Consider the following 984,470-nt stretch of genomic DNA (forward strand, 5'->3'; position numbering starts at 1 on the left):
CTCACTTAAAATACCTTCTCTTCCCTCCTTTCCCTTTCACTGATAAGAAACACTTTACTCAAAGCTGAAAGATCCTTGAACTAGCTGGACAGGGCTAAAAGCAGCAAGCTGGTGCTGGATGGCATAATCCTGTCCTTACTGGAGCTCACCAAGTGCAATTTCTGTTCGGAAGGATCAAGAGCACCACCTGCCGCGCTTGTAGGGAGAAGCAAAACCCCGGTATTGCAATAAACAGCATCGAAAGAAAAGAACGATTTTTTTAAAATAAGTTCCCTCCACCCCCCTCCCCAGTCTTTGAAACCACATCTTTTGAAGCATGAAGACCAATGCTGCTGAACTAGACATGCCAGAAAGTAGTGAGTAGCCCTGTGCCTGGAAGGCAGCACCTTCTTTGAATGTATCAAGCTGAAAAGCAAACCCTGGAAATCCTATGACCATGGATTTTTGCTAACCTAGCTAGGCTAGGCTAGATAGGCTGGAGGAGAATGATAGAGCAGGCAGGGATTCTTTCCCATTGCACAGCTAACCTCGTATCCCAAACTGAGTTCCATGTTTTGGGGAACTGGTCTGTAAGGCCTAAAATATATGGAGACAGCATTCACCCCGCCTCCTCCACTTCTGCACCTGCACCAGGTGAAGAGTGAAAGCTCTTCCTCCTGCCCAAGCAGGGGACATTTCTGTAGAACTTTGGCTAAGCATCTTTTCACTACAAACATCCCACAAAGCAAAATGTTGGGCGTTAACCTTTAAACAGTAGTTGAAATCCATACATGAACTAGATTCAAATCTCTGAGTAGTGTGAGGATTTTAAAATCCCTGAGGTTTCAGGGAGAACAAGGCTGTGAAACAGTATCAGCCCATGAGAGCAAGTATCCTCTTAAAGTCCTAGAAGTTCAAGAAGAGCTATGCGCTTAGGCCAAGGACAGCTTATGCTCTAACATAACAGATGAGAAGTGGAAGATGTCATCAAATGCCTCCAAAATCAGGAGCACCTGTTTACACAATACCTTAGTTAAGTACTATGAACTTATGAACAATCTGGTGTCCCACAGGCCAGCATTTCAAAGGCTGCTTAAAACATGACTGTAAGTTCAGTTCAAACAAGGTTCTAAATTGAAATGAAGTTTTGCAACAGTAAATATGTATTGGAGCAAAAATTCATTCTTGTCCACCAGTCCGTTCAAGAGCAGATGCCAAAGGAGTGGTCACCATTCTCAGCAGAGCCTCCACAATGAAGTGTCAGAAGAGTTCATGGAATATTCTTTATGAGTTATTATTTTGTTTCATACCTATGCTAGAGACACCCTATGGCAAAGAAAAAGTACATCACTATAGATTATTTTTTATTACCAAAATAGATTCCAAACGTTATTTTTACCTCAGAAAGATTTTTGTGGCTCTCTTATTAGTGCTATATGGAATGGTGGCAAGGGGCCTAAAATGGTAATCTACACGCGCTTTCCCATAAAGTCCTAGTGCAAGTCCCCTAACCTCAAAGAATGAAACAAGTAATTATTTTTCTTTCTCCAGTTGGTACCACAAAACTTACTTTAAACAGCCATGTCACATGGAGGACTGCAAAAAATATTTGTTCCCCAGTTACATCAGAAAGTGGTCAAAGAGTTCTACCACTGTTACCTAGGAACAACTTCTACTGTATCCAAAAAGTAGAGACACCGATGTACTTTCAGATGATTACCAAAATCTGCAAAGCATCCTGGTCTGTGCTAATAAGAACTCCAGGCAGGTGCCAGATATAAACTTTTTCTGCAAGTGCAATGACAGGAAGGGGAATACTAATGAATACTTTGGCATATATGAAGACTTTTCTGGCTCATTTAGTACCCAAAGGACAGCAAGTCATAATTAAAGCCAATAATGGCAACTCCAGACAGCCATCCAAATATTTTCCTTGCGTCGTCAATACACCGTTTTATATTATCTCACATCATACTTAAGTAGTGTAGAGCACACAGGCATCAGGAGAAAAAATTCCAGCATGACTGAGTACAACCAATGACTAAATCCAATTATTCCTAACTAAAATTTGTTTATTGTGTCACAAGGATTTGCTTTTATTATCCAAATATTTCTTAAAGAATGTTTTTTTTTCACCAAATAATTTGTGTCAGCTTTAAAATTGTTTGAATTTTTAAATACTTAATTCTTTGGAGCAGGGCCATGTATCCTTCATGAGGAGGAACACAATTTGTTCATGAGGAAAAAGAGTTTTGCTGTGTAAAAGCCTTTTTACTACATGCCATATACACTAGTCAAAATGCTTGACAACTCTAATATCTCCAAATGAAAAACAAATGGTTCCATTAAGACTAGAATCAATGTTAATGATTTGATAAGACTGGAGTATTTTGCTTGCAAAATTCCCAGCAACAGCAACAGCAATGAGGGCGCCAAATGAAATCTTTTGACTTTGATTCTGAGATAACTTCTACCAAACATTTAATTAGACCTCCTTGAGGCTCCCATCCACTTACAAAAGCCTGGGGTTTTCCAAAGTCAGGAAAGATCAGTCCAACCTAGCTGAACGCAAATACTTTCTAATAAATTCTGACTGTCAGAATAGGTTTGCAAAATAAATATTCTTCCAATACCTTCAGTCAACTATCACTTCCCAGATCTGTCACTTTTTTTGTGTGTCACAAATTACATGCAACTTTCCCAGCAATTTTAAAATGGTTTATTTTTTCTTCATACTTTGTTAACAGGGTATAAAAATAAGCAAACAAATGTTGGGGTCTTAATCTCTTATGTCCAGTATTATTGGCAGAAACAGGAGAACAAACATAACGAACCTTATCTGTTAGTTCAGGAGCAAACCAAGCAGGTCATCAAACAAGCTTGATTATTGTCCTTTTTAATAGATGGTTACTGTCACAGGAGTTATCACGAAACCGAAACACTCAAAGACTAAAAGGCCACCATGTAATTCATCCCACTGCTATTACAGGAGAGAACAAAAGGGTGTGGGGGTTCCTCATTTCCCCTTACATGACCTGACTCTATTGTGGCTCTCTGCTAGAAAGCAGCAAACTCTCAGAGGTCACTACACTTCCCTCCCTGTATATAAGGACTCCGGAGCAGATCTCAGAGGCTACACACTGGAAGAAGACAGCTGCACCTTGTAAAGTGAATTCATTCTCTTTAGAGTCAAGGAAAAAGCGATGGACTTCTAAGTCACTTTTTCTAAGTCATTTTTTTCCTGGGGCTGTGCAGCTCTGCATCTCATTCTGCATAAGGAACAAATTCATAGTCTGGCCCTTTGTTGATAAACAACATGAAAAATATGCAACTGGCATATATCGTTAGCCTCCTTACTGCCTACAGACAGCAGGCGTTCTGGTGGTGATGAACTGGTGAGCCAGATAGGAATTTCAATACCAAATCCCAGGCCTGAGACTGATCCCATCTAATTGAAACAAAACTTCTACTGACTTCAGCAGGAGAAACAACTAAGCCCCAGCTTTCTTTCAAAAACATGTCTATTTTTATACTGAAAGACTGTATTGTAAGTTTTGCTTTATACTTCATTTATTCACAAGTTCTGGTTTTGAAGACTGAATAAACTACTAAAAGGTAGAAGTAAGGGACAGGAAGGCTATCAAAAAGAGGAAACTCAAATCCAGACTCTCAGTTCAATCTGAAATGAGTTCAGCAATGTATGAACACCGCTGCTCCTCTTAAGTGGATGTGGTGCTGCTGGCAATGACAACTTCAAAAACATACATGTGTCAAGTGCGGTGCTAAATGTGCTCATGCGTAGGGATCGAATCCCAGAAAGTTCCAATGTTCTTGTCCGAAACCCAGGCTTCATTTTTTATTTAATGCAGTAGGATTTTGGAGTGTTTAAAACACTATGACTTTGTATAGTAGCATTTCCTTCCTCCTCAATCTCTTTGCTTTTTAAAACACATCTCATCACCTGTTTGAAGCCTGCAAAAGGGTGTATCCAGACAACTAACTCAAATGAGAGAGTGGCGTACATAGCTCACAGCAGAGACTGGCAGGCAAAGCTCCTGTGTCACTCAGTGTGCACACACAGACAGTCTAGCACTTGGTGACAATATTTGCATAAGACAGTTGGTATCTGTTTCATGAAGGACATAACAGGTTTGCACAAAGAAGTGATTCCTGCACAGACAAAGATGATTTACTGAGTGATAATCCACATCATCTCACCCCAACCTGATCTCATTAACTCCTGGTAATGGGGGAAAATACCCCTCACGTTACAAGTGCACGAGGGCCATTAAATCAATCAGACTGCCTTAACCACGCTGCAAGACAGACAGAAACAAATGATACGTTCTTTCCACAGAATGTTGTTAGAGTGTGTGTACTAAGATATTTTTCTTCTTCTACTAGTCTGGCACATCTGTACAACTTTGCTGCCATCTGCTGCCTTCTAAAGAAAAATAAATCACTCTCATTTAAAATTATTGCTGGATGTCAAAGTGGCACAGCGCTGCTGCCAGCAGGGAGGCCTGCGTTTACAAGAATTTTATATCTGGCCTGGGCTGGTTACTCAATATGCTGAGTAAGGCAGAGACTCAGATTTTTCATTCCTCCTGGGCTTTGCTCAGAAAAAGCAGGAACAGCACAATACCTTTACATATTCTGAGGAGACGGAGAAAGGAAACTATTCTGTTCTTTCTGTTGTTCTGAGCAAGCTCAGGGGTTACACTTTGCCCAGTGGATGCCTGCATACTTCTGTCCCGATCCCACTTTTCCCCCCATGGGTTACCAAGAGAACAGTGAACACAGCAGCATTTTCTGAGAAAATAATGTTTTCAAGGTATGACATGAAGGGATCAAAGGAGAACACTGGGTGCTGTGTGTTACAGGAATTACCTATTTACTGATGAGTAAAGGTGGCTGAAGTTAGAAAGGCTTTTTCAGGAGAACCCATGCCTGGAGAGATGCACACATGCTCTTCATTTCTAGACAGAGAGCTTTTTAAAAGGCAGGAATTGGAACAGTGTGATGGACCAGACTGACCTCTTTCACCCATCTATTTAAGGCATAAACAATGCACAACCTCAGTAGTAGTTAGGTGTGAGCTGTCAGCTTCTGTCATCACAGAACTGAAGTTGTTCCTCTACCTGTTACAAACTGAAGAGAATATTTTTGGCAATTACATTTTTATACTGGATTGAAATCACAGTCACATTTACTCTGATATAATTATGTAAGTTATATATACTTAGTGTAATACAACTATTCTTATATTAATAAATTACCTGCTGCAAGATGTTTTTATTATAACACATAATCCAACAACACTTACACGAGGAGGAAGTGGTATATCTGGTATGAAAATCTTCTTCAAATCCTACCTGAGGAAGTTAAAGACAGTAGAGATGACCTGTAAAAGACTGTAAGGAGCTCTTGGCTTGTGTGAAGGATTTTTGAAATTTTATTTTAAAGAAAATAGGGCACACTTGGAACATGGACCTCCAGCCAGTAAGTTACTTCAGCCTACATCTTTTCTTCCTTGCCTCAGGACAGACACCCTTCTTGTTCCCAGGTCAGAAAAGCAGCTTCCCTCTGCATAAATGTGTAAGTCCCCAGGTAAGGCTGACAACAAGGTGAAGCACTCCAGTTAACTACTGGCAGTTCAGGCAGAGAAGTGGGAGACAGGACTAATGAACAGGCTGAACCACCACTACCCAACAGATGAGTGTACACACACAAATACAGATCACGGAAGCACAGAAACACATACATGTAATCACACCCACCCAGTAAGGCACACCGTAGGACTGATGAGATGAAGAAGGCTTGAGAAACTTAGGCTTACTGTCTCCTACAGCACACGTCATTTGTAATAACCACACAACTGAGAGATACAAAAGTCAAAGCTATTGCCAGCCCTCTTCCATTGAAGGCTGTTTCCTGGAGATCACTGGAGGCAGGCCTCTGTGGGAACAAGCCCTGTGAGAATCTAAAGAGCAGTGCAGAGCAGCCATGGCACACTTGCTGCAGTCTTGAAACAAAGGCTTGGGGAGAACCTAGTCTAAACAGTCCTTGTACTGCACAAATACCTCCTAGGAGATGCCAGATCTCAGGCAAATTACTATTTTGAAATAGTAACTTTTATATCTATGTATGTTTGAAAAGAGTTTCAAAACAGTACTTCAAATGCCATCCCAGATCCGGTTTTGGTTTCTAGTTAGGATTCTGTTCTGCTCTCTGTTTAAAAACACAGCAGTTTGAAGCAATGGATCACTGAATTAGTCCAGATACTAATTCTGGCAGCTCTCATGTATTCAGTGTACATGTGACTGAAGAAAAAGAAGAAAGATCTGTGATGGCGAAAGGGACTGGAAAAGCCCAGTCCTTTTAGAAAGAGAACAGGTGCTGCAGGCCAAATCAGAGATGCTGAGCAGGGGAATAGTTATCTTCTGGCTCAGTGTCCAGCAGAAGCCAGTATGTCATGCATCATCAGGAACATTACTGAGAATGTGACAGAGGGGTCAGTCTGGCACCGTATAAAACCTCAGTGCACCTCCACCTTGAGTTCAGCACACAATTCTGATCTCTGCATCACAAGGAGAGTGGACCTACAGAGGGCAGAGAGAAGAGCAATGAAAAGAGTCAAGTGGGTGCAGCGGCTCTGTTCTGAAGAGAGACTAAAAAGGCTGGAACTATTCCATTTGGAGAGGTGAAGTCTGAGGAGTGGTTTAGGTTTACAAAATCATTAAGGTCACGGATAAGGCAAGTGCAGAAGTGTCATTCACTAAATCCTGCAATATTACAACTCACTGAAACTAGCCAGGAAGTGCTTTAAAAGTGATAAAATCATATATTTTTTTTTTTACACAGCAATTAGCGAATTCCTGGAATTTCTTGTCCTGTGAGGCTGTGGAGTTAGGTAGCATCAGCAGGTCCCAGAAAAAAAAGAAAAAAAAAAAAAAGACAAAAAAGACATCTCAGATAACAGTATCAAAACAGATACTATAGGGAATAGGCAGAAGTTTGCTCTTCAGGATCCTTAATCCAACGATGCTGAGAGGCTATGAGGAGAATAGACCACAGGAAGTGGCCAGGTTCACATGATGTCCCTAAACAGTATCTCCTTTCACTGCAGGAGACAGTGTGGGCAGCACATTGGCTTAGACAGACTACTGCTCTTAGTCAGACATTTTTTATATTATTACGAATAAAGCTTCTGTGTTGAGAATCCCCTCCATGCAAGAAAAGCCACTCTGTTGTGCTATACTGGGAAGATGAATGGTGCCAGTGCTGTAACTGATGACTGGAAAACTGGCTAATGAGAGCAGGCAGGTACAGAAACACACATCTACACAGTAAGAGAAACAAACAGGATTGTTCAACCTACGTGTCCTCATACGGCTTCCAGCAGTAGCTTGAAACTCGCTTAGGACTGTAAAGTTAGAAGAGAGTTAACTCTTCTCTGTGAGGCCTTGCAGTGTAGATAACCAAAGAGAAAGACTCACAAAATCTCTGAACACGAGGCACAACAATTTGCATTGAAGGGCCAGTAACTGTAACTACTATCACAAATAGCTGGGAAGGTTATAGAAGAAACTGACCAATTTAACTGCTTCAAGGGTGCTGTAGAGTGGAATTAAAACATACTAATGGGAACAATTTTAACCATGTTCTGCTTTCTCTTACTTGCTGCTTGTTTAGGAACAGTGTTTTAATGCTTTTCTGCTTGTCAACCACTGTAGCAAGAGGGCAACCACTTCTTTCAACTTCAGTTAGGAACAGCAGAGGTCTGTGATGTGTTCTACAAGTACAATTAAATGAAACAACATTCAGTAAAAGAAAAAAAATGAATGGATAGGAAGCTTATTCTTTGCTTTCATGTGTCTTGCATATTTTTGAAGTCACAAGGCTTTGTTTACTAAGAAGTTTTACCCTGCTTTCTCACCAGCTTCTCTGCTGATGAAGGATGAATAGGGAAAGTGTTGACCTTTCTATGTACATTCCAGTTAATAAATACAAATAAGACTTTCTTGTATCTGTGCCCAGTTTGGATAAAACACAGTCTGATAGATACTGTATCCCAGATGTTACATCCGATAATTAGGCAGCTTTAAAATGTCACATAGCTGCATGTTATTAAAACCACTAAAATAAAATCAAACCTTCATCCCTGTCATATTTTTTTCTGCAGGAAAATACAGGGTTTGCCTTGAAAAGGTCAGTTTAAAGAAGGAGCATATCATTTAGAGGAAGGTAACTTTGAATTCTAGCTTGTCTGTGTCAAACACTTCGCAATTAAATGCTCATCAGTTGCTTATCATAGGCAAAACAGTCAGCTGGTAAGGTCTGTTGCTTTTGTGTATTCTAACACACTTCGAGCATGATGCAGAAAATCCAGGCAAGAGGTAATATATGTGATCACATGACTTGTTATCTTAAATGGTTTCATATGTGGTATTTGCTCTAGTTATTTGACACGACTCAAGTTGACCTCATTGTTTGTATCCTTGAAGGGAACAATTATGCAACTACTAAATGGTATGGAAGACAGCAATGCCATACAAGACAGAACAGAAAGTAGGAATGCAATGTCTACCAAACTGTCAAAACGTCTACCACCAGTATGGTAAGTATATTTTCTTTGTACAGTCCTATATTACAGAACAATGGAAAAGCTAACATTCATGATGGTAAATCTGGGTTAATCAAGACATCTTGTAGTTCTTACAGTCGTTTGCAATCTACAATTTTTGTGGTTTTCACTGACATCAGAACCTGGGTATTTTCAGACAAGTTCCACATTTGCCAGAATAAAAAACAAACAAAAAGATTAAAGCAGACAATGGCGGCACTAAAAATAGCATCTTTTGACAATGCTGTCAAATTATAATATACATAGATTGATGCATATGTACCTTCAGTAAAATCTTTGTACAACTTAGGGTGAATTCAGCAACATCTTAAGGAGGATGTTGAAGCAAGTACATCCTTAGTTTTATCAGTGGTTTATAAAAACCACTGATGAAATAACATAGCATTAATTAAAGCTGAACAAGACACACACTCTCTAATTTTCATCTTGGTACCGACCTCCTTCTTGCAGAAGCATTTATATTAACAAGTTAGAAAAAGAAGGATGGAAGAGCCCTGGAAAATTTTCTGGTATCTATTTAATCTAATTTTTAAGTTCTTTATTTTCGTTTTCCTGGCACCCATTTAAAGTTTTTATAAGTGAAAACATGTAATACCTTATGAACAGCAAGGTGTCGTCTGCAAACTATTTTGCTAGATTTAAAATCACCTTGAAGTCTTTACAGAGGTTTGTGCTGACCAGACAGGTTACAAGACAAAGACATTCTGTTCTTGTGAAGCCTCTGACTCCAATCTCATCCTACCAAAAGTGAGCAGCTAGTGAGTGACTGAATGGACACCACTCAGCTGAGCCAGCTGGGCAGGCCATGTGCTAATGCTTCAGAAGGGTGAGCACTTTCTGCTGATTCCATAATGAACCAACTTAACATGGGTGGCAACAAGCTGCTGGAGGTACTTTAAGACAATGTTAAACTGTGCTATAATTAAAGACTTTATTAGGCATCCTGTATTGATTCCAATGTCCTGAATAAAGCCCATACTTGAGGAACTGCATGCTGTGTTCCCTACTTCATCCTATTTCAGTATTTTCTATGCCCCATTCTACAGGTCTCTGGAGATGTTATGTGTGTTCAGGAAAGTGCTCTGGTGAAGTACTGGAGAAAGGAGATGTCAGAAAAAATAGTAAATATCTTTGGCTATCACATGAATGGCTAGTCAACAATATAAGCTGATTTGCTACCAATGTCTCTGCAACTGAAGGAGCATGAAGTCGTCGGTTCTGCCTAAGAGCAAAAATATTTTTATCATTTAATCAATATCCTGTTCTTTGCTTTATATATAGAAAACTGGTGAGCAGTCTAGAGAACAGGTCCTGTGAACAGCAGCTGAGGGAGCTGAGGTCATTTAAGCCTGGAGGAAAGGAGGTTCAGGAGGAGCTCTAGAACTACCTGAAAGGAGGCTGTAGTGAGGTGGGTGTCAGTCTCTTCTCCCAAGGAACAAGCGATAGAAGAGGAAACAGCCCCAGGTTGTGCTGAGGAAGGTTTGGATTGGGTGTTTGGAGGGATTTCTTCACTGAGAGGGTTGTTGAGCACTGGAGCTGGCTGCCCAGGGAGGTGGTTGAGTCAGCATCCTGGAGGTATTTAAAAGATGTATGGACGTGGCACTTAGGGACATGGTTTAGTGGTGGACTTGGCATTTTAAAGGTCTTCTCCAACCTAAATGCTTCTATGATTCCATAATAAGCTTTCCTTGTCCTACTAGTAGAATCGTTGATGCACATTGAGATGACAAGAGGCTAGAGAATATGACAAAGTGTTATTTTGGAGCATGGAGGCTACTGTTGCCAGCTCTGAGGGAGGCAGGCATTGGTGCCTGAGGATTTATTAAAGATTGCCCTGGGGGCTTGACAACGTGGTCTTGCCTCCAGATACTGTGTTTCTTTCAATATGGGACTAGGAAGACAGCTTTAATTAGAATGATTTTAAAGCTGACCAAAGCAAATACCAATTACTGTCAGTCAGCATGGTGATTACAGCTGCCTCAGACACATTGCAACAGAAGAGTGGTTGCTTTGTTTATGTGTTACAAGTGGATGGCAAAGGAAAGGAAACATCACCATGTAGCTCACAGCCTTGGAAGCAAGAGGAGGAGAAAAATAGTTTTGGTTACCGTGCCACACTGAGTGTTTTGTTCTGGATTTCTTGGGACTTCTCTCAAACATTTAGTGTCACAGACACAAGAAAGAAAAGTAAATGGATCAGATGGCTGATGGGAGTGCTTTTGTCCCCCGAATAGCTGGGATGGAACTGTGCTAAACTGCAGTTTTCAGGCCACAGCATACCCTTATGGCCTTCACTTCTGTTCAGCACAGCCTGGTAGTAACTGAGCTCAGTTATATCCCTCACAATTGCTCTTTCCCAGTCTGAAAGTGATACTGCACTTTGGAACCACAGTGCTTCCCATTGAGCCCGAAAGGCCACACTGGTACCCTGAGGTGTTACTGCCTGACAGTTACTATTCTGAGCCAGAAGGCAACCGTGTTCCCAGACACATGCTGTCAAACTTTTCCACTTATACAGCATTCAGCCTTTTAGGGCTCTTTCTTGGTAGCAGCAATGAGGGAAGTATCTGTAATAAATGTAGCAATGATTAGCCCAGGTGTTCCCTCCTAAGTTCACTGCTGTGACATGATCCATTCCTTGTAGTTTCCAAAATCATTATCCCAAGCAGAATGTCTTGAGAAGGTATTCGTTTTCCTGCATGTGTCTAGGTCATTCTGACCCTTTCCTGTAATATTGTCAGACAACTGGCTAGCTGCCAGTGTGCTCAACGAATTTAAAATGCCATTAGGAAGATTATGGTTTGTGTTGAGTCCAGATCTCCTCCAACTCAATCTGTTGTGAAAATGCCTGGAATATTTAAATATTGCTTGTAGTGTGCAGAGGTAGAGCAGGATTTTTGTTTCTGTTGACTCCTATCTAAAAAACTCCTCCAGTCTCTACGTTATTTTCATCCATGTCTAACACGGAAGATTTTTGAAAGAGCATTTAGCTGAAAAAGGGAAGCTGACATAAAAGTGTATGCCAACTTTCAAGATGCTAAATTACAATTACTTTCTTGCCTCGCTGCCACCTATGAAGAATGTGGCTACACCAACAACCTAGAAATGGAAATACTACTCTGCAATACAGCTGCGCTTGACTAAATACTTAAGTAACTGCAGAATTAGAAAGCTGATCCTGTATGACCGCACAGTCTGTGAGCTTGAGGGACATCTCTCTCCTTGATGTGTTAAGATAAGTTATCTCTTTTAGCATAACCTTACTGTTCCTGGGCTTGGTGAGAAATTGAGGTTTTTCTCCTATACTACTGTGTACATGACACTCATTTTGTAAAGTAGTAGGACTCACTGGGCAAGCCAATAGTTACCACTAATTGCATCAAGGCAAGAAGAGGAACCTGGGAGCCAAGTGGATGTGAAGAGGCTACAAATTCATGGATTATGTCATCTCCTCCAAGGAGCAATCCCTGGTCTCTGAGCCAAGCAGTTCTATGTTGTTCATGCCCACTCTGCTACATTGCCACGCAGAGTGGTTGCCTATGTCCGTGCTGACAGCTGGGGTGTGGTTGGGGAACTGGGACTATCTGGATTAAAAACAGCCAGCGTTCAGTCTCTAAATGAGAACATGGAAACTCCAAAACAAAAAAAGCTAGGAGGGGTCAAAAACCTGAAGAGTAGAGTCTGGGAGCAGATAAGCAAGGAGAATGAGACCGGCCAGGCATAACACAGATAGAGAAGGTGTGGTAGAAAGCAGTTCTCAGGGGAGAGACCCAGGAATTCATTCATTTGCAGGGGAACGCAGGGTGTTTTATACACTTCTACAGAACAGCAGCACAGGTTCCTTGTGCAGTAACAGTTATCCAGAAAAACAAATGCAAATAATAACATATACTATAAATAACAGTGCCTAATCCAGAAGATCTAAGTAGTTAGGAGATGATATATCTTGTTAAATATACCTTTTATTGATAACAATAATTAACTAAATGTGTCTAAGAAGTAATAAAATGTATAGAATCCCAGAATATCACAATACTTAATATTAAACTTATTTAGGTGTGGACTTCTCTGTAAGTTTGTGGAATGTTCAGTTAGAGGCATAAATGTCCATCTTCATTTGATTACTAAGAACAGTATCTGTGGCCCCCGAACGGATTTCCAAAGCACATAGTTGCACAGAACTGACCTTTGAAAACTAAATCAAACCTGCAAGTGTATGCCAGTGTTTAGGTGTTACTGTTCAGCTTTGGAAAAATCTGGTTGGAAGTTTAAGAAAATGGGAAATGCATCAAGTTAGAATTTTTTTCCCATTACTCCTGTAGGAATCTGTAGTCTTTGTGAACTCATGTTTTTCTTCAGCAAATCTGCAAATACTTTTCAAGGAAACAAAAAAATGTTGTGTTAAGGTTCCAGGACTATCTGTTTCTATTGTTTTGGTTATTTTCTCCCTGTATATAATTTTTTAAAAACATTTAAATACATGGGTAAAGAGGTTAGGTTGTGCATGCAGATATGTGCTCACTTGGACAGAAAACTTTAAAATTAAAAATGACTTGAAAGGCAAAGTGGTAAGAGAGAAATAACAGTTTATAAAGAGTGTTACATATTACAACAAAGAATATTACTTATTAAAGTTATAGGCTTATGGTTTACCTTGTGAATTCAACACAATTAACAAAATGGAGATCAGTTTATCTCCCACAATCTTCAATTTTTCTCCAGAAAAGTGCCTTTTCTTGCCCCATGTTTCTCTCTTGGTCTTCATGTGCCATTTGATGATCCCTTGCATGTCTTTTTGGTTACTAGAAGGTGCTGAAAAGAATACAAATAGAAGGATTTCCTGGTCTCACTGCAATATCAAAGCACACTTTAGCCTTGATCAGCTATGGCAGGGAAGAGGCAATGGCTTCAGTTTATCTTGAGAACTGTAATCTCTGCTCCCCTTGTCACTGGCCACTGGAAAAAGCCCATGGCTGATACTCTTTTCTTCAGGCAGCATTGCAGTTTGTCTCACTGCATTGTGCCAAGATCCCCTAGTCAGTGCTTCTGGCAAGGAAATTGTTACTTTTGCAAGAGTGGAAATGGGAAACCCTGCATTTCTCCAAACTTCTCTGGATACCCAGGAGTCAGGAGGACTCTTCTAACACTGCCAGCTGGACCAAGAATAATGAAGTTCCAAGCTTTAAACAGTGGTCTGCTCTGGCTGTTCTTGACGTAAAAAGATACTTTTACTCCCCTCAAGTTCAGTCCTCCTACTCTTTCATTTTTTGGTTCTCTTTCTTGGACTTCTATGGATTAAAACCAGAAAACAAATAGCATCCATTCCCCCATTTCAGAGTAACACTTCTTCCTGCTTTTCTTGGCCGAGTGCTCCTTTCATACTCAGCAGGTATCCTTGGGATATCTCCCAAGACAGGCTCTGTACAATGGCCCAGCACCAAGATGCGTGGCTGTGTAGCGCCTAGCAGCACTGACATGACCTCGAGTGGCTTAATTTTATAACTGCTCTCTTAGATGGTATGTGAACTCAAACTGATCTCCAAGACTCATAACCACACCAAAATCTCCTGAAAGAAGCAGACATTTTCACTGGCCTCAGTTACCTTTTTGGAGATTCCAAGATACAGAGTCCATTTTCTTTGTTTTTCATTCATGCAATAACAGGAAATCCCAGAGAGCAGAACAAGAGATTTTATTGTTTCCCATAGCTGGTAACACCTTGATGGCTAATTTGGTTTAGCGCACAATCAACCAAAAAAACCCCAGAGAACCACCCTCCTCATTCAGCTGTATGGTCTTATTATTAAGCAGCAAACTTGCATTGACCTCAGTAGAGCCAAGATTTCATCCCAAACGCTTTTATCAGTGCAGATGACTATCGGCCACTGCACTGGATATCTGTGATCCATATTCTCAAATTCTTTCTAGGAGTCTGAAATCACAGATGACTTGCCACGAACACCTTCTGTGTAACATTGGTGAGGAACCACAGTGTTCTAAGGTAGCTGATCTTCACTGTAACTGATTGGATTCACAATTTAGTTAATTTCTGGATCATACTAGTTATTTAGATACCTTAGCACTATTTCAAAAGCCAGCAACATGATACTTGAAATCATGTAATTCATAAGTATTAGGGGAGCATATTCTGGTAGCTCTTCCAATTTCTGACCAACAACCAAATAGTTTGGCAAACGTCCTTCAGACACAGAGAAAAACACAATCTGGATAAGAATACACTTCCATTTCTTGGCCATGTCACAATCTTCACAGGGATAAAAATGAATCCAACTTAAATGAAGTTCATCACAAGATTTCCATAACATCAGCCTGATAGTGTGGTGGGTTGACCTTGGCTGGCCACCAGGAGTCCACCAAGCCATCTTATTGCTCTCCTCCTGAGCAGGACAGAGGGTGAGAAAATAAGATGCAAATGAACTTGTGAGTCAAGATAAAGACAGTTTAATAAAGGAAAAGGCCATGTGCAGAAGCAAAGGAAAACCAAAAGATTTATTTTCTACTTCCCATCAGCAGACAATATCCAGCCACTTCCTGGGAAGCAGGGCTTCAGTATGCATGGCAGTTGTTCTGGAAGTCAAGTCTGGTCCCAACAAATGCCGCTCCCCCCCCACCCCTGGCTTTCTCTTGGCTTTTATTGCTGAGAAAATGTTATATGGTATGGAATATCCCTTCGGTCAGTTTGGGTCAGCTGTCCTGGCTATGTCCCCTCCCAAGATCTTGCCCACCCACAGTCTACTGGCTTTTGGGGGTGAGGGGAGATGTTGGGGAGACAGCCTTGCTGCCATGAGAGCACTGCTCAGCAGCAGCCAAAACACTGCTGTGTTATCAGCACCTTTCTAGCTACAAATACAAAGCACAGCACTATGAGGGCTGCTGTGGGGAAAATTAACCCCATCTTAGCCAGACCAAATACATACAGGTTTGCCAGTTCTCTGGCTTTTTAAAACTGGAGGCAACGTTCAACATACAACCAAACTTTTGGTTACCTATATTGATTTGCTGCAGACAAGCGAGTTGTCAGCATTCAGGTACCATGATAAATGTTAGTATTTTCCTTTAAAGTTTGGTATTCCCCCTCTCTAATATATGAAGGTGTTGCCTCACAAACATAGGTAGATTTAACTGATGGTGGTCTTCAGCTGCCTATCTTTATAATTACTCTTTACTTCCCACTACAGGGAAATGGAATAATCCGTCCAGACATTTCTGAACTGGTCACCTGTAAAATCAGGACTGATTCTGCTTATGTTATAGAATGTGGTGATTTGGGAGCATTTTTGCATGTATTTCAACTGTCTCTGCAGCAGATCTTTGGAAGAAGCAAGGCATAAGTGCTGGGAAGGCCTCCACTTCCAAACTGTGTCCTGCTGTGCTGAGCCCCACTGTGCCACAGTTGGGTGTTATCAGCTGTCTGCATTTCTATATAAGAAATAAACAGTGTACTGTTTATGAATCTCAATAGAGGACTTAATTCCTCCAAAGACTTGGGAATATGAATAATACCTCTCTTTGGTAGACCAATGGTGACAGTTATCTTAGAGTACTGACAACATACATTGGCATTGGCATTTAAAAAGCAGTGGAAAAATGTTGAATTTAGGCTATTCAATTGCTAATGCAAAGGGAAATACATTACTGGATCATTCTCATCTAAAATAGAAGAGATATACAACTGGACTATTGCAGTTCAGCTTACACCAGTATCTGAAAGTAAACACAAACTAGGTCAAAATTGTTTTAAGCTTTTTTAAAGGTTTGCAACATTTTAACCGCATAACCTCATGGTATCCATCTATAATTAAAGTTTTATAATTAGACTAAATCTAGTTTTTACATTTCATTAAGCCTTATTTAGTGATGGAAACCACCTGAAACAAGTAGGACTGGATCATCTCTTTGGAATCTCCCTAAACAAAGTAGTAGCATGGAGTTTCTTGTGTTCCTATATGAAGAAAACTGCTCCCGTCTTGCATCAGATTAAACTGAAGTGTCTTTAGTGCAATGACCTCAGCAAATGACTGGGGAAAGTGAACCAAACCTCCTTTGTAGTTCTGCAGAGCCTGATTTACCTCTCACCTGTGGGATTAAGCTCAACAGAGAAATAAAGGGGACACTTTATGCTCACTTGTATCTCCATGTAGAGCCATGATAGTAGACCTTAAAGGACAGCTAATTAATTGACAAAAAACCATCAAGACATCAAAGAAACGGTCAGTTCTTAACAGTTTTTGCATGATTAATATGACAGGTTGGGAATTAGAACACACATCTCCCACTGACCCATCCTCAAGTCCTAAACAGGAGAATTAGCTTAGTGTTCATTTACATAATAAATGAGGTTCTGGATCACTCTTCAACTAAAATTTAGAATCAAATAGCTTATTTGGAAATATGAAGAGAACTGGGGGTTTGATTGATCAATCCCACATGCATATTGGAAAGTACATAATGTACTGCAAAGTTATAAAATACCTACTGATTTCAATTTGTTTTAAGATTAGGCGATATGTGTGCTTGATTAACATTCCAGCTTAATAAAAGACCAGTAAGTTCTCTGCAAGTTATGTAAGAATAATTTTAAGGTATTTCATGAAAGAAATTATTTTCCATTAAAGAAACTGGGACAATTCTAAATGCCTTCATAGCCAGCTAAATTATTTTATCAGAGGAACCACAAAACTTCTCTCTAATGTTCAGGAATTCATAATATTTCTTCAGTAAAGCATGTCATTTCCAATAATTCTGTATTAATTAAATGTACTATTAATTTTCATAATAAGGAAGTACATACTTGGAACTAAATTGCAATTATATTGTGTTTTTTAGCATTTTGTTGAAGGTGGACTATTTTATAAGCTTTAACTGTTCAGGAGGTTAATTTAGCTTATTTTTTCCATCACGTATAAATGTATCTTAATTTTTTTCTGTTCAAATGTTGAAGTTCTGGGAATTAATCTTCCACGATCACACCTGAAGAAGGCTTACTCACATTTGCAGACAGAGACAATAAAATTGACTGTAGCAATTCCCAGTGTCACTTCACACAGTCTGGCCCAACCCAGCCATGCGGCTTATGGCTTCAGTAGGAGGAACGGCTGAACTAAATGCATGTCCACTCCTTCGGCATTCTCAAATTGAAGACTGATCCTTTCAAAGATAACCAGAAGCAGCTCTCACTAATACACCCATCTGTAGCTGAAGTAGAGAACACTACCTCCGTTAAGCACTTTCTGCTCTATGAACTGTAAACTTCAAGAGAGAGAACGCATGTGAAAAGGCCATCTCTTGAGTTTTTACAAGCAGCCTGGGGGAATTCTGACAACTGAGGTACACATATAAGTTACTATCACTGTGACAGCAGATAAGCATCAGTAGCTTGATTTATAGTCCTGTCTCCTGCCTCTAGACCTCTCTTGGTTCCCCCACATCTCCGAATTCCTGTCAGCATCAACTTAGAAACGCATCCCTCTAAGTGATGTTACATTCTGAGCGATTCTTGCTGCTCTCCTGGCAGCCTTGTCACCCTCTGCAGCTGGTTCCCTTTCTCTCTGCTCCAGAACCACGATCCAGGTCAACCCTTTTATTGCTGAATGGAGCTTGCAAAGTCCCTACATCACACTGTGACAATTAAATCCACTTAGGACCACAAGTCAGATATATCTCACAACGTGGAACTCCAGTATTGCCTTATGCATCAGACACATCCCTGCTAAACTGCAAGAGATTTAATTGATTCAAATGTAATTTAGAATTCTCTTTCTAATCTAATATTCAAAAGGTCATATTAAAAAAAAAAAATACAAAGATATGACTGGTGTTACATAATGGTATAAGTTTGCTTCCTTCCCCTGAATAACCTTTTAATTTCATTGGAATTAGTTGCATAAAGCAAGCTGGATTTAGCTCAAGTTGTCCTTTCTGTGGATTTTTAGCTTTAGATTAGATATCTTGTGATTTTTTCCAGTGGGTCTGAATATTAAAGATGACAAGTAAGAGCCATTGAAGATACTTCAACAAGATCAATGAGATGGCCGGTGAATGTTCTGATCAGGAAGAACTTATCATGAGGTGAGGTAGGCTGAGGAATTATTTCCCAGAGGACTGAGTAGAGCTCTGTTCCTGGGATTTCTACAAGTAATCTCAATGCAGGAGCATGAGAATGAATGGGTCTCAGAAGTCACGGGAACACATGACACATTTTTTGGAGCAAAGTTCTAGCATATTCTGTCGTTTCTATCAAATGCTATTTCTCTTTTAGTTTCCAGTTAATTAATTTTATTTAAAGGTAAATAATGTTCCATGTTTCTTTGTTTGTTTTGCCATAGTTCTGTAATTGATCTGTTTGCTAAAATGGTGCTGCATTCAGGTATCATTGAGATGCAGACTGCATTGCTTCAAACAGAAGGGGTACTACTCACCATCTCATGATGAGGTTTGCATTATGAAGAAAATTAATTTTGGGGGGATAATATGACCCAAGAGGCCTATTCTATTTTTATTTTTCATTAACTGTTTCTTTTTTTTTTTTTTTTTTTTAATATGTTCTCTTGTAGAAAGAGATACTTAGGTGGATTTGGACCTACATTTAGTGTTTGTGGACCTTACTCCCTTTACTTTCTCTGGTGAGATTAATGTTCTGCTGTGATTCACGGAGCTATATGGGTATGAAAGCCGTTTGAGAGAGCTGCCTCACAGGAGCTGAAAGAAGGAAAATGCCCAAAACTCATCAAAACCCTATGAGTTAAAGTTCAGCCTTTGGTCCTGCTGGTTTTGTTCATCTTTTATTCCTTGACAAGGGAATTTGTGACCCCTTGGTGAATGGGAAGCAGAAGGATTCAGATATGACCTCTACCTCGCAAACTGATAATCACTGGAATTTGGGAAGATATGCAGAGAAAGGGTGACTCAATACATGCCTTGTTCTTACACACTTTATGTAAGCACCTGTTAGGTTTTAGTCACTGTGATGTATAACTATAAACATATATATATAAAATAAAATTGTTCAATGCTTGTGTTACCAGCTCACTAGTTTTTTATAATAAAATGCTTTGATATTAATCTAGTAATGTAAGTAATCTAGAAATCGAACAGTAAACAATGTAAAATTCACAATCATTTTAACTTAATTCACTGGAGGTTAGAAACCAATGTGAAACCCTTAGACAGGACCTTCCCTAAGCAATTTTTCAGGGCAAAGGAAGAAAAAAAGAAGCAGTGTAGAGAACAGTTCAGATCTTGCAGATGTATCACATGGATCCACATAGACCTTGGGGATGTATTTTTGTGTGGAGTCCTTGTACCCGTACAGCACAGGACCCTACGACTTGATTTGAGGAAGCCTGCATCTGAGGCATGTGATTTTCTCAGCAAATAACAATTGATCTGCTATTTTTGAAAGAGATTTTCCCTATAATGAGGATGCTACAGGAGAATCTCAGCACTGGGCCTGCTGGTGTTTCTACAGGGCTGGTGGAGACTGCACTGTTCTCCCACAGAACTGGAGTAATTAGTAGAAGGGATCACTGCTTCTGTTGGGCGAAAGAGTCACCAGGTATCTAAAAGTCCTCTGTTCTACCCGCTCTGAGACCCTCTTTTTCTTTCACAATTCCCTCCAAATCATTATTTTTCTCTTCCAAGGACTGAATCATGGCGCCTTGCCTGTGTCCTTGTTAAGATCTCGGCTAGAAAAATGCTTTTGCTTAAGAAAATAACACCATGGGAAAGGCCATGGCAACAGAAACACTTGTTTTGCCAGAACACATTTATGCTGGAAGGGTGGGTAGTTCAGATGGCCATGAACACTTAATAAAGCTCATTTTTCTAGTAATTCCCCAAGGCACTTCCTTCAAAAAAACTATTATAGAGACAGGCATTTCAGTGGAAACTGCCAGACTTAAAACCTTAAAACAAATATAATTATCTCCTTTCCATATTTTTTTCTGTCACCTTAGCAATCTAGGGAAGGCAATTTCTAGTCTAAATAAATTGGATCGTATTATGCCTTTTCAACTCTTCAATCTTTTCTAAGTTTTAGTTTTGCATCCAAAATCCTAATAACAGCCTGCAACACATTTACATTCCTGCATTCTTGCCTCTGTTTTGTTGGGTACACAGTATTCCTTCTTTTTTTTTTTTTCCTTTTTTTTTCTTTTTTTTCCCCCCCCTCCTCTCTCCCTTTGGTAATATAATCGTTCTGCATTTTTCCAGATTTGGACAAACGGAAATGTTTTCAGCCTCCAGTTAGTGTTTAAACAACAACAAAAAAAGCTCCTCTGGCCTTCAGCATGAGTTTAAAACATTAAACTGAATGCAGAAAGAAGCAACATGAACTCTAGGATGAGGAAGTCAAAGCTGTCTAAGAAATCTCAACAGATTCAGAGACTTTCAGGCCAGGATGAACCAATACGTCTTCTAGTCTGACTCCCATTCATTACTATATTGAGACCCACAACTCCATTTAACTGGAGTATTGCTTCCAGAAAAGTACACTGCTATGTAGTGAGAACATCAAAAGTAGAAAATCAACAGCGTCCCCAACACTGATTAATCATACACACTGTTAAAAAGCATACATAAATTCTCTTTTGAATTTGCTGGCTTTACCTTACTGCCCTTGGTTCTCATTTTCCCTTTTTTCTATAATATTATAAAAAGCCATTATGTCCCTGACAACTTCACACAGAGAAATTATTTGTGAACTCTACTTAGCCTTGCTCCATAGATCAGTTCAAACTGCACCAATATATGATCCCCCAACTGCTGTGCTGTATTTCATTCCACTTGTAGCACTAAGCTTTTCTTAGTAGGCTACAGCGTTACCTCTTCCATCAGCCGCCACTGTAGGTACATTCCCTGGCCACAGGCTCTCTCTTCCCCCTTCACAGAAATATACCCAGTAACTGTTTGTCTCCAGATTTCACCCCAAGGCACTCTCTGTAAAATTATAGTTGGAATTACATTTTATACCCTAGGAAGTACCTAAGGTGGAAGGTATACACACTATTACATACATTGCATGTATTTTCAAAACATTACTGCTCTTCATTTGGATAACACAAGAAATACAATGTGTAAAGATTATAATTTTCTTGACAAATCCTGAGTCGCTTGTTACAAGTAGATACCATATTGCCCAAAGTTATCTAGAATCCTGCTCTAAAAACCTCCAGCCATAGTCTCTGCTGTCCAGCTCACTTCCTCAGGTCTCACTTCTTGCAGCTAACTTGGACCTCCCACCCCATGTTTTCAGTTCCATCTATATAAAATCCTTCCATTTCTTTATTTAGTACTTTTATGTGCTTGAGCCTTTCCCACTTTATATACCCATCTATAGCACCTGGCTTCTTTGCAGTTTTTTTTGTTGAAGTTTCATTCCCCTGCAGAAACACTTGGAGTAAAAGGTTCATCTAACCTCCTTGACTAATTAATTGGTGAAACTGTGAAATTTAAAACAAGGGACTCCCTTTTACTCCTAATCTCAGACAGATAGGCTTTCTTGGCAAATGTGGATAAATTCATACACAGGCATTAAAAACACATCTAAACATTAAAAACAGGCTGTTTCCATTTCAGGCAAAAGTTTCCACTACATAGATAACATTTCTTCAATTATCACAATTATGATTTTTGATCAAGGTAACCTTTTATCAGCTCCTGAATTACGAAAATAAAAGAACCAACACCTGTAAAATCACTTTAGCTCCTGATTCTGCAAGGATGTGCAAAACCCATCCACAAATTGTGTGTGAAGGTGACAGACTAGGAGCACACCATCTCAGACCAAATGTCAGGGCAGGTGTAATGGAGGTGGCTCTGCTTCCCTATCCTGTCCTTACTGGCTCTTGTTGCACAGCATGGGTCCTTGTCATTTTGCCTGCTAAACAGCTCATGCCATACCTGTGGAAACAACATACTTTTCCCTCAATCTATCACAGTACCTGTCTGCTAAAAAGATGGAAGCATCTGCCACAGGGAAGGAAGGAAACAGCAAGTTGCTTTGTACTGTTCAAAACAGATAGAAGACCCAGTTATTTTAAAAGATGCTCAGACTGAAATGTCACAGAGTTGGGCTTTCACATATTGTGAGTAAATGAAGCAAGTAATGAAAAGTCTGGCAAAACAAACATCGACATGCATGGAGAAAATATTGTCTTGGCATTGGGACCTATGTGAGGGATGTGCAAAGTCATTCTGCAGAGAAGGCCAAATTCCATTTTTAATGACTGCTGGTCTGAATTTAGGACTATAATTTAGGACACTTACTCTACAGTAAGATGCGCCCTGACATCAGTGGGGTACTGGCATTAAGATCAAGGGCATAAACTATCCTTTTGTACTGTGGTTGCTAATTCAGACTTACTACCACGATTGTTTCTCACTTGAGGAAACATTCCCATCTTGACTTTCACTGTGATTTCTGCACTTTGTTTCTCTTCTTTAGTTTTCCTTTTGCTGCTATTCATTCCCTTTCAGTCCCCATTTCTGTCTTTTACTTCCCTTCCCCCAGAGTCTTCCTCCCTGTAATAATTCCTCTTTCTTATAATGCTTAATTTTAATTGCCTCCAATTAAAAAGTTTTCCTAAGCATTCCAAGTCATGCCATTAGATTTTAGAGTTAACTGTTCAAAGCCAACTAATGTAATTCAGAATATTATTTCAAGTTGCCTATTTGTAGAGTCCTGAAGAAAATGCTACAAAAGTTTACAATGAGTTCATGTTTAGAATATTGTAATGGATTTCTTTCTCTCCAGAGAAAGTGATGGGTGTAACCACCGTAGCATAAGCTGTTCCACAACAGTTGCTCTTAAGTAACTAGTTGAAGCTTTTAGAATAGCTCAGAAATAGCTTATGCCATGAGAGCTGTATCAGTGAATTTCCTGTGACAAAATCAGTAAATTTTGTGTAGACAAAAGCTTTTGTAAACAGGACAGCTGGGCACATGATCTACTTAAATGTAAACTTAAATACTGGAGAAACTGGATATATCACAGGTTTGTGCAGTACCTCAGCTGGGGAAAATGGAAACACTCCACAGACTCATATAGGTCTTTTCTTGTTCCTGTTTTCTATGAACCACATTGTTGGCTCTTCTCTGTCCCTAATTGTTGTATTATGATCTTTCTGGCTTCCAGCTCTTTGTTCTAATGATTAAACAAGACTAATATTTTTTTTGAGGTCATAGTGATAATATGATAGTCCTTTTGAAGGCGTTCAGTAAACAGAATACAGCAGTAATGCACTGGGGGTTTTATTTATTTGTTTTTATTTATTCACTTTTGTTTATTCTTATCAGAACCTTAATTTTTACTTTTGGCAATATTATCACTGAAGAAACTCAAACTCTTTTTAAAAACTTTAAATATATAGTGGGCAGAAGAACAACCAATAATAAGAAAAAATAAGTTTATAAAGCACAAGACTCATTCAGTTTCCTTTCTTGAGCACACTGGGCAATTACTAAGAGGAGTACAGCTAAGTGATTCCTTTAAAGGACAGCATTCTTACTAGATCGGCCCTGCTGTCTAAGATGGCCATCCAGAAGTAGCTTCCAAAATAACTAATATAACTCTGCCTCACTGTGAAATTCCTGGTAAGCAGTTGATTTTTAGTAGTTACTGTTGGCCATGTGGGATTCAACTCTTGAGAGTGATTGACTCCAGCATTCTTAGGCACCTATATGGAGATCGAAAGAAATGATTTTCTTGACGTTGCTTGCTTCTTCTCATGGAACATAAAGAATCTTAGAACAACAGCTTAGATTTAGAAAACTATATTTCAAACATCTAAAGTTAGGTCAGATAAGTTCCCATGTCCAAAGCCTGTCCTACCTTTGAATTACACATATGCTATATTGCTAAACGAACATCAGGATTTAAATGAATCACTGCATGCTGCCTAAAAACCCCATACCATTAGACTTGGACAGAAAAAAAAAAAAAGAAAAAAAAAAGAAAGGAGAATGATTTTGGCACAATGACTTCCAGGGACCTGGGAAGACGGTGTTTGTCTTAGAAACATCAGTGGCTCTTCCTGGTATGACTCCTTTTATCCTCTGTCCTACATCTCTTGTGGCAGAGAAGCTGTTAGGTTGGCTCAGTCATGGTCTCAGCTCTGCTTTGACACTGTTTTTTTCTCCACAGGGCAGTAAAATTCTGTTTTGCCTATTTGTTGAGTTGCCATTATCTGCACTCACCTTCTTAGGTTACAGTAGGAGAACAAAGCCAGCCCAACTATTTAGACAATAACTACAAAAACCATGTTTCTTTTTTTCTAGAAGTTATCCATAGAGGCAGAAAATTACAATGTTAATATATAATATGGGAAATTACTGTGGATGAAAAATGTTGAGCAATTATATCTGAGAATATAAACCATGAGAAATGATGAGGAAAAAATCAGTGTAAATTGTGTGCATGTCAGTTGTGTGCATGCATGCATGCATGCATGCATAGTGATTACCAGGAAGGGAGATGACAGCCATTGAAGCTCCAGAGCACTGCACTGAGTCTGATATGCCAGACTGTCAAAAAGACAGTTCACAGAAAGAAGGCCACACTACAGAAAACTGATTAAGTATACTCCCTGAAGCAGAACAGGTATTTGAAGGGTTTAAATGCCAAGAAGAAATGCAAATGTATAGCTAAATATGATAATATGAAAGTGGCTATGGCTAAATATCAGAAAACTTTTTGGCTAGCCTTGGGTGTCTCTAGCGAAGTAATAGAAATCTCCACTTATAATTTTAACAGCGTTCAATCTAGCACCAATAACTGTACAGTCTGTAAGAAAAAAGAACTGTCAGAGATTAATACGAAAGACTCTGAGCTGTCTTCTGTCTTTGATAGTTGAGATCGTATTAGATCTTGCACTTGCACGTAGGAGTCCAAAACAGACGAACCTGTACATTTTTATTTAAACACTAGGTGGCTCTGTTGGCTCTTTTAAGTACAGCATTGCTCAAGCCTGCGTGAGTGTTGAACACCAGGTGGGATTCAAAGAGAGATGCTCCATTAACAATCATTACGGACTACGTAACTTTTTCTAGAAGAGCCTCTGTTGTGAATGATCACAAGGAAACATAGATATTATTAAAAAAAAAAAAAAAAAAAGAAGAAAGAATTGCCTTCAGCCTTCGACCAACTTGGAACAGATAGCCAACGCAAGGAGCAAAAAGGCATTGGCTTTCAATTTCTCCCGTGTTTTACTGAATTTTCAGTTAATTGTGCCCATGGGATGCCTGTGCATCCTAAGAATAGGACAATGAAGGCTATGGATTCTGCCCCCCCCCATGCATGAATAAAGTTGACAAAAGTGATTTTAAGCTGTTGGTATACTCTTCCAATTCTTGAACCACTTTGCACCAGGCTGTGTCCTACTGGCACAAGAAAAATTCTGTCCTTTCTGTCCTGAGCTTGTTACAAGTAACTCAAGGCACCGCTAAGGCAGCTATGGATACCTAAGTCATGTAAGCACCCCTTCCTTCCCACAACGCTGCAAAATGCTAAAAAATCATCCTAAAGGATTCTTCTTGGATTCCATTCTTCCAAAGTGATCATCCCAGAGCTGGCTGGGCTGACTGGCAGTCAGATAGCTTCTTTTCAGAACAAGGGACCCAAACCAGTGTTAATTTGGGGGAAAACTGCACATTATCAATCAGCAAAATTAATGACTGATTTCATTTGGGACTGTGACAATGTTTTGTACGTTTTTCAGAGGTGTTGCAGATCTACAATCCTTTCTTCTCTACTTTTCAGCCACAATTAGCATACTTCTTCACGTCAGGAAATAAATGGGTGCGGTTTTTTGTTAGCAGCCTTGCCACCATCACCCTGGAGATGGCCATAACAGTTAAGCTTTTTAAACTTTTTTCTCCTCCCCTGGTGCATGATTTTCACTTGTAGAATTAATCACTAGAGTAGGCCTTGCAGAGTATTTTGGCAATCAACAACAGCTATAGTTTGTATGAACAGATTCAGTACATTATGAACTGTTAAACCGTATCTGGAAGAGCAAAGAGAATGTCCGTAAAGTTTACTCCTGCTTTTTTACCAAATACCCGGTTTCAGTACCAGCTAACTGAATGAATGTTTGCGAACAGCAAATTTACCTTTCTCCATTGTTTTGGAGTAGCAAATACATAAGTTTCAAATCTATATTGCATTTATATGAAATAAAAACACAATCTGAATTTTGAAGACTAAATCAAATTAAGAAAAAACAAAGCTGAAGAAATACCAATGCAATGCCCTCTTTTTTAATTATCTGCTAATTGAAGCTCTAGATTCCTCTAATATTTCTGTTTTGTAAAAAAAAGCTTGTCAAAATTCAGAAACTAATTATTAGGGAAGCCAGGCAATGAGTTTAACAGCTCTTTTTTTCTTCCACTTTTGTCTGTATCTGAGAAGACTGGCTGTTTTCCTGCTGTCTGCTTATGCTCACTGGATCGTACAGGAGATGACAGGTATAAGCCATTCAAACAGCTGACTAATCTAGCAGATCACCTTTCATTTCATCCTTTCTTTCATCTGCTCCAGTCTCTGTTGGCTGCCTGAGTCTCAAAGAGATTTGCCCATATTTGAGCTACTCCCTGTGGAAATGACTTCTTTTCCACCGCATGATTTAGCAAAGAGTTTATTACATACAGTGATCCTCCCCACAGATCCTTTGTGTTTCCACGGTAGCACAATATGCCCGAGCACAGCAACCTATGGCACATTCCTTTGGTTCATTAGTACATTGCTGTGAACTCTCTAAAGCATCAGTCAGAAGGTGTCTTTGCAGTATACTTGGGGCGGACATGAGCTTACACTAGATGTAGTCTTAACCAGCAAAAGCTAAGGGCTCAAAAAGCTATGCTATATCTGGTCATACAATTTTTGGATCAGAGCTGGCTCACATCCCCCTGGCTCACAGTGCACGGTAAAGCTGTAGAACAAGCTCACTACCATAAGATGTTGGGGACACTAAAATAGACACAGTTAAAAATGGAACTGGACTCATTCTTGGAAGACGTTCACTGACTGATGACAATCAGTTAGGCTAGTCCAGATTCCACCTCCAGTTCATAAAGATTATAAAGCAATACAGGGAAGGCACAACAGGAAAAGGATTGCTCTGTCTTTGACAATATCTAACTATCTACTGATGTTTCTGTTCATAATGGATTTTATACGGGCTGGCTGGGCATTAGCAACAAATGAAAAAGAAAGGTATATGAAGGTGTATGGTCCAAAACGTGTCAGTAGAGAACCAGAGCAAAACCCTAAGCAGAGCACCCCCGTACACCAATCCTTCAAGGTATCCATCACGCATGCTCCCAACTCATCAGGGGCACTAAATCAAAAAAGTGAAGATACGTAAGAGTTGCAGGATCAAAAATTAGTGTAGCAGGAATTGAGTGAGGCATCAAGCACAGAAGCCCTGACAGCATCTACTACTCTGTGAAAGTATTCCACTTGTACACCACCTGATGATGCTCTGCCTGCATATGAGAGGACAAGAGAACAGAAAGAAGCCTCATGGTCTCCGGGTTCTCTCCTAATATCTACTAGAGAGAGAGTACTGAGCTACTGGGCTCTTTTTTCTAGCCCTGATGGCACTTCAGTGACTTGGAATTCTATCTTTGCACACAGACATCAGAATCAGGTCCTTTGATTGTCGCAGCAGCTGAGACAAAAAGCTCAAGATACATAGAACTTGATTTCCCTTTGCACGTATTGGATTAAGTCCACATGTGCAGTAAGTACGAGTCAGTAAAGTGTTTCTTAGACCCTCAGAAAAGGGCACAAATGCGACTCAAGGATGTGTGCTTGCTTTTTTAACAGAAGGAAATTTCCCTCAGGTTAAGGAAGAGGCGGGAGTTTCAGGGAATTGCCCAAGTACCACAGCAGCAGACAGGTCGAGTCGCTGTGGGACCAGGGAGGGATCAGTCCCTAACACTGCGCACGGTGCGCTTCCCTCCTTTTAATTTATACAAATAAAGACGTCGCTGATGGGAACGGACGGTTATGTAAGGTGAAATCCGCATTCCTTGCGTAACCGCTGTTTACATAACGCCGCCACGGCCCCCGGCGAGCTCCCGCTGCGGCCTCGCGCTGCCGCCACCGCCGCAGACCCCGGCCCGGCCCGGCCCCGGCGCTGCCCGGTGCCCCGGCGCTCCGCGGAGCGCGCTGGCGCTGCCCTAGGCACCCGCCGCCACAAAACCGAAATGCTATATTCTCCCTTTGCAATTCCACGAGCTGTAGGCTCCCACTCTCAGACGAGCTTCACGGAGTAAGGACAGGGGCTTTCTAAGGCACTTGGCATGGAAGCACAGGCCTAGCCTGCAGCGTTTCTTACTCAGGCAGGTTGGATCAAAATAATGCAACAATTCCCCTCCCAGGTGGAAGTTTTAAGTTTCTACATAAAAATTAGAACATTTGGGGTTGGATTTCTCACCAGCTGTGCCTGCACAGCACTACGCAAGCAATCTAGAGAGGGTTCATTTGGGCTGCAAACGGCCACCAGGAATCTGTGTACAAATGAACTCCCAGCTCTGGAGAAACTTGTGGTTTCACTCACACTTGGGAGAGACTTGGAAAATACACTTGTAAAACAAAGAGAAGACGAGGGATATTCTGGGGCCAGGGAAGACTGCAGTTCGGTACCACGTAGCCCTGAGTTTATTTAAGGCTATGTAACATTTGTGTAAGGCTTTGTGTAAACCCTATCTTGCATTCCCCAGATTCTGGGCGGTTATGCGCTCCACCTGCATCATGCAGATATCTGTTACTTGGGACCGAAACTTCTGACTTGAGGGCCAAATAATCCAGATGCAAACACTTGTCAAACATCATCACAAAAACCTTAATGATAATCTATAAGTAATACAGATGCAGAACTGAGTATCACTTAACAGAACGATTTGCATTTCCACTACAAACATAATATGTAAACCAATTCTAAACATACAGTTTAGATTCCAGTACTCATTTTTGCAGAAATCAAATACTTCAGAATATTCTTTATTTCAGGGGCTTCCAAAGTAGGCCAAAAGAGTTCCCCTTTGTGAGGTGTAATTACAGTGTTTCGGTATTTACCATACACTGGCCATGTCTGATTTATTAGACTGTTACTTGCTGAACATTTTATGTGCATTCTGAGCAAATAAAATTCCTCTTAAAACAAAGCTGAGTAAAACAGCTTTGTACATCAGAGTGGTGGTTAAAAAGTATTTAATCTGCATATCATGTAACAGATGTGAAATGTAACTTTCAGAAAATTCTTTTTATAAATCAGATTAAAAGTCTTTCAGCTCCACATACATGTTTGTCTAATACAGTCAGATCTCTCCTTCTCAAAACAGTTCCAGAATTTCAGGTAAACCATGTATAATGTCAGAGCAAAGCAGTCTTCCATCAAGGGTAAAAACCTGCGAAGTCCAAGCTAAGTAGGCTTGACATGAACTGATTATAAACTAGCAGTTTTACATGGCTGCTGTGTCAAAGCAAGGCAGTTAGTAGATGCCAGCAAAGAGTTCGCCAGCTGGCTGGAAAGAAATCTTTCCAAATATTTGAAAGACAGCTTACAATTCCAAACACACCAAAGCATCCCATCTTGCTTGTAAACCTTTCTTGTGCAACAAAGTATTACAGTATATTCCATTTATAAACTCATGGAAAACTTCTGCTATGTTATTTCAGACTCAGAATATTAGGACTGTACAGATACTTTCCTAGTTTATTTTTAAAGCAGTGACTGAACAGTCACATCCTTTGGTAATTTCTATAGTTCCCACTTCCATTTCAGTTTTTAAACAACCAGATTTATATTTGCATACTATATGTATCTTATTTTATAATAATATACTACAGGACAATTATACTTACATGTAGCCTTTCAGAAAGAATGTCATTTGACTGAAAAAAACCCACAAAAAAACAGGGGTTCCAAACCCATTATCAGTTCTAACATCAGTGCAAATAATTTTCAAAACATTTTGTACTTTATATAAGCATAGTTGTATTTACTATGTAAATATGTACATATTCTGTATATGTAAAGAATATGTACATTTTCTGAACACCGCAACTACCCAAGATGTAGTTTATAAAAAATTGGCCTAATCAAAGTTTCTCCTCCTTCTTGCCCTTCTCACATACTCTCTGGAATAGCCTTGAGCAGTCTCCAAAACATAGAAAACTTGCTGCTTATATTTAGAGTAGGAACCAAACTTTCAAATTTACCAGTTCTAGTTTAACTCAACACTGAGAAAGACCCAATCAACTGTATCAAGAGTTGTCTAATTCAAATACTGAATTAGACTGAATACTCATATGACAAATTAATTTCTACAAGCTTTTTGAAAAGCGGTGGGTAAGAAAGATGATGCTTTTTGATTTGCTGACGTTATAAAACAGACAGATATAATATTCTTTGTATCATTTCACTCAGTGGAATAATTTTCCGCCTTTTTGAAAGATTACAATTTTCATCTATTGTTTTGTTTAAAAAGTTGAGTAATTCTTCTTTTCTAGTAGAGAGTATTTGATAATGCGATTCAATTACGTTTCACATTTGGCACAAAACTCCCCTCCAGCTTTTGGGTATTACTTTATTTAACTGTGTTTTTTTGCTGTTGGAATATCAGTTACTCTTCAGTAAGTAAATGCATGTGTGCCAAGCATATCATTAACTGAACCGACTGAAGATCAGAAAGGCGAGTACTAGGTCTAATATTGCTTGGATGCCACTAATGGGTATGTTATAGATTGAAATATTTAATTTGATCCATTAGTTTTGTTGTTACCAATATCACAGTCAGTAATATGAATCTATTCTAAAAAATTAATTCAAAATCCATTAGCTTTTAAGGTACTATTCAAATGAAAGCAGTATGTTGTAACAATTGGAATAATTTCAAGTGAGGGTGAGAGACCTAATTTTGATGAATATGCATTGCAGGTTTAATCATCTCCCAGAGAAGATCTGTCCATTTCTAAAAATAAGTATTGATAATACAGACGTGTATTTAGGGTTTTATTTTATTCCATTCCTCAGTAGATGTTGACATGCAAGCAAATCTTTAAAGCTTTCATTATTAAAAGTTTTGTAAAATCCTTTTGTTAAAATCATCTGACTGTGAAAGCGCAGTCCAAATACCATGTACATTGGAATAATCATGAGTTTACTACTGTCACCAAAAGAATAATCTCTAAAGTAGGGCTTAAAGCAAGTTGAAGACATAACAGAAATACAGAGTTTAAAAAATAACACAAAAAAATGTACTTAGTTGTAACTTTGTGGTAAAAGGAAGGGGAAAAAATTTTCTGGTATAATAAGCATAAAGAGATAAAAAGAAATACATTTTTACACAGTGTAAAGTTTACCTCAGAGAACTACTGCTTGCTATACAAAAGAAGTGAACCAAAACCCAGATGGCTTCAGGAAGTACTGACATTTTACAATAGGAATAAGAACATTTGAAATAACTCTGCAGAAACTTGCACTACTCTCAATTTGTTGTAAAAATTTATAATCTACTCACAAACTGGGCTGGCAGAAAGACTCCTTCATGGGCCAGATGGCAAGCATTTAAGAAGGTGTTGACTGACATCACTGGGGTGTTCTAAGTCTGGATAAAAAGTTTAATGCTTTATGTTTGGCAGGTGCTAATGGAAGCATACAACAACATCTACTGTTGAAAATATGCTATTTTATCGTTGTCAGCTTAGTGTTACTTCCATTTCCCAAAGACAAATGAGAATTGTTCATTATGAGAGCAGAGATGGGCCACAAAACTGGACACGCTAGTCAAAAGTATGTTCTGAACAGTTTGTAAAATAACTGATCATCATAATTGCCTCTGCAAAAGGTGAGAGAACTTTAAGTATTTTCTTGTTAATTTGTTACCATTACCCTATTCTTACAATCCATCCTGACATTATTACAGATCTTGCAATAGTGTATTCTTAATGCTTCAATTACTAGGGATGCATTTACTAAGTTATGATCTCAGTTTGCCTTTAAAGGTTTCCAACTTGTCACAAAAGGAAAGCACATTTAAACAGTCATGGTCACCTAGAACAAGTATCCTACATCCTCATGGATTTGCACTTCAGTGCTCATAGAAGCTTTTTCTTTGATAAGGCATTTTTAAGGTCTCCCTTTTGTGTGAATTCTCTGGCCTTCATAAAATGTGAACTCACACTACAGTGTTTTCTGCACTTGGGGCATACAGACCTGCCCGTTTCCATGCAAGAAAACCATACTGTTATTTTTTCATTGCAGTTGGTAGAACGCCAGCAATAGCACAAGGGGAAACTCTTCCAGGCTCTTGCCAGTTAGAAAACAGATTAAATTAAGTGTGGAGGCAAGACCCATTTGCCAAGCTGGAAATTCCAAGAGGAATTCAAGAAGCCATGGGATACCCAAGTCCAGCAGGCAGGGCACAATTATGATTAGAGGGCCCTAAGGAGCCCAAACTGCCCGACAAACTGTAATGGGAAGCAGACAAGTTTGGGCAAGTTAAGGCAGGTGGTTGAGAGAAGGACACGGGGAACAAGGGAAATGAAGCAGGACTAACAGATAAGCAATCAGCAGGCGTACTGAATGGTCAGTAGCAACAGGTGTCCTTTACTCATTTATCATGTGAGCAGGGCAACCATGAGTCAGACTTACAGTATGTAGTTTCCTGGGTGGCAGATGGCTTGTCTGGGTGTAGCAGCAGCAGCAGCAGCTGATGAAGACATTCAGAGTTACTGAGAAAGAAACATGCACACACAGCATAAGCCTTTTTTCCCAGCTAAGAAACAAGGTCTATTTTTTTTTTTAGTATTGTTATTTTAAAATCAGTTGGGTTTTTATGATTTTGAATGGCTGACTCATTTTCAAATGCTTTGGATTGGTACATCTCATACAACAGCTGCTGCCATAATTCTCAGCTTTTTTACAAGCTGATGTAATTTTAAAGGCTATAGTGTTGACACTAGTGTAAGAGTCAAAATACCAGATCTTCTTTGCAATTTAGACTTGGCAAACTTTGGCAACAATTCTTTGTGACTCAAACATTGTATAGTCACTTTCTTTTCACTTCCATTTCTTCACCAGTAAAGGAACTTTTGAAGCCACCACCCCCCCCCGAGGTTTGTGAAGGGAGCAGTTTGCCAGGTTGGGAGGACATAGTGGGAACAACACACCTGTCAAACAACTACCCGGTCCCTCACATGTTTTGGGAGATTTACCTTTACCCTGCTCCTCTTTACACAAAGGACCTTGCTCCTCAGTTGCTACATTCCCAGGGCTTCCCTGCATTGTAAAGACACCTTTATATTCAAATGCTTTTAGATTAGACCGTACTGTAACCTAAATTTACCATAAACATTCCTAAACCTTTCATTTTCAGGGCCCAGAATCTCTAAAAATAAGCTCAAGTTATTTTATATATTAAGATCCTCATTCCTGCCGAGTCATGCTTGTTTTGACCTTCAGTTATTTGTCTTGGGCTTTTTACCTGGAAAGTTTAATTTATTATTTATTTTTTAATACATACGAGCACCTGAACCGTATTACCATAACGAAGGACGGACATTGTCGGAAACACTTCTGGTAGGGACACCTCGCCAGCAGACTTACTTATCGAGTGCCACCTGTGCCTCACGACGTCCTGGTCTCCAGCCAAAAGTTTCTACGTTAAAGCGCTTTTCTGAGGAGAAGTTTTAAAACCAGCGCTTGCGAAGGCGGCCCCGGCGCTGAGGCGAGCCCGGGCGGGCTGAGGGGCCGGGGCCGGGCCGGGCCGGGCCGGGGCGTGCCGCCCCGGTCGCTCCCTCCCACGCCGGCGGGAGGCGTGTGACAGCGCGACTTGTGTCTTGGAGCCTCCGAAGGGGAAAGGGCCGCCCTCGGAGCCTCCCGCTCCCTCTGAGGCCGCGGCCCCGCCACTCCCGCCCGCCACAGGTGCAGCCGCCGGGGGAGCGGCGCCGGACGGTGCCGGACACGGCTGCCCGCCCCCGGGGGAGGCCGCCCGCGCAGGGCTCCCCTCACGCAGGTACGGACGGAGCGCGCGCCCCTCCCCGCCCGCGCGACCGTTAGCGGCGCCCCGCGCCAGGGCTGGGCGGAGCCGGGCGCGGCGGCCCCCCCTCACCCCGGCGGGGGTCTGCCCCGGGGCCGGCGCTTCACCCGGCGGGAGGCTTCCGCCTGCCCCTCGCCCCACCTGCTGTGGGGCCGTCCCGGGCCGTGATGCCGCCACCCAGGAGGCAGCGGGCCGCCCCGGTGGGGCCGGGGGCGCGGCGAGCCGGCTCCTCCGCCCGGGGGCCGCAGCGGCCATAAAGGGCCGGGGAAGGGGCGGCGCGGCGTGGCACTGCGGTACCGGGGCGGCCGGCTGGCGGGTGAATGCGGCAGAGGGGAGCGGCTGTATCTGGCGGCAGCAGCTCCTCCCTCCGCCACCGCTTCCTCCTCCTCTGTCGGCGGCTTCTGACAGAGGCTTCCCGGCCGGCGGGAGCGCCGGTGGCGGGGCTCGGCCCGGCCGTAGCATGGCTTTCCCCGCGGCGCTAGGTAAGTCCCGAGGCAGCCGGCAGGGCCGGGTCGGTGGTGACCTTGGCCGCCGGCCCGGCAGGGCCGGACCCCGGGGCCGTGGCAGCGCCCTGCCCACCTGCGGGCGGCGGGCCCCGCTCCCCGCGCTGCCCCCGGGGGCTGTGCCCGCCGGCCCCTGCCGCTGTGGCGTTACGGGTTCCCGCCCGCTCAGTCCCGCGTCGGGGTCTGCCTTTTAAATAACCGTCCCGTCGCTTTTCTGTTCAGCGTGTTCCCAGGGAAATAGCTTGCTGTTCTTGCCGTGAGGTGCAGAGCTAAAGAGCAGCTAAAGCAGCCTTTCTGTGTGAGGAATATGCGGGAAAAGGGCATTTGCGCGTTGCTAGGCGGCCTCCGTGCCCCCTGCCCATCCCGCAGGGATGTCTGGTGGCTTCCCTAGTCGCTCACCTTGGGGGAAGGACAGCACTTCGGTAGAAGGATACTGGCTACATCCCTCTTCCAGTTCGGGATGGCACAGCTTACCTGAGGATAGTATGAGGTGCCTCATGACTATTTTGAGTTTATTAAACTCCTGTCAATGACATCAGCTAGCAGGGATGTGGGTGAACTTACCTTTACAAGTGTTCCATGCCTTAGTCTCTCATTTACATGAGGGGAGAATGTGAGATCAGATTCTGTAAGAAAGCAAAAAACCCACCCTTTGGTCTCAGGAGCGGAGTGTACTTCTAACTATATATTCTGACTTTTCGCTATCTTATTGTAATGATTTAAAATACAGTGTGGTTTCTCGTTTATTTCCTACTGCATTCCTGTTTCTGATCGCAGTTCTCTAAGAAAAGGTTCATTTATACTGGGAAAATTCTCAGCCGATGATAAATATACAACCAATTGATTTTTCCTGCCCTAGTCAGCTAGTACTGAAAATATTTCAATTGCTGATTTAACAGAAGAAGAAACATTAATATTCCACGTCGTACTATTATTGCTAGCACTCTTACTGTAGCTGAGTAACTATAGACTGTTCCTGCCTGGCTGAAGTGGCCCAAAAGTCCCCTGTTGCTGGCAGCTGTATGGATGGCAGTTACTGTTGCTGACAACTGTGCTCATTGAGGTCAGTGGAAAGACTCCCATGACTTCATTGAGGTTTGAAATTGAGAAACTGAATCTAAGTTTGGATGCTTCTAAGACATCGTAGTGCATTGTCATCGAATCATTCAGCTAAACATGTATGTATTTTTATATTTCTTACATAGTTATACTTGATTTTATGAAGATGTAATACTAATTGCAAAACAAATACTCTCCAGGCAAAGAAACAGCATAGTCAGATGCACAATTCTTTAAAACAGGCCATGTTTTTCCACTGGGCTGTGAACTGGTTCTTACAAAATAAGAATGCAAAATAATGTCGATGATCACTAAATTGCCATGTTATGTTCCAGTATATCTCTTGTCAACTTTTCATAGTATGTTTTCTTTTAGAATAAGTGTTCTTAAAGCAACTGTGAAAACGGGTGGACATTAATTAGAATCTTTTAGGCTGAAAACAACAGGATCACATATCAAAAGGATCACATATCAACATCTGAAACTTGCAGCATGGCTACAAAAATACTGTAATGGGGGCCCTGATAAGTTATGCCTGGAGTGATGAAAAACTGCCATGCTCCATGCTGACTTTCAGCATACACTTACTTAAATGCATACTGTCTTATAAAATATGTTTGCATTTTTGTAACCAAAAGGGGTTCTGAAATGCTGGTTCTGGACCTAGACTTCACATTTTGGCCGTGCTTGGATCCGTTTGTTGTGACAGGCTCACTGCTATTTTTAACTTATGTAATAAAGAATTTAATCTTATTTGTTACAAGCTCCATCATACTGAAGGCATTCAAAAAGCTTCAGTATATAATAAATAATGCTGGTCACTAGCTTACAAGCACTGCAGTTTTTTTCCCTCCAGAATGCTACCAGATATGTCAAAATTCATGTTTTGGCTTGTATGAGAATGAAATGTAAATCAAGTCATGAAACTACAGAAGAAACACTAAAGGCAGTATTTTCAATAGTGCCGCTGTAACAAAATGGAAATACTTTGTGATGAAAGGCTACTTAAAATTAAAAAGATAAACCATATTTTTTTTGAAGAGTGATATTGGAAGTGCCAAGTAGAAATTAAAGTCCATATTCTGTTTTCTTCCCACATTCAATTCAGAAGCAGTATATGAACAACTGAAAACAAACTAAAAAACCCCCAAACTCATTAACTACACAGTATTTGCTTCTGCTGTGCAGTCCTTTTATTTCACAGCAGCTCCATGATTTTTTTTGTTTGTGGAAAGGATGGGGTGAGGCAGAAGTGTCAACCTTTTCTAACTTGTTTGTGGCTCTAAAATTGGTCTGAAGTCACTGAGCAGGGAAGAAGGCAGGCAACTGAGTGAATGTGATTTCCAAATTGAGTGCAAGTACATACAGAGAAGCGTACATTATATCTCAAATAACAGACTATCTGATTATGCCAGTAAATGGAATCTACTGGCAAATCTGTACATAGGTATCTTGGGAATTTTCATGAGTATACCAAGAAGTTCCAGATTCACAAACAGGCGTGGCTCTACAAGTAGAGATATTCGGTGGATACCTATGGTTCTTGTGTACTGCATACTAGTTTAAATTCTGCATAGCTAAATTGTTTTATTCTGCTTTTGCTCTGAACTCTTGGTTTGGATAGGTGCACTATGAAATAAAAACAGTCTCTCTCATATTGTTATTCTTTTTGTAGTTATAACTTTTAACTGTCTTCCTTGTTAGCCGAGATGCCCAGACAGTTTCCAAAGCTGAACATCTCTGAGGTTGATGAGCATGTGCGACTTCTAGCAGAGAAGGTATTTGCTAAAGTTCTCCGAGAAGAAGACAGTAAAGATGCCTTGTCGCTATTCACCGTGCCTGAAGACTGCCCTATTGGGCAGAAGGAGGCCAAGGAGAGGGAACTACAGAAGGAACTGGCAGAACAACAGTCTGTGGAAACAGCTAAAAGGTTCGTTCAGTAGTGGCTTTCTTAGTCAAAACCAGTTTTTTTAAGTTTGTTTGAGTTAATAATGAAATATCTGGCAAATAAGAGGCAGAATGTTATTACTTCAGGAGAGAAGTCAGTAGCGGGTACTAAGGGCACCTGTGTGATGTCCTTCCATGCTATGCAGAAGGTGCGGGGATGGGCTGTAGGGGGCTTGGAATGGTGAGGTAGTCTCAGCTATGTTTCCAGCAATATGATAGCTTTTGCTTATGCAAGTTTAACAAACAGCATAGATGGGTAAAGTGAACACAACTGTAAGGCTCATTAATGTAAAAAGTCAGAAGAAGAAAATTTTCCCCTTCCACTTTTTCCTAGTTACATTTGCAGAAATGTAGAATTCTAGCACAGAGAAAATGACAGTGGTATCATACTTCGTTTAGTCTCTGTAAAAATAGATGAAAGCAAAGACTTGACACTGAACATCAAGGGAGGGGGTGAAAAGTGGTATTGGCATAATGAGGTTATTCGTAGGTTTCCTTAACTCACAGACGTAAAAATCTAACCACCATCAGCCATAAAAGCACACATTTTGGGTTTTCTCAAAAAACAAGGTACAGTTCACCTTTGGTTTACCTGTGAACCTAATGAAGCCAAAGTTGGTTTGGTTTATGACTTTCTTCTGTGAGAGAGGTAGCCTTACCTGATGTCAGGATGTTCCAGTATCTTAACTTCAGTGGACTGGCTAGGCTGTTCCTTAGTCATGCAGCAGCAGTCTGACACCAGATGGCTTGGATGAGTAAAGACTCTAAAAGCAGGCAAACAAGGAAGCCCCTGAAAGTGATAGCTAAACACATGTACCCAGTTAGCTGTGGGCAATCAGTTGGGCAATGCTTGGCATCCTGCTTCTGGAACAGAAGGAAGAAGAGTCAATTTGGTTAAATTAAGGTATGACACACTGATGATACAGGCTGAGAGCTCTGGTTTTGAGTTGTGCAAGTGGGTTTCCCAGTTGGCATTTTAATAGACATAAACAAGCACAGAAGGGAAAACTAGATGTTTTCATTTAAACAACTATTTGGTGTATCGTTCCTCCTGAGCTAATAAGTTTCACTTCTAGTTTGGGAAATCATCTTACAGAAATATGTTCTGTCAAACTGTACCTCAAATTTTGAATGAGTTTAACTGTGGGAAGTGGGATATTGTATGTATGTTGTTTACACGTGGGAACAGAAAAAGTATTCACCTCTGTCCTACAGGACTGAAGCGTACTTCAAGGACAGTTACACAGGTAAAACTTCCGGTTTTTACAGTTTCAGTTGATCCAGCACTGCCTTTCAAGAATATCATAATGATTTCCAAGGTGGCTACAAGTACTTGAGAGAGGATGGAATTTGGTCATAGGGTATTAATCATACCAGCACTGCATGTTCTTATTCTTCAGGATGTCACAGAAGTAATAAGCAACTTCAGAGAGTATTTGAGTATTCCAGTATTCCTTTTTATTTGCTAGTAATTCTTACTTACATTTTAAGGTTTTGGCATCTAGTTTACAAAATGAGGAAGTATTTCCACAGTGCAACAGAACATGATACCATAGATTGTTTATAACATCATCTTTTTTTATTATATGAATAATTTAAATACATTTAAAGATATTTAAACTGAGTAAGGAAGGTCAATTAAATCTTTAGAGATATTGCAAAACTTCACTTGAGGTATTACAATTACTTCACTGAAAAACACAGCATTCTTTTTTAGCTGGTTTGTCTAAGGTACACATCTATCACAGTTTTGCTGAGAAAGGGCAAAAATTATTAAATCTATGGGGGTTATCCATGAAGTGCCCTGAGTGGAGGAACAGACTTGCATATCAAAGCCATGCTACGTTACTACTCTGATAACCAGCATTAGCCTTTTGCTCAAGTCTCATCAAACACTGCCTGAGGAATCGCTATGTGCTCGTCCTTTTTCTTACCAGTTTAACTGAATGACCGTATATGAAATTTTGATGCATAGTGTTGTCTGACAGCTAGATGAGTTTTTAAATCCTGCATGTTTTTGGAAGAATGAAAAGTGTGTGTAATAGCACAATAACTTATAACAATTTACCATATGTAACATTCATTTGTTTTGATCCATATTTTGTGAATTCTGATGCTCTTAAGAATCAGCTCCTACTAAAGAAAGCACAGTGATCTCATTTTCCTTGTGTACAGTGACTTGCTGAAACTGAATTTGTAAGAAGTGAAACAAAACAAACATTAGGGCATCTTACAGTGGTTGTAAGTGAATTATGGAATATTGTATTCATGTGGAGAGCAATTGCAATTGTGTGTAGCATGCTGAAATGTGAGTAGGAAAAAGCTAAAAGCACAAATATTTTGTGACCAACATTTTTCCTGAGGTATGAGAGATTTCATTGTAAAATTTCTTAGGGGATGATTTATTTGCTGTAATCAATTTTCCAGTGCATGTGATGTTTTATACCATGACTTATTCTATGCTTTATACTATGAATTTGTAGGAAGAAAAGTTTCAAGATGATTCGATCCCAGTCTTTGTCATTACAAATTCCGTCTCAGGAATGGAAAGCACCATCAGCCAATCCTGTTCTGTCTCCTGCAACACCAGTTCTTCCAAGTGGTTTTCTGCCAGTCCAAGTGCCATATGACGTACCAGAGTTTCAGAGAGTTTCAATTAGTGGGGACTACTGTGCAGGGGTAAGAAATGGTATTCCCTGCCCCCCCACCCCCCTTCTGTACCTGGGGGGAGTTGGTGTGGGTGAGGGGAAATCCCAAACCACAAGGAGCTAATGTATATAAAGTGTGAAATGCCATTATATTATGGTGCTGTGTGACAAACTGTAAATAGCTTTATGAACCCATTGATTTGTAAAAAGGTTAAAGTCAAGGTCAGGTCGTTTTATACTCTTTATGATAAAAAAATAAACTAAATAGATAAAAACATAGTCATAATAAATGGGTAATATTTGGTAGGAGAAAAAAGTTTGCATATGTGTTGCACGTGTATTTGGACTGTGCTTCTGTCGCTGGCTTCCTGAGACCTTGGGTAAGATCCTTATGGTCAAGCCACATACACTTAAATTTCTGGAAATTCTGTCTCCCTGTTCCTGGTGTGGATTCAGTTTGTTGCTAAACCTGCTGTTTTATTTTTTGTCAGCATTTATCCAGGCTTTCCTTTCAGGTTACAGTTGATGATTATGAACAAGCTGCCAAGGGCCTGGTGAAAGCTCTTCTCATTCGAGAAAAGTATTCACGTCTTGCCTACCATCGTTTCCCAAGAACAACATCTCAGTATTTGTGTAGCATGCAAGATGAAAAATGGAAGGCTGAAGATGAAGTGTGTCCAGGTAAATATCCTTGTTCTTTTAAAATCTAGAAATAAACCCATGCACTGCTGTAGTAACGGTAAGTTGGATTTTTGTGATGATCTCTTCTGACTGTCCTTTGACTCTCTTAATTTATTCTGTTAGTGAGTGGTGTAGAATCACTGGTGGACCTAAGTTACAAATCCTGTGTCTAATCTGAAACTTTGAAGCTGCCAAAAGCTAAAAATCCCATACTAGACGCTCATTGATTATTTCTTGTTTTTTGCAGCAAATGGGATGGTAAGTAGCACACTTGTGTTCCTCCAGGAAAAAGCTATCTGGATACGGTTTAAAGTGAGAAGTCACTCCTGGTCTTGGCATACTGAAATAAAAGGGATTATGAGCTCATCTACATTGTAAATTGAAGCATGATACAGACATGCCGCTTAGTAAGCCCTGAGTCAGTAATTTCATAGGCATGGTACACAAGTCAAGACTGGAAGCTGGTATAGTCACATTTGTTGGGCATTCTGCCTGGGTTAATAAACTGATCTCTCAACAAGGCTTATTAGGTTGAAAGTATTCCCCACTATATATGTCACAAATGATAGTTGTCACTTAAGTGGGTCGTGTCTTGAAAACTTTGCTTGTGCATTCAACTATTTGCAGTGCTAGTTTTTGGATTAGCCTATGAGGAGCAACCTTTGGTCTGTAAAGAAGTGCCACTGTAGATGTGCCCGTATGGTTGGCAATGGATTCTCAGCCATAAAATGACATTTTAAATGAGTATTCCTCTAGCTCAGTGATTGAAATAGGGTAAATTAACATGTTTTCAAGTGTTATATAGAAAGAGTGTAAAGAGAACAGTATACTGAATATTCATGACAGGAAAGATATTTTCGAACAGCTGCCAGGGAGATATTTCCAAGCTATTTTTAGGTTAATAACTTTTTTTACCATTATGATTTTAAACTTATGGAATAAACAGTAAAATTTCATTACACAATCTCTTAATTAGTACAAGTTTGAGCTGGACAGCTATGAATATTAGAGATAAGAATGGTATCAGTTTATAACATACATTCAGGTGCTCTAGGTGAATAAAAGAGTTGGTTAATTACTTTTCTATGTTGGCTTAACTGCATAGGGAAAAGAAATCTGTGATAAGACTGAGCTCAAGTTGATATAAATGTAGTTGAGATGCTTATTTTATGCTAGTTCCATTAGTGAGATACTGTAAAAGAAGCAATGAACATTCACTAGCATGAGCGATAATGTTAGAATGCTCACATAAGCTGAATCTCCCAAAAGTATTTGTGTTTTTTACCTTATTTTTTTTGGGGGGGGAAGTAATTGGGATTGCAAATCTGTACTGAACAAATCCACAAAAAAACAACTACTGCCTTGGTCACGGTGAGAAGCACTGACTCTTGAATTATTTCCTGCTCTACCGTGGCTGAAATACATTCAGTAATGATTGAGAGAAAGAGGAACCAGTCCTAGTATGTATGCACTAGTCTAGCTCATTGGACTGTGGGAAGGGTAGAGGTGAAGTAGTAAGGCACAGCCTGTTCTTTTCTGACTGATGTTTCAATATGAGAACAGCTGCGTTACTGTGTGCTTAAATACACACTTCCAAAATTACTACAGTGAGTCAGAAAGCAAAAAGAAAATGATGAAGGTTGGTATGAAGTCAACAACTGTTTTATTTTTCAACATTCTCAACTGTACTTTCAACCAAAACTTATTCTGAAACTTGTGCCATCTACATTAAGAAAGAATAGTATTAAATCTTTTTAAAGATTGGTTCAGAGAATCTAATAATATATAATATTTGAATTAAGGTAGGCACTTGGCTTAGAGAGGGTCTGCAATTAAAGCCTGTCAGAATAAAGTTGTGTTGTAACAACACATCTTTTGTAGTAAATGAATATGTGATTTTAATGAAACTATTAAGATGTTAGAAATGAAGCATTATAGAAGCAGAAAGTCCTTTTTGTATTTTTTTGCCTCTTGTGAAATTATTTCTTCTAAATGTAATGTAAATTTATTTCCAGATTTCCATTCACCCCCAGAAGAAAATGAAGATCCTTACAATCTTGATGATGCTCCAGATAATTTGGATTATGTTGTCAAAATAAAAGGTGGCATTCCATTTGTTTATGATAACAAAGAAATGATGGAACTCAATGAGCCTCGGAGTCTGCCATATCCTGACCTGGAGACCTATACCCTTGACCTGAGCCACGTCCTTGCTCTAATTGCTGATGGCCCAACGTATGTTTTTCTTCTCTGCCCCTTCAGGCTGCTGGTTACTTTTAGTTTAATACTTCTCACTTTTGTGATATTTCATTCCTCAACATACTCACTCTACAGTAATGTTGTGTTTCGTCCTTCTCAAGCATTGATGCATCATGGAAAGATTTAAAAGGGGGGAAAAAAACCCAAACCACAAACTAAAGAAATTAAATACAGTTGTTTCTTTTCATCAACCATGGCAAAATGAGAAGCAGTTAACAGAAAAGCAAGAAATTGGCCAAATGTTCCCATTCAAGTCAAGTCTGACCCAAACTTCTTAAGGCATGGGAACTGAAACTTAAACCTCTTTTTTTTTTTTTTTTTTTTTATTATTTTGTTTTGGACTGTGCTGAATTTGAGGTTTTTGAACAGTTGTCTGGAATTTTCATGTCTGTTCTAGTCTTGCTGCATGAAGAGAAACCCTGCATATGTAGAGTGTACAGAACAGCTCAGCAACTTAAATATGCAGTCTGATTTGTTCCAGATGGAAATTAACTGCTCGTGTGCTGCAAAACTGATCCACACATACACAATCAAAATAGGTCTGAAATTTCCCAGAACCATCAAACTCTTGGGAAATTTCTAAAAACCAGAAACAGAGCAACTCTCGTACAGTTACTGACACTCATGACAAAGCAATGTCCTTGCCCTGTGCATACGAAAACATGTGCATCCAGTTTTTAAGTTTAGTTCCCAGCTGAGGACTGGAAACATAAAGGTTTCTCATGGCCTCAGCACTAGGAAAGGAAAAGAATCCACCCTAGGATAGAACAAAGCAGGGACTTAAGACTGTTCTTCTGAAGTATTTACTCTGCCTGCCGGCACTGCATTCCTAGTTCTTCTGCCTTTGACAAATCATCACTTACAGTGTGACAAGTTAGTCACACCTGATGCATTCTTTCCCCTTTGCGTCTGTGTCTGACACCTGCAGCATAATCTGTCCACCTGCATTGATAGTGGCAAAGCAGATGGGTTGAACAGAACTGTTCCATTCCCTGAGTGCTTCTTTCCAAGAGCAAAAGCCTATGCTGCTGCTAGTATTATCAGCATCCCTGTGCCAACTCAAAGCTAGCTTGAGTATGTTTGTTTACAATATGCGATGGGTAAATGCATTTCCAGTTTCAGTGTGTTATATTTCAAGAGACAGATAATTGAGAAAATTTAAGGACAAGGAGGAGAAACTTGAAACAAAAGTCATACTGGCGCCCCTTCTTTTTGCAGCTTTTGTTAACAGTCTTTCTCAGGAAGACATGGGTAAGAAAGGCCTCGGTAGAACATAGTAAGAACATGCAGCACCTTTGTGAATGTTGGAGCAATCATCTGCACCTTTCACTTCTTGAGATTAAGCTTTTTCAGGCTGATTCACACTCCCTGATAAATACACACAAAATGAAAGGAAAAAGTCTTTTCAGTAATCCTGTTGCATAAGCTCTTCATATGGTATTGTTTCCCTGTTTGCAGCAAGTGCTTTCCTGTCATATATATCTGTTGCACACAGAGGCTACCTGGAGACCAAGAACCCGTTCTTTCATCTTTGCTTTTCTTAAACTGGTGAAATTTCACCCCTACTTCTCAGTCTTCTGCTCTCTTGAATAATAGTATAACCCAACAAAGACTTTCTGCAGCAGGCAAATGGGTGTTGATCAGTATCAGACACAATGAGACTGTTTGAATCAGACTTTCAAATTCATAATGGGATCTGTGTCCCTTTGAGGAGAGATTGTCAACAATAAAGGAGAAAAAAGAAGGCTATTACACTAATAGTGCAACAAAAATATTGTAGATTCAATAAGAACTGACAGATGGTGAAGAGAAAAAACGATGCCATTGGTTAAAAATAGAATGAAAAACATAACAGAAGATGAAAGCAAAGACAGGAGTAGGCAAGCAGGAACAAAAAAGCATGATTTCTCTAAGAGCACAAGAAATTATTTTGGAAAACAAGTATTTCTGCACAGTATATGTGTTTCTAAGGCATAAAAAATGAAAGTATATTGGATCTGATCTTGGCCTCACATTGAAAAAGCAAGTAAACTTTGGGTAATTTTTAAAAATTAGTTCCATAGTGAGTAAATCTGGATTACAGGTTGCTTCTGTTATATATATGAGGTGATCTGCTCTATTGGAGATACAGTTTTAGAGTAGTAGCAGTTGACGTCAGATTTTATTACAGGTTTTATTCTTTCTCTGATCATCATTACTAAAAGGGCTGCAGTTTATGCACAGATACAGTAATAAATACTTGGACAACTTAAAGGACATCAAAAGATTTATGTAGAGTTCTGTTTGAGGTTTCACTAATATCTTTGGTCTGAAACCACATTTGGTATTGATTTACATATTTGTTAACCGGTGGGATAATTTGTCTTGGTCTTCATAAATAATTAACAACTTGTTTTTACTGTGAAAACTGTAAAGTTCTTTCTGAACTTGAAATACAAAGTTTTAAATTACAGTTAATATTTTTTTTCTTTTACAGAAAAACATATTGTCATCGGAGGCTTAACTTTTTAGAATCAAAATTTAGTTTACATGAGATGTTAAATGAAATGTCAGAATTTAAAGAACTAAAGAGTAATCCTCATCGAGACTTTTATAATGTGAGAAAGGTAAGTGTGAAAACGATTAAAGTCATGACATTGTTTTTAGTAAGTGTCCCAGCGATTTGGATTTTCTTGTGTGAGGCGTAGATGATATGCCGAAGGTGGTGTGTGCATACCACTCAATTGAATTGCTTTATTTTAACAATATTAAAATTTTCTACCTGGGAACACTCCAGGAAAATTAACTTGAATGTAAGTGGGTTGAATGGATTATGCTAAAATCATCTGTTTACTTATTCAGACTTAACGGGGCCTAATTGTATGTAGATTGATTTAAAGGAGTGAAAGAGTTAATCAAATGAAACTCACTTGGATTATGAATAAAAATATCCACATGGAGGTTTAATTAATTTTGTTTAATTCACTGAAAGATATTCAAGTGCATTTCCCTGCTTTCATGTAGGTAAGTCATACTAGACTATAGTAGGAACAGCTGTATAGATTTTGGATGCTGTCATTAGTATCTGGTAAAAAAAGTCTGTGAAATATTAAATAAAAAGATTGTTGTTTGAGTTATATTCTTAGCTGTGTCTGAGATACTGAGATGTATTTAGGAGACAGGTAGGGGAAGCAAGGAGCTGATTTCCTTTCTGAGCATACTCACACCCAAGGGACCTGCATTCGCTTCAAAGCGTGGAAGCAGCAGTGCTGTGCTGCTTCGTTTGCTTCCCTTTCCTGAAGTTAGGAGGAAGTTACTGGAGAGATAATGCTTCGGTTTGATAGGTGAGATTTCTTCACAAAGCAGTAGTTGTTGCTGGTGTTTTTAACCACTTAAGGTCTGTTTTGCATTGCTTCTATATGCAACTGGAAGAAGTAGTCCTTGTTTAGATCAGTAGTTTAATCCTTGTTGTGTTTTGGTCAGTACTAGTACATTAAAAAGTACTTGGACTAGTGTTGGCTGCTGAATGCTACTGTTGTGGTGATAAACTGTCAAATAGAAAATGTGCTAAACAAAAGTGTTTGATGAATGTACCCCTGTCTGTCACAAGGCTAGAAGCAGATGGATTGTTAGATAAATTGTAATTAATTTCACGATTTTATCCGTTAAGTGTATGGATGGGAGGATCTATTAGCTAATTCACTCAAGCAAGACTCAAGTGGCAGAGGCTCAACTCCTAACTCAACAGTTTTCTTGCATAACCCCGGACAAGATATTTATTCCATGCCACATTCAGATAAAACACCTCACTAGCTGACAGACACATTAATAATAAAACACATAGTGACTAAGAGGTGTGAAGGACAGAGGTGTGGATCGAGTAACTGCCTAGGCAATCAATTTGATTACTGAGAAGCTGTGATTAACAGGATTGTACTTGCTAAGTTCAGCTTTTGATTTAAAAGCAAATATTCAATGTCTCTGGGCATATCTTAATTATTTTCTAATTATCGACTATTAAATAAGCCAATCTACAAATGGATTCATGTTCAAAAGCACAAAATGCGCATCACTTCCCCTCTAGCAATACCCGAATTCAAGAGAGCAGGAACAAGGTTGCGCTTGTCTGGCAAAGATTATTCCTACTGCTCGTTACTGCTTTAAAAATTCTTGCCACACAGAGTTAATCTTGCTTAAAGTAGTATTTTTATGAAGCACTCTATGGAAAGTAAACTGCATTGTAGACAGAGTTCTTGTAAGCCCCCAGATAATCTTTTTTTCCCTGTATCTTGCCTAACCCAGGTAATGTTTGGATCTGTAACTTCACCAATGTGCTTCTTCCTTGATAACAGTGTCAGCAGTGAAACTTAAAATATGAAACAGACACTTCTAAGGCCTATATTTTCAGGATGTCTCTGTTAGTCAATCCTAAACAGTGTGTACTGCTCATAAGGAAAGCCAGAAATAAGATTCACCTCTCAAAAGAGCTGCTACTGAAGTTGTCCATTACATCCCTCAGACACAGTGTGGAGATACTGGTTCAGTCTGTTTGCTTATATAAAAGAGCCAAAGTAACTAATGTAAAATCCCAAAATTAAAACAGTTGGGAATGTAGTGGTGAGGTCAATAGCAAACATGTATTACTGCATTTAGAAAGGTATAGTAGAAAGCTGGCCAGTGTTACTGGCTGGCATGACAATCAAAGGTTACTGTTCTTTTCTCCCCAACTCCCTACCCCCTTTACCCTGCTTTTTTTCCTGGTTTAGTAGGAGTTCTCCTCCAGTGAGCTCATCTATTTAATAAATCCCAAGATAGGGCTCTTATTAAATAAGGGAAATGCATGTGTGTATCTTACATATTGGACTTAACTAGAATACAACCAAAGATATGTTTTGCACTGATCAAGCTGGAACTGGAAAATTGCCCTTTAATAACCAGGCCAATATTTTTATAGAGACAAGAATCCACACAGGACAGTGTGGCTGGTTCCATGGGCTCTGCACAGGAGGCAGACAGCTGTCTGTAGGAGAACGCCAACTTTTGGGGAGACTCTTGAGTCTTCCATCAGCAGGGTTCTCCTGCGTTCTCCAGCTGATGCATAGCAAAGTGCAGTCAACACAGGTTCTCCAGGTAACTCCTGGGTTGCCTGCATTAAGGGTAAAATTAAGTAACAAGAGTTTAACTCTACAGCACACAAACTCAGAACTTAGTTTTAGCCTTTTTGTACTGGGGTGTCTTGCCTTCCAAAGCAAGTACCTGAGGGTTTTTGAGCAGGGCTGCCAGTAGACCACTGTGCCCAACAGCCTCAGACAATTCAGAGCTGATAGTTCATTTTTTTAGCTGAAACACACCTTCAAAGTAAAGGACCTACACCTGAATATTACTTTATTTTTATTAAAAAGTTGCTAATTTAAGAAGGCATTTACTGTGCTTTCTTGGTCTTGGAGCTGTTGTTATTAGGAACTTGTGTTTGTCTCTAGTGTTCTTTATAGGGGGGAGATTGTTGCCCTCTTTAAAAAAAAAAGTGAAGCCAAGACACGTGTTTACCTGACATGTGTTTGCTACCTCATGATGTATGTCTATGTACTGCATTGGCAGGTGTCCTTCACCACAAACAGCTTTGATAGTGTTTTCTTAAGATGAAAAAATGACAGCCTAAGCCTCCTTCCATATTCTGTCTGTATTTAGCCGTTATTTCAGTGTGTCAGCAAACCAAACCTGAGGATATGTCATAGCAGTGATGTTTACACATCATAGTCTTCTGCCTGCAGAGTCACTAGCTCGGATGCCTAGCCCCGAGCCCGGGTAACTGCGCGGAAGAACGCGGGTTCCAGAGTGGCTTACAGAGCCCTGCTGAACTCTCTGTTGCAATAGCTGGCTGCTACTGTGACATACCGTTTGGTCTAGATTATTGTAACTGATTTTTGGGTTTTTTTAAGTTTTGGTTAGACAGAAAGGAACTAGCTTTTGTTGGTGACCACGGGGTTGAAATACCACTTGTTACTTTTAAGAAGGAAATTAGAGTGGGTTGGTACACTTCAAAATTCTATAAATCTCTCGAAATACCGAATTAAATTAATAATGTCTGCTTTTTAAATGTCTAATAAAAGCCCCGTGAATGAACACTGAATCTATACCATAACTTCCCTGAACTTTGATTCATTCTGAGGTTGATTTTTTTCTTTTTTTTTCCCCCCTCGTTAGCTAGTTACTGACTTTAGTGATGAAATTCGGTTTCACCATATAAACACAAGGTGGTAGTGAATGGGAAGACTTATGGGTTAGCATCAGATTTAGAGGACAGGAATGCCTCTGTTAGCGTACATGTAACGGTGCCTTACTGCTGCTAACTGGCAGTAAAGCTGTATTTTGTGCTTTCAAAACACTGTGCATACTACTGTCTTGCAGAGATTCTGAGGTAAATTCTTGTGTCTACCCTCAGACTTGCAAGTGAGCACAAAGTACTGATCAGGCAGAAAGGCATCAGTCAAGGGGCAGAGCGTGCCCGCAGTGAGTTTGCTGATGATACAGACCTGGGAGGAGCGGCTGGTTCCCCAGAGGCTGCGCTGCCATTCAGCGGGACCGGGACAGGCTGGAGAGCTGGGCGGAGAGGGACCTCATGAGGTTCAGCAAAGGCAGGGTAAGGGCCTGCACCGAGGGAGGGACGACCCCGGGCACCAGCACGGGCCGGGGCTTGACCTGCTGGAGGCAGCTCTGCGGAGAAGGCCCTGGCAGTCCCGGTGGGCAGCAAGTTGCCCGGAGCCAGCGGCGTGCCCTCGCGGCCAGGAGGGCCAGCGGGACCCCGGGGTGCACGAGGAGGCGCGTGGCCGGCAGGTCGAGGGGGGTGATCCCGCCCCTCTGCTCTGCCCTGGTGAGGCCGCACCTGGGGTGCCGCGTCCAGTGCTGGGCTCCCCAGTTCAGGAGAGACGGGGAACTGCTGGAGAGGGGCCGGCGGAGGGCGGAGAAGATGATGAGGGCACTGGAGCATCTCCCTGATGAGGAAGGGCTGAGGGAGCTGGGCCTGTTCAGCCTGCAGAAGAGAAGGCTGAGGGGGATCTTATGGGTGTCTACAAATATCTCAGGGGCGAGAGTCAAGAGGACCGGGCCAGGCTCTTCTCAGAGGTGCCCCGCGACAGGACAAGGGGCAACGGGCACAAACCGCAACACAGGAAGTTCCTTCTGAGTATGAGGAAGAACTGGAGAGGCTGTGGAGTCTCCTTCTCTGGAGACATCCAAAACTCGCCTGGACACAATTCTGTGCAGCCTGCTCTAGGTGCACCTGCTTTAGCAGGGGGTTGGATCTCCAGAGGTCCCCTCCAACCCTGCCATAGGTGCAATCCTGTGAGTCATTATAATGCAAAAATTCTATAGCGACCACATAAAAGAAAGCTTTTCCTCTGTTCTTTCTTTTAGTAATCAAAAGAACAGGAAGATAAATTTCTTTGTCTTCATAGCAGTGTGTTTCTGTATTCATGTGAGTACAAACATTATAGGGCTTGATTCCATGCAATTTGCAATGCGTACAGCCAAACAAGAAGCTGGAGACACAGGGATTTGCATCTCCTGTCTCCCTTGTTCTGGATGGCCTGAGTATGAATTAGAAAAGCTCCTGAGGGGCTCAGCCCAGCTCTAGGGATTATTTTGGCTGCCAGGTACATTACTGTGCTACCCTAGGGCAGAGTATTTTGTGTCTTTTGCCTCTCATGCCTGTTACAGGGCTGCAAGGAAAGAATCAAGCTCATTGTATAAAGCTGTTGCATCCTGTCTGAAAAGCTAATGCAGTATGAATGTATCAGTAAGCAGGGAATCTAGCAGTGGGATGTGGAATGATTTCCCATCAATCCAGCACTGAAGTAAAGACTGCAGAGGATTCAGTGTCAAGTTCATGAAGCCCATAGCCGTTGGGGTGGAAGTATTTATGAGTTAAAGTGAATGTGTTTAGAAAACCAGGTGGCTTGCAGCTGTGGATACTACTAATCTATGCACTGGAAGAGTTCAGTATCATTACAAGGGCTGCCCTTGGCATTTGTTTTTGCTGTATTTATCACTGTGAATGTAGAGCATATGCCCAATTCGCTGCAGTGCTCTATTTCTGATGCACACAGATAAGCATCCATAAAATAGAGCAGAAATGGATTTTTTTGGAGATTTGAGAGACAGTGGAAGGAAAGAGAAGTAGTGCGGGAAGACGAGGGAGGCAGAGAGGTTTAGGGAGGTGGGTGCTGGTGAGACACGATTTGGAGGGCAGCTTCTTCAGGCTGTAAGTTGTACACAGGTGTAACCGTCTTGACTGAGAAGTACAAGCATTTAATCTGCAGAGCCTGCAGACAGAATGGCGTAGGTGGGCAGGTCAGTAAGGAAAGGAACAGGCGAGCCTGAACTGAGATGTGGAGGAAGCCTAAGTTGGCTTCGTTACATGGAGAATTGCTCAGCGAATTCTACAGTCCTTTAATGGCAAGAAAAGTGATGTCCATCATTGCTTGAGTGAGATGATGGAATTAAGAGAACTAAGGAAACCTTTGCGTTAATAATTCTTTTTATTTGTTAAAAAGGTGAGTTTGCTGAGGGCACGTTATGTGTTCCAGCACAGGTTTCTGACAGTAGTCGTATTTCTTCTTTTCATTGACGATTAATGTGACCTTGAGTAAAAGGTTTCCTCCTGGGGGGAGGGGAGAATAAGAACTGATCAGGAAGTTTGGCTAAGGATGTGCAGCTGAGGGTTTTTTCTGCTAAAGGGAAATTAGGCTGGAGTGGCAGTCTAACAATTTTGTAAATGCAAGCAGAATGTTTGCAAATAGAAGGAAAATGACTTTGTGGTAGGGGCTTGTTACTCATAGCCCAGAAAAGCCTCAGCTTACTTCATGTACTGTATGAAGAACAAAATCATAGCAGCTTCAAATGTGACTGGTTTTGTCTTATTTTGGAGGAGGGAGAAGGCAAAGGGGGCATTTGTCACCCTTACATGAACTCAGTCTATTCAGATTATTTTAGTAGATGCCTTTCATAATAAATAACAATGAAATTAGTAACAATTTCTTAGCATAACATTTCAAATAAAAATAATAATAAAAAATATCCCTAACCAAATCAGACCATATAAGCTATGTCTTAGGATTCTGTGTTTAGATGCTTCATTTAGATAGGCTTGCACCCTGAATTGTGAAACGCACAAAAGCATACACACCAATTATGTCCTAGGGTAGGTCAAAGCTCAAGTCATTAAAACTTTCCATGAAGTTGCATTGCTTCTAAAAAACAATGAAGAAAAAGCTGTGTGATACTCCGTAAGACTTCTGTTGTTACTGAATTTGCTGCTTACCTAAAGTTTAGAATATACTAGGTAGTTTAAAAATGTAGCCAAAGTACCACATATTTACTGGTAAAAGCATGAAAGAGACTCCAGAAAAGCCTTTTTACTCCTGGGAAAAAAATACATTCAGGGAGAAGGATGAGGGAAAATTAAAAAAAATTAAAAAAAAAAAAAAAAAAAAGGAAAATCTTGGTTCTTGGAGAATAAGCCTGGTGTGGCTAGCTCAGCTACAGAGCTGTGTGTGATATGCTTGCAGGGACAGCAGAAGATCTGACAGGAGCTTATTGAATTGGAGAGGCATATTTGAGGTAATTATTTCTCAAAGGCAAGCCAGACTTTAAAAGAAATGCAGTTAGTACTGTGTCATGTGATCCTTGCATACAAAAGAAACAAAATGTCTCCTTGCTTTCTGTCCTTGCCCTCCTAACAATAGTGAATTCATGTTGATTTAAATAAAGAGGAAGTGTTTTGGTTCAGTTTGGTTTTTTTCAGGACTCATTAATTCCAGTAGCTGAGCCACCACTGGAAATAGTGCTTTCTGAAATGCAATAAACGACATTTACTCAGGTTCCCTACACCTGTTACTGTATGCCTATGACTTGCTTTTCCTGAATGTTTAGAGTTTATAGGGCATCCATTAACTGTTATTTCACTCTTCTATATAAGGTGACTAAGCCTTGTAGTTAGTAGTATTTCACTGGTCCGGGAAGAGTTGAAACTATTTGTTTCTAAAACAGATTATTAACCTGAGTAAGCATATATATGTGTAATGCACTTGGGTTCAAACGTCTATACAAGTACTCTGAGGAGTATAATAATATATTAAGTAGAGCTGTTTTTACTGTTTTGGACACAGCATTGTTTACTGTGCATTAGTAATGAACTTCATGTTGTGTGCTTTGAGATAGTAATATGTTTCTTGCTTTTTCATTTAGCTTTAAAGTGTCTAGCATATTCAAACAAGGCAGTGATTAACAATGCAATGTTAATGTTTAGGATTCAGTTTATATCCTAGTCTTTGGTAATGCTATTAATGTTCACGTGGAGATAGATTTACTCGTAGAAGGCTGCAACAACTTCTGTATTGATAAGCTGCAAATTGAATGACTACACGTGCCAAGTAAAACAGTGGCATTTCTGTGGACCGTGTGTTGTAACATAAGCTGAGGTTTAGATTGCAGAAGTATGGCTGTTACTTACTCAGACGTTCCGTAATCTGTTTCCTACTGATCCCTAAAAGCAGATCAGGATGTCAGCTACTTCTGTTGGTGGAATCTGAAAGCTGCAGACACAGTCACTACACAAAGGGTGCACTGGTCTCATGTTGTGCATGTCCGTGTTTGCAGTTTCCTGGACAGAAGAGTCCTGGATGAGAGTCCCTGCAGAGCTGTAGGTTCCATGACTCCTTATAGCTGGTTTATCTGAGAATCCCTTCTAATGCGACTTCCCACATACAGGCTATGCGGCTCTTGTTGGGAGCATATCCCTGGGAACACTAGTTATTTGTGTTTTAAAAAGCACATGGTGCAGCGGGTTCAAACTGCTCCAGTGTAGTAAGTATCTTTAGGAACTTGTACCAATGTCAGCATCCACCTTTGGTTCTTGTTACATCATTGCCCGTGAGATTGAAAAGCCATCTTTCTGCCTCGTGGTCTCTTTTGAATGTGCAAGTACCTGCATACAGTTGATGAAGTTAACTCTCCAAATGCATCCTGAAAGCCAAAAAAAGTTTCATTTTTACAGTCATGTGGCAATGTGGGTTTTCCAGCTCTTATTTCCCTTTGTGAGATTTCTTGGGAATGTTGTCAGTATTCAGGGTTTTTTTAAACCTTTGAATGTAGACAGCAAAACTGGATGCGTTCCGACAGCTGTATTACCAGTGTTGTGCAGAAGCAAGATTATTTTTTATTTCTTCTTTGAACCTCCTTTCTTACTGTGTATGAGGCGTTAGAGTAACCATTTCCACTAGTTTCACATAAGACTTTGTGGTAATGTGTTACTTGTAATGATTCCAAACCATCTCTTACCAATATGTAGGACAGTGGTGCTTTTTAGACTTACCTGAACAATCCTGCCCTTGTGATGCATCATCTTGAAACTTGTATTACAAACTGCCTTGCTTCCTGCTCCTTCTGCAGAACCGTCTGCGGTAAGATTTGTCTCTAGCACCAGGCAGATGTTAGAATGAGTGAAAGCTGGGATTGCTTCTGACCACATCCCAGCGCTCATGGCCCTCTGTGTCCAGGCAGGGCCTGGGCTGGAGGGAATGGGAAGGTCAGCAGACGGGTCGCAGCACTGTGGCTCCTGGGTGAGCTGAACTGCTGCTGCTAGGGCTTGGCAGGCAATTTCAGAGTCTTGTCAAGCTGTCCCCAGGGCCATTGTGTGTCAGCTGTGAAATCTAATCAGTGGTTTGGTTTGTTCTGGTTTTAAACTGATAGGAGCTTGTCGGTAATTTAATTGTTTTGCCTCGGACATAGATTAGCCTGTTCTGTTGTTCAATCAGAATTTCTCAAGGAAGTTCAAAGCAAACGGACCCTGGAGCAGCAGCTCTGCTGCTCCACACACTGGATATTCCTGTGCCGTTGGATTCCTGAAGGCCATTATCCTGGCGAAGGCTTGTTCTTCCCTTTCAGGTACTGCATCCTTAGGAACTACAATTAGTATTACCTGCCTTTTCAAACAAGAAGAAATTGGTGAATATACCTGGTTTTCTTCTATTCTTTCTCAGTGTAGTTAATAAACCTTTGACTGCAGGGAGCCACAACTGATTTGTTATGCTTACCTGCTGGAGGTGCATAAGGAATTACACACGCTGAAGGGAAAACTTAAATCCACAAACCAACCTCCAAATCTCATTGGGTGTTTCTCTGGATTGTGTTCTAATATAGGCTGCTCAAATAGCAGTGCAAGCTTCTGAGCAAAAGAAAAGCATACCTATGGAAACTATTGGCTTCTTGTCAATTTTTTTTTAAAAATGGGACTTCAACAAAAACCTGAAGGAGTGCTCTCAGCCCTGCTGTGAAGCTTGCACCTCCCTTGGTGTGTGAAGAGATCTGAAAAAACTGAAAAATCTGTCAGCATCATGAGTTGCTGTATTATAATTAAACTTGGAAAAAATAGTGACAAAATCTCTCATGTGTACATTTTGCAGTTCTGGTGACCTAAGATGTTTCATGTGGTTGAAATACAAAAACGAATTATGCTTTTGGAAATGGCTGAGAATTTCAGGTCCTTTCAGTGAGAGAGGATGGTTATAACTACAGTCTATAACTGGAAAGACATCATCGATTCATGGATGGAATAAAAGGATACTGAAGGATCAGAGTGTCCTTTGAGAAAGTATCAAATTTAATCTGAACCTCGGTTCTGTGATTGGCACTTACAACGCATCTTAACTTTTTGAAAATATTCTTGTTTAAATAGGAAACTATTAATTGAGGGCTATTTTATTTATAGTTCTGCTTATTGAATAAGTCCTCCAAAACCAAAATCTTACAGTTCTGAAATATTTTGACTTGCTTAGGTACTAATCCATTTGTTACTTAAGGAATATTTTAGAAGGCTTCAGTCATTGTTGTCACTGACATAGATACTCGCTAATTTAAGTTTATGTATATGGATGATGATCATGAATAACCTTTTGATTTCAGGTTGATACTCATATCCATGCTGCTGCTTGCATGAACCAGAAACACTTACTGAGGTTTATTAAGCACACCTATCAAACGGAGCCTGACAGGATTGTTGCAGAGAAAAAAGGCAAGAAAATGACTTTAAAGCAAGTCTTCGAAAGCCTTCACATGGACCCTTACGACCTCACTGTAGACTCTTTAGATGTCCATGCAGTAAGTCTATTAAAGTGGCAGATAAACAAGAAAAAGCTAAGTTTTCTAAGTGTGAAATTCTGGTTTCTACATCTTTTGCTTGATAACTTATTAAATCATAATTTGAACTCATGCGTTACTTTGCATGTTTAAAGTAAGTTAGCCTAGGCTTTTTCTTTTCCGTGCCTTTTATTGTTAGGCAATGTAATTTATAAACTGTCGTGTGTACTTAAGACAGTGGTTATTTGGGTTTTTTCCTCCTCCAGGGTCGTCAAACATTTCATCGATTTGACAAATTCAATTCCAAGTACAATCCAGTTGGTGCCAGTGAGCTGAGGGACTTGTATTTGAAAACTGAGAACTACATTGGTGGAGAATATTTTGCTCGTATGGTCAAGGTAATTAAGTTTCAAGCTTTTCCAGCTGTAGAAAAATGAAGGTTTGTAAAAGATCTGTGACGTTGTAATTGTACCTAGAACTAACACTGTGGTTAAGTGATTCCGAGTATTGGGCTTACTCTAGCAGCTGATCACAGAAAGAGCTCTTCTAAGTCAGCCACTGCTGCTTTCTAAATAATTTTATGAATTAGAAACTCAAGCACATAGCCTGTGTAGGAGTTCAAAGCAGAGTTCTGTGCAGTTTCAAACTAATGGAGAGCAGCCAAGGGTCAGTTTACTGGCTTAGAATCTTGTTAGGATGTAGTTGGATAGTAGTAGCTGCTAGGGAAGGAGGAGCTAGGGAAGCACCTCTGCATAAATCTAGATCTGCACATGCATGCACAGGCTTCAAATTAATTTCTTACAATAAAAGGATTAGTAGTTTTCATGAACTAGATGTCAGTGCTCCTTAAATGTACAGAAGCGCTTGTCTAAAATCAATAGTCTTAAAATTGCTTACTACCATGGATTCTGGGTCACACTCTGCATTGGTCTGCATATTTTATGTAGTCGTTTACTACAGTTTAAATAGTATAATTCTCATGTACCGGTTTTAAACATCGGTCTTGCAAAGGTGTTAGTAATTAACTGCACAAGAATATTGTCCTCTAAATCTAGGTGTTACAGTTAGATATACTCATATCTGAGATAGCTTGCTAGTAGAATATTTAGATGCCTAAAATAAAAAAATAATAGACAAGAGATTCCCTTTACCTTTAAAGGATGACAATACAGTTATGTCTGGTCTGAGGAAAATACAATGATTATATTACTAGCTGTAAATGATCTTTAGTGTCCATATTAAAGCAAATATATTTATTACTTAATAGGAAGTAGCCCGTGAACTAGAAGAAAGTAAGTACCAGTATACAGAACCCCGCTTATCCATTTATGGACGGTCTCCAGATGAATGGCTGAACTTGGCAAAATGGTTCATTAAGCATAAAGTTTATTCCCCTAATATGCGCTGGATAATTCAGGTTCCCAGAATCTAGTAAGTAATCAGGAGCTCTTGGTAATTTTAATAGTTTGAAATCATACCGATGACTTGTTTTAATTTCTGATATTTTCTAGATGGTTTATGAGCTGTCCTGTAGTTGTACTTTATAAGTCACAGTCTGGGAATTCATTCTTGACCATTGCTGCAGTTTTCCTGACAGACTGGGAGGGGAAGACAGGAGATAGGGTTTGAATCTACTCTTTTTGAAGCTATTCAAAACTACTGTGAATCACTTGTAGTCTGAAGATACTAAACCTAAAAATTACAACTGGGTGAAGTTAAGCTGCGTTCAAAGTCAAGTTAAAATACAATTTAGTAATGACTATAAATGAACTCTTGAATTCCATAGAAGAGTAGAATATACTCTTTTTTTTTCTTTACAAACAGTTTACAAACTGTTATCAAACTTCCTCAAGATAGTGACTAAAGGACAGTGAACTTGGAAACGCAACCCAGATTGCTGGTTTGAAGGTTAAATCAGTATCAGTTTTTCTTCGTTTTTAAGCATCCTTTGGGACTTTATTGAATGGTTCTTTGTTTCTAATGCTGTATACTGTAATACAGTCTCCCATGATAATTTTGTCATCCTCAATAGCTGAGCTTCATGTTTTCGCTGTCATGGTCACGTATATCCCCCAGAGTGAGTTTCTCATTAGGGAGAAAGTTTCTCTCCTTCAGTTTTTTACGTAGCAATTCCTTACTTACATAGTAGAGTCAACACTTTCAAAGTCATGTGAACATGACACACTGAAGTACTGTTCCTCTTTTCTGAGAGGCTCACTAAAGCGGAACATTCTACTTTCATTTGGAGCAGCTACAGCTTTGGAAAACAGAATCTTTCATGAGAGGTAATTCCTTATCTCCCTTATTAGTACTTGGATTGCTGTAAGGGAAGGGGTCACCATTCTTGAGATAGTGTCTCCATTTTTTGAGCAGTCGAGAGCTTCAGCAAAGCCTGGATGAGGTAGAGTGCCAGGCAGCACAGGCAACAGAGCACAGAGACCATCCCTGCCCTGACATAAACTTTTAATTTCTGAATCCTGGTAGAACTGAAGCTGTAGAAATATACACAAATAATAGAAACTATGGAAGTGGAGAAGAAATAGAAACTGATTAAAGAATGATCACAACTGTGTATATTTTTTCCCCTTCAGTGACATATTTAGGTCAAAAAATATTCTGCCTAGTTTTGGGAAGATGTTGGAGAACATCTTCGTACCTTTGTTTGAAGCAACAATCAATCCCAAAGAGCACAAAGAATTGCACCTTTTCCTCAAATACGTAAGTGTGTTTGAATTTTCTGTCTTACCTGAAATGGATCCTCTCCTACTCATAAATTTTGTTTGTCCACAGCTGTTCCCAAACACTAAAAAAAGCTTCTTTCTCCGTAGATTACTTGTATTATTGTTTTAAATCCCTTACATACAATTTAATAAAAGCCTGGATAAGGTTCTGTTGTCAGATAGTTGCCGTATATTCCCTCAGAAACAGCTCAACAGCTATTTATTTGTCCTCTCACTAATCCTCTCTATAAAGAACGACCAAAAAATGCTCGCATGCTCTTGTGCAGAGGGAACATCGTAATCCAGGATGTGCACTTTGGGTTTGCCTCTGGGACTGGCCTCCAAAAAGGAGGCAACCAAAAGGCAGCACTGTGTAGATCCTGAAGGGACTCGGGAGAGGTGGGGACGTAGCTGCTGGGACATGATTAAGAGACATTTCTGACTATGCCCCCACTCAGAACTCTGAGGTTTCCTGGGAGCCTCTGGCCTCTTCAGCTGCTTTTCAAATAACAAAGCAGAAGAGTTTAAAAGATTATAATCTGGATCTGAGGGAGTCTTACAGGCCTGTGCCCTCCACAGCGGCCTGAAGGTGTTCGTGCACCTAGGTCTCCTATTTGCCTCTGATCACAAAAATGGGAGAAACTTCCTTCAAGAAAACCCTTCATTCCTGCGGTCGGCATGGTGTCCCAGGAGGGCAGAGCAGCAGGACTGCTAGTATAAGGAGGGAAACCAAGAAGGAGGACTAGATGCTTTCCACAAGCGAGTCCTGAAGCAAGAGTAAGTAACGCTGAAGTTTGCTTGCTGATTTCTGTGAATCTCTTCTCCCACCAGGTGACTGGTTTTGACAGTGTTGATGATGAATCCAAACATAGTGGCCATATGTTCTCTGACAAGAGCCTTAACCCTGACCTCTGGACCAGCGAGAAGAATCCCCCGTATAGCTATTATCTGTATTATATGTACGTGAACATCATGTTGCTAAACAACCTTAGGAGGTAAGTAGTCAATTTTCTCTTTCACAAGCTTCTAGAAAGAAAAATCAATAATCTTGGTCTTGGTCTAAGTCAAGTGTCTAGACTGGGTATCTTTTGAAGCAGTGGTTATCTTGCATTATTTTAAAGAGTCCAAGAGGCGTACATGAGTTATTTTGAAAATGCTAACAGCAAAATGAATTCAAATGAAATATTCAGAAATTGTAAAGACATCAGATTAATATCTTCGTTTGATATTTGTGTGTATTTTTTTTGTGTGAATTCCTTACACCTGAATATGTCAACCAAAGCAAAAGAAGAAATCCCACAAAATTAACTTGTGGATCTTTGCTTGGATTTACAGTGGATTTCCACATATAAGGTACCTCTTGGTAGCTTGCCATCTCCTGGTAATTTAAGAGATACAAAGTTACGCTGTGAAATACTGGTTTACGGACTGCTGCCGTTATCAAAGATAGACAAAGGAGGATATAATTATGAACTGCACATCTGACTAACTTAACTTTAGTGTGCTGCTTGACTCATTCAGTTTTACTACTTTTGAGACCAATGTCTAGGCAAGTAACACGGAGAGTAATGACACTGAATGTGAGGTCATGACTGTAAAAGCAGATTTTGGCATCAGGCTCAGTAAAGCCTGAAATTCAACTTGAGGTTATGTTCCCGACTTTGTGGCTGACTCACTGAGTGATCTGCACAGCTGACTCAGACTGAGGCACAGCGATGCTATCCATTCATATTACGGTCTCATCGCTTACCTTGCAAGGATTTGATTAATTATTATTTATAAACCATGTTGGGATTTTTTTAATAGGTGTACAGATTAGTCATTTTAACAGGTCTTATCCAAGTTAACGTGCAAAATGTTACTTCTCTCCCACTGCTACTCAAGCATTTCTTTCTCTACCACCCTATGTAATCAAAACTCAAAATAAAAACACCCACCTTAAATGACCTTGTACCTGCAACAAACAGGCCTAATGGAAAGGGCACACTGCAGCAGGTACCGAAGTCATCCCTTTCTCCTGACTTTCTTTACATTCTCTGTAGTATGTTTTGGGTTTTTTTTCTTTTCCAAAGACAGATTCTGTCAGAGCTTACATATTTCTTTTTTTTACCTCAAGACCATTTCAACTACTGTTTGAAAATCTCCTTAGATAATCATTAAATGTTGTTTACAGCTAGGTGAGATAATGACATAATTCATCAATGAGTCAGTAAAACTGTTCACCCTCTTAAACAGACTGAGTGTTTGAGGCACATCCATTACAACATTGTTTTATACTTCTGGTAGCATTAGCAAAGCCAGCGAGGACGGATTGCATCCTCGCATCCATTTGCATGAGAAATAGTACTAAACATCCATCCTAGAACCTCCTTATACTCTAGCAGTCCTTGTTAAATTCTTTGAACATCTTCAAATACTTATGGGTCATTTGTCTGCACTGAATAACAGTGTCCATTATAACCCAAAACCCAGCATAATTTTTAATATAGATGATTTAAAAAGTAATACTAGAAATTACAGTGTGAAGTCTAGTGTAATGACTTCCACCCCTAGATCCTCTCTGTGCTGCCGAGGGTGTGGGTTTATGCAGAGGTTAACCTGGTGAGATGGCAGGTTATCACACGGGGTAGAGTTAGCTAACTCTCGGCAGTGTGCTTCCACTTCTTCCTGCACTTTGAATCTAGGAATGATGCAGCCGCAGGCTGCCTCAGTTCACTCAGCTTGCCATCTGCCAGTTCCCTCAACTGGAATCAGTTCAGTAACTGTTCACCCAGAAGCTCAACAATTGCTAAACAAGATGTAAGTAGGGAAGGAAAGAAGGAAGGAACAAGTATGTCAGGTGGTGGAAGGGGCTTGACTAGAGGGACCCTTCTGATAGCAGCCCACAGGTAGGCCTGATTAGATGTCACGTCAAACTGTATGAGAAAATGTAACTTTAATTTTTTTTTTCTTCAAATTCCCATATAGATGATAATTACATACAGAACAGATGAAGAATGGTGCATTTTTTGTTAGTGGAACTTGTTTTTAATTTCCTCAGGGAAAGAGGCATGTGTACTTTCCTGTTTCGACCTCACTGTGGAGAAGCTGGGTCTATCACACACCTTGTGTCAGCCTTTCTGACAGCAGACAACATTTCTCACGGATTGCTCTTGAAGAAGGTACTGCTTGGTTGCTCACCTGAACTAACTACTCACTGCTTAGACATCAGTCACTAGTTCAAACAGCAGTCCCCGAATGGACTTCATCTGGGCAACCCAAAACTAATTTTCTTAGCAGGCCACACGTAACTCTTCGCTTTGATCTGAACCCCTCTGTGGAGTGGTGTGCTCAGCTCTGAGGCACCTAGCATAAGGACATGGACCTTGTTGGAGTGAGTCCAGACAAGGCCATGAAGGTGACCAGAGGGCTGGAGCAGCTCTCCCACGAAGACGGGCTGGGGGAGCTGGCGTTGTTCAGCCTGGAGAGGAGAAGGCTCCAGGGAGACCTTACAGCCGCCTTCCAGCACCTAAAGGGGCCTCCAAGAAAGCTGGAGAGGGACTTTTTACAAGGGCGTGTAGTGATAGGACAAGGGGGAATGGCTTTAAGCTGAAAGGGGGCAGGTTTAGATTAGGGATTAGGAAGAAATTCTTCACTGTGAGGGCAGCGAGACACTGGGACAGGCTGCCCAGAGCAGCTGTGGATGCTCCATCCCTGGCAGTGTCCAAGGCCAGGCTGGACGGGGCTGGGGGCAACCTGGGCTGGTGGGAGGGGTCCCTGCCCATGGCAGGGGGTTGGGACTAGGTGATCTTGAAGGTCCCTTCCAACCCAAACCATTCTCATTTAAGCTACAGAAACAGAAAGCTTGTCCTAAGTGAATATTTTAAAGCTCTGTCTTTTTAGGGAAGGTGAATGTTCAGATATGTCAAAGACTTGGTGGCACCTGGGTTTGGTTACTCCAAGCAGAGCTAAAATTGCGTGGAGAAAACTGCTTAGACCTGTTTCTGGTCCCTGGTTTAGGTCCCAGAAGAATTTAAGGAAAGTTCTAGTCTCTTCTTTATAGGGACATTATAGGGTCATTTTCTCTGACTGGCATCCCTGTACTTCAGGGTTCATTCAGAAGTTCATTAAGGTTTTGATTATTTATATCTAAGACTAACTGGGATCACTTGATCAAGAAATTTAACATAGCTGTATAGCACAGCGATACTTTATATACAACTTCATTGTTATGACAGGACAAACGTTATCATTCCTGACTTATCAGTTAATAAAAACCGTAACACAACTCATCCCCAGGCCAGTTTTGTAATTAAAATAATTGGTCAGTGGGTGGCAGACTTGCACTGAGTTTATTGTAACTTTCTGGCAAGTGGTGTCTTCTAAGCTGGATTTTCTGGTTAATGCTGGAAAAATCTCTCTGTATGTTTCAACATATCCAAGAACAAAGAAAAAATCTGCCTAATATCATGTCTGATGTTATGCTCAGAACCAGTAATTCCTAAAATTAGACCCTGAAAGAGGAGTAGTAAGGCTGTATGTGACCAAAGCATTCTCCTCGTCGCTCTGTCCCGTTTAGCCTGGTGCCATAACCTGGCATAGCAGATAATAGTAAAGGCACTTGTTAGGGTCACAGGTTGGTTAAGCCAAAAATAGTAATAAAGATGAGGTGACCACAGATTATTTATATCATGTGCAACAGCAGCACATGACTTCTAATAAATTAACACTTATTCTGCTCCTAAGACTTACCTATTGGACTGCAGTTTTGAAAAGAAGAAATTGCCTAGTAGTCCTTACCCATCTGTTATTGGTGACTTTCAGGTTTTGGGGACAGGTATGCAGTTAGTATCAAATACAGTGCCCTTAATAATCATACATACTTAATAATCTACAGTAATTGTTAGTCACCAATTTTTAAAAAAGATGACATTTATGTTAAAGAATGTAAATTATTTTTGTAAAGATCAGTAACATTTAAAATTCAGACTTTCAAGTGTTTTCTAAAGAAGTGAGAGTTTAGTGTCAAGCTAATTTTTTTGGTCTTAGTCCTCCCTCTGTAATGCCGTTTCCATTTTGTCCAAGGGAAATCCTTTTTTTCATTATGCCATAGTACCGTTAAATGCTGACTGTGCTTTGTTTTGCAGAGTCCTGTCCTCCAGTATCTTTATTATCTTGCACAAATACCCATTGCTATGTCTCCACTTAGTAACAACAGCCTGTTCCTCGAGTACTCGAAAAATCCACTACGGGAATTTCTACACAAGGGACTTCACGTCTCCCTCTCCACAGATGACCCTATGCAGTTTCATTATACAAAGGTAGGAATTGCAAAAAGCGCTTTTCTGTGCATTTGGCAACAGTACCACATAGGCCCAGAATGACCCGAAAGCTATTTTGTATTGTTGCTTAGGCTATAAATTTTCATTTCTTTCAGTCACTTCATTCATTACTACTCTTCATTCTCAGTCTGCTACTCACTGTTAGGTTTCAGGGGGAAATGTCTGATTTCCTAATTGTGTTTCTTTTGTACTCTTGCCTCTCCAGTGTTGGCTGTTGAAGTATAGAATGAAGGATGAGGCTGAAGGGAGGTTTGAGCCTTCATAAACAATCCTCTAGAGTGCCAGGAAAGTCCAGTTTCCTTACTAATAAATCTGGGGAAGTACATCACAAAAACACGATGCAGAATCTCGGAAGATGACGTATGAGCTGTTTGCTCAGTGAACTGAAACTGATTCTTGCCCTTGGGTGGCCTGGCAGGACAGAAGTGCCTGGCCACTGCTCTGGATGCCCTGGTTTTGTGGTTGGCACTGACCCGAGTCATGCTGTGCCTTGAGAGTGGCCTGTGTGCTGCTCACTTGTCAGTGTCCTGAGGACAAGCTGAGCTCTGGTGTGCTTCACCCAGGCTGGCTTCTGGCCTGTGACACATCTCTGCTGGAAAAGCCAGAGCTTCTGTGGGGGCTTTCTGCATGACGTAACGCAGTGCCAGCAGGGTTACACGTAGTGTGGAAGATCCTCAGCTGTGAGCCCACTAGAGTCAGACCCAGCCTTCTCGTGTGGAAGGTCAGAACTGAGAAATTGCCCTGCTATCTCTCTACGTACTATTCGTTACAGATTTACTAGATCCTCCGAGGTGTTTATATACCCTGGGATCTCATTTGAAACTGTCTAAGAAATGTTTCTAAGGATCTGGACTGCAGGCTGCAATTTCTTAGACTAAGAGAACTGGATACCCAGTGCCTGTTAATTATTTAACAGTTGCCCTTGGGAAATTTGAAATAAACAATTCTGCTACTAATTGTGATGTTAAAGTCCTAAACTTCTAATTTTTCACAGCTATCTAAAGAGCATGTAGAAATTCCTTGATTTGTAATGAGTACGTATCCTCATTCACATCTTATTTATGTGTAATTTAATATTAAACATATTTTGGTGATACAGGAAGCTCTCATGGAAGAATATGCGATTGCAGCCCAGGTGTGGAAACTAAGTACCTGTGACTTATGCGAGATAGCAAGAAACAGCGTACTGCAGAGTGGATTGTCAGATAAGGTAATTGTGGCTAAAAAAAATCTTATTTTGTGAATATTAGGGCAAATCAGAACTGACAAGTCAGCAGTCTGAAAATTAAATAGTAGATTCTTATGTATTTGTGTACATCCGTGTCCTCTTTTCTGAAATATTTGCTAACTATCTGCTATGCAGTCTTACATTAAAAAAATATTAACGTTACATTTTTCCTCATTAGCTTTGTTTTGGAATTCCCCAAACCTGCAGAGACCAGGTGCCTGTCTCTGCTCAGTTCTGCCTCCAGTCCCAAAACTTTGTGTGATGTCTTGCGTTGAGTAAAAACAACCTGTGTGTCATAAGCAAGACACTTTTTTGCTTAGAAGGGAATAATGGGGAAAATATTGTGGTTTAGATAGGCAGTCAGGTTAGATTAGATTCCCTTTTGCCTCTAAAATTTTATACATCCATGGCTTTCTCTAGGAGTTCAGAGCATCCTCTCTTCTATGTCACTTTCAAACATTCCTGGCAGGGAGCTGGTATGTGAAGGGTCTTTAGAAATACATGCTGTTGTTCCTTCCGCTATTCTCTAGCGTCAAGTACTAATTTTCCTCTTGTGCAGTATTTAACTAATAAAAGAACCCTAAGCCTCTTTTTGTACCCTTCACATGAAAGATGCAGTAGTGAAGACCGAATGCTAGGACAAAGGGTTTGAGCAAGTCAGACTGGGCATACTGCTGGGTATATATAATAATAAATTCTTAGTAAAGAATTCTTATATATAAACTTTGGCCTTCAAATCTCCCAAACTGGTTAAGACTCTGAGGTAAATTGCAATGGCCAGCTGGCTGAAGCTGCACTGGTTTTTACTTGCACTGGAGTCATTCAACGAATAAATGCTCAGTTACGCAGTAAATCAGAGCAGTTGAACTGACCTCTTCCTATTCATGTTCACAGGAGAAACAGAAATTCTTAGGGGTGAATTATTGTAAAGAAGGGCCTGAGGGAAACGACATTCGAAAGACAAATGTTGCACAGATCCGGATGGCCTTCAGGTATGAGACACTGTGCAATGAACTTAGTTTCCTGTCTGATGCTATGAGAACAGAAGAGATTTCTACTCTGTCAAAGTAGTTACAAACTTGAAGAAACCAAAACATTTCACTCTGAAGCAGGATAAGATGCTAATTAACATGGAATCATCCATCTTTGATGCTACCAAGACGTAACAGTACAGAGAAAACCAGAGTATCTATGGGAGGTAAACAGCACTTGCTGTCATCTTTTACTGCATTATTCTCACTGCAAAAGTTTCAGTTCCTACAAACATTAAGCTTTGTAAGATTGCTGTAAATATTAAATGCAAACTCAGAATCATGTAATCTTTGTTTCATACTGTCTTAACTGCGTGCTATATTGTAACCTGGAAAAAAACCAGAGAATATTCATAGCATCTGTGATCTGCACCTTAGAATGCTGCAGATGCCGATAGTACACACGCACCTCTTTCTGTCCTGCTAGTCTCAGTAGCAATCATGGCATTTAGCACTTGCAAGGCGAATCCTTCATTCATTAGCCGTTTGTATGGGGTGCATAATTGTGAGGCTGCCCTTTCATTCTGGAAGGTGTTTAGACACAGTTTTTATCGTGCCATTTCAACAGTTACACTGGAAAACAAGAAAAACCAAAATCTGGTAGTTTTGTTTAATGACTAATGAATTACTTCCTGTTGTCATGCAGGATGTCTATGAAGAACAGCAGATTAATGCTTTTTAATCCAGTAAGTAGAAAATGTGGTGTCAAAATCATCACTATTGTACATTGTAATAACGAGTCTAATATTGCAAAAACTTTGCCTTGAAAGTTGAGAACACTTTTCTATTGCTTTGTAATAGGAATATGTGGATATGCCAGTTCAAATTACTTAGAAATTTATGCAGATAGTTTTAGTTGCATGTAAAGAGAAATTTTTTACTCGAACAAAGAAGTGTTCTTATGAATCAGCGGTAGAAATGCCAGACCTGGGTTCTGGTCCTACTTCTGGCATCTTTTTACACGTTTGTGTTAGTTTATATTTTAGTTGAATGAGAAGTCGAACTGTCTATTTATATAGAACCAGCCCACTTGAAATATGTAATTTCAAATCATGTTATGTTAAACGTCTTATTTATGATGGAGTGGCTAGTAAAATATGGCTACTGGAGTATTTATCACTTTCAACCTTTCTTCTATTTGCTCATCCTTCTTCAGCCACAGTACTAGCCCTCTGGAAAGTATTAAAGGCAATAACATGATAGCATCTATGCACCGTAGAAGCTGCATGTAGTTTCATACCAAAAAGGTATGTTGATGCCTGTAAGTCCAACGTTATGCTACTTCATTTGAAGGCCTCTAGTCCCTAAGCGAGGATCTTGAGCCTATAGTTAAGAGACCCGGGTATTGTGTACACAGGGAGGTTTGGCACCTTAGAACAGGAATTCAGAATTAATGCATTAAAAGCAAATAATGAGTAGTAGGTGATCAAGCCTCACTAGACTTCGAACCTGAATGTTTTACCGTATCAGACATCTTGTGCCACTTGTCTTCTGGGGCGCAGGCACCTGCATCCTTCCTTTCAAGAGCTGATCAGGTCAGTCTCTCCCTTGTAAATGCAGCCAGTAGCAGTGGTGACATCACCAGTACCAAACAACTCGTTAATGGCATAACTGTATATAGACACCGAAGACACAGTCTCTCCTCAGGCTGCAGCAGTTCAAAGCAGTACCTACAAGGACGCTTTTTTAAATGTACCTGCTATCCGGAATGGTGATTGCAGGGAAATGGCACCAAAGTAAGGGAAGGAGGAATTCCTTATCACCTCCTATAGCTGCATAGCCCTGTAGGAGAGATTACACCTAAAGACCCTTAGGAAACAGCCTGGCCATAAGGCAGCTCCGAGAGAGACCAGAGACATGGGAGCAGAGTTCTGGCCATGCAGTGACCGCTGCCGTTAGCCAGTGTCACCCAGAGGGAAGTGCAGTGATTGCAGATTTTCTTCCTCCAAAGGATGGTCACAGACAGGCGGGGCGAGCCTTGACTGTAGCTCTTCCACGACCCAGCCTAGGGCCTGCTGTGTGCAGCTAGTGCCACGCTTTGTATTGCTTGTGCAGCTAAGAAGCGTGTGAAACAGTGCTGCTACCCTGCTCAACTGTGTGACAATAAAACTGTCCCAAGTTCTTAGTCAGCACTGCCTGTCGGCCTCTGTTAAAAAATCTTAGCAGCCTGTACAATGCATTATCAGCGTTGATGAGTGCAGTGTTCTTAGGATTTTCTTAAGAAATCTGAAAACAGCGGTTCAATCATTTTAGCTGCATAAACTGTCTTGTTTTCATTACAACTTAATAATAAATTATCAACATAACATTATTTACCTGAGAAAAGCATCTGCATCTAGGCTAAACAAGCAACATGCTTGGTTTGAAGAATTTAAATTGTAAGTAGTTTCATCTGATAAACATTGCTTTACTTGGGTTGCTTCACCTGAGATTGCTACTAGTGCTGCTTTTGTTGTCACTTGATTTCTTACTTAGTTTTCTTAATATTATACTGAATTTGTATATGTTTTAATACCTTTTCAGCTTTCCTTACCTCAAACAATCAGGTTTTAACATGTCTGCAGCTCTTACTAAAGAAAAACAAAACTGGATATGAATATTATGAATTTTCATATGAAAATGAATGGATATGAATTAATAGACAGCAATCGGAATTTCGAAAATAATAACGATGACACGCCAGTGGCTATGACCACAAGTTCTGCTCTCTGTGCTTCCTTGTGTGCTGCTTTTAAGGATAAATCGAGCTAGTTGTGTTATATTTAGGGAAACGAACCATCCTTTCAAGCTTCCACTATATCATCTGTTTTAGTCATCTTGTAGTTAGGCAAACGTTACTGATTCTCAAGTTCAGTTCTTCAGCTTCTTTTTAAAAAGCTGCACTTAAATTCTGGCGTACGGCTGCTCAAAGCAACCTTGGGGTATGTACATAACGGAGGCAGATCCAGCATGAACGCTGCTGTACACATCTACTCAAATGCAACACAGGGCAGTTGCTAATTCCGCCCCCCTGACGGGGTTCAGTTCAAACCTGGTTTTACTCAGGCAGAGGGGGACTGGAACATCACTGCAGCTGGTGACAGGGGTGGGTGTTGCTTCAGAAAGGAAGAATATCCTGTTTTCTCAGCATGTCATTGGTGTTAAGGTTCAAGTGTTATTCAAGACCTCCTTAAATCTGCTAGCTCCGAGCATTTTATACTTTCACCTAAAATGGTTAATTATGATTATTTGATGTTTACAACATAACTAAACAATTTCTAGCGATGCTCTTCCATTCCGTTACATTACTTTAGCAAACTCAAGGCATTTGCTTTGCCACTGGATAATGCAGAGCTACTTTATCTTCTCATATAATTGTTCTTTACTTGTGGCTAACCCTTCTGTTCCGTTTGCCTAGTTTAAGTCTGAAAAAGCTGGGTCAGGGGAGGAATGTCTGTAAAAACTTTTTTCTCTCTGTGCCTGGATTAAATGATGTTTATCTTTTGCCTCTTGTGGAAGCATTAAACAATAATAAATAAATTATAAAAGACTATGGTTAGGGTTTTTGTGTGTGTATACCTCTCACTAAAATTGTAGCTGCACAAAATCTCTGCATTTCAGTCAAACTGAAAAACCTATGCAATTACACTGTTAGCAGTATAGAAGACTAAACTGAAATTAAGGACTACTACAGCATGAAAAGTGAAAGAAAACAACCATTGAAGACAGAGAAGCGGCAATATTTAGGAGAAGGAGCTAAAAGCTTAGCTGACTTAAAGCAGCTTAGTGTTACTGAAAACCAGCGGTTTGGTTTGTGCCAAGGGAAGACCTGCCACCAAGTCCTGAAGTGAAACTATTGCAGGGCTGCCCCCACTGGCTCTCCATGCCCTGGTTCCCTGCTCATCCAAACTGGGCATCAGGGCAGGGCACGCGGCACCTCTTCCTGATCCCCAGGCCTCATCTTGACATGAAACAGAGTCAAACCACCTGAATTTGGGAGGAGGAAAGCAGTTCCAGCACTCCCAGTTAAAACAACAGCACAGCTTTATCTGACGAAACACAGCTAAGCTGCCAACAAGTGACCAATGGAAATAAATAGTTCATATCAACATAGACATTCTGCTACAGCCAGAGATGACTTCTGAGGAGAAAAAAGTTTAACACAAATTACTTTCTACATAGGAAATGTAATAAAGTTTTTTAGATGAAGATTAAAATGCGTCTCTCTCTCTTTATACAAACCCTTTTTTTCTGTACACAAGCAGCACTCGTGAAGCACAAGAGCAAAGATTCACCTGTAACTGAACAGTGCGTACCTCTCCCCAGACCTCTCAAAGCACTAAATACCAACGTTATGCAGCACAGACAGTAGTACATACAATAGTGAGGCACCAACACTGCTAATCCATTAATCATTAACTATGACGAAGGGGTACCATGTCACATAAAAAAAAATGTTTTTTTTTAAGGTCTGTTGAAGTTGGTTGGAATCACACTAGCACGGAAGTGCAGACTGTTGTATCAAAACCCTACCTTGCTCCATGAATAATCAAATTCCAGAAGGGCAGGCTTCTGACTGGGTTAGGCTTAATTCCTAAGAACACCTTGTATGTTTAAATAGCACTTTGAACCAAAGAAGAGTGCTCATTTAATTACCTGTTGGACAGCATTCTTCATTCCAGACTCACACCGGGCAAAGCTCTATCCAACTTCACAAAACTGGTAAATTTTTACTAAATTTCAGGCCTACAAACCCCATGCCCAGCTTTTAATATTTTAACCTTGATAGTTAGGTTAGTGAGGTAAGCAATCACCTGTTAATTAGCATCTTGACAGCTCTGATACAAAAGTCAAATGTGCTGTCAGACCCCTCAGAGACACACACCCAGTTCACTTCAGCTACACACAGCAACAGAAAATGAATGTTCGGTCTTTACAGTATGCTGCTGTATGACAGATTCTAGACCTTAGTACCAAACATCTGAAGAAGTGACAATTGAAAAAAATTCAGTTTTGAAATAACCGATTTTTAAGACACACAAGAAAGCAGAATTCCATTAACCCACTTAAAACAGGTGAGGATAAAACATTATGGTATCTTCAAGAATGGTTTAACAACAGAAAAAATAACTACTGTAATATGAGTCACAATACAATTAATTCTATTGCAGAGCACGTGTACTTAGTGGGTACAAAATTAAAAGAATTGTGTAAATGCAGCGTTAAGGCCAGACAGGTTAACATAGAGCTCCCACTTACGTCAAGCATCTCTAAGGCTCCCTGAGGAAGCTACTGTTCGAGGGTTCAGGGGGGGACACAAAGCACCGTTAAGATGCTCCTCCTAAAAATCATGCATTTGGCACACACATCTGTGGAGGGGCAGAATTCACGAGTCCAGTTCAAACCTACAGCACAGAGATCTCACTGCTTGCCTTGCATTTCCAGAACTGGAATGAGTATGGATTGGAAAACCTTTACCATCACATACAGAACTGTCTTTAAAGGAAAGGGAAAGGTATTTAAGGTAAATAATGCCATTTCCCACTAAAACCAAAACTGTGCACATTACATTAATATGGTGTCTAAACTTGAAACCTAGGAAATACAAGTTTTTGTTAATTCCTCAAGTATACCCACCGTCTAGTGTGTCTGTCAGCTGGTAGGTTCTCCGGTTTTAACTTCCTGATCTGTTAATTCATTCCTCTCCCATTTCTCAATTGGCTTTGAAAGATCAAAAAAGATAAACCAAGTAACCAGACAGAGGAAACAGTTGGGTTAATTACATACTTCAATTCTTACTGAAAAACAGGGAAAATCAGGAGAAGAAAGAATACTTCAAACCATACCATACTTAAGCTTTAAAATACTAGTAGAAACATGATGGAATAACTTGGGGGGAAAAAGCAAATCACTCTTCTCTGGAATAAATAAATAAATAAATAGAAAAAAATCCTTTTCCAAAGGAAACCTGCTCCTCAATATTGTCTTTTATTGTTACTTGTTTTGACAAGAAAAAGAGAAGAATCAGACTGAGTCCTTTTTGCAGGGCTGCATTTACGCTACCTTGTTAATACCACACTTCAAAGTTTAGGAGACATCTGACTCACATGGCATCCTTTTAACCACAGCACCTGTACAATGGAATCGTATACAGATTAAAATTCAGTTTTCAGACTTCTGTGGTATCAAAGCCAAGAGATTCCTTATACTTAAAACAACATCGACATTTCTTCCAAAGTAACTTTATTGCACAATTCATACACAAAGTTTAATATACTGGAATGTCCTTAGCTATTAATACAACCTATAGCGTTTAAATTACAATTTCACATTAAACCTGTAAGAAATCTTCACTTACACAAGGAAGTTTAGTTTGTTCTAATGCCCCCCCACCAACAGCTATTCGCAGCAATTCACATTTTCAAGGTCTACCTTCTGGAACCCATCACCATGTCCCTGCCAAAGCAATTCCTTTTCCAAAACTGAATTTCCAAAAGTCAGAGTAGGTAATACCAACCAGTATCAAATTACTAGTTTTTCAGTGTTAGTATATCTATCATCCCACATAACGTACAGTACATATATTTTACAAGGCACACGTTACAGTAACTACATCACAGCAGTGTGAATTACAGCAACTTAATTAAAAAAGCTGTACAGAATACAAAGTTTACTTTTCACTATTTAAATAATTTTTGCATTAGTTTATATCGTAATTGCAAGTGTCATTATGCTGCAATTAGCAACCTGTTTGCATCATTACAAAATTACATTTTAAGAAGTTCATGTAAGTTCTTAGCAGAAAATCAACTTATAAAATCTCAGTTCAGAAGTATAATTCCTGAAATATTTGAAAAATAAAGTTAGCTTGAAGCTTTAATTTAGATGCTCTTTCTGTTCCAGTGATATAAAAAGTTTAAAAAATTCAAAGGTAATTTTAAAGTTCTGAACATGGACTAATGCAAGCTCAAAACCCAAAAAGAAACCAAACTGATGTTTGACTAGGAATATTTGCAAATATTTTAGTGGAAAATCCCTGACCATTAACAATTTTCTGTCCAAATAACAACTGCCCTTATGCAACCAACCAGTCCACACGTTTTCTGAAGAATACCTCATTGATATCAAAGAATTAACAAAGGGAAAAAATTAGTTCTAAGCTATATACATTCATAAGTGGATTTTTCAGTAGTTACATACAGATTTACACACTAAGCCATAATGGCTTGTAGGTGATACACACAAGAAGAGTACGTTGCTTACCTGTCTGAATGTCTATGCTAAATTTGACAACTATGCCACAAGCCAAGCCTACATGGGTGCTGTATGTTATGCACGTTCCTTAACAAACAGAAGTATAATAGACAAATTCCCAAGATCTAGTCCCCAAGCTAATTATATTACTTTGTAGCCAATTAAGGAAAATAACCCAAATGTGCATATCTACATGTGCACGCACCTTTTAGTTCAGAACCAATCTGTGATAAAAGGCCTTAGCCTTATGGCATCATCAATTCTTAACGGGTACAGTAATTAAAAATGCAGTCTTACTGTAAGCGCGATTTATGCTGACATTCCCTCAAATGCTACACGTGAGTATTTCTCACTCAACTGCCTCAAGTTAAAATAGTAGTATTTGTTAATATGTATTAAAAAATCATTAATTCTCTACAATAGCAGTTGACTTCCATAACACTATGTAAGCAAAAGAGGCTTAAGATGGGTTTTCTGAATACTAACAATTTATTTTAGACTGTCTAAACTCAGGTCTTGAAAGATTTCACTCTGCCAGACATAGAAACACTGTTGCACTCCAGTTGTGATATCCCTTTTCCCAAGTTGTCACATGCACATCTCGCTCAAGCAACATTATTGTTAAAGTTTCTCTCTGCTACATAAAAGCATATTGCACTTGTAGATATAAAAGACAGCACCCTTACTTAGATTATTACCTTATTACCTCATAACTCTTCGTATACCTTGTACCTCTGATTTCATCACTTCAAAAATTCACCAGAAGCAGATAAAACCACAGCATCAGACTAAACTACACCTTAACTGCTGATTCAAATAAAGGCATTCTCTTCAGATATGCCTAATGCTTACAAATAATTTTGGCTGGTTTTGATCAAAAAACTATAAACTGATTTACTTTTTTTAGGATTGTGTATAAAACTGTTTAATGTTTCCAAGCTAATAAGACTATGCTAATTATCATATTTAAAAAAATATTCTAGGAGATAATCTTGTTAGAAGAATAAAGGGAAGTGCACAAGTACATTTAATAGAGCTGCCTACACTCTCCAAAACAGGTTTAAAATAACACTAAAACTCCTAAGAGATCAGATTGAAACCATTACCTTAAGCACTAAAAGCAGCAATAACTGGCTACTGAAGAACAGGCAGTGGGACATCTTCAAGTTCCAGCAGTAAAATTTCTAATTAATAACCATTAGTGTTAACTCATCTTTATTCACATTTGTCATGAAACTAAAGGGACTGTTTTAAGGATAAGAACTGTGAGGTCAAGCCATCTGACGTGGCTCATCTTCTGCAGCGGCACCCTGTGATACTCAAACAGCAGTTAGCAGTTATAGTTGTGCTGTTACAAATTGTTTCATCTAGTAGTCGAGCCATTCATTATCTCAAAAGTTGTTAAAATAAACTTTGTTAATGATCAAAGTTTACTGAAAGCACAGGTTAATAATTAGGACTGCGCACACATACACTGGCTCATAAACCCTGTTCGAAAAGAGCAGCGCAGCTTCACAGCAGCCAAGAAGTGAAAGACAAACTGTGGAAGAACAGCAACGAGAGGTAAAAACAAACGTTCGTGAAAACAAAAGCTCCAAGTGCTTCTGCTATTGTCAGCTTGTTGGGCTAGTGTCAGGGTCTGTGAGGCTGGCCCACCTCATCTACCATGTTAAGTATGTAAGTAGCGATATCGTCTTCTGTAGGTGCATCTGAGACCACCCAAGAATCACCTGCCCCAGTCACTTGCCGACGGCAGACAGGACAGCTTCTGTGACGATCGCTCCTGTTAGGAAGCCAGAGAAATGAGTACTTTTCACTGACGGTCTCTTTCTGGCCAAAAAAAGCCAAAAAACCCCAACGAAAATCAAAGCCACAACCCAGGGAGAACTTCAAGAATGATCAGGTTAACTGGATTAGACCACCTGTGTATTTTGTTTGTTTAAAAACTTTTTCTTTGTGAGGAAGACTGGCCAACAATTCCGAACGTAGCTCCATTCTTTGAGTGATAAATTTGAAGTCATGTTCCTCATAATCAACAAAAAGCATTGAGCTTCCTGACCAGAAAGTTTAAATGGAAATTCACGGTCTAAATTACTTCTTCCTATCTTTAGGTATTCAGCTGAGCTACTTCAGAAATCAGTCCCCATAAACTTCCTACGTAAAGAGAAAAAGGAACCCTTTTCTTGGGTCAGTCAGCCCACTGAAATTTAGAATTGGTCCCTCAGGGTCCTATTCCCCTCCACCAACTCACTCAGGAGTCCCAAACAATTACACTTCTAAGCTGGGAGCCTGTTACATGCCTAGGTTAAGAAATGAACCTTAACAATTTAATAACAAAAAAAGAATGGTATAACTGGAACTTAAGTTACTGAGTTCAGTTGCTTCATTAGTCAAAGTAGAATATAATCTGCTCTCCACCACAGCTGCTAAACTAAGACCCTGCATTGCTGACAGATGTTAAAATATTTTCCCAGAAAAGAGATGCCTAGTTGTACTCTGAGATCCAGTGACTTTTACAATTTTTTTCCTTGTGGGAGCATACCATTGTAAGAGTAACTTCTTTGATAAGCTTTTGAAAAAGTCACAAAACAAAATTCTTGCTCACAAATTATGTGACTTCAGTGTAAAATAATTTGCATTAACTAGTCAAAAAAAGCCTTTTAACTGAGAATATCTGTATCACCTAAAGCAAGATTGCCAGAACACCTGCCTAATCCTTGTAGGTCTTCTGCACGGTTGGAGAAGAGCTACGCTCCTCCACAAAACAATTTTTCTCTCTTTTCCAACAACTGGTGTATCAGACAGATGCAGAAGCTGAAAACCTGTTCACTTTACTGTGAAGCTGAACATATATTGTAAGGTACATATTATACATAAATTTGAAGGCATTGCTATTGAGAAGAAATCCTTCCCCGGAAAAGCCTATATATTTAAAATAGCAGATGGTATGCTATTTATTTCAAGTGAAAGTATAATACACGGAAAAAATCCCTCTGATAGTTATTTCCCAAATAAGTGCTAAGATAGTGCAACTCGCCTTCATATTTGCGTAGTCTTACAAACTATTGATTCTTTTCTTAAAAAGAAGCTTTTAATGAGATTTTGTGAAGCATAATGTGCCAGCATCATCATATACCCTGTCTTCTCTAGTTTTCGAACAGCAATACAATAATTTAGTTTTACAAGAATAAAAAGAAATTATAAAACAAATGCTGAAAAGCACTTTCACATCTCTTTTTCCAAAATAAAATGTTCATAAGATGTTTACGAATTCTGAAGCCATTTCCTTCTGCTACAATCAGATTTTACTTAAGCTTGTTATGTATCATATGTATATTAGCTTGCAAATACCTTCAGATATTAAATTATATGGGAAATAAGGAATCTGTCAGACCAAACTGAAGCATCTCTGATAACCAGCACATACTATAAAATAATGAATATCCTTTAAAATGTATTACCATTTATCAATGCATTTCTGGCAGAAACTGTGAGCACATGGCAAGATTAAATCAGCACGTCCATCCATGCAGATGCAACATTCCTCTTCATCTGTCAACTGTTTAACCCTGCAGAAGAGAAGAGAGTATTTTCTCCCAGGTAACTAGTAAGGTTTGTATTTGTGTCCTAGCAACTACAACAGTTCCTACATTTTTTCTTAATAATTAGTGATGGACAGAAAAGAACACCTGTACTGACCTGCAGGGAACATGTGATTTTTTGAATGGACTAGTTAAATCATCTCAGCATACGTCAGCAGACACAGCCTCAAGCTACCCACAAACCGCAGTAGATGAACTAAACTAAGTTAGAATATGCATTTATTTTTTGCCATGTGGTGCTTTTGTGTTGCAGAGGGTTATGCAAATCCTTGTTCATTATCAACAAGAGAAGTGTGAGAAGTTGTCACACGACTTTGCAAAACAACAGAAACACTGTTTACTTTAAATGCAGAAGAATCTGCCTTCCTTTCACAGAGCTGTCAAGCTGAACTACTCCGTAATGATCTCTGTCCAATTTCTGCGTACTAGCTTATATCCCAGATAAAAATGTGCATGTCAAAAGGATCACTACTAGAATGCATGTCCACTAATTTCACACACCATCAAAATGCCAAAAGCTAAACTGCTCATTAAATTGAAAAGGCCGATTTTACCTTCCAATTCACCCCTCATGATTGTTCCTTCAAATTAGGACTCTCTCAAGTTGACCATTACTACAGCTTTGCCAGTTAAGCTTCTAGGTGTTCTTGTTGGGAGTGGGGTTGGGGAGTTAGATCACTTCCTGGGACAGACGTTTTAATTTTATTTGTCTTCATTTTTTTCCCACAAATAATATATATTTGTATCTAAAGGTCCTAACATATTTGCATTACCTTCTCAAGTACGAAAACGTAGTGAATCCTCAGTTTTCACTGACCTAACTAGGCATGTAAAGTTCCCTTATTTTCATAGAATCATAGAAAGGTTTGGATTGGAAGAGACCTTAAAGATCATCTGGATCCAACCACCCTACCACAGGTGGGGACACCTCCCACCAGCCCAGGTTGCCCCCAGCCCCGTCCAGCCTGGCCTTGGACACTGCCAGGGATGGAGCATCCACAGCTGCTCTGGGCAGCCTGGGCCAGTGTCTCACCACCCTCAACAGTGAAGAATTTCTTCCTAACCCCTAATCTAAACCTGCCCCCTTTCAGCTTAAAGCCATTCCCCCTTGTCCTATCACTACATGCCCTTCACCTCTCCAGCTTTCTTGGAGGCCCCCTTTAGGTGCTGGAAGGCGGCTGTAAGGTCTCCCCAGAGATGCCTTTTCTCCAGGCTGAACAACACCGGCTCTCCCAGCCCATCTTCATAGGAGAGGTGCTCCAGCCCTCTGGTCACCTTCATGGTCTCATCTGGACTCACTCCAACACATCCACGTCCTTCGTATGTTGGGGGCCCAGAGCTGAACACAGCTCTCCGGGCGTGGGTGTCTCACCAGAGCAGAGGGGGACAATCACCTCCCTCACTCTGCTGGCCTCGCTTCTTTCGACGCAGTCCGGGACAGGGCTGGCTTTCTGGGGCTGCAAGCGCACATTGCTGGGCCATGTTGAGCTTCTCACCCACCAACAGGCCCAAGTCCTTCTCCTCAGGGCTGCTCTCAGGCCATTCTCTGCCCAGCCTGTGTTTGTGCCAGGGATTGCCCTGACCCACGTGCAGGACCTTGCACTTGGCCCTATTGAACTCCATGGGGTTTGCACGGGCCCACCACTCCAGCCTGTCAAGGTCCCTCTGGATGGCATCCCTTCCCTCCAGCGTGTCAGCTGCACCACGCAGCTTGGTGCCTTCAGTGAACTTGCTGAGGGTGCCTCAACCCCAGCGTCCATGACACCGACAAAGATGTCAGACAGTCTTGGTTCCTATATGGATCCCTGAGGAACAGCACTCATCACCTGTTTCCCTTGCAACTCTGAGTGCAACCACCCAGCCAACTCCTTATCCGCCAAGTGGCCCATCCATCGAACCCATGTCTCTCCAGTTTAGAGACAAGGATGTCATGTCGGACAGGGTCAAATGCTTTGCCCAAGTCCAAGGCAGATAACAGCAGCTGCTCTTCCCTCATCCCCCAACACTGTAACCCTGTTGTAGAAGGCCACCATATTTGTCAGGCACGATTTGCCCTTAGTGAAGCCATGTTGGCTGTCACCAACCACCTCCTTATTTTCCATGTGCCTTAGCACAGTTTCCAGGAGGATCTGCTCCATGATTTTGCTGGACACACAGGCAAGACTGACCAGCCTGTAGTTTCCCAGGTCTTCCTTATCTCCCTTTATAAAAAACAGGAGCTATGTTTCCCCTTTTCCAGTCAGTGGGAGTTTCACCAGACTGCCGTGACTTCTCAGGTGCATCTCATCAGGTCCCATGGACTTGTGCAGCTTCAGGTTCCTCAGATGGTCTCAAACCTTAACTGCTACAGTGAGTGATTCTTCACTCTCTCAGTCCCTGCCTTTGCCTTCTGCAACTTGGGCGGTGTGGCTGGAGCACTTGCCCATAAAGACCAAGGCAAAATCACAGAGTACCTCAGCCTTCTCCATGTCCCAGGTAACCAGGTCTCCCGTTTCCTTCTGGAGAGAGACCACGTTTTCCCTGGCCTTCCTTTTATCACTGATGTACCTATAGCAGCTTTTCTTTCTGCCTTGATGTCCCTGACCAGTTTCAATTCTATCAGCTTTAGCTTTCCTGACCTGGTCCCTGGCTTCTCAGACAATTACTCTGTATTCCTCCCAGGCTACCTGTCCTTGCTTCAACCCCCTAGGGTTCCTTTTTTGTTTAATTTTTCTGAGGGGTTTTTTTGTGTTTGAATTTAATAGTCACAGCTCACTTCCAAGACAGCCAAGTAAGTGCTCTGAAATTTTCAGGTTTTCCAAAACCCCCGATTTAGGAATCCCTTCTGTGACTTGGGGCACAGAGGTAGCATTCTAGAAAGAATGGCATTCAGGAGACAGTCCACTGGAACGACCATGGACCAAACCACTTCTGCTTAGGCATCTTGGGAGTTTTAACTACACAGATTAGCCAGCTAAGGGACAGCAATTAACATGCTTTTGGTTATTCTTCAGTCGGTCCTAGGGGGTTCCTTTTCAATTTGCTTTTTGAGAAGTTACTTTAGAAGACTAGGAGATTTTTTTGTAGAATTAGATGGTGATTCACATACAATGAGGACAACCATTTCCAAAAAGATCTATCTTTTGATTAGCTCACTAGGTTCTTTGGACTTGCTCCCTTTCACTTCCCTCCCCCACGCAACTCTCAGTACTAACCTTTGATAACACTTCATTTTTTGAGATTTACTGGTGTATATACAAGCAGTTAAACTTAAAATAGACACCCTGTTTATAAAGTTTCTGGAAATCAAGATTTAGCCAGTGGACTAAGTTTCTGAAGAAATGGTAAAATACAGGAGTGACAAACTAAGGAAACGCCTGTCTCCATTATCAGAAAGCATAAACCACATTTTTGGTTTATTTTGGTATGCTCTGAATAGGAAGTGGATATTCTAGAGAAATTGGGTATTATTCTGGTAGAAGTTAAGATAAGAAAAAGAATGAAACAGATAACATTTGCTATATTTGTGCAGTGACGGCTAGCTCTTGCAACACTGAAAAATGTCTAAAGGTGTAAAGAATTTAAGCAAACGGGAGGATATCACAGAAAAACAAACAGAAGACTTCCTCAGGTAAAACACCTGAAGGTGCTTCAGCCTCTATTTTCCTTATAACTTGAAAACCTTGGATAAGGTAAGCTCACTAAGTTCCAGCGTATTACCAGCATATTAGAAAAGTCGTTACTCATCACTGCATTGCAACAGCAATTAAGTTTACAAACACGAAGGATGCTCACCTCCCCCACCTTAAAGATTGAAAAGCGAAAAAGAAACCCATCTAGGAAACCTTATATCTACACAATTACTTTAACAATATATGAAGCTGTTTTGCTGGGTGGGTTTTTTTTCTTGGCTTGTTTGTTCGAAGTAAAAGCCCATTTCCAGATATACATGTATTCTAGTATAACCATATATCTTTGAAAAAGAGTAGGAAAATACACTTTCCCAAACATGCCCAAAATTTGCTACCGAATTTAGCATTTTATTAACACAGAAAAGCCAATAATTTAAAATTATTTGTTCCCAAACAAGAGAAACAGGAAATTAAATGGAAAGAACACATTCTGCAAACCACTGACTTAAAAAAACCCAGTGGGCTCTATCAGTAGAATGACAACAGAGCTGACCAGCTCCTCACTGCTAGATACAGAGAACTACACCATTTATTACTTTTTCTTGTAAAACCTATCTCTACCTCACTTAAAACTGAGTTAGAACTCTGAACTAATTCAGCAAGTTAAAAAATAACGAATTACTGGTAGCAACATTTCCACACAGGGAAAGGCTGACAAGCTTCTTGCTGTTACATTCAGTTTGAACTGAAGTTATTGCAGGTGTTGACCTTAGTTTTTTACTTTTCCTCTAGTTAACAAAGCAGGATGTCAACACGTGTGAGACAGTTCACATTTTTCCAGTCTTACAAGTTAAATTATTACTGTAATTGATGAGTTTCTAGTGGCAACAGATGGGAACTTCCACATGCCAAAATGTAAAAGAGGAAGAGAAAGTTTAAGTGGAACAATAACAAAATCTGTTTAAACAAACACTGTCAAAACCCCTAGATTTGTAGCTGCAGCTGACTCCATTTCCTCCTGCTTCCTTATCCAGGAGATTCAACATATACCATGTTTATATTAGAACTGATCATTAAAGTGACTGTTCCAAAGCTAACGTATGATAGCACCAATAGAATTTCACCCAAGCACGGTACAGCTCTCTTGGTACAAGGCGTGCTACTCATGTTTGCGATGCTACAAAGTCTGCATCTGCCAAGAGCATGCAGTTCTGATCACTAGACCTTTGTAGTTCAGGTTTTACACACAACTTCCAAATATTTATGTTGTAACTGGAGTCAGAGGCTAGAGTATATCAAAATACCTTCCCATCCACAAGCTGGCCTGACAAGATGACACAGACATCAAACTCTCAGCAGCTTCTTCAGAAGTACCACTCTGCGCAAGAACTCCTGCTGCTTGACTGGTGATGTCTTTATAAAGTTGAATGAACTGATATAAGTTCAAGATTCTGGAAGCTTCCACAATGCCACTTGTTTTATTTATCTTAAGACAAAAGAATTGTTTACAATTAGATATCAGTTTTTTACTTGACATTGCTCAAACTTCTCTTAATGCACTGCAATTCTCATGGTAGTAGCCACCTTCCTAAGTGTCCACCACTATGTCAGCAAATTGCAGTCTGATTCAGCAAGGGTTAAGACCTGCCAACCCAGCCATTTCATCATGAGGAATACCACAGTTAGGACTACATCTTTAGGGAAAGACAACTACCATTACTCCTCATATGGATTAAGTTGTGAGTAGGGACTTAAAAAACTGGGATAAAGTTAGAACAAAGAACAGAATTACCAGTCATTTCACATTTGAACCTAATATAGCCAACAATGGTGACTGCCTTAGTGAAAACTAAGAGCAAACAGAAAATGACAAACTGTTAGTTTCAAACAGTTTGTAGTTTTGTTAGTTTCTAACAGTTTGAGAGTTGATTTGGTTTAAACTGCATGTTAAGATTGTTTAGTGGATTCAGAACCATGTAAGGATGTTACATGACAGGACACAGAGGGCAAAAATCTCCTAATCAGAAAGATCAAACTTAGTAAGTTTTGTCATGGTCTTCAAACTAAGCTAAACATTTAACTTCCACATTGGTTTTCTAAGGAATCAGAATATATACAGTTACACTAGCTCAACTAATAATGCTTGGACTTGCTGACCAACTTCTACTACTACCAAACTATATAGTTCCCATATAGTTTGTTGTACTATTCGATGACCATGACTTGCCCTCACAGATCTGAATTTGTAACTAATGGACCGTAAGCACAACATTGGCAGATACAATTCCTTTAAACTTAGTTGTGAAAATGTTTCTATTAACCCACTTTTTGCAGAAACTTAGAATTTAGACTTAATTTATCTCAAATAGTATCCTTGAATACATCATCCATATCAAAATATATACTCAAAATGTCTGTGGGAGGTGTTGGATTTTACCAGTAAAAGTGACAGTCCTCAGATATCTGTAAAAAAAGCCCCCACCAAATAAAAATTTTCAACAATCTTACTTTAGTGCATATTATCCGAACAACCACCTTCCAGAAAGCAGAAGAATCAGAACCAGGCTGCACTTCAAACAACAGATGTTTGTCTTGTCCAGATGCCAATTTTGCAGCACTGAAATAAAGAAACATCAGGTGTTTTTCATCATATGTTAGACATGGAAAGATCAGCAGCCTCAGCCACTCCGGTATTATTTGTTGTTCACCTATGTGCTCTTATCAATACTGCCCAGAGATACGAAATTAAAGAGTAACAACCTTCTTAGCATGTTACTAAATATACACAGTCCATTTCATTTTAAATTGCACAGTAACTTTCAGGAAATGATGTGCAATTCTTTTGATCCAGCATCAGCAAGCAAGTGTCCTTTATAGACATTTTAATGTATACATATTTTCATGGTTCGTTACAGTAATCATACAATCTAAATTAGATTGTGGTCCAATCTAAAAAGGTTATTTCCTTACCATGTATGTAAAAAAAGCATGCAAGTACCAACACATGCAGATGAGGTGTATTTGTGTTAGTATATATTAATAATGAAGCAGTCAGGTGAAAGCTTCAGGTGACCCTGAAATTTGTGGGGGTTTGTATTTTTTTTTTTAAATGGAACATAGACACAAAGGTCTGCTCCGTACGAATCAGAGCAAGCTATGTTACATTCAGGCTAAAGCAAAAACTGCAAAGAAATTTTAAAATAATGAATAATAATGATATTTTGGAGTTAATTATACTGAGATATGCTTAGATTCTCAGGCAAAATGTAAAATAATGTTCTTCAAAATCTATTTATGTGTCTACCCAGAAAACAAGTATCCGTTCTAGAAGGTCATTCATAAAAGTATGACACTTGACAAGGCAATTTCTAAACTGAATATGAATTCACATTAAAGTTAAATATCAAACATTACCAAAAGACACACATTAAAAAGCCCTTTTTCAGTGTGCACGTTTCCACTTCATATCATTTGATATCAGAAACGTTGGGTAAAAATGCCAGCTCTGGGGTTTTTTTTGTTAATTTATTTTTACCACCAATAATCCAGTCAATATATCCAGTCAAAACCACCGATAAATCAAACAAAAGGCTGGCTATGAAAAATCTTATTTACGAAGCCTTTTGTTTGGGATTATCATGCGCTTTGGTTTCAGATAGTAAGGCACATCTCATCTTGCATGAGGAACAGCATTGCACATCCACAGAGGTGGGAGAGAGGGTCACAAACAGTTCTGTCTCAGGTACTACCTTCCTAGCGTAGCTCTACCATCTTTACAGGGCTTGTGTTGCTACTTCCTACCAAAAGTGATGGGCAGAGAGGAAACAGCATTGCATCTTTACGTGGTTGGTGGAGGGAGGAAGAGTAAGGGAGACAGGTAACACTAAGAAGATTCTGCTAAATGCCTGCCTCTTGTGAACTTCTAAGAGAGAAGCAACACTTACTGGAAGAAGAGTGTTGGAGAACAGTGAATTTAAGGAGAAATGTAAGGCTTTGGTTTTGAAGTGTAATTACAACCACTATAGAAACTTCAAGTACTGCAGTAAACATTTCAAAACCAGATGGCTAGTTCTGGCTTAGCCAGCACAGGAGAATATACTGCGTACAAGGTCTCTGTAAAACATTAAAAAAACAATAGAAGGAAACAAAGTAAGGCTTACACATCATTAAGTTCAGCTACTCTTCCCAGAAACTCTTCATATGTTAGGAAACCACTTTCTTGAACCAAAGCGGCATGCTTTGCTACTTTTTCTGGCAACTTGTTAATTACAGTTTGGGTATGGTTTGAAATTTGCTGACCCATGGTGAAGTTCTTCACCTCAGTTCCGTAGAAAGAAGTTCTCATTCACTTGTAGAGTCTCTGCTAAAAATATTTTAGAGAGTTACATTTGTGTGTTTTATGAATGGCTACTCCCTCATTTTCTTGTAGGTTAAGAGTTTGTTTAGCTACCCACTAACCAGTCTCATTATTCTACAGTAACACAACACGAGTAGTCAAATCAGAAACAAAGCAGAACACTCAGAAGAGACTGGCATGTGGCATTAACAACTTATGAAAAATGTATTATTGTGCTTATAGCAAATTTATATTAAATAGCGATAATTTTTCACGCAGATTTTTCAGCAGCTCCAACACACACATATAAACACATCCAATGGAATGGAAAATAAAATCTTGAGATGACAATGGTAATTTATGATGATCTTTGTTTTTCCTAAACATTCGTGCATGTGAAAGTCAGAATGCCTACAAATAAGAATTATCATATACACAGATATTACATTAGGAATTAGCTTTCTTACATCACACTGACATTGGCAGATCAAAAGAACTCTCACAGCATTCTTAAACCAGTAAGCCAAGGAATCCACGTCAGTATAAACCAATTTAGAAATCTCCTTATCTGCATAAAATGCTCAACTTTAGGATCCATTATGGAACCAACTTGCTCAAACCTCCCAACTTCAACTTATTTCACCATTTCCTTTACAAGCTTACCCTTTCCCCCCAGAAGTATGCATAGGGATCTACCCTATGACCTGATTCTGAGTCTTCATCCATTTCCTCCCCTTGGTGCCTCTCATTTGACATTCCCCCAAAACTTTACTTTGCTTTTTGTCTTGAAATAGCAGAAGCATACAAATTAATTCTGTCGGTACAGAATTAATCACTTGTAACTAATCACTTGTAAACCAGTAGTTTCACACTGTTTCAGGACTTTCACAGATAGAGGTCTGCAACGGCAAGCTAATTGCAGACTATTAACCTTAATGTAAATATGGAATTATTTGATACCAGGTGCATTACAAACACCTTATGAGAGACATCACAGAAAAACAGAACTTGATCCTCTGTGTACGTACAGCTGCAACTGGGCACCAACCTGCCCAGGAGCAGGGCTCACAGCTGTCAAGATCTTGCCACAGGGTAAAAGAAACACAGCACACATGAAGTGAGTTCTTATCACGGCATTATTCAAACTACTCGGGTATTTCACACAAAGGAATAAACTTCCAATTTAAAGGTCGAGCACCGAGCAATGTCTGTTCTCAGACAGACAGGTACGTGCTCCCACCGGAGCTGCTTTTCTCCTTCCAAACCGCCCTCCGACGCCCCTCTCCCTGTCCAGGCCTGCACCTGGTGGCCCATCCCAGACGACAGCCCCGAAGCGCCACCTCCCCCCCACCACCCCCTCACCCTCCCGGGGTGTGCGTCCCGCAGCGGCACGGCCGCCCCCCCGAGGGAGAGAACGCCCCCCCGTGAGCCCCCTCAACTAACAACCCGATGTTGTACCACGGAGGCCCGGGCCCCGCCGCGCCGCCTGCGGGAGCGCTCCCTTCCGCACGCCCCTCAGCAACACGCAAACCCGACGGGTCAGGGGTGCGCCAGGGCCCGCGGCCCCCCCAGAGCCGCCCCCCGCGGCCCGGCCGCCCCGCCCGCCCTCAGGGCGCCGCGTAACCGCGCCCAACGGCCGCGCTCCGGCGCCCCGGCTGCGTCGCGCCCGCCCCGCCCGCCGCGGCGGCCCGCGCCCCCGCCCCCGCCGCCTCCCCGGGCCCGCGGGCAGCGCCGCCCCGCCCCGCCGGACGCGGCAGCCAAGGCCCGGCGCGGGGCGCCCGCCCGCAGCGGCTTCCCCCTCCGCCCGGGGCCCTGCGCGCCCCTCAGGGCGCCGTGACGGCGGGCCGCGTCCGGCGGGCCCCGCCAGCAGCCTCACCCCAGCGCCCCGGCATCCTGCTCGCCGCCGCCCGACGGGGACCGCAGCCAGGCCGCACCCCCGGCCGTCGGCTCCCGGCGCAGGCGCGGCGGCGCTCGGCGCGGCTCGGTGACGCCAGCGCGCGTTGCCGGGATACGGCGGACGCTGCCGCCGAGGCCGGGCGCAGGGCCCGTCCCGCGGGGGCACCGGCAGCGCCGCCGGGCCGGGGCCGTTCGCACGGGCGGCGCTGGCCTTACGGGGAGCCGGGGAGGCCCCGCCTGGGCGCCCTTTGCGTTCTGCGGGACAAGCAAAGTGCTTAAGTGCTGGTCACGGGCCAGCAAGTGCTGGTGCACGCCCCCACCCCCACCCCAAGCAGCCGGGCGGGGGGAGGGGGCACCCCAGCCTGCCTGGAGGGTGCCGGAGCTGCCTGTGGGTGCCAAGGGTCGGCACGCACTGACCTTTGTACAACAAAATCCCACCACCCATAAACGATAACCCATTTAGGAACATAAATCCTAGAACATCCTCTAGGGCATCCACATCCTGATGCTTCAAGGTTTAATTGTAAGTTGGGTGGTTCTTTTTTTTTTTTTTTTTAATTTAAAGAGGAGAAAAGGAGCAGTACTTCCCCTTCCTGCCTGCTTCGGTTCACACATAGACACGCGTACTTAAAGGCACCCCCATATTCCAGGCAGGGATTGGGCTGGACTGGGAACCTCGCTGCGTTTCCTGCAGGCCACCACCCCTTTTGCCCAAGGTCAGCAAACATCTGTAGCCTCAGCGTGGGAATCCAAGTAGCGTTACTGTCAAATGATTAATGCAAACTGTCATCTCCGCTAGCCAGAATGATTTGTCCAAGATACTTGAGTGTAATGCAATTTCTGAGGCATTGAGGAACTTCATAGCTGTTGGGAATGTCCCATGAAAAAAAGCGTAACACTTGAAAAAAGTCAGAAACATACTGAATACCTTCTCTTAAGTTTCTGCTACTACCAGTTAAGGGTTTGGGGTTTTGACACTCTCTGTCTACAACTTAAATAAATGTTTCCTGTTTGCTTTGTAGCGGTACATCCCTTGCAGTTCTATTAGTGAGCAAGAACGTTTTGTACTTTCTAATTCAAGTGTAACGGAGTAGCACTCATTATATACAAACTACCAAATACAGAGTACTTGTTGATTAGTACTTCTAACTAGCTTTTATTACGTGGAGAACAGTGTAACAGGTTCCTTTTAACCTTTGTGGTGTTCGCATAAATTGGAAAGAAGGAGCAGATCAAACTATGTGCGTTGGCCAGGTGTCAGCATGAAGGTTGGGATGAAAGCTATCTGAGTTTTTAAGGTACATGATAAAACAAGACATTTATAGGTTAAGGCAATATTTTTCTGTATCAGGTAGTATAGATTTTTTTAGAAAGCAAACACTTCAGAGAAAAAAAAAAAAAAGCTCTTATTTCAAAGATCTAAACCAGAAGTAACATACTTCCAGCTGGCGTAGAATTTGAGAAATTTTTTCCGAATTTCTTTAGGTGTGAATGAGACAATCTGATAGAAAAGGAAGTTGATGCCTGTGGAATAGAGGTAATAGTAGGAGAGTAAGAGAAGTGATAGGTAATTATCTCTTGGTGGTGGAGAAAACAATAGAGAAACAGGTAATTTCTAATCGCTAAAACATAGAAAAGAGGCAGAAGGGGAATTGTAATATGTCACAAAGTCCAAAATAACCTGGAATCCACTAGTGTTGCCTGTGTCCTTAAGCCCATCTGCTATTCTGACACTGTCACGACAAATGTTTGCTGTGGCCCTTCTCGATGGCCTTATTTCTGCTGTCTACCCTCACTGCTGACACAGCAGAGAGCACTTTCATTCAGGTTGCCAGGAGAGACACACGGCATTGCTGCAGTATTTTGCAAGAAGAGGAATTACTTAACTGAGTGGGAAGGCTGTATCTAGTGCTTTCCTCTGTGGCACGTTTTTCTGCTGAAATTCTGTTGATGGGCATCTGAAATTTGGGCTTTTTAGAGCTGTACTGAATCACAGTCTTTCTGAAGTAGCATAGCTTTAATGGCAGTGGTGGACTGCATGTCAGCACAGTGCAGACTCTTGGAGCCTTGAAATATTTCTGAGCTACCAAAAAAAAAAAAAAAAAGAGAGAAAACAAAAACAAATGCAGGGTATCTGCAAGTATGCTATGAGTAATACACCATAACTCATTATCTAGTGGAATATATAATCACTGGGCAATTAAAAAAATTCTCAGAATCAAAAATATGGAAGTTCATAACCCCCTATCCCACACCATAGAAAACACAATATAGCTGAGCAGTTCTATTGCTATTTTATTTAAGACTATGTTTTTCAAGCTGCTTGATCTAAAAAGAAACCTCCTTTGCCATAATAAACATGCTTCACATATAAAAATAAGTTATCCAAACCATCTATTCAAGAAAACATTTGATAAATTGCTACTGTTGTTCTTCTATACAACTAATTAATTTTGTAACATTAAGGTTATATGAGTTCTTTTTACTGTGAGATAGTTTTCATGAGAATAAATTGCCCAGACAAACATATCTACCATACTTTATTGTTTTACGAAGGAAGTACTGTAAACGTCCCATAGCACTTGAGATCTTTATTATGAAAGCCACACATATATACACAAAAGATCTTAAATATGACCGTTGAGATAGAGTTCAAGGGTTTTTTCCTCCCTGTCAAATATCTGATGCAGAAGAATGATACAGATTTTAATAAATAAAACAGTAAAATATGATATGATGAAGATATCTGAGAAAGTTATTCATTGCTGTATATATATAAACATCAACATCTTTGTACCCTTCCACGGGTATCTGAATGACAGTGGGTTGATCCTTTAACTTTTTACTCACTTGTAAACAGACTTCTGTTTGTAAACAGACTTTTTAAAGACAGTATGCAACTATGTAATGGAAATAAGCTAATCTACATGAGGAAGAGCTACCGTATTATCATTTTATTTTAGACATTAAGTTAGCAGACATCCTTTAGCCAGATAAAAACACCCTCTTTTCATTATATATTGATCTGAATTCCTTGGAAATAGTTAAGACAGTGCATGTCGTTAATATTCCTAATTACTTCTCTATTAAAGATGAAAAGGGATCTGTAATATGGATTTTTAGATTTATTTCAAGTAAATAAGATACCATGTTCTTCTGCAAGAGCGTTTATAACTAAAAATGTAATTTTTAAAAGAACAAGTTTTCATATGTCAAGATAGAGAAAATATCATTCATGAGCATTTACAATCACCCATGTTTGAAAGCATTGCCAAGTTCCGTGTGCTTCGTTTTATATTTCTGTTAAGAAGTGTACCTTCTTCCCCTTACACTTCTGCTTCCAGACATTTTACCACGGCCTCAGGCTTGGTTTTAGACTCTTCTACATTTTTCCCATTATTCTTTGTTTCCTTCTCAGTTATTTTGTCATTTGACTTAGCCTCTTTGAGAGCAGTAGTTTCAACCATTTCTTTTTGTTGATTCTTGTTTGAAAATGGGAAAGTTTTCTTGTACCTTTAAATAGGAAAAAGGATAGTAAAGCAGAAACCTGACATAGTTTGGTAATATCACTCAAGAAATACATTGAAAAATACCTAGAATTAACTTTCTTTGTCATACTCAAGCAAAAGTGTCACAGAGAATAGTGGCATGCTAGATCACTGTGCTTTTTCAAGCAATGTGCTTTTTCAAGAAATATTTTTGTAATTTTATAAAAACATACAATTTATATTCAAGATTCATGGTACATTATGATAAAGACTCCTGGACTACTATGTGAGGAATGCATGCAATTTTTGGATATGATTTAATGATGCACTCTGTTGAAGATCTTTACGCATGACAGATAATCTCAACAATTATTTTTTTCTGAACACAATAGTAGTCCAAGAATAAAAACTTTTACCCTGAGTCTGACATAGAAAAGAACAAGAATAAAACTGCATAAACAAGCTTATATAGAGAAACAGATGCATACTTCAGTGTTGCTATTTTGGCACACCTGGAAATGTTCTACTCTAGGCATGACTGACTAATGAAAAATCCACAATATTTGTCTTCAGTTCCTCTTCTAAAGCAGGGAATGGCAATAGCAACAAGAAAATTTATCCGCATAACAGCAGGATTTAAGATTTTGTTCTTTGTGCTACGCTGTTATGTCATTATCATTACTTCTCTGCTTTTCCGCTACATATTTAAAATATTCACTGGGTGTACTCTAGAAATTAATTCAGCCCAAGAGAAAAAAAAGAAAAAAAACTTACTTTTTGATATAGCAGACTGCAAGAACAACTGAAATAATGAAGAAGATGACTGCCAATACAAGAAGTGCAGTGGGGATACCTAGACATAAAAGTGAGGCAAACAGTTTTTATATGTACTTAATTCTGGCTTTCTAAAGGCTCATGGGAACAAATCCAAATTCTTCTAAAATCAGCCTCATGTAAGAGGCACATATGCATCAATTCAAGGATAGAGGTATTAGGAATCTCAAAAGGTTAGCTACTCCCGCTCATTTTTTCAAGAGAGACAAGACCAGGTATTTAGGCAATCCCTGACATATGTTTGTCTAATCTGCTAACTGGAGGGCTTTTACAACCTGTCTCGAGAACACAATTTTGTGATTAAGTATCCTTGCAGTCAGAATGCTTTTCCTTATATTTAGTCAATTTCTCAGTGGCTGTATATTAGGATTACTTATTCACACCTCATAGCTCAAGAACATCTCCATATCTGGAGAACAACAATTCTCCATAAAACTTTCTTGGCTTCTTTTGTTTTTAAAAGCCTGCTGAGTTTTCCATTCCGGTGAGCACATGGTGTTTGCTAAGACTTTCTCAGAAACGTGTTTACCCCAAACCACATTAACCAGAACAAACTTCCACTATTTCATATTAAAACAGTATCAAAAAGTATAAAATAAGATCTTCTATCTACTCAAAAAATATTTTAAAATCATCTGCCTTATAAGCTTTGCTTTTGCAAAACCATAACACTCCTGTTCTGCTTCCAGGTTCAGCTATATCAGAATGGATGTTGGAGTAAAACAAAAATTGCAGTAAATAAACAGTTTTACTACAAACACCTATGTAACTAGCTCTTCTGATTAAATAGATACCATATACGGCCTTTACCTCCAAAGACAATGGCATCATTCTTAAAGGCAACACTGGAAGAGTAGTTAGGAGAGTCAGTTGGCAAGTATCCCTCTGGCATTTCTGTAGTAGTCCCCTCTGTTGGTAATATAGTTTCAGTTATACATATTACGCGAAATTTTATATTTTTCAGGGATTGTTCTGATTCGGTCTCATGGGGCACTGCTGTGATGTTCTCAGTCAAATCAGAGCCTGAATATGCAGTTAAGTCCGTTGGTGCACTTGATGAAGGTAGTATGGTTGTAGTTGGATCTGGTTTACATGAATTAATCTGAACATCTGCAGCAGGGAAAGGAAATACATAAGAGTTGTGTTGGATGTTAGTTTTGTACTCACTGTACACACATTTATTGAAATTGTTCTTCAGTCATTCCCTTCTGGAAATTATTATTTGTTTATTCACAAAGGCCTTCCCCAAATGGCATGCCTATTTCACACAGGTGGCTACAACCCAGATTGCGCACCTTTTATCATTACTCACACAGTTAAACGCTTTTTTGAGCAAGTGTGGTGCTCATTTTATAATTGCATACCAATGACAAGATTCCTCCTGGAAAGTACTTAGAATAATAATGCATATAAAACCCAATAACATGACCTCCTACAGAGCAGGAGAGTTAACTGCAGATCCAAGATTCAAAAATATTTCTACATATTCTGTATATGTTCAAAACACATGCATGCACTGTTGATACTTGGAATGCTACTTTGATTTCCTGGGAGCAAAAGTAGCCTGTAAAACTTTTAGGTAAAACAGGCAGCAACGTGAGATAAAAAAGTGACTTGATTCTAATGGGGGCTAGAAAGAAACAAACCTCAGACACACTCAGAAATTCAGTCACTGAAATGATGTGAATGTTGTCTATAAAAAAATGTGGGTGTAAGTAGACTTCTATGTGCAAATGAAAAGCTGAGTTCTGAATCAAGCTCATGTGAAAATGTGAAAATTCTACTTTTCTAGTGAAGTTCTATATTCTGTAAAACTATAAAAATTCCACTAAAGTAACAAGCAGATTACAACATAAATAACAGGGAAATGACATATGTACTGTTCTCAACATGAATCCCCATGAGAAGCCTGATGACGCAGTTAGATTCACAGAATAAAAACCTAAATGGCAGGAGCTTTTTACTCTTTCCACTACAGTTTTCAAGTAATTTTGGCATTTCTTTGGCACAAAGAAAATTGACAGAATGACCTTCTGCCAAATACTTTGGGTAAGAAATGCCTAGAATAGGCAACAATTTGGCAATTAAGATAAAGAAATGCAGAATCGTGCCAATGTTAAATATATATTACTCTAAGTTATTTTCTAACCATTCAGCATGCTTAACTTTCTTCCTATAATGTAACAGTACAATTTTTTTTTAATTAAAGCTAAAATTCAAAATTACTTGCTACCTTATTGGCATTAGCCAGCTACTCAAGATTTCTGAATGCAGAATGATGCATATTTCATGCAGTGAAACACTATGTTGCACAGGAACAGAAGAAATAACTATACCAATAGCAGCAGCTTCTTTTAGAGCATGTTGCCATAGTACTAATTCAAATATGCATTCATCAATTAAGGCTAGGGACTGTAGAGAAAAAAACTAAGTTAGCCCATCATGTCATTTTTAATTCTACAGGTTAGGTGATAAATCAATTTTTAAATGGTGCTTTCTCCTCAGCAGTCAGGTACTTTATAAGCCGACTACTCATATCACCTGCCCTCCTTCACTAAAATGGCCCAGGATCATGAACAACGTCCCACTGGTGAAGGCATGGCCTTCTCCCTAACAGCTTTATCCTCAGGCTCTTCATAAACTCCAATGTTCACAGTCACACGGTTCTAGGTCTTTGTGTCTTTGCATGGGCATATCTTGCATATCCATCTTTCTCCTGTTCTTTCCAACCCTTGTTCACACACTTTTCCTGAAAAATTTCAGGATTTTGTACGCAATCTCTTGCTCTTGTTAACTAAAACTCATTGGCAAGGCCTAGGGACTGATTAGAAATAATTTACTGAACCTCCGTATGGTCTAATTACTGAGTCAGTAGTTACATAATAACCATGGATATGGGACACTAATGGAACACAATGCCTCTAGTTAAATACTTGGTTTTAGTTAATAGCACAGGAGTCATTAAGAAGCAATACTGATCTATTGTGCTGAGAAGATCAAGGTCCGAGTTCTACTGTTGTATCTTTGAACTGGGAATAGACAGTCAAGAATGAGGGGAAGGACAGGTCTTTACACACAGGATGCTGCACATTAAAGGAAGCTGTTTGATTTTACTGATAATAGATTGGGACTCTAGTTAGTTTTATGGTATCTCAGTTTAATGGGTGCCTTTCCTTTTATTAAAAAACTCTCAACTTGTCCTGAAATTACCCCACTTTTGGTCTTTTTGCAAAAAAAAACACATACCACACACAGACACCCTAAGTTGCCTACATAAAAAGAGCATTGTGTCAACATTACAGAATAGTAAAAGCAACTCTTCTTCAAGAGCTTTCATGGTAGCGCCAAATTATTAATTCGGATTAACAGAACTGACCTTTTGTATTTCTTGGAACATTTTTTTCTCCCCCCGCCCCCCAAGCTAAGTACAACTTGATAATGTTAAAGACTTGGGGGGGAGGGGGGGCGGGAGCCAGAGGCAGGGGAAGGGCCAACAAATTACAAGAACTCACTCACTTGTGAGTTTTTCATGCAGATATTAAGAAAATAATAAAACCCAAACCAAAACACAAAAAATGTAGTTGTCATGCTTACATACCTGAGGAATTGAAGCAGTAAATCATAAATGTTTTGGAGGATTCAGCATACCATAGCACTAGTCCAACCTTGCCCTGACCACACTTCCTGTTGGATGTTATCCGAGGAATGACAGCAAATCCGTCTTTCACCCATCCATAGCTACAATAAAAAGCATCAGTCCTTTCAATACTAGATTTATCACCAGCCTCAGATGTGTGTAAAGACATTCACTAAAGTTAATGAGACACTAACTGATGTTGTATACCTGCATGTTTCAAAGCCATGTTTCAAAGCCTTTTCAACTTGGGTTTTACTTGCCAATTGTAGATTCAGTTGATTACATGCATTACTTGCTTCTGAGAGATTCACTTTCTCCTCAAGATAAATTCCTACACCTGCGATCCTGCAAGGTGGAAGAATGGAACCTGTAATTTAGACATAAATATTCAAGGTTAGTATTTAAATATTAACAATTATTCTTTTTGAAGAATTTAAGATCACATTCAGCTGAGGATTGATAAAAGTTTCTACCTTGAGGATAGTAGAAAACTAATTTCTAGAAAAAAAGACATACTTCAAAAAAGGATCATACTCTCTTCACACAATAGCCTAGAATTTCAAGAGGTTTGGCTGTTATTAGACTAAATGCATATACAGTTGGCAGTTGAGTGATTACCTGGAGTCATTTTCTTACTAAAGACACTCTTATTTGTCACACTTATTCATGCAAAATGGGAAAAGTAATCAGACAGCTTTCTTTTTTATTTTTAATTAAAATGATAAAACTAACAGTTGCACTGAGGCATGGATTCCGTCAGTACACCACTCTTTCCCATATGAATTCTGTCAAACATATTATACATAATTTTTCATGAAATTAATCAATGAATAAGAAAATACACCTATAAAGATTTTATCATTTTTTATCTTCCTTATTCATCCTTATCTCTTTTTTTGTTTGTTTTTTTCCTAGGTTGGCATGGTGCTTCCATCCCCCAGCCACTGTCAAGCACAATTTACTGAGTGCTTGGCAGGCAGCAGGAAAAAAGGAGATAAACTGGGTGAACTTAAGACACCTTTCCCCATTCCTCCTCCATAGGCAGTTCATCCAGCTTTTTTAGACAGCCACAGCTGGCACACTATTCCTGACACCTGCACCAGGAAACACATAGCTTAGGTCTGATTACACCTGCTTTACTTTCTTAGACTGTGTTAAGGACGTAGGACAGGATTCAGGATTTGATACAGACAAGGAGAAAGGATATTACTCTTTTGCCTCCGTATTTCACTGGAAGCGTACACTGGAAAAAATATTTTTTCTTTTTGAGTAACGTACTGTAATTGCCATATTAAATGAAACATTTCAACATTTTCAGATAAAAACAGCCACAGGTGTCATTTCCTTGCTCAGTATGCTTTTCAGACTGTGTGCTCACCAGGGATGTACACTAATGAACAGTTCATAAAATCTATGCAACAGAATATAGGGAAACCCCAAACTCACAAGGCAGGACAAAGTGATGCCTGCAGATCCACCACGACTTCTTAGCAACAGTACTTAACTTGAATTTTATGAATGAAAAGATAGAACTAGCAGCCAAGCCACTCCCATGGTGATAAGGGGATAAAAAGATGACTAAGCCTGCGTGGAGTGCTAAAAGAAAGGCACGCTTTTCACTCCTGCTCTGGTGAAAGATGCATCTAGTGAAAATGGTTTCTGGTAAAAGATGCATCTCTGCTATCCTTACATTTAGTTTAATTGGACTTAAATGTTTGGTAGAGCAGTCATTGAGTTAGGTGGATTTATCTCAACAGCAGCAGAGGCTGTGGCCTCCCAGTAACACTGGTATGGTGCAGGCCCAGTCACATGGCAGGTGAGCCCCGGGACACTTGAGCAGTTCCCACAGCCAAGTCACGGCTGCCCCAGCCCTGACCTGGACTCGTCTCTCACCTGCTCTTTTTCCTGCAGCAGCAAGAGCTTAGCACTGAGCGAGCCGCTGGGGATGTCTGCCCGTGGGAAGCAGGGCAGGAAGGGAAGGGCATGACTTGAACTTCACAGGCCAACCAAGTCACGCTCAACACGGGTCAGGCTGCAGCTCCTGCGTGCTCCCAGCGGGTGCACCGGCTGCTGCACAAGGGTAGCTACGCAGGGCAGGGGGCTGCCAGTGCCCCAGTGTACCTGATGGCCGAGATTCTGGAGCTGGCAGGCAATGTAGCCTGTGACAAGAAGATGTGCATCATCCCCTGCCACCTGCAGCTTGCCATCCACAACGATGAGGAGCTCAACAAACTGCTGGGCAAGGTGACCATTGCACAGAGCGGGGTGCTGCCCAAGAAGACTGAGAGCCACAAAACCAGGAGGAAGTAAACCATGCCCATACAAGGTCCTGAGCACAGAAGTGAAACCCAAAGGCCCTTTTCAGAGCCGTTACATGCACAAGTCTGTAGAGCCAGATGGGACACACCTGAGGGTACCGAGGGAGCTGGTGGAGGAGCTCACCAAACGACTCTCCATCGTTTATCAACAGTCCTGGCTAACCAGGGAACTCCCAGAAGACGGGAGGCTGGCCAAAGTGACGCCCATCTACAAGAAAGACAGGAAGGAGGATCTGGGGCATTATAGGCTGGTCAGCCTGACCTCGGTGCCAGGGAAGGTTATGGAGCAGAACATCCTGACCAACATCACGTGGCATGTGCAAGACAACTAGGGGATCAGGCCCAGCCAGCATGGGTTTAAGAAAGGCAGGTCCTGCTTGATGAACCTGATCTCCTTCTATGACAAGAAGACCCACCTAGTGGATAAGGGAAAGGCTGTGGGTGTTATTTACCCGGACCTTAGTAAAGCCTTTGACACTGTTTCCCACTGCAGTCTCCTGGAGAAACTGGCTGCTCATGGCTGGGACAGGTGTACTCTACGCTGGGTTAAAAGCTGGCTGGCTGGCCGAGCCCAAAGAGCGGTGGTGGATGGAGTTAAATCCAGTTGGTGACTGGTCACAAGTGGTGTTCCCCAGGGCTCAGTGCTGGGGCCAGTCCTGTTGAATATCTTTATCCATGACCTTGATGAGGGGAATGAGTGCTCCTTCAGTAAGTTTGCAGAGGACACCGAAATGAGTGAGAGTGTTGCTGTGCTTGAGGGTAGGAAGGCTCTGCAGAGGCATCTGGACAGGCTGGACCGATGGGGTGAGGCCAATTGTGTGAGGTTCAACAAGGAGAAGTGCCAGGTCCTGCCCTTGGGTCACACCAGCCCCACGCAGCGCTACAGGCTGGGGGCAGAGTGGCTGGAAAGCTGCCGGGTGGGAAAGGACCTGGGGGTACTGGTTGACAGCCGGCTGACCATGACCAGCAGTGTGCCCAGGTGGCCAAGAAGACCAACAGCATCCTGGCTTTCACTATATGAAACAGCGTGGCCAGCAGGACAAGGGCAGTGATCGTCCCCCTGTACTGGTGAGGCCGCACCTCGAATCCCATGTTCAGCTTTGGGCCCCTCACTCCAAGAGGGACGTAGAGGGGCTGCAGTGTGTCCAGAGAAGGGCAGTGAAGCTGGTGAAGGGTCTGGAGCCCAGCTCTTATGAGGAACAGCTGAGGGAACTGGGGGTGTTTAGCCCAGAGAGGAGGATGTTCAGGGGGGACCTTATCACTCCCTGCATCTCCCAACAGGGGCAGTAGGCGGGTGGGGGTCGGTCTCTTCTCCCAGGTAACAAGCGACAGGACAAGAGGAAACAGCCTCAAGTTATGCCAGGTTGCTTTTTGCTAACAGGCAACTCTCCCAGTCCTCTTGAGAATCATTCCCGGTTTCCTGAATAACTCCCTGTCGCAGCTGCTGAGGCACATCCTTAATTCCTCTTTCTCACTTTTCAAGACCCCACTCCTCCTCTAGAGCTTATGCCTAATTCCTTTCTCCCCTTACTACTTGTTATGCTCAGACTTCACTCTTACTCTTATTTCTTACTTAGTACATTATTTTCCTATCTTTAATTTGAGCTAACACAAGTTTTAAAAAATGTGATGTTGAGAGTGGAAGTTTCTCAATGACCAACTTTACAAAATTCAAATAAAGCTGAGCAGCTGACTGAACGGAATTTCCTGAAGCCTTCCAAAGTTGCCTGGATACTTGTAAACTGTTACAGTCTTTAGTCATTCAATTACAGGACAAATATTTTTGTATGAGAATTGCACGATAGATACATAGCATAATATAAACCCTCAGTACCAGAAAATTAAGTGATAAGTGACAGTAGGACATGGACCGAAGTTGTATGTTAGATTTTGCTAAGCCTTTTAAAAATACACGGTGAAGTGAAAGAAACTTTTTGGAAAAGTTATCAGCTTCAGTCTAAATTCCAGATGGTTTTACAGAGTGAGGAAGAAATCCAGGAAGAGAACAGTAGCCTCTTCAGGTCTTTTCATCACTTCCTAAATCACTTCTGAACTCTGTCCTAAAGATGGCTGGGTTGGTACAGGAGACAGACTACTCCTCTAGAAGCATATTACCCTTTTTGGTCCACCAGCTGCACATAGCTGTACTTCAAGCATTGCTATATTTTGTTAACTTACTAATAATGGGACATTCTTCTCAGTATTCTGGTCATGTGAAAAATTGGTTTTACTGAGAAAGGTGGAAAGACTTAGAAGAATCTCACAACAAGACAGAATTGTCATATGACAAGAAGAAAACAGTTCAATTTTTGTAAGCTACAGGATATCAGTTTATTGGGTTCTCTTCTTGCTTCTTGAGGCTGTTTCACAAGGAAAGAGGAGCCAGGACTTGAGGGTGACCGCAGCACAGGTAGGACAGTGCCCTTACTGACCAGGACACAGTCCCACAGCATGTGAACAGGACCACAGTGGTGACAGTGGCAGGTTTCACTGGCAGCCCCAGAGGCAGCAAGGCAATGAATCAGATGCAGGGTTCATCCAGAAAGTTCCGTTGGGAACAGCAGAAGATGGTGTTACATGTAACACCTGGAGAGAAGGCTACCTACAACCTAAGCCCAGAGTCCATCCGTGAAGCTCAGGCAGTAATTCACTACTGGAGGCAACAGGGCATGCTACAAGACAGCTCAAAGGCACAGCTGGAGATCAGCCCTGAGCTGAACTGGAGCCCTGGGACCAGTAAGCAGAGGGTGCATGAGTACCCTCAAGGGAGACTTGGAGGGGAACTAAGGGAGGGTCCTAACAGCTGGAAGGAATAGTCTGAAGACTCAAGCTCTCCATTTCCCCAGTGAAAATTATTCAGTGGTTGGGATTGTTGGATGAGACTACTGTTGTTAGGTACTCCAATCCTGTGGAATTTAAATAGGATTTCCTTAAATAGGAATTTAATAGGATTTAATAGGAATTTGAATTGAGTATCTAATTCACTCAGTCCTGGTTTGCTCCAGAAGCTTTTCAGTAGATAAGAAAATCAATTGTCTACAACAATGGTGTACATTATTTTACATAGGTAGACCAAGCAATTACTCGTTGCAAATTACAGTGAAACATCTGGTATGCACTGAGTATCTGCAGGCAGTCTAGTGGCTACTGCAGTTAGAATAGATAGCGTCAAGTTAATTATGGAATGTGAAGGTGAAGACATTCAAATTTCACTAACATGAAGAAGAAAGGGGTATTATGAGACTCATTGAAAAAAGGTTAATAAAATAATGATTGAGGGAGGAGGGTTATTGAAGAACTGTGTGATAAAGTTTATGTTGACAATTGAACAGAGAGTTTACACAAAATAGGAAATTTTGCACTGTATTGCCTTGGAGATGAACTGTGATATCCCTGCCACACATTTCCTTCAATGCTGCAAATCAAGACAGTGTCAGGATATTGCCAAATCAGAGCAAAACACTTTGCATGAAAGACACCATTTTTTCACAAACACACAAAACTGGTTTCATGCATGTTTTGCTCTCTGAGGATTGTGCAAAACTCTTTGCGGTGGTATTTTAAATAATACAAAATAAAATCACATTTCAATAGATCTGAAATTAATCCTAAATGCAATACCAAATCTTTAAAGCAAGCAGTTCTGTAGCATTTAGACAATAATGCTACAGCATTTAGACAGTAATTAAATTAGCCTACCAATTAAAATTTCTCTATATGTTACGGTAGTTTTCATTGCACTGTATTCGAAAACCCTGTGGTTTCCGATGCCAGAAACACATACACACACGCTCCCTTCCCCCCATTTTTATTTGCAAATCTAGCTACTTTTTTCAAGTACTTTACTGTTCAACTAGGAGACTCGAAAAAGTGGAATGTTACATACCTGCTATAAAGTAATTTTGAGCCATGAATGTCATAGCCCAGATGAAAAAAACTGCTGAGGTAACTCCAAAATAAGTTGCCATTGTCACCAACTTGGAAAATTAAGAAATTCAAGGTGTTTTGTCTCCTGTGCTCAGAACAGTTAAGGTATTGGATACTGTCAGACCACCTTTGAGATGACTCCTTGAAAGCAATTGCAGCTGTCACTGCTGCTTCATAGAAAGAATGTCAGAGCAAATGTGTGGACTGTCCCACTCAAAGGTGGGGTCACTGACTGGAAATCCCTGATTACCCTTTACACTTTCTTTCATGTAGGGCTTGCTGGAAAATTTAACTACTGCTGACTCAGAAAACACAGCTGAGGAAGGGAGATAAGACTTAGACTGCTAAGTCAGTAAGCACTTTGAAAGAAGTTTTTCCTTTCCTATTTTTTCCTGTTTTACTGATTAACAGCTCATCACTCATTTTGTCTATTCATCTGGTAAATAAAATGAATTCTCTATTGTATCACAGCATACCAGGCGTTTGTTTGTTTGGTTTTTTTTAATTGGAAGGGCATCCATTCTCCACTATCCTATTTGTCTTGATGTAGCACTTTAACCTTCCTTTGCCTTAGAGTTCCAATGCAAAAATAGGTACCATAACACAGAGATAATATGATACCTAGTTTTGAACAGATTTGTAGATACACTACTGTAAAATGGGAATTCTTGTCAAACTGTAGGGACAGAGGTGGGAGCCAGTCCCTTCACTGCTGCTGTTTATGAAGTTCCAACAAACAGTGATTCCAATAGTCTGATTCAAAACACAGATGGATCCTCATGGCTGTAACTTAGAAAACTTGCAGGAAGTCTTAGCAAAGAAATCCACCTCACCCCCCCCACCCCGATTCCAACACACAGAGAGCAGGAATGGAGTTCAAGAGATCAGCTAGTTCCCTTTACTGTCTGTAGGATCAGCTGTATTTATGTTATTCCTGACAGATGTTTGCCTAACCTGTTCTTAAAGACTTCCAGGGACAAATTCCTAACGTTTCCTCAATTTCCTCAAACACTCTATTCCAGTTTTGCTGTCCTTTACTGTTAAAAGGTATTACCTAGTCTAAACTGACTTACCCATATGGTGCTGTAAATTTACCGCTTCTTCTCCTGTTGGAAATGGACATGGAAAATAGTTCATTCCCTTACATTTTGCAGCGATGTATTTAGAGTCATGCCTCTGCTCCCACTTTTCTTTCAGCTAAGAAACCCCAGCTTGCTCACTGTTTCTGTCTAGCTGGGGCCTTGCCAATGCCAAATGCTGATTAATAAATTACTTTACCTGCTTATACGATTCAGAATGGTATGAGCCTTTTTTTTTGCATCAGGATGATTTTGTTACATCATGTTTACTTTGTGATTCAGTAAACTTTTAGATGTCCTGCATCCCCAGGCTGTTTTAAAGGTCCTGTAAACACAAGCTTTAACTGCAGTTTGGATTGTAGAAAATGCCCACTTAATATATTAAGATAGTATTAACTTTTATCTGGGCACAGGCCCTATCTTTTACAGCAGCATATACCATGGTTATGGGTATACTGTAACACAGGCATCTACAAGGCTGAGTGGAGAATGTTGTGGCTTAATGAAATGATGTCTCAACTAGCAATGAAGAAATGAAAACTGAGTTGTGTTTGGGCTGTGGTTTGGAACTGCATGTTGTTAGAGCTCCTTGATATCTTAAGCCAAATTTCTTGCTCCAATCTCTATACAATTCTTCATTGTGTTGTATTCACCTGCCTCTACAAACTAACGGCAATCTGAAATACTGAAATCAGACTTACTGTCACTGAGGCAAGTTCTAAATGGATTCACTTGCATTTACAATGTAGGAGCAGAAACTACTAAGTTATTCTGTAGGTCTCTCATGGACTAGTAGACTATGGCTGTAAAACAGAGAACGTCAAACAAAATCTTATCATCTCCATGCTTACCTTGAATTGCTACGTATTTCCTAGCATGCAAACTAATAAAAAGCTGGGTTTCTACATTTTAAAATTGCATGCTAATTGTCCTTCCAAGTTTTAACATTTTTTTTTTTATTATCCTCACCGTGGCGAAGTTCCTTTAGTCAAACTCTGTTCATGTTATTGATTTTTAGCTGGAAAAATGAGATAAACACCTTTGTAACACCAAACAAAAATACAAGCTCCTTCACATGGTTCTGTAAGAGCAAACTACAGATTAGGAGAGGGAGAAAAGAATTTTAGAATGATGATGTGAGACTGAAATAACCTTTTTTTTGTCAGTTTCTTATTTTTTATATTTCAGCTGTTATAAAACTGTGTGGAAGATCACTTACCTGGGCTGTAACAGTATAAAAGGTCTTTAACCTGTTTGTGGGTCTTCATCATAATTTGGGTGGTGAAGAAAAAGCAGCTTTATACTGAATGTTTAATTAGCATTTGAACTAAATTCTTATAGAAACATATAAGGAAAGTTTCCAGCATCTCATGCCAGCATATTTTTAAATGCTAGTGAGGATTGCTGAACAGAAAACCTTCGATATGGGAGAACAGACTTGGCTGTTCTCTACAATCATTTCTAAAGGAACCCTGAAGCCTGAAAAACAGGAGAGGAAACAAGTGGAAAAAAAAAAAGTTTATGTTGAAAATATAAATATCAGGTTTTTTTCCTGGTAACAGTAATTCCTTTCAAGGTTGTCGCTGTCCCAAAGTTTTTCTCCCTGACACAGACCACTAGAGATTCAGAAGTGACATTTCTGTTCTTTATGAAAACTGAGCATTGCCTCCCTCCCGCTGGTCTAGAAGTTCAGCTCTCCACAAAGCCCAGGCTTCCCAGACCTCCCAAGCCTACAAGAACACAAAGCAAATAAAGAGTCCTAACCTTTCACTCAGTCTGCTTTGGTTACAGATTTCCCTTGTCTCTTTCCATGTTCAACCTCCTCGGTGACAGGCAGCCTCCCTCTGAAGCACAAGTTAAACTCTCTTCAGGATATTTCAGTTTCCTCTCACATCTTGTTTCTAGGGTATGACAGGGATGACCCTGCTTGCAAACACTTTCTCTATTGAAACAGGACTTTGCTTGTGGCTTCTACATAATTTTCCTGAGGAACTGAAAGACTAAGAACAAGGTCTTTGGTATACGTAACATGGCACTACATTATCCATTATCTATACGACAAGGCAGTATGTATTTTATAAGAACATACCCATTAATATGCAGACAGAGCGCATGTAAAAAACAAATCTTTAAGGTAGCAACACTGAGGACTTTGAAACCATACTTTTATTTCAAAACTCAAGTATGTGATACTATACAGTACAATACCAGCACACTTGTGCAAAATCTTACAATATTACAAAATTAAATATGATACACAAAAATAGTGACCTTTTAAAATTCCTTTTACTAGAAACATCTGTGCTGTGCAGGAAAAACAATAAACGTGTCTTGTTAAAGCAGAAAAAAAATATTGCACCTCAAGAAAACTATTTCAGTGTTAATTGCATAAATAATAGTTCTACTTCCTGTTAGCTGATGTGATCTTTGAACACAGAAGTTGCTGTGTTTTTTTTCCAGATAAAGCAAACTAATATCCAACAGATAAAGTTACATTTAGAATAGTTTTTGAGCTCAATCTAGTTTCCTATTAAAAAACGGTGTCTTCATTGACTAACTGAAAAATATAAGCAAAAATATTTAATGTGCTGTTAGTCATTGTGGTTCATTATTTTTAGTGGATAGTTTGCTCAAAGTAGTTATAAAAAGAACAACAGTTTTTTAAAAAATAAACTTTATCTTAATTTTTTCATCTCCATTAAAATCTCTTGCCTCTTTCAGTCCATTCCTCACAACAATTAATATATTTGAGGTTAAATTATACTTGCCTTAGACATGCAAGTGGTTCAGTTCAAATCAGTACAACTACTTACAGAAATTTGCCCTTGTGCACTAAGTCCACAAAAAGCCAGTGTGCTGAATTCTGAGAGAGGATGGAGGCCTCATTCATCCACTGACAAAAAAAACCCCCAACTTAGCACATGCTTAACGTTAAGGATTTCAAGAGTCCTACTGATATCAACAACCTCCTACATGTACTTAAAATAAGGTGTTGGACCCACATCAGAGCAGATGTAAGGAGTGAATTAGTTTGATTATAGGCACTGTTAATTGTTTTTCCTCAGTGCAGCCCAACATTTCCACAATCATATAATCAAATATGTGCCATATTTTTTGGCATAGAGCATTCTGAATTTGCAGATTGATTTACCTTCAATTTTTATTGCCTTTTTAAGTTACCAACGCTATTTGTAAAGAATATTAAGTTAAAGTAGCTGATTTTAATAAAGGAGTATTCAAAGAGCAACTGACAAGTTTCTTCAAATACTGAAAGCATGTGAAATGTCACAGGAGTTCTTCATAGTCAGAAATTCTAACTGAGCCAAACAGATACCAAGTAATTTGCAAGAAACCTTCATCTGTCTTATTCTTTACCAATTACAATTTTAGACCGAATGACACTTCCCCATTATCCTTTTTAAACATCCTTAAGCACACTATTCCTCAACAATACATACTTTAAAATAAAAAAAACAAATCTCCCAATTTCTTATAGACTTCCCCACCCCTATTCCACCCAAAAAAAGTGGTAGTGCTTTTTTCCTCCCCCCCTCCATATAATTGTCTCTTAAGAAACATGTGGCTAAAGATGTAACAAACAAAATTCACCATCAGGATATTTGTTACTAGTGCCAGGTATGTGAATTAAATTTCTGACTGAGTTAGTAAATCTGTTTGCTTTGATAGATAGTTTGAGGTTCAGTGTTTACACCAAAAGAAAACAAGACAATACTAACTGCATCTGAACTGAAATTACAGTACTTCATAACACACTCATCCTTCAGATGGTAAACAGACCTGTTAATCAGTCAGAAAATGCCAGAAGAATGCAAGACACAAGTGCAATCAAGTGTCACACAGATTTTGATATTGTGGTTAGATTCAAGGATATAGCTATGGAAAGACAAACATAGTTCATCTTCAATCAGAAGTAATGTTCAGCAGGTACCTGTGGTATACCTTAAGTGACAAGCATTTTGGTCTTAGCCCTAGGTGGTGCTGTTTTTTACAGGTAATGGCTTAACCATTTTGAAATTGCTTGCCTAAAAATTTCAGGCTTTCACATTCTAAGAATTCACATGTCTAAGAACTCACAACTCCCAAACAGGCAGAACTGTTGAAAATTCTGGGCAAAAGATTAATCTACCATGACCTGATAGTTTAGCTTTAGAAGTATATCAGAGTAGTTATATACTTGACATCAGATTCTGAAAATGAACTACTAAAAACATGCAGTGACCTCTTTAAAGCCTGCTTTCATCCCGATTCATCTACGCATTGGCTGGGTTTTGGCTGTATGCAAAACTGTGTTCCTCCTGCAGATCTCAAAGTATATCTATTTCCAGTACTAGCAGTAGTAGAGCAGAGTCCGCTTAGTGTGATCAACTGTATACAGAGGTTTGAGGACTTCTTTATTTAAATTAAAAAAAATAAAAAATAAAAAATTGAAGATTGCTTTCCACATCCAAGACTGCTGTATTTTGGGCTTAGGCAACACATCTAATTTTCCAGACAGCAACTACGTTTTGCTGTAACCAGTATTAGCTCTGAGTGGAGTGGCATACACAAATTTGTTGCAAAGTATGCCCCTTTGATATATCCAAAGTTTCCAGATATATTTGACAATATCAGCTGTGCCACTTAGACCTCATTTTAGGTTTTGTTGTGTATCCCATTTAAAAAAAACAAGTGGTGGTCCCCTTCTTAAAGTATATCATAAAACACATTTATGCATGTACTTAGTATTCCATTTAAATAATGATATGGATAATTCCTCTTATAAAATTACTTTATCAGCAAGTCATTTGGTCTGATAATGTAATTATAACCTTCTATAGAAGAACTTCTATTTCCACCCAATAATCATGAATAAGGAAATTAATTAGACTTAAAACCGAAATGACTTAAATGCCATTAGTACTTCCAACAACCACCAATAAATTCAGGAAATGCTAAGTAAAGCAGTAACTGCAAATGCAGTTTTAATAATTTCTGTCAAAAGCATAGCAGAGATGTCAATGTCCCGTGCAAATCATTCTTTTCAAAGTCTTGCTGGTTGCTGATTACTGCCACAACCTCATAATGATTCAGTATTACTTTGTATCAGTCATTTACAATGAGAGGACATTTAGCATTATTCATCAGATTTTGGCATTTTGGCAAGGTATGTTCACAATGTATCCCCAAACCTGATGGTGTGGAGTAACTAATTTGTCTAACAGATCACACTTAACAGCCGTAAGGATGACTAAGCACTGCCTTGAACAACAGTGGTCTAATATGCATACTTGCTCAGGTACCATAAATACATGGCTGTTCCTTTATTGTTCAGTGCGTTGCTCATGTTGAAATCCTGAGTTCCACCAGGAATACTGATGGGCAGTAGAACAGCTGGCCTTCCCTTCAGGTCCCTCTGATTTTTCATCACAGGAGTTGTATGAATGGTAGATTCCCAACACCACAGCAAAAATTATTATCGCAGCCACTACAAGCCATACCACGTTCCAGTGTTTACACAGCTTGGGGTACAGTATATGTAAATAATTAATGATGACTTCAAGTCTGCTGTAAAATTAAAAGAAAACTGTTATATATTAATCGTATGCAAATTTATTATCTTAAGCTTTTCAATTTGAGAAGTTTCATAGATGTATGGTGCACCATCTTTTTTCCAAATACAAACACCCTGTCAAAGAAGAATCAGACTGTTCTCCCAAGAAGAGCTGTACATTCAGATATGGATGATGTTCGCAGCACGGCTGAAGACTCTAAACTTGAATTCTATTTCTCCCACCTGTCAACTGGCAAATCTCAGAGCATGATAAGATGTAAAATTCTGCACTATTCACAGGTTGCTCAACTGAACTAAGCATTAGAATGTGTTGTAAACGTTTCTTCCTAAGAGTTTCATGACTAGTGAGTTGACTGTCCTTCTGAACACAGCTGAAATCTCATATTAACAGATGTTTATAACCATAATGGTTATGGTATGGAAACAGATTCTTCTGGATCAGGTTTGGACCCTACCTTAGCTTGGGATTGGAACATATTACTTGCTTTGGCCAGCGTTCAATTTCTCTCTAATGCAAAATTCTCTTTGCCTTTAAAATGCAGAAAACTGCAGGTACATTGACTTGGGTGGTAGAACCACCAAGAAGAGTCAATAATTAACTCTAAGAAAAGTTGAAAATGTCAAAAAAGTTTTCCAGTTAGGCATCATATGCTTCAGGTAAGACAATAAGCAGATGGTTCAGAAGTCCCCAGTATAGACAAAGAGCACTGGGTACAGATGAATGCAATAAATCTGTCACTCTGCTGAAAGGCACGAACTCCATCCAGCACAGCGCTGTTCTGCTGCATCTACAAAGCTTCCAGAGGGAGCAAGAACCTGCCTGTCCAAGTCAGAGCAAGTCCAACATAGCTGAGGAGCTTGTCTTACTGTGCGTTCACTTTGCAGATGTATGGAAACACTCACCTGTGAAGACCCTTTGGGAATGACATATGACACAACTATGGGCATCAGATTCCTGAATTACAGCTTTCATGAGACAATGCATGCCTACTGAGAGATATATTCTGGCATCTAAAGAACTTTTGTGGATATTTTTTACCTCAGATCAAAACCAAATCCCATCAAGATGAAGCATCTTGATGTCAACATACAATTTTAGTTGAAATACTGAAATGAAAAGTTTTGCATTTTGCAATATATTATCTCAGAATATGTCTTTCTGTGAAAATACTGTTAATTTCAAATATGCTTCCCTAATTTGGAAGAAAATACATCAAGATAATAGTATAAAACACTTGGTTGGGTACTACAAATAGAAAAAAGTGCCTCCTCTTGTACAGACAAATTACACCACTGTCTCACCTGCTTTTCAGGTTTTTTATCTCATCTTCATTTTCACTTTCTTCATGTTCATCATGACTTTCTTTGGGTGTCTCTTCATCTTCTTCCTTCAGTTCCTGAAGTTCTTTGGTTTTCTTCAAGCCTTCCTGATAGCTTTAACACACAAAACATTTTTCTTAGTCTAGTATGCTGTATAAGCCTGTTCTTATATAATGAAAAAATAGCTTTATGTTTAGTTACATGCAATAAAACACAAGTAGTAGTGTTGCATCACTTGGACAAGAGTAATAATTAACTAAAGACCACGAGTATGGCATACAGACAGCCACTCTTCCTTAACAGCGGATTACATTAGCTCTGTTACCAAACTTATAATCTTGAAAAAGAAGTCATAGCCCTCAGCACAGCACAACTGTCATCTATTTTAAAAGTGTTGGTAGGTATTTCTCTATTATTTTTCAAACATTTTGAACACCCTGTAGTTTTTTTTTTTCCCCTGGAGAACAAATGCAAATCAATGCAAAAGACAGATGGCTTGTTGGATTCTGCAGGAGAGAATCAAAATTTTTGTCCCACTTTTTACAAAGTTCTTTGCTTGACATTAAGAAATAAATCCCAAAGCTGTTAATTGCCCAAAACATGCTGGTAAAGTGCTTTGTGACACAAACAAATGAGTTTACTGCAAGCGTTGATACTCTTTACTCATTTCCACACACACTTTTAAAAATAAACGTTTTAGAAAGTTGTCTTGGATTATCCTATCATGAAGCTGAACACTATTGACGTAAGTACACCCCAGCCAACTCAGAATCTCTGGTATAACGGCTCTGCCACATTTTAGCTAACATTAATAAAGGATGAAAGTGAACAGCTACAATGCAAACACAGTAAGTGAAGCTCACGCACATTGCTTCCCACATTGCTTACATTATGACCATCTTCTAGGAGCTCATACCAGTTATGTCACTCATTTTTCATTTAAAATTACATTATAAAAACATACGTCCTCATCTGGTAGCACAAATTTACAGATCTAGTTCACACAAAATATTCCCACCCTTTGTTATATGCTTCCTCTTCTATCTTGGCTTTTGTTTCAGGATTGATCTCTTCCAACACACTCTGTGTCAGAACAGAAGTAGAGGTGTCACAGTCAGGCTCTCCATTAGTCTTTCCACTGCCAAGACGACAAAAGAAACAGACAAATAGAAAATAACACCACTGAAATGTACTGTATTTGGAGTATACTACTGAAAACAAGAACAATCACACACCATTTTGTGAATCCTGATTTTTCTTCTTTAATGTACATTGAAGAAATGAAATGTCTTTCAAAAGAGAAGAAATAAACACTAAGCAAAATTTTAGTTTCAAAATGTTCTAACTTAAGAACAGTACTTGATATGTTTCTAAGGTATTAAAACTTGCATTTTATTTCTTCTTAAAAAAAAAAGCCAACCCCCCCCCCTCCCCCCCCATCTGTTTCATGGCTTATCCGTGGTATTTATTTGCTGTTCTGGAAAAATTTTCCTTAACTTTCTAAAAATCACCTTAGAAATTGTAACCTGCAACATCAGAGGAAAATAATAGTAATAATAAACCATACTTATTTAACAAAACATTTTTCTTATTTGTCTTTAATCCCCTCTGCTGACTTTATATGCTGAACTGACGGACAGATTGAAAAAAATACAAACACATACACAGCTTTTGTCACTAAAACTTCAGTAAAAACTTTGAGCATTTAGACTAAGGATAAGCCACTGTATATTGCTCTCTGCAGTGCTCACCTGTCCTTATTTATTTAAGTCTGGGACAAAGAGTTTAAGTGATTCAGACATGACTTAGCAAATCTATGAAACTGAAGGTTTAATTAGCTCAACAGTTCAACTTCTAGAACCAAACCCTTTTGTAAGCTTTATTTTTCTGGCTCTAAAATAAATGGCAGAATAATTCATCCTGACTGACACTATTTGTGGGCAATGAATTTTCTCTCAAGAAGTCGTATTAACAGTAGACATAATTTTCACTTGGATTTTAAAGAAATCATGAATATAAGCCTGAAGTGCTTAAATATACCAAACCCTGCTGAACGATGTAATTTTACACTATTACAGCAGCTGGCCCATGCATACGTACTTATGCTCAAACTTGGATGTCAAGTTCTGTTACTTGATAACGTGATTTGCTTTTTTTAAGATCCAGTAACTAATATTGGTAAGGGAGGGTTTTTTTGTTGGGTTTTCTTTTTTCCTCTAGGATTTCTGTACAGTTTCAAAAGATGGTCTAAATCTTACAGAATTCTGTTCAATTGTAACAACTAGTCCATAGTTCACCATTTTTGTTTTCCCAATTGTTGCATATTTTCATTCTTAGTAAAGCACAGAGATAAAACAAAAGATATTAGATAATTTTTTTCCTGCCTCAGCACTAATCTAAAAGACCTGGAGTTCAGTATTTGGTACTGACTTCTACATAATTTAAAGCTTTTAATTTGCATGTTTAAAGCACCCTAACAAACTTTAATTTAAATGAGTATTGCAGATATTTTATTGTAATATTGTAAACAGCCTAAACGGTCAAAGTAGCAGTAGTAGCAGTAAAGACTACAAAAATCAATGTGATGTTTTACTAAGTTTTACTTCTGAAACATCAGCAAGCAACTTCCTTAGAATGTGCAACATTTCCTGAAAGAGATAAGTATTTGAAAAAGTGCCTGATTTTTTTTTTTATTTTCCTTTTTAGGCTGATTATGTGTACAAATAAATTATTTACACACACAGGTTTGCAAATTCAACAGTACCTGTATCCATAATGGTAACTGTTTACAAAGACCTTGTAGAACAGCTTGAGTATGCCTTGCCTTCTGTTCTCATCTCAGTCCCACATGTTTTCATATCTGTATTCTATTACTGCAGGGGCTTTACATTTCAATAACTTGTATAAAATTAAATAGCATGTCTACATGAATTTCAGCTGGAATAACTTAGAAGTTCTTTCCAGAAATATGTAGATGCACATGATTTCCAGCAGAGCAATTCTTCGCTTTCTTTGCTCATATAACTATTATTCTTGCTCTGAAAGTAGTACAATTTAAACCCCTGGAGTTACTTACGGAACTACCATGGAAAATGGGTAACAATAGCATACCTTAATCCAGCCAGGGCATCTACATCAACAGCAAGTAATACAGAGTCAAAAAGGCAAATGTTTTAATGGAAAAATATTTTTGCTATTTATAGGTACTAGAAAAATACAGATATTGAGGTATTTTCTTATTACTGGGCTATTAAAAAAAATCTCTTTCATATCTGTATTTTTTAATTTTAAAATGCAAACTTCTCTCACTCTTATAACTAAAATATGAGGTTGTTAAAACTAAAATTTCAAACCTAATGTTTTAATTTAGTGCAATGCTCAAATCATTTCATACTAAAAAAGAATCACTACTTAAACATTGTTTTGACTTCTGCAAAATTCTGATGATCTACTACTATGATAAATTACACTTTTGAGTTTTGTATACTTATGTTTATTCATATAAATTTAAAAGCCTACATGACACTGGATATCATAGTATTTCAAAATATGATTCTTACAGCTGGCCATATGTTCAAAAGGCAAGTGTAGAACACAAACTTATATTACTGGGATAGTCAACTTAAAGAACCTGGGGTTGCTCACTGACAACTTCAGATACAGCATTATTTTGTTCCAGGAAATAGATTAAAAAAAATTTAAAAAAATGTATGTGATAGTTTTAGTTTTGTCAAGTTCTGAAGGCAGGCCTACGCAAATGTGTAAATGTATGATCTTCTGCTGAATTTTTTACTTGATGAGTTCTAATGATCTTAGCAGGCTCCATTTAGTTCTGCAATATTGCTTGTAAACCTCTGAACACGAAAAGAACAATATGATGGTGACACAGAAAACACAGTTACCAGATCATGAATCAGCCTAAGCCAGTGTTGTGTCACTGATTGCAATACCTTATGCCTTGGTATAACATCTGTTAGGAAAGATAAAATTTATATAATTTTCATTTCATACCAAGATTTAATAGGTAATGAGATGGCCTAGACAAAACTCACTTTTCTAAAAGTGCTGGCAGAACAGGAGTAGATGTTAGGTTGCTCCTTCCATTACTAGGTGATTCAGACTGTAAGTGAAAAATCACAATAAATGTTACATCCATGAATTAATTTCAAATGAATCTTCAGTAAAATGACAAAGTCAATGTGCTGCTTTTCCCACACCCATGAACAAGGTATCTTCAATATGGAGCTTCCGAATTCCACTAACCACAGTAAACAACAGACCTGCACACTAAGAAGAATTTTCTATGACATTCCCTTCTACCCTGCCTACTTTTTCCAAGAAAGTCTTTCTTCTTCATATATTGATCACTGAACAGGAAAATTACTCTCTTGCTTCTCTCCATATTATCCTAGGAACACTGTTAGCTGAGTCTTCAATGGAAAATTTTAAACATAAATAAATCACAATAAACAAACACACTTGGATTTAGTTTCTCAGCAAAACTCCTCATTTAAATAGTCCTACATTTTTAACAGGAAACTGCATGATTTTCAGGTTACGTGCCATCATATCTCATCTCTGAACAGTTGATATGCCTTGCTGTTTTCCTCCAAAGCATTTATATAGATCGATTAGGTTCAGATTAGATTCTCATTTCACTTATTAACATTTTATAAACAAAAAGTCAAGGCAGAGGCTGGTAGCTCCACTAATCCCAAATCACCACAGAATCTCTAAATTTGTACCACATGCATTTCTGTACATTAATTGCATGTTTTCCTGTTTAGCCAACTTCTTTGGCAATGAAGAGAAGCAGTCCAATCATCTTCTATGGTTTCTAGTTAAAATTTCTCTCTCACAGTGGACAACTATTTTTGCTACTTCTTTCCAGTATGTTACTACAGATGAAAAGGCAAATTGCCTCACCTAGTGTCTAATGCCTCTGAATCACCAGCTAGCCCCATTCAGGGGTGTCCAAAGTTATCATTTATGGAGGAAGATTCTGAAGGCATATGTCCCTTACACAACAGGAATTACATTTGCCCATTCCCTTCACTAGGATGGAGTCAAAACAAGTAAAACCAATGAAAGGGCTTATATTTTTGAATAAATATGGCTTGGCCCCATGCAAAAGTGGTTTCAACAAAAATAGTATCTTTAAAATGTTGGTTTTACTTACCAGGGACGGCACTGAAGGTATAGGTGATGCTGTTGGTGACTGACCAGGAATGCTTAAGGAGTTAAATTTAGGAACAACAGCAACACTGACTCTCCTCCGAGGCATGTTCTGTGAGAAACAACATACTTTTTTTCCACCATACAACAAAACAGACTGAAGAACAAGTTAATAGGTGTGGCAAAGATGTAGGTTAATGTCCATTGGGAAAAAGGAGATTTGGGAGCAAAATTAAGATAAATGACTGTCAGGGCTGTGGTTTTCCCCAAAACTTCCTCTAGTACTGTCTGGTATGGCAAGTGCTTAGCGTGAAATGAGGTGTTGTATGGAGAGGCTACTCTTTTCCTTCTGCACTGAAAGCCCAGTAGTTGAAGTCACACAACAGATATGTTCTGAGTTGATATCGTCAGTTCTTATTAGAAGCTATTATCTTTGGTTAAACCAGATGTATAATGATACTGGGAAAAGCACCAGTGTTACAATGACTGGAAAAAAATGAAGTTACACATGAAACACTTATCTTGTTATGTACTCATTATGATATACTGCATCTACTATGATATATTAATTATTTCTAAACCTACAAACTATAGCTTACAGAAACAATAACATCCGCTGCTTCCGCAAAAGAACAGAGCCTTCTCCCCCACCCTTGAGTGGTTATGATATCTATCTAGCATCATGCATCATTGCTTACATTTCCCAAAGACCATGGAAATTCTTTATATGATAAACACATGGTAAGTGTACACAATATATTCTACCTCAAGTACAGATCATGTAAGTTTTTGCTGTCATTAGGTAAGTAGCCAAATGGTTCATCCCATGATATACATGTAGTAAAATCTACACATTCAACTGAGTAAAAAAAAAAAAAGCACTTATAGCATCTAATAGCTTCATTGCATATCCAAACACTTCTAAGATTCTGCTCTAGATAACGTTACAGGAAAGGAGGTAAACACAGATTTAGTAAATACATAGGAGTTACCTACTCCACGATCCTGCTTCTAGACAAAACCAACTATAAATATACATAAATGACAGAGGTTTACCTAATACGGTCCTGAAAAGCTATACTGGGGAGTCAGCAGCCATACTATGCAATCCATTCCAATGTTTGGGGTTCCACCCCCCCCCACCCCTTAATTATTTGGACTTGTACTTGTCTTCGTTAAATTTAATCTTTTTGGGGGGACCTCTGTTTCAACTTATCTGATTATCATTCTGAAATGCAGTCTGGCCCTCAGCATGCTCTGTGCTCTAATTCTTTCTATCCAGCACTCAGAGGTGGCAGGAACAAACTAAAGAATGACAATCCAGGCAAATAAAAATATGAAAAGAAATAGTAGACTGAATATAATGCCTCTGAACACCACATTTCATAATGGTCACATTGGCACTTGGCTCTCTTAAATCACTGGTCGTTTTAGGAAACTTTGTAATAAACTTCATCTCCAACACTTGGAAGTTCTGCAGACATGGAACACTGGCCACGTTAAAGTTATTAAATGGTTGAGCCAAAACAATCTGAAATAATCTCTCACTCTGAATGCTTTGTCAAACCAAACAAGATACTTCGATGCTAACTGAAAAATTAGCCCCACTTAAAAATAACTGTTTACATCTACAGTACTCTGAACATGATCTAATTCTTAACATAACAAAAATGGTATGATCATGGAACTACATAGTAAATTTTGATCCAATGCTCACCTTCCTCACTGAGGAACTATAAAAAAGCACAGGACCTAAGCCATTCTCTGGAGCACAGGTATGTGGCTTGGAATAGAATTATTCTTAAATAAATAGGTCCCTTTATTATTTATACTTCACAGCAAGTATTAAAATTATTGCACAAAGTCACACTTCATGTATCCAAAATTACAAAGCACTTGCACTAAATTACATGAAAAACATCGAGAATTTACCAGCACCACATTTTGAACACAGTCTATATGTGGTGGTATGCAGACAAAGAAATTTCACTACATATAATATTAATTTAATTTCCTTTATATTGTAGAAATACCTTTCCAACAGTAAGAGACATGGATCTAGATGAACGAGGTACTCCATCTTCTGTATAAAAACAGTAGAAAGAAACCAGTGTTAGACTATATGAGTACCTGTAAACAATATTAATAGAGCCCTTGCCTGTATTTCAAACTCAGGTATAGTGTCTTTATAAAGGTCTGTAGTGACTGCATATTTATCTGTCATACAGTTCTGGTGTCAATTAAACCTGTAGAAGAAATTTGAAATAACTGCAAAAGATTGAACCGTTATGGTCATTACTGAGATCATGCAAAAGTCCACTATGCCTCCGTATACAAGTTTTTGCAAAAGAAAATAGTAATTTCAGTTTCCAGCAAACTAGGAAAGAAAAGGTTGCAAAAAGAAAAAAATCTTTTTTATAACAACATTTTGCCATCATCTGTCATCTAAGAGGTACTTGGGTCAAACCTATGGAAGCTACATGTATGTGCAAGAGGCCTATGAAAATGTCATTGGATTTCATCAGAATTTGGTGATAGGCAACAGTGATTTTAAATCAATGTACTATAGCATTAAGTATGGTTCATATGAAATATTTTATTGTATCTATAACTTTTTGAAATCTACTGTAGATCAGAACTTCATGAACAGGTTTCATGATTCTTCAGTTTTTAACATTATTAGCACCACGCCTCTCTGTATAAATGCAGGACAAACCCTTAAATGTTAATCTTTTTACCAGATGCACCATAGCTTCTGCTAGAATTCTGATTGGCAAGTTTCTTGAACTCCATTAGTTCAGCATGATCCTTTTCATATGTTCTTTTCAGATTTTCCACATACTGCATCATTACTTCTGTTGCCTTTGACATACGCTTCTCCTAAAGAAGAGAAGGGGAACACGCAGGTAATCTCTACACTTCTCAAACAAATGATTTGCTTCTATGTCTGTGTTCCCTGTCAGGGCTAAATCTGGAATAGTTGTTCTTCAAGAAATATTAGTACCTCCCTGACTGAAAATTTCTAAGCTAATAAGAACACAAATGCACATGCATTCAGATGCCCACAGGATATCATAATTTATTTTGTCATATGTTTATACAATGTCTGTGTGCCCGTCTTATTAGTTATGTGGTATATGCACATTTGTTTTCAAACCCTTGGAGGTCTTAGTTGCTGGCATCAGTCTAGTTACTTTAGAGAGCAGAGGCAACAGTCTTGAATCTGGGGCAGTATTGCTGTGTTCTCATTTATAGTTGCTCTGTTCTTATACTCTTAATAGTTGTCTGACAAAGCTATTGCCAAAGGCAGGTGACTAAACTAGATGAGCTTTTTGACCCAGAAAAGTTTTCTTATTAGTGCTGCACTGATTATAAATAAGTTTCTTGCAAAGCAGCTATAGTTCTAAATAATATATATGGTCCTATTGTGTAGCTTCATGGATAATCTTCTTCTGTTTGAATTCTACTTCCAGGGTGACATGGTGTCTTATCTGACATTAAAATAAACATTTTAATCTGTCAAAATGGCAAATAAAATTCAAAGGGCTAATATAACCTCCAGCTATGGCTAAAAAAGAGCAAGAGTGAACATGTGCAGCCAGGATACGTGTTAGACAGAAGGATGTTCTTACCTGCCGAATGGCTCCAACCATCTCAGCCCGACTGGATAGTCTAGCAGCTAAACGGCGCAGAACTGCAATATCTTCCAATAGCTTCTGGTACGCTTCTCTGTGTTCATAGTGATGCCATAAGTGAGCTGAAGACTGAAGTGAAAACACACAAGCTTTATCATCATGTCTTGCCACTTTTAGTTCAGATGAAATAGCCTGAGCCACAGAAGTGTTCTAGGCAGAATTATACACGGACAAATTAGCCCCAGAGGAGTGCCACCACTGCCACCACAGATAACCTAGAGTGCTGCTGCTCTGTTTCAGAATGGTGCTTCACTGCATACTGCAGGCATACCTTTCAAGGAGTTAAAAAAGGCTAAGCACATTTGCAATATTTTCCTTTTGAAATTAATGATGAATCATACCTTGCTACATGTGAACTTTACAAATTATGTTTATTTGAACTAGTACTTACAAATGACTGCTGAAACACAAAGGACATTTTAATTTGCTAGGCACGAGGTATTAAGAAGGCCACTTATGTTCTTTCAGTTCCATGCCACTTCACTTATTTGGAAAAGAAGATATTAGAGTCTCAAGAATTCCAAATGTAAAAGAGTAATAAAATATAATACAGCCTGTAAATCAAATGGCAATTACAATTTCTTAACCAATTTTTGTCAATCAATAAACACATTTATGCACTGGTTTAATATCATCACTTTGATAGCCCAGATTAATTCTGAAATGCATAAAAGCATGTAATTTCCTTGGCATTAGTTACCAAAAGCAAGAGTGAATTTAGATGTCTTATTAGCCAAAGCCTTAGTGAACACCTTTTCACTGAATGAGTTTTCTGTTCACAGAAAAGTTTGATATGAGAAAACCTGATACGATTTAATAGAAGTAAGTGTCAAATCTAACATACTTTTTTCAGTCTGAAAACCTTGAGATTCATTAGGTTGTTTCTGCTTGCTCTTTAAACAGAGAGCAGAGGGAAGAGCAGCAAAACATTTAAAAAATGTCTTTTCTTTTTTTCCCCCCCACCAACAACTGATCTGGAAATACAGATTTGAAAATCCAGATGAAAAGAGATAAACATAACCATCTTTTTTTAATTGTATCCTTTCTTACCCGATTATGTTCTTGATAAAGTAAATGGGAGAATCATTATGTCCTCCTAACTATTTCTCAAAAGTATGGTAGCACCTCCTTGTAATATGCAAATGGGGTCTACAGGTATTTCATTTAGCAGCATTGTATCTAAGCACACCTTCCTTTTTTTGTAGAAAAACATGTGCAGCACCTAAGCTGACACATCTCAGAATGTGTCATTTCAGTTAGAAAATCCAGAGAAAGCTGGCAAGAAGGACTGAAAACTACTGCTGATAAAAGAATATGAGGTACAGCTGGAACGAAAGTGTGTTCAGGCCCATAACCTGATCCTGAGATGGCATGTATTCCTGAAGTAATCCTCGCTGTTTCCTTTTCTATATCCCCTTCTATTAACCTGCAGTTAACAGGTCTTTCAAGTCACAAATCTCAGGACCCGGGCTTCAGATCATTTCAGTATCTCACCTAACTGGACACCTCATATTTACTTGCTAAAGGACTTGCCCAAGACAGCATGGATCAGCAGCACTCAAATTGCAGTGCTGAATGCTCTTAGCTCTGTCACAGGTTTATTCCAAGAACTGAACAGCAAATTCATAGTGTTTATTCCTGAAATCTGCTAGACGTAGGGCAACATCCTCTGTACATTTCCAGCAATGGCAGCTCACTCTGGCAGAAAATGCTCCCTTGTGTACAGCGGTAGGCAGCTTACAGCAAGGAGCTTGAGCAGCAGAAAATTAAGTTTTGGAGCTGAATTTACAGTAGGTCTAGGCAAGCATAGCCACACCTATTTCAAATGTATGGACACTTTCATGTACACTAAAGTTCAGTCTTCTTACCGTAATGGCTGCTTTAAAGTTTTCCAGTTCCTTCTCAGCATTCTCCTCAGTAAGATTTCTCTCTCTCTCTGCTTGGTTAATTCTAGATTCCAAGGTGTAACTATCATTTCTAAAGGCCAAGGAAAGTTGTACAAATACATTCTGTTTGGATTAAAAAAAGGCACTTTTAAAATAAGCGTCACAGTAATATAATTTCCAAGAACAACTTAAGAATAAGGTACTTGTTTAACAAACTTTGGTGCTTAAATAAATATTGAAACAGAAAATTCAAAAAATATTTTTTTAAATTCAGTCATTTCAAAAATCACTTCTGTTTACTTCCTCTAAAAAATTAATAAATGTGTTGCTGCCTCTCTTCCTGAATGTTTTTCTGGGAGATCAGTAGAGCAGAGACACAATGAAGGAAGTAGCCTACCAGAAGTAGAATCACAATGGATCTGTTTTCTAGCTGGACTTCCTCCAAGGGTCCCCAAGGTTTTTAAACAGATAGTCTGTGCAGAGGAAGTCCAGCGATGAGCTCACCATTAGCATTGTTTTACCTAAGGGATAAACACCTAACACCGAAGCCAGCAAAAGATGAAGTGCTAACGTTATTATTCTCTTACACCCTGCTTTTAAAGATTGTTTTCTTTCTTTACCAGATGCATTATTTCTTAGGATTAATACTTTGCAAAGCACAAGGCACAAACAGTTCCATTAGATTGGAGCTATGTAAATAAAGATTTTTTTCCTTGACTGGTGTGTAAAGAAAAGAAGAAAGCAAGCCAGCCACTAAAGAGCAACCTGCAAAAAAAATCATTGGCTTGAACTGAAAAAGTAAAAATTATGTAAACTAACTGCAAGATATAATCAAAAACTGCCCCAAAGCTCCTATTGGCCAATACGAAAATGCAATTTTACTCATTTAGTTTCTGGGCTCATTTAAACTCAATTTTTTTACTACTTTAAATACACTATAATAATTTCCAAAATGAATGTGTATTTTATTATGAAGAATGCACAAACAAGCATTTTGCTTATTCCATCTCTAAGGTTTTTTTACAGTTTATATTGCCTGGAATAGTTGCCCACATTTCACAAAATTGTTATTTTGACTGAGCTCAGTATGTCTTTTTTCTGAGAAATTATTCTTTTGAAAAAAAATAAATATCCCATAACATCCTTAGACTTACAGTAACCACTTAAAATTGAGCCATACCTCTGAAAAAATGAGTTTAAGAACATACTTACCTCAACTTCTTTTTCAGTAAGTGGAGGGGAGCTAGAAATAAAAGCAAAAAATTCACATTTTAATTAGTTGTTGTCTCAAAAAATAAAGCTACTGTAACATTTAATCAAATAGAACAACAAATGACATCCTCCCCTTAAATATTTTTTGGTTTCTTTTGGTGAAACAGTATTTAATTAATGCAATTGTACTTGTTATGACTAAACATCATGGGTGGTTTTTTTTTTTTAAAGCAATAGCACAGTATCACCAGAGTATTAGCAATAACATGCCAAAGTTTCTGGCAACTGCAAATACTGCTGTCTGCCCTACATTATGATAAACTGCACGTACAAAAGCAAGACAGAAGTTACGGTTCTGGAGCTGTGGCTGGCTTTATACACTATACTTTCGTTTATTATCTTTACCCACTTTCCTTCTGTTAACAGTTGAAACCTCATGATGATGATCACAGATGGGCAGAATACAAAACACAGCTCACTGTATACTGAACTATCCTGTTTTGGCTGCTTGGTTAGACGCTAGCTAACAATGACTCTGACACTAACAAATGTTTGAGTTTTATGAGTTTTCCACTACAAGAATGATTACTGACTATACAAAAACTAGAAACAATTACCAAAATACAGTTTCATAGAATACTATAAAAGAAATGAGATAGACAACATTATAGCACAAGATCTCACTTAAGAGGCAGTCATCCCGTGTGTTTGAATTTACAAGTTCTTATTCCCTTTAATTGTTCCAAAACACCAGACAGCCATTCATTTTTGTGCAAGTGTATAGAAATGAGAAACACCTGAAAGAAAGGACAGGAGCTGCATATACAAATTCTAGTGGATGCCAGTGAGAGGAGTTGTGGTTGGCATAACTATCATGCCCTGTGCAGACATACTTTCATAAAATGCAAAGGTTATTGTAATTTCACTGCACCATTAATCCCAAATATAGAAATCAATGCATATGGTGTCCATAAGCAGCAGATTTTTCTCTTTGGGTAGAAAAACACTGATACTTAGGAGTAGTGACTAGAAGAAGGGAGGTCAGTACGTCATGTCCCCTTGTGCTGGAAAACCATTTTGTGCCTGAAGTATTAGTATTTATCACTTATTCTAGGAGGAAGCTAGTAGAAGTGGTCCTTCTAGAAGGAATTTCAAGCATCTGTGTGTGTTATATAACACAGCACAGAGTGATGGAATTTGTGTCTTTCTTTTGGCTGTGAACTTTCCGAGAAACTTATTGTAAGAATGAAAAGTTACACGTATGTCTATTGAATAGATTGAGCCAACTGATTAAAGAATATTACCTGAAACCAGAAGATCTGTGTATTATCTGATTCTCAAAGCCAGTTCAGCATTTACCCATTCTGTACTTAGCTATGAAATTACTTTTCTGTATTTGATTACAATCAAGCAATGGTCTCTTAGAACTTCTTCACCTCATGCATTCATTTATATAAAATTTTGTATGTAATAGTTCCTTCAAAAAAATGTTAAATATTCATTTCATCTGCACAGAGAGCACTTACTGACTGTCTCAAATGATTGAAGGGCTCTGGTATTTATAGTATAGAAACACACAGATGAATTTTGGAAGCTCTGGCCAAATATGTTTGGGATTCTTTAAATGTCTAATAAGCATTTTTTTATTATGGTTTATTTCTCTCAAAGAAAAGGTTTATGCAGAAATATGGAAGACTATTAGTTTTACTCTAACCAATACAAAATAAAATATGCTTAGTCTCTAAAGTTATCAGTGATGCAAGGGATGCAAATAATGTGGTGATAAATGCTTCATTTGAGCTTTCTTCCCTATATTGCTTGGGCCTGAGCAAAATACAGACTTTTGTGCCATTTTAAACATAAACCTCCCCCCTTAAAAGGAAAATTCCACTTAAATTCTGTCAAGAAAATGTTAAGTTTCAATAGCAGTAAACTCAAATCAGAAAAAAAAAAAAAGGGTAATTCTAAAGATCTGGACAAACACCTGGCAGGTATAGTCTATTATGACTCTACCTCAGAGAGTATGGACCAGAGCATTCCCTTCCTATAGTTATATTGCATTATGCAATGACAGCTCTAGTTTCAAATGATCTCTCCTATGGTGCTAGCCTACACATCTCTAACGTGCAGACATACTGTTTCAGATTGTGTAAGAGGGAAAGGAGAGACTCCTGAACCACGGCAGGTGTTAAGCAATCTGTCGATAAGCACCTTCTTGCACAGCCCAAGATCAGGGAATTCATGAGTGGGTCCTACAAATATGTTTGCAAAATAAACTCCATTTCCCTGAAAAATTGTCACCTGTAGTAAAATTGCAGAATTCTTACGTTCCCAAATTTTACCACGGGAAAGCACTACCTGGACCAATTATTTTTCTGGGGAAAAGCAATACTAACATTTTCAGCATCAATTTATATCTGTAGCAGCAATCCTGAAAACCAGGACTGGACGACTGGTGGGAAAATCTGTATAAAAATGCAGTTGTAGCATGCTGGTCTGGTTTCAGACTTTTTTATGTAGAACTCGCAAACTAATTTTAAAAGTTGGCCAGTCACTGGAAATTGGTGCACTCCTCAAAATTTTTCAGAAAATCTGTGTTGCACATTTTAAGATGCAGCATTTCTCTACTTATATGGATCCCCTATCAATGGAACTCCATTTTAAAGGGAGTTCACTGGAAACAATTACTGTGCCTTCCCCAAGATGATGTCTTTCTACGGCTAATGAGCTTTTACCTTCCTGGAAGTGATTTGTGCACTCGTAATTTTCGCAGCAATACATCCGGAATGCTGGGCATGACATCAGAGCTGGTTTTTGTTTCTTCCTCTTCAGTGGGGGAAGGGAGAGGCGAAGGGCCTAAAGACATTTTCAGATAAAATATTTTATGTGTTATTTTTAAAGTCATGCATTAATATATTAATAGTCAGCATCTCAGAGCCAAGTAAGACCTTTTAGCCTAACTGTGTCCTTTTTAAGTCACTGAAGCTTTCACCCTAACTCTACTGGGAGAAAAAGTGAACAACAAGAAAAGGTCTATCGCTTCATGCAGAATGTTACTTCCTTTATTGCACATGGTGATTCATCACTCTTCTTTATTGAGTAAAGATCTCCTGTTGCCTTTTTGAGCAGTGACAACAAAACTAATCAGTACAATTGCCATCCTTTCTTTAGAAAGGCTGAAGTAATATGTGCTATGACAGTCTCTAATGCACTGAAAAATAATTATTTAGCATTTTTCCTAGAATTCAATTACTAGAACATCTAACCTAACATTGTGCATTTGTGCTTTACCAGTACAGTTACATCATTTCTGCAATATTTTAGCTTAGATTTTGTAATAGCGTACTGTCATTTTCTAAGGTTTTAAATGCCACCTGCCAAGATCAACTCTAGTATAATGTACTATACTACAGACTTTGTGCACTATTTATGGTGATAAATGTACAACATGTACTTGTTTGCACTGCATGTTCATTAAACCGGACATAAGGTTATAATTGCATTCTCTACTTCTGTCACTTGCATAAGGACCAAGACATGGCTCAAACTTTTTAAAATTCATGTTACTGAACTATATTTTCATTTTATTTAATTTCATGTATAGTAATTCCCTTAACTCCTCCTGTCTTGCCAGAATTTAATGAAGGACTCTCCTATAGGAAAATCAGGTTCTCCAGTCTGAATCTCTGATGTAGGAAGATATCTTTGTACAGCTCTCCTGTTCATTTGGTGTAACAGAATGATCCTTACACTTGCAAAACAGTGTGAAAAAGACGAAGTTTTGTAAATGTGGAGAACGTTAACCTGTGAGACAGAAAAGAATGGGAGATTCTTTCTAGCTACATTATAGATCTGTGCACTTTCTTTGTATTTAAAAAAATGCACTACTTACTTCAGAACAGACGTGTGTGTCCCCATAAAAAGCCAGTCTGACACCACAATGTCTCCAGATCTAATATATTGTGCTTATCTAAACTGTCGATGTAAAGTTGTGTTTACTCAGATGATCACAATAACTTGGCATTGAAGGCAAAACATGATGGAGCCAGTATATTTGATTCATAATAGTAATAATGAAGTATCTGGCTATTTCCTATTATTTAAGTAAAATTACTACTCCATTTGAAAAGCACAAGGTGGCTTTTATGACAATGTAAGGAAGTAAGTCTCCCTAACAAATGAACTCAGAATTTGACCCCTCACTTGTTTTCCCCACTGAGGACAAGGAGTTGACCCTTAATGTCCTGGCTATCATTCAGATAAGTTACTATCAAATAAAGCCTACTAAATAATTTCTGGGAAATCATGTGTTAGCAGAGTGACAGGAATATTACTACATATCTAAGAATGCAAAGATATAATCAGTAATACAGAAAGAGGACAAGAAGTCTCTTTTAATCTTGTTTCACTCAGACTGAAGATGAGCCTGTTTCCAGAGATAATATGAGATACAGTATCTCATCCATCTCCCTGCGTAACAGAAACTTTAAGGCCTTACGAAACAGTCCCAAAGCAAATCTATGAATTAGCAAATTGAACAGTACTAGGAAAAATGGAAACTGTCCTTGGATCAAATCTTGGGCAAAGAGTTTCAGCTCCTTTTGTATTAACCTTTTCCATTTCTGTTAATGTGGCCTTAAGAACACTCTGAACAAGTTCTGACTTAAGTTCTTCCAAACGACACAGTTTTGGTTTAAATATTTTCAACTGATTGCTCAGCACCACTGCTATTTAGTTCTTCCAGGTATTGAATTGTCCTCAGGATTGTATCTTTGTTCTTTATTTCTGTTCTGAATCTTTTTTAGATACAGCCTACAGGCATCAAATCTCATGTGCTTGTGTTACATTGGAAAAACAATTTGGTGCCAGATTTCCATTTCCTCATTTATGTAGTGTTTTAAGCCTTTTCTTTATTAAAAATCACAGAAATTGAGCTTCTCCACATCTTATTGCAAGGTACATTTTCCCAGTCCTTCAATTACATTTATGCCTCTTCTCTGGCCTTACTCTTACCTATCCACAATGACGCAGAGCTGTGCACAAGAAGTGAATATGTCATTTCTATATTTGCCACACATATACTAAAAAAAAAAAAAAGCAGGAATAAAGCATTCCACCTCTTATTCATGTTTTCAAGGATCAAACTCAAACTTATGGCTACAATATCTTGCAAAGGTCACATCCATCCAGTCCATCACTGCTGAAACTTTTTTCAGAAAGTCACTGAAACTTGTGGCAGTGCTCCGCCTATTAAGTACAAGGTAGACTCTGTTCCAGGTATGTATCTTTTCATTTGGTTGTAATAATACCTACAGTATCTTCTTGGCCCAGATCATAAAGAAATTCAAGTGATCTCTCTTTTTCATCATTCCTTGATGAAAGCACCTTCCTCAAGGACTGCTTCATTATAATTACTATTGCAATTGAAGACTTTTTCCCCCCCTCCTTATTAGTCAATTATAAAAATCACTGTAAAACAAACACTCCTTCCAGCTTTTATGATACTGCACCTTTTTCCTGTTCAGCTGCTTCACTAAGTTCAGGAAGTTTAAGTCCAACTAAATTTTGATTTCTCATCAAAATATGCTCCTGTTAAGAAAAACAGTAACATTTCCAAGTAACTTAACTAGAAATCTCAATTTAAATATCCCTGCCACATGAACACTAAATATAACATTTACTTTAGTCAATAAACATAATGGAGATGTTTATATTGTTATAGTCGTATGCTACATTGCATGGATACATGTACATTCACACACATGCTCTTAGATATTACATATTTCAAATTTCATACATGCATTATTTAGAAGAATTCCTGGTCATGCAAACAGAGATTTACAACATGTGCCTCTTACTCAAGTAGAAAAACTGAGTTTTGGTAAATGAGAGTTTTAGTAAATAAGAATGAAAAAAACAATTTTGGATATAGCCACAGTAGTAAGTATCCCAGAAAGGAGAGAAAATTCAGAAAATCAGATATATACGTGAGACTTTGCCACTCAGACTGAAGCTTGGTATGCTACAGCTGCAAGTTAATACTTCACTGTTACTGTACTCTGCCCCTATTCCTTACACGGAGGGAGGAATATACCCTCAAGGATTAAACCTTGTTACCTCATCTCTCCTCCTAACACATCCTCATTTTCTACTTTTGTATTCTCAGATATGTTTACAATTCACAAACACAGGCTTTTGTTTATAAGCAATTAATTCCTACTTGAGAGTGTTCAATTCTCACCTAACTCGAATTATGTATCATGTATTAATCTTCTGATTCTAACTACTATTTGTGCTTAACATCTAGGACTTTCAAGATTATACGGTTCAAGTGTCTCTATAATCAAAAAATCCAGTACATTAATGCAAAGAATATGTGTGTTATATAAACAGGAGAAGATGAAAAACTAAGCTGCCATTCCCGAGCAATACAATGGGAATGAATTAACCAAAGTGCATAACCTGAGGTTCTCACCTGTCAGCCCTGTATTCACTTTAAAATACTAACTACTGGAGGTTAAAGAAAACATTCTTATTAGGCTGTTAAGGAAAGTAATCACCACTTTTTTTTCCTTGTTTTTCCTTTCCAAGGTAATTTTTGCTATACCCACATGGTAGTTGCTTTATGATGGTGGTTTCTCATTTCATGACATTTCTATGTTTTTTAATACACTCATTAATTCTTAGGGTTTAGCTCTTAATTTTTACAAATCATTGCAGGCTTCACAGTCCAAGTCTATCCTTCAAGCAGCTGACACATTTGTGCCATGTTAGAATTAGGAACTATAATTCTGGCCACCCTCTAGCTGCCCTTGCTCTCAGAGACACCCAGTTTTACAAGCCTGGACACTCTGAGACATTTTCTGACAATGTTCAATAAGCCAAAAACCATAATAAAACAATTCCCTGTCCCCTGAGACCCTGCAAATGTAATGCTATTGCTAAGGCTAGTATTCTTCAATGACAGGATGCCCCTAGGATGGAGAATTACCAACCAATATGGAACTCAAAACCACTAGGCTGAACAAAGTAAAAGTGATTTTTAAATCCAAAGAAAGTTTACAAATAGTATACAACACGCAGAGGATTCTAAGCCCTTAAACAAGAGTACAGTAACCGTCTCCAAACTTCAGCTAAAGGTTTCTGTTTATACACAGCCCACTCATACAGAAATCAGTTAGTTAACATACTGTGAGAGCTTGTGAATCCAAGGACAATTCCAAAGGAGCAGAAAAAGAATATCATAGGGAAGCAAAGGATGTAAAAGAGCGTAAGTGACCCTTTTAAAGAGAATGTTGCTACATCCTGAGGAAGGAAAGATTCTTCAGATCTAAAATTCTCTTTAGAAATCAAAATAGATCACTTTAGTCCCAAGTTTGTTTTACAAATTCCATGATTGTTAATCAACTGCTTCCTGTTTATAGGTCATGTAAACGATGCAAAAATGAGATACATTGTGTTTTAGACTCACCTTTCTGTCACAATGTAAGCAATTAGTACTTTCTTGACACCAGTAGTACAATTTTTTTCTGGGGGCCAAAACCTGCATGTGTGCAAGAGTATATGCACATGCATATGTGCATATTGAAGATACCACAGTGCAGTTGATGCGTATTTGAAGAGAACTGAGAATTAGAATAATTCCACAGAATTTAGTTACAGGTTACAATTTACTAAAGTTGCAAAGGAAATACAAGATACAATTCTGTATTGATTTTGCTGACACTGTTTTCCATTATATCACTCTATGTTTCTGGCAATGATAAAACTAATGCTAAGCAAGCTGGAAGTTTAGTAAGATATAAAACCCAGGATACTTACTGATGACTAGGACTCACCTCTCTGAGCTTTGTCAGTTTCTGCATTCGAACTGGTTGAACTTGGATTTGAAGGTCTTTGAATGCTTTCAACTGATTGCTGGATTTATTACCAATAACAAAGCTTTTCTCTTCCTCAGATGGTAATTTTAAAGGCGTTTTATCTTTCTGTCCAGGCTCCAAACTATCCCATGATACAGCCCGTAGTAGAGGAGGACGCAGTCCACACAGTTTAAATTCTGGTTTACATGAAACTTTATGGTCCCTCATTTCTGGAACAGGAATTTTTAGCTTTGAGTCTATATTTCCTATTCCTGGTCCTGGTAGATGGGTTCTTAAAGGAACATCATTTTCTTTTGCTTTCTTGAGAAATGATTTTCCAAGTTCATTTTCACGAACATTCATGCAAGTGTTAAGAGACATTCTGCCACCATCACCACCTGAAGGGGAGCATTTAGGTAAAGTATCCATATGTTTACATGGATCAAAGTTTTCTTTTTGTTCTGAAAGCTTATCTTTGGAGTTGTCAAACCCAGCAGAACGAGGAACCAACCTTCCCTGAGAAATCTTTCTTTGATCATTCTGCCTCCGATCAATTAATCCTTTTGCAGCATTCTGAAAGTAGAGGGACACACACAAAACAGAGAAACAAGTGCAGACTTCTCTTTTCCCCTACCCAAGGACAGATTTTCACTGTAAAAAGCCATGTCCTTTCCACTAAGATTTGCTTTTAAACATGTGCTGTTGAGGAGTAAAATAATTTTTAAAAGGCACTTGAAATAACACTGAATTGGGAATCTCTTCTCTGAACTTTTGAGATAACCTCCTCCCATTCCACAGCTCATTAGAGCAATCCTCATATAGCCAAGTTTCTCATCATCTCAGTTTAAGGTTTGTCTGAGTACACGCCTTTAACTCTGTATCTTACAGCACTGTTACTTTCCTTTGTTTCCTGTTAGCCCCTTATCTCTCAAGGGAAAAACCTATGGGCTTGTAAACTAAGTTAAAACACACATTTTAATTTCTCTCTTCTTTCTTTGTGTGCAGTATCATAGATTATAACTTGGCTGCCATCTCTACAGGAGAACTAGCAAAAGAATGTTTGCCTGTACCTTTGCTACTGTGGTACAGAAATCTGTAATTTGTCTAGGGGTACCTGTGTCAGCAATTTAAGGCAACCAACATACAATCTAATCGTGGGCTCTGTCTTAAGATATGTTGCTACTCCTCTCTGTTATAGTAACTGCTCCAAAATTCTGCTGCCATACTGTTTTCTGTAAGTATTGCCTAATCCACTCACAGCAAAATCTCTTTAAAAGACCACCTGATAGCACCTAAAACAAATTAGGAAACATTTGTATAAGCTATTCCACTAATAGCTGTACAGAGTAACATCCCATCAGTGGTGCGGAGCACAAGGTATAGTAACATCTTCCATTGAACCGAAAGGGTCTAGAAGAGGACATCTGTCTAAAACACCAGTACATGCCAAAGTAGCTATAGTAGGTGGTTTTACTTATGAAGTTATTTAGTATATTGATTTTAACTGAGCTGGAGCAGGGTGCATGACAGAATGTAAAGGCCAGCTGTAAACCCATCGTCCTCCACTACATTTGCAGGTGCTTCCCAATCTCTTAGAGCAGTATCGTTTTTCTTTTCACCCAGTGAACAGTCTTAGCCTTTTCAGTTACATAATTACATTATATGTGTGCTAAGACAAACAGGCAGATTTTTTTCAACACAATGTGAAACACTCACCTCTGCAGTTTGCCTGTCATCTTCTTTCACAGTTCTGTTATTCTAGCAAAAAAGGAAGAACACAGTTGCCTTATAAGGTTATCTTTCACATCTATGCTGCAAATGTTAGATATAGATATTAATGGATGAACTTTGAATCTATTAATTTTTACACTGCTTGTCACATTTACTTATGAAGTAATTTTAGGGACTAGTTTTTTCCATGGATTAGGATTATATTGGTTCTTCTTCCATTTTCTACACTTAACAGATCTCTGTGATTCTTCAGTGCTTGCTACCTCATGGATTTTTGTCTTCAGAGTAAAGATTTATTAGTCTCACACTCTGCACAAAAAACTATCAGTAAATCTAATCTTGGTATATAAAATGGTATTCAAGACATCCCATTTTCCTGAGGGACTATCAGGACAGCATAGTGTAATATAGTACTGTAACAACCAGCTTTACTCTGCAGACTATTCAGCTCTTTCTTACCTGCCCTGGAGATACTGACTCGACACTAGTGGTTGTGCCCACATCAGACCCTAGAAAGACACACACATAATTCATCCAGATGCATATCCTGATGTTTTGCTCAAAATTTATACTACTACAGCATTAGCAAGCACATACATGCACAGTTCCATGTAATGTATTAAGGACAAAATATAAATGTGGAAAATACAATTTAAAAGAGAAAAAGAAATTACCTAAAATAGGGTAAGTGAAAGATCATTAAAGCTTCTCAAAACTTCATTATTGAAAAGAATAAAAATATAGATCATGTAACCTAGCAGCACAAAGGAATAAAAATATCATTTTAAAAGTATATATATAGTGGGCATTCATGAGTTTTGTCATATTCAGGATGAAATGCCTGAATCAACATATTTTGACATGTCCTCAAGAAATATTAAACCCCACATTTTTGGTGAGTTTTTATAGGTTGAAGTTTGAGCCTGCGTACAACATTTTACCTGATGGAACTGGAAGAGTAAGAGAGTTGCTCCGAGATGCTACTGGTGAAACTTTAGGACTAAGTGTAGGGGAAACTGCTTCATTAAAACAAAGACAAAAACAAACAAAAAAAAGGTAATTTTAATTTCTCTGCTTGTAGCTTCTTAATTTTTAAAATTCAGACAAGATTAAAACACAAATCTCATAGTCATCAGCCATGTGTTTGTCCAGAACCCAACAAGTCATTTTAATTGCCAAGTTGTACTTGGCAATTAGGAACTCAGAGTAGGTTTTATCTCATATATCTGCCATAAACTAACATAATTCTGTTGATGCACAGAACACCTTATTCTCCTCAGTTTTCTGATACTGTAAGCACTGCATGACAGAATTAGACACCAAGAGACAGACTCACAAGGTTAATAAAAACGTATAGTTGGGTTTTTTTCCTCTAGAAACTGTCAAGCCAATTTTAAGACAGAACTTTGTTTTGAAGTGGCATTTCAAAGCTAAATCAAAGCCCTACTTTGCAATAAAATGGCATTCTGTCCTAGTTTTCAAACACTTCATATGCAGGGAAAAAAATAATGTTAACTCGCATTCTAGAACAAAACATTTTATTCTGCTGTTTTTTTAAAGGAGGATCTGGTCCATTTAGCTTATTGCTATGTTCAGAATAAAAGCCTGTGTAATTACGTCTGGGGGGAATGTTTTTCAGCAGTATGAATCTTGCCATTAAAGTTTCATGTACGATAGGAACTTTAGGAAGAAAATCTTCACAAACAGAAATTTGTGACCATTTTTTAGATTTCAATAGAAATACTTCATACTTTCCTGTTACAGTGTTTGCAGTGTGTCATTCAGGCACTTAAAAACACCATCACCCACTGTTACATCTGAATTGGTCATACGGATTTGTCATTTCTGGTTTATATGCAATTGTGAGGAGGGGCAGAGGGATTCTGAACTTCGAATTAACGAAGTGCATGTATACAGTAGAAATGTATGCATTACAGTAGATGCTTGTTTATGCCTTTGCAAATCTTTGAAGTAGAATACAAAAATTTTATTTTCAGAATCTGTACCTACCTGTGGGTGACTCTGGAAGGCTGCTTCTTGACTTTCTGCCTCTGCGCATTAGAAATCTCTCGCTCACTTTCTTTGCTTCTTCTAGTAATTCAAGGTTCTTCTTTTTGTCTTCCTCTGATATTTTGACATCTGGTAGCTTATCATTTACCAGATCGATCACATGACCTCTGTTGTCTGCGTAGAAAACGTCAGAATTAGAGCTAAACCACATATATCCATATATGTTGTGGCATTTCAGAGTAACAAGTACAAAACATGTCTACAAATTTAGCTTTGAGATTGCATTTAAGAAACATTAATGTCTGCTCATTTCTCATGTTGTTATATTCTCAAGTTTAGAGCAAGTCCTCAAAAAGATTAAGCTACTATGATTAAAGATGCTCTGATACGTGAAACTGGCTTTTTCAGCTGTGTACCCAATACAGGTTTTCTAATTTATCAGTGAAAGTGGCATTTGATCCATCTCAACCAGCAGTCATGGCATTTCTGTTGTAGACTTGGTTTCCCCATGGATTTTTTATGTCCAGTTTTTCAAGGCTAAGGTCCCACAAATTCACCTGGCAAAGATTTATACACACTAATTTTAACATACACGTGATTCCATCAAATAATCTATAAAATAAAGTGCAGAGTTTGGAACTATAAAGATTTTATTTTATTCTATGCAGATAGAAGAGCTTTTCCCACAACGCAGAAGAAACAGTAAAGCTGCACCTGGCAAAGCCACAGGCAGAAGAAGCATAGCTAAAGCCTGAGAATTATAAAGCTATTTCAGAAAAGCAAATCAATCTCTACCATGTGGTGGACCTGCAAGGATTTTCCAAAAAGACTTGCAAATAAAGAAGGCATTGCTAGAGACTGCTTCTCCTTATGCCAACTTATGTTGATATGTTAAGATATGTGACCCAGGAGAATGCATAGACTACAAACTGAAAGCCACTGCCTTACACTTAGACATTTACATTAATACATTGTTTTCTAAACAAGTTTTAAATAGTTGTAGAAGGAACCCATTAATGCCCGACTTCCAAACTGGTTGAAAACACTAAACTTTGAGCACTAATTTTTACAGTCCTCCAGGCTATGATTTAGCAAAGAATGTAGCCTGTTGTCAGAAAGGCCCTTTCTGCGTGAGCTGGTATGAATGGCTTCTATAAGCATCTAGGCTTTAATGGAGAAACAGTTAACTGAAAACAACAGGCCGAAGAACGGTAACATATATGCTGACAAGGTAACACATGCAGGTTTTTCATGCGTTGATAAACTCTACAGGCTGGTAAGCTTGTTGGATCTGCAAGAATCGATAAATACATCACCAAAAGTCTGCTCAATCTGTACAAGGCCACCAGCCCACACTAGCATCAACAACAGACTACAAGTCAGACATTTATTCTCAGGTAACTATGAAAAAAATTGTGACTGTGTCAGTGAGCTAACTATGAGTGAGTAAGCGACTGCATTGTGTGAAGAGCTGTCTGGTATTAACAACAACTTTACATGCATTAGTATAAACATTCTATCAACTCTGCTCAACTTTTACCTCACAGGAAATACATAAATGGAGACAAATAACAATCCAAATGCAATCATACCAAGACTAAGAACTGATGGGAGCTTTGCCACTGACTTATAGCATGAGCATTTATCTCAGTCTGTAGTACTTACAAATCTGCATCCACACCATTGAATAACAATTTACTCCACAGATACCTACCACAAAACTAACAGAACTAATTATATAGTAAACAGACTCATTAGAAAGTGAAGAAATGAAGAAAACCTTCCCCTGGATTGCTTGTTTTCATTTAAAGTTTAATCTGATATAATAGCCAAACTAATTAACTTGAGACACCAGTCCTTCATCTGTCAAGCTCCTTGCTAAAAAAACCTCCAGTTGATCAAAAGTAACAAAACAAGCATTACTGAACAGTATTTTCCATAAAACAAGAATTTTAAGCATGTATATCTCCAGCCTTCTAAAAATGTTAAGCTAACACACTAATCTAACAACTTTATGAAACTAACAATATGCATTTCCCTAGATCTGCCTGCATGCAATGCACTTGTCATAAACTCATGGCACAATTCAGCACGCTAGCAGTATTGCCTGTTCAGGTATTACAGAGAGTATACAGAAGAAAAAAGCTGTAGTCAATAGTCAGACACCCTATTTAGGTCTTTATTGCATGTCATACCTTCTGAGAAAACACCCTAGCTTAAATGAATAATCACTTCTTACCAACAGAAGTCAATGAACTTGTTGGATTCCTAGTGGCACGGTTAGAATGTCTCCTATGAGGACTTCTAGGCCTAGAGAGAAAAATGAACAAACAGAAATTATGGGAGTGTGGCACCAAAAAAAGTTCTACTTCACAAAAATTTAATGTTAAAAAGAAACCACTTGTCTTTGATTAAAAAGAAAAAAACCAAAAAGGTTTTATTGTAATTCCTCTCATCTCCAAACAACTGGAAAATGGAGGAATATTGCAGAAAGAAGGAAAATGACAAAAATTGCTTTCACAAAGGAGTTCTGACATTTGCTGCTAATGTCATACACTGAGAACTTTCAATTTCTCAGAAAAACTAAATTTTGTTTATTTCATTATTATGACTTAAAACTCTGTAAATATGGTACATTGAAAAAAAAAATTAGTCTTTGTAAATTGTTAGTGCTTCCTAAACTAAGTTTTATGATTGAAATAATGTCTTAGGCTCTCACATTAACACTCTCATATAGTAATACGGCAACTTTCTAGATTGAAAACCAGGTGAAAGTCTCCAATGACTGCAGAAAATTAAATACTGATCCACCAAATAATGCTGCTTTTAAAGGCTGCATTGTAATTCTGACCCTTAAATAATCTTGAAGTTTAGAGAGTACACTTAAAAAATACAAACAAATTATAGTATAGATTTATGATCAATAGTTTCTAATTAGTTTTTTCCCATATTTTAAGCCTAATGGCAGGTCAATAAATTAAAAATCCCAAGGCAATAAGTATCCTTTATCAGAAGACTGAAAATAACCTTAATTCAACTCAAGATTGAATTGAAGTTTTCAACTTCAAACAGGACTATTATTTCCATTGAACAGCTTACTTTTACATATGCTTACCACCTCAAGGTGGTATTCTTGCCCTGTTCACCAGAACAGCCTTAAATATCTGCTTCAAAATTCACTGTACTATAGTATTCAAGCTAGACTTTAAGTTGTCCAGCTGTCAGCTTAAAAACATTATCTATTTGAATTTTTAACTGATACCTATTTTATTACACAAGATCAGGAATGCGATCCTGTCACAGTTTCCAGGTGCTACAGAAGTTTGTTTTGAAGCTTCACTGAAACAATGAGGAGAACTGAACAGATACAAAGGAAGGAAGGGAAAGAAGGGAGCTGGAAAAGCAGCTTACACTTGTTGCATCTGGATTTTAGATAGGAAAAAAAAGTCCAGTAACTCAAGTCCCAATGTTTTCAACTCAGGAATTTAAAAGAACTTAGCACATCTTAACTGGCTTTAGAAAGAAATTTTAAAGATGCTGGCTAATAATATAATGATATTCTAATGTCTTAAAATATTATGAAGCAGTTAGCCAGCAATGCCAGACTACCAACAATTTTTTTAAGGAAACAAACAATATACAATAATAGTAGCTTCACCAGCATCACCTTAAATTACATAACTCAGTATGCGTTTTAAGTTAATACCAAGATAATATGTACAAGGTTAGAAAGTACATTTATTCTGAAAGATACATGTAATATGCTAAACCTGTCAGAAGAAGACAAGCATTTTCAGCATTTCATAAAACTATTAAATACTAGGTATAAAAAATAAATATTTGCAGAAGCTATTAGTAAAACCTGCAAAGTGTTTTTATGTTCATAAGCCTTCCTTGAAAATCTTCTGCCCACACAAATAAGCCTTATTATACAAACTGTCATACACTGGAAGTCCCTCTTTTGCCAAAAACTTTCCTTCTTCATTAAAACACAATTTATTAATTTAAGGATCATGCAAACAACATGGTTTTCTGCTGCATTTTCCTTTCAATAGACAAAGCAATTACAACAGATATGAAACATTGCTACAATGTCTATTTTTCAGCATGATACTAAGAATATTGTACTAAAATGGTAATATAGCTAGTTCTTTAATTCAAAAAGGGAACAGACAACACAGGCTTTGTACGTAAGATACACCCATTTGCCAGAGTCAACACCGATGGCTGACCATACATTGAGGAACTTAGAACTTTAATGTTTAAAAACCAGTAATTTTTGTTTTAAGTCTTACAAGGATTAATTTCCTAATTCTGCATCACACTACAAAGTTCTTAGTGATTCAGTGGAAATATTCACATGATTAAAGTCAGCATTACTGGTTTACATATATAATCAGTAAACCAGAATTAGGGATTTAGCTACTGAATTGAAAAATTTCCATGGGAGGGAATACTTCAGGAAACATAAAAATGCTCAATTGTACTTTTTTTGGCCTCAGTTGCTCATTGACTGGGTCTGAGTCAGAAGGACTGTACTGTGCATTGCCATGCACAGAACATGAGGAATCCAGCTGTTAGTTATCCCTTTAGTAGGTGTAAGACTGTAGCGCGTGCACACCCCCCACCCCCCACTGTATGTCTACAAAAGGATTTGACTAAGCAATATTTTCCTCACCAGGCTCTATTTTATTTGCTAGCAAAAGGATGAACTTCAAAAAGTTACAGGTTTTAGTCCAAATTATGCAAAATTGTATTTTTACTTTTTTTTTTTTTTTTTTTACTTTATAATTATGCTATTCTGAAAGATAAGCAAGTGCAATGTAAATTTAAAGTATATCAAGTCAAGCTGGCAGGCTTAGTATTATATGAATGTCTGCTCTTTTAGTGTCAATTATATTCCTGCACTCTGCCCCCCCTCCAAAACAAATCATCATCAAAGTGCAAAGACAATATGATGAAAGTACAAACAGAGATACAGCAATAATATTTTAATATAATATACATTTCAAAGCAATATTTTAGAAACACAGCTCCTGGAATTACTGTACAATTTATGCATAGATTGGTAATGTATTATATAGTACCTGTTAACCAGATTTTTATCAATTTCTACATCTGGCGTAACAGCATTCTCTGGAAGAACAATAGAAGGTGTACTGCGTGTTGTCCCTTCAACTGTAGTATCCTGAATGGTTTGTGACAAATATAAAAATGTAGTTAAACAGAAATCCAAAAAACTCAGTACTGATGCTCTGTGGAAAATAATGTGTATTGTCCAATTTAGCTAAAAGAGAAAATGACTGAACTAAGTGAGAATTAGCTCTTATTTGATAAAACATATGTGATTTAGAGACCTATACTTAAATTGCTGAAAAAATTTGATGGAGCCTTGCAATATCTGTTTTCTTTATAAATTTTTAATGCACACAAGCTAAATTCAATAAGCATGGAACTAATGCAAAAGCTTTAAAATGGTGGAGAAACTGATTTTTCACACAGCAAACCATTCCTTGACTGAAGTACCTGTACAACACTTGGTGAACTTAATGAGCTGAATGCAAGAGTGAAAAGCAGCTATGTATAACAGGGCTAAATTAGGCACACAAAACCTCCAAACAGCGCTAGTGTGCAATGAAAGCTTGAAAAATGCAGTATTAACTGTATGCGTGTTATCCACAAAACCAGAAAACAATTATTTATAATTTTTATATTATATATACATGTATATTATAATATTTATATTTATTTATTTATAGAACAAGTTATCTTGTTAGTCTTCTACTTGAGTTTTCCTCCCATTAATTAGAAAAATATTTTAAAGAACATAAATGCAAAATTTAATAAAATATAATATTTAAGTGACAAAAGAAACTGGCACTGAATATCAGTGGATGCTTGCCTTCTTACTAAATATGAGAACTTTTCCCAAGAACATAATCCCACACCGTCTAGTACAGTGATGCCAATCAGCTGAAGAGAAGGAATCAGTTTCTGTGAGATATCCCAAATGGAGATACATCAAGTTGGAAGAAAGAACTGTGGATCTCTCATATATAGTAAAAAAAGTGATTACTTCTACCCCATGTACTACATTCAGATTAAAATAAATAAATAAATAAATAGAAATTCAAGCCCGGTAATATTGAAAGGCTACATAAGCTATCTGTTGTTTACCAGAAATTGTAGGCACCTGCTAAAATCTGCAATTTTTATTTTAGAGTACAATCATGAGATAAGTAGATCATATTTTAGCAGTGTGAGTATTTATAGCTGGAGAGAAAACTTCCCAAAAGTGGCAGGGGACTGCCATCAATCAAGTTGTAAAATTTAAAGAATAATTTGTAAATTCTCATATCCTAATTGCTTCTTTTAGGCACTAGTATGTACAAGTATTTTATTTTATTTAGCCATTTTCCATATAAATTTTTCTTGAAACTACAACCCAAAGGTTCCTAAGAAATTTTTACTTCAGTTGGCATTGGATTAGATAACAGAATTGTTTTCAGTTGGAAGGGACCTACAGCCATCATCTAGTCCAGCTGCCTGACCAGTTCAGGGCTGCCCAAAAGTTAAAGCATGGTATTGAGGGCATTGTCCAAACGCCTCTTAAACACTGACAGGTTTTGGGCATTGACCACCTCTCATCATCTCAATGCTTCTGAATCTTCAAAAACAGCATGTTTGCTATCCATGACAAAAAGGCAATTACATTTGACTCCTAGAAACATCACTTTGCTTTTACTGATAGAACATTTGCTGTCAATTTTGCTTACTCCTTTTTTAAGAATGTTTGCCTACTTGAGTTTGACACAAATGTAATGAATTCAGAACAACATTTATTTTGGTAATATTCGTTAAATAGGCAGGTAATAAAAAGCTGTTATAAAAGCACTAATTTAGGCAATTACAGAATGAAGCACCTAATAGGTCACAGTTTAACAAGTCAACATTTTAGAATAGAGAAAATTAAATAATTTCAATTATTTGAAACAAAGGCCATTAATGAATAACTGTTTCAGTCATCTACTGTCATGTGGAGAAATTAGTGTAGTCATAAGTTTTATTACAATAAATAAATAACCAAGAGTATAAATTGAAATGGAATTACATACATTCAGAAAGCCAATGGTTACATGACTGCTAATATGTATCCCCTCAACATCTCTCCCAGTGCTGCACTTATTCTTGTTGAAATAATGTGTTTTCTGATCAATTCAAAGATCTGAAAGCATTTTGAAAATAGTATAATCTTAACATACAAAGAATAACCCTTCTTCCTCTCAAAGGCAATAAATATGTTTTGGCTTGGACATGTGATGTAGGATTCTTGATTCTGTTGTCAGTTATGGGGTTTTTAAAATAAAATAAAAACATTCCATGCAGCTCCACACTTCCATACTCATAATACTCATATGACATTTCTCAGCAAGTTCACATTGTCAGTTGCATGAGAGCAGACTGGGAAACATGCCAAGAAAATAATATGAAGATTTAAGTTTAAGAAAAATATCCTTGTAGTATTCGAAATGTTGGAATGTAAAAGCATATGTTATTCAAAGTGCATAACTGACGTTGTATTGTAAATTTTCAAACTGACATTTGAAAGCAATTTTTAGCAGTATTCTTGAAAATGTTACTAAATAACAATGTATTTTGTCCAACAATCAATGACAAAAATTCAGGTGACTGCTCTGCTTGTAGGGCAAAGCAGCTGAGTACACATGTATATTGTTTACACTAATCTTATGACTGCCAAAGAGCAAAAGCTTTTGAATGACGTAGTATCAGCCTTAAAGTCACTCAAGCCCATTTTAGGCCTTTAAAACCAGCTCATTAAAAAGGAAAAAATAACAGAAAAGAAAAAAAGGAAAGAAGAAAAGGAAAAAGAAAAAAAGAAAAGAAAAAGGCTATGACCAGCAGTTCAATTTCTATACCAGTGAAAACTCATGCCTCCTGTTGTCCAAACTTACTGTATAGGAGTGGGGCAGGAAGAGCTAGAGCATGAAGCTCTTTGCAGGGCCAGCTGGCTCGAATCAAAGAAATCTTTGTACTCTGAAGAGTACTTGGGCTGCTATATGCAATCTTGGAAGAGCAGCTTTAACAGGAAGCTTAATTTGTGTCACAGCTGTACATCTGCACAAAGACAATACCGGTTTTCCATCACCCTCCCACGGCCTGCCTGTTACTGCCCCCTCCACGATAGCTTCCAGCTAAGGCTGCTCCTCCTCACTCATTCCCATCAGCTGCCTCATACCCTAGCACCAATGACTACCCGCTACCAAGTCTTTGCTTCCTTTTTGCCCCAAACCCTCTTCCCAGAAAAATGTAGGGTAAAACTGACTCTACCTCTATGGCTTAGGTGGGAACTGATCCATGTGCTCTACAGGTATGATTATGTGTCATCTAGTCTTGCAGGGAGGCTTGCACTGTGCTGTGGAGGATGGCACATGTGATTTGGTCCATACCAGCACATCCCAGAGGCTCAGGGATATCACGGTGGATAGCATCTGCAGGCATTCTGGCTGTTAAGCTCTAGCAAGCCCTCACTAAGCATACAAAAAATGTGGTTTTAGAAGTTTTATAAAACATCCAAATTTGGATGGATTTGAACAGTAATGGGGAAGAAAAAAAAAAACCACTCTGCTAAAAGAGCTACCCTGCCAGGACAGTCAGATGATAAAGCTTTACTGTATACCAACTGAATTCTTCAAAGCATTGGGGGTGGGAATCCTCTGCCACCTGGCTGTATTCTTAGAAATTAATTAAAAGCCTGAACTGAATTTCAGAACAAATCTGGTCTGAAACAGACACTTATGTGAAAAGCCTCGGAAAAGTTATGCATCTCAGAAAGCAGTCTTTTGAGTGAGATGGGGTTTTAAGTAAGCTTAATTTTAGCTGTTTAAGTGAAGTGCTGAGCTTTGAAAGTAAGGTAATGAAATTAAATTCTAACTGCATATAGTTGAAACAGACAGGAGAACAAAGTAAACATGGGACACCTCCTTCAGAACAAAACAGATCACATGCAATGATTTGATAAAGGTACAATACAAATTTAAATTGGAATAATAAAACCCAAAGAAATGCAGAACTTGAATGATGGAATAATCAGGGTATAAGAAACATCCAAGACAGACTTTTCCTCAGCAGTCAGAAAAGCCAGTAAAGTAGTGTTTAGGATACAAAGAGAGGAGAAAGCTGGGAACAGAAATAGGGACTTTTGATATAAAGAGAGGGAAAGATGGCAGCTCACAACCAACGCTGAAAGTGTAGGGAGATTTATAGGCCACTATAAATCTTAACGTAACTGGTAAGGATCTAATTTTCTTTGCTGCATGTATGCAGTATATGTACAGAAATTGTACTTTTAATACTAAAAACCTGAAATGAGTTTTTAAGGGTAACAGTGACAGCATATTACACTATTATTCTACGTGAAATCTAATTAAAATATGGAAATAAGTAAAAAGGACATCTGACTATGAAGTTCTATGATTTATAGTGGGAGAAATGATTCTGTATAAAACACTCCTAAAATTTTTGATACTTACTGTAAGAAGACAGCACACAAAGTAAGAGTTCAACTACACACTCAGTTCAGGCATTTCAAACAAGGGGCTGAAGTTCTTTGATTTAGGCTAACTGCCCACACCTGTGTTAACAGGAATTTCACATCTACTTCCCTCAGGAACACAGAGCTAATGAATACTTTGATGAATGTTGCTTAGAGTTAGTCAGAATCGTTAACACAGGCCGCTGTAAGAAATAATGAAATGGAAAACCACACTTGTTTTCTCAAAATGAATTTGAGAAACATAACCCAGGTCTTCCCATCATATAAAAGTTATTTGAAGTAAACAAGAAACTACAGGTGATGCTAAGGTTCATTTTCTTTTTCTCAGAACTGTTTCGTGAATGTGTGTGCACTTGCGCAAGCAGGGAAATGGTGGGCAAGTGTCTTCTGAAACAGAATGCAGAAACTGTTAAGACTCCAGACAGCACTTTAGATAAAATGAGAATCCAGACTTGGAAAGTTTTATTCAACGGCAGAAAACAAGTCCACCAGTTATTAGCTCCTTCTGATGCCCTCTCCTTGCTTGCAAGTCCTTACCTCACAATGATGAGCTATATTACTTATTACAGTCATGCTGTACAACTTGGACTGAAGCAAGACCCAAGTGCTAACAGCTATGAACAAGATCAAATTCTCATAACAATGGCTAGTTGCAATCCTTAACTTAAGAAGGCTCATGAGCAGTGTGTTGGTTAAACCTAAAAATAACAATTTACCTAAACCTAAGTGTTTTGCACAGGTAACCAATTCATGAACTATCACATTATCATAGTTCAATGAAGACCTACCTCTAAAAGGCCCATCTATCTATGTTTTCAATTTTTTTTTTATTAGGTGGTTGGAATTCTTAATTCCTTCCATTTGACAAGCATGCTCAGGATTAGATTAACTGACATCTGGTAGCTTTTAATTTTTTCCCCTCTTTGGATATGTTTCACCCAGCAAGCCTTTTTTACTAAAATACTCTTCACATGGGCAAGTTAAAAAAAAAAACAACAAACCAACAACAAAATCTTCTTGACCTAATGTATCTTCTCAGCTAATAGTCTGATGAACTTGCATCCATCTGGGGTGTTTATCTTAAGCCAGGAAACTAACACTCAGCACAATGTGCAATTTAGATGGAATGCATGACAAATCAGTGTAGGGCTCACTGCTGACAATATTTTCCAACAGTGTTAAAGTAGCGGATGTTTTCACCTAAAGTGTAGAATACAGTGTCCTCAAATGCAATGACAGTGATACTTTTTTAACTGAGGATGTGCCAGATAATAAATCCTCTTTCTTTACACCAGTTTGCATGAAACAGGATGATCTGGATAACCTGTGTCACAGGTTACGTTCTTTACCTCAGCTAAGCTAAGAATTCAGCCCACCACCACCACCACTTTATTAGAACATAAATTACTTTTTATCAAAAGGGACAAGTATCATCTCATATTGATTTTTTAAATTTATCTGCAAATAAAACATATAAAACCACTTAGATGCCACAAATTGAGTAGCAAATTGACGAATATATCTGGGGACTGCCTACCTGTTCTCTGTATAGTTCCAGTATATGTTCAGCTACTGCTGTGGCAAATAAAGCACTGAGAAAGACTACAAACCAACTTTCCATCTTTCACACACACATGAATCGCACAGAATCTTCTATATCTGTAAAGGTGACACTGTAAGTTTCAAGACTACTGTGAAGTACAAGCCTAAGTTCTTTTCTCAAAGGTTCAAGTTCTCTGTAATAACACCAGTAAGGACATTTTTGCACAGCTTTGATATAAATGGTTCAGAACAAGCAGATATATAAGCCTCCAGCTCAAACTGATAAACAAGTGCTTGAGCAACTTCAGTTCTCATTCCTTAGTCTATAAAGTATTTGAAGAATTCTATCAATTGAAAGATCATTCATCACTTCATCAGTTAATCAAAACATACTAATCCACAGCAATGATTAAATTTCATTTTATAAACTCCTAAATATATGCAAACAGGTTTCCAACAAGCGTCAAACCCCCATATTTTTAAGAGTGCTTACTTTGGCTGGAGGAGAATTGTTGTGTTGTCCCTTGTCTTCAGGTAAGATTGGCATGGTGGACACTGTGAAGGACGTGGAACTGCAATGTGGACTAACAGGACCATGCACTGCTGAGACTGTTTCAAGTTAACCTGAAGGCATAAGCGTTGACAGGCCTCGTGATCTGCAGGCTGTGTTACATGCCAAAACCACAAATCAAATCCATTTAAAACTCTGTGCTCCAACATTCAGGTCACTTTACAATAACAAACAGTATTAAGGTTTAAAATTAAAAATGTTATCTTGTGTTTTATTAACTAAAGCTTTCAAGGTCAAATATAACTTAGCAAATACATTCAAAATGGACAATCTTCTATCCTTGTTGCTATTTCCATCTCTTCCCTCCATTTTACAGGGGTTTTTTTGTTACTATGACTGTTTTGGCTGTGACCAAACTACCCTCTTTAAAAATCCTCTAAGAAGGAAGCAGCATCCTGAATATCCATAATATGCCTTTTACTGGCTAAGAAATCTCTTGCTACAGAGCATGATCTCAGGTCTCAAAGAAAGAAGTAAAACTGGGAACCCAGACGGTGGCACTCTTTCTTTGAGCAAGGATAAGGCCTAGGTGAATTGTGCAGACTTGGCGTACATCTGCAGAAGACAACACTGTGCATGACACTTCCGAAGCAAAATAGCAGTAATGGCCAAATGGGGCGGGCGGGGGGGGGGGGAGGGGAAATCACTGCCTATTAAGTGGAGAAAATTCTTGCTATTAGCGTCAAAGGGAGCTACTGCCTTCATAAGGATATTGTTAGGATTAAAGCCTGTACAGTGGTCTAAAGATGAGAAATGTTAAGTATAAACCTTGCAGCTACAGCGTATTACAAGACTTACTATGACACCTACTGGATAGTTAAGGAACAGTCCTCATAAATCATCCGACTCCTTGGTGATGCCTAAAGATGACAGACCATTGTTATCAGAGACAATCTGGTACACAGTTTCTGTCTGGACTAGTAAGAGTTAACTATAGTCCCTTTACAGTTCATTCACAGCTGTGTACAGAATGGAGCTATACACTCAAACCATACTACAACAACTTCAATAGTGTGCCAAGGAAATAAATATACCCAACAAGCACAGGTTCAGCCTTCAGAAACACGTTACCTTCTCCTAAACCTAAACTACTCATCTCATCTCAATTCTTTTACTCTTCCATAAATCTAGATAGATGGAACAAAGAGGTTGAGATGGGGAGATGGATGATTTGAAGTTCAAGGCACTTAGCAGCATTGTAAGATTAACCTTCTACAGTTTTCCCTTCCATTTCAGCAAAAGGCAAAGAAATGTATTCAGGTAAATGTTGGTTTGAGGCTGAGAATTAAAACTGTCAAAATACTTGCGCCGATTTAAAAAAAAAAAGAAAAGAAAAAGAAGGATAAAAGTAGGCAAAACTATTCACAGGAAATACCGAAGCAGCCTCAGTAGTGACAAGTATTCACCTCAGCTTTCACAGAAAACAATTGTGCTGTAAAACCAACAGAACGTGTGAAAACTTTGGACTACAGAAGCAGCCATGACCCATGCTTTTATTAGATTTATTTCATATTATATTGGAAACATAATTTTCTCTTTTACTAGAAGAGGAACACAAGGCCACCTTCACAAGAAATTCAATGTAGAACTAATATATTGTAAAAGCCATCTCTACGCAAGTATTACTGTGTTCAGGAAAAAAAAAGTTATTCCATCAAAGCTCTTTAATAAAGACTGTGAGAAGATGCAGCATATATGACATCATTATAAAGACCAAGATAAAGACTTCTTTTGAATGACGAGCATAATGTTTTTTAGAGCAGTACGTGCTGTAGGAACAGCATGTTTCAAGCTTTCGTAGACATATTGAACCTGTTACGGGCGAATTTCTAGCTCTACTGCAAGAAGTAGAAGCTCATGTTTGTGTCACAATTTTACCCACCTCTGACTTCAAATAAGAGTAGATGAAGCTTTCTATGAATAAAAAGAAGATTTAAAAATGTTTATTAAGGAAAAATATCTTTGAAGTCCCTAATATGATAGAAAACAGACATCTATGATTACATATATTTTAATAAACCCACAGAGATCAGGCAGATAGCAGTAGCATTAAACATCTGTGTGTTTCAACAGTTAAGTATTTTTATATCAAACAACAGTCACCAACTATTAACAACACATGACAATGAGATAGAAGTGAGGTAACTAAAAAAAAGTGTCATGGACTTGCTTTTCATCTCTGTAACAAAATTCTGGCATCCTACGCAATTTCTAGTTTGCAAGAACTCAAATTCAAACAAAACCAAAAGAAGAGAATATATAAATTTGGCTGTTTATCTAATCCCTCTTGATGTTTGGCTTAGGCATTTATAATGGTTCTGATAGGCTCAACTCAACAGAATGCTGGGTCTGAAAAATCACAAATGTTTGAAGTCATGGCCACAGTCCATTTGCAGTCCTGCGTGGAGTTGTGTAAGCTACTGCATCAAATTGGTTTATTGCCAGTCTTAGCTGAGTTCCTAGTACATACTCAACTTTTAAAAGTATTGCAAGTGAGACTGAAATAAGAAAGAGCTATTAAGCACATCAAGTTTCAGTTAATTTTTCAGATTTAAAAACCAAGAAGTTTTAAAAGAAAAAAAATAATCAGCAGGCTTGTCTAAGAATAGAAAGGGACAAATCCCAAGATCTGCTGTCTTAGAGATGCAGCACAGAAAGTACAGCCAAGGGAGAATGGAGGGTAAAGGATGAATTTACACCACCTTAACAACACCCAGATTTGGAGTGGACTGAGTTGAGTTCGTCTCTGACACAATCAGAACTTTACTCTGACTTCCCTACAGAGCTATCTCGCAAACAGGACAAAGCTCCAAGCCTTTGCGGTTCTGATTAGTAGGAGAATTTCCTCTTCAGACTTTCTATTTTTTCCTAATAGCCCTCCAGAAAACCCCAGTGCCGAGGACTGTATTGGAGCAGCAAAAGCCTGTATATAACTATTTATACTTTGAGGCTTCTTAAAACAAATGCAGTCTTTGCACACCTTGTCCACACCTCTAAGGTGCCGAAGTAAGGGTTACTGCTTATTGGTATTGTAACAAAACATATAAGGACATTCATAAGCTACATGACTTAGAGCTACTAAATTATTCCTTTTTCAATTTAAAGGCTTATTTTCAACCTGTGCAGTGTTCTTAAAATCAGTAGTCCAGATCCTTTACAGATTTTATGATGCTGAATCAGCACAAACATCACATCTTGTAAATGGAAATGGATATAATCACCTTCTTGCTGCATGCTGTGCAAGAAGTTCTGCCATTTTCTGATCAATTAGTACATTCTGATACTACTAGGAAATGTGAAAGTTTAGAAATGATGGAACCAAAGATGCTACTGAATAAATGTTCTTCTTACTATCACTGCTGAAGTGACCTTATGCCTATTTGATTGGGAAATGAGAAACAGCCCCAGTAAGTGTCAGTGAGAGTCAAAACATTCAGAAAAAGGGGGCTTCATGAGAAAACTCTTAACAAGAATTAGAGAAGCTTATTTGCATCTCACAAATGTAGGAAGAAAAAAGAGAAACGCCCTTGGAAAATTTATTGCTCTAGCAGGTACATTTTTTCTTCTTCAGTAGAGCATTAGGGAGGAGTACAGCCATGGAACCGATAGAAATTCGCACCTCTATCTACAAGAACAGCTTACAGCCTTACCAGAACTCTGAGCCAAAGTGCAGAAAGCATGACTATCCTGATTCTAAGCCTGGCTCATCTGCCATGTGAACAGCCTTTGGAATCACGTTGCCATTAGCTTTGCCAGTTTTATCTTGTTTCCACAAGCATAAACACATTTCAGTCAAAGGAGGAAATGATATGTTAATAATACACACAACACAGTGACACATCAACTGAAACAACTGTAGTTATTGTCCCTAAAGATACTGAAAAGATAGATTAAAAACATATCTGCACTTTAAAACTAGTCAAGGTGCATAAGCACACGTTAGCATCCTAGTCTCTAAGACAACTTCAAGATTCTGTCATATCTTTTGTTAGGCACTGATCAAACTCTGTCTGGCCTACCTTTATCCTGTCAAAGGATGTAGTGAGATGATTGTTGTGTTTTATCAGAGTAAATGATCCCTCCCAAAAGTCCAGTCTAGAAATCGCAAGAGCTTCAAAATTACCTTTTAAAATTAAATACTTGTAGAAATTAACTCATACGTCACAAGAAGAGTGGATGTGTGCAAAGGTCTACAATCTTAGTCTGCATGAGCCTTTTGCACCTACAAAATTAATTTTAAAAAAATAATTACCTATCCTATTCACCAAATTCTGCTTATTCCCACACTAAACTGAGAAAGCATAAAGAAAAAAAGGAAGAAGGAGAACGAAAGGAGAGAGGATGGAGTGATTTTTAATGTTTTGGTCTGTTATTGTAAACTTAGAGCTTAAAATAGTTAGGAAAAAAATGATCCCCTGAGCTCAAATTTGTAGTCAGATATAGATCTGTGAATGCAGAGAACTTTCTTTTACCACTGTGCAGGCTTAGAGTACAATCCCCAGGAAATGGTGAACTGGGAGCTCTATTCCATAAAAGGGAAAAGTATTCAGAGGCCCTTGGCTTTCAGCGTGTTCTTTCTGCAACTCATTTTACCATAGCAGAGAAAGCTAAGTACGATCAGTTAACTTACCCTTTCTGAGTCACAGCTGAACACCACTTGGCGAAGGCTTAAATAAAGGTGCTTTACTCCATCTCCACTGATAGCTTGGCAGTTGACCTCAAATGCTCTGTCAAGTCACAACAAGGATATATTAAAAAAGCAGAAATAAACAATTAAGAAAGCATTTTATTAATATTTCTTGACCTCATATTGCCTGTGGTCAAGTCAAGCAACTCTTATTTGTCAACAGTGGGAGCTGCATACCCATGAACACTGCTGAACAGCACAGTTCTGAGCTGCATTTTGTAGCTCTTTTCTTTGCTGTCCTGCAAAGTGGTTGTAAAACATTACCATCTTAGAAAGGTATCTTTCTGCATTCCTTTTGTATAGCTGTAAAAGCATATGGAAGTCATGTAGCATTTTGAATTAGGTTTTGCAATTTGAAGTCCTTAAAAACCACTAAACTTACTTCATTCAAACCAAGCGTGAGCAAAACGGTGTTTTTCTTATGTTTGTACCACAGGGTAAGTTTTGAAACACAAAGCATGGTTATAGTATTTAAGATACTCAAACAAAGCTAGTCAGCATACATTAGCTATCTCAAATTTTTTTTTTAAAACACCACCATAACAAAACAAAACAAACAAAACCTATAAAACCAGATCCAGAATATCTTAATAGAAAGCCTTTAATGTTTTGCACTAGGACCTCAAGATTTTTGTCTAATAGACACATTCACTGGAAAAGGATAAAAGAACCCCCAGAAAGCTGAATCATTTACATTCTTACTCTATGTGACAAGAGATACTACGTGGAAACTGGAAGATACTTTCCTTATTGTCTGCAACACATGAAAAAATTTGACTGCTTCCTACTGCATCTAATTTTCATGACAAGAGAGTGGATTCTCATATTAAATACCTAAGTTTGCAAGATACTGAGACAGTGTGTCAGTCAGTTCACCAAAACACATAGTCATAGTCCCAGGACTAACACAAGGCATCTCTGTAGTAACTGTAATGATCCAAGTTCTACTCACATTAACATCCATACAACCATATGGACGTTAACAACTAGGTAAAATCTGGAAGACAAAGTGGCATTTCTGTTTATGAGATACCGAACAATACTACTGGGGCATGCAAAGCATATGCAACTACTAAATGAATTCAAAGCATCTGTTCTCATTCTGAGAATTATTGAGATTAATTCCTGAGCAACTTAGTACTTCTTGACAGTCAGAACACTTCCAGGCTGCAACCTCAAAGACAAGCGAAAAATGTGAATAATTCTGTCACAAAAACATTTTAAAGGAAGAAACTAACAAAAGCTTAAGAAGAATACAGCAAATGTCCCTCAGGTTCTAAAAAGCTTCAGTCTCTCAAACTCAGTGGGTAGTCTTCCTCAGGACTACAAGCTACCCATATAGGATTTGCTTTACAGAGCAGCACAACAGGAAAGAATCTCCTTTTCTGCTTTCTGTTTTCCTCATAGCTCAGGAACACATCAAAATTGATGGGTTTCAGTAATCAGCTTGGATGAGAGAAAGGAAATGTTAGATAAGGCAGAAAGTAAAATATTGTTTTGATGCATGTTCAACCTGATCTGACTGGGAGCACTCAGGAGACTATCTCTAGAAATGGCTAGTTACAACACTGCTGAGACTGAAAAACAAAGTTTGGGGCTGAGAGGTGATGCTGGTCCATTACCAACAAGACTAACTCCTAAAACAAGGCATTTGGTTTTGTTATGTATCTAAAATTTTACATCAGAATTTAAAGAAATCTGATAAATAAGTCCCACACAGTTTAATGGATAATGTTTTCTAGGAGTTATGTCTTAACTCCAATAGGGTCCATTCTGGTCCCAGCTTTAGGCTTTTCCCCGATACATTGAGCGAAAAATCAGTTGGACTCTATTTCTCTCATAGACAATTATTTTAATATAGTTCAATGGAAATTCAAGACTCACTAAAAGATTGCAACTGTATCTGAAAATACCATTTTTTGCTGTGAAATTCTATCAGCCACCTTCATTTGTTTTAGCAATTGTTGCAATTTTTGTTTTATTAGCAGTCATTGTTTAGGTTTACTTCTCCTGCAGCAAAGCCTTCTCAGGAGCGGCTTACAATCTTTTTTTTTTTTGCAAGAATTCTAGACTGAATTTTATGCCACAGACAATCAGCAAGCAACTGAAGAACGTTTCACTAACTTTTTAGACAACTGGACCCAGATTAAGATAATAATAATTAAAAAAACGGGTTTTTCTTTCAAGGTAAGTGTATTTTAGACAGCCTGAAAGATTACTCATTGCACGTTTTTAGGGGCACTTAGGAGTTAATATTGTATGAATGAAACTATTATAAATTACTCTGTTTTGGATGCAAAGCCTTTGTTTTCATTTTTTGTTTTTATTTAGCACTAAAAAGAATTTGAGGAAGTGAGGGTATAAGTAGCATTACCTCCTCATGAAAACAAAAGGTTTTAAGAATTGTTTACAAGTTCACAAAAAATATGTTCTGGTTCATTTGCAGGTTTTAATCATTCTGGGGTTTTCTTTGGATGAATCTGCCTAAAACTAAACTCCAGTAACATAATTTTATCTGAATAGGTATGTGCCCAAGATACCAGACCAAGTTCTTGTATGGAAAGGACAGATCTGTGTGATTCTTAGAGCAGAGGCTTCTCCCCAGCCATGCCATTGTAAGAACCTGGCAGTCCTCACAGCCCGAGCTGGAGACCACGGGACAGCTGTGGCAGGCAAAACAAAGGGAGGTGGCACTTCCTCAGGGATTCCAGATCTGAAAGCTTTTACCCATTTGTTTGCACCCCCTCATTCAATGGCTTGCATCCAGAATGAACGGCAGTTATGTTAATTTAACGGGCAGCTGTTTCCAGGGTCACTTTTAAGACATTCTCTCCAGAACAGAAACTAATATGGCCAAGGACTCTGTGGCAAAAGAGAAAACAATGCATGTATCTCTCTCCTTTTCTTCTTTCTTCCTTCCTGAAAACAATGGATGTATCTCTCTCCTTTTCTTCCTTCCCCCCGCCCCCCCCCCCCCCTTTTTTTTTTTTGGCTGTCTACATGGTCTGTTTTGTTCCTTTATTGCTCTCCAAGTACTTGTGCATATTTCTTGGCTGAAAGCAAGGAAGCTTCTTCAGGAAGTAGAAGAAACTGAAGTGAATATGAAGCCAGGCATTCAATTTTTCCAAACATAATAGTGAAAACCACCTTTATGTTTCACTGAGCTTACTAATGGTTTATGCTCAAATCCTTACAGAAAGCTCTCCAACACTGAACCAGTTACAGGTTTAAAATTTTAATTATGGCAGATCCTTTACATTGCAGGAAATTGTCATCCAAAGCCACATAACAAACCTTTGCTACACAAAGAACAAAGTCCGCAAGCATGCTAGATGCCAGACTAGGTCATGAAGTAGTCGTAACTGCCTAACACACCTTATTATCCAGAAGTTTTCAGATATGCCTCCTGCATTTTAAAATTCAACTAATCATCCCTAAACAAACTTGCTTTTATCATTTGAACAGTTCTTTCCCTTGCTTTATGAAAAAAACCCACAATCAACAAACGACTAACCCTCCCACCCGCCACCCTACAATTCATAGATAGTGGTTTCCTTAAGTTTTGTTAACTTGCAAGCAAAAATTCTACCTCATTCTACTTCTTACTGACCTAATTTTTTTTTCCATTAGTAGCCTTTCAGCTAGAATCACAAGAACAAGACAGCAAGCAGTAGAGATCAGCCAGATGGCCTCAAGGAAACCAGCTGGGCTGAACTTTGGGATACTTTAAAAAAAAATATATATATATATATATTTAGATATATAGATACATATCTGTATTTGGTGAAAAAGATAGTAAATGCAATACCAAGGAAAATCAGGCCCTGATTTATTCAGTATTATGCACAAGTTAAAGAATTCAGCCTGCAGTAGCAACTCTGATGATCAGAAGACTGTCAGATCTTAAGGCCGAGATGGTATGTTTCTTAACTTGCAGATTATTTTTGATAGACTTTAAGGAAATGCAGTTTAAAGGAAGAATGCGAATATGGAGTGGGTGGATATTTGGCATGGAAAATAAGGATTTCTAAGCATAAGGAACAGCATATTAGAAAGTGTGAGATAAGAGTGGGAGAAGAGTACATTAAGTGTCATTCAGGAGACTAGTTCAAAAGGAATCCAGTGCTAGGAAGTATCTGGAGAAAAACCCATTGTCTTACAAAATAAAAGCAGTGACCTTAAAATAGGAGAAAATCCAAAACCATTGAAAAATCACTCTCTTTCTCCTCCTAAATAGCTTACCATTAAAAAAAAAAACAACCAAAAACCCAACAAAAAACATGCAAATTTGTTTAGGAGGCAGCATCAATCTTTGTTCCATAGTCCTGAAAGACCAGTCTGATGCAGGACCATAAATTGCCCAACAGAAATTGCTGGTAAGAGTAGTAAGAACACCAGGAGATAATATTACCATCAAACGTGCTTTTGCCTAAATGAGCATCATGTACTCAGTAACACAGACATTTGGGCTTCTTTTTCTTCTCACAGATTTGGAGAAACCTGGATATGATTCTACTGTCTGGACAGCATGTATTATATATACATCACATTCTAGTTACACATTTATTTTTGTCTATGATGTAGGCAGAGTTGGGAGCTTGAGACTATATTTTCTCCAATTGCCACTTGGCTATATTCTTAGTTAATACAGAAAGAGAACAAACTTGCTTGTGTGGAAGGGAGACAAAAGATCAGGGAGAAAAAAAAGAATTTGTGTCCTTTGGTGCAGATTCATTCTTGTTTAAGAAAAACCGTAGGCTGTTACATGAAGTAATATTTTCAAATGCAATTTTTACATATAAACATTCTATAAACTCTTGTTTTCCACGACAGCTAGATATCAACTTTACATAATTTGGAAAAAAACAACTACCAAAGGCCTAACTTAAAAACATAAATCAGTTGAAGGCAATTAGGGCAGAACACTATTGCTTAGTGACCCAGGAGCCTTGTTGCTATTCAAGCAAAAAATTTTCCAGATGAAGAAATTAAACAAAATTCTTTCTTTCCCAATTACAAACAGCAATCCCAGAGGGTACACTCTGTTGAACAAACCAACAATAAATGGCTTTCTTAGGGATCCTAAAATGCAGCTGTATTCTTTCAAGCAGGAGATTATACTCAGCTCTCCATCTTGCCTAGATAAATGGCAAAGCAGCAAAACAAGTATTTTATTCTCATTTTAGGCTTCCTGGACAAAATCAGATTACAAACGTGACACATGTCCATGTTTTTGTTTGCATTACAAAGATAAACACAACCAAAAAAGCATGATTGTATCTCACTTCTTTTTATGAGAAAAAAATTATGAATCCACTTCCACTGAGGTTTTTTAATATTGCTGTACACAAGGAAAGGAATAACTATAGTATCAATTTATGCAAATAATCAGCCATTGTGTGGATTTTGACTGCTGACTTTTCGTTTGTCTACAGTTAACTTATATGTTACTGTATGATGGTCAGACTGGAAGATCAATTCCCAGAATCAAGGAATCCCTCAGGTTGGAAGGTCATTTGGACCAACCTCCTCCTTCAAGTAGGGTCAGCACTGAAACAACTAGACTAAGTCGCTTGGACTTTGTCCCGTTGAAACTTGAAAGCTTCCAAGGACAGAAATTGTAGAACTCCTGGTAGATCTGATCTAGTGTTTAATTATGCCCACAGAAATTTCCCCCCTCTTCCCTGCCCCCGCCTTTACATTCAGTCAGAACATCACTTGTTGTACTTTTATTACCACTGTCTCTCATTTTCCTGCTATGCAACTCTGTAAAGTGCCCAAGTCCATCTTTTTAGTAACATCTTAAGTATTGCAAGACTGCAACTAATTTCTTCTCCAGACTAAGCAGTACCAATCCGTTCCATCAGCCTCATGGGCTGTGTGCCTCCTGACTATTGTAGTGACTCTCCCTGGATTTATTCAAGTTTATCAACATTCTGGGGCCCCAAAGCCAGATGTGGTAAGCCGTATCTGATGAGAATGTATTCCTACTCATTCTTCACATCTAATAAATGGATAGACCCCCAAGGAACTTTCACGTGTAGTGCCAGGTGACATGCAATGCCATTTGTATGAACTAACTACATTATTTCACACTAATTATTCAGCTGCTTTTTCCACTGATCTGGTAGTTCACTTACCTAGACCACAATGTCCCAACTTGGGTACAAGGATGCTGTGTATTAGATTAAAAGAATTGTTGCTTTTGCTAGAAACAGTCCAATTTCATCCCTAGATTACACATTGATTCTGTGGGCCTAGCTCTCTGTGAAGAAGCAAAAAATAACATATAACCCTCTTCCCTCCTGCTAGCATATAACACAGAAAGGGGAACAAGCAGTAAAGTTTTGTAATGCCATCCTTTAGGTTCTTTTGCTGGAAACAGAAACAATTTGAAAGCTAGCAGCTACAAGAATTTCCCTTAAAAATATCTAACTCCAGAAACAGGTAATAATAATAATAGATTAATAATACAAAGGATTACCTTCATTTCAGTATTAGCCAAAGATCCAAAGAGGGGAAAGTTCTCAGTCTCATTCAGCTGTGATGTCAATGCAGAATCAGGGCCAAAAGCCCTGTGCTTGCTCAAAAGATCTATTAAAGAAATGCAAAATTTTGCCAACATACTTTGCAGGAGATCTTTTGCCCGTATTGCTGAATCATCTGCTGTTTTCTGTGGGCTGCGCTATTCCTTGCTATTGAAAGTATGCTTCTGGGACCGTATTAAAAATATGCTGAAGAGTACCTTTCAGATGTAGTCACACAGTATTATTTTCACATTATGAAGTTCTTACAGAAAGCACTCCCTAACCGATTTGTTTGTGATTTAATTTTTAAAAGGTGTGATGGGAAGAGAGAGTGTATTTACTAGACAGTTCAACTTAATGCACTATATGAAGTCAGCTTCCCAGTAGTTTGGAGGAAACTTTTTTTTGTACTAGGATCTGAAAACAAAGACCCACCGTATCTAGAGACAGAAAGACCATCCTGTTACTGCTGAATTTAGCAAAGAAATTCCATGTGCATTTTACAGGCCAAGTTAGCAATGGATTGGATGACTCTTCAGTGAGGTACATATAGTAGCTGAGACAGCAATAGATTTCTCAGAGTTGTGCTTCCTCTTCTGCTAACTGTGCTAATTGAGACAGTCATAAATTTCAAGTTGAAATCAACAAAGAGTATTTGATTTAACAATTTGAGGGCTGCATAGATATTCTATCAGACAGGACAATGTAGTAATTAAGACTGAGGTAAAACAAATATTCCAAACTCAACGTGTCATGCAGAAAGGCATGCTCGTGACACAGCTGTTCTATCTTACACAATAAAATGGTAATTTGCATTCTTTAGAAAGGTATCTCATAATGCAGCCACAGCACTGATCTAAACCTCAGTCATATTTGGTAAGCTTTGTGACATGAACCATTTCGCAAGCAGCCTACATTATGGATTTTCATACTTTGCTCAGGTTTCCAGTCTGAATCAGTGCATGTTCCAAACTCCCAATGTAAACAAGTCCTTGGAATAAAAAGATTGAGGGCAGCTGAGTTCTGACTGGAACTTTTAATGGAGTGGTACATCACATTACCATTACAATTAATTACTTACCTACAATGATACTTCAACTGATTACTTAAAAGTAAGGTTCTGCCTACTGTCCCTAGTTTCAAAAAATTCAGTATCCCAGGAGGACAACAATCTCAGGTAGTACTTGCAAGCCTCTCTCAAGCAACCTCCAGCTGGATCTCAACTTGAGTTAAGTGTCATGATTGTCTCCTGCTCTTAGATGCAACACTCAGCTACATGTGGCAAGAAACAAAGTCTACCAGAAGTAGACTTCCCAGCGTCTGCAGTCTAGCACCCACAGCCAAAATCAGAGAAGAAATAATTTGCTCTCGTTTTATCCTTATTTGACATGCAGATGACGTAGCTTCAGGAAAAATAAACCTGAGCTCTTTATTTTAATGGGGGTAAAGGGGAGAAAGCATACTGCCTTATCACTTCAGAAAGAAGAGGTTTGCCGACTTGCAGAAAAGATGGTCAGAAAATGAAAGCAAACAGTTGTCTGTGAGAAAAGCAAATCTAATTCTTATTTCCTGTGTTCTCAAAGCTCTGCCCTTTGGCTTCATCGGAATCCAAAACGAGGGACCAGAGATTATTGGTACTACAAAAAAAAAAAACAAAAACCCTCCACTATATCTATCAAACTCACTACCTATAGAATCCCAGGACTGGCAAAACATGGTAATGCAAAAATCCGACAATTCAACATTTCATTTTGCAGGTAAAGAGCTCTTTTAGACCATCCACTCCAATAGCTCCCGCCAATGATTCTATGCTACTTGACCTTCAGGATATTAACACTGCGGATGCAAAGAAGTCCTCACTTTGAAGAAACACAGATGTATACTGAACATTGACTACACTGAAGTCAGCATTTTCAAATGTGCAACATCAAAGCTAAGCTCCTAAAACCATATTTAAGTGAATGAAATATATATCCTCTTAATTTTAATTCCTTCTCAGCAGGATTTACAGCTATTCATATGGAAAAAAATGAGGCCCATTTTGGTTACTGGCTAGAGTTCTAGGTTCAGGAGCTTTAAAATTTTCACTCTAATTTGGAAACTATCCTCATTGGCTTGCATCTACTAGAAAGCATGGTAAGAAAACCAGTAACTTGTCATTTTCTTTAGAAAGCTATCAAATACAAAACTCTACCTTTAGGAACAGACTGTTTGCTAAACTTACTTTTGCAGTTTTCAATGATTGATCTCCAAACCCCAGAACTAGGAAAGTTACAATAAAGATCAAAGCTTTATTTTTTATACATATACACAAGAACAAGTGTCTTGGTTTTGGCTGGGATACAATTAATTTTCTTCTTAGTAGCTGGTACAGTGCTGTGTTTTGGATTTAGTATGAAAATAAAGTTGATAACACCCTGCTGTTTTAGTTGTTGCTAAGTAGTGCTTATCCTAAGTCAAGGACTTATCAGTTTCTCATGCTCTGCCAGTGAGCAGGTGCACAAGAAGCTGGGAGGGAGCAGAGCCAGGACAGCTGACCTAAACCAGCCAGAGGGATTTTCCACACATCATATTTAGGGTATAAACTGGGGGAAGTTGTCCAGAGGCCACCGATCACTGCTCAGTGACTAGCTGGGCATAAATCAGCAGGTGGTAAGCAACTGTACTGTGCAGGAGTTGGAGGTTTTTCCCTTGGGTTTTATTCCTCTCTCTCCCTCTCCTCTTCGTTACTATTATTATTATTGTTGTTACTATTATTATCATTATTTCAATTATTAAACTGTTCTTATCTCAGCCCACAGGTTTTGCTTTTTCTCTGATTCTTCTCCCCATCCCACTGTGGAGGGAGTGAGTGGTACAAGCAAGCAGCTGCGTGTACTTACTTGCTGTCCAATTTCTATGGATTGACTGGCATGCACTGTACCAAAAAGCCACATTTTTCTGGGTAATTAGAGAGCTCAGAACAAAGCTTTGAGGCAAACAACTCTGCTCTTCTGGAAATATCACAAGCCAAATGTAGCAAAACGTTCCTCATGTCCAATTTGTCAAAATCTTTTCCTGATAAAATTATTTAGCCAACACCATTCCATCACTGATTATATCCAGGAGTTGGTCCAAAAACCAGTGTACCAGCTTTCTGCACAATCTCATCTCATCAACATCTAAAAAAACCCATACTCGTTTATTATGGTTTTATCAGTGTTGCACATAGGGAGGCCTAGAAAAGAGGTGAGCTTAAACCAGAGAATTACTTCTGCAGGGAGCGAGAATTATAGTCTTTGGGGTTTCTTTTTGTATACTAGGGTTTACGACTTTGGCCTCAAAACCCAAATTGAAAATGAAGACAGTGAGGAGGGGGCAAAAAGAGCACAGTTACTCATAGAAGAGACTTTAAAAGAGAAACACGACATATCATATGTCAAAATTTGCAATAGAGAGACAAGAACCCACTCCAGTTGTTCTCTCTATCTCTTTCAAAGCACACCATTTCTACAGTATCAACAAGTGATTAAGGCACATACTTGCCTTTCAGTCATCTCAGTTTACAACCAGGAGTTTAGCTCAAGCTGCTAGTGACTGAGGTTGTATAACATGCCCTGTTCCACTGTAGCTGCTCAAAGTTTGTTAACTTCTGACAGAGGAGCAAGGTGACAACGTAGGGGGCAAGCAGCATTCAAACCTTGATATTGAGCCAAATCTACTAGAACTCGTCTTTCTTAGCCCTGTTTCATAGTGCTTTAACATTGAATTCTAGCATAGCTGATATTATTGTCATATATATTACATATATAATGTCAATAATATATTGTCATTACTGTCTTAAGCAATTGTGATATGTATCTAACTATGCTCATTTTATAATTTTTTATATAAATCAGACAAAACACTATTCTGTATTTGCCTAATTACATTTTGTATACACTAAGTATGTATAAATTGAGATTTATTGTCTTAGCATTTTTTTATTCTTTCCTTATACTGAATACACTAAAAGTTATATTAAAGTAATGGAACGTGGCTCCTTTATTTTAAATTTAGAACAGTTGTGGAAAGTTATGGAATGAATAAAATTCAATGATTCTAATACATTATGAAAAAAAAACCAACACACAAACCCAGGTAAAATATATCTTTAAAGAAGATAAAGCAAGTCATTGTAATTTTAGTAATACCATAGAACTACACAGATAAGATTGATCTAAAATAGAAGAAACACTGAAATACCAATGCGTCAGAAGTTTTATTATTAATCAAAGTTTTGGGGTTTTAGAATGCCTCTGAACAACATTCTGGCAAATGCTAAGACAAAAAGCTGCACATTAACGACTTGAGGTAGTGGAGGGCCAATAATAAACCTCACAAAGAGGCTGAGATAAAGGCAAACAGTATAAGCATTGAATTATGCACATTCTTTCCAAACACCTCCTTCAAAATATTGATGTTGACCTTGAAGTGCTTTGCTATTCTGCCAAAACAAAACAAATCTCTTGTTTGAGGACTGATTGCTTTATAATTTCATTATCACTTAAGGCTTTCATCCTAGTTCCCAAGATAATAACTGTCCTACATAAGAAATCAATGTAATATTTCATTACTAGACACAGATAAGAGAATGATAAATTAACACAGGGTTGTACAGCATTTCAAACATAGCTATTTCATTACATTGCTTTACAGAAGTTAACCAGAATTTTAATTAAAGCAATGTGTATTTTCAAAGAGAGGTTTTGACAAAGTTCTCTACCAAACGTCTTAAGGAAACAGCTCTCCCAGGACAAGAGGGAAAGAGCTCTTGTACTTCAAGGAAGAAAATAAAAGGGTAGGAGTTACAGGTCTGCCTTTCTGCTGCAGAGATTACACTCCCACAGGGACTGTGATGTTCAACATAGTCATGAAGAATCTGGAAAAGAGGGTGTGTACAGCTGATAAGAGATGAGATGGAATAACCAGATCTAAAGCGAGCCAAGGCAGTTTATGGGATACCAGGCATCTGGATGATAAAATGGCAGGTGAAATGGATATGCTGCTGAAAAATGCAAATCAATGCATATGAGGAAAAATATACATAAAATATACTTAGCTAAATCAGAGCCCATTATTATGTCTTACCAGCCAGGAAAAAGATCTGAGTCACTTTGGATAGTTCTCTGAAAATAGCATTCAGCAGCAGCCAAAAAGGCAAAAATGTTAAGAATTAGTAGGAAAGAACCGAGATCAACATCAGTTATGAGCACATTATACCCCAAATCTTCAAAACAGTTCTAGGCAAATCTCAAAGAAAAAAAACCCAATATAAATACAAAGGGTACAAACAAGAAAGAATGGTCAGAAATTGCAAATGGTTTCCATGCAAAAAAGACTAGAACACTTCAACTGGAGAAAGGGACACTGCTGGATAGAAACAAGTTAGAAATGTTTAAAACCCTGAACAGACCGGAGAGGGTGGCCTATTAAATATTTGCTCACAATTCCTCACAGTACACAATGATGAGGATGCCCAAAGCAATTAGGCAATATTGTAAAAGAGGCTCTTTCATAACAATATATAATTAATTGAATTTATTATCACAGGAAGTTGCAAAAGAATTGTAGCATAAATGTGAGTTCAAAAAGGGATTAGATGCATTCAGAGGAAAGGTACAGTGGTCATTCTACAGTCTCTGGATCTGGAAAGCCCTAACCTGCACGTGGCTGAAAACAGTGAGGGTTAAAGAATGTTCCTGCTTTTGATGTAAGGTAAACTTTTGATGTAAGGTAAAAGGGATTAGGTTAATGGTTTGCATGACCTGGACACGCAGTTCTTATCTTCACTGGTGGAAGCAGGTTCAGTTTCAGAAAGAAACTGATTTTGGGAAAGTGAACAAAGCAAAATTGCCTTTACACCCATTATGAGTAGCAATGCTGAAGGAAGGGATGAATAGAAGAACAGAAAGAAGCAAGCAATGGGAGAAGACAATTTTTTTTTCTTAAGTTTTTCTAGTCAATACAAGACTAACAATAGTACGTGCTAAAACCACAGCCCGGACTAAGATCGTGCTGCTGTAGGATGGTACTGTGCAGGATTCCTAAGTAGCCTCCTTGAAGAAGTAAACATATCTCAGTCTGAAGAATGTTTGGCATATCCCTTCTTTGCCACATTTTATGTTCTTGCATATGAAAAAACATCAGACGTTTTTAAGAGGCTATTTGGGTGGCAGGCTGCTGAAAGTACTTTCAGTTCTTTAAGAGTCATCATTCAAGATGTACTGTATTTCACAGAGGAAAAGACAGTGAGCCAGCACTTTTCAAAGTTTGCAGTCTTACATATACATACCCACATTTGCTCACATGTACACTAAACAACATTCCCAATTTCATAACTGTGTGGAGAAAATCCTGTTTGACTGCAATACTGTTTAATAGAAGACACAGGTGCGAAGCAGGATAGGATCTTCTTCCTCTCCTTTCCCCAAAAGATCAACAAACTGACTGGCATGGTTTACACATTCCTTGATTACAAAGGATTATTGCCGTTCTTGACCTTCTTTCCTTCTTATTATCTTAGTCTACCATTTCCTTCCTTTGCCATCCCCGCACCTATCACATACATTACAATGGCACAGTGCTGCCTACACTCCTGCTCCCAATGCCTCACATGTAACTGAGTCAGAAAAAACCATGAAAATAATTTCTTCTCAAATCAGCGGTACAAACTGGCAGAATGTTTAAGATGCTCTTGCAACTCCCACTGTTTTTCTCCCACAAAATGTGTACCAGTAGAGAGCAAAGGAATAAATTGAACTTTCTGAGATAGAGGCTTGAAGTATCTCTTCCCTTTCTCCAATTAATATTTCCTTCTATCTCAGCCAGAATAAAAATCAGGTCTCAGTAGGCAAGGAAATGTAAAAATAAATAAATAAATAAAAAATTGGTCTTGGATACAATGCATGGCCTTTCTTGATGAAGTATTCAAATTTTTGGGAAAAAAATTTAGAAATACTAGATATCAGCCACATGATTTCACACTTGAAGTAATATGCCCCTTGTATACCTAGTAAGCTGAATCTGTAAGAGGAATTCCACAATGAGACTGCTTTAACAACAAAGAAATAAATACATATCATTATAACTTTCCATGCAGTACTGCTAGATCCTACATCATAGGCTAACTGTACATAGACAACGAACAGTCCCTGCACAAGATCAAAGCAGACAAACTATATTTAATTCCTATCTACCAAACTTTGTAAGCAACCTACTTTCTTTTCCAGTAAAGAAAAGCACAATCAAAGCTTCCACTCGCTACAGAAAAGCTTGCAAGAGACAGACTGCACATTTTGTTTGCCTCTAATCTTCCAAATTTTCCCTGTGCTGGATTTCTGTAACACGAGGTTAAATATTACACCTTTAACCTTAAGGGTTAAACACATCTTGTCCTCCTGCTGTAAGCGCTGCAGGACAGGACTACCCAAGGAAAGCTTACTAATATCAAATCCTGGGAGCACAGACAAGCAAAGGAACATGATACAAGCAAGGAATGACTCGTTTTTGAAGAGCTGTTATGCTTCATTCATGGTCTCCGAATACCTGTTTTGCTATTACCTTCACTCAGAACACAGCTACTCAGAAAGCAGCAAGCATCTGCCATTTAGGGTGGGGGGAAGGGAGTATCTCTTAATAAAAACAGAATAATTGGGCATTAAAGGACTTAAAGTAACTCATAACTTCCAAAATAAAAAAGCCAAAATTCTTACCGCACTGACATCACAAGAGCTTTGCTTGACTACTCATGACATGGCCACTATGAAAATTTTGGGGGAAAAAATAATCTCTTGATAACATACTATTAAGGAGCTGCAATACTGCCTCTTTTTCATCCTAATAATTTTTACATGAAACGCCACATTTTCTAGAAAATTATATAGTTTTCCACGCTTTTACCATATACTTGGGTTCTATTGTCTAGTATGGCCCTTGTTATCTTGCAGAGTATCTTCTTCAGCTACCTATCACAGTGCATACTGGTAGCTACACCTGAAACAGCTCATGAAACTAAATGAAGTTTTATGTTGAGAAAGTAACCAAACAAATCTTGTCAATCCTGGTATAGAGGTTTTAAAATTTATCGTGGAAGATTTAAAAATGTGGAACAAAGTATTCATGCAAAATTGGTTTGGACAGGAATACACTCTTCCAGTTCACTGTCTCCAACTGAGGTGTGTCAAACACAGGTTGAATTATACCTTTCTGGTATACATAGTATAAATTTCTCAGCAGTGACAATCTGTCCCACAAAACTGCAGCACTCTGAACATAATACTGACAAATGAGTTAAGACTGGGCCTGTTGAACTTTTTTGCACATGCACTGTCAAAACAGAAATTGCAAATTAACATCTGAAAATAGCGTTATGTCACTAATTTATTAAAAATTTGCTTCCATTAGAGTTTTGCTGTATTCCCTCTTTTTGGCTGTGAAGAGAAATTGTCTTAAGAATAACTCCATTTAATTAAACTACAAAAATTTTATACACGGTTAAAACAACGGATTTATTAAAAGGGAAATACATGTCATTTCAGTCTACTTTGTGTGATTGCTTCCATAGTCACTTTTACAGGTATGCCTTTTCTTTTTTAAAACATTTTATTCCAGCTCTTGCCTTTGGCCCCAGAAGGAACTGTTACAAAATATTAGTCATCATCTTTATCACATATGTATTCCAAGTTCTAAGCTTCCATGTTACAAATGCCACTTTTTAGTATCAAACTTTCAAAATAGTATATTTTCTTCCAATTTAAAATTATCAGAATTGAGAACTTTATCTATACAAATATATCCACACACATCTGCTACAAAGTAGGAACAAAATGTGAGTTGCTCATTCTATCACCATGATGACGATTTCTTCAAGGAAAAAAAAATAAAAAAAAAGGGGTTTGTAACATTTTATTGCTTTGGCACATGAAAAAGTGTTAGAGAAATTTTTAAAAGACAGTTTTTTTCCAACTTACAAAAGTTAAATTCTCATCTCAGTACCCCTCTTCCCCTTGAAGCTCTCAAGTTTGCAGTTTTGCCTTAGAAATTGTCTTTTGGTACCCATGATGAAACTTTTTGTGGTTTATTTCTATCTCTTTATTAATTCAGTTATACTGAAGTGAACACTAGCTTTACATTAGTCTTATTAGAGTTATTAGAGTTGATATAAAGAAAGCAAAACTTGATAAGCTGAGGAAGTGATTCTTGTTTGTTTTGGTGAGGTTTTTTTCCTTACGGACAATGCAGATATTCGCTTTTACTTGTCAATGAAAAATGCTGTTAAATTCAAAGATTCACAAATTTGCATGTAGCTTGATACAGTTGTTAAATATTGATCTAAGATTTCTTTCAAATGCTTCTACCAGAACCAGTGACATCAAATTTGATGTTCTCTGCAAGGTAAGGAGCAAGAGAAGAAAAAGAGCTTAGACCTATTCCATTCTGTACATCTTCAATAAGAGTTATTATAAGACCACATGCCTTCAACACACTGAGAGACGCGAGGATAGGTATAAAGGGGACCTTTCATAGAGACTCGCTTTACCCTAAGGCCATTTGTCTCCCTACGTTTCCTGTTTGGTTGGTTTGTTTGGGTTTTGTTTATTTTGAAGTCAATTTAAGTTCCTGCCCTCAACAGGAATTTAATTAGGCTCTCTGAATTGTATCCTGGAGGAGGAATCCCTCTCTTCTCAGCTGACTACAGGGGAAGCCTTGGGAGACAAACTTCATTAGGCTAAAATTAACCTTTTTTTATATAATACCCTTCTCCTGAAGTCACATGCTTCAGATTACCTTCCAAAAAATTGCTTGGGACAGGGGAAGGAATACTGGGCTAAAAAGAGATAGCTTCTATCTTTCTCTTAATTCTTAATTTTATTATCCAAGAAATTGAATTCTTAAGAATTAAAATCTAAATTCTCTTCATTAGTCTGCTCTTCTATCCAAATCCCAGGCTGCAGTCACTACAAAACCATCTTCCCAATAGTTCTGCCTCACAAATTTAAAGAAATAAGAAAGCTAGAACTAGAGTTACTGTAAACACTTAATGTATGTTCCACTGACCTTTTTTCACATCCTTCCTTTATAATATATAACTGACTACAAACAAGTAACACTTGCAAAGCTAGCTTAACAAACAAGATATAGTGTCTGTATCTGTGCGAAAAGAATAATTTGTATCTATCTAAAGATAAATTAATACCAATGATATCTTTGATCTGTGTAAGAAAGATGATGTCAAATTGTGTTGAACGTGTTTCTAAGGGATATAAGGATTTTTTCCAACACAAACTTTTTTGTTGTTGTTAATGTTTCTCAGTTAGAAAAATATTTATGTTAATTTCCATGGTGCTTAACAGCAACCCACAAATTCATTTTCTAAGCGTTCCCTCTTAGTGTTCTGGTTTTAATCCTCTTGGAGGAAAAAAGTATGTTTTTACAGAATGAAAAGGATAAAAGTTACTAACTGAACACGTCATTTTTGTGTTTTCATTAAAGGAAACATTTAAATTTTAAGTCAAAGCCAGCTATGATTGTCTTCCGAAATTCTCATTATCCAGTTAATTCAGAAATTATTTTCTGAAGAAACAATAAAATCTAGAAGATAACTGAACAGGGCAACTCCAACACTTTTCCCTTCATTTGCCAGCCTGAGTGAACGGTACCGTACTTTTCTATCACACACATGAAAGAAAACACACTTCAATTCTAAATGCATATAAAGCATGCTTTTGAACTAAGCTGAATCAAAAAGCAAATTTCAGTCACATATCTTGTTTTAATTACAATCAAGACCTTAACTGAACACTGTACTGCAGAGCTTAATGAAAATTCAATGACAGAGTAACCAATTACACAATATTGGAGCTTTTGGTATTAAAAATTGCATTTCTTCTTCAATTTTTACAGCAGAGTGGTGGAATTTTATTTAGTTTACTCATCAGGTTCATACTCTGTCCTCATTTGTATTTCTGCAAGTATACCAAGCCAAAAATCAGGCATTAGTAAGTCACTTAACTTTTTAAGTCAATTTACTCTGCAAAGGCATGCAGAAGTTATTTGCTCAATTGACTTTCACAAAGCTACATAGTTGTAACCCTGACTATGATGGGTTAATATACCTAAGGGAGGTCTGTATGTTGAAAATATGCTGAATATGCTTTACATTGGCACATTACTCCACCTCCATATCTGAGGAGAACATTGACATTTCACCAATTTAAATCACCATTTCATAACACAAAAGCAGCAGAAAGTACTACAACCATGTGTTTAAGCAAGCAAGGGATGCAACAGTTCCGTTCTGAACTGTTTAAGAGATCTGGTTCTTGTGTTATTTTCACTGTGTAACAGCACATTTTTCACTATATCCTGCAAATTTTGAGAAAGCTGAGGTTTTCTGGGGTTTGTTTGTTTTTCAACATACCTATTGAAGAACCTCAGAACATCCAAAACACTAGCAACAGAATTCTTCAGCTTTTCCAAATAAACACTTACTAATATAACTAAGATTTACCACTGTGAAGAAGAAATTATCACTCCCCAATGTGCTTAAGTGAAACTGGCCATTGTATCTTCTTTGCCTGCATTGTTTATCAGATGCTGGTATTGTGTATACTGTTTCAGGATAGGTCTTAATTGTTAAATTCACTATAATAAAACTCATCATGTTATCTAACAGTAGCTGTCTGGTCTTCTGCACTTCTAAACTAAATCTCACTTTTGTCACATACCCAAACCATACTGGACTTTAAGTTAGCAAGAATGCAGAGTTACACACTGAGTTTTATGACATAACTTCCATCTTTGAATATCCCTGTAGGCGGAGCATTGAGCAGTTTGACAGTTACAGACAAAACTAGCTTTTAGACAGTAGTTAGGCAATCCAACAATGACTTGCATCTTCATTAACTTCACTTTTTGATCTGGACTGCAAAGGATTAATGTTCTCACAGACAGTAAGCTACCACTGTTGGCCTCAATAGAAGGCCAAACCAGCAACGTGTGTTATACAAATGTTTTCTTAGTGTTCCATATCTTCTTATCTATAACTTTCATACTATTTTTTATGAACAATTTAACTAAAACTGGTTTGTGAAGCAGCACACACTTCAAAAACTAGCAAATGGTCAACACACATATTAAAATAGTTGTCACTTTTATGTTTAAAAAAGTCTCAGAATAACAAGTAGTTGACCTACGTAACTCTTATATGCACAAGACTCCTCAATGAGAAATCAGCCCAACTGTTTCAAATAACAGAAGTAAAATTTAAAATGCAACCAGAAAGCTAAATATTACCTATCAGAGGAATTTAAGGTCTGGAACCGTCCTAGTCAGCATAGTGCCCTGTAACACAGGTGAAGAAAGGACAGTGCAAATTCAGCAGGCTGATGCTTGGAATACTGTAAGCAGGAGCTTCCTGTTTCAAACATAAAAGAAATTTAATGTTATCTAGACAGAAAACGGTAGGGTTTTTTTTTTTCATTTATTTAAGCAAAACGACTCCTCCCAAACAGATGATCAAGCAAAGAAGGAAAACAGGATGTTACCACAGGTTAACTTCTTTCAAATAAACACAGAATAACTAACCAGTGGCTAACAGAAATGAAGTGCATAGTTTGCTTAAGAACAAACGAGATCTTATTCTGCCATTTTTTATCCAAGTTAACTTCAACAAAAAGGGCCCCTAGAAATTTCTAAAGTGAGCTGAAGGAGGCCAGAGGGGGAGTTCTTTAACTAGATCACCTTCTTTCTGGTTTTCTGAGCATCTGTTTAATGTTCCTGGTTTTCCCAATGTTATTTAAAACCCATGAAATCAAGAGGAGGAAAAATAGAAAAAGAAAAACCCAAGAAGGTGATCTGATCCATAAAACCAATATTTGCATACTCTGATTAATCTTCAGAAAGAAAGTCCAGTATTTCAGTATTTTGCTGTATATTTGCAAGAAAAAAATAAATTTATGACAGGTGATTAAAAGAATATCTAAAGGAGCAGGTGCGAGCGAGCAGTGTCTGTGATGTGGAATACCTGGAGTTTCATCAGCCTTAGAGCTTGCATATTGACCTTGTATATGCACAAAGGGGCATCATTAGTGGAGAAACCACCTGAGATGCAAGGAAATTTTCAGGGAACAGATTCTGGAGCCTCAGCTTCCTTCTTGAGATGGTCAGAAAGCATGACGGCCACTGTCTCTGGATATTACTTTATTCTCCCTGGCTGGGCTTCAAAAGATCTGTTGCATAAGGGAAGTCTAATTAGAATGGCTGCCTCTACCTGGATGGCTGACATTTATTCACCATGGGAAGAGCCTGTCCACTAACAACATTCCCACGAGCCTGACTGACATGCCTGAAGGGCAGACTGAGTAGCGTCTAGAGCCTGTTCCCCGTGACTGTTGAAACTTCAGATCTTTTCCCTTCTAGGCATTGCAGCCTTGATGGAAAAATCTGCAAAATAGATGAGGGTCTGTTTTACAATCTAACAGTGCTCTGCACTACTTGGGAAAGAAGACAAACATATGGATTGTCACCAACTGTTAGAACTTAGTGTGAAATCACAGGAGAGTTATCAGCATGTAGCTTTCGTGATCTGTTTCACAAACATTCACAAAAGTTTTCCAAAATAAAGTTAAGATACCAGTGCGCAGTCAGTTTTATAACCTATGTCTCTCTCCACATTAAGAAACAAGTTGTTTCTAAGCAGCTGAGCTAACAAGACCTGTTCTTTGGGTATTTTATTTTAATGATTTTGCATCTTATCTCCCTATAATAGCCTCACTTGTCTCCTAGTCTCCTGGAAGTTGGGAGGGACAAGAGACAGCATTTGCTGAGCCTGGTTTTAAGCTTCACACATGCCAGGTTGCCAGCTGGCAGCTCCAACAGAATCAGTGATAATTTCAGCTCACATCGGAGCCTTTTCCCCTTGGAAGCACCAAGCTGGGTCTCTCCTCTCTTACCACACCACTGATTTTCACTTGTAGGAACATAATACTTTTGAGATTCTCTCTTGCCAAATTCAACAAGTTGGACAAGTTCAAAGGCTACTGGGAGGGAAGGGAGGGCAGGGAAGAAGGGGGAAGGATAGTTGGCTAACAACCAGAATAACAGCATCATTTTTATTCCAAGGAAAACAAGACCAAAAATAGATTTTGGAAAGAATAAATGCATAGCTAACACTTAAAGGAGCATAGTGGACTATATATACTGAGAAACGTGTCTCTAACCAATAGCCATATAGGTCTTTTTTCCTTGAAAAAAAATTCGGTAGCCGTGTTGTCTGTTCAATCCTCCCTCTTGCCCCCTGCACTGCAAAAACTTTTGAAGCTGGTAATCAGTTTCAACCAAAGGTGGGTTGAACCCAGGGAATGGCAGGTACCAGGCAGTCTGCATTTCCATGGCAGATGCAAGTTCAGAGGTACAGCATCTAAGACTACACAGAATAGCTTTGAAATACTGAATAAACTGATGTCATAACAACTGTGGTGAGGGTGCTATATGTATAGGACACAGTTATAAGGAAAATCAGGTTTCTCCATTTCAGGCACTTGACAGTTTCATGAAACATAAAAGCTGCATTTTCTAAGTTTTACACATCTCTTCCTCCCATTGTCTTCTCCCCCTCCCCTATCAGGTTATTCACATAACCACACACTGTCAACAGTAGAAGTTACAAAATTGTAAATGAAGCACAAATTTGCAGATTTTACAGGCACACTATGTGTAACCACAGAACCATCTCCCAAGCTTGACATAAAAGATAATCATTGGAATTATAAGGAAAAGTTAATAAACTAGTATCAACAAATATTCATGGATTTAACACTTGGACTCCTCTATGAGATCTGCTAAAAAACCCCAACAACCAAACAACACCCACCCCCCCACCCCCCCCCCCGTAATCAGTCCTGTTGACATTTTTGTTTCAGAATAAACCCATCCGGAAGGTGATTGTCCAGTACCCCGTGCAGAGCAGTTGAGAAGGAAAGTAAACAGAATCTGCATGGAGCTTGAGAAAGACTCACACTTCCATGTGCACAGAAGTTTGTGCAGCTATAAAGCTACAAAATGTCAAATTTTTCAACAGTTAAAACCAAAATTATAATATTGAAGTTAAATCCAAAAAATGTTCAACATTCATTACAGAAAAATACTGCAATGAGGTTGCAAACACAAGCTACTTTGTAAAGGAAATGAGAGGAGTGCCACTACCTAACATTGCAACTCTTGTTTTGAGAAAAACTATAAGCCATGTACATGGTAGCAATTTATTCACACCTCTTACAAAAATTAAATAGCTCAAATGTACTTAGATGTATTAGAGGACCTAGGTGTGCCCTCAAGCTAGAGTACCATAGTGCCTCTAAGAATCACTTCCTCTATATGTTTATCAGCGTAATGACCCCTGAACAAGAACATTAATCACTATCTAATAACTGAAAGAAAAACTAAAAATATACATTTCCACCACTGATACATTCTGGTAACAGACCTTTCAACTGAAGTTCAAAGCATATGTTAAGGAAAATGCCTGAAATAATTGTGTGACTGTTGTGGATTAGCATATTAAAACTGAACAGCACACTGTTAGGCAGTTCAAGCCAATCTCACTTGAACCTTGAGGATTCTTCAAGCAACCAGGAATAAAGAGAACAGAACAGTTATATTGCTTTCAAACAAGACTCTTAACTTTTCTGTCTTTTATTGCCTAACTTGTTCCTTAGCAGAACAGGGAACAAGGCATAGAAATGGCTGGAGTAGCCATTCAATTCCCATAACTGAACTTATAGCTGCCAAAATAACATGCCTGCCTATACTTGTGATGTTTTATGAAAGAAGTTGAATTTCCTGGTCTCTTCCAGAAGCAACTATTCAAGACTTTGAGCCCCAGAGAGATGCTAAGGATTCCATTAGCTACTATTTCATTTCTTTTCTTTTTGATAGCAGGGCTCCCATAGCTGCCTCAGGAGGAAGGGCATTTCAGACTGACTATTGTAATGTTACAGAGAGGAGATTTACTCAGTTCATAGCACTCTGTATGCTAATTTTCACATTTGGCATCATGGGACTGCAAGAATTCAGAGAAAAGTCAACATTTTCAGCAATTTCTCTTGCAGAGAAATGGGTCGTTGCTCAAAATATTGAGCTCTGTCACAGAAGTCATGAAGAAGCAACTGAATTAAGTAGGGATCCAACTGTCCATTTTGACAGAGACACTTTGGGATTTATACAGTTAGGCAACATTTTGCTCACAGAGAACAGTACAGGGCATCTGGAACTATGTGGCAGCTCTGCTCTCTAACACACTGAGCATCTTTGTCATGTTCTCAGTTCCACAATCTCCCTGTCCCAGAAAGGGCTGGTAATGCACTATGGCAATTCGTACATCATTTTTGATATTTTTATTGCTATAGCAACTGAGTGTAGGCATTTAAACATAGCAACAGACTTTTTATAGCACTTTCTGGGATGTCAAAATGGCACGTTGTTTTATTTTCTAAGCAGATGCTCAGAAGATAAGTACAGAAGATGATTGTGCAGTACCCACCTTCAAAAGAAAGAAAAAAACCCTCCCAACTTCATACCCTCTGAATCACACAAACAGACAGATAAGTGTAAGGCATATTGTGAGTTTCAACGATTTTGTTCTGAGGAAGCATATCACTCACTACTACCCAAGAACAAGATCAGGTAAAAAACTTCACCGATTTGTGTGCATTTTGTAAGAAGATGTGCAAGACATTTATAAGGTCCTGCTTGAAAAAAACTTTCCATCAACTCTGATCTTTACCTGTTAAGCACAGAAAAAGAGAAATTATCTTCATATTAAGTGGAGCCAAATTCTCAGGAGGGATCAAAATCCACTGAGACAGACCCGTAGTTCACACACACACGGACAAAGCTCCGCATATTCCAAATGTAGCAACAGTGATTTACTAGAAGTGAGAGTCTGACCTGCTATAGGTTTAAGGAAATACAATTCATCATTTTCATAACAAGAAAGGCTACTTTTCTCTGGTATAGTATTCTTCCCTGGGTCCCTTAAGTTCTGCATCATTTCTGCAATTGATCAGTGACAACCACCACTTGGTGTTTAATGTAATTTCTGAACACATTCCTAGACTTGGGAATACCAAGCAGCAACAGGACAGATTTCCTGAGGAATCTTTAGGTATTATTCACCTTTCTGTTTTGGTTATATGTCAGGTTTTTTTATAGAACGGGGTGGTTGATGTTTGCCATATTACCGACAAAAAACATTTTAAATCTGTTAAACAGGAAATGTCAAAGACTTAAAAAAATGCAACAAGAAATGTCAAGAGCTTCTTAAAAGGGTGCAAGGTTGTTAATGTTCCAGTGAATCTATTCCATTAACCCATAATATATGAGTTTTGGAAAGCACATTTTAATGCTGTGTTTTATGCAGGAGAGATTTCAAACAGGTCCCAAAAGCTCAACACACAGATAAAAATTGAGTTTTACACGTTGAAGTTTTAGAAGATACCCCACAATTTCTTTCTTCCTGTCCCTCACAGAAATTTTCACTTAAAGCAAGACTGGGAGACTTGAAAACTGTTCTGTGTTTACGCGCTGCATTAAGTGTTTCAGAATTCCCAAGTAGCTTAGACATCTGCTTCGTTTTCTACAGCCTGCTCCACTGCCTAGTGCACTTAATAAAAACAGTTTTTAGAGCAATGCTGATAGTTATACCTATCAAAGAATAGGAATAATAAGTTTATTAAGTGCAACAGCCCTCAGGAAAGTCAAGATGAAAGGCACAACTATACTTTAATAGAGAACTATGCACTATATTTACATTTGCTTCCAAGATCTTTCCAGTCTGAGATTATGTGCAGAACATCAACTCGACTCAGCACCTCCTCCTGGGGCAAACTCCACCCTCCATTGTGACTAGGCTCCTAATTATATCATGCTAATTTCATGAGCCCAGAGATCAGTCAGATTCATTCACTATTTATAAAGAAAAACATGAAAAATGCAGTGGCAGTAATTGTGAAGCATGTGTGTGTTTTTATACTCGTTAAATTATTTCCCTTCCTCTCAACAAGCTCTCCTTCAACTTATGATTAGACACTTTATTTTCAATTTTTCTATTCAGCAGTCAGATCACAGTTCAGCACAATTTTGGAAGCTTTAGCAGGAAACATTAATCAACATATAAGGCTTTATTATGTTCTACTGCCTGCACACATACACCCCACCCCACCTCCCAAAAAGGCATTTTAGAGACAGTTCAGAGAAACTGGGGGAACATTTGAAAAACAAATCGTGGATTTTCCTTTTCCAAAATTACAGAAAAAGATCTCATTCTACAGATCTTACCATTGGTTAATGAATCCCTCTAAATCAAAAATAAGATGGACAAAATTAGACCCACTGGTCCTACTCAAATTCTCCTAGATTTCAGACTCTTATTTCCTGCTAAGTAACACAGCCTTTACCTTAGTGATGTTCACTAAGACCCTGATCTGGCACTACTGAAGTCAATGAAGCAAAGGCTCAGAGCCAAATTCCCCATGTATAACTTCAGTGTTACAATACATTCTGCAGTATTATATAAACAAGCAATAATTTTGCTCTGAAGGCAAGCCCCTAGCCCAAAGCAATTGTTGTACTTGACCCAGCAGCACAGAATTTCTACCATGTACTCATTTCCAGGATGAAAAAAACCTTACAACTGGTAATAAAAAAAAAGTACAACTCCTACATAAAATGCTTCCCCCCCCACCATTTTTTATTATATCAACTTTTCAGCTTCTTTGCTTTGTTCAGGAATTGCAGTAGCTAGCCCAGCAGACACCCTTTTACAGCCATGAGATTGCTGGTCTGTTTGGACAACCACCAAATATATATACATGTAAATTAGGGGACAGCACAGTGATTCTAAGTATAACTTTGTATCATGACAAAACACCACAGAATAGCATTAGCTGGGGAAAGAAAATTTCGTTTTTACATACACCCTTGACATAGGTTTGCTGCCAGGTTTTCACGTTCCCCTCCCTGCCCATGTCATCCTCCCCTCGCCAAGCAATCCATATTAGCATTAAAAAAATAAGTAATGTTTTACAGGCCTTACTTGTCCAAACCCACAGGTGATCACATCTACAATATTACAGATCTCAGATGACTTCTGATCCCTAAAGACTTTGGAGTTTGTACATTCTAAGGTACAATCTGCTAAATTCTAGCAGACCGTAAGGTATTCTTGATTTCTGCTATTAGTTGGGGGGAGAGGTGGTCATTGTTTGTTTTGTTTTTAAGTCTAATACTTAAGAAATTTGGCAATTCCTAATTAAAAGCAAGTTTCTCAAATTATTTTTCAGACTGTAAAACTAACGATAGACACATCGAAATAAACACAAGTAAAGAAAAAGAAAGAAAATACCTATTACATCTGCCTGCTGAAGAGGATTAAATCCAGGGATGCTGTTAGAGCCCAAGCTCTACAACAAAATCTGAGGCTGCAAGTCCACTTGCTCCAAGTATCAAAACCCTCTCTCTTTTCCAGAATTATTAGGACCTCCTCTTCAGGGGGAAAAACTGAGTTATTATTTCAAAGTGCTACAATAAAAGTCACAGTCTTAGTTCTCTGTAACATACCACTACACGTGTACATAAGCAGTAATTCATGTCTTGAGTCACTAGTTTATAAGCTTACAGAGATCCATCACCCACTCAGTTTCCTTTCTGTCAGTGATACTGAGATCCAAAACATCTCTTTGACCCACTTTTCAAAGGAAGTACAAGCGGAGAACACATCAGAAGGATATTATTCTGCTTAGTTTACAGGAAGGCTGCAAGTTAGCACAGAAAAGTGATATCTGTCTCAAATCCCCCAGATCTTTAAATAACCCACAAACCTTGAAACAGCAAGGATTTTCTTTCCCCTTCCACTCATATGCCATTTAATGCTTCTTTTTCCTGGTCTTATATGCTTCTCTAAGAACAGCAAATAGATGAGGCAAGGTAACTCCATGACATGTAAGGAACATACACATATGACCCTTGAAATGAGAAGCTTTCACATCTGTCTCTTCTCAGAACCAGCTCCCTACACCTCAGTTACTTATTGAAAAGCTGGATAAGACAGAGTGTGGTGATTTGACACCATACTACCATTAAAAGCTGATCAGAAAGCACACTGATGCAAAGGAGGATGCAAGAAGCTGGTGCTAAAGATCTGAACTGTGAATCTAGCTGCTAGATAATTCTTAACTCCGCTGCTTTGGTTCCAGATAAATAGGGCTATAGTTACTTAAACTGACTTAAACATACAAAAAGATAGGAGGTAGGGAGGCCTGTAGGTTTCACATCCACAGCCAATGTAAAGCTTAATCCAGAGGGATGTAAAGTAGGTGGGTTTATATAAGTTAAATACATTGATAATCCTAGGTACTTTATCATAGTGCTGATGTTAACACACAATTTTCACTACATACAAATGAGCAACCTGTACTTTTTAATTAAATTGCACTTATTGTCATCATAACATCTTTACTGAAGATAAATTTACACATAGGCACTATATAACATATTCTAAGTTACAAAATAAAAAAGGTTTGTATTGAATAAGAACAATAGTTGCTGAAATGCTACAAGATACCATATATTAGAAATATATACTTAGTTCAGACATGGAGAAGTTAGACATAGATTAGTTATTCTAGTCCATATGCAAATTAAACATAACTCATTAAATATTAAACACCTAAATACCATATAAAGTTGCACATCCTTGCACAAGTTGAAGGGGCATTACAAGTAAAGCAACACATTAAACATCAGCAAATCAGAATGAGTGCCTTTGAAGGCTAGAAAATACAAGAAATTTAAGAGCAGGGACTCTCTAGTATCCAACATTTAATATATTGACTGTTTCTTAATTTCCACTGTTAGTTCTCATAAACTTAGAATTCTATGAGTTGTATCCTTAGCTTATTAATATCCAAGTTTGGTATAATTGTTGATTTGGGATATAATTGTTGATTTGAAACATGAAGGTCAGCTAGGAGATTAACCTAAAAGTACTAAGCTGTTCACTAGTGCCAGAAAAAAAATAAAAGGAAAATTAATTACAAGTTTTGCAACCAGATTTGAAATGTTTTAACAAGTAACATTCATTTATCACGGTCTCTGGAAGCTGGACGAAGTGAACTTTTGTTAAAGTAAACACAACACCTACCATATCAAATATAAATGCAGTAACTGTTAGCACTTGCAGGAACACTGCCTATGCTCAAAACTCTAAATTCACCCAATCTTTGCATAGCATAAACCCCACTGTCTAATTACTCTGCAAAGACAGGAATTCTCTGATGATTGTAGAGAATTTTTCACCAAACGACACCATACTATATACAAGGTGAAAAAAAATCAGCTCACTAACACAAATTATTACTAATATGAGTTAGTAACCGAAACCTGAGTCTTCAGTTTCAGCTATCATTTCCTTCTACTGACCTCATTCTTTCATGTTGTTTACATACTGCTGTCCAGAAAAAGAAAAGCTTAACATACACATCAGTAAAATAAAAAAGTGGTTTTATTTGCCAAGAAAATAAAATATACTTCAATGCATAGTGCCTACCAAACAGCACAGATAAAATTGAAGACTGAAATATCATCAAATGTAAATATTGTGATTTTTCATACTAAAGCAAAAATGCTTTAACATTTGAAGGTAGCTCCCCGCCCCCCCCCCCCCCCCCCCCCCCCCCCGTACAGCATTCCTATTAGACACAACTTCATGGTATGAATTTACATCTAATAGGATTAAAACCAACCACATACTATATAAAGAAATGGCTCTGGAAATGCCTTTTTAAAACATAGGTTTCAGACATAAATAGGTAATCCATCAAAATGAACAACTCCAGCACCGTTAAAAGCAAGCATGTCGGAAGGAAAGTCATACAATAAAAAAAAAAAATATCTGTTCCGTATCTGTTTCCCTATAACATGTACTGCTGTGCTAAGAGTCTCTAATGGTTAGCACAATACAGATATAACAGTATCTGTGAATCAGGCTGCCTTGAATTGCTGACTACATACCTTTATTAATCAGGTCTCAGTATAATTAACACAGCTTTTTCTTTTTCATTCTTGTATATCCCCAAACAGTACACAAGAAGAACTCTGCTTCGTTAACTACACCCACTTTTTAAGCAGCTAAAAACTGAAGAAGAGGTAGAATTTGAAGGGGGTGGAGGGTAAGAGGTAGAAAGAACCAACTACTCGGTATCACAACAGCAAGGTACTGTACCTTTAAGGAGGAAATACTGTTCCGTTCTGTTTCACAGCTGAACGAGAGCTTATTCTCGGGTATAGAGATGACTTACCTAAAACTTCAGTTATTCCTCTTTTTCCCCTTAGGCCAGCCTCTCTTTCACTCTTGGGAGCTTTTTCCATTTAAGGTCAAAGTTACATCTGGCTCTAGTAACTAAAGCTGAAGCAATTTTTAACTCAGAGATCCAACAGGCTGTCTAACATTAGAATGAGAGTTTAAATTTAAAGTAACTCTTCAGAAAGCCTCTTTCTTGCCTCAGAGAATTACAGAATAAAAGGCTTTCCTATTCTGGCATAAGTACTCTGAGTAAACATGATGCAGACATCCCATTAGCATTCCCCAAGTTCACTGCATATAAGGCTCTACTTACTCATTTCTGATTAAAATGGGCAAGTAGGAAGAACAGATGAAGTAGTTTACATCATGGTATGTAAATCCTTAGAATTTTTTACTGAAACGGTTGCTACTATCTTTCAGTCCCCCGTTCTCCCCCCTTTGTTTGGTCAGAAGGAGTCTAAATTAGAGAGCAAATACAAGGCATGTGAACTTTTAAAGAACATTGGCTTTGGTCCAGTCATGGGCTCTGCTCTCCACTTGGAGAATATGAATAATTTCCATTGAAGTCCACAGAAGTTGCCTGCATCCCATTAGAGAACGTAGCTACAAATGGGGCATGAAGACAGCAAAGAAACCCAAAACATTTACCATGCTATATTCAGGTACCTGCAGGAGAATCACATGCATGTGATTCAGAGCTCTCAGCTCTCAAACAGGCATAGATCTTACTCCAGCCCTTCAGCCAGTTAAGATTTATAAGTATTACAGTTACATCCATGGATACTATATGCCAGGTGCTGTAAAGTTATTAAATATACGCAAGCCAAACCCCGTCCAAAAAACCTTTTACAAGTCAATTAGAGACAAGAGAGCTGAGGGTGGGAAATGTCAAAACATTGCACCAGAACTTATGTAAAATTATTAGCTAGTACTTTTGAGGGGGCATATTAGGGCTGCTTTAAGAGAATGGAGCAAATGACAAAACTATGTTAGCTTCCTTTTGATAATGGCTAGTAAGACCAGCAAGGCATAAACAGATCAAAGGAAAGTAAAGATTTGACGATTCAACTTGGAAAGCACACTCGATAGGGGAGGGATGCATGGAAACATGAGGACTTTTGTAGAAGTGGGCAAAGATGAGCTGATTGCAACATAGCACAGTCCTTGTAACATAAGGAAATAAGAGGCTTGGCACCTCATTTGTGCCCTGTCAGGCTTAAGCTTGCATTAGGAAGCCCATTATTCTATGCTTAAGACCATTCTTTGCCCCCAAAATTAACATAGTAAAAAAAGTTCTGAAAAAAATTCCTAATATAGGCATTTATGCTCGATCCCAAGATAATGGGAGCAGCTCGGCGTTTTAAAAACCATTTCAGGTTTTGATGCCCTTGGTCCACTTTGCACTATTACTGGCTCTCTGACAAGATGCTTTAAAATATCTCCTTTCATCTTCCTGAATTACTATTTTATTACCCACAAACTCAAGTTCTGAAATATTCTGTTGTGGCTCAACATGGTTAGTCTTCCACCTAGTTCTCTGCAACTACAGAAGCCTTACTAGCATCTGTAATTCATCATTTTTCAATTTTATTTTTTCCGGAATTTTCAGGCCACAAGTATAGAACGTTTCACTTGTCTGCAATGGAAGTTGTGTTTCTCTTAAATCTGCACGCATCCCCTTCATAGCAACAACTGCTTTGAACCCTGTTTGGGCAAGAACGAGTTTATTACTGCCTTTTAGTGCTACCATCCTCTGGGAAATAAAACTTTTCAGTTAAGTTGCTTGTCCATTGGTCTAGCATCCTATAAACACTGTTGGCAAAATTTAGGCTAAATTTGTTACAGTAACGGAGTTCTCAAAATATTTTCAGGTTCTTCCTAGAAACTTCATGAAGCCAGTAACTTGTAAAGGAGATTTAAGCCACTAGCCCTGCTATGAAAGCAACCTATAGCAACAGAGTTTCAGTTCTATTTTGTTTGGCCCATCCACTTGTACCACACAAACATGACCCCTACTTTTTAGGTAGTATTTAGGGGACATATAAAGACCCTGGAGGTACTCACAAGAAGGGGAAAATGATGCTTCCATCATTCTTGAGCTCCTGAAACTGCCTGTACATTTTTGTATCCTATAGCATGCTCAATGCTTTGGCAAGTGCTTTGCCCATAGATTGTTTTAACGTGAATGATCTCTGGTCAAATGCAGGTGAAACCTGCTAGCTCAAAAAATCTAAGTTTTTGAATGAGGGAACCTTAGCATCTTAAAATAAATTATTGTAACTAGATTGTTAAAATTGTATAAGGTGACATAGTAACATATAATATATAAAAATGTTTTTTCATAGGGCTTTTTTGTTTGCTTGCTCTGTTTTTGTTTTTTAAGATCTGGTGATGCCATCTTCTTTTAAAACATTCTAATACAAAGGGCTGGCCACAAACAGCAGCAGGAAACTCACACACACACACCCCTTCTCACATAACCCAACATATTTGATGTATTATGTCGGTGTATTCCCCAGGAATAGCATGAAAATATTCTTTCATACATATTTTGAAGTATTTTAGAGTAGCTAGATACTGTTTTCTGAGGAATACATATGGCTTGGCAGTGGAATGTATGTGCCCCCACCAGTTAGCTTCCTGTTTTCTGGATTTTCACAGCTCTGTGACTTATGAAAGAAGAGTGCAGTCCATATCATTGCCAAGTTTCATAGTTGGGCTCCCTAAGTTTAAAGATTTTTACTTGTGCCTTTGAAAAGATGAACACAAGCACTAAAACCCTGGTCATACTGAAATAATTGCGAGTTCTGCCTCTAGGGCTGAAATATAGGTAAGAATTCATGCAGGAGCTTCGTATTTGGGGCACAACCATTTTCAAGTGCAAACTCTGTTCGAGCAAATAAGTGATCTTGCCACACTTTTTCCCCTGCTCCTCCTAGGTTTGGCTTTAATTGGCTTATTTGGGTAAAACCAGCAGTAGGTGTTTTCATTTGAACTTTTGAGGGGCTCAGGATAAAGCCATAAATTCTCAACCTATGTATAGAGTAACGCCCAGAAAAGAATTCTATAAAGAGTATTCCACTATTATTTAGAAGAATTTATGCGTCAGGACATTAAAATAAATTACATGGAAAATATTGCTTCTTATCAGTTATGCCCATACATAATTGCCATCCATGTGATAAAGAAGCATGTTATATCTGACAAAATCTAAGTGGTAAGACATGACTACATGCTCTATTCTTTATTCAGTGACTGAAGTACAAAGTTTATTAATCAGGCATGCTAAAAATTTGCAACAAAAGTGATACTATTTGCATATAAAAATGGAGTTCTATGACATTATTTTTCCTATTTCATGTTAAAAACATCCCAAAATATTTTTATCAGTTAAGACTTTTGTCCTACCACATCTAGAATGCATTTCTGTCAATCTCAGGTCTACCTTACAAATGCCAAAGAGCACTGTCAATTTTGTTTATTGAATCAATTGTATTAGCCATCCTCAACATCTTATTTCTCCTCAACTTTATGGAAAAACTAATTAACTGAGTTTATGCCCAAGATTTCCTGTGTGTCTTTGTTTTCTTGCACAGAATTTTCCTGCTAGTTTAAATATTTAATCTTGCTTCAGATTTCTGGGTTTTGTGGCTTTCAGGCTTATTTGTTGCTACTGCTATAGTGCACACAGAAGTGGAAAGTTACCTTGTCTTACATGCTGGCATTCATTATGCAGATCTCATTAATCTTATCTGCCAGCTTCATCCAGACAGGAGAAAAAAAACCCCAAACAACAAAACTGAACAGGTCTGGTAAGTACGTACTTTACAAAAAAATACAGAAAGCAAAACGTGCAATAAGCCTCCTACATCTGGGACTCACTCATTGGGTGGTATTAGTAAATATTCACTGTCACTCAGCGTGCAGCTATGCCAGATTATTTATGCAAAATGTAACAAAACTTTATGATACTTCTAATGTTTACACAGCAACTTTTATAGGTGATTCTTCTGAAGGCAGACATTTTGCTTCCAAATTTCTACAGCAAAAGAGAAGCACTTCATATCAATCAGAAATTTTAAGTTAAAAGTATATGCAATTGCAGAATAAAATAAGAGCCTGCAGAACAACGTATGGAAACATATGCTAGAGCCCACTCATCTTAAATAAAACATTTATATTGACAACATTGTAAATAAAGTTTGCTTTGAGGTCATACAGATGAACCTGTAAACTAGTCCATGTTATGCAGAAAAATTTCAGAATTTGGTAGTATTAAAGTGCTTGCAAAAAACCTACTACTAATTAAGTTATAAAGACTCTTTATTTATATAGCTAACATTTTTCTCAGTCTCAAAACAGGTAGTTAATCATCTGTATATGAGACACAGACAAAGAGTCCAAAAACCAAAATGTCAATCTGTTTACTAGCATTCATTGTCAGCTAATCAATAAAATCATCCAAACTGACAAACACAATTTAAATGGCCAAGTCTGTGGAAAAACGTTACACAAAGCATTTACAGAAACCACTATATTTTCCTTTCCTATGTCTTTTGGGTTTTTTGTTTGTTTTGTCTTGTTTCTGCCTTAAAAAAGTGGTTTTAAAAGTGAAGTTTCAATAAAAGCACCACATGAAGATTGTTATAATAGTTTACAGGGAAAGCAAAACAGTATCAGAAATTTAAACCTTTGTGGGCAAGGAAGTTATTGTGTTTCCACGCCCTTAAAATTAGCCTGCCAAGAAGCTAAATATAATCAAACACTTTTTAGCACACACAGTCTTCCAAGGTCATTGATGCATTTCACTTAGCCTAATGAACTGCTTTGTGAGGTTCAGCTTTAATTTCTGCTAATAGTAATCAAAACCTTAGCATACGTACAAGTAATGTGTTTAATACGTTGTTAAATGAAACCTTTTGGGAAGGTGATCCAAATGAAAAAACTGCACTCACACTTTTGATATTTTTGAAGTGTAAAAGTACTCCATTGTCAATCAAAGAAAACATTCCAGAATTCTGGACACAATCACAGCCACTGGTCGAGTATCTATCCATAGAGAACCCTATATTTATCCATAGACAACACCTCCCATCAGAGTTCTCTCTCTGTTTTACAATTACGATTCTGGGGATCTTTTTAGAAACCTGTTGAGATTAGTGCTCACTGTGACCAAGTTCCATCTTACCTTCTCTGTGAGAAGTTAGGCAGAAGTGAAGAACTAGGAGACAAAAATTCCAAAGGATGACAGGCTTCTTCCACATGGATATACGCACATATAGCAGCATACTACTGTATTCAAAAATACAAGGGAAAGAGAGTATTAGTACACACTAAACTAGGCCAAAATAGTAAAGTTATACTTCTTTCTGAATTCAGTGTTCATATTGAGGTTTGGACTTCCTATCATATACCAGTCTAAGAAAAGGGAAATTAAAATATTGCAAGAAGATACTTTAATTCATAGCAAGAAAAGGATGACTTTGCTTTTTCTTAGGAAAAGGATGCAAGACATATTTTTTAGGCTTTAAGCTGACATTACCTTCCTGAATTAATCATAAATAACAATTCTTAATCACATCTGAAACTTGGTATCAATATATATCGTACCCATATTGAATGCTTGCAGACTCAAGTAACAGCCCTAGGTTTTAAGAATTAGTTGCGGGTGAAGAGTACGTTTACCACATGGTAAAAATAAACTTATCAGGAAGTAATGCGGGAAGCTTTTATCAGGGACACAGTAAGTGATCTCCATTCCTACAGCAGAAAATAAAAATAAGTGCAAACCCCGACCAGAGATTGATTTGGGTTAATACTTTTCAATGCTGGAATTTTTACTCTTTGTCATTTTTTCTAAAATTTCCAAGTATCTTGTGGAAAAAAAAAAAAGGATAGAAATCTTATTCCACCTCTACCAGTAGAATCCTAGAGAAAAGTTTTAACTCACATTTTTGTTGATCGGATGACTGCTGCTGCCGGACTGTTACAGGGTTCATGGAATTGTTTGTGTCTTTTTATTTCTCCTTAGAGAAGTTTAATATAGTGCACCTAAAAGCAAACAAAAGAGTATCAATAGGAATGTCCATAGATAAAATTATCTGTCACTTTCCATTGTAACATTGCAGTTTTGCAGTTTCAGTTATTTGAGATATGACAAAATTGAGATCATTTGCATAAACATGACTGGTTTCAAAACAGTGATTTTCAGCCAGCATGGTTTAACTGATTCCCCCAAGAAGAGATCTAAGATTTGTTATATATGCTGAATATATGTAAGAACATTTTTGGAAAATTTTAAAGAAGTTACTTGATGCTTTACAGAAAGGGGATTCAATCTGTAGATGTGACCATGACTTTTGCTTGTCCTTTGGAATTATCCATTCTTTATTTTTTTTTTTTTCAAGTGTCAAATAACGCTCTTCTACTAAGTACATGATAAGAGTTTGGCCGTTTCAGAATACAGCATTGATTCATTGTGCGTATTCAGTATCGCCATATGTATATGTACATAGCTAAATGTCTGTCTGCCTCAAAGAAGCATTGCAAGGAGAAAGCTGATAAATAGAATAATTTATTTTGCTATTTCCTAGCTTCACAGAGAAGTAGCTGTTAGGCATAGGATTGGTGCCTCATACTTTGCCAACATTTAAAAGGATGCATTTCCAGTGAGATTTTTTGCCAGATCACCTTTAAAGCACACTGTATTTCTGTCATGCCTCCAGAACTGCCTGTATCAGTTTTATGACTTGTTGCAAAGATCTACCAGTATCAGCATGAGACTCTAAAGTATCTTTTCTCTGCCAGCTCCTTTCCACAGTCCCCTTTTCATCCTTCCTTTGGACCAAGATTATATCTTTTTCACCTCAAATCTAAAACCTAATATGCCCTTCCTACAGTTATTCCCATATTCCAGTCTCATCATAATTTCCTGGTGAGTGTTTCCTAATGGGCAACCCGGTGGCCTATTTTTCTGTACATTATCTGTCTAGGATTCTCTTCAAGGTGAATGTCCTAGTTCTAAAAGACACAAGGTGTTTTTGTTCAAAAACACCAGCAAAATAATTTTTGTTTTAGTTATGAGCAAGACTTTCTGTTCATACACAGAATTATGAAAATCAAATGTTTATCTGTTTTAAAAGTAACGTTAAACCTCTAACAGCAGTCTTGTATAAAGAAAATCAACACCAAAAAAATCTGATTAGCAGATAACTTAACCTATATTTAATTATATATATATATATTTAAAAAAAAATATCAGTATCACCTTACAATATACCGAACTTCCTAGTAAAAGCATGTCAGTTTCTTGTTTTGTGGAAATGCATATTCAGAGCTGGATCATGTCATGCTTCAATAAGGCAATGAAACATTTATCAGTGTTGTGTTTTAATCACCAGAGCAAGTGATTCTGCTTTCTGAGATAGCATCTGCTTTATTTAAAGCATACTATCCCCACCCACAACTGCTTCAGACCTTCCTTTCACCTGCTATCCCGTAACAGAAAAAAAACCCCAAACAAATCCAAGACAAAACCAAACCAACTCCAATATTATTTAGATAGCTACCTGGAGAAAGAGAACACGAATAACAGGGGATATGTGAGAATCCAGTAAGTTGGATTAGATAGTTTAACTGTGTCTGTTCCAGGATCATCCTAAGTGTTAAACATATTAATTGGCCTTGAGTCCAGCCATTTTATATTCTGATGCTGTCATCATAGTAAAGAAAAAAAAACATTTTCAGTATGATATATAACTGTACCAACAAGTATACTCATGTAGTATGTAAATTAAAATGGGTGTTGCATCTGAGAGTGTCATAGTACCATGTTTTGAAGTGAACGTTGGAGCATAAGCTACCAATATTCATAGGTACACAGTCCTCCTGCAGGTCCCAGGCTGGTAGCAAGCCCACATTACCGCTTTCTTCCTCCAGCGGGGTTGGAACAGAGTGGAAACAGATTTCTGATTTTTGTGAGAGACCAAACAGGGCAGGTTGAAAGTCACTACACTTGTTATATCCTATCCCACAGTTGTTCATCAGAACATCTGGGCCTTTACCAGGATGAGAACAGCTGGCAGCAGCTTGGCATCTAAAGCCTCTTTCTTCTACCTTGGATGGGATTCAAACACAAGCACGTGCTCAAATCCCCTGAACAGTGCACTAGAGTCTAAGGGAAGTAAACACAGTGTGGACAAAACCATGCTTCAATCCTCCACACAGTGGTTGAGATGATGGTGGCATAGGATTTGACAGATTAATGCCTTCTCTAGAACAAGCTCCATAGCTTTTACCAGGGGAAGGAAGAAATCCATTCAGTATCATTCTCCCTTGACAGCATTCACTGTATTTGCAGAGGATTGCTTCAGTCAGGAAAAATTACTATCAGCATTGCTTTTCCCTGGAAATGCTCCCACTCTTTTTTGAGTTAATCACACTGCCTCACAGCATTTTAGGTGCTGTCCCTATATTCTAGAAAATCCATGTACTTGTCCTAGGTGCCTGTATCACGCTCAAAAGCAGCTTATCAGTCAAGGCTTATGACTCCCCTTCCTCCCTGAGTGTAAGCTGCAAAGCCTTTCTGAAGTCTGCCACTGAAGATTGCCTCTGCAGTCTGGCTACTGTACAATACCGTTCAATTACATGTTCTTTGTGGGAAGAGCTGCAGAATAAAAGGCAGCTGCAGGCAGAGGAATAAACCAAGGAAAGGTATCAGGTGTAAAGTAGACAATTCCACAGCAAAAGTGCTAAGTTGCATGACATTATGAAAGACAAATTTTATAGCTATAGAATTATAGCATTTCAGGTAGCCTGACATTTAAATACAATTCACCCTTCTCTGAGCTGTTGCTCCAGTCACGCAAATGTACTTAACTTCACTTACTTGGCATACACTATTTTTTACCTCAGTTGTAAGGTAAAATGACATTTGTCTTTCAAAACATTATAGCTTGAAAAATAGTTAACTCTCTGAGGAGAATACTCGACAACTTTCATCCCTCTCTGTGCACTGAAACCTGTATTTCTTTTGAACAGTTGTATAACACTAGAAAGTATTTAACTGTGTGGGACAAAGCAACTTGGTCAAGACACCAAGAATAATATTTTTTTCTTGGTTGATTCCTCAATATAAATACAACAAAATAACCCTCATTCTTGCCCTCATCCTCAGAACCCTCATGGTGGTCTTTCATATCAGAATCTGTTATGCCAGATAATAGATATGCCACAAAGTTTTTGCATTGCAGTATTTTTAAAATTGCTTTAACAGTATGATGTCACTGTCCTAGTATCACAATCTTCTTTTTAATTAATGCCATTTAAATAATCAATGCAACCTACATTTATGCAGCTACAGACTGCAATTTGCATATGATTATACTTACATAGACAACTATGTCTTCAAAAAAAGTATGAAAAATATTTCTTACACTCAGTTACAAGCATGAAATACCACATAGCAAAGGCATTTACCTAGAAATATGTTTCTCTATAAAAGTCACAGAATGGTCAGTGTTGGAAGGGACCTCTGGAAATCATCTAGCTCAGACCCCCAACTAAAGCAGGTTCACCTAGAGCGGGTTGCACAGTCACGTCCAGGTGGGTTTTAAATGTCTCCAGAGAAGGAGACTGCACAGCATCCCGGGACAGCCTGTGCCAGGGCTCTGTCACCCTCAGGGTAAGTAAGTTCTTCCTCATATTCAGGTGGAACTCCTTGTGTTTCAGTTTTTACCTGTCGCGGGGCACCTCTGAGAAGAGCCTGGCCCCGTCCTCTTGACTCTCACCCCTGAGATATTTGTAGACACCCATAAGATCCCCCTCAGCCTTCTCTTCTGCAGGCTGAACAGGCCCAGCTCCCTCAGCCCTTCCTCATCAGGGAGATGCTCCAGTGCCCTCATCATCTTCTCCGCCCTCCGCCGGCCCCTCTCCAGCAGTTCCCCGTCTCTCCTGAACTGGGGAGCCCAGCACTGGACGCGGCACCCCAGGTGCGGCCTCACCAGGGCAGAGCAGAGGGGCGGGATCACCCCCCTCGACCTGCCGGCCACGCGCCTCCTCGTGCACCCCGGGGTCCCGCTGGCCCTCCTGGCCGCGAGGGCACGCCGCTGGCTCGGGGCAACTTGCTGCCCACCGGGACTGCCAGGGCCTTCTCCGCAGAGCTGCCTCCAGCAGGTCAAGCCCCGGCCCGTGCTGGTGCCCGGGGTCGTCCCTCCGTCGGTGCAGGCCCTTACCCTGCCTTTGCTGAACCTCATGAGGTCCCTCTCCGCCCAGCTCTCCAGCCTGTCCCGGTCCCGCTGAATGGCAGCGCAGCCTCTGGGGAACCAGCCGCTCCTCCCAGGTCTGTATCATCAGCAAACTCGCTGCGGGCACGCTCTGCCCCTTCACCCAGGTCATGATGAGTAAGTGGAACAGGCCTGGACCCAGCACTGACCCTGGGGGGCACCGCGAGCTACAGGCCTCCAGCCAGGCTCTGCCCGCTGATCACAGCCCTCTGAGCTCTGCCATTCAGCCAATTTCTGCCATTCTCAATCCACCTGTCTGCTCACTTTGCTTAAAGTCACTTTAAACAACTAAGTGTAGTAGCCCATAAAGAAAGTATAGCATATCCTTTAATACTTTGAGACATGTTTGTGAGGACATGTAGTAAATAATAAATTAGAAAAAGGAAAATAAAGGGGGGCCCTAGCCCATTTTTTATCTGATTCACAAACATTAATCTTAATTTCTTACTGAGAAAAGCACCAGGGAAAATAACTAATCCACAGAGGTAAATATAACCTGTCAAATTTTTGTTAAAAACTACCACTAAGTTAACAGTCCCTTCTTTTTAAATCTTAATCCTCCTGGAAAACGACACAATTGCAGTTCCGACAGGAAGCAATTATCATTTTAAAAAAATTAAAAACAATTAAATCAAGGGTATGATTAAGCACAAAAGTAGTACACACACACACACACACACACACACGAAAACAGGGCTTGGGCAAAGAAAAGCATGCTAAATACCGTGTTTTACCCATCTGCTTTTTAGACTATAACAACAGCTTCTTTTTATAGACATGAACTACTGATTTCTCGAAGGCAAAGTTTGGTCCAGAGGACAACAAAAAGCATGCTAAACAAGCACATTAAAATACTGGGCTTCAAAGTGCTGTTTGTCCACTCTAGTATTTGATCTCTCTTTGGGGAAATATGCAGTTGGCTAATACCTTCTGATAAACTGTTTAAAACTTGTTGTCTATCCCGCTTTCATGCCTCTTCAAAAAAAACCCCACAAAACCTACTACACTCATTCTGCTTTATTTGAGGACTTACATGTTCTTTACATTTACATTTCTTAGACTTACTTGTTTCTTTTCCAATTAGTCTCGGAAAATTAGCAAGGCTGTTAGTCCTTGTATTCTTGAATCTATGCTAGGTTATACATTTTCTTATCAACTCTTTGAAGACTGATCACATCAAAATGTATATTGGTATTTTTTTTACACATCTCTTGCTGTCCTAATTTGTTTGCAGACTAAAAACAGCATGCTGTATCTTGAAAATGTTTTTCCCAATTGTTTCAAATTTATTTCTATTTTGACAAAACTTTGTAGCCCAAAATATAGATATAAAAAAAATTCCATTAACTCAGATTTCTCTTTTCACACATGGTTTCTTACAGTGCCTAGTTTACAGTTTAAATGGAGCTCTGAAAATCTTTACTAAAAAGCAAACAATTGAGCAAGAACTGCATGAATTGGGAGCAATTCAGTCAATAAGACAATGAGGTGCAGACAAGCTATTTCAGCTACAGAAAAGAATATGCAGAATTATTTGATATCAAGCAAGATGTAAAGTATCTTTATTTATAAATAATTATATATATAAATATAACTTATGTAATTATCAGCTTGCCATCTTAAAAAAAGAAAGAAATGAAATGTTAAGTGAGCATGTACACATGCCATGCAATTTTACAAGCTACAGAAATCAGAAAATAGATATAGCTTAGTCAATGCTCTGCATAACTCCATCCTTTTCCTCTGGTAAGGATACATTAGATAGAGCTAGATATAACTATTTCCCCAGTTTTCCAAGAATGGAAGAGATGCAAGTTCCAGCATGATTAAAACCAAATTACACTTGCACTATAGAAAACCAAGATTATATACTTATCAGAACAGTGCCACATAAATAGAAGAAACCTTCATAAAATGAAAGTGCTATTTGAAAAGTTCCTGGATTTCCTCAAATATAAGGTTTACAACTATTGCCTTCGAAGAGCGACTTAAGAGTTCTTTGCCATTTTAGTGTCTACTTTTTAAACACTCTGTTCAGAAGTCTAAATATGTCTTTGAACAAAATACAAATCTGTATCAGGTCTGGTTACCAGGGACCACCTCATGTCCCTTTTTAATATGGTGATATTGCCATGCCTTTTCTATACACCTTAATTTGCTTGTACGTTTTGGTAACATGTATGACAGCTAAATTTTGTTATGTAATGGGTGACCAGGTCTCTAACCACCTTCTGAGAAATAAATGGTAAGAATTTACTTATAGTTCTCATGTTCTGTCCCTTTGCTTAGCTAGATTAACTTAATGAGTAAGTTTCTAGCATTTTGTCATCAACACTGTTCTTCTAAATTAAGACGTGTGGTACAAAAGCTACTTTTAAAAAAATTTTTTTTCTGAACAGCTTCTTAAAAGCAGGTGCGTACAACCTTCTTCAGCAAAACTTAATCAAAACTAATCAGGAAACTGGGAGCTGTCACCAGTGCTGTCTCTAGGGCACAAGCTGGCTACAAGGATAGTTGGCATTTCTTCACTACCCACACAGTAATATGGTTTTATGAAAAGCCTCCAAACTTGCTGCTACTGGGAATGACAAAACATACTCTTCAGTACATAGATGTCCCAGTGTTGTTGGTAAGAGGCCAACATAAAACAGGAAAAAACTACCCATTTACAAATTGCAGAAACAGAAAAATGAAATACTGATATACTATATACACAAATACACAATAAAAATTAACCTGCATGTAGAGTACTGTAGATGGAGGGGGGTGGGGGGGGAGAAAGCTAAGTTTGGAAAGACTGAATTATATAAGGGATCAGAACTGTTAAGCAGTAATTTCAGAGAATGCAAAGCTCGTGTGTTTTTGCAGCAGGAGAATGGCAACCCCTCCACATAGCCAATAGTAAAATTTGCATGTATTTTTGCATTTACGTTTGATTTTTAAGCTTGAGATTATTTTAAATAAGGTTAGATAGCTGGTCCCCAAAGTCCAGAAGCAATAGGTTTTTGTTTGACTGGTTTGATTTTGGGGTGAGGTTTTGTTTAGTTTTGTGAGGGTTTTTTAAGTTTCACTGTTTTGAGGCAAATTTCCCTCCTTTTCCCTCTTTCTTTTTTTTTTTTTTTTAATAAATTTAATTTTCTCTGCTACATTTAGTAACCTTTTTATTTGCTCAGTAAAAATTCTGCATCCATCTTCTGCCCCAGTCTTTAGTTCCCACAGCACTTTTCAGAAATGGTTTTCTGCCAGCTGAGTTGAGTCTTTGTGCTCACTGGATGGGACAGGACTACCACAGATGACAAGATTAATCCTTGTGACTTGCTGTAAAACTGTAGATGAATTGTAGATGCCTATTGTAAATTACTTTTTTCTGATGCTTTATAATAATCAAGCACACTTTCTGATCATTAGCATTAACTCAGAAGGCATCGTTTTGCTATTGTCTGCCACCCTGTTCTCTTTCAAAGGTGGATTAACAGAGTTCAACACAGCAGTTGAAAGCCTGGATGAAAATTCAGTTTGTATTAATGCATCTTATTGACACTATCTCTGGTCCAGACTGCAGGATTCCTCTTTGATCTTCATACAGCATCAGACTCGGACCAATACTATTTGGTGTGCTACAGATGGAGCAATCTTCATTGCTATACTATACAGACCCCTGATATTACTTTGAAATCCCAGGCTTCCAACAGGGAGCTGCAAATCCCCCACTGAAACGGAGAAACATCTACAGAAACCCTCCAAAATAACACCTCTGTCTTCTAGATACTGCATCAAAGAATTTTTGGTGCTGCTGAAACGTATACATACGAACATATGTCAAGCACATTAACTATAAAACGAGCTCTTTAATTTCGTAAATTTGTTAGAAGAATATTTTTTTAAATCTTATTTTAACCTGACTATGAGAAAGGCCTCATGCTAATAAGATGTTACTGCTTAGCCAACTCACAGGAACTTTAGGACAATTCTTCTGACTGTTAGAAGAATTTAACTATTTCAAGGAACAGGAACAAGGAGTGGGGAAGAAGGGTTGTTTGCATATGCATGGAAAAATAAAGATACAGTACTGCAAAGAAGGAATGTTAAGCAGACATTGTTCCCAGGAAAGGACTTTCAGTTATTAGAAATCTTGACCACATATTAACATATTTAAAAAACAGGATTATGGAAAGTTTTACTGATGAATCATCTAAAGAAAGCAAGAAAAATAACACCACCACCCAACTCCAAAAACCTTCAGCAACAAGAATTAGTTATTAGCCAGAAGGAAAAATCTAAACCCACTGCAAACAGATCCAAATGTGTAGCCTAGCCCCTAAACCAAACTGCTGAAAGACAGTTCAGTATTTTCTGTCCTGAAGATGTACTTTATGCTCTTCTTAATCATGCAGAGATGATTAAAGAAACCCACCCATGCTCTATGTTCAAATAATCTATATATGTAAATTTAAGAAAGAGAAGGAAGAAATAAGCTAAAGATGGTCTTTTTAAAGCCCATTAGCTTTCCAACACATGTGCTGTCTTATCTACAATGGAATAACCACATTTGTCCTGCAGAAGTAACATTATTCTTTTCCCTACAATCTCAATGTCATTAATTCACTTTAAAAAATCAAATCCTTTTCTGAAGCTGTAGTCCTAATGCTCTAGGCTAAATACAGCCTGAAGGCAGTTTGGGCATTGCAGTAACCTAATTAGCTTTGTGCTGCCATTGCTCTGCTAGTACTTCAGCTAGCTTGCTTGTGCTGTGTTAGTACCAGCCTGTCACACTCCAGCCTTCAGTGCACAGGGGACACAGTTTTATAAATTCTTGCAAGGCAAGTCATCTGAAGAAGCAGCCTGAACTACCCTACTTCCATTAAGCCCTTGTATAATCCTGTAAGAGTCTATAAAACGCTGAGATTTGGTGGAACAGTACGCTCTTTAATGATCTGAACACGTTGATTTATGCAAGTATAAAACCAGGAATGAAATTAAAATATCCGTTTCAAGTTTAATCTCTTACCTCACTGAGGTCTCTCTTGTTTCCTTCATCTAAGATGGATTCTTCACAGTCAGAGTTAACTTCTCTGACCACATTAAGAAGCAGAGATAATGCAATAGTTCAAGTATACAATTATGACTATTAAACAGTATTTTTGAACTGCATGAGAAATGCTTCAATAGGAAAACTTTGAAAAAATGTCATCCTTATACTCTCTACAAGCAAGAATATAGCATCTGCATTTTTCTTCTATATAGCTTAGGCAACAATATCCTGGCAACCACATTTCAATGGAACAAATCCAAGTAATTAAAATCACTAGATCTAGCATCCATATCTTTTTATCATCCCGCTTGACAGGCCAGATTTACTTACTTGTGAAGTGACAGTCAAGAATCTGCTACACACAGTATAAGACATTATCTGTCTCTGAGCTACAGGGCCTTTAATTTTGTTCGCAGTTGTCCATTTACCCGTCTCTTCACAGCGTTTTTTGAGAGCTTCAAAAATTAACTTTTACAGTTTCATACATGTAATACATTTTAGACATATGCATAATTTGGTGTTTTTCATTAATACGTACCTAATCATCCTATCAAGATTTGTAGTTTATGTATAAAGGATTAAGTTAACTACACCAATAAACCACTTGATGCCCTAACATTCTGCATGTCCACTCACTCAAAACATTTTACTAGATTCCTAATATCATTAGTCAAAACCTTGGCTTCCACGCCTCTGCAACTACACAGCTTAATCCCACTTTGGAAGCCAAACTTCTACTAAGTCCAGCTATGGAACATGAGTTCAATAAGGAAGAGCTTTTTGATTCACTTTATTTCAATGGTCACATGAGCTCCTGTGTGTTGACATCTGGAGACTTCAGCATCACACCGTTCATCTGAAGAGGAAAATGAGATGAGAAGCAAATCTGCAGCAAAATACAAATTCATGATTGTTGATCTAGTTCATACCACTCTAGACTGAAACAGCCCTCAAACTGACAGTGTTGCACAAAGTAGAAAAGCGATCTTGCTTTTGGGGGTTTTTGAGACATAAATTTATAACTGTAGGGATGTATTTTATCTAGATATCTACATTCAAACTCATTAATTCTCAACATTAGATACCATACAATGACCTCACTGTCCAGAAAGAAACACTAGAAGAGTTGTTAAGAAACAAGCCTTATGGTGACAGCACCCTCGTAAGTAGGCACAACAGAGCTGGTAACCTACACAAACGCTTTATGTTTCCTTGCACCAGATCACCACATGCTTACTCCCAATTCCCATAGTATAACCTGTTAAAACTACCTCATTCTTTTCCTAAAAAGTCGGAACTTCATTAATAGAGAGAAAAATTCTGCTCTCACTCTATATCTATTCCACAATGACCCACTTCAGCAAAGTCAAATACCCTGGAGAATCTCATGGGGTAGTAAGGGGCAAAAAGAAAGAAACGAACTCCCTCTTTCAAGAACATTTGACTCATCATTCCCTTCTTCAAGCTTACCTTCACAGCCCTAACTATCACATTAAAATAGGTTTAAATGCACGATGTGAAGTAGATTGTATTCCCTTCATTACATTTTGCCTGGTTAAGAAACTAGCCTAACACAACAGGTCTTAGGTATGAATAAATTTGGGTTTGAATTACTTACAAACCATAGCCCTGCAGAAACACATAGATGCAGAGTGAAGTTTTTCTTATGGATTTCCAGACAAAACACAGCTTTGGAAAGGTCTGTCTGCATCTGTCCACACAGTTACTCTCTTTTTCTTCTCAAAATTTACCGTGCAAGTTTACCTTGCCAATAAAGCAAAAATATTTTCCCCCATTTGATTACATGTTCAATCACTACCAGTTCACATTCTACTATGCAATTACTGCGCAGAAACTTAAGACAGGAGACCAGGAAAACCTGATATCATTTTTCAAACTTACAGCAGAAGAAAACACACACACAACATCCACCTGCCACCAAAGTGGACAGAACACAACAGAAACAAGATGCATTCCTATCAGCTTCTGCACAGAGGACACCCTTCCAGCATTTGAAAAGAGCAGAGTATTTTCATTACAAATTATGAAGCAGAGCAGCTTTTTGCTATAGATTCAGAACAAACAGCTCACACTTCCCTCATTTTATCTCTCTTACTACAAAGATTGCTTGAAATGGCTGGGGTATCTCATCTGAAGAGACTACAATGGCCTAGCAAAAATGGGAGTTGAAGGATTCCTTTTATACTTTTACACGGCTACTTTTAATTTAGCTTTTGAAGTACCTTATGATTTTATTATTTTATTATTTTTAAAAAATTGATTTATTGGTCTCATTTATTTACAGAAGCCTGTGTTTTGAAAGTTTCTGTCAGTTGTTCTGCAGTGCACAAGCAGTTCTTCACATGGAAAATTATCTGCACCATACTGTCAACAAATGGGCTGCAGCTATTCATCACACATAGATCAAAGAATGAAAGAAAAGAAAAACTGGCAGCACATTTGCAAAGATGAGTGGAGAAGATGGGTCATAAACCTATCTTCTTCGAGACTACTAATATATGTAATAGAGCATGCATTAAAATTAATATGTTAAAAATTAAATTTAATAAACTCATACTAAATATCAGTGTATTAGACAGGGTTATGTTGATTATGCACTAAGTATTGCAATTCTTTAACTACCTTTAACTGAATCTACATGGCAGCCCCTGCAGCACACAAAAAGAATGAGCATTACTTAATGAACTTTTCAACTGCTGTTGAAAATTCAAGAGGGGAGGATAAAATTCCAGTCTGGGAAAGGTTACTTTTCTTCAGTATTTCAAAGACCAGAAAAAAGCCAGCAAAAACTGTGTCAGGTGTTAGACTCAGTGATCAAAGTCACAAGGCTAAATGATCACATTTTAAACTTACTGAAAATGAACTTTTATCAAGGTTCTCTTAAATATGTAATACAGAATAAGTATATTGGTGGTATTGTTATTTATAAGAGAACAATGGATAAAAAGGAATCACCACAAGAGTGGTGCCAAGAGATTGCAGGTAACATTCATATTGCTATAGAAGGCCAATTTCTGTTATTATTAGAGCTGAGCGCGTATTCAGTAGATTTGACCTGAATAGTAAATTCAAGATGCAAATACTATTTTGTCTCTACTTCATATTAAAAAAAAAAAAAAAAAAAAAAAAGGCTCTCAGAAGGAGAAAACACAAACATTTATGAACTACTAGCAGTAGTTCCCAGAGGGTAAAACAGAGTCCTCACTTTGATGCGAGCTACACAGCTACAACCACCAGCAATCGGCTATTGCCTCTGTGTACACTTGAAAGAGAGGCCCATTTGCCTGTGGTTTCCAAATGTTCCGTAGATAGCATTTCCAAAAACAAGCCTGAGAAGAGACTATACAGCTGAATCTTCAGGAAAGAAGTCATTGCTTCATCACCTCCTTGTAGTACTTGCATTTCTTGCAAGTCTCACATTCTTTTGAGACTGTAAGAGGCAACAGCAGATAAATTAATGTGCTTTTTAGAACAGAGCAATAAAATGCTTTGAAGTAGCAACTAAAAAAGGAAATTACATCATCATTACCATTACAACCATTACATCAGATGAATGTAGTAGATGAAAGTCATCTAAGAATTGATTCAAAATTTAGCCTGCCCTATTCTTATGAGATTATTCAGATACATGTTTAGTGAAAAGTTTTATTGATCTTTAAACCTCTCCTAAAGTCTCAGTTCACCAAAGAAATGATTATACATGAGTCTTATTATGGTTTAACTAATGATCAAATATCACCCATACCTCACTGAGGTTTAAGCAAAGCATTTTTACCTTAGGTAGTAGAAATTTGTTCCAATATCTGTTCAGCTGCAGGTGAGCACATACTTCATTACTTCTAGCAGCTAACATGTAACAACTGCCCTGTGGTTGAGCATTGACAGTTGTTGCCACACGCTTTTCATCCTTCTTACCCTTTCTGACCATAGAAGACTACATGTAGCCTAGTGGGTCAGGAGCCAGAAACAAAGAGCATAAATTCTCCAATACCGAGTATCCCATCTCACTGACCTGGCTTTTTGGCTTGCATTATCCATACCACATCATATATTCCTTCAATAAAAACATATATACAAATAAGCAGCACATAAAACCCCCCTAAGGAATGGGGTCGTTACAATGTCACTGCACTAATTAACCTACTTCAGGTATCTTCAAAGACATGCCTTTCTCCCCAACAAGAGCACCTCACTCATGTTTAACTCAAAAAAACATGATTAGAAACTCTGGACTTCAATTGTTTCTCCAGTATTGCTTGCCATCCCAAACAGTATGCCATTTGTATTCTTCACAATTTCATCTATCTTTATTTCCCCTTCCTCAGCTTTCTGACTGTTTTGCTCAGAGTAAGTAACTTCTTTACTCTTTCCAACATGGTTTTCAACTTTCAATTAAATAACTGTTTTTCCAATTCAAAATCTAGAGCTCACTGTTAAACTCAGAACTGTGACTTCTCTCAGAAAATGCGAAAAAGTGTTTTGACACTTAGCAATCTAGCCCCAGGGGGCTAAAACTTTGCTATCCACAAAGGTAGTACTTACTGAAACAAATCTGAACCTATCTGAAATAGGTTGTCTGTTTCTTACACAGTACTACTAATATATTGTTTTTTCCCCAAAGATACAAGGCCAGGTAGTCGATTTGGTATATTTACTATGAAAGACACATGGAAGCTTCATTGCAAGTTAGGGAGAAACTGAATATCTGAGCATCAGATGAAAAGATTATCTCAAAATCTGAAGTGTTTGCTAAATAGGACTTTATTTTATTTATTTGCTATTTATTTGCAAATTAAAACTGCACCGTATTAGTAAAATTGCGTATGGAAGGCAGAGCGAGATTATAAAACTAATTCACATTTGTTGCAAACTGATTTTACCTAAAAGAAAAATAATAAGAAAGCCACATGAAATTTACTTTGCACCGCATTTATGCCTCCACCAACATAATCAGTTAATGCTAGATCTCTTCTTTCAAAATGGGCGGAGTTTTACTGAAATATGCAACTGCTAATAAACACGCCTTTTTTTTTTTTTTTTTACAGCATGAAAACAAGAGCTGGTCACATTTAACTATTACAGACTGCCTTTAACTCAAATGAAACTGAAAGACGACGAACAAAGTTTTTAATAACTGCAAGCATGATTTCTGAAAACTCATTTACTCAGAACAGAATTATGAGACCTGTCTATCAGTTGTTTTGTGTTTTGATTTGGGTTTTTGTTGTTTTGGTTTCTGTTTTTGACTGTTACCCCATTCTATTGATTTTACTTTCCAGGATTATTCATGTTTAAGAGGACAACAATCCAAAAGTAATATAAACGTGCTTTTAAATACATAGGTTTTGTGCCAGATCCCCACTAAAGATTTTCTTTTAAGAGTTGTGAAGGTCAGCTGTGTAAATCCTCTTCAGCTGAAAGCTGAGGGAAGAAAAACATCAGGCTGAGATATTTTGGAAGACAAAGATAAGATTAACAGAGCTTCTCTTTTGGCATGATGCAAGAAAACCTAAGCAAAACCAAACCCATGGAGTCACATGGTCCATTTATTTCCTACAAAACTGAAAAATTCAATTACTTAGGAAGGTTCCTAAGGCCAGACAGGGCTGTCAAGCATTGGGAACAGCATGGGTACAAGTCCAGAAAGTGCCATTAAGAGACATTAACAGAGATTTTTGAAGATTTATACAAGTTAAACACTCCTTCCTTTTAAACAGAGATAACACTAACTAATCCAAAACCATTGAGAATAAAGGTATGTTTGGCAATGGGCGACAGTATGACGCCAGAAGAATGGCTTTTAAATGTAATTGTTTATAAAATTCAGGGCACTGATGTAAACCGTACAACACATCCACAAACACAAGTCTGCAACTTCAATAGTTGATGTCTGTTAAGAGGCTTTAAGCACAAAAAGCCTTCTACATATCACTTCCTAACTGAGGACCTAATTTTACAGTCTTCGACTTCTTTAAAAATACATTTTGTTTGAAGCTTTTGGGGGATACAATTTTTACTAATAGCACGCAATATCTGTGACAACCCTTTTGCATGCTTACAGCTAAAGGTACTATCTCCAAGAAAAAAAATGTTGTAGCATTTGTCACCTGAAAAAAAGCAGGTTTCATAATAGTTTAAGCCTCACATGTCATTATATAGTTAAGAAGCAGCAATATTTTTATTCATGCTTAGACATGAAAAAAGTATTCCCACTCAAAGAATCTTTTCCTCTGTTTGCAAAGTTTATGCATAAAGTCTTCATACAGATTTCAAATTACTTTGTTTGGTGACTATTCTACTTGAAATATTTCAGCACATTAGCCATTTCTAAATTTTTCTAGAAGTTGTTTGCTTTCTTAAGATACTATGGCTTCAATTAGATCAGTTAAACATGTATTGTCTATTCCACTGAACGTATATTTTTAATTTACTATAGCTAAAGTCCTACAAATTTATATATTTATCTGGTAATGCTTTTGTGGAAGACAAGTACTACTTTCTACCTGCTGAACACCTGCTCTCTTTCCTCATTGTTCTGAAAAGGATTTTAACCTTTATCAGGAATTGTGGAAACCTCTTAAATTTTTTCACTATCAGAAAGCTGCAACTGAGCTGCTTAAGGCATTTGCACCCTAGTCTGCTTTAGACTTTTAGATTTACTGCTTTACATACCTCTCCTAAATGTTGTTATGAGGTATGAAATAGAGACATTTGATCTTGGATTATGGTTCTAGTTTGAAAACTTAAGTTCAGATGGCCTGGGAAGATGGCAGAAATAAGTTATTCTTACTTATCACAGTCTCAGTAATGGTTGGATTTTGTGCTTTTCTTCTACATAGTTTGACAAATTCTTTGTTTCATTTGATTTTTTCCTCCAAGAGCAGAGGCTTTATTTTAAGACCTTTGCTGCTGTATAAATAGAACAATATTATTTATCAATATTTACTTTTATTTACTTTTATTTACTTTCATTAAGAGTTTTTTATTAAACTATCTTCATTTTTTCTCTTTAAAATATAGAACTGAGCCCTTGAGGACAGATGCTTGTTTTACATCTTGAATGACACCTTTGCTAGCTTACAGCATTTTTCCAATGGCTTATTTGTTAGACTGTAGTTGGTTAGACTTAACCCAACAATATTGAAGTCCTTATGTTTATAAATGTTAGGTATTTGTACAACCTCCACTGAGTCATGCATAAAAAGTCTGCTGGAGACTGAAGCAAATAAATGCCATATACCTCTCTTTGATAATGCATCATCATACTTGTAAACATTTTAAATAGATTTACTTGGCAAAGCTATCTGCTTGGTAAAATTATTTAAGTCATTTTCTCTCAACTTATTCTTACTGACTAAATATATCAAGAAGGGAGCATGTTTAGACTACAAGCTCTACAGGACAGGGATATATTTTTACTATGTCAGGAGCAACATTAGGATCTTTGTGCCCTACTGTTAATTAAATAAGGAACTTGGTTGGATAAGGTAGATGGAGAAGTATGATCAAAAGGTCGCACTCTGCCTGTTCCTCCTTCTCCCTCCATGATTTATTGAAGTTGTTTGGATTTGTTTACAAAAAAGCAATAAGAAAGTTCTAAATATATTTTTTTCCTGAAAATGACTAAAGAACAAGCTTGCATTTCTTCCCTTCACCTCAAATAGAAGCAAAGCTGATAAGAACAAAAAGCCATTGCCATTAAATTTCAGACCACATATCATTTATGTTTAGCTGTCCTAACAAGAGCCTTTAATCAAAAGCATAGTCATGATTATCTTATATGCCAAAAGAGTAAAAAAAAAAAAAAAAAAGAGAGCAAGTATATGTTAATAAAGTTATCCCTTTTGACACTGCCCATTGAAATTAAATAACCAGCTTTCACTGCTAAACACTAAACTTACGCATTCTACAAAATTAAGGTAATAAGAAACTTATGTGGAGGTTCAAATTTTATAATATGTACTTACACATTATGGTGGTAATTCTACATTTAAGTGAAATCGATGCAAATTCAAGACAGTAATATAGAGGCACTTACGGATATACCAACTGGCTGTAGGCCTTTTGCAGCTGAAGCAGAAGAGGAATTAAAAATAATAAATAAAGATAGTGCTAGAACTTAGAAATTTCACAATTTTCATTCTCATATGTAGGTAAAACTACTCCGTCTTTACAGGGGAAAAGAAAGCAAGCATTATCCCTCATTAGGGAGGGGAATGCATACATCTGAGGTCCCATCCACTTCAGTGAAGTCAGCAAAAATGTTGCCATTGATTTTACTGAGAGCTCGCTAGAGCCTCAAGTGACTGACTACATGAAAATTACTGTCCTGTTCACAGCTTTATGCACTGTTTGCTGAAAAAGAGGCCTTTAAATATACCATTACAAGAAAAAATGCCTGCATTCCCAATTAAATATTTTGACACTCGTTCTCACAAATTTACCACGGAATGTTGCTATTAAACGTATCATTCTCAACAGCCAGATCTTGAGACCAGCATGGTACTTTTTGTAATTATTATTAGCTATTGTGAGCAGCTTTTATTTATCTTATTCTTCCCCTGCTTTAGTTATGACTCATTTTCTCCTCTCATAAAAAAAAAAAAGTTAAATAGCAGATTAAGTTTCTCCCTTTGTTGCTTGAGACAGTTAGTCTCAATCAGACTGCTTCCTTTAGGAAAAAAACCAAACACATATATGCCATGTGAATGAGTGTGTGACAGGACAACTGAAATAACTGTAAAAATGTGTTTTATAGGCTACAAATAAACTGGCTGTAACACCAGTTAGCATTGTCATCGCTCTGGGGTTTTGTTACACTTGCTGTAACATGACTGTATTGCTATAAAAAATTCATCTCATGATAGTTATGAGCAGGAGAAATATTGTCTGCTAAACAAGCCAGAAAACACAGGTATAATTCCTCCTATGAAAACAAAACCAACAAAAATACACATGCAACAACAAAAAACAACCCAAACATCACCAAAAAATGTTCTTTGCGATAAACTAACAGTACCCAATTTCTAAAAATCACACTTAATTATAATTTCTGTCTTTCTCTACTAGTTTGGTACACAGACAAATCCTTATACTGCTGTTTCACTTTCTGTTAAAAGAGCTTAGGTTTTAATGTGCTACAGATTTTGCAGTTCAACCTCAGGTTTTAAATAAATAAATAAATAAATAATCAAACCAATAAAACCAACCACACAAAAACCCACACAAAAACAACTTCTCAAAAAAGGACTGTCTCAGGAAAAGTTACATTACTGTAGCAGGATTCCTTATACATCCGATGCTTCGCAACACTGTGCTATTAATAGACTGTCGAACTCTTGTGGTTCTATTTCATCTCTGGGTTTCGTCACTGAAACCCAAATGAAGTTGCAAGTGTGCCAAGGCAAAGCTTTCTTGGCTCATTTACTAGTATCCTACTAAGTGGTAACGTCAGGAAGACTATTCACAGGGTGTGGGGGGGAGGCAGTGATGGCAGGGAAGAACATTACATTATTAAAATGTGTTTACTTATCCCATCATGATGGGCTTCATTTACAAATGTTTAGTTTATTGAAATTTAGCGATAACTCTAAACCAGTGACTTTCACATGAAAGCTTTAACAATTGTCTTGACAAAAAAAAAAAAAAAAAAAGGCAAAAAATTAGAATTTAATTTTATTGCAATATGTTTTCAAATTTTTTTGTGTTTCACATTGGAGTTTTTTGGAGGGGGTTTAGGGTGTATTTTTTCTGGGTAGATGTATGTTTTTTGTTTTTTCATAATATTGATTAATAAGCTATTCATGAGTACACAGCAAAAGGAAGAGGGCAATCAGTACAACAATCAGAGGACCAAACTTGCATCTTAATTATGATTTATAAGTTACTGCATTTTATTTGAGTATTACAGTGGCTGGGTCATAAGGTAAAGAGAAGGTCACAGAAGATTATAATTGGATAAACCAATGTCTTTCACATGCCATGTGATACCTGGAAAGCAAAAATCTTCAGAACTTCTCAGTTATAGTATTCACTTCTGTACATATTTCACTTAATTATATTGTAAATTGCTATTGTCATAAATAGTTTACCATCTGAGCATCTGTTTCTTAATCCAGACCAACTGCCTGCTGATATTGTTATATCTTTGCTGCAAGGTATTTGAGTGTTCAGTCTCATCATCTTAAAAATCAGTGTCTGACAAATATCACTCTTAATGAACAATCTGGACTTTTTTACCCTATAGAGGTACAGTCAGCTTTACTAGTTCTGCTGGTATTTTGGACTTGTAATTGCTTCAGTTACGACTCCATTTCCTATACAGGAGATACTTATTACATTAACTCGTAAGTTAAAGGAGCACCTGAACCTTCAAGCATACAAGCACTTCTCTTGATCTCCAAAAGCCTTCTCTTTTTACATGGGTCCGTCTAAGATATCTGCTATAAACTTCTTTTTGTAAAGTTTGAGAAAGTTTACCTGGCCTTAAGCTTTCATAGAAGTATTACCATTTTTCACTGTGTCGTCATCATAACTTTTTGGTGTTGTAAGTCACCCCACAATCATTTCATTTATATGTAAACACCTTTTAACTACTTTTCACTGCATATAATAAACTGTGGTCAACATCTTTAAGTATTGTTATCCACAGCTGTTTTTGTCTTGCTTATTCTTTTTCAAAGATGCTAGCTAAACCAGGATGGAGTTTATTGTATTATCTCTCTCCCTTCCTCCCCCATTTCCTATCCCTGTACCCTCAAGTCTTCCATATACCTTCAAAGACCTTACTGGTATAACTGAATCCCTCCACAGCAATCCCCACCAGGCTTGGTCCTCTTTCTCCAGTCTTAGAAAAGATACAAACCTACAGTTATTAAACAGTAAGTGCTTCTGAAGCTTGTCAGTATTTTTCCAGGTCTTTGTTCCTAGGAGACTGCTTCTACAAAATTTATGTAATATGCATTCTGTTTTGTTAATAAAATTAAACAGCAGTGCAAACACTGTTTTCACACACATCTCTATGTGTTTACCTGTACCACTTTCAAGGTCTTAAAACTTTGCACTTTGTATCTCATAAGTCTACTTCTCTTTCCTCCATTCAGCCATCACCATTTAGTACTCAAGTAAGCAGCCTACCCTGATATTAATTGGAAAAAAAAAATCAGATTGTTGAAAAGCTTCTATTGTGACTAACGCTCCTTTGATGTCTATTTGAAGTTCCCAGATGTTTTCAAAGACAATTAAAATTATTTTTTAAATAAAAAGAAAATGGCTTGTAGCCCCTCCAGGTGTGACCTTTTGTGACCATCATGTTATCTGTAGACAACTGTGCTCACAAATGAGAAAAATCCTGTACAAAAATAATAAAAATTTACAATGCCCAGCTTTTTAAGCAGAACTAATATACAGAGACAACAAGAACATAGTTCTGAAGATCTGTCTTTTTTAAAAAATATTAAATCTGTTTCATGTTCTTCACAGGCATTTACAAGTTTGAAAGTCCATGTCTCATCAGTTTTCTACAACAGAAACTTGTGGGCATGGCTGCAGATGACAAAAAGGAGATATATAAAGGATAAACACTGATGAGTCAGAATAAGAAAAAATTACACAAGTTTCTACATATGTCCGAGGGAGGAGGATCAGCTCCTTTGGTGGAAAGTTATGAGAGCAAGAAGGGACAAAAAGCCCTGAAGATGCTCTTTTACATTTCAACTGGTAATCACAGAACCCTAGAGGTGCCTTCAGTGTCCTGTGCCACCTCCAATGATTGCAAATTCATGATTCTGTAATGCAATACAAGCACCCCATCAGAATTTAATCCACAGCTACTCCAATGTTCTACCCTTCCAGAAAGCCGAGAACTGCAACAGTTAATTCTCTGGAGGATAACAGGTCAAAAGCAAACCTATTCAACATCCCAGCTCTTTTTTTTTCCTTCTTACATTATATTGAATGTACAGAAAGTTTAGAAGAGTTGGGAAAGAACCAGATCAACACTCAAAGCCACCTGCACACTTCCCCTCCTAAATGTGGGCAAGTATTATTAAATATTCTGTATCAAGAACAATGCATTCACATAGGTTTTTACCATAAAGCAAATATCTAGTCAGTTTTAAGTTTAAGAAAAATTCTATGCTTGCGCTAAGCACTTGTCTGCTCAACCACAGGACTTAAGGAGATAAGCAGGCACAGGTAACAGTTTTTAAAAAGGGAAAAGAAAAAAAAAAAAAAAGAGCAGCAGGTAGCGATCTACTTAAGTCAATAAGATGGCAGCCTCCAAACTGGGAAGCATAAATTTTCATTTCAATTGCATTAGTTGGCAGAGAATTGAATACTCATAATATGCAGTCCTTAAAGTTTTCCAGGCATGTAATGCTCCTAGTATATATAATTTCTGTTGTTCTTTTGCTAGAGCCTTACCCAGAAACTTTAGTCAAGTAAAAAAAAAATAAAAAAATATCAAAACACGGACACAAAGGTTAGCAGGCATGTTCCACAGTATTTCGTAAACAATGAGGCAGCACATGCATTGGCAGCTATTTATGCAGTAGTGTCTAACATTCATATGAATAAAAACAACAGTCAGAAGAGAGGCTCTGCCATGATACACCATTAATGCTTTTACAGGCACTTCAGAACTGAACTGCAAATTCAGTTTCCAAGTTTCATTTGAGAAAAAAAACAAACCAAGAAAAAGACCACACCACAAAAAGCAACACTCAACAGCCAGACAGCCCCCAAACATATGTATGTAACACAATATGTAACATGGGGCAAACCATAGTCTGCCAGAAGCATACATATAATATTTACATCTCATTATTTTCATGCAAACACGATCACTTACAGGAACAAATTGGGTATACCAGATCCCATCTTAGAACAAACCGAAATTTCTAGGCCTAAGATTCTAAAACTCAAGCCTTCAGCTTCCCGAATACATCTGACCACTATAAAACAAAGGGAACCAATCTCCCACAACAACAAAATCAGCTCCACTACCTCACTGCACAAATCTTTCCTTCCCACCTCCATCCCTTCTGAATTCAGACTTCTCATCTTTTGCCTGTCCACAAGAAACCAGACTCACCCTCCCATCCCTCTTCCCATCTGTCTACGCTACTGCTTTGTTGTCCCCTTATTCCAAGCTTTCCACATCGGGGAAACAAAACCATTTTAAGAAGCTGTATTTCTTAAACCAGTCAGCCTCATTCCTTGGACCTGACCTAATGAGGGAGAAAACATGATCCAGACAAACAATACAACAGATGCTACTACTCCGTATATTCCATGTTGCTGGCTCCAGCTTTTTATCTGGAGAAGCAGCTGCATGTCACTTCCTACCCACCAGCACGCGCATTGGCTTAAAGTCATCTTCAGGTATGAAGTCGTGTATTTTGAGAACAGATTTAACAAACTAGTTAGCATTTCATAACAGTAACAAGAAGATGCGACATTTAAGCATTCAGCGTAGAATTTCACCCATTTCCAGTTGCTTTCCCCCTTCATCTGTTCAGTAGTAGGTTTGTGTTTTTCAAACAAATACACTGCTTTCAGCACCGCACATAACATTGTATGCAGTAACTCTACAAATTTGACAAAGGTTTGTGAATATGTTAATAAAAACCTTATTATTTTTGCAGTCATAGCAAAACAACACTGATATTGCTGCTCACAGGGCACCCAGCTTAGTTCACATACGCTTTTAGTTTTTAGGAGCTGCAGTAAGTTGCCCTGCAGTCCACAGTGCTTAACTCCCATGTAAGCCCTTTTCTCACTCAGACTGTAAACCATCTTGTATTCCTAATCTTGCCTCCAAAATATTGATTGTTTCCATGACATATACGGTTTTGTTTGTTCTGATGCCACACAGAACTCATACTGTATAAAACACATTAAGTCCATTAGCAGAAAATCCATAATAAATGAGTTAGCAGGCTTAAGTGCTACCTGAGCATGGTACTATCTTCCTCACGAGTAAGCAGGGTTAGCATAGGCCTTTGAAGGTTTATGGTTTTGAACTTTCAAGTCAAGATACAGAAGACTTTCTGGAGGGTCCCTGAATTGGTGTTCTTTCTGAGTCCTCAGACATGAGAAAATGCTAGGAAAAAAATGTAACAGATTCGGCTATATCAGTAGTCCACAAAAATCAAGCGTACTGCCACACAGCAAGGTAAGGTAGCCATTGCCTGCTGCTCTAGTTGTGCATAAACTGCCCAGACATTCAACACTAGAGAACTGAAAATTATTTTTTTCTTTTTTTACAGAATCTCATGGAAAAGAAAAATACAACTTTAAAAATAGATTACTTAAATATTATCAACTTGTCCATTATTCCCCAGTGCTGTACCATCTGCTCAGTACTAAACCTACATTCCTAGTTGCAGAGTTGCAAAAATATGCCATTAAGTATCTGTGAGCTGAGTTACTGGTTAAGAACTTGACTACAAGAATATAGTAGAGTTTACAAACCTTAACCAAGCACAGAAGCTGATTATGACAGGCATTATAACAGAACCAAGCACCAACACACCTCCTCACTTTTGGAAATATAGCTATCAATTTATAATTTTTTTAAAAACAGTTGAATAGATGAAAGGCAAAAGGTAAAAGGCTTCCTTCCTTTACACACTTGCTTCATCTATGTTTCACTAGTAAAAGAACCCATAGATAATCCACTGTTACCAGTTTCAGTCTTTCCAAATTAAATGGAAAATTCCTACCAATTTTGTTTCCAGAGCAGATATAAAACATAAAACTTTTCTTGTGAGATGTACACATCTAATCTGTTTGCTTTTAGCAAGTTTATTGTAGATAATTAACTACATGGATTTGAGAAGATGCACTATATGCAGTTGCTTCCAGTTGTAGGAATCCAAAAACCATATGCTTATAAGTGCCCCTACAAATGTTTAAAAGAAATTCCCCTCTCTCACACTTTTGTTTTTTTAAAGGTTCAGAATAAATTTGGGGAAAGGAAGCACTTAAAATTCACTCTACCTTGTTCCACAATACAAGAAGCATTTAAATAACCTTAACAGTAAATCCCACTGTTTTTATTTTAAACAAAATTTCTGGAACAAAATTCAAATTGCCAAACAAGAGCAGAACCTTGGATGTCATCTTTTTCTGTATAATAATGAACTTAACCCTTCCTTGAGAATTGCTAAGGAAACATATGGATAATTTCACAAAGTATCACAAACTAAAGCCCTACAGATGAAAGTAAAAATAAACAATATCCTCTTCTCTTCACTCATGCCATTAGAATAGTAACAGAATATAAACTAAGCAAGACAGCAATTGGTCATCCTCATGGAAAAGTCACAAAGAGTCTCACCTAAGCTTTACAATATCAACATAAAAGAAAAAAAAAATCATAAAAATCACCCTATAACTTGCTATGAAGCTGAAGGAAAACCTGTCATGTAAAACTACATGATGATATGCAATTTTTTTGTTGTTTGAAAGAATAAATAAATAAATAAAAAGTATCTCATTATGCAAGTACAAAAGTGCTTGCCAAGCATTTGAGGGCAATGTGCTAGGGTTTGAGGTGGGAGCAAGGAAAAGGAACAGCAAAACAGGATATTACATGAAGGATCTGCAGTGCTAGTGCTTGAGTCCAATCAGAAAAACTTTGATCTCACAAGGGCATGACTAAAATAATTAAAAAAAAAATCTTAGGTTTTTTTTAATAGATTTAGTACCTACCTCAGAAAGCAGTAGGCATATGATCCTTTTGCAGTCTACCAAGTATAATTCAGCCACTTTCCCACACAATCTCACATACCTCAACTATTGTTACTGGATGATACAATGCATGGCCTTGCATTCCTTTTCACCAAGAATGCTCCAAGCACTGCAAGAAAGATTGTCAGGAGGAGCGTAAATGTGCTATTGTTTACAATGGTGTTCACCCCTGTAACTTGGGTGTTAAGAGCAATAATTTAAACAAAGGCTGCAATAAATTAAACAAAGGCTATTCAAAACTTCCATGTTGTTAAGGTTTGGTCAATCCCTCATCATTATCCCCGATAATCCATTTCCAGGTACATTTTCTGCAGAAGAGAGAAATATCTACAGAAGGGCCCTTCCCACATCAGCACTGCTGGGACTGGCAAGTTGCGATTTTTGTGTTGCTTAAAGCCCAGCCATTAATACCCAGAAAAGACAGTATTATCATTAGCAGTTGTCCTAAACTAATTTTTCCTTTTCTGTGCCTTTCTCAAGTATGGAAGGCCCCAAGTCTTCCATACTGTACACCATTTAAAACTCACTACAGAAGTACCTTCCCACCCAAATACCATCATCTTCATCACACTCAGCTATCACAAGACCTTCACAAATGTTTGTGCCTACTCCTGTTCTATAGTTAGCATTACTCATCTGCATGTTTAATATGAAATCTTTATTACTGAAATAAAATAGAAAAAATTCTCTGCTGATGTTATCTAAACAAAAAATTAAAGGGAACTTCAGTGTTTTGAAATTGAGAATATCTCAGATTTTTTTTAAATATTGGGTGAGGTTTTTCAAATAACTACTAATAATTTAAATAATTTAAATAATTTAATAATTTGGAGCACATTTTCTGACTTTATATTATTCTTACATGACAAAAATTTCCATCCAAGGACAGAAGCTCCTTATCTGTGACCGGAATACATTTTCTATTCATGTGGACCTGCCTTAAGCTTTTACACTAATGAGATATTTTAACAGTGGCAAAAAGAGCAGTTTCACGCTGCTTCAGGAACTGGAAACACTGGGAAGCAAAGTGCTGATAACTCAAACTGAGCCCACCCAAGCTGTGCAGGCCTTGAAGCAGTGTAACTATGTTTATAAACCACCATATAATCCCTGCCAACATTCTGACCACAACCAAAATACATACCATGCTCAAGCTCTGCTGGGTACTGATAACAATAGTTAAGGCCTAGTCTGCATCCACCTAAGGTCCCCACACAGCACTTCTAGCCTTCACTGAATTCCACGTCAACTGGTAATTTCTCTTGCAAGGATATATACAGAGCAACACTGAAAAATGCATGTAGCTCATGCTACTGTTTGACTGAGCTAGCTTAAACTAAGTGGTTTGCATAGTTGCCAGGAATCTAAACTGCAAATTTAATTAAAGTCTACTGCTTATGTTAATGGCATAGCTAGCCATCTCGGACAAGCTAGAATATTAGATAAACAGCTTTCAAAACTTGTTGATTTACATGAGAGGGAAAAGTGCTTTTAAGATGCCAATGGTATCTTTGAGTTGTTCCAGTTTGCATCAATAGGAATATGCAAACATTTGGGTTACTAGTGAGTGACTTCACAATACTCTCAGTTTTCTAGAGGCAAAAAGAGAATTTAAAAAACAGATCTTGTCCTTTTTAGCCAGTTCCATTTTAATATCTATAATCACAAATATTTTGTCCACATAAACATTGCAACTAATAGTTTGTTAAAACAAGATTAAAAGCTAGACACTGAGACGTAACATTACTTCTCAAGACTGAAGACATATAGCAAAACATTTGCCTGAATGTCTATTATACAAATTATTAGTGCATCTAAATAGTTTAAGTAAATGTCAGAAGTGCTTTTACATGACTTCAGTGTCTAAACTCCCTAACATAGCATTGTGTTTAGTATTTTATCATAGACTTTTTGTTCCACAGCTCAGAAGTCTGCAATTTTGTCTCAAATACACTCTTGAAAAACATTGCAGAATTGGATAAACTGAAGGACAATGCTGTATCCTACAAAATTCAACAGTTTACCATTTTAGCTAATAAAATTTTACTTAATATAAGCAAGCAGATTGAAAAAAAGGAACTGGAATTAAGGCAAGTAATGATGACAGGCTGAAACTGCATTTGTATTAAAAAAAGAAAAAAAATTCCTTAATAAAACTTACCAGTTTGGAGAAGCCTCTAATTTCTATAAATTTTTCCACAAATTTAATACAGCAGATCTTGAAAAAAAGCTTTTAATCATGAGAGCAATATTCAATTTTGTAAATTCTTCCTGTCATTGTCTATCTCTTAGCTCTCCAATAAAGGTGTAGGAAAAAAATAATCATACTACTGAGTAGCAAATACTACAGAAACTATATTTCAAAACAAAAAAACAACAATAAGACATTGTTTCAACAGACAAGATACTCATAGGACTACACATTAACATTTTTTTTAAGATGCTTGCCTACTACTATTAAAGTTGATGAGAACACAAGAACAATTGTTAAAATATACTGTTTCCTGACCCTGTAAACACAAATAGCTAAACATCCTTTTTTCTAGTATTATTCAGTCAAAATAACTACACTTTAGCACTGGGCATGCTTTGCATCCAGTCTCACAGCTGGCTATAAAAGTGGTTTGGAGAGAAAACTAATCAGATTACCGGCTGTTACAGAATATCCAACAATGCAGACATATTACCATGACCTATATTGATTGTATCTAACTTTCAATTTGGCTCTCCGAGACAGGGATTGACCCAATGACCTCCACAGACCCCTTTCATCATAAATTACTCTGTGATTTTATGAAGGAAAACTGAAAACACAGGTAACACTTTAAAAAAAATAAAATCCATTTATTATTATTCCATTTATACCTCAATACTGCCCTCTGCTGATGCTTATACTGTTTGATTATTTGCATGGAAACCCGTGAGGCTGTTATGCAAATATTTTAGCACATTTCTTGCAAATGAAGGAAACAATTGAAGAATGTTCCTGTTCTCTAAGATTCAAATAAGTACAGCAGGCTGAATGTCTAGGTTTATGGCAGGGAACGTAAGTGATCAGTACCTTTACCAGGTCAGTTGGAAAGTACATTTATGTAAGGTCAAAGTAGGTCTCCTCCCTCATGCCAAACAGTTTAGGATACTTTACAGGAGTCTTCAGAGCTACAGAACAACCCTATCCAGAAAATGTAAAAAGCTCCCAAGAGAGCTATCAGCCTTCCTTGCTACAACAATAGCAAGTCCATGCAGGTGACTTGCAGGAGATTAAAAAGGATGTTTTGGAGAAACCTTCCAAACCTGGATCAGTTATCAGAAGAATTAGCAGTCACTCATCTCCAGCTGTCTGAGCTATAGTTCTATATATAAAAAACTATGCAAATGATGCATTTAGCATCTTCAGCAAAGAAAGGATTTTGGTGTAATTTATTGTCATAAGTCTTAGCAGGTTCTACTTAGGAGGGCAACATCAAAAGTGCTTTTAAGACACAATTAAAATGGATGTATGTAAAAAACCACAACAGTATAACACATGACAGAAAGCCAGCTTTTCAGGCTACGTTAGAAGTTTCTGAGTTGGATGAGAATTAACTGTTATTAAATCTGCTATAAAGCTTTGCAAAGAAAAAAAAATTGCCTTAAAAACTTTCAGTCTACTTTAGTTTCTAAGCAAAATAATTATTTTCTTCAATGCTTACACTAATGTCAAATCTTTGAAGTGTTCTGCAGAACTGTTTGGTCTTATTTTTAGACATATTGTTAAATTTGTGCATAAGCTTGTTTTTTCTCTTGTACTCCTACAGTCTCAAGGGCCAATAAGAGATTCTACTAAACTGACTGTATTCCCTAGTTAAGGTGTAATAATACCCTCTTAGAAATCACCATGATTTAGTTTTTCTGAGGGGAGGTAATATAGGTATTCTTATATTAGAGTTAAGATACTAGGAGAAATTTTTGCAGAAGTGACATTACCAGTCACATGTATATAAATTCAAAGGATTCATGGTTTTCACATCTCCTATGATGGTGTATTGAAGCCTTTCATAAAGGGCATCTGTTTACAAAGAACCAGACTGCTCCATTTACACACCCGCGCTAAAATATAAATTACCCTAAAGAAAGGAAAAAAAAGACATCTTTTTCTGTGTACTGCTGAATGGGATACAATAGCATTAAACACCAGGAAGGGGAATTGAAGCTAAACTTTCCAAACAACTTTAACAGCAAAGTTAAGCAATGAAACTGATCACCACAAGGGTTGAAGGGTTTCCATCACTACAGTTTCAGTCAGTTTAACATACTCCTTGTGTACAGTTTCTACACAAAACGTCAGAGCTAAAATAAGAATCAAGCATATATACATTTAAGAAAACACAACCACTTTTGGTACGATTAAAAGAAGGACTCGGTATTAGAAGGACATCTGACTAAAAAAAAACAAGAATCTGAAGCATGTTCTTCCAGACTTGAGTCACATAGCTGTCAAATGTACTAGGCCTATCAATTTTGCCTACAAGAGTTGCCTAGTTTGTTGCTTGAATTGTGTTACATTTGATTAAGAGAAAGGACTTAGGCCTGAACAATATTTAGTTATTAACTAGTTAAAAGTGTTTCTCTTAGAAGTTTTGTTTCCAGCACATTATGAATTACCATACATACACCTTGAAACTGCAAAATAATCTGCTGAGGTGCAAATGGGAGCCCCTCTTCACCCAGTGAGATAATAACAAGGAGTAACTTGTGAAAGTTGCATCTTCCTTCATTTAAGCAATCTGATTTGTATGTATACATAGTCACTTGACTGATATAAATAAACTTTTACTCATACTTGCAGAAGCAACATAGTTCTGGGAGTTTCTTTACTGGCTTCTGGAACAACAGAATTCTTGACTAACTTCCAGCAGCAGCTCTATTAGTGATGATGTGCAAGCCAGAAAGAACACAACTTGACTTTACATCCCAGGCTGAGCTTGCAGATAGAAACAAATTTTATTTATACACATAATGCATCAGGGATGGCAATTCCAGCAGCAGAGGACTACAAGAACTAAGAGTACCACTACTGCCCTTTAGCAGATGAAATCAGGTTTGAACTCCAGGCAGACATCCATATGCAGCTTACAGAGAGGCCCATTTTGCTCCTCACTATTCAGTCTTACTCACTTTGACGATTATAGATATTGTTCTATTAATATGCAAACTCAAGAATTTGCAGGCAGTTTGCAAAACAGTATTTCTAGCCTGGTTGTTTGCTACTGCTGTGTACTGTAGCCCAGACTCCATTAATAACATAGATTGACAATATTAAGTCCAGTATCTCCCTTTATAACCACCCTGACATATCAAGAGAACGCCGATTTTAAAAGATGCCTTAAGAAGCAGGAAGGAATGCCTGAAAACTTACAACTGTACATTATTTTCCTTTTTAAGTGCTGTTACCTGCTTCTGGGAAGTTACAGTTAACAAGTTCTTGTTCAGTTAAATTACTTTTAAATTGATATTCATCACTGCTCACACACCAGTGTTATCCACTTCCCACATGCCTTTAGAAGTTGAGCAAGAAAGTATACTCAGAGCAATATACGGAAATAGATTCCAAATTATCTAGTGCACCAGTGCCCAGAATACTTCCTCACATCTTAAAATAACATTTGCTTCTGGCTGGTAACAGTTACTGGTTCTCTTCCAGTCTGAGGCCTTAATTCAAGAATGTAGCTAGGCATATGCCTAGTCACCTTAAGAATCAATGGCTCCATGTGCATAGATCAAGCTAATTGTAAACTTGTTACGTGTTGATAGGAGGTATGAAAACAATCCTCAAAATGGCATCCATCCACATGACTTCTCAAATAACCGAACAAAATGTCCCTGGCCTTCTAAGAAAAATGTGGAAACAAACACATGAAGTGCTAAACAGAAACACAGAACCGACATTGCTTAAATAAAAATTCTAGTGTAACAGCACAATGTGTATCTAGCTATTAATTTAAGTAATTTGTGTTTTTCATCCATAATGTAAGATAATAAAAAATGAAGTGATGATAAAAAATAAAGACATTATATAGAATCATTGGCATAAATGTCAAGTTTTAAAAGTTCACTTTTTCCTCTTGGGATGAAATAAATCACAGAAAATATACCTACTTCACAACTAGTAATTACAGTCAATAGAATAACAGTTTCCATCTTCAGGGGGAAAAAACCAAATTAAAACTGCCTTTTTTTCCAACCCCCCCCAAAGATTCCCTCCTTTCTACCCTACCCAGACCTAAAGTTATTATAGTGCTCAACAAAAATTAATTACTTATATGTGAAAAGTAAGGAAGATGTTAATGAACCATTAAGGATGGCGGGGGGAAGACAGAACACAATGACTAAGTTACATAAAAATACACTGGTGAGAACATAAAGTAAATCTTAATGAAGTCCCAACATCCCCGACAATTAATGCTGTGGTTAGGAGTAAATACGGTTCAATCTGTGGCTATGTATTCTAGCAGTGTTTCAATTAAGGTCAAAGGAAACATCCATGAAATCTAAGTTCATGGATATTATAACAGACAGAAGAGCTAGGTAACTTACAGTTTATTATTTAAAATATTTAGATAATTTATTATATAGTATATTGTTAAATATATTTAATTAAATGTAATGCACACATGCTTAAGAAAGGGGAAAATATATATCTGTGTGTACATATACATAATTTCAAAATACAAATACTTATTTTTACATTCCTCATTAAAAAAAAAAACAAACCAATCTTAAAAGGTTGTGGAATAAGCTTTTAATAGCTTTAAATGTTTACTCAGAAAAATATTTAAAAAGACAGGTTTCCAAGCCTGGGTCTCCTTTCTACATCTTAAACTTTACATATCCAGAACATTTACACAGGCAGGAACTCCAGAGCACTTCTGAATTAAAATTTAAAAAAAAACATACTCAGTTTCTGCAACATCCATGACATTCAAACTAGTCCTTACACAGACTTGGGGTTTTGCTCTCCATGTTTTCAAGCATATTAAAAACAGGCTTTAAGTTTTCAGAAGAATTCAGTGTGCTGCAGGAGAGTTTTATATCAACTTTTAACTTATTTTTTTTTAAATAGATCAGAGGATATTTGCAGTCACAGGCTATTGAACAGATCTTTCAGATCTCATTTGGCAGGAGAGAGCTCCACCCACAAAAAGGGTATTGATCTGTTTAAACAGTGTCACTTTAAGTCAAAATCAAAAGTAGAAAGGGTTCCGTGAAGAAAAAGAGAAGGGAGAGACAGTAGTAAATCATGAGAGAAGAGACTATTTGTGTTACAGAAATGAAAATTAATTGCTTTTGCTATTAAATGTCTATGTACAGAATTAAGTATATAGTTTATATTATAAACCATATTAATGAAAAGGGCATTGAAAACAGCCAGCTACCCCCAGGAAACAGCAAGAGATTTGTTGACATATTCCCAAAACCTTTCTTCATCTTCAAGCCGATTCTCAGGCTTCATCCTCCTTGAGAATTTCAGCACATGTTCATTGTTATTTTTGGAACTGACTTCTACACGCAAGTCCTTGCTTGTATAATGTGTTTTCCTTTCCTTAAACTTCCTGTTAAGAACTTGGTTTTTAGAGAGCATGCACAGATTTCAGAATTAAAATAACTGTTTTAACAGTGATACAAAACAAGGAGGAAATACGTCCCTCCACTAATTTTGTAATATTTTCAAAAGTACTATTATAGCGGCAGAAGACATTGATTCCTGTACCTATTCTGTGGTTTTTTCTTAGCTTTGATTTTCAGCACACAAATAACACTCCATTGAATATGGAGAGCATATTTTATTTTAAGCATTTTTTGAAAAATTAACTGCCGTTATTAAATGTCATTATTTTATGTAAAAAAATTTATGAAAAATCATTTTATTTAAAAGACTAGAGTATGATGGAGAAGCTAGATCCTAACATTCTTGGGTAAGCTACTAATATCTCTTAAAACATTAGGTAATTTTGATCTATGTGTTAAGCAATTACATGTTAAAGAACATGGTAGAATGGGAAAGAACTCAGGAGCCCTCCTGGAAGAAAGCTTTGGCGAAGCAGAGTCAGTGTTGTCTCCATCTTAAACTTTTTTTTTTTGTTTTTAAAACTTTTGTTCTGTTCAAGCACAAGCTTTTGTAAAACTAAGTATTTCAGAAAGAGAGAGAACACAGAATGGCAAAATTCCTGGAACTGATTGTAACTTAAAAAAAAAATAAAAATCTCTAGGCATAAATCTGATTAAAAACTTAAAGGCAATAATTGTTCCTAGCAAACAAACTATATTAGAAATCAGTGATACTTTCATTCTTTACCTTTCAGCATTGTAATTTCATCCAATACCTCTACAGTCTTTTGTATAATCCTTGCTTGTCCTATTAATTGCTGACATGCATTTTAAATCTGTAATGTTACTGCATAATCCCTGAAAAAGCCTTCACCAGGAAGAGAATGGCAAAACTCCCCCCAAACATCTGCCTTTGCTAAATTGCTCTTTGTAAATAGAATTTATCATTGAACAATTCAGTGTTTATCTATCACCCCTTTCTGGAACAAGTAAGCATATTTTTGACATGTTGGAATATACTAAAGCCAAAGAAAAAAGGATGACTCCAACAGGAAAATGCAAGGCTGTGACAACAACAACAACAACAACAAAAAACAAAACCAAAAAAAAGTACTAAACTTAACTCCATGGTAAAAGCCCAGACTCTGTAAACAGAATGCTGGATAGTGACTCTGAAAATGAATCATTCTTTTTGTTGCTTGAAGGTGGCAATAATGATACCGTACATACAAAGCTTTTCATTGAGTTTTACATTTAGAAACTGTGAAGTTTTACATGTTAAAAAATTACTTTCATAGCACGCTAACTTTTTATGGCACTATGCATTTTCCATGAGCCTCACAGAGAACAGAATGGAAATCTGCATCCTACAGTAGCCTCTCTACAGAGTTTTCCAAGGGAAACTCTATAAAGCTAAGCAAAATCCAGACGACTACTTCAGTGATTTGGGTTTGGTTTTTTGTTTTTAAATCACACTTACATACCTACTAATCAAAGCTAAATCCAATACACAGCAGGTAGAAGGCTATCAGCTCAAAAAAGCTACCAAATATGTCACTGTTTTTGGTGGTAGCTCAAAAAAGCAACCAAATATGTTTTCATTTTTGAAAACCAACCATGAACCACACTGGGGTCAGACCAGGATCTGCATCCACAGAAAAATAAATGGAAATGCTTCCCTACACTCCATAAGAAGAGGGAATGTGAAAAGAAGCGCAGCTATAGTCTCAGCTCCACAAGATTCCTGAGTACACAGATGGTACATTTTATGCAACCCAGGCAAACACAACCAAAGGAATAGTAAACAGAAACAGACCTGTACAAACCAGAAATGCTTAGGGTGTTAGTGCTAGGTAAGGGGATCTACAGGGTAACAGTGTTACATGTCACAAAATATACTACAGTACTTAGACCAAGTCTAGCGTTACACCATTTTTTGTGAAACTACTTGTACCTTTCAGGTCTGAAAGGCACAAGAGAAATGTTTAATGCTAGGTGGTGATGTTAGAAATTAAAATTACAGTTACTTCACTATTAGCGTTTCTGATACTAGGAATTCAAATAAGCCTATGTTAATAGAAATGAGAGTGCTCATAAAGGCTAGCAACCAGTTAATTAGCAAACAGCAATTAGAAAGAAGTCAGTAGTATAGTTAAGCATGAAATGTAAACGTCTCATGGTTTTGTACTTTAAATACAAAAGCATCCTCTCTTCAAATACTCAGCTAGCTTGCAAAACACAAACTGTCACAGACACCCTTAAAGCTTTTGCTTGCAAAACAATTCTTTATGATTAGGTGACTAAATCAGTAAAATATAACTACATTTATCAGATAAATAAGGCAAATACAATCACGTGAAGAAGTGTGAACAACACGCAAAAGAAGTTACTAATCCTGGCAACATAAAATAATACAGTTTTTAGTAGCTATACAAAAATGTTTCTTGGCCTGTAAAAAACACTACACCTTCAAGTAAAGCATTAACATAAAACAGCAAAGACCATCCATTATTACAGCTCTGTCTTGTTACATTTCACATCATTTCTGTAAAAGAAAAAACGCTAGTTTTGTAGGAAAAGAATACCTACAGTATTACTCAAAGTACATTTAGTAGAGTCTGCTTCAGCATTCCTTACCGGCAGGATAGAATTTTCTAACTTCTGACAGCAACAATTTTGAGATGCACAGCTAATTCAATAACCTCTGGAACTAACAAAATATTAAACTATCTAATTAATCAATGTATATATCTATTAACACCATTTTTAGCACTTTCTGGACCAACCACCCACCCATCAATTCACTAAACCTACTTACTATCTCTTCAAGATATGCATACCGTATCAGGGCTTTAAGTGCATTAATAAACTTCAATGGTGCTAATCAGCCTCACCTGGTGCATCCTGCCAAACCCCTGCCTACAGCCCAGGAGCCCCATTCAAGCTGTTATACTGTAAAATAGTTACACTGTTAAAATATTGCTCTCTAGCTCAGTCACAGGTAAGTTCCTATCTACCTATAAATACTCTTCTCATCCAGACCTTTGCCTGAGGACTGATTTCTACCTTGACCTTCAACTTGCCCTGTCAGTAAGGATCTACCTGATAATCGCTAGGCTGTGTCAGACCCTGCCTCACCGACTAGCACTTGCAGCTTGACCTCAGACCTGCCTATCTGTGGATTTGCCAACTGCTGGCACAGCCCCTGCCCTGCTCGCTGTATGCGCTCAGCTCCTGGGTTCCCTCCCTGCAGCCCTCACTGCTCCCTGACACGGGGCTGAGCTCTTCGCACCACCAGTGTAGGATCTCTTTCTGTTTTTTACAGCTCTGAACAGGAAGGTCAACAAGTGACTACTGGAGTGGTGGTTCATATGGTTAGAATGGAAATAATTTGCACTCTGAACATTTCTGTAACCATACCTCTCTTTACTCTAAAAAAAAACGAAGAAAAAAAATATTATTCTAACAATTTAAAGTAAAGAAACTTTGCTACTAGAATACCCTGCCCTGACCACCCAAGTGTACTAAAGGGAGGCTGATTTATTTAAGCATACACAAACATAAATGGTAATTTGCTTGCAACGAATAGGGGTCAGGTAGGTGGAGGTCTTTTTCATTATGTTATTAAAGCAGGTCATTTAAGCTCAATGTTTATTCCTGCAAAAGGCTTGTAATTATATGTGGTAATGAGGTTTTTAAATATTTAAATATAACATAACAAGTGGAAGTTCAGTTTGCTATAGATTACTTTCTATGTATATCAGTATTTCTGATATTGAGAATAATCCAAGTTTTAAAGTAGTAATTTAAATTTTCATAATAAATTTCAATGAAATAAAAACAAGAGATGGCAAGATAAAACAAGTCTCTTTTCCTGATATGTTCCTAGGGTCTCAAAATGTAAAAAAAGAAAAAGGTGTCTTCACTAGAACAGTATTTCATACATTGAAGAGGTTCTACCTACCCAATTGTGAATTGTTATCAGTGCATATGGAAAAAAGGAGTCTTCCTGCTTCAAGCAATATAAAAGTCAATAGTTTACATTGTATAGTAATAAAGTTTTAAACAACTTAAAATGTTTCTAGTCGGTTTATACCAGGAAGCAAGAATTGTTTTCCCTCTTTAACTTTGATTTAATATTCTTAAAGCTTGACACTATAAAATCTTTCATTTAAAGTAGTTTTTTTCCGTGAGGAAAGCTAGTTTACTACAGATACTAACTGGTGAACAAGGACCTTGGGAACAGACTGCCTTTTCAGTCCAAATTTCTTCAAAATTAATTAAAATATCTAAAAAGTATTTATGAAAAATCAGCCTATAAAACAGAAAAGTAGGCTTAGGAATGTCATTAATTAGCATCTTGCTCTGCATAACGTTGTTTTTGGCATGTTTTTAATGAAAAACCCACATACTTTCACTCCTATTAATAACAATGTCACTCCACTTTCCTGCGACATGCAAAAGTTTCACTACAAAAAAGTTTTTACAGCACATACCTACTCAAAGAGTGATATGAGTGGGAGAAATAAGAGTCATACTTCACTGGAGCAGGTAACTGTTCAGAATACTTAGTGCATAAATAAAAACCAAAAGTTGAGATTCAAAAAATGAAGTAATTAAAAATACTATTTGCTTTGGTTTCAGAGAACAGCTGACACTGCAAGTTACTTGTTACCACTATAATGTATACTGTTATAGTAGTCACGATTAACTTTTAAAATAAAATTTAGTAATTTAATGCTTTATGGTTGTGACCATCAGTTCAATCAAAATTCTGTAGTCTATGGATGGTTAGCTACAGGACAAAATCAAGTTTGCTTTAGGGGTTAAAAGTTTGTGTAAGTAATATGTTACAGATTCTTTTAAATCTTCTTTTAATTTTATGTTTTCATTTAATTTTAAAATATTTTAATCTTTTAATTATTTTAAAAAACTTCTTAGTAGAAATGTGCCAGAGGAACTTTCAGTCTTATTTACCCTTTATTTTCTCTTGGTACAGGGCAAAAATTGTCTAAGATCAGTCATATGTTACCGTGCACGCTGTGTTTTATCCAAAATCATCAGGTCATCTGCCATTATAATTAGAAAAAACCAATGTAGGAATCCAATTTTATAATTTCTTCTTTACTCATGTACTTCTACGTGGTTGAATGCCTTACACAAAATAAGTTCCAGGATCAGGGCCTAGGTTCAGGATTCAGAATTTTATCAGATTCAGTACTTGTAATTAAAAACACTTAGATAAATATTTGGTCAGGCTGCAGCTAAAATATTGTTAAGTATGTATTAATATCACACCACCTAAGCTAGTCAGATATTAGGTATTTGGATTCAGACCGCAAAGATTGGGAAAATCCACACGTTTTAACTCATTTGGTTGGAAACCTTCAACGATTTCAAAATGACATGGGGAGAGGCATAGCCTGAGGGAGCTGTGGTATTCATTCCTGAGAGAAACCAAGCGTAAATCTATTCAATTTACCGCTGTGTGCGTGTATAAATACAAAGCGCTATCTCTTGGTATTATACATGGATTTCTATAGGTATGTGATATGTATAAATCAGCGGGACAAATACCTGCGTAGAAGTTCCCGGGCAGCCCCCACTCTGTCCTGAGGAGACTGCTCACGTTTATAAAAGGCCACCGCGCGGGACGTCACTCAGCGCAACACGTAGCGCTGCGGGCGGGGGCGGGCACCGGGCCGCCGGCTCCCGCCATTGCCCGGCCGCTCGCTGAGGGGAGCCCGCGAGCCCGCCGTTGCCGCAGCAACCGGACGGCGCGCGCCCGGCGGCGGCGCCCCCCCTCCCCTTCACGCACGGGCGCGAGGCGGCCCTCGAGGCTCGCGCGGCGCTGCGATTGGCTCGTGGCGCAGGGCGGGAGGAGCCAGCCCGCCCTCCCCCGCCGTTGGCCCGAGCACGTCCGGGTCAGTCGGTGTTTGTGAGGGGAAGTGCGCTCGGCGGCCGTTGCGTGCTGGCGGCTCGGCGGACAGCGCTGTCGCCATCATGTCGCGGGGGTCGATCGAGATCCCGCTCCGGGACACCGATGAGGCGAGTTGCGGGGACAGGGGGACTGGGAGTCGGGGATGGGGAGGAAGGGGCGCGCTGTATGGGGCGCGCCGGGGCGCGGGCGTTTGTGGCTGCCTCTGGCAGCTCTGTCCCGGGCTCGAGGGAGAGCGTCGCTCCCTTCCCTGAGCGCTACGAGTTGCTGGGGTCACAGCTGTGTCGCTTGGCGGAGGGCAAGCCAAGCCTTCCTTCGCCCGTGCTCCTCGGTGATCGGTGTCAGCCCCCTGCTAGCCGTAACCTCCCGTCCTTGCCTAGCCCTTGCTGGTGAGGCGGAGCCGCGGGGGGCGGGCAGGCGCTCCGGGGGCCCTCGAAGTACCACCCGCCTGTGAGGAAGGGGCAGCCCTCAGGAGAGAAAACCCTGCAGGGAACAGCAGTCTGTAGTTTATGCTTGTGTGCAGTGGCCTTGTCCAGCTAAATTCTCCCCTTAGTTCGTTAGATGCTGATTCCTCGGACTGCACTGATTTGTAAACAGTATGCCTGTCAGTAAATCAGCGCACAGACAGGTGGGGCCGTTGGGCCGCTCGGTAAAGTTACCGAGTTAAAGTTCAGTGTGGGTTTAGAAATGTATTTAACTTTTCTTTATTTAAGGTAGACTGTCACAAGCCAAGGTTGAAAAAAATTGAGAGAAGTATTTGAAAATTTGCAGGGTATTAGAGAGTTTGAAGTTAAATCATTTTATAGGGGGTACTAAATTAATACTATAGTTAAATAAGGTGTTGGAATGTACCACTTAGAGGTTGCAGAATGCTTTCTGCAAACGTATGTATCCATACTCTAAACAACTCTGTCTCGTAAAGGTACTTTGCTCTCTAGGTTACATGTTGGAGGACTTTTTTTTTCCCCTGAGACAGAAACTTCTGTTTGAGGTGTCAACATGAACAGTTGATCTTGGTGCTGCTGTTCAAGTTACGGCTAGGACTACTCAAATCCTGAAGTTCCGAATTAATCACTAAGGATTGCTATAAAATAACTTTCACTGCTCTTTTTTACTTCTGTATTTATTTGTTGTGCTGGTAATATCTGTTTTTCATTAATAACTATTTTAGTTTGTGGATAAGGGTTACCTGAACCTAAAAATATGATTATTTGTCAGACAGGAGGTACTGTGCAAGACAAACTCAAACTAAAGATAACAGTAGTAGCAGAAATATTTTTGCCGGTATTCTCTAGTTTTGCATAGTCAAAACTATAAGCCCTCATAAACTGAATTGCTCTAATTCAGTCTTCAAAGAAAGAGTCCTTGCACTGGCAATTGAAGTGCAAGCCTGGGTACAACAACTGCACCTCTTCCTTTCTGTAAAATTACATTGTAACAGATGACTAATATTAAAGGCAGTATGACTGAGTAGTAAGTGAACTAAAATGCAGTTAAATTTTGTTCCCAAATGTCCCACCTTGGGAGTATCTGTTCCTTTTTCCTCATTTTGCATATCTGAAAAGTAGATCAACAATGGGAAAACAGTACTTGCAAAAAAGATTGCTTGCACGATGAAAAGTTGTTGATGTTTGCTCATGATGACTACGGTTGTTAATATTCAGAAATTTAGTCCGTTCTTTATCATGTTTGCCACTTCAGTAGTCTCTTAATTTTCTTCATTAAAAAGTCATAAAGATGACTTTTACAGATTTTCAGCTCTGAGATAAGTCTTAGGTAGTATTGATTCTCTGACACCTGATTATTGGAAGGTTTTGACAGTATCCTAGATCTTTGTCTTACATGTAGGAAAAGTTTTAGAAATTCAGCAGTGTGCATTCCAGTTGGTTATTAGCTGAACTGTAAAAATTCTGAGCTTGAAGTCTATAGCAAAAGAAGTTGAGTGAGCATCTCTTCTTATTTCTCCCTGAGTAGTATCACAAACATCGAGCTGTCTTCTCTGATGTTTGTGAGAGCCTATTACTTCTGTCTTGTACAGAATGCAATACATCATCACTTCTTTCTTTGTCTGTAATCTTGTTTAAACACAAGTAATTATTTTTTTTTCTGCTCTGAAATGTCTAGCTCTCATTGAGTTCAATGGTAGATAACATTGTTAATTTTTTTGTGAAAAGAACATCTGTATTGTTTGGTTCTAGGTTATTGAGCTTGACTTCGATCAGTTACCTGAAGGTGATGAAGTTATAAGTATACTGAAACAGGAACACACTCAGCTGCACATATGGATTGCCTTAGCGGTTAGTACATATATATACATATATTTAAATATACTGGTTTTAAATATATATTTTATTCAGATCATCAAATAATAATTTCCACTTCTTTACCTTTATGACCAGGGATAACTGAATTCTGAGTAGGAACTTAATGGGGTTACTCAGATACTGATTCTAGGCCAGATATTTCTGGTTTGACATATGCATATTAAGATTTTAATTTCATCTTTTTTCATTAAACAGTGATGCTTAAGGCCTGCTTGTCAAGTTATTTTTTTGTCAGTCATAGTTTTCCTTGTTTGTGCCTTTGATACTGCCCCCTCCTTTTTTATGAAGTGCATAATCTATACTATGGAAAGTATGGTGAAATGTGCTAAAAGTCAAAGAAGTTCAGAGGAAGAACAGTTGACTCTTCATTTACAGAGAGTTCTAAGATTTGTGTTTTAATGTAAAAATACTAAGTTGGGATGATGACAGGAAAATATTTGACTGTATTGGAATGCCTGTCAGATTATCCCTACATTTATGTCTGCTTTATCTGTATGTTTCTGAAAAAAGAATCTGTGTGACCTAAAGCATCAACTTGATATGTTACTTGCAGGGGTAGTATTGTCTGTTAAAACTGTGTGTTTTATAGCTGGAATACTACAAACAAGGGAAAACAGAAGACTTTGTGAAGCTGTTGGAAGCTGCACGCATAGATGGTAACTTGGACTATAGGGACCATGAAAAGGATCAGATGACATGTCTGGATACTCTGGCAGCATACTATGTGCAGCAGGCTCGGAAGGAGAAGAACAAAGATAACAAGAAGGAGCTCATTACACAAGCTACCTTATTGTATACTATGGCTGACAAAATTATCATGTATGATCAGGTAAACCAAAACCTGTTTAAAAATCCATATCTTCAAATTATTCAGTGATTGTAAAGAAAACAAGTATTGATTTGTTAAAGGGAAGATAGAAACTGCTCAGGCTTTAAAGTCTGTTAGTGTGGCACATGTAAGCAAAACTTATATCTGAAATGTGTGCAGTGCAACTGTGAATAATTATCTCTTGCTTGGAACACCTGATAGAAATATGTCAGTCAACTTCCGGCGGTTGAAAAGGAAGGATTGGTTGTTACTCTTTTGCTTGATAATACATGAGCTTTAGAAGGGGATGATGTTTTTTTTTTTTTTTCTTCCTGATGTAAGAGAAGTAAATTAATTGTAGAAAGCATTATAGCATAGCAAGTTAATCTTTCACGTAGTCTAATCTTTGTATTTTACAAAGATAAATGTATCACAAATGTCTCTTCTTATCTAGAATCACTTGTTGGGAAGAGCCTGCTTTTGTCTGCTTGAAGGTGATAAGATGGACCAAGCTGATGCGCAGTTCCACTTTGTGCTCAACCAGTCTCCAAATAATATTCCTGCTCTTCTCGGTATGAGTTTATGGGTATTTGTGTAAAAACCTTGTCTCTCCAGTTGATTTTGGAATGAATTATGTGCCTAAGAAGAGGGTGGGTGTGTGAGTAGAGAGGAGGAATGTGATAAAGTGGTGTGCACTTTTGACCGGAAACATGACAGAGATTACTTTAGACTTGGAAGTATATGTAAGCAGAAGAGATAGGAAAAAGTATAATGCTGTCTAGCATCTTCTGAGACCCACGGGCATACACCTAGTCCAACTACTTATATTTCCCTGATGATGCCAATGAAGCTGTGTACTCTGTTGAAGGTGAAGATACCAGTAGTGAGGGTACAGCATGCTGTAACAGTTACGCTTTAATGTGCTCGCTAATCTAGTCATAGTAAGTGTTTTTCCTCTGGACAAGAAGAGAATTAAGTTTCTGCAGAAAACCATAAAAATGTAAATTTAATGTGTTCCCATGCTTGATTTTATTTTTTATATACTTGATATCAAATACAATAAAAGTTTCTGAATTTTCTGTTAGCTTTTAACAGTAATCTGAAAATCAGCAGAGCACAAATTTACCAAATAATACTTTGGAGCTTCTGATTTATAACTGCTCTCTATATTTCTGATTTATTTATAACTGGTATGTTATAACAGGTAAAGCATGCATTTCTTTCAACAAGAAGGACTATAGAGGAGCCCTTGCGTACTACAAGAAAGCATTGCGTACCAATCCAGGTTGCCCAGGTAAGACAGAAAATGTTTGCTGGTGGAAGCATTTGCTGTGCTTGCCAACTAACTTAGGTGTTTGTTATTAAATACCTAAGGGCTTTTTTTGTGATATGTATCTGTCAAAAAACACTCAACCCTCATAGAAGAGTACAGGCATTTGTTGACTTGAAGTCTGTCTTAATTGTTAGAGAAGGAAATTGTGTTTAGGAAAATACTTCTCACTTTGTCTAATTATTACCTTCTAAAGAGCCACTAGAAGATGAGAGGCTGCATGTAAGGGAAGTTTAAGTTTTATGGCAAGGGAGGGAACTGTTTAAGACTGTTTCAGAACCTGTCTGTGAACCCTTGGAATAAGGGCGAAGAAAATCCTGTCCTAGCATTAATAATGAAACAAGACTTGAAAAGTACAATTCTATGTGTAGCGCATGATGTGAGTTTTCCTGGTGTTGTGTGATTTAATGCAGAAATCTGGGAAAGCTATCAGTAATGGCTGTAAAAGCGATGCAGGTGATTTAGAGATACTAGTTCAGGGTATTTGCATTAGGATCATAAATACTCTGAAGTCTCTTGAGAGATGTGGTATACTTTGCCATAACCTGCCTGAAACACGCTTTGTTTCAAAGTTGAGATATATATTCTGTGGTCTGGTTTAGTGTAAGAACATTGCTGCAAAAGTGGATTTAGAAATGCAAGCTTTACTTTGAAACAAACATCTTTCACTCACTTCCGTTTTTCACACAGATACAGATTTGAAATTGCTGTATATAAATGTCTCTGTATTTGCAGTTCACAAGCAGACTGAAAGGGCAGTGTGATGTGGATTCTCTGCAGTAGTTCATCTGTACATGATCATAGAAGTTGGAGGATGATAAACAGCATTTTGTTAGCAGTGAATTCTTGCTTATTTGAGGAGAAATGTCTAGCTAACCCGTATATTTGTCTGTGTTTTCTGAAGGCCTGCTAGTCTCTGGTGCACTTACCCTGCCTAAGAAATTTCCAGCCATTTCATCTGGCAATTTTTTTAATGCCTTTCTCTGTTTTTTTTTAATACAGTTCCATGAAAGTAATTTTTTTATTTGTTTAGTATCAGAGTCTTTTGGAGATACAGAGCAATGTTTTCGGGTGTATAAAAAAAATAGTCTTACTAATCTGTTAAAGTTAGTTTTGCTGCCAGTTGTGGGAGACTGCCTTTAAAAACACCAAATCCTTGAATGGCTCTACAGGTTTTGAAGAAATATTAAAAGTTCTGTTTTCGCTTCAGTTGATGTCCAGAATGTAACAAACTCATGAAAGTGAAATTCTGGGTTTCTGAATAGTGTTGTCTTCTCTAGCTGAGGTCCGATTAGGTATGGGCCACTGCTTCGTGAAGCTGAACAAGTTGGAAAAAGCTCGCTTGGCATTCAGCAGGGCTCTGGAGCTCAATTCAAAATGCGTAGGGGCTTTGGTTGGACTGGCTGTTCTGGAACTCAATAATAAAGAGGTGAGTCTGACTTAACAAGAATCCATACTCAGTTTACTTTTTTCTTACCTGAAAAAGCAAACATTTTATCTTTTGAAAGGTCGTCCAGTTTTTAAAAGGAGTAATGACTTTTTGTGATTAAATTATTTTAAATCTGTGTCACTATTGAATGATGTTATAGGTACGTGCTTGTGATGTGAGCAGCACATTCTGAATAACTTTCTTCTGTTATTAAAAAACTTCAATTCTGTTGCTTTATAGAGGTGTTAAGTACAGAAAAAACAGTGCTAGGTTAACTGTTTTAATTAAAATACTAAAAATCCATGGTGAGATGTGTGAAAGCATGTCAAATCACTTAAACCCCAAAGTGTCGATTTAAAAATCTTCCTTTAATGAGCAATACTTATATAACAGCCTGCCTTTCTTAGTCATTTGTGACTGTCAAGGTTAACTAAATCAGTTTGTACTCAGGATGCTGTGAAAGTCCTCAAATACTTAGAGATCTTGCTTGCAATGACAGCTCTGTTCCAGAGTGTAAGGAATTTTTTCTGGAAGATCATCGTTTTGACGGGAAGGTCAAGGCAAAAGACAGTCCCAGGAGATTAGTTTTAGGCTTTAAGGAACTTAAGTTTTCAAACAACTGTTAAAAGTTGTGTTCAAGCTGCCTGGGTGTACATGCCACATGGTAAACCAGAGTAGGCAAGAACAGGTTTTAACTAGACTGATGAAACCACATTAAAGTGGTGATCCTACCTCTCTAGATATTGTATCACTAGAAAAATACATATGGTCGTATCGGTTAATTGGGATCATAAAATCTGAGATGGTTAATGCATGCTAAGGAAGTTTTCAGTGGAAGAATTGACCTTTTAAGTGTCTAAAAAAAATTATATTGTTACATAATTTAATGCTGGTAAAATTTATTGCTATGCTATCTGTAGAACACATAGCTCACTAGAAAGGTCTTTTGGTATTACAGAATGCCTGAAAATTGCTTGGTTTACGATATCATGGGGAAAAAAAATAACTGTTAAGACTTCCATGAAAAATTCCAAAAAATGTGAGCATGAGAGTTTTCTCTCAACCAACAATATTCTAAAGTCAAGTTTTTGTAAATAATTCAATGGGTGAGAAACTAATGAAACCTGGTATCTTTCTTTTTTTTCCTGAAGGTCTTTTGACTAAAGTCAAGGGATGAACCCATTCACCTTAAGCTTCGAAAAGCTGTGATTAAAAGCTGACCCACTCAAATATGTTTTCTGTTCTTTGTGAGAAAGTATCATGTGTGCTTTACTTCAAACTTTTTTCACAACTTGCACTGCAAAGTTAGTATAACATCAAAGAGTTGACATGGGGGAGGGAGAACACTTTCTCTGGGGAAAAGATTCTTCTCTGAGTTGCAAAGTAACCAAAGTCTTTTCTGTGCTGAGATATTTCTAATGTTTCTGTCTTCCACAAGATGTTATAATGTCAAATCAGGGTTGAGATCACACTGTGTTTTCACTGAGCTCTCTCCTATCTCTGGTTTTCTTTAATAAAAGCACTTAGGAGCTTTGAGACCTCTAACCATCTATTGGATTTGGTTGAAATAGGATGCGAGACTCAAATTATTGGAGAGCTCAGACATACACATAGTGTGATTATAAAACCTCTTTGCCTTTGAAAATTGAACTGGGTGATTCAATATCTCTTAATCCAGATATATTATTATGCTAGGTTTGGAAAGAGTGCCTTTTCAAACTGAAGTTATGTTTTTTAGCTTTCTGTTGGACTTCGTCTTGTGTCACAACCTCATAAAACCTAATCTGTTCAGTAAGACAGCTTTCTCCTAAAGTAAAGCACAGATGTTACATGGTTACTAGGTACCATTCTTGGTGTTTCTGTTCAGAAGTAAATACAGATTTAACTTGACACACTTGTGATAGAGATTTCATGGGTGTCCCAAATAAATAGCAATTATTTTACCAGTTATGGATTTGAACTTGTAGGTAAGTCAAATGTATACCCATGGAAAATGTTCTTTAAATTCTAGAGTTTCTTTAGAAAAAAGTTGATGTAATTATATCCTTACGTAAATACTGCAGACTTCTACCTTTTTTTTTTTTTAATTAGAACTGAAGTTCTAGTAGTAGCTCTTAATTCAACATCTGAAGTTTCTGTTCAGAATTTGAACATGAGAATATTTTCATTTCACTGTTGAACAAATTGTGTAAAGGGTTGAAACCTAAACCAGACAGGAACTGGAGACAGTGGACAGTAGAAGGAAGGCTATCAGGCTGTGTGTGTGAAATGTCAAAGGACTCCAAGACTAAATTTTAGAGTTTTTTTCCTGGAAAGTTCTGCTCTGCTTTTTTCCATCCCTGCGTGGTGGCTTCATTTCCCATTTTCCATCTGTATGCTGCAGGGAGAAAAGCTAATAGCTGAATTTACTTTTTTCCTGTGAGCCTGGCAAAGTTTTGTCAGAAATCCTGCTGCAGTCTAGACTGAAGAATATAATTTTGAAGATAATAAGACACAGCTATTGAGATGCTGCTGATATGTGTGATTGTTTCATTTAGGCTGATTCCATCAAGAATGGTGTTCAGCTCCTCTCTAGGGCTTACACAATTGATCCCAGTAATCCCATGGTGTTGAATCACTTGGCTAATCACTTCTTCTTCAAGAAGGTAAGAGGTCTATGAAGTTTTACAGTTAAATACTTGGTAACCTCTGAACAGCAAGCGTTCTGGTGTTAGATTCAATCTCATTTCATCAGGCTAAGCGGTGCCTAATATGGAACTGTTAATCTAGATGGACAAGTGTAAAGTTTTTGACTTAAATCATGTATAAACCTTTCTCAAGAAAGCTAAGAAAAGGTACACTTACTTCTTATGTCAAGGTCACCTTTGTGTCCTGAAGGGTTTTGGTGGTATATTGGGGTTTTGTTGGTTGTTTGGTTTTCTTTCCCTCTCCCGCTTCTTCCATGCATTAAAATATGAAATAGAGAAAAGAACAGTAACCACTAGAACTAAATCTGTTGTTACCTATTTAGTCAGTGCTATGGCTAAAGCTTTCTTGTACTTTCCAGCTATCCTTGTTCAAATAATATATCACTTGACCGTAAAAAAGTGAAGGCTTTTCAAATTTCATTTAACCTCCCCTTTTTTTTTTTTCAGGACTATGGTAAAGTACAGCACTTGGCTCTTCATGCTTTCCATAATACAGAAGTTGAAGCAATGCAGGCAGAGAGTTGTTACCAGCTGGCTAGGTCTTTTCATGTACAGGTAGGGCTGTTTTTAAAAGCCCCCTTTGAGATTACACTTAAAAATATGCGTTACAAAAGTTAATACAAAGCCTACATCTGAAAACACTACCTGTTCTTTATTTACTCGTTTTTAATTAGGAAGATTATGATCAAGCATTCCAGTATTATTACCAGGCCACGCAGTTTGCTTCATCTTCTTTTGTACTTCCATTCTTTGGATTGGGTCAAATGTACATTTATCGAGGGGACAAAGAGAATGCATCACAATGCTTTGAAAAAGTTTTGAAAGCCTATCCTAACAATTATGAGACTATGAAAATCCTTGGATCTCTTTATGCGGCTTCAGAAGACCAGGAGAAACGGGATATTGCAAAGGTGAGCTTTGCTTCTGCCAGCATCATAGTTCTACATACAAGAGTAGAACTTAAAAATCAGACTTGAAATCAGACTGTACCTTAAGTTGCATAAACCTCAGGGTTACTTGGCTGTAGGCACAGAATATTTAATATTTGACAGTCATGAGAGATCCTCCCAACTGTGGTGGGTCACAGCTTCTGGTCAGAACTGAGACTCCTGGTGGATTCTGGCTAAAGCACATCCAGGAATTTAGAGTAGCCCCAGCCTCATGTTTGTATTTAGTGCTATGAAAAGGGCAGAATTCTTCCCATATATGTTAAAATTCTCTGAGGATGGTAAGTTAGCTAGTGATTTCCTGAAGATGGTGAATGAGCTAGTGATTTCCAGAAAACACTTGTCTTAGCTTATCTGGAAGGACAATATTATGCTTTTTGTTTTTTTAAATGGAAGGGTTTTTAAATCTAACATTGGGTAAATAAATGCCAAATATGTTAGACATCGCTTTTCTGGCTTCTCATGTTGGGTAAAAGTTTCTGCTTCTCTTAAGACTTTAAGTGGGTGTTACGGTCTACAAGAAAAATACAATAACAAAGGAAGGAAACCAATACGATTTTTTTGTGTGTGACCAAACCGTGCAGATGTTTAGGATGTTTTCTTTTACATTATGGTATGTCTTTGTAGTGTTAAGATTAATGCCTTTACTCTTTGTTTTGATTTTGTTTACGTTTTTTAAACAGTTTGTGTCCACAAAGAGGCTTAATTGTCTTCTGCTGTTTTTCAGGGACATCTCAAGAAAGTCACAGAACAATATCCTGATGATGTAGAGGCATGGATTGAGCTAGCCCAAATTCTAGAACAGACCGATATACAGGTATTATTAATACATGCTTGGTGAATTATGTGTGCTTTTCCTAAAAGCACATAGAACTCATTATTTCTTTCATCCACTTTCTCTTTCTTTGTAAAGGGTGCACTGTCAGCCTATGGTACAGCCACACGCATTCTGCAAGAGAAAGTACAGGCTGATGTCCCACCGGAGATTTTGAATAATGTGGGTGCTCTGCACTTCAGGCTGGGAAACCTAGGAGAAGCAAAGGTATGTAATTGCTTGAAGTTTGACTTGAGTTTCCTGACCACCCAGAAGTTTTCCTTTAAGAATATTCTGGAGTGCTTTATTCCTTTTTTCTTTTTATACTTTAGAAATATTTTTTGGCATCACTGGATCGTGCAAAAGCAGAAGCTGAACATGATGAGCATTATTACAATGCTATCTCTGTAACAACGTCCTATAACCTTGCCAGACTATATGAGGCGATGTGTGAATTTCATGAAGCGGAGAAGCTGTATAAAAACATTTTAAGAGAACATCCTAATTACGTTGATTGTAAGAAACATTTAGTATTTTAGTTCCACAGTCCTCCTTATAATACCAAAAATCTTCCCATTTACAGTGTCTTTCTTTATATCTGTCGTCGTCTTTTCATAGCAGTTTTGGGGCCTGCTTTCCTACCTGCTATTTCCCCTACTGTTTTTTTTTAAGGCCTGCATCATCCTTATAGTTCAGTCTCCAGGTTTAAGCCTTCTAATTATTGTTAAATCTTACCGTGCTCCAAAAATCTAGCAAAATTGGCTTATCTAGACTTGCATGCCATCGGCCACCCCCCACCCCCACCAAAGCCTTAGCACCTCAGCCCTTGGGTGCAATCAAGGCCATCCACTTGATATGCCCACGCTTTGCAATTCTAACTATGTGGGTGAAAAATAGAGACCCTTTGGGAGAATCACTTCTGTCTTGGACCTTGGCCTTCCTCCAGGGAAGCAGGGCTGTTGAGGGTGTTGGCACAGCTTCTTTTCACATCCTGGTTTTTATCCGCACTCTGTTCTTCCTCTTGTCCCCAAAGAGCTGACCTGTGATGTTTTCTGCAAAGGCGAGGTGGTAGCTCTTGCGAAGCTGCAGCATATGGCATGCCCCTGCCTAATCTATAGCCTCTTTCCTGCTTGTTTTCTGTTGTCATTCTGCTAACTGGTATTCTTCCCAAAGCTTGTGGAGACAGGAGAGCTGTTTAAAGTGGAGGGAAGAGAATTATGTAACTTGACGTATCCTTCTTTCTTTGAGGTTTCTCATGAAAATTATGAAACCAATTAAAAATGTAAATGTTTAATTGTTAGAAATCTGCAGATTCTCTATGGCCATTGTGGATGGACATTTGTCTTCACGTGGTGCGTCTCATTGTAATTAGTATAGGAAAGGTGTCTTAATGTTTGCTGTTCTTAGCTGGTGAAGAAAAAGATTGCTTTTGAAATTCAGGCATGGCCAGTATTTTCTTTGTTAGAGATTACTTCTAACCTTCTTCCTGGTTTCTATTTTCTTTTCTATTTTTATTTTTAGGCTACTTGCGCTTGGGAGCTATGGCTAGGGATAAAGGAAATTTTTATGAGGCTTCTGATTGGTTTAAAGAAGCACTTCAGATAAATCAGGTTTGTAACCCTTAAAGTTAAAACACTTGAAATACAAACAACTTAAAATTTTATTTTCCTTTTGTTGCATTTTTATTTTGTTTGTTCACAAAAAGTAGGGGAAGAAGAGAGAACTACCATAATCTGCTCTATGTTTTTTTTGCTGGGTTTTTTAATATGGATTTCTGCTTAAGAAAAGTAGCAGTTTATACTTGGGAAAGTAACCTTGCAAAGGGAAACTGGTTTTGCAACTTAAAGTGAATTTTTATTTAGGACCATCCCGATGCATGGTCTCTGATTGGCAATCTTCATTTGGCTAAACAAGAGTGGGGTCCAGGACAGAAGAAATTTGAAAGGATATTGAAACAGCCCTCCACACAAAATGATACTTACTCCATGCTGGCTCTTGGCAATGTCTGGTTGCAGACTCTACATCAACCCACAAGAGACAGAGAAAAGGTAATGGGTGTCTGTCTGCCCTGTGTGTGGTTTTATTTATGTATAAAATGCTGTTAGCTAATCAGAGCCTTTTCTTGATGCCTGTTTGGCTTCTTACATCCCATAAAACTTCTGGGTAGATCTTTTAATACCCCATTATAGAAATGAGTGATCAATTGGCATATTTCTTTCTGCAGGAGAAGCGTCATCAAGACCGTGCATTAGCAATCTACAAGCAAGTGCTCAGAAATGATCCAAAGAATTTGTATGCTGCTAATGGCATAGGTGAATATTAGACTCTTAATTTTCCTTCAAAAGTGATGATGTTCTTATGCTTCAGGGCGTGAACGCTGTGTAGCGGAGCACAGGAAAGGATAGCTTTCATATGGCAGCTATATCACTTAGTTTTTAATGGGAACCTTTACTCAGGCAATAGTTAGTTTTCTTCGGTAGGAGTAGGTGAACCTGGAAGTTCTGTATGTAAGGAAGTAATATGCTGTACATATTACTTTCCCCTTAGGAGCTGTCTTGGCGCATAAAGGATATTTCCGTGAAGCTCGTGATGTTTTTGCTCAAGTGAGAGAGGCAACAGCAGATATCAGTGATGTGTGGCTGAATTTGGCACATATCTACGTGGAACAGAAACAGTACATCAGTGCTGTGCAGATGGTAACATCTCTAAATTGAACTATATAATACGTTGGGTTAGATGACTTCTGGGTGTTTCTCTGCTGTCATGGCAGCTGTGAAAGTTTCTGAATAGTATTTTAACAAGTTACAGGTCTATTCCTAGCATGTTGCTGGCTGTCAAGTCTAGATCTAAAAACAAACTGCCAAATGTGGGTAAGGGTTAACAAAGCACCTACCAACTTTTCTGTGCTTTTTTTGTAGCAGTGTTTTAAAACATAAATGGGTTAGAATTTTGGTCTTGGAATTAATTTTTAGTCAGAGAGGTTTCAGTCAGTGTAGTTACTGTATGTGATTTATTTACATCCAGATATTACTGAAATAAGTAAATAGAATTTGCTGCTAAGATTAATAGCAGTGCTTCCTACTTTGTTATTTATGCAATCATTTGCAAGAATAAATCAGAGCTATCTAAAAAGCTGACTGTGCCATGATTTCTTTCACCACAGTTAACACTACAAGGTAATTAATATTGGAAGAAATCTGTTGAGGTCATCTAGTTCAACCTGCCCAAAGAAACCAACTTCCAAGTATCCAACAGATGCTAACTAAGTTGACTCAATGAGTTGATCAAAAGCATACACTTTTTTTAAGCCTACTTGTATGTTGAATGGGACAGAAGCTTAGAACAAGCTTGTTTGATTAAGGCTGAGTCCATACTGAGGCTCAGAAATACTTAATTTGGAGTTATTCTGAAGCTTTCTGTGATGGTTATAAGAAAGGCCCAGCATCTCTTCCTTACCTGATCAGGACCTCAGTAGTTGCTATCCTCCAGTGAACTACTGGTAACAAGCTTTGGTAAAACAACCGGATTCATTCTGTTATGTTTGGATGGAGTCTGTTCGTTGGGGTTGTTTTGGTTTTTAACGCTTAGTCTATTTCTGTTGACAAAAAGCCTGATGAGAATATAATAGCAATTGTTTAAGCAGTGAATTACAGTGGGAAACTGGGTATAGTTTCCACCTTCTTTTTTGTCAGAAAAGTATTTTACTCATTTGCTAATATATTTATATAAAGCTGTTAGTAGAAATGTGTTTCTTTACTGGGGTGGTTTATTGTTCCCTGGCCTCTGCTGTGCGGTTAGTAAAAGCCACGGTCTGAAATAGGCAATATTTGACTCAAAGGCAGACTTAAATTCAGAAATGAACTTAATAGTCTAGCTTACTGCGGCCACAACAACTTTTCTAGTAAGTTCTCTACCATAAAGCATACAGATTCAAGGCAGAGTTAAGCTAAATACAAAACCTTTGACTCTGAAGGTGAGTGAAAATCAGGCGCTTGCAACACAGTGCGATCCAAAGGTGGTGACTTCAGGCATATTACAGTTCAGGGCAGTTTCTGTATTTGAGCTGGAAATTAAAATTTCTTTGTATTTGTTAGTATTCTGGAGGTTTAGAAAAAAGGTGAATGAATCCTTGAGAAAAGAGTATGTCCAACAGAAGTCACTCAGTGCTAAGTTTCGTAACTGTTTGAAGCTTTAATTCTAGACCCACAAAACCTACAGTAACAAGTCTTACACTTCAGAGCAACTAGATACCCTTTGACATGCCAAGTTACTCAGCTAGGTGGACAGAATAAATTTGATGTTGAGATGCCTGAAAGATGTGGATTTTTTAAATGATTACATAATATATTTGGAATTACTACATTAAATATGTTTCAGTTTGTAAAATATCTTATATGAATAAAGAAAATAGATTCCACACACACACATCCATACTGTGGAGAATAATTGAGCTCTCTTAAAATGAGTCATGTTTGTTGGACTTTGTTACAGTAGATGGTACTTGTATTCTGTTGCATTTTAAGACCTACAGAGCCTCCCAGACGGCTGCCAGTTTCCAGAAAAATCATACTTGCTCTGGAATAGCAGAAAGAATGTTCTCGTCAGTGAAAAGGAGGCATCCATGTAGCATGACACACTTCAGAAAACAGGAGGCATGTTAGCAGTAATGCTTTTTAGGAATAGGAATATTTTCTGGAGTTAGCCAACCAAAATCACTAACTGTTGTTGCCTCTTCATTTGATTTTTTTTTTTTTTTTTTCCCCATTCCAGTATGAAAACTGCCTCAGAAAGTTCTATAAGCATCAAAATACTGAAGTATTGTTATATTTGGCCCGGGCACTCTTCAAATGTGGCAAATTACAGGAATGCAAACAAACTTTGTTGAAGGTACGGATATAAAACATCATATATCACAGAATAAAATTACTGTAAGTCGATTTATGTTTGTGTCTTTTTAAATTCAGTAGTCTGGGATTGAAATAATGGTGCTTATTCTCTGTATGCCACTTCAGGATACTTCTGTTTCACGTTATAGCATATCTTAAAAAAAAAAAAATAATGCTTTTTATTTACAGGCCAGGCATGTAGCACCAAGTGATACAGTCCTTATGTTTAATGTGGCTTTAGTGCTACAAAGACTAGCTACCTCTGTCCTCAAAGATGAAAAAAGCAATCTAAAGGAGGTGCTTAATGCTGTGAAAGAACTGGAGCTAGCCCACAGGTAAAAATTATTTACTTCTAATCATTCTTAATCTGTTTTGTTGTTCCCTTACAGTAAATTTGCTGTATAGGTCACAGATCTGGATAGAAGAGCAATCTTTTTACGAAGCTCTGTGTGTGATTCTAGAGTTCCTAGTAGGAAAAGGAAGGTTGGGCCTAACAAAACTGTGGATTCAGACTTCGCTCCAGAGCCAGTTTTGTTTGGCCAGGTGGCCAATATGTATTTCTCAAAGGGTTTTGTCTTACTGTGACCAAGATGCACTTCTTCCTGGAAAAGCGTTGTTGAAAAAAACGTTGTTTAACACTTGTTTTGATGATTTCTTGTAAACAACCTATAAGGCTCAGAAGCAGTATCTCTTTATATAATATAAACCTTTAATGACTGGTAGTCCTTGAAAACTGATTTCACCCTCCTGTTTGCAAATAAAGCCTAAATACTCTTATAGCTTAAGAGCAGAAGCAGTTTCTTAAGTGCATTTGAGATCTTCTAGTTCTCTTTTTTTAAAAAAAGAGATTTCTGGGTGAAAACTGTGATCTATCTGATCCAATCATCACCATCTTTGACAGAAAACTTTCAACCATTTATTTTGCTCCTAGGTATTGCTGGTGTAGCTGGTGCTTGCTTTATGCATTCCTAGCTCTGCTGTTACGTCAAGGAAAGATGTCTTTCAGTAATTTTGTCAACTGAAGCAAGCCTTTCATATGAGCAAGCATTTCACAATCCAAGTGCTTTACATAATGCAAACTAAGCATTCAAACACAAATTTTAACTTAAATTCAGGTGAAAGCTTGTTGCTTATTGTCTTGAGAAAGTTGCATGAAAGTACTTATTTTTACCCATTAAGTAAAAATTCAGATGTCTAACCATGTTTTGGAAAATATTTTCCGTAATCTAAAACTCGAGCAGGGAATTACTTTCTTAATGTGCACAAGAATTTGAGTTCAGTCTAGCACGAAAATACTTCATTTAAAATGTCGTGATGGAATATGGGGAGAAATCATGGCAGGGAGAAATCATGGCAACCTTGAAAGTTAGTAATTTTCTTTTAAAATGAATTAGAGAAACACTGATCAAACAGTGGTCATCACCGCTTACCCATCTACTTGAAGGTTTGAAAATAGGTTTTCTTTCCTTTCCTTATGGTGGTTTCAAGCACTTAAGCTATGACAGATAAGGAATAAATCTACTGGCATCAGCAGTGTACTTACTGCTAGGAGCCAGTAAATGAAATCTTAGAACTCTCTTTAGAATTTCTCTAGGTTTTCGTTCCCCTCTAGAGTGGTGTTTTAGAATGTTTTAAATTTGAAGGACTCTGTACTTTGATACTGTTGAATTAAAAGGAGCTGCACTCAGAAAATTGGTGAGGTTTTTTCTCATCTGTTGAGTTTTATACGGTCGTAATCCAGGAGTAAATGCTTTGGTTTAAGGCAAAATTACAATTAATATGTAAGTAATGCCAGATTTGCTTAGTTTTGTTTGTTGTTTTTTTCCTCCAGGTACTTCAGTTACTTGAGTAAAGTAGGTGATAAGATGAGATTTGACTTGGCACTTGCTGCTACGGAAGCCAGGTAAAAAAAACCAAAACCAAATCTCACCCACAAACAAATCCTTCATTCAGATGCCAAGTGGAATGGTTTTTTGTCTTGTTTTTTCGTATGAAAACTGGATTCCAAAATTTCAGCTGACAGTTCTAATTGGAACATTAGAAGTAAAAGTGCAGGGTTACTCCTTACTACAGTTTCATTCTTTTCTAACATTTTTGAGTGGTCTAAAACTCTCAGCGTGTGGTGCCTGCCATTAGCTGGAGCCTGTGAAACTTCAGCTGTTTTAATGGCAAATTTTCTGTCGATGAGAGTGCAGTGACAGTTATTTAACATCTCTAGCTCTCACTGTTTTGACTTGTAATAATCTAACAGCAGGTTTGCTTTCATGGAGATTTTTTTTCAAGCAGCTCATGAGTGAATAGCATGGGTCAGTTACTGAAACGCGAATTTTTTTTGTTTTCCAGAGTCTAGTCTGCTTTAACTTTTGCTCAGGGTAATGAGCTTGTACACAAGCCTGTTCAAGTCGGTTTCCTTGGAAGCTTATTTCACTCAGTATGCCCTGTGTTTCACTTACTGCACGTTCCTCTAAGATTTTCATAGCCATATACAAATAACATCTGTTGGCCATCATGCTCTGTACATTGTAAATGGGTATCATTTAAAGCGCTTTGTACAGAGAAGAAAATTTTAATATTTAAAGAAATGTCATTGTAATGTTAACTAGGAGGGTGTTGAAAGCCCTTTGCTTTAATGTTTCACAAGACTTGAACATGTAACACAACCTTAACTCTTAGAACAACTGGGATTTTCAAGATAGAATTTCTACCTGTCTTTCTGATTCGGTTTGCTAGCATGTTGTGTTTAAAGAAAGTTCATATTAACTATACTTGTGAAACTCCCCAAATTAGTTGGGATGATTCCTTTTGTGGCAGTTTTGTATATGAGTTGGGTAAATTTTAAGTGTGGAGAGCAGTATGTTGTGAAATAGCATATTACAAGGTAAATTAGCTTACTAGAAAGTGTTTTAGTTTACTCTAAAATCTATGTTACTCTTCTGTTGTGCTATTTCAAGTAGCTGCTTTTTTCTGTGTCGGTGTTATAGACATGGTGGTGTGATGCATGCCCTTCATAAAGCTATTTCTTGTAGTATGCGTCTGCCACCTTCCTTGACTTGAAATCATTGCATGTTACAGGCAGTGCTCTGATTTACTGAGTCAAGCACAGTACCACGTGGCTCGGGCACGCAAGCAGGATGAAGAAGAGAGGGAACTGCGTGCCAAACAAGAGCAAGAAAAGGAGCTGCTTCGCCAAAAACTGCTTAAAGAACAGGTTTTATTTTATTATATTATGCATAGTGTATTTTAAAAAAGCGTACTTTATTTTTTTAAGCAAGCATACGTATCAACAGTATGTATGCGCCTGTTGGTCTGTGGTGGTACCTGGTGTTACTGATAAAATGTGTAGTAGACTCTTCTTAATTATAGTAAGGGCTAGCAGAAAACATTATAGCCAACAGGTGATACTAATTCTTTCTTCCCCACAGCCTCAGAAATAGATATTTATTTTTACAATGAAATAAAATTGGTGCCGCAGAAGGTCTGCCATGAAATTTCTGTACTGACGGGTTGGATGAGGAAGCACTTGGTGGAATAGTTGTTCTAGAATTTCGCTTATTGTAGTGTAGGCTTGCAGAAATGTTTTTGGGTTTTTTTTTTGCCACATGGACCTTCTACTATGGCATAGGCTTTCAAAAGTCAGTTTTCCAGTTCCTTGCGAGCAAATATTGTATACACCAGAGACTATAATCACTGCGATGCTGCAAATAGGATAGTAACCATTAGTTTTCTCTCCGTTTCAGGAAGAGAAACGCCTAAGAGAAAAAGAAGAACAGAAGAAACTTCTGGAACAAAGAGCTCAATATGTGGAGAAAACCAAGAATATTCTGATGTTCACTGGTGAAGTAGAAGGATCAAAGGAGAAAAAACGTGGTGGTGGCGGAGGCAGGGTAGAACAGAATTTTTTTTATCTCCTTCATTTTCCCATTTTGTTATATGGTCTTTTTCAGTAGCACAGGTTTTTAATTTCAAGTTCTTGGGCTCCACTGAGTAAAATTGAACAGGTTTAATATTCACATGTAAAAATTGGAAGCTAATACTTAAAAGTTCCAAGCATAGTGGCATCACCAAATTCTGTTCTATTCAGTTGTTAAAATGACAGAAGATTATTATTTTATATGCAAATTTGGCATCGTTTTCCCAATGACATCAGTCTAGAGATTATGGGAAAGTTGGCACAAGAAGGTCTGTATTTTTGTATCTTTGAAAACATGTTCAGATAATTTCTCTTTTGAATTTTTTCTGGTAGCTTTTTAAATGAAAGGTGAATGATAGACTGTATTGTGGAACTTTTATTTATTGCAGCGTTCAAAAAAAGGAGCAGGGGAATTTGATGAATTCGTCAACGATGACAGTGATGAAGATCTGCCCATGTCTAGAAAGAAAAAGAAGAGGAAGGGCAGTGGTAGTGAACAAGATGGGGAAGAAGAGGAGGGTGAAAGGAAGAAGAAGAAGAGGAGGAGGTAACTGGTGTTTTAACGTTAGACACCTCTAGGAAATAGCATGGCTTTCAAGCATATTCTCATGCAGTCTTTCGTAATTGTTAAATGAATTGTTGTCAAGAGGTCATGTAATTAATTTTCATTTCCACATGCACCTTAGAAGGCTTGAACAGCAACTCTGCAAAAGAAGTATGAGTAACACCTGATTAACTAGATATTCTGTGAGACTGCTGGGTTTTGCATGTATTAAGTTTTTTTGCAATGTTTTATGTCATACAAAATACATTTCTGTTTAAGACCCCAGAAGGCAGAAGAGGGGAGTGATGATGAAGAACATGAAAATGGTCCAAGACCTAAAAAACGGCGTCCACTTAAGGCAGAGAAAAAGAAGGCAGTAAGTTAAACCCTAAGTAACTGCATCACTTCCTAAATACACATTTTGGAGTTCGGCACTATCCTAGTCAAGAGAGGTTTATTAATGTTGAAAATTACAACAAAACTTCTCGTAGCAAACTGCCTTTGAGCTTAATTTTATCCTTCTCCCCTGTTGCTATTGCTACTTGGGTGAAAGGATGAAAAGAATATTTCCAAAGCCATCTAAGAATTAAGTGATAGTAAATGGAATTTTTTTTTTAAAAGTGTGCCTGCTTTTCTGCATATGTTTTCTGCATTTGAGGACTTTTTAACCAGCCACATGAACAAGCAAGCCTTTGTTTTTCCCCAACACAGCCCAAACCAGAACGTCTGCCTCCTTCAATGAAAGGAAAGATCAAATCAAAAGCCATCATTTCATCAAGTGATGATTCTTCTGATGAGGATAAACTCAAAATTGCTGATGATGGGTAAGAACCTTAATTAACTTTGTACTAAAATTTCAACGCATGCTTTCAAGAGAAACTGCAGGGTTAATAATAAAGAGATAATGCAAAGATAATGAGAAGCCTTTCATTGTACTCACAACATTGCTTTCCATTGCAAATTAATTCCATTCGTTGTTCTCATTCTGATAATGCTAGCATTACATAAATCCTGGTGTCTCACCTTATTTTTAAGCTAAGGATAGCATCTTTTTCATACTGGTTTTGATGTTTCTTTTTTTTCTTCCCTACAGACACGCTAGGAATAGCAACAGTGATTCAGATGATGGGGAACAGCAGCACAAACAACGCATTGTTTCTGATAGTGATTCTGATAACAGAAACAAATCTGGTAGTGAGGCAGGTAGTCCGAGGAGGTCCAGTGTCCACCCATCTGAGGAAGATTCTGACAGTGACAGGCCAGCTAGAAAAAGGAGGCGGTCAGATTCGGAGCAGTCTGACAATGAGTCTGTACAGTCGGGGAGAAGTCGATCTGGTGGATCAGAAAATGAATCTCGCCCAGCTTCTCGCAGTGCTGACTCCGACAGAGATTCTGAGAGAGGATCTGACAATGAGGGTTCTGGCAGAGGATCTGGTAATGAGTCTGAACCAGAAGGATCCAACGATGAGGGGTCTGAAGGGGGTTCAGATGACAGTGATTAAGTCTAAATTACAGACCATCTTTTTAAAACGTTCATGTAAATATTTCAGTTATGGGGAAAATCCAATTTTTATATTTGAAAACTGTGATTTAAAAAAACCTTAATGTTTTAGTAAACTGTTGTGAGACCTTCCTGTGATTATTTCTGTTAGCAACTAATGGATGTTTCTCTAAGGTGGCTTATGGTGTATTCTTAAATTGAAAGTGCCGTAGGTGAACGGATCCCTGTATTATAATCAGCACACCAAGGATGGAATGCATGGAAAAACTATGGAAGGTAAAATCTCTGTTTAGGTGGTTCCAGAGTGGCCAAAACTGTGTGTTCTGTGCTTATACATGCATAGATGGATCTTAAAATCCTATCAAATGGAACAAAAAGCTGTGGATATTTATCTTTTCCCTCATTCTGAATAAAAGTCAGTAGGAAGTTTTTCGTACTTTCTATTACAGAATACATTTGCCATGATGCAGCTCCTTGTATTTCCAAGAGTTTCTTCTTTTGCTTCTGTTTTTGTGTTAAATCAGGTGAAAAGGTGCAGATACTAAAGAGATTTTATAAAGTAACGATCCAGATGTAGATGAAATACTTAAATTGGCAGATAAAAAATAGAGAACTCCGTATTACTTGAGAAAGATAAAGCTGCCAGTATCACAATAAACTGTTCCTGCTTATTTGCTTGGAGTGATCTATTCTGCCCCTGAGAAGGTATAAGCAAAAAAACCCAGAAAATGTTAAATTTAACAAAGGAATCTGTTCTGTAGAAATAATCTTAACTTTATTTTAGCTTAAGTACATGGATTTTGGAATTAAATCCTTTCGTTACAATGTGTTCAGGAACAACAATAAAAAAATTGCTGTGTTGTAGACAAAAGTGAATCTGATTTCTCCCTGCAGTTCTGAAAAAGATATTGCCCCCCCCCCCCCCCCCCCCCCGCCAACTTTTTTTGCTGGTCATCAAGTCCTCTGTGAAGCGTTTGCTAAGAGAAGATTATGTAGATCTGGATAGTGTATTAATACTGTTTTTAATAGACTATATAGCCTAAACTATGTTGCTTTGTTTGTAGAAGGTCTGGATTGTCACTGCTAATACTTCACTTGAAGTACAAACTGAAAGTTAGTTTTCCCATGCTGCTATTTCTGGTTTGCTGTGAGCATTAGCTGTTCTCATTGTGTATGGGGTTTTTTTTCCATGTGTTTATGGGCTGTTGGTAACCATAGCAGCCAAAACAGACTGTAGGACCCTTGAGATGTCTCTCTGGCTCAGCTTGGTATCAAGTTTCTGTATGTGGTCTTACCTAAAACTTAACCTGTTTGGTAACGTGCACAGTAGAAGAACAGCTATCGTGTTTGTTGGATTAGAGCCAACGTTAGCTGAGCCTTCTTGTTGATATAGTCACTTAGGTGGAAGATTTGTGACAGTCCAAGACTTGGAAGCTAGATAGCTTTGAAGACATACGCTTGAGGGAAATCTGTGGCCCTTACAGAAGATTATTGTCTTGATAAAGAGAATCATGACCCAGGTTCTCACCCCTTTCAGAGTCACAAGCAAGCAGTGAGTAGGTGAGGTGTCTGTGCCTGATGTCTCACTGCTTCACTTAGGAAGCTGCAAAGAAGTATGAGGAAATTAACACAACTAAGGAAAGCTAATACATGCAAAGAGACAAATTCAGCAATGGCAAGTGTGAGAGTAACCAGCTTTTAGCAATAGGAAGAAAGAAAATGTATAGCGCTTACTATGGGATCTTAGAAAAATTTTCTGCCTCAAATGCTTCTCCACTATCATAGCCTTTTGTATCATGTTATTAATTGTAAAAGGCTGAAGGGTTTGGGTAGGTGCTGTATGTATCAAAAGGTATTTTCTGTAGGTAAAAGTTGGCTCTCGATAGTGCTGAGTGGGTCTTCAGATCCAACATCCAGTTGGAGAGAAATATTTTCAGTAAGTCTAAGCCAAGAGTGGTTTCCATATGTCTATTGTCTGAGGGATGAGTGCGTTTCATAAGCTTTCCACAGTTGGAAAGGAGGCTTGTAGGAAGAGGTTATGACTTTGTTACAAAACGACTTGAAATGCGTGATATAGTAGAGGCCAACCAGCCGGCAAAGAAGGGGGACAGGAGCTGCTGCGGCTTCTCTTACCGTGCTTTTGCTGAGCAGAAGGTGGGGCACAGACCCCAAAACCCAGGACTCTGCCTTCCGTCTTCCCTTTGATTAGGAGGGTTAATGGGAGGATTAAGGTTATATATGTGATGTGTTGCCATAATTGGAGAGGAGGCTGTGTTTTAGCTTAATTCATATTTTCTCATGCTTGTTTTTTGAAAGCGCAGTGTTACAATGTTGCCATCGTTCTCCCTTGGCAGCGTGCCTTGTTTTCTGAAGTAGGTGGTTGGCTGGCAGCTATTCTTTTATTTATAGCACTAATGTATTTGAGAATAAAATACGGGAGTTAGAAGCGTGGTACTGCATTGCTATAGAAATACTTTATTCCTAGTTTGGTATGTATCCACTAACAAGTTTTCATGAACATATGAAAAGAGTGTTTCCTGTTGAGCTGTAATGCAGCGTAGCAATTTGCTCTCCTCACGTGCGAGCATGTCTTCTCTAGAATGCAGTAGAGAAGGATCATGTAAAGTTTGCTGTTAGCAAGCTGTTGATTTAAAAAAACCACCTCATTCCTGAAACTTACAGACTAGACTTCACAGAACAAACACTTTAAATACAACTTGAAAATAATTACAGTTGCTCAGTTGCATGGTTGCGTGGTTTTGCGGTTTTAGTTTTGTTTTGTTTTTTTTTTTAATCCACTTACTCACCTTTTTCTCTTTCAGAAACTTTTCCAAGTCAGTACTTGGTGGGAAAGAGTAGCTGTCATTGCTGAGTAATAAGGCATCTGTGCTTAAATTGGTTCTTTGTCTTTCTAAATGTCCACTTCGGCTAATTTAACTGGGGAAACAAAAGTAGTCTATCCACAGAGAAGCAAGGTGCAGGAATATATTTGGGAATGTACTGCCAAAGGAATGCTTTGGACAAGGCAAGACCTGTGGTAGGAGCAATACAGCTAAAATTGTATCGGTTATTTTCATAAGGAAGGGCCTCTTCTTGGGAATAAGTTGCTTTCCACATTAAATATCTCCCTGTTTAGAGCAATGTTTGTTGTAGCAGGGCCTTTTCCTCCTATACAGATTTAAACTATTACTGTATTAAACTGTATTGCTCTTTGTTCTTACAATGTAGTGCTCAGATGATCCTCTTGTTTGATAGTAGTAGCTGACTTGAAGTGAATGAATCTTGAATTCACGGGTTACCTGGAAAAATTCCTACAGCTGGAGCTGCAGTCAGCAAGGACAAATTCAGTATTAATATAGGTGACAAGATAGATGTGAAAAAGGGTATGTGACCAAATGCTACTACTTCTCATAGCTGGTAGTACTTACCACTCTCCTAATAACAGTCTTCTATTATTTAGCTAAACGCTGTAGTTGCTCTACAGGAGGATTTGGAGACAGAAGCTAGAGGATACCGAATACAGGAATACTTAGGAGAGAAATTCCAGGTAAGTAATATCTAAAACATGTAGGTTTCTATCCTGTCTGTGACTTCAGTCTACATCTGCTCAAACTTTTGTGCAGCTTATACTTGAAGTATTTGAAACTTTAAGATTTTTTATTATTATTATTCTTGTCAGAAACTGTAGAAGGTACAGGTGTATAGTCATGCAGCTCATAACATGTCTCCTATTCCTTTGGTCTGGAACTACTAGAGAAGTTAAGAATGCTCATCATGGTTATGTTCTTTGAATTAAGTTTATTTTATTGTCAGGGCTAGACCTGTCCCTCTGGGTTGTTCTCATGCCCTTTTTTATTTTTTCCTTTACCCGTAGGCAAAAATTCCTCCTTTCTCTGCAACCTCCAGAGCTTGGGGCTGCCTAAGTATTTGGCCTGCAAACTTAAGTCATAACAGCAGACTTAATTGAGTTTACCTTTTCCTTACAGCTCCATTTGAAAAGATACATGCTACAGAGTCCATATTGCAGCTTCTAAATACATATCCTCCTTAGTTTGTGCATGTCTCTGTATCTGGCTGTTTGGAGATGCCCCCAGCATCGGGCAGGCTGTGTTTGCTCGGAAGTTTACAAGCGCCTCGTACCTTCCCACCCATTCCGTGTTGATTAAAACACAAATGCCCTGGTTTAGCCAAAGAAGCAGTTTCTTTTAGTACCTTAGGGTGAGTGTCATGTGGCAGTGACTTCTGCGGTGTTTTCTGTTGCCTTAAAAGGGTCCAGGCAGTGCTCTGGCTCTTTGAGCCTTTCTGAGCCCTTCAGAGTTCTTGGATGAATCTCTTCTCTTGTCTCTCTTTAAGGCTCTGTGAATACCATACACTAATTGCAACAGCCAAAGCCTTCTTGCATGCATTGAAGAATATTGTGGGTCTGCTCTGGTTTTTATGGCTCGGATCACTGGCCTCCTGTCACAGGTGCAGTTCACTGGTCCCACAATACCTTCAGTGACTATAGATACAGTCTGGAATGATCTGCTTAGACCTATATTCTAATGCCTAAGTGACTTTCTAATTTAGGTTACAGAGCGGTAGTCAAGAACTGAATCTTTGCTAGCTGCTCATCCTGTAACAACAGGACAGAGGAGGTGGTAGTTGAAGAAGAATCTCTTGCAATGCTATATTCCCTCTGGCTCTTTCCACAAATCCATTCAGAGAAAACTGCCCTTAGAATCCTCTGCCCTTTGCGCCTGAATGTTCTGGCTATACAGGCACTGGGCTATATCGACAGGCAGCTGTAAGCAGGACGCTTTCAGAGGCAAGATACTAATTGATCTCAGTCTTGACTTTCCTTGCACCGGTGACAGTTTGCTACCTATTTTGAAGATACATCACAGAATATGAAACATCTCTTCACCTCCACTCTTTCAAGACAGATAACTGTTTTGTTCCGACTTCCAATAGAGTTTGAACTCTGTAAACTAACTCTTCTGTATCTGCCGTGATGTACTAAATTATGTCTAGTATGTGTCCTGTTCTTATGGGAGTCTGTCTAAGCAAAAAGTAACTTTCTTTTTTCTTGTGGGAAGCTGTCTTGGATGAGCTGGAGAGGAAGAATTATTGTCAGCAACTATTTTCTAATACTACAAAGGAAAGAGGAATTATGTCTCATCAGGGTTTGCAGGAAGTAAGCATATTCACATACAAAATCAAGTTGGTGGTTTTACTAAAAATGGTCTTGATTCTCTGGACACATACAACTGTAACCTCCAGCATACCTACTTCTAAATTTCAGCAAAGACATGCCTGTTAGGAGTGGTTGCACTTAATGGTGAGTACACGCTGCTTCTGGGGTGCATTTGTCTGCTTTTGATGATGTCCTAACAGGGGTGCTTGACTTGTTCTGCAGAGCTACAGGAAGTTGGAATTTGTCTCTCTGATCAGAGTTACTATTTCTGGTCAGATCTTCTCTCTTTAGATTGTTATCACTTAGCTGAGTATCTATTAAATGCTCTTCATAGATGAAGACTGTGCTGGTTAGGCAGTCAAAAGCATTTCCCTGGATGTATACTGGGAAGCACTGGGCTTCTGCCTTGTCCCTCTCATCTTCATGCATTTGTTCTGGTTTATGGTCACTGCATCGGGAGAATTATTAATGTGTGCTTGCAGGACTCTTAACCCGTAACTCTTTCTTGGAGCGTTCCTCATTTTGTTCTTCAGTGTGCAAGGCACAAGAGCCTTACAGGCATTAGCTTGAGTTATGGATATAAGGTAATGAGGCAGCGTTAAATAAAAATTATATTATTGAAAGGGACAGGGAAGGAAAGAAACAAAAAGACACATCGTGTCAGCTTGGTGCTTCAAATGGATTCTGTTTGTGGTCTTGATGCATAATTAATTGAGTCTCTATTTCTTACTTTAATTGAGTCTCTATTTCTTAGATTTTCTATTTTGGCTTTCTTTTGCTCTGTACTCACATATAACTAGTTAATGCCCAATGAGACCCTTGCTTTGCCTGTCAGTGTTTCAAGTTCCACTATATATAAACAGTGTAGGGGAAAGGATATTTTTTTCAGTGTAGATGCAAGAGCTATTGATTATTCAACTGTACAACCAGAGAGTGGAAATTGTAGGAGTAAAATCAAGCAAAATATACATTAAAAAAAATAGAAAAAATGTGTCACAAAAGACAATCTAGAGATGGAAAGTCACTTGCAGATAAGAACAGCGCTCCGGGGTTGCAGTTGCAGAGGCACTTCTTGTATAAGCAGCAGCATTATCAGCGGAGTTATGTGCATTCCTAATGGAAGGTTTGAATGGAACATGTGGAGAAAAACACACCTTGGTCCCAGCTGCCATGGTATATCTACAGCATGGATCTACGCTGCTCTGTCCAGTTCAGTCAGTGTGCTGTGATCTAAGAAGAACCCATGGCTCACGTCAGCTGGCTGCAATACCAGCCTTTCTCCATGTATAAGCTTGCAACATCTATAGTATTTCCACAGAAATTATGCTTGGTAAAAAAAACCTGCAAATTTTAAGTTGCTCGCTGACTTGTTCTAAATTGCCTGCAAACATTAGCAGTTGGTTACCTTCAGTTGTACTTCTGCCGGATGTCCCGTTGCTTTGTTCCAGCCAAAGTCGTGTAGTGTTTGGTTTTTACTGTTTTTGTAATTTTTTGTCCTTAATGTGACTTTTAAAAGATGTGTAAGAAAGTGCAGTGGACAAGGAGACAGGCAAAGCGGCGGGCTGCAGGTTGTATATCAGGAGACCTGAATTACATGGAGCACATTCTCACCGCTGCCTCTGTGCGGGCAAACAACCACTCAAGTCTTTTTACCCCTTTTGCAATTTGTGTGACTCGAATAGAATTTAAGCTGCTTAGGACCAGGATGATTGTGTAGTGAGTTGTATGGTACCTGAAATACTGGAATCCCAACTTGTTCAGATTTCCAGGTGCTATTTTAAAATCATATTTATTATTTCTTTTAATTCTTAGGGTGGTTGGTTTTAATAATAATGCAATAATACATTTTGCTAAACTGTTTGTAACCCTTTATTTTCTTCTACTTTATTAGATTATTGAAAGCATGTATAATCATTACTGTGGCAAAAAAAACTTCAAAAAGTAGGATAATACAGATTAGGTCAATGTTTTTCATTCCTAGTCCAAGGTGACTGACCTTTTTTTATCCATTAACTCACAACAGGAGAATACAGCCTCCTCTATTTCATGTCGGGCCCTTTTTGTCTGATCTATGTGGTCCTTGGAGCATAAATTATATCTTACTCCATTACGAAAGGGCAAGCATTGTTGCTTTATTAATAATTAGGATGCTATCTTCAACATATGCAACAGCTTCCTTCTCCTTCGATGTAGAAAGGCTAGTGAAAATGATCTGGGTTTGATTTTGAATGGCCTAATTTAAAAAGAGAATATTAACACATCATTTTACCATTAGAAAGGCTGAAGTCCTAGCCACGATTATGACTTGGAAACTAATTAGGGCCAGAACTGTCTTACAGAATTAAACCTTTATTGCTAAAAGCTCATTGTCATTGCTGATCTCTATGTTGAAGAGCTTGGTTTGGCGCTAGGCAGGCCTTGAGTCAATTCCTGGCTTAAGTAAACTGCTGCAAAGCTGCTTTGGTTTTAGAGTACTTTCTGTAGGCAATTAATCAGTATCTTCTGGAAAGCTTCAGCATAGGCTGTGCTCATAGTTGCACAATCCCCTGAGGTTACCAAATAATCACATGTGTTTATTTTGTTTGTGGAAACTTCCCATGATGATGTGTTCAAAAAAACCCACCCCAAAACAATAACAACAAAAAAAACAATAAACAAAACATCTCAAAACACAACAACAACAAAAACGCTCCAAACCAACCATGGGAGGAGGGGAGACGGGAAGCAGAACTGAAAAACCCACAAAAAACCCTCCCAAACCCTGTAGCTTATAAATGACTGGAAGACTGAGAGCGAAGTTATTCTTAACAGAATTACCAGGCTGTAGTTAGCTTTTTCCAGCGTATAAAGGAAAAAGAAGATTCTTCTTGGCACCTGAAGCATGCCAAGGCTTACCCAGTGCCTGAGTTAAGTAAGACGGGTAAGGTTCCAGTTCCTCAGGGGCTGGCACCTGTGGTGCCCTGAATGACTCCACTGGCAGCAGAGTAACCTCGTTCCCTGACAGCAGGGGACACGACAGCCGTGCTTCAGCTTGGGTCTGTCCTTCAGAATTCCTTGAAGAAGCTGCCCAACCGTACGACTGTCTGGGATGTTTCTCCTCCGTCTCAGAGTTGTGCTTGAGGCAGAGTTACAGAAACGTTCATCTCATCTTTGGGGCCTCTTGGAGTGGGGGCCAAAGTTGTGTGCTTCCCAGGAGAAAGCAGGTCTGTGCTTCGTGCTCAGTGGAGGCAGCGCTGGCTCTAGCGGCGGCAGAGAAATTCTAGGCAGACGCTCCTGACCAGGAGCGGCAATTTCAAGAGAAAAAGGAGGCAGCTGTGCTTGGCACAGTTGAAAAGAAAACTTGCCACCGAACGGAGAGGTGTAGGCTTCACATCAAGAATGCTTCACTTTCAAACAACCCGTAGATTCTGACATAAATGTTGTTACATGGATGACCTGGAAAAGCGTCATCACTAGATGAACCTGCAGGCTCACAGTATCAGAACTGCATTTGATGCAGTCCAGCAAATGTCTCTCCCTACGCTTTGGGGCTTAGCCCAGTTTTTAGCATCCTTCCCCCCACCTTCTGCTTCGATTTAGCGGAACATCTAATTGTAATCATCTTCGCTGTGAACTCACTGGTCAACTGCCTTAGGATCCTGTCAACTGCCACAAGCACAGACATCACACATCAATAGTTAAGAGGATGCATTTCTGTGATCTTTTAAGAATTAGTAAATCCGGTATGACTAAAATGAACTAATGTTACAACTTTTGGAGTACAGGAGAAAAGCTACGGCAAAGCTGGCTCTTCCATAGCCAACAGAAATCCTTCAGATTTGCACCTATCTAACGGGAATGATGATTTTGATCGACACGCGGAGTATCTTTTCTTGTATATGCTCCAAGTAGCTCATGGGATACATATTTAACTAAACTCAACTGACCAGACCATCAGCAGGGTGCAGGATGCGACGGCAGTTTGATGGAGTGGGGGGAAGAAGGTCAGAGGAAGACTGGTTAACCGGTTAACCTTCTTCACTGCTGTGTGAACTGGCACACGCAGCACCTCAAGAGGCACAGCGTGCTGTAGCCCCTCTTCATACTGATGGTAAATCCATGCTTAATCTTGGGAATGATGTTTAGAAACCTGTTACTCGGCAGTTTCTTAGTATTTTTTTTTTAACAAAAACAGTAATGGTAATTTGACAACTAAATTGCCACTGTATAACTCCGTGTTAACCTATGAAGTTTAAGGATGTAGAAGGGAATGTTCGGCTCGGTTTGGTTAAAGGAATTACAGCCACAATTGATGTCAAGAGAATTATTTTGAAAGCAAGTTACAGTTGCACGGAACAACCATGAAAAAAAGTTACCTTTGAGAACAGTCACAGAGCTCGAAAAGAATAATCTAAAAATCCAGCTGAGAGAATTTAGGAAAATTCTAAATTTGAAGAAAAGTAAGCTTCTAATTAAGAGGTATAGATACATATCTACCGCATTTTGTCAGATTGTAAGACTTCTTTACCTACTGTCTACTTCACACGAGTTACTGACACAGTTGTACCTGGGAAATAGGGCACCAAGCTCCTGTCTTCAGTACTGCCAGCTGATTTGATCCTCGTTCTTGTTTTATCTGGTGCTTTCTCCAAACTTCACCTGCAAGAGTAACAAAAACTAACCCTCTTCTGTGCTGGTTGTTGTTGGTGGTGTGTATGATTGAGGTTTTTGTTTTGTTTTGTTTTGTTGTTCATTGTTTGGTTTTTTAAGTGTTTAGCCTTTGTGGTTGCAGTGAAAAGTTTGGCCACCTGAAGCAAAGCTTCCCTGAAGATACAAAACTAGAAAAGCAAATGAAAACAAACCAGTATTTACTATGTGTCAAAATCTCCAATTCAAACCTTCTGGATTTAGTTTTTGATGGACCCATCCCATGTTTCTGAATGGTTAGGATTGAGGAGGAGAGAGGAGACATAGCACATATAAAGGATTATGCATGGAGAAGTATGCGTAGAATTTTTTTTTCCATTAGGGTGACTGAATTCCATAATGGTCTCCCTTGGACTTAAAGGACTGCCTCAAAGATACAGGCCTGCCTGCAGCGGCTGGAGAGGCTGGGGAGAGAGTCCAGGGCGTGACATATGAGGCTGAAAGGCAGAAACTCCTCAACAGTACAAAGAAGAAATGGGGAAAGAATGTGGGTTACAGATGTGGAAATACAGCGGTTTAGAGAAACTGCCAGCATCTCCAGCAGAAGAAAAACCAAGACAGACAAAGACAAAAATATATCTGTACATAACAATTACCACTTCGATAAATTTTAGAGGCCTTGAGACACATTATGGTCAAGATTTTCTTTACGTGTATTGTTACCTATTTTTGTTTTTCCTGGGGAGATGTATGCATTTCCTGTATTGCATCTCATTTTTCTTATAAGTCACACAGCTAAACATAAAATGCTAATTAAGTGAGTTACTGCAAGTGCTGTATAGAGAAAATCTCCATGTTGCTTTCCAAGTTATATGGCCAGGCGATTTTATCTTCAGACATCTAAAAATTAGCAGTCTAGACGCTTTGCACAGGCCCATGGAGGCTCCTGGACTGACATCCCCAGAGGGCGGATCATCCTATCCCAAGATAATGATCTAAGGTAGGTGGAATGATTCACTTTTTGAGGAACCTGTTTGTTACCTAAGGAGTGTATAGATGTCTAGACACTCCACATTCGGATACTTACATTTAAGAGGAATGGCACCCAACAAAACAGACATCATCATTGTTACTCATGTGAATTGCTTTCCAATTTTAGACATAATTTACCTTTCTCATCCCCTCTCCCGCTCAAGAACTATCAGGTAGGGTCAAGTTTACACAAGAAACTGTAAAACTTAAAAGGGAGATTTCCAGCAAGCTTGCATACAGTCGGTATCCATCTACCAGTTCTGGTAGGTTACACAAACACACCTCCTGAGTTCAGTGGGCTGTCACAGGCTTAAGCTAGAGCAGGTATTTGCAAAAACGGAGATAGGGATGGGGTTCTTGGTTTTATTGTGTTATGATCCCTACCAACACTGTAAATCTACTGAGCTATTTATCTAAATCAGTTTATGAATGGCCTTTCATCGTATCTAAATACATCATGGTCTTGAAAGTTAATCAAGCCGTTAGTGTCATTACATCAGTTCTATAGGAGGGAAGTTCTATAGCAAGTCACCATGGAAACGCTTACCAGAGCAGGAGATGAAACTGATGTATTGATCTAGCGAGTACCCACAGTTACCTGTGCCCTCCTGCAAGCAGCGCAGTACACCCCCCCTCGGTCCTTGCTTTGTCTCACTTGGCACTTCCTCCGCAGTCTTGGCTAGGGCTCTGCTTCCCGACAGTTTTCTTCATACAAAATGGAGACAGTCCTACACTTGATCCGCTCCCTGTGCTACATCTTCTGATAATATTTAAGGTTAAGCTGTCAGCTGTACCCCAGTACAGTTCCTGTCGTTTTGTTGTAGCCATATTGGGAAGAGGGATTAGTAGTAATGCTTGTACTATTAATCATATTGATCAGGATCTGAAATATTAACTCAGCAAGCAATAGAAGCGTAAAAATTGAATAGCATTTGTCTAAGCAAAACACAAGAAATACAAATAAATGGGGATATGTCTCTAATGTACATACACAAAATACACACCTATGTGTATATATGCACATGTAAAAAAAGCAAGGTGTTAAGTACTTCCCCTGCTTTATGCCTCTGGCTCAGAAGGAATGCTGGAGACTGCCTCACACACACGTTTGGCACTTCTTTCGTGACTTCGCTGTGGAGAACTGTTTTCTGAAGGAGCAGCTGTGCACTGATTTTCCAGATTTGTATTTGTATGATGTCACCTTATCACTGAATCATAATGGCAGTGTAGTATCACAGCAATGTGCCAGGTTCATTTCTTCATCATGTGAATTCCCAAGGAAAAGAAAGCCTATTAGGCTTTGGGTTTATAATTTGATTAATACATAGGAAACCTGTTAACAGACCAATTCCAATCATATACTTTTTCTAGTATCTGATCATAAAAGCTTAGGGACCTGTGGTAAGAGATGACAGTACTAGTCCTGCCTAACAGCAGAAACTAAGCAAGGCTCTACCACACTGAACTCTGGTGTAACTTGGTATTGTTTTGATCATTTAATTCCAGTCTGCAAGATTCCTCTCTGAGAAAGGCCAGTCACCCAGTGTTCTATACTGCTGAAGTGATTAAAGCTTCAGCCGTCTATGAAATGTGAAAGGATATGCAATCATTACTCGGAGGGTTAAACAAAATTGCCAGAGGTGCAAATCAAGCTTTCACCTGTTATTTCAGTTTTTACTAATGTTCTTGCTCGCTTACCCTTCGTTTCTCAGATTCCACTATCCTACCAGGAAGAAAAACATCTGGTTTTGTAACAGAACAAGTTGTATAAACTCTTCATCCTCCACGTACTTTATCAAACAAGATCCCTTTTCCTTTCACAAACGTAGGTAGTGTTGCACAGCTCCTTAGATAATAAAATTCTGGGCATACTTCACACATCAGATCCTTCAGGCACTTTCACTGCTAACCTAAACAAGAACTAAATGCAAGGTCTAAATTGTTATAAACTCCGAAATACTTGAAGATAAAAACCCCGCTCAGATGGTTGCATTTCCTCGCTCCAGCCATATATTCATGCCAAGCCTAACTGTTGTCATGGCTGCTTAGTAGACTCATTAGAAGTAACACTTCGCTGGTCTCCAACTATGAGCTGAATGTAATCTGAGGAAATAAGATGTGGGCTCTCTAAAATGAATCCAGATGAGCCTGCATCACTTCACATCACCGCAGTAAAAGCCACACCTCTGAAGGAACTCCTGTCTGAAGAATCTTACTCACTCCCTGAACTTCAGAGGTAAAGGCCTGATCGTTCCAGAGAGATCTTTGTCATTTAAAAGTGAAGCCTGTTCTGCGGTACCTGAATAGGACTGGATCCAGGGAGATACTCTAAGTGGGTTGTGTCTTACTAGATAAGAAAAATTTTTCCATGCAGCAGTTTTTGAAGAAATGCCAAGCCTTCTTTGGATGTCTTCTCTGGGTTGTTCTGGAAGCAGACACAGAACAACTCTGCAGAACTCTAAGCCCTATTGATATAGTCTCTTTTAAGTTACGTTGAGTAGTTCTACTAAACCCCAAGATGTGCAACTATAGACCTGCTGTACAATTTTTTTCTTTCCTGTCACAGTAAGCAGCTGGTCTCATCTGCATATGGTTATTTGTTGTGATTTTGAAAATACAACATGTGAGCAACTGTACCAATTTAGAGATTTTTCAGGCTTTACCCCTGAAGTGAGACCGTATCTGCCTGTAGAGGCAAGATGCCTGCTAAATACTTCTGGTCTCTGGCCAACATCATTGAAGATAAAAAGCACCAGCGATAAACCTACAAGAAGATACAGCAATTTGTGTGAGGCAAGGGAAGAAGTAGCTTCACACAAGTACCTTTGATAATGAAGGACGCTGTGTGATATCTTGATGCATTTTGCCCCTGGTCTCACATTCCAATTTCCGTTTTCCTTATTTGTTCAAATAATAATTGTATGAAGTCACCCACCAGCTTCAAAACTGGTTTTTATCCAATTGCAACCAATTATACAAGCAACTCTTCAAAATTAACATGTGGGTCTCACATGCTGAACTATTAAATACTTGAGCTCAGGCCCTGCTTTAACCACAGCGTATTCTTTCGCCTCAGCAATCCTGTGTTCCCTCAACGTAAGGCATACATCACCACCCGCTTCTACAGCCTGCCCGCTCCTTCCAGGAGGGTACAAAGCATGTACTCCTGCTTTATTCTCTCCCCAACACCCTCCACGATCACCCTCGCTTCCCTAGTTCAGTGTGGCACTGTGCCCCACACAGCCCTTCAGCTCTTAACCTCGGCCAAACATCAGCTGCACGGAGCTCCTCAAGCAGCCCCACGTCAGTTCCCCACCCAGAAGTGGGCGAGGTGGGGAACTGTAGGAGTTGCACTACTGGTATTCATCACCTCTCAAAACTACCAACCTCCTTCTCACGATTTACTGTAGGGAAGGGGAACACTCGCGTCTGACACTAAATCCCCCTTACACACATGACGGTGGCAAGCCAACGTACCCGTCTGTTGTAGTTAAGACCTTAGACGAGCAGTATTTGAAGGAACATCATAGCAAGCAGCAGCTACAGAAGCTTCTCCAGGCAGGCCTGTCAGCTCACCCTTCACTTCGCTCCATCAGCTCTCTTGTAACCGCTTTCAAGAGAAGAACATTAAATGGCATTAACTCACTTGCACTAGTCACTGCAGCTGCCAGTCTGGATTGTGACATGAACTGTGATAATTTACACTTCAGATGCATTGTACGAATTCACAGCAACTAGTCTTCAAGACTGTGCTGAAATTATCCAATTGTCACTTGGATTTATTAAAAAAAATACTCCAAATCCAAATAGCACTAAGGTGGAAGCTTCCATCTGCTAAAAAAAAAAAAAAAAAAAGAAAAAAAAAAAAAAAAAGAGAAGTCAGTTAAGTCACACTCACAAAATGTTTTGGTCTGTACCCAACCCTCTACCTCACCCCCATAAGGCTCCTTCCTGTAGTTCTCCCCCAAGAAAAATAATGCCTGTGCAGAATTATGGTTTTTGACTTTTGGAAATTTTGATCAGGAAACTTTCCTGAAATACCTAGATTCAATACAAAACTAAGCACAAGGAACAGTTTCTGCTTAAGAGAGATCTAGTCTTCTATTGGTATAAAGAGCAACAACAAGCAGCAGTCCGACTATCATGCTTGTTTTTTTTGGAAAAGGTGAGCATTCACAGTGACTAGTCACTTCCAATAACCAACCTGGAACTTCTCCTGCAGGAATCTTGTAATCCAGTATGGACTGACTCGTTCCAACAGACATGCTTGGCGCTGCTTTGCTGCCAAAGCACCAGACAACTCTGACACGTGGAAGTGAAATTTCTTCGAAAGGTAACTGCAACGTGGTTGAGCATTTCAGAAGGTGGGACTTTATGACTGTAACTGGTACAAAAATGCGTTTTACATGCAACTTTCCCAATTCTCTGGTAAAACGTTTAACAAAATTAATACTAATAGAAGCCATTATCATTGATCAGCTATATTGTTTTAATTTTGACTGACTTCACTATTTTAAACTGAGTATGCTCTATTTGCATTTGAGGTACAATGCAACTCATAGTTCAAAGCCACACGGAAAGTTCCATTCCTCACTTTTGGTCACGGTTCTTCGAGTTTTACTTTTCTCTGCGAGTTCCTAATTTAGTGACTAGCTACAAACAAGCCAAGCAGTAAAGCCTCCATGCATTAAGTACAGAAGCCTGCAGCAATTACTTTTTTGACTGGGCAAGAATACAAGACTCAGTTATGCTATTGAAGCAATCTACAGCTGCCAGCTCAACCTTCTCCCATACTTTGTCAAAAGATAGCTGCAGGATCCATTTCTCTTCTTCTGAAGTTTTGATCTGCAATTGTTGTACTTGTGCCTCCTTTTCCTAGTATTGCCTTTTTCTCACCTCTACAGAAAATTCAGTTGAAGCTACTGGTCAGGACCGCTCCTTCATGACTTGTGGCTCACTGCCACCTTCAGCAATGTGCTTAGAAGTGAACCTTGAAACTACGCTTGTGTTCCTGTATCCCAAAATAAAGGGTGTTTAAACCATGATGACATCTCTTTGAGAAGCATCTTTGACCACCCGAACAGAGACATGAAATGAGGGTAAACCCTGCAGCCCCTATAGCTACAGCATCAAATATGTTACTCTACAGGTAAGAAACTCTTCAATTTATGAAATATTACACTGCGTAGTGACTGGAACACGTGGGGGGTTTAAGGCCCCATGATGTTACTGCTCACAGCTGTTACGCAGAAGTTACAGCTACATCAAGAGCTTGCTTCAAGCCGCGTAAGTGAGTTAGGGCCCTCCTCTCTTATTTGAGCTAGGGGCCACGGAACTACCTTGTTCTCCTGTTCACTGCTGGATACTAAACAGTCTGCATTGCCAAAGTGCGGTGTATTATGGAATTTTTCTCAGCAATCCAAGAATTAAATACCAGTTATAAATATCGTTTACTGAATCACAGTACATCCACTTACTGGGCTATACGTTGTACAGCAAGCTACAGAGGCATCTGGAGGAACTCACTGAAGCAATCCGACTTGCAAGCACAAGAGGTTTACAACACTTGGTAAAAGGCAGGTTAGGAAGCCTGCCTTCCACAGCAAGTTGCCAGAAACAGAGCCACTGCCCCAGACATAGCACTCTTAAAATGCATCAGTGCAACTCGCCCCTTCCCTCAAAGCAAGCCCATTCACCATCTCTAGTAGTCTTCTCATGCTCCACTTGCAATGCACAAGACCGTCTGTAAGCTAAAGCACTTCCACCGCTGGCAAAACCAAGTTTCAGAGACACTCCTGTTTTGCTATTATAAACACACCAGCTCTCAGGAGTTAAAAGTATTTAGTATCAATGAGCGGGGGGAAAAAAAAATAAATCACTAGGGACAAGGTTCTAGGAAGTAAGATATTTTGAGTATTTAATAGATGACATTCCAAGCCTATACAATGCAACATTGAACTCTTTTCAGTTCTTTTTTTTTTTTCTTTCTCCTTTTTGCCAATTTGATTTGAGAAACAGGCAGCTAATAAGTCAGTGCCACTTGATTAAAGACATGCATGTGACCTGGGGAAGTTCAAAGCATTAGGAAGTTAAAAAGCACATACTCACTGATAAAACATAGATTGGACCACAAGGCAAACTCCTACTATTACCTTCAGCACAATTTCTTAATTTTCCTCCTGTCACAGCAAATCTGTAGTGTCTAGTCTTGTCTGTGACGTTATTTCAAATTCACTTGCATATTAAGACAATTGGTACATAAAGGATCTTAGGATGGTCCCAGTCTAAGTCAACTCCCACTGATGCTTCCTTCTGTTAAGTAACCTAGTTGTCAATCAAAGCTTTTCTACTGGGAGACATTCAGAAACAAGTCAAGTATCACAATGTTTATTGATAGATACAAGTATATAAAATCAGGGCATGAACATGTCTCGATAAATTAAGTAGACTTAATTTCAGTACTATAATAGAGGGACCAATTCAAATTTCTCACGATGTCATGTTTCACACCCACAAAAACCTCTTCCAAAAGGGCATTAAACCATCTCCTCAGCTGATCAGTTTTTGTGCAAGTAAACTGTTTCTTTTAAAAAAAAAGACTTGTGCACTTGCCCAGGCTCAAGGATATTAAAACCTAGCACATAAAGCCCATTACTAGAGGTAGAAATACAGGCAATATACTATTACGGCAACAACCATCGATTACAGTTAAGGATTCTCTGTAACAACCAAATGGATAATCAAATATTGCAACAACTCAAGTATTACACTGAGCAAAGTGCATTTCTACAGTATTCAGTGTTGCTATTCAGTTTTCTAACTTAAAAACAGCCTATGATAACTGGCAGCAAAGAAGACCCTTGCAACAGACTGCTTCTGCTCGAGAACTTATGATGTAATTATTGCATGCTGCTAATACACTGTTACCTAAACATTAAAGATACTCTAAAATATTTTTATTGTAGACTATTAAGACATACTACAAAAACCTTTTGCAGAGGATATCCTATTGACATACTTCTGCTTTAAATATTGTGAAACATTACAGCGGAATGAATTTTCGCAGTGGTTAGGTCAAATGCAGTTACATCATAGCAACAGTATGTTTGCACAATTTAAGGCTTTGGCTGGTTCTTTAGTCAGCTTCTTCTTCAGATTCTTCTTCTTCAGCAGTTTCCAGCCAGGTTAGCCACTGGTTTACCTGCAGTTACATAAAACGGGTTTAAGGGAGCAGGAATTATTTCCCCACTGTATACTTCTGCAAAACACTGCTCCCCCCTGCCCCCCAAATAATTCGAAATGTCTTTCAGCCACACTCAGCACTAGATGTATGTCTCTAGTTACAGATGTAGTTTATCTTGCCACACTCCTTTCTAGTGAAATGCTCCATAACTAAAATACTAAGTCTTTTAACACTGTCTGAAAGCATTCTCAAACACTCAAGTCCAGCAGAGATCACAAGTGTCCTTAATATTAGGAAGTTTACCTGGAATAAAGCTTTGCCTTTCCCTGGAAACTCTTGAGTAATATCTTCCTTCCATGCCAAGAAAGCTTCTTCTTCAATGATTTCCATGTCATAGAAATGAACAAAGAAGCGCAGTAACATGCCTGTGGAAGTAAATTTAAACTTCAGTTAGCTTTATGGCCTTCTGAACAGCCTAGCTGAGTAAGAAACTGAAAGCCATGACTACTCAAGTTACATTTCAGCAACATCTTGATGCGCATACCTTTTGGAAAATTATTGTTGTAGCAGTGCACCTGGAGTGCATATAAAGCACTCACTTGCAGATCAACATGGTCATGGAGGAACTTCTGCATTACCGGTTTGAAGGAAAGAAGCAGTTGTTTTTCCTGCTCTAGCTGCTCTTTAGATGGAGCAGATGAAGAATCCGATTCGTCACTAGGTGGGTTTACTTCACTAGAAATATACTGCAAGAAACTGAACAACAACAACAGTGAAGCTCTGTGAACTAAGATATAGCAGCTAAATTTCATGTTCTCAAAAACGTTGAGTACTGTCAAGCTCAGTTTACTAGCCATTACTAAAAACGCCTTCCTGCTTTTATCAGCAGTTAAGCGCATGCACAGCAGATCAGTATTGTGGCTGACTGTGCAGAAGCAAAACTAGGATTTCTGTGGTGCTCACAGTTCTGAAACATTTCAAAAAAAAAAAAAAAGAATACACAGGTATAGGTTTCTTTCCGAGGAGAAGCTACACTTCACTGATCCAAGCCTGGAGATTTACATTTCTTTGTAAATACAACGGGTGCTTAATACAAAGGAAGTTCACTCCGAACAATTTGTCTCCCTTCATACCCTTTCTGTACAGAGCTACACGTCAGCCTTTACAGAGTCAGTGACTTACTGGTAGCTTAACGAAATACATGCCTGCGCTAGGTCAGGATAGTATCTCACCTGGTCATCAATATATTCACAAATCCTTTATCTACATGAAGTTTGGGTGAAATGTTATCTTTAATCCACTTGTAGATGGCTTGAGGGGATGGATCCGATTTTATTTGCTTTAGCAGTTCCTTCTCCAGTTTCAGAAGTGGGAACAAGAAACTAAGCCCCTTCCCTTCTAAGATCTCCAGCATGCGGTCCTTGTTCTGGTCAATTTCTGAGAAGACAGACAGACACACTTCAGCACCAGCGCTAATCAAATCTATAATCAATGGTTCATAGGTCTAAGCACCTCTTTAGAAACACCATTCCTAAGGAAGCTTGACAGCTGATTGCATCTAAACACCACTCTATGTTATTTTACTCTGCTGTTAGAAAACCCTGGAGTAGCGCATACACTAACATGAGGTGTCATTAGAGCCATGTGGTAACTCTTACCTGGTAACATTTTCTGCATATTCACTTTGCTTTGTTGGAATAATTCTGTTAGCCATTCACGATCTTGTAACTTAGCTAACTGCTGAAGGCAGAGCAGGAAGAGAGGGAAATGGGTGCCACTTTCCAGTGGTTGAGCCAGTTCGGAAATGCTCACCAGTTCTGAAATAATGGCACGAGCTGCAAACTGTGCTAAGTAGGATTTCACCAATGGGATGTCCACCTCCAGTTTGGGGCACTGGTCCAATACATTCAGGAATGCCTAAGAAATGGTAAACACACAAGTTAATAAGGTATTTTGGAATTTTGTTGTGCACAATACTACTACATAGGAGCCCTATGTTTATTTTCTGCGTTATATCCCTTTGCCGAGGGGTTCCCCATTTTTGTTACATCCACAGGACTTAAGAAAACTTTGCATCCTGCCTTTATGCAAGCTAAACACCAGGAACAGACCATCAACAAGGACAGCAGCCTATCAGACTGCAGTACCTGCATGAAGTTGTCACTTGTGGCTATTCCCTCCTGCTTGAGCAAGCTGATCAAAGTACTTGCTTTCTCTTTGTCTTCGTCTGACCTATCTAGGGATTGAATGATTACTTTGCTCAACATCTCAGGAATGAAGTGTTTTGGAGCTCTCATCTCTCTCACAGTATTGACAGCATCATTAGCGTTTCCATTGTTCAGATACTCAGTCACAACAGCTTCCTAGAAAAAAAAGCCTAGTTAAAAACATACATTCATTTTTTTAAAAAACACACACAGTTTTAAGCAGCACTATTACATACTTAACTTACAGTTTGTTTAAGTAGCTCTTCTTTAGAAGGAGGTGGTTTCTTGGTGGTCTTTGCAGGCTTTTCTTGTATAAGTGGTGGATTTGTTTTAAGACCAAGTTGAGGAGGCTGAAAAAACATACCAGAATTTGTTTCTTTGCAGTACACCTACCTACATTTACGTGAAGTTTAAAAAACACCAAACAGATACAAAGGCAGATAGCAGCCAGATTAGTTTTCAGGTTAGTTTCATATTTCTGCTTTGTGCAGTGACACCTGTCTCTCCCCTCCGCTATTAAAAACCGATCCAAGTCTTACATGCATGAAGAAATCAAGTATGGCCAACAAAACAGAGCAATTTTAGTATTTACCTGTCCCAAAGGTGGTGTCTGAGTGCGTGGTGGTTGAGCACTGGGAGGAATCATAGTTATCTGGGGCTGAAGCTTTGGCACTTGGTTTTTATTCATTAGAAAAGACTGAGCAGGTCTCAGGCTAATCTGTAGAGATAAGTCAGGAAAAAAGACCTCAAACTGTTTCAAGTATTCCAACCAAGTATACACAGCCATGGACTCACAGCAACCAATCCCACCAAAGCATGACTTGTTCACTCAAATACAGATTAAGCCACATGTGTACTGTGGGCTTAATTCACCCACAAGCATGACTATGAATCACAACTTGCTGCAAATCACTGGTATTTAATTCCATTGGTATCAGTATCTGGAATTGCTCCTTTTAGATGCAGTATGTTAGAGACCCAAGAAGATACTTTGCATATTTGCTGATGTATTTCAGAGGCAAGATAAAACTCTACCAATTGCTCAGAAATCAGGATACAAGTCTGATTTCTTGTATCACTCGAAATAACAATGCAGTTTACTTTGTGTTTGACATTTTTGTTATTAGCCAGTTCTTAAAAAAAAAATTAAAAATTTAGCCTGGTCCAGCACTTCATGGTTTCTAAAGTTTAGTTTTTTTCGTAAGTTTTAATTAAACGTATCGTTATCAATATGATGCATGGGAACTGATGTCAGAGTAGTGTTCTTGGGGAGGTGTGGGGGAAGGAAGGGACACCCCAAGAAATTGCCCTCATATCTCAGTCTTGCTCATAGGACGCTGGACACCCTAAGAAAAGTGAGGGGTAAGGTGAAAGAGGAAGGGACAAAGAAGAGGAGGAGGAGGAGGAGGAGGAGAAAGAGTTCCAGCATTAGTCCTCATAATAACGCGTCTTGCTATAATCATTGGGCAATATTTAGAATAGGCTTTAAGTAATGTAGGCATGTAATGTACCTCATCTGCATTAAGCTGTCCTTTCTTAGAAAACCGAGGTGGCATATCCTTCGACTGTCCTTGTTGCTGGGATAAGAGTCCCTGATTCTGGTTATGGTAGAGCTGGCTTTGCCCCTATTTCAGAAAGGGAGATATAGAGAAAGAAGTGCAGATGATGGAGTGGCGTACATCATATGGTAAGTAGTACCAGAGGGACCAGAGGAACAAAGATTCTATTTGCCAGGAAGGGAGAAAGAAGGAGCAGGGGTGGTGGGAGAGTAGCACCTATCCCTAAAAACAGGGCTATCTTTTAAATAAAACACACCATTCTGACCCACCAAAGCCACATGCACCTTTTCTTGCAGTAAAAAAAAAAAAGTGTATTCCTTGCATCTCTTGCACAATTTAAAAAGTGAGTTTAGAATTTTTTTTGTATCAGCTGAGCATCAGTTCTTAATCAGACTCAAATCTGAGAAGTCTTTCAACATAAGCAGACTACAATCCATAACATACGCATCTGTAGAAGAGCTTCTAAAAAAGCTGAAGTCATGCCGTGAACACCCTCCTTACCTGACTTTTCAGAAAAGATTTGCCTAGTTCTCCAAACTGGGATTGAGCAGAAGGCATGAGGTGACCCCCATGGCCATTGAAAAGTTGGTTTGAACGATGGCGTCCCATGGTGGGTGAAAATCTGTCCTGAATAACCCCTGGACCAGTACCAATTCCACTACCTGTATCATATGGGAGACAAAAGACAATTTTAGTTCCTGTTTAACACAGTACAGCCACAGTCACCACCTCAGCCCTGCAGTTTTAGTGTACCTGGCATTTGTCCAAACATATCAGCAAGCCCTCCGAGTGGGTCCCTGTCAAGTTTCATCCTGGGTGGCATAAAGGGTCCCTCCAGAAAGAAGTCACTTCTCATCCCTTGAGACATAGGAGCAGGAATAAAAACTCCCAGATCCTTTAAAACAGGAATTATAATTTTGGTCAGTTTGGAGTAATAGCCTCTCAGGAAGTCAAGTTTTTAGCCCTGAACTATGTAAGCCCATCCGATTTTAACCCGTAACTCCTTACTGTCATACTCCACTCCAAGAACTAATCTTAGGAGCACAGCCTAGGTTTTATGACATGGAGTATAAACAGCATAAGGATCCACTTAACACTTGAGCAGAAGCCAAGCACAAGACTTACTTTTACTGCATCTTGACGGATTTGATTGATAGTCTTTGGTCCATTGTCAAGAAAAGCTTTGCGAGGAACCCAGTTGTGTTCTCTCAACTCCACAGTATCCTTGGAACATAACAGATTATTAGCAAAGGATTCAAGATAAATTTGTGACAAAAAAGGAAGTATAAGCCATTTTATCACCATACCTGCAGCAGGAAACGAATCCTTGCTGGCAATTCCTTACTTGACATCAAGGAGCGCATACGGGCAAAGTACTGATCCATTAAGGACTGGGGGAACAAAAGTGATGTTACAAGTTAAGGGCCAAGTGTATCAATGTCTTGCTTATTTTTAGGAAAGCTGACCACATTCAAGACAAATATCCAAGATCAAATAATAAACCAGACTGCCCTTTCCTGCCATGTCAGTGTCCTTGATAGTAGCAGAGCTTAAGGAAAGCGTAAGACATCTCATCTGAGTCAGAGACGACAGCCTGCTGAATTCTCATTACTATGACACCACTTCAAGTTTACGTTCAGAACTCGCAAATCAAAGCCTTGCCATCTGTCAGATCACCTAGCTGTGTTCAGAACACTGTTCTTCACCACATCTTTTCAAGTAGCATTTAGGAAACAAATCTCACTTTTATGACCTCCTTATGTCCCTAACTGCACTCTGGAAAGACATTTAAGCCCATTTTGAAGACTGGCTCCTCTGGCTATGAAGACCTTCTACTCTTGCTTTCTCGAAGTCATAGCCTCAGTGTTGTACTCATCAATACAATGTTCGGTACGCAATGTTCAGGCAATTAGAAGTCTTGGCTATAGACTTTAACTAGCTTGATGGCTGCAGCAGATATGCACATACCTTGGCTTTTGCATGGTCTAATCTAGGTCCCACTGTCCTCATTATCTGACAGAGGCACTCCAAATCCTCCCCCATATCTTTGAGTTGGACTCTCTTCTTCTTTTCCAAAAGCTGAAATATTAAAGGAGAATTGGCCATTTCAATGTATTATAAATAACAGTATATAGTAAGTGACAATTTTATAGACACACACAGAAACCTTCCATCTTCTCTTAAGGACAAATGGACTTGAAAATTGGTTTTGAAGACTTGCTAACTCAAGTACTTATTACTCATACATGTATGTGCTTTATAGTAGCTGTGATACTCCTGTCTAGGCCAAACTACATGGAGACAATTCCCATGGCTTTGAACACAGCCAACTGTAATTGTTCATCACACCAAGATCTTTCATTTCAAATAGTGGGGGTTAGATAACTGACAGGAAACATTTTTGGGGCATTTTATGTTCCAAGATTCCTAGAGCAGCCTAAAAATTTAAGTTTTTTAGTTTAACTCCTATTTTGTTCTTTGCCCCCACCCAATCTGAATACTCACTGTTTTGATGCACTTATGAAGGATAGATTCATGAATAAGATCAAGCTTGCCAAGTTCTCCAATGAATTTGATGTTCCCCAGCATCTTGATCTTGGCAATGGCTCTCTGTTCCTCCTCCTCAGGGAGGAGGGGACCATCGTGCTTATCATAGACTGGAAAACAAAGAAGCATGTTTAACATGGCTGTGAAAAGAAAAGGTAAGTAAGTTCCATATTGAAGTGGTGTTAAAGCTTACTATCAACATTTCTGGTTCGGTTTTCAAATTCATCTTGAAGTTTAGATATTAGGAGGCGTCTGAATGTCTAGGAGAAGAAAACAGAACACTTGAGTCCATCAGTGCAACTATATATGCCAGCCAAATTTATTACTCCAGGCTGAAAGATATACTCACTGTGCTTTGCTTCTGTCCTGGATGACTCTCTGCTGATGGGCCATCAAAGTTGGGTGCATCTTCTGCCAGTCGCAGACATAGTTGAGCATACAGTGAGCTATACTTGGGCTCTTCAAGGGCTTTGTCTACGATCTAAATACAGCGATTCTGAGTAAGGTTTGACATAGTAATATGCAACCATTATCAGAAAAGTAAGCTGCAAGACACATGCTGCAATATTACCACTCTGTGTGATCTACAACATTTTTTTTTGCCATTTCAAGCACACAGAAATAGTGGATTTTGCATTAACACTGATCTTAAATGCTGAAGGCAAAGGAAAGAAGCTGTTCTATGCTACTGGATCCTTAACCAACATATGAGACAAACTTGAAGTTCAGCATCAGAACACCCACATCAGGATTGCCAATCTGATCTCAGATTAAACAAAGTGACATGATAGTTAATGATCAGCATACCAAGAGGTCACCTGTGGTAGCTTTTCCAAGACCATTAGGCTTGTTTATCAGTGTAACACTAAGAGGGGAGGCCAGGAAACTGAGACTGCTGACTAACATCTTCAATTAAAAAAATAAATACTCGTGACATCTAATGATTCCCGAGACTTCTAAAACTCAAAGTTTAGGAGCATTAGGTCTACTCCTTCCTCAGTATATCCTTTTTGCACAAAGTAGGAATGGCATTTCTGTAGGTCTGGATCATTAAACATTGCATTAGCCCTGTTACTTCTGCATCCCATTAAAAAACAGACAACCCTTTTTGTTTTTAACATGCAAGCAAAATGTAGTTAAAAGAAATGCAGCCAACATACCAGCAGTATGACCCCTTTTAGGATGAGCTTAGATTCTACACCCACATTGAGGAGCTCAAGGCATAGCTTGTCAAACTTTTCAGGAGTAAGCTTATTTAGTATGCTGAAGAGGAACAAACAAAAATAAGAATCTGTAAGATACTGCATGTATGCTACGGCAGAGTTTAGACCCAAATCTACCTTTACTTCTTGAATCTATTTAATAAAAATTGAAGACATACTTTCCACTCCGCTCTTTTTCTGAGGAGGTATTTAGAATGCGAAACACTATCAACAAGACCAACCCTCTCACAAGAATTACATCTTAAGTGTTTGCTGCTACTGGCCTATCAGTTTCTGCCTTTCTTCCAAAGAGCACCACATGGCCCCCACCCCCAGAACTTGAGACCCATATGTCTTCCTTTTCTCCAGCCCATTTATCAGAGATGTATGTTGCTGAATTTAACATTACAGAAAGAAAAAAAACCCAAAGAGACATTTTATGACGAGCTTACCCTCTTACTTTCCTGAAGATTGCATCATGTCGTTCTTTGTCATTTGCGGAGTCGTCATCTCGTCTAGTGCTTCGTGAAGGAATCCATTTCTGAGCGTTTTGCCCTGGGGTTTTCCCCAGGAACTCGCTATAAAGTTTTAGGAATGGTTGTAAACCAGAAAGTTTCAGAAACTGACCTTTTAACCTTTCAGTATTGCCTTACTTAGGCTAAGTCTGTTACTAAGCGCATGCACTTAACCCTGCCAACGCCACATCTCTTTACAAGTATTCACTTAATACAGCCACTCAAGAAAACCCTCTGAACTTCTAAAGCGAAAGGCATGAAAGAAGTCTGCGCACCTCCTATCACTCTGAACAGATCATATGCTATCCGGCCACAGACTGGAGCACATCAACACATCGTGAACTCAGTAGATATTCCCAGCACAGCTTTAAAGATACTCTATTTTCAACTCCGTATTCACCACAAAGCATTCTCTGGCTTTAAAATCATGCCAAGGCAAAAAGCAAGATGACATACCTGTTGCTGGCAGTCTTGGGATAGTGCTGAGGTGCACCCCTACCACCTCCTCCGCCTGAAGAAGCACTGTTAATTAAAAACAGTCATGTAATCTTATGTAATTCAAAATCCCCATGCTTTCAATTACATGTCAGTTTTGGTATAAAACTAGAACAAGTTTAAATTCTCCTTGAAAGACAGTTTCCACCGCCAAGTATTCAAACAAAAAGAAAACCCCAAACCAACCAATGAAGGGGCAAAAAAAAAAAAAAAAAAAAAAAGAGGCAAAAACCAAACACTAGTACCTGAAACGAGAAGCACCCCCTTCTGCAATCGCACTCTCCACTTTGGCGGCTTGACAACGAAGAATCTTCAAAAGAATAAAATTAAATTGACGGGGTGGGGAAAAACAAAACCTAGAAAGACAAATCAAGCATTCATATTATAGCTGTTTTACTAGCAGCCATAGTATCTAACTTACAATAAAAGCACAAACGTTTGTTAAGAGAATGGGAGCCCTGAAACACTAAACTTCATAAAAGGGAGGAAAATTTATGCAATACTGGCTACACTCACAGGAAGCTCAGTTTCACCATTACAGCCACGTTTTCCAACGAGGGTGAGGGAGGAGAGACAAGGGAATCAGTGATTGATAAAGTAAGAACCTCAAACTTACCGTCCACGCCCCAGAAGCACTTGCATTACAAAAAAGCCATTTTTTCTCCAAGTACCGCATGATTAAATGATTCCTTTAGTGATACATTTTACAAGCTATGAGCGGAATGTGACTGCTTTGTCTCGAGAAGCAGCAGATCACGAAACGCGCATTTGGCGTAGCAGCAGTTACGTACTCTACAGTCAAGTCCAAACGGCCGATTAAGCTACTAAGTAACTGAAGTAACATCGGACCTCTGCACCACAAGTTTTAGTTTGCAAAACAGCAGCGAGAAGAAAGCGTCACCGCACTGCTCACACAGCAGAAAGCTGATCTCGGGGATAGGACCGCCTGGGGAACACGGAGGGAAAAGCCACCCACGGGCATTTTGAGGCTCCACCACAGGCTGCCTAGAGACATGGGGGTACTGGGCACAGAGCCATCTCCTGGGAAAGCCGGCCTGAGGAACGCCTAGCAGAGCGCGCCTCTCGCCTTTCAGGCGGCGGCCCCCCCGCAGACCCCGCACCCCGACAGCGGCCGGTCGCCGCGGCGCCAGCGCGGGCACGAGGAACGGCTCCCAACATGGCCGCCGCGAACAAAAGGGCTGCGGGAGCGGGAGGGGCGCCCCCCGCAGGAGGCAGGCGCTACCCTGCCGCATGGAGCTGGCGGCTCCGGCCGCACCGAGCCCCCCCCTCTTCCCCCCCCAGGCGCCGCCCGTTTCCAGGCTCAGGCGCCGCCAGGAGCCCGGCCGGCTCTTTGTTCTCCGCCAGGGAGGCGAGCACGCTCCGCTCCGCAGCCGGCGGAAAACGGCGCCACCCGCCCCGGGCCGGGAGAGAGGAGGCAGCGGTCGGTGTCGCCCCGCATCGCCCCCCGGCCTCGAGCAGCGCCTTCGCTTTACTCGCCGCCTCAGCCTCAACAGGAGACACGGGTGAGGCTGCTGCCAACATCACGGCCCCTCGGCAGTCCGCTCCCCCTTCCACGGGATACAGACACAGGGATAAATGCACCACAAAACCACCCCACCCCTACAAGAAACCACTAAAACCCCTCGCCACCGACTCTTTCGGAACAGCCAACTTCCACACCACCACCACCCCCCACTCCCAGCAATGCGGATCCTTAAAGATCCCAAAAAAACCGCAGCCCACCACATGTACCTAGACTACTCCCCTCCAAGGGCAAACCTCTCGGGCCGCCGGGCCCCCAGAGACCGCAGCAAGAGACAGGACCCTGCAGCCGATCCGATCCCCCGAAGGACATTACCCGACCTCACCTCCCCCGCTACAGATAGGCGACTCTAACCTCAAACGCTTCTGCTCAGCTTCCCCTCCACGCCTAACGGGGGCTGGCAATCTCCTCTACCCCTCCGCTTAGCACCCGCGCTAACCCGAACGCGAACAGCGGGAACGGCCGTCGACGGGAGCCGCCATTTTGTGCGGTAGAAAACGATAAGCCGACGAGAAAATGGCGGCCACTTCGGGCCGCCGCCATTTTAAGCTGCAGCTGCAGCAGTACCCATTCCCTCCCAACCCCCAAAGCAACTCTCCCGCCGCTCCCGCATTTCTCACCTTCCCTAAGGCCTTGTCAGCTTCCCCGGGTCCCGGCGGCTACCAAGGGCAGGGGAAAAGGCAAAAGAAGGGGGGGGAGGGGAAGGGAGCCGGGGACCGGGGCTGGGGAGGGGAAGGGGGGAGCGCGCGGGACAGGGCGAGTCTCCGAGTCACCACAGCAGAAGCAGCAACCCAACACTTCCCTCCGCCACCTCCATAGAGAGCCGGCTCGCTGCCGCGTCTAAAGCGCACCGAGGCAGCCCCACTAACTTTATTACCCTTCACGCAACCTAGCCCACCTCTCGCCAACAACCGCCAATCGCCGCCAAGGGCTCCGCCCGTCTTGCCAATCACAGCCGAGAAAGGGGGTGGCCTTAAGAGCTAAGTGGGCGGAGGAGGGAGGAAGTTTGGTTGAACTGTGCAACCGCCGCAGTGCAGCATCCGTATTCGCGAAAGCCGTTACGCCACGGGCTTGGCGGTAGGGCCTAGGAGGGAAGGGAAATTTGCGCAAGTGGCGTACCCGGTTAATGGCGGCAGTGTGGCTGCCACTCTCCTTCGCTGTTTGCTCCTGTACTTCAACCATCACAGAGCCCCAGTTCTAGAGGCCTAGCGTGTGAGTTACAGTTGATCCTGCCACGTTCTTGGAAAGGTAGTTTAAGATGTGTATTCTCGTAAGGTTTTTTGGCTTGTCTTTTTTTATTTATTTATTTAATACATTTATTTAAGGCTAGGTTTCCCTTCGGGCAGACCACATTTCAAATTTGGTTGAGGTAAAAGATTAGCTGATTATGGGCTGTAGTCCTGAGCTTGCAATCAGATCCGAAGGAGGAGACTTGCCATTCGTGCTCCAAGAGCCTGTCTGTACGGATCCGATTTCAGGTTTGCTTTCTGGGTTTGGAAACTATTTCTCTCTCTGCATGTGCTTCTAGGTATTAATTGGCCGGTCCATGGCAGGGTGTCCTCCAGGCAACCCATGGGCAACCAGGATTCCTGAGAGACATTTTCGTGTATTTGTCATGCTAAGCACACAGCTGGTGGGGTTTTCTTGCTCCTGCTCAGTTAAACAAAACAAAGATGGCCAGGCTTTTAGCTGTAGGTGGAAGTTTGAGTCGAGGGAGACTTCCAAAGACTCGGCAGTGTGAGGTTTTATCCTTTTAATGTCAGGTCTCAGGCCCTGATCGTCACTGAGGTAGCAGCTACCTGGACTTGCCAAAGATTCAAACTTACTTGTCCTGGATGGGGCAGGACAGAAAACAAACTCCACAAACCTCCACATCTGCTTTGTTCGTGCATACGCCTTCCGCTTTCGGTTTGTATGACTCATAATTCAGATGACTGGGAGAAAGTGATACATGTAATAACTCTTGAACCATATAGACGGCAAGTCCGAACAAATGGTATTGCAGAACTTAATAGTTTCCCAGAGCCAACCTCATTCCTAATGCTTTCAACACAGTGTGCCACAATGTCCCAAGGGTTATATAAAACCTAAAGGCTGTCATACGTCTTCCATCGCATCTTATCTGGGATGAAGTTTGTTCAATATAGGTTTCCTCACCTTGTACCCATAAGCACTAAGGACAGTTTACTTATCAGATTGTGTCATGAAAAATCTTGAATAAACTACCTGGAACTAAGTTTTGAGCACATACGTGTTGCATAAGGGTGAACATAACTGTGACAGGTACTTGTCATACCGGAATTTTTATATAATGACACTTCCCTGCATTTAACAATAGTTATATTACTGTGGGAGCTTGGACTTCACATACGCATCTGCAAGAACAGCACTGTGCAGAACTCCATTGAAATCAATGGGATCCAGTTTGAAAGAAAGGGGTCAATGGGCACAGAGGGAACAGCAAAGTCAACAAGATTTAAAACAATATTAAAACCAGTTAATATTCTTGAAATGGACATTCTCAAGTAAAAAGTAATAAAAATACTTGCAAATATTAAAAACGGAAGTGAAAGCAAGGATTTTATTTTGCATTGGATGGCAGCATATTCTCATGCAGTGCTTCCAGCATAAAGCATTCCAACACCATTTAGGGCAGAGACCCTGGAAGTGAAAATTCAGGAGAATTTGTCTTTTTCTTTGGGGGGAGGGGAGGTGGACGAGAGGAAAAGGAGAATAGAATGGAAAACCTGCAAAACACAGTAGGTACATATTGACATTTTTTGTTTATTGTAAAGCATACCATAAAATACTTATTACCATAACAACAGAAAAACCCACAGCATTTGGTTGTTATGAGAATAGCAGCAAAGATCGCTGTTTTCTTAAAACTGTGATTAGTTTTTTAGGACTGAATCCGGCATTATATTAAGACCAGCAGGATATATGCTATCCTGTAGCTCACACTGATTTTGACAGGTGGGAACCTAGGAAGTTTCTGCACTTGGCTGCTTTGCTCATAACTTCACATCTGTGCCACACTTTGTCAGCCTAATAGACCAGCTGCGCTAGTACAATTGATGAAGGCAATGAACTGTAGTACAGAGGACAGAAAAGATTGTGAAATGCCTTCTATTTTATATATCTCACCTACTTCTTAAATTCCATAAACTATTGTGGCGGACACCATTATTCATGTCTGAGAATGTAGCAGCCCAATGGTTTATATGATTATTCAGTAACAAATTTACCTATTTTTTTTTTTTAATTTGTCCCCTTGACTTAACAAAAATTAAAAAAAAATATCAGCAAATGGAATTTAATAGTTAGCAGTTTCAATATCACCTTGTACCCATCGGTCACCATAGTGCATTGTCCAAATTACCCCCCCTGCCTTTGTATTTTCCCCTTCTCCCTTCCACTTGCCCTGAACACCACTGATGCTTTAATTCAAATAAGCTGGTTTACAATTGACATAGTGGTTTAGACTGGATTTGTTTCTGCAAGTCTGCACTTGGAGAATCTATGGCTAATTCCTACTTGAGTGCACTGCCACTGGTTATTTGGAGGGGAAGGGTTGTCAGTGAAGTGTCATGAGGAACCTACTGTGTTGCAGACTGGCACAGAAACAAGAGTTGCTGCCCCAGATGCAGCATCTAGCTGAGAGGAAGAGGAATGCCTCTTGCTGGGCATATGGCATAGCTCAGAATCTGGCCTGGCTGCTGTCGTCTACCAAAACAACCCACAAAATGTGGGAAAGGAGCTTTGCAGAACTGGGAGTTTTTCCTTACTATTGCCAAGCTGGAATCACTGTGACTTAACACTGTGTAGTAGGTTGCACTGCAGTGATTACAAAGCTGAGTCCTGCTGGGTGGAGATTCCGGAGTGCTGATGACAGGGTAGCTGTAGCAGTGTGGCACTGTACCATCTCCAGTAAAAATACTGCATCTCATCACTGTACTGGTTGTGGATGTCGCTAGGCTGGGTTTTATGCAGAGTGCCCCATTAATGTAGTACAGACATGCATATAATACGAACCAAAGCATTCATGTAGAGAATTACTGCAGAGTAAGTAATTCACTGAAAATCCACACCCTAGTTTACCCAATTTCTCCAACATAATCACCTCCTGCACCTTCTTACTTTCCAGAGAGTTTTTTCTGCCTGTCTTTTCAAAAAGTGAGCCTCATTTTTCTCCAAAGCCATGTATATATATATATAGTTCCTGACCCATCCCATGAATAAAGCAGCTGACATGGACATTGAACCAAACATACGGAGTTTTTCCTGTGACAGAAGTCTGTCTCAAGGAAAGCTGTACTGTAGAAAAAAAAAAGGCCTGGGAAAAGGAAAAAAACCAACAAAACCCAAAACCAATCTCAAAACCACACCTATATTTTTCATTTAAACAACTTTTTGGCATTTCTACTGAAGCAGCATGCTCTTAACAGCAACCCTGTTTATACTGTGCAGATGCACTATTACAGGAATTGTTTGCGTTGCCTTTTGGAAAAGTACACTAATAGTTATGTGCCTAATTTGTACAATATAGCACGGATGGTGTGAAAGTGTTGCAGAAGGCTTTGTGGTAGTTCTATACAGCCTTTTAAGTTGCAGAGTATATATTGGTGTTAAACTTCTGAATATCTGTAGAGATGACTTAGGCTGATTTAACAATACGCACTGAGACAAGCGCATTTCAACCCTTCGAAACAGTGGTGGACTTCTAACCACCTGGGAGGTCACTTCTTTTTTCCTTTTCTTTGGAAAATCCTTTGCAGTACATTTCAGTGAGTCTTCTAATAAAACCAATGATTTTGCTTTCATCCAGTTGTCTTCTGAAATGCTGTTCGTTATACTTTAACTTAGCACCTGGATTTCCTGCTGCTCAGAACTGGTCCTTTATACTTTATCAAATAATTTTTTTTTAAATTAAAAATATCTCCTTGTTATCTATTTAAGACCCCGAAGACTTGCTAGATTTATTAAGTATAACAATTAGCCTGGCAGTTATAATCGCACAGGACTCTTACGGTGGTTCTTTGTCAGAAGACTGGAAAGGTATTTGGGGTGTGAGTTTACAGTTAGCCAGTGAAAGCTGCCTGGAATGCTCGAGTGTCAGAGATACTGATATTCCATCAGTGAATGTTTATACAAGCAACTAAGGAAAGTGAGGCAGTGCCGATAACAATACAGCTTGCTTTGCTTTCAGAGGCCTATTTAGAACAGGGAATATTTTTAGCTGATACAATTGTACTAATGCATAATCATCATAGCTTTCAAAGAAGATTGCATATGTATTCCCAGAATGGTTTGTGGAAAAAAACCCAACCGCAACCCAAACCCAACAGTGACTGTCTTCTCAGCAGGTCTAGTCCAATGAAACATGTAAGCTGCAAAATTTTTATGTTCTCTAGTCATCTGAAATGACAGATTTGTTCATATTCTTTCGCATCAGCAGAGTGAGCGTGCTGTACTGCAATGTTCTGTTTCTGACATTGCTTAGCACCAGATTAACAATAAAGAAAGCTTTTAAATTTATCATTTTTATTATTTGCCAAGACAAGAGCTTTTCTTTCTCCTAACCACTGCCTGTTCTCGTTTGAATTACCTTAAAGCATGTATATAATGTGTAATTTTTACGGTTATTAGTATTTCAATTTCCTATGTTCACGTCTAATTTTGACATCTTTTAGGCCTCTCCAATAGCATGTCTTAGTGAGTTCCATGGTTTAATTGCACAATGTTTAAGAAGTAACAATCCTTGTATCAGTTTTAAAATTTATTGCCTTGCTTCCATTGTAATCTGTTTACTTAAGTGGTTCTGTGGCCGTCATCTTGGATATGAAATACTTGTCATATTCATAAACACCTACTGGAGCTGAACACAAATTACAGTTGATTGAGTTGGAATAGCATCAGTGTCCTATAGCTGCATTGCATTACTCGTATCTTTATAAAAACGTATTATTGATGAACTCAGAAGCATGGATTGGAAATTACTTACGATTATTAAAATGCTGTGCTTGGTATTATCAACATAATCTTGTATTGTCTTTTCCATTGCAGAAAATGCTGTGTCATGGTTTGTGTGTGTAGGAAACACTAGGAATACCCTATAGAACATGTATATACTTTTAGTTGCTTGTAGAAAAGGGCTTTTGTTGGATGTAGTGAGCTACACTTAGCTACAAATAGCACTTGCTATTTGCCTTATTTTTCATGGGCAGAGCTATAGCGTCCCTTCTTACAATTTAAGGTAATATTCACATATAATAGTTATCAATGGTTGCTGTTAATACAGTTTTTATTAATGACAAAGGACAGCATTAATACTCTGTTAGGTTTCTGTAAGGGCCAGATTTTCTGTTATTTAGGGATCAAAGATGCACTTAAGCTAAAAAAAGGGTGAGGAAAAGCTACTTAGTGTTTTTCAGTCATCAAGGGGAAGCACAAATACAGGGAAATCGGGCTAATAGTTATAAATCCAGGTTGACCTTTTGGATGTCAGTAAAGTCCTTCTGTTTTCTCTTGTTAACAGTCTGAAAAGTTCAAAACCTTTCCTTAATATACAAAGATTATTATTTGCACATATGAGCGTGTTATTACAAACCTGTATTATTAAATAGGTTCAGGAACATGAAACCATTAGATTACAATAAACAGCGTTTCCATGGTTTGCCCTCTGGTTCCCTTTATTACATCCAGTCTAATTACAGTGTGTTAAAATTGTTTTTCATTTCTGTAGATTATTTTTATATTGGCATTCTGTAGTCCTTAATCCATTTAAAGCAAGTGCAGCTACTCATTGAAAGTATGTAGTTTTTCCCTATTTTGGTGAAATTGGTTTGTTTTCTAACAAAATTGCATGAAGGAGGCTTTCTCCCGTTCGTACCCAAATCGTTACTTATACCTACTTCGGGAAGAGAATCAGGGGAAGAGAACTGAGAACTATCAGAACGTGACCTACATCAGACCTAACATCTGAATATTCTCCGATCTTCAAAAAAAAAGGTAGATCTGACTCTGAAGGTAGCTTTTATTAACCAGTAGTTATTTCTGGCTTCACGTGGCATGATTTTATGTCATACAGTAAAAGTTAAGCAGGTCCAGAGGAGGGCCACAAAAATGATCAGAGGCCCAGAGCACCTCTGCTGTGACGAAAGGCTGAGAGAGTTGGGGTTGTTCAGCCTGGAGAAGAGAAGATGCCGGGGAGACCTGATTGTGGCCTTTCAGTGCTTAAAGGGGTTTATAAGAAAGATGGCGACAGATTTCTTTCAACACAGCTGTAGCGATAGGGCAGGGGCGTAATGGTTTTAAACTGAAAGAGGGTAGATTCAGACTAGGTACAAGGAAGAAATTTTGTATGATGAGGGTGGTAAAACACTGGCACAGGTTGCCCAGAGGGATGGTAGATGCCTTATCCCTGGAAATACTCAAGGTCAGGTTGGAGGGGGCTCTGAGCAACCTGGTCTGGTTGAAAACGTCCCTGCTCATTGCAGGGGGTTTGGACTAGATGACCTTTAAAGGTCCCTTCCCACCCAAACTGTTCTATCATTCTATAAAAATGTCAAATGTGTTCTGCAGATTGAAAATATTTAATTCTCTGGGGCAATACAACCCATTTCAGCACCACAGACTTAATTCCTATTAGCCAGCTCCACAAGTTTAGTGAACTTAAGAAACAAGTAATCATTAACAAAAGGTAAAAAGGACTTCAGAGATGTGTTTGGTAACATGATCCTATTTCTGTGGATTCTCTGTTGTGCAATTCTGAGTAAAAATGGGAGGTCTGAAAAAAAAAAGATAATGAAAACTTAGTTCTTTTGTGAGTTCTGAGCTAGTATTGGCCTTGCCACCTGGCAACAGCCTCAGGTGCAGCTGCGGGTATGTCATGGAGGGTTGCAAGGCCAAGGAGGAGGGGGGGGGGCATGGGGGAGGTAAGCTGTATGTATGCCTATTGTAAAATACCTGTAATCAGAAGCACTTCCAACTGGGGTGTTTTTTCCTGGATTTCCTTAGTAAAATAGAGGTGGGTTTCTGTCTGGGGTTTTTGTTTGTTTTGTTTTGATTGTTTTGGGTTTTTTGTTGGTTTTTGTTGTGGGTTTTTTTAAAAGTAAAAGAATATGAATAAGCATAATTTCATACTAGGTAGTTATTCTGGTTAATATAAATGGTTTACTGTAATTATTTTGATTTTGCAAGGATTCCAGGCTTGGCATTTACACACTGTGTGTCTGAAACAGAAGTCACATACACTGCATCGGAAGTAACACATCTGCCCACAGACACGTGTTTGTTTCAGATGTAAATAGGTGGATCCCTAGATTGAGATGATACTGGGCTGAATTACAAAATTTTCTAGAGATTATGTTCCTAGATAATTTCTGGTTTCAGCATTGTTCAGGTACGGTGCGAGCTGAGCCTGCTGGGATTGAAGTATTTAAGACAGTGACATAAAACCCACTTGTGAGCTAATCAAAAACCTTCATTCCTTCTATAGGCTCAGTACTGCATTTTTAGCAAGTGGAACTCTGTTTAGGCCCTAAACAAACACTAAAGGATGTAGCCTTGTAGCTACTGACGTTATGTTAGTTTTATTAGGGATGAATTTGACTCAGCATTTTATCCCTATTGTATACTTGATTGACTTGTTCATTGAATGCAGCACCTCCCCAAGAATTAGCTGAAAGCAGAGCTACAGGATGCTTGCTTCAAATATACTAACTCTGATTTTCATCTAGCTCCATTAGAAAATAACAGGTTTATTAGTGTTGTTTCCTAAATAATGTTGGTGGGAAAGCTTAAGAAAAATAGGAGTCAGTAATTTAAGTTTAAAGTCTGTTCTGATTAAAGAAGACAGTTTGGTTTGTCCACCTTTGCAGATTACAAGCTACAGCAAACATTTGTAAGAGCTCAGCTTCTTACTCCTCTAAAGGGCTAAAGTACCTAGAGAAGCCAAAACACAAATACACAAATTATGTCAAAACTATTCCTGCCAATGGCTATTTCCATCCTCAGTTAGCTCGGTAAAAGCTTTCTGGTGTGCCTTACACTTGTCCTTCTCCTTTCTTAAGTAATAAATACATTCTTAGCTAGCTCCCTGTTCATCTTGGCTTCCAGGAACCACATTGTAAATACACTCACATTATGTCCTTTAGCCAAACAGATATAGAATCATGATAGCACTGTGACAAATAGAAAGAGTACAAGGCTGAGGATGTTCAGCCGGAGAAAGCTTTGGAAGATGAGTCCAAATGCATAGGTTTATGGATTAATTGAAATTAGAATTTGGATACTTTCAGCCAGGTGTCTTAAATCACATTATTAAAGCACTTTCTAAGTAAATAATAAAAATACTCCAGTTAAACCATATTAATTTTGAGCAATAAAGAATGTCCAACTAGAAATATGGGATGGTATAACTGGTAATTTTGGAAGATAACTGAGATTACTTTTCCTGTTTATGCCTACATAGAAGCCACAGAGGAGAATCCAAGGACTTAGAGCAAAGCAGTTCACCTCATACAGGTAAATAAGGACTAAAGCCGTCTGCCTTTAAAGTGGAGTGAAACAATAGCTATATTTTGTGAGTCATTTTTCAGTACTCTAAGCTATGTTTTCCAGTTTCACTTTTCATGGCAATCAGAACCTGTAAGGGATTAATTTCAAGTAGAATATGTTAAAAAAAACCCAAACCAAACCCCCCCCCCCCCCTTATTTTGGTAACACTAACATTTGCAAGAGGGAAAACAACTGGTACATTGCGCCTTCACAAATATTAGTGATGTTGGCTATGGTGTTTGGGTAGACTAAAATTGGAAAAAAGATAATTTGTGCTTTATTTAGCATAAACTTCATTTTTGTTCTGCCTTTTATGTCTTTTCCTGACTTACATTTTCCTCATAAACAAAAGAAACAGCTTCTTTATTTTCATATTTGTGCCCTTCCGTTAACAGTAAAAATATAATGCACGTTTGTTTCTTTAGCAACAAATTCGGGTGGCATCCTTAACCTCTGTATTTTCCTAGCATGGACCGTGGACACCATTACTTTCTTCATTGTAAGCATTATTTTCCAGGAAATAGATAATGAAGTTTGGTAGGCAACAGGTGTAGTCACATCAGTTGACCAAGATGAAGAAGAACTAGTACAAAGCTAGATTATATCATGGAAAGGAGATTATCTATCCTCCCTGCCTCTAATCAATGAACGTTTTACTCTTCCTCTTTTAACACACAACTATATCTACAGATAATGCATTGCCAAGAGGGTCACTCACAGAAAAGAATTTCTTTAAGACTATGCTTAAAGGGACTGACGGTTGCTTTGCGCTCCATGAATTACTAGCAGGAGTGCAAAATGAAGAGGCAAGGCAAAGAAAGATGCCAAAACCAGTTATACTCCATTTGAATTGACTGGAGGTGAACTTTGGGTGCAGAGCGCTCCCCTTCAACTGCTTTTTCTTTATTATGTTAGCAAAAGTTGCAAAGCAGTAGAAGCCGAGTTACAGAAGACAGATTTTATCTGTAACAGGCTTCATCCTGCTCAAATTGTATCGTAACTGCTATAGAAACATAAGATAGAATACAGGCAAAAAAACCCAACCCACCCAGACATGTACTCTGCCTTCTAGGAGCTACGCTTTGGATGCTCCTTCTGAAGTCCTTTCTCTCCTCTTATCAAAGTTGAATAGATCCCCAGAACATTTGAACGTAAATCTTACCTAGTTCAGGGCAGCCTCTTTACCCTGCCTTGAGCACCTGTGTGAAACCAGGACAGCAAATGTAACTCTGCTTACTGGAGATTGTCACTGCTGAATGGAAATAAGAACAAAAAGCCTTTTAAAAGAAATTCTAATTCAGGTTCAGGTCCAGTGACTGCCCAGATCTGCAGAAATACAGTGTCAAGTACAGCATTTGGAGAACTGATATTTGTGTTGCTGATAGATTAAACTCATCAGTGACTTACTCCAGTCTTACAGTGGTCTCTTTCTACAGATCTTTACAGGACAGAAGGGTCTCACAAGTTACAAGTTTTCATCAAGATCAAGGATATTTGAACAGCAAACACACCCTAGTTGGTATGGAAAATTATTGTTTCTTTATTCAGTAAATTACTGCTCCTTTATTCAAACTGCTATTTCATTGATTTACATGTTTTAGGCAGAAAGAATCTAAAAGAAGTCTTCAGGCTTCTTTAAAAAAAATGAAAAAAATATATGCAGGACATCACCATGATATTTATGTTTTCAGCTGTGATTTCATATAAAGAATATTATCTATGTATTGTAGCTGATGAAATTTAGTATCTCCCCCGCCCTCAATCCCTGTAAATATTACCAAGAAGCATTCATTGTTTTCTTTGTGATTTAGCCAGCTACCAAGAAAAAGAGAAAAGGGAAAAAAACGCATCAGTATTTATACTCTAGACCAGCAAGGTCTCAGAATGAGTGAACCTCAGGATTCAAAAGAAGCTTTTGCAGCTAGAAACTTTGCTGGAAAGTAAACAAACAAAACTGATGTCAGAAGTCTCATCCTCAGTCTTGCTAGGGCTGATCTTAAAAGGATTGGTTGGCACTGATGTTTCAAACCATTTGTTCTTCCACAAGAACAAAGTTGTCACTTCTGTCCCCTCAGAATTGCTGTCACTGAGCTCTTGAAGGAAAATGACTACTAATGCAACTAGGGCTGCGTGGAAAAAAAAGAACTGAGAACACTGCTGGCCTCCTTTTGATGTCAGTTGATGATCTGGCATCATATGATGCCATCTCCTCTGCATGGTGTTACAACCTATTATGGATAACAGCTGTAATTAACTGTAATCTAAATAATTATGATCAGACTAGTATAATATTGGTTCTGCTTTCATGGACTGTTTTTTAAGAGGGAGATTTCAAAGGGATTTTCTTCAAGGACAACATTTTGCCTCACAGGTGGGATATGCCTGAGGTGTACCTGGCTAAGAGGACAACAAACACAGAAAGTGGGCTGGATATGCCTTTCTTACAGTGAGAGAGTGTAGCACTTGCTTTATCTCAATTTTGAGTATGGTTACTTAGGGAGTGTAAATCTTCAAATATGTAGATAAAAGTATACCAAATACACTTGCATCAAAATGTCTTTTTTGTTATTCAGTTGCAGGCTTTATGCAGGCCTTAGAATTATGAAGTTTTGAAAGCAATTTTAGAAATAGACAGTGAAAGCATGGTTTGTAGTTTGGGTGGTAAAAAAGGAAGAAGGTAAGACTACCTAAAGGAGTGTACACCATACTGACATCTAATTGAAGAAAGAGTGGCATTACTACTTTGCTTATGATACCACGAGTGGAATTTATAGTGTATTTGGCTTGATAGCCTTTGCTATTAGGCCAGACTGAAAAATGTTTAGGGCTACATAGAAGTCTAACATATGTTTTATTATAAAACTCGATTGCTAAGAAAGTGTCTTGGCTATTTGCTGATGTCTAATTTAGATAAAAATATAGAAAAGAGTAGTCAGACTTCATCCAGGGGGTGTATAATTACTCACCAGAACATCTCCTTTTCACATTCTTCACACTGGAGTAGCCATAAGCAAGCAGGATTACTGGATCTTGAGTGAGAACATGAAGTATTTTGGTTTCTTGTGCAGTGTTAAGCATTAGAAAATGTCAAATGCAGAAACCTGTTACTGTCACAGTACAGCAAGTAAGATACATTGTCTTGTACATTGGCAACATACATTTGTTTGCAAGCGGCAGTGTTGTAAGTAAGTATGTTCATAAATAACAGTTCCTTTCAATTCATCTTACAAAATAGACATGATTTTTGCTACGTAGTTGGCAGCAGATCTTTGAATATTGTTTAAGCCAATAGTGATGTGGAAATATGAAAGTGAGGCAGACAGTTTACTACTTTCACAATGAATTAAGAGTTCAAACTTAACATACTACATTTCTTGTGACTTGTCAAAAGAGATAAAAATAAAAAATGAAGGGCAGAGCTCAAATTACAGGTGCATGTGACTGAAATTAATAGCTCAAGCTATTATTTCTTGTGACGGGAAAAAAAAGTTGGATTCTGTACTTACAATATCGGAATAGACGCAAAGATTACCACGTCACCCCGGATGAGGAAACTAATTACTTCCAGCTTGGAGGTTTCTATCAAATTTATTCTTTTTCAGAAACTCTCTGAAATCATTGTTTATACCACTGAATGTGTATAAACTTGTGAGAATCAACAAGAGATCAGAGCCAACTCTGTGTCCCTACTCCCTCTACAGGTTTTTTTCGGTGAGATTATGATTTTTTATGTTGACCACATGGATTTTTTTAGTGCCAGATTGTTCTGGGGATCTGTGAGAGAGATGGGTAGAGAGGATTGACTGCATGTTTTTGTACAGTCTCAGTATTGCAGGGAGGTGTAGTAAGGCCTAGGCACAATGCTTTTCATCCCAGACCGTCTATTCTTTATTGACAGATATCTGTAAACAGCAAGTGTCTTCTAAGGGATGTGTGCAGGTAAGTACTGTTGTTGTCTCTTAGCTTTTTTAGCATGTAGGTGGTAGGGGCATAGGTTTTATTAGAATTATTAGAAACCTGTAAGTTATTATTATACAGAAAGTACTGTAATGAATCAACCAATCAATTTGCATCTCAGTAAGTTAACACTGATTGAATTACTTACCACGATTCATACGTCAAAATCCTCACTTGCATGTCCTTCTTTTTTATTGTTTTTTGCTTTTTTAGATATTTGTGTGGTTTACATCTCTATAGTGTCTGAACAACATAGAAAAATCAGTAAATTCCTGTTTGTTAAGACCTTTCATGTAGTAAATATAATTTACGTCCCATTTAAGGGTTTTTCACACTGCTGTAACAAGGACAAATGAGCCACAGTACAAGACAAACTCAAGATGTAGTTAGTCAGTGTAACGGTGTCTGCAGCTGGGGAAGGAATATTAAGAAATAAAGGCATTGTCTTCATGGAAGAATTCATGCTGTTTAAGTACTAAGTTATGGGCTATTTTGTACAAATGTACCTTATGGACAGTGAAAGGGTATTTTCATGCCAAAATGCAAAGCAGTGTACAGTATCTAAAACTACCCCTAAATAAATCTTCTGTCGAGAAGCAGGATATATATGACTAGATGGAAGACATGCTGCTTCTGATACTGAAACTTTGATTTATTTTTGTGAAGCACTGCATTGTGGAATGCGATTGTACCTTTGAATTTTAGTAGGACTGTCTTTGTTCAAAGTGGTTTGATCCATATTTGAGTGGGAAAAACTGCCTTGGCTTTCTGTGTGGTAAGTATGTTTATACTAGGAGTTAGTTCAGAGTTGATACTGTGCACTGAATAGAGGCTAGTTTTCCTTTATGTTTACTTCCTTGTGTAGACAAACCCCGAGTAAGTGCGTCACACAGGAAATCTGTGGAGTCGCTCTAGTTTTATGCTGGCGCAACAGGACACATGAGAGAAATTTCAAGACAGTTTCTGTGCTGAGCAGACGGAATACTGTTAGTGACAACTCCAACAGGAGCAGATATTGGGAAGTACTGTTTTAAAGGGTTTGCTAAAGAAGAATGTTTTAAAGACTGGAAATAGCAGAAAGAGGAATCACATGTCTTCTTTCAAGTTTAAATAATACATGAATAGTGCATTACAAGTTCACAGCGCTTATGCTGGAATACTATCCAGTGGCCTCTGTTTTCCCATTTTTAATGTAGACATCTATTTAAATTTAGATTATAATGGAAAAAGATCAATGTCAGTAATGCTCTAAGAAGTAAGTACTTCTAACCTATGCTGGACTTGTATGCTACCTATCCTTGGCTTGTGACCTTCCTGATCCAGAACCATACTGATTATGAAGTACTGAGAGAAAAACATATGTAATATTGAAACAACTGAGAGATGAAACCTTGTAAATGTGTTAAAAGGCATCAGTACAATTTTAAAGCTCTTCATAACAAAACAAGTGCGGACTTTTGCCTCTCCACCAGTGTAGTAAATGTCATCAAATTTTCCATTAGTATCATACTGTGTTTTCCAAGAAATGTCATCATGTTCATCCATTTCCATTTTTAAAAATCTCTCTCCAGCTTCCAAACACTATTGAGTGGGCTGGGCAAAGTTAAACACAGCAATTTGAAAGCCAGATCCATTAGCCAAGATGGAATTAGACTTTCTGCTAAAAGAAGAACTATGAAAAATATTGACAGAGTGAACAGACTGAGGCTTTCTTTAATTTAGATATTGTAGTTCCTTCAGATCACATATTTCCTGAATAGATTTCACTGGATAGAATTGATTTTTTCTGGCCTAGCATTTCCCTGTCTTCAATAGCCTTGTGTTCCTTTTTGTATGATACATTAGATACATTAAATAATCCTATTCCATTCTCTAATCATTATTTGTTAGCTTCCAGGAGTCAGATCTTATTGCTAGGCAACTAAACAAGAAATCTCCATCTTTATATTAAGCAGTTTGCTGCATCCATGCCTAACCCTGTACTTATCCATACATATATCTGTAAAATTACCTAACTGCAGCTGTAAATGTCAAATCTAAACATGCTGCATATATTATGCATACTGCATTTATCTTGAAACTGAGCTGTTAGTAGTCAAAACAGCTTGGAAAAGCCACAGATTTTTTCCTCCCCCTTTTAAGATGTATTTTCCTCATATGCAACTAGCTTTAAGGGCAGCCTTGGCTCTGAAAATTACTTTTCTATTTTGGGGTATTAAAATAAGAGCTATTTATATATTGACCTATAGATTCTATATGCTTTTACATCAGGATACTTCTATACTTTTATAAATATATCTGTAAGATTTTGATTACTCTAATTTTCTGTTTACAAGTTTTCCAAAGGAATTATGAGACAGATCAGGCAGTCTGAAAAACCAACAGCAGGGCTGCAGCAGATTGTACAGACAGCAGTCTTTCTGCAGTTTTAACAAAGCTTATACGTTTAATGAGTTCATATCTGCCATCTTGGTGCTTGATTGCATTTTCAGTGCCATGCAGCTTTTTTTGTTGCTCATCTAATAATAAGATGTCCTCAATAACATCATAGTCTTATTACTAAGGATTTATTCTTATTTTCTTCAGTGTAATTTTTGTAGCTAGAGTATCACTGTTCTGCCATGGAGAAGAAGGCTTCTGATGTCACACATTGGCACGACTTTTTTAAAAAAAACTATAATGATTTTTAACCAGTTCATGTCATGCTTTTAACGTGTATATTCATACATATGATGTGTGAGTCTCAATTTTAGAATTGTAGAATTAAAGTCAGAAGGGACATGTGGAAATCATCTAGTTCACAGGCCTCCTCAAGGCATGGTTAATCTCAGAGGTTCAGGGTCTTGTCCTGTTCGGTTTTGAAAATCTCTACAGATGGCGTTTGTACAGCCTCTCCAGGGCCTTGCTGCAGTGCTTAGACACTCTTATGATGAAGATTTTTTTCCTTGTGCATAGTCAGAATTGCCTTTTGTTCTTTCCCTGTGCACCTCTGGAAAGAGTCTGCTTTTGTCTTCTCTGTAACTGCTCTCTAGGTGGTAGGAAACCACATTTGGGTTCCTTGCAGCCTTTTATTTTTTACTTGCTAAACAAACCCAGTTCTCTTAGCTCATGTAATGTGCTGCAGTCCCCTAGCCATTGGGAGAGGCTGCCTCTGGACTCCTTCCAGTTTGTCTTTCCCTCTCCTGTCCTGAGTGCTAAAACTGGACACAGTAATCCAGTAAAGGATATTCTGCATGTGGCCACACAAGTGTTGAGCAAAGGGGAATAATAGCTTCCCCCGATATACTAGCTATGCCCACGCTAATGCAGTCGGGTTTGTGGTTTGCCTTCATCACTGCAGAAGAGCATTGCTGACCTATGTTCAACTTGCTGCCCTGTGCTATACCGGTACTTAGAAGCTCCCATCTCTGTCAGGGCCTTGGTGTGCTTGGATCCTCACAAACTCACCAAACAAAAAAGAGACCGAGGTGACAGAGAGGTGAATCTTACAGGCATACCGTCACCATCCCTTAGATGGTCACTTAATTTGGCTGGCTGAATTAGCCAGTTTTCTAAGCTAAAGCTTTGGAGAGAACAGGCCCCTGCCAATACCCAGGTCTGTGTTTTGAACTACACTTCAAACCAGCTTGCGGTACTCGGTATCTACAGAAGGAGCTTATGGATACTCTTTTTTTTAATTCTAATTGGCTCATATAGGTACACCTAAAGTTGGTTAGTATAAATAAAGGGACTGAACTGATCCATTTTCTGTTCTAATTTTGGTTCAGCTGTGATTAAAGTTGTTCCGCTGTCCTTCCTGTTCAGGTCAGAAATAGATTGGTAACTGACTCATGTTAGAAAATACAGCTTTAAAAATAGAAATGATTGCATGCTGTGGGTGATCCCATGGAATGGGGCTTCAGGTGGAGGTAGGGTTTGGAGCCTTTTTTCTGCTCTGCTGTCATAGCACTGCTATTATTTGTGTTTCCCACACAGCACTACTGCTTTTCTCACCTCTTCAACCTCACTTGCTGTATTTAGGAACTGAGGCAATCTGGCAAGTACAGTTGAGGAGATGGAGAAAAACTATAGGTCTGCACTATATTTAGTATTTTAGTGATGCTGTCAGCTGTGCCAAGAATGTGGGAGATTGGAAGGGAGATGCTGAAGCCCTCTCAGTCTTGCTCTCCTGGAAGTATGCACAGTCACAGGTGTTTGTGCTGTTATGATACCCTGTCACTTTTCTTGAGTGAAGGGAAACAGGCTGATGGCGCTGAGCCGCCACTCAAGTGTGCTAGCGGCAGGGATAGCATGCTGTTGCTCAGGCTAGCCCACATGACAGTTTGTCGTCATCCTGTATCAGTTTGCCTGAGTGCACAAAGAAGGCAGACTGTGTAGCAGAGGACACAACATGTGGAAATAGCTTAAGTTTCTCCCGTGGTTTCCACCACTTTAAAGTGAAGAAAGCACTTTAAAGAGGAAATAGTATCCCACTCTTATATACCTATGCAGCAATTAGCCTCTCCTTGAACTGCAAAGGTAGGTGACAGATAATGCCAGTTGTGGTGATGTATATCTCTGGTGTACACCAAAGTAACAACACAGATATATTCCATATAAGCCACCAAACAGCTTTTGCATCTTCCCATTAGGGGTCCTTGAAGCTGTCCAATAGCCCCAAAATGATGTTGTTACGTTTAATATTTTTTTATTCAGTAATACATTTCAGTTTAAATCCCAAGTTGCTACATCTGATCAATCTGTATCTGCTATAAACGTTATTCTCAATTTTATAAGCATAATATAATATACTTTTATATAAATTATATATTATATAGAATATAAATTATATAAGCATAATATAATATAAAATTTTATAAGCATAATATAATACACTTTTATAAAAATTATATATTATATATAATATAATTTATATAAGCATAATATAATATAAAATTGAGAATAACGTTTATAGCAGATACAGATTGATCAGATGTAGCAACGTGGGCTATTTTCTCTTACTGGTTCTAGCCAGTCTTTTGTTTTCCTCTAATATGAGATTTCTGTTGCAGAGTAGCCAATTCTAAGATGTTACAGATGAAACCATGCAAACAGTAAGTTATTAAATAATTGCAAATAACACCTGCAATGTTAGTAATATGTTTATGGTTTATGTCATTAAAAATCCTATATCTTAGGACTGAGTTTAGCTTGGTTTCACTAAAAAAACCCTGTTGTTTTGGTTTCTTATGGGACAATTTTCTTAACCTACATCACCAAATCTCTAGATTATAAAAAACTTGTATCTGCATTTTCTATGGGCTAAGATTCTGTGAAGATATGATTGGAACAGGCTTCCTAGAGAGGTGGTCAATGCCCAAAACCTGTCAGTGTTTAAGAGGCATTTGGACAATGCCTTTAATACCATGCTTTAACTTTTGGGCAGCCCTAAACTGGTCAGGCAGCTGGACTAGATGATCGTTGTAGGTCCCTTCCAACTGAAAATACTGTGTTCCGTTGTGTTGTGTTCTTTTGTGTTGTGTGGTGTTCTGTTCTTGGTATTCTGGTACTGATCTAGTTTTCAGGATTAGCGCAAGATTAGATCAGGTGAAGTACAGCTGTAGTAATGGAGAGAAAGGTAAAAACGTAAAAGATGGGCAGTGCAGTAAGTTGCTCCATGAATACTAAACCAGTGGTGATGTGGTTATTCAGTTTGCTGCTTCTTTGCCTTTTAAGATGAAAAGTGATTTCTTTTATTTCCTATTCATGACTTAAACTGGGCAATGCAGTGATTTATATGTCGGTTATTTGCTGTGCCTAGCAAAACTCATCTTATTAGTGAATTCATCTCCAGACTAAATAAGTGCATTTCATGAATTTCTTAGTTCTCTCTTTGGTTTAGGTGAGATTTCTGAACTTGCATTTTTTTACAGTGCTTCAATGGAGACATGAAGCTGTTTGCCACAAAATATTCTGAAATAAGTGCATAGGTTTTTAAACTTCAGATAAAATGTGTTGGAGTCACAGGATAAGCATGATAGCAGACTCTAAATATGATAAAAAGTACTATGTAAACTGCACATTCAGTATATTCATCTTTGTACATGCAGATAATATGCGCGTACATGCATGCATGTAACATGCCAGCCTGTGATTGCTAGAACTTAGAGTTTCAATCTTGAAGTTCCTGACATGCATGAATTTAACTTGCATCCATTCCTCCTATGCAAACAAAAAGATCTATTTTTAAAATAATTTCATCAAAGGAAATTTTATTAAGAGGAAAGCTGAGATGGAAGAAGGAAATACATCCTGTCATGCAAAATGCTCCAGCCTCCCCACCGCCCTGAGCTAATATTGTCCATGCTTACATTAGCAAGTAGTGCTGTGCAGTAAGAGCCAATCCATAGAGCTGGTGCTGAGAGCCTACGTTATATGTATATGTATATACGAGATGTCCACGTTATGTGTGAGTGGGGGGGAAAGGAGGGAATCTGCTTTGAACTAGTTCCAGTTTACTCCTGCGAACGGGAAGTCCATTAATAGTTGGAGCATATTAGATTCTCTGTAGAGTGCATCTTTCAGCGTTGCTTCACTCGGGGATATCTAGCTGTACTCCCTGATCTGTGCTGTGTGAAACAAAGTAAGGCTAGGGGGAACGAACAGGACATTCACTTCAAAAGCACACTCCTGATCTGAAGTTTAAGTCTCATGTAGATGCATCCATTGATAGGATGGTTTGAAAAACTAACATATTCAGCCAGACTGCAGGGAATTAGTACCTTCTCTCCTTTGAAAATAAATTATCTCTGTATTCACTGATGCTTTAAAAAATTATGCCAGTATATATTCTCTCTGCTAGGATGAGAGAGAGGGAAACAGGATAGAATATAAGGGTGTTCGCAATGGAAGCTACTTGTTATGTTAATAACAAAGGACTAACCTGGTAAGTGATGACATTCAGTTTCACAACTAAAATGGAGGGTACCTGGACAGAAATTTATCTTCTATATATGTGATTTTACTATTTGAAATCTTTCACTATTTACCTTTTTATAAAGCCACAACTAAGAGAACTTTCCCTGATTTCAGATGTTTTAATCTCCATAATCTGAAAACTGATAAATTTAAGACACTGCATGAAATCCAGTACGTCACTTAACTCCATAGCATTAGTTGCAGACAATGAGACTATGGCTACCTTAATTCTTCTGAGTCATTACTGTAAAATACTACAGCAGTGAATACAGAGAAATATGATAGCTCTGATGGAACTGAAGAAGGTTATGTAATTCAAGCACTTGTGAAATTAGTAGAATTAGGATTTCTTGCCAAGGCTTGTCTTCTGAGACTAGTTGTTTACAGGAGCTCTAGCGCAGAAACCCATCAGGAAAGACAATATGAGGCTGATTCTGCAGTCTTACTCAGATGAAGCAGGACCTGCTCTGAGCAGTGAATGCGTTCATTTCCATGAGGTAGTCTAGTAATGCAATACTAAAGCATGATGGAATCGAACACTACATTTTCGTGTTCAAACTCCATTTAAATAACTGAACACACAATGCTTTATTGCACTTATGTTTGGTATGGTTCTCAATGGAAACTAGTAACATAGTATACACCGCGTAGGTAAAACCAAAAAGACAGAGGCCATTTCATTTTTTACACAGACTTTGCTAAAAATAAGTAATTGATCAAGTGAGCAGAGGTAATGAGTCATACAGAAATTTGTTTCCAGATCTTTTACAAGCCTTAGCACAATAGCTGCAGCATTTCTGTAGCATTAAACATGAATATTACTGGCTTTATATAAAGGAAATAAATCCATAACTAAAAAACCCCATATTTTAAAAAATGTGTGTAAAATGAGCATTCTTTAAATTCAGACTTTCTCTTCCCTTTTCTGAACCACTATATATTGGCGTTCCACACGTGTTACTTCCTTCAGCATTATGTCAGCAGTCTGCTGGTCAGTGGGAGTTTTGACAGAGAACAGTCTAAAGCAGGTTTTGGCAACCCGTGACTGCAGATTATGAAGGGCTGGCAGCAGAGCTAGCGTGGGGTTAGGAGCCATAGCATATTGAGGGCGTTGGCAGACAGAACCAATACCTTCTTCAGAACTCTGCAGAAATCCTGGCCTTGGGAAGTCCCTTCATCATACTGCTGATTTTAAGGTTGTCTGGTGAGCAGTGTTTCATTTGTTTGGGTTGGAGGGGTTTTTAAGTTCTGCTAGGTTTCTGTCAGCATCCTCAGCCTCTTATTTGGGAAAGAAGAGTATAGTCTAGTGCAACACATTTGAAAAGTCACTGATCCTTGAACATTTGAGTTTTGACATCTTACTATGAACATCTGATTTATAATCATATTTAGAGCCTCAGTAATTCTAAACATTGTTTGATTATTAAGTGCAACTTGGCCCCTCAGGGTTGTTTTTTGGAAAAAAAGCTATGGCATATGTAAGGATTAATTAATTCCCTGCAGGTCTTTGTATTCTCTTCAACTCCCAGTCTGATTTTCTGGACCTTTCTGCATGTTCATATGTGTTCAGCAGCTAAGCAACTGTGGTTAAAAAAACCCGAACAGGTCACTGTAAAATACCAAAATGGCATTTCCCTCCTCCAGCCTTTCATAGGGTAACTGCCAGCTGATTTGAGACCTAGGAGAACAAATAACTGAACAATGTTTTTAGCCCATGATCTTTTTTCACCATTGTTCATTATTATCGATTGAAATGAAGCTTAGAAGTATGTTTCTTCTGAAGCCTTTTGAGAAATGATGGCTCTCAATACACCTTTAAGGCTGAAACATCTATCAGCAGTACTGCAAAATATACATAGTTCTGCTGAAGTATGTGTGACATCTGTGAGAGCTCCTCTGTGTCTGCTGGTGAAATCTGAGGTTACTTTAAAATTTTGGATACAGATGAAGGAGAGCAACAATTTCTATGTGATGTGACAATTTTTGAGGAGTGAGTAAGTGGTTATGCAGTAAGTATGCATGTTAAAAGCACCATTTTTGAGAAAGCGGCAAAGAAGAAAATACAGCATTATGTACTAAGATCTGACCCCACAAATACTCACCTTTACAAAAATTATTCACTGAGCAGTCCTATAGAACTCAGAGGGACTTTCCTGGGGAAAAAAATACTTGTGCTTGAGGATAACTTAATTAGTTCCATAAGGTTGTAATCTGATTATTTAGCTCCATGAAACTTACTTAACTTCAAGTACAAATGGAATTATATTACACTTGTAATGGGATAATTACAAGTAAAAGCAGAAATCATCCCAAAAGGTATATTTATATGTTAAGAAAAAGAAAACATTAAGTCTGCAAACTAAAGCATTTAAAAAATGCAAAATGCCTCAGAATTGGGCTGAATTGTTTGATCTGAAAAGCAGATAAGTGAGATCCAGGAAAAAAGATTTAAACCCAAAAGATTTCTGTTTATTGAAATTTATGTTAGTGTAATTGAATAGCTGGCTCTCAGATAGACTTAGGTGCATTTTAATACATGTGATGCAACATGCTTAGTTCATGTGCAGACGTCTATGCTACTCGAAAGCTGTATTCTGGACAAAGGAGACATCTTATGACAGATGTAACAGATGTATACAAGTAAAGGCGAAGTAAAGTTGTTGCAAACCAGAGTGCATTTGCTTGTTATTCCACTGTGTGTATTTGGACAAGTGAAAAAAAACACTTTTGGAAGTAATTACTAATTTGAGGGGGTCTAAGACAAATGTCATTGCAGTTTTCAGAAGTGCTGAACAGTCAAGATCACTGAAAGTTTAAGTTTTTGAGTACTTAAGGAAACTGACTTGATATTTTTGGAAATCAAGTTTTTTGTATGAACCTGGTACACTTTAAAATCCGAATTTCACTCACCTCTGGAATTTTTTGTCCTCACCTTAACAGAAAGACCATAACCTGTACTCTCAAAATGATACATTCTGATGATGGAAGAACTCATGTAGAAAATGCTTTCTTTTTTTTTCTCCTTAGTAGTAAAAGAGGGCATAATTTTATCCTTTTTTTCTTCAGGGTGATATTTGGCATCTGTCAAGTTGAAGCTCCTGCATAAGACTAGAAAATTAGGTGTTACAGAAGTAATTGATTTCCAAGTGCATGGTCATGTTTATGAAGTCTTGAGAAGACATATTTTCATGGATTTCTATTCCAGAAGGCAGCAGTATGTATTTAAATTAAAAAAAAAAAAAAAAAGTTTGAAGAATAAAAAGAGGTATGTTCTGGTAATATACACCGATTAAATTTACTGATTAGTTAATATATTGTGTACAGATAACCCTGTAACTCCCTTGAAGTAGAACAAAATCTTTAAAGATACTCTTACAATCTAATTTAGGATATTCATAAATGATACCACTGAGAAATTAGAAAACAATTTTTCCTGAACTTTGCCTCCATGAATAATTGTTGACAAAAGGCTCTTCAGGATGAAATGTCACATCTTTTTTTTCCTGTGGCTTGTGGTAAATCATGCAATCAAAATGTTAGGGTGACTTAATTTTTTGTTAGGAAGGAGTTTATTGTATCTATGTGCCCATAAGGTTTTTTAGTTCTCTGTAACCCTGAGGCCACTATATGTGGTGGAAGTAAAGGAAATCGAGGTGTTTCCGCCTGCTAATACAAACACAGCTGTACCACCTCTTACTAGTTAGATAAAAATTCTGTCTGCAGAGTTCAGATCTGGAACTAAATATCAAAGATGACCAAAGTTAAATTTGTTTTTTAGTTTAGGTCCAGCGTTTAGTTTGTTTCCTGCCATAGTTTTCTGTGCTTACATTGGCAATCCCTACTTGCATAAAATGAACTTAAACAGATAATTATTTTGCCTCTACAGCTTAATAAAATAAACTCAAAAGCAATTTTCTTTTCTCAAATACAGTTATGTCTTTATGCAGTGCATTGCTGCATAAAAGTCCTGAGCTGAGTAGGGCTGTGATTTTTTTTGTTCATCGTTTTGGACAACCTGGCTAGGATGGCAAAAACTTTTAATTGTTATCAGGCCTTATTGAGGATTTTTGCAGAAATTGGATTAATTCATTAAAGTACATAAAGCAAATGTAATTTTCCCTCATCCTGTGTATAAATAGCTCCTCTAAGGTATTGGATTTTTCTCAATTACTCAGATTACCCATATGTTTCTTAGGTTATAAACACATTTTTTTTTTTAATGTAAAGAAGGAGGATTGATCCTGACATTTTCTCAGTTGTGTGCAGTGACACTTTTGAAATTGTAACAATCTACTGCCAACTATGGATGTTGACTCAGGCATGAGATTTTCAAAAGGCATGCTTACTTTAGAGACTAGTTTGTCATGTTTCCATCTGTTGGATAAATATTTTTTTGACTAAGTGTAAAACCCCAAATACATGTCGTCCCAGATGCTCAAGAAATTTTTCATCTGACTGCTGAGAGGCAACAAGATGAGATGGAAAATCCTTTCAAAACACCTGCCAAGCAAGACGGTGCAGTCGTGTCTTGGGGCAACTAGAAACTCCTTCAGATTGCATTTGAAACTGTGTTGGAGGGTAGTCAACTGAGATTTTGGACTCAGAGATTAAAAACAACAATCCGTGTGACACTGTGAACAAATCTTACTAATAGATAGCATATGATTTCCCAGCAGGTGGGAGATGTAAATCAGTAGCCTGGAGAGAATCAGGAGATATGAGAATGGCAGAGGGGTTGTATGCTCAAGTGCATGCCCTCTGCAGCTGAGTTCCAGGAAATCTGACCTTCGGTTATTTTGGATGCTGGCTGATAGAAGCCTTTTCCTTGCTGTCTAAGCACCATGGCTGAAGAAATTTGCATTCCTACTATTTGCTGCTTGTCCTACTGGCTTTACCAGACAGGACTGGTGAAGCAGGTGAGACTGAAATCCCATTGTGTTAGCTCCCTTGCTGGCATGTAGACATTTCTTTGTTACTCACAGAGAGTATTTGGTAGATATACATTGGGAAGTGTTCCTTCAGGGTTCTAAACCCAGTATTTTCTTTGGTAAATACACGTCTTTTTTCCCTTCCCCCATTCACTGAGATAAAATAATGCTCTGGTGGTACATTCTCTGTAAACCTTCTGTAATTTCACTTGAACAGATCTGGAGGGATCTATTGCTCAATTAGAAGCCTCCTCTGCAACACCAATGTGCTTTCGTTGATACTGATTTTTTTCCCCTTTTGTATGTGTCTGTTCATGTGTTTGCTTAGGAAAAAGCAAAAGCAGATTAAGTAGAGATTGAGCGAGTGTGACAGAACAATGTTACGCTGTTGACTACTCAACAGCAGGTTTGATGAGAGCAGGTAAGGCCAAAATGTGTTTGGGGTTTTTTTTTTTTTTTTTTTGAGTCAGTTATGAGTTTTACTTAATGTAGCCACAAAGAGACCTGGTGACCCTGTGACCCTTTTTGTGTGGTGTGATTTTAGCCATGCAGTTTTCCATTTTGCTGTGTCAGGGTAACCTGAGAAGCAGGTTTCTTTTCTTTTGTATTTGATTCTCACCAAGGCGGTGAACAACTATGGTCTTGGTGCAAGTTGCTGCTGTTACATTCCAAATACTTTCCCAGCCTTGCCTGCAGAATAGGAATGTGAGACTGGAAGTGACTCTTTGTATCACAGAATCCACCTCTCTTCTGCAGCAGGCATCCCATCTCATAAATCCTACCAAAACCAACCAAGCTCAGTCTTGAAACTACTTCTTCAGCCATCTCAACTGTACTGAGATATCCTACACTGTTTTAAAAATGTTGTTGATGAACTTAGACGCCTCAGCCCTGCTCACTGATAGCAGAGATGCCTCTTTTCATAATAAACTTCCCCTCCTCTGACAGCGCCGCTGCTAAGTAAGCTTCTTTCCAACTGATAAAATGCAGGATATACATATGAAACATGGCGTGTAGGTGTTTGTTTCTTTCCAGCTACTCCTGCCAGAATGCTGTTCTGGGATCCCACTGATTAGAAACCCAGTTTCTTTGTCCAGCCTTCGTGGCTAGTTAACCTGTGCTTGAAAGGTGGTTACCCAGCTTGCAGACTTGATTGTGCAGGTTCTTGGGTTTTCAAAACTCTTCTGGGGAGGTTGGTTTAAAGCTTTAAGATATATCTGAGACTGCTCACTGAGGTGAATTATGGGAGTTCACAAACTATTATTTTGTAAATATGTATTCTGTTAAGAATGTTGGAATAGGATGGAAGATCCAGGGTTGCTAAATGATGCTGTAGTAGGGGAAGAAATGCTTGGCTCTTCTGAGTATTAAGGCTGAGACTGATTACAAAAGCCTTGTAAACAGAAGTATTTCAGGACATCTCAGTTGTGTGTTTGCAGTCAGCATTACAGAATTCTTGTCATCCGTAGGGAACACTTAATTTTAGAACACATTGAAAAGTACTGTTAATGTCTCTATGTTAGCTTTTCTAATTCAGTAAAAAAAAAATACTTCAAGAGTGAGTCTATGATTTTGTGAAAGGAAATAGCATGATCTGAACCCCTATATCTTTTGGCCAGAAATAGGAAAGAGAAAAATCCCCTTAGAATTGCTGTTTTCCAGGTTTTTTTTTTCCTGGTTCAGAACTTCCATTGTCTTCAGTGATTATCTGAAATGAAATTCTAAACATGTAGAGGTTTGTCCATCCTTAGCCATTCTATTAAATTGTTCTCTGTTCTTGCAATTTTTTCTGATTTCCTGGACTGATACCATAACAATCTGAACTGACTCCATAATTTATGGATAGTATTATAACTATAGTGGATTGCTTTATTTTTAATTTTTAAAATTAAGGTTTAAGTAGATTCATCTGATATTCTAAGGATTTATTATCGGCCTCTGACAAGGGAAATAATATGGATTTTTTAGAGAAATGCAACATAAATCACATAGTTCCAGAAATACTTGTCTAGAGCTACATTTTTTGGATTCATGTGCTAGTAATGGTGGAGTTGTTCACGAGAGATTTTACTGATGAGATAGGATGAAGCTCTTGCGTATATTCCGTGGAGTTGCTTATCGATGCTTTCAGGTCACAGATGCACAAATTACTGCTTTTGGTAGGGCTCTGGCAAAGACCGTTTGAGCGAAGTGCATGGAAGGGTGAAATTTAATCCTGTAAATGGGACTGTGTACTTCTAAAATTTTAAAATGGCTGCTTAGGGCTTAGTAACTGAGGAAACTTGCGCTGAATCCAGTCGTTCACCCACACCTTTGTAACAGAATTGCAGATCATCTTAATAATTCTCTCTTTTATCCTAATATCGAATATTGGAGATTGCTTCTAGAGTCAGAGTCTGTCAACAGTATTTAGTATTTTTGGCTGCAAGGGGCAGCAGCTGTAGACGGCGTGTTGTTTGGGAGTTACAGTGTTCATACGTTATTCTACCACATGATGTCCTCCTAACCTAGGTTATTCGATGTTCTACATCGAATGCACGAACTCCAGTTTCAACTGTAAAATTCTGTAACGTTCAGACATGTATTTATATAAAAGGTATCAACCTTGTTACAGACTATTGCTCTAACCAGAAAGATCTCTAGGGTTTTTTTTCAGTTGCTGTATATGAATTGTGAACTTTTCTTCTGAGTCTGAGTATTATAAATACAGCCATAGAAATGCCTCTATTGAAATCTAAAGCTTAAGAAATGTGTTTTCCTTTTATTCTACTGTAATGAACATGGTCTAGTTTAGTGTTACTGCTACTACGCACTACTTTGTACAAATATTTCATGCTAGTTTTTGCACCAAGGCATAATTTAAATGTTGCACACATTATGTCAAAGCTGTATTTAATCTTGTTACGAATAAATGACTTTGAACAAAATTTCTAGTGTTTGAGGTATGGCACAAGTACAGACTTTAAATTTAGATATAGCATACTACTTGTCCTTTAGTTTGTGCCATGTTACTTCTTGTTTTAAGTAATTTTTTTTGTCAAAACCAAGTATACTTTATAATACTGATGTAGCATATTTTTGTGTGCTTAGGCCTTCATGAATGCTGGTTTTCTGATGGCTCATAAAAGTAGAGGGATAATCTCACATCCTGCTATTCCAAATAAAGGAAAATATTTAAACTGAAGAAGAATCTCAACAGCCTTAAATACTTTTGGTGATAGAGCTGAGCACCTGCATCCATTGGAGGTCAGTAATGCGCTGGATGCAGTGCCTGTTGAGCATCGCCTCTTAGCTGTGTCGCAGTGATTAAATCTAGAATATTACATCAAAGAAATGATTTAAACCCCCCCCACTTGTTTGCAGCAGAGTTGACAAATCTGGTTTTCTCCATACATTATCAATGTGTATCTGTGTATATTAATATATATATGTATATGCATAGATATGTATTTTTCACCATATAGAAACCAGCAGAGGTACAAGTAAAACTTTACCTCCTCCTGCTCATCTGATCTTTTACTACAGTAGAGGTTTACACTGGGAATAAACTACTTTTAATAACACATGTTTTACAAGGTAGCTGGATAGTAGCAAAAGGAAAATTTTCCAGTACACATATTTGAAAATACACAGTTTTTTGAAAATTTACTTGCAAATATGACCCTTACTGTGTCCACTAAATAAGACACCAAGACTTACATCACACTGCAGAGCTTTCTTCTGATATGGAACTTTTGACCACTATGGAAATTTGTCCTGAACTTCTTTTTACGATTTTTAAAGGAACCCATTCTTCAGTTAACAAAGGAGAAAAATGGTTACATAGAATATTATTAGGGAAATGAAAGGAAATGTTTTCTATGGAATAGTCAATAATTGGTCCATCCCTCTCCCCTAAATACACCCAGTATTATTCAAAGTAATTATACTAATCATCACAGTATTTAGGCACAGATTACATTCATGAAGAAAAACGAAAATGCTGTTCTAGCGTGCCAGCGAAATCTGCTTTGACAAGTTAATCCAGTATTTATTTAATTAAACAATGGTAATAAAATACTTAATTGCACTTGATTTCTATTTCTGTCACCCAACCAGGCAAAAAATTCAGAACACAATGTACGCCAAGCAATGAAAAAGCCTCAAGCACATCCGGTATCACTGTGTTTCACAGATTAATGGAAAAAACTAAGCTGCAACGTGCACAGGTATAAATAGTTAATTATTTAACTCCCTTTCTGCTATTTGAGGTTGAAGAAAAAGGGAAATATCCCTCTCCTCCCCCAGTCCAGCCCTGTTTGTTTCTGAGGAATGTTAATCAGCTTTCTAGTGCCAGCAGGCTACAATCACCAACTACTAATTAGTTTTAGATAATGATATTGGTAATGAGCCTCTAGTTCCTCAGAGGCAGTAGACTGAGCTTGACTCAGATTTATTCAGTTATTTATCAAGAATGTTATTGTGACAAGCAACATGAACAGTTTGGGCATTCTTAATGCCAGATATTTTCCTTTAATTTAGTATTATCAACACACCGTTTCCCCCCAGATTTTGCTGAAATAACAGCTGGTTTTAAGTTAACTTTCCATTAAACAATGATGGTATTTTTCTCCTTGTTAGTCCAATTGTTTGATTACTGTCTTGGACATCTTTACTACTCAGGCAGTTATCTAATCACCTGAGGTAAGAACACTTAATGGGGGAAGATTTTTAAATGAACTTCATGTCATTTTGCCTGTCCAGAGGGCCTGTGTTTGGTCTAATGTTAAGCAATGATCTTGCAGATTGTTGGTGGATGATTGACAGATTGGTAGAGAGAATAGTTCAGCATCTACTTTGTGTAGAACTACTGCTGATTATCAGATGTGTGGTTATTTTGTATGTTCCAGAAAGTGGTCCTGAAAATACTTTTTGTCGTTATGGCAGAGAAAGAATACCATTATTCAGCAGATGGTAACAAATACTGTGGAAGAATTTCAAGCCTGGAGCTGTAGTAGGAAGCAAAAATGAGATGTTTTGGTACTTGAGGGTGTTAGCTTCGAGCCACCTTTCTCCCTGGTAAGTCTGCATTGGAGGAGGATTGTGTGTAATGGATAGATGTGTGGAAAAATGATATGGCTTTTTCCTTGTAGCATTGCATGTTGAAAATGAGACTATAGAAGGTAGAAATTTAACTTAGGTGTTTCTGAGTGACCTGCCTCTGCTCCTCCTAAACATTATAGGAGGTATTTGACCTTTAATTCCATAAAACACCAAACATTTGTCAGAAGATTAACGGCGGGAGACTGTAACATATTGAAACATTCTGGAATTTGTGCTCTTTTTGTTTTTCCATGGCTATCTTCTGTATATACATGTTCAGTATCTTACAAGTAAAAGCCTGAATCTTATTCCTGCTCATAAAATATTAGCCATTTAAAGGCATAATTTCCGTCAAATTTACATGTTTAAATTGCAGTTCTGATAAAACTCGTGAGTGCTTTCTGGTGGTGTGTGGAGTCTGGATTTTTTTTGCTTTTGTAATTGAAAGTTCTCTAGCATGACTAAAACTTTCTGAATTTTCATCAGCTGAGCATTAGAAATTAATGGAATTGTTACTTTTGTGTGATTACGTGGTGAGCAGGCTTCAAGGCATATGTAATTGTACATATGCCATCAAGAAAATATATGATATTTTTGTATTCCACTCAACAGAGCATCTGTCTGAAAAGAGGACTACCATGAGGGTTTTGTTCTGGCTTCCAGTAAAGTTTATTATCGCTAATAACACATGTTAGAATTGTTAGCGAGATGCTGAGATGCCCTCTCATGCAGATCCTTCTACTTGACCCAAGGATTCTTGAACTGTTTTCCTTACAGTAATGCAGCTTCATCTGAATATTGTAGCTTGCTTGTTAATATGTTCTCTGGGAAAATAAAGACCTAAATTTGAGCTCCTTCATTGTGAGGAGAAAATTCAAGTCAAGCTTTATATTTTAAAGGTGATTGCTAGGCTCTTCCACGAACAATAGAAACTTCTTTTTCTCAAGTAGTTTTTTACATGAGTAGAGCAGGTGCCAGTCAGCTCTTTAAGGAATCTGTACCTTTCTTAGAGGAGGGAGATCTAGGCTATGGATCTCTAGTGAATTAAAATGCTTTCCATCACACCTGGAAAAGATATTTAGAGACATACTGTTTATTAAAAAGTTTTGTCTGTAGTAGGTTTTGGTGATGCTACTCTTTTTCTGCTGACTTAAATTTGTTCTAACCCCTTCTTGAGCATTGTGTAAGGCATGTGGCAACTTTTGTTTAGGTCACGGACTCTTATTTGAGACTAAGCACCGAAATATGCCTATTACAGCATCTGTATGTAAGACTTTAATTGCATTGATCACTTTATTCTAATTCAGGTTTAATTGTTCTTAGTATGAAAACTGCTGCTACTGTTGAATTGCTTTTATCTTTACTGTGCCATGATTTTCAGATGCCCTTCCTCAAAGACTGATTGGTTGAAATTTTAAGAAGAGAGTAATGACGATTAAAAAAAAAAATAATTACAAAAACCCCAACCAAACCATGCCCCCCCCAGTCCTCTGATCCACTTACCAAAGATAGGCTTAATTTAAATTGAAATAAAAAAAGCACAAATAATATTGAATTTCTAGCCATCTAACAAGGAGATTTAAATGAAGGTTTCATAAATTAAGCATGAAATTTGAAGTAGTATTAATAGCATTCTCTACTGCTATTTGCTCTATAAGAATTCTGGGGCAAGTAGCAGTGTTACAGCTCTGCCAATGCTGGTACAGAAGAATTACAACTTTTTCTGTGTAGGAAGTATCCAGCTTTTTGATTTCAGGTTGTACTATATCCTCTGTTTGGAAGGATTGCAAATGGAAAAAACTTGGGGTTTTTTCTGTCCCTTTACTGAAAAGGAAACTAGAAGACTTAGTCAGGACACATACTACTGTACTCTGGCAAGATGGGAAATACATGTTTGTCTAAAGAACAGCTCTACTTCCAAACAAAAGAATATTTTCTGAATGTTGCAGCCTCATAATCAGCTGTGCTGAAGACTAAGGATATCAGGATATATCAGTTACAGTGAAAATACAGGTTCTATATAAGTGAGAACCTAGGTCCTCATAGGATTTAGGCTAGCTGTGTCCTCCTCTGCTTACCAGCTATATTCCACATGAAGTTTATTTTAAAATATATTTTCCTTGTACGAGGATTGTAGAATGCATTTTTTTGTTTAATGTAATGGGGGACAAATCTATTCAAAGGAATACATTTTGCAAACCCATAATTGTCTACAGTAAGTAAAATTGTATTTGAAGTTAACAGTATTGAAGTATGATAATTTGAGTGACTATACAGAGCTGTGAACTTTGACGGTTAGGAAGAAACCTTGAATCAGAAGCAGGTTGCTTCATATACTTTTATTTTGCATGTTCTCAAATCTTGTTTATCAAACACTGGATACATTCCAACTGCAAGATATTGGAATCTGACTAGAAAGATCCCAAGCATGGCCAATAATGTAACTTCTTTGTATTTTGACTGTAGAATTTTATTTGTCCCGTCCAGGTAGTTTGTGATATTTGACTTACTTATTTGAGTTACTTAAATGCCATACTACTCATAAATAGTGAAAGAAGATTAGCTCTATTTAGACTGCAGATGTCATAGTTTTGTTTGACTTAAAGAAATTGACATTTATTCCGCTTTCATCCAGGACAGTAAATATTTTTTTGTGAAAATTCCATTTTAGAATTGCATTATTAAATGCTTAGTAAGAGTTTACTGTATGAAATAGGCAAATGGTGTTTTGTAAGCATAAGAACCATGCTGCATTTATTTTTCTGGTAATTCTTGAATCTCTGTGTTACAATATTCTTTTGCTCATAAGATTAAGGAGCTTCTATGGAAGAACCTTTATGGCTTTACACTTAGCACTAATTTTTTTTTTTTTTTGAGACCATACTATATCGTACTATGTAGCTGATCATTTGGTGCATGCATATAGTTATTCAGAACAGTAATGCATAAGTCCAGTTTAGTAGTAAAATTCTAAAGTATCTATTTTGTTTGCTGCTCTGAGAAATTTGGTTGCTGTATTCCCACCTTCTTTCTATAGCTTGCAATTTCTGTGAGCATTTCATAGGAGGAACTTTAAGGTGGGGAATGGGACTTCTCATATTCTAAACTACAGTCAGATATGCATATACAGTATCTCAAGTTGGAAGGGACCCATAAGGACTTGTTGAGACCAACTCCCTGCTCCTCACAGAACTACCTAAAACTAAATCACATGACTAAGAGCATCATCCAGACATGCTCCTTGACCTCTGGCAGGCTTGGTGCTGAACACTTCCCTGAGGAGCCTGTTGCAGTGACCTCTCAGTGGAGAACCAATCTGAACTGCCCCTGATGCAGCTTCATTCCATTTCCTTGTGTCCTGTCGCTGGTCATCAGAGGGGAGATCAGTGTCTCCCCTCCACTGCCCCCCTTGGAGAAGTTGTAAACTGCGATGAGGTCACCCCTCGGCCTTCTCCAAACTGAACAAACTAAGTGACCTCAACTGTTCCTTGTAAGTCTTGTCCTTGAGACCTTTCAACAATAGCTGGACAGCTCGTATTCAATTCGCCACTGACCCAAACTCCCAGATTTCTTTCCACAGGGCTGCTGTGCAGCTGCTTGTCTCCCAGTTTGCACCTATAACTGGGATTACCCCATGCCAGTTGCAGAACCCTGCACTTGTGTTAAATTTCATATGGTTGCTGATTGCCCATCTTAAGGGAGTCCACAGCACTTCTTGATTTAGTATCATTAGAAAATGTATTAATGTATGTACAATTCCTGTGTCCAGATCATTTACGAAACCAGTAAAGAGCATTGGCCCTAAGTTTGAGCCCTGGGGAACCCCACTGGTGATGGGTTGTCAGCCTGATGCAGCCCTATTTAGTACAACTCTTAGAGCCCAACCTGTTGGCTAATTGGTCACCTCATGTATTGTAGACTTTGTATGCCGGACACTATGTCCAGAAGGATACTGTAAGAGACAGCTTTGCTAAAATAAAACCCTCACATCTACTGGTTTCCCTTGGTTGACTAGATGAGTGACCTTGTCATAAAAGGAAATTAAGTTGGTTAAGCAGGGCTTTCCCCTTGTGAACTCATGCTGGAGCTATGACCTATGGCTGCATGGTCTCTCTCGTGTTTTTCACTAACTCTCAGAATAACCTTCTCATAATTTTACCGGGCACTGAAGTGAGACTGACAGGCCTGTAATTACAAGGGTCTTCCTTCTTATCCTTCTTGAAAATTGGGACCACCTTTGCCAACTTCCAGGCGATTGGGACCTCTACAGTTGCCCAAGACCATTTTAAAAATAGTTGAGATAGGTCCTGCACTAACGTCAACCAGCTTTTTCAGTACCCTGGGATGAATCCCATTGGGCCCCATAGATTTATATGTGTCTGGCTGGAACAGCAAGGCTCAGACGAGTTCCAAATTGGCTGGAGTTTATCATACCCGTCCCCAGTCACACTCTTCTAACACAAGGCTCTGGGGGTCCCAGGGCCCATGATCAGTGTTAAATATGGAGGTGAAAAGCATGTTAAATGTCACTCTGTCTACAACCATATTTGTGAGGTGACTGATCTTGTCAAGTAATGGACTGATGTTATCTATGATCCTCCTTCTGAGTAAAGAAAAAATGTCTAATACCGAGTTGTATTGTACAAAGTATGGGGGTAAAATGAGAAAACAAAAGGAGATGAGGGTGAAGTAAAGCAGTTTGGCTTTACTCCTGAGGGTCAGCTAACTTCCCTTTTCTGCTTGTAAGCACATAATGCACATAGAAATCTTTTCTATTTACTCCACACCAATTTTCTGCTTCCTTTTATTATAGAAATATGAGGTGATTACAGCTTACCAAGGTGACTAAGTGTGTACTTACTCAGTGAAGCTCTGGTTTATCGTTTGTGCATGCCATATTGTTGTTCGTTGCACAACATCACGCACAAGAATGCTTAAATGAGAAATGCGTCACTCTGCCAAACTCCTCATGAACTAAATTTCTATATTTGTCTGGGAAAACCCTTAATGGTGGTGATTTATAGTTCACATTTTCTGTCCGCTTCAGTTCTATTCAGTCTGTCTGCTGTACGAGAAATGTGGATCATGAACTTGTCAGTCAGGCAAAGACAAGAATATTTTACAGCCTTTAGATTATTTGAAAAAACATTTTTTTTCTGTACACAAATTTGTCCAGTGAACTTCTGAGGGTAAAGTTATCTTTGAAGTCTGGGAAGTGTGACAGAACAATGTAGTAGCAAGTACTGTTACTTGGAGGAAATCTGCTGACATATATTATAAAGAACCTATTAAAGCTGACTTTTAAACTTGCATTGCTTTTTTGTTAGCTACCTGAAGGTATGAGAAATTTTTTTTTTTTTAATCTTGTTCTAGGGAACTGTATGAACCAGATTTACAAAGCTTGCAAAAATTCATCTGGAGTTATTCTGTTACTTCAGTCAATGCATGAATTTTAATAGAACTACTTGAACTTTAGCTTTGTTTATGACATTTGCATACGTTTCTGCAGGAAATTAAAAAAAAGTTAGTGTAGCCAGGAGCATATTTTATAAATAGGAACAGATAAAGGGATGAACAGATTGCTAGTCAGAAGAAGAAACCATTCTTTGTATCCAAAAGGTATTATGAAGAGTAAGATTTCCATTAGACTATTTTCTAATGATAAAGTGACACTGTTCATGGGATTGTCAAACTGTTCATATGTTCAAAATTGTTCATATGAATATAGCAAAAATAAAAAGTTATCCAAAAAAGTGAAATAAATTTGAATTCTTTTAACAAACGGCTAAGAGTAATGCAGCAATCAGGTAAAGCTTGCACTAGTACTGAAATTGCTGAAATGTCTTTGGTCACTTTAGCCAGCTAAAATTGGAAGACTTCAGTTTCACAAACTGAAGTTTTGGATTTTAGTAAGAATTAATCCATGTGTCCAATGCATGTCACCAACATATCATGCACAGACCACTAGCATGAAATGTGGGAGATACAGATGTAAATCTCTTTTCTTCTTGCATTTTTATGCAAGTTTTATCTTGCATTACCCGGAGTCAGGTAGAGCATGGACCTGAATATGGATCCTGTTTCAAACCGTGCCATTAGACAGGCTTATCAAGCCAGAGCATGAGTGTGTGTGAATAGGTACATATGTATGCCTCTTCTAAGGTATATCTGTGCAAAGAATGCAGCTTAAAACAACATCTCATGCTAAAATTTAATTTAATCAAAAATACTCTGTCCATGTCTGTGTATAAATAGCAAATAATTAGTTATACTCAGAGTAACTCATTAAAATTCCATTTAAAGCCAGTAAGGTTAATCTGCGCATTTCAAAGGTCATTATCAAGCAATTAGCTTGCTTTCTGTTCAACACTGGAATCTTTTTTAAATGCATCTGAAAGGGTAAATTGCAGTGGAAGAAACTTGGAAGACTAAGCAACAAAAATAAATAAAATTACTTGATGTCTGGTGAAAGAACCCTCCAGAAAAACAAATAGTAATTTCCAAAAGCAGCCTTTCTTTCTGATAGCCTGTTCTTTTCCCTCCCTCCTTGGCTCTGCAGAAAAGTTGTTACTGTCACTTTTACCATTTCTATTGTGGTTGCATCACAGAAGACCAAATTATATACTGAGTAATGAAATGGGGGGGTGGGGGGTGAGGGGGTGGGAAATTGCTTGAAAGATAAAGTCCTTATTCAAACACTAATCACCACATTCATTCCAGCACTGCATTCTGTGCTGGAATGAAAGATAATGTCTTAAGCTCCCTATTTCTCACCATCACAATCCTGCAGAGTAGCAGGTGTTCTCCAGTGTGCATAGTAAAAGCATCTCAAACAGTGCCTGATTTCCTCAACTTGAATATTATTATTATTTTTTTAGTAATATAATTAGCAGGAAACCAGTGGTATTGATCTTTTAATTGTATAAACAGAATTATCATGGCAGTCAAACGACTGGGAGAGTACAGTGTCAAAGGAACAGATGTTTCAAGGTCTCTGGAGATTCAGTCCATGTATCACATTTCAATAGATACTTTTTCATGCTTTGAGATGACAATAAAAAAATCAATGCTTTAATTCAGGAACACAATTTGATGTTAATTTGAGGAACAACAAGATGTTAATAAGCAAGCGTTATGAAGTGATTTAGGTACTGAATGTGGTAAGAAAGGAGATAGAAATTAAACATATACTGATAGTGCTTTCATCTCACCTTACTTTTTTTAAAGATGGGTTTGATCCTGTACTGAGATCTCTGACAGGCCTTGGACACTGACTGCATTCTCTGCTTTTGTTCCAATTATTTCCAACTTGCTGGTTTGAATATTTTTTTAAGTGGAGGATGAGACAAAGAGCTGGCAAGTTAATTGGAAGGGGAAGGCAGATTCTACATTTTTAATTCTGGGCGAAGGAAATTGCTGTAGCTGTGAAAGAGGGAATCCTGTTAATAGCTTTAAATTGACATTTTGGCCACTGAGATTAAATAGATGCCTAGTACTTGTCCCCTTTTGTCCTTCCCAAGAAGACAAGTTATGTTTGGGAGCAGAGAGGTGTGGGCTGTCCCAGGAGGGAGGATGAGCCAGGAGCTGAGAATGACAGGCAGGACGGTGCCCCTGGCTGCCACGGCATAGTCCCATGACAAAGTCTCTGGGCCCTTGGGCAGTGGTTGTGTGGGTGCAGGGGGTCAGGGCATTTCAGGGCTGCTGGTGCATTTGAGGCCCTGCTGGAACCTTTGTAGAGAATAGATGTCATTGGCAAGCTGGCAATATTATAGACGTTTTTGTGCAGCTAGTCTCTGACGCAATTTGGAAAAAATTTAAATGGTTTAAATTCTCTCTAAGATAAAATAATTATTCCCATGTACATATAGATTAATGGAATATCCTTTTGCCATTTTATGATACGACATAATGTATATTCTCTCTGGTGGACAATGGCTGGTTAATAGACTGAATATAAGGAATTTAATCTCTTGACCAATGTTCTGCAGTATTACATGTTTTTGTTCTATTAAGCTGAGCACTATGTTAATACAGTCAGAGGATAAAATTAGACATACTGTTTAGTCTTCTGAGCTTTTGGACTCAGATTTCTTGAATCACAAAACTTCTGATGGCAGCGTGGGCCTTCTCTTAAGAAACTCAGAACATTTAATGCACTCATTTCAGTGATCAAATACAATACAGATTATTTTGATTCCTTACCACATAGATTTCTCAAAAGCTTGTAAGAAAAGAGTAATTGACATTTGGTCTTGGAGTTGCTTTCTCTATACTCTTCAGATCGGAATAAGTTTTGGATCTAGATCTGATGTTTGACTTCTGTTTTGCTAATGTATTTTGTCCTGTTGCAGAAATCCACAGTTATTAGTTATGTGATTAGTGATCTTGAATAAAAGATTTAGGAACTGGGTTTCAGGTTAGAAATTAACAGCCTTGGTGAGATGATAAACTGGCAGTTTAAGGGAAAACTAGGCTGCAGCAAGACAAATATTAAAATACAGATACTTCAAAAGGTACTTTCAATAGTTACTATCATTTTCTGTGTGCCTCCTTAGTGTTTGTTGCATTCTCTAATCATATTTTGTGTTATATGAGATTATGAATTTTATGAGTAGTGATTAAGCATAGAATGTAAACAAAAGTATTTTCAGCATAATTAAAATGTTACGCAGAAGAAGTCTGTTCTGTCATGTGTTTAGGCCAAAAATGAAACCCGCAACTTGTAAATGAAGATCTGGAGTCTTTTGAAGGCAAATTGTGACTGTTTTTTTGGAGCTGCTTTTATGACATTTTTCACAAGTCACCTCCCTGCTCTGCCCCCCTCTCCCCCTTAAAATTAACTTTGCATGGAACTAATAGAACTCTTTCTTTTTTAATGTTTTGCTCTGATAGTCTAATGGAGCTATAACCCCTGATGGTGCTTCTGGATGCTCCTGCAATACATATATGAATCCCCCCAACAAAATAAATCAAAAACCAAAGCCAACAATAAAAAAACCCGACAACCACCCCAACGTACCAAAACTTCTCAACACCCTTATTTATGACCCTTGTGGAATGTGTTAACCTGGACTGTTAATTTGTAGGGCAAACACAGCAGATCAAGGGTGTTACTACTATTTGAATTAATCTAGTTTTGTTTCAGCACAGGCAGTCTGCAGTGACTATTCATGTGACAGTATTTTCCAGAGTGCCTCAGGGACACTCACTTTCATTGGCAGTGCTGCAGTACTGGGCACTTCTGAAGAATTTATGCCTGTTATAGCAGCCACTCAGTGTTGTTACTTAATGTGCAGTATTCTATCAGGGCTATAATTTACAGCAAATTGAATGTATTTCCCAGTCCGTTTAAAGACTGTTCCATTGTTAGAAGACTCATGTCCTCCTTTATGTTTTGTTGTTATTTTTGTGATGGTTTTTAAGCTTTTCCTGGTACCAGCAGTAGATTTATCTTGCTGCTTGTGTATTTAATTATAGTTCCAGTGGAATTCTTGCTGTGAAAGAGTAAGTCTGATTTGCATTCCCTCTGAAGCTATTTTGACAAGCAAAACACAATGACTTTCTGCATAATGCTATTCACAGTGTTTTTGGGGTGCATTCCTGATACAGAGAAAATAATTGAGAGGAAGGATGGATGCTTCCTCCTGTTTTTGTGGTGAGTAGTTACAGGGTCCCTGTTCAGATTTGTGTGTCATGCTGCATGAGGTAGTGTGAAAACCTAGCACTCTGAACTTAATGACTGCTTGTTCCTCAAAGCTTCAGAATCTTGGGTAAGGTACAGGCAGATCATACTTACCCAGAATTCGTTTTAGCAGTAACATAAACCTGCCTTGAGAGTTGCATCATATTTTGTGACTGTCTTTCTGTGTGAACAGTGAATCTATGTACTCATTTTTCCTTCTTATATTGTCAGTGTGAGCTGGTAACTTCATGGAATTGCCTTCAGGGAGCCTCGTTTGTTCTTTTTACCAACTTTGTGGTACAGTTGTCTTGTTTAATATATAGTTTCTTCTTTTGGTTTGTCCCTAGGTGGTGTACTTTGCACTGTGAAATTAAATTCCCTTTGTCTTTTAATATACAGTTCTTTAAATTTGGTTACACAACTCTTAACTTGCTGCCCTCTGTCCCATATAGTTAGTCTTGTCAGCTTTTACTGACAAGCCACTGGGTGTATAAAAGCTCAGCCCAGGCTGGTGAAAGTTTGGTGCAGACACAGTGATCTTTCCTCTTTGCTTAATGCAGAATTTGGACCAGAGGGAAACATTTTAATTCTGTTGTTATGAGATAGTCGAGGACCAGAAACATCCTTTTCTATCCCTTAGCTTTTCTGATCTCGTATTCTGTTTACTTAGGAGGCTCTAGTCCCTTGCTCTGTGCTGCCTATGCAAGTCATTCCTAATGTCTTGTTGCTCTATTCCTCTGCTTAATTCAAAATGTTGACTTCCTAGGAATGGCTTTTGATTCAGTGTCCTGGGCTCAAGAACTTAGCATCAGTGTTTGTAGCTTGAAGCCTGTTTAATATGATGTGACTGGCTACTCAGGTGGCATCAGCACCTTGTTGGTGTAATTTTTCCCAGTCTGATAAGGTAACACCTGTAAACAGTAGATCTGTGACCAACTGCCTTTCTAACTATGTCAAATTCTCATTTCAACTGATGCAGAATTCACAGGTTTATTGATTTAAATGGAACTGTGTTGCTTTGAACCAATGAAAGAACCATCCTCTGTTTTAAATGTGTTTCTGATTCTTAAACTGTACTTGCTATGCTGTAGCTACTTAAGCAGTCACACAAAAGTGACTGGGGCTATTCATAGTGCCTACAATTTAACATGTGCACAATGTTTTCAGTACTAGGTTCATAATCTCTTTTTACTTTTATGTAACTACTTCTGGTTTAGAGAGGGACTATTTTTTTTTTCATTTATTTTTTTTTACTTTCCAGACTACTTTTAATTACAGTGATACAACAGTAGGCTTCTGACAATTTCAGTCAAAAACCCCCCAGATTATGTTTGTATCCTGAGAAGGAATATTTCTTGAGCTGTTCTGTATATGTGCTAGATATTGAGGTTGATATATTTTACACTGAAATTAAATGTTCCACTAAAATAAAGGTGTAGTACAAAAAGAATAAATGGCACTTCATGCAGCTCTAGCTGAAGGACTGAGGTATAAATGGATGGGGAAAAAAAATTACCAATTTGCTTTCAAAGGAGTCACTAATCAAGAACTGTGTGGTTTGTCTTTTTTTTTTGTTCCCACTGAGGTAGATTTCACCATAATTCTAGCGTGCTCAGTGCATCAAGGCATGCCTTCTTATTTTTATCTAAGTTGTCTTCCATGTTTCCCACCCAAAATGCCCTCATAAAACGTATGATCAGTCTTTATTATTAAAGCCACTATTTCTGTCTCTGAGGAAAGATCTTCCTGATTATTCACATTTCCAGTCATGTTCCTGGTTTAACTAGATCAATCTTCTCCAATGCAACAAGATCAACATGCTTTCTATTTCATTGTTCTGTTTTACTTGATTTCTTGTGTATTTTAGATTATACTCTATTATGCAATATTACTTAGTTATGACATATTCCTAAGCTGGTTGCCCATTTAGTAATACATACGAAGTACACATACTGATTAGACATGAGAGTCTGTGTATACAGATGTGCACCTCATCAGTTGCATATTTGAGGGTTTGGTCCTTTATGTCTGTAGGAACTGGTTTTGTGGAATGAAATTCTCCTTTTAGATGGTGCCATTGATCGTTTGGTTAGGCTTCCTTTACCACCCTAGTGAGCTCCTACTACTCAAAGGGCATTTTGAAGGAAAAGATTTTACTATTTACTTTTAGAGAGAATAACATATGATTTATTCTGAATAATGAAAATCCCACACACACTTATGCTACATTACCTGATTATATGCATAGTTGTTGTTATAAAAAAAGAATATGATTGAATAAAGATTGTCTGTACATTAAGCCCTTGTTAGATTTTGTGTGTGGAAAGGTAAGGACTGAAAAGGTGCCTTTCTTAAAATAAGACAGGTACTTGTTCTTGCTTTGATGACTTACCTTCTTTGTTGAAGAATTTGGAATAATACTCAACATTGTAATTACTTCAGTGTCTTTTGATACATGAAATGTGTTGCAAAATGGTAGAAATATAAATGTTACCTTTTCTTTGTTAATGTTTATTTGCTTTGTAAGCCAGAGAGTATATTGGGAAAATTACTTGAAGTTGTAACCAGAGAAAAGGTAGTGCTTTTGAATATGGTAAAGATGATGACACCAAAAGAAGAAACTTTCTGCCATACCTTATGGGTAGTTATCATTAAACCTAGAAGTTAAATACTGTCGTTTTTCATGGAGAGGCAATATTATGTGTAGGGCAGCGGCAGTGAGCAGGTGATAGAATAAGAGCTACTGATTGTGGATTTGAGTCTAGACACTTAGAAACAGTGTCTAATTATATTGAGTACGGATTTACTTTGCAACTGGGATTAGAAGATACTTAGATATTCTTTCAGGAGCACAGAAATCTTGGCAAGAAGCTTCTTACAGTCACCATGTGGTTAGTTTATTTTGTCTTTAATCGGTGCCAGTTAGCTACATAGTGCCTTTATTGATGGGGCAAGGAGACTCTCCCATGCCTACCAGACTTTTGCAGCAGATACTGTCTAACGAAGAGATTTTCACTGATTCAAATAGGAGTTTGCAGAGGGTGAGACCTGACGTAGTAAGAACCAGTAGCTGAAGGGATATGGTGGAAAGCAAAAGCACTGTTTCCTCCCAAGCCTTTCTCTCAAGCTATGTTGAATCTAAGATCAAGCAAAGCAGGAAGCAGAGATAGTGAAAAAGGAGCTGGAGTAGTGGGAAAATGTCTTCTCAGTCTGGTCAGATAGTAACAGAATGAGAACAAGTGTGTAGGAACTGTTAGGAACTCCAGAGAGTCAGGAGGAGAATAGCATCATGGATACCTCTTCTTTCCTATGTATATAGGAAAGGAAGTAGGGAAGAGGATGCTGGTGACATGGAGCACATCTCCCTCTGCTGAAGTATTCACACCTCCCACAACTCACAAGTGTAGGGAAATGTACCTGGGATTCTGTGGAGTGTATGTCCTTGGTTTTGTGTTTGGTTTTTTTTAATTTTTTTTTTTTTTAATTTTCCTTTGCTCAAGAAGAGCGTCTATCCAAAGAGATGAATTGGGAAAACAGTCTTGTTCACATACAAGGGATTTTCTTCAGTCTTGTACAAAAAAATTTCATCTTGTCAACTTTTGCCTAGCTTTTTTACAGTACAACTCCATTAGATCAAAACATAGGAGCTTCCATGTTTACAGCATCTCTCTCTTTGTAAAATTATTTGCCGTTAGGAAGTTGGGTAGAGTATTACCAAAGATAACTTAATTAGTTATCTATGACAATAAATATCTTTGCAAATGTATTATCAGAAGCATGTCACTTTTTAGTGCAAAATCTTGAGTCACTTGCTGGTTTAATAGTTAACTCTAAGGCAGTTAATTTGTTGTGGTGATGAAACAATGATAGGAGTTTTGTCTCTTAAGCCAGATGAATCAAGGTGTGGCACAACTTTCAGCTCTGGAAATCTAGTGCTATTTGTCATTCTCACACACCTCTGCCTTCCCAGTGACATGTATTATACAAGACAGACATATGTTTCTGAATATTCATAATGTAGATGTATTGTGATAGATTTTATCTGAGCTAAAAGCTTTCTTCACAATAGCATGAAGAAAAAAGAGGATATAGAATGTCTTTCCACTGGATGTCACTCTTAGCTTAGATCTGTGGTAGCTTAATATTAAGATATCTTTTACATAAACCTGATACCTCGTTTTTGTTTTGTTTTTCTTTTTAAGATGAAGTTTTAAAGAGTTTTATTTAACCTCATGTCTTTAAGAATTTTTTCTTAAGGAAGAAGTACTTACAATGTTAAAGATCTGTTGAGTTTTTACTTGTGTGATTCTAATGTATTTCTGAAAAGGGTATGAATTTGTGAAGCTTAATAGTTTAGAGAACCACCTGGATAAGATTTTTGAGTATTCAGAGAATATATTAATATGAGTCTGTTGCAAGCAATTCCCCTGTGGTTGGTAGACCTGATACTCCACAACAAATTGTCTTTTTCATTTGATATTGAACCTTTCTTTATTTAGTCTCTGTTCCATTTTTTTTTTTTTAAACAGAGCTAGTGGATAAAAAGATTCTGCTAACACATCATCATTTAGGTATACAGATGTGGGTATCAATGGAAAATTTAATTTTGTCTTTAAAGATTTATAAAACTCAATGTTGTTCTCATGAATTCTAAGTGCTTTTAGTCTCAGAAGATAGATTATATTTTGTATTCATTAGTATTTGTTCATCTCTAATTTTAGCAGTGGATAAAGTAATTAGTAGTAAGAGAGAAAAATTTTATGTGCCTTTCAGGAAAAAAATCCAGACCCACTGAGGTTAAAGAATTACTTATTCCACCACTGCCACCACCACAAAACCCAACCAAACAAACAAAAAAAAAAACCCAAAAGGAAGGAACCTAGGTGTTAACTGGATATCCAAAGATAGCTTTCTTTCCTGTCTATGGGAAAAATGTTGCAGCCTGCCATACTGCCATACTGTATTGCTATTCACTAATCCTTGATGTTGAATTTCCCAGTTTATAGCTCAGAGAATGACTGCCAGTGATTGCAGGGAGCATAATTTTGTTGACTCAGAAGGGGTGTCCTTCCCTAGGCTAAAGGATGTTCCAATGTCCTTTGGCCAATAGGCCGATCCTCTTTCTACTTACTGCCCTTGGAACAGTAGGATCTCTGCGGATCATAGTGGGATACTGTGGGACTGAGAGGATACCAATAGTATTTGCATCTCATAATCCTCAGCTGAGCCTCTGTGCACATGAATATGTGTTTACTGTTTCATTTGGAGCATGCACAAATAAAGCCATTCCTTTTTCCAGTGTGGGAGATGTAGCTTTTCTACAGTCCTGAGACACAAGTGGCTGGCACAGAGTGGACAAAATTGCATTCTTTTCCATCACTTGCTGCCCATTTCATACATATAGTATACAAGATAAATTTGACCCTAGTAAACACACTCCTGAAAGTCATTTTAAGTTATGCCAATGAGCTCATTACTCGGTGTTTTGTAACGCTCCACTAGAAGCAGTGATTTAAAATATATCACACATAGGTTTTGTTTGCCTGTGTTCCATTAAGCTGTCACAGGATGCTTCTGATTCTGTGGCATTTTATTTTACATTACTCCTCCTCAGGGTGACACAGAACAGCACATAGCAGTCCCTCTATAATTACATTTCAATGACACAACTCAGATGTTTGGCTCTTTGGCTTGACACTAACAATGTCAGCATATATTGGTCACAAATGAGCTTTGAAATTAACATTCCTTTAAGGTGATTTGTGAAGTTCATGTCTTTGATACTTAAATGTCACATTACTTTGATTCAAAGTCAGAGCAGAGGGGACAAAATTTATATGGATGCAGGGACCTCCACTCCCTTCCTGGTGACCGCATGTTACACTAAAAACACAGGCCAAAAGTGAGGCAGCAAGGCTGAGTTTGGAAATCCTGTACCATGATGGCTTTCCTCCCACACAACTAGTTTAAACAGATGATGCAAGTTTGAACAGCTAGAAACAATACAGAGATTAAGTATGCCAATCTGTTTTAATTTAGTAAGTTTTTAAGTTGTCATAATGTTTACTCCATATGTGTCCCATAAATGCCAAATCAGCGTGTTTGTGTTCCAGTCTCATCTGTGAATTATTGTATAATCATAACCAGGCCTAAACTATTGCAGCTTATACACGGCCCTGGCTGCCTTCCTTGCCTTGGTCTTTTAGGCACTGACAAGGCTGATTTCTAGTCCATGTCTGCTAAAGAGATGGGTGACAGTTTGTACATGGTCACCTGACCCTTTGTACATCCTCTGTAGTGGGATGTAGAACCTGGGCTTGTAGAACATGTGCATGAATGCTAAGAAATATGCCACCCAGAGAGCAGCAGCTTGGATCATTTGTTGCAGTATCTGCTCTACTAAATGCAGTGAGGAATCTAGCATCTTTTTGTTCATGCCAAGTTAAGTGTTTTGGTACTATGGTACTTTCGTTTCATGTTACTTCTGTAGAGTACAGACTTTTTGTTCCTGTTTGGAAGAATATACTTTTAATATTTCTATTTGGTTTTCTTTGATGTTTCTATTGAAAATGTTGGCGATGATGATTATTGCATTTGATGATAGCACTTGAGTATTCAGGATCTACAAATACAACTCATACCCTACAGTCTGATCCATTTTGGGGGGAGTATTGGTAAATGTTGCAGCAGTGTTTTCATGCCTGGTCTCCTGCCCAAAAAAGTTGTCCAGTTTAAAGGTGAAAGAGTACAAGGCAGCTTAAACCATTTTTCATTCTCTCTTGAATCATTAGTTTTCAAAAACTGTTACGTTATCCTTTGTAAAAAGCATAGACTTCTGCATTTATTTTGTGAAGTTCATGTTCCCTAGAAGTTACAAGATAAATGATGTCCCATTCTAGTTCTGCTGTCTTTTTTGATCTTGGAGTAACTTTCAGCAAAACAGTAGCAACCAGTAGTTGGTTGCCAGTACGTGGCTACCAGTAGTTGAGTCTTGCACTGGTTTTAATTCTGGGCATAACATATGATCTAACTACAGATTATTTAGAAGGTAGTTTAACTCTTTAACTCCTGCTTGTATTTTGAAATACAAAATAAAAATTTTATCTTCAGATAATTATATTCTGAGCAGCTTAAGCCTTCAGAGTTGTGCTCAGAATGTGCATTTGGGTAATTCACTAAAAATGTGAAGCTGATAAATAGTCTGATCAAACAGTCATTTACTGATGAGAAGAGACACTTTGAATATATAAACCTTTATGTGAAACTGGGAAAATTATCCCTCTCATTTTTTTCGTAAGGCATTTAATATGTAAACCTAAAACCCTTCTCCGTGTCCATCCATAATTACTTAATTTTCACGATGTGTGAACATATGTTTGCATTAGGCATTGAAATGCAAATTGTTAATGGGTTTGATTGTGTGATTACCTCATAATATCAGTGATCATGATTTTGCTGTTAAAAGGCAGATTTGTAAGCACGATCTTCCCTCCTTTTCTCACCTTCCCTCTGGCAAAATAGAGACACGTGAACTGAGTGGTGTATTATAGCTATACAGAACAGTCTGGTATCAGTTTTTATAAAGGGAAGCTCTTGAAGGGCTATTTCTTGTATTCACACTACTTGCTATGTTTATTTATATGCTCATTAAGACTTCAAAAAATACTGTAAACTTACTTCTTTACACTTGTAATATTGAAGACAAAACTGTGCACAACTGATAAAGAAAAATGATGTGATTTGAGCACGGTATCACAGATTGTGCTTGGTATTTGCTTCTGTGCTCAAATAGCATCTCTTGTGTGAGTGTGTGGATTTTGTCTGAACCTTGCCTGAGGGAAGCCTAAGGAGGTGATGGAGTCGTGCGCAGGCCTGGAACTTAGCTGGACATACAGTGATGCTTTCCAGTGCAGTCATGTAGATCAGTTGTTCCATTAAATACTACTCATTTGTTAAGTTCGATTATGCTTCATCAACAGGGTATCTAGTATTTTGTTTAGACTTGTAACTGATTTGTTACTTTTTTAAACTGTAAGAAGTTGCACTCTGGTTTCTTACATGTGGGAGTATTTCTTGCAGTATTTTTTAGAGTGTGAATTCAGATGTAGTAGTAACAGCAATGGACTGTGCCTAGGTATTGCAAAAAAATACATAGTTGTTAATATTTATTTGATAAGGCTTCTGAAGAGTAGCTGCTTCATCTGAAACAGCCAGATAAACGAAGGCCTGGAAGGGAAAGAGGGCTTAAATACAGGCTTAAAAAAGGTCATGAACAAGTGCTTTAAGGAAGGGAAAACAGTATATACAAAGAACTATGTCTTATCTCTTACTCAGGAAATTAATGGCAAGAATTTCCCTGCACAGCAATGGAAGCTGTATTTCCCCACACACACACTTGAATCGCACAACAGATCATAAACAAATACTGTAGTGGGATTTAAATGTGTGTACACACTGGCAACATTTAAATTTTCCTCCCAGAGGTAGTGATCCAAACACATGGATCAGTAGCACAGTGAATCTCTCTGCTAGTGCCAGGAGGTTGGTGCTAAGAGTCAGCCTGGAAGGTATTGGTCCAGCATGCTGTCCCAATTCACCGTGGGAGTCATTTTAAGAATGAAACACACCAGTCTGTGAGAAATGATTTAGTTAATCTCAGAAGGAAATATTCATGTGAGGAAATGCAGCACAGTATTGCTAACAGCATCTGTGCTTTCTGCATCACGTAAAGAAAGAAGCCTGATGCAGTAGTAACTGAACTATCAGATGATTTCCTGAATTGTAGGTAGGAAAAGATTAATCATTAAGATATGTTCCTGGTACTGTCAGTGGGGGCTGTAGGAAATGTGAAGCAGCAGGGCACAAGGTGTGTGTGTGTGGGTTTGACACCATATTTAGGGTATTTAGACACTGAATTTATTTGCAGGCATCTGTAATCTTGCTCTGACTAGCACTTTTAATGACTTCACAGATTAAACTATTAAAATTAAACTGGGTGTAGATGTCAACTTAGAAATGCTCTCCCTGGACCAGGATTAAGATACATGAGTTAAATTAAATTGCTAGTATCTAGCAGGTGCTAATTGTATGAAGAAATGGAGGATTCCCCTTTCCACATTCGGCAAATCTAGTAGAATTCACAGGAATTCATACGCTGTTTCTCAGACAAATATTTTTCTGCACCCGCATTCCCACCCCACCCCCAAAACAAAAAACTATCAAACTGGAGATTCCCTCAGAAAAAAAAAAAAAAAAGAATCACTGCTTATATGATGCACAGTGCAGGAGAATATTTGAACACAAATCCTGTTTGGAATTTCTCTTGCATTCTGGGGAGATGATTTAACCACTGAGCTCTTCTTTTTGCACCTTCAACTCAAGTATTTCTGTTGTCTGGTTTGTAAAGTGACTTCCCACACAATTACATCAACACAGTGGAGGCGGGAGTGAGCGTGGGTTAAGGGGTGATGCTGAGAGATAGGGAGAAATTTTTAAATGGTGGAGAAGAGAAGCCACAACCTTTTTCCTCACATATATACAGGACCAGATTTTCTTCTTATACACAAGGAAGCCTTTTTTGACAGAAGCTATATTAAAAGAAGGGAAAAATCTGTGGTTTTTTTTCTATGTCATCCCCACGTTCCAAACATTTTCTGCTGAAGTTTTTTCTTGTTGAAAATTGCCTAAGCACTTCTAATTCCAACCAATCCAGTTCCAAATAAAATGCATGCAGTGACATTTGGTCTTATCAGTCAGATGTTTTATCAGATATTTTCACATAAATCTGTTTGATAATGTGTGTGTGGAAATAATCCAGGTTATATTGTCTATTTTCTACTAATAGGCAGTGGGATTAGAAGTTTCTACAGTGCTGTGGTCCTAATCTGTAACTCTGCTTACAAAGTTGCATTTATCATGTTTAGAGGTGAATCAGGTGTCATTGCATGGGTTATCTTACTGGTTTTAGTGTTGACTTTTGCCCCGGTAGTCAGTTTACTTGGATTATGAATCTGGCTTGCTGCAACAGGATATTTGCAAAATGGACAGAACATCATAGGGTGTATAAAACTCCCTATGTATAGGGAGGAGGCTCTATACTAGCCTCCCTCTAGAAAAAGTGAGAAATGGCCTCCATTCACTAGGCAAAGCTTACAGTTGCCTAATGAACATGTAAATTGTTAAAAATACTAGACTCATTGAAAAGATGGACCTTGTTGTTGAAGATGTGTTGGGTTTTTTTGCATGAATAGGAATGTTAAGTAAGCTAAAAAGTTCGCAATGAGCTTCAAGACAAACATGCTGTCATGAAGATTTTGTGGATATTCTTGTGTGCAGTGATACATGTCTGGATTACTGCTAATGCTGTAAGAAGCACAACTGAGTCAACTTAAATTTTCCTAGTGTGTTGAACCAAGGGATGTTAGCAAAGCTTGCTGCTGACAATAGCATTACAAGCTCATTTTTCTAGTTAAGATTTAACAGTATTTGCATTTTCCTTGGCACTATATTAAACAACTGTGATGCTGCTCAAGCTGCAGATAAAGTCCAGCAAACAGGAAAGAAAGTGAATCATAACTAGGCTATTAACCCAGATGAGAGTAATATGACATTCTAAGCCTATTTCCTATTTGATTTCTGAGCTTTGAAATTCTTGTTGAAGCAGAACAAGACTGAACTGTAATCTTTGGTCTGGTTTGGGTAATTCTGATTCCAGTATAGAAGGTCCTAAATCAATTAATGTTAACACAGGTAGGTAGAACAACTAGCTTGGATCATGTTCTCCTTACATTTTCAGACATCACTGAAGCTGTATTTAGAAACTGAAGAATTGCCTGGGCCATAGTGGTTCAGAAGTTGCAAGTGCTCAAGAAAATGCTAGTGACAGGAATGACCTCCTCCAAGCCAAATGATCTCGGGAGGGGTTACAGGCAAATGTAGAACTCTGCACTGAGCTAACTAGCTTCCATGGCAGTGGAGTTTAATCAAGTTGAAAGAGTGAGAGCGTGGCCAGGCAACTGTGAAAACCTTCCTTAAACTTCTAAGATTCATGAACTTCAATGCTGTTCTTTAATGGTGCCGCAGACAGGAATGACACTGTTCAGATCACTTAATTTACCTTTATGAGAGATCCTTGTCGTACAATTGCCAAGAGTTATTAAAAGATCTGTGTCTCTTACTGGTTTGTAGTATGCATAGGTAAAAAAAACCTTAAGCTAAACTCTCACTTTTATTTACATGGGTGATTTATATGGGAGACCCTTGTGCTACTTTAATGGATATGTATGTGAACATAAATCTTAGAATGATCTGTTGCTTTATATTTCCACCTGAAATATTTTTTTAAAAAATATTAGTAGTTGGTATCCTATTGTACCGAGTACCTTAGATATATTTGACAGAATGAACCTGAAATTCAGTCGTTTTTTGATACTTCTATACACATGAATTTTTGTCATTTTTTGCTTTGCTATTGAAGTTCTTCAGTCTTGTTCTTCTCTAGTCCTGTTTTCTCCAAGCTGGCTTTACTGGAGAGTGACTCCTATATTTTTAGTGTGTAGTAGCTCATTTTTCATTCAATCAGGTGGTCATAGTGTGACCAAGAAATGAAGGAAATAATATGGAATGGGAGACTGGGCCCTAAAACATTAAAGTATATATATTTTGAGATAAAGCTTTGGGTTTTTTTAATGTGGTAATTAAAGCTAAATAACCTTTAGACCATGCTTGAATCCAGTGAGATTTGATTTCAAAGTTACTTTAAAGGAAGCTCTGTAACTTAAAAAATGTTCTGTTAATTTAATGGTTTAATACATTTAAATTAACTAAGTAATTTGAAAGAAAATTACTTTGCAATCTGTTTGAAACTTGATTCCATTGCTTTCAAATGGGACATGAATTCTTTTCCAGATATAATCTCTTTCAAGAGGGTGGCTTCATGTTGCAATAATCCTTCTTACTACATTTCAAGGACTTAACTCCTTTTTTCCTTAATAACATATTCTTGGCAACTAGTACATAGCAGTTTCCTGTTTCAGTAGTACGCTGCTTTTTAAAAGTAACACTGAAGCTCTGTGTAGTTTGCCTAAGGGCGCTTGATGACTAAACTGAGGATTATTGAATATCTGCAATGTTTCTATCATGCAAAAGGGATCTCAAAGTCTTTGGGTTTTTTTGCATTTCCTCAACCTAAGTAAAATGTCAAGGGGGTGGGACATCAAGGATGATGAAACAGATTGATTTATATTTTTTTAAGCAGCAGTTGCACAAAGCATTTAAAAAGAGGCTGAGTGGGGCTGCAGCACTGTTCACTTACATCAGGTCTGTATGCAGTATTTCCAGATTGATGGTTCAGAACCCTGCAGTACACCCTGGGAGAAATCCTGATGGTTTCTCGCTATGTGACAAGATTGTTTCCAGTGCCTGATGCCAGTGCATAAACGTCTGTTTTATAGTGTGTTTAGAATGACTTTTGCTCCTCAAACACAGTGGAGATGGTATACCTTACTGCTTTTCTATTTCAGTGCTATTTTAAAAATTGCATTTAAGTAGACGTAGCTGATTCTGCAGTGTCTGAAAGGATAAGCCTGCAGGATGTCTCATTAGACTGTTCGTGGGTTTTGTTTGGCTTGGAAAAAAATATAGTGGAAAGGGATGTCACAAACTTGTCGCCTTCTTTAACTAGAAAGGCAGCTGCCAGGCTTCCAAGAAAATAACCGTTCTACTTCAACTAAGCACTGTCAGAAAACAGTCTTGTCCCATCAGACATGAAGTATTAACAGTATTATGTTGTTTTTATTAATCTGGTCTTGTTTTTATATAGTTTCATTTAAAGAATAAAGATTGACAGCCATCTATAATAGGAAATATAACTGCAGAAGCTCTGAAAATAGTTACCATTCATTCATAGATGAATTTAGAGAAACACATTTCAGTATAAAACTTTGTGAGTTGCTCTGTGTATTCCTTCATTAATTTAGGAGTTTGCTTGAACTATGTTTTCCTCCTCCTACACCCACAGCCCCCCAGCGTGGTTGGGCTGTCAGCCTTGAAGCTAAAGCATGATTCATCTTAGGTCCAGCTGATCAGTGAGTTACGAACAGAGGATCCTTGACCAAGACTATGATTGCCTTGATAGCTTGATTAGAGGAGAAACAGCTGTCTTTTGTGTCCTTTGTTGTGGTGGTCCTTTAAAGACTGGCTCTATGTCAGAGCTTGTTTGCCTTAAAACAGTTGGGTGTGTGCAAGCTCCTGTCGTACTGAATGGTTTCTTTTCTCCTTTATTAAAAAAAAAGAATAACTCCCCTCTTCTTCAGTTAACCCTTTGTGCCTGCATTACAAATCTCTATTGCTTATGTTGCTGCATTGCATATGGTTTGAAAAGAGGCTACTGGCCAATAGCAGTCTGCATTGTGGAAAGTGATCCATTCTGAGCAAAGAGTGAGAATGGTATCTTTCAAAAAGGATGATTTTCCCTATTAGTATCTAACAGTTCTGCTGTTACATTGCCTGTGATGCAGATTCTCACATGCGTATTTATAAAAGCTCCATAAAACAGGATTCTCAGAAATGTAGAGGAAAATGTAAAAAACTATCAATATGCACAGCCAGCCACTGGCAGTTCTTCCTGCTTCTGAGACTGAGAAGCAAAAGATGCTCTTACTAAAAATCCAAGTCAGGGAGTGTTAAAATTGGCATTTATATACAGCCAACAACCATATGTCAGTAGAGCTGGATGGTAGAACTCTAAATTGAGCCAGTAGTTAAACTCAGTGCTGTGATGAATATAACATACTGAATTAGTCATGTGCTTTGTCCATTGATGCAAAATGTTAATCTTTAGTTTGAATTAGTTCAAAGTATCTCAAATGCAGGTTTAGACTGCTTAGCAAATCATGCTGTAAGGACTTGGAGTAGTCCTCATCCTGGTTACAAATGTTTTAGCTAACAGGGTCTTTATATAAATGGCATGCTCTTGACAGTGAAAGTGTAACTCTCCGCTAGTTGCAGTGCAGGGAATTCCGAACTCTAGACTGTGTTTATCATGAAATTTGTACTTTATGGCACAAAGACTTGGGATTTTTTCATATGGGTTGCATTTCAGACATGTACTGGTTCAAAACCACCAGAACACAAAATCCAGCAGTTTTTCTGAAGGGCTTTCTGTTTGCTCAGCAACCTGCAGAAGTGAAGTAAAACTGTCATGGCATGCCACTGAGCACTGAAACTCTGCAAACATCCAATTTGATCTGTTCTACCAGAACTCGGTTGGAATAGATAGATCAGTTCATTCTTTTGAACCTGCAGGGCATTTTATGGGAAAATCAGCATGAGTATTTGTGTAATACTGCTTCACATTTCAATTCTTGCTTCTCTTAAAAAAATAATAAATTTGTAGGATCTCTGAACACCTTTGAAAATTAGTGCATTTAAGAATACATAGGGTTTACATTACCAAACCTCAGTAGCTCACATCTGAAAAAATTACAATTTATATGCCTTTTCTTAATGTCAGTGTATCAGCAGTGACCGCTAACTGAAATCAGCAAATATAGAATCTGACACTCTAATGGGAATAAATGTTCCATAGATGGCTAAAATGGCCTGAAAGCTACTCTAGTACTTCATCACTACAGTTTGTTTATTTTATGGAAAAGCTTAACGATTTAGTGGCTCATGGGCTTCCTGTATGTTATCATTTCTACAGAGACAGTGGTACTTGTTGAAAGATAGCATCAGTGTTCCAAAGGTTTCACAGGCTAACATAATGATTCTGTTGGGTATTCATGAAGATCAAAAGAGGTCTTTCACAAAAGTAGGCAAGAGAAAGATCAGTTATATTACTGATAAGATGATCTGGGTAGAATAAAGATACATTAATATTCATAAGAATAGAAAATGAGTATTTAAAATAATTGTAATACTTTTACTCAGACAGTACCTTTTCCAGTAACTTCAAAGGGAACAAGATGAGTCCTCTTTAAATTAGCTGACTTTTACAAGTTTTTTTTCCCTTGGGCACAGCCTGTCATGGAAGTGATAGGAGCTACTCCTAACAGTATGTAAAGGTTGTAATATTAGTCTGCTGAAACATTTAATGTAATTTGGAAGTAGCTTGTATATCGCAGTTGGGAACTGGTTGCCTGTAGTGTTGGGAGACATTAAAAAAGTAACTATCAGTTTAAATAGACGTGGATTGTGTTAAATTTAGTTTATTTAGTTTGTTTTTATCCTACCAAAGGTAAAACATAAATAAAGAAGGTTTTGGGAAGAAAAATGGACAATATAGATAATAAACCTTTCTAAAAAGAAAGACCCTCATCCTTTCACATCTCTCAAGGCGTAGTGAAAACATAAATCTATGTATTTGAGTTTCTTACAATTGTAATCCAACACTTACATTAATGATTAATTATCCAGACATTTATTGTGCAGACTGGTGTTTCTCCTCATCTGGCTATGAATCATAGAATCATTTTGTTTGGAGAAGGCCCTTAAGATCAAGTCCAGCCATAAACCTAACACTGCCAAGTCCACCACTAAACTGTGTTCCTAAGTGCCGCATCTATGCATCTTTTAAATACCTTCAGGGATAGTGACTCAGCCACAGAATCACAGAGTTGTCAGGGTTGGAAGGGACCCCTGGAGGTCATCTGGTTCAACCCCCTGCTAAAGTAGGTGCACCTAGAGCAGGCTGCACAGAATTGCGTCCAGGCGGGTTTTGAATGTCTTCAGAGAAGGAGACTCCACAGCCTCTCTGGTGGTTCTTCATATTCAGATGGGACTTCCTGTGTTGCGGTTTGTGCCCGTTGCCCCTTGTCCTGTCGCGGGGCACCTCTGAGAAGAGCCTGGCCCGGTCCTCTTGACTCTCGCCCCTGAGATATTTGTAGACACCCATAAGATCCCCCTCAGCCTTCTCTTCTGCAGGCTGAACAGGCCCAGCTCCCTCAGCCCTTCCTCATCAGGGAGATGCTCCAGTGCCCTCATCATCTTCTCCGCCCTCCGCCGGCCCCTCTCCAGCAGTTCCCCGTCTCTCCTGAACTGGGGAGCCCAGCACTGGACGCGGCACCCCAGGTGCGGCCTCACCAGGGCAGAGCAGAGGGGCGGGATCACCCCCCTCGACCTGCCGGCCACGCGCCTCCTCGTGCACCCCGGGGTCCCGCTGGCCCTCCTGGCCGTGAGGGCACGCCGCTGGCTCGGGGCAACTTGCTGCCCACGGGGACTGCCAGGGCCCTCTCCGCAGAGCTGCCGCCAGCAGGTCAAGCCCCGGCCCGTGCTGGTGCCCGGGGTCGTCCCTCCGTCGGTGCAGGCCCTTACCCTGCCTTTGCTGAACCTCATGAGGTCCCTCTCCGCCCAGCTCTCCAGCCTGTCCAGGCCCAATTCCCTGGGCAGCCTGTTCCAGTGCTTGACAACCCTTTTGGTGAAGCATTTTTCCCTAATATCCCATCTAGACTTCCCCTGGTGGATCTCTAGGCTGTTTCTTTTTGGCCTATCACTTCTTGCTTGGGGAAAGAGACCAACACCCACCTCACTACAGCCTCCTTCCAGGTAGTCTTAGAGAGCTGGTAAGGTCTCCCCTGGGCCTCCTTTTCTTCAAGCTGAACAACCCCAGTTCCCTCAGATGTTCTGCAGAAGAATTTTGTCTAGACCCTTCCCCAGCTCTTGCCCTTCTCTAGACAGGTTCTACGTCCCCTCTATGTCCTTTTGTAGTGAGGGGCCCAAACCCAAACACAGGGTTCGAGGGGCGGCCTCACCAGTGCCTAGTGCAGGGGACAGTCAGTGCCCTGATCCTGCTGGCCACGCTGTTTTGGGTACAAGCCAGGACACTGTTGGCGGCCTTGGCACCACGGGCACACTGCTGGGTGTGACAGCTGTGGCAAGTTTTTCCTTGTAGAAATAAGTAATACCAAGAAACTTCTGGGAAAATAAACTCTACTCCCACCAAATAGACGGATTACCCTCTGCTTGGGAAAATTTGGTTACAAAACTGCTTCCACCATGTTTGTCAGCGCTGTCTGATTTCAGGATTGCACATTGATTAGCATCAAATCTTTTCTTCATGCTTTCAGGCAGGTCTTTTACTGCTGTAAGTTATCCAACTGACATTGCATGTTCCTTGGGGTAAGTTTGTTTCTGATGACATTTTACCAAAGACAATTTAGGAAGCTGGTAACTGAGGAAAAGTATTAAACTGCAAAGAAACCAGACATCAGCCACACCATCTCTAGAAGTTATTTTTTTCTTGTCTAATAGATGTAAAAAATGCTTAAAGACTCCTTGAAAGGAATGGTGGAGTGGGCAACAAATAGTAACTAAGAGAAAATTTAATACTGTTTCATGTGCATGACAAGTCCGTTTTCCTGGCTTTGGCATGTTCCGGGAAGCAGTGCTTCTTGTTCCTTCTAGTGTCACAGACTCCAGTTACAGGGGTGGAGAGTGACTCCCAGATCTCCTTAAGCTGATGGAAAATAGACGTTTCTGAGAAATTTTGAGAAATATTTGATTGTTCTTTCAAATAGCTCCATTGTTTTTCCTACTTCCTAGAATGATTTTGATATGAGTTGACATATAAAATAAGAGATCAATTTATTATTTTGATTCAGGGCAGTTGTTCTGGGAAAAATACTGGTGTTTGTCATCTGAAATGTCACAGTTTCTGTCTTGGGAATGTTGCTAAGCTCTTATTTAAATGGCAGAGAGGTGGTTTTGCAACCTGCAGGAATGGGCATCTTTAGATGCAATTCCTCCATAGACTAGATTAATGGTCTCAGTTGAGTGAAATTCTTAAGAGTTATTTTGTGTTGTGTGTGTTCTGGGGCATGTGGGAAAATACATTGTGTAGTATTATTTAGAAGATTTAAATGGTCCAAGGTCCCGATATATTGCTGACAGCATATGGCCTTCTGCTTTACATGATAAAGCCATTAAAAGTTTCTTAAAGAACAGAACATATATTTTTGCATAGTTTTGTTATGTTTTACTACCTTTCCTGTGTCAAAGAACATGATGTAAAAGGAACCTTCTTAGAAAATCTATTTACTTTAAATGGCTTTTAGCATATATTTCCAAATTAGTTTTTAATTATTTGGGGGAGCCCTAGGGGTTTACTGTGTAGATACATAAAGAATACATGACTTACCATATTCTAGTAGCACTCAATAAATCTTCTGAGAGCCAGGGTCTTGCTTTGTGTGGCACTACACATCTGGACTAACGGTTAGACCATATCGGAAAGATTGTAAGTCTAATTAGACAGAACAGTTAAAAGAAAAAAGATTCTAATTGTAGAGATGGAGAGAAAAGGGTCATGGGGGAACTTGGTGGCAAAGCTGGATATTGGATTCATATTTTCATAGTGGTAATTTTAGTACCTTTTCCATCAGAAGATTCTTCTACTTTAGTTCATTTTAGACAAATTATATTCTCAAGTTAAGAAGTCAGAGTGCAGTTCTGTGACTATCATTCTCTGTTTTCTTTAAATGATAGTAGGGTATAAAATGCGCTTCTTTAAATGGCTGTAATTACTGAATACATTGCAATTGCTAGGAATTAAAATTGGTTTTGAGCAAAAGAGCCAGTTAGAGTTGGTTGTGTTATACGTATTTTCATTTTAAAAAATTCTTCCTTTCAAGCTGAATAGTCAGCTTTAAACATGAACTTTCTTGTATTTCCAAAGATTTTTATTCTTATGTGATTTTTTTTTTTCTCTTAGCATTTAATACAGTCAATGTATTTCCTTTGTTTTTTAATGGGCTCTGTACTCAACTTCTAAGGCTAGGTACATAAATTAACTCAAGCCACAAATGGTTTCACAGCCATTAATAATGGATTTGTGCACTGCTAGATCACTTAACTGCAAACTTGATCTGGATCAGGCATAAGGAGAGCATCACATTTACGTTTAATTATTTAGAGCAGAAGACAGGCTATCTATGCTCACAGAAGTCTTTGGCATCTTGATTTCTGTAATGCATGTATGTCCTGTTTGCTTTTTTTCTCCAGTGTATTATGGTATGCTTTCCCTGTTTTCCTGGGAGCATATTTTGAGGTTAGTCTTGAGGGAAGGGTCCTGGTGGAGTCAGTGAATGATTTCATGCTGGGGCTAAAGCTCAGGAATTGGAGTTGGTTAGGCAAAAATTGTGAAAAACATAAAAGTTGCATACTCAGTCTATAACAGATTACAAGATGAGAGAGAACTGTGTCAGGAGACAGAAGTAGGATTGATAGATGCTGGAATAGGGGTAGAAAGGACTGGAATCTGTCTAGCCCATTGATTTTTGAAAGACTATGAAAAAGCCTATGTCTTCATGCCTGCCGTGGTCTTAGGTATGTGAAACCTGATTCAAATGCTTTTTTTTTTTTTTACCTCAAGCCTTGATGAATTTCACGCATGTTTCTCAAGCTTCCAGAAAAGTCTCCTTTACCAGGTGGTATGCCCTTCTTAGGTGGGATTGCTGATCCTGTTAAAGCTGCATCTGTGCAGCAAAAAGGGCAGGATTGCATGGGCTAGAGAGGGAAGGATGTCTGAACCCATATCCCAGTGATGTTACCTAGAAGAGAGCAGGCCTGGTTTCTGGTCCTTTTGCCAAAACCTGTTTATGGATAACACACTGAATATGCACTGGGTAAAATGCTTAGGTAATAGGTACCCATTTGTGACCCTAATGGAGTAGGAGAGATAAACAGACTTCAGAAGAAAAGTTCAGAGCCTGAGGAGGAAGCTGCTTGTAGTTTGCACACCTGTAGAAGATGGGACAGTTTGGGTACTTTACTGAAAAAAATCAGCCCAAAAAGCATTTTCAATGACTGTGAAGGGTTTTAAAAGGCTTGTAGTGGTGCTTCCAGTGAGGATTATTAAGGATGTTTTATTTTAGATGGGTTCTCAGGTTGTAATAATGACCTGTAATTAACTATCTACATATAATGACTTCAAGGGAGATTTTCAAAGACATATAGATGCCTTTCTTGTAATAGCTAAAGAGTCATATTAAGGACATAACATTAACATCCCTTACAATAAACAGAATCTTGCAACCACAGAGCTCAAGGCTGCTTGAAGTGCAAAACACTTGCTTTAGTATGAGATGTCACGTGCAACCCTGCTGGGCACTGATGAGCAGCAGTGAGAACTGGATTTCATTTGTAAGGGTGTTCCTAGGAAGGCAATTCTCTTTTTCTCTCAGGCTGCTAGTTTATACAGACATTTCAACATAGTAAGTAATTTTGAAAATAAAATCTGAGAGATATGGGAGGACACCCAAATCTCTCACTGTTATGAGGCTGCAAGAATTCCAGTCACATGCAAAATGCAAGAAAGATCTGGTCATAGTTCTGCATTTGATGCATTCTATTACCATATGCCAGAGTCTAAGGGTACCTGGTGTGGTAATCAAATTGTGGCAGAAAAAATACAAAGTTCAATGCACTTGTAGATGAGGAGAATGTTCCTAAAGAAGGACCCTTATGATACCTTTCTTAAATTACTCCAAGTTAGTTCAGGATTTCAGTCTGTTTAACACTAATGCAAAAGGCTTACTTCAGATAATCATACCTCTCTTTTCAGGGGAATGCAAGTTTGCTCATGTTTTGCAGTCAATTTCAGATCACTTCATGTCTGTCATGAAACTGCATTTATTATTGAAAGAGGTTTTCAGCAGGGGATTGTAGAAATCAAATACAAAATCAATGGACCAGTTCCTATAACAGCACAGAGAAAGCTGGTGTTCTGTAAGCTTCTGGGGGCTGGGGGAAGAGCTGAGAATATGGTGATTTTCTGGGAATTAGTTTGGCAGACAACTTATGAGTGTGTTCCTGTGTAATTCTCACTGTGGTAGCTAGCCTATTGGCACATGCTAGTCTGATCTTTATAACCTGCCTGTAAACACTGACTTGGCTGTCAATCTGCGTGTAAGCGTTCAGACTGCCAAAATGCTTCTTGCCCTAAAAAACTGCGGTTCTATCAGCGGGCTGCTTTTCAAGGGTTCCTGTTTTGGAAAGGAGAATTCAGGGGTTTAGGATTCCACTTGAAATCATCTTTATGCCTATTACACGATTCTTGAAGAAAGAAACAGAGCATGAAAACCCTAGCCTTCTCACCAACCTCTGGTAGAACTGGCAGGAAAGATAATGCCTATACCCAGGTTGTTTCCACACTCGCTGACAATACCTGAAGGCATTGGATCATGGAGAAAAGTTTGTACAACAGGTCTGTATTTACATTCCTTTCTTAAAGCCTTTGTGGTGGCTTTCTTGGGCACAAATTTTGTAGACAGACACATTGTCTTGCCTTTAAGAGGTTTGGTGCACGTGGCTTACCTGGAATGTTCCTGTGTATTCCTGGGGGCAGTCTAGACACCCTGTCCTCAGATTCCGTCTCTTTAAGAGTTATTGTAGGCTACCAGGAAAAGTGATGTGGACTGTGCTTCTGTGACCTGGCATACCATAATCCCATTATCTCAAGTACATCCTAATTGCTAAAAAATCCTGTGGTGCTGGCAGGGCTTCCAGCTCTTTCTGATGTACTTATGTGGCTGCTGCAGCATCTCAACAGGCTGCTGGGATAGTTATCTTCATAGTGCTGGGGGACGTCAAATGACACTCTTAAGATTTTTTTCTTATGTCCTCAGATCTGCCTGCATAACAGACCAACAGTACAGCTTAGTCCCTGCTGCTGTGTTCTCACTGCCTACATAAGCAGTCCATACAGAGCCATTTCCCAACTTGTGCCAGCTGCTGAGTGGGATCCTGTGGAGCTGCTGCATCACTGAGAGTGTGCCTTTTTCTCTTTTGTAATCATAAGTAAATGTTGCTATGCTGAGGTTCAGCTGAGCCTTTCTATTTATTCCCTGATGCATGGCTTTAAGGAATTGAAGTTATTCAAACAGGTCATGCCTTGGTTTTCCAGTCTTTCCACTTCTGTGCATTATTTTGTGCAAAATGCTCATACAGCACCTTCTGTGGACTATTTCTTACATTCTGGATGAGGACGAAATTTTGCAGAGCCTTTGGAGCATCCTTGGTCTTTCCAGTGCTGAGTTAGTGTAGGGATTGTAGAAAATGCAGCATTGCAGCATCAGTGTTGACACTCTTTGCACTCTTTGTGTGAGCTTGTCAAGAGATGTCTCTGGTAATACTGGAAAGTAAAATAAAGAGAGGAAAAAGTTTCTCACAGAGGCAGTAGTTTTCTAACAGGAAGTTTGGCATTCAGATGGTTTCCTTCATCTTTTTTGCTGTTCTAAAAGCAGCAGCTTCCAGCTTTCATGCCCAAACTCATTTGCCATGGGACTTTGAAGAATCACTGTCATTGCTGTGCTCCAGTAAGAGAGAGATTGTTCTCGTCAAGACTTAGAAATAACAGGTTTTAGTGCTTAGTTCATGGTTCTTCAGATAGAGGATGGATCTGCAGTTTCCTGAAAACCTGGTTTTGCCTGAAAGTAAGATACAAAGAATCTGGAGATAGAAAGTTACAATTCAGCTCTGTGGAGTATGAATGCAAATAATCACTCCAGTTCTGAGGTTACTTTACTGGTGCAGATTATCAGGACCATTCTAGCAGATGCCTGTAGTTGTACTTTTCTGCGTGTGAGTCTAGGTTGTTTTCTGGCACAGAACAAGTGTGAGATTATGATTCTGGTTAGGCTTTGATAAAGCTTTGACAGTAAGACAACTTTTAATGCAGATCAACTGTACATACAGAGGAAAGAAAGTATTTGAACTGTGTCTTTTAGTGGAGTGTATGTGTGTCTAATGGGCTGGGCTTTTATTCCAAAATGCCAGCTTTTACTATAGACACTCTTGCTTGCAAGACACTACAGTGCAGTAGAACACGTACTTGCAGAATGATAAATGAAGCAAAACATTTTACGTGGATTAAGCCTGGCTTCCAGCTAAGTACTGTCAATGTCTTATGATTACCTGGCAGAGAGAAAACATACTTAATTTGCTTTATATTTTCCAAATAATTTTTAGAAAGTGTGTTTTGCTTTATCAAAAGTTACATTGTGTAGACAGGCAGTACTTGTAAACCTAATTGTTCAGGAACTTGAATTTTCAGAGGCATATTGGGAAGAATGTGTTTATGCTGTGAGGAGGGAGACATTTGCCAGGAAAGTGATTCAAAGAGGCTTGGAGTCACCTTACTTTGTGCTGCTGAGATATTCAGCTAATTGAAGCCTGACTCTGTTTTGGCTCCCTCTGTTCTCCCTTGTGTTCAGCTTACATTTTAATTCCGTAGTGATGGTTAGGTATTGTGCTTTTGACCTTGTTTGCTCTTTTAGTGTAAACTGAAACCATCATAACAACAGAGTGCTGCAGCAGTTACAACTCTAATTAGCTAGATGGGGTGTGAAAAGTCTTACTGTGTTGAGATCTAGGAATGTTTTAACTGTGAATGACTTCTGGATTCATTTTTAAGTAAACTACCTGATAGATATCAAGGTATGTTACCATCTGTGCCACAAAGATGCGTGATTATTCAGTGTAGTCTTCAGCTTCCATCCCTGGCTACTGAAAATTATGTATTTGCCTATGGCTCCAAAATTGAGACTATATTGTATAACATCTCTGATGGGTGTTTTGGATGCCTGTAGGCTTTATGATATATGAACTAATATTGGGACTTCAATTTTTCCATCTTTGTAGTAAGTCATCATTAGTCTTGGAAAGTCATTGACGCTGGAGTTGTGAATTGGTGCCCTATGAAGCAGTGGCAGTAAAGCTGTAAGCCACATGACAATCTTGATTTGGATGCTCATATTAACTAGAAGCGTATGTCTTGAAAGGTGGTGTTGCTGAAAGCTGCAAGCATTTGTGTAATGATGGTTTACAGCAGAGCATTACACTGAAATAGTGCTACCCTCCCCGCCCCCCCCCCCCCCCCCCCCCCGTTTGAATGATTTTAGCAGTCCAAGATATGCAGTGAAACTAGTCTGTATGAAAGAAAACATCCTCGTCCTGTCAGATGCCTATGGGAGAGGTCTGAAATATAATGGTAAATATATTGTAGGTGGTATGACCTAATAAAATAAAGCTGAATAATACAGAGCTGTCTGAGGTAGTATTGTTGCTAACAGATAGTAGTGGAGTGAGGGCAGAGGGTCATCTACTGTAACTCACAGAAAAGGTGCCCTGGAGATTCAGACAGCAGTGTCAAGGGAGCCTAGCAAAAAATAACCAAGAAATTGGTTTAACAGCTGTTCTTCCTTACACTCGTGCTGGCTGGCTTGGAAAGAGGAGATGAGATGATGTGTCTACCCTTGGGTCTCTTTTTGGGATGGCTGTCACCTGCTACAGCTTGGGATTTCTTTGGTCCTAAAGGTTAGAAAATAGAAAAATGGGAGTACTGCTTCCTCTGTCTTGATACAGATTTTATCTTAAACTGTCCTTTTTTCTAGAAATCTCAATGCATCAGGATCTATGAAAAATTATATACTCCATGGTGTAACAGTTTCAGATGTGTGCTCAGATATATGTAAAATAGTAAATAGCATTACTCCTTTGTGTGCTGTAGCATTAGATCTACTGCCTACCGGGTTGTAGTCAGTAGAATCCAAGTACTTGAACAAAATAATTGTTAGGAAATGTCCTGGAGAACAAAAGGTGTTTTCACGCAGCCTATTCTTAAAAAACAGATTTTATTTCCTTCTCCATCTTCTGTTGGATTTTTAATCTTGCTATACTTCCTTCTTACATGTTGAACATGTAAAGGAAAGAAAAAATGGATTTCTCTCTTGGACTGTATACTAAGAGCACAAATCAAAGTCTGATACAATGTCATTCATCACAAATGCTTTCAGGTGTTGATGTGTGGCTGGGCCAGAGTAAAATGTTTTTTCTTCTTTTGATAAGCAAGTAAGTGAAGTTGCATGTGTTCATTATCATCATCTAGAAAAAAAGCTATCTTAACCCATAAATTAATGTAATTTACTTTCCTTTCGTTTTCTTTTTTTAAATATATACTGGGAATTCCTTTTTGTTGCTGGTATTTCTTATATAGTTTTAAGCCAAAATATCATAATGGGGAAAATCTTTTATTTTTGTCTTGCAAGATCAATATGACCCTGTATTCCCTTTTTAAACTGACTAATATAGTAGGAAGCCATTTCTTTGTGACTATCAACATGGAAAAAGAAAACACTAGGGTCTGTGGCAGACTGCATGACAAGCTATAATATTAATCAAAGAACAGATTTACTTCTAGAACAGATTTCTCAGCACATTGCCATTAGCAGGGAGCAAAATTTCCCTACTATATCTTGGTGTTCTGCAGTGGTTATTGCACTCGTTGCCATCTTAATCCTTAAGTTTAAACTTGTAGAGAAAAACAACTTGAAAACTGTGATTGATAAAACAACAAATTGAAGGGGAATGTGTCTGCTCTCCTAATGTTTCAGTCTTCTGATTTGATTTCTGTAAGAAAACTCTCCACTAGTGACAGGTAAATCCCCAAACTAATTTACTTAGTTTGTCTTCAGCTGCTTCATTGAAAACTAATCTTGTTTGGGTTTCATTTTTGGGTTTTTTTTCCCCCTAAAGGAACTTGTGCACAAGTAAATATTACACTGGTTGATTCAATCTTGACCCTTTGTAATATGATGCAAGAGAATGGTTTCTTAACAACAACAAAAAAAATTACCTATGGGAAATCTGCAAGGAAAATACCTTCATTTTACACATTGACAATTCAGAAAGAGTAAAAGAATGTGTGTGGTTTAGTTGGGCTTTGGCTTTCTAACTAAACCAATATATAGTCTCCACTTGCATCCTACTGCTGAAAGGAAAAGAAAGATACAAAGAACATTCATGAAACGGTATAATTTCTGAGTTTATTCAAACTCCAGAGGAAAAGATAGGAATCAAATCCTGAATATCTAGGAAGTTTGCTTAACTGATCGGTGTTGAAAGTGAAAATGATTCTTTCCCTTTTATTTCTGTGCAGCTCCTTTTCCAAAAAGGAAGAAGCTAACAAATGTTTAGTATGCTTTTATGGAAAGTGTTTGTTTGGCTTTTTTAGACAAAACCACACTGGATAAAATTTGGCTCAGCATCTGAACTTACAGCTTCAGACTTCTTGAAAATCACATGCTAGTTCATAAATGCTTCTGTCTGAAGTCCCATCTGTCAGATTGTCCTGGTTTCAGCTGGGATAGAGCTAATTTTTTTCCTTAGTAGCTGGTGCAGTGCTGTGTTTTGGATTTGGTGTGAGAGCAGTGTTGATAACACACTGATGTTTTTAGTTGTTGCTAAGTAATGTTTGTACTCGGTCAAGGACTTTTCAGTTTCTCAGGCCCTGCCAGCGAAAAAGTTGGAGGGACGCAAGACATTGGGAGGGGACACAGCCAGGATAGCTGACCTGAACTAGCCAAAGAGGTATTCCATACTGTGGGACATCATACTCAGTATATAAATTGAGGGTGTGTGTTGGCTGGGACCTGTGGATCACTCTTTGGGGACTGGTTGGGCATTGGTCAGTGGGTGGTGAGCAATTGTATTGTGCATCACTTGTTTTCTTTTATCCTTTCCTTTTGGATTTAAATTTCTCTCCCCTTCTTCCTCTTTTGCATTATAACTGTTATTATTGTTGTTGTTGTTGCTTTTGATTTATTTTATTTCAATTATTAAATTGTTCTTATCTCAGCCCTCAAGTGTACATTCCTGATTCTCCTCCCCATCCCTCCGGGTGAGGGGGGAGTGAGCGAGCGGCTGTGTGGTACTTAGTTACCAGCTGGGATTAAACCACAACACAGATTCATACCCATATTATCTTTATTTGTAAACTAGAACTACTTGTGCACAAAGAGTCCATGGGAATGAGATGTCTATAATCATATAATTATGCTGAAATATAATGTATGTACATGTTTCAAATTAAATATATTAATACTGAGGACTAGTAAAAGAACACATTTCCTTCAGGTCAAATCTCCATGTATAGGCCTGTTTATTATTCTAAAAGCTCTTTGGCAGAAATTTAAGAATTTTTCCTTGAGTAGATTTTATAATAAGCTTTTCTTTTATAGGCTACAGATGCATAAATAAAAGGATGTGCTGGGTGCAGAAGCAATGCACTGCTGGCATTTTAGGACTGTTATCAATTTGAGAACAATTATTAGTTCTGCCCTCTCTTGTCTTCTAAAGTTATTCTATGCATGTGTGATACAGAGCTTTCTATGTATTCATCCATTTATCTCTGTCTCTGGACATGATAACAGTTACTTAAGTCCTGGAATTTTAATTAATTGTGGGAAAAGAGAAAAACATTTGTGTATCTGTAATCTCAGTTTCAGCAGTGCAATCTCACTGAGATGCATAATTTGCATCAGTGTCATCTGTGTCAGAATTCAGAAAGGATGGTATTATATCACAACATTATACTTAAACAGGTAAGAGGGAAAAGGCACTATCCATGTGTATAGGGACATTAATAAAATTAGATAGTTACTCCTCCGTGACACAATTTTTGAATGAAAAATATGTCGCTCTGCTGTTGCTTCTGTTACCCTGAAAGTTACTAAGTGATTTAACTTGCCTTTGGAGCACTTTCTATGTGTCACTAGCTCATCTCTCGTCATTAGCATCCAGCTGTTTCTTGGGAAAATAGGTGAAGTAAGCAGCAACTGGACTGGAACCCTCTGGCAGCAGTTCAGACAATCTACCAGCTAAGCCACAAGACCTAGGATTGGTATTAGATACTAAGGGGGGCATTATCCTGGGCTCAAGATGTATGTTTCAGTGTACAGGTTTGTATGCTGTATGAAGTATTGTATTTTAAAATGCAAAGGTAAACTTTGGACAGAGATTAATTCTTTAAAAACATGTATTTGAGGTGAAGGCTGGGAGGACATGACTGAACTGGCACAAACGGAAATAAGAGCAGTTCTGACTGCTCATAAGGTTCACCACAAGGAAAGCCAAGCAGGCTCCATTGGAGTTTCTCAAGGCCTGACTGGATAAAGCCCTGAACAACCTGGTCTGATCTTAACGGCTGACCTTGCTGTGAGCTGGAGGCTGGGCTACAAGGCCTCCTGAGGTCCCTTTCACCTCAAGTTATTCTGTAATTCTGTCAGAGTGCCCCAAGTTGCACAGAGCCTGACCCAGTGCATCAGCATGCATTTCTTCACTTGGAGTACTGCTGTGTTTTTGATGTGTGTCTAATTCTACTTGGGATATATTCTTATCTTTAATACTTCATTGCCATGATTATCGGTGCATACACTTAAGGGAAGCCCAGTCTGCGGGGATCATAAAGAGCTCCAAGTTGAGCATGTGAATTTTAGATGGTTGATAACTGAGCCTTTAGGGGCCTTTAGCCTGGCTACCACATCAAAGGCTGCAAAAGTACTGGAACAGACATGTCTCTAGGTTTCTCAGCACACGCCCATTGATTTGACAAAACCTGTAGACTGCTTGCTGGAAGTCTTTAAGTGCTTGTTAGCCTCCAGGAGGTGATTTGTCAGTGAAAACTTTCCCATAAAATACTTGCTTGGTTGATCTTCCAACCTACATTCTAAATTCTGAATTTAAACCACTGGAGATTGTAAAATTGCATTAAGTCTTCCCTCACCCCTCCTCCTCCATGTCAGTAAACCTTTTTACGTTTGAGAAGTTTCTCAGTCTTTTGCAGGCCGTGTATGCTTGTCTCTGATTATTTTACAATTTCCCTCTTCAATACTGTTTTCATTACATGACTTTTACTTTGTCAGTATTATTTTATCAGTACTAAATGTCTGTACCAGTGTATTTCAGATAACTGTCACAGCTCATAATCCTGCCTCAAAGAATACACAGAATATGTCAAGGATAGGTGTGAGCAAGCTTTCAAATGCTATATTCACTTAGAGCTTGATCTTTCAAAGTACTCCTGAGTATATTGGTATTTCAGAGCATATTGGTATTTCTGCATGCAGGCATACTTGAAACACGGAGCCATGAAAATGCAATGAAAAGCCAGTGGGAATGACAAGATTAAATAAAAATACTTAACAGGTGGTAACTTTTTCTTGAGATTGTCCCCTGAGTGGTAGATCTAGAGAACTGAAAGATCTCAGAAATTTGGAAACAGCTTCCATTTCTGTACTCCAGTCTTTTTCAAAACAGTCCAGTTTCAGTGTTAAGTGTTGTTAAGAACTGGAAGGAAGTGCTTCTGTATTAGAAACTAGTATCAAAGTTACCATGTATAGAGGAACATGAGTGAACCTTATGACATGCTAGACACTTTTCTTAGCCATTGCAGGCAGTCATATCATTTGATCACTTCTATGTGTGTTTTTGAAGGTGCTGCATATAAACAGTGTGTGTTCCTAGAAAAAAAATTGGGCATTCATGTTTTGCTTGATTTTTATTATTTTTTAACAGTACTCTTTCTTTTCATATAAGAAAGATCGTACTCCTGCTTAGTGCTGTTACACTATCACACACTTAAAACGCACCACTGATGTAGTTAACTCCCTACCTCTGTTTAGTACCTGCAGATAACAGAATTATTTGTTTGCCTTTGTATATCCGGAAACCTCATATGTGCACGGCTATAACCCCTGAAATAATCCCTGATCGGATCATTATCTTGTGTGTCAAAGGAAGTTACTGCAACTGGTAGGCTCTGTGCTGTTCTTTTGGAGAAAAAAAAGTTGAAGGAAAAAAAGCAATGGAGAAGTCAGACAACAGGTTCATTTGAAGGTTTCGTAATTCTTAATTTTGGTAGTTTTCACTTCTGTTGACTTTTTTTTAAAAGTGAAATTCTGGCTTCCTAGGAGAATTTAGAAGTTCAGTGGGACATCAGTTCACCCCAAATCTAGTACCAGTCTGTCCTCTGGTTCCATAACGATTCTGAAAATTTACAGTCATTCCTTTTGAGCTTATTGTGATTGCAGTGGTAGTGCTGACAGAATTTAAAAGGCTGCACTTCAAACAGAGCTAACCTCTTTATAGATCTCACAATGCTAGTTTCATTGTGGTAAAGAGTTGTTAATTGGAAATTCTATTGGGTAAAGTGAGATCAAACCCTACACCCTTTACGCAATTTCTGTCTGATACTCCTCTGTCCAATGCAAAGGATTCATAGTGTGCTGCTTTGTTATTTTTCTCCTTATTCTCTTATTTATGGATTTTCTATCCTATCTCAGGAAAATGTCATTATGTCAGCTACTGGCTGCTGCATTTTTGCTTGCATATGTACGTACCCTTGGGACCTTTATGTATTCCTTTTGCTCCCATTTCTATGCGACATTTCCATTCATACATTTTTCTGTTGCAGCCTATTATATTTTCACTTCAACATGCAGTATGGTAAAACTAAACCGTAAATCTGTAAATGCCACCAAACCCAAGTAGTTATGCTCTGTTCCTCTAGGCATGTCTCATAGTTTCCAAGGAGACTTAAAAATGCTAGATAATTAGAGAACTCTACTTGAAGGTTACATACCTCCTTTTCAAGACTCAGGGCATCAATGCTGTCAGCTTATGGGTATCCAAAATACTGTATATACAAAAGCTGTTATTTATTTGCGTGTCTATAGAAGTTAAGTAAGGGCCATAACTGAAAAGTGTCCTTTGCAAATATTTGACATGTAGGTACATACTTGAGATCTGCCGAATTAAGAAACTTACTTTGTCATCCTTCTACTAATTTTTGGTAGAGTTTATATTCAGATTCAGTTTGTTCATGTAGAGGCCTTATTCTCTGAACTCCAGCTAGGTCAAATGAGGCCACAGATTTTTCTAAAGTTACACCATGATATGGTAGAAGAATGGCTCGAGTTGCCTATTCTGTTTGTTAACTATCCTGTGATTAAATTTAGTTAAATTCTCTCTCTGTAGTCTTTTTTTTTTGTGTCTATGGGGACAGCAACTTAAAACCATATAGATTTTTTTTTTAATAATAATAGAAAATACGGTTTTATTTGGAGTGAATTAAGTAGATGTGATGTGATTAGAAGTTTTGAAATTCAGGGAAGTGAAGATCTGGAATACCTTAAAGATTACCTTCTCTAATAAGGTCAATACGGCCAAGAAACCCTGACTACTTTTAGGATGGAGCTTGATGTGCTTTAGAAGGAATTATTATATTATGGAGCCTTGCATATGATAGCTAGAGATCTTTCAATTCAGTATTCCTGTCTTTGGTGTTAATGTGGAAGTAGTCAGTAGTGGAGATTGCTAGTAGTGGAAACAGGAAGCATTGTTGAAATGGTGGGTTGTAGCTCATCTGGTATGGCATCCAGTCTTCAGTGGAAAAGGTAGAAGCAGTAACCAGAACAGTCATACGTATCAGGCAGCGATCACAGGAAGAAATGAAAAATTAAGAAAGCATTCAAAGAAAACTAAAGAGCAGAATCCCAAATTGCAAAGAGTATGTAGAGAAAAACCATGTCTGACTGCCAGAACCAGACATCAAACAGAGCATGAAGATGCAGGAGATGATTCTTAGACTTAGTTAAAGAGAAATCATTGGGTAATCTGGATACTTGGAGCTTGGACTGCAGGGAAATAATAAAAAAAAACCCCAAACCCAACAACTTGCCACCTGTGAGAGCAGTCATCAAGAGTCTGTACATCTATGCAGACTCATAGAGGCAGCAGGAGACACAGAAAATAATATTCTGCAGGGAATGAAGATGTGAATAAAAGAATGGCTATAGAGAGGAAAGTGAGGAAATAGAGATGCTGTGGTAGCACAAATGACCCCTGCAAGGTGCAGAGTGTAAAAAATACAGTGCAAGTGAAATAAGTGCTGGAACATAGGATACTATTCTTCAAGCTATATCCAGTTTGAGGGCAACTAAAGCATAATCTTTCAGATTCATAGAAGAACAACTAAAAGAAAATAAGGCTGAACTCCATTGCAAAGTCAGTTAATTGTACCTAAGCAAATCACTTCCATGTATTTGTAGGTAACACTACTGCATTACTAGAAAAACTTGAGCAGCATGAATGTTTTAAAAAGGGAAGTTATCAAGGTTTTAGCAACCTGCATGCTTTAGCATTTGCTTCTATTTATACAACTACTAGGAAAATAAGCATTTTGCTTTCTGCTAGACCATTGTGGGTATTAACAGCACCACAACTAAAAATATGTTCAGAAAATATTTGATTTGGAATTGATGTTAGATGCTCTGCTATTGAAAGGATATATCTGATATTCTTTCAGAATTAATGAACTAGTGAAGTAAATTAAATTTGTTTGAAATTCTTGAAATCAAGAGACTTGTTAAGAGACAGGGTACAGCTGTATTTTCAGAATCCTTATGTAGACAACTTCTTTAAACTCAGAAGTGGATGGGGGACTATTTTACTCCTGTAATGTTCTCATACCCTATATACCTTAAAGAATTTGTTTCATGTTGACTTTTTAAGAGGACTGATGGAATGGTATTGATAAATTTTTTGCTTACAGTAGGTAAAACTATACATTATATTCCAATTAGACACTACAAGACACATTGTGCTTGATTTAACATGCCTGCCTTCTCCTCATTTGGAAATTGAATAGTCAGTTGGAAAGTTTAATTCAAAGTTGAATGTTCTTGGCTTGCTGCTCTTTTTTGAAGACCCTAAAAAAAGTAAGAGCCCTTCCTTGCCTTTGGTAAGGGTGTTACATGCAGTAAGAATGCCACCAGCACTCCCCATGAGCATGGGGAGATTTTGGCTGTAAGGGATATGATCCTGCATTACTGGGGAAAATAATGAGAAACCAGTAGGCAAAACCAGAGGTAGTACCTTCCTCCTCCTTTTGGTCCTCATTCTTACCTGGTGGGATTGGTTTCACTGAATGTAATGCACATAGGTCCCCTGACTATGTTAATTTTTCCTCCACTACCTGCTGGGGTTCACCTTAATTGTAACATAGGCATCAGAATTGCAGGTTGCTTTGAGTTTCATTGTGTCTGTCATTCACTTAGTTGCTACTCATAATTATTACAGTGAAAACAGTATGGAAAATGGCTCAAATGAAAAGCTTACCAAGCTGAAGGGGAGGAGGAGCAGAGAAAGAGACATAATGAAATATAGCTAGATATGTACCAGATATATTTACGTATCTGCCTTTTTTATTCAGGACTATTAATAGAATAATAGGACATTAAGCTTTCTCTGGCTAACAGGCTTCACAGTTTGAGGGTTGTTTCATTTTTAAAATCAAGGACTTGTTGTGCAGAAAATGCATGTATAGAGATGTAGTCAATGTAATGGTACAAGCAGCTGGTAAGATTTTTTTCCCAAAAGAGATTGTAGGTGAGTTACATTGTGTGTTTTAATGTGAGTTTGTTTACAGTTAGTTTCAAGGTAGCAGGAGAAATATGCCTGTATGCACAAGTCTGGAATGTTAACGGTGGTTACAGCACTATTAGAGCTTTACCAGTTTGGAATTCTTCTGTGTTACTATCCAAAACTATACAATTGCAGAGCTATAAAAACCTGTTGAGGCAAATAGGAAACTGTGCATCACATGCACTACTTTGAAATAAAAACATTCTTTTTGTTTTGGAATAATTGCACTTGTATCAGATTTTCCTATCATGCCATCTCTGATGCCTCCTCAGTTAGGCAGGAAAGGAATGGACAGGGCAGAGAATGGCCAGAACTTTGATGACACTTCGCTGCCTGCACGCTTCACACTGCAGTTACAGCAGCAGGTCAGTCACCACACACCGTGAAGAAATGTGATAGACTGCTTCATCCCTGAGGAGGAGGAAGATAATCTCAGGTCATAGTCTCCTTCCTAGTTGCTCCATGGGCAACAGTACAATGATTTTTACTCTGGACCAGATTATATACAGGCAGTTTTGCCCTTACCAACTGTTGTTAATTTATCTGATGGTTTTGTAGTTTTTGTAAATAAATGCTGCATTTCACTGTGTTTTTCTTGTGCAACTCTTGGTGCACTAAAGTGCCTTCAAATCCCCTTTAAGGTATGCAGTTATCAAACAAATAAAGCAGAAGCATGTATGTTCTCCCTGTGGCACATAAGGAGCTTATAGAACAGTTACATATTAAAGAGCTTTTCGTTGCTGTTTTCCATAAGCATTTTCACAGTAGAGAAAGGTATCGTACAGCCTGCATGCTGCTTTAAAAATGTCATTTTGGATAAGTTATATGGTGGAGTAAGTTCTTATAAATCCTCCACATCCAAGGTCGTTATATTCTTTTATCTCCTGATTTCACTTGTACTTGCAAACTGGAGAAAGCAATACCATTTTCTTGTCCATCAGATGTAAAAAGCAGAATTTCTGCTACGTAACATGCAGTACAATATGCAGCAGCTATGCAGTCAGGGAGCTGGAAACCTCAGCTGTTGGTAGGCAGCAGATCTCCTCAGAACCTGTTTCACCTTTGTTTCAATGAAATAATTGTTTTCTTATTATGGCTGGATATCATTGTCAAATGAATCTGTGTCACAGAGTACATGATCAGATTTCCTTTGGAAAACCAAATTTACTCTTACAGCAGGATACTCCATACTAACTTTTCCTCCACTGTTATGGATCAGCAGAGGTCTCTGGTAGGCGAATTTGCTTGTGATTGATGAAGGGCTATGGAAAAATGTCTTGACTGCTATCATATTTATATACCCTTTCCCAGCCATGGCTATAGAAGAAAGCTGTTAATTTCTTTTTTCACTTTTTCCTCTTCCTTGAGAGACTAAATCGGCAGTTAGTCTGGCTGTATGGCTTTGGGGGTGGCATTTTAGAAATAAGTCAGGATAGGCTTGGGGTGGTGTAACATGTTTTCCTCAAAATATGGATAACAGTGTCCAAAACTTAAACAAGATTTCAGAAAAATCTGTGTGTGCTGATTTTCAAACCCTGTTAGGAGGTGACAGAGTTGAGTGTAATGGGATGAAGTTGAGGAAGAGGGATTATATTAAATGTCAGAAATAAACCTCTGTACTATTTTGGTGTAGTTTCCCAAGGGAAGTGTGGGGTGCTTCATATCTCTGAAATTGTGTTTAAAATGAAATAGGGCTAGAAAACATAGTATATAGTATAGTAAATGAGTCATGCATCCCACTGTAGGTGAGAGAAGGAAAATGGGCCTGCTTGGTGCTTTCCAAACCTGATTTCTCAGACTTCATAAAATGAATTGAACAATTTTTTGAAAGTAAAAATACTTTATCTGAAAACATATTCTGTATCCAATCACAGAATGTTTCAAAGTTCTCTTCTTTGCACTTGTAATTAGACTAATCAGCCATTCCATAAAAGCCAAATCTCATTAACTGTTGTTATAATGTCACTTGGGAGATCATCTAGCAAACAAGGTTGTATCTGTGACAAATCTGATCTTTAGTTTTCAGAAGATATGGAAAAAAACTTCATCAGACATTCCTCTTCTTTATATTCGCAGCTGAGCCAACAAGCGTTGGCAGCTGCTGCTGGCAGGATGTTGACTCACAGGAATAAACAGTCTGGTCAGTTATGGCAAATCTTCTCTGCCTATTTGAAAGTCCTGGGCCCCGACTTTGCTCTTTTCTTTCTGTAGTTGTGTTTCTGCACTTACATAAACCCTTGACTATTTTAGCTTAGCTTAGTGACTACCCACCTATATCTTAGAGCTTTGAGTAGGACTGGAGGTTTTGGAATTGCTGCATTGCTTGAAAAACTTCAAATTGCAGTTTTAAATATCAGGAGTATATCCTCTTAAATGGTATAAATTTAGCTTTCTGCATTAGGCAGGGCACGTTATATTGATTCATGGGAATACTTTCTATTCTGTCCAGAACTTGACAATAACATGTTACTTTGCGGCATTTTATAGAATCTTCCTTTTTTAAATGCCTTGAGATGTCCACTGGCTTCCTGCTTATTTGCTGTCCTTTACCTCAAGGACAGGTATATTTTCAAGTATATTCAATTTGTAAAGGTCATTACAAGGTCTACGTGCAAATGTAAAATGTTATTTGTACTGCATATTCTTATTAGACTTCCTAATTACTTGAGGTAATCAAAGGGAGTGGAGGCAGAGGCTTTAATCGATACTTAGCAATAAAACTGTATTGCATCAAGTCTATCACATAAAGGTTAGCTGGCTGAATTTGGCATCAATAAAATTAACTTAACCTAAACCAAGAATGCAATCAGTAGATGAATAACATTTTACAAAAATGCACATGCAAATGGACAGTAGAATTAAAAGCAAGCATAATTTGGCACCTGATGGAGCTGGACTTCCTGTTAGGCTCCTGGCTTTTACTTTAGCCTTATTTTCATAGTTTCTATCCAGAATTTTTAGTTTTTATTTTGCTAAGTAAATGTGACTACAGTGTGTTTTCTCAAAGATCCCCTGAAATCAAATTTTTCAGTTTGCACCTGCTTTCCAAACATCCAAAATAGAACAGTTTTGTGAATGTGCCATGGTGATACATGTTGGAAGCTTTATAATGAATGGATTGCCTTGCCTTTTTTTTTTTTTTTTTTTTTTAAGCACCTCCTGCTGACATGAAACAACAGATGCCTTCAAGGTTGCTAAAACTTTTACAGCAAACATCCCAGCACAGTGTGTTTCTGGACTAGTAGAAAGCCCAGCTCCTTTGGGGAAAAAATGGTTGTGAATGTTCCACCTTAAATTTGAAAAAAAAAATAAAAAATCCACCTTCTTTTTCTGATGTGTGTAGTCTTCATCTCACACTGTCTCAGAGAGTCAGCCTTCTGACTCTCGCACCCCAACATGTCACACCCTGCTCTTCACACCACAGGGTGTTTGACACTGGTGATGGTGCAGAGAACAGCTGGACCAAATGAGCAGAGAACAGAGCTGTCAGACTGGCAAATGTGCATCTTGCTGTAATAAGCTACCTTGTGGATAAACAAGGCTGTGATTCAGTAAGGTTTCTGAGGGGAAATTTGTATTGTTTACAAGGTAGTATCTTTTTTCAAATCAAGTGACACCCATTAAAATACTCATATTTCGCTGCGAAAAACAGTAGTTAATCCTAGTGCCAAGAACTGAGAGTATATAAATGTCTTGAACTTCGTTGTTATATGATCTATAAATATACTTCTGTGTTATGTGTTAATGATACCTGTTTGTGTATAGATAAAAGATAAAAAGATAAAAAAGGATGTCAATGTAAGTAATGTGCAAAATCCTTGTTTCATAAATCGCTGGATATAACTATGGCTCTTGCTTGGAGGGTAAATTTATATACACTGCACAAAATTTAGACATTGATAAGTGTATTTTAAACTTCTAATCAGAATTAATTCAAGATTCAGAGACATCTGTAGCTTCTGCTGACACAGGTAGGAGCTAAAGAAGCCATGTATTTTTTGAATCAAATAGCTATTTTCTTAATTGCTAAAGTTAAAACATGCAAGAAGGAAAACTTGTATATTCTTTGTAGTCAATATAAAGTCTTGAAATGAGTTTTAATAGTTTCAGCTTGTATCACTTAGTTTAATCATATAATGCTATATACAGTTCTTCATGAAGTCACAGTCACTTTGGTTTTGTATCGTTGCATTAGGTCATAGATGTTTGGAATGTATTATTTTCTAAATAAAAAAGCACAATTAGTGCCTCCTTTATTATACTATGACAGTTCCCCTGCATATCTGAAAATATGATTAAATGTCTTCAAAAGAGGAATTTAATCTTCTAGGCCACTGACATTATAAATTCTTAATGTTCTTTGAGTCAGCAGATCCAGATATTTTTACTGGATTGTCGACATCTTACAGATTTTTTTGTTTCCCTAGTCTAACTGTTCTTTTCTTTGTATGAGGACCATACTATCAGATGTAATTCAGACAAAAGATGATCTAGGCAAAACCCTCTGAACATAGCAGTATTAGAATTAGATATGTCTATGGGATATTGTCTTTGATGCTATTTTTTGAAGGCTCAGACATTGCAATTTATCGTTCTGAACTCTGTCCTGTTTCTTTGTGAACCCATGCTGTGATGCTGAATGGATGGAAGACTCATTAATTTGCTTCAGTAAAGAAAGTAATTAAAAATAAAGAATGAAGGAAGTTAAAATTGAAGAAAATAGTGAAGTTTCTTTAGTGTGTTTCATTAAAGAATACACTGCATAAAATTGTTCTGTTTATATAGAATGGAAGGAGTGCGGGTTAATTTTGTAAATGCATAGCTTAATACAGAATTTTCTGTTAAATTTTATTTGGTGTTCTGTTTTAAGACAGTTTTCTATGACCTTCCAGGAAAAAATTTCTTCCTGGCAGGAATATTTGGAGAAACCTTGAGCTGGCCAAATACTAACATGCTTATCCAACACAGCTTTCTTGTTCAGCAACTAATTGAAGACCTCTTTCAGAAAGGTTTTGGTCAGCTAAACAGTGAATATAGAGAGCGAGGTTTATCATAAGGGACAGAGGGCTTGAATATTGCTTTATAATTAGTGAATGCGCTGAAATATGCATGGTGTTTTACATGAAAATAGATTCTATTGAGATTTATGTTAAGTCTACCACTGGCCTAGCAGGGGCCTTTCAGGGACTAATCTATTCTTCTTCATGAATACTTTTACCAAATGATGATATTTTTGAATACTGGCTCTTTATTAGAGGGTAAATCTTTGAGAAAATACCAAAATAAAACAATCAAAGACAATCTGATGTTTTTCTTATGAATGATGTGAGGCTGGTACAAGCTACACAGATCTTTATTTTCAGTCCAGGATTGGGATTTGGGACAGCTTGGTCATGAATTCTGAGTAACATCTGTGAAATGAATTTATTTCCTCAGTCTAAATCCTACTGAGCCAATAATGATGCTATTTGCAATATGACTGACTGACAAGAAATGGAAACCTGCATAGCCATTGATTATGACAGAAATGCCTTTAGAGATACAGCCAATAATGTTCTATGGCAGACATTTGGTATCTTTTGGATATCTCTTGAAAATAGCCCTAATATCTTATTTGTGTACTTATCATATACCAGAAATGTGCTCTATATCCTTCTTCAGTTCTGTGAATTAGTGCTTTCAGAAATGAATCTGAGACAAGTTGCTCTTTTTTACATCACTGTGACTCAGTATAGAATACGGACCATTAAAGTTGATGGGAACATTAGTGACACATAAGGGTTAAAGATAAATATCCATTGTTACTGAGATCTTTTGATAGAAAAAGTCTTGCATAAATGCTGAGCCCTTTTTCTTAAACTGGAGATGCTTACTAACCATGCTAGAATTGGTTCTTAACAGTCATGGCTGTCTGTCATGTTTTCAAATGGAAAGCTGTTATGGAACATGGGACTTGGACAGAATTACAAAAAAAAAAAATGGACTCCAGTGTGAGCATGGGTCTGTTCACTGTGCTGTTCTTTCTTAAGGATAATACTTGTCAGGGTAAAACACAGAATAGTCTCAGGGCTGTTACAAAATACAGTCAGGGTCTATATAGATAGAATCAAGACTGGGAAAAGATCATAGGAACTAGATGAAGACTGAAGCTGCTGTATCTCTTTTTTTTAATTAACATGGTTTAACTTTACACTGAATATTTTGTGAGGATGAATTGAAGACAAATATCTCATTCTGAAGGTACTTCAGTTATCAGGAAAAAAATGCGTAGTCCAAGTTGTCTTTATACAAAAAAGAACAATTTGGGGTAACATTTTATGGCATGATGTACTGACACAGTGACCAGTCTGTGAGATGAAGAATTTACTGCTGTGTTTGAGGTCAGTTTGAGCTGTGGGAGCTCATCAAGTGTTTTGAGCCCATCTGGGCTGCATGTTTGAAAATTAATGCTAATATAAGGCCTTTATGGCTAATCAGTAGCCTGTTTGTATAGTAGGTACATCAGAAGGGGGCAGAACCTTATTAAATTTATGCACTAGCAAGTCATTCCCTCTGAGAGTCACATAATTTGATTACAGAGCACATAAACATTAGGAAAATTTCTTGACATTATTTGAAGGCAAAAAGTACCTCTGTTGTTATTCTAGAACAGTTATGCCTACAGATTTTACCTACTATAGTTCATATTTATTGCATACCATTTAACTTGATCATTGAGCAACTGATTGAAATTGTAGGGGAAAATTTGTGAAGCAATGAAACACTCATCACGAACAATTCTGACAATGTTAGGGTCTTGAGTAAGTGATCTGTAGCTAATGTAACTGTCAGCTAGTTCTTATATCTTTATATGGCTAAACAATTTTACAAATTGCTTGTGCTTTTGGGAGAGGGGGTTAGTTAAGAAATTCACTTGAGCTTTATCACTTTAGTTACTCTCCTGATTGTCCAGGCAGAGCTCAGACTTCAAAGAGCTCAATGTGGTTGCACAGATTTTTGTCTCAAATCTTCTAAATTATCGGCCTTGGTTCTGTAAACAGATCCATACAGAAAGGGTTTGAGATCTGTGCATCTGATCTACTGCAGTCAGTGGATATCAGCTGAGAAAGGGGGAAAGTAGTGCAGAGCTGGCTGTGGGATGGCTGCTGCTACTGTAAACCAAAATTCAGTAAATACAGTTTAGCGAATGGGTAGAGCAAATGCAAAATGGGTGAGCCTTAGAAGTGATGGGATTATTTGGTTGCATAAACTAGGTAGCTTGGTGATGGATTTAAGGGATGAGAAGATATTTGTATATTTGCATAAATAGAAGCATTAGATGACAGTGGAAATGAAAAGACTGCAATGCAAAACTCTAGGACAAAAGCATAATGTTAGACAGCTCAGTTGGAGGGATGTAACTGATAAGAAGCATTAGTAGTGACAAAGATCAGAATGTATTTCTGTATGCTAATGTGCCAAATCGTTGATGTTTGAATCCAGACCATTTTTGACAGAAAGTACCTATATGTGGGATTTAATTAGGAACAGATATAACATAAAATCAGCACATGACAAGTTGATTTGGTTGCAAAAGTTGTGTAGTTACTGGGAGGAGGAAGGGGAGTACCTCAGCCCACTTTGGATCACCCTGAGGACCACCATGAAGGACATTAGCAGTGATTTTTTTCTTTCCCTGTCCCCACCCTCGCTGTTTTTTCTTAATGGAGAGGTTCGTTGCTACGTGTAAAAAGCCTTCTTACTTTCCTGTGTATTCCTGTGCAACATTGTACTTCAGCTATAAGTTTCTAATCCCTGTCCAGGATCCTTCTCTATCATCTTCAGTAATATGGTATATGTGCAGCCCAACAAAGGTTACAGTTCCACCAGTGAACAAGTCTTGTTATGCTCACACGAAGTAGCATATTGCTTTAGAGACAATTGTTTATGGCAGTTGTGATTCAAAAGATTAGAAACTCTGCATTTGTTACATTATCAGAAGGTGTGTCTGAGAAACAATAGCTTCTGCTGTCTTTTGAACTGGAAATAATTGTCATGCTGTTATGCAGTTTAATGATTGCATCTGTGTATTAAACATTCATGTGTATTAAACATTCATGGGACAGGAGTGGGTGAAATGTACGTTATCATTAAGCTTCTTGTTCTGCTAACTTTACCTTGTGATATTTAAGAAAGTGCTTTCACTAGGCTGTTTTTTTCCTTGTGATGACTGTGGCTATCTCTTTTCCTAAAAACAGTCACTCACAAAGAGAGGTCCAAGCTTTGACGGTCTTATTTGTGTCTGAATTTTATAAGTCTTCCAAGTTTAAGGAAATTATGATTTTGGTTTTCCAATTGACCTTGAAAAAAAGTAGTCTCTTGATTTTTAAAGTAACAATGTAATCTGTAGCCTACATACCTGATCCAAAATGAGAAGAAATAATTGTTCAATAGAGTATAATTTTGCTCTCATATTATGTTGAATCTTGCAGAGTTAGTTATGTCAAGTGATGGTTGTCAAGTGATGGATATTTGTGGATATATGAATAAGTAAAGTACAAGGGGACAATTGTTTTAAATTCGAGTATCTAAAGTGAAGGGAAAGCTGATTGAGAAGAGGGGAATAATTTTTGTTTCGAGACTTGGCTGCCTGTGAAGTGGTGAGCTGTGAGTCTTTCTATACAAACTTATGCTGGGTCTGGAAAAGGCCATATAGCATCTCAAGGAGCCACTTAGAGACCAAATTTCCTATTCCTTTCCCTACTGTGTAACTGGAAGGTGTCCCACAACTACAATGCAGTTGTTCTTTATGACCTCTTTAGAGCTGCAGCCTGCGTGGGGGATGCCTGCACTTTGGATGGGTGAACTTGCCATCCTGTAACTGCTGAGAGACTGATGGGGGCCTTGAGGAATAAAAGCCGAAAAGAGGCTGAAGATGAGATTCAGTGTTCCCAGAGACTGCAACTGGCCCATACTGCACCGGTTTGATGCCTTTTATACAAAACAAATACAGTCTTGAAAGCTATGGATTCCACTGTATAAATGAGAAATTCCGCTACCAGGAACTAGAGGATAAATAGAGGGAAGTCTATGTAAGAATAATGATCCAAAATGAGTTTAAAGGTACAGTAGATTTCTGTAAAGCATACTACTATTTAGCTCAGGGATGTAATAGTGAAAATTAGATATGTAGTTTATCATGAGAACAAAGACTAGATATCCAACAAATTTGATGTCCTATTTCTAAGATAAGGTGCTATCAGAAGGAGTCATGAAACCATTGTAACTTAGTGAATTATGTAATCCTAGACCATGAAAGACTTTCTCTTTGGAATCTATTCCCTGCTGCCTGGCAGGTTTCTAATCCTGTATTGAAAAAAATTTGTGGAGCTAGAAGATGACTAGACTATTGCAAACTACTTTTAACTCAATGAAAAAATCTGAAGGCTAAAATCTGGATTATATATCTAGGTAATTGGGCTGTTGTAGTTAGTTAGGAGGCTATACTGCTTGGGATTTGTAAAAATAGTTTCTCCCAAGGACAATGAAGTTAGATATTAAGAAGAATTTACAGGATCCAGTGCAATGCATATTTACAGTCTTAAAAATGGTAATTCTTGATAGTTGCTTTAAGTCTGATGAACTTTAATGGTCCACCATAATAACAAGATAGAGCATGTGTAAAAGATTAAAAGTTATATTTTTTTATTTTTTATTAAGCACTAATCTATCTATTATTATTTGGTTGATTAGCCTACATGTCTGCTTCATTTTAAGAGAGACATTTGAGCTCCTACTGCTTCAGAGATTCCCCACCCTCACCCCCGATATCTATACTCTGTCAGATCCTGAATATATTCCACAGGAAGAGTTTACCTTTTTTTAAAGATATTGAATTAGTAAAGACTACTCATTAAAATGTGAAAAATTCAGAATTTGGGCTATTGCATTTTTGCCTGAATACTAACCAGGGGAAACTGAAGGAGCAACATCTGCACTAAAATAAGTCAATTAAAAGCATTATTAGGTGATACAATAGGTACCTCTTGTTTGCTTAAGATTTACTTTGATGACTGATTTTTTTTTCTCTTGATATTCTGAGATATTTACATTTGAAGGAGAAATTAAATGATTGATTATGGAGGTAGGACAGTAAAACTGAGTGCACGTTCAGTATACAAAACAAAGTGCAAGAATGTGTGTTGTAGGGATAGAGGAAAAACAGGGAGCATATCTTTGCTTGATTTTAATGACAATATTGCTAAGACATAGCTGTTGTTCCAGTGATGATAGTGTTTTGCAAGTAGGTATCACTCCTGTTGATGGGGCTAATTTGGCTTTCAGTTTTTTATCGACTTCACACAAATACATATAAACGTGTTGACACTTTATGTATTTCAAATGGATTATTGGGAATTCAGCCTCAACTGCCCTCCATTTGAAGTGCAGATGACTTGTAGCATCCATCTCAGGGTGACAAGTTAATCTGTGTAGAATTTCAATGCAGTGTTGTCTTTTGTCTAGTTTGACTAGTGTTCTCAGAGAGGCAGACAAGTCTTGAGCAGAAGGAGCCCTCAAAGGAGGAAGGTAAAGGTTAGGTGATGAAATCCAACAGGCATAGATATGTTAGGATGAGGGGGACATAGTGGCAGCAAAAAAACCAACAGAATCATAGAACGGTCAGGGTTGGAAGGAACCTCTGGAGGTCATCTAGTCCAACCCCCTGCTAAAGCAGGTGCACTCAGAGCAGGTTGCACAGAATTGCATCCACATGGGTCTTAAATGTCTCCAGAGAAGGAGACTGCACAGCCTCCAGGGACAGCCTGTGCCAGGGCTCTGTCACCCTCAGGGTAAAGATTTTCCTCGTATTCTGAAGAAACTTCCTGTGTTGCGGTTTGTGCCCGTTGCCCCTTGTCCTGTCGCAGGGCACCTCTGAGAAGAGCCTAGCCCGGTCCTCTTGACTCTCGCCCCTGAGATATTTGTAGACACCCATAAGATCCCCCTCAGCCTTCTCTTCTGCAGGCTGAACAGGCCCAGCTCCCTCAGCCCTTCCTCATCAGGGAGATGCTCCAGTGCCCTCATCATCTTCTCCGCCCTCCGCCGGCCCCTCTCCAGCAGTTCCCCGTCTCTCCTGAACTGGGGAGCCCAGCACTGGACGCGGCACCCCAGGTGCGGCCTCACCAGGGCAGAGCAGAGGGGCGGGATCACCCCCCTCGACCTGCCGGCCATGTGCCTCCTCGTGCACCCCGGGGTCCCGCTGGCCCTCCTGGCCGCGAGGGCACGCCGCTGGCTCGGGGCAACTTGCTGCCCACGGGGACTGCCAGGGCCTTCTCCGCAGAGCTGCCGCCAGCAGGTCAAGCCCCAGCCCGTGCTGGTGCCCGGGGTCGTCCCTCCGTCGGTGCAGGCCCTTACCCTGCCTTTGCTGAACCTCATGAGGTCCCTCTCCGCCCAGCTCTCCAGCCTGTCCCGGTCCCGCTGAATGGCAGCGCAGCCTCTGGGGAACCAGCCGCTCCTCCCAGGTCTGTATCATCAGCAAACTCGCTGCGGGCACGCTCTGCCCCTTCACCCAGGTCATGATGAGTAAGTGGAACAGGCCTGGACCCAGCACTGACCCTGGGGGGCACCGCGAGCTACATAGGGAGATAGTAGCTAAGGAAAAAAGATGTCTGCAGAGGCCTCACATGCTGATCTGTCACAGGATTTTAAATGGTTAAAGGATATAGATACTTCTGTTAATTGAAATGATCAAATAAATGTCTTGACAATATGTCATATTGAAAGAAGTACAAGGGCAAGTCTGGTTAAACTTGAGCAACAGAATCACTAAAATAAAGGAAGGCAGCCTGAGCATGAAACAAACCATTGAAATACTATTTTTGCTGTGAGGCAAAGGTAGAAAAGATGCTATGAGAGCTCAAGTTGAAGCTCAAAACAGGGTTGGTGGTTTTGTTTTCTCCTTTTTAAAGAAGACTAAACAGGGAGAGTAGAACTACGGAGGTAAATATAATGTGAAAAAAAACTCTCTCCTTGGTTTAAAAATATCGGTTTTAAATGGAGGAATAACTGGAAAAAACCCTACACCTCGACTAGGAAAAATGTAAATCAAAAATATGGGGAAAAGATTTAGTGAGCTTTTATATTATTGCATCTGGCACCACTCAGTCCAGCTGTGACTTTGCAGCACTGCTTTTTCCATCTCCAAAATATAAGCATACCAGAGTGGTTTTTTTCCTTTGGCATTTTATTTCTGAGACTCTAATGCTGTCCATTAGCACAGAGTGATTTTTAGCAAAGGAGAAAAGTGATGGTTTTGAGTACCATCTGTAAGTTTTCAAAACTAACATGCAGTTGGATCTAGCCAGGAGGAACAGAAAAAAAAAAAAGTTATATTTTTCTGAGCAGTTTGTTTAATATTTAAGGGGTAAATCTGAAAAGCTAAAAATAACTTTCATCTAATGATAATTATTTGCCACCACATGGTGTCTAATTGAATGGTTTCAATTAATGGTTTCATGATCTCTTAAGAATGGTTTCTGCAAAATTTTCAGAAATAAGCTTCCAAAGAAAGAACATTTCTTGAATGTAGATTGCTAGTAGTCTAGTATCCAAACAGGTAGTGCAGCCTTCTTTTGAACTTCAAAACCACCTTAACTTGCTGTGTGAACTATTCTAGATTCCTTAAAACTTAAGTTGCAGCTCTTAAATTCTGACTTTTTGGGAAACTTGACTTGCATGCAAAGCCAAAATTCTAGCACTCCCATTTCATGTGGTGTCAAAAGAACTTCAAAAAATAGACAAGAATTGTCTTGAGGAGAAGTGTTGACTTTCAAAGCATTGTTTCATCTTACAAGTCACTCAGACTCCTCTTAGTGTGTCCTGATCTCTGCATGGTAATACCTTACAGCTATTTTACCCTTTTTAATTTGTTCAAAGCAGAACCAAAAATGCAAATGCTTCCAAAACTTCCTCTATCCAACTGGATCTCTAGATTTCTGATGATGAACAGTAGCTTTCTTGTCACTACAGTAATACCCGATCTTCAGAAGGTAGCTGGAGAGACCAGGAGCTTGCTGCCCCAAAACACTAAGTTGTCTGCTGGAAGCATGGCATGCTCTTTTGTATCTGTATCTTGCCATTGATCACTGAGCGCACAGTGCGGGGGTGGAAAACAAAAAAGTTACAATATCTGGAGCAAGGAGTATTGAAGAATAATAATATTTTTTTATAATCTTAATGAGTAATCCTTAAAATTGCTTGAAATAGTTATGAAAAAAGACGGACACTAAGGACTATAAAGTTTTTTCATGATGGTGTTATTGATGAGCTGAGCTTAGAATAGCATGTTACACAGGTTCAGTGTTACTGTTGGCATTGCAAACTTGTGAGTTCTGCCAAAAAGCTTAATACATGATTTTCTGACACTAACAATAGCATTGTGTGAATAATAATTTAGTAAGTTTGAAAAGTGAAAACTAGCTCATATCTTGCTTGGCTTATTGTGTACATCTGTCCAGTGGCTTGCTCAGAGTAAGTTTCTCAACATAGTAATTTCAGATACAGTCTGCATGACTAGCCAAGAGTGACCTGGCTCAGTTTTCCAGAAAGGGTTAATAATTTCTTGATTGATTTAATTTGAATTATGTACTAGTTCCTGATATTTTAACTTGTGCAATCAAAATGCAATTGAAGCAGAAGGAATTAAGCCAGTAAGAGTCTTACCTCTCACAGTTACACTATTTGGCCGGAATCAAAATGTCTCTCTTGTAGTTAGGAACATCAGAAAAAGTCCCTTGAATAACATAGAATCATAGAATGGTTTGGATTGGAAGGGACCTTAAAGATCACCTAGTCCCACCCCCCTGCCATGGGCAGGGACCCCTCCCACCAGCCCAGGTTGCCCCCAGCCCCGTCCAGCCTGGCCTTGAACGCTGCCAGGGGTGGAGCATCCACAGCTGCTCTGGGCAGCCTGTGCCAGTGCCTTGCCACCCTCACAGTAAAGAATTTTTTCCTAATATTTAATCTAAATGTACCTTTTTGGAGCTTAAAGCCATTCACCCTTGTTCTGTCACTACATACCCTTGTAAAAAGTCCCTCTCCAGCTTTCTTGGAGCCCCCTTTAGGTACTGGGAGGCTGCTATAAGATCTCCCTGGAGCCTTCTCTTCTCCAGGCTGAACAACCCCAACTCTCTCAGCCTGTCTTTGTGGGAGAGCTGCTCCAGCCCTCTGGTCACCTTTGTGGCCTTATCTGGGCTCGCTCCAACAGGTCCATGTCCTTCTTATGCTGGGGGCTTCAGAGCTGAATGCAGTACTGCAAGGAGGTGTCTCAGCATCCAAACATCTGCGTAGTTTTACATATTGGGGGGGTGGTGGTGGGGCAACATGCTTTTATGTTGCTTTTGACAGCTGTTTAAATGAAGGATGAGTAAACTATCCAGCTTCAATAAAGTTTGATTGGATACCACAGGTAGAGATGGGGTTTGATTTGTTATCTGAAGTATGTGGATTCTTTCTAAATGGTACACTGAAGATTGTTAATAGTCAATGTAATATGTGCTCTACAGCAGTTAACACATACTATATTTGTATAATCTGCACCTTTGATTTGTTATCTGAAGTATGTGGATTCTTTCTAAATGGTACACTGAAGATTGTTAATAGTCAATGTAATATGTGCTCTACAGCAGTTAACACATACTATATTTGTATAATCTGCACCTTTGTGGGACATAAGACAGCACTGAAAAAAGTTGAAAATGTGTCTTACAACAAACTTTTCACGTCTCATTCAAAGGAGAACTCATGCACCAGCTTCTTAGTACCACATTGGAATATTGTTCTAGTACTCACAAAGTCTTTGAATTGCAACCAGTCCTTTTGCAACACTTGAGCTGTTCTGTGCCATTGCTTGTGTAATACTAAGGGAAGAGAGCCATTCCTTTACAGTGAGATTTGAGATCAGGTTAGCCTTTTGTGTATTGCCTGACAGGTGAATTAAAAGCTTTTAGTTAGTGACTAAAGCATTTTTCAATGATCTGGTAATAGCCTTTGTTCTCCAAAGACAAAGCTTGAGTTTTATTTATGGGCTATAATCTTTGGTACCTCTGCACTTTATTACCTAATAAAAGAAATTGTAATCCCATTGTAGCACAGAAATAATCTACTTGCCATTTGTTAAAAACATTTGTATGTTTTTATAACTGCAAATTATAGATTTAAAAAAAATTTTTTAAAACCTCAATACTCTTCAAAAGCCATAGTTTCCCCATTGGTGATTTATTCCAGAAGCTTTTATTTACCTAAAAAAGGAAATTTCGTATGTGACAAAAGAAGGCTAATGAGTGTTGAGGAGGCTATTTTCTCTAATAAATAATGCTTGTTTCTAATGGCTGAACTTGTATTGGATGGAAATAAAATTTAACAGTCTGTAACAAGATCATACCAATCTATTAGAAACTCTGTTAACTTTCAAAATAGAAAATCTGTAGACTTCTATGTGGTGTTCCCTGAAAAGCTTGTCTTTAACTCCAGGAAACTAAATTACCATTTGAAGCAACATATCTGCTGAAGGAGAGCTAGTGTGGTGAATACTTTGAGCTCTGCTAGTGAATTTTGTGGTGCTAGTGTAATATGACAAGCAAAGTATGCTGAGAAAATCCTAGGTGGTTATATTTTAAAAGCTAGGCTCTAAGACTGGCCTTCCTGAATTGCTAATCTGAATCGTGTTTCCCTCTCAAATCCTGTGCTTTATTAAATTTCCTCCTACCTCCATACTGACATTGTCGTTAAAGTGATCTCTACAATGAAGCCTTTTGCATATGCACTGCTCTGTGTCTGACCAGATGCCTTAAAGATGCATGATCTATGCTCTTAAATGAGAAAAGCTTTTCATCATTCCTGAAAAGTCATTCTCTTCTTTTTTGATTAATTCTCCCAATTAAGTTCAGGCTTTGGCTTACTTTAATGTGTCATATATTCCAAAAATAGCTTAGAAATTGAAACAACTCTCATAATAAAGTATTAGCAAGTCCCGAAGGAGAGGTGGAGAAAAGAAATCCACTGCACTAAACCTGCTGTGAGTACACCATTAGAGGCTGGAAAAAACAACAGTGTTAAGGGCAGAAGCTGATCTTACAGGGAAAGTTTATTAGTATAAAACTAGCTGTATGAAGATGCAAGAATCAGTGGAATAGGAGAGGCAACAGAACTAATTGAAAGAAATACATTGGAGGAAAGTAATTTTTTTTAAAGCCGTTCCATGCTTGTTATATCAAGTTGGTATAGATGGTTCCCTCTTTGATCAATAACATTTGCCAAATCGGAAATGGAGTATAGGAGTAATAAAGGGGACTGATACTGGTCCAGAGATGTAAAGATGATTATTAATTAGTTGGAAATCTTCAGGGTTTTTGAAGTGATATGACAGACTGATGAAAAAATCCTTTAAGCTCTTTTTTTTTCTTTTCTTTTCTCTTTTCTGTTCTTTTCTGTTCTTTTCTGTTCTGTTCTGTTCTTTTCTGTTCTGTTCTGTTCTTTTCTGTTCTGTTCTGTTCTGTTCTGTCCTGTTCTGTTCTTTTCTGTTCTGTTCTGTTCTGTTCTTTTCTGTTCTGTTCTGTTCTTTTCTTCATTTTTTCCTGGAAACTAAAAACCAGTGATCAGAAAGGGGAGAAGCTGGCAAGACAATAGAAGGAAATATATTGCAATACACAGTGACATACTATAGACATAGGAATTTCCCCAGGCTAATCTGGCTGTCAGACTAAATGCAATCTCCCCCCACCCAAAACCCCCAAACTCCCAGCTATCATTCCTCCCCACCCCACGCCCAGGATTCCTAAAGCACTTTATGGTGTGTTCTCTGCTGCTCTTCAGGTAACAGTTTTGGGGATATATGTAGCCTTAAGGCATGGTGAGACTGCAGAGGCTTGAGCAACCATATCTGTAATGATCATTGACATTCAAAATTATTAGTATCCATGGCAGGACTGTAAGAATGGGGAATTTTGAATCTTTTCAGACAATGGTCCCAATAGGTGCCGGAGGTAAGCAAATATTTTGATCTGCAGCAGTATTTAGTTATTCAGTGGGGAGGTTTGCTTGACCTGTAATGAAAGTATTGTTATTTATATTTAATAAATATAAATGACAACCTAGATTCACCCTATTCAGAACCTTCTTAAAATCTGATTGCTGCATTTACTATTGGTAGTTTAAGACTGTACTCACCATATTTCATACATATGTATTGAGCATTGAATAGACTGTGTAATCAGCATGATGGTGTTTCATTCATATTTTGCAGACAAGTAAATAAAGCTGTCCTGATTTAATTTTGATAGGGAATTATTGCAAAACATAAACTACATTGTGCTAATGAAACAGCATGAATAGCCTTGGAACACTAGTCTGGAGTTTAAGTGAATATTTTATCCCATGGATAATTCTTTTATATGTTGGGAATGGATACAAGTGGAGCGAGCGAAAGATCATATGATACGAAGTATAATTTGCAAGTTCATGCTCTGAAGACAAATACAGCAGTTATGAAAGAAGCTACTAAGGCAAACAGCCAACACTGAAGTATATTTATATGTATATTTGTATGTCTCTTATAACCTTTTTTGTGTCCTGCTTTACATACATATTTCTTTTTACTGAGACATAGCCAGTATAATTAACTTCTGCTGTTGAGAGAGCAGAAGTTGATCTTAGGTACGTGAAAATCTTGATGAGTAAGCTTGCTCAATGGGCTGTTTCAGATAGCTTTTTGTGAAATATCTGTTGAAAAAGCAAACAGTAACAAATCAGAGAATCTTTCTTGACAGCAGCCAGGATTAATAGGTTGTCTTTGGAGAAGAAAATGTTAGAAAAAGGTTTCTGGTTTGAGAGACACACTTCATTGCGGTGTCTTTTTCAGGTTCATGAAGCAAGACTCATATAATTTAAAGAATCAGTGTGTGTACCCCTCTGCAGTTTCTTAGACTGCTATGCTTACTACTTCATGAGAAGTATATTCCTGAGATCAATAGTTTTATATTTTCTGCAATGAGAAAGAAATGAGTAAACACTGATTTTCATCCCCAGTGGCTGAAAAAGAAGGCAAGCAGACTCTGTTAGTACCTTTTACTCCCATCTTCAGTTGCATGCTCAGTCTCACTTTTTTTTTTTTTTTTTTTTTTTTTTTTAGTTCTTCATAGCCATGCGAAGGGCTTAGAGGTTTACATGTATATATCTGTATGTACTGGTGTAGCACCCCATCCTTTGTGAGCAAAACTCTCAAATGTTATTCAAACATATATTGGGCCTTTACACATCAAATCGTGTAAATATGGCCAACATGCAAGCATCCTGTGGGAATTTCAGGGTAGATTCTAGACTGACTTGTTACTGTGTATGTGCTGAAACTACATTACATGTTCCCTTCAAAAAGATCTTACATGCAGACTGGGGGTTTTATTTTCCATGGAAAAATCCTGACCTTTCTTATGGAAAGGATTTTAAAGTGTTTTTAGGGAATTCTTGAAATGTTCCAGAGCAGTATAAAACAGCCTTGAAAACATTCTGTATGTGTTCTTAGGAATGAACTGTCTAAAGTTAGAGGTTTGGGGTTTTTTTTTTTTTTGGTTTTTTTTTTTTTTTACATACTGAAATTAAAAGTTTTAAAAAAATAGTTCTGTTATTCCTTCAGTATCCAGGAGATTGTTCCCTGAAGTGAATACTAATTAGAACAAAATTAGTCAAACCTGTAAATTTTCTAACATTCAAAAGAGACAAAACCTTAATGCCTGTTACAAGTTACAGAAGCTGGTAACATTCTGCACTTTAAGAAAATATGTTCAGGTTTTTTTCTGATGGTAACCTAATACAATTGTTTTGCATCACTTGAAAGATTACTTTTGTAACAATCATTTACTTGGATCGATAATACTTTGTTTTATACAAATAAGCAATCTTGTAGGAACTTTTTGACATATAGTAACAGTCTAATCATTTTTGCAGAAGACAGAAGAAACTTTATGACAACCAGATGCCACTGGACCATGCAATTGGGATTTAATGTAAAAATTCCATAATGATTTTATGTTGTTCTGAAGTTCCCCATGTCCTTCTGATTCCTACTCAGGAGACTGTTCCATTTGTATTATGGAAACATTAACATTGTCACAGCAACTGAAGTCTTGGTCATCACCTGAAAAGGTCTGAGTAGTTTTATTTTAAACATTAGTGTCAAAAAAATGAGAAAATAAATTATCTGACTGTTCCATTGATTTCTTAGAAATGACCTTTGGATTTTGTTTTAATGAAGCCAATAAATTTAGTTTACTCTCAGGTTGACTAGTGGCCGTTATTCAATATTGTGTATTTCCTGCTTAAGGAAGGTGGAAATGAGGGAAAGATACTGTACAATAGCAGAAAGTTAAAATAAATCAATCTAGAACGATAGTGAACTAATTTACCTTGAGTCTCATATTGTGCAAGAGGACTGGCAGTTTACTGGTGCACTCTCTGGCGTTGCTGAAGTCTGAACAATTTAAAGCAATGATTAGTTCAAAGTTCAGGCTATTTCCTATACATTCTGGACATCTAAAACCTGGCAGTGACATCTCTGTGGATAGTGGAACGTAACCATGGCTTGCACAGTTGGGCTGGTATTGAGTGTCTCACGTTAAGGAAGTTAATCTGAATCTGTTCTGTCATTTCTGGTGTTTTGTACTTGGGCTCTTAAACACCCCATCTTTATCTCATATAGATGGCACTGAACCTCTATGAGCCTTGATGCTTCATCATTTTGGATCCATCTAGGGCATCTAATATTTCGTCTCAGAGTTTGTGATCTTAATCTGACTAATATGCTTGTAAAAGTTAACGTGGTTTCCACAAACTTTTGTTGGAAGACTCAAGCATTTATAATTTACCATAAAGTTCCAGCATATTTGGAAAGGGTCAGGCAAACTCCCCAAACCAGTTAGCTGAGTTAGTTGCTAAATAAATTAAAATGGGACCTAATTAAAATACTTGCTAAAATAAACATTTGCTGTGAGGATTGATAAATAATTTAATGTAACTGCACTTAAGTTACTCAGTTTCAAGTAGGATTCTCTGCTTGCTGTAAGGAATCAGATCTTGAAATGTTTGTCCAAGACAAAATATTATGTACTGATGGAACAGTTTGAGACAATGTCTGATTTCTGAAATTGTTGTAAATGCTTATTTGAACAGTCTTAGCCATCATATGCTTTTACTATGGAAGGATGTCTAAATACACAGGTATGAATAAATCTTCATTTCCTGTATGTCAGAGCGGTTGCTATACTTATGTTCTGGCGGAAGGAATTTTGGAGACTTGCATCCTTTCTCAAAGAAAACTGTGATGTTTTGCCACCCCTGAAGCTGATAAATACTGTCAGTTGTTCCTGAGTTTCTCTGGGACGGCAGGCCATATGTTTATTAAGATACCAGTACTGATTGTAGTACTGTTGACAATCAGACAGGTCACTTTTCTCATGACTCTGTGTTACAAGCCAGTCTTTTAAACATATTAACCAGTGTAGGTAATATTATATAATTAATCTTCTTGGTATATTTAGCTTAGTTTCCCAACCTGGCCCTGTGTTTCAGCATCAAAAATGCATGGCAAACTTTATCAAAAAGATACATTTCCTTTGAGCTGTTACTCTGTGTGCAGACATTCCTTATATAATTAACTCAGATTCATAATGCCTGTCAAAAATGACAAAAATAATTACTCCTGAAATTTGGGATATGGGGCTTTATGTGAAATAGTTACCTTCAGGGGTTTATGTCTCAAAAACATTTTGGGTCATCATTTACTGTTTCTGAGTCTTAATAGTGTGCCAGGTTTTGTAAGGTTTAAATTATGATGTTTGAATAATGTAGGAAGAAAAGAAAAAGTAATTTCAGTCAACAGAGAAGGAACGCTTTGCACTGGGGGCTACAGACATGCGATCTGCAATATTCGTGAAGCCCACAAATATTTTCAAAACTGAGTAAAAGTTCCTCAAGCAAATAAGCAATTAAAGAAACCAATACGACTTGCATGTTGAAATACAATAAATGCACACCTACAAGTTGGGTTTTTTTCCCTCTGAAGTCTGTCAGAATGTTTCTAAGACCGTTTGCATATGCACTCAGTTTACAGTAATGCTTGAAATATGTGGCCAAAAAGATGAAGTCCTTCATAAGCAAAAATATGAAGCTGTAATTTAAACTACTTGCTTCAGACACTGCTATCTGCTGGGAGCACATCTCCGAACAGAACAGAAAGCCCATCACGTTGGTGTTCAGTAATTTTCCCCATCACACTTGAGTTTCCCAGACTTAGAAATGGAAACGTTTACTTCTTGTTTGTGCTTTCATCTGGTGTCCAGATTACCTTGTTCAGTAATATTGTAGCCACCGTGAGGGTGGTTCGATCACATGAATTGGTTTAGGACACTTGCATTCCTGTCATTGGAAGAACCAAGTGGTGTTGAGGTGTGCTGCAAAATGACTGCAACACTCAAAGCACGGCAGATGCTCCATCTCCTCTCTCAAGTCTGGTTTAAGAAACAGCTTGATACTTTAATCTTTTCTAAGCAGATTTTCTTAGAGGCAACTGATGTGGTTTTTTAAGCACCTAAGTGGTAAACTGTATGTGTGTGGGTTTTGGTTTTTTTTTTCCTTTCTATTCCTGAAGACTTTTAAGTAAAGTCTGTCTGTATTTGCTGTCTATTTTGTGATGTGTATTGGAGATCCAGATCCACAAAGATTTAGTAATGTCGGAAGATTCTTGTAACTCTAGTTAACAACTGTGTTACTAGAATGGCAGGAGACGTCTCAAGATCCTGGAGATGGTATCTCCTGATTTAATAGCTAGAGGCAAAGATTTTCGTATTATATGTTAAGAAAGCGTAGCATAATATGACCAACTCAGTCTGTAAGTTTGAATAATTCAGTGGTATTTTCTTTTCTTGTGCTTTTTTTTTTTTATTCTAGACCTTCTGCATATTACCAATTTTAAATTTATTAATAATGGTTGATTTTATTTACAGTGAATTCCACTGAAAATTCTGATGGATTGCAGAACCTGATTTATTGTCTTTATGCAATAACAATTTAATATGTAGACATCTAAAAGTTACATTTAGTCTCTAAATTTCAAACTTGGTTGCTTAAGGGTAGAAACTTGGCAGCAGCTGTGTTCTACTGCCCGAATAGATTACTTTAACCTGCTAATGACACCTTTTCTATTTTTACCACTTCTGGTACCATTATTAGTAATAGTTGTCATCGTTATGCTGGATTAATTGCTGACTGTAGGTGACTATGAAACTGTAGCTTTCAGTTTATGAACCAGTGATGACTTGTGAAGTAAACTGCCAGTATGCAGCTTCTAAATCTTTCAGAACAGCCAAATCTGAAAATGGCTTTGGATACTGCCTTTAGACTCTTTAAATTTTGCAACGTCTGCAACATGTGGTATTTATGGAAGCATTTTTTAATGAGGATGACAGGGAAACTCCAAACTAATATTTTGAAAATGGTCATGTAAAATTACATAAGTAACTTTGGGATTAATTGGTTTCAGTAATATGCTTGAATAAGTAAGTCTGTGATTGCTCGTCCTTCTGAAAAGCATGTTCCAAAGTTTATTGTATCAAACTGCAGCACAGTCCATGAACTCCAGATCACAAATACTCCTGTGGGAAATGTGAAAGCCACTCGGCGCAGCTTCCACTGTAGTATTGAAGTCAGAACATACTTTAAAATCAGAAAAGAAAGGAACTTTATTTAAATTATTTTAAAGATATCATTATAAATGAATGGAAAGTTTGCAGACGCTGAGAAATGGTTTCCAGCTCTGCAGAAAATTAAGTGGACAAAGAGGAATTTATCATAGGTGGTTTGATGAGATGCCGTCTCTCTAGAGTATTAAAAATAATAATAATATTTTAAAAATCAATGAAAAAACATTTAGAGACCATGCAGCAACCATCCTGTTTTCCAGGGATATAAGCTATATGACCCAGAAGGGCCTTTCATTTCCTGAAATGTATGATTCTGTCTTTCAGTAACTAAACCCATTTTCCTTATGTTTCTCTAACTTTGCTCTGATGTTTTCTTCTCTGACACAGTACTTTCACAACTGTTTTGGTTAAAAGCAAGTAGAGTTAGTGAAAGAAAATATAATGCTTTGTTTATTTATTTATTTTAAATGGGCAGGTGAAACTTTTTGTATGAGTACCATAATAAATGCTCAGTCTTAAAGAAAAACACCTGTGAACACTGTGGAACTTTAGTGTTAAACCTGGTCAGCTTCACATGTAGGAACCCACAGAAGAATTGTATGCTGCTGATCACTGAGAGAATTTGTGTTAGTTAAGTGCTTTCCTTCATTCAGACACTGGCTCCAGGCAAATTTACCTGAAGTTCCTTTTTTTCTGAAGCACAGTTATGCCCAGGATACATACCTTAAGATGAGTAACTTCGGCCTGGGCACTTCTAAGTTGAGAAAGTTAGGAGCTAAACCAGGTCTGACAATGCCTGAAAGGGCTAATGCTGTAACTGTGGCTTCTGCAAGGAGCGTCTGCATGCTGCTTCTAAGTCTCTCTGTACAGGGTAAAGAAAAATGTGATGCTAGAAAATATCTTGACTCTGTATCACTGTTTTCCTTTCAGTTAACAAGTGAACTAACGCAAGACCCTGTACCACAGTGAAGGTGCAACTGTACCAGCTACCACCATCCTCAGCAGTTCGTGAAGGTGATATGCCTCCTCCAGAAGACTGAAGAGAATCATGAAATTATGCCTAAAGGTAAGTAGCAAGTCACCTATACTTTGGAGTATGTAAGAACATACCTGAGAATAAATTAGGTATTTTACCTTCCTTGGAGGTGTGTGAGTTGGTTGTGGCCCTGTAAACTGGGTTTTCTCTTTTGCTTTGGGCCAGCTTATGTGCCTATAGTAGCTGCCTCACTTCATTTAGGAACACTACTACTATTCTCACAGGCTGCCATTTGAATGGAGGGATGCTTTTTAATGGAGTGAGGGGAAAAGCAAAAGTTGCAATGCCATTCCCTTGCCTAATATATCTATATATCTATATACATACACACACTTACCCGTGCTGAGCTAAGTACAGTCCATCCCATGGAGTCATGTTGTAAAGTGAAAAACGACGGGGAGAAATCATTACTATGACAACCTGACAGTGAGTGCAGGGAACATATGACTCACTGCAGTTTTTTGAGTTCAGTGAGTCAAATCCATAAGCACCTGGCCTTTTTGTTTAGCTCTATGGGTGAAATGGAGTAACGGTCCATTTATGCTCTGGAGACTGCCTGATGTGTTTATAGGAAAAAATATCCGGCATGTGTGCCTCTGCATGACTTTTTTTTCTTTTAAGCACATACAAGGAAAAGTGACAGAAACAAGATAATGGATGTTGTGTGTTTTCCCCCTAAATGGTCTTTTTCTGCATTTTAGTGCGTCTAGAACCTTTCTATATGTTGATAATTTTCAGTAGTTCTATTTTATCCATGGCTTGGTGGCTATTAACGTTTGACAATGAGTAGAGGATGATGCAGAAATGGGCAGCTGCAGACAGTATACAACAGGAAGCTCTCCTTGGCAGCCACCATTTCTTTGTTACCTCTATGTTAGAATTTTGAAGAAGTCTGTGATGCAGATAAAATACTGACTGTGAAACGGCTTGTGTACTTGATACACATGTGCTGGAATCCCCTGTAATTCCTCCCCTCATGCAAAAGCGTCACAGGTAGGAAGATTAAGGTGTTGAGAGCCCTTCATCTTAACTTATTAAAGTATTCTTTGACCTTCTTTCAGGTGCCCCTGTCCTCAGCCAGGAGACAGTTTTTCTTCTGTTTGGTTTTAAACAACAAATACAAACTTTACAAGTGCTGTTGATTGTTGTTACAACTTGCCATTCACCTGACGTAGCCATTTATCATAATGGTCTTTGTGGTCAATTTGCAACCAGCAAAATACTCACTTTGATATGCTACCTGAGGATTTACATTCCAGAGTAGAATGGCTTAGTTCCAAGTAAGAAAGCCCATGAATATAGTCTAGGTTTTACTCCTTCTCAGCTGGAGACCTGTGTTAAAACACACTGATGGGATGCCTTCTCAGATGCTCTCCTGTGAATGAAATTTGTGTATCATTTTTGTCTCAAGATGCAGACAGTAGACTTTATATCAAAGAATCCCATGGCTAGGAAACTATTTCAGATGTTTAATGACTCTTTATGTTCATGTGAGCACAGATATTTGGAAAAGAAATTAAAATTTTGATTGTGAAAACTCAAATTTTGTCCGAAATCCAGATATTTTTAAATGTTGTAAAGAAAAACTTAAACTGCAGTAACTGGAACCATAGGAATTAAGAGTATGACTGAACTAATGCCTCTCTGTGCTGCTAAAATACATGTTATCTTGGATCCTGTGTGCATCCCAATGCTACATCAACAGATATGAGGTTGTATCACCAATGCTAGGTTGCTAAAAAAAGTTTAGGTTTTAGTTGCTAAGACTGATTCAGACTGTCTGCAAACAACATTGTACTCCTGAACACACTTAGAATTAACAGATGTGACAAGGCTCATCTATTTGTAAGCAAGACTGGTTTTAGGGGTGGAAGTAAGGGCTGTTGGACATGGCTGGAATCAGCTTGAGTTGTAGACATGGAGAAGACAGATCTCCATTGTGACTAAGAGAATGATGCAGCCTTAATCCTGAAGAAAACCTGCAAGGGTTTCTGTGGTCAGATGAGGGTTAACTCCTTAGGACTGCACGGATGACACGTAATATTCTTTAGCTTCTCATATTGCCAGTTGCATCCACCTTTTGCATAGTGGTTTAATAGCTAAGGCACATCACAGGATGCCTGTTTTTAATGTAAAGTCCTGCAGAGATGTGAACTGAAGAATTCATCAGCAAAAATACTGTATCCTGACTGGGCAGGCTTCTGTGCTTGCCTCTGCTGTACCTGCCCAGACCTGCTGTCAGAGACGGTGTAGAGTAGATCATTCTCGGACCTGGTCTGGTTTAGTGATTGCTGTAAACAGACACCAGGATGTGGTACCAAGTTCTCTGCTGCTTTCCCTGGTGTGTGCTGTAAAACTCTCTTCCAAGACAAATGTAAAACTATGGTAATTTTGCATCATGTGGGATGCTCTTCCATCTTACCTTTTGGTGGCTGTTCAAAAGCAAGTAAATGACTTAATAGAATTAGATTCAGGGACAAAAGCATCAGAGACCTTGTCACTCCATTCCTTTCCTCTCACTGGAGTTACAAAAAGTGGTATTCAAATGTGATCTAATTATCCTCGTTTATTATTTAATGTTTTGCTGTCTAATTTTTGGCAATCTTGTCAATGCAAGTATGCTTATTGAATAAAATAGCGGAATTGAAAATGAAGAAGGCTCTTAGCAGTGCTGTTTGCACCTTGAGGGTAAGGGGCTGAGATGTTTATGCCAGTTAATTCTTCACTGAGTGTTCAACAGGATGCAAAATAGGCATACAGTGCAGTCATCTAAAAGGAAAGTATTATTTTCTCCATTTACTATTCTGAAACCAAATGAGTCGATTTTTCAGTGACTGTGGGATTCATCTGAAATTTACATGCAGGGACCTTTTTTACATAAAGCAAGTGAAATCCTGCATTATTCATGGTTTTGTCATTTTTTGGAGTGGTAGGTTATCCTGGAAGAAAGGAAATGAAACTTTATTCTACAGACACTTTCCCTTTATAGCTGTAATGGGAACATTGCACTGATAATTATAGTTTTACTAATTATACTTCCTCATTTGTTTGATCTTCATAAGAAGAATATTATTTAAGTCTGGTTTGCTGTTTGACACTAACTAAATTATGAATTGTAAGCAGGAAAGAGGTCATCTGTTTGTGTGATCTTTTCCCTGATTCTGTACTAGGTTCCTGGGAGGTTTTTTTTTCTGGAACAAGGCTCAGTTTTGAGCAATTCAGACAGTCAACAGACCTTATGGTTGTACAATGCAGATATTCACGTTACAGGAAATAATTGTAGAAGGATTTCTAGCACTGCTGTTGGTTCAATCTTGTTATCACAGTTGTTTTGTTAATAAAATCCTTAATGTCTTTCTGTCAAGTTAATTCTCACTGATAAATGTAGAGGACTGCTCTATTTTGTTTGGCTTAGAGATAGTTTTTTCTTTTTTAAAGTAAGAAATGGGCTTGTTCTTTCTTCGCAGATAATGTAAAGTCAGATCCAAAATGCTTCTAAAGGAAGAAGACATTCTTTTTGTTGGTTTAAGCAGACCTTGGATCAAGCTTGTTACTAACAAACATCAGAACTTGAACACATGAGCAAAGTGCTAATCCCAATTCTAGATTGCCATCTGATTCCTGTGGTTTTCTTAGGTGAGTTAACCTGTTTTATGAAGTAGTGAAGGTCAAACAAAATCCCTTTAATTGCTTTAAATTTACATATACACTTGCGATTTATTTGAATGTTTCAATATGTGCAAATTTGGAATGGCTGACAGTGGGTAAGACAAAGGGCAAATAATTATACAATGTCATGACTAATTGCGTAAAGTTCAGTGAATTTTAATGATTCTTAAATAATGCAAACCTAAATGTACTCAACAGAGGATTTGTGTTTGGTAAAAATCACCATTTAGCACATACATAAAGGCAGGAAGGGTTCCATTCATGTAACATTGTCCGTGGAAATCAGGTAGCTGTTACTACATATTGCCAATGTTATTTGTATGGAGTCTTTCCTTGGTTGGTGTCAGGAATTGATGCTGAGCCTGCAATTAATTCATTCCTGAATGTCCACTGAGCACAAGTTTCAAAGATGGTAACAACACTTCAATTTTTGTGGTAACGTTTTAACCTGGAAAGCTTCGTTTTGTAACTGAAAGCAGCCAAAACTTTTTAAAGGCCAGTTCTTTTATCTGGAGTTAATGTGACCTCGTAACACCATGGGCTGGGATCATTCATAGGACTGAACTTGCAAGACTGGTGAAATAGGTGTGAGTGTGCTAAAGCATACCATCTGAGACTGCAAGACCTGAGCCTCATAAGAATGAGATTCCTATGACACTGTCATTACTCTGTTTAGTTTCTGTGGAAAAAATGCTTCATTGATAAAGGAAATTCTGAAAATAAAAATAACAACCCATGTCTCCCGATTGCTATTGGTAGACAGTATTTGTAGATGAACAGCAGTCTACTCATTTGATGAACAGCAGTCTACTCATTTGATGAAAGACTACAAGTACACGGTTTGTTATTTCATAAAGTACATTAGTCTTTGCAATAACGTTTGAGGCTGTCTCTCAAGAAGCCCGAGTTCATTCACTGAGTTGTATCGTATCAGATAAGTATACTCCTATTTTCTCACTGAGAAGTTCGCCTCTTAAGGAAACTGGCTGAATGACAACTGGATTGCTTGCTTTCTGTCATAATTCACGTCTTCCCACTTCAGCGCATGCTTGGGTATGGCAGTTATCTAATTGTCCTTTTTAAAATGGAGTGTTTTTATTATGCTTCATATGTTAGTGGAAATGCTTCTTGCATTGGCATTGGGAATGTTCTCCCTTTACTTTTTTCATAAATGATTTATCAACTCTGTTATTGCTTGCATGGTCTTTATTATGTCTCCCAAATGATATTTCCAGAACCCTCTTTTGCTTAAAAAACACAGGAAGATGAATGGAGCTTAATATTTGACCAGGAATTTACTTTAAGTCTTTTAAGCAATATTTTGAAGCCACTGGCACATCCTTAATAGTCCCAGAGGGAGAACAAAGAAGGTAGCTGATCTAAATTGAACGTGCATTGTAGTATGCACTGAAAAGTAGAGACTCAGTAAACCAGTCAAATTGTATTCTTAGGAAATCTTCAGAGAATGTGAGAGGAGGGCTTAGACTTGACAGTACTTCACTAAACTTTCAGGCTCGTATGACACTCAGAAGCTTTTGACTCTCACTGGCTTGTGGTCTTTGGGTCCTAATTTGTTACAACTTCCAATGTAGCCCTACAGTTTATCTTGTTTTGACTTCTTTATGGTTGCTGTACATATGTTTTTGCCACTACGAGAAAATACTACCAGCAGTGATGCCCCTGGGTCCCTCTGCATATGGAGAGTTCAAAGTGTGATGTATTATAAAACTAGTCAGAAAAGAGTTGCTGTTTTCTCAAGACCTATCAAATAACGTAATTACTCTGGCATGTACTTCCTACTAGCCCATATTCCTTCTTATGGGAGAATTCCTCACTTTTTACCAGGAAAAAGCTGAAGCAGTTGTTGGTGAAACCTCATAGAAGGGATTGGTGTCAGAGCAATGCTTAAAATTTTGAATGGCTTGTCACTGAGATTGACAGGTGCCCCCTCTCCTCACAGGAATGAGACTGAAAGTTGTGTCTCCACAGTGCACATTAGAACACTTCATTAAGAAATGTTGACACATAAAGCTGTATTTCCTAGTACACTAGGGCTATTTTATTCTGGCAAAAACACACAGTGATTTTATGAACTTTCTTTGTTTTTCAGGTAGGCAGTGAGGAACTGAAATCTCAGTGGACGGTGGCATTCAGGCCTTTCAGTGCATTGTCCTGTAAAGGTACCAGAGTTAGCTCAAAGCTTTCTTTTGTGCTGGTAGCAGTCACAGTGTCAGCATGAGCTAACTACTCTAAAGAGAAGCTTTCTTTGTGTGTCATGGTTGTTGGCTCTTCTGTTACCAAACCCTGCACTAGCATTTTGGAGACATACTTGGCAATTTGGGGACTTTGACAGATGGACTTGGGTGATTTAGTGGGAGCACTTAGGAGTTCTGCTGTCACCTTTCTACACTCCAGTCCTTGCTAGAAGTTCCTGCCTCAGAAGCGTGAGTTGTGTGCCAGTGCCTCTGCCACTCTCATTCACAGCTTAGTATTACAGTTTATGCTAGGTTGGCACTAATATGCTATAGGGTGAACTTGGGGAGCAGGGTTGCATGCATGTACCCTGCTATGCTTTGGTGTGGGGCAGTAATTCCTTGCAAAGGGGTGACATGGACAGCTGGGAACCTAATGTCTTTTCAAAGTGGTACTTAACCACTTCAGTTGCTTAGCTGGAAAGCTCTTTGCAAAATTTTTATGTAAGTGACAGTGTATCATCGTGCTTTCTGTGCATTCACTCTTGCTGTCTCATGGGTTAATAAGGAATAAGAGACAGAAAGTGGGGAAAAGAAAAAAGAATTGGAGAGGGACAGAAAAGAAGATGCTGATAAGGACAAATGCTGATGCTGGCAAAGAGGCGATGTAATTGCAGTTTGGTAAGTGACATTTATGGATTATGAAATATCTGCAGAAAATCTTGGAGAAATAATTGAACCAGACATCTTTCAGTTCTGGTGATCTGTGAGGAAAAGGACCAATACTCTGTGTTTTATATAAAAATAAGCTTATGCTTCATTGTATAATACAGATCTAATGATGAGCTGACTTTCAAATTATACATGTCCTTTTGATATATAGCTATACAAACTGAGATATTTTTATTCTGAATTTCAAATTTCTAGTGGCTTTGGATTTCTTCCTATTCTTGTCCCTGTCTAATTCATGCTGTTTCTTTCCCCCATAGAGACTCATTCCTTATTAAAGAAGATACAAGACCTAGAAAGATTCACATATGCCTAGCTCCTTGGAGAAGATAAAATAAGACCAAGTTAAGTGGGAAGATTTCCTTATCAAACTAAATAGCAGCCAGACTCAAATTAAGTATTAGAAATTGTTTTCTAGAAACGTGCTACTGTGAGCTGTTGACAGTCTGGACACACCAGCTAGCTCCCTGCTCATGGTCAGTAATGGCAGCAGAAATTTTAGAATAATTGGCATGAATGAAATGAAGAAAGTTCCCAAGTTACCAACCAATTACCAGAGAAAAATGGAAAAGCACATGTGCCTTTTCTGTCTGCATTATTTCAGACTCATTTATTTTCTTGGTATAACATTTCTATTTTATTTCATGGTAACATGAATTCTCCTTCCTTCCTCTCCTTAAAATTTATAGTTAATCCTAAATTATAATTACACTTCTTTTAAATGCCTCTGGAAAAATCTTATAGAATTGGATGAGAATCAAATACAATTATTGTTGAATTAATTCTGTGGGAACAGATAAGGTTTTATAATATATTTTACTGATGACACAACTTGATTTTTTTCAGTGCTAACTGTAGTTGAACACAGCTAGCTGGTCAAAAGGAGCACTGTTTCTTACCATTTTCATGAACTGGAATTTATTGCTTGTTTGCTGGATGAAGATTACAACAAAGCGATAGGTCTGGAATATGGTCCTATGTGCAGTAAATTTGTACAAGGAAACCACAGAGCTATGAAAAAGCTTTTCTGAAAACCCTGAATTTTGTTTTTGTGTTCTCAGCCATTTCTAGTTTTTGGGATATATTTAAAAACAGTGTATATCTTCATCCTTCCATTGGATTTAGAAATGCTTCTGTCCCAAATTCTATATATGACATGCATTTCTGTCACAGTCATAACAGGAAGCCATTTACATGGTTGTTCCTGCTAGGGTTGTTCAGTATTATTTTGGAAGTGTAAAGGAGTCATCTGGTTATGTGTGATTTTGTTGATAGTGATGAAACATGCCCTTTTCTGAGACAGATTACGCCTTCTTGCTTGTACACCTGTTAATGTCCCTTCAGTCTTACCTTGGTGTAGTTTCACTGTATTACTCTAATCAGGAACCTTTCATTTTGCTCCTGGCAGTGCTAAGAAATGCAAATATTCAAATTTGATGTGGCAGCTTAGTTACCTGCATGTTGCTGACATCTTAGGATATAGCCCATGGGCCTGTCTGAACACAGAGGATAATACAGGGAAGAAACCTAGGTGTGTGGAGCGCACATCTGGACAGTTCTGGAGGAGTAAGTACTGTTATTTACCACTGCTTGCTGTAACTCAGTATATCATTCAAAGAAATATTATTTATATTTAAATCTTGCTAATGCTACAAATGGGTTTGTTGTTTCACCCGAGAAAGCAGTTTAGCCACTTAGTTCTGACACTTTTCTTCTTCACAAACTGAATAATCCAAGATATTACTTATGCTTTTCCCTAAGCTTTTAGAATTCATCCTTTTCTACTCTTTGATCAGATCCATAGAATGGCGTATAACTGAAACTGTAGCTGGGTGAACTGAACCAGTTTATACAGTTTCAAAAGGTGTATATGTTTGCCATCTTCTGTTGACTTGTGAATCATTGGTCTTGATGCACATCTTATTTCATACATTCATCACTGTAGATCAGTCTATGCTTATTTGTAGACAAAACCATGGCATTTTTTGTTTAGTTTTGTTTTCAGATTTTTTCAGCTATAATTTTAGAGGTATGTAGGGCTGAGCAGATAAGCTCTGTTTCCAAGTATGTTAGCAGTTTACCAATGTGGAGAAAAATGAAGGACAAAGTCAGGATATAATCTTTGTGAGATGAAGGAAAACGTAATTTATTTGAATGTCACCAGGTAGTAAGAAACAAAACACAGTGAATGCAACAACTTGTAATTCATTATCTAATGATTACACCAAGGTCACAATGGTAGAGGAACAGTAAAGATTGAGGTAAATCATATCATTTACTTATTTATGTTTCTAGCGCATGTTGCAAAGTATACCTCCTTTGCTGTCCCATTGATGTGGTTGATCTGCACTGGAAACTTGTACTCCTGTGAATCAGAATGTCAGCTCATGTGGATGTTGCAGGGCAGTGGTACAGCAAAATAGCTTACTCTTCCTGCTGGTGATTTGCTTCAAAAAGTGATGTAGAAGCAAGCTACTGTCTAAAAAAGCCAGTGGAGAGCTATGAAGTTTTAAAGAACTGTAAATATAAATTTTAAAGAATTAGTATTCTGTATTTTGAGTGGCTATTTTGTAATTTTTTGGCTCACATGCCCCTGTGCTGATTACCAATGCTGTAAACGGGAAGAACAGGGAATGACAAGCAATTCAAGTTAAGGAACATACAAAATGTCACAGTAATAAAGTTTACTGCCATCCTTTCAGAGGTAAATGAGGCACTAAAATACTGGCTTCTCTTTCTTATGGCAAAGATAGAAATAAAATGTAGTATGTGCCCTTTCTTGTTCTTGTTTGTTTGACATGAACAACACAAGCTTATTTTATTCTCAGTGAATAAACATAAACTTATTGGTGGCTCTTTTAAAAAGAAAAATCAGTTACAAGACATTCAGCTGTCTGTCCTTCAAACTACTAAACTGCTAAGTAAAGACAAGAAAGAAAGGGAAAGCTGCTTAGATTTAAATATATTAATGAAGGAAAAGCTAAAGAAATCTGGGACTAGGAAGCTGACTAAAGTAGAATAGCATTTAGTTAAATACTCATATGGTTCCCACAGATTATTAAAAAGCATATGGCTTTGTGAGCTAACAGTCTGGGTCCTGTGGGTTTGTGCTATTAAGCGAAAGTGTCTTGGGAAAGGGAAGGGAAACTGAAGGCTTATTTTTCCCCCCAGACTGCAACTGCCTGCCACTGAGCCAAGTGTATTTTATTCAATCTGAGTACTGGCTTGGATTTCTGAAAAGGAAATTTTGGAAGACTGCCTTGTTCATCAAAAATAATTTAAGGTGCCACCACAGAGGCAACAGGGCTTCTCATTATTGTTTCCTGTATTTTATGATGTTGGCACTTTTTCTGAAATAATTTGAGAATTGCAGATATAATAATGTTTTGGATTGTAGAAAAATAGATATCAACAATGGAATTCACATTTCATTTTATCTAGGTTTTGGTAATATGCCTCTTCCTCAGTACATACAGCTTTTTCAAATGAAATCCTTACTCTGAACAATGGCATCATTATGTCAGGCACTTCTGTACAAAACTGAAGCATAGCAATTAGCACGAAATGAAAAAAATAATGTGAATACTCTTATAAACTTCTATGGATGATCAGTAAAGGACTTTAAAAGCACGACATACCGAACTGAAGATTTTTAAAATAAACAACTTGGACATTTCTGAGTGACAAAACCCACTTTCTGTTCCCTGCGGACATTTTCCAATTGAGCTTGCTAGTGAGAACTCAAGGAAATATTTAGGAGATGGGCAGATATGGAATCATAGAATCATTTAAGTTGGAAAAGACCCTTAACATTATTGAGTCCAACCACTAACATAACACTGCCAAGTCCACCACTAAACCATGTCCCTAAGCGCCACAGCTACACGTCTTTTAAATACCTCCAGGGATGGTGATTCAACCACTTCCCCAGGCAGCCTGTTCCAGTGCTTTACAACCCTTTCAGCGAAGATTTTTTTCCTAATATCCAACCTAAACCTCTCCTGCTGCAACTTGAAGCCGTTTCCTCTTGTTCTACAAGTTGTTACTTGGGAGGAGGGGCCAACCCCCACCTCCCTACAGGCCTTTTCAGGCAGTTGTAGAGAGTAAGGTCTCCCCCGGGCCTCATTTTCTCCAGGCTACACAACCAGTTCCCTCAGCAGCTCCTCATAAGAGCTGTGCTCCAGACCCTTCCCCAGCCTCGTCACCCTTCTCTGGACACGCTCCAGCCCCTCTTCGTCCCTCCTGAAGTGAGTGGCCCAAAGCTGAACACAGGATTTGAGGGGCGGCCTCACCAGTGCCGAATGCAGGGGACGATCACTGCCCTGGTCCTGCTGGCCACGCTGTTTTGGGTCCAAGCCAGGACGCTGTTGGCGGCCTTGGCCACCTGGGCACACTGCTGGTCATGGTCAGCCGGCTGCCAACCAGCACCTCCAGGTCCTTTTCCTTTATGTAGCTTCACCTCTAGATGCATAGTTGCCTTGGGGAGAGGGAGCCTGGCAAATGCAGTCTTTTTAAGTGTTTCCTTTTCTGATTCTACAAATGGCACTTATGCTAAGAAACTTAATTAGAAAGGAAAAAAAATAATCTTGCTGCATACTTTGCAGCTGCCAGTAGTCTGAGTGTAAAGCTATTTAACTTAATCGCAACAGGCCCGAGTATTTTAATTTAGTAGTCAGCAGCTGAAAATAAAGCATGGAAAGCAGCAATAAGGCAAGCTTCAAATGCTTTAAACTTAAATAGTAAAACTATTTAGAATCTCTTTTACCCTGACTAAGAGTGTCAACCTTTTAAAAAAATTGAACTGAAACTGGAATTTGGGGAAATCTGGGAGTAAGACACTGAATCAGTGACGCAGTGATGATTCCTGGGGTGATAAAGAGGAGCGATGTTTTCATTCTTTCTCCATGTCATTTAACAAAACAAGGATGACTCTGTTATGCCAGACCGAAAGACCACATACATGAGCATCTGTGACCAAAAGTGAAGGCTGTAAGGGTAAGTAAAAGCTGTAGTAAAACTTTTTCCAATTCCTCTCCCTGTGTTCAGCAATTTTCCAAATTTATGTAAATTTCAGTAATCTTCAGTGGCTTTACATTTCATGAGTTTGTCCAATCTCATGTAAACCTTGTTTTGAACCTGTAATATGCAGTCTAATTGCTAAAATTAACAGCTTTGTTATTAGTAGGACATTATGTGGGACTGGTGGTATAAATGAAAAAGATTCCAGTGACATTTGGTACTGTGCCTGCTTACATAAATAGAGATCTTTCCTTAAAAAAGATTGGGTAGAAACAGAGACCATCCAAAATACTTATTTTTGAGATGAGGAAACCACTTCTGGCATCAGAAGGATATGATCTTTCTATAAATTACATGATCTGGAACTGGTATGTTGACAAATGTGATGGACCTCCTTTCATGATTAATAGTAGAGACTATCAAATCAAGTAAATGTTAGAAATTCCTCTGAGAGAGATTGAAACAAATTTTAAGGGAATTGTTGCAAAAAACTTTTTTAGATCCATGATTTTCTATTCTATTTTTAAGTACCATTTTTTTTGAGAATGCTGTTTTAAGTAAGCTCCTGGAAGTCCTCAGTTAATTTCTCTTAAGAGTGGTCCTGGTTTCCTTTTTGAGTGAGGCATTTCACCATTGTGCCATCTGTAATAGAGCCAGAGACAAGGTGTGATTCACAAAGTATTCGTCTCTCATGAACTAAGTGGTAGTGCTAAACTTCTTAAGGGGATAATCTGGAATTTCTTGACTATACTATTACAAGAAAACCACTTCTCTTGTTTTTTGCTGCAGGTCTGTCCTTTACCATCTTACATGTCAGAGGGCCTTTGGAACATCAAACTATTTCTTACCTGATTCAATCTGACAAAGGTGAAACATAGTTATCATCTTGGATACAAACTGCACCACAGCAGAAGCTGAGTTTACAGGTATGCTGAGAAATGCCTGTGAAAGGTGGATAGTAGCTCAGCAGTGAACAACAACAAGCAATATTTAAAATATCAGAAATTCAGTACCTCTTATTCCTTTGCACAGTTTAACTTTACTATACTCTTACCAATATATAAATTAACTAAACAGAAATGGCTTTCAATGTTAAACCTACCTGACTGTGACTAATTGCATGTGATCCATGTTAGGAAAGTTCTCTGGGAGCCCAGAAAATACAAGTTACCTAGTTCTTGTTGCATTTGTTACAGATGAACCATAGGATTTGGGACAAAAATAAGAACAAAACTGATGTTCATTCTTAATTTGGAAAGAGCAGTGCATTTTAAAATATGCTTATTCATGGCAAAAGAGAAAAGAAATTTAATTTGGTCCTATCTTAAGTCTTATGACCAGAAGACGTTGATTCATGAAATGTTTTGTGATTTAGAATAAGAAATCTTTCAAAACTTTATAGATGTCTCAATCATATCCTAGTGAAGAGAGTCTTTGGGTGGGACTGAAATTCTCTTACTTAGTCGTAATTCATTTTTATTAATAACTTTAGTGTATAATGATACCAGGAAGGAAACCTGGGCATCCATTTGTGGATTTCTTCAGTTCAAGGATTTATCATTCAGACTTAATCTCTGTCTCACCCTGTGCGTATTATGATTTTAACATCTACTGCTTTTTGCTTATTACTGTTAATGTTGTAAAACAGACTCCTGGAAAGAGAAACTAGAACAAGTAAGTCTCATTAAAAATAGTTATTTGGGCAATCAGGCCCCCAAAAAATAAAAGAAAGAAGAAAGGAGTGAAAAAAGTAGAAAAAACATGTTCAAGGCCAGTAATATAATCATAATGTGAAATGGAAATGAAAGCTAGCATTTTAACTCAAGTTCCATTTTGTTTTCTGTTTTCCTGACTGCAGTTTTCATCTTTATCATCTAAACATCAAACATGCTCCACGTTAGCCACTCTGTGACTGTGGTAGTTGAGGGGAGGTGTCTTTGTAACCGAAAATAGCAAACAGATTGGTTTTGATATATCACTGGAGCTGGAATAATTCATTAAAGAGTGAACCTGTTGGCCTCAAGCAGTAAGTAGTATGTGTGATTTCGTGAACATTCTATTCTGTGCCTCATGAAGGTCAATAATACTGAATCATACGTCTCTGAAAACATAAAGGACACAGACTTCAGTATATAGACAATAGTACAAGTGGTAAGCATAATCATAGCATAAACCCAAACAATATAAAAAGGTTGTAACAGATTGTAACTTTGGTGCAGGAAACCTTCTTGTGCCTAGGTTTACTCTGTATGCAGAACTTGTGAGATTACGGAAATTAGATGAGGTGTAGTAGCTGTAATGTCTTATGACTTTTAAATTTTTAATTACATTTTGTTCTACATGCACTAGCAATAATTATTCTCCACTGCAGTTGGGTAAAACCATGGATTCTCCCACCCAATAATTTGAAAAGGCGTAATGCCACCAACATAATTCATGAGATTGTTTTGCACACTGAATTAGTCAGATACAGTTGACAGCCTCTCTGGATTGAGAAATACAGTCATGTAGTAATGGGCTCTAGTAATTTATGAATTTACTGTGCAGGGTTATAATCCGTATTTTGGATTTTCAATATCTTTCTGCTTCCTGTACTACTTTATCCTGGAGTTTCTTTAATCAGGAATTCATTTTCTCATGTTTAGAGCAATAACAAATGTTTCAATAGGACTAGATAAGCTGGGTGGATTTGTCTGGAGCCAGATTCGATGACAGCACTCTAGATAATTTAGTTTTCATCCTATTTTTCTTTGCTAAGATGTTTTTAAGTAAATACATTAAAACAGGCTTTCTTCTTAAGAAAAGCCTAATAAGATTAAAAAGCTGGAATTCTGTGGATGTTTTGTGTTTTCTTCTCTATCCCTTTCAAGATGATGATAAACTGTCTTGAGTCAACTGTCTACAACAAAATTCTGTCTTAATTTTTATGAATGCTGTGACTGTCAGCTGTTATGTTAAAGTGTTGAAGTAACGTAATTTCAATCTCATTTTCCAAAGTGACATTGGCAATGACCATGTATCCCATTGTCTTTCACTGAGATCCAGAACTCATCTGTAGCTGTGTAAAAGCTACGTGGTGGAATAATGACAAACTTACAAAGCCATAAATCTATGTGGTAAAGTGTCTAATTTCCCTAAAAGCTAAACAGTCAGCTTTTGTGGTGTAGAGCTCTGTTAAATGCCTTTGTTGGTGTCTCTGTCGGCGAAGTGGGTCAAGGGCTGACAGAAGGAAGAATCCTCCATATCTTCAGGATGTAAAAATTTTGGGATGCAGTTGTTGCTGGTGTTCATCTCTCAGGAAAAATAATGTAATACATATGGTTCAGCCATAGGAGTAGGGAGCACAGGCTACTTGCCCGCCATGCTGTGATTTAGATGAAGTTCCATCATGTGGAATCAAAGATTCACATGAAACACCTACTACTCTTGAAATACATTTAGAACAATGTTTATGTCAACTAAATTAATCTTCCATTTTGAGTCCACATTGAGCAAAATTATTTATCCTAACATAAACCATTTGACTGATTAATTTCACAACTCCTTTTACTGTTTCTTTGCTTTTCATTTTGTTTCTTTGCCTCTCCTGGACAATCATAGGTTTCCCTGTCTTTGAAATTCCAATAGTAAATTTTTTTATGAAATGGGGAGAATGTTAAGGTTTGTGAGAGTAAAGCATAACATCACCTTAATTATTTGCATCTCAAAAGCAAATTACATACATAGTTATTTTTAACTGTAATTAATGACATGTACATTTCACAACAGCTTATTATTTAGATTTTGAAGTAAGATGGTAAATTCTAGTCAGTAGTCAGCTTTATTCTTTTTGTCTCCTGAGGGAGAGACTTTGCTGTGTAAAATCTTCTGTTAGCTGTTACACAAACAAACCACATGGCATGCTTACGGTATGCCATTATTGCATAAGTTCTTGCATTTCATATCTGTCAAGATTCCTACCTTCCTTTTCAGTTGGCAGCCTGTTACCTTTGCAACTGTTTAAGAAAGCTCCTCTATTTCTACCCTAGAGCCATAATTACATATAAGCCTTGAGCCAGAGATAAGCCTGTGCTAGCAAAATGTTTGTATGTATCTTGGAAACATAATATCAGAATGGTGTTATCTGAGTTCCCGTATTACATGTGGTAGAGGTAAACCCAGTAGCCTTATTCTTCCTCAGAGCAAGTGATTATCTTTATCTGATTGATTCTCCAAAGAGTTGCCAAATTCAAGAGCTGTTTGATAACCAGTGAAAGGGATGTTGATGACAAAAGTTACAAGTCCAAGTTTCCAATCCAACAAAAGATGTTTAACGTGTATAACTAAAACAAACGGACAATTCCTATGTTGTTTGCTGGATTTGGGCTCAAAAGCTTAAGCTAAATATCTTGAAACTTGTGGATTTTACTCTGACTTGTATGAATTATATGGGGGGGCGGGGGAAAGATTAATATTAAAGTTCTAATGGGCATATTAACTTGGTCATCATGTGTAGATATTATATTTACATATTTTGATTGGTTTTGATAGCAGCATAACAATATATTGCTACCTAATCTGTAAAAAAGGGAAATTTCATTGCTTAAGCTTTTATTTCTGTTTTTGTCAGAAAAAAAACAAAACACTTCAGTGTCTATAGATGTTATAGTGTATATTTGTAACTAGGTGGTTACACATGTCAGTTATAGAGAGTTTCTTCTCTGAGCACTTACAGAAATGGCAAGACTGTATATGGACACTTCTTATCAAACACTGCTTTTCGATCTCAGGTGGAGTAAGACTGATGGATGGACATAATAAAGTGAAGAGAACACTGGTTTCTGCCATGCAGCACTCGCCAAGTTTTCTGTCCATCAGAGCAGAAAGAGTTAAAAAAAATTCAGACCAATGTTACCTCACCATCCCCAAAGTGGAAGGTGGCACATGAGAGGAAAAGGTGGACCGCATTCATAAAGCCTGTCAAGGTTTTTGGGTGCTAAATGATGGGAAGGTGGGAGAAGGAGAACAATGGAAGGCAGCAGAATTTTATTTTCATTCTACCAAAAATAAAAATAGATAAAACTTTAGGCTGCTTGGTCTGAACTGTTTTCCATTAACGTAGATGGAAGCCATAGGACTGGATGTATATCACAGCCTTCAGCTAATGATGATGATAAGCACTTGTTAGCATATTAATTAAATTTTGTAGGGTGAGAGAAGCCTAGTGATCTAACTTATGCACACATATGAGTGCTTGTGAAATACATGGTTTTTCTTTTTCTTTTTTTCCCAACTAATGTGATGATTGCTATCTGTTAGAATTTTAATATACAGGTTTTTATTTGGTTTTAGCTTCCCAGACCTGTTAGAAGCCATTTCAGAACAACTGATTGAACGTGGTGTTCCATTCTGCCAAGCAGTGAGTCCAAATGTGGTATGACTTTTTTTTCTTGAGATGACTGGCCTTCACCGTTTTCTTCCTCAGGACAAGCAAAAGGTAAGAAAGACTGTCTCCATGGAGCTACCCAACTGATGCATGATATTGATAGCTGAGGGTTTGATAAAGAAGAAAATATATTTCACTGTTAGCCAGGAAAGCTTTTTATGTGTCTGAAGTTCTATAAGGTAGTACATGGTCAGGCTCAGGGTTGCAGAATAATGTTTAATATAGGATGTTCACTGAAAGAAACTAGAACTGAGGAACATTCCGCCACTGTGTCCTAGAAGATGTTTTTTGTATTGTCTGCTCCCTCTGAAGGGCTTTTCAAAGAAAAGAAGTAATTTGACACAAAGGAAAACTGGGATGAGAGAATTACTAGAGGAGAAAGGATGGATTCACTCATGTTTTGATTTAAATAAGAAAACTCCTAATTTATTTTCCAGTACTTAATTTTAAATCCAGTTATGATTTTTCTGGCAGTACAGCTGTACCTTGAAAAATGTTGATTTAACGTACACGTATTTCATGTCAATTCATCAATATTTGAAGGGAAACTGGACAGGTGAGCCAGCTGGCATGAAATGAAGGATGTCAAGCTGGTTGGCTGGGAGGTGGTGTGGTTATTCAGAACTCCGAGTTCCCTAACTGGCAGCTGTGCAGGCTGTCCAGTGCTGCAGGTTGTCTCATGTGCTGGCTGCCTGGCTGGTGGCGGCTGTGTGCCTGCCCAGTGCACAGCAATGAGGCTCATCATAGGGATAATTTTTTGTACCTAAAATTTTCTGTGTCTGAGGGATTCTTTTGAATGTGAAACCAGTAAGTGCATGCTTAAAATGCAGTAAAATTAAATCTGTTTTTAAAAGCTGATAGCTTAAAGCCAAGTAAAAATATAGGAACAGCATAAAAAAATAACTTGTTTCTTCAATTAGAAATACCTTCAGTAGGTGTGATGAATTTTGCTTATTCTGGCAGTGTGCTTTTCTGGTGTCATTAGGCTTCTTGTGGCTAAGACCACAATGTATTTAAAGGAACTGGAGTTACTAGGAAAGACATTACACGAATATATGACTAGTAGCATTGAGATCGATACAATGAGTCATAATCTCACAACATCTGCATATATATTAGTGCTTCCTTGTGTTAGATTCAGGGATTTCAAGTTAAATAACAGGTGTGATACAGGAAAAAAAATGATCCTAAGCCGTGTAAGCTGAAAGCATATAGGATGTATAGGAAAACCTTTGAGAAAGGAACACAGTATGTATGCTGTTCTTTTTATTGTGTTATTTCATCTGACTAAAAAAAATAAATCACATGGCTTGTAGTGAACATTTGGAAAAGGTAAAAGTAGAAATCTTTCAATACTTTCTAAAATTTCTTAGTATTACATAAAAAGTATGCAGTTTAAATTGTGCTTTTCTCTGCTTTGTTAAATCTTTGAAATTGGAGATACATGCTTGCGTTCTTGCATTAAAATGGAGATATATGTGTATATATACGCTCTCCCTGCTGGAACAGCTTTCAAGAATATTCTGCATGTCTTGTTTAAATATACCAATTGGATTCTATTTCCTTTCAATTTCAAGAAATTAGTGCTGCTCCAGTAGTCATAGAAACTGAAAATAAGAACAGACTGTTGAATATAACCATCAGCAGAAATTCTGAACACTGAATACAGTTCTCCTAAGTTCATACCTACGTAGGAATCTAAAAGAACATTTCAGAAGTAAACTCTGTTAGCAGTCTGTCAAATGTAGTAGCAGCAATTAGTCTTAATGGTAGCAATTGTTAGGACTTAAGTGAAAGGCTGCTCTGCATTTCTTTCTACCCTCTCCCAAACAAATAATTGCGATATGTTTTCTGACACTAACAAAAATCCCTCTGATATGTAACCCACTACTGTTTATGCCTTACAAACCAAAGAAAGATAGGAGTTGCAGGTACTCTTCTGCAGTGTAGATGAAAACTTTTGTTGTGAACATGCAGCCTTATCTTAATATCAGAAGTATCAAAATTGGGTATTGGAACTCTATGTTCATAGGCTCTAAAAATGAATTAGCCATCTGTAAAATATGTAAACAAGAATATATCACATTTGTACTTCTAAATACTGCAACTACAGACACAGATGAAGTAATTGCATATGAAATTAGTAATCATATGATTGTGTGGAATTACTTGATCTGATTTGCATGCTTGACTGAAGAATTATGCACGTGAATCAAGCTTAGTAAATAATTCATACCTTATCCTATAGCTAATTAATTTAACATCATTTTTCTTTTCTGCAATTTGTGTAGGAGTGCAGTATTCTCTTGAAATTAGCAGTCTTTCCATAATAATTACCAATATCAAGGAATAAGTTCTGGTTTGCAAACTTTTCAGTGCAGAGTAACTATTACTCATTCAATATTTGAATAGTGTTGGCTAGTTCTAATTGGTCACGCAAACCTCCTCCTTTTTCTGTTTTTCTCACTTGATTAAAATAATGCTTGGTTATAGACTATAGGTGTGAGTACATGCTCTAAAAAAAGCTTTTCTGCATATATTTAATATGCTCCTCTTGTCTCTAAGTCACAGCCTTTGATGTCCTAGAGACTCAAAATAATTGGTTATTGGGAGGGAAACTAAAGATCAGCAGCTTGGTTATTTGCCATAGCAAATACCTACAGTGAAAATTAGTACTGGAAAAATATTTTCATGGATTTAACAGTGGAATTTGGCTTCAGGTAAATCATTAGATACCAGTAAGATTCACAGTATTTTAGGGCATCTACTGCTATAAATTGGGCAATTACTGGCATCTAATGCTATCGCAGAAACTGCAGTGAATTTATTAATAGGTTATAGGGTTGACTACTGGGGCTTGTCAATACAAGAGTAACCTAAATGAAAAGGTTCACTAGCATGAATGAAAAGGAGGGTGTGTGAAAGGCCCTTCCACGTCTGTATTTGCTATGTCCTTCATTTGCCTTGGGGCAAAACTGGAAGAATACTAAATATTGTAAAGGATTACATTTCTGTTCCAGAAGGCTTGAAATGTAAAACTTGGACTGCCTTTCGAGAAACTCCTTGCAGTATGGTACAGAGTCCTTAAACTTTTGATAGCAGTTGCAGGAATTTGGACTACTGTCTGGATTATTTGCCAGATTTTCATAACCAGGAAATACATCAAAATAAAATCTGGTGATAGGCAAGTAAGTAGCAGGACATTAATTTCTCCCTTACTCTGATATTCCATGAAATGAGACCTCTGTAATCTTTTCATCTTGGAATTCTGTATTTATTTAGTTCAGAGGTCATTTAGCTAGAAGAAATGTGTTCCTGACAATCTTTTTAAACTGATCTAGAACAGTTTTAATTGCAAACTAGTGCTAATTCTGTACCAACATGATAATGTATCAAGCATGCCTGAATTTCCCAGTGTAAATGCAGCCAGGAGTTAGCTTCTTCTTATGGTCTAAAATTTGTCAACGTTGTCAAATTGGGGTTTGACTCCTGTTTATGCTGGTCTGGGAGCAGAGTTCGATCTGTACAGCTGGAACTATGAAAAATGCTGAATGTTTATTGACAAAAGTAGTCTCTACTGCTGAGGTAAGAGTACTGTTTCGAGTCCAGAACAGGTTGGGATATGCCAGAAGGTATATGTATCCCCACAAGCTATAGCTTTTTTTTTTTTTTTTTTTTTTTTTAAAGACAATTGATATAGTTGCAACAATTTCCCTAATTAATACTGAAAAAAACCCATAAAATGTTATTAGTATAAAATTTCTCTGACAAGAGAGGGATCAGTCTTTACTGGGAGAGGTATTTCAAGTGAAATCAACATTCTTTTAATGAAATGTATTTTAACTTAATAGATGAATAAGGATTTTCTTGGGCGGGGGGGGCAAGTTTTGAAATAACTTTCTAATGTTATAGAAGAGATGAAGGAATAATCCTAGCAAAATCTTCAGTTTTGCTGTTGCAGTTCAAATAGTGAAGGAGATTAAAGAGCTTTTTATTGTGTATCAAAGGATACAGCTTTGTGGTCAGACAGAGCTCTAAGTGCTAGTCTAAGATTAGTAAATATGCAAATGCTCAATCTTAAATAGAAAACTTGGAAGAATCCAATCCTTAGCTTATGCAATGGAATGTTTGTTTGAAATGACTAGTGTATTCCAACTTAATAAGTTGTCATGTTGTAAAACTTGTCAAATTCAGACTGCTTGACGGCTGTTGCAGTTGAAAAGCTATTTCAGCAAAGTACAAGTTACATGTTTGTGCTCTTTTTGAGGCAAACAACCATTCTGAATATCAGGTGAAAAAAGTCATAAGGATGCAAAGTGCCAGTTATTTATGGCATATCATTCTTCTGAAACAGTGGGTGCCCACACTTGTGGTCTCACATATTTCTCAAGTGCTGCAGGTCACTACTTCATGTTTTGTGCAAGAAAAAGATGGGACTTAGCATTCGCTAGTGCTCTAGAACTACAAATGGCTTTCCACATGCTACAAGTCACATCAGTTCTCTGTGATGTTAAATATTTTTTATAATCTCATTTTTGCAAGTAGGAAGGTTCAGTCAGTCTTTGAAAAAGAAAAAGGTAGAATGACTTGGTCAAAATCACAGTGAGAGCTAGGCTAGTGGGTGGTAGCACAGAGTACCAATTTTCAGTGCACTTTCTGTAGGACAGTGCTCAGAGCTATATAAAATTGGGACATCTTTTGGAAATCTTATGCATAATAACATAGAAATTTAATTTGAATTTTACATTTTCTTTAAAATAAAGTATCTGATGCAAAGTCATCCAGTACTAGATTTTTTTTTTGTTTTTGAGTACGAACAGATATTTATGAAGAAAGATGTCATGTGTATTGAAAATATCTCCAAGCATTTTGTTGTCACAGTTGTTTAGCCTGAAAATAGGCATTTAGTTAACAGATTTTATCAACTCTCCAGGCTGCAGTCAGGAAGTTCAGCAGAATGCAACTGACAGTTATAGGTACTTTTTCTTGAGGGAATGTATTCTACCTGTGGGCTTCATTTCAAGGTGTCATTTGAGAAATTTCTTTAAATGTATGAAACATTTTAATAGTTTGAGTCCTGATTTCCTCTGAGAATGCACTCTTTCTTATGGCATAGTTGCAGGATGAAATATTTTAACTACAGAGCATACATAGCACCAGCAGATTTGTAAAAATATTACAGTGTTAAGAATATCATAGTGAAACGTTTTGTTTGGGCATTCCCACTGGACAAGAGATCTAATGCCTTCCTTTAGTTTAAGGGGGAGGAAATACATTCAATCTTCTTAGGTTTCCCAGTTTAGTGAAGTGTGGGGTTTTGTAAATTTTTGAGGGTCTTTATTTGAAATTTTATGAAACACCCCAATGCATCTGTGAGCTCTTCATGTCGGTTTTATTATTAATGCAAGTCTAATACTTTATATGTATTGCTTTGTTATAAAGCCACTTGAGGAACAAGATGTACATACATTCAGTGACAGTCTGGCTTGTTTATTTTGAATCTGTATCTTGATAGGGAGGGTGAAGGGTGAAAAATCAATTTGTGGACCTTTTCACTAAGAAAATACTGCAGAGAAATTATTCCACTGCAATCTACTGCTCATGAAGGGAAGCAGCTTAGAGAAATCTTTACAACCAAGGGAATCTTTAACCCAGTGAAGCAGGAGGCTATGAAATCTTCCCTGGGTTGGAAAGGGAGGCTTATAAGATCGGGATTTCAGTTAAAGAAGTTTGCTGTGAATTAGCAGGTGAATAATTTTTCTGAGTTTATGCATTTTGGTTGAAGTATATAAAAATTCTCCCTTCCTAGGGACGTAACTGCTGATATTGTAGATTCAGGTTTTTTCTGTGTTCCCATTTTGCATTTTTAGAATTTCATTGGGACCTGCCGATCTTGCTGATCGACACCCAAAACATCCGGGTAGTATCTGTTCTGTGCTAAGAGTTCTGCAGAGCTGTTTGTTGGCCTAAAATACAGATATATTTCTAGCATGTTTTATGCCTAAAATCTGTGACATTACTGTTGCTCTTATAGTCAGGGGTATAAAAATGATATTGCTACCAGAAAGAACACTAAAAATGTGACAGAGTAGATTGACATTTGTCTGAGGACATCCATTGTAGCTGTGTCAGACCAGATTAGGCTGTTCAGAATAGAGAGGTGATGATCACTTGAATTACTTATCCTCCCTCTGTTTTATAGAAAGGCTTAGGGCTGGAGGGGAACTGTAGTACAACTGTAGGATGCAGAAATATTGCGGTTGTGAATTGCCCAGTTAAAATTTAGATAGGTAACATTTCCAGTCAAAACCTGAAGTTCCCTCTCCTGCTGTTTCTTCCCTTTCCACTACCATTAAAGCTATAAAGACCTTTCAGTTCTTTTCCAAATGGAAACCAGGTTAATAGTTAGTCTGGATCATTTCAATCATCTGATTTACAGTGTGGCTTCAGAAATGGCTTCGTCACTGCAGCTAAGAGGAGGGAGCTGAAGTGTAATGGGAGGAATGAGTGCTCAGGCCCAGCGATATCGAGGGCTTCTTAACCCAAACTCAATGTCTCAAGACGCCACAGCCCTCACACGGTACCTCTGTTTTCCTTAATACATGTAAGTGGGATGGGGTGAGGATCCTGACCCATATCCTGCCCTCTTTCCTACAGACAGTAATCTCCTTAGAGAAGGACTTTCTTTCACTGTGTGCTTTGAACAAATTGGGAACTCTGTCTTCTCTGGAGCCTCTGTGAATTTTAACAGATCAAGGAGAATATTTAGGTTGATAGATATTTGGGAAATGTTAAACATAATTTTAATAAACCTGCTTATATAAATATATTGCAGTAGCTTTAGAAATTTGATCTGTTTCTCTTTTTTTTTTTCTTAAAGGAAAACCTTTATTTATTTTCCAATTTTATGGGAAAATCTCTCTTAACTGCGTAACTATTTACAGCTTCTGTTATTGTCACACCTAATCTTAGAAAATGAGACAACAATTGAATATAAACTTGTTTTAGACAGTGTTTCTGTTGATATCTTTACACCATTTTCATTTTTTTTTTGTTTTGCAACAACATGCACCAATGTTTTAGGAAATGTTAAGTTCCTTGTTACAAAATCTTCTGTCTTCTTCGCTCCAGAAGTGTTTATAAGGGAACCAACACAGCTACGTATGAGCTCCACAGAGAGATCATTTGAGTTCTGTTAGTTTGGGCATAATTTTTTAGAAATAAGGCTGGTTTTCTTCCTGTCTTTCCTTGATCTCTGAGGAGAAAATGATGTATGCAGAGGAGCATTTCCAATTATAAATTATTCCAGGTTTTCAGCTGACTGGTTTGAGGCTTGATATTCTGTCATGATTCAAAGATGAGAGGATTAGGTTCAACAAACCTTTCTTTTAACAGCAGGTAAGCAGATAAGCAGTACAGTAAAGTGAGATAGTTACTGCAACTTAAGTGGGATTTTGCATGTGGTGAAATAATTTTTTGACAGTTACTCTGAATTTGAGATGCAAGCCAGAGAAATAGTGGAAAAAATATTAAGCTTTTTCTATTTACTGTATTGTCAGTAGAAAAAGCTGTTCCTTATCATAGCTGGAAAAAAAACGTCCGCCACAAACTTATGCATTTGAAATTGCACGTGAATTTTGAATAAACAAACATACAAATGCTGAAACTTAAATAGAAGACTTGTGAGAATACAGTCCTTACCTTATGTAAACTTTCAAGCTACAGTGAATGGTTGTTTGAAATGTCTAGTGTATTCCATCCTGTAAGATGTGGTTTGCTGTGTTAGATTAAACAAGCAATGAAGTGAGATGAAATAATGCAGGACCACTGGTATATGAAAGTAGACAAAAATATTTCTCATACGCTCAAGATGTTAGAATATTTCTTATACTACACCTGGCTGAGATCGTCAATATAAGAGAGAATGTGGCATAATGGGGATTTGAGCTCCATGGTTCAAGAGGGGTTGCCCTAAGGTAGACCAAGACTTTTAAAGTACTTTTTTCCTGGCTACCCTGGGGGAGTCAGGGGGGAAAAGGGAAAGATAGGGCCTGACATATTCATGCTAGTGCTGAGGGATGGAACGGGAATGTAACTTTTACTGGTGGATGAAGTCTTTTCTTTCAATCCCAACTCCTTGATGAGCTCCTGTTTCACTCGGTGTAGCATTTCCCGCCCTGGCAGCAAAGGCAGGAGTGGGGAGGGGATCAGCTAGGGCTGTGGTTGGGGGTGCTTAGGCCCTGGGTGGTCATTCCGTAGCACCAGGCAAGCACCTGCTTTGTGCACCCCTAGAACCAGCCTTGGTTGTACCAGCTAGGTGCTTTTCTCTTCTCCCCACTCCTTCAAATAGGTATCTTTCTATATAACCACACATGGGCCGTTCACTCACTTTTGCCTTCAGTAAATCGTAAAAATTCCTTAAAAATCAGTGTAATCCAGTATTTTCTGACAAATAAAACCAACAGTCTCATTCACCTGACTGGCATAGACACGGTGTTATGTGAAAAGTGGGACCACATGGAAAGCAAAGTTAAAGGGAGAAAAGGGTCTGCTTGTAAGATCTCAGGTGAATGGTATTTGGCCCTGAGCTAATATGACTGCATTTTTAAAAAGGCAGGCCCGATTATGAATGTTAGATTTCAAACTTTAAATATATGCTTAGCTGTTTTCATGATATCACTGTAGCCTTGTTTCTGTTTGCTGATGAAATACATGAGTAATCAACATAGCACTTATTTCTAATACCATGCTGAAGTTTTATTTCACAGATTTGCTATTGACCATAGACAGTTTGTGAGCAGAAGAGAGTTCAGTCTTTTAGCAACATCTTATTAAATCTTAAGTTTAAATCTACATATTTGTGGTGTGGAATCAACATGTTAGTTTTGTGAAATCTGTATAAAACTGGTGTATCAGAGTAAGTCAGGTCTATTAACATCAACCAGAGATTTATTCTTTTCTTTTACAGAGGTTTTTGTATGGAGGGGTCCAGGTTTTTCACACTGCTCTTTTTTTCTAAACCTTGAGATGAATGACAGTAAGAAATATATTAATACATTTCAGTCAAAAGGATTCAATAAGAGATCCATATAATTTATTTTCTGAATCCCCCTACTTCATACTAATACCTAACCATCTAACAAAAATGTTACGTTGCCTTAGAATAAAAGCTATTGCTGTGTAAATGAGAAAGGGGAAAAAAGAGCTCTTGTCACTTGCCACATAGCCTCGTTTGGACTTTGGTGTCTTGTGGGACCACTCCTAGTTTCTTATGTACATTGCTATTAACTAAATCTGTAGCCAGGAACAAGTTACATAGTCATCAGTAATAATTTGCAGAATTGCCTGAAAACAAACTTTATTAGGAGTTCACTTTAATTTGTTCATTCTCATCAAGCAATTTCAACAACACTTGCATTAAGAAAGTGGTATTTATCTCCCATCCTGTTCCGGTCAGAGTATTGCGCAGTTTGACTAACCTTGTAATTCATGTCTCTGAGACCCATCTTCTATGAAGATCAGCAAATATTCCTCAGGAAGAACTCTGATGTGACAAAAGCCAACAAAGCTGAGAAGGATAGACTGTCAAATAGCAATGTGATAAGTATGCTTAATTTTCAACAATTAGCTTATAATCCTGTGGCTTTCCATAAATACTACTAGATGTGAGTACGAATTTGTCACTTACTGTTTTGGATTCTAATGAAGCCAATATATTCAGCGTGCTAACCTAAAGGATAATAAGAACAAGAACTGAAATATTCTTTATAGCTGTGGGGATAAGAGACACCCCCACCCCGCCACCCCCAATAGTCTTCTAGTAGTTTGCAAAATTTCCAGAGGCTGTAGGATAAAGCCAAACCTCTGTAGATGTTCCTCATGGATGCTGTCTATGAAGACTAAACCAATTGAATTAAACCCTTTCCAATATGGTAAAGGAAATGAGATACTAAGGAAGACTCAGATGGTGGAAGTGACTCTATGACTACGATAAAAAAAGGAAACAAACCCAGATTGAATACATGGCAGCTCTTAGGCCTTGAAAAGTTCTTTCTGTAGAACGTGAGGGCAGTAGTACACTTCCTGGAGAAAGAGGTGCATTTCTGTCTGAAAATAAATAATGAGGACCTGAGTTGTAAAGAGAATGGTTCCTTGACTTGCTGTAGAGGGGTCAGAATGTTTCCTGTGAACTTATTTTCTTCTTTGCCAGTGGCCTTTTCAAGAAAAAAGGTAATATTTAACATTTTAAGCATTTTATTTTTTCATGTAATATTATTCAAATTTTCATAGTCATTACCTCAACAATCTATGGTTCAACGACAGTCAAAGGTTTTTTTAATGTAATTTCTGACTTTAATAATTCACGGCATAATTATGATCTCAATTTTCATATAAACACACAAAAAATTAATTACAGTGGCAATGTTTCAAAACACGCCTTTTTTTGAAAATTGTTTCTTTTGAAAAGAAACATTTCTTGTTCATTCACATGAAGCAATTTCAACAATACTTTCAGTAAGGAATATTCCACTCCATTAAGGAAGGCTCCCCTCTCTTTTAATTCGAAAATAAACATTTCTTTTGAAAAGACAGTGGATGACTGAGAATTGGCACAGGTTTCCCAGAGTTTTCCGTCTTTGGAGATATTAAAAAACTGTCTGGTCATGGTCCTGGACAACTTTTTTCTAGGGGACCCTGCTCAAGCAAGCATGTGACAAGATGACTTCCAGAGGTCAGTCTACCTCAGCCATTCAGTGATTCTGTGAAAAGTCAATTAATTATTTCAGAGTACTCAAAGCAACAATGTCTAAGTAAGTGCTGATCCTGTAGTACAGTTCTCTCTGCTTTTCACAGGCCACTTAAAATTCTGGGTTTTCCTCTTCTTTGATTTGTTCACCTCTTTTTGTCTTCATTTTTTCAGTGTGCCCATCATTTTTGTTTCCTTTCTGTTTCCTTTTTTTTTTTTTTTTTTTTTTTTTTATGTTTATTGAAATGTGTCTTCTGTCTTGTTCTGAATGCAGTAAGTCTTGTGGCTCTCCTCTGGTAAAGAATTTAAAAACTTCCTGCTGTGGAAAACCAATCCCATCCTTGCAAATTTCATTCTTGCCTGTGAAGAGATTCAGGGTTTGTTGCTTTGGGAATTAAAGTTCTATACCAATCTCATTGAAAACTAGTGACAAAGTTTAATGACTAAATGCAGGATCAATCCATCACAATAGGCAGAGAGTGATACAGCATAGCTATCTTGCTACAAAAAGCAAAATTTGATTTGGTGTAAATCCTGTTTTTCTTTTTTCCTTATATTTTTTTCTTCCATGACATTAAAATTAGAAATTAGAAACATGCAGTGGTCAACTTTCCAGAAAGCCTAATGAGGTTTGCTACTGAATAATTAATGAAAATGACTGGTATCAAATCTTGTCAAAATTACAGTCTCCTTTCCAGGCTTGGTATACCTGCAAAGAAGTGAAAATAATATCAAACTTTCCAACTATAATTTAATTATGCTATTAATATTACCACAGCTTTACCACTTTATTGGTATAGACTTGTTGGTCTTTGAAGAAAAATTAGTTTATACTTTCCTTCTGATTCTGTTTATTTCAATAAATTGCAAAATGTGAGCCTAATCAACCATCAGACATTCAGCTTAGTTGCATTTAATTTCTTCAATAGAGCAAGCATATAATACCTGATGTGCCAAAATAGACATTTCATTAGTTTACATTCTGAATGCACACAGAATAAATAATTATAAACTCAGTGCAGTCTGAAATATTTACCAAAAAGTGTAGTTTTTCCCAAAACACTGGAAAAGGCAATATTAAGATCCTTGCAAATTCGTTCCAAGGACTGGACTTTTTTTTGTGCAATGTGAAAGGATGAAGAGCTGTAAGAGAAAGCTATAAGAATTGTTCTATATTAACTTCCCTTTTCCTTCTACATGGCTAATATAGCAACAGAACATACTCAGATATGAAGAATATGCCTTGAAAATTATATAAATGCAGCCACAGCAAGGCAAAACATATCTTTGTACAACAAGGTTCTGTTTATTTTCCTCAAACTGCGCTGCATACTGGCACATCATGATGTTGGAGATTATTTGTTCTAGAAAATTTATGTAATAGTTTCTGCAATGAAATCTATGCAAAACGCTTATTGTAAGGTAGGTATATGTAGTCTGCATGTCTTTGTACCTTTTAATTGTTTTGTAGGCATCTGTCTATTCTAACTTTAAATTTACTGTAGACGGTTATGACATTTAGATATCTGATGATCACCATATGATCCAGTGCTGCTTTTAATGAAGAATTCTTTCAGTATTCCAGTTTTTATTATTTTGTACTATTTTGGGATCTTTACTGACTCACTGTTTCCTGTTGAAAAGCCCTGAAGCACCTTTATACTATCCAGGAACAGACCCACTAAGGTCACCCTAAGCAGCCAATAAATTGGTCAGCACTAAGTAATTCCAAAGGTACTTCCAGAAAACCTTTCAGATAAGGGATCAGACTCTGCCGTAACTCTTCATTCTTCTGCCTGGCAACTCTAAGAAGTTTAAAACAGCAGATACTCTTTAGCAATATGCAATCTACAGTTTAGGCAAAGGAAAACAGGATGGGTTAAAATTTGGTTTGTTCAGTCTTGCTGTGGTGGGGCTGTATTCTTCAGAGTATTTTGTTTATATTATGTTACCTTTGGAGGTAGTCAGCTTCCCTTGTAAGTCACTTCTTTTCTACACATTTTCCATCTCTACATATGGGCCATACTGGATAAAAAGGAAATACTCTGGCTTTGACACTTGTAGGAAATGGGTTGATAAGAGCTTTCTCTCAATTTTCCCCTCAGGATTTAAGACTTACATGCACACAAATGCACCTTAGCTTTCAATACAATAGATAAATGTATTCTGTGTCAACTAGTCCATGATAATTTATGGCCTCAGGCTACACTAGGGGACACGTAGATTGGATATTAGGAAAAATCTTTTCACTGAAAGGGCCATAAAGCACTGGAACAGGCTGCCCAGGGAGGTGGTGGAATCACCACCCTTGGAGGTATTTAAAAGACATGTAGATGTGGTGCTTGGAGACGTGGTTTAGTGATGGACTTGGCACTCCTGGGTTAATGGTTGGACTTGGTGTTCTCAAAGGTCTTTTCCAACCTAAATGATTCTTTGATTCTGTGATAACTATGTACATATATACTCTGACCTCTGGGTAAATGCAATGTCGCTATCACTGTGGTTGATCTGCTTCACTTTTTCTGTGGTACTAGAATGTGAACACAGACTGTTACTGTCAAGTTGTTGATGTGCTGTCAGTTGACATCCTAGCTTTCCCTAGGGTGCCAAGGGCAATGTATTTTTGGAACCTGTGCCCCTACTGATGCTAGGTTAAAAGCAACTGAGAGCTGCTTTAACTTTGGCTGGGGCTGGGCAATACACCATCAGCAACCTGCTGTCAAAGATTTTCTGGTCCCAGCTGGTGCTGAGTAGCACTTGGCTACAGGAGAGAATCTTCTGACTTTCCAAACCTGAAGGATGTAGGGCTATTATGGCATTATTGTTTTAAAACTTTTTGTTTATGTAGCAGACTGAGACAATCCAGTTTAGTTTCTACAGATGACTGCCTGCTGAAATGAAAAATAACAAGTTGTGGAGCATTTGATAACCTCACATTAGTATGGGAGTGTCTGCCACTGACTCATCTTCTCCAGGAGGTTTGTTAGCTGAGTCATGTTTCTGACTTTGAGGACATGTTAATTTTATTTATTTACAGTTGTAGTTTGTTAATGGAACGAACTTTGTCCTGTTCAAATTACTGCGAGTTTTGCCATTGGCTTAGAAGTATCAGGGTTTGGTGCTGTGCGAATTACCCAGTATCTCTGGAGCTGGGTGGTGGGGATGAGAAGAGGAAGGGCGAGGTCTCTTGCATAACATAAATTTGGTATCGGAGCAAAGTACTGTATGTACTTGTCTTGACTATTCTGATTCTCCAAAAAGACAGGCTGAATATTCAACTGTCACCCCAGTGCAGACACATACACCCAATACAACCTTTGTTGTCATCTTCCAAAGTTGAATCTTAAACAACCATTAAGGAATATACAGTTCTTGGTAGAATTCAAATCAATTTCAGGAAAGTGGTTTCTTTCTTTTTAATTTTAATTTATTTGAATGTCAATCTGCATTGTCATGGGTCTGGAAGGTTTGACTGGGTGAAGTAGCAATGAACAATTATTTTAACCTAACAGTTTTACTATGTGACAGAACTTGCCATTGTTAATTCTAAAGTTTGTGCAACCAGTTGAAGCAGTGCATATGTATCTGTGTGCATGTACATATATACATTCTTAGTCCTAGTCTGGTGCTTTATGCATACAAAAAATACTTCTTTCTTATGTATGTGGTTATCTGACAGATTATTTATGTATGTTTAGGCTGAAAACAATAAGCAGAGTGTATGTCTTCCCTTTAAAATTGCCTGCAGCATGAAAGTTACTGTAACAGATGATGCTTGTGCTTTGCAAGATGTGGTATAAAGTAGATCCACGCATTTTAAAATGTTTTTACAAAACTGCAGCGTCATCTGTTGTGTGCACATCCAGGGAACCAAGACAAAAATAACATCTTAACTTCAGTTTCACTGCATCTTTTACAGTGTGTTTATAAACTGCAGGGGGATAAGGTGTCTCTGTGTCTTCTGGTCTCTGCATCAAAGCTGGCAGAAATGAGCCGCTCCAGCATCATATTTATGCTGTAATTTATTTTCACCTGAGAGACGGTAGTACTGATTCCAAACGTGAACATCCATTGAGCCAGCCTTAAGTCTCTTCAATATTCTCAGCTCTTTAGCTGGCATATTAATCACTTATGTTCCCTAGTACTGCAGTAAGCGACTGATATTTCCCCTTCATTGTAGATACATTCCATTTGACCTGAAATGAATGATCCTGAATTTGACTGCATCAAAATTTTCAACACTCAAGTCATAATCAAATCTGGATGTATATAAACTATCTGAAAGTTTTATATTCTGAATGAAACAACAATGTTGTTCTCCAAGTGTGTTTTTTTTTGTTATGCACAAATGGCCATGCACTTCTAGGTGGATTAAATATATTCCAAAGCCATTACAAAGATTAGGCTAACAAGAAACTTGAATCCCACTACTGCACATTGTGGTACTGAAAAAAGGTTTGTATAGAATGGGAGAGGAAGAACAGACTAAGTAGGATTAGCAAAAAAATCTTCTAACTGGATTGATAAGTAAGATGTTGTTTTGATGGGAAGATTGCTATTCCGGTGACAGACTCTCAGTGGGATGCTTACCATATGTGAGGAAAGCATTAGTTATAGTTCAGACACTTTTTTTCCTGATCAAGGGTGACACTAGTGGAGACAGGAGGTGGAGCATTGTTCAGGGCTAGTACATTTGGTGCTCTGTTAAGTGCTTAAAACATGGGGCTCTCCCTCTGTAAAATAACCTCTTTTCAAAATTAACATAATGAAGCATTACTAGAAGTGTTTATATTTTCTTAAGCATCTAAGAGAGACTAGATTTTGGTCTGGCTGGTTTTCTTGTTTTACAATTGCCTGAATCAAAAGGAAATAGTAAATGTGTACTGTGTGGGGGCACTGTCTTGACAGCGCATTGTGTCTCCTGTGTCCTGTAGTACAATCTATGCCTCAGAGATTAAAGGGAAAATTTTAGTGATCATGTCCCTTACAGGGGGACTGGAAGTGAAGAGTTAAGTAATTTATTGAATATTTTGGGTAGTCTAATATAACCTTAATGCCAGTCCCTTCTCAGGCCCGACGCTGGCTGAATCTGTCAGACCCTGTCTTAGGAAAGTTCTGCAGAAATGTAGTAAAAAATTACAAGCTTCCCTGCATTGTATAGTCTTAGATGAAATATGTCTAGAAAAGACATCAATAAATCATATAGCCTTTTCCTTTTCTCTAGGGTAAGATGAACTATTCTTACAGAATTTGTGTGAGAAATCTGGTCTGCTCTGTAAAAACCTGTGGCTATGGAGAATCACAATCTTGCTGAGCAGTGTTATCTTGTACTTCCCTATTCTTTCTATTACTAAGTTTTTTATGTAGCCCCTTCCCCCTTCTTGCATTTGGAACACACGCTTTCCTGTCTATCTAAGCAAGGACATGGGGATTTGTTAATGTTTTTTCATAAATTTTAAGTCTTCTCTCATCCTTTCCTGTTTAGACTATAGAAAGTCCAGTGCACGTTGTCTCCTCTTAGGATTCCAGTCCTGACATCCATCTGTATTTTTTTAAAGATTCTCCAAATGAGACGCGTTACTGTGAACAGCTGGTAGATTTATCTGACTGTGTTCAGTGTTCCAATAAAGGTCAGCATAAAATTAGATTTAGTAGGGTATATTCCATAGCTGGGACAATGATTAGTGAAGGAAATATGTCTGAAGTGGCTGCATCCTTTATTGGATTATTTACCACATTTTCCACTGTTTTGTTGCTTCTATTGTTTTGAGATTTCCATTTTTTTAAAAAATGGAATATTTTATTTTAGATATTCTAATGAAATACTCTTTGAGTTTTTATCTGAACATTTTACTTTTATTTCTATGTAAAAGTGCCTATTGGTGTGATACTCTAAATATTATGAACTCCTTGTACTTTGTATTAAAAACAAATCCCTTTTGGTCCCTTTTAATCTCTCATAATCTCACCTCTTTCTTCTCAAACTTATGGAAGCATTTTTACTGTGTAATGTGTCTCCCCAGCCAGACTATTTGATATTAAAGATTGATTTGATAGGCCTTCACAATGCTTCAGAACCACTGTGCCTCCATTTAGCTTGCATACTTGTTTCTTAAAATCTTCACATCAGAATGAATATGCTTTTTCTCAGGTTTGAGCTTAACAAGCAAGTATGTAAGATTACCTGGGGAAACAAAATGCAAATGTGCTGAAGTGTTTGACAAATAATCATATATCAAAGGATGTAAACCCGCTCCTTCCCCCCCAGTCTTTAAGAAAGCTTGCAGATTGATATCACTGTGAAAAATAGCACATCTATAAAGTTAGCACTTCTGTGGAGTTCTGACAATATGCAGAAACAATGCAACTGAGGAAATGTTCAGGTGTCTGGTAACTTCATAAGATTTTTATAGAATGTGTAATTATTTTCTGCAGTGTCATAATTCAGGGTGCACCTGCACATTCTATCTTGATGGCAGTGCTATAACAAAGTAGAGACCTTTTTATTAATTTTTACTTGGGCAGAATTCATAATAGAATCTAGAAACCATATTCAGCCAGAACAAGAGCCAACAGCAGTCTCAGGAATGATTTCAGCCTGTTGCATCCATGGGTCTGTGGGCATTGCACTCGGGAGAATGTTCAAAGGACAGGTTTGCCCAAGAGCTAAGTATAGTCCAGCTCTTCGCTCTTTTCTTACAATAAAACAGTGAGAAAGAAATAAAATTCCCTTTACGTTCAGAGCCCAGCAGGTCAGTATGTTTTGTTTTGGCATTGTCTTTAATTGTTTCAAAATTAGCTAAGCAATCTGTGGTAATGCTTTCACCTCTCAACTCTGCAACTTCTAAAGGAAACTTTATATGTGTTAGAGTTCATGAAAAACAAACTTCAGGTGGAGAGGACAGCTGTTTCTGTGATGAACAGCATTTCAGAAATCACAGGTTTTCAGATAGCAGAAATTACATTTTCTTTCTTCCTTGATTTTTAATCTTTGTTTCAGTCACCCTGGAATTAAAAGAAAATTGGAAATGTTAACAGGCTGGAACAGGATGTATACATTTCACTCCTTGTCTGTGTTATTTTACTTTTCAAGTTTTCTTTGATTTTTCAGCAGATACTTATGGAGGTGTCAAATGTTTCTGGAATTTATGTGGATGACAGAATTAACACAAGGGGTACCCAACAGATAATGCTCAAGAAATTCCGCCACCTCTTCACAGTCAAACAGTCTCATTTATCTTGACTGGTGGCACATTGTGTTCTAGTATCAAAGACAGGCTCTGTTCTGAAGAGGTATTTAATATTACTAAACTATGTATTGTATCACCAATGTGGCTTTGTGATTTAAAGCAAAAAAACAATTCATTTAGAGCAGTAATTAACCACTTTATCATCAGACACTATAAATTATGTTATGCCTGATGCAGGATATGTTTGAGTTTTGGTGGGTTTTTTGGTTTGTTTTTTGTTTTTATTTTCTTTACAATAGCTAATCCCATAAAATAGAGGTACTTCTGGACATAAGTGCCTATACAGTTGTTTATCCTTTTTTTTTAATTTCCAAAAGTCAAGACTATTGATCAACAGAAAGAATAGACTTAAAATAATAGTATTTTTTTTTTCGACTAGAGGCTTATTAAAATGCATTTTTTCTGTTAACCCACAGGTCTAGGTAGTTGAAAGTAGCTTCCATTTAGAAGCATGTATATGTTAAGAGAATAAAGCAACAGCCCAGTTTTTCCAAAGGTAATATATAGTCTCTGTCCTACTTTAGAAATGCATAATGTGAGTCAACTTCTGTTGAAATCTTTCAGATGCGCAAGGGACACTGGTAATTTAATATTTCAAGTAACACTGTAGAAATGGAGTGTATTAGACCTACTGGAGTTAAATTTGTGTATTGTATTTGGTGGCACTGATAGAACCTGAAATCTTCATGAGTGTTTAAAACAAACAGATGACCACACATTTTATTTTCCATGTCCATGTTGACTTCGTTTTATAACCTTTCAGATTTCCATTGTCATTGTGCTGAGTGTCATACTGAATGTTCCTGACAAATGCTATTGGCTTCCTGGTTACACAGCTTTTTACATGTGCTGTATCTGTTGAACACACTGGCTGGTTTGGTCCAAAGGTTAAAAACTTTTTTATTCAAGGTATTTGAGATTCAAGTTATTTCAATTTCTAAAAAGATTAAAGCTTTAATAGGGATAACTTTAGACCTGAGAAAGGATAGTTCTTTTGAAAGCAGCCTGTGCCCTAGAGGGAAGGTGTCAAGGGTTGCATGGGTCAGTTGGCACGGAAAACTAAAGACAGGCTGCAAGAAGGGAAGCCACTTTAACCCTTTAACTGGTATTCTAATTTTTTTTAGCTGGATGTCTCAGAACTCCATCCAGGTTGGGGGCCTGCATACTTACACACTAGACATATATAAGGAAGAGTTTTTAGTCTTCAACAGATACAGTCTAAACAATGAGACAGAGCAGATAAATTAAAACAACAGATGGAAGGAGGTGTAGGAAGAGAACAAGTAACAGAAATAGCTGCTTATTTTGACATAAACTAATTGGATTCACTGTTCTTAACATATCACTGTCTATGACTACAACAGCATTGCATGTTCAATGTAGGTAACTAGCATCTCTTCAGCTGCTAAACCAAAGTTCACATGTCACCTTTTGCTGAATAGCATCCTTTAGTTTTACATTTTAAAATGCTGCTTTGTCCTCAGTGCCAACACAAGTTGCTGACTTTTGACTGTAAAAAGTAATGATTGTGGAAAATTTTAGCACTAGCTTTTGATTTACCTGAAAAATGTCACCTTGTGTTCAGGAAGGGAAACTGACTGTCTGTTTCCAGCTGAATTTGCAGTTCTGTTTCTTTCAGTGTAGTAAGATATTGTCACAGGATACTGGATTCATGCTGAAGTGAAAGGTTTCTTAAAAAAAAAGAAGCCTGAACTAGTGACAATACTTTGTTACTGAATGTATTATTTAAGATTATCAAAGAGCTGTAAATCATTGTCTGATAAATAGCATCACATTAGAATGACAGATATTTCAGTGATGAGCCAACATATTGTAAAAATATGCAATAACCCAATTTAGGAAGTGATTGCTTCCAAGAAATTCTTCTGGAGATACAGAATACTGTTCTAATGGAAGAAAGGCTGGGTAGGCACACTTGTTTTATAAGCAAGCCATGCATAAATATACGTATAAGCCAGTTTTTACTTATATGTAGCCTTATATTATTGAATATTTAACTAGACACAATAATGTCAGAGAAAGCTGGCATTAGACTTGCTATGGAAGTGTCTTTCTTTTTTTTCTCTCTCTATTGACTGGAGAGGGAGATCTCCCTCCCTGAGCAGTAACATCCAGCTTAGGATAGATGTCTAAATTCTAGGTGTCAAAAGATTGGTCAAAAGAATCTCTTACTTAAAGTCTGTAGTTAAAACATAAGGATATCAGGAATTATCTTCTGCTGAACTCATAAACTGAGTTTAATGAAGCAAAAAAAGTGTCAAATCCTTAGGTGTTCTCTGATTGCTTTATCGTCTATATATCCATCTGAAACAAAATCTGGGTACGTAGTCCAATGAGTTCTGGTCTATTAGGCTTGCCTTAGAAACCACAAAGAATATAAGCCTACCTAAGTAGGAGGTCTTCCTGTTTGCAAGCTCTTACTTTCAAGAGCAGTTTGTGTTTGGTTGGTTGGTTCTGAAGCTTTTGCCAGAGTCATGTAAGATTCCAAGGACACCAGCCTTCTGCTGTCCTTATTGTAAGTCTTGCCCATGGAGTCGATAGGACTGTATGCATTTTCTAGGCTTAGTTCTTCGTATATTTTTATGCCATGTCCTCTCAGAACTTCTCTTCAACCTAACACCCTTGCACACTATTTATAAAAGTCCTTACATGTCTTCCAATTTTAGTGTCTATGCCTTGCATCCTGTATATAAAGCAAAATAATTGGCCCTCTTGGTCTGAACCTTTGCTTTAGCTTCCTTTCCAGTCTCTTAAGAATAATCGTTCCTTCTTGGTATTTAAACTAACATGCTAATATTTTTGGTTGTTCATTGATTAGTAATCTGATTAATATCTCTTCATCATGTCAACAGCTCTACTCTTGATCTTAAGTCATACTTCTCTTCCCCCTTTCCTGGAGCCTGCGTAGTATTTTCAGACTCCTAAAGCAGGCAGTTGATCAGCAAGTATTGGCTCAATCTACTTGTAATCACCCCATTCTGAAAATGGCAGAGTGAAGTCATTACTTTTTCCATGGTCATGTTAAAGAGTTTCAATGATAGGGAATCTCTCCTCATTACATTCATACTGGTATTAAATGAGATAAATTTTTACTCTTACACACCAATTTTTATATACAAGCAGTTGTTCTGTCTTAATATGTAATAATGATTCTTTAATGCCCTGCAGTGATATAAGGACTATTTCACAATATATTATTTTTTTCTGTTTTTCCCTGAAAATCTCTGCATTCTGACATGTGCCTTTCCTTCATTGAATTATCATGAATTTAAAACATTTTTTTCGCACTGTACTAATATGTCTGTAGTCCAGACTGAGATTCCCTCTGTCTTTACTCCGTACCCTATTTTTTCAGTTAGGATTTTAAAAGCTGCTTTAAGGAGAAGATGTATTTGTAGTATTGGGCCTGATTTCTGAAGTGTAGGGCACCAGAATTAATTTGTAAAGTTTTCTACCTATTACTCCTCATTATTACTATGTATTATTTCTTCTTATTATTGCTTTTAACAATTCAGTGGAAACACTGTCAAAAATGGATGGTTTTGTTATTTCTGATCATACTAGAATCTCTTTGAAGCTGCATTTCCTGTAGATAATTAATTGAAAAAGAGCCATTTGTTCTTGCCCTGTAGCAAATTCAGCATTGAAGAATTTATCAAAGTACTAGATTGAGCTTTCTAGGGATTTTTTGAAACTGAAAATTTCCCCCCATTCTCTACCAAGTCTTCCTTTCAGTCAGTGTAATTTCCTTCATATGTTAGTACCTTATATAATGCTTTACATTATTTTTCCATCTGTTACACTTAATTTTTTCCAACGAGTCATGAGAATTCTGGATTTTTTGTGTTATTTTGTACTATTGTTTTGTGTAGCATGACACCTGCAATAGATTGTGGCTAATTCAGTTGTGAAGGGGGCATGCCAGCTTGAGTGTATGCTCATACTCAGTTGTCTTGTCAGTCTTAAACCACCCCCTGCATGTCTTTGGCTTTTCCAGAAGCTTCCTCTCTTTTTCCAGATGCAGTTTTCCCCCCAGATGTTGTCTTTTTTATTGTTGTTGTTACTTTCTTGGAATTTATTTTTTATGCCAGCTTCCTATATGGATTTTTCAGCAGGACACCTGGTTTGAGTCAAATTACACATAACTATGCAGCAGGCTTCTGGTTTCCTGGAATAGCTCAAGGATGATTATGTTAAACAATAAAATCATTAGGTTGTGAATAATTTGAATTTTCTGCATTGGTTAGAGACAGTGATTATTTTAATCAGGGAATTGTAAGAAGCATTTGACTGAATTGATCTAAAAATATATTTAAATCGCTTCTGCAAGGACATAGGGATGTATCTCAAGATTCCTTCTGATAATTTTTTTTTGAAGATGAAAGTAGTAAGTGGTTATATTTTTCATCAACATTTCAGTTATTTTTCTAGACATGAAAATAAAAATATGTAGGTTAATGAAGTGATCAAAGTGCAAAACAGTGAGAAAATGGTAAAATATGGACAATTATGCAAGTATATACACTAAGTAAGGGGAGTGGGACCTTAAAGCAGATGCACTATTTACCATAAGGGCACTGAGCACTCGCTTCTGTGTAGTGGTCAATGCAGCTACATTATTGTTTGTGTGGCAGTGAAAGAATTTAACCTCAGGATCTAAACAAAGAGGATCTAAACAAAGAGTATCACCTGTGTTAGCAACCCCTTGAAATTCTACAGAAAAAAGCAAGAGTCAAAATATGCCAAAAATCAGTATCAGTCCTGAGGCACTGCACCACTGATCCTGAGTTTTGCCTGCTGATGTATAGCAGAAGAATGGTACGGTGATTAAAGCACAAGCTTAGGACTCAAGATGCTTGAGATTAAATTCCCAACCAGAGTAGAAATTCCTTACATGACCTCAGGCACATCTTTTACTCTGTGGTGCCTCAATGTCCTTCCATGAAGGGGGTACAAGGATTCTCTTACAATTTATCTGTTCCACACATATGAATTATAAGCTTTTCAGTGTAGGGTCTGCCTCTTTCATATGTGCAGCATTTGGCACAATGGTATGCTCTTTTGTGAGACAAAAGGTCCCTGTGTGCATTTAAAGCCCAAGGACAATTGTCAAATAAGGTGTTAGATGGAAAATCTTCATTGAGCTTAGCAATAAGACTTCGGAGTCTCACTAAGGATTGGTCTTCTGTGCAGTCTTCCCACATAAATGTATGTATGGAGGGGTCAGAACATCTGTGTTCTTTACATTCTTTGCATTGCTCACAGCCTAGTTTGGTCAACAGTCTCTGTGCAAATATGACAGTGTGTATCAAGGTGGTTGTTCTTGGTGATAGCCAGGAGTCAAAAGTGCTTTTCTAAGTGGCATGATGAAAAGTGGCAGAGTGAGGAAGCAAATCTGAGAAAGGGTGTGTTTCTGAAAATGTATTGCTTTTCTCCAGGAGTTACCAATTGGTATAAGAGAAGATACTGCCTCTTCTAATGACTCTTGCCTAACTATATTGGTATTCTAATCAACAAAAAATTGAACACCACCTTTTTTGGCAAAGTTGTTATAAAAGCAGAAATATTGCTTGCCCAAAGATAGTTTGCAATGCCAGCAACATGAATCATGCTAAGAAAAGAACGATAGGTCAGCAAATAATCTCCTTCCACCGAGATGATTTCATGCTGACTTACTGACAGTATTGTAACCATAGACTCACCTGTTACTGGAACACATTATGAGTTACAAGATGGATCAGGAATAAAAAAACATCTATGACCTTGTTTCTCTGCTGTGATGGGAAATAAAAGCTTCTTTCATTATATTGTTCCACTGTAGGTCAAATTCTCACAGAGTAAAATGTTCAACAACCTGCAAAATGACAAGAAGGGTATTCTCAGGTACATTTCTTGTACCAAATTTGAAGCATCATTTTAACAGTGTAGGAGCCTATTTTGTGACATGGCTCACACTTTCTTTTTGTGATGTAGGTCTGTCCTGGTTTCAGCTGGGATAGAGTTAATTTTCTTCTTAGTAGCTAGTACAGTGCTGTGTTTTGGCTATGATGTGAGAACGATGCTGATAAGGCATTGATGGTTTTAGTTGTTGCTGGGTGATGTTTATACTGAATCAAGGACTTTCCAGTTCCTTGGGCCCTGCCAGCAAGAGGGCTGGGGGGGGGGGCACAGCAGGACAGGTGACCCAAGCTAGCCAAAGAGGTATTCCATACCTTATGACGGCATGCTGAGTATATAAACTGGGGGAAGAAGTAAGGGGGAGGGACACATTTGGCATTATGGCGTTTGTCTTCCCAAGTAACCATTACGCATGACGGACCCCTGCTGTCCTGGGGATGGCTGAACACCTGCCTGCCCATGGGGAGTGGTGAAGGAATTTCTTACTTTGCCTTGCTTGCATGCGTGGCTTTTTGCTTTACCAATTAAATTGTTCTTATCTCAGCCCTTGAGTTTTGCATTCCTTTCTGATCCTCTTTCCCACCCCTCTGGGTCGGAGCGAGTAAGCAAGCAGCTGAGTGGTGCTTGATTGCCAGCTGGGGTTAAAACCATGACAAGGTCCTATTCAGATGATCGTATTTCACAGCATTACAAGTGTGAAGCCAGATTTTGATTCCATATTTTGTTGGTTTACCCAGGATATTTCATCTAAAAGGATATTGACTTTTAAAAGGTGCCAGCTGCTCCTCAACAGTTAAACCTGCCCAGAGGTATAAAACATTCAGAATAGCAGCATAAAAATATGCCATATGTTTTGAAATGCAGCTGATTACACTGGCAGTGCATGTTGTTATTGTCAGTTCATAGTAGCTGGACACCCTGAATCACTTCTGAATCATGGAGGTAAATTTTTGAAAACTCATTTAGAGCTAAACTGAGGAAAAAAGGAGTTTGGATTCTGATGAACTTTGAAGCAGTTGTTGCCCTGATGTGTGCTGTGGAGGAGGCTAATGATATGTGGATTAACTGTGATATGTCTGAAATTTTTGGTTTGTATTAGATATAAGACTAGTTTTGTTGGGCATCTTGCAAGTTAAAATCCAGTGTTTTTTTCAGTTGTTTACTAGTGAACTTTCTACAAGCATATTTCATCAGGGTTACTGCACTTTGTGTGCTCTAACATAAGCTCCTCAGTATTGTGACTGGGAAGAATGATGAGCAGGGGTAAGAAAAAGTATGTGAGCCTTTACCCATCCTCTTTTGAGGTACCAGTTTTCAGCTTTGCTTTAGCTACTGGGCAGTCTCAGGAGAAAGCAGTAGGTTGTTCAGGCAGGCTTTGGATACTTAGGCAGTGTGTAACTTTCGGTGTAGCTCGCATACAGTTAGTGGTATATATGGAACACTTGGAAAGCCCTGTACTACAGCAAACAATGTTATTGCCAAAGGGTCAGATTTTCGATGGCTAAATATTAACGAGTCCATCTCTCACCATCTGACATTCTTACAAGGTACTCAGACTCCTGGCAGTGAATTTATGTGGCGAGCTGCCTGCTTTTACTTTGTACTTCAAGGGGAGCTTAGCTCTACTGAAATTCCAGGTCCTGGATATACACACCTTTCTGAAAATCCTAGTTTAAGCCTTTTGACATAGCAAGGATATGTCTTACTATTCTGGGGTTTAAAGAAAAGGAAAGTAAACTGGCAGAGGAAATAATCAGAGACAACAGTGAATTAATTTGTATACAAATGGAAATATATATGGCACTTAAGGAAATTACTGGTAGTAGATTAACTTTTTGTAACATTATACACAAAACGAGATGATAATTTATTTATATTTTGATCACATAACTGAAACATGTTTGTGTTCTGTTTTGAAGAAACCAGACACTCCTGCAGAATTTTTAAGAGTATTTGTGAGTAATGCCACTTAGTACCTCTGTTTTCAATGTGGAGCTAACAAATAATGTAATGATTCTATGTATTGCACTGTTTTTAGAAGAAGGGTTTACACAGATTAAGTGTACACCTGAGAGTACACACAGTATACATGTACATCTACATTAGTAACTCGGGGTGAAGTAGGGATATTTTTTCGTACAACTTTGCATTGTGTCAGTCCTGGGATATGCACTCAGCTGTCTTGGTGGCATCCTCAAAATGAGTTCATTCATGGTAGAACTGAGATTGAAACTGTGTGTCTGGTTGCCACCGGGAATACCCACTTGAAATCTGGATGTGGGGTTCTCCAGCAGCTAGCTGTCATGCATGGGGTGCGCTCAGGCAGGCAGGCAGCATCCCGTCTACACTCATTGCTAGTAAATATGCAACGTGGATGTTTTGTCCTGCAATTGTGATAAATTGCATCAAAATGAACTCAGATCCTTCCCTCTTTGGGTGTTCCACTCAGTTATGTGGATGCACCTCATGTGATATTTAAGTCCCTTGACGGCCATTACTGGCTACTCTAAAACATTCCATGGCTGATAAGAGACGTTAATGTAGCAGAATCCAAGATCAGGGGAGGATAGACAGCCTAAACAAGTAGCCGTTTTCTAAACATTATCCTTATAAGTCTTTGAATTTAGTCCAATAAGCCTGTTAATGAAGACAGTAGCTTATAGCACTTTAGAGTTAAATAATAAAAAATCAAATGGAATCAATTAAAAGCCTGTGTTAGACACAATAAGCTACTGTACAGTTAATATATTTTTAAGGAAAGTGACTACATTCAGCATGCTTAAAACAAAATAGCAAGGAAAGTTTCAGTTCTAATGTTATTTTCAAAGTTTCAAGAATGGTCAGAGCTAATTGTTTAGATATTTAGTAGGAGATAGTAGAGGTCTGTCCTCTTATTTTGAGTGACATTTTGTGTAATGGATTTGTCGAAGTAAAGATGAAATGCTAATTACAGGGTGAGAGAAAGGAAAAGAGGCAAGGAGCAGGAGCAGGGAAACCAGGTGCCAATAGCACAAAGAAACACATAAAAACCTGGTAACTGCACAACACGGCTGTTGCAACTGTATACTCTGCTACTTCAAGGCTAAATATATGTTGGGAATTAATATTCTTGTTCTGAGATAACTGTCTAAGGATTATCTTTTGTACCCCTTGTTTAAAAGAAGCGATTCTGATGATGATAGCTGAGAATGCACAATGAAAGCTCACATTTAGTGAAAATACTTCTACTGATTCCTTTTCAGTTCAGGAAAACAGACAGTTAGATATCCCTCTGAAGGAAGCAAGATTCTTGAGCTCTAATAGTATAAGATAAGTGATATGCAAAGTGGTGTACACCCTCAAAAGTTTTACTTCCCATCACCCTCACTGCAGACAGTATAAAGGTTCTTTTTCCCAGTACGGTTACTTCCACCCAGGAAAGAGAAAAAGCCCTGCCCCCCCCCCCCCCCCCCCCCCCCCGCACCCTTCTGGTTTTTTCTTTTTTTTTTTTTTCCAAATCAGTGGAGCTAGGTAAACATTAGGGAGTTTACCACTCCAGACCTGTTCAGACTGTTCAGAATGACTGTCTGTATGGCTACAGAAAGCCTCCTTCCTGTAACATACTCCATCTGCAGACCAGCTCGGAAACCTCCATCGGCCTCTGCCTCTTTCTGCAGTTACCTATCACAACCCCCTTCTTTCTTTTTTCCTGTATTTGGCTTTTTATCTTGTCATTCCATGATTTATTCCAGCTGCCATTTTCTCTACTTTTTTCTTCCTCTAATCTTCCTCTCTCACATCTTCCTTTCTTCTTTTTCCTTCTCATATATGGATTTACTTATAAGAATTTTTTTCACTATCTTTATCATCACAAAAAGCTGCTGTGATTGCAGGCAGGTACACAGCAGTATCTCTCCCCCTGTGTTATCTTAGATACTGCTGTGTGATAATGGAGGGTAGATGTTGAGGTTTCAGAGATCATTGTACCTCATGACAGGCTACTAAATTGGTGTTTCAGAAAGGACTGATAGAAGATGCTTCTGTTTCTATACATGGTTGCCAAAGTTGCAGGATGCTGGCAGGTATTCAGAAGAGAATGACTGGAGGAATCAAGCTCTTCCCATTCGGTATATTAGGAATGGTTTCAGAGGGTTCCTCCTAATTTTAAGGGAAGAAAACATGTCTATTTCAAAGTGTTGTTTTGTTGGTGGTTTCTTTTTTAAATCTTTACTCTTAAGATAATTGCAGCACTTTATCCATTCAGGGAGATGCAAAGACAGGATCTGTGAAGTGTGTTCTTAGGATTCCAGTAGCATTCAAAGTAATTGTATGGTAAAACTCTTGGCATCTCTACATTGCAGCATACTGGGGCAGGTCCGCAAACTTCACTGTGTATTTATCCATTAATTACATTGCAATCTATCACTCTTATCAAAAGAAACAGGATGAGGACATGTCTGTTAACCAAACAAAAGCACAGTATCAAACAAAACGGTTCCCTGAGAAGAAATGCATTTGGCAAGCCAAAGGATAGCATGGAATTCATAGTAAACAGAGCACACATTTCTCAGCAATAAATTAGCCTAAATGTACATAGGCAATTCACATTTCACTTTGTAAGTGTTATTGTAGCTGTGCAAACTATCATGCAGAAAAAGACAATGCTATCTTGCTACAGATGGAACCAAATAAAGAATTTACTTTGGCTGCTTGTAAATAAATGTTGCTAGATTTCCCCAATGCATTTTCAGTTTATTTCTAGGTGGTTGATTTTGGTTGGTTGGTTTTAACTGATTAATGTTAGTAGTAGGTTTTGAGATGGTAGTTTATTGTCACAGAGAAATACTTTGAGCACCTTGTAGTCTGGGGGCTGCACTGATGAATTAGAGTTTAGGAGTCTTGGGATCTTTTTAATCATTCATCTGCTGTTTGGCTTCAGTAGGTCTCTTTTTTTCTACATTGTGGCTGTTTTTGCTAATTAAGGAGAGTGAGGACTCTCTTCTGTGAGGTATTAATGTGCCACGTATCTTCTAAAGGGCAATGTTCATCTTGGTTGTGACCTTAGTGCAATAAAATAAACAATAATCAATTTAATCTGTCCATTTACCAGTTAAGTAAAGTAGAGGATCGCTTGCTAATGCTATTTTTTCTAGTCATTATCATGCTGTAAAACTTGGCAGACCATCGTTGTGACTTGTTAGATGCTCAAGGTGTAGTAAGGCTGATAAGCACTGAAGTCTGTTATAACTTTGACTTGCAGATTGTTGGATGATCCTGGCTTCTGTTGTTTAAAAGTTTATTATTTAGATGGCCTATGACATATATAATATAGATACTTGAATGTATCTTCACCTTAAAATAAACACTCAGGGAAGGAAAATGGGTAGACCAGACAGGAGAACATTATTTTACAATTCGTGACTCAAGACAGAAAGCCCACAGATGTTAACTAGTGTAGTAATTAAGTAAAAATGTTGACAAAATAGTCTAATATTATGCCTTTTCATGCTGCATTTCTGTAAAAATGTCCTCATTATTATAGTAATCATAAAAATTAATGCAGTGTTGCCACTGTTCAGTAGACTCTACTATCTGCAAGAACCAGGCATTACCACAAATATCATCTTAGGCAGAATTCTTTGCACAATGAATACAAGCATTTCCATTAAGGCTGGAATGAGCTACTGTGAACTCCATTTTAAAATATAGGTTACAGTTTATGCCAAGTTCTTCTGTTTTTACAGTTTACTGTTCTCCATTTCTCAGAATCCGACAGATGTGCATCAGGGCAGAATGCCCTATGAAATTCAAGAATTCTTGATGGAGTTGTTCCAGTTCTACCTGTGCAGTTTCAAATACATTTATTTTCTAGCTGATTTTAAGACCAAACCACAAAGAGCTAAGCCAAGTGCAGCAGAAAGCAAACGTAGGACTATGTTCTACATGGCTGGTGAATGTAGTATCTAGTTCTACAGTATCTACAGTATCTAGCTGTACAAAATAAAGGAATACTTTCTTAAAGACTTAGGTCGTAGTACTAATATATTTATCAGACTCTGCAAGAATAGATTAGGATGTGGTGATGTCCTTGGAACACGCACAGGAGCTGGCCAGGAGAGTTAACTGGTATATAAGTGCTCTCAGTTTGAATCCACTGAGGACTAGCTCAATGAAAAGATGTAAATGACTGACATGGAGTTCATAATACACATATCCCAAAATGTAGAAGGCAGAATAAATAGGAATCCTGTGATAGACACACACACCCAGTGCCTACCTTCTTCCATTCTCATTTTGAAAGATTGAATATTCATTCTTTCTTTCGGGCCAGCATCGAGTTATCCAGATATAGGAAAGCATAGAGAGCACACTGGCAGAAAATCAGAATGGAGTGTACCATTTTTTTTTCACTATAGCATGATGATGGTAGAAGCTGGAAAACAATACTGAAAATAAGGGCATACCAAGTCAGCTTTTAGGTGGTAGAGATCTCCTTCATGCCAGACTTTTAACTAACCAATGCTGTGTGTCCTGTGCAGTCAGTGCTGATGGGTATGTGAGGCAAAGCTCCTTAGGAAGGTACTGCCTCCCATTGTTAGGTAAAATACCATTCTTCTCAACTTAGGAAACTTAGGAAACCAGATCATTACCAGCTGTATGCTCAAATAAGTGTTGGAGCTTCCAGCTGTTCCTCTGATTCCGTTATAGTATCATACATTTAATTTTTCAGTGATGTATGAAATTGTATATGATACCTGGATCTGCTATGCATTCTGAATGTGTTTGGGTGGTAAAATACAGCAGGGAAAATTGTAGTGACACAGCAAGCAAGAAAAAATTAAGTAACCTAACTTGGCATGAAAATAGTAAGACCTGATACATCTTTAAATACAGTGATTTGCATAGCTAATAGCATTATTTGACAAATAACTACCCTAACGCAGTAGTTTGGTGATGGAAGTTCTGACTGAGCATCTATATGCAGAGGAAGGTGAATCTCAGCTCTTACTCTTTTCTTCCTGCTGTGAGGCAGAAGTCGTAGTTTAGGCAGGGAAAATTGGCTTCTACATGCAGATTTTTTTCCATCTGTGCAATGACTGTTACTCAGGATAGAACAGTGAAAAATTATTCCCTTCTCCCTGTTCCCCTCCTTCCCTTACAACTGGTAGGCAAGATTTCACATTTGTGTGTTAATGACTACTTTTTCTGAACAGCAGGTTAGCGTGATGGACCATAGATTCTCAGAACTGTGAATGGCATGCAGTTATCTTCATTTTTTTATCTTTCAAAATATTGCAGCCAGATTTAAGAATTCTCATGTATTTCCTCAGTACTGATGTACTTCAAATTATTAAAATGCATTTTGAATTATCTCTGTGGAAGGTGAGAAGGAATAGGACGAAGTCCTTTATTGCAGGAAGCAGTATGTTAGGGCGTCTTTATGGATACAATTTTCAGAGGTGAGCATGCCCCATTTCTTCTTTATTTTTTGTTCTTGAGCTGCAGTGGATTCATGGTGTTCCTAGAGAAGGCACAGCTGAGTTTCTCTTTGATATTCAGCCAGGCAATCTTTATCTGTGAATTTTAGAAGATGGTAAAACAGAGCTGATGCTCCAAATGCTGCTCAAAGCCTTTTGTTTTATCTCCCTACCTATTTATTACTATCAACTGAATTGGGAAGAGTAAGAACCCCATCTTTATACCAGTTTTGCTGGCTCTTAGCAAAGCAAAGGAAAAAAGCAGAACTTCAAATGAAGCAAAATGTTCTCTAGCTCAAGAATGCGTGGGCAGTCTTACTCAGAACATCTTACAGCTTCTCTGTGCCTCTATTTCTGTAACAGTTTTAATTGGCAGATACTAACACTTTTCTGCCCACAGAAGGAATATGAAGATTATTCAGTGTTTCCAAAAAGCTTTGAAAATGAACAAAGTTGCCCCTGCAGAGTCTGTGGTTTCATTAGCAAGGTGCAGCAGGGCTGAAAAACTTATTATTTGCAGCTCACTGGAGAAAAAGTTGGATTTCCATACTATTTGATGGGCTGGATTGTCCTGTGAGGCTTGACCCAAAGCAGGAGTGCGGTGCACGAGTTGTGCTGTACAGCAGGTCTGCCAGACCAACTGCATGTTCTAAGAACCATTCCTGGCTCCCCACATGACCTGTTCACTCCTGCCCTGTAACATCAGAAATTAGGACGTTTCGGTACTATTTTGGGCAATGGGAAGATGAAGTTAAAGCTCTAGTCTCTTCCCTTTCCTGACCACTGGTCATTTCTTGAGGGAGAGTTAAGCAGCAGTTCATATCTATCCATTCCTGTAGTCATGAGCAAGCTCCATATGTTTGCTAAAGGAAAAAAAAAAGATTGCTGGTTTTTTTCCATTAAGAGTTAGACCAGGTTATAATCAGAGCCAAAGTGATTTGCAAATATCTCTCACCTCTTAAGCAATGGAGAAAATTACCACCCAAGTGAAATATTACGTCCCTAGAATTCCTGCTTTTGGCTGTGCTAGACAAGCTTGTGCTTATTCTTTCATTTATAAAACTCTTTATGATCTTTGTGAGGCATTTCACATCATCACTAAGCCAGACTCAGATCCTGTATTACCTCAACCAAGCTGGCCATGCTGGCTGGATTGGTAGCTACTTGAATGTACTTACCCTCATTTTTCTGAGAGACATAAATGTTGCTTGTGTTAAATTTGAGGTAGCTGAAGTTTATGACACAGGTTGATGGAAGTGAAGAATATGAAGTATCAGTGCAGAAGAATATAGTACAGAAAAATATGCTAGCATGTATAGGTGAGACAGACAAGAGACTGAAACCATTCAGGTGGTTGTAGAGTGATAAGGTCTCCCCTGAGCCTCCTCTTTACCAGGCTGAACAACCCCAGTTCTCTCAGCTGCTCATTGTAAGACTTGAGGTCCAGACTCTTCACCAGCTTGATCACGTTTCCCTGGACATGGTCCAGCAGCTCTATGTTCCTCTTGTAGAGGTCCCACAAACTGAACACAGGATTTGAGGCGCAGCCTCACCAGTGCTGAGGACAGAGGACAATCACTGCTCTGGTCCTGCTGGCCACACTGTTTTGGGTACAAGCCAGGACGCTGTTGGCCTTCCTGGCCACCTGGGCACACTGCTGGCTCATGGTTAGCCGGCCATCATCCAGCACCCACAGATCCGTTCCCACCAGGCAGCTTTTCAGCCACTCTGTCCCCAGCCTGTAGCGCTGCGTGGGGCTGATGTGACACAAGGGCAGGAGCCGGCACTGACCACTTGTGACCAGCTGCCAACTGGATTTAAGTCCATTCATCACCACTCTTTGGGCTTCGCCATCCAGCCAGCTTTTTATCTATTAAAGAGATTGACAGCAAACTTCTGGTTAACATTTCGTGCTTATAGCTACCAACAGGCAGCCGTGAAGTGCCAGTGTTAGAGATGGCATAACAAACCTTTTTCAATGGCAGTGGCTTGGTTTGTCCAAGCAAAAGCCTTGGATGAAGAATGAAGCCACAGACCTGATCAAGAGGTGAATATCACTGTGTATCTGGTGAAAGTGTTCCATCACTTGTACCTACATGGACAATCTTGCATTTCTCAGTTAGGCTTATCTACCTCTACTATGGGCCACAGTACTTGATGCTAAAGGACTTACAGTGACAATGGTCATTATTCAGTCTCTTTTGAGCCTTTTTGTGTGCAAAATAGAAGAAATAAATCCTTTTTTTTTCTCATGGTTTTACATTCAGTATAGATCTTAATTTAGAAACTCAGTATTCAAGAGACACCAGCTTTTAACACAGCTACCTGCAGAACTGCAATGTTGCAATAAAACAATGGGGTAGCATTTATTCTACGCTACAGTGTTTTTAGTCAGCAAAGTATCAGAATCTCCTTGCTAAGAGTAATGTCATGTTTTGGAGTCTGAGTAATGTTACCACATAAAAACATGCATTAACAGTCAGTTAGCTTACAAGTGGGGAATAAAGTAGAGATCCATTAGTATATTAACTTGTTGGCAGTAATAACAAATAATTATTCATTATTGCAATCTCTTCTTGACATTTCTGTTGCTGAAATTTTTAGTGGAACTACAAAATGTTCTCAGATATATTAGAAATCTGTTGATGGATGTTCCGTTGGTATCAAGCTCTTAGAGCAAGCTGCTCTTCTGGATTGCTGCCTAGTTAATCGGTGATTAATGAAAGCTTTTTGTATATTAATTTGGAAGCCTGTATTCTTGGCATTGTTGAAGTATGTAAATGTCTTCCTCAGATAAAACATGACAGACAACACCTAAAATACAAGTGCTTTGTTCTGCTACCTGTCAGATCAACAAAAAGGTCTAGATTCTGAAAAATATGAATTTAATTGGGAGATGAGATGAACTGGCAACTACTCTGTACTCAGTTCTTTTTGTGACATCCTCTCAAGTAATTTTGCATAACGAAGGGCAAAACCAGCAGATGAGATATATTGATATAATTATCCCAAAATATAGTGCATTTGTAAAAAAAGACCTGTAGGCTGTTTAAAGTAAATATTTTTACAAGCCAATACACCTTAAAAAAAACAACAACAAACCAACGAAACTCAAACAAATGACCTGGTCGGGTATGGCTGGATATCTGAAACTTCAGAAGTATTGGTTTAAAAAATCCAGTTGCTATTGCTGGGTGAAATCCTGGGTGGTGATAAACGCTGGCAAAGTCCTCTGAAATTAATGGGAATTGTGCATACTTACCACTTCCTAGAATTTGACCCAGAGTCTGTAGGAATGGCCTCTTTTAACTGTTGGTAATTAAATGGTTATTCTTGCAATGGAACTGCAAGCTGCGCTAACCATAGTGCTGCAATCATTACCTTGCAATTAATTCTTCTTTAGGGCTTTCAGAAGTAGCTCTTGAAGCTGACAGCTGCAGCCTGCAACATATCAAGTGCTTTATATAGCTACTTTAATGAAAACTCAGATGAATGTAAGGTCAGTCTCTCCACAGTATGTTCTAATTAGATTTCCACTTTCCTTTAAAAAGCACATCACATCTGGCCCAAAGACAGAAGCCCATTGTACCAGGTGTGTAACAGAATAGGTGTTGTTTTGTACTTCTTGTCTCTGAAAGATAATGACATGGAAAATTTGTTCTCTTCTAGACTTTAGTAATCTTCCATCTGTTGTTGTATTTGTGTGTGCAACTGGATACCAAAGCTAATCACAAACCTCTGCTTTAAGAGTTTTTTGTTAGTTCCTGTGTCAATATTAGCTTATGCAGATGAGGTTGTTGAAGCAGAAATGTTGCAAAGCAGTGTGGAATATTGCTTAACTGTATATGCAAAACTGGATTATTAATATCACAGCATCCACGTAAAGTAGTTGCTACAAAATTCTAGGACACTTTCATAGCTTATGGTCTACTTTATTATGTTCTAGGTGAGTACTCTAGTTCCTTGGAAAGCTGTCTTTACACTGGGAGCAGAATGTCAACATTTCTCTCTCTTGCAACTTAATCTGAACTCAAGGAAGAATTTGGCCCAGTGGATTTCTAATATTCTTTCTGAGATGAGCGATTTGGAGACTATTTTTGTCACTTGTGGAATAGCATTTGTTCTAAGCCACAAAAGAAACAAAACCCGCTTTTCTCATTTTGGAGGAGGGGTGGAAGCATGGAGGTGATATCCAGAGGTGGTATCACAGTTCTGCTGCTGGATCCTGAAGTACCAGAACAAAAACCCAGGTGTGTACCAGACTTTTCACTTAGTAACATATATGTGGCCAGACATCAATATATGGGGGTGGAGGGAACAAATATGTATAAAGTCTTGACTGCTTCAAAGTGCCCATAATTTCAGAAGGATAGAATTTCACCATAATATTTTCAAAGACATTGAAATTACTTGAAGGGGAAATGACAGCTGTAGAGGTAACAGCCAATCCCTGCATTCTTTTTTATGTAAGATGTACCTGATGCTGTTATCATTTACTTTTGCATTGTGCCTCAACAGGACAGACGGTAGTAATATCTCTCTTGAGCTGCTGGTCAGAAAGGCAAATCCAAGTGAACTTTCAAGATCTTAAAATGAGCAATGTTACCATGGAAGATACAACAGACACATGTCCATGACTGGATATTTGCTTGTAAGTGATACAGAAGATAAGAAATCTCTACAAGAGCAGGCTGAAATGCAGAGCTGAGTTGACTGACAAGCAAAACTGAGTGAAGAAATCACAAACTGTTCTGCAGGAAAAGAACAATTGATGCTTGCAGATATTGACATGAATGTCCTCTTTGCTTGTACATTCTGACCTAGGGACCTTAAGGTACTGTATTCTAAGTAGTTGATAGATATTATTATTTCTGAAAAGGCTCTCCTGTGTCACTGTAAAATGTCTTCTGCATTTGAATCATAAGAAGGCTAATTCTCAGTGGCAGTCCATCCTCTGAAGTGGAAGAAGCCAAAGTGAGAAGTAGGGTATATGCAAGGAATCCAGTCATAATGGAAAAGGAGTGATGATAGCTTGCTTTAAACTCAGGGGATGAGATTGCTGTATTGCTGTTTGAGGCCAGCCAAGAGCAGAAGCTGTAACAGAAACATACTAGTTTAATGAGTTTTGTGAGCAATTGAAGCTCTGGAAGGCAGTGTTTTGTTTGTTTTTTCCCCTCCCTTTTGCTTTGTGTAAACATACTCTCTTCAGGAAGCCTAACTGAAGCATGTGAATAGTTCCACTGAAAGTAATATTAATCATGCTGGAAGCCAACTAAATAATGAGGTATCTTTCTAAACAGCAACTCTAGAACAACATCAGCTCAGGCTTCCTTGGGGCCCTTTTGTTTTGCTGTAGTAGTACCTCTAGTGGGAAAAAAAAAGCACAGTAAATTACTATTCGCATAAATCTTGTTGCTTCCCATGAGTGCTGTCCATAAGCCTCTGAAATACCAAAACTTTGTTAACTTTTCAATTTTATTCCTCAGTCCAGCCATCTTCTCCATTATTTTATCCATATTTTAAAATAGATTCCAAAGCTTACAAGAGTGTTTTATAGATAAATCATGTTATTTATAAGTAACAGTAAAAAAAGGGTGTAAAATATATATGCATATCAGAATACAGAAGATATAAATAAAATTACTATGTTCCTGTCTGTTAGTTGGGAAGGTAAGTAAACCTTTTATTCATCTCATGCTATATTATTTTTCATCCTAGAAAGTATGTGGACTTAAGGTTTCAATATGAAAAGATTCCCCTCTGTTTCTGACAACTTGTATACATTGGTATTTTCTGTCACAAGTGTAATAGGTTATTAAAAAGTTTGACTTTTAAACAGGTAGTCAACCTGAAAACCTTGCAAACCATGCCTAAACTGTACAATGTATATGATTTTTAGATTAAGTTTGATTTTAAGTGAATGAAAAGCTGCTAGCCAGTTTGGAATTTGCATTTTTGGCAGCTTCACACAAGAGTTACAGTTTGTGGTCTGGGCTGAGCTCTCCAGAGAAGACAGACTGAAGATAGAGTCACAGTTTGTGATTCATTTCATTTCATGATGTTCTTTTAACCACATGAAAAAAAAATTCTGGTTGTTTTTGTGCTTCAGTGTTTATGAATCCTCACAGTGAGAAACATACCTAAGGAACTTGCTGCCCATATTAAGCATAGGACCTAAGTGGCTCACAAGCAATGGACAAGCAATTAATTTTGAGTGAGAAGTAGTTATGGTGTAGGAGAGAAGGAACGTCATTTGCAACAAAGTTTTTAATGCAATCCTGAGAATATTAAGTAGAAGTTTTGTTGTATTTAGCACTTTAGGAGGTCTCCCAGTAGAAGATTAATGTTCACAATTCAGCAAGGCTGTTGATCACCAGTAAGAAGAGCCAGTGGAATAATTAAAGCATAGGAAAAAAATGTATTAAAGAGGAAGAATTCCAGGAGCCCAATCTACTTGATATATCAACTTTAAAGGTGAAAGGTTGGTTATAGTATTCATGATATGAGAAATATAATTTATATATTCTCTTAATATATGAGAAATACAGTTTTCCTATGGGGGGCTTTCTGAAATCTATCAGATGAAAATAAAGTCTTGATGTTTGAAATTGACAAATTGATAATCAGAGCATTAAATATTTTTTTAATAATTGGACACCCATTTGCCAGGGAAGCCATGGATTATGCTTCCCTGGACACATCTTAAATCAAGAATAGATATTGCTTCATAAAATATGAATTGCTGGAAGGAGTTTTGCCTTTGACTCTCAACTTAGTACCACTGCTTTTTCAGTTTTGTGTTATTCTTGACAGGAATGTGAGTATTGCAGGTTGGTTACAATAGCTTTGAATGTGGACTAATGGTCTTTAATGCATGCTTGTGTTTCCCTTAGGACCTACTAGGATTTGAAAAGTCTATTTATAAAAACAAATAGCTAAAACATTCCCTTTTCCTACTTAGGAGCCAAAACACAATTGCACACAGCTATCTGTATTCACTGAAGGTTATGCTAGATGTCTGACAAGTTTAATTTAAAGTGGCTTGAACTTCTGCACATTGTTTACAAATTAGGTTCTATAATATATCCTGACTACATGGAAATGACAGTGATTGATGTGAAGTAACATACACACAATTAATACTGACTGAATTGCTAATTACAGGATTGACATCTCATTTGCAATGAGATGCTGCAGGTCTCTTACAAAAAACTGGCAGTGTTGTCACATTATTTCTTCATTTCCCTCCGCTTGTAGTTTGATGCCCTGTAGTTAAAGTTCGACTAAAGATTCATTCTCATCTTGTAAAAATCTCTTTCGATGTAAAAAAAGCCTTAGGATGAAGAGCAAAACGATCACCACTCCCCAAGAATTAAATCTCTCCTGACACTTTCTCCTATCAAAGGAGATAAACTGTGCTACACTGTTGTTATTTGTTTTATTAGTTACACCAGCTTTCTTACGCTTTCCTCTGTGTTTCCCTGGCATGCTGAAAAAGTAAATAGTGCTGTTACAAAGGTAAGTTATGCAGGAATGTGTCTTGAAAGGAAAGTGCATTTGAAATGGCACATTTCTCTAAGGAAACCCTTGTATCTGGAAAAAGTAAAATACTAAATTTCAGAAGCTATGTTGTGAAGTGGCCCTTAAAACAGTAGTTACATATAACAAATGCTGATGTTTGCTGAAATGGAGTGGCCAGATGCAATCTCAATTTAGCACAGCTGAGTATCTGCCGATTGAGCTAATCCAGTCATTTTACAGGGCCACATGTATAAAAAGAACAGCGTGGCTATTCAATGACCAGAGCACGATTATTTGTTACAAGGTGAGTAAGGTTTGAAAGGATTTTAAAATAAATGCTGTGGTCTGGCATGTGGTGATTAGTGGTGTAGGTAAAGGGACAGGAAGGAAGCAGAAACACATAATGACAGCACTAACACTGACAATGGAACCAGAAGCTGCAGCGTTAATAAAAAAAAGTGACTGTATGGGGTGTTCCCAGTGCTACCGAGCTGCTACTATTTCTCAGATGACTTAATGAATAAGGAAGCCAATGGGATGTATCCCCAGTAGTCTTGCAGGTTTTGCCTCGGGATTTCTCACAAACAGAGACCCTATTTCTGTAAGGAAAGAGTCTTTTGGCTTAGGTGATTTCAGAGGTACATGCACACTTTTTGATATGATTCCACTCTTCACCTATTAACTTAATTAATTTACAAGAGTGATATATGGACTGTGCTCCCTGTGGCCTACAGAGAGGATCAAAAAGGGGCTCAATCAAACATAGCAGAGTCCAGAAATGTCTGAGTCTGAAATATGAGGAGAGTCAAGTAGAAGCACAGAGGAGGCTGAGCCATGCAATGATATCCTAAGGCAGAAACACGTACCTCCAGGAATAACACTGTGCAGAGAAGACCTCTGCTTTTCCCCAAGCATTCTGCTCATCTGCCCTGCCTGCAAGGAAGAAGATTCAAGCATGGCTTTTCATCACAAGATCTGCAAAATGACAAAAGTAATTTTTTTTTTTCAAGCGAGAGAAAGAAGTAGCGGCATTATTATTTGCATGGCTTATCAGACATTTAGTTTCAATGAGAGCTATAATTCTAATCTACCCAGTGGAACAGACTTACAAGACACACTTTCTTTTGGCTTTTTTTTGGTGCTTGTAGGATAGTCTTTTGGGTCTTGCAGGATAGTCTTAGCTTAGACTGCATCCTCAACATGGGTGCTTCAGTTAAATGGCTAAAGGTAGGTGGGCTGGATGAGTGGCCTCACAAGTAAGTAAAAAAACCCAACTCTGTAAAAGATCTTGAGTGAGGTTTTTATAATTGAGGGAATAGAGTTGGTAAGTGTTCAAGTTACTCCATGCCTTACTGAGGGTTGCTTGGAATGGTGGGGGACAGAATGTTGTCTCCTAAGTAGTTACTCAAGCAGCAGGTGATGTGGTAACAGATTATCACCCTGAGTGCACTATTTGCTTACAAAATCAACCCAGAATGGAACTGTATGTTATGCAGGAAGCGTATATGGTGTCAGCCTCCTATGTCATGTAACTTTCTACCTTTCAGGTTCAGTGGTGACAGGAATGGAAAAGGAAAACTGACTTATCAGAAGTTATTTCATTATTCTCTCTGGCAGTCACTCCAGAGTCTTTTGAGATAGAAAAGTAATATAAAATATTTTTAACAGCATAAGTTTGAAATAAGAACTGTGTCTAACAATTGTTATCCTTTCTGGTTTCCCTAATAAGATATGATATGATAGGAATGCTAAGTGCCTTCAGCTTAGCAAATGGACCTCTAATTCCTTCTTCAAAAGTATCTGGTTTACTAATTTTGACAGCTAAAATGTGAAAATAGCTAGCAGTACATATACCCATATAATTAAAAAATGTCTTACTTTCCCAGAAGAAGAAGAATGTGCGCTGTATACATCAGTTCCCTTACTATCCTTATTAATAGTATAAGGAATGGCAATACCATGGTGTTCAGTGAATTTTCTAGATTAAAATATGCTTATATAGCTGACACAGACAAGAGGGATTTGCTAATGGTAGTGGAAGAAATACCACACACAGAGACTCAGAGGAGTTTCTGAGTAATTTTATGCTTACTCAGTTTTCTGTCCAGTCTTTCCCCAGATGAGCTCCAGTGGAATATGGCTATAAGATCAGAGGCAGGAGGATAAGGTACTTATGTTTGCTGACTAAAGTCGTGGATATTTTTAACATGATAGACTGACATGTTCTAGACAAAGTAGAGCATAGAAGCTCTGTTTTCCGCACATTAATGTTGCTGAACTCACAAAAGCCATCCAGGCCTGTCAGGGAAATCACCACTTTTCTTGTTCATACTTTCACAACAGCAGCATGTCATTCTTTTAATCCCTGTAGGGGGATAAATATTTTATGGCAGATTAGCTAACATGACATACCTAATAAGTTACTAGAAAACTAGGTCTGTGGTTGGCAATATTTATGCTAAGCACAGTATGGGTTTATGATAATAAAAATGCCCAATGGGGTTGGTCCACTGCACAGCAAGATATTGTAAGGCTAGCAGTGATGGATGAAGGTTGAAGAGATGATGTTTAAGAAGTAGAACTGATTGCTTGACCTGAAAACAAACATATTTCCATCCCATAGAAGTGAAATGTTTCTCTGCTAAGGCCAGCAAGCATAGAATGATAGAGTTTTCCTGGCAGAGGCAGTTTATTATGGTGATAAAAGGAACATAAGAATAGCAATAATGATAAGAAAAACAACTTCATATGGACGAATATGGACTTGCAAATAGCAGATGTGTGAGTGATCATTCTTCATATTATTTTTGCGAAGTACATGTGTGCATTAGCTTATTAATGCGCACATTACACATTGTCTTTATAGGTTTGATTTTCCTAAGAGTCATGTGAAAATACCTACAATTTTAACTGAAATTCATGTGTAAACTGGATGAAGCTGAATGTGAGTTTGTGTTAGAAAGATGAGATAGAAGAGTGAAGTAAGAGAACTAAGTTTTCTCTGTTCTGTTTGCAGAGGGCAAGCCTGTTTTCTTTTACATAGCTCGTGTTTGAGGTGAATGGAGGACACAGATGGTTTTTACCTGAAGCTGTATTTGTGTGTGTGTGTTTGTCTGTGAATATGTGTCTGTGTGCAGGTACGGACAGAAAACCCGTGTTTGCATTCAGTCTAGCTTAATAAACCCCTGCCACTGATGTCAGTTGCAGTAGTGGTAACAATTAGCTTGTCTCAAAATTAGGTTGGTAACTCCAGAGAACTCGATGATTTTTTTTGTACGCTAATACTTGCAAATATGCAGTATGTTGAATTTATATACACAGTTTTTATGTATTGACGAGTAAAGATGGTATCCCAACAACATGTAAACTGGAGTCTTAATGAATAATAGTTAATAATTCAATTCTATCTTTAATCCTGACTTACTTATTCGGGGAAGCAGGCATTCCAAGTCATAGAATTTAAATGGGTATATACTGGAATGAATTAGAGGGTTCCGATCTTTCAGTACTACCTTGTCTCTAAGTTTCCGCCTAATCATTTATCTTGTGAATTAGATGTAATTTGTAACTGTCTGTGTATCTAATCACTGGAGATATGCAGTTCTGGATGCAGAACGATAAAAGGCAATAAGGCCACCTTGCGTACACGTTTCATAGAATAAATCATACCCACACTCACAGAAATACAACATACGTACATATGTACAAGGGAACCAGGATGTGACAGAACTTAGCTTTTTGGCATTGTGTTGAATCATAAAACTGCTTCAAATACACACTCTTTACCTATTCGTTAAAAGTAACTGCCTTTGAGGTCACCCTTCTCCTTTCTTCAATCATTTAAATTTAAGACCTAATTGTGAAGGAAGGCTATGGCCTAGCCTATCAACTAGTAAACCAAATCAGTTCACATCCAGTAAGGAACCAACATATTTTATGGAAAACAAAAATTTATATTAATAGAATTAAAAAGGTTAAATTATTAAAAATTACTGGGATTAGCAAATCATAGTTTATTTTTATTAATATATATAGTGATATTAATATTACATATGTTCTATAGCATTTATGTAATGACCACATACAGCTTCTAAAAGGGTATTTCTGATTAAACTCTGGGAAAAGGGCATTTCTAATTGCAGAATTTCCTGGGCAGTATACCTGCTTTCAGAATACATATAGAAGTTTCCAAAACTTGAAAAGTTACTGAACAAAAAAAAATGGTAGGATGATAAAGAGGGCTGCTGTCTACCCTCACCGGTACATTTCTCTCTGGGAACAGGATTAGGGGCCAGTATACACAATGATGGGGAAACTGCTTCTGTGATATGGAGGGTAAATAAAGTGTTAGGTTCCAGCTCCAAACATCTGTGAATAAAACCTCCTTCATACCAGAAGGATGGGGATACATATGCCAATGAAAAATGAACATGCTGGTGAACAGATTTATTCTTGAAAAGAATTTCTTCATACATACTATGTGGTAGAAGAAAAATGAGAGATGGCATACTTCGTCAAGCAGTATTAAAATATGTATTCATCTAGCTGAGAGTTTTAGGGATGCATTTTTTTTAATAGTTATTTCAGTATTTTATCATCTTACCACTAGCTGGTTTGATTTGCCTAACAGGTTTATTCTTTAAGTGGTTCTCTTTTAACAGGTTTTCGCTGTATGGCTTTGATCTGGAATAACTGGGACAGAGGAAAGTTTTTAGCTGTTCTTTTCTTGCATTGTAAATGGCATTTCTTTACAGAGATTACTTTCATAGATATATTAAGAAACCATTTTTATTAGGTCTAGTTGCATAACAGAGCTGGAAGTGCAACTACTCAAACTCTATAAATTACCTAGATATAAGGACCCACTTTTCTTTCAGTTTCCTGAGAACAACTATTTTTGGATAGGAATGGCAAATGAGCCTGTGCAGCTTACAGGAAAATGTACTTAGCTACGTGCTGTGAGTGGTTAAGTATATCCATACCTATAGTACTTCAGGTCTATGCTTGATTCTCATTGTCCTTGGTGAGGCAAAAATACATTATTGAGTGTTTTGCTGAGCTGGGCTCAGCTTCATTGAAGTACTTTGGCTCCAAGTTTCTTTGTAGATTCTAACTTAGTCTTGATATCAAACAGAGTAAAAGGCTGAATATTTTGTTGTATCTGAACTATAATGCATTTGATTATGAAAGTATTTCAGGGGCTTTTTCTTAGTAAAGCTAAAGTTGAAAGGAACACAAGATATTCTCAGTAAAATGAAAGCAGGCCGTAAAGAACCAAGTACATTTCTTGTTTATAAACAGAAGACTGAGAATGTTTCAACGTTTAAAATCTAAGGGCAGAAAGTAAGTATTTCCATTTTCTCTTTCCTAAAGTGCTAGTTCAGATATAGAGCAAAATTGTGGTGGGAGCAGAAAGAAACACTGGCTGCATATAAAAGCAAATACCTTTGCAACCCTATAAATGGATTTTTGAGAAATGGAGAAATAGTTAGTCAGAGCATACTTTCTCTAACAATTCCCTGCTTGATGCTTAGCTAGGCCATTTAACTTTTTGAAAAAGTCATTATTAAAATAATAACTAGAAAGGACTGAAAAGTATAATCTTTCCTGAGGGAAAATCTACTTCAGCGGTGTTGAACTAACGAAAATGTCCAAGTATCAAAACTTTTTGCTGAATGAAAGGCTCAGAAAAATCAGAGAATTGCCAGTCAGTGAGTATAAAAACCTCTTAATTGAAAAGTTTTCATCTCTAAGGTGGTGTCTGCATAGGGCTCAATGTGAACCTCAGTTATGGGCATTAAGCCTGATCGCTTTCAAGAGTCTAACCTTACCTGACGGGTTACGCTGCGGATTTGGCTCCCTGGCTCCTGCAGCGTGGCTGGCCGGCGTGAGAGGTTACTGGGACATGGTGCTGAGGTGCTGGGACAGGCTCTGTGGGGTGTATTGTCAGCTGGCTCAGGACAGGGCATGCAAGCCATGGGGCGAGCAGGTAATCCTTCCCAGGCCGTAGTAAAATGAAATAGTTGTTGGGGTCAGGCAGTGTTTTGGCCAATTCACAACCAACGGATGGCTGAAAGCCCTCCAGCAGGCAGGAGGTACAGCTCTGAATCCAAATATCCCCCAGCGTGTACACATAAAACTGTGTTTTCTCAACAAAACTGAAACTGTAGAACCAATAAAAAGAAATTTTGCTTTATAGTGGCTTTTTGCAAAGTGGTTACTACAGATTTAAATGTCTTTGCAAATAAGACTTCCCAGTTTTTATTGTGAATAAAACCAGGCACTTAATGAGGTGAATACTAACATCAAACAAAACCAATAACTGCTTAAACTCATATCACAGATCACTGATAGTATCACTGACTTTATAAAAAATATTTTATAAATGGGCGCTATTTAGATATAAAGATTACCTAGACACATTTATTTTTGTCATGGCCTGCTGGAGTTTAGACAAACGGCTGGGGATTTAAGCTGCAGCTGGATGTGGGATGCACACAGCATCCAAGCCTCCAGGAAAGGAGCAGCTGCCAGCACAGATCTCTGCTGGTTTGGGGAGACAGAGGGGCAGGAATGCCGCTCCAGCTGCCCTGCCGCCCTTCCTGTCCCTCGCTGCCGCCCACCTCACTGAGGGGTGCAGGTAGCGCAGAGGGGTGTGGGCAGCACCGAGGGCTGAGCGCTCCTTTGCCACTGGGCCCATAGACGCCATTTAAAGAGAGATTCAAGTGCACACCGGGAGGCAGCGGCTCTGTGGTACCCCCCCGCGGGGTGCCCACCCGCCGTGCCGCTGAGCCCAGCCGAGGGCAGCAGCGCTCGGCGCTGCCCTCCCCTGACGGGCCTCCTGCGGAACGTTCGCGAAGGTTCGCGCAGCGGCAGCGCCCCCTCAGGCGGCGGCGGGCTGCCCTGTGCCGCTCCCCGGCGGGCGGTTGTGGCGCGTCAGCTTTTCGCAAGGCAGAGAACAGCCCAGGGAAGTGCGATCGAGCCTCCTGATGTTTTTAATCTGAGAAGCAAGCGAGCATGGCGCCTAGCCGGTAGGTAAAGTAGGCGTTTGTGTCAAGAGCACTTTGGGAAATCACCCTAGGAACAAACGGTTGCTGTAGGAATGCGTTAAAGCAGGACACAGGTGGCTGAGGTGCCTCACAGGCAGCCTTCAGCACACCATGAGGTGCAGTGAGGCTGTGGCACTCTGTGTGCTCCGGCTGTGGGTACAAAGGATTTCCCATTAATAAATTTTTCCTTAAAAAAACCTGTGGTGCGCCACTATATTATGCTGCCACCTACCTGCCCTCAGTTATTGGAAGCTGGAGGTAGGCTGTGGTTCAAAACACATTTGTTGCAAATAGCCATATTCTTAGAAACTTCTTTGGTGTGGCTGTTAGAGGTGATTGCTGGGGGTCCTCTGAGAGGATGGCAGTGTCCCCTCAGAGCCCTCGGGGCCAGCGCTCCACACTGCTGGGTGCCGCAGGCTGCCTTCTGCCCTCGGGATGGGCCAGAAAAGTTAAACTGCTTACCCCACCCCCAGGCCTCACCATGCGTTTTTCTTTGAAAAGGCCAATTCCTTTGGTAATCACAGCCTTTTTTTTATACCTCTTTATACAGCAAAGACTGTCAATTAGTCTACATTTCTCCTTTGCAGCGTACAGTATGGCTCTAACTGCCACATGGTCGTATGTAGTAGGTAGGTTATTTGCCTTTTTATTGTCATTAATGCTATTGGGGTTACATATATGAAGTGCAGAAATGCTGGTTGGTTATATCTGTGGAGCTATGTTAATGGCTTTGTGGAGTGACATAGCGGCATGCTGGATGTAACCTATTGCCATGCTGGGATTCGAGTTAAAGGTGTGAGCATCTGGAATGGCCTGCAGTTGAATAGTCTCTGACAAGAAGGGTGCTGTGAGGCCAAGCTGTCTCTAGAGATGTCTGTGACAGTGAGAGAAGGTCTTTTTTTTTTTTTCTTCTTTTGTAAAGAACTAGAGCTGTTGCTAATTTTCCTATAATTGTTGTAGAATTGTTCTCTATAGGGTTGCTGAAAATATTATTTCTATTCTGGAATAAATATTTGATTTTAACCTCAAATTTGAGATCTGCTTTGAATGTGCTTTTATTCATGGGACCTCTTTCAGTTTTATCTGCAGCATGAAAGCACAATAAAGATAGAAGCATCATATGTACCATAGCTGTGCAGGGAGACAGTGGCCCTGTAAACAGAGGTCTTTTTTTCTCTGATGGTAGTTCCTTCACACCTGCTTACCCAAAGATGATGAAAAGCTGCAGAAACAACTGTATTTACTGCTTCTTGGATGCATGGTGATTTATGGCTAAGTAGGGATTTCACGGACATTGGGGAAAAGGTTGATGATGAAAATACGGGATGCTGGACGGTGGTGCTTTTCTCTCCCCCTTTACAAAGAAATATGTATGTTTTGCAGTGCTTCTTGTTGTATTGGTTGTTTTCTCTGGTCCATTTGTTTTTGTAGGAGTGCAAAGTGATCAATTGCTACCCTCACAGTTGTAGGATGAGATATTTCATACAGTTCCGCCGAATAAAGGAAACTACAGTTTATAGGTGCTGCCTCTAACAATTCACTGTCTATTGTAGTGGAAATAAACCTATAGTTTAGTGTATTTCATGCATTACCTCCCTTCTCCCAGCTTTTAAACTGAGGGTGGGTTTGTGCTGCCATTTTGCAGCATTTCTGTTGTGTCAGTACCTCAGAATGGCAAAGTGACCTCTCACAGGGAGGCTGCAAGCTGGGAGCTCTCAGGCAGCCAGTGCGGCTTCAGGAAGTAGGCAGGAGTACGTTGTAACAAGGCATTCTGATCACAGATTAGGCTGCTGCTTTTGCCCTGGTTTTAGCTTGCAAATGTTTTTAAGTTGTAGCCCAAAGAGATGCCCAGTGATGCAGACTTGAGGCAAAGGCACAAATGAACATGCAGCCCTGTTGAACTCAGCAGGAATTTTGTCATGGGTTTTGTGGAAGGCCCTCAGAGCTAGCCTGACCCTTGCTTTATTGTCTCAGGATTATTTCATCAGCAATGGCACTGCTTTTGGAGGAAGATAACTAGATTTTTGTGAGGACTCCTATTAAAAGCCAGTTACTTTATATATATATATATATATATATGTATGTTTCAGGGCCTTAGGTTGATCTTTCTTTAATGTGTATCAAACAACATTTTGATGCAGTCACATACATCCATTCCTGCACACTGTCACCATGTATCAGTTTTTTCTTTCATTCTCAGCTTACCTTAACGTTTGCTGCCGGCAAAAGACTTTTTCCTGAACGGCTTAATTTTAATGTGTGTTCATATGTGTTTAAAGATACTGGGTCCCTGATGATGTCAGCCTAAATCCACTTGTGCAGGTCAGATATCTGCCTCTGTTTATGTAAGCCTGTATGTGTCTATATTGAGGCATTTACTTTAGTCACAAGGATTCAGTCTACGTTTCTCCTCTTTATGGCGCTGCAAAATTTGTTCTAGAATGTTTGATCTGTTCCCTTAAGTATTTAGCTGCAGAAATGCCTGAAAAGATCACTGCGGCGTTTACATGTGTTGCTAATACAATGCATGCAAGGAACTTGCATTGTTTTTTGTCACTGATTGTCTAGTCTTGTTGTTTGTATACCTCTTCCCTCAGAGGAGGCAGAGGTTCATTATGATAATGTGTGCATGCATCCAGAGCTACAACTACTTTTGAGAAGAAACTGGCTTTAATTAGGAGCTTTTGTTTCCAAAATATGCAGTAAGTTATTAGCATATAAAACCTACCTCATGAGTATAATGAAGTATGGATTTTCTAGTGTGCTGCTATTCTCTGGTGCTTGGCTTCACCTCATTATTAATATGATGTTTCTTAGCACAGAATAGCAGCATGTCTGTGAATAACTAGCAGAGGTGCTGTACTTTCATACCTTTGCTTAGCTTGTGGTAACTTTTTCAGGTGACCATATCCTTACTGAATCATACAACTGTTACCATACTGAATCTAACCCATTCAGTTATTTGAATTGGTATTTAATTTTCGTTCTGCTTCTTGGTTTGTGCTTTGTACTACTGAATGCATTTAAGAAAACAAGCATTTATTTTGAGAGATTAGAAGCTGAAATTTTCTGTCATAAAAGGCTGTTCTATAATTACCCAAGGCAACAAGCCATTCTGGTTCTGGGTAGTCTGGAGGATTTTTTCTATATTGCAGCACTTTCTGCAGATCCTGCTCAAACATTGTTTTATTCATATGATTAGTTTCAACAAAAATATTTGTGATGGACAGTGACTGTACATTTTTCAGCTCAAGTAACTAATGAAAAGCCTATGAAAAAGAAAAACCCAAACAAAAAAACACCTCAAAGATTTTATCGAGTAGTGAATAGACTCAGAAAGTGTAAGGGTCACACTCACTGTTAACAAATTTGAGACTGATACCGCATTTGAATTTGTCTTAGCTTCAGTTATTGATTGATATATATTTCTTTACTCGGGTTTTTTTGGTGTTGTTTTTTTCAAATTAAGAGCTAAAACTTCTTCCTCAAGGCAGGGTAATGAATGTATTTAGAGCAGGTTGCTCAGAGCTTTATCCAGTTTAGATCTGAAAACCTTGAAGGACGGATAATTCTGCAAGCTCTCTGGGCAACGTGTTCTAGTGTTTGACTGTCCTCTAGCTGAACTATTTTTCCATGTGTCGTGTTTTGACCATTGTCTCTCAGCTTCGTGCCATGCACGCTGGTCTTTTCCAACCTAAACAATTCTATGGTTCTATGGTTCTAGATAGGTTACTGTGTGGATATTCTTAACACTTAATAAAAGCTGTTTATGATCATGTCAGAATGCAAGCCATGATAATTCAAGGTTTGCAGTAATTTTGAACAGAACAGGGTTTTGAAAGCACTTGAGAAAGGGACAAATGCATTATTTTTTTTTTCTAAATAGACCAAAAAATTCCCACTCCCAAAATACCTTTGGCAAGGTCGGTCATTTCAAGTGTTCTTGTAGGGGTACTTGAGTACTGCTCTGCAGAAGAGGGAGCTCCATTATGGACAACACTCAACCTTTTATCTGAAAGGCACACAACAAAATCCTGGCTCTTAAGCAGAAGAATATAATAGCTCACATAGATTTTATGAAGATGGACAGCTGCTTCTGACAGCACAGGAAAAAAGTTTTTCATACCACTGGATTTGCACTTGGCAGATCTGCAGTTTGTGTTGTGTGGCATGACTGTAAGACTACTAAGGATATTTATTTTAAAAAATCCAGGTTGCTGCTAGGTAGAATAATGAATGGATCCGCAGTAAAATAAGCACAACATGCTTTTCATCTGATGATATATGATGGGAAGACTGCTGTATCTGTAATGTTAGAAAATTCTGTGCTACTTTGTCTGGTTTTATCTCAGCTGTGCAGAAGGAAAAAATTAATAAAATGAAAGATGTAGCTTCATGTTTAGTCACCCATCTATCTAAGCTTCAGTTTGTGAATTTCTCACATCCTAGAATTTTTTTTTTCTCTGTCTTTTATGGAACATCTTTGTTTCCACAAAAACATTACTCTCTTGCAAAATGGATGTATTGGTGTTTCATTTCAATATAGCAATACTTACTGACCATGATTCTCTGACTGTTTTTGGAAAGCACAATCAGTGGGGTACTCCAGATGATAATTAAGCAGTGAAAACTGAACTATTTTGCTGTGACTCCATTTTTAGTTTAGGTGCCTTCCATTTCTGCTGTGAAGGAGGCAGAAGCTGAAGGGAGCTAGTGCTATTGCATCAGACGTTTGTTTCTTCTTTTCAGAAGGTGACTCGATAGCTGATGCTGTGCAGTCCTGTCTCTACAATGCATCTCAGAACCTGGTAGGAGAGGTAGGACAGAGTAGGTACTGGTACTGTTTGGTACAAACGCGCAAGTGTCATACACACCTTGCAGTTATCCTTTTGTCAGAGCCGAGCCCAGAAAGTTGATTCATGAATGTTTCAAGTGTTGTCACAATTACTGATGTGAATGAAAGTGGTCCTAGAGTGGGGAGGTGGTGCTAGTTGAAAAAGTAATTGTGCAGTATGTCAGGATTAGTATGTACCTGTGCTGCTAACATGTTTAGCAATAAGTTAAAAAACATAAGTTTGTGAAATGACATCACAAAATACACCTGGAAGTTTAGTTTTCTTAAAACTTCTATGCACTAGAAGATTGTACTGTACTACAGTTAAGAGTAATACTAACCTCCCCACTTGTGTCCTCTCCAACCAACCAGATACATTTGTGCATGCATGCTCATCCGTGCTGCAAGTTAGTGTGGTTACCATAAAACTACTCTATAGCAGTCAGGCTTTCTCTGCATGGGAAAAGAAATGTATGGTATAAAGTATATTTTATAACCTGCATAATTGTGGCTATTTTTTTATTTTGGAGTAGCATATCAGTGAAGCATCGGTTTCATGACTAGAGAAGTCATACCAGTCACAATTTGTACCTGTAGACCGATGTCTTTTCAGAAGAACTGCCCCTAGCACTTCTGTTGCAATTTTCATTTAATGTTTCTCAGAAAGTGTTTAATATGAGGATCTCAGTAATGTTGTCCCTGGTGCATGTCATATTTACATGTTGAAAATAGGAAATTAGAGTTTGTCTTCTGAGAACTGCAGATCATTCCTTTAGCTGAGGAGATGAGTTTTACTGCTCTGCTCCCTTGCGTTTTGTATTTATTTGTTGCTTAAGCTAGGTTAGGCTGTATCATTCTGTTGTTATAATAGCTTTTAACGCTTTTTGGCTTAATATTTCATTATTCAGAAAAAGTTTGAAATACTGTCTACTTTAGAGGAAGAGCCTAGATGGATATAAACATGACACTTGCATTATGTAGTGTTCTGATATTAATGCACTGAATTACACCTTGATGTGTGTATTGTTGGCAAGGTGCTAGCTTTACTGTTTCTGTCATCCATTACCTTAAAATTGAGAATCATGGTTTTATTTTTATGGTGAACATATTATGAACTTAGGTAATACTAAGATTTTAATCAGCAGTGCTTCAGATGATACTCCAGCTCAGTGGCAAGAGCTTGCTTTGGCTCAACAGATATTTTCCCAAAGCATATATTAATGCATCTACTTACTAGAAGTTGCTGTCACACTAAAGCGTAATTACAGACTACATGGAGACTCTTGATAAGAAAATGGGGAAAAAATACATTGGCAAGATCAAAGAAGCACCTGCAGTTAATTATAAATTAACATTGAAGTGTAGTCATCAAAACGCTTTAATTATTACTGGAGGTTAAAAAACCCGAATGTGATCTTGCATATTGGTTAACTTTACACTGGAGTCCTTCTGTTGTATTCATTTACAACTAAGATAACTGAAAGATGAATGACTTCAAGCGTAAAAGAAAGACACTAGAGGAGTATTATATGTTTTTAGATAGTCTTCACATCACTGGTGCCTCCTATAATGAGGGTGATTAGAGAAACCCCATAAAAAAGGAAGTGTGATTGATAAGTAAAACTTAATTAGACAAACTATTTTTTTTCGATGCCAGGATCAGGAAGCTACATAAAAACTTTCATCATCAAAGTTGAAGCCTATCAGAAAACAAGTGTCTCTGTCATTGTTCACTGTCGCATTACTTGCAACCAAAGGTACATAGTGATAGCGACACTCCAAAAACTTAATCCAGCTGGACTGGTGTAATTCCATAGAAAAGTTTGTCATCTTTTCTGATAGTTACTAGACACCCCACAGTTTCTGCAGAAAATACAGAGCAGTACTTCTTCAGACTTACCATTTTCTGCAGGAAATATAGCGCAGTGCTTCATTAGCCTTACTATCAGAAATCTTTTCCCCAGTGTCCAATATCAATCTTTCATGTAGAAATTTTAGCTCATTGTTGTTTGTCGTGTCCACTGTATAGCTAGAAAACAATTTATTTTTGCAGCAGGTTTTATATATTTGATGATTGTCATCGTATATTCTTTAAACCTGTTTTCTGTAGGCTGAACAATGCTAGTTCTTTCAGGTTTTTCTCACAGAACCTGTAGGTGTCAATTCTTCATGCCATTATCTGTTTTATCCCTGATGGATCTGCCTGAAAAATATTGTTAATAAAGAACAATTTAGGGACTTTAATGCCTGCAGAATGAAATCAATTTGACAACTTGACAATTTTCACAACTTATACCTCACAATAATTATTTCCTGTGGGGTTTTTTGGAAAACTTAAAAAAAATGATAAGTCTTTTAAAAAGATGTGAAAGGGCAAATATACCATGAAATTGTAAGTCTGTGGCAAAATGGGGCCCAGCTTCTCTATTTACTATCAGATCAAGCTGTATAATGTGTAATGGGCTCTTCCAGTAATAATAGAGGATCGCAGTGAATGGATGTAGAATATTCAGTGGATTAGAAACGAATATATATATATATATAAATAGCTGTACCCAGAATGTGAGTACTTTTGTGTAATCTTTCATCTCTAGCTATCTTTTTATCAGCCCTATACTATCTGACTATCGTAAAGCTTGTTTACTACCATGGAAAAATCAGCTGTGGAAGCACTAGAGTGCCACTTAGTATATCCTGATAAAAGGGAGAGGCTTGGCCAGTGTGACAGCTCATTGATCTTCAGTTGCAAGATGCAAGTTACTGCTGGAGTGTTTGTAGGAGATTTGTGTCTATGTAAACAATGCATTAAAACTGGTCATGTAATAATGTTCCCATGTATCATTGGTATTAAGCTACTTCCAAATGCATGCATGCAGAGTACTGGCAACACAGCATGCTTTACAAGATGGCCAGATAGCCTAAAATATGTTCTTTTTTGGGGTAGGACTTCTGAGATTCCAACTTACCACTGTCTCTTGAAGTGCTGATCTTTTATCTACAGCTCAAGCAGTTCCAGGTAGTGGTGTGCAGTGTTACTATGTTGTGCCATAGTATTCATAGCAACCAACTGACATGGAATTGTGCATCAGATTGAGCCATATTGTAACAAAAATTGAGCGAGATGTAGCTGAGCTCAGGTTTTCTTTCATTTAGGCAGTATTGCTAATAGAGGAAAACATTTTTATTTCTGTGGAACTAGTTATACACATTTTCAAAAGTGTGATAACTCTGTTTCTTGCTTCTTTGATTTTTGTTACTGGCTGTTGCTTAACAGCAGCAGTGAATGTAAATCTGCCAAGTACCCACCCGTGGGTTTTGTGGATCATTTTCAAAGTTGTCACTAGCAGATGTCAGACTAGTCAACTGCAAAAGTGCTACAGATAGGAAAGAGCTACCTACTGCAAAAGAAGCTGGATTGATGACAGTGGATGTGAAAACTGATAGCGGCTAGTGTATATGAAACTGAGTTATCTCTCATTTACACTAGCACTTGTTGGCTACTCCTGTCCTCTCTATTCCTACATGCTGTAAATTTGCATTTCTAAGTGTTTACAGGAGGGATTATTTTAGTCAGATCCTTATGTATGTTTCTTTGCCTACCCAATGGCAAGTAAAAATCCTTTCTGGGTTTGAGGGGAAAGTTTTACTCTGAGGCTGATATCTTAAATTCTTGAAGAGTCACCTGCAGTGATTTGCATACCTGGCTCTATGAAAGGTCACTGCGGAGTGGAACTTTTCGTAGGGGGGCTTGTGTTTTTAAAATACTTTTAAGTCCTCTAGGTTTTGTTAAATTACTTTACAGTTTCCTATAGAAAACATAGGTGGTGATGTCCAAATCAGTATAAACCCAAAGACTTTCAAGACCTTTGAGACCTTTACTCTGACTTTACTCAAATTGGTGAGCACTGAGAAGCACAGGTTAATAACACACTACATACTGAACTTCTACCTATGAAATATTTATCAAGTTAATTCCAAATTTTATAAACAAATTTCACTGTTGAAATAATTTTAAAATTAAAAAAAAAATAAAAAAAATAAAAAAAGCTTTATCTGCTCCGTCCTTGGATGTGAAAAACTGCTAGTTTTCCATAGTCTGAATAGTTCATAAAGCATAAATAATAGGACAGATTAACCTTGTCTGGTATTACGGTGGTTCAGTCAGCCCTTAATGCTCAGTTACATAGAAATTAGCCTTTGAAGAATAATGTTTACAGCTCTAGTGAGAGATACTAAAGATTTCCAAAGTTTACTGAAATTATTTGGATCTGGCTGTAACTGTTGTAGATGTGATTCAGTTAGCATATAAAATGAGACATTTTTTGGATTTTGAATTTTAAGTCAAGTTGAGGTTGGTTCATAAACTGTGGCTCATCACAGCCTACCTCATCCAATTATAACGTTAAATAGACAGAGTTAGGTTCTGCTTCTACTCTGAATGCACAAATGTTACTGCCATTAATGAGAATAAATCCCTGAATTGCTTTTAAATACTCCAGAAAGCAAAAGCTACTTACTGCAGTTGACTGCTTTGCACAGTTAGTGCATCCTCATCCTAAGCTAATGACACTTACCTGCCAGTACCAAGTCAATTAACCAGCTCTCAAGATAACACAAGATAGCAGTAATTTCTGTCACCACAGTAATGCTAGTATACTTCGAAATTGGAAGGGACCCAAATGAATGTGGTTATTAGCAAATGCTTAAAATTTTATGCATTCAAAATCAGTTTTATATGGGTTTATGTTACTGCAGTGTTGTAGTATGTCAAGTTTTATGATGTCAGTGCAAATCCAGGAAAGCTATGTTAAGGTGATGAAGGAATCCACTGTTGTCTGAAGTTTATGGGGTCTTGGTTTTGAAGTATATAAATGAAGAGGTGCTTCTAGGATCACAGCCTCCAGCTAACTGGAAGCTAATAAAAGTTAGTATAGTGGGATTACCAAAGACAGTGAGGCAGCAGGATAATTGTGTTGCAGGGAGCTGGAGACAGGACTTGGCTTCTGCAATTCCCCAGACCTTGAAGAAATTGGCAAATTATTGCAGGAGGCCAAGGAAAACTATTGAGAAGAGAGGATCTTGGAAGACGGTGTCAAGCTAAGGTAAAGACAGTGTGGATAATTATGATGTCTAGTTTGGGAGGGGGAAGTGTGGCACCTGACTGAAGTGGGTGCTGTATACGGTTTCATCTGGATAGTGACTGGAAATTCATCTGGATAGTGACTGGCAATTCAAAGTCCTGTGAATGGCCCTGCTTTCAGCTAAGTGATAGAGCTTACAGTAAGGCTAGAGCCTGTGTGCCTCTTCTGAGCAAGTAAGTTGCTTGAGGCAGAAATGGTTGCTTCAAAATACATGTGCAGAAATGAGGAACAAGAGTACAAATTTCTTTTGGAACTACTGTGGATCTTAATCCTCTTGCATGTGAATTTTAATTCTAATGAGGTAGCTGATAGCAGCAGGACACAAAACAGAAAAAGAATAGTATACAATGTCATGGGGATCAGTTGTGAGGAGAGTTAAGGGCCTGGTAATCTCTCTTTTCCCCTCTAAATGTGTGAGGTGTCGTTTCAGGCACTATGAGAAAGAAGCATTGCATTCTCCTGGTGCTTTCTGTTCAGATAGAATCACATTAAGAGGTTTCTGACTAAGATGCAGCTGGTTATGTACATGTGGCATGAATCTGATACAGCCCGTTTTCAGATGATACAGCTTGCTGTGTATACATGTGCATGAACAGAACTGCAGGATATAACAAATTCTTGCTTGCTTCACATGGCATGCATGTTCATATGAATTAAAAAAAAAACCAACACTGACCCTTTTATTTTTCTCAGGTGCCACCTTTGTTTTCATTGCTAAGAATACAACAGATCAATCCTAACTAGAAGCCTAACTGAACAGTCCAAGCAGTAATCAATATTAAACCAAATGTTCTTAATGGTGATCTGTCAGTTTTCTTTTTAGGAAGCTGCCAAAATCATATCTTTAAATGCTTCTTTTAAATTGATTTCTCCAAAGATCTTTCAGCTGGATTTTAAATCAGCACCTACTGGAGTATGTGTCCTTCATCAGAAATTAGTAGCCTTATTAGTAATCTGAAACCCAGAATGTCTAAGTTGGTGTCTAGTAAATAAATGAAAACTACAGGATTGAGTTGTTGTGGGTTTTTTAATTGAATTGGAAGTAACTGAAAAATATTTAAATACTTTAAAAAACCCCACAACCCTCTTATCTCAGCTAAATCCCAAACTCCCTATGGGCCAAGGTTTCAGCAGGTATTTATCAGCTGATTTATGCCAGCTAAAGATCTCAGTGCTTACAGGAGGAAGCAAATTAGGAGTTTTCCTTTTCTGCTCTAAATAGTTTACACTGACATGTGAGGAAAAGGTAGTATGAAAAATGCTGTAGTAATCAAGAATTGTAAGAATGATGCTGGAGAATCTCAACAGCAGTGTCAGCTAACAAACATTATGAAAAAGCAGTGTATTGAAAGCTGTACATTGCCAGGATAAATCCTTTCATTTTGAAGGAAATTAAATGGAAAATTCAATAGGACTCTTAAATTGTCCTATGGCAATTTAAATTAAATAAAGGAGCATTCAGCTGCAGTTTTTTCTTAGTTTCTTTGAAGCCAAATGTGTGGCAGATCCTGATACATCTATTATAGATGGAAACAGTGAACTGCTGTGTTGTGAAGAAAAGAAATAACACCACCACTCCCTCCCCTCCAACCCAAAAAGCAAGTTCTGAGCTTTGGAAGCATTCATATTTGTACCCAGGAACAGAATTGCAGTCAGCCCCTACATTGCATGTTTGCCACAGCAATTTTAGTTAAATATTTTTGGCATTACAGGTATGTCTTTAAAATCTAAAAAAAACCCTACTCAATGGGCAATCATAATACAATATTTAAACAATAAAAAAAAAAGAAAAAAACATTTGTTACTTTTTTATGTTGAACATTTTTAGAAGTGGTAGAGTGGCACATGGCATTGTACTATCCTTTCATGGAATTTACAGTATCATGCTATTTCAACATTTGATGTTAGAGCTGTGAGCCTTTCCAGTCGTTGTTCAGGTAATTTCAGAATGGTTCTGTGTGTGTGTGAATCATAAGTCATGGCAGTTTTCAGTGTTGTAAGAGGAGATTTTTTCCCTTATGCTGCCAAGATCTCTTTCCTGTCCTCTATTAGAGGAACTAAGTCAAGTAATCACAGAAATCAAGTAAATATTTAATCAAGTAAATCAAAGTAAGATTTGAAAGAAGTGTCTTTCATAAAAACATGACAAAGTACTAATCTGACTTTTAATTACGTAGTACCCTGCAGTTAGTAACTATAACTTAGAAGACTAAATTCTTCTGTCAACTTTAAATATACAATATAAACCAGTTTTCTTAATTCACCAAGTTTCTTATGAGGGAGTCGTATGTTCGTAACAGCTACTATTATTCCCAGAGTGTTCTAACTCTGATTTTGAGATGATCCATAATATGTTGCTCCTGTCCAAAGCAGGCTTAAGATAATGATGGCTGTTTCATTGAAATTTCTTTGCTATAGTGTGGCATTTTATTAATATGACAGTTCTGTTCTTCAGTTAAAACCATGAGAGAGACCTGTTTCTTACTGAGTTTGTTTGTAGTATGATTTTACCTAGAGGATTGTCAGGGAAGAGTTACACAGGTATGTTCTTTGGGACCTTCGCCGATTAAGTTGTTGAACTTGGCAAAAAATACAGTGAGTTTTATAAAACAAACTATTAAACAGAAAATCTAAGGACCTAATAGGATTTTTTTTATAAAGTCCTTCATCAAGGAACAGTGAGGATGACAGTCTGCAAAAGCTTTCAATACATTTAGAGAAATTGGAAAAGAAAGATGATTTAATTCACATGTGGTGAAAGTAATTGAGATGTGGTAGACATCTGGAAAGAAAGAATGGCAAATGCTCAAAATTCTGCTGCTACATCAAGCAAAACCTCTGTGCAGGGAAATTAGGAGTTGAATTGGTCTCCAAATGAAAAATGTAAGTTGTATGGTAGAAGTAATTTTGAAAAATGCCTTTTCATTCATTTAATAGACTGTAGCTTGTGTGTGTAAACTGTGTACAGCAGTAGTATTCAGGGAGACTATAATTATTCACCTATATACCTTATGTTTTGCTTGGTTTTGGTTTGTTACTGATACCTGTACGGTGTCTTGGGCACTGTATGTAAGTATTGTGATATAAACGTATTTGGTAATGTGTGTTAGATTTGTGGCCAGCTGAAGCTTGGGAAGTCTAGTAAGTAAGTCCTCATTATTTTAACTTGGATGAGGCAGCTGGGATGGAAGAAGATAAAGGACCAGGAGCCTTGCATCTTGTCAGAATGAGAAGTCAGAAGCAGCAGAGGTCATGCATTTTGATTGCAGATTAGGAGGATGATGGGAACCAGACATAAAAGACAAAGACAAAGATCAGTGTAAGAAAAGTGGAAAATGAGTTGTGCAATACTAGTAAAAACCAAGAGGAATAGCAAAAGTGAAATGGTGGTAAAGCAGGAGCAAGCAGCTCATACAAATTTACACTGAAATCCAGTCAAGAGTCACTTGCAGAGGAAAGCTGTATACAGCAGGTTTCTGAGCTCAACCCCTGCAGTGGGATTCTAATGCACCATGAAGGGGAACACTTTGCTGAATCAAGGATTTTATTTTTCATCAGAATGTGATCTGACAAACTTTCATCTGATCAGACTGTGATATTGGGTAGAAGGTTGTGTGTGGCATGATGCCTAGTTCCAGTGATGCTTTCTTCACCACAGCAGGTATGGTGGGATGGGAGAGGAATAAAACCTGTCGCTTTTTCTACTGCAGGGAAGAAAATAGTGGATATTTATGAATTTGGTTGGGTAATCTTCTCAAATGCAGTTAAAAACAGGCAGAAAATCTAGATTTTCAAGGAGGCTATGTGCCTCCTTTAAGCTTAAGCACCTGTCAGTAGAAATTGATCTGACTGGTTTCTCCGTAACACTTTTGATGTCAAACACTGACCTTTTGGGGTCTCCATTAAGAGTAGTGGTTGTGGTTTTCTAACAGTGGCTACCATGTTATTATAATACACCTCACACCCCATATTGTACAGATGACCTTGTCAGGTGGCATAATAGTGGACTGTGATGTCTGCCCAGTTTACAGTGTTTGAGAATGTAATTGAATTCTGAAGTTCCTGACTTAGGAAGGATTTCCACGGTTGGGCCTAGAAGACTACCATTGTAAGCCATGCCAAGTAAGGGTTATGCAGAATGGAAACTTGAATGAAAATGTAATTTTTTTTTATTAAAAAGAGTGTAGAAAGAATGATTTTATTCTATTTTTTTTTTTTTATGAAGTCTTGAACATGTTGTTCAGAGTTTGAGAATCAGGCATTTTATCAACCTGGCTGAAGTAGAACCAAATGCATTATGAATCAGGGTTTTGGCCAGGCACATCTGTAATCTACTAGAATGTGACCACAAAACATGAGCAGCAGAAGCTATGGGTGCCAGTCTTTTTCTCATCTCTCTCTCCACTGTGTATTTTTTCTTAAGAGTATCATGTTATGTACTGTCAGAATCTGACATTGTTTTCCATCTTTGACACTTAATGCCAGTCTGATATATTTTTATTGTTTTTGTTTTGTTTTGGTTTTTTTGTTTTTGTGAAGGAGGAGGCAAGACAAGGATACTGGTTGAGAAATAGATGATGTTCTTTCCTGGGTTTAACTGTCCCCCATCCCCCCCCGTATCCATTTCTGAACGTGGGAAATAATGTTAAAGCTCAAGAGTGCTAACTGAGCTGCTCAGTGTCAGTACAGCAAAAGGTGATGTTAACTATTTCACTTCTTACCAATGCATGCAAGAACATTCTTTCACTTCAATGTTAACTTTTCCCAAAGTGTGTGTAGCAGGAGACAGGAGGAAAGGACTGAAAGACATGCAGGCCTTTAAAAATGCATAACATTAGGATGGCAAATGTCTGGGAATCAAAGGAAGAACAGGAGGCGTAGCACTGGTTCACGGAGTTTGCTCTGGTGGCAGATGCAAACTATTCCAACGCTGTGCTACAGAAAACTGTTTGGTCTATTCACATTCTCTAGCACTGGGGCTGTTGTGTAGCTGGCTCACCACTTACCTCAAAAATCCTGGCTGAGACACCTGTGCATCTGCTTCTGCATGCATGCTAATCTTGAGAGCGGGACTATGTAACAGATAAAGAACTTTGTTGTATTTTATTTTTATTGCCTCTTTAAAGGACAGGTGGTGTTAGAGGCTCATGGGGATAGTAACTGGTGGAATCTCAATTAACATTGGTTTTCAACATTTTGGGCAGCTGATTTTGCACCAAAGGGAGCAGAAAGGAAAGTGGTACTAAGCACTGTGCTCAGAGATAGCAAGCTATGTACACTGCTGAAATCTTGCCTACAGGAGTAATTTATTTTCTGAGAGGTACATGCATGCATTAAACTTACGTGTTTGGTTATGCCTTCCAGCTGAAAACTTTTAAAACATTTGGGATCAGCTAACCATTCCCTTTCAGTCATGCTTTACCTATGCCTCATATTCTTATGATTTGTTTAATCCTTATTCTTACATGTTACCCTAGCTGTAAATACACCTCTTGATTTGTCAAGTATCTTGGCAGTTAATATGCTACTACTATACCTATGAGGAACGTCTTCATAAGCAAACATTTACAGCAAATCTTATATTCTCCTGTATCATGATGTATTAATACTTTATTTGTTTAAATTCTGTTCAGAATACATTCATTGGTACAGCAGTTGGAGATTAAAGACACGCATCTGGGGAAATAAAGAGCTAAAATCTACAAAGCGGACACTGGTACACACATAATAGCTATTGCAGTTTTGACAATGGACAGTAAAGTCACTAAGAAAGAGAAATTGTGTGTCCTCCACTATCCATTTATCCATTTGTCCTACTGCTGTGTGCACAGCTACGAAACTAAGGGATCTTTGTTTTCATTTGGGCCTTTAAGAGCCCTTCTGACACGTGAAAGCAAACTGTATTTGTGGTAACAGTTATTGTAGCCTGTTATAATCCAGAAGTCTTATAAAGTAGTCTTTCTTTATGATTTTCTTTATGAAACCAATTGTTTCAGCATGTGTTTATTCTTAGGTGTGGAAAAGGAGAAGTGTCTTGTAGTGAATTAGAATCAGGTAACAGTATCAGTTAATGCTTGTTGGACTTCCCCTTTTTTCAAGACACAGACCCAAGCTTATCCATAGAATATAAAAAATTTTTACAGACCACACACCCAGCTGTTGATTCTTGTTAAGTTTCTCCTCACCTTTGTTCTCTCTTCTGAGCCAAGCAAGATCCCACTCGTGTGGTTGATATATCTATAATGCTGTAGTCGCACTGCCTTACTGAAGATACAAAATCCTAGGAAAGTGTTAACAGGAAACATGAAAAACTGAGCAGTAATTTAAGGACATAGAAAACCACCTCACTTATTCCCCCTGCCCCCCTGCCTTCTTCCCTCCCTTCAGTACCAAAGTTTTTGTGTTTTGTATTGTTGTGGCATTCAAACTCACTCAATGGTGAAGTCCTATTAGTAGTGTTTTCTCAGTGGTAACCTGCTTACCAAGGGCTGCTAAGAAGCTGTTAATGCCATCACAGTGGAAAAAATAGCGCGGGGTGGGTCCGTGCTGCTGTTAGCAGTACAGTTTACTTGGTGTGAATTGATTTCCCTTCAAACTATTGCAGTCAATTTTGTGACTAAATAGCTATCTCGGGCAATATTCCTCAGTCACCTTTACGGTAACTCTGAGACAGATAAAACATACATCTGCTCTTTCCACGTGACCTTTAAAGGGATAGATTTTATGCTAATGAACCATCTTAGGAACAGGTTCCTAGAGATCTTTTTTCTGTAGAAACCATGGTTGCTGCATGGTGTGAGGCATTAACTGTAAAGAGCAGCTGCCTGAATTCAGGCCAGAGAGCACAGTCTGTTCCACATGTTCCTGTCTAAAGCCATGAAGCCCTAAGGGACATCTAGAACTGGCCTTTTCCTACTCTCCAGTAGGAGAGGGGCCAGAGGAACTGCAGTCCTGACTTTTTCTCCTTCTCATGCATGCTGTAGAGACCTTTTATCTTCAGGTATTTTTTTGTGTTTATTGCTTCTCTGCATTAACAACGAAGTGAAGCAGGTGACTGTCTGTCATTGTCTTATTATTTAAATGTATTTCTTACACACATCTATGCCAGCTTCAAGGAGATAATTTTAAAAAAGCTTTGCCTTATAAAGCAAATCTTTTCAAGCATAAATTGATGCTGGATGCACTCAGGTGAAACAGTCACAGATATTCATGAAATGACACTTTCTTGAAAGGTTCAAGGCAGCTTTTAACAATCAGTGAAGGAGGTGGTGTTTTTTAATGAATCTTGTGTAGTGAAAGCTAATGTATCCTGAAAACTATTGTGCTTCTATGAGGTGTTTCATGATTTTTCAGGACTTTTATATTGAAAAAAACAAACCCCCTCAAACAAACAACAAAACCAATCCCAACCCTCAAAAAACCCCAGCCCCAAACCCCCACTTTCTTACTAATACTTATTAACCAGTGCTATTAAACTAAAGAAACATTGCTTGAATGAAATTTAAATTAGGTCTGACTATCAAATGAATGTATTAAATATGTTAATTATTGATTTTCATCTTTCTTTATTCCATGGTGCTTTTATTTACTTATGATGAAATTGATTTTTTACTTAATGCAAAGGATTTGTGTGTCTGAAATCTTTTTTTTCTAGCTGTAATCTCTCTCTGTCTAGTTCAGTTAGCTGAGAGATGCCTAGAGAGAATAATCTGTCCTGCCCTGAAGTCTGAATCTGTGGGGTGGATTGCCACCTCAATTTACCTATCACTCCTCACCGACAGTTCTTATGGGTGAGTGTGATTCCTGAAGTTAGAGGATAGGAATCCCCCCAGAAGTGTTATGTAATTGAGGCCTGTCTGCAGAGTGGTAATTTGCTAGGAAGAACAGAACAAATTTTGAACATTATGTTTTTGAGGCTTGCATCTTTACAGTATGTTCAAGACTTTCAGAAATGACTTTTTTTTCCAGTGTGTGATTGTTCATATTGAAAAACGTGGCAGAGGTGAGATTCTTATTAGAAAGTGTTAAGCACCTACCTTTGGAAATCAAGCCTTTTTAAGGGTATTTCAAATTAGTCAGTCAAAATCATGAATTTTTACTGATAAGGATACACTGCATTACCATGTTTCATTTCAGTTATTCAGCACTTACACATTTAAATCACAGATACTCCAGCATGTACCCAGGAGCTGCTCCTAGTAGTTTCTATTTCTACATAGTAGGAAGACAGGACAGATGTTCTTTCTAAACTAGAAAGTCATATAAATAAAGATAACATTGTGAATAGTAGAATGGAGTAGAAGATAATTTCATGAACTATAGATTTTCAGAGCAGGCATCCAGTCGCTTCCCACATAGTTCTAAGAGCTTCTGAGTTGTCAGCAATTTAAATTTTGGCACATTTCTTTATCATGTCACTGTCTTAGTGTGCTACAGTATTTTCGGACTTTGACTTACTGATCCCAGGTACAGAACTGTATTAAATTACAGTGTGTTTAAAGTACAGTTGATGTCAAATGGTAACATTCATCCGGAGTTCTCTCTGCCACTTTTTACCATATTTCAGTGGTCACATTTAACTTCAAGCAGTATTTAACTAGGTTAAATGTTAGAGGGCCTGAAGAAAATGAAAATATTAATTCATTCATAATATTTTCCCAATCTCTATGTTTTCTGTAAATTAATATGACTCTTGAAGGAACTGTATTTAATATCTGGGAAGTCTTAGCAATCACACATAGGTTTGTATCACTGCAGAAACAGGGTTACTTTTCATAATTTAGGGGAACTTCAGCAGAATGTGATGTCAAATAGAATCTCATTGCTTATTTAAAGTATCTGAACTTTTAAATACGTCCATGTGCAGAGCAAAAGGCAATGTATACCACATGAAAGATTTCGTTAGACAGTTCTGTGTCAGCATTATACAGAGCTCTCCAACATAATCTGGACTGAACACCATAGTATTCCTACCTTATGTTACTGGCTTAATAACAGTATTAACTTCAAAAGTTAATCTTACTTTAACTTTTTTTTTTTTAATTAAATAAAAAGCATTTGTTTCAAATCAGCCTGCAGGAATAATAGTGTACATGTATTTCTGGCCTATTTCTTATTTGCATAGTAATAAAAGATGAGACAGAATTTACTAGCTGCATAACTTCAGTATGGTAGTTGGTGCTACAGCAGAAGAGAGAAAATTTGCCATTCTTCTGTACTGCTACATGCTTTATTCCTTCCAAGCGTGTTGGTTTTCTTTCTTGAAATATATCCAGATGGGAATAGGAATAGATGGGTAAAATCCTGAATGTAGTTACACAAATAAACAGTAAAGGATAGATAGCTTTATTAGAACATTTTTTCACATTCCTCCCATTCCTCAAATCTAAACCTCAGTCTTCAAGGGAGATACACAAAGTGCTTTTAAAGTCTGGCAAGTAAAATCTGTAACTCCTGCTTACTGAAAAACCAGGGCAGCAGTAGAAGCATTTGTGTTACAGCCCATTATAATCTACTTAGCCCTCTCTGTTGCAAAGATGCTATTAATTCTTTTCTTCTTTTGCTTCATGAGCCTATCAGATCTTCGCTTTCTAACATGAGGCACAGCTTCAAGTGCTACTTATGTTCTTGTTTTCCTGGTCTTTTTGGTTAACCCTAAGCTATCAGGATAATGCCACCTGTTGGTAACACCAGTTCCACCAATGTAACGGCTAATTCACATGAAGAGGGAAGGGCTTTTTTATCCCTGCTGTGTTTTCACCCCGTTCTCCCCCTATTCCTCACTTCATGCACCAAGCATTTACCATGTGTCAGCTCTAGATTTCAGGGATCCATTTCTGGACAGCTATAACTTGTAGCTGGTGATGTGGCTTCATTCGTTACATAGCAAAAAAAGTAATAGGAAAAAAAATACAAATTGACAGTTTCCTGCCATTTTGGTGAATTTAGTTGGTGCAGAGAAGGATTCTGGAAGCAGAAGAGCCAGGTCAATGAGAAAATAGTGTAACAGTGAGGCAGACGAGTTGGAGTGTGGGAGGAGAAAGAGGAATAAGTGGAAACCTTCCTCATTTTATTGCAGCTATCCATCAGATCAGATTATCTTAAACTAATTTAAGAGTACTTGCAAGTCTGGGTAAATAAAATTTTATTGGAATTTAGCTTCTTTTTGTCAGCTCTGACAAAGTGATTCTGTTCTATGTGCTGGACGTGCTTTTCAAGAAGAAACTGGATGTTTCTTTTAAAAGTGCCTTTTGCATTGCCTGATGTTTGCTTTTATGTGGGATGGTATTTATTCATACAGATTATTTTGGCTACATGAGGTTTATGGCTTTCTGTGAAAACACTTGACTTTTGTTAAAGGCTAAACATCTTCATACCTGAATATCTGTTTCTAAGCAAAGTTCATATTGATTCAGCAAAAGTTAGGGCTGATACTGTTCTGTCAAGTTGTCTTCCCTCTGAACATCGTTTAGATAATTCTGTGTTTAGACAATCAGAGGTCCACTTCATTTTCAAAAGAGCAGTTAGACTTTGATTAATAATACACACTTACGAGGTTGAAATAATACAGTAGTATTTCTGCCAGTCTGAAAAGTATGAACGGAAACAAAAAATCCATCATATGTATTTTTGTTACGTGTGAACAAGTAAAAAGCAATTTCATGCTGGGTCATGCATCTCATACTCCTTTATGGAATCCAACCAGTATCCAGATCTGAAACAGTCTACAGTTATAGAAGAATTTACTGCAGATTATGTTGCGTGTCTTCCGTTGCTGGTCCTAGTATTTTGTATATTGGATTGCATTTTCATGAGCCTATCAGTTTGGTTTTGTTTTTTTCTTTTCACACAAGAAATCCAGCAGAGTCGTCTTTTATTTTGTATAATAAGGACCTGTGCACAACAAGATTCTAGTTTTGTCAGTTGTTTTAGGGCTACCAAAAACCGAGGATTATTTGTTACTGTATCCACTGACCCTTCAGGTTTACTTCAAACATTTTGTTAGTTCACAGAAGACACTTGAAATAGAGGATTCTGACTCTGTACCATTTTCTAGAGCAGTTGTACTATCCTAAATCTACACAGAAAGGGCTTTGAATGCAGGTACAGGACTTAGAACATGCTTAGCATCTCCCAAGAGTGGGCACCCTAGTTATAGTATAGACAAATACCGAAAGTTGGTAAAGGAATGTACATTTAAATTGAGATCACTTTAATAAGTGAAAAAAACCCAACATCTCAAGATACTTAGTAATACCCCCTTCACTTCTTTTTACTGCAAAACTGAGATTTTTCCTTTATGGGAGCTGTACCTAGCAGGGTCAGGAAGCAGGAACTTGTACTTTCCCAGAAAAATAGTCCTCGAGCAAATTATCAAAATAAATCACTTTGTGGCTAGCAGGTACTCCTTGTGGAGGTAACCTCACACTTCTTTCACCCATGTTCACCATTTCTTTTGAAAGATTTCCTGTATTTCGGTGTCTGTTTTCCAATTGTTCTTCTAATTGCCTTTTGAAAGGCAAACTCCATTCTTTGTGTGCAAGTAACTTAAAATGTGATGATCTGGACGCTGACTGGACCCCTGATTTTCCTTGATGCATGTCCTCATGGTATCATGCCATGTTGTTTCTCCAGAACTGAATTAAAAATAACACCTGATCTTCCTGACTGCTCAACAGGCTGTGCAGGAAAACAGTTTTTTCACATTTAGAAACATGAACCTGCCTAAGATATTACGCCATTATCTGTAATGTCAGTTTCAGGGTAATTGAAATCCCCTATGATCAATGATACAGTCTCTTTAAAAATCTCTGTTAGCTGTATAAACATTGGCAGATACATTTTTCGTCATGCCCCAGAGGTCTATAACCACTTCCATTATCTTTGTTTTTTACCGTTCCATCTACAACCTTAATCCAAATTCTCCAATGATGCTGCTAATTTTCATGTGTCCTTTTTTTATTAACGTATTAATATCTTCCATCATTTATACTGCTGCTTTCTATTCCTCCACAATTCTGAGTTTTATCTAATATGTGTTGAAATTGGAATATCCTAGCCAGCTTTCCAATTGTGTATTTGATTACATAATCCATGCTCAAAGAATAAAAATTTTGCTGCTGCAGGTGGCGACATAATGAGCCAGTCACCATTTAAATCCCTATATATATCTAAGATACGTGATTTTATTCTTCTCAGTTCTACAAATGTTTACTCTCAGGTTGTTGTAAATATGTTGTATTCATATACTGGATTTTTTTCTGAGTGCTTCTGCACTGTCTTTGCTTGCAGCCCTGCAATGTTCTTATTGTACTATACTTCGAGAAAATAAAACTCAGCTCTTTTTAGGAATAAATTTAACTTTTAATGCAGAACTTGGGAGGAGGGAAGGCAGCACAGAATGTAGTGACAATTCTTGAGCTATTTATATTTCCATTCTCAGTTTGTATAACTTTTGGACTTGGATTTGTGGACTTTGTTCTTAGTGAATGAGTGCAAAGGAACGTGGAAAAAATGGTGAGTCATAAGTGCTAGTCAATGAGCAGAATCCTGATGGCAACTGAATGCCTGTCCTCTAGTCTCTGTATTTGTATAAATAAGCAGCAGTTTCAACCAAAAGGAGCAGATGTTTAGAGCAAAACAGAGCTGCAGACCTGACATACTACCATACAAATTGCGGAGTTCTTTTATATCCAATAACTTCAGTCAGGTTCTAGTGGCTGAATGCCCGTTTACTCCTCTAATAAGTTAGGTGACCTTCTGAAGCACATCTTCCATTTTATTGTAATCTGAAAAAATCCATTTTATGAGTTTCAAAGACTGATCCATAATTTAAAGTAAAACACCTTAAGTGGTAATAATGGGGATATTTGTTTCAAAAGTATGCTACTGATTTGAACTAAAACATTAATATAGATGGCCTGTTGTGGGCACATGTACACCAAAATCCAGAGGTGTAACTGCTACTTGTAAAGATGTGTCTAAGACTGCAAATTTCACTAGAGCACTAATAGTGCAGGTTTTGATCATTTTCAGGTACTTTTAAAAACTTGCAATGCCTGCGTAAAGGTTTTGTTTATTCCATGTGGTAGACACTGCTTCCACAGTGGTTCATTTATGATCACTTAATCTAGATAGTTCTAAGAGATGGTGGGTATGTTTGCAGGAACTGCAGTCTCACATCTAAGTTGCAATGCAGAAAAAATCTGGAGTTAAGCATTCTTAAAGCTGGCTCATGCCCTAGCCTTTATTCAGGAGCTCAGAACAGAGGTGCCTTAGAAGAGCCATCAGGGAATGCCTACAGTGCTGCTGCTCTTGCTGTGTCTGTTCAGTGGAGAATGGATTCAGGCTTCAGTGCTGCCCATCAGGAATCTCCTCTGAGCTCCACGGGACACTTTTTAGCTCTCTGGGCACACAATAGATAACTCTTCCTGCTATTGTCACTGTACAGCAAATATGCTTGCTCCCTATTCGCTTTCTGAATGTGTGGGTATTGGACTCATTTATGGGATCAAGCCCTGAGTGTTTAGCTCCCTTACGAATGTTTGACAACAGCCCAGCATGGTGTACCCAGAAATGTATTTTTTCAACCTAGCTGTAGCACATCCATTGATCTCCCGGTTCTTTTCTGTCCTTCACCATTTCATTAGCCACTTTAGGTCATATAACTTGCTGCCTCCAGCTATGACTGGCTACATACCCAGAATAATTTCACTCCATTGCTGCAATTTTTAAATAAAATATCAGAACCTTTGAAATGCTGTCTCTGCTTTCTTGTTACAATTTATATGTAGAAGGCATGTATGTGGTTGATATGCAGAGTATATATACAGTACCAAGCAGATTAGGAGCTGATTCTAGTGAGGAAAGATTGAAGAGGTTTGACACAGGATCATCATCAGAAGTAGAACATTTATAAGGATCTTCACCTTTTGTTGTAGGAGATACACCTTCAGGCAGGCATTCTGTGAGGATATGTCTTTAAACAGTTTATTTTCTTGGGTGTATGTTTTTAAGATTCTTATTATGGCATAGAAAAATAAAAAAAAAATAGAAAACAGTCACCTGAGTTGGATTTCCAATAAAAATATAAATAGCATCATAAAGTCATGACAGTATCATTAACTAGATTAGTTTTTTTCATAGGAAGGGAGACTTCAGGCTCACTGCCCTCATAAGGATCCCCTGAAGAAATTACCCTTGGTGAATTTCCTTGGACTGTCAACCTTTCAGGCTGTATCTCTCATACGCAGGTCATTTTACTCACTGAAGCTGTGTTCCACAGATAGTATGTTCATGTATAGGCAGTAGATGAGTGGTATCATACTCAATTCAGATGAGTATCCAGTGCATGAATAATGTTGGGCACAAAGCTAAAAGTTGGTTTATGTGGAGACTTCCTTGTAGCTGTTTGTCAGGTTTGGTGGCTTTATTGGACAGATTGTGATTTCAGAGATAGATACACTCTCAGTTTTGCACAGTTCCTTCATGATGAGTCTCTGTTATAGCAGCATTTAGAGGGCTTTCTACAGAGGAAACCAATTTCTGCAAAGCAGCTCCTAACTTCAGGGACGGTTTTTCAAATTCCAGAGTCTGCTCTTGTTTGTATAAGGAGAGTGGAGAGGGCTGTGATGTAGCAGCAAGCTGACAAAAAAATGGAGGGGGACAGGTATGATGTGCTAATGAACCACAGCATTGAAGAGGATGGGCTATCTCACATATAAACTGTGGAGGTGAATTGTGGTTTGAATAGATTGTTTTTTGAATAGTTTCTTTAACTTTACAATAAAGTGTTCACAGAAAGGTGAAGAGGAAGTCTAAATCTGTTTTTTTCAGAAGGAGAAAAGAAACCTCTGACCATGTGATTTTTTTTCCCCAGATGTATGTTCAAATTTGGGGTTTAAATTAGAGAGAATTAAAAGAAGAATGTAATAAAGGATGTAGTTTTATACTTAAGAGCTTTTTTGAGAGCTTTTTGCATTTGATGTTTCTAATCAATTTTCTAAGGAACAATAAACTAAACTAAATTAAAAGATTTATGGAACAAATTTTTAATTTGATTAACCAAACTAACTGTGTGATTGACTGTTGTTGCTTTTTCTCATGCTTACCATCGATCTCCCTTAGGTGCTTTTTGTCTTGCATAGTAGATTCCCAAGTATTGCGAAGTATGTTGTCTGCTTCAAAAGCGCATTAGTACGTGGGGCCCATTATTTTGAACTTGCTGCTAATGCAATAGGAATACTAGTATCTCCTGTGATCTATCATTTGATCTTCTCGTTTATTGCTCTGTATTTAATTTATAAGCTGACATGGGAATGCAAAAAGGCATTTAGAGCTTTTTTTGGCACTAAATAAGTAAAATATCAACAATAAATCACAAATATTTGCAAAGCTTTCAAAGAATTCCAATAGCAAGACTCAAGTGCAGCTTCCAAGATCCAGTGTTAATAAATAGCTGTTTCTTCAAGGCTGGTAAATGCATAATGAGCGTTTGCTTTTATTTGTTTTTATGTTCAGCAAGTGAAGCAGTATGTTTAGCTTGAGCTAATATCTACACAGTAAAATGATAGTAGAAAGAGAAAATCTTGGGCAAACATCTTTGAAAATTAGAGACATTCTGAAGAGATTTAAACTGAAAATTGTGCTGTTTCTTAGCCAGTTTGGACATCTTCCTGAAAGTCTTGTGTGACTGGTTCCATTGAGCAGAGTGGTCATATGAGGAATGACAGTGTGAAAAACAACTGGACACCTGCAAACTGTAGTTTTACTCATTTTCCATCAAACCATCTGGTTGGTGCCCTCCAGTGAATGTCTCATTAACACACTGTATTTCCACTTGAGATGGAGCAATGAATGGCACTAAGATTAGTTCATAGCAGTTGTTCTCCAGAGAGAACTTGGAGTTCTGCTTATTTTGAAGTCCCACCTAAGGCAATACTGTTCCTAATATGTCTCGGAGTCACTTATTTCCTAGGCCTCGGCCGTGATTTAACCCTAGCTGGCAACTAAGCACCACACAGCTGCTCACTGACTCTCCCCGCGTTGGAATGGGAGAGAGGATCAGAGAAGTGAGAAAGCTCATGGGTTGAGGTAAAGACAGTTTTAATAGGGATTAAGCAAAAACCATGCACACAAGCAAAGCAAAACAAGGAATTCCTTTAGCAGTTCCCACGGGCAGGCAGGTGTTCAGCCACCTCCAGGAAAGCAGGGCTCCGTCACACATAATGGTTACTTGGGAAGACAAACACCATCGCTCCAGATGTCCCCCCCCTTCCTTCTTCCCCAAGCTTTGTATGCTGAGCATGATGCTGTATAGTATGGAATATCCCTTAGGTCAGTGGGGCTCAGCTGTCCCAGCTGTGTCCCCTCCCAACTCATTGTGCATCTCCAGCCTCCTCACTGGTAGGATGGGGTAAGGAGCAGAAAAGGCCTTGACTTCTTTGGAAACACCACTGAGCAGTAATGAAAACATCCTTCTGTTATCAACAGTTCCCAGCACAAATCCAAAACATAGCCCCATGCTAGCTACTATGAAGAAAATTAACTCTCTCCCAGCCCAAAACAGCACAGCCTCATAGTGTCTCACTATTACAGACTGATTAAAGGAGGAAAGGAGATCTTAAGCATTGGCAGAAAGGGGTCTTGCAAACCTAGTAGCTACAGGAGACTGATATGGTGTGGGAGCTTCCACTCTGTAGTTACGAATTTATTTTTTAATCTGTGTGATGGGTTTACCTCAGCCAGCAGCAAAACACCACACTTCCCCCCCCCCCCCCCCCCGCCCCAGTAAGAAGACTTGTGTGTTGAGATAGACGTTTAATAAACAAAGGAAAAAGGAAGACACCCACCCCCCCTCCCAACCTAATGTTGTGAAGTCTGTCACTAACCACCTCCCCCAAGTAGACAGTAGGCTTACCCAGTCTCTGAGCAATGTCTGCTCCTCCAAATCCCGTCCCTTCCCTTGTCCTCCTGGCCATACTGCTTCGCATACAAGCCAGGACGCTATTGGTCTTCTTGGCCACCTCGGTACACTTCTGGCTCATGTTAAGCAAGCTGTCAGCCAGCACCTCTAGGTCTTTTTCTGCCAGACAGCTTTTCAGCCACTCTGCCCCCAGCCTGTAGCATTGTATGGGGTTGTTGTAATCCAAGTGCAGGACTTGTTGAACCTCATACAGTTGGCCTCGGCCCATCAGTCCAGCCTGTCTGGATCCTTCTGCAGGGCCTTCCTACCCTCAAGCACATCAGCACTCTCACCCAGCTTGGTGTAATCTGTAAACTTACTGAGGGTGCGCTCGATCCCCTCATCCAGATCCTTGGTAAAGGTGTTAAACAGGACTGGCCCCCGTACAGGACTGGTCCCTGGGGAACACCACTTGTGACCAGTCACCAGCTGGATGTAACTCCATTCATCATCACGCTCTGGGCTCGGCCATGCAGCCAGCTTTTAACACGGTGCAGAGTACACCCATCCCAGCCATGAGCAGCCAGTTCCTCTAGGAGAACGTTGTGAGAGACTGTGTCAAAGGCTTTGCTGAGGTCCAACACCCACAGCTTTTCCCTCATCCACTAGGTGGGTCTTCTTGTCATAGAAGGAGATCAGGTTCATCATGCAGGACTTGCCTTTCCTAAACCCATGCTGGCTGGGCCTGATTGCCTGGTTGTCCTGCACATGCCACGTGATGTTGGTCAGGATGTTCTGCTCCATAACCTTCCCTGGCACCGAGGTCAGGCTGACCAGCCTATAATGCCCCAGATCCTCCTTCCTGTCTTTCTTGTAGATGGGCGTCACTTTGGCCAACCTCCCGTCTTCTGGGAGTTCCCTGGTTAGCCAGGACTGTTGATAAACGATGGAGAGTGGCTTGCCGAGCTTCTCTGCCAGCTCTCTCAGTACCCATGGGTGGATCCCATCCAGCCCATAGACTTGTGTGGAGCACCAGGTCACCAACTGTTTCCTCCTGGGCTGTGGGGACTTCATTCTGCTCCTTGTCCCTGTATTCCAGCTCAGGGGGCAGAGTACCCAGAAGGTAACTGGTCTTAATATTAAAAGACTGAGGCAAAGAAAGCATTATGTACCTCAGCCTTTTCATCCTTTGTGGCAATGTTCCTTGCTGCATCCAATAAAGGATGATTATCCTTGGCCCTCCTTTTGTTTCCAGTGTATTTGTTAAAACATTTTTTGTTATCTTTTGTGGCAGTGGCTGTAAGTGTTCAGTACTGCTGAGGCAAAGCTTCTCTTCATTGCTACTCCTCACTTTTTGTATAGGACCTTTTCCTTATAAGCTAATTGCATCAGTCAGCTGGTTTAACTAACAATCTTAACAGCAGCCTATGAACCCCAGGTTTCTCTCTGTTTAGAGACTCTTATCAGACAGAAGAGCAGAATCCCATGTTTGTTCTTACTTAATTTTGTACTTTTGTCTCCTCAAGATGTCTTTTGTATGGTATTATTAGGACAGCACAGGGTATCCTGCCAACTGTAATGTGCAGGGAGAAAAGATGTTAATGTTTTCAAAATAAAACCCTTTCTCTTTTCCTTTTAAAAAGCCAGTATAGTTGAAAGAAGTAGCTGTCATGGCTGTCTGTGATGAATTCAAGTTGTGATGAGTATTGAATGAGCTGCCAAGCCCTGCACATCACTGAAGACTTGTCTTTGGTAGCCAGCTAGCTGGCAAACTAACCTTATCACATTATTATCCTAAGATGTATATGACTTGTTGCTTCAGTGAGTGTGATACTGTAAAAAGTTCCAAAATATCCTTGGAAAAGGCCTGAATGCTGTATTTGAGCTCATGTAAGATGTACATGGATTTGGTTTGGAATCCAAACCCAGATTTCTTGACTGACCTGTTTGTAAAGGGTTAGTCCCAGAGAGTTTTGAGAAAAATGCAGCTATAGACTTGCTCTGGAGATTTTCTTATTTATTTTTGCCTGCTTAGCCTGGCAGTGTTTTCCTGTTCTGTTTAGATGCTTACAGAGGCAGCAGAGCCCTCTGTGTGTTTTGTTTTGCAGGTTGTTCTTACTGAAGCCTCCCTTTGTTCATTTTCTTAGTCTCATCTGAGTCATTAGGCTTATCTTTATGTGTCAAATGATACACAGAGACAATGAGGGGGAGTAATTCCACACTTGTATCTGACGTTTGTCATGTCAGGAGTTCTCACCATTTTATGTGTAAGTACAACGGGATTTTTCAAAAGCAGTCTGCATCTGCCTGAGTCTGTACTCTTTAAAACCAATTACACTTGAAATTCTTCCCACACTATAGAAGCCTTTATGTTGTATATATTCCTTTTAAAATATTTTATATTTTAAAATTGTACACAAAACCCAGGTTTTTGTATACGGAAGAGTATATATGTGAAAGATTATGAAGGGATAAAGTATATTTCTTTGCCATACTCTAGAACAACTTTCTTCTTTGTTAAATGGAAAGTGTAGTGGGTTTGCATGGCAAGGTTTTGGTAGTGGGGCTGCTACAGGGGTGGCTTCTGTGAGATGCCAGAAGCTTCCCCCATGTCTAACAGAGCCAATGCCACCTGGCTTCAGGATGGACCCACCACTGGCCAAGGCCGAGCCCATCAGTGATGGTGGTAGCACCTCTGGGATAATGTATTTAAGAAGCATGAAAAGTCTGCTTGCAGCCAGAGAGAGGAATGAGATTATGTGAGAGCAACAACCCTGCAGCCCCCCAGGTCAGTGCAGAAGGAGGGGCAGGAGGGGCTCCAGGCACCGGAGCAGAGATTCCCTGGCAGCCCGTGAAGCCCATGGAGGTTAATGGTGGAGCAGATCCCCACCTGCAGCTCATGGAGACCCCCCGCTGGAGCAGGTGGGTGCCCAAAGGAGGCTGTGACCCCGTGGGCAGCCTGTGCTGGAGCAGCTCCAGGCAGGACCTGTGGCCCCATGGAGAGAAGAGCCCAGGCTGGAGCAGGTTTGCTGGCAGGACGTGTGACCCTGCAGGGGACCCAGGCTGCAGCAGGCTGTGCAGAGCTGCAGCCCTTGGGAAGGACTTCTGTTGGAGAAGTTCATGGAGAACTATCTCCTGTGGGAGGGACCCCACAGTGGAGCAGGGTAAGAGTGTGAGGAGGAAGGAGCAACAGAGACAATGTGTGATGGACTGACCGTAACCCCCATTCCCTATTGCCCTGAGCCGCTCAGTGGGGAGGAGGTAGAGAAATCAGGAGTGAAGTTAAGGTCAGAAAGAAGGGAGGGGTGGGGGGAAGGTGCTTTTTTTCTGCTTTGAATGGTAATACATTCAACTAATTTCCCCATGTCCAGTCTGTTTTGCCCATGATGGTAACTGGTGAGTGATCTCCCTGTCCTTACCTCGACCCACAAGCCTTTCATGATATTTTCTCTCCCCTGTCTGGTTGAGGAGGGGAGTGACAGAGTGTCTTTGGTGGGTGCCTGGCATTCAGCCAGGGTCAAACCACCACAGAAAGCTATTTTGATAAAAAAAAAAAACCCTACTTCCTGAATATTATTTTTTTTTCTTTCTGCCATACTTATTCCACAGAAATTTTGTGCTATGAAAGGTAGCTTTTAATTATCTTGCTATGTGAAAATTGCTTCTTGAAGCTGGATGGTGCAATAAGTGCTGATATTTAGTTTCTTGGATCTGAGTTGAAATCTTGACTTAGGTAATAAGTAAAGGGAAGTTTGTTGACTGCACAATATAGGAAAGGAACTAATTGGTTTGAGGGGAGAATGATCTCTGAAGAGGCTACTAAAATGATAATGGGTAGGTGATAATTTAGCAAAATAGGTGTATGCATTTGTTCTGATTGACTGAAGTAAGGAATTAAACTAGAAGTTTTCCACTTTTTTTTATTTGTTTCCTTACTGTGAATCCAAACTTCTAGTGTAAACCTTATTTGCTATCAAGGAAAGATAGTGATGCTGTTCAGAGGGCTGAGGTACATGGCTATGTCTTCCAGCTGTTAAAGATTTTCTGTAAGAAAAAGATAACACCTGTGTTCTCTCTCTCTGATTATCCCAATTGTAAAGATAGCAACACAGTATTTGCTGATGTGGCAAACTCTTAATAGAAGGAGCAGTCATTTACAGTATGTTCCTACAGTTTTTTTCCTGAGGCTGATCTTCCACCACTTGGAAGAAGATATGATAAAGTGGTGGATGCCTCTATTCAGTCAGCACTCTTGTGTCCAGAGAAATGAACTTTAGCTGTGAGTAACTGAAGTAACTAAAGAGGAAAACGAAACACTCTGCTTAAAGGCAACAGAATGCCAGTTAGTACTCTGAAGTACATAATCAGAATGTTCACTGTGAAAATTGAGATTTTTAACAAACCACACTTCTTTTTTTCCCTACTGGTAAATTTGAATACTATATTTTGTAGAAGTACCCTGAAATGTTTCATTTCAAATCCACTAAATAACAGATGAATCGGAATTTCCCTGTTGGCAAAATTCAAGTTTACATCTGTCAAACCTCAAATGTCTCAACCTGGGCATTTCTCTTTGCCTTTACTTTCTGCAGTCTGTCATTGCATGTTTTAATCATAAGCTAGGTAAGCTGTCCATGGACCCTGGTCTATATAGGAAAAAAAGACTTAAGAAGTTTCCTAAGTAGATCTCCAGTTGTGACATATTGCATCTAGAAAATGGAGCTTAACAGTTAACAGGATTGAAATCAAGTGGATCCCTTGCTGGAAGTTTAGTTTTCATTGAAAAGGTTGAAATAAGACTATTTAGTGTTTCCAAAGGAAAATTGTTCAAACTGTTGTTCGTTAACAGTTTTGCAATTTCTAAGAGATTGGTGATGGAAGAAGAAACTGAACCAGTCATAGGTGGTGGTCCTTCAGGGAGAGATCACATGAAATAAGTAGGTGTGCTGTTTCTCGTGAATCGTTTTTCCCAATGCTTGCAAGTACCTGTGACTCAGAAGAGAGTACTGTTCATCGTTGTCCTGTTTTTGGCTGGGACAGAGTTAATTTTCTCCTCAGTAGCTGGTACAATGCTGTGTTTTGGATTTGGTGTGAGAGTCATGCAGATAGCAACAACTAAAAACATCAGCGTGTTAAGTGATGTTTATACTCAGTCAAGGGCTTCCCAGTTTCTCAGGCCCTGCCAGGGGGAGGGCTGGAGGGGCACAAGACATGGGGAGGGGACACAGCCAGGGCAGCCGACCCGAACTGGCCAGAGGGATATTCCATACCGTGGAATGTTGTGCTCAGGGTATAAACTGGGGGTGGGGGTGGGCGAGGTGTGTTGGCCGGGGCCTGTGGATCGCTGCTGGGGGACTGGCTGGGCATCGGTCAGCGGGTGGGGAGCAACTGTGTTGTGCATCACGTGGGGTTTTTTCCCTTTTGGATTTTATTCCTCTGTCCTTCTCTCTCCTTCTCATTATGATTGCTGTTGTTACTATATTATTATTATATTTTATTATTAGATTTTTTTATCTCAGCCCACAAGTTTTACTTTTTTTTTCTTGATTGTCCTCCCCATCCCGCCAGGGTAGGGTGCAGAGGAAGCGAGCAGCTGCGTCGCTCTTAGCTGCCGGCTAGGGTTAAACCAAGACAGTCATTCAGTTCTGTAACATGAATTTGTGTTAATACATGTCTTGACTTCATGTTCTTTACATCTTTGTCCAAAATAATGTTTTAATATTCTTACTGGAGGGGTTTTGAGCTTCTGACTATTGTTATTCTACACAGTTACCTATGGTATAGCTGTACTCTCTTTTCTTTTTCATCATAGCCTTGTGTCACAGTCTCTATGTTACAGTATTTGTAATAACTGAAACGGGGGGGGGGGGGGGGGGGGGGAGGAAACTTAAGTTTAAGCATGTTTAAGGTAGAGCAGTATGGATGTGTCTACAAAACTACCTTCATCTATTAACAGGAAATTGTTTTTTAAGGGTAAGTAAGTAGTTGTGGATAGGCCTTGGCAATTTCTTGACCTTTGTATGACATTGTTCAGACATCAGTGGTATTGCTGTTTTGTGAGAAGTGCTGTGGCACAGGGCCAGGCTCTGAACTATGCAAGTATCTAACAAGTAGACCTGAGGGAGACAGTTATAGGGCAGGTTTAGGTTGACTCTTAGCTCATGCCCTTAAGCGACCAGTACAATAGTTAAATAAAAGACTTTTTTGAGACCCTTCCTTCCTCAGAAACGCTTTATAAGATGTGACTAGAATTTGTCATTTGGTAAGTCTTCATTTATCATGTTTTTTGATGATAAAAAGTTTTCTCTGGTTGAAGACAGACCAGTTATTTAATTGTCTTGTGTGACAGCCTTCAGGTGATACAGTGTGCACTCTTCACACACATCTTCTCTGCTCTGTCGGATCACGTGATGGTGAAGGTCCATACAAAAGGGCTATAGTCCAGGAGGCAGTCTGCTCTGAGGAGTGACCTCTTTTACTTCTGGACTCTAAGCTCCAGACACAGCTGAGGTGCCAGAAATGTGTGAACTGATGGTGTCATGAGACAAAAAGTAGACAAAGCACAAGTGAATGATTCTTTTGTTTGCAAAGGTGGTTAAAATCCAAGTATGTTGCATTTTTGAACAGATCAGCTTATGTGACTAGATTCCAAAAGATTCACGATTATTAAAAAGAGTTTTCTTCTGGATGTTATTCACACTTCAAAGACTTTTATTGTTGATAAAGAGTTTTTTTAAAGTGTACATTTAATCTGCAGTCTTGTGACTGCCTTTTTATTGAGACAAAGTAATTTCTAAGTATTTCCTTTTGTTAATTTTTAACGTTTTTCTAGTGATTCATCCCTTACTTTGCCACTTGTCCAATTAAAAGATACGGGACGAAAATGGCTTTTATTCCATGCTGTTAAAATAACAAAGCAGGAATATTGTTCATTATTTCCTGTGCACAGCTGTTAAGATAACAAAGCACAAATATTGTTCATTATTTCCTGTGCACAGCTATTGAAATAGACAAAGCAAGAGAGATGAGGAGCATTTTCCTTAGTGAGGAGATTCTGTAAATGGTTTAATCTAAAAAAAGGGCAACGATTAGAAAAGGACAGCAGAGTTTTAAACATTCATAATAGCAAGCTAATGAACAGAGGGACGAGAAGAGGTGAGAAAAAGAATTGACTTTGCTTGTATGGACTTCCTGAGAGCTGTTTGTAATTATTACTTCTTACTTCTTTGTCTTTGCTGAGGAATACAAGCATATAGTAAAAAATGCCCTAAAAGTCTGTTATCTGGCCACAGGAAGAAGGTGCAGAGGAAATCCAAAGATTTGAGGGCCTAATCCATAACTCTCAAGTGGTCCAGAAGCACACCCTAGCCTTCAGTCTGTTGGAGGCCTTGGGCACCTCAGCTGCTTCTAAATCAACTAAAGAACCATGGCATTGCAGAAAAAGTCCCTTAGAACCTGCAGCCACCATAACCTACTCCATCTCTTTTGTACATCCTGATCGCTAAGAAGTAAAGCTCAAAATCTCTTCTGTATACTGATAGAAGTTATTTTAATACTATATAAATATATTTTTGTTTTATATTTTATGTATTTATACATACTAAATACATAAAATACCCTATATATTTTTGTATTATATTTCTAATAATAAAAGAGGAAGAGTAAATCCTGTAGTAACTAAAATCTCATCAGACCAGGGAACAGTGTTTACCATAATGGGAATAGCCCATTCTGGAGGATTGCTCTAGAACTTTATTTTTCATCAGGGTCATGTCCTCTATTCAACAGAAAAACAAATAGAAATAAATTACTGAGAAAGTACTCTGGGTCTGATAAATTCTAGGAGGAACTAAGTCATAAATGAACAGTCATAAATGATTAGTGGATGGAAAAATTTTCCTAAAATAGCTTTTCAGTGAAGTACTTTAGACATCTGAGGTCTTATATGATCAAATATTTAGTATACAAGCTCAAATACTTTTGGAGTAATAAAATATAAACTTCCACCATCAAAAGCTTCTGTAAAGCTTTCATGCCACTTGAATGAACTGGTTTCTCTGTATGCAGGATTAGTTTGATGAAGAAAGTTATGTCAAAATGTTGAGTAAGATGCTATTATCTTTTAATATCGGGAAGAATTTGAGTTGTTATTTCACAAATCATTGATCCACTGAACAAATCTGTGCAGCACAGAATACCTGTTGTTACATGGATGCAGTTGTTTGTAAAGCTGCAAAAGCATTTAAGGCTTATCACCAGACAAGTTATGGCCAGGTTCTCAGAGTTTATGTAATGACAGGAGATAAAGTATTCCAGTACCTATTTAGTATAAAACCTGAAATCTTTATTCTTGATACCGTAGTAATTCAAGATTTCAGACAGATCATCAGTGAAAAGAAAATGCTTGTCTTTGATATTAATTATGCAGATTGGAATTATCTATCATGGACTGTGTGTAATATCGTCTTTCATCACATGTATTTGTTCTTTTTTGTACTGTGAGGCAGTACTGAATACCCTTTTTTAATGTCTTTTTACCAATACTGTAATGCTCATTGGATACTTTTCAAGTAGGTTGTCATAATAATGAAGGATTGGGTCCAAAAGCAGGAGAATCTAGGTCATAAATTAGTATCCAGTCTTTTAAATTATGACAAGTAACTACAGAACTTTATTTAATAAACACATATGTGTAAAGGTATCAGCAGTTAGTCTCTGTGATGAGTAGGTTTGAGGCATTTTACCTTTTAATCTTTAGTTTGAACCTCAGTGTCTGCAGACTTAAAAATTAAATTTCTTTCTTGGTCATCACTTGATAATTTTCATCACTTGAAGTAAATTCTTACTGTAGTGAGGAAATAGATAAGCAACCTACTTGAGTCTGAAGATCCATTTTGTGCTAGGGCTTGATTCTGATGCATGTATTTCTGTTATACATAACTTCACAAGTGATTTAAAATAGAATGTTTAAATCAGTATAAATTCGACAGCCTCTGGCATTTAAGGTTTTTGAGGCAGAATTGCCAGTGAGCATAAAACGATAGCCTTTCATGAAAAATATTAGATCAGATGATTGCGTGGAGTTACAATCTGGTGTCTCAATATTTCGCACTGCTAGTTGTTCAGTAAAATTTTGATCTTTATGCTGCCTGAGGCGCTAACGACCATTATGTTGCCTTAAACATTTTTAACTTGCATTCTAAATCCTTATATTGTACACGTATGAACAGAATATAGTTGGTGTTTTCAAGGCATTACTTCTAGATTCAGAAAAAGAAAACCAGCTATGACTGTAGTGCTGCATTCCCAAATACAGCTCCCTAAACATGCAATTCACAGTGCCTGTTCTTGTTTACCCTGCTGAGAAACGTAAATATGAATCCCCTTCAACTGCTTTCTCTGTTGATGTTGCTACACAGAAGGCAAACAGTAAACAGGCTATATTATAGACTGATAGTATGCAAGAAGCAGGCTGCCCTTCTGGCTTTGATTGAAGTATGTAGAGGTATGACATTGCAACACTAGCTATTTTAAATGACACCTTGCTTAGTCTTTGCTATAGCTGATGAAGGTTCTAGTACTGTGCAGCGCACCAGAACAGAGTCATCGGATGGTCTGCAGTACTCGTAAACCAGATCTGATGGCACTCTTGAATCCCTAAATATGAAATTATGCACAGGTAGCGAACTGAATCTTGTTTCTTATTTAAATCTACACCGTATGTCAAGCTCCTTTCTTGCTGTCTACTTTTGTGCCAGGAAGACTTTCCCCCTCAGTATGTGATATAAACAACTTATAGGAAGGTCAGTGTTTGCATGAATTATTTGCTATGGTAAACCTAGTGATTTAAAGCTGTGTAATATTTTTACCGGCAGGTTTCTTGCATTGTTAAGCAGAAAAGAAGAGGAAGGATAAGAAGCGGTGGAGTCAGTATAAATTGGTGGCTCACAGATAGATGCTGCTGGCAGTTCTGATGGTACAAGCAGTAAGCATGTTACTTTTCATGTACGTGAAGCAGGTTATCGCATGGTGAAACGTTTATGCATATCTTTTAATGAAGATACTTTGTGGAAGTTTTACTGTTCTATTTTCAAATGCCTTTTTTTTTTTTTTTTCTTCTAAAAATGTTAAATGCTACCTAATTGTTGCTGGTAGGAAGTGGGAGATCTAGCTATTCATAAACTCAGGGGGATTCTCATTCAGCCCAGATTACTCTCCAAGTGAAGAAAACACGGAAACTTCTTGCTAAGGTCATACCTCTCTTGTATCTCTACAGCATTACTGAGATTCTTTGTGCTTCATTTGATATAATAGCTCCCTTATTTATTAGTCATCCTGTTGATGTAACAGTTCTTGTGGCTCAGGTGAATCCCACGAGGTGACAAAGAGTGCAGTTCATGAGAAGCAGAGTAAATCTTGGTGTAAAGTAGGTCAGGCAAGAGCAATGTGGAATCAGTGCAAACTAAAAGGAGATTGGAGAACATCTGTTTCAAAATAAACCGGGTTTCATATTACATACCTGTTTGACATGACTAGGCCTGGAACTTAATTTAGGTTCAAATGTGGTGATAAAACATTGTTTGTGGGTAGATTGTGGCCAATGCTTTGTCTTTTTCAGTACTTTTTTAGTAAAAAAGTTCTCTATTCTTCTGAGAATAAAAGTAAGAGATGTTCTGGGTCAGGTCTGTAATTTCAAAAAGGCAGGGAAAGCAGCTGTTATTCATGTGGACTTCATTAATAAACGACAACAGCAGTATCTGATCTGTAACAAACAGTGCAATGAATCAGTGCATTGGGACTGTAGCTCTAGACCTGAGGATTCAAAAACTAAAGTGTAGGGTATCTGTCTATGAGAACTATTAGCTTGATAATTGATAATGGATGATAGAGAAAGGTTGACAGCTGCTTCTGCCAAAAAACCTTGACATTTTCTGAACTGAAAACAGGTGAGAATAAGGACGGATGTGCATGGCTCACATCCACTTTTGACAGAAAATCTCTGAGCCTAATAATGAACTTGACTGTTCTAAGAATGCTGAGACAGGATGAAATTGTACCAGTTCTGAGTGGAATAAATGCTAAAGTTAACAAAGTTTAAAAATTTTGAACGGGCTGGTACATACCAGAATCCACTGGCTCTTAAACCTCTAAATAAATTACCTTTGTTACTGAAACTTAGATCCAGACATTTTAGAAAATGCATCTCTGTGCAGTGACAGAAATATTCAAGGTGGACCTAGCCTATAGCAATTTTGTTTTGACTCTTCTATATCCAGTGAGAGAGGTAAATAGACAAATTAAAGGCAAACACCTGGTCATGCATTCAGCTCTCCCAAGACAGAAAATACAAGAAAAGTTATTAGTGATGTAAATAGTTTTGACTTTGTAGCAGAAATTGCTAGCACAAGATCTGTTCAGTAGGATGCTCTATGTAAAGCAGCTGTAAACAGTTCACATTGTTTCTGGGGCTCCCATTTGGAATAGGAGAGTGTAATTTTACATGCATGCTAGAAGGAGGAGGGCACAGTAGACTCATCTTGACATGACATTCGTGGCAGAATGGAGACTGTGTAGGAATGGTTTCAATAGTATTTTCTTTTGCATATTGTTCCATTTTTCCAAGTGGTACCTTCCAGGCTGACAGTTTGAGCACGCAGTGTAGTTATGTGGCACCTGATGCGCAAGAAAGCCATTGATGTTTATTTCTTCGTAAATACATAGAGATGATAAATTTCAGGCTGGGTGGCTTGCAGAGGGTAACTTGATTTCATTTTGCTTTCTGCAAATTAATGACTATTGCTAATTTATTACTAGATTTATATATGTCAACACACAGCTCGTCCTTTGAGAATACCAATAGTTGCTACTGTTCAGAAATACTGTGCTTTTCTTAATAAATTGCAAGCAGAGAGAAATAAATCCATTTGGCTGTCAAAAATTGGTACTGGTCAAAGGCCTACTAGAGTAATTGCATGGATGCAGAGACATCTTATGACATTTTGTCATTACAAGGACTTGGAAGTCCTTGCCTTCTAAATGGAAAGGGCTGATCTAAGTTGCAAGCAATTTTCATGAACTAGGCAATAATTTTGCTAAGTCAGTCATTTATTGTCCTCCTCCAAGTATTAATTTTTATAGCACTCAGAAATGTGCTAGGTACTTCACAGATACATATAGGATTAAATGATAATATAGATAACCGAAAGCACTTGGGTATAAACAGTTATGGTCTACCAGCATAAAGTTTACAGAACAGTTTCTATGACTATCAGAAGATGTGAAACCCAAGGTTTTTTGTCTTGTAGTGTTTCACTTGGGGCAATTTGTAAAGTTCAGATTATTCTTTCTGGGGAAAGTACCTGAAATTGATAATTTTTGCTACAAAAATGACATTTCATATTTTTTGTGCATTACTCATTACAGTAATGAATTAGCTTGAATTTAGCGAAAACCAGTGAGTTGATACTGTTAAATACAGAACTGTAAAAAACCAGGAACTGCATAAAATGCAATAAAATAAAAGCTGCTGTCTTTCAGAAGCAACATAGTAGACTAGATAAGGCTGTTGGAGGATGAGACTTTTGTGCCCTTTAAACATATAAGGTTTGGGTGAATTGTCTTAAATGGTATGAGCTAGCACACAAAGGAAAAATGCAGGATGACCTTTGTAGAAGGATACATAATTCGTTGCTTATATATTGTATCTTATTCGTGGAGTTGTGGTGCTTACTGATAGGTATCACTAAGCCCGAAGGTCAAGATGGGGCATCAGAAAAAAATTCTTGCACCGGTTGGCTGAGATCTTTACTTGGAAGACAGCAAAACAAGACCCAGACTCCTTTTATCTTTGTTTAAGCAGTATGTAAAGGTTATACTTGGAAACAGAGAGAATTTGTAATAAAAATTGGTGGTTTTAAATGGAAATATTCCATCAAGAATTATGAGAGCATCCCTATGCTTCCTTTTTTCCTCTCCTAAATGGGCCAATAACCATTTAATCCCTTTGCTGGAGAAATAATGTGATTTTAAAAACCCCTCAGGCAGAATTAGGCACCAAGACCAGATTTCCTCTTTGTTTTAGCCACTGAAGTAATAAATACAAAGGGTCAAATCATCAAACCTTCTCAAAATAAAGTTAATCATGGAATCTTGAAGAAAAGCATGTTTTATTATACCAAAATCTCTCTCAGTTTTTCTTCATAGTTTTCTTCATAGCTACCTGAAGTCACTTGCCTCAGCCTGGTAGCTTTAGTGACCTAGTAGGTGACACCCTATTTTCTCCACTGGTATGGGTGGAAATCTTCTGTCCCTTGAACGGTACAAATCCTACCACTCATGAGGCCCTGCTATCAAACCATACCAAAGAACAAGCCCTGTGATACCTCTCTCACCCATGAAACCACCTGTGTAACCTTGAGTTCTAACTTAGACAGACAGGAATGTTCCTGTGAAGCTGTGTCCCCATAGCTTTAGAAACAGATTGTTCATCAATCCTGATTAACAAAGGTCTGCTAAACAGAATTAAGGAATTTTGTAGGCCTAGTTTTCCCTATGTTTCTTCATTCTGCACAGGAGCAAAGCTATAGCTGTTTTATTTCCCATTGAGCTGACAAGTGACATGACACTTTGTTTCAGTCAGTGTATATTTTGTTTATTCTGTGAGAAGTGAAGTATTAGGCAAGATTTTTCTCTGCTATACTGGGTAAGTTTGGAGTTACTTAAACTTAACATGACAGCAGCATTTTGCCCTCAGTGCGCTCTTGTTTTATTTCTATATTGAAGACACCTAATTTTCTTTTCTAGGAATACTAGTGTGCTTTTTGGTATTAACAAGGTTTTAGTGTTTGACATCATTAATTGAGCTGCATCACTGCTAGTAACTGGATATCATTCACACATATCTGAGATACGTAGTATTAGTAGGACCCATTAATTAAGTATGCCAGTTTGTTTATAATTAAATTAAGAAATTTACAGCAATAGAAGAAATACTACAGTAGCTGATACAAACAAATTTGGTAATGATAGCAATGCCAAGTTTAAATGCTTCCAAGAAGAATTACTGATATTAATACCACAGTGATCACTATTCATGTTTGACAGCCCTATGTAGATGTGGCAATTATTAGTTTTATGCTCTTTTAAGTCTGCTTTAAATATCAACTTGCAAACTGTTCATGTCTTTTCAAAAATATTGCAGAAAACCATTCTGAGGGTACACAGCTTTGTACCAGAAAATATGCAGGCTGAATAATAAAGAAAATCTCTGAAATCTCGCCACACTTAAAGAGAAACCCTTGAATTTCTCTTGGCTGTACATGTTCTGACATTATTATGCACTTAAGAGATAAGGTGGGGAATATGGCTCGTGAAGTAACCCATCCTATTAAATACTGAAAACTGGAAAAAAAGGAACGGGAGGTTTTGGTTTAAAAAGTGTGAAAATGGATCTTGTGTTCTAATGTATAGGTTGGATTTTTTTGATCATTGGACAAGTGTTTCTGTTTTATCTCAAAGCTAGCAAGAAAGTGACATTTCATTGTGCAACTGCAAAAAAAGCAGACATTTCAAAAAGAGAAATGCAGTGAATCAAGAGAAGTTATGCTAAATCAACACATTCAGCACCCTCTTAATTTCTTCAGAAGAGATGAAGGGCTGACACTGGATTCTACCTGCAAAACAGAGAACACATCTTTCATATGCATGTAATGAACATGTTATTACAAAAGACAGTCGTAATCATTTTCCCACAATATTGGAAGACCACAAGTGTCGGACAGTAATAGAAAAATAAACTGAGCTATAGATTTTGCTCTTCAGTACTATCCATCCCTCTTTCTGAGGGAGTTTTAGTTTAATAATGACATTTGACCCACTATCTACCCTGTCAGTGAGCATTTGTATTCTATTAATGTTGTTTTTCCAGGTAATGTTTTATTCAACTTACAACACACATTCCTTCCTTGATTTGCTGTTCACATAGCTGCTGAGCTAGGAAATACAGGCACATAAACATGGTGCCAACACAACTGAGGAAGTCATAGAAGCTTTAGTGCCCCCCCTCCCCCCATTTGTTATTGTCATCAAAATGAACAATGGAAAAATACATTACTCAATCAAGAAGTTATGTCATTAGTGCTGAATGTATCTCCTCACATTTATTGTATGAATAGAGGTAACAGTTAATCTTTGTATTCCCTTATTTTTATTTATTTTTTAAAGTTTCTGTTCAACTAAAGTTAAAATATACATGTTCATCTTACAAACTTCTTGAAATTCTGATAAAAAAATATGACAGATAAAGAATGTTTTCATTTTGAAAATCATTGCTCAGACTTACAGTAACAAACAGCATATGTCTGTCTAAATATCGCTACACATTAATCTTGCCTTAACCTTACATTCCACTAATATTTTGTTGGCCTGCACAGTGAATTCACACCAGTAGATCATAATTTGATCATTTTGTCAGCCAAACAGCACGTTGGCTCTCACTCCATTGTCAGCCTGAGAATTAATTACACTATTGTAGCTTATCGTTAAATTTTTTGCATTTGTGCCTCGTAAAAATTTAGAGGCAAATTTTCATTCCAGACAAGGAGAGACTTCACACATTTAACACGCCCAAGTCAGTTTAGTTCTGTGGGAGCCCTGACATGCGTAACACTGGTAACCAGTGCAGGTACTTGAACAACTGTGTGGTGGGTTGACCTTGGCTGGCAGCCAGGTGCCCAACTGCTCTGTTACTGCCCTCCTCAAATAGACAGGGGGAGAAAAAATACAATAGAAGTCTCGTGGGTTGAGATAAGGACAGGGAGAGATCACTCACCAATTAGCATCACAGGCAAAACAGACTCAAATTGGAGAAACTGATTAATTTGTTGCTAGTCAAATTAGAGTAGGGTAACAAGAAAAACCAAATTTTGAAACACCTTCCCCCCACCCCTCTCTTCTTCCTGGGCTTAACTTCACTCCCGATTTCTCAGCCTCTTCCCCCCGAGGGGCTCAGGGCAAGAGGGAATGGGGGTTATGGTCAGTCCATCACATTGTCTCTACTGCTCCTTCCTCCTCACATGCTTTCCCCGCTCCAGAGTGGGGACAGCAGTCCTCTGTGAACTTCTCCACACAGGTCCTTCCCATGGGCTACAGTTATTCAAAAACTGCCCCAGTGTGGGTCCCTCCCAGGGGGTGCCGTCCTTCAGGCACAGCCTGCTGCAGCCTGGGTCCCCCGCAGGGTCACACGTCCTGCCAGCAAACCTGCTCCAGCCTGGGCTTCCCAGGGGTCAGAGCCACCTTCAGGCATCTGCTCCAACATGGGGTCTCCACGAGCTGCAGGCGGATATCTGCTCTACCTTTGGCCTCCATGGGCCAAGGGAGACACCCTGTCTCACCACGGTCTTCACCACGGGCTGCCAGGGAATCTCTGCTCCAGTGCCTGGAGCCCCTCCTTCTGCATTAACCTGGGGGGCTGCAAAGTTGTGTCTTTCACAGATTCTCATTCCTCTCTGGCTGCAGTTGCTGTTGGGCTGGGTTTTCTTCCCCTGCTTCTTAAATCCATTATCATGTAAGTGTTACCACTGTTGCCAGTTGGCTCAGCTTTGGCCAGTGGCTCTATCTGACATAGGGAAATCTTTTGGCACCTTCTCACAAAGGCCACCCCTGCATCCCTCGTGCTACCAAAACCTTGCCGTGCAAACCCAACACAAGCTAAAATATCACATATAAACCAGTGCCTTCTCTTGATTTTTTTAAACTGCAGGTATCAGTAAACATTAAATAACCTTGAAAAAATAATTGTCCCAGGAAAATCATCATACATAAACAAACAAAAAGCATCTGTTCAGTAGTGTTTTATAGCCAGCTTTCCCATTAATCTTTCAACTGCAGGCCTAAATTAAAATTCTTTTAAAATAATCTAGAGATTTTAATGTTACATGATTAGGGTTCTTTTAAAGCTTTTAGGGAAAGCAGTAGTAATTAAGAGCCAAAACAATTCTATCCACGTAGAACACATTCTTGCTTTACACCCCTTCGTAGCTTTAGACTGTAATGAGTCTGTCCTTCATACTTAAAATTTTTCCTTTTGGTAAAGTCTCAGAAACGTGAACATAAATCCTTAAGGGGTTTCTTGTACTGACCTACTCAAAATCAGAACTCATGAGATACTTAAAAGCAGCAAGTTCTTTGTTAGAGTAGGTACACAAAAAAGTTTTAGGTACTTAATCTCCCCAAAGGAAGAGTTTTGTAAGGTGTCTCTCGCTGCTGTGTCTGAACACAGGAAAACTTGCCCTGCGTACCTCTTTTGTTACAGTAAACCAATTCAGATCAACAACAGAGACTGCAAGCTGCAGAGACCTCCAAAAGTCGGTTATGAAGCAGTGGGGGGAAGGAGAGTGAAGGAGTGCCCCAGGTGCAGTGAGTTAGGTATCATGGCATGCAGCTGGGGTGAGGCCGCCGGCAGGCACAGCTGCAGGAGCCAGGGCATTGCTGTGGGGACTGGAGAGCAGAGCTGGTGTAGAACTTTGAGGGAAAAGGTGTAGTATGTATGCTTTTGTGTTGTGTTCTGTTGTGTTGTATTGTGTTTGACAGACCAATGTTTGTCAAATGACTCATTTGTCATTGTTACTGTTAGTGTGGTATGGTAGTAGGTTGTAGTCTGGCATTATCTGTACTCTTAGCTGTCCTGTCCTGGCAGGGCATTGGGTGATTCTGTACGCTGGTGCTAGTGACTACAGCTAAATCCTTCTGCTCTGGGAACCAGGCAGAAAACTTAGCTTAATCATAAATCCTCTCCAGTTCAGCCTGCTCTAGGATCAAGACCTATATAAAAGATAAGTGTCCTTATAGTGACGGGCTAGTTATTACTTAAGAGTCCTTTTCGCTTTTTGTGATTGCCTGTACTTTTCCACTTCTGTTTGTAGTCTTTTTTTTTTTTTCCTCACTCTCCTTCGTCTAGCCTTTTGAAAGCGGTATTTTCATTAAGTACTGAGTGATGATTGTTTATTTTTTTAGGACCTGTTGGTTGCACTGGCGTTTTTTTCCCATCCTTGCAAGTTGAGACCCTGCTAAGTTATTGAGAAGGCATCACTTTGTGAGGAGACTGGAGAGAGATAAAAAGGTTAGTGACTGATCAGTATCTGTTTTTTTGACTGTGTTTTCAGACATTGCCTTTATAATTCTAGGAGCTTCAGAGTGCACAATGAGTGAAGCTTGTTTCTTAAGTAATGTTATAACTGACAAAATCTAAAAATATGCTGAGGTAATTTAGAAAACTGCGACTGCTGGATAAAGTAGCCATTATATCATATATCAAAAAATCTTGTCTATTTGTTGTGTGCCCAAAAAGACAAAAAAATTATCACAACTTTCCACTTAGTTTTTTTATTCTCATTTGTTTACACCTGGTAATCTACTGAATTGCTGCCCTGACAGCAAGCTGTGCAGAGCTGTGCTGCTGATCTTAATAGGGTGATGGCCCCCTTATTTGTGGTTCTAGTTGTCTCATCCTAGGTAAGAGAAATAGGAGATGTTGGCCCACAGCCATTCAGACTTTTGCATGAGTTTCTGATGAGAACAGAAGTGCAAGATGAATTTAAGTATTTAAGTAATTGAAGATAAAGAAGTACATTCAATTTGCTACCCTGTTGTGAGAGGGAACTTTATCTTTCCCTGCTTTTTCTTTCCAGAAGGCTAGCTTTCTCTCATTCTCTTTTTCTTTTATAAGCTCTATGAAGTCATTTTATTTGTCTTCAAACTCTGTGACTACTCCCAAAGAAAAGGCTCAAGGAGGGTGAGGATTCTTTAATCTTTGCAGATGCCAGCTGCTTGTCATTAGTGGGCTTGTAGTGTTGATACTGTTATTTTGTACTTGTCATGAAAGCTTAGTTGGGGATCTATGACTTCCTGGTTGGGCAATTAATTTAGAAGTAATGAAATACTGCTGTAGTACAACATAGAGTTTTAAGCTGTATAAAATTTAATATGTGTATAAAACTATGTCACAATTCTATACTGCTGCTTCTGCATTGGTGCTTTTATGATAAAATAAATTGTGAAATTGGAGCCATTATTCAGGTGAAATAAGACAGGAACCTTTTTTGGAGATAGTGACTTAATACTGCTGCTATATGTTAAATTAACCATTTACTAACTTGCCCCAGGGTGTTTGCTTCAGGTTTTCAAGTGGTTAAAAGAAAGTGGAGACTATCTTAACCTGTGTTCTCATGGCCACTTCATGGTTTCATCAGCTGAATCAAAATGTAGAAGAAAGGAGTTAAACATGTCATGACCATGTTTTAGGGTTTTTAACCTACTTCACGTAACATCTGGTAGTGACATGCGCTTACTCCTTTATTCTACATTTTGTCTCAGCTGAATAACAGTCATGTACATGGTGATGAAAACGTGTGAGAAGGAATAATTGCTTTTTTTTTTAAATACTGCTCTGGAGATGGGTTAAGAAATCATAGTAATAGATTTATTTCCCTGAAATATCTTAAAAAAACCCCGGATTTATTAGTCTGACTCCTTAGATCAATGATAGAAGTCTAAAAAGTTATTGTTGTTTCAGTCAATGATAATTAGTATATGAGAACTAAACAGCAGTTACTTGTTTGAAAGTTACATTTTTGTGAAAGCCAAGAGGTATTAGAAACAGTGTCTGTGATGTAACCCAGCGCCGGTATCTGGATAAATGAAGCATAGCAAATTTTTGAAACTTCAGGCCTTGGTGAAGCTGTAGTATTCTAGTGCGGTAGAATGGGTCTGATACCAATGAAAACAGGCATGATATGGCCAAATGTATTATGCCACAGTCTCCTGATGTGATAGCTCATGAAGCTGTTCCTTGGCCTCATGTTGACCCTGGGCACATATGAAAGCGCAGGTTTTGGTAGTAATCCTTTTCTATTCAGGCAGTCAATGCTTTCTGGCAGCCTCTCTCTAGGTGGCTGTTAAAGGGTATGTGATTCTCTGCTGGTGATTTCAGCATGTCCCTTCTATCTATTTTTCTTTTCTTTCACAGGTTTCCCTTGTCTTTTCTACACTAAACTATATATGCTTTTCTATAATCTCTGGGTAATACAAAGTATGTAGGTGTGTAATGAAATGAATTGAGTTGTGTGAGCATTTTCATTTCATTCTTGAGTACCTCTTTCACATAAACCTAAAGTCTTACTTGCTATAGAAATTAAAAGATGAAGTTACAGTAAAACATCTGGATGCTAAGTTACAGTCTCTGATTTTCTGTGTGTTGCAGTTAAGTAACGTACAAGCATTTCTCCATAAACATCTGGGTTTCCCCAAGAAAGAATTGAAGTATCAAATAGTTAATTGCAGTAACAAGTTCAATGACCAGCCTCAACAATTTGGGGATTATCTGAGGAATACCATAAGGCTCATTAAGACTGAGTCCTCTACATAGCTCTTAGTAGTAGAGTCTATACTACTTTATAGTATACCTCTCTCTACATATATATATATATACCTCTGTATAGAGAACTATACTGTTTTCTATACGGAGGACTGTTTATATTTGACAGATGCCATCTAAGGCAGAAGAAGGTGGTAATGGACCTGGAGAACTGGTCCTGCACAGCTACTGCCTCGTGTATGGTCTGGCCTGCGAAACGTAAGGAGTTTGGGCTTCTGTGAGAGCAAATCTAACACATATACAGAGTTATTGTTGAACAAGGGATGATACCTTTGTAATTCTCTGACCCTTGAAAAGTTTGCATCCTAAACTATCATTTTATCTAACTTTAGCATAGGAAAATATCTTTTTTCACGTAGAAAAGTTGACACATGAATCTTGTAATATGAAATGAGATGACAGCAGTATTCCACACCAAGTAGTAGGTGAATTCTGTGAGAGGTGCCCTTGTGTTATTTAAAGCACAAATCTGTTTCTTAACTATAATGTTGAACAGCTGTGAGACACACCTGTTTGCCAGTTTCTGGGGAGTTTTGCCTGACCAAGTAATGCAGGACTTGACCTAGAATCACTGCCAAAGTAGAGTGCAGAATACAAAGAAAAGAAGTAAAATTCCAGTCTTGGTGGTCTTATACAATATTGTCAGACTTAGTAAACCTCAAGGAAAAACTTATGAATAAGTGTATTGAATTTTTCTTCTGCCTGTTGTTTTGATTACAGATTTTTGCATGTGAAATTGTTAAATGTACTTGTCATGCTAAAAGCTGGGCAACAAAGAAGGGTTCATGTGCTCCAGTATGTAAAACTACTTAATCACTTCATGTATTGTTTTCCCCCCACTTTCTCAATCTGAAACTGTATTATGTTCTGACAGTGAATGTGTTTATTTTTTAAAAAATAAAATCAATATTAACTCATATTAAATGGTAACACTTAAAACAAACTCTGAGCAAAGTTCATTAAATGAATTAACATAAGAACCATGGCCACTTTTCCAGATTCACAAATCCTTTAGATTAATTAAAAAAAACCAACACTTTTCCAGTGTCAGAAGTTACGGGTGTCCTTTTTAATTCATTGTTACCTCAGTAAAGTCTTTCAAAGCCTCACCGAGATCAACGCCATAAGGGATCTCATGTCAAGTTAAAAAAATTAGATTAACTTCTGGGCTGAAAACTTTATAATTTTTCTAGTGAATGCAAAACGTTTTTACTGAACCTGGAATGTATTTTCTAAAACAAAGAATATGGCTAATCACTGGCATGGCTTTCACTGTTGGAAATATTACTGTTTATGCTCTACTTGAAAGACATTGCAAAACTCAGCTTATTGAATATAAGTTACAGCTCTCTGTAATTGCAAGAAAACATCAATAATTATATCTCATGTGGCTTCAGTTCTTCTTCCCTGGATAATGATGTCTGGGGTATTCATAAGGGACTTCCTTCAGGGGGTTTCTCATTATCCTTGTATCTGAAAGCAAGTAGTTATATAAATCTGCAGACCAGATTTCAAGCAGACTGCTTGGAAAATATGCTGACTCGGTTTCTCTTAAGTTCTTGATTTGTCTTTTTATGTGCCTGAAAAGATAATTTGGATGCAAAATCTGCTTCCCTTGAGGGATGTATTTTTTCCTTGGTTTTCAAGTGAAGTGGGTGAAGTAGGAAGGCAGAAAGTGACTGTTGTGTGCTCATGCAAGTTGGTAACTCATTGCAGATTGGCATTGTGTTTTTTCTTAAGCATTAGAAAAATGCAATTTTCTGGAAGACATGCTTTTGTTTGCCTGAAAGTTATGGATTGGCTACGAGAATCATCTGGAGTATCTCTGCAGTCTACATCCTGTTTAGCAGAACAGCTACTTAGGCCCTTTCTGGCATCAAAGTCTGAATTTGTGTTGCTATGAAGATGATTAAATCTTTCAACGGGGAAAACAAAATCTCAAAAGATGAAATACTGATATATCAATTTAAAATAAGTTTTAGGTATTTCTTCAGAAGCTCTATATAGCAAAGCATGGGGAATGTCATTAGCCATGGTACGTAACTGCAAATGGAAGTAGTTCTGCAGTAGCACAGCAACAGAGAAGTAATAGGAATTAATGTAGATGAGGCAATGAGATTAGTTCTCCTAGAAGAGTAAGGAAAAAGCAATGGACCCATTCAGAGATATGAAAGGATTATAGAAAAGTGTTTCATCTGATGCGGTACTCCTGGAGAAAGAGAAAAGTCTCTCAGAATAAGTGTTTTTTCGATATTACTGTTTAGACCTCACACAATTGAGGCACCCCAGTTCTTGTATAGCTCAGCAAATCTCTGTTTGTGTGCAAGTTTGAAGCCATGAAATAGTTGGAAAATATGCACCTGCTAATATCTGTAAGTGGCAATGAAAGAGCCACTCAGGAACTCTAAAAGTGTGTCTTTTAGCTGAATTAATCTCTAGATCTCAATTTGGAGAATGGCTTACTTATGTCAATGAAAAAATGAGCACTCAGTGCTAAATTCCCTTGAAGTACAAGGAAGTTCAGATCTTTCTCTCCTTTAAGTCATGCAGTTGCAACATTTTATGAATAATAATATAAGGAAGATGAACAGTATGAGAGTATGGAGCTTACAATAATGATAAGAGATATTATTCTTGCCTCTTAGAGTCTGCAATCCAAATTAAACTGATATGGCTCATTGATAATACCTCCAGTCTAGATTTGGGCACAGAAGTAGATGGTGGAAGTGTGTGTATTTGTTGGTTTGGAGGTCTATGTGTTTTGGTTTTGTGTGGTTTTTTTGTTGTTGTTTTGAAATAGCTGGGGGGAAAAGTGAAGGTAAAAAGGGTTAAAGGGAAAAACACTCTAGACTCATCAACTTAGTTACTGGTTCAGATAATAAGCCCTGCCCTGGGTATTTTGACAGGATGACTTCCATGTACTTACTTATCTGTCCAATGCTTATCCTGCAGAGATGCTGTGTTATGATGATGTAGATGCCACCATAATCTTAGAAGGACCCGCCTGTCAGTGCCAGTGAATTACTAGCCTAGAGTGGAAGGACTGAAATATCTCCAGCAGCTATTCCTTCAGCTGCTTCTCCTTCCCTCTAATAAACTTCTAAGCTAAAGTTCTGTATTGGTGAATAAATTTAATGTCTGTTGTACTGCTGAAATAACAAAGCTCTCTGTAGCATCTCCATTAATGTCTAATCCTATTCTTTCACACCAGCTGTATGGTACACTTGAAAGAATTGCAGCTGTGCATCCTTGCAGTGGCCTTCCAGCGGCTGTGGAGGGGATAGCTCGTTGTCACCTTACTTGCCTGAGTTTTAGCAAGGCAGAGCCTGTGCATTCCATGAATTTTCCTCCCAGTGTGCCAGGTAGCAAATAAAAAAGCTCCAGTGGCCTGCATTTCTGGATTTTGGATGACAAGAATCCCTCTTGGTGTTCCTATCCTTGACCTTTGAACTAAGAACCCAATGTTCCGTCCCCCCGTCCCACCCCCCCACCCCACCCCCCCCCCCCCCCCCCGCCCCTGCCTTTTTGTGGGAGGGGACCAGGGCAGGCTGTGATCTTTTTGGGAAGGAGGAAAAAAAATGAGGAGTAGAAGTACTGGGAAAAAGAAGATGATTGGCTTAACACAGGGAAAAAGATAAATGTTCTGGAAACAGTCAAAAACATAACCTCTGTACTTTAGCTTATTAGGAAAATGGACCTCATAAAAAAAAAAAAAATTCCACATGGGGGGAAAATAGGAGTGAATCAGACTTCTTACGCATCTTTGCTGCTCAGTTCTAACTGTTTAGCATTAGTTTTTATTTAGAGTATTTCTAGTATTTGGAGGGGTGATTATAAGATGGACTTGAAGTTAAAATCTGAGGTGGAATATTTTCAGTGCTAAAATCAATAAATGACCATTTGAGGTTCTCTTATTCTTTTCAGAATTGTAGCAAGTTACTGGGGTAATTCTCTATTCAAAGTATGTAAATTGTGTGAAAATCAGGGTAGGTATTACTGTGCAGTGAAGGCAGACAGGTGGAAGACTAACAAAGTAGGTGTCAGGAAGAACAGATTGGTTTCTCTCCATTCCCTGTTTCTGCCCCACCCCACACTGAAATAGTGCTGACCATCTCTCTGAATCAAGTATATCCGCAGATTAAGTGGCACACATTTACCTAGAATACTTAAAAACTCAACTGAGTAACAAAGGTGAATAGTTACAGAAATGATGACAAGAATTAAAGCTCTGTACAGCCAGCAAAATAAAAACTTAATGGTGAAAAGTATCAGTAACAGTAGCTGATACATGCTTAAAGAACTACAGTTGTCTAGTGGAAATATTTGAGAAACACTCTATTTCTACACATTTTCTGCTTACAAAATTTGACATCTATGTAACTTTCTTCTCATGTATGCCCTTGTGTCTTGTATTGCTAGGGAATCCATGTAAAAGCAAAGCTTGCATTTCTGAATCAGTGTCTTCTTTTTTCCTTTGAAATCCTTATTCTGTTGTTATAGAGTAATTTGAAGTGATAAAAAAATTATTTCAGATAGAAACACGAGCCAAATGACTCAATTGTGTCCCTTTCTTTTAATTCAGTGAGTCGGACTGTTTATCCTGCAGAACAGCATCTCAGATTATTTCTGAAAGGATGTATCCTTTGTAGGCCACCCTTTAGAGCATAGCTTAAAAATGTTCTATTTAATTTGCACAGATACCACACAGAGTTGTATACAGACAAGACATACTGCTTTAATTTTGTACTCGTACTCTTGTTGTAAAGACTACTGAGGAGCTTGTGTTTTAGAGCTGAAATGGTGGCAAGAGTCTAAGCTTCTCTTTACTATTTTATAAATATTAGCCTTCACAATCGAAATATGCTTAGTAGAACTATTTGACCACTTTCTGTTAGGTAGTTTAGTTGTTAAATTGACTCTTGACTCTTCAAACAGTAATGCTTGTGTTTAGTCGCAAACATGGTTAAGCTAAAATAATCCTGGAAGCGATTACATTGTTTTTCTTTACCCAACTATTTCATTGCTTAGATGCTTTAGTCTTGTTGGTTTCAGTTTTAGGAACTTTTTTTGTCACTGCTTTTATTAACAGTAGTATCTCATATCTTCATTTTCTTCAGCATCAGACTGGACAAATCCTTTGTGATTAATTCTGTCAGCAGGGGAGTGTCTGTTTGGGTTTTCCTTTTCCGTGAATGATCTAACAGAGGGAAATAAGCTAACTTTGCACCTGTCCCTCCAGTGGGGATCAGGCAGTGCCATTGACTCAAGCTATGTGGCGAAATGAGCGGTTGGTCAGGTCGCTTAAAGCATTAGCGCCAAAAAGTTTAAATGAAATGGGCTTAAAATGAATACATGGAACCATGACTACACAGGATTCGATGGCAAGATTCACTCTATTAGTTTTTACATGGAGTAAAGGGACAGAGGTAAATCAATTTGAAATCAAATTAGGACAGAGGCAGAAACAGTTTCTAAAGATCAAAGGTATAAATGGGTAAGGGAGATCGTCCAGTTGAGTCACGAGGTTTAGAGTGGGCGCCCTAGTTTTCTAAACTCTCACAGAGTTTAGGTGTGGCTGGTTCCAAACTTAGACCGCTGACCAAGCCTGAGACTATAAAGGGAGAAATACATAAAGTGGGGTAAAGAATAAGGGAGACCCTTCCACTAAATCATTGGGTTCAGAATAGACCCCCTTCCTTTCTGAACTCTTGCAGCATTTAGATGTTGCTGGATCTATTCCTCGTCTCAGACTTGGACAACAATTAGATCTAAAGGTGAGAGAGAGAAAAAAAAAAAAAGAAAGTTTACTCACATTTCGTAAGATTTTAGCAGCAAATCAGTTTGGTTTAGATCACAAAGTTACATAACCTAACTACTTCAAGCTTGCAGTATGTTACAGCAAAGGTATACCTACCAAACACTTGCCCTCAAGTTCAGTGAAATAGTCACGTTGAATGCTGTCACATTCCCCAATGGGTGAACAGTTGGCCCTCGAGGAGCAGGGGAATCAGCCCAGGCTCTGTCATCTACTTTCCATGATGGTCTCCCCTGTTATTGCAGACTTAGTGGTTTGTGAGCTCTGGGTGGTGTCCCACTCAGATGGAGATGCCGGCTGCAGCCCGCTGTGGTCCAGGAGAGCTCATAGGGCCTTACATTAGAACCCTTGTTCATAAGGCTGTGAGATGATTGGTTTTACTCACCAGCAAATTTCCATCCCAACTGCAACCTGAGCTGGTAATTTTCTCAAAAATTCCAGGAACATTATGTTGTTCCACTTGGTTGCCACTTGGGCTATGAACTGGTGAGAACATTCTGGGGTTGTCAGGGAATAACTCATCTTTTCCATTCTTCTTCCCTGTTTTCACCAGTCAACAGGAATTCCAAGACAGGCAGTGCCACTCTGCCTCAGTTGAGTAGTAGTTACTCATACAGTCAATGGGTTGCTTAACTACCCAACTCATCACTCAAGGTGTTGAGGCCTTACACGCAGTTCGTGGTACGGGCAGTGCTGTTCTCTGCCTTAGTTAGGCAAGAGTTGTTGATACAGTCAGGGGTGCTTAACTGCCCAAGTACTACTGAGGGGTAGCCGGCAGCTCCCAGGGCATAGGACAGCCCGGAGAAGTGCACCACCACATGATATCAGTGTCTTGTTAATGTCTGGAGAACATTGTGCTTTGTACTTTCAGTTCACAGAAAATAAGCCATATATTTTTGGTGTGAAAACCAGTTTGGAATAAGGGATACAAATAGTAAATGAACTAGGGAAAAATACGTTCGGGTTCCATGACAGAAGTTGGTGGCTGTTATTCACACTGGCAGGGAAAAAAATAATTATGAATAATACCTCTAAACCGCACATCTTCTAGAATCTAAGTACAAGCAATTTTGTTTTCTTGGTTATTTTCTCTGTTCAGTTAAATGCATGTTGGTATTTGCAAAGAGAGCGTAAGTCCTTCTCACTTTGTCTCTTACCTCTGCAATGTCATGCATTTAAATAAAATCCATTTCAGTCGTGACCCTTCAGAGGTGCCACCAAGAGACGGGAAGGTATCAGCACTGCTGTTTGTATGGCTCATGCTTTGGACCCAATTTGAAGAGTTAGAAGAAAAGGGAAGGAGGTGGATTCTCAGGAAGAACTGCAACTCCTGTTTTTCTACCAAAAATGAAGCCTATGCCCACCTTTTACCTCAAGGTTTTCTGTTTACCATTTAATTTGGGAGTTAGATTTTCACACACTTGCAAACTCTGCATCAGTCCAGCTGACTTGCTGACATGCATAGTTGTAGCTAGGAGAGAAGCTACGTGAGATGAACATGCAACAAAGTTTTGTATAACATGGGGCCCTCCCTCATAGGGAGAAAAGTCTTTTCATTATTTCTTTCCACACAAATGGTCTGAATTAGCATTTTATGGCTGGAGTGCTTCCTAAATGTTTTGTTCTTGAATTAGAATATTACTCTTGCTTTAGTAGCGTTGGTTTTTTTTGGTGGCTTTGTTAATGATCAGATAGAAATTTTAAAGTCTAATTCAGTGTATGTAGTCAAAGACAGTAGAAACTGATGTAGAATGAGCTCCGAGAAAAACAGATGCTCAGCCTGTAGATTAAAGTAGAAAAAGTGAAGATGAGACTATTTTGGGGGCATGTTTGGGGGTTATTTTCTTGGTTGGTTGGGTTTTTTTAGACACATAACATTCAGAATGCGTGAAAAGTGCAACTAAGACTGTCTGACTTTGACTTGCAAAGGGCCTTTACAATTTTTTTTCCCTTCCTAATGCTCATTTTAAAAGAAAGTCAAGATTATATTATATAGTCACACTGTGCCTACTAAAACCAGCACCTGTTTTCAAAATAGCAGGATAGTAGTGGGGTCAGAATGAGGAAACTAAATATATAAAAATATGGGACAAAACACATGGATCAAAAGCTTGTTACGGTCTTTTCTTTCCTTTCCAGACATGACAAAGGTTTTTCTGATCCATCTCTGTTATAGCTTCAGTAATGACATGTAACTTGGTGTTTATTTTTGATGACTGTGTAGAGATTGTTGCTAGGTGCATTTTCAAACGCACAGATGCCATCTATCTCTTCTTTCTTGATTTCATGTTTTGTAAATCTTACAAGAAACCGTGACTAAATATGCATCATGATACCAATCAGAGCTAAGAAAGATGAATTGTAAATACTATTGGAAGAGTAAGGAGTCTGGGTGGTTTTAGGTTTTTGGGGGGTTTATTTTTAATTAATCTGAACCTCAGAGTTGGTGTGGTGCAATAAGCTGTAAAAGAGTAAGATGATAATTCTAGAGAAGGAAGAATATGGACTCACCCACTGGTATGTGCTCACTAATTTGACAGGTGGTGTGACCGGAGCTAGAAGTTAATATTCTGCATTTGTCAGGTATATTCAAGTCCCTGGCTGTAAAGCTGTGGAGGATATGCAGAGACGTGCTGTCTGAGGATTTGTGCTCTGTTTTCTCTGCTGTTGGTTGTACCATTTGAGTGATAGCTTTCTCAGTCTCTGAAATGAACATAGTTGTTACCTTTGTGAAATATCATTTAGATTAATTCTGAAAAGTCTTAAAATAAGTGCTAAATTTTATTAGTATTTTAGTTTTGTTTTAGTACTCTGAATACAGTCTGGTGTTTCCCAAGTTTGTCAGTATCCTTTCTTTGACTAACCTGCATGGCATTTGAAGATTACTATTCTGCATATTTAATGGGAACCAAATAATACTGGAATGACTTTACTGTGCTTAAATAAATGGAAATAAACTGCTGCTGTATAGCACTTGGAATATTCTGTAAGAGCATTTGATAACTGTACTTAGCAGATTCACTGGAAGCAATACGCACTTAAAATCAAATATAGTGGGAAATCAAATGAGTGAAGGCAACAGTTGAAAATGATATGTAGTTCAACATGAGCATGTTCTTCTCTAACTTGTAAGTGTGTTTATAGAAGTATTAGGGGAGGAAGATCCTGTGTTGGATGTGGAATATTTCTTTAGTAAGATTCAGTTCTGTTAAAGAAAGTTGTCAGGATCATGAAAAAACATAGTTCGACTATATATGTGTGTGTGTGTGTGTAAATATAATACAGTATAAGCTTGTTGGAGTACTGTATTTATGTTGGGGAAGAACATGCTGTTGAAAAATCAAACAACAAACCCCCAAAATTGAATTTTTGTCTCCTGTGTCGGTGTAGTAACACAAGATTGTGTACATCGCAATCTGTTCTTTCTTTACTGTAGACTTGTAGGCTCTTGCCGCAAGTTGAGTGTTTGATTGTTTGATTTGCTCTCTGGAGATCTTCACCCCTGTGCAATACAGAGAAGTATATATCCAAGTGCAGAGAGAATGGCTTTTTGTTGATAAGGTTCTGTTCTCCAGTGGGAAGTACCTGTCTGTAGAGAGAGATGGTTGAGGAGTAAGGATTTGCATGTAGGTCAGCTTAACTTCGGGTTGCTACAGAACTGTGATTCAGTGAAGGGAAAGCAGGATCAGCTAGACACATGGAAGTCCTAAGGAGGTCAAGAAAGTGCTGTTGCTCTGTAGGCAACCTTTCACTTTGATGTGCCCTGAATTTGAAGGATCTACCATGTCAGCATTTTTGGTCTTAACAAATAGAATTTAAAAAAACTAAACAAAACAAACAAAAAACTCCCACCACTCCTAAAATGTCATGTGAGTTCAAATATCTTTTTGAATTGTGGTGGCAAACTTTAGGCTAGTTATATTGGTATCTGCACTGAAAATGGAGTTATTCTTTCTTTAGCTGGGCACATAACGGATTAAATTCCCTTTTCTCCCAGTGTCTTTTGCCCCCGGTTACCCTACTGCAATGTTGTTGGGCCCAGCTGTCAGTGATGGATCAGTACATGGGTTCTGAGAAATCAGTTCCTTGTCTATTCGGCTTGTATCACTAATTAAACCAATTTCTCGTATCAGCACTACAGAACTGAGGGCCTCTATAAGGGACTGACAAGAGGCATCCATGCATGTGCTCAGCATGTCCTGGGAACTACATTTGTGAAGTCACAGTTTATGTAGTGGAAATCATTATTACATTTTTGGGGTGGTGTTACTTTATTTGGGATGCATCAAACTTAACTTATACTGATCTGAATAGCTCTCTTGCATGTGATTGTGACTAATTTTGTTTGGTTTAGTATTTGCAAAAGAATGGCAGGAGTCCTTGTAAGGTCAAAAAGCTGCCCCAGACATGATCTGGGAGGTTTAAAAAAATTTCCACAGGCAGAAAGAGACAAAAATTAAACTGTCAATGAAACTGAGCTTCGTTATTTATTTGTTTTTTAGAGTGAAACTCCAGACAGATTGTATCGTCTTTTATATCTGGTCTTTTCTCGTGCTGTGCAGTTAACAGAGGAAAAGGTATTCTTGAGCTATGGGCTACCTCAGGGTCCTCATCAATAGCGTTCATGGGTTCACATGTAGGCACTTAACCAGTTTTCTTGACTCACTTGTATCTGCTTCTCTCTGTTGACTGGAAAGGGCAATTCATTTCACTCTTAAGCTGGAGTTCAAAAATGAAGTGGATGGGTTTTCCTCTAAAGTGCATGGAGAAAGCTAAGTGAGGTGATTAACATCCTGTTTATAAATTGTTAAAATATATGGTGTTTCCCTCTTGGGCAGTAAACACAATTTTCTTCTTATTGAACATAGTTGTCAATTGCAATGTTTTGTTTTTGTTTGCTGGAAGCATTATCAGCTCCCTAGAAGTAAGTGTCCAGATCTCAACTGCTTTTAGTGAATTTTGGTTCAAATCCTATCTGACTAGCCAATCTCTTAGATTCCTTAAAGACTTGCAATAACATCCAGTGAGGGTGTTTGAACTAATCCTCTGCTGTGAGAGCATTTGGCGCTTAATGTATTAACTAGTGAAGTAGTCAACAACCAACAAATGGGAAGCGATGTTCTTCCTCTAGTCATGAATGGTGTATTTTTCGCAATGAATCTGTTCACTTTCTGTGAAATTTAGGCATTTCTAGGGATGCCATTTACACATCATTATCGTTCTTATTCTTGTTTAAATAAATAACAGATTTTAGCACTGTCATGGGCAGGTATTCTTAGTATGGGAGCATGCAATATAGAAGAATGACTGCAGTGTTGCAACAGCTTGGGTTTATTAAGCTAATTGCTTAGCAAGTTGGGGTCCTGGTTTTATTTGACTGTTGCAGTAAGCCTATGAGTAACAATTCCTGAAGCATTAAAAAACCCCAACAAAAACACAACACTAAAACGAGACCAGCCAAAATCCAGACCCCCCCACCCCCAATGGAAGCAGCACACTTTTGTTTGAAGATACTAGTATTCCAAGCTGCTTCAGAAGGAAATGGCTGTTTTCCTTCTGTGATGGTGTAAGGCACATCCAGTGGCAGAAGCACCACAGGTGCCTCCTAAGTCCCCAGCTTTGTGATAGGGAGTTGTGTTGGTGATGGCAAAGACTAAACAAGCTGTGTGGGTTGTCATGTAGAACACAGCCTCCTGCCAAGCTGGCTTTCAATTACAGCTTGGGAAAACAGCTTGGTGCCTATTCTATTTTTACAGCTTTGAAACTCTACCTTGGTTTACGTGGCAGTGTATTCTTAGGGTTTTTTCATCTTGTGTTGCGGTGTTTGTTTTTTTAAAAAAATCATGACGAGACATTAGAAAATACAGTGGAAGAGCTTTTAGTTTGACTCCTACTAATGTCATGGTTTAATATGACAAAGCATTATTTAGCCATCATGTGGTGATATCTTAGAACTGTGGTATTGTCTAAATGCTTCTGAAATGAAAAAGAAACAGCTATGGTGGGAAGTTTCAGAGGAAAAATATGACTTGCATATATGGCAGAGGGCTGTTTTTTTCTGAAGCACAGGATCAATTTCAATACATACACTGAAGTCAGATTTACACCTTGATAGGGCAGAAGCGATATCCTGCCACTTCATGGCTTAATAGAATATGACAAATTGGTTTTATAAAACATGAGCCGTGTATGTTGGATTTATCAAAGCAGGTATTCCTCTACATTCCCATATCCATGCTGACAGTGACTATGTACGTATTTTGAAAAAGACTGTATTTTATGAGTATTGTTGAGTTTTCTGAGCGGGCTGCTTCAAGCAGCCTTAGAGTTTGAGTCCAGAGGTTTGTACTCACGTGAATACTTTGGATTATATGAAAGGTTTTTATTTATTTATTTTAATGGGGTAATAGATTTTATATCCAACAAGGCTAAAAATTAGGTCAAGCAACAAAAAACATTGAGCTAGATGCAAACCTGGCACAGGTATATTCAGAATACAGTCTGGATTTTGCAGTCTGACTTAATTTCTGTATGTGAAGTATACATACTTCAGACAGTATATAAACTTTGGCATTGCCAGTGTTCTTTATTTTTCTTGTAACACCACACATTAGAAACCAGAATTCATGCCTTGATCTCTATACTGATATAAGGTGTTCTTTCAACTTTCTGATGTTAACGTATTTCTCTTGGGAAAGTGTCCCACTTCATTGCAGCAGGAAATGGCTTTAACTTCTTTTCTCTGGATCAGCTGCTCAGTTTTGTATCAATTTCTCTCTGCTTTTTCAACCATTTAGGCTCCTGAGTTACCCTCTTATTTCTCTTTTCTCAGAAGTCATGGTTGGTGGCTTGCTTTCTTAAGAAGCTTAGGTAGCTTAATGGATGGAAGCCACGCAGCTAGAACTCCTCATTTTAATGAACAGTTCAAAAAAAATGCCCAGCCGAATTGGGAGAACATTGTATCGATATTTCTTTTTACCAATTTAAGAAAATTTAAAATTAACCACTGGCATGAAACTTCAGTGAAGCAAGCTGGTACCATTTGGAAGAAATGTGGTAATGCCATTGCAAATCTTTTTCTTAAGATCATGTTTGCAGAGAGTGTTGACCACTGAGCATTAGTACATCTAGTCAGCCTAAGGGACTGGATTCCAGTGTAATGTCAGTCCACTGTAGCGTATACTACTTCGGGTATGATGGGATAAAAGCTCATTTTCTGTGGAGCATCTGAAATAAGGAACTGAGATACTGAACAAGATGGTGTATTGACTTATTCTCCTGTAACGCATCAGTAATGAATGTCACTTTTTATAGCTCCAGACAGCTAAGGCTCTTGCTTGGGGTTTACATATATATGTGTGTCTGTATCTATATATGTGTGTATATATGTCTGATAAACATACATAAATGCATAAAACATATACATGTATATATAAGCACAAAAGACATTTATTTTTAAGAGCTTAGTTTTATTTATTGGAAAACAGAGGCAGATACACCAATATATCTATCTATATATTTAATACTTTAAGGACTTTTTTTTGAGAGTCTTCGTGTGTTTGGACTTGTACCATATTCCTCTTCTAATATTTATGTATTGAGCAAATAAACAGTGCCAACTATTCTAGACAGATGTAATGCTTCACGGGTCTAGCAAATGCCCTGTATGTACAAATGCATTTTTAAACCAAGAAGGTTCTTTATCAGAAAAACAGCAGTGGTGCTTTCTTCCCTACTAATGCAGGTTCAAAAACTGTTGTAAACTGTAGCTTGTATTTTAAGGTCAAGAGTAACTGTTGTGATTTATTGCAGGACCAGATGTGCCCATCTGTCTCCAAGTAACTGCATTGTATGCTGAGGTCCCTGTAGGCTGTGGTCAAAATGTTTACGTAAATAAACATAGGTATTTCATTTTCAGTTCTTGGAAAGCTTTTATTAGACACTACATGTTTTCTGGGCTAACAGCGTCTCAATGAAACCTTGAAAAAGATTTTAAAGGGTATCTTATCTTAGATTTAGGGTTATAATCTACTGTGATAAATATGACAATTTGTGTTTGGAGATTAGAGACTATTCCATGATCTGGCTGATGCTGAAGTCTTGCACTCATAAGCAGCTAGACTCTTGCCTGCTCTCCAACTCTTGACTCTTCCACAAGGAGCTGGCTCTGTACTTCGGTTTATTGGTTGGGGTTTTTTTTTGGTGGTGAGCTTTTATCTGAGAGCATGAATAAGGAAGAGTCGTAGCAGTGTAACTTGTCACATGGAAACTTCACTTTATATTTTTATTGATGAAAAAGTAGATATTCACAATGTTTGCCAGTCATTGTCTCAGTGAGATAGAAGGGATCCCACATCTCCCCCATATCCTAACATGTTAGTTGTGATGCAAAATAAATATCAAATTTGAATTGTAATTACTGTGTGTGGACAAGGCAAAAGAATCCCAAATGTAGCCGTATGGTAGAATTAACTTTATTCTTTCTGAAACACAACAGTGGCCACTGGTTTGTCTGATTTCTCTAATCAGTGTGACACTGATTGTGCCATTATTTGATGCCTTGTCAGGGAAATTGGAGCTAGATGACTTTTTATGATGCTTCAGGGTAAAATAAAAGCAGCTTAGGAACGGTGTCATTATTCTTCTCTCTTTCATGCTGCTGAAGCTCTAATAGGACTATAACAACTGAAACCTTGATTAAAGATTTTGACAGGCCCATCATCTGTAGGAGGGAAATGGACACATTCACTGGTTTTGGCTGATATAGTAGCTAGAATGCGGCTGTGTTTTCGATTTGTGCTGGAAACAGTGTTGGTAACACAGAGGTTTTTTCCTTACTGCTGAGCAGTGCTCACACAGAGTCAAGGAGGCTGGGGCTGGACAAGGAGTCAGGGACACACACAGTTGGAACAGCTGAGCCCCACTGATCCAAGGATATTCCATATCATACAACATCATACTCGGCATATAAAGCTTGCGGAAGAATAAGGAAGGTGGGTAACATTTGTAGTGATGGCGTTTGCCTTCCCAAGTAACCATTATGTGTGATGGAGCCCTGCTTTCCTGGAGGTGGCTGAACACCTGCCTGCCCATGGGAACTGCTAAAGGAATTCCTTGTTTTGCTTTGCTTGTGTGCATGGTTTTTGCTTAATCCCTATTAAAACTGTCTTTACCTCAACCCGTGAGCTTTCTCACTTTTACTCTTGATATTCTCTTTTCCATCCCACCATGGGGGGAGTGAGCGAGTGGCTGTGTGGTGCTCAGTTGCCGGCTGGTGTTAAACCACAACACACTCTAAATTCTGGCAGTATAATTAAATTGCCAGCTTTAAGTAGTGAAGACAGTCATGCCTTGTGAAGATGGCAGTAGCATCCATATAACATGGCAGTCATATCGGTGTCTATGGTAGTTTAGATACAGTTTTCTTATGGAGCTATGGGTTTTTGATGTGTAGTTTTACGACACCTAAAGGGAAATGAGGCAGGTAAGAAGGTATTTCTGTATATAAGAAGTGGAGATGGTCTTGCCTTGATTTTTCTTGGGCCAGTGCCTACTCTCCCAGAAGCTGCATTGAGGTAAAGAGCGCAAAACATCTATAATCTACTTTTCCCTTGTATTTATAGCTGGGAAGGAAACAGTCTTCCCATTTCAAGAGAGAAAGATGAGACACTTTTTCTCTCCTCCCCTCCTCTCCAAATAGTGACAAGGTGCTGGAAACTTGAAAATTCACACCTGAGATCCACAGTATTTCTTCTCAAAATTGAAAGCCTTTTTAAAAATATTTTTTTATCAGACACCAAAAGCTGCAACAACAGGTAGAAGCAACTGTAGTTCGCATCTGTTTTGTACCTCCTTACATCTGAATGCTAGTAGAATAATGAGCGGATTCTCTATGATTAAGTTAAAATTCAACTTGTTATACTGTTATTTAGAAAAGGATAACCACAAAAAACTGTCTGTTCTTGGTCTTTGAGATAAGGTTATGCACAGCTGATGCCTCTAACTGGGGAACATTTTAGGAAATGGGAAATTTCTCTCAGCCCCATGTCTCTGAAATGCACTTAATTCCATAGTTTCTCATTTTCTTTGTCTAAGGAACTCACAGTATTATAAAATAATAAAAGCAAAAAAAAGCCCTGGAGACTTAGAGCGCCATTTCTGTCATGCGAAATGCAGAGGGTTAGGCTGTGAAGTCACGACTGCATTTGGCTGTACATTTCATACAGTTTCTGTATTCTGTATGTTTTGATTTTGTTGCAGTATTGATTGCCATCTGATCAAGCCTCAGTCACGCTGTTAGTTAACCCCATCACCACAGAAAACAGTAAATTAACCAGAAAATCTGCCAACTGCTTATAAAAGCCTTTTACTGCTCTTGTTAAGAAATGTACTTAAATACGCAGCTAAATTTATCTGTTTATACTGTGTATTGAATTTGCTTATGTTGTTTGCTACATCCTCAGCATGTTCAAAGACGAGGTGTATTTTCTACAAGTGGGTGCAAGGAGGAGTTTCATCTTTATGGAGTGCGGTGTGGCTTTTTTGTAAGAAGGAAGGGACTGCCAGGAAAATTTGGTAATGGGGTCTATTTGATTTTTATCTGTTTGAAATGAACACAGAAAATAATCTTCAGTGTATTGACCAGAATGTAACGTTGCTCTATACATTTGTGTGAAACAGAATTTTCTCAAGGGACTGATGAAAGATGAAAATGGGGAGGAGGAAAGAGTAACTGGCATGGCTGATCAAAGTGTTATCAATTCATAAATAAGGAATGTAGCAGGTTCTGAAGATCTGAGCCTGTAGCTCAAACCCCTGGGAAGACTGGGCTGCAGTGATTTGCAGATCTCAGATAATAAGCCAGCATGGTAAAGACCCTGGTTTATAACAAATTAAATACTCGGTGCTACCTTGTAGCAGAATTAACTTCTGTATTTTGGGGACTTCATTTCAAAAGATGTGTTATATGTCATTTGTCTCTGCTTATCAGTGCTCTGCCGTGCGTTCAAGCTCTCATTGTTTTCTCCTCTTCTAATACAGAAAGTCAGATTTGGAATAAATTAGGGTTCTGTACTGAACCACAGTGATGAGCTGTAGGCTTTAGGGGGTGTGTGTGTGTATGTATTTTCTGTTGTTAATGCAAGAGTTATGTCAAACTGTTAAGGCTGTCAGGCAGCTACTAATATTCCTCCTAAAAACTACTGAGCATTGGAAAAATTTGCTTTCCTATCTTGCAGTGTTTGCACATCTCATTTAAATGTCCTGCCTCATTGTGGGAGCAGCACTTGACTAAAAGGCAATAGTTATCAAAACCAGTCTGCTGATCTGATGTCCTTGTGTTACTTTTAAAGATCTGTCACCCCTACTTGTTTTTATTTGCTATGCTTTGGAGTCTTTTCCTTTAACTGCAGTTCATAGGATTAAAGAAGGGTAGTTCCCAACAAGAATGTGAAAAAGCTATCCTAGTAAGTGTGGACTTTCAAAAAAATCTCACTTCCAGCATTTATCCAGAGGAGCATTTTATTTGCTTTAAGATATGCAGCAACAGAAAAAGAAATGAGGGGGGGAAACAATTACGGAGGGAAGTCTCTGAACCATTCCATACATGTAAAACCTTCCTTGGTTTTTAAAGTATAGTGGTCATTGATTTTGTTATAAAACATTTCAGTGCTGCCATGTGACATAGAAACAGAGCTGGTTTTGAACAACACACCATGGATAAAAGTCAAAGTTGTTTTTGTGATGTCCTTATAGAATAAGCTAAACCTTTTGCGTATGTTGTTTCTTTTAATGTATCTCACACTTGAACGTCATACCCTTTTTTCCAACTTCTTTCTCTAACCATATTGTGTATTAAAATCATGTGCTTGTCGCCAGAATGTGTTCATAGGTTTTCCAGAAGTCATTGAGCATAGAGATTCAGAATTGGGCATTCTTGTTTTGTTTCTGTTTTTTTGGTATTAATGGCTTATGTTTTGTTCTTTCAAACAAAATAAAAGCAGTGTTATTACTTTTAGGGGCGTAATGTCTAAGAAGAAAATGGTTGCTTTTTGAATACTGGAAGAGTGCTAAAACATGAAGATGCTGAACACAGAAAATAAGAGGTTTAACATAATACTGATCCAGCTAGTGTGTTCAGGTGGCGAGGGGGAAGGATGAAGAGAAGGGCTGCATCTCTTAGCATTTTAGCAAATGGTAATTGTGTCCTAAACGGGCCATTTATTTATTTAAAGTATGTGGTTAAAATTTTCAGTAATTGCTAATGACGTTAAGTTTTTCTTTTGAAAATGGGTCACTTTGGTTGCCAGGTTCAGGCTAGGTGGTAAATCTGAAGTTTTAGGGAAAGACTACTCCTGTGTGGTTACGTGGGAAACTTGGAAAGGTTGTCTCTTAACAGCTTGGTGCAGACCGTCTTGCTTTTTCCTCTAAAACGGGTTAGTCTTCACCATTGAGGTGGTCTACACCATGGAGGTGGTGTAGGCAGTTACTAGTATTTCTGTTAATTTTGTAGTTCTTAAAATGCAGCCATTTCAGAGCCTTAACTTCACTTACATCAAGGAGCTACAGAAGAGAAGGCTTCCTCAACTTGCAATTTATCTCTCAGATTTTTGGAGCTGTTGAAAATGGTGCATAACCCCACGCAGCAGCACTCTAGATACCAATCAGTGCTTGCTGAAGTGGCACGTATTTCTCTAGGACTCTTCAAGAGTCAGTGTTAATTTAGACGACAGAATCACCCTGAATAGTAGCTTTCCATTAAGATGAGTTTTCTACTAATTTCTCAATGAAGTTCCAAAGTTCAAACTGTTCTTTTCTCATTTCCTAAAGACTATGCATGGTTTACTTAATTCAGCTATAGGATTTTGCAGTTCATCAAAAAGAGTAGTTGAATTGCTTTCAGCTGAAGTGTTTGAAAGGTCAGGAGGATTTTCCTTTATGGTTTAGTATTCTATAGAAAGTTCTTTTCTCCAGTGCTGAGTGGAAGACACTTGAGTGCCCAAGTACTGATCTCATCTGTCTGTGTGCTTTTCAGAATCTTACTGTTTTCTGTGTAAAACACTTGTCAAGTTTTGATGTAGAAGTGTAACTCTTAGTACACTGACAAATGCAAACATTAAGAAGACAGGCTGGCCTTTAGCACGCATATTGATTATTAATTGACAAGGAACAAATTATTAATCAGCACAATTCCTCGAATATGCATTACGAAGCTTTGCTTAGGGATTATGTAGCCACTGGTATGAAATCGGAGTCTTTCTGGGTGCTAAGAATAAAAGAGGACAGGTGGGTTTTATGTGTCAGTAGCAAAACTATTCCCATGAGATACAAGTTTTCTAAAACAGTTTCAGTAACTTCATATTCTTTACACCTTATGGGCTGATACACAATCCAAACTGTAATTCTGAACCAAAAGTCTTAAAATGCTCAGTACTTTCTAGGATCTATGTTTAGTAGATAGGAAAAGAAAGATTTCAGAGGTGGTTTTTTTCTTCTTTGTGTATTTGTTCATTCAGAGCTGGAAGAGATTGACTGCGGTGCTGTGTATCTGTCCCCCCCACTTAGAGGGAGGTGGAATTGATTAGGGGCTCACAGAAAGGTGATGGATATTTTAATTTGCTATCCAGGCAGTCTGCAACACTGAACAGGAACAAATTATTTGTTGGATTCTGAAATAGATGGGGAAAGCAATAGGTTTTCCTTTGTATTCAAAGGTATTTCTAAATCTGAACTCTTAAGTTTGTGCCTTGAGTATTTTGCATCCACTTGTTGAGGTTTAAGCTGCTCACTCGCTCACAGCCTCCCCTTCCCCAGTGAGATAAGGAGAAGAATTGAAGGAAAAAAAAAGAGAAGTAAAACTTGAGGGTTGAAGTAAGAACAATTTTATAATGGAAGGAAAATAAAAAATACTATAATAATGAAAAAGAGAGGGAAGGGAGGGAGGAAGGAGGAAACGCTCCCCCACGTGATGCACAACACAGTTGCTCCCCACCCGCTGACCGATGCCCAGCCAGTCCCCCAGCAGCGATCCACAGGCCCCGGCCAACACACCTCGCCCACCCCCACCCCCAGTTTATACCCTGAGCACAACATTCCACGGTATGGAATATCCCTCTGGCCAGTTCGGGTCGGCTGCCCTGGCTGTGTCCCCTCCCCATGTCTTGTGCCCCTCCAGCCCTCCCCCTGGCAGGGCCTGAGAAACTGGGAAGCCCTTGACTGAGTATAAACATCACTTAACACACTGATGTTTTTAGTTGTTGCTGTCTGCATGACTCTCACACCAAATCCAAAACACAGCATTGTACCAGCTACTGAGGAGAAAATTAACTCTGTCCCAGCTGAAACAAGGACACCACTATTGAGCCACCTGGAATTGTTCAAAATGGTGGTCTCCCACCTGTGCCATGTTGCAAACAGCAGCACTGACTTCACAAACAGATTATGTTTTACATGAACTACCCAAGATTCAGGAGGAAAGGAAGTTTTGTGGCTGTCTCTTGTTTAAACAGAGTCTGATTTTTGTTATCTCTGGCAGACTTGATGAGTGACCTTTGGCAGTGTATTTCCCCAGTCTGTGCTTTGCTGGGGTTTTGTTGTTTGTTTTTTTTGGTTGGATGTTTGTCAAACTCATAACTGTCAGTCTGACAGATATATTGGAGATTAGGTCATTGTAGTTTGTAGAAGAAAGGGAAAGCTTCCAGTGGAAGGTACCACAAGAACAGAGAACTAGATCCTCAAATGAAAAGCTGCAGGACAGGGACCCTGGGCTTTTATTAGACACTAAAAGTACCAGGGCCTGGTACTCAGAGCAGTACACAGAGTATAATAAGTAATTTTTCTGAACTCTTCTGAACTGAAGAGAAGCTTCCTAGAAGGTGCGTCTCTCTCCTGTCTTTCCTAAGTTGTCAAAAAGTAAACTACTAGCCAGAAGAAACAGAAATGCTAAAGAAAAGCAATGTGTTAACTCTGCTTATCAATCTCTTTCTTATAACAGGCAGACTCAGTGCTGTCTGTACAACTGTCTGTACTCATCAAAAGTCAAGTTCTTTTGCAGTAAACGCTAGCAGATACCAAATTGTCAAAGGCTTCATAGCTGAATGAGGAAGGAGGAACTGGTATTTTGCAGCTGTTCAAGGGTGCATGAGATTCTCAAGACCTGTAGCTTAGAAATCATGGTCCTTGTACAGTTTGTATTATTGCTATTAAATAGTCTCCCAAGCGTATAATGTAATACATTTCCGTTGATGCCATTCCAGGATATTTATTTAACTTTAGTGCTCCTTGGGTGACGAAAGCTTTTCCCACAGGTTTGGGTGGGTTTTTTTTCCTTCTTCCCCTTTTTTTCTTTCTCCTTTAAATGTACAGTCTCCATCCACATGGCTTAGAATTAATTTATAAAATTATCAAATGTTATTTTTTTTTGGCAACTGTACTTTTCTTAAATTCTTCAAGTGCACTTCTTGGAATAAATTATGAAAATAGACATCAGAATCACAGGGAAAGAAGGCTGATACCTTCAGAACTTAGAGCATTGTATGGAGGCAGACTGTCTTCCAGTGCATGGGTTTTTTTTCCTTTTGAACTCCTGTCAGCCTCTGTTCTGAGTATTTCTCACTTAAAAATAGTAAAGTTGTGTTTACATCTTGCTTTAATACCAAGGGCAAGTAAAAAGCATACCTTTCGAGCCTGCTCTGTGCAGGCCCTATTAATTTAGGAAATGAATTGCATAGGAAATCCATCATAAACTTTCAGATATGAACACAGTGGTTAAAAAAAGAAGGGGGGAGAGCTATTTATTAGAAGAGTAAATTGGAGGGGAATAGGCTATTTGTTTTGTTCCATGTCTCAGATGAAAATAATTGGCTCATTAATCACAATATCAGCTTGGTCATTTTAGGAAGGTCAGGCTGAAGAATGAATAGAAACAAGGCACATCATTTTAAAATTTAAAAAGCTGATGTTAATAATGTCAGTGAAAGAAACTTCAGTAAAAAGCCCTTGGCATCTTGTTAGTTTAGATAAGCAAAGTTTTAAGATTAAATGTATTTCATGCCTCCCCCCCCATACCCCCAACTAATTTGGAAATACACACTGAAAACATATGTACCTATATGTACACACATATACATGAGAAAATATCGTGAAAATTAATATTGATCTCTTAGCCTCAATTTTTCCTGAATGAGTAAACATTCTTTTGGCTTTGCTGCCTTTCCATGCATCCACTATTTCCCAAGCTATCTTCTATATACCTTTGAATGCAAGTAGCTGCTGCTAAAGCATGGATAAGGCAGAACAGAAACCCTAGAAGCTTTCTGCTCTGTAGGTTTCCCTTAATGTTTCAGGTTTTGTGATTTCCTGTGGTGAAAAAGGTTTTGGTTTAGTCTCAGCTCTGAAATACCAAACTTCCATAAGGATATTGTCTTATTTATTATTTTGTGTTTAATAATAAATTTTAAAAAATCAAAGTACTTTGGAAAACCTCATCAGAATGTATAGAAGCCAGAGACTTCATGCAAGTGAATAGCTTTTCCTGTCATGTTTAAAATCAGTGTTGTGATGTAGAAAGCTTGCAGATGGGGATGGCAGTATCATCTGCCTGTCCTTTACTGGGTCTAATCTAACTGTGTTTTCTCCCCTGAATCTACACCCACAGTATTATTCTCTGATATCATAGTCTCTAGAGCAACATAAACCCCAGAGCTGCAGCACTGCAGATTTCTCAATCTACAGCATCTCTCATGGTTGCTCGCTTTTGTTTACTGCTTTTTGGGTAAGCACAATACTTATCTATTCAGTGGTGTTTAATTTCAAAGGCTGACTATAGACATACACAATATACTAGCGTGCAGTGAGCCGGTATAATGGATGCCAGGATGATACCCTAGTTCTGCTGTAGCCAGGAGGATTTTTGGAGACAGACTTTCCCAGCTGATCAGTATGCAGTGGAAAAGGTTTTTCCCTTTTGTAATAACTTAATAGACACTCTGGAGACACTTGTGCTGCAACCAGACATTGTCTTGAGGCATAGACAGAAAAGGGGGTTTCTCTCATATTACTGCACATATGCAATAATCTGCTATGAGAACAGATACATATGATTAAAAACTTACAATTTTGACATTCATCGGATTATGAGTGCTTCTGAAAGGTTCTGGAACCAGCTCAAATCATCATTTTTTTTCTTCTTAAGCTATGCATAGCTTCATGGATGAAGTATTAACCCTGATTTTTATCTCCCTAAAAGATTATTAACTAATGTTTTAAGGCTAGATAATTCTTAGACACCAATGGCTGCACACTTAAGTACACCATGTAACTCAGTGAGGTACACCAGAGTGTGTGCTTAAGTCCTATGCATACTGATAATATTGACAGCTTTTTACTTGATTGGGAATGAGTGCTATCTAAATTGTCTTTTTTTGATAGAGATTCCCTGCAAGAAAAGCCTGAGATTTCAAAGGTGGAGGGGTGGAATTGCGACCTGTTTATGGAGCAGCAGCACCTGTACACCACTGTAAAAATACTGTGTTCCTTAAGATTCCCCTAGCAAAATCCAAGTGAAGTATGAGGCTGTCCTATTTGATATATTCCTTTTAAATTCTTATTTGTAGGGGAAAAACTACCAAAAATCTATGTATACTCTATATGAAATAGTGTTGTTATTGATGAATCCTGTCAAATTAGTTTATGGCATTGTAACTGCTATTCTTTTTCTGAAAACTAAAGAGAAAACATTGATCACCTAATTTTCTTATGTATCTGTGCAGAATAATGGTTTGTATTTAAAATCAGTGAGTCTGGTCATGGATGAAAGTGGCTAATTGGTGCCATATTTATGCAGAGGAACTAAGAAGGTGGTGTGGTGTAGCAGAAGAGAGGTATGAGACCTTCCTATGATTAATGCATTGATTTTAATTGTCATTAGTCCAGCTGCAGAGTTTTGAACATGTTAAAATAGCAAGCTGAAAATCACACTGATGCAGGAAAGGTCTACTTCTCTACTAAGGGCACAGAACATCAATGCATATATCGGGGTCTTTGTATTCTGAGGCTTCAAACAGCTTTGCAGGTGAGCCATATTTTGCAAAGGATAAAAGGCAGGTTTTAGTATCTGATATATGGGCAAATCAAAAGAGACTGATGAAGTCAGATGAAAAGAAGCGATACGGGAATTTTGCAAACAATAGTAATAACAGAATTCCTGGGTGAAGTGGAAGTAACCTATAGAGTCTGTGATAACCAGTTCTGCTTTAAGCTGTGCTAAATGGCAAGGGAAATATGTTCACCTTTCGCTATTCTCCTTTTCTCAGAGAGGAAGGAAATGCCTAAAGTACAACACATGGCATGAATTCCTCTCTGCAAGCATACGTACTGAATTTTTTGGAAAAGGACAAGAAATGGGCTGATTTGCTATCAGCTGCTGAAAGCAGCTCCAACAAGTAAGCTAACTTCTCTGCAGTGTAACACTTCCCTCCACTCCTCCACCAGTACCATTCTGATGTGAGAATTGCTCTGCTCTTTGTTGGTTGGTATGTCAGACTTCAGTTCTTCTCTGTTAGTGAACCAAGCTTAGTGTTCGAGTCAGCTAGTTGTGGTGTTTGTTTCTGCATCTGCAAGGGCTTGAACTCGTTTTTGTTAGTTCTCTATTCCTTTCATTTTTGTTCTCATGTTTTTCACTTTCTAATTGTCTCTTACCTCAAACATCTCAAAGAAACCTGGTGAGGTTCTTGCATGTCTGGAAGTTCATCCACTTTTGCCTATAGTATCATTTAGTCAGGAAGGCATCACTTCCTAAGCAAAGTAATAGATGTCTAATGCCAAATTATTCACTCTACAAAAGTTGAGAGGGGAAGCTTGCTCTCCCACCCTTTTTGCTTGATTTGGAATTGCTTTTGGCTGAACTGTGTTAGAGGGACAATTCCATTAAGTGGGCATGGTCCAACGCACTGAGGTTGCCGAGTGAGCTGCTGTTCTGGCATTGCCTATGGATCCATGCTAAAGAAATTCCAGGTAACAATTTCCATTTGCACCCTACTGATGTGCTAATTGTTCTTGAGCTGTTGTAAGCTGGAGAAAGAAACTGGATGGAGTTCTCAAAGTTGCTATTTATGCTTTGTGCTCCTTACTGTTACCTCTTCTCATTGGCAGATCTTTTACTGGACTTATCCCCTGTGCTTTGTTTTGCTTGCTTGCTTGCTTAGCATAGTGAACCACTGGAAATACTTAAGATTATTTACTCTGTTAGGTTGTATTGTGCCTTGAGGTCAAACTGGAACACTGCTGTTTAGAGGCTTACAGCTTAACAGGACCTCACAGATGGAGGAGGCATTTTGGCAGCATTAGAAGTGGGTGTTTAAGTGCTGGATGAAGTTATTTATGAACAGTCTTAGATTAAACCAAGACAATTTCCCTCATGTTGCATCCGTAAGTCATACACATACTGTTTTCTTTGGAGGTTTGTAATGCTTTACAGGTTTGTCTTAAGTCTGTGTTGTTGAAACTTTTCCTAGTTAGGACTGCATTGAGTGACAAAACTGGAGTTCTTCAGGGAACAAAGAAACATTTGGTTAATCTTCAGAATTCAGGGAGCTCTGAAAAGGTGCAGTTCAAAGATCAGTAGCTCTAATTATGAATGAGATACCCACTTCCCTCAACAGTGGAGGACAGCAAGAGTAAATACTTTCTTTACAGAATGGTTCCTTGTAAATCCAGACAGACCAACTTGGGTGTCAATAGGCTGAGTCAGAATGACAAGTGCTGATAACAGTGGTTCTTGGAAGACACTAGATTTTACAGAGGGGAATGTGTATTTCTACACATAGAAAGAATGCTCTGAAGAAGACAGTAGTGGTGGTAACTGGAAGATCATGCTACTTAGGAGATGGCACATGCAGCAGAAGACCAAATTAATTCCACATGGGGATTGCCATCATCCCATAACAATGAATAATAATAAAAAATAATCAGTGTACATTCACTGTCAGTTTTTCTGGCCCTGTCTTATTAACATTCCTCTGCATTTACTGTAAAGCATAAGATCTGCAGTTCGTACTGATACGTAGAGTTCAGTCATGGATTATGGATCTACTAAAGATCCTGGTAATAGAAAATGTCCCTTAGTTCAGTCAGTAAACTTGCATTCTGTTCTGAAGGTCCCCTGTTTAATCCCTGGAGGTGTTCAGAATAGTGGTGATCATTCTATATGAATTTTAATTAATTAGTTTCCAAACCATGAGGGAAATCTTTTTAATCTTTTTTTCTAGGATGCAGAAATAGAGGGTAAAATAAGCCACTTACTTTGCTTGAGGTCACATATAGTCTTTGGCAGCAAGTTTGGTGAGATTTTCTCCTGCTATTGGCATGAGACAGCAGCACAGCAACTGTACTACCATGTACTACATTAAGGTACACACTGTACGTGTACATATTGTACATGTATTGCCCATACATTTTTATTTAACCAGAGGGAATTCGGAGTAATTTTGTTTTTAGAACTAGTAGTGTCTCATCGGTTATTCTTCTTTTAAACAAAACAAAACCTCCAAAACCAATAACCAACAAAAGCAGTCTGGAACTAATGAATTTTCTTCTTCTGTCTTTCAGCTTTTTATTCTTCTTTCTCCTGTAGCTGTAGACACCAGAGAACATTAATCTAAGTTCTCTTTAACTTCATCTTCTGTCTTGTCATCCTTTTTTAGCAGATACAAATAACATTTTCTTCCAAGGGCTTGCTCTGAGTAATAGCATTTCCTCTTGATCATGCAAGTGCTTGACTTGTTCGTTTAGTGCTGGTAGTGTGTTTGTATTTGAGCCAAGTTTCTCAGAATAAAGGGTTGTACATTAAAAATACTTTTAGATTCTGTTAGGGTGGTACTGTCAGCTTTTTCTCTGCTAGTCCTGCTTGCATTCAGTATAACCACTACTACTTTCTTTTTGATCTTGGCAGGCTACTATGGTCATCTTTTGCTTTCTTTCAAATCTGTAACATCTTCCCAAAGGTTCATATGCCATTTCTGTCTTTGTTACCATCTTGGCTGGATGTACTTTTCTGTTATTATTTCATTGTCCAAGTGAATAACACTCACTTAGAAATGTAAGTGCAGGGATAGTTTGTGCCTGTGCTCGTGTATGCCTGCCTGCCTGCAAAGAACATCTGAGACCAGCCAGCACTCTTCATTCTTTGTGCACACGGTATTCTTTTTCTCTGCTTTTACCTATCTTTCAAATTGTGAGTTCCTCAGGGCAAGGGTGATGACGCCTCATATATTGGTGGGCATTGTATAAGTGTTATTGCAATAATATGTATTAGGAGCATTTCTTCTCAGACCGAATGCCCTGAGAGGAGTCAGTTCAATGCATAATGTACTTTGTCGTCCCTGGAACGTACCAGAACTCTCCAGTTCTGGATTTCTTGCTGAAATACCACTGGCAACCCTTTCCCAGCAGGCCTGTGCAGTCAGTTACGTGCAGCTCCTCTGTGACAAAGGAGCACTGGCTTATAGTGCCGTGAACGCAGTGGGTGAGTGTATGAGCTTCATAGTATTTGAGATGCCTACAACAAACATCCAGCCCAAGTTTCCATGCACTTCTTGTGTAATCGTAAAAGCTTTAATCCATGGTGTTAGCTCTAGGAGAGGGCAGAGGGAAGTGCCATGCAAGAAATAGATAACCATGTCATTTTGTATCTTTCTTCTTTCTAATCCCCCACTGGGAGACCTCCCTCCCCTGGAAAAAAAAAAAACCAAAACCAACCCCCACAAACCTGCCTCCTGATGTGACAGGTGTGAGAAGCTATTGCTTCTTCCCCCTTTTTTTGTAGTTTTCAGTCACTTACAAGCTTAGGGTATGTATTTCTGTGCTTTCAGGGAGGAGAGCCAAATTTTAGTGCTGTACTTCTTTCTGAGTCTAATTACCATTAATAGTGAAGTATAAAATCATTCTGTACTGCTTTACTTTTTTCCAGTGAAATATATTTGGATGAGCTTGCCTGTCTCTTACCCTAGGAAAGTGTAATTTTACTTATGTTTTTAGCTGCATAATACAGCATGCATGTATTTCAGTAGTTGTATGTATTACCTGACAGGTTTTTTCTTAAAATTCTGGTTCACTGCTTGTAGGTGAAACTCAGCATCTGTATGTTTGGAGGGATTATTAAAGTGTTAGAGTAGGGTCGTTACAGTGGCGTAAACTTAAAAAATCATGGCCTACTGTTCCTTACTATGGATTAGTTCACAGATTGTTGAATGGTCTGGACGAAGTGCTTAACTTCTCTATGCCTCATTTTAACTCATACAGTAGAGATAAATTAGTTACCTATTTCATGAGGATGTTAAAAAGACTAATAAATTATTTAGGCAGCACTTCAAAGCACTGATATAAGTCAGTGATGAGTATTAATGGTGAAGATCTTCAGATGCACAAATGGCATTTGGACACTTAACAGCCATTTCTGCTGCTGAAAAATTTCCCCTGGCTATTGGTGGTAGTGATTTGCTATAGCATGTGACCTGGGGGAAGCTATTAACTGCTCTGCCAAATGGGAAGACTAATGATGTACCTCAAAGGTATTTAATCTGCAAAGAGCTTTGAAATCCTTAGATGAGAGGGGCACTATCAGTGAGCTTTTTAGAGTTGTTGTAAGTCATCTGAGACTTTTTTGAAAATGTTTCGGCTTGTGCTTCGTCTTGTGTGATAAGGATGCTTTCTCTTCCAAATACCAAATTTACTAATTAATTAACATACCCTATGCTATACTCTGAAGTTACTTGGCAGAGAACTGGGCATGTGCTGAGGATATGATCCACACTTGTCTTAGAAGTGACATTGATTTATTTTTCACATCCTTACGTTACGGCTACCCTCTGTATGGTAAAGAAACCATGAAATTAAGCATTCTGGTACTATTCTTTCAAGATGTTCAGATGAGAAAACCAAGCTAAACATCTTACTCGAATGGGAGGGAAAAAAATATTTTTAAACGCTCATTTAACATGCATTTTACACACAACATAGTAACTACTCTGATGTTATCTGGCTGCAACCATGACTAAAGTTAAATACAGTGGTTGAAGAACACTGTGGGGTCAGTTGTTCAAAATGCCTTAGAAGATGTCCAGATTCTCAGAATTGAAAACACTTGGAGTCAATAGAAGGGGGTCAAATTAACAGTAGCGTAATTAGGAGGAGAACTTCCCTCCATATGGATATTTTTCCTGGCCAACATTAGACTTTGAAAAAAGATGATCAGAGAACTTTCAGCATCTCTAGCACCGCACTCTGCCAGCTAGCTCCACAGTATCAGTTAGCTAGCGGTGTTATTCACAGTATATCAATAATGTTGATGAATGGATGTTTTGGCATGTTAACAATAGGAACATGCTGACAGTATTCTTAAAACTTAGGTCCCCTGAAACCTTTGGCTTGTGATAAAATGCTGCACCAAACATCTGTGGGTTAGCAGAGATGGTGGCAGCAGTAGATTTAATTTTTCTTCATGAGGTATGGTTCCACTGCAATAACTTAAAAACAGTGTGATGAAATACACTGAAGAGGAGAAAACACTTGCAAGACTGTTTTGAAAAGGTGTTGTTAGGAAAGTCACTCCCCTGCAAATTGGGGAAAATGGGCTTTTATTCCTCCAGAAAGAAGGCTATTTAATATAACTGCCACTTCACTGTGATGGCCTGAACTGCTGATAAAAAGGGAAAACAGGCACACCTTCTTCTTCTCCAGCTATTTTTGAGCAGTGACTATACCTTTATGAGGGTTCAGAGAACATACCCGGTTACATCTTCAGGAACTACATCCCATAGTTCTGTACCTAATAAAGTTTTGATGAACCTGAGGCTTGACAAAGGAACCAGATGCCGCAGAGACTTTTTTCTGTGTAAAAAGATGAGCATGTACTAAGCAAAACCTGGGCCAGGGCAGGATTCAGTGCTTAATCAACTAATGACTGAAAGCGCCTTATTTCCTTCAAACTAGTTGAAAATTTTCCTTTCCTAATGTTTTAGCATAATTTTTTCACTGAGATTTTCTTTACGCATTTCTCTGAAACTCCTTGTACACTAACAATTTGCGCGTACCAAAATCTGCAGGTGTTCTGTTTGGTTTCACAGAAGGCCTGCAAAGCGCAGTTGGCCAGTAGATAACAGTGACTAAAACCTCAATGAGAAAATACTTCACGTGGGCTTGAGCATCTGTATTTGCTAAGGTCTTAGAAGGAATTCAGAATGATGCAGCTTGATACTCAGACGTACTTCAGTTTTTTAAAATTGTGAGGCCTGTTTAGTAATTCTCCAGAAATACTCCAAACCATATAATGTCATACAATACTGCTGTTTATCAACAATCTGAATTTTGGGAAAAAAGATCAAAAGCTTTTTTTTATTCTTTTCTTCTTTTTTTTTCCCCTGACTGATTATATCCAGTTCCTTGACCCCAAGGTTTAAACATTGCTATGTGCCCTTTCTGTTGTTTAATCTATCGTAAATACTTCATTATAATAATATAAAATTAAGTTCAGTATTTCTGTGGAATTGCTGCCAAAATGCTCAGCAATTACAAGGTATCAATTCTGAAAAGGTAAATGATTGCTAAGTGAAAGGAGCTATAGTGCTTGGTCTTATGTAACGTTGTTAGAGACATAATTATATAGCATTGTTGGAGGCTGAATCCTCACATCTGTCCAGGGTTCTTGCCCAATCTGTCTTTAGGAAGACCCTGAATGACTATTTCTATTTTGCTTATTTACAAAAAATGTGGTGTTCTCATTCAATAGCAAGTAACTGGAATTAGGTATGTTGCTTTAACTGGTCTGAATGCATCACTATAGAGCAGATAATTTTGGACGTTTAGTAGGTACAGGTCACAGAAGAGCATTTATGAAGTGTTCTTGATGTAGAAGGCAGTAGCATAAGTGATCTGGCGTGTTAATGCACATTGGACAGCATACAGACTAAATATAGACAAATTAAGGAACCTCTTATTAGATTATCAGTGTCCATTAGGTTGGCTACTGGGAAAAAAGGTTTGTAGAAAACAATAGTTCATAATTCATACATATTGTATTGCTGTCTCTTCAAATGCATTTGCAAATGCTATTCTGTATACAGCAGTTGCTAATTGCTATATGTAAATATATATAGCAATAAGATATAAGGGATGCCATGAAACAGTTCCTTGGGATGATTTGTTGGGGAGTTTCTCCCAGACGAAGTTGTTTTGAATGCATAGGCTGTGGTAAATTACAAGTTTGCAAAATACATTAACAAAATAAAATGGTATTGTCTTCTGTTGCACAAGAAATGACAGCACTGTTGTGAAGTTGTCTGAGTACCTGCAGGAGTGAGGAGAGCAGGGCTGGCCCCAAATTACCAAGTTAGAATGGTTATTTGCAGAACTGTGATGTTAGCTACTTCTACTAACAGCTGTAAAACGCAACTGGATCCCCGCTGTGTATAGCCAGTGGCTATGGTGCTTGCAGTTTCTAAGGGACTTAGGAATTATTTGTTTTCTAAGGTGCTATGAGTAGACAGAGCACAGCCCTAAAAAGAATCTGCAAGATAATTACAGAGATAATTGCCTTTGGGACTTTAAATGAAAAAATAAATAACCAGAAAGCTGTGTTAGTGGATTTTCTCTGTGACCTGCTGTTAAATGTGTTCTGTTCTTCCAGGACTTCACAAAAATCTGTGTGCAGTCCCTCTCTCCATCACACACTTAACAGAAAATTTTCAGTCACCTTAAAGTGGAATTCATATCTCACGCACTTTGTGTCCACTACTTTCGCGTATCACTTCATCCTTGGCACCCTGTCTTATGTGTGGTGAGGTAAGGCTGAACAATTTGAGTATCCCTCCTGCCATTAAAAATTGTGAATAATTTTGTGTTTTGTGATCTATGAAGCTGTCACTTCATCTTTCTCCAGCAAGATGTTGCACTTTGGAGGACAGATTTTTTACCCCTGTGTGTCTCGCACCCTTTGCCAACAAATCTGCTTTTCTTCTTGGTTCTCTCTCTCTGACCCTATCTAAGGAGGAGGAGTGAGTGTCTGCAGCTGTAATTGTACATGGTTCTCCCCTCCTGGTGTGTAGCAACTGTTTCGGGCCAAACCAGCGGCCACAGTAGCATTCCCTGTTTCTGTAGAGTGGATTGGGAATAACTGAATCTCTGAAAAGTGCAGTCTTCAATAATGGCAACATAAAGCGAGATTTAGCCCCTGCCCCCTTTTTATAGTCTGGTGGATAAAGAGATAAAGGAAAATATTTTGATCTTTCTGATGGTCAGTGTCGCCTTGGACTTTTACTGATCACTGGAACTTACGCAGAGGACAAAAATGGACTCCCGCTACCTGTGAAGTACAAGCAGTGTTTTCCTACTACAAGCTTAGGGATGTTATCTCTGTTTAAGTACAGCCAGATTTCAACTGATGAAAAACTCTTGGGTGTTATGTATGTATGTGGGCTGCAAGTTGGAGAACCATGTACCAGACCCAAAGGTATTAATTAGAATTGTTACTTTTCTGAAGAGCAAAAGGCACCCCCTTTTTATTCTTGCAAATCTAAAATACAGGGTGAAGAGTAACAGTCTGAAAATAATTCAGCTTTTTACAAAGGTCTGCTTAGCAATAATAAAGATATTGTTAGTCTGTGGACAAAAAAGAAATTGTATTCCTTACTACTATTGCAGTTAAAAGCAGTTGTTATGGCAACTATTGCAGTCTCTTTATCAGTATTTCTACTGTACTGTTTGGGAGAGGCAAAAATCTCTTTTGCCTAACTGCATGTGACTGATAAAATGGGAGACTGAGATGCTCCCAGGTAGTAAGATGAGGATTCTGGTGTTTTTAAGTTAACCTCCCCCCTCCCTAAGGATAGGGAAGCAAGGGCTGCCCATAAATGCAGGTTACACACAGATAGACAATGCGATCAAAACACTATTTCCAAACCTCGCGGTACCCAGAAGGCCTGGCTGAGGGTATAGCCAGGTGGTTTCACAAGTCAGTCTTGGTAGCCAAATCTCTATGGGCAGCTCCCAGGGAAGTGTGATGTGTGTCATTATTGTCTAGAGGTCCTATCCAAATATCTGACAAGAGTCAGACAAACTGTTGCCTGTGTGCCTAATGGGTAATTTAAGAATACTCTGCAGCAGTGTTTGTATTACCTCTGTGGGTAGTCCCTCAAGTGCAATACCTTCCAGTTGTGAAATTAGCTTGGCATTTGGATGTTTGTCTGCACTTTACCTGCAAACCTGTGTGTGCTTGTTTGGCTTCAAGGTTTGACTTGGACTATTTTTTCCTCAATTTTCTGTTTAAGTTGGTTGTTTCCTTTTGTGGTTGTCAACTTTGTTTTGCACTATTTTTTTGTGGTGGTTATTACTCTTAACAGTGGAGCACCTGGAGAGGTCAGAAGGGTCTTGTATAAACCATAGTTGTTTCACAGGCAACTGTTGGCACATATCATGCCAGAGGGATTTCTGCTCAGTTTTTAAAAGCAAAGGTGATATAGATGCCATTTCAGAGTTAAATACTGGACACCTGTAAGGTGCAATGTGGAAGAACAGCTAGGGTCAGCATCTGCACTGTGATGGATTTCTACCTTTAGCATCAGAAGGAGTTTAACACTAAAAGCCTGGAGGAAGGATGGAAAATGCCCAAGTTGCAGAGGTTCAGCAGCTATATAAATACCAGCGCATGTTTCTCTTGCCATACCTAGTTTTGTGCTGACTTTTACGTCAGGAAATAAACTAGCTTTAGGAAGTGTTAACTATCTGATCAGCCTTGTCATCTTCTCTACCATACTGTTTTTCTGCACCTTCATTCTAACTTAGATAACTGCCTCTCTGCTAGAGTAAATATTAAGTAATCAGTATCTACAACCGTGCTTTGCTTCCTCGGTTATGAGCTCCAAGGGACACTTGTGATAACAAAAGAAAGTATTCTTGTTTGCTCTCTGACTTCCAAGTTTTACATTCTGTCTTTGCGTAGATGAGAAATTCCAGACCACTTTGAAGACACATCCATCATGCTAGTACCACTTTTATAAAGATGATAAAACATAAACTGTGTGTGTGTTTTGCCATATGCTGTGTATTATTCAAACTTTTCTGTTGGATCAAAGAACTGGAGGGTGATCTCTGGTAATACACGCTAGTTTGGGAGCCACATGCAGAGTTTTTCACAAATTAGCATTCATGAAAGCCATTCCCTTGAATGTTTTAGAAGGCAAAAGTGAGCTGTAGTCTGAGAGCAGACCTCCTTGTTCAACCCATGGTAACAACATCCCTTCAATGTAAAGGAGAAAAGCTATGACCAGATGTACAGAACCCATAAGTAATGTACTGAAGAAGCTAGAGATCTTGGAACACTCAGTCATATACGTTACAGCTTCTTGGGTATGGTGGGGAAAAAAGCAAAGTGCATTCTGAGCTGTAAAGTTCGGCTTTTTGAGTAGGCTGTAGTTTTCAGCAGACTTTAACTTTTTTGTTCTTCAGTGTTTTAATAAACAACTGTCAAGCACAAACTTATGTTCCTTTAGCACAAGAGGTGGGACAAAATTAATTAAGGCTAGTGTGCTCCTACTTTTGATTTGGAAAGATTAATTGATCAAACTGGAGAGCAAGATGTGCAGCAGTATGTAATCACACATGGAAGAAACTGTAGTTGCATCCAGGGATTCCGAAGTTGCACCATGGAGCAACCTGCACCTGTGTTCCCATACTCTGTCCTGTTCCCTCCTCACGCAGTCCCAACCATGCTGGGATGTAGAGGGACTTGCTGGCAGGTGATACTCCTGCAGCTTCCTTCCAGCAGTCTCACTATCAAAAAGGCAAATTAGCAGCTGTGATTTCAAGATACCATTGAACTCTGACACAGCTGATACTTTTGAAAATCTTCAGTGATAGGTATGGATCAGAGAGGGCTCTGTGGGGAAGTGTGAGGTGTGACTTGTCAGCAAATCTGCTGGAAAACTCAATTGTCCTGTACCTCTGACTCATGTAGTCATCTTTCATAGTCTTGCTGGTTCTACAGTGCCTTTAACAGTGCTAGACGTTGTGTTGAGGTATAAGAAAGACATAGATCAATAGGCATAATTCAATTAATAATAGTCAGGTTTTAATAACCATGTTCCTTCTGGAAAGCATGTGACTCTTCAAATATCCCCACAGAAACAGACATATTTCTGTTTCTCTCTAGATAATCAGATTATCTGATAGTATTAATTTTCATGAAAGGGCATGGAATGTTTTCCATAAAGTAAATTATAGCTTCTGCAGACAATCTGAAGTCTAAGTGAATAGACAGGCTTCTGAAACTACAGCAGTAAACCTTGACTTGTGTGAGCTTAGATATGATACACAATGTTCTTTTCAGATTTTTTTTTTAGATGATGAAAGTTCAGTGTGATTTAATTTCTCCCAGGAAACTTCAGTTAAGGATTTAATACCTGAAAGCATGACTTTTAAGAAGCAGAATTATTTAGATTTGCCATCCTTGATAACAGTTACTGATTGTTGAACCAAGTAGACAAAGTCATCCTATGGAACAAGACAGTGGTTTACATATGAACTGTTTGAAGTCTGAAGTGTCGTCTTGAATATTTCTGTCTCTCTGCTATCAAATTTGAGAGCAGACAGGCTTTGTTTTTAACTTTGTTGACTGCTAAACACTCAGAAATCACAACAGTAAGATGCCTAAGCACAATATACAGATTGGAAAAATGGAGGTGGCATGCATTGCATTCAGTTGCAGGCAGAAGGATTAGGTATCTTATCACCAGCCAGTGTGGCTTCGAAGTAATTCAGTCTAAGTTTGGCGTCTGCTTCTTTAGAATAGGAAAGTGTGACAGATTAGAAAGGTGATACCTGAAATTTGAAGTTACTCCCGATATTGCTTTTGTGCTTTGGGATTTTTTCTTGTGTGATGTGTACCCAGACAAAGTGTGCTCAGTAGCAAAGCATGTAAGGAACAGTAAAAATCCAAGTGATTCACTTCTCTAGCATGATGGTCATCATTCTTCATCTCTTAATAAAACAAGCTCTCTCCAAATGGCTGCCAAATCTGACAAGATGTGTTGAGCATAGATCCTTAAGAATACAAGATCTGCTTTGGAGAGTTGCTGTCCATAGGATGGCTTCTAATTCTTGTGTTTGCAGTGCTTGTGTTGTACTTCTTTAGAAAGGTATTCTCAGCATCAGTTTGGCTGTTAAATCAGTTTTTTGTATAGGTTTACAGTGCATGTGTGAGTTCGAAACACCACTTACACGCATGTATAAACAGGGTTTATTTGTGGAATTCAGCATGAGTCTGTCCTGAGGTGTACTTTGGGCTCCAGGCCAGCTCCTCTTGATACAGAATTGATGCTGTTCCTCAAAGTCAAGGTATGTGTGCTAACTTGTACTAGGTGAGGATTCATGCCTGTTGCTAGCAGGTATTGGCACAGCAGGTTGCACGGCATTTCAGTAATTTCATGCTAATGTTTGGCTCTGGATTTGAGTAAGAACTGCCTAGTGATCTTCACACTGTGGGAAGTGGCAGGAGCTTTCATTTTGTGATTTGTCACTGGTTATTCAAGATGATCTGTGGACATACTGTGGGCAGAAGCTTGAGACCTGTTTTTAGTATCTCCTCTTTAATTGTGAGCATTTCCAGAGCATTTGGAACTCGAGTGGTAAACCCCTTACTTCTCTCTGTATAGCTGAACAATGCCAAGGAGAATATAGAAAATTATAATGGTAAATAACAAAACCACAATGCACAGCAAACTCTTAACTAACAGAGGCTGAAGATAAGAATCGTAAACTTTGGTGGTTTGTTGTGAACTGAAATGAGTGCGCTCTTGTCAATGTCATCTGCAGCAAAATACTCACAACTGGTATGAGAATCACTGTCACATAGCGGTACTTTAAATACAAGTAGTTAGTTTCCTGTCTGTGTTTTCAGTAAATGAACAGGTCTTTCTGAGGTTAACTGTTAGTGTGCCAGTACTAGAGCAAGTGTTAAACATGGGAAAATACAACACAGATACGAGTGATGTTAACAGAGAGAGAGGTTAAGGGAACTATATCAGCCAAGATGACAAGCTGAGGCTTACCGCGTTCTTTGTGTGTGCCAACCAGAACTTTTTCTTCATTTTCTGGCCTAGCTGAGAGGTGGCAAACTTCTGCAGCCAGCGTGCTCTGTGCTGTGCTTGAGGCTTGGGGACTAGATTCACTATACTACAGCTTTACCAAGTTGCTGCCTTTGGCCAAGGAGATGTGTTTTTATGTCCCCAAAAGCTGAGGTGTGAATATCCCCCTAGATTTAGCTGGACAATCTGATTTCCCTCTGGTGGATAAATGAGTGAGCAAGAGATTGTTGGATAGCTGTGGACTTGGGTTATGGGACACACCAAGTTTACCTGTTAGAAGAGGTAAGATTTTAGAGAGCTTTCTAGTACTAAGAAATGTCAGTATTCTAAAAAATTTCTGTACTGTTGTTTATAAAAAATCTGTACCATCCACACAGAGGACCACTGACCAAGAATGTCAGCAGAGATTAAAGAATGGGCTTAACCTATTATCTTTCTTTTAGATTTGAGCAGTCATTATCTTTTAAACTGTGGTTCAGAATTTCCTTAGAATCATACAATTATTCTTCCTTTGAGAAGCTGAATGAAAATTGCATTTACCTCTGGCCTTTTGCAAGTAATATATGCTTGTTGTTTTCATACTGTAAGATGAAAATATATATTCTTTTAATTGGAAAATTCTGTTCTATCATATATGCACTTCAAACGAGGCTACTTCACTGAAATACTGTATTATGACAAAAAGTGTATTTCTGTGGTGTTACAAGAAGTTTTCAGATCGTTTATCACAAAGATCCCCTTCTGAGACTATGCATAACAAGACTGAACTCGGGTAAAATAATTTTCACCTGACAATGCAAAGCTAATGTTGGTCAATAAACAAAAATAAATTGCTTTGCTGTTTCAGAATACAGATGATGATCAGTGAGTGACATTACTGATCATCACGTTCTGCACTTTTAAGTATTTTCATGATAAAGGCGAAGGGTGGGGGTGTGTGTAATTCAGGAAATAACTACAGCAAATCAGTAGAGAATGCAGTTATTCAAAAGCCTTAATGATTACCCCCTGAGCCTCTGCATTAGCACAACTATTTTGTATTCTGAATTTGAGAAGTTATTCTGACTTAACCCTGTGGAAAAGCTTTAATGTTTGTTTGAACAAAAGCTGAAATATGCTGACATTATGTTCTGCCTTTTTGTCAGTGTTAAAAACAGAAGTAGTGCTGAAGGGATTCTGGGTAGCACAGTGATAAAACTGTGATTCAAACCTTTCTCCTGGTGTCTTGTTTCCCTGTCTTTAAGATTGTGGTTGGATGGAGTGCACTTTAATGTGATTTTTTTTTTTGGCCAGTAAACAGTATGTGAGTCTATAGATACATGCTTATGTTATTTATATATATATATATGGTGCTGTAGATCTATATATACACATAATCTAGGGTGTAAACAAAATTATGGTGCATCTATTGATGCCAGACCTTGAAATCTCAATGTTTCCTTTTCTCTGTATCTCCAGCTGAGTATTCAGTGCTACCCAGTATAGAATGACACATGACAGCTACTTGTTTAATTATCACTTTTGCAACTCCGTCTTGATCAGCATGTATTAAAAGGCCTAGTGATGGGTGTTGATGGATGAACTTCTTTTTAGCAAAGACACGGAAGGTAGTACATCTAAGGCCTGATGTTGGAGGAATAAATTTTGTCCTGTCAGAAAGGTGAAACCAAAAATAGCTGCTTCTTCCATAGCAAAAGAGGACAATGCTAAGCCGTGCTCTGCATAGTCACTCCCAACAGATGTCAGCAAGCCTGGAAAGGCCAGGCAGGTGAGGGCACTCTTGAATTCTCGACTGAGTTCTAGCTGGGAATGAACAGGTATGGTCTTGGTACTCCATGCTCCTGAATACCTCTAGCTTCGTAAAAATAAATAGGTAAACAAATAAATGAATAAATTCCTATAACCTGTATCTCCCTTGAAGACTGTACAGCCCATCTCCACAAGTATTACCTAGGGGTCTCTGATACAAGCCAAACCCTAGTATCTTCTCCCCAGGGACATGAAAGTATTCTTTTCTGCATGTTGTGCTCATGTTGTCAGCACAGCTCCTCTTCTTGTTGCTGGTGCTTTGCCCCATGTGCAGAGGTTGTGAGAAGACATAGTGGAATTCATACAGCCTTGAGAAACCACTGTGGGTGACAGCCTGGTATGAACAATTTGGCTGAATGATAGTTGAGGAGATAGAGGAAAACAAGTATATGTTGTCCATGTTGCTTGAAATTTTCTTTTTCATTTAATTGTCAGAATATCCTTATCAGCTAGTAAATACAGTGTTGTTACTTGTCAAGAAAAAAAGTCATCAAAATATATTGGGAACAGTTCTATAGCAGCAGGAGGAAGAAGGAGCTGACTGGATCTTTTCTGGTTATCTTCGTCTCTGACCATACTTGGGTGAGCAGGTATATGACTTCTAGAACAGTATTCTTTTTTATCCTTAAGTGCTGGCTCTCCCTCTTTAAGACAATTAAAAATAAAATAATTATTGCGAAGGCTGACTTGGGAATGTTTTTGATTGAGGCAACCGATGATTGAATGTTATTCTATAATTTTCCAGAAAGTGAAGATGAGTTTTGTTTTTCACTTAATATAGTGATTATTTGTCTTTTAAAGTGCGAGGCACTACTGCTGTATCTGTGTAATTCCTTTGTATCTGAAAAAGAAAGTGGCGATGAGGCAGTTAATGACTAAGAGCGAGTGCATGTCTAGCAAAAGACGGCTGTTTCCTGCTCTGTTTTTCTCTCTGTTCCAGGAGAAGAGGCATGGCAAAGAAAATCTGTTCTGAGACCTAAGGTCTCAGAAAGTGCAAAATAATGGTACTGCTTATGTGCATTAATAATTTATACTCTACCATTTTAGTAGGTTTATCCGCCGATCTCCTTTTTTCTGTACGTTACCACATAAAAATTATTAGTCCATGATAAAACACAAAGATAACAGTATATTATAATGTGTGTATTTTACATATAGCTGAATTGGTGTAGTATAAAGTAATGTTTGAAGTCTGGATTTACGGGTTTTCCCCCCACAATGTTTATTTTGGTAATTCCACTGTAGTTACTAGACTTGCAGTGCAATCAAATTTAAACCCACATTTACCACCGAGGGATTCCCAGTAATGTTGTTCTGTTCTAGAGAGAAGCTGAAGACCGTTCCTCAGTGCAGGCCCCACGGGAATCAAGTGGAGCGGCAGCCTTAGATCGGGGGTGTAGTGGGGAGGTATGGTTGTACAGCACCAGACGTGACATGGTGACACTGCACAGCTCATGGAAGAGGGTTGGTGTTTTTCTACTTAGCGGTGAACATCCGCACACTGCTGCAGTGTAATTGGGAATAACTGCAGTCGCCTTCGGGCAGATGCTAGACATTCAATATTCAACATGGTATGAAATACAACAGTTCCGAGCTCAGCTCCTTCCTCTTACTTCTGTGGAGTCTTTGCCAGATACCTCCCTCTAGCACTCATACCACCCCCACATCCCATCCCAACAAAAACCGAAACGCAGAAGTGTACAGTAGGCCCATAAGAATCAAGAGGAGACCAGTTTGACCCATACCACTTGTTTTTCCCTTACGGCTGCGTCTCCATGCACTGAAATCTTGGTATCTTTTCTGAAAGGAAGCTTAGTTTGTCTCATGCTACTGTGCTCTTCTTCTGTCTGAATGTGCAGTTTCCTCTTCATTCATCTGGAATGCCTGTGAAAAATAAGTCCAGCTGGGCAGTGGTAGAACTTGGGAAGGCTCAGAACGGCTCTGCATGCTGTGTGCCGAGCCTTCTCCTGTCGGGACGTTGCACATGCTTGAGTGTGCAGGAGGCTTGGCTTGCTTGTGCAGCACCCTCCTGTTTTCTCTACAAGGCAAAATTAAAGCTGCTTTACCTTGTCTAGCTGTGGAACCCTGGCACAGGTTATTGATGCTCTTTCAGGGTTCTAATTTTAATGGGAGTTTTCACTCAAACAGGCCCAAGGGACCTCTGAAGTCGGTCAAAGTGCAGGCGTTAAGCCCATCTTTATTGGCTGTTAAGAGTTTTCCTGTTGTTGGCTCAGCGTTTTCCTCTCTGAGAAGCAGATGCGTGGTAAATATATCTAGCAGAAGGTTGAACACATACAATTAACGTGCCACACAACTTGTTAAACAGTCATAAGAAGCAATACTGTTAGCTGGTCCTGAATGTGAAGCCAGTCTGTAAAAGACAATTTGGCACATGACGTGCTCCAAAAGAGGTTATGACTGTTACTTAAGGTAACAAACAACAGAATAAAAAGAACAAATAGAGTAATAAAAGAGAGGGAATTTACATACAAATAAAAGCAGCTGGAAGTAAAGAGGCCAGTAATCCTAGTGTTCTGGTTTATCTTGTAGGCCTTTTTCTTCCCCTCCTCTTCCCAGGCTTAGCTGAGACGAAGTGATGCGGCATTGCATTCACACCTCCTTGAAGGTAGGGAGAAAGGCAGTGAATTCATACTTCTTGCTGTTGCTCTTGGATGGAGCCATTTTTATGCAAGTCTGTGGTAGCCAGGGAACAGTGCATTCAGAACAAGAAAAAAGAAGCTGTAACAACTATGAATGACTGGAAGGAAAGTGCAGTCATTGAAACAGAGGCCACCACACTGAGAAATGTCAGGGGTTTTGTATTTTTCTTCCAGTAGCTGCTCCTTTTCTCTTGTAGCTTTTTTTCCCCTCTTGTTGATGAATTCTTTTCCCTACCTCAGTTGAGCCCTGCGGTTCTCTCTCTGGTTTTATTTAGTAGTACTGGTGAGGAAAAAGTACCTGGGTGCATGTTGTACACCTCCACATGCCATGCCACATCTCCCCCCCATATCTGCACACTGCTAGCTGCAGTGACCTGGACAGGTCTCCCAGAGAGAGAAAGGAAAAAATCTTCCATCACTGCAGCTGCTGGTGTCTCCCAGAGGGAGAAAGGAAAAAATCTTCCATCGTTGCAGCTGCTGGTGCCACAAGTCTGGAGAATACTGATACTTGGCAACGATTTGACGAGATCAGGCTTGGGTTAATGAAAACAATGAAACTGCCACTTAACTTCCAAATGGATTTCCATGGAGACAGCTAAACAGTAACAGTGTTTGGAATTTTTTATTCAATAAAAGTTTGAGTTATAAATATTCTCCATTTGTTTCCTATTTACAGTTGTAAAATATTTTAGGATAGCCTACCCATCACCTGTCATTCAATGTCTCTATAAATGCCATGAAAACATCATTGTGAAATAAAAACATAGTCTTATTTTCAGACCACAAACCCAATTTCCACACACTCACAAAATAAAATCAAAGGGACAAAAAAGAGGAGAGAAGGAAGGTGGGGGGTGGGGTGGGGGGGTAGGCAAGAGGAATACAGTACAGCAGGCAACAATACAATATTTGCTACACAGTAGCAAAAGAAACAGGTAAAAAAAATTTAGTCTGCTATGATGACAAGCTTTTCAGGACATTTGTTATAGACCAGCGTTGTCCAGTGCATTTCTGAAGGACGAGTTGAAATCCAAATTCATTTTCATTGTTTTCCTGCAATTCCAGGCAACGCTTGGATTTTCGGTTCTGGATTGGACCTCCCTTTAAAGATGGGGAGAAAAAGAGGAGTTTGGATTACACATTGTGAAATTGTTGTGTTCCTACTGTGTGGTAATATAGATTAGAGAATGTTCCAATGTCTGTCTACTGAAGTCCACTGCTACTGTGAAAAATGTTTCAGTTAGAGACAAGATAAGCGCTAGGCTGGATTTGGAGTGAAGGTTCTCTTTGTCACGGGCTGGTTTAATCTCTGGTGCAGTTTAGAATAGCCTCAATTGCCTGGTTACCGTTTCAGCAATTGGGGTTTCGACTCAAGCTGTGTTTCTATCCATGCTTTTTAACCACGAGCCAAATGCTTTCCTGTTTGCTTTAGTTACCTAGCTTAGTGGCTCTGCTGCACCCCTGAAACATCAGAAAAAGGCAAAAGAGGAACAGTGCCATGGCCAGGGAGTTCCTGTATGTAGCTGCTGTAGAATAAAATGCAAAATTTGTTTATTTTTTGAATTCCCAAATGAACTGTCTGTTGGAATCTTATGTTGTTAATGGTATTGACTGTTCACTTCTCATCTTAATACTGCCATATTAAAGTCCTACCTTCACTATTGAGTTGCAGCCAACCTTAAATCATTAGGGCTATGACACAGTTAACTACAGACCTAAATTACAATTAAATTGTCATGTAGGTAACATAAATTATTTTTTAATTCTAGTTTCAGTTGGTTCTTTTGCCCTCTCTGCTGCCTAATAAAGATAATAGGTAACTTGTACACATTAGTGTCTGGGAAGTTTCTTCCAAGATACACAGAGTAATTCACACAGAAGTCTAAAAGTCTGACTTTCTCTACAGTATCTTGGACTTGTATAGTAGAGAATTACTGGCTTCATCTGCAAATCAAAGAACTGACTGCAAATCAGTACAGATTAGTACAGCTGAAGTATGGAAACAGCAGCCACATTTAAATTAGTTAATTGTACAATGGGAAAGAAATAGTTGCTATTAAAAAAAAAAGTATTGAAGTAGTAACTGGGATAGATTTCTGTTGTAATCCCAAGGATATTGGCATAAATCCGATAGAGATGCTGAGTTTGCCTGTTCCTCTGACAAGGGCAGCTCGTGCCATTCAGTACAGGTTGTGCTTTGTTCGGAGAGGTGACCGGGGGTCTCCTCCCCTCCTATCCTACCGGTAGTACTCAGTAAGTACTTTCTCTGAGAAGTGACTTTCAGAAACGTTTTTTGGACTTGGCTAATGAAACACAGAATTAGGTTTTAAAGCCTTAGGTTTTAAATACGGCTTTGGGTAAGAGAGAGACCATTTCTAGAATAAACCGCAAAATTCAAAGTATGAGGCTCCCGTAAATCCTCCTTGGTAGGCCTGCTTGCAGTCTAGGTACAATTTTCACTGATTACTTTCCTAGACAGGCAGGCATACAGTAGGCATTTTAATATACCTCTGTAACGAAATGCTGAGTGAACTGTATTTTCCCACTGCTGTATAATCATTATTGACACTCATATTAATAACAGTTAGTTAAATTTGGGTGTCTGGTGGGAGCATAAACTCTGAGCTCTCTAAAAGCAATAAAATTGCTTGACATACAAGAAATCTGAAGAAACTAGGATGGAAAATCAGTCACAGCTTTATTATATGCTACTTGTTCTCTTATCCTAAACACACCCCCCGCCCTCTAAAGCTCACTGTGGTGAGATGTCTGTGTTGTGTATGCCCCCCCCTCCCCCTTGAATTCAATGAGCTTTGAATTAGGTCCTTAAGCTATAAAACTCTAAGGTAATGGATATTTCTTGTTGCCAGAAAAAACAGTTGTGTTCTCTCTGGGTTGTTTTTTTTTGTTTGTTTGTTTGTTTGTTTTTTCTTCTAGCAAAACAAATGGTTTCTATTCCTAATGAAAACTGTTGATTATGGTTTTTCTCTGCATAGATTCAGTGTTGCATGGCACCCAGGGTCAGCTCCCTGGGTTTAGGTTGGGAATTTGCTACAAATGTTTCTGCTTAAACCCGAAATTGGGATCAACTTCCTTGGGCTTCCGACTGATGATGGAGGTGCTTGTGTTGCTGTTGTTAAACTAGTTCTGTATCTTTCACTTACCAGTTAGCCCTTGTCTCAGTTTTGGTGTCTAAGACATCCTCAGCTCAGGTGTTGCACTAAGGAAGCAGGAGAAAGAAGCTGTCCCACTTTCTGTCTTGTCAGAAAACTAACCCATTATGGAAGGCTAGTTCAGTTCCATTACCTGGCTGATTTTTGGACCTGGAATATGAATCTGGGTATGGTACTTCAAGAACTTCTGCCATTTCTAATTTATTAGTGTAAATGAAAGAACAGAATTAATTCTCTCCGTTTTATGTAAAGCTTAACAGCTAAAACATGTGTTTCCCTGGTACAGTTCTTCTTGTCCAGACTCTGAAATGAATTCTGTGGTATTCATCTTGAGAACAGCTTTTATGCCCGTGAAGAGGAATGAGCTAGGATGCTTAGGTCTAGCTGGCTTCAGCTGCTGGGCTGGGGCAATCACCTAGTTTGCTGGCTGTGCTTTGTGCACTCTGTCAGTTGCATTCTTTGGTGCCTATTTTTTCTCTCCAAGGACTATGTATGGGGCCCAGTCATCTAACAGAGCTCTGTTAGGTAGAGGAAGCCACAGCACTACAGCTTAAATACTGCCATCCGGAGCTGGAGCTTTCTGCCGAACTCCCATCTGTTTCAGTGGTCAAGGCTTTCTGTCAGTTGAATGGCCCAAACGCCTTCTATTCCCATTGAGGATTCCGGGGCACAGGAAGGAGGATGTTCACAGTGGGGACAATGCTCTTCCTCTATTCTACATCATGTGGAGCACACATAGGTGTTACAGTAAATGTATTCAGGTGAAATATTTTAATACAGGCAGCTAAATAAACAAAGTGTAAACTGCTTCTAAGGAAAAACAAAACAAGCAAGCAACCAAAAAACAACTCAAAAAGCCCACTCCCTTCCTTCTCTTTTCCTGATGTGCCCTTATGTGAATCCTGCTTTTATTTAACAGAAACAAGTGACTTGGGAGATAAAAAGCCAAGGAAGCTCTTTTTGATGTGCTGCAGAGCACTCTGCAGTGGCTACTGAAAATCACCCTGCTGAGTACATTGGAGTGCTGTATGGAACATAAGAGAGACACCCAAGTTAAGTAGTGCCTAATATGTGTGAATTGAGTGCTGTAGAGAGCAGGGATGCTTTTAACAGGATGCATTTTTTTCCCTCACAAAAGAGAAATGTAAAGGCTCACGTCCTGTTAGGAGCCAAGCTCTTCTAAGAGATGTGAGGTCTGTGCAGAACCACAGATTAATCCCTCAGGATGCAGTCTGTGCAGCTTTGGCTCCTTTCAGGAAGTGCATAAATGAAAAATTGCTCTGAAGTACAGGGAGAAATGTTTGTATAGTGCTCACTTAAAACTTCCTGTTGTTGGCCTAATTAATTGTGTCCTGTGTTTGTTTCCCCCCTCCAATGCAAGCCCGTGACAGTGGTATTGGTTTGTTCTCTCCAGGGTGCTGACAGTGCACCCACTGTATGTTGCAAGGCCTGAACTAGTGGGCTGTTTAATTGTTAAAGCCTGTGAACTGAGTAATGCCACTGAAAGAAACAAGCAGGACTGATGCACTGAAAACTAAAACTGTGGTTTGCTGCTTGGCCTTGGCCTCCAAATTACAGTATTCCTGAATGGTTTCTGCAGCCTGTCATTGTTAGCGTTTGGAACCCTAAAGCCAAATGCAGACAAAGGTGTCCTTTTTAGTTAATTCTTCCCCCCCCCCCCCCCCCCCCCCCCCCCCCCGTAACCATTTAGTAAAACTTATATAAAACTCTTGACAGTCATGTTTACTGCTTGCTCAGCAAAATGGTTTATTGTAATAGTAACACTTCAGGCTAAGTGAAAGGCAAGTTTGCTCTCTGGCTTCCTTTCCCTATCCTAGGTAAGCCTTCTACTTGAAATGTAGAGGTGAAAAGTTGATTGCCTAGGGTTATGTCTTTCATCATGATACCTAAAATATAATTCTACAGACTGCTGAAACAAGGTAAAGAGGAATTCTGCCCAGCTGAACAGAATTATGATTAAGATCACTGATGATGAGAGGCGGCAGCCCAATGGTGGTGGAAGTCTCAAGAGGATAAATAAATTTCCAGGTCAACTATTTTATAAAAATAGACTGAAAATGACAGTACGAAAAAGTTTGACTGAAAACTTGATGCGTTTTGCAACGCAAATTGAGGCACCTCCTGTGAGAAGCACAAATGCTCTGATCTCATGCTGGTAGCCTTAGATGCACATAAAACTGATAGAGTGCTTCATAAATGTACTTTTAATGTTAACTCTATCTCAAGTCACGCATCCGGTTATGACCAGTAGCTACTAGAAAGTGTACTTTTTACTTCCTTTAGAATTACTGTACTTTCTGTGTACCTGCCATTTGTAAGAGGCTTCCTTTCAAGTCTTTCACTAAAGCAGAATTTATCCACTAATATGGCACCTGAGAACACCATTTGATGTGCCTCCAAACCACTGCAGTAAAGGATGCTCCAGCGTGCTTGTTGGGCAGTCCCGTGCCAGTCTGTTGTGCGTAAAACCCAACTTGCTTTTAGAAAGATCAGCATGTTGTAAGTATATGCTTATATATTGTAGGTTAGAGCTGGGCTGCTAATAAGCTGTGCAGAGTAATTAGTCTTTGAACTGTTCTGTGGTTTTCTGTTTTGGTTTATTGCGGGGAGTGTGGTGTGTGGATGCACAGTTCCCAAACCTCCCCCTTCCCGTATTTGTTCTGCAAGGCACTGAAGTGGGATGAGTCCTTTCTGGATTATTGGTCCTTGCAGAGCCAGGATTAATTGAAAGCTGCCATAAAGCTTCTCTAAGGTCTAGAAGGTGTCCTATGCAGAACGCTGCAGATGGGACAGAACATTGGTACAGCTTTCTTTGCAAATACCAGAGATGTAAATACAGTATTTTTCTAAAGAAATTATGTATAATGTATACACACCATGTAACCTGGAACTCCTGCCCCTCCATACCATTGCTGCTGCAGCACTGGGGTTGTATACAGTGTAGTGCTCCTCAGAAAAACTACCTTCAACAAAAAAGCATGTTCTGACTTGGCAAAAGATGCAATAAGAAGATCCTGTGAACATACACCTAGAAAAAATGTTCTGAACAGCTCCTGGGTTTTCTTGCCAAAAGTCTCAGCTTATAGTTACTTACCTTTTGTGCTGAATGACAGGCCCTTTAATGAGATGGCATTTTATTGGTTGCAATGCAAAATCTTTTATTTTTATTTCTGGCTGTATTTAATGGAAATTTACTATTATATTTACTCTCTTAATTTTCTTCAATAAGAATTCTTTTCAGCAAGAACCAAATACTTCTCTGTTCTTTGTTACTCTGAGGTCAGAGTGCCAAGGTTGTGTTTTGATATATGAACAAAAAAGCACTCAGCAGGAAAAGAATAGTTTAGGTATTTTAAAGGAAGGATTTCAATATGCATATGTGGCATTATTAAAACTGAAAAAATAATTCACAAGATTTGAGTGACTTGGTCAATTTAGTCATTGTAGTTGGCATATCTGCTAGGTGTGATCCATGGCATTCCAGTCATTTAGGTAGGTGTGCTGGGTTCTGTGAGCTGCAAGTTGTTACACTGGGTTTCCAAATTTCCCAGAAAAAGCAATGTAGAAATAGAACACGGGGAAGTGAGGTTGTTGCTTTAGACAGAACCAGGGCTCCATAAGCCAGTAAAAGCGCTTGGGAACAGAACTTAAGACAGGGTTTGATCACTTGTAAAAATGAGGAATATTAAATGAACGCTTGAGGATGTCAGAATTACTGAAAATCAGACTGATTACTCTTGTTGGTAAGTTACCCTAAAGCGTACACTTTTGTTACATTAAATCTACTTTTTGCTCGTCACTTAAAGCTCATGTTATTCTACCTGAAAGAGGAAATAAAAGGAGTGCTCTTACCAGCTTGCCTAACCACGGCTATTTCAGAAATAGGCCTTACAAGGTTAATAAGTGTATCCTATCTCATATCACACATGCTGTATAGATCATTGCATTCACTAGCTATTATTTTTCTATTTGTACCTCAATCAGTGACCTCAAATATTTACATGTTCACTCTCCTTTTGAGGCAGAAACTCTAATCTTCACTATTGTTTTGATAATTCGAATCAAAGAATTACACTGAGGTATACATAACATAGATAATCTCCAAACAGAATGCATGATCTTCTCATGTGTTTCCCCAGAATACTGCGGCAAATTTTCAGTGACTTTCAGTACACCAAACTTAGTCCTAAAGAAATCATTTGATTTCTACAAAAGTCCTTCTGTCTTCTATGTGGTCACTTCTGTATGTTGCTGCAGTAAGACTCTTCATAAGAAAAAACGAATAATTTAGCCCATACAGTGATTAATGTATTTTCAGTATTGCCCATTGCTTGGAAATATTGGATGATGTTACTGACTTTAGAATTTCTGCTTTATAGTTGCATGAAGGATATAGGTATAGATAGGTAATAGATTAATTTCTTCTCATATCTAAAGAAGTATGACAGATTTTCCAACTCTTGGTGAACAGATGCTCTGTAAATAAAGCAGACTCTATAGCATACTCTTTGTTGTTCAAATATTTCAAAAATAGTTAAAACTATTTAAATTGAAATATTCCTCAGTGAAGTATACTGTTAGCCATTGTTCTTCTTCAGAGGCACTCGATTCCTAATATATTTGATATGACTACTGTGAAAAATAGGTGCATTAACTGCTACGTGTATGAAAGATTATCTATAGCAGTGTTATATACTAAAAGGGTGTTGTCTGTCAGCTGATCATATCACCATTTACAGTTAGATAGGCAAATGAGAATCTGTACCAGACACTTTTAAAATGTGAATTTATATTTTCAGTACTAACCAAAACTAATTGCTGTGTACAACATAAACTTAGGTGGAGTTATAATAGGGATCAGCCAAACCATTTCTTAAAGAAAAAGATAAAATTATTTATATTCCCTCTCCTCCTGCACTCAGGTTCTGTTGTCAGGTAGCTATCTGAGCACTGGTCTTGCATTCACTCAGTTGTACCCAGTGAGTAAATACCGTGAAACATCCTCTGACAATGGAATTGGATGCATCATTCAACAGTTACAACAATTTAATGTCTACATCATGTTTTGCCTCATTCCACTACCCAGACTTCTGAGTGAGCGTTCAGAGTTTACATGATAATAAATGCTAAATTTTTGTATTGCTGCAACAGATTTTTAATACTGCAGCTGTGAAAAATCAAACGATGCAGCCTTAGCTCTATGACCAAACTAGGTTTTAGTAACTAGTGGACAGTGCAATCATTTAATGTTTTGTTCAATCTGGATTGGCTACATGAATGTAAAGCAGTCTAGATTCTGAGTGAAGCCCTCTAAAGGTATAATAGTTAAGTCTTCAGGATGTGGAAATACACAATAGTGTTAATTTAAATTTAAGTAAGAATATTTTAATTTAAATAAAAGCAATTAAACCTGGTAAAAGGAAGTGTGTTTTCCTAGAGAATGTAATTGGAATAGAAAACAAATTATAGAGGAACAGCATAAAAATCAGGCAAGGAATGTATGGATTTATCCTGTCAGTAGTATTTTCCACATATCTATAAAATGTTATCACAGATTTTAGCATATTACAAAGACCCAGTGTTAATAGCAAGATTAAGAAAATAATATCTTGCAAAGAAATAAATTTAAACCTTCACTGAAACACAAAGAAGCTCTTCAGGATATGATAGCTGTGAAAGGGCATTTTACTACAGAAAATGGTGATAAAACTAAGAAAATGGAAGGAGGCTTTGTAGTAGAACACATTAGCCAGACTGGAAAGGATCATTAGGGATTTTTCAGAGGGTAAACACAAATGATTACTGTATCAGTGGTGGCCAGGAAATCATTCTGACATATTAGGAAAACATCTGCAGAAACAAATATTCTAGGTATACAATGTAGATGTATATTTTTTACTGTAATTTTAATGCAATTTAAAAAATAATTATTGAGCATTGTTTCCAGGGTGGTGGTGGTGTTGTAGGGAGGAAGTCCCTTAGTTTTCTTATGGCAACAAATCCAGATGATGATGTATTATGCTCATCTCTGATAGCTAGGATTACCTAACAATTCCTTTGTAGAGAAGGAAAAACTAGCTTTATGCTGTGCCTTGATAATGATGCACGTGGCTTTTCTTACTACAGCTGCTGTCCTGTGTAACATGTTAACAGGATAATTCATTTAGAAATAAATGGAATGCCTTTCTGAGAACTGACAGTTGTAAAAGAACAAGCTCCAAAAATGCATGTTGGTGAGAGATGATTCCCAGGTTGATGTTTTCTGAAGTTTTTTTTCTCACTATTAATGGGCATGCTGTTTGTAAGTCGCTCTCCTGCATCCTCCTTTTACCATTACCAGTGTTACTGCCTCCTGTCCTACTTGGCAGCATTCAGAAGACTGTAAACACAGAACCCACGGTACTGAGTAGTCACTGGCTACTCAGTGCTCTAACTTTGATACCCTGAAGTTCTGAACTAGAGCTTAAGATGTGCTTTTACACTATGTAAGTTAACTGCAACCAGGACAAACAACAATAAATACTATGCTATGTTGTATACCTCCTTCTATAGCAGGAGTGTTAGATATAGGTAAATCCTGTGTTTCTGAGTATCTCTGGAGTCTTGAGTGAGACCTGGCCTATAGAAAAAAATCCAAAAGTAATGCTCTACACCAGTGTTTTCTGCAGGGTAATTTCGCTTTAACTAAAAAATAGATATTTTTTTCTTATACAGTCTTTCTTTCATAGATTGTGCCATACGTAGCTGCCTGTGTAGAGAAACATTATAACATAACTAGGGAAAAGATGGGCATGCTGGATCTATTGGCTTCTTTTGCATGTTTTACAAATACTTCTTGCGATAAGCTTAGAAAAGTTACCTTTTTCTCTTTCATTCCAAGATGACATATAAAAGACTTCTGCAAACAGGTCAGGCCTGATTTATCTGCCCTGATCTAGGTTTGCTTCAAGATGTTTAAAGTAGAAGACAGAGAAAGGCAACAAAGATGCTTTAAAGCTTGACGGAATATTCAGATGGTGGGAATTACAAAATATACTAAAATGAAATAAAGATAGGACTTGACTTAGGATATAAATGAGAATTAGTGGGATCTGAATTCAGTGATCAAAAGTATGAATACCTGTGAATACCAGTGTGAAACTGGTAAATGAACTTTCTGAGGATAAAAGGATGCTTAGAGTTAGAAATTTGCAACCACTGTGATTTATCTGGCTATAGGAAACCTGTTGAATTCATTGTCATGCACGTCAATGTTCAGTGATGACTACATGTTTTTAGTGGGCTGGGTGAATTTTAAGAGCGCTGACAAAACAGCTTTTTATAGGCATGCTGTTATGATCATTCAGAAAAATCAAATCTCGGCCTTGACGTTGCAGGTCAAGAAGGGAATCCTCCTCCTGGTGTTACAGTGAACTGCTGGCTCAGAATAGAGCTCATTTCTGTGCAACAGCAAGCATTGACCATTGTCTGAGGCAGTCTTCTAGATGAGGTAATTCATCTAGTTAATTAATTTTCTGATCTGTGGCAAATTGTGTATTCCTTGGTTTTGCCATTTTGTTTGGTTTTGAAGCAGTCATCACTTGTGTATATAGAATCATAGAATCATTTAGGTTGGAAAAGACCTTTAAGACTGAGTCTAACCGTTAACCCAGCACTGCCAAGTCCACTGATAAACCATGTCCCTAAGCCAGGGGTCCTCAAACTACGGCCCGTGGGCCAGATACGGCCCCCCACCAGATACTGCTCCCCACCAGATACGGCCCCCCAGGATCCTCAATCCAGTCCCCAGTATTTACAGACACACACCCCCCCACACACACACATACATACACCCTGCCGGGGGTTGGGGGGGGAAACCAAGCAGCCGCAGATGACTGCCTGCCACTTCATCCGCGCGCCAGCCCCCTGGTTAAAAAGTTTGAGGACCTCTGCCCTAAGTACCACATCAACACAATACCTCCAGGGATGGTAGCTCAGCCGCCTCCCTGGGCAGCCTGTGCCAGTGCTTCACCATGCTTTCAGTGAAGAAATTTTTCCTACTATCCAGTTTAACCCCCTCCACAGTGCAACTTTAGACCTTTTCCAATCATCCTGTCACTTGTTACTTAGGAGAAGAGACCAACACCCACCTCACTACAGCCTCCTTTCAGGTCATTGTAGAGCGCGATAAGGTCCCCCCGAGTCTCTCTTTCTCCCAGCTAAACCACCCCAGTTCCCTCAGCTGCTCCTCATCAGACTTGTGCTCTAGACCCTTCCCCAGCCGGTGTCTGTCTCTGGACACGCTCCAGCACCTCAGTGTCTCTCTTGCAGTGAGGGGCCCAAAATGGAACACAGGGTTCGAGGTGCGGCCTCACCAGTGCCCAGTGCAGGGGACAGTCACTGCCCTGGTCCTGCTGGCCACACTGTTTTGGATTGGCCTTGGCCCATCGGCCCAGCCTGCCCAGACCCCTCTGCAGAGCCTTCCTGCCCTCCAGCATAGCGATGCTTCCCCCAGCTTGGTGGTGTCTGCACACTTACTGAGGGTGCACTTGATCCCCTCACCCAGATAATTGATAAAGATATTAAACAGGAGTGGCCCCGATATGTTGCTTTCTAAGCCTTGTTCTGCGTTGCATGTCAGTGCAAGACTCTTGTTAACATGTCTTCCCTCCCCACTTTGAGTACGCACAAGATGCAGTATTAGTTTGCTAATGAAAATGCATTGACAGCATGCGCCTGAAATCATGCCTAAGAGTACTGTACTGCCTCCTTCTTTGGCTTTCTCCTTATGGAATAAAATACTGTGCTCACATGGCATACATAGAAAACTAATGTAAAGAAGAAAAGTTTGTTATTATTTACCAACCTGCGCATAGGGGATACCCTAGTTATTCATCTGCGGCCAGACAAGTAAGAAACTCCTTTCAGCCCGATTAGAAACCCCAAGATTTTTATATTTTCCCTAGGAAAGACAAGACATTTTGCCTAGACATCTTAACAGATTCCCAAAGATTTATGGGCTTTAGATGAGACAAAACATGCATTCCTATTTCTTTGTGAGATGTAACTCTTACTGAAATATAACTCCTTTGGAAAACAAAAATACTGAATGACAATTTTATTTCTTGGGTGTGTTGTGGTATATTCAATTAGTCTAGGTTTTCTCACCTGAGTGCTCAATATGAAGGCTTCCTAACTCATTTTAACCCAGAAACTGAACTGCTTGCATTGGCATTATATGCTTATGATTAAACTGATCTCTAGAGACTAAGAAGTAAATTGAGTGCCAACTGAAGAAAATTAAGAAACAAATTTGCACTAGTATTTCAATTGATCTGCACATCTAACATGGGAATTTGGGTTGGGCTCTTTGGGACTTTGGTCACGAATATCTAGTTATTGAAAATGGCTTTTTCCCTAGTAACCACACAAATCTGTTAGCTGATTATAATTGATATTAGGAAAGGAATGTCCTTGCAGCTGCAGCAGAAACCTTGCACAGTTTACTTGGACAGTAATGGAAATCATCTATTTTTCATCTGTTATACTGGATTTCGTCACTGTCAGATTCAGGATACCAGACCTGATGGCTTGATCATCTCACTAAATAACAGACTTCTTGTCATCTATATCATTATTGCATCCTGATTTAATTGCCTTCCAAGTGAACTTTTTTTCTCAAGTATTTGCATCTTGGATTGCAGGATATTACTGTAGCCAGACCTTGCTTACATACATATTGTTCTTGTCTCCATTGGAATTAAAGATGCAGCTTCTACTGACTTGATCAGGACAGAGTTTTGTTTTCATCTGGGAACTTAGAAATAACAAAACATCTATGCTAAAGGTAAAAGTACTCTCTTCCATCTCTCGCAGCTGAGGAACGCAGAACCCAAGAAGTGACTGGTCCAGTAATGCAAAGGAGGAACAGAGAACAGATCTCCTGAAACCCAGCAACTTCATTTGGTAAGTTTTGGTTGTCAGTCAAGTTGTAGAAAACATTTTGGATTAGGCCATCCTGCTGCACGCCTGTCATTATAATGCCATGCAGTACCTTGGCAGCAGCAGCTGTCATCTGCGATTTTTGGATAGAGCCTACCTGGACATCTGAAATTAGGAAAAATCAGGTGGAACCAGAAGAAATAATGTCTTTGTAAATAAATGTGGTGGTTAAAATTATATGCTAAAATATGCAAATAGGGTATCTGTTTTGAAGGAAAAACATGGGTATGTGTTAACTTCCTTCTAAATTAATTCAGTACAAGTGTCTTTGGAGCTTAAATGTAGTCCTCAGGAGAGCGAACACTGCATAATGTGATACGGTGGAAAAGACTTGAAATGCACCCACTGAAAGCTCATTGTACTGCTGTATTTGCACACAGGCTTTCTAGCTGGCAAGTTCTACACTAATTTGCAAAGATTAAAACTTGCTGCTAGAAAATTACTCCAAATAGATAACTAAACTGACACAAGGAAATTTTGGTTACCACTAACTACAGCAGTAAATGCAAACAACTTCTAACACTAGCTGTTAAAACACAATAGTATATAGCAATATTTGTATTTAATATTTTTTCTGGATGTTTTCCATATACTTTTTCATATTTAAGTTAAATCAAGTATTAAAAATGGAGAAAGACTGAATGCTTTCAGGTTTTCGTACTTCTAAACAATTTCACTCTGCATAAGTGGAACGAAAGAGTTTGTAGGCTGATAGTAAGACAGTTCAAGGAGTATAAAATCCCTAAATCCTATCTATCTCTTTTTTCCTTGTGTGCATGTGTGTGTGAATTGTTTTAGGTATCTTATAGTAAGCATAAGTATTACCATCTTGAATCCATAGTAAACCACTTCCGTAATTCAAGTAAATCCTTTCGATTCTCTTTGTAAGTGTTAAAGTGGTCACAGATTAAGCGCTGCTAAAATCTTATGATCAACCTATGAGTAAACCTGTAGATATAAACTGTTGTCCAAGTCTGAGACTAAGATTGCACCTAGCCGCACCTAAGCTCTATTAAGAGTTTAGAAAGCAAGGGGGTCTACTCTGAACCTCATGACTCAACAGGAAGGTCTCCCTTTCCAGTTTCGTCCTACTCTTTGTATCTCCTCCATTAGACGTAAACCGTCGGTGAAGTCTGGGTTTAAGATTGGATCTAGCTGCACCTAAGAGTTTAGAAAGCAAGGGGGTCCACTCTAAACTTTGTGACTCAATGGAGGGATCACTCTTACACTTTTACATTTTTTATTCCTATGTAAAATCGTATCAACTTAATTCTAACTCAGTTTTAATTTGATTTTTGTGTGTTCTATCCATGTAATAGGTAATAGTGACCCTTGCTATCAAACTTTGTGAAGTTGTACTTCCACAAATTCATATTAAAACTATTTTGCTTATACCTTAGGCAATTCTCTAAGTGACCAAAGCACTCATTTTGTGACAAAGTTGCACATGAATTAGGGACAGATTTATTTAGGGACAAATTTATTAGGGCAAAAAGAAAATTAGAACATTAACTATCGCTTCCTCACGTTTAAGCAGAACAGCGGATCAGGTTCCTTGTCTGCCAAATACAACACCTTGTGCAGTTACCTACTTAGTTAAAATATTAAGTACAGGCAAGCTAGGCTAGTACTTGACCAGAGAGGTGTAGCTAATTATAGAAAAAAGTGCTGCTGACATACTGGGCCCGTACACCAATACTGCACGGGGGCCCCTGGGGCTTGTGAAAAGTCTTTCATGGTGGAGGTTTAAAACTTTACTCTTGGCAACAGTGGTTATTTAAAAATCGGATAGCCTCACTAAAAATGTGGGGCTTAGCCTTGCCTGTTGGCTCAATTAATTGAATAATTAGGTTCTGGTTTTCTTTATATTTCTCCTGCAGGATCAAAATCTGTATTTCCTTAAACAGGATCACCAATCACTTTCTACTCTGAGCCGAGGCAGACAGCACTGCATAATTATATAGCTGTATAGCAAGCAGTACAGCTTGTCTTATACTACAAATACATATTGAGTGTATCTGCATCCTTTGGGGTTAGAAGTACAGTGCAAATTCAAATTCTTGATAAATTAATGATGCTAGTTTTCTACCCCATGGCTCTCATAATGGAAGAATCTGAAGAAGTTAATGGCAACCATTGTTCCCTTAGACACACAGCTCTACCGAAATTAATCCCTTTTGTACACTGATGTCCTTGGCTAATGTATGGGTTGAAAACTGAGAGTGGGCATTAGAACGAAACTGACTGCTGTTTAATGGGGTTAGCCTCCACTTCTGCGCTATGTGTGCTCAGCAGGGGGGCACATGAAATTGATAGGAAATTGGTAGAGACTCTGCTTGCTTCACAGGCCTCCAGTTTAATCCTGCCTTGCAGTCTGCACCCTGCATTCCCTTACTTCTTTGGGATGTGGTTGTGGGCAATGGTACTAGCTAGGAGTAGATTTGCACATCCTTTAATTTCATAAGATAAAAGCAGGTAAGAATAATTCAGAATGACTGTCTGGCAAAGGCCAAAATCTGTAGGAGGAATAAGATGTAATGCTTTCAGTAAGTTTAAGTCTGTTCTTTCTTTATATAGCTACACAGAATATCTATTCGATCTGTCTATTATCCAATACCTATTTAAATGAGATCTGAATCATCATGTTTATTTGTGGAATACTGTTAACAACTAATTCATTTGCTCTCATCTGTCTTCCCTTTTCCTTCAAAATCAGTTCCTACTATGCTATTTGGGAAATTATACATATGGTAACTGCAGTTGTCAGCAACAAATTTTATTTACAGCTTCTCAAGATAGAATAAACCACCCCCTCTGAACACTTCTGAACTGGAAGATTTCCTGCGGAAACCTCCAGCACTGACTAGAGTCACAAATCTCTGTTACATGTAAAAGCTATGTTAGCATTGCAGGCAGATGCAACGACTAGTAGACATGGGTACATGACAGTGCTGAGCATAGGCTCTGCCCAGCCTCTCCCTCCCACGAGACCTGCGATGACTATCTATCCCTGGAGACACATACTCTTCTTACCTTTCCATGGCAACCACACTGGAAGTCTAATTACTTAAATTAACAGAGCTTGCTGTACTGAAAAGAATTCAACATGGAACAGCCTTAAAAATATTAATCTCTTGGGGTTTTAGCTCTGCCTTTCTTAGACCTCTTTTTCCGTAGATCCCTCCACCAGTCACGTTTTCGCACAACAGCAAATCGTGACACTGTAGCTAGTCTAGTCAGAAGCATCAGAAACAGTCACATCCCTATCCGACTAAAGATAAAGTTGAAGACACTTTAAGATAAAGAGTAATTACAGAAAACCTTCCTCCTTTTGCCTTCATTGTGCTGCGGGAGGAGTCCTAACATGCCGTGAGTGTACTTTGTAGATGACCAGGTCAGACATTGTAGAGATGCATTTTACTTACAGGGCAGGCGTTAAATCACAACTGCCTTTCTGTTAGCAATAAACCTGAGAAAGCAGACTGGAGACAGAGAAACTTCTTAAAAACCCCATACCAATACACCCCCTCCAGACAACCTGACTGAAGCCTTTAGAATGTACTTCTTAGCAGACAGAACAAACGCAGTAGCAGACAGTCAGTTTGGAAGAGCCTGGGTTTGGCTGTAAATACTTCCTGTTGAAGGATGCCCCAAGCAGTTACCTGTCCATCTCCTACACCTCGGAGCCCCTTCTCTGTCACACCAGACCATGTAACGTCATCACTACAGCAGTCCCAAGGGCAGCAGCTTTACCGAGCACGTGGACAGTGGTACAGACGTACTGCTGACCTGATGCTTCCTGCAAGCATTCCGTTACACAGGGGAGCAGACTGCTGCCAGCACACTGCACGTGCACCTGCTCCTTGCCATAAAGAGCTCACGGGGTGAGAGCAGGATTAATCATTTTATTAATAAATAAGGGGTACCCAGTAGCAACTGAGGTTAGGTTTTGCATTCCTAACAATTCATGATGCCAGAGCAGCTTCCTTGACACCATGTTAAAATTAATATTTTCGTAAAATTCTGAGCATTTTACTACAATGTAATTCTTGTCTCTGTCCTCTCTCTGCCTTATGCCATTTCTGGTAACTGCTTACTGTTTTGCTACAAGGTCTAATTTTGTTCTGATTAGATGAAAAAGTGGTGAGACAGACTGAACTAGGTGAACTGTCAAACACCTAAGAAGACTTTTCAGCATAAAAGTATTCCCTAAATAAGCAATTCCCTAAGAGAAGACTTGACAAACAACCTGAACAATAAAGTTCTTGAACACTACACAGTTGATGGGAGTCTTTTCAGGGCTAATTTACATAATTTGACATAATTACAGTTATAAACACTGTAGAAGCCTTGGAAGGAAGAATGTCACTGAAGCCTACATTTTATTGGGTCTCATTGCATTTGGCAGCTGTACAAAACTGTGGAGCGTGTAAATGTGCTCAGATAGATCCTGATTATACTAACACATGATACGAGCTTTGAATGCTCAGTGCAAATTTGTCCTGTTAGGAGGATACCGTAGTCTCCCAAGGCCTCTGTCCGGTCCTCCAGCATGACGTATGATGAAGATAGTTTGAGGTAATGGTGGTGGTTCCCTCGGTCTAAGCGCCCATTAAGCCACTCTCTTGTCCACAGGGTAGCAGTGGACATCTGCGTGTCTGACTCCAGCTGCCTACAATTGAAGGGAGCCATGGAACTTGAAAATTTTAAAACTAAAGTAAAAGATAAATTTTAAAAAAAGAAATATACACACCTACGTATGTGTATACATACACTTCTAATCATACAGAGATGCAAATTAAGAATGAAATAATTCTGTAATATATCTACAGGAGACTGCTAGCTGAGGATGACCCCCACTTTCTACTTTTGTTATACTGATTTCTCGCATCATTACAAGGGAGGAGGTGAATGTTATCTGAAGAGTACTTTGTTCAAAAAGCCGTACAGTCCTATACCAACCAGACTGAAGTCCAGTGTCCCACCACAGACTATCACGGTGCCTCTCAGACTGTAGTGTGATTTGCGGAAAATCGAGAAAGTTTCCTCATTCAAATTGTAAGATGCACGTCTGGAATGAAGGGCAAATACTGATTTTTGTGCTGGTCAGGGAAATTTAGTTCAGTTGGTTTACCCCACTCTGGTTGGTAAGTCAGTTTCCCATTTCCTTTGTAAGACAATCCTCCACTTGCACTGCTGTATCTTTATCTATCTATCATCAGTCATTCTTGTTGAATGGCTAGAGAATCCAGAGAATTCAAAGGATACTTGCAGCCGAAGGAAGATGCTATGAAAAGCTATGAGCAGCATCCACATTTTAGTTAATACTTCACAAACTTCAAGACTACATAAGCATCAGTACTTACAGTCCTGCTTATTTCAGTAGTTCTGCTCACAGCGTAATACAGAAAATACCAGAGCTTTCAAAAAGTAATAAAAAAAGGCTCTTTTCAGGTGGACAGCTTGCAGCTTATTCACAGAAACACATCCTCTTACCAGCCTCAATGGGCATTTCAGATGGAGTTCACCAGTTGAACTTGGCAAGCCTTGATTACTTTTGTCAGCTTTGTTCTAGCTTAAAGAACATACAAGGAGCTGTGTACCATGCTGTATGTTGAGAAATAATGGCACTTTAATTACATTGGGTATTAACAAAATCCTTTTTGAACAGAAAGCTTTTAATTATTTCATTTGTCTCTTAATTTATCATAAGGAAACAACTAATTAGCTTACACTTCTCCTGGGCAGAAGTTCCTTTGTGTAAGACTTAAATACAGTCCATAGAGTCTAGTTTAACAACACTGCACCTTCACTGGGAGATTGTAATTGCAACATGGAATGGAAATGCAGACAGAAAACAAACCTAATATAGTTAAATACCATTTCTGAAGCTTTTAATAGTTAAATTACCAATGCATTCTACTGCTGCCCCCCAAACCAGGTCTAACATAATCAATGTTACAAAACAGCAGCAGTATCCTGGAGTAGTAGGAACTTAATTGTCACCAAAGGGTTGGGTTATATGGAGCAATCACTGAACAGGTGGGCAATAGTAAAATGTTACTGAAATACTATTTAAATATGCTAATTACAGTTTTTTAAAATGGTGCCAAAAATCAAGCGCAGAGATGGCCACAGTGAGGCCCCCTCTTGACAAGACTATCGTTAAAATTTGAGAGAAGACATAACTAAAACAAAATAAATTAAAAAAAAGTCCCTTGAAGAGACTAAAAGTGAAAGCTGGGATGTCTATCCAGGTTAGAGATTTAAGGTCTGATGCTTGAGAGTTACCCTTTAAAGACAAAGGTCTGGATTTTTCAAGTGCAAATACAAATTACGTTAATAGTATGCTTTACTGATTAGTGTCCAAATGCTCTCTAAGATAGATGCTCAGCTGTATTACCAATGTCCTAAAATATACTGATCATGGCTGTTGAGGTGGAAGAAAAAGAAACTGAGTTGGCAGAAAAGATATTTGCAAATCCACATGGATGTTACAGAAAAATTAAATGCAGGAATAAAAAAATCACCTTAATGGTAAGCCTCAGCCCCGGGGCTGGAGCACACAACTAGATTTGTAGACGCAAAACTCCAGAGGAGCAACTGTGACCAGTCAGACTCACACTAACTCTTAAATTCTTTCCAGAAGCTAAATCAGGGACTTGTTTTAGAAAGCATTGTAATTTCATTTTATTTATCTGAAGCAACACACATATCAGTACCTGACATGGTAAGCTTCCAATGTCTTAATTCTTACCTTAGGAAAATCTTACCTTCCTTTCAAAGACCAAATTTGACTATCTTTAGCTTTCAACCTTTGGAACCTGTTTTGTGTTCAGGATAACCTACATCCCTCTGTGGAAACACTGATACGCTTGGAGTCACCTTGCTACTTCCTCTTAGCCAAACTGAACAGAGTGATCTCCACAAGCATTATATTGCAGAGCAGGTTTTCTAGCCCCAGAACTTTTGTGGCTTCTTTATAGTTCTCTCTTCTGTGCCTAAATCAGTTATGAAGTGGGGACATTAGGCCTGGAACTCAGAGTCCTATCAGCATTCTCATCACTGTGAAATCACTTCTCAGCCTTTACTTGCAGGTGCTTTCTCTCTCTCTCTCTCACACACACACACACACAAAGCATTAGCCTTTTAAAGCAAGGAACTGCAGAAGTACTTATTGTGAGGCTGCGTGTGTCATCAATGACCCAATACCCCCTCTTCAGAGTTGCTACTTCTAAACAAACAGCTTTCTGTTTCTTGTTCCTAAATAGGTTACTTTGCATTTGTCTCTACTAAAATAACTTTTTTTTTTTTTTTTTTAGATAATCCTGTAACAGTAGTCTGTCTTAGAAACAAGTAATTTATTGTGAACTCAGAAAGTATAATAAAGCTTTATAACTTCCTGAGGTAGTTGACATTGGGATCAAATGTAAATACAGCTTCCTGGCTCTATGCAAAGAAAGCAAGAATAAATCTGGTTCTGTTCTGTTAGTAAACAGATTACACAGAGACAGAAACGAAGCTTTTGAACTTTCTGAAATATCTGCTGAGTAAGAATTACCTGAGTAAACTGCCAGTAAAGCTTCATTCTCTTGGCTTTGGCATAATTGCATTCAATGAGCCTGGGCCTGCTGTTCACATCCACCAGGCATCTGTTGTCATCATCGTCGATAGTGGGACTCAGAACACCCACATGGAGCTGCTGATTGCTTGTGTAATAAACATTCTGCAACAGGAAGCACAAACAAGATTTGTGGCCTCTAGACAGAAACAGCACTTCTACCACAAAGCTAGTGGCAAAGATAAACATGCTGAATAGCAGTAGGCTGACCCCATAGTGACTTTTAAATTACTTCTTTTCATGCAGGAAGCAACACAACATTATATAAGTTGTTCTAAATTAACAATTAATTGGTACCAACAAGTAAATGTTGGCGCACTACTTAATAGGAAATATACAAACAAAACTGTTGTATCGTCGTGTCCCTTTTTACTGCTGTTTCCTATGGTTATACACCGTGGGTCTTCAAAAAGTGAGATATACACTTTCTAGCAGCAAGTCGGATTAGTTTGAGTACTGCCATCAACTCTGATTAGGCTGTTTCATCTGAGGATAATACCTAACTGGAGAGGTAAGAAAAGAGAACAGCAACACAGCAGTTCAGCAGGAAGGATCTCAAACTTTTGGATGACAGATGGAAAGATAAATGAATGTTTTCTACAAACAAATGCTAAAAAACAAATTTGAGACAGGCTAATCAGAATCCAGTATATACAATAAAAAGTTATTAGCAGTTGGTGACAGACACATGGCAGGAGACAGAACAGAATGGCCATGTTTCGGGCTATCTGTTCTCATTTTATATGTCAATACACACAGACACAAGAGACTGGAAAAAGGGACCAGATACTAGCTGCTCTCAATTTCTAGCAAAGGAGCGCCCTCACAGGCCTCAGTGATTACACTTACGACCAAAGGCATGAGGCAGTTACATTACACAAATTGTTTCCACTCTGTTTGACTACAAAGACAGGTGTGAGGTTTCTCTAGAAGAAAAAAAAAAAAAGAGGGGGAAGGAAGGTGAGCTTGCCAGACAGTTGATAATGGTAACAGGTTACATATAAACCCAGGAAGTCTGTTTGCTAATCCCAAATAGAATTTATGTTGCTAAAATCAGACCTTTTTTCTTCAGAGGACTGTGAGAAAGATGAAATGGCAACATTGTGCTTTAGCAGCAGGCAGGCATAAAGCTTTGACAACTCCAGTGCTATCAGAGTTACAAGTGACAAGAGCTGGACAGAAGTTCCAAATTAACATCCCGGTCATTTATGGTATCCAGTCTATGTGTCTGTAACAAAACAGGAGCTGGAAATTATGCTGTGTATATTTGGGAATCCCTTCTGTTGCCAGAGGTTGATGGTACTATCTCCTGGCATCTGTTTATTGTTGATGTAGCTTGTTTTGTACGTGCGTATTCTTATTTGTGAAAACTCTGGTAAAATATTAACTGTGAATAGGGGAGAAAGCAGAGAAACAAAGCAAACAGGACTGAGGAGAGACTTGGGTGTTTCATGTAAAAAAAAAAAAGGAAACAAAACCCAAATTAGAATGCTGAAATCAGTCAATGCAGGGATTAAATGCAGATGAAAACAAATGGTAGTCTTGCACCAAAACACCATGTCCTCTGTTTACCCTCCTGTAACGCCTTTAGGATAGACCCACATCAGATATAAACTGACATAGTTGCATAAAAGTTAATGAAGTTGCTGTTAACTGTTTAGACGAATCAAAGGTTTGATCCCCTTATCAAGTTTCATTCTTTTTACACCACAGAAATGCTATCAGAAATCTGAGCTGGCTGAGCCAAGGTGAGTCTAGGTTTTAAGAGTCTGAGCAGAGAACAGTTGAATACTTCAGTTGTGCATTACAGGCCGAGAGAGGGTAAATAAAAGGATCTAGCGGAGCACATTTCCAAAGTGCTTGGTTATTACTAATTAAGTAAACTGTAAGAACTGTGGAAAGACTAACAAGACCACACCCCAACAGACTCCTTCCACAAGTTAGTTAATTAATATTCCTGCAAACAAACCTGATGCTGCAGAAAAGCAATAAACATTTAGAATGCCCTTTCTAGACAGACCAACAGCAGCTATTTTAGGTACATTTAAGATCTATCCAGATGCTTTTTTTTTTTTTGAGAGAGAGAGCGAGTGAGAGAGAGAGATGGAGGTAATGGTATAGCAAGGCGGTAAGATCAAGAAGATCTTTAACGGCGATTGTTAGGACACATTGACTTTACAGATGAACATTTTGTTGCAGCTTGTTTGCCTCTTACCTAAAATTACTACTAGAAAAATGAGAGGGAAATTGTCAGTTACTTGCATTTCTTACTAATAGGTGGTGATTTGTTAACTTCATTTTTTTCAGCACATTGTCACCACAGAAAACATAGTAGAGGACAGTCAAGACAGTCTGCATTTTTTCCCCTTTTTTTAAAAGATACACATCAGTCATTGAAAACAACTGAGCAGGCCTGGCTGCAACTCAGAAATATACACTATAGCTTAGGGTTGCTTGTGCAAAAAAAAGTGGTGTACCTACAAACCCTCAGGGCTGAGCTGTTTTTATTAGCTCAGTCTCCTCAGCCTTTCACAGCGTGGCCTGAAGGCGCCAGGTAATCGTTTCATCTCAGATAAAGCAAGCCCAATTCATAGTGCAACTCCACCAGCTTTTTTTGATGTCAAATCAGCAACGGTTCAGTCTGAGCATCTTTCTGGGCAGAAGCAGAATGATGGCTCTGGCTGGGGGAATTATTCACTTCTGTTTGTTGGCAAAACTGTACCGAAACGGAACAATCAAATGCAATTATCCCTAATAGATTTAATTAGCAGGTTGTTGCTTATCTTTAGACAGCTCACCCTACCTGCTAATAGCACTTCATTTTTCATTGTGGACCAGTTTAGAAAAAAAAGTGTGAAATCTGGGATTCTCACTTAGTACTGGGAAAGGCACCTTTCAGATTGTAAGTGGCAAGTAAAAATAAGCTCCAGCTGAGACAGGCTGTGGTACAGGGGCAGTTAGTCTGTCTAACTGGGCTCCTTTGGGATGTTGTTTTGCGTATCCGATAATACGAATATCATTAATTATTCTATATATTTTCATAAATATTTTAGCATCTTACCCAATAATACCCTATCTTATTTCAGAACTGAAAATATTGCACAACCTGGTAATTTGACTGCTATGTTTTTCTAATGGAGGCATCACATCAGAAGCACATAACCTCTACAAATTCTCCTTGAGCAGCATGCTGGCAAACAGCGAGGTAGTGGTTTGTGTTGCACTTGGCCAGGAAACTTTTCTTACAACGTATCAACAGCCCCTGGCTCCTTTGCCCCAGCCCAAGAATGGAACAGTCCCTGCACTGAGACAGCATAACAGCAGTGATGAAGGGAGGCATCCATTTGGTAAAATAGAATTAACTATGGACACCACTGAATAATGCTCTTCTAGCCTGAGACCTAAAGCTATGAAACATGAAACCATGGTAATGCCTCCCTTTAAATAATTTTACATATTAAGAAAAAAACCCCACCCTGCTTTCCACTGTATTTCCCTGTTTCTATTTGATTATTTTCATTTTCCAATACACTTTTGGAGTTTCTTTTTTGGTTTTGGTTTGGGGTTTTCTTTGCGGTTTTGTTCTGTTTTTTTAGTGTAAAGATGGTATGCAAATTACCTGACTGGAGTGGGCCGTGGGACATTAACCACCTGCGTTACATGAACTGAATTACCTTCTCAGAATGTACTTGTTAGGTATGCATATATATGACTTTTTATTGATCGTATTTTAAACTGACTTGCAGGTAAAATATGATCTTACAGACTAAAACCATACTCATGTTTTATCACCTTATGTGTAGCCTTATAAAAAAGTTTGAACTTGTGATTTAAATAAGTTGCTAAATAGATAAATGCCCACAGCATTACTTCAAGAGGATGCTTTTAACAAGCATCAACAAGTACGCTTGCTGTTCCACAGTCCACTTCAGCACAAAATGGACGACTGAGGCACTTTTGTTTAAAACACTTGAGAAGATACAGGGAAAACACATTTTACCATCACATTTGTTCCTACAATATTGCAACACCACCACCGACTAACACACCAGGACTGAAATTTTGCAGTAATTTAAGAAAGTGATATTTGAACAATCACTCCAGTACTGCCTTGGAACTCCAAATGACTGAATATTGAATATGTACTATCAAGTTGTCAGGGTAACTTTTTGCTCAGAACTTGGACCTTTAATTTCTGCTACAGCAGTGAACGTCACAGCAGTTCTTGTTCAAGGGACTGGAGACTCAATAGCCAAAAATTTGCTTAGTTCCACTGAAGCCAAGACACTTGCTGTATGCCGATTTACAGTATTCATTCAAAGTGCCTTTGCACTTTCATTAAAGACACAACCACATATTATCATCTCACCATCTCGTACATACTCCCTAAGGAGCTACTGAATTTTCACAGAAAGAGTCTTGCTTCGATAGTGTTACAAGTATACTCGTATCGAAGTACACAAGTAAAAAAAAAAACCAACCCAAAACAAAAACCCAAACAACAAAACTGAAAATCACCACCACCACCCCCCCCAAAAACTAACCCAAAACTCATCTCCCTTATGTTGTAAAAAAAAAAAAAAGCCTCCTTACATTTCATTAGTCTGTTCTAGCCCCCAGCACTTCACCAACTGTAACAGTATTGACGTACAACTGTATCTCCTGGGCAACAAAGGGAGCACCTTTGTTCAGGAATCAGTTAGGCTGGACAAAAGGCATTTCTCAAAAAGTCAAACTGCAAGGGTTCAGCATTACTGTTGGTTAGAAACTATAAAAATGTAGACAGGATTTATGATCTGAGAAGTGTCAGAGTCAACAAGGGGCCTGAGCCTTAGGCACTTCCACGTTTCCTTCAACCACACTCCCGCCAGGTGCTTTTCAAGGGTGGATGAGTGCGGTTCACACACTTGACAGGCTGGCTCTGGAGGCTGCCTGCCTTCCCTGCCCTTACCACAGGTCAAGCTGCACTCAGTATCCTCAAGAAACTTCCTCTGGAAGCCCGGGGCTTGCAGCAGATTAGAGTGATGCAGAAGAAATTGTTCAAAACAAAACCTGGTGTTATTAATCTAAAGATCTGCAGCAAGCAAATGACTGAATTAACAAAAGCTTCATACCTGGGTCTGAAGAAAAGCATATTGGTTCCCTGCAAAACTTGACACAGGCTTCTGCCACAAGGCTTTTGTTTCAGTCTCTCTTGTGTTCTTGAAGAACAGCCTCATAACTAATCACCTTCATGCTAATCTTCCTCTGGACTATAAAAGGTGGGTGGTTTTATAAACTGTTACCAGTTTCTTTAATACCTGCTGAGAAACTCGGCCTGCAAATAGCCTTGTGCCTGTAAAATGCCATCTTCCAACTAAAGGATCAATTACTCTGTAGCTTTCTTGAATTTATTTTCCTAGAAGTGTCCTGTCTGAGCACATGACTTCATTTCCTGTTTGTTCCGCCTAATCATCTCTGATTATTCACATTAAGACAAAAATATAAGACAAGCAAACTGAGATTGGTATCACATTAATAAAACCAATAAAATGGTTCCCAAAATCTTTATAAAGTGAAAACCAGTGAGATTTAGTCAAGGAATACTTGTTATTTTTTTCTAAACAATTATTTTTTTTAAGAACAAAATTTATTTTTCCTGACAGCTAAAAGATGAAAACACAAATGAATGGTAGTTGAGAGCTGCATAGCCTAGGATTCTCAAGAAATCATGATGACAAGGGACTATTGGCAAAAATTTGGTGTCCTAAATGTTTTCCCTGCCTGCACTTTGGATGAAATAATTTGCTGTTCTATTTAGTATTCTAAGCATAACTTTCCCTGAAAATCTGCTTGAGTATCAGGAAAACACACAGTACAATATTGCGATGAAAACAAAAGTTGTGTACAGTACTGCTATTCAGACTGACTCCAGAATAAAGGAGAAACAGCTTCACCCTTTATTTGCCACTGGACCAGGCCATAGCCTTGCTCCTTTTCAGGGAATGCAGGGACTCTCCTTCCCTCTTAATGCAAGCTCACATGGCATGTCTGCATGGAAGAGAAAAAGAGGAGTTCAACCTGGAGCCACAGTCTCCCCTAAATCTCCATTGCTGCATGCAGAACAAAGGGTCCTTTTGCCCTTCTGTTCCACCTGTCTCCTCTGAGACAAATTCCGCTTTCAGCTATAATCTTGAAATGCCACTTGCACAGCCATCTAACTGCCAGAGTTCACCCTCTGCTAAGCTAGTGCTCACTGGGAAAAACACATGTACAGCACATGCGAGTGCCAGGGGCATAAAGTGAGTGTAGTGAAAAGCAGATCTGTGCAAGAATGCTCAAAATCGGAAAAAAAAACCAACCCTGTTGTGATTTATGAAAGGTTAGAGCTGAGATAACGCATACTGAATCTGGCATATACCCACAGCAGGTACTTCCTCCCTGGTGTTAGAGATCCCCTGACAGGATCTGGCTACCTTGCTTTCCAGGGGGGGAATCACGCCAAACACAATTCGCAAAATCTGCAGTTGAGTACTTCGGTTCCTTCCTGGTGGCTCAGCCCAGCCCAGCCGGAGCAGACCAGAAGCTTGGGATCACTGGTACAGATGAGCCAGCCAGGACCTGGCAGTCTGAAAGAACTTTCCAGAAAATTACCAACTCGATTGCCATGGCACGTTTCCTGCTGTAGGGCTAGAACAAGAATTTTGGTGGGATACTCACATCTTATGTGCTGTGCTGCAGTAGTGCAGTACGGAACACATCCTAAATCTGCCATGAGAGCAGTGAAGGGCCAGGTAATTCAGCCAGCATTTTTGTCCAGTGAAAATATTTCAAACACCTACACAAAACAAAATCTGCACAAAACCCTGTGATGATGTAAAGTACAAGGGAAGGTAAATGAGCTCTGCCTACTTGGACACAAATACACAGCTTTGTCCTCACAACAATGTGATGTAGAGTTTCTATCTATTCACGACAGGTTTGCCCCGAGAGAGGTCAAATTGTGATTCCCGTTAACACTGAAATTCCACTGACTTCAAGTACAATGAGATTTTTGGCTCCAAGTTTAATAATAAACTTTGAAAAGCCAGAGTTGATAAAGACTTCAGAGCTGAAGTGGATTGCCAGTTGCAGTAAATTATTCATAGGAGCTGATTTATCATGTAGCAAAAAGTTACAGTAAGATGTTCAACTTAACACAAGATGATTATCTGAAGGATAAATTGCCAACTCCCCACTGGAAGTTTAAAGCAATACACACCAATTTGCAGGCTGAAAGCCATTTGTAATCCTTATGGCAGTGTTCCCAGATGAAATCACGCTGGAGACTGGTACATGACTCTGCATTTATAATGAGCAAACTTAATGCTCACCACCAGCAGTACTCATTTGCTACCCTGCTTTTGGCATAATAACTACAAGGGATAAACCTGATTCGCCATGACTTTACTCCATCTTTGAACCGTATTTTTCTTCAAATGAATCCATGAAGTCAGTTATTAGGTCCAAAGTCTCACAGCAGATTCATACTTGACTACAACTCTAACTAAAGAGCAGTCTGATGGATTCCTATAAATTCAGACTTAGCTAACTTTGCTGTTACTTGGCTATTTATATTATTCCTGACGTTTTATTCCAGCATTTGTTACATAAACACATCTGAACAAAAGAACTTTCCAAACCTGATAAGAAAACTCTCGACAGATTCCAAGTTCATTACGAATAACACAAGCAAATACATCACCAAGATAAGTATCAAGTGTTTCCCCATTTACTATTCATGTAGGAAGTGACAGGAGAGAGAGGGTGTGCTGTCCTGCAGCCACCATGAACAGCACCACTGCATCCCGTGCTGCCCTACAAAATTTGCTGCTGAAGAAGTGCAAGCATAAGAGCATAGGCTGAGAATTACAGATTATTACCCCTAAGCCACAGGTCAACCCTTAGAAGATTGATGTTATTTTTCTGAGGTAGATTTTCAGCTGATGCAGAGTGATGATACAACTTTAAAACAATTATAACTGTATTTTATCTATGTTGAGGATCTATTCACTATGAAACCTGGCTTACAGATGAGCTGACAAACAGCTAGTATCAAGTGTAGCAACACCATAATTTAGACTTAAATTGTAAAGTGTGTAAGAAGGAAACCACTTGCTATTTCACTTCAGTGCTTAGATTTGTATCTACTGAATTAACTCACCAGCATGCCGATTATCTGACCTACTTGCTCCTCTTCATGCCCATACACTAATTAACTTCTGAACTCTAAACAACAACATTTGACAGCAATAAAGCCAAGGTGTTCAGGAACTTTAAATAATACAGTGTGGTGCTATAAATACAGGCTTAGAGACACAAAAATGTTAACATATTATTTTAATAGAAAACAGGAACCCCACGTCAGACTTCTTTTTAATTTAAATTCATGAACCTACATTGCAGCGGAATACCAAATTCTGCTGTTGCCTATTTTGGTATTCTGCTTCAGTTTTGCTTAAAAGCGGCAAACAAAAATCTGCTTACTTGAGCTCCACTTTTTAAGTTGAACAGAACTGTCAATCCTTGGTTTTATATATGCATTCAGCATTTACTTCCATATCTTTCCTGATGAAGGTAACTACAGAATTAACAAGACCTGGATAAGTTAAAATTTTACTTGATTCACTTCCTAAAGCCTCTCTTGGTTTTGCTTTTATGTCTGCATGAGATCTCTACAACTCTTCCATGGGAAAGAAAGAAAAGGCAGTGTGTATATATAGATATCTATATATCTGTCTCAGAACAATTCTGGCATAGACAGCTATGTCCTTTTTTTAAAAAGCATGCTGTCTTATGGCTCCTGTGACTTTGTCCTATCTGAATTTTCCTTTTCCCTCTCCCACCAATCCCTCTTTACCCTTCACAGTTTTCTTTGTGGTCTCCTACAGAATCCCATGTCTATCTTACCCCGTTTTCTCTCCTTCAACACTTGCTCACCTGCAGACTTACCCATCGTCCCCATATGCTGATGCACTGGTCCATCCTTTACACCAGAGCTGACTCCTCCCGGCCAAATCAGAATCTGAGCTAGCTCACTGCCAACTGTGTATAAGCATTTGGTAGCTCAGCATCAACAAGTATAGAAGCAGATTTTTTACCTTCTCGCAGTAGACCCAAGTGCTTTAGAGTGCTGTGGGCACAGACGCATCACACACGTGTGTTAACACACAGCTTCATCTTGAACCTCTTCCAAAATTGTCAGATCTTTTTATACAGCCCTTTCTTCCTGCAAAACATCTCTAAAATACAGCTCTTCCACTCAGAGTTGAACCTTGCTGGCTTCCTCACTGATGTCAGAATTCATGCTCTTTTCAAACCCATTCTGAATGCTTTCTGAAAACTTGGTTTTCAGATTGCCTTTCAGGAAGGCAGTATCCTTCCACTTCTGTTTTCCATGCTGCATAAACTGCTTGTCCTCATTTTCAAAACCTTTCTTAACCCTTCCTCTCATTACTTATCAGCTTAGCAAGTATCAATAGGTTATCTTCCAGCTCCTAATTAGGTCAGGATTGGTCACATCTTTCAAGCAAATATTCCTGGAAGTTAGAAGTAATGCTGGCATCTTCCAAGGAACTTACCTTCCTCTGCACATTCCATGGATAGCACTTTTGCTCAGATGTCTCAGGAAAAAAAAAAAAAAGGCAAAAAAAAGAGACTTGCTGAGGTACCAAAAGCATTAACTCAAGAATGCAGTGAGTTCTGTGTCAGTACCTCATAGCATTCCCTTCTCCGCTCTGCCACGACCTCCTGTTCCTAATATTCTATCTGCAGACTTTAGCTCTTCAAATCAAGGGTGTACTTTTTATTATGAGGTTGTAGAGCACTTAATGTAATAGATTTCTGGGTCATTATTGGGATGCCTAGAACTATAATCATAACAATAAAAAAATCTGGTGCCAGGGATGAGACAAGTAGCTTACCACTTCTCAGGAAAAATGTATTTTTTCTGGCAGTATAACCTTCTGAATATTTGTTAAAATAAATTGTGCTATTTCTACTATTACCTTTTCTAAATTGAATTTGATAAAACGTGTCTGCAAGTGGTAAGTCAGGTCAAACAAATTACAAGCAAGTGCCACACCTTCTTTATTAAGATAGTCTAGTAATATCTTAATCTTGAGAGTTTGGGGGTGTTATTATTTTTTTTTTATCCAGTCCTATCATGTTTAATCCTGTGTGGTAGTGAGCCAGTGACTCTGGATACAGAGGCCCTTTAACTCCTCTTGCGTTCCAGAAGAGCTGTGAACTTGTGTGATTTTCTGAGGGGAACAAAGGTAGGTAGTTACATGCACAACTTTGAGAAGAATTCCCAGCTCCCTACAGATACATTACTTAACTCCTACACCTACTGGCTCTCCTGGCTTCACTGAAAGCAATCACAACATCCGTTTCTGATTTCAGGTGAGCCAGATCTCACCCATTCTTCTTAGGATCATGCATGCATTTGATACAAGGTTTCCAGAGGCACTCCATTGACACCAACATATGCAAATACAAGAAAACTGTCTAAAAATTAATTATTTTGTTGCTGAAGACAATAAAATACAGACATTAAAACATCTGCATGGAAGTGAGGCATTACGTACAGAAAATGATAACAAAAAGATAGGCGGCACATGTGAACCACGTTGCTGGTCAGTGAAAATCTGATTATCTTTTGTTCGTTTAGGTTACCAGCAGGGACATACTTATTTTTCCCCACAAAACAAAATGAATCACCCATAAGAGTTCATTAGTCAAACTTAAGTTTGTAAAGTGACCTCCTTGCCAGCACCTTTGAGAGAAGAACAAATTGAAATGCAAAACAAACTGCTCTTTTAAAAGTCTTTGTAGTATTTTAGCCTGTTTCTGCAACATACAAAGGAGTAAATCCCATAGCAAGAAAAATGGGGCTTGATTCATTCACAGCAAACCTAGAGTAAGTCTGACGTATTTCCACTGAAACCGAACAAACTGTCAGGATCCAAGTTTCTCCCCCTATTCCTTTGCATGTGATGAAGTTTATAGATGATGTATAACATGCAACATCAATACACTGACCTAAATGAAAACGTGTGGATTTTACTCTACAAAGGCTGCAGTCACAATGTAAGTGGGACGTCTTGTTGAGACTGAGGTGAAGCTGGAACCTGAAGATCCTGCAGGACTCACAGAATGTAGAACAGTGAAAGGTACTTCATACTGAGATTTTTAAAATCACCCCAGATTTTATGGGAAGTTGGGCTTCCCTGTCATTCCATTTAATCTGTGTCGGCAAAGCAGCTGATACTGATCTATGAAGAACCCATCTGGAGATTTATATTACAATGGACTGAATACACTGAAAATAATGTGCAAATGAAAGTTGAAATAATAGCCTAGGACATCCCACAGTCTGTCACCGCTCTCTGACAAAAAGGAAGCCCTGAAGGCTTCACCTAGTCTTATTAGCAGCGTTTCCTTCAGCAGCAGATTTAACCTCCACTTGACCTCCTAACCTCTCAGTGCTTGGTGTTAAATAATTACACTCTAAACATCTTATTATGGGCATTATTAAACTCGTGAATTAGTTAGGAATGCAATATGTTGACCCATGAGATGAGCAGCACCAACTATCCGGAGTACTATCAATGCACAGTGACTAATTAGGAAAACCTCTGCAGTGCAGCAGAGGACCTCAAACACCAAAACGAGCAGAAGATTTTTATTTTGTTTAAATGCAAACGTGTGAGAGAAACTCGGCACAGATGCACAGCACTCACACAGACAATTTTCTTCAGTTTTTAGTCTCTCCTATGGCTTCAGGAATTGTCGTACAGCTGAGATTGTGACATACTGCCATCTGGGAACTCCACCTTAAGGGCTCATTACTTGCAGGTACAGCATGCATTTCCATACACGGAACATTTAGTGCTGCAGTTTCAGTGTAGGCGGTTCTCTTCCCAAGCTCTGCCACTTGAGCTGCTCAGTGGAAACTTCTGTAGTCTTTTCCCAGGTTAGAATTAAGTCATTTTTCAGAGGGAAACCCTGGCACTATTTTAAAGTTTGCAGAGGTTTTGCCTCAGGTTTTCATGTCTTATACAGTCTGTAATTACAGAACAGGCAAATACTATATATGCCCTACTTTCATGCTCAGTAGCATTATTTTTAATAAACTATTCTATAGCAAATGAAACCTCTGCCAGGTTTAGTAGCCATACATTTAGGATTTAAAAGCACCAGTGGCACTTTGTCATAACATGAATAAAATTTCAGACATCTGATGTCTATGCTGTGATCTCTTTTTCTTTAAATGACTTATGTGACTCAACAGCCAACTTCACAACAGTGCATTAATGGAGGATGAGTTAGTTTGAACACTGATGCAGACAGGACTGATAACCACCAAAGAACAGAAGGAGGACCTGTACCGTTTTTTGTTGGTCATTTTTGCCATCAACATTAAAGTTTTTATCTTTTCTATGAAAGGTCAAAGCATCATTTACATTTCTCTTTAAGTTTGTGCTAATTGCTTTGACAGATGAGAGCCTGTGGGGTGATTATTCAGTGGATAGGGTTGGAGATGCAGACTGGTGCAGCTTTCAGTCCCATGGAGAACAAGGAAAGTTTCTTTCAGTGTTCCTATCCTGGCACATTCAATAGTATTTAGCCTCTTAAACCAAGTTAAACGCATTAAGCTGGATACAAGAATTTCTGGCATTTTAAATGGACAACATCAAAATCAAAGCAAATCCGTAATAACACTAGCCTACAAAAAGTAAAAACGTTATTCCTTAGCTGTAGAGGATGTATTTCAAGCAATAAGGTCTATCACTTCAACTGATTTGTTTCAATCTTTATTGTTGGTTTCTCTGTAGAGACTGACAGAAGCTTATGAAATTACATCCAACTCAACTGTATCCTAAAAGAAAATTTCTTTCCTGAAACATTTTTAAGCTTTCCAAGGCAAGTGGAGAAATGTATGTACCTTAATAGAAATGGCATTTTTCCTGCCCACCAAATGTCTTGAAGTAGTGGTTCCACTGTTTGCAGGGTGACCACAAATGACACTCAGACAAAATCAGCATCTAGAATTTAAATGAAGAGTCTGTATACTATAACCTCATGTAAAACCTGTACCTCGGTCCTGCCTGTGTTCATGAATAAATTGCAAAGTTCACAAAGCTCTGCAAATAAAATATGTCTCAGGCTGGAATACTGTGCTCATGTCCCAGAGACTCCTCCTTTCTTCTGCTCTTCTGGTCCCCAAGAAAAGGGCAAAGAAAAGCATCACTGGATACATGTTCATCACTGAAAGTACTTTTAGTGCTAATGACATTTTTTAAAGGAAGAATGGAGATGAGGAAGGACATTAGAAATAACCACACACCAAGATTTCTTACCATGAGTACTTAAGTCTTTCTAGACTAGGAACAAATAAATGAATAAAGCTGTTGAAAAAGCAGAACATTGCTTTCATGTCAAGCAGGACATTAATACCAATCCAAGTGTCCTGGCTGTGTGGGAAGCCTTACTGTGCTTGGCCAAGTGAGCTTCATTTTTCCTATGACTCAGAACACTGCTAGCTTCATAATTTGCCCCTTGCACAAATCAGGCTGTAAGCTTTGGCAAGAAATGAAACAGTAAATTGCTTAATTGTGCAAATAGCATGATACCCACCCCCATTTTCATTAATTAGGACTTGATTTCTGGGGCCTTCAATCATGCTGTGAAGGCTTGCATATAAACTTAGGCTTTAAATGTATCCACAGGCCAAGCAGAAAAGGCTCAGCTTTTCTGAGTAACAGATTATCGGGTGGAAAGGCAGCAAAGTAAAATCAACAGCTCTAAAAAACCAGGTTGTTTAAATGACCTTCAAGTCCAACAGTGAATAGCTTAAATAGCTATGCTAAGCTTCAGGCTGCTGAGGTATGGCTAGGCTGTGAGGCTAAGCTGCCTCCATCACAAAAGGCAGATTATGTCACAGATTTTCCCCTGCGTTTTCTGCCTGTCTTAGCAGCCTTTATTTTATTATCTGAAGTAGATTATCCTATAACAGTATCTGCAGGACACAGACCTAAAGTAAAGAAAAAGCCCTCTGTCTCGCTGTTTAGAATTAATACAAAAACCAGGCACATCAGTCACTCATAATTAGAAGTCACTGAATAACTGCAATATAAATAGTACAGTTCTTTCAGGGCTCTTAAGTAATCAATTCTACAAGATCCAACAACCAAACACCTTGAAGTAGTGGCTCCCCTGTTCACAGGGTGACCAGAAATGACACTCAGAGTGTCATTACAACAACACTACAATTGTTAGCAGCTTCCAAATTTGCATATGAATAAAAACACCAAGAAGGATTATTACAATTGTCTATGGTCCAACAAACTGTTTAGTCATTTGTACTATTTCGCAGAGCTGATTCTTCCCAAAGTGCCAATCTGTGTCCTTGCAGGGGCCCTTTGGGACCAGATCCCCATGAGAAGTGCAGGGGTAGCAGGGATGTGCACCAGGGAAACAGCGGTTTGGGGATTACCGCGCCCTCCCTGCTCCTTCGCAGGGGCGATGGCCCATGGCCATGACAGAGGAACTGCCAAGGCGAGACACACCACTGCAGTCCTGACCCACGCCCCCACGCCAAACTGCCGGGAAGGAGGGCAGTGACCCTCCCCATTCCTAGACACTGGGCTCCAAGGCCCAGGTAGAAGTTTACGAAAGAGAGAATGCAAGACTCACAAACCGTCCTTACCCACAGCCGGGCTGTTGTGCCCACAGAGCTAGTGTAATCCAGTGACCAGCAGCCATATCGTCAGATCCCCCGAGTACCCCAATGGAGGAGGCAACTGCAGATCGCAGAGTCTACACTCCTTTGCTGTGGCTTTTGGAAACCTTGCCATCCTGTCATAGGCACGTGCTGGCCTCATGCTGATTCAGGGCTCTTGGATTTCTCAGCAAAAGGGAGATTTCTCCTACACTGAACCTCTGCTTACCTTAAGATTGCTGCATGGGAATATCCATTTCACTGAGTGGGTTGTTCTGTATTGTACACGTTATGTTGGTCTGCACCCTGCATTAAGTGTAGCAAAACCACAAAAGAGCAGAGCCAAGTTTAACTCAAAGCCACATTAATTGTATTTAACTTTTCCCCCAGACTAAAACAGACTGGAGTAAAATGTCTGTTTTTCAGTCAACAAACTGCTGGTCCAGACCCTGCCTTGGTATGCATCTGGAGGACAGAACTAGAACCAACTACAAGTTATTTCCTTTGGCCAGCATGCACCTTTCAAAGACACTGCTGTTGTCCTCATAAGCAGAATCACAGGGGAGCAATTTGTCAGAGAATCTCCAGTGCAGCTCACTCCGTGACTCGCACTTGTCAGATTCACAGTAGGAAAGAAACTTGGAGAGTCAAAAATGACACTACAAACTTCTGGGAAATTCCAGGTGACATCTCATGGTCTGCTTCAAGCCCACAGAGACCTCTCCTTTTGAGCCAAACCACATTGGCCCTAAAAGCAGGTACCAGAAAATTTTGTTCCTGCAACGTTCAAAGAACAATTTAGGAGGTGAATGGGAACCTGAGGCAACAGGCTACACCCTCACCTGAGATGCTGGATCAGACTAATGTACCTGATCCCAATATAATCTTGAGCACAATCTGACCTGTTACGATCTCACTGTAGAGATTTATTGTAATTTTGTGCTTGTACTCACTAAAGGGAAGAAAAATATTTTGAAGAGCGGGCAGAAAAAAAATCTGAGTCCATCTGTTATTACATCAAAGGGAAGTGAAACTGACCCAGCTTTCCAGCTTTCAATTTACAAACCTGGAGAAAAAGTCCTTCCATTTCGTAAAATTAGAGCTTCATGTATGCAGACCTTAGTCCTAAGCAGCCTTTTAATTTACATTAATGTAGGTTTTTCACTTAGCTGTTGTACCTTTGAGTAGCAGAGGTCAAATTCTGACTTCTCTCCCTAAGCACCTCTTCATGAGCACTCCTGAATCTCCTGCACGAAGCCTGTTTTTGCAAGGGAACCCTCTTAACTAATCAGCATTTCTCAGGTGACTTGCATCCATTTGCACTTGTGATACAAAACATTTCCTGTTCACAGGAGCACTGCTCTTTATTTACAGTATTTTTATGCTCTGTTCCTCAACAATCAACTTAATACTCACAAACTCAAACATCCTCAGATTTCATTATCTCAAAATAGTACATGAAGTGATCTGCGCTCTCTTAATGAAACTGTTACTGACCCTACATTCTCTACTGCACATGGGGCACCAGATTTGCTCGTCTGGTTGCACAAAGCATCTCTGAATTGTCAGAAGCTGCTCTGCCCTTAAAGCCGGATCCACATTTCATGGGTGTTAGCCAGACAGCGTTTCATTAGGCAGTGACTGAAATCCTTGGGCCAGGCTTAGTGCAATCAGAGCTTTAGTCATTGTCCTGTTAGCCTGCTCTGTACTGAAGGTGAAACAGTTTGATGGGTTACTCCATTTGGTTAAAGTTACCTTAAATCCTTAATGCTTGGCTTGCTCACTTTCAAGAGGTAACAACAGGTGTCAGAAATACTGCAGTTTCCTTTGTATCTGTCTCAGTTCTTGGGGAACGTTTGGCCTTTGTGGAAGTGATGGTTACATGAGGCCATGGAACTTTTATCCTGACAGGAACTTTTCTGCAGCCCTGGCCAAGCACAATCCTTGGCTTGGAGTTAGCAAATTCAGGAAGAGACAGAATAATTTCAATGCCACTTATATTTGCTCATATAAGAGACTCTTCACTTACCCAAGATGAGCTGGGTTTCATCTGCTTTGTACAGACAGAACAGGAAAAGAAAGTATCATGAGCTATCTTCCCTGGCAACTTGCGAGGGCTGACCCTGCTTGAGCAGGGGGGTTGGACTAGATGATCTCCAGAGGTGCCTTCCCACCTCAAGTGTTCCATGACTCTGGGAAATAGTTTCCCATAAGCACAGGACTGCAAACAGTTGGAGAGCAACAAAGTTGGAGGGACAGGAAGAATTCTAAGAGGTAATATTTATCTGATTAACCAAAAAAGTTAGTTAGCATTGATTTTCAGAAGTTTGGAGAGTGCTAAGGCAGTCAAAGAGAAATAAACATCAAACCTGCCACAGTTCCTGTAGGTGGTGGTTTTTTTTCCTCTTAGTGACCATAACTACAGAGTTATCATCTCAGGTAGTATTGCTTAGATGAGAGTATTCCTTCATATTATTTATGTGCAGTTATAAATGCAGTAGTCTACAATGGGAAGATTTTGAAAACAACCTACAATAGGGTATTAAAAACATATTTGGAAGCCAGAAATGGGCATTCTGCAGCAAACAATTCATAATTATTCAGCATGGTTCCTGTTGAAAGTGTGGAATTAGGTACTTCAGAGTATTAACCACGTACGTCACTCATTTGGCAGAATAACATTTAGCTCGCTTGACAGTTCACATTAAAATTTGCCTGGAGTGCTCAAGAAGGTCCCAATCATCGTTATGCACATACTTACAGTTACTCGTTACTCACCATATTGAATTAAAAAATGCAATCTGGGAAAAAAGCAATCTGATTGCTCCAGAAATTCTTAAAATTGCCAAATTCTCATTTACTAATGAGAAAGAGGTTAAACTTGATGACATGTTTAAATCAATCCAGTAGGTGAAAGGACTTAGTGTCTTGACTACCTTGGGCACAAATAAATAAAAACACAGTTACTCAGTCACTGTCATAATTCTGTCCAGCAACACAAAGTAATGACATGATGTTTACATTATGCTGACATCACACAACATTTTGAAGGCAAGTGGTACACACACTGTATGCCCATATCGTGAAAACACTGTGCAGGCACATTATAACAATTTTTTTTTATCACATTGTGCTACGCTAATGCAATGGTATTTGATAATTTCTGTTTGAACAGTGGGAGACTTCCTCATTTGAACACACTTGAGGACAAAAGAAAAATTTAAGGATTTGGTTCTGTGTTAATATAAAACCTAAACCTGACCTGAATTCAGAGCTCTGATTTACCATCACTGGCATGATCTCCTTCTTACCGAGTTCTGTCCCTGCCCTTTGGTGACAGACCTCCAAACTAAATGCAAAGCAGCATGAGCTGTAACGGTTCCAGGTTTAATGTGGTAACCTATCTTTTTCTCCAGTTTTTTATTTAAACTTCATGTTATTTTAACAAAACTTAGGAGTTCATAAGCTGTGCTATTATTTTTTCCTTCCCAAAGTGATGCCATTAGTGAGTAAGTCAATGCAGTTTTGAGACTAATTTCAGAGTTTGAAAGCACTAAAAATGCATGCTGAAATGTAAAATGCATGCTGAATAAATCACTACAACTTTAACATAGCAAGAGCAGCAAAGCTCCAAGGTTCGCAATCAGTGCAGTTCCCTGCTAAACAAATACAAAGTTAATATTGTAGTAACATCTAAATGACTTAAATGCATTCATCGGCTTTTTCACTTGATTGCTCTAGGCCTTTATGGACAGCCAGCTGAGAAGATAGGCCTGGCGCAACAGAGCTATCCCTGCATAATGAGTTTAATCACACTTTAAGAGAAAAGGAAAAAAAAAAAAAAAGAATGAGGGCAAATGATTCACGAAATTTAGCAAGTATTTTTTAAAGCTATAAGGTTCTTTACCTTACAAAAACATGTAAAAAAATCACCGATTTCATTAAAAGCATACACCCCTATTCCTATAGTGTAACCATCAGTGTTTTTTCTGTACATTCTAAAGTGAATTAATATTCAAAGAAGTACCAGCTGTGATTGCCACTTAGTTGACAGGTTCGTAGATTTAAGAGCCAAAGAGGACCATTAGGTTTTTTACTTTGATCTTCCATATGCTACAGGCTATATACTTGCACCTGCTTACCTCTTAAGTCCAGTAACTTGTCTCACATTAAATCGCAGTTTCCAGAATTTTATCAGCTTTGATGACTTCAACAGTTACTATCGCTGCTTCTTATGATGGCTAGTCATCTCCTCTGATAAGAATATGCACCGTTTTCCTAATTTGTATCCAACTGGCTTTAATTTCTAGCCACTGGTTCTTGAAACAATGTTAAATTAAAAGTCCTAGTATCCCATATTTTCTGTTGGGGAAAATACCTCTAGTCTATAAATACAACCAGGTTTAGATTGAACTCAGGTCTTGCTAAGAGCTAGTTTGATTGCTGATTTCAAATAAATCATCTGATAAACAGATCTTTTCTTGGCTTACAAATCAATGCACTTTTTTTTTCAGTTACTCATAAATATTCAATCAGGATCTTATGTAAGCAAATAATTTCTCATTTTCTCTCTGCTTTCTGATTGGACAAATGATGGTTAATGAACAGGAGAAAAAAAAAATCCCTGGTTCACAGAAACACACTGTGGATAGAATAATTCCGTAAATATTTCTGCAAATAACCCTACTCTGCAAGTCGTGAACAATACTAGAGAGAAACTAAGCTGAAACTGAATTGCTGATCAGAATTTGAATGAAAGTAATACAGCTCATGTAATTACAGAGGGAGTTAAATATGCTTTCATGGGGACTAAATTTGGTCCATGAATTCTAAATGAGCCAGAGGATGACTTCAATTAATGGAATGGCATAATAAAATTATCAATAAAACTGAATAAAGTGACTATTCCATCTACTGTATTAACTACCTTCTCTAACAGTTACTCACACACTGTCAAGAATTTGAGAAACAAAAATCCAACCTTAAGAACTTTACCTCTGATGAAGTAACAAATGAGATAAACGTTCTTTTGAACGATGTTGTACTGAATTGACAACCATCCAACAATTACAACAACATATATCTCCAAGCGCTATACGTGTGTTCTGAATAACTGCTGGTTTTACGCTGAATTTCTATTGCAAGCGACGATCAGTTTTAAAAACTGCCCGCTGATATGCCAATTTGCAATGAGACATCTTTTAAATACAGATAACTCTAGTAATTGCTACCTAATATGCAACTCTGATCTATTTGAAATTAATGCACTTACAAAATGTGAAATGCTCAAATAATATTAGATTATGAGACACTGCAGGTACCCAGTACAGCTGCTTTATTTCTCCAAACACGTTTATTAAAAACGTTTTCAACTTAGCAAAGGAAAGAAAGCCCTGTCCTTCCTTTTTGATTGTACTATACATTTTTGATAAAGTCAGCTGAAGTATGGAAATTTTTATATCTATTCCACCTAGCAGAGAAAGACTGTTAGTAGAATACAATGGGAACAAGTTAAAAAAATATTTCAGCTTGACACTAAAGTAGCCTATGGAATATCAGGGTACTGTGAGTATGTGGCCTCAGGACAGCCACTTCATACATTTTTGTTAAAAGAAAAAAAATACACGGACACTTGTGAAGGCCCAGTGAAGCGATTAACATATACGATGGAGCACACTTTGCACCAGTCACATCAGGCCAAGCCCAGAGCCAGCTCTCCAGTGCTGGGCTGTTGGCAGCAACGCTCTAGTACAAGCAAGACCTAAGACAAGTGGTTCTGCCCAGACACCAGACGCACGCCTCTGCATGGAGTAAAGCCGGCCGCAGGCTGCACACTACCTACGGCCCGTTAACCGGCTCCCAAGGCTGGGCGCTCTGCTGAGCCTTGCTGGGTGCGAGCACCACGCAGTGCAGTGCAGGAAGAGATCGCAAGGTGTTTACGGCCTTGGTAGCAACGTGTCTGATGGCCTCAAGCCAGTGATTACCACTTCACTGATGCTGAGCTACAAGCCAGACTCCTTTCCAAAGATACGTGGCCCCTCTGCAGCAGTCCTCTACTACTTTCAGTGGCTCTAGTACCCACAGCGAGTAAACACTATTTAACATAATGCTGATTAAAGTGTTTCCAGTCAAACTCTAGAGACAGCAGATATATGTCCTTCTCCTCCTACATCAGTAACAAGCATACCAACGGTGGACAAGATAACCAGGAAAGATAACAATGATGCTAAAGTAGGATTTAATCATATAAAAAGGCAACAGAATTCAAGATGAAGAGGGTAATCCAAGGGCTGAGAGGCAAGCACAAAAATGAAAGCAATGCAGAAAACATGCATGGTAATGATAACATGACACACAAAACATGAAGTGGAAATACTTCATAAATTATTGGAAAAAAAAATTCTGAGAATAACTTTCTGTAATGTACAGCAATAACTAACCATTTTTTCTTTAAAAAAACCCAACACCATAACTCCCCAAAAGTCCCAAAACACAAAAGCAAACAAAGCCAAACTGAAAAAGCCCCAGATCTGTGAGTTGTACAACAGAGAAGAACAGAGGAGTTAATTTACTAACCCTGTTGTTTCTGTGCACCAGCATTCTTTGTGGTCGCCAGCATATTCTCTGTGCACTCCACAAGTTTGCATACTACTATTTTTTGCTGACATGATGCTTTATTCTTTTCTGCAGTAATGCGATGAAAACTAAGTTTGTAACCTGCCTAGACTTGACATCAGAATTTTTGCCAGTTGGAAGTTTCTATTATCTCAATGGAAATCCTGCTTTACTAGGCAAAAGCTTTACAACTGAATGTCTTTGACAGCATTTTCTGAGTACCCTTCTGACATTACTTCTGATCAGCGTTAGTAATCTTTCCTCCCATTAAAGGTCAATTTATGCTTCTGTATCTTTTCCGCATATCTTGTAATCTACGTAAAATTGCACCAGTACCTCTGCTGTAAAATATTAAATAGCACAGGTACCTTAAAAGAACTCTTACCCATTCTCTGAGATGAGCATTTCCCTTTTATTTACAAGAATGGCTGAACAGATACAGTGCATTACAGACAACTGCTTTTATTCCTGTCATGTTTTGTGGTTAGGGGTTTTACTTGCTTTTTCAAACACGTCATCTGCAGCCCTAGCCAAGTTACCTTTGATTCTTCTTCTCCATCTATCTGCACAAAACAAGCAGTTATTTCTCAGTCAGAAACATGCTTATAAATTAGCTGATATTAATTAAAAAAGACCTTTTGGCTCTTAAGTTTTCAAGTAATTCAGGTTGTTAATGTTCTTTCTTCTGGTCCTGAATATTCATAACACTCTTAAAAGAATTGAGCTACTTTTTGAATTCTTGCTTTTTAACTTCAGCTCACGTCCTGGAACCTGAACGTCGAGATTACTACTTCAGCCAAATCACTTGTTTCAGCTTATAGTAGTATTTTCCTTTTTCTTTATTCATGCTCACCTTCAGCAGTGATCCTGTACACTAGGCAAGAATAAAGATTTCAAAAGCATCTAAGGCATTTCTAAGTCTTTAATTCTAGGCCATCCTACTAAAACAAAGGAAAAATCACTTTGAAACAAAAACATTTCTCCAAGAGTACATAAAAGCTATATGCTCCAAATGAGAAAATCAATGTCACTCTTAGGAAATAAAAAAAATAAAAAATTGCTTTTCCACTATTTCATTTCACTATGGTTGGAGTTTCAATTCCAAGTGATCAGTTCTCACAGGTATACACAATGTTTTTACACTACATAGTTTCAAACGCAAAAATAAATAAACAACAATATCCATTCCATTATTTCCAAATTGAGGGATGCAGAAGATATTTCCTCTGATCCAGAATACTGCAGTTCTGCAGCTTGTGTTCTTTGCTTTTGTTTTTAATCAGTGAAGTGGAACACACCAAAGAGCTAGCCTAGGTCTGAAACCTGAAGAAGGACTGTTTATGCTCATTCTTTTGAATTCAAGTGAATTCGGCCAGATTCAAACTTGAGGAAAAAGAGGGTTTAAAAAAATTTTTTTTTAAAAAAAAATATATACTATTTGAAATTATATATTACAGTCTTCATCCACTATAGGTCCCCAAGAAGAAAGTGTTGCGCTGCCCGTGCTAGGCCAAGGAAGGACTGGTTGGTTTTAGAAACCTTTGAAAGATTTCTGTAGCTCCCTGATACATTTATATTCTAAAGAGGCTGCAGCTTTGAAAAAGTGTTTGCTGGATGTAGCTTCTCAGGCATACATCAGAAAAACTCTCTAATTTGTAAGGGATTGCAAAAAACTAACACCAGATTTTGCTTCCATTGCAAACAAGGTCACAGTTTCTATTAACTTTACAGTGATCAAAATCAGGATTTATGCACTGAAAAAAATTAACAGAAACATAAATAGCCTCCACAAACTACTCAGCAGGGATGTCTTATATAAGACATTAATTGCCATAGCAAGCAGGCCCTTTACAGAATATTTTTAAAATAAAAAATCAGAATTCATTAATACTTGTAACTATCCTTGCTAGGCAGTTTCACTTACTCTGTAACTTCTCTCTTCTGTCACTTGGACCTGTACTGAACTGAGCAACCTAGGTTTAAAAAAAAAAAAAAAAAAAAAAAAAAAAAAAGCAAGCTATTCTAGTTCCAGAAGCATTTATGGTTGGAAATACCCTTATTCCCAGGAAGCATGTACATACAGTTTGTGTTAGGCCCGGTGCTTAGATCATTCTACAAGGTTTAGTGAAAAAGACCAAGGAAAACAAGAAGCCTGACTGTGCTATGTCAGGTGCAGCCTCTGAAGAAGCTGAAGAGCAGCACAGCCCCCTGTCCCCTGTGCACGGACACCAAGAATCAGGCCAACCGGCCAAGCTGCCGCTCACTTGATGCAGCTGTTTCACTCTGTATGAATAATGACACACTCACTTTGGCTGTACAAAGACAGGAATGACGACTGTCTGCCGCATGGTGTGACTTTTCACTGCAGAGTATCTGGACCAACATGTAATTGGGTGGTTTGTACAGTTCAGTTTCTGTACAGGACTCTGTATGTGCCTGCATACATTAAATAATCATCGTAAACCAGGCAATTGCTAACTTCAGACCAATATGTTAGCATGTCCTTAGAAAGAAATGGCACTACACAGAGCAGATGTCAGATCAGACTGTCTTTTACACAGACATCGAATGTGTCTAACATTTACCTTGAAGACAAACATGAACATCAACCCTGAGTTTGCACGTGACTGACAGCTGTTAAAACAGCTGCTGTGCTCCTTCTTATTGCTTAAAAAAGACTCCATGACAATGTTTATTGTAGACATCTCATCTTCAGGGCAATGATTTTTCAAGTTTGAAGGGTCAGTCATTGATCCACATCAGCAGGTTTTGTTCTGTTCATCCTTATTCCCTGACAACCACTGAAACGTGCTGATACAGCAGCTGTTAGACGTGGGGCCTTCTGTCTAACTGTTTCCTTGCACAGTCTCGGTTTGCAATGCTTATGTGTTTTACACACATACTTAAGAACACGGTCCTACTTCTAAATAACAAAAGACTTCTTGTTTTCTGAAATGTATATATTTCATAGTCGTTTCTTAGAATGCTGTATTTTTGGCTAGAACAATGATGATTTCACTATAGGTTCAGTTTTCAGCTGTAGAAGAAGGGTACGTATTCATCCATAAGCCAGTTCTGGATCTGAGGTGTCACAGCTATACACTGTTCTTGAGCGACAGAAACTCCTTTTATCAAAAACTTTTCAGGACAGCAGCATGGTGGTGTTCTGTTGGCAGCAGTGAGACTGTCAAGGAAAAGCAGCTGCAGTATTCAGTATTTCCATGATTTTTTATTTTTTTTTTTAATCAAGTGGAAAGTTGTCATGGAAAGACTGATATGTCATAAATGATAAAATCACATTTTGTCTGTTAATTTCTCCTTCTAAAATGGTCTCTAATGCTTCTTGGTCAGCATACTTCACAGACAGAAAGCCACTCCTAAGAAGGCTCCTGTTGTGCTTCCAGATTCCCCTAACTCTCATTCTGATAAAGCATGGGGTCCTTTTCCCAGCCTTCCTTGGCACTGAAAATGGTCCAATACAACATTAATTTCATTAGGCACAGAAATCTAGAGAAAATTTTTAACACTGCAACAGATTTATTAAAATTAAGGCTCTGTTAAAATATAATTTTGAGATGTTTATATTTGTAATGTCTTGATAACCATAAGATCACACTAAATCTGTTCTATTGTACATGAGTAATTTAGACATCTCTAAACAGACAGATTCTCACACACACACACACACAATTATTTGCAAAGTAGTTTTACTTCTTTTGATAAGTGTCTGCTGAACATCTATGAATTTCTCCTCTCCTGTGTTTTACAGATTGGACTAAGAACCATATGGTGTTTGTGATCAACCTAGTAGTTTTTTACTGGAACATGAATTCCCTCAGTGATAGCCATTTTCAGTCATATATATTCTTGGTTACAAATTAACAAGTATTGTTTATGAACAACCACCATGCTAAGAAGCTTCACTGAAGAAAAAATGTTTTTTACAAAAATACGTATAAATAACATTTTAAAAGGAGCACTCATGACTTGTACAAAGAGTTTTTAGAAGTTCACGGAAGTTTTTGTAACTGCCATTTCCAGTACTTTGCACACTGTGCTTAGAATACAACATTAAGCTTTCAGGTCAGAGTATTACACAGCGTAAACTGGCATAGCTCTACCTGTTGGCATGAATTCCTTTCGTTGCCTTCAGCGGAGATGCAGTAAGTCACACCAGACAGGGCTGTAGTCATTGGTTTCCGAGAGTCAGTCTTGCAGTCTCTTGCAAGAATATGAAAGGATATGAATGGGTGTCCCTTCTCACCTGCATTTCTTTTCTAGTAATTCTCCCAGTATAGTCTTCTGACCCTGGTCCTCAACTTGAATTCCTCAAAATCTAACTGGTTTGTATTGACTTTCACATCCCTGGGTGAGCTTTGTGGCTTAACTGCTTATAAATTGAGAAATATATGAGCCAGAAGCTATTGAACAAGGGAACACAGAACTGCCCATTATCCCCTCAATCACAAGCACTTTTCAAGGTAAGTCTGCACTTAAAATACCACTTCATAGACTGATGGCACTTATTATACAATAGTTAAAAGTCTCTAATAACGTGGTCTTTCATTCTCAGCAAAGAATCTTCCAAATTATCACTCGGGGGTAGTTTTAATGCAAGTGACACGCTGTCATCAGTCTGCCTTCAAGATTACAGGCCTGGTTAAACAGCAGTCTTCAACAGCAACAAACATCCAGGCCCAGGTGGGGCCGGAATTAAGAGCAGAATGCAGTCAGGCCTGGGGCATGTACTTACTCCAGCTATAAGCAACCGTCTTTACTATGCAGAATAGGGGCACTGCTGAAAATGGACCTTTAAAGGCCTAAATGGATGGCTTAATTCTAGCTTTGCTTCAACAACTTCAAGAATTAAAACAGCACCTTTATCCTTTTCTGCATGAACCACTTAAAAAAAAGCAAAACCCCCACAACCTCACATGAACTTTATGTTTTGTACTGTTTTGCTGCTACTATTCTTCTGTCTTCCCTTCTTTTCTTTACATTTATGCCCTCCCACTTTCTCCTTTACTGCCAGTCTACCTCATGTCCCAATTTTCCCGTTTCCCTCTATCATCACACTGAAGGAGGGCTGCTTCCTCACACCCCCCAGCTGGCTCCAGCGTAGTCCCTTTGGCCAGAACCAACTGTGGGCTGTTGTGCTTTGCCTCTGAGCTGTCCTCATGCAATTAAAGCAACGTGATTTCTACCACCGCTGAACGGTGTAGTAGGAACCTATTTTAACTGCCGTTGTTAACTATTTTACCATATTGCATTTACTATGGACGCAATTTTAATAGTTGAGCTGCAGAAGTCAGTTTTGTTCTGCTGTTTCAAAGCAGCAGCAGCAATGCACAGCAGAAGGGGCTTGATACGACAGGCTAAAACATATGCTAAAAGCCCCTTCCAAGCAGTTGACCACCAGCACACCAAAGTACCAAAACCACCTTATGGCCTTGATTCATGCATATCTAATAGCTGCCCGTCCCCACGGTGACTACAAGAAGTAGTATCAGATGCTGAGATGTGACGCCGATGTTCTTGCTGACGAGTCTGGGGAGTTGCACCAACACACCCTGTATGTTGCTGTTGGGACTAATAACAACAGTGTTGATTTTGGACAGTCAGTGACTAAAGGCAGAAATGGAAGGACGTGATGCTTAGGAAGCAATATGCTCTGGCAGCAGAACTGGGGAAGGATGAGCAACTTAGAAAGTTACACTGTTCGGATGCTATCACTTAGAAAGACAAAGAAGTTAACAACAGAACCTATAATTAACTGGGCAACATTTTGTAATGAAACAATTCTTACTAAAGTAATAGCAAGTCTTCCCTTAAACTCATGGGAACGCATCATTGTGGGAACAACACCCATTTTGTTTTCTTCACTGGTTGAACATGCAAGTTGCTCTACTCAGTGGATGGTATCAAACCCCTGAACTGTCCGGGCTCATGGGCACCAGGACAAAATACATCTACCTTGGGAAGCACTGTCTGAAGCCAGGAGGGTACAAAAACCAATTGCAGATTCTAGTTTTTCAAGTGCCCTGTCTTCTCAAACCAAGCCAAATACCCTGCTGTGAGAAATTCTTTCTCAGTAGTAGTATCAGAGGACTAAGGAAACAGACAGATGATGCTCTGATTTTCCATTCCATCCTAGTATTTAACCACATGTAAGATTTGCATCATTTTCTCTATTTCTAGTACAGTACTAGAAAATAACCACAGTTATAAAGAGCTCTAAGATACTAGCAGGAATGAATTACAATTATGCTGTTGTTAGTTGCAGTAGACATATGGAGTGGATTGCAGAAAGGTTGAGGAATCTGAATCTTAGAAGTCTTACCATCACTAATTGTGATGTCTATTTAAAATAAAACTGAAGCACTGCAGGGAAAATTATTTCTGATAATGTCATTGCAATATTTAAGGATATTTCCTTGCCATTTTCTATTGCTTTTAATTATGAAGCTACACATGATGTTCTCAATATTGTGTGTAAAAAATGGAGCATGGATTTTTAATGTCAGGTACCCAATTCCCTTTCTGTTGACTTCAGTGATTTCCTTCTTGTATAAAATATGCTAAAAGGAAACAGTAGGTGTACATAAATTCTGAAACTGTTACCTTATGTCAAACACCTCATCTAAGCCATCTCCCTTGCAAAAAGATGAAAAATCAAAAACATCTGGAAAAGGTTAGTCGGGGGGAGGAGGCTGTTACCCCATTTAGAAGAGAGGCTATAGCAGTAACTCAGAGCAGCAACTTAAACTGCGCACAAGGGAATGCCTCCCGATAGCCAGATATTAACGCACATCTAGGTGCAACTGTGCAAAGCCATCCATGTTGGCAGCTCTAACGCTGTAAATGGTGTAACTGCAATGGTAAAACTTTGCACCAGAGCTAAGAATGGCATCGCCAAAACCCTCGGTCATACAAGCAGTCCTGAATTGGGGAACTAATCTTTTTGACTAACCTGTTTTGGCAAGGACTGCCAGGTGGGAAAAATAACCCCCTTTATAGAGCATTTCACCACCACTAGAATAAAATTAGTATCTTGCTAGTATCTTTTGTGGTTACTGGCACATTCACCAAGATTAAAAGGAGTCTTTTTTTCAAATATTTCCAATATGCTAGAGGAAACGTAAGTGGCTGCAGCTCTGCTTAAGCAAGAGATGCAACATATGCAATGGAAATCTTGAAGTATGCCAGATAATGTTTGTTAGTGCTTTCCCTGTTAATACCCTAATCCCTAATATAGAGCAAGTCTACTCAGCTTTTAAAGAAAGTTCTCACTCATTACTGGGATCTTGCTTAAATATGGGCCTTTTTGGGGGTTGTTTTTAACACCATTAGTTACGAAATTAAATGCATAGTAATGGAAGGAGACACAACATTATAATTATGAAAGGAGCAGAATCTTGTCAAGAAAACTTGCCTCTTTTCCCTTTGTCATGTATTTGCTGCTATCTCATTTATACAGAGCTTCAGCTGACATTCAAAGGCAGTTCTCGATCTGGTGAATACTGAACTGTGCTAATTGAAGTGACTTTTTTTGCTGTTGTTGTTGTTTCTATCTTAACTATAATTAAAATTTCTAATTGGAATTTACAGCCGTGCCTGTAGTGTGTTGTTATCACAGATGATATGCCAGAAGAGAGTTATGATGCTCTCCCAGAAAATGAAGAATAATGGCTCTGGCTCACAGGCGGATTGCACAGTTCCTTAGCGAACACTGAGAACTAGCTTAAAAACCTCCTGGAGGCGAACAGTAGTTACCACATAATTATGTGACAAATAAGCCACAGCCCATGCAGTGAGCGAGTCTGATGGATGGGATTTTCAGATCTTTTTGTCTTCATCATTCATAATTTACTCCAGCATGATGGCACTAGTGATCAATATTAAAGGGCCTCCATGAAGGAAGCCAGCACAGAACACAGTTGCAGCATGTGTAACTTGGCCAGGAAATACAGAATACTATCTGCATTTCACCAGACTCACGTGTCCCACTCACTGTGAGATGCATGTACAGAGGACAAGACTCCCTTGTCTCTCCGTGTTTATATTCCATGGCTGAAACCACATCCATAACTTAGAAGTGGAACACAATAGGGTCCTTTTGAGGAAGCAAATATAAAAGGTAGTTGGAGAAAAAAAAAATTACTCAAACTGGAGGGATTTTTCAGTTTCTCCACTCACTCCCACAAACATCTATTTCCTTTGTGTCATTTTTGCTTATGTTATTTTACGGAGTTCGGTAATCTGCCCATCTGTCTTTGACAAGCATGTTCTAGGCCACATAACGTTTTTACCATCAAGATTCGCCTAGAAACACTTTCACCTGTGCCCCTATACTTAGCCACTTTGGAGAGATACAATGTCTTAACCCTCTTGTCTGCCAAGTTAATAAAACCAGCTGCTGTAATGAAATAGAAAGGTTGGGGTAATTCAAGGTTTTGGCACTAACCAGAGCAACAAGAAAACAGCAGAGAAAGAAGAAAAAGGAGCCTTAGAAGAAGGGCTTCCAAAAGAACAGGGTTTGAAATTTGACACAGCTGTATGGCGTGAAGAGGGTGGCTGTACATTTCAGATTTGTGAAAATGAGACAGTACATAAGTCAAAAAGCTGTTCGTTCAGATAACGTGTATATAAACTGTGAGCATACATATGTATGTATGCAATGTGTTTTAAAATGCACTTTCATTCACACGACATGCACAGTTACAGATGAAAAATGAAAATGTGGGTCAGTGCTGACTCTTGTATTCCTTAAATTCTTCCAAAATGAATAAACAAACCTCACTGTCAAAGTGCTAATATACCAGTGATTCTCAATGTATTGCAGAAACAATGTTCTGGCTTTATAAAAGAGATACCAAAAAGCTTACGGAGGTATTGTTGCAAGAATACAGTGACAGGTACAAGATGGTTCCTCCTACACAGCCTAGCAAGAGCAGCATCAATATCAGAGATCATTAGACTAACCTGTGGTGTCATTCCATGGCAGATATACATGATCGGGATATTCTCCGTGTCTGGCCCTTGATCAAGGCACAAATCACTTTTCAGGGAATTCTGCAGCTAAAATAAACAGAAAGAAAAAGAAATCAAACAAGCCTTACATGAGGAAAAGACGGTGTGATTACTTTCTTTTCTTTGCAATAAAATCATATGTAGTTGAGCAAGGAAATAAGCAAAATTAAAAATACTTGTTGCAGTGAAAACATTGAAAAGAGAGCACTTGGAATAAATTCTTCCTTGTAAATAATTTGACATCACTGGTTTCAACAATGTTATAAAAGGTTTCAGGGAAGGTAGATTTCAAAAAGCCTTCAGAGATAGCAATAATTCTTGTTATACATTTTAAAAATACTAAGTCTAATGAGTCTCTGGTATACACTATATACAAAAGACAATTTTTTTTAAGAGTGCAGCTAGCTGAGCAGCATGGATGGAGTTCCAAACACAGGAGAAAGCCCTGCAATGAAACAGCTTTTTCCAGGAGAGTCTTGATTTCTGGAAATAATCCAAAAAGTCCTTTCTGCTGACACTTGGAGACTTCTGGCCAATTGGTATGCACTAGTTCTACTTTGCATTATTCCAGGCTAAGCCACGAACAGCAATCTAGCTATGAACAGACTGCAAAGTACTTGGCCCTGTTCATCACAGGGCCCTATATATAAGCTTTGCAATGCTGAGGCAGAATTTTCTTAAAGTGAAGTGCTAAATTAATGAGCACAGATAGCTGGAAGGTCTTTTTGAGTGTGAGGCCAAAGATGTGGACTGCATACCCATGGGCATGCATAAAGGTGCTCAGTGCTATAAGGGAAGTTCAGAGAACATTAAAGAATTGTCTGATGGAGGGAGCAAAGAGGTGATGTGGTTTGCAACCATCTGTGATTAACTGAGCAGCCCTGTCAGTTGTGTACAGGGGGCTCCTTTGAGGAAGACAAATTGATATGCTTAGAAAGGAAGTCTAGAAGTGCACTACTATGTACTAAGTGTGGAAAAGCCAGAGACTGAAGCCAGGCAGTGAATAAAATCACAACCGTGAACTCATCTCTACAAGATTTCCAACTCTAAACGTAACTCTAAATTCAGTAATAAACAGGACAAATCTCAACATAAAAGGGAAAACATGCATTAGGTATCAGGACTGGCCTTATTCTTACCTGCAAGCCTCGAGAATTAAAAAGTTTATAAGTTTCCTCTCTCAAACCTTTGTATTTCTTAGGCATAAACATAACCGTGACCGTGACACTAAAATCAGATGTTAGGCATTTCCCTCTACCCAAAACAATGATAAATACCAGCCTTATTAATTCATGCCTAGATCCACCACCGCCTTCAGCTTTTCAAAACCTCTTTCACCAACTCAGATTCTAATACTAGTCCTAGTCCTAATGTTACAACATTTTCCACAACCATCTCCAGAATAAAGGAAGCAAAAAAAAAAAAAAATAAATCATCCGTCTTGACCAACATCAGCATGTGACTTAGCTGAGAGGGCTGACCCAGCAGTAAAATAGATACAAAGATTTGAGAGTCCGACCTTAACCCTAGCAGCAGCTGTGGTGATGAGGTGTTAAAGCAAAAGAGATGAAACGGTGTGTTCCTTTTCACACCAGTCCTCTTCTTACAAACCCTGTAAAATGAGCTAGCTCCTCGGACTTAATTTCTCAAGCTCTTACCCCAGTCACAACTCTACAATAACTTAAAATACCTGTAGAGAAATGACCCCTACAGAAAACAGTCTAATTTAATTACAGGAATCAATTTTTGTGAATATGATGCCAGATAGAGAATGTAAAAAGGACGTCCTAGCTCTACTAGCTTCCTGTGGGTCCATACTAACTTGCCACGCTCATCTTCCGTGTCAGGCACGCCTGACATTTCTACAGGCCAGAACTGCCCCCGCTTTAATTAGCACAGAACAACTCAAGAGTGTTTTCGACATAGACAAGTGTACTACTGTCACCCAAGTAATGATGATGATGATCCCAAAATACAGGCATTTGAGGTCATGAATTAAGGTTTGGCTACAGTATTAAGAAGCTTGCAGCTGGAATACTGAGCCTGTTTTGTTAATTCAGCTGCTGCCACAAACCTTCCAGCTGACAGCTCCAGTGTGTCTAAAAAATCATGCCTTGAGTATCTCTGAGTAGAATGCAATCCACGAAACAAATGAAAAATCAGGGAGGAGGGTAACATTCAGAATAACCTTGGCATAAACTACAGCAGAGCAGCTGTCTCTGTCAACTATCCAGTCTTAACAAATTACTTAACTAGGGACTTGAAGATTATCTGACTCTTCTACTTAGAGCCATGCATTGTCTTTGTGAATTACTTCCGCTATTACACCCTTCTCCCCCACCTTTTAAGAATGGGAAGTGTAAAAAAGATCCTTACCACCCCATAGGCGACAGTATCTGAATACATCCTCATTTCTGGATACACGCTGACGAGATACCACCTGAAAGTCTTGCACTGGAGCTTTTTCCTCAAGGCCTTCCTCTCAGAAATATCACCAATATCAATTCCGGAGTCCTGCACATAAAACAAAGGACAAAAGAAGCAGGAAAGACATCAGTGATACACTTCTGTGTAAACTATCATCCAGCATCTCCCTCATTGCAAAGACAATTATGACCTATGATAATTATCAGCTTTTGGTTGTGGAGCGAGTCTGCTCCCCACACGCACGCCGTAAGGGCCCCATTAAATCGGACAGGGGTCACCATGGCGGGGTCTCTTCCAGAGCCTGCTTTGGTCATTGGAGCCACTCCTGCTGACTTTGGTGAGGTTCAGCGCTGACTTGCAAGGAGGATCACTGTTCTCCAGTTCCCTGGCACTTTCCAGATCCAGCAGTAATTGGCAGGAAGTAGCAAGTTGCCCTAGAAACAACTTTATTGCTGGTGTCCCACTGCGGCCTAATCATTAATATATGACACTTTCTGGCCAGTTCTGAAGCCTGGGTTTACTGCTTCCCTGCAAAGAGCAGAAGCCGTGCTCACCTTTCTGAAATAGCACTTACTAAATTTCTCTTGTAATGTAAAAAGAGAAGCTGATATTTTTGTTAAAAGCAATTGCAAAATATTTTCTCCCCTAATTTTTATTCTCCTTTACAATTTCTAGCTAACCTAATTTGTACTTACTGTAAGAGCAGAGGATAAAGCGTGAGTTTTGTAAAGGTCCTGTATATAAAAATCAATAATTTATCACGTTAAAATCACACAGTGGAATTTTTTAGAGAGGGATCTAAGCATAAATTCATGGCTGTGTTTGACAGGAAGTAAAAATGAGACATTTTGCTCCACACTGTGCTCTAGCACTTCTGCCTCAAACAAAACACAGGATAAATAATTTTCATAGGGAAATCCTATAATCTATCTACTTAAACAGCAGCCTTTACTGGGCCATAAGTGCCTGAAAGACTTTGTCAGCTACCAGATACGATTTAAAAATAGCGTTGGAAGCACTGAATATTCTTAGTTACACATCAAAAAGGTATCTTTCTAAGTATCTAGGTTTCTGAGCAGCTGAAGCAACAACTGCTTCTTACATCCTGAAGTACTGAATTAATGAATTAATCTGGAACAAGTCTATTTTACTATGGAAGCATTTTCTAACTAAAGTAAAATTGATTTCCACATTAGCAAAGTATACTAAAAAGTAGGAAACTGAGGCCTGGCATAAACAGGCATAACTCAGATTAATCCTCAAAAATGATGGCTCTCCTCCCCTTAAGCCCTACATCATTCATAAGACTTTATGTGGAACTACTCCTTAAGTGATGCTTTTTTCCTGACACTCCTAGCAAGTGACTGGACAGAGGAACGTGCTGTAGGCTGCTCTAAGACAACCAACCAATCCCATGGACAAATCCTGCATGTCCACGTCCCATGGACAGGAGGGAAAAGGAGGATGCCAGCACACAGACATTCCACTGCCAGCACTAACCAGGCTTCCTAGGATCAGGTACTAAATTGGTCCAGTGCATCCCAGCTCCTTTCACATGCAACCCTACAGGCACCAACGCTTGTTTCCTCACGGTTTACTGTGTAAGGTAAGAGTGAGCATCTGGTGCCTCAGTAATCACATCCTCCCATGCAGCTGGAGAAGGAAAACAGCTCGCTTGTAGCACACTGGCTCTATCACCAGCAACAATAAAGTGTGTTCCCCAAAGCTGAGAACATGCTGGGAGGGGAAAAAAGTGAAAAACAAACCCCAAAACATAAGGGAGCATACATGGAGAGCACAGTTCTTGCTTCTGAGACTTGAAAAAAAACTTTCCTTTGGGTTTTAAGTGCTTTTCTGAATCTATTTATCTAAGTAGTTATGATGCAGGAATCACCCTGGTATCTGAGATCCCCGTTTGAAACCCTTGGTATTTCAGATCCACCCACAGAGATCCCAAGGCGGCAGTCACAGCACACTGCCAAATGACTCTTAACTCCTTTAGATTATTAGCTCTCAAAGACTAAACCCTTTAGAAACATCTGGCTACGGGGCTTCTCAGAGATCTGGGAATTGTTCCATGGAAAAAAACAGGTCCTGTGGTTAACATTTTAGAATAACATATTTCATGGAAAGGCCGACTGTTTTAACTGAATACATTTCTATTACCTACACAGCCCATTACCAGTGCACTGGTTCATCAGCTTCCAGACAGAGAATTACTCCTGCAGTCAGCCACTTGCGTACCAGTATTTGGCCATGCTATCTGTCTGTCCTCTCCGCATGTTTCTCACAATGACATCTCAACGTCTTTTTGCTTAAGCTGAAACTAGGTTTGATTTGAAAATTGCCCCTCTTTGGTCTTTCACCTTTCATTTGATTTTGAGGTAAGCAAAGATGAAACAGAATATTGCCGTCCAATCTGATATCCAAGTTTGATCTAATCCATCCCAGCCTTTCTCATCCACCATTTCTTTGCTCCCTGCCTACTGCAAGTCTGTATCGGAAGTGTCCCACAAGGGTTAAATTATTTTTTAGGTTGCTGCTTTACACTGAATACTCGCTCTTTCTGCTAATGTTTCTATACCAAGCAGAGCCTGCATTGCTTCTAACCTTTTGATGTAAAAAAATAAAAAAGGATTCCCACTAACGATGTAGGTTTTCCTTGGACTGACTAATTCAATGGCAGTGCTTGGGACTATAATTTTGTACTGTGTTTTCCTCTTTCCCTTAAAAAGGTCAAAGGCTTTCCTTAAACATGCACCTGCTTCCTACTGCTCTAGAGTCAGTTCAGTACTTAACAAAGTTTAGCATGGGAAAGAAAAAGGAATTCCCAGGTCATTGGAGCTCTTCCCCTGATTCTCGGCAGCAGGCCTCGCATGATGAACACAAAGATGCTTAGAACAGCTTCAAATTACACAACTGATTTGGGATACTCGAGCACATGTCACGCTGTCAGACAAAACAGAGCCCCAACACTGTTAAGTCCTTCCCTATTTTCCACGTGGCAAAAGACAGAAGCTGGGTGAACACTTGAATGTACCCAGCTGTAAGTCACAGACGCCATCTGACAGGAAAACCTTCTGATGGTCACATAGGTGCCACACTGTCTCTGAACATCCTGTAGCAATTACTAGGCAACGACCAGAATCCAGCTTTACAAGCCTGTTACAACTGTGAAAACTAAGCTGTTTCCCAGTATATTTTAAATAAGTATGAGGGCATGTGTGTGTTTATTTGGTTTTCTGCAGTGGTGAGAAATACAAATGAAGGTTCTTTGTGCTACAGGTTCTGTACATACATACTGATAGATTTCTCCCAACAACAGAGGCATCTCGTTACATTGCAGGAGAGGCTACCACCATTAAAAGCTGATTTAGTGCTTGCCATTTCCAGCTTTTAACTCTGCACTACGGTTTGACAGCAGTAGCCTTTGTGAAGATGAAGAGAGTATAATCTACATTGCAATTTATTCAAGCAGTTCAGTGCAATGATTAGTACATTTGTGGTGGGAAAATGACTGGAGATTGAAGTAGTAAGAAAACTCGTTATTCCTCTTCAAGACTATACAAAACATCAGTTTTAGCAGTACAACATCTACCATGAAAACACCTTGATGCACTTTGTGACCTGAAGAAACTGGTTCAATCCACTCACTGCATTTATTTTTCCTTTGTTTAATAACATGTATTTTTTTCCTTTAATAAATGAGTTTTAAAATTTATTATAACAGGCTTATTTTTTTCTGATCTATCGGCACAGTCGAGACTGTGTTATTATTACTTGTTAAATTTCCATTTAAAAATAATAATAATGACTTATCTTCATATTCTTTACGAAACTGATTTCCAAATTGCATTGAGATCTCAACTTTTCACAAGATTAGGCACCACCACCATAATTTCTGGATGAATATTATGCAAATACGTGTATACTACTGTATATCCTGTCTAGCAAAAGGGACTTCTGAGTTTTGTGCTAATGCTATGTTTTCAAGTCAAAAAATGAAACGTAATCAATCAATGAAGATCAACCAATCTTTAGGAAAATAACAATAAAAATAGAAACTGAAATTTAGATCTATCAGGCTAATCACAAATAAAATTCATTTGAAATTGTTTTGATGTAAAAAAGTGACCCTATCTTCTAGAAATGTCTTCATTCTTGTATGCACTGCTGTGCAGCTACTCAAAACAGGGACACTTAAAGGGTAGCTTGGATTCTGTGAGCATGGGACTAAGGTCCTTTCCCTATACGAGGTCATAAAGGATTTTTTTCCTAGCACTTCCATGGTATATTATGTGGCTAATTCTGCAACCTAAAAACAGGACAATGACTTCCCCACTTTGCCAAAATGATCTAGTTTTTAACCATGAGAGATAAAGGAAACTATTGAAACCAGCTGAGTCAACATCAGTATTCATATATCTAGCTGGGTTTTGGTTTCTAACCTTTTTTCCTTATTAAAGGCGAAGTACGGCATTTTATTTAATGGCAGCAAAATGAGTTTCTCTGAACAGCTGCAAAATCACTCAGACAAATTTTAAAAGAAAAAACAAACTGTCCAAGTTCATTTAAGTCTAGAATACTTGCTTTTTCTATACTGATGATAACTGCACTCTAAATCAAAGAAACAACCTATTCTGCATGGATCCTGCAAATTTTTCAGAACAGGTACAGTTGCCCTTTCTCAGATCACTATAGCTCTTAGCAGTTCACAGCCAAAATACCATTGACTACAGAGATGAGGAACAACTGCAGTCAGATATCAAACTGAACTCTCAGGTTAGCTGTCCAACATTATCTTTTCAATATAATGGACCAGCCATTGCTCATCTGTGGAAAAGAAATCTGGACAAGAAGGCCAAAAGGGAGTTGCAGCTAGATTCTACAGTTTGTCATGATGTCCACCTTACTCTGATGTGAAATGATTCAAGAGTGAAACACTCACACTTGAATCAATAGATGTTAACACCCTTTGGCCCCTGGCAGAATTCCCCTCACAAATGTGGCAGAATTATAGCTCTCTGTGATAGTAAATGAGAGATTCAAATTCAAAATAAGGTGTGTAATATGGATTTGATGCTGCTGTTTTCCACATTTCTGCAGCTACTAGATTAAAATCTCCATGAAGAGTCATCAGCGAGAATGATGAACTTGATAATTTGTAAGGATAATTTGAAGATAAAGAAATTATTCTAGAATAAGACACAATATATTTTTTTATATAAGTGTGTATGTATAGGCATATCTTATACCTATATATAAGACATAAATACATATATATGTGTGCGCAAATAACAAAATCCTAGCAGAAAAATAAAAATTCAGAGTAGGAACCAAACCTAAAAGGATCTAAAGCCAAAGACTGCAAACGCTGGACTCACCTCCTGGGGTATGTTCCATGCCATATAGACATGGCTCTTAAATTCATCCATCCAGACTTCAGCCACCCTTAGTGCATTTCTCCGGACATGAGCAGTTAGATCTTCTGTGTATGGTTTATGTGCTCTTTCAATGTGGGCAATCCTGGAGCAAGGCAGAACCTCAACACTTCCTCCACATTGCCATACCTAGGAGAAAAAAAAGACATTCTGCTAGTGAGAGCTCCCTACACCACTGCTGTCTTTTAATAAATAGACTGAAATTGTTTTATTGTTATGAAGGAGAGTAACTATGCGGAACTTATTTGACTATATAGAGGGGGGTTTTAGACAGTTGTAAGAGGAGAGAGTTATTACACCTTGCCTTACCATGAATTATCAGTACTACTTAACCTTATGGTAGAATCATTACATTACGAGTAGCCTCTCACCACAGTCATCCTGGATCAATTTAGCTGTTCTCAAGATTAATAAAATCATTTATAGGGAATCCAAAACAATAGCATCTGGGTTCAAGTTTTAATGCTTTGAAGGCATTTCTGTTAAGACTGTGCACAGTCGATCTCAGTGCGTACATGCTCTATTCAGAATCTTGAACTAGGCAGCCTTACGTAAAAGGGAAACTAAGCAAATAAACTTTGTAAAATCACTAAAGCTTCAGGTTCTAGGAAGACTAGGAATATAAATCCATCTTGTGCTTTGTTTTAAGCATAGCTTAGAAAGGACCAGGTTTATTTCTTTCGAGAGGGAGTGATTAAGACTGCCTGGTGAAAATGTACTGTGAACAACTTCAACACAGACTACTCTCAAAAATGATAATACATTTATAATGTAGGTTACTGTACCTGCTCCAGTGCGTTTCAGTTTTGCCCACTACCACAGCTGAGCTAACATCCATAATGTTGAACCTAAGTTTTACGTTTATTTCTGCTTTTGTCTCTTTCTGCTTTTAGCAAAAGAGACAACTACTTTGGCAGTCTTGACAATCAGTGAAGTACTTACTTGAATTATTTTACATGGAAGCTCTTTTTCTGTGTATCTTGTATTATTGTAAACTTCCTAACAAGATCAAGGCGTCCTGCTCATAATGGTCACGTGGATGCAGCTCAGGTGAAAACCCAGACGTACTCTGTTTGATCCTGCTGAACAAGTACCTCGGTGTCCCAGAGGCATGCGTACTCACTGAGAAGTGACGGAATTTACCTTACAGTCCTGCTAGCAGAGATTGCCGAGGCTTGGTATCCCATACCAAGAGAGCAAAATATGACACCAAGCGTGCTCCTTCCTCATGCAACTAATCCAGGAGAGACTATATTCTGGTCTCCCTCCTGGTGGCCAGGGATGTGGATTGGCAGAACACCATGTTCTGGAGCTGATCTCAGACCCCTCAGGTCTGTCCATCCTATAGTCATATGCTCTACTAAGGAGGCACTTTGTTCAGTCATTCATTTTATAAATTTAGACATCTGGCTTGAATACAGCATTTAGGCATTTGGCAGCTCCTGAGACCAGAAAATGTGGCGTGGGTTCAGTGTTTACAAAGCCTTTTCTGAACAAGTGCCTAATTGCATTCAGCATATGGTGGGAAAAGAGATAGAGCCTTGGTTTTCAGAGCGCTCTGGAAGATGAGCTATCCCGTAAACCTGCTGCACAGTAGAGAAGGGAGCTGAACAGACTTCAGCATGTCTCTGTGTTCAGAACTTAGAAACCCGTAAGAATAAATAAACATAACCACTACCAACATCCAAGCAAAACTGAGATGATCATAAATATTTTTAAACAAATAGGCAATTGATCTGGCACAAAAATAAATAATCTGGAAACAGCATTTGCGTCCTTTCTTTCTAGATGTCATATACAGTGAGCAATCCAGTTTAATGATCTAACAAAAATAATAGTTTGTCAAACATCTAATTCTAAATGGTTTGACTACACTTCCTAATAAAGATTAAATGTGAAATATCACCAGGCTTTGCTCACACAATGCCTGCTTTCAGTCCAGCCCGTTTCTCAGCACGGCATTGACATCCAGCTATAAATTGATTCAGAGTTACTCACTGCACACTGTTTAAATTAGTATCATAAAAGACAAGGAAGATGTAGAGATGGTCATAACTTAGCCTAGGACACGACAATTCACATACTGCGTGTGCTGCCTCGTCTTTGCTCATTTTAACTACGAATGGCCTTGATCCAAGTCCAACATGTGAACACCAAATCTTTTGTGGGATTTTTAGAGCTGGGTCTGAATACCATCTTGACAACAAGCTGAGCCAAAAATTCACAACCTATAATAAGCTGAATTTCCAAGTAATTTTCTAGGATCTGAAAATCTGAAGAGCAGACTCATCTATAATTTTAGTACTGATTCAGTAATCAGTAAAATCTGATTTGACTTTATAATGAAGTCATATCTGTTTTCAAAAAACATCCTGAGATGACAAAGTCTTTAATATAGTTTGTAAATAACACCCACTACCTGAATAAACACCAATTAATCATACCTGGTGGCCACTCCTTTCTCTCAGACACTGTCAGTCTTTGTTCTATTTCCAAACACTAATTAATTACTCTGCAAGAACAATGGATTCACTTAAAAACTTGATGCTAAGAGGGAGCTGTCAATACAGACACTGACAGAACAGGTGGATTGTATTAAACAGCTTCAAAACAGATTCCGTTATTTCTAAACAAAAATGTCCTGCAATTCATGAAAATCTGATTAGCATGTGCCAAGGCTGGACTAGAGCTCTATGCTAACAGTTTCCATACATCAAGTGAAGAACACACCAACTGGAGTTCCCTGTCCAGAATTCAGCTCTCAGAATCCAGTTCAGTGTGTTTTCAGTGCTTCCTTCCAAGAGACCTCAGAAAGGGCTCTTTATTCTTGAATTTCCTGAGGAGGTACATACATTTGGTATAGTCCCAAGAAGGGCTTGGAGGGCTTCCTCTTCTTGAAAGGGTTCCTTCATCAGTAGTAAAAGGTAGTAAAATTCCATTAAAAAATTCAAGGTGGAGAGGGACAGTAGCAATGCCAAGGCAACTTCTAACACTTACAAAGCTGAAAGACTAAAATCAGCAAAGCCTATCACCTAAACTAAGAAAAACAAGCGGGAGATAAGAACATTAAATGAATACTGATAATCTATTTGGAGAAAGAAAAAGGGGCAGGGACATGCCTCCCTTTTAAATATTCAGTTGTTATGACTCATGGGAAGAATTTGTCCAGGCTCTAAGCACTTCTTACTGTTAATTTACTGAAAGTACATTTACACATAAACTATAATTGCAGCCCTACATCTGTGTGAGTTTATATTCATCAAGGTTAAAGTAGCCCCACAGAGCAAACGGAAAGCATGTTGTTTGCACTGGAAGAGCCAGGAAAGCAGAAGATGCTTAAAATTGCAGAGAGAACACAGGTGGGGGCACAACAGATCCGCTGTAACTTTCGCTCTGTTAAAAGAGTAAAGGACCCAAGTACTGGGTGGTCCGTCGGGATGGCACAAGCCAGGCAGCTACTGAAGCAGTGACGCACCACATGGCTTCCTTAAGGATTCTGCGAAGGCGTATGCCCTAATACTGCTATGCTGTCATCCCGCACTCGTTCCCACCAAAACGAGGGCAGTAGCGACAGCGTTTGTACAGCCTTCAGTGTGCAGTGGAGATGGGTGACTCACACATCCTTAGAAACATCTAAAGCTGGTTATAGTTTTTTTAGAGCAAGTTCCATTCACATCTGGAAAATCTACTTCACTAGACCAAGGGTCTCCATTTTTATTTAGTTTTATTTTTAATTCCAAATCCTCTTCAATTGCATTTAAACATATTAGAATTTGCGTAATTAATCAAAACAATTACAACTCTGAATCTCTAATTTATACTTCATTATAGAAATGATATAACACTTCTCCATTAAAAGCGTTTCTTTTTATCTCTTTAATGACTGACTTCATTTCATGTTGTGGAAGCTAAATCTAATAAAAAAAATAAACCCTACATGATGCTGAGCACTTTATTAGCATGTACTGCATTCATTAAATTTACACAGATCACGCAGTTTCTCCAACAACTGATGTGACCATGTTTGAAACCATCATTTCGTTTGGACTGCAAACAAAACTTTTTAATAATTGCGTTCCCTAAAAGCTGAAGCAATTTCTAGCTTCTGTGGAATCTGCAAATGACAAAATTAGAAGAACTCATTAAAGATGCCCTGAAGATAGTAACAGTCAGTGTGAATTAATTACTACTGTGGATACAAACAAACAGTCACCAATATCTTTAAAATATATTTTGGGGAACACTTTAAAGCAAAAATATTTGTGAATCTTGTTAACCTTTGTCATTACCATTAATCATTTACTGATAACCAGTAATGAGCTTGATGTTTTACAGGCAAGTATGAATGAACTGTTTTTATTCAATACCATGAGCCAAGTCTGTGATTATTTCGGGTCTGCATTTTTATTTTGGCAACTTGACAGGTAACTGCAGAAGGTACAGAGAGAATGGTCAGATACAAAGACCACTGACATCAATGTTCATGTTCTCAGCAGCAATAAGTGGGTTTTGGATTGCCCCCTGAAAGTCTTTGGATTGTCACGTACATTTAGGTATCTGTCTGTCTCAACCTAGAAACTATACTCACTAGAAATACATTAATATTTATATATGTTACTAAATATTTATTGTACTGGGCATTTTTTTATTTATATTTATGTTACTGGATATATGTTAATCTTTATTTAGGTCATATCTCCACCGAAGTGAGATAATCTTCACTAAATAATTGCAGTAGCGACAATAAGTACTGATGGACTTGGCTAACTTTCCCAAATTCAGCAAGAAGCCATGCACAGCTTTGCTTTTTCCACTGGTCTCAAATAGCTTCCTCCTATTGAAGAAGCCTGCCCAAACAATAGAATTAAATGCAGAGTTCTGGCTTGAGTCACATAAATTCAGGATTAGAAAAATGAGAATATAGATGGACAGAAACAGAAAGAAAATACACTGTTTACTGAAGCCATGATTCTGGTTTACTGCCTGTTCCCAGTGCTGAACGGGCTGGAAAAGAGCATCATGTCACTGGTGTGTATGCCTGCAGGGTGGGAAATCGAGGCACAACTTCGTTTCAAGGAGGGACTGCCTATAGTCACAGCTCAGAACAGTAGGCATAGAGAAATCAGAGACTGGAGAGAGATATCTTTAAAATTCCTTCATCTGTTTTACTGAAGCCCTGTGAGGTTTTTGAAAACTATTCTATTTCTTATCATCATATAAGCCTTTTCAGGTAAACTTATCTATTTGTGCGCGAGAATAGCTTGTTTCCATAATCGAGCTGATAATCTTAACGTGAAACTCTAAGCAACCTACAGAAATATACCCCCACAATCTAAAATACTTTAAAAAAGGAAATAAAAGGCTTTAACATAACTGGAGCTGCTCTCAATTTTTTAAATGTAAATTATCCCTTAAATCTTACTTTTGAAGTCATCATTAATTGCCTCATAGGCCTCATTTTGCATTAATTGTGCCTTTATAAAACACACTCATTGAAAAATACATGCAAATATTCTTCCCATATTAAATTGTCAGTAGTTTCCTTCCTCTTTTAGCTAATTGCTTTATTATGTTCTTTTCAAATGGTTTTGTTCTGCAGGGATTAATTTTGCACTGTCTTCATGAGCTGCGAAACTTTTACAATGTATTGTCAAACCCAATGTTGTGTTGCTGGTTTACAACTGCAGGAGTGACTCTGTGCTTTTTGTTACTAGGAGATAATAGGCTTCAAGGGTCACTAAAGGCATGTGCTTCATTCAGGTCTCTTTCAAACGTGTCTATCTCATTGCTAGGCACAGCAATAACCAACATATAAATCACTACACTGCCCAGTTTAAGTCATGAATAGGAAGAGTAAAAGAAACAGCTTTTCATCTTAAAAGGCAAAAAAGCAGCAAACTGAATAACCACATCACCACTGGTTTAGTATTCATGGAGCAACTTACTGCACTGCCCGTCTTTTATGTTTTTAGCTTTCTCTCCCTTACCACAGCTGTACTTCACCTGATCTAATCTTGCACTAATCTTAAAGACTTGATCAGTAGTACCAGAATACCAGGAACAGAACACAACACAACGGCACGCAGTATTTTCAGTTGGAAGGGACCTACAACGATCATCTAGTCCAGCTGCCTGACCAGTTCAGGGCTGCCCAAAAGTTAAAGCATGGTATTGAGGGCATTATCCAAATGTCTCTTAAACACTCGCAGACTTGGGGCATCGACCACCTCTCCAAGAAGCCTGTTCCAGTGTCTGACCACCCTCTCGGTAAAGAAATGCCTCCTGATGTCCAGGCTGAACCTCCCCTGGGGCAGCTTTGAACCCTTCCCACATGCCCTATCACTAGACACAGGGAGAAGAGACTGGCACGTCCCTCTCCACCTCCCCTCCTCAGGAAGCTGTAGCGAGCAGTCAGGTCACCCCTCAGCCCCCTTTTCTCCAAACTAGACAAACCCAAAGTCCTTAGCTGCTCCTCACAGGACATGCTTTCCAGCCCCTTCACCAGCTGTGTTCCCCCCTCTGGGCGCATTCAAGGACCTTCACATCCTTCTTAAACTGTGGGGCCCAGAACCGCACAGCGCTCCAGGTGCCAAATACAGCAGGACAGTTGCTGCTCTTGATGCTGTGTTCGATGCCCCCCAGCATGGGGTTTGCCCTCCCAGCTGCCAGGGCACGCTGCTGACTGACCAGCACCCCGGGTCCCTTCCTGCAGGGCTGCTCCCCAGCGCTCCTCTCCCAGTTCGTACTTGTGCCCGGCGTCACTCTGTCCTAGGTGCAGAGTCTGCCATTTGGACTTGTTACATTTCATCCCATTAATCACTGCCCAATACTCCTAGACATCTAGATCCTTCTACAAGGTACCCTGTGCCTCAAGAAACTCAACAGCACCTCCCAGTTTGGCATTACCAGCAATTTTGCTCACGGTGCACTCAACTCCTGCACTCAGAGCACCGATAAATCTATTGAACAGGGCTGGGCACAGAACTGAACCCTGAGGAACACCGCCAGTGACTGGCTGCCACCCAGACGTAGCCCCATTCACTACAAGCCCTGGCGCCCTGCCCCTCAGCCAGTTCCTCACCCAGCACAACGTGAACCTGCTCATCCCACAGCTGGACAACTTGTCCAGAAGGGTGCTGTGACAGACAGTATCAAAAGCCTTACTAAAATCCAAAAAACTACATCCACTGCCTTCCCTTCATCCACTACGCAGGTGACCTTATCATAGAATCCATCCCAGTCATCCAGTCAGTTCTGTTACACCACAGCAATCCCTTCCTCTTCCTCACTGGTCTTCCTCTAATCTTTGTTAGATTACTAAATCAGTCTTGCAGTACTAAATCAGTACTAAAAACTCTCCATGAAATCAAATTCTAGAGAGATCTCACCTCAGTATCATGTTAAAACAAATACGGAATCTTCACAGACTAGGCCATGAATAATTGCTATACCAGAAACTACAATGGCATTGCCACCATGCCGTGACTTAGAAGTGCAGAAACATATTAAACATGAGACTGTCTTATAATAATGCACTAATTAATTTGCATCTCACCTGGGTCCACTGATTTGTGAATGCATGTTGCCTGAAACTGTTTTATTTCTTTCCATACCACTATAAACAGTTTTCTATCATAAAACGTCAAGATGTGCGTATTACTGCCCAGTTGGTGATGTGCAACCACACAGGCACAACCAGTGAAAAAATATCTGTGAGAAATCTTCAAGGCCTCATCCTCCTTCCTTGTAGGGTACAGGGATGCCGTGCATTAGCTGGTGCTGTATCAATCATTTGCTTTCCTGTGGGAGCAGTTAATAAAATGTTCTCTCCCCAGAAAGAGCAAAACCACAAAAATGATTCACTGGTAATGTTGTCTGTATGTATAATTACACATGCTGTAGCTGCAGGTTACCTGCTGAGGCATTCATGGGCAAAACAGGGGGGAAAAGCCAATTATTCCACTGTAGGTTTGACACAAAACCAGAACAAGCCAGAGAAAGACAGCTTCTGTTGATGTCATGACTGGCACCTGTTTGGAGGCATGACATTTCTTATTTTATTCTCAATAGAGGCTGTGGTGTTTATTTTTCCTGTTGGAATTACAACCCTGTAAATACAGAATTTTAGTCTGTGTCATCTTGGGATTCAGGTTGTTAACACAGTGAGGTACTTTCCAAAACAAAATCAACCTTAGCAATAATTCTGGCCCTGCTGAGAAGCCACTACAGGTTATACAGGGCATGAGGCAAGTACTTACGCCATACTGACACTGTCGAAGAATTGGGTTTATCTTGGTGAACGTGTGGGCTATGAAAAGCATTGGCTACATCTTGTAAGAAGTAACATTTGGTCCATCTTTACAAATTTTTCTTGCAGAGTTCAGTCTAAAAAGGGTCTCTTCTTAATTCACAAAATGGATAAAAATAAAATAGACATCTTCCTATTTAAAGCTTTAATGTAAAGTTAAAAAGAAATCACTACCTTAAATAGCAGTATTTAAATTTTACCTAAAAGCAGACACTAAGAATATTCTTATTCTTGTACTTCTCAGGCCTTCCCCTTGGCACATCAACCCAGCACTGTTGAGCAGCACCATGATCATACACTCAGGAATTTTTCTGTACAGCAAGTCATTCCCCGGTGGGAAGGGCTATGGCCCACTTCATAAAATCAAGTGAAAACATGGCTTCAAGACCGCAGCAAGTGACGATAGCTGTCAGTGCAAGAATGGGGGACATCTAGATTCATTCTCCTGAAGGGTATTTTGGGAATATCTACATTGCTTAGTGGAGTGCCGTGAAAGGGGACCCGGCAGCAAGGACAAAAGAGGATGCTATGCACACACGGCATATCCCACCGCTCGCTCTCTGTGCAAACAGTTCCTCAGCACAGCAGCTCGGTGAAAAATCCTCTTGGTTTCTTTGTTCCCTCCCAGTCCTTTCCACCTCTTGGTGCACTAGCCACTCAATTTTTCCAACACAACAGTTTGTGAGGCAGCTTGGTAAACCATGAACTGATTAATATTAAAATTAACCTGTCAGCTTGAAAAAAAAATAAATTACAATGTCAAGGTTTACTTCTGAACGGGGGGTGTCCATAGAAAATGGGTACGGGGTAGCCTTGCAGCCAGCTACGTTGGCAGTGCCAAAGCACGGGTGTGCTGCAAGAGTGCTAACGAGGATGGCAAGGAGGAGGAGGAGAGGAAGGAGAAAACACAAATCAGCGTAGCTGTTTAAGCCTATGTGTTGTGAAACTACACCCTAGCTTGTACACTGTACAGAGGCTTTCCTTAATAAAAACAGACATCTATTTACATGTGATATATTCATGATTTCATATAATTTATGGACTGTACTATAAACACTGGCAGGTAAATTTCGGGAAGCTTCTAGGGAAAGAGGAAAAAGTCCAAAATGTTTTCAGATGAATACAGAGATTTGGGGCACATGTAAACATCTGCACTTGCTTGTGATTATCAAAAAGAACACTTTTGCAAGGGCATAAGACAGGGATCTCGGGTGAGAAACACTTAGGATACACAAACACTTTGGACTGGTAATGACTGGACATGTAAGCCAGCAACAAGCTTCCATGCACCGTATGGGAGAGACTGGGTTAACTAGTCAGCAATGAAGAATCATGATCTCAGCAGCTGGGGTGGGGGGAAGTTAAAAAAGAAAGAGATAAAAGGACAGGTAGTTAGCACCACACACACCTTCAGGAAAAAAACAAACAACCCACACTCCCAAACAAGCAAGCAAAAAGGAAGTCACCTCTGGAATTTGAGAAAAAATAGATCAGGGAGACGCATGACAGACTTCATGTCTGCTTGCTCTGCAACAGAGGGACCTTGTTGTATGAACAACACCACAAAGAACGCTGGGACAATTTTCTGGTCCAGTAACTCATTTCCTCATCTCTGTCCAAAAAATGCATTCCTCTATTTCTCCACCAACAGAAAAAGCATCAGCAACACGTAAGTTCTATAGGAAAGCTGCCAGGCTAACCAGAAATGAAGCAGATACATTTATTACAATATTATTTTATTGCAAATACAACTAATTGCACTATGGCAATATACAGTATAAAAGTAGTGTGCTGTACTCAGTCTGAACTATAAATGCAATTTTCCTCCTGGGTCAGCTGATGTAAAGTCTTGATATGTTGTTTAGTGGGAACAAGATCCATTCCTTTTCCCTTAAAGGGCTATTACCTTCTAACAAAATTTTGTCTTACCCATTTAACAGGGCCATTATATCCCTGTGAACACTAATTCATCTGCAAGCACAAAGTCTTTGTGACATACATAATTACTCTAAGTAAAAGCCTGGGCTTACATTCCCTTGACTCTGATGATGACTTAAGTCTGTGACCTGAGGCAAATCACTGAATATTTGTTCAAGCATCCCTAAAAATGGTACAAACAACTTTGTTGTAACAGATATTTGGAAGCTTTATCAAACATGTAGGCTGCTTTAAAAGACAAAATGATTGCTACAGGCTTGCCCTTGATCGAAATTCTGCTGACTTCAGTGATGATTGGCATAGGCCTTTTAAGTCTGCTGAAAACTAGACTTGAACAATCTAATGCAGGATCTAATTGACTGCACCCAGTTGATTGCAATGGATTTGTAGGGGCTACTGTAACTACAACTACTGCTTGTGCAAGCACTACCCAGAAGCAGAGCCTAAATGACAGTGAGAAACGACAGATCTACACTCGCGTTTTGTTTCTGCTGTAACGCAGTTGCCAACACACCTCCTGTTTGGTCTCTTGGATAAGCAATGTGATTCCAGTTTGCCCTCCAAATGCGATCTGGTCCCTTAAAAGCATGCTTAAGTCCATTCAATTGGGAATGATTGAACATAAACCACAAAGAAGTATTACTCATCCTAAAGTGAGTTTAAGAATATGGTTCTGGGGCACAGTAAATGAATCTTTCAAAAATCTCAGATGAAGTGACTGAGCTGCTCAAAAAGGATGCTGTCAAGTCTTACATCAACCAGCCTGCCTTTATTTTCTTATGGGGCAAAAAATAAAATAGCTTTGCAAGAAAATATTTGCTTGAGGAGAAAATACAGTGTTGCTTCTAAGATTCAAAATGCATTCATATTTTGAACTCATCTGTCAGCTTCTAGCTCAAGGCAACAGAACTCTATTAATATTTATTTAATAATATATGTTTAATATTTTACAAATGCTATTACAAAGCCACAGACAAGGGTAAAAAATCTTCAAAGTTAAAATAATACACCAAATTAGAGACAAATAGAACTGAGTAGAGAAACTAATTCACTAGAGTCACAGAGAATAATGCTCCAATCAAAGACCTGTTTTCTGTAGCTTGGTACGGTTTACCAGCAATGGACGCTTCAGATACAGTTTCCAATAGTTGGGGATTTTCTTGCACTCGTGTAACACAAATAACTAAATATTTGTGCAGATGATGAGATGACAAAAATACTTCCTGGGACAGGATAGTTGGATAAGTCTCCATTTCATCAGGGTCTAATTTCTGTCCCTTCACAGTGAAAATTCCATCAGTTCAGCCAAAACCAAACCATTTCACAATTTTAGAAGACACTATAATGGTTTCTCCTTTATAATGAAAAGAAATCCTAAATAGGTAGACTTTGCTTCTCAGAAGCCTCTAAGCTGGGAAATTAAATCTTATCTCACATCACTGAAGATGCAGCTGCTAACAAAACGAAAACAAGAATTTGTGCACAGGCACAGACAGCAATTCACCCAGTCCTGTCATCACATGCTGCTGCAGCTGGTCTGCATACGAGCTTGGCTCACAGTAGTTTTACATCCTCTGGAACAAAATTAGTAATATAAGGACACAGGACCAGGCTCTGCTTAGCATGTTTAAGATAAACAGGTAGCTCAAATGATCCTGACTCTTGTTGCTATTTCTGTAGTTGAAAGTAACCTCTCCTGTTCCTGCAGATATCTGGTCTTACGTGCTGTTACATAAAATTTCCCAATGAAAGAATTTACTTCCAGTGCCTAAATACTGCAAAGAATGGAAACAGGCTGTGTGAAATTTGCTTAGAAATTCAAGCTATGAAAGAAAATTAAGGAAATTTCACTAGGTAGCAGCTCCATCATATCAGAAAATGTGATACACAACATCCTACTTCTTGGCTAGCCTGGATATCAGCATGCAGCGCCTGCTTCTTCACCCCTATGTGATAATGCATATCACACGGCAGAATGCTAGATGAAACCAGATATTTCTTAAAAAAGGAAAATGGCAATGAAAGATGAAGCACAGTGAGCAATCCGTAGTCATGGGTTGGAAAGCACCGTTTTAAAATGGAAAAATTATTTATTGCACTAATACTGTAATTATAATGTAGTTTTTGTAGAACAATGACTATATTAAGTGATTCATCAAGGGCCTCGCAGCTGAAAACAATGCAAGTAATCTAGAGATGGCTGTTTGGTGCTGCAGAGACAAAAACGTAGTTCAGCAGCAGAGACAGACCATCTGGCCTGAAATCACCTGCTGACTACAGCTTTCCACATCGCCCTGTCTAAAGGAAATGAAAGACAACCCCTTGGAGCTGCACCTCTAGGGATGAGTGCTTAGGATGCAGGGGAATGACATGGCTGCCCACTGTCATACGAGAGCACACTCGAAGCAGCCACCTGGATTTTGCCAGGACACGGTGTACGGCCCCATGTGTGCACCAGAAGCAGGTGGCTGCGGGAAGGAGCTTGCTTTTCAAGCTTAACATCTGTAGACATAATATTGTGCTTCCCAGAAGCTCTAATACTGCACTGTACATTTATATTCATCCTGGTATTATCTGGGATATGCTGAGAATTGTGAGAAGAGTTGGTAATAAACTGCTGAAAAATCTGTTCATTACCTCTCAGTAATTTGTTCTGATATAGCCAGGAACACAGATCCAAGCCAGAATAAAGTCAGACGAGGCAGCATACATTATGCTACCTTGCACACTACAATCTGTTACAGATGAAAGTATTTTATGTAGGTCAGGCACTGCTTCCCTGGAGACAGACAAAAAGCCATAAGGAAATCAGAGAAGTGTTGGGCCTTATTCCAGTGATCCAGTCTACTCCAGAGTTTCAATTACGCAGAGATTTGTATCTCTCTTGGTCTTGCCTATCAAAGTGCTCTTCCCAATCAACTTCTGCAAGGCTAAGTATAGCAGACTGGACAGCACATATCTCATGATGCAAAACTAGATAAAACTCCTCTTGCTCCCACAAGGAGACAATAGTTTTGTCAGTTGAAAAAAGAAACGAAAAATCAAAGTGATACTAATTTTCAACTCATCGCAACATGAGCTGCAAAATCAGGTTTCAGGAACAGAAGACGGCTCTCTCTGGCCCTCACAGTGAGGAGAATGGTGTTAATAAAAGCAGCAGACTTGCATTTCTCTCTCTCTTTCCTTAAAACCATGATCTGATGTAACTGAGAGGGGATCTGCACTTCAGTCTTGCTGCAATAACGCTTTATCTCTGACAGGTGGGAGAAAAAGAATTTCAGGACCCCAGAGTAAAAATGAGTATTTTTTGTTATATCTGTCAGTCTCAGCAGAGGATTCTGTATTTTCAAAATAAATTCTTTTTTGTTGTTGTTTTTTTGATATTGTACAATAGTACGCTTTTATTCTGGCAACTAAAAAGCACAAAATACAAGCTTCCACTACCATTTCATAGCAGAGTTCAGAATTTAATTTTATAACACACATCATACCACTTTTCATTACCACCTATCTAAGAGTTTCTCCTGGATCAAAAATCTGAAAGATCCTCAGACAGAAAAGCACTGTATTTTCAGAATGGTATTTAGCTGTGAAGAGACACAGAAAGTAGTATACAAATCACACCCAATACTGCGTATAGTAAACAGATGAAGACTGTATGATGGAAGAAGAAAGTATGTCCACTTACGCACTTTACAAATATCTTAATTTCCCTCCAGAGGGAAGGTAGCATAACTGCCTATATATTCCAGTTTGCTCCATAATGATTTTCCAAATTCAAATTAACCAAGCGATCTAGAAAGGCTTTTCCCATTATGCCTGTGAGAAACTATTCTCCTTTACTGAATCTAGGATAACAGGTAAGCAGGGAGTTTTAGGTACCATCTCTGCAGAATTCTAGCACTGTTACTTGAAGGAATGAGTAATACCGAATTCTGTATTTCTACTCTTGTCCCAGGTAAGTTCTTTAAAAAGATACAGGAGTTTGTGCTCTTCCCCCCACCGCCCCACCAAAATACAATTTATACTACTGCAGAGCTGTGGATCTCCTTTGCATGCCATCATCCATACATTTTTGACTGTTTTTTCCCCCTGCAAAAAGAAGTAAGCTGTATTTTTAAATGTAAGCCACCAGTGTTGGTTGGTCACGTTCCTTACCCTGATTCCCAGCTCCACATTCTCTCCTCCGTATACTTCCATGCCTTCATCCAGTAAGCCAATCTCTTGGAAATATTCTCTATCTACTATAAAGCATCCAATCAACGCAGGACTTCTGGAAGAATAAACCAGCAGCAACAAAATTAGCAGATAGAATATGAACAATTTTACTATTCAGACATAGATTATATTTATAACTGCTGGTTCAAATTGTGCATCAGGGCAAATTCTTACGGAGGTGTCTCTCAAACAAATTTATTCAGCTTTGTCTTCTAATGTTCTTGATTCTATGGTGAAATAAGTACCATTGAAGGAAAACAGACTCAAAATTATTTGACATACATATTCACCAGGACAGCTAAGAATTCAGTGCTAACAATACTAGAGCCAGGAGCCTCAAATTTGTTTCTGAGGCACCAGCCATTCTAGTCTCTGTCCCTGCTAAGTCCTCAGGTTTCTGTCTGTAATTATTAACAAGGATACCCAACAATGCAAGTCAGGTTCATCTACAGCTAAGAATGCTTGTCTGTAAGCTTATGTAAAAGAAGATACTATTTCTTGAACAGGAACATCCAGATAAAGTTTTGTAATACAAAATCAAGAAATGTCTGCCCTTACCAGCATACTGCAACATTAGCCCATTGTCCTCAGCCAAATTTAAATAAGTCAAAAATCTTTACTCAATCGGTAAGCTTGTTTTATGTCATGACACGAATCAACCAACTTCTACTGTGCAGAGCTAATCTTATGAAGGTAAGAGTTCAGGCACAAAGAGTACAATTTTACCTCTATGAGATGCAGTGGAGGACAATACAGAGGAATTTGGCCTTTTCATTTTTCTTCTACCTTATAATCCACAATGGCAAGAAATAAAAATGTCTTTTCTGATTATTATGCTGGTAACGGGAACTATGGTAGCAACAGGATATTAATTAGCAGTACAGGGAAAATCATCCTGCACTTACTGGGAACATTCAAGCTGCAGTAAGTGTAGACATCTGCTTTCAAAGAGATTATAGATGTCTTAATCGCAAATTGTACAATTCTACAGAAATCTACACATTTAAACCTTTAACTTGAAGTGCTATAGTACCCACTTTATAACAATGAAAGGCTGTTTCTGATGTATTTATTAATGAAGAAAATAGCAGTTAACGTCACTTCAAAAATTGTGCTTATTTTATGACAAAGTACTTTTGCTTTTGGTGTTGTTTTAGAAGTATTTTTCAGAGTACCTGCTTCCCTTTGTTAGAATTCCAGAAGCATATTGGAGGCATGATAGAAGCCATCAATCAGTACAATTTTTCTTCATTTTAATTATCCAGTACACACATGGAATGTATTGTACTAAATAAAAGGCTCCAGGGAAAGAGCTGGGGAACAAATCTAAACATCCAATATTCATAAAGGACATTCACTCCACAATCCTCACATAGAACAGAGTTTTGGGGTAAAATGGAAAAGTGGATTTTCTCTTTATTCTGAGTTTAAACACTTTTCATTTTAAAAGTCACCATAATTAACACAGAAGGTTTGCCTCTCCAGGACTTAGTAGAAAACGTTAAAGCATTTTCATAATCTTAACAGAGTTCATTAACACCGATAACCATTTCTAATGATGGGGCAATTACCACCCCCTGTTATATATGTCTGTGGCAAACCTGTGAATTTTTATGTCCTACTTTTCAGTTCTAGGGCCTGTCCTAATGATCAACATGTTGGTCAGTACAGTTCAGAGTGTTTAAGCTGACAACGCCTGAAAAAAGCTGCCTGTCTGAAAAGACTGAACTACTGGATGAAAGATACCCCCTACACTGACTGCATGGAAACTGACTGGTAGTGATTACCCCCTTGAGCTTCTACTACTATCTAAGGTTCTGCTTTGCAGGTGGTAAAAACAGTCTTCACACTTTCTTTTTGCAAAGAGTGAGAGTATAGGTACCAGTGACCTCCTTGGTATGAATGCATAGCTGTAAGAACAGTCTGGAATCTCAGCAGAGCTGCTGAGGGAATCCAGAGGTACCTACTCTCCTCCCCAAGATAAGGGTTTTCTTCTGTACCAGCCTAACAATATTCTAGACATGATACGAAAGTACAGAGCGAGATTGTACCAAGGCAAGGATCTAATATAGCCATTGCTCACACACTGTAGCGGACCAGCATTAACTCCTAGGACATAACACAGCTGTAAAGCTATGAGTATTATAAAGAATACAACTGTCAGATCAGTTCATTTGTAAATCAAATTCTGTTTCTGGCCTATTACCACTAAATCAGCAGACGACACTTGGAGAAAGCAGTGCTGCTGAGCATTCAAGTCTACCATTTCACTGTGGCTATGTTTTGCCCCAAGCTAGTAACAAGGAAACCTATTTAAAAAAGATCTGAAAACAGCAGTTTTCTTGAAGAATGTGTGGGGGTCAAGGACAAAAGCAGAAGAGGACAGTTCAAGGACATTTAACTAATTTAACATTGCAGTCAGTAAAACCTGCTGAGACCACCCCCCGTCTGTGATACCTAGACGAGCATTGCCAGGGACACACCAATCTAGGTCACAGCTGCATGTTACCTTATTGGAGCAGTTGTGTTCTGCAGTTTCCACCATGACTTAGGAGGGTTCAGATATCGGCACCACAGCTCCCAGTCAAACCCCTGTGCTGAGAGGGGATACTCCTCTATTTCAAAATTATCATACTTAATGTTATCAAATGATGGAGAAATTACTCTCTTTCTGTTTTCTTTTATCCTAGTGAGCACTGGTTCAGCCCTGAAAAAAAAAAGTGTTAAAGATTATGTCTTTAACAGTAGAAGTATAGCACTGATGGAAATCACAGACTCATAGAATAGTTTGGGTTGGAAGGGACTCTTAAATGCCATCTAGTCTAACCCCCCAAATAAACAGCAGGTTAAGCTGCATATTTCAGAAGGGGCAAAGTCTACACCTGTTACCCATTCAGAGCTACCTTCGCTTTGAGATGGATTTTTGACAGAAGATTCTGCCCCAAAATAACACACTGCAATATTTTACCTAGGATGCCCTATTATTAACCTTGATGTGACCTACTGAATGGAAGAAATGAGTATCTGCCTATCGTAGAACATTTACACCCTTGCTACCAAATAATGATAACTTCAGGCTCTCAATATTATCAAGGACATCAAAATCAGAGTTAATAATAGATCTATCCTAGGGACAGAAGCTCCTGCCTTTTTACCATCTTTTTTACTCAAGAAGCACAGAGATATTAAATCCAGACTGAACAAGGTGAAATACATGGGTTTAGTTACGTGCTTTTTCACAGAGCAGCAGCCTCAGTGCAAAAATTATACTTCCTTGTTTACACTGTAGAACATAAAAGAAACATAATATTTTTAATTAAAAGAAGATTAATTTTCCCCTATGGGTAAAGGGCTACATTATCAGAGGGTTTTAACATGCAGTTTTCCAATATAGTTTAAATACATTGTAATTATACCAGGAGATAACTCATACTATAAAAATGGATCTAGGTATGTTACACAGCACAAACATATTTTCATGCTTGTGCCCATGACTGTGTCTGAATCTTCATTAAAAAGATCAGAACGCTAACTCACCCTCTATATGCAAGCGAAATGCCATTCAGTAATTTATAAATAGTGCTTAGAAAAGGTCCCCTGGTCAGAGATATTCAAGGAGACACATACCATCCCACATTGAATTCCACATGGGCATCAAAGAGAGCAACTACTGGTGCTGTGGCTACTCTCCATCCACTAACTCGAGATCGAATCAGCCCCTCTTGTTTGCTGTGTCGAACAACCTTGATGAAACCAGGCTTACGGGCATTCACTTCATCAACATACTTCTTCAGTTTCTCCTTGAGTTCTTCTGTGGAAAAGAAAGAATTAACTGTTAGCAAGAAGTGCCAGCTTGACAAGATGTAAAAACCTGTTCTTTCAGCAGAACTCCTTCAGGAGTCTTCATACATGGAAATCCTCCCTCTTGATTTAACTAGTAAGAATTCTCAAGTATCAAGTCTAAAGGGAGGCAAACAAAAACTAGGACCATAAATTGTATAGTAATAAAAAATTCTAGGTGTAACTATTTAGCCTACATGACTGACATCAGAACCCTGCCACTGTTTAACATTATGATTGAGTGCTTTATTTTATGGCATGTTAAAGTACCACAGCTACTTAAGTGCATACTATGTTACTGTAGCAACAAACAAGATAACTATCTTACATTTCCAGAAATATATGCCCAAGTATTGTTCACAAACTTTCTTTACCAATATTTCAAGAAAAAAATAATAATAAAATTAATTATTTATCCCTATTCCATTTCTCTTTCTAAACTTCAACAGCTCTTTTCTATTGCTACTAAAAAGTTCTCAGCAGAACAAAGGCCAGTAAAAGTACTGGAGGAGAACAATTCCCAATTAAAATATGATCACTTTTAAATAAGCAGTTATCATATATCTGGTTTAAAGACCTTTCCACGAGAAATTCCAATATGTAGAGCTGAAATATGCTGTTCGCTATTATTGACTGGAAACAGTTTACTATTCCTTATTAGCATTGCTATGTCATGATACCACTCTGAATTCCCTTGGTGTTATTAAGTTCCCTTTCTTCCAAATCTCTGCAAATCCAGAAATGTCTTTGCTGTCATGCAGAATAATGCTCCTGTTGTTACAATGCTGAACAGGGTATCGTAAAATCTGCGTGAAAAGCTCAATTCTGTCTAGCCCTTTCTGTGAAAACTGGAGCAAGCCAGTTAAGTTCTCCATACTCAATTCCTCACCTGCAAAATGGGATCACCACGCCTGTTTCTTCTTTTCAGTTTATTTAGACTTTAAAACTCTAGAGAACAGCAGTTTTCTTTTTCTCTGCATTTGGCCAGTGCCTAGTGCCCCAGGGCACTGAGCTGAGGGGAGGCTGCATCAGGCAGGGGGTGGCACCAGAGCCCAGCAGAGGAAAGAGCAGCACCCTGTAAGTCAGCACCCTGGGAGGGAGTACAGCTTCTGACACATTGGCTGGCCCACATTGCCTCCTGGTAAAATACGACATGGTTCTTTTTTTTTAAACCTACCTTCCTTTCCCTTTCCTTTGTTTTGCTACCATTAGCTGTGCAATCTGCTCCTAGCTATGTGTCAGGGGGGCATTTTTGCACTGAGCACAGGTAGCTTCTCAACATAAGCCAGCTGCTCTGGGAACTGGTTGCCTCAAACAGATCTGGATAACATTCACACTAGAATGGATAATGTAACAGAAAATTAAGAACAGGCACACCTTACTAGCCACAGTAAATGTTCATCCTTGAAAGGAGATGGATGTGTCCTCTCTTAGACTGACAGAGGAACAGAGCTGTCTCAAAAGGTGTCCTCTAACCTGAAGACATGCCCTTAGTGGACCTACTTCTCTGAGGATATGGAGGAAAGGACAAGATGGTCAAGTGCAAAGACTCCTTAAATTCACCCCTCTTCAAAAAGACAGCCACCAGGCGTGATGCTCCTGCAGCTGCTTCCACTGGCTTTGCAGGAGTGTGCATGCCACATACCTTTGTGTAAATGACTCTGCACGGAAGGGAGAGAAAAACCAAAAAAAAGTGCTGATACTTACAGTTTTTCATGAAGAACAAGAATTAAAAAGAAATAATCTGATGACCATGTCCATCACAGTACTTAAACCGCAGCTATATTTTAGGAATGGACTCAATATATTCCTACAATTTGCTATGTTATATTGCCAATAGCTATTCAAATTGTTTACCTATTACTGCATTGCCTTGAATAAACAATACAAGGCACTTACACACCTAGCACAGAGCACTATTCTACTTTCTATTAGATTTGCTGCATATTGATCAATACACTTTCCTTCATAAAGCAGAAAATCACATTCAGGTTTTCTAATGCTTATGCAATGCCACGTGTTCTTATTGTTCATCCCTTAACACACAAGAAATTTGTAGCAAGCACAAAACTATCAAACCAACCACTAGCTAACAGCACTTTAAATTCAAAAGAAGACATTATGAAATTGTGCCCACCTAAAAATAGTGCAAAACTGTTCTCTATTCCCAAAACGTAACATTGTGGAGGGTGAATATCAAAACACGATGATCAAAGCTTTGTTCTCAGTGTAAGCGGCTGTTCATAGCTTTACAATACCAGGAAGCTTTATTTGCCACAACAATACAGCATCACCACTGAGTATTAAATACATAAAAGGAAAGCAGGCTCTAATCAAGGACTTGAAAATCAGTACCCTTGATAGAGTCATTGTTCTCTCAATCACCTTCATTTTTAGCAAGTGGCTATTCTTACTCCTGTCATGCACTTTTCTTAATGTGGACTGACTTTATAAGCTTGAGTAAACACAAAATCTTTTCAATAGCAAGGTGTAAGATGGAAATAAGTGGAAATGGAAGAGAACCCAAATCTTGGCTTGCCACCAGCACGACTTCAGCTGCACATTATAGCTGTGACATTTACTAGGCAGTACACACTTCTAATTTTCTGGTTACACTGCAGCTTTTTGCAAATTAAGTGAATGGCCTGAGAGAGTCTCAGGGGAACCTTGGAGGCTTACTCATGCTCAGTCAGTATGGAGGAATCCTTCCCTGGACTTCAGTATCAGCCTCAGGAGGCAGAGAAAACTGCTGCATTTTACCTAATCTTCAATACTGGCCTAGGAGCAGGGACTTACTCTGTAGCATGTCCACAGGAGACAAAGCAGTATTTTGCAGTCAGGCATTTTCTGGCCTTTGTTATTCAAAACAGATTAGCCTTGCTTTGCAAAGGCAGAGTGCTGAGCAGAGCATTATGTGCACCCTTTGTTTTACAAAACCTATTGGGCAGACTCCCAGAAGAAAAGATAAGTCTACTAAAAAAAAGTAACATTTTCACTTAGCCACAGGATACAGCAGACATGTAAATGAAGCTTAAAAAGTCACTATTTTGGGAAAAACATTAAAGATGCCCTAGCAGGATGCTTAAGTCAGGTTTTTTCATGCATTCCACATTTTGCTGAGTTTTACATGAGGAATTTTGAGTTCAGTTGTCTTTGACAGTTTTAGAGCACCCTGTCCAACTGGACTGAATGATGGGACTCTCACCCTAGAACTGATCGTACACTTTGTGATGGCACTGGATGGTCTTCAGCAATATATTTTTAACCCACCCTCCGTTTTTTTTCCACTTTAGATATGTTGCTTGAATAACAAACAGTGTTTTTCATTAATTATTGTGCTTCACTGCTTTATGCCACCGTAGGGAGAAGAAAGGGAATGAGCAAATGTGTCATCTTCAATACACTGTTGATTTGGTTTCTAATTATGGAAACAAATAGGCCTATAAAGATAGATGCATTTGCCTTTCAGTGCAGAATCTCTCAAAAAGGACTCAATTGGACTAAGCTGAATGAGTATCTGCAACTGAAGAGAAAGAGCAGCCGTATATGGAACAGGAAAACAGTGCCGATCTGGCGCTTGGACATGTTGCAGCCTACCACCTGTCTCTATACGGTACAGCACAGCACAACTCTCCTCATAAATGCATAATTAATGTGCCATAATTATGTTTAATATTAACATAATTAAGTTCTAATACTTCTAAGAGGTTGTTTGCTTGTTTTTAACAAATCCAAAAAGATTTTGTTTTACAAGTTTCCTTATTCAGCACGACAAAGCAGCGCTAAAGAATTCGTGCAACTTTGCCTCCGTAGGAAGCAAGAGGCAAGGCAGGATGGAGGCAGGGAGCATAAGCAGTCAGAAGATGCCATCCATCCCACACCTACAGAAACTGGATGTGAAGGGATCATTTAGTTCATGAAAATCCCTTCACAAGCCATCTTGCTTTCCGGATATGGTCTGAGAGAATGGTGGCTTGAGGGAGGCCCTGGCAATGCAGCTGCTCTCCTTGCAATACTGTGGCTTGCTTGGCTTGTGGGAGTGGCCAGTCCTTGCTCAGAGGGGCAACCTGGACTGCAGTCCTGCCTCCTCTTGGAACACTGGTGGGTTGTGGCAGGCCATACAATAAGGAAAAGGCTTCTCAGACCTCAGGGAGTTTCTCAGAAGGAAAACCATCTACAGATCATCCTCTTCATCCAGTCACATGGAAGCACGCTATGGTTTCGTAATGTCTCTACCCTACCGAAACTGGGAAGTTCCCAGGCCAGATGCTCGATGATGCCTCAGCCCCTTACCTCAGCGCCCTACAGCAGCTATGGGTCCGTCCACAGGCCTCAGATTTTAAAATTACTGATACAGCACTGTCATAAATAATAAATTACTGCCTCAAATTCACAGAGAAGTAGCTTAAAGAACAGCCAATTAAGCCGCACTTTCAATAACTTTCATGCTTTACTGTACTCTCATTCCGAGTGCTTAAATGAGTCCTCACAGCTCTCAGAACAATTACATTTGTGAAGTCTGACACTCAGGCTTTGCTGAGACAGATGAATTTTACTGACTTCTTAAAACTCATTCTTAGCTGTAGATTTGCCAACAGACCTAAAATGATAAATAAATAAATAATTTGCTAAAGCCTAGAAGTCCCTGCTGACTTCAGTGCAGCAGAATCCTGCAAGCCTTGCACTTTTACCTTTAGGGAAGAATTTATTTCCATGTCAAAGGCCCAGGAATTACCATGTCCCTCTTTAACCTCAGCACTTGGCACAAACATGGCTTCTTTTACTGTGAAGGGAAAGAAATTGTTCTTCAGTACAGAATGGGTTTTAACGTAACAATTGTCCTCCCTGTGCCAGAAATTGTGGATTGACACATTGTATGAAAGGGATAAAATCCTGCCAATTCATTATTTTTATGCTCTTGCTTTGTGTTCATTGAGCTAAGTAGAAGGCACACTCTGGTCCCCAGGTAAAGAACCATGTTGGATATTTTCTTGGATCATAAATGACACTTTTAAAGGCAAATCATCACAGCAGCTGCAGGAATACAGCAGAGCTTCTGCCTGTCAAGAGACCACTGGTCAGTTCGCTCCTGGCAAGGATCCCTGGGCCTTCCTGAATGCCCCATGCAGTAGGTCAGAGTGGGATCCACTGCCTTGCATCGAGGCAAACCAGCCAACTGGCAGAGCACAAGTCAGTACACCATGAGAGTTGCTGCCATACAAGGAGCATCTCATCAGGTACATCTTGGTTCTGCATTAAAGGCAAGTAAATGGTCAAAAGACAGAATTCACACAAACCAGTTAATTTTAAATGAAGATTTTTCCATCTTCATTTTCTTGATTATTTGTGGCTCAAAGTCTTTGGAACAGAAAAAGCTGCTTTTCCACTCTTCCAATAACAATTTTATAGCCTTTAGAAAAACAGAACGTATTAACATAGCTAACTTCCTTTCTGACAAACGAAGAAAGCCTGTTATACCAGGTTTGCTAAAAAAAAAAACCAAAACATCCCAACCCATAACCTCTCTTCCCTCTCAGTCACTCTGTAGGCATGCAACCTGAATTCATGTAATAACTTGAATTCATGGCAGCAGCTAGGCATGTAAGAAAAACTGCTTCCTGCACTTTATCTAATAGGCTTGTACATTGGATCATGTCACGTATTGCGTATGCAGCTCAGTGCTTCATAATTTTTATTTTCCTTTTCTCTAGCCCCTTATCTTTCATGCTGAAGTGATCACCTCTCATCTCTGTAGCAGAAGCAGAAAATTCCAAATGGAAAATATTTATAACCAGATACAGGCATGCCATTTGTAATGCACATGTGTATACAGAATGCTTGCAACAGAGGGCAACAATGCACAAACAGATAACGAGGGCCTGCTGTGCACACGTATTTAATAACCTCCTGTTATCTGGTAATAGATAAACCACCCAAGGGAAATTACCAGTGTGATGCAAGGAACTGATGTGGACAGACCTCAGAAACAAAAAAGCAGCATAGCCCTTTTCCTCCATTACTTTACCTAACTTGTATTGTTGACAGAGATGCATAATCTAATCTCGGAAGTTCAGGCTATCCACATGTAAAGCCAGATAGCATAATGAACTTTCACAGTCACAACCTTTGCATTCAGCAATCCAAAGTCTCAGCTGCTGTCAAATCTTACCACGTCTATTAAGATAAATGAGGCCTACAGCAATTCATTCCAGCTTGTACCTCAGACCACGAGCCAAGGATTTCTTTAGTCTAGCACATGAACAGTACCCTTTGCTCACAATAAAGGAGGAAAAAAAATACATTTCCCGTCTCAGCCCCTACACACTCTTTCAATCGCCCAGGAGAATCCAGTACAGGGGAGTGGGAAGCACAGATTGCTTTCGAAGGGTTTGATGAGGGTTGCTTTGATCCATTCTCAGGTCCTCTCACAAACACCGTGTCTATGCATGGAAGGAGCTTAGGTGGACACCTCACTGAATCCTCTTGCTGGTTCTAAGTCCTGGGAATCCGACAGCACGGGAACCACATACCAGCAAATAATTTCACTTAAAAAAAAAATAGCACACATCCCTACACAAAACGGCCTTTGCAGAAGAGACCTGTGCCAACAACTATTCCTTGAGCAATCTAACAGGCATATAAACTACTTGGGTTCATTTTGTCTTCTTTTCTAAATGATGCATAGTTTTAATCCCACCCTCCAGATCATTAAGCCCTACCTAGCAATATTGCTGCACCTTAATAAATCCCAATAGTATGGGAAGAAAAATTAAAATCATCTTTTGGAAACTGTGACAGCTGAACGCTATATTATGGAGGAGAAGGATACTGGAGAAAGAAATATTACATCTGCTATTTTTTATCATCACTATTCTCCTGTAGTAATGCTTTTATAATAAGAGCTGTAAATCCCTTTTATTTTCCTTGTGTTATTTATTGAGTAGTGTTTAAAGACAGTACTCAATTTCTGTCCTAAGTGCATCCTGTCATAAGTATCACCAAGCCCACATTATAACAGTAGAGCATCTTGCAACACTTCACGAAACAGAGAGGTAAATTGAGACGCCAGATGAATTTGCAAGGTCACACCAGAAGTTGCAGAAGCGGAGGAATAGAACCTGGGTCTCCCAAATCCCAGGGCAGCACATTAACACTGCATGATTTCGCCGAGGCTGTGATTCTGCAGTTTGAGCCATGGCTCATACAGAGCCCTGAGAACTCCGTGCAGATGCAGGAGCTCATCCACATTGCTGGGTCAGGATTAAGAGGCAGCTGATACCCGGAGCTCTTAACGTCCACAGAAATGCATGGCAACAAAGGAATTAAACACGGCCCTTCTGTTCCTCTAACAATGGGAGAAACTCACATGCTTACCTCTAAGTACAGAGTAGAGCTTACTAAAGGTAAGTGTTAACATAAAGAGAGGAAAAGAAAATAAATCTGCTCTAAGGTGAACATGGCTTCCAGCTCTTTAATGAATTTACAGTTATGTGGCAAGGCAGGACTAATAAAAAAAGCACAAAGTATCTTTTCTTAGATTACAAAATTCCCAAATTAGAACGTTCACAACTACAATAAAAGCCAGCTGGGTGTGTATGCGCTTATACCAGCAAACATGCAAACAAGCTAAAAGTAGAATGCAGACCTACCGAGCACTGCCAATAGTTACCAACTGCCATACAAATTGCACTGCTACACATCTCTTCATTGCAATACCTAGAACCCTTTCAACAGAAAGGTGTTTAAATCTTCAAAGTATCTTTAAATGCAGATCTGTAATTATATAATCCTAATTGTTCCACTCAACTTTCTGATGCTGGATGCTTGAATTACTGTCAGCAGGAACGCTACTCCACAGCAGTTCACTGCATGTGACTGCTACCTGTTTAGGGACTGCTACTGGGTATGTTATGGCTACAATAATGGGAACACAACAATACTTAAACCCGGCCATGAATGAGTGCTATCACTGAAATCAGACATTCATATCACAGCTGATGCAAGAACAACTTCTGGTGTTTATCTAGATAGAACAGTTTTAAAAAGCAGCCATAAAGCGAGTACACAACCACCAAGACCATGCGTTAGAGCTGACACAGTGAATATAATACACTGCTGAAATATCCACTGCCAAAATTCTGAGTTTGTAATTTCATTTCTTGGTTTCATTTGTTCCTGGATTCATTTGTAAAATGACCTTTAAATGTTAAAGCAAAGTGCCTGAGAAATACATTCTAGTCCCAGCTGGGTAGCAGCTGTTTCCAGTAATCCAGGTGGCTTTTTTTCCCCCCAATATACAGTATTTAATTCTAATCCATTTCTTGGACGTGTATGGAACAGAAAAAACACTATTCAGAAAAAGAAAATAAATGCCTGAACAGAGCCAGAGCAGACTATATAAAATCAGAAAAATAAAACTGAAAGAGCACATTAGAAATACTCTGTTATTTCTATAACCATAACACGCAGCAAGCTTCTTGCTGTACCATAAACTTGATAAACAATTGTGACTCCAAGAAACAGTGTTGCAGTTCATGTTATGATAACAGAATCATAAGGAAAAGGAAACTGCGAATTAAAACACCCTAGTCCAAGTGTAACTGCTTTATTTCTGGAGTTCGGTCGCATAAATTGCATTAAAAGTGGAATATGCAAATATGCAGTTAGAAATGTATGGAACAGAGCCGCTTGTATTCCTCTTTGGATCAAAACTCTAACAGCAAGGAAGTTGAGAACAGGACTATAAAAGGAAGAGGAAACAAAGTAATCAGAATATTTCTGGTTGGAAGGGACCTCTGCAATCTAAGCCTTGACTCAAAGCAGGTCCAATTAAATAATATTAAGTAGCATTCACTATTAAAAAGTTATTTAAAAGAATGCCAGAGTGCATTAAAACATAGGGTTTGGTTTTAATAAAAAGGACTTCACATTGCATGCCACATTGTTTTTTATGAAAATCTTACTTTATGTCAGAAATTATAACTCAACTTTATACCCACTGCACAGAATTACTTCCTTGGGAGCAAAACAGTAGCTGCCAGGCACCAAACCTGATGATACTGTGAGAGCATCCTTGAGGGTCAGGACAGCAATGACAGTATTTCTCCTTTTGAGATCTTACTCTACAAATCAAACTGCAGTTAAGAAAAAAACCACATACAACGCTAATACAACGCTGGCAATGCAAACAAGAATAGGTTTAGTAATACCACTTGCAAGTAAAAATTTTACAGGGTGAAATACTGGTATCACTGAAGTCAATAAGAACTTCTCAGAAAAAACTTAGATGTCCAGGCCCTGAATGCAACATCACACATAACCTCATAGCAAGTGCAATTTATAATTAGCTCTTTTAAAAGCCAGCTCTCACATGCCCTCATATTATACCACATAGTCTTGAAAAATTCTGCCTAACACAATGTATTATATCACACATCCATCAGTCTGCTAAGATGGCATAAAAAAAAAGGAGCAGGACCTATCCCACCACCTACCAAGCAAGCAAAGAGCCTTCAGTGTGTGCTTCCACTACAATCCTAGGAGGAGTGTCACCTCACATAACTGCCAAGTTCATTTGGGAGGGGCTGGTAGGTATGTACCATGCTATGCAAGTCATGGGGCTTAATTTACATCGTTTTAATAACTTGGAAGGTACAACTACTCCTTTTTGAAACTTCCTAAAAATGTGGACAAAACCCAAATAGTTCTTACTCCTGTAAAGCACCCATTCAAATCAGAAATTATTTGGTTTGAATACCATAAGAGCTGCAGGATTTGTTTCTATCTGAAGATAGAAACTGTTTTTTTGGATGAATTAACCATGTACATTTTCAAATTAAAGCAACAAATTATGTCTTGCTTCTTTCACAGCATATTTGATTTCTCGTTAGGAGTAACACAGTGCTGGGACCGTGCCATTTGGTAGCTGTGGAAAAACTCTAAATCTGGCACATAAGATCTCCAAGTAGAGGACTGCTTAGTATAATAAGTGTATCATCCACTCCTTCCTAAAAATCCCAGACTCTAAGCCTTAAGACAACACAATCACAGTTTGTATCTTTAGATGAAATGTATCAGCACGCAACAAATTATTCCAAGGCATCTAAGCACAATCTATGCATCAATTTAAAAGAAATGTTTGGGGTTCAATTGTTATATTGCAAATGTTGCTCATGTCCTACCTTTTTGCATCAGAAATGTGCAAGGGACAGCAGCAGCAACCCTTACATTTTCTGAAAGCATTAAAAATAACCCAAGCATTAACTTGAAACTAAAATTCATAACACCTTTTCAATTCACAATACAGTAACAGCATTATTACTAGCATCCTAGTGCAGTCTGGCAAAGATTCAGTTAAATCCTGATTAATTTGAAGTATGTTATTTTAAAACTGAAATATGTTAATCTGGCTATTAGTATGCCTGCCAGCAGGGTGGAAGCCTTGCTCGCACAAAACACGTACACAGAAGAACACACACTAGCATTGTCTTTCCTGCCCCCCAGAAAAAAACAGCAGTAGTGTCAATATTTTTTGATATTATAAGCAGCAAAAACGTCTTATCGCTGTGTTGAGACAGGACAGAACTCCACTGACCACAGCACTCCCCCCTGGAATTACACCCGAGTGAGCTGCAAGTGCCAGGGAAGGCCAGTACCTGCTCCAGACCACGAGAAAAGCAGGCTGGGCTACCAGTTCAAGCTCTCATCTTGTCAGCAGAGGCAGAGCTGGTGGTCACTGGCTGAAAAACCCATGAGGAAGCACACAGCACTTGTGGACCTGCTGCCTGAGATTCAGCACAGCAGTCCTTCTCCCCGAATCAGTCACGCATCAACACCTGAGGCTGCCGAGCGCAGCAGCTCATGAGATGCTAAGGATTAATGGTCACAGAAAATGGACTGAAATCAAAAAAAAAGCACAAACTGGGTACTGAAATGACCTAAATCTTGGGAGATCCCACTGAAGAAGATTTCCGTAGGTGAAGACAATGCCTACATTTAACAAAAACATTTAAATAGCTTCTAACTTCATTTTTTGTCATTGAGTATTAGGCAAACAAGAGTATAGTACAATATTCCTGAATTACAGTTTCTCCTACTAATATTTAGACATATTACAACTGGTTGTTCAGTGTTTTTATTCTAGGAAAGATTACAATAATTTTAGTTTGTTTCCTTTCTCATTATTTTTTATAACTTAATTTTAGCTGTTTACTTCAAAATTTACTGTCTAAAGCAACACTTTACCCCTGTGGTCAAAGCAGAGAGTCTCTCGGGAGCCATCAGCCACTTCCCAGTAAGTGCAACTCAGGATGTGTCAGACTTACTGTTCATGTGGAAAACCATGCACACAGGCATTTGTACCCAGGCCCTCCCCTACCACATTTTTCAAATAGCTTCATGTTCTCAATAAATGCAGCAAATTTAAATGACTTCATTAAGACCTCCCAGCATAATTTTTACAGACATTATTACTTCTTATACACATTATACTTCTGAATCCTGACATTTATGTAAAATATTGCTTAGGAATTGTAAGGTCTTTACCAGGAGATCTTTTTATGAAGAGCTGTTAGCATTAAGTACTGTTGGTATCTCACTTAGCTAGCCACGATGTGGTCTGTAGCACTGTAAACCTGCAAGACTCCATTTATTATAGCGATTCAAAGGCTTGAACTCTATCCAGTTCTTCCAGTATACCCGTTTGACTTTTCATTGTTAATAATAATTTTGCACAGATACAGAGTAATTTCCTTGGGCTGGATTTTGATTTGCAATCTGATTTGCAGTATATCCACATATTTCAGAATAGTTACTGTCTGACTTCTCAGATTTAAACCTTTTAGCATCTTCAAAAGGATGCTTCTTGCATAGTTAAATTTCATAATGAAATTCCATGATTAAATTCTTTCCAACTCTGAGCATTAAATTTCCACCTTGTCTGCATATTGCAATATGTTGTACCGAAGACCACCTGACAACTTCAGACCGGGTAATGATCTCATTTTCCTATATGGCATTCATCTTAGTTAATCTTAGAGGGTTATTATACAGCTATATGCTTATTATGTCACAGGAGGAGACTGTTGCAGGAGGTAAACTAAAAGTTATAATTAATATCCAAATCTTTTAAATCCTGAGCAGCATTTATTCCATAGAAGTTCTGGTGATCTTTCCAAAGCTCAAAAAGCCTCAGACATGGATGCTTCTGAAAGCTGAATAGCTAAAAGCTCCTCAAGGCACGTGACTTCCATCTTCAAGGGCCTCACATCACCCCCCTTTCCAAATCTGCCCTGATATGAGAAGTTACAAATGTGTAAATTGTACTCTACATAGCAAACATGGCCATTCTACCTATGCTGGAAAGAGTCAAGCGGCCTAAACAAACTGCAGGTTAACATAGAATTTCTGTGATGTTTTGTGAGTCAACCTAATAAATGTATATGAGTGTCACACAGCCAGCCAGCCTATGCATTTCCCCAAGTTCTCACTCTGTCACCAACACTGGAGATAACAATCGTAGCCACCATGCCACAGTAAGAGAAGGCAAGACAGATCAAAATATCAAAATAATATGGACATTCTGGATTCTGCCTTGATCCCTGTCACTTCACCCATGACATGAACCAGCAGGTTACATTTCATCTGACCAAACCAAAGGAGATGATGCCTTGATGTCCACTGATCTACTACCACAGGCTAGCTGCTACTTCCATCTACAAAGCACAAAAAAATTTCTATGCAATAACACATCTGCTTACTAAAATCAGGGTATAATTACACTTAATTTATCCCCATGCAAAATCTCTGTCCAGTGGCCCAGCTTTAGACAGTCCCTGACCACTTGCATTCTGCATTGTGTTTCCACCAAAGAAGTTTATATGCTTCTCAGAAGAGCTATTTGCAAAGCTGTTGTCAAAGGAACCGGCAGGGTTTGCTACCAGAGCTGTACATCTGCAGCTCACATGAAGAACCTGAAGCATGTGCTGCAATTCCAATTAGGGAACTCAAACCAGGAAAATAAGAAACTCCAGTAAATGCCATAAACGTAGGACGACAAAATGCCTTAAGAGGTAGACAAGAAGTGGTCACCGTTCAAATACTACAAACTGGAGACTAGTCAATGTTCCTGTCTTTCACCACAGACAAATCTGGGTGATTAAAAAAAAACACAGAGAGCTAGTAGGTTTCCTAACATCTCTTTGAAAAACTTGGCACATGTTTTTTTTTCTATGTTAGACTGTCCAGAAGAACAAAATACCCCAAACCTACTCCACAGCAAAAGCAAATAACCTTATGAAATGCAAGAAGACCACCAACTCGCAAGAACTTACTCAGTCTTTTCGCTAAGCTGCACATGAAAACTTATGTCACAGTTCCTTTTTTTATTTGCTATGTGAGTGAATCTTCCCTGTAGCTAAAAAAGTAAACACTGTGGGTGCTAACTGGAAGCATTTGCGAAAACTAATTAAAACTGCTGTGCTGCAATCGTGCTTCAGAAAAGGGTTTTTGTATCAAAACCTAATAAAGATTTGTCTTGTACATGCTTTGTTTAATCCCTTCAGGTAGATAAACAAAGAATGTAACATTTGTACCTTAACAAAAGAGGGAGTGGCAATTCTCTGTTAAGCAAAGGACTTTCTTTACAGTTAAATCTAAAGCCATTACTTAGTGGCCTTGGTACAAGTTATTCCCAGATACATACAATGCAAACAAAGGGATGTCAAGATCACCATTGGGAAAGCATATTCCCAGGGAAGACGATCATGCAATGCCACTTTCAGAAAGGTATCAGTGTGTGCCAGAAGCCACACAAGTAGCTTGGTTACAGTTTGGAAATGAGCTGTGGCTACAGTGTGATCAGCCACCTCAAACACAGCTGGCAGGTTCTGAAATACTCTACTGACACAAAGTGTTGCTCCTCATCTCAAAACAAAACTGGTTTGTGTATCCTTCCAATACTAACCATGCCATCACTGCTTCCATGTGACCATTCGCTAACGAACTAGCCTTCCCTGTCCTTTTGCTCATCAAGACTATCCTTCCCTAATGATGGGAAACAGACCTGTTATTTGATATATACTAGCGCTCACAAATGCCCCTGAAATTAGCTAGCATCAAATGAATGTAAAATTTATGAGAAGTTGGATGAACTATGTCTCTTGTTTCCTCTTGTCTGTATCCACACATAACATCTTAATTGTCAAACTGTCTTCTACCCTTCGGCTACTTTGGTGTTGGAACTCATTGTTCCCTTTGATTTACATGGTACTGAACAAAATCAGCAGCAGCACCAGGGCATACCTCTTAAAGGTTCTTCACTGTTCTCTTCACTGAAATCCAGTCATTTCTTTCTCTTCATAAACACTCTGTATTTCACTACTGCATGACAAATGACCATTAAAACCTCTGTGTTTGAAAGCCTAAAATATCCACTAGCACAGTATAATCAAGTATACGTGACCAGATTTACCACTCAGCAAGTGAAGACACGGTGGCTATAAGGACAGGGCACCACGGCATCCAAGGACACAGCTACACTGTGCAGCTCGTGCAGCTCACAGCACGTGCAGCCACCTGAGCTAGCACTAATGAATTGCTACGCCTGCACATGGAGCGCTGTGCAGATGTACTGCCTCCAGGTCCAGGAGCAGCCTGACTGATTTACTTGCAAGACTGAGCCTACAGTACAGGATTGGGAAGAGAGTCTGTAGATGTTTAATGTTTAAGGTGGCAATGACAAAGAAACGGTCTTCCCAGTATAAGAGAACATTTGTAATAGCAGTAGTTCACAAAGGAATCCACCCTATAGGTTCTGACTGTGTTTCCCTTGGAAGATTGTACTCCAGCCAGACATGTGTTAGAGCTCTGGCACAAAGCTCTGTCATGCCAGAGGATAGGACCTGTCAGCTATGGTCTTCCACCTGGAATGCCAAACAAATAATTATCCTGGACCCAGGCCATGCAGCACACCTTGGAGAGAGGCTGAGACCTTAGATCCACTTCAAATTGTTAAAAGAAGCTCATGCAGAGCACATGGGACAAGCTGCTACATAACACAGCTCTGTGGCTGAAGAAACGTTCTGCAGTGCTCTGAATCAGTGGCAGCTCCCTCAGATGTGGCCCCTGCCTATCTCAGTACAGCTGTCCAGCCAAGGAGTGATGGAAAGCTCCTACCTGTGGCCAGGCACACCCTTCACGCTGACTTTACTTACCCAGACCCCGAGGCATGGTATAAAACCACCTGAGTTGGTTCATGCACAGCTATCTCAGGCCCATGTCCTTGACAAGTGCAGTATCATTTTAATTTTTCATGCCAATACGCCATTCTTAAAATACTATTAACCATTCTCTTCAAATCTGTATTTTTACTATTTTAGTCATATGAGACATAGCTGTGAAGCTCTGTCCTTTTAACTGGTGAAGAGAAGGCACTTACACAACTCCTTAGCATCTAGCCATCAGAAATACTTCTGTGAATTAAGATGACAAGAGCAGCTTTGGTGAGAACTATTCGGTGTCTGAATTAAGCAAATATAGCCAGTGGGGCTCAGCTGGCTCATAGATCAAAAGAGGCTATGTCCACATGCAAAATGCAGTCAATTTTTTTTTATGTTTTAACTTCATATTTCTGGCTTAAATTTCCAGTCATTGTAAAACTTTTTTACTAGTATTACAAAGATATTAGTGATGTTGGAGATTTTGAAAACCTAACTGGACATGGTCTTGGCAACTTGCTCTAGCTGACCCAGCTCTGAGCAGAGGGGTGGGACTAGATGATCATTAGAGGTCATTCCCTATCCCAGTCATCCCGTGATTCTGTGATGGAGTTCACATCTGCCTTGGAAAGAATGCATTCATTTCTTTTGATGCACACCTATCTTCTGATAAAACAAACAAGCAGTCATAGAACAAATGACAACACAGAACAGATGGTCTGAGAGCAATACAGGAATCGGGATGCATATGATTTAGCCCTTGAACAGTTCTTTGGGTTTGCAACATCCACTCATAATGTCACCAAACCTGATTTTAATAACAACAATAATCATCTTTTTCGATTTCTTAGAAAAAGTAAAACCTTGCCAAGAAACTAAGTGCATGTTTCTCAAACTGTAGAGTCCAGGTTTTAGTAATAGTTATCTGAAGCTTGACTCTAAGCCCAAGTTTAGGTGATTGAATAAAAGTGTTCTGATTCTCATAGACCTGCACAGAGGCTAAACACTACAGCGTTTAGCTGAATTCACAGGTTCACCAGTAGTGAGATAACAGGATTGAGCCTGTTTCAGGTTTATGAAACTGTGTATCAGTGACTAAGTAAAATCATAAATCCCTTCCATTTTCAAAGTGTATACAACAGTTAATAAATACAAATCAAACTGGAGTTGTTCTGTGTCACAAGTCTTCCAACAGCAACAGTTTGCTGAAGAATTTGAGCTATGCAATTACTTGTTTGCAGATGTTAAATGAGAAAGCATTAATACAAAGGAATATGGTGATTTCATGCTCACAAGCTGTGACCCTCTTTACGTATAATCTCCGTATACAATTAAAATGGATCACAGAGCCTGACTGATTGTTTTTCTATCACATATAGTGATCTCTGTTTACAAGAACATCTCAGGAAAATTTGGTAGCCAATGTTTACTAACTACTTTGAATATTACAACATAGAAGATACTAAAGATATCTCTGGTTCCACCTATTGGCACAGGAACATTCACAGGACTGTTAGGGGCTTTCAGAGGATCTAATTTTTCAGTTTGTCTATGCCTTGCAAAATTTTGTGGTCGAAATTATTTATAGTAGAATAAATCTATCAAATACAGGGAAAACTTTCTACTACTGGTTGCAACTTTTCCACCTTCCCTTCAGCAGGGAGAACAGCTCCTGAGATATTGTTTATGATGATCAGCAACTGTAACAGGTTTCCTAGAATATGAAATCCCTACCCTGAAAATCCACATGCTGACTAATCACTGAGTGTCTATAAACTGCACCTTTGAGCTTTTCCATTTACAGACCAAAAACAGTTTGACAAATTAGACAATCAAAGACTGCAGCATGGAATGGACTTCAAGAGAAGCCCTTCTTGCCCCAACACACAGGGAACTATTTTTCAATTAATCCTGACAGAAGCTTGTCTCATCTCTTTTCAGGTTTACTCAGCAAATATTGTCCCATGCTCTTTATAGAAGGATGAAATAAAGCACACAGTAAAGACAAATATATTAACAGTACATGTTAGTTTGTCTGGTACAGTTAAAAATCACAATACCCCAAAACTTACAGTGATTAAATCTAGATATTTGGGTTTGAAAACATAAAAATAATTTGCTGCAGACTAACTACTTATAAGAGCCATAAAACAAAACACCTGCAGTAAAAGATCTAAAATTCTTTATGCAACTCTCCACTAACAAGAATGTTTTTTCCTCATAAATCTGAAGACCAAGAACTCTTGTGTAACAAGCCCTTTTGAGCATTCATAAATATTAACATGTTACAGATGGAAAATTCCTTGTAGCAACTTTGCTTTTAGAGTTGGTATTTCACGATCACCCTTCAATGGAAGAAATGGAATGACAATTACCTCCCATTGCCAAGCTAGAAGATCTTTTTTTGAACAGAAGTTCACTGGAAAAAGCAGAATCCTCCCATGAGCAATACTGAATACTCACACCAGCAGCCAGTGAGAGGGATGATAGCTTTAACTATTTGGCAAGATGCATAGCTGGCTCTAAACACTACACAGTCATCAGTAACATTTAAAAAACAGCTTTTATACAGAACACGGAAAAACAGTCCAAAATTCCTCACTGCCAAATTACAAAGACAACCAAAAAAAGCAAAGAACTAGTTAGAGAAAAAACACTTCAAATACTAAGTGCAGGAGAAATACAGGGAAAGTGTTAAGATATAAAGCTATCAATACAAAAATTTTTTAAAAAAGGAGAAAATAAATTAATTTACGACTTAAAGGTTAAACCAGAAAAAAATCAAATACATCAAATTGCACCACAGACATAAATGATTCAGGGAAAGTTATTTTACTGCTCATAAAAAAATCTACTGCTCAAAATGTACTAAAATCAGCTGATTAAGAATTAAACTGATCTACTGTCTCAGACAAGAAGTCTACAGCTGCTTTGTGACTTACATTGATTTCCCTTTCAGATAAAAAAATAATTTGGTTATTTCAATTATTCCTCATTATGTTAAAAGAAATAGGGTGACAAGAATCTGTAGCTTGTTTAATAAATATTCCAGGCAGTTGTCACAGTACTTACAGTCCCTTGGATTTTTTTTTTCCCATGTGCATACCAAATCTGTAGTAAACTTGCACTGTGTTTATGGAAGCCAAGACACTGATGCTCCAATTCAGGACTTACGGTACCATATGATGTAAATATTTTCATTGAATGCAATGGCATCACAGAGGATGGGAACCATTATGTCTGACTGTTAAAACAGCACCTTAACCAAGGAGTACCTCATTGCTGTTTCCATGTGATATCTCACAAAGTCAGTCACACAACTAAATCAGTCTTACTATCTATTATAAACATACATCATTGGCTATCAGGAATTAGTTAGGCTTTATGATTAGGGTGGCATAGTGTTCAGTCCTTGATGAACAAACCAGGACAGTTAAAAGGGTTAGATACTTTTCAAAAGAAGAGTAAATTTTAAGTGAGATTGTCTTGAGCAGACATTCCCATTTTTGCATCTGTGCTAGAAACAGTACAATAGCAAATGAGTTTACTGACAGAAATACCAAATAAACATGTTGAGGAGCCTGGAACCTGACTCCAGGGACAGATCTGAGCAAGCAGTATAATTCCTCAAGCCTTCTTCAGCAGAACTGTGATTTGGCACATATTGGAGAGGCATTTATTTCCTAGGGAGAAAGGAAGGAATATCCTGCACAGCCACAACAGCTACTCATCATCCCTTCTTGCCTTGGGAAGGCTCACCTATTCCAAGCAGCTTGTGCATTGCAGATCCATCCCCTAGCACTCCTGGTCCTGCATACTCCTGTGCACACACTTCACTCTCCAGGCAGTCCACCCACAGAAATAACGTGAAGTTTTGTCTCCGAGGGGAGATGAACAGCTGGAATCAGAATTGTATTAAAGTACATGCTGCAGAATATTTACAGAGACATCTGACTAAATTTTGCCAAAAGAATACTAGACAGAGCATAGGTGGAGCCTCATACTACCAAAGAAACAGGACTATTAGGCAGATATGCAGGTACTCGCAGGATTAATGTACAGCACCTATAGCGGAATTTTTAGAAATGAAGTGCCAGGCCAAGAATCTGTTCAATGCTCCCTTCAAAAACTGGCTATTTATTCTATATAATTTGTGTATTTCTCAGCTGTCACTAGTCAAGCCTCTTTTGGAATGCTGCTGAGGCCTTGGGCTGAAGCTTATGTCAACAAGGGTTCTGTTGTTAATAGGCTAATGCAGGCAGAGTTTACCCCTCGATTTCAGCAATATCTTCAAGCCAATTATCCAAAACTCACAAAGAATGCTCTTGCATTTCTAAAATAATCCCTTAAAAAATATAAACATACTTATTTTACATTTATTGATGTTTTTATGAGCCTTTTTTAGTCAGGAAACTACTGAACAGATGACTGATTTACACAGATAACTACGTGATACTGAAAGTGGTATCAAACTTTAAAAATATAATACAGAAGCAGAGAAAACAGTTTCCCTTATCACAGCCAGTTATATAAATCACAGGAATTTCTACTGCAATGGGCACACATGGCACAAACAGAAATGCAGTTCTCACACTGATAGGAGCCTTTAGTAACTCCCAGAATCAGAAATTCACTTAGTTCAACTGGGGATGGGTACGTAGGGGAAGTTAAGCCCGCAGAAACCTTGGCCCTGATAACCCAAGTAACCTGCTGCAATTAAAAGCTTCTGAGTGTGGACTGAAACTTATTTGAAATAAAATCCACCTCCAGCATACAGACTTGCTAACTCAGGCTGTATGTGGTATAAATCAAGTGATCGTTGCTCTGGATTAAATAAATCGTCCCTATTACTGCTCTAATAAAGAAGAGGAAAGTCAGCCAGAATAGCAGTGTACCAAAGGATAGTCCATCTGGAGACCTTTCCAGTTTTCCAGAAAATACTGTATATGAACTCTAAACCAAGGGGTGTATACAACACTGTGCAGCACCATAAAATGAATGCAATTTGTGGAGTATATTTCATCATATATCAAGGCTAAGTCTCAGGACATAAGATCCTGTGTGAGCGACATAAATCACACACTGCTGTTTCTCATGTTACGTTGATAATATTAACCAATCCCATGAAGTCAAATGAACTATTGAACATACATCTTTTTTCACAGTTCTACTAAATAACTTCTCTACTTTCTTTCTTCCTGACCTAAAGTTGATTGAGCTATTGTGCAGTAATCCACAGCTGATTAAACTCAGGCTGATATATTCCGATGCAACAGGCATATTCTTCTAGGGTACTTTACATTATAAGGAAAGCTGATTAGACCTTTTTTTCCATTTTACTGTAAGCCATCTCTCTCAGTGTTCCTAGTTTAGGGCCATAAAATGAAGGTTAGTTTAACAGACCATTTTATTAACTCGTCTCCCCTGAGGTTTTTCTTTTTAGATATTTTAAAAGACCCCTGACTTCCTAATTTTTCTACCTTATTAAAAGAGCGCTAAAAAGAACAAATATTGGACATGGCCAAGCTATGCTGAGCAGTCAGTCAGCAGTCGTGCAGTCAGAATTACATATCATTGAAAGCGACTGAGGCTTAGCTTTGCATTCATCTTCTTGGTAGTCTCTGTAGGCCATTCCCTCAGACAGGAGCTCCAAGGAGTGGAAGCTTCTGATAAGAACTGATAGGATCACAGAGGTTCCAGTTACATCCATTTGGGAATTCAATTCTTTCTTTTAGTGATGAACCATCTCTAATTTGAGTAGGTGGGCTATGTGAGCTTCTATACTGACCTAACATCACTGAAGGATTGGATTTCCTTGATTCTTTTCTAACACTCTCTGGACTAATTATATGAATTTATGGATAATATTTGTCTATGTCACAAGAAAGCACCTGTATCACACTGTAGAACTCAACCTATTAATGAAAAAGGAAGTCCTAGGAGGCAGTCAACACCTTTGAAGATCAGCTCTTAAACAAAAAACAAAACCCAAAAGCTTTAGACATTTGGTAAAGGTGTAGTGCTGACATAAGTAAACTGTAAAAAAGCTCTTCCTATAGGGAAAACAAAAACAACAACAAAAAAAGGTTAAAAAAAACCCCAACAAACTTTTAAAGTAAGGGAATACTCTCTTTTTGCCCCTTTCATTTTTAAGGATAATTTTCAACTGGGAACTTTCATGTATCTAATCTTGTTCTTTAGATTTGATATCATGCCTAGTTTAAACTCAGCATCATTTCGACAACGGAAGCCCACCAGAACTTAAAAAGAGCTGTCTGTGATGAAAGCTAGAACTCTACAATTACTGTACTATTCTCACCTCAGGGACTATGAATATACATCTGCAAAACCAACAGAAAATTCAGTTCTACAGTGTGCAGTAAAATGGTAATTTTGGCTGCCTTAAACCGGATTTACTGATCTGTCTTCTGCTGAAGTGCTCATGCCTGCATGACGCCTGAAGCGCTGCAGAGTATTCCAGGCAGTTGTAGGACCATCTAAGGGAGAAACCCTGAAGTACTTCATATGCTCAATGTATTTTCAAGGCTATGAACTACCAATATTTCCTGTCACCAAACTCTTTCCGGAGCTGCTACTGGGGCATACAATAACAGAGCCACTTATTCAGATTTCATATGTGAAGTCAAGAGAAGAGTGGATCAGTGAAAGACTAGTCAGTGTCATAAAATGCTGCTCTGACTCAGGGTCAATCCAATACCAGGCAACCTGTAAAGTACTGCTGTATCACTGTATAACAACTGATCTTCTCAGGCTTGTAGGATAAAACTAAAGTACAAATTCTCTTATTTCATTTAACACAACTCTCTTCCTATGACCTATGTGATCATTCTCCTGGAATGCCATCTATGTCCACATGTGATGATGCTCTTGTTACCAAGCCATCTGAGGTTTCCTGTAACTTCATTATTTTCTGTTGTTCTTCTCTTCTGGAAGACACAATTGCTGAAGCAGACAGACTAGATGAAAATTTCAGAAATTAGACCCTGCTTACTTCAGATAGCTCTAGCAATGTGCAGATCTAGACACAAAAAAAAAAAAAAAAAAAAAAAAAAAAAAAGAAAAGGCTAAATAACCCTCACTGTGGTTTTCTTGCCCTTATAGTCTTTGGGGTCCCCCAGAGAATGGAATTCTGGACATGGCTTTGTTTCTAAGTCATAAACTCTTCCTTTCTTTTACACAGCCTACCTTTTTTCTTGCCTATGCTATAGCTAAATCATTCACCTCTGATATGAAAGCATGCTGCATTGCTTTGCCTACTGCCTTCTTGTCCATTTCAATCTCTTCAGTTTGTTAGAGGAGCTGGTAAACAAGAATTATGAATTCCTAACCCCTCTGCTCAATTTCTGGTGAAAAAGCTTTCCTCAAATCCCTTTTCTAACATCGGACTAATGCTCTAAGTTGAGCTGCGATAAGATTTATTCCTAGCTGAATGGGAACGTTCAACGTCTAGCAGTTCTCCAGCTTCCCACATCTTGGAGACAGTGTTCCCAGAGATGACAATTTGGTGGTGTCAGCAAGAATCTGTTTTGGACACAAGGCATTCCAGAGGTTCTTATGGCACATCCACGTTCAGTTCTTGCCCTTCTATATAAAACTGCGTAGCACAAATAACTTTAATAAAAATTAATGCTATTCGTGGAATATATTTTGTCTTACATCAGGCCTAATCTCAGTACATAAGATCCAGCTTGTGAGATATAAACCACACACAGACTCACACAACTTTTGCTACAGTATTCCATAAGCTTCATCTATTTGCATGTGTGGGAAATGAGTAAAAAGAAGAAACGTTCCCTTGGAAATTGAGAGAGTTTTGATAAGAGAACACAAACTCGAACCTAGTGCTACACAGTTTTGCTTGCATGTTCAAAACTGATTATCAAAAGCACAAAAAAGTTTCAAGGGCACAAGTATCACTAAAAAGTCATTCTAGACATTTCATATAAGAAGCAGGCTGCAGGGAAATGTTGTAAACTTGTTCCTCATACAGCAATAACAATACTACAAGGCAGGGAGAACATAGTCACTTGTTTGACATGGGGATGCAAGTACATTTTTTAGGTACTGACACTGCACTTGTTCATGGTAATGAAAATGAGAAATCATTGTTTATTTGCTGGCAAATGAGTTCTCAACTTGTTTTCCATTTTAGAAGACCTTGTTGTTCTCTTTCCACTTCGTGCACATGAGCAAGGATTGAGTTTAGGAGCAACAGGTAAGGAGGAATAATCATTCCATTGCATGTATTACTGGTAGATCATGTATTTAGCCAAAGAAATATCTTTAAGCTTTCTAAAACTTTACCGTAATTCAATTAGGTATATGATATATTTTCCAGCTTCATAAAACATTAATGCTGTTTGCATCTCATTTTCTTGGGGTTTTAGTTGTTTTTGTTTTTGTTGGTTGGTTAGGGTTTTTTTACTTCATTTTTCCAATTATTTCTACTGCATGCAAAATCTGCTGGTATTTTTACTCCTTGAAAAGATTGCCTCAGATAGGAGATGGCAGCTTTTGAAACCTTAAACAATGATTAGAGAGGCATTGGGCCAAAGGAGCGTGTCAGTTGGGAGCAAAGGAACAATACAGCAGCTGACAGTAAGCTATCTTGAGAGAACCGAGAGCACTTAGCAATTCCATCAAGATTTTCTCTTCTGCCAAATGAAAACAACAGTGATTTATGCTGCCATATTATTAAGCATTCACCATGATTCTAAATCATTTATTGGAGAGTTTACACTGCAGTGCAGAAAAACCTTGTTAAATTTAATGAAAGGCAAATTGTTCCTTGAGTTGGCATCAAAAACATCTGTGAGAAAGCTTTGGAGCATCTACCAGTCCTCTCAGATTACACCTGAAGGGGAACTAATATTACAAAAAAAAAAAAAAAATCATCAGTTTCTTCACAAATTCCATTGCAAAATGCCACAGAGATGTGGCAGGAGGCTAGTGGGGAATACAGCTCCATGCAGGCCCCTCGGTCAGAAGTCTTCGCTTAACAGATTGCCAGGAGAGCAAGATATGCCCTGTCCTGTAGGAAGGCAGTTGCAGAACTTGAACTCAAAGAACAAACAGACTTCTAGACATTTGTGAAGATCATAAAGAACACAAAGGATGAATTTTTCGTATATAACCTGTATCTCCTTCCATAGGGGCTCACCTCTATATTTCTCTCTACCCAGACTCTCAAAACAGACTTCCAGTAAGTAGTGTTAACAAGGACTTTGATTACAGAGGCCCAAGAAAAACAAAACATCTTTTCCAAATAAACTGGGTGAGGAAAAACAGACAAGAGATTTTAACTCTCTCATGGCCTAACTTCTAAGTCTTAATTTTTCCCATGTTAATTCCTTCACTATAAATGGAAATTTTAGCTTTTACACCTAGTTTCATCACAGTTTCCATAAAGTTTTAAATAGAGCTTCCCAGGTTGCTACTTGAACCATACTGCTTAAAGTGTTACTTTTCCAGTGCAAAAGGAAAGCACACCACTTGAGCAATGGCCCCATAAATACCTAAAAGTAAACGAGTAAAGTAATTTAAATTTGGTCATCCAATATACTTGGAGAACACTTTCAAAAATTATATACCAAGCATATCTACAGAAAAAGTATACCAAAAGAAAAGTCAACATGAACTGATTTTTTTATTTACAAGAATTGAAATATCCTGTTAAAGGTTCTGTACTTGAACTTCAGACTTGCAGTAGGTTTCACAATGTCTTTAGAGTGTCTAGCAATGCCCATACATGTGCCTTTGTCTGTATGTCTACTGGGTCAACACAAGAGTAGTCTGTAATCATTCATACATTCTTGCTAACTGAATTTTATAATTTGGTGATATACTCAATCACCCTTGAATACTTCCTCAGGCAAATACCTCATCATGCCTTGGACCCTTCAGCATATTAAGCATTTTCAGGTTCTATCACAAACACATTGAAGTGTTTAAAATTATTAGCTCTGGTGGCAGAAAGTTTTACCACCAGTTTAAGCAATCAGCATTAATTTTATGAAAAGATTTTTTAATAATTTTTCTTTTTAAGAAAAGTGTTCTTGGGTTAGGAAGAAAAGGTAAATTTTGATAATGTTAATTTGAAAAGCAATTAGTTTTTCTTACTTTATATAGGATATGATCTTTCAGCTCCTCTGCCTAACACTACAGAGTATTTTCCGACCCCCTGTCAAGCCCTTCCAACGCTACCATTCTCTTGATAAGGAAAGAGGAAGAAAACCTTTTCTAGTCATTCAGGCTCTTACCTGCTTAAATTACCAGAGTATCTCAAATACAAGTTCTACCGGATTCAAAGAGATTCTCTGGTTACTTTATGGGAAAAGATGTCAAAAGGAAATAATCTGATCAAAGCAGAGTTACCTTACCGACAACAGATACCAGCACTTCCCTCGGGTTGTATATACTACATCTATACATATGTCTTATTTTTATAGACATAATATTTGTATATTTTATAATATACATATATATATTATTTTATATCCATAATATAAATATTAAATTTAACGAGGTACATTTGAGAACATTATCAATGGAAACTGTTCAAGCATTCCTGAAGGCAAAAAAATCCCACAAACGGGGGGCGGGGGGGGGGAAGGGCAGGGGGTTCAATCAAGCAATTTCTCACAGATCTCTAGTAATTACTTTTAAGACTAAAATCACAGTGACAGTACTGGGAAGTGGACCAAGGCAGCATTTATCCACTGGCATTCTCAGTCAGGATGTCACCAGCCCATAGCACTTCCAATGCACATGGGGCAAGTTCCTCATTGCTACCAGAAGAGCTTCAAATTAGCCTGTTCTTACTGTATTTGACTGCGGTCTTAAACACTGTGGGCTACATAAAGTTTCTGAATCACACCTGACACAGGTGATGCAATTTTCTGAAATCATTCTTCCAAAAGATTCCAAAGTGCCGATGTGCAGCTATTTATCATCGCCTAGAAACTTCAGCTGTATTGCCTGTGGTATGATGAGTAACCTGAGAGCACATATGACTGTGCTCACACTACGGGTTATGTCATTAGAGAACAGCAGAACACATGCAGGGATGAAGAACAAGAAAATACCCACTGTGCATTGTGCTACTTGACATATACAGGGTACAGAGTATATATGAAAGAGATACACAGTTTTAATTGGTATACCAGGATTCGAGCTAAAACAAAACGACTATGAAAAAAATTTCAGTCCTCTTGGATATGCTGTGATGATTCTGACATAGGGAAAGGTATGTATTAGACTGCAACACTGCAGCATATTAGGACTGAATGAGTTAAATTACCTCGTAGACAGAAAAAAAGATGACCATATATTAACTTTTAACAACTGCTGGCTAGGGAAGATTCAGTTCACAGTATTATATGAACATTTGAATCAAAAACTCTGATGTCAGAAGACTGCAATAAAAGCTCTGCTGCCCACTGCTGACCCCTAATGAGGACAGAGGTTATGCTATCCGCTTGCACACACATTGAAATTTTGCTTTTCCAACCATTCAAAAGGACTGAACTATACTATATTGCAGATGATTAAAACAACTGTTCTTTTGAAAGGCTACTTTGTCACTGCAAACACTTGCTGAACACACACTTCCACGGAGACAAATGGCCCAAGAGATGTGAGAGTTCTCTGGGATGCACCAGAAGAGCCACACTAAGCTGCAGTGGTCCTTCAGCCCCACCTCACTCTCTCAGCGCTGGAACTTTCCTATCCTTCCAGAAAATGAAGGTTAAGGACCTTCCACATAAGTTATAAAGAATGGAGAATGTGACAATTCCCATAATAAAGCAAAGCACACAGCATACTGGTTATCAAACAGCTTTCATATCACTGTAACTACAATGCTACAAAAATCAGTCTTGCCTCCAGCAAGGGATGCTATCCCTGCCCCCATCTGTGACTGAATGCAAGGCAACATTTGAGTCTGACGCAGTATGGGGTTCAGATATGGCAGAGTTAGAAACATGGATCTAAAAGAATATTACATAATTATTTTTAAATGAAAGAAAAAATATGCCACAAATCAAGGAGCATAATACTGCTGAGTGGGGGAGGAAGGGAGGGAGGGATCAGTCACGCAGGACAGATACAAGATTAGAAGAGGCCTGCGTACACTGGAATTTGAGAACATGAGAAATGGAGACCCCAGCTGAAGGAACCAAACTCATATAAAGAAGGACAAGGTATACGGAATGGATGTGAGGAAGTGAACGCCCAAAAAGAGCAGACTACCAGGGTGGAATGAGGACAAGGAAAGTGGAATGAGGGAATAAAGACCATGGATATAGACCACCCCTGGATGAAAAAAGAAGGAATGAACACAGGAGGAGAAGAAAAAGGTGTGAAAAGCGATAAATCAAAGGGAGTGGAACGAATAGTTGGGACAGACGGCCTTCATCAGCAGTGTCCGTCTTCTGCTCTGTTGCTCACTTCCTTTTGATATCCTGCTCCACCATCTCCTCCCTTTACAGCAGGAATCAAATACAATGTCACAAGGACTGACAAGTAAGAAGAGAGAACAGTCTGCAGCCACTGTAGGGCATCATTCCTCACAGTCCTATTTACATTAGTGTTTCTCTTTTTTCCCACAAGAGTTTTGAGCTGCATGACCAGGTATCGCTGGGGCATGAACCAAAGTGTTCATATACTCCACTCTCTCAGAATAACACACCTCAGAATAACAACATTCCTCATTCTGCTAACTTCTGCTGACTGCTGAAACAGATGGCCAGTGGACTATGGTTTGTTTCTGGTTATTTTCTTCTTACATATTTTCAGATGCATTCACTGGCACACAAACCACAACACACCTCATTGCAGTCCTAGCATCAGCACAGAACATGTAACAGTAAACATATGCTCGAAGAATTGTCTTTATTTATTCAAGTTCCAGTGCCAAATGTTACTATTCAAGTAAAATGCATGGTTTGTAACAACAGGTAGCATTTTTTTCAAATCTAAAACAGAGAAATATTTCCTGGTCTATAGTTATGCTTTTTAGCATCTGATTCCTAACTAGCATTACACAGTCCTCTTCCATGTCAATCCCTGACAACACTCCTGAAAGCTTGTTTGTGTAAAGGCTGCAATAAGGACTTCAGCATCAAGAATTTTAACTAATGGAGAGAATGAATCTAGGCAGGTATAGCAAAGCCTTTACAATGAATAAGCCATGGCCCAAAAGTGAATGCAGGTTTGAATAAAGTCTGGCTCTTTCCTTAGTTTTAAATGTTTTTGTTTGTCTGAATTTTGCTGGCATTCAGGTAAGAAAAGAACAAGCAGCCAAACAGAAGGACAGCAAGTCCTAAAGTCTTCCCTAGCATACTGTTATTAACAGGCTTTTAAAGTCAACATTCATAGCTGTCTGGTGTACAAGTAAGCAATCTTCAAATCATGCTGTAATATGAAATCTAGCATGCATTTGAACAGTACTTCTGAGGTTTATTCATCACTGCTTTTGTAAGAAAAAAAATAAATCAGACAATCTTCTATTCCCAAGTATGTCTTAAAAAGTAACCCAAGAAGAAATACACCTTTCTAATGAAAAGCTGTGGATGCTTTTTGAAAAGTTTCTTTTTATTCAGTGCTTTGAGGACAATGTTGCAAATCTCTCATGGGTGATACAGTTGCATCTGACCCACTTTCTACCACTCTGAGGTAGTCTCTTCAACATTACAAGTCATAAAATTATGTATCTGGCATTATTACTGCAATTCCATAGCTGTATTCATAGAAATCTCAGGACAAAATGAGAATTGTTAAACTGAACGTGTTAGAATATTTCATTCATAAGTAATGATTCAAAGAAAAAGGAAGACATTATGATTTTTTTTTATGAAAAAGAAGATTATGAAATCTGAGCCTCTATTGCAACATTTATTAACTTTAATATGAAAAAATGACATAGAGGATGATAATTATTGCTATAATATAAAATGTTGTAAGGCATACTCTGGACACATTAATGCATACTGCCTCCCCATGAAACTTAACACATCATGGCTCACAATGAGCTTTTTTAGAGAGATGTCATATCATCCTAAAATACCTTCAAAACGTGCTTCATTATGTAGCAGGACTCAATGCCAGCAAAAAGACTCAAAAGCCAAGGCAGAACTCCAATGGCACAGCAGGTCACCACCCTGTCCCCAGAGGGCAGGATACAAGCAGCCACTGTGTGACTAGAACACTACTCTGGTAGTCTCCAGCTCGGGTAATGTTTTTTCTAAACACATTTCTGACGTCTGGTTAACTACCAGCAGTCATGGGCACGGTCACTTAAAAGTTTTTTTAAAGCCTCTTCTCCACAAGTCACACATTGAGTCAGCTGGAAAACTCTTGCTACCTCTGAAGGCAAAAATGAATAAATTATTTTATTGCCAAGTTATAAACTAATGAGCACATTATCTCCAAAAAGCAAACAGCGCTCCTGAGGAGAATGAGAGGATTCTGGTCTGACAGACAGCACTTAAAACTACAGTAAAGCAGCTGAAATCTGCACAGTTGCTCTATTTCACACCAATGTGACAGAGACCTGAATGAGATCCAAATGAACAACACTGATACTTGGTTTGCTTTTTTAAGAAAAATCTTTTCTTCTCATTATACCAGTACACAGACAGTCACTGAAATGCACTCTTTTTTAACCTTCAATTAAATTAAATTGTAATACTAATGTACCTAACAGCATATATGAAACATTTCAGTGTTATGCTTGTCAAAATTCCATCAGAAAAGAAGGTATGGTGAAATACATAAATTAAGCCATGCAAACAGCTTATTAAAATAAAGGCTCAAAATGTTGGGACCTATTAAATATATTTTCTGCTTTTAAATGGCACACACTGGCATTTTCAGTTTCCTAACTTGAAACATTTATGTTAAAAAAGGGAAGCTTCAGATAGAGATTAATTGAGGTCTCCTGAAACATAATTTGGAACTTGAAAAACTGCACTGAGTTTTAGACAAAGTCATAGATACTTTGCTTGACATACCCTGAAGTGCATGAAATAAAATACTATAGCTTAATATTGTTCAAGACAAATGTACAGACTTTGGCCGTACACTTGAACTGTTTCTGAAATCAGCCTTCTGGAATTTTAAAAAGCAACTACCTCTTCCATTGCTCTTTTCAGGCATTCATTAATGGATTCAGAATTTGGCCCATGGTAAGAATTTATAACAGTTTTCCAGTATAACACTTCCCCTCAGAAGCCGGAAATTCTGGTGCCTTCCTCCAGTGCCAATCATCCTATCTGCTTTTATTTTAAACCATTATGCTATGTGAATCCAAACAAATAACGCAAGTGACTCAAAATAAAATATGTGTTCATTTGCACTCCGCCTGATCTCTGTCCTCACTTTTTCTTTCTAGTCACTTCCCACAGTGCAACGTTTATTGCCTGTGAAATCCATGACTGTGGCATCCCGGAAAAAAAAATATCTTACATCTAGTTATAAAAGTTGCCATCCTCGGCGAGAGCCTGAGAGTAAACATACTGCTTTATAATTAAGATTCTGACAGGGCCCTGTGAGAAGCAGAGTCTGTAGCCAGATGCAAGCACACAACAAGCTTTTGCCCCCTCAGGTAACATTACAGGGAAACCCAGAGTAACCCACTTATCTCACAAGCAGCAACACTTGCAAGCTAAAGAGCTACTAACAAAAACATAGAATGACACTAAATATAAAGGATTCGTTTCAGCAATGCTAGGAGGGAGAAAAAAATTGAAAAATATAACACTGTAAAAGCAAAAGTAAATTGTAAAATAAATATTTCAGGATTTAAACTAATAATAGAAAAGCCCACAAATCATCTTCACAGTTGCTCCCTTTCCTGCTAAACATCCACCCTCTCCAAATGGATGCCTATTACCAGGTCTTCAGCATACATTATGGGATAAAGAGGACTGTAGGAATCTAATTTACTACCACAGGGAAGAGATGCTAGAGAAAGGGTAGCAGAAAATCCTAGAAAGAGCTGAATTTTTCTAGGAGACTACGTATCACTCTGCACAGTGTGATTTTGTATAGAACGACATGTAACACCAAGCCAAGACAGCCAAGCCAAAGGTTACCTTTCTTTCAATTTCTGTCCTCCTGTTTGGGGCCAGGAACCTAAGAATTGAAGGCAGCGAAGGGCAAAAAAGGCAAGCCCGAATAAAAGGCACAGCCAACCATAAAAATATGATACTGTACAGTATCAGTGTTGGTACTAATAAAAAATGTGTCTGAACAGGTCTTCCTGAAAGATGAAGTGGTTCCTGTGATTTCTTATCTATTTCAGGTAAGAAATAATGAAAATGAGTAATTTTGACAAGCCCGTAGAGCACAGTGCAAAGTGTATTTATTAGTGAGCTCGTCATAGTGATGACAGGCTCTCAGGAACACTGATATTTCTGACATTGCTCTGCAATGTTCCAGCTGGAATAACTGACTGTAAATTACAAAAAAAAAAAAAAATCAGACTCAAAACTCTAGAAACTACTATTTTTCAGCCAGATTATTTTTCTTCTTCTATGGCTGCCTTGTGGCCAGTTCCTCTGAGTCCAGAGGCCTCAGGCCCTGCAGCACCAATAGCCATTCAGATTCACTGAGCTCCTGTTTGAAGGATGCAGGAGTGAATTTCTATAAACACATTCCAGAGCCCAAGTCCGCCAGTCAAAGCTGCATTTCAATTTTTTTTTTCCTATCAAACTGCTATGTATTGCATGAAGGAGTGGTCAAAAATTAAGGCCACAAAGAGCACATCAGTAGAACAACATGTCAAATGACTGAACTGCATACTGAAGCAAATCAGAAGTCTACCTTAGCTTACAAAATGTTTCTGAATCATGTGTACGTGTGTGCACACATGTTGATTTTTTTTATTTACTTTGCTTATAGTTTACTGCTTCATATGATTTTTCACTTCATTGTATTGCTACATCATAAACTGTGCCATAAACTAAGAACAGCAACTCATAAATCTTGTATGTCAATTTACCCACATTGCTCCACGAGTGTTTCAAGAAAAGCTTGGTCAGCCTTAGGTAACTCTAAACATCATATTATTCACTGGGACTGGAATTATATTTGACATAAGCCTAGATCAAGTTGTTGGAGTTTGTGTGTACTTTAAATTTAGTCAGGATTTTACTTTTTCTTCATTGATAGTCAGCAGAAGAGGCGATGATGAAGTGCATAGCCCAGGGGTGTGAAACTTATTTACTTGTTTCCCAATAAGTTTCTTTTCTGTACAAATCTGAGATACATTTATGATCAGCAGCAAGTCACAGAATCTAGCTACAGGGATCACATAACAGATGTAATGATGGCAAGGATAAAAGAAACCCTTTGTTCAGCATTTTCCTTCAACAGGATAAATTCAGATTCTCCTTGTATTTTAGGAGTTCAGAATTAACCCCCCAGCAGAGCAAAAATTTTAAGTTCAGCATCCTGTGCTTATTAAAATTTCATCACTAAAGTTGCCAGAATATAAGACTCGTAAATGCCCAGCACAGACTCAATGACAAACACATAGGCAAGTACTGAACAATCAGATATGGGCAGTCCAGTCCTTCAGATCATGGAGAACAAAATCTGAGTATATAGAGCAGAAAAGCAGCAAGGTAAATGCTGCCAATGAGGAGAGGAGAACTGGAAATCTAAAGGTTGTGTCTAGGAAACACAAAGATTTTTTTATACAAAATATCAAGTGACTACACATGTGCAATCATACAACTGAAACGGGAAGAGCACAGAAAGCATATAACCTCAAAGGCACTCGGAAGCACTAGGAGTAAAACTTCTTAGGTCTCTAATCTATTGTTACACTCAAAATGCTGACTACCAGACGCATTAAACAAACAGAAACAGCACTAACATGCCCCACTTGTGTGTATTTGAAGGCAACACAGGAAGACTGTGGGATGAGAAGGGAGAAAATATACTGACATTTGAAATGCCAATGGGATGAGCAGGAGCCAAAACTCAAGGATTCTCATGTATGATCCAACCTCAGAGGGGTGGGGGCGATGACAATGACACACAACCAAAAAAAAAACCCGAAAAAACCCAAAACAAAACAACAACAAAAAAAAGCAACAACAAACCAAAACCTCTTACCATTATTACTGTTATCATCAACTAAAATAATCTCTTTGAGCAGATGAGCAGGAGTCCGGTCAATGGCTGAATGGATGGAGCGCAGAATCACCGAGAGAGCTTCATTGACAAATATGAATACAATGCTGACCTCAGGAAGACTGTCAGGAAACGTAAGGTTTCTGCACCTGAAGAAAAAGGTTAAAAAAAAAAAAAAAAAAAAAAGAAGAAAAAAAATGTAAGCTTTTGGAATTCATAAAGCCAACAGAAAAAGTTTCAGAAAAATCTACCCCTGACTATAAGAATGATAAAAGAGCTTTTGTAGATATGGATCAGAAGGTGCTCATACCTGTTCAAAGCACATATATATAAGAACCAGATGGATTACAACCTGAAAAGAGGAATCCCTGAGAACAACCTCCCGAATGTGTCTGTGCAACCAAGGCCTAGAGTGAGCTCACTTTTCTACCCAACGCCCAAAACACTGTGAATCAGGTACAAAATCTTGTTTAAATGCCACTTCCAACAGCAGTTTTTCACAATGTCTTTCTGGACATGGCAGACAGGAATAAACAGAGTTAGCCCCTTACTTTGAAAAGGATCTTCTTAATAGCCGCATTAATTACTTCTGCTACAGAATCCACTACCTCAGTCAGAATCAGAGGCTTCTTTCTCAACTTAGTACATCTTTATAAAGCTAGTGCATTTCTGTTTGATGTAATTAACTGAAATTTCACCCAAGCTTTGAAAATTTGGATTCAAAAAAACCTATAAAGTAGTTAACAGGCTTAAATATACTGAAATAATTTTCAGTATTATCCTGTAAAGAACCTACAAAGCCTATTTTAGTCACTTCACTTGCAGCCAAAATGCATCGAGATATAAAATGGTCCAGCAAACAATGCTACAGCCAATCTATCTTTTAGCTGTCTAGCTTAGGCACAGTAATATTTGTAGTCCTTGCAATATCAATGTACAAAGAAGATAAAAGTGAAACTCTAGCAAAAAGGGTAAGATATGTCACCAATCAGATAAAGAGCTACACAGTGATTTTGGAAAGTATTTTAAATGACAACAAAAACACATTGAAAATAGATTGAAAAAGTCGCTTCTCTGAAAAAACAGAAAAAAATGGGGTTTTGTCTCCTCTGCCAATTCAGCTAATGCTGAGATATATGTAAAATATACTTTTGCAAGAAATTAATGACAAACTATATTCCAAATAGTTCCAGATGACAAAACCAGCTCCCAAAATACTGCTGCCCTATCATAAATGCATGCATAAACTGAAACATCCAAACAAAATTTCTGTTTCTAACATGTCTCCCATCCATTTAAGGGAAATTATTTGCACTGGTTTTCCCACCTGCATTCATTTACATCTTTTCAAATTAGATCACACCAGACAAGATTTTCCATTGTCTGGCACCTTGCGCAGACAGGAGCAAAGCATTTAGTGCTGTCAATGTCATTTGACTCTCTTTCTGCTCCACCATAAATTAAAAGATAACTATATACAAGAAAATAGAATTAGGCTCCTGTTGTCTCTAATTTCTTTAGCCCTTTCAAATGGACTCATCTTCAATGAGGGTACATTGCTAAATTGAGTTCATGTTTTCTTTTTTCCATTCAGACTCACTTATCATCTTTACTTCGAGCTTGAATTAACTTCTTTTTCAATACGTGTAGAATTTTTCAAAATTGCATTTTCCTGCCTACATTGTTTTTCATATCAGATGATGACAATAAAAATTACCTACTTTTTTTATTTCATCAAATCAGAATTAAACCCACACACCTTGGATCACGCACAGAACAGAGAGCACTTGCGCAGTTTCACATGTCTGTCTTCTTTATATCAAGTTTTATAAGGAATAAAAATCCATAATTTTAGGAATGAACAAGAAATAGCTACAGAAAAAGGGTACGTGTACATGTGTATAAAACAGGCCAAAGGGGGGAAGACAGGAAGAAATTGTATGGATCAAAACCTTAGATCCATTAAGCCCTAAGAATTGAAGGGTTGTGTGGCAACCAGAAACATATGAGCTTCATTGACAGCTCTGCCTCAGACTCACCCAGGGGCCTCAGAAAAGACCCCTAACCTGCCCCTCCACAAAGCGAGGCTCTTGCTAAAAAAAACAAATCCACAAAGCACAGAGCATATTTCAGTATTACGACTAAGTGATTTCTAAATATAAGTTCTAAATACTATTTAGAATTAAAATAATCAGTATCAGTCCAATGTAGCTACAAAATTACCTCTAGCAACCTACTCCGCTAAATTACATTGGGCTAATAACCCTAAAGTAACAGTTGTCATGGTTACCAGAAATTTAGAGAAACTCCTGGTTTCTATTTCAAGCACAACTCTGGTAAACAGAGGACAGCATACATTATGAATCTTCTTTCAAATATTTGTCCACCAGAAAATACTGCTCTAAAATATATGCATTGTGATAAGACAATGTAGCCAGTCACATTAAAATTAGTTTAGCGTAACTATGCAGTAAGAAAAAGAGCAAGAATGATTTCCTGTATTAATGACTTATCTCTGAGTCCTTCTACAAATATGTAAATAGATAATGAAAAATAATTATGTTCTAGAGGATTTGAGAACCTTTCACCAAGAGCTACACAGGTATTGCAGCCGACAATGGCAACAGAACACATTTTTGGTTTAAACACTAAATTCCTGTTTTTCTAAAACAGGATGCAATAAAGCACATAACTAAAACATTTGAGGTTGAAGTATTGTTTTAAGAACATACGCAGGAGGGTGTTTTAGTTTTAACAGAATAAGAATTTCTCAGAAGCACAAGCATAAACAGAATTGTACCTTTTTCAGTATCTGGTAACATTTTGTCATCAGCCAAATTGCAAATGTAAGTCCAGGATGTATGAGAGGAAAAAAAATCCCATTCTGCCGTAAGTGGAATAAATAGCACTAAAACTCTTGCAAAAGAACTGAGCCTTGTAAGAATTCCAGCTCAACTATTTATGTTTATAATTTCATTTTGTCATCAGTCTTCATTTTTCCTTTCACTATTACCAGTATTTTAAGTGTTAACTGAACTGTGCCAACAAGGCTGGCATTGAACAAAACATAAAAATGGCTTTATTCCTGTTCTTTGAGGATTCAATCTATTATTACAGAACTACAGTCAGCAAGACAGCACTTCTGCTGCAAATCTAGAAATCTTTGTTTGTGGTCATCATCTGCTATTACAAGGGAGCAAAGGCAGGCATACAATCATATGATGAATTTGAATATACAGTTGGCATATATAACTATAAGCAAACGTGGCTGACTTTTTTTCTCCTGGCAACAATCCTCAAGAACAAACAACAACTTTATAATAAGGAAAGATTGGACAGCAGACAGGCAACTTGATAAATATGCAGGTAAGTTCCAAGATTGTAACACAAGACTGATTAGTTCTTGGTCTCCTAAGCATTTTACAACATAGGTTTAATTTTATCAGATTGATTCCCTACTCCTTTTAATAAAAGCTGTTAATGTCAATAAAATTATACAACAAAGGTCCATTTTTTTCTTCGTACTTAAACCCAAGATCTTTCTCTGAATAAAGCAATAAGAACAGTAAGCTGGGACTTTATGAACTTAATAAAACTCATATTTGGATGAACATGAGAAAAATTCTTCAGAGCTATTCAGCCAAAAATTGTTAGCCTCTCAGTATTATGCCAGGGATTATTCTGAGTATGCCAAGTGAAAGAACGTTCATCTGTTATGACACATTAAAAAGAGACAGTTTAAGAACGAGAGAGTGTGCAGATTACTGCATCGCACCTTCCTTCAGTAAAAGGAGACGATGGGGAAGATCAAATCCAAGTGTGTATCATTAGTAACTTACGATATTATACCAGCTTGAAGACTGCAGCTGATTCAGTATCACTGCTAGTGATATTAAATAATTCTAGAGCAGCCATTTGAGAAGATACATCCAGACAGAACAAACTGAAGCACAGATCAGAATCACAGAGGGTGGCTACTCAGACAATACACACCACTGCTGTGAGTCAGTTTGAAGGCAGGCAAAAGTGAGAGAAGAAAAAGAAGAATCAAAAGGTAGAGACTAAAAGAGAGTGGGAAATATGACAGGATTAAACATTATTTTTTTAACAAGAATGCTGAATAATTTGGTGATTTTAGGACTTCTGTCCAAAACAGTAGAATAGGTGAAGTACCAGGCTTTTGTGCTCTTTTTAAAGGTGTCCTTTCAAGCATCAAATACAACATGCAATATTTATGCTCTCTTTCATGAGCAGAAACAAAAGAACAGAGTCAGAAACGAATATGGAGCCATCTTTGGCACTAACATAAGGCAAGCAAAACAGAATGTTTCACAGACACATGTGGAGATGCAGAGCTAACATGCAATTGCCCTGCCTGAGCCTCACAACTTGAGATCTCATGTTTTTCTTCCATCAGTTTTAATAAAGGAAAACCTATAGGTTCATAGAAGTCTTGTGTCTTGCACACTACATGCAGAACTGCATATACCACCATAACACTGATGGACATTTTGGACAGATACACACACATAAACACTTTTGTCTTGAAACACATCACTCTACTCAACAAGCTAATGCTTAGTTTCCCCCCTTTGTGTAGTTATATTTGCATTCAGTGGATTTCCTGCCTGCTCTGTTTGTGCCCACTTCACCACAAAGCTCATTCTGCTGTTCTTCAAGGCTTCTGCCATCGTCCTTTGCAAATTAAGCTTCAAAGCAATACAATGTGGGACTTGTGAATTATTTGAAACAAGAAGCACTTAAAAAATGGCCATAGCTTTTCTCTGTACAGGAACCAGGACATCTCCTCTGCACTTGTCTAGACATCAAACAGCACACTGACTCAGCTAGGAAAAGGGCAAACCTAGTGCAAGCCAAACGCTATACCATACTATTTAGCAATCTCCAAAGAAGAAAACACATCTGAGCTTTAAATGTTTCTTCTACCCCTTCCACGCTTGCTGACTTTGCTTCTTCATACAATTAGTGTTTTTACCAATGCAAAAGAATTTTGGCTGACTGCAGTTATACTGACTGAAAAAGTTGATCTACACCTACTGGTCAGCTTCTTTGTATCATACGGGCAATGCAGGAGCAAAACTGCAAAATAGTTCCTCTGCGGGGCTCCTGCTGCACACCTCTTTTTCCACTACCCCTCACTCTCTCATCACGTAAGCAAAGAATGTTATCTCTCCTTCTCACATGTGCTTCAGCACACTGGATTAGGCAACAAAAATTTACAAGCCAACAAAATAGAATCCTAAGTGCATCCACTTGAAAGGAAATTTGGTATACACCTTTAGGATTCCCAAACAACCTACCTTTTAATAATGTATTTATGTGTAAGCTTGTTCAATATTTCACTCACAAGAAGCTTTGTGGGTACTGCCTACTGTACTTCAAATAATGAGCACAATGGAATTATATCTAACACAGAAGTATTATCCTGTTCCTGCATGCATTAAGGGCAACATTGCCTCCCTCAGTGCTTCCAAGCTCATTAGAGCCAGTAGTTATTTGTTAGTCTGTGATGTAGATAAGTTTACGGGCTAACAGATGCACATAAGGGTGGTAAACAGCAGAGCACCCAATTTCAGCAGCAGAAAATAAATGAAGGCCTTGGGAGAGAAAGTATAAGCAATACTCCACAACACTGCTTATACTGTCTACTAAGTACTGCAAAAAGGGAGCCTACCTCAGAACGTGACCACCAATTCAGGAAGCTGGGATATCCAGGGCAGTTATTTACTACAGTCAGTATTGTAACAGATTACTTTGGCTGTGCTGGGGACTCCACTGCACTAGCACAAATATTCACCGTGAAAAGTAAATAAAATTCTACGTTTTATGACAGAACATGAGGCCCATGGCTGTGCAAAGGGTTAGAAACCACTCTGTAGTACTGAAAACACGAGAAGGTCACACTGCAAGATGTGACAACTGCCATAGCCTGACGCATCTACAGTCTGCTGGATGCTTCTGTCTGACTGATGGCCATTTTTTTCAAGAGAAGCCAGAGTTCAGGGGCTTGGGCAGAGTGCACTGCCCTAACTACTAAATGTGGTCTCCCACCTCTGCCTGCCACCCACATTGGACGACTGGGCAAGGGCGAGTATTTGCCTCTCCTTCACACGTTTTGTGGCTCAGCTATCTCTAATTGTTCTTTGGTTTTCTCATTGCATTAAATATTGACAATAACAAGCCTAGAAAATCCTCAATGCTATAAAACAGGGTTATATGTGGAGTTGCCTTTCTTACTGCAGAACGCTGCAAAGAAATGCTGAACTCCTCTGCCAAGTTATTTTGATGTGAATTCTCAGAGCACTGCAGGCAGAAAGAAGGTCAAGGCTGAGTCATACCAGTATGATATAAAAGGGGCTACTAACACCATACACTCTTGGCAGATCACTCTCCCAGTATCAGCTGGGGCCAACCATATATGAATTACATTAGACTTCAGTTATACATATATTTATGTCATCTTTCCAACTTCCCATACTTCATATCACAGGTTATGAATACAGATGATAGACCACAACTGAGCCCAGACATATCTATATGAACTCTGTTCCTTTAGCTACGTGTCCACAAGCCTTTACTGGGATTTGAATGTCGTGCTGACTCTTGCAGAACCACTGCTAAATCCAGGCTAATGAGCTTGGTTAGACCTAGGCTAACTTTGACCAGAGCTATTGTACCTCTGCCGTATCTGTGCTTTCATGCATTTCTAGTCAGAACAGGAATACCACAACTGACTAAGGTCCAGGAAAGCTCATTAACTCGGTCTCCATGCCACTTGCTGCGTGCTCTCTTCAGACCAAGATATCCTTGGCTTTCATACCATGCTGCTTGAGCCTAGTATCTGCCCATGGATAATTTAAACACATCTACATAGACTCTGGAACTGACTAATGCAATCTGCTTTAAAAACAGGTGCTACAAATGCCTAAAATTGATTATTATAGTGGAAAACATACTCTTGCAAGGTAGGTTTTTTCCCCACAATAGCCACACATGTGCTCTCACACAAATGAGAATTTGCGTATCAGGAGTGGGAATTCTTTTTTCAGCAACATGACTTTCAGGATACCCTGTAGCTCTGTACTCCACAGGGTGCTCCAGACATAGCAAACAGTTTACAGACTACCTGACAACACGCTTAATTTCCCTCAGTCTCAGAATTTACTGCATTTCAGTGTCAGATAACTGCTTGCTCCTGAACAAAAATAAAGGGGTGGGGGGGAATCTTCCTGAGCTACCATTACTAAGCTGTTATTTTGTATGCATGCATCCATAAACATATTGCAATGTCTAACATGTTTCTGGCAGATAGTTAACTAAGAATCAAAAACTGCATAGAAATTAGGATCATGATTCATTTCTAACTGGAGTTTCTTTTAAAATCACAACCATAATTTATTTCTTTCAGCTACAGTAACATTCATTTTCTCTGTCTTTTTAATTTTTAAACCCCACAATTATAAAAAATTTAGATTGAAGTAATTTAGGAGAGTAATTTCAAAAGAGACATAAGAACAGAAACTTTTCTGTCATTGATGTCTTTTAGTGACAGAAGATTTATTTTTCCTCTAAATTAGTTTATTATTAAAAAAAAAAAAGAAAGAAAGAGAGATTGTCCCTACAGACAGTGCTAAACTGATTTAACCAATCTACAAATATAATTGCATGGACTTTGATTTCCTTAAAGTCATTATTTCTACAAATCTACAACATAAACACTTCTAAAATGTAATATACAATAATATATAGCATATATATATTTAAGATTGCTGAAGTGCTGCCTGGGATGGTGTTCATATATTTTCATTAATATCAGACAACTTAATATATGGCAAAATGCACTGCTTGCTCCTTTAGTTACTAAAACATTTGGTTAAAATAAATTAATAATATCACATGGTCAATTCAGTAAGCACCCATCATGTTTATTTCAATGAGCTGCAAAAAAGTAGTTTTCCCTTCACCCATTTCCCCATCCCCAGAGCTGCTGTTTGTTCAAAGGCTCAGATGTATCTCCAAGGCTGAAGGAAGCTGAGCATTAACTGTCTCTGAACGGTCCTAACAGAACAGGCCTCAGACGCTCTGAAGGGAAGGTTGTTCACTCCCTTGGTCCTACCCATCTCTCACCAAGCCATTGCGGAGTAAAAGTGGATGCATTCACCCTGCCTGACATGCGTGCATCCTAACAGAGAACAGCCCAGTGAAAAGGCTCCATGGACTTTCAGCTGGTAAACGCTTGCGTATTTCACCACTGGAGCTCAACTTCGGGGCTTTCAGAAAGAGCAGTTCTTATTTTCTTCCTATCTCAGTCAGATCTTAGGATAAAACTCAAATTTAACATAAAAAAGGTTATTCTTTTAGCAATCAAACACTTGCTATCTAATGTAAATTGTAGGTGAAATTAAGCTTCCAAAGAATCTCGGGAAAATTTTAATGGATACTTAGTGGGATTTTAACAGGACTTAATTTCGACACTGGTGTTCCAGGATACATTTGAAATTTCCAGCCTTCATATATTGCATAGAAATGACTCATTCTGGCCGCCGTACGTAACCTACCTTCTACATGATCACATAACATAACCCCCAGGTGAAAAGGAGCTAACAGACTCTGCAAATTCAGGACCTACAATGCCATGTTGAACTACAGCACTCACCCGTTGGGCCTAAGGTCAGGCAAGGGCCTGTCCAGCGGCAAGCGATCACTCAGGTAAGCGTTGTAGCCGTAATACTGGAACTGTTTAAGTGCGATACGCCTGTTTTCAGGGCTGAGATCCTGGCCCCAGTGAGCAAAGAGAGACGAGTCAGTGAACGCTTCAGCAGGATTTTCTTCCAGTTTTGGTGGAGCTTCTACAAAAGACAAAGACAAAAAGAAACAATTTTAGACTTTCATTCCAACAGGATTTAGGGTATGTTACTTTAAAAAAACCTAACTTTAGGAGAACAGCACACAGAACAGCACATGCTGTCATCTTAAAGCAGCCTGTAAGTCTTCACGTAACATGCCCTCACATACCTCTTGTGGCAATGTAACTATTAGGACCTAAGGCTCAAAATTTAATATTCAAAATACAGTTAGTTAAAACCAATTCTTTTTCATCACAATCAGACTAAAGATAAGGACTGATAAATCTAAATGAATTAAATTTCAAAAGAAGGCCTATCAGACAACAGGAATGTTATTTTATTTTTATACACAAAGATGAACTATTTAATTTCAGCCTGAATTATCTTGCTAGGAAAGATTAAAGTTTTGGAGAGAAAAAGCAAAGATGAAGGAAGACAAGAGTCTGTACAGAACACACAAAATGGCTGTCAAAGTCTATGTGTAAAATAAGTTATTTCAAACTACAGATTCAACAGACAAAAAATGCACTGCACATGGCATCCATGCTTAAATAGCAAACCAGTTTCAGTCACACAATAATTTTATGGTCCGGTTTACCAATCCAGCCTATTCAAATTTTTAGTCCATATTTATGTGCATGCAATGATCTACTGGAATCATCACTTTGTGGTATTTGTGCCATTATAAATTTTTTTGTTTGCTTGGTTTGTCTTGTTCCACAAGGCCACATCTCTGGCTGCTGGAACAAATAGAGAAGATGGGAAATGATACATGTAGAACTGAAATTAAGAAGCACTCCAGTACAATGAAAACACAGAATTTGTTCGCAACATTTAGTTGTTGAAGAAGCCTGCTCAAGGTGACTTGTAAGGCGCTCTCTAACAGCACCGTCTCACTCCTCCAGTCAGCCCTTCTGTCCTCCTGCACTGGACCACATAATCTAATCCGGAAAATCTCTTGTCTATGTAAATGTTTTATGATATACAGCACACTAATAAAGAAAGACGACCCCAATTTGTCACCATAAACTACAGCCTCACAAAGAAAAAAAAAAATCTTAACTCTCTGGAAGTTCTAATTACTTAAGAACAGTCTCCATAGACATTAACAACTAACCAGCTAAATAAAACTCTCATTCCTGACGAGCTGTACCCACAAACCATAACTTTTTCATCAGAGACTTATAAAACTAAAATAAAATCTTTGAAAAGTCTTCAAATGTGTCCAATAGACAGAAACTTCAACTGTGTCCAAATCGTCCTCAGCACCCACACAGTCACCTACGGATCTGACAGGTGGCTTAAGCTAGCTGCATGGAAACACCTAAAGACAACAGCTCATGTACTGATAGTATACACCACCAGAATCCTGACTCCTAAAGAATGCCAGGAAGCACATTCTTTGATCTTTTACTAAAAAGAACCCAAAAATGTGTAAACATAAATTGAGAAAACTAAGTTGCTTCATTCATTCAAGATGTTTTCCTTTTTCCCCTTACAATACTGACAGGAAGCTAATGACACTTGCTTCCCTGCACTACAATCTAACCTCTGTGAATACATACTGTTTCTTTACTTGTCAGAGCATTGTCCTGCAGCCTGAATTCTGGATTCGGCTCATGTTCTTCAAAGATGAAAGACATGCTAAACCCTCAGTCAAATTAAGAAACTACTCTGACAAGCCTGGCTACCACACAGATGAACATGTAAAGAGTGGAGATTGTCAGCTCTCTGCAATGGAAATTAAGAAAGTTTGATAAATTCAGATCATTTTAGAAAGTCCTAACTTGAAAAATGCAGAATAGTGTTTAAATACCTGTACAAAAATCACAGCAACGGGGAAAGTCACAGATATCTCTGTTGTTTGACAGCTACATGAACTCCAAAAAACCAACTTGAATTTACACAAAGAATTTCACAAACTATCTTCACATATAAGAGATCTTTAGATCAGGTACGTTCCTGATCCTGGCCAGTAGCTTGGCACTTTTCAAGAACATCTACATTCACGCTAATCAAGAAAACTATGCAAGTATTTGTTCCGCCTGTTGTGTCTTACATTAATCTGGATTTCTCCAAATCAAGTACACTTTCCCTGATATTTTTTAAAATAATTTTTATTTTAAAATATTATTTATATTTATTATTACACTCATGGCAGAAGACTGTAGGATCCACCCACATGCAAACAGCACCTCAATGGATGAAGACATCTGAAGAAAAGTAAGACTCATGGTAAGAGTAGTGCATGCATATGCATTTGTAAATAAAGACAGTTCCAAGGGTAATCTTCCATGGATGAAGAGCCATCCCACGAACAACCACCTTCACTGAATCACACAGGCATCTATTGAATTCTATCCACCGATTCTGAGGGCAAGATATTGCCTAAAGTGATCTATGAATCTCTTGCTGTTTTCCGATTGCAAAAGCACTCATTAATCCATGTTGTAGCTGCAAGACTAAGATTTTCCAGCAATGGCTACCTGTGATTTTAGTTTACAAGCTCTAACAGACCACTTGTCACAGCTGTTTTTTGCATACTAAGTAAACATGTTATTTCAATATTTTCTTCTACAGGAAAAAAAGCATTAACAAGAACTTTCAATTACAATCAATGGCATTAAGCACATATCTCTGATGACAAAGTCTTTCTTCCTTTTATTTGGCTGAAAAGCCTTGGGGAAAGTGACTTTATTCTGGCAGTCTCTCACAAGAAATAAAATCAATTATTATAAGACCATAATCTGCCCTTCAACTAGTCAACAAGTGTATTTGATGCCTTAGTCTCTGTAAATAGATCTTGGCCTGAAGTCTCACAGCCCATTGTTCTTACCACTTGCTTCTACAGTTGCAGAATGATCATGGGAAGCCAAGGCTCAAAGGTGAGCCAGTAAGTAGTACTGCCTGAAGCAATACAAAGGTAGACACATTTATCTGCTCAGTTATTACCGAACACGAAAGATCAGTTCCATTCTTCCTGTGGGAAGAAAGCTTACCATCTGCAGCACATTGCCGCAAATGTTAATATGGGGTCTTCTCCACATTAACTTTTCACACAATATGAAGAGCAGCACTGTACACAGACATGAGCCTGGTGTTAACTCTTGGCAGACTGAAACTTTGACGTTAAATCAGTTGGAACCAGAGATAAATCGCACAGTTGTCAGCTGGTTGTACACATGGGCTGAGGAAGTCTCCTTCCAGAAGCCTGGCTGCTCATGGCATCAGCACGGGGTGGGTCACACACTGCTTACCTGAGTCAAAAACCCTCAAGTTTGTTTTCTAAAAGCATCCGTGTATCTTTACCTCATACCTTCTGGATCATGTGTACTAGTTATGCAATTAATCTTCATATAAAATCTATCGCTTCATCTGATCTCACTGATTCCTCTTTGTAGTGCTCGTTATATAGAATAAGTCAGAGACACCAAATCAGAAGGCGCCACTGAAATCCAGGTTGTACGTGACACAAAAGCAATTCTCTCCTAGTACTAAAAGATACTTCTATTAGCAATTGAAGCTGAATGAACCTGCGTTAACATGGCTCTTGAACGGAACACACACACACAGAGGTTTCAACAGCCTTTTCTAGTGTATTGGGTACAAATAGCAAGATTTGGGTAGTGGAGGGACTGTAGAAATAGCTTAGAGAAGGTAAGGTGTTGCCCTGTGCCAGACGTAGCCATTTCCCCAACAGACTCACAGCTGCCCAAAGCTAAGCCCATCAGTGAAACTAGTGGCACTTATGTGAAAAAGTATTTAAGAAAGGGCACAAAATTACAAGAAAGAAAGAGCAAGGGTAGAGAGAGAACAACAGAGGCAAAAGAAAATTAGAGAAGATCAACTTCAGGAGAGTAGGAGGTGCCCCACGTTGTCTTCATTTCCTAATACCCAAATTATTAATTAAATTTCTGTGTTAACTGATAATAAATTAAATACTTGTTTTCTTCAGAGGTCGTACAACCAAGCAGCAAACAGGCAACAAAATTTCTATCCCTTACTACGGAACTACAGACAAGCGATGTGTTAGAAGCAACAAGAAAACTCAAGGTAGTCCCTATCCCATCAAGTTACGCATTTATTTTCACTGATCTCAACTGCTGTACGTGTACCTGTGTACCCCTTTCCTTCCTCTCCCTTCCTTCACTATCTATTTATAACTTGCACTTTGTTATTTTTTGTCACTACACATTTATCTCTCCCAGTTTTCATACGGCAACTCATACAACTGGTACTCAAGGAACAACATGATAGACAAAATGACCAGACAGTGAGGAGCAATTCAGGAAAGGGCACTGCACCCCACTTGCCAGCCCACAGCCCAGGGAAGTGCTCTAGGTCTCTGCCATACTGGTGGACACTTGCCTCAGAGTGAAAACCAGTGCTTCTGCAGAGCAAGCGCCTGAGATACCTGATGCTTCCACTCAGACAGAACTGGTAAGGAAGGAGAATTCCATACATGTGGCAGGTTGTCACAAGGGCCCAGGCCCTCCTGGAGAAAAGAAAAGTACCCATAGAGTGGGCACAGGTTATTGATGCGTTACGTAAGGAGGCTGATTTGCAGAAACAGTTAAAAGGCTGTGCAGGATTAAAGGAGCAGAGATGGAGATAGATAGGTGGTTTCAGAACCATGTTCCTGTAGTGGACTCCACAGATAATGAGGCAACTTGGATCCTTGTGACCCACAGACCCACAAAAGCAGAACCCTGCTTCAGTCTCCACCCTCCAGCATCACAACCAAAATCAGATATGAAGTTTTAACTCTAGGCACCCACAAGCAAGGTCTGCAAGGAGAAACCGTACCAGCAGCGCACAGTGGATACTGCAAAAATAAACCTTGTGTGGTTGTTGTGGGTGACTCTGTTAGAGGCACTGAGGCACCGGTCTGCCAGCCTGACAAGGAGCCATGTGAGGTGTGCTGCCTTCTGGGAGCTAAGGGCCAGGATGTGGCTGAGAGGGTGCCACAACTTGTCAAGAGCATGGACCAGTATCCTCTGCTACTCTTTCACGTGGGCACAAATGACACTGCAAGCCAGAACCTGGGCTCAAGGAAGAATTATTCTGTGTGATTCTCTGTGTGCGGGGATTTTCTTGATTACCACCAACCGTATTTATAGCATCATGAGGTAACAGCTAATAATAGCACAGGAATCATTGTGCCCACCATGAAAACCATTATTTCCATGGTAGTAAAAGACAACCACTTAATTTACAACAGCATTCTTAAGTTGTGAAAGGAAGGAAATGAAGTGTATTGTATCCAACTGTTATTGTAGTAGTCTTCAAGCAACTTGGCAAAATACAATTATTTAATTAACACTGCATAATGTAACTATACTGTATAAAATATAATTATAATGTATAAAAATAGGGATATTTTCTACTGAACAAATGCCTATATCTGTTTCAGAACCATGAACGGCACCTCTAACAGCACTGATGCATCAGCTATGCAAAGGTCTAGCAGTGACCTTCCTTGAAAGACTGTCTTCAGTTTTGTCACCAGTATAATTTTATGTTACATCAACATATTTCTTGCATATCTGCTATGCACGTGCTGATCCTGCCCAATCATACTTCCTTATCAAGAATTACGAAAAACTATGAGAGAATCAGTGTCTGCTTCCAGTTTCTGATCACCTTAACTAATAAGTTTGTGAAGTCATGTAATAACATTAACAGCTGGCATTTAGCAGATTAAATGGTAAGAATTGAAAGTAAGGTTTGGAAAAAAACCAACCCTCACATCTGTATTGCATACCTCAGAAAATAAAATCTCTTCAGACCAACATTGCTGAGAATGACAGGACTAACAAAATAGCCAGCTTCACCAGAAAGGCACACTGACATCATAAACTCCCATCTCCATGAAAACTTTCCAAACTCATTAAGAAATACTCTTTCTTTTCCAGCTTCATTGAGATTTCAACTTTGCTTCCTAAGAAAGGTTACTATGAACAGGTTTACAGTTAAGAGAAAGGATCAAGCCAGAAAAAGGCTGCAAATATAGTTGCAGAGACAGATTCACACATGTTGTTTGTTGTTACTAGTCTGTAAGATCTGTTTGCTTCTACCCCTCATTTGACTGCAGCTCTACTCACAAAAGCGGTAGTATTTCATATCAAAGCTTAACCACTGCAAAAATGGCTTCCACTGTATCAGAAGTGCTTTACAAAATCTGCAGGGTAACCTTATATGCTGATTTCAGTAAGTGCCAGTAACGAGAAGGGTTAAACAGTCAGTCAGCAAAAATACCCTATCTGCAAAAATACCCCTATGTCAGCTGAAGACACGTATAATGCATCAATAATTGAGCAAAACTACACACACTCAGGTGTAAAAGGCTTACAAAAGAAAAATGATGCCAGGATGTAGGCAGAAGGGCTTTGATCACATGCTCTTCTGAGTTCTCCAGTGCATGACGCTAATTTATCAGCCTAGAAAGGAAGGAGCATGCAATGATTAAAGGGGTAACGCAGTAAATATGCCTTACCTTACAAGGTGGACTCATGATGTGAATCTAAGAAAACTATCATTAAAGACAAAAGAAACCTCAGCTCTCTTTGATGTTCAGCAGCTAGATTTTTAGGAAGTCAAGATAATCTAGTAAATGCTTTTATGAAAGAGTACCATAGTTTGAAGAAAGTGAAGGAACTGACTTTCACAACCTCAGCAGCCTTCAGGTTCTTGAGTCAATCATGAAGAAGCGCACAGCAACTTTATCTGTTAGATTGCTTCTGCTGGTACTTTGGGAATTGTTTCAGGAATATCAAGTACTGACTTTTTCATAGGCCTAATGGCCTCAGACTCTGGCTCCCAGCACTCAAAAATTAAAAAATAATATCTATATTTGATTTCCTGCAGGCAATAGCATTTCAGCTTACTGTGGAAGTAAGGATCCTTTCATCCTTTTCCTCTACATATGCCCTTCCCCTGTTAGCCAACATATACCCTCCATACCCAGAGGCTATTCCCCATGACAGGTAAAAATCCCAGATTTGCATTGGGTCATAGAGCCTTGATAGAATTTTTAGAAGTGTGAAAACTTCACCTAAATTTTGTCACACAGGAAGATATACAGAGGAAGATCCCACTTTCAAGGTCTATTGTAATTAATGCAAACACATTATCAGCATCCTTAATAATTACAGTCTGACAATTCCTGCCTTGGAAGGCTGATCCCATGCAGGACACTGCTATAAATCCTCTACGAGGTAAATGAATCTCTGAAATTACATTACCTCCTTGTTTGTACAGGGTGATGAAAGAAACACTGACAAGTAAGATTAGAGAGATGGGATGGGAAAAAACATGCCAAAAAAAAAAGAGGTGAATCTTTCCTGTAAAGCTAACTGCCAAGAAGCCACAATCATCCTATGAGTAGTATACAATCAGTACTTTAAAGTGTATATAATAGCACATACAGCAGGAAACATCCAAAACTCTCAACAAGTTTTTTGACATTTCTGAGAACTTGAAACACAATTCATTATTATTAATTGGTATGTTACCACTATTGCATTTTAATGCAGCCAATATACATGCATAACGGTAAGCTACTGGAGTGCTGCTAATTTTTTTTTCATTTGTTTATAAAAACCCAGAATATTTTAGAGAAATTCAGGTTAGTTTTTTTTCATGAGAAATAATCTCATGCTTACTGTGTGTATTAAGGTGGAAATCCAGTCTGGTTCTGCTGCTTAGCGGAAGCCCTTCCTCTCCCTGAAGTCACTTACAAGTTCTAGAGACATAACCATCAAACTGTATTTTCCCTATATGAATGAGACAAGTAGATAGAAACTAAGAGCCAGAGAGAGTTGTTTGGAATCTTTATCCAGATTCGTACCCACACCAAACAGGCCATCCTGGAACCCTGTGCCCTCGGGAAGCCTTGGACAGATCCAGCCAGGTCTCCCCCAGAGCCACACTGACACCAGTGCTCATGAGCACTGCACAGAGAGCCTGAACAGCTCCCCAGGGCAGGGGTGCCACACATTGCGTCCCCATAGCATTCTCCCCTGTATTTACATCACCTAGATTTTCCCATTAACTGTTCACTGGACAAGACTGTGGGAGCGAACTATTTATCAAGCATGCGTTCATAAAGGGATTAGCAGTGCAACATATTCTCGATAATGTACCAATTTGTCAAGTCCTTTCAGACACTTCTTATCAGAAATATCTAGGTATATTAGATGTTTGATGATAGAAAGATCCATGAGATCTTTGAATTTGGATTGAGAAATTCATACTACAGAGTCTTCTGAGATCTGAAATAATGGAGTTAACACATCACAAGAGATTGAAAAAGGGATGCTAATATGTACTTACTGAAAGCCGATGACAGTGATTCAAGGTCTTATGCAGCAAATGGGCAGTCTGGGTTCAGCAAGTTTGGTTTTCAAGTAATGCAGGTAGAACAGCAACAATATGTGAGTTGTTGCAGTGACGAATCCACTCACAAAAACGTCAGAAGGCAGCTCACTTCTGCTAACTAGTCCCCTAAGACTCGGCTTCACTTTGCTCAGGATCAAGGCACTTGTAAATGTAAGAGAGCCAGATGCTTCTCCCACGGAGGAGACATAGGGGAAGCCACTGGTCCCAGAAGGCTGCAAGTCACTCATACAGAATACTGCAAGACCTTCTACTTACCCGGGCTATGTGTCCTGAACTTAATTTTATTTGACTGTTGGCTGGTAGCGGTGTCAGGCTGAAAACATCAGCAGCTTTTGGGTTTGGACAATGGGATGTTTGTCTCATTTGTACATAACCACCTGTTCTACATGATATACATATGTGAGTATGTTCATCCAAAAAAGGGCAGACATTCATGCAGAGAAGGTGGACGTCTCCTGCTTTGGCAGACATTGATTTCCTAACACTTCCTAAAAAATCACTGCACAAAATTACTTTACACTGAAGATACTTGAAGATGAGTCTCAAAATACGCTCAGCACTAGAGGGCAGTATAAGAAACAGGAATATTTGTCTTCCAAGAGAAATCCGAAGTTTTAAAAACTTCTTCAGAACTTGTTAAAGAGCTCTCAGAACTGCAAGTAGCAAACTTATAAACCGCTAATTAACCAGAAAATACTATTATAGTGGTTATTTCCTACGGGTAAGAAAACATATAGGAGAAAAATAAAATTATTATTAGGTCATCAAGTAAATGCTGAACTATATTGTATAGGTGCATGCAAACAACACTTTATAGGAACGAGGTCTTGGTAAGGGCTCTATATCTCTCCTGTATACACTAGAAATAGCCTGTTCTGATCTGAAAACGCTATAAATCCTGGTCATTGTTATTTCTACTACATAACTTCTCACTACTAGCCTATTAAATTCCCCTCTAGCCATAACTGTGCCATGGATATGAATCAGGCTAGACAGGTCTCTGCATCAATCTGGCAAAGTTAACAAAGTTACTACAGGCCTGGACAACCTGAAACTAGGGTAAAAGCTTTTCACTTGCTGGAAAGAATATCCAAGGAAATACGTATTTTCAAGTACAATCAATTTCCTCTCATATTACTTACCAGATGAAGACATAGAGCTGAGCTGTCTGACAGGTACCAATACTGCACTTTCAAGACTGTCTTTATCCATTGACACCAATATTTTGACAAAGACCAATTTTGTCTTCTCAAGTGGGTAAAAGGCTGATTTTTTAAAAATACACTATAAGGATATTGAAGACTAAGGACAACAAGTTCCAAACCTTCAGGTTTTCTAAAGCAAATTTTTAAGATTGCCCAAAGCAATACCTCTCTGTGCTCTTCATACTGGGAAACCAGATTTTTAAAAAGCATCAATTTATTTAAAGTAACACATAATTGATTAACTAAGACCTTTGAGATAAAGGGTTGTCAGAAGAATTACTGATTTACTATCACTTAAAGGACTACTGTTGTCTTCATTACAAGAAATAAATTTTAAAAAGCAAAATTATTTTTCTCATTTCAGAAAATTTTGTACTTAAAGCACTAACTTGAACTTAATCTGTAGGCAAACATGCATCGGTTTTTAGAATAACAGGCTAATGACAGAATAATAATCTGCTAAAAACTGCCTGAAAATTAATTTGGCAACTTTATTTCCGTTTGTAACATTGAGATCTGTGTACCGCAAACTGCAGTGCAACTGCTAGAAACTCACAGGGGTACGAGTAACGGCCAGAGGAATGAGAAGGGCACTACTACCAATCTAATTTTTCAGGTAAGCAGCATGACTGTCTCATTCCAAGTCATGGTTCTGGTTCACATGAATACCACTCCCCCCACGCTAGTTAGATCAGACTGTCAAATCATTTCCTGTCTTGGATCAAAAAGACAGCATGCTATCATATATAATGATCAATTTTTTAGTTATTTGTGATAATATTTTGCAAAATTCTCATCAAATTTCATTACACTGAGCACTGTACAAAAAAAAAAAAAATAGAACAATGTACAAATTAAACATTTTACCGAACAGATAAATGTTCAGTAACTTCACAGAGAAGAAGTTCCACTGACTTTGGTGCCTTCAGGAGGACTTGAGCAAACTACTTCCATGTCTACAACTTCATGCTTGCCTAACCATTTGTCATTAAGTAAGCTGATTACACTGTGTATTTTTTCCAGGCAGGAGTTGAAGAGAACAGAAATTCACAGATGAGACACCAGTTTGCATCCGGAAACAGAGAGGACCAGAAATAAAGACTACTTCTACCTGATGCTCAGTAGCAAAACTGAAATTTCTAAAAACTACTTCCTCATCACCGCGGAATAAATAAGTAGAAACACAGAAGACCTCGTATTATGCAATTACACTACTGCATTTACAAGCATTTTTTATTTGTAAATGGATGTAAAAACTGAATTATTGTGGAACTCTGCTTTGGTGTTTGGTTATTTTCAATTCAGAGATTTACCTCAGTTTAAAGTGGAGTCAGGTAGGATTTATCAAACATTCTTGGGTAAGACCAGTAACTAAGCACTGGTCACCGGATTAAAGGTATAAAGATTTTTTGCTCAAAATGCAGACCATTTTTGCCACCAGATGGAAGAAGACCTTTCATTACAGTACTGAGGCAGGGCTTTCACATCTTTACTCCTCCGCAATTGTTGCTGTCACAGAAGACAGTGGAAACTTCATCACTGACCACTGTAGGATGAGCAAACAGTGGACACAGAGTCCTCTAAAAACATCATTTCAAAAGGTGACATTCAGATTCTGAAGATATTTTACATTTAATATACACAACTATTTATTCTGGGTCAAATGATCAATGTTGAGGCTTCCTACGTTATTTTAAATTTTCATTCCTGTGAACATTAAAATCCCTATCTTTTATTCTTTGTTGAGGAGCTAACATGTTGGTCATGTAATGCTCTGAGCAAATTCCAACAGAATGAAAACTCTTCATGCCAAAAGTCATCCTGCAATTGGCACTGGATGCTATTTCCTGTTTTCCCAACTTGCTTTGCTCCGTTCTTGCACATTGTTAAACTTCTGTTCCACCAAACAGATGAACTGCATTTTATCAATAGGTAATTTTGTTATTACTGGTTGAATGGTTAACAAGTGTGAAGGTTGTTTTAAAACGCAATGTATTTTTTATTTAGAACTAATATAAAGTTTATCACTTAAACAAATAACTGGGGCTGTTTTTTTGTGGAGGTTTAGGTGTTTAATTACCATGGTTTAAGGACAGCTTAAATTTAAACAGAGTGGATAGCTGCCCAGGGTGGCAGGCTCCTTACTTCACCTACTCAAAATGAAGGGGATTACTTTCTCCACTAATGGCCCATTGTGCGGTGACAGCTTACTGCAATTACTGCTCCGGCCACAGACCTTCCTCCAGCTTCCTGACCCGACCCCATCCTGGCTCTTTCTTCTCCCCTCCTCTTCCCAGCAAGCCAAAAGGGTGAGCAGAGGTTCTCTGACAGAAAGGAGAGGAAAACAATGGATTTTGAAAAGGAGGAGGAGAAGCTGTAGCAAGCCCATGGACCCCGCAGCAGGACTCCCTGGACTGAGTGGGCAGGGAAAGAAGTGGCCATTCTGGGCTGACTTCCAGCCTCCTCCGCTCTCCTTTCCCCCACTAGCACCCAACCAATTCCTCTCAGCACAGTTAATAAATAATGAAAATTCCTGTTCATTACATCCTCCTGTCATCACAGTTGAACAAATACTTGAACATACAAGGCACTAGCATTCCTCAGTTCTTAGCAAATATGGAAAGGTTCACAAAGCAAGCTCAAAGGGTACAGATGTACAGTCAATAAAAGCTACATATAAAGAGCACTCTGTAAAGGTGACAGAATAAACCAGGTTCCACAGTAAAGCTTAGGGTCAGAGACCTCTCAAAGACAAACCACAGTGAGTTCCAGCACAGGAAAGGAGACAGAAAGATTCAGAATATTCCCCTGATTGTAACAGTACACGTTCCTAAATTTAGGCATCTGCTTATGTGCTTACTAAAAAAGGAATCTCATCTGCATTTAATGAATAGCAGACCACATTTTTCTTTGGGATTAGTGCAGTTTGCATCTGTGCAGCTGAGAGGATTTAAAAGCTCAGTGTGTTTTATCTCAGAAACCCAAATCTTTGACACCTGAAGTAAACATGAAAGCACTTAACTATTTTGAAAAGTTTATTTTGCCAAGAGCTTTCAGGTTGTGACACTAATTAGTCCTATGTACAGCTTTTATACAAAACGGAGTAGTCACACCAAAAGTAAAGTTCACATAAGGAAACAGAAGCGAGCTCTCTTCTACACTCGTTCAACTCAAAGCACCAAAAATAGGCTTCCTTTTTCAGTAATTACATAAAATGAGATTTTCTCTGCTTACTGGGCTGTACTGAACTTCCTCAGATTAGTCCTCCTTCACCAATTTCCATTCATTCCTCTGAGGAATTTTGTTTTGGCCCCTTCTTCACAAACACAGAAAGAGAGCAGCAGCTCCCCCACTCAAGACAGCCTTTTCGCTTTTCATAAATGCTTTCAACATGATAAACATTGTAAGCTGTTTTACCACTTCCACAGAAGTATATCACTGGCATCTCAGTAAACAGCCATTTTGATAAGTGGACCTGCACTCGACAGGGCTCCTATTTCAAAAGTACCCTTCAAACACTTGCAGATGTAATTGCACATGCTTGGAGCTAGTTCACACTTTCAAGATTTTTCCTAAGCTACCCCAAGAGACAGAGATGAGCTTCAGTTAAAAAATGAAACGTGAAGGAATCTGAAAAGCAGGGCAGTTTTGAAGAAGAGTATGCGTGCGCTTCTGTAAAAGTATCTTCCATCCCCATTTGCTATTGCTCTTTTCATGCTTAAAGCACTACACATACACATATGCAGTAGCATGGAGTAAGTCTGTTTTACAGATCTGCAAAGTACACTGCAATAGGAAAAGAAAACTGAGCATAATATAGCTTTCTCCTCTTTGCAGAAAAACATGAATGACAGGTTAAACACACCCTCCCATCTTTGATACCGAGTACAAGATTTGTGTTAATTTAACAGCAATAATGAATTGAGACTGTCAAGATATCATGAATTCTCCTTGAAATAGTAAGAAAACTTAAAAGAAGACACAATCAAATGAAGTCTTCAGGTTCAATAGGTATTTGGTAAATGCCATATGACCCCTTATCTTGAACTTAGTTTTGGAAAAAGGATAGTAAGTGAAAAACATGTTAGAAGATGACAATAAGTCATGCAGACAATCCGCAGTCTGCATGAATAGAAGGCAAAGAGGATTTTCTAGATCATACCCAGCAAGTACTTTGGTTTGTTTGGTGTTCTCAGCTGTATGCACAGTCTATCCTACAACTGGGAACTTTGAGAAATATTTACTACCTGAGGGTTGTTTTTTTTTCTTCTGTCTTATTTTAAGAACTGCAGATATAACGGCTTTAAAACTTACAACATCCTGCATTTCCTTTGCAACTTTAAAAACAAGTCTAACTTTCACAAATATTTTTTTGGAAGCTGCATCAACTCTTCCTCTGCTTCAGTCATGTGAAGAATGGAAGCATCTGACCAACATTGGCTCTGCAGGGTTCTGCTCCATTAGCAAAATTTTAATTTTTTCTGAGTTTACACAAATACTTCCAAAATTTGATAAACACATCAAAAAAAACCACTAAGGCAGGGGGTATCTCACCCCATGTTCTCCATTGTCAAAGTCAAGAGACTTCTCTAAAGATTGGACTGTAATGAAGAAAAAACAAGAGTGGAAAACTCCACAAGCACTGTGATCCCTCCAGACAAGAGGAAAAAGCAGCACTCAGTTCTCACCAAAGCATACAACTGCCCATGGACTGTGACGACCATTACATGAAGCAAGAACTAGACACCGAGCGTCACTCCACAACAAAAAGTATGACCTTCAGAGTAAAGGAACAGAGACACAGGTTTTAAAAGTCTTATCTTTGCATCGACAATTGGGTCCTTCTTTAGAAAATAAGGCAATGAAACTAATAAACCCTGCAGAATAGCAAAGCTCAATTAGTTAATATTTGTTAAGCAGTTTACAGAGATAAAATTGTACCTGTTTTATACTGCTCTTTACAGTACACCAGGTTGATTCCTCAGAGCAGATGTGCAGTTTTATGGATGGCGTTACGAAACCATGAATAATCATCACTGGGGGAGGGGGAGCTGGGAAGGGTGTAGCGACATGATTATTACTGTTGAAAGAGATCTAAAAGCTCAGAACATAGGAGGAACTTAAAGAGTTGCTGATTGCTACAAAATGACAGGCAAATTCCACTACCATTTACACTAGAAATTAAAAGATATGGAGGTGGTTGGGTGCTTTTTTTTTTTTTAAGTCATCACAGCCCTGTCAGAATTTTAACCCCCAAAAATACAGCTAGAGTATGTATCAAACTTATAGCTAGAAATTCAGTTTTAACCAGAAAAAATGAGCAAAAAAAATGAGGAAGCCAAGAAAAACTTAAATTGCTGACAAAAAAAAAGGAAACTAAGCAAAGATCAAGGAAAATTCAATCTATTATGCAAGATACAATGGACACTTTAGTTAGTAATTTCTCATCATAGGACTACAGATTTCCCTGTGGATCTTCTATGGCTTCAGTGTGAGAAGAGTTACTGAAAAGGGCTGAAATTCACAAATCAACCTCTTGTAAATGTGCTAAATCCACACAGAAGAACATAAGTAGAAACACCTTATGAAAATTTTTATTATCTTTCTTGCAACATAAAACAAAATTATAATTTCCCAAAATTCAGCTGTATCTTTTTTCTTCCTGTCCTCATTCCAATTCTGCAGATCAACTTTCAGTAATCCTCAAACCAAAAAGGACAAGGGGGAAAAAAAGCCGCCCCCCCCCCCCCCCCCCCCTTTAGCGGACATATATTCTGAAGTTATACAAGGAATTTTCTACTTTTCTATTTTCTCCTAATAACCCTGCGTATCATACATCCTGAAGGGAAATACAATTGTTAATTAAAGATTAACAGTTGATAATTTTGTCTAAGATGAAAATTGAGACCCTCTAATAAGAATTGTTCCAGACCTTTCAATGCTGCTCACCAGTACTGCACCCCAATTTAAGCCTAGGCAAAGAAGTACTGTGCCCACTGCATACACCTCCAAAAACATCAACACCAGAAAGTGTGTTACTTACTTAGTCACAGTACCTCTTCAGAAAGCCTGTTCTTTAAATTATGTTTATCACCAGTATGATCCAAACCTACTTACTGTAGAAACTGACAAAAAAACCACAGCTGGAAATGTTAAGGAAGAAATGCATAATTTTGATTGCTGTTACTTAAATTAATCACATTTACAGTATGTTTTAAACAGCAGAAGACTGCACTTGGCAACAAATGCATTTTTACTCTCATGTTGCTTCTCTGGGAAGTGGTGCCAGTGCTCTGATAAACATTACATTTCACATTCTCTTATGTTTTCCAGAAAAAAAACCCACTCATATAACAGAAAACAGTCTGGAAAGGCAGTACTAATAGTGACTGTGAAATAGCTTAATTTCTAGGCACTTAATGATCTTACCACACTCACCCCCCTCAGGTGGGACACAAGTGACACTCAGATGTTAACATGCCCATTATGAAGCCTCTCAGGCAGACAAGAGAAAATGTAAAGGGCAGAGAGCCTTGCCTTGAATCCTGTCTCCCGCAATGACTCACAGGCTTCCTGCTGTAAGAAAGTGCCTTCTTTCACTTGCAATTTACAGCTCCAAATGCTTCCATGGATTTACAGTGTCCACGCATCCTCTTTAAAACAGTCCCCTAGGCCTGACCTTCCTCTCTAAACAATTTAGAAAAAGGTCTTCCTCTTTACCCAGTATTACGCAGCAAGAGCATGTCTTCAGGATACAAACCGTTCAGATTTACTTCTCTCCTGCATAAAGTGATTTGATGTACATCAAGGCTGTACTGGGCCCCATCACAAAGCTGCTTAAATGAATGAGAATACCAGTGCTCCTACTGATTTATACCAGATAAAGATCTAGAACACTTCAAATAGTCTGTTATAGGATAAATCCTCATCTCAGCTACAGCAAAATAGACAGGAGCAGAATTTGCTTAAATTCAAAAAGCTGCCGAAGCATACCACAGTAATACTTCATATAATTGCACAGAAGTATTTCCTACCAATTCTTCTGTTCCACTGTATGAGAGCAGAAACGTACCCAGATCCTACAGTCTGTGCATTAAACAAAGTAGTGCATTTAGCAGATCTCTCATATACATGTAATCTCAGACTTGTGGTTACTAAACCTAGCTGTTCTAAGTAGAAACAGAATTATCCAGGAATGTTAGCAAAATGCCTAAAAACCTGGGTAATAAAAACAGGCGTTCACCAATTTTGTAGAACACCTTTAATAATAGAGGACCAGAGACTTTATTATTTATTATCATTACTTTTAGCAGAGAATATTAGAATAGATAGCTGAAGAATATATTCTGATAAAACACCAGAGAATTCTGAGACATTCACTTTTGAATTTACATAATGCTTTTAGGAATTGTTACGCATGATAACAGATTTCATTAAACCTGAGGTTATGTCCAAAATGAAAGACAGTGGTTTTTTCCATTTGCTCCACCTGCCCAGCAGGTGTTTGAAATCTGCAGGGCTTGCAAGTTAATTACTGATGAGTCACTAGGGTGGGATGGGCTAATTAAATTCTCTTTGAAAAAGAAAAGAATGAACAAATTATTTTACCAAAAGAGTTAGGACATAAGCTGCAGAATAGTAGTGAAGGAAGAAATTCTAGAAGCAGCCATCTCTGAAGAGAAGACTTGAAAGGAGCTGATGTTACTTTGCAATAACTATTCATTACTGAAATTAAAGATTTTTCTGCATCTGCAGTAGAAGTAATTTTCTCTAACAGCAAATGAAGATCCTTAACAGTTTGTTTCCAATTAATCTTCACTCCTGGAAAAAGCTGCCCTTTAATACTTTGAGTTTTTAAACACAGTTGGCATAGATTGACAGAAATCAGTAAAGGGTCCAGGAATCTTGCAAACAAATCCTAGCTCAAGGCAATGCCAGCGAATTAAATTTCTTACCTGGAAAGTGGAATCTGGGACATTTTAATCCAATGTTATGTTTTACCCCAGTAGTTTTCTAAGTGCTATCTCTGAAAAGAGAATAATTATGAGAGAAATTTAAGCCAAATAGAAAGCAGGAGGTAATTTTCCTGGCAGAAGAACTAAAGCTTGTTGAGTTTATCATCTCCAAATCTTAGCCAGAAAAGTTTCCTGAAGAAGCTCGACAGTGTTTCGTTGTATCACTGGGGAAGAGTGATTTGGTAAGCTTGCCAAGGAGGCATGGCTTTCTCCATGAACCGAGCCACAATGTGGCTGGGAACACTGTAATGAACCTGCTTCTCTTTCCATCTGACTAAAATATGTACATGGAATCCATCTCTCCATACTATTGACTCAGACATTCTCAGTGTGATCTTGAGATCAAAAGTTATGTCAAGGTTGCTTTTCTGCCCCATACTGATGTTTAGCCAACAGTCATTGTCTGAAAGAGGTCAGCACACACACAAGGGAGTTGGAGACTTAACTCCGAGGTTGCTTTTGCATTTTGAGGTAATTTACCAGAAAAATGTATGTCTCCTTTTCAAGAGCTTAATGCTCTCAGATAGCAAGTTTTTGGTACGCTACCCAGGGCCAGTAAGCTTTCCAATGCTTACCAAAGCGCTGCTGAAAAGAAGTAGAAACCAACACTAAGAAAACTCCTATGCTACTTTCACTCTGAGTTTCAGAATAGTGGCCTGCTAAAAGGTTCAGCGAAGGAGTGCTTCTGACTGTAGCGTCTCTCTGCAGCTGTACCTATGACAATACAGGAGTTTAGAAATACATGCAAGGAAATACTGATGAGACCTTTCTTGTCTCATATAATTTACATGAGAGTAGGTTAACCAGAATCAGCGAACTGAGCATAATCTTGCACGGTTTCTTCTCCAGCGAATATTGTTATAAAAGGTTCTGTCCCTTCAGACATTTGCTCTGATAACATTCTTGTTTGTGTATCTTCCTGCCAAAGACCTATCAAGTTGTGGAGGAACAGATGTCTGTTTATCCATCACCACTTTTTTGGCTTTGTCTACCACCAGGTTCTCCAGTTCCCCAACGCTCTCAGAAATGGAACTGTAGACAGCAGATTTCCACTGACTTAGGTCCTCAGCTTCACCTACAGTCAGTGGAAGATTTTTCCATATAGTCTCCCGTCTAATTTTACATGGTCTTCATAAGCAGAACTTGCTATTTGTGTTCATGACACATTCTTGGTATTTTTCATCTGCTCCTCCTGACATCTCTACATCCTGGCTTTGTCCTGCCTTAAACTGCTGCAAAAAGTAACCACCCATGGGCACATGGAATGTGCAAAGCTGTGTAACACTGGGCAGGTTACTTAAACACCAGAACATCTCCACCTGAAAAAGCATACCTAACCTTCAATGCAAAGAGCTATTCCTAAGATAGCCTGTTGCCTCAGAGCAGAAAAGAAAGGAGAAAATGGCGAAACTTAGGAGCCAAACTGTCCTCAACTACAACACATTCTTTGGCCTCCTGTAGAGGATGACGGCTGCACTAGGGACTTACACTAACGGTAATTTTTCTCCTGTTGCTGCTCATAGTATCTTTCAACAGTGGTAGAAGAAAAAGAGGATTTAATTTTCTGCCTAAAATAATTTCTTAATTATCTTTGTACAACTGAACACTTACAGAAAAGCCAGAACATTCTCCCCATGGATCTCATCTTGCCATTGTAAAACAGCAACAGCATTGCTTCCCCTGCCTTGCAGGAGTATTAAAATAAAGCTACACTTTTGAGCTATTCGGTATCAACCATCACTGAAATGCCTATAAAAACAGTAAAAATCCTCTCTCCTCTCATTAGCAAAGATGTTAAAAGCAGCCATTTTTTCACAAATTTCTCCGCATCAGCAGACAGTTTGCATCACCAATGATCTTCAATTACTTCTTGTCCCTGTCCCACAAGAAGTTAATACTGAAGATGCTGGTTTCACAGTTTCCAAGCCACCTGCCTCTAACACTCTCTGTATGACAAGGAACAGATGTTTACTACAATTCCATTTCCTTAACTGGTAACAGTGGATTTGTTTTGTGCATAAGGAGATTAACTAGATTTTCCAACCTCTTTGGAGTTTGGATTGTGAGGAATATTTAATATTTCAGTAGAACTGTCTTCCCTGCAAAGAGACACATGGACCCTGATATTCATTGTCTTACAGCCTAATAAAAATTTGGTTCTTAGAACTACAAATTGTTACCAAGAGGATGTTCATTCCCAACTGACCTAATCGTACAGCATGGAAAGAAGCAAAAACCTCTAATTTTCAAGTTAGAATATACTGCACCCAAATATTTTGTTCAGGCAAAATCCTTTCTTTAAATTATATCTCTTAGCCCCAACAAAATCTGCACTTCTTTGCTTAATTACACAGCCTGCTTTACCAATCTCTTTTCCCATTCCCCCTTTTTGGTTTTTTTCTTGCTCAGAGGTATGCAAACCATCTGTGCAGCTAACATGGTCTAATAACTATCTGCAAATCTGTTTCCCTGAAAGTGACATTACCAAAGCTGGAAGGCCAAATAATACCAGCTGCTTGCAGGAGCGCAGGCTTGCACATCACAAGGTCTCCGATTTGCTCGCTCCCTGTCTGTCCCCACTCAGGCAACACATGAAAATATCTTAAGACACTACAGGTCCCACTTCTGCTTGGGTCAAACATACCTGCACATTTTTATTTTATTTTCTTTTATTTATACCACAGCATAGTAATTGAGTTTAAATGCCAATATTCCACATATTTAACAGATATATAACACATAAAAATAACATATTTCACATCTCTCATTTCTTTGAGACAATGTCCGGCAGATATCAGACTCTTACTGAGAGAACTCCTGAAGAACAGTTTTTTCCAATGACTTTAATAAAATCTATTTGAAATAGAAATATTGGCATTTATTCTTAATATACTGCCCAGTACGTATATTTTCCATATATGTTGCAGTTTGCTAATCACAGAATCATAGAATCATTTCAGTTGGAAAAGACCTTCAAAATCAAGTCCAACTGTAAACCTAGCACTGCCAAGCTCACCACCGAACTATATCTAATACTTTTTTATAACTGTTTCCCTTGATTGATGAAGTGAAAAATCTTCATCTCAAAAAGCCTAATAAAAAGCGTTTTGATTTGTTGTTGTAATACTAGACCACTAAAAACTTTTCTGAAAAATTACTGAAAAAATACTTCGATTTTATTCTCATGACACTTGCATACTACAGAAACATATGCTTAATTTTACAGATTGTTGTTTTGATTTTTTTTTTTTCCTAGTAAGATCTAAGCGTTCAGGATAATTAAAGGAATTCCAAGGGATTTACATTCTCCATCTCTGAAGAGGAAGATTACAGGGTCAAAAGAATACATCCTTGGCCCACAAAAAAACAGAGCATGTTTATACAGCCTCTGCAAGTGCCTGTCATCATTGAAAGTTTTTTAACTGTTAACTCTTAGATTGTATTTTGGGAATCTGGTTTAGAAATTTACATTAAATACTTCATATTATTTTTTAAATTAAATTAATAAAGGTACAAATACTATACCTAAAGTGATATGTTACTTACACAGTCATACCACCAGCCAGAACATGCCCTTAGTAAACAAGACTATTTTTACTAAAAGAGAAACACTGACATAACCTTACTTTGAATACTACTCAGGTAAAGAAGACTTGCAGCTTTACAACAAAATACACATGTTGCAACTGGAGCAAAGTCATAGACCAAAGCTAAAATGTGTCTCATTAAAAGAGCCCTTTTTTCCTTGTTTGGGGGGAAGAAAAAAAAATCTAATTTAAATATACTCAACAGACTCAAGAGGAGCTTCTTATTAAATGCATTTTCTTTTGGCAGCACGCACACAATAATGCTCACAGCTTCCAACCCTTAAGAAAAGCCATGTTTTATGACGGTAACTTCTTTTGAACTTGCATTTCCTGTTAATAATTTTAATCTCATCTTAACCTTAAATATCAGGATATCTCTTAATATATCTCTTACAATGCATTGGTGCCAGTGTAGGCAATGGTAGAAGCAGAGGGACAGGTAAGAGCAGAAAAGCAAGTGCTTTCATTACGTTCCCTCTAATATACTAACCAACTAGCCAGCAAAGCAGAGCTACTTCATGGAAAGTAGTAAATTATGCAGGGGAAAAAGTCAATATAAATCTGTTTTCTCTTGGAGTAAGAGGACACTCTACATGCCACAGCGTTGTTCCTCCTTGAGTTTTCAGCGATGACTACTCAGATACTCCTGCCGGGGACCAACTCAGGCCTTGCTAGTTCTTAATGTAGATAAACACTGATTTCTAAACCACACCCTTTGAGGCAAACAGTCCTTAATGGAGAATACAAAACATAAAGGGATATTGGAACAGTAATTCCTACGTTGTTCTAACATTTAAGGTAAAGGAGCGATTCTTTCACGAAGATCAATTAAATGAACGTCTTTACATAAAGTATATTCAGAGTACAAGGCTCAAAATAAGATACAATTATGTCTTCCGTGAGAGATAACAAGACATACTGACAGAAGAAAACAGTGCTGGACACTATGGTATAACCCAGAACTTTGTTTCACTTGTGACTGACTGATGGATGATCATGTCTTCCCAATGCTTAACAGGATTTCCAAGGTCTATCTTTTAACACAATCAGTTGTTTGTCTTCTAGTCATACTTGACAAACAAAATTAAGTAGTTTGGATTTATGCTACTTTCTTCATGGAATGTCCATTTATAAACATAGAATTAAAATCTCTTATTTAATATATCCCATTAGAAAAGAACAGGAGAATGAGGAATGAGATTTTGTCATATTTGTCATATAATTCTATTTGATGTCATTCCTCTTTCAGTGATTTCTATCTGCATAATTTAATAGTTCATTATCATATTACAGCCACTGAATCTCAAATAGCTGGTAATGATATTTCAGGTCCTGCCAGCATTCATTTGCTACAGTCTTGTTCCTTCCACCTTCCATCTGAGCCACTTCCAGCTGGTCAGTGTCAGGGGGAAGTATTAACGGTCTTTAAAAAGCAGGGTAGAAAACTTGTACTGTATCATCCGACACCCCAAATGTTTGGGTGATGTTTCCAACCATCCTAAATAGGTTTCCATGCAGCTTTTAGTAATACTTTAGGCTCCACGTGCATCATTTAAAAACAGCCACATAGGTTAAGTTGTTGGGGCTTTTCTCTTTTCAAATACTTAGAATGCCTTTCCCTGTAAGGGAATTAGGTCTACATTTGGATCTAAAATTATTACTATTTCTTTTATCTCAGATGCTGCCCAAATTACACTCTACCTATTAAATAAAAAAAGTATTTATCCAAAGGCAAGACTATAAGCACAGTTAACTGAGCATGGAAACACATATGGATTCCTTGGCCAGGCAATCAAGCTGGGGTTTCTGCACCCCACCTCATTTTTCACTCCCCTCTTTCCTCAGAGTAGCTTCCATACAAGTCACTGTAATAAGCTGAAATACTTCTCCTATGCTACTTCATGAAAAACTAGCTCCAGAGGACTGAGGGCCCCACAAGGATGTTTGCAATTTCATCGTAATTGCTGTTGATTCTCCATGATAAATCCAGGCAAACTCAGGATTCCTTTCAAGGTCAGGGAGGCCAGTCTGCATTATTATTAAAGATTAATGCCTATTTAAACAATGTCCTATCTATGAATTTGTTCCCTCAGATCAAGATAGCTAATGACTCTAGCTGATAAAAAAACCCCCATAGCTGTCCTCAATTTCTGTTACCACAAAGAACAACCTCACCCCCAGAATTCATCTTAACAGCAAAACCAAAACTGTGTGTCAGGGCCTGGGGGGGGTTCAGTTTCCATTCAGACAAATATTCTCTGATATCTAAAATTACCCTTTTCACAGCTTATTTTGTACTCAGTATTTAATGCAAAATTGACTTGGATATGTTTTCCTATTGCAGTCCTAGAATACATTTTATTGTTAAAAACTATTTCACAGAATCACAGAATATCTCACGTTGGAAGGTACCCATAAAGATCATTGAGTCCAACTCCCTGCTCCTGGCAGGACCACCTAGTCTGACCTGGCAGATAAAATCTCTGGCTTTTGCATGTTTTGCATCTCTTGTAGCGATTGACAGAAAAAGCAGCAGCAGTGTCACCTAAGTGCATTGTCCAGACACTCCTTGGGCTCTGACAGGCGTGGTACCATGACCACTTCCCTGGGTAGCCTGTTCCAGTGACTGGCCATGACTACATTTACTTTATAGAAATGGATTTGGCAAAAATGCAACTTTTATTTCTACGTATGTCTGAATCTACTAGGCTGTCTTTACTACATCCTACAGAATGCCATGACCTACAACCTTGCTGCATGTTGGTTTCTTGGCGATGTACGTTTCCATCAAAATTGAAATGTGGCTGCTTCTGAATGTGTGAAAAAAGGAGACATCAGGTAGAAAGGTTTCAGAGAGCTTGTTTTAAGCAAAGAAACTACTGTAACCAAAGACACTGAGGGAAAAAAACATTTGGATGAGAGCCACAAGAAAATATTGGTGTTTATTTAAAAAAAAAATAGCCATTTTTAAAGCTACATATATTGGAGATCTATCATATAGCAATTTAAGTACATATTAATTTATGCTTGACTGATTAGGTATATCATAATCCATTTATGACAGTCTAATATTTAAGAAAGTTTTGTTACCTATATGTTAAAAGTGTAATTTGGAATAGAAAAAAAGGGTAGGCATAGCTAGCTACAATGAAAACATTTTTCTAATCAGTTAAAATTCATGGAAGCAAATATATTTATGCAAGTGTTTAGCTTACACATAGAAGGGATTAATTATTTGGATGAAAATTCAAAAACTTTTAGAAAGATCATTATTCTTTCTGGGAAATTAAATATCAGATTTTTCTCTTAATAAATGGACGCCATCATGAAAAGCCAATGAGAAACTGTTGAATGACAACTTAGATTAGGTTTGAGAATTCTGTCTTCAAGTCAAGAAAGCCGTTTGCATTCCTAACTCATTCAAGCTCATTACTTAACAAGGGCAATCTAGCCAGTAAAACCAACTGGCAACTCAGAAGAAATATCTTTTAAAGTCAAGAATGGTCTCTGGTGACACTACTGATGATGATTTTTCTGTCAATGGCTACAAGAGATGCAAAACACGCAAAAGCCGGAGATTTTATCTACAAGGTCAGACTATCAGATGTACAGAGTACTCCCCAGAATACAAAAGAAAAGATTACTTGATTTTAGTAGTTAGAGTGCAATTATCTATTCTGTACTTTGAAAAATTAAAGCAATCTATAAAAAAAGTATTAAAAGCATTTTCCATGAGTTTGATGATGCTATTTATGCCTCTTTTTAAAAGCCCATAAAGCAACTTGTGAAACTATGGTCTCCCATACTGAGCAACTTGGTGATGATGCTGACGCATCAGCTTACTAATTGGCACATACTCTGCAACTGCAATTATGCTTTGCTTACTTTTAAATGTCTTTGTACAACGGAAATATCTCTATAGCTCTGTGATGTTCTCAATATGCCGTTAAAACCTTTATCATATTTATTAACTATGCCAAAGACAATTTGTGACAACAGTCTTTCAGGAGAGTATTACTGTTAATTTATATAACCCAAGCCCAACTCTGACTTGAAAATTTTACTTGATGGACATTAAATTTGGAAAGTTGATACCTACTGGGGAATAGTTTCATATAATTTTAAAGGTTTGACACGGTAATAAGTAAGCAAAGCTCTGCTAAACAAGGTATGTTGATACTTTCCTATAGAATTTGAAACAAATAAATTTCCCTCCCAAAAGCAGAAAAGCTGCTTTTATTGTCCTTCAGACATACCTCCTTTTTACACCCCAGTATTCAATGTTACTCCCCAGTATTCAACGTTACTAGGATGCCTACTGTTTTATATGCACTACAGAACCTTCATCCCACTGTTCTTCCAGTTACTCTTCCATTTGCAGACACTGTAAACTTCCTTATCCTCTAACCTGAACTTATGTACTCCACCTGAAACTCATCTCTTCACAAATACTGCTCTCTGCAATAGTCTTCTCTGCAGCCTATACCACCAGTTAGGCTGGCTTTCTCATGGTTCTTTTCTTTGATTCACTTGTCAGGTTTCCAGTCTTCTTTGGAATCATGCCTGTTCTCCCCTGAAGAGATCAGGACCTTATTTTGGTGTGTGTACCGGCTTTGTACACCATTCCAAAAGATAGTGGCTATAATACATCTGAAAAGGGTTGGAGGAGATTTCCAGTGGCACAAAAAACACCACAGGAAGATGATAAATCCTTTGCTCCCAGTACAAAGGAACCCTCAGACTACTCCAGCTTAAAGAAATCATTTTAGATCAGAGAGAAGCCCAGACTCAGATCATAAATTAAGGGAGACATACACATTGCCTTCTCTTTCCCTTCAGGCTCTGTCTTCTGCAGCTGCTGTACCCCCTAAAGGAACCACCTGAGAAAACAGCTCTGGGTGGGGGTGGGGGTTCAGCTTTTGTGCAGATCCCTGCCATCTGCAGTTCCTCATTCCATGAGCAAAAGTGCCTTAATTTCCACTGTGCCATGCAGACAAGGACAGGTGCAATGTGGTCCTGGGATACCAGTTCTGTCCAACTTGCCAGAACATCTTGTCTTCACACATGGACAGAACTTGCAAGGGTACCATTCAGAAAACTCTGTGCAGCTTGTTAAAATACTCCCAAATCCCACAAGACATGCTGAACAAGACCCAGTACTGTATAAAAAATAGTGTTAAGAGCACTAGGATGCCTTTTATAGGACCAGCTATTGATTGTGCTTACTTGCAAAACATTTTTAAATTTATTCCTTCTACTGATTGAGAATGGGAAATTGTTCATATTTTATTATCTGCTCATTTTTTTGCATAGCCATCACTCTTGCCAGCAAACAAAACTTGAACTTGAACAAATAGCTTTCAAAAAGGTACTGGCCAACTAAAAACACTGACAATGTGAGAAACAGTGACAGCAGAACGAAGTTATCTTCCAGGAGATACACCTGGCTTGTGAAGCTGTGCCACAAAAACACATCAATTTGGCAGGTGGGTGGAAGAAGCAGCTGATGCAGACAGATAACGTATTAACTACTCCAAAGCATCATGAAGGTCAACCAAATACCTACAGTGATCCTGAGGTGTTTTGATAGCTAGGTAACTCTCCTACAGGGAGCAACAGCAGTGACCACAGCAGCATCAGGTCTTGACCCAAGCATTTAACAAGCAACCTTGTTTTCAGAGAACACTAACTGACATAAGTGCAACTTCTGTTAAGTCAGATTTGCTGGGTTCGATTCAGGTTTGATCCTTTCAACCCGTAATCCAACCATAATATTAAGTTTAGTGCTGTACCCAAACATTTCCACTTCCACACAGAAAGCTGAGTTCACTTATTAACTGTAGCATTACTAAATCCTCACTGTTCAGTGACTTGATTAAGAATGCATTTTGGCAAATGCTATAAGGAACAACAGATTCCAATGTGCTCTCATAGTCTCAAGTATCAGGACAAACATCCTTGGTTTCTCTTCATCAAACATACACGCTAGCTACCTCTGTACAGCTCAGCTGTACTCGTGCCTCCTAATGACACCCACCAGGAGCTGGAAATGCAGAGCCTCATCCAGTATTCCCCACAGCAAAACAAATATATTGATTTTTCCAGTTCAAGCAATAGCAGCAGGTTGCCTCAGTTTCCTGCCCAGTTTCATCTTCAGCTAAACGTTTTTATCACTACAGCTACTAACCTCACCACTCCACGACATTAAATATTGCTTTGTTTTTCCTTTTTAACAGAAAGCTCTATATTTCTCGAATACTTTGCTTGTTCTTTAGTGGTAAAATATCATCTATCAGGTGCTCAGGTAAATAAAAGAGCTCTCCTTTTCGAGATCTATTTTCTACAACTACAGGTATGTTTGGCATGTGAGTGTAAGTGATCAAAACACAGAAATGTCTTCAGGCTCAAGCAGTAGGCAGAGCCTTCCAAAAAAGAAGCCTGCTGTTGCTGCTGAAACAACCAATAATTAGTATGTGGTACTGGTGTGGACAAGGCAGTAAATTTCAACCATTTCAAGAAATAATGTCTTTAATATGGTCTATAAGAAGGATTTTTTTAATTTAGCTTTTCTTGCTCCTAATATTTATGTTGAAAAAGTAACCTGGGACTAGAAATAGAGAAGAAATGCTGGGAAAGTAAATGAGATACAGCAACTGAAATGAAAGAGCCTCAAGCATTATGCAGCTGTACCTACCTAACAGCTCTCTTCTCAATCTGTTGGACTCTACAAGGCTGTCAAATCAAAATTTAGCATCTTTTATGAAAAATCCAAGAGTTACCTCCATACTCGAAAATAAAATTTTTAGCTGAGCCAATATGTGTATTTATACATTTTTTGTAAATGCTAGGTTTGTTTCATGCAGTCACCTGCACTTTTCAGAAGATCAAATGGAATTTTTTTGTTTAAAAAAAACTCAAGAAATATTATTATCAGTCCAGAGAGTTTACAAAACTGAAAGACAGTTGTGAGTAGAGAAGGTTTTAAGTTATACAGTGTTTTTTTGATTTCACACAATGAAGAATAACCTCAATCAGAATCCTTCCCTGCAAGGAACAGAAACTCTGGCTCTGCTTTTTGACAGCCACAGATGGTAATGGACAGCCTCATCTCAGCAAGCCTTTTTACAAATGGATTCCTCTAATATTGACCATGACCCAACCACAGCATCTGCCAGCTCCATCCTATCCCAAATTCCCCTACCTTGGCCAGCAAATGCAGAGTTAGGTCCTAGACCACTGAAAATCTATACTGTGCTTTTCCCATGCCCCTCTGGTCAAGAAAAGAAATACCTGTGAAACATGACAGATTGACAACAGACCCCTTCCCAAAGCAGTGGATCATCAAAACAGATCAACACTCCACACTAACAGACATAGGACTAAGCTTGCACAAATGCCTCTGAAAGCTGAGCAGTTCAGAAGGTGCTTCCATTCTCTCCCCCACCTATTTTTGGGGGTTTGTCTTTTTGTTTTTTAATAATAATTCACAGCTCCAGAGAGGTTGACAACTTACTGAAAATGGTTCTTCTTCAGAAAAGTGCTCATCACGCACTGTGTGCCATCTTTATTACATCGGTACTGAAATTTAGCACTCAGTAAATCTGCAGCCCTTCTGTGGAGCTCTGCCTTATAGTTAAACTCAGACTTCTGCTTTTCCTTTGATACTTGAGGTTTTCCAGGGACCAGGAGTTGGTTCCATATCTGGAACTTCATGATCACGCAAGCCAATTGCATACACTCCTTCCAGCTGGAAAGGTGAATCAAGAAAAAGTGGTGGGGCAAAGAAAAAATTGTCCTAAGTATCTTTCACAAAATTTCACAGCTGTTTTTCTCTCAACACACAATCAAATTGCGTGCCATTCCATTCAGGTACAGTTTGTAACTTCCCCAGCAGTAGTCCTTGCAAACAGAATGGAGAAGACTGACAGCTCTCCCAGCTACATCTTCTGCTGCAAGTTCATCATGAGACCCAATGGGGAAGGGTCAGGGGATGCTGCTGATTGATGGCCATCTGTCTCAAAATGGGCTGACATAACTACTCAGGTAAGATTTCCTGCGCAAAAGCAACCCTGTGAGGCAGGGAAGGCAGCGCACCAATGCATAACAGCTAGGAAGGTCCTGACAGAGAGGATTTTTACGCTCCAGCTCAGAACCCTTTGACCCCAGGGGAAATGTTTCCAGTTTTAACTGGCAGCAGCCCTCCCTCAGGAAGTGCACTACGGAGGGTTTTGTCGCAGGACTCAGTGCTAAACACTTGGAATTCACTGAAATACTACAAAAAGGAGAACTTAGTTGACACTCACTTAAACTGGGAGCACACAAATGATTTGAGAATACTTTTTATTCAACACCTAATTAAGTTATTGATAACTGTTGAAAGAACTAAGCCACTGAGGCAATCCCCTCCCGTGTTTTTTAAATTTTTTTCTATATTAGTTACATCCAGTTGATTTGATCTATAGTGGATTTTCAGAGAAGCCAAAGAGCATAGGTGTCAGCAACAGAGGGTCTGGCCCCTTCAGAGTTCAAACTATCCCATCTCAATGATACCCTTAAGACAGGTATACAAAAGGTCAGTAGACACAGTGGTGGTGAAAGCTGCCTACTGTACCTCACAGAGCACAAAGCAGGAGGATTCTTGTTAGTTTACAGAGGACCACGCTGGAAGAGAACATGAGCCCACTGAGGGGGGGCTTACTTCCCACACAAGTTTAGGATTTGGAGCAGGGGTAGCAAACCACAGAGAGCATGGATTAAGAGTATCAAGCCTGGGATCCAGGCCTAGAACAATGACCAAAAGAAAGCTCCAACAAGAAAGAGAACTGAAAGAGAATTTTATAAATAATTAAAAAAAAAAAAAAAAGGCCAAGCATGTAATCAGAGGACAAGGAGTCAGCTTCTTCAAAGACATGTGCAATGGTGAGTAATTAGGAGCAACACAAGTGTGTTGATCACCTGGAGAGTCAAATGGGCTGGATCACAGCGTATCACAGGGCCCAATCATTACTGAATGACACAGAAGGGATCCTAACTCTTCAGTTAATTTTATTAAACAATACAGAAACTTTCAATAAGACTTTCATAGATGTTCTACTGCAAATTCTGAACCAATAGCTTGTTTTCAAGAAGCTTCAACCTCTCATCTTCTCTGTCAGTTACAAACTGGAAAACCACACTTCTCGATTCTCAGCTGTTGGAAACTGGCACTACTCCAGCACCAGAAACAGCCTAATTCCTGCTAAGTCCACAGATGATGTGACCCCTTCACACAACAGACAACAGTGAATGAAGAGTGAAATGTGACAGCCGAAGTACTCGGGGTTAGCTTTCATTCCAAGTCAGAAATGAAGCATATGCAGTGCTTCACATGCATGCAATGTATGATATGTAGGAAAACCAATTCTAGTTGTTTTATTGTGAGCTTTCTATTTCTCAGTAATGTTTCTTTTAGCCACGAACACTTAAAATTTATGACAACACCAGCTTTCCTTAAGAAAAGACAATTTCTAGCACTTATTGCAGAGTTAATCTGCAAGTCCTAGAAAGTGTAACAGAGAGAGCTCACAAACTGAAATGCATCCATGGAAACTCAGTATTTTTAAATCCTACCTTTTTAGGTCAGTCTTGTGATTCAGGTATTTGACTTAAAAATGCTTAGATTTTATAATGCTATACTTATTAATCACAATATTTCATTTTGGCATACAACATGCTTACACTTTAACACCAAAGTTGACTCCAGGTTGTAAATAAATGAAAGTATACCGCCTTCAGAAGCCATTTTTAGCCTTTAGTACCACGCACATCATTAATATGCCATTACTGAGATGCGAAGCAGTCCCTTTCTTCCTGAGAAACTCTTATACTTTTTGAAACAAGAGCATGAACATAACAGAGAAGTTTTGCATACTAGTCTGTTGTCTTTTTGACTATTCATTGCCCGTGCCAGATTTCCTTCATACAGAGGGTTCCCAACTTTAGGATGTCTCCATAACTGCATCTTCTTCCTTGCTCCAACCACAGCAGTCCCTTGCTGTGTCTGCTCTCCCCCAGTCTCTCTTCCACCATCCTCTTACCAAAGGACAAATGCTGCGGGCATCCTGTGCCAGTATCAAGACTATTGCAGTCTTTTTGCTCTCTCTGCCAGTCCCCATCTCATTTTTGTCAATAGCTATTTGTGCAGCTCACAAAATATTTGACAAGAACACACTGATTTTCTGCCGGGTTCTTTGTTATTTATGGTGCAGGAGGACAAGCAGTTCTTCATACACAGCTAAAGCCATTTCAAATGTCCCCGGGAGAGGGCTCATAACCTAACCCTAGCCCATGCAACAATCGTTGTGGGAAGGTGCTCAAGAGACCCAGTTACTTACTCGAATGACAAGCCTTCTACCTGTCTCAGCCTACTCTCTTGCATGAAAAGCCATCAGTACTGTTTACATTTAAAATTATACTTGCTCCAATAGGCCCAGAGGCAGATTCACTGGCTGTTTCACCATCCCTGTGTTGCTGCTTCAAATGCATTCTTTGATTTCATTCTATTTAATTTCATAACTGCCTCACAAACACAATTATATTATCACTGCATTTAGCGAAACTTAAAATATAGCGGTTACCTGTCTAATATAAAAGGAATTATTATGATTTGATATACAAAACTGTGTAAGAGAAGAAAATGCTACTGTGAGCAAACAAGTTGTCATGTTGCAATCACCAGCAAATTCATTAAATAAAGCCTTCTCAGATTTTCACCCAGAAAAAGCACTCTACAATAGCAGTGATCTGAAAGTTGTGGGGCCTGCTGTACTTGTAGTAATTCCTTCCTATACTAATAATTACGTTATGCTACATTACTTGTTAACAATCATCTGCAGCACACAACACAGCATAAACCAGGTATCTACCTGGCTCTGTACCCCTACTTTCCAGTGGTATAGATAGCAAAATTATTGGTCAACAAAATATCAGTGCCAATAACTAATTATTTTATAATTAGCATAACTTGTTCCTTATTAAAACAGAAGGATAGATTGTCTTTAAGGAGATAAGATTCTTTTAGTGGCTTATACAATATCTTGGCAAGTAAAACAAAGATATCTCTGGTTTTAGGCACAGTTTCTGGTTTAAGTTATTTGCACTTCTGTAATGTGATGTGATATACTGTCACCAGTGGCCAGGACTGAAGAATACTAGTCTGCTGGTCTTCTGTACCCACTTCACAAATTCAAAGGCTGCAATACTATAGCTGGTCATTTCACGGCATTCCAATCCAAACAATGTAAGCAAGTAAGCACCTGGCCCAAGATGCAGAACGCAACATTAAAGGCTACCTTTATATAGCCTTTAACAACGTATTTCTGATAGCAGTACTAAAAGTATTCCGCTAGGGACACCAAGTCTCTAGACAAGACAACATTTCACCTTGCACTTTCTGTTATTCATATTCATGTGTGCACTCAATGTGTTAAGATTTTTCACTAGGTTTCCACACAATATGCTTTCATTGTGAGATACATTGTAAAAACAAAGTGGTCATTGTGTGATTCATTCAGAACCATCTACAATTACACAACTCCAACAGGTAGCACAAGATACAATAAAATGCTGGCACTTCGCTCATTTTCAAAGACAGAACTGACCCTAAAACACAACAGAAGATACTAAATTAGTATGATAGCATGCTATTAATGAAGTTAGGTATTGATTTTAATTACTTTTAATTTCACCTTATAAAAAATGGTCTGTAGATAAATCTTTCAGCAAGACAAAATTTCTAATTAACATCCTTTACATGGATTTTTTTTCTGTACACGTAGCAAAGGCATTGTACTAGATTTTTTTACTTTAAAGAATCCTATTAATGGAGATGACATACAAATGGATCCTTTTTGAGGCATATGCCTGATGCGTATCAACATTACTTATTTTACCGATCCGTCTTGCTATCACTCAAGTAGATTCCTTAATGCTAAAATCCAACATTTTATCAAAAGAGTAAGATACTAGGTATACTCAAATAAAGAAGAAGTTTCCCTATTAAAGTCTAGCACTGGAGTTTCAGCTACATACCTAGGCAGTTCAGATTTCCTTTTAACTCAATTTTGATGCCCTTTACAGGAGAGTGCCCTGAATTTCATATTGCACACCCAGTTTTCCAAGGCAGATTCCATATGGAAATACAATATTCCTCTATTTTTTAATTTTATAAATTGTTACAGACTATACAGTTTGGATTGATTTTCTGATTTGACTATCTTCCCCAAGGACTACATAAATGAAACAAACATTCAGGCTACAAATATGTTGCTACTCTTTTCCTTTTGCTAAATACCAAGTCTTTGATTAATTTGTTTCTATCCAAAACGTGAACATGAAACACAAGAGCATTTCATCCACCACAAAATAAATAAATAAATAAATTACAAGTAATCAATTAATATACCCAAAATGAAAGGCACATCCATGGAGTTTATTTTTTCACTAAATATTTAGAGCAGTCTAATAAATATATGAGCTGCTATCTTGCCTGTAACTATAGCCTATCAGAAAATTTTCAAGAAAATATTTGTTGTAAAATAATAATAAATCACCAGAAAAAACTAAAACTTTTGCTGAAATATATTCAGTCATGATCCTCCATCAAGAATGATTTTTCTAACTCTAGAAGCTAAATTTTCAACACCAAAAATATGTTTAAACCCTAAACTGAAAGGAAGGGAAAAAAAAACACCAGAGATTCAAAATCACATCCCACATGACCACCTGAAGAATCAAGCTATCCTGAAGCCTCTTTTTAATGATAAAAGTAAAAAACCTCTTGAAAGTCATTAAATGAAAAATTCTGCAATCCCTGAAAACTTCTGGTAATGACAAAATTGACTTCTGCATAGCTCTACTCATCCAGTGAAAAATATTGAGGGAGGCGTGCTAACAGATGCCTCTATATTGGTTTTAAAACAATGTTGAACTCAGTGAAATAAATCTCTTCTTAACCAGCAATGCTTTAAAAGCTAAATTACACCTAGAGTATGTAATGAAAAGATAAACCACTCTGAATAAGAATCAAAATTAATACAAAGAAATTAAGTTATAATTGCTTGAGGAGAGGGAACTATCTAACTTTATGAGATAGTTACAAAAGGCAAATCACAGTAGTTTCACAAAGCTCTTGTTCAGAGCTTGCTTTTCTTCTAATCTCAACATTTACAAGGACCCAAAGCAGAATTTCTGTACACTTTAGGATAATACACAAAATCTGATCCCACCAGATCAGATTTGATAGAACGTCTTAAATTTTTAAATGATTATGTACTTTCCAAAGTATTGAAAACATTCCTACAAGGTACACATGAGTAGCATGAATCAATTTATGAAGTCTGTTAAACAGCAGCATCTTTCCTATTACCCCAGAGAAGCAGTAATGCTCTGTACTTTTATGTATGTTATTTTAAAGGTCAAACTTACCTATTTTACAGGTTTTTTCAAGGTAATAAAGCTCAAAGAAAATTCTTTCTATGAACCAAACATGTCTGCTTTTCATAAATGCAACCAATTGCTAAAGAAATAAATAGAACAAGACATGCAAAATGGATACAATTCTTGAGACTTGGATGTCATATATTTCTCAGTTACTGAGAGAGCTCTAATGTCACATTCTCTGGCTTAAATTAAATCATGAATTCTCACACATTAGAGCAATAATGGAAAAGCAATTTGCAAATTTTCAGCTTACTACTGGGTGGCAGGCCAGCACCTACCATTGGTGTTGGCATCAGACTGTATGCAACACAGAATGTATTAAACATACAATTTGAAATACATATCCTCCTTGAAAGGTATACTAACATTCATCTAGGCATGCTACCACAGGTTTATTCTTTCCCTGTAACACAACTCTAAATATGTATTTTCATGGGTGTCTTTGTTCAGAATTTGTATTGGATATGTATTGGTTTAGTCCTTTGTCTTACTAAAAGGTTGCAGATGTCAGAATGTCTGTGACGTGAACATCATTACATTGAACCAAAGAGAATGACTGAATGCAAATCCGACTAACAGTAACAGAAAAATTCTTAGGAGGTGCTGAGTACTAAGAGCAGTGTAAGATGTGTATGCTTAAGTACTCTGAAAATAAAAACCCACCAGGTGAGGCAACCACTGAAGTTACATAGCATCTTTGGATGCTCTCAATTACCAGCTAACATCTTGCTGACACCTCAAGGCAGAATGAATTGAACATGCCCTACAAAGCTAGGCTCCTCAGGCAAATTTTGAGTTGCATCTTGCAGTCCAACTGAGAACCAGCACCCTCAAATAAAAGATTCTATTCAATGTTACCTTTATTTCAGTCTTGAGAAATGCATTACCATTCAGGCAGCCCTACCGCTGCCTTTATTGGCTGGCTTAATACAACACCTCTTCCGCTTTATGAATGTACATATACTTTTTCTTCCAGCTTCACAGTTGCATGATCAAAGAAATTAATCTAGACCATGTTGCCATTATTCAGAGCTACAATGAGTACAGTCTTCTTAAGGGTAGGGCAATATTTCTATCTTGCAGCCATAATAATAATTACAAGAGATTCCCTTTCACCTGACACACTGTTTTACCAAAGCAAAATTCAACTGCACGCGGTTATATACCAAACCCATAGTCTGCAGTCTGATAGAATATCCCCAGACAGAACCAAAATTAATCTTCTGAAGAACAGCAACTGGGAAAGAACTAATGGAATTTCACTCTCATTGCCGAAACTTATACAGACTGTGCCATATCACAGGAACTAGGCGGACCTTAAATCCTAGCTAGCAAGACAGGAAAAAAGGAAGAAACTTGTAGAAAATGTTCAAGTGAATCAAGTGCCTGCATTCAGTTCTTCTGATATTTGGCTGTTTTGCTTCAAAGTGATCTGTAACCTCAAGAAATCAGAAAAGAAAGTAGTTTTTAAAATGTTTCAGAAAGAAAACCCACAATTCATTTTCTTTCAGTCAGTCTGAACACTGCAGATACTTTCATATGGATTAAGCTGAAACCATCTACAGAACAAGAAGAGAGGAACAGATTTTCTAAACACTGCTTCTGTGATAAAGTAGTTGTTTCTGGAGGGACAGGTATTTCCATAAGTTACTTTCTTTTCTATAGCTTTTGTTTCTCTGCAAAAATAAATAATTCTTTCATTAGTGTTTTTTCTTCTTTCATATTGCATCTTTTTTCTTTCTTCTTCTTCCAAAATGGTAGGTCAGAGCTTTCAAAACAAAAGGGAGAGCATTCTTTCATATTTGAAAAAGAAACAATATAGGAATATACTCCTAACAACATAAATTAAACTTTTAGATTTTCTTTGACAATTTTCCAGATAAAATGTTAAAAAGCAAAAGAAAAGTATCTTGTGTGCTGAAACAGAAGGAAAACACAAACTAAGATAAAATGAAAACACAGTTACTTCATTTTGTTTTCCCATAACCTCAGCAGATAATTGATATTACCAATTGAAAAGCCTGACATTGTGCTTTTTCCTTTGTTTATTGCTGCAGAAATCCAATGGAAGGAGTGTGCCTAATTTTAAATAAAACATATGAAGTCTTGCCTTCTTTTAAATTTCTGCAAGGAATAGGGAATATCTATTTAAGCCTGAGGTCTCTGTAAGGCTCTCTTTTTCTGACTGTCCATTCACCTGGAACGACAGGGTACCAAGACATCAGTAGTGTTGAGATTACAGATCAGAAACTGCCGTTTATTTTCATGAGTACCAAGGCCACACAACAGAAAAGATGGAATTTAAGGATCAATTTTAGGGCCAGTGCTCTTTTGTAAATTATTTGGATGCAGAAATCGAATGTACCTGAAGTTTGATGATACTAAACTATGACCAGCTGTGGACTCCCTTGATGGTAAAGGGGCCTTGCAGAGAGATCTGGATAGGCTAGAAAGCCGGGCAATTGCCAACTGTATGAAATGTAAGAACAGGATTCTGCAGCTGGCATGGGATAATCCTGGTTATAGGTGCAAACTGGGAGACAAACAGCTGCAGAGCAGCACTGTGGAAAGAAATCTGGGGGTTTGGGTCAACGGCAAGTTGAATATGAGCCAGCAGTGTGCCCTGGCAGCCAAAAGGCCCAACCACGTCCTGGGGCACCCCAAGCACCGCATAGCTAGCCAGTCAAGGGAAGTGATTACCCTGCTCTACACTGCACTGGTGCAGCCCCACCTCGAGTACCATGTGCTGCTTTGGGCACCTCAATCTAAAAAGAATGTCACAGTATTACAGTGTGTCTAGAGCAGGGCAACCAGGATGTTGAAAGGTCTCAAGGGCAAGACTTACAAGGAACAGCTGAGGTCACTTAGTTTGTTCAGTTTGGAGAAGAGAAGGACAAGGGGCAATCAGACACTGATCTCCTCTCTTTCGTGACCAGTGACAGGTCACAAGGAAATGGAATGAAGCTGCATCAGGGGCAGTTCAGATTGGTTCTCCACTAAGAGGTCACTAGAACAGGCTCCTCAGGGAAGTGTTCACAGCACCAAGCCTGCCAGAGGTCAAGGAGCATGTCTGGATGATGCTCTTAGTCATGTGATTTAGTTTAAGGTAGTTCTGTGAGGAGCAGGGGAGTCGGCCTCAACAGTCTTGAGGTATTCTGTGCTTCCATGATTCTTATAAACAGCACAAAAACTTATCCCTCTATACTTACCCATTAAACTTAATGGAGAAATCCACACTTTTTTCTCTTCTAGCTGATATTCTGATTCTTTTTCACATAAGGTATTTCTGCCCACTATCTAGCTCCACTTGAGGAAGATTGTAAGGTACTATAATGGCTAGCATGCATGTCACATGCAAATACACTTACTAGTACTTGGTGCAGTAAACAGTCTACACTAAAGCTTATTTGTTTGTATTTCAAAAACTAACTCAAAAATATGCAAAGGATGAGAAATCTTCCAAACTTTCTGTCCATTTTCTCTGTAATTTTGAAGAAATTAACAGGCATAAGCTTCAGATTCTACACTATGCTAATTAAAATATTGCATGTGATATAAAAAAATACAATGAAAGCATGACATGATAACATTGCCCTGTGGGGTCATTCTATAAAGAAACAAGTGTGTCTACTTTACCAATTTATTGCTACTTTAGTGCCCACTGAACTGTATCAGTACTACAAAGAGTGTAACCTACATCATACAGCTCATTATCACAGGCTGGTTTAGACAAATAATATATATGAATTCACAAGCAAACAGATACTTTCGGGTTCATCAGGTGGTTATTTTCACCGTGTGTGGTATCCACCTCAGCAATTCCCTGAAGTACTGATTGCTGAAAGCCAGAAGAATATTCCAGGGAAACTAGCACTTAACATATTTTTTCTTTCCTCCACATTAATTGGCTGCTGCCAGAAACAGGGAAACACACTAGAAAAACCTTCATATGATTAGCTTTATATTCATTATATAATGCAAACATTATACAATGTATTATGCACTGTACAATGCAGCGCTCATTACACAATGCATACATTATATAACACACTAATAATTTCAGAAGCCAGTAACTATGCAATCAGTAACCTACCAATCAAAATCCATGCAGCAAATTCTGACTCTGTGAAACACACGTGATTAGGCATTTCTTAAAAGTTAAAAAATAAAAAGAAAATTGGGAATAGAAGCTTGATCTACTTCTAATTGGTAAAAAACATTTTTTTGACACCAAGAGTCAGATACACAAAAGCTGTAGCTGAAGTCCCAGAATTGTATTTTCATCAGAATATCTGGCCAGAGAAACACAAGCCCCTTTGCTTCTCATGCAATGCTGGTCATGCACAAAATAAATGCATATAACACATTAGTTGTAGTTATTTACCGAGACTTAATTCAGAAAATTAGCATTCTGCTCTTGTGTACTGGCTTGAAACAGGCTAAATAAAGTGAAAGTATATGCATTTTTTATCTTAAATGGGAGAGCTATTAATGTGTTTTGTTACAGTAGTGAGTTATGATATAGCTGTATTTCTGTTACTACTCACTTTAGTGAGAGGGAAGGTATTAACTATTCACAGTAGTGAGATATTCATTGATGAGAGCCTTAGTTATGAATCAAAACAAGCAGAGTGCCACATGATTTTCCAGTTTTGCAAAACACATCCTTTTGAATCTCCGTATTTTACTTTCTTAGTGAGGCTGTACCAAAAGGCCAAAGCATGACAGGTATTAAAGACATTAAAGAGGGTAATTAGTATGAGGCTTGGTTGTTCCTTACGTTCTCTAGAAGGTAAAATGTAAGAATATGTCAAAAAAAGGGGTCAGCTGTAATCAGCGAGTGAGGAACTAATCTGCAGTATGTGCTGTGGTGTTTCAGATCAACACAGATTACATTAATCTGTGTGACCTGCCTGCAGTGACTCCTACCATGTGACACAAAACAGTCAGCACTGGGAGTCACAAGAAGACCTCAAGTTCCTGCAGATTAATGTTTTCACTGGAAGCGGGGCGAGAGGCACTCACCACAACTCATCACCTCATAAAAAGTGGAACTGACAGCATAAATAAGATAGATTTCCAAGCAAAGTACATCTTACTGAATTTATATGTCACTTGGGCATACTTGCATTCAAATGCAAGCCAACAGCAACTTGCTTTTATGCCTTTCTGGGTACAACATTCCATGGTTCTAAAGACAAGTTTAGTAACAGCCTCTTAAGGATGCAAATTTAAAACACCCTTTGTTTTCAAAGGGAACTTTCACCTCCTTCTTGAGTAGAGGCCCACTTAAGGATTTTCATGAATAAATTTTGTTGTGGAAATCCCAAGGCCATTGCTGAATGAACAGCAAGCACCTTTCAGAGGTCGTATGTCAGTAAACCTTTCCTTGTCTCCATGAACAAAGCAATACACACAGCCAAAAAGCTCCAAGGAGGGCAGTCACACACACAAGCCTGCTATTTGATTTGTATAAATAGCTTTCCATCAAGTGCCATTAAAATAGTCATAAAGAACAGTTCATATACCTGCAATGTGCTTCAATTCCTGGTTTAAACTTGCTTTATACATAAAAGGTTTTTTTCTTAGGCACACAGAGAGATGATTATCAGTTTCTTCATGGAACTCCACATGCCAAACTCTTTATAACCCAGGGACTTTATTACATGCATCTTCATGCCAGAATGTGAAATTACTGATTTAAGCTTTCTTTTTTTCTGCACTCGCCACCCTCCATCTGAAACAGATCCAACTATACAATGCTTTTCCATATTCAGTGTTTTCTAGGATCCAACTTCCTTCGATCTCATGTTCCAGCTGGGATTTACTTTTAGTCCAAATGACATTTGTTCTAAGAGTCACAATATGCAGAGACCTGGATCTAGTGTTTACTACAGTTTGCATTCATTTCTCAGTAAAGCTTACAGTTAAGGAATATGCATGGTACAGGACCATTTCTGTGGACAGTGTAGGACTACTTCAGAAACAAAGGCACGGCATTTATCAGCCATCAACAAAAACTGGATTTCTTCACCGTATTAAGCCCTAAGAGTATTTTTATGAAACTGCATATTGAGAATACAATAATTATATTAATTTGTGAGAACAGGTGCCTAATGAACCCTAGGGTTAAAAGCGTTGGAATTCATGCCTATTCTGTTCAAGTTCAAACCTTCAATTTCCACACTTTCCAACAAAATAGCATAGTGCAAACTTTCCTGCCAGCCTGGTGTCCCATGATTACAATTTTCAAAACTCATTCTTTATCTCACTGCACAGACAACCACAAAGGTTTTTTTCTGTGAAAGCTGATCATGAATTTTCTTCTTTAAAATATAAAGCATCTGTAAAATGGAAGATGTAAATTGATAGAACTGTCAGCTTCAAAAGACAGATGAATCCTATATTGCCCTGAGGAAGACTGTTTGTGGCCAAGACTCAGGCGATTTCCCTTTAAAATATTCTTATGTCTGAATGAGTCTTTGAAAATATTGTGATAAGCAGAGCAGAGTGAGGATACAACAGATAAATTTCCTCTCCTGGGTTATGAAGGGCTGCCTTGCATGCTGACATCTCAAAGAAAACTTTTCTGTGCTAATTTTAACCATTACAGAGCCAAGTAGCGCACGTGAGCACAGGGCAAACTTGCCTGACAGCTTCCAACACATAAAAATTTTATTCCGTTAGAAATTCCTAACGAGTTTGTCCTGGTGTGGCCACACAGGCTGCAAAACATTTATAAGATACACACCTAATTCAGAAGAAAGCATCAAAGTCTGGAAAGTCCCAAAAACGTATTACAAAGTGGGTTACTTAACAGCTTCTTATATTTCATTGTACTGTTTCTCCACAAGCGTAGTGGGACACACAAGGTCAGTGTTCTCAGAAGTTGAGATCCCTGAGGAAAAAAACCTTCTCTTGGAACTGTGTGACTGCTACACTGCAATGTGTCTAGGTTCTCAGCTGGCATAAAGCAGGATCATTCCACCTGTGTAGAATTACACAGAGAGCCTGATGAGAACCTACTGTGTCTAAATAAGCAGTAAGTAACTTACAGTATAGGGCAGTATAAAGGTTTTATACATATGTATTCAAAATGAGCTTTATAACTGACTTGCTTCATAAATTTACAAAGTGAGTAGCATGCTCATTAAAAAAATGTATCCATTAACATTCTTTTGAGAAAAATTTATGCTGTACACAAAAAAAAATCTATTCAGGAATAGTAAGATATACTGGCTAAAATTAATTAGAATCAATTATAGTTTATTAGATTGCTATCTTTATCTATGGCAGTTAAGGATTTTTAGATAATCCATTTTACCACAGTCATCTGGATTTAACAAAGCCATTGTTAGAGGAGTTAAAATACCTTTCTCTCACCTTTTGCAGAAAATGTTTTACTGTAAATCAGACTCATGCATAAAAAAAGAGTACAAATGGAATAAAACCTTTTGCATCAGTGAAACCATCCCGTGGCCATCTTTTCAGAACACTGAATTTGGTTTCGAAAAAAAAATAGCCAATAAACCCATTATCTTTTTCAATCCAAGCCTATGTTAATTCTTCTTAAAGAGCACAAAGAAACCAGGATGAGCATTTTGTGTCCAGACTGAGTAGGTTGGATAAGTAGTGGTTGTTATGCAACTAAATGGTAAAGGAAACGATGCATGAACAAGAAAATTGAAATGCAGCCATGGATCACTTCTGACACTTTCAATTAAGGTTTTGTTTAGTTAAGCACTTACAAATTTTAATGAATGATTTTGCAAAAAATTAATTAAAATATTTTCCATTTTAAGTTGTCTGACTTCTCCATAAAAATGTATTGTATTCATATTTGACTGTTTTCACACATTTCACTCCCACATAAGTGCACTCAAGAGCAATACTAAATTCTGATGCTGAATTCTTTGCAAACTAAGTGCTCTACATGGAGTTTGCTCTTCTTTTTATTAAAGACATTTGCACATCAAGATTCTTAAATTAAAAACCATGATGACTTTGCATTACTAACAGTTATTTTTTAATAATTCTATTTCAAGAAGACAGGATTATTCCATCTACATAAATGTATCTAGTAAGAATTGAAAAGCAACTTTACAGCCCAAACTCTCCATAATTAAAGCAGAACTTAAGTAAATGCCTGTGAACTTCAGCATAATAGTTTCATCTGGCAAAGATCTCCTTCCTGGTATTTACCAAGAATGTGTGTCACTGATACAGGAAAAATCTTCATGCTATTTGCTCATACTCATTTTACAGTAGTACTTGTAAAAACATTGCAACTCTGTATGTGCTGCTTTGAAAATCTCTGTTTTGTCCTTCCTTCCAAAATAATTTTCACTCCAGCTATTCCTGAATTTATCAGTTCCCTTTAGAATGAAACCTTAACTGCTGGGGGGAGGAAGCAGAGAGGCAAAGTGTAATTTTATTTTTATTTATTCTCAGATGTAATAGATATGTAGAATGCTTTCCCAATCACAGGCTGGTTTGAGGGCTGGTAATGAGATCCACCAGGAATGAGAATCAGCACAAACCACACAGCTTAGATAACTTTGTTTAGGAAAGGGATACAAAACAAGGAAACCCTACAAACAGCAGCCCTGACAATTCAATTCATGCTGCAGCATATCTCACTGCATTTTCTTGCTCTGAAACCAACACAGATGAAGCAAAAGGAATCCACACTTCACAGACCACATTAAAACTATAACTACTCTAACAACAGACATGTATAAAAACATATACTTTCTTATTACGGTAGTAGTTTATGATCTCTTGAATATGCACACACCCGATAACTAAACTTCTCTAAAACACTGAAGGCACTAGCATTACACTAGTGGAATAGGAAGTAATGCAGTAAAATACACTACGACACTGAAAAGCCTCTCTCTCCAACAGCATATAATCCCTTGGCGCTTTTCCTAGACCTCAGTTTAAAGACTCAAAATTAATGGAGTTACAAGCCTCAAATTAATTAATACATTCTGAAAACTCACATCAAGATAAAGCTCTTGTGGTACACTGACAGATTAAGGCCTCAGTCTTACAATGTCATTAAGCATATCTAGATACAATATCAAGTATATAACTCATGATCGGCTTTAAGCGCCTTGGATGCAAAAACACCAAAGCCTCATCCCAGAGATTTTTACCCCTTGCCTGCTCTAAGTCCTTAACACCATGTGTTGTCATTTATTGTGCCTGAGAAGATTGAATTGAATGCACTAAGCCCATTAGAAAGTATTCGCAGTATTAGCTAAAATACAGGACTAATTCTATAATTAAAAATGTGCAATTATTGTATTTCAGTGGTAATTTTTTACTTGAAAGAAAACAACACAACACAAATTGCAGACATCCACTCCTAGGGCATTTCACAATTTCAACATTTACAAACATCATTGCTTTCAACAAGGCTTAATGTCCCTCTTGAAGTTGTTCAGGAAATTTGCCCAGGTTTCATTCACTGAAAACGCAGGGGACTCGAGTCACAGCATAAACATTTCAACAGTTTTGCACTGCCTACTAAACAGCAATACATTTCTATGCCATCAAAACTAAGAATAACAGAGTACCTGTTCTAATCAAAATGGACTGTGTTCTTAAAAACAATTACTTCACTTTTTATTCATTTCAATGTAAACTTTTAAATAGTTTAATTATATAGTGACCTACACTATCATACTTTCAAATTTACCTTTTCCCCACTATTTCTCAAACACAGCCTGAAGAGTATGCTTGTTAAAAAAGCAGGAATATGTAATTTGTGGGTTAAGTCCCTTTGATAAATCAAAGAGGAGTGCTAAGTTACTTTGCAAAATCAGGAAATGTTGTTATCTACAGGGCAATTAATTTGATTTCTCTAGAAGCATGTTCCATGGCTAAATTCATGTGCATTTATGGGATGTCAGACACTATCCTGATCTATCCCCTAAATCACAATTAAATACAACAGCTAAAGATCCACGGACAAAAAAGTCCTCTCCCTGTTTAATAGTGTGATGCTATTAGTGGCACTGCATCTGTTATAGAACCAATAGCATGTTCCATGTTTCAGGGTCTCCGTGTACATTTAGTGGAAGAAAGACAGAGATCAGTATCAGAGATTTGGGCCCTCTCCATGCCTTGTCCCAACTTGGTTAAACTGCAGTTGCTTTGCAAGGTGAGTGGGTAACATTTCCTCCATGCACTATTATGTGGCCATATTACGGGGCTCATCATTAGTTACTTCCAATTAAAATGCTTCATGTCTCAACATACTAAGGATGGGCCAAAGGCCAGTCACATAAAGTGCCGGTGCTATACTTCAACCAAAGGCAGTGGAGGCCAGAGAGGTCTCTCATTTTACAGAAGGGATTAAAAAAAACCAAAAACAAACAAGGTGAGGTGGGGGCGGTGGGGGGAGGTGGGGGCGGTGGGCGCGGTGGGGGGGTGGGAATCAATGAAAAGCTACTTGCAGCTTTCATTTTGGAAGATAAAAAGTTTTCACAGGAGATAGATTTGGGCCACTTTCTCTAGTTATTATTTGCTTTCTTAGGAGCACTAATACACTATACAAATATTAAAGAATTAGTTCCACCACTAACTTTAATCCTCCTGCTTCCAGCAAGGTTGATTTCAATAAGATATTTATATTTCCTTGGAAAAGTCAGACACAGTAGAAACCGGCTTTTAAGTCTACAGAGATTTTGCAACCATATCCAAGAACTTCCACAGTTTGGTGCTGTCTTTACAAAGCAGCCTTCCAAATCTACCACCAACATAAAATCCTCTAAACTGAAAATTCCTTCTTCTTAGCTTTGTGCTGTTTAGAGAATGATGTAACCCCTGAAATAATGCCTTCGCTTAGCTTTGAAAGACCATTAATGAAGGCAGTTAGTACAACCACCCTCAGAAATACCATTGAAGTATATCTATACATCTAATCATGCATAAGGTTGACATTGCAACTCTTATTAATACAGCGTGCTGGTTTTGCTAGTCAAAGTTTTTGTAAGTGTTAAAAAACATACTTAACAGCTGCCTATAGGAGTCCACAATCATTTTTTTAATTCACTTCTCATTAGAGTCCAAAATTCTAACTACACAGTATCACTTTGTGCCCTTTTTTAACCATCTAAGATAGGTTCCCAGTCTGAAATACCATACCTTAGGTTATTTTCTATTTCTGGGGTGTATACTTTAAATAACTTACTACCAGAGCTGACATATTACAATATTTTTTGCATAAAAACCATTAATTTGTCCCTTGTGCTTATGCAATTAGGCAAGTTTTTTTGCTAAGCAGAGGGTTTGTTCCTTTCTATTTCTCACACAAATCTATTAGAACTGTTACCCAGGACAGCAACTCTTTTAGTTGATGCTACTCAAAATTAAACAACCAGCCTAAGCAATGCCAGGCTCTTGGGCAGCTGAAGAATAGCTAACTCTAGCAGTGCAGGCTGAATTCCTTGCAGACCGAATAATATATTGCTTTCTAAAAAAATGTATGTGTAAATACGGTCACACCTTAATTATCTCCATTCCAGTTAAGTATAACTCCAAATTATCTCTGTAAGCACTTCTTACATCCATTTATGCTTACTGAAAGCAACAGTGTTTCCATACCGAGTATACTCACAATGACATGAAGCTACACTTTGAGTAAGCTGGACTGATGTTCACAATTGAAGGCCGTTACTGGGTGGCCACCAGAGATCAGTTATCTTTGAAATGATTACTGGGAGTAAGGCACCTGAGCAACAACTTCAAAGCCAGCTGAGCTCATCTCCCAGTTACCCCAGGGTGCAGTGTTTTCATGGCTGACTTTCTGATAGGGATTCAGCTATGCTTCTTCCATCAATCCTGAGCCACTGTAATCGCATTACTGAGATGGAGAGCCTAATTAGTTCTGGAAATGGTACAGAGCTCCAGAAAGAGTAGGTTGGCTTGTAACGCCCAAGACAGAGTTAATCAGAAATAGGTATTCTCTAAGCTGGTTCACTGAACTAAGGAACTCAGTCTATGGAAATTAATGGTCTGACACCCTTAAGCTGTTTTCAGATTCACAACAGCTGTTCCATAACAGCTGAATTGGCATCCTGGAATCACTCAGCTGCAAGTGACCTCAATAGCCCCCATCCTACACAAGTTTTGTAGGATTCTGAATCTTACTAGCAAATGGGACAGCAAGGCTCTGCGACTGCCTGGCTGCTGGAAATAGAAGCCTCATTTGGTCCCTTCTTCACCCTCTTGGAGAAACACAGGCATTTGCTTTGGAAGATGAACAAGTCCCATGGAAATCATCAACACAGCTCATATGCCCAGTGTCTTTTTTTCTCACAAAAGTGGCAAGAACCACATCTGGAGGAGGAAAAAAAAAAATAATCCCAAAGCTGAAATGGGACAAACGGTTGCTTGCTATTGAAAAAATATTAAGAGAACATTAGTCCACTCAACCAACTCTAAGCTGTGTATGGGTTCTGGGCTGTCATAAATGGCAGATGGAATAGCTGCCATTTCTTAATGACTTAAATCATCACTGTAAACTGACACTGCTCTCACACAAGCATCAAAGACTAATATTCAGTATTATAAACAAAATACAAAAAAGTTATGATATCAGATGAGGTTTTTTGTCAATAGGCTCCAGCAACAGCAAAGAAACTTACACTTTGGGAGAAAAATCAGCTTTTGTCTGCAATGTACCTAACCAGCCTCCAGTTGAATTGCCACTCACTACTCTCCATGCTGATGTTTTTCCACAAATAGATCCTCATTCCACTGGGAAAACTCTGCAATTGCACTATATTGAAGAAGGATTATAGTGCAGTAACATACAGTCTTTCCTCAGTCCAGGGACTGTAGTCCTGCATGCTGGGGATGGGGCAGATTAACGCCAAAATATGAGGAGAGTGGCTAATGTAAATTTTATTGCCAAGAAGCTAAAGTGCATTCAAACAAACAGTATTCAGAGCAAAGGTCAATCAATCAACTCTTTTCAGACAAAACTTTCATATCTATTTCAATTCAGCTCAGCAAGCTCTGGCTGACACAAAAAAAATACGTAAGCATTGCCAAACCACGAGGAAAATTAGCAGTACCCTCACTAACTGAGGAAAAAAAAATATCTTCTTTTTAAATAAAGAATCAATTGAAGCAAGACTTTAAGAAAAAGTTTGATTAAAAGCATTCACTAGATTTCTCTGAAACACAGACTGCACAAAACTTATTTTCCCATTTATTAAACCAACCAAGTTTTAAGTACTTGTTATGAGTATTAGATTATGTCTAACCTCCTCCCTTGACTTGTATAGCTCAAGACAGTTCTCAGTCTACACTCTGGAACATAATCTTCTATACTACCATAAAATAAGCATGTAACAATCAACAGCTTTAGTCTGTGACCAATGTAATGTACGATTCTCACTGGCTCTGTCCTTTGGTCCTAATGTCCTAGTGTCCTTTTGGTCACTATCCAGTGCACAGGGTAGCATAAGCTGAGCGGCTGAACTAATCAGCAGGTGCTTTCACTTCATCAGCTTCATCTGGCCCACAAAATGGCAAATAATGGTACAGCTTTGCTTGCGCTGCACACATCCAGTTCCTCAGATACTGGGCCCTGGCAGCAACATATCCATTTAAAAGCACTGGAAACCCTTACTTGACACAAGACAGTATAGCAAACACCAGGAGAGATCTGGGACACAGATACATTCACAAAAATATTTTGTTCTGGCAGCTTTTTGATTAAGCAATAATGCAAAAATACACCCATCAAACATGAATTAAGGCCTGCTGCAATTAAGAGGATGATATATTTAGATAGCAATTTGTAATTTTCTCTTCTAGCTATGCCCAGACAGACACGGCTGGCTGTACCTTACAAAGCTGAATTGGGTAGCTAATCTAAAAGTGGGGAAATTAAAATTGGCCAGCAGGGTTGCTTCTGATGATTCCACCTCAATTAGACGTAATTATTCCAGATCCTAACACCACAGTTTGAAGATACAGATCTCAACTAAGTGATTCCCAACAGCTCACCAGTTTACTTTGCTCTTATGTTTTATGAGGCATGCACACCCTATGCGTGAATGTTTGGGTGTCTTAAGAAAAGTTTCTCTTGCAATGTGCTGGCTGCAGGAAGCTGGCTTTTACCCACAGATGGCAGATGGCATCATCAAAGCAGCACAGCTGTACTGTAAGTAACTCCTACACTAAATGAACTACTGCCTCTGCTAATGGGAGTCACTGTCTCAGAAATTAAACCAACTGAATCCAAAGGATGTGTAAAGGCAACTGGGAAGCAACAGGGGGGACTGGACTACCTTGTCCTCTCTATTGCACATCTCTGTTAAATCTGGCAAATGATAAGTGTCCCCAAACTGAGAAGACTCTCACACTACCAGCTGAGGAGGTGGAGTGTTCACTTTTTGAGCCTGTGGACTGGATGTCCTAAGCTGTCTAGTGCTGCTGTGTTTTTCTAGCAGCAAAGATGACTCTAGCAACAGAAAAACACTATGTCACTGCTACTGTAGTATGGGATTCTTGTTCTCCAATTTTATTACTGCAATACCTGTCAAGAATTCTCTTAACCGCTGCTCAAAACAGTCTCCTACTGCTGGTCTGCTCTCAGATACAAAGGATCAGCCTGGTCACTGCTGTGGCCACCCCAGTCCTGCCCAGTGTGCTTTGCCAGCCATATGCCTAACAACCTGCCCTGCCCCCTGACATACCTTCCACGCAGAACAGCCAACATTCACATATGAATCTCTCTGCTGGCAGGTTTAAAGAGGTCCTGATGTTTCCAATACATAACAGAGGACCTTCTGCACACCAGCATCAAAATCCAGTTTGTGCTTTCCATGGAAGACAGGTACAAAGCCAACATAGTCCACAAGATAAAACAGCAATGACATATTACCCATGTACAGTATTTTGTAGGACCAAAACAGGCAGCCTATTTGACCCAGAGAAGATTCCCCCAAGTCACCTATTCCAATGACCAAATGGAAACACAGGGAAATTTCTGCATGCTTGTAAAATAACAATGATGCTCTTAGGCATATGAGCTACACCTGGTTAAAACTGGTACAATACATTCACAAATGAAAAGGCTAAAAGCAAGTTACTAGTATGACAGAAAGAAATGCAATCTTTTATTTTACACTGTAAAATGTATTTTAGTATATCAGAGAGGCAAAGCTGTACAAGTACGTTTTCAGAAATTATTAGGTCTGCTCTTTTCATGGTAAATATTATTTAGCATTGCAAAATATCACCAGTTTATTAAGTGGTTCACAGACCATGAACAGGATGAGCCTCATTGTGGCTGTGCCATGATTTTGAAGCCACAGACAACTGGAAAAAACTGGAAGGAAAAATACTATGCAAATGTCAGCATTTCAAAATGAAAATAAACAAAAAACAAAAAGCAAAAAATGCTGACCTTGCTTAAAGGACACCTTGTGCCAAATCAAGGCTGAATGCAGTATATTATTTTCACAGAACATCAGCCAGGAAGCCAGTATCCACCCAAGATGTCCATCAAGATGATGGCTCAACTATAGAATAAAGAGAATCACTAAACTCTCACTTTTTGCACTGCAGAAGCTGATGCACAGAACAGTTTGAAGGGGGGGGGAGAAATGAGCATTGGTAACAAATGGTAAAATTATCAACTTTACCAGAGGATTCTGATTGACTTGCAGTCTTTTTCAAAGGAAGTCAGTCAGTGTGAGAGGCTGGGGGTAGGTACATAGCAAATACCTCAGACAAGTCCAGCCACAGATTCTCAGCATGCTACATTAATCCAAAAAAAACTCAGACCAACAGAGGACAACAGAAAAGCAAGAGCTTTCCATAGGTTGTTTGCTGCACCCTCTACTGAAGGTGGGGGGGGGGGGGAGCTATAGAAGGGTTCCATGTGTTGCAAAGGGGGAAGTATTGCATATCACTGTTTTTGCCTAGTGTGTCTAAAGTTTCAAATTTACAAACCCAAACAGATCACAGAAGTCCCCATCCCCAGCACAAGTCAATTATTTCACTATTATGTTGAAGTTAAAATCACTTAAGAAATGCATCTTCTCTTTCTCCATGACCTCTCTATTGTCTGCACACCAAATAAATAAGCATTTACTTTGTTTACATCTGTATCAGGAAAAAGGGTTGTCTTAAGTTTTTAAGTAGTGTGGTTTTAAATGTGACTGCTGACTGGAAAGAAAACACTATGTTAAGTGGTTCACAGGCTTTATGATTATGGATTTATGTTTACAAAAAAATCTATTTTTGCATGGAAGAGGACATCCATTGTCCTTCATCAGGAGTAAGCAGAACTCCCATAGACTTGATGTCCGTATACAACTCTGAATACCATCCGAAATCTGGTTACAGTGATAGTTAATGAGCTTCTACATAATATTGTGACCAACCAAAACTGATCAAAACGGACTGCTGACTCTCAGATTTTTTTTTTTAATATTTTCATTCATTGAACTCATTAGATGGAAATATTACAGTTATTAAAGGAAATACTGTAAGTTTGCCCAGTAGGAGAATTAAGATAGAAATACAACCTGCGCATCTAAGAAAATAGGAATGTTCCATTTTTTTCAGTGCTATCCTATTGAAAATCTGTATTGACAGGAGAAAGAAAAAATGATCACTAAAAAGATATCTTAACCTATGGAAACAACCCTTTCTCCACCTCTCAGACCTGTAAGGGTGGCGGTTGTTGGGTTTGGTTGTTAATATATCTGAATTTGCAAGTTACACCTATTAATTAGCTACTTCAGAATACACTTGGGTTATTTTAACACTGGTCTTACATAACAATTCCACCCAAGTCACAATATTTTCAAATATTAACTTGGACAAAATCTTGAAGATGCATTCGATTCTTGGCATGCCTTAAGGATACCAGATGCTAAACCATCTCCATTATGAATTTACGAAGATTTAAACTTGACATACTGACTCCTTAGAAGATGAATTACCATTTCAACTCTGGGAATAATGTACTTTGTCCAAAGTTAAACTATAGTGCATATATTATTAATTGTAATATTATGTTCCTCATGGAAATGAAATGCTGAAACTTTTAAGTAGACTTGTCAAGAAATTAAGTGGTTTCTAAACTGTCATCATTACAATTGCCAAAGGTTTTAATATATAAAAAGCTTAATATAGTTAAGAACATCTTTACATTGAGGTATTTATATAGCTTATAAAATACAGAACAATATAAATTCTGTAGAACATGAACTAAGAGAATTTTATCTTGAGATGTCTCCCAGCAAAGTCAACTGAACAGGCACAGAAAAACACCCAACAGAGAAAGGAGACAGGCAGAAAACCCTCAGAAAACGGAGCAGCAACTGTTCAGACTCCTCCTTCCCACTTCTCATCTGACAGAAAGGAACTGGGATCCAGTAAAGATATGAAACTATAATAACATGGTTTCACAAACTAATATAAACTCAGAGTGACTTTGTCGGTATCCTGAAGTTACTATAAGTTATTCTCACTGTGGCTGGGAATCAGAATCCCCTAGATGATGAGGAAGGTAAGCACGTATTCAATGCTTATTAGTGCTAAAAAAAAAAAAAAAGAAAAAGAAAAAGAAAAAAAAGAGAGAGTGAGCAGTGCTTCTTGGCTTTGTTCCTCCCAGCTACCTGACAGAGCACGAGTCATCCATCAGTCTAGACTGGTGCAGGTCACAGTTTAGAAACAGATTCTCACACAAAGTCAAGGACACCCCTGAAAAACATAGAAGATACAGAGCATCTGGCTTCTTACCAGCTTCTGTGTAAGACAACAAACATTGATGGTTCTCTCTTTACAGATACGAGAGACTGCTTTGCAGTCTCTTGATGAGATACAGTAAATCCTCTAAGGCCAACTGCCACGCATTCAGCAAGCATCCTTAAAATCTTGCAGTCTTTTCTTTCTTCTTCATTTACACTACATTTTTATGTGGCTTTCCCCTTTTTCACATTAAAAAACATTATAACTTAATAATGTTCGAACAAGAGCAAGAAAAGATCAAAGAACTAGCTGCAGTAATTTGCAAGTCTTGCATTCATCTCAAATGTCAGCGAATCAGCAAATGCTCTTAGCCCAGTGCTGCTAGACGCACCACACTACTCGGAAGGTATAAACTGCAGACTGAAAAGAAAGGTGGTACATAAGCTTCTTGCATTCAGTCTCACACTTCTCCCTAGGACACAGCCTGGGGTAAACCTGCAGAAAAGTCTGTACAGCAAAATTTAAGTTTGCCCCATACGTGAGTGAATCATGACATACTCTAATAACATGAGAATGAACCAAAAGAACTGTAACAAGATGCTAAAGAGAACTGCTTTCACTTTGTTTCCCAACACCAATGGCCTAAGCACAAAAACCCACTGAATGTCTGTTACTACCCTGAGAAACACAATAGGTGTAGAAATAGAGAATGGCTGAAGAGCTTTACTATACATACTGCAGTTCGGTGATCATTTATATCATCTCCTTGTGCATCTCATAGTAAGCTGGTGGTATCTCAAAAGACACTCCTATAGCTGCCCTGTACAAATGTTATTTCAGCAATGGATTTACATACAACTTTCTACAATTCTCTAAGCACCCAGATTTTACACAGGGAGAGCCCACTTAATTTTCCAGCTTCACAGAGAATGGAAATGGCTCAAATAAAATTAGAAGTTTAAAGTGATCAGATACATGGTTAACAATCCTTACACTCCAACTTACATGTATGTGTGAAACTAATTAATACACTCTTTCCTTGGATTTCACCTCCAGATTTGAAGGCCTCTTTCCCATGTACACTGAAGAATGGATTAGGGAGATGCATATATATATATATATTCATACAAATTTTCATACACATCCATATAGAATATTGATATTCTTACAGCAGTCAACACACAAATGGGTGGGTGGTGTGTGGAGTGGGGCAAATTCTCTACACTAACCTCTACAGTCTATTACCCATTGCTGTTTGTTATAAGAATATCCATGATTCCCCTGTAGCAAACTGAATTTGCTGCTATAAGGAATATGAAGCATGTGCTAACAGCACACAGAGCAAGATTAGATGCAGGTCACAAGAAAGCAAAAACCGGGAAAAAATCATAACGTACAAGCTCTTTTTGGTCTTATGTTCCATAACCATTTTTGAGGATGCAGTGTATGATATATTGCTATCTACATAATCCAATTCCCCTGGAATATTTTACACCACAGCAGGGAACAATCAGACCCTAAAAATCCTATCCTAAAAGTCCTCCGAGAGCAACATGTCTGTCTGCTTAGAGATAAGTATAAGCACAATTAATCCCCCCTCTTCTTAGATTAAATAGCTCTGCAAAAAAAGGATAGCTGTGACTCTGGACATCATCAGGGTTGGTTTAAGACTGACAGAAAAGTTTAGAAGCAGTACCCAGCCAGATCCTGCTCACTTACGCTGTCATCCAAGAGAAGTCTTTGTCAACTGAGGTAACAGGATTACTTTTGAATTATGTAGTTGGTAAAAGTTTTAGGCACCCCATCTTCCAAGATGTCAGCTGTCTGGATAATCTTCTCCCAGAAAGACAGGAAACAAATGATTCTACTTCAGCAAGTGAGGTTCAATGGGTCAGAAGAAATTTGGGAGAACCCTCAGCATGTGGGGAAAAGTGGCATGGAACAACAAAAGGAAAACACAAGAACGTGGTTAAGAGAAATGAGATATAAATCACATTGCAGAAAGAAAAAAGAGCACAGAGGAGAAAAAGAATTTGGAGAAGACCACGCACTGGGAACATCTTTTGCAACTATAGCTCACTGCATCCAATTCTGTAATTCAGTGCTACATATGCCCCAAATCACCACCTGCAGTGGGGATAAAGCCAGTAACAATTCTGATGCCTTCAAGAATGACAAGAGCAGGGCCCTTCAGCTAATTTAGCTGGTGATAGTCATCTTCTTTAACCACAGCTCTCCATTTTATTCTAAATTCTAATTACAATCCAAAGAAAATTTCAGGCAGAGAATGACTCTTATTTAACCTCCTGGGTTTGGCGTTTTGGTTTTTTTTTTTTGTTTGGTGGGGTTTTTCTGTTTGTTTGGTGGGGGTTTTTTTTGGTTTCTTATTTTTTAAAAAGAAGGGAAGAAAATAATATCTTTGAAGACACCTTTCTCCCCTCCCTCAAACTGGAACATTCTGATAGTAACACTACAAACACTACCACCACTATATTTACAGCAACATTCTGGCCATGAGGGTATGGGGATTACATGAAGGAATTTTACAAATCTGAACTTCTATTGTCCATGAAAAGAAAGGGTTTTTTTGCACAGCCTCCTTTTCACAGTCTCCCCATCAGAAAGTTTGGTTTAATGTATGCTTATCCACAACCTCTTCAGCCTTGTTTAACACTGAGGTTTCCAGCACTTAACAAACTAGATACCATTAACTTCACTTAAAGACTGAGAAACTCGGGAAGGTAGTGGGGCAGAAAGAGGCAGTGGCTTGTACACAGGCATGCAGTAAAACAAAGCATAGCTGGTTTCCATTTCTCTACTCCAAATGCCAGAAAATTCTGCCTCTATTTCTTCAGTCTTATGTTGTAGAATATTTCTCTGATATATACACCACCAGACTCATTCATCTGCTCTTAGGTAAAACAATCTGGAACTAGAAAATAGTGCTTCAGATGTGTTATCAACAGCTGCTGCTGCTCTGACTGGATGAGCACTCATTTTCAGTTTGCTGGATTCCAATGGAGGGGGGTGTTTCACAGATAACTAACAGACCAATCTAATTGTGTTGGATTTTTTTTTTTTAAGAAGAAAAAAAAAAGCACAGCTCGATGCAAAGGCATGCATCTCAAGAAGCCATTATGCTTCCGGTAATATCCCTCAAGGTTTTTGTTTGTATACACTATTTACTTTTCAAGACAATTATGACCTACAAAAGTTACAGCACTAGAGCCGTTCTGATGGTTAGGTAGACATTAAATTCACCACAAGTAACATCTCAGCTTCTTCGCGACAAGGACAACAAAACCAGAACCTTTAATTTATGGCATTGTTTTAACATTTAACTCATTTGGAACAGTGTAACCCATGTCCTTATACTGACCCAAAACCCCCTATATCTGCAAAACATTATACTTCAATTTCACACACAAAGGAATTTTATAAGAGTTCTTTATACTTACAGGCTAAGGCCAGAAAGCCCCACCGCTCATTACATTCTACCTCCCACATAGAAGCTCTCCAGTCTCAGCCGGGTTTGCACTGACCCAAGTAACTTGCAGTATATCTTACAGTCTTTCCAAAGCTTAATCCAGATCAGGTCTTACCCTGTCAATTCTGCATCAAACTCTGTTTCAAATATGGCAGTCTTTACTTCAGGACAAAAATAATTAAGGACTGAAGTTAGATTTAAAAAATACTACTGTCATTGATCATCAAAAATTAGCCTCTGATATGAATTTACTTAGTCTAAGGTTCAAACCTTTGCATCTTGCTATACTTTTTACCTAATGAACAATTACCCCTCACTCATTTAACACTCTGGTAAAGGGCGATAAAGTCATCCTTTAAACTGTGTTTTTCAATTTAAAAATAGACTTAATTTCAAGTCTCTGACTTCAAGAGACATTGCAAGTGATGATGTCTAAGCCTTTGGTAATCTATAATACCAACACAGCAAGCAAAAACATTGGACAAAAATAAACCTTGATACCATAGCTACATCCTAAAGAAAAAAGCTTTATAAACAACACCTTGCATAGCAAATATGTGGCTATTCTTACGCTACAGACTTGACAGAAAACAAGAATAGATGACAGTCTGACTTGGATTTATTTTTCTGTGCTAGCATTCCACAGCCAATGCCAGTGTTGGAAAGAAAAAACAAACCAAATTCTCTACTGACCAATATTTCTTCAACAAAATTGTTAACTAGATTTTCATCACTGAGCATTTAACAACACCGGGAGACATAAAAGCCAGAAATAGAGAACCACCTCACTTGGCAAATCAGATTGTCGGCCTCTTCCAACAGACACTGGCTAAAGACATTAAGTGTTAACAAGTGAGGCTTTCTCTTCCTACAAGAAACAATTTGCAAAATGTGCAAAGGTATTAATCCAGTACTTATTTTCAAGTCACAGATATGATGATGCAAAAATAGCTAGAGCAAAAATAAAAAAAGCAACCCAATATCACTAGTTTGCTCTTCATTTTGCATGAATATGGGTACTATTGCTGTAAAGCTAACATTGGCAATGAGACCCATCAAAATCTCTTCCTAACAATTCAAAAATATTCCACTTTCTTTGTAGCATTACCCATTCTAAGTATGAGAAAATCAAAATCAAAACCAAGGGAAGGCGAGTAAAAATGTTGATTTGCTGTTATTCTTTTTAATGCAATCTTGGAAACAAATTACCTGTTTCTGCTCCTTAGGTTTGACATCGCATACCTCTTATTTTAACAATTTCCTTATTAGCAATTTTTCCCCCTGTTTAGTAAGCAACCATACAGTGATGACAAATTTTTATACAGCTTTTGATGTTTCTTAAATGCCATGTTTATAAATGTAACTGCAGACACAAATTACTCTTGCCACCTGTCCCTTAAAATGCAAGGCTGCCCTTTTAATGTTTATTTTACTTGAAGTTCACCCATGTTCTGCAAGTTAATGAGCCCCCTGAAACTCCTTCATAAATACCTTCCTTTTGGCAACATTTCTTTTCTATAGAAAGTGTCTGGGGAACCTCTATAAAGATCAGTCTTATGTAGTAAGAGCTATAACCTTTTACCAATTCGTATGTCTTAAAAAGTAAGAGTGAGATTCTTTGTAGCAGTTGCGTACAAAGGGAGATAGCACACAGATAATTGAGAAGTGCCATTTATTTCCCATATTCAAAATGCAAACAATAATAAGAACACGGAGGGGCATTACCTTTATTTCCAGGTTGTCTGTTGGCACCAACCAGCTTGTACTCTTATCGGCCTGCTGAAGGCATGCATTCAAAAGCGGTTCAGCAATGCCCCTGCTCCCATTTACATCTCACAAACAAACAACAAAACCAAGGTTGAAACTTTACTAATTGTTCTCAGTGGGAACTGCTTAGAGATCTTTGTTTTACATTTATTGTCAAATATTCTTTAAAAATAAAGAGACCTATATTTTTAACGCCTGCCTTCTCCACAAGCAGCATTCGCTAGTACAAACAAGAACAGTACTGTAAACTATGCACAAAACCATGGTGGTCTCACGAGTGTCAAACATTTGGAAGTGACCCAGGTCACTGGTCATGAGGTCCATGTTGCATCTCTGAGTGTGTGTTTCTCCTGTAAGGAGCAAGATGTTGTTTGTGAACTATTAATTACACTTCAAGAAGTCCTATACAATCTTCTTTATTTTAATTACCACAAATGCCTTCAAATCGCAAAAATAATTAATTCAACCACTGTTTTCTACAGCACCTCCTTCACGTACCCAAGATCATTTGGCAGCAGTACCATCAGTCACCTGGTAGGATGTCACTCCATTAAAAGGAGTCTGAGTTACTAGTACTTAAAATCTGATGCATCTTGAAAGGCTGCCCATGTCACTGCCTTCATCTTAGGATTTTCCTTAGTGAGCTTGGGGGTGGAGGGGCAAAAAAGCAGCCCTAAGGGCTCTCATGAGCAAACCTTAAGAATGCCAGTCTGCTCATAGGTTGCTGCTGCAAATGAATTGAGTTTCAGAACTGTTTTGCAACAGTAAAGAAGATGAGCATCACAAACCAGATTCAGCCTGTGCATAAACCCTCTTTAGGTCAACTAAATTGCCCTCGCTTTCCTCAGTTCTGGACCAAAAATATGGAGAGAAATTTTGCTTTTAAGTTTTATCTCTGCAGTCATATTCCTTTCAGTGGTATCACATGGGAATAATTACACTAGAATTTGGTTCAGTGCACAGGAATCTCAAGATAATTTTTTTCATGTGAAGAGCCATCAAGGGGAACTATTTTTAAAGAACTATTTTGATAACATCCTTTTAATGGGAATAACGTCACAATTGCAGACCTTCCCCCCCACCCCCCCTTTCCAGCCTTAACAGATACCTTTCCAGGCTGTAGGCTGCCTGAGGATATGTATAATGCTTATCATGTGAGTAACCCCACTGACAGAAACCTCAAAGACAGACAAGCACACGACTAAGCCACTGAAAGGAAAGCTGATTAGTGACACCTCTTTCGGAAAGGAAAATAAGAGGAATCCAAGCTAAAGAAAAGCTCTAGCATTTTGATATAAATTTTGAAATAAAGATGAGTGTAACTAAGTGTTACTACAACTATTATGGTGAGACTGCATATCACAAAAATAATGATTACAATGCACCTTCCCCTACATCTACCTAGTTTTCTTGTAACAAAGTAGGTTTTCTGCTAGTCTCCTCGTTCGTATAGTGCTGGTGAGACTATACCTGTAACCCTGCACAACAAACTGAAGGTCTCTGCCACAGAGCTGACAATAGCTTACTGAGAACACAAAACAATGTAATAAAATCTAAAGTAAACTTCTTCCCCTCTGTAAAGTACAAAAGGAAGCAAATAGATTTGCTAAAGACAGGTACAAATAACCCTGAGGAACAGGAGAGTTATATACCTGCCAGTGACAGGACTCTCTATTGACTTTAAAAAGGCAATTTGATACTATCTTAAATCCAAAGTTGACAGTCTGTACAAGAGCAGTAGAGATTCCATTGCAGCCCCTATATGAATTAATTCTGTAGTACACAGAACATGAAAGAGAGTGTGTGTGAAACTAGGGAAAAAAAATATGCAGATGGCTTGACCTGCCAGATACTATCACTGTCTATTTTTAAAGAGTATTTACGGAACAGCAGTTGAGGGTTCAATATTAAATGAGTAAACCTAGCTATGCATGTTAAATTCATTAGTCCTGCACGTACAATGGTAACTCTTGTATGTACTCAGCACAATCTAAATCCAAGACTGTTTATAATTTATTAGAGAAGAGACCAAATTGAAAGAAACACACACACACCCACCCACCCCCCAAAAAAAAGCAAGGACGCTTGCTGAAGAGCAGTTTATTAAAATCTTTAGTAATACAATCCCAGGCCCTTTGCCCTTTTATAAAATTCTACTTGCATATTACTCTTCAGATCTATTTTTTCTCTGGGTTGCTGTGGCACTGCTAATGAAGACATGCTTTTGAAGAACAGTTCACAGACAAGACTGCCTGTTTCATGCTAACAGCCAAAACCAAAACAGAAACATGAAGCACTAAATAATCCATATGCCAAATCTAAGGTACCAGTTCCACTCTTCACTACCCTGAAAACTGGTACATTTAACAGAAATTCAACTCTGTCTCAGCAATTCAGAAGGTAAGTCAACTGAAGGCCAAAACGGATGAAAAGTTAACATAAGTAAGTGGGCCCACAATGACTAGAACTAATGACACCTAGTTTCCCACCACTTTCTGTTTGCTATTTCGATTCTCTAATAAGATACAATCTCTAGCTAAGCCTGCTTGTTAGCTAAGGCACTGGTTAAGAGTGTATGTGTGTTCAAACTCTTGTTCTCAGTACAAGCCCACACCACAACACCTTCTGCAACAGGACAACATCAGGAGGCCATTCTACATCTGGACAACTATTTTCCAAAAAGCAGTAAAAACCTGGCAACTTTGCAATCTGCCCTTTGTAAAGTTCAGCTCAAAATCAACCAGCCAGGTTCAAAAGCTTCTATACATGAACACATGTTCTTATACCCATAGGCAACGTTACAGTTTCAGGACATTAAATTGCACTTTATCTACTTTCCCATAATGGTGAAAAATAGAAAAAACTCTCCACCCTTTTTTTTAATCTTCATTCCCATCACATCACATGCTTTGCAATTACAGCAATATCATCTTTACAGGCTGACTTCATGAAAACAGTTGACACTGTCTGCACCTCTTAAACTTTGAAATATAAATAAAGAGAAGGAAAATATCTCTGTCCTCTACTTACATATTAAGCAGCCATCCTTGAAACAGGAAACGTTAATGTACTTGGTAACGAAATTTGAAGAAGTGAAGAACAGCTGAAGGTTAAGTAAATGTCTCCTCTTCTTTCCCACACCCCCTACCAGCTACACCAATAACATTTGCATTTCCCTAGCATATAGAAGTAGTTAAGAAAGGGATAAAAAGGTCTTGAGACAAAGGTGAGAACAAGTCAAATCTGAAGGGGAAAAAACCAAACAAAAACAGCCCACAAGCTTGCCATTTACAGTTAAACCTGCAGAAAATAACAAGCCATTCTGCAGAGAGATCTGATTCATGTTCAGACATCTTAAGCGCTGTAACAAGTTGTCTCTGTGTTGCTGGCTCTTATTTCCAGGCTTTTCACCACTGGCAACACATGCATTGAACACTGCAAAACCAACAGCTGGAAACTCAAGACTGTCAACTGCAAACATAGCAGACTGCAAAAACACTGCAAGCCCCTGAACATTTAGCCTTCCAGTCTGAAAGCACATAGCCCACACGTTATCACCCCTCAGACTATATTCTGTCAAGCAAACAGAAAACAGACTCTAAAGACTGTAGTCAGAAATTCAGAACAAATCAGCTTTCTCCAAAGAAAAAACGAATGAAAGGAAATGCTAAAAACAAAACCATCAAGTTTCTGTAACTAAAGACAGGAAACATGTTCAGCTGCAACAATAATGGACTTTAAGAAACATTTCATTAAGTTTACAGTCTCAGTATGCTTTTTAGTATTTCTAGTGCTTTGGTGCGCCAGATCAACGACCCACTCTGTACACAGGAGTGACAGAAGAAACCGTTTGATCTTTCTAAATTAACAACAAAAGTATTGCAACAGCACTAATGCTGCATTATTATTATTTTTTTCCCAGGGCAAAAGCTACTCAAAGTGTCAAGGACATGGACCGGTGTGTGTTAGGGGAACTGTACTGGCTCTCCAGCAGCCCAGCTCTGTTCAGCAGCTGAGCTGGTCTCCCCACGCATGCACCACCAAGCTCCGTGTAAAACAGCTGAGAGAGGGGTAAGAGACAAACCCAGGCTGGGGGCCTAGGCTGAGGCACAGAAGCATAGATTTATTGGTACTGCAGCAGCAGCACTGTGCATCACTGATACCATGTCATTGCCCACATCAGAAGGCACAGTACTATCGTAACAGCAGTATCACTAACACATGCCTGCTATCTCTCTGCCTCTAAGAGCCTACAAGTCACATAGAATGGAGCAGGGCTTTATACCACACACCTGTAAAAGCTGGCCCTGGAATCACTGCAGCTGCCCCTGTGACAACCAGTTCCTCTGCTAAACTAGTAACTCCCTAGCAGCTTTGAAACAAAAGCATAGTGTAGCAAGAGAGTTTGCAGCCCAGAAACAATTTCTAGTGCAACTGCCCCTACAGTTTGGCCCATGGCAACATTTTGAAGCCAAAGAAACACCAGTCCTCAAACAGATCTGATTTAAATAAGGGAGTAACCTTTTCCAGAGAGGGCTAAGCTAAGACAGAATGGAAAAGCAAGATTTAACCCACCATCACTCAGCCTGTGTTTTAGCTAACATACACTTCACTCAAACACAGCTTTCACTGCACATCATTAAATCAATGACTGCTACTCCATCAGTTCCATACTAAGTTCAGAGCAGTTCACAAGGCAACCTTCAGGAAGTCATTTTACCAGGAGGCATTCAGACATGACTGTGGCTTTAAAAATTATTCTCAAGTATTATACACGCAAGGTTTTTTACATCTACTTATGAATAAAAGTAATAAGCAACAAGAAATCTTAACCAGTTGGAGGATTAATTATAGTATTAATTTTAGCCTCAAACTCTGAGAGGCTGACCAATTGCCTCTGCATATGTTGTCTCAATCCAACCAACACTGGCATGGCTGCCTGATTAAAGTCACAAGGCCATTGTTTCTACCTATCAGAGCTTCTCCAAAAAAAACCCAAAACCATAAAAGAGACCAACATAGAACACTCAAATTTCATTTTTTGTATCATTAATGCACTAATTTAAATATTCCCACAATACTGCTACAGTTGCATTAGTAGTCTGACTTGCCATGCTACTGCTAGATCATCACTTGACTCTGAATTTCAACTCCTGCTTATCTTTGGTCTCTGTACCACAGTCCACCATGAAGCATCATTACAATGTTTTAGGCCTTATTTTGCCATTTTTGCTAAGAAAGGTATATTCACGCAGGGGTACATCAGTAACTGCTAATCACAGCAGAGCACCTCCTAGACATGCAACATACCCAGAGAACTGCCAAGTGAATTCCTACCAACAAAATGTGTCATTACTGGGCAGTTACATTAAAAGTATTCCCACTTAAGACCATACTGTGCTGCTATTATGGGTGGAAGAACAGATTCTTCATTGCTCATATCCCCTTCAATTTACTGGAGTCACCTCACTGCAATCAGTGATGCTGAGAAGAACACAGGTGGCTACCATCTCTGTTTTCTATCAAATGCTACCCACTTACAAGCTTTTAAATTCTTAGTAGCCAGTCACCTGAGGTAACTAAGGTGCCATCCTTAGTAATGACAGAATTTTCTACATGTGTAAAAGATGCTGAAGGTAGAAAACTCGGTTAACCGATGTTTTTTAACTTTGATGCTTTTGCTCTCTGAATGCCTTCAAACCCATTCTTTCTCTTTGTACCTCCACAAATGTCTTCTTTTGCTTTTTTTTTCATGATGTCCTCTATATTCAGAGCAGGTTCTTACCCCTTGTCCAGTAATCATCCTTCTTCCCTGCATCTCCTTAGCACTATTTTTTCATATAAAGCTTTCTCAGGGTGCTAACACCTAGTACTGGTCTGGTATCAGCCTGCCCAACATATTGTTCCTGTCTTTGTTGGCCTTACAGTAACATTAAGAGACCTCAGCAAAGATTAGGGTCATTTTTACACTAATAACACCTTTCTTAATTTTTTCCAACAGGTGCTCAACTTCCATGGGAAGGTACCTACTAACACTCCCAGAGAACATCTATCAATCATCAGGCCACAACCCAATCTGTTGCCAAACAAAATGAACAGGAGAGCCCAAAACCAGATTGTGATCCAACAGAGTATTCTGTTACTTGTCAACATTTGACATTTCAGAAAGAGAACAAGGAGAAAAAGTGTACATTCAAGGCACAAAAAGGTCATTCTTCCTGATAACAGTCTGGCTAACTTTTTCTTGGTCCTTGAGATTAGTTTAATCCTTATTTTACTCTAGATCCTGGATATAAACAGTTAATGCTAACAGAGACATGATGCCTCTGCTCTTTCTTAAGCTAAAAATAAGTTATACTGTAAAAAGGCTTCATAAATAAACCCTGAAGACCCTCTTAGGCCCCCACTCAAGTACATTTTCTAGGACCTTAATAAGGGCATGATGCAGAAAATCTAGTCCATCAGCTTCTGCTGTGAATAACACTTAAGTACTCCACCTTCTCCAACTTTTGAGCATGATACAGGGGCTCATCCTCCCCAGTATGTCCTGCTCACATACCTCTGATGACTTGCTAATGACCTGCCCACTCAGTTTCTCTGTTTGCATTTCATGCAATATGCTAAGCTAGAGAAGTAAAAAAATCTGAAATATATATTAAAAAAATAAAATAAAAAGGGTTATTTTAAGTAGGCACTTCATGTACACAAGCTGCTTTTGCTTAGTGACAATTATTCTTTCTGAGTGGATTCTTCCACTTATAATGCTGCTGCTAAATCACTGACAAGGAATAGCAAGAAAGGATAACTAAACATGCAGACAGAAAAAGAAAGGCATATCTTGATATCCTAAAAGATCTTAATGTTCTTTCTTTTGGCTTCACAGATGCAAGAAAGATTTCAACAAAGCATAATTATTCTAATAATCCTGCATTAATACAACAAGCCAGTTTTAAAGTAACACGTGGTATTGTGCACTCTGATGCAATTAGCCTTGCTCAGAAAATCTGTTCAAAATGCTACACCTCTTTAAAATAGGGGGAAGAGGCACAAAGCCTTCTGCAAACGGCATAAGGGTACATTAGCAAAACTAAACAGTAGTAGTTATCCAGCTGTATGCTATTTGTTCACTGTCTTCAGCGCCTCAGTCCAAAAAAACCCTTCAATATCAGCCTAACTTCACAGCCACCCATACGCTAAAAGCCAGCAAAAGCGATCTTCTATTTCAAAAAGGAGATGTTACATGTTTTCTAACATTTCATTTATCTCATCTGGGGTATCAAATGACAGGCACCAGAATGCCACAATAATGTTTGCTTTTTCAAAGAACTGTGACATCCTTTCAAGCTCACAAATCTACAGATCAACATTTTGCAGTGTCTTCCTTCACAGGTTCTCATACTTAAAAATGGAGCCCAAATACGCAGGATGAAAGAAAAAATGGCACTGCAACAAGAGCAGTGAGAACTATCTCTCAATGAAAAGCCTCCACTGCAACCTACCAGCCCCAGAATTACATACATTCAGTGCATTAAGGCTTCTACATTTCTTCCAGGAATGAAGGGCAGCACAACAGCCTAAGGCAAACAGAATGGCATCACCAGCTTTCTCCTGCAGACACCATTGGCTTCTCAATCACATTACTACTTACTTAAGCCTTTTTTGCTATCTTTTGTAAAATTTAATGTACATTTAGATGAAATATGTATGAAGGTAATTACACAGCAAAATCTTGAGCAGGATGAGTTTCCATGCAAGCATTTATCTCTTCTATAGGAACTTTTCAGGTGTATACAGCCTTATCTTCTCATCTGTAGTGAAATCTCACCAAAAAAGCAAAAAGTTTTGTTAGTTTTCTGGCTAATCTTCTTTTTAGCAAATATATTTTCATCCTTTGTGGCAGAGAGCAGGTTATATGAAAAGAATATGTGAAGAAATGCAATTCTGAGAAACAAAGAATAATAAAAATCAAAGCTATAAAAAAGCCATTTGAAATAAAAATCTAACATCTAGGAGAGACTACAGCTTAACTTCATTTACTTTTCAATCCTAAGCTTTAGAGATATTTGAGCCACACAGTTTTGACTAAGAAAAATTCAGAGTACCTAGTGATATATATTCAGGAGTCAGTAATATAATTTTTATGTAATATAAAGCATCATCAAGAAAGCTACACTGAACAGTGAGTCACCCTCTTCTGCATGCCATCCTTAGCTGTCAATGCTAGCATAAGCTATATAAAGCAAGATGTAATATTTTTAAAAAATCCATTTAAATTAGAGTTTTTGAGCCAAGTGTGAATAGGCACAGGCCAGATTTATATGACACAGGGATGGAACAGCAACTGAAAAACCCCAAACAAAATTATTACTACCTTAGATATTTTCACAGGTTAATGTGAACAAGATCAGTGACATGCATTTTTATTGTCTGTTAGCCAGACTATCAGATTTGTATAAAATATCACTGATCCTCCCCCCAAAAAAACTGGCAGAAGAAATGTTATGCTATAGCTTAGCTCTGGAGGGGATTGTCCAGTGTGGTAAAGGAGACTAAGTTTACACAGATTGAAGGCAAGGCTGGACAAGTTCAGGGCATGGAAAACTACCAGTTATTAAACACATACGCCACGCTCATTTCAGTAAATCCATGGGCTGAACACAGTTGACATCTCAGAAGGAAATGGAAGGCATTATTTGCATGCTTGCCCTGTTCTTGTTCTTCCTTTTGTTTATAGCTGCTGTTCAAGACAGGACATCTTTTTGTCTGATCTGGTACCACCTTTCTTATGTTCTTAGGTAATGAAAAATGGTATAACAGTAAACAGACTGGATAGAGATACTACAAAGAGCATCACACCATTGCCTACAAAAGATAAAATCCAGATGGAAGTCTCCAAAATTTCACAGAATCTGTCACCAAACATTTGATTCAAAATGGCTTTCAAATCTAATGAAAGTTGGTGGCAATTTGACAAAGCTTAACATGCCTCATCCTATCACCATCTGAAGAGACAGGTAAGGTAGCCTTCTGTGGGCTAACACGATTGTTGAAAAGAATTGTGCACATAGCAAGGTCAATAATAAAGCACCCTATAACCTTGTCTGCACTCTTTTCTGTCCTTTCACCCATCCACTTTCTTGTTTCATTTGCATACTATGATTTGTTTGTGCAGTGTAAATTGTTCACGGCAGTAACTGTCATTGATACTTGTAAGAGGGCTTCACACAGTAGGCAGCATTCAGTGGAAGCCTCTGGCCACTACCAAAACAAGAATGATAGAAAATAAGAGAGGATAGCAGCTGAGGGTAATCGCATGTTGCTATTCTGAACTCTCTGAAAGCAGCATTAGAGCTTAAGCGAAGAACAGAAAGACTAGCAAATGCAGAAGGCATTTTACCTCTGACATGTGGATACATGCCTCATACTTTAGCCTTTTCTTAAAACTCACTTTTTCTGAAAGGTAATGTGTTCATGTTCCACAACTTCACTTACTCTATATTAAAAAAATCAGCTGCATAATAAAGTCCAAGTTTAGTTTTTATTGTTAACTGAATGCTCATCACCTCCAGCAACATCCCAATTTCTCTCCTGATTGCTTCTCACTTCCACATCTCTTGTTGCTCCATTTTGTCTTCAGCCTAACTGAAGACAAAATAAAGGGCTATTCTATTTCTGCCTGTAAGGTAAACTTAAGACTTGAGCCACTTTTAATTCGCTTTAATTCGTGTTAATGCACAGAAGGCAATAGAACTGGTACAGTAACTGGGCATCACAGTAACACACAGAGAACTTGCCTGCCACTGACTCCAAATAAAGATTTTTTTTTTTCTTTTTTGGTTCTTTTTTGTTCTTGTTGTTGGTGGTGGTTTGGTTTGGTTTGGTTTGGTTTGTTTGGGTTTTGCTTTTGTTTTTAGCCTTGTATCCACAGCGCTTCTAACTTCATCATTCTAGTTTTCTTTACTGCTCATAGAAAAGTCCAGGTTTAGTGCCTCCTCAGATCTCAGTTTGGTTTAGCATTCTTACATCTCAAGAAGCAAGTACAAAAATTAGCCAGGGAACACTGTTTTGTCTCTGATCAGAATGTTCAAAGACAATTTACAGAAGAAACACTATGGTCTCTCTTTAAAGCACATCACAGGAAAACTGTGTTTTCAGTGTTTAAGGAAAAAAAACCCAACAACAACAACAACAACAACAACAAAACCAAAATCACCAAACAAAACAATCTTGCTGCACATCCTGGTTTACATCATAATGTAAAAAAATAAGAATAATAAATAAAAAAAACCCACACACTTTTAAGCTTGGCTGCTTTGACAACACTGTTGATGTAACATCCCTACTTGTTCTGTCTTAGAGAATCAGAGATGATGTGAATTAGTTTCAAATCTCATATACCAGTGCAGAAATTAGGGACTGATGTAATTTCATCCGTCTTTGTGAAGTTATACCAATTCATATCAGCTCTATTTTGGTTTACAACTGAACACTGCTCTTTCATAGAGCTTTTAGATTTCTGAACAGCTTTCCTTTCAAATATTTTCAAAATTTCATTAAGTTTCTGGGCCTTATTATTCTTCAAATCCCCCCTGTGCTGTATCACTTACATGTTACCAAATAGAAGTAGATTCCAACATCTTTATATTAATGTAACATCACAAGATGTTCTTGAAATTGGTGTTACTGACCTTATTCTCTAGGTAAGATCAAACAAGAGCTACATAGCAGAGAGGAATTAAGCTCCCAGTCGGAGTTCAACAAAACCCATATCATCTTCCCCACCATTCCTAAACTCTAAGATTTGTGTACAAGTCATCTTTTGGACATGATCCCTCAGAAAGCCATTCTCAAATCCTCTGATATACAATGTCTGAAAGTAACGTGGCTAAAGAGAACTTGTCTGATTTGTCTCCCTAACAAATGTGCTATTGTTTTTCTTCATTCTTACTCTAGTTTCTTACAAAGCTTTCTTTCCAGTGGCATAAAAGGTAGTGTATCTTCTTCTCTCATACATGGCATTTTTAGCATACTTTTAAAGTGAGCAGAAAGGGGACTATCACATGGCCTCTTAGTTATTAGCAGTTTTTAACTCACTCTCTATTCCTATTCTGAAGACTGTCCATAACACCTCTCTGAAATAAGTGCAAGCAACCAGAGAGGTAAAAAGTTTGATCCTCGTCACCTCTCAAGTATTTACCCTCTGCTATACAGTCTTTTTGTAACACTTTGAAGAAAAAATCACTTTTATTCAAAAAATACAGGGAGCTACTGTTTGCCTTTGGAAAGCAATTAGACAGCAAGAAGCAGCCGCCATAGGGTCAAACTAAGAAACATTATTTTATGAACAGCCAATTGGCAAATGAAGCGAGAAGACTTGGTTACCACATGAACAAAATGACAAAAATAAAAGCTTTCAAAGCAATATTATTAAAGCTGAGCAATACCTCATGCTATCAGAGGGAAAATGACAGCAAGGAGAAGCATAAAAAACAAACAAACAAACAAAAAAACCCCAAAAAAGTGGATTATAATTAACACTGACAACTTGAAGGCTGTCGATATTTCCAAAATAAAATGTATCATCTCACTTGATTTAGTGACATTCATCACCAAAAGGAGTAAATAAATAAACCAAACCCTGCACTAAACTTCTGTTCTTCATCACTCACCCTCCCTTCTGTACAGAGAGCTCTGGCTCCCTCCCCAAGCTTGCCGAAGTGGTAACCGAAACTGATTTCTGAAGCCTCAGGCAAAACACTCACATGGATTTGTTTCCTTATGGTGGCAGAAAGTTGGGATAGATGCCCTAAATGAGCACAGACTGCCAGACCAGTGAACAGCTATGGAATTTGCACCTCTATTTCACTGAACGGTCTGGGGAAGCTTAGCTTACAATACAGCCTGGATCATCTGCCGGGGCAGGGGGAGCAGAACAATAGGCACCACCTGTTCTGTCTCATTCAGAAGTGCATCTGAAATGAAGGATCCAGTCAGAGCACCAGAAAACGATTGCAGCGGGGTGCTGAATCCTTACTGATTAGCATAGTAGTATGGTTCACCTCATTTAGGTACTTACTATGGGCCTGAGCTGAGAGTTTCTATTTCAGATCAGTGATTCCTGGCTGTCCTTACACCACGCAGCAGGTTTTGCGCTAATGATGTATAATGAAAAGTCTAACACCTATAATGCTTGTCAAATCATATAGCTGGTCTGTCACTAGTCACACCAGTGATCAGATTGGATGTCATACTTTTGACAAAAATACAGACAGACAGTAAGTGATGTGTAAAAGGCAAGAGTTTTTTTAAATAACACAAAGCACTTCCATAGACAGGAATTGTACCCATTTTATGGAGTTAAAAATTTACAAAACAAAATCCATTTGCTCTATGGGTGGATACATTGAGAAAAGAGTGTATTTTACATAGCCCTATGATAACACAGAAATCAATAATTAATCCAGAGCATAACAAAGCCACAAGAAAAGTCAAAGATCACACTAACTGCACTTACTTGTTACAGCGGCTATCAAGATCTTGATCTTAAAATTAAAGAGTGATAACAAGAAATTACTATAAAACTAAGGAAGGAAAATGTCTGTGTTAGAATAGGGTAATTTTAAGACTCGTTGCCTACAGCATATTCTTAAGCAATGTTATGCAACAAATTTTGTAATTCAAAAAATATTAGCAAATAGTAACTTTCCTTAGCCTCCCATTTCATCATCAAGATTTCCTACTGTAGTCCGGGTATTTGTGTTGTAGCGTCTCAAAAGAAAAAAGTACACATAGCCAAAGTATTCAGTCTTTGGACATGGATCTAACTACATCTCAGCTACTGATGTTTCTGTCTCCAGCTGACTGCTGCTCAGGAATGAAACATTAGACCTTATAATGAGAACCCTAAAGGTATTTTCAAATACAGGGCTACCTCTGCAGGGTTTTTTTGCATCCTCACAGCAGGTTTTTGATTTTATCTGCATGTGGTCATTCAGTGCCCTTACTGAGATGAAGCAACGCAGTAATTAGGACATATTTATCCAACCAAGGGAAGGTAATTTGCTTTCATTTTTCTTAATGGAAGGAGAGGGGCAACAGTTGAGGAAAGAATAGAATACGGGCCCCGCCAGAACTTTTTTTTTCCAAAGCAATGAAAAAAACAGTTTCAGAAAAAATATGGAGTTGAGCCAGCCGATTTAACATTTGCGTAATGAAGTCCCAGCAGGTGACACATTACAGAGTAAATGACTATAAGGAAATACTCCATATAGATGACAATTTTGCTGAAATACTCTCTATAGAACAACTCAAGAGTGAAGATACATAAAAGATGTCATTATTCATAGAAATTATGTGTGTATATATATACACAGATTAAAAGAAATGTGAAGAAATAAATTACAAAACCCTATATTATATAGGAAAATATATGTTTATAATAATATTATATGCATGTTATACTATACATGCAATGTAGTAAATGTATTTTAAATAAATGTATGTAATTTATGCTGATACATTGTGTATGTATATTATACATACAAAATATATATGAAATCTGTGTGTAACATGAAGAAAAGTGATGCAAAATTGCAGTACAACAAGCAGTCATTTTCTATGCAAAGACCCAGCAGGTAGAAGATATTAAGCCCCAAGAAATCTTAAAGAAAAGCTCCAGTACATTTTTTCACACCATCACATTAGATTAGCAGTGTGAACAACTGCAAATAGAGAAAAGGTTGAATGTGGAAAACAATATTCTCAGCCAAAACAATAAGAAGAGACTATCAGGCCTGCGGAATACAGCTGCAACTCTGTGTATTAATTCAGACATGCTGCTGTCAGTGTCCAGTGACACTGAAAACAAGGATTGACTTGTTTTCCTCGGCACTGTCAAAGACTGGCTGTTATTTTACCCAACACCACTGTAAACGTTTGAGAAATATGCTTACAGCACCTCTTTTAGTAACTCAAAATCTGAGGAAGTCAGCTTTTCAGCAAGGCAAAAGGATGACAGAATAATTTGTCAGAATATTTAATAAATATCACGTACAATTAAAAAAAGTAATCACACATCCCTCCTGCAAGCCTGTAATATATACACCTGTAATATACCTTCCAAATAATTTGCTAATATTGATCACAAAAACATCATCAGCATCATCCTCAAACTACAGAATCGATTACCACATGGTAAACTTAAGATGCGAGATGGAGTTTTCTATTCCATTTTCTTCCTAAGCAGTATCTTGACACTAGGTGCTGCCTGGCACTGCCAGGTTAACTCCCATGAGAATGTCATTCGATTTCACAGATCTCTTAATGATTTCTGTGAAAATCTTTTATGTATGTGAATCTCAAGAATCAGTTTAAACACAGCTACAAATTTACACTTATAACTGGAAAGATTCTCATCTATGAAACTGTGGGAGGAAAAATAACCCCTTCACCACTCCGACCCTCCCATCGAAACCCCAACAAACCCAACCTGACATTTCCAATTACTCCCTTCTTTCCTCAGAAGCTGAAAAACCACCAGTCATAACCAAATAAGGAGTTCAGTTTTCAAATACAGACTGTGGAAGTTTTGGGAGTTCTCCAATTTTTCTGAAATTTTTATGATTATTTACAATTCCCAAGTATAGAGTCAAATACTGAACAAGTGAAAAAGTAGGCTGATTTTCTTCTTACTAATCACGTACCAAAATTATTGCCCTGGATATGTACTAACATTTTCAGAGAAGCTGAATAGATCAATTATATTTTTTATTTTGTACTGAAATTCTCATGTTCAGGAATTTAAAAAAGTTAAATAGTAACATCTGGCAAGAAAACATCGCTTTTTGTCCACAAAGTTTCATTTTTGCAATAACTTCATTTTAACTTTGTAATATTTCCAAATAAATACCATAAGAAAGACTGCAATATTCTAAGTACTATTCTTTTGCAAAAGTTGAAAACTAAAAAATGGCCCGACCATTTAGAAATGTTTTCTTTTTTAAAAAAAATACATATGCCTAAGTCTATGAAATGGAAAAGAATGCAGACCATCAGAAGCTTCTTCATAACATTTTTTCTTTTTATTATCTTTACCAAGCATGAAACTCTAATTGTTTGTTTAACGAGTGCTACTGGTTTTCAGTCCCACTAAGATATCTGTATCATCAAACCCATTCCTCTTTCCTAATACCTGTCATCAGGTATTTCACTCACTGTGCAACCGACTTTTGTGTAATTCTGTGTAACCAGGGAACACACTATTACAATGATATTTTGGAAACAGAAGCAAGGTTGAACTAAAAAAATCCCAAACTCTAGAGCTTCAGCAAAGTCAGGATGCAGGTCTGGGGGACTTCTTTCTTTGTGTTTTCTCTTTGTTTTGAAACACTGGTGTATTTATGGTTTCCATTCAACTTGGTTATGTATTCACTCCTGACTACACCTTTGCCTAGCCACTGCTCCATTATTTGTCACCACCATTTCCTAAACAATACAACAGTCAAGGAACATAACACTAGGAGGTTAAAGAGAGCAAAGCACAGAAGGCCTTTACTCCTAAGCCTGTAAGTGATCTGTCCACTCACTGATATGTGAGATCTGCCACTGTTTCTCACATGGCATCACAGATGCTCTGTTAGCATTCAGCCTGCTTTCAAGAAAGAACGCTTTCAGATAAAAGCGTATATGGAGTGGACTGTACTTTCTTATGTCAGCTTAGCTCTATCCATGTAGATCTTCTGAGCAACAGGAGAGCAACAACTCAGTTGTTCTAGCAGTCAACCACGCTCCTCTAGCCTCCACTCTGCATCCTCAGCTGTTACACTTGGAAATGATTACACACCCAGGTACAACTGAGCCTTTTCTCCTTCTTTGCCAGGTAACATTGTCACAAGGAAATGACTGTAAAGCAGGGCAAAACCAAGCTGGTAAAAGCAGACTGAACAACCCCAGACTTAGTCTGTTAGGCTACACATTTCAGATTGCAGCAGAACACAAGTGGTCAGTGCTCGCTGTTCTGGCTCAGCCTACAAGGCTTAGCTAGGAATTGGGTTAGAGTTACATAAACGCGAATTCAAAAAGGATTTCAGCCTCACTGTCTGGTTCAACTAACACAATTACAGAAAAAGCTTTGTCAGTACACTGAAAAGATTTATTCTTTGCAAATGTTCCTGTTGCATTTAGAGTCAGAAGGGAATTAGGACAGAGACGAATGATGCCAACTTTGTAGGCAAAGCTTCCAAAAAAAGATGCTGCGATGCAGAGGAGTTTGGGTTCATGTTAACAGACCACAAATGATGAGGAAGTGAACCCTACTGAATTTACAATGGGGAAAAGAAAAAACGCATGGTTTTTTTTTCCCACAAGAGCTCTCAGCATTTACTCTGTTGACTGAAATACAGGGATTACGGCATATAACTTTGAAAAAAAACCAAACCAAAAGTTTGAAAAGAAAAGCTGCTATGAAAGCCTAGAGTAACTGGCCATTTACCTTAAACCATAAAAGTGTTTTAAGCAAACTGATTGATTAAAAAAGCACAAAGAACAAAACAGAAGCCTATGGTATTCTCAGCTTTCATTGGTTTGAATGCCTCAGGTGTGCAGCTAAGCAAAAGGCATCAAAGAAATAGCCATAGACTCTTCTTTCACGGTATGATCTGCCAGCCCACACACCTTAACACACACATATATACTGCCACACAGGACCTGCAGGCAGCATACTGTCCCAAAGAAAACCTGTCTGATCACCACTGAGTGCGGAAAGGATAGATCCCAACTTCAGCACGTTACTGGACTTAAAAGCCAAACCTAAATGTCTCCTAAGTTGTCCATCTTTCACTTACTCAAGGCACTGTCCACAGTGTATTCCACATCAGGAAGGAGCTGGACTCTGCCTGCCTCAGGTTACACATACAAGGAAACAGGCAAAAGCTTTGGTTAAAACTTTCAGCATTAGTTAAGATATAATATCCCAGAACCATCAGGGTTGGAAGGGACTTCAGGAGGTCTAGTCCAACCGGCTGCTAAAGCATCCAAGCAATTATCAAGCAAAAAAACGTTGATATTGAATATGTTATTCATATATATTCAAATATATTCAAATCTATAATGCTGTTCCCTCTCACACATATGATATAAAAGCTATTTTGACTAGGAGAGGAGGAGTTGTACTGTTTTATGGAAACATACAATTGATTCATACAAGCAAGGTCTGCTTGATGTAAGAGAGTACTGAGCACAATTTTGCAAGTAGGTTCTTTGAAAAAAAAAATTATACCTGAAAAATCACATATATCAATCCCAATTACAAGGGCTGAATCAGAATTAATGTATCTCCAACCTTTGGCATATTTGAAACACATAGCATTGCCATTTCTAGTGATACTTCCAAGTGCCCTGGATGGTCTACACATATTTATACACCCATGGAAGATGCAGATTATTAACTGACATAGAATGCTAGTCAGAACAGAGAAATTGCTTCACAGCAGTTTTCCTTTAACTTTCACATCTGCTACATTCAAACAATTGTCATGCATGCAAAACTGCCTGGCATGCCTCTCATTAGGGGCCTAGAATGAGCTGGGGGAACACACTCTTACAAAAATGCATTAGCACATTTATGATTGGTTTCTTGAGTATTCTTTCTCAGACTGTAGAAGACAGTTTTCAAATTTCACATACGATACTTTTAAAACTCTAAATTGATTAACGTTCTTGCTCTCCAGTACTGGTCATAGAACAGCTCTTGATGACCACAAAGAGATTGATCTGTAGCATGCACCGAAATCTGTCTCCTGTTCAATCATTACTACATTCCTACTTTACTATTCTTTTCCAACCAGAACCATATTTAATAGATTTCTGATCAGTCAGAACACCTGGGGAGTCTGATTGACAATGTGAAAACACAGAACTGAGAGAAGAGTCAGCAGCTAACCACAGTAAAGGCACACTAGTGAGTCCCATTAGGACAAGAATTCAGCATTCTCTCATGAAAACAAGCACAAATTTAACATGTGGAGAGTGCAGGCAAAGAGATCAAGGCCTTTAAAAGTCTGTGGCAGAAAAGAGAACTAATGTAAACCTGAATACAGACAGACTCTGTCATCACTTGAACCAATCTTTGTGTTTCTGGTTTGGGATCTTTAAAATTCCTCGGAGAAAAGAGAAAAAAAAAAGTGGAATTGCCTGGATACCTCTGAGAATAGTAGAATGACATGTAAGGCAGCTGTGGGAGTATTAACAGATACTGAAAGTAAAGATAAAATAAGAAAAATTATACATTACTCTGAATCTTAGAAAAGTCTGTGTTTAACTCAAAGGAAAGAAGGCTGAGGGTTCCTAGTGACTGTAATAGAACTATGTTAACTAGACTGTACAGCCATGAAACATGGTTTCTCTACACACCAAAGCACACTACGCATGCATTTCACCATGGGATGAAGTTCAGCTGCTTAATCTACAAAGCAATGTCATTTTTTTGGCATTATGTATGTACTGCCAAAAACATTGTCTATTTAATTTTAACACATTTTCACCACCTTGAAAGCTTGCAGGAACGGAGAGTATCAACTTGAAAACGAATGGGCTCAAAACACTATGAGCAGGGTAATCTTTTGAGAAGAATAAAGCTCTGACTGCATTTTTAGTTTAAATATGTCTGTATTTGTTTTCATAAATCCACTTACTTCTCCATAATGTGACTTCCCGTACCCTACGTGTGTTTTCAGTGGTTTCAGCTACATAAACATATTCCAGGTATAAAATGCAGCTAATTAGTAGCTAACTACCCCAATGGGATAAAGGAAAATAAAGGAGATTCGTTAATAGCAAACAACCATGAGAGAAGAGTTTGTAAGAAAAATAAATAAATCTTCAGCTTAAAAAGATAAGAGAGCGAACTCTTTTTCAGATACGAGAAAATACATTTCTCAGAACCCCACAATGTGAATGGAAGCAGAGTACCAGGATTCCTGTGGAAGAAGCCTTACATACAAGTGTGAGATGATCACTGAACTATGGATGGAGTCTCAATTCAAGCAGACATCAGACTAGGCCATGTTAGCCATTTACTAAGCTAACAGTTGATCTCCAGAAGCCAAGTTTTCCCTTGATATTCTGCAGTCTTTAGGATCAAGCTATTTGAATTTACTCTCAGAATATTTAGCCCAAGAGCTTTCTGGTGTCACAGCTATTTAAAAATAAGGATCAGCACTGCTCAGAGATAATGCCACTGCAGCATAAACACCTGACAGCTAAAGTGACAGCTCTACAAAGATGTCTCTGGACACTGATACCAAAAAAAAGCTAATAGCAACTGAGTTAAGCTGGAGGCTCACAAATGGACCACGTGAAGAGCCCAGCACATACAGACAGCTACCTCTCTCAGCCTAAATCTTCACTGTCAACAAGGTTCAGAAAAGCCAATTACATATGATCGAATTCCTGCAGTTTGCAAATAATTTCTCATATAAACTAATTACTCAGTAAGAATCTATAGATCATGTCCAAAATTTAATTGATGGAAACATCTTGATTTGTCAGTCATATCAGTATACAAACACCAGCCAAGCATACATGTAACAGTATTATTGCTACATAACCAGCATCAACCACCACCATGACTTTTCTAAGCTAAACAGAGAAACAAATGTAATGTCATTTGGTTGATACCAGTGGTGTGGTATTACGGCCGAGCTGAGCAATGACAAGTATTTATTTTCTGTATTGATCACAAAATATACCAGCCTATGAATCTACAGAGAAGTGCAAAACCAAAATTAATAGCATCTTCTCGTTATACTGAGTAACTTGCTGCAAAATGGTCACATACACAGTCAATGAACCCAACTATTCTGAACTTCACCTTAGCATTTTTAATTAAACAAACACCGACATCAAATTAAAGGAAAAAAAAGTTTTTCAATTTGAAATAAATCAGCAAGTCCTCCATATAACCATAACAGGGAAATTATGAGATTAGTGTAGCACTCCCTGCCTTCTCACATTCTTTGTTAAATCAGTTAACTTCATCACATGTAAAATGAGGCCACACTTCTTCAATCAACTCTTTTCTGAGATCACTACCTACTTAGAAATTTATGCAAGGATATTAAGTTTTGCAATGGTCAAAGGGTTAGAGTTCCATAAAGAAGTCATCTGCAAGACTTTGGGGCAGAACTCACATACTTCAGTTATTACTACCAAAATAATCTCAATACACAAAGAAACTATTTATTTAAGCCAAATTAATACTATTTGTGTATCTTTTAAAACAAACGGAGCCTTTAAATTGCACACTGCCTTTTCTGTTTCTTCATTATTCTCCCATATCATAGAATAATTTACATTGGAAAGACCTTTAAGATCATAGTCCAACCATAAACCACTGCCAAGTTCACCGCTAAGCCATGTCTATATTGATACAGAGAGATGTAAATCCAGTGAGGGCAGTGCTACTGCATCTGGGATACTGTAAAGAGGTGTAAGATAGGAAACAAAGGATTGGTTAGTATGGTAACAAGCAAGAGACAACAGAGAGCAGATACAGAATTTCTCAGGAAAGAAGTTTTAAAAGTTAAAGAAGAAGTTTTAAAACCAAAATGTCCCTGATACAGACATTTAAATAAACTGGATGTTAATAATAGTATAATTTGGCAGCAAAAATTAATAAAAAGAGAGGCTGATTGGCATGAAACTGAAGACCCATCAGGCAAGCAACTGCTCCTCTCACAACAGCAGACCTAACCAACAGGGTCATGAACAAGAAGTACATGAGCAGCACTGTTTTGTTACTCTGCTTACGTAGCCAAATGCAACTGGGTTGATCAATTTTCTTTAATCTGGCAATATATCAAAGCATTCCGTATGACTGGAAAAGTCCAGAGTCTTAACTTGTTATTACTGCCCATCCATAATGATTTTTGTAGCAAATGACCTGGAACACCATGAAAAATAGGACTCAACAGGGCTGCCTTAAATAGGAATGTAATACTACTTTATTTAACCAAAGTAGAACGTGAACATTTAGGCTCACTTCATTATCCTGAGGTACTCTACCACAGGTACAGTAGCTGCACATGCACCCCATATGTGAAAATAAATGCTGAAGCACAGATCTGCTTTGGGAGACCAGAAAGTAGCTCATCCAGCTATTTGAACACATCTACATGATGGTGAACATCTTTTTGTTTTACCATCTTCTGCTCTGCAAGTTTGATGATGTGAGCATATCAGGGCTCAAAAGAAATTATTAATAATGTGGAAAAAAGGTAGCTATCTCAAAATTTAGTGGTTTAGAAATATGAGTTAATTTCATTAATAACTGTTTACATTCATTTCTAAAAGTATATATAGAGTACTAACTCCTAATTAAACAAACTCATGTTGCTGTGCTATCACTAGCGATTTTTATGGCTCAGTTACAGCAGTCAAAAATCTCCACTGTAAGGCTGTAACAACAACAAAACCCCTACATCGCAAAAACATTCTGTGCTTTTAATAGGTTGCTATGGAAATATTTTTCCTTCTGTAATATCGAAGTAGCTTCACACACCCAAGCAGAAGATTGGTTGCTCAGTCATTAATTTGATTCACTTTCAGAAGCTTTCTCCATTGACAGGTTGGTAACAAGCTGAGACCCTCATTAAACAACAAAAAAAACCCTGTTACAAGTTAGTATGAATAAATAAATCTAAATTGACAACTAGGAAGATAAAGCAGGTAAAGACATAAGTTACAACCCAGAAAAGTGGAATTTCATCAGTCAGAGAAGTTCTGCAGTTTGGTAGAAATCTACTAAGTTCACAAAAGCTCAGTGTAAAATGTGCATTTCAAGGTTAGGTTCTCAAAAACATCTAAGGGGAAAAATGGAATATCAGATAACATATCTTGGCATGAATCATTTTTTTGACTCTAAGTACTTCAGCAATGCTCAGGTGCATGCAGAAAGTTTAGAAAGCAATAGAAAAACAAGCCCGCTTCAGCAGGATTACAATTTCACAACAACACAGGATAGCTCAAAGGTGGAGAGATGTGACAGCAATTAAATGTATCAATCTCAGAGTCCAGAGACTTGGATTCAATTTGCAGCACTTTTATAGACATCCTCAGGCATACGACATCTATATCCAGGAATCTCTACTCCCTTATCAGAAAAATGGCAATGAACAACATCTTCCTATTTCAGGATGAATGGTGTGAGGATAAATACATTACAAACATGTGAGGCATTCAGACATCGCAATAGCAGGAATAAACACAGCCCTAGAACAGGCAGAACAGTTAAGTGTTGTACTGGGACATACAGTGCTCCTTTCCCTTCCTATACTTCTAAACATCTAAGCATGTGTCAGAGAGACACCGTGTCTCTAAAAATAGGGCATGATTTCATGTTGTCCAACTTTCCAGCATCGCTTGAATTCATCTGGGTGGTTTCACTACAGAAGAACATAACCCAAACTCACAGACAGTATTTCTGAGATGGCCGAAATTGTTAGAGAACCTGTTGTTCTCCATGTCCCTCTCCTAGCATTTGTTACCCTCAAAGAGTCCATGGTCTCTCAGCACTGAATACACCTTCTCTTCCACCATTCCTGTTCAAAGCACAGTGACCTCCACAACAGGAAGAGACCATTACTGCTTCATCTATCACATCCAAGCCTGCTCTTCAAAAATGTAGGCCCTGTCTTCTTTGGGCTAACCTGAACACGACATAGCAAGCACTGCTGCCCTTACTGCTGTCACGCAGAAGTGGTACTAATCTGTATGTATTGCCCCTTAGTCGATCTGCAAACTTACGAAAGTGCATATTTAATACCTATTACAATGTTCTAGAAGTTACCCAACAGGAACATGGTCAAATACCTTTGCAAGGTTCCTGTTTTACCTACTAGTGAAGGATATTTTGCTTTGATGACTCTTCCCCCCCCCCCCCAGATTTACTTTCCTTGATGGTGTGAAATGATTACATAATGGAGCACTACCAAGATTTAAATGGAAAAAAAAAACCCCACCAACTACATCAGAAAAACACTGCACTGTTTACTTATGGAACTTACGGACTTTTCAAAAGCCAGACTCACAGATACCTGCTACTATAGCTACTGTGAAGCCTAATATATTAAACACCTTTTTCAGCTGCCTTTTCTAATTAGAAATTGGAAGCCTACATTAAGAGAACCACTCATTCAAATTTCAACAGAGCTCAAGATGAAGCAATACTTTCGGAAAAGTCAAATATTTATTTTTCAAATTACTACAGACAAGTGCAAGATTTAAATATGCATTTCAATAGATATCAGAAGCAATACATTGATGCTTTTGTAATATTTAACACACTTCACATCAAAACCACTAGGAAAATATATACCTTATATTCTAATTACATAGACCAGTCACCCCACCATCCACTGAACCCAAGCACCTTTGCAAATGAAAATGCAAATAGACGCAGAAGAGCAGTAGCACCCTAAAACACCCTTACTAACAGGGCTGCTCTTTGGAAGCCCCGGAACTCAGCTCTGCCCCAGGTCTTACCTTCCTGTGAGCAATTAATTCAGTCAAGTGCTTGCAAAAGTTTGAATGCAATGATTGCTGATCAGTATGAATGGCAGCACTTCCAAAAGTCAGAACCTCAATTTACCTCAGAAGTACCTCATAACTAAACCACATCAATCTGAAAGATCTGCTTCACCACAGGAATAAATGAAGATAATTTTATAGATTTGATTCATAAACTGAATTGTTGCACACTTTTTTAATTATAATTTTCCACCAAAGTAATTTACTTAAACATTTTTCTAATAGTTAGCAAAACCAGAAGTCATTGGCTGAAGTGACACATCTAAGATCTGGTTCAGCACTCCCTGAACTACACAGAAGGAATGTTTTCATTCTTTCAGTATGCTTTGAATCATACCAATGGATGTAAGATAAAAAGACTATTACTAGAACTGAACTCTCTACTAGTAATACAAGGAACATATTTCTTTTTTGCTAGGCCTTCCACAGAAGAAAAATTGGAGATCCATAATCATGTTACCTGTCTTACTCCAGAGTCCTGAAACAGCACTTTCAAAAGGGCCCCAAATAATCAAACCTACCAACCAGCCATCCCACGCTGACTAAACCAAAGGCAGAGTAACCTCTCTCTACTTTTTCATGCACAACACAGCAATGAACAGAGCTTAAGTGATTTTCCCACTAGAGATAGACACAGATTGCAAGAATAGTCTAAGTGGCTGCAACTAATAATCTTACCTCTATCCACACTGACTGGCAGCAGAAAATTGTAAAGCATGCCCTAAGTATCATAATCCTCCAGTAAACCTCTTCTATTCATCAAAATCTCTGTTTACATAAATTTTGTTCAGTCACCTCTGTGCAAACACTACTTAACTATTTAAAAGCAAGAATGTTTTCATATACTGTTCTATTTATACTGCTACAGCTATCACCATATTTAAGTGGAGTTTTTCTTTGTTATTAACTATTTGAGTTCTCCACAAATGGTGTAACTGTGCAGTTTCTTCAAATGCTCTTCCTCCAGCCTTCATCAAGTGTCTACTTCTACTTGAAATGTTTAGTTTCAAGTGTATGTATTTGTATTTTTAATGCTGCAGATTTTCTTTGTTCTTCAAAGCCATCACTAGCAAATAAGCAGCTTTGATGGTCTTGAAAAAAAAATCTTAAGGACTGAAATCCAATCTAAGTGAAAAAATGTAAAAGGAAATTTGAGCAGAATACCATCCAACAGAAAGACCTGTGCACAGACTACTCAGCAGTTCTGAATGCAATTCTCTTTTTAAAGCCACATTGCTCATTTGTTAGGAACAGAAATCTCAATGATTTAACAGGTACTATTCTAAGTTGCAATGCCCTGCAAAGAAGGTACATCTCTACCAGATCTGGCTGAACAAATGTAGAGCCTTAAATGAATTTCAATTACATAAAATTAACCATGCAGTCTTCTCAACCTTATTTTTCATTTGCCCCCAAGATGTGTGTCTAATATCACAATAAATTCAAAGACAGGCCTGAAAAAATGGCACAGTACATATTTTTGACAAATAACACTGAATTAACACTTTCTCTAGCCATCTGAATCTGTGAAATTGAATACAAAGTCTTCATAGCATCAGCAAACTCTAATACACACTCTCTTGTGTATTAGATATATACTCTCTTGTAACTAACCAATACCAGTTAAAAGTATCATCTTTAACCAGAGCTATCATTACTTTAAAATTTTATTCTGTGTTACTACCTAAAGAAGATTTTTTTTCCTAAAATCTTTCCGAATCTCTCACAGGCAACCCCTGCCGTTTGTTAGTATGACCTACCAGAAGAATCCAAACCCCAAACACCTGAATCTTGCAAGTTAAATTTCTTCCAAACATTCAGCAGCTTCTCAAGTAAGCTGCATCTTTCTTTCTTTCTTTCATATAATGGGGTAGGTACCAATACCTACAATACATGGCTCATAGCGTAATTGTTTACGCTGTAAACACTGTTTATACTTACAGAATTAACTGAAGATCTTGGTACTATATAATGAATTTGGTAAAACTACAGATGTCTGTCACACAGGAAACACTTGATTTATGAGATTTGTTTTCACGCCAGACTGAGTTGAATTGTAAGGCTGAATAGTTGAATGAAGAACCAAAAAATGTTTGACACTACAGCTGTCAGTAGCTACTCCCATGATGCAGAGCAGTATTCAGTCCAAGGAAAAAACAACACCGGGGTGCAAAAGCTTCTCTAGTCCTAATTCTTTAACTGTTTTTATTTTAAGAAGATTATTCTGGTCAAATTAAGGGAACTTTTAAAATAAAGTATTGTTTCATATAAAAAATATGGAGTGCACGTGCAGTAAGTGTGATGTGCTATACTTCCTGTTCACTGTAGATTTTTTTTCAAATTACCATTCCAGTTCTGACCCCTAAGACCTGGAGGATGCTTGCTCTACTTTCAGGCATCTTTTGCTGAGATTCAGAGTTTACTTTTGGTATAATAAGATTTGAAGCTAGACTGCAGCTGGGAAAAATCTCCCACTGAGAGCTGGATTACTTGAAGGTTTGAATCATGACTATTGCAAAGCCCTAAGCAGGAAGCACAGTCTTCATGCTCTCTACTCAAGAGCTGCATGGAGGACAGACTGTCACATCACAGGCCCATTTTCTCACCAGGCTGGGCTGCTTCCAAAAGGGTCCCACCTGATGCCATCAAAGAGCTGTGAGGAAGGAGCCACTCCCTGCTCCTCCAGCCTAACCTCCAACCTAAGCAATAGTACTCAGCCCAAAGTGCAGCCCTCATTCATATACCTGTCACTCTGGGCGCTGTAATAATTTTTAAAAATAAAAATAAAATGTGTATGCCTATATGGATAATGTGTTTTGAATAACAAGTTTCAGCACCACACAGTAAAAATTAAAACAATTCCATGGGCTAATGCTATACAACACAGACAACTTAGTTTTTTACTTTTCCCCCTTCAACTTACTCTGTGGTTCCCAGTTGAAACAAAATTATTTCCTAAGCATTTAAATTTAAGACAATTTTGCTATATTTGCTTTAGAGTAGGGTTATGTGAAAATACTTATTTTATGTGGTGATGACCAGAAGTAAGAGGATTTGTAAGGAGGCTTGAGATGCAGCTGAATGTACAGTGCTAAATTCAGAAGTAGAGATTTAAATTTAGGGAACTCCAAACAGAAGCTCTGTTGTGTAATTCCACTCCCCCACCTCAATTATTCAGATGCCAGATAGGACAGTATAATCTCAGCATTAATTTACATGTGAGTATGAATATAATGATCCTGAATTCAATGTATGCATGTGAGAGGAAGGGATCCTCAACTCAAAATGGTACAAATGAACAGACAGACAGCATTCAAAACCCAGTCTACCAATAGAGTATACTGAAATAACTATGTTGACCAATTCCAGAATACCACCACACTTTCACAGCTGTTAAGCAAAATGCAAACATTTTTACTCGAAGCTTGCAAACAAGAAAAATCACAGAATGACCAAGTCCCTGCATTTCAAAGTAGAAATACTGTACCAGTGCAGGCAACAGCCCAATAGCGTAGCCCTCTTAGGCAACAGAAGATCCAACAGGTCAAGTACTTGCTACAAAACATGAACAGAGTTAGAGGTCATGAAGGAAAAGCAGCTCTTCCACAGGAGAAAACATTCCAGAACTCCACTCCAAACAATCAGAGACTGAGCTTGGGTGACTTTGCTGAAGCCCAAGACCTACACATGATAATTTGGTCCCGTGGAACACGCAACAGCTGCAGACTCTTACCTGCAGGTTTATGACTGAACCACTAAACATATCTAAATACAGCACACCCAGTTCAGATGTCTTTTTAATATTCAAACAACCTCTACCTGCATTAAAAATATTTCTTCTGGACTACCTATGCTCTGATACTCACCACCTTTCGCACATTTATCAGTAGCATGCTTTTTACAAAGTTCAATCCATGCAAGCTTGTCTATTTTTTTGTCCCACCCTCAATAAGTCAATTTGCACTTCTTTACAAAACTGAGTTCTGAAAGTATTCAAGTAAAAAGCTTTCCCCTCTGAGCTAAAAAAAAGTGCACGTTTTAATCAAACTCAGGTCCTCTTTCAAGTTTTCTGTTTATTCTTTAACGTTCCATTCCTAGACAAACCACGCCCTTTACAAACATCCATAAATTAAGTTGCAAAAGGTCCCTCTGAAGCAGATCACTACTAAAGCACTGTATTGTAACCATGAGATCATTTTGCACCAGACTAAGGTCACAGTAATAAACTGATCTTGTCACACAGAAATATTAATACAGCATAATAAATATAGGTAAATGCTTATATGTTTCATATATAAATCCATAATGTATATATTAAGTATTTGTAGAATTTATCTTTTCTGACAAAGTAATTTCATTACACATTCAGCAAAAGATGTTATTGTCAATTTTGTTTCCATCCATAATGCTGTGGTAGGACCATACAAACAGTTTAAGAAATCTAATGTCACAATAATATTAAGATTTCTAAAGGGACATGCTGACTGATGGGCCAGATATCACTAAAAATATTGTCCCTAATTTTAATTGGGTTTACAATTAATTTTCCAGTTAATTCTTGTTGACACTGTCTTTTAAGAGAACTGTTCTGTAATCAGTGGCTAGCATGCAGAACAGTTGCCATGATAACCTCAAGTAGGTTGCTAAAAGATTTCTGATATTCTAGTAAGAAGAAGCCAGCACTTTCAAACTTTATACCACCTTGAATTTCTCTCTTCTTTTGTTTTACAGTTCAAATCACCTACATTTAATCTGGAATTCATTTTTTTTTTAATTGTTGACTGCTTAATGAAATCAAGATCATTCTGTTTAGAATGCTCGTAAATAAGATTAATATATTCTATACAATAGGAAGCATTTGTCAGATTCATTGTACATCTCCACTGTATAAAAAGGTCTTCATATTAATATGCAATTTTCTTTTACTTTATAAAAAGGGATTCAGACTGCTTTAAAACCACAAACTGAAAGACAAGTCTCTCATTCTCTGTGTGTACAACTTCCATGGCAGATCACAGTGAGACTTTAATGGCAAGACTTGCAAAACCAGACTCTGAGAAGACTGCGTACAAAGACAAGGGAAATGCAGGTTTCAAAGAAAACTGTCGCTGTTACTAAACTAAGGGCCTGGGGGTTTATGTACTCACCTAGATATTGCAGCATGTAGAGTTCTAACTGATTTGCACTCTAGAAATACCAAAAACTGGCAGACACTAACTGAGGACGTTTGTTTTATTACAAGCATGATTAGAACCCAGGTTTTATTTTTGTGTATTCTTAGCTGCCAGAAGGATAGTGCCAATTCTGTAATAATGGTGATGTTTTGCAAATGACCTGAAGTTCCTTTTAAAACCAAATATCTAGTCATACATTTTTCCCCCCCTTGACTTTATTAATGATCAATACCATAAAAATACTAACATCTCTGAAGCTTTGGATGATTTCCTTAGAGAAACCACTTCCTTCCCAAGCTCATTCTGCAAATGGGAAGGATTTGATTTTTCAGTTTGCTAAAACTGTAGCATCAAACTAAAACTAATTTTCTTAGCGAATTCATAACTTTTTGCAGGTGAATGCAAGTTATTTGTTTAATTACATCAGGAGTCCAGATGGACAGGTGCTTCAAACTAGCACTGCCCAATTACCTAACCTAAGAGTATAGCAGTGAGGTGAGTATCAACATAGAGTAGTCAAAAGCAAAGTGAACAAAAGGAAACCCTACATCAACCACAGCACATTTTTTTTTATTTCATCTTTAGAGGCCTACATTATATTTTACATCAATTTGAAACTCAGAATTTACACTTGTTTTTCAGGTGTTGCTGGGATAAAAATCTCAAGGGCTTGTCATCTATGAATATCTCTGTGCACTGACAGTTAGCTGGCAGGACTTAAAGGAAGGATGAAGGACGAAAGAAGGAGAAAAATTGCAGAAGACATTAATCTCCAGAAAATCCCATGAGGCAAGGTCAGTACATCGGTCACTGTCTGTCTGAGGTGAGAAATTCAATAAAGTCAGAGCATAGCAAATCTCCTGATGAATCTTTGTAACATCTTTCATTTCAATAACAACTTTTATGGCGGGCACAAGGCAGAACACTTTGTGATAAGCAGCTCTTGGAAAGCCCCAGACAACTGCAGTTGCCAGCCTCAAAATAACCAGAGAGTAGCTCCTTGCCTTGAAACATCTACCAAAATTTGGCAATTCCACAAGATTTTCATAGGAAAGCCCCAACTGTGCAGAATTAATTTCTTAAAACAAACTGGTTTATTTGTATCACAACACTCTCAGGAATCCCCATCACATTCAGGGAGAATTGTGTTTTGTCACGTATGGGTACATAGGTGAAAAGTAGCTACTCTTCCTTAATGTCATATGCCAAGAGCGTAACCTGTTTCTGCACTTTAAAACCTTTTACCACCACTTTCTTCCACACAGAGCTCAGAAAGGCCCATGTTTCTTCAGCCCCATCAAACCATGAAATTCAACAAACATTCCTTATCAGAAGTAGAATTTAAACAATAGTTCATTCCTAACCAACCTGATTTCTGAAATGGCATCTTGCTGTATCTTCTAAGAACAGGCAGCCAATTAACACACAAACAAAAAGAAAAAAACCCCACAAACCACAAAAAACCACCACCAACAAAAAAAACTGGTGGCCTAAAGTACAGATGCATAGTTAGCCCACAGACATACTTTCCTCCCCCTCCTATATCAGACTGGTGGGGCAGGAAGCCTTAACCAGAAAACAGAAGGGACAGAATTTAATAATCTGACCTAATCAACAAAACTTTTGAAATTAAATGAAGCCATGATGTCACACCTGTCCCTGAAAAACAGGCTGATTGTTTTCTATGGGACTGGTTACCAATTTCTTGGATGGCCTTAATTTTACACCAGCAGACATCATCACTTACTTTTTTTCCATTGATGATTGATGTACCTAATGCTCTTAAGAGTTTGGAACACTATGAACTAAACTCATTCTGTACTGAGGAAGTCCTGAAGAAAAGAAAGATATCAAAAGCTGCATGCTCACAGAACTTTTAGATTAAAATTTTGGCAGCAACTCTGGACAATCACCTGTGCAGTGACGACATATAAAACGTTTTTAAAATTAATATAAATTAAATCATTCTGTGATGTCCATAAATTAAATGTTCTTATTAAATATTAAATGAATCCTATGATGAGAAAAAACTCCTTTAGGTGTTATTTTCTTTCCCCCATAATTTAAGCACACCTAATTAGTATCTTTTGTATAGCAAACAGCAACTGTTTAACTGTTTGTGTACACCCACAGTTAAGTGGATAGAACCAACTCCAGTTTGCGCAATATCTCAAATTATGTGTCCATTTAGCCTGAATGTGTACAATGTGCAAGAATCTTGCTTCTCGCTGTGTGCTTGCTTTCTTTTTCTTTCCTGCCCTGAATCTTCCCATTTTATGTGGAGCCATCCTAGAATTAAACAAACATTCTGAATAAAATTGACACAAGAAAAACCTTTAAAATGGATCTTCAGGGAAATAAAAAAAAAATATGAAAGATAAATATTTAATAAAAAAGCACTGAGGTGAGACTTCCATGACCTTCCAGCTCTCTCCTGTCATAAACACATCAAAAACTGTAATCTGATGTTGCCAAAGCAGGTAACAAGTTGCGACAACCAGCTGGCATCTGTGCATAATGTTATGCTATTCTAAAGCACAGGCCTATTTTTATTCATCTTGTCTTTACCCAGTCCAGCTCATTAGATTGTTTTATCTGCAGATTAAAAAAAAATATATACACACCTACAGAATGTAATTAAATTCAGGCTTCATAAATTGCAGGCTAGCATTGTAACTACTGGAACCACCTTTCTTGGATTGCATTGATTTTAAAGGGGTATTTAAAACCTAACACAGAGAAGCCCAAGCTAGCTGTGAACAGGCTGGTCTGCAGGTATAGCACAGGGCAAGGCTGGATCTCAAGAAGCAGGGGTGTCACCCCCCTTAGGAAAGCAGCCTGTCAAGGAGTAGGTCTGGTTAGTCCAGCAGCATAGCACAGCCTGTCAAGGAGTAGGTCTGGTTAGTCCAGCAGCATAGCAGAGTCCCTCTCCTTTGGTATCAGAGCTGCACAGCCAGCCCATGTATTCTATCACCACTGCATTGCAAACTGAGGGCAAAGCCTAAGTTCTCTGGGAGCAGGTACTTATCGTATGATTTCTGAAGGCCTAGAACAAGGAGGCCTGACCCAGTTAAGGCTTCAATTTACCACCACTTAGATGACTGTAATATAAAAACCTGAAAATTAAAAAGGCAGAGTGATTTATACCAAGCATAATGTACTCTTAACTGTGTAGACTAAAATTTATTTTTCTCTTGCTCTCAAGAGAGTTGGAGGCTATTTAAAGACTTTTAAAATACGTTAATTACAGCATATCAGCTGCTTCTAGTTCATCTTGGTTTTGTGGGGTTTTATCCTCCTTAAAAACAATATGCACATTCAAATGCCAGCATATGGTATCCGCTTGAGTAACAGCTGCCCTTTTGGATCTCCAGTGGGTAAGAGACAACACACAAAATACTAAAACAACCTTAAAACAGGTTCAAGTTATCTGTGTAACAGCTGATACTTCAAGCCTTTTGTCCCACTTTGGACTTAAGATAAAGACTTTAAAAATAAAAAAAAAAATCCATAATCTTTACACTGCAAACTCCTTCAAAATGGCAGCATTTAAAAGCTTTCTTTTTCCTGCCATTTTTTTTATTTTTCCTGCTTTCATCTTTTAATGGAATAAATCATTTAGTGTTTGTGAAAGGCACCAGATCAGTAGCCCTGGAGACTCAAGTCTAATTAAGTTGTTTTCAGATTGTGCGACTTCCTTTTTCCGTTACATAAACAGAGGATGGCAACCACCCAAACTGCAGTGAGGTTACCCACAACAGCCAGAATCTGCTTCCCACTGAAGTCAAGGGTCCTGATCCCTTGTGCTTTGCATTTTCACTTTTCCCACACTATCAGAGAAGGGATAACATGGTAACTTCATATAGCCACCACTCACCAGCAGAAATGATCACCTTGGTAAGAGAAGCGCGCTTCAGCTCTAAGCTACAAACCAGAAGCCCACACTGCCTCCATCCCTGCCGTCTCACAGACTAAAGACTTCCTATTCCTAGTAACTTCCAAAATAAGGAATGAAACACAACAAATCCCTCATGTTCATGACTAGTTCTTTATAATACTGGGATTTTTTTTAACTAAGCTGTAACCTAACTGTAAGCTTGTAACAATATGCTGAACTGACCCTGAGACTACCATAACACTCCTGCTAACCCACCACTGGGCTCCTTTCCATCTCACCTCTTGCATGAAGTTGGAAGCTGTCAAACTGTTGCTACTTTAACTGAAAGCTCATTAGGTTTCAAAGGATAATACCCACCATAAAGATCTATGCACCTGTTTATATATAAATCTCATGCTAAATACCACCAAAACAGCTTTAGGATTCAAAATCAAAGAGAAGAAAAAAGACCAAAAAAAAGTGAGAGAGAATGTGTGCTATGTGCACAACCTGTCATCTCTGTGATGCTGCACTGAAATCCACACAAAATAATGAACCCAATTTAATACTCCCACTACCCAGTGGAACCAGCAGCCTAAAGGAAAAGCTAGAACAGAAGCATTACTGTAAATTGCTTTTTAGCACTCATAATGGCTTGTCATTCCGAATACCAAATGGCAATAAAAATAATTTCCTGTAGTTCTCATATAATATAATTTAATATCTCTAATCTGCACAGAAGTATTTTGTTTGCTTACTAGCCTCCTGTCTTATGTATGATTTTTTGGTCCAGATTCTGCAGCATTACTGCAACTGTGCATAACACATCCTATAAGAGGATATATAATGATCCATAGCGTCCCAAGTAAAAGGCTCAATACAATGAAGACTGTTAACTACCAGTGAAATACTGAGATAAACATCTTGGGACTGTATTTATTTCAACAATACAGCTTATATATGGTCAGTTGAGCCAACCTACAAAGGCTACATCTAATGTAACACGCTGCAAAACATTGGTTAGCTCATACAGAGCAGAAAGAGCAAGTTTCGTTCACTTGATAGAGGATACAGCGCAAAACTGGCCAACCTCGCTCATATAATTAGTTCTACTGATTTCAAAAGATTTAGACTGACAACCTTTAAAGTGGGATTCACCTCTGAAACATTTACAAAGTGGGTAAGCACCTGAGGGTTTGTCAGCTTAAGCTCCTTTTAGAGCAGATATCTACATGCGGGTTAGTAAACTTTAGTCCCCTTTAGAGTTTGTGGAGAGAAGCTGATGCTTTTATGGAGAAACCTAGATGCTTCTACCTTGGGTTGAGCTGAGCCTATTTGTTTACAGGGAGTCTTGACACAAACTTTCAGTCAGCGAAATCCTTCTCCCACTCTCCGTAATATTCAAATAAGGGGAACAGAAGTGAAACACAGAGTGCTATTTAGGGTTTAAGTCAAAACAATTAATACAAAGCATAGCCTTTTCCCCTTTCTTTTCCATTATGAACAAAGACATCTCTGAGTATGAAGAAAGATAACCAGAGCCCACACTAGACCTATGGAGGCCCTTTTAAAAAGTATCGACTTTGGGCATGATTCTGCCCCTTTTCATTCTGCAGAATAAAGACTGCTGCTGCTTCAGAAGAGTTCCTATCAAGCAGTGATTTAAAATGAGTAATTTTAAAGTTATCAAGCAAGATAATTAGTTACTCAAGCTAAACAAGATAGTTAAATGTTAGCGAGAAGCAAAGTCACCCAAATTGCTAACCAAAACCACATTAAAATTAAAGCGGACAAGTATATATTTCCTCCTAAAATTAAAAAAAACCAAAAGAAACTCCAAGAGCTTAAACAAGAAATGAGTTTTTTTCATTTCCATGATCTTTCCTATCTTCTATGTTTTCACACAAAATTAATCCATTTAGGGTAGCATTCAGCAGACTCGTGCAAGGAAGTAGCAAAAGACCCAAGTACATTTGTCACTGGAGTATTATAACAAAACTTTGCATTAAGGTAGGTCTCGGTCCACAGAAACTTTCAGGAAGAAAGATGACAGAGAAACTGAAGACCCTCGCCACGCTGGGACTTCCTTGTCTTCCTTTTCACTTTTACTGGACTACACCATACAATATAGAAATGGAGAGAAACACACTGTTTTCCTACTGATAATATTAATTCCACACTTACCTAGAACAGCAAATCATGAAGGACCTCATACACGCAAGCAATAAAAGTGAGAAAAGTTAAATGCATGCCACGTCCAGAAAACTATATACTGTTCCCAAGCTACATACAATGGCTTTAACATGCATTCAAGGCAGAAGAAATTAAATTCTAAAGATAACTCCAGGCTAAACAGACTTCTTAAAAAATATCCTGGTCTTCATCAAGGGGGGGGGGGGGGGGGGGAACCAAAACAAAAAAAACAAAAGGACGAGACAGACTCTTGGCCAAATTTGTGGACTAGGGGGATGGGGAGTGTCTAAAGTTGTTGATTTAAAAACCTAGAGCAAAATTCTAAAAGATATCACAGTAAAACTATTGATTTGATTCTGTAAATGTACTAGGAAGAAAATAAGCTCCTAGTATGTGTTTTTCTCCATTCTGTTATACAAGTACATTTGTGTGTGGTATTTTTCTTTCCTTCTTCCTCTCAGCTGCACAAGTAAATAAAGATGTAGAAATGCTGCACTGGAATTCTCTCTTAAGATGGCTATTACATAAAAATGTTTTTCAAAGTTTACTGTGGAGTTTTTTCAAGGGAATAAATGTCTTTTTCTCAAGGTGAATGACTAACATTTGCCCTTTCCATCTTAAGTGGCACAGGCGGATAAGCTGAACTCATCGATTCGACTGTCATAATAAATTTTAACTTAGTTCCGTACACACATTAGTTTTCTTATTCTTACATGACTGAGAAAGGAAAACTTGTAAGAAGAAGGAAAATACTACATGTTCATAGTAATATGGAATATACAGAATAAACCACCCAGGCTTTCCCATATTCATAAAAACACCAGTGACTTCTCCAGCCACACCTTTCCAAAAATTAGTGAAGGAAGAGGCTACAGATTGCTCTGGAAAAGCAACAGGGTTAGAGTGGAAATAATTTCTATTAAAATGTATAGTGGAGCTGATTATACTAGTTTCCCTTATGCTGACTACTACTTTACTGACCAAGGCAGTAGGGACTGGAGGAATTTAAAGAATTAAAGAAAGAGTAAAGTACTATGCAAAACAGAAAAGAAAATATTTTGTCTTGAAAACTTCCAGGTCCAATACAAGGAAAATAAATTGGAATAAGTAACTTTTAGTAGGGAACTGTGACTGACAGGATGTTAATCTAATGCAGCATACATTTTCCAGATCAGAAAAATCAAACATGCAAATCTGGGATGCTTATATTCTGGAGAGTCATTACGGGAAACTCTATGTGTGGAAGATGAAAAGGATGCACAGAATAAACATTTTCATTAATTAAATTCCCTTCTCAGTAAAGCGCAATTATTAAACTCCTGGAGCACCTAAAACTTAGTAAAACTTGGGGGTAGACACATTTGACTTGAAATAATTACTCTGAACTTCACAGAGGTGTTTCTGGAGTAAATCTATGGAACAAAGAGCTGACACCCCTGACTTTGTACATTATAGCATACAATAAAGTCAGCTGAAGAATCAATAGCTTGAATCGTTCTATTAGAACGAAAGTGTTCAAGGAGCTGAGGCCATCAGCACAAGCTTAATCAAATTAAGATAATAACAGAGTAAATGGTAACCCAGCTCTTCTGTAAGTTATACTGAAGTTGAGAGAAAACAACATCTTAGATGAAGGCATAAGGGTCAGTGCTTCAGGGATTTCAGAGGCAGTGGGAGGAAGGAAAATTTTTCCATTTAAGCACACATTAGAAATCAGTGATTCCTGGAGAGAGATGTACTATTCATTGAACAGAGCTTCTGTGCTGAAAAAAACAATCAATAATATACATTAAGATAAGACATTCCTTGAAAATTTGGCAAACATGGATTTCAGAGGTTATTTATTCACACATAAGAATTTCTATTTACATCTCTCATATCTGTCATTACTAGGTGAAATTAATGCTAACCTCAAGACAATTTAAACTGTAGTTCCTTACACTTTTATCTTTAAAGATAGTGGTTACTTACCAAATATACCTAGCTATATACCAGAATTTTCTTTCTTGTTCCTCTAGCCAAAGATTTGGGGTTTTTTGTGATCTACACGTAAAGACTTTTTTAAAGTGAATTTTGAAAAGAAACACAATTGCCTTCTGTCAATAAGTTGCTAGGCTATTCTTGCTAAGGCATGAATTAAATTGGGATTTACTGTGACAAGCATCAGCTTACCCTGAAGAACAGGAATTCTTGTTCATGTGTGGTATGACTACAATTCTTAATAGCTTTGTGGCCTTTACAGTGATTTTTCAGACTTCATTTGAGGAAGTTCTCCTAACAAGATATAAATCCTTTGCTATATCACTAAATTAAATTGCAGGAAATCATAGAAAGCATATGCTTTACAAAGCAACCACAGTGTAGTCAGCAAATGAAGTAAGGTTTTTTTAGAAGTTACAGTCATTGTCAAGACAATTCGTAACACTACAAAAGCTTGCTAGCTGAAATTTTGCCCATGTAAGACAAAGTAGCAGAACTGACAACACCTATCAGGGCTTTCCTTGCTATGCCATACTTCACGATTACTACTTTTTTTCTGAACCACACATGGTAACACTACCCTGCAAGTGTGCCTCCTTAACTACCTTGAAGTGTAGAGCACAATTTCAAAAATGGAATAAAACTACCTCTGTACCATAAAAGCTGCTCTCAAATAGAAACGCAGCACCTTTCTTGCAAACCCTTGTTATTTACTAATTTAAAAGTATAAGGTAGTATTTCCTGCACAATGCAAAGCAAGAAAAGGAACTTCAGCCAACATAGTGACAGAAAAGAACAGAAGTGCCCCAGTCCCAATGCCTATATTCACAATGGTCACAAGGTGAATTGTCATTTTACCAAAGCAGTTAGCATATAATCTGACCCTAAGCAAGACAAGAAAAATACATCCCCTGACAAAGAAGATTCCTAACAAAAAACAGGGACAGAATTTCTATTACGGAAGTAAAAAATGTACTTATTAAAAACGTAACAACACGTATCTTCCAGCTGCCAACGTTCTTTCAGCAATTCCATACGTTGCAGAGGGCCCCTAACTGCATCAAGTTTCTGTGCTTTGTTTCATAAAAATATTCATACACAGGATGATTGCAATATAACCCAAACATAATTTTCCACATAAGTATAAGGATTGATTGGATTTGACAAGCCTCCTCCTAGAACAGTAAACACTGAAGCTTTTGTTTAGGGATATTAATCAGCTTAGCAAGCCAAACATGTCACCTGGGCCAAAATGAAAGAAAAAATCATTCCCACCTGCTGGCAGAACAGCCATCAGCAATACCAAACCGAGGCAGGACCATTAACTGAAAGAATTAATCCAGATCCCGGCTATTTAACATGGCAAGCTTTCACCAATCATCTTCCCTGTAACTGATCACTCTATTAGCAAAAATGGTCCTTTTCTAATGGCTGTGGGGATCCAAACTGAAATGTGGAACAGCTTTCTGCAAATGAAGAACTGCAAATCCTGATGCTAATAATTCCCCTCCAAACTGGTCCAGGGGCCTGCATTTGCACCTTAATACAGAGTGACGACAGTGTTGACTACACTGAAAATATCCTTATGTCCTAAAAAGCCAACCTTAATTTAAGAATAATTAGAAAAACTAGATGTCAGGTAATAGTACATCAAACTTTTTAACTGCAGATTGGCCATCAGCAGGTCCTATTGACATTCTTGCATTCTTCTGCCCAGTGGCAAAGAACATTACTGAAGATCTGTTCTCAAGTTCAGGTTCCTGTAGAATGGCAAATGATTACATAAAAATCAACTGGCTAACTTAAATGGTGAAGTAGTGGTCTGAACCATGCCAAAATGCCATCCTCAGCTGTAAAATGCTGATTTATTACAGGAGGGTATCATACATCCTGGGCAAACAGGAAAAATCTTCAGATGATGAAAGAAATTGCTCTCCACGAATTCAGACATTGAAACTTTTATCTACCTCAGACCACAATGTGAGGCTTTGCAGACCGCAAAGAAAAGTAATTAATTGTGATAGTAGCTGTTCTATCTTCTAAAGTGATAGGTCTACACACTCCTAAAGCAAAACAAATCCTATATAAAGTATTCTGCAAACCACTGAACATCATGTCTGAAGATTATTTTTTTTTCAAACCAGGTCTTCTGAAGTTTCACATCTGTTAAATGTATGATTTTTACATAGCTATTATATATATACATATATTCACACATATAAATATTCATGAAGGCTTCACGATAGTTTCTGCATAAAATGATTCTTTGCGTTTTATACATCTTACCTACCACTCTGAAAACCTCCCTCCCTCCAGGTTGTATGTGTCCGTACCAACACATACACTAAAGATATCTAGCATGATCATCAAATACCAGTGAGATTCTGCAACAATACATATGTCTCAGCCTGTACCCAGCAAGGCCACACAGAGAATCAAGTAATTTGAAGATAATCTGTCTATAGGGACAATATATATTTTGACATTTCCAAGTTTACAATAATTAAGCTCAAAACCTGTCAAAAGCACACCCCTTTGCACTGACTGATGCCCCCAAGCTCTGCAAGTATGCGCATGCAGCCTAGCAATTTACTATCCAGATTTCATTTATTTTTACATTCTCATACTTGCAAATGGGGCAGTGGGCTCCTGAAACTACAACTAGAATGATGAAAGAACCAGCTTAATGATTCACCACCCCACCCTCTGAAGTGCTGGACTCTAACAGCCACTGTACTTCCTATCACGACCTTTAAAAGACTGTAAGTTCCCTTCATCAAAGGAAATCCTGAAGCTGAGGTAAATGGACAATCATATCAGAAGATGTTCTACACAATATATGATGATAGCAAAATACACTTTCTGTCTCATTTATTAATACTACTGCTAATTTTGTTGTGTTCCAGTATTTTGACCATCTGCAATCAGAATTCACTTTAGCTGATAAAAAAGCAAATATACTGCAGTACAAACCAGGAAGCTGCAGTCATATTACGAGAGTGAATAGTCCCTCTTCTGCACAGGAATTCTGTCCAAGAAGCTTAAAAAGGACCTAGGACACAATTAAATAAATTAGAGCTCTGAGCATAAGAATACCAGGTTTCCTTTGGACTTACGTCTGGGGTTATTTGAGCCCTTTTGAAATTTTTCCAATGTTTATGAAATTATTGGGAGCAGGTGGGTGTTCTCTGATGGTAGATAGTAATAAAGGAAGCTTTCCATTGGCACAAGGAGAGTACCTACAGAGTCTCCCTCTATTATCTGTAGGAAACTCATATGGATATAATTATTGACAAGATTTTAAATTTGTTTCCCATCAATTTGACTACTAGATTCCAAAGTTAGTAGAAAGGTGCACTGATGAACGAAACATTTTCTTATTAATTCAGATTCAGAAGTAGAAGATGAAGAGGTTATGACATAACCCAGTAGGTATTCAATTCCTCCTTTTAATGCAAATATTACTCAATGATTTTAAACAATTACATATTAACCAAATGTTATTGGGTGTATTCCTCTAAATTTCTATTAGTTGGTCTCCCACCTGCAATTCTCTTAATAGGAATAGCTACATAGCATGGCAATATAGTACATTTACAACTTTCAAATCTGAGATAAAAGGATTATCTCTGAAGTCAGCAAATAAGCAAGCATTGAATGTGAACTGGCCATAGGCAGATGCACCTCCAGTGACACAATGGAATTATACCATACTGCTGACACAAGCTCTGAATTTGTCCTCGAAAGCAACAATATTTAGCACAACTGTCAGCCCTTGTGCTCTAGAGAAACGCAATGATGTAAATTTTATCACTACTGAGTCACAGTTCAGGCAGCTGCTGAAGCAGGAAAAATACACAGGCTGGCTAACTGCGTGCTAACTAGACTACTGATAGCCACCAACTTCATAGACAAAAAGCCCACCTACTGGGATAGGGAAATCACTCCTCTCCTGTTGGAGTGACACTTTACTCCTGAATGATTTAGTCCAAAACAAACCAAATATCTGTCTGTAAACAGAAAGTTCATCATTGTGTTACTAGGACAGCAGTGGAATCTAGTATACTACATCACAGTTGTCCAAGGAAGCATCGACATCCTTACAGTAATTTTTAAATCTTCTGTTTATTTTTTTTTAATATTACAGACTATATACAAATATACCTATACACACGTGTATACACACACATACACGTACGTAAGATAGGGAAAAAGAGTACTGTAAATGGTTTAACTACGGGGGTTTCTCTCATCTGAACTGCAACACCAGTAATGCATGTGGAAAAATTCTGAGGTATGCCTTAAGTAATTCGAGAGATTAATATTATTTTTTTCTTGGAAAGGTAACATGCATTAAAGGATGTTAAGCAGTCGAGGCTTCAAAGTAACTCACAGAAAAAAAATTCAAAATGTATCTAAGAGACTCATAGAAATGGGTTTTACAAGTTTTTAAAAAACATTATACTGAAAGCCTGCTCCTCTGACAGCTGTGAGTTTTGTCATCATTTCTGATCTGAAGATGTTTACTCATACTGTCTACTGATTTGACTGCACTTTTTCTGTCAGGTAAAAGGCAGTGCTAAAACATGTCAAGACAATCAAAAACCAATTTAAAATGTATATATAAACAAACAACTTCATTCAAGAAGTTGCATAAACCAAGCAACTAGGAAAACTTTGCATTCCGACCTCAGAGTATTTGTTGCAAGTAGTTGTTTACACAGGTCTTCAAGACTGAGGCATTTACAGAATGGCATTCTTCGGGAAGCAGAAAGGAAGTGTGTTGGACAAAGAGGCTGCTTCCAGACTTCTGGAAAAGGAGTTGTAACAAGAACAAAAGACAATCACACAAGAAATTACCTTCAAACACACAAGAAATAGGAGCTTAAATTTTTAATTCAATCCATGAATAATGCAAGTTATGCGCTTATTTTGCACAACTGGAAAGAACCATACACACATGCACCAGAATAATTTGACAGTATTGCAGTAAAGCCAACCATTTGTTTATACATGCATGAGTCCATCCTCCATGAAGGTACATACAGGAGAGGGGCAACTGCACTGTGGCACACAGAGTAAGGCCCCAAACAAGCCCATGTCCACCCTGTCCTTTTCTCCCTTTTTAGAATACAAGTGAGTTTCCTGGTTAAGCAGCATGCAGTTACTCTGGCTGGCAAAGAACAGTAGACTAAGTACGAGGGGGCAGGCATTTCTGTTACAAAAGCTTTAGAGTATTCAGACATTTTGCCTGTGAGAGAATCTACCAAGGAAGACCTTATCTATACATACAGCCTGTTTGTCCTATAGAAACTATGAACTGAACAGGGACTTAGCTATCTTGGAAGGAGAACTCACAATCTGAAGGTAATCCTAAAGAAAGAAAGTATGTTGAAGAAGCAGAATTAACCTGAACACAAGTTTCACAGAAAGATAATTTATTAGAAGTTCACGCTATAGCAAGATCCTTGTCCCTTTCATAAGATTCTTCAACTGGAGCCTCCAGTACCACGGAGGAAATCTGCCACCACTTGCAAGGGTTAACTGTTATTTCTGGGTCCTTTTTTGGTTTGTGTTTTTGATAAAGTGGATGAAGTTGATAGAGAAAAATGAATTTTCATTCCCACTTATGCTATTTGCCATATAAGTGTTCACTGAAATTTGATGGATTACATAGTTTAACATACCTTTTCAGCAGCCACTTAGTGTTTTTTAAAAGATCTCTTTAATCTTTTTTCAAACAGACAGGCAGTATGGGAACTCCTACATGTTTGTAAGAGACATCCCATAGCTGAACTTACCTTTTCCTAACTGCTTTTACAGGTTCCCAAAGTCCACTAGCTGAAAACTCCTAACTTATCACAATACGGGTCCACAATGTTTAAAGAGTAGGGTTAATATAGAGGTGAAAATAACACTCCTAGAAAACAAAGACAGATATTAACAGAGTCTGGCAAAATAAATAAATTAAGAAGAAAAAAAAAAAAAAATGTCACCAAGCTCTCCACTAGGTCATAAGCGCATCCTGCCATATGGTACTGCTGCTGTCTTTTAAACAAATTTTCACCCAAATCCTAATGGTTTGACTACAGCCTTGTTTGTATATTTCATATATATATATATGTATATTATATATATTGTAGTTTATAATTTGGTTTTGGATGTGCTAAAGCAAGCTGTAACGCAACACTGCTACACATGAGGTATCTTGAAAACAGATAGCCTGCACAGTACTGGGAAAAGTTGTGTGGACGGAACACTACACTCAGGTCTCAATTTTCCTAAAATTAAATACTGTGATTGTTACTGTCATTTGTCCACTTAAGGAGAATATATGACTTCCCCTTAAGAATTTTTAACTGAAAGGTGTGAAATTAACGTGTGTAAGTTCATTCATTCATTCAGCCAGGGCCTTCTACTCCCAGCGTTACTCGTACTGTTTGAGGTGGCTGCAGGTTCCGGACACTGCAGGAAGGAGGGGCTGTGCCAACAGCATTAAAGCTATGCCAGAGTTGTTGAATATCCCATCATTCTACCTCAAGAAGGCTAGTTCCCGTCTCTGCTTTCACTGTTCACTGGTGTAAACAGGAAATGACTCAAGCACTGTTTTTATACAGGTGTGCAGTTCAGTCAGAAGCAACACCCTACAGAAAGGAAACTTTTGTTTATCCCAAGAAGCAACAAAAATTTATGGTTTATTATGTTTAAATTTGAGCTTTGAGAAAATTATTCAGCTCCATACACTTCACGTACTGAACAAGGGCATGAGTACAACTTCATAAAATTGCCTCCCCCTTTCTTTTTTAATCTAAAAGACACAGCTACTCATTCTGATGAAACAAGTAAGATTTCTCTTGAGTTTGTTTTAAATTCCATGAAAAGAGTATTTTTTTTCCACCTTGTGTTGAATTGGCCCTTGTAGGTAAATTGCTTGAATAAACCCTGCTTGTTGGATGATAATTGAATGAGCTTGGGGAATTTTGCCAGTTCCAGGTGTCGAGAAGTTGGGAGAAAATAACATCTGTTCTCATCAAATAGCAGAAAGCCATATTCAAAGTCGCTCTTAATAAATCTGTAGCATGAATATTAAATAGACAGTAAAACAGATATATTTATTTTTTTAAAAAAAGGAAAATATGTGGTTTTTTTATTAGCTTAATGTAGCAAAGCTAAGCTGATACAGCCTACATTGTTAATTTATCATTTCTTTCTGCCATACTTTGCACTGTCACAATTTGTCATTGTGGCTAGAACTCTCATTCTCTGCACCATGCTCACTGTAAAAACAGCCAGACAATTACACGGCTACACACTGACATGCAAGAACAGCCTGGCTAGCTAGGCGCTAGCTAAGCACAAGTCTTAAAAATAGATAGAGAACGCACTGCTAAGTATTTACCATTGCCTGTAATTTGACACACTGTTTTACATAACCCCTTCAGTAATTACATTATCTTTTATACTTGTGGATACTTTGATTCTTCTTTCCCATCCCCTTCTTTAAGCTTCAGACGCGGTCACTTACATGGTGATACAAGAAAGATAACTCCCATAGTTGTGAGGCAAGTAAGAGCCACCCTTCTTGATCCCAACCTGGCCTATGGGTACCCAGGGCAGAAGTCTGAGGTGGCAGATAGGACAGAGAAAAAATTGCTTTTTATAGGGTTCTGGACAGATCATTCCGCTCACTTCCAAGCCCTGCAATACCGCAGGTGTATGACTTACTGCAGCATGGCAATGACAGCAATTTATGCGAGTCCAACAGAGGAAAGAACTTAGAGCAAGAACTTTGAGTACATTCACTGGTTGAGAACTCATTCCAGGCACCCTCTGTTATGTGGAAAGAATGTAATAAAAAAAATAAATAATTCAATATCTATCAATATCTTATTTTTTTTAATGTAAGGAAAAATCTCAGGATAGAACAGCCCCTACCAGGGCTTCCTTGTTCTCACTTTCACATAAAGACCTCATATCTTTTTAGTAGCAGGCAGGGTGCAAATGCAGTACCTGCATAAATGGCTTTATTATTTAAAGTTTGTCTTAAATGAACAGTGAAGATGATAATTTAATTGCTGGAGAAGCAAATGTCCAGAATTATCTTCCACTGAATCTGTGCCAAGCCACACACAGTATTTGGGAAATCCTTCTTCCTCAGTGTACCTTCTTTCCCTAGGACAGCTAATCGACTTTTTAATGGAAGCTAGATGGCACTCCTACCTGGCAAAACTAGCCACAAAAGCTAGGCTAAATGCACAAACTCTTTGTCTTAACCTGCCAAGAAACTTCTTCCCTATATCGTCCCAATACTGCAAACATACTGAGAGCTCTTTTTCACCTAAGCATGTTCTCAACTTCAGCATAGCCACTCACAGCCTAAAAGCTGCTCACACAGATAAAACCAAAGGGTAATCAGAAAGTCATTGCTGAGTATAACAAAGAATAACTAAAGAAAAATCACTCTCCATGATCATACCAGTCTTATATTTTCCACCTCATTATATTAACAAAACATGGGGATTACTCTGTAACCTACACTTGGGTCCACAGAGCTAGTGACCTGTGATCAGCATGTTTCACTGCTGGCAGCCATACAAAGAATACTGTGGCTGAACGGCTGATTACCCATCGATTCCTGTATAGCTGATACAGGTGGTAAAGACGCGGCCATATGGGACAGTGTTTGCAATGACACTTTTACACTATGTCATCTGGTACCTGTGTGCTTTTTTTGCCATGGTCAATGCCTCTTTCTCCACAGTATGAAGACAATACCAGTATTTGACCAGGTACTGCAAGCTCTTGCCAGATTATAACAGAAGATTTTGTTTTCTTCTTCATCTCAGAACACAAATAGGAAGATTCTCTGAAATATATTTAGACTAACCTTTTTTTTAAAATTGTTAATTTTCAGGAATGTTGCCAATGCATTTTTTAGCAGATGGTTTGCTATTTAATGTCCCTAGGCAAGGCAGAAAAGCTTTAATCAATAGAATCAAAAGGAATGTTGAGAAATTATATGCCATTTTACAAAATCAAAGGCACTTCCTACATATTGTCATGCAGACAAAAACTTATTGACATGTAACTGCAAGAAACCAAAGAATGTTTCATGCATTATAACATGAAATTTTCTTTTACGTGTTTTCAAGCCTCCAGGCTTCCTCATAACAAGGGATTTTACTCTTTCACAAATTTTAAAGTTCTCCAACAGCAGCTTATTTCTTAATTATGGAAAAAGAATCCAGAGTTGAATGATTTAAAATCTACCCTCAAGAGCTACAAGTTGCAATGTAAAAAGCTTTACCTTTGCTTACTTCTTCAAATGAGAAATCAATAGTGTGGCTCCCTGTTCTCCCTACGACCCAGTATTCTACCTGCTTCTACAGAAGTCAGTCATCCTGAAAAGAATCTCCACTAATAAGTCAGGAAATGTGCAGGGTTCACTCTAGCCATAAGCTATTACTCATTTACTGCAGAGAGCACTAACAACTGTTTGAAAACCTGATTCTAACACACTTCAGGCAATACGTCTGTCCTTTGCATTTCCAGACTGCAGGGGTCTGTTCCTGTTGCCACCATACTGAGATATTGTGCAAACATGCTCCTATTTTCTCTAATAATGTTCTTGCTTCAGTGCTTGTATTACCATTTACAAACTCTTCTATGTCAGCCCGTATCAGGCAATAGTGAACACCCTTTCCACCTTCAAGATGAGACATATGGATCCTTAGCATAACCACTAAAAACACATACATACATTTATAGAGAGATATTATTATAAAGAGAATATTTTTATATATTAAATATTTGTATATATATTTCCATATTCATTTGCATGCAATTTTTTTCTCAGTACTTAAATGAAAATAGAGTAGTAGAATTAGTACTATCAGGGTGCTTTTAAAGTTTTCATGTAAGAAAGACATAAGCTGTGCTGAAAAACTCACGCATGTTGCCAGAATTGCACTTCTATGAAGTATAACAATAAATCAATGAGATTAAAATGTTTCTATGCTAAAAGCATTCCTGTTACGATGCCTGCGTTTAGAGAAATGAAAGCTGCAAGTGGGAACGATCTATCCAAACATAAGTCTTCTGTCATCATTCTGCTACTGCTTTTTCTGGCCTTGCTAGTTTGACTGCATAAATTCACTAGTCTTCCCGGCATTATGTATAGCTTTATACATCCCTTTGGAACTTGTGGGGGCTTTTTTACTGTTGGTTTTCTTGGTTTGTGTCTAACTGTTTGAAATTAATTTTAAACTTACACAGCTTTACAACAATGTGAAAATATTAGCTAAACAAAGGCTTGAAATATCTCAATTACATCTAAGTTTAATGATGTCATAGTCCTTTATGGCCGACATCATGTTCTAAAGTCTAACTCTACTAACTCTACTGCCTCTTGAAAAACCAGAGGCATAAGAAAAACACATGTTTATAAATCTTCAAAACCAACAGCAGTACAGTTTTGGTGCCAAGACCAGTACCTTGCTTATGATATTCTGACTGTAATCAAGCCAAATATTTCTTACTTCATTAAAGATACTATATGTTTTAAAAGGTCTATATAAACTAAATAAATACATATGTCTTGCATTTTTGAATGCTAGATTTGGTTCATTTAACAAGCAAATATTTGTAATAGTCTATTACATGAAACTGGTTTTAAGAGCAACAAGAAAGTAAAAAGCTTTCAGAATAGAATCAGAAATGGTGCATCACTTCTTTCCACTCCATGGAAACTCAGTAACACTAGTTCCACCTGTTTCAGAAACACTAGTAGAAACTTGAGACTTTCCAGTCAATAACTGTAGTTTCATATTAACTAAAAAGGGATAAAACATTCAGGTATACTTCTGCAGCCTTTAGCTTTTCCTATACTTCTCTCCTCCCTGACTCTTCTCATCCTCCAAATAACTACACGTGAAGTGAACATGTCTTCTAATCAGAAATACCTTAAGAATTACAGCATACTACTCCCTCATCCTTCATCTGGGCAACTTAAAGTATTCCTGTTAGCACAAGTAGAAGAAGGAAACGCTGGCATCGTGTGATCATACAATATACAGCTGGTAAAATTATAAATACCTCAGAGGAAAAAAAAAAAAGAAAAAAAGAAATAGAACAAAGTTATTTTAAAAGCTATTCTGTGCTCTCTTCTGCAAGACCTATTTATTCTGTGCACAGAGAAATCCCAAAAGGTGTTTTCTCTAACCATAACTTTATTGCATTGATAATACTGTAATGGATGGGTACAGACTCACTGAGCCTGCTGTGCTGGAAAAGTTTATCTGACAGTTTTTCTTTCACCTACAGCATGCCAAACCTTCTTGCAAAACCTTTGGCAAGTCATGACTCGATGCAGAAAGAAAAGCTTCAAAGGAATTTGACTCCACCATGAAAGCAGGGACAGGTAATTCACTGCATTAATTGCACGATTCATGAAACATCTCTAGCTAGATCCAAATTACATACAGACAAGTAACACAGCCTAAAAATCTGTATCATCCCCCTAAAATGAAGCCTAGAATGACCATCTATTTATGAAGAAAAAAACAGAAACACTATCTCTTTTTCTTACATTCTTCAGAAAGCTGCTTATAGAAATCCTCTTTTCTCACAGATCACCTGTGACAGCTCTAATAAAAGGAAAATTCAAACATTCACATTTAAAATAAGGGGTTTCGTTTAGGAGGAAGGAAATAGCAATACGAAAATACAATAGGATTTCTACACCCCCACTGACATTACTGACAAGGTCACTGAGACCATAAATTTTCAAGATACAGGCAGAGAATTTGGCAATTATGTGGTATTTAAGATACGCCAATTATAACATGCATGGATATCTAATTGCATACTTCAGAGCTCACATCAGTCTCTCATTCTTATCAGTGAGGCCAAGATCTACAGTGGGAGAACAGACATGGCTACTACACAACATGGTGACGTTTGCCTACTGCAGGATTCTCACAGTCTTTCTGGGCTGTTACTAATGGGAAAAGAGACCTTCTGTCTGATTCATCTGAGCAGCTCCAGCAATGAGTCAAAACTGCCACCAACAGTCTGTATAAATTTGCCCATATCATCCCTCTATATGCCTCTCCTCTGCCCAGCTCTGGCCAATGTTATCCATGGAGAAAAAAAAAATCTCCAAGTCAAGGGTCCTGCTACACATTTCTACAGCACTGATCACAAGACAGCTGGGACTTCAGCTACCTGCACACAGTGTTATTGTCATAGAAATAATAAATTTTTAAAAACATAATTTAAATGAAGAATATACTAAGAATCCATTATGGACTTCAGAAGACACATTCTGGCATTTTAAAGGCATTTCAAAGTAGCAACTTGGAACTTCCATCTTCCTATTATAAAGAAATCAGAATATTCTCATTTGTTCATTTTCAAAGCCAAGTATAGAAGGTGCTGGAGAGCTGTAATAATTACAGTCATGGTTTTGGCTCCTAAAGATACCAGCCTTTGCCTCAGGAAACTCAGATATGGTGTTAAAAATAGCACCTTGGTTACAAAACACCAGTTGAGCAGAGGAAATTTACAAAGAAAATGGAAACAATGTTGTTACACAGAGAACATCCTGCATTGGACAACTGTAGTCAGATTTAATGGTAACAGCAGCATGGAGACAGAGCATTAAGTTTCTGGTTATCTGGCAATTTCAGTGACTACTCAGTGTATCTGTCCACATTGTCCCACCAAACAGCCTGTTTCTGAGCTACTTCTCAAGTCCCTAAAATAAAGGAGCCCAGAAGTTTTTGAAGAGGCTACAGAACACTGGAAGGCGAAGGGCAGCACAGAAAGATTCCTCCACAGATGATGGAAGTGCTATTGGACTCCCGTCATAATATGGCTTAGTGAACAAAATAAGGAAGACTATAACATTTTTAAATATTTATTTTTTAAAAGGGGGGGGGGGGTTTAAAAGGAAAATAATATAGCAGACAGAGAAAAAAGAATTCATCTCAGGGGGCATGACAAGATCTGAAGTTAGTTTTCACTTCTGCATTAGACAAAAAATTAATTTCATTAAAGAAGTAGTTTTGCTAGTTGTGGACCAATAAATTACTTGACTTATAAAAAGCAGCTACACAACATCTACTCTGGACTCAGGGACAATCCCAAAACACCACAGCATGCTGCACTAAGTCCAGCCTCCAATCTCCAGGCCAAGCATAGCTAACAACATAATCCCATGGCTGCAATAAATGAGGACAGCCATCAACCAGCTAATGCCCCATTACGTCCCTTGCCACAATCCATTCACTAAGAGCTGATAATCAAGTTCCTGGGCTGTTCTAATGGCAACCAAGGATTCCCCATCATCCTTGGGAAGGCAGCTAAGCCACCTTCACAACTGCCACCACTGTCTCAAGATCTGAGCCCAACATTCACTTTTTAAAATGACAGTAGATTTTCTTTATGTATCATGTCTTTAACATCCAGATAGGTAATACTAGCTTGCCTCATCATACTGCAGCTTATGCATCTTTCATAGTGTAATGTTGACACCAAGACCTTTCTGCTGAACACAGATTTAAACTAAACAGCTTCTGCGGCTGGTCCCAGGCAAGGGAGCAATGTTAGGTAGAGACATCAACCTATTGACTCTATTGACAATGGAGAAACCACACAGCCCATGCCAAGCTCTACAAGTGTTTGTAGTCTCCTTTTGTAATACAATGGAAAGAAAGCCCTGTATTTTGCACACATGCACTTGTAGGTCCAGATCCTGTACTACTGGCTGCAGAGCGCTAGACCCTTTCATCAGCACTCAGCTCATGCAAGAGAAAAAAATAAACTACCTCAGCCACAAACAAACACTGAGATGTGATTCTGGAGTTCTGTCCTGTTCCTTAAACACTGAGAGTATAACTAGCATGTCGGAGCCACCTCTCAAAACGTGTACAGTAACACTCTTGCATATGTTTCAGAAATACAGACACTGTACCTTGTGTACACATACAGCCATCTTTTTCTCACCCAGTAAACAAAGAGATGTATCACATCATATGGTGGCCTCAGCACCAGGCTCCTCTAAGCAAAGGCTCTTTTGAGTTTTAGGCCTTGAGAGACGTCACACCTCCCACTGCTCTCTTTGCCTGCCCTTGTGTGCACAACAGTTAATTGGCAGATCAAAATCAATCCCAGGCTATGGTATGCCCAAGTAGAAGAGTGTTTTTTACACTGGACTGCTAAGGCAGATATTGCCGTAAGAGAGTGTGATACTGGGACCGAGCTGATCTCACGTATAATACAGAATTTCCAGCAGCTATGCATAGGTCTTGCTTTATTCATGTGTATTTATTTTTTCACATGTATTTATCCGTAGTTTGGTCATGTAGATAAAATCACTTGTTAATAACAAAATGGGCGTAACAGTCTAGCAGAAAGTCAAAAGACCTACGTTTGAATTTCTGCACAGCTGAAGGCTGCTTGTGTCAATCAGAGCAACATTTTCCAAAGTGACACCTAGCCAGCATAAATGAAGCACTGAGCTGATTCCAGAACCTTAAGCAGAATAGCTGTCTCCATCTCCACACAGCCATAAATCATCCGCTCAAAGATTGTAGTATGCAATCCACTCTTCCCAATGAAGCTGGGCCATTATGCAGAGATAAAAAACGTCAACAAAAATGAACTTTTTCAGAGAGAAAAGGCAAAATTCTCTAGTTTCACAATAAGAGAACTTGTGGAGGGCAGAGAAGTCAGTTTCCAGCCTCTGCTCCCAATTCATTTTTTAACCTTTCATTGAAGACTTTCATGTGAACTACAGAAATTGTCTAGACTGAAGGAAACAGATTCCAGGTCAATCCCCTTTCCGATTACAAAGCTACCACTCGTCATCACTTTGTAGCCAAATAAAACTTCTCTTGTTTCTGGCTCAAAAGACACAATCTCAAAAAAAAAAAAAAAAAAAAAAAAAAAGCAACTGGCATGCTATTCCCATTGTATAAAACTGAAGAATTCATAGAGCAATCTAGTTGACAATCAAGAAGACAAGAGAACTCACTCTGAAAAAACAACTTTAATATTAAAAGAATCATTAAATCTCCAGTAATAAAATACAGTTACTTCAATAAAGCCAGATTACTAGTCCCCAGTTTCGGTCACTGCATCCTAACCATAGCAAAATACATCCTTGGTGGAAGAACCACCAAGAAAGATTATAATTAGAAAAGAACTAAAGATATTAAAACCATGAGAAATAGTAATAATGTTACCAAGTTGTGGTCAACATAAGCAACATCATTAAGTCTTCAGTACATGGCCCTTGAAATACCTGCACCTCCAGCAATGCTTGCAAATTTACAGCAATTTAAGTCTTCCAGCTGAAATCACTATATTAAGGTTCTCTTTAAGGCACCCATTCCTAAGCATGGAAGAACATGACAGTTAAATTCAAATTAATCTGTACCGACATGCAGCAATCTAGAGTGACTTCAGAAGTCACAGCCTAAGGAGAAAAAATAATGGGATTAATCCTGCATGTCTTACATATCCAAGTAGTTCCTTCTCTTACAATTAGTCACATTGGGACAGCAGGTCTCTCTGCTTCTACAGAGACTGTAAATATAGTGCCCTCTGTAGCAGAGCAAGAGCTGTGTTCCCAGGACTACTGTCTACTGCTGATGTGTTTCTCAGTAGAATAAATACACTGCAGTGAGTGATAAACATGCGTAATTGCTTTTGAGCTTTAGGGAAATAAGCTGGGGGGGGGCGGGCAGTAACAATTAATCGTTCCCAAAAGGAAAGTAACGCAAGTCTGATACACGGTGAAGTGCCCATGCAAATCCTAGGGAGCTTGACTTTAATGAAAGATGGCTGCAAAGGATAGCCATCACAAACCAGAGGTTTATATACCAACATTTTTCCTCATGTTTGAGATCAAGAAGTAAATAAAGGGTAGATATCAAAACCAGAATTTACTTACCCAAACCTTTAGATGGCTAAAATTAAGAATCTGGGTTGACTTTTCTCCCAAACCTCAAAATATGCAACTTCTGAAAGCAAGTTGTTCCACCCTAACACCTGTACACGAACCAGGGAATTTATCTCACACTGGAGATCTCTCTCTTCCCCAGCTAAACCACAGAGGGTGACTGCATATCCAGCTATGGGATAGCTAACATTAGCTGAAGTAAATCCACAGAGCAAATCATTCTAAGCAGCAGGCTGAGAGATAACACATACATTTCCCTTCTTACAAATTTTACCAAATAAGTCCACACAGTGCTTGACATTCCGTTTATAACAGATGCAAGAGCTTGCAAAGATGAGCAACCAAAAATCTAGTACAACACAGATGTCTTAGTAATCATCCGTTGATCTTAACTAGGAATCCAATTCATCCAGAAACAAACTGTGTGTTTTCAAATTTAACTCGGATCTACTCTATTTATTAACTGCATGTAATTTATTAGAACTAGGAAGTTAACATGACATTGCATAATACAACAAACAGGATGGTACACATGAGGTGTTTTAAGTGATATCAGCTTAACCATTGCATAGCTTTTCAACAAACAGGTTAAACTCACCACCTACGATGGCCTAAAGCTAGGCTGCAGAAAAAAATAAATTGCCCCCTTATGGCTAGCGTTTTTCGACTTGTCATTGTTACAAACTAAGTATCTGATTATAAGCAGCCTGCCTGTTCATGTGCGCTTCAAACTGCACATGCAACTTAGCGCAGTTTTTTAGTGACAGAGCCAATGCATGATGCCTTATTAAGATGAACAAGGTGTTGTGATCTGTCTGGAGCACTCTTGTATTGATTTTAATAAAATGAGAGTGTGGGGTTGGTTTTTTTTGAACCAGTATGTTTCTTGTGAGCTCAACATAACATACTATTTTCAAATGAAATTGAGAAAAACTGATTTCAAATTCTAGGTTGGAACCACAGATATTTCATTTTACACGATATTCATTAACCTTAGTCCTTTAAGGTATTCTTTCTGGTAAAAAAGCTCAACAGAACTAGATTATACATGTGCCACACACCTTTGGTAGACATAAAAAAAGACTGCACTTTGCATAAAACTATCCATCTGCTCTTTTCCTTGGTTTCTTTCACACACATCAAAACACACACATAAAACTAATCTCAAAAAAATATACCACCTTGTTGGCAAACTCAAAAGGAACTGGAAACTGAGTTTCTCAGTAGATATGTTCTCAGAGCATAAAACATAGGGGAGTGGGTGGGAGAGAAGAATCTCTGTAGTACTAGCAAGGTAGCATTCAAATATAATTAACACCAAATCACCACCACACACTGCCACAGAAAAGCATGCAGGTTGTTATCATCATTGTAAAAAGGTAAAATGATTTGACCAAAACTATCTTGTAAACTGTGGCAGGCCGTAAGCCAAGAATTCATGATTTCCAGGCTTGAGCTCAAGTTCCAGCATCATGCCTCCACTCCACCAAATATTTCTTCCTGGGGTCCATATTGCCCAACTAGACTGCAGTGCTGCCAGTCCTGCCCCAAAGTGTCCTACCACAGAAGTCAGTATACAGATGCATGACTCTTGTGCAGCACACCCATAGGCTACACAACACATATTGAGGAAAGAAGGAAGCAGAGAAGAACCACACAGGCAGAGCAGACATACATGCTCTTACTCCATTTCTAGCATCCAGCGAAAGTGTGCAGAGAAATTATTATCCTTCAACATTTGCAGAAGCAGCATGAATACACAGCAGTGTAAGATGTGCAATATGGCAGGTACATATATGTGCATTCAAACTTTTCTATTCTTAGCCGATATTGTACCAATATTTCCCTTTCCATACTGTTCTTTCCAAACATGAGACATGCATACTTTCATTGTCTCTAAAGTTCTCATATCTGAAAATCTCTTTTCACTCTGATACTTTTCTTGCCATGAACATATCTAAAAATACATACTTTAAAAAGTGTTTTATATGAGGGCACCTTTTACTCCTTCTCATTTCCAGGACACTTGATAAAATATTACAAGACTGCAATTTATATGCTAAAGGAATTCCCAGATGGCATCTAACTAAACAATTCAATCAGAAAACAAATTAAAATGAAATATTACCGTAACCCCATGTGTAAAATGTGGCAGTTAAAGCTCTCTGGTATTTGCAGGATATCCTACAGAATGCAATTCTATTACCCATGCTAATTTCATGCCTGCGCAGCACTGGAGAACATCTGAGCTATTAACACCTCTCTCCAACATAAAACTAGAAGTGGTCCAAGGAAGAGTTTAACAACAAACTACAGATAACCCCTATAACCTTGTCCAGAGCCATTATGGCAGCTGACCCAATTTATGGCAATGAATCTCACACTTATTTCTTAAAACTGACCTTCAAGCTCATCCCAAACCCAGTAAAGCTTGGGATATTCCTTCCAATGACTTCAGTGAGTTTTGCACCATGACCCAGAACTCACAACATTTCACAGTGCTAAGCACAGTCTGATTAAAATAACATCTTATTCTGCAATATCTGCCACAGGAATTCTTTGTGAACCCCAGTTATTATGATATGGCAAGTAAAGCATAGAAAATCCACTTAGGGATAATGGTCTGTGCCTTTTATTTCATTTATTTATTTACCTTAAAGAGTAAGTGGTTTCAATAAGGTATGAAAACTTTGTAAACTTTATTTTTCCCCCCCTTAATATATTTTAGTATTTATTGCCAAACTATTCACTCAAGTATTTTTAGAAGATTCTTTTTAACTTTCACACAATGTTATTTAAAGAAAATATCTTCTGGTTTGGTTCATGCATAGTCACAAAAAGTCACAAAAAAAGTTTATGCTCTACGCCATGCTACAGTCTCCCCTGATTTAAGTATATCTTTTCTCTACTGCCCTGAGAAGAACCACCGACCAAAAAACAGGCCAATATGGACACTGTTATTTTCCTTGAAAAGAAGTAAGCGCATCTGAGCTTCACAACAACAAACCTGAAGGAGTTATGCTCCAAATTCATATGGAAAGCCAATTAATTTCACATATCTAACTCCTAAGAGCGCCTTGTGGAAAATCCCTGCCTTCATACATGCTTCCACAGTGCACTCCACTGGCACACAGACAAGAATATATTTTCTTTTCAAAATCCATTTCAGGAATCAAGAGAAATTTAGGGACTCCATAAGAGAACCTAAAACTTGAAGGAGCTGCTGTAACTCATCCTTCAGGAAAAAAAACAGTAGTATTTCACTGATCTACTCAAGATGACAAGACTATCTAAGAAACGAAGGCATACACAAACTGAACGGTGATACATCATATTTAAAAAATTATTAATACAAGTCATAGAAAAATAGCTGGGCTTTGATAGTGCTGCAAATTTATAAGCACTGACAAGCAGGGGAAGCCCAATTCACACAGGATTAGCCACCCCGCCTGCTCCAAATGTCTTCATGTTCCCAGAAGCCCAGCTGGCAAAAGCTGCATGGAAGCAAGTGAGATTTTTTGCACTGATAGGCATCCTTTGCCAGATAGCTTGCTCTCCCTTTTCAGATTCAGGAGAAACTAGATTTGGGATTTGAACACTCAGTAGAGGTTACATAGAAAGCAGGAAAAGATGGTCCCTGTAGATTTGGTAAGAGCTCTCACCTACCCCCACCCCCAGCCTCCTTACTATCCAACCCACTTTAGCAGACTGTGGGAATGACTGTATGATGCCATGCAGATGATGAAAATACAAAGGAAGACACTAAAGATCACCCAGCAAAGCAAAGTCATGTGAAATCCCAAACTCCCAGGAAACAATCATATTCTTCCTCTCCGTTTGCTCACTTCAACCCTTCTCCTAGAGCTCCCATCAAAAACAGATCAAATTAAAAAAGCATTACACAAATGAGAGATTGCCCCAGTTATAATCCCAAGTGGCTCCCAGCATTATAGCAGCACTAAGGGAAAACCTTCAGCACACCCGGACACACACAGACTCTCAGCACAGATTAACGGAGTCAGGTTTACAGGGGGAGGAGAACGAAAAATCCCCTCGCAGCAACCCATTTTGGAAAAGAAAAACAACAAATACAAAACAATGACGATAACAGCAAGAGGGAAAGAGGCTCCCGTGCCCTTCGCGCCGAGCCCTCCCCGCGGACCCCCTACTTCAGCAAGGCACAAACAGGCAGGGAGCTGAGGTCAGGTTTATTACAGCACCAGGCCGAGCCCAGCCCGGCGCGGCTGCCGCCGCTGCCCAGCGCCCGGCTGCTCGGGCCGAGCCGCCCCGGCGCCCTCCGCCGCCAAGCCCCCGCCGCGCCCCACCGCCCACGGCCGGCTCCCCGCGGCATGGGGGCGACTTCCCGCAGCCAGCGGCCCCGGCACGCCGCCCCGCGGGAGGGAGGGGAGCGGGGCAGGGCCCCCCCACGCCGCCCGCCTCCGCCGCTCCTCTCGCCAGGCGCCGGGAGAGGACCGCCGGAGACTCCCACACGCACCGCAGCCTCCGCTTAGCCCCCGGCTCTTCCGGGCTGAGGAATGGCTCTCCCCGGTCGCGACAGAAATGTCACACCCCCCCCCCCCCCCAAACGCGGCGGGAGGGGATGGAGACCGCACACGGCAACCGGCGGGGCGCGGTGGGGAGGGAAGGCAAGCGGGGATAAGGTGGTACCTTGGATGTGCTGCTTGATGACATTTTCCAAATGGTCCAGTCTTTCTATAATCCTTAAAGTGTCCCCTTTGTCTTCCTCTAACTTTTTTTCAGAGATCGGCTCCTGCACTTTCACATAAACACTGGCAATGTAGTTGGTGACCCAGCCCACGTACAGCAGGCAGACGATGTTAGTCATTCCACTCAAAATCACGCAAGTGGACACTAAAGTTTTGGTTTTCCTGGTGCACACCATCCTGAGATCCCTCCATATAGCTCCAAAAATCCTGTGATCCAAAAAAACAAAAATCAACTGCGATGAAAATAAATCCGTTCCCCCCTTTCCCCGAAACGGAGACCACTCCGAAGTCAGTAAATTTCCATGCAAAAAGTTCTCTAATCCACAGAATAAAAATATTTGTCGCCTACCTAGAAGGAGAGGTGGGGGTGGGGAGGGCTGATAATTAAGAATCCTGGATTTTAGTACATTAAAATAGCTGAAACTTTGCGATAGCAGTGCCGGCAGCAGCCCGGCAAGGCGTGCCAGCCGCCCGGCTGCCCGCTGCTTTTAGGCGCCGCCTCCTGCCACGGGCATCAAGGGCGCGAGCAGCCCAGTGCCCAAGTGTTGCAAACTTTGTTCCCTCCGACGCCGCTTCCCATCGCAACCGGCCACAGCTCCAGAATCAGACCCCGGGAGCAGCCTGCCGAAGAGCGGGGCTTGCTCGGCCGCCGATTGACAGCCCCCTCCTCCAATAAAGCGCCTGCTCTGGCACGGAGGTTACTGCCATCACCGTATGGCCGACGGGGAGCCGCGCGGGGCGGGGTTACGGCGGGGCCCACCTGCTCCCCGCACACACACGGGCGCCGGGGCCCCTCTGCCGTGCTGGGAGGGCGGGGACGGCGGCCTCCGTGCTATTTCTGTAGCTGGCTGCAAAGGATTTCCAGCCTACACAGGAAGAAGCAGCAGCAGCAGCCAGTTCCCCTTTGCTGCTAGGTGAACGCTTGGCTGGAGGGAGCAGCCGGTATCATCAAGATAGATGCTCACACGGACAGTCATCCATTTGCCTGGAGGGGTGAAACCGGAGACGTGCCTCTGGCTCTTCGGAGCTATCGGTTCCACAGCTCCAGACACAGCGACCACCCACTATTACAGTATGTTTGTCTTTCAGCCTGCTGGCGTGCCCCCCTCCCCGAGGAGGTTGTATTCTTAATAGCTTAACTGATGCTTGCACCCACACCAGCAAGCTCCCCAATATCCATCCATCCCTCTCCTCCACTTCCACAGCCGTACGCTCCGTCAGAGCACACCCCGCCAGTGTCAGGGGCAGTATCGGTAACTCACAACCTAGTTCAGTACATCCATGCTGCTTTCCTCTCTTCACCTCAATTTTACGTACACTTTTGGAAACACACTAACAAGGCAAACTCCTCTCAATATGAAGCCATATTGATTTGAGAGAAGGCACACAATAAATTAAACTCTTCCACTCCTATTAGACAGGGACTTTCGTACTAAATAAGGTAATTTTACTTTGATAGTCTCAAGACAGAAATCTAACATTAGCATGACCAGTATTAGGAGCAATGAGGCACCCGTTAATTAACATACTTAAATTAAGTACTTATCCATTGAAAGCAAGTAGTAACAAATGCTGTGGACCATACCATAGTATGTAGCCACCCTCCACAACTGACCATTACACTGGGGTTATCCTGTGTGTGCAGAAAGCACAGCAGATACCAGGACCTACTGCTCTGAAGCAAACACATATGAGCATTCAAACCCTGTGATACCTTGAACGTACATTTAAATATATTAAAAGAAATACAAGTAGATTATTTGTCTTAGGGTTTGGGGTTGTTATTTTTAAATTAATTATAAGCAAGACCCAGTATTCAAGACAAAAGGCAGGCAACTGTCCTTTCCATCAGTTGATACCACATAGAAACAGTAAAAACTACAGATACTCAAACACTTACAAAACCAACACCAATAGAAGTGGCAGTAAACTCTGCCAATGAAGCTCAAAAAACCCCCTGCCTCCTTAGTCTTCTAAGCCTCTCCGACAATTCACTGACATTTCAGTCAAACTGTAACCATTTCCCTAGCGATAACGCTAAAGGAGGCTATCCCGAGAGAACTCATTTGGAAATTAGAAAATATAAAACAAAGTATTTGAATGGAAAAAAAGAGTATACAGTTATGTTTTAAGAAAAATAAATATTTTTAGTAATACAGGGAAGTTTGCTCAACAAACCAGTCAATAAACAATTTCAAGCTTTATAAAAGACAAAATATTGACAGAATACACCAGTACAGCTCCATCACAACAGTCAATTAGCCTGCTTGGCCCGCAATGAACGTTTGTCTACAGCACCATTTATTTCCTATCTTTTTACTGAAGTGTTACAGCTTTGCATGTGGTAGCAACTGACAGCACTAAGTATGTATTGCTGAAGTCTTTAATGATAGTGTTATCCAGACTTGCTTTAATCTTTGTAAACTCTGCCTGTAGTCACAAAATACAAATTCTTCAGCCCAGGCAATTTAGGCAAAATCCAGGACTTAGCCTTAGACTTCTTGATTTAAAGCAAAACTTATCTGAAATCAATCCAGATAAGAGATGAGTAACAACCATTAATAAGTCATATTGTCCATAGAAGTTTATAAAATATTAACAAACAACTAACTGCTTTTATAAACAAATATGAACAGTACTTGTTACTAATGACTGTCAGTACATCTGTAAGTGATATAAAGGTTTGAAAAAAAGATGGCTAATGTGCCTCAGGCCTAATGGGTTGCTTATAACAGCACATAATTGATTAACTTTTTTTTTTACAGTAACTATTAATAGTTCATTAGATCTTTGCTCCCAACAGTTTTCTGATCATGTTTAAAATAAAATTTCATTTATAACTAGAATCTCCTACTACCAAAGCTACACTCCTCAACAGTAGAACAGTAATTCCCTGTCTCTTCATCTAAGCCTTGATTTTACTGAAGCTAGTGTTAAAACTCTGACTTCACAGTAAAAACCCCAGATGCTTTAATACATGAAAAATAAACTTGCTTTCTTGTCTCTGGTAACAATATTCTAGACTGATCCCCTTTAGAAGTCTTCTTGTACAAGTTTATACAAAGTTAGAGGTATTCAAGTTTATGCTGTTTAGAAATTGGTTGGTTTTGTCACACTGATTTATTGTATAATACTATAACCCAGATGAGACCCCTTTGTGCAAGGTATTATACAAATACATAAGCAGTCCACTTTTAAAATTTAATTGGAACAAAACAGGAAAAGGAACAACAGAACAGAAATACCGCCAGCCTCACATTAAAGTCAGGGAGAAAATTAAGTGATAACATTCCTAAATGGTTATTTTTTTGAATACTTAAATTACAGGGGAGTACAAGATCTATGATATTTGCTCTCTTAAATCACAGTGCTGTTTTTGAAAGTTCTACTTCAGGCAGTTAAGCTTAAGGCACTACAATCTACTGCATGGGTCATTAAAATAAGTGTCCGATTTTATACTTGTCCTGATACTGATCTGCTGTGTCATGCTATGCAAATTATTTCACTTGTTTCACTCTAGATAACGGAAAAAATAATTTCTTAAAATTTGTATGTATCACAGGCTTCAATATGGATTGCTCCCAACTACATTACTGTAATAAGACATTATATCAACCAGTGCTGAGGAAATATTAACCTCATAACCTAGTAAATACCACTGCCACTTATCTTGCATTAAAATGTCCCATAAGGAAAGTAATTCAATTAGTATTTCTTACCTATCATTAAGGTTTAGGGAATGGAAATAATCAAAAGAAAGATGTGTGTAAGAACTACATTATTATTGGTGCATTTTGATGCAGGCTAAAATATATTTTAGTAGTAAGAGGGTCCTTCAAGAAAGCAGTAGCAAAACATCAGAACCGACAGTATTTACACGCCATTTTACAAGAACAGGTTTCTTACACCTGGTTAGAAATCAATGGAAAATCTTAACTTTTTAACATTTTTGATTGCATTCTAGTCAGATTCTTAGCTGAAATCCTAGTAGTTGTGAGGGTATGATCTTCATTATTATCTAGTACAAGTAGATTTTCTTCTATTATTCCTTCCCTGTCACCCACAATGATCACATTTTTTGTTTGCAAATTCCAAAGGCACTCAAGAAGCAACGCAGCATTTTATATTGTGGGAAGAGACGGCCAAATACATGTAGAAAAATCTGCATTACCCTGAATAGGTAATTATTTTTGAAGCTCTGATGTCTGGGTCTGCATACACATGAATCAAAAACTATCTGTCTCTTGAGCAGAGATTATCCCTTCTGCAGATAAGCTCTTCCCAACAGTTCAAGTTATGAAGCTGGTTTTTTTAGCTCCCCCAAAGAGGCAGCTTTCTGTATTTTGAGATAAAAGTCATGAGCTCAGTTCCCAGGAAAGCAATCTGATGACCTTTGGTATCTATTGTCCCTAATCATCTCCTCTCACTAAATTTAAACAAACCTCAAAACTTTTACTAAATCATAAGGCATATGCAGATATTGCAGAGATACCTTTCCATATTCTGGAGCTGGGTTTTGTAGCAGGGATTTGTTATATGGATGTTGTAGATTATGAACATTAACTGAATGCATAAAAAAAGGCGGTTGGGAGGAAAAAAAGGCTTATGAAATGAAAAGTGGAGTGGAGGAAGACAAGAGAAAACTAAAATTGCTTTTTCACTGTTATGCTGGGATACATTATCATAATCCTCACTCCTCTGGTGTTCTCTCTCTTCCCCACTGCACTTTAACTCTCTCGTGTGCCTTCTTTGGGTCCACATTTGCTCTCTTCCTTTCCTATTATTCCCTGTCATCTTTCCCATCTCTTTAAAAATAACCACTTTTAAGTTTACACTAGTTGTGCTACACATCACCCTTTGTGACATTTTTATGAATCATCAGTTCCTTTAGGTTACGCAGGACTCCTCACTTTTCACTGCTTGGCAAAGACTGCTCAGCAAAGCATCAGCTACAGCAACATTCAGCCCCATATTATCATACTGCAGTCTCCTAAGGAGGAAAGGTAACGCGGTGCCCAACTCCCAGACATTCAATGGCATTCAGATAGCTAACATCCATGAAGCATCATTTCGAAATCATTCACCTAGCATTGAAAGGAAGAAATTAAACAGCATAGAAGCTACAGAAACAAGAAAGAGAGCGTGTACTATTTCAAGTTGAAAACTGAACTGGATCTTGTCTTCTGCACTGAGCTGTCACTGCGTAAGGCAATGAGAAGACACCTCATGCAAAGGGAACAGAACAAAGCTAACAGAAACATTAAAACATCTAATGGAACCTATGTACAGAAGCAACCTGCAAGAGATAGGGGCACATGGGTGCATGTTGTCTTCTTCATCATCAGATTCATGCCTTAGAAAACATCTTCCATCCCCCTTATACAGTTGCTGTAAAATTTATGTCTGTCTCATTTCCAGATGGCATTTTCCATTGTCAGTGTTTGCCAGGCTTATCTTGTCCATTTGTCCTTCCAAAATGTTTTTCTATCCAAAACATCAAAAATCACTTTATACTTTAATTGATCTCTGCTATGCTGTTTTATTAGTTTTATGTGCTGGTGTGATTCATTTTTTTCTGGCACCATTACACTGCACTCTTTGCCACAAAGCTCTCAGTTAATCCATCTCAAGTGAATTGTGTGACCAGCAATTCACCAGTATGAGTAAAAGACACAACATATGGTCCTTTACAAGTGGCATGTCTACAGTTACTCAGAAAAGCATTATGTTCTGTTCTTTACAAAGCTGTCATGTGTCTACACCACCCACCCCACCCCACAAAAGACAACTCTGTCCCTAAGCAACTTCAAGGATCTTCCTTTTTTTGTGTTAAACCTCAGATACGCCGAAGTCGATTTCCAGAGACTGCAGCCCACTCAATCTCTGAATATTTTTACGTTCAGAACCAAAAAAATTAGTAAACACGAAATCATTTGTGATATCTAAAAATCTTGGCTTTCTCAACCCAGTTCTCAGTGCTGTTTTTTCTATCTTTAACTATAGTTAAAGTAAATATATTGTATAATAATACAAATCATTGTACTATGTCAACCAAAAACTGATGTAGCTGAATATCCTATTTCCAAATACCATCTAGCTCTGAACACTGAGGGACAAGACTAGTCCTTTTGACAGGCTTTGCCTGGCAAAGCTTCAACACATTTAATGACTTAAACCCTTCCTGTGTTGGAGGTTGCAACCAAGCGATTGCCTACAATGGCTATGTAAGCAATTACAAATTCACAAATTAATCCCTTTTTGAACCTGTACTTTCTCATACTCCAAAGGAACGTGAACTATCACCTTGCAGTCATCTTTCCATCTGTGATTGTATAGGTCTATGTATGGCTATTGGCTTATCTGGGTCTCATATATGCAGCCCTTTCTCACATGACAGGAACTCCATACTTCAATTACTTTTTGTCCTTTTCTACTTTCACCTTTTTTTTTTTTTTCTTTCTTTTTTGAGACGGGATGACACGGCAGCCCAGGCTGATGCATCATTTCGTAAGCTATCTTGTTCTCAAGCTTATTCCTGTTCAGCTTTCTCAGCTGTCACCAAGACTCAAGTTAACCTCAGTGAACTAGTCACAAAGATCTCCTCCTCAGCTGTATACATATAAAACCCAGTAATAAACCAGATGTAGTTTTGCAGGTCTTTCTAGGTGTAGGCTGCCTCACATCTTGCTATTTCATCAACTTGTCATTCAGGATTATGGCTTCTCCAACTTTTTGCAGTTAGCCTTAGAAATTACTATAGTGAGTATGGTATCCTAACTATTTACGTGCTTGTCTAATCATGTCTACATATGCTTAACAATGCAGATCCCAGCCTCCCCTCCCTATTCATGATTCTCCTTTTTGGAAAATAATGACTTATTCCTATTCTTTGTTCTTTCTGTCTTGATCAGCTTTTACTGCATGAGTGGAGTTTCTCCCTATGCATGGGTATCAAGAGCCTTTGGAAAGCAAACTCCTAGGAAGGCTTTGCAGCCCAAATGCCAATTAAATCCAGCATCAACTGTATCACCACTATTCATATGTTCTCCCAGGTCTCAAAAAAAAAAAATCAGTAAATAGGTGTAAAGTGATTTCCTTCAATTGCTCCCAACAGAACTATTTTTATAGAGAGATTATGGAAGAAATAATCATCCTCTGTCTTACAGGTACAGGAGAAAAAAAGAGTACTGCAGATTTTTAGGCTTCTTACAAAGATTATTTTTAATTATTTTTTTTCTTTCTGGAGGCTTAGAACTTCATTTTGTTTCAGAGGAATGGATACAGAGGCATTCAAGATCATTATGTCAGAGTAAAGACAGGTAATAAAAACCACTACTGAGTTAAGGGTTGGAACCTCATACGTGACTGTAAACCCAAAACAGAGATTCGAGAGAATGGAACATTAAAGTAATTGTCCTTTTTAATCTGAATTGATGGTTAGAAAAAAATTATTATGTCTTTAGGCTCAGTTTATTGTTCAACCAGAAATTACAAAGAAGCTGGATGATTCTGCTTTACTGGTTTAATGCAAGGTAGGACAGACACCCTTTGAAGGACAATGCTGGTGAAATCAGTTGGTTTAATTCTTCCATTTCCCAATCAACATTATCCCAGTCTTTTTCAATATAAGTTTTGGCCAGATGCCTTTCAGCCAGTGGTCAGAGTAAATGCATAGGACCCTCTGCTGATGTGCTTTTGCCAAATTCATGGCCAAGCATGTAATTCTGCTGAAAGACTGATCCTACAAATTAGAGGCTGTTGAAGTAATTTTCTGGATAACACCTTCTTTCATCAGGTACAGCTTAAGCAAACCACCACTCTATGTTAAAATACCTAGAGTATGTTGGTAACTCATTATCTTTTTTTTTGTAGATGAAAGTCTTCAGATTTAGGTGTGGGTTTGTTTTTTCAGGGGTTTAATGATGTCCAGGAGTAAACTTCTCTGATCCATTCACTGCATAAAGAGGAGTAACAGCCACCTTGAAACAAACAAAAATATTCTTGTGCCACTTTTAAACAAAACTCACTCCACAAGAAAGCTTTCAGTCCAGCTTGGTATTTTAACAACTCTCACAGTATGAAAAGAAAAGAAAGGTTTTATTTGGTTGGGCCTGGAATATCACACTAGTCTATGCAGCAAGAACATCTAACAAAAGTAAGCAACATACTAATACTTCCAAAAAACTTTTCTTTCTGTTTAAAGAGACATACACTTATAAAAGTTAGCTAAGTAATCAAAAAGGAAGCCCACAGAGGAAGAAATGGGTTAGATCCAAGAGCTGTTTCAACAGCCAGTACAGTACCAGCTAATACAGCTCACCCAGTGTATGATTCAGGAATGTATACATCTTTAGTCCCTCATGTAGCACTCCTGATTTTAGAACTGCTGAAAAGAATATTTCAAAGAATAAACTTCAGACAACTTACAACCTTTCTTTGTTTTTAACTAATGGCTCGTACTCATAAAAAAATATTAAGAATCTCACATGCAGTTCCAACCAGATTTTTTCCTTACTAAATTACAGTATTCCAGACGGTATACATTTGAGTCATATGCACATACTCTTTTCATGTGTAACAATCACATCTCTTGCATTATTTTTTTTTTACAGTGGAATACATATGCTTTATGGTCTTCAACATAAAAAAACATCAAGCTTACCTCCTTCAATGTTAGAACTGTTCAAAAGTGTGGAAGTATTGAATTACAACATGGGAGTAAGTTCATTTTTAATGCAGTCCCTTATCTTAACCTATCATCCTTGGGTAAGCTTATATCACTTGCATTTTCAAAAAGCAGGTCAAAAAAGGATTTATGATTAGATTATTAAGAGCAATAGGCTACCATATAACCCCTGGCTTCAATATGTTTGCATCAGTTAGATACAAATTCCTAGTTTACATTTTCAGAATCCGTGGCTCTAAAAAGCACTTTAAAAACACCTTTAATTAAAAACTTGCATTCCTCTGGGAACAGAAATATTTCCTCTGCCATGCCTTCATGAAGCCACAAATCAAAAGATCTCAAGTGTTTGATACAGGCATTGAGAAGTTCAGCACAGATTAAAAACATCCTTCAACACGTTGAAATGAAGCACAAATAAGTTCATGTTTCAAGCAGGAAGATCAAGCATGATGCAATAGTTCATGAATCTGAACAATTCAGATTCAACAGATCTGAATTCTTACTTAAATAAAACCTACACCACCAAAACCTTTGCAGTTACTTCTGAAACTTAAGTGTCTTTGTGTTCCTGAAAAATCAATCTTCCGTTCTACATCATATCCAGCACAGCTAGCAGCAGAGCCACAATACGCCCAAGGAAAAGGAGCCTTCGAACACTGGCTGAAGAAAAAATAACTACCTACTGAAAAGCTTCCTGAAGTCTGCAATGCAATTTGGATATCTTACATAAAACCAGTGACCACAGCCCCATCAGGCATTAGTTTCAAAAATGAAAAACAGACCATAAGTGAGAATTACTTGTATAAATGAAGAAAGGCCTGAGGGACCTAGGGTTAACCAAATCTCTGGATGGTCCATATAAACAATCAAATTCTCAGTTACTGAGATAATCAAAACCAACTGGGCACTAGCAAAGGGATTTAACAAATCAAAGCAAGTTGAAGCATAAAGTAGGATTCACTTTTCTAAAGACTTACCGTATCTCTTTGAGCCTAAAGAATTGTAACTGTTCAAAAAGAAAAAAGGCAAGGAAAATACTTTGGTACCTGTGACATAAGGAAATGGACCACCAGTTTCACTGACATTTGGCTCAGATTAAAAGGAGCAGGCCACTGAAGGTGTAAGCATCAAAAGTTGGAGTGAAACCAAACAACATGAGGATTTGAAAGGGAAAAGTTAACATGCAGCTGGAAATATTGCCATAACCGTGTAAAAACCTCTGGATGACAACTTGAGATGATTGTGAGTTATTTGAAGCAAGGAAGAGTATTGCTTCATTGTACTTCTGTAGGTTGATGGTACAACAGGTAGAAATAAAATGCTCTTACATAATTTGGAAGATTTCCAGACTAGAAGCTGGCTTCAGATACAGTCAATTCTAGCCTCCAGTTGTAACATTATTTAAAGCTTAATTTACAGCTTGAATTTTCACCAGCACAACACACACAATCCACAGGCTCTTTAGGCCAAATAAAAGCTTCAAAACTTATTTTGTAACTGGCGCCCAGCAGTTCACTGTCATACAGCTTTTACTCTAAGGATCACATGACTGGATTACAAAAATGCCTAGGCTTTTTTGACCGGAAGGCTACAAGTAAGAACATTTATTTAATTTTTTAAAAAAAAAACTTGTTCAAGTGGTTTCACCCTTCCTTGTATTGTCTTTTCTAGTCAAGTTCAGCAGTAAACAGCACTCACATTGTCATTATGGCAATAGTTCTGTTTGTTGCTAAATTCATACCGGATGTCAGAAAAATATCAAGCTATTTATTCCTTAGTTGGTCTTCAATAGCCTGCACACTAAGAAAAATAGTTGTTTTATAAAACCACCTACTTTTATAAAGCTCAAGACAGGAAAGGGCATGAATTTCTAGTCACCTCTGCTGCTAATGCAGCTCACGGTATGTCCAGTCACAAAATTAAGTTACCACCAATCAGCAACACTACAAGATCTTCTAAAGAAACAAGCAGCTGAATTTTCCCGTGTAGGCATCCCAGTTTACCTTCCTGTTTGTTATACTATTTGCTTCATACATGCTGGAACAGTCTCTTCCAAACCCCCTTCTGCCCTACAGAGAAATTCCTTAAAAACATTACTGGCTCCTGGGGTCCAGAACAGAAAGTGAGAGCTCAAGCAACTATTGGAATCCTTCCTGTTATTGAAATACCAAGCACCACATGTTTAAAGAATAAAGTCAGCTACAGATTGATTTTACTATGGAAATTTCATGAGCAAAATTTATTCAGAAGTATAAATTTATGCAGTAGATCTGTAGTACCAATCAAAGGACGGGATCAGAAAGCATCAATCCGTAACAGGAGGGGGTATAAGAGTTCCACAGATTTAAAAAAATTCTATTTTTATTTTTTAGTTACCTCAAAATAGTCCATGTAAGAGACATTGATTCAGTTTTTTAGGTTGCCAGAGCTTTAATGAATTAAATGGCAATTATTGAAATCCAACAACCTGACCAACTACTTATACAAAGTCTTAGAAGATACCCAAATAATTATTTCTCAGCCACTGAGATGGCATCCCAACACTTTAAAGGCTTCTGTTGCTTATGTTTGCCAATTTACAGAGTTTCAAAAAAGCTACAAAGTAACATGGGTTTAAGAGTAAGGTGCAATCTGTTTAAATCATACCATGTCTCTTTGTCCTTAGCACCTCTTAGTTGTGTATTTTCAGCTACCCAGTTTGATCATGTCAGTTTTGTTAGACAATTTCCTATATAAGATTACATTCCATTGGCTTCTTGCCAAAAACAGACTAGGAAAGCTGAAATCTTCAACCATCAATTAGACCAGTGTAGCAGACCTATCTTCAGGCAACTGCAGTGTGACATGTACAAACAGCACTGTGCTAACACACAGATTTCACTAATTGTAAATACTGCTTCACGTTGAGACTTAGATATCATTATACCAGCAATGAACATAAGCATGAACTGTTGTGTTTAATGCCATCTTCCCAGCAGGAACTCAGGTTAACCTCACCCATAAAACAGTGCTAACCACAACAGCCTTTTTCTACACAATGGGGAGAAGGGCAAAGAACTTCGGCTGAAATAAATCAGCATAGATCTGCTGAAACCATAAAATAATATGAGTTTCTACCAGCTAGCAATCTGAGATCCTTTATTTAATGTCCTGTTCATTAGAAGATTTTCTAATTTGTTGTAGTTATTGTCTCAATCATAAAGAAACAAATTGCATCCTGTAACAAGTCCCTAATAAATGTAAGGTGTCCAAGCTGGCTGCATTTCCAGCTGGTGAGGTAGCCACAAGATATTGCAAAGTCAGTTGTATAGGAATTGCAGAAACAGGTTCCCAGTTGTAGTGGTTTGACCCTGGCTGAATGCCAGGTAACCACCAAAACCACCCTAATACTCCCCTTCTCAACCAGACAGGGGAGAGAAAACCTAACGAAAGGATCGTGGGTTGAGGTGAGGGCAAGTAGATCACTCAGCAATTACCATCGTGAGCAAAACAGACTCAACTTGCAGAAATTAGTTTAATTTATTACGATTCCAATCAGAATGATAGAAAAGACGACAAAGTTGAATCCTGCCATAAGCCTTTTAACTAGTGGCAACTACTGAACAGACTAGAAAACCTGGTGAGGACTATTCACTAAGGCTAAATAATTTGGATGTTGCTTCTACCTAGGTGCTGATAAAGAGGTGCAATATAGACCATCAATTCCAATTTGTAAAATGTGGAAATTGCAGTAGGCACTGCTTCTCTGTAGCTTGTAAATAGTATCATTATTTTAGCAAGAGAAATTCTGCTCAAGGGTCATGTGTTACTTACAATAGCCTCACACTTTCCCCCAAGGTCTGACTCAGCAAGCTTCTGTTTCTTTCACCAGGGTGTTAGAAAGGTTCCACTGCAAATGCTTCAGAAATAAAGTTAGAGCTCTGAGAATTGTCAATTCTTTTTGAGTCTTGGTGAATCACTAATGCCATGGAAAAGTAGTGTAAAGCGTCACTACTAGTAACTTCCTAACTTAGAACAGCCCTTCCTCCTCCTGCATCTGGGACTTCTCGCATGAAGTCCCTTGAGAACAAGGTGATAATCAAGATTCACATACTGATTTGCATGGTAAACAACCCATACAAAGAACATTTTAAGCTATTGCAGTTGAAAGTCAAGAGCCAAGGGTAGACAGAAGGTGGAGTATTATCAGAAAATTAGGAAAACTCCTCAACCTGTAAGCAAAGGGAAAAAACCAAGGTGCAATAAAAAAAATATATTTAGTATTAACTGTTCACCAGTGACACAAGATACAACTCCATGCTTTGTTTGTTTTTTTCCCTCAAAGGAAGGACCACTGGAAGGACTAAAGAGAAGCATCTAATCTGCTGTTTATTTTCTGGTGATATTAATTTATTTTACTTCCTGCTGTAAAAGACATGGGAAAAAAACCCAATCATGTTTCAATGTAATTTTTCCCCCAGCTCAAGCTATTTCCACCAGTTTTAACTTAGATTTATCTATTGCGTGTCAAGCATTATTTCATTAAAATGCTGTGTTCTGAGGATGACTCATCAGTCAAATAATATTTCTGTAAAATATCTGCAGAACTCAGTGATGTCAAACTGCAGAATACATGGCTAGCTCTGAAGAGCAGTAATAACTCTAGCTGCCATTTTTGATGATAAGAAAAATAGGTAGCCATAATCTGGAAGTTATCATCATTAGGGTTTTTCTTAGGCAGGACCTTCTCTTCACTACACAGCATCTGAACACAAGTTCATCATTATCCATTTCTCTCAGCAGATCTGTTTTCATGCTTGTAAACGCATTCTGATCCATTCTGATAATCAAATGGCATTTAAAACTTGCAGAGTGCAGCAATAAGGTGACTTTGGTGTTTTGTAATAACATGTTGGTAACATGTTTTAAAGCTTGTTTGTAGCAAAGAGAAGAACTTGTGGGACAGGCAATATTTCTTCTGTGGTGTTAGCAACTTCCATTTGTTGCATTTTCCAGAAAAGTAAAACTGACATCATCCTATAATAGCTCTACCATTTTGAAAGTTCAATTGCAACATCCTTTTTAGGCGGCCTGACCATAGAAGTTAAATGCCCTTAATTCTTCAAGGGCAATATAAATGCCAAGCCCCTCAGAAGACTTTGAAAAAAGTGAGCCAGTCCTCCTGGACTTAACTTTTACTGTATTTTTTCCTTGTTATTTTGTCTTCTTTTCCTTAAAGCGAAACAACTTAATAGCTGTGACTAATGCAAAAGGAGGAGTAAAAGCAGAGTGCCACAAGCTTCCTTCACTAAAGCGTGTTTTCCAGTTCTCTGTGTCTGGTAAAAGAGCCCAAGAATATTTCTACAAAGCCAACACTGCTTCATTATTTTTGTTTAAATGAGGCAATATGTATCAATCCAGCAACAAGAAAGAAAAAGTTCTCTTTCTCCTCTGACTTGTGGGTATATGCAATGAAATAGCTTACATCTTGGCTATCGGATAAAAATTTTATCATTAGCACTGTCACAGGGAGACAAAGTATCACTTTGTTGATCCAAGGCTAGAGAATATTACTAGCTGGACAACAGGGAGCCAGAAATATTTCAAACTAATTCATGTCTACTGTTAAGAAGACATATTTATTCAAATAATTAGAAAAAAAAAAAAGAATTAAAAAAGAGGCTCAAATAACTACATTATTTCTTTAAAGCCATTAACTTCAGGCAACCTGCAGCACAAATACAATTAATAGCTCATTGAGAACTATTAATTACTTCCCTGAGACAATTTCAACAAAGATAGAAAACATTAGTCTCAAATCTGATTTTAAAGCCTTTGCCTAAAAACTAGGTGTGGATTTAGTGTTTTGGGTTTTTTTCCTCAAGCTTTTCCACAGAAAGCATTCCTTTCTGTAGGAAAAGGCATTTTAAATAAAAAAATAATAATAATAATTTATTACCACCATGTTAACTTACAGGTTTTTTCCAGTTAAGTGATACTTTTAAGCCACACTACTTTTAAACTGCTTGACATTCTTACAGTGAATTAAAAAAAAATCAGTCAGTTAAAGAACATACTTGTTTGCAATAAAGAAGAAAGAATCTATGGACTAGTTTAGAAAGAAGCTAGTTCAACAGCAGGTTCACAACTCTGTAGGATACTAACAAGGCTTCTTGTAACTGTAGTAAGTCTATCACACTTTTAAAAACAAAAAACAAAACAACAACACCAGCAGTAAAAAAGAAAAAAACCCCACTCCTTTCCTGTATCTCAAAACCAATGCTTTTAGAAAATAACTTAAACATTTACTTCCAAACTTTAAGCCATCTTTAATGGATATCCTAAATCAAGACATAAGATGGCATGCGATTCATACCCATCTTCATGAACCAGAAATAGAGTATCTTTTGTATCAGATAGGCTAAAAAGTTATTTCACTGTTTCTGTGTTGGAGAACATTACGAAGTTGAATACCTCTTGTTCTGCAGCTGGAGTTTAATTGGGTTACATAAAGTTTATTTCCTGGGTTTGTTTACTGGGCAAGGAGCTGAATTACAACTCTTACAGCAATACAGCCACGCACAATCCACAGAAGGGGTCACCTTAGGTAATACATGTTCCCCCATACCTATTAATCGTTACTTGATTGCCAAGCAAGGCACCTGGGTCAAATAACTAAAGTAAAACCCTCCCCAGCCTGTGTGTTGGTCTGTTCTTCCCTAAAGATGGCATTGCCTCACAGAGAGATTAATGATCCTGCTTACTGCTTTGATCAACAAAGTAGGCTCCTCTCCCTCAGGCAGCAGAGGTTCAAACAGCTCAGCTTAGTTTCTGCTATTGACTTAGAGAAGGAGCATTATATAGCCATTCAGGGCACAAGGATAAGACTTCCTTAAGACAGAGCTTACAGCTAGAAGAAAGAAAAAAAGGGCAAAGCTTCTCCTGATTTTAGACAGGATTTTAGGGAGCACTGAAGTTTGATGCTGCAGTAGGAAAATATACAAAACCTTGTTAAATGGGCCTATCTCAACAACTGCTGAGGAAAAAAATTATCCCTACAATAGAGAAAGGCTTTATTGAGGTCTACAAGGCAACAGCAGAAACCCCAGAAGTATTTATAGAGGTATAAAAGGTGTTCATGGGACAAGATCAGGAACTCCTACAGCAAAACTCTCATTAAAGTAAGGAACACCCCCCCACCCCCCTTTTTTTCTTTAATATACGGGAGAGCAATTAAGAGGCACCAACTACAAGAATTAGAGAGAGAGATAGTATCAAGATCAGAGGAGAGAAAAGATCTTCTTACAGACCATGCAGGTGCACATTATGCCAAGATTCAGTCCACACTGGAATATTCAGAGCAACAAAGCAGTGAAGTTTGCTTGAATCCTCCAGTGAGCATAACTATTTGAACAGAGCTAGACAAGTTTTGCCTTGACTGTACTGTGTGGGGGAAAAGAAGGGCAGGGGTTGTGAATGATTTTTTTTGGTTTGGTTTTTGGTGGGGTTTTTTGGGGGTTTTTTGTTTGATTTTTTTTTTTGAGGGGGAAGGAGAAACCACGCTATTTTATGACAGCAATCATGGCATATTGGAATAACCCTACAAATTGCAACTGCTGTTGCTCTTGGCAGATCCATAATATTGGCATGAACAGAATCTTTTATGCATTGTTTACTATTGTCCATCAATGCTGCTAGGTGGATAGGTTTCAAGAAATTGTGGAACACTACATAGGGTAAAATTCTTACACAATGATTCTTAAGGCTGACACAGCCTTGTTAACCTGAATGGACCATACTGATCCTAAATTAGTGGACATGTTCCCCCTCTGAGTGTGAGCTTTTATGGAAGGGTGGAAGAAGCATCAGCAGAAACACCCCGAACCATAGAGATCATAGTATTTTAGAGCAATTACGCCACCCAGTATTCTAACATTTGTGACACTATTCTGAGAGCACTCATTGAGAGTAACAGGGATGAGCGGCCCCAGCTCATGATCCTGCCTCAGCCACCACTTACACAGGGCCCTCTCCGCAGAGCTGCCGCCAGCAGGTCAAGCCCCAGCCCGTGCTGGTGCCCGGGGTCGTCCCTCCCTCGGTGCAGGCCCTTACCCTGCCTTTGCTGAACCTCATGAGGTCCCTCTCCGCCCAGCTCTCCAGCCTGTCCCGGTCCCGCTGAATGGCAGCGCAGCCTCTGGGGAACCAGCCGCTCCTCCCAGGTCTGTATCATCAGCAAACTCGCTGCGGGCACGCTCTGCCCCTTCACCCAGGTCATGATGAGTAAGTGGAACAGGCCTGGACCCAGCACTGACCCTGGGGGGCACCGCGAGCTACAGGCCTCCAGCCAGGCTCTGCCCGCTGATCACAGCCCTCTGAGCTCTGCCATTCAGCCAGTTCTCAATCCACCTCACTGTCTGCTCATCTAACCCACACTGCCTGAGCTTACCTGTGAGGGTGTTGTGGGAGACAGTGTCCGAAGCCTCACCGAGGTCAAAGTAGACTACATCCACCGCTCTCCATTCATCTAGGCAGCCAGTTATTCCATCATAGAAGGCGATCAGATTGGCCAGGCATGATTTCCCCTTGGCAAATGCCGAGTACTACTCCTGATAACCTTCTTTTCTTCCCCAGGCTTAGAGATGACCTCCAGGATGAGCTCTTCCATCATCTTTCTAGGGATGGAGGTGAGGCTGGCCAGCCTGTAGTTTCCTGGGTCCTCCCTCCTGCTCTTTTTGAAGACTGGACTGGCATTGCCTTTGCTTCAGTTCTCAAGCGCCTCTCTTGTTCTCCACCAGCTTTCAAAGATGATGGAGTGGCTTAGCAATAACATCTGCCAGCTCAGAGTTTCTGTTTCCCTTTACTCTTCAAAAAGAGGATTTCCCTTAAAATTCTTGATCTGCTCCTCTCTCTGTTTGTCCACTACCATTAAGAATTCCCCCAATATTTTAGGAGTTTTAATGAGTTCCAGCCACACAGCTAAATCAGATAAAACCTAACTATAGCAATTACTATGTCGAGACATAAAAAAACCAAAACAAACACACAAAAAACCCAAACCAAACGACAACAACAACAACAAAAAACCCAGGGAAAACCTCTCAAACCCTGCAACTGCAATTATGTCACTACTTTGATTCATTAATTAGAAGAAGCGCTGAAGCTGCTATGATTTCCATCTTCTTACTTGTGTCACTGGCAGTAGAAATCTAGAACCCCTACTGTAATTTTGCTAGATGCCATTGCCAAAAGCTGCATTTTTTTTTCTTCCTGCTAGATAAATATCTAGCAGAGCTAGAAGATACAGATGGAGTCTAAAGGAGGCTTAACACCACCAATTCATGCATCACTGCTGTTGGACTTTGCTGAGCATTTCACTAGACTGCTTTCTTTCCAGTAGGCTAACACAATGAATCTGCATCAGAGACCAATAATTTCATTAACTGGTTGAAGCTGGTTGGGTTGGAACATGAAAGATTTGGTAAGACTGGAAATTAGAGGGTATATATTTACACAGTTTTCTCCGAGTGAAGCAGAGTTCATTCACCAAGAAACTTAATAGACAGTAAATTTTATCACATCTATTCAGAAAAAAAAAAATCCAAACATGTTTAGCTGACAGCTCAAGTATGAAGAAAGGGATTCTGCAATCACTAAGCTGCAAAATTACTCAGCAATCTAAGGTTACATGTTTGTCCTACACTGCTTACAAGAAAAGTCTTAATCTTGTAGCATTTTCTTTCCCAGAGGGCAGTTTCCGCTAACTACATGTAAACATAAAATCTATGTATGCTGGCTGTAAACATTGTTGCTTTTCTCTCCTAGTTTGTCTGACAGTTAGAGAACTGCAGTACTATTAAACCTAGGATTGCTCAGAAACACCGAAGAACCTATTTTAATGGAATGCCCTTTCAGATCAAGCCTGTAGCATCACAGATTGAACCATGACTTTCTTAGCTTTTTACATACTATGTTGCTTTTGTGACACTGAAGCTTGCCTTCTGTGGCTATTACTCCTCAAACAACAACGAATTTACAAAACTTGCATGGAATTAGAACAGGAAAAACATATGACTACATCAAAGTTACTTACAAAATTAGAAGTAGCTTCCCTAGTGTTTGTTGTATTTGGTATCCTATTCATTCAGGCAACAAAGCACTCATTTTTACTTCCACTTGCCACAAAGATTATTTCTGTTTTGAGTGCCCATTTACACTGTAGAACAGGTCCAAAGATACAGAGTATGCAGCTCTTTGTTCCTCGAACTAATTTTATGCACACAGTAAGGACTGACCCTAACTGACAAATCCACATTGCTCAACTTAGTTTTCTTTACCCTTCTTGTTTAAAGGAAACAGAAAAATTAACATGTCACTCAGATTTCAATCAATTAGATTTCTCTCAGTATTGGTTTTAAGACTCCCCCCTTTCCATTCCCTCTACAGTTTTTGACAGGCATCATAGGCAAAACAACCCAGAAGACTGTTAATAAGAATCTCAGCTTCACAAAAAAAAAACCTAAAACACTGTCGTTTTTCCATATTGTGAAGTCACTATGATACAGAGATGACCCATAATAACACAAGCAAAAAATGCAAAGGGACTTCTCTCGGTAAGAGAAAAATTTCCGTTGTGCCAGGGAAGACTTCATTAGTTCCAATTAACATGTGTGCTCATCATAGACCCACAGTGCAGACTCTTGTTACTTGCACTGCATGCATGTCCATTCAAGTATGTTGAGATTACTTCAGCGCTGCTGTAGCCACAGCATATGGGAAAAACTGACCCACTACTATGTGGTTGTTCTGTCTCAGATCCAACAGAGCCAGGTTGCTTTATGTTTTCAGCCTACAACAAATTAAGACTTTTCAGATACAATGGCTTAAGAGTTAAAGTTTGATGAGCCCTTTGGCACATTTTAACATGAGCTGCTGGAAGTCCCCCTTTCTTTCAGAATTTTTATTACAATTGTGGACGTCTTTTCACCATTGCATATGCAGTTCTAGACAAAAAAAAATGAACCAACATTAGCCACAAAGTTCACTTGAATAATGAGAAGCTGATGAAGCATGAGTCAATATCATGAAGTTCCAGTTTGCAAGAACAGTATTTAGCAATTTTTTTTAAAGAAAATTTTATAGCTTGCTCAAAATTGACAGCATATACTGTTTTGAAATTTTCCCAGTAGAATCAATTGCTTTTAATGTTGCTAAACCTGTCCTCAATATTATGCCTTAAAAAACAGTTTCATCAAGAGAGTCCAAGCACTCCCCAGGAAAGAAAGTCCCCTGAAAGTCTTGGGTTCCTGGCCTCCTAAGAGCTTGAAGCTTATAGCAGTGTTTACAGTTGGATCCAGCACCAGCAGAACACCACAACTGGTCTTGGTGAATGACCTGTAAAAGCACTGATCATTACATGGAATGTTTGTTCACGGTCAGCTAAATTCTCAGTAAAATAATTTCAGGGTTTGACTACTTAGTGTTGTCACCTTATTAAGATTTCAGCAAAAAATTGACTTTTCTTCAGTAAATTTTAATAGAAAGTCTTCTAAATACCTTCCTTGCACACAGTAATGGGATAGAACAGCAAGACTATGCCATCTTCTAGGATCTGATTTTTGTGTTTAGGTGTCTAAGGGAATCTGATCCTAGCCATCAAGACTTATTTTCTGTAAGCTAGTTTTAATTTTGGCAGCTTCACGAATGAAAACTATTTGGCATTTATCCTCCAAAATGAAATTAAAGAAACAAAGTAAAGGAAAACCTCAGTTAAGCGCAGGATAGCTTTAACCATCAAGTATACTACAGGTAACACAGCACACTTGTAAAGCAGAAGTGCATGCCCACCACTTAGCGTGATGACTGCTCGTATTACCATCAATTCCCATCTGCTTTCTGTTACCGCACTATGCTATCCCATGCTGAGTGCAGACCTGTATAATACATCAGTTCAATCACAGAACCATGGCAGCACACTGTGAGCTTTGCATGAGGAAGCCAGCCTCTTGGGAAATGAGCAGGTGCCTCATTCATCCAACGTCCAATACCTGATAAATCAAGTCTTCAAATGCTGCCCCATTAACACATCTCACATGCTAATAGCCTTTAGTTATTCCTTGCTAACATTCAGAATCAAAATCAATATACGTATCTGTTTTTTGTCATAAAACAGATCTTACCACACCAGTCTTTAGAAAGGCAAAAGACAGAACATACCCCTGCTTCCCAAAGACTTCTATTCACAAGAACCATCATTGCAGCGTTGTGCTGCTGCTTCACCTCAAAGGTTTCAGGCAAGTTGAACTCTTCTACAAGATAGCCACAGCTGACAATTATAATATCAACATGGACTCCTCCCTCATCCTTCCCTCCCACTCAAATTAATCCGCTGGAATACCTAGGTTTTGACATTATAATATGGTGATGGCTGAAGTCTATGCATGTACCTTCATTCCTCATCAATGAATTCACTGCAGTGAACACAAGATGCACCTAAGATAGATACATCTACAATTTAAGACAGCAAAAGAGTTTCATTTCCTGCAGGCTGGTAAAGTCTTATGAAAAGATTTTGCCTTTGAAACCAGCAAATGTGAAAAAATGAATACTTAGCAGCCAATAATTAAATACAATTACACATTGACAAGCAAGATGATCACATTTCATTGATGGTTTTTATACAAAAATGAAGACAGAAACCCAAAGAACTTCTCCATTATTATTTTAGTGTTAGACTTGGCACCCTTTTATTAACAGACATTTTCTTCAGCAGATATTAAATGTGATAAATGTCATGTTCTCAAGTTACTGAAAGCTGCTTTTCTATCACTTGCAGATTAAGTTCAACTGATTGTTGGGCAGATGGTGACAAAGAGGGTGCATAAAGTATTCTTAATACAACTGACACAGATCATACTTTTCAAGCAGTAATTGAAGCACTCTGATATACCATTTCTTCATCCAGGGCCATCTAACAAAGAGGGTTTCTTAGTTACATTGATGATGGCTCCCTAGTAAACTGTATTGCAATTATAATGCAAGTCACAGAAGTCTATTTTAAGATTCTTTGCTTTTATTACAGTACATATGGAGAAGGTTCTCTCATGACATTTGAATAATCTGTCTTCATCTAGCAGGTGTGTTTTCCTTTCAGATTTTTATTTTTTATAACCTCCCGAAAAATAATCAAGAGAATTGGAAGAGAAAGAGCTAGAATTAAGCTGATGGGCATATGTGCTATGTTTAACAGTGCCATACTGAAAAAAAAAAAAAATAAAGCATTACAACCCACACTTAATGGCAGAGCAAGCAAATCAAGTGAGAACATCCACACATTCTATTTTCAGGTCAGCACACAGCTCCCGTACTCCACTCCTTCTTGTCGTAACGGTAAGTCTAAGAGTTGAAGCAACCTTGGTATCATTCACTACTCCAGCTAGAACCTGGCTTCTGGTTGCAGAGATCAATTTAAACCAGAACAACTGAGATTCATGACTTCACTGCCTTGGAGGAATACAGTTACTATCAGACACATTTCCCCTTCAGACATGCAGTGAAATAATCCTATCACGTGCAGCTAATTTGCATTCTTCAGGATCTTAGAAGCATTTGGCATTTTTTTCTGACAAGCATTTCAGAAGTCAGTGAACAGGTCCCAGCTGAAGAAATGTTTCAAGAAGCAACAGATGTAGCCCACATTCTGATACAGTATGTGTGACTGTTACCAACTAGTTGTGAGGCATCTTGTTCAAAATACAACTCATTGTGTGGTCCTTCTGCAAGTCCTCTGCAACTTCATGGTTCAAACTGACAGAAACAGAAAGTAGGAAAAAGAAAGACAGCTTAGAAAGCTCTGAAGAAACATGAGCTTAGCTGGGCTAAGGGAATATACCACAGTTTCTCATATGAATCTAAGCCAACTTGACGACATTCATTTCAAATAATCTCACATTCAGCTTTATGACAACCTGTGACCTCCAGGCCTTGCATCAGTAGGTGGTTCAAGTAGGCTGAATAAGGATAAAAATCCATAAATGATTTGATTTTTCCAGCTCAGAGCTTTGGCCATGTGCCCAGTAAGCTCTCAATTATTTTAAGTCATTCAGTTACAGCAATGAAAATATCTCCTCATTAATAAGATAAGAACTAGATGTTTAAGTGCCAGTTTACAGTGTTAGGAAGGACAGAATATCACCAATGTACTGACAGGGGAAACACTGGAAACCAACCTCTGCGCCTCCTCTGAACATGATCAAGGTGATCTTACGAATGTTCAAAGCAATGAGACTGAACAGACCATTTGGGCTCAAACATACTCACTTCCTGAACCAGTGGAGGGCTTGATTGTACCTGTACTGTTAGCCAAACTGATATAAGTGGATTCACTCCTTCAAGATAAGGACACTATATGCACGGTAACCATCATTATCAGCAGCACTACCAGACACGGTGGTCAGGTTACTAAGGACTAGGAGAACAACAGCATGAACCTCTCATAGGGAATCCTTGAATTTTTTCATGCTTAATATTTTGTACCAGTGTTGGGAGGGGGTGTTAAAAATCTGTAGACATCTTGCATACTGTAGACCCTCCTTCTTCTCTCACTTTTGCATTGCCTACCTTTGCAAGACAACCATTGTGCCTTTTCTACAATCTCTGTGTTGCTATTCCGTGCCAGATTTCAAGTGACTGAAAGGCGTGCTTCTACCTCAATGCCATATATATTTATTTGATGCCAGAGGCAGTATGGACTTCTTTCTCTTCCAGTTTGGGTACAACTTACCTAGTAAGTGACTGTAGCTGCAGGATCTTAAAATTAGCCTCCTTCCAGAGATGGTCTTAGGCTATTCCTAGATGCACTGTTTGACACTTGTGCACTTGCATGACTTGGTCAGTATGCCTATTGTCTTCTATCTCACAGGTATGGTCAATCATGTAATCATAATAATCTTTAAAGGGATGAAGCCAATACAGAATGAAGAGGCCCCCAAACTTGCAGATTTCAGTGTTCAAGGAAAGGCAAAGCTAGACAACTATTTAGGCAAGACATGCACACAAGGACTCAAAGACCTGAAGATTTAAGAAGTTTTATGGTATGGTTTAGCTAAAACTAAGGACCTGAACACTCACTACATTTTCATTACTATAGGATATTATTAGCTAAAACACAGAGGAAAACAGTGCATTCTTTATAAGGAGTCACACCTGCCACCAAGGTAAAAACACAACTGCAGCTGAAACTGGTATTTGAACAATTAGTTACATAAAACACAGGCACCTGTAAGGAGGTCTATTTTAAGAATGCTTGCTTTAAGAGTGAAGACTTTTAACATGATGTTATCCATGCTTTCAGACAACTCCAGTTTCCCCTCATGAAGAAAAGCTTCCCTTTACCTCCTGCTAAAAAGATCCCCAAAGATATGTTAATTTTTCTTTCATGTATTATCTGTTCTATCACCACAGCTGTCTTATCTGCTTTTTCCTCAAGGACTGATGCAGTTGCAAATACTTTTCTGCATCCCATGATATATTTTATTAATGCCATCAAACACAGTTTCATGCTTTGCGTTGTTCTGTGGTGGTAGCGGATGTTGCATTCCTTTGTGTAAGTTCTGTAATTTTTCTGAGTTTTGATAAGGCCATTAATCACAACATGACTATGCTAATCCAGACTATACTGGTGTCCAAGACAATGCTAACAACAACTGCTCTTTAATAACCATTCTCCTTTGCCTAATATTTACCTGTACAGATTTTCTCTGCTTAGGTAGTAGCCTTTTTTAACAAACTTTGGAGAAGATGAGAACTAAAGTAACACAGTTGCATTTCAGTAAAATTTCTTCTGAAGAGTCAGTATAGGACTGACCTTATGAGCTCAGCATCTCGTTATGTCTTAACTGACCTCACATCCAACTGATAGTTGAAAATATTCAACATCTGGCAATACTTTGACTTAAATGATGCAAAGCACTTAAACATTCACAAATGAAAAGGAATATAAACAGCAATGCATTCTTTGCTCCTCTGCATGGTAGCCTGACACTGCAAACCATTTGCTGACTGCAAGTATCTGTGCTCCTTGCTAAGCAAATGCTGGCTTCTTTCAAAACAGCTTCTGAAAGGTCAACACCTACAGAAATCACCTTGCAAAAGGTCAACACCTACAGAAATCACCTTGCCAAAAGCACAACTGAGCAGTATTTGGGAGGCTGCTCTTCTTGTTTCATGTTTTTCTCTTCATTTATCTCAAAGATTTTGGGTTTTGTACTACTCCAATTGGGTACTGAGTACTATTCAGAAGTACATTTCAAATTTATGTATTTTAATATTTTATTCTGCCTGTATACATATCTGTATATAAAGCACAGGCACTGTTACATATGACCCTCAAAAAAACAAGGAACATGGTACTGGGAAAGAAAACACAGGCTGAATCAATTTCCTTCTTGCAGCCATGGTTTGCTTCCTTTGTAGCACCTACAGCCTCCTTTATTTTAGATGCCTGAAGTACAGAGATTTCTCATCTCTAGATAAAGTGCACTACAGCACTTCAGAGGATTAAACCCCAGCAGATGTTAACTGCAGCAGGGTACAAAAGGAACCCCTTACATCATACTAGCATATAGCCAGCCTACCACAGGAGATCATCTATGAGTAAGGCAGAACTCCTGGAACTCTAAGTGTTTAACACATCATGTCTGAACAACTTGGGTCCAAACAAGTCTTTGACTTAGTACCTGTCCTCTACAGCAGCCAACAGCAAATAGCCCAGAAAGTATGTGGAGCACACAACAGAGTATATTTTCTCTAAAATATTGTTCCAGCCTCTAGAGATTTACAGTAGGCAGAGTTCCCAAGTCAAAGGTGGTGCTCTGGTGTCCTACAACCCTGAATCTCCCAGAACTACAGGAAATTATTAAAGTAACCTGGAATGTAGAGAAGACCCAACCCTTGACAAATGAGCTCAATGCAGATGTACAGAATAGCTTTCCTCCTTAGTTGTTTCTTTCTCCCAACCTTCTACCACCTGATGCATCTAGTTGTACTAGGGGATAGTCAGCAAGCACTCTTTATTGACCATCTCAGTCACCTCTCTTCCATTTTAGTCTGATTAACCATTGTTTGACAGTGTCTAGGGCAGATAACACATGTCTGAATGTAGCAACTGCCTACCCCAGGGTATGCGTATCAGCAATTTTTCTAGAACTGGTACCTGTCTAACCCAACAATGAGTGAGCTCAGGAGGATTTCTGGCAGACAGTTCTCAGAGTCAACCTGATGCAGTCAGCCAGGGTGAGACTGTATGGTGACAAGCAGTAACAAAAGCCACAGCAATTAAAAGCTCAGATTCTATGGAATGGTGTGGATTTGACTGCTCTGTAACCTGGCTACTACTTCATATACCAGGCACAAGGAAAACAAGCTCCCCCCATCAGGGGATGAGTATAAGTTACATTGCAATCTCAGGTACTAGTTTACAAACAAAGCTATGGTCTACCTTTTTGAGTGTGAAAATGTGTGGGTTTGCAGGTACAGCATCAGCTATGGGTTTATAGCAAGACAAGAAGTGCACTCATGATGTACAGTTATCACATAAGTCTGTAACAGTCAAGCAACTTCAGTGCTCTCTTATGAAATATTACAGCTTACTGTGCTTGGAAACGGACAATATATAGTTTCCTAAGTTTCAGCTAACTCTGTTACCCCACGTTTAATTTGTCTTCAAGGAGCTCCCTAATACCAGCTCATTTTAGAAGTTTCCAGATAGATGGCTTTGGTTTTGTGGAAGGGAAGAAGAAAACATGTTTGGTTTGCTTCATTACACAACAAAACTTACTATTAAATTGCTTTTTGACTATAGCGTTCACACATAATATGCCTAGTGTTTAATAGTACAACAGTTAAAACACAGATCCTGCTCTGGCTCTCTTATGGCTGTGATTCTGTTCTTAGGCAGCCGTAAGTACATTAACTGTGTGACTGGAAAAAGGATTAGGTGTTCTGCCTGTAAAAGAGTAAAGCATGGCCTTCCTGCCACATTTCATGAAGCTATCTCTTTGGTAAAGTTGTAAGTAATATTACGACAGGCTTAAGTTACTCCAAGAGTAAGTGATTCAGAAGACGGGGACAGGAATCACCTGGACCTAGATGCCAAAGAACTGGGCATAACACACCAGGGAAGGACTCTGATCCAAACATTGCTATTCTTTCTGTGAAGCTTCAGTGCAACTATTAGAATATAATATCCATATCTATTTGGATACAGTAACAGGAAAACCAACTTAAAAGATGGTAGGTGCAATTCTGCAAGAAATACAGGAAATTATTACAGTAACCTGGAACATAGAGAAGATCCAACCCTTGACAACTGCTAGGTTAACCAGAATCAAGATGTGTTCCATACTGTTATTCCTCTGGCATATTAACCTTGCTAAGCATTCATACATTTTGGAAATCTGCCCATCAGTTGTGCAGCTCATGCATTCATTAACAGCAACAACATCTAAAAAAGAGAGAGAAAGAAAACCCGGAGCATATCCTTTTATCTGGAACAGTCTAAGTGTTTATGATAGCAGAGCACTCTTTCTGGAAGTCAAATCACCAAAAGCCATACAGAATCAGGCAGAGATTGCCATGACTTATCCTCCTCTCACTTCCCTTTCAGAATATTAAAATGTGCTACTTAGAACTATTTCTGAAATTTGGGAAAAGGGAAGGGTGAGAACAGAACTCAGAAACCTTTTCTGTTCTGAGATCTCATCCTGAGGTACCCACACAAACTATGAATAAAACCAAGAGGATCGCATAGTGACAGAACATGGAAGTCCTAGAACATAGTTTTCTGAAAATAAGCCAGATTTATTCCAACATAAGACAGAATTAGAAAAAAGGCAGATGGCCAATTGCAGCACCACTGAAATTCCAACAGCTTGTTTTGAAATGTTGAGTTAATTCTTAAAATGAGGTTTTAGAGTTGGAATAGATTCTCTAGGGATGACAGGAAACTTGGTTCAGACAGCAACTCAGATTAAATTGACTGGACACCATTAGCTAGCTGCATTTTTTGGCATTTTCCTCACATCAGAAGGCTGCTTTACATGTTCCTCTGGCAGTCATAACTGAAGATTATTTTTTTTAAGCTATTCTCACTTTAGACCAGTTTCTTTTAACAGGCTCAAAAGAAATCCTCACTCTCCTCCCTAGCCCTACCATCCAGCTCTAAAGTTGGTTTTACTTCAGATGTATTAATTCCATAATCTCATTGCCACTCTGCTGTGGGTCCCTACATTAGGACAAGATTCCTCATAAAGACTAAGGCATAACATTAATTTGCTTTATAGGCCATATCTGCATTAATTAAGAAGGTAAGAACAGGAATAAAACTACTACAGATGGAGATGCTTTGCTTTAGTGTCCTCAGTAGAGACAGAATTCAGCCAGTTCCCCATAAGCACCCTGCTTAGGCTGAACCACCTATTAGAACTGTTCCCTCAGAGTCTCTTCTTGTGAGGAACAAACCCTTCTTGGGAGCAAGGAAAACCTTACCTTCCATACCTAGCTTCCTCCTCTCTCAAACCTGTTAAAGAACTAAGAGCAAACAGGATGGAAGTTCTTCTCTCCTCCAGGAAACACTTTTCCCCGACAGACAAATTCAAGCTACTCCATAAACCACCCCGGGGCGCGTTGATACGACCATGTCTTAGTGTAAGGACAAACAAGACAGGAAAGCCTGGCTTTAAAGCCGTGATCAAGTGCTTTTCATGGCTCTTAGAAACTGAAGCACTTATGTTTGGCAAGCCCTTCAAAAGAAGCTTGCTTGCAGCTTTAAGGCAAAGGGGCATTAAAAATGGAAGCTGAAGGCAGAATCCCTGGCTAGCATCCATACGCAGCTCTTTGAGTTTAACGCGGACTGTGCTCATACACGGTGCAAAAGCACAAAAGCACCGTTCCAGAAGGTCAGACTTACGAAGTTCAACAGGCAACGCAGGTCCCTCCCGCCGGAGCTGCCCGGCGAGACCGGCGGCTCCCGGAGGCGGCTGCGCGGGGCGGGGCGGCCGCCCGCCGGCGCCATCTTGCGGCCCTCATCCGGATTTACCGGAGCCGGTATGAGGAGCCATTGCCAGCGGCCTTCCCGCAGAGCCGCCGGTGTGCGGAGCCGGAGGTGCCCGGCCCCTGCGGAAGGCTGCCAGGCCCCTCAGATCAGGCCGTGCAGGCACGGTACCCGGGGAAGGTGCAACAGCGACGGCAGCGGCCCGCTCCCAGCGCCTGGCTGTGCCGCCTCACGAACCCGCCTGGCGCGCCGCTGCGCGGGAAACTGCCTCACCCGCCGCCTGTCGCCCGCTGCACGCAGGGGCCTCCTGACCGCACAATAGTGCCAACACGTCAAAGCAAAACACTCCACATCCACGCTAAGGGTTAAAATCTTCCTGCCCCCCATTATTTAGCCACATCACCTACCAGCTACTTTTTCAGGTGGTGTGGCAGCATATCTTCCTCTTCCAAAATCACATTTCTCCCATCTTTCTGGGTCAAAAATGTTCTTCTGCAGCTTCAGGCAACGCAGCAGCTTTCTCTCTTCCGAAATCACATTTCTCCATCTTTCTGGGTCAAAAATGTTCTTCTGCAGCTTCAGGCAACGCAGCAGCTTTCTCTCTTCCGAAATCACATTTCTCCATCTTTCTGGGTCAAAAATGTTCTTCTGGAGCTTCGGGCAACGCAGCAGCTTTCTCTCTTCCGAAATCACATTTCTCCATCTTTCTGGGCCAAAAATGTTCTTCTGGAGCTTCGGGCAACGCAGCAGCTTTCTCTCTTCCGAAATCACATTTCTCCATCTTTCTGGGTCAAAAATGTTCTTCTGGAGCTTCGGGCAACGCAGCAGCTTTCTCTCTTCCGAAATCACATTTCTCCATCTTTCTGGGTCAAAAATGTTCTTCTGCAGCTTCGGGCAACGCAGCAGCTTTCTCTCTTCCGAAATCACATTTCTCCATCTTTCTGGGTCAAAAATGTTCTTCTGGAGCTTCGGGCAACGCAGCAGCTTTCTCTCTTCCGAAATCACATTTCTCCATCTTTCTGGGTCAAAAATGTTCTTCTGGAGCTTCGGGCAACGCAGCAGCTTTCTCTCTTCCGAAATCACATTTCTCCATCTTTCTGGGTCAAAAATGTTCTTCTGCAGCTTCGGGCAACGCAGCAGCTTTCTCTCTTCCGAAATCACATTTCTCCATCTTTCTGGGTCAAAAATGTTCTTCTGGAGCTTCGGGCAACGCAGCAGCTTTCTCTCTTCCGAAATCACATTTCTCCATCTTTCTGGGTCAAAAATGTTCTTCTGGAGCTTCGGGCAACGCAGCAGCTTTCTCTCTTCCGAAATCACATTTCTCCATCTTTCTGGGTCAAAAATGTTCTTCTGCAGCTTCGGGCAACGCAGCAGCTTTCTCTCTTCCGAAATCACATTTCTCCATCTTTCTGGGTCAAAAATGTTCTTCTGGAGCTTCGGGCAACGCAGCAGCTTTCTCTCTTCCGAAATCACATTTCTCCATCTTTCTGGGTCAAAAATGTTCTTCTGGAGCTTCGGGCAACGCAGCAGCTTTCTCTCTTCCGAAATCACATTTCTCCATCTTTCTGGGTCAAAAATGTTCTTCTGGAGCTTCGGGCAACGCAGCAGCTTTCTCTCTTCCGAAATCACATTTCTCCATCTTTCTGGGTCAAAAATGTTCTTCTGGAGCTTAAGGCAACGCAGCAGCTTTCTCTCTTCCGAAATCACATTTCTCCATCTTTCTGGGTCAAAAATGTTCTTCTGCAGCTTCAGGCAACGCAGCAGCTTTCTCTCTTCCGAAATCACATTTCTCCATCTTTCTGGGCCAAAAATGTTCTTCTGCAGCTTCAGGCAACGCAGCAGAACTTCCGACAACTGTCTTCCTCAAGGCTACCCTCCCTTCTGGAGCAAAAGCAGAGGAGCCTTTCCTCAGGCGTTTGCCTTGTGACAGGTGCAGGGCAGCCCAGAAGGTTCTAGCAGCCGGGGCCCAGGTGGGCCTGAGCATTAGCCCAGCAGCCAGCCACTGCAGGCCCACCTGCGCACCCTCAGGCTCCCCCATGCACATGTGTCGGCATTTTGCTGGATATCCCTAAGCAAACACAAAGCACACAACTTAACTGCAGATGAATGCAAAGCAAAAACAGAGTTGCTTTTTTCTCTAGGGCAGTTGTTGAAGTTAGAACCTTGAGCAAGCCACAAAATGGTCCTGTAGCAATAATAGAGTTTGTACAGACTAAGTGTCATTGACATGGTAATATTGCTTGTTACTTCCAGGGTCTGGCACAGGAGAGTTTTAAGGCTTTTCTCAACAAGTTTCTTGCTGTTCTGGTCCCACACTGGACTCTATAAATAATTACTTGTACATGTGTTTTCTTTTTTGTGTGTGTTTCACTGCAGACAGATTTGTCATAGTATTTCTTAAGGTACAACTTTTTCAGCAGACAGTCAGCAAGACGAACATTAAAGTCAGGTCACAATTTCCATTACAAACGCTGATTTCCAGAATCTTACCACCCTTGAATAAAAATGTCCTGCAAGCAGAAATTAAAACTCTGCAGAAAGCGAATAAAGAACTAAAACAGAGGCCCAGTTTTGCACCTACTACCACTGGTTTTCTAAACCTGTTTCCAGTTTTCACCAGTCAGTAATCTGACCCTTCTAAAAATCTTATTTTCCCAGTGCAAAGCAAAGCAGACACATTGTGCAAATGACGTCCAAGCACCTATTGCAACAGACTGGCAGCTGCAACCAAACCCTCACAGCCACTGTTCTGCAGCAGGGACAGGACAGTTTGTACTGTTTAAACAAACATGATAATGAAGGTTTGTTTTAGAAAAAATTAGAAGCATTTGAGTACCCCAAATGCTAAAATCTCATTTAATGATGGAAAGTGTTGTATGTCCTGCCAACACCCAGGCACAATGCTGCAACTTTAACAAGCTGCTTAATTTTCTCTCTAACGCCTAAATGTATGTGATAGACTTGTGGTGCCGTATCACCCTCAGCTGGGAATTGCTTTAACTTTATTGTTTGCTGTCACAGTCTGTATGCTCTTCCATGTTTTAGTGATTGTGAAAGATCAGTAAAGAAGGATTACTTAGAAACTCTTTGAAAAGGAAAAAATCCACTAGGGAACTTGAAACAACAGTAAACCTGAGACCTATTGTACAGCACAAAAGATTTCATGAGAAAGGGAGAAAGCCTTTGAATTGTGAAAAATAATGAGAAAGAGGTGACACTGCAGGACCACTGCCAGAAGATATTTAAGGAAGTATCAGAAAAGATAAGTACCCATCTTTTGGGCAGTATTGTGTTCCCAGGGTCCCATCCTTGTGGACTGATACAGTACTTACTGTCGGCAGAGATTATGAGTTACTGCTGTTGCTGTTACAACAGACATCTCATGCATTTTCATTGGTCTTTCCTTCTAAATTAAAATTGGTTTGTAAAGACTGTGGTCTGAATTCAAGAGGCACATAAGCAGCACAGTACTGTGTTACCGTGTGTTTCAAACACATTAATGATGAAGAAGGATCCTTTGGGCATAGTTTCATTACATCCACGAGGCCAATGCTGGCCCAAGGGGCAGTACCACTCTGCCAACTAGAAATTTCCATCCCTTCTCTGGTTTTAGTATCAACATTTGTCAATTGACCTGCCAGTAACATAACTTTTTTTTGGGTCAAGTTTCACCATAAAGCACTACAAATGATAGAACTAGCCTATGTGAGGTGAGTAAGAACTAGGCCCCAGATTTTGGCAGTAGCACAGAAGCCAGTTGTGACTCTGCCGTTTCTCATGCCTAGAAAATAGGAAGCAACGTTTGTCAAGGCAGATGACACCTTTTTAGGAGATGACCTAATGCAGCTAGGAGAAAAACTAGCAGGTTCAAACACTCAAGCCCTTCTTCAAGAAACATACCTCCTGAGGAATGGATTTGCCAATCACTTGAACACCGAGAAAGGTAGTTACCTGTCAAAACCAACCAAACAAAAAGTTTGATAAGTCTTTGGGCCAGAAAGAGAAAATGACCCCACAGCTTGGTAGCTGCATGATTAGTTTGTAAGACCAAGTGCAGTTCCTGTTGCAATTAGTATTAAGTTATTTTATATATAGTGAAAGTATTTCAACTGGAGAATACAGAAAACTTGCAACAGAGTATTCTTGATCCTATTTGCTAACATACTCTCATGAGAGACTCAGATTCTGTCTTCAAATTGGATGGGCAAGTGAATTAAGCCTCTTTTCTTCTTGTGCTAAGTAGGTAAAACAAGCTTGTGCTATTCAGCGTTTATTGGATGTTGGTACCTCCCTTGTGTTTCCAGGGGTCTGTGCAAGTAGGAAAGACAGGAAAATATATAACTTGTAAAAAAACCTGCATCAGCTTTGATTTGGTAGAAGTGCCACGATATTCAAGGTGTAAGCAGTTTTTCACATGAATACTAACTAAAACTTAGTGGATCCTGACCTTGACATTGTCTCATAGGAGAAAGCTCTTACGAACAGTCTGAAGTGCATGAACCTCTTCTCTCAGCTACTGAATTTCTACTCTTTTATCCCTAGCCTGTCCTCAAGGTTATTCAGTTCCTCTTTATCATACTGTAATTCTCTTGCACAGTAACAATGTTTCCCAGCTGTATGCCAAAGCAGGTTTCATTAGCAAACTCTTTGTTACTGCACAAATATCATTAATGAAAGCATCACATGTTTGGCCCCAAGAAAACTCCTTGAACATCTCTAGTAGCAAACTCTCCCTAGCCTCGTAATGCCTCTTAAGGAGGTGCCAGCCTCACCTTTTCATCCTTAAATCCCAAAGCTTCATTATAATACCCAGTGTGTGATTTATCTTAATCTGCTAAGTACAGAACTAATAAGGCATTGTAATGCTATAGTGAGCTATACTTGCAGAAAGGTGTAGACTTCTTCAAATGCAGCATGTCTATCCTAATGCTTGCATGTAAGCAGGAAAAAAATATTGGCCTAAGACAATAACAATTTACCAGAGGACAGAATAGGAAAACATTTGAGTTATATTAGAATCAGACAAAACAAGATGAACTTACCTGAAATATAGTGGTCCGAGTATAAGCCACACATAGAATCTGATTCCAGCAACATCAAAGAGGTAGCAAAATACTTGTTATTAATTTATCAAAAAACAGTAAAACAAGAAAACGCTTGGTTTTTTGAGAAGCAGAAATCTATATGTTTCACACTTTAATTAAAACAGTGGGTATGGATTAATGAATTAGTCAACTGCATTAATAAAAAAGAATGTTTTGTGATCCAAAATTAAACAAGAGGCTTCTCTAGACTTATGTTGCATGCTAAATAATTAGCACAACCACCCTCCAACTTTGCCAGATGAAGAAGGGAAAACTCACCAACGAGAATGCCCAGTGGAGGGAACATTTTTGGTCCCAGTCACCAGCTGGTTCTTGGAGGTGTGCAAAGGAGTTATCATAACTGGGGTGAATCACTGACCTGGCTTGTCTGGAGCCCCTAAAATGAGTAAGGTGTCAGTCACATCAATTACTGTGTGACAGTTATCAAAAGTACAAGATACCCTGAAGTTACTTAACAGCTACTGTAAGTAATCAGGCAGACCAAGTTCTTGTGTTGTTTCCTGATGCTGTTAGATCAGGATCTTCTTCGCTCCACTTTCTACTCCACTCCCTTATCATTGTTCACTCCTTCAAGATTCCCAGTTACTGTGCAGAACCCATTTCCTTTCTCTAGCCAAGAACTCTGTCATGTGCACCTTGGTGTCAAGCCTTATTTCCTGCTTGTTGTGCTGTAGCACCTGTTCCCTTTTTCTGTTTTGCTTCATACCTGGCAGATTTTTGAACTGCTTTATTCTATATTATATTTAATAGTAGAATAGCTTAATAAAACATGGTTGATTTGCATTCGCAGGATTAGGTCCTCTTTCCAGTCTGTTGTCTAAAATCTGTCAAGTTTATTTGGGGCATATAATCCTAAAAAGCATGGTTTATGTTGTACAAAATAGTAAGTAACCCAAGATGAACGTAGCTGTATGCAAAAAGTACATCAGAAAGCTTTATTTCATTTGCAGTTCTGTATATTATAAGGACACACATGTACCTGAGGACAAGAAAAACCATGCAAATCACTATTAAAAAAATTTAAAAAAAAGTAAACCATTATGAAGAATACAGTATCATTAAGCTTTCTTAAATATGTTCATATATTACTTATAAGAATAATTTACAAGGATATGAAAAGTATAGCAAAGAATTAATTAATTAGGAAATACCAGGATTCAGACTGTGCATATTTTGTTATGATATACATCTTTACTACGTGTACATCTACTATTTCTTCTACATGACCCATGCCTTATTCAGAGTTAAGGCAGATTGATTGCTGTCTTATTGAACTGCTATCCACTATTTGATTTTGTTCTTATTTGTTCACTGGGCAAAAGCCAGTAGTCTACTTAGCACACACTATTCCATTACTGCTTTAAAGGAGGAATTTACCAACATAGCCAATTAGTGGGTATGAATCTTCCTCCCTCTCCTCTTACATACAAATGATTTCATAGCAGAGAGAGGGTATGTCTGTACTACGCAATGGAGCATAATGCAGAGTTAATTGCACTATTCCAGTAACTCCACAGCAAACACAGCTCATGCTGTCCACATTAGAGGACAGACTAACTTGGGTACCAAAGGCAGGTTAGAGCAGCACCACGCCCATAGTAAAACACTTGACTCCTAGTACAACTAATCAGAGCTGACATGCTGTCTTCCTTGCAGTGCCAAACGTGGCTGAGAAATGTCTTCTGTGCTGCACTGACATGAGAGGGCTGACAGGCTCTTGGCCTCAAGCCTGGTTATTATAGGGAGGATGAAATCTACAGGAAGTTTTATCCCTTAAACTCTATGACCACGCATCAACTTCAACACTGTTGACACCTACAAAGCAAATTATTTTAGAAAAAAAAGCATTATTTAAGGAACAGATCAAAATTACTATGCTTTCATTTATGTGGTTTAATCCAAATGGCATTTCTGGTGGAAGTGGTGAGATTTTCCAGTAGAGCTGTAGAACTACAGACTTTTTTATTGGTCTAAACCACAGTAAAAATTACTGGATAGACACTGGGCAGTAGATAAGACACTTTGCCTGAATCAGGCCTTGAGTGACCACCTCCAGATGCCCTTGAACAGCAATCCCTCTTGATATTACACCCTATGGTATAATACCAGACTTTTTTTTTTACTGGTAAATCTAAGAGGTACTCTTAGTAAGGCAGTTCCTTAAAACAGGAATTTCTTGCTTCTTAATAAACAGATAAACATGCTTTAATGTCTGAAAGCCGATAGAAAATTGTGGTATTTGGTGACATCTGATGGAAGAATCAGATTAGGCTTTTCTCATCCCATTTACTGTCACATAGTAGGGGGGTCACACACCTGGAGTTTTAACTCGGTAAGGCATAGAAGGTAACTGTGACTTTCAGTCATGTCTTTGTTGGCAATGCCTTTATTTCACAGAAGTGAACATAGTACTTTGCTAAAATGCCTGAGTTTGTTTTAAATAATGATAAAAAGAAGTGTTGGGAATGCTGTGTTCATGTTAAAGGTATTCCTAAGGTCCTAAATAAAGATTAGTATGCTTGTATGTGTTACACACTCCATTATCTTCACAAATACAATTATAATTTATAATATATTGTTTGAAAATAGGTACTGTTTGAATGAAAAGCTACAGACAGTAGATCCCTGCATATGCTAAGAGAACAGAAGGTCAGCCTGTAGCATCCAGAAGATCCTGTTTACTAATTCATGCAGTGTTTCACAGACATGCTATAAGGACACAACAGCAGCATTTTTGCTTCTTGGTATTCTGCAGTGGTGGAGAGCTTATTGGATTTTTTCCTCACTCGCCTGTCATGCCCTAAGGGTTTCTAGACCATTAATGATCAATAGATCCGTTTAGATAAGAATGATAATTCAGACGATTGAAAAACATATATGCTTCCTTGATGGGCCTGTGGTATTATTTGCAAATGAATTCACTGTTTAACCCTCCTGAGAGTAACAAATGTGCTATTTGAAGAGCATGTTTAGAATACCAGAGATGCTAGCTTTGACGATTCCATAACTGCAGTCTAGTGTTTGGTTTATTTGTCTAAATACTTCACAAATATGCTTGCTTTAAATTTACCAACTTCACAAAGATCTTGAGCTCTGTTTAGACCTTATGACCTCATTGTATATTTAATTACTGCAGCAGCCTCTGCAGTTACAAATGTAAAAATGTTCTTTCTTAAGAAGCTGCTCGGTGTTGTCAAAGGTTATTTACAAGTCCAAAGCAGGCAAAACCCAAGATCCAAGAACCCAGTCCTTCTCATCCATACATTTAAAGCCACCTTCATTCTCTGCTTTATGTTCACCATCCTTTTTACCCATCATCCATGCCTCCTGCATGCATGCAATAATGACAGATACAGATCTAGAGTTACACCAACTGGGAAAGAAGCAGGCATGGGGTCCACACGTAACAGCCTAGGAGGACAGGACAGGACAGCCTACCTACATGTAGGACAGCCATGATAGCCCCACACAAGAAAATACCCATCTAAGGAATTACTTTCCTTCATATATTACATGTACTTCTTACTCCTGCATATGCCACAGACATTTCATACACACACAATTCTGTCTCCATCCATCCTTCCAGCTGCTTTGCTGCTTCCTATGTACAGGGTGCATTCTCCAAAATTCCTTTGACATCTGGTCTGTGCCCCACCCAGTCCTTCCTCACCAACCACATGCACACCCTGTGTCATTACAGGTACTCTCCTATTTGTTCTCTTTTTATTTGACCTTCTTCCTGGAGAAATATCATAATTTATTTCCATAGTGACTCCTGAAAGTACAGATTTTTGTCTTGCTTTAGACTAAAGAAAACAAGACAGACAAAAGTCATCATGGGTGAGACGGTGTAGCAGGTGCGAGAACCTGGTACAGTAACCACAGGGACCTTGAGCCAATTCAGACAACTGTAAGGGTGGCTGGGAAACTCAGATTTCTCTTATTTCTTACGCTTATCCAGCTCTGATGGAGAACTTTTTTCCCACCAGTTTATCTATATGATCAGTAATCTTATTCTTTATTATCAAGTTTACCATCTCTCGAAGGATCAAAGTCAGACTCATGGTCCAGCATTCCCGGCATACTTTCTAGAGTAGTTTTGTGGACAGGACAGACTTCTGCAATCTTACTGCTTTTCTGGTATTGAAATCACTTTAAACTATGGTTGGGGGTGGGTTTTTGGGGGGTTTTTGGAGGGGGGGTGGGTTTGTTGTTTTGAGTTTTTTTGCATCCTATGCAAGCTGTTCCTCAAATTCTCTCTTACCCTTCTTAATTTCCCGTTTACATTTGGTCTGCCATGAGTTATGGTCTTCCCTGTTTCCATCTGGAGGACAAACTTTCTGTTATAAATGCCAGTCCTTTCTACATGATAATAACCTTGATTTTCTATTGAGCCATGTAGGGTTTTTACTGGACCACTGTGTTTTCAAATTTCAGCACAAGAGTTTGTCTTGAATACTAATACAGTATTTTTGAAAAGTGCCTAGGCTACCTCTAGGGTTCTTGCTTTTTAGCCTGCTTCTCCCTTAATGCTTTCTCTTCCTTTTGACCAGTTGCCTCATTAGTATGCAGTTCCCTTTCTTTAAAGTGAACACTGGTGTTCTGGATTTATTTTGTTTAGTCTCTCCTGCTGCAGTGCTAAACCTAGTTGTATTGTAATTGCAGTTACAGATCAGTTCTCCCACATGCTTCTTGAGCTGCTCCTGTGCAATATTCAGGAAAGCAGCTATTTACTAACTCCAAAAAAATTATTTCTATGTCCTGTATAGATGATGAGGCATTAATTCTATTGGTAGATGAAATATTCCAATTACCTGTCCTGAACTTGCACATCCTCTAAACACTATCTATATCCGGATTGAGGGTGGGGGTAATCACACAATCCTAACACTACATTTTTATTGTTACAGTATGATACTTCCAATCACAGGGATTTCATATAATTTTCTCTTTTTCAACAATAGTTTCATTCTGTTACGCTTCATTTTAGACTCAAACCCCAACACAACCCCTCCACATGCCCGTGGCAACTTCTGTAAAGTTGATAGCCTGGGAACATCACATCCACCGATTACCTTCTTTCTGCAAGGTCTCCAAGCCGCCTCTCGGTCAGGCTCATCATATGAAACCAGTTCTCTCATTTTCCAGGCTTCTAGCACTGGCAAGTTTTGCCCTTGGTCTCTTGCCAACTGTATTGGACACATTGTCAACTGACATAGGAAGGATCCTGATTTGCTTTCCCTACTTACTGCAGTTGTGCTGCTTTCTTCCCAGCCTTTTCAGACATGCACTGAACATTAGCCACAGCCGTTTGGGGGGATCACAGCCATCTGACATCTGTGCTCCTCTACATCTGTCAGATTCCCTCCAGTTTTTAGCACTTTTTCAGGGCCAGCAGCCTGGCTGATTTCTAAACAAGGTTTCAACCCTTCCTTCCTGTTCCTCCTCTTCTGAAATGTTCCCCAGTTCCTAATGTATGCAAATCTCTTATCCTAATATCTAAACTAAATGATTTCTAACTGAATATTATGTTAATTTCTGTTCATGAACAACAATTGATCATCATCATCTTAAAAACTCCCCATCTATCACAGATTAGACTGCTGCCAGAGCACAGAATTTCTAAAACATTTGAATTTTATGAAAGGCTATTAACAGGCAGCTGCCAGATTATTAGCAGGCAGCTCAAGTATCCTATTTATCCAGACAATAACAGTATCAACACTGTAGTGCAAGCTTTTCCCATACAACTCTTATCAATTTATCTCCATCATGCCCAAGAGAAATTCCAATAGGGAAAAGGGATTGTAATGTGTCCCGTGAAGCCTCATTCATGCCAAGCTGTTACAGATAATGATTCAGAGAGGAGAAAAGGATGTGGGGCAGCATCCAGAACCTGTGGAATAATAGGGTGTTAAATAACTAGCGCCTGTTTGCAAAGTTCAGATAAATATCAGGCAAAAAACATTCACTGGTCCTTCAGCTTCACCTTACAAGATGACAACCACGCTCCAGCACGCGTAGAAGGGGAACTTCAGGTTAGTTGGTTAATAATAATAATATTAAAAAAAAAAAAAAGAGAAAAAAGTGTATCCCATCCCAGAAATGGTTCCTTAACAGTCAAGCAGTTACATTTTAACCGGCTGCACATCTGTGTTCTCATTTGGACCTTCACTTCTGAAATCACAGGCACTTTCAGCTGAGGGAGAACTGTTAAAGGTATAGCTTCTATACAAAGGCATACCACAAATGGTAATTGCTTGTAGCCAACAGCAGTTCAACCCATAAACAAAATCCTATCTCTGTACCTCTTGAAAGAATTACCGCTCCTATGACTAGAATGGGCGAGTTATTTCACCCCTTCTTCATTTTGTCTCTGTAGTTTAACTTGTGGAGTTATTAATTAAACTGTATACAATGGCATATCTGCTTTAAAATGTGAAAGATACATGGTAAAAATCATCTTATTCAAAAAAAAGTACATCATTTGAAAATATCCAATCACTTCCCAGCGTTACTCAGTCATATGGTAACTGTCATGGGCTAGATGAATGCTAGGAATGAATACATACACAGAATCACAGAATCATTTAGGTTGAAAAAAACATTTAAGATTGTTGAGTACAACTGTTAACCCAGGACTGCCAAGTCCACCACTAAGTCATGTCCCTAAGTGCCACATCTACACGTCTGAGGTACATCCACATTTAAAAAACCTTAAAAGCTCTGAGGTAATTTGTCAGAACTGTATAAATATGAATCAACTATGCAATCATTTTATCATATCACAAAGCCCCAGGAGTGTAGTATATATAATCTGGGTGACTTACTAATGAGGATGAGCCACATGAGAGTCTTGTTTAAGTACATCATGTTGACTAGGAGCCCTAATTTCAGTCTTTCAAGATTTTTCTGCCCTCTGAGGGCAATTACCCACAAAATACCAGATGCATGTTAGAATGACTGCAGGTCCAGATTGGTACAATTTGCGGTTTGGAGTATCTGCTGCAATATAAAAAGAATTTCCATAGCAGTCAGATCAGATCAGTGAAAACAGGTAAGGGAAGTCAGAGCTGCAGAAAGCATTCTAAAAGACAGGTGAAAGTTAATGGTCTCATCTTCATGTCAGAGAAATGTCATAAAGCCCTCATGACACCTGGAGGAGGCATTGCTATAAACTAAGAATCAGAATGGGGAAAGGTTAAACAAAACATTGATTGTACTGTCTGGTGTGACAAGCACCAGACAGTGACTCCTTGTAGGAATGTGCCACAGATTCCATGACAACAAAAAGTAAGATATTTATAACTTTGAAAGCAAGTCTGTGTCTTAATGCCACAGTTTGCATTCATGGCCCAAGGATAATTTCAAAAAGTTTTGCAAGAAAATACCATGGCTGTTTAAGGGATTAGGTGTGCTTTGATTCATGTATGACCTGCAAACTGGCAATGTATTTGAGAAGTGACATTTTCCAGGATGGTAACTGCCAGCAGAGCTGGGTGCTTTAAGCAATGGTGACTATGAAGCCTACAGTGCAGGAAGACTGATCAGTTTTGAAGGGCCTGTTGTGCAACAGAGACATACTTACTGAGCCATAAAATGAAAATAATCATAATCTGTGCCCCTTCCCTTCAAGCACCACACATTTAATAAAAACAAATATATTGGTGAGTCTGCCATCTCTCATCTCTGTATGGCCTGCATAGAGCATGTGTGTTTTGACTTCAGCATCATACCCATATATCATAAAGGAAGGATTTTCTTGAGAGTTTAATGAGCTGAAAGTTTCAGTGAAGTTTTCAGTCCTTCCGCAACATTCATTTTATCCTCAATAAGCAACTCTCACTCTCTCAAAATTAAGTCTTTCAATCCAGATTTAGAGTTCTTGCATATCCCTCAAAATCCAAGCACGGTTGCATACTGTCTGTCCTGAAACTGTTAGTGACATAAAGAAACAGTGATACTTGATACACTGGGCATTTTCACATATTTCTTCCCAATGCCTTTCCTTGCCCAGCCCAACATGGTATTTTTCCTGCCACAATGACACAATTTCCAGAAGTAAGATCTTGTCACCTGGGCCCTTTGCCTTCAGCACAGCCACTCAGTCCCATCACCTACTCTGTGTAAGCTCTGGTATTCATGTGGCTCGGAGGTGAGCTGAAGCCAATTAAATATCCTAATTTCTCAACTTGTTTTTCAGGTTGTTGATTACTCTGCACAGCGGCTATATATAGCATGTAAGCTCATGCCAGCACAAAGAAAGTAACAGAACGAAGTGGTCAAGGCTAAATTCTCCTTTGAGCAACAGCTCAGAGAAGTTCTATTGAAGAGACGGGTCATCACTGCCTAAGTATTTAATCAGAGCAAATAACATCATGTTGTCCAATAACAAGACCTCCGTTTATGAGTTTCCACCTGTGGAAATGGTATCTCCAGTAATGTTAGGAAAGCAAAAGATTTTGGTTTAGTAGCAGAATAGACGGCAAAGATGCAGCTCATACAGGTCTTCACACACCATGGCCTTCGGACAATTTCACTGGTGATATGGTTGCAAAGGCACACCAGAACCTGGCAGATTTTTAAAATATCAGTAGAGTAGGGTTTCTCATGCTTAATCTTCAGTGAAAAGGAATGATTATATAATTCACTGCACAGCGTACAAAGAGTCAGATTAGGACAGACAAAAACAGAGCAGCCAAGTGAAGAGGCAGAACAGAAAAAGGTTTCAAAACAAATCTTTCTCTAAATATGCATTTTGATGTAGTGAAATGAGAAACATTCAGAATTCATAATCGTAGAATCACAGGATAGTTTGGGTTGGAAGGGTCCTTTAAAAGTCATCTAGTCCAACCCCCCTGCAATGAACGGGGACGTCTTCAATCAGGTCGCGTTGCTCAGAGCCCCCTCCAACCTGACAATGAACGTTTCCAGGACTGGGGCATTTACCACCGCTCTGGGCAACCTGTGACAGTGTTCCACCACCCTTACTGTAAAGGATTTCTTCCTTATAGCTGGTCTGAATCTACCTCTTTTACTTTAAAACCATTACCCCTTGTCTCACTGCAACAGGCCCTATTAAAAAGTCTGTCCCCACCTTTCTTACGAGCCCCCTTTAAGTACTGAAAGGCTGCCACCAGGTCTCCCCAGAGCCTTCTCTTCTCCAGGCTGAATAACCCCAACTCTCTCAGCCTTTCCTCATAGCAGAGGTGCTCCAGCCCTCTGATCATTTTTGTGGCCCTCCTCTGGACCCGCTCCAACAGGTCCATGTCCTTCCTGTGCTGAGGACTCCGGATCTGGATGCAATACTCCAGGTGCAGGTTCACCAGAGCGGAGTAGAGGGGCAGAATCACCTCCCTTGACCTGCTGGCCACACTTCTTCTGATGCAGCCCAAGTTACTGTTGGCTTTCTGGGCTGTGAGTGCATGTTGCCAGCTCATGCCCAACTTTTCATCCATCAATACCCCCAAGTCCTCCACAGGGCTGCTCTCAATCCCTTCATCCCCAGCCTGTCTTGTTACTGGGGGCTGCCCCAACCCAGGTGCAGGAACTTGTACTTGGCCTTGTAGAACCTCACGAGATTCACATGAGCCCACTTCTCAAGCTTGTCGGGGTCCCTCTGGACAGAATCCCTTCCCTTAGTCATATCAACCACACCACACAGCTTGGAGTCATCTGCAAATTTGCTGAGGGTACACTCGATCTCACTGCCTATGTCACTGATGAAGATATTAAATATTGGTCCCAATACAAACTGCTGAGGGACACCACTTGTCACTGATCTCCATCCGGACATTCAGCCATTGGCCATTACTTTCTGGATGCAACGATGCAGCAATTCCTTTTCCACCCCACAGTCCATCAATCAAACCCATAGCTCTCCAATTTATAGAGAAGGATGTTTCTGCAGAAGTTATACAAAAGTTCTTACTAATTTTATTTAAAGCCTATGTAGGCACAAAAGGATTCATCCTGACATTATGATAAATGATGAAACATAACATTAACATAAACTTATTTATATAAGAAACCCTGCTGACAGAGTACATGCTTCTTCATTTTATGTTTTTACATTCTGTCTTTCCAAGACACTCAGCCAGGTCTCCCATCAATTACACGCATGCAAAAGAAGAACAACTTCAATAAATCTTGTATAAATTCATCATTTCTAACTAAAAGGCAATATGTAATAGTAAGATGATTTTGACAAAACTAGTAGATCAGAATAATAAAATTTAAGACCAAATTTATCTGTATTGTCTAAGGAAATGACTACTAGTTTTAGAACAGACAGCAGAGTATATATAATTCTTTCTACTTGACTATGCAAAATTGCGTATGCGAACAGAAGGAATCTGGCTGTGTTTGTTCAGTTTAAGTTAATAAGACGGGACTTTTCCTTTGCTGTATCTGTTCTGTCCACTGTCAGAAAACAAGCTCCAACAGGAACTTTGCTTTCCAACAGACACCCCTCTGCTCTACTTCAGACCCCAGCACTGTTGTTCTGCAACTTATAACTAGAGCTTGGAAGTCTTCTGCACAGTACAGTGAACTTTACCTACTTGACTCAGGTAACCTCACTGCTGTGCGGTTTAAGAAAAAAAAAAAAAAAAAGTCTACAACTACTTAAACTGATGGCCATACAATAGAGCAACTTAAGCACCACAGACCAAAGTCTCAAGACAATGCTAAAAAGAATTGCCTTGACACTTCTGTTCCAGAAGTAAGCATACACTCAAGGAAAGACAAGCAAATCCCAGAGTACAGTGGTAAGGCAACTTAAACAGTGGCAAAAATATTCTGTTTAACTCCCCAGAATACTTGGTTTGATTTCTCTCCTTTGGGAATTAGAATTTTAAAATCCTAATATGGACTTTTAAAAAAAAAAAAATGGCTTTTACCTTTTAAACTATAGTGCAGCTGTTTTACTAAACAGCAATGTAAAACCAAAGCAAGTTTAATATTGGATTATCAGATGACAGTTCTTAAAAAATACTCTCATTAAAGGTGCTCAGAGCACCAGGTTTTATGTTTTAAAAATGAAGTTACAGGGAAAGCTTCCTCCCTCTTACCATATCCTTGAGGACCTGTGAATACTGTTGTGGGTGGCAGTGTGCTGGCAAAGCAAATGGCAGCAAACTGCCTCCCCTCACACAAGTGATTGATTTATCAGTTTAATAGAGCTGTAAATTGAGAAGAATGTTCCTCAAACCTTAACAGCGAACTACAAGCAAATAATAGGCAACAAGCTCTGTCACAGAATTGAAAATGTAAGTACTTGTAAAATACAGCATATGTTCCTTTTTCCTGTCAGCAGGCCAGAGAAAATCTGACCACTATGATTTCTAGCTACATGCCACAGTCCTTGAATTCTGGTGACACAGTCTTACAACATTAATGTTGGGTGCCCTTGCTTTTGTCTGCAGGGAGCATTACATTTTGCTCAACTTAAAACAGAAAGAAGCCAGTACAAGGGAGTTAAAAACAGTGCAACTGCACTAAAACATGAAAGGATGCTCCCAATGTATAGCAAAACCATAATTCTTTGCTATCACTTAGTGCTTCTGTGTTTACAGAATTCGGAAAGCTACCAATGTCTATAATTGTTTGTAAAAAATATAAAGTGCTGGTAAAATGCATAACTCCTCCACAATTACCAAGATTTCTTAAGTACTTTTCTCGCTCCATCTAAATACATCACTGTCATATTACCCGCCTTTATTTTTTCCCTTGCAAGACTCTGTTCCTGGCATATCATGCTATTTCTGTCTAGAGTTTCTTCTTCCTTCTTCCCATCCCTGCAAATTCAACAGGACATTTGCTAGTTAACTCCTTTATACTGTGAAACAGAGAAAGCAAACTGCATTGGAAAAGGATAGCTGTTATCTAGCAGCCTGCAGCAGACTATTGCCAGCTGCACACAGGCTTGAACCTGTAAACACCTGTAAGCTAGTAAAGGTTTTCAAATGATAGAATCAGTTCTCACTCATGAATAATCAGCCATGACAAAAGTATTTGAGATTTTGTTTTCAAGAGTTACTAAAATTGGGCAACTCAAGGCATTTTGGAGATAGAAGTTGGGGTAGGGAGACTCTAACTTTAGATGAGCATTCTGTTTCAATTACCTGAAAATATTCAGCTTGGGTTTGATGCATTTTTTTGCTCCAGTTTGTTTCAACATTGAAGAAAATACATTTTTTTAAATTGTAAATAATAGTAGGTTTTCCTTCAAGAAGAGGTGGTGGGATGGATTTCAATATCAACATTGTTAAAAATATAAATTTCTTTGTTGTGGTTGAAACTGTGTCATGTAAAATATTTAGTCTTTCATTGTAAAGAAAAAGCATTTAGTTGAAAAATTTCCAACTGTTTTTAAGTCTTACACAACCAGAACAGCAGACTTTATTCCATCTTTCACTGAATACTGGCAAGGAAAAGGCCAAATACTCACAGAGATTCAGCAATATCACTGTAGGCCTTCAAATCCTTTCCCAGCAGCTGTGGCTTTAGAAACAGCTCAGACACACCTGCAACCTTGTCTGCAGCCCAGGGGAAATAGAAAGACACCAGTCACATGGGACTGGCTTCATAATATATGGTCTTGTGGTTGCTTTTGCTTTTAAAGCAATTGTCCTTACTGCAGCTGTTGTAACAGTCAAGAAGACACCACTGTATGGCCTTTGCCCTATCTCCTGCTGCAAGGCAAAAGCAAGGAAACAGAAAAGAGCAGGCAAGAGTAGTGAGGGGGAAGCAGCTGCACCTTGCCAGCATACTACATCCAACAGCTTGTTTAAATTCTGCAATGCCATTTAAATATTGACCTTCATTAGCTTTTACATACCCTCTAACCTCTTGGAAGTCTTTAATATGCTCAGCTTTATCAAGTGTGGTCTTTTCACTATGATGTCAACTCTCTATCCCTTCCTACCACAATTTGTAAAAAATTTTTACATGATGTTTAATTAGAAGTCTGAGCTCAGTACTCACCAGAAATAGAAGTCAAATAATACCTATCTGCCTCACAAGAACAACTTCTTTTTACTACTGAACAGAACCCCACAATCCCCAAAATGCAAGAGCTTCCAAGTCCCTATTATGCCCATGAAAGTCAGAAGTCTTCTGCATTTGAAAGCAATTCAACATATTTCAAGAGTGCTGAAATGCCTCTTTCTTCTTCCGATAGTCTAGAAGCATATGCATGTGCAATGTCTCCCTACTGGATTAAATGCACTAAATGTTTAACATGTATTAAATATTACTGAAGAAGCAAACACTGAACTCTGGCCTTTGATGACTTTGCCCCAGTGTTTTTCTTGCCTTGTCTTTCTCTGTTAGAATTAAATCAGTAGGCTGTACCCTCAGCCTTTCTTTTATAGAAAATAATCAGGCTAAAATTAGTTTTTATATAGTGGAGAAAAATATGATCAACTTCAGTGAGAAGACTACATCCCATGAAATTAAACTTGTTTACTTGCTTCAGTCTTTTAAAACATTGTAACAGCAAATTTTAAGGTATTGATACAGGAAATGATCTGCCAAACAGACAGCCCAAATGAAAGTGATGCGTGCCATAGCTTTATAGTGATACAGGCTGCATACAACTGATAGTCTTGGCTACTGCTGACTCATAGGACCACATGCTACTTGTAAGCAGTATCTCAATGTAGCTAGTATGAAATTCTCTAGTTTCTTATATTTTTGTCTTGGGAGCACATTTAAAAGTAATCAGTTAATGAACTTGAAAGATAAAAGAAACTCAGCTCATTCTAGAACCCTATTTACCATAAGTTTAGCAGTTTTTCAGAAAAATGTCATTTTCCTGAATCAACTTACACACTGGCTAGACCATTACAAACTTACAATCTCATTTGGACTTGAAAAATCAAACTTACTGAGCCAAGTCAATAAATAATGCTGTTCAGGATGGACAATAAATAACCAATTTAGCTCCTTTCCAAATCCACTTACAAGTAATCATGCAAACATTAAACCGTTTTATAACTGATATCTAATGGCTACATAATAATACATTTATTAGAGTTAATAATTCCTGTTATGCTAGTAAATGGACTAGCATGGTTCATCACCATCCCTAATAGTCTCTTTATGAACTAAGAGGGAGGCTGCCAGGGAGTGATTGGTATACCACATGAACAAGGCTTCTTTAATGCACTGTTTCTCGTTTCTAGAGAATAATGTTCATGTCCAGTCATGGGCCTGTCTTGTCACATTATGACAGATTCAATTTCCCAAGTTTTGTCTGAAGAGTACAGTGACTGCAGTAGACTGGAAACATGGAGGCAACTAGAAATCTTAAAAAAAAAGTACCAAAATAGCATATTGTACAACTTGAAGATTCTACATTTCTACCATTACATTTCCCATACAAATAAGCAAAAGTTAGTTTTCATCTGTCAGATAAAGCTTTCAGGTCCTCTACACACACTTGATAGCTTTCAAGCAATTTGTTTGGCAATTAGAGTTGGATAAGAAATTGTTTCTCTTCCAAATGAGGTGCTCAGGACAGAAACCAAGCAGGAAAAAAGTGATTCTGAACCCCCCTTTGTGTTTCTCAGGCTGTGAGTGAGGCCGTGTTTCCTCTTAGACCCTGGCAGAGGCTTAGTTAGCCCTACCTTACGCTTTGTTTCTCAGAACCCCTTTCCAGGCACTGGGAAACAGCTGCAGCACCGTATACTTCAGCTACATCCCCATCTCACCCTTGGGCTATTAATTTTCCTATACTGCCATATGTTTCTTATGTTAGGGCTAGAAGTAGGGCTGGTGTGAGCCATTTCATGAGTTACCCTCTCTAGTCTGAAAAACAGCCATGGGCAAGGATATTTATTAAGCTATTTCTTCTCTCTAAGGGCCCTTTTATATAGCCAGACCTGGGGATTTTGCATACAAGTCCTTTCTATTTAATTTCTAGAGAATGTTCCTTGGCATTGATTATGTCAAGATACCATTTTTCCCCTACTGCTTGCTAAAACTTCTTTAAAAATGCTTAAAAATCCTCCTCACTTAAGCTTCTCTTCATATATCACAAAGTGGAAAGAAGAGCATTTTTAAAACAAAAGTCATGAGCTTGTGGCCATTTAATTATTATATTGAATGTAAATACTATAGATGAGAAGATTGATTGTTGTCTGCTATCCTCTATTCTTTTAGCTATGTGCATCCTAAACAGAAGCCTGTAACAGCCCTTCATGTCATCAGTGCAGAACATCAGCCATATCCTGGACATAGGGTTGTTTAGCCATGAGTGCCCACTCTGCTGCAAACAAGGAAAGTGACTCACCATCCTTTGATGCACTTGTAGAACCACCTCTGGTGACTGAAGGGAATTATCATATTTTTTACTGACAAGGCATATAAAGGATATGAGAAAGAAACAATACCGCATCAGTGTCAATAGCAATAGAAATGACTTGCTTAATCTGCCAGTAGCTTGAGGTAATGTCACTGAAAGCTTACCTTCATAATATTGCATTTGCAGGCGAAGCCTTGTCAGTCGACAGTCTCATTTATGGTTTCATATCTCTAAACTATCACTGAAGAAAAGTTTTATTAAAAGTAACTGACAATATCATTCCCTTCCTTGTCACCATCTTAGCCTGAATCCCTGTCCATTAGGGATATACTGAAATCATCTTTATTTGGATAGAATTTTCTAAGGAAAAAACTGTACAATTGCTGCCCATACCCTTCCTTCTCCAGCTTCACCTGGCTGCCTCCGAGTAACCCTTCACAAGAACACAACATTAAGCCAAAACGTAGAATTTAAGGCCTGTTCGTCCTTCCTTGAGTAAGTCCCAGTGAGAGGCTGTAACACAGGGGTTAAGCACAGGCTTGCACAGCTCCTGCTCCAGGCCATGCTCTGATAATGACCGCTCCTCTCTCTCAGCAAGACCGGGGCAGTCTTTGGACTGACTGTCAGCACGCAGCTTGGGCCAGTTACCAGATGGATTTTGGTATGGGGCTGGCCTGTCTCCTCCTGTCCTCCTTGGCTTGGGTCACAGACCTGAACAAAGGCTAAGAAATTCAGTGGAAAGAGATGTCCCGGGTGTTCCTTCCTGTCTTGCAAAGGCAAGTAGAAGGAAAGGTTCCCTATTCCTTCTTTTTTTCCCAGCTAAAACATAAATGGGATTTTGGCCTCATAGTCTTTGCCACTTAATGCCATTAGTACAGATCAGTGAAGCAGCTTTCCCAGAAGCAGCAGGACATGGTTTTGCACTCGCTACTCAAGCTAACCTCATCTGGATCTGAGCGCTGCTAAGCTGAAACGACTTTGGTGGAAGTTCTGCCTGAGTGAAGAATACTGTCTAAGCTAAAGTTGAATAAGCCCTTGTTTTACACATCCTATTTATTTGAAGCTACCTTTTAATTAACAGTGATTAAAATATCAGAAGCTTTTAAATAAAAAATGCGGTTATATTAGCAATATATGTTGATATCTATATAATATATATATGGTTATATTAGCAATAAATATAGAAAACAGCTGAATGAGGAAGAATAGGAGCTTCATGACAGACAACGTCCTCTCCATGTTCATAATTTCCGTGATGCGATATTAAGATGGTGACTTATGACTAGCATGTCTTTTAAATAAGAGACCCCCTTTTTGTTTTAAATAATGCTTCTTAAGATGACTCTGGAGTACCTCCCCAGAAATGTGTTTCTTATGAGCTGAATTAATTTTTGCTGACTTTGTCACAAATAGTCACCAGTCACCCTAAACACGTCCCCCAAAGAATCAAACAGCCAATGAAACTTCACGTAGCTCTAGAATTTATGTGCTTAAAATATGCATCAAGTATTTCAAACCAATTTCTAGGATGTTTTAGACCATAAAGTCTGCTTTCAGCTATTGTAGATCATTGCTTCTCCTTTACAAGAAACACTGTTTTACAGGTTTAGAACTCAGCTATAAGAATGTGCTCCAGGCTAAAGCTCAGGATAAAAGGTCTCAGCTAAAGGATAATTTTTTTCACTACAACTTTTTTCTGCTTTGTTTAGCTATTTAAGATTACAGGTGCCTTAAAAAATCCCCTTCCACTGTAGGATTATTCCCAATACCAGGGACTGATTTATAATCTAAACTGCAGGAAAGAGAAAGGTAATCCAAATTTAGAAAAAACAAAACAAAACAAAAAAAACACCAAACCCTGCCCCCCCCCCCCCCCCCCCCCAAATGCTGGAACTGTGAGTTTTACATGGTCAAGGGTTTAGATTTTTAAGATAATGTCTGAGCACACATTTTAAGGAGCCGTAACTTAAAGTGCAACTTCAGACCATACAAAAGGATGTAACATAATCAATGTATTACTGTTCCATACTGCAAGATATGTGACAGGGTGCTGCATCAATGCACCTCTACATATTGACAGTTTGGAGTTCTTCAAGGCCTGGAAAACAACCAGCTAAAGTTATTTGGACTGTTTGTTCAAGCCAGCACAAATTTTACAGGTTATTTGACCTTAATATATGAATACATACCTAGGGTTAACAGACCAAGCCCAAGAATCTAGTTCAAAGAGGTATGCCAGGTACTAAGAGGTATGCTTAGGGACAAGGCTGAGCATACTTAGATTGTACCCAAAGTGCAAGGTGTGGTGGTTTGACCCTGGCTGGACACCAGGTACCCACCAAAGCTGCTCTATCACTCCCTTCCTCAACTGGGCAAGGGAGAGAAAAATATCACAAAAGGCTCATGGGTTGAGATAAGGACAGGGAGAGATCACTCACCAATTACTGTCACAGGCAAAACAGACTCGACTTGGGGAAATTAGTTTAATTTATTAACAATCAAATCAGAGTATGATGATGAGAAATAAAATCAAAACTTAAAACCACCTTCCCACCAACCCTCCCTTCTTCCAGGGCTTAACTTTACTCCCAGTTTCTGTACGTTCTCATCATGAGTGGCACAGGCGGATGGGGAACAGGGGTTGTGGTCAGTCCATCACACATGGTCTCTGCTGCTCCTTCCTCCTCAGTGGGAGGCTCCTCACACTCTGCCCTGCCCCAGCCTGGGTCCCTCCCAGGGGGTGCCGTCCTCCAGGCACAGCCTGCTCCAGCCTGGGTCCCCCCGCAGGGTCACACGTCCTGCCAGCAAACCTGCTCCAGCCTGGGCTCCTCTCCCCTTGGGGCCACAGGTCCTGCCTGGAGCTGCTCCAGCACAGGCTGCCCACGGGGTCACAGCCTCCTTTGGGCACCCACCTGCTCCAGCGGGGGGTCTCCATGAGCTGCAGGTGGGGATCTGCCCCACATTAACCTCCGTGGGCTGAGGGCACAGCCTGCCTCACCGTGGGCTTCACCACGGGCTGTCGGGGAATCTCTGCTCCGGTGCCTGGAGCCCCTCCTGCCCCTCCTTCTGCACTGACCTGGGGGGCTGCAGGGTTGTTGCTTTCACATAGTTTCACTCCTCTCTCTGGCTGCAATTTCCTGCACACGGGGTTTTTTTTCCCCCTTCTTAAATACATTATCCAAGAGGTACTACCACTGTCACTGATGGGCTCTGCCTTGGCCAGCAGTGGGTCCATCTTTCCATCTTGGAGCCAGCTGGCATTGGCTCTGTCGGACATAGGGGAAGCTTCTAGCAGCTTCTTACAAAAGCCACCCCTGTAGCCCCCCTGCAACCAAAACTTTGCCGTGCAAACCCAGTACAAGGTTAACTGAAAGAACTAGCTTATGATTTTCCTGCAACTCAAGCTTTCATTCTTCATACACAGGTGACCCAAAGCTTTTACAGAAGTTTAATGCCCTACAGAGAATACAACATTTCAGGATCTCTGAAAGAAGTCCTGGGATGCATAAACAGAGAGAAAAAACTCTGAGAAAAGTTCTTTGCATATAGACCTATGTTCAGAATGAAACCATACAATACTTCACTCAGAAACTAAACTCTTGAGATTCAATCTAGTACTGCATGTAAAGCATCACCTTTGCAAACATACATGATTTTTTCCATCTCATAGGCAACCAGTTTTAGAAACATTTCCCTAAATATAATTGGGAAGAAGGCAAGAACTCAGACTGAAATATCTGCAACCTTCCCAGTGAGCACTGCTTGGGCAAGCTCAGAACTAATTTAATATTCTCAGAAGCAGAAAAACATCTAGCTCAATGATTATCAGTGAAGTCAGATTTGGGGCAGGCAAAGTTAAACAACTTGAGCTGTTTTATGTTCAACTATTTGGCTCATAAAAGGAAATAATGCCTGTAGGGAGAAATAAGAATTGTTGATATTAAGTGATATGAAACTGCTATAAAAATACAGTTGGATTTTGTTGAGGGGTTGGTTTTTTTTCTAACTGCAGAAGGGATATTGTGGGAAAAGTAGACATATGATTTTTTTCCCAGTCTTATCCAGACTGAGAGGAATTACTGTATTTTGCTAGGTTTCTGGGCAAGTTAAAGCTTGACTATTGTCTGGAGGGTACTACACAAGAAGTATACTCAGAGGAGAACGTGTGTCTCAGAGATCCTGGACATCCACAGCACATGCTCTGGTTATAATACTATGTCCATATTCATTAATTGTGAAACCTTTGGGGCTTACTGTTCTCTTACTGTATAGTTGTTCTAGGCATACAGGGTAACTCTACTTGCTAGTGTAATTTCCTAGAGCTGTTGCTTCTACATTTAAGATGGCCCAGAGAAAACAATTCTAGTTCTACTGGCTATATAAATAGTTCAAATGCTGATCAGCTTCCCATTCCATGAGCCTCACAAGAGTATTTCATACATCTTTCAGAATCATATGGTCATAGGTGTTACAGGACAACCCACTTCTAAACTGTCATTCATATTCTCTACAGTAGTGTTTTCCTGATGTTTACTACTCGCCCTAAAATACCTGGCAACCCACCACACACCATAATCATCTAAGTATTAAATAAAAATACAGAACAGCAATATGTTTCCATGGATCAATAACAGAGTGCTTATGCCTTCTTAGGCCAGTAACATTATGAAGACCATTATGTACAGCCAATTTTGGCTAGTGTAGTCCCCAAACCCCACAATTAAACCAAAACAAAATCCTGTGGATAGTGTGCAAATAAAATTACTTCTTTATGAAAAACTTTCTCCTGATCTGTGTGATATTAACCTGCAAAAGAACACTGGTGATGCTCCTTTTACTTTTCATATATAGTCATCACGCTTTGACTTAATAATTATTAAAAATATAACAACTCCCAACTAAAAAAATACATTAATTATCTATTAGTTGCTATCCACATGTGAATGACAACACTGCTGATTTCACAAGTGGCATGTGCCACACCAGATCCGGATCAGACACTACATAAGGATTTATCCAAAGAGGTTAACTTTGTCTTTGGGTGTTCAAGAACTACAGGAACAGTATTAAAGGTTGAAGTCTACTGAAGCAGGAAAAAAGTTAGGATTTTCAATGACAGTTTAACTTAATTCATGAGCGAAATTTACTGATGATTAAAACTAGAAAGGAGAAAAGACATTGTGGAGCCTTCCTGGTTTCCACCTTTAGACTCCATCAGTCTGGTAGCAGCTAGCTCTTATGAGTCCCACTCAGAGCAGTAAAACCATCGTTTTTAGAAAATTTGGACAGAGAATGCATGACCCATGTGATAACTGTGGTTCAAATGTCTCTGGTTAGTGTGCTTACTCCACTGCTCTCATTGAAAATAATAGCCATACAAGTTTCACAGATTTATGTGGGACTGTTTCCACAAACAGTAGCACAGGATGGTAGATTTCCCCAACATGACTAAAGAAGCTAAAGATAAAAAGAAGGGAGAGTAGGAAATATTCCTCATTTTATTTATCATTTCTGTTCTTTCTGTACATTTTATCTGGACAATGTTTTAAACCAACCTGTTATTAAGCCTTTTTCTGCTCAGTGAGTAGGACATAATTTTAATCACTGGGATTAAGTTACAGTTAAGTTAAAACAGCTCAGCCCTGCTATGTGTGAGAAGCATTTATCTGATAATCTGTCAGAGGGAGTTCTGCAAAAACACTGCTCCCCTAACAACAGGACTAAAATGACAAAGGTGCCCAGACTGCAATACACCCTTTCTGCTTAATTCAATTTCTGAATCTCATCAGGAATGGGATACAAGTACAGGCTCTATTCGCACTCATGTGAACAGAAATGCACACAAGAAGAAATGACTCATAGGAGAGACTCAAGGACCTAGGAGAGATTGTAATACTGTATCTAATTTTGGAAACACTTGATGATTTGTATCTCCTCTTTCAATGCCAATGGAAATAATGAAAGTTAATACCAGGTGCACGAGCGCTTCCTAGCAGTTTTGACCTTTAAAGAAAGAACTTGGATTTACAGATGACAAGATTCATTGCAAGTGCATCACACAACAGCAAGCTTCGGACTTTCAGACTCACTACAATTTACTGGAATACCCCAGTAACATTTCAACACCCACAGGAAGGGAAGTTTTACTAAAAAGCATTCCTGTCTGCAATTTTTACCAGTAACTTCTGAGACCTTTTTCTGCCTTCAAAATCATATTAAACAAAATGATGTAAATCACAGTATTTTTTTCTCACAAGACTCATTAGCATTGCACACTGCAAAAGTAATACTCAAGCCTTTTCAGTTACACATAAACAGTACAAATATGAACAAGAAGCAAATGTGGACGGTCTAGTGCAATTAATGACTTCTGGCAAGCAAAACTATTTTAGCAGTTATCCAAGAACTTGATTTTCTGTTGATCCCTTTTGAATGTCCTTACCTTATTGAAAGTCACCTGAGTTACAGTGGTAGGTATTTCTGTACAAATACATTGTATTATGGAGTCAAATGTTTGGCAAACTCATGCTACAGTAGAAATTTTACTACATAGAAGACTTACAGGTTCGCAGCAGTTCAGGCCCAAGTCTTAAAATCTTTAACTTATATCTAAGCACTTACATTGCAGGAATAGCCACCCAACTTTTCTGGCAACTACACACATTGAAGTATTGCTGTGGGGTTTACATGTGAGAATCACGGAGGCATAGAATAGTTTGGGTTGGAAGGGTCCTTTAAAAGTCATCTAGTCCAACCCCCCTGCAATGAACGGGGACGTCTTCAATCAGGTCGCGTTGCTCAGAGCCCCCTCCAACCTGACAATGAACGTTTCCAGGACTGGGGCATTTACCACCGCTCTGGGCAACCTGTGACAGTGTTCCACCACCCTTACTGTAAAGGATTTCTTCCTTATAGCTGGTCTGAATCTACCTCTTTTACTTTAAAACCATTACCCCTTGTCTCACTGCAACAGGCCCTATTAAAAAGTCTGTCCCCACCTTTCTTACGAGCCCCCTTTAAGTACTGAAAGGCTGCCACCAGGTCTCCCCAGAGCCTTCTCTTCTCCAGGCTGAACAACCCCAACTCTCTCAGCCTTTCCTCATAGCAGAGGTGCTCCAGCCCTCTGATCATTTTTGTGGCCCTCCTCTGGACCCGCTCCAACAGGTCCATGTCCTTCCTGTGCTGAGGACTCCGGATCTGGATGCAATACTCCAGGTGCAGGTTCACCAGAGCGGAGTAGAGGGGCAGAATCGCCTCCCTTGACCTGCTGGCCACACTTCTTCTGATGCAGCCCAAGTTACTGTTGGCTTCTCTGGGAGTTTCACCAAGATGTTTCACCATGGCTATGGCAAAGACCAAGAACAACTCATGACGCTTCAGCCTTGCTCATGCTCTTCCTGGAACACAACACAGATGAGGCTCATGGTCCTGCAGCATGGAATAAGCTTGGCTGTGGGTTAAGGGACCATATGAATTTTGTGGTCTGTAGTGACAGCAGTTTCTTGGGCTTACGGCAGCAATGACACAGTTGAGAAAGAATCATGTGTGAATATGGTTTGTTTTGCCATTCAGGTAAGAGAAAGAAAGCATACTTTCTCCTTCAGCTTCCAGATAATCTCCTAAATATATATATGAATTTGATTTGTTTTCATAACTGGTAGCACACAAACAGATATTTTTATAAATAGATAAATATTTTATAATGTTATGTTTATATAGTTAAATATATAATTATATATTTATAGCATGGTAGTATATAAATATTATATCATATAAATATTCTAAATATTACGTAAATATTATACAACTATATAGTTTTGTATATAATTTGCATAGTGTACATTATGTAAATATATTTTTATATAATATAAAAAAAAGAGTAAGTCAGAAGAGACATTTGGTTAACTCTGGGATAATAAAGGGCAAAACAAGGGCTGTTGTTCAGAATCAGAAAGGAAAGACTCAGAAATATTTAAACTGAATAATCTTCTCCAAGATACCAGCAAGGAAACAGTGCCATTGGCAGCACTGTAGTAAGCCAGGACAAGACTGCACTTCCAGTTCAGGTAGATGATACAACTGATTGTTACAGATAAACAGAGAAACCTGCCTTGCTAGCCTGCACCCAGAATGCTTTTCCAGCACTTCACATCCCAGAGAGCCATTCACTGACTGTACTCTGTGATCCAATGTGAAGCATTTCCTTTGAGCAGAAAGAACACCCATTTTATTAAAAACAAAAGATTATTTAACTTTCAGTGGTGCAGTGCCACAGCAAAAAAAAAAAAAAAAAAAAAAAAATCTGCCTTCATAATATATCACTGCAATGTTTTATTTACAACAGAATTTGTTCCAGAGATCAGTGATTAAAATTTGCTGTAGGCTAGAGAGTCATAAATTTTCAGATCTCACCCAACTAGTTTTAAGATGTTATGTACGTTAAATTTTTAATTAAAAAGCAGCTCAACTGCAATTTCATAATTTCAACAGTCCAGAAACTTTATGTAGTCCAGCTTGCATTGAATTACACTGAAAACAATACTCTGCATTTCTATGTATCTCTGAATTTGCCTCCAGTTACCCTCAAACTTCTCTTTTCTTCCAGTTAAATACACTTTCATGGTCAAACCTGAAAGAAGTCCCAGAACAACATGCAGCTTCTGAAGTCCCAAGTCAACAGAAGGCTTCTCAGTGACTTTAATACGCTTTAAATTAAACACTATAAGAGACTGTTGATAGCCAATTTTTCATTGCCATAGAGTGGCCCACAGGCCTCTAGAACTAAAGTAGCATTAAAAAAATAACCCAACACAACTTTATTTTCACATTTATAAGGGATATAATTTTTCATATATTAAGGCATTTTAAAAGTAATTAATAAACATTTTTAAAATGCAATTTATCTGATGATAACTGAGTAAATATGCATGTAACAATGTGAAATCTTTACACCTTGGACTGCTGTGGTCAATTTATATCCAGTCATCAACTGCAAAGGAAAAGTGTTTTCAAGACAACACTATCTCAATGACTTCCACAGGATTTTTATTTAAGCCTCACATCTTTACAACACAGATACACGTGCTTAACTTCAAAAAGGCAGGCAGTATAAGGGAAGTCAGCAGTAACACTGTGTCCAGAATGAAATACATGTTTAAGCACTTTTCCAAAAAGGTAGGTCCCGCGGGACTCTATTGGTATTTCTAGAAGTTATTTGGATGTCCTGGGAACATTGCCTTCTGAAAGAGCTAAACCTCACAATTCCTATCCTTTATTTTCATTTAAGGCTGTATCTCTCTGCTGATGCCACCATTAACATCAGTGACAGTGATGCAAAATTGTCTTTGTGTCAAAGATTTTCTGGACATGGTGGTGTCCTTCTGTACCATTTTCTAACTCCATCACAACACCTGATACTGGTTCAGCAGAAATAGTTCATACTGGTACCAGACACTTTCTCAACAGAAATCTTGGCAGTAAGAGAATTCCTGAATGTTAGAATGCCTTAAGGTAATGTTTAGAGGGATGTTCACATACCTAACTTTTTCCAAATCTAGAGTGTTATTCCCAGAGCATACCACGTTTCAATGTTCAGCAAGATATCATGAGGAGACATGAGTTTTCAGAAGCAGCATGCTATGTACCAAGCACTCCCCAGGCTTTTGAATATTAGTAGTATTAGTATTTAATTGTAAAAACATTCAGTAGCTATTTTCTTAACTCAACTAACGATTCCTATGGAAAAACCGCAGAATTATGTGGATCCAATATCTGTTTCCAAAGTTTATCTTAAGAACTGAAGAATACACTAGCTTCTAATCAGCAAAATTAGCAGCATGGTCCTAACTTTGTCACAGAAGCCCGATAATGTTCTCTTGAATCAGATCTAGAGTTAACCTGAGGCAAACTTTGTTCAAGGAGTTACAATAGTGACAGTGCTATGAACAATCTTTGAGCACGTAAGAAGCAGAATGTTTAACAACTTTTTCTAATATTTACCTATTTTTGCACTATAAAAATATTCCCACAATGTTGTGGCCCCTCAGCTGTAGAATAGTGAGGAAGCACTTCTATAACAATGCTTCCAGGGTGAAATAAATAATATTTATTGTTTGATAACTTCCACTGTTTAATAAATAATACATAACACTTCATCCTGATTTGACTGTATTACAGAAAAATCTTATTTGGAACCCTGGTTTGATCCTGTTCATTAAGGAGCAGAATCTGCTCTCCTTAGAGGTGAGTGCACATGTTTATTCCTTAATAACTCTCCAAAGAAGGGCAACGAAGCTAGAGACCAAGTCTGATGAGCAGCAGCTGCGAGAATTGGGGTTGTTTAGCCTGCAGAAAACGAGGCTCAGGGGAGACCTTATCACTCTCTACAACTACCTGGAAGGAGGCTGTAAGTGAGGTGGGTGTTGGTCTCTTCTCCCAAGTAACAAGTGACAGGACAAGAGAAAATGGCCTCAAGTTACACCTGGCGAGGTTCAGACTGGGTATCAGGAAAAATTTATTCACTGAAATGGTTGTCAAGCACTGGAACAGGCTACCCAGGGAAGCGGTTGAGTCACCATCCCTGGAAGCATTTAAAAGACACGTAGATGCAGTGCTTAGGGATATGGAGTAGTGGTGGACTTGGCAGTGTTAAGTTAATGGTTGGACTCCATGGTCTTAAAGGTCTTTTCCACCCGAAATGATTCTATGATTCTGACTAAAGGTAGTCAGAAAGACTATCTGTACTAACTGTACTGTACTGTTTGCATTCAGATACAAAAATGACACTGCTTAGTTCAAGCCAGCATATAACTCAATTATATTTTACACTAAAATCAGGTCCACAAAAGTAAATTAATGCCATTCTCACAATCTGCTTCACCTTCTGTAGCATGATGCACAGATCTACCTTTCTTTCTCTTGTTCCATGATACTGATTTGCAAGTAGGGATTGCTCCAAGTGCAAGCCACAGCACAATCTTATTCTTCTCCCCTTCACAGGAACTTAAAACCCCCAAAAAGCTATAACCCACAAAGATATTATTTATTTCTTTAATTGACTGAAAAGTAAGATACAAGGTGCCTAGCAGCCCCTGCACCATAGGAGAAAAGAGACTACTAAAATAGATGCAAGGACCAGCAATGAAAAACACTAAGTAATGAAACAAAATATATAAATTAAGTAAAGCTATAAATTAATATACTGCTTTTCTGAAAGACTGTGCACAGTTTTAAAAACAAAGTAGGTTTGCTGAATGTTTAATTAGCTATAGATTGTTAAAGAAGGATTCCAGACCATCTGGAGCCTATTCTGTAACTTGATCTGGAAACCTCTAGCTCAAAAATAATCCCTGTGGGAAGGCACAAACATACATACCATAACCTCATCAGCAAGCTCCTGGTATATATTTTAGATAAAAATATGCCATCTTTACCTCCTGGGAAATCTTGAGTTAAAAAATAAAAACCAAACAACCCAGTGAAATACCAAAATACTAGAAACAAATGGAGAAGCAAAGTATCATTTCTCAAAAGATGAGAAGAGGAAGGTTTAGACCGAAAAGCCTGATGAGCAGCTTTAGCTTCTAAACATTAAAAGATGCATTTATTCAACAATGTCAGATAATCATCATAATGATAAAGATATATTTTCTGAGCTTTTGCAGGAAGCTTAAAATAGGACTTACAATACCAGCAGAGGAACAGAAGCCCCCATCACACTGGGATGGGGGGTGGTGGAGGGCGTGGGAATAAAGCACTGCAAAGAAACTCAACAACAGTGGTCCTAAAATAGAACTCGGAATGATGCCATCATTAATAGCTATAAATACAGAACATGCTGACGTATTAAACATGGTCTTTAAATACAGTTTTAACCAGAAGAGGAAAAAAGGGCAAGTCTTGACACAGATTTTGGTCACCATCAGCAGTACAAAGAAAACTGAAATAATTCTAAACAGTGACTAGTGAAAGATTTTTTTTTTTTTTTTTTAAATTATGTTGGATCAGACTCAAAGGCTTCCTCCCTGCTTCTGTACAGGAATGGATGAATTAACAAGATGTGTCTTTGAACAAGAAACACAGTTTATGTACAATATTTGATTTACAGTCCAGCTCATGCAGTATCTCCAAGGGTGACCATCAAATAATGTTCTGGAGTCAGTATAAAAAGCCGTTATTAAGCAGTTGCCATACAGTCTGCATAAGAGATCTTTGCTGCTAAGTATCAAAGTAGACCTTTCCACAGTGTATTTTTTGGTTTTAAATAAAGATAGTATTCTAGAAATATAAAGAAGGAGGACTGAAAGCATAAATGAGCCCATTTTGGCATCAGAAAGGGTTTCCAGAAAGACAGTAAATGAAAAAAAGCTACAAAATACAAACTAAGTGCCTAACTATTTAAAAACCAAAACACAATCTGCAAGTCAGAAATGAAGATGTATATCTAACTTGGCCCATGACTGAGTGATATCATCAGGCAGAAACTTACCACAGTCTGCTAGATGCAAACTTTCCATCCTCTTCCTTCCCATCCAGAAGTGCAGCCTGTGCTCACAGCATACAATACACATGTGGGTACATTTTTTCCCCATTTAGACTAGGGCTGCATCTCGCTCTATACATGGTGACACGGAATATGCATTTCCTTATAACCCTAAGTATGTCGTGAATTACAAATATGGTATTTGGAGCTGTTCAAGAACTGGGAAACTTTAGTAAAACCTTTTGAAAAATTCCCATTTTCATAAAAAAATATTGACAATATAACTGATAAATTGAGATCCTTCTCAAGCTTTTTTCAAGGCTTAGCACAAATTCGAAATATCCCTGTACTACAGCAATTCACCTACATCTAAATGACCGGTTTTAAATGGCAAACAAATGATCTTTAAGGCATGAGTATATACATAAGAATAAAAGAATGGAGAGGATAAAGCAGAAAGTGAAAAGAGGGAGCATTTAAACTATTTCTCCCCCAAGATGTAGGCAAATTTGCCTCAATATTTTTAATACAAAAAGAGATTTCTGCACTTCTTCTACAATATTCCTTAATGTTAAATAAGATTAAATATCTGTCACAGACATCTTTGTAGATTATTTTAGCTTCATCTAACACATTACTATGTGTAAATATGACACCACAGACCCCACAAGCAAGTTTTTCTGTTTCATTGATTTGCAAGTATGATGCACATTACAATTAATTTATAAAATTAGTATTTAATAATAAAGTTATAAAAATATTAAAAATAAAATATTTTTTTCCAAAACTGTTTCATACTAATTCCATTTCCTTGGGAAAGTTCACAGAGGAAGCATTACATGGGTCATCCCATACCGACCCTTTGTTTCCACAGTGCTCTGTGCATCACATCACTAAGGATTCTCCATTTTACTCATTCTTTAATTTCTTCAGCAGTAACAGTGCCACTGAATCCAACTTCTGAACTCCAGAGAATTCAGAGAACAAAAAAACCCCATCACAATATTCAAGTCAGTTAGTTACATGTTTAACACAAAAAGGAGGAGGAAAGGCAGATTACTGTTGCTCTACTAAAATTCAAGGAGGGGCAGTCACACTCTACCTCCAAACTTTTACCCGTTTCAGCCTCTTTGTACAGCATAATACCTCAAGTAGCAAAGTCCTAGTTCTCAGCAGCCCAGTCTCCTTAAGTATGTGTGGACTGAACTTCCTCCAGAGAGCAGTTCTTTGTGAATCCTGCTCTGACACTCAAAAGAAACTTTTTTGATCTGTGGCACCAATCTGCAGTCCTTCTGTTTTAGCTGACATAATCACAGAATCATAGAATCACTTAGGTTGGAAAAGACCTTTAAAATCATCGGGTCCAACCATTAGCCCAGGACTGTCAAGTTGTTTAGGAACTGTGATCCCTGCATCACTTCAGTTTCACAGGGGCTGTGAAAATTTGATCTCCCCACTGTTGCAGCTCCCAGGCCACTATTTTTTATATATAATGTCATCAGTGGTTGTCCACATTATTCAGGCTAGAAATTACAGCAGCCCAGAAGTCCACACATGGCCCTTTTGCCACCTGAGCTGCCCATGCTTCACAGAGCTGGGAAAAATAACCTTTTAAATATCCCCAGCAGGAATGACCAGAGCTCATGAGTGAGCACGCCAACACTTCTGAGGCACTTCAAGTGCCTTGGGAACAGTCACAAGGAAAACATATCCTCACAGTTAAGCAGTGCTCAGTGTGGAGCCTGCAGATCTACATGTTCAAAGGTGCACAAAGTGACAGTCAGATACCAAGTGGCTGAATCAATGTATATTGGTTTTACTGGGGAGCCAGTAGTGATTTTTCTTTTGTATTGTTCTCATTTCTGTACTACCTTCTGTATGAATTACAATTGCTTACTTTGGCTTTCCAGATACCTATTGGAAAGTTGTCATGGTTGGAGGCATTTTGAAGAAACAGAAAGCTTCATTCATGTGGTAAAACCCCTGCCTATTACTTTAAAAGCTTACCTGTTGCATCCCATAGATCTGAGTACAAAGGCCAGCAGAACTCACCAAACTAGAGCTGTTGCTAGTTTATATTGGCAATACAGCCACAAATATGGTGCAAAGGAAGCAAGCATTGCTCCTCTCCTTAGTAAAAGAGCACAGTCATTAAAAAAAATTCTGAACAGAAAGCTCAAATATTGGAACTAGCCTCATGTTACAAAGGCCCGTATCACTGGTGTTATGAGACATCTGCATGGAAAACAAATCTGACTACAATTTTTTTGACATTCACTGTTTCTCCTTCTTTAGCACACTACAGGAAATATTAATTCAGTGAGATTTAAAAAGCAATAATAATATTATACGCACAATATTTAAATCAGGTTTTGCTGTTTCTGAAGGAATGAAACAATTCAACTTCTTAAAAGCCAGCTGCAAAAAGACAATGCCTACACAAAGGACATAAGGAAAAGAAAACTAGAAAAACAGGAGCCTTAGGACTCATTTTTGAATCTTGGGAGAAACAGTTTGGTGATTTTAGAATTTATCTATATATATTTGTATTTTAGTAAGCTAAATTCAAATTGATAAAACTATATGGCTTGAAGTAAAAGTAACACTAGCAAAAACTGCTAAGACAGTAATAGAGAGAATCCAAAACATCTCACTTGGGGTGAGCCCAGACATTTTCTCCAGCAGTACCATTTTTTTCTCTAAACATTTTTAAAATTGTTTTCTTACACTTACAATGGATCTGCTTTTGAAAAACATCAGTTTCTGCAAATACATGTTCTATTAAAAAAAAAAATAGAGACCAAAGTCATCACCCAAGTAAGAGAAATGTAAAACATAGATGCAAAAATGTCAGTGTGAGACAGACAATACTATTTTACCTACTTGCCCATATCTCTCTAGTTTTTTCATCATACAAATCACAAATAAGCAAAGGCACTATGACAAACCCAGCAACTGAGAACAATTGACAGCAAATGCTCCACGCTCAGAAACATTTAATCAGAGGCCAGTCTGTCAATGGGATATTTACTTTTTATTCCTACCACATAAAACTGAGCTTCTACCTAAAACTGTGTCTGTGCTTAGGAAGTGGAAGTGAAAACTCCCTCCTTTAAAACAGTGGTTGAAATTTACTGTGGCCACTTGTGAATTTAAATACTTTAAATTGTCCATTAAGGTATACTTGAGCGTAAGAAATGTCCACTGCCTTCATTGTGTTCTGTTAAATCTTAAGTATTCGCAAATAATCTCTGTGGCTTCTACAGCTCTGTGATGCACTGAAAGGGATAGCAATATTCCCATGATCTAAGCTCACACTCTCTTTTTCTGTAATAAAAGTAATGGACAAGCAGCCATGTAATGCAAAGTTATAATTCTGCCAAAGGTTCTAGCAATAGCAACCTCAAGAACAAAGCCCTGGGAGCATCATAACAGTTAAGAGTATCTTGGTACTTTTGTGATAAACTCTGATGTTCAGGGATGCTAAACTGCAAGAGGCTCCAACTTCTTCTAAAGGACAGGCTAGATGTAAATCCTTACACAGAACAGAAGAGCCACAAATAAATCAGTTTGTTTGGAACTGAGTGTTAAATAAAGAACATACAGCTATTTCAAGGGCATGGGCTTTGGAGGGAGGGAGAGGCTGCTTTCTTTTGGTTGCATACTTCCTGTAAAATTAGATTATTTTTTAAAAAATGAAATGACAGTTTTTCTGTGCAATTATGTCCACACATAATACTTAGCAGATGGTCAAGGCATCTGTACTGTTTTAAACTTGCTTCAGAATTTTAACAGGTTCACTTGATGGATCTGCATTCTTCGCTCTTCTTTGGCAAACTACTTTTATCACTCCCAGCAATAGTTTTACTCAGCATTTCATAGACATGCCACAATTTGACAGCTATACAATTTACTCTTACTAACAGCAGAACTCAATACATTTATGTCCCATTATGCTCACGAAAGTCTGTCTTGGCCTGAGATTATGGAAGCATTAAAATTTCTATTTTGCTGCAAAAGAGCACACTCAAAGTTGACTATTTTTTCTTCTTTTAAAAGGATCTTATTTCTGGTCCTTGATTTAAGGACCAGTTTTCTTTTGCAAGGCAAGCTGATGCAGACTACCGTCAATGACTGTTTGGTACAGTGCCTTTCATTGCATTCATCTTACCATTTGTTTTCTTCAGCATGTATGACAAATAAGCCCAAGTCCATAGTGGGACCTTTACAACTAAACAAAGCAGCAAACAAAACCAGCCAAGTTCTTTTCAGAATGTCATGATACAGCTCACTAGTGTCAGTGGAGCAGCATGCATTTTCATCAGCAGAAAAGGTAATCCCAAGGTTTTAGCCAGAGGATAGCTGCAGGATTGTATACTTAATGGGCTAAACAATTCCGACAGTACTTTTGGTTCATTCTGTACTGGAAAGGACATTCTTGCAGGGGATGTCTTCCCAAATGTATTACTACAGATCCATGGGGTGAACATGCACCTTCATTTATTGTGTAACCACAGGTAATGAATACTTTCACATCTTCACTCATTAGGCTCATTGTATTTTGAAATAAAGTTAAAGTGAAACCCTAAGAGATAGTCTATCAATCTCATAAACAGGTTTTTTTCCCGTTTCAATGATAGATATAAAAAAAGTGGATGTTTCCTGGGAAAACTTTTGCTTCTCATTTATTCTTAGCACTCTCTCAGCACTTTTTTTTAAGATATGATCCAAACCCTACGAAACTTAACAGAGAGATTTCCATTGACCTCAGAAAGCTTCAGACCTGTAAATTAGATACTGACCCCTTTCAATAGTGTGCATGGGATTTATGGTTATACAATCTATCCCTGAAAAATTAGGACATTGTGAACTCAAGTGCTTTATGCATCTTAAAATAACTGCCAACACACAGCACAAACTATGCTGTTCATTTAAGCATATATTTGAACCCATGGTTATTTGCCTATCTACTTTCACTGTAACTGACCCCTCGCCCCTGATTATGCTTCCTTCATCACAGTAGTTCTAGGCCACCTGTATCTGTCAAGGTATGTAGCTCAGACATGAGAGAGGAAAAAGAACTGTTTGGCCATGTAGTCTCAGATTAAAAATTTAAAATGTAGTTTTAGCTATTTTTTCTTATATTACATGAAAGGAAGCAGAAGATGAGTGGTTAACAACAGTCATCCTTAACTATTATAATATGGAACATTTGGTTACTATTTAAAGAATATACATGCTCATATGCAGAGAGGAAAAATGTTTGTCCTTCAACTGAATTTTTCCCTAACTCTCCACAGTTCAGCCACAACCTCAATTTATATCATACTCAGTGATATTACAGTTGCTTCAAACTGAAGTGACCAAACACTGACATAAACCATAAGTCTGTAAGTTCAAACTATCACAAAAACACTGTAATGCCAGGCTAGGTCAACCTCAAGCAGGAGTAGCTGGTTCAGTACTCTAACCCCAGACCCTCACATGATGACAGCAGCCATTTAGGGAAAAGAAACAAAACCCATTGTGAATCTCCTAGCTCAGCCTTTTTCCATTTTGGAACTTCCTCTGACAATGAGCAAATTCCTCTTCCAGCTGCACTTCTCAGCCATAGTGTTCAATGCCCAAAGAAAAGGTGTGTGCTGGAAAAAACATCACACTATTTACAGCCAGTTGCACAGGAGAACCACTGGAACGGAGAGTAGCTTCGCAGGGGACACCAGCCAGTGCCAGGTGTCTGACTTGATATTGTGAAAGGAAGATTTAACATTGAGCCACCTTTCAGTAATTCATAGGCAATTCTACAATGTAGTATCCTTACTGAAAAAAGGATTACAGCCCCGTGCCCCATCATCACACTCATAAAGTTACTTACCCTCATGCTACCACTGGTGTAGCCAATGAGGTGTTCTGATTTAGTAGCATCTTAAACACTCTGCTTGGAAGCATAAGTGACTCCACAAACAGTGAGCCAGTGAGAAGTCAAGGCTAGCAAACTTCTATCAGTATTTCTACAGTTATGGAGAGACTAGTATGTTTTAGCAGGAAGCCAAATTCATGCTCTGTTCACTAATGGCTAATAGAACACGTACCATAAACTCAAGGCAGTTTCATAGTGCTCTCATTCAACTAAAATTTTTTTACCATTAATATGATGTCATACTTGGGGGAAAACGTAGACAGAACAGAATTTTTGCAAAACCTACAATTACTGAAAAAGAATAGATAAGTACTTCCTGTTTGAGTAGCTATTTGACTGGCATATTTGATCAGTGACGTCATGGGATAAACTTCTACTTGGAAAATAAAACCCTTTACTGGACTCAGCTGGCACAGTAAGAAAACTCAGGTTCTGTTTATATCTACTTGCAAATTACTGACCTGTCAGGGTGACACTGATACACTTTGATAGCTGCAAAGATATAAATTGTTTTGAGCCTCAAAGTTTCCACAGGGTTGCAGAGAGTTTCTGAATTGGAGACTCCCGTTTGGTGCCTCTAGGTTTTCCACAATGTTTTCTAACAAATATATCTCATCTTAACTAAGGGTTGTAAAAGAACAAACCAGATGCTCTATAGTCACGTACAGATCCCTGGTCAACTATTCTGTCAGAGGAAACCCAGTGGCAACAAAATTCCGGCTTAAAACTCAACTGCAGAACACAATCAGGATTATACAGGGAGGCGAAACACTCCCTTGGTTCACAGAGCTTTGTGATACATTTTGATTCACTTACATCTCCTTCAGGTAAAAAAAGTAATTTACTAAAATTCTAGTGATACACTGGATGAATCTTCTTTCAGATATGACTTACTCCTACTCTTTTGTAAGGCTGTAGTTAAAAAGGTCAAAATTGACCTAGAAGCTGCCTTATACATGTACCTATTTAGCACCTGAATAACTTGTAGTTAATTACAAGTATATTTGACTAACACAAGCATTGTGATAAACTGAGGTGCTGCTGGAATTTACACAAAGAGAATTATTTATACCATTCCCAAAAGTAGAACGAGAGCAGGAGAATGATCACATTTAAAATAAATGTTGTCGCAAAAAAGGAAATTGAGCCTATAGAGACTGCCTTGCAACCAAAGTTTTCAAGGCAGACTTGACAGCTGTCTACTAGTGGGGATTTACTGCTGTGTATGTACAGAATGAATCTATAATTTAACATTTTGTTAGTATACATTTATTTAAAAGTCCTCCTTCCTACTTGATTGACTGACGTCGTCCCTTTCCTCAGATCAACCAGGGAGATCATAATTGATAACAACCTCAATTTGCAAATTACTTGTATCTAACGGGGCTTTATTTCATTACCATACTGGCTGCAATTCCAAATCAGCATTCATTACTTGCATAGTTCCATTGTAATGCAAACAACTATGCATTGCTGAGAACTTATTTATAGTATCCTAAATATTTTACTCTGAGACAACATGCACTTTTGCCTGGAAAAAAGTAAGAAAAAAAATACCCCGTTCTATATTATATAAAAACAGGAGAACTTGAATTCAGGACTTCCTTGCCAACAATAATGTAGGACATACAATTAAACAGCCAGCTATCCAGACAACATTATATACAATGAGGATGTATTATTTCACTTACACATGTGCTTCCTCACAGTATCAACAGCCTATCTAGCCATGAATTTTGGTGACAAAATGTTGCTTTCTTCCCACTTTCAAGTCCTAAAGATCCAATTACTGCAGCCTGTCATTAAACCATTTCCAACCTGAGCCCTACAAACTTCAAAGTCAGAACTCATTTTTTTCCACACTGCCCTGGGGGCTGATGAGACTAAAGGGAGCACAGAAAGACAAAGTACATCGTTCCACGGATCTGTCTCAAATCCAACATTTCTCCAAGTCCAAGTGATGCAAAGTCCTGCATAACAAACAGGATGACATATTCGTTGTTCTTTCATCTGTAAGGACAGTAAAAAAAATCACACAACAATAAACCAAAACTAAGTAGCCCTATGAAGGTCACTACTATTTGCAACTCCCCTGCATTTTTAAGATGGATATCTAGCAAGCCTGGATAGCTGGCTTTTGGGCTGACTTTCAGATTTCTCTTGGGGATTAAGGTCTGTACATTAACTCAGAATCCGAGATGTGACCAGCTATTTTTCAAATTTTTTTTGTTCTGCTGGTCTGCTTTCAGTGTTAGAACAGATAAACATTATAGTTCATTGCTTCCAGTTTTTGTCCTTGTATGAAGAGCTCCTGTTTTTCCTACTTAATTGCATCTTTGTGGACTAGTGCCCTTTAGCTTATATCCTGGTTCCTCTCTCCAACAACAGAAGCTCAAACCTCACCAGGTTGGTCCGTCCCAGTCGAAATAGTAAACTGATAGCAAGGCAGCAGCAAATATAAACTTACAGTGTGCTTAATAAACTGTAGCAGATCCCTTTCCAAAAATTTTTTGAGCGAGTAACACAAGTGAAGTACTTAAATTTAAAACCAAACACTGACGGTTTCTTAAGAAGTTTTTCTTATATGGGTCACTGCCCATGAGCTATTAAAAAGTAACCCATCCAATTTATTTTGAATAAGTCTTGGCAAACACTCTGTCAGGAACACTCAGAAATCTCATCCAGTGCCAGAGGCTCTTTTTCATTTCCTGTATTTGGTACATTTCACACCTTCCAGAGGATGCTTATTTAAGGATAGGACATCATCTCAAACTACTTTATCAAGAGCCAACCATTCTCAGACTGAAACTCCAGTGCCAGAATTCTGCAACCAACAAGTTATAAGCCAAGGAATCTGAACTAAATAATTCACTCAGTAACAGTGTTAACTTTAGCAAGTGCACAAAACCACCAGAATCCAGACAGGAATTGTTTGCAATTCACCATGGTAACAGTGCACCAAGGCCAGCTATCAAAATGCACCCCTCCCCACCAGATGGCTTACTTTGCAGGAATAAACAGGATATCAACAACCCTTCCCCTAGTCCCCTTTAATTGTAAAACAGATTTCAGTACCATGGTTTGGAAATAACACATAGGTTGTTTGTGATGTTTTGGGGTTTCCTTTAATTTTTCTTTCTGTACTTAACCGAAACACTGAAGAGCTGTGTAGCCCCTCTATAGATCAGAAACAGGCCAAGCCTGCTCCCATTAACGTTAATAAAAGCCTTGCAACTGACTTCAAGGGGGAAAAGAATCAAGCCCTGTAGAGTGCAGTCGTGTGTTGGTAAGCACTGTAACCTTTGTTTCACCTTCACCCATTTTAACCTCTTCAAAGGTTTACATTTATGGGCAACAGTGTCTGCTCCTCTCAAAGGGGTATTGCAGACACATAGCATTAGTCTGCCACTTGATTTTCCACTTGAGCTAGTATATAAAATGAGGCAAAAAGAAGTAGTAAGGTATGTTGGTAAGGACTCCCCCTGATAAATCCATACATATTTTACACTGGAGTGTGACCACTACACAGATTAGGCTCTTATTCCCACAAAAGCGGATTTGCATCTAGTTGGCTTCATTCCAGACGGTGACCAGAAAGTGCTCCAGGGAGACTTACACAAGACACCCTCAACACTGTAACAGTCTCAGTATGGCTTTTGGATTTATGACCAAATCATCCTATTAGTATACAGCTCCATTGTAATACAACTGTAAATGTAATTATGTGAGATAAAGGCTATCCTTCAGCAAGGACAGCTGTATAGCACTAGCAGTTTATTCTTACCTGATTCAGCATATGTTATTTTATTCATATATTTTGAACTAGGACACAAGAAAAATGTCTGTCACATCATAGTACACATTAAACATCTGCTACATCATTTTCTCTGATGAGTCTTCTTGCTCTGAGTCCATGCTTATCTTTCAGCTCTATGATATGTGTACTTTTGGTGTAGTCATTTATTACAAGAAGTATTTCAGTGTTATCACATGTCTTTCTAATGTCACATCATCAAAGATGAAAGCAATAAAAGTTTCAAGAAATGCATTCTTTTCTGCATCTATGCACAGAATCTATACTTGCTGCAAACTATAGTTGCAAAACACATTGTAGTGATTCTAGTTCAAGCATGTTTAAAGTAATACATCTATTAATGTTCAAGTATAGTTTTTCTGTAGGTAAGTCAAATAAAACAACTTCTCTAGGCTGCCAGGGAAATGGCTGAGCAATAGTTGACTCTCTCCTGCCCCTAATCCATCTCCTCCAATAAGACTGGAAAAAGCAACTTCTACCTCCCTGTGCTCTCTCTCAGGTGGGCTCCATGCTCCCAGGCAGCAGGACTGCAGTTCTGCTTTGCCCTTCCACTATTTCAGCAAGTATTCAACACTGCTGCTTCAGCTGTCTCTGCTCCCATACTGCATGCCTGCACACTCACACGAGGCCCAAGAATTCGGTCCTAAACTTCTGTCAGCACAGGCGTTAGTTTATGCTACTGCTTCTTGTATAAATGGGCTCTTCCCTTTCGGCTGCTCATCAGGTTCCTCAGGTCCTGAGTATCCCTAGTTCCTTTCTTTCATGCTCGAACTCACCAATGTCTCTGACTTACCTAACAGACACATGATGTAATAGTTTTCTGTTTGCAAATATATTACTGCTCTGAAGCATCCTGTGTAAATATGTTTTACATTAAGATGGTCCCTCTGGGCTACTTCCATGCTAGCCAGTAGCTGGCAGTTATCTTCATGCTAGATCACACTGCAATTCAATTTGTAGTTCCCTCCTTAAGTTTGCCAGTTCTTTAGAGAAGAACTTGCTAATTCTCAGATTCCAGGCATCCCTTTCAACAGAAATTACTCTGACTTAACTGCAGTGAAATCAGTCATACCTGATCTGCAACATAGGTTCTTCCTGCTCATTTTATCCTATTTCCTCAGTCTGGAAACATATCAATGTTTATTGGTTTTAGTGAACAAGTATCACAGTCACTAAAGACCCCATTTTTCTAAGCACAAGGCTTCTATTTGCTGGTGGTTAACTGAGTCTTATTCTCTAATTTATGTTTGGGAACTGAGAAATTTTTAGCGCTGCACCACAGGTTCTCTTTAGCTTCCAGGTCGCACATGGTGGCTGTGCGAAGCCAGAGCAAAGTTAGGATTTCCCGTCATGCAGCATCTTTGTGTCCTGTTCAAAGCTCCATGACAACAGTGGTCTCTCCTATTCACTGTCTCAGCACACTGCCTGAATAAGCACATCTGCACATTAGAAGTACAACAGATCATACTGTTTATGTTATAAGAGAATGAATGCAAGTATAAAAACAGAATTGCTGAAAGCAGAGCACAAAACCATACTTGCTTCCCCCCCACTCCTGCCTAATTGCACTATGCTTCAATGTAGCAACACTGGCAAAGGAGGTACTACCCTACCACAGTGCTCTGCAACCTCCTGTCCAACACCCCAATATCACCTTAAATCTCAAAAATTAACTCCATACTGACAGAGACCATTAATAAATTAATGTGACTTTAAGCCATTCATCAATAGTCACACAATCCCTTGTTTTAACTAATGAACCTTTTTTTTTTTTCAATTATGTAATGTTCAATGCCCTTTGTGTTGAAATATCTCAATTTGCATATTAATCTTTGCTTTCTAAACCATACAGAAAGGTATTTGAAAGGCTAGGAGTGCTTTGATCTTCTTGAAAAGTAAAAATGTTAGGATTATTAGATTTTGAAAGCCTTTGGGACAATAGTTTTAAGATCATTCATCCTCATATATTTTCTCCCTGGAAGTCTAGTTCCTCTACTAAGAAATCTGACAAAGTAGTTTGTTTCTTTTACCAGTGCAATCATATAAATCAGATTGAGGGTGTACAGCCTACAGTATTGCATAGCAAAGAAATAGCCTAAAATAACAGATTTTTCAAAGCAAAATTTTAAATGCATTCAGGATTAAAGCACAATATTGATTTTGCTGCTTGTATGACTGCGGCAGAGACATTTCCTAGCAGAAAAGGAGTGTAATGATGGGAGGGACTGCCTTGATCACCAAGTTGAGTTTTCACCGAAGTCCTAAACATATATAGTAGATGTTAAATTAGAATTTAACATCAACACCCATTCTGCCCATACATACATATAGAGCAGTTATATCTTTAGTATAAAAGATGAAAAAAACCCCCAACCTTCAGACATCACACAGAAATAAAAAGCAAGCATGTTTAGCAGCTCTATAGGTCTTGCACTGTCAGGGAGTTACAGTGAAGCAGTTGAACTAAGCCCAGGAACTGAACTTTACTCCATAAAACAGAAAAGCATGGAAAGATAAAAATCCCAACAGCCTCTGCCAGCGTAAACAAGGATGAGAGGGTTGGGGGAGAAGAGAGTTCCTTAGTTCTCTCAAAGCTGTCAACTGCAAACCAGGTGGCATTGCCAAGCATGGACGGAAAACAAACAGGATCCTGAAAATTTCCCATAGGAATGACTGTATAGCATGTTCAGACTACCATCATTAGTTCTGAGCAAAGAAAACAAAGAAACAACAAATGTAATTATGAAAAAAATAACGCATGAGGGAGAGATATGAGAAAGAATCCTTCTTGGACCCTTGAGGTGATTAGTGGCAATCATCAACTAATAGATAGATACTTGATTAAAACCAAAAGACACTAAATTGAACAACTATTCCTAATCCATCTAAAATATTCACGAACATCCCAGCCAGTCAAATAACAACTTCCTTGAACTCATCAAGATCCATTTTCAAATTCTATGTTCCTTAGCCTTTTGCTCTATTTGAAGTTTATTTCATAACTTCATTTCTCCTGATTACAAATTCAGTACCAGTGCTGAAATAACTGTGAAAACATTGCACAGATCACAGAAGCGCAGTTCTTTCATCCTTACTAATGGATTATAATTTAAGAACATTCAATAGCACAGAATACTGGAAATCTATAAACATATAATTGTATTTTAAATTAACAAGAGGCATTTAGTTACTATCAAAATTTTCCACATGGCTTCCAAACACTAGGTGTCAGGACTATACATGTTACCTAGATCAATGCTTTAAAAACGGACCTCAGGAAGTACAAGACATTATATAGAAAATATGGGTAAGAGAACTAAACAAAACTCCCCCAAGGACCTCACTGGTTACTGTTTTCAGACAGCAATCCAATCCAATATAAAACCTTCCTATCATCTGTTCTCCACAAAGCCAACCAGACACATCTATCAGCCTGATTTCTTCCCCTGAAGAGAGGTCAGTTTTATCTTAGTTTTTCATCCTCATTGTTTTACACTAGCTTTATCCTGAGTAACATTATATGAATAATGTTGCTTCTCATTTCCTCTTCCCTAAATGAACAGAAAATTAGGTTCTCAGTGCAGATCCCAAGTCCTATCTTCTTTCTTTACTGCCAAAAATAACTTGTTTCAGTGAGCTCGCTGGAATCATCACAATGCTCAGATTTAGCAAGGCTGGTTTTATAGCCTGTTTAAACAATATATTTGATGGTGTCCCATCTGCAGCTGGTCTGCACCAAAACAGAAATATTCACATGATCTTTGTTAAGCTACTGTCTCCACCGTTAGGAATGTAAACTATATAATCCACACAACATTTTCTTCAGAGCACCTTCACCATTCATTTCAAATGCTTAACAGTACCATCCCATTCATCTACAGCTCAAAGACAAGATTTGCCACGGAATCAGAATGCAGTCTGTAAACTCTTTATTCCTCTCAACACAAATTAGAAAGGACTAATTTTATTTTTGGTTCCAGCACTGAACTTTTGGCTGGTCAATTAGAAGGTATATTTCCTCACCTGCAAATGGAACAAATCATAACAACATGCTTCAATTCCATTGAGCAGCACATTGCAGAGCTGAACTGAGTAACATGGAAAACACATGGAAACTGTGCCTCCAGAAACATTAAATGGTTTTGGAAAGTCCACTTCGTATTCAATGTAAGTATCAGGTGTCTTAAGTCAGGACCTCGACAGTAAAGCTTAACTCTGTATGCCAGTATTCAGACAGGATTTCAGGTTATTATATGCAAACACCATTGCAAAAGGTATTTGAGATTGCCTCTAGCAATCTGTGAGCTAGTGACATACAGACCTTTCACCACAACGTGTTACTCATTCAGAGAAATCATAAAGGTGCTACAGTCTTCTTAAGCCAAATAATTTCTTAGCAAGGGATTAGCTTGTTACACAGATTGTTACAAATCTATATTGTATCACGCACCTGATACTCTTGAGCAATGTCTCTCCAAAATGTGAAGTCAAGTTGTAAATGAAAGATACAGCATTCTGCTTACTCTTTGCTACTATACTGAAAGTTATTTATGATACTGGATGGTTTGGGGATTTTTTATCTTTCAGGAAAACACAATTAAAGGCTTTAGACTCACAGTAGGTGTCAGAGCTTGTTTTTATTACAATACAGTCAAGGTTTCTGTTTCTCAGCTGATTGCTCTTTCAATCTTACTTCAAATATTTGCCACAAAACATGCTGCCTACAAACTTTTGTTGTTGGCAGTGCAAGTATCAAGGTCATGCATCAATATACATCAGTTGTATGCAGCTCTGTTTCTCCCCACTCTGAGGCTGGAATTACAAAAGATATTCCTGCGTATGTAACACAGCTCCACCTTGCAGAGATGTTTTCAGAACCCACATCTTGTGTTAATTTCAGTAACTTTAATAACATTAGCTTAGTTAAATATGCTAATGGGAGTTGAATAACTGAAACACAAAGGTGTTCAGCTTGTGTCAGAACTGTTGCTCTCTGTGGTAGCTCCATTTCTGTGTACTAAAACAACCTCTTTCCTCCATTTCCAAGTGCACACAACCACACGGTTAGGTACCTGAGACACAAATACTAGCTGGAGAATTCCAGAGGACAGAAGCTGGGACAGCAGAGTTAACCATAAGAAACCAGAAATTAGTTCTGGGGAAAAACAGGGGCCATCCTACAGCTACACTGCAGGAATGGATTCCCTGGAAATCAAAACACAGCAGGAGAAGATGCCAGAAGCAGGAGTGATATCTACAAATGTACAAAGGAAAGTATGCAGTCTGGAACTGTTTGACAGTACATTATTATAGGTGCCCCTCAATCCAGGGACACTCTCTGGGTTTATCTGACCTCTTCTCCTTTAGGCAGGTAAAAGTCTTCATCATGTGAAATCCTAGCAGGCTTTCCTTTGAGCAGACAATCAGGATTTTCATGAGACATCACACACTATGTTCCATGACAGACCTGGGGATTACAGAGATTATAACATCTTTGCTTATTGTCTCCTTTCCATGGCTTAACTTCCTAGTCACTTTTCATTGACAGTCACCATTCCATGACGATTCTAGTTTTCTTTCCATTTCCACCAAATTTCTGATTCCCATTCCCATCCTCTTGCCTCCTACCCATATTTACTAATTCATCATTCCTTAACAGTTCAGGTACCACTTAGTTACCCTATTTCTATTCCAAACTGTTCTAATTTTTCTCTAGCACCTATTTCTAGTACCCTCTGCCTCTGAATAGCAATACTTATGCCCTTCACTTTCAAAAACCTCTGTCCCAGGGGTCCTCAAACTTTTTAAACAGGGGGCCAGCGCGCGGATGAAGTGGCAGGCAGTCATCTGCGGCTGCTTGGTTTTCCCCCCTCAACCCCTGGCAGGGTGTGTGTGTGTGTGTCTGTAAATACTGGAGGGCAGATTGAGAAACCTGGGGGGCTGTATCTGGCCCATGGGCTGTAGTTTGAGGACCCCTGCTCTATCCATTTAAGCTTGCTATTGACAGTGGTGGAAACTAATACAGCCCTCCATATTTAAGTGCAAGAAACAAACATCCCTTTCTCTTCTGACTGCTCCTTCTGTGTGCACCTTCTGCTGACCACTCCTGGTGCAAATACTCCAAGTAATTTCTGCTTTTCAGCTTTTAATCTTGCACAGGATTTTGAGAAAGAAACAAAGAGAAAAATGCCCCCAGGACATTGTAAACTACATTGGGTTTTTAGCCTACTTCTACAAAAGTGTTAGGATACTGTCAAATGTTTTACCTCAGTTTTGTCACCTACAAGAAAATTCATTGAAAATATCTTTCAGTGACTTCCGATAGAGTAGGATCAAGCCCTGAAAGAATTAAAGCAGACAGTGGACAGGAAGGGAAATATACATGAATCTGAAATTAAAATTCTTGTAAGATATTTCTGCTTAGTGCAACTGAAGCAATCAAATTCAAAGTTTGCAGCTGAAGTCTCAGAAATGCAACTACAGTATTAATTAGAATCTCTATAACAACAACAAAGAATCAAAATAATGATACAGTTTTAATACAAGTCACAAAACTCATTATAGTCCTGGTAACTGTAACTTTTCATCACAAAGCCTGCAAACATAGCAGCAAACTAATGAAATTCATCCAGTCCCACGACTGATGTTGATATGTAAATTCAGGTAACACAAATGACTGAATATGTCACAGTTTCTCTCTCATACTGGACAGAACTTAAATATTTAAAACTTCCAAGATTTCCTCGATGGTGCAGGCAATTTTGTTCCCTGAAGCAATGCTGCCATCTTGCGAGGGAAATGCTTAGATCAAAATTTTAGTTTTCTAGATTTATCCTGTGACTAGGGATATATGAGACATAGAGGGAAGGAATCCACAGGGATGTAAACTAGACATTTACTCTCCCTCCATGTAAATAGGTCTTTGAAAACACCAACGTTTGTCTGATAAGCCATACTGGCCAAGAACTAAGAAGTCTTAAAAATAAACTCTATCTTAAGTTGCAAGCAGAATATTCAACTTTGCAATAGTAAACTCAAAACTAAGTGAACTTGCATTTCAGGTGAAAACGAAAGCAAAGGAACTACAGAAAGTTCATGCCAATAGTTGGTGAATTCCAGTTTCTTTCTCTTAGCTTTCACTATGCAGCTGGTGTCTTGTATTACTGGATTGGAAAATCCAAGCAATTTAAAAAATGGATTTTGCAAGGTCAGATATTTAACTCATTTCTTAAAGTTACATACATACATCCTTGCCATTAGGGATGAAGGGACAGACTGCAGTTTAAGGGAACAAAACCTTTTCTTAAGTCATTGACCAAATAGCAGGCCATTGTACAGAGAGATGTTTTCACTTGTGCTTTCTCCAGGAAGTTAGGACGTCCTTCCTCTATAGTCTGTCTCTAATTCTAATATAGTAGTCTATATTTCTCTAATTCTCTATCTTCTAATTCTAACGCACACACAGAGATTTCAAGACAAGAACTATGACCACCTACAGTTGGACTGAATTTAATAGCATGGGCTAAAGAAACACCAACTGCTATGAAATCGAGAGCGAAATTTTCTAATGATGTTTTTACAGCTGAAAATCTCACTTCAACAAGTGTTACACACCCTCAGCAGGAATCTGTTTCGAAAACAAATAAAGTCACTCTAGTAAGACCAAAATATTCTGACTTCATCTTTGTGAATGGACTGTTTCTATTTCCATGTTTAAACTGTATAATGCAGAATATTTTTTTTAAATATTTCATTTTCTGAAAGTGAAAGTAAGAAGAAAAGTTATAGTGTTACAATGACCATATGCCACAGAGTCTGCATGGATATTTAACTTTCACCTGGGAATAAAGAAAATCTTCCAAAATTAATTTTATTAGTATGCCTAAAGATTTCCTGTGTAGCTAGAAAAAAAATCACCTGCTCTTCTCGGTAGCAAAATCCATGTTTTCCTGCAAACCTCTCATATCACAAACAGCTTCATGCTATCGGTTTTTACAGTTGTAGATATAGACAGTAACTTCTCCGCTCTCCCAATATGTAGATTCATTTTAAGATATTACAAGGAGTTATTAAAATAATTCCTTGCAGGTGTTACTAATATGAAGCTGTTACTCTGCAGTTGAAGCAACTGGCTACTAGACAGAGGACTACTAGTTTCCATCATTGCTGCATAATGTTACGATTTTATTCTTGCTATGTCACGTCTATTACAGCTCTGGGTCTTCATTTATTCCTTGGAAAATAGTAATAAAACACCATCTTGCTATGCATATTTGAGTAAGACAGCTATTTACACAAATGTAAAATGTTTGGATATCTCTGAAGGAAAGGCACTACAGCCTCAATTATCAGATCTTTTGGCACTTCCTAGCTGAAAACTAGGTGTAATGTTTATTAGCTTGCAGCACCACCACAGCATGCATTGTGTGAGCCAAGAACACCTTTTTTTACTTCCCAGCTCCTGCAGAAGAACAGGCAGAGGAGGGAAAATTCTACCCTAGGATTCCCAAAGAAGAGCTCTGTGCTGGGAAACTGTAAACCAGAAAATCTAGCCCTATGTAATTAGAAAATGCTTTTGTTGTTTGAATTAGCAGCAAGATCAGCTCTTAGTAATTACTTGGAAGTATACTGAATCCAGAAACACTTTCTACCCATTTCTCTGTAAAACACATTGCCTGCTATTTACTACAGCAATACTCCCTAATTTTATTTTAATTCAATATACTTAGGGTATCTGGAGTCTCTAAATCCTGTACTCATTTGTTCAGTCTAAAACCCAAAACATTTAAGGAGATATTAGAATGTGCTACATTTCTTTTCCCTCTGCAAAGTTGTCTTGGATCCATGGATAATAGGCTCTCAATCCTGTGATGCTCTGCATCACCATTTTCATTCTTGTAAATATGAATGCTTCTGTCCTAAGAAAAGAGCAGGTGTGGGGAGACAGGAAGGATGATGTGACAAGCACGTGTGAGTTTACCCACATTTGCAAACAAAAATTACTCGTTCTATTCCCTCACATTGGTTATCCAGTTGACAATTTGAGATATTTTTATTTGCTGGAGTCTGAGAGCTCTTAAAAAAATGGACTCAGGAGATGTATGTATTGCACTTGCAAAGCATCCTTATATTGTCAGTATTGACAATGTCCCTTTACAGTTAAGAGACTTCGGTTTTAATGTTTTATCTGTATGTTTCACCTCTGAATGTTAATCTGCCCTCATATATTTTGCCTCTCCTACACTCCTGAGCTTACTTTGCTTTCTTGAACTTAAAAAAAAATCAGAAGCATTGTAACTGTGGGGTATAGAGGACATGTTTGCATCAGTTAAGTGTTTTGTAAAGTGCAAGATTTCTGCTACACTACACATTCACATAGCTGAGTAAATCAATTAGCCTTCTAATGAGAATCACATCTTTAGAAGTGGTTGGGATCTGGAAAAGCCCTTGAAAGGAAGGGATAATTGCAATAGGAACTTAGTAATAAAGGTTATTAAGTGAGAAGAAATGCATTTGTCTTTTCTGATTTTTTGCAGATTTTCTGTTTATACAGGGCCCATTAAAAAAAAAAAAAAATACACCTATTAAGATGCAGTCCAAACTAAGAATGTCAGAGATTCACTGCCTTTGTAGTTAGATCGGTTTTACAACAGTCCCAAGACATGGCTCCTGGTACATATACACTGCGCTTCCTTCAAACAATGAAAAGCCATAAACCTTATCTAACTGACCAACTAAGAACATCTCAAAAGTCAGAAAATGTCCAGCAGAGGAGTCAACTAGTAGAGTCTGGCTGTCATTATGCCACCCCACCCCACCTCTGCAGCCTTTGGTTCGCCATCAGCCCCAAAAAGCCTCCCAGAAGTGCCATTAACAGCTCTTAGAACCCAGACAACCCAACCTCTGCTCCAAACAGTGCCAGATGTTTTGTATCAGAACAAGAACTGGGAGGTCTGAGTCCCTGAGCTCCTCTGAGCAGACCTGAGCTTCCTATGTCAATTCCCATGTTGGAACCACAGGGTTTTTTGCAAGTGTTGAAAATTCACAACTCCACTTGAAGTGGAAAGTTCCAGTGTAACAGAATTCTACACGACTTTTTTTTTTCTTCAAAACCTTGGGGGGTTTTTTTCTTCTTTTGAAGGAGAGTCAGTTATAATTGCATGTTCATTGGTGGGATCTAAAAAATTATCTACAGGCTGAGTTCAACCAAACCTCCAGCACATCTGCAGTGAGAAGCAACTATAATGAATATTCAGACTTTAACTGGCTGGGTCTTATTCTAACTGGACTTCTTTACTATCAGCAAAATGAAAAATCACTGTCTAAAACTGAAGGAATTCTTATCACAAAACTGTGTAGCAAGAGAGTGTTTCTAAGCGTTTTTTCAGCAATGTAATTCAGCAATTTAAAATATCCATATTATTTAAAATATAGCTCCTTGCTCACCCAAAACCATGACTCAGTATGATGCATCTTATTCCAACAGTCACAGAGTACATTTTGAGAAAACTGTAGTCAGAATTTTCCATACATCTATTATCTGATGTACTGTGTATGTTGAAATTATTTTTAGTCATTTATAAGAGTATGATAAAGAATGCAGAATTTTAAGAAGAATCTCCATGGGAGTTTCTGAAAATAAATTATTTCCTGAATCAAAAGCTAAGTATTCTGATCTAGTCAGGGTATAGCTGGTCCTCATTCAAAGAATTAAATTAAAATACTAAGTATTTCACCTTGCAGGTATAGTTTAATATACTGCAAACATCAAGTAAAACATGACTACTTACCTAAACTGAGGTTTTTAAAAAGATATTTTCTTACAGATCCTTTGAGCATGTTCACAATTATTAATGCTACACACAAACGGTATCACTGCTAAAAAGAACATTATTTACCCAAAAAGAGATTTAAAAAAACCAACACACTCTAAAGACACAGAAGTACAAAGAAAAGTTTAAAAAAAATCAAGATAATTTTTATTTTTGACCACTAGGCTGCTCAATAACATTGACTCCTAGAATAAATGACTTTCACTTGAAATATTCTTCATACTTAGGCTTGTACTGCATACAGAACTACTTTCTCTTTATTAATTTCTTCTTTGATTACCATTCCTAGCTGCAGTATTTCTCCACAGCAAGTAAACATTTTGAGTACACAGAGAGAGATAATCACAGAGGAGCCAAAACCTGTTGAAAGGTTTTACTATAGAAGCAAAGGGAAAAGGAATCCTCAATTACTTTGAATTTTGGGGAATGTAGGTTATCGCTTGTAGAACTTCTCTATAACATTAGGGAATTTGCAGACAGTGCAACCCATCCAACAGAAGGTCTGCAGAACAAATCAGTGGTACGGAGGACTTTGCATCCACAGATTATATGCCTTTGAAGAGACTGCCTGACAAAGTGAGCCAAGCAACAGCAAATAGTAATAACAAGGAGATTTATTCTTTAAGTATATTCCTGCTCTGAACTAAAATGTACATGCATCCTGCATATTTTGTAACTTTAGAAACTGGGGAATAGGAAGAGATGATGAAAGAAACTGTCTCTACAGCACTTTTGTTCAGCCCCATATCTGTTTCAGTCCCACCAGATAGGTGGAAACGTGTAAGTGACTTTGTATTGAAAAGACCATATGACACATTAGTGACTTTATACTGAAGAGACCATCTGGACGATCCTTTGCTTTTAAATGAGACCACATCCTTCTGACTTTTCATTTCAAAGTGCTCCAAATTAAGTGCAAAGTCTCTGTAAAAAATAAAAAGGATGAATAAGCATTCCTTCCTACAAGGTGGGGGCATCAAGCTTTTGAGGAATAATTTAATGGCTACTTACAAAAACTATTAGAGGAATAAATTCTTAGTTATTAAATTTATTACAGGATTATCTAAACATCCGAATTCCAGTATGTTAAGTGCTAACTGAACAAAGGAAGAATTTCTACTCTGAAAATGTTGCTATATAAGAAATGTAAAATACTATCTCTATGTAAGAACTACCAAAAGTAGATCAAGAATAGCAGGCAGGCACATAAGCTGGCATACTGGAAGTAAGCAGGAATTAAATTATTCCCACCTCAGAAATTATAAAAAGGTATATATATCAAAAAGCTGATGACGCAGAATGGAGCACAGAGATCTCTGGACATTATTATGCAGAAGGCTTTGGGACAATATAGACCTCAGTAAGGTAAATCAAGCATTCTTTATCTCTGTTAGAAGTGCAATAATTTCAGTATAAGAGCATACTTCTTTCTAACCCACTCACTACATTCTACTATACTGAAATCATAACTCAGCCTTAACAACCTCCAGCGAATCCACGTAAATACATTCCTTTTAGCTTGCTCAGCAGCGGAACTACAAGGATGTTTTAGTCTTATTAAATTTGTGGTGTGTTTGTTTTTTGGTTGGGTTTTTTTTCCCCTATTTTCTGGCACTGGATTCATGTGTGGCATTCTAGAAAACTCAGCACCTGAATCACCTTTCACTGTAAAGAAACAAGATTAATTAAGCAGTATCTGAACATAGTTTATTAATTATCTGTGACTTCATGAAAACACAATTTTTCCCTTTCCTGTGAAAACTACACCTGCAGGAAGACATTCAGTGGATCCAAATGTTTACATATACTTTGACAAAATGTGAAACCAGCACCGGTAGCTTCTAAGACGACAGGCAGTCCTGTATTATCATCGCTTGTCCTAATTCCGCAAGGCAAACTGAGGTCCAGTCACTGTCTTGTTGAGGAATTTTTTTTCCCCACCTTTCTGTTACATTGCATTGAAAAACCTGACTCTCCATCACACGTTACTCTGGCAAAGACACCCAAGAAAACTGTAGTTTTCTCTACAGCATAGGGGGAGAGAGGAGGGACATGTTTTTTGGGGAAGGTAGGGTGGGACAAGGGTTTCAACTTCTATGTTTGTCTATTAGAGTTTTGTTTAGAGTGATACTGGCAAAGACAACTTCTGGATTTAAAAAGCTCTTGTCTGTGAACTACTGCATATTGCTTCGGTTTTCCAAGTCATATGACAAGCTCCCTTATCCCTTAGGCTTCCTTCAGTCAATTCAAGACCCAAGCTGTAAGTTTTCATCTCCAGCGCTGCTAGACAAGATGACAAAGAGACACTGTACTGCCAGTACAGCTGTTTATTCCAGTGGCATTGGCTACTAGTAAACAACCAACAGAGAAGTCCTTATGCAATTTTGTTCTTCTCAAACCATGCTCTGATTCCATCACCAAAACAGCTCACAGCAGAATCACAAACCTCATGTTTGCAAGGTATCCGACACCTAGAACTGCCTCAGTGATTCAGTACATAAGGCTCAGTTTTCTCATCAACGAAAGATTGTTGTGATGAAGGAGGCAGAGAGATGCTTTTGCTCGACAACGTTTTAACATTTTTATTTTATAGTAGGTTTTCTTATCAAAAGCTTTCTTAATTACCACTATCTACTACGGTACCAGGAAGTAGCGTTACTGCTTTTTTCTTCTTTCCTATAAATGCCTGTGGAGAAGTGCTTTGGTTCATCCCAGAATCTCTTTGGATACAGAAACAAAACAACAACAACAAAAAAAGGAAGCTTGCTCTTTTAAAGATATTTATTCCTTTTATGATCAGTATCACAGCTATCTATGCATCCAGGTTCTCTCATTTTATAGATAGTAGATTTTCTTCTGCCTTAGTTTCCCATTCTTGTCCAAACTTTTTGGATTTGCCTCTCACTTTGCCATGTCCGGAGGGTTCTCTATCATTAAGCCAAGCTTCAAATTTACATAAAATAAGTAAGTTTAGTTCCTTCTTTCAGGGTTAACTGTGAGAGCTTAGGAAAAGAGAAAAGTCTTGAAATTAATGTGAGAAAAATCTAGTATATAAAGTAACTTGCAAAATTTTGAGTGTCATGACTTACACCATGCATAGTGAATTCCAGTGTTCACAGGCAGCTATGTCATGCTGTTCCCACACCTGAAATTTCCATATTCTTTTCACATGCTTAAGCACAAGGAAACATTGCTAATATGATGTTAGGGCATACTATTAAAATGAAAAGTGTCTCTCTGCATACCCAGAGAGATGTTAATCTTCTTACATTGAGCCTCTTAGGAAAGTGATAGAGGAAGGTCTAATGGCGTTCTCAAGAAAATCTTTCATTCTTTTTTTTTGTTTTAAGCATGATTAAGACATGCTATAACTTCAAAGAAACAAAAGGACACTATGCTGCAGTTAACCATTTCACAACAGGATTCTAACACCAAGTTTCTTTTAATGCATAGATACATCTCATTTACAGTAGAAAAGATTGCCAGTTACTCTCAATTTTAAAAACAAGTTATTTCTTCTGTGGTTTCAAAATAGGACCACTCATCCATACTCTATCTCTGGATTGGCACACTTGATACAAATACACTTGATACACAGTTTAGATATTTCAGCTATGACAGAATATGTTTGCTAAGTAGTATTAGCTAATGTTAATAAATAAAAAGTAGCATATAATAAGTACACCACCTCCCCCTTAAACACATAAGAATATGAAAAATAGCTGATTAAATTTAAGCTGATAGCTCAAAATCATAAATCTCAGCTACTTCCAAGATTCAAGGCTGCAGAAACACTCAGATACATTAAACATCTTCTGTCTATAACAAAAACAAGTTACAGGCTCCTGAAACATACACAAGTAAATAGTCATGGGAACAACAGGGCCAAACAACAGAACCATGTATTCAAAATCACACTTCTCACTCCTCAAGACTATACAGATGCAGTGAGTACTGTATATGAAATATTGCCTTGGTTTTTTACTTTGTATCTAGCTCTTCAGTTCTGCCTGTGAATGTCCCGTAGCTACCACAGTTTTAACAAGATTTCCTCATTCTGCTTATTAGTACCAAACTAAATGTGTGGTTGAAACTCAACGTCTTACCCAAGTACTGCTTTACAACTTAACATCACCTAGAAAAAAGTCATTAAGCAAGCCAAGTGCATTGAGTGACCTCATTCTCAGTGACGTAAGTGATTTGAAATAGGCACCATAGCACAACTAACTAGTAATTACTCTGAAATTTTCCAAAATAGTCACTTTGATTGGAAATCTTAAAAAATAGCATGTCCACTTTAATTCTTACTGCTTTCACTTTTTCCCCTTCTTCATATTAAAAAAAAAAAAAAAATTGCTAGTTACTTTATCCTAAGGTAAAACCACTGTTTAAGCAGCCAAAGAACCAGAATCCATCTAGTACTGAGGATTTCAGAATTGTTTCTTATGCCATGAATTTCTTCTTTCCAAAAATAAAAATTAAATCACATCTTCAAAACACCTTTCAAGGAACATTATTTTATTCACTTTACCATAGGAGTTCTTGCTTTGATCAACTGTTTACTAAAAGTTGCCCTTTCTGTTTTCAAAAAAGGCACCATGAAATTGCTGTTACTGCTGAGAAACATATAAAAAGAGCCTACAGATTCTGTTAAATCTAGTTTGGCTACATAGAAATGCGGCAATCAAAAAGGATAATAGTCCTTGTATGTGACTGCAGGCAATGACTATCATCCCAAGGCTGCCAAGAACATGAATTTTTTTATGAGGTAGCTACAGCTTCATTAACCTCTTCATGCCTGAAACATTAGTGCCACCATGGATAAATTCAAAGACATGAAAATAAGCAACATGGGAATACAAAAAACAGGTTAACAAAAGACAGGCCACTATAGTTTTAATCCTGTCTCTGAAAACATCTGGAACCAGAAAGAACAGGAATAGGCCGAAGAAGCAGCAATAAAATAGGGAAGACCAAACTGAAGGATGGTCAGGGTATTAGCAACAGTTTTGCAGTTAGAAAAGTATGTTATAGTCAGGCTTTTATTCTTCCTAGAATTCAGTGGTCAGAACAGGCAAGAGAAATATGACTGACTTTATCTTGGTTTATAGCTTCACAAGCAGTTTTGATGGTAACCCTCTGATGATCTGGAGGCTTGCATTTTCCTATTTCAGAAACCCTCCTAGACTTAAAAATCTGCAATACGACACAGATCTTGGACACAGAACAGAATGAAGGCTTTACTGTATATGAATGTTTTCCTATACACAGAAATAAACCTAGAACATCAAAATTTCATGGGTGCTTTTGGCTCACTATTACCCTAGTAGACAGCATTCCCATCAGCAAGTCTGGCATCTGGTTTCCAGTAAGTGGTGGTATAAAAAGCACAGCTCCATATGCCTGTTAGTATTTAAAATTGGTTTGGCCTGCCTAATGTAAATCTTTTGTTACCATAAGAACACAAAACCAACATATATACAAAGACATATAGCATAAAAAGCACACATTTCCAGCTCAAGGAAGGGCATAGATTAATCCCATATGTAAAACACTGGTAAATACTACAGTACCCAACCTGTTACTGTATCTATGAGCATGGCATTGAGACCCTTTAATTCACACCCCCTTGTATTTCATGGATGTACCCTAAGTTACTAACCAGCCAAACAAAAAATCCCAAAAAAGACGACTTCTTCCTTTAACATTGCCATATAAAAGAACCTTCTGCTGAAGAACTAAGTCTCATTAATGGATTTGGATCTAATCCAAATGATCTGGAATTTGTCTTCACCTATCTGGGCATCTGTGGTCGACAAGCTTACATCTAACAGGTCCAATTAACAAGCCTGGTTTATATCACAGGTGCTAAGCAAATGGATATGAATCTATCTTATAACAGCTGGCACAATTCATTGCAAAGAAATAACAGTATAGAAAGAAGTTTACTTCCCATGCTAACAGTAAATAGGAGATTCAAATTAGCATAAATAGCACACATTTCAAAGCTCTGCACCCAAGCTTTCTAATCAAAACACTGAGGAAACACCTGCTCTTCTGAGGCATCTTCTCACAAAGCCAATGATGACAAGCAAGGACAGTAGTTAGAAATTTTTGGTTTTATCATTTTTCCCATGTTAATTCAGTCCAAGCAACAGATGAATTCCAAACACTTAAAAGAAAGTAAATTTTAAAAAACCTTAAAATTGAGATACACTTACGCAAAATTATTATTTTTAGAAACTACACTCTTTCTTAAGACTCTCACTACCTAGTGCTTTGCCTTAATCTTTCAGTCAGAAGACAGACTACCAGTTTTGCAGGATTACTTTATCAGTGTAGATACCATGCTCTGATGGGCTACTTACAGTCAGGTCTGACTGTAAAACACGAGAGTCAAGAGCCAGTAGCATTTCCTTATACAGGATCCAAGTAACACAGGAGACAACTTGCTGGAAGATTTCAAAGGGCATTTTACCAGCATCAGGATACTCTGTACACAATTCCCTGCCCAGCCTGACTCATGCTGTGTCCACACTGACATTCCATGCACTTGCCCTGTGACAGCATTTCCCCTGCCAGAGCTCCAGTGCTGGCAGCTGCTCTAGACTGGCAGCTGACATTTTAAATGCTATGCAAGACCTCTGGCAGCTCCCTTTGCTGCTGCCAAAGGTAAAGCTACATTAATTCATGCAAGAAAGAGCTTAGCAACACCCACAGCAGACTAGCCCTTAAAGCCCCAAAAAGCTGCAGATGTTCAGGGGACAGCCTATTGCAAAATGAGGACACAGTTGAGCACATGGAACCACAGAGCCAGAAGCAGGTTTTAGACCAAGCCTCCCAACAGCTATGCGCATACTACATAAAAGCTACTTCAGAGATATCTCAGTGCAGGGCACTCTGAGCCCTTGCCATTGTGGGGGCACAAGGTTTGCTATGCTATGCAGTCTGCACAAGCAGGAAGCTACTTGTACAGACACACAGACCTCATGTGATGCACAGGAGGGAGCCCTGGCGCAGCAAAGAGCAATGCCTCTCCCCTCAGCAATCCTAGAACAGTTTACAAAATAACTCAAACCACCCTGATACTCCTCAAAATATAAAGTTCTTCCCATCACCAGTGGAAGAAAATTATTAGTGAAGGCACAGAGCAAAACAGAAAGAGTGATGTCAAGCACTGTCAGTAAGCAGCATTCACAGGGAAATGGGAAGAGAAGTGACAGCCCACTCCTGCTTTCCACTCCTGCCCCAGCAGAGAAGGCTGGCAGGTCTCGACTCCTGGGCACTGCAGAGGCAAAAAGCAGACCACACCACAAGGCAGTCCAGGGCACAGATCCTGCTGCAAGTACTGCCCTTGTACTCAATTGTGCAACCAGCACATCTGAGAAGTGCCAACTGCTGCAATTTCGACCCAACCCTCTGTAAGGGGATGGGATGAAGCCCCGGCAGCTGAGAGCTACCACTTGACACTGATAATCAAGACACCTTACAAGGAAAAGGTGAAAAAAACATGTTTCATCCAGGGGAAGGCCATCTAGGAACTTAAATCTGGGATGAAGGAATGTTTCCTATGTACTAGGGCTTGCTGAGTATGGGAAACCACTTCCTGCTTGCCTAAAGACCTGTAAGCAGTATAATTAGCATTTGCTCATAGTATTAAACTTCACCAGGTTTACTCTGAAGGGTCACTGGGAACTCCTAATGCAAATCTGAATATTTAACTCCCCTGGACCCAAGGACAGCTATAAATACTTTTGAGCGTCCACACTGAGAGCAGTCCCACATGAAGCTAAGCTACTCTGTTATTTTTGTACATTACATAGTCTTACTTAATGCTGCCTTTGCACTCTTACAGTGACTTTTCAACAGCAGTTCCTCATGTGCAGTAAGTGTTAATTCAATGTTAATTCAATGTTTTTAAATATACCGGCTATGTCACTGTGAGTTTTTTTTGAACCCCTGAAATAACTGAACTGTTTTGGCGACTGACATTACCATCCTGGTATGCGTTCAAGGCAACTCTTCTTTCTTCTTGGTTTCCCATAGGTAAGCCTTTGCTATGTTGCTGTGCATAGAGATGGCTTCCTGCCAGCCACCCCAAAGCCTTAGACGAGGGGATTGGATAACATACTAGCTCATATTCCAGAAAGGATGCATCCAGTACACTTTACTAGTCTGCACATTTAAAAAGACAGCAGATTTCCACGCTCCTGCACACATTTTAGATAGACAAGTCACAGTCTGGCCACGAGCCTAAGGCAGCAAACTCTGTGTGAGAGTTGCTTTGATGTCATAAACTCTACATGATACCAGCCCACAACTACTTTCTAAACTCCCACCGTACCAAGTGGAAGTTGTCCTGCTAGTGCATGTGTTTTACTCCCAATGACACCAGGAAGGTTTCAACAAGTGCGTCAAGAGGTCAAACACTCTGAAATCTTATTTTGTTTAGACCAGGGGTCCTCAAACTACAGCCTGCAGGCCAGATATGGCCCCCCAGGGTCCTCAATCTGCCCCCCAGTATTTACAGAACCCCCGCGCCGGGGGTCAAGGGGGGAATCCAAGCAGCCGCAGATGACTTCCTGCCACTTAATCCGTGCGCTGGCCCCCTGTTTAAAAAGTTTGAGGACCCCTGGTTAAGACTACTAATGCTAGAAGCTGCTCTGTAGTTTGAAGTACACAATGTTGAAAATCAAAGTAAAGCTGATGAAAGAATTCACTGTTAATAAAGGAATCCATGGTCCTGCAAAACTCTCTGCATGATTTCCATTTCTCTTTACAAGTGTAATTTCAGCCTCAAACTCCTTTGGGAATTCATACATAAGATTAATGCCATCATGGAAAACTAACTTCCTACCTGAACACTCAGTGCCTTGAAACCAGAGTAAAAAAGATAATAATATTTAACACAAATGTCAATGAATCTTGGCTGCTGATTTATAATTAATTAAAATAATCCCCTACTGTTTTTTATTGAAAAGGTCTTGGCATGAATCACCATGTCAGAGGACAGCTGCACGCTCATATAGATTATAGCACAAAACACTATTTAAGAACAACAGAACACGATGTTTAGCACTGAACTTAAAACTGACTTTTTTTCTTATCTCATGAAGTTTAACTTCAGAGGGCTGCTTACCTACCTAACAGACCTACAAGACCTACCACAATGGTCTTTCTAAAGCTAGAGAATACTTTTTCCATAGTAATTCTCCCATGTAAAAGCTTTAAGTTCCCACAGCATTCTCAACTCTTAGAAATCGATGTTTTTATGTGTTTCTGCATACACTTCTTTAGACATGGAAGACTATAATATCTTTTTTAAAGATATAGATAATAGGAAATTATTTAATGATTCCTAATCTTTAAATTAATACCTTGATTCCAGTATTTAACACACTCAAGCAACAACAGTCCAAAATGCTAAAATATGAAAGAAGAATTACAAATAATAAGTGTTGTCTTTTTAAAGATCTTAATATACTCTTCAGCCTTTTATTGGCCTGCTTCATATTTAGGGAACCCAGATTAAAGAAATGGAAATCTAGCAAAAAACACCTTTAAAAATGCAGATTTCTATAATTTTCCCTTCTTTACCTTGTACTAAATCTACCTGTTCTCCCTTGTTCTCCTTAATAATTCTCCCCTGTTCTCCCCTTCACTCCATCCATGTAAGGACCAAATCTACTGATTTATTTGCCGCACCCCCACGCCCCCCCTTATTGAAAGGGCTGGATGGTGCAGTCACTAGCTGCAGATTTTCAGAGAAATGCTTCAAAACTCCCCATGCAATTCTGGAAAAGTTACTTGAGGCTCAAACAGCAAAGTAATCAGCAGTGCAATGAACTGCTGGACTGTGATATCCTGAACTTTCACACATCTCTTCTTTTATCAGTAGACGTGGACTTGCCAAAGATTGAAAAGAGGAGAGGCCTTCAGCTGTTTTTCCTTGAAGTGCTGACAATGCAGAAGAGCTTTAAAAGAATATCAGCATTGGCTACATTTCTACTGTTGGCAAATAAGGAATACCTATGTCATTTTTATAATTCATCAGCAACTTGCCAAGCATTACAAAATTCAGGTTTGGGGCTTTTGGGGAGTTTTTGTTTTGGGTGGAGTTTTTTTGTTTGTTTCTTGTTTGTTTTTTTAACAGAACAATACAGAAGAAAACAAGCAGTCTACAAATACAGCCACCAACCTCTGGAACAAGAAATAGATCTCCCACCAAGAGCCAATTTGAAAAATCAGAACTGAAGTGTTTCAGAAAAGACATCCCAAATTAATGGTACTGGTCTACGCAATCCTCTTTCTATTTCAAACAGGTAGGATAATAATACTTTGCCAAATACAACAGTTTGTATTCTGATATGTTTTCTTAAGATTTTGTACCCCTAGAGTTCTTAGCATACAACTGTGCATATGAAAAAGCTAGGTGGCAATACTCCCTCCATTTAGTTTTCAAAACTTTAAAAATCGTTTGTCAAGCCTTGTTTGTTGTGACAGGAATGAGTGAATTCTCACAGAGCAGGAGAAATGATTAAAGCATAAGCTTCAAGAATCTGGGGGCAAGGGGGAGCTATCCTGTTCCCACAGAATAATTTAAAAGTTCATAATCTCTTATAATGAAGGCCTGGTATTTACTCTAGCACACTGATGTTGCTTAACTACATTTCCATTAATACGATGCATACATAAATGTGGTAAATACCAAATTGACTAAAACTAGTCAAGTGTCACTGACTGAGAACTGACATACCTCAGCACTTTCAGCTCTCATTAATGCATTTCTGAACAGTTTGACAATCAACAGCTTCAGAAATTTACTTGTAACTGCAAATCCAGGATCATTTTTAGCTTGAGATATCAATTTTTCTTCTTCATACTAATAACAAGTTAAACCTGTGGTATGTTAAATCAGTCTTTACATAAGGCTAGGATTCCTTTTATGAAAATCAAATTCTGAATATTCCTCTTTAAGAAGTCTCATGTAAAGAGATTAAATACTGTAGCATCCGCAAATTACAAAAGCTCCTGGAGATTTAATTATTAACTACAGATTATTACTTCATTAAAGATGTTTCATGCACACATGCTACACTAGATGTTTGCACAGTTTTAAAAGCTGGCAGGAGGATCTAACAGACTATTTCTTTAAAAAAAACCCCTCAGATTCTTATCTGCGGTAGCTACCTCTTTATCCCAATAGAACAATACATTTTAATTAGTCACTGCATCCCACAGCTTTGCCCTTTGTCAAGCACAAATAGCAGGAAAAAAAAGCCCCATAAAAACATAACACTTTAAAAAGTCAAAGGAATTTTCAAAAGTAACATCTCTGAAAGCTTCTTGTTCCTGAATTCCCCGCCCCCCCCCCCCCCCTCCGTTCCAGAGGCTTTGGTGTGCAAGTCCCCCCAAAAAAGGAGGGGGGCGCACATTACACCAGGCCTATCAGTCACATACCACTGCTGGAGGCTCCCAGCCAGTACTCTGACGATTGTTAACACCTTCTACTGCAAGCTTATGTCTGTGCTCTGGCTTTTCAACTCAATGCTTGTGAATCTCATAGATCTTTGGATACCACTGGACACCAGATCACCAGGCAGCTGCACTTCTTCAAGTATCTATAAATGTTGACACCATTTTTCATTACTTCTGCGATATCTTTCCTCACACTAAGATGCTTACAAAAGTACCCCCCCAAAAACACCAACTAAACCCCAAACCTTTTAGTGAACAACACAGCTGATAAGCATTAATTAAAACTCTCTCTTCTAAAAGACCCAAGTTCATTAATTCCATACTCTCTTTCCTATTAAAATATCAACTTTTTTTTTTTTAACACCCTTTTCCCTCTTGTAGAGGGATAGCTCTACAGAACCCGGGGCTTAACATGAAGTATCGTTAAGAGCAAAGGACTCCCTGGTTCCTGCCTTGATGCTTGATTTCGTCTTACTAGAACTCAAACGTCTAAGGTGACGGGCTTTCAGGTACAGAGTATTTTAAAACTAGGGTGGCAAGAGCTCCTGTCTCAAAGAACCTCCTAACCTTTACTACACAAATCCCATTAAGTTATGTAATAAAAATCTGGTCTGAAATACACTTAAAAACTGCTTTAAGTAAATTTTCGATGGGGGGATTTCTGTGCTTAGTTCAAGAAGCAAAAGAGGAAGAAAAAAAAAGAGAGGGGGAGGAAACTTAACACCTACCAAAGCACACTTTAAATATAAAGGTACTGATGTTTTTATTAACAGAATTTACCACTCTGAAGCCTTTTAAAAAGTGTTTAGATACTATACTAATATAAACACTAATAACATGTCCTCACTCCAAAATATGCTACTTATCTCACCTTTGAGAAACCAGGGTGATGGGAGAGGAAAGCGAGAAGTTACTTAGTTTAAACATAAAAGCTGCAAAATGGTCATTTAATTTTACAAAATCTTCACAGTAACCTTCAGTACAACAGGTTTCAAAAATTACCCCAAAACACAAGGTTTCTGGGACACAAAACCAAAAAGAATCCTCAATTCTGCATTTTTCCACAAGAGGACACTAAAATAATGAGAAAAATAGTGGTACAACAATGTACAACTGCTACATACCATTCTTCTTCATTCAGTACAATGCTTTTCACATAAAAATTATTTTGCAGTGAAGTAGACGTTAATATAGAAATAATTTTCTAGTAGTGTGTATTTTAGTCGTTCTAGTGATTAGGATTTGGCTTTTAGCAGGCCTCAGGTGCCATGAAAACCAGCAACATTTAAGATTGTCATGGACAAAAATCAACATCTAAGCGATGCCTTCTATTTCATTTGAAAATGAACTATTAAACCTAAATTTACAGAGAAGCAAGCATGTGGGATCAGGCTGTGCTTACTCGTCGACTCCTGCTGCTGCTCTCCTAACCCCACAGCCAGGCACCAGAAAGTCACAAGGGGGAAAAAAAATTGTGTGAAACAAACTGGAAGAGCAGCGCACAATCCCTTGACTCCGGCAAGTTTCCCTCACAGACAGCAGGGCGGGAAAAGCTGCGTGAGGCGAAGCAGCGCTCCACCTCCCTCCCTCCCCCCCGTTACCTCAGGGCAGCGGCTCACTCATGGGAGGCCCTTCCAAGCGCTCTTCCCCACCTACAGGCCACGACCTCTGGACACACGCCTCCTCACTTACCTAACGCAACTTCATTTTAATCACTCGCTACTCTCGCCCGCCGCAAGCGCCGCGGCCCCTCCCGCCTGCCCCGAGGCCCGTGCCGGCCGCCCACCCACGGACGGTGCTTCCCGCCGCTGCTCTTTGGGGCAAGGAGACGTGCGGGGGGTGGCGGCAGCCGAGCGCAATTTACGGCCCGCGGGCGGAAGGACGGGACGGTGCGGCTCTGCTGTGGCCGCCTCTGGGGGTTATGCTCTTTGTATTTAGCTCCTTGTACTTGTACTACACCGCTCCTTGTACTTAGCCGACAAGCAGGCACCTCGACAGCACAGGCCCGCAGCAGCCGGCTGGCCGCAGGCGGACAGGGCGGCCAGGCGCGCCCAGGCGCGGCAGCGTTGTGGCAGCTCTCGCGAGAGCAGCGCCGACGGCCATTTTCCCCATTGATTGGCGGGGGCGGAGCGGGCGGAGGCTGTGGCGCTGCACTCGCCGGCTGGGGCGGTGGCGGAGGAGGATGAGCCGCTGGCGTCCCCCCGCCTCCTGCTGCTGACGACGACGCTTAACTCAGCCTGCTGCGGGGTTGGGGTTAGCGTCGCGCCACCGGCCATGGTGCCCAGTGAGGAGAACCAGCTCGTCCCCAAAGAGGTGAGGTGGACCAGGGTTGGGGCGGGAGAGCCTTGGACTAGGCGCTGCCGGGGGAGGTAGCGGCGGCGGCCCCTGCGGCGTTCGGGAGGCCCGGGGTGCCGGAGCCGGCCGGGGAGGGCGGAGGAGGCCTGGCCCGGCCCGGCCCGGCCTGGCCTGGCTTGGCTCGGCTTCGCTGTCTTCCTGCGAGGCCCGGCGGGAGGGAAGGCCCGTCTTTGTGAGGGGGCCGGGCAGCCTTTGGCCTACGGAGGCCCGGGCCGGGGGTGCGCGGGGGGAAGGGGCGGCTTTTCCGTGTGGGCTGGTGTGGGGAGGAGGAGGCCGGGGCCGAGCCGGGCCGCGCAGGACCCCGCAGGCGGCCGGGGAGTTGCACCTGTCCGGGTCGCGGCATGTGGGGAGGCCGGCCTGCGTGCGGCGGGGCTGGGGTCGGGCCGGGCCGGCGGCGCCTGCGCTTGGCCGCGGGCCGGGCCGCTCCCCGTGTCAGAGGTCTTGTGCGGAGCCCTGCGGGCGAGCAGCCCGGCCCCGGGCTGGAGGGCAGCCGGGTGAGGGCCCTGAGCTGATGGGAGCAGAGGAGAGAGCAGGCCCCGGCGGCCGGGCGCGTCTCTGGGTGCCCGAGGACGTCCTCGGTTGAGGGAAAGGGGCCGGCGTGCGAAATGGCAGCCGGGGGGGCCGCCGCGTTCGTGGGGCAGCTCCGTGCCTCCCCGTCGCCGCCGCGAAGCGCTGGGGATAAACAGGCGGTAGTGCTTGCGGGGGGTGCCGGAAAAAGTGTGGCCCGGCTCAGCAGTGGGTTGAGTTTCCTTAATTGTGGGCCCCTCATCTCTCCTCTGCTGCGGGAGGAAGGGAGAAGGCTTGTTTTTGGCCATAGGCTAAAGATAAGAGCCTGCGTGAAAGAGGAAGGCTAAGCCTCTGTCCTGCAGCGATAGGCAGATGACACGTGTCAAGTAAAAGCGATACTGTGCAGGGGAAGGAGTCTTTTGAGTGATGGCGTTAAATGTTTGGAAACAGTTATTCATAGAGTAGTATTAGCAGAAACTTTACTTCATGAGCAGGTACGCTTACATATTTAGCCAACTTTTCTGACAGTTTTACTGTTCTGATAAATTATTCAATCCCTCTTGTTTTTTGTCAAATGTGTGTGGTTTGTTACATCTGCCTGTGCCATCATGTATTCATATGGGAAGCTTTGCGAGGCAAGGACTTGAATTTTGTAGAATTTAGCAAAATGAGGTGCTGATCCTTAAATGGTATCCTTGATCAGAACTGTGAAACAAACACTGACTTCTAGAAACAAATTTCATGCATACAGTTGTACAGGGAAGTACAGAATGTATGTAGGGCAAAGGTAACTTCACCGCTTCTTTGCTTTCATAAAATACTAAGGTTTCAAGGACTGTGTTAAGTTTTTTTGCAGGGAAGCGAGACCTTCAGAAACTTCAGACAGAGGATGGAGTGTAGTAGATAGTATGCCTAAATATTTGCTTTAAAAAAAACCCAAACACCTACAAAAACAGAAGACCAGGGATAGAAGGTAGTAGCTAGTATACGTAGATATTTTGTCTTAAAAATAAACAGAGAGATAAAGGAGACTGGCAGGAGAAACCTTGTGGTATTAGTTGTAGTTAACTGGAACAGACAAGGTGATTAATAAAAGCAGCTAGCTGAGGCTGTTTCTTCAGTTAATGTATTAATAGAATCCCTGTTGGCTTTAAAGTTGTATTCAGAATATACATATGATTCAGATGTGTATTTTTAACTGACTCATTGGACTAGGATTTTGAATGCACTTTCATCTGTAGGGAGGGGAGGTACGGGTGAAGGAAAATGAATGTTGTTATAGATACGGATATCTTGAACACACAGTGTGAAATCTATAAACTTTGTACGTTGATAATGCTAGTGCAAGTTGCTTTTTCTCAGCAGGCTTTCTCAAGTTCTTTGTTCTGTACCTATGCATGTTGTAAGTAATGGCACTGAACAGAATACAAGAAAAATTGATGGGGAAAACAGATTAGCTATTTGTATTAAGCCCATCTGGTTATATATACATCTATATATATATATTAATAGAAGTTTATCTTCAACTTTTCCAATGTTTTTCAGTATACCCTCATTTTTATTCCATTGATAGGAAGTTAATAAATGCATTCACATTAAATCCTTCTGAGATTCATTAATACTCTATTCATTAATACTTTTATAATGAGCAGAGAACACTGTGAGGTACAGGTAAACAGAATTCTCCAGGTCTCCGAGTTCTCAACAGCCTTCTAAATATTCCTGTTATGCCGTTGTCAGCAGCTGGAGGCTAAGCAGATCATTTGGAGTTTCATTTCTGCCCTTTAGGGCTGGATAAAGGATTACAGTTCATGAGTTTTGTCCCTTCCCAATGGGCTGAGTAGTATTGCTTGTATAGCTCACTGTCTTGTGCTGTTTCAAAGATTAAACTGGGATGTGAATCAATGGCTGCTAAAGACGAGTACACAACCATATTTTTATTTGCCTTCCAGTGTAAAAGAGCAGGAAGAAATGTAATGTTGTTTGCTTTAGGCCAGTCTGGGGAATGACTAACCATCTGAAGGAGTAGATGGGAAAAGGATTTTGGTTCTTTCCTATGAGTTGATATGATGCCATGGTAGATATGGTAGTAGTAGGTATCTATAATATTAACAGCTTCTCTGTTTTAAGAATGGAAAGATAGGTATTAGGCTGTTTATAAGTCTTTAGTTTTTGTTTATATGTATCTGTGTATGCTAAAAAAGGTTCAGATTACTGTTTTTAAAGTATATTGCATGGTTTTTTTTCATTAGGTCTTGTAAAGCCTAATAGTTTTTATGGATAAAAAATACTAGTAATTTCACTTGGAGTATCTTTTATTAGTCTTTTATAAAAAATTTCTTTTGGACACTGCATAGGATCAGCTGCATATCTGAAGTACAGGTAATCTGGGCCTTGTTATTTTCTCTTGCTCATAACTTTGGCATAAAGTTATTTTTCATTTGGAACAGATGTATTTATGCAGTTTCTAATAACAGAGTATTGGGATTTCTTTTTATATTGACACTTGCCCAAGTTATGTAGGCATTTAGTAAATTTGTTCTTGCATCCCTACAGCTGCCCAGCACTTTCCCAACTTTCTGTAATTGTGTGACCAGTAATTCCTTATGGTGAGGACAATGAGAATTGTTCATAAGATGTGGGATTCAGTGTGAACTGGTCTATGTTCCTTTTTTTTCCAGTCCTCAATTCCTTTCTTCTTTTCATCCAAAAGATAAGTCATTTAATTTAGTAGTATTTTATATCCAATAAAAAAGAAGGCATTGAGTAGCATACAGGACGTTGCTGCACCCTGGTAGTAAATGCTAGGTTTGTTCTTTAAAAATTGCCTTGTTATTTGGTATAATTTTTCCCCCATTAGTCCAGCAAAAAGTAGTCCTTGGGGGGGAGGGGGAATAGTAAGATAATAATGAAAATTAAAAAATGGTGCTATTAGAAGGGAAAATACTTCTATGGCTTTCAGCGTTACTTATAGGAAAAGTAGACTTAAAACTTACTTTGGGCAAATATACCTCAAATAGAAAATAATAAAATATTCTAATCAATACAGTTGGTGAGGAAGTTAGATGCATGTTTTTTTACTGGTAATGTAAGTGAAATTCACTAAGACTTTTCTTGAAAATCAAGACATGTCAGAACTTGGTGAATGTTGCCCAGGATTGGTCAGAATATGGAAGGAATTGGTCAGAATATAAGAAGTATGTTCTGCCATGAGGTTTTTGAAGTGTCTGTGCCACTAATTAAATAAATGCTGTGCAGATACTTTCTCAACATGTTCCAGCATGAAGTATCCAAAGTGCACCTGTCAAAATATATATATATGCTTTGTACTTGCTGCCATTAAATCAAATAGTGAGAGTTCTCTCTCAGCTAACTAATTTAAGTTTTTTCACCCCTACAGTAATGAATCCATTTTAATCTTATGCATTGAGCAAATAAAATACGTTTCTTGATGGGTATCTCTCTAACTTCAGTAGAAGTGCAGGAATCTGATTAAGGTATTTTGCAGTTCTATTTAGTAAAGGTGTACTGATCTTTTCAGTGCTGGTGACATCCTTGTTCTTTCATTCCTATGTACAAAGAGATTCTACAAGTGGTTACAGCTTGTGTAATTTATCAGTTTTTCATGCTCTCCTTCTCATGTACTCTGTTGTAAAACATAAAGGTATGATTGTGACAAATTGAGAAACTGACTACTTCATTGACTGAACAAATATTCTGAAAATCAAATTTGAGAGACAGAAAATCCACACAGAATTCCACCAAGTCATTGTTCCTTGCAAACAGGTGCCTTCTGAATGATAATCAAGTAGTACTTCAGTTTGGTGAATAAGACATGAGAGTAGAATGCAAGATCTTTCACTGCTTAGTTCAGCCACTGGGTTTCCCAGTCGGAGTTTAGTTCCCCTTGCTATATACATCTGGGTATTTAATCTATAGTATGAGAAGGATGATCAGGAAATTATTTAATAGCACCTCGAGATCACTGGATGAAAAATTTTTGCCTAATAGGTGCTAACTGCTTCTTAGGTAGTACGTGGTACTGTAGCCACAGTCTTTAAATGCTGCTGGCTAAAGTTACTACGCAGTAGAATAATCTTGACAACTGACCTATCACTTTGATTTTACTTTTTTTTTTTGCAGTAATACATTTTGAACATCACAAACAAGAAACACAGTTTTCTCTAGTGTTTTGTGGGTGTCTGATGACTTCTAAATCAAGTTTCTAAACCAAATGAGTGCGGTAGTATAAATGTAATCCCCCCCCCCCCCCCCCCCTTTTTTTTTTGTGCAGCTACACAGTGTTTCTCAAACTAGTCATGAACTTTTTCCTAAGCTATGTAGTAGTTATCTGAAGGCAGAGAATACTTCAAAGATTTGTCGATATTACATTCTACACTATTATCCTTGAGCTGAGAATTTCAGCCTACAACACAGAAGTTTCTGATGTTTTGTTTGTTGCCATTTTTAACTAGGTGAAGTCCACCAACTCTATTTTCTGTTGTTTTTAAAACCCAAGTACCCCTGGATTTAGATCAACGTGGCCTTGCATCATAGTTTAAAATACAAATCGTCCTACTGCACAAATACTGATGAAAGTCATTATTATCCAACTTCCTTTTGCTGATAGAATTTATTGATATTAATACAAGATTAAAACTTGTGGAGACTGAGTTTGTGTTAACTTTCATTTACGTGTTTTAGTCCTGTCAGAATTCAGCTTGGAGTGGATGTTCTTTTAAACCTTTTCCCCAGTACATTACAATTGATGCAGTAATGGACTAAAATACGTACAGGTGTTGATATATCTGGTCACAGCTCTACTCTCTATAGCAGGGGTCCTCAAACTATGGCCCGTGGGCCGGATACGGCCCCCCAGGGTCCTCAATCTGGCCCCGGTATTTACAGAAACCCGCCACACCCCCCCACCCCCCCCCTCCCGCAACTGCCTCCACGGGGGTTGGGGGGGTAAACCAAGCAGCCGAAGATGACTGCCTGCCACTTCATCTGCATGCCGGCCCCCTGGTTAAGAAGTTTGAGGACCCCTGCTCTATTGTATTTGAAAATATATTGGGGTTTATGGAAGAAACTGTGTGAAAGTTATGTCTGTAGAAAATTGGGTGATTGAGTTAAATATACATACTCAGCCTTCTTATTCAGTTTGAAAAAAATTTTTGTTTCCTTTTTTGAAAACTTTAAGCTGATATTTAACACTTTATCCCTTTGAGAATTAATATGATGTACCTTCAGGTAAGCTGCCTGTTTATCATTATGTTATTTTTCTTGCCTTGAACAAAATATGCTCAAAATAATGCCACTAGTAACCGAAGAACTGATAATTGAAAAATGCTAGTAAGTCTTGGAATTTTTTTGTAAACTTCTGATAAAATAACCAACTTGATCACAGTTTCAGCCACTGTGAAATATGTAGTATTTTCTTTGGGATTTTTGCAAAGTTTGGCACGTAACCAGCTTGCGCTGAAGAAATGGTTTAGCGCAGCAGTAGCAGGTGTAACTTCTAAAAAGGATGTCTTGGCCATGTTCTGAAAAAATTAATGGGTAACAACCACATCATTCAATTTAATCTTTGAAATTGTAACCACAAGGATACTTCAGGTGCTTCTGAAAAATGACAACACGTTATTTTTAGATTGACAGTATTATGAATAGCTTAAATTGGTTATTGTGCTGCAGTTTCAGGTGTATCTTTTCAATAATCACGTGATGAAAACCTTTTTAAGTAACATGAGGAAGCATGCATGAATTCCATAGGATTGGTGAAGGCTCTGGTTTTGAAGCTGTATGGAGACATATACTTGATATAATATGACAGTTTTCACTGTAAATAATGTCTGCAAACAGATGTAAATGGCATTTTTTGAAGAAGTCTGGCAGAGTACTGCAGGAGCTAAAGGAAGGCAGTTATGTTTGCTGATTTGTGTAGGTGTGTTGAGGTCAGTAACAATGACTGAAGGAAGAGAAAAAAACAGCAGATAAAAGTACTACTTTAACTTGTTTTTTGTAAATAAAATATTTTCATCAGTTAATATATGGAAAAATCATCTAGGTCCTTCCTCATATATACATTATTATATCCATACCTTCTGTGGAGGCATGTTCTCCCTGGAGCCCTTTATGGTAGTGGTAGCAGATAGAGATATTGTCCAGGCTTCATGGGTACTTATGTTCTTAACTATTATCCTTTATTCTGTGCAATATTGCTAGAGAACTACACAAAGAATCCCTGCTGACCATCTTGCTCTTCAGGTTCTCTTCATCTTCCCTCAGCAGCAGGTGGATGGTTTAAAATTAGAGTTATTAGTCTTAAAAATTACCACTGTATTCACATTTTTTAATCTCTAAACTGTACAAAAATTTAATTTTTTAGCATACGTGTCTGTTGGTGGCTTTGTAGTCAAGTAAACCTTCATTTCAAAATTGTCCAGAAAAAAAGAAAAGTCTTTTATTATTTTTGTCTGGACTCTTAATTTGTTTCTATACTAATATTGCATTTGTAACTCAATCCAGCAAAAAGTCCTTTAGAATATTAGCAGCATAGAAAAATGTTTCAATAAAGCTCATGGTAGTTCCATCCTTGAAGGAATGGAGGGCAAGTGTGAAAGCATCTCCACTACTTGTGTGACTGTCCATAGGAAACAAATGATGTGGTTATAGGTTAATATATTAACATGTAATTGTGATGTTCTTGCGTCCCCTGTTTTTCAGATAATTTTTTTTTGAAGGTAAAACAAGGAGCGTGGTGATTAAGAAGGTGGAGAGAAGATGCAAACAGAAGGACGATGAGGCTGTTTCAGATCTGAATATAAAGTTTGTACTGTAATGAATGTACAGAGGCTGGCAGTTTGCAGATACAGAGAACTTCATTTAGTTTTCACAATTACTTTAGCCTGGTTACTAAAACTTGGAAATTAAACAATTCAGGGTCATAGGATGAAAGAAGATATGATCAGTTGAAATTACAATCTTTAAGAATAAGAGAGCAAAATACTCAAAATGTCCAGTGGTTAAAAAACCACTATTTAGATTTTAAAACTCAGTCTGTTACTACTGTGAATGTATTCTTTGTTACCTATTGATTTCCTTCATTTGATAACAGCAAACTTTAAGAGTTCTTATGTGATCTGTAGGCATGACCAGGAAATATCTGTATGCTTTTGTTATTGACAGTTGCTATATCTGATTTTTAAGGGAAGTAACTAATCCTGAATCACCTTAATTTACCGTATTTAGAAGACTATTAGGAGGTAAGTGTAAGGAGACTGGTTCTACAAGACATTAAGACAGATGTATTTGAAGTTTTCTAAAATACAGAACCTGAGTGGAAAATAGCCTCTGTAAAACTGAAAAGCACGTGTTTTGATCTCTAGTTCACCTGACCCCAGACATGTGCCCCCGTTGCCGTATCCTTTTCCATAGTCTTTTGAACACCCTGGATACATGTACTTATCTGTGGTCCCATACCAACCTTTTCTGGTTGTCATTTCTGTTTTTATAAATGCTTTTTACAAATGACCCAGCAATCCACAATAGTAGGAACGCACTCTCAAAGGTAAATGCTATCCTCATAACATACTCTTTATTTCTGAGGTTTAGTGTTATTTTTGCACATGTTCAGAAAGTTGGAAGTATTAGACTTTGAAGTGTGTATATATTATAAAAATAATCTGTCCATATGCATTTTACAGGAGTGACAGTGAACAGCTGGCATGCAACTCTTTTCAGTGCAGTGGCAAACACTTTTGCTAATTTTTTTTAAACAAAATTTTGTTACTAGAGAAGCATTTCTGAGGAGGTAGTCTTTGAAAACAACAAATGAACCCATAATCTACATGAGGCAGAGATTAAAACATGCCCATGGCAGGGGCGGTTGGAACTAGATGATAATCTTCAAGGGTCCCTTTCAACCTAAACCATTCTGTGATTCTCTGGACCCCTGTTTCCAAAAGGAACAAGATCACAGAGGCCCTGCTACAGAATTCTATTTTGTACCTCTTCTCCTTTCTGTATCAGGTCATCCACCATAGGAAAGCATTCTTAGGGTTCACTTAGCCAGGTGGTTAGTCTCGGTGTGGCCCCAGCCACCTTCTGTGATCTCCCGTAGTTACCGTGTATCTATAGCAGGCTGAAAATAGTGAGTGTGGTGTGAGGGTAAAAGCAATAGGATTGCTGCAGTAATGGCACTTTTCGCTTTTCTGGGGTTACTCCTCTTGCCCTGGGAGCAGCACTGACGTTTACAGAGACCCATACCTAAGGACGAAGGGTGTATTTCAATCTTTCAGGATACCAAAGGAAGTTGCAGTATGTCCGGGTGGTTGATACTTAGTAATCTAAGTACTACTACATACAATACATGCATTTAAAATACTACTGCTACTATGCTGGTACTGTTGTATCTATCACTCAGTCCTTTTCCAGGAGAGTTACAGATTCTGTTGAGAAGCTAGAGGGCTGACTCAGGTTAAAGCTAACCCACTGAAAAACCAACCAGAAGTGTTTAATTTTAAGAAGGATTAGCAATGTGAGCCTGCTCAACATGTAGCTGCATGACCAGGACCAGCACAAGAAAGGGGATAATGTTGGGGTGGAAATGAGCAGGTGGGAGCAAGACTGCTTCTTCTGGCAGCAGTTGCTGATATTCAATCTTTAATTGCTTGTGTAACTGAAGCATTGCCGTGTTCAACGTTTTTAAGCTGCTGTGTATGTGTGAAGTGTTACTAGTGCACTGTAAATTCATCACCGTCTTACAGGTTGAGTTTCCAAAATAGAAGTTTGTGAACATATCAGTTCATATCAGTGTATAAGTGTATGATTATTTTTAATTGCGGTGGTCTTAATGAGTTATCTTATTCAGGCATCAATTTTGTTCCTTTGAAGTGTATCAGATACTATGAGAGGAAAGCATAGATAAATACCATAGATTGAAGTAGAGGGGAAGCAGTGTAACTAAGGGTGTTATGCTGCAGATGTGTTTAAGTGAAACAGTGAAGCAGTTTGAACTGACATAGATAAGGGTTCACGAGGTTGAAACTGGGAGTTCAGGCTTTGTAATGGGGAGCATGATTGGGCTAGCCCATTTTGAAGACACTTGGATTTTTACTCTATTGACAATTTTCAACAATATTTTGTCAGTTTTTATTGACTGTCCTTGCACTGTCTCTGAAGTCTTTCTAACTGTAATTGTGGGGGTGGGGAAGTTGGCTGAAGTCTTTGTGATCCAGCAGAGGTGAATGGGTGTTAAAAGTTGATAAGCAGTAGTGATAAAAACATAAACAAACGAAAGTCTCATTTCAGTTATGCAAAATTAAAATGTAATGATATCACTTTCAAGATTATTTTGCAAAATCACCCTGTTGTATGTTAGCCCTAGTAGGCAGCTAAGCAATATGCAACTGCTCGCTCACTTCCCACCCCCTGTAGGACAGAGGAAGAGGAAAGGAAAAGCAAGAAAACTTTTGGTGTTGAAATAAAATTGTCTAACTGAAGAAGAGGTGAAAGAATTGTGTGTGTGGGGGAACCCAAATAAACAAAACAAGGGATGCAAAGGCGGTCACTCACCATGTGTCCTATGGGTAGACCAGTGCCCCACCAATTTCCAGGCAGAGATGGAAAATAGCTAAACCTCCTCCTTTCCCTTTTGTTACAAAGCATGGTATTACGTGGTATGGAGTATCTCTTTGGTTAGTTTGGGTCACCTGCTTGGTTGTGTCCCTTCCCAGCCTCTTACAAACCACCCAGTTGGTTCACTGGGAGGGCAGGGTAAGAATTGTAGAAGGCCTTGATGCTATGAAAATACTGCCCAGCGAGAGCTAAAACATTATTGTGTTATCAGCATTTTTTTAGTCACAAATCTAATATACAGCACCTTAGGGGCTTCTGTGAAGAAAATCACCTCTATCCTGGCCTGGCCAGGTACACACCTTTTTGGTAGTTTTTTCCTGTTTTCCAGTCTTGTTCCTAATCAAGAGGATAGACAGAGAGGACATTGCTAAGACTGGTGAATCCTTGATATCCCGTCCCAGTGGGGGGGGTTGGGGTGGAAGTGAGGGGTCAAAGGTTCAGTAATTAGGACAGTGGTCAGTCAGGATATGTGTTCTTGAATGTGGATGGTATTTCAGGCTTGGTGTGAGGCATTTTTTTCCCAACCAGTAATGGGACAGAAGACCTCTGTTCAGTTTCACACTTCAGGATTTTCCCTGAAGTCTCTCCAAGTATAATGATGAATTTGAAGTTGAGGATAAAATATGTTATTCAGGTACTCACAAAACTGATACCACAAAGTTAGTAAAATTCAAATCAAATGATTGTGTCTAAAGGTTGTTCAGAATTATTTTGTCACAGGAAATGTTCCAACACAAGATACATCAAGTTAACAGCTCAAAATGATTCTGTTTATGGAGACCTCCTGGGATCAGTGTTTTTAAAAAGTGTATTCAGTTTGCCACAAGCCTTCTGTAAAATACTTCTTTGTGAAGTATGTTTTGGTTCAGGCATTTGTAACAATTCTAAGTGCGGTGTTCCCTCATTAACTCAAACTGAGCTGCCGTGAGGCTCCTTTGTTGAATAACAACTCAGAATGCTCTGACAGAATTAGTCTAGTAAGTTGTCTTTTAAGAAGTTGCATCTGTCCTCAGAAATAAAGCCAAATGTGAGTCCGATTTCTCTTTTCTTCAGTAGATGAGTAACTACAGCAGTGTCCAAAGCAGTGGAGACCACCTGCTCAATGCTTCACTCATTCTAAGGACTTTATCACCCCTTGTTTACTTCCCAGAGGAGTGACCTGCTCATCTGGCTGTATCGGGGAAGCTGGCCTCTGTAAGGAGAGTTTTGTTGGGCTGGGAAAAAGCATGGAGCATGACTAGCCCAGCTGTGGGCAAAAGGGAGTTGTGGGCTGTAAGACTCTCTGAAGTCCATAGTTGTAAATGCTCAGGGTAAGGAGAAAGGTTTTAGAGTGGAGATGGTAATCTAGCTCTGATTATTCTTCTCTTACTTGCTGTATATTTGAAAGGTCTTCGGTCTTCACATTTTGTGCAGAATGCAGTGCTGTCAGTATGTGTCCAATGTGGTGTTTAATGGTTGGACCTCTTGGAGTAGGTGAAGGAATTCCTGAAGTATGGTTGTGGTTTCTCAAGGAGCTGATTTGATAGCAATTTGTTATTGTTGACAGAGTTGAAACAAGCTTCTGTTTGGTTGAACTGTAATTAATGTCTGAACATTTGTATACAATGATACTTTAGAAGTAAAATGTACAAGTGCAAACTACGTGTTTGTAACTGAAGCTAACAAATTTCACTTTGTACTTGTAATTGCTGGAAATGTGTACCCGGTCAGTTACACAGACTTGGAATGTACACCCCAAAGTTTGACCAGCAGTAATGTGATAGGCGCTAGTCACTTGTGTGCATTTCACGTGGTAGTCTTAAGTTGCTGAAGCTACATGAAGTCTGAGAATTGCTGTTTTAGGCTTAATCATCCAAGTCACTTTGTGAATGTAAGTATCATGTCTGCTGTTGCCACTTGCTACAGATCTCATTGTCTTTCCTCTATTGTAGTGATTTGTGAGAATTATTTATAGGGTGTGGACATGTAGGAACTTTTCTACTGGTGATAATTTTAAGTCTCAGTAGGCCATTAACTTCATTTGGCAGTCAAACTTTACACATCTGTTATTTAAACTCTTGACCTGAAACTTGTGATTTTTCTTACTGATTTATGCTGTCAGTATTTTTGCCTATTTGAAATACTGGAATTTGGAAATGTTGGGTAGAATCTACATGAAGTCTGAGCTTAGCTATAGGTTTCACTTCCAATCTCTGATAATAATTTTATAAAAGAACTGAAGCAGGAATTAGTCTTGAGAGGATCTTCTGTCATTTGAAAACCAAAATGTTTGTATTGGTTTGTCCTCATAATGTTAGTCAAGTGCTGCTATAGAATTTTAATTAATCCAGTGATTCAGAGCTGAAAAATAGCAAGCCACATCTAAATGCTGTGTTAAAACCACTACAGTTCAGCATTTGAATATAGTTTTGACAGATCTAGTAACACTAATTTTTTTGTTCCTCTATTTTCAACAAATACAGAACATGTATCATCAAAGCTAGTGTCAGTCTTGCAGATGGCACTAATAACAATGCTTTCTTTGTTAGTATATACAGAATTACAGCTTGAATTACTTAAGCACTACGATATATTTTATCCTCTGCAACTTACAGATGCAGAACTTTAACATAAAAAAGATGAAATATATTTTTAGAAAGGTACATGGGGTAACTACTTATGTAGTGTGGAGCTCTAGAATGTCCACCCGTGTCAGACTTCCGTGGATTGCATGTTTGTGTTAATCTTTTGCAAGTCTGGTCTAATACATAGTCAGAAGTCTTCTGCATGCAGATTTGGGAACATAATCTCCTTTCTAGAAATGGAAAAGTGTAAAAGATGGAGTGACTTGGGGTGAAGGTGTCAGTGTGTTAATATTTTTAAAAGGTTAACGTTTGAAGTTACGATTTCAAATACTTATTTACCAAAATACTAGCTTGGAAAGATGTCTGTAATAAAATAATCATAGGATGGTTTCCTAAATCGTAACCTTAAGTGGCAGTATGCATTTGCCTTTTCAGATGCTTATGCAGTTGAGGGTCTGCAACTTATTTTACTATTGCTGGTGGCGTGCATCCAATGTCACAGTATTTCTTTGTAGGACTTCTCACAAGTACAGAATAGATAGATGGGCTTGCTGCCAGAGTGGTTGCCCTTATTTCTCCTGAGGAAAAGGCAGTAGAAAATTTTTGTAGATACCTGTGAATACCATGTGTATGTTAGTTTGAAACCCTTGAACTATGTAGTTAATATGCTCATCTATTTTGTGAGGTGTAATAAATAAATGGTTTGGTGAATTCCAGTGTCATTTTTATCACAGTAAAACTTAGGCAACTTTATGTGTAGTACAATCTTTGTTCTCTTAATCGTACTTTAAAGCATAAATTTCCATGGTGAAAGGGGCTTTTTTGTAAAATGTAGAGTTGAACTAGTGGTTGTTAAAAAGTATATTCTTAGAGTGTGATAGGGTGAATGCTTTAATTGAAAAGTAGGGAATGCTGCGTTTGAAAGTTGACACATCTCTGTGGTTTTGTGATGTCTTGTCAGAGCAGTTGAAGTCTCTTAGTTACTTCTAAAATTCCTGAACAACATATAAGCAGTACAGTTGGTAAACTTGATTTGTTTGAATTCTGTGGAATATTGAAAAACAACTTTTGCCACTCAGAATTTATGAAGTGAAATAACTCATGGAAAATCTTTCAGCAGTCCTTTACTGAGAAATCAAGAGCTGAGAAACCAGCATAAAAGCATTCTTGTAAAGGAAGCAACCAGTACATATTTTTGTCTAGTTCAGGTGATGCCTGGAGCCTGTCTTCCTCTTCCACCCTCTGCTACATGCACCAAATGAAATAGCACATTAGAAATTACGCATGCTTCTGTGTACACTGGATTTAACTTGTCTGTCTCTGGAGAGAAGGAATTCAGGCTAAAGTAAGGGTTCTTTGGAGACATGGATTAAGAGGAAAATTGGAAGACTTAGCTCTTCCGCACAGGGCAATATACTTGATGGCTATTGTCATATTATAAATCGGCAGTTTCAAAATTATGCTTCCAGGACTCTATTAACCTTTAAGTCACTTCAGCAAAATGTATGTAACTTCCAACTGAGAGCAGGTAAAACTGGTAAGCAACAAAACATTTAAATTGTGATGTTTGTTTTCCAGTTGGGTTTTTTTTGGAGTGGGGAGGGGGTTGGGGTTTTTTTGGTGTTTGGGGTTTGTTTTTTAAATTATTTTTAAAACCTCTGCCAAATCTGAAATTACAGACTGGTGTGTGAAGAAAAAAAATGCTAGATACAATTACTGATCTTGGATTATTGAAACTTCAAAACTGGAACTTCAGCTCTCTTTGTGCAAAGAAAGAAATCCTGTCTTCTGTCATCCTGCTGAGAAGTTAAATGCAGCGGTCTAGGCTATTTTTGTAGGTCATTTGGTGGGGCAAATAGGGCACGTCAGTAAAGATTATGTCAGTATTTTATGTTTTGATAATCTTGACTGAGGGTGCAGTTGAAGAAATTTGGAAAAGAGCATGATGTTGTTAGCATCTTCATCCTCACTCCCTGTTTTTCCTTTCTGGAAAAATACAAAGTGCAATGCTTCAGATTCGCAAACTAGTTAACTTGATGTTTGTCCATAGTCGGAAAACAGTTTTGTTACAGGTCATGTTTATTGTTGCATTTTTAATGGTACAACAGAGATACTAAGGCAGGCTTTCTCTGTAAGAGCATCAGGAGTAAGAAAAATCATAACTTGCTTCTTTATTACCTTCAGCTGTGTATTTCGAAATGGGTTCATGTTAATAAAAACTTTTCTACAGGAAAGAATTCAGACATGAAGGACCAGTTTCATACAAACTGGATAGCTTCATAATTTATAAATGTAATAGTAAACTGAATTAGTTGCATGCTAATCTTGTACTTGAGCCATTTGAAGTAAAACGTTTACCTGTGTCTGGAGGGCTTTTTATAATGTAATGAAGGAATTTGGTGGTATGGATTTATATCCTGAATTATTTATGTTTTCTTATCCACTTATTTTATTTTATGAAATGCAGTATGTAATGTATTACATTGTAATTTAACTAACCTTTTATGTAACACTGCTCTTACAATTTAAACGGTAAAATACTGTGTACTGAACTTCATGTTAATAGAGGACTTGTTAAAGTATTTGGGGGCTATTCTAGTTATTCTGTGAATGGTGGTTTGAAACTCAGTAATAATACTTAGACTATAAAACTGACTTTATACAATAAAAGTCAGTTTACCATTTTAAAAGATGATGACTTCTTAATTTTGTTTTTATATACTATAGGATATGTTTTGGAGTTGCAGACAAAGTATCTTTGCTGAAATGAAGAAGAAATTTTCACAGGTAGACAGATGAAATCAACTTCATTAAATGATATCCCAGATACATCGTAACAGCATGATGCTGAAGCTTTTGTGTATTTCTTAACATGAGCATGAACTGTTGAATTTTTTGTGCATGTTCTTAAATACAAAGATAATGTACGTATTAAATGCTGTCTTAACAGAAGAAGCTTCAAACTGAGTATGTGTTCATATGTTTTTACACTGGTGTATGGGTTCTTGGCCCTCTAGCTTTTCATTAAAAAATGGAATTGTGCAGCTGTCATAATATATCAAATCATATAATGACTAAAACTAAGTTTCGTGTTTACTTTGTGGACTCAGTTTGATAACAGCCTGTCAAAATAGTTTGGAGGCCTATCGCTGGCCAGGATTGCCTTTTACACTACTTTTATAGTAAAGTAGCCACAAACAAGATGTTTGCATTTTTTTGTTGTCTGATGGTTCAGATGGTATATGCGAATGCTTGCCATGAATACACTTGGACTGAGGTGGTTTTTGCTTTTACCTATTTGCTGTGAACAACTTGGAGCAGTGGCAGTGTGAGTGATGGCTTAATACCCTTTGCTATACTGAATTAAACCAGTTCAGTCTGTCAGAATTACATCTGTGAACAAGAAAGAGAGGATTTGTCTGACATGGAACATCCAGCAACCCAACCAGCAAATCTTCTGTAATCTTCTATAATTTGTTTGCTTAATGTTACTTCTATTCATCAGATACTGTGTGTCTAACTATTTTCAGTACCAACTCCCAATAAAAGTCATAAGTGACCACTATCAAAGGTAGTGGAGAAAGTGTGAGTAGGAGGAGTTAAATTTATAGGTATCTTCTGCAGAGAGGAGGGGAGGGGATTTAAGGTTGTGTAAAGGCAGTATGACAAGGAATTGAGCCGCTAATGGAGAACTTCGGTAGCAGGTCAAGTTGTAGCATCAGTACAAAATTACTGTGGGAATAATTACATCTGAGTTAACTTACATTTTCTTAGATGAAGCTGTATGAATAGTAGCAAATGCCTCTTCACCTGTCCACACTATTCTATAGGGAGGGGTGGGCTTCCAGCCAGAGCAAGACTCTGCCATTGCTGGGGAATCTGGGTCATAAGTGTAGGTTGATCTTAGGATTTTGTTGGGTTTTAGCTGTTGCTCGTTTTCTCCAGAAAATGAAGAAAGCAGACCATTGAATAGCCTTCATCATCTCTGCTGTAACACATGATAAGAGACAAATTATGTGCTTGTTGTTTAGCTAAAAAAAACCAAACCAAACAAAACAAACACCCACCACCCACCTACCCAAAAAAAGAAGAATGAAGCTGTTCTGGGAAATTATAAGGAGGAACCCAGGAGAAGTAATCACTGCTGAAATTTAACTTTAGTCTACTCAAGTACTGCTGTGTTGGTGCTGTGGGTGAAAGTGAGGATATAGTATGTTGAAATTACTTCAACTATCTCAATTGTGTTTTCTCCTTGATGTGTGGTTAATCTTTCAGGAACAGTTTTGCCTGTCTTCTTGGAAAATAGTTCATAAATGTAGAATTCTCCAGTAAAGATTAAGTTGCAGATTTGCTGGAAAAGGTGCCTTGGATCTTTTTGGAGCATGCAGTTAATGAAGAGCTCCACACAGGACATTACATTTGATGAACTTACATAAGTTGGACTTCAGAGTCTTAAGAAAAATCAGTCTGAAGCAAACTACCATAACACAGATTGGGCCAGGGTGTGGTTTTATTTTCCTTTCCCTGAGGATGATGGGAATAGATGGTGCAGTCAGATAACATTTTATGTTATAGTTGTGTGAAGACTGTCAGCTCATCTTGAATTTTTGTGAAATGAAGGGTTGCGGCATCACCTAGAATGTTTCCGTTCCTTTTTCAGAAGTTTGTAAGAGTTCGTATCGTAAGGGACTATGCCACTTTGGTGGTCATCTATGTTGTGAGGCTGGTTGTGTAGAAATACAAGGGATGCTGAAGTTGCTTAGATGTTCTTTGTATTCCCTAGAAGATGCTTATGACATGGCTGACAGTTACAGCATGAACATAGTTCATGCTATTTATGTTTTCATCCACTGAAAGTCAGGGTAACACTGTGTGTATCTTTTTGCCCTTTTGGATGATGTGCCCTTTAGCCACGGGCTGAGATTTGGGTGCTCTGTCATGCGTTACTTAGGCTTTCTGTGGGTTCCAAGTTGAAAAGGCTGAGTCCTTGGGGACCAATTACTCCTTTTACTGACCTGATGCTGTATTGTATGACCTGTTTTTAAATATTAGTTATTCTTTACTGTTCTACAACTTTGGAATGTTAAAAGAATTAGTTTATTGTTCTTACATCTTTAACTTCCTGGATTTTCAGTGTTGGAAAGTGTTGGGAAAGTACCATTTTCTTGGCTTACTCGACTCAGTAAAATTTTATCACTATTCCTTTGTCACCTTCATTCAAGATTGTTACTTTCTAATTTCAGGTATATTGAAGTTGCTGTTTAAATCTGACTACTTTGTCTAGTAGCCATTTGGCAATGTTAATTTTTATTCAGGCAGAAGACTTTCTGCTGTAACTCATGCAGCAGTGAATTTAGTAGGAGAAAGTTGGTGGCTTGATTATGAAACTTCTTATTTAATGGTCAGCTTCCAAGATTATTTGGAAGCTTGTAGATCTAAAAATCACATTTGCATTCCTAAAAATCACAAAAGGTATTCTTCTGCCTCAGCAGGATTTATGATAGCATTAAAGCAAAATAGGAGTTTGAAGTGATGATTGAAAAGCCTGTTCCTGATTTGAAGCAGTCTTCTGTCTGCTTACTAGCTGAAATTCTGTGCAGAACTTGAGCAATTTATCTCTCTACAGTCATCCACACATAAAGATTTCTTGTTGTTCTGGAAAAATGGAGCTTGTTTTTACATGTTTTCCAAAACTGGAAACTTCTTAATTTTTGTACATCTGCTTTCAAAAATGAAAGTACAGTTTTAGGTTTCTTAGCTTGTAGAAGTGTATTACATTTTATTGGTGAAGTCTTGTTTGGATTTTTCAATTAAACTCAAATATGTTCTTACCTTTACTCGTGAATTGTTGCCTGCTTGTCATTTTAGGTGGAAAGTGCTGCTGAGGAACCCAGGGTCCTGTGTATAATACAAGATACCACAAATTCCAAGACAGTGAATGAACGTGTTACCTTGAACCTGCCAGCTTCCACACCACTGAAAAGGCTGTTTGAAGATGTGGCATCAAAAGTGGGCTACGTGAATGGAACTTTTGATTTAATGTGGGGAAATGGAGATAATGTAACTGATACGGTATGGCAGAGTGCTTTTTATTTCTTTTTGATAGCAAACACTTAAATCTTCACGTTATAGAAGAATGTGAAGCACTACTGCATATTGCGTTAGTACTCATTAAATTCCTGTAAAAATTTGTTCTCACTTAGTTCCTGTAAAAAGTCTGTAGAGACTGACACCACTTTTTTGATTTTGCTGAATTTTATTTTGTATTCTATCTACATTTTAATCTCAAAATGTGCTCTTAATTGATACAGGTATTTAATCAGTAAACACAAGAAACTAATACAATCATTCAGGTGTAATGCTAGTTTTCATTATCAGTATGTATTTTTAATAATAATACCCATTATAATTATTTTCTGTTTTCTGTGGTCTTCTTTGAGAAATATTTTCTTAACAGAAGCATCTGGTGTAGCGGCATTCTATGTTACTTACACCTATTTGAATTGATTATATACCAAAAAAATACGATTAATATAATCTCTGTGCTTTATTGTAAATCAGTGTTGTTTTTAGTTAATATGATTTCTACAGATGTACCTAGAAGACTTGATAAGATTCCTTAAGAACTAGATGTTAGTTTATTTCAGGTCACGTTTATGCTTGCTGAAATTCTTTTTTTTTTTTTTTTCTTTTTTTTTTCCTCTTTAAAACAAACCAAACTGTATACAAGCTATCTAGGACACTAGATGGTTTGCATGGCTTGATGTTCTGCAAGAAACTTGTAGACCAGTGTCTTGACTCCTGAAGAGATTAACCAACTTCTAAGGATTAAACTGCACTGTAATACTTAATATACACTGTTTCTTAAACTGTTCCCAAGTTCTTTCAGTATTACTAATGAATATGTTTTGTTTATACTAGATAATTACTTATTTTTATTTCATCTTAGTATGTCAGAAGCTACTTCAAGCAATGCACTTGGATGGAATCTGTAATTGTGGATAGATCTGTTTTAACAGCAAAAAAAGTGTTGTTTGGTGTTTCTTTTGTTTTTTGGGTTTTTTGGTTCAGCAGACTCCAATAGATCAGAACAGTGACAAAACTATTCTTGATGCTGGTTTTGAGCCAGGGAAAAAGAACTTTCTGCATTTGACAGACAAAGATGGCGAGCAGCCTCATATAATGCCAGTAAGTAAAATTTTCACTCAGGTACATAAGCTATAGTGCTGGGTGGAGAGAGATGTATTGTGTACTGCTCTTGTGAGATCAGAAAATGAAATAAAATTGGACTGTATGTTTCATACAAGCTTTTTCAGGAACATTCTCAACAGACACTTAGACTACTATTTTGCACTTCTAGGTTTCTCCTGAGTAGGACCAATTCCATTAGTGATGATTTGCTGTCAGTTTTTATTTATGCTTGTCAAGTATTTATGTAATGCTTTGAGTAATTTTCTACAGTTATATAATTTAATTAATCTTTGACATGTTTAGAGATAAGTCTTAACAATACAGGTTTAATCATACACTTAATCCTTTTCCTCTGGGTGTTTGAGAGCAGTATTGTACACTGACAGAAGTCTGAGAAACTGCAGTCCTGGATCAACAGCAGTTATCTGCTTCCAAATTTACCTTTAAGGAAAAAAAAATGTATATAAAAGAAGAGTTGTCAGTGTTGCTTAAAGTAACTGTCTGCCACAATAAAATATTTGAAAATACCCTATTTCTCAAATATGTGATGCAATGAAAGATAAACACAGCTGCAGTTTATTTAAATTGGGGGTTGAATAGTATAAATTTTATTACTCAGCTCTTGTGTCAACATAATGCTGGCCTACTTAGCCTGTGTTGTGGACTTAATTATCTGAAAAGGGGACCCCCCTACACACACAGTTAAATAATTGTACACAGGATCAGAATTTGAGTATGATTCTGAAGGAATACTGAATTGTCATTTTTTATACCTGGAAAAAAAACTGACTCTTTTATTTCGGTGCAGAAAACTTGATACATAGGAGATGCTAAATTGCAGATTTGCTTGTTGTATGCATTATAGTACTGTATTTGATTATACAGTATTCAAAAGAGTATTTGCTTCTGCTAATATGAAGCATGATTTGTGAAGGGGTTGAGAATTTGGAGGGCAGAATTAGTTACACAAGCAACTGTGTATCTGCAATTTTGTCAAACTTGCGTGATGTGCTTAGCAAAATTGATTTCTGAGCCACAAGGGAAAGAAGTAAAACTATTAGGTGCTTAAGTAAAACTTTGTTGTCTAACTTTTGCATACAATTAGTGTATTTATGTTTTCAGGAGGAGTCTGGTACAACAGATGACAGTGTGCAAGACAGATTTATAGGCCCTCTTCCACGAGAAGGCTCTGTTGGCTGTACCAATGACTATGTCAGTCAGAACTATTCTTATTCTTCAGTCCTCAGCAAATCAGAGACAGGTATAGTGATCTCTCTTGTAAGGGCAATGTTAATTTGTAAATATTAACATATTTTAAAATACCAGCAATGCAAAATAATTTTGAAACTTTGAAAGAAATTGTAAATTTGTTTTAAAACCCCCCACATCACTACTACTTTTTACATCATATTTTCTGCAATATTCTTGTATGCTTTGGGAACAGGAGAGCTGTAGCCCATCCTTTTCTTTCTTGGGACGGTGCATTTCAAACTCTGTCAGGGCCTGTCCTTTTCAGTATTAACCTACTGCTGTGTCCCTAGTTGAGTGGTCAGGATTCTATCACCAAAAGTATTCACTTCAAGCTGTGTGTTCACTCACAGCTTAATGAGCACTCTATACTGTGTTATAGAGGGGCTATTGCCAAATCTCAGCACTCTGTGTGTCAACTAAAATCCTCTTGCTGTAGCCCCTGGCTGCAGTTTCTCTGCCTGCACCATGATTCCCCAAGAGGTTTGTCCTCTGCTGCCTGGCTCCCCACCAGTGAGCGGAGACTCTCTGGAAGGGAAGTGCAGCTCTGCCTCGTGGACAAGTGCCAGGGCACATCCCGGGAGGCTGTCTGGGTACCTTTGCTGCGCAGGGGGATAGGAGGGGATGGCAAATCGTAGCTCAGTAATGAGACAAACTCCTGATAGAAAGTTTGTTGAGCAGACGCAAAGGCAACATTCATTTTACACCAATTTATGCATGTTCAAGATGCTTTTGAGAGAAAGAAAGTTTCATCTGCCACATACCTTTTTCATTTAATGTAACTGAAAAGTTGATCTGTATAGAGTAACAAAATATATATGTTCTAACTCGGTTCACAGTGTGTTCACAGAAAACGTCTGTGTTTTGTTTGGAGTAGCTGCCTTTTCATTACTAGTATGGAATTTTTTTTTAACACCTACTAAGACCTTCAGAGTATAAATAGGCATATTTAATTTCTTTATTACACTATGGTTCAGTATATGCTGCTTACTTATCAATTGCTGTTAATATTGTATATTTTGGAGAAAATTTTAAAATTACAGTAAGATGAATGTAAATAAATCCTTTTTCAGCTAATAAAAATGACACTGATTTTTAGTAGCTGGTTTTAGAATATACATGTGTGCGGGCACTTTAGAGTGAGGGGGATTTTGTTTGTTTGGGTTTTTTAAATTTATAGTTCTGAGATGATACTACAAATCAGTGCAGATACAAATTATATTTACATTATAACTAGGATATTTTTAGTTGACAACAGGCAATAAGCAAGCTAGTACGTAGTTGTTAACAAATTCTGGTTTCTTCTGTAAAAATACTTAGATCTACTCTTAACATATTCAGTTACCTATGTCCCTATTGGTGCAGTATTCAACACTAAATATGGGTTATTGTGAAACATGATTAATTATCACTGAAATAGCTTTGTGTCATTCAGGGAAATTATTTCCGTTGTGTAAACTATTACTCTCCATTGCTCTCAGAAATGAGCAATTGTAATATTCCCTCAAATTTTATAGTGCAAAATAACAATAAATGACAACATTTCTTAAGTAAACATCACCACAGAATAGTTTTCTTGTCATATGTTTTAACTCTTAAAGTGACTTCCCATCTATTTGCGTTATTTCCATCTCATTCTTGCATTTTTAGGTTATGTGGGGCTAGTAAATCAAGCAATGACTTGCTACTTGAACAGCCTTCTACAAACACTTTTCATGACTCCTGAATTTAGAAATGCATTATATAAGTGAGTATATAGGATCAGAACCTGTTCTTAAATTTGTGTTGGTATATATTGGTCAGAGACCCTTTTGAATTCCTGCTGTCAAAATTTCCTTCTTTGGATAGTGGAAAGCATACTTGAAGGCAACCTGGATAGACTTAGAAACTTTTAAGCAGATGTATTTTTGTTGTTGTTTTTGGTGGTTGTTGGGTTTTTGTTTTGTTTTGTGGTGGGTTTTTTTAGTAAAATACTAATAGATGTTATTGCTTGTGGTATGGACCACCTTTTTAAAGAATTTGCCCCATGTTGAAAACATCAAACTTATATTCAAGTTTGATACTCAGTTTAGTTCATGTCTGTGTTTGTGCACTGAATGGTTTTGAAATTATTTAATTAATTTGGTTTAGATTTTTACATTTAAAGAATAGTATTATTTACTGCAGAAATGGAAAGCAATTTCATTTGACTTTACCCAAGAAACAGAGCATCACTTAACTTCTCTAATCTGTCAGACCTCTTGAAATGTAATAAATGCTAATTTAAATGCCTTTTTGAGTAACGTTGTCAGAGCATTTTTAATTGTCAAATATCTTGTGTTGTGAATAGATGGGAATTTGAAGAATCTGAAGAGGATCCTGTGACGAGTATTCCCTACCAGCTTCAAAGACTGTTTGTTTTGCTGCAGACCAGCAAAAAAAGAGCAATTGAAACAACAGATGTTACACGGAGTTTTGGATGGGATAGTAGTGAGGGTAATATGCAGCTATTAAGCTTGTGTGATTTGCTTCAGTAGCTGCCTGTTAGGGGCCTGAACTGCTGCTGATGGGGAAGAAAACCCCAGAGTAATTAAAAATAATTATTAGAATCCACTTTGTTTCAGTGGAAACAAAATATCCTAAATGGATATTTTGTTGTGGTATCTATTTAATTTTTAAGGAAGTTATATCTGAGTTTTAGGCTGTTAAAGTAAAAAGCTTTATATTTTTGTAGTTAAGCTGCCATTACGGTTGTTAATTGTTTGTAAAGGATTAGCTTTTTATGAGAAACTTGCATCTGTTTAGAATCACAGAGGTCTAATGCACGTTCCATATACATGCAAAATGGTATGGATAATTCCATAAATTCAAACACTGTAGTTGTCTTTGACACTTGTATAGTGTAAGTTTGCCCCATAACCTGCTGATTTTTCCATGGAGTAATCACATGACTATATGGAGTTGAAAATGGGGGTTTAGAGAATAAACAAATTGGGAAATAAGTCAAAACCAGTTTTATAACAGCACATATTAGCATTTATGTATTTTTTACATATTCTTGCTAATGTATGCAATTCTTGTTTATGCGTGAACATCGCGAGCAAGCTCATGGCTTACTTTCCTAATTTAACTTGAGAGGCAGCTGCTTCTGGAATTGAACACTGGCCCAGTAGTGAAGAGTGTAGTAAGTAATAGGTACAGACGTAAAGGAGTAGCTTTTTAGAAAGTATTTGCAGGCTACAGTTAGTATTGGGGCTAATAACATCTCTTGTTTTAATTAAGAGTAATTTCAATTTCTAACAGCTTGGCAGCAACATGATGTACAGGAGCTTTGTAGAGTCATGTTTGATGCTTTGGAGCAGAAATGGAAGCAAACAGAACAGGTAAGCTTATAAAGACTTTCTTCCGTTCATTCAGCAGTGTGGTATTCTTACGGCATTTTGTTGGGGGTTTTTTGAGGATGATTGTGAAAAATGTTAACTGAATTTTAAATACTAGGTTGTTGAAAGTCTGCAGTAGTGGCCAGTTTTCTTGTTTGATGCAACAGTTAAGCTACTATAATGTATAACTTTAAAGAGTGTGTTGCTTCTGTCTTCCTCCCCATTAAAAAGTTAAAAGTTAAAAGTGGAGTATTTTGAACTCTGGATACTTAGTCTTTATTTGAAGCTTGGAAAGTGATTGTTTAATTCCTGTGATAGCTTCCTCGCTGTTAGTGTTTACTGGGCTACATTGTGGGCTCTTGAAGCTCAAGCCCACTCTTCCAGTGTAGGAGAATGGAATATATTCATATCACATGCTACATTCTGATAAGCGGCCAACTTATAGGCCAGTTTTCAGATTTGTAGACTGGCAAATACTTTATCTTTCTGCACCTGCCTCTGGAGACATAGGGAGGGACTCTGCAGTATCTGATAACATCTGCAAAATCAGGCTTGATGTTAAAAAAATGTACTTCAGGTTTGGTAGTTTTGTAGTTGCGCTTAAGGTTTGCAGTGTACTCGATGGTCACATCTAATGTGGCTTGAGAAGGTCATTTGATAACATGTTTTGTGCACTGATGAGGCAAGGGAAATCAAGAAACAAAGAAATGTATGTCCTGCTGCGGAATGGTATTGTAAATGTGTAGCTGTGCAATTAAGACTTAATTTAAAAAAAGGCATTTCATTGTTAAACAAAAGAAGGGAAATACGTTCTATTTCATTTGTTTAAAGCTCTGTTTAATATGTTTGTTTCAGGCTGATCTCATAAATCAACTGTATCAAGGCAAGCTGAAGGACTATGTAAGATGTCTAGAATGTGGCTATGAAGGCTGGAGAATTGACACTTACCTGGATATTCCTTTGGTCATCAGGCCGTATGGCTCCAACCAGGCGTTTGCTAGCGTGGTGTGTACTATTATGCTGACTAATAGTGCATCCATACACACATAGAATACATAATGCGACAGTGGTATAATTTGTTACATGGTAAGTATCATCCTAGATACTCCATCTTGGGGTGTTCGTCTTTGTGCAGTGAACCAGCTAGCAAGTTCTAGAAGATTTTTTTTGGCTTTTTGGTTTATTTTTTGGTTTTGGGTTTTTTTTCTTTTGCCCTTCAATGAGTCCTACTGGTGCATGTATAAGGGGAGGGGAAATGCAACTTTATTGCCTTAGGGCTGCAGTAATCAATTATTTTCTTCCTGATAAAATCTTCAGCATTTACTTGAGATACTTTTATGAGATCACAAAGTTTAATTTGGGTTGTTCTCTTTATTGGCACATCTGCTAAATTTTCATAGCATTGTTGAAAGTCTTAGTGAAAGAACAGAATGTTGACTTAAATTTCTTAGTTTTAATTACCATGTTGTTGCTGTGCTTTTTAAAGTTCACTTCTCAAATACCATATGCTTTTAACAAGCGATTTAATGATGATAATTAAAAAATCCTATCATACATCAGTGTTCTTGGTCACTTTTGCTCCAGCATTACTGATGTTGGCAAGCATATATATTGTTCAGTAAATCTGTGGAAGTTTGTTTTATTTTTTTCCACCCCCCTGGAAGGAAGTGATTACAGACTGTGAAATTCCACTCTTGTGGCCTAAAATACCTGTACCTATGGGTGAAGTTGTGAGAAAGGATAAGAATAAATCAAACAAGTCTTTCAGTAAAGGTTGTTCCAAACAAACACTTGTTGTGTAATTGGCTTACAAGGATTATTTATTATATATATATATAAAGTATTTTTCCTTTTGTATTTAGTATGCTGGCAATATTTTTAAAGCACCAACAGTCCGTAATTCTTAACAGTAATTCTGTTAAGAAAAGATTTGTTAGAATTAGGTTAAACTGCAGTGTAGGTTCAAAGTGCTTCATACTTCAAATGCCAACCTTGAGAAGTAGTAAAAATGAGGGACGTTAATCTCACAAAAGGGATTCAAGTTAGTTAAGTCCTTTTAATTCTTTTTAAGCTTGCATTAAAATTTTTTAGAACTATCCAGCTAATTTAAGCTGTATTATACAGATTAATGTTTTATGTAGATGGCTTCCCTTTTCACGTTTTAAAACTAATTTCTAGAAACAGTCCCTAAACCAAAAATTTTTGTTGTAATTTTTATTCGATAATGAGATTTTTCTGATCTGTTGAAGTAATGAAAACTACTCAGTTCATATAGTTGTATTCCGCATTTAACAATGCATTGTACATGTGTCTGAAATAGAATTATTTTTTTTTTTTTTTCTTAGAGAAGTCTATAGCGGAATGCTAAAAAAAAAAACCCCAAACCCTACAGCTTTGCATATTTGTAAAAACACAGAAAGCTTGAACAAGTAAGAGCTTAAATATCTGATTACTTTTGGTAGTGTTTGACATTTCTCCTGTAAATCAGCATTTACTGGGTATACTACAGTGAGGAAAATAGTTCTAAGATTTTTGTTATGCAGTTACATGGTTGCAGTTTGTTTTGATGCTTCAAATTTTGAGATTTTTTTTTTAATTCATATTCTGATTATATTCAGTTGATTCTCCTCCCTGCGTATTATTTATAGCAGATGTAATTTTTAGTTTTGTAGTCTTCAGCAGTGGGGAGATATGGAGGATACTTGCTTTTGGAGAAGGGAAAAATCGCCTGTTTCTAAATGGAATTCTCTGAAGGTAGTATCCTCCATTGATCCATAGACGATGATTTAGTAGGTGTAGGTAAAAGGGTATAAGTGACAGATCAAAAACTTCACACATGCGCTAATAGGGCTTATAGAAGGGAATGTAAAACGTTTTAGACCTTGCTAGTCAGCTCCTGAGGGAACTTGCAGCAGGCGACACAACCCAAGATAGGGGATCTAAGGAGGATACTACCTTCAAAGAACTCTAGTTAGAGGTAAGTGATTTTCCATTACTTTCTAATAAGAGAGAATGGATGTATGAGCTTTAAGTAAGGTTAATCTGTAGAATGCCACATAAATTGTATTATCCCACTGTTCGACATTGTGTACTACCAAAAAATGTAGATACCTGAAATGTTGCATTTATTTATAAATACCTGTATTAATTCTAAATACATTGGGAACACTGTAGAACGGGGAAGGATAACGTTATGCTTTCTTTATTTCCTAATATGAACTAACTCTGAAATACTTCCGTATATTTTTGGGATTTGCATTTTGAAATTTTTTCTAATTCCCTGCTCCATCTCCCAAGTTCATGTAGTAAGACCACATGGCTACAAACTCATTAGGGCAGCTTGAGGCACTGAGGTCTCCTCAGTATGTATGTCAAGATAGCATAAGTACTTTTTCAGAAACTATCTGCACTGTTCAAGGGCATGGTTTAAAAAAACCCTCAATCAGCCTTTTTTGGAGGTTAGTAGAAATATAGACATAAAAATATATAGCTTGTTTCGAGGAGGTAAATAGGAGCAGCAAATGACATACTGATTTTTTGTAGGTACTAGTATCTTTTGTGTCGATGCCTGAACTTAATGGCATTAGGCAGAATCTAAAAATATTTTTTACTGCAAAACATAAAATTTGCAGAGTAAAGAACAGCTGAGAGGAGTTGATGCAATGGGGAGCTAGCTGGCATGCTGAAATTATGCTTTAGGAAATGGTGGAAATTTGCTTTAGAACACCAGAAGATAGTAATAATATACAATAATATAAAAATAGCAAGTACAGTTCTGTTTTGCTAAGTGGTGGTAGTTTTCACCATGTTTTGTGTGTTAGCTTTTCTTTTGAGGTTTTAAGTATGCATACAAGTAGACTTTTTCTGGGTAGAAATTAATTTGGATGTCTGTGTGAACTTACTTTGAGGTGTCATTGCCAAACTGAAACTGGTGAAGGCAGTTAGAATGTGGATGGAGTGATACTTTATGTTCTTAAACTAGGTTGGTAACAAGGTCTTCTGGTTTTAGTTGAGCATATTCTTTGAACGTGGGAAAACTAGATGAGTTATGAAAATCTGAGATGGCAGTTAGTTTCTTGGTTTTTTGAAGAGTAGTTTTGCCTAATCGATATTTATTGTGTAACTTTTCGTAAAGATTCTACAGCTCCTGTTCACAGGTTTACACATTACAGCTTGCAGTAAGATACCTGTCAAACTACTATCTCATAGTGCGTTTTTGTGGAGAGGAGCATGTCCAAAGTATCTATCTTTAGCCAGACAATAATTAGTTTGAACTGTTAGTTACAGTGTTTTAGTATGCTAATTGTTATAAATGTTGTAATCAGAATAGTAAAAGCTGGATATACTCAGAACTTGGCTGGACAAGGCCCTGAGCAGCATGCTTTAAGTTGGGCCTCCTTTGAGCAGGGAGTTAGGATCAGGAGATCTCCAGAAGTCTCTTTCAGTCTATATTGTTCTTTTGATTCTGTGAAATAGCCTTTGTCATACTGATCTATTGCTTGATCATTTATGGTATGTTTTGAAGTTTGTGTGTGTGTGTGTGTTGGGAATGTTGGAAATGCTTAGTAGCTCTAAGGTTACGTAATAGTTACCTCTTTGAAGATAACTTCAAAGGTAACGTTTACTCTAAAAGTAGAGTTGCACAAAAATGGGGGAATGTCATGTGACAGGTTGTGCAGTGTAGAAGCTTTGTCACTGGTTTTGCTGAGTAAACTGTCAGAGTAGAAAATGGTGAACTGCATTAGAACAGGAATTGTATTAAGAAACATCCTAATCAGCAGAATTAACTTTGGTGTAAAGATTATATAGGAGAAAAGTGGAGGAAACACAAATGAGTAAACCTGAGGAACACCAGCATTCCCTTATATGAGGACTGAAAAACATACAGATATTTGTACAGCTCAAAAATAATGGAGTTCTCAAGAATTTTAATCAGGTTATTCAAAGCACAGCTCACTAAGTGTGGTAAGCAGTGAAACCACAAGACTAATGTAATAATACTTCATTCAGTTTTTGGGAGTCTGAAGGTTCATCGGTTTTTTCCATACGTAAAAACTTATGGTATGTTTCCTTGTTAAATTGCACATCACATGAATCTATGTAAGCATTATGTAATCATTTATGTCCCATCATTTGTATATTCCCATTCATTCATATGCATGCTGATGCATCGATTGCGACCTTTTTCTTACAATCAAAATACATTTTTATTGTCTTAACTAGTATTTGATTTGATAAGAGTTCTGTGCTCATCTTGTGATGCTTTCTATGCTTCATGTTTTCTGTGTTGGTTATTAAATTTTTTGCTTTCACTTAAATAGTTTTGAATGTTAATCCTTAACTAGTGTACAGAATAGTAAAATTGTAGTAATCCTTTTCTTCCCCTTTTAAAGCAGTGTTATAATTTGCTTAGTAGCTGTCTTATGTTTTAGAATGAGATTCCTCACATTTCAGTACATAATCTTACTAAACATGATCTATTTTTTGCCCTTGAGTAAAAGGCAACTCAGCCTCTGTAGCCTTTCAGAAGTAAATATGTAGACAGCAGTTCAGCTCAGACTCTCAAATGTTTTCATGTGACTAGAGAGTCTCTCTGTGTAACAGCTGTGATTTCAGGGCTGTTCAGAGACTTTTCTGGCTGGATCCAAAAATGGTGAAGTGAGACAACTGCCTTCAATGTACAGATGTTCTATTGAGTTTGGTATATTTTTCATTTGTCAGTAGTTGTCACTGATTTTCAAAATACTTTTCTCCTAGAACAGCAACAGAGCTTTTGTAAAACGTTTGTTTTGTTCTTGCTGCTTCCCTGAGTTCTCAGAAAAAAAGAAGGGAGAAAGGAAGAATTGGAGGCTTTTCAAAGAATTTGTCGTATCTTTGATTTCCTCCCAAAGTGTGACTTGCCAAACAACTGATTTGGATTTAGGTAGTAATCTTAAGTTCTGTGCCAGCCATGTTACAGTTGGGGCTTAACTTGGCAGTGTAAATTCACCTTCTTACTTATTCAGACTTCAGGGAGCAGCTACAGTTCATTGTAAAAGATGATGACTGTAAAAACATTGTTTCTGTTGATCATTTTTGCTTTAAACTAAATGTCTGCATGTGCAAGTTGTATTTGTTTTCACCTCCTTAAGTGAATAGAGAACTTCTGGGTTGCCCTTGGAGTTCAGAAACTCAGAGCCTATCGGCTTGGAAGCTGACTGGCTTAAAGGTTTTAACTTTTAAAATCCTGGTAACATTCTTCGCTGAACCTATCTCAGTATTCTCTAGTGAATTTTGTTTGAACAAGTTTGTTCTCAGGTATATACAACTTGCGTGTAGTATTGTTGCAAATTATGTTAGGGGGAGGACTTAAGATCAGTTTGGTTGTATTTTGAATATTGTTTGCTGTAGAGAGGAGCAAAGTAGAAATCATTAAAATCCTGGACTGAAGCATTAGTGACAGAACTTTTATGCAGCTGTCAGAGGACAAAATTCCAGTTATCAGTCAGTTGCCTCATAGGTTTATGCTGGGATGCTAGTTCCGTCTTTATAGGAGATGCCACATCTGATTCTCACTCCTTGGGAGTGAAGTCAAATACTCTCCCTCTATCCTCTCCCCACCTTTCACTTTAAAAGTATTATCTTCAAATATAGTTTCCTAAAGTGCTTCCATAGAATGGGACTAAGGCTGTCTTCAGGCAGGACTCTGAGTAATGCTTTTTCCTGCCCCCACCCCCAGTAATTATTGGATGGTATCTGTTTGGAAAAACTCCTCTTGAAAATGCAGAACCACTGTCTCAAAATTGTGGGAGAACACGGCCAAATCAGGGTAAAAAACCTAAGCTAATTTTCACAGCAGTTGACTGAACAGGTGTGACTAAATGTGGTGTGCAAGATTAACAGGAGTAAATGTCATTTTATATGGGATGCTTATTAAAGCAAAGACAATTTGGATTCATCGAATACTGAATGAAATAGAGTTAGCAGTGATTGTGGTTTGACTGTTTAACCCTGAACTGGATAGAAAGGTTGGTTTCTTTTATTTTCCTGACTGTATCAAACTTTTATCAATCAGATGTTGGTTGTAGATTTAATTGAAGTGATTTGTATGTGCTTGCAATCTCATTGTAAATTCATTGTTCTGATTTATACCTACATAGTAAACATTCTTTAAAAATCAGGTAACATCTTTTTGTTATTAGGAAGAAGCACTGCATGCTTTCATTCAGCCTGAGATTCTTGATGGCCCCAATCAGTATTTTTGTGAACGATGTAAGAAGAAATGTGATGCAAGGAAGGTAAAAACTTTACAAATAATTTATGAAAATAATTTTTTTTCAAATACCAGTCCTTAGTAGCATAATCTTGTCTTCGCTTCATTTAGGGTCTGCGGTTCTTGCATTTTCCATATCTGCTGACGTTACAGCTGAAGAGATTTGACTTTGATTATACCACTATGCACAGAATTAAACTCAATGATCGTATGACTTTTCCTGAGGAGTTAGACATGAGTGTCTTCATTGATGTCGAGGATGAGGTAAAGTGTTTGGTTTCAGAGAAAAGTCTTAACTTTCTTGAAGTTTCTTCTTAAGTAAATCTAATTGTTGATCAGATAACCCATTTTAACAACATTATTCATCTACATAAAATGCTTTTTAGTCATGGCAATGTTTTAATTTGAAGTTTTTAAATCTGTCTATGTGGATTTTCATTACACTGAGAAGGAAGCATGCTTTCTTATAACTGTAGAGTTTCCACGCTTCCATAAAGAAGTTGTTTCTGATTTCTCATATCTTCGAGTGATTTGAAAGGGTCGGTCTTGGGGCTTCTACCTGTACTGAAAATCTAGTATACATATGTGTTAAACTTGTGTCTGAATCTGTTTTGGTCACAAGAGGTGATGTAAAGTCTTGAAACTCTGAATATTGAAGTTAGTCCAGAAAACACTGATGATTGAGTCCTCCTCTCTGACTCACAGTGTTGTGTATGCTGTAGAAATAAGATTTTTAAAATTTTGGTTTTCACTTCCATAATCTTCCGGCTTTTAACTCTTCTGGGTTTGGCAGAAATTCATGTTGTGCTATTACATTCGCCAAAAAAGTATTTAATGTGCTTCCTGTATTAAAGACTAAATTTATTCCTCTAATTCCATTACTGAAAATGTTATGTCACTTAAATAGCTTGTGGTGGTATAAGAGAAATACTGTGTTGATAGGCATATGGAGAGGCTTTTCTGACTCCATACAGACCTTTGTTTTATGAAGTATCCCATTTAAGCTATTTGATATCTCTCAAAGTGTTACTAGGGGGGCTGAATGAGAATGAAAATTCATCTGTGAGAGTAGAACTTGAGACAAAATTGTCAGAAAATCAAAAGAATTATCCAGAAGAAAAAGGATCTGGTAAGAGGTGGATATAGTGACTTGTGCTAAATGAACTGCATTCACAGTATTGTTGATATCACGTTTTTAAGCTAATGGAACGCCAGTCAGTACTACGGTAATACTTTGACTCTGTCCAGTGAGTCGAAATGGGGGAAAAAAAAATCTTTGTGGATGAAATTTATTTCCAGTCAAATCAGCTCAGATTAACAGGGCCGTGTTACAATAGCATTTGCTATCTGGTATTAGACAGGTATTTAATTGAATTAACTAGTAAATGGAATAGGTTAGTAACAGATACAATTTTGTCAGGTATGAAACCAGGTAGTTACCATTCAGTTGCACACAAGTCCAGACAGCACTGATCTAGGTGATGGACTGAAGACAGTTACTAACAGAAATGAGTCCGGTCTTGATGCTGAATTGCAGAGGTCTCTAGGTTTTTGAGGAGTTTCATTGTTTTACAGATTGGAATTTTTTCATTTCACAAACATACTGTTACTTCTTGTTCTGTTTAAGTGTTATATAATGTTACTATGTGTGTCTTATTTTTTAAGAAGTCTCCTCAGACCGATAGTTGCACTGACAGTGGAGCTGAAAATGAAGGCAGTTGTCACAGTGATCAGATGAGCAATGATTTTTCTAATGATGATGGAGTTGATGAAGGAATCTGCCTTGAAAGCAACAGTGCAGCAGAAAGAATTTCTAAAGCTGGCAGTGAAAAGGTATGTTTTAAAAAAAAAATGTTGTACTGGGTCTGACTGGGATGGAGTTTCTTCATAGCAGCCTGTATGGTGCTCTGTTTTGGATTTGCGACTGAAACAGTGTTGATAGCACACCAGTGTGGTAGCTGTTGCTGGAGTGTGGCACACAACCAAAGCAATCCATTTCTCATTCTGATCCTTTAATGAGTAGGGCTAGGGGTGAGCAGGAGGCTGGAAGGGGGACATAGCTGGGATGGCTCACGTGTTGACCACAGGGGTATTCCACGCCATATCCCTGCCCTGCCATGTCATGCCATGCTCAGCAGTAAAACCTGGGGGCTTTCCAAAATACCTGTTTCGCAGAGACTGGCTGGGCATTGGCCTGCTGGTGGGAGGTGGTGAGTAATGCCTTTGCCTCGTTGTATCTTTTTTCCTGTTTCCTTCACTTACTAAACTGTCATTATCTCCAACCACAAGTTTTCTCACTTTTGCTGTTTTGATTCTCTCCACCATCCTACTTGAGGGGAGGAGTGAGTGACTGGGTGGATATTTAGTGCTGGCCAGGATCAACCCACCACAAATGTAAATGACAAAAATTCTGATATTGGGGGTAGGGTGAGGGCGTTGAAGTGTATGTTTTTATTCAAATTCCAAAAATTGACACTACTGCTGAGGAAAACGTGTAACTAATTTGGGGGTCACCTGAGAATAATGATCTTCCCAGTCTCAGACGGAGAATTCCCACATAACTTGTTTTGGCAGCAGACACTAAAAGACTGTTTTGTTTTGTGAGCAGTGTTTTTAATTTGAGGCCAACTGTCAAAAGGCCTGCCAGCTTTGGCTGCAGACAAGACATGTCTTGTAGCTTAAGGAGGATATTGGAAAGTTTTGATCCGTCTCAGCTATCCATTTCTGGTCCTCATAAAAACAGTCATATAGATGAGGCCATGGGTCTAAATGATAAATATTCATTCAGTCATCTTGAGTTTAATATAAATGAATTGAGCAGCCAGTCAGTCTAGGATAGCAGTCATCCTTCTGTGGGACATAAAGATTAGTAGAGATCTTAGAGAAACCTGGTGGAGTTTTCTTGGCCATACAAAATTCATCAAAAAACTCGAGTTTTGTGGTAACGTCTACAATGTGTATTTCGTGTGTCATAATTCAGTGAACTCATCTGAAACTTGGCCAATAACTTTTATACAGACATGCTGGGAAGCTGTTTGGCTGTAACTGTTACTTTCATAAATATTTAAAGACTGACTTGCATTTTAATCTGCACATCTGTCAATGTTTACATTTACCTTAAACCATTTGAGAGGGGGTTTTGGTAGATGTTCTGAATACTGTCAATCTGAGCTGGAAAAAAGAAAGACGTTGAATTGACTGGAACAGGGATGGAGTATTGTATCTGTATGTAATGTATCTGCAATGCAAAGTCATGTCTTAATATTGACAGTAGCTTTTGCGAATTAATTCATACTGCTTATTCTCAAGGCAAACTAGCTGTCAAGCCCTGTTACTAGCTTTTTGGTTTGGGTATCTTAATTATGGATGCAGTATATGCAAAGAATTTGCAGAGCATTTCCTCTGTATAGTCGAAAAAAATTCAATTCCTGCAACACTTCTGTGAGCCGGTATTGTTCAGTTTTAAAGTACACATGACACTGAAGATAACACCGTTAGTACCCTTCTTTTCTATCCTTTATCTGTGAAAAGAAAGGTTTATGACAGCAAACTTGAGTGGTGTGAGAGAAATTTATGTAGAGTACTGATGAGCATTGAATGGTGTGTTGCTGGTTTGTGATATACGTTAAGGGGGCAGAAGGCAATCTTCGAGAATGCAGACAAGGGTGATGCCTGCTGCCACAAAGTTCAGGTTTATTTGGCAAGCTGACCATTAATTTTTCTTGTGTGGAGATATGTTTAATGTCTATCTAGCTAAGAATTCACTAATTCAGAGCTTGTACAGAAAAGCAGCAACAGAAATGTATTCATTCAGTTCAAAAATGTTTCCATGATTTTTTTTCCCAAGTCGTTCAGTCTTTTCTCTCTATTCCTACCAGCAAAAGGGAAAATCCCTCTTTACTTCCATTATTACAGGCTCTTGAGTGACGTTTAGCATGTCAGACCTCTGATGTTGTTCAGTGGCTATTGCAGTAATGCATTTCTGTTACACAGGTCTGGTTTGTAACATAAAACTATATATTTGGGTTTGCGTAGTTGTTTTAAAACTTTTAAAAATGATCATTTGGTTACCTTAATATATATCACACCTTTTTTCTTCTGTCCTCAGAGTTCTTTACTGTATGAGCTCTTTTCCGTTATGGTTCATTCTGGAAGTGCTGCTGGTGGCCATTATTACGCCTGTATAAAATCTTTTAGTGATGACCACTGGTACAGCTTTAATGATCAGCATGTTAGCAAGGTAAAAAATAATACTTTTAGTTATCTTGTGTATTAATAGATGAACCAATAAATTTTTATTTTGCATGTGATTTTTCACTTAACATAGAATGAAGCTGGGTTTAGGTGCAGATATTTCAAGCATTTACTTTTTCATCTTCTCATCCTAATGTCCTGCCATATACATATGTTTAACTCGTTAGCTTAACTGATTTCTAGGGATTTATTTATTCATAGGGTTTTGTGCACTGAAGGGGAGGAGTGTTTCTTCTTGAAGGTGAAGGGGGAGTGGTTCATAAAGAACCCTTTATGTGTGTACAGACTGAGCTGGATTTAGACTTTGCCTTCTATGTGTGTGAAGACTCAGACAGTGCTGTTAAACCTGTCCTGCTAATTCATGTCAGGTGTTACATGTATCCATAAACATCATTGCAATCAAGAACCTGAACATTGTTTTTCTAAGAAGTGCCTGCTTTAAAAAAATGTTTACATTCATAGTAAAATGGAAAGGCATATCGCTTTGAAACAGGTTGGGGTTTTTTTTCAGTCAGAAAATAAGCAGAAATATTTTTAAAAATCAGAATTACTAAAATTGTGTGTTGATTATGTAATGTCATTTTTCCTAATGAGAATAAATGCCTCTTGCTTAGTGCAAGTTTCTCAAATAATCATTTAATTGTATTTCTGTTAGATAACTCAGGAAGATATTAAGAAAACATATGGTGGATCTTCTGGAAGCAGAGGCTATTATTCCAGTGCTTTTGCTAGGTTAGTAGTACTGTAATACTTTTTTTTTTTTTTTTTTTTTTTTTCTGGTGGTGGTCTAGTGTAATCAAATGAGTGGCTAAGATGCATATGCTTAATGTGTTAGCTCAAAATTAATACTAAACACTTCAAATATTTGTAAGAACTATCCTGACTGCTGTTTCAGATCATTAAAATAATGTGATATTCATTTTTATAAAATACTTTTTGGTTAGTGTATTGTTAAGATATATATGGCATAGCTTCTTACTTAAAAAAAAAAAAAAAACCAAAACAAAAAAACAAACAAAAAAAAAACCAAAACTTTTGAAATCAATGCTGTCCTGCTCTCTGATAAATTGAGATAACTATTCTTTCTCCACCAGCTCCACAAATGCATACATGCTGATATATAGACTAAAGGATCCAACAAGAAATGCAAGTAAGTATATTTTGCAGTTCTTAACTGACAAGATTCTGTTGTAGAATAAGGAGATGGTTTGCATGTGATAAGTATCAATTTTTGTGAGGATGATGGTATTGGTGTTTTTAGAGTAAGCTAAAATGACTTTAATAAAGGAAGCCTTCTTTTACAGCTGTTCGTTACGTTTTTTTATAGTAAACCTTTATGGATCAGTAGGAGGTCATCACAAAATGAATTTTCTAGTATTTTAGTATTTTGGATATGGAAATAAAAATAGATATACTGGATGACACAATAAACTATATGCTATATAGTGTCATGATTGGTAGTAAAGTAAAAAACCTATTTTCTTAAAAATGATTATGTAAGAACTGCATAATGACAAAGTTTTACAGTTTGTAACCAGCACTCATTGTTCGTGTTTCAGCTGGGAGGTAGACAATATACTGAAAGTTACATAGTCGGAAACAAATCTGGGCTTTTGTGACCTTTTACTTCCCTCATCTCTGATTGATTTAGTTCACTAGGGCTTAGAGGATGCCAGCTCCATGTAATAGTGGACAGGTTGATCGATCTTTAAGATACAGTGCCATGGAAAATGAAGATTCTGTTTGGATTCAAAAAAGTATTTTGTTAATATTACAATGGTTGAGTTGAGCCAAAGATTAATTTGCGTGCATTATCAAATCTGTATTTATTTTTTCTTAAAGGAAAAATTTAGTAATCTGCCCTTATAAAGGGAAATTTGTCAGTTGGGAGCCTGGTTGAAGTTAAGCTGATAAACGTAGAACAGTCTACACTGTTTTTGGGGTGTATATACTCCAGTTGCCAGAACTTACAATGCCCTGAAGTGCACAAAAAAAATTCCAGCCAGTGAATAATTTGTCCTAATAGCTTGAGCAGATGAGAAGCCTCATAAGCTTTCAAAGGCAGGTGAAAACCCTCTAATACCTCTGCATTCCTCTCTCTTTTTTTATTATTTTTTTTTTTTTTCTTTTCTTCTCCTCCACTCTCATTGAATGCTCAAGAGGCTGGGTGCCTTGAAGAATAGATTCAAGCTCTCAAAATCATCCTTTGTAGGGTGAATATTCTGATAGCTGGATTTCTTTCATTCTCAATTGTTAAACTGAAGTTACGTATTACTTAGAGTAGAATCTCATAACTGAAACCTTTGGCACTTCACAATATGTAGCTCCTTTTGGGGCATACTTGTTCTTTTTGAAGAGCATGCAAGCGTAGAAAAAGATGGTATACTTGAGAGAGTTTCTAACACACTAGTTTCTAATGTGCCCAGTAGAGAGGGGAATAAAATATCTTTGAAAATAACACTTTGTTCATCTTACCCTGCTGCTGTGAATATTTTAAGAGGGAGTTGAATACTTTAACTCCTTTTTCTTGGGGGGTAAAATTTTGAATTCCACTGTAAGAACCTGATGATGACTATTAGTAATAACAAGGAAAGAAATTAACAGTGCAAAGATGAGTAAAACAAGCTTTAATATTTTTTTAATACAAAATAAGAAGTCCCCTAAGCTTACACTAAATCTTACTTTTTATGAAATCCTGAAATTAGTAAAATTAGACTTGCAACTACTTCTATATCAGTATATTCTAAAAAGTGTTTTATGATACTTGGAGCAAATTTTTCATCTCATTTCCAACATCCTAATAAACACAAACTGTGTTTATTTTTAGCTGCAGTCTGTTTCATAATACATGGAGTACTTTTAGACATGTTACTATTTTCTACTTCTCTACTTGTTTCTTTTCTACTGTTTTCACTTTGAACAATGGTATTTTCTTTGAGGAAATAGGGAGGGGAAAAACTGAGTATCACAATCAATTTTGCTGGCTTCATTTCTGAGAATTCATGATACAGGGGACGGTGCAGTTATAAAAAATACATTTGTAAAGTAACAGTATCTGCAGTAGATGCTTTATATAGTTTGGAAGTGGATTCAACACAAGGATGATACTGGTAAAGCCTTTTATTAACAAATTGATAAAGTAGGAAGTCTTAAGAGCAACAAAAATTAACATTGTTTCCATATTTGAATCATTGAAACGATATTACTCATTCTGAACAAGAACTGATTGTAGACTGTAGGAAGTTTACAATTAGCAGCAGCCTTCAAGTCTGTGGGTCAAGAGCTGTCTTGGGAAATAGATTTTCCTGTAATTGCTATGATTATTAATTTCTCAACAAACAAGTAAAGAAACTGAATCTGCTATTTCAAATTTCTTGTACATGCTAACTTATTTTTAAATCTTAAAAATTATTTGTCTAATTCTTTGCGATAGAAGTGCCACCAGGATTGGAAGACTACTGTTGCAATAGTTAATTTTATTTAAAAAAATCAACTTGATGAAGTATTGCATGTTCTGTTTTTGTTTCTCTTTATGAAACAAAATCTCGTGAAGTACACTAATCTGTATTAAGTGCAATATTTGTTTTTATCTTTATATAGATGGTATCTTGTGACTTTTATTAGCTGGTTCACTTTTTAGAACAGAATTTGCCTTTCTTTTAAAACCAGGCTCAAGTGCTGTTATCAGTTAGTGTATCTCTTACAGCAGCAAAGCTTCCCTTACTGATACTGGAATCTTAATCTTGAGCTAATAGCATTTTCTTGCGACGCTGCTGTGTAATTAGGGGGAATAAAAGGCTGACTTTCTGATTTTGTGTAAATCATGATAAATAGAACATGTCATGGTATAGTGGGAAATATGGGTAAAGAAGAAACAAGGAAGAAGGCAGGAAAGAGAACTGCTAAGTATACCCATAATCCTGAAGATGTTGCCCACTGTGGAAAAATGTATTTCGAAAAATTATTGCTTTGTTTTTACCGGCAGAGTTTCTTGAGGCACATGAGTATCCAGAGCATATTAAACAACTGGTACAGAAAGAGAGAGAATTAGAAGAACAAGAAAAGAGGCAGCGTGAAATTGAGCGCAACACTTGCAAGGTTAGAGTTGGTGTTGATTGATGTAATGATACATTTCTAGTATGAAAAGTTTCTACAGTAAATAGTAATTTTTTACTACAATACAGGGACTCTTTTGTGATAAGTTTATTTATATTAATAATTCTTCTAAAGTAAGTATACATCTGTTGGAAGCCTGTACACAGTGGAGGCATCTGTTAGCAGAGATTTTTGTTGAGTTCATGTCTTCTGTGTGAATTTGAATTGATATTAAAACCAAAACAAAACTAATTAATCTGACATGACTTGATTTCAGCTAAATGCTTTCCAAAGTATATGTAACGCTGTATGTTAGGTGCTTCGTACTGTTAAATTTTGTCATATAGTGATGCTTTGCGTTGTGAAATGATGTTTCTTAAACTGATTCAAAATAATTATTTGGCAGAAATAGTGGAATCTTTTTTCCAATCGTAGATTCAATAGTAACAAATAAAATAGGGTATCTGTGATTTACAAGCATGACAGTCAGCTGTCTACCTATGAATCAAGTGATTGTTTTATTAGAAGGTTCTCTGTGGTTGCGAAATATGTAACTGTATACGGAAAAAGGAATTTCACATTCATTGCTCCTGTGTGCATTTTGGTTTGGACAATTTGCACGGTGCCTAGAATTTATGCATTATAATGGTTATACATATAAAATATGGTTATAGGCGTTGCATCCTAGCTGGCAGAAAGATGATACAGATACACATTAATGCTATCTGTTGAGCCTTTGATGTTTCAGCTGGTTACACAACCGTAGACTGAAAAGGAAACTGTCCTATAGCTGAAGTAGAGCTAAAGATGTATTTTATATGATGGTTTGAATATAGGGTTGTACATTTAAACGTACTCTAATACGAAAGGAATTTGCAAATACCTTCATGATCATTTTTCTTCCTTTTGTATTTCATAGATTAAATTGTTCTGCATGCATCCTACAAAACAAATAATGATGGAGAACAAATTAGAGGTTCATAAGGACAGGACACTGCAGGAAGCTGTGGAAATAGCGTACAAGGTATGCTGTGTGTCATAGTCTAGTCTGAATGGTTAGATGTAACTTTTTCTGCCTTTGTGCATCTTCAGTTTTTAAATTTCGAATGCTGTGGGGTTTCTTGTGTGTTGTTTGTTTGGGGTGGTTGGGTGTTTTTTGGTTTTTTTTAAGAGATGGTCTAGTTGATAATTATTTGACTGAGTTTTCTGTTAATAGCCATCAGATTATTTCTGATTGGAATTATATAGCCTGTCCTTTTAAAAGGCAGTATGATTTTACGTACCCTTATTTTAAAATCAGACAGTGAGAGCTCTGTTAGACTCAACCTCAGTAAGTTAAAAGCATTCTGAAGATTTACATTTGTATTGTGGTAAAAATGTTGTATTAAATATGTAATAAGAGAAGTCTTTCAAGAAACTTCCTGCATAGTTAATCCAGTAACATCAGCGAGCACCGAAGCATCTGTCAATCTTTGCCTTCCACAAACAGGTAGTAGTTGAAGACATCTATTCTTGCTTACCTACTTGTACTCCTTAGTTCTTGCCATATGTGTCTGGCTGGCAGAGTACCAGCAAGGCAGTTACACCTTTGGAATGTGTTAACATCTCCTTGAGATGCACAGAAGATAATTAGCCCGTGTGGCTTCCTCAGGCCTCTAAGGTGCCGTTTGGTGTAACTGATAAGTAGTGTATTCCTCTGAATATGCTTCTGGGACCTGTCTTCATTCCCTCTTCTCTGTGTTTTGATGCAGGCTTCTCTTCTGTTTTTAAAAACATGTATACATGTTAAATGTGTGTATATATATTTATAATGTATGTGTATGTTTTTTCTAAAACCAAATTGAAATTGTGAATTCAAAGGATTCCTGGATGTACACGTACAGAGATATTTTTAGCTTACAAAGGGGAAAACTAAACTCACGAATAATCCATGATTTAAATGTTTTGGGGTGGGTTTCTTGTGTGTGCATGATTCAGCTAATGGAGTTAGAAGAGGCTGTTCCTTTGGATTGCTGCCGTCTTGTCAAATATGATGAGTTTCATGACTACTTGGAACGATCTTATGAAGGAGAAGAGGATACACCAATGGGTTTATTACTTGGAGGTGTCAAATCAACGTACATGTTTGACTTACTGTTGGAAACAAGAAGACCTGACCAAATATTCCAGTGCTATAAACCTGGCGGTAAGACATGTAGTTATGTAGAGACAAGGATAGACTAAAATTCTGTATTGCGTGAAGACGTGAAAATAAAATTTGTAAAAACTTGTAAAACATAGAACTTTGTCATGGTGTAGGAAAGAAGAAAAACTTTGTACTAAATTTCACAAAGTCAATACTCAGAACTACATACTGTGCTGTGTTGTCAACTTGTTTCTAATTGAAGCAGTTCTAAGGTACTCTAAAATTTGTCAAACTGGAACATTTTTGCCATTTTGGCATTACAGTTAGTCTGAAAATGAAATTCTGAAATTGCACAAATTCATTACTGTGTATGTGTTTTTAGTACAACCCCTTAATGCATCAGACAAGTGTACATGTGTTTTCTTTGCCTGTTAAATTCTCTTTTTCATATATATATATATATGTGTGTGTGTGTGTATATATATATAAAAAAAGTGATTTTGTTTTCTTTTTCCTCTTTTCCACAGAGGTCATGGTAAAGGTTCACGTAGTTGACCTGAAGACTGAATCTGTTGCTCCGCCAATTAGTGTACGAGCTTATTTGAATCAAACAGTTTCAGAATTTAAACAGCTGATTTCAAAGGTAATTTACAGTTGTTAAGGATTTGTATTACAGTTTCAGTCATTCTGACTGTGAAAATGTATCATAATTTAAATATCTAAAGCAAGTACCTGCACCTTTTGTAGTTCATACTGTGTGTCCTGTCCAGTAGGGTTAGGCTGAGCTCATCTGGCTGCTGCTGCGAGCAGCGATCTGCTTTTTGCTTCCATCCAGAGTTCTGCGCTGGCTTTCGCACAAGCCTAGCCTCTCTCTGGCCATGTTGCTTACTAGCTTACCAAAATGTTGAACCAGCGCACTGAAGGTCCAGTCAGTGGCACAACTAGCAAACTACTACTGTATAACTGAACCAATACGTAACTTCCCCCATTGGCTTCAGTAATTGAAATTTAACATCCAAAGCTGTCCACGTTCTCCCTACAAACCCTCCTTTTCTTCCCGGTAGCCACTTCTTATTAAGATACAGATTGATTTTTACATGGTCTCAAACCATGCAAATGTTACTGCTTCCATTGAATTGGAAGAAAAATTTTTACTCAGTTCTGTCTAAAATAGTTCAGTGGTTGGTGTAACTTTGTAGTATTTGTTATGAAATATGATTTCAGTAATTTGAATTCAGTCTAAGTGAACAGTGTGCAAAACTTGATGCTCGAGAATATTTTTTTTTATATTCAGTAGTTTCATACCCTAAATAAAAAGACCAATTCCTTTTATTACTGGTCATTGACAATGTACCAGTTCTGTGCAAAGCCAAACCATTTCAGTCTGCTAACCTTTTGGAAAAACTAAAATTTGCTACATATCAAAGGATGGAGGAAAGGAGCAGGGACTGAGCAGGTCTGAGAGGCTTTCCCCCACGTTTCTTTTGTGATTTATAAGTCAATAAACAAATGTTCTCCTTTCTCTATGAATGATCTTTAAAAATTAAATACTTGTTCCAGTATTTTGAATAACGTATAATGTGCATGTTAACCTTACTGTCAATGTCTTATTTTAAGGCTACCCACCTGCCTGCTGAAACAATGCGGGTAGTATTAGAACGTTGCTACAATGACTTGCGTCTTCTGAACGTTTCCAGCAAAACGCTGAAAGCTGAAGGCTTTTTTAGAAGCAACAAGGTACATGCTCTGGTTTTTAAATCGTTCGTTTCATGTATTTGTAGACTTCACTGTTGTTTTGTGAAAGGTATGTATGTCTGCATAGAATTTGTAATGGATACTTGTCATGTATTTCACTGTCTACTCTGTGGGGGTTTTTAACTAGAAAATACTGTGGTGCACGTGAATACTATATGTGGGAGAGATATATACTATATATGTGACATATCATACATACTATGTATGAAACCAAGTGTACATAACAAGGTAAAGCAGATTCAGAGTCAGACATCTGGTTGATACTCAGTGGTTCAAGTGGTGGTGAGGTTAACAGTCTTGCAATGAAGACTTTTAAGCCAACCCTTCTTAGGGAACAAAGGTTGGCGTATGACTGTGAAACCTGCCTAATTGTTTTTTAAACCTTCTGAACAGCTGCGCCTACTCTCAGTATTAAAGGTATTAAAAAAACAAATGTCAAAACTAAGAGCAAGTTTTTGGTGGGTTTTTGTCTTAAATTCAGTAACTTTTACTATGTAAATTCCCCCTAGCCAAATTTATATTGGTTTTCCAAAAAGACTTCTAATAATGTTTCTGTAAGTACTTGTGTAATGCATTCAGAAAAGGAGTAACTTGGTACTTAACATCTGGAACGTAACAAAAAAATGCCCTTTTTACTACAGTAGTAATACCACATCTTTAAGCACCTTTTACACGCCTGTCTCTGAAATGTAAGCTCAAGAACACGTTATCCTTCACGAGGGAAGATTAGCGAAGGCTTTGATGGCTTATAGCTGAGCAAAACAATGGCATTGACCTGTTATTCAGTTGCTTCAAGCCCGTTCACGTTGTCACTGCAACACAGTGGCCTTTGACAAAGGGGGGAAAGAAATTCGTTCCCTTGAGGTCTGATTTATGCTATTGCTTACCCATGTATACATTTAAAGATTTCTTATTTAGGATGCTAGAAAATAGACAGGCAACTGTAGCTGTGGGGCGCGTTACTGCCGTAACTAGTGTTAGCGTAGAGGTGTAGGGTGCACATCAAGTGATACATTAATCTGCTTCTCAACATAATTGTCTATTGCAGCTCGTCACTCTGGCTACAGTTCACTTTGATCTTAACATGATTAGTAAAGTAAGGAAAAGTGAAATTGTTATTAAACTGCAGACTCCTGAGTCTGTCCTTTTCTAAACATGTATTTTAATTTTTTTATAAAAAGCGATGGGTTTAGTGACATAATTTCTAATGTGTGCTTAAGGAAAAGTGAAATTGTTATTAAACTGCAGACTCCTGAGTCTGTCCTTTTCTAAACATGTATTTTAATTTTTTTATAAAAAGCGATGGGTTTAGTGACATAATTTCTAATGTGTGCTTAATCCTTTGTGTTTGCTATTGTCACTTTTATTTAAAATAACACTGCATGATAAACCCGTTATTTTCTATTCAGGTATTTATTGAAAGCTCAGAGTCTTCAGATCGTCATGTGGCATATACAGATTCTCATTTATGGAAACTTTTGGATCGTCATGCAAATACAATCAGACTGTATGTTTCACTACCAGAGCAATCACCTGGATCTCAGTTTAGAAGAGCAGTTTATCAGAAGTCTAGTGGAGATTCAGGCAACTTGGATGAAGCCTGTGAAAGAGTTAAAGGACCTGTAGTAAATATGAAATCTGTAGAGGCAATTCTGGAAGAAAGCACTGAAAAACTTAAAAGCCTGTCGCTGCAGCAGCAGCAGGAGGGAGATAATGGAGACAGCAGCAAAAGCACAGAAGCCAGTGATTTTGAAAACATTGAGTCACCTTTAAATGAAATAGATTCTTCAGCTTCAGCAGAAAACAGAGAACTTGAAAACCAAATTCAGATTTCCGATCCAGAAAATCTTCAGTCTGAGGAACGGTCAGATTCAGATGTAAATAACGACAGGAGTACAAGTTCGGTGGACAGTGATATCCTCAGTTCAAGTCATAGCAGTGATACTTTATGCAATGTGGACAATGCCTCAATTCCCTTGGCTAATGGACTTGATTCTCACAGTATCACAAGTAGTAGGCGATCAAAAGCACATCAGGGGAAGAAAGAAACCTGGGACACAGCAGAAGAAGATTCTGGAACAGATAGCGAATACGATGAAAGTGGCAAGAGCAGAGGAGAAGCACAATATATGTACTTTAAGTCGGAACCCTACACTGCAGATGAAGGTTCAGGAGAAGGGCAAAAATGTAGGTGTTCTTTTTTAAGTGCCTTAAAATAATCCAGCTTTTATTTCTATTTAATTCATATGTTGTGTTAAAAAGTCTAGTGACAGTGTTGAAAAACTTGATTGTATTCAAATAAGAGCTAATGGAAGTCCAGAGATGGGATGTGGTGTGGGAATAAGGGACTACATATTTGAACAGTGTCTTGCTTTTTTGTTTTTAAGAAAATGAAAAGCTGTCTCTGGGATACATCCATTTCCTTATATTGAAAGCGTTTGCTGAAGGGCAGGCTGAGGTGTCTTCCAGTGAAAGGGAAACAGTTGTGTCTGCTGATGGTGATTCTTTCAGAACACCGTTATTTACCATGGTTCGCAGAGCAGTAATTCTGTTAACATTTAGATTAACCTGAAGACTTCTAGTCATCTGATTGTAAATAAAATGCACGTGCACTTGATGTTGATCATTTAGTCCAGTAGACTTGCTTTCCATTGACTGAAGTACAAATCGGTACAATGAAGTGCATGGCTGACATGAAAATACCTGAACAGTTGAGTGTAAGCGTCTTAAGTAGTATATGAATTGCCATAAAGATAAATCATTTAATCAATGAACAGTACCTGTTTGATAACCAACAGAAGAATAACTAAAGAATAGCAGGATATAAGATAAATATTTTGAAAGGCAAAGATTTTCCTATCAATCAGGAAATCCTGCTGTACTAATAATGGGTAAAGAGCAAAATTTTTTTGGGTGGTTTTTGGTTGTTTTGTTGTTTGGAACATGTTTGGAAATGTTTTTGGAACAAACATTTTCGTTTTTAAAACCACAGAGAAGTTTAATTGCAGCTACTAAAATTTTAATAAAATTACTCTTTTAGCCTGGGAGGATCTGTCTTTGGGGCTAATCTTGAACTACTTGAATTTTTTCCTGTTTTTTTTTGTAGGACTAGTTGTATGCAGGAGTTATTTGTTTACGGTAATTTTGATGCTTTCATAGTACACTGTATAAATTATTATCCTGAGGAGAAAGCTTTTATGTATTTTTAGTAGGACATCATGAATGGATTTATAATTCAAATAACTTGTTCAGTTAAATATTCTGAATAACATTTTTTGTTTTAATGAGTCATAACATGATATAATCATACTGTTTTTTGTAGTGTAGTCCAAGTTGCATATATTAAGAAACACAATTTCTAAAGATAAACTATTTACTTTACTTTCCAGAATTTCATACCACTGCAGTGGCTTTTCCGTAATTACAGAATTACTCTATTAAAAAGTCGCTTAGTGTAGATTCGAGCTTGCCTTGTGATGTCCTGTGGCCTTCCAGAACACACTTAACGAAACTTTTTAATCCTGAAAGCTAGGAGGAAAAATAAAAAGGTTTGGGTGGCATGTGCCTGGCTAGCCCCAACTCAGAAGCACCTCCTGTCTCTTCCTTGAGGCAAGGAAAACCTGTTGGCGAATTATCTGCAAAAGTTCCACCTGATTCTCCATTTATTGTCTACTGAATGGAGAAGGTGCTGCTTTACTCCACTACTTCACTGACTGAGAAATAGGGCCGTTTGGAACTGCTATGTCTTCCAGGAGCATCTGCCCATAAATGTTTAAAATCATAAAATCATGGAGTGGTTTGGGTTGGAAGGGACCTTAAAGATCATCTTGTTCCAACTGACCTGTCCCAGTGTCTCACCACCCTCACAGTGAAGAATTTCTTCCTAATCCCTAATCTAAACCTGCCCCCTTTCAGCTTAAAGCCATTCCCCCTTGTCCTATCACTACACGCCCTTGTAAAAAGTCCCTCTCCAGCTTTCTTGGAGGCCCCTTTAGGTGCTGGAAGGCGGCTGTAAGGTCTCCCTGGAGCCTTCTCCTCTCCAGGCTGAACAACGCCAGCTCCCCCAGCCCGTCTTCGTGGGAGAGCTGCTCCAGCCCTCTGGGCTTGCTCCAACAGGTCCATGTCCTTATGTTGGGGGCCCCAGAACTGGACACAGGCAGTACTCCAGGGGCAGGGGAGGCACATACAGCAAAGCTCTTAGAGGTTAGAGTAGAGCTTCAGATAAAATGTAAATGTGGCCATTAACTATAATTCTGACTCTTCAGTTGCGTTTTACTACAAGTGATAACTGTGAATACACGGGAATAATATTCTAGAGTGAGGGTTTTTTTGATAGTGCAGTTTTTCATGCCATTTATTTCTTTATTTTTGCTTAGGGCTGATGGTGCATGTTGATAAAAGAATTACACTGTCTGCCTTCAAGCAACATTTGGAGCCTTTTGTTGGAGTTCCGTCTTCTCACTTCAAAGTCTTTAGAGTCTACGCCAGCAATCAAGAGTTCGAGAGTGTTCGGCTGAATGAGACACTTTCATCATTTTCTGATGACAATAAGGTTATTCAGAAGTTATTTTGAGTCATTAAAAAAGTATTGTTACCATACAGACAAACTTGAGAACATATTTTACAACTTTTTGGTAACTTGCCAAGTGAAATAATTACATTGGTTTTGGTAGTGTGTTAGAAAATATAATTCTGATTTTGGTGTCAGTTCTAACAGATACTCCTTTTTCCTTCTAGATAACTATTAGACTTGGAAGAGCCCTTAAGAAGGGTGAATACAGAGTCAAAGTCTATCAGCTTTTGGTAAATGAGCCAGAGGTAAGGTGTTGAATGTTTCAAGAGTGATTCGTGAAAACATTAGTATGTGCCTTGGCGGAGTTTTTTCTCTGAAATCTTGGGGGGGGTAAAAAGGAAATCCTCTTTTCTCTGTATTTTCCTTTAAGTTCTCTTGGCTTTAGAAAGCGAACATGAGATTATTTCTGCTTATTTTGTTCCAAGTGTACAATTGGAATGTGATCTACGTTATCTCTCTGAAGTGTCTCCATCTCTGCGGTGTAAATAGAGTACAAAAGAAAATAATTGTTTCTTTTTTGTCGTGTAGAATTCTTTCCAAATAAGAAACTTGTTACGCTCACGGCTGCAGTTTTCAGTAATATTGTAGTGATATAATTTGTTGCATTTTGTGCACTGCAGACAGTGCTTATCAGAATGGTTAGCTGGAGAGCAGTCCTCTTCTGCATAAGACAAGCGTGGAACAAAAATGCCTCCCTTGCAATAATGCAGCTCGCGTCCTTGTTACATCTTTTGGGACATGAACCTTAATTTCTGATTTTATTTTTTAGACCAAACTGCAGAATACATATTAATAATGGCTAACGGTAAGAGTCTGAAGCTGAACTGATAAAGCAGGGAATAAAGATAAATTTAAAAGTAACTTCAGTGGAGTCATGGAGTTCTGGTCTATATGACCAGTGAAAGCCAAGAAAGTGGCTTTTTTATTATCATGTGGCTTATTTAATCTAAAAGCTTCTTTCAGATTCTTTAGAATGTTAATGTAATGGTAGCAATTAGTAACGCAGACACAAGACACCATTTCTGCAGTGGCATTCAGAGTACTTGAACGACCTGTCAAAGGGCTGCTGCTACACAGATTCGTTAAACCTAATTTTAATCAGTTAATTGCCTACCTTGTTCATGAAAAGCATTCTTCTAATGGTCATTTTGCTAGGTGAATGGGACTGATCACAAAACATGAACAGTAGGCAAATCTGCTTTCCCCTGTTCAAAAAATTTGTCTTTAACCACTTTCTATGTATGTTCACAGCCATGCAAGTTTCTTCTAGATGCAGTTTTTGCTAAAGGAATGACTGTCCGACAGTCAAAAGAGGAGCTGCTTCCTCAGCTTCGAGAACAGTGTGGCCTAGACTTGACAATTGACAGGTAAAGAGGCTGCAGGCTGTTCAAGTTACTTGAACTAAGTGTTACTTCAAAATGTGGGTTTTCTGCCTCTTGTGGAGAAAGGAGTTTATGAAAGGAGCAGAAGTAAGTTACTGTGGCGCTGAAGGACATTGTGAATCCAAACATTAGTTTAGCAGTTCTTGGCTTTCATGTAGGATAATACGGAGAATAATATTTACATATAATTGCCTGTATGCAACATGTCTATGGCTTTAGATCTGAGAAGTATTTTTCTCTCCTTCAGAAAGGAGAGCGTTAGGGAAATCAGTTCACAAAAAAGCCACCTTCTCTCTAGATCATAGAATCATTTAGGTTGGAAAAGACCTTTGAGATCCTCAAGACCAACTGTTAACCCAGGACTACCAAGTCCATCACTAACCCGTGTCCTCAAGGACTGCATCTACATGTTTTTTAAACGCAGCTGCAGGCCCAGCACAGAAGTAAGATGTCCATGTGGGTGCAGGCCCAGCGCAGGTCACTGCAGCAGCTGCCTTGTGCGTTACCGTGGGGGGCGCGTACAGCACTAAGCCAGTCCCTTTACCCATCATCAGCTCTCAAGGCTGAGTGCGCTTTGGGGCCTTGATGGCACACCCTCCCTACTGCTGGTTCCATCAATGTGGTATTTACTGTGGAACAGCTGACACTGTATCCACCGGAATTAAGAAAAACCTGTAAGATGTGGTAAGCAAGCTGTAGAGCCTTGGCGTATGCCTCAATTCAAGCTGGAGCAAAACACTGGAGCACAAGTCTTGGCCTTTCTCTGTTGGGAAATGGAGTGGAAACCTAAACCTGAACAAGTTTTTCTCCTTTCCTCACCCTGACTGGGTCCAAGGATTTTTGACTGCCGTGCTTGGGTTATGTTCTCTAGTGCCCTATAATCATGGGGCATTTCACAAAATTTATGCCTGCTTTTGTGTGTGGAGAAACCACTACAGTTGAAGTTTCATGTGCTTATTTTTCAGTCACGTTCTAGGTTTTTGTACCTTTATTTACCTCTGTATCTAAATCAAAGCTCGAGCTTTTGTATTGTGACTGGATTGATGCAGTAGAGCTAAGTACAGCAATCGGACACCAATGCTCTTCTAAACCTCCACCTCTCCCCCTTCCCCCCCCTCAAAAAAAAAAAAAAAAAAAGGGAGGGGGGGCGGAGCAGAGCTGCAAAATTTTCAGAAGTGTCTGAAAATATCCAATTTTCTTGTCCCAGGTAGGAAACTGTTTTTTCCTCTAAATCCCTTCACATTTCTTGTACAGAACAGCGATCAAACAGCCGTGTTTTCCTTGTGTTTATGAATGATTTGGCACTAGGAACCAGTGTGGATACCTTGCTGTCAGGACTATTTCAGAATGTTAAAGGAATTCCTGATAAACCTAACCAAACCTTGCATAAATGAGTTGTAGTTCAGTGTTGTCAGAAAATACTCAGTTTTGATCTCTGGCAGTGGTTTTACTAGCAGATGAAAACTCTCAGTTTTCTTCATGATGTATCTACAGGTTTCGCCTTCGAAAAAAAACCTGGAAGAACCCAGGCACTGTGTTTCTGGATTATCATATCTATGAAGAAGATATCAATATTTCAAGCAATTGGGAAGTCTTCCTAGAAATACTTGATGGTAATGGTGCAGTGTCAAGGGAAAGCAAAGATAACGTCAGAGATTTCGGGGGGTTTTATTTAGAGAACATTGGAAATTGTACTTTAGCTTTTTCCTTTTTTTTTGAAGACTGTTACTGACGTTTTAATAACATTTTATTAAAAAAATAGAACAAAAAGAATTAAAAATAATAAAAGCTCTGCATGAAGATGGGGGGATTGTGCAAGCGCAGATTTCCTGTGGCTGCGATGTGCTGAAGGTCTAATTGCAGTGCTCTTTTGTAGGTTTATTGGAAACTTTTGGACATACTGTAGTACTGTAGGCGGCTTTTTGCACATGTCTGTTTCCACTGTACATAAAAGCTGTAGGAATGCCTGTATGTTACACTTTTATTTGTATTTAATTTTTGGACTGGTATTGGTGATGTTTGTAGTTAGCCAAAAAATACGTGTGTGTGTATATATATATACAGGTAAGAGGTATATAATTTGTTTTTAAATCAGCACAGCTGGTCAGACAGCATGCTTGGCTTGAGAAGTCTCATTCAGCTGTTAATCCAGTATTTTGGAGCTGTGTTCAATCCTGGTATTTTATATTTTTAACAAAGTTGTGACATCATAAGTGCCAAAATTTGAAATTAACATGGGAAGTTCAGGAGGCCTGTAGATGCCTATAGACATATGTATCAGCTCACACTTCAGTTAAAACTTCACGGTTTTAAATATTTTTGGGGTTAGTTTTAGATTAATTTCTGTAGTGAGTAGGTCTTGGAGGTACCTGTGTTTAGATCGCTGCAGCCCACCTAGTTCCCAGCCATGCCATATTATAGAGCAGGCTTCCCAGTGTTCTGTAATATTCTGTGTCACTGTCTATCTCTGCCCCAAAGGTGCTGCTTTAATCCAGTTGTAGAAGATGCAGCTAGATCCCACTATATTCTGTGAAAATTAAGTCTTGTGTACTCACTGCTACCAGAGAGGTTTTGGAAGAGTGTAAAGGCAACTGCTTTAAGTCAGGGTTTGTAAGACCTTCCACCATCACCATGGCTTTCATCTTCTTCTTCACCTAAACACTGAAAACATTAGGCGGGTAAATAATCAGCTTAGAATAATTTACAGTCCAGTTTCTTAGCATAGCAACTTTACATCACATTGTTGCAGACATATTTAAATTGGTTATTCTCCGAAGAAAACTTAGCTAACTGCTTCAGATTGGAAATAAATGCCAGGCAGTGTTAGGTGGCTGTATCTTTATTTCAGACAATAGCTTGGTGTTGAAAGGTGGCACAAACGTAGTCATAGGCAAGACTGTAGAAGGGAGAAGCTTAAACAGTGGTGGTCATTTTGTGCAAATCAAGCATGTAATGGTAGACGTAAATGTTTAAGCCACAAGTTCTGCATGCTAAATTACAGAATTATAGACTGGTTTAAAATAAGAATAAAATCAGCCCTTTGATATCACTTCAGATGATCTGATTTTAACCCTAACAGTATTACCTTGTCAGCTAGAGAAAGCTCTGTTACCTGAAACAATTACAAAAAAGCTGGAGGCAGCACGTACTAGAGCTCCTCAGGATAGCAGGTGTAAAGCAGGCTTTGGTAACAGGTGTGTAGTTAGTGTGTGAAATCCTGAAGTCAAACATGGAAAGTTTATTTTGTTAGAGAGAGAGAAGTGCATGAATAAAGACCAGATTGCGGAGGAAGGTCTTACACGAGTACAAGATCTGGAGGTGGATAGATACTGTATGTATAGCTGAGCTGGGGGTGGTGGAAAAATGTGCCCTAAAGAATAATAAATGGCATGGCTTCTGAGAGATGCTGCCTATGAGAAAGTCCTTGAAAGGACTTGATAACAAAGAAAAGTTAACTAAATCTTGGTCCTTTGGTTGTTCCCTCCCTTGCTTTTTTTTTTTTTTTTTTTTTAAAAATGGTGGACTACTTGCATCACATTTACTGGGTTACTTAGTTTGTGGATGTTTATGTAGTGCAATCTTCCATATTTCAGTGTGTTTATGCCATGGAAAATCCTTAATTTTAAATAGGATCTTTTCTGATGGTAATATAATAAATTTCTCTTTCTTTCCTAGGAGTAGAAAAGATGAAATCGATGTCCCAGCTTGCTGTTTTATCAAGACGGTGGAGGCCATCAGAAATGAAACTAGATTCTTTCCAGGAAGTAGTACTAGAAAGTAGCAGTGTTGAGGAATTAAAGGAGAAGGTAAAACATGTAACATGATGCGGGTTTCCTATGGTATCTAAGAGCTTTGTTGCTGTCCTATGTTGGGAAGCACAGAGATCTCATAGCTACAAAAATCTTGTTGTGTGGTGATTAGTTTTCTTCCCAGGAACTGAGAACTTGACCCATACTATTACCAAAGCCATGCGAATTATTAGCTTTACTTATGAGTTTCATATAACAGTCTGGTATCCAAGTATTCAGCTGAATGCGTGCAAAAAAAAGAGTCATATCTTGAAGTTTAAGAAGCATAATTTTACCTGTGCCCCGTATCCTTGAAAAACACTTATGAAAGACAAGCTAAACTATTTTCACTTTGTTTTTTCAAGCCAGTATTTTGGTGTTCGTAAGTACCAAACCTTTCAGCCTCTTCATACGTGAACTTGAGAGCTGTTGCTCAGGGAGAGTGTAACTGTACCAAGTAGAGTGAACTATATTTCGGGTGGAAAGAAATACAGCTTTGGTGTGTTGGTGTTTTGGGTTTTTTTTTTCCTGAAGGCCAGAACCCTCTGACAGGTAAGCAGACGTGTGCCATCCTAGCAGAAATCTAGAGTGGAATTGTGCCTCGTGTTGAGACTGTGTTATTAATTCATGTATCACTGTGTCCCACTCGTAAAGAAATGGTTAGTTCTGTGTGGCAATACGCAGCTGTAAGAAGGCTGCCTTGGGTGTTGAGGCCAGTGAAAATCCTGCTGTGAGTCAAGTCTGCCAAAATCCTACCTTACTAAAACACTCGGCATGTGTAAGTTAGGGGTTACTTCATAGGCTGGGAAGAGGAACGTTGTTCGCTCCCATGGGACGTAACAGCCTTGGATGTGCATATATGCAGAGATGAAGCTACAGACGGGTTTCTTGTATTCTTCAGGTAGAAATGAGGTCATGACTACGGGTTCTTGCAGGTGGTCTTCAGGATTTCCTCTTCACGTCTATCTGAGGAAAGAGCTCACTGCTCTTGTCTGAAGAATTAACGTGCAGGGAGCAATTTTAGCAGTGTTCTCTGAGAGGCTTTTATATTTGTACTCCCACCAGTAATAAGAGAAACTTGATTTTGACACATGTGTATTAACAGATGTGTTCAGCCAGCTCTTTCAGACACATTTTATGAGCAGACTGTGGGGCTAATACATTTCAGAATTTGTCTGGCTTTTGGTTTATAGTGTTTATAGATTTATATAAATTATGTAGTGTTTAAAGATTTATAAATCAGTGTTTATTTATAGTAGTTAGAAAACTACACTGACAGTTAAGTCTTTTCTCACCATGAAGTTTAATTTGAACATGTCTGTTTTAACAATGGATTTGAATGAGGCAAGAATCTTAGAGAGGAGATCCCTTTCAGTTTTTGGAAAATAAGCGGCCAGAGATAAACACAAGTCACAGTTACGTGTCTGCATCGCCACGGAGGTGAGACTGCAGCCTGCACTGGAGTTACGGCGAGGCAGCGGTGCACTGGTGTGCGCCGTGGGACGGCTCAGCGGAGCGGGGGCTCCACCACAGGCGCAGCTGGGGGACGCTGTGATGGGCGCTGGGCCTGGGCAGCAGCAGCAGGGGACTAGGGGGCGGGTGGTACGTGCTGTGCGCCAGGGGCAGCGGCAGGAGCAGCCGGTGGTGCTCGTGGGGGAATTGTGGGGTTGTTACGGTCGGAAGTGTAGGTGTACGGAGATGGGTTGTAGTTGTGCGTGTTTTACGGCTTTGCTTGCTCCCGGGTTGCCTGGATGATGGCTTGCATTTCATACAGGGAGGCTGCTGAGGGCTAGCTGAGGGACCTGAGGGTTTAACATCAGGCACTTGGTCTCTGTGTATTGGATGTTATTAATTAATTGTTTCTGTGAACTTTATTCTGTCACTCCTTCACTGTTGAGAAGTGTGGTGAAATATTATCTCGGCAAGTGTCACTTGTGACACACGAGTAACTTCAGAAATGTAAGAATTTGTACCTTGTCACTGGAATTTTGTACTAATACTTTGTGGGTCGTTGGAGGACCTTCAAGTATTTTAATTGACTTCTAGATTTGGCAGGTCTGTTGACTACGTGGACATTGCGTAATGTTGTGAAATAGTATTAAATCTCTATTAATGAAATGAAAAATTAAACCATTTTTCTTCACTTTGCAGCTGAGTGAAATAAGTGGAATACCCTTAGAAAACATAGAATTTGCAAAGGTAAGTATGATTTTGTCTATTTTTATCTCTTAATAGCATGAGTGGGTAATTACGAGTGTTATTTTATTCACAAAGTAATTGCTGCTTTTTAGGGTAGAGGAACGTTTCCATGTGACATTTCCATACTAGAGATTCACCAAGACTTGGACTGGAATCCTAAAGTATCTACATTGAATGTCTGGCCTCTCTACATTTGTGATGATGGTGCAGTAATATTTTATAGGTATGTATTTTATTACGGTATAATAACGAGGAAAAATCTGTGTGTAAGATTTGAGGGGTGATGTGATCAACAGAAGCATAAAAATACTCTCATGCTGTCTCGGAGGAAAGGAAGTTTTAAACATTGAGCTGGAATGTTTGTGCTCCTCAGTTTCCTAAAAACCTATTAATTACGTTTATTTTTGAAGAAAACAAACATCGTGCCCTTTTACTTAGTCCTTCCTCCCAAACCACTGAAAATAATGCTGAATGCAAAACTAGTTGCTAGGCTTGAGTGTATGTCTGGGCTTCACCTCTTAAAATAGAACCATATCCCGTGTGGAGTCCGTGAGAGTCTTGTCGTAGGTTTTAGAGAGCAAGGGCTTTATTTTCTGAGTTTCTTTCTTTGAGAAACTAGTACGGCTGCTTTGGAAAAAAGGATGTTACGATGAAAATGTTGTAAATGTGACAAACATTCATCAGCTGGCAGCAGTAGCCTGAAGACCAATGGGCTTTCAGGACTAAGAGCTTGAATGTTGTAAATTCTGCTGAACTTGGTGGGTGTGGCAACCTCAAGATGACATTGCTCACATTGCTCCTACTCATGGTTACTCGGACCTTGGGGGAAACAGCTGGCTGGTGACGGGCTGGCCTTGAAGCAAATGGTAGGGAAGAGCAGCCGGTAGTTCCTGGGAGGGGCTGGCTGACACGCTGCTTCCAGCTGTGGGCATGTGACCAAGTAAAGAGCAGTGTCACAGCTGGCTGAACACCCTAGGAGTTACCAGGTTAGATGGAGGAGTATCAGCTTGGTTCTTGCTGCTCGCCCTTGAGTCTGCTCTCAGAATACTGAATGTGTCTGTTAGAAAAGCAGGTTTAGACATCGTTAGTTTCTGGAGGAGAAGAAAATAATCTGTAAGGAGTGTTGTGCTCTGCTGTTTGTGAAGCTGCTGCAAGTGAAAAAATAACGGAACTCTAATTATGGTTATTGTATTAATCTGAATTGTAACGTATGCTTACATTTTAGGGATAAAACTGAAGAATTAATGGAATTAACAGATGAGCAGAGAAATGAACTGATGAAAAAAGAAAGCAGCAGACTCCAGAAGACTGGACACCGGGTAACCTACTCTCCTCGTAAAGAAAAAGCACTAAAAATTTATCTGGATGGAGCACCAAATAAAGAGTTGACTCAAGACTGATACTCGCTATAGCATTTTCCCTGGGGAATTTTTTTTGTTTTAAATAAAAAGGTTCACTACTACTGTGTAGTGCCATTACGGCAGGACATTCATTAGGTGTAAAGCGCTGACACCAGCACTGGTTGGGCTGTTACCAACCAGAAGCACAGTGCCCCGTTGGGTCGCTGTTTGACTTGGAATCATGTTGTGCACTATAGTCAAATGTACTGTAAAGCTAAAAGGGATGTGCAAATAAAAGATTAGAACTAAAAAGTGGGCGGGGAGGGGAAACGAGTGGAAATTTTTGAGGACAGTGTGCACATAGTAGCTAGTGAAACTAGCCTCAAACAGGATACTCATAGCTTAATAATAAAAGCTGTGCAAAGGCCATGAAAGAATCCTTTTTTCTGTTTGTTTCACTGATACACGCATTACCTCATCAGAGAGTGAAGTAAATGTCAACACATCGGATGTAGAAAAGCAGCAGCAAAGCGTCGAAGAAGAAATGGAAGCGCTGCAAGTGTAAGGTTTTAGAATATTCTTCCATAAGACAGGTAGTCTGAGAGGTGTCTGCAGAAAGCAAGCATCGGTTCATTTTGCAGAAGTGCTGTTGTAAGGTAAACTGGTTTTTAATAGGTTGTGGAAGCCGATGAGCAGCTCTATTTTATTGCGTTCAATGTGTAAATAATATCTGCCCTATCCATTTAACAGAACTGCAGTCCAGCTATTTACCATGGTATTTCTTTTCACATATCAACATTCATTGTGTACATTTGGAAGTATAGTTGCCTATTTAAATTTGTATTCATTTTATGTTTGACAATGCTGGGTACGTTAGGGTTGTATTTCCCGTTGTTAATGAAGTTTTTGTTTTGTTCTGCTACTTTTTGTACATTTTGTTTTTGAGACTATTACAAGTTCGCATCTTCTCCACCCACTGAAAGTCATTTTGTTTTTCCCAGCTATTCCGTAGCTGTGTGTAGTCAAATAAGAGTGGGGCAGCCTCTAACACCTCAACATACAGACTTGGTAGTTCAGGTTGTGGTGCAGAAACTGATGCAGTCAACATGATTTCATTGCAAAGCCTATAGAACAGCCATTTTTTGCTTCGGTCCATAAAGATCAATAGAGAACAATTCTCCGTAGTTTTTGGAAAACCACCTAATTTATAACAATCAAAAGATTTTGGTAAACTTTTTCATGCCAGATGCTGTTTACAACAATGAACATGCCAATAAAACATTTGTTCATTCTGTTGTGTTATTTTAATCATTAAATGCTGTGGGCTTTATTTGAAAAATTACGGAATTACTTCATGGAAATACAGACTTTCCCAAGGCAGTGTCAGAACGGTAAGGCAGGCAGGCTCTGCACACACACACCCAGTGTGTGTACATGGTGTTTCAGGAAGGAGTTTGTACTCCCATTTGCTGCTCCTCTTTACCTACGTTTACACCAAACTTTTCTTCAACTCTAAGTTTCCCTTTCCAGAATTGAATTCCTCACCAGTGAAACTTCTGAGCTCCAGATCTGATTGGCAGCGTAGTTCTGCTCCAGAGAGGAAAAAAGATTGTCAGTAACTGAATGTTCAGTTCTTCCTTGCATGCTGACCCACAGCAACCTAAAAATCCAGAGGAATCTGGCAGCTTGAGAACCAGGCACTGCACAGAGGAATTCCCTTGTTCTTCCTTTTCAGTTTGCTCTGTGCTACCTCTTGTCCAGCACGGGTGAGGTGGAAGCACAGCGAGTACCAGCCAGCAGGTAGAGTACTTCGTTAAACTGCCATTGCCATATGTCTATAGACCGCTGAGGGATCCTTGGGGGGTTTTGCAAGAGCGAATAAAAGTTACTATCAAATGGGTCATGAATTTTCTCCCAATTCAGACATTTGGAGAGGCAAAAAATAATCTAGATGGAATAAGGTGGAGTTAAGAATTCCAAAAACTGCTTGCTTAATCTCTAGCCCTATCTGGGAAACTTCCATTGAGGATAACTTTGAAGAAGTTAATTTTAAACCTGTGAGTCTTGGCAGCAATCTGCATAGAGGACTGAAGGGCATCCTCGTGATGACTTCCTGTGCAATGGTGTGCTTCCTTCCGCGTGCTGCTAGACTATGTTCTGGGTTGTTCCAGGAGACGTTTTTCAGCATCTGCTTTACTTTCTCATCATGTCAAACATCTTTTGAGTTTGGCCATGGGCATTTTAAAGAAACAAAAAGCCTTGAGTCTCTAATTTGCTTAGTTCAGCAGAAATCTTACTGAAATTACTGAAAAAGTGTTGTAAAAACGTGTTGTTTGTTAACACTTTTACCTTTCGGGGATTGAGGCACCAAGAAACTTGAAGGGTAGATAATACCATCTTTATGTAGGACAGTATTTAGGGACAGTTACTGCTCTCATGAAATGTTTTTTTTTAACAGGAAGATTGCAATGTTACCTAATTTCTACTCTGTATAGATGACCTGTCTCTAAAGCACAGTTATTTTATGAGGGAGAGCAAGGAAAGGTCAATTCGGTGAACTCTCAGAGAGCATGATGTGTTGCTATGTGAATTGGCGGTGGAAATGAATCCTTAAACTAAAAGACCATTCTGATGAAATATCCTTCCTGTTCATAAAGGATAATGGTTATTAACATTAATTCTTATACCCAAGGAATTTGCTGGAAAGCTTTCCTACACCAGAAGTGGTGAAAGACTTGCAGGCTATAGTAGCACGGTCTTGTAGCCGCTCTTGTTAGCGGTGCTGCACTGTTCCAAATTTGACATAAGTGGTGGGTATTATTTGGGAAGAAACTCTACGAAAAGTTACTGGGCTGGAGCCTCATATCATCTTTTGCCCCATGCAGTAACAGGGGGTGTAATCTGGATCCTGAAACCCTATGAATAGTGGAAGAGCCATTGTAGCAAACTGTTGAGACAGCTGGAGCTTGGGGAGTTTGGTGAACTGGATTTTACTCTTGCTACTGATTTAAGAAATCAGTGATCAAGATGGTAATGATAACCGCATTTTGTAACACACAGATTTATGCCTATGAAGTGTATTAAAAGCACATATGATTTCTCAAATAATTATCTCTGGATGTAACAGGAGTAGTAGAAGCACAAGTCACTAAATGCTAGAAGCTACTCAGGTTGTCTTACTGCTAGACTGAAGTAATGACCTCATGTTCACTGTCTCAGAAAGGGCAGGTGATGGACTAGAGGCAACATCCTTCAGCCGCCATTGCCCAAGGAGGTATGGTCACGTAGTGCAGAACGCTGCCATTGGTGTGGCACTGTATTTAGCATGGCCTTGTATCTGCAGCTGCACTCCCCTCCTATATATTGCTACTTTACGTACTTGGGGTACAACAGAGAATCTATATTCTTTGCATTCAGCTCAGCTGTTTGTCCTGCTATTTTAAATAGTACAGTTTGACCTTAAGAGACAGATACCTCAATAGTCAAGTTGAAAGAAAGCTCCTATATAGAAACCAATGTGTTACATGGCTATAAGTATGTATGCGCCATTTGTTATTTATATGGGAAACGCTGTGGGCTTTTATTTTTGATAGTATGCCGCTTATGTGTAGCGAGGGAGGCTGATGATCATTGTATAATGAAAGTATAAAACTCAAGGGATACTCTGGCTGGGGAAACACCAGTTCCCAAATTGCACTGAAGGCTGCTGCAGGACAGCCTGCATCCATTGTACGCAGACAAAAAGCAGCTCTAGGTATATTCATCTGTAAGGGTAAGCATCCTTCATCTTTTCTATCCTTCCCCAATCTGGGGAGAGGGGGTGGGACGTGACACCCAGAATCTGTATGTTGCAGCTTCACTGATCATATTTTCTAAAGAAAAACTAAAAAATAGCTTAAAATCAGTGACTAGGTCTGTCCAAAGGAGATGCTTCTTAGCCTAAAAAAATAATTCTAAACATACATACTCAGAAGTCACTTCTACAGTCAGTAATAACTTCAGATTGTTTATGCTTATGTGTATTTTTTAATGAGTACAAGTACTGATGAGTTGATTTCTCATGTACAAGGGGAGAGTATGAATCAGAAGAAACACTGGTTATTTCTCACTTGGTTTTGACTGAGGATTTGATCCAAGGGTAGAATGAATTCAGCGATAATTTGAACATGCAGGTTTAGTGCACAGAAAAGGATGCTCATTGAAGACCTTGTTTATTGCACTTCTATCCAGCAGTGTGTGGTTGGGGTTTATATAAGCAAGACCAAAATTTCGGGAAATCACTAACTAAACTGGTGTTTGGACTTTAAATTTCATCTCCCAGCACCAGGTCACGAGCTGAGTCACGCTCAGGCTTCAAACCTGCTTGGTCCTCCAGACTTTCTAAATCTTTACGCACTTCCTGAATGACACTGCTTTCTTCATATTCAGAAAGAGTATCTCTGGGTATCAAGCTGAGAAATAGCATCTCATCCATGACTAAGGGATCTTCTTTTTCGTTATTCCTGGTTTCATTGGCGGACAGTTCGCACACAGATGTAGTGCTGTGGCTGTTGAAAAAAAGAGACATCTGGTCATAGAGTACATCTTTTCATGTTCTTTTGCTAGTTCCTTAATAAAATTCTTCATTCCCTCCCCACATGAAAGCATGTTAAATGCATAAAGCTGTCAGAGCATAGCAGATGTCACCTGATTTTTACACGCTTGACAGCTGGAGAGGTAAAGATGAGGTTTCCACATACAGAGCTAGAACAAAGATCCTAATAGCAAAAAATGTTTGACACTGGGACACAAGATGGCAGTGGACCTCAGCACAACCTGGCCCTGCTACCTACAGGCACTCATGGTGACTAGTCCTTTCTGTTCACGTCGTAATACCAAGGTGATATGCACAGTACTACTGTATTTGTGATAAGCCTAAATGTAAATTCCTGTGTCTATAGCTGGATGGTTTGGGTATATTCACACCCTGATTTATTCCTGTGTTTCGGTATCCTCATCTGAAGCGTCTTCCTAGCAGACATGACATTTGCTGACATGTCTTCCCTGAGGTTAGTAGTACTTGCACATCAACTAAAATGTTGGTACTGAAAGGATGGGATCAACTCTGCTTGCTTCTTTAGATCACATTTAGGAAACAAAATGTTTCTACATTTTCTTCATGCATGAAAAATAATCGAGTAACAGAGTTGGACACAGAAGATGAGAGAAACACTAATCTACATCTCTGTCACAGTCACGCTGTCATGTTGGAAGTTAATATAATGGAAGTGGTAGTGTAGGAACAAACTTGGAAAGCCTATTTCATAGATAGTATGTCAGATTTCTAAAAATACTTCTAGTGCAAAACTGAAGCCTTACTTTCTCCTGATGAAATCGCTGATAATGCCAATAACTGTCCTTTTAAAGAATGATTAAAGGCATGGTATCCTAAAAGTTTTAGCTTTCAGCAGAAAATAAGGATTCAGCCTGCTTCCTATTCTGTGAAACTCAATGACACTGAAGAGGTCTGCACAGTATGAAATGTCTCAAGTCTGAACAGCAGATCTTAAGTGAGTTGTAGGCAAACTGGCTTCTTAGGTTAGTTCAAAACTGAAGGAAAGTGCAAGCAAAGATACCCTTTATTTTTCTTTTGAAAGAAAAAACCTTCTGTAAAGCTGATCAGTCATACAGGAAAATGCCTGTACTGCTACTACAGTATCTTTAATAAGCCTTATGTATGAAAATAAGCAAAAGGTCTAACGAGCCAAATTTAACAGAAAGTTGGTGGACGTGAGCTGTATGTAGAGAATTAAATTGGAAAGCTACATCTCAACAGCTGTTAGTACTTTCTGATTGATTAAAAAGCAGTACAAACCTGATTAATTCTGAAACTTACTTCACACTGGATTAAAGTGTTGCCACATGTAATTAGGCACATCTGTGTAGCACAAAGGAGTAAGTTTGAAAAAGGTTCAAGGCTACTGATGAGAAAAGCTCTCATAACACTTTCTAGTCGGGAAGAATCTGCAAGTTCTGTACCTCACCTACCACAGAAAGAGACCCCTCAAAAACCTCACGCAGCTTGCTTGCCCAGTTTTGATCTTTACCTCTGAGGTTGGCAGATCAAGCCACTTGCACACGGGCACTGCTCCAGTACTCCATCGGGTTCCAGTTCCCAGGTGATCAGGTTGAGAAGTCTGTTTGAAGGATCATGGCAGGGTTCACCTTCTTCAGGTAATGGAGTGCACACAGGAAACAGTAATTCTGCATGCCAGAGTAAATTCATGTTACGATTAAGTCATTATATTTTTCGTATAAATATAAAATTGAATAATTAAGTCATTAATGAACTGAGATGACCTCATCTTTAAGTCTATATGCAAGATGTAACAAGGCAGATTTGACCTCTTCCGAGGTCCCCTTACATACTAGGAAGCCATAACTTCATGTTCTTTCCACTAGGTGGGAGTAAGACTTTTGAAGTTTATGCTTAATGAGTTTGATACAGTAGTAATGCACAACTCCGTTCCCCGGCAGAGGTAACAAATACAGAACAACTAACTGTTCAAGAGACTAAATAAGGTTTCAAGAACTACTACTCAGACATTTAATTTGTTACACTAATTCTGCAATAGGCAAAGCTAGCTTGATGGCATTTGGGGCTCAGCACCCTTGGTTCTGCACAGGGGTGAATTTCTACCAAGGTAAGATATTATTTGGAAGGATATGTTGTCTGGGTTTCCTGATGCTAGTAACTTACAGTGTCAGTCTTTAATTCAGCTCTTCCACATGTTCCTACCACACCTCCCTTCCTCTTCTCTTCACTCACCTCATTTTTATATGGTATGGCAGAATAAAGTATGTGAATTTAAAACAGGCTTAGTCAAAATACTTATGTATATATATGTGTGTGTATATACACATATACATGTATATGACTTTGCAGTTCATAATTTCAAAATGGATTTTATCTTCAGCAGCGAATGCTCCATAGGTTACCACAGTTTTATATTAAAAAATATACATGTAAAGAGTCCAACCATTATTAGGACAACCTTTTGCAATACTCCAGCGATGGGGTGGGCCTTGAGGTTAGGCTTCACCTGAAAAACCCTAAAGCGTTGCTAAAGCAGACACCCACAGAGAATAAAAATCCAATGCTATTAATCACAGCTCTATTTAAAGCTTTAATAATAAATGTTCCATTTTTAGTTTCGTGTTTTAGTTCCAGTTTTAGTTAATATTTTTACCTATTGTATTCTATTACATGTTTGTATGGAATTTCATTTCAAGCCAAGCACTAACTTATACTCAAATTAGTGTTAATGTCTTACGCAGCTGAAATAATCATCATGAAGACGCAGCTTGTTTGGATCCCACAGGAAATCAGGGCTACAGAAGCAGTGCTACCCTCAGAGTAGACTAGCCTAGTGCTACCAACACCTGCGGGGTGGATACTACGAATTTATTCACCCGTGCAGCATAAGCAAATTCCAAGTCCTGCATGGTGAAAGTAACAGGCATTTATTAAAAGTGCTCTTTGCGTCTTATTTCAAAATTGAAGTACAAAGAAATCTCTGATAGAGCTTGGCAAAATCTGTAAATGCTTTAGGTAGAAACCTGATGGGGGAGTGGGGGGAACCCTGCTCTAACAAAAACTTGCTGAAATCAAACTTACTTAATATTGAAGGTCTGCTGTGTAGTGCTCAAAATTAGAACAGGAAAGCTGAGCGGACCCTCTCGTCTTTAAATGGTGTTGGAGCTTTCTCCTCTGTTCTCCTGAAACACCCTAGTAGCCTGATCCACCAGCAGCCTGACAGGCAGCGCATCTATCAGTGAAGGCACAAGGTCACCTCTTGCTCGCAGCAAGAGCCAGGAAAAAAGCTAGAGAAGTACCTACCTGGTGTAGGGAAGATGGTTGGAATTGTAGCCTGTCACTACAAAATTAAGGTGAACTATGAGAAAAGTAGCAAGGAACTAGTGGGTTAAAACAGAAGAAGCTGGGCCCTCACCAGACAGGATTTGGGACTGATTTCAGGCCTGATACCTTCTTTTCCTCTCCTCCCTTCTGTAAATCCAGTTTCACATTCCCGTGTGCACTGACAACATAATGTGGAACATCATTCCTCTATGCATCTTGGCTGGCTGGTCAGTGTTGCATAGCATGGTGCCCTGGAAGGATCATCTAAAACTCTACAGTATGAGATGTATCTGCAGTCTGACTCTGATAGTCTGCTGGCTGGTATGAAGGAGAAGCCACTTTCAGTAATCTCAATGATTTCTTTTGTACATTTTTAATTCTATTAATTTTGCTCTATTGGGTGAAAAATTGACACAGAGCTCTGCTACTTTTAAACGTCTGAGCTTCTCCTTTAGAAACATATTTTTTTGTGCTTTGCATGCTGGTCTCATCTTTAGCATCCAATATGCTTTTCTTGGATTGTGCACCCTGTCAGACTGTTTCTCACTCCCAATTCTATTAGAGTTTTATAATGAAGTTAACATGGTGCATTCCACAGACCAAGGGAGAATTACATATTGATTCTGTAGAGATGTAATTGCTTTGTCTGGCCAAAAGTGCTAAATATTAACACTCTTGTATGATAAAATGAGTAGGATAAAAAGCAAACCCCCTGTACCTTTCTGAAAAGCACAGCACATTCCAGGGTTGCAGTCGTGTTGATTCTCACAAATGGTGCCGTTCTCTCCTTTTGATGTGGATTTCCTGCACTCGCCCCAAACGCAAAGCTGGTCTCCACAGCATTCAACATCCCGTGAGCAGTGCTTGCAAATGGAAAAAGCACATAACAAAACTGTCACTCTAGCACTAACTGCATATATCAACAGACAGCTAAACACAGAGTTAGGCCCTGGTCCTGAAGACAACTGCACATATGTGCTTAAAATATATGCATGTCACATTACAACTTAATTAAACAGAACTGCTCAGGTTCTCAACTTAAGCATACATAACTTGTGTAGAGTAACGGCACTCCTATACCGTTATACTTCCAGTCTTACAAAACCTAATTCTTATTTTAGCATTTACATGAAAACTGATGAGCAGCCAGACACCCTTCAGTGTAATTGGATTTCAGGACAGCCTTTTGCAATCAAGGGGTACAAATTAATAAACAATACATTATCAATGGAAAAACATTACTGTTTTTTTCCCATTGTTAAATGCAGTCAGAAATTTACAATTTGTTCAGAAGGCTTGCTTTCAAAGAGCAAAGCAACAAAATCCTACTAAAATCCAATTTTTAGCTGTAATAAGAAGCAGACCTCATTTGTAACCAAGCATTTTTGGAAAAAAAAAAAAAAAATCTCTGAAAAAAAATTCTCTTTGAAAATCAGAAATGCAAATCTCTAGCTAAAGATAGCTTTGTGCAATAATTACCCCAGTGTTTCAACTATACACACCTAATAATTCAGCCTAACAAAAGTGGTGTGTCACTTAGTTTCTTTTTTTAGGTAGTTTGAGTAACATCTCAGAGATTCCTAGTAGGTCAGCATTTTAACAGCTTTTTTCTGTATGTGTAAAGCCCTGTCTGGGCAGCCATACATATTCAGAATTTCTTTTCCAGTGGATCCCACAGGAAGTGCTTAACACAGGGCAAGAAGTAGGACTACACGAGCACTACTAAGACCTGCTAATTAAAAAGAAAGATGTTTTGCAATTGTAGGAATTCTAGGTCAGGGAATTGATCCCACCACTTTGTCTGAGCTCACTTTACAACAGGAGTTTAGCTAGGACCCCATTTTTTCTTTCTTTAGCTTAGAAATGTTCTGCTGAGGACTGCAAAGAAAAATAAAAGGGGGGGGTGTAGATCAACACGAAAAATGCACAGTTTAACATTTTCTAAAATATGAAGAATAAGCTTTTTTAATGACCCTTAAGCATATATTCACGACTTGTGTTTAAACAAGTATTCAGTCCACTGAAGTGAACAGACCTCCCTGAAGTTATCCAAGTAAACAGGTAAATCATTTCATGAACAGCCCAGCGCTTTTAGATTATAATAAGCATATTGATTAATGACTAAGCAAGGTTTGCTTGCTTGTAGACTTCACTGTCTGCAAATGCTTTGAGGAATGAATTTGTTTCACAAAAGGCTATCAGCATTAGATGAAAAGGGATAGTCAGATAAAAGGCCTTTTTTGACAGACCGGATTTTCACCACAGAAAAAGCCGGAACTCCTCAGGCACCCGTCACCTACAGAAGATAATCTAACCATAGCTACTATCAAGAACATTTATCTTTTAGCTCAAAAGATGGGAATCTACCGCTTCCTGAGGTTCACAGATTCAAGTAATGTAAATGATCCATGTAAGAGGAACATTTGCAACAACAGTTGCACCACACCACCGCACAAGCTGTCAATGAAGGGAAGAGCGCAAGCTGCTGCAAATCTTTCTGTGAATCAAGAACTGGAAGTGACCATCAGCTGAGCCTTAGGAGCTGACACAGTATCTCCTCTTTGCCCATCCCACTGGCAACCTACAATATGTTAGTTTACACTGTCCTTAGGCCACTTAACAAGTAAAGCTTGAGTCAGGAAGAGCAGAGTGCAGGTTTTGAAGCATGTGAGAACAGAAACCTTAAAACTTAATTGTGTTAACAGACAGAAAAAAAATAACAACCCAAAACACTCTACACATCCATTTTTAACCTCATGCAAAAAGCTTTGCATCTTTTCTATCAGTTTTGACTTGCTGACATTAGTAACAATAACATACTGAGTTTCTAAGGACTACATAAAATCACATCTCATTCAGGACTTACTGCGTGCTGGTTTTTACAGAGCTGACATTTGTATTCAAAGGTGGAGAACTGGCAATATTTTCCCATTTCACAGTCTTCGTCAATGATGCACTCCTGAAGAAAAGGATAAAACTGTAATTTGCTACTGTTTCACAGAAATCCATACCTTTTCTTCAAATATCAGAAGGTCTTGATTGATTATATTTCTTAATTGGGAACCAAGGGGAAAAAAAGCTTGCTTTGGTTCTTCATACAACCACAGTTCTGTAATTAGAACAATGCCATCTCCCTGGCATACTGCAATACTGTGGCCTCACTTCCTGTATAAATATTAATACCACCAACCTCTAGAAAATAAATTATCTTGTTCTGCAGGCTTTTGGGGTTCAGTACTAACAAGTACTGAAGAGCCACATACATCCTAGGGGAAAAAAAGCCCCACAGTTCCCGAACGCATCAGCCTTTCCTACCCAGCTAAGACACTAGAGTAGGCTTGAAGTCAGCAAGGTGCTCGAGCACATGTTCAGCTTTTCAAACCTGGAATGATTCCATGGCCTTAACAAAAATGTTCACGTGAGAGGGACACCTGAGTTCCCATCTGAATCACAAACTCACACTAAAGTTCCTTCACCCAGAGGTCCTACGAGCACTGTGGTTGAGATGGCTCACCTATCACTCACGCTGCACAGGCTGAATGTACAAACTGGTCAGAAATTCTTGCCAAAACACAGTTCTGCAGGTATGGCAATGAGGATAATACAAAGAGTAAATGCATATGTTTGTGTACACCTGATGTGTCTGATTCACAGGGAGGAGATGTTTCCTCTTCCCATCTAAGGGTTTCCTCTTAAAAATGGTGTGATTAACCCTGTTCTCTAAAATGTGTTTTCTCCAAGCTGGAAACAATCTAGCCAACAGAAGAATAAATCATAGCACCATTCTGAGTCATTTGTACCCCACCACTGGTTTTTACCATCATAAGGTTGATGCTATTTTTTTGCTATTAGTCAATTAAAACAAACAAACAGACAAAGAAAAAAAAAACAACCCCAGAAAAAAAGGAATTCTACTAAAAGGCCTGAATTCTCTGAAGAAACCACTTGACTGCTTTTTGGCAGGTTATTAAGCTCACTTGCTGGAGCAGATCAAGTGCAACCCTTATTGGGTTGTTATTATAATTTTTTATATATATACTTAGATTTAATATAAACTTTATTATATAAGCTTTTCATTTTCTATTTCTACTGGTTTAGATCATTTGTCCCCAAACTGCTGACTTCTTCCACCCCATCCCAGCTGGAGTTTGTGTTTCAGCTGGCCTGAAAATTAGCTCAGCAAGAAGTTTAAGTGAAGCTCTTAAATTACCATTGATATGGAGAAATAGTGTGAAATGGGGACAATGGACACCGACTGTGATTGCATATGTCTGCTCAGGAATGTGGGTATGGTGACTAGTCATGGGTGCGGTGTCTGGTCACATAGGCACCACAGCTTTGAGGAGACGACTACAGTTTTGAGGAGACGCCTGCCCTTCTTCCTCTAACAAAGGGGCTATTTAAAAGGAATGAGAAAAGGATGAGAGATATTCCAACGCTATCTAGATGGAGGGAGTGCTTAGTCTCCTTGCTGGAGAAGATCGGATGGTCACAAGAACATGAACCACCTACAAACCTGCAAGACCACCACATTCCAGGCAAAGGACTGATAAGCTAATTAACATACGAAGCGGGGTTTAGGTAACGAATATGTATAGGCATTAATTGAATATTCATTTGTTTTATTGTATAAATGTGAGATGGCTCGTCACTTCGGGCATGCACGCTTGTGGAGGAGCGATCCCCCATGCATCTGCGCGCAATAAACATACCTACTTTATAACTTTCGAGTTATAGAGTCTAATTCCACACATCACCATAATCACCGAAAAAGGAAAAGATTACATTGTGAAACAGCTATCCTGTCTTCAGCCCTTCTCCATATGAAACCTTATGGAAGCTTCCTGCCCTGTGTGAGACAATGCTACTCTGCGTAAGGAGCAATGCCTTGTCTAAGTTACATATTTGGGCCACCTGAGATGTTTTCAAACATTTAAGATTACCCAGCACACAGAACAGAAGCAAAACACAGTTTAGGGCCTGATTCTTTTCAAGTCAGTGACATGATATTCAGGTTATATGTTTATGATTAAGAAGCAGTCATTTCAGCTATTTTAAGACATTAGTATCACCAGGTCTAGACTGCTATAAATTATCATAATGTTTTTGCAGCTCCATTATTCCAGTACAGCACTTGTTTGCTTTTGCGTTGCTACACAATCAGGTGGTTCAAAATCCAGATGTTATACAGTATGCTTGAGGTTTTGTGGTTCCAAGTTAGCAGTTAGCCACTTCTCTTCAGCAGCCATGCTATTTCTGGACAATTTTCTGTCTGTAGCTTTGTCAGCTTCTTTTATGAATCCCTCTGTATAAACCATACTCAGAATAAACTATACTGTTCATTCCTGCTCCATCCACGTTCAGGCAAACAGCCAGGTCTCAGCGTAGTCAGTTTTTCCAATTGTACCTCTCCACAAAGCAGAAATCTTGCCATAATTGTTATTAAGCTCATGGAATAATTCTCTCTAGCTTTAAAACCACCTAAGACAAAAGTTGCAATTCTTCAGTCACTGCTTTCTCCTACACTAATGAGTCCTCCACCAAAAAGCTTTTTTTCTCCCTCTTACTGAATTGTGTCCCACCAATTCAGACTTTCAGTTTTATGGTGGTTTTCATTTGGGGAAAAAATTCACTTCACTGTTTTCTTTCCTGGCATGGAAAAAGCTTGCTTTCATATACTCTCTGTGAAATTTTGTGCCACACTCCAAACCAACTTCCTTCACCCAGATATTATAATCCATATTCAAAGCAGAGCTCAGGAACACTTACACATGCAGATACGTAACCATTTATCTTTTTTTTTTTTTTCTTCTCTCTTTTATTTATTTAATCAAGCTACAAACCTTTTCTAATCAGGCTACCTTAAGACACAACAGTTGCTGGACAAGGAGCAAACCTACACATCTTCATTCAGCTGCAACAAATACTAAACAATCCATTTTTTTCTGGAATCCTGCAAGCTAAATTATTTCTGAGAGTATTTGGTCTTTGCAGAGCAATTGTGTCAAATGAGGAGAGGCAGTGCTGGCTTCTGACATGCAGCAGAAACATACAAGTTGAGCTTAAAGACAGAATTAGCTACACTTATAAAGGTGTACATCTCTCTGAAATCCAATATGATGTTATAACAGTTAATTTAACGTAACAGCAAAGGAGTATGCTGTTTGAGAAGTGCTAAAGAATAATGCAGAATGAAAGCAGGATTGCCTATTTATGAATGGGTGTACTAGGACCCATAAACAACAGAAGCCAGGACCAGTAAGAGCATGCTATGTACCTATAAGTACATATTCAGCATCCTGTGGGCTCTTACTATGGTATCATACTCTGCAGCGAATATCCTGCAATACCTGAAGGCAATCTGGGGGTTCGGCTCTGTTCCAGAACCAGCGGGTAAGTAGACGGACCCAACAAAACACTGAAACCCATGGAAATTACAAGACTGCTAAAACAACTGCTGCTGAAAGAAACTTCAATTTTCTCGTCTTTGGCAGATTATGTCGAGCTATTGTTTGCTTTCCTAAAGAATGGTTAGTCTCCACGCTTGAGAATAAAAATGTGACTGATGTTAGTGACGATGAAGTCTGGTAGGACCACAACTACCAGAAAACTGAAACAGATGCCCGAGTGCAAGATGGCACAGGAGTGTACAGGTCAGAACTGCTGTAACAGGTTTTGACAAGAGTACTTTCCTTCGGGCTGAATGTTTACATATACATGAAAGGCACAGAAGAAAAAAGTTTTCTTTCAATGTGATACAACAGTCTTCACACTCCAGCCAACGGCCTTTGACCTAGAATGTGCTATGCGCTATTCTGGCAAACTGTACTTGACTGGTCTAATGTAGTCAGCTGCGGTGTGGACCAGATTATCCTCTGCCCATATAACACACTGCAGATAAAGAGGGAGGAGCAAAGAACTTCTCAGTTCAAGTTATGAAGGCAGAACTACAAGGCCAGAGTTAACCCACTTTCACATAGAAAACCACTTTTGTTTGCAGCGTTCATCTGGTTTCTGCACCTCACTATGGTAATATTTAAATTTAAATTTGCTAGTGATAAAGTATGTACTGAAATCATGCTCATTTTGCTTTGTTCTCTTTCCCCTTAATTGCTAATTAACTCCCTAAGTGTAGACTAGAAAATACACTCAAGTCTATTCTGATACAGTCTGAATTTCAAAATGGAATCATTGATTTTAATTTTAATTTAATTAATTAAAATTGACATTTCATTTGTCTATTCCCTCTACCCACTCACACTCATCCTGCCTCCCACATTCTCAAAAAGTCCTTCTTCAAAGGTAACTTCAAGCAAAACTCTTGCTTCGAATTCATATCTTCAGCCAGTATTTGTCAGGGACAGGCAAATGACTGTCCAGAATGAGCTTTCCTTTCCTTCTAGGCTCTTTACACTTAGCTTAGAACCCCAGAAAGCAGAGGAAGGCGCTGCTGATTATATACAATTTTTCAATGATGATTAATACACGTATCAAAGCCAGACACTAAACACTAAGAGGGTGATGGTATATGGAACAAAAAATGGCCCCATAGGTAAGGGGCACCTGTAGTGGAGAAACTCAGTAGCAAGTTGTTGGCCAAGGTCACTGACTGCTCTGACATGAGAACAGTAAGTGGGATTCAAATAGGAGAACGACTTTTCCCCTCCTTGTGTAAGCTATATGGCCCAGTTTGCTACCTTATTGTGACTACAAACCTTTTGGAACTGCCTAACAGCAGAAGGAGAGGCAGGCTATCTTTTTGGCCTTGGCACTGCATGTACAGCTGTAAGCCAAAACAGCCATTCCAAAGTGTTCATTCCTAACCCTCTATGGATTTCAAAGTTCATAAACTATAAAGTACAGAGGCAAAATTTACTGATTTCAGAGAGGTAAGGAAGTTTTGCCAGCAGGTATACAACACGGGAAACTATGCTACAAAACCAGGTGGTACAACAATTAGAAAATGATTTTCAGCAACAACCTTGGAAATGCATGGGGATGGGCACCTCTCACAGCTTCAAAAGCTTATCTGAACAAAAAGCCCCCTTACATGTTTCTTAAAAACTCTCTATATAAAGAAATTTCCTTTTCAAAAACCTGTAACTTGGGTAAAATTCAATGTTAACCTCCATAAATGGTAGATCATGGTACAGATCCTTCACAAACAGTTCCAGAGCTCACCCAACCGTATCTGTGAGATGACAATAATTTCAGCCGTAGCTGAACTGCTCTAGGAAAACCACTCGTTCACACTGAAACTGACATTTCTTAGCAATGAGCACTTCTAAGAGTTAATATTTACTTCTGTGTTTACATAGCCCCTTCCAGGTTTTGCTTTAATTTCTACAAGCAATTTCACCAAGGTCTGGTCTCCATTACTGCAGCAGATGGCAAAAACCACTGAGTAGTAAGGAAAAAAAAAAGCATAAAACCTATTTTATATCCTACATGTACTAAATGTATTAGAAAAAAGGCAGAATTACATAGAATGGAGTATTGTTTTATAGAAACTACTACCATAGTATGAATTGCAGTAGCACTCCAGTTTCTGTTCTCTTAGTTGTCTAGACAGGGCACATAATGCATGTCTTTAATGAGATATGAATTAATTTGCCTTGCAATACCTCAAAACCCCTGTAATACTTTCCAGCAGAGCAAACCTCTTACTGCTGTCCTGCCAAGTACACAGCACTCATAAAAATGACTACTGTTAAAAAAAGTCATACTAAAAAGAGCAGACATGTGAGTTGCAAACGATGGTATTAGTCACATCCCAGTACTATGTGGGAAAGTCAGCTATTTGTGTGGCTGTTCAGCAGGAATGTAACTTCTGAGCCCAAAACTAATAAATAAGAAAATACAAGTCACTCAGTTTTGTCTTGAACTTCTCCATAAAACAAATCTTATCCATTTCCTTTTCCCCTGACAAGAAAACAGAAACATTTTAGTTGGAAAAACATTTCTGGCTCTCCACAAGATGCAGTATGAATGTACGCAAAATATCTCTACATGGCATAACTGAAGATGGTCCAAAGGCAATTGAGCTTGGCTTTAGGTACCAAACCCAGCATATATATATATATATATATACACACACACATATGGCTGCATATTGCAGCGACTGTCTGCAATAGCAGAAGTCTCGTCTCATCTCACACATTTGCCCTAGAGTAGGCAGGACAAGTTAGAAGATTAAATTTCTCTTCTTTTCTCCTGTTTGTCAGGTGTACTGTGGGCAAAGCAGGATGGTATAAATTCTGACAATAAAATCTTCCCTTAGGCCTTCTGGAAACTTGGTGCCATGCTATACATTCAGTCCATTGATTTTTAAATACACAGAGACTCTATAATCTTCTGTACCCATAATTAGACAAAGAAGGAATATTCTGAAGTTAGACAATCCAAGAATGAAAACCAATGGTTATGTGCTCCATGTTTAATTGCTCCATATTAAGAAAACTTTTTTCACATAGTATAAGATTATCAGATGAAGACAAAATACTGATGCATGTTTATAAACAAAGTTTTCCTCATGATTTTGCAATTAATTGTCTTACTAGAGAAATGCATCTACCTGTGGATCTGTTGATTGAAGAACTACAATTCTTCTACCTTTGGTAACCAGATGTGTCTAAAACCATGTGTCTAAAAGATCTTGGTTTTTATTCTAAAAGTCTTGAGATACAGTAACAAAAACACTGTAAAACTGTGCTACAAAGCAGTAAAGTGCCATTTTTTCTAAGTAGTCAGTAATCATATAAAGACACAGCTTTCATGTAGTGGTGTGCCCGGGGGGCTGAAGTTTAATGCAGGCGTCTTCTTTCTACAGTTGGCAGCTACAAAGTTTCCATGATTCACTACTGAGCTATGTAAATTCTGAAAATTTATAAAAGCAAAATAACACAGTGTAGCTGTACACAGCAAGGATGTGAAACAGCTGTGCAAAGAAAAAAACAGTTGAAAACAAGATTTCTGTACTTAATAGCTGCTTCCTAACCTTAATCACTAAATTAAGAGTAGCACACCGAGAGTAAGATGCCAACCTGTGCCAGACCTTACTCCAAACCCTGAATCGTATGTGCTTTGCTCTTATATGATATTCTCTTTTGGTAGTTTACAGTTTCAACAGACTTATTTACTGTGTGTAAGGCATCAGCCAACAATAATAATACCAGAACAGAAATAAATAGGTAAGAATTCAACTGCAATGGATTTTGCCTGTAGCAGAGTTGACAGTGTGGAAGACAGCTGTTACTGTAGAGGAAAGGGAATAATTTATTTTCCATGAGTTATAGATGGAAGAAGAAGGGGTTTAAATTACAGCAATAGGGACTTCAGAGTGAGTGTAGAAAAGCATTGGAATAAATCATCCCCAGCACTTGAGGATCTGGAGAACACATGAGATAAATGTCTGCCTAAGGATAGAGTAGGCATCTGGGTGGTAGGTGTTGACTTCTTGAGGCTTCTTCCAGACCTCCTCTTCCGGGCATTTGTCGGTTTCACTATAGAGCCATTTCGGCACACACACACACACACCCCCCTTAATTTGATTCTCTGTCTGAAATCATGTGTCTAGAAGATATCAATAACATGAGATGATGACTATTCATGAATATTAATTCAATTTCCTAAACAAACTCCAGTGAAGAAGAAACAAAAAATGATCTTCAGCATGCTCTTTATGTCCTTCCACAAAGGGCATAAGAAGTGAATGTATTACAGATTTTTACTATGTATGAAGTCCAAGACAAACACCTACTAGGGGGCCAAAACTTTCCCTTGCTTATGGCTATGAAATATCTTGGACAGAGAAACACCACTAAGGTTCCCCTTTGCCTGACACCATGATGTCAGCCTTTCTACATGCCATAAGACGCATCTTCCTCCTCCTGGGTGGACTTTCTAAAGGAACAAGTTTGAGGGATTCCTCATGTGATATAAATTCACAGAACAGGCTCTGAGTCATTTCCAGACAGAATAACAAGCAAACAAATCTGAAACTCCCACCCCACCCTGTATATATTTTTACCAATTATGCTATATTATGATATATTACTAACTGGGAGAAGTGGACTTGTTATTAAGGTAAGAACCAGGATGAGTAGAAAAGTTGGAGGGGCGCTCTCTCTATAAGCTGCAGTGATGAACAACCAGGATTTGACAGCTAATGCACTCACTGATGTGGTATTGCTCAGTGCTAAATATCCAATATTGACTCAGTCCCTCAAAAGGCCAGGCAGACACTCACTCCACAAAAGATGTCCAAATGCTGGTTTTGAATCAGATGGGAGGAAGGACAAAGTGAGATTTACTCAGCTGACATATAAATGCATTTCTCAAGGCAATACATTTGAAGCTACCATTCTACAGTGCCTTTTTTTCCTCACATTTGCCAAATCTTTGATGAAACAGAACTAAACAGCAACAGACTTCAGTTCACCACTTTCCTTCAATTTCTGTGGTTTACCTTAATAAACCGTAGTACAAAACACCATCAAGCTGGACTAGTAGCATCACACACATCTTCCAAACAATAAACAACTGCACAGAAGGCCAAGCAATCACAGATCATGTTCATTCTGTCTCCTCCTACTCACTGGTGTAAAACAAGTATCATTCTACTGGTTTTGGTGAATCTACCCCTCCTACACTCCAGGAAAAGGTTAGAGAAGACTTTGGCTTATCGTATATGGAACTATGTGTTACTGGGCCAACCTCCCCGCCATGGTGAACCGGTATCACTCTGCCACCTTACAGATTACAATATAGACGTAAACCAGCTGCAGATTTAATCCATTCATCCGTATGTTTTTTATCTCAATCATTCTAAGATTATAACAGACGTAAATAAAACATAAAAAGACAAAAACATTTATGCTTTACATCCATAGTACCATAGCTTTACATCCTGAAGCCTTTGCTACTGTTGTTGCCCTAGCACAGGGGTCCTCAAACTTTTTAAACAGGGGACCAGCATGCGCATGAAGTGGCAGGCAGTCATCTGCGGCTGCTTGGTTTCCCCCCCCCCAACCCCTGGCGGAGGCGGGGGGGGGGGTGTGTGTGTCTGTAAATACCAGGGGCCGGATTGAGGACCCTGGGGGGCTGTATCTGGCCCGCGGGCCGTAGTTTGAGGACCCCTGCCCTAGAAGCTAAAGCTTACTGCTTAATTAGGTAGCATGGTTTCACCTAAAATCTCAAATAAGCATCTGCTGGAGCCAATGAATTAAACCATGTAATCAAAATCAGTGGAAAAAAATTCACTTTTGCCTTAAAGCTTTTCCTCTCATGTGATTAATTTTGCTATATGGGTCTGACCAGAGGAAAGAAACATTGCTGATGAACTTTCACTGCTGTCTAAAGACAGTTCATACTATGATCTCTTAACAGGCATCGGTAGATAACAGAATTGTCACCAGCCCACATGAAAGATTCACTCTCCTGACTGTATGCTACCTTACAGAGAAGATAAAAAAAACATTTAGTATCTCTTAGGATAAATAGGTAGATCTAGTAGAGGCAGAAAGTATAAGCATTCACGGTGATTTGTTTTTATTTCTGCCTGAAACTTGGACATGATCTATAAAAGGCATTTGGACAGCCTTAGATCGCTAAACTCAGCATGTTAAACTAAAACCAGGGAAAAGGTAAACAACTGCTCTTTGATTTACGTTACTCCCTTACCACTGCTTGTTTGCAGACTTGTACCAACCAACATACAAACAAGGAAGGAGGAGATAACTGCACATGATGCATACCTCCCCACAAATGAAAAATTTCAGACAAGCCAGAATTTATTTCCACAACTAACAAGAATTCTGTAAGCTTTAGAAGTGGTACATGGTTCTCAGAGGGACACTGATGAAGCAGTGGGTAGGCGCTGACTCTCTAAGAAAAAGTCCATTTTGTAGCCAGCTGAAGAACTTACTGGTTTACCGTTGTGATTTTACTGACCATCACCTAGAACACTGAATCAATTCTAGGCGCTGTTACTGTGTTACAGGAAGAGCTTATATTTGGTGTGGAGAAATCTGTTCCAGGAAAATCTTTCTCCTTTCAATATTTAGCCACTCAAAGGGTAACAGTCCAGATAGATTAAAAAATGGTAAGGCAGCTCTTCAGCCAATTTGATTTTACCTAAAAATATTATTTTTGTTAGGAGTTTAACTGGAATGGAAATATCATATTATAGGATCTGGCAAATTTTAAAACAATCCTAAACACAGGCATAGACCTGAATTACTAATGAAGAACATTGCTTTCAAAAGATGTCCTAGTTCTACACTGTTTTGTTTACCTGACAACAGAAAAAAGACGCTAAGCTAGACCAACAGGAAATATGAAAGAAATCCCAGTCACAACTTTTTTCTCATTACTAGCAAAGTAAATTTACCAAAGTTATCTGAATTACTTCAGACTGCCACTGACAGAAACGAGAACAGAAGGTGATACCTTTAATTAGGAGTAGTCTCTTTGTGTTGCCTCAGTTATTGCCCTGTAAATCCAAGCCACTATTTAAGACAAAAAGGAAAGTGATAGTGATCTGTGTTCTCTGACCTTTGGTGGTTGTTTTCAGCCAAAACACCTGCCCGGTTTACCCCACCTCTCAGCAAAAGGCACCTTGCTTCTCTTCACCCTGATAAGGTCTAGCAGCTGTTTACACCTGCTTGTTTGATCAGGGTCACCAAGCATGCTATCTGAGCCCATGGAAACTGCAGTCTCACTTTTCTCCACATTGTAGCCATTGCAGTAGTATAGTGTTACAAAACCATCTGATGTTTGTATGCACTATCCATTCCTGACTCTCTGTGTGGATCCATTACTTTCAACACAGCATTCTCTCTGATTAAACAAGCCAGCTCAGAATGGACAAAGTTCAGTAAAGATGTGTACACTGAGCTATATGACACTCACCTCAGCTGGCAATTACAGAGATTTCCCACCTTCTTCCTCAGAGAATTTTCTTTGTGCAGGATCAGAGGTGACTCCTTATGACAGGTCTTTCCATTCATTAAGGCTAACATTCAGATTTTTTTGGCTATAGTCCAGTGAACATCAGATGACCAGTAAAAATGTTGGTTTTAAAGATATACTGCAACTGGCAATAAGGCCATGCTATCACCCATGAGCTAAATTCAAGCTCTTCATAGCTTTTGCATTGCTAAGAAGCATTTGCTGCTTATGGAGTCACATTTGAATACTCAAAAGGTATGCACACACTCCACCACACCTTTCACACAAGAAGGCTGCATCACTGTGCTCTACAACTTCATAACCTAGAAGTATTGCAGATTAGTATGAGCAATCCAAAACAGTAATTGCAGAATTTTTCTCATCTTTGGCTACATCCTCTTTTCCTTTGCACCCTTCATATAATTTTCTACTCTTAAGAAACACAAGCTACTCGTCCTCATGAGCTATTTGCACCCTCCCCTCAGCTTCATATTCTACATTGCCAAGACTGAAACTGAAAAGGGGGAAAAAAGGTTTCAGTAAAATGCTCAGAATGTCTGAACCCTGCCTGGCTGAAGAGCCCTGGCTCTCTAAAACAACCTGGGGGATGGATTTTCTTGGTTCAAAACCAGACACAGGTATTCAGACCTCTCAGGATCACTGTCAGAATGCTCTTTCACTAACTGGACTCAACAAGCTCAACACCTAGCCTCAGTCTGCGTGGCTACTTCATATCTTTCCAGTGGAGTAAGTGTAGACCAGATTAATATAGACAGATTACTGTAGACAGATTCCTAGCACCAGACAAGTTAGCAAACTTCAAACATTAGAAAGGTAAAACACATATCACACTGCCTTGGAGAGACTGAGAGAACTGAGGGTAGATTTTCTAATGAAAAGCAATACTTTTCAATGCATGGCAAGATAAAAGAAATGCCAAATAGCTTTCCTGCAGGAATTTAGGTTGATTTGGACTGGATGGGAACCTAGCCTACAAGAACTGTTTTGTTTTCAAATGTAAGCTATGACTTGCACACACTTGAGACTTAAAAAGAATCAATTGAATGTGACAAAAGAGAGTGCAAGAGCATGCAGGTATTCTGCTTACAAAAGGCTAGTGAAACTATGGTTCACTTTTGTAACTGATTGCCATTGTAAGCTATTCATGCTCCCTCCTCACCCCCAAAAGCTTTAGCCCAAATTATAACTGTAATTAATAATCTATTCAAGTTACTGTGTAGTATATAAACTTGAAAAACAGTGATGCACTTCATTCAGACCTCTTAATTCTCTCCTGGAGCATTAGCTAAGAAGTACAATTTGCTACCTAAAGGGTGGGGTGTACTAGTCAAGACATGATTCATGTAACAAGTTACGTCACAGAGCAGGTTGGACAGTTAACAGAAAAGCAAAATAAAAGTGCTAATGAATCAAATTTTTTAGTGTACACCAACTACTAGATTGAGATATTACAGGATTTTTGGCTAGAAAGAGCCCAGGATTTCAACACAGCAATGCACTTAAGTGTGCCTATTGATAGTTTAAGGTTGTTAAGTGCAAGTCACCAGGGACTAAATGTTCTGTGAAAAATGAAACAAACAAAAAAAAGGACCCAAATGTGGGACTGGGATGCTGAAAACAAGTGTTGTCCCTGAGACACTAGCAGGCCAAAGGGAGCAGAAGTCAACACTAAGATGCTGCATGTTCAAATTTCTGCCATCAGCTGCTCTCCTGCAGTGTTGCTGATGGAAAAAAATGATGAAAAAAAATGCAATTTCCATCCTATGAATGCTTTTTTCTCAATTTTCAAAGCTCCTTTTCTCTTCAGCACCGGGAGGAACTCCTCTCCCTGGAGCAATATGAATCTCAAAGAAGCAACTCCAGTGTATGTTGCTGAGAACATGCTTAGTGAAATTATATAAAAGTTTCTCAAATAGGAATCGAGCAGTTATTTTATCAGTTCTGGGTATCTGCAGAGAAGTGGAAGATTGGTTATGAAGTGCTACAACTACACCATTTAAAAGAGATTTTTCTTTAGAAAAGGGGAAATAGAACCCCAGAGATTAATATTTAATTATTCCACTATTTTCTTTCTTTTTATTCTTTTACTGTGAGACTAAAGATAAAAACTGAAAAACACTGTAAATAAGCCCATTATAATGACAATGCTATCTGTTCTGTCTCTACTGATAAGCCAGTGACCTGACTGTGTCACTTCCAGAACCTGCCAAGTCAGCTTGTAAAAGCAGTTTCACAGTGGTAACAGTCCTCCCTGCCAAGAGCTGCACGGATCCACACAGCAGCCTCTTAACCATGGAAATAAAGGCCTGGTATCACAGAGCCTTTCTCCTAAGGACCTGAGAGTGCTCAAAATTACTTAGTAACCAGCTGCTGTTATTTGCGGAAGGTGGCTGCCAAATACATGTGTACACACACGGGCACACACCCACCTTTGCAGAGAAAGAGCAAGCACCTTGCACTGAGCCACACCGAAGGCACTTCTCACTCTCCCACAAAGGAAACTTGACCTGTGCTGTGTAACTAAGGAGAAGGTGCAGTCATGCCCTCAAGATCCTCTACCATCAAGGACAGGTAAAAGAAAGGAATGTTTTTTATAGAGCCAGGGCCAAATGAGAAATGCATGATCCTCTTCCAGTTCCCTAGTACACTCTCCCTAGATATCAGCATCTTTACAAATCTCTTCCAAGAAAGAGAACTGAAAGCAACCAGATGTACTTCTATTACAGTTCAGGAAAAATAAAGTAAAACAGACAGAAAAAAATCTTAGGTATGCTAGCTTTGAATTACAAGAGAGAGCTTATTATAAAATACTACTCTGAATGCAACTGAGAAGAAATGCAACTAATCTTTGTGTAGTAAATTCTACCAGTAGCAATTTTGTTTCCTTTTATTTTTCATGCTTGCTTTTCATTAGTTAGGATAATGTATCACAATTGAAATAGGACTAGTCAACAAGCTAGAAAAAAATCTGTTTTTCATATGGTGATAAAAGACAGCTGTTACTTTACCTGTCTTCTATACTTGAGCTCACTACTGGAAATACTCAAGTAATCTGCAAGCTAACCAATGTTCCCCCAAGAAGTAAACTATGGAGTATTTGAGACTTAAATCCAGGAGCAAGTGGATGTAAAAAACCCCAGAGACACCAAAATGTGTGCATCCAGCCACCTCTTGTCTGTATCTGGCCTTTTTAAAGATACAAGACTTTTGGATCAAAGCCTGACATGCATGTTGGTGACTGCCAGTCCTCACTGACATCTGAGAAAGTGAATGTTAGTCTGGGAATGTAAATGGCGCCTCCAAATTATGCAGCACCTCTGAAGAACTAGATAGCATTGCCAGAAATGGCAAACAGCCCAATTACTCTTCTGGAGACTTAAAATACTGAGTCTTCTGGCCATCAAAATACTGTCAAGTGAGCCATTCAGTAACAAAGAACACCGTCTTAAAAGGATACTTCTGTGATGGAAAGCCAAGAAGACATACTGTCCGAGAGGGAAAAGTGTGTGTGTGTTAAGATTATGCCTTATGTTTCTGTAATAGTGTATCTGAACTACACCTATGCGTACATAGTAACATATTTTTACATGCACTATATATCTGTGTATTTGTACCTGTTTGCAGGAGGACACAGGGTGGCACAGGCGCTGTGATTTAAAAAACAGACACAACCCATTTTCCATGAAGCTGCTTCTCCAGTGCTGAAATTCATTCCAGCCAGTGCACGGATTTATTATTGCAACACAGACCTGTCCCAAGACACATCTTTGCCTACCTGGGAGGCTTTTGTGTCACGTCTCAAAGCTCAAAAACATCACTGGAAAAACTTTCAGTGATTTCAGTGGCTTATAACTCAGCTCAGAGAATAAATGTGAAGCGAGGGTCATAGGGTTCCTGTTATTACTAATTACTGTAGTAATAAATTATAGAGAGCTTGCATTTCAGAGCACATGGTTTGCTAAGCTGTTTGATGAATTCTTATATTTAGCACCCAATTTTGTACCTAAAATGCAGGAGCTGTGGGAATCTTTAACTTTTATAAGCTAAGCCTATAAACTGAACCTGTAAAATAGGTTTAGTTTTCAGCATTCAGTTTCCCTACAAGCATAAAAGCTGAGCTTGTGTGACACAATGTGCCTATTTCTTTTACTTGGCAGACTGAAATGAAAAACAAAAGCGTTGTTCTAAAGAGGCACCAATATGAAGACTACCGGAGCAGCATCAGAACAGAGGTCCTGTTCCTAGTGGCTGGCTCCATCCCCATTCTCCATCTCCAGAACCAAATGTCAGTATTGCCCTTTTCAAATGACTGTCAATACTTACAGCTACAATTATACAAACCTCTTATTGCATTATACTACACAGCAGGACGAATCGCTTATGAGCATTAAGGATGTATATTACAGAACAGCATATACTGCCCGTATTTAGAGAGCCACTGAGATAATGTCCAAATAGACTTCAAAAGGTTTCCATTTTTAACTGCCTGGAGAATACAAAGCCTATACATGTATTACTTTATTGCTAACACTTAAAATAAGCAGCAAAACAGCAGAATTATTCTTCCCCCATCCTGTGGTCTGTGAAGCCTGCAGTCTGGGAAGTGACTGCGACTTCCCACAAAGTCACATGACACTTACAAGTCTATAAAGCATTTTTTTTTATGAAACCCAAGAGCACAGAGAAAACATGTATGAAACACTGTTATACTACAGGTTTATTCACACTCACTGGAAAGGGCTGTGTAACTATCTTTGCTGTTTGAGTAAACAATTTACATTTGATAGACAAATTGAATATTCATATCAAGCACCTGAGTTAACCACAACATTGAAGCTCTGCTTCCAATTTATAATGTACTATTCCTAAGTTAAATTACTAAAAAAAACAACCAACAAAACAAACACATTTTTTACCGTTTACCCCTAATGGTTTTGTGTGTTTTAAAGCATCCAGATATAAGCTAGGTGAACTGTATCACCTTCTTCTGAATGATACCCAAAACATTTGTTTAATTTCCAAAAGGAAGAAATGTGTTCACTTACATGATTTCTTTTGTTTTCTCCACCTTTTATAGATGTAATAACTGTCTCAGAAAAAACTGTTGATCCAGTTTTGTTATCAGTAACCTGACACAGCAAAAGAAGAACAAAATATCAAAGTACATTTTCTTATTAGTCCTTTTTCACTCTCAGTTGTACATTCTGCAATAATTAACCCACCTCAGCCCCCTCTTTTTTTCCCATTTTGCTGTCACTCACACAAAATCCTAATCTGGTGGGGAAAAGTAGATGACAAGGCTACCTCCTAGTCTATTTAAAATGTCACTGTAATGAAGCTAACTGAGCAGGATATCATCATTCTTTTTGGTGCTTCTTGTAATAACTGTACCTGTGTTCTACTTTCAGCGGGCACTTTTTTCAAAATAAATTATTATTTCACGGTAAACTTTTATGACATGTGCCCCTACACAGTGATTAGGCAAGCAAATATGACACAACAAAACCCCAAAGTAATTACCATCATAAAAGTTTGTGCTCCAAATAACCTTACTTCTCCCCAAAATGTGCAAAATCATTTTTGTTTTTGAGAAAAGGTGTCTAAGAACCAGCAGTTTGCTATATATGATTTCTCATACCTTATCAATTTCTTGATGAGTATGAACAGTTTTATTACCAATTCTGGTTTCTGTGTTGGACTCGTTATGGTAGTTGGGAGGTAAGTTTTCAAAGTTTACTTCCGACAGTTTTTTTGCCCCTTCCTCTTCAGCTTCCATCTGCCAAATTTAAATAAACCAACTGAAAATTAGCAACAATTACACAGAAAACAACAAGCAATGGCTCTTGTGCAGCCCTTATTAACACCCTGTTTAATTCTATGATGCTGTTGGTACAGATCCCCCTGTATGGGAACACCTACTCAGCTCTTTGAGGCAGTGGCCACAGCAGCTCTTCTAATGGACTACAAAAACAGTGGAGAGCTAAACCCTTGAGCTCTGGCCTGTTTAAGCCAAAGTCAGTCCCTGGGAGGAAAAAGTATGCAAAGACTACTGACAATTTGGTATCTGCACAGGCTGATGCCAGTCAAGAGCCCATCTTCCTATTTTTCCCACTAAACACTTAAGACAGGCTTTCCCATCTGACAAAGAACAGAAAATATTCTGGCAGGCCAGAGAGACATAGCCAAAGCCCCCTGAAGTCAGCAGAAGCAGTCCTATAGATCAGGGTGCACACATCCCAAATTTCATTCTCTGTTTCAGTTCCCACTGTCTTCCTTTGCCAGATGAAGGCTCAACACAGAAAATGAGTGCTCTTTGAATCAGAAAACAAGAGTAAGCTCAGCAAAAGGGCATGAGTCTCATGAACCACATACACTCTTGAAGTTGTGTCCTTTTGTTATTTGCAACTGCCGTAACAGAGCTAGGAGGTCACAAGTTCAGCCAGGCTGAACAACAGAATTTTTCCCAAGACAGAATTTATCTTCCTGGTGTGTCTGTTTGTTTTAAATGACAGCTGCAAACCTTTTTAAGTGTAAAGCATTTTTCTGCTAAGAGGCAGCTCAGACAACACACATTTTGTGTTGTATACAGACCACTCCTCAAGCCAGAACCGACTATAGGAAAACAGGCAGAATTTTTTGCTACATCCTTATTCATAACTAAGCATACTTCTGGCATTGTAAAGGACACTAAAAAAAAAAAAAGATCTGTCTCAATGTGTTTGCAGTCTCAATGTGTTTGCAGTCTAAATGAAGTAGATGACAGAGGCAGACTTCAACAACTGTCCAGGTGAGTACAAGTTCAGAATTTATCTAATTATAGTCAACAGAGGCCTGTTTCCCCAGTGGGTTGTTAAAAAAGGGTTTTTTGAGCTATGCATTTTTGAATGAGAGGAAAAGAGAACTCAGAAGAAAGATTCTTCACACAGAGGGAAGAAAAGTGCAGCAGTAAGGGGAACACAGGAACAAGGTCCCTGACAGCGACAGGAGGCAACAGCTTGGGAGCTAGGCTCAGCTCCTGGCTTGGAAACTGGTCCCGGGCAGTGCTGGGCAAACGACAGGAGATGAAGGGACAGAACTGCATCAGAAATAAGCAGCTTCTCCATACGTGCTTTCGGGACTCTCTTACACCTTTGAAACCTGGCTTGGGAGAGCCTCGTGTCTTAGCTCCTGCCGTACAAAGACAATAAATTAACTCCTCTTCACTCCTCCCCTTGCCGCGGACTATTGTTCTCTCTCATGAGCATCCAGACGGACTATCCGCCTATGGTTTTACCTCACGATCTGCCTGCCGTGCTGCCAGCGCCGCCGCGCACACGCCCGGCGAGCCCCGCGGCCGCGATGTGAGGAGCGGGGCGGGAAAGCCCGCCCTGAGCGGCACCGCGCCAGCGCCGGCGGCCAGACCTCCCGCCGCAGCGGGCGGCCGCGACGGCACCCCCGCCTCCCCCGAGGGGAGCGACGGCAGCAGCGGCGGGCACGGAGCGGGAAGGGTTTTCACGGTCCCTCAGCCGCGGAGCGCGCAGGTCGCCGCCTCAGGCAGCGGCTCCTCACGGAGAGGCGCGGGGAGGGCCGGCCGCCGGCTTGCTTTATCGCACGCATCGGCCCGGCCCCACACAGGGGACGCGGCGAGGCGGCCGCTGACAGGGATCGACAAAAGCGGGCGAGAGGCTAGCGGCCGAGGCGCTGCCCGCAGGTGCGGCCTGGCGCGGGGGGTGAGGGAGGGAAGGGCCCCCCTAACCCGCAGGGCCCCTCGGACCCCTCCGCCGCCCCCTCACCTCTTGCACCGCGTTGCGCAGCTTGTGCTGCGTGTCTTCCATGAGCGCCTCCACCTCCCGCAGCATCTCGCCCAGGCTGGCTGCCCGCCGCCGGCCGCCGCCGGCCGCCGCGGCGCTGCACAGAGCCCCTAGCAGGGCCGCCAGCAGTAGCCATCGCTGCCGCGGACCCGCTCCCGCTCCCCGCCGCATCCCGGTGCCGCCGCTCACGCCGCTGCCCCTCAACGGTGCGGGCTGGCGGCGCGGAGGTGGGGCGGGGTGAGGCGGGAGCGGGCGGCTCCGCAGCGCCGGCCCGGCTCCGCAGCCTCCCGCCGGCTCCGCAGCGCCGGCCCACATTGGCCTGGCCCGGCCCCCGCCACCGCCCCCCGCCGCAGCCCCGGGCGGGAGAGCAGGCGAGGCAGGGCGCGAGACCCGGGCGGGAAGCCTCGGCCCGGGGGAGCGGGAAGGCGGGAACGGGGCGAGGCTGAGGGAGCTGTGGGGAGCGGTGCTGAGGGACAGGAGCAGTGTGACTTTCCCTGTCAGACCCGAGGCCGCCTTCTGTTCATTTAACAGGTTTGATGCCAAGAGGATGGTGGGAATTGCTAGACGTCTCCATTATGCCGTTCGCTTTCCAGTCTCCAGCAAAGGTTTTCTAAAGATGTTTTCAAGCTCTGAGAACCAGCCCGGTCTCTGCGAAGTGACATACCCTGCACCTGGCTGGCCAGCATCCTGCTTCCCCTGATTGTTTCCTTTCAAATTTATTTCTAAAAGAATTCAGACAATATCATCATTTTGTACCCATGTGCCTCTTCCCCAATTTCCACACTATTTTTCTTCTTCCTGCTGCACCCCAAGAACTTCATGGACAGTTTTTGCTGCAGTCAGCTTGCTGCTCTGGGTCAACATTGTTGTGCTATGAGAGAGCTGGCCTGTAAGTCTCATTTCATTTTGGAGCCTGGGCGAGTGGTAATAGTGAGTAAAGTATTTCTGCAGAAACTATTTCAGTCCCTAAAATTTCCTGCAAGTGCGTTATTACAATAATCACCGGTACAAAATCCAGTGCTATTGGCCGTCTAAGGCAGCTTCAGTCAGCTTTGAATGCCAGCAGGAATGCAGTAAGGAGCAGTGGAGATGGGAAGGCCCCTGTGTCCCCAGAGGCAAGCCCTTCCCTGTCTCCCAGCCACAGCACATCATACTTCTGTTCAGTGCCACAGAAGGTTTCATACTGGATGCACCATAAATTTTAGTTTATTGGTACAATCGTTTGATTTTTTAAAAATATATACCTCTTGGACTACACAATTTAAGTAATAATGAATGTTAGGAATTATCTGAAATGAATTAATAGTTTAGCTGTGTTCCATCACGTTGCAGGAAGTATGGCATATGAAACAATCCTCTACTGCCAGAGAAATGTTTAGACAACATACTCCTCTTTTCCACTTCTGTCTTTACAGTTAGGTTTTCCATTCTTCCACCGCCTCAAATCAGCTTAATAATATTGACATTGTACAGGTGACACTTAAGTAACATTTAGAATTCTAACTTAGCTTTGAGGAGAAACTGAAGATTAGATCAGATAGAATGAAAACATTTTTAAAAATACCTGAGGCCCAAATTCCCAAAGGTGTTTAGTCATCAGACTCCCAAGGAAATGGAACAGAAGCTAGACAGTTCTTTTTAATATCTTTGTAACGTTGGGCCTCAAACCAAAACAATCTAAACATATGTGTCAATTGCCTAAGTACTTTGGAAGGTGTGGGTCTAAAAAAGCTAAAATCTCCCTCTCTTACAGTGAGATGAGGGCCATAGTTCCAAACCCTCCCTTTGGTAAGACACTCCCATGCTGCCTTTGCTAAATGTGGTTTAAAAAAAACAACCCTGACATTGACAGGTCTGATGGGATAGAAAGTCAAGCATCATTTGACCAATTAACAACATGCTGCAGCATACACTTTATTCAGTATTGTTGCAGTGAATTAAGACTACATTCATCTTTCAATATGGGAAACTACTGTGGAATAAGCTTACAATGCAATTACGGTTCCTCCAACTGTTTTCACAGGTTTGAACTCAGTTTTCCTAGCTCCTTCAAGTGAGCTTTCTTTGGACAGGGATTCGGCTGAGTGGTCAGGGTGCATTTGTATCCCAGAATGGAAGATCTGCACCTGAAGTCGGTGCAGAATAGCTCGTCTGGTTTTCCACTGTCACCTTGGTTTACTCTGTAATAACTTCCTTGTGCACACAGGGTTTTAGACTGACTATGGTTATAGCCAAGTGAGCCAGATGATGTCTTCTAAGCTCAACCTGCAGCATCCTAAAGCACCTGCTTAGATTAGCACTTCACCATGGAGCTGCTGAAGTCCCCTGCACCCACAACTGTGTCTGCAAGGAGAGCCATGGGCATGGGAGTGGTATGCCTTGCTTATATGTTGAGCTGGCAAGACACAAACCAGGTCTAGTTCACAGTGACCCCATGTTGTGACTGAGCTCATTAACCTTGCTGAAAGGCAGGTATATACATTAGGGTGTGGTACCTTGCTAGCAGCCTGACATGATCCCCAGCATGATTAGGTTCTTCCCTGCATTTGGAGCTGGCTTCTTTTCCCCTCAGTGCCACTTGGTCTGCTGCATATAGGGACGTTGCAAACTAAGAGGGAAAAATTGTCATAAATGGTAGAGCACTTAAACTTAGGTTTTGTAATGATTAATCTGTACCTTTCTTCTTGGCCCAGTCCACAGTGCCTATACAAAAAGTATTTATCTACATGGAAAATTTTGGAGGTGCACGTTTATTCAAATACAGTTGCATTACTATGAACTCAGAAGTATGTACTCCTAGTACCTGGATAATTTTTGATTTACAGGTAAGTCATAGCAAAGCATGCCTAACATGAGAGCTGTTACTGGTTTATTTTTCTTGCAGCAGAATTTGAATGCCCATGTAGAAAATTACACCTTTATAGCTCTGTGTTCAATAGTACAGAAAAATAGCTACACTTGTGTAATTATACTGACATACAACTTAGATCAGGGCCTTAGGTACTTTAATTGCTTATACTGAGAATGTTAAACTTAGATTATCTCCCACTGAGGATAGCAGGAAAATTCCCATAAATTTCAGTGGGACTTACACTCTGTCTTTAAACAGAATTACTGAGGATCAGAAGTAACTTGTAGTATTGATCACTTCTTCTGGTCATTTGTTCTACCATTTTTATTTTGTATGATTAAAACAACAGTGACAAACACAACAAAATTTTAAAAGATAAAAATTCACTTGTATTTAATATAACAGGACCCTGTAATCAGGTTATCTCTACTACATTTTTGCAGCAGGAAGAAAGTCACATCTATTGAGAATACTGTTCTGTTTAAAAGCATGCTTCTGAGGACATAGGATTAACTGAATAGTATGTTCTTAATGTTGGACTGGTGCAAGGTCTTGTTTAAAATTGCTAGGTAAGAGATATCAGAGAGAATATGTTTTGGTCTATAACAAAATTTCATAGCTAAGGTGCAGCCCTTCAGAAAGCTGTTATTTTTCTAAGAGAAACACAGCTAAAGAGCATCTCTTCTTGTACACATATATAACACGAAAAACCTACATTGCACAAAACCCGTGTATCATCTTTTTGCCAAGATATCATTCATTCTTAGACATTAATTTATTAATTTAGAAAGGGTATCATAAGCTGGAATAATTTTAGCTGGAAACATAGGTAGGAAAAGCATGTCCCAGAGATATTACATTAAAAGAATTTTTAAGACTTAGGTCAGCCTCAATACGAGACCCTTAAGGTTGATTTGAGGCAAAAACATCCCCCGATCATGGTGAATGCATTCTTGTCAAAGCCAGACATCATGTGAATCAGTGATTCTGGAGAATAGAAACCACCTTCTGGTTGGATGAGTTTTGAGACAAAAGACCGTGTTCCTGAAAGCATCAGGGCAGGGAGTTGTGCATGTTTGATTTATTTTTTCCCACACTTTGTTTATTCATTTAAAGGCAGTATATTATGTTCTGTTTTCTGTGTTTCAAACATCTGTTATTTTGCATGTTCATTTGCCAGTTAATCAAGTTCTTTCCCTTTCCAACAATTGTACTGGGAACAATCAATCAATTAGCTGCAGAAAAAAAGAATAATAAGATGTCTGGCTAATATACAACCTATAATATGAAAAGAAAAGGCAGCCTTCTGAAGTATGTAAATATAAATGACATCAAACATCTGTACAACAAAGAGAAACTCTATCACCAGCAGGCAAAAATTCCAGAAACTGAAAGCCTAAATTCCCTGCTGAAGGTGGAGGAGAGCATGAGAAAGGGAGAGCAGAATTAAGAGGGGTAATTAACACCAATGAAGTTTGCAGTTTCTACCCTTTTAAGCCATAGATGTCGCAGACATTCATGTGAATTTCCCAGCAGAGGCTGTACCAAATAGCTGCAGTCAGGCTAGGAGGGCTGCTGAGGCTGGTAATGCCACGGGATCACCCTGCTGCTGGGCTGACCCTGTCACCTGCAGAGCAAATTTGCCTTGACTACCCTTGCTCCCTGCAATGCTCCTTTCCCTTACTCACCAAGTATGCAGGACACCTACACCAATGTACCCATTCGGTAATCTTGGCCCATAAAGATTTTGGTATGAGTCTCATGGGAAAGCTGGCCAATTCAGCGATGGGTGGTCAGTGGAGGATCATAGCTGACGTCCTGCAGGAGACTCTGTTGTGCCAATGAGTCCCTGCTAACAGCAGCTGGAAAGACCAGGTGTGACAGTAGCCAAGGGAAAATCAAACTCAGTGTAGGTAACTGACAAAGTGGAATAACAACAAGTGGCAAACCAAATGCTTATTGGTCTACAGTAAATTTATATACCCATACTACAGTCTTGAAAAATATTGTTTAGCATGTCACCAGTAAGTTTCATTCCCCAGTGAAACTGATTGCGTTATTAATGCGGTATCAGTTAGGAGTTTTCCATGGGAGAGGGAATATCCAGACAGATCAAGATGTGATAACAGTACTGATTGTCTACTCTTTTTACTAGTCAGATTGCTTAGATTTACAAAGCTCCGAGTTGTAGTAAAAATATTTTTCTACTCACATGGGGTTTTACAGTGTGGAAACTTGTAAATGTCAGAACTGAATAACTGTAACTTTAAAAAACCACAAAGTTATTTTGCTGGGTCAGCTCAGTGTTTAACTTTCTGACCATTTTTATATGTTAAACATATATAAAATTTTTAGCTCAATCTGAGATCTAGGAGCTTGAAGAAAGATTTAGGAAAGAATCAGGGATTTCAAAGCAATTAGAGCAGAATCATTTAATGATTCTAAGTTTTGTCAGGTCTTGCTCAAGTAAATAGGTGTTAAGGACACTGAAATGCTAACATATGTTTAGGAGAAATCTGACTGCAGTGAGAGGAATATTAACAGACAAGAGTTTTCCTGGAATTATGGGTGCTGAAAAATTCCTAATTTAATACTTTTTGGGAATAACTGTGCCTCATTCTAGTTTAACTTGCTCTGTAAGTCAATTAAAACACAAAGTAGTAAGACCTTATTTTAAAAATGCAAGAGTATCACACACAGATCTAATTATGAAGTTACTGTATTTAACTCCACGCCATGTCAGAACCAGAGTAACATCAAGGTTCAGGTGAACACCTTGTGGGCTTTAATTTAACAGATTGAAGAAGAGATTTGTGGTTTGCTTAATTTTATTTCTTTAAAGAACCAAGGGACTTGTATTAGTTTTATTTTCACATCTGCAGAGTTTAGAGAGAAGCTCTATTATCTCCATTTGGTTTTCTCATGGATGACTAAAATTTTCTAGAAGTTAGGTTGTCATGTGCGAAGGACTTACAAAATATTGACATATCAGCACACAGTAAATCCTTTACAGTCTTTTCAAACACAGTCATCGTGTGGCAGCTGTACTTCACTCAGGAAAAATAGAATTATACAAATACAAATATTGTTCAGTTTTATTGGCACATTATTGAGCAAGATAGCAGCTACACATTTGAAATATGAACATGCTTTGATGTAATTTTTATTGCTTTGTAGACAGTATTTTCCTTTTCAGGTACTCCAGGTTTTAACTGGTGAAGACTTAACTAATCAACAATGTCTGTTTTTTTAGTGTGCCTTGTATTGTCTCAGGTAGTCATGACAGGAGCAGATGGAGCAGTGAGTCACTGACCAGACATTATTAGAGCTGTGACAACAAGAAACTGGATGAAACCTCTAAAATATCTGCTTTCCAGACCACAGAAATATAGCATATTGAATTTGCTTTGACTTACGTGAACTGCAAAGCCTGGTAAGGACTCTTTTCTACAATCACAAGGATAAATTATCTACACAGGCAAACAGCTGTGTTCTAGTACATTTCCTAGACACTTTAAATACCACTGCAAGCCATTGGCTCTGTTTAAAAATAATGATCTGTGGCAATATGGTTCTGAAAGTTATAAGAAAGCATTTTGTTCTATTTGTAATGCGTAAGTCCATGGCAGTGGATGGAAATCTTTCTGCTGCTCAAATGTATTGTGTGTCTGCATTCAGACATGTAGACATGGCACTTAGGGACATGGTTTAGTGCTGGACTTGGCAGTGTTAGGTTTACAGTAGGACCCAATGATCTTAAAGGTCTTTTCCAACCTAGAGGATTCTCTGCTTCTATACAATCAAATTACACTTTAAAACTTGTGCATGCCAAATTATTCTAAGTATCTGAGAAGTGCAATATTATCTGATAAATGAAAATATAAATTCTTTTTACAGAAGTGTGCACATGTATTTTTTTGAGGGAGGGAGAGGGTGTCAACTGACAGTCCGTAGCTACAAACACTTTTGTGAGGACTGTCGTATTTCATGCTTTTAAGACTTGGTGGGTAAGAAAAAGGTGTGAAATACAGGACCTCTATCTCTGATCTTTTTCAGAGTATATTTCAGAACAGTAAGTAACAGTTGAAAGTTTTTAGTGATTCATATTAAATGAATGAGTATCTCCACTCAGTTTGCAGTAGATAGATAGTTGATAGCTTTGCTGATACCACTTCCAAAAAGCAAGAGGGTTGGGTATCAACAAATATTAAGCCATTCTCTCCTTATCAGAGGGGATCCTTCCAGGCCACTGTTGAATCATGTTGCCTGGATAGGATAGGGAAGCAGGTCCCCTTTTGCTCAGAGGTGATATATGTAGAGAGAAGCTATCCTAGATTCAAATGTTTTAGTCTATTCCATGGCATTACTTGGGGAGCAGTCCTGTTAGCTTCAGCAGTTTGTAACATGAGGTTAGGTATGACCTCAGTCTTGGTACATGTCTCATGTCCTAGCCTCAGTTCCCCTATTCTGCTTCTTGAAATTGTACTGTAGGCAAACATAACATGTATATACGAAAGTCGGGACAAAAGAATCAAGAAATGGGCAAAGAGCTGCTGTGAAATCAGGTCAACGGTGACTCATGAAGAATGTAACTGCAAGAGAAGGAACCAAACGTAGGGAGAGATTAAGTGGGTTGAAGGTAGACAGGAACTCATACAAGAAGAATTGAAAAGCTAACCCCTAGAGCATTTTCTGCAGTGACAGAAAACTGGCTTGGGATGTGGGAAGAGAGAAGCAGTGTGATGGAAATGCTGCGGCGAAGAAGTGCTTGGGAGTGATTGTATGAAAGAAAGTGACATGGACAAAACAATGAAGCTTTAGCAGGGAAACAAAAAAGCTAGTTCAGAAGAGGAAAGGACTGCAGGAAGTAAAACCTGAAGCTAGTTTAAAGGAGAATGAAAATAGAAAATGTGCTTGCATGGAATGAGGGACATAGGAGAAGAAAGAACCAAATGCACAGTGAGAAATGGAAAACTTTTATCATACATGTAATACAAAAAACCAGACATTTAATTTGAGGAAAAAACTGCTTGACTTTTTTTTTTTTTTTTTCTTTACAAAACATAGGGAATCTAATGTGTAATATGCGTTGGTTGTGTATGAGGATAAAATTTTTTTCATCCCTTGCCCATGAATGTGTGTCATACGTTGACCAGTTTTCTCCTCTTTTACGTTATAAATTGCACTTGCTGCTACCAAAAGCCACGGAGATAATAGTTGTGTTAGGAGAACATTACAGGCCATGGATCAGCCATCCCCTTCAACCTTTGCAGATTCTAGGCATTCAAGAAATACCCCAAAGGGCACAATGTCATTTATTCCTCAAGCCTTTCTCAAAACAATAAGCAAGTAAGTGAGGGCAAAATACACGAGGTTTGCAGCATGACAGCAACAATTTCCTAGATGACTCACTAGCCAGTAGGTTGTCTAAGGATTTGCCCTAATCATACAAGCAATCCAATCTTCCCTCTTGTGGATTTGTCTTCGGTAACGTATATAGCCTTTCTCTTCCAGATTTCCACTCTCTCTAAACAGTACATTGTAAGTGAGCATCGTTATTCTTCTTGTTTAGTATGTAGTCAAAACTTAGTTTAGTGTCATTGTCATTTCAAAATAAAGAAAAATGCAAACAATGTGATAAAACCTTATAAGAAACTCAGTCATTCCTATATTCCAGTTTTCCATTCCCTATTGTAAATATATTGTATGAACCTATTTCCCCTGTGCCTGTGTATCTAACTTCACAGGGCATTATGATTTATTTATTTCACAAAACGCAAACCAGAATTTAAGCTAAAATTGGACATTGTACTTTACTTTCACAAATTTTAGCAGATTTGTCATTATTTGTATCCATGTAAGAGGAACAGCTCTAGTATTTCCAGTTTTTAAATTGCCTGCCATCCTGAATTATGGTATTTTGTACATCTTTCCATTATGAAATTGCTGTTTGCTTTAATTAGTATTACTTCAAGGATGGGTATTGCTGCCTTTTTAAAAAAAATAGTTTCGTGCCACACAGTTTTTTGTGGTTGTTATGGTGAATAAGTTTGTGTATTAAATAGAAGAGAACAGAAATACCACAATAAAGGTTAGCCATTCACAGCTGGCTGCTTCCCCAAGGCTACAAAAACATATGAATCCTTCATTTGGAAAGATCTGACTTTTAAAACTCATAAATTAAAGATGCTCTAATCCATTTGCTGAAACTAGGACTAGCCAGTATTCTCAGCTGACTAAGTATCCTCAAAGTTGCTAGTGCAAGTACAAAGTCATTGATACACTGATATTTAACTTGCATATATGATCCTTGTTAAAGTACACAAGAAAAAGCCATTAAATGTTTCAGAACAAAGAAATATATTTCATTAAGAAAAAATAGGTGCTCCCTCCATCTTGCCTTACTTGAGCTTGTGAATCATTACATGATCCATTTTCTTCATGGTATGTTTTTCTACTTCAGTACATTATGTCCCCACATCACCTGTTTTTCAAGGTTGTTGTTGAAGCCAAGAAAACAAGGATGCCTCTGTGGAAACTGGTTCATTCAATTCAACCAATTCATTCAATTTCTCTTGCAGTTTTCCTTTTCTGATAAGAAATGATCACTGGTGACTCAATTTCTTACATCTGAAGACACAGGAAGTGCACAGAGAAAGGAAAAGGTGGTAAACCCTGGTAACCCCCCTCACAGATCATAAAGATTTGGGAGACACTCTCTCTGTGTCCCTCCCTGCATCTTCTACCTCACCTTCCACTTACTTACTACCCTGGAGAGATCTGCCTCTTTCCTGAAGCATTTCAGTCGCTGCTCACCTGCAAGCATGCGAGAAGTCTAAGTAAGATTCCACTAAAAAGTGGCTTTTGGGAGCAGACATCCGTTCTGGCATTACTGGTTCCAACCCGCTTGCAAAACCAGCAACAAATAATTGCAGGCAACACTCTCATAAATATTCTGAGATATACTTTCTGGATAATGTAAAAGAACTCTCACTGTCTTGAACGTATATTCAGCTGCTATTTTCCAGCATTTTTCCAATATTCTTCTCGCAAGATACTTAAATTCCTATTGAAATATGAAGGGCAACGTTCATAATCCATATGGAATATCATTTGAAAAAAGTATTATTGCATATCCCTCTGTAAATATACATTATCTGCAATGTATTTGGGCTCTTGTTTTTATTTAGCTCTAATACAGAATTCCTATGCACACAAAATATTTTTAAACAGCTTTCTTTTGAATTCAGGATCTTTTAAAATTTAAAGTAGTGGACTGTGATATCTCTCGCAGATTTTGAAACTAGATTTTAATTGTTTACGTATTAAAAAATAAACCTACTAAAATAACAGAATTGGGACTGGGTCATCTACATGGAAAAGTTTTCATAGCTATCTTGCTTTTTAAAAAAATCAAATACTTCTGTATACTTCAATACAAGTAAAGATTGTGCTTTTGATGGAGACCTGAATCCTATGTTATTTAAGAATCAGAAAGGAACTGGGAGCAGAAGCAATGACCAAACTACAAAAATTACAGCAAGTACTTTGTTTTGCAAGTTATTTTCAAGTACTTAAATGTGAGTGGGCCAGAGTGGTGCTGTAAAATGCAAAGAAATTTTTGTGGTCACATTTTAGGAACAGGATCCACCTGCCCTCTACAAAATAAAATCTAGGTGACATTAACATGACAAATGACCCAAAGGAGAGGTAAAAGAGTGACATATGGATAGCAATGGCAACAAGAATTGCTGCATTGCTGCAAGAACTATGAAAATAAACAAGTAGTACCATGAAAGCAATCAGGACAAGACCTCCCAGAACATGAAGATTGTCATTGTCCATAAAACGCTGTTAAAACTGATCACCAGAAACTTAAAATGAGATGCTTTACAAACAGTGGGTATTGCAATGCTGCAGCAGGAATGAGTGCCAGGGTGGTGACACCAAAGCAGCTCTGATGGAGGAGTGATTTGCAATTGTTTCCAGGTGCCCTAAGTGTTACCAGGAGATATGTGGGAGCACAGCAACAGTTGAAGAGGATCACAGACTGTTTAAAACAACATTTAGCTTTTGCACTTAGTCTGAAAGTTACAAAAATATGGCTTGCCTGAAAGCTGTGAGCCCTGCACTGATCTTATACTGTGCAAAGAAAAGGAAGAATAGTTGGAAGAAGTTTACCAAATTTATCATTCAAAAACAGGTTGTCAGAAAGGATAAAAAAAGGTGAAGTGACTGCTTTAAACAAAGAGAAAACAATAAAATCACAGTGACTGCAGAAAAGCAGAGTATTCATTAGCCATAGGAACAACTGGAATTAAAAGTACAAGTTGTGGAAAGAGAGCGATTACTGAAAGAAAAGAATATAATGATTTCAACTAAAATTCATCAAGAACTTCTCAAAAGCATTAACAATATCCACTTTACTATGATCTTATGCGAAAGAGGAAGAAACAGCCATAATTTCCCCAAAATGAATGAATGGATTTAAAAAATTACCATTTGTGCAAAGTAGCAAGGACAGAATCTGGAGGAACTGAGGGAACATTAATAAAGTGTCTGGCAAAGCAAATCAATGACTGATTTGAACATAGACATACAACTATCACTTGTATTTTAAAATAAACTAATGAATCAGCATGGTTGTCAGCAAAATAAGTCATGGTAACTTTCTAGATCATGCTCTAATGCGATGAGGTGATGGGTGCAGAGCAGAAGTGAGATAACTATGCAGAGACAGTGCAATGAAAGACTCATCTGCACTGAGGATTTGCCCAAGATGAGTGAATAATTTACTGGGCCAGTGACTCAAGTCACATTCTTTTCACTTACGAAACCTTTCAGTTTTTGAATACTGTGACTTCTCTGGCTTTTGGAAGTATCTTAGTCTTCCAAGAGCACACTTTTTATTTCAGCACCTTTGAGCATCTTTCTGCAAATAGGCTAGAGGTTATATCCTTGTCCGTTACAGAGAATATCAGTTGCAGAGGATCTTTGATTTTTGTGCCATACTTTGGGGTTAGGAGACAATCCTTGTACTGACAGCATTGTTGAAAGCTTTTTTAGGGCAATGCCATGCAAGGTAGTAGAGGCCAGATTTCATAAGATTTCTGAATTCTTCAAGAATTCTTCTAGAATTCTTCATGATTTCTGAATTCTTCTGTGATTTCTGAATTCTTCTGAATTCTTCACATTATTTCTAAATCCTTCTCCTTGTGGTAAAACGGACTGCCTTGCACCTGGGAGCCAGGTTGGGTAAGGGACAGACCATCATCTTTCAAAGCTTTCTTTCTTGTGCCCACCCTAACACCCCTGTGCAAATCTCTGCTTTTATTCTCTCGGCATCGTTATGGCTGTGCCCAGGGAAGATCTCTGCTGACATTAGTCAACAGGTCCAGAGTTGGCCTTCTGTTTCAGACTTGCCTAAAAATCAGCTTGCAGTTTCTTTCATTCCTGCTCCCTGGGGATTTAAGATTAGACTTTGAAGACATATTTCCTTTCTGTATTTCAAGTTTAATCACTTTTATTTTAACAAAATGTATTCCTGGTTCTGTTTTGTTTAGATAATATCATTCTCTTCAGTTCTAATACCATTTCATCATGGAAATGACATTCACTTCCAAAGTTTGTGTGTATTTTACGGTATTTAAGTGTAATTTTTTCAATCAATTAATCTGTAGGCTGTATTTTTCAACTGATTTTAGTATGCTACCCACTGTGATTACTAATTTGAACAGGTTTCTGCTTTTGACTGAAAACCAAAGAATGTACAGGATTCTTTTAAAAACCTTACATAACTTGTTTCATACCTTGCAAGAATTGCTGGACAAAGAGGAATAGAAAACTGTAATTCTTGGGGTGAAGGAGTAGATATACATATATATATGGATGTATCTGTGTTTGTGTGTAGGTATATGATGAAAGCACATTAATAATTTTTAATTTATTTAAAGCATGAATGATTAGTCCTTCAATAAAATGAATATAAAAGTAGCAAATTTCCTAAGCATTCTTCATGTGTCTTATGGTAAACAGATTATTAAAGTAACTGCTTTGTTCTCTTCTTTTAGTGTGCCATTTCATATGTGCGCTATATTGGATGCTCCTGTTCCTAATGGCACCTGTCAATGGCACTGATGGGATGTTCAAAGGGCATATATTACAGAACCTCATTGTTATTATACTCCAGCATATTAAAAGGTGATTTCTGTTTTAATGCAGCTTCACCTGATGATGGAACAATTTCCTACACTTATCTTGAACTTTTGCATTTTCTGCAATGTTTTTTTGCTCACTAGAGTGAATACTTCAGGTTTTAATTGTCCTTCCAAAATTCCTGCAGTGCAGTAAATAAACAGAAAGGGCACAGCCCTGTAGGAACTTCAGTTAATTCTGTTCTGTGTTGAGAACTTATTTTGCTAACATCTCTATTTGGAACAAAATTGTGCAAGGAAATAAAAAGAGGTTTGGTTTATACGGGTTTTGGTAACCTTTAAACGGGACCATATTGCCTGATAATTCTATTTTATTGGTGTCATGAAAACATCTTGCTGTAGGTACTTGCTGAAGTAAAACAAGTAGTAAAGCCAATGCCCCAGAAAGAAGTTTCAGTTTTCTCCTTATCAGGACAGTCCACTGACCATGGAAAGAATCTTCTCTGGTTTACAACAATGATTTTTATATTCTTACATATTTCAAGGCAACTGCCTTGCTACGTGTGAGTTGAGTTTTCACTTTTTTTCTAGACTCACACAGCCTGAGGCAGGCAGCCCTGTGGCCAGGAGCTGACTAGGAAGATGTCACTGTTACTTAGCTAGAATAAAATTTTTATACTTCAGCTTCTATTTTTCACAAGACTGCATCCTTTCTTATCTTTCTAATTGACTGCTCCCCAGCCTCCAGTCACTTCCACAGTGTTATTGGTCTGTCAACTTCTGCAAAAGCAAAGCACAATTTCTGATTGTGCTGTATCCTCCATCCCTTCTATGATATATTTATGTTATACAGATGTGGCAAGGAACAGACATGTCTTGTGCCTCATTTCCCAGGAGGCTACAGTATTGCCATTGTTTAGGGCAAAAGATAGGTTAATAACCCATCTCTTTCAAGATTTTAATATTATACTTCACTAAAATTATACGCAAAGCACAGGTTTTCCTATGACTTTTTAACATGCATATGTTTCCAGCATAATTCAAACAAGTGGGTGGGTTTGTATATTTTTGCTGCATGCGTATGCACATGCATCTGTCAGCTTTGAAGGAAAAGGATTTCACCCTAAGTCACTTACTTTTGCAGTTATTTTATATTTAATCTATTCTGAATTTTTTTAGCAATGATCATTCTATACTTTTTTTGCCAGCACTTGCATAGAGATGTTTTCATGGTCTAGTCTGTCATTCCTATATGTGTTTGTGTTGAATAAGCACTCCTTTCTTTCTTTTGGCTGCTCCGTTTGGAGCCTGTGGTTAGACACAAAAAGCATGCCATTAAACTAGAAGCTGTAACATTAATGTAGCACACCTACACTACTCCTAATTAATTAATTTTCACCAGTGTGGCATCAGTTCTTTATCTGAGGTATTCTGAAGTTAACATGAAAACTAAGAAACATGCAAACTCTTGGTGCTGCTCTCAGTTACATCCTCCTCCTTGTTTCATTTGAGATTCCCTTTCAGAGCTTGGGCTGGCATGGACAGGTGTCTCTGAAATTCGGGTAGGAGGGGTGGGTTGAAGACTGATCAGTGAAGCACACTGAGCTCATTCCTGCACCTAGGCCTGGGTCAGAACTGGATCTGATTGATTTGATATAATCAGTATCTCTACAGCTGTTCAGCTGGTGAGGCTGGCTTTGAAATGACAGTCAAAACAGTTGTTATGGGCTCTGCACTTGTTTGATTAAAGCTCTTTCTCCCACCCTGTGGTAGGAAAAATGTGGAAGCATAGAGATGTGTTTGTGTGATAAGGAACTGTGAAAATGAGAATCGCTGTTGAACAGCACAAACCATGATACTGCCAGCATTTTTATAAAAAGACAAGAGACAGTCACACTTGCAGTGTGGAACACAACAAAAGCATTTTCTAGTGGCAAATATTTTGTTGTAAATGATGGTGAGAGTTAAAAAATTAATCATTACAAATTCCTGCCTTTACTGTTACCTCTGTATAAGTTATGTGCTTATTTGGGCTAGATTCTCAACCACCTGTGCATCACTTTTCAGCTCTACAGGACTGGAAAACAAAAGCGGTTTTCACTCTAAGGCATTCTGTAACATCCATCAAACTGCAAGGCTGAGCTCCCTGATGCCTGACCATGTCTCAGAGGGCTGTACAGCACCTAGGAGTCCGCACCATGCACAGACTCACCATTACTTTAATGTAAAGAGTACTGAACTGTGTTCCTGGTACTACCATCCTGTCTCTCCCATGGGGCTAGCCTTTTTTCCTTTGGTCACAGCTGCTGGACTGTGTTCATAATGTTCTATTTTGTAGTTTGTATCTAATACTGTCTAACTACTTCATAGCAAGCTTTCACCAATGGTATTTCAGTCTTTGGAAGACTTCACGTGTTTGAGAAAGGATCCCAACACTGCACATGCATGAAGTTAATGTAGCCATTTTTTGAAAGGACATGTAACACCATGTAAGTATCAACAACAACTTTTAAAATGGAGGTTCTGATGGTTTTCTTGCAATGGTGTGTGCTCAAACTGAGATACAAGATGTTGTCCACAACGTTTTGAATACACAGTGTTTAAAGTTAATGGGATATTACAGTTTGAAGAAGTATCATTTTGCTGATAAACAAAGAAACTGGGCAAACACTTGTCTGAAAACATGATTTTACAAAGAGCATCTTGCCTTATAATTAAAATTTGATTTAGCTTGTCTTGGACAACTTTTTCTGGCAGTTCCATTGAATTATATTGCTGATGCTGGGAAGTTGTCCAGAATGAAGTTTGCATTGACTACTGACTGATGATTTATTTTCAGGAAAACTGCAGGCTGTGGATAAATTGTCAGTTTTCTTACTCATGTTGTAGGCAAGTAATGACATGGGGCTGTAAGTTGGTTTTTGTGTATGTTATACACTAGTTTAATGCATGCCTCTAATTTGCCATTTGAAATACTTCTGAATAAACAAATTATGAGGGTAGAAAAAGGAAGGCGCTTCAGAGAATTTGAATAGCACCTAATACTTAAAGGAAAGCTAGCAGTGTCAAAGAAATATAGGAGAGATCAAGGAGTTAATTTATTCTAGTGGACCATCCCTACATACTTTTCTCAGCCACCAGCCGAGTTATTTCTCAAATGCCAGCCAAGAACCACTTGCAGCTGGCAAAAATCCACAGTTACCAGTGTAATGGAAAAGGGATGAGACAAAAAAAAAGAGCAGTGTGGCCCTGGTGATAGTGAGGTGTGGGTTCCTGTGCTCTTACCCCCCCTTGTAGGGGTAAGACAATAAATAGTTAACAAAGATAACATGTATACAGTGATTCAGCTCAGTGGTATGTGTGATTTCCTAGGTCTCTGGAATCTGTTTTGTGCTGTGGAGTGTATGAAATTCATACAGGACCTGTGGAGTTCATATATGGCCAGAGGTTCACGGAAAGATCATTTTAATTGTAAGTAATTTCAAAAAAACACCAAACAACTTGTTCTTCAGTTATTTTGGGTATCACGCATTGCTAACACAGAGAGGTTGAGAGGTGGAGGGAGCACAGATGAAATAATGCTAAAAAAACCATAGAAATTTTTCAGAATCATGACTCTGTGGTGTCTAGCCTGGAGAAAAGGAAGCTGAGGGGAGACGTTATTGCTCTCTACAACTACTTGAAAGGAGGCTGTAAGCAGGCGGGGGTAGGTCTCTTCTCCAAGGTAACAACTCATAGGATGAGAGGAAATGGCCTCAAGTTGCATCAGGAGGTGTTTAGGTTGGATATAAGGAAAAATTTCTTCACCAAAAGGGTGGTCAAGCATTGGAACAGGCTGCCCAGGGAAGGGATTGAATTACTACCCCTGGATGTATTTAAAAGTGTAGATGTGGTGCTTAGGGACGTGGTTTAGTGGTGGACTTGGTAGTGTTAGGTTTATGGTTGGACTTGATAATCTTGAAGGTCTTTTCCAACCTAAATCATTCTATGATTCTTGCAAACAGAAAGTGAGTGGATCTAGCAGATCCCGAAAGCTCTCCAAACCTGTGCAATGTATGGTGAAATTAAGGGATATTTCCAGTTCTGAAGTTAACACCTGTATATAAAATAGGACCTCATAAAGCTCAGCATTTCTGTAACTCCTTAGTCTTTGTGGATCCCACTGCATAGGAAGTACAGATCAGATTCTTACAGACAGAAAAAAATACTGGGCTGCAGGAAACAATCTTACACATAGTCATATCAGCCTTGGCTGAACACATACAGGGGTAAGTGAGCCATGAAGGTTTAAAATGGGGGTGAATATTGGTTTTTAAAGAGCTAGGAGTACCAGACAGAAAAAGATGCTTCTTGTGGCTGGTTAATCGCTTCTTGTGGCTGGTTAATCACCATGGTTAGTTGATTTCTCTAACTTGTACTAAGGAGTCCTGGAAAAACAGGCCATTGAAATTACAAAAAGCAAACAGCATTAATGCATTCTAGTGGCTTTTTCACTGTAGTTGATGACTGTTTAATACACTAGATGTCTCTCACATTGTGCAGTCTTTTGCACACCACATACGCATAAGCATACACATAAACGAAATCAAAGTATCCGATTTTCAAGCGTGCATGAAATAATTTTAAAAAATTGTAACTGAGTGTAACTAATACCAAACACCTAAGAGACAGTGAAAAATTAGTCTGTGCTCAAAGTCTTGCATGTCTAAATTGCCTAATTGTTAAAAGCTGTAGAAGCGCTTACTCCAGCTAAGAAGCAGTGCGATCAGTGCTCCATTTAGGCTCTTGAATACATCTATGGGTGCAAGTACGTGTGCACACAGGCACATGTTCATCTGTTCTTTCTAATGTGAAAAAATTATTTGGATCTGCTACTCTTTAAAGAGAAAATCTCCCCAGGCTCTCCCAAACTGCATGTTATTTCTCTGAATTAGGATTTATGACAAGTTAACTGGTCTTATCCAAACCTTGAGAATCTGAAGTGTGAATAGGAGCTGTTGATACAGTCGTGGCACACTGAACACTGCTGGGAAGGCCGGCACCATCCATGAGCGTTCTATGGAAATACCCCCATCTAGTGGGTGTCATTGGGCTGAGGAGAATCCTCACAGACCAGGACACTGCCCGTCCACTGTTTTTATAGCAGGTCCACATCTGATATTTTCCTGAGGGAAATCAGCAAAATTAGGAACCTCCTATTATCTGTAAAATTGTTTCAGATTTTACATGGGTATTCTAAAAACACGTACTATATTTAATATGGTTTCTCAATGGTAGACTATTCTGCTTTATTTACTACAGCATGTACTGAGTCCATTATGCTTAAATAAACTAAAATATCTCTGATGATTTGTCCAGAAATTTTCTGAATGAATTTTAAAAGAAATTAAAAATACTGAAAAGTTTTCAGGCTTGATGTACCCTTGCCATAGTTAAAGGGACTGCTTTTCTCAGGATATATTTTACATGAGAAGGAGTTCATTGGGATCTGAGAGCTGGTATGTTTGACAATATTCATTATTGTCTTTAAGACAAAACATGCAAGAGCAATGTGAAAAAACAGTATTATCCTGATGTGAGGCGTGGCTACAAAATCCTGTATCTACTGTCTCCACTATCTTTTTGAGGGAGTTGTTCTTAGCTGGTGAAAAAAGAAAGTTTGTTCCTAGACTCACTAAAATTAGTAGGAGTTTTGACATTAATAGAGTTAGGGCTTAGTGAGGAGTATTTCAGGAAGGAATACAGCATTGCAAAACCTGCAGTACATTCAGTCCTAAAGAAAGTATAGTACTCATGTAATGGTCACCCAATTAATGCTTTCTTACTTGTCTTTCTCAGAAAGGATTAGTGGCTGAAATAGTGTAATAGTTATTTAAGGATGGTTGAATAACGTAATGGCATGTAACTAATCAGATGCCTATTGCTGATATTTGCAAGCAAGGCTTCAGATTCTCCAGCATCCCATCTAAGCTAGGAATTTCTGTCTTAAATCCAGGCTTCAGCACATTCTGGGATTTTAAGTAGAAGATGAGAAGGGTTTCTGAGGAACTATGCAGCACCTCAGGTGACTGGGATTGTAAAAAGCCCTTATCTCTTTTGTCACACTTTTCAATGCTTATCCTAATATCAACATGTATAGAGCATACATAGACACACAGACACGCACGCACACACACACACATATGCACTTATATATATTCCCAAGAATATGTAAATGCATTCTCTATGAACACATTTGTAGATATATATTAATTTCTTACTCAGCTGGCTTGTCACAGGTATGCATGGTTTTTTCTTCTCAGCAAAATTTCCCTCAAAATAGTTTACATTACATTTTACAATGTATTGTTTTAAAATGTAGGTTTGAATACTGTGGTTGTGAAACCAGGAGATTAACGTCATTAGCTCAAGACAGGCACCATGGAGACAGGTGCCGTGCATGTTTCTCCGTGTAGCTCTGCCAATGCACATTAATCTTGATCTGCAACATTCCTGCTATTCCAGTCCTGGTCCCCTCTTGTGCCAAATTTTATAGTTTATTTGTTTATAGGTATAGCAATGTTTCCACTGAAGCAGAAGTTATTATGCATACCTTTTACTCATTTTCAACTTTTGCTTTTTAGTCTCCTGGTACGATCTGTCTTGTCCATGGTGCCTGTTCAGAAGGCCCAGACATGGGGCTGACCGGCACTGAAGTAATCCCATGATTTTACATGATTTGAATGTCAACAGCAAAGAACCCTGAAGTTAATCATTGCTTACTATGACTGACTCAGTCTCTAATCCTTTTCTATCCTCAGTCCTTGTCACTGTGCCACTTGACCTGCTTCCTCAGGGCTGGACTATGTACCTCCACCATGCATGGCACAGGAATCCAGCCTGGGAAGGGGAAATGATTCTTTCAAAGCTTTAGGGGCCAACCCTGCTCAGACCAAAAGTTGTTGGTGGAAGGGATGATGCCTTTAAACTCACTGGATATAAAACTTCATCTCTCAGGCACTTATCCACCTTTCCCTTCCTGTGTTTGCAACAGAACTACTTTGTCTTTTAGGTAGAGAGGAGTTTCCAGTTTCAGACAAAATGGACGTTTGTGTGCAGGAGTTTTGCCTCCGGGATTGCAAGTAGAGATACAATCTCCTGCCACCACCACACCTATTCTGAATCTACAGGAGGTCATTTTTATTTCCTTTCATGCAGTTCATCACACCTGGCAAAGGGATAAGGACAGCAGAGCCCTGCTGAGCGATTGACATGTTTGTGCTGCTCTGTATTAAGAAGTAATGTTTTTGCATCACTTAGGTTACACACTTCTAGTATATTGTTACCCAGAACTTAATCCTTTCAGGATTTTTCTGCCAGCAGGCAAAAGAGAGTGAGTGGTATGTTGTGCTCCTACTTAGCTCATGTTGTGTACTCCTCCTAAGGAGTGATAAATACCAAGTTCTTATGACAGTAACAAAGTGCAAATTTGTCATAGACTCCAACTGGACTAAGATGGGCTTTGCAAAAAAAACCCCTGTGAGGTAATATCTGGATTTATAACACTTTTCCTTACTTTCCTGGTGTTACCGATAGCACCCTCCACTAGCTCAGATGCAAGAAACAGCCCTGCAGGAAACACCAACATGCTACAGCAATCTGCCCAAGTGAAATGTTCTCAACACTGGAGCATCTGCCCTGGTACATGGTGCTCAGCTGCTTGCCCAGAACATGCTACTGGTACGGCTGGGAGCAATGGCCCAAGCTCCTTCTGCACTAACACTTGCATCAATAGGGTTGAGGAAGCAGGTGAGGTGGACAGTCCCTTTCCATGTGGGACCCTGGTATATGTTGTATCCACTGGCATGAGGTCTCACCAGAGGCACACAACGTACAGTTGGACATTCTTCGGTATTTCCAACATTTCACTTGACTGCTTGTATTGGGTTTACATAGCAAGGTTTTGGTAGCAGGGCAAGCTACAAGAGTGGCTTTTCTGAGAAGATGCCAGAAGCTTCCCCCATGCCCGACAAAGCCAATGCCAGCTGGCTCTAAGATGGACCCACTGCTGGCCAAGGCAGAGCCCATTAGCAATGGTGATAGCACCTCTGGGATAACCTATCTAAGAAGGGCAAAAAAGCCCAGTGCAACAGCAACTGCAGCTGGAAAGAGGAGTGAAACTACGTGAAAGTAACAACCCTGCAGCCCCCCCGGTCAGTGCAGAAGGAGGGGCAGGAGGGGCTCCAGGCACCGGAGCAGAGATTCCCCGGCAGCCTGTGGTGAAGCCCACGGTGAGGCAGGCTGTGCCCTCAGCCCACGGAGGTTAATGTGGGGCAGATCCCCACCTGCAGCTCATGGAGACCCCCCGCTGGAGCAGGTGGGTGCCCAAAGGAGGCTGTGACCCCGTGGGCAGCCTGTGCTGGAGCAGCTCCAGGCAGGACCTGTGGCCCCAAGGGGAGAGGAGCCCAGGCTGGAGCAGGTTTGCTGGCAGGACGTGTGACCCTGCGGGGGGACCCAGGCTGGAGCAGGCTGTGCCTGGAGGACGGCACCCCCTGGGAGGGACCCACGCTGGGGCAGGGTGTGAAGAACTGCAGCCTGTCTGAAGAATTCGCCTTACAGGAGTTCATGGAGAACTGTCTCCTGTGGGAGAAAACCCAAGCTGGAGCAGGGTAAGAGTGTAATGAGTCTTCCCTCTGAGGAGGAAGGAGCAGCAGAAACAATGTGTGACTACAAGCCCTATTCCCTGTCCTCGGTTGTCACTTGTCAGGGGGAGGCTGTAGAGAAATCAGGAGTAAAGTTAAGCCCTGGAAGAAGGGAGAGGTGGGGAGAAAGTGTTTTAAGATTAGTTTTTATTTCTCATTACCTTACTCTGATTTGATTGGTAGTAAATTCAAGTAATTTTGCCCAAGTTGAATCTGTTTTGCCTGTGATGGTAATTGGTGAATGATGTTTTCCTGTCCTTAGCTCAACCCATGAACCTTTTGTGCCATTTTCTTTCCCCTATCCAGTTATGGAGGAGGGATAGAGCGATTTTGATGGGCACCTGATGTCTAGCTAGAGTCAACCCACAACACTGCTGCTCAACACAATGAATAAAATTCAGCAGGATCATTCTTTTGTGCAGAAGGTACAAGGTATTTTCAATTGACGCTTTACTAGCAAGACAAAATAGTGTACAAAACCGTAAGCGATAAGATCCCATTGCCAGTATTTTGAGTTTTAAGCAGTCAAAATCTGTATCTTAGTTCCTTAGAGCATCCAGCTGGTGGTGCCAAATAGTAACTGCAAAAGACATTTTTTCTGTATTTTGAATGCTTGGAATATAAATATAAATTGTTTGGATAAAGGCAGCTTTACAGTTGTTTCTTAGACTTTTTAACAACTGTCCTTCTCTCTCTCAGTGAATTTAGCATGTCAGCTTCTAGAAGTCAACTGTTGTGTGTTTATGCCTCAAACAAAGGGATAAACCACCTCTGAGTTATTTGGAAGCTCACTCTGTGCATGAGTGTAGATGTATATAAATGTACATGGATGATAAGCAGTGGAAGATCAGGCCCAGGACATTTTGGCCTGGAGTAATATGTTTATTACTTCATAAATCATAGTAAACCTTAAGAACACATACACCTGTTTTCTTGGGTAGTGAGTATCTCTGTACCTGGCATTTATATAACTTTTATGATCTGATGTCCCGTCCAGGATCTTTTAACACATGTATTATGACTGTTGATGAGTCAGCTTGTGACCTTCTTTTTCTGTGAAGTTCAGTAGTTAAAATTATTTAGCTTGGAAGAAGATACCTGTTTTCAAATTTAAAAAGGAGGGCAAGGGGGAAGTGGTAAAGGAACACCATGTTATGTTTCTTTGGCCAAACAGTGACCTATAAAATGTGCTGGTGAGAACAGAAAATGTAATGTGCCAATGACTGCAGCCACAGTTTGTTTTCATTCTTTTTGATATTTGATTTTAAAGGTTAAAGCAGGGGAAAGAGAGTGCTAACCTGAAGTGCTAGCTTTCCTATGGCTTCCTGCCACGTAAATTGGTGCTGATTTGAAAGGGTCAGGTTCTTTGCTGGCGGGTGAGAGGCAACGAGGAATAAACCCTAGGAAAGCCAGTTTTGACAACTTAGGGTCATAGATATGGTTATTTTAGGAAGTGTTTTTCCCTCTTCTGGAGGGTGCCTGCTGTTCCCATGGGCCTCCTGCTTCCCACTGAGAGATTGCAACAGACTGCTGCTTGCACAAGACATGGGTTTTGCTGAGATAGGCTGAGCAGATGGAAGAGTGCGAGTATGACCAGTTGGGGCGGGGAAGGTATCAGAAAGGTGAGTCAGGCAGAGGGAGGCACGTGAAGAATGGCACAACTAAATCATGCTTCCTTCACTTGGACTCCAGAATTGGTGGACTCAGGGCCAATGCAATTCATCCAGGCACTTTGACAGTTGTTTTCTAGAGCGTAATGTTTAGATCTTTGGTCACTAAAAGAAAACAAATAAATGTTATATGCTGAGTGAACCTGGAGAAGGACTAGGCTCCAAAGGCATCTGCTTAAGATTTCCACTTTTCCACATTCTTACTTATCAAAATAATTCCTTGATTTGGTTTCAGGGATGAAGGCACTTCAATATGCACGTTTACGGTAAAATCATGATATGGGAAGGAATATTAACTGTATTGTCAAGAAAAAATTATGTATAGTCTCTGGTACAGTAAAATCAATCAGTGGGATTGGTTTGTTCAGTATTTTAAAAATACACTGTGTAGTAGAAATATTAGAGGAACAGCTCGCTCTGTTCTGAAATCTTGTGTCCAAGACGTATGACTTTGTCTGTGTTGTTCTGCTCTGCCAAAGTATACCTCATGAAATCACCTCAGGTATTCTCTGTGCAACCGTGGAGGCTAATAATGTACTCAGACTCATTAAGAAAATTAAATCCTCTTCAAAGAATTATACCCAAACATTCTGCAAGTGTTTTGAAACACAACGTCTGCACTCTGCCCCCAGTTGCCCTTCTGCAATCCTGCTGCAGTGAATGGAGGCTATGTGTGAGGACAGGGCTAGGCTATGGCCTGTTTGTACTGGCTGAGTGGTTACAGCTTATGTTTGCAGCATTTCTTCAGGGAAGTGGGGAGCCCGTTTAAAATCCCCATGGTATCAGTTGTTCTGGCCTCCACAGTGCCTTGAATCTGTCACACCAGAATGGCTTGAGATGCAGCAGAAGAAATATAGGACAAATACTGCTGTCTTTTACATCCACATAAACAATGAGCATGTTGGAACACAGAGAGGTAAAAAAGCAATCACTGGTTAAGCTCTAGTCGCTTGCGCCTCGGTTGCATGACTACAACTAAGAACAGAATGTAGCTGATTGTCCTTATGTGTATGTACAGTTACCATTTGATGAAATCAAGAGGAGAAATTGTACCATTGATGGAATTTCTCAAGCTATGTACATGCTGCCTTTTCTCCTGGGTGTTCAGTTAAATGAGGCTTTCCCTTTCCTGCAGGCAAGCAAATTGATTTTTTTTCCTTTTGATCTCTCAGACCTCTTTTTTTTAATTTATTTTTTTTTAGCTTGCCTGCCTTACCTTAATTCCTTCTGATAAAAGAGCCCTTTTATCATGAATGCTAAAATTGTTGGATAGGTCTATTTGACATACCATGATGAAACTAAGTAAGCTAAGTAAGCTTTTTAAAATGTAATGTATCACTTCATTTTTCTATATGTCTCATCACTAGATTTCTCAATATCATCAGTGTCATGATTTTTGGTGTTTTTTGTTAAGCTCCAACTTCTGGATTTATTTCCCTAAAATAAACATGAAAATAGCTTATATATCAAGCTCTTGTGGTTGCAGAAAAGCACTTAATAACCTGCTCAGTTGTCTGTGCAAAGCAGATTAAAAGCATATTTATTGTGAAAAAACTTCTGACTGGGGGGGGCTGAGCCATGATTTTAGAATGCTTGAGACTGGTGATACTTCATACACAGTTGTTTGTTGTTTATTAGCAGATAAGCAACAGGATTGCATTTCTGTACTGGAGAATTTCAGATTAGGAATTTTAATGAATATTTAGTCACACTTAGTGACTGTGCTGTCTTAAGGCACATGGTAGTTTTCAACACATCTAGAAACGTGACTTATAATTTAGCCAACTGCTATAAAAATAAAACCTCTTTTTACAGGCTGGTCAGATGATCTCATGTTTATGAGTTTTTCTAAACCAGGAATATCTGAGCTACTTAATGGGTGTGGCCTTTAGTTCCTAAGAAACCCTTACACTGAATGTTGTATTTTAAAGAATGACTAGAAAAAATAGAAGTTGTAAAACTTTTCTAAGATAAAAATTTTTATTAGATATAGAATTGTAAAATTTGTTTGGCTGGAGTTTTTTTCTTCCAGGCCATTGTGTGGCTTAGAAGCAGCAACCTGGTTTTGTACCTTGTCACTTAAACAAATAAATTAGTATTCAAATTTCCTGTCTGAATCTAATTAACACAGTGTTTTCTGTAGTAAATAATGGTAGCATTTCCTTTGACTCTTCTATCAGAAAGTATAGAAAGATATTGTAATTAGTACCTTGATTTTTTTGGTCTAAAGTATATTTTAGAAGCTTGTTTAAAATATCGGAAAAAGACTACTATAGGCCTTCAATCTGAAAGAATTTAAGCACATAAGGAATCTTGACAAACTCTAGCTATGTTATTTACAAATGACCATTCTTTTATTATACTATGACATTTTCTGCGTTTAGCCACTGCTACTGTGTTTCTGACTTGTGTGGCTTTTCAAGACCTTAAAATTAATGCTTTTAATAAATTACTTTCAAGAAAGATTTGTTCAAAACTTTGAATTTTGCAGCAGATATCCTGTAATGATAGACAGGGACTTTTATTTTTTTATCAGGAGTGAAATCAATATACAAGCACAGAAGACATATTTAGCTGCGAACTTGTTGTGGAAGCTACTCTCTGATAGCAGGGACATGCTGTTGTAAAATGGTTTGCATTTCATAACCTCAGTTTTACAGGCATCATATCACTGCAGCGTATAAAAAAAAGTTGCTCCATTATGCAACCGTTAGAAATGAACTGTACAGGATAATAGGAAATGATAACTTCTAAAGAAACATTCATACCAAATGTTTCTATTACCAGTGAAAGTATTTTTTACATGTGATTTATAAAACAGATGGATTTATTTTATAAATAAAGGACAGATTCTGCAGAAAATTAGATTCCTGATAACATACTAAAGATTAATCTTTTATACATTTCATACTTGCACTGTTCAGTATTTGAACACATACATAATTTTCAGATAGGCAGGAATTTTTGATTTGCCATTCACATTCTGCTTTTGCCCACTTTTTCTTCCAGTAGTATCTGAATCTTAATTATACACTGATCTACAAAACCAGCAGTCATCACTGTTGGTTTTTTTCTGGTCTGATTTTCTTCATAATGAAAAAGTAAAAAATATATGCAATTACTGGCATTCATTCTTTATGTATAAATAGTGTAAACCAGATTCCAGGTCCAAGTAGTTCTGTTTTCCTTCTCTTTTATTTCCAGGACACTTTTCATTTTTCGAAGAGTGTTTTTTCCTAAAATATTATATGACTTTATCTCTGTGAGAGAAGATGCATAAGCAACAGGGCAGAGGCTTTCCAATGACAGATGCCAAGCTAAACACAGGAGGGCTATAGCAGATCCCAAGGTAGAAACACTTGTGGAGAATTAGATAATATTTTTTAATTATCCAGTATCAAACCTAGCAGTGAGTGAGAAAATACTTCTTACCTGACACATCTGTTGTCTGCCTGATGTTTTAAAATAGATTTTGTTTGGACACCTCTTTTTCTGCTCAGTTTCTTCTCCTCCCGTGCAAAACCATATGAAACTTGTTCAAGAAATACAACTATTTTCCCTGAAATTAAACTTCAAGTGCTTTACACAGAAGGTAAGAGGCCAAATCCACAGCCAAAATTTTTGAGGTGGCAAGGGCAGGGTAGCCTAGCTCATCTGAGGACTATAAACACTCATTGCTTAGCTTTTAAATTAAAGAGTATCTTCTCTCTTTCAGCTCTCCGATTTCTAATCTTATTTTGGTTATTGTTGCTACAGGTAAAAGTCTCACAGCGTTTGCAGTCTGAGCTATCTAGGTAGGTATCCTGTTTGATGGTTTGGGGGATAAAGGTTGAAAAAAAGGGCATTGGGTCACAACAGAGTACAGAATATTTGTGTCAGAAGAAAGACTGCTACAGCCCAGGTCTCTATCTTTTGCTTAACTTGGTATGCTGATTAAAATCCTTTGAAGCTGGTAGGACTGAATAGTTGTGGGTGAATTTAAGCTGATATGTATGTCCTCAAATGCTGTATATTACTAAGAATCAGGTTCTATCAGAATCCACTCTAACTTTTTTCTTGTTTCTGTTGTATCCTTGATAGATATAACCAAAGCTGGAATTTGTTGAATGTTTGAGTACTGACCCTGATCCTCCAGCATCCCATTTAACTACTCACATGATAAAGTTATTTGTAAATGTTAAATCTTTGCAGGATTATGATCTAAAGGGGTATTAGAGTCTGATCCAACTACTTCAGAGGCCTGCCCTAGATTTTGGGGATCTGTGTATCAGAGCCATACTAAAGGGATTAAGATGCTGCCAGCGCTTACTGAAGATACAGTTTTCTTAAAAGCACAGTTCAGTGTCCTGGTATTGACACATCTACAGATGTTATATAACGGTGCACATTAAGTAGTGTATCTCACCATACTTAGGCTAACATAACTCTGATGGTTTACAGTGGCTCCAGTAGCCTTCATTTTATTTATGTTTTCATAATCCAAATGCTCAGCAGTGTAAATATTTCCTCTGCATGGCTACACACAGAGAGATGTATTTACTTATATGATATGTGAGGCTACATCATGGAGAAATGTGAAATTTTTGCTGGTGTCTGTCTGAGATGAGTGGGTTACCTGCTGCAGCGACACGGAGGTGTTAGGCGGGCTGCCATGGCCCTGTCCCAGTGATCTTGCCATGCCTGCAGCTCTCCAGGAGTCTGAGACTTTTTTTAGAGAGGGCAGTATTGCAGAAGTAGAGTGACACTTTATAGTGCTTCAGCAGCTTGTATATATTAGGCTTTGGTAAAAAATGAAGGAAGAAAATATTAGAACATTTTTTGACTGCTAATACAGAAATATTCTGGGGTCTTCTCTTTTCCTTCACCCAGTTGTATCCTTTAATTTTACATCTTTGCCTTCCCTGTGTCAGGAGAAACTTCTCTTTATTTCACAGATGTGGCAAGCAGGACCGGGGAAATGATGCAGGGAGGTATCTGTCACTTTTTTTTTCTTTCACCAGCTGGCAGGAGGTATAGGATGACCTACAATGGGAGAGGGGTGCCCTGAATGTCTGTGGAGTATTGCTGAAATCTGAACCAGCTGATTGAAGACTAGACAAAAAAAGAAAAAAGGAAAAGAAAAAGAAATTTTTTGTGGTAAGTCTGTTTTCTGTGTGTGAGAAATCTGCTGATGAACCAGAAAGGCTGGAGGCCCAGTAAAAGCAGGCAATAAGCAGACTGGAAGATTTTATGTAACAAAAAAAAAAAATCCCCACATGGTTTATGGCTTATTTCATGACTACAGAAATTATATTGTCTTGTTTGATATGATGGTAGTCCTGTTATCAGATGTTATACGGCCATTCCAGCCAAGCAGCTTTGCATCTGTCACAAACAGGCATCAGTTCTGCTTAAGAACACCAGGGAGACAAAAAAATGGAAAAAGGTATTATCACTTCTGTTTTGTGGTGAAGAAGGTGAAAGTCTGTGATGTAGCTACCCCACATGGACATGGAAAATTTGTTGCAGCCAGAATACAAATTCCCTTGCCATGTCTGAGTGTCTAGCTTAAGAGTATTTCCTTTCTCATTACATGACATCGTCACAAACAAGCTGATATTAAATGGTATAAAATCATCATTCTTGCATAATACCTTTCATCTCAGGATTTCAAAGCAGTTTACAATCATTAATGTGTACCTCTTAACCCAGTAATCACATGAGTAAGGTCTTTCTCACAGAGAAGCAGCATTCTAAATACTTTTATGTTCTGTTGGATATGAGAGAAGAAGCCAAGTTTACCCAGACAAGAACTGGGATTAAAACTCAGTACATCTGCTCTCCATAAGCATCTTTCTTCCTTTCAAATACATCTACAGATCCAAAAGTCCCAATAAATATTGAGATATAGGTGGTTTTGGTGCATACCTGAAATCTGATGCTGCTTGCTTTAAATTTAGGATTTCCAGCTGACACAGGTCTGTTTTGTTGCTTCATAGAGAAAAAAAAAACCTGTCATGTCATACATGTAATCACAGCTGTTTGGTCTGTTTGGTTTACAAATGGCTTTCTTCACAAGCTGGATTTTGTTCAATATGCATTACCAATTCTGGCATATTGGTCAGCAGTGTTTGGGATGAGAGGAATACTTAACGAGATGAATAGTCTCCCATATGAATAACTGTAGTGACTTCTAATCCACTCAATCACTCTGTATAAAGAAATCTATCAATGGGACAAGAACACAGTTTAACTCAGAAAAAGCTTTCAGAATATTAACTGCAAGTTTCTGGAAGATTTAGATGCTTCATAAAAGACAAAACATTGCTGCGAATTTTCGAAGTCGAACATTTTTTGTCATGCTTTGTGTTCTGATTTCGCCCTGATTTTAGTTTAGGGTCACATTTGTTTGTTCTAGGGTGAATGGGCTTAGGGCCAGTATAAACTGGGATTTACTGTCCAAGAGTCAAGGATGTCAATGCTGTTAATGAAGTTGTTTCTTCTGATTGATCTAACTCTGTCATAGAAATACACAATATCAGGCTTTGATCCCCTGCATAGCTACTGTGTATGATCCAGTGCAGCCTTTCACTATCTTTTTCTGTTAAGTCTTAGCCATCTTGTTTTTATGACCAAAAAGCTGCCTGTTTGATATTATTGTTAGAAGGAGGAGGGTTGGCAACAATTCATTACCAGAAAAAAAGTTGGCACTAAGGTCTTCTAAATATAACCACTTACTGAATTTACTGATTTTGGTTTTTTCTTTATATGGAATTACTTTTCAGCTACTGTATCCTTTTGGATCAGGCTGTTATTTTTGAATCTTCCCATTTGAGAACAGTATTTCAAGCATTTGAACATTTTCTTTTTACCATTTGTAGAAGAGTGCTAGGCTTTGACCCTGTCACCCCCTAAGATGTTTTGAAACTTGCCCACACCTTTATTTGCTGCAGAGTGGATTACTGTGATTCCTGCCAAAATTCCTGCCCAGACATTGCTATTAAAAGGTTTGTTAGAGTAAATACACTGAGAGCAGAACTTTATCATCTTTTTAAACTTTCAAATCACTTTATTATTGATTCTTTGCACTGTGTTCCTCTTGATGCCTGCTTTTAATTTGTTGTATATACAAGGATATGTTTACAGCTTTGATTGCAGTCCAATCATTCAGAGGATATAGCTGGGATGGTTAAAGAATTTTTTTATCAAGTAGCATTTTTGCCAGATTGTAGGCTACAACAGACTACAAATAGATGATGTACCAGTACTTAGACTGGGAAAAGGTATGGATCATGAATTTCAGAGTAGTTACTCTAAAACTGTTAGAGGCAAAATCAGACAAAATCTGAGATACGTTTATAAGAAAAATAAAATTATGGTAACATAATTAATTAGAGTTGACATAGTTTTATGTGTGATACAGCTTGACAATGGGTTTGTAATATACATTTTTAAGTGTGTCTAACGTACCTATATTGATCTAATATGATTCAATCATCCTAAGGACATTGGACATTCTGATTTTTAAAGAGAGCGAGAGAGACAGAAATGCAGTATTAAATAGCTAGTTAATTGATAGGCTGGAAAAGTCATTATAAGAGAAGATAAGTTAGTTTGAATTATTTCTGTTACTCCCAAGAATTTGTTCTTGCTCTGGTGAAATACCTTGTTTTTATCAGAGTCAACATGGAAAATACTGAAGGCTCCAAGTCACTTATAAAACCTGACCTGAATAATTTGATTGTTGAGTAATATATCTCCAAATATTAACCAATGCTTATGGAGGAAGAGTCTAACAAAGCCTGATTTATTTGTTTAATCCAAAAGTTAGCATTTATCACAGCCCAGCCCACAAGTAAAAGTGACTGTCAGTTCTATAATCAGGCAGAAGAAACACCCTAAATTTGGAAGCAGAAACTAGATACTTTCAAGCCACAAATAACCTGCAGCAGCAAGTTTTTTATTCTGAGGCAAACTAGTTCTTGCTGCAATTTTCTCTGATGTGCAGAAGCTTCTTTAATACTTGAGGCTTTTTAATAAAGACTACAATGATTTTAAAATCAGTATTATAATGCAAGCAGAAAGTATAGAGTTGAAAATTAATAGCCCGTGTTGGATAGGAAGTCAAGTTAAATGATGATAAAGTTCCTCAGGTCTTAATCTATGTATGTATCTTCCATTGAATCCTATTTTCCTTCTGATTATTAATAACCTCTACTATCAAGGGTATATCCAACATGTCAAAACAGTAGAAGACATGGCTGCATTCCTGTTATTTTCTATTTCCACATACACATACAGCAATTCGTACAGTGAAAGCAGTGAAAGGTTTTAAAATAAGCCAATACTCTGAGTGCTTTAATGTTAACTTTTGGTAAAAAGCATGACTTAAGATTATCCATTAACTTTGCATGACAATGGCATTGTTGTCAGATGAGGTGCTGCCTCTGGGAATAGTAACTCCTAGCCAACAGGATGTAACTGAATTTAGAAACCACTTAAACTATCCTATCTACAGCCTTACCTTTTTGTGAGCACTTCCTGAAAGATCATTGAAGAATATAGTTATAATTTGTTGTAAGAAATTATTTTCTTACTACCCAGATACAAATCTGATCCTGCATCACTGAGGTCAGTGGAAATGGGATGAAGCTAAATGTGTGTTAGTCCTGTCAGCTTCCTGTATGTGCAGAAATGTGCCCATGCTGCATCCCATCAGGTTAGGAGGCAGAGTTCCCTCTGGGGCTAGCAAGACTTTTTCAGGGCCAGGTTAGGAAAGAAGCCGTAATCTGACTTGTCGCTTTGGGAAGTCTTCTCTCCCTCCTGAGTATATCAGCAGCCTATGGTGACGAATTTCCCAATTTACCCAAGTAAGAGCCTCTGAGTCTGTGGTGTTGGTGCTTCTTTTGGAACTATTTCTGTTATAATTGACAGATTCTTGCTTCTTGAGCATTTCTTAACCAAAGACCAACTGATATATTACTCCTTGGTGAGTGTTTGGGTTTATTGTTCTATCTGACAGGATATATATCAATAGCAGTTTGTTGTGTTTCTTGATCTGCCTTGTCTTGATGAAGTTTGCTTTTGTGACCTTGCTGGAAAGGTACATTGAATTACCTATGGATGGGATGTGACTGAGCTGAACTCTAGTTGGTTTTCTCATTGCATCCACTTCTGAACCTACCATATCAGAGGAGCAGGGAATGTGGAAAGGAGAAACTAAGCAAGTTACCCTCCACAGAAAAGGGTGAAGGAGTTGTTTAAGAACAGAATACAAACAGGGGCCTTGGAAATTAAATACTGATGCCCGGTATCAGTTTACTTTTTGTTCTGCACTGTATACATCTCATTTCACTCCATTTAATCTACAAAATGCATTTGCATAATGCATTTTTGTTATATGAAAGGTACACTGTTGAACTGTTCAATTATACTTTGGCTGACTTGCATGTATTTTCAAATCCTTAACTCCTATATAACTTTAAAGGAGATGAAGTTGCCTAAGGTCTCTGTTTACTTATTTCACCTATGTTTACTTGGGAAGTTTTAATCTAATTTCTTACCTCTTTCCCTCTTCTTTCCTTTTTCTTTCCTTGTTTCCCCTCTGCTGCAAAACACAGGCCCAGGCATTCAGACTTAGGCAGTTGTCCAAATCTATTTTAAAACAAAATTTAACATCAAAACTTCTTACAGCTATAGGGCGAGGGTCACATGTACTTTCCCTGGGTCAGCAGGAAAAGTTGTTACAACTTTGCAGACCCATCTCTCCTCTCCCAGTAAATATATGCGTAATGTAGAGCTATATAAATGTTATTTTTCAGGAGAAGTTTAGGTTACCTTGTCCCATATCGGACCAGTTGAAAGAATTTTGGCTCGAAAGAAAGAGGGAAGGTAGGCATATCTTACCTAAGAAACTTATATTTTTTCCTGCAAAGACAAATAAAAGTATGTCTAGATTTTGCATTGTTGACAAGCAGCTTCATTACTACCATAATAATATCACTTGACATCAGGGGCAGAGAAATGTGGAATCTGAAATGCCATTCAGAGATGGGAGAAATCATGGCATTTTGCAGATATGGAGATATACAAAGCTCTTGTAAATGCTAGTTCATTGTTCACACCTTCTGTCAGTTTTCCACACTGAACCCACAGTAGGCCTGTATTGATGTAGAAAGGTAGACACTTTGAACAAAACTTGGAGTAGAAACAGTTGTTAATGTCTTGGAAGCTGCATTTGTAGCTGAAAATATTCTAGTATTTTAAATTTTTTTCCTTTCTATTTCTGTGGTAGTTATCCTTGTATGTTTTTCAGCTGCTTTTGAGCCACTTTGCTGTACTGCTGTGAAAGTGAGAGAACAGCTTCTGCAGATGAAAGGCCAGCAATGATAGCATTGGAATGTAACCTCAGACATTTATCAGAATGACATTGTCTGTCAGATGATATGGCGTTCTTATTTTTCCAGCCACTTTTGGCATGGAATCAGGTCAGTTCAAGATGGGGATATATATTGCTGTGCCATACATCTACCCATAAATGGCATATTAAGACTCAATAGGAAGTTAGCTTAGTTAATATGAAATAGGTTTCATTTTGAAAGCCTCTTCTTGTGTTAGATACTTAACATGTTCCTCTGTCACTTCCAACCTGTTTTAAAAGTCTGTTTGAAAGAAACCACTGGGATTTGAGAAAGACTGGTTATTCTCTCAGGGCGGGCGGGCATTGAAAATAATGGAGGCAAGTGTCTGAGGGTGAAAGCTGGACTATATGTCAATTCCGTTTGCAGCCTGGGAGTTGGTTTGCACTGTGAGCAAGCTATTTCCTTAAGCCACAACATCCACAGCTGCAAAACAGGGTGAGACTCAAGAGTCCTTAAAATAAGAAACTGTCCTTTGTAATGAAAATTCTGTTTTCTCTGTGGTGCTGCTTCAAAGGTGTTATAGATCTGAGATGTATTTGTAGATTGTGTGCCTCAGGAAATTCGAGAGGGTCAGGGATATTTTGGGGGTTTGTGGGTGCATATGGGTTAGGACAATGCATGCAGGTGAGACTGTCTTTAAGTTAACTGGTTGAAATGTCAGAAATTTGGTGCTTTTACATCTGGGCAAAAGGAATACTTTTGCAGTGTGGAGTGTGGAAGAAATTAATTGTTTCCATGATGAATAATGCAGATAGTAGTTATGCGTGAGTTGATGTTTTAGGATGGAACTCCATCCTTAATTTTTGATAACGCTTCTGCTCTGGAAAGCAGAATTAAGATTGCTTGGGCTCAGTATTCCAGTTAGATCTCTAATTTATGAATATGCTGGATGATGTTTATGGATGAATATTTAAACAGCATTCATTTTTGTGCATAGAAAATGTAACAAAATCTCTGATATTCTAGAGCTGGAAAATTGGCATTTATTTAGTAAATAAGTTGAAATAACAATTTTTAGACAGTTATGTCTCTGTGTTTACAAGATAGTTTCTTATGCAAGCTAAAAAGATCAAGCATTTCTTCAAAACAATGGTCACCCCAGACCAAAGAAGAGCAGCAGGAGAGTTACCCATGTTACCAATCTCAATCATAAGCCTGTTTGTTTGCTTTTGAAATATAATATTGTGATAAATTACGGAAATAGAAAGCATTTAATGGTGAATGAATGAGTAAAATACTCTTATTCTTGCTGAACAAGTGCCTAAGTGCTTCCAATGACAAGGTGAACAATTTCTAACATATTCCTGACCCAGAAAAAAAGAATTGATTTAAAAAGTATTTTGACTCATCAGTCAAGTTTTGAGCACACTCATAATTTCCTCATTAGTTTTGAGTCCTGTGTTTGGGAAGTGCCTGGACTGATTGACTGAGTCATTTTCTAGTGACTTAAGTGGTGTGTCTGAACAGGAAACACACTGCAAAAGGCTTAAGGGGGTTTATAAATAGAAAAGATTCTGAGGGAGAAAAATTATTACTCAGAAAGCAAATTCTATTGATACATGACTGCATAGGCATTGTCTGTTGTACGAGACCAGTATTTTCTAATGGAAAAAAATATTTCTTAAAAAAACCCCACATTTATTTACTATTTCTTTACATCTTTATCTTACTCAGTTGAATGTGTAGGGACAGTAATCACTTTTAAATTTCAAAATAAACTGCCTTGATAGCTGTCTTTTTTTTTTTTTTTTCAAGGCCTATGCTTTTGATTCCAAGAACACATATTTCTTTAAACTTACCCTTGTTAAACTGACAAAATTCTGATTTACTGTGCACTTCCTTGTACTTTCTTCTGTGATATAGTATGTGTATGTCATATGTCATACATACAGAGGGAGCAAGGAATGGGGCACAGAAGCTAGGAACTCCTGCATTACTACTGCTTCTGCAATTATTAAATTAGTGAGTTGCCTTTGACAAGCTTTCCTATCATTTCCCTGGTTTTAATTAGGACTGTAATTTCTCTTCACTTTGTTCTTCTGGAATGATAGGGTAACAGCTACTTCCCCATTTCTCAATGGTATTTTACCACATGCTGAACACAAAGCATAATAGGATACTGTGTGATTCCCTTGAAGTCAATGACTTTGTTCACAAAACCAGAATGGGGTGTCTTCCCCCTGCCTCCCCATCCCCCGTTAGCATCAATCTTAGGATCCCTGTCTGGTCATATTACAGTGTAACTTACTTACACATTGACCATTTGACTGTAAAGAGCAGTTATGTCATTGTTTAAAGAGGACCTATGCTGTTAACACAGGAAAAAAATATTGTGGACAAGTAATGGAACTAAAATCAAACTTTCCTAGTCTATAACTGGATCCAAAGCTATCCAAAGCCAGTAAGTGTCTTTCCATTGACTTCATTAAACTTTGTGTATTTGTCCATGGAAGTGCTAGTAATACAGCCCAGCCAGGTCCTGGGAGATGCTCCAACCCCTTGTTCTCTCAGCTGACCTTTGGCCAGTGTACAGAGCTGATAGGGTGAAAATGGTACTACATACAGTACCAAGGACAGGCCGAACTAAAACCTTGGGGGGGGGTGGGGGGTGGGACTGGGGGGGGTGGGTGGGCGGGGAATGCTGTAGGAAGCCCCTCACTAAAAAATACAAAGCTAAGTATAAATAACAGTGAATAGTAGCAAATGGGTTCTTTTGCCTCCAGGCAAGCACCTACATATTTATAAATAATGACATGCAGACATTAGTTTAAAGATGCTCATTGATGCTCTGTAGACTAATGTTTATGCAAAACAGAAGGCACGAGTAGGCGAGTTTCCAAAATCTGGGTGTTTTGTGAAATTAAAAAGTACATATAAGCTTTCTCTCCATGAGCACACACTGAAATGTACGTGCTAGCTAAAAATCCTACTATTGTACACTAAAAAAACCAACCCTGTCACTGCCTGGAATAAATTATAGGAGAAGTGGCAGGGCTCATGAAGGATACCAGCCATTTAAGTCAATTAATTAATTACAGATGTCTGCTTGAAATGTAGAACTTTTTTTTAATAAATAAGTTTAATCCATAAAGCTTCACAGTAAACCATTCTCTGAAACAGTATGTTAGATAGTGACTGTATTTTATTGAAATTTAATATGAATGATCTATGTATATCTAAACTTTTTCTAAACTTTTGTTTACTGACAATAAATATTCATGTCTGTGGTTGAAAGGCCAGATAATAATCTCTAGATCACCATGAAGTGTCGCACTACTGTAAATAAATGATTTAAATCCTGTAAAGTTATTTCAAATTGACTTTTTTTTCATACTGAAAATACCTTTTAGTCTTTAGCTCATACATTGTTAAACAATATGTTGGTGAATGGGTGATGCCAGATGTATATCTTGAAAGAGCAGCATAGCTGCTTATTAAGAAATTGCAAGGATGCAACATAGCTAAAAGAAGGACTTCACATGCAGAAAGAAGGGTTTTTTTAAATCAGAAACGTTGAATGGCAAAAGAAGACTTCTCAGTTGTGCAGTTTCACAGGCCAATCTTACGTATGAATTTTAAATAACCTGTAAAGGGCTCTTAAAAGAAATGCCAGTTCTGTGAACAACATGGAACAATCACACAACAAGCTGATGGACTAAGTTTCTGCTCAACAGGATTTCCCCTGGGAATGTGGCAGTTGTTAGATGTCTTCATTTCAGCTGTTGTGAAAACACACTTGTGCCCAGGCTTTGTTTTCTCCCCAAGTGCTGCTGTTACCATTCCAGAGAGTTTAAAGTGGTTTTGCTCTCAGTGTGTTCAGCCTTCTCCTTCACCAGCTGAAATCTGGTATTTCAGACTCTGGATATACACAAGCAGGAAGGGTGGAGGGGTGCCAGCTGCCCTGTTGACAAATGTGCAGATGCACAGGACCTTCTTTTTTTTTTTTTTTTTTAAATTAAAGTATACCTTTTTTTTTATGCTGGCACTGAGACTGGAAAGCTATTGGCAGATGGAGCAACTCTGAAAAGATTGCTTTTTAAGCTATGCTTGTTTGAAGTATTAACATTACATGTTTAAATACTAAATTATGGAGTTCATAAAAATATTTTACAGGTTTTCAAGAACAATATTTCTTGTGCTGTGGTCCAATGAGATTACATGAGCTAAGAAAACCCAAGCAACAGGAGGCTGTTCAACAAGCCTTAGTATTACCCTGGGAGCTGGTGGCAATTCATGACACCTCTCTGTCAAGCACTAAGCCAACAGCCAAGTGGTGTAGGAAATGTGGTGCTGCAGAGTCTGCTGTCTCAGGGAGAGGCTGCAGCAGAGGCTAAATTACCTGTGACATCGTTAAAATCTCCAAAATTTTTGGCAGGAAGGAGAATGACCATAGCCTTATTCCACCTGTGGTCTCAACATGTCAAGTATTTGCTGTAAAACTTCTTTTACTCTGCCAGGTGGGCTATAGCACTTGTCTGCCCTCTCATAAGCAGTGTTAAAGAGAGTTGCATCCTCCTGAGCCACTCTGGATTTGGCAATCAGTTTCTGTAGCACTGATGTCATCTGTACGGCAGTGCTGAGCTCCTCCGGGAACAGAGGTGTTGTGTAAGGCTGAGCTCTTCCCTATAGATTTATGGAAAACTGACAATGCTGGAAAGGGGCCAATTTAACTGGGGAAACTAAAGTTGACTAAGCTAGAACAACTTAATTATCACATCACGTTAAAGAGATAAATGGCTTTAGGCCCCATTTAAGAAACCAGGGATGAAAGGGTGGAAACAGGAATAAAGTGGTTTTTTTCTGTGATCAGATAAGAAAGAGAAATCTTCGGTTCTGTTGTAGCTGGATACAAAATAAAAAAACTGAAGTTGCATTGGGTAATTAAAAAGCAATTAAACTTTCAAGACTTATTTCTGAGTAGCAGTTTGAGAACACTATTGTAATTTTTAGCCAGAAAGAAGTCCAATGTTTTAAGGATAATTTCCTAGGGTTAAGTTACAACTCATAACTTTATAACACCAGGTTTAGGAAAAAGTCTCTTTTGTGTCTGTACCATGGGTAGCCTATCAATGCTGTCAACATCTTTAGCATTTGTGTTGCTGTGCTGCTATTTGGCTTCTAGGGAGGACTGCAAAATCCTTGCTTTTAACAGATGTCTCAGTCTCTTTTTTTGTTGTTTTTGCAGTTGAGAGAGACCAGAGGAAGAATTGGTTATTGGTTTAAACGAGCATAGGATTGATTCCAGTGAAAGGTAGGAGCCTGGATGAAGTTCTCTTTCTTACCAATAAGTATATTAGCGAACAATGTCAATATGCGTATTTTATTGAGCATAACCACTTGCCTCCTGAATAATGACAACAACTGAGTATTTCTGAATAATGTTTACATATGCAAATAGTTGTAACACATATAAATCAGATTGAAATGCAAACCTACAGGTAAACCAGATTTTTATATGCACCAACACGTTTCTTGCTGAACTATATATAACCACTCTAAGTACAATTTCTCTGGAACTTTTATAGGTCCTTAGTTATTCCACTCTTAATGACAGTATCCTTTGGAAATCCATGTCAACTTTATATTGAAGAAAGAGTAAATACGAGAGTAGAAATGTCAGTGACATTAATTGACGTTTCTTACAGAATCCAGAACATGGAAAGGAACTTTAGAAGTTGTAATTTTACACTGGCCAGAGTCCTAATTATGATATGACAGTTTTAAAATTCACATTTCTTCTCCTTCTTTGCCGAGACCACAAGTTTGCATTTTAGTTGCACTGTAATAGTCTTCAAGTGCATCATGGCTATGTTTCATGGTTTTGTATAAATTATGATTGTAAATGGCATTAAACATGCATAACTCCTGTTTCTTAGCAACCTTATGTTTTAAACAAAGGGAGTTTGAATAATGTAATTTATTTTATGCTGTCAAGACAGACAATAATGTGTAACAGACAAAACTGATACCCAGCAGTTACTGGTTGTTTTCTATTATCTCCATAGAGCAAGTTAGAAACATTTGTGTTCGATAATTTTTTTAAAAACACTACATCTTCTTCCTAGCTGCTCCTTCCTGGCTAAGCATGAGAAGCGAGGTCATTTGTTCTCTAATACAGCATAATGCAGCACAGTAAATGATCAGTCACTAGAATCTCCCAAAGTAAACTCTGGAATTGCCAAAGAAAGTACCTTCTTCCCTGGGAATGTAAAAAAAAAAGATTTAGCATTAAACTTCTACAATGAGTTTGCTTGTGCATACAGAGTCATATTCATTAAAGAAACAATTACAATAGCACAGACTAAGTAGAAGTGTTTAACTTAAAAATGAAGAATGAGAATCTGTGAAACTGGAAGCATGACAGTTAAAAAGTGGTGTGGTTTCATCCTCAAGCTAGGCAAGTACATCTGAGTGTTCAGCTCTCTGAGAAACAGTAATTTCCCTAAAATATCACCAGAGACTATCTCTGCACTCAGGCTTATCATGATGGTCCTCACTGGTTCAAACTCTCTGTCATTCTTCAATTAATGACACTCGAGGAAGACTTTGTTCAGTAACACCCAGAAAAGATAAATAACATTTAATTAAATAAAGTCTCTGCTAAGATTTAATATGCTAACATCAAAGCATCTGGAAAGTGATCTTTGTCTCTGACAGGAGGTTTCCCACAGACAAGAAATAATCTCAGGTTGTTGCTGACAACACATACAGAATAGTTAATTTGTATTAAGCATGTATTTACAGAAGATTCCCTCTATTCACTGACAGTCATATCCTAGGAATCATTTTCATGCAGGTGTGTGCTAAATGCACAAGCCTTCTGTGTTGTTTTTATTTTGTGGTGGGTTTTTTTGTACAAAATTTCCCCAACATCTCTATCACAGAGCACTATTTTTTTCTTCTGATAAAATCTGAAGCAACCTAGATGGCTGTTTTGCAATGTGACTTCCTTTAAGCGGCTGACAGTTACTGGCTTGCGTAGATGTTTTAGCATCCTAACGAAGAAGAATCTATTTACCAGCTGTATGCAGCCTGGAATCATTTGGCTTGAAAGACTGTGTGTTACCTTACATTTTTTTTATCGCTTCAGCTGACATTTAGGTTTCACTTTGCTCTGCTAAGTCTTTATCTGGAGTCAAGTGTGACCAAATTCAGAGTACATTTTCAGGGAAGGTGTTAGCACAGCAGTGCAGGAAGGAAATCTTATCGGCTTTGTTGAGCCTGGTTGGTTAGTTTTATGGAGTCGTTTGTCAGCAGAATCCAAAGCAGCAAAGCTGCAAGTACTAGCTAGGAAAATGAGGCCTGATCCAAAGCCTGTTGGAATCCATGCAAAACAATGTTTAATTACTTGATCCTTTTCTCTCTGAAGTCAGTGAGATGTTGACATTTATTTCAACAGCAGAAGTAGCTCTATGCCTTTGATATTTTCTCATGTATTTCTCAGAGTAGTGACTTCTGCAGATCAAAGAAGAATCAAAACTGTATCTGAGCCCACAAACCCAAATGTCAGAAATGAAAATATGAAATATCTGTGGAATAAAGCCCTTAGGGCACTGAGGACTTAGCATTAATAAAATGAAGCTTTTAGTTATATTCCTTAGGGAAAAAATCCAAATATATCCCTGCGGAAGACTAAATCTTTTAACAGCTGACTAAAAGTCTGGCTGCAACAATAACTGAAAAAGAAAATGCAACTCTTAACAATAATGATTTAATCTACCCTTCATAATGTCCATCTTATTTTATTATCTGTCAAATCTTCTCAAAATTCAAATATACCTTACAAAATTATATGTGCCCCAAAAGAAGTTTCAGACTTCTTAAGGTTCTGGTTGTTGCTTTTCATAACTGAAAAAACGTTTCCATGATTTGTAATTACATCACCAAAGCTGACATTATCCCTCACATGAAGTGATATGACACTGAGATGTGACTGTTGTAGAAAGAAATATAGGATTATAATTTTATGCCTTACCAAAATGAGAGTTATCCTAGAGAGTGTGAGGCTCATTTCTTCTGCCTTCAAAGAAGGAATTTTTGGATTGATGAACTGAAGATTTTTAAGAGGCTGGTGCTGGCTACTGTCTCTATGAGACTGCATTTATCCAGGTCACTTAGAAAATTAATCAGTTAGTATTGAATGATACTAGAAGCAAAAGATTGTCCTGTGCTCATATTTGGTGTATTATTAGAAATACTGCATCAGTAAAATAATTTTTAGCTTCAGGGAGATTTAACCAGCAGAGACATGTGATCCAAAGAATGAAATTTCCTAGATTTGTGTCAGTAACCTCCATCTGACAAGCTTTATCCCCTTTTTGTCAAAATATCAGAGAAAATATTCACATATGGGGGGGATGGGGGGTGGGGTGGGGGGGTGGAAACAACCTAAAAAAACCCCAGCTACACAGCCACGCACATGTTCAAACCCCAAATAACAGAATATTTGTGTGGAAGAGAGGAAGACTAATGTTACCAGCCTGAGAATGTGTTACTGGCCATCTGTGTGCTGTGGGATAGTTTTTTTAGAGCTTGTCCTCTTAAAGGACAGAGGCAACACAAGGCAAATACAAATCCTGGCACTTCCATGGTGATGTGGGAGTGCCCTACTACTGTTACTGCAGCAGAAGCAGCGGGCGTATGAAAAACAGCTGATATGCGGAAGTTAGGGTGATGAAGGACCTATCCCCAAACTTCCCTAACAAATGAACTAACCTGTAGTCATCTGTGGGAAGAGGGCTAGAAAATTAGCTAGGTGTGTTCTGTTGGTACTTTTATTTTTTTAATTAAAAAAAAGGATCCTGTGGAATAGTTTAAATATTCATTATTTACCAATGAACCAAAGTGTTTTGAACTGTTCTTGAGTACACATATATAAATCTGTTGATGTGTTTAGAAACTTGAACAGAAATGTTGCTTAGAAGGTCTCACGCTAGAATAGTTCCATTATATGCTCAGGGTATTATCCGATACATTCAGGATTGGGTAGGAAGGGCTATTTCCTGCACATGTGGTAAGAAAATCCAGCTATTCCAGGCTCCAAGAAAATTATATGCTCCCACATAAAGAATTCAGCTTCCGTTCCTTAGATCTATTTTCTTTTTCTCAATCTATAAAGCAAAATTCCTTTAAAAGAACCACTGTAATGGCTTTATATGTTCATTTAAAACAAAAAGCATTACCAAAGGAAGAGAATATAAAAATTTGTATTTAACTACTGATTCTCACTGGAGATGAATGTGATGAAAAACTTCAAAACAAGAGCAGAATACCTGTGCTACTAATGGCCTCTCATGTGATGTATTAGATTGTCAAGTTTTTACCCTCATATGAGTGAGGTGAAACCCTTATAAGCCCCCATAAGTTAAGGAAGTCTTGTTACCTTCACCCTGTAGATCGTGAACTGATACATATCATGTATGTGTGAATTCTCAAAGTCATAAAGGAGATGAGTGGTGAAGGAGGGAGTTCAGCATGGTCTCCCAAGACCTGTGCATAACAACCAGACCATCTCTTTTGTATAAAAACGTTCAGTTAACTTTGAAGAAATCCACAATTAATCAGGAAAGATCAGACAGGTTGTTTAAATACCACAAGAAGGGCTTTTATTGTGTTGGATATGTAGATAGTATTACATTTACAAGAATTTGAATAGATAGGCTTGCACATGTCAGGAAAGGGAGTGCTTTACATAATCAGCCACAGTGAGGGGATGAACATCCTACAGCAGAGTTAGCAGGCATGGCTTTATACTAGTCGATAAGGCTGGATTGTTTTTCATAAGGGCTATTCTTATTCCTTTTTCCTATCCCTTTCAATGGGGGAGAACAGGCTAGGACTGAACAAAAAAATGTACGAAGCAGCTGCACTGTTAAAAATAATGGGTTAGGAACTGGAATGGTCTCACTGGAAGGGGGGCTGCGCAGCACCCAGGGAAGTTGCTATTTCCCTTGATGGTTGCATGTCCTGCACTTCACACAGCAGAAGGTGGGCTAGGGTAGCCGACAGAGCCACATGTAATACCAAATTCATGGGGTTTGATTAGTGTTTATTAATCTAATCATTACTGAAGTGTGTTCATCTTACCCCAGAGTGATTAGACTGTATCTTAGGTATGTTGTCCTTTGGAGAGAGGTAGGTGTGACTGTGAATAAAGACTTTCTTAATTCTGTTTAGGTAGCATTTAATGAAACATAATTTTAAAAGATCATTATGATAATAGTTAAGATTAGTGACTACAAACTATACATTCATCTTTTGGCCGTGCTCAAAGTTCAAATATTTAAGGATAATCAGTAAATAAACTAATTGTAGTTATTAGAACAGCAAGTTCCCTTGTGGTCTGCATGGAGCCCCTGACATGTCTCCCTAGGGAGCACGTAAAAATTTTGGAAGGACTTGGCAACAGAGGGTTATCTTTTTATGGACTTACTAACTTTTTCTGAGAGGAGTGGAGGGAAGAGGACAGCTGGTAAAGGTGAAGAGATATATGGGAGGTCAGTGCTGTAAGCATCTTTCCTAACCAAGGAGGAACATCTTTCCTAAAGAAGTTTTGGAGTATTTCCCAGGAGGGGTTAAATTCTTTTTTACTGTATTTTCCAGGTTCTCTGTGGAGGAATGTTGCTTTCGTGTGGCTCTCAATGCTGGACTGAAACTAGGAAGACTTTGTGCAAATCATATAGATATCATTTCTTTCATATGCACAACCCCCTTTGCTAACTACAGATCACTTCTACTGGAAGTTTGCCAAGAGCATTTTCTCATTCCCTGGTTTTGCCTTCTTCAAGGCTGCTAAAGAAGATAGTCTTTTAGATAACAGGGAAATGGTATGCACCATTATTTCTATCTTCTATCACTTTGAGGAAAAAGTACATTTACTACTCCCAAGGTTAAATAAGCAGATAAACATGTTGCAACTCAAAAGTTAATGATTGAGTAAACCTTTGGTTCAGCCAAGCACAACGCAAGGAGCTAGAAGACAAATTTCAACCCAAACAAGAGGCATTTTCCACAACAAAATTCTTACCTCAAGGTCAACAAATTACTTCTGAGACTTGGTTAAATGCTTGGCTCATTAGAGATTGTGTTACATTCAGCCGTGCATGGATAAATAGGGCCACATTCACACTGGTTTTCTCTCCACGTTATCCAAAGCAGCTTTAAAATTGCCGCATAGCAGGCAGGTGTGAAAAAAGTTGGGTAGCTCATGTCATGGTGGCAGACTGGGGTCCTGCTCCCTCGTTCTGCCACAGCCTTCCTCAGAATCGGTTAAGGTATAGTGTCTGTGTGGCATATGTCAAAATACTTATGAATGGTTTCAAGTTATCT

At 38.6% G+C, this 984,470-nt stretch overlaps 9 protein-coding genes, 2 long non-coding RNA genes and 1 other non-coding gene across 59 annotated transcripts; 4 read left to right on the forward strand and 8 right to left on the reverse strand.

The window, feature by feature from the left end:
- Positions 1 to 9,298: 9,298 nt before the first annotated feature.
- LOC129785183 (uncharacterized) lies at positions 9,299 to 34,465 on the reverse strand. Its single transcript, XR_008748825.1, has 4 exons — positions 34,261 to 34,465; positions 33,307 to 33,386; positions 32,174 to 32,260; positions 9,299 to 15,024 (listed from the first exon to the last, which is right to left on the reverse strand). It is a non-coding gene; the product is annotated as an uncharacterized LOC129785183 (long non-coding RNA).
- Positions 34,449 to 67,491, forward strand: AMPD3 (adenosine monophosphate deaminase 3). Of its 3 annotated transcripts, none has more exons than XM_055814492.1 (15): positions 34,449 to 34,669; positions 37,960 to 38,185; positions 40,686 to 40,881; positions 41,366 to 41,531; positions 43,547 to 43,766; positions 46,267 to 46,396; positions 56,730 to 56,924; positions 57,170 to 57,301; positions 58,171 to 58,334; positions 59,495 to 59,621; positions 60,455 to 60,618; positions 62,664 to 62,784; positions 64,750 to 64,923; positions 66,044 to 66,154; positions 67,067 to 67,491. In XM_055814492.1, the coding sequence occupies exons 2-15, from the start codon at positions 37,965 to 37,967 to the stop codon at positions 67,241 to 67,243; spliced, it is 2,298 nt and encodes a 765-aa protein (XP_055670467.1). In that variant the 5' UTR covers positions 34,449 to 34,669; positions 37,960 to 37,964; the 3' UTR covers positions 67,244 to 67,491. The 3 variants fall into 3 exon arrangements, with proteins under 3 accessions (XP_055670467.1, XP_055670465.1, XP_055670464.1); XM_055814489.1 differs by lacking the exon at positions 34,449 to 34,669 and adding an exon at positions 34,769 to 35,175; XM_055814490.1 differs by lacking the exons at positions 34,449 to 34,669; positions 66,044 to 66,154; positions 67,067 to 67,491 and adding exons at positions 34,766 to 35,175; positions 65,150 to 66,030.
- A 5,663-nt stretch (positions 67,492 to 73,154) lies between these two features.
- LYVE1 (lymphatic vessel endothelial hyaluronan receptor 1) lies at positions 73,155 to 102,326 on the reverse strand. 4 transcript variants are annotated; one of them, XR_008748824.1, is made up of 11 exons: positions 102,045 to 102,326; positions 96,048 to 96,207; positions 95,802 to 95,941; positions 93,014 to 93,313; positions 92,144 to 92,222; positions 91,198 to 91,394; positions 87,862 to 89,959; positions 85,594 to 85,762; positions 84,158 to 84,266; positions 77,898 to 78,005; positions 73,155 to 73,313 (listed from the first exon to the last, which is right to left on the reverse strand). XR_008748824.1 is itself a non-coding variant. In XM_027778372.2 (6 exons), the coding sequence occupies exons 1-6, from the start codon at positions 102,124 to 102,126 to the stop codon at positions 91,208 to 91,210; spliced, it is 948 nt and encodes a 315-aa protein (XP_027634173.1). In that variant the 5' UTR covers positions 102,127 to 102,326; the 3' UTR covers positions 90,157 to 91,207. The 4 variants fall into 4 exon arrangements, 1 of the variants encoding a protein (XP_027634173.1); XR_008748822.1 differs by having other exon boundaries at positions 87,862 to 89,964; XR_008748823.1 differs by lacking the exon at positions 85,594 to 85,762 and having other exon boundaries at positions 87,862 to 89,964.
- On the reverse strand, positions 73,409 to 87,962 carry RNF141 (ring finger protein 141). 3 transcript variants are annotated; one of them, XM_055814493.1, is made up of 6 exons: positions 87,862 to 87,962; positions 85,810 to 86,012; positions 84,158 to 84,266; positions 82,954 to 83,135; positions 77,898 to 78,005; positions 73,409 to 76,219 (listed from the first exon to the last, which is right to left on the reverse strand). In XM_055814493.1, the coding sequence occupies exons 2-6, from the start codon at positions 85,992 to 85,994 to the stop codon at positions 76,069 to 76,071; spliced, it is 735 nt and encodes a 244-aa protein (XP_055670468.1). In that variant the 5' UTR covers positions 85,995 to 86,012; positions 87,862 to 87,962; the 3' UTR covers positions 73,409 to 76,068. The 3 variants fall into 3 exon arrangements, with proteins under 3 accessions (XP_055670468.1, XP_055670469.1, XP_055670470.1); XM_055814494.1 differs by having other exon boundaries at positions 85,810 to 86,009; positions 87,862 to 87,961; XM_055814495.1 differs by lacking the exon at positions 87,862 to 87,962 and adding an exon at positions 87,429 to 87,561.
- A 2,987-nt stretch (positions 102,327 to 105,313) lies between the features above and the next one.
- Positions 105,314 to 223,293, reverse strand: IRAG1 (inositol 1,4,5-triphosphate receptor associated 1). 15 transcript variants are annotated; one of them, XM_027778377.2, is made up of 25 exons: positions 223,163 to 223,293; positions 184,857 to 184,957; positions 184,095 to 184,198; positions 168,841 to 168,961; positions 149,942 to 150,038; positions 145,234 to 145,364; positions 138,712 to 138,812; positions 135,864 to 135,934; positions 133,625 to 133,798; positions 132,556 to 132,633; positions 132,074 to 132,123; positions 131,600 to 131,641; positions 129,863 to 130,456; positions 127,535 to 127,613; positions 124,760 to 124,880; positions 122,025 to 122,055; positions 120,795 to 120,935; positions 118,864 to 118,995; positions 117,970 to 118,111; positions 117,265 to 117,314; positions 115,236 to 115,343; positions 114,109 to 114,176; positions 111,075 to 111,194; positions 110,039 to 110,170; positions 105,314 to 108,729 (listed from the first exon to the last, which is right to left on the reverse strand). In XM_027778377.2, the coding sequence occupies exons 6-25, from the start codon at positions 145,285 to 145,287 to the stop codon at positions 108,486 to 108,488; spliced, it is 2,532 nt and encodes an 843-aa protein (XP_027634178.2). In that variant the 5' UTR covers positions 145,288 to 145,364; positions 149,942 to 150,038; positions 168,841 to 168,961; positions 184,095 to 184,198; positions 184,857 to 184,957; positions 223,163 to 223,293; the 3' UTR covers positions 105,314 to 108,485. The 15 variants fall into 15 exon arrangements, with proteins under 15 accessions (XP_027634178.2, XP_055670455.1, XP_055670457.1 ...); XM_055814480.1 differs by lacking the exons at positions 184,095 to 184,198; positions 184,857 to 184,957; positions 223,163 to 223,293 and adding exons at positions 146,122 to 146,171; positions 178,902 to 179,084 and having other exon boundaries at positions 145,234 to 145,403; XM_055814482.1 differs by lacking the exons at positions 184,095 to 184,198; positions 184,857 to 184,957; positions 223,163 to 223,293 and adding an exon at positions 178,902 to 179,085 and having other exon boundaries at positions 105,314 to 108,726.
- A 192-nt stretch (positions 223,294 to 223,485) lies between these two features.
- CTR9 (CTR9 homolog, Paf1/RNA polymerase II complex component) lies at positions 223,486 to 245,374 on the forward strand. The gene is made up of 25 exons (XM_055813298.1): positions 223,486 to 223,633; positions 225,722 to 225,820; positions 226,437 to 226,676; positions 227,110 to 227,227; positions 227,860 to 227,949; positions 229,266 to 229,414; positions 231,952 to 232,059; positions 232,549 to 232,656; positions 232,776 to 233,012; positions 233,776 to 233,865; positions 233,962 to 234,090; positions 234,195 to 234,378; positions 235,384 to 235,472; positions 235,725 to 235,910; positions 236,087 to 236,174; positions 236,410 to 236,558; positions 238,633 to 238,749; positions 238,938 to 239,083; positions 240,580 to 240,651; positions 241,821 to 241,956; positions 242,486 to 242,632; positions 243,048 to 243,205; positions 243,482 to 243,578; positions 243,914 to 244,026; positions 244,296 to 245,374. The coding sequence occupies exons 1-25, from the start codon at positions 223,589 to 223,591 to the stop codon at positions 244,702 to 244,704; spliced, it is 3,504 nt and encodes a 1,167-aa protein (XP_055669273.1). The 5' UTR covers positions 223,486 to 223,588; the 3' UTR covers positions 244,705 to 245,374.
- Positions 245,375 to 261,908: 16,534 nt separating this feature from the next.
- On the reverse strand, positions 261,909 to 271,902 carry EIF4G2 (eukaryotic translation initiation factor 4 gamma 2). Of its 2 annotated transcripts, XM_055813299.1 has the most exons (22): positions 271,862 to 271,902; positions 271,491 to 271,601; positions 271,207 to 271,272; positions 270,688 to 270,813; positions 270,194 to 270,296; positions 269,383 to 269,514; positions 269,227 to 269,293; positions 268,992 to 269,143; positions 268,455 to 268,565; positions 267,794 to 267,877; positions 267,612 to 267,710; positions 267,240 to 267,381; positions 266,988 to 267,148; positions 266,439 to 266,552; positions 265,520 to 265,645; positions 265,173 to 265,277; positions 264,868 to 265,083; positions 264,379 to 264,637; positions 263,953 to 264,157; positions 263,265 to 263,476; positions 263,024 to 263,145; positions 261,909 to 262,738 (listed from the first exon to the last, which is right to left on the reverse strand). In XM_055813299.1, the coding sequence occupies exons 1-22, from the start codon at positions 271,885 to 271,887 to the stop codon at positions 262,673 to 262,675; spliced, it is 2,805 nt and encodes a 934-aa protein (XP_055669274.1). In that variant the 5' UTR covers positions 271,888 to 271,902; the 3' UTR covers positions 261,909 to 262,672. The 2 variants fall into 2 exon arrangements, with proteins under 2 accessions (XP_055669274.1, XP_055669275.1); XM_055813300.1 differs by lacking the exon at positions 266,439 to 266,552.
- LOC114010508 (small nucleolar RNA SNORD97) lies at positions 266,232 to 266,397 on the reverse strand. Its single transcript, XR_003551943.2, has one exon. It is a non-coding gene; the product is annotated as a small nucleolar RNA SNORD97 (small nucleolar RNA).
- Positions 271,903 to 273,408: 1,506 nt separating the features above from the next.
- LOC106112084 (uncharacterized) lies at positions 273,409 to 590,039 on the forward strand. Of its 16 annotated transcripts, XR_008748682.1 has the most exons (23): positions 273,409 to 274,036; positions 282,264 to 282,316; positions 283,786 to 283,868; positions 286,248 to 286,288; positions 296,330 to 296,528; positions 298,520 to 298,612; positions 301,282 to 301,437; positions 302,290 to 302,399; positions 303,118 to 303,249; positions 369,868 to 370,003; positions 373,441 to 373,609; positions 375,753 to 375,822; positions 376,824 to 378,129; positions 381,488 to 381,558; positions 382,372 to 382,508; positions 383,441 to 383,608; positions 386,914 to 387,058; positions 422,327 to 422,630; positions 422,899 to 423,214; positions 477,841 to 477,946; positions 532,244 to 532,356; positions 534,723 to 534,812; positions 589,278 to 590,039. It is a non-coding gene; the product is annotated as an uncharacterized LOC106112084 (long non-coding RNA). The 16 variants fall into 16 exon arrangements; XR_008748679.1 differs by lacking the exon at positions 286,248 to 286,288; XR_008748677.1 differs by lacking the exon at positions 282,264 to 282,316.
- On the reverse strand, positions 522,281 to 852,086 carry GALNT18 (polypeptide N-acetylgalactosaminyltransferase 18). Of its 7 annotated transcripts, none has more exons than XM_055813301.1 (12): positions 851,792 to 852,086; positions 756,389 to 756,654; positions 641,084 to 641,276; positions 632,389 to 632,555; positions 598,817 to 599,000; positions 597,699 to 597,896; positions 595,130 to 595,244; positions 580,669 to 580,854; positions 575,234 to 575,371; positions 572,810 to 572,905; positions 542,410 to 542,574; positions 522,281 to 522,774 (listed from the first exon to the last, which is right to left on the reverse strand). In XM_055813301.1, the coding sequence occupies exons 2-12, from the start codon at positions 756,621 to 756,623 to the stop codon at positions 522,628 to 522,630; spliced, it is 1,824 nt and encodes a 607-aa protein (XP_055669276.1). In that variant the 5' UTR covers positions 756,624 to 756,654; positions 851,792 to 852,086; the 3' UTR covers positions 522,281 to 522,627. The 7 variants fall into 7 exon arrangements, with proteins under 7 accessions (XP_055669276.1, XP_027634187.2, XP_027634188.2 ...); XM_027778386.2 differs by lacking the exon at positions 851,792 to 852,086 and adding an exon at positions 785,567 to 785,701; XM_027778387.2 differs by lacking the exon at positions 851,792 to 852,086 and adding an exon at positions 785,076 to 785,210.
- A 149-nt stretch (positions 852,087 to 852,235) lies between these two features.
- On the forward strand, positions 852,236 to 911,033 carry USP47 (ubiquitin specific peptidase 47). Of its 5 annotated transcripts, none has more exons than XM_055813293.1 (29): positions 852,236 to 852,412; positions 867,892 to 867,951; positions 871,033 to 871,236; positions 872,236 to 872,352; positions 873,478 to 873,616; positions 875,254 to 875,350; positions 875,933 to 876,078; positions 876,886 to 876,965; positions 877,818 to 877,967; positions 884,144 to 884,239; positions 884,326 to 884,478; positions 885,880 to 886,047; positions 888,323 to 888,454; positions 889,124 to 889,200; positions 889,563 to 889,618; positions 892,454 to 892,566; positions 893,483 to 893,587; positions 894,541 to 894,748; positions 895,216 to 895,331; positions 896,306 to 896,425; positions 897,853 to 898,630; positions 900,820 to 900,995; positions 901,181 to 901,261; positions 902,268 to 902,383; positions 903,893 to 904,011; positions 906,074 to 906,204; positions 908,338 to 908,385; positions 908,478 to 908,608; positions 909,611 to 911,033. In XM_055813293.1, the coding sequence occupies exons 1-29, from the start codon at positions 852,374 to 852,376 to the stop codon at positions 909,783 to 909,785; spliced, it is 4,131 nt and encodes a 1,376-aa protein (XP_055669268.1). In that variant the 5' UTR covers positions 852,236 to 852,373; the 3' UTR covers positions 909,786 to 911,033. The 5 variants fall into 5 exon arrangements, with proteins under 5 accessions (XP_055669268.1, XP_055669270.1, XP_055669269.1 ...); XM_055813295.1 differs by having other exon boundaries at positions 885,883 to 886,047; XM_055813294.1 differs by having other exon boundaries at positions 872,239 to 872,352.
- A 2,685-nt stretch (positions 911,034 to 913,718) lies between these two features.
- DKK3 (dickkopf WNT signaling pathway inhibitor 3) lies at positions 913,719 to 939,698 on the reverse strand. Its single transcript, XM_055813302.1, has 7 exons — positions 939,369 to 939,698; positions 937,235 to 937,372; positions 936,642 to 936,725; positions 920,492 to 920,584; positions 918,344 to 918,488; positions 915,812 to 915,968; positions 913,719 to 914,272 (listed from the first exon to the last, which is right to left on the reverse strand). The coding sequence occupies exons 1-7, from the start codon at positions 939,555 to 939,557 to the stop codon at positions 914,029 to 914,031; spliced, it is 1,050 nt and encodes a 349-aa protein (XP_055669277.1). The 5' UTR covers positions 939,558 to 939,698; the 3' UTR covers positions 913,719 to 914,028.
- Positions 939,699 to 984,470: the final 44,772 nt, after the last annotated feature.

The sequence above is a fragment of the Falco peregrinus genome, chromosome 9, assembly GCF_023634155.1.
Source record: "Falco peregrinus isolate bFalPer1 chromosome 9, bFalPer1.pri, whole genome shotgun sequence".
Lineage (NCBI taxonomy): Eukaryota > Metazoa > Chordata > Aves > Falconiformes > Falconidae > Falco > Falco peregrinus.

Excerpts from the sequence above, each read along its gene's own strand:
- AMPD3 (XM_055814489.1), top strand. The coding sequence starts at position 35,154 with ATGGCTTTCCCCGCGGCGCTAG. Across the intron at positions 43,767-46,266 it reads CTAATTGCTGATGGCCCAAC|AAAAACATATTGTCATCGGA; the intron begins GTATGTTTTTCT and ends TTTCTTTTACAG. Across the intron at positions 56,925-57,169 it reads ACTCTTTAGATGTCCATGCA|GGTCGTCAAACATTTCATCG; the intron begins GTAAGTCTATTA and ends TTCCTCCTCCAG.
- RNF141 (XM_055814493.1), bottom strand. The coding sequence starts at position 85,994 with ATGAGAACTTCTTTCTACGGAACTGAGGTGAAGAACTTCACCATGGGT. Across the intron at positions 83,136-84,157 it reads TTCGGATAATATGCACTAAA|ATAAATAAAACAAGTGGCAT; the intron begins GTAAGATTGTTG and ends TTTTGTCTTAAG. Across the intron at positions 78,006-82,953 it reads GCCAGCTTGTGGATGGGAAG|GGTTAAACAGTTGACAGATG; the intron begins GTATTTTGATAT and ends TCTCTTCTGCAG.
- LYVE1 (XM_027778372.2), bottom strand. The coding sequence starts at position 102,126 with ATGGCAACTTATTTTGGAGTTACCTCAGCAGTTTTTTTCATCTGGGCT. Across the intron at positions 92,223-93,013 it reads TGATGCCATTGTCTTTGGAG|GTATCCCCACTGCACTTCTT; the intron begins GTAAAGGCCGTA and ends TTTTATGTCTAG. Across the intron at positions 91,395-92,143 it reads GCAGTCTGCTATATCAAAAA|GTACAAGAAAACTTTCCCAT; the intron begins GTAAGTTTTTTT and ends TCCTATTTAAAG.
- IRAG1 (XM_027778377.2), bottom strand. The coding sequence starts at position 145,287 with ATGCCAATCTTACCTGAAGACAAGGGACAACACAACAATTCTCCTCCA. Across the intron at positions 130,457-131,599 it reads ATGACAGGCAAACTGCAGAG|AATGCTGCAAAAGGATTAAT; the intron begins GTGAGTGTTTCA and ends CTCTACTTTCAG. Across the intron at positions 127,614-129,862 it reads AACTGACAAAGCTCAGAGAG|GAGCATATTTTGATGAGAAA; the intron begins GTGAGTCCTAGT and ends TTTTCTTAACAG.
- CTR9 (XM_055813298.1), top strand. The coding sequence starts at position 223,589 with ATGTCGCGGGGGTCGATCGAGATCCCGCTCCGGGACACCGATGAG. Across the intron at positions 240,652-241,820 it reads CTTGCTGCTACGGAAGCCAG|GCAGTGCTCTGATTTACTGA; the intron begins GTAAAAAAAACC and ends TGCATGTTACAG. Across the intron at positions 243,579-243,913 it reads AGGCAGAGAAAAAGAAGGCA|CCCAAACCAGAACGTCTGCC; the intron begins GTAAGTTAAACC and ends TCCCCAACACAG.
- EIF4G2 (XM_055813299.1), bottom strand. The coding sequence starts at position 271,887 with ATGCAAGTGCTTCTGGGGCGTGGACG. Across the intron at positions 269,144-269,226 it reads CCGAACCAGAAATGTTGATA|TCTATGATAAGCACGATGGT; the intron begins GTAAGCTTTAAC and ends TTTGTTTTCCAG. Across the intron at positions 264,158-264,378 it reads TATGCAGAAAATGTTACCAG|AAATTGACCAGAACAAGGAC; the intron begins GTAAGAGTTACC and ends CTGTCTTCTCAG.
- GALNT18 (XM_055813301.1), bottom strand. The coding sequence starts at position 756,623 with ATGGTGTGCACCAGGAAAACCAAAACTTTAGTGTCCACTTGCGTGATT. Across the intron at positions 575,372-580,668 it reads CATGGAACATACCCCAGGAG|GACTCCGGAATTGATATTGG; the intron begins GTGAGTCCAGCG and ends TTTTATGTGCAG. Across the intron at positions 572,906-575,233 it reads ATACTGTCGCCTATGGGGTG|CTGCAGAATTCCCTGAAAAG; the intron begins GTAAGGATCTTT and ends TGTTTATTTTAG.
- USP47 (XM_055813293.1), top strand. The coding sequence starts at position 852,374 with ATGGTGCCCAGTGAGGAGAACCAGCTCGTCCCCAAAGAG. Across the intron at positions 876,079-876,885 it reads TGGATGGGATAGTAGTGAGG|CTTGGCAGCAACATGATGTA; the intron begins GTAATATGCAGC and ends AATTTCTAACAG. Across the intron at positions 895,332-896,305 it reads TTAAACAGCTGATTTCAAAG|GCTACCCACCTGCCTGCTGA; the intron begins GTAATTTACAGT and ends TCTTATTTTAAG.
- DKK3 (XM_055813302.1), bottom strand. The coding sequence starts at position 939,557 with ATGCGGCGGGGAGCGGGAGCGGGTCCGCGGCAGCGATGGCTACTGCTG. Across the intron at positions 920,585-936,641 it reads GAGAAAACAAAAGAAATCAT|GAGTGCATCATTGACGAAGA; the intron begins GTAAGTGAACAC and ends CCTTTTCTTCAG. Across the intron at positions 918,489-920,491 it reads TCTGTAAAAACCAGCACGCA|CACTGCTCACGGGATGTTGA; the intron begins GTAAGTCCTGAA and ends TCCATTTGCAAG.